Genomic DNA, 976931 nt, shown 5'->3' with positions numbered 1-976931 from the left:
GCTGCTGGCAGGGAATTTATTTTCGATGTCAATTTGTGCAATTTGTGGCGAAAATTTAATTGCTATTCTGGGCAATTGCATGGCCTGCTGCCTGGGGCATCAAATTTCAAGCAAGTTTTGCCGAGACATTCTAGGATATAAACTTGCAGCTCTCTCACTAGGCGGCCACACCTTAATTAATACACAATATTTTAAAATACTATTTCTTTTTGGAACAAGGAAAAAACATTTTTCTGGTCAACCGCAAACATTTGGGAATGTGTGAAATAGTTAAAACACTTTCATTTGCGGTTTAAATGTTTCTCAAAAAAGACTTTATTACTAAATTGGTTTGTCATAAACAGCCACATAAAGGGATATTTTGAATGCAATAACTACTTATGCCGAATCATTAGGAATTTGAAAGGGTTTAAATGGCACATTAAATACTTCAGGTGTTTGTCTAGCAATTTCCACACTTTTCCCCCGCTTCGGCACAATGTGCAAAAACCAAAGAGTTTTCAATGGACCATGGAAAATATTTGTTTTCCATTAGCAGTGGACATCTTTTGATTTAATTACCTGCCCGACTTAAGTCTCCGCACTTGGCATCGAATTTATCATCATCGTCGGAATGAATTATGCGCAGGGAGACGACATTATAAGTTTGCTTGCAGCCGTTTTCATTTCGCAATCTTGCTTACCTTTGGCCAGGTGCAAAATTAATATTCGTTATCAGTTTGTAAGCCCTGTGCATGTGACAAATAATGCCAACTGATTTACGGTCTGCGTTCGCATTCGCACACAAAACACCGTCAAAATGCCCAGCAGGCTTTGCAGCCTGCCAACTGCAGGTGAGGCGGAAACCTGAAAGGATGTGAAAGGACCTTCACTGCCGAGCACCGAACACCGAACACCGAAATTACCGCAAGGACCAGAATTCAATTTATGTGAGCGGGGCGAAATCCTCGAGCCGGGCACAAAAGTAAGCGGACAGGAAATATTTTCAGCAGAATGATTAGTTAATTAAAACGTCAGCTCTCGGTTGCAATGAACTCGGCTTGCCTTTCGGGCCTGCCCAGTACATTTATTAATTTGCAGCCAACATTTGGTCAGGACACCGAATTTAATTGCTTAATTGAAGATGGTTGCGGCTTGGAGGGCCGCAGGGACGCGCTGACCGAGCTGTCCCAGCTGTCGTATTCCCAATTCCGAGTTTCGATTTACATAATAAGTCGCCAATCTAAATTAAAATCAACGAATGGCCACCATTTGCATTAATTAAGTGCCAGGAGCCAGGAGCCAGGAGCCAGCAACCAGAAGTATTGATTAGGATCGTTTCTTTTCTCCGGCTTCCTTCAGTTCCTGTCATCGTCATCATCATGGTCGCCAGGACGCGGGAATGTTCCCAAATATTATACCCTCTGCCGGGAGAGAGCATTGTCAGCGCCCCCTAAATGGTTCAGGTAATAAACATAAAAACTAATTTCCCCCAAAAAAAGCCAAGAATGTTAATCAAAAGATTGTCCCGCTAGATTGCGGCGTAACAAAAACATCCAGGACGAGCACGAGGACACTGCACCCCAAACGGGCTGCCGGGATACGGTGGATGTGGGGGGCAGGAGGAGCCACCAAAAGTGTGGTTTCTGGGTGGCTGGGTGGCTCCTGGGCTGCGACTTCGGTTGCGGTTTCTATTTTGTGGTAATTTCCGTTTATGTTTTTGGAATTTTTTACTCACGGCTGCGCAAACACAACCGCCTGCTGATGATGCCCGGTGGTTTGCAGAGGGCCCACTGTACCTCTGCGATTGTCTCCTGGTGAACACTGGTATTTGTTTTTATGGAATTAAAAATTCCTGCTGGCAAGGGAGTTTAATTAAGCGGCATTGCCAAAAGAGAATATAACCTTTTCATTCCGTTTTTACAAAGGGATTTTTAGAGCACATTTGTAGTTTCGGATTTGGTCAGCCAATTATTTTGCTTCCCTTGTTGGCTTTTGCTCTTCATTTTAGATATTTTCAAATATTTTTTCTTGATTTCCTTTATCAGTGTCTTGTTGAACTTTAACCTATTACCTAACTGGCATTGCATTTAAATGCATTTGAGAAAGTATAAATATTTTATTTGTCAAGACTAACCTCAGTTTTTAACTTTTTATTGACATTGCATAGAATATTTGGATAAGATAAATATTTTATTTATTAGACTAGGAAAAGTCCGGCCAAAATCCGAAATGCAACTCCATTTTGCTTGATTTTGTCACAGAGAAAGTACCTTTAAGTTGCTTAAATTTAGTTGCCTGCAGCTTACTATATTGGAAGAGCTTAAATCGAGTCTCTCTTTATTTTGAATGGTTTTTGTTTTTCGCCATGAGTGGATTGCACAGTCAAACAATTGTGTTGCTCCCCCGGCAAGCCATCGATTGGTGTTGTTTAAAATGTGAATGGTGAAAGCATGGCTGTGATAAGCACCACATTTGGCACCTGCAAAACACAAAAAATAACTTATATTAAAAGTATTATTCTTCCACGGCTGCCGTGCATATTGTGCATTAATAAAAAAGTGAAAAATAAAAATAAAAAAGCAAGAAACAAAGCGGCATGCTTTCAACTGTAATGATAAATGAACGCAAACTCCGAACATAAATCAAGAGTGGAAAGGGGAGGGAGTGGGCACCTCTGATGCTGCTGATGGGATAAGCCCGACTTCAGCCGCGAACTAACTATATATATATTATGCCCCCATGCCCCCCTTTGGATGATTTAAAAGCGAATGCCTCGGCTCCAAAATGTGTTGTGGGAAATATGCATAAAAAGGGAACACGGCAGAGTATCACGGGAAAACGCCGAGGAAACCCGGGACCGGGACCGGGAGATATACATATACCCACTCCCGCACATTGTTGTGTATGCACGCGCACAATATTTTTAATTTTTCACATTTTTTAACAAATGAAAAAGCAGCGAGTGCTAAAGGTGCAGACCAATCCCGCTGCCGATCCACGTGGCCCACAGAGAGACACCTACGGAGCGCGAAGACCGCCCGGAGGCAAGTGGCGCGGCCACAATGGCATCCATGTGGGTCACCAGCTCCTCCCTCAGACAGACATACCCCCATTAAGCCCACTCCGTAGCCCCTCGTCCCGATCCCAGCACATCCATATGCATTCGCATTCGTTGCCGTTTCGAGTTGAAACATTTTTTATAAAACTCACCCAGGGCTTCGAGCTTTGAGGGGGTATAAAGGGCTTGGGGGTCATTAAAGATATCCTAAGTAATCATAAAAATCGGAAATAAGTTGTATGACACTTCTAATAGTCCTTATTCAGCTAGAGTGAGTCGCTAACTTACTTTACTTTAAACTTACTTTAATGTTATAAATCTTAATTCTACCTCTAGTTCGTAAGCTAAATCAACATTGTTTTATTTTTTTTAGTATATTTGTGTACTATTTTTGATGTAAGTACTCTTCTTTTTCAAAAAACCTACTAAAATGTATACTACTCATATTCATAGATGGCATATGGTATGGTATAAGCCAAATATGAGAAAGTATTTCAATAAGTTTTGTAACTAAGTTAAACTAACTAAGAGTTAATTTGTTAATTTAACTTTGATTGTAATAAGTTCCACCTTTCTTATCTACATAACCCAGGTAACATGAAGGGTTACAACCGAGGTAATTACTAGGTAACTCCCCTTCGATCAGCCATTTTCCTGCCCCATTCACTTGTTTCGAAATTGCATTGTGAATAATGTAGTGTTAATTCTCGAGAGTGCCATGTTCCCTGTTTTATGGGCTTAATGCTTTTGTTTATTGGTCTGCTGTTGCGTCAAGTAAGGCTTCAGTTTTCAGTTTTGGCTTCGGCTGGACTTCGGGGCAGGGGTGTGAGCTGTGTGTTCTCCGCTGTGTGTTGTGTGTTATGGCAGGACATGTGTGGCACTCTCTGCGAAAGGGATTCCTGTTCGTTGCTGCTGACATGCGATAAGAAAGCGCGCATTGTTTGGCCCTTGGCTTTGGGCCCGGTAAGTTGGCCACATCCCCTCCGTCCACCGCTGCCACACGGTTAACAAATTAAATTTGCATTCTGCTGACCAACGCCCTAGGAGCCACGATTGCCATAAATAATGCGGGCAGAGCAATATCATAAATATCCGAAACAGATACTCTAATGTCAACACCTCACGAATCAGCTCTTCGAGGGAGCGCCACATTATGGCCATATTTCTGTTCTATTTCTGGCGGAATTGATGTCGCCAACAAACATTTTAATCGATTCTTTACCGCCTTTCGGCACGAACACTTTCCGTCTGCCATGCATAAATTAAGCTCGTAATGGACAATCAATAATTATGATTGACAATACGGTCGCCGTCGCACATATTCATTAATTGATGGCCTGACACATTTCACTTCAGTGCTACAAGTCCGCAATTGGATTGCGTTTGTTTGATTTTGCTGGATGGCCGCCTGGCGCAAACATATCGATAATAAATTCGCAATTCATTTTGTCCGGCATGTAAAATGTCATGTGGCGGAAACGGCTCCATTTGGAGTGCCCGAAAAAGATTTGTGGCCTAAATAATGTGAAAAATGCATAAACCGCGGGGCTTATAATTCGCTAAAAATTCTGCCAGCAAAAGAGTAATAAACGTAAATAGTATAAAGCCGAGATACGGGTTTGAAAGGTTTATATGCTGGAAAATGGTACCATAAAAAAGTAAGAAGAAATTGTAGTGTGTTAATATAATAAAAAACTAAACCCCTAATTTGAAAAAAGATTGTAAGACTAATTAATAAATGACATCTAATAAATACCTATGCATTCTTTTATTACAAAATATTTGCAGCCCATATTTGTAAACCTAAAAAAGAAAGCGATTTAATAAAATTAAATTTATGTGTAACCATTTTCTGTTTCAGTTTCGAGATGCTGTTCCATTTAATTTATATGAGTTAATTTTATTATAAAATATAATTAAAACCTTAGTTAGATATATTAATTGTATATATTATATTATTATTTTATATAAGTTTAAATATCTTAGGGCAAGAATTAGACTCTTAGATTAAATAACTATATATTATTAACACACAAATATACCATATTTGAAATATAACAAGCATTTTACTCAGATATGTTATACATTTTTTTTATTGTTAAGCACTTTTTATCATCTGGTCTGAATGTTTAAGAGCCGCATAACCATTTTCTGTTTCAATTTCGAGGGGCACTCTTCCATTTAATTTAAACTTGCTTTCCCGTATAGTTAACTGCTCGATAATAATGTTTTTGTGCGGCGAAATGCGCACATCCGAGGGGAGCAGCGCCACACATGGCCACACACGACAGACCCGAATAAACAATTTTAATAATTTCGTTTTATGAAAATGGCTCTCGGGTTAAATGATTCGAGAAGAATGTGGGTAGCGGCAAGAGTCGTGGCGTTTAATGTTTTGCACGGATGCGAACCTGTTCGCATGGCTGCCATTGTTCCGGCCCACAAAGCCGTGCCCACCCTCCGCTAGCTCTCGAATTTCAATCATTCCGGGACCTTTGACCCGCCTCGAAACCGGACCCAATCCAATCGGCAAAAGTCGCTGCTGCAAATCTCTTTCAAATGAGCCACTAATTGCAAACTGAAAGATAATACACAAAGACCTGGGGCCCCCGAAAACCCCTAGTTACAAACTAATCATGAGTGGGTTGGCGGCAGTGGGGGCAGGGGAAAAAATTCTCTAGTTAAAGGAGCAATTATCGCAGAGATAGGAAGAGTGAGTTTTTGTTTTGCGGCAAGTTTTGGTATAACTTTTGACCTCTTTCTCTCTCCGTTTCTGCTTTTGAGGCACGTTTATCAGTCGGTAAGTTTTCCCCAGTACTCCTAACTCGCTCGCCCCATTGTTAACTTTTCGCCTTACTAATGTCTATCTGAGATATAAGGCCAAACTTTTATTTTGTAAGCAATGTCGGCTATCTGGCGGGGCTTTTAAAAAGTTACCAGCATATGTGTGTGAGTCCTGCCCCCTCAGATCCTGCAAACACTGGTATTTACATAGTTCTAATCAGGATGGGTGATTTGCAGGCGGCTTCCAGCTCAACTCGAGTGGATTATGGCTCATGTCTGGCCTCAAAGTTCCGGACAACTTGTTGTGGTTAATCAAAACGCGTGCTAGATTAGCCAACTTTCACGGCGCTCCAAGGGAGAGTGCGAAAGCCCCCTTGATAAATAAGAAAAATAACTCTTGATGGCATCGTAAGAAGTCATGCTTTTCATTAATTACTCTGGGGTTTTAATGGCAGGGAAGGTTATCCATATGAACTGTAATTCTATTTTCAGTATTTGTTTAATTGCGAAAGCTTATATCGAATATTATTATATTTGTTTTGTTGCGGGATTGAATTACATATTTTACTCTGCATTGAATCCCATCAAACGAAATCAATTAACGAACTATTTCCAAACTGTTTGGTCGACTGCCAAAGCCTGTGTTTCGCAATCATTAGCTGGGCCGGGATTAAAATACATGTTCATTTCGCACTTTTATATTCCATCTCTTAATCAATTTAATTATAGAGAACCTTTTTAATGAAATCCAACGAAATCAGTTGCTGCAAATTAAATTTCTCCCACACACAGCAAGGTAAAATCAAAAAAAAAAGTTAAATTTAATTTGATTTATTTGCTGTGCTCGCTTTGAAGTTGTCGTTGAAGTGAAGCGAAGGGAGGACGACCGTGATTCAGATGGGGTGCTGAGGAGCCGGGCAGGATACACATCCAGATTGTGTATGATGAGATTATTTGAATTACCTTTGCAATCAAATTGACACCACATAGACGTCCTGGACAGACGGGGACAGACAGTTGGACAGGAAAGTGACAGGATCGACGGAGAGATGCGGTGCCACACCCACCTCAACGGGGAAGTGCATCCAGTTGGGGAGCGGAAGCGGCAGACAGGCCCCAACATACGGACCAAGTGTCAGGCGGAGCACTCTGCATTATTCATACCGGCACGTCCAAATGAAATCTACACTAATGTCCAAAACATTTTCCAGCTGGAGCCCCGGCTCAAAGTAGGCTGATAATTGAATGTAACTGAAATTCCAGGCCACTCCACATTAGCTGCCATCAACGTGAGCTCGAAGCACAGCCCGGAATTAGTTAGTATCTACATAATAACAATGTCGGATTCGAAAATGGAGAACAACTGGGGCGATTTGGGTGTGCAGCAGCTGGACGGCTTTGCATCCGAAATGTCCGAGGAGGACATCTTCCACACCGCCAGCGAGGAGTTCCCCGGTCTGCAACAGCGCCGGGAGCAGGTCGAACAGATCCTGCGACGTGGCAGCCAGATTCTTAGCCAGGCTCAGAGGAATTCAAAGGTTTTGGTCGAAAATATGTTGAAGAACCTCAAAATCGGCTGCGAGAAGCCCATATTTCCCCCGCAAGTAATGGCTCCCAAGGTAGGACTTGCTATAATACATTTATGCTAGTCAGTACATTATTCATTTTATAGTTGATAAAAATTGAAAAGTTTTAAAGCTTAGTTACTATTTAGAATTTAATTTCGAAGTAAAAACTTTGTTTTGTCAGTTTAGTCAATTTAGATGTCTAAAAGTATGCAATGACTAAGAGACAATTTTTCTTAATTTAAATATACTGTTGCATACTTTTATGTATGAAAGGTTTGGTTTTGTGGCAACCCCGAATGTATTATGATTTCTATTTATATCAAAGCTATTTTATTGATTTTCTCTAACCCTCAGGCGTACTGCTTCAAGGACATCTACTCCAGTCGGAAGGATCGGCTGATTCGCGAGTGCAAGGAGCAGGAGCGCAAGCTGCGTGAGTTCCACAGTCGACCCATGCCAGATTTTCGCCATGCTCACGAACGCCAGGCCAGCAAGGTCGTAGTGCATCGCATCACCTGTCCCATAACGCCCAACGTGCTAAAGAATTCGCGCGAGATGGAGGCAAGGCGCCGTTTGAAGGTGGAGCAGCTGCAAAAGGAGCGGGAAGAGGAGTCGAAACTGTACCGAAAGCAGTTCCTGAGGGCCAAGCCCATACCGCAGAGCAGTCGACAGCCCTTGAAGCCGTCAAATCGTCCGTCCGGAGTTTCCCAGGCGAAAGTGAAAGTCGAGCCCTTCAACCTGTCCGCCGAGTCGCGTGTCCAGCAGCGTCGCCTCTTCAATGTCCAGAATAGCAAGGCGCAGGAGTCGAAGCGTCGGGAACAGGAGGAGCAGCGCCAGCGGGCGGAACGAGAAGCTTACCAAAAGCAACGCCAACTAACCATGTTCCGGGCTCGACCCAGCCCATTTAGTGCCCGTTGACCTGGGGGATTCCCGCTCCGTTTTATTCCGTTTTTGGTTTTCATTTGCTTCGGATTTTTTGTTGCAAATTTGTTTTGTTGTTCGAAGAAATTAAATTACTATAATCACCAGCAGGCAACCGCAGACACAAGCGTACAATGGCGGGTAAAGTGATAATATGGTAGCCGACATGGGAGTAAATTAAATAAATATTAAGTTTTTAAAAGCACTTAAAAAGGTGTTCAACTGTATGCCACAATATATTTTACATCCGAAAGTTTGATGAATATACTAAAATAATAGATAGTTACTAAAATAAATAGAAGTGTGTTGAAACCGCTTAACAAGGAGCCCAAAAGTATACCACAATATATGTTTACTCGGTAGATCTTAAGATCCATTGCATACTTTTGCACACCTTCTCTAGTGAAGCAGACTTTTTAATTATTTTAAGCCCCATCGCAATGACCTCTGCTGTGGCCGTGCATGTGTGCTTCCGCACATTCAATTTGTTCATTTAAAATGGCTTAGGTCGGTGGCTCCATCAATCAAGTGGTCCTGCCCCGACCCACCTATGGCTCCCTATACATATATCCCATATTCCCCGACCGATCCGATCCAATCCTGTCCGCAGGGCAACGCCCACGTGTTCCACTACAAACAATTTGTTGTAAGTGTATCAATTGATGCGCCGGCATGTGTGTGCGTTGGCTCTGCGAGTGTGCGAGTCACATAATCAAAAGCACAAATACTAAAACAAGCACTCAAACTGTCAAAGCGATGATTGATAGTGTTGACATTCGCTTTTTGGCTCCAGCCATCAGCCATAGGACCTGACTTTTTGTGCATTGAGCTCCCGTTAATGGGACGTTTTGGCGGCGGCCTCGTCCTTTCAAAAGATTCCCATATCCCATCTCGCCGCCGCCCTGTAAAGCCCCTCGGAAAGGCCCCTCGTAGCCACCCACCAGATCATCCCCGTGTGTGTTTGGCTGAATGATGAATTGCATTGCATGTGTTTATCGAGGTACACTGAAACAGGTATTTATTGCAAATTTGCCGAGCAGGTTTAAAGGTGAGCATCCATCACCTGGAGTCGGTTCTGAATGGAAATTGAATGCAATTAAATTGTAACAAGCTGATGGATATGGCTTGAGAGTATAAATTTAATCGTGGTTTGATTTGATAAGTATTCATATATCCTGAACTTTTAAAATTATTATTAACACATCATAGGACTAGCTACAGATGTTAAAAATATATTTTAATTTATTACCATTTCATAAAATAAATATTGTAATTTATTTATTCATATTTCTATATTTAGTTTATTTAAATAATTATTTTTTATTTAAAATATTAAAAAATATTTTAATATTTAAATAAATGGGGATTTTCCATCGTATTTTTTACAGCCCTTTTTGCAGTGGTAAGGTAACATTAGCCGTCTGTTACAAAATCCTGTTAACAACATATGTCAACCCCATCCTTAACAGCAAGGACATGGGGAAAACTGTGCTAACGGTTAACAGTAAGAGCGGGGTGGCTGCTTACATTCTGCTAGTAACAGGCGCATGCTTATGTTAGCACAACGTTAACATACGGCTTTGAATTAACGGTCAACCGAATGTTAAGGTTGTGCTTACAAAAAAGAAAACATTGAGAAAAATAGGTCTACAAAAAGATCTACTTTTTATATTTTCACTTAATTAAAGCACTTTAATAATTTATTTTCTTTTTTGATTTATTAAAAAATTGTAAAAAGATATAAGCGACAGTTATTGGTATATTTTTTCAATAAAAAGAGGGACACCGAAAATGTTTTTCTACTTACAAGCCAGAAAGTGTTGGGCATGAATACAGATCATGTTTAACAATGATTTACGGATATTGATATTTCATAAAAACCACATTGATAGGAAAAACTGGTGTAAATAGAACCTTCTTTCAGGGGTTTTCTTTTAAAAAACAAATTGAAGGATGTATTTGCTAGAGAATACAAATCATATCATACTTTTTGGGGTTTGCAGAGGTGAATAAACAAAATGAGATTAAAAATAGTTACTTTTCAACCAACTTAGTGAACCCAATATGCAAAAATGCTAGGGTTATATAGTTTTCATAAGGTATTTTAAAGAATACTCCTCTAAGCCTTTCTCACTCGGGATTAGTCACTAGGATTCCGTATAAGTCTGGGATATATGCTCCGCGTATCAGGTGACAAGTATCGAAGTTCATAAGCGTGCGCTGGCGAAAGTGCGTGTCTTGCATTCCGGATGCGGATGCAAAAGTCCGGAATCCGCGAAGTGCTGCGAATTTATACGAGCGAGCAAACAGAGCGATTGCGTATTCAAGGCGGAACAATGTGCCGAATTTGATGGGTGCGGCGGGTAGTATATCTTTCTTGTGTTATTTTTTGTGGCTTTTATGGCAAGGAGCTTGCGGTTAAATGAGACGCCAGTGCGAGGACCGAGGATCCCCGGCTGCTCCTCGGCTGCTGGGGGAGCGCGGAATTTAATAACGCGCTGATGCATGCAAAATAACGCATAAAAACGTAAAAATGCACACGCAGAAAAAGTAAACAAAGCCCACTCACATTTACGTGCGTATACATACTATACACCCGGAAAACCGGAGCTTGGAAAACTGAAACTGCGACGAGGTAGTTGAGCTGCAGCCGCCTCGGCAAAAACAATTTTCGCAGTCAATTTTCTTTTATGAGCAGAAATTATTTCACAGTGAAAATATTATATGAATATGGGCAGCCGTCAGCCGTCGGCGGTTTCAGGCGGCGACTCAAAAAAGCCCCTGTCTTTTGGGCTGAAAGTGGGCGTGCCACGGACAAAGGGGCCGTGGCTTGGTGCACTATCAACCAAAACTTACAACAAAAATTGGCCAACATTTTTAAGCGCTTCGCAGTACACTTTAATTGCAGTGGAAAGCCTTGGCCACCAAATACCCCTTTTCATTTCGGTTTTAAGTGCCTGGTAAAAAGTTTCATTTATGAAATATATCTTTTATGAAAAATATCAAATAAAATGTGGCAAAAAATAGGTACTATGGAGAATGTGGCGTATCAAAAAAGGTATTAAATAGTGATAGCCCCGTGTGATTCGGGGAATTCTTGCTATTTCTTTTTCATTTTTTATTTTGTTTGCGCTTTACTCAAACGTTTTTTGTTGCACTCGGATTTGCTAATATATTAAAGATATATATATTAAATATATTAATTTTTGTTTTACAACTAAAGGCTTTAAAGGCAGTACTTTTTATTAAAATGTGTTTCCCTTGATATAACTCTCGAAACACTATATTTTCTTTGGATTAAAACTTAAAAATTGTTATAGCATTTGGATTTGTTAAAAATGTAAGTATATTAAAGATATCCAGTTAAATAACAATTTTTGTGTTTTGTAACTAAAGGCTTTTAAGGTAGTGCTTTTATTAAAATATTACCCTAAGTACTTCCTGTTTCTCTTGATATAATTCTCGAAATACTATATTTTGTTTGGGTTTTACTTAAACGTTTTTTGTTTCATTCAGATTTGTTAAAAATTTAAATATATTAAAGATATCCAGTTAATTGACAATATTTGTGTATGATAACTAAAGGATTTAATAATATCCAGTTAATTGACGATATTTGTGTATGATAACTAAAGGTCTTAAAGGTAGTACTTTTATTAAAATATTACCCTAAGTACTTCCTGTTTCCCTTGATATAACTCTCGAAATACGTGTTTGCGGCGCAGAGAAAGGGAAATCAGAGCACAACAAAGGAGGAGCGAATTTAAAGCGGACCAATAAAAATAAAAAGCAAGTATAAAATCCGAGCGAACGCCCAGTCTTCAATGAGGCTCATAAAACGAAACAAAAGCGCTGCGAGAGCGGGTGTTCCAGTATTCAGAGTGCCAGACGCACACCAATTGCTGCAGAAAGTCAAAGTCATTAAAAAGTAATGTCATCGTCAACGTTTCGCAGCTCGAGACACCGTCTCCAGGCCCCGAAACGCCCCGGAATTTCCCGAAACCCCCGCATTTTCCGCAGTAGCCCGTGGCGCTTAGTTGGCATTTCAACTCCTTCAGCCCTCGCGCGCTCCATTAATGATGGATGACGACTAGACCCCAGATCCCAGGATTCCAGTTGCCAGACCCCAGAACCCAGACCCCATATCATCTCCCTCCTCCCCGAAAAATGTCGGGCGGATACTTCTGCCCCCAAAAATGATTTGATGAAAACATTTGAAATTTTTATCGGGTGCAAATTTATGCAGAACTGTTGATGTCATCGCCGTTGCGTTGGCCGCAGAAAAATGATGACGATGCCGTTGTGACGTTGAAATATGAAGGCACATTACCTTCTTGCTCATTGCTGATTTACCACCCGCCATTCGCCGCAGCGAAAGCACTTCCGCTTTCTGGCAGTGTACATGGCGGGCGGCGATAAGAAGTTCTTGCCGTTGTTCTTTTTATGGGACTTAATTTTGATTAACACTGGGCCTGCACTTAAAATTTGTAACAAATGACTTTGAAATTGATTGGAAGCTGGCACTTTTTATGGTCTCTTTCTGCACTTGAGTAAGCCAAAGTTTTTTTTACATGTGTGGCATTGTTATGGGTGAAAATCCGCTTTTAAAATGGGTATCGAAAAAAGGTATTCACCATTCAACAACCATTTATACCTGTGAAATACTTTAAAAATATTTTTCTAGGCGATAAAATGTTGCACCTTTAAAAAGACATTATTATGGGTTCCTTGGAAATGGTATGACACACAACTCAAGGAACTTTTTTGTTTTCAAATTTTATATTTATTGAAGTTTTGCCACAGAAACATGAGATGGTGGGGGAAGAGACTTTTTGCTTCGTTTGCGACTCCAGTTTTATTATGGTCCATACACCTTGACGAACTTTTTATTGTGGCGCATCTATTGCATAAACTTTAAGCAAATTGCAAATGAAAGTTTCTGGGATTTTACATGGCACTTTATGGGTTTGAAATGTAAGTGCGTATGGGGTGGGCAATGCTTTGGGGGAGAGTCGGGTGTGTTGTATGTGCCATATATGCATGGGCTATATGGTCATGTGGCGGTAATAGGAAAGTTTTACTTTTTTATGCGTCTGCAGGACCCATGGGGCGAAGTGCCATAGCTGCTGCTGTCGGTGGCGTCAAGTTTTATTGCCCCACGGCTGTTCCTGGCTCTGGGATGCGATTGCGGTGGTTCCGCCTGGCCCTGGGTGGCTCCGGGTGGATCTCTGGTTAGTTCTGTGTGCGGCTCTGGATGGCACGTGCACTCCCACAGGTGACGATGGCCCCGTTTATGAACAAACAGCAAAATGTTGTCAACATTTCAAATTTATTTGTTCAATACACAAACACACAAACAAATGCCGACATGTGTATGTGGGGGAGTCCTACATATGTCCGTGTGCTGTCTTTTTCCCAGTGCATGAGTGTGTGCGTGTGGGAGTGTGGGAGTGTGTGCGTGTTATTAAATTAAACACTGAGCCACCATCAGTGGGCCAAAAGCATTCATTAGCCACGTTTACTGCACCCGTGGCGACCTCCATTCCGGCTGATGAGTTTTTTCCTTTTTCGCTTTTTTTTCTGTCTTCCATCCGGCAAGTGAAACTTTCTGTGTTTGTTTTTCCATATACCCAGGGTTTACGGGCATGCTATATTTTTGGGCCATTATAACATTCATATTTTGTATTAATAAATAGAAATATGGGAACAGAAATCAAAATAACCAAAAAACCCAGTATAACTACATTTTTGAAATTGAACAAATAATTTTTATTACTTTTGAAACCAACATTTACACTGTTTGAATGGGATTTTAGAAGATGTTATAAACAATAAAATTAAACAATTTCTTAAGTGTAGTATTTCTATAACTTGTAATTTTGTTTGGAAATGTTTTTTTAACATTCTTACAAAGCTTATGATACTATCATACAAACATGATTAAAAAATACTTTTGTTGATCAAAAATAAAATAAGTTTAAATCTAAATCAAAATTATATAATTTTTATTTATAACACAACATATTTGTTTATGCTAATAAGAAAAATAATGGGTTCTTCCCTTTTTCATCATTATTTTGCAGTATCGGTTAGTCGAACCCTGCCGAGACCTATTCAAGTTTCAGAATTTTTTTCATTACTTTGTCTATTTGCTTAGCATTGTTGTGGCACTTCCCCGGCCCCTGTTTTTGTTGGCTGGTGTGGTGTTGTGTTATTATTGCTGTTGCGGCTGCTGCTGGTGTCGCCGGCGCTTCGTGACTTTGTGAATGTTAGATTTTAATATTTCGCCCTGACTTGGCTCTTAGTTGGCCCTCCAGAGCGTCACGAGGACGACTACGTGAGCCTGTTTGCACACACCGAAATGATTATTGCACACCATTTTGGCAAATGGCGCCGTGCTCGTCCTGCCGTCCTGCCATCCGTCCATCCGCTCTCCGCCGGAAACCCATTGGCATTTAAATGTAAACATATAATATGGAGCTCCGGCTGCCGCTGCACTTAAATGCGATTCCTCGCCAGCCCGGCGCATTAATTCTAATTAACTTTCTGCGGTCGTCTAACCCAAACTCGCTTTATGAGTACTTTTTTGGGATCCGCAGAAGCAGAAGAGCCTCGCCCCGGGTCCGAATTGCGTAGCAAATGAAGTGCAGGCAATAAAAAGCGACAAAGGCAAATGGCAAACCGTGGTCCTGGGCCTCCTTACGGCCTGCGCTGAGCCATGAAAATGGAAATGAAAATTTATACGCTCTGCGGCGGGGGAAGTGGGCGGAGGGTCCTGCCACGCAGGATGAAGGTATGGGATTCCCAGCTCGCCGTGATTAAAACACCTGTGCCGACAGCTGCCCGGAAGCTCACACGCAGACAGTGGTCCTCAAGAAATTAGAAGTACTCACAGGGAAAAATAGCAAGACAAATCAAGAACATTTTTACTTTTTTTAAGACTAATCTGTTCTTTGTTGAGCGTTCATCAAGAACGGACGCAGAAGGGTCAAATCATGAACATTTAGGTAAATAATGCTTAGGTATACTATAAAACTTTCAAAGAACTTCCAAAAATATTTTAAAAATTTAAAACTATTTTAAAAACAAAGAATAGAACAGTCTTAGAAATAACATAGATTTTTATAACAGAATATCATGAAAAGTTTATATTTTCATGTTAAACAAAACGCGTTTTCTTTATTTTTTTTTTTAAAATTTAATAATGTTTTTAATTTCTTTAGCTACAAAGCTAACCTTGTGAACCCTGCTGTACCAGTGGGACATTAGTAACTAGGAGTTGGACGAAACACTCCCTTGATTGTCCCTGGCAGCTGGCTAGGCGATCATAGCTTTTCATTTCGCCAGGCTAATGAAACGTCATGTTATTTATGGCCGGGATGCGCTCTAATGCAAAAGCATTTCTCCTCATCTAGGCCCTGGCCAGATGACCGCCGAGGGAGAAATTGAGGGCCAAATGGTGTCAGGAGTCCCTCGTTTGGGGCCACGTGTTTATTGCAACTGTGATTTAGGACAGGGAACTTAACTTTAAATCGGTATATAAACCTTTTATTTTATAAGTAAAAATGGTGTACTTCATCCTCCTACTTTTTTGCCCTGCCTTAGGACCCTTCTCCTTTGGTCAACAGATAACTGACCAATCAAGCGTCGCCAATGAACTATAAATTTCTTTGGCACATAATTCATTCAACTATCCCCGAAACTAAGCAAGCAAAAAGCTGAACTCGAGTCGGGCCATTTGACACGCTGTTCAATTTGTCTTAAAAATCAGTGCAGGACCCCAAAAATTCCCCCTATACTTATACTTATAGTATAAAAAACCAACCCAACAAGCTATCCAGACATATTGCTCACTTGTCACTTCAGTGAATGCGCCTCAGTTTGAACGGGGACTTGGGTTTGGGTTTTTCTCTGGCTTAGGGGCTTGGAAATCCAAAGGTAGGGGATTCTCTGGGTTCCGGGTCGAGTCCAGAGGACCTTTCGCTGCCCAAACGTGTTCGGCATTGATAAATCTGGAGGGCGTGATGGCGATGGCGATGGCGAGGGGAAGCCAAATGACTTCCAGCGGTCACGCCATTAAGAATGCTAATGTGTCTATTGAATGCGAATTTTATGCAAATGGCAAGGTTAAAAGCAAAATAAGAGCCGCGCGCGCTCTGGTAACGCGATAAAAAATTTGACACATCATCACTTTTCAATAAAATCAACAAATTTTATTTAAGTCACCCCCAGAGGATGCGCCTCGCTGGCCCCCCCGAAACTTTTTGGCTCCCTCGTCCTTTTCTGTGAGTTCAGTTCTGTGCTCTTCCTTATATTTTTTGCACAAAAGCCAGGGCCAGGAAGGATGTGGATTGGGGTGGACCCGTTGCAAAAATGGCTCGGGCACTGGAAGCTTATCCATTTTGGCCATATGGTTTTTGCCATGGCTCCCTACCCGCCTTTTCTTTTGGCTTTCCGCCTTTGTCCATTGTCTGGGCCACGGAAATAGCCCATGGCCAGCCCATCAGGATCAGGCTAAGGATTTCAGCTGGAATTCGAAAATACTTTGCATTCGCAAAATTCGAAATCCGGTTATGCTGCTAATTTCTCTCCAGTCTATTTCCATCTGCGGATCTCCGGCTTATTGGGGGCATTTCAGCGTTTCAGCCTCGGTTACAACATCGAACTGCGAGCTCTCAAAATGCTAACCCAAATGTCAATCACGTGATTGATGGCACTGACAATTGAGCCGTCAGCCAAACGGATTGGATTCAGCTGGTCTATACACTGGCTCTATGCAGTTGGTTGCTGGCAAGGCGGTTTTCCGCCCAGTTTTCCTTCTTTTTTACATTTCCCCAAGCCAAATGCGTTTCCCGCTGTCAACTCGAGCCGCAGTTGGACAAATGTGGCAGTTCAATTACGCGATTAAGTGCACAGTAGTAAACCCAAACTGTTAATCCCATCAATTTGGAGTCCTCTGACATGTAGTCTATCTTTTTAGAATTTTTTTTGAAGAAGGTATATGCATTTTTAGAAGTCATATAACTCGCAAACTTATAAACATTGCATAAACAAATTTAATAAAATATTTTATAGTCCTTTTGAAAAGATATTCATTTTTACCACTTCAGTTTAACTATAGAATATCCATGTATTTCATGAGCAGTTAATGGGCCTTATCCTAACTGCTGTGTAAATACTATTAACGCCTTCTTCACGAGCAGGTGCCAAAAACATTTACGTTTATGTTCATTGCTAAACTGCCTTGCCTTTAATTGCCACGTTGCCCTTGTCCTTGCAGCCCCTTCATCTAAATTTCGTTCACCTTTCGTGTAAACATCGCGTGCAATTATTTTCCCCCTTTCCGCAGCCCCAAAAAAAATCCCATTCAATTGAACAAAACGAAACGCTTATCAAAAGCATTAAGTCATCAGCCAAAGTCGCGAAAGCAAACAATTAAGATTGGAAAACCGATTCAAAAGGGGTTTGGACTTTGGTTTTAAAGAGTTTTTATGCAAATTATTTTTTTAGGATTTTAGAAGACCAAGAAATTTGCTAGAAAAACAATTTTTCTAGGATATCTCAGATAAACTTTTACCTTTTTACCTTTTTATTCCCATAAGCAAACGGATTTACTCACTCAACTTGCGTTAAAATTGTTCTTAGATATCTCCCATCTAGTTTTCCCCTATTAAATATTAAACTCCCTTTGAAACCCTTTCACACACCCTATCAGACATCAACGTCGGCTTCATTAAAAGAAAGGATCTCTGTTTGGGCCAAACAAAAAGGGGGAATAAAAAAAGAAATGTGACGGCAATTTAATTAAAAACTTATGAATGAGTGAACAAAAAGTTGGCTCATCCTTAGACCTCAAGATGTTTTTATCGTTGTTGTTTGCACAAATGGAAACTCTTTCCCCTCACACACACCCACACCCACTCGCACTCACACACCCTCGTAGTGAAAGTTTACGCTTTGTGAGTAGTGTTTGTGTGAGAGTGTGTGTGTTTGCTTGTTTTGGCCTGATGCAGATCAGCATACGAAGCCAGTTCGGCATCAAACTTTCCATAGCGTAAAAATATAATTGGAGAAATTTAAAAAATTTTTGTTTTAGTTGCCGGCTTTTCCCGTCAAAGGACCCTTTATCCGGCATCAAAGACAGAGTATTTCCTGCTAGCAGAGCCGGCCAATCGAAAACAGTGTTACCCACTCAATGCACTGAAAGAAAGTGCTCTCAAATACAGACTTTTCTTCAATTGGTATTAAAAATAAAGTGTCTAAAAGTATGCAGTAAAAAAGATGACGTTCTCCGTTGGAATTAAGCTGGAAACAAAATATATTGTTGCATACTTCAAGGCTTCTTTATTTGTGATTTCTTTAATAGCTTTCTTTTAAAAATAGCTTTCTTTTAAAATTCAAGAATCACAAGCATATATTTTATAATCTAAAAAATTCAATAAAGACAGAAAAAACTCTTAGATGGGGTGAGTTTTTCGATTATAATCGCCAGCAAATCCAATTGGTAAATCAATTTCGAAAAGTTCTCGTATTTGGCCAACGCTCAAGAATGCAATGTAAATGTATTTACACAATATTGTCTCCTGGTCGCAATTTCACTTGGCACACTCGCCGGCATTTCTCAACGCTTACCCCCAGCCAGAAATCTAGAAATCTAGCAATCCGGCAATCCAACAATCCAATCCCCCCGCCCAGTGCCAATCCGTTGGTTTAGTTTAGTTTCGTTTCGGTTTGGCTTGCCCATTTCATTGTGTGCACTCGGGAAAAAGTGAATAAGAAAATTTGTTTGCCAACTTTCGGTGTAATTTGTAAACATCAAAGAGAATGGCAAAGAAAACATGTCGCCGGTTGAGTCAAAGGGATCAAGAGTTGCTTTGCGAATTCGTGCGGAAATCTTCTACGTGTGCGGCATGCCAAGAGCCGGAATATGTGCAGAGTGGAGCGGTGTGCCACCGGGCTAGGATTTTCCCGGACCACCTCCTTGGGACCTGGTCCCCCACCCCGCCGACAATCCGCAACGAAACTGATCCCAGATGGGGGCGGGCTCAAGGTGAACTGGATGGCCTGGAAATCATCCTTAATGCAGGTTACATCATCAAGCGGAAGAGAATACATTGAGAACTAAATAAGACTTGTGTCCCGGAAATAAAATATATAGAATAGAAAAGAACTAACTTAATTAAAAATTATTTTTAATAAAATTAAATTGGTATATAATATAATTCAAGTTTGTATGATATATTTTACGATATTAATTAATGGTAAACAGTAAAGTAATGGAAGAATATTACATATCAAGAACTATGTCATCTCAAAAAGAGATTTTTCTGTAATATAGATGGTTATAATATATGAGTAACACCTAAGACGAATGGATCCATCCCAAGACGATCGATTTTTCATCATGAAGCCAAGGCTCCAAATGTCCGTGTTAATGAAGCGTCCAGCCACCCAGAAGTCCGAAGTTATGATAACAAAGAACTAATTAAGAAACATGACGTCCTTATGACAGGCCCAGCCTCCGCAGGACCTTACTTTCCGCCCTTCTTCCTTGCAGCCAGCCTTTAGCCGTATCTCGGCCGCGTTGATGGTCTGATGTACTAATTAAGTTTTGAACGTGACGAGAAATTGCAAGTAGCAATTTCGTTGTTTGATTTTTCGCAGCGAATTTCTCTGGCCTCGATTTTTTCCCCCATCGTTGCGTTGAGTTCTCCCTTCCCCTGAGTTATTTCATCTGAATAATTAGCTGCAAAGTGGGCAAGTCTCTGGCGGCGAAGGCTTGATGAGCTCCACGTCCGGCTGTGGGCGTGTGGTTATTCCGGGCGGAGTTGCAAATTAGAATTAATTTTCATGATGCTTCGACAGTTTCACGCATAAACAGACGAGTTCGGGGAGCAGGATGACTAGCTGGAGGTATGGTAAAAGCCAGTGCTATGCATGCACACTCATTTGCATCATTATGAGATGGCGATGCTTTAAATCTTCTATATAAAAAATGCAAATCAAATAGTGCACATTTTAAAATAAGCCCAAAAGCGGGCAAAAGAAAAATTCGTTTTTGTACTGCATACTTTTAGGCACGGCACCCTTGCGTAAAAAGTTGTAGTACCAACTACTTTTATAAACTCTTCATTTATTTGTTTATAGATACATAACTATCTTTGAAGTTTTTCTATGGTAAATAGGTTAAGAAGGTAATGCTTGATAAATGCTTGTCTAAATATTTTATAAAGCTGCTTTTAAGTAGGCAATAATATTTTTTTTTTTAGTTTAAGCATTCTTTAGATGTGAAATCAGAAGAAGAACAAAAACAAAACAGTTTCGATTATCCAATTTCAGACATTAGAGCAAAGATATACCCAAAACTATCTAGCTCCTCATCTTCTAAACCTTTTATTCGGTGACTCTGTTAGTCGGATCCAATTTTCAGCTTTTCTCTCCAGCTCTATATTATTTCGAGTTACCTCTTTTGTTTACCTTTGCCATACCGCACCTCTGCCTTTGTTCTCGTATCGGTACTCTTTGGTTCATGAGCTGAATATGGCTTAAGTATAATCCATTTCCGCAGCGTCCGACATTCCCGAGCTTCTTATTTTCCCCGCCGAATTATTTATGCGGATTTCCCGCCGCAGCCCTTTTCCCTTTGCTTCAGATCGGCTTTTGCGCTTCTTGTTGAGGTTTCATTTCGCTTTGCAAACGTAATTACAACGGCAGCTCGGCATTTTCCTTTCGGAACGGCATCCTTTAATATGCATTTTTCACGTTTTCCGCTTTTGTCTCCGAGTCTTTTGTGAGTGGGAAAAGCGAGGGGGAGAAGGGCTACCCCCCTGGTGATAAAAATTACCGTTGCGGGGATTAAGAAGTTTCGCTATTATCATTCAAATTATAATTACTCGCAATTGTTTTTATAATGTTCATTAACATTTAGCGCCTTCTGAAGCTGCCGCTGTCGCCGCCGCTGCCTGCCAGCCATTTTCGCAGCAGACATTTTCATAATTATTTTTTAAATTGCAATTTTCCACTGTTTTTCGCCGGCTTGGGGCGAGGATTTGTGGGGAAGTGCGATAGCATGTGTTAATTAGGTTTGGGATCCTCCGAGGGGACTCCATTCCATCCTAATTCGTAGTTGACGCCCCTTTTTTCCGGATCAGATCTCAAAGTTGGCGAGAGTTTCATGTGACTTCGGTAAGTGTTAAATTTGTGTCACTTTCTTCGTTTTTCGCAAAACAAATTGCCCGCAAACACGCAAATGTATCTTCCTTGCCGGCGAACAAATACCGAAATTAATTTTTCATAGACACGAAGCTCTCTGCTTTCGGTCAGCCAGCTTGGCATTCAGCTGGAGGTGGTCGAGTTGTCTGTTTCAATTTATCTGATGATAGTTTAATTAAATAATTTCCACTCAGTGTCAGTCGCACAAAGCGAGAGTTCAATATGACAATGCAAATGTAAATACGTGCATATAACCCACTCGTGCTCTTGTTTTTTATCGCAAATCTTTATCGGTCTGTGGCAAATTTATGATTTATTTCGGTTTTTTTGCAGTTCAACGCCCACAATTAGTTCCACTCAAATAAATCAAAAGAAAATTGCAGTAAATATTTACACAGCCAGCAAATATTGCACTTGCATTCACAGTCATGTATTTTTATGGCCGTGGACCCTTGCACTAAGCCGCAATGAATTCTTTTTATGTTTTATTTGGTTAACCATAATGCAATGGTTATTTTAGGCTAGAGTTTTCTGGGCTTTATAGCTCTGATATAGTAAGTTAGGAACTCCCCGAGCCATATTTATGCGGCCCCAGGCAAATGACTTAGCCCAAAGTAATTAAGTAGTAGCCTTGTTTAAATACAAGCACACATTGTCCTGTCGCAATGCCCATTTGTGTCCTGTGCTGTGTGTGTTTAATTACGTCTGGCAGTCGCCTGCAATTGCCATTAATTTGAGTTTACAAAAGCCTATTTGTGATTTGTCAAAATTGAATTTTCTCCTTATCAAGATTTGATTGATGGTCAAACGCTGGACGTGCTCTGGTTCCAATTTGTGTCCATCCAGGGCACCGCCATTCGGGCCCTGCAACTCCATCAAGTCTTCGCTTCGAGTGGAGCAGTCCCAGAACTCGGACTTGGTAGTGGCTACTCGGTGCTTGGTGCTTGGTACTTGGTCGTTGGGAGAGCTGAACAACTTTTCCCAACAGCACAGCACTTTGTTCCAGACATTTGATTGAGAGCTCTGCGAAATGCAAATGCAATGCGGATGTCATTCAAGGAGGTGGAAAAGGGGAACTTCCCAGGGAACAAGTCACTCAGTGCCGCCACCCACAGCACTCCACACATCAGCACATCAGATTGCATTCGATTGCAAGTTGATTGCGGCACTGCATGCGGATCCCGGTGCGGATGCGAGTGCGGATGGGGATGCGGATGTGGCTGCGGAGGTGGGAGGCTGGAGGTATCTAACAGTTTGCAGGCGCTTTAAAAGTGCAACGGCCATTACTCCACGGGATCTAAAATGTTTCAAACATAAAATAAATTTCGGTTTTTTATGCACAGCGCTGAGAGGGTGTTGGGTTTTACAGGGTGGAGTGAAAGTATTCCATTCATATGCAATATATGTACTTCTTTTTCTTTTTGGCAATATAAATTTCACAAATATTGCACTACGGTGCAATTAAAAAAGCATGCTTTGCACTTGACAATCAAAAGTTTTTCATTAGCAATAAATAAATATATTATATTTTATAAGACAAATATAAAGTACAAAAATGAAAATTTAGAAATATTTTGGAATCTAATTTATGTATTTCTTATCCTTAATTGACATTTTTCTTAAAATTATTTAAATGTAGATAAATGCCTTTGTTAACTCTAAATTCAGTTTTCATGAATTTCTTTTTAAAAAAATATTTTTTTAATATTTTGGGTATCCAAAAGTCCACTATTTCCCACTTCAATGCCTTGCATTTGTTGTTTTGGCCTGGCAAATCTCAAATGGAGTCACATTTTCAATGGCTGCTGCACAACTTTTGTCAACTTGTGGGCGGCAAGGGGCATAGGCGGACGAGTGGTTGGGGGGGCGTGGCCGGAAAAAATGGCAGCCGGAAGTTGAAGTGCTGTTGGGAATTGCAAAAATTTGTTGCCTGCCATTGTCATTTTTGTTTTGCGCCGCGCGGCTGCGATGGCGGGGCATTCGTGCGTTTTATTCCCGGCCAGAGCCGTGAATTCAAAGCCGACGGCGCACAAATCGAACAACCAAACCCAGACCCAGACCCAATGCCGGGCGCGGGGACTTTTCCAGCCATTGAAATTTCGCAGCTATTGTCAGATTTTGGTGTTGCCTGTCATGCAAATCCCCGGCACAACGTGAGCCGCCCATCAAAATTATGTTTGGCTTGACTCTTAAATGGGGAAATCTGCTGCCAAAAACCTGGGCAAAAATATATTTAAGCATCGATTGGTTTGGGAACTAGCTGTGCGGCAACTAGCTAAGTCCTCGTTCGAATTGCAAACATTGTGGAGCAAATGTGCTCCAGAGAGCGCCGCACAATGTCCACTTAATGCCATTAATGGACTTTTAAGTGCCGGCCAACAATGTTCCCTGACTTGCTGCTGAAATGTTCCTTTCGATTGAGCCGTGCATTTGGCCAGGACCTCGGGCCACGCCCCCCTTCCCGCTCTGCACCCCCCGTGGCCCGGGTGTCCTGCGGTGCGAGGTGCTGATCCTGATGATGCCGCTGCTTCTGCGACATTTAGCCCATAATCCCTTGGCTCGATGCTCCAACACGTGCGAACTTTTCGTCACTCGCTCGTGTTTCACGTCCCCTGGAAACTACTAAAGTTTTGGCCCAGAAATGTGTTTTATTCAAACTCAATGATTGTTTAAGCGACCCAAATTGCGCCAGTGAAATTAGTTTGGAAGCAGTTTAAATTGGAAGATGGCTTAACTTGTCTTTACTTGCTCATAGAATAAACAAGAAGCTGGCCAATATTTTCCCTTTGTATTTACTCAGTTTTCAAACAATGGTGCATTGTTGATTAATTGAAGAAATTATTGGTGCCTAATTGTTTTAAATAAATTTATTCATGGGATAATAAATTACAAGTAATGGTAAAACTATGGTGAAAAGAGGGTATACAGCCTAGTTCAGGTTTGCATTTGCATCGAGAAACCTAAACTTTAACTTGAAATCTAACCTTTAATGAGGCCATTTTGGCTGCCCGAAATCGATACTCCAACTTCGATATACGCAACCACAATCGGAGGCCCCACATCCTGTTCCCTAATCCCCGAACACACTGACTCGATGTCCAGATTAGACGCATCCAATGGAGCGAAACAAGTGGTTGTTCTCTTGAGGGTTTTGCATTTCAATATGCCCAACATTAATGGACCTCAAGTTCAGCAACCGCATGAAATACGGTGACTTGAGCTCTTCCAAATCCATATTTCCCAGGCCAGGAATCTGTTTTATTTATGCTACTGGTCAGGGAATCTAAGTCCGAGTCCCAGTCCCGGCGCCGGTCCCTGGCCATATGGATCCCATCCGCTTGGCCCGTTGGCCTGCCTCTGCCAGAAGATATTTAAAATCAAATTTGTTTAATTTACATGCATAAACGCGTCAAATTTGCTTTAGAATTGTGTAACAGGCCGGACAAGGGCGGAAGTGGATGGATGTGGATGAGGATGTGGAAGTGGAAGTGGGTTCCAGATGGGGGAGCTTGTGTGCTCAGAGGCAACAACTGTTTCCGTTAATATAAAATGCAAATTTTGAACAATTTTTAGCAGCGCCCCGAAATTGGTTGGTGCTCGCAAAAGCCAAGCCCCCACATCCTTTAGTCCTGCGGTCACTTTGGTTGCCAGCCGCACAAGATATGAGTTTGTAATAACCAAATCGGTCGGTTTAGCACGGGGGGTTGATGTTGTGATGGCCGGGCTCCCTGTGTTTGGTCAAATGCAATGAGTAGTAAAATGCTGTTAGAAATTATGGCCCGAATTCGCCGGATGTTGTTCATATCCCTTCTGTAAACGCACGGAAATACGTAGCCAGCAAAATGGAAATTTCCCCGAGCAAATGATGTTGGAAAAACAATTTCATGATGTTTTGATTTCAGCCACCATATGTGCGTAAACACGAAATCCCCAACCCTGGCCGGTCCTTGTTGGTGTTATCCTTTCCCCGATGCGATTGACAGTTGTAATTTAAGGCAGCCCGTGAACAATTTACAGTGCTGTCATTTCTGGGGGAAAGAACCCGAAGGACTGCCATTTAATTTCCATACGAATCGCCCAGCGGCGCTTGACTTCGATTTTTGCCATATTTTTGCAGTCATTTATTTACATTTTCTCACCCTCGTGTGATGGGGGGGATTTATTTATTTAGTGCTTATCTTTGAGGCGCATAAATGAATATCCAATCGAGTCGCATCGCTTTGAATTTATTCCCCTTCGATGACGAGCCACCAGGCAGCATTTCCGAGAGGCCGGGCCTGCTGTCCATTTTCATGCGGTTGCGGCTTGTTTATCCTAGCCTTGGCTAACAGTGATGCCAAGTATGCCACTTTCCAGATGAATACGCTTTATCTTGATGGGTTTATTTCAGAAATACAGCTCTTTGATTAGTTACTTAACTGGAAAAAGAGCCAATACTAATATTTCTTTTAGCAACATTTATCAACATTTTAAAGAACCGGGACTGCTATCTACTTCCATGTAGTTGTAGCTTTTTTATCCTAATCTTGTAAAACAGTGATGCCAAGTTGGCCATTCTCCAGATGGATGCGTTGTATCTTTATGGGCTTATCTCAGGGATACCACTTTTTGATAAGTTACATACGTAAAAATAGAGCAAATACTATTATTTCTTTTATTTTTAAGCAGTATCAGCCCTCATGGCTTAACCTAGCCTTGGATAACAGTGATGCCAAACAGGCCATTTTCCAGACGGATTCGTTGTGTCTTTATGGGTTTATCTCGGGGATACAGTTATTTGATAAGTAACTTAACTGAAAGGATATACATTGGTAGAAATTCCTTAATGCCTGAGAAATGGTTGTTCAATTACTAACATTTCTACAATATTTAATCAGCACTTAGCAATATTTACTTTAAACGTAATTCCCTTTTTTATTGGCATCACTGGCCCTTCGGTTGTTGACCGAAACCAGGTCCGTCTTTTCTTGCAGCCTGTTCAAGGGGAAAGCGATACCCTCTGCTTCTCGTTTTCAAATCCGATTAGCATCATTTAGTTGGGCCACTGTTGTCGCTGTCGAAGGGTCTATTATTTCCATTAGATTGATTTCGCCTGAAGAGGTCCCATTAGTGTGTCCCAAATGGTTAGCATCTTAGGACCGGCCCGAAGGTAAACTGATATTCAATGCAAAAGGCAACCTTTTCGTGTATACATTATTCTATTTATTTTTTGCATATTAAATACTTCACATGGGATCCACTTTGCATTTGTGGGTCGCCAGGAATACAATATCATTCAACTTTAAAGTATTCCGTTTTTCTAAGGTGTTCCTGGGTTTTTGTAGAAGAACCCCCTATGAGTTACTGGCCTCGTATTAATTGGTTTTCCATTCCCGAATAAATCGCAGCCTAAATCTTTCAGAGCCCGGAAGACAGACAGACAAATGCGACCTGGAAAAGTGCCACCTCCTCGACTGAGTGACTTCAATTACCCCACACACTTTCGGATGGCAGATGGCAAAGTGTTTCACTCGCCAAACAAGTTCCAGATTGCATCTTTATCTCGGCCCGTACATATTCTTGCAGGCAATAAAAGTTTCTGGGCAATAAATCTGCAAGTTTCTGGAGCGAGACCTCGAACTGAGTGGAGGAAAAACATCTGCAGTCGGCGATGCACACAAATTGCCAAAGAGTTGGCCCGGGGAACAGGTGGCCCAGGGCAGAGGAGGTTGGGCTAGGTTTATGTCTTGCAGGTCACTGAATCACTTGGCCTCCATTTCGCTACTTTTTTCTCTGGCAGGGGATGGCTGGTCTGCCTTATCAATAGGGTTCTTGATATTTGCCTTGATAAAAATGGAGCCCCTTTTTTGGGCTGACGAAAGTGTTGACGCATACAAATTGTGCATTAGCGCAAAAACTCGCAGCTTTCGGCGCATTAAGTTGCAAATGCATTGGTCCCGGGCTCCCGGTCTCCCGGTCTCCCGGTCCTGCCAGGACTCCCCCCGAATCCCTAGGATCCCAACTCCGGGCCTCTTTTTCCCGGCATGGCGCGACGGCCAGTGGCGAAAATCTGCGAGCATCCGCATTTGCATAAATGCAATTTAAAATCTGAATTATTCATGAGCCCCGCCATTTGGCCATTTGTCTGAATGACCACTTGTGGCTTGCTTTTCCCCAAATGCACCGCCATGGTGCTTTGGAGCTGACCCCCTGACCCGCAGAGCACCGCCAGCCAACCCGGCGTATACGTATTTCGTATTTTTTTTTTTTATGGCCACTGCCAGCGCCGCCTGCATGTGACAACTTAATGGCTTCCGTTATTTGAAAGCAAAAGCATCGAAAACTGCTGATGTCAAATTGTCGATAAGGATTAACTCTTCCGTCTGTGTACATTTCATATTAGCAGCTGCACATTTGATTTGGCCTGCCATCCTGCCATGCCCATTCCACTCCATCGCATCGAAATGTTTATTCTGGATTTAGAAATTACAGCATGTGTGTGCTCAGTTTGTTGAGCAAACACACTCGGCGCTGTCTGTCCCAATGCCCAATGTCCATAACTCCGAATCAATCCAAGTATTTGCCAACGCTTGCGTTAATGACTCACTTTGAAGTGGTAAATGCACTTAGGGCTCCGTTTGCATTTATTGTACGTCCTGGCTTCAAAACTCCGCAATTAGTTGAATACATTATGGGCCCTAAAGGGGCTACAGTAATAAGTTTTGTATAATAAGTTCCTTCACTTTTCTTACCTTTTCGCTGACCTCCAGCCGGAACATTATTTTTAAAGTTTTCCTTTGATGTCGTCTAGGCTTTGTCCAAAACTTAATCGCACTTTGCAAATTGCCCGATAATGAAAAAAATAAATATCCGGGGGAAAAGCAGGCGGAGAGCCGTATAACAAGAAACCAAAGGCGAAACTTTTCCACTCTGCCGCACAAAGTGTATGTGTTTCCTTATTTTTCCAGTGAGTGGTACTCCCCTCATTTCATGTTAACAATATTATAAAACTTTTTGGCGATTTTCTCGGACCTCACCTTTCAGGTGTAAGAACTTGTTGGCCAAACTTTGGCCCCGCGGCTCACTTCGGGAATTGTGTTTCATTTTTCAATTACGGAATGTGGCAGAGCCCAAGCTTATTTGCTCGGATAAGTCCGGAATTAGTTGCAATGCAGCTGCCATATCTGCCTGCAGATGTCACGGGGTCGTCGCCAAAAAAAAGGAGGAAGGGATTCACTACGGAGTGAAATTGTTTTGGATGCCGGCCAACCCGTCTGCTGCGAGATAATTTCCTGTCATTATTTTGTGGTCTTCCGCAGTTGAACGTAAAAATTGCGACTCAAAGGTTTATATCCAGGGAGCGGACGACGGACAAACAAGCGAGCAGGCCAGGACAGATTGGGCCTCGGTCTCCGTAGTCTGCAGTCTGCAGTCCGTGGTCCATAGTCGGCTGTCTGGCCGTTGGAAAAATTGACTGCATTGCCCACGGGTCAACAAATAAATTGGTTGGCCGGCTGGACCGACTGCCATGTTGATTTTGAGGTCATCGCTGATATTGCGGATGCGAATCGTTTTTGATTGCATTGGCCAGCTGGAGTCCCGAGATGATGACGCAGTAACCGCACCGCCATTGCCATGGCCACTCCCCAGGACACTGGACGCCGGGCAGATGGACCATGGACTACGGACTACGAAATACGAACTACGGACTACCGCCTCCGGATTGAAAGCTCTACGGTGTATTAATTGTGGTTGCCACTGGTGAGAATTTCCATTTGCCATTTTAAGTGCGGCTTGACGTTGTTTTCATTCCCGTTAAGGCCATAAAAAGTCTGTGCGTCAAATATTTATTACAAACGGCCATATTCACGAACACCCACAGACGCACATTCATTCATTCGCTGGATGAAAGACAGCCGACTTTTTTGGCCACACACCTGCAGATTGTTAAATAAATCAACAAGATGCACTCACTGCACTCTGACCAACTAGGGTATACTCTGTATTTGGTAATACTAATGGTTAAAGTTAGGGAAATATTAATATTTTATAGTAAAGTGTGTATAAATGAAGTTATGAGAGGAATACAGATACGCTTCAGACTTTGATACGACGTTTGCAAATAAACTTTTCAATATTAATTCATTAAAAGCCATCGTTTTTTTATATAAGTATATTACAATTATAATGCTTGTTTTAAAATACAAATATATAAATTATTAATCCCTATTTTCAAGTTTTCTTAGGAATATTTAATAGCCCAAAAAAGTATGCTACACTTTTGTACCAAGCCCTTAGAGAGCATAATTCGTTCGTATTTACTAATTACCTTTATAAATAGTAAAAAAACAAATATATATAAAAATTCTCAGTCACAAAATGTCCTTTAAATGACATAATCTATAAATGTAATACCCTAACATCCAAACAGTTGCCGAATGAGAGCAAGTCGCCTGTTTTTTCGACTAACTCACTCCCCCAAAAATGGACATATCTCTCTTTCGAGTGCGTGCGAGTGAGTTTGGTGAATATTTCACGAATTGAGCTGTCATGCAAATGTGGCATTTCTGTTTTTGAAGTTGACGGGCCTCGAAAATTGCAGCGTACATCTAGATTGAGGCATTGACATGGGCACGGAGAGTCCTGCGGATGCGGATTTCGATTCGGATGCGGATGCTGATTCGGGGAGTGGGTGTGGGTATGGGTGTATTCTTATGAGTGAGTGTGAGTGTCAGTCGACTTATTGTTGCAAGGAGGCTGCCGCAATTGTCAGTTCCATCAATCAGGGACGCCTGACAGCCACTTGAATGAGAGCCTAGACGACGGATCGGTCGCGGATAGAAATGACACACTGAACAAAATTAGATAATTTACAAGAAATGAACACTTTCAATTAGGGTTAAAATTAAAAAAAAAAAAAAAAAAGTTACTTTTATAATTTATGTGTTACCATCATAATTTTACTTAATTTCATTTAATTCATAATTGAAGATTGTTATATAAACTTTTATAACGTGAGTTAAGGGGAACATCTTTTTTTGTTTAAGATAAAGGTATAGTATTTTTAAGATTTTGATTTTACATCGATGTATATATAACTAAAATGCCGATTTAATATAAAACTGCAACAGGATACTTTAAAATTTGTAAGAAGACGACGAAGTACTTTATCTGAAGGCTGTAGAAAATATAAAAAAATATGTCAGACCTCAGTTCTTTCATTTTCAAAGATCAAACCTTTTATTTTCCCTGTAGGCCAAGAAAACAATTTCAGTCTATGACTGTCACCGCGGAGAGCACAAATTCTGGCACTTAATGCGCTAATAACTCAGCTGCCTGGGAATTGCCCAAAGGCCCGAGGGCAGGGGACGCGGGGCCAGGGCCCAAGAAATGGTAAAAGTTTTATTGAAAGCGCCACACAATTTGTTTGTATATTTAAATTATCATACAATTTCACAAAGTTTCGCCCGAAATGAGCGCTGACCTGACCCCAGTGCCCGGCTCCCAGTCCCCTCGACCATCTCCAGCACCCCTCCCTTCAGTCATTATGGCCCACTTTTGCTCCGGACTCGTTTTTCGGGTTCTTTTGGCCGCTTTGCCAGCTTGACTTGCGCCATTTGGTGTGGGATGAATGGCCTGAATGGGTGGCTCTCTGCAGTTCCGTGGCTGCCGAATTACATTTGTGTAATTTTGCGGAAAAACTTTTTTATTTGCTAATTTCGTTAAATTAGAAAGGAAAATGAAAGAGAATTGCAAATGGCATTATAATATGCGCTGCGAACGAATTTTTGACAGGCACGTCGTCCTAGTCGTCGTCTTCGTCGCTGGTGGCCAAAATAATTACACATGTAATTTGAAATTCTTTTTAGTGTCCCTGCCAATGGGGAAAACTTTGCACCAAACTTCTTAATTACCCCAGAAAATGGCGCTGTACTGCCTTGGGCACACATCTCGCCCCAGGAGGACTGAAATATGAAAGACTACTTGGCAAAGCGCTTAATTTAAATAAATGTTACTGAATAAATAAACTAGTACTCGGGGGCAGGAGATTGGCTTTTCGGGGCAGCTGACGTGCGGCTTTTATTCTCGTGAAAGGTGTTAATTGAGTGGCTTCATTTGTCCGCCGGAAATGCCCATCAATTAAGGTAATCACGCAACAAAGTCACAAAATGCCACGCCCCCGAGGGAAAAAGGAGACGAGACCGTATCTCTGGTGTTCGCCGGGGTTTTCGAGGGGTTTTCACCGGTTTTGGGGGCTTCAAGCCCCCAGACCGTCTAAAAACTGCGTGACTGACATGCCATGCCACGCCACCAAGTCGACATCCTCGTCCTGCTCCGGATCCTATGTCCACTGGCCCGTATCCGGGGCTTGGCCACCGCCTTTGTGTTTGGCTTTGTTTGCCGGCACAAAAGGCAGAAAGCGCTCTTAATTGGGCGGCTAACTGAAAGTGGCTGCGTCTTTGCCCATTCACATGTCAATCAGGGCGGCACACATCCACATCCACATCCACGTCCTCATCCAGCCCTTAGCCCGGGTCCACCATTAATGGTATCAATTTCAAAAAGAAGCGAGTCCAGTCCGGCCTGGGTTGCAGCTGGGGGATGGGGCTTGGGATTGGATCCCAGGGATCGCCTCCTGCTGGCACAATCAATTTATTACACACCGCTGCTGACAAGTTCTCCGAATGCCTGGCACAGAAAAGGCCGATTTTGAGGAGGGGAGAGTACTTGGACCCCTCCAATTTACATCTTCTATTCCAGCACACACTCTCGGGCACTCAAAAAAAAATAATATGCAACATTTTAAATACTTTTAGAAATTATGTACAATATTGGTAAAAGAAAACAATAAAATATGGTGAATTTATAAAACAATCTTAAAGAAGTTAATATGCCAGATGTGTATGCAGAGTAAAAAATGTACTAAAATACTTGGGTATCATTGGAAGGATTCATTTTCCCTTACTTCCATATAATTTATGATGATCCAATAAAAAAGTAAAGAATATTTGATGATGTTTAAATCCATGAGAGATCAATAGGTATTTCCTTCAACAACTTGTAAATAATGATCCTAACACAATGGTCAGGCGATGAATTATTATTTTAGTATTTTCACATAACCTTTGTCCAAATATTTGATCTTCTGCCCGTAGTTTTCTCGCCGTGTACCATGCAAATATTGTAGCGCATAAAATGGGCATTGACGAACGTGCTGCAACATCAAATGATGAGATTATCGTAAACTCGAGCAGGACATAAAGCAGGCCTAGAGGACAGGAGAAGATGGCTAGGGAGGATGTGGATGGGGAGGTCGGGCGGCCTCTTGTGGCCGTAAAAGCGCTTAATAGTCCATTAAAGGGATTAAGAGGGGCAGCCGGAGGCCAAGGAGCCGAATCGAAAGAACAAATTTCCGAACAGGCCCATGTCAATAGATGGCCGGCGTTAAAAATCAAACAGACGACGGGTCGTATGCGTATTATTGAAAACTTGTCGGAAAAGCGGGATGCGTTGCGGGAGCGGGACAATTCTTTATGGCTGGCCATTTGGACGGGCTTAATACGGGCAAATTAAACTAAGCTCGGCAAATTGCGTTTCGGTCACGTTCCGAGGAAAAGCGGAAAAATGGCTCCATTTCCATTTCTACATTCCTCCACTTCTCCAGCACATTCCATTCGAGAATAAACACATGCATAGAACGACGAATCCCCCGCGCTGAAAATAATGCAATAAAAGCGGCATAAAAATAAAAACCAAAACAATGCGCAAAGGAAGGCAAACAGTATCATGTACGTATGTACATATCTTGGCGATGGAAAATGGGCAAAGTGGGGAAATGGAAAAGCGCGCAAGAAATCATAAATGTAATTGAGAATTTTATGGAGGGTGCCAGTGCCAGTTGCCATCCCCCTCCCCCTGCATGTTGTGCAAATAAAAGTTGAAATTGTCGCGCTGAATTTTCTAAGAATAAAACGGCGAGTTTTCCACAAAGCCCAAAAACGGAAAAGGGCGATCCCCCAATTTCCACCACCCACACACACGCATGACGTTGACGCTTCCATTTAAACTTTTTCTGGGGGGCGGTGTGGGTGGCCGGGGGTAGAAAACCCATCCACAATGGGCGCCTGTTCGGTTTATTGCCAGCAATCAATTAAAACGGCAAAGTCATTTGTGACAAAAACATTCACAGAAAATTTGACTTTTTGCGCCGGGGAAAATTTCTGCCTATGGCACCCAAAAAATCGATGGGCACACACATGCATGCATGTTATTGTAATATTTCAATGTCACGCCGTAGAGGATGAGGGGGCGTTATGGGGTTGGTAGGTCCAAAAAAGGGATTAAGTCGTTCCATGCACTTGCCGAAATAAAGGGGAGTGGCCAAGGAAAACGATGAGGTGCTATTTTTCCATTCCAGGAAAAGGCCGGGAAACGAACAAAACCTTCAAAATGCATGAAGAACTCATCATAAACTTTAGTTTCATCAAGTTTATGATGAAACATTGCTTATATTATATTCTTGGTATATATTTTACCTTATTAAATGGGATCTGAAGTGTACAAAATATCATTTAGTTCATTGTTTATGGTATTTTAATCACAAAAAAATAAAAAAAAACTGCACTGCAATCAGATAAAAATTAAGTGCAATGTCAATTTACTCTAGTTTTCAGTTATTTATAAAATATTTTGTTTATTTATTTCGATAATTATTGTATCACATTATATATAAAATAAAATTATAAATAAATAAAATACATATTTAAGTAATGAAGTTTACTTTTACTTTTCCCTGTACTCTTATATGCAAAACTGATAACTGATAACTGATCGAAGTTCTAATATGAGTCCCAGTGAATTTTATTATGTTATACATTTCCTTTAATTTGTTCCCTTCAAAATCAACCTCTTTCTATATGTTCCCTAATCCGCTTAGGTGAAAACAAGCAGAAACCTCTCCAGAAATCCCCCTTTTTGGGGGGAAAGAAAATCGATGATGGCGATTTGCACACCCGAAAGTCACAGCGACTTAGTTCAATTGCAATTAACTAAATACACGGAACCCCAAAGCGGTTTTGGCACGCTCTAATGAATATGCATTCCACTCATTAAATCAACATTAATTTATGTAATGTATTGTTTCAGTATCATTGTTTTTCCCCCATTTCTTTCTCGTACATAAATTCTAATGAACAGCTAATACATGCGTGCTCGAATAATTGATATTGATGGTTGTAATCTTATTTAATCCCTAATTACAAACGAATTCAATGGCATCGAGCAGGTCGTCGGCCGGGGGCCAATATATGTGCGTAGCACTCACCACCAATGCCAAAGCACCCAAAACAAACATCATACATAAATTATTTTTACACAGACAAGACGGGCGGTCTTATGTACTCAGTGTACACTGTACATATGCCAATCTGAATTGCTAAAAACATGCAAATACTTGTGCAGGCGCACACACACTCACAGATGCGAATAATTTCCTAATTAGTTTGATTAGTCGAAATACTCGCGAAAATGCCTATATATGTGGGCATATCCCCGCCGACTTGCCACTTTGCTCGGATCCATTAATTAGCGCCGCCCACCCGGCCCCCAGAAGCATTGGTTTAATTAGACAAACATCGCCGGGGAATCCCCGATTAAAACCGCACCGCCGCAAAGGGGGGCGGCTTGGGTTAAACAATAATTTGCTTAATTAAGAATCAATCATAATTCGATAGTGTAGCAATAAATATGTATATTTTTAATAACCGCACACGAATGACTCCCAATCGCAGCAAATTAACATCTATTCTGTCATTAAATGTCACTTGTCAAATAAATGTATAATTAAATAATTGATTGCAAAGCGCAAAAGGGACTAATCAGCACTGTTTGTGATTTAGTATGGCTTGAAATAATTAAAATAGCAATCTAAAATAGATTTATTAGTTGAAAATAATAAAACTAAGCGCTCAAATAACTAATAATTACTGATTGTGATGTATTTCTATATTTAGGGATTACAATACCTGTCTAAAAAATATTTTTTAAATTTGTAACCAGTCTTTGTAAGTCCAGTACTGCTTATGAAAATAAAATCCTGTCGAAAAGCTTTATTAACATCGTTTGAAAATGCACCTAATGGATTTCTAAACCACACAACCAAACGAATTTTAATCAACAAAAATAAACCTTTTTGAATTTAGCATATATTCCTTTATAAATAAATGATTACCAACCTTTTAGGAGTTACAACACCAACCAAAAAGTATTTTTAAAATTCGAAACAAACCTTTATAGGTAATAAATTATAAAAGGGAGTAAAATCCCATAAAAAACTTGATTAAAATCGTTTGAAAATGCACCTAATGGATTCGTAAGCCACACAACCGAGCGAATCTCAACATACATAAAGAAACCTTTTCGATTTTCCTCTTTGCTATTTGCTTAAGTGCCGGGCCATAAGGATTTCCGCTTGTCAGCAGGAAATCGAGAGAAATAAAGAGCTCGCAGCTCGTCCACGCCCTGTGGCCCCCAATTCCCCAATCAGTTTTCGGATTCCAAAACCTGTGCGCCACTCTGATGCACATAAATGCAACAAATCCACGGAATAATATGGATGTGGCAGCCACGGGGATTTCACGTACCGGCCAATGGGGATTTACTGGCTGTTCGCCCCATTGTCACGCGAGTTGTTGATTAAATAAAACGGTATCCTTAAAAAATGAAATACATATAGAATATAGAAAGAGCCAAAGCTGGCGATAAAAAACTGAAACTAAACTGAAAAAGTTTACATTTCTCATCGATTCCCTGGGCAGCAGGAAAAAAAGGGGGAAAATGCAGCGGGAAAGTGCAGCGAATAAATAATTCAGGCCGAAATGTCAAACAGCGTTGTGTCAGGATGATTTCTGCGGAAGTCCTTGCGATGTCTATGTCTCTGCGAGCATTACGAACTTTGCAGCATGAATAAGTCAGCTCAGCCATTGTCTGGCCGCCGAGTTGGCCCCGCCGGGAAAGCCCGGAAAGGCCCTCCCGGAAAATCCTCCCTGCCAGCGATGTCCTTGCACCGCCTTCGTCTTCTTCAGGACTCGTCGCCTTTGTTAAAAAGTTGTTGACGTTGATGCTCTCTACGTGTAAAAAGGTGAACAACATTTCTAGACGACTCCAGACTCCAGGCTCCAACTCCAGTCCCCATTCTCCATTCTTCTGACAATTGAAGTGGCATTTCGCACTCCGGCGTCATCTGTCTGCCAAGTGCCTTTCGTAGTTTGCTCACGTCACAATTATTTGCAGCAACTTGAAATTTATACCCAGCCCTCGACCTCAGCCGTAGAGCTCTCCGAATTAATACATCAAACAGCAATCCACTCCCCCGTTGTCAGAGACCGCAACAAAGCAAAACAAGTAATTTCCATTTGGGGGTGGGGCGAACTGCACTTTCACCCCCTCTGGAGCTCCGGAAAATAAGCTGGACAAAACCTTTTTGGGGTGAATTTCCATTGTGTTTCATTACAGCCTGCAAGTTTATTAAAAAATTTGTGAACTTAATGTCCAACTAGGAGGAGGAGCGGACTGGAATTTAATAAAAATGTCAGCACTGAGAGCCCCGGGCAAGAAATCACAACCCTCTAAATTTGAAACTAGAGATGGGAGAAAAGAATGGTATATTTTTAAAATAGTTCAGTATTACCAGGTCTATTTAATCTTATTTATGTTGGCCACAAAACAACTGAAGAAAACAACATATTTAATATTTATTAACTATAAAAATGCATTATTATCAATCATAATCAGTAAAAAAGAACTGGAAAAGCATTAATTAATTTTTTTTAACCACATACCATCTCATAAATTTAATCTGCAGGTTAGAAGAATGAGGTCGATTTTATTTATTAACTAAATAAATAATAGTGTCTGATAACTCTTTTGGAATTTATTTTGTAAGTAATGCCGTAAAATCTGACTTTTTGTCATCTCTATTAATAATTGTTTGCCTACCCTTTGTGGTAGCTGGACCCAACCCCCTGAGGGAGGTTTTTCTTTCCCATTTCATTCGCAGTAACCACACCTCACCCCCAGATTGTGCCCCTTTTTTTCGGGACTGTGCAACCCCAGGGGGTGGCTTCCCTTTTCCGCTTTCCACTTTCCACTTGCCCATTAACTCCCCCCTTGCAGCGATTTTGCTTGTTTGCAACTGTTGCTTCTGCCGTCTGTGCTCTGTTTTCTGTCCTGTGCGGCAAGGACCTTTGTTTTTCCAATGTGTCGCATCATTAATTTCGTACAGATATTTGCCTGCATCCTGCCAACGAATCACGCCTTTGTATCTGCCGCCGTTGCCATAAATTTCGATAATGTGTCAATTTATGAATGGGCACCCCGGCGAAAGTTATCCATTCACCCGGGCAGCGGGATTTGCAGCTGTCAGCGTCTATTGATTGTTTTATTGATGGGCCCAGATTGACTTGGCCGGCGTTCTTTATGGCCTGCCAAGTGAATGCCCAGACGGGCTGGATAAACAGCCCTCAATATATAGGTGAATAAGTTGTTTTCGCTGACAGACGCCAGACAAGTTGAAGATGTTCTCCCAAGATATCACTCAATTATGATTCTAGATATCCTGTTCTCGAACAAACAAACACTAGGATTTTTATTTTAAGGTGTCTAAAAGTATGCAACATTATACTTCAAACTTAAAAGTCATATTACCCGTTTTTGAAAGAATGTTTTAAAGAGATTTAAATGGAGTTCTGTAATTTTTGTGAAGAAAGGGTTCCATTAATTTTTTTTAGTGTTCCTTCAGGTTACGTAAGCAGTTTGGCTTTATAATAATCCCTTTGCCAACTAGTCGAAACTTCGGCATAGAGCTTTCGCCTTTATTTACCTATCAAGAGGGTTCACGTGGGGGTTCATTAGAAGTAAAACGAACTACACAGTCATCGCCTGCTGGGCTATCCTGGCTCGACTTAAGCCAGCAGCTTGCTTAATTAGTTGGCAAAATGCTGGAGCGCTTGAAAATGTACGTAAATTGTTTAATTGTTGCGCCAAAGGAACTGAATAATTTGCACAATTTTCATTCATTACTCGCCCTGTCTTGTCTCTATTCCAATCCATTCTCCTTCTCGCTGACTTCGCCTGGTATTTCCCATCATCATCATCATCATCATCATCATCAACGTGGTCCTCAGTACTCAGTGTTCAGTGCTCAGCCGCATCTCATCTCTCGCCGTCATAAAAGGCACTTCATTTGCATAAATGAATTCTGTAAATTTTGAGTAGCACTTGACGCTGCCAAAGAGATCACAACCGGAATGGAGACGAGGTTGGGGCAGTGGCATATTGCTCGGAATTCCCAGCTGCGAGGCTTATCCACAAACCGCAATTCAATGCGTAGGCCAAACAAATTGATATGAATGGCCTCGTTTCGCCAGGACGAAGCCAAGGTCCTCGAGTCGAGTTGACTCGACTTTCGAGTGCGATGCATCGGGGCCTGCTCGTCGATGCTTTCTATTTAATTAACATACGAACTCCTCGAGCGTATGCGTATTCAATGTTGCCATTCAAGAGCCCACTTCACTAGCTTCTTCATTCGCATTTTTATGTGCCTTTCCCTGCCCTCGATTGGGGATTGGTTGAATACGAGATGAACTGTAGTTCTGGGTGTGGGTGGGCAGGAAAAGTGTTCTCTCTGCTCTTTGGTACTGTTGTTCTTGTATCAGAGAAGTCGAAAATGATTTATAAAGATGCCTCAAAGTATGCAGCACAAAATTGGGGTCCTTTTTTGGGTTACAAAGAGGCACCTCTATATATCCCTTATAGAGAAACGATTTCTGGAGATGCCTAAAAGTATGCAGCACAAAGGACCAAGTCTGTTCTTCAAAACATTTTGTTGCCTACTTCAAAACACCTTGTTAAGAGATTTCATATTCCTCAGCTATGGTGGTACATTTAGGTTAAAGGCTTTAATTAGATCTGTTCCTGGATTATATTAAATAAAGATGTTAATTAAAAAAAAAAAAAAAAAGCTATGGTGGTGCTCAACAGTTTTTAAATATTACTGTTTAAATATTTTTTATATATTTATAAAATTATTATGGGTTACTTTTCGGTTTTTTTTATATATTGTAAAAGTGTACAAATAAGGACAGTTCTGCTGCATCAATCAATTGCAGCTCGGTTGATAATTATTTATTCCATATTCCTCAACCGATGTGCACCTGTATAAGTACAGCTGCAGGACATTCAACTTTTATCATTATGATGCGCAAACGGTCGCAACTTTTTCACACGGCTGTAGCCCGCAAAGTAAATTAGTTACAGTTCGCGCTGCTAAGCGATTTAGTTTGTTGATTAAACTTTTCGCATAAACGCCAGGACCGCGCCTGAGGGTCGAAATCTCTGCTTAAATCCAGCCCAACCCATGAATGTAGCAATTTGGGGGATATTTTAAATATCACGTATACCACGTAAAGAACGCAATTTAAAAGGTGGAAATCATATTGCGTAACAAATAAAATCAATAATTAAAATTATTTTATTAAATAATGGCAGGCTTAAATAATTATCCAAATAACCTCTTAAATTATCTTCTTTTATTACATTTTTTTTGAAAAATCTTTATGAATTAAGAATGAAAAGCCATTTCTAAGCCCATGACATATGCAAATGGTGTTTATAAATAAAATACAATACACTTACCTGCAGGAAAAGTTTCCCTTTCCCCACGCACGCACACTCGCAGACAATTTGAAAAGTGCAATTTGGAAATTACATTTAAATAATTGAAACAACAAATGTTTGGCAGTAGAAATTTTGACATTTTAGAGACTAACGAGGTCGCTCAATTTGATGAGACAAAGCCGGATGAATAATTCATGCAAAAAATAAACTAACTGAGCCACATGTAAGAGTACTTGTTTTCGGCAGAGTGCTAGAGGTGGAGATGGTGTTTTGGGGGCCCTGAGACATATGTACGTTTAATATAGCACCCAGAAGCAGCCAGGATCAGGAGCACACACACAATGGCCTGGCATTTTGCTCGCCAGCTGTGGGTAATTTGTAAACGTCAAAAGGCAAACATCGAGTCCTGTCCTGCCTGCTATTTCCAGTTCTCCGCCAGGATGCCGGCCTGCCATGTCAGAGATCAGAGCCAACGCCACACGTCCTGAATGAATTCGCACGTGTCCGGAATGACCGAAGATGCCGGGCGACTGTTTCATTTTAAATACAATTTATTGTGCATGCCGGCTAGCTGAAACTAAACCGAGCCAAACCCACAGCCACATCCACAGCCCGGGCATAATCCGCATTTGGTTCCCGGCCGTTTAATATTTAATGCCGCCCCGAAATGTGGCAAAAATGTGATTAATAAAATAAGCCAGAGAACATGTGTCATACTCGTACATGTCGACTATGCGTGGAAACTATTTCCATTTCCATATCCGAACCAATTCCCCGATTCCCGCTCCTGGCGGATGTAGGCTCTTCCGGAGCCCGGACAGCACTCACGTCCCCGTACGTGTTCGAATCCAATATGCCACTGTATTTTCCATATTTACCCGGCATAAATTCTTAATAATCCGCTCGAAAAGCTGCCACAATTGATAAGTGAAAAGCCAAAGAGGCGACATAAGTGGCATAGTGGTATATAGTGCTTGGGATATCTGCAAGTGCACTTGGAAAATAAAAGCGCTTCAAGAATTTAAGCATTCTGGATTTAATTTTAAAAATTAATGAGCAGTTTGTGTGTAAATACTACCGAGGTTTATTTACAAATGACTCGAAAATTTGGATTAACGCAGGAAGAATTTAAAACAAGCTTTATAAATTGATCATAGTCAAAAGAGTATGAATACTCTTTGCTAAAATTTTGCAGATAACCGTTGATTTCTGGTTCTTGGGAAAAGAATTCCTTAACTCTAACGATTTTTCATTAAATCAAGTAGACGTCTGACATTAAAATAGATTTTTAAGCCAATCTTTGAAATATTTACCCCGTAGTGAAAATAAATTATAAAATAACGAGAAATTCGCCGGCATTCAATTAAGGAAAATATGCTTCAGAAAATACGCATTCTTAAATTCATAATGGCAGCACTCGCCGACCAGAGCTCATTTCACGTTTGAAATATTTAATTTATTTTAATTGCGAGTCAACTCTTTTGATTTCTGCACTGCCATCATGAGGCAGTTGTTATTTTCGCATTCCTCCTTTTCGGCGAGGAGGCGAAAGAAGCGTTTCTCGAGGAGCCGCGACAAGTGGCAATTATGTGCTCACCCAGCCGCCGAGTGGGGCAACTGGCACTCAAATTGCCGGCAAGGCGGGCCAAAATGCATTTAATTTCTTAAAGGGGCGCGTAATTAGTTTGCCTCGGTGACGGGCAGGTCCTCGTCCCCGACCATAAACGCACAAGTATGTGCACCATGGCAGCTCCTTTGGAACACTTTCACGAGTGCCCACTAATGTGTTTCTTTGAGGTTATGCAATTACCTACTCTGCAGTCAAGAGGAAAAATGGCATTTTTTCATTAAGAGAAGATCCAAGTGCATAATTGTTGGCATTACTTGAACAATTTGAGCTCATAAAAATCGTTTGGTTATGAAACCACTTTCAAAGGTGTCGTAAAGTATGCAACAATAAATTATGAGCCAGAAAGTTTGATAAGTTTTTTCTAAAGATAAAGGCTTAAAAAAACCCTAATTTAAAAGAGGCAAAAAAAATCACTTAAAATATATTCCTGCATACTTTTAGACACCCTTAAGTGTAAATAAGTAATTTCTTTAATTACTGAAGTTAGGAGAATTTCTGCTAATTCTCGATTAAAACCTCCAAAATAGTTTCCGGTGCTCTTAGAACTTTCGATGCCCCGAGATTAACGCATTACGCATTTGCGGCCCGACATGCAGTTAATGGCCATTCCGGGCATGGAGTTCAAATACATCGCATTTCCAAGACGCAACCGAGTGCAGAGCACACAGAATCAAGCCGAGTCCCCTCCCCAGGGGATTTGGGGTGGCAAAGTCCTGGGGCTGGTAATGCCACACTCACATATTTCCCCATTGTTTGCCCGGCGATGCAGGTGCGGGTGCCAGTTCCATTCCATCCAAAGTGGAGCCTGCTTTGAGGCCCCTGCCACTTGGCACGTTCACCTTTGTGCAGATGGATGCTGTTTGGCAACATCCAGTCAAGGATCCACTTGAAGACAACTTTGTCGCCCCGCCAGGCCCCCAGGCGCTGCCCAGGATCAAGGATCAGCCAAGGAGCTGGGGCACTTCATTCTGGCTACAATAACACGAGGCTGCATAACAAAGGCCCGGCCACTTGAACTGCGTAATCGCGCCCTTCTAGGGCCCTTCGAGTCTCTCAGAATTTGCATTTTTAATAGCATGACAATGGAAGTAACACAATCTATGCAAAGTACACTGTATTCAGTGCATTAATGACCAACATAAAATTACCAAATAAAATGGGAAGGAATAAAGTTCAATGGTCGCAGGGAAAACTAAACAAGCGGGCCTTCTAAGTGCTGGCCATGAGGGGTGTCACCTCCATTAAGCCAGCGCCCAGGTGGCAAATATCCTGTGGGGACATCCCAGCCACACCTTAGCCGACAATCAAAGTCAAAAGTCAACGCCCAGGCCTTTGACCCCGGCTTTGGACTGACAACTTAATTGTGGTTCGCTGGCAAACAAGTTCCATTTTTCGCGACGCGCTTTCAACGCGCCCAATGCCAATGACAACAGCATTAATAATTCAATTTCGTGACAAAGGCGGAAACGGAAGTGGAGGTGGTTACCGGGAACGGTGCTCACTCCCAATATTTGGCAATTACTTGGCCCAAACTTGTGGGACAGGTGCATGGCCCACGCCACTTGGCTGAAAGCGATATGCCGGCCTAATCCGTTTAACCTCCATGTCAACTGGGTCTGGGTCTGTTATGACCCCGTCGGCAGACGCAATCTAAATTACCCTTGGCTTGGGCGCCCCCAGGATGTGTCGTCACATCCTGTCAGGGGGCCAAAGTGTCGTTTTAATAAGCGTTTCGCAGCCTCACCTTTGTGTGTTCGTGTGCGGCTGATGGCCTTGTTTTCATTTTTGCTAATGGCCCACAAGTTGGCCATTGTAAAGCCGACCTAAGACTTAGGGCTCTCCATTCTGGCGATGATGTTCTCAGCCCCAGTTGGCTAGCACATTAACCTGTGTGCGGAAGGATACATATGAAGAGAATGAGGACTCCTCTGGGAGAGCTCCCTCGTAATGCATTCCAGCAAATGATCTTATTAAGCTTGGCCTACAAAAGGTGGGTTGTTATCCCTTCCAAAAGGCGAAATTCGCATAATAACGAATGTAAAGAGACTGCCTTTAAGGACATCCCTTGTTTTTTGCCTTAAATATGTTTGCCTAATATTTTTTTAAGAGGCCAGCAATTGCTCTGGCAGTATCCGTCAGATACTAAAAGCTACATACATACATAACCATAAGAAACTTAGGCGCGAGTGTGTACTATACAACTCAATTTTCGAATCCAATCCCTGGGGGTGGATTAATACAAATGCGTTTGGCAATTTGTAAATGTAACCAACAGATACAAATCTGCTGGGGATGCGTGGCCGGAAGGGAAGAAAGCACATAATCAAAATTAAAATAAGAATCTCATCGCTCAGCCGCAGAAACAGAAACGGACTCGCAGAGATACATTCCCGGAGATATGACACTGGGAACAAACGACCCAAACAAATTACACATTTTCCTCCGCTTTATTGTTGGCAATTTATTCGCAGCTAAATTGAAATACACACCATTTACCTGCAGACAACAACGCACAGCCGCTGACTCTCGGTGACATTGACAAACTGGGGGAGCGGACTGGAGACGGGCATGGTAATGGATAGATGGGCTGGACTGGGCTGGGGCAGTCGCGTTTAGTTGGGGCTGCTCCAGATCGTGACATCATCTGCCGCTGCCCTGGAGTCACAATTGGGGTCAAAGGTGGGACAGCTGGTGGCGGTTTGACAAACTCTGATGTCAGGGCCCCGAAAGAATTTCCATTAAAAATATCAGATTCGATCAACTTGTTAATTAAACCTCTGCGAAATACAAACTTGATTTTCAGGGATCTGTGGGGTGCCAATTGAGATTGGCTAAACGAATACCCTTACAAATTTGATATATTTTATTGTTAGATGGCATAAGATATAAGATACAGAAAAAGGATGGTGTAAGAAGTCCTAATTTATAAAGGAAAATATATGGGATATGATTGTTTGAACTTTAAAACTGTTGTTTTGAGTTTTAGATCCCTAAATTTGTTATAGAAATAAAGATATAAGATATTTAAGTGTTCTTTATATAAAAAGAAAGTAATTAAGTATGCTAGGGTACATTTTTAAAATATTTTATTTAGTTCTAGATCTTAATAATGGGTATAGAAGTTAAAAGTTGCGTCTAGTATAGATAAAATATTTGAAAATTAAATAACAAAATTGTACCATTGTCCACCTAATTCCAAGCAACTTTGGGTAAGTGGAGCATATCCACACATCCTTGAGCTCTATATATCCACATAAAGCCCCGACAAACTTCCCGTCCGAGGCTCAATTGGCGTGCTGGCTGAACAGCCCTGGCCGGGCAGAGTTTTTGATTTTAATTTAGATAAAGTGCGCTATGGAAATCAGTTTCGCTGTGGCTTTCCCAGTTTATCCGGGCTCAAATCGGGCCCAGACAACTAAACACTCCATAAATACAACGGCGGGGGGCGGCCCAAGTCGGGAGGGGCGATCCCAAGGTAAGCTGTAAATTGCACGCTTTCATGTAGATAATTAATCACCGCGAGCATTCGGTTCAGGTGCTCCTGTTTTGCGGACTGCGAGACTCTTCCACCTGCCATTGAAGACTTCGGATTGCGGCGAATGTAAATGCAGTTTCATGCAAATTTATTCCTGATCTTATCCGTATAATTTTAACTTCACAATGCCAAAAGCCGGGGGATTGTGTTGTCCGAGATTTATTGGCGGCGCCCTTTTCGGAGGCATTCGCGGAAGTCAAATCAATTATACGCCCTGTTGGGCACTCGACGCACGAGGGGAAATTCAAATTATTTGATATAGGTTAATGCAATTAAACATTGGGCTAGGCCTGACAAGGGATTAGGGATCAAGTGCATAATTGTAAAACTATTTTGGGTATTCCATGATGGAAAAATAAAAATTCGGTTGCCTCTGTGATGGATTAATGTTGTTGATTGGCAACTCCTTCTGCATTGGCAATTTTGTTGGTTATGTAAAACTACTAGAAAACCTACTTCGTGTAGCAAATCAAATGGAATTCCCATTGATTTGGAATAAAATAAATTTCACAAGCAACGTAAACACATTTATAAAGTATACACTTGCACATATTTCCGAACTTCTAGTCCCTGGTCATTGCCGAGAAACAATCAACCCCAAACGAGGAGGATAAAAGTACTCCGAGCTCCACAGTCGGAGCAGCTGGTATTGGGAAACCTTGGACCTCCACGTTCGCCACTGCAAATGGGAAAATATTTAAATGTAACTCAATTTCGAACGCAATATGCGCTGGGGAAGCAGTTCGCATCCTTCTGTCGTAACGCAGAATAGTTTGATTTGATTTATTTATAAGTTCAATTTGTTCGCATTATTTTTTGCAATATTAAGCTTTGATGCGGATGCAGGCGATGGCGACTGGAGTCCACCGGGGAATGCAAACGAAAATCAATTCGATTTGCCGGTTGGCAAGTGCAAAGCGAATGCCAAATGAAGATGACTAATATTCGTGACGATGAGTGGAGGAATCCAGGCAGTCATCCTCCGACTGGGAAAAACTGAAACAAGGCCATGACTCTGCCACACATCGCAAAAACTTGTGTCCTTTGCATTAACAACCTCAAGTTCTCCGTGTCGAGCGAGGAAAACTTGCTGCAAAAATGCAGGCAGACGAACAATTGCCGGGGAAAATAAGAAAGAACGACTTTTTTTGAGCTGGTTCTTCAGTTGCTGCACATAATTACATGAAAAGAAAATTAGTGTCGAGATTCGCCTTGAGCGCCTCTCCAGGTGAAAACTTTTAATGAGCAATTTTCCCACAAACTCCTAAGTGTTGCCGCATTTAATTTTTTAATGAAAGAATTTCTTTCAGCCGCAGTACAAAGGCGCAAAAAATGAGTGCGGGAAAATGTGGCGGCAAAGATTTCCACTTTCCTTTGAGTGAATCAGTTCAATCAGTTTCGGCTTCGTTTAGGACCGGCATATTTCCTTATCCTTTGGCTCGGCTTTTTGGAGTGCGTAATTGGGGGAGTGAGTGGAATGTGGATGGTGATTCGCATCTAGGTGTTTGTTTTTATTTATCGGCGGCACAGCCGGGAGAGAGAGTGAGCCCTGACCCATGTTAATGGCCGATTGACACGCCACTTGGCCTTGATGGGGCTTTTAGCCCGGCTCGCACTTGACTGCTGCTGCTCCCCAAAAAACAGACGAGGCGCCTCTGCTGCTCCGCACTTTGGCAGGATTAATGGTGGGGGAAAGTGCCCGGCCGGGGGATTCCCACACTCTTCGAACGAGGTGCTAAGCGAGCGTGCTGATTGCTGCCATTTTTGATAAGGAGCCGGCATTAATATTTCCCTTGCGTTGGTTCCCACCGTTTTGTCCAGTCCGCTGATATATGGCTGCGACTCCAGTGGCTCATTAGCACCTCTAACTTCGCACCTAGTGTGATATGTAGTACATAATTGGTTTTTAACAGTAACACCTTAAAAATTTCAGGGGCTTTCAATAAAAATATTGGTAAAGATAACTTGTGACCATATAGATTTTTATATAGTTTTTAACCATAATAATATATTTTCTAAATCTTTAACACGAGCTCCCATCATTCTACCTTCGATTTATTAATCAGAGTTGAACTCTACTACTTTTTCGGCCAACTACCAACCAAATCGGAATTACCCCAAACCTGAGCTCAGCTAAACCAACGAAACTATACCAGAATGGCCGACTACACCGACCTGTTCAGGTGCCACAAGGCAGTGATAATCTTATCCGAGGAGGACGCACCCTGCTAGAAGGATGACTCCTGCCGGTCATGTCTACGCCCACATAAATAGGCAAATAAAAGAGCCATTTGGTGTGTTTCCATATTCATAAATCTGCTGGCCGGTGTCGAGCGACTAGCCACACGTCCATAAATCGACATTTCCCAGAACCGAGTGTCTTGTGGGTGGCTTCCAGCCAAGTCCGGCTCCGAATCCGAAGGCAGCCCTCCGACTAAATCAAGTGTCTGTTCGGTGTCAGTTTAATTGCAAACGTAAATTGGATGCTGTCATTTGCTACGTTTTCATTTGTTCGAAAGTTGGCCAGCCCTCCTGCTTTTCTCTCTCTGAATGCATCTCTGTGCAGCACCCCTGGCAGTTTCCATTGACTTTTGCTGCCATCCGTTCTGACGGACATTTCTGCCAGCTGCTCCAGAGTCTAGCAACTCGAATATGCCCAGAATGCAAACGTTGCACAAATCCCAGTTTTGTTAATTGGACTCATTTTGGTAGCTGGCAGCTTGTGTATTTTAAATTGGCATTTGTGACAGGCCACCGGAAAAGCCGGACGTTTTTATTTAACATGTGTATATGGTTCTCAGTCCTATTCGTCTTCTAGTTGGGGCTCATCCTTCAGATCCTTCTTTTCCTTCAAATGGACGGCCTCGAGGACGTTATTCTTGAGGATGTCCCAGTCGTAGATCTTGTCGTCGGTGAACTTGTTCTCGTTCATCAGTTTCATAAAGGAGTACCGAATGTACTGATAGTATGGCACCTCCTCGAAGGCCAAGTCCCGGCTGTAGGCGACAAAGTGGTAGAACTGCTCCGGATAGCCTTGGCACAGGACCTCCGGTTTTGTGGACAGCTTCATCTCGGTGATCATCTCGTCTTTCTGCTTTTTGCTGTTGGCCGCAAGTCCCTGCCAGGGCAGACTGCCCCTGAGGAAGTACATGAGGACATAGCCCATGGACTCGATATCGTCCCGCCGTGACTGCTCGCCTCCACGCAGGGCATTTATGGAGGCGTATCGGGGGGTACCGGTCAGGTGGCTCCTCACACTGAACCGCTCATGCCTGTCCTCGTCCATGTTCCAGTACTGCTTGGCCAGGCCGAAGTCAATGAGGTAGAGACGGTGACTGGCTGCACCGCGTCCCATCACGAAGTTGTCCGGCTTGATGTCGCGGTGCACGAAGCGATGCGAGTGCAAGTACTCCAGTCGCTCCAGCATCTGCACCGCCAGCATGAGCACCGTCTTCAGGGAGAAGCGACGCTGGCACTGGTTGAACAGCTCCTCCAGCGAAGGCCCCAATAGCTCCATCGCCATCACGTTGTACAGGTTCGTGGTGTGGTAACGGTAGACCCGCGGGATTCCCTCTCCTTGGCTCAGAGTTATATACAGTTTGTACTCGAAGAACAATCGCGGATTGACGACATCTCGGCGCTCTAGCTTTAGGGCCACTCGGAGACCAGACCTCAAGTGCGTGGCCTGGAAGATGTCCCCGAAGGATCCGGCGCCCACCTTTCTGCCCAGATCGTAGTCGCCCAGACTCTTAGCCTCAAAATCCATGCTTTTCTCAAACTTTATCTTCTAAAAACTTTTCTTATGCCCAGGGCTGCACCGGCTACCGTTATCGATAGATTTACTTACGACTGTGTGCTGTTACGTAATCAAGCGTTGGGGTATTCATGCCAAAAAAAAAAATACAATAAATAATAATAATAAAAATAATTTTAATAATTGGAGTGAAAAGTCTCTTCAGAAGTTTAAAATTGCACGCAGTTACAAAGATTATGGTATATTTTCATATTTATATTTTAAGCTCCCCTGCGAAATAAAATATGAAAATGAAAGTCTTTTCATTGTGTGTTGACCCAAATCTTAGAAATTGATGTCAAACTCTTTTTTAACTTGACGTGAAATAAAACAAATCTATTACAAATTAAAGAAATAAAAAATGTCTGCAGCAAAAATCAAGGTCCTAAGCAAATCCCAGGAGTTTAATATAATGCGTTCCGAGTACGACCGCAGAGTAAACCAATTGGAAAAAGATGTTTTCGAGTGCTGTCGAGTCTTGAATAAAATCCGGAAAGCTGAAGAGTTAAATAATAACTGTTTTTCAGCAAAAAACGGATCTAAAGAAGATAAGTTTGTATCCTGGGAGTTCGATTTGCGAAACTTCCCAGTGGAGAACATTGCGATCAAGCTCAAGGATAAGCTCGTGTATCTTTGGGCCTATAAAAGGAACTTAGACTTCAAACAAGAAATATTGTTGCCCCAAAATGTGGATAAGTCCAAATTAACGGCTACTTTGACAACTCGCGGAATTTTAACCATATCTGTTTCAATAATTACCGCTATGAGATGATCAAGTCTATATGTTTTATTGATTTTATGTAGGCTTAAGTCATTTTTTGTTTCGTTCTTCTGTTGATAACCGGTTCCCTAGTATATATATTTTAATAAATCTTAAAGATCCTTAAACTCACAGTCCACTTTAATTCCAACCGAATAAAATACCATTCATCAGAAAGGGTTCTGTGGCTTAGGGCAAGGTGCCCAGCGGACAACAGATTCCGGTCCACGGAATAGATTTGGATTTAGGTTGGGATTAGACTGGCACATGGCACCGGGAACGCAGGGAAATATCATAATGTGCGGTGTGGGTCGAAGAAAAGGCACCTGCGATTCCATTTGCCGATCGGATCTGAAGCTCTGCAATAGCTCCCTTTTGAGTTCCTCCACAATGCTCCTCCGGCAGCAGGAATCCTTATCCCAGCTGTCTGTTAACTTTGGGCAACAAAGATCCCCTCGAACACTGGTTTCCGTAATATCCTGACCTGGCATAGCCGAGAAACTGTTGGCATATTCACTCTGCGGCTCACATGGGCAAGTTGGGATGGAATCAGGATAGGAATCCAACTGCATGTTTTGAGGTCCTTGATTAATATTCCTGGTACCACTGGAGCACTTACTTATACTCGATTCGGAAGTTATAGAAGGGACTTTAGGTGGAGTTTCCAGATTTTGAAGCGGTTTTGAAAATGCTTTTTGGATTGGTATTAATGGAAAAGCTTTTTTCTTTCTTTGGCTTGGCCAACTACTAGTTCTTCGCGGGCTGACTTCAATTTTTCTATATTCAAATTGCAAATTGTGACTTTGGGTTCTGTGGCATTCACTTTTTTGTTTTTCGCATGAGCAATCCGATTGAGTGCTTCTGCCGGAACCACTTATCGAACTATTAGAGCTATTTGTTTTCAGGATTACCTTTTTGGGTGCTGATTTTTCGAAGTTCTTATTAACGCCCTTTAAGCTTGACCTTTTGTTTATATCGCTTTGAATTAAAGTCGGTGGTCTGGAACACATTTCAATGGTGTTTGGTTGGCACAAACCAGGTCGGGAGGGTCTTGAAACTGAATCCTTTTGGAAGTTACAAGATCTCGACTGCCGGGTCAAGCTCCACTTGGTGCTGATCCGATGGCGGGGGCTGAGATACTGTGAAGATCTATCGCTAATCACAGACCGTGGTTTGGAATATGCTTCCATGCGCATTTTATAGCTGAGATCCTCAGATCTTTCAGTTCTCAAAGAAATTCCTTTGGTACTGTTTGTTGTAGAGGAACCACTGTTCTTTTCAGAGGGTGCGGAAACACGTCTGACATTTTCAAATTGGTTTTGTTGAGTAGAGCTGGAGTCGCTGCCACATATTGTGCTACCACTATTCTGTCTCGGTACCGAAAGATTTTGTGGTTTTGAAACAATTATATTGACATCCTCATTGCTCCTGTGCCTATAACCTTGCCCCGTCACGATTTTGGATGATACTATCCTAGGGTTGCCTGTCAGACTCACATCTGTGGCCCTAATCGTAAGGCAGACATTTATTTCACTTGTCTCGACGGGAGCTTCACATCTATCCCCACTAAAAAGGCTGCAATTTCCGCTGGATACACGATTGTACAACTTGTTTGAGTCCTTCATAGGCAGATCAGCACTGGATCTGAAATATTGACTGTTTCGCTTAGTTAATCCTCTATGGCAGTGTTCATACTCATCTTTAGTTACCTTCGAACGTTGATTGTTTGAACTCAAAATGTTGTACATGGAGTACTCATGGTACATCTTATCATTATTTTCAGCTTGCTGGTTGCCCTTTGCCCTGTAAACAGTGGGATAATGACATCCCTGTAGCATCCTTTTACAATACTTTTCGGATGCATTTTCCATGGAGGGATTGCGAATGGGAACCCTCTTGTTTTCAAACTCCAAAGAGTGGCTACTAGCCTTCGGGGACTCTGAAATATAATGGGGCCTTGGGCTTTCAATATTTCTGCAATCTATATGATCGTAATTGGGGCGACGAGGTCCTAACATACAGTGTCTTAGTACTTTTGATTTGTTTCTGAAAATCCTAGACCTCTTCAGACAAATCTTCGACCTTCTAAAAAATCCTGATATTTTTTGCTTTATTGTTTTACGTCTACGACCTTTTCGAACATCATAAAATGATGATTGCGGCTTAAATGATTTAAGGGCACAGCTTAAGTTACTAGCAAACGTTTCACAGCCCGAATCCGATCTTTTTGGTATGTGTTCTCTTTTTGGGGAACACGCACACCTCCGTTCTATTTTCTTATAGGGTATTTCGATGGTAAAGAATATTGACGATGGTGTTTGGCTGCTCTCATGAATTTTGTGCGGAATTTCCGAGCCGTCATTAAGGTCTGTAAAACGAACAAAGTCAACGGACTTCTTCTGATCTGGTAAAGACCTATGACGTCTCCGGTTTTTGTGACTTTCATATTCTCTAAATGATCTAGGAGGTTCTCTTCTTAAGTTTTCTTGCAACTTTGATATATCATTAATGATTTTCTTATGATAATTTCTTCGAGGAACTTCTTCACTTAAGTATTTTTTATAAAAGTTTGGGATAGCCTGATCTACATTATTACGTATTTTGTACTTGTATTCAGTGTTTCTGGGAGAACTCTTTTCTGCATACAATCTATCGTCCTCCGTGTTTCTATGTTTTTCATATTTTTTTGGCGGCGCAAGTCGGAAAATATCTTTTGAAATTCTTTCGTATTTTTGTGGAGCTTCTCTAGTCTCTTTAAAATGAGTACAACTCTTTCTAGGTGGCATTTTCTCTGGCTGGTATTGTCGCTTATATCTGTTATATTTTGTTTGGCTGGCTTTTGGTTCCTCGTAAGGCGGAACATTTCTATCTTTCAGTTTATAATCTCTTTCAGCTTTCTTAACTTTTGTAGGATAGTTTGATGGATCGGAAATATCCTTATAAGACGAAGATCTAACTTTGTAGTACTTGGGGTGGGGTTTCGGAAAGGGAATGGGCGGTGGTGTCTTACGTCTTTTTTCATCATAATCTGGTTGAAAGTATTCATAGAATTCTTTTAAATGATTTTGACTGTTTTCTGCAAAATGGTCTTCGTAATCGCCTTCGTACTTGTTGTCTGATTCATAGGGTCTGGCATAATCAATTGCATTTTTATACTCCTCGTAATTAAGATTATAGTAGTTAGAAGCATAATCCGGTGGCATAGACCCCGAAGACTGTCTATATTCGTATTCCCTGGGCGTCTCATTAGGTCTCAATCGCAAATCCCGTGGCAGATATTCTCTATAGCCTCGATTATATACATCTTGTGATGGTTCTTCGGGAACACGATAATATTTTTCATGTCGTTTGCGAGGCTCCCGACCGCGTCTTTGGATTGACTTAGCAGCAGTAGAGTGATAATCATATGGACGTTCATATCTGGGTTTGAGATATGGCTCTCTTTTTAAGGTGTTTTCTGGATATTCCCCTTCTTCAGAATTATCAGAGGCTAGGGCCATTCGGTCCCAGGGCTCATATTCCTCGGCCTCATACGATTCATCTGGATAATAATGTTCGTATGCCTTTTCAGTTTTAAAGAGTGGAGGGTGTTTATAGCTCCTGTCATTCTCAAAATGGCCCGCAGAATCGACCGATGGGGATGGGGATGGGGAAACTGAGCCACGACTCCTATAATGAAAGTGACGAGGACTGTCGCAATAGGCAGAGTAATCTCTTGGATGGCCTGGAGCACGTCGCTTATAATTTCCATGATCGAAACCAGCATGTCCGGGAGCGTGGAATTTATTTGGTGCCCCAAATGACATCGCACTCTCCGTAATTGGATTGCTCAATCCTCCGCCGGGAGTTCGTCCTGTGTATTTGCAACCGAGTATATATTCGAGTTAGCGGACGTTTGTCGAATGTCGTTAATCAACTCACGCTTTCCATTGCAGTCCGAGGTCCTCGGCGTCGTAATCTCGTTTCGGCGGCCACAGGACACTCCGCCCGAAATATCGACATTGAAAAACATTAATGTCCGCTCCAACTCATCGTCCTGCTTGGCACTCTCAAATCGGATTAAACTCTGGTTCGTCACCGTAAATGACATTTTCACCAGCCGCGAAAAGCATGCTCCCCACAGACATCACAAATGTAACTGCAAATTTAATTCATATCGATTGTTTGTTTATGTCAGTTGGCTCGGTTCTTTTGATACTCTTTTCAAATATGTACATTTGCCTAAATTAACAAATAGTTGAATTGGCCTAAGGAAACATTTGCTTTCGTTACATACATTATTACATTTTTAAAAATTGTTAAGTCATAATAATTTAACGTAAAAATGAATAAATAGAAAATATATTCGTTTCTCTTTGTTCTTTTGTCATAAAATATTTATTTAAATATTGACTATATGGAACAGGACCTAGTTTTTATGCGAAAGTCCCAAAATGTGTTCGTTAAAGTAGAACCTTCACCCTGAGTTCCTCAAAGATCCTGATAAGACGGCAAACACTGGGTAATGGCGACCCATTTTATTATCACAAGAAAGACCATTAACTTTCGCTTCCTTCGCTGTTTGCAGCTCCCGCATTTAATTTCAGGATAAATGCCTGAAATGGCAAACACAAAGGATGTGCAAACGAGAATGGGAATCTGGATGAGGATGGAATGGTCGTCATTACTTGAAGGGTGCTAGAAAATATGTTTTTAATTGCGGAAATATTTCCATTTCACAAATAGATGCGATAATTATTCAGAATGGCGCGAATTTCCATCACATTAAAAGTGCAGACAATGGGGGATAGTAAAATGCAGCTAGCGGGATAATGAAAATCGTGTTCAAGTGCGGAAATGCTGAAAATTATTTCAATGAAACACAACTAAGTGCTTTTTAAGTGCCCCCGACGGTGGCACAAACCGAACGGAAATGGACGCAGACGAGATTGGTGGGGCGTTTGGTTGGGGGACAGATGGGAGGACTTGGTGAGAGGACGCACGCAGGACACTTACGACCCCGGAACATTACAAAATGCAATAAAGCGACAGATGTATGCCATATGAGAATTATCGATAATTTTAATATTTTACGGCCACAAATGTTCATTACTTTCACTATATATCTTTATATGATCTTATAAAGAAATAGAAAGAATTATGGATGTAACAAGAGGTGCCCGATAGTATGCAACAACATATATTTTTTAAAAGAAACCTCGAGGTGCATACTTTTATACACCTAGGTAATTTTAAAAGTCTTTGTAATTTCTGTTGAAATAACAAAGACGGCATACGAAATAGGAATCATTTGTGCCTATAAATAGAAAATTGTCCCCATATACACATAAAAAAACTATATTAAAAATGGAGACCATTTTGGGCATTAAAGGAGTTGACTTCGTCATCCTGGCTTCAGATACCATGAAGGCGAAATCTGTGATGTGGTTGGATGAAGGTAAGCAAACCCTAGTTGCCAAAAGTATATTATAAGATTGAAAATTGCTTAGACAAATCGAAGATACACCGCCTGACAAACTATTCCATGATGTCGGCCGTGGGCGATGGAGGAGATTGCCTGCAGTTTTCCGAATACATTCTCCGGAACCTGGACCTTTACAAGGTTACCAATGGTTATGACTTGACGGTTCGCGGAGCGGTGCACTTCATCCGGACCAATTTGTCCGCCTATCTCCGGAGCAATGTAAAGTACATGGTGGCCCTGCTGGTCGGCGGATTTGATCCTACCAGCGGTCCAGAGTTGACCTACATCGACAGCTTTGGTAGCTCGGTTCCCGTGCGCTATGGTGGCCACGGATCGGGCATCAATTTCTGCACTCCCATCTTCGAAGAGTTCTACAACCCGCAATTGGATAAACGAACCGCTTACAATATAATCGAAAAATGTGTGCTCGAGATCCAAAAGCGATTCGTTATCAATTTGCGCAACTTCGATGTGTTCATGATAAACCGAGAGGGCATTACCAAGCTGGATTCCATAAACCAGCAGACCTTGAAGGCACATGTGATGGCAAATCTTCCGCCAAGGGTATAATGGATATCGTAGTATTCAGAAACCTGATTTATATATATATTTTTTAATTGTAATTAAAATGTTAAATATTTATAAACATGCGCTGACTTATTTGTGAAAGCTATGGGGTAATATTAAATAAAAAATGTCCTTTTTCCCAAGTTTGGGCGACATTAACAGAATATCCTCCGAACTTCTGGCTATTCCAAGTTAATGATCGAAGCTCAGCAGGATCCCCGGGAATGACTATTTTTCTTTCTGGCGAATTTTTGATTCTCTTGATCTCGGGAAGTAAGATATATTTTGCTTTGAAGATCCTATGTCCTTGTCGACATTAAAATTTCAAACACAAAAAACAGTAGACATTTGACTTTACTCACAATAAGTTAAGTAATAATTTTGAGCACAAATAGTCACAATTCACATACACTGATTTCACGGCTTAAATATAAGTTAAATTTATTGTCACCATGGCGATGGAAACTATTTTGGGTATCAAGGGAGCCGACTTTGTAATGCTCGCCTCGGATACAATGCAGGCCAAATCGCTGATCTTCATGAAGGATGGTAAATGAGTATACCCATTTAATATTCATGAATATTTTACATCTTGTGCGGAATATATATAGTAAATACACAATGCTCTTAGATCAGTCAAAAATACACCGCCTCTCGGACTTCAACATGATGGCCATGGTGGGCGATGGCGGCGACTCCATCCAGTTCACGGACTTCATCTCGAAGAACATGCACCTGTACAAGATTGCCCACGGCTATCACCTGAGTGCCAAGGCGGCGGCCCATTTCACCCGGAAGACACTGGCGGACTACATCAGGACCAATACCAGGTACCAGGTGGCCATGCTGCTGGCGGGATACGACGCCACCGAAGGTCCTGACCTCCACTACATCGACACCTACGGCGCGGCGCAGTCCATCAATCACGCTGGACACGGGTGGGGCAGCATGTTCTGCGGCAGCATCCTGCAGAGGTACTGGCACTCGAATATCAGCCAGGCGGATGCCTACTCCCTGATGAGGAAGTGCGTCCTGGAGATCCAGCGGCGCCTGATCATCAACCAGCGCAACTTCGAGGTGTACGTCGTGGACGGCAAGGGAATGCGCAAGATGGAGGCCATCAATCCGGGATCCCTGAGCAAGGAGTCGATCAGCCTGAGTTGGTAGAGTGTTAAGCATTAAAAATCTCGTCCGTACTTTACAGCATCCTCTAATGCCTAATAATTGAGCCAATGCATTTTCGGCAAACTTTCGCTGCGCTCGAACAATTTCCCAGGGATTAGTCGACGTGACCGGCTTGGATTTGAGTGGCCGGGAGGAGGATGGCTTAGTCGGGTGGCTGCTACATGCCATGGCCGACTGTCTCCGTGTATTAGCATATGTGGCCAGCGCTTGTTCTCCATGGGAGCCATCTGTCTGGCTGTGGGTGGCTCTGTGTTTGTTTGCGCAACAACGGCAAAAGGTGCACTGGGAAAAAACACACCAGAAAACAATTTAAATTTTAATCGGGACTGTTTCAATATTCTAAGAATTTGTTAATTAGGTTCATTACAGACCCTAAATGTCAGGTTCCCCATTTTACTTTAAATCTTCCCTAAAAATTTTAATATAAATAAATATATTTATTCTCAAAATTGCTAACATATACAAATAAAAACTTTTTTTTTATACAAATTATGATTATGGCCCGACCGCTGTTTTACACTGTGCATGTTGCGGCAGAGGTCAAGCAGAAGTCCTTCCTATGCCCGTATTATGTGGTTCTAGTGCTTCTTGTTTAAACCTCCATGAAAATGTAAATTTTTTTTCTTTGAAATTTCACGTTTTATTCTTAACTTAGCCATTAATTTTAAAAATACTTTAAAAAAATTTATTATTTCAGAAATAATTTTGTATTTTAATCATAGTAAATGGAAATAAATGAATGATTCTGAGTTTTCTCGAAGTGTAGCCTTCACATATATAAAATGTCGACGGTGGCGAATCGGAAGCAGAAAAGCCAACATGTCTCTATTTCCCATTTGAACAGCAGTCCGTCAGGATGTCGTTGGTTTGGATTTTGAGGAGTGGGCATGGAGATGGGGATGGGAGTGGGGAGTCGTCAGCAGAACTCATAAAAATGAGCACAGATTGCTGCAAAAATGCACTGCATTGTTCGTTGCTTAGTTGAGGTCTCTGAGTCGAGGGTTTTTCGAGCTGTCCTGCCGGCATTTTCCTGGTTTTCTATGCCAGTCAGCGGGTTTTGTTTGTCTGCCAGCCGTGGCAGTTGCCTTTGCTAATTGGCCGCACATGACAAAGTATCGCCAATTGAGTGGCACGACCACTTGCAGTGATCGGAACCGTGAAAAGTCAACGATGGCAAAGGAAAAGGCAGAGGTGGAGGGCACCTGAATTGAGATGAGAGAGACTTTAAAATCAAATCTCACCTTCTGCAAGCATACAATACAGTTTAAGGGGCTTTCAACTTCGAGGATACGCTTTAAATAAGTAAAATATTTATCCAAATATAAAGGTTCATAGCACATATTTTATACATTGTATCCTCAGCATATTTAAACAAAAACAAAAGCTCTTTATATGTATTTCCATGTCAAATACCAATTTAAATATTTGTTTTCCATGCTTTTTTTTTTGCTGCAGCACTTAACATGCTTAGCCCATAAAATGCATGCCATTAGAAATTAATTAGCAATTTATGTATTGGTCAAAAAACAAAGTTCAATAATATTTATCAATCTTGTCATGCATAACGCTGATTGAAACTAAATTGATTTATGTGAAAACTAACAAAAACTTATGAGCGGAAAAAACAAAATATAATCAGTTATTTTTAAGGCTATTCCTTTTTATTTCTTTTAAGTTTACCCGAGGCAGGCGGAACTTTTTGCAGAAAACTTTTGACATGTGAGCGCCTCAATGAAGGACACCTGTCTCTGTCTCCCCCTGTTTTTTTTTTTTCATCATCCTGAAGCTGTGAAATATATTCACATCCTTGTAGAGAAATAACTTTTGGGGGGCGACGGAAAGCAGGAGAGATAATGTGCATGTAACCCCCGAGTCACGCCCATATTTACCCACCCGACCATTCCAACCGGCAATTTGTGACGTTTAAGGGCGCAACGAGGCAGCGACTTCCTGACAGGACATTAACTTTCTCGCATCTTCGGAGTCGCTCCATCCGACTGTCTTGCTGTTTGCTATTTGCTGTGACGACTCTGATGATGATTCATGATGATGATCCTTGCAGTTTTCCTCGCTGTCATTTCTCACGGCCTCGGGGGCCGTGGCCTGGGTTAGTTGCCTTTTTCGACAGCCTATTAGTTTTTATTATTTGCTGCAATTAGTTTTTCGGCCTCGGCTGCTCGACTGCTCTGCCCTCTTCGCTTATGACACTTTCCTCCACATTTTTCAACAGAACGAGCGTCATCTGTTGCCGCCGGCCATGTTTTGTAAGGTTCACTAAAAAAAATTATAGTGGTAAAGAAAAATTCGTATCTTTTTAAAAGATTATAGTCGACGAATTTACAATATTTATAAACATAAATCAATTTTTTTTAATTTATAAATAAATTTTATAATTCTTTTACATCACAAAAGGGTAAAACTTTAATTATTCGGCTCTCAGGACCAATGAGACCAATGAGAAATAAAATAAACTATTTAAATTACGGCCACCGACTTGTTCAAAATCTTATTTATGACTTTATTTCAATTTTTAAAATAAAGAAAAAGGTTTAAAAATAATTTATATAGTTTCAAAATCTTAAAATTTTTCCAAAGGATAAATACTTTTAATATCCGGCTTGAAGGACCAATTTTGAAAAAAAGAACTGCAATAATAAAATTAAGAAGTAAAAATCTTTTAAAAGTGGTTCTTTGCAAATTTTCAAATAAATATATTTTTGCTTATATTTATTTTCTTCATAAATTCTCTCTTTCTTCAAGTGTACCTGCTGAATCTGCTGTTTTGCTCGCCGGCATTGACAAGAGCCAAACAATGGCCCGCTGGCTGACTGGCTGGTATCTATGATAAATTATGGCCAAAAGTCAAAGTCATCAATCAGTGGGCCATGTTTTATTTGCCGCCCGCGGCCATTTGCCATTTGTTTGGGGCCAAAACCAGAGGCATATGCAGCCGGGGGAGGATCAAGAGGAAGAGCCAGGAGGCCAGGACCTGGAGAAGCGGCCCGAAAGGATTAAATATAAATCGCAGATGCGTAGACGACGGTGGCACAGGTGTCGGTGGCCGGGCGACAAGCATTTCGATTTAATTTTCATTAAAATTCAGGCATTAAATATGCAAAGGGTAAACTGCGGCCACGTCCTTCCAGAGAACGTCCAAAGCCCATTAAAATTCCTTAAAGACCGGGCCGCCGGGGCCAGGTGACTCCTTTTCATTCTCGAGTGCTTATTAAAATTGCAAAGGTCCAGGATTTGCGGACATTATGATGCGGTGGCTGCGAATTTATGCCAAAGCGGAACGGTACGGTCGACATCAGCTGCGTTCTCCTACCTCGGCTGTTTAATTATGCATTTTTATCTGGAAGTTGTTGGGGCACAGGCCAAGCCGTTTTCGGTACGAAGCGGTAAGCCGCTGCCACTTTGCCACTTGAGGTATGAAAACGGAAAATCTACGGCTTAAGCCAAGAATAACCTTACTGAACCGTGAATAAGCCAACTGAGTGACAGATATCAGGCGACGTTGCGTATACGCAATTTCTGATTGGGGGCACCACTTCCAAGCTGCCACGTGTGTCTATATCACCTCATCTTGGGTATTGTTGTCGCCACCAGGAGACGGATCAAGGATCCCGTCAGTTGACTACCAAAGCTGCAATTAGGAGCTGGGACAAGCCTTTAACCTTTTCTTACAACCACCGTCGCCGCAGGATTACAGAATAAAAAAGGAAACTTTTTACGCAAACCGCCAACCTACACGCACTCGAATGGCTGGAGGTTTTAGTTATGCAAGGGAAATGCCTTGGGGAAATTAGCGAAAAAAGGTAAATTCTTTACGGAAACATTCGTTCCAATAGCTTTGTTTTGGGCACGCAGTTTATGGCACCCAGTTACACCATTTAAACGACCCTTAAAGAACTCTGTAAAAAATTAAAGTGGGGTGTTACAAGTAGTTGTTTTATTTTATTCTTTTATGACAAGATATTATTTACTGATTGTTGTTAGAAAATGTCCTATAGAATTTCTATTCCCATGTGATGAGTCCAGCTACTGTCAAAATAACAACTTGCATTACAGTAGCGTGCAGTCACCGATAAACGGCCTATAAATCACCCTCTTGGCCAGCGATCGCGTCAATATCCGCCTCTTATGCAACCAATTTTATTTCGTTGCACTCGACGGGCATAAATCACGACTCCTGATGGCCGAAAACGGCGGGAAATTGGGTGAGGATGCCGTTTCTGCAACAAAATGTCCCGGCATTAAACACCAGCGATGGCATAATTTATGGGAATGCCGGATTCCAGGCTCGCGATGCCCGGAGACAGATGTGACATCAGCAGTGACCATCGTGACATTAATGCGACCCTCCAGGCGCGACCTTTCCCAACCTAAAGGATTGACATCGCCAAATTAAAGAGGATGTGATTTTTGGTAGCTTATCGCATGTCTAATTTTTTATTATTCCATTTTTAATGTGTTTAATAATAGAAAAATAGAAAAAGAGAGCAATTAAGAATGAACGCTCTTGATTTGAGAACTTTTTCTTCTTTTGCTTACAAATCCTGAACTGCCTGCAAACATTTATATTCTCGATAATATCTCACCTCTTTTTTTCGATCCGTTGCGACAGTTGTGAGCCAACATTTTCGCTTGACCATTGTTCGGCGAAAAAGTTCGCATGTGTCCATGTGATGAAGTCCCTCTTCTGCATCCATTCCAAGTACATCCCTGTTGATAATCCCTGCGCTTGGGTACTTCCACGCACTGCAGTGGGGCAAAAAAAAAGGAAGGGGGACGTCGCATAAAAAGTTGCAGTTAAACTTTTCAGCATTTGTCAGAGTCAGAGGATTTGTTTGCCTTTGGGGCTGGCCAAAGCCAACATCCTGCCGGCATCCTGGGCCTGCTCCTTCGCCTCGAAGGATCTCCGCCCCATACCGTCTATTTGTTTGTTTATTTTGCTCGTTCGTCCCACTGTTTGTTTTCTTTCCAATTTTGTAATTTCAAACTTTTTCTATTGATTTCTTGGCACGCATGAACACCTTCAGCAGAATCGACAGCCAGCAAAGTTGCCAAGTTCCCTCGGGAGGGTTGGGGTATTCAATTTAAGTTGCGGGGACTCCCCCATGATGACCATGCGTGCACACAGTGCACACAGGAAAAAGAAAGGAGTCCATAAAAATACGAAAAAGAAGCAAGGGAAAAGAAAAGCGAAGGCGGAGTGAGAAAAGTTTCCAATGCACTTAACACTCTGTTTCATCCCTCGAATCGAGGAAAAACTGTCAGTGGCATTGGCAACACATTTATTAATGTGTCAATCGGATTGAAGACTTTCGCAAGCCAGCGGAAAACGATAAAGTTTTTCGACGTCAAAAGATCCGTGGTTAGGATCACGCGTTTTTGTGGCGACAAATTAAAAGAAATTATTTTCGCCACTTTTCCGATTGCCACAATAAAAGTAAACTATTTTTTTATATAACTATGGAGAATACAATCAATGGAACTGATCTTTGGCGGCAGTTTATGTGACCTAAAGGCTTAAGCTTTTTATCAACTACCTGGCTTGTTTTAATCAATTTTCCAGCAAAAATGGAATCATTAGGAGCCACAAAATGATTACATGGCCCGTCCCCCAGTGCCCTTTCAATTCCCAAACGAAAAGGAATTGTAATTATTCGAATTGTTACTCGTCGCTTGCCTAATGACTATTAGCTAAATGAAAACATTGCGTGCCGGCGACATTTTATTCGAGTGCACCACCAGCCGCCCAAAAGCCACCCGCACCACCGGGAGGTTTATTTGCCATATTTCATGCCTGCCTGCACTTATCTCCGATTGTCCATCGGGCGGGCCTTTCGGGGTCTGAAACCGCCGACTGACTCCGGCAAATGTAATTTGGCTTGGCCGGCGCTTCGATTCCACTTTATGTTCTAATTACTTGCACAACACAAAAACGCCACTTCAATTTGAATTAGAATGAGTGGGCACCGACGCCTGTAGGGGGTGGTTCGGGTTCCGGCTCTGGTACCGCCCCCAAATCCGCCTCCGCCGACCGATCCCGGGTGGTAGACCCTTATTCCTGGCCACAGTTGGCGCCACAACTTTTAATTACAGCAGCGCAAAATTGCAGATGCACTGCCGCGGTAGCCGGTCCCCAGGCCCCACTTTCAATTCCATTCCTATTTCTACTCGTATTCCTATGCGTATACCTCTTCCAAATCCCCAAGCCGAAACCCCAGAGTAATGGCGGTGGCAATGGCAAATCCAAAAAGCATATTAATTGCGCCCTGCGTAGGCGTCGCCTGTAATGGTCTATAATCGATTTAAGCACGGGCATTATGTGGGCTAGGGTCTAAATTGCAATTTCGTGTATGACAAATGGGCTTTCGGGTGTCTGGTAAGTACACTCCGAAATATTCAGCAACTGGAAATAATACTCTATGGAATTTAAGCATTTTTTTTTCCCTTGTAAGGAAAAATGATTACAATTTCCCAAAAGTATGCAACAATTTATTTTGATTACTAAAAATCGTCTCAGAAACGAATTTCTCCTTTTGATGTGTACTTTTAGGAGTATTTTCAAATGTTTTTAAATTCGTAGGGATATTTTTATTGTTTTCAATGCAATAAAAAAAAAGAAATTTTCTTGAGTGTATTAACTGAATTGGCAGAGTTGGGTGGTCGATGCCAATGAAATTTAAATCGAGTTAGCTTAGTAGCTATTTTTGCCTGTTTTCTGCTCAAAGGGAATAGCCAATCGATATTCTGCCATTCAACCAGTATCTTGGCCTGTATATCCTTGGTTATTTGGTTATCCATCACAGCGTTCTCTTCCAATTAGAAGCAGTTGCGCGTAGCAATTGACCATCAAAATCACTCTGACAAGACAGTGGTCCCCAATCTGCATGCCCACAAGTGTGTGGGTGGATGTGGATGAGTCGATGGGTGGATAGGTGGTTGGGTGGCTGGGTGGTTGGGTGGCTGGTGGTTACGTCTGATATATAGAGAGAAAACCACCCAGGGCTCGTTATTGTTGCCGTTGGCTTCGCCGTCAATTGCAGCTGGTGGTGGTGGCTGCACCACAAAATTCAACGCAATTTGTAAAATGAAATCGATTCAATTGATTGTTGACTTCGACAAACACACATCCACCAGCACAACCCTGTGCCCTGGCAGGACCAGAACCAGGAGCAGGACCATCATCGTGCAGTTGGAAGGTAGTGCAGGCGACGCTGGTGACAGGTGTCTGGGGGTGGACGTGTTCATATCCTTGTCGTCCTGCCACACATATATACATACGGTACACACGCGCTGTGTGCCCTGCACTTTGCTTGATTAAATTTCAATATTTACTAAAATGTCGCCGAACTCTTTCTGACAGCTCTGTAAATTCCATAACCGGAATCGACATAAAATATGGTCAACTGGGTGTAAATATGAGCTTGACAAGCGCATAAGTTGACTGAAATGTCCAGCTTTTTATTATTTTTATTCCATCCAGCCCTTTTGTTGCTGGTAATTTGTTATAGTTTGTCATGTGCTTACAGCAACAAATGGCAATCATAATGGGCTATAACCCTCTAGATTTTATGACTAACTGATATGCGGGCTTTGTAAAGGCATCAGATGGCCGAGGCAATTACTCAGCCGAGTGAAAGACGGGATTAACGTTTTGCTTTTGCCAATCAGAGCGATTCATTTGCATTCATAATTGCGAATTATGAAAATAAATGAAGGAATATTTCATCTGTTGTTATTTATGCATTCGCTGATTGATAAATAAGTGGTAATAAAACACCTTGATGGCGCGATTGAGCATAAGTTATTGGGTTTTGTAGTCTTTAAAAAATAAAAGGGTAAAACATTGATTCATTTTCAGTTTTGCTTTTGCCTTCAAGCTCTCAATAATATGAAAATTTCTGAAAAAATAGTAAATCAAATTAATGTTGATGGATTCTATGATAAATAAATGCAAGGCCCTAGATGACCTGGATGATGAAAAAGAGTAGGTCTTTCAACATTTTACCTAATTTCTTTGTTCTTTATTTACCACTTACAGAAATGATGCAAAAGCTGACTGCCTAAGGGAAAAACAAGAACATAATGCTAAACAATCCAACCTAGATAAACTATTTAATGAACTTAACCTGAATGATGTAAGGGAAGAATCGTTCAACAGGCGAATGAAAGTGAAGACCACCGATTCCAACAACTATCTTTATAAGAATTACTTCAAAAACGCTCCCACCGATATTCCTTGGGATAAGGTACGCGAGAAAGGGAATCCCATGGGTTCCGACTTTGATATTGGTTTTGAAAATGTATTCGAGGACGTGAGCAAGCTGGCCGAAGTGGAAAAGCAGCTGCAGTTGCTCTACAGACCCTTCGTCTGTCACTTGGACCTCAATTGCCGGTTCAATATGTACGAACTGTGCCTGCTGATGGCCAACTCCCGCTACGATCCGGCCAGTCATCCCAGCGTGTCCGTGAAGGTGACCCATCCCAGTGCCCAGGTGAGGATCCATGCGGCTGGGAAGATTGTGGCCACTGCCTTAAACTCGGACTCGGCCAGGATTGCCCTGTTCAAGGTGATCAGGGTCCTGCTGGATCTGGACTACAAGGCGGACATCAAGAACTTTGGCAAGAGCATCGTGAATGCCTCCTTCAGCATGCCCTTTAAACTCGATCTGGAGCTGATGAGTCGCCTTCATGCGGAGGAGGTGACCTACAACTGGAGCAAGCGACCCTTTATCACCTACACTGACGAAAAAGCGGGTGTGAGATTTGCAGTTTTTCCCACGGGATTCGTATTGGTCTTACACTCGAACTGTCACAGGGAGACCCGTGAGGCCATATCTGCATTTCTGCCCATCCTGGCCAGATTCAAGAATGGCTATCCCACGGATGCGGAAAGGGAGGGGAAGCTGGTGGGCGATCTGTCCTATAAGTTGTTGTGGGAAAAGAGGTTGGAGGAGGACCAAGAGGGTCTGCTCCTTTACTCTTGAAACATTTGTTAAAGGTTTATGTAATATTGTTTAAAGATACAATAAAAGTGAAATAGGTTCATGAGTATAAGGATCAACAATTTTTAAAAATGCTTTCCTTATTTCTCTCAGTGTTATATAAAGTGTTCTTTTAATCGGAATGGAGATTCCGAGATAGCCAGTATCCAGCTATCGCTTTGTATCGTCCTGCGGAACGCAGAGAACATTTGTCATAAACCAAAGTTCTGCACGTGCCCTGTTTACACTCGCCAGCAAAGTTGGGCAACTTGCTTAAATACGTGATTTATTCGAACGCCAGCTGCTGAGCGACCGCCGAACAACCAGTGACACTCCACTCCGGCCAACCACCGCCACCGGGCGGATAGTACATAGGGATAGGGCCTAGGCCCGGGGCCAAAGTTTCACCAAACAGTCGCAAAACAAAAACAAGAAACAAATGACCGAAGAAGTTGCAACTGCGAGTTGCAACAGGCGCATACATAAATAACGAAACATTTTCGCACACTTGCCGCAACTTTCCCGGGAAAATGTCACATTATGCGGAACAAGTGGCCGCCTTGAACACGTTTCCGACGTGCTACAGCACCTTACCAAGTGCCCGGACTCAGGAGCTCTTTTTCTCCAGAACTTTTTAGTTCGAAATATTACGGGAAGTCGTACATTTGCATTTGCGTAATTACCACAGGTGGAATGCCAGGTGGGAGAGTAGGGGAAGGTGAAAATATTAAATTGGGAAGGGTACAAAATATATTTTATTTAATATTATTAGAACATAATAAGAGACAGATATTATAAAAAAAAACATACCTTTAAAAAGATTGGTGTTATATATTAAAAATACATTTTTTAAATGTATTCTTCTATACTTTTCTAAGATGTTATCAAGGCACATCCCTTACTAGAGCCCTTTTCTCCTCTTTCCAAGTCTACAATAAAACTTTGTTCATTAAATTTGCACACATCTTGCAATATCAGTTGGCTGGAATCTCATTACCACTTCAAGGGACCTCCCAAGCCAGCTCGAAAAAGTTATCATATGCGCGCATAAGAAACCCTAATGTGCCAGAGGTTATCGAAATTGGACAAAAAGAAATGGCGATGGTAGAGCAAAATAATACGCAATTTATCTATTTTCGTTTGAGGTAGGCAAACTTCTGTGCCCCCAAGCGCTTTTTGGACAAAAATATGCTCGGAAAAACCGGGGAGCAGGGAAAATGAAGGGAAAACTACCGATACGATGCGATGATGCGGTGGCAATCGAGCCAGGGAATCCGGGGAATCCGATTAAAAAGTTGAACCATCAAAGTTTAAGAAAGGAGATGAGCGGCCTGGAGATTATGAATTATGCATTCTTGCCCAGGGACTTTTTGCTTGAGAGCCAGAGCTAAAAATTATCCACTCGCCCGGCTAACGAAAAAGGGTTGCGGCTTCTGCCTTTGAAGATTAGACAACTTTCCTGGCAGTCCACACAGAGTAACTGTTTTCGCATTTATAAGTGAACGTAAACTGCATAAGCGGTGAAACCGTATTGAATTTGCAATGAAAGGAGATCTCCTCCTCATAAGGATTTAATAACAGTGGGAAATAGTGTCCACAGGAACTCCTGCCCATTTTCCACTTCCATGTCTGCGGTGAACCGCAAAGATTTTACACTCGAAAAGGTGTCGCAAATGGACTTTTGCAATTTTAATAACTACTCAAAGTGGCAAACTGGTTCGTTAACTAGCCGCACACACTTGCAGGTCCTGTGCTGCGCCGAAGGACTTTTTGCATATTTAACCAACTTGAATTTAAATGAAAATTAATCCGAGACCAGCAGCTGCGGCTGCCCGGCCCGCAAATGTGTTTGCTTTGAAAAATGAAACTGCAAATGTAAAATTGCGAACCGAGTTGTAATTGTAAAAATGGGTTTACCCAGGTTAACATATAAATTGGTAAATATATTTTCACAATAGAAAAGCGCTTTAAAGTTGCCATGGCCCTTCGAAAATCTTTAGAATAATTTAGGAAATACTTTTGAAAATATTCTAGCCCCTTGTCAATGAAATGCGTATTTCTTGGAATCGGCAGAGGGTGGAAAAGCATAAATCTAAAATTCCAGGCGCCAATAAATTTTCATTTTGATAAACCCCCGTAAGCCTTTTCATGGCCAAAAACAAACTTCTGTGATTTATGAAGTCCTCGGCTACTGCTCGACTCCTTGGGCAATAAAACACAGAAGCCCATCACTGCCATCTAAGGATACGATACAAAACTTGGCCCCCTTCCGCCCCTCCAATAAGTATGCCGATTTTAAAGACTGGATTTGCAGAAACAAAAAAAATATATATACATATACATAAATATGAATCACTAATCTTTATAGAGCGAACCAGTGTTTTTCCGGTCGTAAAAGCGGAAAAGTTTTCTCGCTCGCCAATAAACCAAAGTGTCGATGCGCAGATAAAAACTGTTCATCTGTTAATAAAGTTTTTCACAAAAATCAACCATTTAAATTACAATAACATGGCATTCGCTGGCCGTCTGGTCACAGCTTGTCCTGATGGAAATCCATAAACAAAATGAGACATGCTCGTCCCCTAATGTTGCTTATTTGCACCCGCTGCGAGGGTCATACGAGTGAATCCGTAGATATCCGGATAACGATGGGGGACATGTCATCAAGCCCGACATTTGCGTCAGCTGGCGATCAAAGTCAAATTAAATTGGAACAACTTTTCGACGTCACATATTGCGCATAGAAAACGGTTCGTTGCGAACAAAAGAAATTGCTCGCTGCCAATTATGGATTTTTGTCTAGAACGTGACCAAAATAAATGGTGGGTATACACAAAAAATGCAACCACATTTTGCAATAATTTAGCTAATGGAAAATACGCACGACACCTAATCCCCTGATTATATCGAAATATATTCACAAACGCATCCAACTAATTTGCATTTACATTAATCTATTGACTTTATTCATTTATTAATGTGTTAATTAGCTCAATTACGGCACTGGCTAACACTGCGTATGCGCGATATCTAAGCCCATGGCTTATTGTTTTGCCTTTTCAGTTGTTTGGAGAATGTCGACCTCTCGATACCACCTGAAGAGGCATAATTATATGTGGTTTACAAAGAGTGCTGCTCTATGTATCTACGGCATTTGTCGCTTCTTCGATTTGGGATCCTTTCGATATGTTAAAGAAAGGGGGATGCTTCGAAAGCATCATACCTGCTGGCAATGGAAAGTCTTTACTATGTGCTTGAAATTTGCCATACTCTCCTTGGAAATTCCATTTATTTTGATAAGCTATAGTCTTATGTACTATTTCCCAAAAGGAGATTTCCAAAACTTGGCTGAGAACAGTATCTACTACTGGGTGCACTTGATGTCGCAGATGACCATGTCCACTATATCTACCATAAGACTAGTGTATCTAACACATAGTTCATTCTACAATAGTTTCTTCATATCCATTGTTAATAGAGTTATTCAGATGCATCGCCTAGTAAGTAGATTCTTTGGAGAGAAACTCTCATATCCTAATAAGTCATTTGTTCTGATTTTCCTGCTCAAAGTTTCGCTGACTGTGCATCATATAATAGCGCAATATATGCCCCATGAAAAAGTATTAATCAAAGTTCGATTTCCTACCGTAAATGTAATCCTTTTCGAATTAATATATAGCTCATATTTTTTGTATCAATTGCTTCTCATCAGCTGGCAACAAACTTTTAATGATTTTGTGAAATCTTATTTTATAATGGTAAATGTTCGACGATTTCCAAGTAATAATTACAGTCGTAAACTAATAAAAGTCTTTGATATCTACACTGAGATGGCTGATATACATTTCCAAGTATCCACCATTTGGGTTAGAACCTCTTCAATGCTATTTATCAATATATATTATACCGCTCATGAAAGTACTTATACTGTATACTGCCTCTTTGCCACTTCGGGAACCACTAAGATTAATAGAGTTTTCTTGATAATTCTTAAGAAAGTCGGTACTTGTTTCCATCCTCTCGTTGGGGTTTTGTTAATGGGAATAGCCAGCGACCGAATGAAATGCTTCGAGGACCTGCTATCAAAAAATATCTTTCTAATCGAACTTCTTCATACGTCAGAGAATCATTTAATCGTGCAAAAATTCGCACGTTTAATCGACTGCAAGGTAAGTTTGAGATATATCTTACCAAGGACAATGATTAATATCTAAATTATATTAACCCACAGCATCTAAGTTTTCTGCTGCAGAAACATTCGCTTCCCCTTCGGAATTTTATTTGGAACAGGGGATCCATTTGCGATAGAGCTGTGGTCTTCGAAATCTACGTTTATCTCATCATCAATGCTATTACTTTTCTACAATTCTTAATAAGTGACAATAACAGCGTTTGCAAAGAAGGATTTTAGTGATAAATATTTTTAAAAATAATACAGAATATTAACATGCAATTTAAGCACAATTTATATAGTATTCAACATGAGTTAAGAACATTTTCTGAAGTGTCATTTCTTTGGTTAATTTGCTCCATTTGCTTTCAGCTAAGTAACTGGCAAGTTCCAGGCGAATGAAAGAAAACTCCATAGTCACGGTTCAATTAAATGTACTGGCTGATTGATAGTTAAATGTAGAGCGCCAACGTCAGGTCCAATCAGTTCCAATTTACAAGTCCAACATGAAGTCTTTGGAGTGCTTCACCCGTCGTTTTCTAGATATAACATTGTGGCTACTGTGTTTAGTACCCTTACCACCGATTTCCCAGTGGAAGTGGCTCTTCATAGCTCTGGTGATTCGCTGCTGTTGGATTGCTTATTTTGTGTATTTACTGAAAGTTGGCATCAGCTTCTCATCGATAGCTGTGGAAAGTGTGGGCAATATTGTGGGCACTGCCCTGTTTATAGGGAACTCTGTGTTGGGACTTATGCTCCTCTTAGAGAGTGTCCTGAAGCAAAGGACCCACAGTCAGCTGGAGGATCTCCGATTCCAGTCGGAGTTGCAGCTGCAAAGGCTGGGAATGTTTGGAAGACGTCGCCAGGCGGAATACCTTTTGCCCCTGATAGGCGTCCAGCTTACTTGTGATGTCACAAGGGTTTTTATTAATAATAAAGAAACGGTATCGCCTGTATTTCATATATCCTTGCCACTAATGTGGCTGCTACGATTTCGCTATGTCCAACTGGTGCAGCATGTCATGGATCTCAATCAGCGGTCGCTCCAGTTGCGCAGATCCCTGTTGTCCTTGGCCTCGGGGAATGATCTGTGGCAACCTTTTGGAGTCCACGAGTGTCGTCAACTTCAGACCCTTCGATCCACCTATGAGAGGATCTTTGAGTGCTACGAAATGTTCAGCGACTGCTATGGTTGGGGAATCCTGGGTCTCCATCTGCTGTCCAGTTTCCAGTTCGTGACCAATGCCTACTGGATGATCATGGGCATGTACGATGGTGAGGACCTACGTATCATGATTTTCAACGGAGCCACCGGAATTGACTTTGGCAGTCCCATTGCCACTTTGTTTTATCACGGCGATTCTGGGTCTGTAAATGTAAGTACACGGTATCTTAAAACCTTATATATCATCTTAAGATATTCCACTTTCATCAATCTCAACTACTTATAACCCCTGTAAATAAGCAGACCATCAATCAAAGGTGCTCTGTATGTGAATTTGGCAAATCATCGCTAATTAACAGTGACAATGATGTATTGTCCTTCTATGAGTACATTAACTGAATTTCCAATTGGTTACTTCAATCTCAGTTGCAATGTTTCCCCCGACAAGAGTACAGGCCACCTCACGAGTGGTCCTCAAGATATTCCACCTAATTTTGGTGGCCTTTTCCCTGAGATTCAGTAGACTGTCTCGTTTGATCCTGTGGTTGCGGTTTCTGAGCTGGACAGCCTGGTTCACCTTCATTTGGACTGAGAGTGTGATTTATTCCCAATTATATGATTGCAACTTGGACTGCATGCTGCGACATATGCTCGCATTTTTGCAGACTGTATCGCACTCTTTCATTGTGGTCATCACTTTCGTCGAGGGATACAGAGCCCATCAAACCCAGACGGAGGAGGTGATTGTCTTTGAGGACTCAGATCCCTGGATGGCCTCCACTGCTGTGGCAATGCTAGTGCCCATTCTTGCAGTCGAGTATCTGGTGTGTTCGAATGCGTCCGAGTACTCCTCTCGCGTTATGTTCTATCACCTGAGAACGATACCCAGTTTCCTGGCCCTGCAGATGCAGATAGTCTCCTTCATCCTGGAGGTCATGAAGGCGAACATTAGGGTTCGTCAGGCCAAGCTGCAGCTTCAGATTTTGGCCAGGGAGCTATCCAGTTGTTGGCCACAGTCCAAACAAAGGGCCGACTTCCTGGACCAGCAGATCCATCGAATTAGAGACCTCAAGAGGCGTTATAATGAGCTGCACAGCCTGTTCAATCGCATCAATGGATGTTTCGGGGGCAGCCTCCTAATCATCATCATTGTATTCTTTGCCCTCTTTGTGTGCAACTCGTATTGGCTGTTTGTGGACGTCAGAACCAGTCCGGAGAGGTTCTATGCCATTCTCCTCAACCTGGGCTTTATTTTCAATGTGGCCCTGCAGATGTCGGCTGCCTGCTGGCACTGCCAGCAAAGCTATAACCTAGTGAGGAACTAATTGGTAATTCCATACCTTTAAAATACATATCCTATCATTCCAGGGTCGTCAAATAGGCTGCCTCATTTCCAAGTTGGTTAAACCACAGGGTAGCAAAAGGTACAATGATTTGGTCAGCGAATTTTCCCTGCAAACACTACATCAACGTTTTGTGGTCACAGCCAAGGATTTCTTTAGTCTCAATCTGCATTTGCTGAGTAGTGTAAGTATAAATACTATACTATACTATAATAATGATATAGTTATCTAAACAATACCTTTCAGATGTTTGCAGCGGTGGTCACTTACCTTGTCATTCTCATACAGTTCATGTTTGCTGAGAGGAGCTCAAGGTCCACTTCTGGATAAGAATATACAGAAAAAGTCCTTAAAATATATTTGTTATTGATAAGGGTTTTTGCGGAAACATTAATAAACACTAAACCCTTTGCATTGCATAATAAGATACATTTTAAATATTTATCTCACTCAATTATTAATGCTAATAAAGTATAAGTTTCGCATTTTCACTTCCCCAATGAGTCTAAGAAGTTTGCAGCCCTTAATAAAACTACTTAAATGTTCAATGATTTAATTATGAAACACACATTCTCGGGAAAGCAGACAAACTAAGAGCCTTTTCATCTTTGTCACAGCTCTTATAAGTGTATAACCCTAATTATTTATGCCGCCCACGATTTGAGGATGGGTGGAATTTTAGGTGGTCTCGGCTGTGGGGAGGGCCTGTGCAGAAAGTTAGATTGCGCAAAGTTTTATCTTCGTTTTTCTTAAGCGCATTTTGCAGGGCGAAAGGGATGGGCCAGGATGTGGAGGCGGCAGCAAAACTACTTCACGCATATTAAACTGACATTTCACAAGCAGAAAACTTTTTCTAATATGCAAATTCATGGCGAGTGCCTGAGAACGGGATGAAACAGCCGCACATCCTTGAATTAACACGTGCGAGCTCGCATTAATTTGTGTAAACTGGTGCTGGAACTGCTCGGGGTGCTCTGCCGGGGATCGGGATCGGGATCTGAATGAGTGGGTGTGCTCGAGGAGCAGTTTTTGTCGTTAGCTATGCAAATGCCGAGCCATGTAAATATTATTTACCGCACCAGCAGATGCTCAAGATGTAACTGTGCCGCCACTTCTGGCCCGAATTAGCATATAACAACTGTAACAGTCGCTTATAAATATTTATGAGCCGCCTGGATTAGCACTACCTTCGATGTACTCTTTTTGCTGGTTGAGCTAGTCGCTTAGGCCAGTTAAATACTCTTATTATTGCTTAAAAATATGTATTCAAAGATAGATGAGCTGACAACACACAAAACTGACTTGACACTTAGAGCACGACAACACTATCCCGTAACCCCATAATCGATACTAGCCTAATACCCCATCCCTAAGTTGGCCATGATGACTTGTCAATAAAACTGACGACTATCCATCGTTTGTAATTTTTATTAGTAAGCTACTATACCCAAAAGTAGTTCGAACAGGCGCGTAACCTAATGGAACCCGATCCTATCTGGAAATCGATGCATGCTCGCCGGATTCCCGCTGCGAAACCGATGGACGAGACTGAAGTCAAGTTGGCCAGGGCCTTCAGGAAGAATCACTATATCTTTGGCCCCGAACTCTCGCCGGATATGGATATTATACAGTCGAGAGTCTTTTGCAAAAAGTGTCTACTGTTCACCACCCTTTGTCAGACAGTCGGAAACCATGTGAAGGAAGTCGAGGAGGAGACTCTAAGAGCTAAATATCAGTCGGAAAATATACGAGCTAACAAATATTATCGAAACTAAGCAGGGTTTTCTACATTATAAGACTCCGATGTGTCTCAAGGTGTCATAAATCCATCAACATCTTATAAACTACCTCACATCCCCTTCCCAAGCTCCCATGCAATTGCCATTTAAGTTTTTCGGGGGCTTGCTGTGGGGAATGCTAATTGCTTTTTAGTGAATTATTAGCCAATCCAACTTTTAGGACTAATAGAAACTTGCATGCATGAATATTTTATCCACTTTACGAGCTGTTCAACTTTTTTGATGAATTCCCAATTTGAAGGAGGCTTTGTCTTCTCACACAGCCCCCGGGGCAACGAATCGTTTATCAGCCTGGTACGAGGGAAGTTTTTAAATATTCATAAAATTTGAACGGACAGAACTTTCGAAATTAAATTAGTCAAATGAACAAAAGTTCATTTACACTCCACGTACGAGGCTCGGTTGGCCATACTTACAGAAACCATTGTGTGCCGGCCAAAGCCAAAAAGCTCTGAAAGTTGGAATAAATTACTAATTAATGCAGGAGTGCTCCGTATTGGGTCATGTGTGGGCGGTTTGATCCATCCCATAACTCAGGCCTCTGTTTTATAGTTGGCAATCTATTGCGATTTGCTGGTCCGTTGGAAAATATGGCTTTTCCTCTGCATTGGACGCAGTGTGCGAAAGCGAAATTGAAGTTTTATGCTAATTTCAGCCTTCCATCTCTTCTCCCTGCCCAGTGTTCCTGGGTCGCATTCATCTGGCTGAGCCCAGGACCTTATCTAGTTGTCAAGTCCTGTCAACACAAGGCATTACAAGGCAATTACGAATTTGTTTATGGCTCGGAATCGTCTCGTCGACTTGCCACTCGGCCACAGCACTCGAAGATCTATCTTGCCCAGCTTGGAGTGATATTGCTCACACTGCGGGGGATGTGAAAAAAATTCATTCCATTCCAGGTTAAGTTGGAATGGCCTTTGGCCTTTGGCCTTATCACTAGCAAAGGCAATAGAAGTCTGGGCCTGCTCGATTTATGAGCATTTCGGATTGCATTTACGAGAAGGTAATTAGAAGGACTACCATATCACTTTAAAATATCATAAGAAATGTTGTATACTTTTCTAAGCTCCTTTTTATTCTTTTTTCTAAGCTTTATACCTATTAATTTGTAAAAATTACATTGGTATTTATGAAAGATATAGATAAGTTCATAAGTTGTATTCCTTACTTTGGAAATCCCCTTAGGATCCCCGAGCAATTTAGAAGCTAATGCCCCATTCCACACGCAATCATTCCCCAGCTTAATGTTCTTTTCCAACTTCTAGCTCTCAGAGCAAGAATTTAATCAAGAGCAACTCGCATTTGTTGGGGACACATGTCCATATAAGTGCGGTACACATGGCCCATAAGTCAAGCCTAATAAAATTCCACTCTGCCAAATTCGAACGACCAAAGTAATCTCCAAACTCCAGGGCCGCCACAAAGGAAAAGGCGGTGAGTGGGGTGAAAAAGTGCGTCACTTAAAACTTTTGCACTCACTTGACCAGAAACTTTTATTTTCCGTTAGCAAATTTCCCACGGGTCAGCCGGAAAAGTAACAAAATGTATATATGTATCTGTGGGTGTGCAGCCGGGGCATCTTGGCGGAGCAAACTTTTTTCTTCGTGTCCACAAATTGAAAATATTTCCCAGTCATATTTAATTTTCGGCCAACCCAGAGACCAACCAAAAATCTCGGAGGTAATCAATGATGATGCGAAGGTCGGAGTTCGGGTGTGTGCACATAATTACTGGGGATGCTCGAGGACCGGGTAGCGATACGGCTTAAATTTCAACCTCGTTGACTCGTCAAGGCGGTGATAAAAACGGACAAGTCAGCGGGACAAAGGAGAGTAATGAGGGCAGGCGGAGAAAGGAGGAAAAACTAAATAAATAATTCAGTATAAAATGTCAGGAGCACTAGCAGCGTTGGCCAGGACAACGAAGATGTCTCGGGAAGTCGTCGCCTCTCAGATGCAGTCAAGGAAGCAATTGTATTGTCTGACTGCTGTTTTCCACTTTAGTTTGCCACGCCCTCCCCAACACCACCCACCTCATAGCACCCACCAAAGAACACCACCCACCACCCTCTTCCGCCCACTGGTAACTTGTTGACGTTGATATCCGTACGTGCCGAAGGTGAATGGCATCTGTGGACGCGAAATTGAATTCGTGCCTGGCAGTTCCCTTTCCCATTCCCTCACTACAAGATTGAGTCGCACTGGGGATAGGGTGGAACTTGGAACCCCGAGCCCAGGACTCAGGACTCAGAACTTGGTGCGCTGGCCAGGATGTGTCAGGTGGCTTTACCTGCTGACTTCAATATTTTGTCGCATTACGTTGACAATTTAGATGTTTGTCTCGCGCATTCTCGCAGGATTCAATTTGAAGCGAATGCAGCAGCCAGCCGGGGAAATCTGCAAAGTTAACAGTAAGCCGGTAAGGGAAAAATAGTCCTGGGAAATGGAAATGGAACTCTAGACCTCCACATGGGGATGTCAAGGACCCATCCAAATGCGAGTGCTTACATAAAAATCAGTCGGCTATGTCCTGGCCCAGTCATTCATTAGAGTTGTAATGTCCCTTCTAAACGAGGAAATTGTATCCAACACAATAGCTTTTGATAGTTTAGGGCTAAGCTCAGAGAAGAGAATACCTAATGATCTGTAAGTTATCCATGAAAAGAGAATGAGTGTATGTTAAGATATTTGTGTATTTCTTTAAGATATAAACTTATTCAAATAACCTAGTTATTTATTCCTTGTTAATTGGTATTTAAATTCCGTATAATTAATATTATAATAAATAAAACGTAACATATATTATACGACGTAGATAGGAAAGTGTAAAATTTCATTCCAAACTCATTTTGATACTAATGTGTTCCGACATGGATATTAATTGACCCAGGTCAGAAGTTCTGACTCAGAACCCGCACTATCTTGATTTCAATTTGGGTTCTCAACTAGCAAATACTCTTCTCCACCACGAGCATAAAAATTGCAGAGCATTTTTTGTTTTCGCTCTAGAAATGTCACTTTCTGGGGGACGAGGGTCCTTAAATCGCCCCATCCTTAGCGCCACCCCCTAGTAATGTGACTGTCGCTGGCAGCCTCCCGCCACCCCAAACACCACCCACCCTCGCTGGCATTTCATTGTTGTGCTTTTCTTTTCCCATTTTATTTATATAATGTGTCTCGAATGTGTGTCTGCGGGTGTGTGGGAGTTTTTCTATCAAAGCGCAGGAAACACGTGCGGGTAAAACATTTTTCAAGCTTTTAGCGCTGCATACAAATCAACCCCGAAAAACAAAAAAACAAAAAATCCCATTCACAATAATTTGTTGAACTTCATAAGAGCCACCGCTTTGGGTTAGTCGGATGAGATGAGAACTCGCCTTGTGGGGTGGTTCGGGCTCAGCCAGCTGTTGCATTATGTAAAACCCCAGCGTAATAGATCTGAGAATGTGGGAAAATTGTAGACCCAAATACCAGGCGAACAGCAAAAGGGAAAAGGTCGACGACTGTCTGGAATGGCAGCTGAAATGGTAGTTTCACTTCTTCTTTTTTTGAGGCTAATTGGGTTTTATATAATTTAAAGCACTTACTTATCAAACTTCATTTCCGTCTTCTCCACGCTGTGAGTTGCATATGCGAATGTGCCCATTAAAATGCCACAAATGCAAATTAATTTAATTGAATCCAATTTGGCATTCGCATTATCTTTTTCATTGTTCCCTTAATTTTACAATTGCGGCAGAGTGGAACAATGTGGGTGGAGATTGTGCGGGCAGGATTAACCACACAGTGGAAACTATTTTGTAATCCGGATTTCTAAATTTATGCAAATGTGCGGTCTCAAAACGAATGAACCTTCGACTGAGACTTGTAAGCTTATTATAAGATAAGGTAGATCTGGGTTACTTTAAGTTACTTTAGAAATTGTACTTACTATCAATGTAATCCAGTTGCCTTTTTTTTGGTACATAATTTTTAATAAATTAAATATGATTAAGAAAAAAATAGTGCAAGTACACGTAAAATAAAAAGGAAGCTCAATAATATTTTACAAAAATGCTTACTTCACTAATTTACTTCAGGGGTTACTCTAGTAATAGTTTGCATTCCTGAAAACAACATTGGCTAAGCAGAAAGACGAGACTGTTTCTAACAGAATTATAGCAAGAGGAGATTTTGCTGTTAAAAAGGAGCGGATAAAAAATGTTAAAAACTAAGTAAATAGCTGAATAGGCTCACCCCATACTCACATACGACGAGCCCAAGCCGGCATTTCAGAGTGAAATATTTTTATACGATTGAGATGGCTTTGATTATTTAGAAAAATATTTAAGACCTTAATATAATTAAAATATAAATCCAAACTGTTGCTTTTTGCCATGGTGGTAACAGAACCCTTTCAAAACCCACCACTCTGGTACTTAGCAGGGGAGTAACAGCGAAAGAGCGTGCGTCTGCGCAGTGACTTCTCCAGTCACGAGTGGGGAGTCACGACTGCCGAATGGGTCTCTCCCGCTGGAGCGAGTACCGCTCTTATTGGCAGGCCGTTCGTACCGCTCGGGTCACTCGCTGCTGCCAAGGGGGACCGCCGCTGCCGCAGCTCTGCCGCCGCTTCTGGCGGTGAGCGTCCCTCAGTCTGCCTGCTGCACTCGAATCGCGTGGTGGACGCCACGTCGTCGTCGTCGTCGATCGGTTCTCGGTTTTCGCCGGTTCTCAGCGCAAAATTACGAGCTTAGTGGGTGGCGACTTTCCACCCTGCCCCAAAACATAAAGTCTATGCAAATATGTGCATTACATGCTGCAACATAAATTAAATCGAATTAAATCTCCACAAGATTCAAACTAAAGTCGAAATATTACAATAATTGGCCTGTTGTGGGTGTGACATCTGTTGGTTGGGTGGCACGTGTGTGTGAATCCAATTTCCGGTTTTCCCCCTAAGTTTTTTCCGGCTTTTCTTTCTAAGCATCCCACCCCGAAAATCATCTGAAGGTAAGGTCCAATACGATAAGATTTTTCTTATTTCGGAGCACGTAGTTCCGGGAGAATGTCCTGCTCGCCTGAGAACTAATAACTTAATTAAATTATAACAGATGAGTTCATAAATATCCCAATTTATTGCCTCTTTTGGGGGAAGTGAAGCATATTTCATGCAGCCCATAAGGCACATTTAAAGTTAAAGTTCGGTGACTTTAACTCGGCATATCCTGCGGAATTTAAAGTCGATGGCAATTTTAAATTTATTACACAAATACCCAGGCTTGCACGCGTATGGAATGCCATTGGATATGCGCATCATAAACAACGTCCAGCACCGGAACAGACAGCATATTAAAAATGTGACTATAACCTTGGCTTCCAAACGGGCTGTGGGCGGGATGGTCATGATGGTGGGGATGGTCAGGGACTGGAGTGGAGTACGGCACCCATTCCGCCTTCCGCTTCCGCTCCCGAGTCCTGAAAACCGCACCAAGGCCACAGCAACCACGGCCAACGCAATATCCTCAGCCAGTGGTGCCCGCTATCGATGCCAGACAGTATCAGATTTCAGAAATCGTCCTTAATATGGTTTTTTAAAACATTCGTGAATAACAAAAACCATTTCTATGAATATCAGTACGAAATGGTTTTTAAAATGGTCTTTAGTTCTTCAAAATATTTAATACAATTTATTTCAAATATCCGAAGATTCTTTAAAATGTTTTCCAAATTGTCTAATAGATGTCGCATTTTATATTCTTTTTATACAATGTGTATAATTTAGGTTCTCCAAATTTGGCTTGAAATCAGTAGAGATTCCAGCACTGGCGAAGAACGTTCTTCTTGACGGTTTGCTGGGCCCTGCTCACGTTGTTTGTTATTTGTTATTTTTACTGTACACATGACAATAACGCCGGCGGCAGGCACTGCATCCTTCGAATGCACTGCATCCTTGTGAGGATGGTGAGAACGGGCGGGAATCCTTCCCAGCTCGGCCAGCTCGGTGCTTGTGCAATAGTTTCAAGTGGCCGGGCAACTTTTTCCATTATGAATGGTGCGGTTGCGCTTTTTTCCATCCATTATTTACGAGTTTTGAGTGCAAACTTGTTTCGCCAGCAAACAAGTGGCGGCCAGAGGATTAGAGCACTCGCTCGACCGCTTTGGAGCAGTGGGTATGCGGGGGCATCCGAAGGGGCCAGGCGTAGTGGGATTGGTAATAGAGGAGTCCTGGCACTAAGTGCTAAAGTTTCTGCCATAAGCCAAAGACAAAGCCACGCCTCATTCGCAAAGGGCCAACAGGAAATTGTTGGAAATGCAGACCCCATTTGATGCCATTCAATTATTTGACTGTGCATATTCATGGTGCACTTACTGGGGATTTTTGCCATGTGTTTCTGAGCTTCTTAAAAGCAAGTATTCAGCTTAGTTCTGTTTCTGGTTCAAAATAAGGTATAGAAGGAGGTACAAGTTATTATTATGATCAGAATCTTAACTGAAGTTTACTGAAAGCCAGGCGGAAAATCTTTATGTGTGATTCTTTACATTCAAAATAGTAAGATATCTCATCTTATAGATACAAACATAGAACATTTTCCCTTTGATTGGTAAGTTCAGAGTTCACATGTCAAAGCATTTAAAAGTTCTGTGCCGTTCTCTGCACATGGCACATAGAGTGTCAAACTCTCCTAGCTCTATGTATGCCTCTGGTTTTGGGTGGTCGCCATTTTGATAAAAACTTTCGAACATGTCTGTTGGGTCGATGCATTTATGCGTGTGCATAATTTTCAAAATCACTTGAGTATTTTGCGAAACAAAGTCAGAAGTTTCGCCAACTTGTTTCACGCACTTGCTGGCACACCACCCACCGGGGAAAGGCCGAGGAACCACCCGCAGCACCACCCAAACCACCCGATATCAGAGGCTAGGCCGTCGCAATCTGCCGCCATACACAAGTTCTCTCGTGCGGAGAGAGAATGTTCTGCATTCTCTGACATTGATAAATGATTTTCCCCCCCAAAAGTTTAGCAGAAGAAAACCCAAAACAAGCGGGCTTAAAGGAGGCGGGCGGCTGGGTGGGGGTGGAAAATGCTGGTCGGAAAATGCATTCATGGCAGCAAAATTGTTGTTGCTCACTAAGCCGTGAACGGAGGACGGAGAAATTCATCCTGCTCGGCTGGAATTATCGCAGCTCGGCATACTCGAGAGCCCAGTGACAAGAGCCAAGAGGCAGAGCCTGAAGAAATCATAAATAAAATATGGCAGGAGATATGCCTAGTATACGCCGTACTATGCTATAGTACACTATATATTGAGAGAGCCTGTACTGGTGCCCAATTTAATTATCCTCGCCAGCCGAAAGAAGTGGCCAGGCCAAGAAATTTCATTCACTTAAAACTCCGGGGCGAAGTTCCTCCAAGCGAATGCAAATAAAAAACCACAACGCATGCTCAAGCCGAGTTTTCAGTTTGAGTTTTCCGCAATTCCCCCGCCATTTTCCGGCTTTTCCTCCGGTTCAACATGTAATTAGAGTGCGAGGAATGCGCGCGGTTGCCAAAAATGTTGTGGCCGTGGGTGCTTTGATGATATATATATATATAATGTACATATATATGTAGGAGTATATATTTAGGGATATCTGTGGAAAATGTAAATGTAAGTCTCAACATCTGGCTGGCCGCAAAAGTTCAAGTTTGCTGCTTGTCTGCCGCCGGAGTCCCTTCTCGAGTGCCTGCCCGCCTGTGTGTAAATTGGACGAATGTGTCGTTATGTCGATGTGTTGACATCCGAAGTGCACAAGAACGACCAAAAAAAAAGAAAATAGTGGCAAAGTAGCAAAAACTGCACAAACTTTGCTGCAAGTTGGCCAGAAGAGCAGCCGTTGGGTGGTGCGGTCAAAACAGACAAAGTTATGCAGTTGCAGTCTTCTTTTTTACTTTAAATTTCGTTACATACCCGAGTGTGCAGCAGTTTAAGCCATATCTGACACTATTCGCTTATAGAATATGTATTTTAAAATAGCTCCTCTTTTTACAGTCCGGGGAACCGAGATAGAAATTGAAAAACTCTCTTTTAATAAGATAAGAATCAGATTAGCATTGTTTTAAAACCATTTGATAATGAATCCTTTTTAGTCGAGTTTATCATATTAAAATGGAATACTAGCCTGATATATAAAATAGGTTTTAATAGGAAGATAATCAGATTATAACTGTATCATTTTTCTAGTCCTGTTAATCTTTTTAAAATGGAATTAGACCACTATACCATTTTAAAATAATTATATATATATTATACCAACGAAAGTGTTTTAAATTTGTGAAAATTTCCATAATCCTTGCAGTTTTATATGTCAAATTTAAAATATAACCCACTTTAGACAACATCTAGCCAATTATAGCAATTAAAACAAGACCATAGTCCAAAATTTAACCATTAAACATTTAAATTGTTAATGGCCCTGCTCTCGTCTATTAAACACCGCTCGGGTTTCTGATTGTGTTCACTTATTCAAAACGGATACCCGACTCATCATTAATATCCTGGCACCGCACATAAATGTTGGCTAGTTTATGCCCATATTGTATCGGCTATACTGTGCGGAATAAATTGCTTTTGAAATTCCTGCTCTTTGTCCAAAAAAAAAAGGGGCAGCGCATTTCGCTCGCTCGCATTATTAACGCACATAAAACTCGCATATAAAGTGATTTAAATTTATTAAATATAAAACGCCACCACAGAGCAGCGCAGCACACAACACCGAAGATGCGAGCGCATAACAATTGCAATAAAATTTAACGTGCATCGATAAAAAGAATATCAAACCGAATAAAAACAACAACAGCGAAGGGGGAACGATCCGCTTGGCAGAAGAGAACTTCATTACTTGTTTGAATGAATGGAGAAAGTGCAGAAATAACAAAAAAAAAATGTATGTATAAAATGAAAATTTCAAAAATAAAAAAATATGAAAAGCGGGGAAAACAAAAAGAGCGCATATGATGGAAAAAGCACTCACAATGGGCTCGACGGATACGTTGGAGCGGCTTTTATGCAGTCAACAAATGAAGCGAATGAGTCGAGCCATCAATACCAACAAAGGAGAGCGTTAAATGTTTTATATTTAAGAGCTCGCCAAACAACAGCCAACATGAGTGACTGACTATAAGCACTTTTCTACTCGAACATAGCCTTTGGTGCACGAGCATGGTGTGTGGCACTTCGCTCCGCCGGCCTCGTCATGAATAATTATGATTTTCAATTTAAAGAACATTTTCACACAGCACAGGCTGTTTAATTGATTTTCCTTCGATCGAATCGATACAGAAATTGACTTGTCGACGACGTCCCCCCAGCAAAATGTTAGGGGGCGGCGGCAAATTGAATTTCAATTGTTGGGCCATTTTAAGCTGCTTCAAGGAAACCACTTTACCAGGGAAAATACGCACAAAAAGCAAGAAATATATTTTTATATTTTCTACACTGACTTGAATGTGATTAGTTCCCATTGCTTACACATTTCAGTTTAGTTTCTTTGGCTAAATGAATTGAAACCAATTGCATTGGTCCACAAAGATTTATTAAATAGTCCGTATAATACCCAGACGAACTGAATATGATCTCGGCTCTGATCCAGGAAAAACTCGGATAAGCAAATCAAAAATGTGTATTTTCCAATTACCCTACTTTTTGCTTATTCAATGCATAATTTATGCGACAGGCGGTAATGTTATTATAGGAAATCAGGAGGAAATATTATTGCATTGCCGATACACTCGCCAACATAAATGAATATAATTTTAATTCGGCACTGCATGCAAATGAAATGAAAACGTGGCTAATTTTCTTTTCGCCTCTAAACGAAATCAATGGCAACTGCCATCACGAAATGGGGGGTGCCACCACACCCCGAAGAGGAAAAACTCCATTCGGAGCTCAATAAAAATAATAAATAATAGAAAAATGCGCATAGAAATTGCCATTGAGATGGGTGCAGAATGGGGATGGGGAGAAATGTGCGTGACACTCACTCAACTCATGGGCTTTGGTGGTTCTCCCAAGGAAAGCAAGCGAAATGGTAGAGAATCCAAGGTACCCTGGATAAGGAATATTATATAAATAAGATGGAGGTTTAAATAAGCATTACATTAAACCCCTCAGAGAAAAAGTCTTAGGAAAAGATACAAGAAAATTATTTAAATTAGCATGTCTATCATACAAAAATGGTACATTCTAGTCTATCATTCGATGTATTTCCCCCTCCTTTCCTATTTAGATTTTAAAATGAGTTGGGTTCTTTTGCGCTATTGACTGCGACATTTATATGCCACCCAGCCAGCCAAATGCGCATTTTCACATAATAGACTAGGCACTCGTGTGTAGATACATTTCGGCGGCTGACATCCTGGCAGAATATTGATTCACACAGGACAAAAACATAGGGAAAATGCTGCTGAAAGCCCCTTCCTTTCGCTAATTAGGAAGCGTATTTCCAATTACGCGATGCAACACAAAAAACAATACATGCCATTAAAAATTCTCCAGCACAAGTGGCTGCGGCAAGCTCGATACTAATGAATCGAAAATAATTGTCTGCCATCAAACCAACAGCGCCATGTCAGAGATATTTAATAGGCGTCCGCAAAATAATTACCCCAAAATAATTTACTATGAATTAGATACAAGGGCAAACAAAACAAAAACAAAGCGCACAACTTGCGCAATATAAATTAGAATTGGTTGTTTAATTGGAAATTTGATGCGAATTGTGTGGCCCCCCCTCGCAGCCCGCTTAGCCAACGAGCAAATTGAGCTTTTCTCAACGTATTAAATTCCATCAATATGTACCTATTATTTTCAGCATGAGCTTCATTATTTCTGAAAATAAAATGTAGCTTCGACAGCGACTTGGTGTTCCTGGATTATTTTACAGGGCAGTCGAGGTGGCTGCGAGGGTCAGTAGAAGGAATCCAACCGGTTTGGCCATCAATTAGATGGTGTTCTGGACGCTCCTGCAATGGAAACCAACATTTTGTGGCAAGGGGTATGGCTTTCCGGTGAATTTCTCTATGTCAAGGGGTGGAACAGAAATGCATTCACAAAATGGGAATGGAAATGTATTGTTGAGACAGGTATAATAAATTGATATTTAAAATGCTGGAGTTAAAAATTTGTAAAATATTCCAAAAATCCCCTCAGTTAACCATTAAAAATCACTAGAGAGTTGTGTGTTACCCGATATTTTGTATTAAATTAAACAAATTAAATTGAGATAAGGAATGCCGCTTCCGACTGAACAATTTTCGCCCCTTTCTTCCAACGGCTTTACCAAAGCCACACAATATAAAAACACTTCTATGCATCAAAAACATAATATTTAATAAATAAATATTTCACGTTTTCCTTGCAGTTGCACACAGAAAAACAACACAAAAAATATATGACCAACGAATCTAGCAAGGATCAACAGCAATTTAATTAAACCACAGCAAATTCAGATGATTGCAAAATATGAGTGCGCAGAAAAACATCAGTCAACGTTGTTGCCGTTGAAATTCCTTACTTGCATAAAATATGAAATTCATAAAATTTTAATATTGCCATTTGCGTTAATTAAACCATGAGCAATTCCAATCACCGGAGCCAGACAAAGTCACTCGCTTAAAAATGCACACAGCCCAGCGCCGTCGTCCAGGGTAAGTTCTGAAGATACACATCATCATAATAAGAGATATATTGCCCACGTCTTGGCCGAGGCATTCTTGAAATACAATATTTTCATACAATTATGAGGCGGGCGGGGCGGGGCCGAGGTGGCACGGTAAATTTAATAAGGGCCAAGAGCTTTTCTACACATTCAAAATATTTTGACAAGTTTTTCAATAATGCAATAAAGTTGGCAACTTGAGGGGACCGAGGCAACTGCCCCCTAAGGCGGAGTGCCAAGGACACTCCTGATGAAATGAAAATATTTCCCACAATTTGTTAGGTCCTGGCCGAGAACGTGGCCCGGAAGTGGGACCACTGGACTGGCCAGGGGCTCTGACTCCGACTCCTCTTTCTGGCCATTTGCGGCTACTTGTTTATCTTACAGCATTACTTTCTTGTTTCTCGCCCCCATCCTTCGGCCAGAAAAGGAAAGATTTTTCAATAGACCAGAACAGCGGACGGGCAACGCATAAACAAATAATAAAATACGAACAAAATAACACAGCAGCGGCAATCGCGACCCTGGCAACGACCTTTGGGCCACTCATTTGTCAGGACGCGGGCTGAGATCCAGGAGCCCAGGAAGGAAGCCAAGAGCCCGCGGCCCCGGGCATTCATCTTGGCCCCGCTCCATGGCAACCAAGACATATGGCTCCCAGTGACCAAAACAAATTAAAGCCCCACTTTAAGGCATGGCCAACAAATCAAGTCTTCTGGCCAAATGGCCATATGGCCAACTGGCCAAAGTGAAAAGCCAAACCAACCTGACACCACCACCGAAAAACATCTCGTCGCAGGAGACAATTTTTACAGGATTTACCTGACTGGCATAAGTAATCAGATTCGATGGAGGGGGTCCAGCCTGGGCCAATCGAATTCTAAACTGTCTTCCGAAAACGATTTGGACACAATACTCAAATCGGGCATCATAGGCCAAGGACTTCGGCACATCAATCTGACATGCAGGCCAAGGATGTTCTCTAAAACAGAATCATTGGGAAAACTCTAGATAGATTTAATATCTTGGGGGATACATTGAAGAACTATCTTTAATAAATGTATTACTTAAGGGGTCTTTAGAGATTATATAAAACATTATAAATAATTTCTATAAATTAAATAATATTTGTTTTTTAGATTAAATCTAAATTGTGGAGATTAAAATAACTAGTTTCACTTGAATAATATGCTTGTGTGTTGATCTTTAAGTTCTGAGGTAAAATTCCTTCCTGAAGGTATTTTTACTTTAAAAATTACTCAAAACATAGCATTTATATTTAAAAATTATATTATATTATATATAAAATGTTAAAAAACATTTACCAAAAACATCAACATTAAATAAAAATGTATCTTTCGACTGGTATAAATAAATTTATTCACTTTTGAGGATTTCATTGTAGAAAACTCTTTTATTTAATTTTCCTTTGCACCTTAAGGTACAATTTTTTTTAGTTTAATTTAAAATAAAAACATATCTCTGCCAACCAACCCGTTTGAAGGCCATAAACTGCCCCGAAAGGTGTGCTATAAATTTCAGAACCAAATTAAAGTTTAAGAGTTTCGGGGAACTTGAGCAATTTCCTGACCTGAGACCCCGGTCAGCAGACAATGAAATCGATTAAGCTGTCCAGGTCCATGTACGCATCCACAGCCACACACCCGTCCTCATCCCAGTTCCTCATCCACATCCACGTCCATGTCGATGTCCTCAAACATTTGCAGCAGCAACTCATTAAAAAGCATTAAACGCCAGGAACGGAAGTCATTGAGGCTATCAGACGGAGACACGCTTCCGTTTCTCTACTTGAGCAGTTCCCTTCTCCTTTTTTTTCCATGATTTTTCCTCTTCCTCTCCGGCACAGATTTACGGGCCCAAAAGTGCGTGAGGCAGGAGCAGCTCCGTCCGGCAGAGATTGTCACCGGTCCAATGGTGTTGGTGGGGACTTCAAATGATTTATCGCCCGATAGTTGAGTTCAAAAGCGAGGCGCAAAGAGACGGCAGCCGGCTCGAAGGACTCGTCCCGCACAAATATTTATTTATAAAATTGTTATCCTCTGTTTCAGCGGCGAGTCCTTCGATATCCTGCTCCGCTCTTGCTCATTGCCAGGCATTCGCTCATTTTCAAATCGGATTTTATCAACTGAATGCCATTCTTGTGCAAATATCTTATCTCGCCGCCGCCGCCGCCGCCGCCGCCGCCGCTCAGGATAATGGCAACTTTTTTGCGTTCATCTCTGCTCCTTTTGGCCTTAGTCGGGGCTCAGCCTCGGCTTTGGGACCCTGCCGCGTATAGCCCGCCTTTGTATGGCTTTGGAATTATTTCGCAAGCGGAAATTGATTTTCCTTTCTTATTGTGCACGGTTTTTCGTGTTGCCAGGAGGCTTCACTGGTGGGGCCCAGCTCCTGGAATTTGTTTAGCCAAGAGTGGCCCACTTTCCCTTTTTCCCCCTTGCAGCGCCTCATTTGGCGCGTATTGCGATGATAATGCGGCGATGATTAGAAGCCCCGAAAAGCTAAGCGCAGAAAGTGCTTCGGCAAAAGTGGATTTTAATCCTTTTCCTCTCGGGGATTTTAACCAGGTTTTTTCGCAGCAATTATCTTGAGATAATGAGATTGGAAAACACAAATATTAAAAAAGAAATATTAAAATTATATTTCATTGATTGAATACCAATACCTTTAATAACTTTACTTTATTTATTTGTTATAATGGTTATACAGATACCTAGAAATTAATAATATTTTTTATTGTATTGGAATAATTTTAACACTTAATTAGTTTAATTAACTATTTTGCAATGATTTAAAATTTGTTTTATAACAATGAAAAGTGCCAAGTATTCAAAATTATATAATTTATAATAAATTCAAAGCCCCTTCTTTGCAAAATAAAATATAACCGATATTTTGAATTGCACTGCAATACAATACGGTTAACACTTAACTTATTAATATTATTATTTCAAGTATTTAAAAAAGAAATCTACCAAATTTTACTTACAATAAACTCAGAGTGCCTTCCTTGCTGACTTAAAAGTTACCCATACGCAGTGTGGACCCACAATATATAGTTGCTCATACGCACCGTTGGTCCGCAAGGGGTTAACCAAATTTGGCCCGAACAGCGCAGCGTTTCTGGGCCAAGTTATCAGCGGTCCTGCCCTGACCTGGGCCATTTATTCTCGCGCTGGTGTCGAGCCTAGTCCGAGGTCCTGGAACGGGGAGCGCGGAACCTGGAGCCCAGGCCCGTATCCTTTGGCGCGTCTTTGACATTATGAATGATCAGCATAAATTTCCCAGAGCTCTGGCGCTCCAAGGCCCAGCTGCAAAAAAAAAGCCGAAAGGAGGAGCGGAAAAACGCAGCCAGATAACTAGCGAACAAAGTGAGGGACGGCTCAGAAATTCATTTCATTTCATTTCCTCCGAACGTGAGCAACATTTTTTATGCAATTCCCTGTAATAATTCTCTTGGTTGTCGCCTCTTCACGCATGAATATTCAAGCGAGCGTCCTGAAGCCCCGGCTAATGAGACATTCTATGGAATTTGAACGTTTCTTAAACCCAAATCGTGTCCGGATTAGTTCATTCGCAGGCAAATGAAAGCCTCGAAAATATTTGGCCAACAAACTTGGCACAAAGGGCACCCAAATAAGAGAGAGCAAATAATGTCAAACCAAAAAAAAAAAAGGCATAAGGGGACAGAACAAGTCGGAAAACTAAATTCAGTTTACATAATATAGCTCATAAAATATTTTTCGCACATTCATTGCCTCTTGGCCCCGAAACTAGGCCACACTCCAGTGCTCCTCGAACACAATTTGGGCATAAACAATAAAGTAAAACGACAATGGAGACGACGACGACTGCGAAGAACTTGAGGGCAAAATAACTTGAAACTTGAATATTTACATATGAAACGAAACCCACCCACGCGACAAACACACAGGGAAAAGTGTGGTAAATTCAGCAGGGGCGGGGGTTACGGCTCGGGTCTCGAGTTCGAGCTTCAAGACTAAACAGCACTAAATTAATTCTGCACAATTTGCATTAAAATATGCAAATAAAAAAGGAAAGCAGCCGAAAAGGGGGCACCGTTTAAGGTCTGCCCCAGCCCCCCGAACTATAAAAGGGATCCATCCGCCGGGTAATACATATACCATATACATTCCCCGAAAAGAAAGCGTTAAGCATATGTGTGCTCGAGTCTCTGCCTCTTCTCGCAGACAATGGCGGTCGGGGGAGGTTGCCTTTTAAATTTCGTATGCCACAGTTTGGGGCTTTAATGGGCTCGAAGGCTCCCGGGTGAATTCCGGAACCTGCATCGGTTCTTGGCTTTCTTTCGATTATGAAAGTGCCACCCCGACAGCACCACACTATTGCATGTGGTGCAGCCGGGATGCGGAAGGAGGAGCACGGCCACATGTCTGACTGGCTGGCTGGCCGGAGTATTACACCCGGAGAAGCTCGTTGCAAATTTGATTGTTCTTGGAGAGCGCGTGCCTCCATGTGGCCGCCAAGAAAACGGGCTCCAAGGAGACCGGGAAGGGGGGAAAACGGTCCCGGGCGTCGGCATCCAATGAAGCAATGAAGCAACTTTAGCACACTTGCAACAGTTTCCCATTTTTTCCTACTCCTTTTCCAACAGCTTTTCCTATACCATCCTATGCTTTTTTCCTTTTTTTGGGAAGAATATGTTAGCTGCGACTTTGGTAATCTGCAGTGGGTGGTGCATATCCGTTTATAAGTAGAAGAAAAATATATAACAGTGGGGGAAGTGCGTGCAGAGTGGAATGTTCGAGCAATAGCAGAGAATATATCTCAAGACTCAAGTCGGTCGATAATTCGGCGAAAAGTACTCGAAAATAGCCTTAAAGTAATGGTTTCCACTGAATTCATATCAAGCAATTTTACGCTTGTGCCAACAGCATTTATTTCATCACAAAATGAAGTAGGTCTAGGCTATGGGACTTTTAAAGGGTAGTCCCCTTGATTAAATTCAATAAATATATAACAAAATCTAGGCTTACAGTTGACCATCGCCTGTTACAAATGCCAATAGTCCTGCTGCATTTCTACAACTTTAATTACACTTCCCCTACCAGGTAAGTTCACAAATTCCCCCATTCATAGGGGATCCTTGATTAATTTGTGCACCAACATGTATATTGATACACACATGCGGGCTGGGCATTGGGCAGATCCTATTTGCTACTCTTACGAACTCGAATTGCAATAGTTCATCGCTGGGCAAAGGATTCCATATCACATATATACATTTGTGGACATGTATATAGGGGGAAGTGGGGAAGTTGCAAAGCCACAAGCCGAACTGGTATTATTGCTAACCCGCTGCACACCGATGGGTGCTTCAAGTGCATGTATTTTTTCTATTTCGAGGTTTCGCATCTGCCAGCGTGTGCCAATCGATTTTTAATAAAAACTGCAAACGAAATCTGTAAGCATATTGTTTGGCTATAAAATTAAAAACCAACAAGCGTTCCTGTTTGTGTAGCGAATGGCGAGTTTCGCGGAAGTTGACTAAAAAGAATCCACTGGGAAAGTTGATAATCACTAGTGAAATAAATTATATAGATCGATGTTGCATATATTGATAGCTTTAATTTAAAAATGTAATGAATGAATACCAATACTATGTTGAAGTGCACATTTTCTCACAGTGCCACTGATGATATTTATTTCACAGATTAATATTTATCTATAAAATCTTAGAAATTGTAAAATGTTCAAGTCGACTTTGAAAGATGAAACAAATACATTTAATTTTGAAATTACATATCCCCTTATGAATCCCTTCATGAAATTATTTCACTTTCATTTTCTGCAATTTTTAAAAAAATTTAAATTTGTTATATAATTTTTCTTCCAGTGCCACCGATGGCTTTTCCCAGTTGTATTAGTACCCATTTACGGTTACATTTCCCAGCAGTGGATTTTTAGATTTCCATTTGCGATTTCGTTGCCCGTTACCCGTTACCCTTTACCCGATTCGTTGGTATTCTTCCGGAGCTAAACAATTTTCGCAAATGAACGGATTTTTTCATTGTTCTCGGTTTCCGGCAAATAAGAGCACGATTTTAGTTAATTACCGCTGAGCAGAGCAGATGATGATGAAGAGACATCGTCTGGAATTTTTTCCCCTTTGAAAAAGCTCAGCGGTGACTACGAAAAAATGCCAAAACTCCCTGCTAAAAAATAGAAACTGAAAGACCCTGCCAAACAATAACAACACCAACAATGCAGTCAATTGGCTCAAAATGAGTTTTTATGGGATTTGCATACGCTGAATAGGAGAATAAATGTAAACAGGACGAAAATTGCCTGCAGTATGCCGCATTTTCCTGCTAACTCCCGAAATTCCCCATCTTCTTAGAGGGTTTACCGCGTTTTTTGCTGCTGTTTTTGCTTCGAAAATGTTGCATTTGCATAATTTTAATTTTTATGATACGCGCCTGTTTTTCTTAATTGTTTCTCGTTAAGAGAGTGAAGCAACCGCCGCCGCAGTTAATAAAAACAGAACATATTTAATGCGCGCAATTACTTTGCATACGTTGCGGCGCAGGAGCCGGGATTTCCGAGGGGCCTGGACTCAGGACCCAGGACACGAGTGCGCGCGCCTAAAACACTCCACTCGGATTCAGATTTGTGGAGTTCAAGTGTGCGTCGGTACTTTTTACGGCCACGGAGCCGCTTGTCCGGCTTTTTACATAATAAAAGCGTAAACACGTTTTCACCATCGCCGGACTTCGGGACCTCTGGACTACGGACCCATTACAATGGCGCCAGGGAAAAGAAAGGAGAAAGCCGCCACTTACGCGTGCCTGGGGCGAATAAAATTGGCTTTTTGTTTGGGCAGTTTTATGAATTGCTTCAATGCTCATTTACCGGTCGGCCTAATGGGTGCATTGCCGTACTGCCCACCCACCCACAAGGTCGTAATGCTAGTTCTCTGCGGTAAGAGATCCATAAAGTGCACAAGTTTCGGTACTTTTATTGCCGAGTGCCGGGCCTATGTGTGGATTGAAATACATTTTTACGCCCCTTAGGATTGGGCGAAGTGACTAAGCTGCACTAAAATATAGGGTCTAAGAGCTCTACCCATATATATAGTTATGTGCAGTTATATTTAAAACTAACTAATACCGGTAAGGTGTCTAAAAGTATGCATTGAAAACAAAAAAATCTACTTTTTTTTTTTTTTTTTTAATTATTATTTTTTTTTTTTTTTTTTTTTTAATTAACATCTTTATTTAATATAATCCAGGAACAGATCTAATTAAAGCCTTTAACCTAAATGTTTTCTTAAGTAAATAATCTCTTAATTATAAATTATAATTAGTTTTCAACTTGGTATATAGGAGTAGATCAAATTACGACTAGTTTCAAGTAAATAATATATTCATATTAGTCTCTTAGGAGCAGCCCAAAATGTCTTCTTTTGAGCCTGCGAATTGGGATAGCCCCCTGTAATCTCCGGGCTAGACGATTACGGTGGGCAGTTTATTTTTTTTAATTAACATAAAAATCTACGGTTTAGAAAATAGTTTGTTGCATACTTTTGAACACCTTTAGGGGAGATTTTAAAATACCAATTATTTCTGTACCCTTCCCCGTGATTCCACCATTTTATTATAAAAATAAGGTTTCAGGTATCCAAATTTGGGGAGTGGCGGCTGCGTCCCACCGAAAACGTTTCCAAACCGTCCAGAACAAAACATTAAGACAAATCACTGGCTGTGAGTGGTTCGTTAGCGGCCAAACGCTTCACAATGACCTAAACCTGAGTCTTGTTGAAGACCAAATATCGTTCTTCTCAAGCAGGTACAACGACCGTCTAACTGCCCACCGTAATCGTCTAGCCCGGAGATTACAGGGGGCTATCCCAATTCGCAGGCTCAAAAGAAGACATTTTGGGCTGCTCCTAAGAGACTAATATGAACATATTATTTACTTGAAACTAGTCGTAATTTGATCTACTCCTATATACCAAGTTGAAAACTAATTATAATTTATAATAAGAGATTATTTACTTAAGAAAACATTTAGGTTAAAGGCTTTAATTAGATCTGTTCCTGGATTATATTAAATAAAGATGTTAATTAAAAAAAAAAAAAAAAAAAAAAAAAAAGGTTTCAGGAACCAGAACTTTATTGTTGCATACTTTTAGGCACCTCTATATGTGATTTTTAAATCCTATCTAGTTCTGTAGCCTCCACATTTATTACCCTCAATGTTTGATCGAAAATCTACGTGTTTCTATAAAAAGAAATACATTTCCTTTTTCATTTAAGGCACCCAGTAACATTTAAAAACTTTGGCAAGCGTCACTCATGAACGCCCCAGTCACTCCACTTGCAAATCAATTATCCGATGTGCCAAAAAACTTGAGGAAGTATCAAAAACTCGTTGATTTACTTGCTCAAAAACATGGGGTGGGCTCTGCTGCGGGCCAAGTCGTATGGCCACAAAAAGCACTCGACTGCACAGACACATCAGGAGGAGCCCAACAATAAACTGGGTTAGGAATGCCAGACTCGACCGACACGATTTCAATTTGCTTAGTTGATAAATGCCAAAAATTAATTCAGCCAGCACACAGAATGCCTCAGTTTTTGGTTTGCGAAATGCATGTGAGTGGCTAGAAAATATTTTCACTTTTTTGCTGAGATTCCCCGTATGTACCGAGCTACCCAGTACGTTCAAAGAAAGAAAGTTGCCTTTTTCTGGCTGTGCCTGGCACAAAGTTGCACCGACTTCGCCCACCCACTTTCCACCTGCCTCGTTCGTAGATGTACTAAATAGTTTCTCACGTGACTTTCAACCATAAAAAATGGCTTTATTGCTGCACACGTATTCATTAATGGCAGCAATGAACTCACATGTGAACTCCGCGGCAGTTTGGGGTTCCTTGAGGAATGGAGCACCTTACACACCTCCCATACCCATCCTCCCGCTACTTGTAGTTGCCGTTTTCGGGCTGCATTCAGCAATGGTTGCAAGTCGTCTGCACAGGAAGTGCATATTAATTGTGAAAATTTGTGCGGATATTTCCTCGAAAAATAGCTGCCCTCCTTTCTGGCTGCCTTTCAGCCCTCCAAATCCAAGGGCCGGCCTCTGTCATGCCCTGAAAAATATGGCATTAGCTGGAATTCTTGAGAACTGGCATAATAGGTGAGCTTGAGAAGTGCACAACAAGCCTGCTTATAAAGTTTCGATAAAAGCTAAACACATAATATATGCTAATTAATGCCTAAAAGCGAAGAGAACAAGAATCTTTGGTAAAGTCCCATAAATAAACACAGATTCCTGTAAAGGAATGGTATATTACAATAAGGAAAATCATGTAATTCTTAGCTCCTTAACATAAAATTATTTCTTTCCAGTAAGGGTTTAAAAAATATGCAATCAGCCAAATTGACAAATAAGCCGCAGTATCTTCCTTAATCCAATGTAAACTTGACCATTCCTTTTTGCTTCGCATAGTTTTCTTTCAAGGGAGAGAGAAAGCGATTTTTATTCAAAGCGTGGGGTATAATAAATAAATTTCCATAATGAATGAAAAATATCGAAATGGTAATGTAAATCACTGAATTCTTCATTGATTTCAGCTGAATCTCCACCTTGCCCTTAATGCTCATATCTTCCCGTGCTTTTCCCAATTATTCGTGCATTTCGAGTAATTCAATGCAGCGAATGCCTTGGCCCCTGTCATCCGCTTGTAATTACGTAATAAGGCAGAGAATGTTTTAAAGCCGCTTACCGTTAACGGTCGAATCGGGAAACGGGGGTATCGGCAAACCAGAACCCCAGGATACCGGGAATAACTGAAGAGGAGGCGGCAAAAGTCCTGTCGTCCGGGGCGAAATAACATGTTATTGCACTTTTCTTTTAAATGAATGCAGTAAGCTCGACGTGGGTAACACACGACAATGGCAAGGCGCTGATAAAAGTCGGGGTGTTTGCGGTTGGCCTTGTTATCCTGCGGAGTGTCCTTTGCCTTGACAGGCGCCCGCAGGATGCGAGGATGCATTTTCAAACCACAAAAATAATTAAAAACTTTACGCCCTGCCCCGGGCAGCTTTCGCTCCTGGCCTCGCGCATTTAATCCTGTCAGACAGTCCTGGACAGCAGGACAGCAGGATGACACCACCGTGTCGAGGTCAACCGATAAAAATCAAAGGAGGCGAAGTCTTGTCTTGGCCTTTAAACGGCGCACAGCGGTTAATGAAATTGTCTCGCCGCCTTTGACGGACCTTCCGGATCGATGGAAGAGGAGGAGGTCCTTATGGCCGGATGCCCCCCGTCGATGCAAAGTCGCTTTTTGTCTCCGCCTCATTGTTTGGTCTTGCCCGGGTTTTTCCATCTCCTTCACCTGTTTGCCAAAGTGCAAAGGCCAAAAGGTTTACGCGCCATCGCGCCCGACTTGTCAAAGGTAGAAAAAATGCAAGAAACTTTCTGTTTGCCATGCTGGCGATCTTGAGTCCTGGCTTCCATCCGGCTCCTGTTTTTCCTCCTGCTTTCGTTAACCCATTTGTAATTTAGCAAATAGATTGCTCTGAGATCAAAGGGAGTCTGCCTTCAGAAGTAAAAAAGATAAACAAATATTGGTGTTTACATTGTTTACATTATATCAAAAAAATATTAAGTTCATTATTACTTAATAAATTGATTAATATATATATATATTTTAATATTATAGTCATACGATTCTTCAATAAATCTTTAATAATTTTTATAATATAATATTTTTTAAAATAAAGCCAAAGGCGAGGAATCCTTTCAAATATATTGCAATAAAATATTACAAGAAAACAGTAAGAAAGAAACCGTAATAATCACTTATTAAATAAAATAATATGTGTTCACAACTAAATAACAATAAACTAAATAAAATAAACTAAATAAAAAGTAAACAAGAGGGAAATATGGCTTTTAAAATTTATTAAAGTAGAGCATTTTTTTTAATATTAGATGTTTTTACACTATTTTTATGAGCGTATTAGAAAGCTTTTCATTTGCATTCTTTTCTAAAAGCTAAGTAGATAAATGGGATTTTTCGCTCTACCCACCGTAGTTAATAGAAAATTGGCGCAGAGACGAACTTTTCATGCAGGCAGAGCCGCAAAAAGGAATCTGGCACTGCGTCGAAATGGGTTAAGGCCCAAGGCCAGAGCGCAGCCATCTTTAACGAAGGAGCCGCCCGCTTTCTGGGGCTTCTGGACAGGGACTGGCGAAAGTTGCTCCTTTTAGGCCGTAAAAAACATTTGCGCAATGTCAACAAATTTGCGCGCTTATTAGATTTTCGTGGTTGCACACAATTTCGCCAACTAAGACCGCCGCAGTGAGATAAAGTGCAGCCTGCGAAAATATGAATAAAATAACGAGAACTTTTCAACCCACCCCCCGACCGACCCGCCGAAAACGGAAGTGCCCGCTGCGGTTTTCCCTCGATTCCGACGACTCTGGACTTTTCCACCGATTTCCCGGGCTGCGGTTGACCGGGGGGCGTGGCCCTTGGGGGCGGGCAGTTGCCACTCCCATTTGCGCGACGGTCATGGTCGCCGGTTCTGCTAATGAGTTTTGTTGTCAGTTCCTGCTGGCCAAGCACAAATCGGGTGGTCGGGGATCATTTGGCCGCTGCATGTCCTTGCCTTTGCGTTCCTTTGCTTGGATTTATGCGGCAGGACTAGCCCGAATATATGTATGTATGTGTGTGCAGTAAGTTAATATTTGCTGCATAAATTCCAGTGCGTCGGAATTTACTGCGCTTCGTTTCGCTCCTTTCGTCCCTTCGGCTGGCCCTCCCCGACGTTTTGTTCGCTGTTGTCCTGGAATTATGAAAATGCAGTCCACTGCTCCAGCTCCACTCACCACCACACAGAGTCCTGCGGGATCCCCATCCCCTTGCAGCTCGGAGTCCTCCGTCATGGAGTCCTGCCGTGGACACACGAACACAAGAATATTAATTACTTTTTGCATTTTTAGCTCTGCGCCTGGAATTCAAATGAGCAGATTTTAGTTAATTTGTTTTTCAGCGCAAATATTTTGTTCAATTTTTTTAATTTTAAGCTCTTAATCCGCTGCCAAGTTTACGCTTTTCGTTCGTTCATTAAGCTCTCAAATCCACCAAAAACTGCATGCTTACTTGTGGGGGATTACGTTTTCCGAATGAGCAAAGTTGACAAATTGTGACTTTTATTTGGAAGAAGTACACGAAACCTAATCCCTAAGCTGACATGTATTCTATTTAAATGTTTTATTTTAATTTAAGTGTATAAAATTCTGGCGAGGTGTTCAATTATTATTTATAGCCTTTGATTATCAGCTAACGCTTGTGTTAGACCCCCCATGTGACACATTAGCGATAACCAAAGAGTCACCATCAATCAGAAAATGCGAATGAGTTCCCCCAAGGACCACAGGCGGAGGGCAGCGTCATTGTCATTGTCCAATATTCGAATGCAAACAGAGGAGTTGCTGGACTGTGTGCACGTCCTGCGGCCGGGATGACAAGCGAGAAACGCTTCAAATTATCCGCACGTTACGGGATAAAAGGCAGGACACCACCGTCGCCAGGACCTAACCCACCGATGAGCTGCGTTTACAAAACAAACAGAAAAAGCCAGCACACAAATATGACACTGAATTGTTTTTCATGTCGGCCAGCGCAAATCGAAGCCACCTGGCTGGGGAGTTTGCATGGGGATCGGAACCAGGAATGATGGAACCATCGGTTTCGAATTCCATTTGACACATTTTCGCCACCGATTCGATTTCGCTTGGTTTTGTCATGCTCGCCGTCATTTTTATTATGCCAGTGGGTGTCCTGCCGCCATCACCACCACAATAACCATTCGCAACCATATCCCCCAGTTGGCTGGGCACTGCAAACATTCGATTTCCAGGTGGAGTGGAGTGCCATTGCAAATCTACAATGTAAATTTCCGTGTGATTTCGGCGGACCCCTCTTGTGGGGATTGGTTGCCCAGTTGAAGACAATGACTTGTGCCTGCTCTGGCAGGCTTAATTTAAGACAAAGTTTTGGACCTACTTTAAAGCAGGCATAAAAGTGCTCCCGGCCTTTTTCCGACATTTATGGGCTCTAATATGTGTTTAAAGAGAAAACTTTTGTGGTCAAGAAAACATAAAGTTTATATTTGCCTAGGTCGCAGCAGACCTTATAGATATACAGTGCGTTTTGGGTGATTTACCAGTCAATGGAGAGGTCATACTCGTTCTGGAAGAACTTCTCCCAAATCACTTTGTAGTCGATATCGCCCATGTTCAGCTCTATTTCGCTATGATCCTGCTCCTCATCCTTCACGCCGTAGAGGATTGGCAGAACGTGGGCGATGGCCAGCTTGGTGTAGCCTCGAGTGGTGGCGAACATCACGAATACGTAGCCCGTGGGGAAGATGGCCATTTTTACCATTGTGCCCACCATCTTGTAGGTGAGAAATGGCAGCTTCAGGGGATCGTATTTGGTATCCCTTTTATTCTGCGAGTGAAACTGCCAGAGATTCAGATGGAAGGGCACACTGAAGGTGGCGTTGACCACATTGAACTTGAGACGGCGCCAGCGAGGAGCATAGCCAATTTCTCGAAGCTCTCGAATGATCTTTATCAGACCAGTTCTGGTGCCCTCACGACTATAGGCATGGCAGTACACTTTGCCATTGGGATAGATCTTCAGGCTGCAAATCGGCGAGTAGCGGGTGACAAACACAGCCATTTGTTTGTCGCGTTCAAATCTGGCATTGTCCATAAGGAGCTCCAGTTCCTCGAGATTAAACTTGCTCTCAGTCATGGCGTAGCAATAAAAGGGCCTAAAAGGATATTACATCGGTCAACATGGTATTATTTATCTAGTTCTCAACTCACTTGTACACTATCTTCAGGAAACGCTCTATGTCCCCCAGTACGGACACATCTTCATATATCTTCAGCACCTCCTCCTCAGTTGGCGTCCTTGGAGAAGGCATTGCCCAGGCTGTTTCCAAATCCTCCGGTTCCATTCCTGAGCCCGCGACATAATGAATAGGGTATTTTATATCTTCAAAAAGAGTTTCGCCCAACTGTAGTGGTTCCATCGGTTTTGGCTTCTTACAATTTACCGCGGGCAGCGGCTTGAAGCGCTTTAAGTAAGGTTTGCTGATCAATTGGAATTAGTATTGCTCTGTAGATACAATTGTCACTGTCACTTACTTTACCCAAACCATTTTCAGCAGTTTTTCCTTGACAAAATTAATAATTAGGCGAAGTTTCAGTTTTAGAGAGACCAGATCTATTTAAGAGTACACACACATCGATAAAAATAAAATTGCAGCCCTGAACTCTTTTCGCGCTTGGTGCAGGCGCGAATTTGAGGCTTTAACTTTAGACATACAAATAATTGAATTTGTATTATTTTCTTTAAAGAAACTTTCATGTTATGCAAATGAATTTAAATGCAATTATGCGAAATTAAAAAGCAAAACTTGAAAATTTGCGTTCTGATTGCTGATTTAAATTAAATTCTTATTTTTCTTTCACCTTTTGATAAATATGAAAGCCAATAAGGAGTTGTCATATTTTATTAAAACGCCATGATGCTAACACATCAAAGGTTGTGCAATACGTGGCCATTTTAATTTTCTAACTGAATTATTTGGCAATTAATTGCCGCTCGACTGAGTCCGCATAGCAAGGCCATTAGCTCTCTGATTAAATTAAAACAATGCATTTCGTTGCATCAAATTTGGGAATCCTCTAACAAACGCAAGCAAACAATCAAAATATCATTCAAATTCAAATCGCAGAAACTGCATAATTGAAACCCCATTGAAGTCCATTAATAACTTTATGCAGCAGTGCAGTTCAAACACACAGACACGAGGAAATCAAACACCCGCCCACCGAACCGAACTCATATTTCTCAGCCGGAAAAAGGGCGGGAAAATGGGCGCTCGGGGCTCCCAAGGACTTGACGTTAGCTCATCAAACCCGAAAAACCACTTTGCTCAACTCTTTTCAAAGTGCATACATCATCAGCGCTAAGCCAAAACAAAAAAGCAATGCAAAGGGAGCGAAATGAACGATGACGATGGTGGGGTGGTGGGTGCTTTGGGGGTATGTGGGTGGTGTTACTGGGAGGTGCTGGAGGTTGGCGGTACGAAGAGCGTTGAAAACTTTTGTGCAATGTTGATTTTTCCGCAAGAGTCGTTTTTTGCCAGCACCAGACGGACGGAGGCGGTCTACTGGGTCCACGGAGCAGTCCGCGGTCTAAACCGAACGGAAGCAAAGCCGCAGGCACTTTATAAAACCCGCAGCTCAGCAAAAGTCCTTCAATAATAATAATATTGGGGCGCAAGAGGGACAACAATGGCAAATGGGTGAAAGTGCTTGGCTTAAGACTCCCCCACAAGCACATATCCCCAGGTCGTAGGTGAGATATAAAGATGGAGCACCCATGAAATAATAAATAGGAATTTCATATTTGCAGAGTTACGCTAAATTAAATTGATTTTTGAAAAAATTATCCAGGGTTAATGTCTAATGTATACTGGCAATTAAAACCTCTTTGAATAATTTAAAATATCTATACCATTAGATATCTTTTTAGATACATTTATGCTTTTGAGATACATTTTCTAATATTTTTCGCCTTAATTTTATTCGTAATTGTAATTTTAGTTTGATCGAGATACAAAAAGGGCTACCTCTAAATTGTATTATTACACATGCCATTAAATACTAAATTCACTTCCCTCGGATTCAGTGACAGGCTCTATGACACCGAGTCCATTAAAAATCAAATGGCAAATCGTGTAAATCACAGCCTTGACTTCGCCCCATACCCTTGTCCTCTGGTGACCCGTGGCCTCTTGGCGGGAATGGGGAATTGAAAATGGCCAGGAGTTCGGGGACTAAAACCGGGAAATGGCGCTTGGGTTGGTTTAGTTTGGGAGTGATGTTGCTGTTGGCGCTGCTGCTTTTGCTGCTCTGTTGATGATGATGATGACAAACAAAACAATGGAATCAAAGCGGTTAATGGCTTTTGTGTGTAAAATGAATGAATGCGGCAACGTTTCCCGCTTTCATTTGCAGCGTCATTTGCTATGGAAGCTACATACTTCCCCCTTGACCCCGCCGCCGCCCCCCGCTTCCCTAGCCCTCAAGTGCTGGGGTGAGAGGTCATCGGCTATAGCAGTTTTAGTAACATGTTTGTTTGTCTACACTGTAAGTGCACTCGAAGAAAGTAGTTTTTGATAATGTATTTGAAAGGAAATCACAAAAATCGGAAAGGTTTGGAAGCACTTATTAAGGCGTCTAAAAGTATGCAACAATTTATTACGCATCCGAAAATGTAATATTCTTAGGACACTTTAAGCAAGGTCTTATTTTAATATCTTAAGAGGTGCAAAATATTACTTTTATAAATTCAAAATTTTTTTTCTTAAAATCTGTGGAGATATTTAAAAAGTCGAATTTTTCTGAGTGCACACACATTCCCATAGGTAAAAGCTGTTACAAGCGCTAATCGATAAAAGGGAGTAAATTCCTTGCCGAAGGGGCGTGCGATGGGTTAAGGGGCAGGGGAAGCTGCATGGGACTGACATCGCCGGCAGTGCAACTCCACTTTCATTATTGGTTTTTTGTTACATCCCTGGCACATGCCACATGCCACAAAGATATGCCCTCGAAGCCTGGCAAGATTTCTTCCGCCCAGCTCTTTGTACAACCGATAATTAAATCGAACAAAGGCTCAGATTTGACAGTCCCTTGCAGTTCCGCTCGTTTATCAACGGTCGAATCCCGAGTGCCTCGTCCTCACTGAATGTGTTTCGAATCCTCACCACTCTGAGTCGAGAGCTTCTCTTTTAAGAATTAGCAGACATAAACAAATGGCTTGGCTGATTCTCAAGAGGTCTTATGAGCTTATTTATATATTTTTGTAAAATAAATATTAAGAGGATATTAATAACTTGACTCTTATTCTAAAGGTAATAAGATAATAATAATAAATAATATATTTTTGAATTCTATGACTTCGACTCGCTATAGTAAACCCCAAAATATATGTAATCATTTAATGTCATAGAAGGAAGGAGTGTTTCACAATACCCCCTTAAGATACATCACAGTGACCCTGCTCTAAAAATGATTTGCCACATTTAGAATACTTTCCCCAGTCATGGCGAGACAATATTTGCATTATTTGCCAGCTAGTTTTTCCAGATAAAGCGCCTCTTTGAAGTGGCAGTGGGGGAAGTCAGGGGCAATCCCTTCCGCGGACAGGCAGCTAATTAGGCGATCAAGGACTGCCGGGGGCATGTCGGAGAACACCCCATGAGCGTCATTAAAGGGGGTGGAAAATCAATAGCTCTATTATTTGGCGGAATGTCGGCGGCCAAAACGAGGCGCCTCGACTCAACTTGACTCTATTTGATGTGTTGATTGACAGCCTAATTGAGGTTTCTTGACTTCTTCAATTGGGGGTAGGCCAACGACCGTTTTCTGTTTGTGCTAATAATAATATTGTTGTTTTAATATCGGCACAGCAGCAGCGGCAGGAGGGGAAGAACAACAGCTTGTTTAGTTAGTCATTAGGCTGGGGGTTAAAACAAAGGTCTCACACTTCGACCGCACAAAACACATTAAATATTTGCCGAAACTCGCACTTGATTGCCATTGTTGTGGGACTTCCGTTTTAATTTTTTATTGATTCAACTGTTTAATGTCAATTGCTGCGCAAATACCAATCAAACGCTTGGTTTACGCAATTAAGAAGCAAATACCTCCCCAGCTGCAGACATATCCCGCTCCTAATTAGCATTTACATTGCGTGCAACATGCTGCAAGACATAAAATTAACGCCAACCCGGAGTTTACCGCCTCCCATTGGATTGGTTCCCAGCCTTAAATTTGAATTTCGGACAAGGCACTCGATGAAAGTTCTGGCTGGGATGGTCGTTAAAAAGTCTGAGTGGCCAACAGAGTCGGGCTATTCACAACTTTTTGTTGTGCCCAACTTTCAAAGGGTTTATTGAACTCTTTATTCGTGGAAAAAATAAAGCACCAGAATAATACAAAACCTGGTGAGAAAAGTTTACAACATTTATTCGTTGTTTGGTTCAATGTCCCATTGATGGAGGTATTGCAAAACGACGCGAAACTTACGTTGGTAGACTCAATTATGTGGCATATCAATTGAAAAAAGTTATTGCTCGTACTGGAAAATTTAAAAGATTTCATAATACCCTTTTTTTTTATTTAATTAACATCTTTATTTAATATAATCCAGGAACAGATCTAATTAAAGCCTTTAACCTAAATGTTTTCTTAAGTAAATAATCTCTTAATTATAAATTATAATTAGTTTTCAACTTGGTATATAGGAGTAGATCAAATTACGACTAGTTTCAAGTAAATAATATATTCATATTAGTCTCTTAGGAGCAGCCCAAAATGTCTTCTTTTGAGCCTGCGAATAATTTAATTTTATGAGACATATTTTTTCTACGAAATAGTCTTTAAAAAGGTTCCTAAAAGTATGCAATGAAAGACCATACCATAAAATATATTTTTCAAAGAATACTTTTAGACACTTTCAACATTTACTTAAAATTTTTTTACTGATTTTTGAGCAAGCGACAAGGCGAAATACCTAGGCCTCACACTGGACAAACGCCTAACCTTCCGAGAACATATTGCCAGAGTCGTCAAAATGTGCAACCTAAAGCGGAACCAATTATTCTGGATGCTAAACAAGAAAAGCAAACTATCTCTAAGATGCAAGCGGCACATTTATCAACAAATCATCGCACCAACTTGGAGATATGGAATCCAAATTTGGGGAGTGGCGGCTGCGTCCCACCGAAAACGTTTCCAAACCGTCCAGAACAAAACATTAAGACAAATCACTGGCTGTGAGTGATTCGTTAGCGGCCAAACGCTTCACAATGACCTAAACCTGAGTCTTGTTGAAGACCAAATATCGTTCTTCTCAAGCAGGTACAACGACCGTCTAACTGCCCACCGTAATCGTCTAGCCCGGAGATTACAGGGGGCTATCCCAATTCGCAGGCTCAAAAGAAGACATTTTGGGCTGCTCCTAAGAGACTAATATGAATATATTATTTACTTGAAACTAGTCGTAATTTGATCTACTCCTATATACCAAGTTGAAAACTAATTATAATTTATAATTAAGAGATTATTTACTTAAGAAAACATTTAGGTTAAAGGCTTTAATTAGATCTGTTCCTGGATTATATTAAATAAAGATGTTAATTAAAAAAAAAAAAAAAAAAAAAAAAACTGATTTTTGGCGCACACTTTAAATTCTTGCAGTGGATTTTAGGTTCATATTCCTCTATAAAGTGTAGACCCCCAGACATTTGGCTAAAGAAAACTATCAAGCCGAAATAATCTTCAACGGAAAACAGCTTTCTAGTGTTTTAAAATGATTTCGAGTGGCACTCATGTGCTACAAAAAAATTTTAAACACAGCGCGATTTCCGTTTGTGCTCATTCAAATCACATGCAAAAACTATCTAGCATACTTTTTGGCACTCACACAAGTGCAAACAGCAAGGAGTCAAGGCTTGGAACAGTTCCAGATCTGCAGAAAGCCAGGTCCTTTGGTTCCGCGGGGGAGGACGAGGGGCAGAAAGGAAATTCAAGCCGAAACGGAAGCGCATAGCGCTGAAATAAAGTGTTGCATACTGTTCGGGGCAACAATAATAAAATATTGCATATTTTGCGGCTACACCAAATCCAAGGCAAGCAATCCGTTTTATGGCACTTGGCACGAGCATATTTACTTTGGCCTTAAGCTTGCCACAATATTATTTATCACACAGATCTGGCACAGATTTTAATCGTTTTTTGCGGTTTTATTTATGTATTGAAAAATCCGTCGACTCGTTTTAAAATATGTTAAGGTGTTATTTATTTAAGAACTATTAAATTAATGTATTCAAAATACAAAAATGAAATAATATTAAATATTTGTTGAACATAAATAAACAATATGACAGAACATATTTTTTGCCACACACTTGTAGGTACCCTAAGAAACGATTTAAAACCTCTAGAGATTTTACTCAGGGTATTCCATTTGAGGGGTGTTTTTAAAGTCCAATTTCTAGCCATTCCTTAGGTCTCTATGCTCAGCTGGTTGCGACGTCGCTTTTCCACCCACTTCCCATGGCCCTCTGCTTCCAATTTCAAAGTAAAACTTTAATGGCAACAAATGCTCCCCGGCCAGGACCATCGCCATTTTATATTTGATATTTTATTACATTACATTTCCCTGGCTTATTACATTTTGGCTTTTAAGCTGTTGACACAACTTGATTTCCGTGCGACCCGGGTTTTTCGGGGCAGAAAAAGTGAGAGAGAGTGGCCTGGTCAGTTTCCGTACATCCGCCCACCCATCCAACTCGTTTTGTTTCAGCTTCTCCCCTTCAGACAGTTTCGACTTTTTCCCTGACTGGGTTTTCACTTTTTGGAAGTTGGAAGTCTGCCGGCTGACCCAGAAACAAAGTGTGTCTAATGGGTTTCTGTTATGTTTTTTGACATTTTGGGAATAATGTTTCCGCTTCCGGTTTAAGGTGTGCTGCGCTCTTCCACTCGTACACTCGTATTTTGCTGCAATTTCCGTCTGTCCCCAGTCGGGGCCAGGAATAAGGTCAACTTTTAAGCTGGGTGAAAAAAAATATGGGGGAAAAAGTGAAAAGTCATGGAAATTTCCGCCTTTGCAAATTCTTTTGCCCTGCGCGAGAGATCAACATCAAAGATGTGCCATTCCGATACTGCCAGCTAATTTCAGCGCCGTAAACATGACAACCTAATTATTTTTTCCATTCCAAATTCCACCCACTCTCGACGCCGTCGACTGTGCAGCTGTGATTAATGGAGGAAGCTCGACTGCGACATTTGCATACGAAATTGAAAATAAATATTTGCACTGAAAAATAAAAAGGAGCCAGCGACAGAAGGGAGCAGCTTGCTAATTGCACTTTGACTTTTCGAGCGTGTCCTTACCCGTATTCTCCGCCATAAACTAAAAGTCACGACCTGGGAGTATCCTGCACTTGCTAGGCTTTCTGAAGCATTAAAAATATTCCTTTAAAACTACTTTTTAAATGAAACTTATTTCTCACAAACAGAGATTTTTGCGTCCAGTCCAGAGACGCAATCTCTGCAAATGTTGCCATTACAGCTGGCGTTCCCCAAGGAAGCGTCTTAGGACCGCTACTGTACTCCATCTTTACAGCAGACATCCCCAAGCCAAGCTATGAAGAAATGACCTACGACAACAGCAAAATGCTGCTGGCCAGCTTCGCTGACGACGTCTGCTTTCTCAGCTCCTCGAACAGTGAGACCGAGTCTTCACAAACGCTGCAAACCTACCTCAACGAATTCGAGAAATGGGCCACGGCGAACAATATCAAAATCAACGAAAGTAAATGCGTAAACGTTTGCTTTACGTTACGCCGAAAAACAACTCCGGTGGTCCACATTAATAATGTGGACATAGAGCAAGCGACTAAGGCGAAATACCTAGGCCTCACACTGGACAAACGCCTAACCTTCCGAGAACATATTGCCAGAGTCGTCAAAATGTGCAACCTAAAGCGGAACCAATTATTCTGGATGCTAGACAAGAAAAGCAAACTATCTCTAAGATGCAAGCGGCACATTTATCAACAAATCATCGCACCAACTTGGAGATATGGAATCCAAATTTGGGGAGTGGCGGCTGCGTCCCACCGAAAGCGTTTCCAAACCGTCCAGAACAAAACATTAAGACAAATCACTGGCTGTGAGTGGTTCGTTAGCGGCCAAACGCTTCACAATGACCTAAACCTGAGTCTTGTTGAAGACCAAATATCGTTCTTCTCAAGCAGGTACAACGACCGTCTAACTGCCCACCGTAATCGTCTAGCCCGGAGATTACAGGGGGCTATCCCAATTCGCAGGCTCAAAAGAAGACATTTTGGGCTGCTCCTAAGAGACTAATATGAATATATTATTTACTTGAAACTAGTCGTAATTTGATCTACTCCTATATACCAAGTTGAAAACTAATTATAGTTTATAATTAAGAGATTATTTACTTAAGAAAACATTTAGGTTAAAGGCTTTAATTAGATCTGTTCCTGGATTATATTAAATAAAGATGTTAATTAAATTAAAAAAATGAAACTTATCTCGTTAAGCTGTCGAAAAGTAGGCAAACATATTGTTTTCAAAAGTCTAGAAAATAAGCAAATGCGTAAACGTTTGCTTTACGTTACGCCGAAAAACAACTCCGGTGGTCCACATTAATAATGTGGACATAGAGCAAGCGACTAAGGCGAAATACCTAGGCCTCACACTGGACAAACGCCTAACCTTCCGAGAACATATTGCCAGAGTCGTCAAAATGTGCAACCTAAAGCGGAACCAATTATTCTGGATGCTAAACAAGAAAAGCAAACTATCTCTAAGATGCAAGCGGCACATTTATCAACAAATCATCGCACCAACTTGGAGATATGGAATCCAAATTTGGGGAGTGGCGGCTGCGTCCCACCGAAAACGTTTCCAAACCGTCCAGAACAAAACATTAAGACAAATCACTGGCTGTGAGTGGTTCGTTAGCGGCCAAACGCTTCACAATGACCTAAACCTGAGTCTTGTTGAAGACCAAATATCGTTCTTCTCAAGCAGGTACAACGACCGTCTAACTGCCCACCGTAATCGTCTAGCCCGGAGATTACAGGGGGCTATCCCAATTCGCAGGCTCAAAAGAAGACATTTTGGGCTGCTCCTAAGAGACTAATATGAATATATTATTTACTTGAAACTATTCGTAATTTGATCTACTCCTATATACCAAGTTGAAAACTAATTATAATTTATAATTAAGAGATTATTTACTTAAGAAAACATTTAGGTTAAAGGCTTTAATTAGATCTGTTCCTGGATTATATTAAATAAAGATGTTAATTAAATAATTAAATAAAAAAAAATAGAAAATAAAAAAATATACTGCATAGTTTTAGGTAATCTAAAAAGTGATAAAACCCTTGAAATTTCATTGGCACTCCGAAAAAAATATTTAAAATATGCATTTAAGACAGCGTAGCTCCTAATTTTACAGGCTTTAAAACAAAAATGTCACATATTTCACAAGTACCGAGTATAAATACATCGTCACGATATGTACACCATCGTAGATACAAGGACAGATGGCTCGCGTCTGGCGCAGGAAAATTAGCAAAGTAATTCGCGACGCCAGCTGAGGAGCCTTTCGTCAGGACCTTGAGGCCTCTTCATGTCAGCAGACAGGACACGTCTGGAGGGTGCTCGATGTCCTCGTTTTGCTCGCCTCCCCCACTTTTCCTGGCTTTTCCGTGCTTTTCCCGCTGCCTTCCGGCTGTCCCCGTCTTTGGCGCCATTTGATTAATATATACTTGCCGCTCGTCGTCCTGTGATTGTCTCGCTTTATTTTCGACAATCGAAATTAATTGGACTGCTTGAGGAGGTCCTGTCTGCGCTTTGTTCTTAACTTTCAGCCCAACACCTGGCGGCGTCTGTCAGGGTTAACTTTGCCGCGGAAACTCGAAGGTCCCATACCGCCTGGAGCTCTGTCTGAGGGGACAACAAACGCAAAGCTTAAAATGCAAAAATCAATAAATTTAATTAAAGCGGTTATTTAAAATATCGGCAGGGAATTAAGGGTTTTAGGGGATGTCATTAGGCCGCCGGTGGAGAGGTAATCCGCTGCCTGTGTAGCGGAAATATGTTTAATTTGAATTGAATGATGTTTAAATTGATTCAATTAAATTGTTCTTCTGCGGCTACCGTATGAACTTTGGAATAGGACTTTTAGTTGAACACTAAATATATGATAAATCATTACCATTAATATTTATAGCATAAACATATCATTTAAGAGCCATTAATTAAACACAAGAGTGTTTTATATTTTCAATCAAAAAAATCAACAACGAATTTAAATTTTGTGGTTATCGCATCTTGAGAAATTGTATTCTGATAAAAAATAATTAAATTTAAAACGAGTGCATTAAAGTCATCTGACCTTAAGGTTTTTAATTTCAATGACACTTACTTTGCTCTGGTTGTTCCGATTTCCATCTTAGTCAGCCTAATTTGAACCTTATAAAGTTCATTCCCATTTATGATACCATATATGGGTCCCGAAAATGTTAATATCGATGAGTTTGCATCGACGTTTAGCTATTTTCATCGAAAATCACTTTGGTATTTTGTGGAAATCATTATATTTAAGAGGCATATTCCGGCAAACTATCGTTCTCATTCTCGACAATGCCAATCAGATGCATCCCCTGGGCCAGAGAGCCCATCATCATGCCAGGCAAATGACGGCCATTCATACGACCCTTCCAAAGATGTATATATATGCCATAATAGAGCCTGTGTATTCATATTTACTATTTGCGTGGGCGTCATTAACGTTATTAGAGATCATTAGCAACGTCATGGGGAAGCTAAAGAGGGCGACTCCTTATATGGGTACAGTTTGCTCCTTGAAAGGATGTGGTTGTGTTTAGTCCTGAGTGTGGGAGACGAGGGAAAAGCTAAAATCCATCAGCTTTTACGCATAGCAAAATGGAGAGATGGGCCCTGAAGATTTACTGAATGTAAGCTAATTCGGTTCTTGGAACTTAAGGTCTTAAATGAACTGGAATCATACCTAGCTATCTTATTATTATGGATATTATAATTAAAGTCAGAACAGTATTTGTTCAGTTTCAAACATATGGTATTAATTAACGTAATTCCAAAGACAGAAAACCGCAAATTGGCTGGGAGCAACAATTAATCTGGACCCGAAGAAAATATGTGCAGGTACTGCAGCTGGAGAAAATCCGAGGCTACGGACAGGAAAAGCAAACAAAATTGCCGCGATGCACTGACAGGGAATTTATCACTAAAAGAAAATTTTTTCTGTTCTTGATTCTAGCAATAAGAAAATTAAATTCAAGAGGTAATAAAATATATTTAAAAATAGATAGTTTCAAATAAAGATTGTTATAAAATATTTAATAGACATTTATTCTCCAATTACTGTATGTAGATAAGTCCTATATCGATTTGCTATATATTTTTTAAATTTATAATTAACCATTTTATTTTTCTTGCTTGTGAAATATATCTTCCATAATAAAACATCACACTTCACCTCAGTGCATTGTTGTAGAGCCCATTGTCAATTGCAAACGGTGCGAACTTAATTTCGTTAGCCCGCCGCCTCCCGCTGCCATCTGAATGCGAATCTGAATCTCAATCCGTATCCGAATCTGGATCAGAGTCGCAGTAGCAGTCGCAGTGTACATACGTGGGCCAAATGCCTGCCAGAAATCGTCTGCAATGTGCGAGATAACAATTTTCGTGCTCTGACCAAGGCAGTTGGTCCGAATATCCACCCACCGAGCCATCGACCCACCGACCACACTCATTATTCGTAATGGCGCTGATGGTGATGATGACAACAGCACCGCCATGGCCAACACCACCAAGAGCAGATGAAATGATGGTGCGGAGGCGGATTGGGGTCGGAGTCGAGGACTCCCCCCCTGGACAATGGGAATGCCATTGCCGTATTCTGCATTTCAGAGCTTGTATTCCCGCATTGCATGTTGTGTGTTTCGCTTGGCAGGACGATCCAGAATGTCGTCGTAACATTTAATTTCCGTCAACGGGCATTGGTGACTGGGAGGAAAGGGGTTTTTGGACCAGGGGGCTCTGTAGATGGCTTCCACGTAGACACAACATGTCTGCGGCTAATATAAAGCGAAGAATGCCATGACAAACGAGTTCAGCCAGAACAGACACGCTGACCAAAGTGAATGGAACTACAGCAGCGATGATGATGATGATGAGGTTGAGGATGATGGGCGATGTTTGTACGGCCGAGGCTTATCCATTCCACTGCGGCAATAATCATTAGGCATGTGCATTAGGGTTTGTTTGCATTCAACAGTTTTGATTGCTGATTGTATGGGGGCTCGATGGCCGAAAATAGGTGGGTTATTGGGGAAAGCGTTTCATATAGAGGCAATTAGGTTTTTATTAACTGGTATCATGGTGTTATCAAATCGCTTAGTCTTGTTAGTAATACGCTTAAGCGCTGAATAATTGTTTTTCATTGTTGTTTTTAATTAATCTTTTTTTTTTTTTTTTTTTTTTTTTTAATTAACATCTTTATTTAATATAATCCAGGAACAGATCTAATTAAAGCCTTTAACCTAAATGTTTTCTTAAGTAAATAATCTCTTAATTATAAATTATAATTAGTTTTCAACTTGGTATATAGGAGTAGATCAAATTACGACTAGTTTCAAGTAAATAATATATTCATATTAGTCTCTTAGGAGCAGCCCAAAATGTCTTCTTTTGAGCCTGCGAATTGGGATAGCCCCCTGTAATCTCCGGGCTAGACGATTACGGTGGGCAGTTAGAAGGGATATTTATAAATGTAAATGTAAGTGTGAATTATAAAGGTGGCCAAAAGAATGCAACACTATTTTGTCAAGACTGATATTCGATAAATTCATATTTATCACAGCATACATTAAAGGCACCTTTGCGGGGTATTTCTAAAAGTTGGCCATTTTGGTGCGAAGACGATGGTTTGGTTAATTTATAAGTTATCTTTAAAATTAAAATATTCCCAAAAATATTTTTGCATCTAAGCCTTTGAAATTTTAACAGACAGCTTTCGAGTTCCTTACCAAATAAGTAAGACTCGAAAAATTCCTTTTAAATGTATTTAAAGAATTTCCAAAATTCCTTGCCGCCCCCCACCGCTCACCTTGAATTTGCTACACAAAGAAAAAATTAAGTAATTAAATCGTGCTTAAGGCCATCAGCAACGGCAGAAATAACAACAACAACAACATTGGCAGGATAAAAAAGGAAAATATGTAAATGTTGTCATAACGAAAATGCCGCAGAGAATGGAAAATGGCCCATCTGGACGAGTCGGAGGACCTGCCTTCGTGAGGATTAAGTGCTTTGTTCTTGCCGTTGCTGCAGGTTGAGAAGGACGAGGGGGCTTCGAGAATGAATTTCAGCATATATTTTATGACACTCGACTTTTATATTTATATTCTGTCTGGCTGACTGACTCACCGGCCCACTGTCTGTCTCCCTATTGCAGCATGTCACCGACTCTTTCCCACAAGGACTACGCAGGACTCGCCGGCTGCTCGGCACTCGCTTTTGTCCTGTACCTAAACACACTTAACGCTGGATTTGTCTACGATGACAGGTGAGAAAAATTTAACCGAATTAAAAATTCCATATGTCAGCAGCTTGACGAAGGTAAATGGCTTGGTTTGGTCTGTCTTGGTTTGGGAGCCTGGTCCCTTGGCTTTTCCGCTGATGGCCGAGAGCAGCGTTTTGTCGCCGAACAATAAAAAAAAAGAGAAGGCAACCGAAAAATACAAAAGTTTATTATTAATTGTGCGCCAAGTGCCGCCATTTATTTGATAAAATCGCCATCATAAATTCTCGGCCCGCCTAATTGTAAAACTTGAAGCAGACCAGTTGCCGGCTTATCGCCTGGGTATTGTTGATATACCATGAACGCGGGGAATCCCAGACCCCAGAACCCGATCCAGTGCCATTGTCAGAGTCAGACGGCGATGGAGCAAATTAAAAAACAAAATGTTGATTTATGCCCCTGAGCTGGGACTTCGGTCTCCTTCTTTCTCGCACTCACCTGACCGCATTGAAATGCTGCAAACGCAAACGAAATTACCCATAAATATCAAAAGTCATGTACAATGGACAGGAATTTCCCCAAGGACTCGCCCAGGTCCTGCCCCACCACCGCCACCACCACTGTACAATGGTCTAGCTCTGCAGCCAGGATTCAGGAGTCAAACCCGGGTGAGCTCTCTGACCATTCCGGCAAACAAGTGACTCCTGCTCGGCTCCCGCTTTCAACTACAATGCCGGCGAACAATTGTCCTGGAGGAGTTCGGGGGGGCATAAAGGAGTAGGTGTATAGGAATGAGAATGGGCTGGCCAAGTTATGCACAAAGTGCTCAGCTCCGATGTAGCTCGTTATTTTGTGCTGTCCAGAAAACAAGCGCAAAACTTACCGCCACACACACAGCATTCGGACAAATAATAAACGCAACTTATGTAACTCAGCTTCCCCTTTTTGCCACACAGAAAGTTGTATGCCAGTTTATGTTTTCTGCTCGGGCGGAAGGTCCTGCGGTCACTTTCACGCAGTTGCCAACACCAGTCGGAACCAGGGTCAGAAAAAGGCACTCTGCAAAAAATAAGTACCTAAAACGGTTATTTTATTCGTCAAATAAAAATCCTTTCTAAATAATGAATTTATGTCCACTGTCAATGTAATATATTAAAAACATAAATTATTATAAACCTCTTAAATTTAAAACGTTAAGTTAAAACTTAATTCCAAAATCAATGTTATTTTTTGCTGCATACTTTTAGACATATTATTACAAGATTTCAAACCCCCAACAACACCCCTTTTTAAAATATTGTGTTGCATACTCTTTAACATATTTTTAAATGATTTCAAAACCTTAATAAAAAAACGTTTTTAAAAGATTTTTTCCCAGTGCCAGAGCCTACCTATCGTTCGGTTCTTTCGTATGCTCTGCGGTGATCCCACAACATGGCCACTGTGACCACACGAGCCCAAGTTATTATTGTCAAGCCGGGCCAGACAAAACATGATTTATTAAATGGCAGAATTCCCTTCAATTTGTTTCCTATCAACTGGAAAAAGACCAATGGCTTGGCCTGGCGAAGGGGAAGAAATTATTTTGGCACAAGGCAAGCTCGAGGCTCTGCTGTTGGCAATTGTTAAAGAGAGATATGTGATTTTAATAAGTAATGCTCGCAAACTTTTTGATAAAGTGTGGTGATCAAGAAGTTGGCCAATAAGCGAACTAATGGATTACAATTATGTGTGATTGGTGGCGGTACTTTATTACTTATAAACTTTCATAGGTATATATATTTTCTCAAATACTTAAAATATAATTTTGCAGCTTTAAATAGCCCTCCTTTTATTGGTCATCCGATTCACACCTTCAACTTGATATATTTTCATTTTCCCAAAAAAAAGAAAGCCTCGCCAAACATCCCCCAATCTGCAGTCTACAATAATTTATGTGCCGTATTAAAAGGACAGCGGCAACAATAACAACAGCAACACCGGCTGTAAAAAATCAACAACAGGAGTAACAACGTTACGTATACGTAATTTTGATGGCACACAACCACCGGACGCTAGGCACTCCTCACAAGCGATGGGTGGACTGGGTGATGTGGATGGGTGGTTGAGTGGGTGTTTGTTTGCAACCATAGTAACAGAATTCTGAGCTCTTTTTTCTCTTGTACCTACACCTAGCTATATAAAATCGAAAATTTTCACTTTACATAAGCACAACGGCAGCAACAAATACAAATGTTGCGGGTAGCCAGGAAAATGGTCGGGGGAAAATGGAGGGCAGGCACAGAACGGAAGGCAAGAATGGTGTCCACATTCGGTGCTGATGCTATGATATATTGTCTTCAACAAAAGCCAACCACAGTCCTGTTTGGCTGTCCGTACTTTTGTGTGCGGCCCATGTGAGCCCCACAGTGGAGCAGAGGGCTAAAAAAGGTTTACCGAATTTGAATATTGAGGTAATTATAAAATAGATTTTTACTGATAATAAAAAGTATCTTTGAGATGTAAAAAAATTAGTAGACAGGGCTGAAAGAATCGCTTACTTTTTTAAAGAACTTATTTTAAGAAAATTTGCGTTCACTTTCTATAAAATTCTAGCATCTTAAAATTTATTAAATTTTTAAATAGATAAATAATAATTTAAAATGTCTTTAATCGCAATATTTTTTATATTATCATTTACTAAGAAAGATTCTAAGATTCACTTTTATTTCATTCAAGAGTTTTTCTTTTCATATCATTTTTTAACCCTTCGACACCACTGTGCACCGTGTGTGTTGCGGATGGCTGTTCCTCCTCGATTGCCTGAGACTTGGCTCCTGCTCCTCCGTCCCTCTTCAGGATCCTGATCCTGTCTCTGGCCTCCTGCTTGAGTTGAGAGTGAAAAGCGAACGATAACGGCAGCAACATGCCGCACTTGTAAGCTGCTTGAAGCCTTCCTTTGTTGTTGTTCCTTCTGCGCGCCCCTATAACACACCCTCAACACACCCACACCCACCAACAGCCCCAACACCACCCCTTCACCGTGTTGTTGTTGCCACTTCCGCCGTCGGGGGGTGTTGATGTTTTGGTTGTTGGCCTTGCTATTGCTATTCATTCACTAGTTACGATGATAAAGCACAAAAAAGCGAACTGCGGAAATTCTGCTGATGACGATAATGTTGACGCTGACTTCGAGGAGGTTGACTTCGAGACCCTTCTGGGTCCGGAGCTAAGCCCATCCCCCCTGTGTTCGTAATACCCGCAAATAGAAAGCTTTGTGTGCATCCGCCTCGAGGTATGCAATGAAATTTCTTTTCAGTATTTGAACGGTACCTTGGCACCGCCTTGCAAATGAGGCGTAGAACAATTTTCGGTTCGTTTATGTTGATACGGGAAGGCTGGGGAAACGCTTAGAGCTCTCAAAATAGTACACGCATCACCCAGAATTTACCCAAAGGCAGATCTCCGAAACAGCAGCAGTCACAGGACTAGGATCATCTCGGCACTGTTAACGGCACGTTTATTAAGAAATCTATCAAAGGAATCAACTAGGAGATCCAATTAGCTATATTATTAGGGAAAGTGAAATTGTGAGATGTACACAATAAGAATATCTTCTCTTCGAAGGTGCACTAAAATCATACAATATTTTAAATAAATTATAAATGTGTATGCAACGATTTATTTTGTGTTCGAATGTAGACGTTTCTTGATTTGCTGCCTACTTTTATACATCTACAAAAATGTATAAACATTTTTTAAATAGTTACAATTAAAAACTAACTTTTTTAATTATGTTCTGAATATTGTAGTGGTAATTTCTAGATAAATTACCATGTTATTTCACCCACAATTGTGCATAGCATGCGTGTATTTCCCAACTTAGCATCTCCTTCATCTGCGTTCTGTGCTTTTGCTTTGTGCTCTTCCGATAAGAATTTGTTTGCTCTCGACGACATTTTTGTGGCTGCTTTGGCGCAAACTAAAGGGATCTGCCGGGGCCGGGGTGGGACTGGATACTTCGGAATGCCAATTGAAATTGAAGTGTAGATGAGTGGGCTCCCACACCCGCATAGCACTCACTGAAAAGGCACCACCAACGCAGGTCCTTGGCAATAAGTCTGCCTTATAGTTGGGCACGTCTCTGCGGCGAATTTGTAAACCCAATTTGCGGCACCACCTTCCAGCACCACCACATCCTTCCTTTTTTATTACCATATTCTGGCATTGAAAGAGCTGCACCCACACACTCACTCACGTGCAATAAACCTTGCCACAATTCATATTTCCGGTCACCCATTCCAGGGCTTTCAAATTGGAATGATAAATAAAATATTAAATTGAAAACCGAATTTTTATTCAAAATGCTCTCTAACTTATGTGTTTGCATTTGACTTTTCTTTGGACTTTTTCCCCTGCCTTTCCTCGCAACGGCCTCCAGGCCTGGGCGTATATGTATATGTTGGCACAACCTTTGAACTTTTGTATACCCCAAAAGACCCTAAAACTACAGCTGGAGGATGAAAAAAGCTTAAATAAATATCTCCGAACATAAGTTCATTATTTAGGCAGCGGAAATTTAATTTACCATTTAGAAGTGAAACGATACCTTGGGCTTTTCATAAAAATTGAAGAGAGTGTAATCGAGGGAATTTTAATAAAATATTTAAACAAATATTGCAGATATATGCCAGGCATTAAGGGGCAAATATTTAATGTAAATATAATAACACCTTTGTCTATTTTGCAACAATGAACTATCCAAATTTGCTGCTTAAATAATTTTAGTTAAACATTTAACTTTAGCACAAGTAATTGATTAGGAAATTCATAATGCCATCTATTTCCCCTTGAAATAATTTAAGCCATCAAATAAGTTGACATTGATAGATAAACTGATGCAAAATTGACCTGAAAACTGGACGCAAAGCCCTTTGTGAAGTTGGAAAGTAAATTAATGCCATTTACTGGCTACATCTAAAAACTAATTATGCATAAAATGGCCAAGGTATTATTGCGAGCCCTCTATAAATTTCCACAAACAGGAGCTACAACGCCGATAACAAACTAACCCTGATTATATGGCCACCTGACCCGGAGCCACTGTGCCGGCCAAATCGATTAGGCCAACAAGGAGCGCTACAACGGCGAGGCAATTACCAAGGACCCGTCGTCCACCATACAATGACACAGGTCCTGTTTGTACACAGATATGGGTGTACGGCGATATACACACCGGTGTATCGGTGTGTGGTGTTTTACAACAAAGGCACAAAATACGCCAGCAATTAATCAAGCCGCAAGTGCACAGCAAGGACGAGGGGCGGCGGTGGCTAGGCAGAAGGGGCGGGGCCGGCGAGTCAACTGTCGCTTGGCACTTTAACAATATTTATGCCGAGTGCAAAAACAAAAGGACAATAAAAATGGGCAAACATGGAATTGCTAGGAGAAGATAAAAAGGACTAATACCCTTCCTTAAAATGGTATCTTTTATTTGCATATCATTGACATGGGGTGTAGAACGTATATGAATTTCCAACCAAACCAATAGATGTAAATTCTATAATACAACTTGAAAGACTTTAAAATACCCTTCATTAAAGAGGTAAATTTTATAAAAAGTTGCTAAGAATGTTTTATAATGCAATTATATTTTAAATCGTAAACATAAACATATTTATCTTTAAACTCAAAACGTAATTCTTATATATTTATACACAGACCATTATATAACCAACATGCCCTAGCCCAGAGTTCCAACCAATCCAAGTAAAAGCTGAATAAATAGAGCAAGGAGCGCAGGCACAAGTGGTCCCATAGAATTCAGGACTCTCCGATTTCGTGTTGCAGGAAAGTCGAGACGAAAGGAGTCAAGTTGAGGAGATCCGGCCACTTTGGGGAACTGGTAGAACAGTTAGGAGGTGCGAGAGATGAGGAGATAGACCAGGTCCTGGCTGAACAATTAATCATTTTAATTAATTGGACAGGTGTGCCACAGGTTGCTGTTGCCCATCCTCAACCATGAAATGTGAGCCGTGCACACTTAAGACATAACGACCCTCATAAAATCAATACTAAATATAGCTTATTATTACAAAATCCTAACGAGTTTTTTAAGAACAAATAAACATAACGAAAAACAAATAAACAATATTTTATATTAACGATTAAACTAAATCTAAAAATATAGCAAAGTGTTAGTAGTACTTAGTTGGAAGGCTAATCATATGGAATTATTTTTTAAATATTTTTATAAGTGTACCGGCATAAATCGCTATGATTTCCCCTTCATCATTGCAGACGCGCTATCCTGGCGAATGGAGACGTGACGGGACTTCGCCCCCTGGAGAATCTTCTGCGCAACGACTTTTGGGGCACTCCCTTGGTGGACAGTGGATCCCACGGCTCCTGGCGACCGCTATGCGTGCTCAGCTTCCGGCTGAATTTCCTGGCCGGCGGAATGACGCCCATGGGCTATCACCTGGTCAACGTAGTGCTCCACTGCGTGGCCACGTGGCTGGTGTTCCTGGTGGGGCGCACTCTGCTCCCAACCCGGATTGGAATCATGGCCGCCGGCGCTCTTTTCGCCGTCCATCCCGTCCACACGGAGGCGGTGGCCGGATTGGTGGGCAGGGCGGATTTGGCCGCCTGTGTGTGCTACCTACTTAGTTACCTATCCTACCGCCGGCACATGCTGAGCCGGGAGTGGGGATCCCTGGTCCTCACCATTATCCTGGCGCTGGCAGCACTTCTCTGCAAGGAGACGGCCATCACGGGGCTGCTGCTGTGCGGATTGTGCGACATCCTGTCATCCGTGGGACGGGAGAAAAGTGATAACGTGAGTGACTCAACCATTTTCTAAGGTTTTCTTTCATTTTGCTTGTTTTACAGTAAAACTTTAACTATAGGGTTATTATTAGCCTATAAGTTTTTATGTTTTTAAAATATGTAAGGATATTTCCATATAAAGAATCAAATACCTTTATGAAAAAGTATTTTTATAATTTATAGGTTTTCTTTTTCTCTAATTTATAATATTTTTTTATATGTACCCCTTAAATATGTAATTTAAATTATGTTTATAAATAAGATATTTTTTTTAATTTAATTAACATCTTTATTTAATATAATCCAGGAACAGATCTAATTAAAGCCTTTAACCTAAATGTTTTCTTAAGTAAATAATCTCTTAATTATAAATTATAATTAGTTTTCAACTTGGTATATAGGAGTAGATCAAATTACGACTAGTTTCAAGTAAATAATATATTCATATTAGTCTCTTAGGAGCAGCCCAAAATGTCTTCTTTTGAGCCTGCGAATTGGGATAGCCCCCTGTAATCTCCGGGCTAGACGATTACGGTGGGCAGTTAGACGGTCGTTGTACCTGCTTGAGAAGAACGATATTTGGTCTTCAACAAGACTCAGGTTTAGGTCATTGTGAAGCGTTTGGCCGCTAACGAACCACTCACAGCCAGTGATTTGTCTTAATGTTTTGTTCTGGACGGTTTGGAAACGTTTTCGGTGGGACGCAGCCGCCATTCCCCAAATTTGGATTCCATATCTCCAAGTGGGTGCGATGATTTGTTGATAAATGTGCCGCTTGCATCTTAGAGATAGTTTGCTTTTCTTGTTTAGCATCCAGAATAATTGGTTCCGCTTTAGGTTGCACATTTTGACGACTCTGGCAATATGTTCTCGGAAGGTTAGGCGTTTGTCCAGTGTGAGGCCTAGGTATTTCGCCTTAGTCGCTTGCTCTATGTCCACATTATTAATGTGGACCACCGGAGTTGTTTTTCGGCGTAACGTAAAGCAAACGTTTACGCATTTGCTTTCGTTGATTTTGATATTGTTCGCCGTGGCCCATTTCTCGAATTCGTTGAGGTAGGTTTGCAGCGTTTGTGAAGACTCGGTCTCACTGTTCGAGGAGCTGAAAAAGCAGACGTCATCAGCGAAGCTGGCCAGCAGCATTTTGCTGTTGTCGTAGGTCATTTCTTCATAGCTTGGCTTGGGGATGTCTGCTGTAAAGATGGAGTACAGTAGCGGTCCTAAGACGCTTCCTTGGGGAACGCCAGCTGTAATGGCAACATTTGCAGAGATTGCGTCTCTGGACTGGACGCAAAAATCTCTGTTTGTGAGAAACGATCTGATGAATAAATAAGATAAAAAACAAAAATATACATAATAACAAAAACATAAATGTACATAAATTACTCAAAGTCTTCAAACTAATTTTTTTTTACAAATAATCTAACATTTTTTAAATGTTTTTAAATTTCTAGCGCCGCCTCCGATCGCTTACCATTTTGGGTTTCACCCTGTTGTGCGCAGTGTACTGCCGCCTCAGCCTGCTGCCACGCCCCTCGACCGCCTTCTCGGCCGCCGACAATCCGACTGCCCATGAATCCTGCTTTTGGACGAGGCTCCTCACCTTCTTGTACCTGCCGGTGGCCAACTTTCGACTGCTCCTCTGGCCACAGGACCTGAGCTTCGATTGGGGAATGGAGGCAGTGCCGCGAATCAGGACCCTTTGGGATGTCCGAAATATCCTGACCGTTGGATTCTACGGATCCTTGCTGGCCGTGCTGTGGAAGAGCTGCGTACTCCGCCGTTCAACCTCATCGATGGACTTTGCGGAGGTGGCGAACATTTCCCTGCCGCTGCTGAGGCGATTGGGCGGCAATAGCTGCCACAACTGGCTGGGCCTCACCTGCGAGTGCCACCATCAACTAGCCGCCTCCAGCTATCGTTCCACGACATCCACCTCCGACTCCTCCTCGAAAAGCACCTCCTGGCCGGCTTCCTTCATGGGCATTGCCTTCCTGGTGCTGCCATTCCTGCCCGCCAGCAATCTGCTCTTCTACGTGGGATTCGTAATGGCCGAGAGGGTGCTCTATCTGCCGAGTGTGGGCTATTGTCTGCTCTTCGGCCTCGGTTTCGGTAGTCTCTGGCAGCGGGCGCATGGCTCCAGGCGCTCCAGGATGATGCTCCTCTGCGGCCTGGGCCTGCTCCTTGGAGTCCATGGCCTTCGCACCAGCAGGCGCAACTTGGACTGGCGGGACGAGGAGCAGCTATTTCGCAGCGCCATTAGCGTGAATCCACCGAAGGGTGAGTGGCTTTATTACTTTTCAGGAGTTTTTATCTATTTTGACTAAATAGCTATAAAGTTTGCTGTTGAAATTGAATTCTTTTGAGATATTTTTTATTTACTTTACCATTTTTAAATTAATTTTTGACTGCAAAAAATTTTGTTTAAATTTTTGTTTAAATATGGTTAATATATTTAAAAGTATTGAATCTAAATAGTAGTTATTTTCCCTTTCAGCACTTGGCAACCTGGGCAGCGTCCTCAGCGCCCAGGGCAGATACGAGGAGGCGGAACTGGCTCTGCGGATGGCCCTAGGACATCGGCCCACCATGGCCGATGCTCACTTTAATCTGTGAGTAAACGCTGCCCACCAACCATGTGAGGGTCCCCGAAAACCCTTTGCAATTCGAAGCGAAACTCGCGCCTTAGCCGTGCAACATGAAACGTGAATCCACAAAATGATGTCAGTTTTTTGCTGGCAGCCCTTTTCGAAAATTCAAAAGCTCAAAGTGAATGGCTGTCGCGACCTTGGGCATTGGGTGGTGCGATGGTGGTTTGGTTTTCAGGGAGCTGCCCTCAATGCCGAATGGCAGATGCTTCTGTAGTCGCTCCACTGTTCTGCCTTCCGTTTGCGCCAGCAAAAACGTTCGGACAACATCTGAGAAAAAAGCGACAAAAAAGGAGGAGGAAGTGGGTGGCTGGGCGGTGAGGACTGCCCAGATGCATCGCGCATACAAATCAACTCGGTCAGAAACTTTAGCTCCAGCGCAGAGGGCACATGTTTTGCATCTTTTGGATGGCAATTTGCATGCACTCGGCAGCCATCAACAGCAAATAGCTGCTGGTTTCAGTTTTTTGCCCCCCCCACAGCCCACGGCCACGCCCCCTGGCCAGCCTCCTTCTCCTCTTTTTTGTTGCCTCTTGTACCAACTCCTTTTGTACCTTTGTAAGGGGCTCTACGGGACCAACGGAACCTTTGAAACAATACGACTGAAATGAATGCAAGGACCATTGCGCACCCTAATCCCCTGCAGATATGCTGTTAATTAGGCCAAAACTGAATAGGTTTTCGAGGGAAACTCAGATTCTTCGAGATACTCGGAATGGCTGGCCGGTTGTTAAGTACACATGGATTTGCAACTTGCATTTGGAGCCACATGCTCCATTTAAATGGAAGCCAAGGAGGTTTAGATTGAGCTTATCGCAATATTTGCGGAGAGAATGTTGGTTAAGATTATTTGGTGTTATTATTTTGGAATCATAACTGCATTTATAATTACTCACTTAAAATTAAAAAAAAGAAAAATGAAAAAACCCTTACTAAGGTGTCTAAAAGCAGGAAACAATTTATTTTGTATACGGAAATTTAAGTTTTTTAATTTCCTTGCATACTTTTAGGCGTCTTTATAAATCATTTTTTTTTTTTTTTTTTTTTATTTAATTAACATCTTTATTTAATATAATCCAGGAACAGATCTAATTAAAGCCTTTAACCTAAATGTTTTCTTAAGTAAATAATCTCTTAATTATAAATTATAATTAGTTTTCAACTTGGTATATAGGAGTAGATCAAATTACGACTAGTTTCAAGTAAATAATATATTCATATTAGTCTCTTAGGAGCAGCCCAAAATGTCTTCTTTTGAGCCTGCGAATTGGGATAGCCCCACTTAAAATTAAAAAAAGAAAAATGAAAAAACCCTTACTAAGGTGTCTAAAAGCAGGCAACAATTTATTTTGTATACGGAAATTTAAGTTTTTTAATTTCCTTGCATACTTTTAGGCGTCTTTATAAATCATTTTATAGTCAAGTTGTTTCATGTGGCTTCTAAGCATTACTTCCTTAAGTAATTTTCCATTGAGCTGCCCAAAATTATACAAAAATGGGTTTAATCTGTTTCGTCTGCGATCTTTTATCCCCAAAGACAATCACGTACATCAAGCGTACATCAATGCAATAAAGCAGCAGCTGCTAGAATTGCATTCCTTGGCATTGTGAATCCATTTCGCTTGTCTAACACAATAGATAAACAAAAGCCAGGACATATATAATGTCCTACACAAGAATAACAGCCATAACATATCTACGATTTCAATGGGATTTTGAATGGGAATGAGACTGAGACTGAGAATGGAAAAATAGTAACAGAGGAGAAATTGGCATTTCTGCTTACAAGCTGCACTTGATGGAACAATATGAGAAAATAAAACTGCTGACGCATGACGTTGGCATCCTGCTTATCCCCCGCATTTTCCAGCCGTTTTCCCCTACCCTTTTTCCGCATTTTCCGAGGCCAACGACTCTTCTACTTTGGACATACACACACTCGGAGCCAGCTTTGGATAGACATAGTGCAATTTACTCGTTGCAACGGCGCTAACGGCGACCGCCAACTGAGAACGCTGGGCCCGGACTTCCTCGTCCCCACTTTCCCCTGGGATTTTCACTGGATTTTTCCGAGGGGGGGTTCCCCTGGGGTACTGCAGGGCAGTGCTATGCATTACGAGAGAAGCGCAAACATGCCAACGCTTAACGAATAGCTCTCGACGCCCCATCGAAGGACACCCTGGGCAGAAAAGCGGAAATGCTTCTCAGAAAATATGTGCTGTAATGGAGAGAATTCAATTAGCATGGCCATCAATGATGCTGACCCATCTTAACTGACAAAAATTATCGATATTAAGAATGTTTGTCTAGCAGTGGAAATTTTATCTGGATTGCTGATTATCACTAAGATATTTACTTTCTTTATTTTAGTTCATGGATTAAGAAATCCTTAAAACTGGTAAAATGTGTTCAACAGAAATGACTAGTCACTTCTTTTTTTTTTTTTTTTTTTTTTAATTAACATCTTTATTTAATATAATCCAGGAACAGATCTAATTAAAGCCTTTAACCTAAATGTTTTCTTAAGTAAATAATCTCTTAATTATAAATTATAATTAGTTTTCAACTTGGTATATAGGAGTAGATCAAATTACGACTAGTTTCAAGTAAATAATATATTCATATTAGTCTCTTAGGAGCAGCCCAAAATGTCTTCTTTTGAGCCTGCGAATTGGGATAGCCCCCTGTAATCTCCGGGCTAGATGATTACGGTGGGCAGTTAGACGGTCGTTGTACCTGCTTGAGAAGAACGATATTTGGTCTTCAACAAGACTCAGGTTTAGGTCATTGTGAAGCGTTTGGCCGCTAACGAACCACTCACAGCCAGTGATTTGTCTTAATGTTTTGTTCTGGACGGTTTGGAAACGTTTTCGGTGGGACGCAGCCGCCACTCCCCAAATTTGGATTCCATATCTCCAAGTTGGTGCGATGATTTGTTGATAAATGTGCCGCTTGCATCTTAGAGATAGTTTGCTTTTCTTGTTTAGCATCCAGAATAATTGGTTCCGCTTTAGGTTGCACATTTTGACTGTCACTTCTGACTAATTTCAAGAAGCCACTCAAATCACCTTTTTTTTAATTAACATCTTTATTTAATATAATCCAGGAACAGATCTAATTAAAGCCTTTAACCTAAATGTTTTCTTAAGTAAATAATCTCTTAATTATAAATTATAATTAGTTTTCAACTTGGTATATAGGAGTAGATCAAATTACGACTAGTTTCAAGTAAATAATATATTCATATTAGTCTCTTAGGAGCAGCCCAAAATGTCTTCTTTTGAGCCTGCGAATTGGGATAGCCCCCTGTAATCTCCGGGCTAGACGATTACGGTGGGCAGTTAGACGGTCGTTGTACCTGCTTGAGAAGAACGATATTTGGTCTTCAACAAGACTCAGGTTTAGGTCATTGTGAAGCGTTTGGCCGCTAACGAACCACTCACAGCCAGTGATTTGTCTTAATGTTTTGTTCTGGACGGTTTGGAAACGTTTTCGGTGGGACGCAGCCGCCACTCCCCAAATTTGGATTCCATATCTCCAAGTTGGTGCGATGATTTGTTGATAAATGTGCCGCTTGCATCTTAGAGATAGTTTGCTTTTCTTGTTTAGCATCCAGAATAATTGGTTCCGCTTTAGGTTGCACATTTTGACGACTCTGGCAATATGTTCTCGGAAGGTTAGGCGTTTGTCCAGTGTGAGGCCTAGGTATTTCGCCTTAGTCGCTTGCTCTATGTCCACATTATTAATGTGGACCACCGGAGTTGTTTTTCGGCGTAACGTAAAGCAAACGTTTACGCATTTGCTTTCGTTGATTTTGATATTGTTCGCCGTGGCCCATTTCTCGAATTCGTTGAGGTAGGTTTGCAGCGTTTGTGAAGACTCGGTCTCACTGTTCGAGGAGCTGAGAAAGCAGACGTCGTCAGCGAAGCTGGCCAGCAGCATTTTGCTGTTGTCGTAGGTCATTTCTTCATAGCTTGGCTTGGGGATGTCTGCTGTAAAGATGGAGTACAGTAGCGGTCCTAAGACGCTTCCTTGGGGAACGCCAGCTGTAATGGCAACATTTGCAGAGATTGCGTCTCTGGACTGGACGCAAAAATCTCTGTTTGTGAGAAACGATCTGATGAGCTTAAACAGGTTGGCTGGCAGCGCTGTTTTGACTTTGGCTAGTAGTCCCGGGATCCAAACTCTATCAAATGCCTGTTGTATGTCAAGAAAGATGCCGTTGCAGTATTCTTTATTGTCGTAGGCCTTCAGGATGTGATTGACTACACGGTGCAATTGCTCAATCGTACTGTGGCCGGCTCTGAATCCGAATTGGTGCATTGGGATAGTATCATTGTACTCAAATCACCTGAGTTTTAAAAATCCTTTTAAAATATATATTATTCCATATTCCTAAAAGTATGCAGCGATATATTTTAAACGCAGAATTACAAAGAATTCGTGCATAATGATGACTATTATTTTTTTACTGCATACTTTAAGACACTTAAAATTACATTTTATTTTTATTATAGTTTCTTTTTATTTTAGTACTTACTTTTTTTTAAAGCAGATTTTTTAATAATATTCCTTCCAGTCCTTTTTGCATTTTCCGCCTTAACCACTGTGGAATTGGCGAGCTGACTGCTCCACTCCTTTTGAATATGCAGGACGTCATTTCCACTGCCGGCCGCTCCTCAGACTCCCTGCTTTCCTTGCACTCGCCCCAAAATCGCCGCATGTCCTTGCAGGGACTCGCAAGCAGCCGTTGCTCATACGCCCTGTTGTCACCATTGTTGCTGCTGTCGCTGTTGCTGTTGCTGCTGCTGGTGCTGCTGTCGCCTTGCCGCTTGTTGTTGATTATTGTGTTTGACATAATAGGCTTTACGCTCCAAAAAAGGAGAGCAAAAGACGCACGGAATAAATCCTTTCGCTTTGCTTCTTTGGCAAATTGTAGGTAAATCCCTTTTCGCTTGCTTGCCAAGTCATTTTTCCAGCTTTCCCCCGTTTTCCCGCATTTCCCCGCCTGGGGAAAAGAGCTGCCGAGCAGCAGCCCAAGCCCAATACAAATAATTGCTGAGAACTCCCGAGAACCACGGACAATGGCAGCATCTGGGGAACCGAGATCTTCTACCTCATTCATGAATGCCATAATCGTTCTCCGCCGAATTGCCTTCGTTCCGGAAAAGTGAATGCTAAAACTATGGAAAACTGGTGGGGGAAAAATATTTCAATGCAGTGAGGCATTTAACCTCGTGAGTGTATTAAGCGCTTTGTTTCCATGGAAGCCCAACAGCCGGTAATTCCGTTTTTCCTCATTTAAATAAATATTTAACCAGAACGTTGATGGCTCCAAAAAAAGGAATCCTTAAACTGCTTACTTGTGTGGATTTGTTTATATATGAGCGGATTATCGGCTTATGGCAGACTGTTACATTAATGCTCATATCGACGATTATTTTCAACAAGAAGTGTACTTTTTATATGGCTAACTTAATGTACTAGCTAAAATGTATGTCAATTACTGCTCAATCAAACATAAGCTTAACAGATTTATAAATGAAAGAATAAACCAGAAAGTTGTTAAATTTACAGTCAGCGAATTTGTATAAAAGAAAACCCAAGCTGAATAAAAATTCAACTACCTTTTACAAATACGGCAGTGTTAATTTAAATTTACTTAAGCACTTTAAATCCATTTGACAACCCTTATTACTAGCTCGAATCCATTTACTTATCCTTACCTAATTGGTAACAAGTCCTCGGGGCAGATTCTCCAGCCGCATCACAATACCCCCTATAATCCTCGGCAAAGTCCCCTGTAAAAAATATGAAAAAGCCAAGGAGGGAGAAGAAACAAAGTATAACTGTTGACGGCTTAGATAAAATTTCAAATAATGTCAATGACATAAAAGCAAAGCGCGAACTTCATAACTGCTAAGGCTTCGCTAGCCTGCAGGTTATTAACTTGGCTCAAAACGATACACGAGACACGAACGTTGGGGAACTCAGTGGGTGAATCCCTAGCCGCTGGCACATTGGCCTCTGACCAAGTCCAAAGTGGTGGGAAGCCCGGGCGGAGATTTCAGTTTTAGTGCCGTGGAAAGTATTAAAACGCTTTTCCCGCCCACTTTGCCAGCCCAAAAGCCTGCGTTGCCTTTGCAGCTTATCGAAAAGTTGTCTGATTGAATTTTTGCCCTGTCCACTTGCAAAATGCAGATGGAGCATCCTCTTTTCCATGGCCTCCCTCTTAGTTACGCTATGCAAAAATCGAAAACGAAGGGAAGTGCTACTAAAAGAAGGGTTCTGGAATTACCAGTATAGATATGTTTCATTATAAAAACTACAGAATTAACAATATCAAAATCAACGAAAGCAAATGCGTAAACGTTTGCTTTACGTTACGCCGAAAAACAACTCCGGTGGTCCACATTAATAATGTGGACATAGAGCAAGCGACTAAGGCGAAATACCTAGGCCTCACACTGGACAAACGCCTAACCTTCCGAGAACATATTGCCAGAGTCGTCAAAATGTGCAACCTAAAGCGGAACCAATTATTCTGGATGCTAAACAAGAAAAGCAAACTATCTCTAAGATGCAAGCGGCACATTTATCAACAAATCATCGCACCAACTTGGAGATATGGAATCCAAATTTGGGGAGTGGCGGCTGCGTCCCACCGAAAACGTTTCCAAACCGTCCAGAACAAAACATTAAGACAAATCACTGGCTGTGAGTGGTTCGTTAGCGGCCAAACGCTTCACAATGACCTAAACCTGAGTCTTGTTGAAGACCAAATATCGTTCTTCTCAAGCAGGTACAACGACCGTCTAACTGCCCACCGTAATCGTCTAGCCCGGAGATTACAGGGGGCTATCCCAATTCGCAGGCTCAAAAGAAGACATTTTGGGCTGCTCCTAAGAGACTAATATGAATATATTATTTACTTGAAACTAGTCGTAATTTGATCTACTCCTATATACCAAGTTGAAAACTAATTATAATTTATAATTAAGAGATTATTTACTTAAGAAAACATTTAGGTTAAAGGCTTTAATTAGATCTGTTCCTGGATTATATTAAATAAAGATGTTAATTAAATAAAAAAAAACAGAATTAACAAACATTCTAAAACCAACAACTTTTTCATTAAATAGTATCTTTCTCGCAAATTAAACAAATCCCAAAAAGTATGCAGTGTTTTATGGCTCGAAATGAAACGATTGGATATCCGTGCTCAAAGTATATTGTTGCATACTTTCAGACACAATTTAAAATGATTTCAAACCTCTTTCGACTTAGAGTTACGGCCTTTGGAGCAATAATCTTGCCCAGAGTGCATCTAGCTAATCTAAAAGTCAGAGCAGGAGATTGAAACATTTACATTATGAAAGCTTTAAGAGCTTGCCAAGCTGTGAAATTGTTATGGCTTATGGGTGGTGTGTCAGAACTTCCGCTTTCTAATCGAAAATCAATGCCAGGTGCCCCCCGACCCCGAGGACCACCCATTAAGTTGGAGCAAACCACCCAGGTCTTGAGCTCCGGGGTGCCAGTGCGTCGCGGATAAGCAGCTGTTTGTACATTATTTACTCGTAAGCCATCAATAGCCGGAATATCTCTAGCCGGCACCTTGTGCCCTGTGGCTACGGATTTTCAGTTCCTGCCACGTGCCACCTTCCCAGCCACCCCCCATATCCACCATTCCAACTGCCGGAACATAAAGCATCCATCCGACGATGGATCCTGTTGCTCCTTGCTGCCGCGCCAGTCAACTGTCGGGGATTTGTTGTGCTCTTGTGCCGAGCGAGGCTGCTCTGATTTTTAGCTGCAAGTGCCACAGAAAAGGATACGTTCAGGGGGGTGGATAGTGATGGCAGTGGTGCCAGTGATGCCACCAACGGAGGTGGGAAGTCAAAAGTAACAGGCAACCAAACACCAAAACCAAAAAATCACTGAGCTGTATAATTCGATTTCTCGTTTTCACTCTTTCTGCTCGTTTTATTTTCGTTCAGTTGCTGTTTGCTTACCTGCACAAAGAAAAAAATAATGCAAAAAAAAAGAAAGGAAAGGGAAAAACATCAAAATAAATAGAACAACATGGCTTGTTTTTCTTTTGGCCCCCGAAATGGAATAGTATAAAATAGAATACTCAATATTCAGTTGAGCAAATCCATGCGTTGTTCGGTTGCAATTCGCATGCATTCACTTGGCTCTCTTTTTGGGTTGTTTTATTTTCACCCCCCAATACTACCCCCTTTTTTTAGAGGGGGTGGAATGAAATTGTGGGCAACGAGGGATTTTCAACATGGAATGTCGAATGGCTGCTCATTCGAAAATAAAATTTAAACAAATTCAGCTTTGGATGCGGCGGGCATATGCGAGTGTTCATTGAAAAGTTTGCTCACACCCACTCCAGAGTTTCTGGTTAAAAAGCTAATCGGCAAATGCCAGGGGTTCGATATGCAAATTTTTTAAATAAAACTGGGGTAGCATGGGAAAAAGTCTTTTTATTAAAAGTCATCACGGTCTGACAATGCAGATTTTTTCAGCTTTTTTTAAAGGGTTTGTTTTTTGCTTTACTGGACAAAGTCAACAGTAATGTAGAGGACTAATAAGGAATCTTTTTTTTTTTAGTTTATTTTAAGGACATAAATTGTATTTCTAAAAATAATATTATTTTTATATTTGGTGAATAGGAATGCTTTTAAATTTGTTTTGACATTTGTTATATTTTTATTGCATTACAAAACATACATAACTTAAATATCATATTCCTAACTAAAAATTTAAATTGTTGTTTACTCACAGGTGAGTCATATTTTTATTGCTGTGAGGGTTTTCTAGATTTTTTATTAGAATTTTAGAATTGTAAAGCTTTTTAATTTAATATAATGTTTTATTGAGGCACACATACATTTCTTGTGTAAATTTTTGATCTTTTCAATCCACCCTCTTGTTGATTTTATAGCTTGTCGCTACTCAACACAAAATTTCAGAGCTCGCTGTTTTGTTTGAATTATTTTGTTGCCGCTGCAGATGTGGCTGGTTTGCAGGAGCAATCTGGTCTCGGGTTTATTTGGCACTGTTTTGCAACGTTACATTCTTTTGGAATGCTGCAAACAAAACGCTGCCTTTATTTAGAATCACTTATCCATGCATACGATCCGGCGAAACTTTGTGTTGTTTATATTTCGGAGCCCTCAGACATCCGGGTTTGTAGGGACAACCGCCGCCAGACGACAACTGATGTACGTATGCATATGTGCGGGATATTTGTTTGTGGACTGGGACGGCAAATATGGACCGAGATGGGGCGATTCAGTTGGAGGTTTCAAAGGGCTGGCCGTTGATTAAATGAAGTCGGCCGAAATCAACGAGAAGGTCAGCGTTTCGCAATTAGCCTGTGGAAACCGCAGCCAAGCAAACGCCAAGTTAATTTACTCCCAACACTCTTGGAGGCTGCATCCCTCAAGTTAAGTAACTTAACTTTTCCTGGGCTTCCCTTTTTCCATTTCTCGCATTTTTTAAACAAGTTTTTTGTATGATTTCTTCTGGGTGAAGAGCAAAAAACTATGAAGAGTGCTCCTAAAAGTGCAATACCCGGGGAATTCAAGTGCCAAAGAAATATGGAATGACTTTAAATTAAGTTTGTAATATGTTTTGGAATGTTTAAAATATATGCTCTAGAAATGAAGAAGAAAACACTTAAGGGGAATCTCTCAAATCAACATAGAATTTATATTAAAATAATCATAATAATTTATGAATATTTATATGTGCATATTATAAATAGAAAAACCCTCTTCTTTTGTCACTCTCAGGGGCGTGGTGCACCAGAAGCAGCACAACTTCAGTTTAGCCGTTCCATGCTTCCGCCGGGCCATCGGATTGCGTCCCCAACTGGCGGTGGCGTATTTGAATCTGGGCACATCCCTGGTCGCCCTGGGCCACCATCGGCGAGAAGCCATCTCGGTGCTGCGAACTGGAGCTCGCCTGGAGGGGATTGGGGTTCGGGATCGAGGGGCTCACGAGGAGGCCCGCCACACCTGCTACCTGCAACTGAGTGTCCTCTACCGCTCCGAGGGAAGGCTTCAGGAAGCTGCATCGATACTCAGGGAATCCCTAAAAGCTCTGGCTTTGATGGCTCACAAGCAGAGGGCAGTGCTGCATCTGCGTCTCGGTGAAATCCTCGCCGAGCTGCAGGATTGGGATGAGGCTGAGCACCAGCAGAGATTGGCCCTGCAATTGCAACCGGAGCAGGGAGCAGCATATGTGACCTTTGGCCAGACGCTGGCCAGGAATGTAAGTGTGGGAAATCCAATCTGGATAATAATGTAATAATATTTGATTGAAATTACAGGGCAGCCGCCTGGCTGAGGCGGAGTCTTGGTTCAAAAGAGCCCTGCAGCTGGCACCGCTGGAGGCCAGTTCTCATCACCATTATGGTAAGAAAGAAGTGCCAAAATAATATTTCAAATAATAAAAATAAGTGCCATTTCACTATATATCTTAGTATTTTCCTTTAAATTTGGTTTTCTTTTTATATATATTTAAAAAACTTCAGAAAATATTTGTCTTTATTATATATAGTAATTATTCTTTTGCAATAAATTTATTATTATCATATCAAAGGAACTACAGAACATCAATAAAATTTCATTTTAAAAGCAACATTTTATTAAGGCTTTTCTGAATGAGATTTAAATAAATATTAAACTAATAACCAAACCTAGCTATATTTTCCTTATGTAATAAACTATCTTAAAAAACATTTTCAGCTGACTTTTTGGAGCAACAGGAGCGTCATCACGAGGCACTTAGTCTTCGCCTGCGAGCCGCTGCCTTGGCGCCCAACGATTACACCCTGCAATCCTGCGTGGCGGATGCACTGCGTCTGCTCAACCGCCTGGCCGAGGCGGAGCTGTGGTACCGAAAGGCTGTCACCCTGCAACCACTGGCTGCCCACGCACATGCCAATCTGGGGGCCATCCTGCAGATGCGGGGACACCGCAAGGATGCAGTGGAATGCTATCAGAGGGCCTTGGAACTGCAGCCAGGGCACGCCATCAGCAGGGCGAATCTGGCCAAGATGAATCTGCACAAGGACACCAATGAATGAGAGGCGAATGCATATACTTGTTGAGAATGTAGGCTTAAATTAATTGTAGATAGCTGAAAGAGATTAACAATTGATTGACGGCATGGTCAATATATTTTTTACAAATAAATAAAGAAATGATGGAAAAGAGTTTAATGAGTCTTATGGTGTATCCTGGAAATAGAACATTTTATTATATTTTAAATATTATTAAATCAAAATGTAATCCTTTTTATTTTGACCAAAGAATTTGGTACACAGCCCAAATATTTCGTTTGGAATGCAACATTTTAAGTCGCATTCCCTGCAAACCACAATTAGTCAAGCCAGCATTATGTGAAAATGCCAATCTGTTGCCGACGCAAATTCCAGAAAGCCAAACCCACGTGGCGAATTATTTCCATATCAAGTCCTTTTCGTTTTCATCTCGGAAAATGGAGCCTGGTGACGGGCCGGAAAACGGAGACAAAAGCCCTGAGAAACCAAAGAACTTAAAGGCAACCGAAAGGAGCGGCACAGACAAAGGCAAAGGTCCTGAAAACCAAGTGGGTAGGACAGTCAGTCAGACGGCTGGCGATGTGATAATATCAAGTGGCTAGGACAGAAAGGGAAAACCGCAGCAACCAGGAAAACCGGGGTGGGAACGGGTGGTGTGGTGTTTCATGCGAGAAATAGTGCTTACTAAGCATTAAATTATAATTAAATTTTAAACAATGAAACTGAGTTAAGGCACAGGACGCGGGGACGACGAGGGCGCCCAAAAAGGCTCTTAATCACAAACATGCGCAGCCACTTCAAAGGTGAGTCCTCAAAGTCCTCGTCCTCGTCCTCGTCCTCGTCATATCAATGTGGAAAACTGAAAATGGAATTGCCCATGGAGCAGGACCAGGACCAGGACCAGGAGCAGACTAGCTGGCTGGCTGCCGGCTGGCTAAGCATATGCGCATATAAATTAACATAGACACCGGAGTATTTAATTAAAATTCCATCAGCAGCACACACACACGCACGCGGCTACCCGAATATGACAGGTGTATGGATGTGGCCCAGGTAGACACACATTTTAGCGCTAAGCCGAGCAGATGCCCCCCGAGTAAATCCACCAAAAACCACACACACACAGGTCCGACGAAATCTGCGAAACGCCTTTGGGCCCTCGTCAGTCGGGAGTGCAAACAAAGGGGAGCAGAGCCGGGTACCACCAGTAGCCCCAAAAGCACACACAAACTCCCGGTTACGCCCGCAATCCCAGAAACATAACCGACCGGTACCCATCACTGGGCACACCATCAATAAACTGCACTTAGAAAAAAAATTCATATTATAAAAAAACAAAAAAAATGTAATATAAAGTATCATCCTCAAAAGGCTACACTTAAAAATAGGCTTTCATTAAAAGTTGTATATTACTAATATATAAAACATATTATATTTTAGTATACATCATAATGTATATCTATATCTATGACAATAATAATTATATTTTCAACCTTAAATCTCAAAAAATCACAGTAGTATCTTATTTGTAGACGTTGCAATAATATCCTTGTAATAACATACCTTGCATTGAAAAAAAAAATTAAAAATCCCAACTTCCTAAACATTTTAAATATTTTTTCAATTAAAATTAAGAAACCATTTTTTTGAAGTTCGAAAACTATATATTTTTTCCTAGAACTATAGTACAGAGTATACATGTTCTTCTAAAAAAGTTCTTAGCCAGAATTCCATTTCATATTTATGTTATGTTATTAACTTAATACCAGTTCCTTTAATATTCAGCACTTATATTTTCTAAGTGTAGCGTTGGGCGGGGAGTTGGAAAACAGTTGGCGCCGACAACCGCCGGTGGCTGTGGGGCTTTGGCAGCCTCGATACTGACTGATGAAGTGGCACTTCTGACACCGTCTGCCCCATTATGATGACTACGACTATGATCGGGATGAGCACGGAATCCTAATTAAGTCTAGGCAGTCAGGTAAGGGGTTAACTGCCCTGAGAAGTGGGAAGGTCTGCAGTTCCATAATTAAATATGGATTTCGGAGATTCAAGTCTAACCATCTAACCCTCTTGACATTCAACAGATTTGTGCCTATTATCTGGGTCAATGGAGTGGGCAAGCAATAAAAAGAGAAGAATTGAATAAATAAAGCATGTGCAAATAAAGACATATTTTGTAGTAATTCATTAGCTGGGGATGTCTTCCAAGGAATTTTCATAAAACTTTTAATTAAAAATATTTTGTATTTACCCAAAAACCCCAACAAATTCCCTCGAATGGCAATTCTGTTGTAATTAAGTTGTATAGTCAAATATGGCAAAACTTACAGACGTGACTATTTCGTACATAAAACTATAACCAGTACCATATGGTATGTCAACGAAATCCTTTTTTGTCGTTAGTGGGTTTGTGGGTATAACACACCCACACAACCCTTCAAAAAACTCAACCAAAAAGCCACCCATGGTGCCAAAATCCTAGTCGGCAAGTTGCCCAATGAGTATTTAATGCGTCAAACTGTTTAAATTTCTATTGGATTTTTTGTTTGGACTTTCCTTTTGACTTTTGTTTGGCCACAGATGTTGTTGTTGTTGGTACGGATTGTGCAAAAAGTGACGCTTGGCTTTCAACTTTTTGACCATACACGGTAGAAGAAAGACGCTTATACGAACATACGAGGCTGACAGCAAAGGACAAAAAACTATATGTCATCTCATTTTAGAAAAACTTAAAAATAAAATAATAAAATCATAAATATAAAGAATTTACATAATTATCAATACCCATGTACTTTCCAAAAATTATATAAATCGGGCCATTCATTAAAAAGTTATAAGCTAATAAATTTATCATCTAGGAAACAGCAAATTTCCTGCATGCCATCCATCTCACTCGCATTACCTTGAGCTATGTAACGGGTATCTAATAGTCGAGAACACTCGTTTTAATATTCTTAAATTTGGATATGGAAATCTTAAACTTGTATTTTTAAGTCCTTTATTTACTAGGTAGTTTTTGGTTTTATAATTTGACAATATTATACATTAAATGTATGTTATTTTGACCCCAACTGTACCTAACCACATTCGTCCAGACCCCGCAAATGGTCATCCTGTGGAACCATTTATTTTCCACTTTGGCCAAGAGACCAAAAACAACAAAATCATACACACACGGAGATACCCGCACATATAGTACCATATACCATAGATGTATCTATGCGGGGGTGCGATAGGAAGAGAATCCGAATAAAAACTAAAGTAAAACGAAAAGTTTTTAGTTAGCTTTTGATGAGGGTCAACTCGAACTCAACGGTTCTGTGGCGCAATTTTCAAGTGCCGCTCCTCTCCGGAGCAGCGGCAAAAAAAAGGATGACACACAATAGTTGGGACATTGTTTTTGACATGACTTTCTATCAAAAACAAATTTGCCCTTCTTTGTTCTATTATTTTGTATTTCCATTTCCCATTTTTTCGTCACAAATCGAGTCCAATGTGTGGGGTCAAATAAGAGAGGTAGGGCAAAAAACAATGAAACTGGGACATGGACAACTTAATTTGTTGAATTTGTTTACAGGTAAAGTAATAAATTCCAAATGAAAAAAATGTTTTTGTAGCAATTTTTTTTTCAATATTTGAATTGTAAACTTTTTGAATGAAACTACAACTGAACAATAAAGAATTTGTATTAAGAGTATTATTCTATTGTGGGACTCAAGTACTTAAAGCTCTTATCTCATGCTTTTAAATTGTTAGTTTATATAATTTATAAAAACGAAGCAGAAAATAATTGGAATTTTAAAACCACGAGTAAAAGTTACTAAAAGTATGCAACAATAAGTTTCCAAACGGAAATTGTCGTTATCAAAATGATTCCCTAAAGTTTTTTTACGATTTGAACTGTATGTTTAAGACAGGTTAATGTACAAAGTTATTTCTATAATTTAAGCAATATACATATACTGGACCTGCCTGGATGATGCATTTGCTGGCTGCAGTGGCCACAGCGGAAAACCGCAACCAGACAGGCAACAAAATAATTGCATCTGACGCATTGTAAGCCGCAATCAGAAGAAGCAACCAAAAGTTGCGATGATGAAATGTGCAAGCCCATAAAATCAATGCAACGCCCACACACACGCACACTGCGGGAGGTCCTCGAGAGGGTGGTCGAAATGGGGTGATGGGTGGTTGGGTTGGGTGGTTGTTGCCTGAAAAGCCGCACGCAGCCGCTGTCAACTGCAGCTATTCTGTCTGGGCATTCGGAGCAACGCCAGCTGCAGGAAAAGCCAAGCCGGGAAAACCAACTAGCTGGCAGTTGTTTCGCGGCTTCTACATGCCACCCGCTCACGCACTTGAGCTTCGGTAAATGGGTAATGGGAAACGGAAAAGCCCCCACAAGTAAGCCGTCTTCCCAAGCAATTAGGTGCGAAATTAAATTTTCCCAATCGCATGCAACATGCAACTTAACTTTCAGCCACGACTAATTGCTGCAGAGAAAGTGAAGTCGGGTAAGCCACGTTGTCAGCATCAGTTTGCCAATAAAACCAAGCCAAATCGAGAGCTAAAACGGTGGACAGGGCTCCATCGTTTGACTCCTCCATCAATGATGTATTTTTGATTGCAGCTGCTGGTCCAAAACACAACAATCAGCTGAAATTGCGGGGGCGATGCGGAAACAAAACGCAGACAAAATGCCAAAGCACGGAGGACAGAACCCAGAGCAGCAGCAATCATCATAACCTGTAGCTTCAGGCTAAGCGTAACCATCATCCCTAGTAAAAAACACGATGTGTATTCGAACTTGAGATATCGTGGAAGTGGGGAACAGAATTCATTGCCTACATTTGGGAGTAGCTGGGATTTCGGAATTTTATTGATCGGTTACTTGGGTTATTCATATTATTTATATATTTTTCAGGTTGAACATTTTTGAGAATTTTGAAAATCTTTTTTAAAGGTGCCAAAAACTATGCAGTGAAGAAAATAACATGTGGAATTCCCTGCTAAAAAATTGTTGCATACTTTCAGACACCTTTTCAGGGGATATATCAACACAGCATACCCCAACTACTGGGCATTGAAACGGCGAAAAACAACTCCAAGTTGCTGTGAACCCAAGAGCGAAAGTTCACACCGAAATTGAAACCCGAGGACGGAATCTGTGGCATAATCTGAGGCGCAAAATGGAGATGACAATAAATTCGATTCGATTTTCGGTTTTGATTTACTTTAGTTTCGGGGAGTTGTGGGAGTATCATCATCCTTGGATTACCACGCACCCGAGGACCCAGAATGCTGATGTCGGGATGCCAATGATGATGATGATGATGATGGTGATGGCAGCGATTGTCGCCTTATGGCGAAGGGAAAGTAAACACAAATAGATAACAGACAACAAATAAAAACCAGCAAGGCGAAATGAAAATAAGACAAAGCACACACAAACAGCCAAATAGACGGACGGATGGCTCGCGATATTCTTGGTTACCCAGTTCGGGGACCGGGACCCCGAAAAGCGCCCAAGGACCTCCGCAGAGCCGAGGACCCAGAGCCATTGGCAAACACATTCGCCAAATCCCGCTCAGCTTAAGTTGGCTTTGAAATTTTGATTGAAAAAATCAGAGAGAGCAAAGAAGGGCAAACGAACTAAGGCAGACACATCCCTCAGAAATGGGCGACAAATAGCGAATTGTTGCCATGGATTCCGATAATGAGGGAATGGCGAATGGCGAATGGCAAATGGCGAATGGAGAATGCCGAATAGCCGGACAATCTTTGCTCAATAATTCATTTTCATTTCCCCACTGTTGCTGGTATTTTGATTTGGCTGAATTCCAATTATGGAACCCACTTCGGCTTAGCCGCTTTGTCCAACTTGGCTGCGACTGTTGATTCGCAGAGATAATTCCGGAGGAGCAAACATAATTGGAAATGTAATGCAATGAACTCGGCAACGAAAATAATCTCCAAGCCGCCAATATCATAACACTGTGGTAGAGGGCTTCTTTTCATGCACACCAGAAAATAATCCTCAAAATTAAGTCAACCATATTGTCGTCCATTCGTTGATAAATGGTGGAATGGTGGGATCCAAATAAAGACATCAGCATCTTTGGCATGTAAATTTGGCATTTTCATTGTTTTTTATAATTTGAACAATTATCCTACTTAAGCTTGCATTATGGTTTAAAAACTGAAAAAAATTAATTGAATATTGCTGAAGTTTATAAAAACAGTTGATATCTGATCTTAACTCGATTATTAAATAACATATTCAAATAAAATACACTTTAGAAGTTGAGTAATAAATGTTTTTTGAATCAAGGAGCCATGTGTACTTTCATGAAAATGAGTTATATTTATTATTTATTTCTTATAAAAAAAAAAAGTATAAATTCTGAAAAAATCTCGTTAAATTCACGGTAAATTTTCGTAAAATTATCACCTAATTAAAAAACAAACAGTTTATCTTGTTGTATTATTTTTACACAAATAAAACATTTTACATGAATTCGCCTCACCAGATTTCGCCTTACGAAATATATATTAAGCATTGTGACAAATAATAAAATGTTTTTGCTTTTTAAGTATTGCTTTTTTTATTGGCGAATTTCGATGTTGTTGTCACATTACAAAATAAAAAAACTCAGAATCTTAATCGAATCTGCAAATTCAAATCAAAGTAAAGAAGCCACCTTTTGGAAAGCAACGGTACTAAGAAGCACGGCGAATTGACAAAAACAGCTAAGCCAATACATAAGCCAGTCCTATTTTACAATCTACATTTCTATAAAACAATGTTGTTAAATTTGTAAATGTAACTTTCAAATAAAAAGACAGTACACTTTAAAAAAATGTTAGGCAAATCAAAATCTATTTTTATTTGGTTAGATAAGAAAGTCTAGGTTGGCTGCAAATGTAATCCTGCATTCATCATGACGGCCAATGTGCTGCAACGCAAGCAAAAATAAATTAAAATAATTGTTAATTTATGAATTCACAGCCATTCAAGACAAAAACTTAAAATCAATAACACAAATTCTGTTCAGAAAAAAAGAGAACAAATTTTAACTTTAGATGAATTGTAGTTCTTGCGTAGATGGCGAATTCAAACGTTACAAAACACTGTACAAAATTCTTGAGCGTTTAATCAATGTTTGCAGAATGGCATTGTATTTAAAAGTTAAAAATGCGACCTGTAAATCCAGAAGGTCACAGAGTTACTATGCTTTTATTATTTTATTACCATTCACCTCACAATCGATGTACTTACCTATAAATAGGTTTCTCTAATGCGTAGACTACACTAATTGGTGGTAAACTAATAAAGTTTAACAATAACATAAACCCGACTTGTATTTGTACTCGCTAATTAATTCAAATGGGTTTCTCACGTGGAGCCGCCTTCCGAATGAAAGTCTGTTGGGTTAGATCAAGTTCAGATTAGCCGGGTAATGCGATCACGTTTGCAGTGCTGCCCAGCTTCCAGGGCCTAAATAGGCGTTAAACTTTACGCCACTTCCCTTCGTCTGACATCGGATTTAAACCGGTCGAAAGGGTAAGCACCCGTTAAACTTAATAGCATTAGCAATCGTTCAATTTGTTAACATGGAAATTACACAGCCAGCAGAAGGAAAAAATATGAAGGCAAAAAAAACCAATTCCTGAGTTGAAATGGGTTCAAATTGCATACACTTAAGATGATATGGATGATTGATTGGCTCCATGAATAGAACCATTTTTTATTTTTACTACACTTTGATCTTATAATCACAGCCTGCCAGTGTGCTAAAGATAGCATGTCACATTAAGATCAACCTATATTACGTTGGAACTGCTATTTGATTCCGGAATCGATCAGTTAATTGGTTTTATTATCCCAGTGAGATAACTTTTAAGTACCACGTTGTAAGCTGGTTTCTTTAAGTATATAAATCCATAATAGGTAAACGGAGATGATATTTTATGAACCTATAAAATAAAATGCTTTATACAAACCTTTTTTAAACCAAACTTTTGTTTTAATGTCGAATTACCTGTCTTATTTAATGGAGGGCCACAAAAATCGATATTTTTGTACCCAAATTGTACTATTTTTATACTTTTTAAAATGGAAATATTAAAAAATAAATGTATTTTATTAAATAACGATTCCCACCTAAGTTCTTCATGGGAAACTTTGTTATCATAGCTTCAATGGCAAGTCACGACTAACATTTAAACCTGAAATAAATACCCATGAACAGAGAGTGCGCATCTATCAATTTGTCATCATATCCGGGTAGTTAAAGTGCGACTCTGCCTATAATTTGCATCGTTTCGATAGGGCTTCCTCGATATTCCCAATAAAAACTTTCTGGCAAAGATAAGGTAGCAACACATGAATCGAAATAAATCGGGGGCGTTGGGGGTCTCTTTAATATCTGACATTAAGTCCGTTGGTTCCACCCAGCAGCACCAGGCCTTAAAATGTGTGTGGCCATGGGCAATTAAAATATTAACTGGTTAAAGTATGAAATAACTTTTTTACACGCAAGCGAAGGTCTTTAATTATTAGCTTGAGGCAGAGAGCATTAAGTTAATATCATACCTAAATTTTATAACTTTAAATGTAATTAACTGAGGAACTTGTCTTTGCCCTTTAATATTATCTTTGAAAAGATAGCAGAAATAAAGGTGAGTGCACTCATGCCATACGATTCATTCAGAAATTGTGGCTAATAGTTTAAAAATGGCTATTTGCATATCGTCGTGACTGCCATGCAAATTAAATTGAATTTATACTTACTTATTGAAAGTCAGTCAAATGACAATGGCTGCGAGTGCCTAGAACAGTTGTCAGATCTTGGTACCTGACTTGCAGCGCGATTTAGTCAATAAAATTGCAATTAGATACACGTAATGCATTCATCAAATTCTGATCTTATTTGATTTCGATAAATGGCTATAGATTTTCCCCGCCTAATTGCTTACGTTTATAAATTACCAATTACAAATCAAACAAAGGTGCTAAGTCGGAATCCAATTAAAGAAAGAATTTACTTAGCCACGAATATATCTTTAAGATACAGAAATTAAAACGGAGTAAGCTAAAAAAGAAAGTGCTCAAAACTGGGCACGCAAAATCTTTTTAGCATATCTCTCATATGTTATAAAATTCGCAAACAGGTTTTCAACAAAGTCGCTGTCCATGTCCAGGCTCTACGTCATATCCATAAAACATGTCGAGTTATTGTCTCTTGGAAATTTTTGCTTCAATTATAAATAGTAAGCATTAGGTTTCCTGATCGACAGGCAGCGATAATTCAATTTATTATGGGCATTTGGTTGATGATATAAAAAAATACAGATTTAATTTATAAAGTTACGTTATAACAACGTTTTTAACGCCTCAAGCAAGTCGCTCAGAGGGGTTAGAACTTATAACTTAGATCGTGTTCTAACTAATTGTTGTTTAAATTGTTTATGTTATTGGCTTATTTTTTTTAAATCCAATTGTGTTAAAAAGCGTGGAGCTTACCTTATTTTTTCTAACGTTTTAATTGTGGAATCTCTGACTATAACTTTGTTCCCTTAGTCAAAACTTAGGAATATTTTCTCGCAGCTCTTGTCTCTACTTACGCTGGGAATTAAACTTTCAATAATGGCAAATATGTACTTGAAACTTGGGAATAACTTTCGATTCATTAAATGCTGCCGTAAAACCGTTTGATTTTATAGGATGCAGTTCATTGAAATCTATCTAAGGTGTGCGAGCCGAGCGCTGAGTTCAGTCAACCGTGACGCTGCACACGTCTCTCGCGCCCCTCCCCATCCACAGGCCCACTGACAATACCCCAAAGGCCGCCCAAAAGCATCGACTACTACCCATAATAAGCATTTGGAAGTGTACAAAGAGGGGTTCGAGGGGCGGGGGATCTTGGCGGGGTCAGCGGCATTCCCATCGAGCTTTTTTTGGCGGCTAGCTTTTTATGCTTAACTACTGCTGCTGGATTTCGTAGCTACTATATTTGCTAGATACCGATTTTTGTGGGCCAAGAAGGCCAGCCGGTTGTTGTCGTTTCCAAAATTTGTATATTATTTTTTTCAATGGGCAAACTGTGGGTAGTAGCTGCTCATGTTGCTGGTGGTATTTCATATGTTGCTGATGTTGCTGCTTCTCAGATTGCCGGCAGTGTTGCTGTTGTAGCCTGCCATGTTGCTGGTGTGTTTGCTTCACTGGATTATTTAAATGTTGCTGCTGTGTTCGCTGATATTGCTGTTGCTGCTGTAGATGTTGCTGCCGTAGATGTTGCTGTTGCGATTGGTTAGTTAGTTATTTTTCATACTGCTGCTTCTGGTATTGCTGTTGTGCTTTGCGGTGTTGCTGTTGTACTTTCTGATGTTGCTGCTGGTTTTTGTGTTGCTGCTGGTTTTTGTTATTCGCAGCGTGTTTGTATGCGCCATTCGCAGCGTACGATGTTCGATTTCAATGTCAATGTCAAACGCGATCACGATCGCATGTCCGATCGCAGCACGCAGGGAAATTGCTGCTGACGGAGTCGCCGACTTCACCGATTTGTGGTTGCCTCCACAAGTTGATAAGGCTCACTATAAACACAACTAAATCAATATATATTTATAATGCACTTTCATAAAAACAAAGAGACTACAGGCACACAGTCTAGACTGAAAACAGACTATTGTTTTTTTATTTGCCTTTGATCAGCAACAGGTTTGTCATTATATATTTTATCCCCAAAAAAGTATTCAACTCATTAATATATTCAGGCTAGAACTTTCACGAATCAAAACCCGCTTGCGGCTATAAGCAAACGCCATTATCTAATAGATCTTGAGCCATCAATCAAAATGGTAATCAGAACAACGCGCTCGATTCGGTGTGTAATAATAATATTTATGAACTAACAATTAATTTAAAAGGCTATCTGTGCGAAACGTGGGTGAACCCGAGATCATTAGCGTGTGCAAATTACTACGTTTTAGTACTTAATTCGATTGCAAATAAATCTATACCATTACCTATTAAAATTCGATTAGCAGGTCAGGTTATAAAGTAATTTATTATTATATTTTAAATACAGACTGTCAATAGAATAGAGCAGGATAGCCCTAAGTACAAACATTTAAGTTATTAATGTAGTATAATAAGGGTTTTGTTTACCCAGGAAAAATCCATTTCGATAACCTTATCAATATCAACATTATATAATATAATTTCAGCCGGCTCAATATAAATCTAATAGTGCATCACAGGACAACATAATAAGTCCGATTTTCAGGAGAAACAGATCAATAAGTGTAAATAATCAATTGGGAACCATGACTGGAACTTAATGACCAACTAGAACTGAGGTTTATCGGTGACCCTAAATCTGTGCAATTCAGCCATTCATAAGCATTTTCAGTGCTTTATAAAAGGGGTCTTATGGTGGTGAAACAGACTGTACGCCCATATATACCAAATGTAACACGCCGATAGCAATCAACAAGCACGAGTATCTGTTCCTATTAGGCTCCATTATTATTGAAGTGCAAATAACTGTATTCCCCGGGGCGGGCTCTACAAATAGAGGGTCGTATATCATTGCGGACCCAGATATGTAACCCTTTCCAGCCCGATAAGATCGTCTAATTAAAAGGGTAATCAAAGGGGCGGCAAATGCCATATGCCAAATGACATTTTTTGTGTGACAACGCTTAGTCCCCATGGACTTGACACCGCAAAAGTGGCATTTTCGAAATATTTCCCGTCAATTGTAATAGTCTATTATTAAGGCAGTGCATTAGCAATAGGCGGTTGAGCTCTAAAGGTGTGAAATAATTTGTCTTGCGTTGATTCCTTGAATTTTCTATATATTTTTCTAGAGATTATCGCCCACAACAAAGTTTATTTTTTATTTGTTACGACAATATCGCCTCATTATAGCATTAATAACTTAGGCCCTTCCTCAGCATGCGCTTGCAATTTTTGTAGTTATCAAACTGCAAGTGCATGGAAATCGTCAGGAATGTGGACTTTGTCCAGTTTGTCATATTTGTGTAGAGATAGAGCGCTTATAATAGAAAGGGTTCTAAAGCGATAATGCCCAGAGCTACCGCATAAATGTAATTATTCAGGTTCGAATTTGTTCCCCTACTTTTTTACTACACATGTCAAAGCAATGATTAGCTGCCTTCTAAAGGAAAGCTTAAATTTGACCTCAAGTGTCAAATTATCAGTGATCATCTAATCATAGCAGCGGCGTTAAAAGAAATAAAATAATGGAACTAGCTGCAATTCTAAGTACTGATGCTGTTTTATGACTTGCGGAAATAACTTACTTTAAATGGTTTCCCAAGCACAGATACAAGTTTCCCTTCTTTAAATATTACAAAGCATTAGATTGAAATATAGATAATAAATACTTCTGCTTTTATATTTTGTTAACAATACTTGGCTTTAAGATATTTTTCTACTTAATAAATATATTTTTTTATAGCCCGATTTTCAATAACAATATAATGCAATAAGTGCTATTTTCAACAAAATAAATAATAAAATTCTACATAAAAAAAGGCCAAAGAATATAAAAAACAAAATACATATAATACAAAATATATATATTTTAATATTTTCCCTCTTTTAAATATAAAAAATATTACCAAGATAGATTATTGATGGTTCTGCATTAAAATTTTGCTAAATTTTGTTGCCTTTTCTCGTTTTAAGATCTTTTTCTACTTAATAATAATATTTTTTTACAGCCTTAAAAATCGTAATCCCAATTTAGAATGTATTATTTAATAATGCAATAAATGGTATTTTTAATAATCCTAGTAATAGTAATCTATATATGAACATTGCCCAAACAATACGCTGATTACTCTGTATCGTCAAAATACATATTTTCAAAGCCCTGTGTGAGTGTATTTGAAGAACGCGAAAGTGCGATATGCATTTTGCACATTGTCCCAAACTCGGAGAGTACTGAGAATCGAATCGAATTCAACTCGCCGCACAAATCACGCGGGATATCATAAACAATGGGGCCTCGGCTCGAAGAAGCTCGGAGCGACCGCTTTTATTAATAACATTAGGTACAGTGGGCCCTAGGCAAGGGCCACCAGGCCGCTACCCTATCCAAAGGCCGGCGAATCGCTTCGAAAAAGCAAACTATTCGAGCGGCCCGCGTTGTACTTAGCCAGTCGCTGTCTGAAAGTCGCCTCAGTCTCGCGTCGCAATTCGAGCGATTCGGAAGCGTTTTGCCCACGTCCGAGCAGAGAAAGATACATATTCTTGCCTATATATACCTCTGTCTAGTATATCGTTCTTCTGCTGCTTCTTCTGCGCGCGTGTTACAAATCAAAAGTTTTGCATATTCCCAGAAATTATAAATAAATCTTCATTTTTTTCTCGCCGCAACAATTAAATACCAGCTGTGTTTTCTCGGTGTGCGCAAAGTATACAATAAAAATCATCAACTTGGAGTAGCAGAGAATATGATTCTGTGATCGCTGTGATTCGATCTTTTCGGTATAATCAAGTGCAGTTTGTGTGAGTTGGCAAAAAATAAAAGTAAAAGAATAACAAGATATCAAGCGAATCGAATGGCGAGCCTGGTGTCCATCTATTCAAATTTATGCCTCAAAAGTCGAAACCGTAAATGCAAACCCTATTGAACTTTGATGGTGGGGAATCGCTTTAATTTCCAGCTGTGTTCTATTTCCCATTCTATTTGATTTTTTGGCACGTTCCCCGGTTCTCAGTGCTCCGCTTTTTCGGGGCCTTCGCCTCCGCTTTCTGGGTCTTGCTCTTATTGTAATGAAATCATACAGAAAATAGAGCGCAGACATACATCAACAAATGAGGCATAACAATTTATACCCGACCGATTCTTCGTAGATCAAAGTTCACATGGAGTGTGCACGAAACGAGCTCTGCCTGTTGGATAGAAATCTCCGCCAGGGACTCCATGGCGGCTACGTAATACGCAATTTTGCCAGCCATCAGGAGTACGCATACGCCCCGGGGGCCGGCGTTTTATGTTCGGACTTGGTCGCGGGCGTCTTGATCAAATAAACTGGAGTATTTATTTGCATTTTATTAGTCAGCGATTATGCCCTGCCAAATTGTGATGATGATATCACCCGTCACCAGAGCGGACGGACATGGCCAGAACGGAATAGAACAGTTCCCAATGCCAAGATAGCCCTGGCCCCACCCTCGCGGCCACCACGATGCCATTGTCACCGCCGCAGAATGTGGGGCAGCAGGCTCCATTCGGCGGTCGGGCGGTTGGGGCGGCTCGGGTGGCTCGGTGGCTCTTGTGGGTGGTGTGGAAAAGTACAATTTGTAATGCAATACCCACCGCTTTGCATGGGGCCTCAAGTTCGCGCCCCAATCTAAACACAAGTGCAAACAAAGTCAGTCATTTCACGTGCAGAGAAAGAAACATCAACGGACATTGGTCCTTAGTAGGGGAGATTTTGGACTTTAAATAATTAATGGCTAGCTCTATTTAAATGCAAAAAAAAATATCATATGATATGGGGTTTTTAATCCTTAGTTCGTTTTAGAAGGGTATTACAAAAAACCAACTTAGTTTTTTGTTATCAAGATCATAAACGATGGTTTTGTTAATAATTACATTAAACATTACCCCACAGAAAACGTAAAGTTGGTAATGGAAAACGTAATTTCCAGTCACTGGTTTTGTTAATGACTATATGAACGCATCATAAACACCATTGAAAACTAAAAATTGGTATAGGAAATGTAATTTTAATTGATTATCCCCATGCCTCAGAATATAACCTAAAATTATATTTCTTTAATATCAAACTTTTATATTGTAATTATGAAAAGTATTTTTATTAGTTGAAAAGAACAAAGGGTACTTATCCTAAAAAGAACATACAGTAGTTTCCCACAAAATCAATTTTATCCAACTATTTTCTCCCAGTGCACATGACACATAGAGCTCTCATGCTTCGGGGGGCGTGAGGGTGCGGCTGTGCGAAAGGCTGACCCTCCTTATCATCTATTAGGGCAAACAAACGACTTATCGGGCCCATTACAAGTGCACCAAGGAAATGAAAAGCCCGCTGAATCAAAAGGCAAACGATCCCATCCAATACGATGCGATCCAAGCTCAGTTGGCAGCCCGGCTGGCCTTGAATTCGGATGCCTCTAATCAGTGGAATAGATGATCAGAGCCAGCCATGTAGCCCAAAGCATAATTTGATTTCGTCTAACCTTGCCTCCACTTTACCCGATATATCTCTTGGCTCTACAGTCGCATAGGGTATGGTGTTCTATGGGATGGTATAGTACGGTATGGGTGAGAGAATGTGCCCCAAGTGGTCGGGTATCTTCGGCTGGGCGACAGGAGAATTCTATTTGCGGATTATAAAAGCATGAATGAGCGTCACTCGGTGCCTCGCAGCCTGATTCTTCTCTTGCCTCTTGTCTAGCATTGTGGGGAATATCTCGCTGTTATCGCTGCGGGGAAATAAAAGTCTGTTTTTCCAAAAGACCTATCTAAGTGGGGCAGTTGGGTTTTTTTGCGCGTTCCCTTCGCAGTAGTCTAGACGATAGAGGAAGCTATCATCTCAAACTAAGGGTCAATTTTAATCAACGCCTCAACTGGTTGATTATAACACGTGCTGGAATCTATTTCAATAAGAATCTATTTTTACGACCTATGTACGTACTTTCACTAGCATGTTTATCTAATCTCAGAAGATCTAGCATGAGGAAGTCTTTGGATAACCTGTAAATTTGCATCCTAACGTTTCTGTATCGCTTCGCTCGTGCAAAACTACATAAGAAGCGCAATTATGGCAATTAGCAGCTACAATGTTGCTGCCAGAACATGTATTTTCCCTATCAAGCCTACAAGCTGAGAGAAAGACCGGAACAGATTTATGCCAGACACTTACCAAAGACCTTGCTAAAGTTGTAAAAGCCACTAGCTCAACAAAACATTGCCACCGTTTGCATTATTGCAACAGGGTTCATTGTCCACTGCATCGGAAAATGTTTCGCAAGCGCTGAAAAGGTCTTACTTAAGGTATTACTAAATCCGCTGACAGAACCGATGAAAACTTGACACCTTTCCTGAAGTTTTGACAGCTGATAATTGCCCAAGTGTCGAGTGCCGAGTGCCCAGTGTCGAGTGTGTCTTCGCAGTGCAAACTTCGTGATCGTCGAGATCGCCGCATGAATGAGCCGCTATATATTTGCATATATGGCGGTTACGTAAGCGGCTAATTGAATGCAAAACCCGGCTGGTAAATCACTAAGGGTTGATAGCGGCCATGGCAGTCGCTTATGGCATCGGGTTATGCGATTATTTATGTTATTTCGCATTCTACGGACCCGAATGCCGCAATAGTTCGCGGATTGCACAAGTGATCATCATCTTGGCCCACACGTGCTCCGGGTTCGGGAACTTTTCCCCGATCCGATTGATGGATACATACTATACGTATTTCTCCTTCAGCACTTGCCGGCTTGTTTATACGATTTGTTTTGTTTATGCAAGACCAAGATTAGAACGTGTTATTGTGGCGTGGCATCTGTTTTTCCTGCCACCCGGAACACACAAGCTGGCAGGGCGGATTGGATCGCAAAAATAATAGCTGCCAAACAGTTCCACTTAGTGGGAGTACTAACGCATGAGTCATTCCTGTAATAGATAAGAAATTCCACTAACTAGAGAATTGGCAGTACGGAATATTTCCTATACATAGGCTACAATACGTAGAATTTCTGGAAGGGAAAATAATAAATAGTTGTTTGTTTTATGTATCACGCAAATAATTAAGCATAGGAAAGTTTTGAAATGATAAACATTTTCCAACTCGAGGAGACACTGATATGACATTATTTTACATGTTTCTCCTCATTTACTTAAAATTTTTTTACTTGCAATCTTTTTTTTAACAAACAAATCGGGCACTAAATGGATTATTATTTATTTTTTAGACCTTTCTCAATAAGTGAATTTTCTCCGAACTATTTTAAACCTTTTCTGGGATTCTTAACTTCCCGGTAAAGCTAACTTTCCTAGCCCCAGGGTATTTTCAAGAACTCCCTACAAAAACCCCTTCTATATTCCACATCTTGTGTTAAACCGCATAAAAATCCATTATGCAGCACATGGGGAGATTCGCCCGGAATGACTCAATTCAAATGGGGAAAAGTCAAAGGCAATGTTATTACAATTTATTTTAATTGATAGCAAGTGGCATTCCAGAGTTCTGAGCACAAGTGTTTGCCTTCCCAAGACATGTCCGTATTTTCAACCTGCCGCGCTTGTTGCCACTACTATTATTGTTATTATTATTTGCTATTGCCGCGCAGCCTGATAGTCGCCTGCATTTGTAATTTTATCGAACCCGCGGGTCAGTCGAGCCCTCAATGCCAAAGGTAGCTCCGCAATTATTAATTGACATTATTTTTTCGTAGCGAATAGATAACCATGGGAGCCCCGGCCAGCTGCTGTGTGCCAGGCTATATAGTAAGTGGTGTATCATAATGATAACCTCATTTCTGCTGTATATAAAATACTTATTCACTGCTTCCGTGCGCATTGTTTTCATCACTTTTGTTTATTCAACGAAGGTTTTGTCTGCAGCCAAGTGGCGTACAAAAATCTTGAGCCATTAAATCAGCGCTCACGTAATGAAATTCTAAAGCCCCGAATTGAGACGGGCTTTTGTCCATTCAAAGAAGGAGTTCCATGGCGCAAGATTGGCAAAATGGGGAAAAATTACAAAGTCAGCCGGCAATTACAGTGGTCGTTTCATAATTAGAAGTCGTCGGTTTTATGGCGGTATTTAGTTTTCGAGGCAAAAAATATGAGAATTATGCAAATCTAATGTTGTTGGCCTCTATTGTTGATTGTTTAATCTTTGGTTTTTAATAATTTTAAGAGAAGAACTTTAAAACTTTACACACATTTAATATTGTTAACGAACCATGACGAATTTTAGGACTTTAGGACCTTTCATACATTTCTCAGAGAAGTTGATATAATGATATTATGTCTTGATTTGAACAAAAAAATAATATATATAATTTTTTATGATTTGTTTTCTATTTGTTTAAAAGATGCATTAAAGTTATTATATTGATATTTTCTATTTTTCTGGAATTTTCACATATGTTAATAAGCTTAACGATTGATTATTGGCTCAAAACAAAAAAAATAAAAACAAATACAACATTTTTTTTAATATTTTAAAAATTTTGCAACAAATTTTATCTATAACCATTTGTTGTTAAACCTATAATAATGAATATATTAATCTTTATTTTATATCTCTGAAATTTTATGACCGAAAAAATATAAAAACTGTTCACAACATTTTAGCATAAAATTTAGAAATATTTCTCTTAAATCTGTTATCGAATATTTTATTAAAGTTCCATAAAATAACTGCATTGTTTGTCATGTTTGAGTGCGCACTGTAATTGCCCTGCTCCTTCTGTCTTATAGTACACCTTTACAACTCTATTCAGTTTTACTTTTTCTGAGGCTGTCGCCAAACGAGTTCGAGCTCTAAGAACTGACCGACTCAACGTTCTCTTTTACAATTTTCAACAGTTCTCGTTCCTTTATGTAATTTGGTAGTTTTCTGTTTCGTAATTTTTTGTTGCTGTTGTTTCGCGGTGTTGAAATCGCAATTATAAAGCCCGCGATCTTGAACCACTATTTATTCTGAACTCTTGTTGCGGTAAATTCGATCACCTAGCTTACGAATTTAAGCATATCTATTCTATAGATTCAGTGAGTCAGCGCAGAAAAAGGTAAATTAGTATTTGAGGTGAGAATATTCCCTAGAAAATATACATTATTCCAACTTTGCACCTTTTGCATACTAATAATTAAGCCGTTCCTAAAACCCTACTCGTAGGGCTAGTTTTATACAGCGAATTTCCCGAGATCATTACAAGCTATTGGGTAAATTATTAAAGAAACCGAAAGTCACGTAGTGGGTGTTTTCCCAAGAATTAAACTACGTGTTTCATGACTAATTGAATAATTTGCGGAAGTTCTTTGAAAGTGGCAAATAAATAAGTGCGAGCTGTACATTTTAATGAAATCTGGAATTTTCGCTTAGATGTGGGAGCGATTTTATGACACACTCTTGCGGTTGCGAAAAAAAAATATATTAAAAATCTAGGGGAATCTAACCCTAATGGGGTTTTTATAGCTTGTTTTGAATATTTCTTGATACATAGTGTTTGGTTTTATTATAGAAAAATAAAGCAAATAAAAATGTTTTAGGATCGAAACGTCTGATTGAAGGTGATTTGGAATTCTACCAAAATTAGCCAAACTTTCTGCACGTTCTGTTTACTACTGGATTTTAGAAAATCATAAGAATGGTATTTCGCACATCAATTTTTACTCAGCTCTTTGTGTACACACATTTGTTAGATGTTCTGGTTTCTGGACAAGGCCGTTTGTTTGGCTCGGTTTACGTTGCTATATAAATTTGTTCATAATTGTTGTTATATGTATACGCAGGTGTGAATGATTTCTTGATTGCGCTTGAGTCATAAATTGGCATAACAATTTGTCTGTTGTTCTCGGCGGCCCAAAAATCAAAATCAAAATCAAAACGAGTAAGAGGTGACTTAAACTTGAAATTTAACGCCACTTTGCCGGCGAGTTTTGCATTGTCGAGTTGTGTATTTGATATGCGAGTGTGCTTAGCTCTGCCTGATTATAATTTTTAAACCTACATATATATATATATATATATATATATATATATATATATATATGGTTTTTTTGCTTTGTTTTAGTATTTTGCTTTTTTAGCTGCTGCTGCGCAGTCGGCAGCGGCGAAGGCAGAGACCCCATCGTTTTCAGTCGGCGACGAGTTCTTCCGCAGTTATCAGCTGTCCGCCAACGGGGGCGCATGCGCAGAGCGGTCGGTCAATTGAAAAAGGGTTTTCTCTCCTAGTTTTTCTCGAAGAAAATTAAAACGGAAAATTCAAACAGCGAAATAAATACAAAACAGTGACGGTCCGGTGGTCTTTGCTTTTCGGTTTCGACAGTTGACGAACTCTGAGGTCGAGCCGGTTCAAGCTCTAATTGCCGCTGTGAGGGCTTTTAACTTTATTGCAAAAGTTAACCCGCCTGATGATATAATTTTAAGACGGGCAACATCTTACAAATTGCAACTGGAATCCATTGACCGAGATGGTTTGCAATCCATTATAATACTGTTGTTTCACAGGCCACTTCGAAAACCATTAAAAAGTGCTCTCCTCCGAATTTGATATGTGTAAATAATGTGCAAGGCAAGCGAAAAGCAAAGCTAATAAATTTCGATAAACACTCAAAATAAATCTGCAAGAACGTTTCGTAAACACCACGGGAATACTACGAGTACACACACACCATGGATAGCAGCAAGTTGTTGAAGAATGTCTACGGCATCGACATTCACTTCGAAGATCTCCTCTACCAGGTCAATGTACCCAAAAAACAAGGTAAGATATCTCCAAAAATGTGTTCCAAAAGTCAGTATGATTTAAATTTAATTTGGAAAGGTGGATTGCCATTCATAAATATTTTTTTTCTGTGTGATTTGTATCTTTTTTTATTAGAAAATCAAGCCAAACTATGTTACATTTATTTTAAAAAAATTTAAAAAATTCCTAAAAATTTGAAAAACAAATACTTACTATTACTAATATATTTGATCAATATAAACTACTGTACCATTTTTTCACCGAGTGTTTCGCATTAGTTTAAAGTGCAAATAGACTATCTCTATTAGCGCTCAAAGTGTGCCGGAAGAAAAGATCCCGGAGCACAGGTGCTATTCCTGATAATCAAAAGTCAATAGAGCAGACAGTTATCGCTAATGGAACATATTAAAAGATTACGCACGAGTCTTAAGTGGAACAAGTGCTCATTTTTTGTAGATTGACCCATCCAAAATGTATACTGCTTCTGCTTTATGATATGGGCACATGTAATGAGGGTTTTCATTTAAAAGCTGGCTTAATGTTTCATGGCTCCTAACCTGTTAACCTTACTGTATGCCTTTTAATAGCTCCGCGTGTGTGAAATATATATGGGAGATGGTTGGGAAATTAGTTCGGGGTTCAGTGCATCGCAACCAGAAAATAAAACGAACTTAGGATCATAAAGGTTGTAACACAACTTAAAAAACCAACAAGCATTACAAATGCTTGAAATAACTATATTATCTATCATTATTAACTACTATATCAATATAAAGTAAGGTTTAAACAATTAGAATTTAGGATATATAGAACGTCCCATGAATACATGGGACAAAATTTAATAGAATAAAATATTTAACTACTAGCTTATTAAATAAAGCAATTTTCCCTTTTATTTATATTCACAGAAAAGAAATCGGTGCTAAAGGGCATTACAGGGACCTTCAAGTCGGGCGAACTGACCGCCATCATGGGTCCCTCGGGGGCCGGTAAATCTAGTCTAATGAACATCCTCACGGGTCTGACTAAAACTGGTGTCAGCGGGAAGATAGAAATCGGAAAGGCTCGCAAATTGTGCGGCTACATCATGCAGGACGATCACTTCTTCCCCTACTTCACCGTGGAGGAGACCATGTTGATGGCGGCAACACTTAAAATCTCCAACAAATGCGTCAGCCTGAAGGAAAAGCGAACCCTGGTAGGTAAACAGGGAATACACTGAGAGAAACCTTACTTAAAAAAAAATAATCTTGCTTTAAATATATATTTTTAAATAGGTTCCCTAATGTTCGAATAAACTAAATTTTTATACGATAATTAATAATTATAACCAAAATATATATAAATATTTAAAATACGAGTATATATATATAATACTATCTGATTACAGAATTAAAAAAAAAAATTGTTTTTCTTGTACTTTTTTGCTATTCTTAAAAATATCAAATTCTATCTTCTATACTAGAATTTTTTGAAAAAAATATTCTTATCTATAAATGGTTTTGTTTTTAATTTTGTTGAAAAGGATTTATTAAAAAATAAACAAGCATTACAAAAGCTTGAAATAACTATATTATCTGGTATTATTAACTACTTTATCAATATATATTGAGGTTTAGATAATTTTCGACTCATTTGATCATTTTTTAATTTATTAGATTTATTAGAATATTTTTTCAAGTGTCCAATCAAGGGAAAAATATTAATTGACGTGTGATTTACAGATCGACTATCTGCTGAACTCCCTGAAGCTGACGAAGACGCGGCAGACGAAGTGCTCCAACCTGAGTGGCGGCCAGAAGAAGCGCCTGTCCATCGCCCTGGAGCTGATAGACAACCCATCGGTTTTATTTTTAGACGAGCCCACAACGTGAGTGAGAGGAGGTCCCTTGTCCCCCGAAAACCTGTTCTGTGCAGATTCCCGACTGGCACATTCCGACCTTGAACCGAACCTCATGATCCCCTTGATCTCCCACAGCGGATTGGACAGCTCCTCCTCCTTCGACACCATCCAGCTGCTGCGCGGCCTGGCTAATGAGGGGCGGACCATCGTGTGCACGATCCACCAGCCGTCGACCAACATCTACAATCTGTTCAACCTGATCTACGTGCTGAGCGCGGGTCGATGCACCTACCAGGGCACGCCCCAGAACACGGTCATGTTCCTCAGCAGCGTGGGCCTGGAGTGCCCGCCCTACCACAATCCCGCCGACTTCCGTGAGTGATTCGCTTGCGCCAACTGGGTGCCTTTCCCTTTTAACCACGATTGCTCACTTAACACAGTCCTTAATTGGCATTTAATGTAGCACTTGCCCAAATCACTATATCGCCCTTTATCAGATACCATGGGAGGCATTCATTTGCTGATTTTGGTGGTTAGGTTGTTACTCGACAAGAACTCTTTATATACGCTTTATGCTCCAGTTAAATTATTAAACCTTTTAAAAATTTATTTATTACATAAATGTTAAATTTTAAAAGTTAACAAAAATTTGGTATTATTCTAAAATATTTAGTTTGTTTTTTATATTTTTAAAAGTAAATAGCAATTTGCCATTCTCCTCGGTTATTATTTTAAACTTATAGTCTCATTTTAAATACCATAAGAAATGATTGATCCTTTAGAAATATAGATTCTTAAAATATATATTTATTTTTATGATTTATTTTTAAAACCTTTCTTAAGAATAAGATAATAATAATATTTTCTTCAATATAAAATATTAAGAGCCATTTAATACCCACTTTTTAACCCTTTCATTACCTTTCTTAAAATATTTCCTTACATTTCCAATTAATTATCATATCACAAACTCTACATTAAACGTTCACCCTTCTGCAATCTTTTGATAAATGACGAAAACAAAAAGAATGAGGCGTGTCATTAAAGGTGTTAATCATTTCAGTGCTGGAATGCGCGAACGGGGACTACGGAGATCAGACGGAGAATCTGGCGGAAGCCGCCAAGGACAACCGGTGGCGATACGATCAGCAGTTGATGCAGGGAGAGACCGCCGAACTGCCCAGCGAAACACAGGTGGCCAAGTTCAACGAATCTCAGTCGGCACCTGGGCAGGCTCAGGTGCAGGTCCAGAAGATCGAAATCCAGCACATGGAGTCGTCGAAGGACCTGGCCAAGCACACTTATCCGCCCACGGAAACTGCGCGTCTTTGGCTGCTCATCGGTCGCTGTCATCTGCAGTTCTTCAGGGATTGGGTGAGTTTGTAGATATCTCTTTCTCCCATACGCGATTTAATAAATACTTAAATCCATTTTCCAGACCCTTACCTACCTGAAGCTTGGTATTCACATACTCTGCTCTATACTGATTGGCTTGTTCTTCGGCGATTCGGGCAGCAATGCCACCAAGCAAATATCCAACGTCGGCATGATCATGATCCACTGCGTTTATCTCTGGTACACCACTATTATGCCGGGCATTTTGAGATGTAAGTTAAGATGGGAAAATATTTCAAAATTGACTATAAAGAGATGCTTCTTACAGATCCCGCCGAAATAGAAATCATTAGAAAGGAGACTTTCAATAACTGGTACAAACTGCGAACTTATTACCTTGCCACCATCATAACATCCACTCCAGTTCATGTAAGTCTATGGTATACATCGAAATATATTTTCAAGGAACAGTTTTATAAAAGTAATATTTAATATAATGTTTATAAATAACATTTTAAATAACAGTTCTTATTAAGAGGATTTTTTTTTAATTACGAGATTGAAGATATATTTATATTTATAACACAATTTGCCTGAGATAAGATTAGATCAAACTAATTACTGACATTTACCTCAACTTTTTTTAGATAATCTTTTCGACGGTGTACATAACGATAGGATATCTGATGACGGATCAGCCCGTGGAAATGGATCGCTTCGTAAAGTATCTTCTGAGCGCAGTGGTCGTGACCATTTGTGCGGATGGCTTGGGCGTCTTTCTGGGCACTGTGCTGAATCCTGTGGTAAATAAACAATTCTTTAGATAAATTACAATACCCTTTCTTACCATGTACCTCCCCTGCAGAATGGAACTTTTGTAGGCGCCGTTTCGACCTCTTGTATGCTGATGTTCTCCGGCTTCCTCATCCTGCTGAACCACATTCCGGCTGCCATGAAATTTATGGCCTACATTTCGCCGCTGCGGTACGCCCTGGAGAACATGGTAATCTCTCTATATGGCAACCAGCGGGGACAGTTGATCTGTCCGCCCACGGAGTTCTATTGCCACTTCAAGTGAGTAAAAACTTTGGAACATTATTTATATATGTACTAATAATTAAATTGTAATGTTTTCAGAAACGCTGTCACCGTTCTGAATCAATTCGGCATGGAGGGTGGCGACTTTGGCCACAACATCCTCATGATCCTGATCCAAATAGCGATCTTCAAGGTCCTGGCCTACTTTACGCTGAAGCACAAGATCAAGACGAACTGAACGGGGCTATTGTGTGTGTGTTTTGCTTTTAGTATTCGGCTTAATTTGAATCGAATGTGATTTTATGTTACTTATATCGCTTAGTTGCAACTAAAAAACCAACTTTTTATATACCGGCGTGTGATACTTTAAAGAAATGCAACGGACCATTGCAAGATGCCAATGCCAACTGTTGCGGCAACCTCTAAGCATAGCGAATCGTAGTTTTTATACTGTTTATGTATGGATAACCTAACGTTTATATATTGTACGTGTAATTGATTGTCTAGTTAACCTATTTTGTAAGAGAGACCTGTATGAACAAACGAAATAAATAAGAAGCTTAAGTAGAAGATTGCTTTTTTAATACGGAACTTAAAATAAATGAAAAGCTGAAAAGGGTATTGTAAAACCGCTGATGTTCGGGGTAAAATTACTTTTTAAATAATTTTTCGGAAGAGTTTATTTGCTTTTTTAATTAGGAACTTAAAAATATTAATAGCCGACATGCAAATTAGAAAATCTGTTGCTTTAGTTTATTTATTGGGCTTCTAAATACCCTTTTCATTTTGGCGCAATTTTAAAACCGATTTATTGCAATGAATTTCAGAGCCTTGCTTTTACTAAAAAAGTTTACTCATTAAAATTATATTTACAATTAGAATTATATTTATTTCTTTTTAAGAAATTGGTTTGATACTTTTGAAAAACCGTTATTTAATTTAAATTATTAAGCTTAACGCCTTAGCCATTCGTAGTTACTCATATTTTCGTTGCCAGCACTCCTACGACCATCTGGCAACATTGCAAAGTGTTTTCATTCCATCGCAGTGGCAACCTCGGCGTTCTTGCAGAAAATTTCTTTGCACTTGCAAAACAATAATAAAAAACTTTATAAGTTTAAGTCCAATAATAATAGCAAAACAACGACAAGAAGCAGCATAAAAGCACAGCCAACATGTTTCGTTCAAGTTTCGACAAAAACTTAGGTGAGTAACCCGGAAAACAAGGGAAATAAGCCTAATGTTTGGCCAGTAAAAGTGACTCATCGAAAAACCAAAAAGAACAAAAAAACTTGCAAGAAGTAACAATAAAAAGGCAATTGAACTCTCCAATTGAAGATTATGATAAATGCACAAAGGTCGATTAACTACGCACTTAACACTTTCAGAAAATGCCACGAGTCATCTGCGGTTGGAGCCCGACTGGCCCTCCATCCTCTTGATATGCGATGAAATCAATCAGAAAGATGTCACGTAAGTTTTTGGCATTATCAATAAGGTAATGTAATTAACAATTTTCAACTTGCAGTCCTAAGAATGCCTTTGCCGCCATCAAGAAGAAGATGAACTCCCCGAATCCCCACTCCTCCTGCTATTCCCTGCTGGTCCTCGAGAGCATCGTCAAGAACTGCGGAGCACCCGTGCACGAGGAGGTCTTCACCAAGGAGAACTGCGAGATGTTCAGCAGCTTCCTGGAGTCCACGCCCCACGAGAACGTCCGCCAGAAGATGCTCGAGCTGGTCCAGACCTGGGCCAATGCCTTCCGCTCCTCGGACAAGTACCAGGCCATCAAGGTAAGATTGGGCGTTCTCTAGAGGGGAATTCCCATAGAAATCAACTGAAAGGGTGATGTATAATCGGGTAATAACCCAGTATCAGCTTCAGGAAAGATAAATTTTATCAAGCAACAATGTTTTTTATGACATTTTTCGTATTAGACTAAAGGTTTAATATTTTTAATAAATTTTCTTATCAGCATCCTATTTTTCTCATAAGATTCTTATCAAGGAACCAAAAGCGAAGAAATTCATATCATTTTGTAAGAAAAAGGTCAAAGCTTGCTTATTATATTCCCTATGCATATAATATCTCGCTAACCATTTTTAAATATTTGCTATATTGAGTACAAAATATAGTTCTACATTGTGTGTGCCTCAGGGGTATAACACTATACCCCTGATTCAAAAATCCGGCCCTGTCTCTTTAAGCCTTAATCTAATTAGTAGAAACAACTGTTTTGTGTGAACAAAGAGCCAGTAAAAAGTCATCAGTTGAATCGAAATGAGCTCCGAGGAAGAACTAAGTTTAGAGGACGAATCCCTAGTACACTCGATCAATTTGAATGCCTTACAATTAATAACATTCCCACCATTTGCAGGACACCATGACCATCCTGAAGGCCAAGGGGCACACTTTCCCCGAGCTGCGGGAGGCGGATGCCATGTTCACCGCGGACACTGCGCCCAACTGGGCCGATGGCAGGGTGTGCCATCGCTGTCGCGTGGAGTTCACCTTCACCAACCGGAAGCACCACTGTCGGAACTGCGGCCAGGTCTTCTGTGGCCAGTGCACGGCCAAGCAGTGTCCGCTGCCCAAGTACGGAATCGAGAAGGAGGTGAGGGTCTGCGACGGCTGCTTCGCTGCCCTCCAGCGTCCGACGAGCGGAGGAGGTAGCTCCAAGTCCGGAGCACGAGCGGCGGACAGCGATCTCCCTGCAGAGTATCTGAACAGCACGTTGGCTCAACAAGTGCAGGTGAGTCACCGAAAAGCGCTTCGGTAATTATCAAGTCAAAACAGATTAAAAGGCAATAACTCATGATTTTATAAGTAACCATTTATAGCTCACCAATCGGACATATTCAGTCTGATTTTAAAGCTACAAGTGGTTGGTTTTCTTTGTGAGCAATTTAATTGATTTATTTATAAAGAAGCAAACATTTTTAAACTAAAATTTCTAAAAGTAAGCAATGAGATTTTGATTGATCTAGTTCAGTCTTGAATCAGTTTGATTTGAAACATTTAAGTTGTTAGTTGTGTATATGAAAAATGTTACTAAGTTGTTTGTTACCTACATAATCTATGGTAATTTATAAATATTACATTTGTACTACAAATCTTTATACCTTTAAAATAGAATTAGTGATATTTGCTATACTATTGTCATCCAATTATTGACTAACTATTTACTTTCCAGACACCAGCCCGCAAGACCGAGCAGGAGCTCAAGGAGGAAGAGGAACTGCAGCTGGCCCTGGCCCTCAGTCAATCGGAGGCCGAGCAGCAGAAGCCCAAGGTGCAAGCCCAGCCAGCCGCTGCCTATCGCATGCAGCAGAGGTCTCCCAGTCCGGAGGCGCCGCCCGAGCCCAAGGAGTACCACCAGCCGCAGCCAGAGGAGGCGAACAATCCGGAGCTGGCCAAGTACTTGAACCGCAGCTACTGGGAGCGTAAGATCAGCGAATCCTCCTCGATGGCAAGTCCCTCGGCGCCGAGTCCCATGCCACCGACTCCGCAGCCCCAGCAGATTATGCCCTTGCAGGCCAAGAGCGCCGATGAGGTGCAGATCGATGAGTTTGCCGCCAACATGCGCACCCAGGTGGAGATCTTTGTGAACCGCATGAAGTCCAACTCGAGTCGTGGTCGCAGCATCTCCAACGATTCCTCGGTGCAGACCCTCTTCATGACTCTGACATCGCTGCACTCGCAGCAGTTGTCCTACATCAAGGAAATGGACGACAAGCGCATGTGGTACGAGCAGCTGCAGGACAAGCTCACCCAGATCAAGGATTCGAGGGCCGCGCTGGATCAGCTGCGACAGGAGCATGTGGAGAAGCTACGCAGGATCGCGGAGGAGCAGGAGCGGCAACGGCAAATGCAAATGGCCCAGAAGCTGGATATCATGCGCAAGAAGAAGCAGGAGTACCTGCAATACCAACGGCAGTTGGCACTGCAGCGCATCCAGGAGCAGGAGCGCGAGATGCAGTTGCGTCAGGAGCAGCAGAAGGCGCAGTATTTGATGGGTCAGTCGGCCCCACCGTTTCCCTACATGCCACCGTCGGCGGTGCCGCAGCATGGATCACCCTCGCACCAGCTTAACAATGTTTACAATCCATATGCCGCTGGAGTGCCTGGCTATTTGCCACAGGGTCCTGCCCCTGCCCCCAACGGTCATGGTCAGTTCCAGGCCATTCCGCCGGGGATGTACAATCCGTCAATGCAACAGCCGTTGCCTCCGAATCTTCAGCAGCCCGGTGGCTTAATGCAACAACCGCCTGGCAATCCCCAGATGATGCCGCCCATGCCCGAAAATCAGTTCGCCAACAATCCAGCTATCATACAGCAGCAGCAAGCTCCACAGGCACAACAGCATCCCAATCCGCAAATACCATTTCAACAGCAGCCTCAGCAAATCCCAGTTCAGCAGCCCCAGCAAATTCCTGGTCAACAGCCACAGCAAATTCCCGGCCAGCAGCCACAGCAAATCCCCGTACAGCAGCAGCAGCCCCAACCACAACTGGCTCACGTAATGCACCAGCAGCACCAGCCGTTGCCCAACCAGGCGCCTCCAGCTCCACAGGTCACCGAAATCACCAACAACCAAGTCCAGGCTGTGGCTGCTGCACCTGCTCCGCCGCAAAACGAACCCGGACCAGCGCCCGTTAAGGCTGAAGAGCCGGCCACAGCGGAACTTATTAGTTTCGATTAATCCAAACAATGTTATTCCATTTGTATTACCCTTCAGAGTTGGGCTCAAACAGTTCTCGTTTGGTCGTTATGCCAAAAATGTATGTTTTGTTTAGTTCATTGCGGTTATTAGTTACTATTTCAAGAGTTTTCGCTGCGAAAAACAGGCTAAATTTTAAGTTTAGAACAAATTATGGAGGTAAAAAGACAGAAAATTCCACACGAGATCTGTACAACGACGCCCGCTCTTTTATCAAGTTTTAATCAACTAATGTTATTCGAAAATAAAACTTAACTTTGTATTTTGAGAGGCTCTGTTATTATTCTTTTAAATAATGTTTTAAAATTGATTCGAAATATGTATCCCATTAAGCTGTGTAAATTAAGTAGTATAAGAATTATAGAGACTTGGTTTTCAGGCATCTGAGAGAGCAGCCACACCTGGCAGGACCTTTCCTTCAAGCAGCTCTAGCGAAGCTCCGCCTCCAGTGGACACATGAGATACCTTGTCCGCTCCACCGAACTTCATGCAAGCCGTGGCCGTATCTCCTCCGCCCACAATTGTGGTGGCTCCCCGCTTTGTGGCTCCGATGACCGCCTCCAACATGGACTGAGTGCCCTGGGAGAATAGCTCGTTTTCGAACAAGCCCGGCGGCCCGTTCCACACGATGGTCTTGGATGCACAAATGGCGCCTGCAAACACCGCACTGGATATCTCGCCATGATCCAGACCCATCATATCTTTTGGTATACCCTGTTGGGCATTAACACGATCGATTTTATCCGGTTTCTTGTCGATCTTGTTGGCAATAACGAAATCCACCGGAAATAGTATATTCACATTCTTCTCCTTTGCCTTGCACACTATGTCATTCACCATCTTGGCACCTTTCTCGTCGAAGAGGGACTTCCCAATCTCCATGTTGTTGAGAACCTTTAGAAAGGTAAAGGCCATGCCACCGGATATGATCATAACGGATACGCTGTTCAGGAGATTGGTGATCAGGGGAATTTTATCAGCTATCTTGGCCCCGCCCAAAATGGCCAGAAAGGGCGTCGCCGGATTGTGAAGGACCTTGGCAAAGTACTCCAGTTCCTTGTCCAGAAGGAAACCAGCGGCACGCACCTTGTAGCCATCGCCCATCATGGAGCTATGAGGACGATGGGCCGTGCCGAAGGCATCGTTCACATAGATCTCGCCCAGCTGAGCCAACTTGGCACGGAACTCCTTGACCTTCTGGGGATCGGCCTTGACCTTCTTCTTGTTCTCGTCCTTGCTGCTTCCCGTCTCCTCGGCGTAAAAGCGAAGGTTCTCCAGCAGCAGTATGCTGCCTTCGGGCGGATCCTTTAGAGCTTCCAGGGTATGGTCACCGACACAGTCGTCCAGGAAGCAAACCGGCTTTCCCAGCACCTTCTCCAGCTCCTTGGCCACCGGCTCCAGGCTGTACTTCTTGTCCTTTTTGCCATCAGGACGTCCCAAGTGGGAGGCCAAAACCTAAAACAAGGAAAACGATGAAATAAAGTTAAAAACTTTTTATATCTAAGAATGATTTTTAGGATAGGTTTAATATTTTGTTTATTTTATTACTATTGAATATAAATTAAGTAAACAAATAATAGAATTTAGAACTCACTAAAGATTTGCACTTCTCATCCAAAGCATATTTAATGCTCGGAAGGGCGGCCACAATACGCTGGTTGTTTGTTATTTTACCATCTTTCATGGGTACATTGAAATCCACTCTAAAAGTTAATTATTAAATATATATTACATATATTTTCTGGATCCTTACCTCATAAAAACTCTTTTTCCAGCCAAATCGACATTTTTCAAACTCAACTTTTTTACTTGATTTTTCTTACCATTGCAGTCATCTTTGCTGAAATATCTTAAAAACTTTGGAGCATTTGGGATTCGACTCGAATGAGCGGTGTTTTTGAATGGTAAAAACTTAAGAAACTTATGTCGTAGAGAAAGCATGTTGAAGATCGTTTCTGTTATTTTGAATTAAAAATAAGGGTACGATTTTTGAAATAAAACTGTCATCAAAAAACTATGAAGTTCCTATCAAAGCTAACTTATTACTTAAAAAATTCGGTCTTAAAATATTTTTATAAAAATTATACCACATATGCATATTAATTAAATAAATTAAATTAAAATAATATTTAAAAAGAGTTAAATATAATTTTTACCTTCTGGCAACTCCGTTTTATTTATTATATTTAGATGATCTGGCAGCCCTGGTAGAGATCATATGTTTTGGACGAAAACAGAAAAGGAGGGAAAAAATAGAATTGTTTGGCATTTGTTTGTTTTGCTGTTAAAACCGAAACAAAACCCAAGATGGGTGGCGGAGATCTAGTGAGTAATGGACTACCAACAAATTACCACTTAAAAACGAGAGATTCCCCCCGCAGAACCTTAAGAAATCATGGCATCCGCACACGATGAAAAACCAGGAGCGCGTTTGGAAGGCGGAGGAGCAGGCGAAGATGGAGGAGCGCAAGCTGGAGGATCTTCGCAAGGAGATCAACGAGGAGAGGGACAGGGAGGAGCTGAGGCGGCTGGGCGAAAGATCCGGGGTGCTGGGCAGTAGTGGGGGAGCAGCCGGCGAGGCCAAGCTGGAATGGATGTACAAAAGTGAGTCACCTAGATGAAATCCTGACAACTCCCTTAATCTCTTTGCTTATCTCAATCCAGACAGCACGGAGCTGATCAACCGCGAGGAGTACCTCCTGGGTCGCAAGATCGACAAGTCCTTTGAGACCCTGCAGGCCGAGGAGCACCGCCAGGAACAGAACACAGTTGGCCTCAAGCAGTCCATCAATCATGTGGAGCACGACTGCGTGCCCTTCTCCATCCGGACATACCGTAACCTGCAGTCCACCGAACAGGTGGACATGCAGCGCAAGACCCTCGAAGATCCTCTCATGCTCATCAAGCAGCGCGAGATGGAATCCCGCCGAAAACTTCTCGAGAATCCCGTCAAACTCAAGGAAATCCACCGCATCCTCAAGACTGAACAGGATCTTAAGGCCTCTAAAGAGAAGAAGGCCAAGAAGAGCAAAAAGTCCAAGAAGTCAAAAAAGAAGAAAAGCAAAAGGCGTTCCAGTGATGAGGATGGCAGTGAGAGCAGCGATAGCGACGATGACTTGGATAGAAAACTGGCCCGCCAGGTCAGCAAACTCAAGGGGGACCATGGCAATGGTGAACTCAAGTTGGACAAACTTCTGGACGCAAAGTACCGCACTATATCCAAGCAGCTAGACATGGCCACCAAGAAAAAAAAGAGTAAGAAATCCAAGAGAAAAAGCAGCGACAGCAGTGACGATAGTAGTGATGACGAGGAAAAACCTCGGCGACAAAGGTCTAGGGAGCCTGAATCCAGGAAAAGGGATAACAGAAGTCCAGAGGTTTCTAAGCAGCGTGACAGGCGCAGAAGCCCTCGGGATAGGAGAGTGCGAAAGAGCAGGAGTCCAGACGAGCGAAGGGAAAGGCGGAGGAGCCGGAGTCCCCAAGAGAGAAAAGAAAGACGGAGGAGCAGGAGTCCCGAAGTGAGAAAGGAAAGGCGGAGGAGCAGAAGTCCCGAAGAGAGAAAGCAGAGGCAGAGAACCAGAAGTCCAGAGGACAGAAAAGAGAGACGGCGACACCCAGAAGAAAGCAAGGAAACCTCCAAGCAAAAGAACAAACGCCGGAGTAGAAGCCCCGAGGAGCGATCTAGATCCAAACGCAGCCGGAGCCAAAGTTCCAAAAGAGAAGAACGACGAAGGAGTCCTGAAAAACCACCTCAACGAAGGGAAAGGGAGCGCAGTCCAGCTCCCAGTCGCCCCGCCGCCAAGCCCAAGCTTAGCGATTCCGATCGGGAAGCTCGCCTGCGCGAGATGATGGACAATGCCACTTGGAGGGAAGCGGATCGCACCCAGGTGGTCCGTAAGCACCGAGAAGCCTACGCCCGCGAAGAGGCCCAAAACCGTGAACGAGACTTCGACAAGGAGTTCATCAACAAGGAGGTCAAGAAGGCCATTGCCAACCACAACTCCATTGGCGATCGCATCCGGGCCAATCTGAACAACATCCAGCGCACCGCCTCCTCCATGGACAGCAACTTTGCCCGCAAGTAAGCTAGGATTCCTTTATTTCATACATGCATAATATGGTTCCGCAACAACTAGATTCAACTTTTAAACGTGTTGGTTTGTGCTTACAAGATAAACGATGCGATTAACATAAATATACCGTCTTTGGGTACTTAGGCGTTGCTTAGAGCAGCCACGCCCGGCAGTGTCTTGCCCTCCAGGAGCTCCAGCGAAGCGCCGCCGCCAGTGGAGACGTGAGAGACGAGTGCCTCGGTGTTCCACTTGGCGCAGCAAGAGGCAGTGTCGCCGCCGCCGATGATGGAGACGGTTCCGTTCTTGGTGGCAGCCACCACGCCGTCCATGATGGACTTGGTGCCGTTGGCGAAGTTGGGGAACTCGAACACGCCAGGTGGTCTGCAAGGGAATATTCGTAGATATTATAGGGATATGCTGAGTTCATCCGTAAGAGGGACACCTACCCGTTCCACACGATCAGCTTGGAGCGGGCAATGGGCGCCGCGAAGAGCTCGCGGGTCTTGGGACCCACATCCAGACCCATGTGTCCATCGGGAATTCCGCCCTCCACGGTGGCCTCGCTCACGGCGGCGTTCTCGGCAAACTTATCGCCACAGACAAAGTCCACAGGCAAATGCAGCTGAACGTTGTTCTTCTTGGCCTTCTCCACCAGATTCTGCACGATCTTGGAGCCCTCCTCGTCGAACAGGGAACCACCGATCTTCATGTTGTTGAGGACCTTCAGGAAGGTGAAGGCCATGCCGCCGCCGATGATCATCTCGTTGACCTTGTCCAGAAGGTTCTCGATCAGCTGGATCTTGTCGGCGACCTTGGCGCCACCGAGAATGGCCAGGAAGGGATTTGGTGGCTTGTCCAGAGCCTGCGAGAAGTATTTAAGCTCCTTGTTGAGCAGCAGACCAGCGGCACGCTGCTCGAAGCCATCGCCCATCATGGAACTGTGGGCGCGATGGGCAGTGCCGAAGGCATCGTTCACATAGACATCGCCCAGTTTGGCCAGGGAAGCACGGAATTCCTTGACCTTGGCGGGATCGGCCTTCACCTTGGCACCGCTGGCATCCAGTCCCTTGCCCTCCTCCTCCACGTAGAAGCGGACGTTCTCCAGCAGGATGACGGATCCTGGGGCGGGATCCTTGCAGGCAGCCTCCACCTCGCTGCCGACGCAGTCGTTCAGGAAGGTCACATCCTGGCCGAGCAGGGTCTTCAGCTCAGCGGCCACGGGGGCCAAAGTGTACTTGATGTTCTTGTTGCCATCGGGACGACCCAAATGGGACATGAGCACCACCGACTTGGCCTTCTTGGACAGGGCCAACTTGACACTATCCAGGGCAGCCACAATCCTCTGGTTGCTGGTGATCTTGCCCTCCTTGATGGGCACATTGAAGTCCACTCTATCGAAGGGGCGAAACGAAAACGAAAGTTTATGCAACTGATTGTCACAGTAGAATTCCACAATTACCGCATCAGCACCCGCTTGCCATTCAAGTCCAGGTTCTCGATGCTCAGCTTGTTGAAGGCCATCTTGGGATTTTTCTGTAATTTCTGGATACTCCTGGTGCGTGCTAGCAAAGCCCGGGTCGCGATTCCACTGATTCCGCAAATCTTCTTCGTCTTCGACCGCAACTGCTGTGCGGCAATGTCAGCGCAAGGTCATTGGTGGGCCGCTAGGGCTGCATCTCGACTTCCAGGGCCGCATTGCCGTAGCAAGCATATTTTCGCCGATTGGTCTCTATCCTGCGCAGGACATAGATGGGATTCCTAGAATTGTGGGGGTCGGAGACCATATTGGGGTGTATTTTTAATATAAAGTCGACTTAAAATTAGAATTGTCAAATGCAACCGTGTGTTTGGCGCCCAACTAGTGCTGCCAAGCGTTTGGCTGTCAGTGTTGTAAAGTGTCGTAAGGTTTAATAACAAGAGGGTCACAAAGCTGCTTATTAAAAACTTTTCAAACTACAAATATTAAAATAAAAAGGTAATGCTTTTTCTTAAATTGATTTTAATATTTATCAACGAAATATAAATAAATACAATATTATATATAACATTTGTGATTCGTGAAGAGATCTAGCAAGTACACCAACCCAAAATTAAAAAAAAACAAAAAAGTAGTAGCTACAGCATTTTTTTAAAATTTGAGGTACATTTTATTCTGAATGCGCAGCGAACCAACTTTGTAATAAAGCACTCACATTTTAAATTTGTAGATGCAGTTTTTCAGCATGGCCTTAAGATTGAAGTTTGAAGGGCAGCAATGGTTAGAGGTTCTTTTTAAAGTACAAGAAAAAGGTTTGCAAGGCAGCGGCTGTACAAGTGATTTACTTCAATGCATTATTGGGCTTATAAAACCCCAAATTGTTTACCCAAAATATATAATTAATTAAATAACAATAACACCGAAAACTGGGTTTTAACCCAAGGATTCGACGATTAAATCCTCCATCTTTTTGTAAAAATAATTTATAAGGTTTATGACTTCTGATCTGATCTATTCGCCAAAGCTCACAAAGAAATGTTTATCAAACCAACCAGAAAAGATATGAGGGTTCGCTAGCCAACCGAAATAGCATTGGGTCTATTATAAATTGTGGCTGCTAATCAAAAACGGCTATCAAACTTTAAAATATCCGTCTCAATATTATCGAAAAAAAAACAGTATTAACCATGAACCAATCCCCCTCTTAGTAATATAAAATTTTAACAATAAAAAATAGAAAAATATCAAATTGTTTTTTAAATTTTGTTTCTTAATTTATGTGAGCTAATGTTTTATGCTTTTTTTGCGTAACTGCGGAATTGTTAGTGGTGGGTAATTGGTCATATTATCGATGGTGCACACGACCATCGATATTAAGTAATAATCGGTTGATACCGATTTTTTCGTAATGAAACCTGAAAAATTTCATAAATAAATGCAAAAGCCTTAGGACTTTTCTGAAAATTTTGCTGTGCATCACAATCAACGAATCAAAATTCTGGTGTGTTTTTGAATTGTCAAATGCAACCGTGTGGCTTGCGCCCAATTATTGCTACCAAGCGATGACCAGTGTTTCAAAGTGTCCGAGTGGACACATTGTGTGTTGTGAAAGGGCTTATTAATTAAATAAAATAAAAAAATCAAATTATTATTTTTAATTAAAACAAAAAAGTTTAGCAAAAATCTTTATATTCGAATATAAAATATACACTTTTTAAATTAATTTTTTGTTATAATTTATACGAAATTTTGAAAGCATAAAAAATATATATTTGCTGCTCAGAAAATATTTACATAGTTATTAAATAAGGATAAGCTCCCTTGAAAGACGTTAAAATTTAACGTAAAAATATATGAAAATTAATAATATAATAATATAGCCACAAGTTAATTTACAGCTTTGGCTCTGACTATGAAAAAACCTTTGTTCATATGGAAACATTGTTGCCGCCTCCTTGACGTTTGTATGTAAATGTGTAATTATTGAATAAATGATTTTTGCTCAGACCAACAAAGACAAGTCACACAATCATGGTCACTGGCCGCTGTTTTATTTTGGCTGTGCGAACGCAAACGAATTCCGCCTATGATGCCATGATGGTTCTGCCCCTTCTCCGCAAATGATTCATTCATGCTACCCATTCTCTGTCTGCTCTCATCTCCGACGGACCCAGCACCACCGACCGGGTGACCCACCGCACCACCACACAACATATAGTACGCCACCCACCACAAGTGCTCAGTGCAGCGAAATGCATGACGCAGATGGCAAAAGGAAGGTATCTGGGAATGGGGAGGTTTCTCTGGTTGCTCAGACGTTTTGTAGCCAAAATGGTAGCCTTTCAATGAATGCGTTTTTGTTTTAAAACAGCATTTCTGTTCGATTTTTAATATAAATTCTGATAGTGTGTAAAATGTTTAATTAAACAAAGGTTAGAATGAGAAGTTAGACTTTGTTAAGGCATCTGGGGATACTAATACTTTTTTTGAAGTAGGAAAATGTATTATATTTATGTCATCAATATTACCCAAAAAAAACTTTGTTATAAAAATTATGCAACTGACAACATTATAAATTATAAATATGGTTTATAACAAATAATACATTTTTTTGATGTACTGGATTGTTTCCGTTAGATCTCCATACAAATTGAGGTTATGTATGTATATTCTCACACTTTTTCAGGACCTTTTTGCTTCAAAAAAATCTTTGTTTTCCAAAATTATACAACTGACAATATTATAAATTATAAATATGGTTTTTAACAAATAATAGTTTTTTTTTGATGTACTGGAATGCTTTAGTTAGATCTCCATACAAATTGAGGTTATGTATGTATATTCCCACACGTTTTCGGGACCTTTTTGCCTCAAAAAAAAAATCTTTGTTTTCAAAATTATACAACTGACAATATTATAAATTATAAATATGGTTTATAACAAATAATAGTTTTTTTTTATGTACTGGAATGCTTTCGTTAGATCTCCATACAAATTGAGGTTATGTATGTATATTCCCACACTTTTTCGGCACCTTTTTGCTTCAAAACAGATGGACTGTCATCACTGGCAATGCAGTGGGTGGGTGAGCAGAGCCTGAGCCTATTTGGGGCATTTCAGATGCAGCAATGCAGTGGCAGTAGCTGTCTTCCCCCGTACTTCAACAGCGTAGCCGGAAGAATGTCCACTCGCCCGTCACGGGTGTGGTGTCCTGCGCTCTACGCAAGGCTCAGAGCGCACCTCATGGCGACCCGGACCCACTGACGGAGGACATCATAGCTCTTCTCCCTGGTCAGGTGGTATTGGAAATCGAAGACAATGGGGCTGCTTAAATTCGTCTTAATAATTGCGTGTAAGCCGCCCGCTGACGCAGGTGAAGCAGGCGAGGTGGGCAGGTGAGCAGGCACGGCACTCGTGTGGAAACATTAGCACATGCCAGGAAAACGAGACCCGACCCGAGAACTGAAAAGTCTGATGCCACGGCGACGACGATGATCGTCTTGTATGGCCCGGATCGAGCTCTCGAGCCGGGCGGCCATGCGAATCGCCCAGCTATCTAGCAACAGTCTAACCACCGCTCTAATCGAGTCGTAAACCTGTTCATGTCGTTCTACCGGGCAATCTTGTGTGCCTAAGCGCCAAAAGGGACAGCCCACAGGGGCTATTTTTGTGCGCTACCGCTGAGTTCGTATCTGTAGCCTCCGTTTATTGGATGGCATTTATTATGGAACTAATCGTACCGAGATTTTCTATTATATTGGCATAAGATTTTCTGATCCCATACTCCTTACAAAGCCCTAACTACCTCATCACAGATCTATTAGCACCGCACCTGAAAACTTAATCGTCGTGTGTGTCTGAGCGTCTGGCCATCGATTGTTTGCACTGAGATTGGTTCACACCTTTATGCTGCAGCAGTTTAATGACGCAACGTGTAAGTGCACTGGGAGAAACGCTTGGGGCAGGTCATGAACAGCGCAGGGGAAGGGAAAATACAAGACTGGCTGGAAAATACCAACAATATAGAGTATAGATCATAAAAGTACTGGAAAACACACAAGGCAGATGCTAGAGTTCCTAGAAAGGACAACCATTTTTGCCTGCCCGAACCTCTTAATCGGTTTTCCATTTCGAAATACCGCCCGACCTTGAAATGTCGTCCCTCGTAACACCCAGATAGCTCGGGAAATGGGCACAGGTTGTCCTCTGGAAGCCAGATACCGATGGCATTGTTCACTGACCAGAGGCGCTGGCTTTCTCCCGGGAGAGACCCCATTCTTGGGGGAACGAACAACACACTCGAGCGGACGCCAGGAGTTTGGAGGGCGGAAAGTGAAGTGAGAAGAAATCAAGACGCAAATCGGCTTATCAGGCGGAAAGTCAGCGCCTCTGCTCAAATATGTGATAACTGAGCGGACGGACGAGGGCCCACGATTACAGGTGTCTACGCTTACGCTTACTCCACCGCCTCGGATGGGCTGGCTGCTCGGAACAGGTTCGCCGGTTCGCCGGTTCGCCGGCTGGCCGATTTAATTAGCGAGTCGTCCGCTCGCTCTGTCGTCGACCGTATTATTCAGATTACAAACCATATAGCCTAGGCATTCGTATTTGTATTTGCCTTTGCTTGCGCGCAAAAATAGCTGAAAACATGAATGGCTGTGGCGAGAAAACTCGACAGGCGGATACCCGGCTTCGGGGATTGGTCAACTCGAATCACTTCCAGCTGATAACGCATCTAGTATCTGGTATCTAGAGAACATTTTCGGAATCCCCTCGGTGCCCTGTCTAATCTCAAACCCCACACATTCTGAGTGAACTTGGGAAGGCGACCTCCGAGTGATCGGTTGACTGATAGCACAGATCTGTAGTGGAAAGTAATACGCCCTCGGGCACGTTGATTACCAGGTGATTTGGGCGATGTGTTATAGCCCAGTCGGCAGTTCTGCCATATATTAGTCGGTTCCTGAACCAACTGGGTTCGTGTAACGAACAGAGCGCCAAATGGCCGAACCACAAGTGCGGGATCAACAGAAAGATTGGCACTCAAAAAAGAATTAAGGGTGGACCCTGTTCGGTTAGATGATAAGCACATAAAAACATTGAAAGAAGTCTAATCTTCAAAGAGCAAATAGCAAAACGTTGTTAAAAAAAAAAAATTAAAAAAAAAAATTTCCATCTTTTTTCAACTAATCAAAAATTTAAGCACAGACCACTAAAAGCATTGAAAGCGAACTACTAAAATCACGTAGAGCTGTGTCTAAAAATGATTTTAAGTCAAATCTTCAAAAAGCAAATAGCAAAACGTTGTTAAAAAAATTTCCTACTTGTTTAAGTAATCAAAAATTTAAGCACAGACCTCTAAAAACATTGAAAGCAAACTACTAGAATCACGTGGAGCTGTGTTTAAAAATGCTTTTAAGTCTAATCTTCAAAGAGCAAATAGAAAAACGTTGCTTTAAAAATATATAAAAAAAAATTTCCAACTTTTTCCAAGTAATCAAAAATTTAGAATAGCTTTTTTTGCCAATTGCGCGCTATTAGATCGTTAGAATCTCGAAAATAGCTGCCCGCTTTCGTATCACCTGCTTCCCCACACGTTACCAATCAATTGACCCCAATCCGCGACGACATTGCGTCCCACGCTGCTGCTGGTCCACTCTATAAATACGAATCACACAGCGAGCACAGCACACATCTGCAGCAACAATGCTGCAACACTCCTGCCCATCGGCAACATCCACATCCACTGTGCCGCTCTGTTCCGCCGACGAACGGTCAGAGCGCCACAGAGGGACTGCACCACCTCAACCACCTCAACCACCCCCTCCCCCCTGCCCCCAGGCCGTGCTGCCGCGTGAAACCAGCACCCCCCTCCTAACCCCACAAACGCACCACCGGTGCGCGCAATTTTCAAATTTACCGCCAAACGCGCCCACAACTGTACTCACGAAACCCAAGCAGATTTTGTATGGAATTAATCAGGAAACCCACTCAACTTGTCAGCCGCAGATCTAGTTTTGATCGCAGCGCCTCGGGAAAAGGGTCAAAATGAAGGGGATACCGCTGGCTATAGCCTCGATCGGTCGCGGAACCGATCCGAACAGCGGTATTTGAGTTATAGGCGAAAAAGTGTGGAAACGCTTTCGAGCAAGAAGAAGCAAGCGGCAATTTCTAGCCACCGCGCGGACGGCAAGTTTAGTCTTGTACGAACCGTCGACGGGTGAACATATCGGTGGTTAGCCAACCAGAGGGATGCGACGCATCAGTGGGGCCTACGAGGGGATTTTGAAAGAAGCATCCTTTTGCCTGTCGTAGCGCCGCCTGATGTGTGGCCAACTCCTGCTATATAGATACCATATATATATACAATCGACAGAAAATCACCGCAAAATAATATTTCGAAAATCCATCGCTCGCTCTGCGGGATGTTGTTGTTGTCTTCTCTCTGCGCTGCCGCCATCGACTGCGGCTGTACAAATGCCGCGGCGGTTTTTTGAGTGTATTGCCATGGCTTGGGCCAATGGCGTGGGAGAGAGATAGCCCAGCTCCGAGAGAGAGAGAGAGGGAACGTGCTGAGGGAGAGCCGGCGAGAGGGAGAGCCCGAGTTACTCTCGCCGGGAGAGCGAGTGCTTAAATAGACGGCCCGCTGCCGGACCGCAGTCAGTGTGTTTGTGTGCTTCGTGCGGTGCGGTTATCTCTGTCCCTCTCTCTCTCTCGCCTTGCCGAGTATTTTGCGCTGGTTTTTTGTCAATTCCAAAATCCGAAATACAATAACCAAAACAAGCGAAAAACCGCACTGTTCTTTTGTATAGCGAATACTGAAAGTTCCGGAAAAGAAACTCAAAATCACAACAAACATGTCGGCTGCTACGGAACAACAGAACAACGGCGATGTGGCCGTGGAGAAGGTGGCGGCGGAGGAGGTCTCCTCCGTCAAGGACGATCTCAAGGCGAAGGCGGGCGCCGAGGATAAGGCGGCCGCCGCCGACGCCGCCGGCGATGCGGCCGACAACGGCACGTCAAAGGACGGCGAGGATGCCGCCGACGCCGCCGCCGCCGCTGCCCCCGCAAAGGAATCCGTGAAAGGCACCAAAAGGCCAGCAGAAGTGAGTATCCCTCGGCTCCTAACCATTTGTTTACGCGCTAAAATCGACCGATCCCCCCCCTCTGATTCACTTGATAAACGCGACGAGTTCCACTTTTTCGGGGGCTGAGAAAAATTCTAGAAATAGATATACACACGTTTTTCGGAACAGCGCACTCTCGCGGTGGCTTATATACCCACGAAAAGATAGAAGCGTGGGGAGAGCGCGCCAGAGATACACATGTGTGTGTTGTTTACGATTAACCAAGATGATTGCGGCGGGTCCGGCAATCAAAGATTGCGGTTGTTAGGTTCAAATCGAGGTTAGAGGGCCATCATGCATATAGACCGGCAGTGCGGTACAGTTGGCCAGCGCCCTGTGTCTCTGGGGTGAATAATGTGTTTTTAATAAACCGACTAACCCCCGCGCTCCACACACATAGGTCATTAGCATTGACGTGTTCGAGTGCCAAGCATTACCAAGCAATGGATATCACCGGGCGGCCATAACTCATACTCTTGGCCCTGTTTATCGGCCAGCTAGCACACGGCAATTGCCAATGCAAACGCCGCGCGCGGTGCCAATGCACTCTCTCAATGAAAACACGGCATTGCCGGCCGGTAAATTGCTCATGTCGCGTTTTGCCACTTTATTTTTGGTTAGCATCGCGAGGAGCACGCGGTGTTTGAACCACTTTTTGGGCGGTGCGACGACGGCTGCGAATGTCGCATTCCATAATCGGGGAGCACATTGCTTGATAAAAATAAAATAGTTCGGCCAGTAAGGCAGATAAATTGGCAAATCAAGCGCTTTTCTCAAACTCAAACTCGAAGTAAAAATGTACAGTTTAGCGGGAGAGCGAGATACGGATACGAATGGGAGAGAGAAGATACGGATTCGAATGGGAGAGAGAAGATACGGGTGCAAAGGGGAGAGAAGAGATACGGATACGAATGGCAGAGAGGAGATACGGGTGCAAATGGGAGAGAGGAGATACGGGTACGAATGAGAGAGAGAAGATATGCTTACAAATGGGAGAGAGAAGATACGGATACAAATGGGAGAGAGAAGATACGCATATAAATCAGAGATAGAGAGAGAGAGCCGCTCTCCGCTCGCTCGCAATTTGTATACACACCGTGGGCCGCTTTGCTGTTTGCGTTTGTGCTTACATTTATCTTTCACTTTTCTCTGCTCTGCCTCATGCGTATTTATTTTGGTACATAAAAACAAGACAGTTTTACAGGGTGTCGCTGGCCCTAGTAGTTACTTATCCTGGGTTTAGCCACAAATCAATTAAGATACTTTCGGAAGTAGTTGGTACAGTGGGGCACATTCTGGCAGTGAACCCTTGCTTTATTTAACACAAAATCTTAGCAATGGAAAAGTTTGTACCACTGCCCTCCATTTTTCCTAGAAAATTCGAGAATGCAAACGAAAAATCCTTTTGTTTTCAAGCATTTAACAAGCGGTTTCTTGTTCTCTCCGAAGTAAGCCGTCTCTATTTCTACACCAAAGATACGATTAGCAGAACATGGATTAACTCTGTTGTGGAAATCTGAGTGCCAAATATTTCCACTCCCCCTGGGACCCTGTGCCCTCCCAATCCTCCACTGCACATTTCTCGGGTTCTGGGTCTCGTGACTTATGCTGTAAGCGGAATAAAATAAGGGGGGGCCGGGCGGGCTGGCCATTAATTTTGCACACATTTTTCCACAGCCCGCTTGTTTTCCGCATTTTCCGCTTTGTAACAGTCTGGCAAGTGGGGCCCATGTACTTGCGGCTACTCTTTGACTTGGGAACGTGACCGCCTATGTGCTACAGCGCAGGCATATACCATAGTATGTATCTTGTTGTTGGTTGGCCAGCGGCAAAAGTTGAACCCACGCATGTTGTTGTTTTGCGCCTTTTTCCCGCTGCCGACGTCGCTGCAGCAGCTGTCGCTGGCGTGCGAGAGAGAGAGGGATTCATTCATGCAGTTCAGGTACAGTTTACAGTTTCTGCGAACGGGACGCTCTCTCTCTCTCTCTCTCTGGGGCGCTCTCCTGGGCTCTCTCCCACTCTCCCGCTTTTACAGGGCACGCTTGGCTTCGCTTCGTATCTCACGGATGCGGATACATATGTCGGTGCCGGCGTCGCTGCTTGTTGTTTTTTTTTCTCCCCCCCTTTATGTAGTAAATGTGTCGCCTAATACATACACAACACCGCTGTAACACGGCTGCACTTGTAATCCGCTCTCTCTCTCTCTGCCGCTCTCTTTGCCGCAGCGAATTACATTGGCGCGCGCATTTTTCAAATGTTTTTTACGGCGAAAATAACGATTTTCGTGGCTGCTTGTTTTGTGGGCTGAAAATATACATTTTATGACTGTGTACACACGCACAGGGAAGCTAAGAGGGGTACTGGATGCCCTTGATCAAGGAGATGTGTGGGTTTGAGTTGGGCGCGAAACCTTCCCTCGTTTCTGGCCATTTCCCTGCTTTTCCTGGTCTAGATGCGTAGGTATTTACATATTTTGTGTGTATTTGGGGGCAACTAAGACCTGGGTTCAACACCCACAGCTGTTTAATGAATTTGCCTCTAATAAAATATGGTTCTCAAGACATTTTCACTAATTCCCCTTCGATTTCCTGCTTTTTCCAGGCCAAATCCGCAGAATCAAAGAAGGCCAAGAAAGCCGCCGCCGCCGCCGATGGCGATTCGGATGAGGAAGAGGCTCTGGACGAGATCATCGAGGGCGACAGTGAAATCGAGAGCGACGAGTACGACATCCCCTACGATGGCGAGGAGGACGACATTGAATGTGATGGTGAGTTGGCGAAAACCTCTTCCTGCTCTTCCCGCGAATCTAATCACCTGATTTTCCCCAATCCCATATAGACGATGATGATGATAATGATGACGGTTCCGGCTCGGACGATCAGGCGTAATAATAATGTAGTCAAAAATACAAACAAAAACAAACAAAAAATTTAAATTAATAATAAATAAAAGTTACAAGCAAAAAAACAAAACAAAAAAATAATAATAAACCAACAAGCAGAAAATAAACCACAACAAGGAGAGGAGGAAGGAGAAAAAACCACAAAAAAATCGCAAAAGTATATAATTTTTATGTTTAAGAAATAATTTTTTATTTCTTACCTTATTTTAATTGTATTTTACGTGTACTTTTTTTATAAAAAACTACAAAACAAACAAAAATTGTAATTGAAGGCATTTTCGTATGAAGGTAATCTATACGGAAACCAAACAAGAAGTAAACATCCCCACTATATACAAAAAAAAAAAACAAAAACAAAAACCAAATCTTTCTTTCCTTTATGTCATAAGTCCTAATTTAAACGCCCAGTTTATGCGTGAAACAAGAATTATACAAAGATTGAAAATGTAGCGTAAACGAAGCCCGTGAATTAAACACTGACACACACATACAAAATATTGAAATTCATTATTAAATTAGACGTTACATTTATGAATGATCGAAAGAAGCAAAAAATACAAAAGTGAAAAAGAAACAGCAAATGCAATTAAATACAAAACAAATATAACATACAAATTGTATTTAAATAAATCGCAAAAATCATTGAAAGCCCATTTTCGACACTCACTCACGATGACACTCAAGTTTTAGCTATGGTTTCAAAATTTTCGCGCCCACTGTGGCCAAAAATTCCCACACCCAAGGCACTGGGCCTATCTTGGTCTTCGCTTTTGGGGCAGAAAATGCAAAAACATCGGGAAGTTTGAGTTCTACCCCTCTGTTTCGTTTCAGCATTTAGCCATAAACTATGATTAATCTTAAGTACTTACATGTGTCAGTATTAGAGCGAAGGGTCTACTATTCTGTTGAGAAATTGTGCGAGCGAATCGATTATCGGTGATAAGCCTAGTTCATTTGTAAATTGTAAAAACCGACCCGAAAATCGAAAAAAACGAGCAAGAAATACACTTTTAATGTTACACGAATCTACGAGTAAGGGTATCCCAGCTATTTATACACAACCCCCAAACGAGTTCTTAACATGTAACGACTGATATTCGACAAAGAAATGTGCCCAGTTGGTCAATCAAGGGGCTCGATACCGAAAGCCGCCGAAACCACCCAGAAAACACTGTCCTCCACCATAACCGATACAGCCCCCACACACACACAGACCACCCACTGACCCAGATCCAAAGGCAACTGGCTCTAAGCTCAAATTGCGTACCGAACACTGAATAATCGAACTCAACTTAGCTGAAACATATGCCGAAGTTAAGTAAGCCGATTTGATACCAGATATAACAATAATAACGATAGCCACGACAATGTTAAAGAATCTCATGCATTTTGTAAATACCAATTATCTATGTACCCGCTCTGTGCGAAAACGACATCCTTGAGTACGGCAAAGGCAGAAACTGAACCACGAATCGAAAAAGAGAGTATGAAACAATTTTGAACGATGAAATAAATACTTGTAATTACGTAAAAGCAAAAACCATACGCACATGCCTATTGGCATCTATTAGATGCGAGTAAAACGTTTGTTTCCATTGCTTTGCCGGTGTTTGTATCACTTTGGGTGGGGCAACAACCCCCTTTCGACGCGGTAGTGGGCCACCTTTGGGGATGGAGTGGTTATCCACGAGCACATATAGGTACATAATTCATTGATTGGCCTTTTGTCCAGATCCCACCCCTCCCAACGCTCACCTTTTCGGGGGTTGACAATACTGGTTTCCGCAAACCTCCCTACAGAAGAAGCGATTAGGTGAAGTAAGGGATGATAGGGGAATTTAATTGGAAATGATACTTCGATTAAATACTTTCTGGGAACTATATAAAATGTATATTTTAGAGCAATACAAACCGGTGAGGTTTTTTACTAGATATAAATTCAAATTTAAAGAGTTTGAAAGCGCGCCAAACCTTTTGAATTTGTAGTGGAAAAGCTTGAAATAAAGCTTTGTTTCAATAATATTAATATTTGTACATTTTATCATAATGTCCCTAAGTCTTTTATATTTTCAGTTTTATACAAAACTCAGAACTGATCAAAAATATATAAGGTTTCTACCCTGAACTTTAAACTTTAATTTTATAGAGCTGTACCTATCTTTGATACCATAAAAAACTTTGATTAGTTCAACTTTAATTAAAATTGTACCTTGTATTATTTAATTTAAGTATCAAATTTGAACTTTTACTTTATAATCGTTACCGTTTAACTAAAATACAACTTGATTTTGATATTATTGCACGAGTCATGATGATGGGGGGGACCTGGTGACCTTCAGTATGTACAGATGCTCGCCAGGAATGCGTCGCTCCATGAACTTAACAGCCCGGAACTCGAGGCCCTCTAAGTATTTGATAATCTCCTCCGGCTTGTTCTCCCGCAAAAGGAGTAGGTAGAGAACGCCCCGTGGAGAAAGTATGTCATCCAGTTGCTTGAGTAGAATGTCCGTGATGCGTCGCCCATCCTGTCCGCCGGCCCAGGAGAAGACCAGATTGCGTTCCGTCGAGGACTCGCTGTGGGAATCGAACTGCTGCGTCTGCAGCTCCTCGTCGCTGGTCACCACATAGGGGGGATTGAAGAGCAGCACGTCCACGGATTGTGGACGCAGTGCATCAGCTAGATTGCAACGAATGCTCTCCAAACGTGCTCCATTTCGGGCAGCAGTTCTTCGGGTGGCATCGCAGGCTTTGGGATTGATGTCAGTGGCCAGGCACAGGGAGCATCCAGCCAGTTTCTTGGCCAGAGCCGTGATAATCACGCCCGAACCTGAGCCCAACTCCACGCAAAGATGCGGCTGCAGCTGCTCCAGGTAGGGCAGATCCATTTCCAGAGCATCCAGCAGTAGGAACGAGTCCTCTGCTGGCTCATAGACCTGCTCGTAGTCCTCCGGGCTCAGGTGGTCGGTGTAGGGCGTCTCCATGACGGACGAGATCTAGGATATGTTGGTGCTGAGCGCCGAGTCGAGGAGCGCTTGTCGCCGTCGCTGCTCCTTCTCGATCAGCTTGTGCAGATTGGTGAGCCGCTCCTGGCTGGTGCCCAGAACGTTGCTGATCACGGTCACCTTGTGCTTCACGTTCAGCAGCTCCTTCACCTTGTCCGCGAACTCGGGTATCTGACTCTGGGCCTTCTCGATGTCCCGCAGCTGGGCGGCCAGTGCGTCCAGTTGGCCCCGCAGCTCCGCCTGCAACTGGATGGTGGAGGCCACGCGCTCGTCCAGCCGCTCGATGGTCGGCTTGAAGAGATTGGTGATGCCCTCGGCGAGGATGTCGCGCGTGGGATTCGTGCAAAAGTTCTCCGTGTTCTCCTCCAAGGATGTGACGGTGCTGTCCGAATCCATGGCAGAATCTAATCAGAATCCGGGAATCAGAGGTTCTCATGGGGAGCCTATATGTTATCGATACTTTGTTTCGATAGTCGTGTGTATTTAAAAAACCGTAGAAAAGGGAATGTAACACAAAATTAAAATTTTTTATTTAGAAAAAATGCTTTATTTTATAAACACCAGCCTTTAATTACATTTTAGAAACATTTATTAGTCAATAAAATAAACATTTTCGTAAGAAATTAAAAACAATCGATATTTACAGCACCCGGCAGCCCTGGTCCCAGCCGACTATCGATCACACGCACCCCCAAGTAATCGCCCGCCTCCTCTGTTATCGATACACTACACTACACGGGATGTACGCACTCAACCATCGCTAAAAAAATATAATAATAATTTAATCGTTAAGAAAACCTATGCGCTGACTGTAGCTGCCGATGAAATGGATACGTACTCGGTGGACGTGGTGTACCAAGCAATCAGCGCCCTCTTCCAGGGCAACAACCCCAAGGAGCAGGAGAAGGCCAACAAATGGCTACAGGACTTCCAGAAGTCGGTGAGTGATAGTCGCCCGGTGTACTAGATTTCCCTTTTTGTGGCTAATCCAAATGGTATTTCATTGAAGATCTATTCGTGGACGATTGCGGACGAGCTGCTGCACCAGAAGCGAGATCTGCACGCCAACTACTTCGCCGCCCAGACGATGCGGAACAAGATCCAGAATTCCTTCAGCGAACTGCCCCCCCACACGCACGAATCCCTGCGGGATTCCCTAATCACGCACATAGGCCAGATCGACGAGCAGACGGACAATGTGATTGTGACACAGCTTAGTCTGGCGGTGGCCGACCTGGCCCTACTCATGGCCAGCTGGCAGGAGCCGATCAACGATCTCCTGGTGACCCTAGCCCCACATCCCGCCGCCATTTGGCCCCTGCTGGAGGTGCTCAAGGTGCTGCCCGAGGAAATAGACTCGCGGTATCTGCGGCTGGGCGCCAATCGGCGGGAGGAGGTGCACAAGCAGCTGGACGCCAGCGCGGAGTGCGTCCTAAAGTTCCTGTGCATGTGCCTGCAGCGGGAGGATCTCGACCAGCAGCGCGTATGGAATGCGGCGCTGCGCACCTACAGTGCCTGGCTGGTGATCCACGCCTTCCCCGTCTCGCATGTGTACAATAACGACCTCACCCAGCTGGCTTTCCGACTGCTCTCGCTGCCGGAGACCACGGGCAAGCTGCACGACAATGCCACCGAGTGTGTGTGTGCTTTGCTCTCCTGCATGAACACGCGACAGGATGCCGCCAGCGATTCGGAGTCCTCCGTCGAGGCACAGATCTTCGGAGCGGTGTGCATGCTGGAGACACCCTATCACCTGAGCGTGGCGCACGAGGACACCGATAAGACGATCAACTACTGCAGGATTTTCACCTCACTATGTGACGCCTTCTTCTACGACTTGCTGGCCGATCCCCAGAAGCCACACTACTGCTTGAAGGGATTGGATCTCGTGCTGTTGTGTGTCGGCCACTTTGACTACGAGGTGGCCGAGATCACCTTCCACCTGTGGTACAAGCTCAGCGAGGATCTCTTCCAGCGCAACGAGGACAAGCTGACGGCGCTCTTCCGCCCGCACATCGAGCGGCTGATAAGCGCCCTGTTCCGGCACTCGCAAATGGAAAGCGACCACGACGGACTCATCGAGGAGAACAACAATTTCTTTGTGAGTTTGTGAAAGCACTATTTATTTATGAGCTATCACATTTCACCAGATTGTAAAATTGCTAATAGTTCATAACACCTAAGCCAACTAGGCATTTATCTTTAAAACCGGTTTCTATCAACAAGAAAAAAGAACCAGAGAATACTGACTTTTTAGACTGTGAAATGACCGTTGACAAATCTAATAATAAATGTTGACATTATTTCCCTCCAGGACTTTCGACGCAAGGTCTCAGATCTGATAAAAGACGTGGCCTTCATAGTGGGATCCGGAGCGTGCTTCAAGCAAATGTTCCACATCCTGCAAGCACCAGAAACTACTTGGGAATCCACAGAGGCGGCTCTATTTATCATGCAGAATGTGGCCAAAAATATACTGCCGTACGTACAAAACCTTATCAGAGTGTATTAGATTAATAATACTCCCCTTCCTTTGTAGAGATGAAAACGAGGTGATACCCAAGGTCGTGGAAGCGATTCTGAACATGTCGGAGCAAACACACATAGCAGTCAGATACACCGCGATCCTGCTGATCGGCGAGCTGTGCGACTGGATTGAGAACCATCCCGAGTCCTTGGAGGCGGTGCTCAACTTTCTGCTGTACGCCCTGCAGCAGAAGAATGGCTTGGCTCCGGCTGCAGCCATGGCACTGACCTCCATCTGCTCCGCCTGCCGCCAGAAGATGGTGTGTCACATCAGCGGTCTGGTGGAGATCGCCCGCAGCCTGGACAGCTTTCAGATCAACAACGATGTGGCCATAGGTTTGCTGAAAGGCATTTCCCTTATACTGACCCGCCTGCCGCGCGAGCAACTTCAGCCTGCTCTGCGGGAAATCATCGGCTTCCAGCTGCAACCGCTGGCCCAGCTGGTGGACAGTAGTGGTACGAGTGTACAGAAGGGAGAGCGCACAGACCCAGTTTATTGGATAGACAGAGCCTGCGCCATTATCCGGCACACAAATCCCGACGTGCCCGACACAGTGGAGCACCCCACGGTGGCCATTCTGAACGACGCCTGGCCTCTGATCTCGAGAGTGATGGACAAGTACCAGAGCGACCTGCGCATCATGGAGCGCACCTGCCGACTGATCCGCTACGGCATCCGGATGGTGAGAAAGCAGGCGATGCTGCTGGTGGAACCACTGATCAAGCAAATGGTGTTGCTATATGCTGTGCAGCACCACAGTTGTTTCCTCTACGTGGGCTCCATACTGGTGGATGAGTTCGCCAAGTCAAGCGAATGCATTGGGGGTCTGCTGGAGATGCTGCAGGCATTTATCGAACCCACCTTTGGCCTGCTGCAGATGGAGAACGGCCTTAAAAATAACCCCGACACCGTGGACGACTTCTTCCGCTTGGCCTCGCGCTACTTGGACTGCTGTCCCCAACAACTGCTCCAGAGCAGCCTCATCACGCCGATCTTCCAGTGCGCTTTAATAGCCTGCTCGTTGGACCACCGCGAAGCCAACTCCTCGGTGATGAAGTTCTTTATCAACCTGTTGGTCTGGGGCAGGACGAACAGCCACAGTAGGAATGCAGAATGTCGTCCTTTGGTGGTGGAGCTGGCCAACCAGCATGGCGGAGCTTTGGTGATGAACTTGATCCAGGCTTCGGTCTTCCAACTGCACTCCTACATGCTGGTGGACGTGGCCGAGGTGATCCACGAACTGAAGCAGGTGGTGGGCAACGAAAGGATGCAACCGTTTTTGGCCCAGGCTCTAGAGGCGCTGCCGAAAAAGAACAGCGGTGGCTATGTGACGGCCACGCAGCAGCAGCTGGATGAATTCAGCAATACAGTGCTGAGGTGAGTCAAAAAATATAAATATTTTATGTATTCTTTTTAACATCTTATAACCTTTGCAGAGCGGACACAACGAAAGCTATTTCGCAGGCTTTGAAAACCTTTACGCGGCTCTTCCGCTAATTGAAAAGAAGCTGGAACCTGGTTTGGTTGATTCTGTACATTTTGAATGATGTATGTAGTGTTGCAAGGGCGCTAACAATTTGTTAAAAACGCACGTACCCCTCTATTTATATTATAGTTGAATCGATTGTGTGACGTAATAAGTTATAAATAATTCGTACTGTACATTTTGAGTGCGGTCAAGAGATCCTCACAGCAAATAGCTATAAGTTAAATAGTGCACTCCTAGACGTAAGTTAAAACCCCAAAATGACTCAGAAACAAGCATAAGCCTAAAGTAAAACCAACCATTAAATATACACCAACTATTTAGTTTTAAATGCCCAAACCTGACGACGACAACGATTTCTGTTCTGGAAAACAATTGAGTATAATATTTATTCATTGAAAAAAGCAATCACAAGGCATTGGGCTGTACGGATAAATAACTCTGGGAGCTGTGTTCTATTTGTCTAATATTTTTCCAGGCTGATATGGAGTTCCCATCTTGGATTTGCAGACTGTGCGTCATGGACCTACGATACTACGTTTGTGATTCACATGGGCGGGGAAATAGTGCTTGGCTTAATCACAACTCACACTGGGTACAAACCACAGAGACGAACGAACAAAATCAAACAATACGTAATGAGAAACATAAACACGCTTAAACTAACCCTAAAGTTACCAAAGTAGGACATTACGGATACAGATTTTAGGATAGTCGCAATATTACAAATATAAATAGTGTAGACAAGAGCATAATTTGTGTTATTTGGCTATTATGAGTTTGCAAACAAATTAAATTAAACATTTAACAGAAAAACATAAAAGGGTTGGACTCATTTGTTTTGTGACTGAAAATTCCCAAACGATCTACTTTGACGAGCAGCATTGTGAAAACTTGCTGATACCTTAAAGGTTGATAAATACTCCTTTTACCTTAATACTAATTGCACATGTTCTCTAATTGCACTTTACGCTTCGCGGCTGAAACTACTGAACAAAATGCTGAACTACTGGATTCCAACTCTGGTGGAGATTCCGACTCATATGGTTTCGGTGCGTGGATCGATCTTGTGAATAGCCTGCATGAGATTTTCGGTGTTCGCAGTGTTGATGCCCTGCTTGGACATGTCACTCAGTCGATCGGTTATGGGCTTCTGGTCCTGGCCACGCTGCCACCTGAAAGGAAAATGGATTCAGCTTAAAGGTTTTCCAATTTCTGATGTGTCGGATGCACTTACCACAGGTGGGCACAGGTGTGGAGCAGGGGAATGTAGAGAGGCAGCAGATCAATGTCGCACAGCGTCTCAAAGCGACTGAGAGCCAATAGAGCCCACCTCTCGGCTGCGTGATGAGGCACCGGCGATGAAGTGCAGGCCGCCACCAGGCGACAGAGTATCAGGAGCACGGGGCGCGATCGATTCATGTATATCTTGTTAAGCAATCGAAAACAGTTCTCCAGAATGGGTATGGCCATCTCGTGGCGCCGCTCGTCCAGAAACTGGCAGGCCTTGGTCAGTTCATCGTGCTGCAGGAAGCGCAGAAAGTCCTCCGAGTCGCGGAGCTTCGCCTGACTCGCCACATAGGTGAGGAACGTCTCGAAGGCCGCGCTCCGTTCGCCAATCAGCTCGGATTTAAAGTTGCCCATCAGCACCTTGGCTGGGAAGTACTTGTTGGCCATCTCCGCGGGATGCAGGCGCTTCAGGCCCAGGTAAAGCTCCCGAAAGTCGGTGTAGCGACGTTCGATCTTGGCCGGCTGAGTGTCCTCCGTGGCGCCATCCTGCCTCACAGTCAGCTCGTACACCACAAAGCGTTTGATCTTCACATCCTCGCCATCGGGCGGCATAATGTGAGCCAGCAGGATGTCGAAACGGAGCACCGTGCTCCCATCGGTGGGCGGCTTGTACTCGGCACTGGTTGTGGGTCGCTCCCAGAAACCTAAACAGGAAATAAGTATATTTAAGTTATGTAATTTTTATAGTTTTATATGGTTAATAACGGCCAATGTCCTTAGACCTTATACAAACCCTTTTGGAGCGCCTTATCGGATTCGGGTGCGGGAATGTCGAGGGCCGCCGCCTCGATGGCTGGGCTGTCCAGCTCATCCGGACCAGGTGCATCCCCCTCGTAGGACGGTTGGTGGGGCAGCAGGCGCTTGGCCATCACGGCGTGAACTGGAAGAGGGAAAACAGCGTCGAAATAAATCTCTGGGGACCTGCTAATTGGAGATTTCACTCCACTCACTGGGCATATGGGGTCTCCGGAGTGTCTTTGTGTTTTTCCGCTGGGGTGCTGTTTTCGATCTGCTGCTGGGCAAGTGCAATGCGCTTCTGGTTTACGGCGGATTATGCGGTTTGCATGGTGCGGCCGAGTTGAGTCAATTTACAGTGACTAATCCCGCCCCAAACAAAAATATTGCAAGTGGGACGGAGGCCTTTGTTTAGTGCGGGTGAACCGCGCATGGGCGACTTTCCGAACACCCTACGCGGGGGAGGTACTTGGCGAACATGCAGGGAAACATAAGCCGTAACTTTCAAGTGTTATTATAAGTTACTTAGCTTATTTAACCTCGATATTCATTGCCTAAATTTGTGCTATTACATAATTTATGTTTATATAAAGACCTTCTGTAACAAGTTACTTTCAAAAAAACGGACTCTTCATAGTAGGGTATGAAAACATTGCTGTTATGCCATCTGGCATCCCTAAAAACTATTAAATGTCTTATCCGCCAGCTGATACCCTTAATATTTTTTTTACTTTCCCTAACTACATTAAAAAGATGCTGAGTTATAAATATAACAAGCCCACTTGCAATTGCTACGATTGCCTCAAATTTCTTTCTTAAAAAACCTGTTTTGCCGAAAATCAAAACTATCTACTAGTGTAGGGTATAAGAACTATTAAAACGCGCAGTCTGGCATCCCCAGCAGCCTGCAACAGTCTGGCAGCTCGCGGCTCGCTTGTCAGTTTCTGCTTCCTCTTCCCACGTAAACCAAAACACCCACAAACCAAGCGAAAAATCCAGATCCGGGGAATATTACAAAGAAAAGATGACGTTGCCCGAGTTCTTTGGCTGCACCTTCATCGCCTTCGGACCGCCCTTCGCCCTGTTCGTCTTCACCATCGCCAATGACCCGGTGCGGATCATAATCCTCATAGCGGCGGCCTTCTTCTGGCTGCTCTCGCTGCTGATCTCGTCCTTGTGGTACGCCATCATTCCGCTGAAGGGTTTCATAGCCTTCGGCGTGGTCTTCTCGGTGTTCTTCCAAGAGGGCTTTCGGTACATCATCTACCGGATCCTGCGCAGCACGGAGCAGGGACTGCACGCCGTGGCGGAGGACACCAGAGTGACGGACAACAAACACATCCTGGCCTATGTCTCCGGCCTGGGATTCGGCATTATCTCCGGAATGTTTGCACTGGTCAATGTGTTGGCTGATATGGTGAGTGGTCTACATGTAAAGTATGCTCCCAATACTGATATCTTCCGAATTTCAGAGTGGTCCTGGAACCATGGGCTTGAAGAGCGGCACGGAGCTGTTCTTCGTCACCTCGGCTGCCCAGGCTCTGTCCATCATCCTGCTGCACACCTTCTGGAGCGTCATATTCTTCAACGCCTTCGACACAAACAACTACCTGCATATCTCCTATGTGGTGGGCAGCCACCTGTTTGTCTCCCTCATCACCCTGCTCAATGCCAACGAGTTGTATACCGCCACTCTGCTGATCAACTACTTAGTTACCATATTCACGGGCGTCCTGGCATTCCGAGTGGCTGGGGGAACCGCGCGCAGCTTCAAGAAATTTATAACATGCCAATGAACAAGCGCTTAGTATTAGCCACCTAGTTTATAGACTTGGGATAACCTAATTTAAAAATAAAACTTTACCTTGTATATGCTCTATATGTTAAACTATCCATGGACTTCAATTCCTTATACTTAAATTATATTTTGAAAATACAAATGTAACAACAGCTCATAGGCTTTTATACATTCTAATGCAATTATTCGAAGGATTTTTGACACATTTCGTGTATTCCAGTGCCTAAAATCTTTATTTTCGATGTCTTCAACATTTGTTTACAAACGTAGCCGACAGCATCATATATTTACTGGTTAAACATAGGATATAGATCTACAAAATCTTAGACGCATTAACATCTTGGAGAAAGGAAAAAGTACTAGTACTAACACACGGCATAAGGAAGCCTCTTTCTACTGACTATAGTCCATTTTCCTGACATTGATGCCGTAGTCGGCCAAAGCCGGCTGCAGGTCCTCCATGGTCAGGGTGAACTTGCGATCCTTGGCCTTAGAACCGCCTGGCGTGTTGGTGGTCTGCATGTGGGTGCGTGCCTTGGAGTGCTGCAGTGCGTCGTCGATGATGTCGGACATGTACTTCTGGGCGGCGAGGCTGATCAGCCGGACGATGCGCTTGTCGTCCGACTGGAAGCCGCCCATATTAAGATAGTGCGAGGTCACCGCATCCGGAATCAAAGGAGTGTAATCCTCCAGCTGCGACATGAAGTCGCTAAGATGCGAGGCCGGTGTGTTCCTCTCCCGGTCTCCTCCCAAGCCGGCAGCTCCGGAAGATTGTCCATGGTTGCCCTGATTGCCGCTGGAAGCGGAGTTGTGGTAAATTATGCCGAAATTGGAGCCCACCATTGTAAACAGAACAGAAAACAATTCGCTCACTGCACACAAATGAAGTTATCGGCAAACCTGTTATCGACTGTTATCGATAGAAGGGACATGGGTGTATTGGGGAAATGATTACCCTTTTTGTTTAAACTTTTAAATACTTATTAGTGAATGTTAAATTAATTTTCATAACAAATTTAACAAAATATATCTTAATTGATTTTCCATACTTTGCTATTAAACTAAAACCGAATTTTGGGAACCCCTTTAGAAAATTCTTCTCCCTACAGCCATGTTCGATACATCGAAATTCTGCATCCATTTTATCGAATATTTTTCGTGCATATTCGATAAGTTCACAACCAAAACACAATTTCTAGAAATAAACCAACAAAAATCGCAAAACAATGGCTTCTGATGGTGAGGATATCAATATAACACCCGCTGAATCTCTGGCCTCGGCCACGGACACCGAGGATGAGGAGTTGGACCCGTCACATGTGAATTCCGACCTGGAATCCGACGACGAGGTCTTGGAAGTGGAGGAGGTGCCAGCGACCGCTGAGGAAGCCGATATGGATGAGCTGCTGCGGCAGCTGGAGGATTATACGCCCACCATTCCGGACGCCCTGACCATGCATGCCCTGAAAACGGTAGCTAGCCAATGGGATTTAACAGGGGAATACCTTGTACTGATATTCTAAATCTCCTCCAGGCTGGCTTTTCCACCGTGGACCCGCAAATAGTGCGCCTCATCTCCGTGTCCGCCCAGAAATTCATCTCCGACATCGCCAACGATGCACTGCAGCACTGCAAGACGCGCACTACGAACATCCAGCACTCCAGTGGCCACAGTTCTAGCAAGGATAAGAAGAACCCCAAGGATCGCAAGTACACGCTGGCCATGGAGGATCTGGTTCCCGCCCTCGCCGATCACGGCATCACCATGCGCAAGCCCCAATACTTCGTTTAAGTTTAGTTATAAGCAGAAAGCACAGTTCACTAAAGTTCCCACAGTTTGTACAATCGCTCTTCTTAAATTGAGCATATTAATAGATTCATTTTCTTTCAATATTTAAAAACACTTTAGTGAGACACTAAATTTATTTCACCTATTTTCAACTAGAAATTTGGCGCCACAATGTTGAAGAACTTGTTGGCTAGTTCAATGCCAAAGAAACAGGCAGCGTTCGCCGGGAAGGCACGGATCATGATGGGCGTGACGCCGCGATACAAGGCCAGAGGACCATCCTTAACAATCAGGTCCTTGAAGACACTGCGAATGCCGTGTTTGTAGGTGCCTTCCGGAGCCGATTGCAGGCGACTCTTGAGGACATCGGCTGGCATTCCCAGAATCCAGTAGGCCATGCCGGCAGCTCCACCAGCGAAAATCGTTGAGGTAGTACTAATCTGGCCAGTCTCGGATTTGGCCTTGGCCACATTCTGGATAGCTTCATATACCAGGAAGTACAGTCCGTTGGCGGGCAAATCCCTGAGCATGGTGGCGCAGCTGCCCTTGAAGACGCTGCGAAGTCCACCCTCCTTGTAGAGCTTTCCGGCGCAGTCGATCATGCCGTTGTACTTGCGCTGGCCTCCCTGACCCTGCTGCGTCTGCAGCAGCACCTTGATCCGCTCTCCGGGCGCCATGATCAGGGTGGAGAACAGGCCGGAGAATGAGCCGGCCACAAAGATCTGCGAGTAGGTGAGCTTGGCGTCTTCACCGCGCTGCTGGAGGCGTTTGCCCAGCGCGTAGCCAGCGAAACACATGGCAAAGATGGGAGCAACACCGGTCAGGGGTGCCGACATTCCCTTGTACAGGCCTCGGACTCCCTCGTTCTTGATGGTCTTCGCAGCACAATCGAAGGTTCCTTTGTACATGGGACTCTCGCCAGGCGCCGGCCGAGGCATCGTCTGCAGGCGCACCTTGATGGTGTCCAGCGGGTGACCAGATAACACATTGCAGATTCCTCCGAATCCTCCGGTGAGGAAGGACTTTATCGGATTGGCCTTGCGCTCGGCGGAGACTTTCTCAGTGGTGGCCATGGCTCTGGGTTACTCTACACCTTCACCTTCGAGGCGGCGGCTGCTCAGTTCTGGAACTAGTGGTGTTTACTTGAGGGTATCAAGTGGATTATTGGAATTTGCACCTAGCCGATAGTTCTGAACTAATCTTATGGCTATTATAGCGATAAGGAGAGAGGCGTCATTACGTCACAGAAAGCTAATTTCTCCTTCAGACTTCCCAGATGATATGGCGGAGGTATCACAAAAATATTGCCACGAAGGAACTGGATCTCGGCAGAAGAGTGGTCTTACTGGTTTAATGATCTTATGATTTCCATATGTTGCAGCGGGTCCAAAGTCCATGTGGGTATTTTTCCTGTTTAGCAACTGAGCTAGGTGTCCTTATTTTTAGTTTAAGTAAGAGAAAACTATACCATTTTCTTCAAGTCTTTAAGTGCCCTGTAATATTTTCTATTTTAAATAATAATAAATAACAATTAAGAGATCGCAGTTTTGAGCATCAAAATACCCTAAAAATGGAGCGTATGTGGATTTTTTGAAAACTCAGTTGGCAGCGCTTTTTCGATGTTCCTGACGACCGGCCGGAATTTCTTTCGTGTTTTCAGGTGGGTGCACGCCATTTCTGCTTAATTATCTAAAGTGCAGCGATTATAGAGCATATACTATCTAGTAGTTCTCGACATATAGCAACCTGCGGGGCTAGAATGGCGAGCGAGGTGGAAAAATCGCAGACGGCAGCTGCCAGCGAAGATACTATTTTCGGCAAGATTTTGCGCAAGGAGATTCCATGCACTTTTATCCACGAGGATGACAAGGTGAGTTCAAAGTCTGCTGGGTCAGTGGATAGATAGTAAACGGCATTATCTTTGCAATCTCTATAGTGCGTGGCCTTCCATGATGTGGCCCCCCAGGCACCAACCCATTTCCTGGTGATCCCTCGCAAGCCGATTGCCCAACTCTCGCTGGCTGAGGATGGCGACGCTGATCTGCTGGGTCACCTCATGTTGGTGGGTCGCAAGGTGGCCAAGGATCTGGGCCTGAAGGAGGGATACCGCGTGGTCATCAACAATGGCAAGCACGGTGCCCAGTCCGTGTACCACTTGCATTTGCACTTCCTCGGCGGTCGCCAGATGCAGTGGCCTCCGGGATAGGAGCATCCCATGAAACCCAGAAGATTTAAGATCATGTAATACCAAGAACTCTAAGAACTCCAAGAGGTATATTAAAAAAAATTATGTTAAAGGAAAAAACATGTTTCTTTGGTTCATTTTCATAGATATTACGATTGAACCTCCAGCAGTTTCGGGTTTTCGCATTTAAGAGATTATTATGCATCTTAGGACCCATAGTTGAACATATTATATGGAAAGATCGTCTATTTTGTCAACCATAATTCAAGAAATTAAAACTTGACCATTTTTAGTTGATAATTCCTTACCAACTTATCTGAAACAGAAATTTTCAAGATACTAATAAAAAATAGCAATTTAGGGACTTCTTATAGAAGGATAACTTTATTGATATAGTCAAGATCTTATATCAACTTATAAGACCGTCATACTCAAACAACACAACGTTCTTACCATCTGCTAGAAAATCAAAATGTTTCAAAAATTATTTTCCATAAATATTATTAGTTAACAAAAAACTAGAAAATATAAACTGAGATCTGTTCAAAGGTGGCGGGTATGTGAGAGTGGAAAGAGCTCCTTGAACTCGACCACGCGATTTAGGAAGGCGCGCAGCTTGCCCTGATTGCGGCCTTTGTCCGCAAAGCTCTTGGGATCCCGGCAGTTCAGGAGGATCTCGTCGGCCGCCAACTGGTGGGCTATGCTCCCGCGCCGACGCAACGGCCGGCGCGCCAGTTTATCCAACCTGGTGCCCACCACCAGGATGGGAACGTGCTGGCGCCTCAGGATGGGCCGGGTGCGTCGGTGGCGATGCTTGCAAATCTCACGCAACGGCTCGTACAGCCAATCGTGCAGATTGTCCTGCGAGCGTAGGTCCTGCAGATTGTAGACCAGGACAATGCCATCGATGTTCTTATAGAAACTATCGCGCTGATCGCGCCGCATGCGCAGATCGCTGTTCAGATCGTAGAACTCCACGAAATACAGGATATCACTGGGCGTGATCGGGGTAAACGGAAACTTCTCCGAGCGCTCCGAGGAGGAGGGCGAGGTCCAGGTGGGCGAGGGAGGCAGCTCCATGGAGTCGGGATACTCGTGTAGCCGCACCTGGACATTCCAGGATCCCTCGCCCACGGTGCGGGAGGCGGGTGTGGGCGTTATTTCACTGCTGGCCAGCAAATTGGTCAGACTTGTCTTCCCCACTCCTGGAAAGATGAATGGCAATATACCAGTTAATGTTATCCAATTATTATTTTAAAGTTATCGCACCTCTGTCGCCCAGCATTAAGATGCGAACCGTGGACACATCCTTAAGATGTAGCTGTTTTTTTTTCATATCCTTTTTTTTGGGTTTTTTTTTTTTGGTTAACGCTCTATGTTTGTGGCCGTATAGTATGTAGTACTAAATACAATGCATATTTTAATGAATAATTATAGGATCCTCGCCTACTCTTTTATTATTAGTTCATTAAAGTATACCCAGATGGATTTATTGTTTAGTGGCATTTTAAAACGCATTTTTAATCCACTATCAGAACTGTGACAAGTAGGCTTTCCCTTGGTTAAGTTCAATCCTGATTGATTGAAGTTAGAAAACACAATGCACAGTCTCCTCTAAAATAATCGGTGCTATCTGTAATTCGAAGGCGTATCACATACTAAGATTCGTTTCGCCTATTAAAAAAAAACATACGCTTTCCTCCGATTCAGCTTTAAAACTGACCAGACTTTATGAATACATACATATATAGCTCTATGGCTTTGGAAATATAAATACTAAATATCAGCTAAGTTTTATGCTAATCCAACATAATTATACCCCTTACTAGGGTATACTAGGTTCTTTGGAAAATAAGTAACAGGTATATGTTTATAGTCCATATCACTAGTCGGAGTCAAATTTATACTAATTTTTAAAGGCTAAAGTCTCAAAATTTTAAAAAACAGACCATTTAATAAAAAATTATACGCAAATAAAGTGTGCAGTCTTGAAAACAGCCTATATGCATGCAATATCTCCATCTCCTTCGCACTCCTTTAAGCTGAGTAATGAGTATCTTATAGTCGAGGATGTCCTCTCTTCCTTGTCTTACATAAGCATTTATAAATGCGGGCATGAGGACAGTAGATTAAGACAAATTAATAACTAACAAATTAATTTAATACATTTTTTAATTTGGTTAAATACTATAAAATTTATATTTAAAATAAATGCCTGCTTGGAAAAAATTTAATTTATTAAATTTAATCATCGTTCTGAATTCACAGCCATATTACCTCTACAACAAAAAAGAAAAATTTTCCCACAGCGATGATAAGAACCATTATTATCACCAACAGTGCTTTCGGAAATAAAATGTAACACAGTTTATATTTCGAGCATTTAATCCGGCTTAGTTGTCGCCTCAGTAGACGCGATTAGGGCAGGCAACAAGCGCTCGAAAGCACCCGGGATAAGGAAACAAGATTATTAGTTTTCAAACATTTGTTTATTGTTTATAAACATTCCTCGTTTCATTTCACATATGTTAGTTCTTGTGTATCTGTGTATATCTGTGTGGTTCACATCGCTAGTGATTTACATAGATCACCTATCTGTTGCTGTTGTTTTGGGGCTCTTTATTGTTGGCGGCACGGTTGTGGCAACACCTTTGGTGGCCCTCGGGCTCACCTGCGACTGGCGCCAACCGTGCACTGGTGTCAGAGTTCGAGTGTATCTTGTTAAATTCTTTTTGCCTCGGAAATAAAATGCTATGCTTGTCTTGCAATACAGTTGCTTTGTAGTATGTATATATATGCAGTTTATTCAATAATATTCCTTCGCTTGCAACACAGCTTGCAGAGCCTCAATTCAAGATTCGTTTGGTAATAGCATTTAAAACATATATTACTATCATATATGGTTTCGCTTTAGTGTTACTCTTTGTTTTGCCATATAGTAAATATAATTTATTTAAAATTCAAAAACAGCTATAAACAGTTTATCGTAAACAACAGAACTCCGGAAAGAGTCGTAAAATTATATCCGCGAGTGTGGGTGCTGGATGAGAGTGTCGTGTATGTGGGTACATAGAGTCTGGATCTGAACCGAAGGATGGAGACCTCCCGTGAGGAGTACCGGGACCTTATGTCCCTGTGTGTGCTTATCGCTTGGTTATGTGGCTATTCATATGTATACCGTATGCCGTGATCATACTATGCGGTGCTGTCAATGGTTATGTATAATGTATCTGGCCCCCGTCCGGTCGCTGGATATAAAATGATCCCTTCTGAGGGCCCTTCCTCTGCATTACGTGTGTGTGTGTGTACGTAGCTATGCATATAATGCGCACTCTAGGTGGCCAGATTAACTCATATCAACATCGAACATTGTCCTATATCTTGGGTCTGTTGAACCTATAACGCATATTCTATATCTTGTATTTGTCGCTATTCATTTTCATTACTCGCTACTCGATCGTTCCCTCAGGTGCGCTCTATATGTAGCCCGATTCCAAGGATAAATTAAGAAATAAGCTAAGAAATTCCCCAAACTCTCTATGGAATCGGGCTGTAACTATGGTGAATGGTAGGATGATCGATCCTGATCTTTTGATCTGCTTCGATAGTGAACCCCAGTTCCGTGTTCATGCCTTTGTCTGGTGTTAAATGCATAATGCCTGATTTATCGAATATAATTACATACATACATATCTAGAAAATAAAAGTACATGGACTGCTACAGTATTTTGTTACTTGAGTGTTTTATTCTTCTGAGGCCTATTTCTTAGTTGCTTAGTTTAACTGCTCCTCCGACTTCCGTCCGCTCTGCTTTCCTCTACTGATTTGTGCTTTTGTGATGGGCTATGCGCTGCATTCTGCATTCGGCTTGCTTTGAGAACGTTTTCGAAAATAATTTAATTACATAACTAGCTGGTTATCTGGGAGGCACAACACCAAGGCGTGTGCACTTTATAATACATTCATATTTCGACTTGAGTTTGGTCAGTTCGTGGGTGTCTCTGTGTGGGTGTCCTCATGTGGCTGTGTGGGTGTTGGCTGTGTGTGTCTGTGCGTGTGTGTGTGTATGTACATGTCGTTTTGGGCTAACACTTACACGGCGTTGCGCTCAGTGTATGGGATTTTGGTACCAACTAAAAGGAAAACACAAATAAAATTTTTGCTTTTGTTTTGTTTAATATTTTTATATATATAGGTGTATATATAATTTGTTTTATTCACTTTCTCAGTTTTAATTTAAATCAATAATCAACATCATTTTATATAATTTCATATAATTTGTTTAATATGCAAGTATATATAGTTTGTTGTCTTGTTTGTTTCATTTTGTTGCTGTTGTGGTTAGGCTTCGATTTTTGTTCGTAATTTATCATTTGTTTAATACATATGTGTTTTTTGTGTGTCCTTGTCTTTTGTTGCTGTTTTTGGGTTTGAGATAATTTACAGTAATTACTTGGAAAAGCAAAGTTATTTATCTTTTATTGAACAATACTCGTAATAAGTTGTATAACTCGTTTTTCCTGGCGTCCACGTCGATTTGTTAAATTTAGATGAATTATATTACATAAATATTTTTGGTATTTTCTCGATTTGTAAGTTTGCATTCGCATCCCTTCCTTCTTCTCTGTGTATTCTTATGCATTTCTCTTGCTTCGGTGAACATAACTACAACTGTGTAAGTGTGTGTACAGGGGATACACGATCCCTAACTACGCTTTATCATTATCATTATAATATACCATTTACAGGACAAAAACATCTAATGTATTAGTTGAATTTCATTTACTTTCAATATGGAAAAAATCAGAAAATCATGGCTCATTGTTATCCCTCTGTCTCGATTTCGATTTCGATTTCGGTTTCATTACTTTTGGAGTCCCCTGCTCTTGGGGGTTTTTATTTAGCTTAATTAGCTAATTTGTGTTTTTAGGTAGGTAGAAGTTTTTGTTGCCGCCGCTTTTCCATATTAAAAATGCCAAATTCTTAGTAGGCTTGTGCAACAAGAGCACAAGGTTTTTTTTAAGTTTATATAAATGTATATTGTTTAGATGTCATATACTTGAATATAATATAAATAGTAATAACTATTATTGTTCTTAATATTTCTTTTTCTGTTTTAACATTTTGCCATAATCATTTAGTTAGTATGTATATTTTCATTAGGTCCTAATATGATTTATAAATTAAGGAATGTGGTTAAATCGGAAAGAAAATCAAATCGATTCATAGATAGTTGTAGAAACCTTAAGATTTGAGATAGAAGAAGCTTCGAACTCGAACGAAAACTGTAAGTTCTCAAAAGAAAAACTCAATTGAAATGGAAACCTTTCCCGAACTGAGCCATATTTCGCCTACTTTACTGTAACATAAGGCCGAACTGAAAAAATTCTCCCATCTGATCCGTTGTGCAAAATGTTCGATATTTTTTAAAGTTTAAACTGATGATATATTCCGTTGAAATCACGCTTCAAAGTTTAACTTTTGTTATTTGCTTTTGGTTTTCTGTTGGTTTCGGTTGCCCTTCTACTTATTCGTCTGATTTTCTTAGTCTATGCAAGGGTTATACATAATATTTATATATAATATATATTTTTTATGACTTCGCCTCCTGCCTTCCTCCTGGTAATATGTCTGCCATGTCCACGTTATTTAAACACACATAGATTTATACTTACACAGTTAAGTACGTAATGCTCAATAATTTAAACATAATAAATAATTTACATAACAGTTTAAGTTGCCTTTGCGTGCTTCGCCTCGTTTATATATGCATTAGTCAGTAATATTATTCACTAGTAATCCTTCAACGATTGAAAAACCAATTTAAAACCGGAAAGATCCCTTTAATCATTGGACTAATTTAAAACCGAAGTAAACTTAACATTTAAAAATGATACTCTCTCGGTCATCCGTTAAATAGTTTGAGTATATAGAGTTGTTTCTTAGTTTCTTTCTTTTCAATGGAACGTACTCGTAATTTTCATAGTTTCTGGAAATTCTCAAATGGGGACAACAACAAATTCATAGATCGCGAAATGAATTTCTGGTGATTATGCGTAAAATCGATCGAACTATTCGCGGTTTCCGGCCGGTGTGTGTGTGTGGGACACATTGCTTTCTATATATAGGACTTTATAGCTTTCACTTCGATTTGCTGTTCAACCAATGAGATATAACTTAGACACCTAGGGTATTACCTAATCGGCTCTTGTGTGTTCCAGTATGTTTATGTCGGGATAACTGCATAGATGAACAATTTTTGCATTAACTACGATATTTCGCTGATTGTTGCTTGTCGTTTCGGGTGAGGAGGATCGTTTGTAGCTGATGATGATGCATTCGATTTCAGTGTCTGACGGTTCGCCTAAGTGTTCTGTGGTTACTTTTATACGTTCGATAGATGTGCTGTAAGACTGCTGTGTAGTTACGGGATGTTAGGATAATAGTTCTTATAAAATGAAAGTAATCTCTTGTTTTTAAAGGCTCCCTCACCTGCTTGGGTTATCCATGGTGGCGCCTTACTTCATGTTCTTCAGGATCTCGTCGGTCTCCTCGGGGTCCTTGAGGGTGTGCCACTGGGCGATGGGCCGGCGGGGCGAGGCTAACATATCCGACCAGTGGCGCAGCTCGGTTCCGGTTCCCATGCACCCAAGTATGCAGCGGCCGATGGGCTCCGAGGTTCCAATACGATCGTAATCCACGACGGTCACAACGAGACAGATTTTCTGCGCGCGAGTGGGTGGGTGAGAGGGTTCAAGGAAAGTACCGGCATTAGTAGGGCATACTCTCTGGGTGCAGCTCTTTTATCGGTCTATATCTTTATATTTTTGAACGGGAGGTGGGGGCTTCGCTTTTGAGTTGAAGAACTTTTCGGTATTTCGATATACGTGTTCTGTTTGGGTTTTCAGTTTCTTGGGGGTAGAAGTGGGAGCTGTTGTTCGCTAACAGGCAGACACTACGAATGCTGTATGGGGAAGCGGGTTATAGACAGAGGTTTTCGGCACTACATGGGGTGTTTCCAGCCTTTTTGGCTGAGTGCTGTATATCAGAAGATTCAGTGCAGGCTAGGTTAATCGTACAGATTGTTGGTTGGAAAGTCTCCACTTTGCACAGGCACTGCGGCAGGGGTTTTTTTTTATTTATTTATTTTTAACATCTAAAGGCGTTCGGGCATTACAAAAAGCTCCTTCGAAAAGGAAAATGCTTGCTGTGGGGTATTTTATTCTTAGTATACCTTTTTGTTTTTTTTTTTTTGGTTGGTTGTGAGTTAACAAGCAGATCATGCAAATGTCTAAGGCTAAGAATGAGTAGCTTGAAATCATAAATGTTGGTAAACAAACTCAAGAGCTGCCTAAAAGCGTTCGGTTAGCGTACGGTGAGAAGCAAATGAATATGTCGGCAGATATATATGTTGAGGCGGGCATAAGTCTCGCCTCTCTTTTAACCTTTGGGGGGCTAATGAACAAATTACTTTTCTCGATACTTGCTAGCAGACACTTAAGCTGTGGCAAAAAGAAAAATGTTCATTAAATACGTGTAAACGAAAATGTATAATATTCAATCCCATTCGTCGTTCTTTGTTAATTTGTCTTGGCATGGGGGGGGGGGGTCCTACTTATAGACAGGGGCCATGGCTCTTGGACTAGCACACGTAACGTAACCGTAACAGAGTTCTCCCAGTTTCCAGATCGTTTTGGCTAAATGTGGGTTCTTGATGATCGGTATTCAATGGTGATACGCTATACTTCTCTGTGGTGGCTTAGTTTGGGTATTTATTCTGTGTATTACTGTATTTGTACTGTAGCTGTTGTGGTGCGATTGGTATTCGATATTCAAATCAGAAGACAGTGTCAAAATAATGTACCCACTGCGATTTGGCTGCTGCGTGGTGCATTATTGACGCCGCTGGTATAGGAGTTTGCGATAGTTTGTATTATGGAAAGAGTAGTTTAGGTTGGTATTCGAATTTTTGTATAAGTTTGTATATTCTGTTCTTCTTTGGAGTGAGCGTAGTGTGTGTTAGGCTCGTGCTTGGCTGCTTTTGCTTGGATGCTTTTCTGCTTTATTGCTTTTTTGTATTTTGCTTTTTGCTCGATGGCGAGCGAAGCGGGCACACTACGGCTTGCTCTCCATTCAAAATTGCGTCTAAGACGGTGTGTGGGGTTTCTAGAATCCTAAGCCACTAGGCATGCCTGCTTGTCTTTGCTTTTCCTCTTGCCAGATTGCCTTCAAATCGATCAAATACACATTTAACAAACTAAAACATAAACCAAATCAGCTGGGCTAAGCACACATCGAGGCTGGTTAAGAACTCAAGTTGAAAACAGAAATCAGAAATCAGATTCCACAAATATTTCTCAAAAACTACACAAACAGAGGCAACAAATCATAACATTGGCTAGATCTTTTGGGCTTTCATTTTTGGTTTTTGAATATTTACAATAGTAACTTAGGGATTGTCGAAAATAAAAAAAGCTTGGAGCAAATTTTGGTTAAAATTGTAAATTACAACATTTAACATTGAGTACTTTTGGTTTTTTTTTGTCTTATAGAACACAAAGATTGGTTAAGTTAGTTTTTGGGGGGAATTTAAGATATCTTTATGGGTAATACGAAGATTGGTCTCTAAGAGTGTTCGTTTGTTTTGGTTCAGAGTTGGGTGTTGTTGTCGCTTGGTTTGGAATACAAGTATTCAATATATGGATATATATACGGTATATATGTAGTATAATTAACAACAACGATTGCACGTAAGTAGGCTAGTGTGTGTTTAGAGGGAGGTTGGGTACTCAAAACTCGGTTTGGTTTGGCTTGTTTGGTAGATAGTTCAGAAGAGGACAGTAACAGTAGTAACAGTAGTAGTAGTTATAGTAGTAGGTAAGTTTGTATAGGCAGTAGGCAGTAGTAGTAGAGTAGTAGTAGTTGTGGTATTTTTATAGGATAGTATAATACATTCTCGCATACTTGTATTTGTTCAAATGGTACTTCAAATGAGAACGACTCATTATAGTAAGGGTTGAGGGTGCATTTTTTGATACTTGTCTTCTTCTTTTTCAAACGTTTGCCATTTTGCATGATTGCAATTTTCACATATGGATCTATAATATAGGAAAGAATTGAAAGAAAGAAAAAGAAAACATTTTTCGTTTTTATAACAAAGTAAAATTTTCACAATAATCTGATAAACACATCATTTTGATTTTTCTTTTGTTTTTTTTTTTTGCTTTACACACATATAAGTAATGTACACCAAAAACATTGATTAATTATGTACTTGTTATATATAGAGTAGATCAATTTATACTTTGCAAACACAAAATCAAATTAAGAGAACAACGAGAAAACAAGAAACAGGCCAAAGTGTAAATGTTTAATAAACAGAATAGATATAAATATTTAATACTAAAATATAAGGGGTGCCAAAAAAATATCCAATGATTTGAAATCACTTTAAAATATGCCCAAAAGTAGGCTGTGAAAAGCGAGTTTATCACTTCATACTTTCAGAAAATATCTAAAGTGTTTTTAAATCTCCGCAGATTTTTTGGTCACAACTAATAAGTAGAATTTTGTTTCTTTGGCTTGTTAACTTTTGGAAAATCATTTAAGGTTCACATCAATTACTGATTATACCATAGTTGAACATTTTGGAACTCAGCAACTTGTTAAACTCAAGGCATACAATTGTGTTAAATTAAGATTTATATGAAAAACATATCTGTTACGTTGTTCGAAACCGATTTTCAGAGCATTTAAAAAAATATTGGAAAATGTTCTGTTGTTTGTAAAAGCCTAGAAGAACTTTAAATTGGTTTGGATATATTCAGCGGCAACGTTTTGAATTCTTCGTCTGGCTTCAGCGACCCGAAATGATGTCGAGTGTTAAAGTTACAAAAAGTTGTACAGATTACATGCAAAAGTGAAGCTAAAGCAAGCGATTTTCGGTCATTTGATTGTTCGGCATAGAGCTTAGAGTTGATTTTGGTTTTCTATTGGTTTTTTGCCAGGCATAAGTAGTAAAAACTGTGCGAATATTTCGGGATGGAAACGTTGCCGGACGATAAATATATCCATTGATTAATGATTTAATTGGAATTAGTAGCGTACGCGAATCGGGTTAAATACGGTAAAGTATGCAAGTTGATAAATTGGCGCTAATTGATAGTTGAAAAGTAGTTGACAAAAAGTAGTTGGAATAAAAGTTGTATTTGCTCTCTTATAATTTTCCTTATTCTTATATTTTTTACACAGCAACGGTTGCCTTGCCGTTTGCTCCGCTTGAAGAAGTTAGTACGAGTATAGATACTTAAAAATCAACTAAAAAAGGGTATGCCATTTAAAACGGAAAATAAAAAGGAACACCTACGTCACACACTTAGCTAAAACTACAAACACAGAAAGCAACAAGGTCGCAGGAAGGACCGCCGAGGGCCCAACAAAATCAATATCTCAGGGCCCCGATCGGTCCCGCCCGCGCTTCGGTATAACGCCACATTACCAGACAATCCGCCCACGTCCATCTTCTTCAGGTTCTTGGCCTCCAGAATGACAACGGTTAGCTTTCCGGCAGTCGGCACATATCGCAGCGAGAAGCAGATGTCTCCCAGCTTTTCCTGTTTGACGAGATCCGGAGAAAGTTTACGGATAGGATTAGTAGGGCTTGTTCTGCTTCCTTTATAGGTATTGCATCAAACAACATGTCACACAGACTCTATTGGTACATTTACATACATATCCATTTAAAATATATAGGGGTTAATATTTTTTATATATATAGTACTTTCTATATCAAGTTGGGTCGCCTGAGTTTAAAATTATAGTTATATATTAAGTGCTGCAAGGTAGTAAATCATCTTGTCTCAGTTATTAATGGAATTGTTAGGAAAAATCACTTTTCAAATTAACCATCATATTAATTTAACCATTAGATATAAGTTTTTTGATAATTTCGATTCAAAGATAATGCCTAAGATGGGACTATGAGCAGCAAGTGAAGACTTTGAAAGAGTAAATTCTAAGGACGACCACATTATATTTCGGTTTAATAAACGACGAGCTAACGTTTAATCGAGATATACGATTTCACAATAACTAGTAAACATATATAATAACCAAGGATATCAGTGGTAATATGGGGAAATCAAATACACTCGGTATAAGTTCAAGTTTTAAGGGTTGGGGTGAACAGTACAGTATTTTTAAGCAATTGTTACATGAACTTTAGTTCTTTGGTTTATTGACATGAAACGAAAACGCCACAAATAATTACATTAAAACATTTACTGCACGTCTTAGAGCTTCGATTTTGTTAAGTGTAAATATATACCTAAACGTTTGTATATCAGGGAGAAGAGTACACAGAAAGAAAAACTCAAAAAACCAAAGAAAAGTATTAACTAAAAGTAAATTCGTTGGTATTGTTCAAGTGTTTTCTGGTTTATTAGGGGCTTGTGTTTTATTAAATTATTTATCCATACCAAAACTTACAACTTCATTTTTCTGTTATATCGTATCTACTTTTTTAGGTTCGTATTTTGTTCGTTTTTTGTTTTTCATTTTTAATAACACCCAGCTCAAAACCGACTGCGCAAAATGCAAAAATATGTTGGTTTTCAAAAATTTTCTTAGGAACTATTAAGAATAGAAGAAGACAGAGATAGAGAGATAAGAGATTGAAATCAAGCATACTTGAACCGGTTCGTATGTACATTATAGAGACTAGCTCTAGTTCAAAAACGTTCTCGAAGGTATTTCAAAATGAATAAAAATGTCAAAAATGTTCTTATACAAAGAAGTAGAAAATTTGATTTCTTATGTACATGATAAGGTACTAAAGATCGTATATTGTACAAATAAAAAAACTATCTAGATACTCGGCATTGCTAGTATTTATAAGATATACAAGACCCTAGGCTGGTTCGAACCGCTTGCAGTGGTGGTGTTTTGAGTTTCACTTTTCACTTCTTTCGAAATTCGAATTACGAGTACAACCCGAACCAATGCGATGCCAATTCCTCTCGATCACTTCTCCAAGGGCCAAACTAACCCGGGCAAACAAAATGGTATCTGACGAACTATAATTGGTTAGCTATAGAAAATGTGGTTGTGTGTTATTTGGATTAGTTAAAAAAGTTTCAAGACAGAGACAGAGAGCGAGCGAGCGAGACAGACAGAGAGCGAGCGAGCGTTATAGAGAATTTATACAGTTTGATATCGATATCGGAGTCACTTACCGCCACTTTATAGGGATTTAAATATTTCGATTCTCTGAATTCGATTTAAGTTCAGTTATCGATTTTTTGATTTTGGGTGCCTTTCAAAATATTCTTTGTTAAATGTCTGGTGAATGTCTCATGGAAACAAAAATGTCTATAATCATAATCGAAAGAAAAGGAAGGTAAACGAACGGATAATCGTAAAATTGGAAAACAAGAGATTATTGAGCATTGTTTTTTGTATTTGACTGTCATCGAAGCTCTGCTTACACATTACAGTACACAATCAAGTTATGCAAATCAAAATATAATAAGTACAGTATACACACATCGGGCGAGACAGCGACAGAGAGCTAAACACAAAAGGGTAAGACTTAAGAAAGCGTTTTACATATTTAATTCGTTCTTTGACTGATCCAATGGTTTGGCTCTTGATTTGGATACATTTTTATTTTTTACTTTTTGCAGGTCGAACAGAATTGGAACACAAACACAACGAACAGAACTTTTTAACACATTTATGACGACAACAACCAAAGCAAATAACGATAATTATGAATCTCCTTTTCGCCGTTGGTATACTTACATGGATTTTTAGGATTGTATCAGGTTTCGGATTGATTTTCCCATGGCATGAGTCAAAAATTTCGAGTACAGTTTGGAAATTTCGAGTTTTCGAATTTTGTGAGTACAGATTTTGATTTGTTTTTTGGTTTTTTTTTTAGCGATACGTTTAAAAATAATTAAAGAGAAAAATGAAAAGCGTATTAAAAATTATTGAATTCCATTTCCAGTAGAATTTTGATAAGTATCAATGCTGTTTTTGGCAAATTTCAAAAATGTAATGGTTTCCGTATAGTTTTGTAACCAATCACTGGTCTTGTGTCCGTGTTCTAGGTAGTTGTGTGGAATGCTAATACTTAGTGTGGTTTTTATATTAGTATAAAGTCGTAAGCAAAGGGAAAGGCATGCAGTAGAGTAAAAAATTGTTCAGAATGGTATATTGCAGTGTTGCTAAACTAACTGTAGTTAAGTTTTAATATTCATATTTAGAAAAGTTACAATATTCGTAATTTTGCACTAAAGCTTATGCTTATTTTCTTGGCATTCTAGTATTGGACCAGGTTTAAACATTCGCTGGATTTCGTTTCGGTTAAGTGTTAACTTCTCGTAAGTCCACCTAAATATTATAAAATAAAAATAATAATATAATCAGAAAATCGGTAAAATTAAAATGTAAAAGAAAGGTTCAAAGATGCATTCCGTTTGGCATGGATTTATCGATTCTTTTTAAATTCTTTAAACAATATTTTACCAAAATCCAGCGAGTGCCTCAAACTTTCGGCCTTCTGAAATGTATTAAGTCAGACAGTACCATTTTTCTGGCATTCACAGGCGAAAAATTAAAGCTTTTCCATTTCTGAAATTGTGTTTTTGTGTCTGTGTGTGTTTTTCTTGTATTGTGAGACGTATTTGTACACGGCTTTTGTGCTTTGTATTGGTGTGTGTTTCTTTGTGTTTGTGTGTGAGAAATTTTCAGAGCATTCATTCCATCATTTGACCAATTCAATGTAATCAATGCAAATATTTTACAACATTTCAATTTATTTATATAACTTATTATTGGTTATTCCAAAGAATTTCCTTTGTGCGTTTCGGTGTGTGTGGGGGTGTTTGTGTTACAGAGGAAAATAGAGCTGTGTTTGGGTATGTTTGGATAGTAAAAGTTCGACAGATTTTATGCAAATAACTTGGGGTGCAAAAGTTGAGTACTACTGTAAGAAAGTTATGCAAAAGTTTTCAGTATTTTCGACGCTTAATTGTTCCAATCAGAGTGCAAACAAAAACATTGTGTGAATAGTGTCGTTTTCGGGGATAGTTTCAGCAACTAATAACTAGATCAGCATGGTCAATAATGGGCGCAGGACAGTTGACCCGAAAGCGGACGGAAAAGTTTTTGGGGGAAGTGGAGAAGGCTAGAAGTTAATTGGCGGCGGGAAAGTCACTCAACCATGCTGATTTACGTTAGCTTCGTCCTATGCCACAGGGTTTCTCAACAAATTAATATTGCAGTGTGATCATTTGCATATGGAAATGTGAGAACATTTGTCATTTTTATTACATGGTTGCAAACAAGACAGCCCAAACATAGATAAATCGTTTATATTAATACAAAAATTCAACTACAATATTAATGATGCGAGAAAGTTGCAGACATAACAATATATTTCGGATATATATGAAAGATATATATATATATATAGAAAGAGACAGAGAAAAAGTCAAAGAACAATCGCTCAAGACCAAATTGATTGAAATTGATTATCGTGGCAAAGAGGTTTTGAAGATTGAGTGGGTTAGTTTTGTGGCACAATGCAATGGTTATCATAATCGTTATAGACAGCTTTTTGTGTACAAGAGCGACAGTTCACAGAGACAGAGCAGGTTATATAGAGGGAAAATCATAAACTCAAATCGTGTATGCAAAGGTGTTAAAGAGTTCTCGTTTTGTTTGGTTTACGTAAGAATTGAAAGCATGTTTTTGTATTTACCTTCTACAAAAGTTCAAGAAAACAAGAGTTTATATGTTTCGAAATCAATTTTTTGGTTTGTTTTTAGAAGGGGGAATTGGAGAAAGAGAAATTTAGAGTTTTATTTTTTGTAGTAGTTTTTGTGTCAGTTGAAAGAGTTTAAGGAAAATGATAAAATTGTCAGAGAGAAATTCAAAGGCACTTTTCCATTTGATTTTCCCCCCGTTTTGCTGTTGGTTTTCTTGTTGAGTATTGCTTATTTAGATGGCAAGATAATTTCATTTATTATTTATTTATATTTGCATTTTGAACTGGGTGTGTAAAAAGTTTCGTTAGAGACTCGAAAAACTTTTGCTTGTCTGTTCCACGAAGTTTTCGTTTGTTTTGTTGATATTGTTTCTGTTTTTGGAAAGTTTTCACTGTAATTGTCTTTGTTGCCCTGCCCTTAAAAGTACTTCGATGAGGGGTGGTGGCTCGGGGGATGGGATCGTTGACTTAAAAACAAATATCTAGTGGGTGTCAAAAATATGCTTTGATTGCTTTCTGCTGTATTTTCTCAACTTTTTTTTTTGGTCGTGGCTGAAGTTCGAATGCAAAATACACACAAAACACAATCATCGTACGTAAGGTGTTCAAGATTACAGAAGTCAACAAATATCACACGATTTCAGTGTTGGCTTGCTTTCGGCTCGATAACTCAGAGGAGAAGAAACGAACGCATAAGAAATGAAGAGAATCATAAGGAGTACGAAAGACAGAGCTCAACTGAGTTTCTTGAGTTGGATAAAAAACACTTAGAGGCACATCGAGGTTTATACATAGACAGAGAGAGAGTTACGGATAGCTTGTATAGCTTGGATAGTACTGGTGACCCCGCCTTGGACCCCGGCCCAGCGCTACATACCTGTCCGCCCTCCCCTTCAACGCTGACCAGGTCGCGCCACTCCTCGATCGTCTGCGCCAGGTCGATGGTGCACAGCGGCACCTTCACCTCTCCGATCTGGTCGTGCTTCGAGAAGCGGTCAAAGTCGAAAATGGCAAACACGAGCGTCTTGTTCATGGCATCGGCATAGGGCAAACTCTGCAAGGTAAAGGAGGTTTAGAATATTACTCTATAAATCACATGATAAATTGCGAGCAATCAAACACCTTCTTTTAAAGGAAAACCCAGAGAAAATAAATTTTTGTTTTTTATAGCATGCTTTTAGGCACTTCAAAGAGAGATTTCAATTATTTATTAATATTTTTGGCTATGTTACAGTTATTTATTTCAAAAATTAGTTAGTTAGGTATTTAATGTATTTTAATACATAAATATTCAATATTTCGATTTGAGAAGATTTACTCTGGCTAGGATCTCACCTTAAAGGTAAACGTTTCGTTGAAGACCGGACTCAGGGTCTTGCGGTGCACTTTGGTCTCGAACTTCTTTTTCTTGTCGGGCAGCAAGTACACCTTGACGTAGGGATCCGAAGTACCGCCCATATCCAGGGCGGGAAGTTCCTCAGCTTGGATTACCGTCACGGCCAAACTATTGGAGTTGAAATCGTATTCCAGCTGCAAGAGAGAGATTCAAAAGGCGGAACCAGCAGGGGATTTGGTTTTTGGCCAAAAAAGAGACAATCGAAAATGATATATTAGTCGAGGGGTAGTAAAAACCGCATATATAAGTTGTTAATGTGGTGATTAGATCTAATTTATGTACGTTTCACACAAGGATACATTCCCCACTTAGCAGAAAAAATGATTTAGAATTTTAGATTAGATTTTCCACTTAAAAAAACGAATAAGGTTTTTAATTTTTTAAGCTAAGAATAACACCCAGTGGAAACCCAATTTTAAGTTTAATGTCATTGTGTTCAGTGTGATTGAAACCTTGAAGAGGACGTTGCAAGTTTATTACAGTAATTATTGAGTATATATTGTCCTCTCTGTGAGTGTGTTCTCCTTGTCAAAAACATCAACTCTGCCCACACATATATAGAACACCTATCTGAGTTTACGTTTGGTTAGTTACGTATTCTGGGGGTTAGTTTTGGGGAAATTGTGTGCGCCAGGGAGCTGGAGAATTGGGGAACCTACCTTGAAGTTGAGACGCCCAAGCTTTTGTTCGCTCTGCTTGTCCTCCTCGTCACCCTCCTCGGCATTCTCGGTGAGTTCCTCCATATCAGGCTGAACCTATGACATACCAGAACCCAATAACTACTAAGATTTGATGGCGCGTCAGACACTTACTTTCTCCTTGTACGCCGATCCCAACAACTGTACCGACTTCATGTCGACACCCTTCTTACCCTTACCATCTTTGGTTCTTCGCTTCTTCAGGAATCTCCGCACACAGAAGAAGATTATACCAAAGACGACGAGGAACACGAGTATGATGATGGCCACCACGCCCCAGGTGGGCAGGCCCGTGCGCTCCGCGATCACCTCGGTGACCACTTCGCCGACATGCTCGATCTTTTTGATCACCGGCAATGAGGTGGTAGATGATTCTAAAAATTTAAATTTATTACATATTTTTCAAAGTTGAGAGTAACACAAATCACTGGTATCTTGAAATCACTTAAAAATGAGTCTAAAAGTATGCAATGATTTTTTTGAAATGAAATCTTTTGCCCTCTGCATACTTTTATAAACCTTTATAAGTGATTTTTGTGGAGGCTTATACATTTTTATACCTGTCTGGGTATATTATATGTTGTCTTTATAAGTGTTTAAGCGTTAAGCACCATGAACAAGAGTTTTTAAGTTATATTTTAGGAAGGATATGTGTGTATGTTTGAAAATGCGTTATATGCGTTTAATATAGTTTTGATTGATTTTAAATTTGGAATTTATCATACAATTTATTTTAAGGGTGTTCATTTAAATTTACTTTAATTTTGGATACTCCAATAAACTGTTTTCCAATTTTAATTAAAACATTTCTGGTTTGATACTCGAACTCACCCTGAGCCTCTGTTGTTGCACTTCGTGTTGTTGATTCTGTTGTTGCGATTCTTTGACTGGCCGCTTCCGCCGCCTTCTCGGCTAGGACCTCCTGCTCCTGCCTGTCCACCTCACGGAATTTGGAGTGATGTGTTTCTTCCAGCTTCTGGTCCACGGACTCCAGATCCGCTGCCGGCTCGGACGCTGGCGCTGGTTCCGCTTCCGGTTTGGCGTCCGCTTCCGATTTTGCATTTGGCGGCATTTTGTTTTGTTGTGTTGTTGCTGCAAGAATCGAAATACATTTTAGTAAACATATGGTGGCAGCTAAGCTTTAATTTTATTTCAGATCTATGTTAATTTTAATGAGGTATTTTACTAATTTCCAGGCTGTCGCCTTATTAAAAATAGCGCAAAACAAGAGTGTGACCACAAAGAAATCCCACAAAAGTCGTTAGCAACTTTTCCTACACTCGCATCCTTGAAACACTAGAAATGCGCTGACGGCGTCAGCTAAAACGGGCATTTGGGTGGTTGGGTGGTTGTAAAACGCACCAAGTGAAAGTGCTTATCCTCAGCCAACCAAGGGCACGCACTCTCTCCGAGAACCACCCAACCACCCAAGCACCCACCATATGTACATATATATATTTCCACAATGGCACCCACACAAAACGCTTTGAATGGCCGGGATCCCCCGTCCCGACTTTCTTCCGCTTTTCTACCATTTCTCCCTCTTTTCTTTCTAATTGAATTCATTAATATTAACACCGAGCTGCTGGCTCTTTTCTCCAGCTGCTTTGTAGTCCTTCTGCTGGAAATTTTCCATATTTTACTTCATTTCATTGGCTTTAACAACTTGAGCCCTATTAATTATGGACGAGGGGCGGCAGCTTGAGTTGGGTCCTCAGCTTTTTACGTTATTATCATCAGACATCCTTTGACCCTGAACAGCCAGTGTTGCGGAAACGGACTCCCAGGACTCTCATATCTCGCTGATTGGCATTAAACCGTCTTTTGAAACGGGGGTACGCATCTCTGCCTGAAATTGCCATTCGGTTAATCCATCAACAGTTGAGTGGCAGGTGTCAGGGAAATTAATATTAAAGGCCCGATTTATTGGTTTAAGGAGCCTTCTTTAAAAATGCTATATTTACATTTTTATACAACTTTATTGGGAGAAGAAAATTTTATTTTGGAACAGGTATCCTAAATAAAAAGATACTTTTCTTGTAAGATTTTTTAGGTAATAAATAAAATAATAATTCAAAGAAAATTATTAATTTGTGCTTTAAAAATTGTTCTAATAAATTAATAAAATTAAGGATATAATTTTGATTATTAGCTAATTAATAGAACCAGGAATCTTATCAAAGAAAACACACCTCAACCTTTTCAAATACTTGAAAAAAGCTGTGTCACTTAATTTTCACCTCTTGTTCCGGGAATTTCATTATCTCTATAAAGCAGCCAGAGCCAAAGATAAATTTATCTTGCCACCAAAACCACTTAGCCTCCCAACCAGAAAATGGAATCGAAAAAAATTTGGCCTAAGAGCAATTTAGAGGCAAAGTGACTCCAAATTGCTGCCTCTACTGTGGGTCCTCGCTTGTTTACTTAGCAAATGACGTCAAAGGACATCCATACCCTGATTCACGTTCACCCACACTCGCGAAGAGAAAACTCTGAAAACCCGGAGAGCCTCTTAAATGAAAAGCCTGAAGGCAGCTTTGTTTATTCGGCACCATAAATATGTTTGAAATTCTAATGTTGTGGACGGCGAGCGCGTAGAAAATTTAAATGCAAACTCTGTGTGTGTGCTTAGCAGGAAGTTTTTTTGGTGGGCGGGGCACGTAATAGAATTTGCATGGAAAATGTGCGAAATTAAGTTGTGCGGGCTGTTTGCCTCCCAGTCAAACGTAATTTTGTATTTAATTTTAAAAACTCGAACCCTTATTTGGGCTAAAGTAATTTACAAGAATTTTATATATAAAATTTAGCCCTATTAAAAGCTCTTGGGAGCAAGTTTGTGCAATTAATTAATAAACAATAAAAATAAGTTAATTTCATAATCCATTTGAATTTAAATGATATATCTTTAAGTCAACTTAAACGTCAAATGTATTAAAATAAATAAATGTAGGTCAACCAAGCCAAGTTTATTGAAATGGAAGACATAAGACAAATTTAATATTACTCACTAACTAATTTGGAATACCAAACATATTAATAAATATTAAGTAATGTGTAACGTTTGTAATGCAAAATAAAAGATTACTTTAGGGTTTCGAATATTTAATTTTTTAGAATAAAACGCAATACGATTTATACACAAAATATTAAAAGGCACCTCAGTATTTGACGTGTATCTTTATTCACTGAATGAAAACGACTGGCACAATGTACTCAATGTATTGCCAACATTAATAAATTTTTTACCCAAATTTTATATTTATATATAGTACAGATTTGTTTCTCTCTCTTCGACTTCTTATCGCTTTCTTCTCTGAGTAGCAGTTTTTAAGCTTGCCTTCGATCCAAGTTCTCCCATTATAATCTTGTTGGTATTCAATTTAAGAGCGCCAAAATTTCAGATTTTAAAACGTAATAAGAAATATATGTACTAAAATAATATATTTGAGGTAAAGTTTCTGTTTTATAAAACTTGGAAAAACAGACTCTACACACGGACATATTTCATTATCACATTTTTAACAAATAATTTATATAATTTATATCCAAAGATTTCCTTTATATTTCACTTATCAGATACCCTTTGTTGATTAAAATTCTCAAAGCCAAATATGTTTTCCCAGCCTTCTTTGACATCAAAGCCGTCAAGTTTAATATATTTTTTGAACTATAGGACCGCAGCTCTTTGGTACTTGTCCCCGGAAAATAAGTTCCCAGCCAATCAATAAATTTAAATGCATCTAGGACAAGTTGTGCCGCAGAGAGGCTGCCTGGAAACGACTTCATGGACAGGGGGAGGCAATATATCGACGTGCCAGTAAAAAGTGGAGAGCTAGAAAGTGCCACGAGTCCCCCAGATCCCCTGACAAATTGCGTTGCAGTCAGCCCCGTGGCAGTTAAATAAAATGGACAAACACTTGGCAGAAACAGGAGCAGGCGTTTCCCACCTGCCCTGGGAACCTCATCCATAATAAATGTACACGCAACAATCAGAAACACCTCCCGAAGAGTAACCCGGAAAATGGCAGTCAAGTCAGGCGAAAAGCCAAAGCACTTTGTTGTTCATATTTTATTAATGCACCAAAAAATCTTGGGCTGAATTATGTTCTCGGGCATAAGTGCAAAAGTACCTGCAAGAAGGAAAGCCTTCGCATTAATAGGGGCAGGATGTGCAGCTACCAGTACGATTTTCAGGAAGGCATAAGAAGGTCACAAATATTATATGCGGCAGTTTTGCCACAATTTTGTCATTCTGCCAGCTTTTCGTGCCACTCTATTTTTGCACACGGGTCAACGGGGCGTATGGGTGTGCTGGTAGCTGCTGTTCTGCGGTGCCCACTTGTCTGGGCCCCAAAAAAGTGGCAGCGAAATAACAAACTACGCAGTTCCAGCGATTTTGTGACGTGCCAAAGGCAAAAATTATACACACTTTGAGCCCGAAGAACAGCTGCTTTCTGTATTTGTTATTGCTCGTAGTCACACACTCGTTTTGCGGGCTTGTAAAAGGCTCGAATGGTCAGTGGGTTCATTGTTGAGCGCCCGATTGATGGGAAAACATTTCCAGTAACTGTCAAAAGTGCCATAAAGATTGGCGAAATGCCTGTTATTAAGGCCAGTTTGCTAAGAAGTTTTATACTTAAGAGGAAATGAGGTAAATGGTACTGACAAGTTTATATGTTCTGTATCCTTAAAAAAATGAAAACAAAAAAACTCTAATTAAGATAAGGATATTTTATAGTTTTTTAAATGTTTAATTACACATGCATTCTAAAAAGGAATACTTTATGCTTTTATCAAAGTTAAAAGAGTTTTTAGCTTCAAGTTCTACAGATTGCACAAAACAAATAGAAAATTTAAACTGCGAAGCACCTAAAATCTCTTTTGTATTATTTATTTGCAAAAGTATCTCGTAGAATGGCAGAAATAAAATTGAAAATTCAATTACCACACCTTTATTTGCTTTCAGTGTTAATGAATTTACTCAATACGAAGTCGCTTTTCGTGTCCTAGACCCTACTATAATATTCAAAGCCCACTTTGGGGCTCTAATCACGGGCAATATGTGGCCTTTCCAAGTAATAATTTCCACGCTCCGACCTTTGGCTTAGTGTCTATTAATAGACTGCTGTCTGCTGCTCTTCCATAAAATGTGGGCGGTGGTGCAGAAATCTGATAGCACTGTGGAGTAGGTGGGTGGGTGGTGCATTGCAGTGACACCGAGTGAACCACAAATATCAACAATTGGCTGGGGCTTCGAGATTAGGGTTAAATTCACATAATGATAAGATAATTTCGCCTCATCAAACATTCAGTGGGCAAAGCGCAGTAAAAAAGCAGTGATGTACCGAGCTGACAATCAAGCTGTCAAAACAAATTAACATTGGCCAAGGGACTGGCTAGATATAGATAGAGATGGACAAGCAGCCATTATCCATTACCGGGTCCAAACAAAAACACCATCGAGCTGGTCCGCAAAAAGGGATACGGTTCGGATCTATGGCAACATCTGTGGAACCCACGCACGTAATACGGGGCGAGTCGAAACGGAAATCGGTGGGAGGCGCTCGAAGCTCCCTTTGCGAGGAAACGGTTAAACTTTTTGGCGAGCCGGAGAGCGGAAATACGGCTAGGAAGAGCCAATCTCTCTTTGCCAAAGCCTCTCTCCCTCTCTGCTTCCTGCTCTCCGTACTGCGCACATAACCCAGAGAAGGCAACAAAATAAAAGTCTCGGTTAGCATGGCAAAAAGAAATGTGAAAAGTAATGAACATAAAAGGAAAACCATGCTAGACTCTTTGCCTAAGGAGAAAAACCAATTTTCCACATCATTATGCTTTTCGCTTTCATTGAACCATTGTCTCGGTGTTTCCAAAATCAGAAAAAGATTCATTCATATTTTTGAGTTTCACAAAAGTCCATATTCTGCTCCGTTTATCGGGCGTAAAGGGTCAAAAGAACGCGGGGGTTCGGTCCAAACTTGATTATTGGCAATTATGTGCGGTTTCCCGAGCTTGTTTGCAGCGTTTTTATGGCGAGGTTTCGGCAATGCCCTTAATAGCCCGCCCCCCGGGAATTCCAAGCCAATTTCTGGCTGTCCAGAGCTAATTAGTAAGAGAGGAGACTAAATCAAGTTTAGCTCTTGTAAGAAATGGATAAGAAAAGGCCCATGAATAAGTGATATGTGGGACTGGCGATGGGACTTGACAGTCTGGCAGTTAATAAACCTAATTAACTTAATGCAAGTATTGACCTTTAGGACTTAATGGAAAAAGAAATTGCTTAATGAGTTTTGCAGACAGTCTCTCTTGGAATTTTTTATTAACAAAATATGTTGACTATTTAATATGAAAATAAATGCTTAAAAAATAGGTCAAATGAGCAAAGTTATTTTACACTAACTAATATTCAGTCATGTTAAAATGTGTTTGTGTCTTTGACCTACTTATTTATATAAAATAATGTTTATCTTTTAAAAAAGAAGTCATTGCCAACCATTTTAAAAATAAAAAAACATTATAATATTTAAATTGATTCCTTGAAAAGTAGTTTATCTATCTTGGCCTTAGCTTTGTATAAATAATGATATACTTTTAATATATTGGTATTGTTAGGAATAAATATATTTCACTTAATAGTGCAGAACCTGATGATTAAATACCAGTTCCGAGATAGTTTTGCATCTCATTTTGTGTTTAACTCTCTAGAGCCCCCATATCACTTGTATAAGATGCCCCAAAAAGTGTACTACACTTTCGTAAACACCAGACTCACCTCCTAATCAAGAATGTTGCCAATGCTCTGCGTTCCAGACTAGCGTTAATAGCTCCTCCTGGCCCTCTCTGCGGTGCTCGATGTGCTTGTTTATCGTCCGCTTTATTGGTTAGATGATGGGTTTTGAGCAGCGTTCGGCGAAGCGGGACTCCTGCGAGGGGAGCGTGGGGCGGCAGCAGTGGCGACGGCCTGGCAGGAAGGATATGATGATGCGGGTCCTGGCGGTTGTATGTGTGTGTGAGCTGCTGCTGCCTGTTTTTTTTTTGGTTTTTGGTGGCTAGCTTTGGCTAGTGAGGCCGCGGCTCGCTAGTCTCACATGAATTTCGTATACTTTGTTTGGTAATTGTCAATATTGTGCATTTAATTGAATTTTAAATGTAATTTGTATGCAGCGAGTGAGAGAGAGGGGGAGAGAAATACAGAAAGAGAGAGGGAGAGTGAGTGAGTGGCAGAGATACGCAGCGTATACGTAATATCAAAATACAATGGTATGCGTAAATATTGATAGAGCGAATTTGGCTTTGTGTGTGTCTGTGTGTTGTGTCTCCTTTCTCAGAGCTGTATGTGTGTGTGTGGGCAGAGAGCGAAAGAGAGAGAGAGAGAGAGAGTGGGATGTTGGCGAAATCGCTTTTCCCTCGAAGAAAGCAAATTCAGGATAGATATTTTCTTAGGGCCATTTCTTCGTCCTTTTTTGTGTCTTTTGTCCTGCCTCTTTTCGCCTCAATTGAGCTTTTCTCCTTCTCTCGCACTCAGACACTTAAAGTTGACATGGAAAACTCTTTTTTTAAGTAAATTTCAATTTTTAGTTAATTATCGAGATTTGCAGGACTTTTTGTTTTTCCGAAAATCACTTTTATATTGCTTTAAATCCTAGTTTTCCCTTCGCCTACACCACAATAATTGTGTGTGGGAAAAATCAATATCCACGCAAGTGGCTCACATGCGTTTTCACTTTCAATGATAGCCCATTTTTCTGCGCGTTTCCTTCATTTTCGCCTGGCACACTGGAATTTTCAATTACAAATTTTCTTCTTTCTGCCACTTTTTTTTCACGACATTTGCTGCGAAAAATTCTGATACACAAAAAATGTTCTCCTTTTTCTTTTGTCAGCGCGTGCTAAACACTCGCACACACGCACCCACACAGACACATACACACGCGCACAACACTTTTCGGGGCTTTCCCTGGCGTTTTCATTTATATAACAAATGGCAAAACACTTTCACTACATTGCTTCCATTTCGACCAATTATTTGCTTAATTTTCATTTTGTGAATATTTTTCAGAGATTTTCCTTGGTTTTTGCAACTTTGTGTGGAGACTCTAGAATTTTTACATTTCCATTCACCTTCAGCCTAGCGCTTTGTACTTCAGCAGTCAACTTCCACGGTCGATGTTCATTCGCGTTTTGGCCCACACGCTCCAGGAGCAGCGAGGAAAAGCTTGGGCCACTCGCGAAGAGGCGCGAGCGAACCGGTTGGGGCATCGATTTTGGCTCGTTGGCTAGCGGGCGACCGGGGCTCGGGTCGCGTGGTGGAGCTTTTGGCCGGTGGAGACCTCGGAGGAGAAGGGTCTCGGCCAGCTCTGCTCAGTACAGCCGCTACGCTTTCGGGATCTTAAGAAGGATAATACTTAATTTTATTTTTTTATTATATCCCTAAAATATGTTAAATTACCTATTATCTGTGGATAGATTTTGAAACATTTTATTATTTATTTTTATGATTACTTACTTTTTTTTTTTGTTTAGTTATTAAATGTTTGATTAATAAAGACATGAAATAATTTTAAATAACCTCTTATCTATGTACAGGTTTTTGAAATATTTTATTATCCTGATCACTTATATATTTTTAATTTCTTAATAAAGGTAAGACATTTTTATTTTATTTCATTATTATTTAATTTTTTATTTTTATTCCACTTATTTTTTAATATTTTAGTTATTACATTTTAAAATTATGTATTACTTATCAAAAATTTTTAAATGTTCATAAAAGTCCTATTTCATACCAAGAAAATCCTGACGTTTTTCAAAGTACTCTTATTCTTTTCCATTTCTTCTGGAGAAGGTAAACATCTGACTTGAGACCACATGTAAAGTTAAAAGCTCGCGCAAAACCTGTTCGCAGGATGTTTTTCGGTGCATGCGTACTGGCACGGAAATGTCTGAATGACACAAAGTGGCCAGCAAGGACATTCCTAGAAAGTGTGGGGGTGGATTAAGTTTCAATTTCAAACATATTTTTCCGGGCTTTTTAAGAGACGTTTAAAAACCAAAAAGCTTTCCCTTAGAACAAAGATTTGACGTACAGATGGCGGCAGTATATTATATTTTGTTTATATTACGATAATACAAAGCTAAGGAACTTATAGAAATTTTAGTGGAAGAATACAATTATTTTTAAAACACATTTATCAAAAGATTTTATCTCAAGTGTAAGGATGCATCTCAATAAATTTTTATGTGGCCTACTTTTGGGCTGGCCTGGCTTATTAAAATATTAGCTCACTGTCAATATTTTTTTAAATAAATAAATTTAAAATACATTTCTTTGAATTTTTAAATGTGAACCTTTTAGATTTTACAATACGTTCTTACCTACGGAATTAGGTAACTTTTGCATGTAAAATCTTTATAGACCTTAGTTTTCTATAATTTAAGTATTACAACATACTTTAATTTTAATAAGACATTGCATTTTTATGGATTATAAATCAATCAAAGGGCTTTTAAATGGTTACATAAGAAAAAGTTAATTAGTTAATCATCGAAAACTTTATGTTAATAAACTTAAATTGTTATACGTTATTATACCACCTTCAATAATTTTAGTTCCTATATTTTCTTTAAACTGAACTGGCTGAAATTAAACTTCTATTGTTTTCCCACCCACCAATGCGCTATAGACTTAATCTTCCGTGATTGGCAATCATTGGCAATCCTTTACGACAGGGTACATAAATCACGATATTGGATAGTGCTCACCTTCACGGCCGAATCGCGCGTTGGGCCATGCCCCCGGTTCGTGATTCCCCATATCGTTTATCTTGGGAACCCTTGGGAACGGCAATCAGTAATCGCCGCGAAGAAGTTAATTAAACGGCCGCTCCCCGGGCTCAAATCGAAGCCAGCGATCGCGATCGATCGCCCTGATTGATGATTGGGCCGCAGAGCGGAATGTAAACACGCACTCGCTCACGCACTTGTCACCTATCACTCATCGCTGGCCACCAGCTATCACCAGTGGCCGGTGGTCGGTGGCCAGTGATTACCGACTACTCCACATAGCCAGTGGTGGTGGTGGTCAATGGGCACTTGAACTTGCTCCCGGCGGCGATAAGGAGGGCGGCACGCGCTCGATCCGGCTTGGCCGTGGGGCAATTGCATTATTGGGGCTATTGGGGATTTCAATTGGAGCAATTCGGATGACTTATGCTCTTCGCTTTGGGGCAAGCGATTTGGTGAGGTAATGGTTCTCTCCGTCTATAAGCCCTACTTCTACGTTCTTCCTGCCTGCATCGCCCGATTAGATTCCCCCAATCAACTGATTTGTGGTTTTTTCCTATGTTTTTATTCTCCGGTTTCGTGTGGTATCAATGTTTTTGGTGGTCGAGGTTATGGCAAGGCTACACGTGCCCCTAATTTGGGCTATTAGTTTTCATACTTTGCATTCTAATCAAGAGTTGCACTAATCAGAAGAAAGCTTTTAACCTATTTAATCTGCTTTCCAAAATTGATTATTCCACCATGTTCAGACTTTGTCTTCAGCGCCTGTATACTAAAGTGAATCATTTCGATTGCGTTTATATTTCACACTTAGAAAATATATTAGGATTCCAACGTGGAAGACAAAGGTCTATTGGTCTACGTTTAATAAGCTTATCTTTGAATTGCTCGGCATGAAGAACAATCAAGTTATTAAATAGCTATCATCAATACTATATATGTTAAAGTGGTTATTTTAACAGTATTAATACCACAAGTTTGAATGCCTCCTATTAAAATATTATATATTTAAATTACAAGAAAGTGAGACTTTTCAGTAATGAGCTTTATATCTCTTACAGTATAAAAGGATATTGTTGCTTGAGAGATGGTCTCCTCATAAATAACCCAGTAAATATTCTGAGTGTATCTTTTTACACAGAGTTGACAGCCAGATGACAAAGTCAAATGATTAACTCGTTTTGACTTTTCATTAACACCTTTCCGCCCAATCCAAGCCATGTGGTGCGGCATGGCTAGAGTATCTTTTCGGGACCATTAAAACTGAGCACATCAATTCGAAAAATAAAACGCTACTCATGGATGCTAATTTTAGACCCCTCCCCCGCACACTACTCGGCGATAGTGAAGCCATCTTTTATTTTTAAAATGGGCAAAAAAGTGTTGGGCACAAAGGCAAGTCATCCGCTATTTGTAGCCTGCTATTGTGTGTGAAAAACGTCATGGGCTGGCATTCGTGGGGTCTATAGTAGGTCTACGCATCATCCCGGTCGCTCGGCGCCTCGAAATTCCGGCTGACACGAGGTGGATGCGTGGACGCCTTGGCAACTCGAGTTAATTGCTCTTTACTGCAGCCCAGATGATTGAGTGAATTGAGTGAGACGATTCGATAAAATGTCGAATTTGGTTCACACACACGCCTGGCGCATGACTCGTAAGTGGACTTTGGTCCCGAAAAAGATATAAATATAAATACAACCACTTGCGTGGTGCCATGTCGAGTCCGCCCGATCTCGTCTAGCCTGTCTGTCTGCTGCTGCCACTCTGGATGCAGATGCGTCCAAAGTCCAAGTGGTCAATTCTTCCCATCATCGCGGCGCAATGCCGTTCATGGCTTGGCAATTACTACGCTCAATATCAATTTGTTCGCACTTACAGAGCGAACGGAAAGTTTCCCCAGCGAACTGAAACTGAAACTGAAACTGATTAAGTGGCCCCCTCATTCAGCTGGATTTTTAATTAATTTCACTTCTTTTAGCCGGAGCTGTTGAATTATTTTTGGCTCGGCTCCGATTATCTCCTTGAGGATTCACGCTGAGCCCACATGAACAGACCACAATGGAAGCACCACCTGTCGAGACCCTCGAACCTGAGCACATGTTAATTTGTTTGCTAAGTGGTTAGTGGCCAGTGTTTCAAGGCGGCTTATCGGTCTCAATTTAGGCCTTTCCAAGTGTGATTAAAAAAAAAATAATAAAAACAAATTGAAAACATATGAACACAAGAATAAGTACTTGTTTATGTTACCCATTTAATAGGTCAAGTGACCAAAACAAAAAAACCAACAAAATTAAGTTCACCTGATCCCAATGAAAAATAAAACTTAATAATGTCAATTAATTTTTTCTACCAACTTTAATTATTTTTTTGTTTACCAACCACAAATTTTTTGTAGCAACTGCGTATTTTTTTTTTAATTTGGCCGATTAAATATACAAATCTAGATTGCCTTGACTAAATGTTTGCCCTGCCGTATATATTTTACTAATCTGCGCTCTAATGATTTTTTTGAATTACTTTTTATAATTAAATCGAAAGTCGTGGGTGTTATCAATGGTTATCAAAATATATATATTAATACAGTGTATATTTGTGTTTATGTCTGGCTACTTTCCGGTTGTCAACAAGAAATCCTCTGTAATCAGAAGACTTTGTTCTGCTGGCCGGCTTGTTAACCTATAAACCCAGGAATAGTTAAACTACAGTCTTATCGTTTTTCGAACTAACTATTTTTCAAACCACCTAGTAAAATCCATATTTCTGGATAAAATTGTAGCATTTATTTTCCAAAAATGTTTTATGATTTTAATACTGAACTTTAAAGTGAGTGAACTTTAAATCCCGTGCATTTATTTTCCTGATCAAATGCAAGGGCGAAGTCTAGACACTGAGGCCATCTATAATCATAGCTTGCGAATTTAATTATTCAGCATATAAAAAACGAACTATTAAGTGTAATATTTAACTTTTAACAACTAGTTTTCCAGATTTTTTTCAAATTAGTTTCCTATTCTTTATAACTAAAGGGGAATACCCTACCCCTATCAAGGGTATACAAGATGGGAAGTAAAATAATCGGTTCAGTGTTTATTTTATTATGTCATTAAAACACTGTTTCATCTAAAAAATGTATTCCAGAGGCCTGACCACGATAAGCCGTACTTTGTGACGTGTATTTTAGCACGCGCGCCACAGCTAAATGTTAGACGTAGGTTGGGAACAGATCGTGCCTCGATCCTGACTTTATAAATTACGAAAGGTATAACGTACACTTCCAGCGCATTCTATTGAGGTGAACGCTTTATTGGATGCCTCAAGGTAACAACAAAACTCGAGACGGATTTAATCAGTCGATTGGCATGAGGTCTGAAAGTGAAACACGGCGATACGGAATCAAAGTCAAGTTATAAATTATATAAACAATTTACATATTATAAGCCTCCATGGTTATCTTAAAAGGCCCATGCTCGTCGCACGTGAAAACCTACAAAATTATGATATCACACGTGCTAATCAATTGTATTAACAACCAAGTCAAAACAAGATACTTGAAAAAAATCGAAAGAACTCACCGTGAGTTGGTCAATAAGGAAAGGATTAGAGGCCTAATAGAAAAAACAAAAGCCAGAACTTTGAACTCGATTATGTGATCATGGAAGGGAGTTCTTTGATACTTGTAGAAAGCATATATTTTATATGTATACTTAATTTTTTATGTAATAATAATAATAACCATCGTGGTCAAGGTCTTAGATAAAATTGTAACCATTTTTATTTTTAGCAAAATGACCTTTATATTGCTTGGTATATCAATAAACTGATATTTTATTGAACATATCGATTTTATCGATATCGATTGGATTGTAGAAGGTATAAGATTTTAAAAAGTAAAACTATTTTATTTACTTGTTTTACTGGAACACATCATTGAATAATTAAGATCATTTATATCCCTAGTTAATATAGATTCCAATATCATCACAATGTCATACCATGACATGGGTAGAAGTGTTCAAAAAAGTATCATTTTGTGCAGGTATCAAACTTTTTAAGAATCTGTAGTACTCCTGCCCCGGACGAGTATAAATAGACTTTGGGCTATCAAAAGAAAGCGATGGTATCGGCACCAGTGGCCATTAGGCAATGTCTGCTATCAAAAAAGCTGGCTGACTGCTGAACTTTGGACCGGTTGGAACGAGCGAAAAAACCCCGCCGTCATCGGCGTTAGCTCACGTTTTTGGGTGACGAATGGATCCGATCCGCTGCGATGCGATCCGCAACCTCCTCGAACTTGGGGCATCGAACACGCTCGACGCGCCGGCCGAGAGCCCCAAGCTGCGGCGTGGGTGCTCGATGCAGGAGGCGTTCGGATCGGAACCAACCGGATTTAAGACGCCGCGCCTTATCAACAGGGCTCTATCCCTATCTGTGGTGGCGCACTCTCTGCGCCTCTGGCTCTCTCGAAAATAAAGTAAAATTGCGCATCACCTATTCATTTAGAAGTAAAGTGAGCCTGAGGAGTGTGCCAATCATCGCGGTTCTATTATCAAACAAACGGAACCGTCTGCCGCCCGAAGAGTGGGCCATACCCCAATACTCATACCGCTCCCCACAGACACCGTTAGTCGTACCGCTCCGGGGCAGCTTTTGCCGTCGCTGCGCCGCCCATCGTCGAATTATTCACACGCAGACGTTCCCAACGATCGGATCAAAAAAAATCAAACCGGGCGAATAACCAATTTTGGTGACAAATAACTTGTGGACTTCTCCCAAAAAATCAATCGGTGCTTTTTTTGCCAGAAAAAGAAAACAAATTTTCATTTTCATCATAATAAAAGAATAGCTTGTCACTCCGAGGGAGATCAAGTTCAAGTGGTGAAATACAAAACAATGATTAGTCTGCGAAAATGATTTGCGCAAATAATTGAAAAGACAATCGGTTCTAAAATCTCATCAAGGACATTCGAGAAGCATCCTTTCACTGAGGCTGTGCAAAACATGTGTTAGCTTTAATGAGTTATTTTGCCATTGGATTATTAAGTTAGGTGAGTTATATAACAAGTATAGTTTACATTTTTATATGGCCATTTTTTGTAAAGGCATTTTAATTTTCTTAAATGTATAAAGAAACACATGCCTAACAAAAGTAAATAAATGAAGTGGAGTTGAAACATAAAACTTTTGTTCTACATAACCCTTTAAAACCCCTTTACTTTGTTAAACCTTTAGATAAGGATAACTCTTCTCTTACTACCCAAGCCATGGAAGCTTCTAGCTTTCATTTTTGGAAGTCATTCAATGACTAGAACTTTAAAAATTAAAAAGGTTTATCAATCAGAGGTCTTCTACTGATTGATTGATAGTTTTCGAGCCTACGGCGCATAACCTCCAAAAGCTCTTGGGCAGCGCGTTGCGAATTTCGCGAGCTATTGCCACGTCGAAAGAGATTAACCAAATTTAGTGGGTGTCCCCGTGATCCCCAGCTAATCCTGCACTTGATTTATGCCAGCATCGCCGATGAGTGTGTGCGGTGTCGTTGAGAAATGATGAAGAAAAAAGTATTAAGGCAGATTAATTTGCGCTGCTTCTGGCAATCGGGGCAATCTCCGTGAGCGGTGCCAAAGTCCAGATCGCGGCATGCTCCCAACCGCTGATCGCCGAGAACGGCGTGATCAGCGTGATTTATGGCCAAAAACCGAAAAAAGAAGCGTCCTTTTTTGTTGCAGTGCATTCAACTGCAGGGCGAAAGAAGAAATGCAAGTGATAATGCCAGGCAATTACGATAGCCCCTCATCGCCATCCCAGCTGCAGTTGCCCCGTAATTAATGCGAAAATGATATGGGCAGCCCATGGAAAACCCCCAGGCAGAGTCGTCAAGTGAGTTAGTCGGGATGGGATCCCATACTGCATGCCATGGCTGTACTTTGCACCTCGCCTCGGCGCATCTCGAGACCCCCAACTCCCATCTCTGGCTGCTCCGATTTGCATCCATCCACTTGGCAACGGCGGAGTCTTTGGTCTCTGCGTCTCTGCGGCGCGGATCACGCGCCACTGGCGTGCTCGATGACGTAGCCCCAAGCGATTGACCTTCTTCAACTTCTGGGGGCCCCCTCGGGCTGCCGAACCCCCATCAACACATCGAGTCGCACGCCTCGCATTGATTTGTGCCTTTGATAAGTCGGTCAGTCGTTAAGTAGCGCCCAGTGCAGAGCTCAAATTACGTCAAAAAAAAGATAGAGCAACAAAAAACGTGTCACATGTCGCGTGTGTGCCAGGCCCTACTTCCTGATCCGATCTCAGGCGATCCGATCCGATCGGCCATCAGAGGCCCCCTGCCGGAGACGACGTCAGTTTGTGTGTGTGGAAAATACAGATTTTGGAACGTGGCAATCTACGTAGGTTGTGGAAAAATAAGCGATCAGTTGATAAGTGGTGCGACCTATGCTGAAGGCAAGGACGCAGTTAAATTTCGAAAAGTAATGCGTCTTTCAGCCTTGAAGTGAAGTTATGTAACCGATCAATAGGCCTTGTTTAGAATGTCAAAAAGTAGAAAATAATCAATTTAAGAATGTATTTGTATAAGACCCTATTTCCCCTTTTTTCCTGAAATATCAAAGATCTTGTAGTATTCTAAAATGAAATTTATTTTAAAATTGCATAGAATACTCCCCATATTCAAGTTATAAATGTGTTTTTTTATACAGCTCTCCAAACCTTGTTTCTTGAAATATCAAAGATCTTGAATATCTTAAAGTATCCCTTAATGCAAAATATATTTTAAAATTGCAAAATATATATTGAAATTGCGTAACACAGTTTTGAATATACTAGCTATACATTTTTTTTTTGTAGTGTTATAACCAACCTTGTTTTTTGGAATATGAAATATCTTGAATATCTGAAGTAACTTTTATTTTTTATTTACTAACAAAATTGCATCATTTTATTTCATTTATAAAAGCCCCTACATTTTGGTTATAAATGTTTTCTTATATAACCCTCCCAACTTCGTTTCTTGAAATGTCACAGATCTTACATATCTTAAAGTATCCTTTAATAATGTTTACAGTTACATCAAAAAACTCAATATATTTGTACATTTCCCTACCAACAGTCCCAGGTTTCACCCAACTTCCTCCTAAAACGTCCCAACAATGTTGCAAAAGTTCGCTTAGGCCTACAAATTAGATTATAGTATAAGTCATTTCTATTCATTTCGATGATCTAATTGGCATCAGAAAATCGCAGTTCGTGACAGGCAAATCCGGCACGTGTTCGGCTCCTAAACAGAAACGAAATGGCCGGTAATACAACTCGTGATCTGCGCGCCCGGCCTTCAGACTATGGTTTTTCTTGACCTTACCCGACTGTGCCACATTTGGCCCAGAACCAGAACAAAAGAAATTCTGTCTGATGAAATGCCCGCACGAAAATAACAACACACAAACCGTGAATCGCCCACTTTGGGAGCCCATAAATTCCCCAATCGCAACACTTTCATTCGCATTCAAATGGGGGAAAATGAATACGGCAATTACGGGGGGCGCCAGACATTTGAAACGCGAGTGATTTTTAATCAAGCGAGCTCGGTTCCATCGAGTGCCCCCTGAGAATCGTGCAATATGCGTACTTAATTAGTTGAAATCCTATGCTCTCCGTGGACTTGTGTAGTTTGTAGTTGGTAAAGGCTGCAGGGTGGAAAACCACTCTTATCAGCAACGTGTTCAGTATTAATTGATTGACACACAATCGAGTCGGATCATCAAAGTCAAGCTTGATAGCGCTGCGGGGTAATTAGCATCAATGGGCCACTCGACTTGGGGCGATCGTAAATTCACTTGATATCAAAATGCCCCATTGCGGCCAAACGCGGGCCCAAACCGCCACAAGATAGTGGCCATGGGGCGGGGGGCGGAAGCCGAAAATACAAATTTGCAATTAAGAATTTTTCTTATGCATATTTCGGTGTCTTGGCGTTTTCTCAAAAGCTGATGCAATGCTGCAGCCCACTTGCATATCCAATTGTCTGCAACGCGCCCGAGAGAGCTCCCCTGTAACCTTATAGCCATGGTCTACGGTTTGGTCTGGCCGATGCGATCGTCTGGGAAATCAAGACCCGAATTCAATACGATTAGATCGCCACCGAGGCGAACCGATGCGATACGATCCGAAAACGAAACCGAGAGCCTCGTAGCTCGTCGGGCGGTGGTGCTCCCGCTCGCGGAACGATCAATCAAATCGACGGGGCGCTCGTCACATAAATGGTTCTACTAATCAGCCAACCGCTTCATTCATTCACAACTCGTTTGCGCTGCCGCATGTCGGAAGAGAAAAGGAAGCCCCTATACCATATAGCATCCATAAACGCGATCCTAAACAGCCCAAGAGCAGCCGAAGAGCATCTCGCGTTTCGTGTCCGGGTTCAAAGTGCACCGAGTGCCAAGTCATCGAAAATTCCAATAGAATCGAGAACGGAGTGTGCTGACGGTACGTGTGGGGTCCACCTAATTGCCACCTAATTGCACCTGCTTATCGGGCAATCTTCGCATCGGAGTCCTAGCCGGAGATAAGCCATTAGCCCTTGGCCCCCAGTGATAATGTGAATCTATTGCTCGACAAAACTAAATCATCCCGGAATTAATGTCAAAAAAATGAAATGAAATGAATTAAATGATGCAATTCGGTGCAGAATTAAGCGAGACTCCGGGCCTTGTGAGTGATAAGTGCACCTGACGCGCTGGCATATTAAATTGCATTTTAATTGGGGCAACTCGATTAAAGAGCTGAAGCGTTGAATAACTTTATAAAAATATTTATGAGTCCATATACATGGCTTTGAGCTTTGGCTTCCAATTTTTGGAAATATTTATTCGACTGAAATCATAGTACTTAATTAAAGTCAATACATTATTGATTTAATTTCTATAATCGGTTATGCTTTCATTTTTTACTTGCAGACCAGACTAACAAAAAACTTAAAAAGTGGATCATGCCTCATCCAAGCGTATAAGTCGTTGGCCTTAAATAACTTAAACCAAAAAACGTTTTTGAAAAGTGCTTAAACAAGGCTCTAAAACGGCAACAACAAGTGAAAACCGCTGCAATTCTATGAGTTTTGTAAATTCGAAAGCCAAAACCATTGATGTGTTAATGCTGCCCAATAGATAGCAATCAGCACCAGCCAATAAAACCAGAGAAAAAACCAAGGCGATCAAGCTTATATTAAACTTATACAACAATTTAAAGAGAAAGTAAAGCGAAGAAATGGCTAAATACTTTATAACCTTGGTGCTGTTGGTGTGCCTGGCCCTGGAGAACAGGAATGTGTACAATCGCCTGCACGCCCGCTCCCATCCGAGCTCCCGAGGCGACATCCTGCGACCGCATCCCAAGCACCAGTCGCATCCCCTGGTGCAGCACACCTCGCAGCAGCTGCAGCAGCAGCACCACATCCGCCAGCAGCGATCCCGCCAGCTCAAGCACATGGAGCCGGATCCGACCAGCGAGGAGGACGATGCGCCGATCACGAAAAGGGAGTACTACGCCCGTCTCCGGCGCCACGTCATCCAGAAGAGGGAGCACCTGCTGCAGCAGGAGCAGAGCTACAATCATCCCGGTGCCCATGCGGAGCAGCTGAAGGTGCCCCGCCTGTGGCAGCACCTTATGGAGCAGGAGGAGAAGGAGCACCCCCTCATGTTCGGCGATGCTCCCGAGGACTCCTCCCTGCCCCCCGAGGATTCATCCCTGCTCTCCGAGGACCCGTTCGATGGGCTTTCTCCCCTGGACTTTGTGCGCAATGAACTGATGGCGGAGGAGCAGAAGAACCAGGCGGAGGACCTCGATATGGATCTGGAACCGCAGACACCAGTAGAGCTACCGGAGGCTCAGCCGGTTGAGAGGAACATCACCATTTCGGTGAAGACGCGCGGAGGAGGATGCCCCAAGTGCGAGAGCAGCCGCCAGGTGGAGCACATCACCGAGGAGCAGCTGACGCATTTGCGCATCGAGTTCGTCAAGCAGCAGATCCTGGAGAAGCTGCGTCTCAAGGAGAGTCCCAAGGTTTCGGCCATGGATCTGCCCAAGCCCATCTTCGATGGGATGACATTCTCCCACCCGGATGACAGCACCAAGAACAAGGACCTAGACGATTATTATGCTCGGACTAGCAAGAAGTTCATACTCCTCAATAGAGGTAAGCAACTCTCCGGAATTCCGTATGAATAGTGTCTTCTAAAGTTTAAACTAAAAGGAGTTTCCCAATGTCCGGTTAAACATTTTTTTTTAATCTGTCAGAGCAAGTTAACCTGATGCTAAATTGTTCGGGAAGACAAATTCATTTGGTCACCCGACAAATTTAGCTATAAGATTGACATTGAGAAATCCGGCTTAAATTGATGTTCGATTCTTTTTAATGTATTATTTAGTATGATTTCAAGATTTAAGCTAACAAAGATTTTATCTTTAAATCTCAACAGAGGAGGAGGAGTGCAATCGCCTGGGAGGTGGCAAATCCAATCCGTCCATGTGCTTCAGCTTCAAGATCGACGACGCCGATGCCGAGGGCTTCGATGTCAACACCGCCGTGCTGTGGCTCTTCAAAAACAAACAGAACCGCACCGAGGACAAGGATTCTCAGAACAGCACCAGTTCCCAGCAGACAATTGTCGTTTCCGAGGTGGAGGTGGATCCACAGAAGGACTCCAAGTACCTGACGGCCACCAAGACCATAGCCATCCAGTCGGTGAATGTGCAAGGTTAGTATATACCCATCCCCAAGAACGTAATCATCACCAGAAAAAGAAAGAATCGCACACGTTTGGACCTTTGGTCGGCAGCGGAACGGCCAAAAGTGACCCCCAATACCCTCGGGCGAGAAATCAAAATCAGTGACATGTCTATACTAGATGGGTATTATAACAATTATAAAGAGCGCCGATAAGTTGGAACGTTGACAACCGCTTGTTTGTGTTTTCAATTAGACAGATCATTGCGCAGATTCGTGATCTCAAATTCGTGTGGGTGAATAACTTGGCAAAATATTTTTCTGGGTGGGTGCAAAATCTGAACTTTGGCCGAGAAGCGAGCGCCTTCTCGAGCAACCCACCTAAATTGGGAGTTCCCGGGGTCACTAGACTGATAAGGCAAAGTTGGGGAAAAATATTATGATTCTGTAAATAAAGAAAACAAAGGTGCCGTTTTTTTCTCTCTTTGGTAACACAATTTTTTTGAAAGCCTTATCTAACCATATGTTTTTTTTTTGTAGACGAGTGGATGAAGATCGACATTGAGTGGCCCATCAAGCACTGGATGAGCGGTCACGAGCTGAGCCACCTGATCCAAATCACCTGCGGCGGCTGCGAGGTCAGCGACATGGAGGAGATCATCTCGGCGGACAAGGACTACCGGCCGTTCATCATGATCGACATGCAGAACCGGCGGAGGAAGAGCCGCCAGAAGCGCAGCATCAACTGCTCCAGCGGGATGACGGAGTGCTGTCGCGAGCACCTGTACATATCCTTCCGGGACATCGGCTGGAGTAACTGGATCCTGAAGCCAGAGGGCTACAATGCCTACTTCTGCCGGGGGTCCTGCAGCTCGGTGGCGAGTGTTACGCAAGCGGCCTCTCACCACAGCTCCATTATGGTAGGTATCATATGGAAAATATATATTATCATTTTTGAACTTGTTTAACAACGATCATTATCATATTCAACTTGCTTTTCAAATTATACCATCTTAAATGATTACAAAGAACATAGTTCTTCTAAAAAACTGAGGTTCTTATCTTAGGATCCTTAAAAAGTAGATGGTTTTGTATTTTACATCGTCTTACCTGATAATATTTTATTTAAGATCCTTGGTTCATAAACTCTTAGCTAAAAATTGATATTATAATCAAGATAATAGCAATAATGACTTTATTTTAGGTTATCAATGATTTAATTTAAACGCAAATCTAATAGATATTTTATCTCTTTTCTTACAGAAAATTCTCTCCACAAGCGGTGCTAACAAGTCGCTGGAGTTGGTGCCCTGCTGCACCGCCAAACAGTATTCCTCGCTGCAGCTGGTCGTGATGGACTCCAGCAACACGGCCACCGTGAAGACGCTGCCCAACATGGTGGTGGAGTCTTGTGGCTGCAGATAGTCGGCTGTATACGTAGACCCTACTTAGCCATCAATTCATCTATCAGCCAAGTTGCAATCACATATCGGACAAATTAGACGTAGACTCGCTCCATTTCAGTTAGCATTCAACTACATTTCTCTTCAATTAATTTAAACTCATTTGCCAAGCATTTACATTAGCGTTATAACTTAATCGTAATTATCTGTAGTGCAAGTGCTGCCACTAGTTGTAGTTTAAAGCTAAAGTCAATGTACTTAAGCACTCGAAGTATGTAGGTAGTTTGCAAATAGCTTCAATTAATTTAATAGCGTTACTAAGTGCTATCTTTTAATACGTAATGTAATTATGTTCATTGTTTAAGTAGCGTACATTGAGTTAATAGCTGAGAAAAGCATAAAAAAAAGTGAATAATAAAACATTAAAATACAATTAAATCATGGATTTTGAAAGAGAAACTATTTTCCAATTATTGGGAGTTATGACTTAAAGGGGTTTGAAAAGTAACAGAAAAAATGTCGAATAATATAAATTTTAGGTAGTGGTATGGTAAATCATCTATAAAAATATTACAAAACAAAATTTGGCAATAAATCCGTAAGATACTTTTCGTTTTATTTGGTACTTGGTGTATTTTAATGCAATTTAAACCGAAGAAGTCCATTATCACGCCATCGAAAGATAAAAAGATTACGCAAATAAATTATTGTATCATTTTTTTTAATAAATGTAACTGAATGAGGATAATTCTCTTTTTAATTTATAAATTTGTTTTGGTGTCGCATAAATTCCTTGTAGTATACTTTTGGGGTGTCGACAACTTACAGTTTTAGAGGAACTGCAAATTACCCTTGAGTTATCTCTTCTTTTGAATACCAATTTCTAGTGATATCCATGGGCCTTCTTAAAGAACTTAACTCTGAAGAACTTGATAGCGATGCTTTTTGCAAAACCTTTTCGTAAAACGTCAGATTATTAAATCACTACAGAGCATATTTAATTTTAAAGGTAGCCGTACTAAATTTTAAGTTTCTTTATTTTGTAATAGAATCATGTCCTACTCCGCGAAATCAGTGCTCAAGGAGGGCTCCACCCAGCTGGACCACATCTGCGAGCTGGAACTCTCGCGGCAGGCCTCCCACCATCGCCTGGTGTCCCTAATCGCGACCATATCCCTCAGTTCCCGCAATGTGGACACCATCTACAGCATGATCATGCGCGGGGTGAATATATTTCGCCTCAATTTCTCCCACGAATCGCACGAGATGCACTCGAAAACGATCGAGCTGATCAACGAGGCGCTGGAGAGGATTCAGAAGGAGACGGGTCAGATCCGAACAGTGGCCATTGCGGCGGACACACGGGGACCCCAAATCCGAACGGGTCTGCTGGACGGGGATGTCTTTCTGCGGGCCGGCGACAATCTGCGGCTCTCCATCAACCGGGATCTGTACGACAAGGGCAACAAGGAGGCGGTCTACGTGGACTATCCCAATATCATCAACCTGACCAAGACCGGGGATCGCCTCTTCATCGACGATGGCAAGCTGCTGCTCCACATCATGGAGGTGGGAGTGGATGGACTGCTGTGCGAAGTCGTCCAGGGCGGCCAGTTGAACAACAATTGCAATGTGATCCTGCCGGAGATCGAGATCGATTTGCCGGCCGTGTCCGAGAAGGACATGTTCGACATCCAGTTCAGCATGAAGTCCAATGTGGACTTCCTGTTCGCCTCGGCGGTGCGCAGTGCCAAGAATGTCAGGGAGCTGCGAACCGTGCTGGGCGAGAAGGGCAAGCACATCAAGATCATCGCCAAGATGGACAGCAAGATCGCGCTGAGTCGTTTCACGGAAATCATGAAGGCGGCGGATGGGCTGCTGCTATCGCGGGCGGATCTGGGCACCCAAATACCCATCGAGAAGCTCTTCATCACCCAGAAGAGCATCCTGGGGCAGTGCAACAAGGCGGGCAAGCCGGTTATAGTGGCCTCTCACATCCTGGAGTCGATGCGCACCCTCCAGCATCCCACGCGTGCCGAGTGCTTTGACCTGGCCAATGCCATTATTGATGGAGCCGACTGCATCATGCTGTCCTCCGAGGTGGCCGTCGGTCCGTATCCCAAGGAGACGGTGGCCACCTGTGATTTACTGTGCCGCGAGGCAGAGAAGGTCCTGTGGTTCAGGGATCTATTCTCTGACTTGGTTAGCGAAGTGCGTGGCGAGCTGGATGCAGCCCACTCCCTGGCCATTGCCGCCGTGGAGACGGCCAAGCGGACGAATGCCACCCTCATCATAGTTCTGACTACCTCGGGTCGCTCGGCCACCTTGGTGAGCAAGTTCCGCCCACGTTGTCCCATCCTGGCGGTGACCCGGTGCGAACGCACCGCCCGCTGGGTCTACATGCATAGAGGAGTGCTGCCCATCCTATACACCTCGGAACCCAGCACGGACTACGCCACCGATGTGGATGCCCGGGTGCAGTTTGCCCTGACCTCCGCCAAGAAGTGGGACATCATCGAGGACGGGGATCCCATTGTGATCGTGAGTGCATGGAAGGATGGCGGCGGCTTCACCAACAATGTGCGCGTGGTCTACGCCTTTTTCGAGGCGGACCGGGTGGACTGCCTCTTCAGGTCGGACAGGCGACGATCCCAAAAGAACACCAACCTTGTAATGGCGAATCGAGAACAGGAGGGTAAGCACTGAACTATCTTTCAACAATTGTTTGAAAATATTAAAGCAATTTTATTTTCTAGTTACAGATACGAAAAAGTCTCGGTCGTGAAGTCCCTTCTACAAAAGCTAGTGGAGTTTCTAAATGTATTATCAAAATACTTAATGTTTAGGCCTTTTAAGAATAAATGAAAGTACATATTTTACATAATTTTATGTTTTACTTTTTTAAGCAAATCGAAAATAATATTAACAAAACTGGTAATCACATCAGTATTTTAATATTTTTGAAAAATTGTAATTCTAATTTATAGTCTGATTTATTAAACTGCCTTATGTGTTTATCTGTACAAAATTTCAAAATGGGTTTTACTCTAGTAAAAATTTGGGACGAACTTCACCAGTGCCAGAGAGTGAAAGGCATTTCTTGAGAACTCATAGCTCAAGAAAGCAAATCGGCCATACTGCTTTACCGTGGCTACGCGCAATCCGTAGTTGACGAACTCCAAAGTTCCCAGGACTCGGCAACGTCGCCAAAATGTGGCTTCCTTGACTTCGCTGTGAAAGGGGTTAACAAGGGTAAGATCTTCAAAAGATATTACTATACTTACAGATTAAATAGGGGCGATGCCAGGGCCAGACCCATAAGATTACCCAGATCTCTGACCAGGGCAAAAACGGGGCTAGCTTCGTGGCGCATATACGTGGGCTCCGGGCACCATTTGAAGGCCTAAAAAAATTAAAAATAATAAAAAACATTATTTATTATTATTGATATAAATAATATTCTCATAAATTACCTGACGCACAGACCAATGCGGATCAATATCCAGGTGCAGCTTTATAAAATACATCGATCCTGCCAGAGCTCCCAAAAAGCAAACCGAAGCAGCCGCATAGCCACGTTGTCGGGAGAATAGGTACTTAAGGTTTGCCTCGAAGGCGTTGAGAGCCCTGATCCCGAAGTAGCTACCCAAGATGCACTGGTGCAGAAACTCGGTGGCCAGGTAGAGACGACTGAGCCACATGCAGACCACCAAGCCTATAACCAGTGGATACATGACGCAGCGGTACCAGGGCGAACGCCAGAATATGAAGCGATCCCAGAGGCGGACGAAGATGTGGGTGGCCAGGATGAGGACGAACACGGTGAAGGTCATCGAATGGGCACAGGGCAGTCCTCCACTCGTTTCGCAGCTAAGTTGATGGCTCTCCAGAGCCACGGCCGGCTTAACGGGCAATTTGTTATTGGCAAACTGTTCGCGCAGAAACCAAAGGGGACGTATCTCAGGATAGATCCTTTTTGGAATGAAAAATATAGAAAATTCAAGATACAAAAAGGATTTCTTAGTGGTTTTTCCTAAAGTACTGTCCGGGTACTTACCACTTTTCAAAGGAGTTCAGTGTGCTGACCAGGGTAAGAGCCGACAGTAGATGTAAGAGAAGTTCCTGACTGAAGATGCCGCTCAGCGGGATAAAGATGTTAAAGATATTGTTAGGCTCCAGACGTTGGCTGAGAAAATACCACAGGGGTTCCCCAAAACTCAAGCTGAAAAGGAATTGTTAATTCTTAAACTAAAAAAACCAAAAAAGAGCTGTTCTCACCGTTCTTGAGCCCATTCGTTGATGAACAGCTCACGATTGAGCGTTACGTTGTAGGTTTCCAGTGCCAACTGCTTAATAGGCTTCATTGCTTCCATTTTTTATATTGTAACAATTGTTGTGATATTGTTGACGGCTTACTTTCAATGTGAAATATTTACTACGGGTTGCTTTCTTGATAATAAACATCCTTAAACAGCTGTTTTTCTGCTCCTGCGCAGTTCGCACCCCAATAGGCCTTAAAAATAGTGTTGAAAGCGGCACTGCTTGTTAAATTCTTTGAAGGCGCCAAGAGCACTCAAGCTTTAAATCTTTTTAAAAATTAAAAAAAGAAAAAATGACTATATGAAATAACTATACTTACTTTCCTCCCCAGATTTCCAGTCCAAAGACCATAAATCTTTTATGTTACATCCCTCCCTTGATTTCCATACAAAAATTCAATGTATCTTTTATGTTTAAAGGTAATTGTAAATTTTTAATAAATAATGTGAACGGTTTACAAAAACTGATAACAAATCATATCTTCAATAAATACACATATACATACATACACATATATAGGTAGAGGCCTTTTTGTTGTTCTTGCTATGGTTGCAGTGATTTTGTTACAATGGGATACATTTTCATAATGCACTAAACAAAACTTGACTAAATTATGATTGTACGATTAGCCTACGATTAAGGGACAGCGTTTTAAGTACGTTTGAGCAGCCGAATTTGCTTAAATTAATGAATGAACCTTAAGAGTACAATTAGATATCGTTGAGAGACAGACAGGTAGGTGGAAAACAGGTTGGGCTGGCAGGTGTACGAATGGGTAGAGCTGGCGCAGATCTATCCAAAGTTCTCGAAGTGGTGAATGAAATAGGGCAACTTGCGCGTTTTGTTAACTTCATCACAGGCAGACATCACGCTTTTGGTCAGCGGACGAGGTCCGCAGGAGAAGACGCCTATTTTGGAGACCTACGAAGTATAAGTGTAATTATATAAGGTGTTACTTTTGTTGAGATCATAGAGAACTCACATAGGAGTGCTTCTTTTGGACGAACTTCAGGAAGCTTGACATGTCTGGGCGACCGAAATGATTGACCGCCTTAAGACCCGTGAATATGGAGGTCTTCGACAGCCGCTGGAAGTGGTTCTCACAGATGTACTGTAACATAAAAAGTATAATTTCAATAAATATTCGAAAAATCCAATCAATAACTCATAATTTGGTACAAAGTCAAGAAATCAATTCCAAAGGTGTCTAAAAGTATGCAATCCAAAAGGAAGACCTTCTTTTCTTGCTGCATACTTCCAGACACCTTAAGCACTTAGTACATACCAGCATTGTCGTTCGCAGGTCGAACTTGTGGAAGAACTGCGTGATGAATATGTGTATCTCGAGCACATTGGTGACATCCTTCTTCTCCACGTCGCGCAGGACGTCGATGAACCACTCGAAGTGCTTGTGCGATGGGCAGATCCACAGGAAGTACACCTTCTTGCAGGCCACGCCCGAGTATCGGTTGGTACTGGTGCCGAAGACCAGATCGTTGAGAATGGAGGCGTACGGGGTGACCCCGATGCCGCCGCCGACCATCACGGCCACCTCGAACTTGTACCAGTCCTGGTTGCCGCCCCCAAAGGGTCCCTCGATGCGAATCTTGGGCTGATCCTCCGGATTGTAGTTGCAGGGATCGAAGTAGTTGCGCAGCTTCCACGTCCACGGTCCCTGGGCCTTGATGTGGCAACTCAAGCAGTTCTCGTGCGGCGCCGAGGTCAAAGTGAAGCTGTGCATCTCATGAGGCCGGAAGGCGGTGCAGGACAACTTCACCCACTGACCCGAAAGGTACTTGAGATTCGGTGGCCTATAGAACTTGATCTTGATCACATCGGAGGGCAGCAGATCCGTATCGATCACATCCAGCGCCATGTACTTGGTGCGCAGCGAGACGATCTTGTCCAGGGTGTACACAATGCCGGGTCCCAGGAAGAACATCCAGAAGCGCGGTGGTCCTGTCAGTCGAGCCAGTCCGTGGATCAAACTCAGCAGATACAAGCCAATGTAGAGGGTGTGCATGTTCCAGAAGAAATTGTAGGCCTTCTTGCGGATCGTAGGATGGGCAAACACAAAGATGATGCACATGATGATGAACAGGAGGACGCCCGTGGTGCCGGTGACCGTCTGGAAGAGCCAGAAGGTGATGTCCGGCTTGTAGTCCGAGGCGAAGTGCACCTCGCGGGTCAGGCAGCGGAGATTCTCGTGCGACTGGGTGGACACATGGTAGAAGTTCACAATGTGACCCACCGTATGCAGAACCGAGAAGAAGAGCGCCGTGCAGGCGGCTATCTTGTGGAACTGGATGTGCGAGTCCAGGGGAATGTACTGCTGGATGGGGAACTCCTTCAGCTTGGTGATCAGATTCCTGGACATGGTCAGCAGCAGCAGGGAGTAACAGAAGGAGAGCGAGGCGGCGGATCCCCTCGTAATGGCTATGCCCACACCCATGATGTGCCGCAGATCCGTGTGCTCCGCCATGAAGGAGTAGTGGATGAAGCGCTCCACGAACAGGACAATGGTGACCACGTAGAAGAGGAATAGGTAGAAGATGTTCTGACGGTTCTCCTCGAGGAACGTGATGTAGGCATCCCACTTGGCCAGCAGCCAATGACGCGGCTTGTCCTGCATGGGTTCGATGTTGAAGGACGTCATCCGGGCCACGTTCGTCGAGGTGTCCAGGAAGTTCTGCTTGGCCCCCTTGCAGTCCAGCCCGATGGCCACAAAGTCACCTTTGTACTCCTTCATCATCAGCTTGAAGTCCTGGTAGGTCAGATGGTTCTTGTGCTCCAATCCGACATCCTGAAACATGCCATCGATCAGCTCGGTTACCTGGTCATCGCCCAGGCTCGTCGTCCTCGCGATCTCCACCAGCGAACGCATCATCTCGCTCAGTTCACCCTTGTCGATGACTCCATTCCGATCATTATCACACATATCAAAGATAATCCTTAGCTTGTCATCTGTCTTGCCCCGGGAGAAGAGGACCACGGTCTCGAGGAACTCCTGGAAGCTGATCCTGCCATCCTGATCCTTGTCCACAATGTTGAACATCTTGCGCACAAACATATCGTTGGGCTTCATGCCCAGGGCGGCGGCAAACTCCGCCTTGGACAGACTGGTTCGCATCACGGTCATCACCTCGCCATCGCTGGAGGCATCCGACCTGCGGCGCCTCTCTCCTGGTCTCAGGCCAAAGGTCAGGGCATAGGCTTCACGGAAGAAGTACTCCAGTCGCTTCTGCCTTCGCTCCCGCGTCTCCGCCCGCGCCAGCATGATGTCCCTGTTGACCTCCATCAGGGTCATCTCCTTCTTGTGCAGCAGCAGGAAATCCTCCAGTTTCTTAACGAACTTTCTGCGTGCTCCATACGATTCCAATTCCAGGACAAGATCATGATCGCTGGGCACTCTGAGCAGGATGTAGGGCTTCTTTTTGATGTGATTCGTGGCCGACTCCTCCACGCTGACCACATCGATGTGCTTCAGGCTGAAGGTGCGCAGCTTTTCACCCTTCCTGTCCACCGTATAGATGGCTGCCTCTGGACCAAACTTAACCGTAACCAGTCGCTTATGGTTGGCATGGAGCCACTCCCTGGCCAGCATCTTGTCCACCGAACCCTTGTGCTGCGGCGCCCTCAGAGCCTCCTGGCGGATCTTAAGCCTGCGGCGCTTGCTGTTCTGCAGCTTAACCACGCAGTAACCGGCTCCTGCACACAGGATGGGCACAAAGCCAAGGAAGACGCACACGTAGATGAACATCAGCTCGGAGCCGGAGAAGTAATCATAGCCCTCCAAATAGGTGCAGGGCTCCAGCTCCGTGGCATTCAGCTGCATGGGCTGCGGGCAGGGGTCTCCGGTGCGCCACATAAACACATCCTTCTGGATCTCATCCTCGTTCACATCCGTACTATTCACTATGATGTCCCACAGAGTGATCTTGCGCAGCTCCTTGATCTCCTCGGGGGTGAAGATCCCATTGCGTTCGTTCTCGAACCAGAAACGATCTGCGTCCCGAAGTCTCATGAACTGCTCCTTGATCACAGCCGTGAAGAATTCTCCCGGCTGGCCATAAGATTCCAACATGCCACCCACATAGACATCCACATCGTCCAGCTGGTTGTCGTAAGCCTCCTTTAACATGCTGAAAGAGAAAGGAGGAGGAGGGTTAATAATGTACTCTTAAAAGCATATCATTATTAAATCATATGTAAAGTTTATGAAATATATTATTTCGATAAATTTCTATATAGATATTTCCTTTTCTGATAATTTTACGACCCTATAAATGCTTTTTGATACTTAATAAATATATTATTCTTTCTGGGTACATACTCCAAGAGCTCTGGTTGCGTTTCAAACAAAGGTGGATTGATGTCCGTCCAGGTCTTGTGCCTCTTCAGACCATATGACTCCCTTGCCGTATTGTAATCCGGCAGACCATTGTCTCTACCCCTCATTATATTAAGAGCTCCCAGATCGCGACGCGTAAACTCCATGGGTCCGAAGAGCTTGTCCCGCACATCTGAGCAAAGAACAGGATCCTCCCGTTCGGATATTTGCGAGGCCAGACCCATCAGTACCTCTTCCACACTGGTGTCAGCGAAAAATCCCTAAAATAAATATACTTTTATAAATAATTTCTTAATTAGAAAACCCAAAACTCACGCTTGAGTCCCACCAAGTGGAGCAAAGTCTGACAGCCGGATAGCCCATGGGCGTTTCCTTAAAGTTGCACTGACCATCTCGCCTGTAAATTCCCGGCGGAATCATTGTGTGGCCAAACCGGAAGGCCGCCGCCTGGAAAATGTGACCGATGCCCGGATGTATGTCCTGCTTGTAGCCCTCGTAAGGTGGCAATGAGGTGCCCAGGAAGGCGGGCAAATACTCGTAGACTATCACGTTCTGCAGACTGGCAATCACCGTGTGACGGGCCCGCTGGTAAATGTCCTCATCACTCCAATCCGGATGCAGGCGCTTGATCCGCTGCGCCAGGGTGTTGTGCCAGCGCAGGAAGAGAATGGCGAAGGACAGGATCGCAGGGTTCTGGTTGGTGCGAGGGTCGCCAAGAACTGGCAATAAATTAAGTTACAAAAACAAAATTATTACATTAATTTAAGCTAATTAAATGATTAGTCACTGTTACAATAATAATTATTACATGTTATCATTTAAATTACATTTGCATAATAATTATATCTTAATAAAAACGTATTACATTTTGGAGTTCGCATTAAATTACTTTAAAAATGCAAAATTTTAAAAAATCTTTGGACCATAAAATAGTGATGATTTCTACGAATTTATACAAGAGAAGTGCTCCTTTACAGAGTTTTCAAATTATAAAAAATTAAATACATGATTAAATATTTATAATATTTTGGAAAAAGTTCTGGAGTTTTGTAGAAATAGCAAAATATCCTAAAATAGTTATAATTTTCTGTTATAATTTTCTAAGACATGTTGTGTCTATCTTTACAAGTACAAAATTCAATTTTAGATGGAAAGCTATTATAATAATAAATGCTATTTAATATTATTTAAACATATAAATAAATTAATATTTAAAATTCTATATTAGATTTTTATTTCCAAATTTAATATTCCTAGGGGAACTCACGGAACAGTCGCTCCGGGCTGAGCATCTTCATGACACTCGGCACCGGGTTGTTGAAGAGTGGCACCCGCATGGTGTTGCGCACCGGGAGCTTCCCGTCCTTCTGGGTGAGCAGGGTGCCGTTGTGGAAGGAGCGCATGGCGTTGAGCCAGGCCTCGGAGGTGCTGTAAATGAAACTGCCATCAATCCAAGCAGTCATTTGATTTATCTGCGGAGTATGGATTCAGTAGTGGAGGTTTTGGCCCGACCGATGAGTGAGCTACCCACCTGTTCCCTGGGCGCATTGGGGCTCTGGCCGGTGTCGCGATCGTAGGCCGCCCGGTGGAAGGGTATGTACTTGTCGCCCCGGCACTCCCTGTCGTACATCTCGTCGCACTTCTCGATCTCGATGCGGTGCATCTCGATGGGGCAGCCGGACTCGGAGGCCATCACAATCTCATTGGCCACCAGTTGGCCAAAGAAGGCCAGCAGTGCGGTGCGGTTGAACTTCGAGCCCAGCCCGTCCTTTCCCCGCATAAACAGCCGACTAAGCCTGCGGGTCGAGGGTCGATTGGCACCTGCCATCGCGTAGACCCCATCGGAATAGGAGGGCGGCGCCTTTCGCACCAGGTGGCTATCTGAGAAATTGGAAAACAAAGGTTAGCTTTCACACAGCTGGCGAATATGGTAATTTCAGGCATTGCGAAAGAATCAATCGATATGCTAATCCAAGTCATCCAACTGATTCTAATTAGAGGCGTAATCGTCTCAACTTGGCCTTTTTCGAAAGTTGTCAGCTGAACGGCAATTCCAGTTTATTATGATAGCTGCACTTACCCACGGATCCCCAGTCGGGATGGGCCAGGTTATTGTACCAGCCATCGTAGCGCTGTTTCTCCGTCTGGCTGTACATTTTCTCTGGAAAACAGATAGTGTGTGACACTAATTACAATTTAATTCATTAAAGCAATTGAACTTAATCTATTTTTGTAAAAGAGAACTGCAGAATATTAGCTACTTAAGTAGTACTAAAAGTTTCTTAACTGAAATTATAGTATCTAATTAAGTTTTGGTGTTATTTCTTACTCTCTTATCACTATTTTTTATATCCGAAATCTATAAAACCTTCACCTAAAAAATCTATTTGCTTTTTGAAAGAATTTAAAGAATAATAAATATATTCAAAAGTAGTACAACCAAGGTGTTGTCTATGACTGCTCTGTTTCCAATTAATTTGCATTTATTTGTGTAAATTCCTTCGGCTTTATGCGTGTAAATAAATTTGAGCTAGTTAAGATCAGAGAATGCCTTAAATGTTCACTTTGAGTTTGATAAATAATTTACGCGTAAGCTTGGCGGTGGACAGTAGCCGGTTTTCAGCAAAGTCAAAGTGATCCGATAAATTGTAGATTGTGATATAAGAAAATGTTTTTGGTTGACTTAGTTTGGTTTTAATTGACTGGAAAATTGATTGACTTGAGGCGGTGGCCGCGGAGATTTGACTCACACCCAAAGGCAAATATGGCTGGCCACTCAGAATGCTTCCAATTTGCATATTCTTCTACAATTTTGTGATTCTAACGAGTTGACCAGCAATTTTGGAATATTATCTACATTCAACTTGTCATCATAAAGACTAATTACAAAACAATCACGGATAAGTTCTAATTGAATTTGACTAATCGCCACACCCGCATTCATTTGTAAAGAATTTTAATCTGTGATCAACAAATGGAAAAATGTCTGTAGGTATTTAGCCTTGCTTAAATTGTATTTCAAATTGTTTAAGTTTTTAATTTAGAACTTCAAATTCAAAATAAACCAAAAAGAACAACATTAAACAACCTTTTTTCTTTTAGCTCAATTAGTAATTACACCCTTTTCGAGCCGACTTTATGATTCACACAAAAAACACGAGTTGTAAAAATAAATATTTGTTAAACAGAAGACACCTTTAAGTGATAAAAATCTGCAAGGCGTAATTGTGCCGACGCTAAACGATATAATTATGGTTTATTTGCGTATAATTGCGATGGGGCGAGGGAAGGTTTACGAGAAACCAGTTCTCAAATTAACAAGCCAATGCCCGCAGCCCAAAAAGAAAACATGCCCAACATTCTAAAAGTGCTTAGATGGAATTCACATAACAGACACTTAAACCAGTTTATTTGCTCATTTTGTTCCTTATAATGTTGCTTTTGTTACGGCATCACACTAGAATTCGACCATAATTCCATTCTGAAAGGAATAAGATGGTTTGTTTGGATTTAAGGGGTTCTTACTCTTCTCAGTGAGCAAACCACGCCAGATATGTGACGTTGACAGCTGAAGGGGTTCCAAGCCGCAGCCACAAGTCATGACTATATTTCGTACCATTTTCGAGAGTGAGTGATGGATGGTTGGATGGCTAGCAACAGCAAGGCAAAAGCAAGAGCAACAATCAACATTAATTTCCAGGTCTGAGATGGCAAACAGAATCAGATCCGGTTAGCCAAAATCAGAGACTCGGAGAGGGGAAGCCTCAGCTGACTCTGACTCTGGCTCTGATCAAGTATATCTATACATCTTATATGTGCACAAGCACTCTGCGTTGGCGTTGTACGGAATGTTGGTAAAAAACAAAAATTACTAACCCACACCTGCGCGCTGAAGAAGCTTCCACATACAAGCTGGTTTTTTTTCCTTTGGAAAACATGCACGACTTCACGGATTCCCCTAAAAAACCAAATACATTTGCACATATATGAACTACTGGTTTTTTGTGCCCAACTTTTGTCGGCGCCATCAATTGTCGCATTGTACTTTCCGTGAGTCTCTCCGCCTGTATTTCCCCAGCTGTTTCGCGTTCGTTTTCTAAGTCTTTTGATTTATACGAGTCCGATACGTCGCAAAATTCACTTTCATCTCGGCTCGTGCGTGACTCGAGCGGCTTAAACAAAAGACGCTGATTTTTTCACGTGGCATTGCATAATTAATTTTCAGAGAAAACATGCAGAGCATCATAAGTAAATGTAATTTAGTACACTCTGAAAACATGCAGGGGTGTAGTAGGGTGATATTTAAGAAAAACTGAGAACGAATTAATCATCAAGTTAAATTAAAAAAAATTCTAGAAACACAGAAGTTCGATTGAAAAAATATTAAAATTATATAAATTATTTGTATATCTATTTTAAATATTATCCTTAAATATTTTATTTATTTATTTAGGTTTCAGTTAATTATAAGCAGTAGCAATACATTTCAATGCGGTAGTTTTGAACGCAATACGCCTGATGTCCGTATCTGTCTGTCCTGGTCACAGGTCCCCCCAGTTTCAGAGACTTCCTCTCACCATTTAGCAGTGTTACAACAATGGTGGCGTCAAAGTTTCCGTCTCCAGGCTTTGTTCTGAGGCGGACCAAAATCTGGGACAGCTTGTAGTCCCCCTTAGTTTCATCTTTCGCTTGATAAGCAGCCCGAACTCTCACCAGTTGCAGTTTTTGACACTGCGGATAGGGCTTGATCAACTCATTTATCCTGTCCACCGCAAAGCGGGCAGCCTCTTGAACGATACTCTTATGAGTGGACATCGTACTTAACTCATTGCACAGGCAGTAGTGTCGCGGTATTTCCACGGAATGGCAAGTCCTGCCCTCAGGAATGGGTAGGAACAGGCTGATCCCACGACTGCTCTCCAAATAGAGCGTTCGGTTCTTCACACTGGCATCGGTTAGCTGATCCAGATTTATCACATCCTTCAGGGTTTCGTGCAGGTCAAAGGTGGTAATGAGTCTCCTGGCGTTGCGCTGAAAATTTGACATGGCTAGGGGGTACTTTCTCTTCATCCATTCCGGATAGAAGGCGATTAACAACGGCTGCGACATTTCATGTTGTCCTGGGGCAGTGCGAGCGAACTTATCGAACCGCAAGCCATGATCCCCCATCAGGAGTATCAGAGTGTGCTCCATTACGCCCTGTTCATAGAGCCTGGTCAATATATTCAAGTACTCTGTGTCCACCAACTTGGCATAGGGAAAATAGTCGTGGATGCCGTCCATGTTCCACAAAAATGAGAAGAATGGAACACGAAGGTGTGGAATTAGCTTCAAGACGAATTCATAATAAAATTCCCCATAGAGGCGATGGCCAGTGCACTTCTGGTCCAACGTGGTGCGGTACCAAGAATGAGATTCGATTTCGAGCATCAGAGGACGCATGTAGATATCGGTGGGCTGCCTTTTGAAGCCCTTCTTTAGGTAGATAAACAATCCAGCTGTATCGGTATCCTCACCAAAGATGGTGAAATAACCAGCCTTCTTGAACTCGTCCCACAAGAAAGTGCAGTTGTCAAAGCTTGGTCTGCCATTGTAACAAGATTCCTCCAACTCATGAACATTGAGACCACTCACCAGGGGCATGAGGTTGGGGTAGGTGTTCAAGGCAATCCTATTGTAGCCCCAGAACTCGGTGTGTGGTGAGGGTAGGTGCTCGACAAAGTCGGCCACTTGGTGAAAGTAGCGAAGGTAGTGCATATGAGAAATGGAATCCACACCCAAGATCATCACGGAGAGCTTTTCCTCGAGGGCAGACGCATCTAAAGCCTTGGGCGGGGTTGGCAGAAAGTACAGGACGTCGTGGAAAATGAGCCTGCCAAAGTCCACCCAGCACCAAGTACGAATGTTTTGCTGACCAGCTCCCACCTCAAGATACCATGATCCTTCGTTTAGCTTGAAAAACCTAAAAGACTTGTATCTGTTGTGTGCGTCGTCAACCCTCAAAAACTCCCGATATAGGCAGGAGACATCTTTCCATCGCCTCACCCGACAACATGAGAATAGATCAGTCTTCGATATGTTTCGCCTGAGATAATTCCTACCTTCCTTAGACTCGGCTATCATCAGCTGGGTCATTCGGCAAGCAATTGGCTCAATTGGATCCATAAAGTTCTTTGCGAATTCCGAAATCGCTGCCGTCGAACCTATACGACATCCAGTGGTATTGACGAATAATTCATCCTCTTCGACGATTGATATTTGGGTCACTTCACTTATAATTATGTCTTGGTTGCTATCGAAAAGGGAGGTGAGCATTAAATAGCACAGAACCGCGAATAGAAAGATGCTAATAAATCGACTGGCAATTAGCTTTCTCCGCATTAGTTTTTCTCTTTAGCTTATTTACTTAAAAGTTATGTCAGTCCTTTATCCAGCCTACTGTGAGGTAATAAAACATTATGTTCTAGACATATTTCAAAATTTTTATAGTGGCTTGGCTATTAATTATATTATTATATTATAATTATATAAATTTTGTCTTATGAACTTCTCTTTATTTTTCTCTTGAAAACTGAAGAACAACTTTCCCTTTAGGTGTCCAGCAAGTTTGTTAAAATGAACACTAATTATGGAGGACGAACAAAATAATGAATGTACAGATACTGGCATCTATTTGTTAGCTGTTAATTGGTTGCCAAATCTGACGGCTTATAAGAATGCGCACATGACTTAATTTAATTTTACAATCCCCTGCGAGTTTGCGCCCCGCCAGTATACTTGAAGTCTAATGAATCCCAAAGAATTTATTTTATCTCTAGCGGCTTAATTAAGAGTTGCGTTTCGTTCAGAATGCAGTCATTCCTAAATTGAAGTTCTAGTGAAACACACCAATGTATCCGTAGAATTGTAGTTTACACGATGTTAATGATTCAGTTGCTTGGTTTGATTTTTTCCACCGCTTCGCTTTGGGCACTTCTATTTCGTTAATCAAAATACCATTTGCCTAATTAAAAATTCCAGTATTGGACATAGGCATTCCTAAAAGACGAATGATGATTATTATGCTCATGAAGAATACAGAACTAGTGATATAAATAAACGGGGAACTTTTTCGGGTTTTAATTGATGGCTTACTTTCTTTGGAAAAAACACTTGAAATGTGCTAAATAATTATGGTGATTTTTAGTACGATGGGAACTACCCGAAAAAGAATTTTCTTGGCACGTAATAAATAAAAAGAACATTGAAATTAATAAAAATTTTTATTACATTTTAAGAATATATACAGAATATATCTTTTGCATTTGAAAACATGTAAAATGGGGAACTATCTTTTCTATTTATCGTATATCTCGTGGTTTATCAAGATGGGACTACTTAACTTTCCCCTTACGAATTGAATAAACTTATTGTCATTTGCAATCGGTAGTGCATCCCAATCAACAGATGTTTCATGCAAGTAGATTTTGATCTTTCGGCTACTAAACAATCGAGTTGCTTCTGATACAAATTCTGAGGTTATTGACAGGGAATGAGACGCACTAAGTACACTTAAAAGCGGGCAGCCCATCAGAAGCGCCAAAAGCTGATCGTTGGTAACAGTTGGCATGCATGTGTCCAGTGCTTCCAGGTTTTTTAACTTTAGTAGGCTTTCCAAGGGGACTGTTTCGCAGCTCACAGAAAGTTCCCGGAGCGAAGAAATCTCGCAAAGATGCTGTACTTGCTCAGTTTTCAAAATGAATCCCGTCAAAATAAGGCATTCCAACGGAGCACCAGTTTTATTAATCATTCCCTCGATGAAACTCGGTCTTATTGAGTCCGTATGCCACAACTGCAAATGCTTCAGCTTGGGCAGCTGGCAGACGATCTCGTAGGCAACAGAAGATACCTGCAGTCCTTCTCCAAAGACCAGACTTTCCAGCTGGCGACAGTTCGTCACAATTATCCTAAAGTTTTCCGTGGTGAGGTTATCGATGAATTGGCCCACGTTAAGGTGACGCAACTGCTTCATATTCGTGCAACAATCGACCAAACAATTTGCATCCAGTGCCGGAAGGCACTTGATCTCTAGAAATTCCAAATTTTTCAGAACATGCAAGCCGTTTAGCTTATAATCTCTTGCCTCCAACTTTAATTTCTTTAGGCATGGCAGTTTCAGTAGGCCAAAGACGAAGTCCCTGTAGATCTCAGGACTGGCAAAGTCCAGATAGACGTGCAACGACGTCAGATTCTTCAATTGCTGCAGATCGAACCACCTGGTCCGTCGAATTGCCATTTTAAGGTATTGCAAGTTGGGGCAGTACCTCCGCAGTAGCCACAAGTGCTGATCGCCATTGGCCTGAGGATCGAGTGATGACTCATAGCTGAGCACGTTCTCTCCAACGATTTCGAGTAAATTATGCAGATCCGTTTCGTCGATATTGGTAGTGCCACTTTCCGTAAGGTGTTTGTACCTCTTATACAGTAAGTCATGGAAAACAGTTTTAAGATACCGATTGGAGGTGGCCACTTGCAATTGATCTCTCAAGCTGAGGTAAGAAAATACAACTACCCAGCAATCAGTGTTCAGTGCGAAGATAGTTGTATCTGAAAAATGGATGTGTTGATTTTCCCGGGAATTTTCTGTTACCGAAGCCGGAGAGTCATCCTTCTTTAATCGTATGGCTACAAAAGCATTTTCCGAAGCATCTTCTTCGGTTTTTCTCTTTGTGCCCGCGTTTAGATTCTCTTCTGATGCGCAAGACGAAGCTTTTTCTGCATTACTTTCTCGTTCTCCAGAAGCTTTGCCAATTCTTCCGCTCATTTTCGAATGATCCGAACGCCTTGAAATTCGCGGTAGGACTGAGGCGGATTGTTTTGTTGGCCAATACTTTGATGGCGAGAGTGCAGATATAGTATGTGGGGTATTCCCCAGTTTAGCTTTTAACAACCAGAATGTTTATCAGCAAAAGCAAAAAAAAAACACTCAAAGTTTTCTACTTATCTTTCACATAAATATAAAAAAATACCCCTTGAAAAAATATAAACAAATAATGATAAGAAAAAGCTCCTTCTGAGGCAACGATCATAATCAAAATAATTGCTTGAATGAAAACGTGTATGGACAATTTAATCGGGCTGGGAAATATATATACATTCTGAGTCTGATAACGAAAATGCGTCATACCTTATGGTGAAGAGCTTTTATTATATTTATGGGAGCCCGACGCATCAGTCTGCGTTAGTTTGCCTTCAGTCTTCGTTCTATATTTTCGGTATAAAATTGAAAATTGCTGGAAATATTTTGTAATGTTCTTGTGCACTTCTTACTCCCAAGTCACCTGGAACTCCCTATGGCACATTCGATATATTCAATCCGAACTGAAACAATAGACCTTGGAGAATGCTAATAAAATTGATGAAAGGAAAACAAAATGAAACAAATTATGTGCTGCGAACAGCCGGGTCGAATTAAATGTTCGACTTCCCCAACCCACCTGCTGGGATCTGAGACCGGGGATCGCTAAACCCGTCGATATTTTAATCAGCAGAGGGCACGAAGACAATCTCACCACGGGGGTGGCGTTTCGCGTTTGTTGGCCGTAATTTCATTACGCTAAATATTGCAAAATAAAAGTACAAAATTGGATTTCTGTTCATAATTCAGATGATAGGCAAAGTAGCAAAGCAAAAAAGTTTGAATCGCGGCAAAAATTAAATTAAAATGCAAAAATGAGAGGAAGCTAACAAATCATTCGGTAGAGGAGGAGGCAAAGCCAGTTGATCGTGCGTTGACATTTGACTCGGATCGAGCATCGAGCCACGCCCCTCGCCACTGCACATGCGGTACGTGCCAGTGCCGTCAGACATCGTGGAATCTATAGCTTTCTGCCCCCTGCCGCTTCGCCCAAAGTCTATTCTTTTGACTTGGAAAATTTATACTAAGAAAAAATACTAGGGAATAAGATTCTTTTAAATTTTTCCCTTTAGCCATTTAAAAAAAAAAAAACATTCGTGAACAAAGGCAAAATAATTGAAGCACTAAAACTTTATAATCACCACAATATTATTAATATTTAAGCTCAATAATGTACCCTTTCCAAACCATATAGACTATATATTACTATTTTTAACTGTGCATATATAGAGGTTTTTTTTATGAATAATAAACTGTGAGTGGCGGGATCTAATCGGTCATTTTGAAGCCACGAGATCTTGGCACGTCTGGCGATCCCAATGCAAGTCGTCTGGGAAATGACGTCAATTTTAACCAGGTAGTATTTACTGAGTTCAGATATGATGGGTTTATTTGCCTTAAAAGTCGTTACTTGTAAACACTACTCATTGCTTGTGCATCTAACATAGAATGGAAACTCCTTATGATAGATTTAAATATATTTCTGGATGACAAATGCTTATTTGGGATACTTAAGATACGACTAAGTAGAGAAAGTAAGTTGGAGCCTTAAGAAAGTAAGTAGTTATAACCTTTTTTTATTACTTACATTTTTAATTGAATTCTTATTTTTTATTTAATTTTTCCCATGCCCTACCTAAAGAAATGTTTCCTTATGGACACGAATCATGTCTATATGCAAATAAACCTAATTGAATTGAATAGCCATACAATACTTAATATGGGGAAGTGTTAGGTCTTAGGTACTCACCATAACAATGCACTGGGCCCAGATCCAGAGCGAGACTAATCAGCAGCAGCAGCAGGGCTCCTCCGCAGGTTGCCCCGGGCACAAAATGACGGAGCCGAGGTTTTTTTGGTCCGGGACATGGATCTCGATTTTTGCTTGCTGCCCTCTGAGGGGGCGCACTTGGAACACTCATATTGATTGCAAACAATTTCTTTTTTCACGTATATTGCTCGATTGTTCGCTATTGTATTGTTAAATTAATTAAGTAAACTAACACTTGCGGGTCGGGTTTGACTTTGAGGGTATGGGCTTAGCTTTGCATTATTTCAAGTTTCATCACAGCGGTTCGGTTGAACATTTGGTTCGCACTTTAATTTTTACTCAGCTGAGATCCCATGGTTTCCTCTTATTGCACTGGAAAACGAGACAAGCGAATTCTATGAGACATGAATAACCAAAAAATGCAGTGATTCATGCGGAGATTCACACTCTTTGTTTTAACTCATCTAAAGATTCACTTTGATTCTCGTTTAAAAAGCTTGCGGTCGCTTCTTTATCGATGAGATTAGCATAAAAACTAATGAATTTGTTTAAAATACATTTTTCGCTGATAGTCACTTGCTCTTTGATTTTAAATAGCAAATAAACATGGTTTTATTAAAGGTTTTTGGATGTTAAATGTCAGAAAAAAAATTACAAAACCCGAGATAATTTTGTCAACATTTAAATCTTTAAATTCGTTAAAAACAATTAAGCCCAAAAATAATCATTATTCTTGAAGAAAACGTATTTTTTGTATATAATTTGTAATGGATATAGAAAAGAAACATATTCATTTATGATTAGACCACAATAAAAATATCCTTACCTAACATTTAACTATTTTTTGCCGTATAACCGCATTTTTTAATGTATCTATTTCTGCCAATTCGCCCATTAATTTTATTTAGGATTTTTAAACACTGCAAACTGACTCGACCGCAAGAGCTTTGGGTAAATAGCGAAATGGTTCGTTAATGTTAACCAATTAATTAGATTGCACAAAGTGAGGCGAACAAATAAAATCGCATTTACACAATGCAACGCTGAAGTATGGCCAAGTAAATGGCCAAATGGCAAGAGGCGGATAACAGTGGAATTACCCACAAAGCAATTGACCTTCTGGGGGCCTGCGAGCCCACAAACGACAAACAGATTCCATTAGTCATAATCGACAATAGTCGAGAAAGAAGCCAAAAAAGATACAAAACGGAAAACATCGAGAAGCATACAAATAATGTATGTGCTAGGCAGTAAAGCGAAGATAAAGCGAGGTAAAAAACATATAAAATGCCATTGCACAACTGCAAACAATTAACATTACAGCCGCTGCAGAGTGCTACAGCTAACAAAGTCATAAAGACAGGCACCCCCCTCTCCCACCCACCACTTGACATTTTTCCGCCCCCCCCTTGCAAGTGGGAGTTATTAGGTGACGGAGCAGGGAAAACTCTTTCCATGCGGTAAAAGCTGCATCCAAATGGTCGAAATGCTCGAAAATTGGGGGCGAGACGCTGGCCAAAAGCAAAAGACAAAGAGGTCCGAGGAGCGAGAGGGAGAGAGAAAGTCCAGAAAGCGTGGAGGACTGAACGGCAATAATCACTTTGAAATTACGGTACAACACAAAAGATGGTTTTTGTGGTAAGAAGAGGCCAAAAGCCTTCGCTTTCGGTAGATTAGCCACAGCCCCCGGCAGTTGCGCATTAATTAATAAACATTTCTGCGGCTAATTTCAGAAATTGTTGGCCAAAGTTCAAATAAACTGCGTAATGGTCAGAATTCCCATTGAACAACAGGCTTCTCTGACGCAGTCCTAAAACCAGAATCTGTCACTATTTAAACAACATAAAAAGTCAGCAATTCGCAAAAAAAAGTAAAGGGGTCAGTTCACTTTTATAATGATCACCCGAAAATAAGCGGAAAGTATAGATTGAAGACTTCACAATTTAAAGTCTTAACTTTACAGTTTGCTTTTACAATATTATTAATTTTAAGCCAAACAAAATAATTATAAAGAAAATTGCAATATTATTATTTTAAATGTAAGGAATTACATTTAATGTATATAAAATTAAAATACAGATTCAATACTAAGTAATTTAAACTTTTTTTGCTTCCAGTTTCTTAAAACAAAAAGTAATGTTAATTTTAATTTATTACATGTCAACTATTATTTATTTAACCATAATAAAAATAAAAATTCAAAAATAGAGAATTTAAAGTGTTTACTCTACAATTGGCATCAAAGGTACAGCTTTCGCATAAGTCAAATTTATTTTTAAAAATATTTATTTTAAATTAGTTACAATTTGCTTGAATGTATGAATTACAATAAAAGTAATATAACAATAGTTGCTTTTCAATGACTGTTTTCTGTTGAAGCACAATTTTTTCTTTCCATAGTTTGTTTTGCAATTTTTTTTAAGTCGCAGTCTAGACTTACTAATGCCCTGTTTTGCTCATTTTCGAAGATTTCCCTTTAATGAGCAATTTTTGTTTTTGGACCCTGGAACATATTTATCTTTAATATTTTCTTAGTCACCCGAAATTGCGAAAAAGCCCATCTTTTGTTGCACGGGAGGCTGTGGACGACTAGAAGAAGCTGCTGAAAAAGCAGCAAAAAATTAAACACGAAAATAAATTAAATTCATGAACGAAAACCTAAGCAAAGCCAAGACGGCGACGAAGCAACGGACAAAGAAGACTCGGAACTCCAAAAGGGGATCCAAAAAAAAAAAAAAATTACCAACACACAGAGAAACTGAGCCAGTGACAGAGAGGGTGAATCGTTTATTTTCTGGGTGCGCAAAAGAGACAGGCAGCTCGAAAAAAAAGATCCACAAAAAGTATCCAATGATCTCCGGAGGTGGGTGTTCAATGTTTATCGGGTTTTTGCACTATTTTCCAAACAATTTGAGCAATTTCGCCTGGCGACGGCCCCAAAGACCCGCACACAGAGCCACGATAACGGTGAAGAAGACGGCGCATGCGCGACACGTTTCAGCGTTTCACATTCACTCTCGTCGGCGTTCGCTCACCAGCACACCGTACACCACACACCACACACACGAATCGAATCCGCCTCCGAAATGAGGGCTCCAACACACGTCCGCAGCGGCCAAGAGTTCGTTCGAAACTGAGTCCAGCTGTGCGGGGGACCCTCCACATTAGAGCTCGAATCGGTCCGCGATGGAACCGGTTATGCACTGAAAAGATATCTTTGGAGCCCGAAAAAATCAGAATTTCATTCCGTAGATGGGGACCTACTTTATTAAATTCCTCAAAGTGTTTTATAAACTTAAGCTTCAGAGAATAATCTTATAACTCTGAAAATATCTGAGTTCGATGCCGTGGGAAATATAAAAAAATTCTATGGAATGCTATTGCAAGTTTGAGTTCGATTCCCTAGGAGGTTGGTATGTTTCATCATTTTTATGTTAAGTTCATAAGTATTTCTTATTATTCCTATTGTAAACTGAAAACGTACAAGTTCGGTGACGTAGGGCATCTTTACATTTTTACTTTAAATATATTAAATGCCTAAATATTTTTTATTTTTAATATCACACAATGCTGCTAAGGGCTGTAAATTAAGTAAAAGATACTATAAAAGTTACAGACCATGCTTCTTAATAAATATAATTAAACTCACTTAACAGTATTTTGGATTTTTCTTTCTCACCCTCTTTTTATTAAGACAATTTTTTGTCTCAGTGTGGTCTCTCCCGCTCTTTGGGCCTCCCGAACCGCTGCTCCATTTCGCTTCGGCTCTCGGGATCTGGGGACTGGGACTTGGATCCCATGCCATGTCCGCCTCCAAATGAGTTCCGTCATATCTGACATGACGACGTGTCGAATTAATCATCCCCGTGTCGCTCGCCCTTTCTCTCGCCGCATAGCGGGAATTTCCCAGCCTGGCGGATGCACTGCAACCGGGTGGCAGAGAGATCGGGCGAGAGAGTTCCATCTTCAATCGGTTACCTCGGGCGCTCTTGCGGTTAATTGAGTGGTAAAAACCGGCACCCATGCCGAGAAGAGTTCCTGTCTTGGGCCCGTGAGAGATGCCAGCGGTGGGATCTTGGAGTCGTGTGAATGGACGGCCAGGTATTACCCAACTCTATTTGATTACACGAATTTGCATACTAATTGGAGTGGCATAAAACTAATCTGATGGGTATTAGGTTTTTATGAAGTGGAACTTGTGGTTCTGGGCACAGGGGTCCATATAAGGCATTTATAGAAAATATTGTCTTTACAAAGTAGTAGTAGTAGTAAAAGAGTTTTAGATATGTGGTTAGCTTTTAAATATTTTTATACATTATTTTGCCATTTTAACCCGTGTATTATCTTTTTCTGTATTATCTGGTGTTCTGAAATACTTATGAAGTGTTAGGATATTATTTATTCTACTTATTGTTTTAGGATTTGAACTTATGTATTATCAATTTTCAGTTTTAGGATCGTTACATTTAGATGCATAGATAGCACAAGTCTCTAAGATATTCAATCATGCAACGATTGAGGTCTGAAACATTTAACCATTGTCCAGAGACATTATTTAAGTCAAGTTCTCTATGAGTATGTCGACAGCTCACTTACCTTTGTGGCCCCATACTAGCCTCTTCGATCTTTGTTCGGATGTCAGTCAATAGTCAGAAGTCGTCAAATGCTGCTCCATGCAGTGCAGCTGTGCACATTAAAATCAATTAAGATTCTTATTTATCTTGGATTCGAGCCGGGCTTAACAAGTGCAGTCAGGCATTTAGCAGAACGGGCGCATCGATAAATATTTATTATTGCAAGAGAACGAACTAAGCTCACTTTAACACGCATGGAAAAACAAAAAAATACATATTTCTAACATTTAAGTGCACTTCAAATGAATTACATAGAAGAACAAAAAGTGATTCAAGCGTTTCATGCTCGATCGTCATTAAAAAAAATCGAAAAATGTATTGAAAACACACGAGCATAAGTTGAGAACTCGAAACACCAAAGCAATGCGGTTGGCTAAGTAATTAAATTAATTAATTTTTATGTGCTGCCGATTGTCGTTGAGTGTTGATTTATCTGTGCGTGCAATGAGGCAACTTGTAAATGATTTTTTCGCGATGAGGCCTTCCGAGCCAACAATTTGAAGTTGACTGAGTTAACTTGATATCTGCAGCTGTGGGCTGTTTATGGATTCAAAATTGACAATTAACCATTTAACGTCCGATAATTTGAAATAAAAACAGACAGTTAAAAAAAGTTGATAATAAAAAGTTTTATATTAAGAAGATTTTCCTGTTATAAAAATATTTAAAAAAGTTATAGTTTATTGAAATAAGATAAACAAAATAATAGAAATAAAATTTAAGAATGGCATTTTCTTTTGTTTTATTTTCTCATAAAAGAGGGATACAATTTTATTTACTTTAAACCACTCTACTATTTTAAAAATTAAATAAGGAAACATAAATGAAATTTCATTTTCAATCATTTTGACCTAAGCTTTTTCTAGAAAAAGTATTTTCAATCTGTCATAACTATTTTCTCAATTATTTTTTAAAATTACATATATTTAATATTTAACTACATTGTGTAATAAAGTCAATCTTTTTATAGCCCATTCCCGGCAAACCCAAAATTTGACGTAGAACCAAGTTCATTTTTGTGTTTAGAACCGAAGTTTCGAGCACCCACTCGTAGACTTAATGGTACTACCAAGCCCAAAACACTTTCGGCCTCAACAGCAATTACGTGTTCTAAACAAGCTCTCCAGCAGCCCCACAACAATTTACGCACTCAGAACAATCAAAAAGTGGAAGACAGCAACAATGATATCGCATTCCTGGGCTCTGTATCTTGGCCACAAAAGTGAAGGGTATAAAAAATGGGCAATAGGTTCAGTGTTTATGTGAAATGGCCGGCAAATATTCGAGCCACATTAATAATTAATTTATCTTGCTCAGCAAAATAAAATCCAGAGCAACAACAACAAAAATTTTAAATGGTTTAACAACTTTCACGGTAAAAAAACGCCAAAAAAAAGAGCAATTTATGAGTAAGGCACGGCTACGCATAGCCAAGTAATTGATTTCTTACAGCTTGGATTTCGATTTCGATACAATTTCAATTTCAATTTCAGCTACGAAAAACATAATTTTAATGGCTTGCAAATCGAGAGCGAGCGAGACCGAAGGTCAGGCCAAGCCAGTTGACAGCGACAACGCACAATGCGGCCAAATAAAAATAGTAATAATAATAATCGGACAGGTGACAATAATGAGAGCAACAAAAACCCCTTGTGAGGCCTGTGTGTGTCGGCCCAGTAAAATGGAACACGCGCCATTCAAAACCGACAACTCTGCGATTCGCCAGCAAGAGTAAGTCAAAGTTAAGGCAAAACGCATTAAGCATACGCACCGTGTGACGGCCGTTTTCGAACGGAGAGACATTGAGCTTGGGCAAATAAGTAAACTGAATTAACTAGTCACTAGTAGGTAGGTAGCTGCAACTGGTAGCCGTGTTAGTCTGGCTTGTTAGCAAATAGTTTCAGCTCGGAGTTGGTAGGTCTCACAAATCAAGTGCATTTTCCACTAATTGGATTCTTTGATCAAAGTTGATTGAGTTACACTAAAGAGGCTTAAAACCATTGGTTATTTAGGGCTTAGGTGGCATTAACTATAAGGAAATTTTAAAGTTTGCTTTTAAGCCCAAAATCTTGATAAATATAACATGTTTTCTTTATTAGCTTATGTACTATGCATAAAAGTCTGGGAAACAGTGAGAAACTGCATGCATAACTCCATCTCTCGCACTACCTTTGGCTAAGTGACGGGTACGTAATATTGGACCTTATCGACTAGATAGTTCTTTTTGCTTTTATTTGGTTTTGCAATTTATTCAATGAAGAATATCTTAATATAAAGGTGTTCCTCCAAAACAGCTATTAAAGAACCCCTTACATTTTCCCACAGTCATTTCGAAATGTAAAACTAACGATTAAGCTCGAAATGGGCCCAAAGACTTCACTCCAAGTTCGAACCCATCCCATATCCATGGCACTGCACTGAAGTGCGATTCCAAGGTGCACTTGTGGCCCACTCCCAGCACAAGTTAAGCGCCCTGTTTGAACAAGTGCTGGAGAATTCGTTTCCTCAATAGAGCTTTTCGCTTTTATGTTCAATTACTTGTATTAACCCATTAACACACTGAGCTCATGCCTAACTATAAACCCAAGCCGGGCAATCATACAATGTAGGTAGAAATGACAGCAAAAAATAATAAGTTAAACAAGTTCCCTTTCACTTGCATCTCATATCTAATGAGCGATGTTTCGTGAAGCCCATTTGTGATACATGTATTTCTAATGCAATTTAACCATAAAAAGTTGCGCAGACGGCTTCTAAAAACATCTCAATCTCCAAAGGCATTCCGATCGCCGGATCTCGAGGAGGAAGGAGGGGAAATGCCAACTGACACACAACGCGCATGCGTACGTGATTTTGGATTTAATTAACTTTGGCTTGGCAACACACAGCCCCCAGTACGTTTGTATCCATGGAGTTTGTGTAGTACACATGTTGGGTAAGCTGAAGCAGGTGAGGCGGCATTAAGGTGAGACTAAGACATTGACTTTGGTAATGAAAATACCAGCCTAGCCCGGTGCAGTTCAGTCGGTCAGCCCTTCATGCAAGAATGCCCCAAGTGAAGGATAACCAGGTAGTACCCACAGAGTCTTAAACATCCCTCCCTCATATTCGAAGCGGCGAATAGGTGTAGCTACCAGGTGTTAATAATACCTATAGAATTTGCAAGGTCAGTGCGATAAATTTCAAAAATATATTAAAGACCATGTGTCCGTTTAAGCAGAATTTGCAGAATTTTACTGCCATTACGCTGTAAATGCAGCCCACTTTGATTTACGTTTTGTTGAACTTTAAATACCCTTAAACTAGTGGATTACATTTAAGCCAAGCGTTAAAGTAATAATTTAAATACATAAACAAATGTTTAAATACAACAGAACACTTTTTTTTTGGTTGCTTATAATGTATAATGATACATTTATAATGAACCTCCTAAAGTAATATGTTGCCGAAGATAGGGTATACAAACATTATTTGAACTGTTTAACATTGCCTTTGATGGGCATTTGATCTTAACGGACATATGAGTTAATGTGCTCAGTTGGTGATGTCCGACACTATAAAATCAAAAAAATTAATAATTACTATTTTATACTGATACATTGAAATGTAAGATTTATAATATATTGAAATATATTATATAAAAACATTTAAAGTATTAAAGTTTTTTAAACAAAATATTTTAGGTACCATATTTTCAGTTCTTTGTGCTTTGTATTTTAATAGAAGTAAACAAATTTGATTTTACACTGGAGATGAAATTATATTTGAAAACGCCATTTTTTGTGTGCGGCCATTTCTATCATCGCAATTGCAATTTTTCGAAAATGCCTATAAGTGTGCTACAAAATTTACTTAAAGTTTATTTAAAATTAACTTTGTTGAAAAACAGATTAAAAACTAAAAGAACTGAGAGAAGGGTAAGTTAGATTTGTAAAACATTTGTACTTGATCATGTTAGCATTTCAGATAACTTTTATCTCTGGACACTTTATTTATTTTCTTATTATTTTCCGCGGTTTGTTTTGACCTTTATCTTATCATAAGAGATACATATAAGAGGTAGTCATAGTTGTTGATAATAAAAGCTTAAAAACATTTTTAATAAATATTTATTTAACTTATATAGTAATAAGGAAAAAAAACAAAATAAGTCGCATAATAAAAATTGTATTCTTTTAAACTACTTTTTATATTTATTCAGTTGTTTACAACTATTCATTTTAGTTTTATAAATTAAATTAATTTAATTAGTTTTTGGACGGATCATCATTGTGGCACGTCTCAGAGAGCTTTCATGTCCCGTAAATGATTTCCAGTTCAGTCCTTTTCCAAACGTAATATCGCCATATTTTCCAGCTAGATTGCTAAAATAATAAGATTTATATTAACATTTTGACTCTTAAGAATTAAATTAAGTTGTTTAATTCTAAAGTTATTGTTGATGTTTATGTAATTATCATTTTGGCATAATTTAAGATGAGTTTAATTGGATTGTCCTATAGATGAGATGATTTTTCTTCTCATACCTGGTATGGCATGATTTGTACCACCAAGCGCCTGTAAAAGATTGTGCACAATTCCTGGAATCTACGTCGTTTTTGCGATCTTTAATGGAAAACTTCATGCCCAAGTGATAGGTAAGTGAATCGCCGGCGTCTCCAGAAGGCGTTCCCACGGTTTCCAAGGTATAAGCACTGCTCTCTGGTCCGATTCTAAAGTTGCTATACAACTCATAGGCCTGCTCTCCCTCCGGGGATTCCATAACAACCAGGAGTTCCTGCTGCTGATAATTGGTCATGTGGTGCAGTTTGTCCAGGCCCAGGAAGTACTCGTTGCTCAGATCGCCAAAGCCGTGCTTGTAGTCACTCCAATCGCGGTAAAAGTCCTCACTTCCATCCCTTCGGCGCAGGATAATGGTCCAGCCTCCGCCCATTCTAAACTGATCGCAGGCCACTTCAAAGGAGCTTCCACTGTACTCCGGCACAAGTATCGTACGAATGGAACTGTTTTGTGAACCCCGTAAGGCTTCAAAACAGCTGGAGGGCACAGGATCGACCTTGTTTAGAAAGGGGTCAAGATTGGTGTTCAAGTCTTCCAAAAGATTTGCTTGGCGATCTTGCTCCGTACTAGCAATATTCAAAATTTATGAATTTGATAAAAAATTTGGAATTTGATAAAAATACATACCGTATAGCTGCCACTTGTGAATCAATTGATTCTAGATTTTCACATATTGTGTATAGGGAACACACTTGTCTTGCAACTTGGCCGCCCGACGCCCTTAAAATTAATAGCGAAAATGTTATTCCTTATTATTTTTTTCGAAAGGGGAGTGTAGAGTAAAGTATAGTAATGTGACGAACACGTAAAATCTCACATATGAAGTCACGACAGAAATTCGAAATAAATTTTGTCGTCCCCTCTTATCGTGTTGACAATGTAATATTAATAAAAAGTAATTTGTTTGTGAGCAAATAAGCAAGCCTATTCAATTTATTTGTATTTCTCTTGAAAAGCTGTAAGATTGAGCTCCGTTAGAATTTCCAATCAAAGTCCTTTTCCACTTTTGAAAAATATAGATTTTCGGTGAAGATTTTTGGTGTAGGTCATAGCAAATAAGAGATAATTAGGGAGGGTTGTCATAACGCCTGCATGGGTTTTCCACAGACTTTTGGTGAGCCTTTTGACTCATATAAAAGTATCAAAGCGACCGCAGATTTAAAATATAATATTTGTTCGATGTTTTAATAATTATGTTAGTTAAGAAAACTTTACCTATTTGCTCAAAGGTCATAAAAATAAGTTTTAATTAAGGAAAGGTAACGTGCCTTATAGTTAAAATACATATTTAACTCTTAAGTTCATATCACATGCATAAACAACTTAAAAATACCTTTACGTAACTAAAAATTATCAGGTTTCTCAGACATTTGCAGCAAGTCTTTTATATTGGAATTATCTTCCAGGGGAAATCGTCTCATCAAATCAGATAAGCTTAATCGGCTGCTATGACTTCTTTCTGAAATCTGGTTAACTTTAAACACTTTGAGATGGTAGATCAGAAACTCGTAGAGAAACATGCGTTCGCGACTGGCATAATGAAAGGCCACCGAGTAGTTGGAGCAACATCTCAAGCCCTAAAGAGATATTTTTTGTAAGTATTATGTTTGTTTAAGTAATATGTGATCCAGTTTTGGAGCTTACAGTTTCCACTTGAGAGAAGCTCATCAGGCGCAACCATTCCGGAATGGTTGAATTGACATCCATTAAGTAGTTCTCCAGGTCCAGAGGCATGAACTTTGGTTTCGTATCCCCATCCAAGGCCTGTGAGGAGTCCACAAAATGGACACCCACATTCTGCAGGCATATGCCCATGTAAAAGTCCTCGATGCCCATCTTTTTAGGCTGTGGGCAAATCACCTCCGACCCATAGGCCTTTGTCATAAATCGGTGGAGTGCCTGACGACTAAGAACGTAGGAAGCACCGCCAGACATATAGCTCTGAAAGGAGCAAACAATATTATTCGGGATTATCACAAATTATATTCCATAAAGTCTACGATTAATATAGCACACGCCCTGAGCTAACTTCCAAAACCAGTTACCGCATCATAAGAAAATGGTAATGCTGCGGTATGAATATTCACTTCAAAGACCCGAAAAGTCCAAGTTATACAGCACTTTAGTAACGGTTGGGAGGTTTTCAACATAGTCACCACCGACATGAAGATGTATTTAATCCCCTTTTGGAGGTCACTCAGCCGGGAATGATGTGTCAAAATACGCATCAAACGCACTCGTGAACAAGCAAAGCTCACAAATTAATGGAAGTGATAAATTGAATTCAGTAAATTGTCACATTTGACTTGGGATTATGTCAGATTATATTGCTGAAGTGTGTCACATTTTTTTTTCCCCCCAAATTTGACAAACATTAAAGGAATGTGGGAAATTTTGACAGATAAAATTAAACCATCGTTTTGAAACAATTTGAAGTTCAAAGGAATTAAAATCCTATATTTCCTAGCAAGCTTTTTCCTGAGTGCATATAACACCACATAAAATTAATGCATAATTCATGGGTGCATAAAAATATGTTAATTGGCTGAGGAGCGAACATCCGAAATTCCAGCTAAAAACGAAATAGCAGACAGATCATATTAAACATAGTCAGGCCTCATAATCACAGCAATCAATCACAGACCATTATAACATTTATGATGCATTAGGAATAATCACGGCGGGTTAAGCTCCATTCAAAGTGTGAGAGAAGCTGAGGCTGAAACAAAGAAGATATTTTAATATCTTAGTTAGTTTTTGGCCGAGTGACCAGTTGTGGGTTCGGGCCGGGCCCTCCATAACTCATTTGTTTATTTATGTGTAGACAAACGTTTGCCGACGAAGTGCACTTGGTGCCACCAAGAGCTTGCTCAACTCTTGGAAATGTCAAACGGCGAAATAAATCTCCGGCTACCGCCGAAAAGGCGCGGCTGCGAATGATGCGTGCCAGGTAATCGTGATGACCTCAGGTGAGGCACTGCCATTAGTCTCTGCAGACTGCAGCTACGATTGTTAATGCGAATTTAATTTCTTATTGTTATTTGCCAGGGGTCTACGGATTGATCTATGCACACGGAAAGAGCCAAGACAAGAAGCCTTTGGCCCGTCAAGATCTGCATGATATCATCCTACCAAGAATAGATTTAGTGTTTATTTACCCGCCGACACTGCACAATAAATGGATATTAGTTGCGATTAGGATTACACTCACAAAAGGGGACCGGTTATTCTAACAAAGAACACTTCGTGATTAGCACATTTCTTAGCCAAAATATCGTAAAAATCGAATCGAGAGAGTTCCAAGAGCTTTAATTACCTCTCATTGTTCAGTTTAATTTATGGATTGACCAATAAAAAGCTATTATGGCTTAGCAAAGTATCATAAGTATTTGAGAAAATACATATAAGTAACTTTTTAAATAGTTGGAGTTACCAAAAACTAAAATTCTTGCTCAATTGATTTATTAGCGTATAATAACTATTCGGAAGAAATAACTTAAATAGCCCCCAAAAGCGAAACTAAACTGTCAATTCCGAAACAAAAATTAGAAATTCAAATTAGCTTAGCAAGCGGGTGACAACAACATGCAAGATGAGCAGTTAATTAGAAGCTAATGCCAGCGATCAACTGGATCACTTACTAAATAAATCAAAGGCACAGAGGGAAATCTTGGAAATCAAAAAAATATATAAAACAAACAGATTTCTAACTAAAAGTAATTCTTATAAATTTCTAAAAATGACATTTACAATTTTTACCAGTGCAAAATAGATAAAATCGATGAGTTTTAAAATTTACCACAACATAAGCTCATAGCCGGAAGTTGCTGGATGACATGTTCAACGTTTATCACTCACCACATTATATCGCGACATCTTGTAGCCCAAATAGACGGGGGTATCCGGATCGAAGCCGCTGAGCAGGTGCTGTAGATTCTCCATGACCATATACCTGTAGATACAAGATACAAGTTGGAAGATACTGGAAAGCTCACTTCAAGATACACCTACGTATCGTCGTCCGCCTTGAGGAACCAGTCGTAATCCCCACCGTAGAGCTCCCAAACATGGCGGAATCCCTCGCGGGTCTTGTTCCACAAATCCTCGTAGGCTCCGCCGCCTGGTTCCACCACCCTGACCACGCCCAGTGGCTCGTAGTCCTCGCTGCTGGCGAAGATCAGGTGGTGGCAGCGCTTTCCCCAGGTCTCGTAGACCGTTCGGGCCAAGCTCTCCACATTTTCCGGACAGGTGAGCACCATGCAAAGTATCCTTGGCGTGTTCGGGACATCTTCCATCCTGGCCGTGGCCATCGTGGACATGGTCGAGGAACTGCTCCAACAGGGCGTCACCCTGCTGACATCGTAGACGTACAAGAGCAGCACGAAGGCCAGGACGAATCCGGCCATGAAACCCGTCAGCAGATGCAGCTGAGACCTCAACTTAATCTTGGCCGTCATTCTGCGCCTGCGTTGTGTTCTCCGCGACGCTCGATTCCCGATTGCCGACAGCCAGCTGTTTGTGTTGGCCAGACGGCAATCGGCCAAAATCACTTGGCCAGCAACCGGTTTGCTTTGTTTTCTTATCAAAACTCATCGAAACGTGTGCGATTCTCTGGGCGATTAGGGATGCCCAGTCAAATGGTGTTCTTAGCTGTTTAGGAAACTAGAATATTAGGGGCCCAAGAAATATTAAATTTAAATTTATGCTAAACGGTTACGGCTTTATGACACCTGCTAAACTACGTCTAACTTGATAGAATTTTATTAAAAATTTTTGAATAAAAAAATACACGTTATGTGGGTTCAGTCAGCCGAAAGTTTTATCTAGAAATTTAGGCAAATGTCAAATGAACTTTAAAAATGGCATTTTATTAAAAATGTATTCCACTTTTAGTTTTAGGTTTTAAATAAATGAGCGATCCCTTTAAAAAAAACTTCCTTTTTTGTTTTCTCAAAAATGTTCTTGTAATTTGATGATCACAAACGCATAGCTGTATCATCTTTCAAAGCCCTCGCACTTACGCAGCATAAAAATAGTCACAAATTGAAAATGAAAGTGTTACCAATACATAGTACTCCCAATTGGACAATGGTAAATCGATCAATTGTGGCGCATGACATTGTATAACGTCTCTCATTGGGTAATAAACAAAAAGTGGGATGTGGTATAAAAAGTGCGAGTTGCTTCAATTAAGATATCAGTTAGCTGACACTTTTTAGAGGCACACGCACGGAAGGCAGATCCAAACGTTTTGCGATGGCAGCTAAGGTAAGTTGGGATGGATCCTATATAATATGAAAAAATAAACGCTCGGAAAATAAAATTAAACTAAAAAAAGATTGTTTCTTACCATATCTTAAAATATACGTTAAAGTAATTTAAAATTTTTGTTTACATTTTTAGTTCTTCACCCTGCTGTTCTTGGCCCTGTTTGCCGCCGGCCAAGCGGAGTACAACTACAACGAAAAGGCGGCCAAGGCGGTCAACTCCCTGCAACGCAGTGCATCCGGTAGTTCTGGAGAGGATTTCCTGAGCGACTACCACACGCCCAGCAACAATGCCCTCAACTCGCAGGCCACTCCCGAGGGCTATGACTACTTGGCGCCCACCAGAAATCAATTCTCCGCCGGCAGCCGGGCGGCCAGTGCTCAGGCCTCGAATCTCCTCCAGAATGCGGCCAGTGCGGCCAATGCCGAATCCGTTCTGCTGCCCTCACCGCTGCCCATTCTACGCCAGGAGCAGAACTCCGAGGTGGTTTCCGCCGTCCAGCAACAGGATCAGAAGGTCGTCTCAGTTCCAGCCACTCAGCAGCAAAGCCAGGATGCCGTGGTGGTCTCATCCGTCGTGAGCCAACATAAGGAGCCCGAGGTCTTCCCGCCCGCCAGCTACAGCTTCAACTATGCCGTGAATGACGAGACCACTGGAGACATCAAGGAGCACAGCGAAACCCGGGATGGCCATGTCGTCCGTGGTTTCTACAGCCTCATCGATCCCGATGGCTACAAGCGCACGGTCACCTACACGGCCGATGATGTCCATGGCTTCAATGCGGTCGTCAACCGAGTTCCCTATGCTCTCAAGGCGGTGGTGGTTCCAGTGGTCTCCCAAGGTGCGAAGCCCACTCCATTTGTGGCTCGGGATGAGCGCTCCAAGTCCGTGGATCTCAACGGATCCTCGGGCGCTGCTTCTCTGGAAAGTGAGGTAAGATCGGGAACCGTTTCCGCTTCCGGTTCGGGTTCGAGCTCGAGTTCGAACGCTATTTCGGGATCTGGTAACACCGTTTCCGGTTCCGGGGTGACCAACACCTTCGCAGAGGACAGCTACGCCAATGCCCCCCGGGGACTCGACGCCTCTGGCGGTCCCTACGCCTGAGTTCTGCTCCTCGGCTACGCACTCCTTGTATATTCCATCATCGTGCTTCATCTGTTAATAGTTTTTTCAAATCAATAAATTCAAAACTTTGTTTAAATAACTTGCACAATGTGTTGCCTATCTTTAGGCTTTTAAAAAGCTTTTTGCTGGCATTTAATGATTTCAACATGGGTATAGTAAAGCCTGTATGTCATTGCGGAATAAGTTAAGTAATTAAGGTGTGATGGCCATATGTTAAGGCCTTTTAAGGAGGCAAGGCAAATGCCTTTATGGCATGTAGTAAATTGCTAAAGATAAATATGAAAGGTCAAAGCATGCTTAAGCTTCTCTTTCAAGCAAATAGTCTTTAATACCACAAAAAAATAATTATATTTATTTAAAATATACATTAATTTTAAGCACTCAAATATAAAATTTAATATTATATTATTAAAATATTTATTATGCTTGAATCTTACCCAATTTCTACTTCGAATCTTTTGAGGGTATTTTATAGATCGTAATGTAAAACCATCTTTAAAAAGTTGGGGATTACCTTCGAATATCTGGCAACATTGCGTCCGAAAAAGCGTTAAGGTATTTCTTCATCTTTTTCAACCGTTTCGACGCGCCCGTTTTGGCCAAGTCTGTCAACTGCCGGCAAAGCGCGAAGACGTCGTTTGTTGTTTATTTTCGAGCTGCTCTTTTTTGCCTTGCCTTGGCTCTTTGTTTATTTTTTGTTTGGGACTTCAAGTCGCGTTCGGGCAGCGTTTATTTTTACTGCCTTTTCGTTGAGCGCTTGTGATTGAAATTCTGCCGCAGTACTAGTACCCATCGTGGGGTCGAAAGAAGTGAAAAACCATCGAGGAAGCGACTCGAAACAGTCACATAATTGCAGTCGGCGATTCGAAACGCTTCGAATGAGCTTGGAACGCCTTGAAAAAAACGTCAAACGGGCCGGGCAATTGCCATTTGCAACCCAGCAATTGCGGATCGAATTCAACTTGAGTCAATTGTGCCACCACCGAGCCACCTGTGTGTTTTCCCGAAGGTCGACCGCATCTTTACAGGCTTTCTACTCTGCGTCACTGCCTCAAGAATGTGTTAATTCGGTGATTCGACGTCAACAACAACCGCGACTTCGGCCTATCCGGCGATAACAACAACAGTTTGCCACCTGATCTGATTTGCATAAAAAAGTAAACAAACGCGGATCGTAAAAGCGAGATAAAAGAGCTAAAGAAAAAATATACAAAAAAAAAGCAGTTCCATATATTTGATCGTAGATAACGCATACGTTAAACATCATTTATTGACTGATGGATTGAATGAACAATCAAAATTAAAAAAAAAAGTATAACAAATGGGTTATTGAGTCATAAAATATAACAAATTATTTTTTGTCGAGTACAGCTGAATTTTCTGATGTTTCTGAATGTTATCAAATCTCCCTAAAATTTATTGTTTATTTTAGAGACATTATTAAATTGTAAATTATTGTTACTTTAGCTTATTTAACTGAAAATCTTTTACGGAGAAGATTAAAATACAGTGCTAATAAGCAAAAAGAAACCACACATAATGTTTAAAAATCAAATATAGTTTTAAGAGTCATTAAAAGGCGTCGTAAAAAATAGTATATCAAAATGATTTAATGACAGCTAGTGATATGTGAATCTTTGAAAACAAAAGCGTCTAATTCATGCCAAATTTGGTTGTATTTCTTCCTATAAAGCGAAAAGGAAAAGAATTAAATCATGGGAGTGCGACCGCATTGTAAGCGCATGGAGCTGATCTTGATGGTGCTGATTGGGATGGCGTGGGGTGTTCTTCTTTCGGCGTTGATGAAGCGGGACCATTGGCAGTATCGGGGGGATCCACTGAGGGGGGAAAGCAGTCCCTTTCCAAGCAGTCACAGGAGCATGCCCAGTCCCAACACCACTACAATCCATCCGCTTCCTGATATCCCATCCGCCCGGCTCTTCAACGAAACTCGAGTTCTGTGCCTGGTGATGACCAGTCCCAAAAACCACCAGAGTCGCGCCATCCACATCCAAGGTACCTGGGGAACGCGCTGCAACAAGCTGATCTTCATGAGCACCAAGGCAGATGAGCAACTGGGAACAGTTGTCCTCAATGTGAGGGAGGGCTACTCTAACTCATGGCCTAAGACAAGGGCATCGTTGGAGTATGTCTATAAACGTTATTTTCATCAGTACGACTGGTTCCTGAAGGCGGATGATGATACGTGAGTTAAATGATATTAAAATGATTATAGAGAATTCGAAATAATTTTTCTGGTTTCCTAAAAATCTTTTAAAAATGTAACGTTGTTTAAAAAATAAGACAAAACAATTATCCATTTCCTTTCTTTCATTTTAGCTATGTTATAATGGAAAACCTACGTGCCCTTTTATATGCCCAGAGTCCCAAGAGGCCAATACTTTTTGGTGACAAGTTTCAAACGCATGTTAAGGAGGTAATATTAAAAATTTTAATCCATAACTAAAAAAAAGTACTTTGTACTTTCTACATAAAATATCTACATTTTTGTAACCAGAAAGTATACTATAGATACAACATTCACAAAAAATGAAAATACTAAAATTTGAAATCTTAAGAAAATCTTGAATTAATCATAATTTTTAATTTAGGGTTACACTTCTGGAGGGTCGAGTTATGTCCTGAGCAGAATGGCCCTACATCGACTGATAAAGCTGGGCTTCAGCAACAGCAGTATTTGCACCAACCGGAACTACGGCTACGAGGATGTGGAACTAGGACGATGTCTATCAGCTGTGGGCGTAGCTACTGGAGATTCCAGGGATGAAAATGGTTTAAGCAGATTTATCCCCATCTCACCGCTTCATTGGTATTCGCAAGCGCTACTCAATAATGCAACCCCAGATGTAAACAAAACGTCAGAGTTTTCCCCACCATAAACTAAAATATTTCCTTAATTTTCATAGAACACCAACGATTGCTGCTCCAACACGGCCATCTCGTTTCACTTTAACAACGCACTGGAGTTTTACATGTTGGACTATGTTCTGTACAAGCTAAGAATATTTGGCATAAACAACGTTCAAGATATTTTGCGTTCTAAAAATTCAATTTGGAGCACTTTTCAGACCACAAAAACGGAACTAGGCAAAAATTCTATCAACAAAATAGGACCCGAAAACAACGACACAAAGCGAAAATCCGAAACTAAGCCAAAGACCGAATCGTAATCTTTTGAGCACCAAAATATACTAATATTAAATGCCATAGAATATACCAAAGAGTAAGGCCAATATATAGTAAATTACTAATATAAATCTGCCCCTTAAAATAAGATTGTAAGCCAAATCTTTCCATACTTATTGTTACATGGATGGATATGGATAAGGATATTATATACTATCATCCCAGAGCCATTTTTGAGTACATGTATAAGACTCGATATTTTAAAGAAACTTTAAAATTAAATTGAAATAGCTTCATAAACTGTATTGCTGTTTCCAAAGCGGTTTTTTTCTTAAGAGTCTCGAAGGAGGATGTCCAGCAAGAAGTCCATAGGGTCGGCTCTTATACAAAATCGTTTCCAGAAAATGCATTTGGTAGGGTAACACATTGTGTATTGAAATTGAGTAGGTGGAACAGCATTCCATACCCTGTGAATAAAGACAAGATACAATTTATAAGTTGGATTATCAAAAAAACTACAAATCTTATTAATATCTTTTTAAAAGCTTTATTAAAGATACGTTTTCCCACCGTTCCAGTTACTTGATAGAGATATTCCTTCAGCCAAAAGTTCTCATCATCATGATTCGGTATAAGAAAATGTTCCAGGGAGAGTGAAAAGAACCGCTGGCGACCCAAAACGTCTCTGGAATCGCCGGCATGCACCTTTAATATGCGCAGACATTTGCCCATTGTATAATCCTCAGTGCCTTGATCTCCTGGCAGGCACTTCTTGGCAGCCCCAAGAACGAATGTCTTCACAGCCTTTTTGCTCAGCACATAGCCAGCTCCTCCAGACATATAGAGTGTGGAGGCCAGCTTGAATGGGGAGCCAAAATATATAGGAATATCGGATGAGTAGGGCTTGAGCAGTTGACGCATATTCTCCAGCACGGCATAGGTGTCATCATCAGCCTTGAAGAACCAATCCGCCTCCTGGCCATAATTCTCATAGGCATGCTGAAAAGCCGCCTTGGTCTTGCCCCACAGATTACTGCGGGTATCGCTGACATTCAGACCCACAATCTCCACTCCATCCAAAGTGGTTCGCGAAGAACCGCCATAATATACCACTCGGTTGCAGTGACGTCCCCAGGTCTCGCTAACTGCCTTCACGGCACTCATGTACTTCTTGGGCCAGGAAATCACCAAGCATATTATCCTAACTGAACGATACATATACCTCGCCAGCCGATCGTTCAAAGGTCTATGTATTATGACCATGGGTAAACTGGAAGACCTCAGTTCCGCCAGGGGATTCACAAGGCCATAGGGTCGCAAGTGATAGAACAAGAATTCTAGAACATGCATTTGGGTGGCACGGCAATAGGGGAAAAGGATGGCTCCTCCAAAACAGCTCTCCCAAGTCTTTAAAAAAAGAATTAATATTAAAAGAACTTATTACAAAAGTAAATTATTATGTTAGAACTTTTATACTTTACTATAGTACTATACAACTATTTTAATGTTTAAAAATAGTAGTATTACTATTTAAAAGTTCTTAAGAGTTTTAAGCTTCCTGCAAGAAAACCTACCTGATTTTCGTAGACCACTCGAAAAGTGCAGGGCCACAGCCAAAAGTTACTACGTAGGGTATAAGGGATCACCTCATCTGGTTCGTTGAAGGACTGAAGACCCTCTCTGGGAGCCTTTCTCATTCTCTTCAAGCACTCCCTGAAGAAAACCTCGTTTTGCAGGCAGTTCCTTGTGGCCAGTCGCTCCAAAGCCTCCCTGCTGAAGATGTAGTCAGTGGTGGAGACCTGACCAACATGGGCATAGATATAGACGGCATGTTGGGCTCTGAAGTAGAGCTCTTGGGAAGGCGAATGGTGGGCCAGCAAGTAGCGCAGATTCTCCATGATGACATAGGAGTCCAAGTAGACAACCAGCAGCCAGTCGAGCTCTTTGTGAAAGTCCACATATATCTGGCGATATGCCTCCAGCAGAGTGGTCTCCCTTAGGTTGACGAAGGTCAGCCGATTGCACCGACGACCCCAAGTATTTTTCACATGCACAGCTTTCTGAGCGCCAAACTTGTAGTCCGAGCGATCCATGTAAACTAGGCAATGGACGTGAACCTGCTCCCGCAGAATCGAAGCTATTTGATCATCATCCCAGTGCTGACTTCGCAGGCCCACATCATAGTTCTCTACGGTCTCCTTGTAAGGCTTCTGAATAAACTCAATCAGGTCCGTGAAAGTAGTGCTGTTGGAGAATATCAACAGCTCGAGTAAAAACAGCCAAAACAGGAAAGATAGGATCAGCAATCTAAACAATCCAATTAAGTTCATTTTTTTCCGTCAGTTTATACAGTTTTCATGACATTTATAGAAAAAACTGCTCAGGCTAATTAGTATCAGGTCTTTTAAATCGATTGAATTAATTATTTTTAAATCGAATTCTTTATTTTCATTGGAGTAAGGGACTTAAAATCATATAATAATAATTTACTATAACTTTTAAGATGTGCCCCTAATTTTAATCGTAGACTATATCGTATATGGGAAAGGTCTTATACGGCTTGTTGAGTTCCTCATTAAGGTGTCTGTCGATCCAGGGTTTCATTTGCCTAACATTCGTATAGAGACCGGGAACATTTTCCTGTCCGCAGGATATGCCGCTGTTGACTATGCCGACGAACTCAAAGGTCGTGGGGTGTCCGGGTACGGGACACATTAGCGGGGATCCACCGTCGCCGCGGCAGGCATCGCGACCCCGCTCTCCGCCCGCACATAGCATGGTGGGGTTCAGTAGGTAACTCCTTCCCAGCATCCTCCGCAATCGGTCCTCGCATATATCCTTGTTCAACAAGGGCAAATCTATTTTCTTCTGTCGGAACGGATAACTTAAAACGGATAACTTAACACCCCAACCGGCCACCACGCAGCGTTCCTGCTGCAAAGAGACCTCCGAATTGGGCCAGCAAATGGTGCCAATGTGGGGTTTCATCTCAAACGAAACGTCGAGTATGATCAAAGCTATGTTGTTTGCACCGGTAATAGTACTAAATTCTGGATGCGATATAATCCTGGCCGGAGCTCGAGTGACAACCGTGGATCTAAACAGTTCGTGTAGGTCCCAGGCACCCCCGGCAATCACAAAATCATTCACCGACTTGTCGTGTACCAAGTGGGCAGCCGTGACCACAACATTTTCGGTTACCAGAGTTCCGGCCCCAAAGAAATGCACTTTTTGTTTCATCAGCGCCACAATCCAAGGGAATTCATTCGGTTTGGCCTGGTCAACAAAGGTCCGAGTGGTATTGTCCAGGCCATTAGGGTTACTGTGTCCACAGTTTACTGGGGCGCCCACATGTAGCTAAAAGAGATCATAAAATATCCTAATGTATGGAACATTCTCCGTTTAATATACATATTTACCACTTGAGAACTTTGACAGCAGGTTTCCCATCTCTGGCAATAGGTTTGCGTAATTTCAGCATTTGGGTTCCAGGAATCTGGCTTACAAAGCCCTTGGGGCACACACTCCAACTGGAGGCCACAAGGCGCTCCTGCCTCAGTCAGCACCCATAAAAGGCAACTGAAAATAATAACACTCTGCCACATTGTTGTCTAACAACTGAAATAAATAACGGAGAGCTTTCAAGCCCGTGTTCTGAGAACAAAGAATTCCCTCTTTCATTATCAGTAATCACACTGGCAATGTATATACCTATATATGCAGTAGAAAACATATCAGTTCTAGAGAACAACAATAAAAACTCAAATAAAATATAAAATTTATATTTTTTTGTTTAATAAAAAATACCCAAGCCAAAAACTAATTATATACAATTTTTTTATTCAGAGGTTTACTGCTAAAGGTTTTGGAAAAACATCTTGAGTTTTGAAATTTCGGGCCTTTTGCTCAAAGACTACCGCGCATGGAGGCAACTAAATCCCCCGGCACGCTGAGCACTTGCTGCCAGTGCGGATCAATCCACTCCTTGAACTTGGAAACATGTGTGTAGGTGCCTGGAACATTTTCCTGACCACACTTGATGCCCCAGTTGACGATGCCAGACTGTTCATATCGATTGGGGTCGTTCTCGAGGGCGCAGAAAAGGGCGGAACCTCCGCTTTGGGAGCACACATCGCGGCCCCACTCTCCGCCGGCGCAAATTAGGCTGTCGGGCAATGTATAGTTCCAGCCCATCCTAGTCCGCCTCAGTTGATCCTGACACCTTGAGCCATCCACTATGGGCAGTTCGACTTGCTGTTGTATGGGCAAAAGTTTGTCATCGCCAAATGATCTTTGTCCCCAACCGGCAACCAAGCAGCGCCTTCCTGCGAAGGTCTCACCCGAAGTTGGTAAACATATGGTCTGAATATGGGGCTTGATCTGGAATGGTGAATCCAAAAAGAGGAGAGCCAAGTTGTTGGCGCCGGTCATGAATTGAAACCCCTCATGTATAATGATTTTGGTCACTTGACGCTCCTCGGGAGGATAAGGTAGCTCACTGGACGACGACAAGTCCCATTCGCCTGCTCTGACCTTAATGTGAGCACTGGACTTATGCACCAGAATGTGGGCTGCTGTTAGTACTAGTCCTGGGGTAATCAGAGACCCTCCTCCGAAATACTGGCCCTTGGAGAACAAGGCCATCGCCCAAGGAAATTGACCTGGTCTGGCCTGGTTTCCATCCACCTGTCGGTTTTCATCTAGGCCATTGGGATTAGTCATGCCACAAAGGGATCCCGGTGGAAGTGACGGAGTACTGCGCTTTTTGTCAATCTACAAAAAAGGCATATGGGAAAATCTTATCTTCGGTATTCAGTTTCAATGCACTTACCACATTAGACTTTTTACAGCAGACTTCCAAGTCGCTGCAATTGATGGTGGAACTTAGATCAAAAATGGGCTCCTCCCGTCGACAATTTTCCCTGGGAACACACTGATGGGAACTTGCACATATGTGAGCATCGCTAAAAAAGATGCAACTCCAAAGCACAGCTAGAACTGAAAGCATTCGTGGCATCGTTCTCTCCACAACAGATTTTCAAATGACCGTGTTAGTACATAAGTATTCATCCCGCTCTAGAGATAAGAACGAAATAAAAATAATCTGAGGACCCCTATGGCACTGTCTCGATCTTTGTTTAACTGGTTGGATTTTTTTAAGTCTTAGTAACATACAGAAAAAAGTTTCTGCCGCCTTAGAACATTTAATTATGTGTTTATATTAAATCGTGTACCAAAATCAAGCATGTATCATACTGATTATGCTCTAGAATTCGGAGAATCTGGAATAGATTAAAGTTTTTGGCTGAGATCAGAATTAGCATAACTACATTTTGAGGAGAATAGTTTAATATTAAATAAAAAAATTTAAATAAATCTTTTGAAACAGTAGAATGTAAATATTTTTTATGAGAGTTTGAACAAAGCCGAAGGATTTAGTAGATTTTCAGACCCAGTACTTTTTCATAAATTCGAAATAAATTCTGTAACTAGGCACTATGAAGTTGAGATTACTTTTTATTTTAAAACTTCTGTGTTAAAATTGTTATCTTTACAAATCGAGTTTGCCGCCCGCCAACTTGAGATCGAGGTAGTCCCTGAACAAGGCCACATTCGTGAAGGTTCCAGGCACATTCGCCTGGCCACAACGGATGCCAAAGCTGACGATGCCAGCCTGTTCGTACCGATTGGGGTCGTTTTCCAGGGGACAGAAGAGGGGAGATCCACCATCGCCGGTGCAGGCATCCTGGCCTCGTTCTCCGCCGGCGCAAATCAGGCTTTCGGGGAGCTTGAAGTTTCGACCCATCACAGTGCGCCTCAACTGATTCTGGCAGTCTTCTCTCTTCACGATGGGTAGCTCCACTACCTTTTGTCTTTTTGAATTTTGGGGATCCTGGTAGGAGGGCTTTCCCCAACCGGCCATCACGCAGCGCTTGTGGTCGAAAGAGCTTGCCTCGCTTGGTAAACAGACGGTACGGATGTGGGCCTTCAGTTCGAAGGGAGAGTGGAGATACAGGAGCGCCATGTCGTTCGACGCATTCCCGAATACAAAGTCTTCGTGTTGCTCGATTTTTTGCACAAAGCGCTCCTCATGGGGGTTTGCCTCCTGATTGGAGGCCATATCCCATTCGCCCGCTCTGACCACAATCCCATTGGCGTTCTTGTTGGCCAGAAGGTGAGCTGCTGTTAACACTACTCCGGGAGCAATTAGGGAACCGCCTCCAAAGTACTCACCACGGCTAAATAGAGCCACCATCCAGGGATATTGACCAGGCCCACTGGGATTAGCCACGCCGCAGAGTCCGGTCAAGAGGGAAGCCTCGATTGGTGGGTAAGATGGGCCTTCAACTCGGACCGGAGCAGGGTTCGGTGAGGTTTGGTAATGGTATTCAGTTTGGGGCCGCTGGGTGGTGGTCGTGGGTGGGGAAGGTGTGGTTGGAGGGGAGTAAGGGAGTTGGCTGGCCCATTGGTTAGTGGACGAGCTCTGAAAATAGTTTCCAACTGGGGACCGAGGTGTTGAGGCTTGCTCATAGTTTACATATCGGCTCAAAGGTGTGGTGGATACTCCATTTTGCTGCCAGTATATAGTGGGAGCAGCTTGGTAATTGTTTGTAGCTTGCCTCCAATTTCCTTGATCATAATTGGTTAAAGAATTGGGGTTATACTGATTTGGGTAAAAATAAAAATGAATATGTTATTCAACAACAGATTATGTTATTTTAATTGAACTTACCAAGTAGCAGCAAACTTGGTTTGAAGGGCACGTACCTAAGTTCAGATTTAGATTGTTCAGATTTATATATGTTCGACAATATCCTTTGTAAACGCACTGATAGGGATATTGGCAGAGATCAGCAGCAGAAATGCAGCCAAAAATTAGGGCTCCTATCAACCAGAACTCGCTCATCGTTTACGTGCGAACTGAACTATTCGAAGAGACGGGCACAGGGAGAGTGTGATTCCCGGCAATTAGGTATAGAAAAATATATAATTTAAGCTTATCACTTTTTAAATAAAGTTGTTTATATATTATATTTTGGTTTACTGAAACGCTCTCCGGAGAGCAGGAAATAGCACCACTAAATTTGATTTGGCTGTGTCAACATCTGTTGATAAGAAAATGAAGCGAAAAACAACAAAAAAAAAATTTAAAAATAAAATAAATATTTAATATTTTGCACTTAGATGATGTACACACATGAAAAAAATACATCCTAAGAAAATGTAAAACAAGCTATGAAGTACTTGAAAACGGTTGATACATTTATGTTTAATACACACAAATGGTTAATGATACAAAAAAGACGCTTAAATACTATATACAGCGAAAATATATATCAGCTTTAATTTATAAACCTTGAGGAAACATTCGGAAATATCAAATGATTGTTAATTTTAATACTTAGAATTTTGTTTTTTAAAATCGCGATTGCGATTTTTGCGATTCTGCGCATTTAGATAGGTATTACCAATTTCAAATTACACTGAAGGCGCATTTTCAGAAAAGTGGATCCATGACAGTCTTTAGCAATGTAACCCAAACGTGTGAATAATATAACAACCATTTCGACGAATGTAATATACTCTTTTAATTTATTTTGTAATTGCCAATATGCAGAAAATCGGATTTAACATTTTCGAAAGTTGATTACAATACCATGGAAAACACATGCCTTCTAGATGTGCTGATGAAGCCAATCCCCAAACATGCCCAAATTTGTAAACGTTGAAGGCATATTTTCCAGTTCACACAGGCCAAAGCTGAAGATGCCTGCTAGATCGTATCGATAAGGAAAATGGTCCTGCTTACAAAGCAGGGCAGATCCACCATCGAAAAAGCAGGCATCCTTGCCCTTCTCACCACCAGCGCAAAGGAGACTCTCTGGCAGGTTATAGTCCGCACGAAGCCTGGTTTGCCTCAGCTGATTCTGGCAGAGAGCCCTGCTGACTATGGGTACATCCATTTTGATTTGTACATCCGTAAATGTTGTATACGGGTGGACGACTCGCTTTCCCCAACCGGCAATAATGCAGCGCTTTTGCTCGAATGACTTTCCCTGGCCAGGGGAACAGACGGGTGCGATGTGGCTCCTCAGTTTGTACGGCGACTTAAGGTACAGAAGGGCCAAGTTGTTCTCCTGAGTCTGGTATTGAAAGTTCTCATGGATCCGAATCCTGGCCACACGACGCTCCTCCGGCGGGAACTGCTCGGCGCGCAACAAGAAGTCAAAGTCACCAGCTCTGACCACAATGTCATCCGCATTCCTGTTCATCACCAGGTAAGCTGCAGTCAGCACAGTGCCCGGGGCAACCAGGGATGCCCCTTCCAGGTAGGTGCCATTGGAGAATAGCGCAATCAGCCATGGATATTGGCCAGGCCAAGGGTGCTTCTCGGCCTCTGGCATGCTAAAGTTCAAAAGATTTTCATTCTCCTGGCCGCAATGCTCCTGCAAACGCTGCTTCGGCGAAGGACTCGGGATTGCTGCGGTGATGTACTTAGGTGGTGGCTGCAAAGCATTCACATCCGGCGATCGAATTGGAACTGCTGGCTTGAAGGCGTTATAAGGTGGCCTTCCTTCCGCATTCTAAAAATATATCACCATCAGAATTTATTGCACAAAGAAATACATTTTATGCATCTACCGGATAAGCATCGCCACAGCAGTCGTAGGGGCTGCTTGGATCGAAACCTAGAAGTATATTTGCACAGTGTCCCTTAAGAACCAAACGATTGGGAGGCTCACAGAGGTCGGCGGCAGAAATGATGCAGCCCACCAGGAGAGCTGCAAGTGCCCAGTATCGAGGCATTGTTCGCTCGAAAAGAAAAATGTCAACTAAATGATTGTTGATGAATGCTGCTACTTTTATTAATGAAATGCTGAGATTACGCAACTGATAACTAATAAAGGAATTTCCAAAAAAAAAATGACGCATATATAGATAGGGCAAATATATGGAATGAGTGAGCTTCTGTTGTCAGCTTCATTTATTAAAATAACAAGACGGCTATAGGTATATGTTTTAATTTGATCAGCCGCTCAAACATAGCTACATTTTTTTGGTTTTGTTTAAATGTTTTTTTATGAAACGTGCTGTCTACACAAGTAACTTTTCATAATAAATAAGTCGATTGAAAGATATACTTGATATACAATTACAGGATTTAGTTTTGGCCAACAGCTGATGTATTGTATTCAAGTGTTATATACATACAATATTTATATTTGTTTTTAGTTACTAGAACCCTATTATAAAATTATCTTCTAGTTTTCTATTTACGTTCTAAATATTTTTATAAGTGTAAAATTAAGAGATATAGAGAGAATAGTTTGCCTCTTCGAGACTTAGCTGGCACTTAAAACTTGGGCGTTACTAATGAGGTTAACAATGAAAATATATATACACTAGAGAGAATTCAAAAACATCACAGTTCTTGCAAAAATGGAGCGCAAAGAGTGTGTTTTTCTGGACCGAAACAGCCACTATCAACAGCACTCAGTTTCGGCATCATCCTCGCGACCTGTGCTCTTTCTTCTTCTGGGCATTGGTATTGGTTACCTGATCACCCAGGCGCTCCTGTGGCCAATTGTACCCCTTAAATCGCACGCGATCCGCACAGGGAGGACGACCCCACTGGACATCGATTTGACCGACGAGGTGCGAGTCCTGTGCTACGTGAACACGAAACCCAGTAGTCATAGGACGCAGGCCAAGGCGGTACTTGAGACTTGGGGCAGGAGGTGCAACAAGCTGATCTTCTTCAGCAGCCGAACCGATGTCAATCTCTCCGGATCCGTGGCCCTGCCGGTCAGTGCGAACTTCCGTGAGTCGTGGCGGAAGACGAAGAGGGCCCTGCAGTACCTCTATGACCACCACTTGGCGGATGCCGACTGGTTCCTGGAGGCCGATGACGAGACCTATGTGCTGATGGAGAATCTGCGGTACATGGTCTATCCGTACAGCCCAGACATGGCCATCTATTTCGGCTCCCCGGGCACTGTGATGAGTCGTGCTGCACTGCGTCGCTTCGTGGAGGTATCCCTGCCCAATCCATCGAAATGCGAGCCAAAGGACTCGGGTCCCACCGCCGGTAAGCTGAAGGAGTGCCTGGATAATGCCAACGTTATAGCGGGAAAAACTCACGATTCCAAGGGACGCAGACGGATGTACCTCATCGAACCGCAGGCCAGGTCCAATGTGTATCTTCGCTATGACGCAAAGTTTTGGTTCTGGAAATTCCTCGCCTTCAGAACCCAAAAGGTTTGTACTTCCATCCTCTTAAAGAGGTTAAATGGCTTATCTGCTTTCCCTCTAGGGCATTTTCTCTTGGTCCAACTATGCCGTTTCGTTTCATTTTGTGGATCATCGCTATATGCACTGTTTCGAGTATATGATCTATAGACTGCGGGCTTTTGGACGAAAGCTTCCTATGGAGACTCTTCCCGAGAAGTACGGCCCCAGCAAGAAGGAGAAGATTCAAGAAGAACAGTTAACTAATGCTGAGAAAGAAGTGCCAGCTGATTATGCCTATTGAAAGATTCAGCAGAATTCTAGGGAACTCTAGAATAGGTATTCCAAAAATTTATTATTTTTTTTTTATTAATATTTGAAGGCTTTTTGTACAGCCCTGAGAAATGTCGTCAAGAGTTACATGAAAAACAGTTTATATTTAGAAGACCATTGTTAAGTAACAAACGTTAGTTGTTTTGAGACTTGATGTTTAAATATATTGTGTTGGACTTACTGAAAGAAACTCGTGTTTACTTATTTAAGGACAGCCTTGGCCTTGTAGTTTAAACATAATATAAAATGCCATACCATAAACCTAAAAATTTTTAATGATTTTCTTCTGAAGTTTCCTTGGTCTTGGAGTGATTATCAGTTTCCTCATTAGTATGCTTCGAATCTTCCTCTTCCTTTTCCAACTCCTGCGAGTCCATTTCCCGGGCGTCGGGTTCCTTTGGCTTTTCAGTTGTGGTCGTGTAAATCCTGTCGTAGTCATCCACAGAGTCCTCATTACTGGCCAGATGACGCTCAACGGGAGCGGGAAGGAACTGACCCACTTTGAGTTTGGCAGGCAGGGGCTCCAGGGATCGCATCAGGCCATAGGGTTTCAAATGGTAGATAAGATAGTCCATCACGTACATCATATTTGCGGCCACATAGTGAAAGGAGATGGCCAGGTCCGAGCAGCAATCAAGACCCTGCGAAATAATATTTTATAATATAATAATAACATTATAAAATATAATAAGATCAGCAACAAGAACCCTGATAATAAAACTGTATAATAGTTATGATATTTATATTTCTTGAGGTGATGATCCCACGAAAGATTTTAGTAAAGACCAAACTTACGTCATCCGTCTTGTAGAACTGGTAGTTCCAGTACCAAAAGCCCTTGTCCCATTTGGCCGGAATCAAATGGTGCTCCGGGATAAAGGGAAACATCCGACCGCGTCCAATCTGATCCCTGGAATCGCCGGCCGTAACATTCAGATGCTCCATGCAGCGCCCGATCTCGATGTCCTCGTTGACCACGGTGCCCGGCAGACACATGTTGGGATTCGGAATGCCCTCGACCACGAATCGTCGCAGGGCCTCCCGACTGAGTATATACCCCGCTCCGCCGGACATATATCCCTGCTTCACAAAGGGCTTGAACTTGAAGCCGAAGTGCACTGGTGTCTCGGGATTGTAGGGATACAGCATATAGCGCATGTTCTCGATCACCGCATAGGTGTCGTCATCAGCCTTGTAGAAGAAGTCGGCATCGTTATAGTGATGGTGATAGACGTAGGTAAACGCCGCCTTGACCTTGGCCCATAGGTTCTCGCGACCCTCGCCCACATCCAACTTCACCGTGGGCAGCTCCTCGTCCGCGCCGGAGCTCATGAAGAGCAGGATGTTGCAGCGCTTGCCCCACGTTCGCTTCACGTGGCGAGCCTTGACCTTGTGGTTCGTGGGATTGGTCATCACCCAGCAGAGGATGCGCACCTCCCTCTTAAGCTGCTCCGCCACGGTGACGTTGTCATCGGGATGGTCGTGCTGGAAGGGACCATGCTCCGCGGCCTGGAGGGCCACTTGGGAATCGACGGGCAAGTTGAGTCGCCGGCTGATATACGGATAGAGACTCTCGTGGGGAGAAATTCTCGAGAAGAGTTGTGCCATGCAGTAGCCCACCACCAGACCAATGATCAGGGTGAACACCGAGCGATTCTTGGAGCGGGGAGCTGAAATAAAGGTTACACTTTCACCAGTAAACAACGAAGTTATAAACATCTCTAGGGAATCTAACATAGATCGTTGGTATCAAAACTAATAAAGAAGGTACATTTGCTAGAACAGGATTTAGATTTAAAATTTAGAAATTTTTTAGGTCAAATTTCTAAATAATTAAATTTTTCAAGTTCTTAAATACATTTTTAACTGATACTTTAACCGTCACACTAGTAATATCACCTTCTGTTATCAGGGAGCGCGATAAAAGACTTGCACTTGTCATTTTTGCACTTCTGTCGGCCAAATATTTTAGGGCACCTCAAGTTTCCCTTTCAACTGGCTAACAGTCGAAAATACACTTGTACAAACAAGAAGTTGGCTATGTGTCCAATTTCTTTTTATCTTACGAATACGTCAATCTCGTAGACCCTATTTTCAGCAAGAACTGAGCCCGAATGCGTTTGCCAGCCGACTGAGCAGCATAAGCTTTGTCTGGAGCTGATCAGATGGTTTCAGCTAACATTTATCAGAAACAGTTGATCAAACAAAACTTGGAAAGTGGCCAATGTACCGAGTAAGATATATAGATCTATATAGGTCTAGAGCTAACATTCTTGAGAGCCAAAAAGAATTAAAAAATTAAAAAATTGGGGATATGAGTATGCTTTTTTCATTAGAAAGATAGGCTTGTTTTAAATTTATTACGAAAGTTAAAATAAAATTGTACTTGTTCACGAAATGGTTGACATACTCGTAGGTACCTACACGAAAGAGATTAAGAAACATATTTGATTTTCTTCATTCGATGTATCTACATATTTAAAATTCTTAATTAGTATGCCATTTGGTCTGATGAAAAATCATACAAAATTAAAGTTTTTATATTTCCCAAATTTTATCTAACGAATGTTTGCTTTTGTTTTTTTACTCAGACATTGCTCATACGACCTGTTGCGTATGTTACATTTGTGAATAGTTAGTGAATTGAAAAGCTTTATATCCAAGTTATAAACTCCCAGGTAAGCAAAAGCTCAAAGTACACTTGCCTACAAAAAATAATTTCACATTTCCAATTTTTCCGAAATAAAACTCTTCACAATTCGTGTGTCAATTTATTAAACTTGCAAAATTGTGGACTATACTTAAATTTTTATAAAGTAAGATATTAATTAATTGTCGTATCTAATTTACAGGAAAATAAGCAAAAGACCCTCGAGTGTAACTAATGGCTAATTTAAGGACAAAAAGGCGTTTAAACTTAAAGCACTTGTCAACAATTGCTTAGGGTAGAGTAGGTCTATAAATAGCATTAATTATAATATTAAATATACGTTATATATATGGGTATGTACAGGGGACAGTGTAACATTCTCTTTTCGGGGTCCATGTTAACATTTTTATAGTAATTGTTATAGTTAACGTTATTGTTATTGTTATGTTTAATGTTAAATTCAAAATACAAGCTCCAAGTGGTTTTTAATATGAATGATACGGCTTATCTAATAAATAGTTCGGTTTCCTTGGGGGAGGCCATTAAGTTTAGTTTGGACGTGTTTTTACTAGTGATTTCATTTAATTTGCTTATTTTTTTGTGCGGGATTGAGTGTTTCACTGAGCAATACAAGTTGGGGTTTATTGGCGGTTTAAGCTTTTCAAGGGTGTGATCAACATAACCAGGGTTTCTTAATCACAAAGCTGCATAAAAGTATGCAACAAAATATTTTCACTGCATACTTTTAGACACTCCTTAGAGCGATTTCAAAACTCTAGTGATTTCTGTGGCACACGCAAGTATCTCACTTTTTCACCTAGCTTTCAGTTTCATTATATTCGTTTAATATCTTCTGAACTCCCCTTCGATTGCCCAGTGTGGGGGCTGACACTCTCCTGGCTTGCCTCTTCTCCTAGGCATATGCAAAAAGGCCAAGGAATTGTGCATAAAGGTACTTTGGAGGCGTGGTCTCTCAAAACCTGGTATCCCCTTACGCCGACATCGTCTTGACCGTGGACGGCACCCCGGACGTGACCATTGCCTTGGCGCTGCGCGCCACCATTGTCCGGATCCGTTCCTGGAGATAATCACAGATGGAGGTGTACTTCTGCTGGTGCGCCAACTGGAGGGCCGTCAGACCATCCTGGTTCTTCAGCAGGACATCACTGCCGGCTGCCACCAGCTGTTTGCAGACGGTCATGTGGCCGAACATGGCGGCGGCGTGCAGAGCACTCTCTCCATTGGGCAGCTGGCCAAGATTGGGCCGATACTTGAGCAGCACGGTGATGACGGCGGCGTGACCCTTGTGGGCCGCCTTGAAGAGGGGCGTGGCGCCATCGCAGCGCACCGTGTCCACATTGGCGCCGTTCTGCAGCAGCACCTTGCAGATGTGGTCCTGGCCCATCTGGGCGGCTATCCAAAGGGGCGTGGCGCCGTCTATGCGCTTGATATCGATTTCCGCACCAGCCTGAATCAGCAGAGACAGAACTGTGCGATGGCCATTCTGGGCGGAGATAAACACCGGCGTGGCACGATCCTGAAAGATAAATTCAATATTATTCTATTTATTTTAGAATAATAATGGTATTTTCCAAGTACTCACCCTCATGTGAGCATTAACATTGGCTCCACAGTCCAACAACTCGCGAACGATCTTCACGTGACCTCCTTGGGCGGCCACAAAAAGAGGCGTGCCGCCATCGGCGGAGGGCGTGTCCACGCTGGCACCCGCCTTCATCAGGATCTTGACCACGTCCAGGTGACCGCCTTGGGCGGCGAAAAAAAGGGGCGTGGTGCCCGTGAGACGACGCGAGTTAGGATCGGCGCCCTGATCGAGCAGCTCCATCACGCAGTATGTGTGGCCTCCAGCAGCAGCCAAGATGAGCGGGGTGGTTCCATCCTGGAAATAAGATGAGGAACATAAAAGTTATAATAAGGGTTCCTAACTAATATACTTTAATACTAAAGATAGTTCGTATTTTAATTTCAATACTTGCTTAACGTTAATTTAAATGGAAAGTATAAGAAAAGTATTTCACAGGTATTATGCAGAAAGTGGAAAGTATAGGAATAGGAGATTTATTATGTAAAGGTTTGAAATTAATTATAGGGATATTAAAAAAAAACATTGTTTACTAAAATAAAGATTCTATTACCTTCTTTTAGACTCCTGTATAATTTATTTATGTTGCCTACTTTCAGACTCCTGTATAATTGATTTCTGTTGCCTACTTTCAGACTCCTTTATAATTGATTTTAAAAAGCGTTTCGGTTTTGATATTCTCTTGTAACTGTCAACACACGAAATCGAAAAATTTATAAATATGCAGGCAAAAGAAAATATATTTAAAACAAATTACTAAAAAATATCAAATGATATAAATTCATAAGAACTAAAATATTTATTTTTTTAATATTAAAAATGCCCTTAAATTCAGAAACTGAAAATACTTTTATTTCGCTGTAAATTAAAATCAATTATCAAGCTGTTCACCACAAATCAACAGTTTACCCACGTTTGTTTTAAATGCAAAGCGATAAATGAAAAACCAATTGTTTTAATTGTTTAATTGGCCATCAAATGATTTGAATAGCAAATTGCGATTAGTTTCACCAAGTCAACGCGAAAACGTTTCGTGCGGATTTGCATGCAAGTCTATGGCTCGCACTCGACAAAAACTAAACAGAGGAAAAGCAGAAAGAAAATTAAGGCATATCCCAGAGGGAAAATCGCGCCACAAATTGCAAATCGCTCTCAATGCACTGGGACTGTTTCCAAATGGGGGAGTCACGTAGTGGCCGCCCTATACGCGGACTCTTGCAGACCAGCTGGCACAATAATATAATATAATACCAGGCGCTGGGATGGCACACTGCCCCCGCAGCCCACTTTCCTTTCGTTTGGTCTTGAGTCCATGCTTGGCTGAGCGGCCAGGGAAATTTAATTTCGTTTTTTATACACTAGCAGAGGGTACTAAAAAACTGCTCAAATGTTTGAAATTAACAGCTGGCAGTCTCACTTGTTGAGTGGAATTTATTCACTTGGTTATCCGCCATCAGCCAGTCATTTATTGTAATGAATTGCCATACTCAGAATATTTACAAGCGATAAAGCTGAATCAACTATAGAATAATATGGGTCTACCAATGGTTCTGTCTTAGTTTTGAATATTGAATATTTTATATAGATTTGCTTAACACCAGAGTATTTAAAATTCGTATACATTTTTTAAATCACACCAATTTTGCCTTTGTTTTGGTCGGCTGTACGTTGGCTGCACTTTTCGTCTTCCTTACCAATTGGTGCGTACTTAAATCAGCAAAGACGTGTTAACTGATTTTTACGTGGTTAAACTTTAAACAATCTTTTTATTTTTTTGGCTAAAATTTTGTAATGTTTTACTGACGGCAGTTTCAAGTCGCATGTGTCATGCCTTGACGATTGCATGTTCAAAACTAAGTGCATGGAGTTAAAACGAATTTATATAACCAGTCATATAATCTTAATTAAATGTTTGTCGTTATACTAGGCATTTTTTGTTTCATAACTCACCTCATCTTTGCAATCGACATGGACTTTTCCGCTGTCCAGAACTCGAAGAAGGGCCACCTCGTCCCCTCGCATGGCTGCCATGTGCAGTTGCACATCCGAGGGCGTCTCTTTCTGTGGGCATTGAAAGCAGAATCAAATCAATTATCAAGTTGGCCCTGCAGCAGCTGTCAAAATAAAGAGATATTTGGGGAAGTGCAACCCAATCCCCGGGGCCCCCCCTACTATAGCTTCTCCGCTCGGGGCGCCACGCGGGGAAATTACTTTTCCTGTTTACAGCAATTAGGGTCAGAGCAGTACGGACAAAAAATAGTTGTTTCAAAGCGGATGTAAGACAACATTGAATGCATTTTTTCGAAGTACATCTTAACCCTCAGATGGGCTGGATGAAAAATAATCAAATGAATAAAAAAAGTAGATTTCGGACCCAATAAAAGTTTACTTAGTAAAATTTTAATTGTTTAATAGTTCAATGGCTTAAGTTTCAAACTTTTAAGCCACATGTATACAAACATAAAATTATTTTAAAAAAATAATTGTTCAATCGCTATCATTTCATTATTAAATCATAATAACTAATCCAAGAGTCCAAAAAAAAATTATTATTTCTAAGAAAAATAAAAATGTCATTTTGAATTTCTAAAAAAATGACTGTAAAATGTTTTAAAACAATTTATAAAAACATAAAACTCTCAAAATAAAAACGTTTTGTTGCATACTTTTGGACCCCTTAAAAAATTATTTTAAAACTCAAATAAAATATTAAAATATTTTATTGCATACATTTTTACACCTATATAAATTATTTCAAAACTCTACTAGTTTCTTAAGAAGTTTCAATTAAAATATATATTAAATACATAAATATATAAAATGTATTTAATGAATGCAAACCCCAGTAAACTGTGAACCTTTCAAGGGTTAAGCAACGTATTTCTGTCTCCCAGAAACCTGCACTAACGACGGTCACCCAAGTTGCAGCCCATGACCATTTTTGCAAAAAGGGGAAATGAAATAAATATTTTTTCCAGCTAAATGCGGTTGAAATGTCAACATTGCGTTAATGAAGCGAATTAAGTGGCCCAGATGTGCCCGAGTGTGTGTTTGTGTGTTTCTTGAGCCAGGTAGAAGGAGGCATTGATGAAGTGGTCTGAAGCACCTGTTGAAAGGCAAAGGCAAGTGAAAACCCTCACATGAAAATGACGTGACTCAAGATGCCAGGGAGAAACAATGCAAATGCTGCTGCACTCTGAAGTGACATAATGACAATGAAGACGGTGATGCCATCGTGATAATCACGTTTCTGATGATGACGACCAAGATATTTATATTTATAGGCAGCAAGTAGCGAGTACCAGCCATCAGCAGGTGAGAAACACTTTTAAAGCTTCAGGCATAATCTGGGCATAAAATATGTGATAAGTTGGTATATTGATATATGATATGGGGGTATTAAGAATGATACAAGACGTAGTAAATCTAAGTATTTTTTATTTAAATTCATAATATATAACTAGATTAAATATAGTTGATTTAACGATTTAAAAATTTTAATTTAATATGAATTTATTGTTTTCAATGATTTAAGTAAATTTGAAGAATATATAAAAACAAATATTTACTACCTTGATTTTAATCTATATATTCTTGTATGTTTATTTATATTTAAGTTTTCTATTCCTTTTTATCAGTGAGGGATTCCATTTTCATAAAATACTATTCTTTGTTATTAAGATTTCTTTATTTTCCTGCTGTTACTGAAGTAAGTACTTGTAAAGCTCTTTCTTTTAATGGCTTAGTGCCCTGAGCTATTATATTTAAACGGTGGCTACCTATTACAAAACTCATAAAAAGAAAAATACAGTAAGTTATTTCTAGATTTTATAGGTATTTTCTCCAAGCTGCTTTCCACCACTTGGCATTTGCCATTGAAGAGCCATCAAACTCGATTCGAATGAGTCAATTAAGTGCTATATGGGTCAATACCTGAGCATTTACTCACCTTAAGCGACATGCCTGCGGCTCCAGTCCCTCCTGGCCCCTGGCTTTTCTATTTCGTGGCTCTGCAAGCGATTGCACCTGCTTACAAGCCCGTTTCCATTGACCGATTTTCCCGAACTGTAACGCCGCTGCCCCTTCCACTCCTGCAACTGCGAGTGCAGCAACTTCTGGCCAAGAGCAACAGCAATATGGCAACAAGATCGGCTAGCCAAGTGGCACCAAATCAAATTACAGCGAGACCGGCAGCCGCACCAGCAACATGGGCCAACTTTGGATGCGGCATCATTGTCCAAGTGCAAGTCTAAGTTTAAGTTTAATTCCAGGCGGCCAGTTTCCAAAACTTAAGCACTGCAAATTGAGGGGAAAAAGAGCACAGCCAAAAGGCACGGGCCACATTAAAATTAAGTTGCTGCGGACATAACAGGTTTTCTTTTTGGTTCGCCAAAGCATAGAATTATAATGCTAAAATGGGAGGGAAGAGAAAGAGGTGTTCCTGGGAAAAGGCTGGAAAACCCCAGCTTTGGTGAAAGGCGCGGCTTGGTTTTCGGGGTATCTTAAGAAATGATTAAAATGTTGGAGTATTTTTTACTTATTTAAGACTTTAAACGTTCTTAAAGGAGTTATGTCGAAAGCAAGTCGTGTTTTTTTGGGTAAATTACAAAACTGTTAAAATTTGTTTGGTTTTTTTTATCAAACATTTAAAAGTTTTTTTTTAAGGAAATATATTAAATACAAGCCGTGTTTTAATTCAAAACTTTTCTTTTTAATGGAATCAGTTGTTTTTTTTTGTACTCTACATATTTCCAGTTACTTTTATTCGCCTCTTATTTATTATCCTGCCAAAATCCATTTAATTATTAATCAAGAAATAAATGCATTTTCATTGGGAACGATAGCGGTGGCAGCGTGACTTTAAAAACGAAAATAATATTCAAGTAAAGTAAAATAATATATCAAGTTTTTTTGTACGCAAAGAAAATCTTTGGAGTTCTCTTTTAATAAAAGGTAATTTTTTCTTATAAGTATAGGCTTTCTGTAACTTTATGCACATCATGCGATTTCCCCTGTTGCAATAGCAAAACAATTATACTTTTTTTGCATGCTGTAATTTTTCTGTTGTTAATAGGAACTCCCCCTGCAAATTGACAGGCGGCCTCTTAGATGAGGCCTGACTTGGCTCAATCAACACGCAACAAGCCAGCAGTCAAAGTGAAGCATTTTCTTTTTCTCTTTTTATAGGCTTTTACTTTGTTGTACATTGCTTTATTAATTGCATTTCATGCAGTCGCATTTTTTTCTTCTTGCCTTTTTTTATGAGCATCATGGTGATGTTTCCCTTTTGCCTTTCAACTTTTGACCTAGAAAGTGCTTTAGTTTTTCGGGCTTTCCCCACGGGGCTCTTCTCCACCATCTTCTTGGCAGGCACGCAATGTGTGCTTCTGACATCATGAGTTCAAAGTTTTCTTAATTGCCCTTTTCATATATTTTTTTTGGATTGGGTTTCCATCTGTATTATATCTCAAAGATGCTCTGAATAAAATTGCCCTTAAAAGCATCTTATGTGGCTATAACCGGTCTTCTTAAATCAGTCTAATTATAATTCCCCAAATATATTTGGTCAGCTAGCTTCATTAAAAATACCACGGGAAATGGATATTACTTAAGAGGTATTTTACTTATAAGGTATGTAAGTTTAAATACTGATAAGCCAGCCCACTGATATGATGTCTACTATAAACGCGAATAGCTAAGATAATTTCTATGCTTCAGGGTTATATCAGCTGATAAGATTATTTTGACAACCACTTGTTATGTACTTAAATTCACAAATGATCAATAGATTTTAAAAACTAGTCATTATGAGCACTGGTGGACCATAAATCGAGTGACTTTCGGTTAATTCACTATATTTTTTTCAACAACTATTGAACTTCATTATAAGCAATTATAAAAGATATATGGGTAGGTATATAATTTTACCAGCTCAATAATAGTTTCACTTTCAATTCGTTTCATTTACTTTTTAGCCGCTTTATTATGGTCTCGGGATTTTTGCTGTATTGTGTAGCTTATAAATAGCCACTCACGTTATCATGTTCTCATTTCATTTTATCTTTCTGCTCTCGCCTGAACTTTGCTACGAGCAAATATATTATGCAAAAATTTCATAACTTGCAACAACAAAAGGTCAACTAGCAACCCGACTACTTGTGAATATCTCACCTCAAGAAGTTTCAGTCCCAAGCACACAGAAACACAACTAACTAACCAAAAGTCACGCCGCTTGGGATTTTTAAAATCAACCGACGCGAAGTGGACCGATTGCGTTCAAAGTTGGCGAGCAACTGAGAAAGCCAAATTCAAAAGCGAATGGGAGAGCCGCGGCTTTTTCTTCTTTTTACCCTGTAATCGCGGTCTATATGGACTGACTGAAATTATGGCTAAGTTATAGCACTTTGATTAACATGTTCAGCCAAATTTATTTTATTTTTTACGTTTTCGGCTGTATTTTGCAAAGCCATTACTTGATTTTTAACGCTGTAACCACTACAGGATTAAAATAGTTTATAAATATGTTATAAGTTATATCGCGTTTTAAATAAGACTAAAGAAGTTGAGAGAAATAACTTTTTTAATGGTCGCCAAATGTTTTTATTTAAACTTTTAATAACTATAGACAAAAACTATTCAAAAGGTGCTTAAATGTGCACCGTAAGTATTTTTTCGCAGCATTTTTTTAGGCACCCGAATATAAAATTTTCTTAATGTTTTCCAATTTTTTCTAGTAAAAAACAGATTTCAATATTTACTATAAACGTAGGATGAAGAGTCTCATCCAAAAATTGGAATGGAGTCGCACTGAACATCAAAATACCAAATATTTAAGGAAAAGGGAATTGTTAAAAAGTGTTTGAAGGTTTTGAAATACTTATAAATATAATATAAAAAAAAAATTATTTATTATTGAAAAAAATGTTATATATTTTTAGTCCAAAAATTAATGGTTAGTGTTAGTAGTCCAAACCAATATTAATTATGCTCAAAAAAGGGGTATTCAAAAGGCGATCTTTATTTCCACAATACTCAAAAAGAGAGAGAAAAAGATCGCCCTGTGGCAAGTGCAATATACAAGCTACTAGCAGACGTGCCTGACCCCAGGCGCCGCGTTGAAAGTTCATTGAATATCCGACGCCTATAAATAGGCAACGTGGACTGTAAATTCCGAGACATGGCGCGCATTAAGCCGCGATGAAAACAATACCGCCCAGCCTAACTCCCACCCACACTCACTCACACGCGAAAGGGCCATAAAAGTGGCGGAGCCAACGGAATCCGCTTCCCATTGACGAAAATCGCTGCTGACATCGAGCGAGGTCAAAGGAAGCCCCCGCTAAAAGGCCCAACCAGCACAAGCGGTAACGAAACGACTTTCGCAAAATCAATACTCACCTGCTGAATAAGTAAATCCGCGATTAAGGAGCTTACAAATAATATATAAGCGCGCACTGATGGGAGACATTTGCTGGATGCACCTATAAATATGCAGTAGAATTTTCCCGACGCGAAATTTGTAGCCTTCTTTCAGGCCTTCGACAGTGTGACCAGTCACTGAGTGTCAAAAATTGTATCCCTGTTTGCCAAATACCAGAGGTAGGTATTTTCCATTCCTGTTTGGAGATAAACATAAAAAAAATAAAATATTAAGTATAATTTTATTCATTCTTATCTTGCGATTAAAAATGCTTAGGTGTACATTCGCCATTTCTCTTTAACTTTGACGGCTCTTACAGATATTAATTTTACCAATCGCAGTCATCTTATTACAGAATTAATTTTTATTAATTTATTCCTAGTCTCCAAATAGTAGTTTATGAACTGGATAATAGTGAAAAGTATCAACAAAATAAGTTTTATTACGCTTTGAAGTACAACTAAAACTTTTGTAATTTACATATATCAACATTTTGTAAGCCCCTAAAAGGCTATAGATGAACATTTTAAATGCTTAAAGTAAAAAATACCAAACACTTAAAATAAACAATAAGAAGTGGTCACCCCAGAAAGTAGTTCGTAAAACTTCCGCCAGAGGGCGGCACGCGCAGCGCAGCCAACTTCACGTCCAGCTGTCATTTCTTTCTCTTTTTCGCCTCCACCGACGAGTTGCGGTCGCTAGATTTGTAAATTTCTACAAAAAGTGAGTTAATCACCGCTACCCCTCCTTTAAGATTGATAACTAACAAGCTAATTGTTTTCCCCCCACTCCGCAGCCCAATAAAATGGAGAACGACGCCGGTGAGAATGTTGATCTGTACGTGCCCCGCAAGTGGTAAGTGAAACACGTGTTCCCCGCGCATTTTGGAGGCCGGATTACTGACCCACCGATTCCCTTCCCCCGCAGCTCGGCCTCCAACAGGATCATCCACGCCAAGGACCACGCCTCCGTGCAGCTGAGCATCGTGGATGTGGACCCCGAGACCGGTCGCCAGACCGACGGCTCCAAGACCTACGCCATCTGCGGCGAGATCCGTCGCATGGGCGAGTCCGACGACTGCATCGTGCGTCTGGCCAAGAAGGACGGCCTCATTACCAAGTGAGTTTGTTTGAATCTCAATCGATTCACTGGACACTAAATTATCCTCCTCCTTACCATTGCAGGAACTTCTAAATATGTGTCGAGCCCATAACTAGATCTTGATTTGGTAATAAAGCGAATTCCCTTTGTAATTTAACGTAAAACGTTTGCAACTGTGTTCATTTACTTCTTGGCATAAGCAATGGATGATCAAAGTGTGTATTTCAGTGGACAGGTTTATAAACATGATTAATTACATGTTCTGCAATGGCAAATAATTAACGCCAGTCCACTTAAAGGAAAGGATTAATATTCAAACGTGGTAAATTTAGGTCGCCAATTTAAATCACCTAAACAATGCACCAACATCCGGCAGAGTACTTTAATGATAAGTTTTATATTCCAACTATCCAGTTTTCCCTTAAGGAAAACAGCGTTTGGAAAGTTAGGATATGTTGAAATATAAACCTTATCCACAAGCCCCCGCTTGAATGCGTTGGGGTTACATTTTGTGAGATTCCCTAGTAACATATGGATAAGGTTTATATTTCAACATGGGGTTACAGTTTGTGATACTAGGGAGTATCACAACATGGAACCCCAAGACATTCAAGCGAGGGAATACGAATAAACATTGTTTTTAAAAGAAAACTAGGATATATTTTAGAATTTAATATCTTCAGGGATTAAAGTTTACAATGCTTAGGTAGCTTAACAAGAGCTTGGATTGGATTCAATCAAGCTGTTAGTCCCAGGTATTCCTAAAAGAGGAAAGCTTATTTTGCATTTTTGAATAAAACTATATCGAAGACCCACCAAAATTTAAATTATGCTTAATGTAGTGCACGGACATTTGGCAAAATTTAGAATAATTTTTTCTTTTTTTAAATCAGAAAATTATGTTTTCATAATTAAAACGTTTTATAAAGAAAGGCCAATGAATATGGGCAAAATTATAATATATATATTTTATCTAAACTAACATTTTAAATTTTTCGCTACTCAGTATGACCGTACAACGAAAGCCAAGGATTTCCAGCGAATCTTCGAGACAGCGATTGCTATCGATAGTCACTCTACTTCTACACCACCCCTAGTTTCCTAGCACGGTCACACTGCAAGTCAGAACTCGAGTGATTTTCATCGCGTCGCGAGTCGAAAAAAGATATATTTAATAAATCTCGCGAGGCATAATAAACATTTCGCCATCCTTGGGGGCAAAAGTGACAGTGCTGCTGTAGTTGTAGTAGTTTAGGGCACAATCAGTGGGGGGTGGTACCAAAACAAACGGAAAAAAGTGAAGGAAGCCAATTGGAAACGAGAACTGCGCGTCCTCAAAAGGACGGATGTGACAAGAGAAGAACAACAAAGCGCAAACAAACCGTGAGGCAACTTCCCGAATTACATATATTTATGTAATGCAATAGGAGAACCCTTGCCACACCGGAGCCCCAGCCACTCGGACAGTATTCAGCAGACTCTTTACCTTTTATATTTCCGCAAACAGTATATGGTGAGTGGTGGCCGTCCTTATCAGGTGTTATATATGTATCCAGCCAAACAAAGCATAATAATCCCCTTATGTGGACGAGTTTTCAATTCTTGCACTGTCGCGTGCTGGTTTTCTGACTCACTAACGAGCGATTCCAGGTGCACAGACCCCAAACTGAATCACTGATATAAACAAGGCGTACAAACTGGTGGGGGGGCAAACTATTATGTTTATGCTGCATAAAAAAGTACTTAAAGTTTAAACACCCTTTCGTGCTCTACAGTAATAGTTATAATTCCAAGTATTTTTTAGGTATAGTAGTGTAATTGTTTTTGGGTTTGGTTTTTTAATAAATATATTTTTTTAATATTACATTATTATATCATTGTACTGTGGTATTTTGAAAAAATAATCTCCTAAAAATATTCATTTAAATTGCCCTTCCCTAGACCCATTTCGTCATCGAGAACCTCATTGTAATATCATTGCCAAAATGAATGTTCCCCCTGCCAAATTCAAACTTTACAGCCGCCCATAATATATAATAAACCTTGACATTTAAGGTGCGCTTTCCCTTCTAACACTCGCCCCTTTTCCTTTCTCCCATTCGTTCCACTGTGCGCCACCCACTTTTCCGCCCAGTGCACTTGCACCTAAATTGCACCCAATTTGCACTCAGCGCGCGCCTCTCCCGCTCCTTCCTCTCTCCGCTGTGCCGCGCCATTCGCCATTAGTAACGGCTTTCAGCGAACATCCAAACGCACAAACATATCCACACAAATACACACCCAAGCCCACGTCCATTCACTTAAATTTGTGCTTGTATTTGTTTTTGTCTTTGCGCTTTCGTTTGTTGTTGTTGTTCTGCCATATGATTTTTTATCATTTTTAGCCGCAAAGAAACAGAAAAACAGAAAAAAGACAACCTGAAATTATCTAGGTGTCCGCAAACAAATGAATATCTTCTGTCTATTTGCTTGCACCCAAGTGTTCCCAAAGGTTGATTGGCGGGTACAGGGAACCCTTGATTTCAATGACAAACGGTCATCAAATGACGACGTCTTTATGGGTGCGAATTAAAGCCCTATGTTCTAGATACGAAACGAGCTGATAAACGCTGAACCGTAAACCTCAAGGAATTTGCACCGAAGTTATAGGGAGTCAGAGCCAAAGTTACGATAAGCTTGACAGAATAACGATAAACTGAAATATATTGTTTTAATATTTTAAATATCTTATTTATAAGTCTTACTCACTTTTTTTATAAAATATTTATGTTCTTGGTCATTGATTCCATAATCTTCTAACTTTCCATTGGTGTATAAAGTATTGCAAAAAAATTAGTTTGTGTGAAAAACCCAAATTTCTCTTTATCTTAATTTTAGGACCTTACTCATTTATGTAATCACTTTTGTTTATTGTTTTAATTTGTGTTTAAAACAATAAATTAATGATAATAATAATTAAAAAGTATATTTACCAAATGGTTGGGAGTTGAGTAAAATGTTTTTTAAAGCCTCCTCCCTACTTTTTCAAGCTCATTCCTCAAAAATCGTTCCACCCACATTATATTCAAATTTAATATTCCGTTTCTTTGCCTTGGAACATTAACAAATATGATAGGGATACTATATAAAAAGTACGTATTCCTAGTACTTTTAAAAAAATATTGTTCAATGATAAAATTAGACAGATACCACTGTGTCTCCCTGCGAGATCGTCGTGTCTTTGCACTTTCCCAATCGACACACGCAACGCTAAAGCATTTCGTTTAAAAGTGATTCAATCAGTGTAATTGATCGCCCTGTGCAGATGTACTCATGTGTGCCATTCAAGTAGTACGTACCTATACGTATATCAATTTTTTTTGTTTACTCTTAAGATTTGTCTGCAACGCTCGCAATTTTCCCAGGTCAGTGCTTAAGTTCAATTTCTGCATACTTCTTGCCACATCCATTTAATTCGTTTACATTGACTACTCGGTCTGCCGTCCCAAGTTCCGATGGCACGCGCTAAAATACCACCCCTGAGTTGGAAAGGAGAAATAATGTAGGCAAGTCCCAGGAGAATATGAAATGCAAATGTAGTCAGACAATTGTGTATTCCGTATAATATTACGCATTGGGCTTGGGGTGGGAAGTGCCTAGGAGACACGACGGAATGGGAATTAGTTAGAATTTGGTTTTGTATATTGACTCTTCCCAAGGATTTTGACTTCGTGACCCAAAGAAACTACGTTTTATGATTTAAAAGTTCTGATTGAAGAACCTCCTCTTTGAGGGTGTTAGAAAATATACGATTACACCTTTAAAATTGAGAAGTCCCAAAGAATTACTCCAAACTCAATTTTCACTGCATACTTTTAGACACCTTCATAAATTTTAGTATTATTTTGGTATTTTCAGTATTAAAATTAACTAGTTTGTAAGCAATAAATAATTTGTGTTTTTTCTTTAAACCTTTTGGCCCAAACCAACTATATTTTCATCGGTATCTTGCCTGCCCCGTTTCTCCGTCTCTTGCTTTAAGAGACCTTGTGGGTGACTTACGCATAACTTGACTTAAAAGTTCTGATTGAAGAACCTCCTCTTTGAAGGTGTTAGAAAGTATATAATTACACGTTTAAAATTGAGAAGTCACAAAGAATTACTCCAAAACTCAATTTTCACTGCATACTTTTGGACACCTTCATAAATTTTAGTATTATTTTGGTAATTTCAGTATTAAAATTAACTAGTTTTTAAGCAATAAATAATTTGTGTTTTTTCTTTAAACCTTTTGGCCCCAGACCAACTATATTTTCATCGGTATCTTGTCTGCCCCGTTTCTCCGTCTCTCGCTTTATGAGACCTTGTGAGTGACTTACTCTTGTTTTATTTTCCGATGGCTCAGCTTCTGGTCTCATGGTTTAAATATTCATTAGTGACACACATTTAGCAATCGAGTATATGGCTAACATCAGCGCTTCTCTTTCAGCATACGCTTAGCACAACTTAGTGGGTCAAAGTTTGCACTCAAATTCAGCCCCTTAATAGGCTTCCAGTCGTAGCCCCCAAATGGATACTCTGTGAGTACTTTAGCAAAAGGTGTTTGAATAGTTCCAAAAGCATGACCAGTTCTTTGTTTATTACGTAACCTGCATGGAAATCTTGTTTTATAGTAGTTTCCCCGCTGATTTATTATGGCTGTGAATAAACAATTATAAATCTTGATGCGAAATCGATTTAGCTAAAATATTTATCTGTAGACCGGTAATGACGACGTCAATCCTTTGGACTTGCGTATTGTCTGATATAATGGTGCAATTACGAAAAATGTGAATGCATTAAAAATTCATTGGTAACAGTGAGTTATTCATATTTTTATAAAGGAATTGGTTTTCTATTATTCTTGACCTACGTAGGTGAAATTTCGTCATAATGCGCCAAACAGATAAAGTAAATTTTTATTTTTGAAAAAGACAATCCATTTTTTTTTCTATTGCTAATTACTAGGCGAACAACTTCTGCGATAAGGAATCGACTTCAGGGGGTTTTACGTATCAATGAGGTCTAAATAGTGGACTATCTGTGGTCTTCATTACCAAGCATTATCAATACCTACCACAAAAAAAAAATTAACCAAAAAAATGTACTTTAAACAGTAAAGAAAATATACATAATATTTAGAAAGTTACGCAAAAATTAATGCGTATTGTATAGAATTTGTTATTTGTCATTTCTGGATAAGATATAAAGCTCAATTGTTTACTTACAATTGATTGTAAGTGGCGCGTGGCGCTGCAAATGAATCACCTTACAAATAGATCAAACTTAATTGTGATTTACACGTGAGTCACACCCTTTATAACAAAAAACAAATAGTTACTCATACTTTTTAAGGTGCTAAGAACAAAAAACTCCCTTAGGAAAATTCTCAGGAAAAAGGGATTTCTAAACACAAATTCCAAACTGATTAGTTTGGTAAACTACAAAATTAAACTGGCCTTAAACCTGTTGTTTGCGGGTTATTTTTTATTTAATATTCAACAAGAAAGAATAACATATAAAATATATAAGCTGATATACGCACAAGTCAATTATCATGGGTTATCTCAAGTCTCAAATTGGTCTTAATCAAAAGTAATTATTCTGTCTCACTAATCGTGCGGGAAAGCTTTCCAAACAATTACAGATGAAAAATATTGCAAAATATTCATTCATTTTTTAACAGCTTCAATTAGCAAGCCAAGAGTTTAAGACTTTGTGAGATATAATGCCTTCGAGACCACAAATTTTCTCTAGGATTATATCTGTTTTTCCTTTAATGAACCCTAATGACAGCTAAATAGAAATTAATTGACTTATATACGCCAAAGTAGAAAACTTTTGGACGCATTTGCCGGCGTCACATGGCAGTTAATTTAATTTTAATTTGAAGGTCGTGAGTTTCCCATTCAAGTGGGCTTGTCCGAGCATTCTTCGGTTATTTGATCAATTTATTATCAATCAATTCACTCACCTAGACCCCAACACGTAGGCTGCACAAAAAGAATTCGATTCTTGTATTCCATAGCTTGGTTTTTCATATCTTTAGGAACTAACCGCTCCTTGTTACTCACCAAATTACACCCCAAAAACTTTCCCTTTGTGTAAACTCGCCCTTACAGGAAAATAAGTATAATTTTTCTTTCAACGTTTTCAGGCATTTACCATAATTTCGTTGATGGGCGTATCAAAGCACGCCACATCTAGAATATACATTTTGTACTTTATACTCACGGCGACTTTCTAGACTCAGCAATTAGTTGTTTATTTAATATTCTGTGTCGGGAGAATCACTTATAAGTATATACCTCTGGGCACCTTTGAGCGCGTAATCAAATTAAAATTACCATGCATTATTTGAGACACAATTATGGAGACAGGCGAGGAGGTTGCATAGCGTGCAGTCCAAAGATATGGACTACAAAGTGGGCTAGCCAACATCACAGAGGACAAAGAAACCAGGGGGAAGTACTTTCTTATGTGTGCGGTGTATCGTGACGTGATCAACATTATGTGTTTGCGTTGTCAGTACGTGTAAATAAAAAACACAGGCAAACCCACAACTCTGTTAAGCGTTCGTTCAACCAAGAGCCCTGAGCTTGGGCACTTCATCTACATCCCAATGGGGCTCTCTGGCCAGAGAGCTACCTAGATCTGGAAAACCAGTTGATTATAACTCAGCTGCGGGCGTCGAAAACTAGTTTTAATGATTGAGTTTTTTTCTACAAAAATAAAACTTGCTTAGGTGTGCAGCGGAGTAACACTTTTGATTAGGCGGCATGGGGAGGTTGATAAGTCAGTGAGTAGAAGAAATATAAAATAGATGAAAGAAATCGAATATCACACTTTCAAGTTATGGCAAAACAAATAAAATCGTTAGGAAACAAGAAAACAAAATGTTATTGCATACTTTTAGACACCTTTATAGGTTTCCTCAATATCTTTAGAATTTTACAATTTTTATAGCAACAGTAGACCTATTTTTTTGTTATTGAGTACATTTAAAATTATATTGCTTATAAACAAGGTATATTTTTATATAATCTATTATCATAATAGCAAATTGGTTTGTACTTGAAGTAAAAATATATTTGTTTACAACAAATTATTTCCATTCTATACGAAATCTCGAAAAGCTGCTTTATTCTCATCTCTTAAAATATAATATATGTTTTCCTGCATTCATATATATTTTGTACTGATAAAGGCATTATGCAATGAATGTATTATTTTGCAAGGCATTCTTAATTACTCAAAAGTGCTCGACCGTTAGGCCCCGCGTCAAATTGAATTTATTTAAATTTCCAGAAACTTTTTGGGATAAAAAATGGCGAGAATTTGCCTGTTTGTTTATGGATACATTTATTAAGCCAAAGCGGACGGGTTGCCGACTCGTGATGGAAATTAATTGCCGAGTTGCTGTTGGGTTAATAAAAAGTACGAGTACGCGCAGCACTCGAAGAAGTGCCTCAATAGCCACTCAACACTTTGAGTGGAAGAGACTGAGATACAGATATACTCGTTGAGTCAGAAATATATAAACTCACAACCAGGGAGGATCGGCTGTAAATACATTTACTCGCTTCAGTCTGAAAACTTTGCCACTCGGGCGCTGATCGTTGGCAGAGCGTTCCGGAAACTAACTAATAATCACACATGGTGCACCACTGGCAGTCAAGCAACTCATAAATATATCGCCACATACCGCGCTTTGTGTACTTTCGTGCTATTTTTGTTACAAATCCGAACGAGGGAAGATAGTGCTGCTATAAAAAAAACCATCTAATGGATACGTCCGTCACGCACTTGCAGTTTCTGGTTTCCTATAATCATCTGTGCAACAAATGAAACCGAAAGCGAAGCGCAGAAAATTAAATTTATTACAATGGTGGGTGCCCACAGTCTGGCCCACTCAGCGTTTCCGCTCTAATAAGATGCCCTTTGACCTAAGCATTATACATTTTATTTCCCATCGTAATCCTAAATATTAGATTCGAATCTTGGCATTAGGGGAAAAAGTGAAACAACGCAGTTAAAGCTATGACTCAGTAATGGAGGATTTCTATGGAAAACAATCAAAATGTATATGATATCGATAAAGATTCTTATCGAGGAATCCCTATAAACCTAAAGCAATCACTTCTCCCCATGTCTTCTTGAACTAGAGTGGTTTCTAGTAATTCAATCAAGAAAACAACGTTACATAATCAATTTAACTTGGTTATCAAGTAAAACACATGCACTTTATATTACAAGGTTTTTTAAATATGTAAAAACCCCTAATAGATTAAGTTTTTTAGATCCTGAAATGGCTTTTTATAGAGATCTTGGATAAATTGTTATTTTTTGGGTGCGAAAGCTTTGGGTTTCATATACATTTTTCTCGCTCAGTTAGCTTTGTCTTTGACTTTTGGCTGGCTTTATCTTATCGCCACTTTGTCGCCGTCGAATCTGTTGTCAGCAAAAGCTAAACTAACACAGTCGACTAAAATGGAAAACATCCAAACGGCGTGCAAATGCATAACCTTAACACCTTATTTATGGCTTGTGAGCCGGCTTAATTTATTATTTGTTTTTGGACTAAAATGGATTTTCAAATATGGCAAACTTTAAGTTATGAAGACGTATGTGTCTACTAGGGTTGGGTTTCCGGCATTATAGGAATATAAAGTGGACCTTAAATTGATTTGTATTTTCACTTTAACATGTATTTCGAAAGATGCCATTAATCATGGCCGGTCAAGAAAGTTTAGATTCTGAGATTTGAAATATCTCTAAAAATAAATCTAATTTATGGACTCAGTAAACAGTGTAAAACCTTTTGTTTACGGACCATTTTTTAAATGGCTATAAACAATGTTTGACCTAATGTGGAGCAATTAAAAGAAGGAAGCTTTTTCTAAGAAAAGTTCTTATCAACGATAGTTATGATCGGGCGAGCAATTAATAGCTGTGACGGAAACAACGACCCCATAACCATTAAACGCAAATGTAGCAATTAGCAAAAAATGGTTGTTAAGCAATCCAATGTATTTAATATACCATTTAATGTGCAAGTATTCTCGCTTGAGTGCCTGCCCCACTGTATGGCTATACATCATTGGATATACATCAGCAGGAACATTTCAATTGGTTAATGTAGAACGACAGCTCAATGGAAGTGCAGCTTGTAGCCTGTCCCAGTGCTGTATTGGTTTTGTTTTTATTTTCGAAATTGTGGGTGTCAAGTTGCTGGCAGGCATTATTATCGATGCCCCAGTCTCTTGCCATTCGTGAAGTCCATGTGTGCCTTTTGATTGATGGGCGGCTGGGCTGGCTTAGAAGCGTTGCTGGCATAATAACGCCAAATGCCCATGGGCTCAGTTTTGCCATTTACCTCCTGCCATACTCCTTCGTATTCCATCAGCACCCCAGGGCGATGTCACTTGTTTGTTTGTACTTAGTAGGGTTGGGGTCTATCGTGTAAAAATATTTATTTATATAAGAAAGCATTTACCAAATAAGTATTCTTATAAATATTTGGGTATAGCCGAGAATGCCTTTGCAAACCACCAGATGACACTCAAGCAGACGCGTTTAAAGAAAACTCTACTTTCCTTTTTTTTATATACAAGAATTATCGATTCTAAGGACTATATTATTCTTTTTTTTTTCATTTCCAACATGATAAAGTCGGGAATGTCTTTACAAATCAGCCTATTTTGAGCTCTCAAGATAAAACTCAAGAATATGCGCTTTTAAAAAAACAGATTATTGCTTTCTTTAAGTTCTCAACGTGATATATTCCAAAATGTTATTGAAAATCATCCTTTTAAGATACTCACAATATAAAACTCAGGAATTCGCGTTTTTAAAATAACATACTTTTGATTTTTTGGAATCCCTACATTATTAAATTATTCTTATAATTGTTATACCCATTACTCGCGGAGTAAAAGAGTATGCTTGATTAAAAGTAAGTAGAAGGAAGCCTTTTCGACCCCATAAAGTGTAAAACAGATTTCCTGTAAGCATATCTGCATCCCTCTCGCACTCCTTTTAGCTGAGTATCTAATGGTCGATGAAATCGTCTATAGCGTTTTTTTTCTTATTATTTTTATGTAGAACTGAAGCCAGTAGTTACTCTACATTTAACATACATTTTCTTGTGCATGCTTTTAAGCATTCCTTTTGATATTATGGCTGTATTGAGTACCCCTGGTGCCACCATTGGCCTGGGTCGGCTGTGCAAACATTTGCATTTGCTTTTAGAGCGAGCAGGCCAGACACCAAATTCAATGTTTATTTAAATGACACCCTTTGGCTCCGTGCCACGGCTGGGTACCTCGTTTTGTTTGCTATTTATTGGTTTATCCAGCCTGCCCATCGATTTGCACAGCCTTGATGTATTAATTAAGATCTTTATTCCCTCCACTTGCAGTTGATTTAATATAGGATGCTGCCCAGCCTGGACACCTTAATGCGTTGCTCGAAGCGGGTACTGCAATCGCCGCTGGAGGCGGCTGCCAGCCAAATGCGCAACGGGCGCAGCAAGTCGGCTGCCGGGGGCATCTATGGCCCTTTCACGCCCGACAACGATCTCAGCTGCTCGGGACGGGGTGATTGCGTCAACAACACCTGCGTCTGCGACATTCGCTATGCGGGCAACGAGTGCGACATCTTCAATCTGCCCTACTACGCCGGCATCTCCACCGTCTTCTATGTGGTGGCCCTCGTCTCGGTCATCCAGCTGCTCATCTGCATCGTGGCGGAGTACCAGCGGCTTAAGCAGCCCTCCATCCTCCGCGCCTGTCGCATCACCACCCAGAAACTGCTCTACTTCATGGTCTTTGTGGCGGCCTCCTTGCGTGGGGCCTACTTCACCACTCCCGTGAGTAATCCTCTGAAATCCCTGGCACTTTCAATTTAATCCCGTACAATTGCTCGCCTTTCAGTTGGAAATGCAGCCACAATGGGCCGTGACCCTGATGTCCGCCTACTATCCCTTGCTCATGACCTGCGCCTCGCTGATTGTCTGCATGTGGGCCGAGGTGAGTCGACAATGGGAGTGATTCGATAATGGAAACAGGATTGTTGGTTAGAGGTCTGGAAGGGGAAGATCCCAAGAAACTGGGAACGCTCAATATAAGTTTTATAGAGTTGAATGTGGAGCCTGTGCGATTTAAAGATGGAAAGGAGATGCATGGAAGGAGATATCATTGAGATAGTTCTTTACAAATGAATATGGAACCTGCCATCATTTTATAAAAAAAACCGTATAGGGAATGAGAATCAAAACTTAGTATGACAGTTGTAGTCCGATTAGATAGTAAACTTGTAAGCTTTACTAGGCTTACAAATATTTATATTATAAAACTTTTTTCTGGGTATCTGTATATTGACACACTTTAACAATGAGAATAATTTAGTCAAGGAAAGATAAAGGTTAATTATAAGTCTGAAACAGGAAAATCCCTTGAATCTCAGAACGTCAATGATAGTTCTTAATAGTTTTTCTTTAAAAACAATTGATGAGAAAGTGAAATAGGTATTCATATGATTGATAGTTGTTTACAAATGAACATGGAAGCTGCTTTATTTTTGAAAACTTTATAAATAATGGAATTGTAGAGAATTATTTATTAATGTTACATATGCAAGGTTTAGTAATTAGAGGTTTTTTTCCTCCCTTTATATAGCAAACTTGCAAGCATTACTGGGCATCAAAATATTCCTTTCAAAATCTAATTATCGAAAGAGGTTAGTTATAGGTCAGAACTAGGAAAACACATTGAAACTTAAAACTGGCATAATTGTATGATCTTTAAAAACAATCAAATTGATAAAAACCAGTTAATGACAGCTACAGACTATGACAGCTGTAACATAGTAATCTTCTCTGTCCGATTAGATAGTAAACTTGTAAGCTTTACTACGTATCTATAAATAGTTCCTTTACAGAACTTTTTGTAATCCTTTTACCAAGTAAACCGTCCAAGCTACATTGAATATGTGCTGTTATGATTAAAATAAAAGGAAGTAGGATAACGGATTTATTTTATGTACTCCCAGTTTCACTGGTAAAAACGTATTATAATATATGTAGATAACGTATCTCTGTTGGCAAATTTAATAAATTTCTCTGATAAGTTTGAGCCAGGGTAATATTTCTAGTCACGAGTCCACCCCTAAGTTGACTAACTAATCAGCTTCAAAATGGCGTTCGGACAGCCTGACGTAGCTATATTTGATTGCACCCGAACTTTGAGAACCCCGAGAACCCCGAGAACTCGGAGAACCGGGAGGTGCTCATATGAATGGCTCTGTTATCGAGCAAATAATGGCACTAAAGTGCGTCCACTTGTACTTGCCATATAAACAATCGTATCTAACGAATGCGCGATAACAGAGTCGAGTGTAATTGTACCCGAAACCCGAGCCAATTTCATTGTTTTTCGCGGAAGGTATCTTGGGGCCTACCCTGCCAATAGGCCAGCACAATTAATTAAGTTTCGCGTCGAGTGCTCCGTACACCAGCACTTGATATGGAACAAAAACTGTGGGTGAGACTCTCGGGTGAGACTCTCTCAACTACTGTTGTTCATTCGCATTTGTTCTGTTCACCTTTGCAGATCTTTCACCTGCGAGACATCCGCTGGGAAAAGTCGCAGTTCCTGTCGAAGAGCTTCCTGGGCTTCGTGGCCTTCAACTTCTTCCTGTACAGCCTCTTTGGCATAGAGGTCTTCAATTCGTTGATCAACTCCGAGCGTCGCGATTACGCCCACATCTTCAACGGATGCTATGCAGTATTACTCCTGATCGTGGTGGTCTTTTTCCTCATCTACGGCGTGGAGGTGTTCTTCAAGCTGCGCGGCGGCTTCGTCTACGACCAGACGGGCAAGATCCTGGGTCCCAGCGAGGCCATTGTGAACGCCTCGCAGTTGCATCAGTCGCGATTCGGACTGCTAAGCCAGGCCGTAATGCTCATTGTGATTGTGGGCTTTCTCACCTCCGAAACTTTGGGCGACTTCTGGAAGGCCAAGTGAGTATAGACTTGTAATTTAAATGGCAGCTGTTGTTATGACTGAAAGCTTTTCATTTTCCCACTCTACCAAAGGGTACCTGTTAACTCGCGCAACTGGCATGACATCATTTTCCGCATTGCCGAGATCGGAGTGGCCCTGTGGTTTCCCTGCTGCCTCTGGAACTCGATGGCTCCCGAACAGCTCTGGATCTTGAATCCTCGCAAGCTTCTGTCGCGCCAAATCGATCCGTCGATACCGACGCTAAATGCCGACACCAACAAGTTGTCGCCCGAGGAGGGCCAGTCGTTTTTGACCAAGAAGGACTGCTGGATATGCTACGACTCCGACAAGCCGGAGCCCCTCATCCAGCCGTGTCGCTGCACCGGCGATGTGAGCTCGGTGCACCACGAGTGCCTCAAGCGCTGGCTGGTCGAGAGCTGCAGCAACTCGGAGGCCCAGTTGTCCTGCAAGGTCTGCGGACATCCCTACGAGATCGAGAAGTCCAAGAAGTAAGTGCAAAGTAAAATAGGTCAAGGTTCTTTTTTTTAGCATTCCAGAAGCATTCTTTGAGTTATTACTGATAAAAAGGCTGTTAAGACTTGGTTAACAGCCAAATTAATTTACCACAAAGATAAGGTTTAGTGGTACTCGAATAAAATGCTTGTAAAAACTCAAAGTAATGGTCCGGTTATTAATAAAAAGTAGTTGACATCTATGTCATTGAAAATAATTAAATCAATAGATTATTAAAAGTATATAGTTTTACTCTACTTCAATACAACCATTTAACAGATTACTTATCTACTGCTCTCTCTTCCAGACTCGAATGGGACAAGGGCTTCACCATCCAGCATTGGTCCAAAACGGTCATTTTGATCACCCTGATGTGCGTGACTGGCGCAACAGCCTGGGTGGTCATCCAGATGTACCTCGATCCACTGGTGCGAGTGATGACCGTGGGCATCGCCGTCCTCATTGGCTACGTGTGCGTCAAGTGCCTGGGCGAGAACACCGTGGTGGCCTATCAGCGGGCCAAGGTCAGCTCGATCAACATCGTGACCAGTTCTGAGATGGAGAAGCTGCACACCATTTGCGAAGAGGTCAGCGCCAGCACCTCGGCAGCAGCTGCCCGGACCGGAGCGGCCTCCTAAGATGCTAGGAGCAGGGACATTTTCTCCAGGAAAAACACACATCACCCAACAAACACACATCAGCTGAACTTTCAGACATTACAACTTACTTACCTAGTTTAGCATGCGTTTTGCACAGGTTTTGCTCAATGCTCAATTATTAGTTTAACACACATCACACACGGGGCGGGTTCTAGAACCCGCCTTCCTATCCTCAACTGTGTACATAGGTTTAACACTGTAGTGAGTAGCGAAGAACGTTTCGATTAGCGAGTCAATTTTGTCTCTCAAATTATCATGCAGATTTCCAAAAGCGAATTGTATTAAAAGAAGCCAAATATTATGTAGTGTAAGTGTAGGTCACTCAGTATCAATTGCAAAGCCGAAACAGAAACGAGAACACCCTGAGATTATGATAATGAACGCGTTGCCAAGTAGCCTGAAGAGCGAGGAAGCTAAGCAGAGATAAAGCTTCGATGCGCCAGTGAATCAGCCCATATGCTGATCTATAGTTTGTAGTTCTTCTTTTTTATTTAAAACTAATTTATGAAAGCATTTTTTGATTTCCTCCATTTCATTTTCGGTTTCATCGATGGATGCAAACATAAAATCAAGCGAAACACGAGTACTTGGCGAATATTAAATTAAGCAAATGTTTTTACTTTGTATTCGATTGGAATAAGTTTATTAATTCTTAAGTTAACCCTTAAAAAGCCTATTTATGAAATAAGTTACTCCCACATATACATACACGCGTACATATATAATATATATATATTTAAATTTTATTGTAGTTGCTACACAAAAATTTGTCAAAGCAAAGAAAAACAAAACGAACCACAAAAAAAGGAAAATCCAACGTATAATTTAAGTTACCATAACATTTTTGTGATAAAACAAACAAATAAAATACAATTTGTAAAACATAAATAAAATTGTTTTTTACTTTGGTATAAAATTAATTGGGAAAAGAAATAAATCTTGAAAAAAATATTTATTTTATTAAAATAGTGAATTAGAAATGAAAATACATCGATTGTTTGAGGAGAAATCATCGCTATGACGCATCGCGGAGACTGCTGTTTGGGAACCAATCCGAGCCCATTCATATGTATATATTTAACTTTTTAATATTTAAAATATGCTTACCGCAATATTCATTCAAAATCCAAGCGATGAGAAAGGTAAAGACCAGTAATCGATCTCATCGATAGTACGATGGATATTTAAATCTCAGCCAAACAACAACACATATCAGTTAGTTTTTGTTTAAGCCTAAAGTTTATTTTACACGTATTTACTACAAAATATATGTATTGTATAGCTTACTTAATATGCATACATAAAAGTCATGTCAAGCTATGACTAACTTTTAAAATTTTGCATCAAACTATTTTAGCAACATTTAAGCGGAAATAGGTTTTTTTTGTATACTTGTAATGTAAAAAAGATCAACAACATAGGAGGTTAATCCGAATCGAAAAGCGTACAAGCTAGTCGTAACAATCGCAGTGTAATTCTAAATTCACAAAGTATAAGATGCACAATGGAGAGCCTGCATTGCAGTTAGTAAAACTTAACCACTGCACTGTGCAAGCAATAAATATTTAATAATATTTAAACAATGGCTCCAACGCATGATTTATAAACTAGACAAATTTTGTTTGATTATCCTGAATTATCCTAAATTTAGACTTAGTTCTTCAGCTTTGGCGACGCTTTGCCTGGTTTAAGCTAAAATTAGAAACAATTCAACTAGTAAGTCCAGATTTGGCTATGGGGTTTTGAGATGGTTTTCGTTTGTTGGGTCAGTGGATGGGCACGGGAACGTCGGTTGGAGTATAGATTTAAGTAACGACGGCCGAACGCTTGTCACGGTTCTTTCCACGTGTGATGGAGCGTGCCTTGAACGCAGCAGCGTTCACAAGGTGCTAAGGGAGGAAAATAAAAAATAGTATTACAATTTAAAAATCATATTAATTAGTTGATTAACTTACCCGCTCCAATTTGGACTGCTTGACCTTGGCGTTGCCATTGATGCCGGTGTTTGTGGGTCGCGGTCCCAGCTGGAAAATGTCGCGGATGAACTCGTTCTCCTGCAGCTGCGAGGTCATCCCAGGGCCCATGACCGTGCACATGGCCGAGTACTGATGGTGTATGGACCAGGAATCCAGTGTCAACGACTCGTGACCAAAGCGAATGCTGATCTCCGGGGAAATGTCCTCCTGCAATAAAATAAATAGAAAACATTAAATCATGGTAGGCAAAGTCTAAATATTCCTTTCTTGATATCTAACTATTGGAAATGTCTCACTTTTACTTTTAGTTTCATTCAGAGCAGACTAAATTCTATGTACCCCAGAAATTTCCAGTTGAAAACATAATATTCTTTATAAAAATTAAAAAAAAAGGTTTTGGCACAACTTTTTTTTGCTATATTTTATATAACTCGCTTTCAAGATGATGCTATCAACCTATCAGCATGACTATGTGCCGCCCAATGCCAAACGGTACGAGTTCCTAACTCGGCCCAAGGGTCTTGAAGGCCACACAGGACCACAGATCATAGAGTGTCAGTGCGTGGACGAGTCCAAGATCCAGATGCCACCCAATGCGTCCAAGGACTGCGGCGGTGTTGAGTGGACGGGCATAGCGCCAATGGGAAAGCTGGTGGATCCGCGCATCATACCCACCCAGTTGACGCAGGATCAGGTGGACAAGATGGCCTTCTCGGCGGAAACGGATTGCTTTAAGCTGCAGCCCAACCGCTTCCTCAAGATCCTGCGCACAGTCTACCCCGATCTGTACGAGCGACTGAAGGTGATGCCCAAGGAGGAGTTGAGCCGCAGGCTGGAGACCAACCGCATGTTCACCACCTATCAGATCGACTACTGTGCCATGAACGAGTATCCAGAGGGTATATATGAGAGCCTAAAGACCGAGGAGGAGTCGAAGAATGCCAACCAGCTGATGAGCGAACGGGGACCCTGCAATGAGTTCCGCTCGAATGTGATGAACGAACTGGAACGCGAAGCTTCTACGGGCTACGAGGTGTCCCTCGATGAGTGCCAGAAGACGTACAAGCCATTCAAGACCAGCTTCTCCGACTCCTCGCAGACCATCGAATCCGGCAGCAGTTCGCATTGGAGCTCGGCTCCGAACACGTACCGCAAAGTGCCCACCTTCAGCGAGTACATGGACTCGATAAGCCGAAATGGTTGCGTAATTATGCGGAACAAGCTGCACGACCATTCAAAATGCCTGGCGAAATACTGCAAGCATGAGCTTAAGTTCACTTGCAATGACATGAAGTGATCCCGTAATTACATGTACATCTCGATTCCAATAAATATGTGTTACACTAACAAATAAGCCGTGTTCTTAATGGCTTGTTCTAGGAAACTCACCTCTAGGTAGCGCAGCACATCCCGGAAGGTGGCCCGCTGGGCCTTGCGATCGCGCTTGGCACGATATTTATGCGAGTCTGTGGCCAACTGCTTGACGGCCTCGGATAGCTCAGCAATGTCTTCTTCCAGGAAATCCTCGTCGTGGGCACGGCCCGACTCCAGAATCAAGGCAATGGTCTCGCCAGCGGCCATGCGGACATCCAAATGTGGGGATTGCAAAAGGCCCAAGAACTTCTTAATAGATCTGCAATTTTAATAGTGTTCTTTTAATAAGGTTCTAGATTCTTCAAATATAATCTGATAGCAACTTACGGGAACATGTTTTGGCCAGTGGTCATCAAGGAAACAAAATCTCCCGAGGGTATGAGTGTGAGTAGCAGTCCCCAGGCGTTCAAAGCCTCCGCATGAAGAGTGCCAGCCTCTGGGGTGACCGAGACCGGTGTCTTGTCATCGCCCCGCAGATAGCTTCCGGCGAAGATGGACTCGAAGCACTGCATCAGCTGCACCAGCTCTCCCACATCCTCACAGCCCAGGAAGCTCAGTAGTCCCAGAGCTGTGCAGCACTTGGCCCGGGCATCAAAGCCCACGGACTTGTCCTGAACGGTGTTCAACAGGAACTGATTCATCGCCTTGGACACGCCCTCGTCGCCACCCATTTGAAGCACCAGGAGCGGGGCAAGTCGAGCACCCCACACCTGCTCCTGACCCTTGCCGCGACGAATGCTCTTCTCCACAAAGTCCATCAGGGTCATCTTGCGGTCCTCCACGAAGTCAGGCATGTAGCGGTGTGCGAGGAGCTCACAAATCGCCTGGAGAGCCTGCACACGGGTCTGGGCCGACTTCTCGGTGGCCTGTTCCAGGGCCTTTTCGAACTTCTCCTCGAAGCGCTCGTTGGCCAGCTCATCGTTGGCATCCGAGGAGGCTACCTCGGAAACGTGTGAGTAAACGCTGACATTGTCGAAGGACTCGTCCTCGGAGTTGGAGTCATTGGTGCGGCCTGTAGAGGAATATTAAAGGTGATTAGTAAGGTGTAAAAGATGATAAATGATGAAATGATGAATATCTATTATCAACTATTAGAGAATACAAAAACTGCAGCTACATGGTCATATCCAGAGAAAGTTATTCAACCCACAATTTTGAATGTTTGTGAAGTAAACATTTTTGTAAGCACGCAATTTCTGCTTACTGGCAGCTTTTTGAAATTGAAATACCTCACTTGTTTATGGAATGGTTCGATTTAACTCGGGTCATTTATTTGCAAACGACGCATTTATACAAAACGCTTAGCACACAAAAAAAGTGAATACTAATTGCAAATGGGGATTATTTTAAACTTATGCCTATTCTATTTTCGGAACCCTAATAATTTCCTCTTTGTTAAATGGCTTACAAAATTCTGTGACCAAATTTCCCCCAGCGCTTGTCAAACCTCCCAAATTGAGCCAACCGAGTGGAATGTCTTTGGGCAGCTTTTAATTTGGCTGTGTACCCATTCCGATGGGAAAAGATACATATACGTACGGGCAAATTAGAAATTCAATTACATGCTCTGCCACACAGCAATGACCTTCACAACAAACAGTTGGCAGCCCATGTTGTGCAACAAGTTTTCTTTCCTTCCTTCCCGCTTTGTTTGCGGGAAAACTGCGCCGAAGAAAACCCGTCGACGACCACAACTTTCATTGTGGCGATTTCCCAGCGCCCGTTTTCTATTTGGGGCAAGGTAGTTTCCGCCTCGTGTTTTCTTGCCTTTCACAAAAAGCTCAAGCGAACTAGAAAAGCGTGCGGTAACGCGAAACAAAGTGGCAAAACAGCTGGTTTGTTCGAAAGTTGTTTGGTTTAGATTCGGGTGAGTAAACCATCTGGGTTTTGAGAAGGTGGAATGCATAACACTCAGTTGCATAATTGTACAAGTCACCGATAAGATACTGAGAGCAGAGGAAAGTTGCTTACAGAACGACTACTTCCGCCTCTTTATTATTTAATCTAATATTTTTCAGAACTACGAGTGTCGCAATGATGTATCTAAAGGCCCTTTCTTACATTCATATATCATATATGAGGTACCCTTACGTCAAAGACAAATGAAATAACCACATGATTAAACAAAAGAACGTTAAAGATAAATTTGTTCAGAGAAATGTACGCCATTTTCAGCAGAAAGAAAGAAAAATAGAAAAGAAACCCTAATTTCTTGATAAGAAACCCCAGGCCCTACCTACTGATATACCCTACAAAGAGGCATTCCCGTTTGCTGGTTGTTATTGGCGTGATTCTGATAAGCTGGCATTGAACGTTCACATATGTGTTTGAACACACATCTTTGTGTGTATGTACGAAGCAAGAAATATATATACTCTTACAGCCGGGGTCAAGATGGTAGCAGCAGAAAAGTATAAATTATTTAAAGGCAAAAACTCTTAAAAATAACAATTAAAAATATATAGAATATATTCTATAATAATTAGACAAATTAATAACCTAATTTTTTAATTTTTTTTATCAATTTATTTTTCTAAAGCCAATAAAAAGGAGAATTTTAGAAATGTTGAATTCTAAGAAAATGTACAACTTTATAAATTGTATATATTCTTTTTTCATCAAATAGTGATAATAGCTTATAAAGAATTTAACTGTTCAAAAATATATGTTTTATAAACGCTTCTTGCTATTTATTTAGAATATATATTCTTGTGACCACGGCTGTACATATATGTTCGTATGTTAAGTGTTCCGCTGATTACTGTTGTTGCGTAGCCAGCTGAGCGCGTGAAGCTTTTCGTGCCAGCACAGCAACAAAACGAAAATAATCATTTCGAGGGTATTGCCAAACAGGTTGTAGGTAGCCGAAAAAAGCTTCCAACGCTTGGAAGCCAACGAAATACTCAAAACAGAGAGCAGTGTATTTATTAGTCAGTGCATGACTAATGCAAAGGTCAAGACGAAAGCAGCTGCAAAAATTTCCCCTGCACTGGCCTACACGAAAAGCAAAATATGATAAGATATGATGGTCAATTAAGAAAGAAAACAGCACACCTCACACCCCTTTCTGCGATCAATCATATTATATTTTGAACCTATGGAGCTTTTAATGTAGTCACAATTTGTATAAACAAAAATATATAAAAATTCCTTAAATCAGGGTGGTATTTGAACCTGAAACTCTATTGCTAGGTATCATACAGCATTCAATAAAACTCATATTTCTTCAATGAAACCTATATATAAAAATTCCTCAAGTCAGATTGAGACTTGAACCCATACCTCTGTACCAGTATATCTACTAGACCTCCTGTTTTTCTTCCTGTGCACACCCACACACACAGCCACCCACAGTCCCCTTTGTGACTCACCTTTGCCTGCTGCTGATTTCTTGTTGCGTCGCGGCATGTTGGTGTTGTTTTTGCGTTGTTCACGTATTTTGTTTGAACTCGACGACGACGTTTTGGTTTCTATTGTTTGGCCTGCTGCTTCGAAAACACAAAGAACGAAACAGAAAAAAAAGCCGAACAGATGCCTTGTAGCCGAGTGTCCTTCTTGTTCTTTGTTGCTTTGGTCCTCCAAAGACGGCTAGGTCTCCACGAAAATGTCTACACTCCCGTCGCTTTGGCGGCAACTGAAACGCACGTGTTTCTTACGCTCCGATTTATTGATTTTGAATTGCTCTTTAGGTTAGAAAACTGGCTGCTGGCGTTTTAGCGGATACTATTTCTTATACTTCGGGCTATTTAATGCGAAACGTTGCCGATCAGGACGCACCTATGCACCGTTGGTGTTTCCAACTTTTGGCAATTCTACACGACTGTCTTTGCCGTTTGCAATTGTTCAACTCCGATCGCGATTGCTGCGGGCGTATCTTATATATAGTCTGCTGATTCTGATTCTGCTGCTGCAGCGGCTGCTTTTGCTTGGCGGCGATAATACAAAAATGTCGTACTCCGGTCGTCGTTGCAGCAAATTTCATGTTTATTGGCAATGAAGTCACTTTTCTCCGCTCTGGCAGACACTCCACTCCGCCCACAGTTAGCAGCGCAGCTCTTGTGAAATCGAATCCGCTTTTCTTTTCGATTTCTGGTGCCACAGCGTTGTAAATCCCCTGCGGTATTGCTAGTGCGACGCGGCGCAGCTTTCGGAAAGCTCTGCGTTTGGTTAAAAATAATGCAAATAATTAAGCACTAATTTGATTGCTGATTTTTATGAAATGAAAAAGTGAGTGACCTTATGCGGGAACGGCGGAGAATACCAGAGGTGACGGTGAATTCTTAGGGATGGCACACTTTGCTGAAGCGATGGCCAGCTATCGATATATCGAACTTTTATTACTTATTAATTAAAATGTTTAAGCATTTTATTATTTATTTAGCAGTATTTGAGTTTATGCATTCAGCCAGGAAAATATTGTAGTCATGTAAGTGTTCTTCATAATTTTTATTTAAGATTTAACATTTAAGCTATTTTCTGGCATTATTGAATTAATACTTAACATTTTCTACGTCTTAAGAAATGTACATAAAATAGATTTGATTTGATGCATTTTGGGTTCAACGCTTTGACAGTTTAGAAGCTTAACATTTTTATACCATGTAATTTCAAATTGTCTCCCATAACATTTTGTGAATAAGTGGATTTACCTATAAAACATTTTAAACTAAGATCGAGGTTCCCGCTCTCCAGTCCACCTCTAGAGGCCCATCCCTAACTTGACCCACAATCGATACTTATGTTGCAGCCCTGCGCCACCCGCACACACCTGCACACTCACACGTACGCGCTCACCAATTTCCAGAGAGAGTTTTCGAGTTTTTGTTTAGTTTTTAACGATTCTGCGATTGCAACTCGAATTGAACGCCTGGGGCGAGCGCAGCGCAGCTCCCGACAATACAATATAATTGCGAGGTCGATAAGAACGGGGGACGGCGCAGAGCTTCAGGCGATACGAAGCTCGCAAGACTGGACTTCAGAACGCGAACTTTGAGCAGCAGCGCATCCACATCCACGAACGTCGCCCCAAAATTCATGAATGCCCAGCAGCGGATTTGGATTCGGCTCCGGAATCAATAGCGAAAGACAGCAGCAAAGCGGACAGCCCGACAACACAAAAACTGGGTTTGCAACACCGCGGATTGCACACACACAATAATAATTAGGTAATTTGTAAGCTACGTTCACCCGGGCAAGGTGAACTTGGCACCCGCCTGTATATGGTAGTCCAATCGTATATCTTATCGATCGAGCACTCTGGCTAATCTCCCGATTATCTTGCAGGAATGGCGGCCATTGAGGAGCGCTTCCAGGCGGCGGTCAACGTTATCAAGGGCCTGCCCAAGAATGGACCCTACCAGCCCAGCACCAGCATGATGCTCAAGTTCTACGGCCTGTTCAAGCAGGCCACCGAGGGAGGCTGCGACCAGAAGAAGCCCGGCTTCTGGGACATCGTGGGCAAGGCCAAGTGGGATGCCTGGAACGATAACCGGCACCTGACCAAGGAGCAGGCCATGCAGCGGTACGTGGAGAGCCTGCAGGAGATCATCGAAACGATGTCCTTCACGGAGAACGTGCAGAACTTTGTGGGCAGCCTCGATGGCCTGGGGAACATCAGCTTGGACGAACTGGAGCTGGTCTCGCCCGGCATGCGGGAGCTGGCCGAATCGCATCCCAACTCGCCGTTCCACTCGCGCACCAACAGCCCCCAGCACGGTTCCAGTTGCAATAGCGAGGCGGATGCGGAGGTGGCTGCCACACCGCTCGTCGCCTCCACCGAAACGATAAAGGAGAACGGACACAGTACGCCGCCACTGACCAATGGCTTTGCGCCCAAATCCTCCAACTACGCACAACACGACTCGCACAACTTTACGAGCAACAGCAGCGTGGCCATTGTGGATCCCTCGGACGACGAGTACGACGATCCCTACGATCTCAGCCACGAGCTGACTCAGGCCATTGCCCAGAACACGGATTTGTTGCGCCAAATTCAGGCGGCCATCTCGCGCATGAACAACGATGTGGGTGCAGTGCAGCAGCGGGTACGCAGCCTGGAGCAGTCGCTCAACGAACTTCGCAGCGGCCAAAAGGGAACAGCGAAAGGAACACAGCCACGATCACTGCCCGCCTGGTGGCCCTTCAGGAACATCTCCCCGCTGTGGTTCGCCGTCCTCATCCTGTGGCCCTTTCTGGTGCGACGCTTTGCGAGGATGCTGCAGAGCACTCCGCAGCGCAGGCACTGACGCAAAGGGGCTATATTCGAGGAGGGAGGAACATGTAATAGTTAAATTGTAAGTGTATTTGAGAACTGGCCTTTTAGTGTCATAAATCACTTAAGTATTTCGCCTACTTCTGTCGAAAGAATTTGATTGCCGAAAGCCGAGAATCATTGAAACTTATCTATAATATTGTTTATCATCCCCATTTAATATCGGTAACTTGTTTTTTGTTTATACTCGAGAGGAATCCCCGCCAAGATTCAAGACCACTGGGAACCTGTTCGGCAGCGAAAGCTTTTACATCATATACCGTCCATATTTGCATTTCATTATCATTTTCAAGGAAACGATAACTAAGCAAACTCAGACCATCGAATATCGTTGATTATTTGAACAAGGGAAAGTGCTTTTGGATCTTCTGTTTAGACTTCTTGTCAATTATTAGGATTTATAATTATCACTTAAGAGCCTAAGACTTAAGAATCATTAACAATATAATCCGTTTTTTACTTTTCCTTTCAGTTACCTTTGGTTACGGGCACGAGCTTGGTCTTTGGCTTTCCTCTATCCTGGAAAGCGCTCCAGTTATTGTACAGAGTTGGCCTTATTTATACTTTTCTAACCCCCGGGTTATCCAGTTGCAATATCTTTACTCCCTTTTTTGTACGTCTCTTTATGTATATTTATTTTGTACACACAAATCGCGACCTTTTTTGTCACATTCCCCATCTGATTTAGTTTGTAAGTCGAATGTTTCTGGCACTTTGGTCCAGCAGGAGGCGAGTTTTGGCATTCTGAAAGCGCCGACCTGCTGAAATACGGTTGTAAGCGTATACTTTATTGTGCATTATTTGTTGTTAATTATAATTTTTGTAATAAAGTCGTATGTGAAAAAAGACTCGTGCCTCCTTAGGGCTGTGGGGTAATCCGTAGATAACTCTTGCCGGAGGGAACTTCAACAGTTTCGATGCCCTTGGGAAAGAGCTGAGGGACATCCTCGGCTTTCACGGTGGGCAGAACCATGCACTTGCCGCCCTTTTGCCAGTCCGCAGGCGTGGCCACGCTCTTCGTTTGGGTCAAGTGGAGAGAGTCGATCACTCGAAGGATTTCACTGAAATGGAAAAGAAAAGGGAATGCTTATTAATCACTAAACAAATTGCCAATCATATGATCCCTATATTCAGTTTCAATAATTACATTGGTTTGCGTTCTCCTTAGTTTTCAATTACATTAGTTTTTAAGCGTTTCTATTTTGCTTTCATCATTATAAGCACGTTTTATAGTTTAAAGTACTTAAAGATCATTAAATCATTTTCTCCTTTAACGTTTAAATGCACGATTTGTTAAGAGGGAAGATTATGGTACCAAAAATATGAATGTAAATTTGAATATAATAGTAAACTATAATATTTTCTTGTATCTCCTAATACCCACTCGAAATTGCGTCCTGTGGTGGCGGGATATAGGATGGAGAGCCGCAGCTTTTTCTTGTCATCCACCACGAAAACAGCGCGACAGGTAAGGGGAATGCCCTCGGCATTAATCTCGTCCTTGTCCAGCATGTTGAACTTCAGGGCCAGTTCCCGCTTGTCATCCGCAATGATGGGATAATCGAAGCTGGCAAGCTCTGAAAATGGAAACGCCATTAGCTTTAGAAGAGTTCCTAAGCCACAATCAGTTTAGAACTCACTGCCAAAACTCTTGATGTCCTCGATCCAACCTTTGTGCGATTCCACGGTGTCGCAGGACAAAGCTATTGGCTTCACGCCGCGTTTCAGGAATTCCGGAATTAAAGCCGCCACACGGGCCAATTCCGTAGTGCACACCGGCGTATAGTCCGCCGGATGGGAGAACAGAATAGCCCAGCTATCGCCCATCCAGTCGTAGAAGTCGATCTTGCCCACGCTCGTCTCAGCCGAGAAGTTGGGGAACTGATCGCCAATGTTTAGGGCCTTTCCGGACATTTTTGGTGATTTAAAATATTCGGGGATAGGATATGATCCGATGAGCTTTAGATAAATGCGAAACAAAATTGCCGCAAAAAATCAGCTGATTAAGTTAGAGTGACCGTTTCTGTTTGCTTAACTGGTTCGCCAGGGCTGCAAATATTTAATGAGCTTTATTGTTCTTATTGGATTCTTAAGTTAAGTGCAAACTAAAAAGAATATTAAATTTGTAAACAAAAAGTTACTGAAAATTATAATATATATTTTAGTTAACAAACAAACTATTTCATTTTGCAAGTGAAAGGGTTTTTACCCTTGAAAACTCTTTTATATAAGGGAGGGAACCGGAACCAGTGAACCATTGTACATTTTCTTTTTCATCCCTGGTTATTACATACACAACAGAAACTCAAAATCGCGCATAGTAAACACAATAAAGCCAAATAACTATTAATATTGAGGAATAAAAAACACCAGACCATGACCGACCTGAGCATCAGTGGACAGCAGGTGCTACCGCCACCACCGCCGCCTGCTGCGATGCCGGAACCCTTCAGGATCACCACGAATGCCCCGCACCAGATGAACGACGCCAGCTTGACGCCCGGCAGGAGGAAGCTCCAGAAGTGGTTGGGTCGCGTCCTCCGGATCGTCATCACCGATGGCCGTGTCCTGGTGGGCTTCTTCAATTGCACGGATCGGGATGCCAACATCGTGCTGTCCATGTGCGCCGAGTACTTGGTGGAGGGCCAGGAGCCCAGGATGCTGGGGAACGTCATGGTTCCCGGAAAACACATCGTCTCCCTCAACATCGACGAACCGGATCCGCAGTCCAGTCTCCTCGTGCAATAGTTCTCAGTCTGTTCCTAGATCATTTTATGTTAATAAAGTTGTAGAATTTCATATTTTCAAGAACCCAAAAAGAAGGAGCATTTGTAAATGGATAATGATATATGTATGATCTAATCCTATAAAGTATATATTGTCTAATTCAGCGTTAGGAATATACTTCTTGTATTGAAAACTGTAATTTTCTAAATTCCAAAATTCAAATTAGGTGGTTTCAAGGCCTTCAAATCGTTTCGATTTTTCATAGGTGTAACTATTTATAAACCAACTATTACTTACAGTATCCATCTTAACAACAAAGATTCAGGTTGGAAATGTTAGAAACGTATCAATAAGCAATTCTTAAGCCAAAAATAAATGGTTTCTCAGAACATTAATTTAATATATAATTTAATTCAAAAATCAGAAAACATACTAAACATATTATTCAGTGCCTTACTGAAGAAGGTTCCAGTAGAGTACCCCTTCTACGCCCCTCCAGCGATCAGCTGTTTGATAAGCCCCGCCGCGTTGCCAACCATCGTGTAGATGAATCAGCTGCGGTCGACTGTGTTCCCTTGGCTCTTTATTTGCCGTAGAACTATTCCTGTTAATTAATTCGCCTGACCAAGCGATACACAGAGCAGCAGAGGATCCCTCCCATCCAAACCAATTGAGAGCAATCAGCGATGGACTTCACGACCTTCGTAAAGCCTTCAAATGGCGAGGGCGGCGGTGATGCGGACGCCCAGAAGGGCCAGAAACTTCAGTTCTGGAAGCATGTGGAGTACATCGAGAACCATGGCAAGCAGGAGGACGACTACGAGTACTGCATGACCGAGTTCCTGCGCATGTCGGGCATCTACTGGGGCACCACGGCCCTGGACATAATGGGCCAGCTGGAGAGGCTGGATCGCAAGTACATCGTGGAGTTTGTGAAGCGCTGCCAGTGCCCCACTACCGGGGGATTCGCCCCCTGCGAGGGCCACGATCCCCACCTGCTGTACACATTGTCGGCCATCCAGATCCTGTGCACCTACCAGGCGCTCGAGGAGATCGACTGCGAGGCGGTGGTGCGCTTCGTGGTGGGACTGCAGCAGCCCGACGGCAGCTTCTTCGGCGACAAGTGGGGCGAGGTGGACACCAGGTTCAGCTTCTGTGCTGTGGCCACCCTCACGCTGCTGGGCCGCATGGAGCAGACCATCGACGTGGAGAAGGCGGTCAAGTTCGTGCTGTCCTGCTGCAACCATACGGACGGGGGATTCGGTTCCAAGCCGGGCGCCGAGTCGCATGCGGGTGAGTCACCTAGCCATGGTGGACCACTTTTTTTCCAGGCCAATAATCTTTGTTCGATGAAAAGACACTGACAAAAAAATATGTACTCCAAGGGCTTTCAAAATGATAATCCTACATGTATATTCCCCCCCAGGCCTCATTTACTGCTGCGTGGGCTTCTTCTCGCTGACCCACCGCCTCCACCTGCTCGACGTGGACAAGCTGGGCTGGTGGCTCTGCGAGCGCCAGTTGCCATCCGGCGGGCTGAACGGACGCCCCGAGAAGCTGCCGGATGTGTGCTACTCGTGGTGGGTGCTCGCCTCGCTCACGATCATGGGTCGCCTGCACTGGATCAGCTCCGAGAAGCTGCAGCAGTTCATTCTGTCCTGCCAGGATGCGGAGACGGGCGGCTTCTCCGATCGCACGGGCAACATGCCCGACATATTCCACACGCTCTTCGGCATCGGCGGACTCTCGCTGCTGGGACATTCCGGCCTGAAGGCCATCAACCCAACGCTCTGCATGCCCCAGTACATCATCGACCGGCTGGGCATCAAACCGCAGCGATTACCGAGGCCATGAGGTATCAGAACAGCAGTCGTAGCCAATGTTTAGCGCCTAATCGGCACAGACCTCTACCGGATTCCCCAGCTAATAGCCTCTCTTAGTTTTATTTGTACAAAAAAAGACCAAAATTCCACCGCAGGAATATGTTAAACGTACTCAACGCCCTTTTCTCTTCAACTTCGTTGTGCATTTACTCACATATATCCGCCTCGATAAGCTATTATTAATAATATTTTGTATGACGAATTGAATTCAGCAATAAATAAATATTTTATTTTATTACAGCAAGAAATCAATGCTCATTAATAACAAAAATAAGCCCAAATAGTAGTTAAGATCAGTTAACATTTGATTTATTTGCAAAAATAATTAAACTAACATTTGCGTGTGTGAAAAACAAATTGAAGTGTTTGCGCTAATAGTCTAGTCTATACATATTAGGTAAATACATATCAATGTGTAAGTTTATGTACATGAGGATACCAGTGTAAGGACTAAATAGTTACGAACTTGGCAAAACGAGTTGCATTACGAAAGTGGCGAATCACACAGAACTGGAATTACAAACTAAGCGCTAAGTGTAGACACCGTGTTGTTGTGGGGTGGCTTCAATTGGAGACAATTGAAATGAATTTTACAGAGCACAAAAAACGAAATGATTCGACCACAATAGGCAATGTTTGAGTGTTTCGGGGCTGGTGTCTGGTGATTGTAGTATACTCGATGCACGTCTAAGGCACTCTATAAACAAGTTCAGCTAACAATCCTTTTAAAATGTTTTTCTTCTGTTTTTGTTATGTTTATCAACTACGGACTAATGGAGGAGCATTAGGAATTACTGAATTTTTCGTCGCTAGTCAGAACGTTGTATGCACAGCCCAGGGCCCAGGAGATTTCGTGGCCATCTATCTTCTTGTAAAGCTGCAAGTATATGGAAGGTTAGTTGAGATTGAAAGGACATCTGGAGGGAATCACTCACCTTAATTTTCTTGCCATCGTTCAGGCCAAATCCTTCGCGCAGCAGCGTGGAGATGAAGGTGAGGTCGAAGCACATGAAGGGCTGCTCATCGTTGGGGATGGCGCAGATCTCCTGGGCCTTCTTGCGGTAGGCCTCCACGGTGGTCTCGCCGCCGGCCAGCGGATCCACCAGACCCGATTCGATGGCACGCTCGAAGTAGTAGCTAAACGCAGCCACCGCATGCTGCTTCAGGGTAAACGGCTTGGGCTTGACCAGCGGCATCACCTTGCTCTTGACCAGCTCCAGGCAGGCATCAAAGTCCACGATGGGCTGCTCGGCACTGGACTTGCCGTTCTCCTTGCCGCTGACCTTGTATTGCACATTTCCATAGGTCCAAGTACGATTGGCGATGATGGGGTTCACGCAGACGCTCTCTAGCACCGAATCCTCCTTCTTGTAGCCATGCGTGAAGACGGCATGCCGGGCGGCCATCAAGCCCAGACCCAGATAGCTGTGCGTGAACACATTGATCTTCTTGCTGGAGGTGACCACCTCGTGCATGTACTTATCGTACACGGGCACCTGCTCGGGGTCGGTTGGCGAGAAGGTGACCTGCGTGCTGCCGCCACCCAAATCCAGAGCCGCTGCCTGATTCGTCTTGGACAGGCGGCCCAGCAGGAAGTTGACGGTGAACCAACTGAAGATGCCCTCGTCCGTGCCGTCCATGATTTCCACGGCATCCATATCCACACTGAACTCGGACTTGGCAAACAGATCTCGGACGGCATTCAGGATATTCTCCGCCTTGCTGGCCGGCAGTAGCCTCAGGCCAGCTGTGGCCTTCAGCACCAGCGGCGTGGACGACCAGTGCTCCTTGGGTATGAAGGCACGCGCCTCATCCAGCAGCAGTTTGATGGAGTGGGCACCCTCGGCGGGGTTGTCCGCAAAGGAGCTCAGGCCGGGCTTGCGCTCCTTGAACAGCTCCTCGTACAGCACCAGTTTGTTGTCGATGAAGCTGCGGTTGAACTTGTAGGCCAGCACACGGCTGCCCGTGGATCCTGCATCGATGATGGCCGCATACTGCACCTTGCTGTAGCCAAACTGGGAGGCCAGGCGGGCCAAATAGGGGCTGGCATTCTCTGAGACGAAGCCTGCAGCAACATCATCGTCGGCGTTGGGTTTTTTGGTGTGTGGTTTTTTAGTGACAACAACGGGAGGCGCGAAATGGGGTTCCACATGAGAGTAGCGAGCAGTGACAGTGGGGAAATCAGAGGGTTTGGTTAGCACAACTTTGGGAATTGGTTCTCTGACATAGTACAAATGATACACACCGAAGACGAAGAGCAGCAGGATGACGGAGATGACCAGGCACAGGAAGGAGATCTTGAGGCCGCTGGTACCGCGACTCGCACCGCTGCTGGCACTGGGTGAACCGCTGCTTTTCCGCCGCGGCGGCTTCTCGTCCGTGGCCAGCTGGAAGGTGTAACGAAAATTGATTAGTTCTGGTCTAAAAATGGATTACTTAATGGATTGGTCTAGTTTTTCTCTTGGTCTACCAGCTTATATTCGTATTTCATGGCTCGTTCCGTTGCCTTCGGTGCCGCAACATTTATGCATAGCCGGTTTCTTTGTTGAAACACATTTCTGCTGTTGGCTCTGCAAATATGAACACGCTGGCTGTTTGCTATCTCTTGAAATGTCAATGACTATGTTTTCATTTTATCTTTTTCAGTCAACGGGCTTTTTTCGTTCACATGAGCCAGGGCTGCAGAGCTGGGCTCATCGATAACGTTGGCCAGGGCTGCTGTGCATCACTTTTTTGGTAACGGGTTTGTTAGGTTTTCGAGCGAGAAAACGGTTACTTTTTTAAAAAATATAACTTGTAGGCTCTTTTTTAAAGATTCTAACATTTATAACTTAAATTTTCTTTGCGAACTTCTGTTCTTATTTTGTAATTATAAGCCATCTTGAAGCCAAGGTTTTATTAAGTACAATTATATTACAATTATTTAAAAAAATTTCCCTAATATTCCAATATTTCCAATCCAAATAAAATTTTATTTATGCTAGTTATGCTTTTCTACATTTTTCATTGCTTGATAATGGTTTTTTTATCTATCTTTGAAAATTTACCACAATACTACATAAGGAACCGGCTAATACTCCCACAAAAAGACAAAAACTAACCAGAATTTATGGCGATGATGAGATAAGAAATAAAAAACGAATCTTTATCAGTACTATATGTGGCATAATAGTTTGTAACCGCATAATGCACGAGCCCTTGCAAATTAATTATCACATCTACGTAACGATTGAAGACCGGGCCTTCAAAAAGTTCAAAGTCATGCCAAATTACACATTTTCGCTGTGAAGCCGCGCACACCAGTGTCCATTTCGTATATAATCTGGATGGCGTACTATCACGTAACCTTCTAGCGATATGACAATGATAAGACGCAATCGTGTCTGGGCACCACTGGCAACCACCATAAGTGGGACACAAAAGCGATATTTTGGCTAGATTAAATACTGGAGTTGGCGTAGGAGCCGCCACAAACAAAACCTGATGAAATTCCCATTGTTTAAACAAATGTTTCGCTATTGGTAAGGGGCTGACGTAATAATAGCTGCGGGGCAGTGAAAAAAAGCCAAGCAAAGTGAGCAAAGTATATTTGGCCAGGCAGTAATGGAGTTGACAGGGCGAACTTTTGCCTAAGTACATCCATTAGTATATTAAAAAAACAATTTCGGAGCAATTACAACGATGGAATAATTAAAATGAGTGAAAAGGCCGCCTCTATGAAGCATTCAGGGAGCGAACTTATCGCATATGCTGCGAAGCGCACGCTACTGTAATCAATAAATCAATTGATAAGTGGGGAAGTAGGCGACTTTTGTGCGGATCAACAATGGGTAAGAAGCCAGCAGCGAAATGCCTTTCAGGGCTTATCAAATATGCATTTTCAGATGGGGGGAATGCCTCAGTCGAGCCTGTAAGAAGCAGCTGAATTGATAATTTTATTTCACTGCCTGGGAATATCTAACGTCAGCCAGCTAAATATTTGATATAGGAACTCAACTCTGAGAAAGATAAAAGAAACACAGAGAAAACAGGAAGATTCATAAATTACTATGTATAAAAAGCCGATTTCTACCTATTAAAATGTGTGTGTATAAATAGAAAGCTATCGTTAGCTAATCTTTATATTTGTCCTGTAAAATGGTGATCATTTTAATGATAATTAAATTTCACCATCTAGAAAAATCTGGAATCAACCCAAAAATGTTTATTTTCTAGCTAAAAACATTTTATATAAAGTACAAGAACTCAAAGTTAGAAAAAACCTCTCTTTTTGAAGACACGCCCCTCAAAACATTTTCTATAAAGTAAAGATGAATATTTGTGAATTTCTAGGTAAAGCCTGTTTCTTTCTTTGCTCAAAATCTATTAAAATATAACAAGGTGGGAAGAAATATATGGTCAAATAATATTCTTTTTATGTGGGTACTACTGTATCCTAAAAATTCTGACCAGTTGAGTGAAAGTATCTTAAATAACACAAAACTGGGACGGGTTTTTCTCTAGCTATCTATTATCAGAGGGCCGAATGTCAAAGTATCTAGTATCTAGCTCAGAGAACGCGGCATACACAAGGGTTAAGGCCACGTTAGCAAGCTCGCACCCTAGCACTCACTTGCAAGCGGTTCCGGTTTTGAGCCATCCTGTTCTCCGCCCACGTACGATGCACCTATAGATCAAACGATCCAATCGCCCCCGAAATCGGCGTGTGTATCTGTTGTCTGGGATCTGTGGGGTTCCGCTTCGAGAAAGCAATTGAAAAAGTGGTCTAGCGAGGTTCGGAAACGATTGCCAACTTTCCTACTTTTTAGCGGCCCCTTTGATGACCTTGCTGGCGAGTCACCAGCAAGGCCTGGCCACCCTAAAACCAATGTGTAGTGTATATGAATACATGTATTTCAAAGGAAACCGGCCGGTTCGAATCGAATCCCAAAGTAACGTTTTGTACCTGGCACCATTGACACCTGGGGATCATTATGTTATTTCCTAATCCCATGAAATTTGCATAATATTAGGTAGAAAACCTGTTCTTCAGACCCCCATCTAAATTTAAGTGTCTTGTAAAACACAATTTCGAATAATTGGCACAATCGAATAGAACTCGAAACAGTTATTCTGCGAGTCATTTGATTTTTTACTTCCGCGTCAAAAGAGCAACAATTTCAGCGATTCCCATGTGTGTGTGAGCGATCTCGGGGTGTGCGCGTGTGTGTGTGTGAGAGAGCGCCATGAAATTGGCATAAAATGTGTGCTGTGATTACCCTTTTAACCTTTGCCTTACTTTTCTCTTTCGCACTTCGGTGTTCGTCATGTTGTTGCTGCTGTCGCTACTTTGTTCTTAATTATGTAAATACGTGGTTTATCTGCGGCAATTTCTGCGATCGCCGAGCGGAACGCACTAATGCCGATCTAATCAAAAGGGCGCACCTTGGGCGCCGAAAAAACGAACTTTTATTTAGCGGAACAACAGTGCCAACGCGCGGAATGCGAATGGCGTCTCAGAATAAACTAAACACGATTATTTACCACCCACCTGCTCATATATTGCTGCAGCCCTATCAGCTGTTCGCCGCCGCACGCGTTATCAGCGCAGTGCGGTCACACTGGGAAGGGGTTTCAGGGCTGCAGCTAAATTGTTGATTAAATATGATACGTACATATATGATAGCATTTTTGAAATGATTAAAATGATACTTCGGAAATATGTTTTATGTTTTTTATACGCTGATAAAACATAATATATCTCTCAGTAAGTTATAAAATTTTAATGGTAACGTTTAAGGCGTTCGTAACCACACCTTAAAAACCATAAGTAAAAGTAATAATACAAGTTTTTATAATTCCTATCTATTATTTTTGTATTATTTTACGATTACACAGTTTTTGTGCCTCAAAAAATATGCATAGAAAAATTTTTAGCCAGTCCACTCAGATCCTTAAAAACAAGAAGAAAAACAAAAATAATAGTTTGGACCATTATTACCACTGTTTTATTAATTATTTCATCATAGCACTGCTTGCTTACTGTACATTGAAAGTATTGATAACTTAATGCTAGTAATGCATCGTAAACAAAGATAAAATATAAGCATGCTTAGTATGTATTAAGATTTGGATAAGATAGCGTATAAATACATTGGTGATGTTAGACACAAATATCCTAATATTCTTCCTTTTGCCTTTTAAATTTTTTTTGTATATGATACATTATTAACGATGGAATAACAAAAGTATTGATGTTGAAGGTATACAAGCTTGGAATACTAATATAAAAACTAGAACATTTTTATTAATGACTTCATACAGGCGATAAAAATTAAAGAACCATTAAGTAATACCAAAAACTTTTGATTTCCTTAGGCTTAGTTGGCACTATATTCACTATTATTTGCATGTAGGGAGCAGTACTGGACTATAATGGACTGTAATTTATAATAATTCCTACTTTTTCGGATACTATTAATACTTTTTGTGTTGAATCATTGGAAGATCTTTGGTATAATTTATAATATTTCGGATATATGTATATACTTTTAAACTAGAGTTGGACAGCGAACCCAACCCCTAAATTGAAATATACAAAGTCTGTTGATGGCTCAATCATCACTAAACAAGTGTAAATTTCATCAATATACAAACTATTTATAAAAACAACCCATTAACAAGATAATAATCCCGGATTGTCACCCAAAAGACAGAGCCGATGCTGCCCAACACTGGACCTATCGCCGAACAGCTGATTTCCCGCCAATCAGCTGGCCGATAGCTGCCCCATCGATAGCCCTGCCATCGATAACGATATGTGTATTTTCCTGCTCTCTCTGCACCAACACAAAACACGCAACTAAATTTCGTTTAAAAACCCCCAACTAAAAACAATGCTAACGAAACGGAACCAATTAAGTGATTAAGTGGCTGAACGCGGCGGCGCCGAATGCGAGCGCAGTGCATTTTTCCGGATGAAATCGCGTTTTCGGGGAAACTTACACAAACATTTTTTTTCGTAAGCGCTCTCATGTTGTCTCTTTCGCACAGCAGAATTACTAGTTGCTGTGTGTGTGCGTGCGTGCGTTTGTGTGTGCCGTACGCCGTGTGTGTGCGTGCGTGTGTGCCCGTGTGAGTGACTTTGACTGCAGTTCGCGTACGTTTTTTATTAATACCACACAAAATAACAACAACAACCGACGGTAATGGAAACTAAACATATTTAATGCGCGACGAGAGCAGAAATCGGCGAGCAACAACGGCAACGGCAAGGCTTTATCACCACCACCACCTCTACCACCACTACGGCAGCAGCAGCAGCAGCAGCAACAACAACAACAACAAATTACTACAGCGTGCATGTGTGAACGTATTTGTGTTAAATAATGTTTAAACATTTCTGATTTCGCACACAAAACAATTTTGAGTTGTAGTCACCGACCAGCAGAGAGGAACAATTGAAGCAAGCGAAGAAGAGGTAAGTAAGTGCAAAGGAGAGACGGCCGCGCCGTACAATTGTTATAAACAAAATGTGTCAAAAGTTCGTCATGTCGCGCGCTCTCTCCCCTCTCTCTGGCCCGCTCGTTTTGCGTGCTCTCTCCCTCTCTCTCTCCCGCCACGCCGAAAAGAAATTAATTTTGATATTTTTCCCTGCTTTTCTTTTTGTTGTTCTCTCTCGCTCTCGCAAACTTTTAATTTTAATTTGCTATGCGCAGCGAATTCGCGCGCAAAGGCAGCAAAAAAAGAGGCAAAGCAAAGGCAGCCGCAACAGCAACAACATTAAAGGCAAAGTAATAAACGTCAAAATGCCAGACGGACAATGCCGCCACTCTCTCTCTCGCGCTCTTTCCGCCGCCGTGTGTGCATGTGTGTGTGTGTGTGTTTGGGTTTGCTAGCTTTTTGTTTTTATCTATTATTTAGGTGTTTGCCGAAAAAAGAATCACTAAGACGGACTAAAATTCGCAATACCTATTCATTTATCAATTGGAGTTCTGGAAAAAGAAGGGTGAAAGGCGAGAAAAACCCCGAAAAGAGAATGCGAATGCTGTGGGAAGGGGAGTGGGAAAAGAGAGAGAGAGCGGGAGTCGAGCACACACACACACCTCCAGCGATTCTGATAAGAACAATTGTTAATTGTTTGAAAGCCGACATTCCAATAGTCCATTCGCGCAGCCATTGGAAAAGGTATAATCGGAAATTGGAAAGACTTGTGAGATTCTTTGAGATTCTTTGGCAACTGCTGAAATAAAGCCGTCTTATGTCGTCAGAACAATCCCACGAATTTGGTTTTCCCCTTCGTTTTGGTGGGCCATAATGAAGTAAATTGGTGATAAGGAATCTTCGTAGGTCAAAGCTAAAGTAAATCACTTTGATTCTGGAAAAAGAAAAACTACATTTGGGCTCCGATCGTAGACAGCTTGTAAGAAAACTGACTTTGATCACGTCCGCATTGTTGGTACTATTTCCCATTTCCTGCAGTGGTTGAATCTTCGCTTCAAAGAAATGAGAAAACGCGAAGAAAGTCAATAGTGTTCTTTAAATAACTTCCTAAATTTGGCTTTAGATGATTTTGTAATTGCTTAGTAATAGTTAATTTTAATATTAAAATGCTATAGTTTGAAAACGTTGGAAACGTGGTGAGAAAAAGGCTATGATACTTCTCCTTGAAATTATTTCCTTTAATTACTTTGTAAACACATAAATAACTGAGTAGATAAAAACATCATTTAATTTCGATTTAATTAAAGTAATTAGCTGTCATTAAATGGGGGGTCAGCCACTTTCGTGGTCTTTTTTGTAGGGTGTATAGTATATCCTTGCGAAAGGTACTTTTAATAATTTGAATTTTAATTATTAAAAAATTGTCCAGATTTAAAGATTTAATTTCCTTATTATTTTTTTTACTTCCCTTTCTCACCTTCTGGGTGGCTGCTCTTTTGTTTTTGCTGTAGATATGAAATGTCGACGTCATTAAAATTGATTCATAAAGTCAAATTACAAAAAAAAAGAAAACCAAACAAAAGAAAAGCAACCAATAAGAAGAAAATGCCGAGAGCGTAGATATTTTCTTTTGTTGCTCGCACGGTGCCGAAATCGAATTCCAATGAATCTCGCTCTTTTCGTTCCAACTGTGTTGAAATGTATTTAAATTTCTATTAATTCATTAATACAATTTTATTACAAAAAATTACAAAAATATAATCAAAGACGATCTTCAGCACTGTAAAAATCAACTAGCATAAATGTTAACTGCTGCTAGCAGATACTGGTTCGATTGGATTATACGATAATATATTTTATCAATTGCCAAATTATTAAATAATAATTAAAAGCGGTGAAATAATTGCAATAAAAAATAGTAATCTAAATGTAGTCGTCATACTTGAAACATGTTTGGGCCACAATGTTGCCGGGAAAAATGTTTCGCAACAGTGTTGCGTGCAACATGCCTCAAACATGTTCTCAGGTTCGAGTTCGCGCTCGCATTCGGCCGCTTCGAATAATAACGGTAAAGCTATAGTACTTTTTGGATTTCACAGCCGGTCGAACGCAAAAATCGGCGGTCCGTCGTCGCGACGTGTAAAAAATGTAAAGCGAAAATAGCCAAAGAAATTTGTAAAAAAAAAAACCAAATAGAAAAATTCTAACCGCGCCGCCCAACCGTAAATCTCCAATCAAATTCCAATAAAAGTGCTTGCCATCTAATATTGTTCTTTTATAAGAAGTGTCTGCGAGTGTGTGTGTGTGTGTGCAATCAATGTTTTTTCTGTGTGCAAAGTTCAAAGGCAAAGGCAAAGAGAAAAGGCAAGAGCAAAGCCAAAAGTAAAATCAAAATCAAATCCTAATTCAAAGCAAATGTAATCCCAATTTCGGAAACGTAAGTTTACCAAAAGTGAGTGTAGAAGTGTGAATTAAAATACGAAAATCTGGCACATGTACATGTGCCACCCTCCCCTTTCCGCCCCCGCCCCTCGCTCTGTCTCGCTCGCTCGCTAGCAAATTTCCAATGCAAATCAAATGGAAATCAACAGATCAAATACAAATACAACAACAAATTCGCTTTCGCAAACTACAAAAAACAGGCAACAAAAACAAGAAACAGCTCGAAAACGGAACCGAAGAGACTCGCAAAGGAGGAGAGCGCGAAAAAAGTGAAATGCGCATTTTTTATTGTCAATTTTTTCAAACGGCACTTTTTTGACCTGGACCGTGTGATTTTCTTGCTCTCGCGGTCGTTCGCTCTCTTTTGCTCGCACGATCGCACGCTTACTCTCGCGCCCGCTCTCTTCGCTAACGGAACTGAACGGCCGTCTTCTGCTGCTGCTTCTTCTTCTTCACTTCGTTGTTGTTGTTGTTAGGCAAAAGCAACGCCAAAAAGGAAAGGAAAAATTTTTTTTCGGTGCGTTGCCCTTTGGGTTCGCGCTCTTCCAATAACAACAACCACAACAACTAAATGAATGAATGGGGAAGCAGAACAACAAAGCAGATACAGATACATTGCGATAATTTTCTCGCTCATCTGGCGTCTTTATGACATTATGTACGCTACATTTTTGATTTTATATTTAACACCTGCTGTTCTTCCATCAACATTTATGTGTGCATATGTAATCAGTGCATCAGTATGTGTGTGGTTAGTGTGTGCGCTCACTGCAATTGCGATCAACAGCTGTTGCTGGGAGAGCAAAGCAGAGAGAGAGAGAGAGGGAGAGAGAGAGACCGCGAGCGAACATCTAGGCATGTGTGTTTGTGTGTCCTTGCGTGTGGCTTTCTTTTGTGGACATTTAGTTGTTGCAGCTGGAAGATTGTTTTCCCAAAAAGGGGGGTAGTGGAAGATTCCAATGCGCGACGAACTTTTTGACACATTTAAAAAAAAACATCCTCAGAATAACTTTAAGAACTTAACTTTCGTATTTGCAGCCAACATTATGTTATTAAAATCGCCTCAAATACAAGCAATAATAAATAATATATAAAGAAAAACAACCCGCAAGTAAAAAGTTCAACATTTAGTAAAGAAAAACCAATTATTAAAAATCGTAGCCATTAGCTTTAACAAAACGCGTAAAATTTTGAACAGAACTTAGCAAGCCTATAACAAGTACGCCTTCCAATAGTTCTTATATATACACGCATTATATACATATGCATATACATAGCCATAGCACTTACAGCATGCATACATATATATACAACAACGGTCAAAGGGAGTTAAACGAGAAATAACATAAGAAACAAACGGGAAGCGAACAAACGATCGAGAATCGTGGAAAAAGTGCGTTATATTCCAACGGTGCAATCAAATCTTAAGGTAGCCAAGCGATATTACGGCTACACACTAACATAAATACGATACAAATATATATATTCTTACATCCATCAGATAGATCGACAATTTTTACAATCCGCAAAGTTTAGCAGCTTCAAAGTCAACCAACGCAATTACTTTAAGAGCATTACTTTATCGGTACATAGACAGCATATACATATATATATATATATTGGAGGATAAACGAATACTGAAGGCAAAATTTCAAATAAATCAAGTGCAAATTACAACAAATTATTCTAAATATTAATTAAAATGAGAATCATAAGAAATTTCCAATATTAAAATCAAATTATCCTATTATTCATAGGCCTAAGTAATGAATAACAAATTTTATATATGCGCCCCAAGTGCTTAATAAACAAGAAACAGCAACAACAACAAAATCAACAACACCCGACAACCAAACAAGATTAAGAGAACTATGTAAAACAACAGCAACCTCAACAAACAGCGAATCGAGCAATATTATCAATAATATAAATCAGTAAATTGTTAAATGTTAAAATTCAAGTCTAAACAACGCTAGCAACCTGCCAATAGCAACAAAATATTACAAAAAAACCAAACTAATGCGGAACCCAGGCATCCCGCAACAAGGAAAGTCAACAGAAAACCCCCAAGGTGTCGGATACCATCATCAAGTGGGGCTGGGAACAGGATACGCCGCCTTCCCTGCAACGAAGTCCAGAGGCCTTGGATTAACTCAACGCCCCTTTAGGGCGGAGGGATCCCCTTCTATGAGTCAACCACTTGCAACCATTGCAGCATCAGCAACGATACGGATCCCCATATGGATATTCATATGAAAAAACTAACTAAGCCACGGTAAGTCGATGCTTTTTGTGTTAATACTATGATATTGTGGGGGACTAAACTCGGAAATATCAGTTTTCTAAGGACCTTTTTGATGTGATTCATATGATATTGATGAGAATCAGATTATGGGATCTGTTATACCTTGAACCGCTAATAATTCTTATCAATTCTTGAACAATTTAAGGTTATAAATACATAAGAAAAAGGGTTAGGTGGGCTATAAAGTAGGCTTAGGGCTTTCCTGCTTATCACTGAGGACCCCGAGCTTTAGCTTGGAGCCCAATAAATTGTACTAGGACCAAGTTTAATCTCTGGACATTTCGTTATTGTCCGTCATTGACAATAAACCAAATGCTACGCGCACACGCCATCAAATCGGATCCCCTAAAACTTTTCTCATTTCTGCAACCGAGCGACCCCTTTTCTTTCCGGATTCTGGTTCTGGCTCTGCTTCCTTGCCTCATTTTCTCATTTTTTATTGTCAATGAGCTGCGGCGGCCACTAAAATGTATAATTGAAAATTGTACGCCCACATTTACTGCGCACACACAGGCTGACGGACAAACAAACAAACTAACAAACAAACAAGCACATCCACCGCCACGTCCATATAATAGATACGTATACGTACAAACAGCAGTCCCACCAAAAAAAAAAATACAAAAAATAAAAAGAAAAGTAGAAGAAAAAACGGTCCCCAGTTGCTTTTAGCGCCATGCAATAAACAGAGCGAGAGAGCGTTGCCAAGTTTTGCGGGTTTTCTTGGCCTGCTCTTTTCAGCCAACAGACGGTTGGCTGAGAATCCACCTTCTCCGCCGCCAGCCCCCGCTTTCCCCATTCCCCATTCCGCTTTCCGCTGTCGTCTGTGGTCCCACCTTGAGGAAAAGTAGAAAAATCTAAGTTCTTTCATGCCGCCTGCCTCTTAGAAAGTGTAAAGGTATGTTGAAATCTTGGTGCTCAATCTGAAAAATTACTGTCCCTTCAGATTCGTATGATAAATATAGGAAAGTGCCATATTTACATTAGAGTTTACATTGCATTGCCATTTATCACTCTACAAAAGTGATTAAACTATCAGATACAAATGTATCTTATGAATAGTAAGGTATTCTAATAAGTATTTCAACATTTAAGCAACATATCTTAGATATTCCGTTACTATTTATAACTCTACAGAACCGATTGTATTATCAGATACAATTGTATCTTATGGGTCGTAATTTGTTCTAATTGATTCAAACGATCCCTAACTGTAAATATGCAGAATTCCCTACTTTGTCAGATATAAATTGATCTTTAATCCTAAAATCGTATTAATTATTTAGTAATTTCTGTATGAACAATTTCTAAAGCCATATCCTACAGATAGATCTTATAGGTCTGGCGACAGCATATCCCAAAGTCGGAAAATTCCTCTATAACCTTCTTTCTAGCCATATCCCCTCCCTTCTCACCGTGTTTCGGTTTTTCTTGTACATTTTGCCGGCGTCGCCACGCACTGTTTCCCCATGGCTAAGCCATTGTGCACTTTTCGCTGCAATTTGTCGAAAACTTGGTGTATTTTTTTTGTTCATTCGAAAGTTTAACCATAACAGATTTCTTTAGACCACTTCCTCCTGGGCGGAAAGGGGTTTTAAGTTGGGCTTTGGTGGACCCTAAAACTCTTGAGCCCCCATTTGATGCCCGAAAATTTGCCAGGCGGAAAACTTCAATGTAAAATGTAGTAGCTTGCGTTTACGGAACATTTTATTTACTTATATTTTGATATAATCAACAAGGAATCTACACGTACCTGCAATGATTTTTAGTTTTGCCCTTGTGTAAATGTATCTAACGAACTATCTTTTGTGATCTAAAATTTCCAATTTAACCTTTGAGTTGTTGGTCATTTTATGACTTTTGTCTGCCCGTATATTAGTTGGAATTTGAGGGGGGTCCTGGGAATGGAAACTGAAAAACAACAAGCGCCCGAAACGTGTGCGACACTCTCAACAAACTGATAAAATTTTAATTTCTCCAAAATTGAAATTTTAATGTGTGTCTAGAGCGCGGTTTACCCCCCGGTTCATCCCCAGCCCCTCTTCCGACTGCACTTTGTGTCCTTCCTACAGGGTTTTTCCCACCTTGCTGGGAAAGTGTGCTATACGCTCTGTGTGTGTGTGTGGCACTCAGCCATACACGCGCACAAGTTTTGGGTTTTTGTGGGTTTCCCCACCCAGCACAGCCCAACGGAGCCAGCCAACCCACCACCCGCCACCCACTCGGCTGTCCGCATTCTATTGCATTTCGGTCGCCCCTCTTTTTGGCCGACTTTCTATCATTCGCTGCCTTTGGCATTGGCCAAAAAGCGAATTTCCTGCGCTGCGTCCATATTATAGAGTTGAATTATTAAAATTTGTCTGGCTGTGTGTGCCGGTTATGAATAGCTAAGTGGTTGCCAAGGATGGGAATAAGTCTGTATATGTACTAAATGGTCTGTCTAAGAAGTCCACTTATACGGCTGCTTGATGGGACTTTGTCCCGGTGATATAAATCGAATTGTTCAGTTGCCTTTCCATTAACTGATTTATAACCAAGTCAGTGGTGTCAGTACTCTTATTTAGGTCATATATTATAATAGAAAAATGTGCTTTAGGTGTTCTAATGAGGTATGTCATAGTTAAATTATATGATAGTATATGATATAGATATTCGCTAGATATCCACATTCGGTTATAGAAATCGAACTACCTACAACTCATTTGTTTACCTTTGTAAATGAGTCTCTATTCCTTTTTAAGTAATCCATTATAATATAAACATATATTTGAATGGTTCTCGTGGGTTATACATCAAACTGGCGATTCAAATGACCCCTCGGAAAGCCCGAAACATTATCCCTTTTGGCCACGATGCCAACTGCGAGACCCATCATCCATGGGTTGCCCTGCCCTTTCACCTCCATCATTGGCCCACTTAAACTATTGACCCACACACCTAATTGATATGCTGCACGTATACTCGGCAATCAAAGTGCGGTATGTAGGTGTGTGTGCGAGGGCAGAGATGAGATGGTGAAAGTGTGAGAGTTGGCAGAAGGCAGAAGAAATCTCTCTGGGGATTTTATTTTTTATGTCGAAATTATACATTTTATTATGTCATTTTAATGCTACAAAGGCACCGAACGTAAAAGTTGAAGGGAGACGGGGCAAAAGGGAGCGGCAAAGGAGCAACAACATGCAAACTAAACAGTCATCCAACATGGCCCCCTCCCCCCACTTTTTCCACTTTTCCCCATCTTATGTCAGACCATAAATCAGCAACAGTTAGGACCTAGGTTCTGGGCAGGAACAGGAACAGGAAGGAAGTGCAGGGCAGTCCTGTTTTCATTTTGTATGCAAAAGTGAACAAGGTGGAAAATAGAAGGAGATGCCCCCAGAAGGGAAGGCAAACCTACACTGTAGCCAGAAAAAATATATAATTTGTTTACAAGAATTAAGTTTTTAAAGGTTATTCAACTATAAATAAATAATGTGTTGAAATATGTGTCATTCAGGGAGCTATCTAACGATAAATCAATACATAAAGACAATATTATGATCAAAATATTCCAGATTCTAAAATAAAAAAATCAATGTCTAGTTTGTTTATAAAGATTCTTTAGTTTCTCTATAAGTGGTCTCAATTTTCACATAATAAAAATATTATTTAAAAGAAAGTATATTTTAAAATAAAATAAGTGTTAACATAATGCTGAGATGTTTTTCCACTTTGATAGTTATTTAAAAGGCTTTTTTTTTTTAATTCGATGGTGACAAATTAAACAGTCGAAATTTCCTTCTAAAAGGTCCTTCTCAAAAGTACAAGTATTTTTTATACCTTATAAAAATCAACCAGAAAACCAAACAAAGGGAATCGAAGATATGTGCGCACACACAAATGACAGATGTTGGGGTGGAAGTACAGGAAGGAAGGATGAGGACGCGTCTGAAGACCAAGGATGGAGGAACGAGGACCGAGGACGAAGACCACCGAGAACTGTCATTGAGAGGCAGCCAAATTGTTTTATGTCTATCGATAAAGTAAATCACTTCCCCTTCTCGCACTTTTGTTTGCAAATAATTCGCTTCGTACATTTTACAAGGGGTTTTTCATCCGAGTCCTTCGTCCTTTGACTGTCTGTCTGTATGTATGCACATGTTTGTACACATACGTCGCTTTATTTAATGACCCGAAGCTTGTGTTTGAAGCCCAAGCGCAGAGCAAAAGCAAAAAAGCAGGGGAAAACAGCAAAATGAATCTGAGCCACAATTGACACGTGTTGGGATTGGCATGTGTACATATATAGGGTTGTTGGGGTGGCTGGCTTATAAACAGAGGGCAACGGGCAACGGGCAACCTGGAATCGAAGCTTACTCACATATGGCATATACAGCAACCAAGCTCTGGGAGAAACTAATTAAACAATATGGTCGATGATAAACTCTGCGGTTGCTTGGTGATAAGTGCGAAAGTATTCGCTAATTATGGCTTTAGCTGATATTAAATTAAATAAAAAATAAAGGCAACCCGAAGACTTAAGTTGTAATAGAAATCCATAATGAAATGGAAGCCTTTAGGTCATTATTTTAATTTCGCCTTAGCACACCTTTATGAAAGCCAATCCCATAAACGGGTGCCCCAACCCCCACTTCTATCGAGGATTTCTCATCTGAGATGGGACCCCTTACTTCACTGCTTACTGCCCGCCCCCTCAATGATTAACTGTTGCACACCGCGCCACGCCCATCAGTCAGTTGCATTGCAGAGCTGAAGGACACACGTTGTGGTGCGGAAGAGGTCAACAGTGGGGTGTGTGCAGTATAGAGTAAATGTGTATGTTGTTTCCTTGGCGATGTCCATGCCTCTCTGTCCATATGGACTCCAACACTCCTGGCCGAGGCACCTCCACCTCAGCACCTAGCCCCTTACCAACCTCTCCGCCTCCTCCGATTTCGCACATTTCACGCACAAGTGCCGCCACTTTAAGCCAGAACCCGCGAGAAATGGCAAGTGAAGACAAGAGGAACAACTACTGGAACTTTGGCTTCTCTTCGCCCCTTTTGGCTTCCTCCGGTTTTCCTGATTTATACCTTTCAAGCCAGGGATTGGTTATTTTAAGATAGTTACGATGCTAAAAGGTGCCATGACTTGACGTTCGGTGGCTTTAAAGGCATTCCAAGAGATTATACTGAGGTTCTGTAATAAAAACCGGGTGTTTCGAGCTAAATAAATGCGTTCTCGACAGTGATTTAGTATTCTTAAAAAGTACTAGCCAGTCTTGAAACTATTTTACTGCAACTCAACTTGAAACCAGTTCACGGCTTTAGTTTGAACTATAGTTACATCACTTTATTGTTTATTTCAAGGACTGTTACGAATCGAAGAATTTATTCAATTTATTTTTAAAACCAATAGAAAATGGCGTGCCATTGTACAATATGGAATATTAGACCCTTAGTACTTAGCAAATATTATGTTTATTTTGCGTTGTGTAAACAACGCCTTGGCATAATAAAATTTATATTTAGACTCGTTGCAAGAGTATCCTTACTTTCAGTCCTTGAAAGGGTGCATATGTCCTCTGGCTGGCGTTCCTTGATGCTCCGCTCATACCACACTCTTCCGGCGCCTGCTCCTAGCCTTAGCCCCATTCCACATCCGCACATAGATGGTGGCCATCCCAGGAAACAGTAAATAAGTTGCAGTTTTCCGCTTACTGAGGGGGGGGGGGGCGACTTTTCATCGACAACCTTCTTTTTTCCGTGGAAATGGGGCGTTGGGTGTCCTTGCTGGGTTTTTCGCAGCCCCAGCGAGTAAAAACAAAAACTTATTTGCCATTTATTTGCCGTTGACTTTGTTTCTTCGTTATTAATATTGACAAGAATCGAGGGGCTGGCTGTTGCTGATCAGGGGAGTGGGCCAAAAGGACCTCGACAAGCCTTTGGGGTCTCTCTGTCGGCATTGCGTGTGTTTGTTTTTGTCCTTAATGCGCTAAACTGGACGCTTCCAGCTCCGTTTTTCCCCGTTTTCTCCTCTTTTTCCCCTCGCCACTGCGTGTCACTCCTGCCACTTCCGGTGGTGAGACACGATGGGTTTAAGTTGTGGTTTAAAATTGTAACCTGAAGCTTTATTGAAGGACTTTTTAATGAGTGTTTGTATTTGACTGGCGAGAACTGCAGGCCAGAGGAAGTCTCGTTTCTGGGATTTCTGGGTTTCAGATACATCTCGCTGACCTGAGAAACGTGCTTTCCCCTGCAGATTCATCGAATGGCTAAATATAACAAGAATAATGCAAAATACACAGACGAACGTGGGCATCAGTTGGTAGTTGCGTACATCCGGTTCTTGGGATTTTCATTTCCATGAATTTCTGAGAGGTTGGGAAAATGTTTAACGCAAGAAACTATGTTCACGGCCTGCTCTCGTTTCAGTTTCTCACGAAGTTGTTTTAATAGTTATTTATAAGTATTGTTCAGTTGGAAAAATGATTTATAATAATATTCATAAATCTTTATATTGCATTAAAGATAAGGTCGTAAAATTTATGTTAGAAAACCTTGAAGTGGTCACACTTTTTGGTAGGTTTTTTGTTGTGGGAAAGAGTTTAATCATAATTCTCTTGATGTTGTTATGCCAAGGTAATGCAAGGGAATTCCTGGAATATTAAATGACACAAAAAATGTCACTTCCACCCAGTTTTCCCCCTGCTTTCATCCTATATTTATTTCCGCTCGCCGGCTGCCACTTGCTGTGACTCTTGATTCCGCCGTTGGTTGGTTGCTTCTGCCCTTTTTGTGGGGCTTTTCCAACGTCATGCAAACCAGCAACGATAACTATAACACTTGGGCGGGTGCTGGCGGCATCCCCCACTTTCTACGCCCCACACCCCCACCGCCACCCACCAGTTTTCGGATGGTTCTGCCTGCCTCACACGTTCACCATAATTAGGTGTTAATATGACATTTTGCTCGACATTCAGCGAGTGAGCAAAAAGCAAGCTGAAATATTTATGCACTGTTTTGCCAACCTGAAATATTTGTGCACTCTTAATGTGGGTACGCTTACACTTGGCGAAAAATGGGGGATTCGCTTTCAAATTTAAAAGAAAACAAGCTAATTTTTTAAAAGGTAGTGCCATTTTTATTTTAGCACTCCCTTAAAAGTATCTCTGAACTCGAAATCCTTATACTGCATTTCTCTCCGTGTAATATATATTTATTATTTATATGCATTTGTGTGAGTAAGTGCTTTTTACTTGTAGCGCCCTCTCGCTCTCGACAATTTTGTTGTTGTTTGCTTAACGATCGATAAACTGTCTCAATGTGCGTTTCCTCCCGCTGCGAGCGAGTGTGCGTGAGTATCTGTGTGTCTGCATATGGCAGCGAGTTAGTATTAGTATTGGTACTTTCGGATTACATTGTAATGCTGCTCTTCCGCTGCTTTCCCCCCTTTCCCCCGCTTCACTGTTGTTTGGCATTTTGTGAATACTGCAAAAGGGCGAGCTAAGTTGGAAACTTTGATTATAGAAATGTTTTGATACTTTACCACCTTATTATCCATACATTAAGTCCAGATTAGCATCTTCTAATCGGATTTTTAAAGGAGTTTTTGGGTTTTTTTAGTTTCTAGTTCTTTATCTTTGCTTTCTTTAATTAGACCAGAAACCAGCTTACTTTGGCAGCACTACCAACCAGTACTTTACCCCACTGGCTTCTCTTCATTTCCCTCCATCTTTGTTTATTTTATGGCTTGTTGTAGCTTTTAGTTGAACATTATTCGAGACGTTTGCTCGTCGTAAATGTTTATCGATTGCCTATCGAGTAGGGGAATTCCCCGCCATAGGGGGTTGACTTTGTATAACCAATGGATGTGTGTATAAAAAGTAATTGTTGAAATGTGCGCTTAAACAACACGACAAGTGTTGTTAATAATTATTTTGTAAGTCTCAAGTGCTATGGGGCTGTGAAAGGTTATGGGGAAACAGAAGAAAATTAATAGAGTGCCTGGATGCATAAATATATATATTTATCTTCATTGATTTGGCGGTAATTTCCATTTCATTGGGGGTAGCACTTAAAGATCAAATGTCATATATTACTTACCTCCACTCAAATAAAATCCAACAAAAAAGAGGGCGACATGCAGCTCAATAGCCATGGATTATGACAAAGCATCGACCCAAACGTTTGGGACAAGCCCACACATTTCGCTTATGAAAATGTATTCATTGAGTGGATGTGGAGATGTGTGTCGCTTTGCAAGGGTTAGACATTCGCATTCTCGTATACAAAACAAGAAAAATGAGTGGAACAGACCACCGAACCCCCTAAAAACCCCTGAGAACTCGCCACGAGTTGCCCCAGTTGTGTGGCGGAAAGAGACGGCCAGAGGATGTGCGAAAGGGAGGGGCGACAGTGAATGAGGAGGGTTATTCAGCCAAGCTCACCGTTGTTGTGGGAAATTGTGGAAATCATCATAGCTTACTCTAATAGTATTCCCGGAATATTTCGTAACACGAAGGAGAATCTATGGGATAGGTAGTTACTTCTTTAGTTACGAGTGGTACATCAATATAAACGTTATCAAATGGAACTATGAATTAAAATGTGCATTAAACTAGCTTAAGATGATAATCAACTCTTACGAAAAACAAAAGCTTTTTTCTATTAAGGTAGCTTGAACCATTGCAAAGAATTTTAATTTCTTTTCGACTGTGAAGTCCCACTTAGTTGTAAGGTCGAAAAAACACAGATGCAGAGGGAGCCAGACGAAAGTGCTCTGCCTTTTTTATCCGCTTGGATGCAGGCCCAACATGGCTGATTAACACTTCATTTGCATGCAAAAACTTCAATCACTGACAAAAGACCCAAGGACCAAGAAGACGACAACTATGATGACGTCGTCGTTCCAGCAACAACAATGCGAAAAACGTGTCAATGCATGTGCCATGAATGTCAACACATGCGCCAGAAAAAGGCGTTAAGAGGGAGGGGGCGGTGGCCAGAAGGGGCCGGGCCTGGGGGCGTGGCATGTCGGGGGACCCAACGCAGACATCTCAAACACTCGCCCACACATTCCTAATCTCCCATCACGGCAAATGGCCAAGCCAAATGCATTTGGCACCAAGGGAAAACTTTTGGATTGCCCGGAATCTGCAATGTTTTGCATTAGCTTTGAGTGCAGGCCTTTTCTCGCTTTTCCTCTTGGTTTTATTTTCCCCATTTCGCATATTAGGTACAGTTTTTCAGTGGGCTGTGAAGTCTCTCTTAAAGAAGTCTAGAAGTATGAAACAATATAATTTTGATCGGTATAGTTTTATTATTAATGCATTTTAGTTTCTAAAAGTGTGCAACAATACTAATTTTAACCCAGGGTTTTAAAATATCCAATTAGGGTGTCTAAAAGTATGCAACAATATACTTTCCATCTAAAAGACCATATTCCTCTTATACTGCATACTTTTAGACAGCTGTTTGAATGATCTCGAACCTCCCTATAATGGTTAAGAAGCTTAGGAATTCGTTTTTACACAAATTAAATTAATACTAGTACTATCCTTAGGCCTAAACATTTCTTTATCACATGAAATACCAACGAGTAAATACGTTTCAACGTCCAGCTTGAATTATTAACCCGTCGACGAGCCAAGCAATAAATTCAAAATCGCATAGGGGAATCTCCCAAGGGGTGGCGGCACATGTCCTTGCTCATCCGCTAGTTGCGATTTTTCCAGAAAACGTATTTCCATTCAATGCCAAAGCGGGAAAATTCCGCAAAATCCAGACAACCGTTGTTGTTGGGCTTTATATATTCCGTTGTTGTTGTTGTTTCTTCTGACCACCCACTTAACGCAAATGAAAAGCAGGCGGCAACAAAAATAACAATCAGAAAAAAAAGTAATTTTAGCTACAAGTTTGTTGTGTGAATGCGCGCGGCGGCTATTTTAAAAATAAACATCGACAAGGCAGCTCACGCGGCATCAGAAAATAGATAGCAAACCTGAGGTGAGAATGGCCCAGAGAATTGCGGAGCGAGAGAAAAGTGAATAAAAAATTAGTTAAAACCCAAAAGAGAGCAGAGTTCATTTTAATTCTTTCAAACGCGATTCCCACGAAACTCTTATCTTAGTGCATTATTTAGATATTTAGATACAGCTTGTACAGGGACCCTTCCTTCGGTTTCAATTAACCCGTTGAATGATTCATTTGCGCTTGGAATAGTTTATAAACAAATTTCATTTTCATTGCTATTATGCCGTCTGCTGCCAAACACCTCTTCTCTCAATAAAAATGAATTCTCAGAGCGCCATTTTTATGGGTTTTTAATGGCCAAACGCTTGTGCAGTTCTATTTTAATCTCCATTTTCTGGTGCTATCTTTATAAACTTGATTTTAACCTGCTGCCTGAAGTCTTTCTCCACCGGCTTGAAATAATTTATCGCATTCAATAATATTCCAACATACATGGAAAACTTTTATTTAGCAAGATAAGATTAGTCGGTTGCCTAAGTAGGCTCATTTAGATTACTGACTACAAGTGGGAGTAGCCAAGGAAGTTTAATTTAAGTTTTCATTAAAGTCGCTTGATGATTTAACGTTGTTAGGAATAATACTGGAATAAAACATTGATACCTAATTGACTTTCATCACAAACTTACTACTTTGGCCAACAAACTTCCAAACTTCGCCTGAAGTTCTCAGTACTTTTTCCACCCATTCCGAATCAAAATCGAGCCGAATATAGTTTTTCTAAGCAGCTAAGCACCTAGAATTAAGTAGCCAAAGCCACTCACATGCCATTCAAGGTTAACCAAGTTAATAATCTTTTTTTTTTTGCCGATTTGAGGGCTTGCTTCCATCACGTTTCATCGGGCTGATAGCGATTTCAGAGGGAGCGAGCAGGCAGGCAGGTACAGATAGAGGGAGATAGAGCGAGAGAGGTCAGAGAGATACACATTCGAGCGTATATAGATGTCTGATAAGTCGACACTTGATAAGACAGCCGAGTGAGCTTTCCGATCGCATTGTTATGGGAATAATAATAATTCTCTGCATTATTCTTGGACATTTTTGCACGTTTTTCGCGGCGACTTTTTGTTTGTCGCTTTCGTTATCTGAAATATACGGATTTTATTTGCTTTCGCAATGCTCAACTCGGTCGATGTATTGGTGGTTATTATTATGGGAAATGGGAATATAAGTGCAGTCCGGTAGTAAAGTTTAATAATGCCAACGATATGTCACGGCACGATAAGGTCGCTGGGAGTACGTACATTGAGGAGAAATTATATATTCCACCCTTATAGATCGTATGCTTTGTAAATATTTTAGGTATACATTAAACAATTCAATATTATTTAATACATTGTCCTGGAAGTACAATGCATACAGGTAACATTAGACACCATGATACTTCTGGATGTTTTATCAAATCTCAGCACTTTCAAAAGTTCTGCGCCCCGGATTCACAGCGTAAATCAACTCAACTCAATTTGCTACCGATAACGGCCAGCAATCACATATTAGTTTGGCAATTTTTTATTTATACTTCCAATCGAATTATGACGGGCGTGTGAAGCGAGCAGCATCGGCTACTCGACCGAAACTTCCACTTGCACCTTGTACATTGTATCTACAATGGTTGTGAATTGGGTTTTTCGTAGCCAGAATACATATGTAGGTATTTTATCGACGAAAGTAACTATCAACATAAATCACCTTTTTTTTATTTCTCTAACTATTTGAAAACTATCAATTTAATGACATTCCTTTTTATTTATTTGTTTTCTTATTTTTTTATTCGTTTATTTTTTTATTCGTTTATTTTTTTATTTATTTATTTATTTTGTATTTATTTGTTTTTTATTTACTTATTTTTTTATTTATTTTTTTTTATTTATTTTTTTTTATTTATTTTTTTTTTATTTATTTTTTTTATTTATTTTTTTTATTTATTTTTTTTTATTTATTTTTTTTTATTTATTTTTTTTTTATTTTTGTTTTCTATTTTGTTTGTTTTTATTTATTTTGTTTTTTTTTATTTATTTTGTTTTTTTTTTTATTTATTTTGTTTTTTTTTTATTTATTTGATTATTTATTTTTAATTTATTTTATCATTTATTTTTTTTATTTATTTTATATTTTTTTATTTTATATTTTTTTATTTTATATTTTTTTATTTATTTTTTTATGGATTTTTTATGCCTTTTTTTATGTGTTTTTTAAATTTTTTTTTCATTTTGTGTTTAATTTTTTAATTTTGTTGTTTTTTTTTGTTTTATTTATAATTATCTTTATTTTTTTTTTTTATTATTTTAAGGATATTCCGAAAAAATTGACTCGACCATTGTGCCTTGGCGTGAAATTTGCCTGTCTAGCATCGCCTCCTCGTCGCTTTCATCTGCGCCCCGTGCATAAGCCCCAACTAACCAAAACCTTAACACATTTTCATTTCTTTTCAACGCGCGCGCGGTTCCAAACTTCGAGTAACAAAGTTAGCCCCCTTCCCCAGTTATTCCCGCAACACACAAAACACAGCACATGACTACACTAAAACAACAATTTGTTAAAGAAATCAATTGAAAGTTTACTTCTTAAAATTGACAAATTGAAATGTTTCAGTTTTTTAGAAATAATATACGTTTAGGCAATGAAATACAATGTTTAAAACTATGTTTGGATCTAATATTAAATGCATTTGTCTAGAATAAAACTTTCGAGTGTAGGAGGTAATAGCAAGCAGCTAGATTGTGAGTCACGTAATTTAATAAAATGCCAAAGTCCTTGCTGCACACACCAGACAGAAATGCTGTGAGAGAGATGCGAGGAACGTGAGTCCTGGGTCCCCGACCGCTTGGCTCCGCCACCTGTTCCACCAGCTCCCCAGCCCACCAGCCCACCTGCCCACTTGCTCACCTGTTTCGACGACTCCCACGCGTGACACGCCCCCTGTGCGCCCAAGCTGCTGGCACACGTGTCAATAAAGAATCGGCAAATTGGTTAGGTCGGAAAACAGTTGGGTCTTCTGCGGAGGGCGTGTTGTGCGGGGTCTTCGTGGATCGCTAGTGTCGAATGAAATTTCCATACAAAAATGCAGAAGAAGTGTCGGAGAAGTAATGCCAGCACCACCTTGTGTTTTCTTCACAATTTCTCGGTACCCAAGGCTCACATTACACTTAAATAGTACATGCAATTGTGTACTGAACTCTTTTAGGTGTTAAATATTACCTTTGTGAGGGAGTAGACATGCCATTTGGAGGATGTACTTATAGAACAGGTGAATAGTTTTATAATAAAGGTTACTACAAGGAATACTAGGCTAATTCATAAAGTCATTAACCATATATATTGCCCCGTTAAAATAAGGTACATGTGTCGGCAGAGAGCAGGCAGAGAAAATATAAGTATTTAGCTATTAAATACTATATCTTTTGATCCAGCAGTCCTATAGGTATGATTTTTTGTTTTAGTACTCTCAAAGGTAAATTCTAAGGGAAAATGCAGACACTAGCACAAGTAATCATCTAAATAAAGTTATACCCTTTGATTCACAATGGTATCTGTCCGAAATGGGATATAGGTCTCAATTGAGCTAAGTTGACGATGTTTAACTATAGTTCAAACTTTAACATTTCGTTACAAGCAACTGATTTGCCTATTTCCTGTCCCCTAAACATTGCCCGACGATTTCCATTACTCCCAACCGGCCTACATAGACAGCCGTTTCCACAGACTCACCTCAATGACGTAAAAGGCTATGCAAATTGCAATTGCAACATCAACATAAACAACAAACAAAGTGCAGAACTCTCTTTCTCTCAGGCGGGGCGACTGCGACTGAAGCTGCATCCCAAGTGAAATAGCAACAGTTGCTGCAGTCGAAAAGGGAAAGGAGGCGGAGGAGGAGGCGTTGCAGGTTGGGGACAGGCCAGAAGAAACCACACCCAAAAGAGGCAACAACATTTGCATGCCACCGTTCTCTGTCTGCTCATAAACCCGAGACTCCCCCACACGGCTCTTAACTCAACTTGACTCGCTCGTTTGGCGCTACTTTTGCGGCATATCCTTGCATATCCTGCAGCAGCCTGAACCACTCCTCAGCCCCATCCGTGCCATCCCTCCCATCCGCCCCTCCTGCACTCTGTCACTTTCTTTTGTGCCTTTCTAATATGGTCTCGTTGCCCGCCTTCTTCCACTCGCTTTCAAGTTGAGCGCCTAAAATGCGGCGGCAGCAACGGCAAGAGCAAAAGCAAAAACAACTAAGGACACGTACATGAACGGAACACATCCTTTTTACTTTGAAAATGCAACATTGAACTGTCAACTGCCTCTTTCGCCACGCCCTCCTCGTCCTCGTCGACGGCGTCTCACAATCCATTGCAGTTTGGCATGCAATTTCCAAATGCAACTTACTCGCACAGCCTACAGAATCGACCCTATGCCGCTTTCAAGGGATTTGGCTGGATAATATAGTCTCGTATTGGTGAAAAACGCACTAAAGATGGTGTCTTGAGTTTAAAGAAGTTTAGTAAATGTTCAAATCGTAATGGTTAGATGCATTATTCTTAAATAGAGATTACATATTTAGTTATAAACGTGGTCTTCAATTGGAAATATAAAACCGAAATTCAGAAATAATATACATTCTAAAGCATTCGACTTTCGTTATTTCAAGAAATATATAGTATATTATGGTATTTTACTTTAAATGGTATTTTATTTATAATGGTATTTTACTATCATTTTAGTATTTTACTTTATATGGTATTTACTTCAAATGGTATTTTACTTTAAAAGCAATAATATAAAGATAAAAGTAACATGATTTAGAAACAATTTATATGATGTCCTTTATTGAGCCCACGTTTTAAATATTTCAAACATTCTATTGGACATTCCCATCGCCAATCTGTGCATCCCCCTGCTACGTCGGTCAGTAAGTCCAGTAGTCCGAAAGGATTCTCGGGGGTGTCTCTGTTTCGGCTTCGCCCGCTCTGAGTTCTGGGTTGGCCTCCGTTTAGTTTAGGGCAAGTTTAATGGTGGCTATAACCCAGAAATTGCATGAATACTCAAGTGCTTCCTTCTGTTGCCGCACCCGTACCCGTTCCTCCTGTTGCCCCCTTGTTGTAGGGCTCCTCCTGTAACGCTCACAGTCCAAGGCTTGGTCCTCGTACATAAATCATCATTGCTTTTGAGTTTGCCCCGACTCGATGTCGTCGGAAAGTTGTCCTCGTCCTCGTCCTCGTCCTCGGGAATATATCCTTCGTCCTCCTCGTCCTCGGGAATATACCCTTCGTCGACCTCCTCCTTGGAATTCTTCCCATGTCTTTTGTTTTCCTTCCAGCCGCTTCTTCCTTTCGTTCGTTTTCTGCTTCAAGTGGCAGTTTCATTCTTTTCGGCTTGTAAACCTCCTCCTCCTTATCAAGCTCCTCGCTGGGCGGGAGTCCTTTGAAGTCCTGGTGCCTTGGTTTTTTGTTGTTTATGTTGCCATACCGCTGATATGTATTTTATAGCTCATTGGCGGCAGTTACGCTTCAGTTTTCCACCGAATCTTTAATTGAGCGTGTGCAAATGGAGTTTTCGCAGCCCGAGGAGCGAGGCCCCCAGATTGAATTACGGATACGGACAGGAAGTAGCATCCATCCTGTAGGAAGAGTGGGCAGGGGTCATGGCAATAAAACCCAACATGATTGATACGATGGCATTTTGAATGTACGACAGTCTTCGGAAATGTATCGAGTGGAAAACGGTCATTGTCTTTTGATTAATGTTATTTTTTTAGTTTATTTGTTCCAATATTTCGTGTTAGAACGTTACGTTCCGACATTTTTAAGGAGGATTCGATTTTTAAAGCACTTGTTTATATCAAATATATATTTAATATATGTTAACATTTACATGCTCTCTTTGATTTTAATACTAAAATTAGAAATATAAGAAATGTTTGCAGTATATAATTGTCTTAGTCTTTTAATTTGGTATTATTTTAGATTACATAATGTAATGTATTATTATACTGAACATTATTTTTGAAATATAATATATAATATTAACGAAACATTCAAATTAAATTTTTGTATTTTAATACTTAAATTTGAACATGCCAATCATAGATTAGCTTTCAAATTACAATTTCCCTCTCGAATGGGCAGGAGTCATTTATTGTTTTGCGTGATTATTTGTTATCAACACACAGTTCACAATTAATACAGCGATAAATCGCCAAATGACAGGGTATTTCATGTCAATAGCATCCATTATTTACCAATTTACCAATATTTAATAATATTTACACGATGTTATGTGTGTCAATGCGTGTTATTCGATACGGGGTGTGGGTTTATGGGCAGCAACTTAATCCGCTTGTGTGTCAGTGGGCTTCAAAGTGGAATGCAAATACCACTCGGCGGTTTTTGCACGCGCTTTTTATTCTTTTTTTTTTGGTTTTGGTTTTCAACTTGTTCTACTACTTTTTACCGCCATTTAACGGCGCTTCATTAAACAAGCTTCTTGTGTGACCGACATACTTTGCTTAATTTATCAATACCAATTACGCAGCGTATGCACTCTCCTTTTATTTTTATTTTATTTTTCCTACGGTCTCGTTGTGTCCGTTTAAAAACGCTTACATTGATTGATTACCTCGGAGGCGCGACTTTTGTTGCGTTTTTTCACGCGTGCCACTCTCTTCTTCCCTCTCTTTCTATCTCTGTCCGTCTCCCTCTTTCTTTATACACACACTCCCATGTGTGTGTGTGTGTTAATTGTTGTCAAGGTTGCTTTATTTAGTTTATGTTTTTTGCTCATTCTGTTCTTTTCTTCCTCTTTCAAGCTTTTGCATATGTTTTTCGTTTTTTGACGTCTGGTTTTAGTATTTTCTCGGCTTCTGTTGTTTCTCTCTTCGCTCTTGTTGTACCCATTACTTATAGAGTTGGAGGGTATGATAATAGTTATGGAAAGTAATTTGGACTTAAGAATGTTACAAATTTATTTTAATTTAGTAGATAAAAAATGTATAAGAAAATATGTGGTATATGGTTCAGTATGTTTTTCGGTATATATTTCATTTGGTAACTATTTTATTTGGTATCTTATATATTTAGTTTTTATTAGTATTTTGTATGGTTTCAAGCTAGTAATTGCAAATATGGAAAGTAATTTGGACTTAAAAATGTTACAAATTTATTTAAATTTAGTAGATAAAAAATGTATAAGAAAATATGTGGTATATAGTTCAGTATGTTTTTCGGTATATATTTCATTTGGTAACTATTTTATTTGGTATCTTATATATTTAGTTTTTATTAGTATTTTGTATGGTTTCAAGCTAGTAATTGCAAATATGGAAAGTAATTTGGACTTAAAAATGTTACAAATTTATTTAAATTTAGTAGATAAAAAATGTATAAGAAAATATGTGGTATATAGTTCAGTATGTTTTTCGGTATATATTTCATTTGGTAACTATTTTATTTGGTATCTCATATATTTAGTATTTTTATGGTATTTTGTATGGTTTCAAGCTAGTAATTGCAAATATTTAATTATCCAGAATTTATAATAATTATTAACTTGTAGCGAGTATCTCAAAGTTGTTGCACTACACTGGGGTGTTCATTCTTTTTTCCCATTTGTTTATTTTACTTTTTTTTTTTTTAGTTGCTTGCTTTCTTTTTCTCGGTTGTTTTTATTCCGTTTCAAGCTTGAAAAGTTTTGTGTTGCTGTGATTTGGCTAATGCAATTTGGTAGCCGCTTTGTTTGTCTTTGGCCTACATTTTTCGTTCGTTTTTTCCTCACTTTTGTCAGTTTGAGTCTTTATTTTTTTGTGCTCTAAGCTCTGTTGCTGCTGATGATTTGATTTGATTTCACGCAATATATACACACATTTATTTGCCACCGAGTGAATTTCGCTTTTGAGTTTTTGATTTTTCGGCTTCAAGAAATCACTTTTAATTTTATTCATCAGACATTCGGGTTAAGCGAAATGAAAATAAGATAAAAATAATTGAAACCAGGCCACCGAGAAGTGTTGAGGCATTTTTCTTTCCGCAAATATATTTTAATCAGAATTGTAAAGAAAAAACACAAACCGGCAAATAAGAAAAAAGAAATACAGAAATTGTTTTTGCCACTTTCTAGCCAGCGAATCGTGGAGTTGTTGCTTCTTGCCCGCTTCCATTTGTCACTCTCAATGGAATTTCACGCAGTTTGATCGATAAAACTTTAAAATAGGCCAAGTATAAAAACGGGTGGAACTGGCATTAAAAAGCCGCCAAGGTCGTTTAGATGGGGGAGTTAGCTACGTACTGTGTAAGTTTTATAAGTCAGTGAAGTTTCGAGAAACTCTTTAAATCGCTTAAATGGATTAAAGTATTTAGGACATGCTTTGATTTCTCAAAGCCGCAAAACCGCAAAAGACGCGTTGACATTTATGTGGAGCATTAAATAAATCTAAGCAAAGTGGAAAAGTAAACACAAACAAACTAGTATGAATTTTTCTCAGTATTAAATCTACTTTAATTTAAGAACTTTAGCTTTCTCTTGCGGTTTCGTTTGTACATAAAGTTTGTGTGTATGTAAACCGCAAACATGACAAACTGATAACAGGCAGAGTTTATACAATCGAATCAAGAGTGTCGAGTCGTTTAAAAGTAAAAACAGAGCGAATCCATAATTTCTTATCAGGCAAGTAAGCAAACAGAAGTCGTGGAAACGGGGGTATTACACAAACAGATCGAAAGTCAGATTGAAGAATTCTACACCGCACAATCCAAAATCGTTATCATCTTACATATGGGCAATCCTTTAGTAAGGTTTTGGAACATATTTAAAAGATAAATTTTACTTCTAAACTATTACATCTTAAATCTTGTCTACACTACAAGAATACATTTTGTAAGTACTAGAGGTAGCTGTTAAGCTCCTTCGAAAAGTCTAAAAACTTGAACTTCCTAGTCTGTTACTTATTAAGAAGCACTTTCTCTTATCTTTTTCTGTTCTTTTCTATAGTGAAAATTGGCAACGTTGCCTCTTTTAGCTTATCAAGGTTCTTATATAGTTAGCAGAAAGAGTTTTATTTAATACTTATTTGTCATAGATGCATCAACAAACAACTTTTTTTCCTCCAATAAAGATCTAGTTTTAAATACCGCTAAGGTGAAGTTTACCTACCTACCTTTATATAACCGAATGAAATCCGCCATCAACTTCAACAACCACAACTTCCTTTCACTATAAAAAGCGAAAAAAAGACTGGCGAAAATTATTCAACATTTTTGCATACAACAACTGTGTTGGCTCGACCACATTCCATCCGAATCAATTCGGTGTAGAAGACCTAAGAAACCTATAAAACTGAAAAATTACCTTCCCTTTCTAATAAAATTGTTATTTTCTTCTCTTTTCAGGTGAGTCATCATCCACACATGGATTAGTAATAATAATGGTATATATAGAGAGCCATTGAATGTAAGGTAATTCTTTTCTATCTGACCGAGTGAAAGTAATGGCCAAGTTCAATCTTGCAAGTCTGCGTGTTGCAGTTGATAAACCACTTGAGTGGAAATTTATGACAAGTCGCAAAATCGGATGGGAGAGGAAAATTAAAATTTTAACTGCCCTGAAACGTGTGAAAAGTCGCGCCCACACTCCAACACTTTTAGATCAAGAAAACCGGAGACAGAGACGCTAAAACATTGTTGTGGTGGGAGTACGGGGTTTGGGGGGTTGGCTACAAGGAATCGCAGGGAAAAGTGCTGTGAGAAATTTTTTTTTTTATTATAGATTTCACTTTTCACTACGCAAACCTTGCAAAGAAAAGTTTACGAGGCGTATGCTTGATGACTTTTACGACATTTTGACCCGCTCTAAAACTTTCAGTCAACCCCCGACAATGGGGCTTATTAAAAAAGGTCGAGGAGCCGGGCAGGGAAGATTAAACTTGCCCAAGGCAAAGCAAGTGTATATACGCATTTTGTCAACTTTGTGGCTCGAAATTCGTCTTCAAATTGTTTTAGTGAATTGAGCTACATAAGATTTTGATTTAATCAAGGTGATTGCGTCAAATCTTCTTTGAGTTTCTGTACTATAAGAGAATGATAATCGTAACCATAAAGCTAAGGATGGTAACTTTATTAAGTATAATTTGTACCATTAAATATTTTAAATTTGACATTAAAAAAGGTGCGGCTTGTGTTTATCCTCTTTGTGAAATCTAATGAATAGCGTCCAAAATTACTCTGGGTAAAACCGAAATAGTAATATTCCAAAATTCTCCGACCTAAAAAAGCATGTCATAAAAATAATAAAAATATATATAATATTTTATGCTGGCTATTATTTAAATTTCCTTTAAATCTATAATTTACGAAGTCGACTTATATTTTGTCTCATAACTATAATCAACAACTTGATGAGCAATAAATTCAGGTTTTATTGTACCAGTTTTGAATGTTACCCAAGGATGGTGTTCTTAAGAGGAATCACACTCACTTAGGCGTCTCGTTTGGGCATCAACTTTGACCTTTTCACCAGGCTGTACCCGTGGGCAAACACTTGGTGTGCTCAAACTGCGACCTTCTCCTCCTTCCTTTCGTGTACTTATTGTGTTTGTCATCATACAGTTTGACAGCCTTTGGGTTTCACTTTTCTTGTCTTTTCACTGGCACGCGATGCGTGTGCCACTTGTTTGGACCAAGTTACCACCACAACCTACACCAGTGTCTGCTCAACGACGAACTGTCGTTGCTTGCTGCCGTTTCTGCCTGGGCTTGTTATTGTTTAACTGGCAATGATTAATGACAGCCAGAAGCAAGAAGGTGTGCAAAGAGTCTCGAACAACAGCGCTGGCATTTCTTTTTACCACTGACCCAGAAACATTTTTCGCCGTCCTCTCATCGCCAGCTGCCATTCACCACTTGAGGGTGATTAGAATTTTCGCCAGCACAGAAAAGAGGAGCATTTTATTGATTTGTCTGACTCATTCGCAGGTCGGTCAACAAATATGTACATAAATGTTTTAGTACATGAAGTCGGATCATAATGATATTGGCAATTTTGGAATTGGGAAATCGGTTTTGTAAATAAAAATATTAATTGGATATATATTTGTATCTCGCTCGTTTATCCAACCAATAGACTTACATGTAAGATACTACATTTAATCCAAATTCGGATCTTGAATATTTTGAAACCTGATTTTTTAGAAACTATGAATCATTTTTCTGCTGATTATTTTTCTGACTCACCCTATACAGCTTGAGTCAAGCTTTTCTTGGATATTTGGTTTATTTATTCAGTAGAATTTGTTTCCTATGGCCCGTTTTAGCTGCTTCTTAAAAATACTAGACATATACTGAAAAAATACCAAACACGCTCCAAACAAATACCAAACCAATATGTTTTTCCGATAAGGTTTTAACCATTTCGATACAACCAACTGCTCAAGACATCGCACAAAGTATTTATTTTTCCCCTGCTTTAATTTTCTTTGGCATTTCACATGCCGCCTGCATATACACATATTTTACATAGCTTTTACCTGTTTCTTTATTTTCTTTTTTGCCCGCCTTTTTATGAAGCTTATTTTATTACACGGTGAGCGAAGCTCTTGTGATATTTCCCTCTCGCTCTCGCCAGCTGTGTGCGTCCCTTTCATTACGAGCTGACATCGTCGTTATGTGAAAAACCTGCCTCAAGGTTATTGCCTTCTACCCGAAACCAAGTCGAGAAAGAGAGCGCAAAAACAAACAAATTTCCCCATTACACGATGAGGCGGCTCTTTGTTGTTACTCTTACTGTTGTTGTTGGTCTTATTGTTGGCATCAGCTCATTTAGCTGATGCTACTTGTTGTTGTCTCTCTCTCTCACTCTCTGAGGTTTTTCGGAATATAGACACCAAATAAACCGAAAAGAGGGAAAATACTGAAAACATATCGAGTTCATTATCTTATGTTCTTGGAACTTTCGACACGAATAAAAAGGTCAAGGATTTTCATATAACTGAGTGCTCAAGAACATTGTTTATGATCTGACGATTTTAAGGTTCAACTGTACGGAAGATACCGAATCCGGCTCGAAGGACCAATGCAAACAAAATATACTGAAGCATTCAATATAGATAGATAGATAGATCAACAGCAGTTTCTAGTACTATTGTAAGCAGTTTAACCTGCAATACTGAATTTTTAAACACAAAGAAAGGGATTAATTAACACCGTCCTTAGCCACTTACAATGCAAGTAGCTAAACACTGTAATTTCAATACAATGCCTTTGCCCTAGCCAACATTTCAATGTCATTGGCTAATGTGCAAGTTCAAAGAACTTAAGCCAAACGCCAGCAATAATTTTTCATTAGGCCAAAAACAACAATATCGAACAATATTTGCCATACTTAGTTAATTGTCTTGCGGAGGTGAGGAGAGACTACGGGTGTATTATATCGGGGTCGTTCGACTCTCTTGCCTTTGTTGTTTACGGCCAACTGTCAACGGTGTCAACAGCACGCTACAGACATTGGGTCGACGTCATTTGGTCATTTGTCAAAAAAAAGGAAAAATACGAGGAAAAATATACTGAGAAGAGGGCCGGAGGCAGGCAGACAGACAAAACAGACAGGGGCCGCTGGGAGGTGGTGGGCGTTGGAGCAGGAGGACAGCCGCTTTTGGGGACAGCCGTCGAAACGTGAGAGAACAAAAAGCGCCCCTGTTTAAGTGAATCACAAAAGTGGCAATCGGTGTTGCCAAAAAGAAGCTTAATTGAGTTATAATAAAAGAAAAGTTAAGAACAGCTTTGAGTCGATTGTAGTTTCTCCTCTAAAAATAGTGTAACTTTGGTTTTTATCTAAAAATAATTAGGACCAGAAAGGTATTAAGGTGAAAATGGAAAAGAAAAGTAATATGCAGTAAAAATACCAAAGATTTTACTCCGGTATTTGTTCTTCTCTGAATATAAATCGTTCTGTTCTCTATTGTTCGTCAAGGCTCTACTTCTCTATAATAGTTCACCGTAGGTTTTTCTCTGAAAATAATCATGACCAGAAAGCTATTCAAAAAATGGAAAACACAAGTAATATACAGTAAAAGTACCAAAACTTGTATCCAAGTCTTTTTTCCACTTTAAATATAGATAGATATAGCAGCCATATATTTGGGGTGTAAATCATTGTGGCTTCTACATTTCATCCAGGTCCTACTGATACGGTTAGTTGTTGGTAGTTTGCGCAAATTAAAGTGGCATGCAGAAGTTTTCCATAGCAAAAAAAAAAAAGCAAACGAAGAAAATGCCAGCAATCACACCCACACAACTTGCTGTAGATGAAGAAAACTAGGAAGAAAAAAAGTAGCAGGAAAACAAGTTGATGAGTCTAAGTGGTTAAAGAAGTTGAAAAGTCAAAACTGGACGATGCGTTCAGTTCAGTTCAGTCTTCTCCTGCGACGAGAGGCTGTGGGTACGGGGATGAAAAGTCTGAGCGTTACTTCAAGCAGCTGTTCGAAAAGTTGTGTCAAGTGTTGTTGCTGTTGTGAGTTTTTCATTTTCTGGGAAAGAAAGCAGGAATGAAGTGGTAGTGCCTCTATTGCGCTGTGCTTTTTGATTAAAGGATGGTCGAATTTTTAAGGAGCCGACAAGTTGAGAGATACTTGTGTTAAGCTCAAGGAGAGACACACATAAAGTGCAGGATGAGGTCAAGCAGTGGGTTGCTGGATAAATGTGATAGAGCTTGTATTTTGAATTCTATGGATTAGGAGAAAACATTTGTTATTAAGTCTTATGGAACCAAACTTTACATCGGTTCTTTATCAAGATTAAAAGTAATTAAACAAAAAAGTATAAATATCTTTTAGTTAGTTATAAATTCAAAGTCAAAACTTAAGGGTAACATAACCCAGTTATTTTAATTATAAACCTTATAATGCTTATAAATTCAGTGGAAAGAAGAAAACACTAGAACCAAATAGAGCGAGCAAGAGGAGCAATTGGTAGAACCAGAGGTATTGGGTAAGGTGCTTGTATAGAGAGGGGGTGTTTTGGGATCGGCAAAATGTACGAAACAAGCTTTTGGCCGACAACAGGCAAACAGACGAAATGTTACTGCCGCCGGCAAAAAGCAACAACCAACAACCGAGGCAACAACAACCAGCAGCAGCAGCAGAAGCAACACCACCGAAGACAGCAACAACAGCTTTAACTTCATTTCCAGATGAGGAGGCAACGTGGGCAGAGAGGGGTTTTTGGAGGGGGATTCCCAAAGGGCAGAGGGAATTTGTGGGCATAAGGTCGTCGCTTTGGTTGCCAAATCTTTACCCCTCCGCAACGCCGCCCACTTGGCCATTTCCATTTGCAACTCCACCTCCCTCTGCTCTGCGGCTTTATCCTCTTGCAACCAGTTGCCACCACCAACGAAAGGCAACAACATTGGGCGAAGAGAGTTCCCTTTGAAGAATCGCCCCCTCGGTCTCCTCGCGAAACATTTGATGAGTTTTTAATTGGTAGTTTTTTTTCTTTCCCTTCCCCCACTTTCAGCAGTATTTTTCCTGCTTTTTTTAGGTAATGGTATAGGGGGGCTTAAAAGGCGGCTAGTACTTGATGGCTGGGAGCTGCGTTTGGAGTCGGTTTCACGTAGCTTTAGCTGCTTATGTAAATAGATGGCGATGCAATTAAGTAAACAATTCGTTGGTCAAAAGCTGCAAAGTGGGTACACACAGCTAATTGATTAATGCCAAGCCATAACTTAATGGTTGAAAGCTGAAGTTGAGAGGGATTAAGTCAGATTTATTTCATCTTCCTTGGGTTCTTTTCCCAACCGCGTATTAAAGTTAAAGTGGATTTTTTACTTAAAAAAAACAAATGAAAAGTTTATGTTAGAATAAATATAGAAATCATCTGAAAAATTGTAAAACACTATTTATATAAAATACTACATATACAAAAAAGACTGTATTTATATACTATAAAGATATTCTAGAGTAGTATTTATATACCAAAAATACTATCTTAAAATACTAAAACTTAGAATATCCTGCACTTAAACTCGATTTTTAAACCATTTTGCATCTAACTTCTTATCCGTAATTAAATAAAATGTGGTATTTTACGGCATATCTTTGTTGATATAAATTACCCTAATGTGTCACAAACATTTGTGCCATTTTCATGCCAACCCAAGCTGGTTTGTAGCTAAAATCCCATTATCTCCCGATTCCTGGCCACAGTATCAACACACTCACACAGCCCCCATCATCTTAATGATGCTTTGGGTAAGAAAAATTATTGACCACTCTCTCGGTTTTTGCACTTAATTGACATGGGTTGCCAAGTGTATATTTGCATAATACCATATCTGCATGTATGTGTATATTCATACGCTTCTTTAGTGTTGTGGTTTTTATTTTTATTAAGCATTTGGGTATTTTTCTTCACTTGATTGGCACCCAATAAACTTTATTAAAAATGACTTCCAGTTTTTACCTATTTAATTATATGTATCCGAATTCCACTGGATATTTTTTGTGGAAAACTGTGTAGCTCGGTAAAATGGAAATAACACAAACATTAAAGTATATCCGTTTTCCCTGTTTTTTATGGGCATTTTATATCGAGCGGAGGTTGAATGCGTTAACCACTTGTGTTTATTTAATTTAATTTGTAATCATTATTTTGCAATTGCATTCAATTGCTGTGACATTTTAAATTGCCTGCGATGTAAGCGTTGTAAGCATAAATTACGTAATTAATTTATGCGGTTCGACATTTAATTTTTATTTCATTGTGAATAGCTTGGCGTCAGTCATTTCACTTCAACTATCCGTTTTATGCGCCGCAGTGAGCTCATTGTGGTGAAACAAATCGTTTTAAGCAGAAGAAAGTGTGATATAGAATTATTTGAAAAAATGTGTTTGTAGAGTCATAAAACTTTTCCCATAATGGCATGAACTTGGCCCCAACAAACAACGAATAATATCTAGCTTTCTAGATCTGCAAAACTTTTGGGGAACCCCCGAATCGAACGACCTACAAGGAACTTGGCTTGTTTTACCCGTACTTCCAGGGGCTGCATTTAATGTGTGTCATTTAATGTCAACTTAAATCAATTGAAATGTCAATTACAATAAAACATGAAACGAAACGAAGACCTAAAAAAAAAAAAGCAAAAGGAGGAGGTACAGAAGGAAAAGCTATGGAGGGGCGGACCTCACTTCTGGTGTTCCTTCTCCTTTTGTGCAAGCCCTACATTTGCCCAAGTAATCGAGTCGAATTGAAGGTGAAATCGGATAGACGGAGAACGTTGACTGGCTGCCATCCAGTCATCCTCTGCAGGGGCTTCCTCGGCAGCCCGAGTATTCGCCTATTTTTAGGCTCACGAGCTGGGCTTGCAGCTCGCCTTGGGTGTCAGTTTGAGAACAGGTTGACATCAAAGTTTCTCAGTGTTTCGGTTCGCAGTTCAAATGTCATCGTGCCGCCCAAATTGTTGGGCCTGCCCACCGAATCCGTTCAAGGATGTAACTCAGCTGGCTACAAAATTTCCGAGTCCACATGGCTTGGTTACTTAGACCAGGAATTAGCACAAAAACCAAAAAAACAAAAGGGGGTAAAAAAGAAAAACGTTTGGGAAAGATGGATAGACAGTGAGCAAACATGAAACGAACTTGCAATTACACAATCTCTCTTTCCCGGCGACAAGTGAAAAAAAGTTTCTCAAACTCTCAGCTGTCGATTTGTTTAAGCGGTTTTATTTTTCTATTTTTTGCACTTGTCTATATGTAATATATTTTTCGCAATTTCTGTTACTTCTTTGTGGGTGTGTATTTTCCCTTCTGTTGGTTCTCGTTATGCAAACGGTATTTCCGTTTGAGGTACGTTTTAAGACGATTTTTAGGTCTTGTCCTCAGCTTTCATTTCTATTCTGAGAGTTGGGCAGCCAAACTATTAATTAGAAAGGTGAGGAGGTACCACAAAGAGAATGTTGTATACATATTCTGTTCTACCTTATGGTGAAAAATAGGTAATTAAGGCCAGAACTTTCATATTTGATTTTATTTCAAGAACGAGTTCAAGAGATGTGTATTAAAAATAAGTTAATTCCGAAATAGGAAACCTTCTTAAACCTTCTTGTTTATTATAATAGCTTTTTTATAACATTTTTTTTTTAACTTAGCGAGCTTATTTTTATTTCCTTAGACTCTTAAAATGTAATTAAAAAAGAAATGTAGATCATAAAAAATGTTTGCGTATAATTTACCTAATAATGACACTAAATCTACCATTACAAAGAAAGTTTTGTGTATTTGGCTGTTATTAGATTAACTATTTTATTGTTTATATTAACAATACGATGGCTAGGAGCCCTTAAGCTAATATAATAGTAAATTTAACCCATTGTGCATTTTTTCCCCTAAACGAATAGACTTTGTTTGCCCCTCTAAGGCGATAAGTAAGCAACCAGTAAAGAACTTAAGTGTGGAAAGAGAAACAGGTGTGCAGTGGTCGGAAAATGCATATTTTCCTTTTTAATTCCGGTCCACGCTTGTCCCCTGCTTGCACATAAAAAATATCTGTGCATAATTTCATAATGAGGCACTGAACTAACACGTGTGGGCTTGTGGAGGTGGGGGCGTGGCGCGGCACGACGATGGGGATGGGGATGGTGATGTGGGAGATTTCAGCATATGCTCCGCTTGGCATTGCGAAATGCGCTCGCATTTTCACTTTGAGCGAAGGAGAGTGGGCCAAATTGCTCATACGCCGCGTTGGGCGCGAAATGCGGGTAAAAGGACCGCCGACGATGACGACAGAGCAGAAGAAAGCACGTCAGCACGTCATAATTATGGTTATATGAGCCGTGATTATTCGCTTTTGCCCCTGCGGTGGTTCAGTTCCTGTGATTTTGGCCTGCGGCAATGACTAACTGACTCCGCTGAATGCGCCTCTTCAGGGGATGGATTGCAATGATTGACTGGCTGACTGACTGAGTGATGAGTGAGCAGCCGAGTCCTCCCTAATAGACGCTTAATTATCCCATTTGCTGCTTGGAGGTTTTTAAATGCTGCTGTAGAATCAAGTTCAACCCTTTGGTTTAAATTAAATGATCAGTTTTCTCCCGAACTTTGTTTGTTGACCTTGTATAAAGTTTGCGAAACAATAAATTGATGTATAAATAGAAGCTACGTGACCGCGAGTAGTTAAATGAATGAGTGTAAAAAACTGCCAGACCGCCAAAACAGACTGAAAACAGCGGAAAATGCAATAGATTCAATCGGGTTGATGGCAACAGCGAGGCGTAAAGGCAGCAAACCCATATTTCAACTATAATCTTATCAGATTTTCCATGCTGAATTATGGTTTGAAAAACGCTGTCAGACAAGGGAGAGCAAATGCAATAATATTTGTATGTATGTTGTGTATAACAAGTAAATTTAAGAGTCGTTGGGATTGCAAAAATTACAAACAAATTATCAGTTTAAATATAATGTTTCTAAATATTTATTTTTTATAAATTATCTGTAGCTTGTATGCGTATTTTGTCTTGTTTTTTAAGATGATTAAGACAATTAGTGAACTTTTTAATTAAATACATTTCTTATACTAACGCGAATTCTTCAGATTCTTCCATTCTAATGAAAATTTAATGATTCCGTACAGAAAGAAGAAATCAATAAAAGATTTATTTATTATAGTTTATATTATAAAAGGAATATATATTCTTAATATATATAAATAAAGAAGAAACTACCGCGAATTCTTTAGGTCCCTTTAAACATATTCAGTTTGGAGTGACTCACAGCCATGATTATGACTGACTTCATAGTTGAGTAACGCAATGTTTAAATAGTTACAAACATTTTTCGAGGAATTAGTTTTATTGCCAAGCGATATTGCTAAAGGGGCAGTGCAGAAGTGAGCCGGATGTTTCCACACATGGCTCTTTGCTGGCCGCATTTGAAAATAAATTTGCATGACGATGGCGACGGCAAGCCAACAATTGTTGCGGCAGTGTCCTGCCACGCCCCCCGCAGCCTCGTTGCGCCCCGAAAAACAACAACAACAAAGGGACGCCTGCAGGGATACACTTGCTCATCTCCAGAACCCCTTTTTCAGCCCCTCTACCTCTTAAAGCCTTCTCCCAGCTGCTTCCAAATTTACGAGCAAAAGCATTTTCAAGAGTTTTATGCGCGTTGAGTGGCAGCAGGAGTTGGGTTTTTAGGGTGGAGGACCAAAAATTTAACTTTGCAAAAAACAGAAAAAATATAGGAGCACATCCCATACACACAGTTACGAATGGATATAGTATGTATATATAGATATGCGCACAGCGGAAAAAAAGGAGGGGAATAAAATCGCGTTTCATTTGAGTTTCCATCTCCTCTTTCATTTTGGTTTTTCTGTGTTAGCTCGGTAGTAGTTGTTGTTGATTTTTAGTGCATTTTCCTAGCCAGTTCGTCAGCCAGGAAGTAGGAAATTTTCCGGTTTTACTGTTGAGCCTCCTGCTACTGCCAGGAAATCGCTCCTAGTGCCGAGGAGAGAACAGAAAACAGAAAAAAAAAACAGGCGCACACACAAAATGAAAAGCGCGGAAAGTCCCCTTGGTCCTCCGGCACCCCATCTATCCATCCACCCATTCGACCATCCATCCATCCATCCATCCACTAACCCCACCAAAGGCAATTGGGTTGACGGGCGTAGTAATTTCAGTCGGGAGACAGAGCAAAAGAGAGGAGCAGAGCCTACTCTCTGGCGAAATGGAAATGGAGCATTTATTGAACTTTTCGCAAAAGATATTTTTGTATTTTTCGAAATGGGTTAACTGGGGGGAAAGGCCCGAAATGTAGGCCGTTTATTTTTGGTCCCGCAGCTGGGCGAATGAGATTGGGCGCTCGGTGAGTGAAGAGTTTGTTCTGCTACTTTAAAGTTTTCCGCCTTCAGCCCATGCAATTGTAATGAGTTCAGGTTGGCCTGGGTAATGGCAGCGAGGATAATGAGCAGAAAGAATGTTCGCTATTAACAGCAGTTGCCCTTTTATTAAAGCCAAAAATGGGAAGAGGCAGGTACAAGGTTGTTATAAGCAACGGAACTATTTTACTTCGGTTCTTAAATAACTTATAAAGGTGTCTAAAAGTAGGCAACTAAATGTTACGAGTTCGGAAGTATAAAACAACTTTTTTTGATTGCATACTTTTAGACATATTTATAATTGATTGATACATTCTTTATTGTATTTAGATTTTTTTTCCTGGATTATATTAAATAAAGATGTTAATTAAAAAAAAAAAAAAAATAGATTTTCAAAAATCATATTTTTTTAGTGCATACTTCTAGACACTTTTATAAGTGATTCAAAAATGTGTAAAATTTCGTTCATTGAAAAAATACGTGGTTTAATATTTAAAGTTTGCAATTTGAGTTTAAAGTAAGGTTAAATATCAGCTTTAAAAAATGTTGCACAGTAAAAATGCCCAAAGTTTTCTTTATTAATTAACAATTTAAGGTTACCAGTGTTTTTCAGCTGTTGGGATTTTGCAAGAGTGGCGAAAACCACACAAGTTGCACAATGAAAACTTTTGACCTCGACAACATAAAAACGACAAGAAGACAACCATAAATAAGAATATTCCAACATAGTCAGCAACGATGTCGATATGTCAAGCGTAAACATTTTTCCTCGCTGTTTTATTTTACTTAAAAGAAAGACAGTTAAGAACAGCATACGCGGTTCGTTGTGTCTTCCAATTTTTATGTATTTTTTTATACAGAGGGAAAATAAATTAATAACTTATTTGTTCTGCCGAGTAAAATCCCCACACCAGAAAGGCAGCGAGAAAGGAAGAGCGGCAATTTTTCCTTTTAATTTGTCACCTGTGAAAGAAATTTGCGGAAATAATTATCGTTCATTCGTTGCGTTGACACATTTCTTTCTCCCCTCGTTGACTTTTTCGCTTTTATTTGCCTGTAAATTGCTTTTAATTTACGGTGAAACATGAAAAACCATATTGTCTCGATGTATAAGCAACAACAAGTAACAATAACAATAACCATAAGAAACGACAATCGTTTTTGGTATTTATAAAGCGTTTGCCAAATGTTTCATGAATCATTTCATTTGTATTTGGGCATTTCGGAAAGAGGTTAGTGATATTAACAAGGGGGTTGGATGAGGGTCTGGGGATTGGAGATTAATAGGGTCGATGGTCAGAGAGGCATGTTTGTGGCATGGAAATGGAAATGGCAAGGCAGCCAGCCAGCTGCGGCCAGATGAAAATGTCAAGTCACCGGAAAACGCAAGGGGGAAATGAAAAGAAAACACTGTGGTTTGTTGACTCGTTTGATTTGTGGGTGATATTACACATGCGAGTTGTGGGGTAAAAATAGATTTGAGGCGGCATTTTTGGCAATGCAAAAATATAGAATATCTATAAATATTTATATCCAATTTTAAAATCGTTATTACCTAAAAGCCACTTTGACTTTTTCCTTTTATTTCATTTACAAACAAATAATTACCTAATCCAATTGTGCATTACTGACCTATCAAATAGTTATTTTTGTCTTAATCATTGCTCCCCTTTTCTCGCATTTTCTTTTTCCTTGTTTAAGAGCTGCAAAATAAAGATTTTTCCTTCCGCTACTTTGCTTTTCTCGTTATTCGCTTTTGCAATCTGTGCGCTTTTCTGCTTTCCATTTTGCACCTAGACTGTTTTTTACAATACATATTTTTTGTTATTATTAAAGCATTTTTTTTTGGTTGTGTTATTGTTTCGCTTGCATTTCCGCTGGTCAAAGCAGAGGGTTACATTTATTCTCGAGAAACGCGAGGGGTACCAAACTGAACACCAGAGAAAAAGAGGGAAAATATGCGACATACAAAAACGCCAAATGTCGCGTTTAGCCAAGTTTGTTGAGCTTGGTCGTGTAGAAAAATGAAATACTCTGCATTATTGTGTAAAAAATCATCATAAGTACAGAGAAAATTGTTTTTTAGCCGATCAATCTAACTGCCCACCGTAATCGTCTAGCCCGGAGATTACAGGGGGCTATCCCAATTCGCAGGCTCAAAAGAAGACATTTTGGGCTGCTCCTAAGAGACTAATATGAATATATTATTTACTTGAAACTAGTCGTAATTTGATCTACTCCTATATACCAAGTTGAAAACTAATTATAATTTATAATTAAGAGATTATTTACTTAAGAAAACATTTAGGTTAAAGGCTTTAATTAGATCTGTTCCTGGATTATATTAAATAAAGATGTTAATTAAAAAAAAAAAAAAAAAAAAAAAAAAGCCGATCAATTAGTAAGGTGTCTAAAAGTATGCTTAACAATCACACTTTCAAAATAAAAAAGTGTTGCATACTCTTAGGTACTTTTATATATAATTTGAAACCTTAGTGAGATTAATTATGATTTACTTTGGCAATTATTACTTAAAAAATTAATAATAAAAGTTCGATTTACTTCCTGTTAAGTATATTGGAAAAGGGTATACAAGAGGGGAGAAAAGTTTGCCTTCGGTGGAAAATATTTTCCTCACAAGTGACTGGATTTGTTTTTGTTACTGCTGCTGATGATGATTATGTTGTAGTAAATATACGTATATATTGTGTCCCCTCCGATTTTTTTTTTCGGTTAACAAACGCAACAGTAAAAACCATCGCGAGGAAAGTGGTGGGGGATGGGCTCCTCTCGCTTCTGGTGACGTCTTGCGGTCGTTCATCTAACAACCTAAATAAGTTTCGCTGCCTTCGCCTCCATGGCGAGAGTACTATACATTTGTTTGTGTGCTTATTTTACTCTTTATGGTAATGGAGCGCAGACCCGACCATCATCATCGTCGCCGTCGTCGGCATCGTCATTGCCGCTGTCGTCGCAGCCGCCGCCAACTCACTTGCTGTCCCACTGTTCCATCGACCGACTGATTCACTCTATGAATAGGCCTAGCCTAGCCCAAAACAACATAAAATAATGCCAAGAGAAAAAAAAAATGGAAAAAAGACTGCAGAAAAAATGGCAAACGGCGTTGACAGGCGGAGCTTGATTTTTTTTTGTTATTCGAAGTGCGTGAGTGTTGGCAACAACTCCTTGGGACCGCCTATATTTAGGCTGAACTCCGACCAGGTTGACTTTTCAGGTGTGCTCGGTCGTGTTTGCTATGAAATAAAGTAAAATTCAATATATATTAATAAAATACAGTGAAAGAAATAGTTCATAATGTAATTGAGGAGCATGTGGAACCTAAGTATTTATTAAAAAAAAAAATACTTAAAGTGTTTCTCTTAATGGAGAGCTAACTGGACTGGGAACTTTGTCAATATTGGATTATACATTTTATCTGGGCCATAAAACCTTTTTTAAAGTGTCGAAAAGTATGCAGTAAATATAATCATTTTATTTAGGAATGTAAAGTACAAGCTTATCTTGACAGGGCAATGAATCAGAACTGAATCATATATTTTTTCATATTTTCTAAAACCTCTGAATCCTCTTAAATTGTTGGTTGAATTCAATGAAAGTAAAAATTCAGTTTGATTTGGTGAAAATATTCCAAGGTAAATAAAACAGAACATTTCAGTTTGATGACTCGGCAAATAGTCCAACTATTCTAATTCAACTAAACCTTCCATTGAGCGGCTCCAGAGGAATACAAAAATACTTTCATATTCAGTAAATAATAAAATAACAAAAATAATATGAGAAATAAATGGCCGGCAATTTGAATACACTTTCTAGTCAGATCACTTTATATGGAAATCGTTTTCAATTAACGATTGTAAGCTCTTATCGAGATGAGCTAGTTATTGTACACATTCCACACACACGAAAAACTAAATTGCCAAATTATTTCCGGCTCAACTTCCAGTAGGGAAAATCTATATAGCTATACAAAAGCAAACCGCACGAAAATCAACAAATCGACAGTTAGACAGGCAGGCGATTGGGGAATGGATATCAATAAAAACTAAATTACAAATACATAAAAGATGTAAAAATAGCTCAAAACATTTTTATATGCGAGCCAAAAAATGCAAACACTTCAATTTGCGTTTCGAAGTGGGGTAAATTGGGTGGTGTTGGCAAAACACTCGTATGCAATTTGTCCCAGAGGCAAAACTCTTATTCACATTCTCTGAAGTATGAAAAAACAGCTCTAAAAATAAATAAAGTCAGGCAGGGAGGAAAAACAACTTTGTTATTTAAATCGTGGCAGTGCGGGGCAAAAGTATATATAAAAAAAAGTTTAGAACCTGATATAATTTATAATGATAAATGTTGAGATTAAAGGAAGGACATGAGATTTTTAATTTTTTAACTTTCCTTAACAAGCATTTTTTATTGAGTTTTAATTGCAACTATTTGGCAATTACGATAGTCAGTGTGCAAAACTGTATGAATATTCATTTTTTATCCCCCTGCCCAAGTTCTTTTGTTTACTTAATGTTTTTTTTTTGCGAGTTTTGTCATCAGACCCACGGGGGTTTAATGGTTGGGGAGCAAGTACATATATTCGCCATTCCGTCAGTTGTTCTCCATCTGTCGCAGACACCTGCTCACCACCACCCCGCAAAGCGAAAAAAAAGAAATATGAAAACAAATAATGCGAAAAAAGTGGAAATAAAAAATAAAGGAAAAGTAGAATTTGTTTTGACTGAATGTCATTGCAGTCAACAGTAGTCGTCAGTAGCCGGCAGCACTGAGCTCTGAGTTCAGCCTGCCATTCTGCTTGTTTGCCCGCCTGTCATGGACTCTATGACGATGATTACGAATTTTTATTTATTTTTCCTGATTTCAGCATTTGTTTATTGTGCCATGTTTCAATTGGCTGTTAATTATAACTGACTGACTTTAATATCACGGCCGACTTTCTGTTGCTGAAAAAGGAGATATTAAAAGTAAAATGTTTGATTGTTTTTGGTAAAAATGTATTGTTTCTTCTGCTATTGTGATTCGCTACGCTTTGAATTCATACTGAATCTGAAAACATATAAGTAAAGGTATTTGCAAATATTTATATTTTTATTTGCAGGCAATGTAAGAAATGTGTTGGAGTTATGGGAATGACATTTTTTGTTATATACTTTTGGGAACTTTTATATATAAGCAACTTGCTTAATCTATTTCTACTGCAATCCAAAAGTAAAATTCTAGTGTAATCCTATTTCTCAAAAACCTTTATAAATCTGCCTAAAAGTATGCCATACATTAATTCTATTGGAATTTCAGACCTTAAATATTATTGCATACTTATAGACACTTCTTTATATAAAAGCTACTTTAGCTGATTATAAAAAATGCAAGTATAATCTGGAGTTCTGCAAACAAACCCGACATGCCATACACACAAAAACGTTAAAAACTTCTAAACTTTGTTTACTTGGCTACACGCTGCTCCTCCTATCTTATTCCCCGCTCAAATAAAATAGTAATTTTGACAGTGCAGCGCGAGGGGGAGGCCCAAAAAAGGAGAAGAAAATTAATTTGCAATGCAAATTACTTTTAATAAATTTTATAACATTTTTTCTACTTCGCTTCCTACTCGCAAGTGGCAATGGGGATGGGGCAGCTGTTGCTCACTTCTTTTTTTCGCCTCGGCTGGTGGGGGTCGGGATATATGGGCCGAAATGGGGGATATGGGGTGGAAAGTGGGCGTCGATGGGGCGGTGTCTATCTCATTGCTTTTGCCAGACAGACGGCGGGCAAAATTAAGCGTCGCAACGGCATTTTATGAAGTGGAGAAGAGACTTCAGCCGGCGCGGGGCCAACCGAGAAAATGGAGGAATGGACAACGGGAACAACCGATGACAGGGTGGATAATTTATTCCAGGGGTGAAGCCTCGCGGAGGGGTCGATGGGTTCGTTGGAAGCATTTAATAAAACGTGCAGCAGCAGCAGCAGCGGCAGGGGGCGGAGAAAAATAAGACCCCAAAAACTCCAGGCATTTTTTCGGCCAACTTTGGAATAACAGAAAACTTTGCTTCATCAGGAGGCACAGAAATGCAAAATGCTTGTTGTCTTGGCTTAATTGAGGCTTGCTATAAAGTCCTCTAGCAATTTCAATCGATTAACTTGCAAATAACACTCTGTTTCGGATATTTGCTAGTCCCAAGCAGATGTTTCAACTTTGAAAAGTAACTAACATTTACCAAAAGCTGGCAAATATTTGTATTTTAAAGCATCATGACGAAAACCTCAACGGCGATCCAATAATTAAGACGGAGAAACAGAAACCGGTTGTATAAATACATAATAACAGATTTGCTTCATTCATTATTTTATTATTTATTATTATTTCTAATGACATCGCGTGCCGCCAGGGTAATAATAAGCCAGGCGAGTCCCCAGTTCCACCCCTCAAAGGCCGTCACCCCGACAAATTACTTTAATAACTTTACGGGCTTTCTTTTTTTTACAATTCGTATTGTTTGTTTTTCGTTTTTTTCAAGACTTTCTAATTATTTTTTACGACCGATAAAATTATTATATTTCACTACATTAAAAGAAAATTCTGTCGGGCTTTCCTATGTTAGTTCTCTCTCCTAATAGTTTGTGTTATTTACATTTTTTTGCGTTATTATTTTCTCATGTTGTTATTGCTTACCTGTTAATGGCCTTTGCTTTTCAGGTGTTTTTATTTATTATTTTTCCCCCGTTTTATGTTTGACTTTTGAACAACACAGATAATATTGTTTTTATTTGTTGGTTTGACTTTTGTAGTCATAACTCATTTGTCTTTCCGTTAGTTGTAAAAAATAGATTCGAATTAATGGCTGCTATTAATCAATAGTTTATCTCTGACTCTTTTCAATAATAACGAGTTGAACATTGCAAGAGAATAACGATTATTTGTTCACATTTAAATTGTTAAATTATGTTGAAAATTTATATACAGCAGTATTTAGTATCATTTGAGTGAATCACATGCAGGCGGCCTGCTTTTTGCCAACAAACCTTTCATGGCCAAGCACGATTTAAATTACTCATTGGGCGGCTAATTACAAATTCCGAGCTAATAAATTTAAGTTATATTAAGTGCAGTGGCAACAACAACAAATCAAGGGGGAGGGAATATTTTTGCTTGCTAATTAAAATGCAGTCGGGCGAGGCAAAAGTAAACAAATCGAATGAAATGCATTTTGCAATTTAATAAGCTACATAAGCCATATATAAAATAAAGCACAACTTATAAGAATTATTGAATACACAATTTGATGTCGAAAACAAAGTGAAGGTCCAAGCGAAAACATTTATAAACAAACTCGCTCTCGCACTCACACTTTTTGCAACATTCTCAATTTGAATTATGCAAATCAACCGAGTGATTCTGTCCTTGAAAACTAAAGCGATGAGCGCGTGAATCGAACCTTCTATACAAATAAGAAGTATAGGAGCAGCAAAAGGTGCTCTTTGAGGTATTTGTTTAGTTAAAAAACATTACATTTTAGTAAAAATTTAACTGCGGAAGAATTTAACATTTAAATAAAACATAATATATATTATATAAATATAAAAAAAATACAAAAACAAGTTTCCAAATACCATAAAAATATATTCTTATCGACACAATTAAAGTTATATTTTAATAAATGCATTTCAATTATTACACAATCTTAAGTACAAAATACCCCATTCAAGTACATTTAACACAATTGTTTTAAAGGCAAACCCATTGTCTTGTCTTGTGATTATGGCTTATAACTTTTAATCCACTTAAGCCGATCAAGTAAGTTGTGAATTGCCACCAATGGGGCGAAAACAATTCAAAATCGAAGGATTTTGCTGGACAATTAAGGCCATAAGTGATGACGACCAAGGGCGGGGCCAAAAGGGGTTGTGCAGGGGGTTTTGGCGGGTGTCAGGCGTTGGCATTCCGTGCAACACGTTGTGGCAAGGACATAACAAGTACAAGCCCTCTCACACATGTTGGTCTTCCATACGGTGGTCGGTGTTGGCCATGAAAAACGCGGCTCGCAAAATTGTTGCGTGGTCACAGGAGGAGGAGTTGGCTTGGCAGGGGGTCCTTCGAATGGAGCTTCCTGAAGGCCTGCTTGCCACCATAACGTGGCAGTCATTAACCCGCCCCCACAACGGCCACGCCCCCCTCTGCTGACCACATCCCCAACAGGCATGTGTGAGTGTGGTTTTCTGTCCAGTTTCGTGTGACAATTTTCCTACGGTTTTCCCGAACTTTTTTTCTCCTTTTTTTCGGATTCCGTCCGAGTTCCGTACGCACTTTACCCATTAGCATGGCCAATAAGCATTGCCTCCTGCCCATTGTTTTAGTAATTGCCGCTCAGTTTGAATGGGGGAAACGATGTTGGTCAATGTACGCATACATAGCAGGTTAATCCCCTCATTAGGGTGCCAAAAGAGGGGGAGGGATAGTCTAATTTATGCTTGGGTAAGGTTTATTTCAAAAGATCAGTCGTATTGCAAAACAATGTTTTTGACAGGGATTTTCTTTGGTATCAGTGTTGGTAAATGAAATATTATCACTTGTAGATTATATGACACTTAAAAAATTTTAAAGCTACCATTTCTTTTGGAACTTATGGTAAACGAACGTATTGAAACGATTTTTTTTCGACAATATGTAAACAAATTACAATGTTTTGAGTGAGATTTTCCATGTCGTAGTGTTGGGTAATGGAATAACATCACATGCAGATAATTAGTTAGTGTTGGTAAATGAAATATTATCACAATAAGAGAGCATGAACATTTAAAAAGTTGTAAAAACTAATGTTTCCACTCGAAATTAACTATAAATAACTGTTTTGTCGTCAAGCGAAATGTGAATCAACTTTAAAAACTTAACTCAACAGAGTTATTGAATCATAGTAAACAGCAGGAATTGCCTCTGAATTCCGTTAAAACTGTGTTTTTTCTGAATTATTAATATTAGAATGGGGAAAACCTGTATAAAAGTGTGTCCGTCCGCCTGGGGTTAAACTATTAAGTGTCATTTTCCTAGCTCTCCCCTTGATTATAATAAATCGCTTTCCCTTCCTTCAATTGTTTTGTTTTTTGTGTTAATTGTTGCATGTCTCTTCCCAGAGGGCAATGAACCCAAATTGTGGGCACGTGTCCTTCCAGTAGACACGCAATTCAAATTCCATGGAGTACAAGTACAAACGAAGTGGACGAATATTAAAACGAAGATATATTCTACGTAAAGTATCTCAACAACTTAATTGCCTAAAGGGGTTAAAATCTCATCTAGAAAACCGGGGAAACACAATGCAAAAGTAAACAGCGTTTATAGTGTTTGTCTTTGCCTTACTAACTTTTAGAGCCCCTTGCTAATATTTGCCGTTTGCTTATCAACAAATGCGACTCGGTGTTTCTTCACACCAACGGCGACGTATGCGGCGTATACGTAATAAGCAATCAAATGCAAAAACAAAAGATACAGCAGGAAAAAAAGTTGACAAACCGCGTCAAACCCATTCGATAGTCAACGAAAAAAGAATTGTGTGAGAATGCCTCGACTTCATTTTTCTTACATGTTTTTTTGCATTTATTTTCGTTCTCGCTGAGTTTGTTTCCCTTTTTTTTGTATTTTTATTTGCTTATTTTTATTTTTTTTTTTTGTATTGGCTTTGCGTCACCATCTGTCGCTCTTTTTCTCTCTCGCGGTTTCTGCTTTTTCCTCTTCCCACATTGTCGTTTGCTTTTGTTTCACTTCTTTTCTCTGTATCTTTGCCTCTTGGCTTACATTTGGATTGCAAATTGTTGCTCGCTATTTATTCTTTCTAGCTGATTTAATTAATTTTATTTCCACATCTAGATATACATATGTATAGATACTTCAACTAATATTAATTCGAATCTTTTTCCTTTTATTTTCAGGTGAGTTTCGAACGGCCAAAAAACCAATTAACAGTGAGTTTATAAATTAAGATTCGTTTTCGAAATAGCTGCTGACCCAAAATGTATATCAGATACCAAACCATGTTGTTATCGTTACAATTGCAAAATATTTTGTTGTTATTTGGAGCATTTCTTCTCAAATCCCCTTAAAAATGCTGCTTGATACAACTACAAAATTCTTAATTGTTTCTTTACCGACACACAAACAGTATACATTGTTTTCTAAGTAGATACTGACATAAAATGTTTATCAGTTCGAATACTATGTTGTTTGTAACTAGGATTTTTGTTGCTTATAATTTTTGTTTTCTGCCTGTGCTCTTTCGCCACGCGCACAGTGTACATTGGTGTATGAAAAACACGATTATTATACAATGTTAGCTTGAAGTCGTTTAAGTCTAACTTCCCTATGTAACTGACATCCTAGTTATCAACTTGACTTTCGCAGTTGAAAAGTTCAGAGTGCCCATCAACAAGTCCATGTGGTAGTCGGTCGAAACTCATAAGTGGACAACAAAACCCTTTACTTTCTGCAAAAACATACATGGTTAAAGGCCAAGTCTAGTCCAGGAATTGAGCTTTTTGATAGTGGAAAGCCCATTGAGCTTTTTTTTAACAATAGCCGGCGAAAGAGAGGTTAGATTCTAGCCAGAGAGAGGAGGGAATATATGCCTAGGCTTGATGAGTTGACTATTTGCAATGTTAGCAACAAATGAGAGCAGATCCTTTAAAACAACAATACCGAAACGATGATGATAAAGGACCAAAGGGAACACTGGGTACGAGCAAGAGGACATAGCAAAATAGAAAAAAAAAAAAACTGGCATATGGTAACAAAAGCCTGTTGGGCGAAAAAGGGGCGAAGTTTGTTTCGGGTGGCAAAAATGGGAAGCATACCGACTGTGTAGAGTGCATTAAACTGCGCCCACGTCAATGCAAACACACACGAGTGACGGAAAGAGACAGAGCAGGAATAATACGACGAGAAAGAGATGGAGCACTGTGATGAGGCTTACCACAACAAAAATGGCTATTATATAGATTACATTTTAAAAAGTTTTTAAAGGTAGACTAAGAAATAAAGTATCTGATAAAACAACTAGTAAGAGCTTTAAAAACCTTATAAAATATTGGCTTTGCTTTTCTATTGCATACTTTTAGACACCTTCGTAAGTGTTTTCAAACCTTCAGTTCTTTCTTTGAAAGATGATGTATAAAAATAAAATTTTAAACACTTGTTTAGTAACATACTCAACCTCTTTTTTTAAATGCATACTCATCATTCTGATGACTAACTATTTTTTTGTTTTTAATTAATATAAAAATCAGCTCAAATATAGCCAACTGGTCATCCCAGCCTATTGGGAAAATGGTTCGACGATGGCGACAATGACGACCAAGTCGTCGAATAGCTCACGGAGTCGGCGATTGGCGGCAAAAAATCCAATCCACTGGTGGATTTACAAAAAGCTTCAGCTACATGCCAAAACCCGCGCACAAAATGTACACACCAACAATCGTACATACGTCGTCGAAAACAATAATAAATCTCAGCGGCAGCAGAGAAAAAAAATCATAAAAAAAGTAATGTAACAAAGGCTGTCGGAGGCCCATAAAAAATCGCAAATAACTCAAATAAAAAGAAAGACAGAAAAGTACAAGTAAAATGAAATGAAATGAAATAGTCGGCAGCACTTCCCCACTAGCCCCTTTCATTTGATCAGCGGTCGGTCTTACCCCTCCCTATCGACTAGAAATCGAAACGAATCGCAGAGCAGATGCAACAAGAAGTGTAAGACTGTGAGGAACCAGTCAAAGTAAATGGTCGCCAAAGCGAACGGAAAAATTGGAAAAAGTAAACTTCCGAATGTTGGGTTTTCGAGGGTGGCTGCCATATGAAATAATAACACTGAGGGATAAAGGGAAAGCAGCTATAGAGACGGATATGAGTGAGGATATACATATATTGAGGTGCTATGCGCTATATGTGTGCGAAATAATAATAAAAATGGTGTAATAAAAACTCAGCAGCGGTTTATGTACCCTGGGATACATGATCAAAACAAAAGAAAATGAAACAGAGAAACAACAGATAAAGTTGGTATTGAATGAATCAAGTTGTTATATGCCAAAAGTAAGATTTAAAAGGATGCTTTTTAAAGCTGCTAATAAGTATGCAGTGAAAAATAGCTCGCATTCGCGGTATACAAATGTGTTGCATACTTTTAAACACCTTTATAATCGATGCCAACTTTTGTTGAGCGCCGATGGACTATGAATATTTCTTTCTCTGGCACTTTTCACGTATTTCCTAATACCTTTGCTAATCTCTTGGGCTCAGTTATATTGATTCCAATATATTCACCTCTGGGCAGACGGTGGGCAACTATGACAACAATATAGAGGTTATAGAGGTAGGGGGATGGAAAAGGAAATGCGAAAGCCCGCACAAACACACATTTACCTGTAGGTATACAAATACATTTCGCCATTTCTGTTGTACATACATATGGGAGCGATTGTTGGCCAACAGATATGACCCGACTCATTTAGACCGGCAGAGCGGCGGTAGCAACAAAGTTAGCCATTTATTCTGTCGAAACGGTGGTAGGGAGATTGGGGAGCGGTGTGGCTTATAATTATAGCCGCTGTGTTGTATTTGCTAATGGGATGGCCCTTGAATGGGCGTCGTTTGGGGCGTGGCAATTAAAGCACCTTGTCCTATTGCTGCGATTTCGGGTAGAGTGCAATCAGTTGAATTGCAATTGGTGTGTATTTGGGAATTGGGCTTTGCAGCCATTAATACTGTATTTATAGAGGTCTTGTACACGATGGTGATGACCCAAGCTGATGAAATCCGTTGTAAATCAGGGGAGTAAACATGGCAACGATAATTCTGTTATCAATTGTGGTTAAGGGTAGCGGTTTGGTAGGGGTCTACCTGAATCCAATAAATCAGTATAAAAAGTGTAACCATAGGAGTTTGATCAAAAATATTTTGTTTAAATTTGTCGCTGCATACCTTTAGGCTCTAATAAAAGAGATTTAAAAACATCCGAGTTTACAAATGATATTTATTTATTATTTTTTTAGAGTACAAAACATTAGTTCTGATAAAACTAATCTTACAGTAATGCGTTTTATTAACTGCAAAAAAGCGCTCTTGCTCCGTAAGTTATTTAATCCAGTCTATTAGCCTCCAACGCAGAACTATCAATAAATCGAACATGCCAAATTCAGCAGACCAAAGAGTAAGTTTGCCTTTGAGTATGTTTGCTTACCATGTGCCAGTGCCAGTGCGAGTAGTACTAAAGCAATCCAATACGAACTCAATATTGGCTAACCAAAGAAAAAAAGGTTTCATTTTTGTAGTTTTCTAGTGACTTTTGGCCAAAAACCGAGTTGCAAGTTGAGTCCAGCACATCAACGGGATTTCCTTTCGCTCTCCCGCTTTCAGGGGGCGCAACGTGGCGTATGTGTGATATTACGTATACGCAGTGAGATTCAACACAGCACTTTAGACATTTTGATAATTGCTTCACAGTAATGTTTTTCTTGTTGCTGGCTTTAGCTCGGCAGGGTCAACATGTCATACTAATTTTATGGCCTGCCCGTGCCCCCGTCCCAAAAATAAAGCCAGCCAAGAGCAGTCCCAAAAAGGAGTCTGTCTCGTCTCGTCGCCCGGTCTGTGAACTGTGAATGGCCTTTTGTGTATATAGGAGTGGACGAAGGGAGGGGGTAGGTTCAGTGTCCACTGGAGTCTGGATTTTCGGTTTGGGGACTGAGACTGGGGCGGTGGAGAACTAGGATGCCCTGAGCTAACCTAAGCTACGCATTTTTGTGGTGTTACTGCGAGAGTCGAGCATTTGTTGTCCTTTCCATGTGAGTCCTGCCGCAGCAACTTCCAAGTGAATGGGCACACAATGATCGGCCACAAAGTATGCTATAGTTTTCTCGGTTGCCCACTATTTTTTGGTAGAAATAGCACTCAAAAATCGATGCCAACTTAAAAGTTCACTCGCATATGCTTCCGGTACACATATTTTCGTTTGGCAACTGTGGCATTGGAACTTTCTGGCACCAGTTTCAATAAGCCATCGAATTTATTGATAGGAAATCGAGTTCCTTATTTCCTTGGCAAGGGTTGCGCATGATTATTAGTCGATGATTATATGTGTGAGTTGCTGCTAGAATGCTTTTACTGAATGTTGTAATGCTATTTAATAAGTAGAACTTATAAAGATGATGAGGAATAGATAATAGTTCGTTTTAAATCCCTAGGTTTTCGAAATAAATTAAAAATGTGTCTAAAAGTAGGCAGCAAAAGTAAGTGAATGGAAAGCTTAAGCGTGTTTACCATTATGTGTTGCATACTTTCGGGCACCTTTCAAAACCTTATGGAGGTGGTGGGTAACAACCAGACTTAGATTTCAAACATCAATTATATCCACATTTTCTTGAAATCCTTCGAAAACCTTTCAATCAATATTTCAATTAGGCTGTCTTCCAGCATGTTGGGTTATCAATCGGAACTTTCCCCATCAGAATTTTTGAAGAGCTCCTCTATTAAATCACTCTACGGCATAATGGTTCAAACCAGAAATCGAAGAGAAGAAAGGAATTTCAATTGCCCGGCCAGCGAGCAAGAAAAACTCTGCACCTGACACTCACCTCGAAACGAATTCAGCTATTGGACGTGCATACGTAGGCCCAACTGTTGACCTTATAGCTTTTCTCGATTTTCCGGCTTTCGCCGTTCAGCTCCTCTGCATTTCCCAGGACTTCCCTTGTTTTTCCAATTCTTTTTTTATCTTCAACAAGATTTATGCGGCTTTGTGTCATAATTCTAACGCTCTTTTCGTTTTGTTTTCTTTTTTTTCTCTCTTTGGTGTTAGCTTATGTCGGAGTCCGGCGACATCGAGAGGTATAAAACAGAAGAACAGAGGTCAGCCAAAATTGTCCTATGTTTTAGTGCGACTATTGCAACTGATTTATTCTTAACCTCTCAATGTTCATATTTCTTACTTTATTTTTGTTTTCTTAAAAGTCTAAGCTAGTCTTTATGGAAGACCTAATGGTGACAGTATGGGAAATTGGCTTGCCGCTTTCTTAAAGTAAGGCCTATATGACACGCACACGTTCGTTTATTGAGTTCTTTGAGAAATCCAGTCTCGCCTTATTTTCCTTATTGCCCTCGGGCTGCAAGGGATCTGGTTGGGTTGTAAAAATGTTGTAAAAATGCACAGCATTAAATTAGCAGCTTAAATAAAACAAATTCCTTTGTAAATTTGGTGTGCAACATATAAAATGAGCTTATCGCCCCAGTATACATTTTACAAATGTTTAGTATACTAACAAATTTAATGAACTAAGGATTAGGCAATGTTCCTTTTTTTCTCATTAAATAATTATGATTTCAACCCGAAGTTAATTAATAATGCAAGGAGTTTTTGGTTCGGCCCTAATCAGTTTTAGTGAGTGCCATTACTTTTGATTAGAAGTTAATTAAGTTTGGATGCCACCCTTAAGTGCTGTCACTAATATATTCCAGTATTTCCTGCTAATTTCGCCATCATTTTGTCTCCCCATTTTGCGTCAGTCGCAAAGTCATCGACGAAAATATGCCAGCAGCTCAATTTGCCTTGGGAAAAATGTCGTTTTCTTATGGCCGCTCATCCCTCTAGCATTTGCCATTTACCATTCGCCACCCGGGCAATTACAAGCAGTCCAAGCCCGCATTTGACACCCAGAACAGAAGAGCTGCAAACGAAAATTTCATCAAAATCTGTCACGTACGTGTGGCCACCAGAATCCAAAATCCAGAATCCACCAGCAGCACACCCATCCACTTAACCCCATGATGATGACGATGTCGTGTTTGTTGTTCTTCGCCTTTCCAGCTTTGTTGTGCACATTAATTTTGACGAAAACAATTTCATTTAACGGCATTTCCGGCAGAGCTCCGGCAGCAACAGCAGCACCAGTAGCAGTAGCATATATCGCATCGCTAGACAGCGACACAACTCCGACATTTTAACCGAAAACCAACCCGAAACCCCTAAACTCGCACCCCAAAGCCCGAAACACACAACAGACAACACAAGATGAGTTAACCAGGCGCATAACTGTATAAGTATGTGGAGGGGAATACTGAGGGTTTCTGGAACAGCCACAAAAGGATCCGGTTGGGGGGAGCATCTGGGCCTGGTCAATGCATTTCCCGGCACCACTTGATTGTATTGTCATTGTCAGGGCTTTTGAGTAGTCGAACATATTCTTGAGGAGTTTAATGGTTGGTGGGAGTGCTGGTCAGCTAATGAGGTAAATGGTACAGTAATGGCCTGAAATATGTAGATTTTGAAGGAGGATTTGGAAAATACCTAAACACAACACAACATTTGTAAGGAAAGTTCTTCAAGTAGTGAGAAAGATTGAACACTTCTCTCTTAAAATATATTACAAAAGATCAAAACTGTTTAAACAATGATATGTATTATGATAATATAATGATACATATGATAGTTATATGATTATGTGAGGATAATAATGATATATATATGCATTATAATAGTTTCATTTCTGAAAAATTCAAGATATAATTTAAGTTAGTTATGCCTAAACCTCAGAGTTATTGTTGATATTTAAGCAATCCTATAAAATTATGAATAAGAATAAGTAGGGTATTTCCCGCTTCGTTATGGCTGCTCAAGCCCGATGATCTCAGCATTCCTTGAGCTTATATATCTGCCATATTTGAAATTCCCATTATGCTCCGTCGCTGCGTCCGACTGCTCCACTCGGCACTGGTGTTTGTTGGTGTTGCAGGGGGAAGTTGTGTCTAACACGCACGTACGGCCAATGGCATGACCTCCGACCCCCAGCCCTTACTATCCATCAACCAGCCAACCCAGCCATCGCCCACTCAACGCCGCCTGCTCATCCCGCCTTGATCCCCTTTCAACCGACTTGACTTGATGTTTTGCTCAATATGCCAGTCAGTCACTTGGCCGGGAAAACATGGCCAACAGGAGGAGGAGGGGCGGTGTGGGAAACCGAAGTAGACATTTGGCGAAATGATTTTCATATTTTGCGTGAGCAGGAGGAGAGCTGCTTGCGCTTGGCTCAGCCCTCACATACTAATGCGATGTAAGCTCTCACACTCGCGAAAGGCGATTTCATTTGAAACCAGTACCACAAGTTGGATCCCCCCTCCCCACACGAAATACAAATTAATGAGGCGTGCCTCACTTATGTTTTGTTGCCTGTGTCAATATACTTGCAATAGCAATAGCAATAATATTATCATTACTCTTATTTATTGTTGCTGCATATTTACCCAATGGCCAAAACGGCCACGCCCCGCTGTTTATGGCCATGGCTTTTGCCGTGGGTGGCCAGCGTAAGCCGCTTAAATAATTAGTTAATTGATTTCACTGGCCACTCTCGAAATATATGTGTGCAATTATTTCCCGTTTTTCAGCGGTTTCCACGCAAATTATCATATGTGTAAAATTCCTTAGTCATTATTTTGATTAATTTCAGTTTTGGTTTTACCATTTGATTGGGTTTGTGGTGGAATAATTGGGGGCAAAAAATGTTAAAAGGATTGTGGATGCAAATATTTCAATTCTAGTTATTTTGTGTACACTGAAATGTGCTTAACAAATGTTGTTATAATCGAATTCAGCAAGCAACAGAAAATATTTCATATTTATAGACAGAAAGCTCTGATGGATAACCATTCCTAGAGCTTAAGTCCGAGTGATTTATCATTTGCACTTTAAATGCACTAACCAACAGCACCTTCGTATGCCAATAAAATCGTTAAGTCTGCGTCGAGGATTTCTTGACCATCCGCGCTTAATTTCTTTATTTATTTAGCTGCGTTTTGACACTTAATTCCTCAGTACTCCATCTCCAGCGGCTCCAAGTGGTGCCGCCTGCCCCGACCTTCACTTCCTCTCCATTATCATCATCATCTTCGACTTTTGTCTCGCTTTTCTCCATGGCAACCGCAAACAGTTTAACGCGACCACAGCGTCCACGGTTGTAATCAACTGCCACTCGTCCTGCGGCACTCGACAGTGGGCCAAAGCTGGAAATTATGCATTAAACGTTATGAAATGAACCACCGAGTTAAATGAATACCATGTGAAATGAACACGAATGAAATAAATTCATAAATAAAATGAACACCGAATGAAATGAATACCAAGTAAAATGAACTCAATATAAAATGAACACCACATAAAATGAATAGCAAGTAAAATAAACCCAATATAAAATGAACACAACATAAAATGAACACCTATCAAAATGAACCATAAATAAAAGGTACAAAATGAATGCAAAATATATAACAACGTTTAAAATGAATACCAAATAAAATGATCACAAAAAAAAAATTAAACAAAGTGAACCCCAAATCAAACAAATACCACTCAAAATGAACACCAAGCTAAGTCAGTACCAAATAAAAAAAATACCTAACAAAATGAACCACAATTATAATACCGGAATAGCAAACACAATTTACTCTAAATAATATGAATACTAAACAAAATGGTTTATACGTATAATGTTCATAATCCAATTACTTTCAAACAACAAAAATGACTCACTTACCTCGTGAAAAATAAGTAATTATAACCAATTTGCCTTGGGAAATATCCACTGTTCTGCCTACTTTTTGTTTACGTTAGCGCTGCGTTCGCATTAAAGGCTACGCGGTTCTTTATTTATGGCCATCAATATTTTATGACGCGCAACGCGCATGAAAAACGGAGGAACACTGGAGGGAATGGGAATGGAGCGGCGAAGTAAGTGCTTGGACAGACGTAAGCATGCTGTCCTAGGAAACCAAGTTAGGTCCCCAACCCTCAGGGTCTCGATTTCTTGCCTCCCCACACCGCACCACAGCACTTAAAGCATAAACGCAATTAAGAAAAAATAGAAGTGAGAAAGCCAAGTCGAAGGACGCAGGACGAAAATGGGAAAAGATGATGGAGAAAAACTCTTTGCAAATTAGTTTAATTATAAGGAAATGCAAACAAAGCGACGGCAAAAGCGATGGCAGCCGTAGACATTTCATTTACTATTCAAACAACCCTCGCTGGAGTTAGCCATGTGTGATGGTGATTAAAGCATCATCTGCTAATCCAAGCTGCCTTAATTAATATTTATAGGATACATTTTCGGATAATCCAAGTGTTAAAGAAGTTGGGGCTTTCAAATAAAGTGGTAAAAACCTCAGCTATTAAACTTGGAATTTCACTTTTTTGATTTATGTTTGCCATAAGCAATAATATTTTTTTAATAAATGCAAAATATTTAGTTATAATAAATTACAATATTATTGTTGCATTTTATTTGCCTATTCCGAGTAGTGGAAATACTGCCCAAAAAGGAAGTCCATTTTATACAATGGCAAGTGTTTAGCATAATTTATGCGGAAATATTAAAAATAACGACACAAAATAATACGAATTTTCATACAAATTGCAAAGTAAAAGGGAGGAAAAGAGCTGAAAATGCGAAGGATTGCAATAATCCAGAGTAAATAGATGAAGGCAACCGGAAATAACTGCTGGCTGGCCCAACTGGCAAGTCCAAGTGGGTGGCTCCCTGCTTTAAGTACTACGCAAAGGATGAAATACAATTTAAGATAAATAAACGATCCTTGATTTCGAGCTCCTTCTGTGATTTTTAGTATCCTTTTGAGCGGAAAATCATTCAAATTGCATATACTCCTGCACAGGCATACGCATTATTTCATTTACCTTTTAGGCAAACGAATTTTAACCTCGGCCTACCTGACCTGTCCTAACCTCCTGCATAAAATGTTAGATTGGCATTTTTGGAGTTTTGCATCGCTTTGCGTATTTCGCGTAATTGTGCTTTGCCCACGCGAATGAAAGCTATAGCCCCTAATGTCAGGGGCCAAAGTACACACAGTGAAGCGTGTGTGGTGGCGATGGCTGGACCACAAGAATCCCCATTACCCACACTCGTTATTGTTGTTATTGTTTTGGGTATATTGCTGGCCACACATGCCACATTCCGCATCCGCATCCACATCCTGTGTCGGTGGCGCCAAAGCGTCCGCATAAGTTTGTTTTTAATGTAACCTTGTTAACAGCAGACTGCGTTGCACACACCAGAAAACATCGACGTACACGTATCCTCCACCCTTTTGTCAGTGCAGCTGGCTAGCCCGGCTATGAAGCTCCATTGGCCAACAGGTCGATGTGGATGGGCTCACAATTGCATTAGCTAGCTGCTAATAAAAGGATCCTGTTACCCCTGCGGTCCTGGGTTCAATAACATGACGGCAAGCAATTAAAATAATTTGCATTACGTATACGCAGCGTTGCAGCCCGAACAAATGTCATTTATGCCGAATTTAACTCAGTTTCTGCGGCAATATTAGCAAAAGTGTGTGCAGTGGATAGAATTTGGAATTATCACCACGTGTTGAAACATAGGTTTTTGATCACTCTGAAATTAATTTGTTATTTAAATACTATTTATTTTCAAAAAAATATAAATAGATAAATCTCGGGTATACATAGTAATACCACATAACCGATTTAAAGAAGAACCACTGCTGAAGACCGACAGATAGTGTATCTCTATCTTGTCGGAACTAACATTACAAATAGATTTGATTTTGCTTTATTACCAAGTATTTAAAAAAGAAAGGTAGTTTTGATCACTCTAATATTATTTACAAGACAAAGATACAGAATTTCCCATTATACGGCAAAAAATAAAAAGCAAAACCTCGGGTATACGTAATTGTACAACCGAACCGATAAAAAGAAGCACCACTCGAATGTATCTATATCTCTATCTGTGCGTTGTCGGGACTATAGTCTTATCACTCCCCGCGCAAAGACCCCAAAGCAAAACAGAGGGGAAAAAAGAATGTGGGGTAGCGCGCACATGTTGCAGAAAGCAGCGAAGAAACTACAATAAATTACGATAGATAAACAAGAGAACAGGGAGCACAGACAAAATAGAAACGCAAAAATGTGGGGGCAAAGAAAAAAGATGAAAAGCATGCTTTTTCGCTCTGCTCTCCCGCTGTATTTGCTTTTCTATTTTCCTTATTGTGTCTACGAGAAATATTATTTTCCGTTTTGTTTTATTATGATCCCTGTTGATTTTTTTGTTATTGCCTAATAAATAATAGGCACATAATTCTTGAGTCATACAAATTATCACAAGTTTAGATTGAATTCAATGTGTAATTTTAACCTTTGTCATTGGGTCTAGCTTATTTCCATATATATTATGAGGTATATTTGATTTAATAACTGGGGATAAAAACAAAAACCTCTTAATTCTATTTAACCCTTCCTGCAGTTTCATAAAATGTCACGTTCATGTTCCTACAACTAAAAAAATATGATTTTTATGCTTTTCGCTGTAATTGTACCTTTAATTTTATTTTCATTGGTGTTTTCTTTCCACACAATCTTTACACAACAGAAATACCAAAACCTGTTTGTGCCGCTTGTCTTTCCTCACGTTTTTGTGATTTTTCACAATTTAATTGAAATTAATTGATTAATGTTGAAAACGTTTTTATTGCCTTCTTCTGCGGCAGGTTCATGTTGTTGTTATTATTGCTGTTCTGTTGTTCGGGGCTGCCATTTTCCAACTTGTTGAAAGTTTCCCCTCGGTGTTTCGTTTTCCTCCTTTTACCCCCCATTTTCCCGACCAATAGTTTTCCCTTAACAAATTGCGCGATAATTTATTATGAAACCGAAGACAACGGCGAGACCTCATCAGTTTTGTAATTATCTCGGTCTCAGTGGCGCCGTCTCTTTTGCTCCCTCTATAGCCGTCTCTTTCGCACACACAGAAGATGAATTAGTTACGCTTACATTTTGGCATCGGTACGCGATTTGCGGTCAAGTTGAGTTTGAAATTGCTTCTGTCGTTGGGGATGCAAAATAAATGTACCCCCAAGTTGTGTATAATGAAAACAGCATTAAATATGAATGCTATCACTTGTGGGGATTATACGGGTTCATGATTTATAAAGTAGGTACAGCAGGTAAACTGGTCGCAAAAATCTGCTTTCCATACCTATTATTTTGATTTCCATCTTGGTGGCCGCCTGCTGCAAATGGAGACACAAATGCAGCACTTGTGCATAACTAAACAGTTTTCATTAAGTTAATTGATTTGCCCGTAAGGTGGCTAGAAAGCAAAGCAAATACTATCAAGCTCGGCTACTGGGGTAACACATTTGCTGTGCTTTGAAGTTGTCTTGTGAGCGGAAATTTAAACACTTTGATTGAATTTAATTGGGAAGGTAGAAGGTATAAATAAATAATTAGAATTTTAAAACTGTGTAACAGTATGCAACCATTTATGTTGAACATGGAATCCTCTTCATTTTACTGCATACTTTTACGCGCCTTAAAAAACGGTTTCAAAGTAGAAAACAAACATTTTATTTTTCCTTTTTAATAAATCTTTTTTATTCCACCCCTTACATGCCAATCCTTAAACACACAAAGACGTCTGAATTAAGTCCCATAAAAGAACATGTACCACAAATCGCTTATATCACCCAATAGAGCCTAAAAGTGGGCAACGAAAAACAATTTAAAGTAACATCGACAACTTTAATGGCCCAAAGGGCAAAAAGATGGCATTTGAACGGGAAAGAATGAGAGATATACGTATAAAGTGGGGGAAATAAAAAGAGGCAGACATATAAAAGGAGATGGACCGACAGAGGGACTCGCGCACATGTGTTGCCAAACGCAGCTACCAAGCAAAGATATCTCCTCGGCCACAGAGCAGATACACACTCACAGATACCTACATACTTGCCTCAAAAAGGGGGGTCGCTTAGGCGGTATGGGTGTAGAGGGGGCGTGGCACGGGCGGTGAACGGCGGCGCGACGCACGAGTAAGTTGTCAAAAACAGCGGCGGCGACGGCAGCGGCAGACCCAAAGCGCCAAAAAATGTTACCCCAACTATCAAAGTGAAACTTTTGTGAAATAGCGAGAGGGGATATATATAATGTAGATTATACACGGACCAACTTGAAGAGGAAACGCCAGCAAGGAACTACCATGTGTGTGTGTGTGTTGGCCATGTTGGAGAGCAGTAGATAAAAGAATAAAACTCCCAACTAAACTTTAGATACATTTATTTCAAATGTAGTCACGGCAACCACCGCCAGTAGTCGGCAGGGTTAGCAACAGGAACTAATCTGGGCCTCATTGAGATAAAAAAAGGGCTGGTAAAATTAGTCTTGTTTACGCGACTACTGCTAACAAGATGTCAGGGGTTAGGATCATAAAACAGGCTGTTTATTTTATAAGTTAAATCGTAATAGAATTAAAGTCTTCTCAAATATATAAAATTTTAAAGTAATTATTTATATTGTTGCATACATTTATCATCAATCTTATTTTGAAATCACCTTTTAATGTAGTTTTCCCACCGTAATCGTCTAGCCCGGAGATTACAGGGGGCTATCCCAATTCGCAGGCTCAAAAGAAGACATTTTGGGCTGCTCCTAAGAGACTAATATGAATATATTATTTACTTGAAACTAGTCGTAATTTGATCTACTCCTATATACCAAGTTGAAAACTAATTATAATTTATAATTAAGAGATTATTTACTTAAGAAAACATTTAGGTTAAAGGCTTTAATTAGATCTGTTCCTGGATTATATTAAATAAAGATGTTAATTAAAAAAAAAAAAAAAAAAAAAAAAAAAAAAAAAGTTTTAAGTTGTCTGAAAGTATGCAACAATATGTTTTAAATCAGGCATTTAAATTGGTTGTATCTATTTATTCACTGCATACTTTTAGACACTTAAAATTATAGGGATTTCTGTGGCATATCTATATAAAACCTTATTGATTTTAAAATAATTTCGCATTCTGACGAAATTGAAAAACATCGGGAATTGGCCATTTCAGCTTAATCCCCGCATTGATTAAGCAGTGCTTGTCCAACTGTAGGCCGGCAATCAACAGTGGCTACATGGCGCCAGCGGCAACAACAAGATGTGGAACGAACAATTGTTGACAACCGCAAAACTTTTGTCGCTCGTCACTGGCTTTTGTTGGAAAAAATAATAATAATACAAGGAAAAAAGAGTCAAGGGTTTTTGTGTTGCACTCGGACCGGTCTACTGTTGTTTTTCCCCTCCGCTTTTGTAGTTCTTGCAACAATGCAATTTCAATTTAAACTGTTATTATTTTGTACATTTCACTTGAACAATTTCTCTGATTTGTTTTTGTTTTAGCCTGCACTGGCACAGCTGCTCTCCCCGTTGGTTAAATGGGCGTTATTGTGATCCAATGGACGTGCTAGCTTATTGGAAATCGTTCTGTTCATGTCCAGATATTTTCCCAAAGCACTGAAATTTATAGAACTTAAAGATATAGCAGGGGGCTTGAAAGGGTCGATTTTTTGCTTCAGTTTACATTGGCAAACTAAAGTGAGGGATGGAAAGTTTTAAATTTAAGTAATAAAATATGGAACTAAACTTTTGAGAACGAATTTTCTCAAAAGTGGGAAGTATTCGTTCTTAAATTTAAAATGCAATCAGAAAAAAGTTAATTTCAAGGGTGGTTTCGCCGTTACTACTTTACCTGAGTTTTAGGGATTTTATTATAATTTATTGTTAATGTTTGTATTGGAAAATTAGTGCGTTCTAAACAATTTTTACAAACTCACCCTCTACCCAATTCAAAACTTTATTAATACAGCCAAGCTGCGTAAAAGTTGATTGATTAAAAAGCCACAATTTGCTTGCAATTTGGCTTCCTCGTCATGATTACACCACGTATATAAACCCACTATATCAACTAGGCTTCAGGGTCCTGGGGTGAATGTAGAAATACCAGCGGTTAACCACAGGATGCGCAGCCCACCTTATTCCCTAGGCCATTTGGTAGCACTTGTGGCCTGGGTGGGCTATAGCGCCAACATGCCCCCTCCGTTTAAAGTTACCTTCATATCCAAAAGCCTGGCAATTTGAGGCACTTGCTTCAGTGGTGGCCACACGACCAGTGCAATTTTGCTAAGAGATCCACAGAGAGGCGGGTGAGCGACTTGCAGGGGAGAAGAAAGGATTAGGGAGAAGAAGGAAATTGCAGCAAATGTTATGCCATTTTATTAATGGAATTTTTATGTTGCACATCCTTCTTAGCTTAATCTCAACCCGCTCTTTAAACTCCGAAATTTGTTTTAACCCAAAAAGCAGATGCTAGAAAACGGCGGTAATGGAAAAGTTTTTCATCTATTTGTGCCCTTTTCATCATTATATTTGGCAAGTTCCATAGCAACAGGACTGTATAACCCACATCAATTTAAGTTAAATCCCAAAAACTATTATCATTTTAATCAAATCAAGACGTCGGACAGCGAACACAAAAACAAGCCCGGGCAACAGCCGTGCTCTAAGGATAGCGACAAACGGTGGAGAGGATAGATTGAAAAGTAGGACCTCTGGGGTAAAAGAGGTGAAGGGAAAAGGTAACCGAAACTTTCTAAAGAAATGGACAACTTGAAATACTCTTTTATCGAAGGCAAATATATTTCCTGAGTCCACAATAGTATATCTGTACATAGTAAATCTGCAGAATATTATATGGCACTTTTTTCATTTTTGATTATTATTTTTTTAAGTGTGCGAATGCCTGAGATACTTTTTCCGAATAAGATACTTCCCAATGAGATAATTTCAAGTTTCACTTTAATATACTTTGCCTATAATTTTTTGATAATCCTAAAGTAATGTTTGTTAGTACAGGGATTCAACTTTATATAAATATACCTAAAAGCTATGCTCGAGGTTTATTATTTTGTTTATTTTAATGTTAATAAAAACAGGCTTTACTCGTGAGTGCTGTGCTTAGTTTTAACTGAAGAAGTTATTAATAACCAGGGGCGAAAAATGAGGGAAAATGGGGGAAAATGGCATGCTGTTGAAATGGAGCAACCAACCCGAATGACCAAGGCAGCCAGACGGCAGGAGGCCCACTGCGGAGGGGGATAGGGATAGGGATCCCCTTGTAGAGCGGCAAGATGGGGAAAGCTGTGACAGGACTTAACTAGGTGGAAGGCAGGAGGGAACCCGGCTCGAACTGGGACGACGACGTCTCGTTAAAAGCCAACGCCAGGTGGGAACAAAAAACGATAAAATTAGGAGCAAAAAAGAGGAGCTGAGCTGGGCTGGGCTGGAACGCATTGCAGTTTTCCTTTTTCCACACTTTTTCTCCTATTTTTTTTTTTAGATCCCCATCGCCGTACGGTAGCATACTTTATGGCGGCGTCGCTGTTAATGAAGCAGGAAATATGCGTCAGCATCAATATGAAAGCCCGGCTGGCTGGCTGTTTGCGTTTGAAAGCTAGCTTGGACCGCCGGACAAGTCAAGGTGTCCGGATAAACGCTGCATGTGCAGATAACACTCTCTCTATATATTTTATATACCGATGGAAACTGAAGCAACTTGACAGGAAAAAAGGCAGCCGCCTAACCAACCCACTCGCCTGTCAAATGCGTGTGCATATGCAATTGATTGGAAACTGCTGGCAGCCCAAAAAAGTAGGCAATTCGAATCAGCTCAATCAAGGCTAATTGAAAGACAAATTGTCGGTTTATTTGCAAAATAATATGTCCAATGTAGCATATTGTCAACAGAAGGTTAAAGCGTTCAATTAAAATGACAGCCACCTGACTTTTCCGAATTATTAAGCACAGCCATTGAGGGCTGCACAAAAAGAAATTGGATACATTTTGTAGCACATATGTGGATTCTTTCCTCTTCCACACACTCGCCATGTGCAGTAAATTAAATTTGCCATATTTAAGGCATTAAAATGCTCAGCCAACAGATTGATTTTACACTCGAGCGAAAGCTAAACTGCTCAAATTAATTAAATAAATTTTCCACCCCAGGCCAGGGGAGACAAACTATCTGCTTGGCACTCTTCCCCTATCTTGTTCAGCAGGTGGAGGACCTTAAAGATATAAATTAACCCACCTAAACCGAGTGGAGTCGAAGTTGGGATTCGAGTTTGAGGCGCTTTGCTGAAAGAAAGTTTAATGACTACCATAAAATTTGTTGACTCTGCTTGTACAGACATACGAAAGTACTGTGCCATCCCAAAGGCCAGGATGTGGATGGCGGGAAATGGTGGGAAAATGTTGGGAAATGGGGCGGCAGGCAGCGGGAGGAGGAGGGCACTCGGTGAGGTAAAGCGACTGTGGCTATGGTCGTTAGTCTATGGCGCCCATTTGATAATAAATCCTGTCCAACACACACACACACACCCGGAGGAGTCACACACCGAGGAAAGCAGACCTGGCTTTGTTTATGCACTGCCCAACAAAATGGGGATAATTCATCCCCCCGCCTCACTCACAACTTACTATACTGCCCACTCTGGCAATCTGCCTCCTCTTCGCTGTAGGAATACCCTTGTCAAAGGTGTTATAATGCACATGGACATTTTAAAACGAAGTGTGATGGTATTGAAAGAAAACTTAGCTCTTAACATAAACCAGCTCTGAGAAGAGTACGAAGATTAAGAAAAAAGAGAACATTAAAACGCGAATTCTTCAGGATATTCTTTCTTGTGCTATGCTAGCACAACAGAACAGGGTTTTTAAATCTTTGAAAATACAAATCTTGTATTTCTAAATCTATTTTATCTGACAACTTTAATCTCTTATTAAAATCAACACTGTTGTAAATTAATATATCAAAAAGAGAAAATAATTAATAAAAAAAAAGGAACATTAAAACGCGAATTCTTGAGAACTCTGATCCTTATCTCAACATCGATAAAAGATTTCAAAAAATAGATTATTTTTTTAGTCTTTTTTTTTTGCTGAAGAAAGTGTCTTATCTTCTGTGGATTTTCTAACCAATATCCTTTAGATACGACGTTATAGGATCATGGGAATTCCCATCTTCGGTCAACAAATACTGGGCCATCTGCATTTCTTTTTATTTCTATTTTCACCTCTCCAGTTGGCGGCTTAGTGGCGGCGTCTCTGCCTGTAGTTTCCATAGGGGAGTTAAGTAGACTTTTGTGTTATAAATTAGGCGTGCCAATGTGTGCAGTGACTGCCTTTTGCTTTCCTCGGTGATATCCCAGCCCACTCTGCCGTCCCAGCGTCATCATCTTGTGCTCTCGCTCCTCGGCCCCTGTACTGCAGTCACCTTCTCCCCCGGCTGGTAGTTAGTCTAAATATGCATATGAATATGAAATTAGTCGCATGTGTTCGTCGGTTCGTCTCTGACTTGGTCTTCCAGCCAGCCTTCGTCCTTCGTCCTGTTCTCATCCTGCGCCTCTGCCCCCTGAATTGAATTGAATTTTCTATGCCAAGAGCCTGTGTCTTGTGTGTTGGTTGTTGTCCCATTGCCGGTGTCGGGGGGCCAAGGGGTTGCCTTCTGGGGGACTCTGCTCTCCGCTCGGCAAAAAGGAATTCCATGCGTAATTTAATGTTTGTGCATGTTGTTAAATGATTCACGATGAGCAGGCTGCAGGAGCCATGGATGAAGTGAACCTGATTCCTGTTAAGGATCATCAAAACGAAACCCAAAAGAGAGCTATTCTTGTGAGGAGATACTTTTAACTTGGATAAAACAAATATTCATCAAATCAAATTATTTTCCTATTTCCTTTTTTTTTGTTTTGGGTTCAACGTGTTTTATCTTTTTGACCAACACTTGTTACACAAACTTTTCATAGAAACATACCCCTTACTTCTTAAGAACTTATGAGAACGAAAGCCTAGCGATGTTTGTCTTTTTTTCAACACCCCTAAAAACGATTTAAATGTTAATAGAGCAGCGAACCCAAAGGAAAGCGGCAAACAAATAAGAATTTATAACGTCGCGAATTGTGCTAAACTCTTGCAAGGAAAATGGCAGTGCCATTGGGGAGTTGGGGGAGTACTCTCCCGAAAACATATTTGCATAAAATTCATAACATATGCCCTCCAACACAGGCGTCAGAGGTGCCTCTGAGTGTGAACTTGCCTCGCTTGGAGCCTGCACTGAAAAACAATCTAACTACTTAAGAATGCAACTGTTTAAAAGTAATTGTTTGCAAAATTAACTAGGCTATCAAAAATTTTTATGTTTTTATATGACACTAGCAGCTAAAATGGCAAATGATTCTTAAAAACAACATTCAGGAAGAGAAGTACCATTTTTTCTCAGTGTTGGTTTGACTTTGGGCTCGAGACTGTTTCGTTGTCACAGTATTTGCTGTAAAAAAGAAAGTAAACAAATAGACATGTGTGAAAAGTTCGACGAAACAGGAGTGGCTCTTCGACAGAGGACAAAAGAAAGGCATTTAAGTATTTCATTTAATTTTTTTAACCTTATTTTGATAGGGAAAATGAGAGGTGAAATTTTTTCCTAATTAAAATTATACTACTAAAACAAATCATTCTACATGTAATAATTATATTTTTCATCCCCTTTTATTTTAAAACAATGTGTTTTTTCCTAATTAAAATTATACTACTAAAACAAATCATTCTACATGTAATAATTATATTTTTCATCCCCTTTTATTTTAAAACAATATGTTTTTTCCCCTTAATATTTTTAAATTTATTGTTTTGATTAGATTATTTAACCATAACCAAATACGTCTGCCAAAGCCCCAGATTAGTACCGCCTGCGTACTGTTTGAATGCTCTGTGAAAATTATTTATAAAAGCCACCAATGGAATTGCAATTCCCAGTCCAGAGCAGAAGTCAAAATGCATATATACAAAAAGCCGAGGCGCACAAACAAAACACACGCACAGAAAGGGACAAATTATAGTAGCTTTAGATTAAATGGACGCACATTAAAGCGGCCACAGAGGATGCGGATGAGATGGGTTTACGGATGGTTTGTCGGTTGGATCGGTGGATGAGCTCGGTGGCTGTGCCCTGGCCTGCCTGTGGACTCCCAGCCGCCCTACCATATACATATAAATTAAGCAATAGCCGGAAACCAAAAAGGCGGCCCGGCAGAAAAGCCAGCACCAGAAAGTTTGTCAAGCTTTTTCTCCACTTCCATTTATTTTCGGTGACGTGCATAAACTATTTGCAAGCACTGTTGTTGGAGTGGGGGCTGGAAAAGTTCTTGGGAAATAAAATAATTAAATGTTTGTCTCTCTGACTGCTCGCTGGCCCTCCTTCAGTTGAGATGTTAACAAAATTTATAAGACAAATAAATTGTAGCTGCAGAAACACAAAAAACTGAGTGCCGCCCAAAAGCCAACAGATTTGTGACTCCACTCACTCACTCATTCTGTCCCTTCTGCAGACTGGGTAAAAAGGGAAAAGGGTCATCTGAGTGCGTCTGTCGCTTGTGACCAGAAAATTAATTTAACTGACACGTTTTCCATTCATAAATAAAAAGTACTTTTCGTCAGACAAAAAAAACTTGGAGCGTATGTATCAAAGAAAGCGGTTTTAAGGGTGTAAATAAAAATGTCAAGAAAATATGTTTATTTTACAAAAGGCTGTGGCATAAGCTTTGTGTAGGACATAAACATAGATTAGGCTTACTTCTTGTTTTAATATAATTAAATTTTTAAAAGTGACTTACACCCACTATTTGTTTATAAAAAAACCTTGTTTTTATTTAATTTGTTTTTTATTTATTTATTAATTTTTTGTTTCTTATTTTTATTTTATTTATTTGTGTTTCTTTCATATATTTTTTTATTTAATTTTTTTTAGTTTTTTATTTGATACTTTTCTTTAAAGCGTCAGACAAAGTCTGATTTAAATTTTAGCCTCTCTTTACCCTAAAACCACCTAGCCAGTTTTGTTCAAGTTGCAATTTTTCCATGAGAATACGCCCAAAAGGACATCGTCTCGGGTTAAGTGAATCTAAGCGCTGCACTCCAAACCAAGCCAAGCAGATGCCACAGTTCCTCGGTTCCTCGGTTGTCGGCTTCCAGTTCTTGTGGCAAGTTCTCCAAATGACGGCGACAACTGAGGTCTAAGGACTGAGGACACAGGATGTGACGCGCGTCGCCCATAATCCTGGCAGTCATGTGTGGGTGGTGCGAGTGGGTGGGTTTCCGTTTGCATAATGAGAAGGCGAGTGACATTCACTGCTGCCTGATACACGTACTTATGTGTAGGACTTAGGGTGGACCCATAACCAGGGGCTAAAGTTGCTTAACACCGAGAAACCCAACAGTTGATGGGAACAATATAGGTTTTCTGATTTGGTCATACTTTAATGTTTGACTATTTGACTAAAACTTACAATATTTGTTATTGTGATTTGTTGAAACTTTAAAGGTTGTTAAGTTCCACCCCAGAGCACTTGTGTTGGTGAAGATTCCATTTGGCTTTAGTTCTAGGAACTTGTCATAGCCAAATGTGTAAAAAAGTAAGGGTTTATTATTTTAAGCAAATTTTTGGACCCCCAAAAATATCAAATCCCAAACCATTCTGAAATGAAATTGCATTTTTTTATTTAGATTTCATTAAAACAAATAGTTTTTTTGTAGGGCATCACCAAGTCGACTTCTATTTAGATACTTCCTATTGCAATCTTAAGTGCCCTGAGAAGTAGGCAACTAATTTTGTTCTCTTTTCTCTGCTCTCCTTTCAGGTACTGCAACTTTATTTTTTCTACTCATACAAACACAAAACACACCCACACTTTAGCAACGTACTCAAGCAATAAAAGACTATAGAAGATACGATCAAAGTCCCCCAACAAACAAATCAAATTCAGCATTTACGAGTAAAGTCTGCATGTAGAAGAGAAGAAAAGAAAAACAGAAAGCAACAAACAAACAAACAGAAAAGCAACAACGATAGTGCTTGTCAAACTGCAGGATTCCAAAATGTTGCAGGCGCAAAAACAAAAGCAAAGCCAGAGAAGCAACAGCAACAACAAGAGCGGCAACAGCAACAACTACTGCAACTGCGATTGCAATAACAACAGCAACAACAACAAGGCGACGTTTCAACGTCGCAAAATTACAACGATAACATAAGCGAGCAATCGAGCGAGATAGTTATAGAGCGAGCGGGAAAGAGAGAAGATTAGTTGCACAGTCACACCCACAAAGCCCCCCCGCCCCCCAATCCACCCACACCTCCCATCCTTTGGCTGTGTGCGTGTGTCTGTCTGTCTGCCTGCCTGTCTGTCTGTGTGTGCGTGTGCCCTCTCAGCCGAGGATAATTTAATTATTTTATTTGTACTAAGCGCGCGTTATGGCACAGCAGCAGCAACAACAACTACAACAACAGCAGCACCACAGCAACAACAACAACAGCATTCTGCTCCTTCAGCAACAGCAGCCCCCACAACAACAACAACAACAACAGCTAGATCCACTACAGCAATACAATAACAATTTGTATAGCCAAAATTATAAGTAAGTTTTAGAGCCACTGCATTGTATTTCTGTCTGTGTCTGTCTTTGTCCACGTCTCCGTCTCTCCCTCTCTCTTCGCCGCTGTCCATACATACCGCTATCATATATTTGTTGTGTTCTCAAGCATGTCTGCACCACCACCACTGCAACTTGACTGAAAAACCATACAAAATCAAATGCAAACATTTGCACAATTTAAACATCCCCCGCTTCCCCTTAAAAACGGTAAAAAAAAAAAGAAAGCCAAGCTTTTCATAGCCATCAAACTGTGCTTGCGTGTGTGCATGTCCAACCGTTGACACCTATCCGTATGCTTGTCAAACTGTTGACACCTAACAACACCCATGTCCACAGAGATGGGTCAAATATTGACAACGGAAGCATGTTGAGTGAGAAAGGTTTTTAAATGCTAAAAAAAATGAATTTAAAAAAATATTTTATAAGAACAAAGTTTTTTAATTATCTGTGTATTGAATAACGTCATTTAAACAGACCTTTTAAGTGATATATTGACGAAATATTCAAAATATTCATATATGATGACCTCTTGACTCATCTAAAAACACCAAAAGAGAGAATACTAACAAAATTTTTTTAAGTATCAGCAGAATAATGCTTTTTGCCACCCCAGCACGCAATGCATGGCAATTTGTTTGTCCTGGGCGAAACCTTCGAAAATGCCAGCTGTTTGTACGCCTCGTGTTTGTTGTTGTTGTTGTCTTACCTGTGATGTTTGTTTGCTGTACCAATTTATGTTGTTCCTGTTCCTGCAACCCCCAAAAATGCTGGATAAAACCAAACTAAACCAAAATAAACCAATATAAGAGGCCGTAATACGCTTTTTAAGATATTAAAATAATCAATCCTTATATTTTTTCCAGCATGGAGGAGTACGAGCGGCGAAAAAGACGCGAGCGTGAGAAAATCGAACGACAGCAGGGCATACAGATCGACGACCGGGAGACTAGTCTATTCGCGGAGCCGCGGCGGCTGACCGAGGGAGATGCGGAGATTACCGCCGCCCTGGGCGAGTTCGTGGAGGCGCGGGTGTACATCAACAACCAGACGGTGGGGATCAGTCGAAGTGCGCCCGGCGCCGGCAATCCGCGCCTGCAGGCGCCCCTGCCGCCGCCAGGCACCTTCAACCTGGGCCACTCACCCTCCTCCGCATCCGCCTCCGCCTCCGCCTCCTCCTCCGCCGCAGGGTCCAATTCCGCGTCCGCAGGCTCCGCGCTGCCCGGCCAGCAGCAGCAGCAGCAACAGCAACATCAGCACTACCAGCAACAACAGCGACCGTCGACATATCTAAAGCAGGCGGACAACAAGCCACCGTACAATGGACGCGGCGGCTACCCGGGGCAGCCCATGAAGAACGACATTCCGTCGAGTAGTGGCATGGCCCCGCCCCGCGGACCGCCCAGATCCAGTTCGAGCAACAGTGCCAGCAACTCGTCCAGCGCCACAAACAACAATGCCAGCGGCGGCGGAGTCCCGGCCAGCAGTGCGCCGCTGGGGCCACCCCTGTCCACCCAGATGCCCAACGGGCGGGAGAAGTCCTTTCTGGGGCCACTACCTCCAGCGCTGCACAATGGGACCGGCGGCCGCTTTGTGCCGCCAGCGGCCAGTAAGCGTCCTGCGACGGGTCAGGCGCCACCACCGGAGGTAGGTGGCTTAAAAGAGTAGTAAGCGATGCAGTGGATGGAAGGAGACATCTCTAGAGACATCACTTGTCTTGCTGCATCGTTTACAATCTTTAGAAAAGCTGTGATTTTATATTAACCATTTTGTTTCTCTCTCTGCCCAGTTTCTCAACAAGATATTCAGCGATATAGCCAATAGCTTCGGGGTGAAGGGCCTCAATCCCATAGCAGCCACGCCGCATGCGCCAACGCGCGAAAACTACAACCTGACGGCGCCCAATAAACAAAAGTACGCCATCGACTTGATCGGGTCACCGCCCTCCTCGGAATCCTCGTCACTTTTCCCGCCCATTGCGCCCATTGCCTCGCCCATCGCCCCGCTGTTGACGACACCGCCGCAGGCCAGCCAACTGCCACTGGGCGGAGCAACAAGTGGGACGACGTCGGTGGTGGAGCCTCTGGCGCCGCTGCACCAACTGCCACCCACTCCGCCCAAGGCAGCGTCCGTGGTCACGTCGCCGGCGCTGGCCAAGCCGCTCAAAACGGAGAAGAATCACTCGCTGGAGAAGCAAGACTCCTGGTAGGACACCCTCTCTAGGGTTTTACCAACCTTTCCATACTAATTCCCCATTTTCATTCTACTATTTAGCCTCGAGAACGATCTGGAGCTGTCCGAATCGGAGGATGAGCAGAGGAAGAAGGAAGGGTAAGAGCATTTACTCAGAATATCCAAGTCCAAGTTCAAACTAAATCGCTGCTTTCCCTTTCAGTCGTTCGGCGGGCAACAGCAGCAACAGCTCCGAGTCCGATTCCAGTGAGTCGGGCAGCGAGTCGAGCAGCAAGAACGATCTGCAGCACCACCCCAACCTCCAGCAGCAGCAGCAGCATCACCAGCTGCAGCAGCAGCAACTTTCCATCCAGCAGCCGCAGGTCCTCCAGCAGCAGCAGCAGCATCGGCCCCAGCCACTGACGTCCAATGGGGCGCAGAACAAGAAGTATCGCCATGAGATCATTGCCCGTGGCAGCAATACGATAACCGGGCTGCTCAGCTCTAGTGGATTCGGAAGTGGAGGCGGCAATGGAGGATCAACCGTGGTCAACTCCAACTCAGTCGTCGGCCCAGGAAGCGGTTCGGCTGGCACACTGAGCAGCGGAGGCAGCTCCTCGAACAAGACACCCTCGCCAACGGAGAGCAACAAATGGAACCTGAGCCGGTTCTTCCACAAGCCTCAGGCGAATTCCGAAAGCGTTTCGCCCGGCAATGTGAGCATGAAGGTGCCGGGAATCCTGCCCGGTGGAGCCCAGATCATACCCGAGTCCATTGATGTGACGACGGCGATTGTGAAGAACGAGAAGATCCACGACGATCACATGGCCATGGAGGAGGGCGAGGAGGAGGATGAGGACGAGGAGCAGCAATTGCGCTATGGCGGTGGCCTGAGTGTCACACCGGTGGCGGTGAAAAAGGAGGCTATCGATGCTGTTTCGGAGATGGCACTAGGAGCGATACCAAAAATCAAACGAGAGTCAGCGGAGGCAGTGATCTCTGCCCGCCTCTCGGATTCCGGGACCAGCGCCAGTGGCAGCTCCTCGAGCAGCAGCAGTAGCTCCGACAGTACGGCCGGCGGCGAGGTGGTGCCCATGCCAGGTCCTGGAGAAACCCTCCAGATACCCGGTGTTCCGGCCGCCATCACAACTGTGATGCGAGTGCCACCGACGCAGTCGCAGAAGGCACCACCGAGCAATAGCGTCACCCTCACGCCCATCCAGCCGCTGCCCACTTCGCCCAAGCAGCGGCAAAAGAAGCCGCGCAAGAAAAAGCCGGTCACAAGTGCCCCCATTCTGGACTCCAGCGATGACGATGAGCCACCGCCCAAGCATCCGGGTCTGGATCATTCAGCGGTTTCGGTTCAAACCCAGCCCGCGGCGGATACGGTGAAAAAGGGACGTGGACGACCGCGGAAGCAGCAGCAGAGCGGCGGCAGTGGGAACCTGAGTAGTGCGTCTGCCGGTAGCAGCTCCCAGACGAAGGGTCCCACGCTGACGGCGGCCAAGAAGCCGCTGGCCAAGACACCGCTGGCCATGAGCAGGGCGAGGAAACGCGAACATTCCAGCCAGAGCAGCTCCAACGGCAACACGCCCACCAAGAAGGTGGCCACGCCCGTGCTGGTGGCCGCCACCGCCCTGAAGCCCTCAAGTGTTCATGCTGGCAGCAGTAGCTCCGACGAGGACAGCTCTTCGAGCGGAGGATCCAGTTCCAAATCGAGCAGCTCCACGAGCAGCAGCGACGACACTGAAACCCAGAATACCAACTGTCGGATAGTCAAGCTGAACAAGACTGGGGCCGGGGTGCAGAAGAAGGCGCTGCTGGGCAGCGGAAGCAGTTCGCCGAGCAGCAGTGGCAGCGAGCAGGAGGATCAGGCCAGAAATCAGGCCGGAAGTGGTCAGTCGGTGGCACAGCAGCTGCCACCCTACAAGCCGCTCGCCATGAGTCAGCATAGCCAGCAGCTGAGCAGTTCCGAGAGCTCCTCTTCGAGTGGCGGCTGCGGAGGCGGCGGCGGGGGCAGCAGTAGCAGCGGCGAGGAGGATGAGGCACGGCGGGAGAAGGAACGCGAACGGAAGTCGAAGAGCGACAAGAATAAGATTAACACGCTGACGAGGATCTTCAATCCGAAGGAGGGCGGCGCCAAGAAGCAGGGTCAGGTTGTGATCGTGGACCTGCAGGAGGAGCAGCAGCAGGGCAAGTTGGATGCGGCGGCACAGCCATCACAGGTTCCAGTTGCCACCGTTGCCCCTATTACGGTCAAGCCCCGGATGACGCCCACCCAGCAGCAGCAGCTGGGCGCCGGTCTGGCCTCCCCGGCGCGCACAACCACGCCGCATCTCACCTCCCTCATATGCAAGATCGATCTTAGCAAGCTCTCGCGAGAGCGCATCATGCGCCTCAAGAAACTCACGCCCGCCCAGCAGAATGGCCATCTGACGCCCAAGGATCAGGCCACGAACGCGGTTCATGTGCCCAATGGCTTTGCCGGTGGTGACACGAATTCCGCGGCCAAGGTCAAGCACGAGCATCCGGTAAAACCGGAGCCCGAGCTGGACGCCGGCTATGAGTCGAAATTCAAGCCCGGCAACGTCAAGCAGGAGTTCCAGCTGAAACAGGAGCGCGACCGGGACAGGGAGCGAGAGCGGGAACGAGAACGTGAGCGAGATCGGGAGCGTGAGCAACCTCCTCCTGGTCGGCGGCGCAAGCGCAGCTCCAGCTCCAGTTCCAGCCCGTACAAGGAGAAGAAGCGGAAAAAGCCAAAAGCCGACCACCTACAGATGGGCAAGGAACTGCTGCCGGTGCCCGTGCTTCTGCCCTCCAACAACCACGAGCGAATGCCCAACCACGATCGTCTGTCCTACGACAAGCTGCAGTTGCTGCACGAAGATGCCGCTGCCGCAGCAGCTGCTGGTGCCGGCGATGTAACCTCTGCGAATGGCAGCCCGACCAAAAAGCTGCTGGCCATGTCACCACTACCACCTCCGCCAACGGTGACCGTGGCACCAGCCACCTGCAACGAGGCTGTGCAGACGACACCTCCATCGGCCACCGCAGCCTCTGCCACAGCGGCCTCGGCTGCAAGGGCTCCGCAGCCGGAGCCTGCCCCGCGTCTCATCTACCGCTCCTACTTCGATCGTGACGTGGAGCACACCAGCGACGACCCCAGGTGAGGATTTCCTTAAGCATTTCCTAGTTGCAGATCCTAAAACCATGTGTTATTTTATCCCTTAGAAAAAACAATCAGTTCCTGCAGGAGGCCATCAACCGAAAGCATGCCGCCGACTTGGAGCGCGACTCCTTCAACCAGGTCACCTTGTATCTGGAGGCCGTTGTCTACTTTCTGCTCACTGCCGATGCCATGGAGCGTTGCAGCTCCGAGCAGGCCACCAATACCATGTACAAGGACACCCTGTCGCTAATTAAGTGAGTAAAGTGTGCCAACCTTTGTGCGCCCACGACTAGGGAGTCGCTAGCAGAGCAGGCTTAAACATTAATGTTTCCTCAACTTGCAGATTTATCTCCACTAAGTTTCGTCCCTATCAACAGTCAACAAACGGGCAGCACGAGACGCACAACAAAGTGGCCATTCTCAGGTGCGAAATCGCCTTTTCTGATTTGAATCATGGTTATATTGAATGCCAATAATCTAATTTTTTCCTATATTTCTCTTAACAGTTTGCGCTGCCAGTCGTTGATATCGCTAAAGCTTTATAAGCTGCGGAAGGCCGCTATTCGCGCCATCCTGGCCAATCTCTCGGAATTCTTTCGCGTTGGCAGGGTGGACATTGTCAACGGCAACACGCCTTCCTCCATATCACCATCGAACTCGGTGGGCTCGCAGGTAAGTCTCGCCAGCAACTGAAGTTCCAAGGAACCGCATTACAATTGCACTACTTACAGGGCTCCGGTTCGAATACGCCGCCAGGCAAAATAGTGCCTCAAGATATACACAATCAGCTGTCCAAGCAGAATGAGTATTTCAGTTATGTGAACAATGCTCACGATTTGTGGGATCAAGCCGATCGTTTGGTGCGCACAGGCAATCATATAGGTCAGTCTTAGCTAGGAAACCCAGTGCCGTGGTTCTGTTTTTAATTTATATATGAATTGCTCTCTTTTAGAATTCTTCCGCAAGCTGGATCACGAGAACGGCCCGCTGACGTTGCACAGCACCATGCACGAGGTGTTCCGGTACGTTCAGGCGGGCCTCAAGACGCTCAGGGATGCCGTGTCGCATCCGACGCATCAGTCGCAGTAGCGACAGCGGCAACAGCGACCGCAAGCGCAACGGAAACGGAAATGGAAACGAAGACGGCGACGGAAACACCACCAAACGTGTCTAAACAAAAGTCAGGCCAAATTAGCAACTATTATCTACTACAAGCTACTAATTTAGTTAGTCAACAAGGGAAAGGAGTAACGCGGGAGGGGAAATCGAAACCAACAACCTTCCAACAGAACGAAGATAACCACAACAACAGAAACCAGAAACAAGAAACAACACATGAAACGATTTGTTATTAATGTATAATTTTTATATGTATGTATTTTGTATATGCACACCATTTACTTATTTCCTTATGCTCAATTTTCAATTGTTTTAAGCATGTTAAGCTTTATATTTATGCCTAGTTTTAATTGATATTACCACAAACCAACAAAAAACAAACACACATTACAAGTTAAATTAGCTGTACGTCTAGTCTGTAAGCTCAAAACAAAAAGCAAAAATAACCAGCCCCTTTCCCTGTCTCCCTCGCCCCCCAAAAAACACAAACATTTTAGTTGAATTTTGTTTTCGTATGCGTAAAGTAAAAAGTAGGAGGAACGGCTTTTTAAATTGTTTAAGTTTTAGTTAATTTTGCTTTGCAGCAGCCTTGGTAAAGAAAAATGTTAGCAAATATACACACATATATTATCGCCTATATAAAGAAAAGTTATAGTTATAAATTCTTTGTAATATTTCAATATGAATTATGTTTAATGCAACTATTTTATTAATTTTAAATTAATTTCTTAAAAAGCAATCACAACACGTTTTAGAACAAAATACATGAATGAAAACAATATATATTTTAAATATATATTTATATGTATGTGGAAATGTATCCCCTCGTTTGGTTTTATTTGCATCTCACCACCATCTCCAACCCATCCCCGAACACATTCGATTTAATTCATAATGGGTGCCTCAAAACTCTCACACAGACGCAACAACTAATAGTGCATTAGTAGACTTAAACGAGTTAAAAATCAATCGAAATAGACTTGCCCATGAAATAGATATATAAGCTGTACATATAGCCGCCGATATACAAGAAATACATATATTTTTAAATGCCAAAAAAGCGAAGTGAATGCTGTAGACTACTCTAAGCCGATTTCAGTCGTCAGGACTTGGGATACGACGATGGGGTCGGGATGGTAGGGATATCGAATACATTGGGACAGCATTTTCTTGTTGACTCTCCTTTTTGGCAAATACGAAATCGAAAACTACGAAAATCAAAGCGAAGATGTAACGAAAAACAAAAGGGAAAGCAAACCAAAATAAGAAAGCAAATTATTTAATTATTATTAACAATGGTTCTGGGGAAACAAGGCGTTCGCATTCAACAAATGAAACCGTAAACAAACCCTTAAATTATAGACAAATTTTAAGTTACCACTAAAGAATGCCGATGGGAGAGGAGAATGTGCGCAAATTTATTGTGCAATGCAACTAAGTGTAATTATTATAAATTGATACACATACATATGTATTGTTAATTATTAAAGCGCTGTAAATAATACGATTACTTAGAACGGAACACACGGACACACACATGCATATAATTAAAATACAACTAATTAAATGCCTAATTATATATACTTACTTATATATATATTTTTATATATATACACGATGAATTAACTAAACGACGTAGAAATTATAGTTAAATTTTTTCAAAGTGACAAGATTAACTTGCAGCAATAAGCAAACGACAACAACAACAAACAAACAAAAAAACACAGAAACAACAACAACAAACGAAACGCGCCTAGTAATAGTTAATAATTATATTTTGTTAAGCGTTATTGTAGTGAAACAAAGCAAACCGACAGATCGAACAGCAAAACCAACAGAATTAAGTTTTAAGCTGGACTTTGGGCGGGCAAGCGAGGCGAAAACCAAAATGAATGCTAGACAACAAGTTGTTCATTGACAAAAACTAGAACTAAATATATATTTTGTACAAATATAATTAAATTCAGCTGCAGCTAAAACCAAGTACACTTATTAAAGTTTAAGCAACAACAAACAGAAACAACCAATTTAATATGCAATTACCGTAACAGTAGTTGATAAATCAAACGAATAAAACATCAAAAATTGTAACATTTACATATCTTCCTATCGTTTTATTTTCGTGTGCTGCAGAACTCAAAATAATATTAATTTAGTCAATGTTTCATCAATTTGTATTATGGAAGGCAGTCTTTAGTTCCGAAAAAATATTGAACAGGAAATGTAAAATCACTTAAATCATCTTAAAAAATCGTTAAAAACACTGCTAATCGAACAGTGTTGGTAAGCCACCAAAAAAATATTTTGCAGCACTGCCAACTCGGCTGAAAGTGCTTAATTTGCCTGGCAGCACCGAAAAGTTGTCAGCACTGCGTTTTCGTTTGTTTCTTGGAACTAGTTGCCACGTTTTCTTCACTCGCCGTTTACTAAAAGTTAATTTGAAAGAATGTCCAATCAGGAGCACTCTTTCGATTATGTTGGCCAATCTCCAAAGTACGATCGCACCAAGCGCAGGCGTTTCCAGCGCCAAAGATCGAAGGCGCTGGCCCAAATCCCAGCTCTGAACATAGCAAAACCAGCGGCGAACGATGTTGAGAATGACCGTCAAAGAAAACGCTGCCACGTGTCCGAATGCACAAGTGAAGAGGGCGTCGAAAACCCAGATCAGGAGGTTAAGGTTCCAGTCAAATGTGAAGATTTATCCCTGAAAATCACGGTGCCGGTCAGTCAATGTTCGTTGCCTCCAAAGATGCTACAGGACCACGTTCTTAGGCCCACCAAGAGGACCTTGATCGCGGACCGACCGCTCTTCACGCAGTCTTGGACGTCAAAGAAAATAGAGGGTTTCGAATATGGACAGGCGGGAAACTGGAAATATGGCAGCCCATCTCGAAATCCTCAGCAGTGGAAAGCTCCTTTTAGACCAGCTGCAGATAACTTCCTTGTAAATTCAAGCAACCAAAGCTTTCCTTGGAACGCCCATTGGAATTTTCAAAATAGGATATTGAATTCTAATCATGGGAATTCGCTTCCAAGTTACGATCGTAATTCTAGGAATCCAAACATAAGACCATTCCTGGAACCCAGATATGTAAATGGTATTACTCCCACATTCAGACCACGCATCAACCACAAGTAAGGTAAGGGGAAAACAATTAAAATATAGATAAATAATCTTTCCCAAAATTATAGTTTTTCGATTGATTCAGTCAATATAACGCTGGTATGAAATAATATAATCAAACAAGTTTAGAAAAAGTGGAACTCACATTATAAAAACCACATTTAAAACAGTTCTTCAAAAAACAATCTTTTTTTTTTTGTATCTTCTTGCTGAAAGTAGTGTTGTGAAGCTCTGAAATTATCGATCCTTATGTTTACGATGGTAAAGTTTCCAAGCTAAAAGCAGGCTAACAAATAATTTTAAAGGAAACATAAATTAGACTAGAATGTACAAAAAATTAAGTTTGATTTTATATCATTTTATGAAAGAGCGTCAAACATTCGATTAGGGGTTAAGTGCCCCAACAGTTTGGAAGGCATTGTGCGGCAACACCTAAGCATAAACGAATGCGTGCGTGTGGGCTGTTGTTATTGTGTGCAAACAGCAACAAAACAAACCGCATATAAATAAGGAGAGCGAGGGATTGTTGCATACTTGCGGGCGGCTGGCTGGGGGTGGAGATGGGTGTTCCATTCCGCTCTCAGAGTTCAATGGTCTTTTGACACAAATGATGATGATGTCAAGTTGAGCTCCATGTCCTAGGTGTTCTCTTCGTTCGCTCTCTCTCTTTTGCTGCCAAGCCCCTCTTGCCACCTCCCTGGCAATACGGTTCAGTCAGCTGCCGTGGTTGCTGTTGTTTAAGTGTTTGTTTGGGTGCCTCTTCAGCTCTCAGCTCCAACAACAGCAATGCGGCCGGCTTACAAAACTTGGATCTCTCTCTCTCTCTGTCCCGCTATCTGGCTCTCCTTTGGGGCTCGCTCCGCTCTCTCCCGAGCGGAGAACCTACCGCAATTCGTTTCGTGTTCACGGCTGCATTTCCTTGTTTATGTTTTGCGAAGCCAAATGTAGGGTACATCGGTTAAGTGCCGAGCCGAGGAGAGACTGAGAGCGTATGCCGTTATGTTGCCGGAGCTGTTGCAGCCTGCGCAACTTGCGGCTGCAGCTTTTTATTATTTGCAGTTCCCTTTGACTTTATCTTCTTCTTTCCTTCCATTAATTTTCGTGGGTACAATGGGTTCAACTGGGGTAGTGGTAGGACCTTATTCGGGGACATGAATTTGAAAATAATATAAATATGGATACCTCTATGGTACTTTGGAATCGCCCTATCATAGTATCCTGTCAGGTGTATGAAAAAAAACTATTTAATATTTATTTTCTTACATTTCAATTAGAATAGGAAAATAAGTAAAATATAAAAAGTTAAACAGAAATCATACTATATTATCTGAGTACAGGAATATAACAAACTAATATAGTTATGCATACCACTATACTATTTTGGAATAGATCAAATATAATATCCTGTCAGTTGTCCTTTGCGTTTGTTTAAATAATAATTGAAAAAGGTCAAGACCTCAAGCAGAATCAAAACATTAAGTTTAAAAGATGAGGTACATAAACAAATTTAATATTTCTCTCGTATTTTAATAAGTCCCTATATTGCAATTCGAACATTTTAGCGTAAGTTACAATAAACATGCTTTTAGGATAAAATATTCACCCCAAATATCCTGAAAACTTGAATTTGCATCACTGTGCATTATAAAATGTTGCATTGTAAAAAATGTTAAACTTTGTTTTATAAAGTTATTTGTATTAATTTATTAATTTGAAAAATAGGATTTGCGGAAAATAACATTTCCAGCTGAAGTAAGTTCGAACGAAAGTCAAATTTGATATTTTAGGATCCAATAAACTTGGACGATCCCCTGCGATTCTTATCCCCAAGACTTCCCTAAGCCCGACTTTGGCCCACTGTGCATGCCAGTGCAAAACTACGCAGTTATGCTGTGCATTCGACCCCCCTCCCCGCCCCGCGCCCGCTGCTCCACTCTCTTTGGGACCACCGTGCTCAACTGTACGCCAATTGGAGGAGACGAGGAGCTGCCGCTGCTGGCGTCGCGGACTGCGCCGCGGCAGCGCTGCCGCCAAGTCCTGGCTGCAGTTATCCTGGCGGCAATCGAACACTTTAATCATTTAGTTCTTGCACTCTCCGGCAGCAAGTTGTGTTTTTTGATTCTCGTCGTATTGTCGCCGTTTCTGAATTGTTGTATATCGGTATCAAAATACACACATCTTGCATACACTCACGCAACTACGCCCACATACATATACGTATATATATATATGTGCATACGTGTGTCCACTTGCACGTAGTGTTTAAAAATACATCGGAATCAGTTCAAAAACCCTTAGTGTGTGCGTGCCCAATTAAGTTTTGAAACTACATAAGTTGCAACGAAGGAAGTTTTCCAGTTCCAGTTTGTTTTTCGAAATTCGAACAGAGTTGTGAAAATTGGTGTGGTATACTTTGCGGCGCTGGCGAATAAAAGTAAGCGAACAGGAGAAGAATGCAGCGGATATATAAGTTACAGCACTTCGTTGGGCAAAAAGTGCCCACACCCAAAGTCGATTTTTCGCCCTGCATTCGTGTGTGTGTGTGCGAGTGCGGATAGTAAAACGGGGCTCAATGGGGCGGCTCGCAGTCGGCGAAATCTCAATTTCTCTACACTCTGATATATATATATGCCGCCTACACCCACACAGGCAAAGGCAGCTGCGTTTCGTGCAGCGCCGGCATCGCAGTTTTCATTTCGCTGCCTGCAGCCGCCATTTAACCTAAAAAACGCCGCACAGGAGCGGACTCTCCAAGGGGGGTCGATGGGGCCATCAATAACGAGTTCCTTGACTTATAACTCATTTTGTAAGGACATTATTATGACATTTTTGAATTTGATTACTACTACTACTGCTAAAGAATTTTAGGTTTTTAAGGTAGAAATCACAAATATATTTTTTTAAATTATATTCTTAGCTATAACATTGTTTTAAAAAAATAAAGGTAAAAGAGTTTGTTTCCTCTTTGATACTTTTAAACAAAGGACATTTAAAGTTATTTTTGTACAAAAACGTAGACAATACTTTTTTTCGATCAGTATTATCTAAAAAAAAATGCACTTTTAAATTTTATATTTTATTTTAGTGCCCTCGTGATCTCGCAGGCTCCCCTCCGACGCGCCCCTGCCCGGGCAGCGCAGTCCACGTCGACGCCAGCTTGCAGTTAAGCTCGCTCTCTGGCCGGGCTCCCACTCTCCCTGCTTAGCGCTCTATAGCCATTGCATATCTTGTGGCGCGCTCAGCTGACTGCTGCGCTTCCGCTGCAGGCAGCGCTCTCACACTCTCTCTCTCTCCTGCTCTCTGTCTATATATCCTGTTTATTTTTGCCGCACCCAAATGCAAGCGGCCTCAGCCGTCGTCCTTAGATGTTCCGCTACTTTTCTGGCCCCTTCCTTTGGCCAGCACTTCATCGTACTCTCTCCCTCTGCACTTTTCCTTTGCCAAGGTGTGTCACTTTTTTGTTTTGTTCCTGCCCTTTGAATACGTCTTCGCCACCTCCCCGGTGTATGTGTATGTGTGTGAGTGCCTGCATAGGTATGTGCAATCCTATCCGTCAATTAGCCGGAAACAATTTGCAACTATTTATGAATGAAAATTAATGGTTGCGCCCCATTATTTGAGGGCGTGCATTTAAGGAGCAGCGCAAGACTCTTCTCGGGGGTTGGGAGCCGAAAAGTTTGACCCTTTGGTTAGGAAAGAAAAGTACTTTCAGAAGTCTTAAAATGTTTTCAGTTCTCAGAAGTGGAATCCTTTCAAGTGTGGTTTATGATCTGGCCATAGTTATAGTATTATCGTATGCAACCATTAAAATTAAATACGATTTAATAAAAAAGTATATTTAAATATATTATTTGGATGTCTAAAAGTATGCTACAATTTATTTTAATCTCAGAAGTACAATGAATTATAAAGATGACTATTTACTGCCTACTTTTGGACACCTTAAGTGAAAAAACAGGCTTTCATAACCCTATAAAGTTATGTGGCACCCCTAAATTATTATTTTCTATTACTTCGTTTTAACCTTTTGGTAAGATAAACTCTAGTTAATGAATATAAATCAGTGGAACTTTAAAAACTCTAACTTAGAAAGCTCGAAGGCTCGCTATAGAGAGTGTAAATGATCTTAAAGTGCAATCTATAACTAAATGTTTCCTCAGTCCTTGAATGTAGATGCTGGTTTAAGTTAAACAACCCTACTTTACATCGGAAGATAGATATATTATCTCAAAACGAAGTTAAAGGCTTCGATTCAAAAAACTTAAACTGTATATAAAGTGTACTGTAGGATAAACTTATTATTACGAACAAAAATTCAAGTGTAATGTTCTATTCCAGGACATAGTTTGCTTCGATTGTGAGTATGATATCCCACAAACTACTAAACCATATGTTCCGAAGCAAGTTTCTCTGTTTTAGAAGTTTGAACAACTGTTTTGCAGTAAGAACATGGGTTTTGCTCGGGAACAGCTGTCTTCGAAGCAAGAACTGCATTCACAACTCTCGGAGTGGCCCAGAGGGCAGACCTCCATCGAATCCGAGTCTTAACCAGTTCCCATAACGCAATTATAAAAATACAGCGCCGTGCAGGTGTGTGTGCCTGCGCAAAATCCAATTATAAATTACCTCCGCCTATCCACCTTACGGATATGTGTGCTCGCTATGGGGAAACCGCAGTCGTGTAAGTTTTGATCCATTCCCAGCGGCGGGATTCTCTTGCCCCGAGCGGGCGAAGAGCGTTGGATTCGACGACTTCTGGCCAAGAAGCCTCGCCTCGCTCTCGGGGCTCTCCCGGTTCTTGGACACATAGCTCTGGGTTGCCCTCGTCGGCGGGGCATAAAAATAATTTCCACGCCGCTCGGCAAATCAGTTTATTTCTGTTCTGTTGAGTTGCAGGAACGCGTTCTTTTCTACTTTCCGTTCGGTTTTATTTCCTTATTGTTATTGTTATTACGAATTAGTTTCACGTTTCGGTTTGGCTTGGTTTTTCATTTCTAAACGGCACACACAACCAACACAATTTGATATCGTAGAAGTATTCCAGAATCTTTATTGCTTTTCCGTTTGTCTCGCCCTTTGTGTTTTTGTGGAGCGCTTTCTCGTTCGGTTTCCGTTTGGTTCGGTTATTATTTAAAAATACAAAACCAAACATAGCCCGAAAATTCGTTTCGTAATCGCGTAGAAACAACAGATCAGCAACCGAATTTCCATTGATTTTCCCGTACAGAAATCAAAGGTAACCGGGAAACTCCCCCTGCTTTATGTAATTCGAAAATATATTTCAATATTTTGGCCCTTCTCTGAGTCACTGGCTCTTCTCTCTCTGCCAGCAAGCTACTTAACCTCAAACACAAGACGTCAGCACCGCGCATCAGCTGCTTTAAAAATATTTTCGAAAATACATAATCTTGCCGGCTACGCAGCGGCGCAATTCTTCGCTCTTGTGTCTTCTCACACACTCATTTGATTGTTTATTTTTAAAATAAAACTTTTCGCACGATTTGCGGCGTTGAATGCAACAAACTGCCCAGACGAATTGTGAAAATATGACCGAAGGTGGAGGAATTTGTTCTTGAAAAAGGAACAAATATTCTTGAAATAATAAACAGTTTGCTAGACTTCTGTGTAATCATTTGAAGGGTGTTGATTTGATTGGAAAACTATTAGTGTAGAAACATATTGCGACCGCAAAAACATTTTAAAAAGGTAGAAAAGGAGTAAAAATGTTAAAAAGTAAACATTTTTATAGCTTTTTGGTATTGGAAAGCACACAAATATTTCAAAATGGGAACAAGAGGTTACAAAGTATTTTATAGTTTAAAACTTTTATTTAATCTTTAATTGTGAAAATATGACCGAAGGTGGAAGAATTTGTTCTTGAAAAAGGAACAAATATTCTTGAAATAATAAACAGTTTGCTAGACTTCTGTGTAATCATTTGAAGGGTGTTGATTTGATTGGAAAACTATTAGTGTAGAAACATATTGCGACCGCAAAAACATTTTAAAAAGGTAGAAAAGAAGTAAAAATATTTTAAAAAAAAATCTTAAAAACTTGTTGGTTATTAATGTATTGGTAAACTTGAAAACTTTTAAGGTTCGTTCAAGAAACTTCTTGGAAAGCACACAAATATTTCAAAATGGGAACAAGAGGTTACAAAGTATTTTATAGTTTAAAACTTTTATTTAATCTTTATTGTGTGCCATGGCTATAAGGGAAAGGCCAATTGGAAAGTGGTCTAAAAATCCGTTTTTGTTTTTGTCCAATTTATTGTCTGAGTAACAAGAAGCAGATACACTGAAAGAGTGCGGCAAACAGCCACAAATTAAGGAAATAAGCCATACGTCAGATGTTATTTTGGGCTGTAAACAATAACACCTTTTCGCTACACAAATCGAATTGATTTCATTCATATTTTTAGTGTCGATCTTGCAGAAAAGTACGATTTCTCTGGTGAAGGAATAGTAATAGGCCTCCAATTCAATTACCCGTTTCGGGGGCAGGGGGTCCATTTTAATTGAATCGATTTTTCAGTCAATACTTGGGTATTTTGGCCCTATTTGCATTCACCAGCCAGTCAGTCTGTCGGTCTGCCAGGCCAGCCAGCAAATTTGCCCACCGCAGAGGCAAAGAGCCCTCGACATTTGTATGGGTTTATTCAAAATGTTTACTCTTGTGTGGGTCCCCCCATTTGCAAGAACCGCTGGCGATGGCTGTTTGCATACCCGCATTTCATTTAAATTAAATTAAAATAATTGATTTTTATTTTAACTTTGTGTTTATTGTTTTTTGCTCTACTTATTCCCTTGCAGTAAACTTTCTGGCATACCAAATAGATTGTACGTAGTGGATGACGCTTTTAACTAGGCTATAGTAAGAGCTCAGATCAGATTTGGCCATCCGCTGCGGTTGCTCGGAGTGTGCATCTTAGAAAGGGTAAGCGGAACTGCATTCCCCTGAATAAAATAAACTAATTTGCATTTATATATTTGCAGACTTCACAGCAGTATTATATCTACAGCCACTATTTGATTTAATCACCATCTCTGTTTCTGTCTATTGAACAAGTTTTCGAAGAAGAGAGCTGTAAAGTCAATCGCTTTGCAATCCCCACTTGCGGTCACATTAATAGAACAGTTTATACCCTATTATCCTATAAAACCTCAGTTGAGCTAGTTGTCTTATTCGTTTTAAAACCCTTTATTATATTAGTTTGGCCGCATCAGTTGAGTTATTTCAAACTTTTGAGTCGATAGAAGCGACGCAATCGCCTGTCCTAGTTATGAACGCCTGATTTCTAACAAGTAAATCCCATTCAGCAGCAGCTTCCGCACCATGGTCGAGGGTCAGACAGCCGTGCAGCAACAGCAGCAGCAACAGCCATCCGGCACGGGCGGCGCCAGCGGCGTGGGAAGCACCACCGGATCCGGCGGAGGACCGACTCCGGCCAACAATGTGACCAACAGCCAGGCCCAAACCAACGGAGGCACCACTGCGTCCACGACTGCAGCAGCGGGCACCGGATCGGCAACAAACACATCGGGTGGCCAGGCCACTGCAAACAATGCGGCGAACAACAACAATAATAACAACAACAACAATAACAATGCCACTGCAAACAACAACAACAATAACGAGCCAGATCCCAAGACCAATTTGATTGTGAACTACTTGCCGCAGACCATGTCGCAGGACGAGATCCGCTCGCTGTTCGTCAGTTTTGGCGAGGTGGAAAGCTGCAAGTTGATACGCGACAAGGTTACAGGTGAGAAAGTAGTATCCTATCAAAATCTAAACTCAAATACCAAAAGACTATACCATATATAATGTAAAATATTAGAAATTTGAAATCCTTAGAAACGGTTCTTAAATAAACAAGCTGTAAAAAGAAGAACATTCATTGTCAAGCATACATCGAACCTAAGACATATTTGAAATATATTGTTGCATACTTTTGAGCACCTTTATATATATATCACAAAAGTAATTTCAGAACCCTGTGGCAAACTCGTTAATACTATATTATAAAATACTGATTAATTTGTTGTCTTATACATCTCACTTACTTACAGGTCAAAGTCTGGGCTACGGATTCGTCAACTACGTGAAGCAGGAGGATGCGGAAAAGGCCATCAATGCCTTGAATGGCCTACGGCTGCAGAACAAAACCATCAAGGTCTCCATTGCACGCCCCAGCTCCGAGAGCATCAAGGGTGCCAATCTCTATGTATCGGGTCTTCCAAAAAATATGACACAGTCGGATTTGGAATCATTGTTCAGTCCATACGGCAAGATCATAACCTCGCGTATTCTTTGTGATAATATCACTGGTGAGTTGGGATGCATAGTCAGATGGCGAGAATATATGGTAGATATCGATGGTTAAAAATAAGATAAAAGACGTCCAGAGAGTCGGATAAATCCGACAAATCGGATCCTGGACTTTCGAGTATTGCGTAGTCTTCTTTGAAAAGCATGTCCAAACTAAAATTTATTAAACAAATGTTTCTGAATTAATTCTAGCCTACAGCACACACTTTTGTTTCTATTTTTGCTGCCGCTCCACAATATATTCTCCATTTTAATTAGTGATTTACAATTAATGCAAATATTATTTACAATTTTATTTTTACATGTAATACCAAATAAGATGAACATGCTCCGGGTATGTTTTTATTTGTCTTATGTTTAACTATTTCTCATAGCTGTTCATCGCTCATGAAGAAACACTTATTATCTCATTTCGAAAGGAATTAATATGCTCGAGTGCTAGAATAATTAAAGCCAGATGTGGTAAATTCTTCTACAGTAGAAAGTCTTTACTTCTGGGAAATAATTAAACTAGCCTCGCAGCTCACATTCCTTGTTTTATATTCATTAACAATCAGAAATGCATGGCTCAGAAATAAAACGTATCTCTTGCGCATTTGCCCTGCTTCTAAATTCTTTTTCCATCCGCTGGACATATTGCCTGAATAAAAGTGTATTAGCCATGTGTACTGACCTTCTGGATGGTTTTAGGTCTCTCCAAGGGCGTTGGCTTTATACGCTTCGATCAGCGATTTGAGGCCGACCGGGCCATTAAAGAGCTAAACGGCACCACTCCGAAGAATTCCACCGAACCGATAACCGTCAAGTTCGCCAACAATCCTAGCAGCAACAAGAACAGCATGCAGCCGCTGGCGGCCTACATAGCGCCCCAGAACCCGCGGGGCGGACGAGCATTTCCGGCCAACGCTGCTGCCGGAGCGGCCGCAGCCGCCGCAGCAGCTGCCATTCATCCCAATGCGGGTCGTTACAGGTAAGGAGTGCCCTCTGAGATATAGAAATGTTGATAATTAATTAATAAATTCTTGTTTTACTACCCTGCAGCTCTGTAATCTCGCGCTACTCACCGCTGACCAGTGACCTGATCACCAACGGCATGATCCAAGGCAATACCATCGCCAGCTCCGGCTGGTGCATTTTCGTTTACAACCTGGCGCCCGAGACCGAGGAGAACGTGCTGTGGCAGCTTTTTGGACCTTTTGGAGCCGTGCAGTCAGTCAAGGTGAGCCTCCATGGGCATAATGTTCTACAAAGAAAGAAACTTTTGAAGTGTAATAACTTCCAACCAAGAAGTATCATAATATCCGGTGGTGTTCTGACACTTTCAAGAAGTGTTATAAAGCCCATCACTACCAAAAACTTAAAGAGCGAGTTTTAAAATTTAAGATAATACCGATATGTATAAAATTTAAAGAATGCATTTAATGTAGATAATAAGAGTTGGCTTTAAGTATAAAGTTATAATATGTTTTCTAAATATATTCCCAGGTTATTCGCGATCTGCAGAGCAACAAGTGCAAGGGCTTCGGCTTCGTCACCATGACGAACTACGAGGAGGCGGTTCTGGCCATCCAGTCGCTGAACGGCTACACACTTGGCAACCGAGTGCTTCAGGTCAGCTTCAAGACCAACAAGAACAAGCAAACGTAATTATTAACCAAGTTGGCTGCTGTTGTCAATGCCAACGCGGCGGCGGCAGCTCTGGCGGCCAATGGTCTAGTCCTCCACAATCACCACCAACACCACAGCAACAACATCGGTAGCATCAGCAACAACAATAACATTAGCAACAGCAACAACAGCAACGGCAATGGCTGCAGCACAGCAGCAGCCCATCATCAACTTGGCAAATACGTTAACCACCACAACAGCAGTAGCAGGCAGCACAACAACATGGGCAGTAGCATAAGCAATACGAGCAAACAGAAGCCGGGATCCTCGAGCAACAAGCAACAATCAATGGCGCCACCTAAGAGGACAGCAGGCGGCACTGCAGCAGCCGCTGGAGATGTGGCCGCCACTGTCGCCAGCACCAACAGCAGCAGCAGCAGTCACTCAATTTCCAGCGGCGATGCCGGAGCCACTGCGTCCTCCTCGTCTTCGTCGTCGACGAGCAACAACAACAGCAGCAACAACCAGAACATCCTGAAGACATCCACGAAGTTCATATACAATAAGCCCCAGAATCAGTACGAGCTGCTGCAGCAGCAGCTTCAGTTGCAGCAGGAGTTCGCCCAGTTCTTGACCAATGTGGCCAACAGCGCCGCAGCTCCTCCGGCCAGCAACAGCTCGGCCAATGCGGCGGGCCAGCGGAATGGCATCGGCATGTCGGCCAGTGCCTCCGGCGGCGGTTCGGGCAACAAAAACAGTAGCAACAGCAATGGCTATATGCCCACCTGGTCCAATTGGTTCTTTTAAAGTTTACTTTGGTTCGTCATCAGCCCATTTCATGGATTCTTTTTGTAATTTTAGGCAACGATTTCTATGTTTTGGTTAATTGCCCTAAGTTTGAAGAAGGCGCATTAGCCTACTTGTTCATTTTTCGAGTTTAGTTTTTCAATGAAATATTAGTAGCCATATCCCGTTTTTTTCGCTCTATACTTTGTATTTATCTTAGATTATATCCAATTTGAAGAACTTGCTTTACATTTTTCGTTGATGCACTTTTAAAACGTCTAGTCGACTCTCCCAAAGAGAATAGCTTCCAAAACGAAAATGAAAATAGGAAACGGAAATGATAAAGCTGTAGTTAAGTTTTTGTTTGTGATGGTAGGAGAAAGCATACTCTCGGATATTTTTAAACAGAGAATAAAAATAAAATTTGCAGGCATAGAAGCCCCAATCCACCAAAGATTGAAAACAAACTTGACAAATATTTAAGCTATAAATAAATGTATAAATTGAGGTACGAAAACAGAACTGAATGCGTAAACAGATAGAGTCGTTTGGCTTATAGTCAAACCATAGACAATGCAGAACGAGAAGGAAAGCTAGATGCAGAAAAAACCAAACAGAAAGCAAAACAAATAAGACATAAATGTGTTTATGTTTTATAATTAAATGTATAACTTTTGCTAAAAATAAATGATGTATGCATAATATTACAATAAACCTTTTCTTCTCTATTAACATTTGTTCGATTAACCATTGAAACTTCGCTTAGCCACTTTCATATGTTAGTCCATTACCTATTAATCTTTCGGTATTAAACATAGGCTCTCTCAAAAAACTTAGTAGTGACACGAACGTGAAATTGGGTTAGCAAGTGAGCGATGAAATAAAACAGAGAGAAAGGCACCCTTGAGAATTTCTTCAAATACAACGAATAAATATTTAAGAAAATTTGAAAAACGCAAGAGGAAATATAATACCTGTCAGAACAGAGAGAGAAGGAAAAATAAAAAGCAATCGACGATTGTAAAGCTTGAACGAAAGCCAGCTAAGTAATCTAAGCACGCCACTCCAATCGAAGTTAATGTAACTAAAGACAAAGATCAGAACAAAGTCCCTCCCTAGACAAACAAGCGACAAAAAACGAATAAAAAACAAAGCGAGATGTACGTAACCTAGTTGACAAAACGCGTTTCAGCCTAACGAATTTGTTTAAGCCCAACTCAACAGCAATAACATTAAAAAAACGAAACAAACAAATTGCCAAACTAAATATAGCAAATTTTAAAACACAAAAAGGACATGAAATGAGAAAGCGTGTGTTAAGCTGATGGAATGGTGCAAGTTTTTCGAGAGCCTGGCAATGACAAATGATGAAAAATTATAGATATGATGGTGCTTTACAGAATTCCTTAAATGTTAAGATCTATGATGGAAAATTATCCTTTTTTCAACTCGGAAAAAACGGGAGTTATCCTATTTAGTTCTCTATGTTCCAGTTTTTATTTTCCTTTCAACGTGCCGCGACCCCAAAATGGAAAAATCGAAATGTTACTCAACATTAACTATGCTATATCTCTCTATAAAATCTATAACTATTTATGAAAACTATTACATATGATTACCAATATATTGATGTTGTGTATTGCAAATTTTAAATGTTTATACATACATACCAGGAAATTATTAGAAGTACTAATTCATGGCATGCATCAACAAAGCGGAAATCGATTTTCATGTATACGTCAAGTAAATTTATTGCATACTAATTATAACTTATTACCATGAACAAATTATATATGCGAATATATATAAATTACATATATCGTTATGGCGACGGTTGCGATTATTAGGTATGCATGTGTGTAGCGCATAGGGAAACCGGAACGCCAAGCCTCCAATGTTTGTAGAGCTCAACGGCTTTTTCTCCCCTACTCCTCTTGAATCTACTAGAAAATCCAAGAATTACAAGCAAAAACAAACGAATCCCTTACATTACTCACACTCATGCGCAAAAGCTTGACTGAAGATAAAATAGAAATTCTGGCTTTTAAGCGGTAAATTAGAAGTAATACCTTCCAGCGAAGTCTCAAAGCAAGTTCGAGAAAACTCAATATGAAAAATATAAGGAGAACACCAAATGAAATGTTTTTTATACAAGATGTAAAAAAATTCAGGCACATTTTTTGGTGCACGTGCGTGTGGCCCGGGCGATAGCAGACGCGAATAGACATGCTCAGACATGATATCCAGGCAGACGCAGACAAGTGAATGAAAAGCATGAAACAACAAAAGCAATCGATTATATACATTTTTTAAGATGAAATGTTTTATAAATGATAAATACAAATGGATGAAAACCAAGAAAGTATTTTAAAAATTTAAATATATACATGAGTACTATATACAATATATTATATTATATATACATATTAAATATATACTAATGGGTATGGTAACGAACAAAAACACCGCACAATAATATACAAAACAAAACGAAATCGAAGAAGGGAAGGGCACGTGAAGGGTGGAGAAACATACGTAAGCAAAAGAGAGAAATACCAGAAAGGAAAGTTGAACTAATGCAGAAAAGACTAACGAATCGAAGAAAACTATGAAACCAGCAAATTTATAATTTTTACATGGAAAACGCAATAATGTTAACATTTAAAGAAGACGAAAACAAAGCGCATATCTCGAAACAAAGGATGAGTACTCGGTATTGAGGAGGGATCTCAAGCAACGGAACGGAATCGAAGACCCAAAAGGAAAATTCGACAAGTTACCACAAATTTTAACTACCAAGTGAAAGGCTTAATTACGGCACACTTTTATACTTTTACACCAACAAACAAACAAACGAAACGAAACGCAATGAAACAAAAGCAAAAACCAAAGACGTATGTATAAAATGGCGATCGAATTCACCGTGCAAAGTCGTTTCTCGAGGCACCTGCTCGTTTTGAAGCCAATAAGGTTGTGCAAATGCCTGCAGACGCCACCGGAAAGGGAAGTCTGCAGAGCGCCCTCTTTGGGCGGCTGGCAGGCGGCGCAGCGCCACTTCCGCTGCCTCGCTTGCCCGTCCGCCCGAAATGTCTGTTTCTCTCACACAGATCACACAGATCACACAGATCACACACACCCCACACACACACACCGTCTCCTAGCCCCTAGACTCACTTAAATGAATGTTGAATAGCAAAGAAACCAAGAGATATACTACGAAACAGCTCTAGCAGTTGCGATCTATCCGAGAAGTGTAATTGATGGCTTTTAGGTGCAGCTACTAAACGCAAAGAACTGGCGCCCCCAGAAAGATCTGTTGAATTTTCCCCGTGGTAATTGGCAGGAAATCGCTGCTTCCCCTCATTTAACCCCCTTGAGAACACCGGGAGTCCTGGCCCAGATCTTTGTTTCGGCTGCAGCATCCTAGAGCAGGCACCCCGGCTAGCGAACGAGTAACATTTTGTAGTGGCAGTCATCAGTAAGTTGCGGAGGGAAATACGCTCTTTATATATGTTTAAATGTTCACGTAAGAAATGGTAACACTTAAAATATATTATAAATTAATTAAAACCAAATCTTAGTCGAAACGAACTTAGTCAAAGGTACTAATTTTAAGCACTATTGTTAAACGCAAGTCAAAGGCAACGGATGAAGAAGGAATCACTCTAGCCAAAATGGTAACAAGAAAAATATTGAATCTTAACTGAACTCAGAAACTCTAGTGGCATTCGCTCTTTCAAAGCTCAACATAAGTTAATGAACATATTGAATTCCACATAACAGATTATAATAATTCAGAACTAATTTATATTTGTCTATCAGTTAGCTTGCATAACACATTATGCCACACATATTATATATGACAAAACTATGCAAGTTTTTTTCTCGTCGTTATTAAAGAAACATAGTCAAAATATTGGTGGACAGTATCGTATTGTAGTAGCAAATATGTATTTATCTTTAATCATCACAGAACGAAACTGAGAAACAATTATTCCAATTTAATTAAAGTGCATAAATTGTATATTGAATTACTGTCGTCGAGTTCTCTCATGCGGACACAAAACCTTAACGTTTTTCTTCAAATTTGCATTGAATTACTTAAATGACGAAAAACCAAGAAACCGAAACAAAACGAAATCACAATATTAAGTGCGAAAATGTCAAGCAAATTTATATAGCATATTTATGGTATACTCTGTGCAAGATTTATTAAGAATCAATTATACTTCATTATGGATTACTCTGAGAATTTACAAACAACAAACACACACTACACACGATGAATGAAAGCAACAATTTATTCAAATAAAGCTATGAAATGATGTGTTTAAAAATGTGTTTATAAGGAAATTCTTTATTTATTCTTTGTAAGGGGCTGGCCCATCAAGGAAACATTCTATGTTGATTAGTTTTGACTTTCAGTTTTTCAGTTCGCCTACCAAACGTTTTTGAATTTAACAGACTTCATTCTGATGATACCAGATCGAAGGCAAGTGGCGTTGCTAGAGTAGCTAAAGATAGCGAAAGTATAAAAATATTTGGGACATCACTTTCTCCTCGAGTTCTGCCATTTGAGATTGGGAAGGGGATAATATAAGGAGCTTAAACCAATTCTGTATGCCATTTACCGGGAGCCGCTTAGACGGCCATATCCATCTTGATCTTCGGGTACGGATTGTAACCGACTATCTCAAAGTCCTCGTAGCGGAAGTCCTCGATGTCCTGCACCTGGCGCTTGATCACCAGCTTGGGGAAGGGCCGCGGCGTGCGCTCCAGCTGCTCCCTTAGCGGCTCCACGTGGTTCAGATAGACGTGCGTGTCGCCCATGGTGTGCACAAAGTCGCCGGGCTTCAGGCCCGTCACATGGGCGATCATGTGGGTGAGCAGGGCGTAGGAGGCGATGTTGAAGGGCACGCCCAGGCCCATGTCGGCGCTCCTTTGGTACAGCTGGCAGGAGAGCTCACCGCGCGCCTGCGAGACATAGAACTGGGCCAGGCAGTGGCACGGCGGAAGGGCCATCTTTGGTATGTCGAGGGGATTCCAGGCCGACATGATGATGCGCCTGTCCGAGGGATTCTTCTTGATCGTGTCGATCACCTGGCGCAACTGGTCGATGCCCTTGCCGCTGTAATCGTCGTCGCAGGTGCCGTACTCGGCCCCAAAGTGACGCCACTGGAAGCCGTAAACCGGGCCCAGGTCGCCGACGGCGCGCTCCGTGTGCCCCAGTTTGTCCAGGAACTCCCTGGTGCTGTTCTCGTCCCAGATGTGCACGTTCTTGGCCTGCAGCAGCTTGGCGTCCGTCTTGCCGGCCACGAACCAGATCAGCTCCTCGGCCACGCCGCGGAAGAAGACGCGCTTGGTGGTCAGCAGGGGAAAGGAGTCGCGCATGTTGAAGCGCATCTGGGCGCCGAACAGGGACAGCGTGCCCACCGCGGTGCGATCCATCCGCTGCTCTCCATTCGCGATGATGTCCCTCACCAGGTTCAGGTACTGCTCCTCATCCCGATTGACCGGCGCCTGCTGCTCCGGTTGCTTCTCCTGGTTCACCGGCGAAACCGCCTTCTCCGGCGGGGCCACCTCCCCTTTTTCCGGCGTTGCAACCATTTCGCAAATTTATATTTGTTGGCAAAACCGCAAAATGCTCGAAATTTGGCGGGAATCGCAGATGCTCTTGTTCCACAGTTTCGATAGGCATAGGGGTGAGTTCCATCCGGTTGGCAGGGCGGCTGAACTTATCGATTTTGAATTGAAACTCTTTCACTACCACAAAGTCCGAATCAGAGTAGCTTACTTTATTTAAAAAATTCCAATTCTTATGGTCGATCTACAACTGAAAAGTGTAATGACGAATTTAACAAATTAATTCGGGCCGTACACACTGTACAGCAGGGATAAGTAAATATAATAATAACCCAATAATAAATGAAAACAGAATAATTATGACGAATGAAAGAGCACATACAAACGAGGAGTACATCTAGATATTGAAGAATATGGTGATGGGGCAATGGTCGCTTCCCAGGCATTTTGAGCGAATTTCGTGCTCCACCACCTTTGGGACAAATCGCTCCGAGACCAGGCAATAGTCGAGACGCCAGCCCACATTGCGGGCTCGCGCATTGCCCATGTAGGTCCAGAAGGTGTAGGCGCCCTTCCGGTCGGGGTACAGATGCCTGAAGGAGTCCACAAAACCGAGGGCCAGCAGCTCGGTCATTTTGTCACGCTCTTCCTGGGTGAAGCCGGCGTTCTTGGTGTTCGTCTTGGGATTCTCCAAATCAATGGGCATGTGCGAAACGTTCATGTCGCCGCAGATGACCACCGGCTTCAGTGCGTCCAGTTTCTTCACGTACTCCTGGAAGAGCTTCTCCCAGCGCATGCGTGGCTCTAGGTTGACCAACTTTCGCCCCGAATTCGGCACATAAACATTGATCAAGTAGAACTTTTCATACTCCGCCGTTATCATGCGTCCCACGTCATCGAACTCCTCGTTGCCAATGCCGTACTCCACGTTTATGGGCATGATCTTGCTGTAAATGGCAACGCCAGCATAGCCACCCGGCATGCACAGCCAGTAGGGATGGTAGCCCGGCAGACGGGTCACTTCCTCCGGCAGCTGCTCGTTGGCGCACTTGGTTTCCTTTAAATGAAGTAGTGATGAGCGTTTGCTTAAGTAAGAATAAGATAGTAGCTTACCTGCAGGCAGAATATGTCCGGTTCCTCGAGGTCAATCAACTGGAGACCATCCTTCTTCAACCAGGCCCTCAGACCGGCCACATTCCAGCTGGAGATTTTCAAGTTGTATACCTTATCGGCTGGCAAGGCGAAGGCGTCTTTATCCAATGGCGCACTGGAAGTGCCCTCGGCCTTCTTGGTTTTCTTGGTTGCTGGAAAACAGAAGTTGAGCATGTTTTGCAAGCTTTTTAAAACGGCAGCTCCACCGCAACCGGATTGCTCCACCAACATACTTTTCGAGCTGACCTCCGCATCATCTTCGGGATCATCAGTTTTGGCAGCCGCCTTTTTTCGGCCTCGAACTGGGGATAGATGATAGTTGAGTCTCACGTTGGAATTATCTTATCTCTCGGATTTTACCCACCTGGTTTGCTTTCCGCTGCTTTTTCTTCAATGTCGTCTGTAGCCTCTGCCTTAGCTGCTGCCTTTTTTCGACCACGAGCTGGGGATAAAGATAGGTTAGAAGTAGTTTTAGGATATATGTGATCTAAAGTAGTAGCCCACCTGGTTTGCTATCAGCAGGAGGCTCGGTTTCGGCTGCCACACCGTTTTCCTTCTCGCCGGACGCCTTCTGTCCGCGCTTTTTCACGGGCGCCGGCTGCTCCTCCTTGGCCTCCTTCTTGCCGCGCTGCTTGGTGGTCTTTGCCTCGGCCTGCGGCTCTATTTCCTCCACTCCGTCATCCTTTATCTTTTTGGTTCGTTTTTTGGCTGCAGCTGTAGCTTTTGGAGCGGACTCTACTACATCCTTTACTATTTCTGAATCCCCTACAGCCTCTGGTTCCGGCTTAGCAGTCTTTCCCTTCTTGGTTCGTTTGGTGGGCGCCTTTGGTGGCTCATCATCCGCTTCTGCCTCGTCGAGGGCAGCTGCAATCTCCGAGTCCGCCAGGCGCTTGGTTCCGCGTGCCCGCTTGGCAGCAGCTTCAGCTTTGGGGGCTTTCTCCTTGGACGGGGCCATTGATTCTGGTTCTGTTTCTGGAGCCGGTGTGGGTTCCTTCTTGGCCTGCCGTTTTGGTGGCTCCGCCACTTCCTCGGCCTCTCCGTTGGCCTCAGCCGGCGTCTCCTTCCTCTTTCGCCCCTTTGCCTTGGGCTCCTGGGCAGCCGCTGGTTTCTCAGTCTTGGATCGTCCCTTGGTGGTGGGAGCCTCTTCCTCGGGGACAGGCGTAGGGTCCTTTTTGGTCCTGGACTTGGGGGCCCGGCCAGCAACTGGTGGATCGGCCTTGGGTTCTGCCACTGCAGCCGCCTTCTTGGCGCGTCCCTTTGGCTTGGCCACCGCCTCACCCTCGCCGTTTTCTTCTGTATCCTTCGGCTGCTGCTTCTTCTTGCCACGTGCCGCTGCTGCGGCAGGCTTTTCCGCTTGGATTTCCTCGTCGTTTTCCACAGCTACATTCGCTTTGGCGGCTTTTTTCGCTCGAGGCTTCCCCCTAGCCGGAACCTTGGCTTCCCCGGCGGCAGGGGCAGCATCTTCGTCGACGTTTCCATTGCCATTTGGAGTGGGGTCAGTGGGTTCAGATGGCAGCGCCTCTGCTAGTTTTTTCACGGCCTTGGCACGGGGCATAATGCAGTTCTTCTTTGGGTTCGAAAAATTAAACTGTTTACTATTAATTTTATTTTTCACAGATCTTCCGGTCCTTGCTGTTTTAGCGTATTTGCTATGCCGCTTGGTCTGCACCCGATATCAACAAAAAGAAAACTGCGCGGGCAACGCGATTTCTGCAAGCCGGTCGCCTGCCCGTTTTCCAACACTATTTTGGTTCCATCCCTAGAAGAACACAGTTTTGGGAAACTGTGACGTCAGAAGTAATATTGGCTCCAGAAGCACCTATTAAAAATATATTTGCGTCTTTCAGGTGACTTGAATTTAAATCTATATAAGTGTTTATAAGTGTTTTGATTATCACAAACAATAGAAATAATAATAATAATTTGCATTGTCGCACAAGAAGATCTTAATAAAAAGCTTACATTTAAAAAAAGAAAATTAATTATTAAAAATAGAAAAAAAAATAATTAAATTAAATTTGATTTTCGAAAAACAAAGGTAAACTGTTTATTTTAGTTCAGGGCTTTTAAGTTTTAATAAAGAAGTACGTATCACAAAATGTAGGAATATTTGATTATTACAGAATGACTAGAAAAATATTTGAGTATCAAAAAAGAAAAACTTATATTCTTAATTATTTAATTTTTAGTTTTGACACAAGTCAAATTTTTAACAGCTGACGTTATGCGGCACCTTCCATTGTGGCTAGCCATGGATCATTGCGGCGTTTTCCAACACTGACCAGCAGCAATTGCAAAAAATACATCCCCGCTGTGGCAATTTTTAAATTTTTCGGCCACAATCCGATGGTTTTTTGGTTTGTTTTTGTTTTATTCCAAGCAAATAGACATTAAACCCTAATCGTTATCTGACGTTACCGGCGAACAACAACGAGCGACAATGCCAAGTGAAATAATTACCCTGCAGCTCGGGCAGTGCGGCAATCAGAGTAGGTTTTCAACACAAGGACGAGCCTCGTTCGCTTTGCTAAGTTTCCTTTAATGCAGTTGGCTTTGAGTTCTGGAAGAGATTGTGCCTGGAGCATGGCATCTCGCCCAGCGGCGTGCTGGAGGACTTCGCCAACGATGGCATGGACCGCAAGGATGTGTTCTTCTACCAGGCGGACGACGACCATTACATACCGCGCGCAGTGCTCCTGGACCTGGAGCCGAGAGTGATCAATACCATAATGGGCTCGGCCTACTCCAAGGTAGGTCATGGCCTTAGGTCTCTTAATTCCCACTGCTGACATCACTTGAACTTCCGGTAGCTCTACAATCCGGAGAATGTTTACCTATCCAAGCATGGCGGCGGCGCAGGCAACAACTGGGCCTCCGGTTACAGCCAGGGTGACAAGCTGCAGGAGGAGGTATTTGACATCATTGACCGCGAGGCCGATGGCAGCGATTCCCTAGAGGGTTTCATACTCTGCCACTCGATTGCCGGCGGCACCGGCTCGGGAATGGGCTCCTTCATCATGGAGCGCCTGGCGGACCGCTATCCCAAGAAGCTCATCCAGACATACAGTGTCTTCCCCAACCAGGACGAGATCAGCGATGTTGTGGTCCAGCCATACAACTCCATGCTTACCCTGAGGCGTCTGACCACCGCTGCCGACAGTGTTGTTGTCCTGGACAACACGGCTCTCAATCGCATAGCCTGCGATCGCCTGCACATTCAGAATCCGAGTTTCTCGCAGATCAACAACCTGGTCTCAACTATAATGAGCGTGAGCACCACCACGCTGAGGTATCCCTCGTACATGAACAACAATCTCATCGGGCTAATGGCTCCACTGATCCCAACGCCCCAGCTGCACTTCCTCATGACTGGCTACACGCCCCTGACCAGCGATTCGGATGTGAATAGCCAGCAAACGATTAATGTGCGCAAGACCACCGTGCTGGATGTCATGCGCCGCCTTCTGCAGCCCAAGAACATGATGGTGTCCACTGGGCCGGACAAGTCCAACCACCACTGTTACATATCCATACTGAACATCATCCAGGGCGAGGTGGATCCCTCGCAGGTGCACAAGTCGTTGCAGCGCATCCGCGACCGCAAGATGGCCCAGTTCATTCCGTGGGGCCCAACCTCCATTCAGGTGGCCCTCTCCCGCTCCTCGCCCTACGTGCAGAGCAACCATCGCGTGTCCGGCCTGATGCTGGCCAACCACACCAGCATCTGCTCGCTGTTCGAGCGGACACTCAACCAGTATGACAAGCTGCGCAAGCGCGGCGCCTTCCTTGATCAGTTCCGACGCGAGGACATCTTCAAGGACGACCTCTCGGAGCTGGACGAGTCTCGTGAAATCGTTGACTGCCTAGTCCAGGAGTATGCGGCCGCTACACGCGAGGATTACATGCAGTTTTCCGTAAAGCGGGGCACTGGAGTTGGCGACACCAAGTCGGAGGACGGACGGTCTGCGACCAGCGGCAGTGTCTAGTTTACCATCGTGCCATCAGCAATGCGTGCCACGCATTTTCTCGAATGTATTTTTCAATTTCTCAAGACGTCGGGATTGGAAATCCCAAAGTATTAATAAGCACATTGTTTGTAAGACTCGCATCTATGTTAATGCTGTTGCGTATTTAACGTAAATAAACGTTTGTATTTCGTTTGTTGCCAATTGAACAAGAGAACAATTGTAAGCAATAAAAGTTGTATTTGTGACCCCAATCCAGAGTTTTCTACGCATTGACTTGAGAGCAAAGCAAAAATGCGAAGTGTACAGATGTTTTTGACCCATGTTGCGGTCCAAAACCAAATGTTTTTAATCATAAATCATAATACAAATTCATTTTGTATGTAAATTAAGGATGTCAAAATGTAGGAGGTAGGAGGAGTATGTCCAGATACTGCCGTAAAAGGTCGTAAATTTGTGTCAAACTTGTGTTCGCTTGCTGGAACCATATTTGTCGATGTCTTGTGAGCTTCTTTGTGGTAAATACTAATGTCTAGGGCGTGTTGCAAATGAATTAATGGTTCATTTTAAAATGTTGCTTTGCATAATGTGTTTCTAGGGATAGAAGAGAGTAAGTTAATCAAGTTTGTATAGATATAATGCTCCGCTCACCTTGAGATCACCTTGTCTATCCATTCATGGTGCATACTTACAAGGGGCTGCTTATTCTATGGTGGTTCCCTCAGCCTCAGCCTCTTCCCCGTCACCATGCTGATTCTCTTCCTCACCAGCATTCTCAACTTCTTCCTCCTGCTCGTGATCGTCTCCGACGCTCCCCTCAACTTCGTACGATTCCTCAGGCTCCCCTTCAGCAGCCTCCTCCTCCACGTTTTCCCCCTCAGCGGCTTCATGCTCGACATATTCCCCCTCGGCAGTGTCCTCCTCGTCGTGCTCGCCCTCAGCAGTCTCCTCTTCGTCGTGCCCTTCAGCAATCTCCTGGTCATCGTGTTCCCCATCAGCTTCTCCTTCTGGAGCCTCTTCGTTTTCATCGTCCTCATCTCCCTTAACCTCGTCAACCACAACAAGGTTAAGCTGAGAAATAAATTCTTCACTATCATCCTCAGTCAGGTCGATTTCGCTGGACTGGGAAGCATCATTCTTTGGCGGTGGTGGCGGACGGGGCTCCGCGTAGTTGACGCGAACTGTCCTGAGAGCTTCCTTGCCGCTTATTGGGCGACACGAAAGCTGGCTAAAACGATAGCTGACTGTCAGGCCCTTCAGCTGCAGCAGCTCAAAGGACTTGTCACTTAGGGTGATGGTCACCACCTTGTTGCCCTCCTTGGTCGTGGTAGAGCGGACGACCTGCCAAGTTTTCGACAGGAGGTCCGTATTCTGATCGATCAGGAGCTCTGTTGTGATATTATCGGGCTCGTCGGCGGAGCGCGGTACCAAGACAGTTATCCCCTTGGTGGCGGGAATTTCGGTCTCCGGACGGGTGGTCAGGGTGATCCCCTGTACGACTGCGATGTTCGGCACCACGTGCTCCAACCACTTTTTGGTGTTCCTGTCAATGCAGGTAACTAGGATCAGACCCGGGAGGAATTGAATGCCTCCAAAGTTGATGCTGGTCTTCCAACCCTTTCTCATCTCCTCCACGAGGGCGGCCTCGATCCGAGACAGCTGTTTCTTGCTCAGTACGCATGCCGGATACTTATCCGGCATGACGGCCATGACAATGTTTTTCCTCGGAGGCGACTCCGCAGACCTCCGCGGTTTCTTGGGCTCCTCCTTGGCCCTGCCGCCAATGGAGTCCTTGTTATCGATCGGACGCTTGCGCCCGCGATCATCCGGAACAACTGCCTGCTGCGAGCCCTGGAGCTTGCGGCTGGCCGCATTGTTCCTCTGGTACTCGAGCACCTTCTCTCGAGCCTCCTTCTCGGTGCAGCCGCTGGCAATGTACTTTTCGTACCACTTGAGGGCGCCACCCTTGAAGCCAGCCGTGTTGGCCATTCTTTCCAAGGTCTTGGACAGGGCCTCCTTGGGGCCGAGTCCCAAATCGACGTAGCGATAGAACCACTTGCATCTGGCGCCGCTAAGAGTGGCGAGCTGCTCACAAACAAATTTCGAAACACCCCGTTCTAGCGCTTGATTAATTATGGATTGCATTCTTTGACTTGGACCTGGGTTTGGTTTAGGACCATGCCCCTGTCCTTGTCCCTGTCCCAGAACCTGCCACTGGTCCACCCCGATGGAAGGGGGTGGAGGTGGAGCAGGTCCACGGCTGGCCGACCAGGTGCGGCTGTTCATGTTTGTGCTTGGTCTCGCCTGGTCTTGGTCTTGATCTTGATGCCGGTTGTACTCGGGTCTTTCGCGGCTCCACAGAGAGTTGGCCTGCGGGGCAGCAGGATTGTGGTAAACAGAGGATGAGTTGTAAGGCACGGAGTTTGCGAATGTGCTTGGCCCCGACCAGGGGGCCCAGCCACCCAGGTTGCGAGCCTTTTGGGGCGGCTGGCCCAACTGGCCGGAGTAGCCGGTGGTGGTGACCCGATGGGCTCCGTAGTTGCTAGTGTCATTGCCGGCACTGCCGCGGTTGTTTAGCCACTCCCGTTTTTCCCTGTAGCTGGGCTCCATTGCCGGATTCACTTATACTCACACGGAAAAGTGGTTAGCCTGTGCACTGGCCGAAACGAAATCCACTGGAAAAGTGAGGGTTACAAATAGTTACATTCGCCGCTAGAGATTGACAAGTAAAGTCCTGGCCTGCTTCGCGTGACACGACTGCCCTTTAGGTGAAATCAAAGTTCGGTGCTTAAAAATAGCCAACGCTGTTTGTTTTTAGAACTTTTCGAAAAAAAGCATCTTATTAAATACAGATTGTTTTGATTTTCTTTTTATACTAGGTTGCTGTATATTTTTAAAATTTGTTTCTAATTAACAATTTAATGCCATGATATATACATTAAAAGTGTATTTAAATTTGTATGTGTAAGTGTTTTTTAATATTTACCCATAGTTTTAACAAAATTTTTGCACATCATTTATCAGTATGAAAAAAAAATTAAGAAAATGTTTTTTCTTTTTTTCTTAAGCCTAATTTTACCACAAACTGTGAGAATCATTTCAAGTAAAATAATTTTAAAATATACAATTAATACAATTTTATTGTCAGTGGAACAAGTGGACTTACGATAGTGTGGCCCTGCCATCTCTAGTTCTGGTGGCCCAGCGGACAGTGTTGGTAAATACCCCAAAGTTCTTATTGCAATCACTATGCATTTTGAATAAAACGGAATATATGTGAGCCTAAACACTGACGTTTGATCAGTAGCATTTTCCTATGGCTCCCACCGAAGTGGTTGTGGATCGGTCGGAGGAGGATCACCCGAAGATCTCCACCTTTGCCGTGCTGGACCTGGAGACGACCAATCTGCCTGCCTACAATCACAATAGAGTTGGCATCACGGAGCTGTGCATTTACGCCTTTGACGCCGCTCTCCTCAAGACAAAAGAAGTGGCCCAGGATGGGGAAAAGGACCAGGAGCAGCAGCCGCAGGTGCCAGCGCCTCCACGCGTACTGCACAAGCTTAACCTGCTCTTCCAGCCCTCTATGATGGTGCACCCGGAGGCAGAGCGGGTCACTGGTTGGCTATAAAGTAAACCCGAAACAAAGAAGTGACTTATCCATCAATTTCATCATGTTACAGGTCTGAGCAACTACCTGCTGGAGCGGGAGTCCAAGCTGGACGAGGATGCGGCGCAACTAATCATCGGCTTTCTGAAGCACTTGCCAGCTCCGGTTTGCCTGGTGGCTCACAATGGCTGGGGTTTCGATTTCCCCATTTTGAGGCAGGCCTTCGAAAAACTTAATATGGAGCTACCCCAGTCCATAACTTGTGTTGACTCACTGCGTGCCTTCATGGAGATCGACGACGAGCACAAAAAAGAAGCAAGTCTCTTGGAAGTTCCGCAGGATTCGTCAAAAACGGAAGCTCTGCCAGAACTTGAGTCGGAAGCCGTTTCAAAAGTTGAAACGAAAGATGTACCTGAACTTGAAAAGGAAGATGTTCCGGAACTTCAAACAGAAGCTATTTTGGAAGTAGAATCCAATAAGGATGACGAAACTGCCTTCAAGGAGCCAGAACCGGCCAAGGAGATCGACTGGCGAGCCAGAAATGAAACGACTCCAAAGCGCCCTACCGTGACGCCCAAGGAATCTTCTGTCAAGCGCAAACAGCTTCGCGATGTTGATGACGATGATTTGGAGGAGCAGAACCCTGCTAGGCGGAGGCCGCAAGATTTCCGATCACGACGCCAGCTGTTCAGCGGCCTAATGTGTGCCGAGAACAAGCGCTTTCCGCCCCGCGGAGTTTACGGATTGGGCACGCTGTACACCAGTAAGTTCCAACGCCCAGCCAGCAATGCCCACCAGGCCGAGGCCGATGTCGCCATGCTCACAAAGCTGATGCAGCACTATGGCATGGATTTCCTTGCCTTTGCTGAGGAGCAGGCCATACCATTCCATGAAGTAGCCCCTCTTGGCTCTCCTGTCTGTAGGAGAAAGCGTGCAATGTAATTGATAGCTTAAGTAATTCTGCATGACCTTCATTTTACTATGTAAAGCATGCTATATTTTTTATGTTCAATATTTTTTATAAATATGACAATTTAATAAAATTATATTTTTATACATGCCCCGAGATTAATTTTCCTTGCCAATCAGAAAGATTGCTTCCATATCATACAATATTCAAGATATTCTTTATTAAATCTTTTTAAAAACAACTGAGGTAACCACATGGCCCACCTTGCCGCCAAACTTGAAAGTCGGCGTCGGAATGGTGTGGTGCTTAACAAACTTCTCGGCGAAGCTCGCCACCAGCTCCTCCTCGGTCCAGTTGCAGGAAGTGATGACGAACAGGCTGTCGGCTGTGCGCAACAGCTTCTCCACTGTGGCCAGGTAAAGAGCGCGCTTCTCCTTGGGATTCTCCGGGCACAGGCTGACCGCATCGTAGGTTCCCTTGTCGTGCACCACATCGAACTGGCCCAGAGCATCCTGCGGCTGGGTGAGGTCCGCCACCTTGTAGCTGATGCTCAGCTGGTTGTCCTGGGCAATATTTTGTGCCAACTCGACGGCTTTGGGGGAGTAATCCACGCCGGTCAGCTGGTCGAATCCTTCATTGGCCAGAGCCACCAGGAACATGCCATTGCCGCAGCCCAGGTCGAGGACTCTGGCCTGTTTTCCAGTCTCCTCCTGTTTCAGCAGCCAGTCGATCACGCGGGTTTGTGAGTCCTCGTCGAACCAAATCTCGCCCACATCCCCGTGGCTCTTGTAGTTGCGAATCTCGCGGTTGTAACTGGTCTCCCAATATTCCTGGGTACCCAACTCGGATCCGTGTTCGTTGTCCATTATTTTGATGCTAAAACGAGGCTGGAAATGTTTTGAAACAGCTGATGAGCATGTGCGTGGAGCCAAGATAGCGCCACAAGCTTAAAGTCTATACTGGAACAGGGGAAACATGGAACCCATGGGAACTCTTTCTATCAATCCATGCCTATCACAATTTTGCTTTTTATCTAACCAAGAATAAACCTTTTTTTAAATTTAAATACTTTATAATTTATTGATATATATTTAATAGATTTCTCAGACACTACAACGTACTTTATATATTAATATATCATTAATATTATTATCTTTAATATTAACTAAATTACATATCTCTGGATCATTCGCTGATTCTTTATTTTTAACCGGTATATAAAAGTTAGAATGCAATGTAGACATAAAACAAATGATTAGTCTGCTGCTATATTTCATAACCTCGATACGATGCTTCAACGGCCCCATTGCTTTCGTGTTTACAAACATATCTTAGTGTTTAAATATAGTGAGAATTGGTTGTTGGTTTAAAAGCTTTTAAACGACTTGTTCGCATCATGGGCCACATACCACACAGCACACAGCAAATAGCACACAGCACACATTCATATGACCCGCTGCACCTTCTGTACAATTTGGATAGTATAAAAATAATGTTTCGTAATGATGAACGAGTTAAAGCCTATGATTTATACACAGAAAGTCTAAGATTAGGTTGCACGTATTGCCCCTGGATGACGATGATGATGCAGTGCTCTGTGCCCTCTGTGCGATCGGATGTGAAACTAATTGTAGAAGTATATGTAGAGTTAGCTGCTAGGTATTACTTGTACAGGTGTGTATGGAGCTACGCTTAACGTATTGTATGCAGGTGTTGGGTTTCTTGTGTCGAGTGGCTGGACAGGAGTTCGTCCCCCCAGCCGGGCTTAAGTCTAGGCGTTTTATGTACAATAGACGACAGTCGGGTTTGAGAGCACACTCCTCAGGTCTGCGTGCGCCGCTCGTAGTCGCTGCGTCTGTAGTCGGCAGGATAATCTCGCGGCATCACCGGATAGCCGCGGGGATCGCGGTAGCCGGACGGCGGTGGCGGCAGGCCGGGAACGACCCCGTTCGGCATTCCATAGTAGTTGGGCGGCAGGTAGTGGCTTGGATAACCATGTGGTGGCAGACCAGAGGGATATCTAAAACAAGGAACCATCAAAGTATGTTAGAAACCGTAATAACTAATCCTATAAGAACTCGAAGGGAAGGCTAGCTCCTTAATTACCTGCGCTTGTCTGGACGACGTTCGCGCTCGCGATGATAGCTGCCTTGAGCTCCTCCACTGCGCGGATAGCCATCATAGCGATCTCGTTTGTATTCCTGGCTGTATCTGCAATTGAAAAGCATATTAGTAATCCCACCAGGTTGAATGTACAAGCATAACTCGTTAATTACCTTTCGCGGGACTGCCACCGCTCCATTTCCGGGGTGTAGCCGGATGGAGCAGGCGGTGGTTCGTAGCCACCCCGTCCTCCACGACTGTTCGGCGTGGAGGGGGAGGTGGGGCCCTGCCGCCGGGCACTACTGCTGCCACTGCCCTCATAGCCCATGGGTGGGCCACCATAGTAGTCGCCGCCTCGATGGTGCTTCTTGCGCTCCTCGTGCCGGTCCATGTTGAGCCGCTTGAAGGACATTGACTTGAGATGGTCGCCGATACCTCCGCCGGGTGTGCCTGCGATTCCACTGCTGGCATCGGCATCATTCTCATCCCGCTTGCGCTTGAGAGGCGAGTCGTTGTTGAAACGACCGGAGGAGGGTGTACCCGCTTCCGAATACCGCGAATGTCCAGTGCGTTCCTTGTCCTTGTCCTTCTTCTTTTTCTTTCCCCCACTTTTATCCCGCTCTTTATCCTTGTCCTCAGCCGATAGGCCATTGCGCTTGGACTTCGCTGGACTTCCGGACGCATCCTTGGTTTTTCCCTTCGCCTCCCCAGTTTCGCCACTGCCGCCCGTCTTCTGCTTGAGTGCGTGCTTGTAAATTTTGAACAGGCGTTTGGCGTCCAGCTCGGTGAACTTGGACACAAAGTACCAGAGGTTACTGCGCCATTCCTTCTTCTCCGGCTCGCCGTAAGGACCCAGGCACACATCGATCTGCTTGCCGATTTGAAGCAGGCAATCCCTGGTGTGTTGCAGCTGATCCTGGTCGGATAGACTCAGATCCGGCTGGTCCAGAGCCTTGAGGGCCTTCTTCACTGGGCGCATCTTTTCCTTGCACTCATTGAATATGCTGGGATCCAGGTCGCCCAGCACCTCGAGAGCTCTCGGTTCGTTGTTGGCCGTAAAGTGCATTGGCTTGTTGCCGTTGTTGTCCGAGGCGCTGGTCTTTTTCGACCTAGCCTTGGACTTTTTGGTTTTCTTTGCATTGCCACTGGACTGCTCAGCGGCCGAGGCATTGTGCGGCGATGCGGTGGATGGGTCCACCTGACTGGTACTGCTTTCGCCTACGGCACGTCCATCGCCGCCAGCTTCTTCGGCGTCATGGGACTTACTATCGACGTTCGAACTAGCCGACTGTGCAGCCGCCTTGGCGTCGTTAGCCCGCGATGCTCTTGGGCGTCGTTGCCGTCGTTGGCCACCCTTGGTTAGCTCCACGTTCTTCTTTATTATCTTGAGCAGGTACTCGGCACGCGTCTGCAGCTGTTTGGCCTGCGGCTTGCGCGTGTCGTTTAGCAGGATTTTGTCCGTGAGTTTGAGCGTGGGATCCAGCTTCATCTGCTCCCAGGATCCAATGCCGTACTGGTAAATGCCGCACAAGAGCTTGGTGTCCTCCTCGTTTCCCCACTCCACGTCAAAGACCGGAGCGCGAGTCTTGATATTGAAGCTCCATTGCTGGCGCTCTTCGGCCACGCTAGGCATGATCTCGTTGAGCGGCTGCAGCTCTTGCTCGCAGGCCAGCAACTTTTTGGCATTAAAAGAGACGCCACCCAGCTTCACGGAAAAGGTGGCGCGTGCACGGCGCTGCTTGGCGCCCGACGTCTCATCCGCCGTCGCAGTCTTATGCTCTTCCTCCTTGTGCTCGTGCAGGAACTGAACGCAGCGGTCATGCAGCATCTCTCCAAGACGCTTCAATTCCGCCAGCGGCTTTTCTTGCAGCTCAGCATCGCATGCGATGGCCTCCAAGCGGTGTAGGGGAGCAGGGAACTTCTTGTAACTGCGGATAAAGCGACGCAACTCGGCATCCGTGAACCCGGTTATCTTCTCCTTCATGGTGGGACGACCTCGCTTGCGGGGTCGGCCATCGTCACCACTGTCCCCGGAGCCCAGCTCGTAATCCGAGTCGCCGCCAGAGTCGTCTGCCTGCTGTTTCGCCTTGGCTCCCTTACCGGCTCCTCGCTTTCCGTCATTTTGGTTAGCGGGCGCCGTCTTCCTCCGAGGTGGCAGGTAGAGGTCTTCCATCTCCTTGGCTCGCACCTGATCGTCGATTGCCTTGCGGAAGCCCTCAGGAATGATGTCGTCCCAGTCCTTGCTGTCGTCCTCATCGCCTGCGGCATCATGGTCATGCTTATTAGCCGTCTCGCTAGGCTCCTCCTCGAAGGCCGCTATGCTGGCCACCTTGAAGGCGGACAACAAGTCGTCTGCCGGCATTTCCGGGTCCTCGTTCCGGGTCTCTGCCCTGCGTAGAATTTCATCGATGTCACAAACGAGATCGTCGTCGTGCTCCTGCTCGTCCTTGAACAACTCCTCTGCTCCAAACTTCAGAATGGCAGATAGATCGTCCTTGTTAAACGGATTCGAGTTGGACGAGTGTCCATTGCCGCTCTTGTCCAGAACAGTGCGGCCCGTGGTGTCCATCCGCTGAATGACCAGGTGGTCGAGCACCATCTTCTGCTTGGCTCGCTCTACGATCTGCTCCTCCACGGATCGAGCGGTGACCAGTCGATAGATGTTCACCTGGTTCTTCTGCCCGATACGATGGGCTCTCGCCTGTGCCTGTAGATCATTTTGAGGATTCCAATCGGAGTCAAAGATGATCACAGTATCGGCTGTGGCCAGGTTTATGCCCAAACCACCGGCTCTTGTCGAGAGCAGAAAGCAAAAGTCCTGACTGCCCTCGGCATTGAAATGATCCAAGGCCTGCCGCCTCATTTCACCCTTAATGCTGCCGTCGAGCCGTTGGAAGGGGAAGTGGCGCTTCTGCAGGTAGTCAGCCAGGACATCCAGCATGCGCACCATCTGGGAGAAAATCAGCACACGGTGCCCCGTCTCCTTAAGCCGGCAGAGAAGCTTATCGAGCAGAACGAGCTTTCCAGATCCCTTGAGCAGTGTTTGTAGTGCCTCATCCTGCTGCAAGCCCATAAGCTCGAACTCAGAGGGCCGGATGAGGGCAGCGTGGTTGCAGCACTTCTTCAGCTCGATGACTATGTTGAGGAAAGTGGAGGTGCTGCCGCGCTTACCCTTTCGCAGCGCATCAAAATTCTTTGTGAGGATCCACTTGTAGTACTGCTTCTGCAGAGAAGTCATCTCGACTCGTAGGATCTGCTCTACTTTGGCTGGCAGCGACTTCTCGACGTCCTTCTTCACTCTCCGCAGAATATACGGCTCCAGCTGCTGATGCAACCGAGTGTAGCCCTTGTCCTCGGCATTGCCATGCTGCACCTCGAAATTCTCCCACGTGTCAAACTTATCCGGCATGATGAAGTGCAGCAAAGCCCACAGCTCCTTCAACGAGTTCTGCAGCGGGGTGCCAGTGATGAGCAGGCGGTGGTTGGTGTCGAACTCCTTCAGCGACTTGTAAAGCAGCGAATCGTCGTTCTTGAGACGATGCGCCTCGTCAACTAGCAACGCAGCCCACTGAAGCGTGCCCAGGAATTGCTTGTCCTTCAGCACAATCTCGTACGTTGTGAGAATGCAATTGAATTTGAGCCGCTTAGAGCCCTCGAACTGCCACTCGTACTGCTGGATAAGCTCGCGCGACTTGATGTCGCCGAGGTACGTGACCACATTCATGTCCGGCGCCCACAAGTCAAACTCGCGCTGCCATGCCGTCATCGTGCTGAGTGGCACCACGCACAGGAACGGACCGTACAAATGATGCAGCTTGAACAGCGAGTACAGGAAGCAAATGGTCTGGATGGTTTTGCCCAGGCCCATCTCGTCGGCCAGGATAACCGAGTTCTCCTTGCACCACGAGTGGAGCAGCCAATTTAAGCCGTCCATTTGGTAATCTCTAAGAGTCAGGCCAGCCGAAAGGAACTCCGGCTGATTCTTTATTCTGGAGAACTTTGGGCGATATTTGATCACTCTGCAGTGGCGGGAGGGTGTGCACTTGGAGGACTCGCGCTCGTTGAACTGCTCCGCACAGCGCTGCCATTTGCGAAGCACCAGGTTTGCGTCCTCCCATGTGGAATCCGCGTACGGGAGCGACATCCACTTGCACAGATACTCCTCGGTGCCGTCGTCTGGCTTAGAGCCCTTAGCTATAATGCGGTCCACGTTGTTGTAGGACTTCAGCAGCTCGTGCTGCAGTTCCTGCTGGCACTCGAAGTAGTCGATGTCCTCGGGACCGGCGTAGCGTCGCCAATAGGCCTGCTCCTGTTCTTTCTTAATGAAGTTATCCAGCTTCTTCATGCCCTTGGCTTTCATTTCGCGCAGGGTAGCCTCCGATTCCCAGGTATTGTGGATGTACGACCAGCCCTTCCACTTGATCAGGAACTGCGACTCGGCCTCTGCTTCTGGACACTGCTTCTCATCGAATCCAGCATTTGGATCGAAACCATTTTCCTCGATAGCATAGATCGTTGTCTGGTTGCCAGTGCATCCCTTTTTGCCAGTACGCTGCGCCAGGATGCGCTCAATGGTCTCGCACTTCTCCTCCTCCTCGGCTGCGGCGGCAGAGGTGGCTGCCTGGCTCTCATCGTACTCAAACTCCAGCAGATCCTCCGAGTCGGTGGCCTCATCCTCGGAGGCCTCCTTGTAGCTAACTGCGGCGGCCTTGCGGCGGGTGGCACAGCTGATCAGAGAGGGATTGACATGGATCAGGTAAAGGAATGAAGGATCAGTCTTCGGATCATTACCGTTTGCTGGCATCGTCATCATCGCTGTCCTCTGAACTAAAAGACTTCACCCTGCGTCGCTGCTGTTGCTGTGCGGGTTTGCTTCTAGAGGTAGTGGCTGCTTTGCGTTTCTGGGCGGTGGACACATCCTCATCACTGTCGTCGCTCTCATCGCTTTCGTCCGAGTCCCAGCTGGCAAATTATATGAATGGTGTTGCAAAAAAAAATATTGGGAAATAGAAAGCCGAGGATCTCACGTTTTCTTTTTGTTCTTGGGAACTGCAGCTTTCTTGGATTTCTCTGCAGCAGTCGGTGGTTTGCGCGCCTGGCGCGTACGTTTGGGTCTGTAGTCCTCCTCTTCCTCCTCCTATGTGGAGAAAGGTTAGGAACTTTTAGTGAAATCACCGCGGATCCCCACTTACACTGCTGCTGCTGGAGGATGTGGGCGAGACATTGGCAGAACTATCACTTGCTTCATCGGCAGAGGCGTCGCTGGCTGGCTGCTGCTGACCAGCCTCAGTCTCATTATCCTCCTCCTCCTGCTCCGGCTTTGAAGAGCTGCTGCTTGTGTTGGCATTGTTGTTGCTCTGGCTCTGGTCCCTTTGTTCTGCTGGGCCCTCGGCGTCCGAATCGGAATCGCTGCCGCTCGACCCGTCACTGGAGCTGTCCTCCTGGTCGTCTGTGAACCCGTTCGTCTTGCTGTCAGCCTGGGCAGCAGCGGCTGTCGGTGGAAATCCTGCCACCGATAATGATTTGTCCTCTGGTTCCGGGGAACTGCGTCCATCGCTGGAGTTGGCCGAGGAGCTGTCCGAGTCTGAATCGGAGCCGGACGAGCCACTACCGCTGCCACTGCCACTATGGTCGGTGCCATTGGTCTCCCGGGTGTCATCTTGTTCGTCTGAGCCAATACTATTCGCCGATTCATTGAGTGCCTGGGCGGTTGGAAAGAAAACAAATGCGAAATCAGTCTAGGCTGAGGGTAAACTACTTGGTATCAGATAAACCGTGGGAAACAAAACACTTCCTGTATCAACACGGGCTCTGGGTCGCCTAATCCTGGCCAGAACTCCACTGTACTATGTTAAAGTTTACCGAAAATGGTAAAAAATAGCTTGATATTTGACTTATTCTGCTCCTCAAGAGCAGACCACTGCCATACCTAACCAGAGATACATTACGCAAGACGCATGCTGGCTTTTTTGAAGAAGACAGAAGCCTAATCCTGTCCAGACCTAGAGACAACTTAAAAAACCAATAATTCTTCATAAAATCGCGTTTAACTTTGACAATTTGAGTCTTGGGCATTAGTCAATTGGTTGCAAAATGAAACCGAGTGGGTTAACTTTTAGTTAAGTCACCGTAAGTGGCTCCTACAGCCCCAATCCTCTCCAGAAATTCGTTTAAGGCACTTCTAGGGACCAAAAATGTTGAAAAAATCTATAAAGTGTCACGGTTCAGGGTAATACACGGAGGAATCACATGACCACTTCACACGGATCGCGGTAATCACAAGACACTACTTCCTGGTGGGCAAAAACCAGGAAATCTTTTAGAAACAAGCGGGTTTAAGGTCTCCTGGACTCGATCTTTCCCTCAAAAGGGTCAAAAACTGTGGAAATGTAGTTGGCAAATGGGTAAAAATTATTTTTAATAATTGTTTTCAACAAAAAGAGCTGGAATTGATGCCAATTGATTGCCGGTTGCCTTTTGGCGGGTTAGAAATCCCCAGGAATTTGGTCGGAAATCTGCGAGAGAAAACTTTGCACCTAGCAATTTCTGATTACGTAATCGATGAAAATTTTCAATTTGGTCGAAAATACGATGAAATCCATGCAATTTAAAGGATTTTTATAGCCGCATTCGATAAAAACAAACCGAAATTCTTGAATTTAAGTAGAATTTGCGAAAATGGGTACCCAATGGATTTTCACAAAATCCACCTTGGCTGCCACGTTGGAGTCTTGGGAGCGTTGTGGCACCGTTGGATGGATGAAACACAGTTGGTTTATGGGCAAAATCCATCCTTTTGTCCAAATGCTCCCCCAGCAGCCGCAGTGCCAGCCATCAAAGTGCGGGTGTCTCGCGACGAGGGGACTTGCACGGACTTTGGGGCTGAGTCAGCCACGCCCACAAAACGGAGCGTTTTCCCCAGTATGTAGCACTTGTTCTCCGTTCATACTCACACGACAACTGGGATCAAAACGATTCGAACCGTCCCGTTTGGAATGATAGAAGAAATTCATAGTTTTTCCGACTTTTCCACACACACCGACGTTCGATATTCACAGCTTTTTCAAGGCCTACTCACCTGGCTCATTATATTGTCGTGGTAGCACACACAGTTGCCTTGTAGCGCTCATTAAATACAGGCAATTCACTTGCATGCGGTCGCTGGCGAATGTTTATGTTTTTCCTGCAGGCCACTTGTTTTTAAATGCACTTTTTCGAAACAAAAAGATCGTTTTTCACGTTTTACTCATGCGACGCAGCAGAAATCTTTCCACCATCTTGGATTAGTGTGACCGTGCTTGCGGCGCTGGAGATGGCCCTCCGCGACAGTGATGATATGGGATGTATCGTGCTGAGGAATAAATATTAAATAACTTTTGTTTCCTAAATTTAAACATTTTAAATTAAGAATTAAATAAATAAAACAGTTTAATAAAGCAAAAACAAATGTAGCCAAATTTGACACACATATAATCAAGAGATATGAAACATACTATGGCTTAGTTATTTTAACTATGAAATGTAACTTAAATAATAACAACGTATTAATAAAACTAATTATATTTTCCACTTATGTTAACTGATAACCGCATCGATAAATTTCTAAAAGTTTGTACAAAATATTTTAGATTTATGTAAAATATAACTGCAAAAAAAAAAAACAGTCTTAGCGTTTGTAACATTAAGAATATAATGATCAGTAAGATAAGCACAATTAATGGATACCAGTTGTTTTTCTTTTTTATTATAATGACTTACCAACAAAAATCGTTTTTTTGATATAAAATGAGTTTATTTGGTTTCCCCACTTCCCTGTAACCGATAGCCAGTGCTTACTGTACCGCGCTATCGATAATTTATCGCACCGCACAGGTGTCTTCGAAGTCAGCTGTCGGCGGTGTTCAATTACAATAGTTTGCCTTGTGGTGCCTGGAATTAATGCAATTTAATTAAATTAGAGCACTGGACATGTAGCGCAGCTGGACAACAAGGCGAACATGAAAGAAGTGGGCATCGCTCTGCCCAAGTCGCGAGGCGTGGGCGTTGGAGTACTGGCTGCCCTCCTGTTGTGCTTCATCTTCTACTACTTCTACGGGGGTTATATGACGTTGGCGCTTTTCGCTGGCATCATCCTGCGTACGTACGCTTCTCGACCAGCCATTTGGCGTTACTAACCCGCATCTGCCATTGCAGTGATATTCTACTATGCCCAGGACCTACTGCTCTACCATCCTGATCTGCCAGCCAACTCCCGCATTTACATACCCATTCCGACGATGCACAACCTGCCCCACATCACGGTCAGCATCAAGACCCCCGACAATGTCACCCTGCACGCCTTCTGGATAAGCCAGCCGGAGGAGCGCTCCAAGTCGGTGCCCACGCTGCTCTACTTCCACGGCAACGCTGGAAACATGGGCCACCGCATGCAGAACGTAGGTGGAGCTTTATCTACCTCAATATTCATTGTCACAGCAGTCTACTCGGTTTTCCAGGTTTGGGGTATCTACCACCACCTGCACTGCAATATTCTAATGGTGGAGTATCGAGGTTATGGCCTCTCCAATGGTGTGCCCTCCGAGCGAGGATTGGTAACCGACGCTCGGGCCGCCATTGATTATCTGCACACGCGCCACGACCTGGACCACTCGCAACTGATCCTCTTCGGGCGCTCCCTGGGCGGAGCCGTCGTCGTGGACGTGGCAGCCGATACCGTCTATGGCCAGAAGCTGATGTGCGCCATTGTGGAGAACACATTCAGCAGCATACCGGAAATGGCCGTGGAGCTGGTTCATCCCTCTGTGAAGTATATACCAAATCTATTGTTTAAGAATAAGGTAAGGCCTCGCCATTTAAATCGCTTGTTTGTTTTGTTTATCTGTACTGCTATCCCACGCCCTTGCAGTACCACTCCATTAGCAAGATAGGCAAGTGTTCGGTCCCCTTTCTGTTTATATCGGGCCTTGCGGACAACTTGGTGCCACCGCGCATGATGAGGGCCTTATATACCAAATGCGGCAGCGAGCTGAAGCGCCTGCTCGAGTTCCCCGGAGGATCGCACAATGACACCTGGATAGTGGACGGGTATGATCTCCTAGAAGGCTTCCTCTTCTTATTTATCCATTAGCGTTCTTGCTCCTTAGGTACTACCAGGCCATCGCAGGATTTCTAGGCGAGCTGCAGCAGCAGCCTTCGCCTCTCTTAAAAGCGCCAGAAAAGAGCAATGTCTGGGTGGAGCTGGAGCATAAAATCATTGATGTATAACCTCGAGGCATCAAGTGTTCAATTGACTGTGTTAACACTGCGAATGGTTTAATACTTATATATACACAAACACATAATATTAGTCTGTATCTGACAGGGTTTTAATCCGCACGTTGCTAAATGCCGTGTTGCTTATTATGAGCAGAGAGTAACGTGCTAGCGGAAGTGGCTGTTGATTTTAAATATCTATGAATCCATATTAGAATCCGAATTTTTCCAAACTCCTAACGGCGCGAAGTTTATTTGTACTGAGCTTTGTTAACCTACAATTCGACACAATTGGCGACCATTTTAGGCTATAGAAATTAATCAGTATTTCACAAGAAATAAACTCATTGAACTGATTCCTAGTTTGCCAGATTTGTTCATAAGAGCTTTCGTCCCTAGCACGTCTACATTTTGTGCTGGTTCCATTTTTGAAATGTTAAACTATTTAATTGTTAAGATTGCTAGGAGGCCAGAAAAAGTATCTTAAGTTTAGACCTAAGTAACCGAACGACGGCGAGTTGATAAACAATAAACTGCTAACAACTGCTAGAACCCAATGAAGTCCTCATCGGCGCTGTCATCACTGAGGGGTGTTGATGGACGCTTGCGGCTGGCGGGCTTTTCCTGTGGCTGTTCCTCCTCCTCCTTGGCCACAATTTCCTGAGCCTGCGACCGGTGGTGGAAGACAAAGGACACACACTTGCTATCCGTCCAGGCCTGGGCGAGAATGTGGTCTGGCAGGCCGCGATTGTTGGCGCAATGATACCACTGGGACAAGTGCGAAGTGCAGTCCGTGTCATCAGGCGGTGGCTTCGTTTGGATGTTTTGGACGCACCGCTTGCATTTGAGTCTAAAAAAAAGTATGTTATAATAAAATGTTATGAGGTGGAAATCTTAGTTCTTACTTGTCGTGGGTATCGGATAAGATATTTGCATCAAATGTGAACAGGTCCTTCAGGTCGTCACGGGTGAAATGCTTCTCGGCCGACTCGTTGTTGTCAATAATGGTGCTGGACAGGGACTTTTTGTGCGTCTGCCGCTGCAGAATCTTTTCCTCAATAGAACCACTCTGTAAAAGACATTTATCCGCTTTAACTTCATAAGTTTTTGGCGAAATAACTTAGATACTTACGGCAACGAGGCGATAAATGTAACAAGGCTTCTTCTGCCCATCACGCCATACTCTGGCCATTGCTTGCTCATCGTTGGCCGGATTCCAGTCGGGATCGAACATGAACAGGCGATTGGCTCCTATTAAATTCAAGCCGCAACCGCCCGCTTTGCTGCTCAGCATGAAAAGGAAACTGTCCGACTCCGGGTCATTGAACCGGTCAACAACCTTGGAGCGCTTCTTGATGGACATGGTGCCATCAAGGCGTACAAATCCATACTTTCGCTTCCTTGCTAACTGCTCGAACAAGTCCAGGGTCTGGGTGTAATTCGAGATGAGGACCACTTTGTCATTGCCGTCGGCGCGAATGGCGGCCAGCATGAAATCCAGGAGCATGAACTTGCCACTAAGCTCTGGATTTAGATCCCTGAAGGAACAAGGGTCACATGAAGTTTAGTTTCCATCCGGTTAAAAGAGAATGTGAACTAAACTTACTTGGGCTTGTAATTGCTAGGCAGGACATTCTGCGAGTTCTCAAAGCCCTTTTCCCGTGCAGTAAGCTTCTCATAAATGAGATCCGGATGACTGCAAATCTTCTTTAGCGTTGTAATGTCAGCCAGGGCCGTGAGCGAGGCCTTCTCATTGCAATCTTTAACGAATTATGATTGAATTACAAGTTCGAGGCGTGTTACACAATGTCTTACCAGCTAAACTTCGGCGAACTTGATCCGACTTTAAGAAATTCGTATAAAGCTCAAGCTGAATCGGCGTTAGCTTGGCGCAAATGACCATCTCAAACTTAACAGGCAGGTATTTTGTGAGAATCTGATTGGTGCGCCGGATGATGCACTGATCGACTAGACCTATCAGTTCCTGCGTCTTCTCGATGGCCCGTTGTCGTTCGCCTTCCGTGGAGTCGGCATTCTGGCCCCGGAGAATACTGCTCTCAAAGTTGCGCTTAAAAACGGTCGCCGAACCCAGCATCTCTGGATTCACAAAGTTCACCAGACTGTAGTACTCCGTAAGATCGTTCTGAATGGGCGTACCGGAGAGCAGGACCCGCCGTTTTGTCTTCAGGCCCATCAGTGCCTGGTATGTGAGATTGTCGCTATTCTTCAGCCGATGCCCTTCGTCGCAAATCACCATTCCCACCTCGTACTTGCACAGAATATCCGCGTAGATGCGGAATGTCTCGTAGCTGATGAGCAGGACGGGCGTGCCCAGCCGCGAGGAGGTCATGGAGAACTGCTCGAGTGCTTTGATGGTGTTCTCCTTGTTGCCACCCTCCATGGGCAGGCAGAGAAGTCGTCCTTGCAGCCACTTGGTGAACTCCTTCTCCCAGTTCTTCACCAGCGACGACGGCGACACGACAATGGCCTTGTTGATCGTGGGCTTGCACTCCGGGCCCTGCCTTAGGAGTGTCCACACCAGCGTGACGCACTGCAGCGTCTTTCCCAGGCCCATTTCGTCGGCCATAATGCAGCCGTTGAAGTTGCCGCGCTTTCCCTCCACACACTCGTACATGAAGCGCACGCCCTCGCGTTGGTGAGGCCGCAGGATATTGCTGAGTAGCGGATCCACCACTACGTGCACCAGAATCTGGGTGGGATCCATGGACATGCGTTCGTGCTCCGTGTAGGCGGGCGGATGGAACAGCACCAGGGCGTTGCAGGCCAGCGGATCGTGCAGGGGTCGCCGGGAAATGCAGCGTCGAACGCCCAGGACTCGTTTCCCCCCGTAATCCGGAATGTAGTTGTCCATGGGCACCTTAAACTTGCGGGCCAGCACCTTGGCAATAGCCCGCTCGTACTCGCTGTTCGCCGTGAAGCGAATGGGCAGCGGGAGCTCCACTGTGTTGCCATCATCGCGAAGGGCGCTCTGGCGCTTCCTGTCCAGCTCCTGCTCCCGCTCCAGTTCCTGCTGGCAGGCTCTTTTGTTCTTCTTCAGCAGTGGCGGAGTGAAGGAGTGCCGCGACTCGGGACGCAAAGGCCCCCGTTGGCTGGGCGCCAAACTGCGTCGCTTAAAGGAAATGCTGGTTAATTTAAAATAAATAATTAAAATTATTTAATTTACCATTACGATGGGCCTTCACAAACTCATTCACCTGTTATCGATAACCATTTCTTGAATTTAAAAAGGCGGTCGCGCAAACAGCTGATTAGGTACATACGTCTGGTCACACAAATGGTACAAAATAAAATATCGTCTCATCGATAATATTAAATATATATTTATTTGTTGCAAATTAATTTAATATTTTTAGAATCATTATAATGACAGTATTTTAATTAAAGCATGCATATAAAATGTCCATTAATTTTCTGAAAATCTCGATTTAAAAATTTCTCGATAAGATAAAATCGTCTCTGATATACAAGATAGATCGATATTTTGTGCAGGTTTTTGCACATCTCTAACTTTCTATTTCCGTGCAGATAATTGTAAATATTTACGCAGAACTGCACTCGAAAACGCACGAAAATAGTGAAAAATGAGGTAATAGAGTGTGGGTCGGACTGCCTCCCCCCTGTTCACAGCAAAAGTAGCGCCACATGCGCGAAACTCGAGCTGCAAGGACGCGAATCGAATCCGCAAAACTGCGGAAGTGTTGGTACCAAGTACGAGTGCGAGCACTTAAATGTATTTGTAATTGTAATTGCCCAAGTGAAGTGCCAAAAAAAGCGCTGCAAGTGCTGCAGGCGTCAGAGCCCACATAATTAGGGCGCCACACAGTGATAATGGGCGTGGCGAGACGACGATGCATGGAGAGCGGAAAGCAGCCACGACGATGACGACGATCCAAGCCAAATTCATCAGGTGAGCAACCACCAGCAGCAGCAACAACAATGCGTGCCTAAAAAGGTGGTATGTATGTGTGGGCTGTAGGTGTGTGCGCTTAAGTATGTCACGGCGTGCACTTGTTGTTCTTGTTGCTAAATCAAACAATAAATCGCAAATACCCAGCTAACCTGCGTTTTCTTTTGCAGCCTCTAAATATTTACAAAACAAGCCACTTTGAAATACTCAACTCACCACACACAGAAGAGCACAAAAACGAGATAGCAAAGTACCAGCAATCTATGCCAAACAGAACGCACACGGAGCAGCAGTTATCAGCGGACCAGAGGCACTAAAAGCCACCGAATCGCACATACACACATCGCCCACCATTCCGAAAGCGATGTGGCTGCGCCAGAGCAGCGGCGGGGGCGTTGCCTCCGCCGGACACGGCGGCCCACTGCGGCAGCGTCCCATCGACGCCGCCACGGACTGCGACCCGCGTGCCTGCTACGACAGCTTCTGCAAGCACTGGCAGCAGGCCTTCGAGATCATCCAGCACAGCGCTCCGCCCTCGCACGACGACGTCCTGGGCGTCGTGTCCCATTTGGACTACATGGTCACCCTGCTGCTCGTGGAACTCCATCACTGCAACAAGGTCTCGCTGCCGGCGGCCGAGGCCAGTGGTCCGCCCGCTGCTCCCTGCTTGGAATTCCTGCTTAGTGAGAATCTGCTGGACAAGCTGTACGAGTGGGCCTGCACCACGGGACGCTATGCCAACGCTGTGCGGCTGGAGCAGCTAAAGCTGTACGAACTGCTCGTCAGCCACTCGCGACACCAGCTGCTCTGCCATGAGCCTTTCCTCCGACCCCTGCTCAAGATACTGGCCTCCAGCCAGGGCGAGATCTTTCCCCCGGATCTCGAAAAGCGCCTTGTTATCCTGCTGAACCAGCTGTGCGTGGTTCTCATGCAGAATGTCCACCTGCTGGACCTCTTCTTCTTCTCCGCCCAGACGCAAGTCCAGGAGCAGATATTAAATGGCAATGTGGCGCAGCCCAAGAGTGGAACAACAACCAAGTGAGCAAAAAAAGAAATTTCTTAAAATGCCTAATGAAGCTTCTAAAACTCTAAATTAAATTACAAAGTATGATAGCGTTGAATTAATATTTGTACTATGATTCATCAACCAAAATAGCGACAACAGCTTGATAAGGCAGGGCTAAAAAAAAGTTGACCTTGTAATAGTACACTCATAAATGGTGACGGCATTAAACTGGCGGCAATTGTCTTGTGTGGCTGACATTATTTATTGATTTCTTGTACTTGCAGTTTCATCATCTTTTCGCTGCTCATCCCCTACGTGCATCGCGAAGGTAGTCTAGGCCACCAGGCCCGCGATGCCCTGCTCCTGTGCATGGCGCTCTCGCAAAAGAACTCCAACATTGGCACCTACATAGCCCAGTACTCCTCGATCTGCCCGCTGCTGGTGACCGGCCTGGGCGGTCTCTACTCACGTCTGCCCAACAGCATCGAGATCAGCTCCATTGACTGGCACCGGATCACGCCGGACGATGTGACAGAGATCCCAGAGTTGACGCTCTTCATGAACGCCCTCGAGTTCTGCAATGCCGTGGTGCAGGTGGCCCACGAGATGATCAAGCAACAGCTGCTGGACTTCATGTACCAGGGCTTTATTGTGCCCGTGCTGGGACCGGCGATCCTTCAGGTGAGTGCCGTCCAAGCTTTTGTCTCGTCTCGGTCTCCCTTCGTAAAAATTTGTCTTCGATGCATTTCTGTGGTGTTGGTTGCAAGCGAATCATTATGTCCTGTACTACGTCTATTATTTATTCACATATACGATCTTTATTTGAAGCTCTGTCAGCTCTTAGAGATCTGCACCGCCTTCAGCTTTCCGTTTCTTGTGTGTTTTTTGTACCTTTTCCTCCCCCGTAGCTAACCACACACACACCTCGAAATCTCGAAACAACTTTTTGCGCTCCATTTTCGCAGACACTGAAGGGCAAACATTTTCAGACGAACATCGACTCGCAAATCTCGGCCATGTCGTACCTTGACCTCATCCTGCGCTCCATCACCGAACCCGGACTGCTGAGGGCCTTCGTTCGCTTTCTGCTCGACACGGAGAAGTTTGACGGAGAACGGATACTGGACGCTCTGGTCGAGCGCTTGAACTCACCCGATGCCAATCTCTGCATGGTCACGATGGCTTTGTTTGACACCTTGCTGGGACTGCACTGCGAGGATCTGATGCTGGAGCTGCTGCTCAAGTTCATGCTGCCCGGCAAGCATGTGCCCATCTCACATCGCCACAAGATCAACAAGATCGATCCGTATTTGAACAGCAGTGAGTTCTTCCTGGACCTCTCGCCCGATGTGATGAAGCGGGCCAGGGATCTGGCCAGGCCCAAGAGTATCCACGAGCCGGTGATAAGCGATCTAACGCCGCTGCCCAGTCTTCCCTCGCCGGTGATGAGCAAGACGATTGGAGCCAACTGGAACTACTACGGAGTGCACTCGGGTGACAGTCTGTATGCGAATATACAGGCGTACCTCTTCGAGGCCCACTGGCGAATCGCCCAGTGCCAAAGGGACTGCCTGAAGTGGGCGAACAGCTACCGCTACCAAAAGTGGCCACGCCAAGGCCAGGGCCGAGTTCACGCCCACGCCCTGGAACTGGCCAGGCAGTTCTTCAGCGAGTTCGGAGGAGGAGCTGTTGTCGCCAGCGAGTCGGGCGAGAAACAGCTGGATAGCTTGCAATCAATTGGCGAGTCTAGCGGCTATGAGTCCTTCAAGTGGCGACCGGCGGACGAGGAGAGCGAGGCTACGGATACAACTCTGGCCACTACAGCCAGCGAGGCAGATTTGGAGCACAACAACAGTAGCATTAGCAGCGTGCTAGGTGGAACCGGCAAGCGAGAGGCCTGGCGCGTATCGCACAACAACCGCAATGAGCTACTACTGACGGATCTGGATTTCTCGGAAGATTTGTTTGCGCAGGGCACTGTAAGCTTGGGTAAGTATTGAAAGAGTAAAAGACTGTATTGGAATAATATAACGGATACTGTAACACACTCCTTCTAGGTCCCTTTTTGAATGCCATCTGGGGCAAACTGCAAACCTTCACGAGCAACTCGCTGTACGTCAATCTTCACCTGACCGGGCTGATCACTCGCTTGGCCTGGTATCCCCTGCCGTTGATTCACTCGCTGCTGCTGCGCTCGGACATCGCCATCACCTCGGATACGCCCTCGTTCCACCAGGTGCTGCGGATTCTGAAGCAACAGATTGATGCCGAGCTGCCAGTGACGGAGGATTCACTGGAGATCATCGATGTGGCGCGCTCGTCACTCATTGATCGGGAGTTTCGTTTGGCAAACGCCCGGAAGGGCAACGAGGGTTCGCCAATGCATCACAGCCAACAGCAACAGTTGGCAACCAATTCCGGCCAGCAGCAGGGACAACTGCGGTCTGCCTACGCGACCCTTTCGGCTGCCACGCCCGTGCAGGCCACACCCACCAGCGCCTATGATCCTTTCAAGCGCAGCGATAACAAGAGGCGCAGCATAAGCAAATCCATCACCAGCATGTTCAGCAGGAAATCCGCCTCCTCTTCGTCGTCAGCGCCGCCAAACGGCTCATCCGGTGAGTAGTTGCAGCAGAAACTAGTTTCCGCCACACTTTTGCACAACTTCTATATTTCTAAAAAAGAAAAACCAAGCAAACAAAATAGAAATCACCAACAGTTTACAAATCTGCAGCGTTGGATGTTGGAAGAAAGTTGGTTTTGGGTCGAAATATACACACATCACTCACAAGAACACTTTTACACAAACTTTGAGCCCTGCATTAGTGCCTGAATTTGTCATTCATAAGAAAGAAACATCAAAAATCATTAAAACATTTGAATTTTATTGATGTAGAATAGTTTTGTGACTCTACATATCACGAAAAGGTCTCATTCAGGGCTGAATTGGTTCACACACATCTCTCTGTAAAATGCCCACAGGCATCGTTTATAATACATTAATTTCTTTTATTTCTTTATTTTTTTTATTGAAACGAAAAAAATGCAAACAAATCTTAGCTTCATCTGGCTTATCACAAATTTACGCATTCTTCACCGGTAAATATTTCACGCTTGATAAAAGTATATAAAGATTTAAATTAAAACTAACCCAGGCATAGTTTGTTAAAATTAGTACGTAGTCTCGTTGTCTCTGTAGAGCTTTGTACATTGTGCTTTCCCACTAAACCAAAAATGTAGTTTAAAGTAGAGTATATTGAACATTTGTGGAATTCCATTTATGAGTTATTGTTGCTGTTACAATTAACCCAAAAACATGAGTAACACCATGAGCTTGAACTAACACCGCTTGAAAATTTTAGGAGCTGCGTCGAATCTTGTGGGCAGCAATGCCAGTGCCGAGGGAAGAGGCTTTCCACAGGGACAAACAGTCGGCGGGACATGCGAGACCAGCTTGAGTACGCAACCAACATTGGGAACATCACGCCCAGGAGCCACGACGACGTCGTCGGCAGCCTCTGGGAGCAACAGCAGCATCGGCGGATCCACTCAGACCCTCTCCGCCCAGTCGAACACCACAACCCATTCGTCGAGCACACTGCACGGCCTAGATGGAGGTCCCTCCACAGGTGGTTTCAACTCCGAACCAGTGTCCCTCGACTCGGTGGCCTCGATGGGAATCATCGCCAGCACGAGTGGCACCGAGCGATCCCGGGACTTGGCCCTATGCGCCGTGCTGATGGATGAGTGGCTCAAGGAGCTGGCGGCCATTGCCCAGGAGCAGAGCGTTGTGCTGGTGCAGACGTCCTTATGATCGCTTGGAACGGATGTCATCTTGTGTATACATATTTTACGGATTTGTTGCCCCTTGTTTGTTTTTAACCAACTACTCTTACGAAATTATTTCTTTTTACCTGTTAAATTATCGATATTTATATTTTAAACAACCCCTTTTTAACGAACAATGCCGCAATGTTGAACAGATTTACAGATTAATGCACACAGACTCAACGACAAGAGAACACTCAAAAAAGCGTTAAACAAGCTAGAATTTAGGTTTAAAGTTGTAAGAGGACTGGGAGGGTGGATATTAAGTGTTCAGATGTAAACAATATTCTAATTAACAGCCGTATGCAAGATTTACAACCTTTTTAGAGAGAATTATATTACACACATACCATGTATACATATGTATTTTTGCAATATATTTTATGCTTTTATGTACATACATATGCAAGATCAAATTACACGAGTTCTGTAAAGCCAACTTGAAAGTATTAAATTGGTCCAAGTAAATGCACAGCCAACGAAATTGTTGTTTTTGAATTTTAAAAATCTTCGATTCCATGTGCGGTATATACCCAAATGGTGAGTGTCTCCGCTAGCTCAGCCAAGACAACCTGCTGGAAATTTATATTTTGGTATATTTGTAGAAATGGTATATTTCTTACAGACTGACGGTATAATGGAGCGTTAATTCCGCGGTCCTACAGTTTCAGTCACAAAACTACGATCGTTGTGATCGCTCGACGTTTAAAAAACATATAACCGCAGATCGCCGGTACAAGTATAGTCTTTTACTTGTTTTTTGTACAGAAATCGTATAAATTATGTTAATGTTTTCACCAGCGTAATTTTAAAATATTCGCGTCGGTTATCGAAAATCCCTCCTATTTTTAAAACCAATTTATTAATGTTTTTTAACTTGATTCCAATGGTTCCACCAAATGTAAAGAACACCGGCTCAAACCGCCTTTTTCGGGCTTCAACGATGCGAAAATAGTTCGCGAAAACGCAGCAGGCGACGCGTCTTTTGGGCTCTTGAAAAGGGCATGAAAACTCGAAAACTGGAGCCAATAAAAGATACATACAAGAAAAATAAGCGAGTGCGCGAATTCGACTGCGTGTGCGCTGCGAGTGTGTCTGTGCAAAGCCAGAAAAACGCAGAAAATCAAACCAACAAACAAATAAAACTAGTGTGAAGCATAATTTGCGCTGTTTAAACAATTAGCCGCAAAACAAACGCCGGAATCCAGTGCCCCGTGAGGCTGTCTGCCTGAGTGTGTGTGTGTGTATCTGTATCCCTGGAATGCGCAGTCGCGCATGCGCAAATATTTGTGATTTGTTTTGAAAGGAGAGAAGGAGCAGAGGCGAGGGAGAGAGACAGAGGCATCGGATTGGATTGGAATACAAAACACATCTCCTGGCATTCGCGAAAAGGTGAGTTTTGCTGTCAGATTGGCAACAGCAATTGCAGTTGCCCTGGCCAAAGTTGCCATTTTCCCTGCCCACGTTTCTCCACACGCGAAAAAATAAGATACAAATGTATCTTTCCATGAGATAACTGATACTAAAGCATTATTTTCAAGGCTTAAAACTATGAACAACTAAGATTGTAAACTGAATTTTTTTTATTTCAAGTTTACCACGCGTAAAAAAAAGATACAAATGTATCTTTTCATAAGATAACTGATATTAAATCTTTTCTGAAGGGGTACAACCTTGAAAATTTAAATTACATTTATTTTTAACCCAAAAATAAATGCAGGACATCGGTTTCACCAAATTGACAGGGTTTCGAATGGTAGAAATGCTGGAAGATAGAGGTTACATTTTAAGTAACTCAAAGAAAGGTGTGTTTTATAAAGAATACCTGAAATCAATCACTTTTCTGCGTGTATCAAGCCCACGTCACTTCACTCTCCTAAAGATCCCTGGGCTCGGCCCACTCGAAATTAACTCATTGCCCCCTCTTTTTTCCCTTCGATCCCGAAAATTGCTCTATTCTCTTCGGTACGCCCACTTTGTCAGCGCTACGCCCACCTTGCCCATTTGTTCTTCCTACTTCTCTGTTGTCTCTGTTTCGGTTTGATGCTTTTCCTCTGGTTTTCCTGGCCCAACCGGAGGCGGGTTTTCCCTCCACTTATCGCTCGGACACTGCGACACTGCGGCCATAAAAGTCCGAGTAAAAATCAATTTTCAAAACAACTAGAAGCAGGACAAAGGAGAGGGATATCGGATCCGACGACAATAACATCAATTTTGAGGCATTTATATGCGCCAATAAATTCAACGTTCGGGGCGAGAGAAAGAGAGAGCCCGATGGTATCGCAGCGCAGGAAAAGCAACAAATAACAGCCAGAAAGATACACGACAACGCGCAACAATAAGACACAAGATCAAACAAAACCAGCAGCGAAAACCGACGGTGCAGCATCCATGTTGTTGTTGCTGGTGCTTTTGCTGTTGCTGTTGCTGTTGTAGCAGTTGCAGTTGCAGCAACAACGGCGGCAACAACAACTGCAGCAGCGCAACAGGTAAAAGCAGCGACGCCAGCATTTCGAAATGCCCCCGGCGGGTGCGAGGGAGATGGCCAGCGAACAACCTGTTACATCGCCCGCTGCCTGAAATATGTAAAGTCAATTTCGTGTATCGCATCGGAAAACTGTAACTAATGCCAAACATTAACCCATTAACGCGAAAACCAGAGAAATCGGCCAAAGAGCCAGACGAAAATGGGGTACCAGCCAAGCATAAATTTCACTAATTAGCAGTATATTACAATTTAAGTATGCAAGATCTTTTTAGGAACTTATTTCAGATCTTTAAACTTCTAAGTACTTTAAAAAAAGAAGTCATATTTAAGTGATAAATAAAATGTTTAGGCTTGTACTTAACCAAAGAAGTGTTGGGATCATAGGCCTTGCTTAATTTTTTAATAACTTGTAAGATAAGAAATGTCCTAACTTTCTATAACTTAGAATTAGTAATAATCTGAAAAGATTAGATTAAAAAGGGATTAAATACATTGGGTTATTTTTTAAAAATTATATTTTGATGGAAGCAGGGACTTGGGGATTTTTTAAACATTATTATTATTTTATAGATTGTTTATTTTATCTCGAGTTATATTGTTGTTCCCCAAGCAAACCAACTTTTTTATAACATTTTATAACTAAGCATCACATGACCTCTAATAAAAAATCCAAAAAATAATTTAAAATGTGGTTCAACATTTAATATTCAATAAAAAGGGTTCCATTTTTAGCTTTCTATCAGAGCTCGTGAATATTCCAACTCAGAACTCTACGGCTGAGCACAAGGAATGGTAGGCTCGTTGAAAATATTCACGAGAATTCCCTGGCCCGGACTGGCATCTTAATGGGTTAAGACCGAGCCCGCGGCCAACTGGGGCCAAGTTCGTTGTACGCGGCGGAAAATAAAAAGACAGCCCTGGCGAGTAAGAAATTTTTGTCAATGAAAGAAAACTTTCTTTTGGGCTTATCCACGCCAACATCTTTCTCTTTCCCACTCTTTCGTTTTCTTTCCTCCTCGCCGGCGATTTTGTTTTCTGTGTCGTCTTATTTTATATACCTACAGATTTTTCTTATTTAATTGGGCGGTTTTTTAGATTTACGCGCGCCTGCCGCCATCTGCAGTATCATCGGGCATTCTTTCGGATCTCTCGGATCTCCCCGGGGCTGTTCATGGTCCATTAAGACAATTTAGGCTGGCTTCTCTTTTCTTCCGGGAGTGGCTGGGGCGGCATGGGAGTGACTGCTGCGTGGGAAGCTGCGGGTTGAGTGTTTGTCATCTTGGGGCTGCCAAGTGCCAGTTTGATTGCCTCCCAGCCGAGCCGAGTCATCCAGCCATCGAGTGTCCAAGTTGCCGCAACAAGTGTCCCAGTTTGTGGCTCGGCTGGAAGCTGGCAGCTAAAAGCCAGCTACTCGTACTAGAACTAGTTTAAGTTTCCTGTCTCTGGAATCTCCTCCATAGAATCACATACTGGTGGGGCACAGACGCGGTGCGATTGCTAGGTAGGAGTGCGTTACTTAAAGTATGTCTATAAAAAACTGCAACGGTTATAAAAACTTGAATGGTTTCAAAATTAATGCTAGTCTCTAAATAACATACTTTTCATTCAATTATTTTTTTTTTGTTGAAAAATAAAAAAAATCAGGAATGGAACCTACAAAGGTTATTGGCAACTTTAAAATGCTTGTCTTCGGATAACCCACTATTTATTATGGTCCTAATCCCTAATTCGGAAGCATTGTTATAAAATTCTTTTTAATTTCAATATCACAGAATTTTTTTTTTTTATCTTCATGGGTAATAATTAGTTTCGATGGATTTTGTAGTTTTATTTTTAACACAATTCTAAAATTTCTAAAAAATCCCACATCAAAATCATTTAAGCTTTCTAAGTCTGAATAGTTTCTATTGAACTATTCTGCTGACCGCCACTGTGACTAGCTCGCGCTTTTCCTTTAAGCTCAGTTATGTTGACTGTGGCTGCCGTTTCAGCGGTCGCCGCACCCGCCAGCCCCCGAAACCCCCCTTTCGCGAGGCCTACTCCCCTGTTATTAACCGTTTGGCCACATTTTCTCACACAGAGAGCGCAAAAATGCTTCGCAGGCCACTCCGGCAATTGGCGCGCCTCTGGAAATGACAAACGGCCATGTGGCCACGAGCATGGGGCTCCTCCAAGGGGGCGTCTCGAGTGGAGCTGCACTAAATTACTGAAATCTACAAATATTCTAAGCGTTCGCCGGGAAAATTGATTCAGAATAACTGTATCAGAATGCTTAAAAAGAGGAAACGGCCCAGTCCAAGCTTGGGATGGTATAAATTCCTGAAATTATCAAAACGGGACCGGTTGAAAGTTATGATCAGTGATCTATAGATGGCCATATCGTGCTTGGAGCATGTAAATCAGATAAAGAAGCTCTCCAGCGATAATGATATATCTTGTTCGTATGGTCTATACATGATATTATCACTGATAAAGACCAAATGACATGCCATCTCCATATGGTATATCTATTATACCATCACTGATAAAAACTAATAATCAATAGTTAAAGTAAAAAAAACCTGAAAATAACTATTGAATATAAAGCCTATGCACTTTTGATCTACATTCTCATTTAATTGCTGGCCAAACGGGTTCCCCACATATCTTTGTAATAGGCAAACGATCCAATTCGACATAAATGTCGAAGGAATGTAAATGAGATCAGTCGATTGGAACTGCCATTAGATCATCAAGAGCCCGGAGTTTCTTTGCTCCAATTGACGTTCATTAGCCAGAGGCCTCCTTACTTTCCATTCGCTCTGCTTCTGGCCAAAACTGGCCAGCGTTCTCTCCTGTCTTTTGGCCAAAACAGCCTCACGTAACTGTAACTGATTTGACCTCCCATCACTTAGCTACCAAGAAAACCTCCTCCAAAAGCGTCGTTCTCCACTGCCGTCGCTGCCGTTTTGGCATTGTGAATGGTTATGGTTATGCTGGGGGATCGGTGATGGGGGATGGCGGATCCGCAGATCTCGGGTATCCGGGGCGGCATTGGGTCTGGTTTGATGCTCACTTGGCGTGGAGCGGCGGTGTGACCTCGACAACAAATTTCTATTGCATGCAATTCGGTGAATATCGCATGCACAAATGAACATTAACACTTGGCGGTCGCTCGCGAGATGGACAATAAAGAAACCACCAAAAACTTGTTTGCACAACAGAAAGCAATGACAACAGAGATATTGGTGGGTTAAGATAGCTAACAGATGGCGAAAAATAAATACCCTAGAAATGAAAATAGCATACAATACATCTTTTTAGATAGTAATACGATTTTAGGTATTACCTTCTTATTTAAGAATACAAATCGAATTGGCAGATACAGATATATTGTAATTCTCTTTAAAAATGATTTTACATTTTTGATAACAATTTGTACTACATCATTCTACTCAATAGCATACAATAGAAAGTATCTTTTAGATACAAATAAGATTTTCGTGACATTAGTTTGCTATAAAATTATCCAATCGAATTGCAATTGTTCCTAAAAATGATATTACATTTTGTATATATATTTATATTATATCTTTTAACTCAATAGCATAAAATAGTATTTATCTTTTAGATACAAACAAGATTTCAATTGCATTAGCTTCTTATCTAAAGTAAAAATAAAATAGAAGATCAAGATATATTGTAATTGTTCCTAAAACTGATATAAATATTTTATATACTTTTTTATTCCACCTTTTAACTCAATCAAGAATAAAATCATAAAGAGAAGTCGTATAAATTTGAAGTACATTGTAAGTGTGCAGTTTTGAAGTGCCGAAAGCTATTTGTTTTCAGAGCTGCGAAAACCTTTTACCAAAGCCTGGCCTACCCCTGCATTGGCCAGGGTATAAAACATCAAAAACGGCAGCCAGGGAGCCGAGCAACGAGGGAAAAAGTGCGCCTAGAAATTAGAAAGTACGCGGCGGTCCGGAGGAGAGGCTGTATCTGAAGCTGGGGCCAAGCCAAAGCTAAAGCCGGAGCCAAGCTGAAGCCAAAGCCATAGCCATGGCTATGTGAGTGTAACTCGATTTGTGACTGTCATAAATGGCGGAAATTGTGGGGCCCGAGACAAAGCGGGCATGGGGACCGAAAGACCGAGACCGAGGCCGAGGCTTTCTGGCTAGCTTTCTGCTTTCTACTGCCGGTCTTCAGCTGCGGCGTTTTCCGACTCCGACTCCGAGCTTCAAACTCCAAACTCCAAACCCCCAACTGCAGTCTGCAGTCTGCCGTCTCCGTTTTTCTTCTTGCTTGACTATAATTTGTGCCATCAGCATTTTGTTGTCGTTATCGTTAGCAAAGCGAGAGACCAGAAGACGCAGACTCGGGCAGAAGACTGCCAGAAGCCCGAAGACCGAGGCCAGAAGACTGAGCCCACAAGACAGGCGACGGCAATGAAGCGTACGTTTTGACATTTCTCCGGCTCCGCCGGCCTCTCTCTTTTGGCATGCTCTCCATAATTATCCGAGCGGAGAACGCGTTGCCACAATTTGGTCAGATTTTTTTATTAATTCCCACCTTGCGCTGCGGCCCCCCAACCCCTCGCTTTATGACTTATTCAATTCTCCGCCGCAGAACGACATTAAAACTGCCCCAGCCCCAAGCCCAATGCGAATACCCAGCCCAATCGACGGAAAAGCGGAGAACCGGCTCAAGTTCGCCTCGATCTGCGTTTATTATTACACTTAATGTGACTTGATTTATAAACAAGAGCAGCGGCAGAACACAGACTCCAGCGATGGACCGACTGGCCACCTCCTCCTCCAGGCCCTCTCTTCCAGCTGTTGCGAGGACGGGGACAGGCGATCGACATGCCTCAGTGGCCAAAAGGCACACTGGGCGAAATACGATCGGAGGCGATCTCGAATCATGATTGCTCAATATTGTGGGTACTGTCCTACTTGGTACTCCTAAGAAATAGGAAACTTATTATGAAGATTAGGTATTGACTTGTATTTAAAATGGAATACAAAATATTTATATTAATGGCATTTATTTTAAGGAATATCACCAAATATTCTTAGGATGTATTAAAAAAATATAAACTGATATTCATAAGGATAAGATAGCCTTTTTATTAAAATTCTATATGCTATATTATATTCGAAAATATAAAATATTGGTATTATCATTTTCGAAATATGGCTGATCGAACTTTTATATTGCTTTTATTGCATGTTCATATTTTAAAAGAGAGAGCATATTTTATTCTCCATATCAAGTTTACATTTACGAATTCTATGTTCATTTAATTAATAATTTATATTGATCTTGACTTGACTTGTTTTTTAAGGAATTTCTCATGTTTTATCATTTCATATTTTCTCCCTGTGTAGATGCAATATTGGTATTGGGTTACCCTGCCCAGTCGCCCATTCCCTGCTTCAGACTGCCTCCTTTCGACACCGCCGTATAGAGACTGTCTTTTAATTAGTTCATATATATGATGCGGAAAAGCTGCAACGCCATTTCTTCGGGTCTCCGCGGCGCGTAACACTTCCCTTTCCACTTTCCCTGTGGGCCAACCCACCGGCACCGATTCGGTTCCTTCCTGGCACTCGGCTCTTTCAATAAGTCGCTCGATCCGGAAGTTTGTGCGCGGCCAGACAAAAGAAGTGCTGCTCTAAGCGGCTTTTGTGCCCAGGAAAGGAAATAGAATGCCCACCGCGCCCCTTCCTTGCGGCCTGAGCAGAGATTCTCAGAGTCACTTTAATGGTTTCCGCTTTTTATGGCATTGGCCGGGCTTTGTGATTGGTAAAAAATTTATAGAAATTTAATTGGAGGGGTGGGGGGTTATTTGCTGTGGGCATTTATTGCGCACGTCGCTAATTGTTATTACCCCGGGTCGTCCGAGTTCCTCGTAGTTATGGCCCCTTCACGCTCCGATCTTATTTTCGTGGACGTTTCTGGTGGTAGGGGAGGTTAAAGCGTGCTAATGCTTACATAACGCTTTGTTTCGGGTTTCCTCTATTGTCTCCGCGCCGCCTTTGCACGTCTTTTGTACGTGAGGCAGGCCTAGTTTACCCATAGGTATGGCTTGAGGCGGGGCGAGAGAGTCGAGGACATTTTAGGGCCGTCATAAATTATTATTTCGGGTTCCGAAATCCCAGAGAATTCGAAAATGATGTATATTCCCTAGGCTCAATCCCAGTTTGATCCAGTTCCCTTCTTCTAGCTTAGGTTTATTACCTTTTTACGGCAGGGGAAAGTAAAATATGAGTTCGAATGATCTTCCATAAGTATAAATCACCTTAGGAAATTATCTGATTTTGGTATTTTGATAATATCTCCCGGTTAAACAGGGATAATTTGATCTAATTTGTGACCCTTTGGTTGTTTTGAAATCTATCTATAATACAATTTATTACAATAACCTCCTGAGATTTTATACATGACTTTATGAAGCACCTTTGACGTTGTAACCTAGCAATTCTAGGCTAGAATTTCATTTATCTATGTTATGCTATTGACCCCAAATTAATTTCCAGCTTTACAAAACATTCCTATAAGGCACCCACTCACTTTTGGTAACCTGTAATCTCCAAATATCACACCATATAGAGCACGCGCGCTGCGTTCTTTAAATCGAATTCAAACGCCCACGTTTACTCGAAATATTCGGGGAGTCTGAGTTATGGAAAGAGGTAGGGTGTTCTTTTAATAAAGCTATACAAAGGCGAAAAATCGAAAGTAGCCGCTCGGGTTTCGAAAGAATTTCAGCAGCCCCAGACTAATGAAATGCCCAAGACAACAAAAGAATTCGGGCATTAGCATACATGAATTAATTCTTCTCCGTTAATTTTGTAAGGTAAAAATGTGGGGTGGAGAGAGGCATGATGGAACAGAAATTGGAATTGAAGAAATGTTTAGTTTTGCCGATGAAGAATGTTTTCGGACCGCCTCCAGCCAGATGATAATTAAATATTTGTACATATGAACTTTACTGGGTTATGGGGTCAGCCCGAAAAGGGGGAAAAGCTAATGGAAAGAGGGGCAAGGCGGTGGCTCTTCTAAGCCCGGTTTGATCTTGGCTTTTTGTGTTTTTAGCTCTTGGCAGAACTCCGCTCAACTCACTCGATGGTGGCTTTAAGATTAATGTTTCTCCGTAAGCCGACTCTTGGAAATTTGCATATCTCAACAATTTGCGGCTTGTTGCTCGCTAATGTGGATGTTGTAACTTGCTTGTAGATAGCATCCCCTCCCGGGCTCTTCAGAGGGCGTGGTAATGAGTTCTCGCCGAAAGATTCTTGTTATGCGATAAATTCGAAAGTTACCGAAACCATTTTGGTCTTCATTTGTTAGCTCAGTTTTTGCCCGTTTCTGTTTCTGTTTCTGTTAATTTACATGCATAAATAATTTGCACAAAAGTGTTTGCCGTTGGCTGGGAGTTTCGCGCATGAAATGGCCAAGTTTATGGCTATCGACGGGCGGTCGAAGGCCCAAAGACTCAAAGACTCGAAGAGCCGGAGACTCAGAGGCTCGGAGACTCGTCTACCCGACTGTCGTAAAAATCAAATATGCGACGCAGACTTGACACAAATGATACCCATAAACCATAACGACGTGGAGCCGAGATATGGAAGTTGTATTCGCCCGATTGAGGGATTGGCGAGAGCTATGGTTTCTCGATTTGTGTTTTGTATTTGCCCAGGGAGTGGCTTTGATTTGGTGCCCATTCAGGCTCAGTTCGAGTCGCTTCGATTAGGCCCCACTTGAATAATTCATAGATAAGAGACCTCCGGAAGAGACCTCAAGAGGTTCATAAAATAATCTACATATTAATTTTGGTTGGCTTTTTGTTGTTTTCCATATTGTGTGCAGCACATAATTAACCAGATTAGTGGCTATTAGGCCCCCGGGGATCGGGTTCTACAAGAAGATGGAAGTTTAAGGGAGAAAGCAAGCCAAGTTCTGGAATTTATAGAGCGCTGAACCTATTAGCCATTTAATTAAATTATTTTGGAATCGGTTTTTAGATGGCTTCATTGCCTACAGTTTATTCAAGTCGAGAAAAGATTTTGCAGGGTAATTAAAACCTTTTTTTATTTTTATACCAATATTTATGATCTAGAAATGATAATGATATGATAATATGGCAATTTTTTAAAGATAAAAACATTTGTTGATTTTTATACAAAAATTCATGTTGTTTTGTAATATCTGGGTAATTTTCTTAAAGTTATAAATATTATTATGAATAATTTTCATGGATTGCTACAACAATCCCCCTTAGCCACAGACCTTTCCCTTCGAAGTGATGGCTTAATTATTCAAGTCAAGAAACGATTTTGCAGGGTAATTAAACCCTTTTTTTTTTTTATACCAATATTTATGATCCAGAAATGATATATGGCTACTTTTTAAAAATAAAAACATGTATTGATACAAAAATTCATGTTGTTTTGTAATATCTGGCTAATTTTCTTAAAGTTATAAATATTATTATGAATAATTTTCATGGATTGCTACAACAGTCCCCCTTAGCCACAGACCTTTCCCTTCGAAATCCCTTTCCAGAAGCCCTTTCTTTCCATTAACCAGCTGAAAATTATAATTCCCACAGCTGCTTATCGAGCTACTGCTCCAGTTTGGGGCTTTTCATTGGGAAAAGCCGCTGCATCTGTAATCAACTTAACCCCCTTCTGCCCCCATTTGTATTCCCAGCACCGACTTGACTTATCGCTTAACCTTCACTCAGTTACTGTACAGCCCAAACCTCTTTTGTTTTCCTGGCTTTGTTTTTACTCGTTAGCTTTTTGCATTGTTAAGTTCGGCTGTCTGGCCTACTGTGCTACACATGGTGTTTTTTCTCAGTTCCAAAATGAGAAAATGGAAAATACTCCTTTATGTGGGTGGCCTCTCCGCGGGCGATTGAAAATTAGACCCAAATCGCTTTTGATCTACAATCTCGTGGCGTATGCATTTAAGCGTATCCATTTCTAAGGCCCTGGCTCGAGTTGTTTTCCAAGAATTTCGGAGCCAGAGTGTCACGTGCAACATAATCGCCTTTCGATGGTTACAAATCTTCGCGAGACCAGAGTCCGTTGATAAATGGAACTTCAGGGCGCGAGGCGAGTTTGTGTCTTGAGTCTTTTGAATGGTGTTGCATGGGATCCTTTTGTGCTTGCGCTTCATTCATTCATTCATTTCATTCACGAACATTTTCGCTCCTCCGCCAAAGTTTCTTTTTGTCTGTATTTCTCCTCCGAGCTAAAGTCAGAGTCATCTGTTTGACTTAGCGTCGACGCTTGTCGTTTGTCATCCGATCCGAGCAGCGAAGGCGTTTGATATGTATTCCCCGGGTTTTCAGACGATCCGCGTTTGAAAAACGATAGTTGCACATATGGAGACGCGCTGGTTAGCTGGTACCACGCGTTTTCTGGTGCGTGCAATGCAAATCCGCATCCAAATCGAAAGCCAATGGAGCGTGCGGCCCCCAGAGGGAAACTCTCTGCGTTTCCCATATTCTTGGGTTTCCATGTGGGTGTGCAGGTTTGCCTGTCGCATTCGCCATGGACAGTGGATTGTGGGTGGCAATGCGGCATGTAGGTGAAGTGGCAAGCAAATGTATAGCCAAAGCTGGAAAGAGGGGCATTTCCTGCCATAAAACATGGCTAAACTGGAATAAGGTCGTTAATAAATTGAGTTTTGTACTTTATTCACCTAATATAGGGTTATTATGTGTACAAGTAATTGGTTTAGGTTCCCGGAGATACAGGAATGATAAATAATATATTAGATTCATAGAGGTAGGCTCTGATGGCTGTACCACTAGGGAACATTTGGCATGTTTAGGGGATTGAAAAAAGTTGGCATATGTGTACTTTATCGGGAGGGGATTACTTTTAAGGATGTAAAATGGATTCGGATTCATTTTTTTAGCTTAGTTTTTATATACAGTAGGATTTTTCTTGACATATTGTTGATGTTTATAAGCTTAACTCGGAAAATACATTTATGTGAGTATGATTTGGGTACAGTTGAAATAATAAGAAATTCGGCAATACGTACTTTTCTTAAACGCATTTTGAAATTTATTTAAATATTAAATATTACTTAAAGATTATAAAAATTAAAGAAATTATATTATATTGGCACGTTTTATTGGGGCTATGATTTAATGATTGCTCGAGTTCTGAGCAATAATTAACCGCTCTTTCCAGCAACTACCTGGCCTCATGGGCTATTTATTCGGTGTGGTCGCCATCCCTGCTCCGTCCTATTCCATTTCGAATCCATAAACATATTCCGCACAACCCAAGCCCGCAGAGCCTGTGCCTTTTCATTACCGACTTCATTGTCTGGGCGCGCGGTCAGCTTGTGGATTGTTGTTAAGTAAGTGTACTTAACCCACATGACTTGCGGTTTTCGCCTTTCTCAGTTTTCTCGGCCTGGGCAAAAGATTCGGTTTCTGGCCGTGGCTGTCATCACTCGAAAAGGCCAAAAAGCTGTCATTGCCTGCGATCGGGGCTTGTGGCCACAGTGCGTATGCGTGTGCACAGAGCTTTCTTAACCTTGAGTGACTTTGAGCGTTTCTCAACCAGCCATCCAATCCATCCACCCATCCATCCATCCATCTGTGTTTGCTTATTTCCCCCCTTTGGCTTTGCGTTTATTAACCAATTTTTTTCGCTGATTGCACTTTGGGTTTATTAAATTACGGCCTGCACGTGTGCGTGTTTTTTGCGTACTTGGCTCTACGCGCATTTCCTTAATTAAACACTTGTTTCACGGTTCGTTGGCCAATCGGCAGAAAAATATTTGTAAAATAATAAAGCAAAGATTGCAAAAAATTATGTTGATGAAGCTCATTTGCAGAAATAATGATCAAGCGGCAAAAAATGCGATTATTACTTAAAGATTATGTAAAAACGATCAACAGCAATTTTGTATGGCCAGCAACAGCTTATCAAGTTCGCTGAAAGTTGCTGCATCATTACATTTAAAGATATTTTTTACCAAAAATAATAATGAAAGGAAATTGATTTACTGAAAAGTATGTTTTTCATTGATTTTAATTTTTGGCAAATCATTTTTATTACTATTTATTTATATAATAATTTAGGTTTTCAGCGAATTGGATAAATTAATTTTTATTTGTGATTTTTACCTTAGACTTATAAACAGGGTCTTAACTTCCTTTGCATATCGAGCTACCAGTCTTATTCTCGACTTCTTGCGTGCAGCCTTCAGTTTAACCCTTGAAGATGTTTTCCATTAGCTTCCCCGTATCTGGCAGTTGCCATCTATAACAAATAAATTCATGGCTAGACCCATTAAAAACTTATTATGCTTTTTGTGTGTGTGCCACTCTTGTTTTATTGTCCATTGTGGAGTTGGGATCTGGCTGGAGGTTCCCAGTCCCTCAGCCGAAGAAGCCACCCACCAAGTTGTGGGAAAAGTAATTTTCATAATTTTGCACTCCGACACCTTCACCCCTGCCTCCTCCTCCTCCTTAAGAATCGGAAGCCCTTAACCATAATAACAAGTCGCCTCGGGCCTCGTCTCGTTGTGAATTCAGATTTACATAGAGATCTGGGCGAGATCTGTGAGTTGGAACCCCTTATTAAAATGGCACTAATTATGGCAATTTGTTATTGGCCAAGCCGAACTGAGGCCAACGCCCATGCCATTTCTAAGCCATCAACAAAGGCGGCCATTAACCATTGGCTTTTAGCTATTAGCCGGCTCAAAAGTTTATTAGCGAAAGGCACAGATCACGCATAAAATTATAAAAGGCAAAATAAAAGAGTAAATACTCGGGCGGTAAGTGCGTGGAATACACTCATCGCCGAAGGCCAAAACACGCTCTTACACACGCATATTGAAATTTGTACATTTTTATTTATTTTGTTTTATATTATTGTGCCCCTTGCCACTTTTGCCTCGCTTTCAGGTACCAGGTGATGATTTGCTATTTGCCGGAAAGCAAGGGGACTTAACCGGGGGTTAGGGAGGGAGCTCGGAAAAGGTTAAGTCGCAGTATGTGTACATGTGCTACAAATTGAAGGCTTTTTATGGGTGTACCCTTGCCGTAGGGGCTTACTTGTGTGCCCAAGAACTTGGGCTATAAATCAGGCGATTATAGATCTTCCCCTTCTAGCTAATAAGTATCTGATGGTTATAATTGCACAACATTTGCGGGTTAAATTAGGTGGTATTCAAATGTATTTTTAGTTGAAATTTAATACTAACTTTGGTATTTTTGAAAGAAATTGTGATTACTTATGGTATTATTATTATCAGACCTTTGGAACCTTTTAAAAATATCTGTTTTTTTGACGGAAAGTTAAACTAAAATTAGGCTTTTTATTGAAATTTTTTTAAAGTGGGTTTTAAATTGTAATTTTCCAAACGTTTCCTTGGTTTTAAACCCACCTTTAATTTAACTTTCAGTCTAGAAAACGGTCTTTAGAGTATTTCATGTTCTTCCACATCCACTTGCAATTTTTTTCACTCCTTCATCATTATGTGCTGCCCGCGAAGCTTTTCATTTGCTGTTTCCCCTTGTTTCTCATGGCCCCGGCCAAAAAAAGGGAGATTCGCTGGCCGCGAATGGATCTGGGGGGCAGTTGAGGGTTAAGTATTGGCATTTCCGACTGGGAGACCCAGACTCGTCTTCATTGAAATCGAGCTGAGAGACTCACAATCGGACTGGGTGCTGGAGACTGGGGACTCGGACGGGGCCTGGATCCCAGTTTCAACTTGCACACGGCATGGCAATCAAAGCCAGTAAATCTACACCAACAGCAACAATAGCCGGGCAACAGCAACAACAGCAACGAGAGCAATATTTGTGCTCATTAAGCGTAACTGACACACGAATTTTTTTGTTTCTTCTGTTTTTTGGAGGGTTTCTTCATTTCGCAAGTCGCCAAAAACTACGCCAACGGGACTGGGTTTTTTTTCGGGTAGAGTCTGTGACTCAAGATCTGGCCCCCCAGTCTCCATTCTTCCCTCTGGTCTTCCAAAAGAGAAGAGATGTTGCATTGGTTTTATACCCTTTATACAGGTTAGTCTCACTTTTCATCAATATTTCTGGTCCTAAAGCTAAGTGTTAGTCTTAATTCAAAAATAACTCTTAAAATTACTCCCATAAATTAGACACATCTAATGGATGGTAAAATATTCTTGTTTTGTATAAAAACCCATAATTAATTAAAAAAATCTCATGGGAAGGTGTGTAAAAGTATGCAGAAGAAGAGGAAATATAATGTTGCCTGCTTTCAGGCACCCTAATAAGTGTTTTTAAACCCCACTTAAATTTGTTTTTTATTTTTTCTCTAAAAAAGGGTATGCAGATCTTCACCTCCCCGACATTATTCCGTCCCTTTTTCGCATTGCATTTTCGTTTTGCTTTTGGCCAATTTCAGCCCCCCAAACGGGCAGAGAGCGATTGCTATTATTTTGAGGTAATTCGATGATTTACAACTGTTGCCGTGTTTTGTAAGTTTTCTTTTCAGAATGCCACAGATCCCACTGGCTGTCCAAGCGATCGGGTCTCTGGGTGCAACAATGAAGGGCCCAACCTCGACCAGGCCCTCGCCACATTCTTTTGATATTTTCGCAACGTTTCCCCCAGACTCTTATTGTTTTTTTCTGTTCTTTTTTTCCTTTTGCTGGTTGGTTTCTTCTGTAATTCCTCCATACCCCAAAGATCTCAATGAGTTTGGTGCCTTGGAAGGTGGAAGTGGATGTGGTCGCCCTTTGTAAATTCTTTCGCGGGCATCTTACATTTCACACCTGTTGTCATTTCTCTCCCCCTGATGGGATGTTTATGTTCAGAAAGGGGAAGTCCTCGGCCATTTGGCGGGCCGGTTGACAGCTTAAATAGCTGGAAAAGGGGAAAACTCCCTCAGATCTATGGCATATGTCAGCTGTAACTTATATGCAGATGTTCGCTTTGCTGAATTTAAATAAAATTGATTACTAACCATTTAGTCTGGGGCAATAAACTCGGCCCTAAGAGTTTATTACGACTTCAAGGGCAAAGTGGAGGTATAACTAAGGTCTGATTTCTTATCTTCATGTTAGGCTTAGCTCAAAAATCTAATAACATTTCTTAGTTTATCAAATAGTTTTATGATGAAGGTGATTCTGACTGAAATCTTAATATATCTTCAATGATAACTAGGAAGTAGATGATCTCTATAGATTCTGGTGTTTTCATGATCAACAGAAAGCTTAAAGGCTTTAAAGATTATAAAAAACAGTTTTAATAAAATTGTATAATATTTTTTTTGGTGTTGCATTATAAAAATAAGTACCCAAAAACATATTTTTGGCAAATCGCTGTGATGCAACAGTAATCTAGTCATTATTAGCAATTGCCCTTCCAAATTACCATAATCATGTCAAGCCCCGAACTCTGCAACATTTCAATTTCCCTGCCCCAGAGAGCTGTCATCCATCAAAGCATGAACAATTTCACTTTCCAGATATAAGTGCGGTGATATGCGATTCAGTGCACCGGGCCTGGCTTTCGGTTTCCAAACCAGAAGCGGAAGCCTCCGTTTAGTCGACGCACATCTGGTGATTAGACGCTTCAGCGCCAACCCATCCGATCCCGGCCAGAAAGGCAAGACCAACGACAAATTCCCTTCGCAACACAGAGGGAAAAAATGAGCTTGAACTTTTTAAAATAAAAGTAAAATGAGGAAGGAATTTAAATCCCGTTTTTGAAATTACTTTAAATGGGTGCCTAAAAGTAGGCAGACAATAAATGACAGTCCTTTTTCTGAACGATTTCTTTGACCCTTGAGCTTAGGATATGTCTTTGCATACGCTAAAACTCCTTCAATTAGATTTTTAAGTGATTTAGAAACCCTAAACTTACCAGGATTTTAATTTATTTCAAATCATAATAATTTATAACCTTTAATCTTAAAGTATTTAAGAAAATATTATAACTAAATCACCAGAAGTTCTTTAAATACTATTTTAAAACGAATAAACATAAATCTATCCAAGATTGCCCTTGCTTACCTCACTATTTAGAATATGCTAATCTCTTAACATTTGTAAAAAAATAAGAGATTAGCATTTCCTGAATAGTGAGCTAAGTGGGGGCATTTTCTCTCTGTGTGCTGGTGACATTTTGGCGACGCTTCGTTGCATTTTGTTGAGCACTCCATGGAGAGGACGTGGACGTCGATGTGTGCCCGCCTCATGTGGCATGTCGTGGCTCCGACTCCGTCTCCATCTCGGTCTCCACCTCCAACCCAGTTCCAGCTCCATCTCCAGTGGTGCGATAAATGCTCATTTCACTTTCCATCAGCGTCTCGCGGCAGTCTAATGGAGGTTTAATTATGCTGCGCTGGCGGCATGCCCTCGACTGTCGCATAAATTACACCGAGCAATGCCTTGATTTATTGTTTGCCCATAGATTTTTTTCCACTTAAGATTTTTGCTAATGCCCTGCCCATTTTTTGTGTGTGTGTTTCGTTATCTTGCAGTGACTTGACAATATGACTCCGAGGTCGTAGACTCCGGGAAATCAAGGAGAGGGACGACCAAGAGGCAGGGAAACACCGAAACGACACAAGGCAAACAAGGAACCAACACGAAAATGTCCGGCAATCAACAGCAGCAGCAACAACAACAGCAGAAGTCATTAACTAACAACACGACAGCAGCAGCAACCACAAACGGAGCAACCACTTTGGGCCATAATTTGATAAAAATAAATAGCGTTGACAAAGTAATAGGCAAAACCCAGGCGGCGACGCAGGCAATTAACAAACTACAGCAGCAGCAGCAGCAGCAACAACAGCAACAGCAACATATCCACCAGCAACGCTCTTTGCTACCAGCAACAGGAGGAGCAGCGGCAGCGACTTCTAATCCCCACCAGCCACACTCAACGCAGCAACAAAGCGGAACGCCAGCGGCGCAGTCGCCGGCCCAAAAGCAGCAGCAGCAGCAACCACATCAATTGCAGACGGTGGCCACGATACATCAGCCGCACTCCACGCAGCAACAGCAACAGCAGCAAGCACTGACTTCCCGCCTGCCCATCCAGCAGCAATCCGCTAAAGAATTGCCCCATCTAGCTGCCCAGCAGCCAACGCAGCAGCGGCGCAGCTTCCACTACCAGTTGCAACACCAGCAGCAGCAGCAGCAGCAGCAGCAGCAGCAGCAACATCAGCAGCAATCTCTGCGCAGCCCGCAGCTAAAGGCGCCGGCACCCGCCCACTCCATTCCGCCTAGGTACCAGCCACCTCCTCAGCCGGCCAGCGGAATCCTCAAGCCGCACTTGCCCCTCAAGTATCCGCCGGATATACCCCAGCTATCTAGCATCTACATACCCGACTCCATCAAGCAGCAGCAACAGCAACAGCAGCAGCAGCAGCAGTCGCGTTACCTGTCCCACCAGCCGGGAGCGAAGGATATGCTGAAGTTTGTGCGCAAGCCGGACCAGGAACACCCATCGCCCAATGCCTCGGTCACGTCCAGCGGCACAGGAATCCCCACTGCCAATGGCGGTGGCCGCTTGACCGCCGAGCAGAACCGCCAGCTGCAGTCGCTGGTCAACGAGCTGCGCGCCCTGAAGGAGCAGAACCAGCGCCTGCTGGACGACAACCAGGAACTGAGGGATCTGTGCTGCTTCCTGGACGACGACAGGCAGAAGGGTCGCAAGCTGGCCAGGGAGTGGCAGAGATTCGGGCGCTACACGGCCAGCGTGATGCGCCAGGAGGTGGCCGCCTACCAGGTGGGTTTCGCCCTTTAACCCATCTCCAAGCTCCTAAGAACTAATACCTATTAATCCTAATCCTCTAGAACAAGCTACGTCAGCTGGATGATAAGCAGCAGGAGCTCATCACCGACAACCTGGAGCTGAAGGAGCTGTGCCTGTACTTGGACGAGGAGCGCGCCCATGTGGCGGCCAATGCGCTGTGCGCCGGCTGCGGAGCCGCCACCAGGAATGCGCTGCGGGATGATGGCGATGGCTCCAGCTCCAGCACGAATGCGGATGAGACCATCACCGCGTTGAGGAACTATGCCGAGCAGCGGCAAATACCGCAGGTGAGATTAATGGCTTAACCATTTGTAAGAAGCTTTTGCTAAAAGGGACTTTTATTCTCGACAGGATCTACGTCATGCCCACACCCTGAACGACCAGACGCTTCAGTATGTGCGCTCGCTGGAGCGAAGGATCCAGCAGCTGGAGGAGGAGCGCACCACGCCCACCGCCCACCTGCAGCAGCCGACTACGCCCACGCCGCAGGCAACGCCCACGCCAACGCCCACATCCTCTGCAGCCACACCAGCCAAATCAGCAGCAGCACCATCGCCCCACCAGCAGCTGCAGCAGCAGCAAACGCAGCAGCAACAGCAGGAGATCGTGGCCGCTGCAGCAGCAGCAGCGGCGGCTATCCAACTTCCAGAGCCGATTGCCGGTCGCCCGGAGGCGGTGGTCCGTGCCCTCCAGGTGCTGGAGGTGCGGGAGCAGCTGGAGCGCGATCGACTGGGCAATCTGGCCGGCAGCGCCCTGGACCAGATGGACGATGGCGAGAAGGCGCTGGTGCGCGAGATGTGCAACGTGGTGTGGCGCAAGCTGGAGGGCAGTCCACATGGACCCGCGGCCCTGGAGCCGCTCTAAGCTGGCCGAGGTTATCCAACCCAAACACCGGGCTAACACCTAGACCATACTGTTTAAAGCTAACTTATGCCGTAATATTTAACCCTAAACATTGTACAAAGCTCAAACCACAACCTTAGCATTAAGCCACCGCTAAAGGCGAGAGAATACTCAAAAAATATTTGGGATGCTCCGGCAGTCGGTACGCAGACAAGGAGCAATAAATTGTCCATCTATGGGAATTGTTTTATCATCCAGAGGAGACTCGGCTTCAAGTCCAGCTTTAACCGGTCTTAAAGCTGGAAGATTTGGCTGCGAGTCCACAATACGACCTGTTAAGCTTCGATGACTCCGCAAAATCAAATAATCAACGCGATTGTTGTTTATTTTCGATTTGGACCAACTTTCTTGGGATCACTCTTTTTAATTAGTTTGTAACTCTGGCGATCGGCTGCCGGAGCTGGCTCACAACTATTTTTGTACTTATTATAAACTTTGACTGTTATTTTTGAATGCCAAGAGGAAAACTACTATCATGAAAAATTTGCTAACTCGAAATACAATGCAACAGATGTTTCCACAGTTAATGGTGGGTTTTTGAATGTTTGGCTGGGGGATGCTACATGTAGAACGCTGATTCACTGTTACACATCCGAAGTGTAGTAAATCTAAGAGCATTACACGCTTTCTACGCTCGGCTGGACCTTACATGATCATGACCGCCTTCTCGCTTACATATGCTAGTGGTTTTTGGATGCGAGACAAACGTAAATTACCACAGAGCTGTTTAACCTGATTCTCCGCGGCCAATTTGCCCATATCGCACTCATTCAGCAAGATCGCAAGAAACTGCACGAAGTGCCGGCCAACCCACTTTTGGCCGTTCTGGTTTTCCCGCTTCCCCTGCTCAGCGGCTAGTTCATGCTTTATCCATCAGGGGTTTCGGTTCGGTCGCTGGTCTCTGGGGATTCCAGGCGCGAACATGTGAGTCTTAACATCTCTGTCATTAAATATGCAACCTTTCATGGTTTTGCTTTCATTGTTTTCCCTTTTCCGTTGGCCTAAACGGATAAGAATCGGTTGAAAGGCGTGTGAAAATATTTGGGGCGTTAAAAGAGGCGCGAGATACGATGAAGGTGTGGATTGCATACATTTAAATAATGCATATTATTTTACTTGGATTTTACAAGAGAAGAAACAAAAATTACAAAACACTATTTATTGAAAAGTTCCTGATTTTTCTACAGAAGCAGATATCAATTGAAAAAGAGCCTAAAACTATGCAGTAAAAAGCGAAGGGGGTCATACTTTTAAAATTAAAATATACTGCTGCATACTTTTAGACACATTTTTAAGTGATTTTTTAAATCATCGTATATTCTTCGGAAAATTAGCTATAATTATTAGTTATGTCAAATATGTGTTGGCATTTTCTGCCTCTGTAGACATCTAAGAAGTACGCTCTTCATACTTGACCCACTTTTAAAGGCGCCCAATCGAAATGGAACATTAGACCGCCGAAAATACCAAGTAAGCGGCGATTATAGGAGAGAAATCGCGGAGAAAAGCAGTTGCAGACAACCGCAGAGTCACCAGGCAGCCAGCCAGTCCCAGTCCCCCAGATCCAGCAGCATCCGCACATCTTGGAACACTTATCATTCAACTTCGCAGCGAATCGCACGCGCGAAAAAAATAATCGGAGTGTGTGCTAAGAGTAGAAGGAGTTGCAGCTGGCATGGCCGTGGACATGGACATGGAAGCCATAAAAACGCTGTCGTCGAGCCAAGAAGATGCCAACCAGTCCCACTCCGAGTACGACTGGAAGACCAATTGCAAATTACGAGGCGGCAAAAACAGCGGATTCGGTCAGAAGAGCAGAGCCAGTGCCAGTGTCAGAAAAAAGAAAGTTATTGGAGCCGGTTGTGGCCACCTGTTGCCGTCCCTCGCCGCTGCACTTTGCATGCTGATCTTCCAGCTGGTGCAGACTCCTCCAGTCAGCTCCATGTCGCCGGCCAACGAGACGGCCTGGCCACCTATGCGGCATTACGATATCTGGGACGACGACTTGGGCGAGCCGGGTGATCTCGAGGAGGAGTCTTTGGCGGAAGAGGCGGACTTTAAGCTGCAAAATGGAATACAGGAGGAGCTGGACCTGGATATGCAGCAGGAGGACTTCAATGATCGGAGTTTCAACCAGACCAATTCCAGGCAAGGAAAAGGTGAGCTAAATATATGGTTTTAGGAACTACTTTAAGCAGTTGAATTTCAGTGAAATAGGTGAATATGTGTTTAAAACTCAAAAAATTTTTAGCCTTCGATCAGAATACCCCTTATAAGCTACTAGAAGCTTCTGCTATAATAAATTATAATAAATAATATAATAATAATATAATAAAATATAATTTGCTTGATTATATGGTTAAAAGATTGATACTGGCTAAAAACTATTATACTTATTTAAGTGTTAAAGTTAACTCTTTAATTATATTATCATGGGCTTATAATTGGTTTATATTTGATATTTCTATTTTAAACAGCTGATTTGATCTTTACAATATAACTATTATTGCATTTTAATGTTTGTATGTAGCTAGACTTTTTTTAAATATACATTAAAGAAACAGTTTTAGTTTGTTCAATGCTCAGCTGTTAATTTCTCAATCCCTAAAAGTTTTCATTTCCGACCTTAATAAAAATTGCATTCTATTAGTGATTCACCTGTTTCCCGTTCCCGTCGATGGTGACTGCATGTCCAACGATGGTCGCCGGATTGGCAACTGCTTGAATGCCTACGAGTGCCGCCAGAAGGACGGTCAAGCGAAGGGCGAATGCGCCATGGGATTCGGGGTGTGCTGTGTATTCCTGGCCAGCTGCAACACCACAATCACGAACAACATCACGTACATAGTGTCGCCGGGCTTCCCCAGTTTTATGCCCAGCAACTTTAGTGGTTGCAATCTGCGGGTGAAGATGATGAGCGATGAGATCAGCCAGGTACGAATCGACTTCCATCACTTCACATTGGGTCAGCCGAATCGAAGGACTGGCGTGTGCGAAGGCGACGTCTTCAGTGTAGGCGGAGGACCAGGCGGGAATTTCTCCATTTGCGGGCAGAACAGTGGTCAGCATAGTGAGTACATATTTACATTTCTCGGACTTTCTGTCTGCACTTCTTAGTTTTCAGTGTACTACGATGTGGGAGCTAGAGCTTCACCTAGACAGTCCACTTTGTACGGAAGTCTGCGCCCCGTGGATGCGGGTAATACCACCAGCAACATCACAACCACAGGAGATCGCTTCATCGACATCAGTCTCAATCTGTCCAGTCGCCTGCTGCCCCTTCGCATTTGGGAGATGAGTGTGGTCCAAATCCCTTTTAGCCAACGAGCTCCGGCGGGATGTTTGCAATATCACACCGGAACGGAGGGCATTATGCAGACGTTCAACTTCGCGGAAAATGGACGACACTTGGCCAACCAGAACTATCGGATATGTGTGCGTCAGGAGCTGGACATGTGCTCGATTATGTATCAGCCTTGCGATGAGCAGTCCTTCCGGATTGGTGGAGGCGGACGATTGGCAACTAGAGCTGGTGAGAGTGTCGAAGGATCAACGACAACATCGAATTCTCCTGTAGCCCAGTCGGATGTGGCAGGTGCAACAGAAACAGCAGCAGCAACATCCGGCAACGCAGCAATGACCACGACAGCTCCAACTTCTAGCACCCTAATGCAGATGCTGGCTAACATAGCCAATTCCACCAGTGCAACACTGATGACCATGATGACCGGGAATTCAACTCCAGCGGCCAGTGCAGCTTCATCCGCCAGTAGCAGTAGCAGCAGCAGCAGCAGCACGTCTGCCATGAGCACGACGACAACATCGACCACTCCAACACCGCTGCGCTCAAGTACAGAGGCTTCAACCACCTCGCAGGCACCTGCATCCTCGCCAGCCAGCGACGATGTGGAAGGGTCCGGCGGCGAAGTTGAAGATGATGACGACGATGGCGGGTTTCTGTTCTTTCGCAGTCGGCCCACCACAGAGGAACCGGGCGTCTCCAGGAGGCCACGTCCAAGTGGAGGCTTTGACATAATGGGCATTATTCGAAATGCCCTTGATCTGCCGCTCAAGTGGCGGCGGCGTCAGGCTCGCCAGTTTTTCAGCACCTGCTCTGATCGGATCACCATGCCGTGCATCATAGAGGACTTCATAGGCACCGGGCTGGGTCCTCTTCCCGGTTGCGAGCCAGTCCACTGTGGCGCCCAGTTCTGCTCTTCGGGAGTGTGGCCATGTCGCATCGAAAGCACGGTGACTCCGTTTTATATAGGCGTGCATTTCGGCAATGGAATGGGTGCTGGCAAGGCGAATGCAGAGGATAATGTGGGAGCCTGTCTCCGATTTTCGCAGGTCCAGTGCATGTAGGGTAGAACTTTCATTTCGTTTTAGAAAATTGAGAGATTCCTCGAAGAATACTGAAATTCTCGATTAGATCCAATTAATTTATATCAGTGTTTAGCTATTTTGGAAAAGCTTTCCCATTTTAATTTTATTTTATCAAATTATTAGTATACACACTGACTACGTTGTTAGTCCCCTTATTCACCTGACTTTTTTAGGGGCGGTGATAATATCTCTTGTAAAATACTATGTACATGATGGACAAGAATCATATCTTACTCGAGCTTAGTTAAGAGTACATTTGAGATTAAAGCACTGTGGGACAAACATAGTAAACTAAGCTTTCTTTTACAGCACAGAGGATTCTTAATTTTGTTCGTTTGTTTTCTTTTCTTTGTGATTCAATCGCAATTCGCAATCTAATCCGTTTTTTAGTACATATATGGTGCAATCGGACAAAATGCGATGATCGGGACAAGTTTTTTTGTTCATTTTGAGCTTCTTTATGATGTGTGCGTTTAAGTAAGCTGTTATCGCTTGAAATGCGGAATGCTAAAAAGCAAAAGGAATGCAATGCCACCTAATAATGGTATCCTTTCATGGGAATCTAATCTTTGGTTTGCAGCGGTGGACATTCTTGTACAAAATAAACATACAGTTGATAACCCTTGAGTGATTAATACTAGAAATATTCGCCCGCAGCTTTATAAGATCGCGGGCAGTTTTGCTCGGCATATTGGGCGTAGGCGCTTTTTGAACCTTGCTTGATGGGCAGCGCGCTCGAGTGCTTGTTCCACACATGCACCACATAAGAATCCTTGCATCGAGCCATTGTCTCCTCAAACTTTTCCGGCTCAAAGAAATCGCGCCAGTGCTTCCATGGCACAGCGTAAAAGGCTCCCCTCCCAAATACCTTAAATCCCATACAGCGTTTCGGATCCTCCTGCATTAGGCCAATATCCTTTGTGCTACATATTTTCTGGGCCACACGAGTTATCACTCCTGGTCCATTGTTACCCCAGTCTCGGCCGTCGAAGTTGTGTTGAAAGTCGCGCAGGCACGACGCGGCAATCTCATGTCCGAAGCCAGTTGCTGCCAGGCTCATAACGCCAGCGGCCAAATGAGTATTGGACTCGGCCCCTGTGTAGTTGGGCGGCACCTTTTCCATGTTGCGTAGCACCACCACATCCATATCCAGATAAAGACCGCCGTAGCGATATAGCGTGAGATAGCGCAGGAAATCCGAAATGTGTGAGAACAAATATCTGGAAAGTCAAGTTTATTGATAAGTAATATTTTAGGTAAAATGTCCTAACTCACCTTGATCGTGACAAGCGTCCGTCTTTGAGCCACTCCTCCATTGGCGTGCCAGCAGTGTAGCTCTCGAGATTCAGACGCCGCAGATGCACATTGCTGTAGCTGAGAATGGCCTCCACCAGGGTCTGGGGATGGCTGTTGTTCCGCCCGCCGGTGGAGATTCGGTAGGTGGGGCCGGCGAACAGGACGAACACTTGAAAATTCGGATTATGCAATGCTGCGGACTCGATTGCGCAGGCCTGGCGGGCGGTGACCTTCAGCTTCTCAAGCCGCCTATTGTCGGACAGGTGGCAGCTGGTCTCATGAAAGAATATGCTCCTTCCGGGCGTGGGCTTCGGCTCCGCCTGCAGAACGTCCTCCAGGATACTCGAATCTGCATCCTCGACTGCCGCCTGCTGAGTCGCCATTCCTTGGCCTTCCATGAAGCAAGGGTAATATTCATTTTCCCAGGTGAGGACGTACGTAAGGCCGCCAATCAGGGCCAGGACGAGAATGCCGAACAGAAGACGCAGTCTTCCGTTGTGCAAAAAGCGCGCCGCCAAAATGGGCAGCCGCAGGAGCATTCTGCAGGTTGGCTGTTAGCAAAAAGGAAGTGTGATGGTCTGCTAAAACTTCTGAAGCTACTGTTTCTTACTCTGTGTGTAGCCGGCTAACCACTCATCGTCCTCACTATAGGAAACTCCCCAGCTGAAGGGTGAATGAGAAATAATGGTGAAAGAACAGGAGGATCGGACCACAACAAACCAAGCTGCGGATACTCGATAACTTATCGGGGCGGGTATATCATCGGAATCCTATTTAGAGTATTCGATATGCTAGATTTCTTAGTACATTTTATTAATTATTCGAAAGTATCTCCGGCAAGGCATAGTTTTAGAACCCCGCACTCGACGGGTATGTAACACGTAAAAGAAAGGCGTTTTCCGTAATGCCACATATATTTGAAGATATTGTTATGGTGTAACTAAAAATAGTTTTATTGTAAATTACATTTTATTAAGGTAAATTATAATATATCGACTAGTAAGTACTCGATAGTAATACTCGACTTATCGATGTTATCGCAAATGGTTGTCCCACCTCTAGGCGGCATTTGCTTTGAGAGTTTTGCGATTTTTTTCATTTAACGAACGCATTGTGAATTAGCCGGCGCAGCGCACGCAACGACCGGTAGACGTCCGTTACTCCCATTACCCATATAGCAAAATAGTGAAATGAATGTTCCCCCTAGCGTGGGCAATGGAGGAGCGCCACCAGGAAGGGGCATGGGCTACACGCCGCCGAATGCCATAGTGCCGCAGTTTCCGCCTCCCGGGTTCGCGGCCCCGCCTCCTCCGGAGCTCGCAGCCGCCTTCGGCGTGTTGGCCACCAACACCGAGTGGACGGAGCATAAGGCGCCGGACGGACGACCCTACTACTACAATCAGAACACCAAGCAGAGCTCGTGGGAGAAGCCCGAGGCCCTGATGACGCCCGCCGAGCTGCTGCACAACCAGTGCCCCTGGAAGGAGTACCGCTCGGACACGGGCAAGGTGTACTACCACAATGTGGCCACCAAGGAAACCTGCTGGGAGCCGCCGCCGGAGTACGTGGACATGAAGGCCAAGGCGAAAGCGGAAGAGTGAGTAACTTATGGGGCTCAGATGGAATACCACTTGCTAATATCATGTTTCATTTACCCAGAGCTGCTGCTGCCGCCAAGGCCGTGGCGGCCATGACCTCATCCAGCCTGGCAGGCATGGTGCCCCATGCTGCGCTGGCCAACATCCTTCCCGCCGCCCTGCCCGCTGCCCCCAGAATTCCCACTCCCGAGATTCACTCACCTCTGACGCCTGGAAGCAATGATAACTCGTCCTCCGCCATGGACCAAGCCATGGCAGCCACTCTGGCATCCATAGAGGTGCCGCAACCGAATGGTAAATGCGTTTAGCTCATTATTTCTTCCATCCAAGTTACTCTCCTTCTCTTCCAGCGAAAAAGGACGACAAGTCGGATAGCGGTGTGGTGTTTAAGGACAAACGAGAGGCCATAGAGTCCTTCAAAGAGCTGCTGCGGGACCGCAATGTGCCCTCAAATGCCAACTGGGATCAGTGCGTGAAAATCATCTCAAAGGATCCTCGCTATGCCGCCTTCAAGAATCTGAACGAGCGCAAGCAAACTTTCAACGCCTACAAGACGCAAAAGATCAAGGACGAGCGGGAGGAGTCACGCCTAAAGGCAAAGAAGGCAAAAGAAGACCTGGAGCAGTTCCTTATGTCCAGCGACAAGATGAACTCGCAGATGAAGTATTTCCGTTGCGAAGAGGTATTCGCCGGGGTAAGGACATGGACTGTAGTGCCGGAACCGGATCGGCGCGATATATACGAAGACTGTATATTCAATCTAGCCAAGCGGGAGAAGGAAGAGGCGCGTTTGCTGAAAAAGCGCAATATGAAGGTTCTGGGCGAACTGCTGGAGTCGATGACGTCGATTAACCATGCCACCACCTGGTCAGAGGCTCAGGTCATGCTGCTGGACAATGCTGCGTTTAAAAACGACGTGACCCTGCTGGGTATGGATAAGGAGGATGCCCTCATTGTCTTCGAGGAGCACATTCGTACCCTAGAAAAGGAGGAGGACGAGGAACGCGAGCGGGAAAAGAAGCGGATGAAGCGACAGCAGCGCAAAAACAGAGACTCATTTCTCGCTCTGCTCGATTCTCTGCACGAAGAGGGCAAGCTCACGTCCATGTCGCTGTGGGTGGAATTGTATCCGATCATATCCGCCGATCTGCGGTTCTCCGCCATGCTTGGCCAGAGTGGATCCACACCGCTGGATCTGTTCAAGTTCTATGTGGAAAACCTTAAAGCCCGGTTCCATGACGAAAAGAAAATCATTCGGGAGATCCTGAAGGAGAAAGCCTTTGTGGTTCAGGCCAAGACATCCTTCGAGGACTTTGCCACAGTTGTGTGTGAAGACAAGCGATCGGCCAGCCTGGATGCGGGAAATGTCAAGCTGACCTACAACTCTCTGCTGGAGAAGGTAATTATTAAGTGGAACAAAGAGTTTTAATCATTAAGGGTCTTACATAATAATATTTCCAGGCGGAGGCCATTGAAAAGGAGCGCATGAAGGAGGAGGTGCGACGATTACGGAAGCTAGAGAACGAGATTAAAAACGAATGGCTAGAAGCCAACGTCTCTGTGGCCGAGCCCTACGAGAGTGCCAAGAAGCTGGTGGAGCACCTGGAAGCATTTGCCCTGTACGAGAAGGAAATCGGTGTGGAGAAGATCTGGGAAGACTTCATAAGGGAAAGCGAGGACGCGTGCAGCCATCACCACTCGCGGTCGCGTAAATCGAAGAAAAACAAAAAGCACAAGAAACGAGTTCGATCCACGTCGAGATCAGACATTGAGAACGAACAGATTGAGCTGGAGAAGTCCAAGCGAAGGCGCTCCAAGTCACGATCGGTTAGTATGCCAATACGTAAGAGGTTTAAAATAAGAATATATAAGTTATATTACTCCCTTTCAGCATTCCCTGAGCTCGATCGGCAGCATCGAAAGCGAAAAACTGCTGAAGAAGAAAAAGAAGCGCAAGAACAAACTGCGAGGTGTACGTAGCAAGTCCTCCCCAATCCACAGAACTCAAAAAATCTAACATGGCTTCCATTTCAGTCCTCCTGTGAATCGGAAATTCCGGGCATCCAGTCGCCCACCCAAGCACTCCTGCAGAACGACTCCAACTCGCATTCGCCGGCCAAGAAAAAGAAGAAGGAGAAGCGAACCAAGAAGGATAAGGAGGGCAAGCGACACAACAGACACAATCGCTCCGGCACGCCCCTCAGTCCCGCCCAGTCCATAGAGTCGGCGGGATCGCGGAACGAGGAGCTGACGTTAAGTGACGGCGAGCTGGAATCAAAACGAGCGGCTCTGCTGGCACAACTAAGCGAGCAGTTGGACGAGTGACCAGCGGACAGGCGCTAAGCTTAAGCCGACATAGACAGCGTGTGGCACACTCCAGCTCCAGCTTATTGCCGGGGCAGGAGAAGCAGCTTGCCTTGGACCCAGTTACTGGACAAGTACTCGCACGTCTTTGCACTGCACGCCCCTCCGTTTGGTTAAGATACAGTCCTGGTCCCAGCACAAGCCACACAGCAAACAACCACTAAAGTAATTTCTTAGTCGCAATAAGTTTCAATGTATAAATGAGAATTAAAGCTATCAAGTCAAGTTTTAAGTTATACGCAAACGATTTTGAGTCTCCGTCAAAATAAACGAAAATTATCGTAATTACAGTCATGCTGTTTGATTGTTCCATATCATATTATGATTTTAATTAAATAGAAATGTCAAATTTTTCTGAATACAATCTGAAGTCCTGTCTTCTAAATTAAGATGATTGTTTTAGTTTTTACTATGTTTATTGACATTCCTGACAAACGCACAAATGGAAAAGTTTTTTTTTGCTCGTTAAACTAAAACTTGAACTCCTTGTACTTCTTTGTGGTCTTTGCCGGATCCGTTTGCTGTCGCTTGCGCTTCGATTTTTGTCGCGCCACATGCTCGGCCAACATGTCTGACAGATCCTCCTTCTGCAGGTGATTCTGCTGTTCGCGCATTTGCTGCTCATAACGCTGGGCCATAGCGTCGTTGTCCATGTCCAGTTCGCTGGGATCGAGCGCCAGTTCCACGATGCCCTCGCGATCGGTTGTGGATCGAACTGGAGGCTGCTTGTTGGCCCCACCTCCGCTGACATCGTACACATGGGTTGAGCCCATCATGGAAGAGCCTATGCGGTCTGTGCGCTTCTCGGGCAGCACTTGGTACAGGACGGGGGTTTCATTACTAGAAGAAATTAAAACAATGTGGTTAACTCTACTCTTATGTTGCAGATCTTGTTTCACTTACTCCTCCATCTCGGCTTCGATTTTCTTTTTGCGAAGCTCAATGTTCTCGGGTGTTTCCATGCCAGCTGGGACACTGGTGAGTCCAGAGGGCGTTACCAAGCCCTCCACAGGCGTGACCAGGCCAGTCTCATCCTGCTGATCGCCCAAGTCCTCGCCATCCTCCTCCTCCTCTTCGGAGGACTCTTCAGACTCGGACTCCAGCTCACCCCATTGATTACGCTCGATGTCAGCCTCGTCAATGCCATTCTAAATGAATCCCAGGAATATTTAAGAATGGTACTAGGTAAAGCAATGGTGCTACTCACATCCAGGTCCAAAATATTGGTTCCAAATACATCACCGTACAGCGGCTTTCCGTTCTCATCCACTGGCGGCTTGCCCCAACCGCCGGCATGATAACCGAACGAGGTGCCGTCCGGGATGGGCGCATTTAGGCCGGGAATTTTCAGATTCGGATAAGAGGGCGGCGGCCCATAACGCTGCTGGGCAATCAGCCAAGGCGGCGGAATCTTGTGCGAGTTGGGGCCCACGGGCATGCCCAAAGCAATGCGCAGCTCCTCGGAAAGATCTCCTGGCTTCTTTTCCTTGAGTCGCGTCTCGAACTCTTTGCCCTCGTAGTAGAGATCGCCGTGAATGGTCATGCGAGGCTTGGTCTGCCACTTGAAGAAGGCGTCGTGCAGTTTCTGGTAGTCAATGTCTATCTTGCCCATCTTGGGACGCACACGTTCACGCATCTTGGCCTTGAGGGTCTTGGCGTCCTCCCGCTCCTGCAGCGACTCGCGCATCTCCATGATGCCCGTCTTCTTGATGAAGGCGGGGAGATCGAACGGCGGCTTTTCGATACCCCTCTTGCCCTGCAGATATTTCCGTTTGAAGCACCAGTGGCGCGGCACTTGCACTGTGTTCCTGTAGGCCTTCAGTTGGACCAGCAATTTCGGATCTCTGGCTGTAACGTCGTGCATCTCAACCACATCGGGGCGGGAGACCAGCTGCTTCAGTTCTGCCACACTTAGCCGTGTTAGCTTCTTTAGCTTTCGCTTGGACAGCTTCTCCTTGTCCTCCTTGTGCTCGTCGTCATCATCGCCATCGTCGTCCTCGTCTTCAAGCAATTTGTCGGCCGCCTTTTTGTCCTTGGCGACGGACTCGGAATCTACAGAGGACTTGTCCTTTTCTGCAGGCTTCGGTTTATTTTCCAATTTGAAGATTTCGAAGACACGGTAGAACTGACGGTACATCGGCGCCAGATCGGCAATGGTTATCTTTTCGGGCACGTATCTGAAGGAGGAAAGGGTTTTATTAGAGTTTTACTGGGAATAGCATGTCATGACTTACTCTATGGTCACATCCTCTTCATTGGCCTCCGATGCCTTTTTGTCCTTCTCCTTTTCATCGCCGCGATCCTTCCTCCGCTTGGTGCGACTGTCCTTGTGTTTGTCCTTCTTTTCCTTCTCGACGACCTGTTCGTCCTCGCTGCCTGCGGCTTTGGTCTCCGGCTCTTTGGCCTCCTGATCCGCAGCCTCGTGCTCATCCGCCTGGGCTAGCTGCTGCTGCCGCTCGAACTCCAGCTGGTGGCGAATCTTCTTGTTCTGCTTCTTGCGCTTCTTCTTCTTTTTGTTTCGCTCCGCCTTGCTCTGCTTTCCGGGCTTTCCGCCGCCGCCCCCGTTCACCTGGTTATCGCCATCATCATCGCTGTCCTCGCCCACATCCGCCTCGTCGCCGTCCTGTGTGGGACCACCGCTGCCACCTAGCGAGTCGGCGTCCACGGTGAACTCGGCCGCCCGCTGATCCTTCAGAGCCAGCACATCCTCCAGGGCCTTGGGCAGGACCAGTTCACCGGAGGTCTTCTCGTCATCCGCGGCTTCTTCGGGAGCTTCGCCGGCGTTGCCGTTTCCATTGCCGTTCTCGTTCCCATTGGCCGCCGCACTTTCGTGCTGCTGCTGATCGAAGCGTATGGACATCAGCGGCGTGGGCTGGCCGGGCTGGAAAGTTAGGCACTTGATAGAGGGCTAGCCGGTTTTGCTAGGTAGCGAACTCACCTCGTTGTTAGACTGGTCCGCCATAAATTAAATAAATTTATAAAATCCAAACCACCAGCGAAAAAACAATTCAATTCTAGCGATGGCCGACAAGGGATAAGTGTACCCAATCGATTATTCGATAACTGGAAAATCGAAAAGCATCTTCATATAACAGGGTGTCCTAGGTACAAAAAGCGTGGTTTGCGCCGACAGCTGATCGAAACCAATTTACAGAGGAAAATAAGTGCATATAAATAAATAAAACGTGGGATTCATTTAAAAGTAATTAATATATTTTTAATTCCAGTTAATACTCACCGCTAACAATCAGTCTTAGCTGAAGGTTTAAGCTAGAAAGATGTTTAAATTTAATTTCGAAGTCGAAGAGGATGCCTCTGAAGATCCCCAGTCCGTTAAGAGTCCCATTTTTGAAAAGGATGCCGAAGAAGCTGATTCGGAAAAGACAAAGGACATAGATTGGTACCAGGCGGTGAAAGTACAGCCCACAGATAACTTGATTTCCATATTGGATTTCTACGAGCTGAATGCCAAGGAAATTGAAGTGGGAAAGACTACAATAAGACACCTCGTGGCCGGCTTTTTGCTGGACGATATTAAGGCTCAATCCGACTTGCAGGACCTTGATATCAGGAAGTCCGAGGAAAATCATTCAGACCTCATAGCCGGGGTCTACGAAGGCGGCGCCAAAATATGGGAATGCACAGACGATTTACTGCAGTATTTATCCGAAAAGCATGAGGACTCATTCTGGAAGGACAAACGAGTTCTGGATTTGGGTTGTGGCTCCGGTTTACTGGGTATATATGCCATTAAGCAAGGAGCACGTGTCGATTTTCAGGACTATGTAAGGGCGTAGTACTTATTTTTATATTATTTTTTTTCTAAAAATGTATTCTTTTAGAACAAAGATGTTTTGGAATACATCACTTATCCGAATATTCTGCTAAATGTGGAGGAAACGCTAACTGACGACGAAAAGCTGAAGTTTTTGGACACAAATACAAACCTTTATGCTGGAGATTGGTCTCATTTCGCTGAACTGACGAAGGACCTGGAAAAATATGACCTAATACTTACCTCAGAAACCATTTACAATACTGAAAATCAGGGAAAACTGTTGGAAACATTTGCTGGTCGACTGAAATCCGATGGAGTCGTGTTGGTCGCTGCAAAATCTCATTATTTTGGAGTAGGAGGTGGCCTTGAACAATTTTCGGGAAAGATTAAGCAGGGAAATGTTTTCCGAAGCGAAAGTGTCTGGCAAGCCGACGAAAATTTGAAAAGAGGCATTTTGCAATTAAATTTTAAGTAAATTAAAAAGTATTTTTATTTATTGGACATAAATAATTATTTTAAACTAAGAGAAAGAGCGAAATTCCTTTCTATAGATAACAGCCTGACACCGAGTTGGCAGCCCTCTTTTCGCAGGGCACCCTGTAACAGTCAGCTGAGTTGTTGTTGCCCTTATTCCGGAAAAATTGTGAGTAAATTCATTGCGCTCTGAAAAAACAATTAAAATGGACCCACCTACGGAACTTATGACTTCTTTTGAAACGTTCCCCCACTCTGCCAATAGGGCGTGCATTAACCTTATCTAAACTGTTTCCTCACACGCTGCCGGATCGCCGAAAAAAATCGATGTTCTTGATGTCAGCCGGCTCCTCCGATTTTGTGTCTGCCGCTTGGAGATCGGAGGCCGAGGAGGCTAAATCGGAGGCGAACAGGAACCTCTGCTGCTGTGAGTACGTGGCGGAGGACACCCGACAGCGATCGCACATCCTAGGATGCTGTTGTAACTGCGTAGACTTCGACTTAGTGTGCACAAGGTGGGAAAGCAAAAGAAAGGCCTGCTAGAATAACTCCTAAATCCCTTTTATATCCTCTTCAGACTCGTCACCTGCCGGGCCATTGATCGGAGGAACATAGACGGTATGCTGATCGCCTTCCAAGATCGACTGCGTCTGCCATGGCGCGGCGGAGCCAAGCGAATCTCGCCCGCAGCTGTGGCTCCCGCGTTCATTGTGCCCCTCATGCTGGGATTGGCCACTCTGAACTCCAAGACCGCTATAGTGCTGATGCTCACTTTGGTGGGCTTCACCATCTGGGGCGTGCACCTGGCCAAGCGGACGGCCACGCGCACCAACTTCTTTCTCAGCTGGCTGGTCTTCTCGGTGTTCTACATGATCATCATCTTTGAGTTTCAGGTGCCTCTGCTGGAGCTGGCCCCGGAGGAGAATTACGCCCTTATGTTCTTCTCCTGTGCCGCTCTGTATTGTCTCTACTCTACCAAGGCACTGTCCCCATTGAATCTAGTCTCCGCTCAGTATGGAACCACGCCGAAAGATGAGCTGCCTGGCATCGCGGAGGCTTCTAGTGGCGAGGAGCAGGCAGAGGCACAGACTACGCTCCAGATGGATAGTGTGCTGAACTTGGATGACGACGAAGTGGTGGACATGGACACGGTTGAGCGTTCGGGCTTGATGCACGGGCAGCCCAACATCTGCGAGATCTGCCGGAAGGTGACTCCTAGGCGTGCCTACCACTGTCCCATCTGCGGAACCTGCGTGAAGAGGCGGGATCACCACAGCTACTGGCTCAACTGCTGCATCGGAGAGCGAAACCATGTGTGGTACATTTGCGGACTGGCTCTCTCGGAGATTGCACTCCTGCTGGGTGCTAACTTGACCCTAACATCGATTTGCCATCCTTTCATGGTGGTGCGACCGCTTGGTTACCCGGTGCTCCTACCCGACGATTGTAGTGAGGTGTTCGAGGGCTTTGAGTGAGTATATAGGTTTAAGCTTTCCTTTCTGATATTAACCCGTTCATTTCCGTCTCAGGCTGGGTATCTCCTTTGTAGTGGCTTGCTACGCTCTGCTCATTTCCGCCTACATCGCTTTTATACTCACACGACAGGCCTACTTGTGGTGGACGGGCTCCACCCTGCACGAATACAAACGCGCCTCCAACGCCGCAGGTCGCAATCGGATCTGGAGCAACTGGCGAGCCATATTGAAGTGATTGCTCAACAAACCAAAAAAGCACAAGAAAGCACAGGCTTGTAGCCCAAATACTAAAGTATTTCCACTCTAAACTCTGTTCTTGGTAGTCGTACTTAGTCATAGCGCTTTAAGGTCTTAAATGCAATTTCAAATTTATTCAAAATAAATATTAGGAATCTATAAACGCGAAACGAACTAAACGAAAAGTAAAACTTTAAATAAGTTACCATAGGCTATCCTCTCTCGGTTTGTAATCTGGTAGTAGTTCCCAGATCTTCATGCGCCATCGTTGGCGGCGCTCCTCCGTCTCCTTCTCGACCTTGAGGATCTGCGGCAGGCGTCGCCAGCAGTCCAGGACTTTCCATTTCAGGTGCCTTGTAAAGTTTAACAAATTAAAATGTAATAATTCCATTAAATATTTATTTTCAGATGGACCTACCAATCATGATGAGAGATGGCCTGCCGGGTCTTGGTGTCCTCAATCATCTTGCAGCGTGCGGTATACTTGTGCCACCGGCCAAACCAGTGTTCCATGGCATGAAGTGCATGCCAATCGATGGCCACCATCATCTTGCTCTTCTCATTCTGCACATACACAATCCAGGCGTGCATGGCTCGGCGCTTGAGGATGTTATGCCAACACCTCTCCGCTCGGATAATCTTCTCGCGCTGCCTATAGGCCGCATAGCTGTGCCACGAACGGAAGGCGTTCTTTTTGATCAGCTGGCAACGGAACTCCTCGCTCTTGACCAGATTCTCGCGTTTCCGCTGCAGAAGTCGTTTGAAGCCCTCCATGCCAATCCGCCTCAGCAGAAGCCTGCGACTGAACTCCACGGCCTTGCGCTGGTTCTCAATGAAGCGCTGGCGTTCGCGTTCCTTTAGGACCTTGGCCATTTTCTCCTGGCGCCGCTTCTCCTTAAGAACCTCCATCCTCAGACGTTTGGCTTCCTCGTCCTCCTGGCGCTGTACGATTAGGTATTTATGGTGTATTTATGAAAAGGAATTCTTTTAATTTTAATAACCCACCTTGGCCTCCTCCAGGGCAGCCTTTGCTGCTTCCCTTTCCGCATCCGCCTGTGCCCGCCGCTGACGAGCCTGCTCATGACGCATACTCCGCTCGGTGGCCCGTTCCTGCATGTGCTGGAGGAAGCGTGGCTGCAGCAGCGCCTTGCCCCGAAGCTGGTCCAACTCCTCATCTTCCGCATCGCGCAGACTGCCTATCAGCTGCAAGCATTTCGCCTTGGCTTTGGCCTTGGGATCGCCGCAGCGAATGACCGTCTTCAGCTCCTGCTTGAGATCCTCGCGCGCCTCTTTAGCCTCGTCGCTGAGCTTCGTCAACTTGAGTTGCATAATGAGCCGCTCCTGGCGCTCCAGTTTGATCCGCTGTAAGTCAATGATGTCCTGCTGCACTTTAAGCCTAACGGAGAACAAAAATCCAACACTATTGATACATTTTATCCTTGTGAAAGGGACCTACTTGTTCTTAAACTGCTTGGCTAACTTCACGGCCTCCTCGCGCTGCTCCACGGTCTTACTGCTGGTTTTACCCGTTTCAGCCACCGTTTCTGTGCGCTGTCGCTTCTTCTCCTGCCGCACCTTGTCCAGAAAGGCGTTGATTTTCTGCACCCGATTGTCCCGCGCCTGACTCGTCTTGCCCTGCTCCCGCTCGATCTTCTCCATCGTTGTGAAGTGAATCCACTTGAGAAAGTACTTGCGCATCATCACCAACTGGGTGTTAGCTCTGGCCTTAAAAAGCTGGTCGATGATCTTTTGTTTCTCGTGGGTAGGCGCCACATCCGACTCATCGTCACTATCGCAGGACAGCTCAGGAGGCTCGGGTTCCTTGGGCTTCACCACCACCTTGGGCAACTCTATCCGGCGGATGAGCAGGGGCTCCGGTTCAGGTTCGGCTTCGGATTCCCCAATGGGGTGCGTGCTCGGCGTTGGAGTCTTCCTTTGGGGCAACTGGAACTGCACGTGCTTGGACGGGATGGGCAGCTCCTTGTCGATCTCGTCCTTCTGCTTCTCAGCTGCCTCCAACTGGAGTTCATACAGCGCTTCCTCGGCCAAGTCAGATATCACGGAGTCTATGCCATCGCTGGTGTTTGAGCAGGTGGAGGATTCCCTTTTCAGCGAGGAAGGATTACCTTCTGGCTGCTGCACCTGTTCCTGCTTATTCTCCTGCTGCAACTCCTCCTCGTGGCGAACGGTTCGGACGTGCAGCATCTGGCGCTCTGCTGCTGCCCGCATGGGTCTAAAGAACTCCTCCGTGGAGGTCAGAGGGCTAGGCGTACGGCACCGGAGGAGCTTCGCCTTGCTCTCATCCGCCTGAACTTGCTTGGTGAAGTTGCGGTACTCCAGGGCATCAAAGGATATCACTTGCTCCTCCAGGAACGCGGGTATCTCCATCACCTGGGCTTCCTGCTCCTCCCATTCGCAATCCATGTCCGCCTCCTTCTCCGGTTCCGCTCTAAGTTGCTGGATCAGGCTCTTGGTGGCCACCGACTTGGTTTCGGAGCACATCTGCGCCATCTCTCCCAAGGCCTGGACAGGAGTGTTGTAAAAGTTGTCAATGTGATGGGCAGCTTGAGCCAGACTCTTCACCAGGGGAGCATGGTTCAGCTTAAAGTCCGGCTTGGTGGGCGGCACTCGATGGGATTTGGTACGCTGGAACTGCCTGGACAACTGCTGGCGGAAATTCTTCAGCTGATTGTCAATGAAACGCTGCTCCACCTCCAAATTGTGCGCTTTGGTGGCTTCTAGGGAGTTGCCATGGTCATGGGCTATGGTGGCGAGGGGTAGTTTGTGTGGTATTTTCTGAAACTGTTTGAATTCCTCAATTGTAAATTATTGATTTTAAATTAACGCGGTTTTAAATAAATATTATATAATTGTTAAATTGTTACACTTCATTAAAAATAAAATTTATGTTAGTTGAAAATAAAAAATAAGATCACCTAATGACCACTTTACCATCTTATGTCGCATGTCCATTATGACACTGGGATTCAGCTGCTTAGTATCTTCTCCTTCGATCAGAATCCGCTCCTGACGCCTTCCAACGTAATCCGCCTCGATAAGGCGACGCACTGCATCCGTCTTCAGGCCCAAGGGATTTACCTGATGGTGGCGCTTGCGGATGCGATCCCAGCGTGTCTCCTTATTGGGTTTCTCCCGATGCTTAAGATGCGACATCTTTATTCAAAAACTTGTTCGAATTGTGATAGTAAAACTAGTTTTCGTTTTGAAAATTAAATGGGAACTGATACCAAATGAAAATGTTAGTAAACAAGTTGAACATATTGTCCTGGCAACCGAAACTGCCGGCCGGGGTGACTTTTTCTTGTTAATAGAAACATAACTAAAAGTATTTCATTTGCATTCGAAGCATAGCTTGATCCAGTTTAATCGTTATAAATTGTATATAAATGCCATAAATATTAGATAAGTCGATAAGTAACAAAAATTTTGTGGACTTTGCAAGCTTAGTTTAGCAGTATATTTCGTAGTAATTGAGGGGACATTAATCTCAACCAGCAGCAGGGTCCTTCTTGGTCTTCTCCTTCTTGCCCTTTTGTTTCTCAGCGGCAGCCAGCTCCAGATCAATAGGAGCGGGCTTGACGAACGGAATCTCATCCTGGAACTTGGCCGGCAAGTACTTCTTCAGTGGCTCCGGCACCTTGATGCCCGTCTCTGTCTGATGGGTCTCCAGGATAGCGCAGATGACTCGAGTGGCGGCGCACATTGTGGCGTTCAGCATGTGCACATAGTCGACGGAGGCGTTCATCTTCTTGGTCTGGCCATAGCGGACCAGCAAACGACGAGCCTGGTAGTCCAGGCAGTTGGAGCACGAGACCAGCTCTCTGTAGGCACCGCTGCCGCCGAACCAAGCCTCTAGATCCAGCTTCTTGGAGGCGGCATGGTTGAGGGCACCGGAGACGATGTTCACCACACGATATGGAATGCCCAGCGACTGGCAGAACTGCTCCGCATTGCCGATCATCTCGTCCATCATCTCCCACGACTTGTTGTCGTGCGGGGAGGTGAGCACGAACTGCTCCACCTTCTCGAACTGGTGGACGCGGAAAATGCCGCGAGTATCGCGACCATGGGAACCCACCTCCTGGCGGAAGCAGGTCGACAGACCGGCGTACTTAATGGGCAGCGAAGCCTCTGGCAGCCACTCGTCGCGATGGTAGGCAGCGATGGGCTGCTCAGATGTGGCGATCAGGTACTTCTCGTCCACGCCCACCTCCTCGGCCTTCTCGCTGCCCTTGCCCACCACCTTGTAGAGCTCCTCGTCGAACTGCGACAACTGGGCCACCTCCTGCATCACCTCCTTGCGCATGAAGAAGGGCGTGTACAGGGGCACATAGTCACGGGCGTACAGCAGATGCAGGGCGTGCTGAATGAGAGCCTGCTCCAAGAAGACGGCGGCTCCAGTAAGGAAGTAGCCTCGTCCGCCGGACACCACGGCTCCCTTCTCGGCGTTCATGCCGTCGATCATCACGATCAGGTCCACATGCGAGTACTTGCCGCGCTTCTCGCAGTCGCCGAAGGTGCGCTCCACGCGGTTCTCCTCTTCGTCGTTGGACACGGGGACGGACTCGTGCAGGTGGTTTCCCACCTCCCGCAGCGAGGTGTTTCTCGTCTGCTCCGCGAGCTCTAGGGTCTTCTGGTTCTCAGTCATGGCGTTGTCGATGAGGATGCGCAGCTGCTTGATCTGGTTGACGGTCAGCGGCTGCAGGGTTTCGGCAACGATCTCGGTGAGGTCCTGGGTGATGCCGGCCGGCAGGTCCTCGCTCATGGCGCCCACTGGCTCCTTTTTCTTCATTTTCTCGCCGATCACCTTGCTGCAGACGTTCTTCACCTTGTTCAGGTTGTCGGCGCGGTGGCGGCACTGACGCCACTCCGTGTCCTTGGCGATCACCGTCTCCACCAGCGCGACATCCTTGAAGCGCTTCTTTTGGTTCTCGCGCACGGCGTCCGGGTTGCCGCCCTTGTCGCTGCGAAACAGATCCAGATCCAGCACCATGTTAGCTAGGCTTTAGTTAAGTCAGTCGCGGGAATTAGCTTCGATTCGCTTGGAGTTCGTCGGCGTTTTCACAACGTGGCTAGCCTTTTGCGTCAGCTGGGCTTACACTTTCCAACACTGGAAAGTGGGGTGCTGGGGAGGTGACGAAGTGCATTCTGTTGACTCATCAAGAAGATCTTGAGTGCTCTTGACATTTTAACCCATTGCTTCTGCACGTTTAAGAAACTATAAAGTACTTTTAACTTTTTACATAATTTCTTAAAAAGTCTAATTTTTCAAATATATTATGAATTTAAAACATCTATATCCATGTCTTAAAAACAAAACTAATTTATATTTATTATTATTTATATGATCTTATCACTAGAACTTGTGATATTTAGAATTAAATTAATAGTAAAATTTAGTATAATAAATATTACATAATAATAACGTGAAATGGAAAAAAACATGGACCGTATCAATTGTAATTTTTAAAGAAGCAATTTTTAATTTATTCGTAAATAAAAATCGTTTTTTTTTTTATTTATATGAAAAACATTTTACATAGGTTTTATTTTCATTTTTTTGTAAGAGAACGCATCTAGCCATCAAGCTATTCGTCACTATTTCAAACTAACCTGTCACCGTTTCACAACACTACCTGCTTTCCCAGCTGTTCAAAAACAGTCCAATTGGAGAACAGCAGCTAAACTCTTAACAGATTGCTCCCTCAACGATGAGCTTTATTGACCAGGAAGTTACGGAGTTCCGGGCAAAATGTGAGAAGCAGGTGCCGCACACAAAGATCATAATCTGCTCCAGCTCCCTGATCCGGGTAGACATCTTTCCGGAGAGGCCCAACCGCCTGATGACCGTGTGCCTGCGCTTTCCGGAGAACTATCCGCAGAGCACTCAAATCCTCGTGGAGCTCAAGAGTCGTGTGTACTCCGACATGCTGCTGACGGAGCTCACCCGGCTGATCGACGACTATGCCAGGGACTTCCTCGGAAAGCCACAGGCGCTCCTGGTCCTGGCCTTTGCCCAGCAGTATTTAACGGATAACCCCCTGTGCGTGTGCCTGGACGAGATCAAGCAGCTGAGGGCCGACATCAAGACGGGAGGAACGGAGAGCCAGCTGAAGCTAAAGCAGAAACACCGCAGCGTGGAGCTGGTGGCCAAGGGAGGCCGCTACACCTACAGAGTCACCGCTGTTGTCCCGGATAGTTATCCTATGCAGAGTGTAGAGCTGCGGAGTCAGGAGTCCAATCTTCCGGCCGTGCTTGTGCGCTACCTCAATGGCCAGTCGCGTGAGATAGCCCGCCAGTGCGTGGAGCCGCCAATCCGGCTTAGCAAGGATCAATTGGCTAATTTCCGGCCATCCAGGAGTCTTCAGCGCTCGCTAAAGTTCTGTCTGGAGGCCACCCGGGACTTCCATGTCGAGCTTTGCCCCATTTGTGATAGAACCGTGCTGCCGGAGTATCCGGAGGATATAGACGCCGATGACAATTCGGACTTCTTTATCGAGCGCGTCTATTGTGGCCACCTGTTTCACCAGGGTTGCCTTAAGAAGTACCTGTCGGAGCCTCCCTTTCCCAAGGGCGGCAAACTATGCCCGGCCCAGCGCCGCCATCCGCGCTCCGATGCCCAGACCTACATGGGAAGGCCCCAGGGAGGCGGAGCCACCGTGTCCCGGGCTCCGGATGATGCTGTGTGTGGCATCAAGCTGGCCCACGATCGCTGGGTGGTCAGCGTGAAGACGGCGGAGGCTCGCTGGGCCCAGAAACAGGCTCGCCAGCGGGAACTGGAGGAGGTGGTTGACTTCCTGCAATAACAGAGGGTTCAACCCGAGAACAGCTTATTGTGTATGGTTATGTATTTTGTGATTTGTATTCGAATACGCTTATATTGCTAAAGATGAAATAAATAAAGTGAAGATGAAGTGCGACTAGGTTGGTCTTCTGTGTATCCTGTCAACGCGGTGTAAACACTCTTGTGTTACAGTCTTTTGTTTTTAAAATTTTCAACGAACTGCACTCTTGGAATACCCATATTTGTATACCACTTAATGGTATGATGAAGTTGAAGTTTAGATTAATTTCTATCAAATTCTGCAGAAGTCTATAAGGAAACATGTCTGTCAAGTGAAGGTCTCTCTCCTGCTTTCAGGCGGCTTAGAAACTTTAACCAGTCGTTGTTGTTTGGCCTGGGATTAGGGAATACTTTGGAAGCCTTTTATTTGCAGGCTTATTTGGCTAAACTTCAGAAATCCGTGACTATTTCGTCGTCCTCGTATCGCTTGATGGGATCCCCCTTGATCAGCGATGAAATGAGGCTGTGAAAAGAAAGATAATAGTAAGTAATCATGGAGCAATAGAGTACGACACCCAACTCACCAGTACAAGCCCACGAAGAACATGACGAAGTAGTAGCCCAGGTAGATCATACAATTCCTCAGGTGGACTTTCAGCAATCCGCGACTGTGTATGTCCACCGGATCGTAGACTCCCAGGCTGTCGCGTCGCTGGCGATGGAGTTCGTAGAACAACCAAACAACCATCGGGAGGTTGACCAGAAACATTATCCAGTGGCCTCCGAGGAGCAGGAGCACGCACAGCAGAGCATGGGATCCGAACTTGGGTATCACCCAGAAGTTCAGTCGCCGGCAGCACTCCTGGGCATTCAGGTAGTCGCACTCCAGATCCGCCAGCGTCAGGACCTACAAGGATGCAGTGGTCAAATGCTATTCCTGTGTAGGAAATTCTTACTCACATAGTAAATCAGCAGCAGGAGGATAGCCCCATAGACCAGCAGGGTGATGCAGTATGTGGCGGTTTCGGGAAGAAACATAATTGCACTACAGTTTCACTTTCTCACTTAAAAATAGGGTTTTCTATTTTATTTACAGATTTTGCACCATTTCGCGTTTGATTTGCTTCCAATTAAGAAAACGTACTATAAAATGCCAAAGCGCGTTTTCGGAAACAGTTCTGTATAGCGGTAGCGCGGCTTTGCAGCCCTGAGTAACGGTTTTTACATTTTTCAAACTTGTGTTATTTTCTGTAATGTTAGGTTTAAATGTACAAATATTATAATAATTAGATAACAAAATAGATAACAATATTGATACAAATGAATTTGAAACTTCTAATATAATAAAATAAAATTATTTTAAGAAAGAAAAGCAAATAAAACTAAATTGTAAAGCTTACAATAAAATTGGTAAAAAATATTTACTTTTCAAAAGTATTTTTATTCTGTAATCTTTTTCATAAGAAATTGCTTCTATAAGAAATAAAGGAAAGATTCGAATAAGCAGAGAAAAGAAAGATCACCGATAGCCCCAGCTCTTTTCTTGAGTGGGTATAAAAGAAGCTGCACTCACTCCTAGCATTTCAGTCTTGAACGATTGTTTGCTCTGTGTAAAAGTGTCTTATGCGAGTAGTAAAATAGTGAATTTGCTCCAGCACGACGTCCCTGCTGGGGACCAAAATATATCTCAACATGGTGGTGGCAGTGTGGATCTGGGTCCTGGGCGCTTCCTTTCTCGGGAGCACCATAGGGTCGCCAGATGTGGAACCGACTCGTACTTGGGTTCCAGAGTAAGTTAAAATAAAAACAACATACAGATTCTTAATTAGTTTCATATAGATATGAGCTAAATCTTATTTTTTGGTGCGGCTCCAGAAAAAGAATTTCAAAGTATTTTTCTTAAGATTCAATCCATGGCCACCTTTATTTTGCCTGCTGTTGAATTAACAAATGCCTTTTAAAGACAAAAAGTTAACAAAATAAATAACCAATAAATGAATTATTTTTTGATTCCTTCCAGCAATCCCAACGTCGGTCCCAAACTGGCCAACGATCTGTGGTTCAGCCAGGTGAAGAAGCCATTCCCCCACTGTGCCCAATACAAGTTCCCCATCAACACCATTGTGAAGTGCTTGGACACGAAGGAGGGTGGTGAGTGCGAGGTCAGCTGCATCGGCACGAATCACTTCTTCGGCGAGCGCCAGAACGTCCGCAAGCTGATCCTCTCCTGCCGCCGCGGTGCGTGGGGCATCAAGAACGGACCCCCCACGGCGAGGACCATCCAGCATTGCGATGGCGCCTGCACCTGCCGGAATGGGGGAATCTGCAATGGGGAGAAGTTCTGTCACTGCCGTAAGGGATACGGCGGAGACAGTTGCGAGAAGAACCAGGAGTTCGCCTGTCCGGAGCGACCGCCACAGCTTCCGAAAAACTCGAGGACCGTCTGTCGCGGGGACACCTGTGAGGTGCAGTGCTCCCCGGGATTTGCCTTCTCCGACCAACGCACTCGAGTTCTTCTCAAGTGCAAGGGCACCAAGTACGTGGACATGAGCGCGGAGTACTCCAAAATGCCGGAGTGCGAGGGTGAGGAATTGCCCTACTTTTATTTCTCCCAATATTATCCTATTATAATATTTATACTTCAGCCACTTGTTCGCCCATCTGCCTGAACGGTGGCAAATGCATAGCGGCCAATGTCTGCGAGTGTCCACCAAATTACCGAGGAAAACAGTGCCAATTCGAGGCGTCCAGATGCAATTTGACGGGTTTCAATGGCAACTTCCAGTGTGATCATGGACCGGAGCAGTCGGAGTGTCGTCTGAGCTGCCCGGCATCTCCAGGAGTCAGTGTTCAGGGCACTTTGGTCTCACACTACGTCTGCGACTACGGAACGGGAAGATTCGAGCCCACACCCTCTGCCAAGTGCCTATATCGTAAGTAACGCGACTCTCAGCTGGGGATATCTTATAACCAACACTCCATGAAAAAGGGATGGGCACATGAAATTTGATCCAACGTATTTCCCACACAATAGTCTCAAGTATGATAATGTTCCCTATTTGTTTAAGTGTTCATTGCCTATGCACTTGACAATGCCCACATGATCTTCACGAATCTAGCTTGAAATAGTTTTTATTGCATCAAATCCGTATCTTTAAGTGCTTTAAAATTATCTTCAATTTTTTTTTTTTGATATATATGTACTTAAACATATTTTTATAGGCCAGATATTTAACTCTAAAATAGTTTTAAATATATCAAATAAATCGTATTAGGTATCATATCATATCATTTGAGATATTTTTTCTAATAATAAATAATCAAACCTCCATCCGAACAGCTTCCCACCAAAATATTTCCCTACGAATTACGACCTCTGGAACCCAGACCAACGGAACTGTGATCATTACGGGGAGCAAGGTACTTCCCTGGCCGGATAACCTGATCAGCATCTGTGATCGCTACAGGCAGTACGAGAACAGCAGCAACTGGAGGCCGGAGGATCCAGATTTGGATGATATAGATGGAGCCAGTCGACTGCGGGCGAAGCCCAATAAGGATGTGATTGTGGCTCCAGTACCAACGGCCTGCAGCTCTTGGAACGGTCGCAACATTCGCACCTTCGATGGTTTACTGTACCGGCTGACGCTGAACTGCGCCCACACCTTGGTCAATGACAGGATATACGGAGCGTTCCATGTGTCTGTCAAGAGCCAGACGATCGAATCCCCGTTGACTCTTCAGATCCAATGGCAATCCATTCAGTATACACTGGAGAACCTCAGTGAGTATCATAGAAATGTAAAGCTGAAGAATTCTCTAGCATATAATTAAAAGTTAAGATATATATTTGTATATAGTCCTCAACTAATCTTTAAAAATATATCATATCATAGTCCGATAAAAATTCCAAAAAATTCAGAAAATTCAACCTCCCCTTGCAGATGGAAGTGTGGTTCTGTCCACCCCCGAAAAGCGCCTTCCACTCCCCGCCCAGGTGCTCGGAATGAGGGTGGTACCTTTCTCCCAGCGCGTTGCAGTAGATCTGGAGTCGGTGGGTCTGCGGCTGGTCTGGGATCATCACCAGCTTCTATCCGTGCGCGCCAGCGTGGATCTCTGGCAGAAGGTGGGTGGCCTTTGTGGTCACCTCGACGGGAATAGTGACAACGACCTGATGAGTCGATCTGGAGCTGTATCGCCAGCCTGTCGCACTTTCACCGACAGTTGGCGCACTGCGGATCAGAACTGTCTGCCTGACCCGGATGATCATTTGGATCAGTGCCGCGGAGAACGTCACCTTGAGGCCGTGGAGAAGTGCCGCCAACTGCTGCATAATGTCCACCTGAAAAGCTGCCTGGAGAACTTAAACCAAGAGACTCTCCTGCGAACTTGTATCAAGGATCACTGTGGCTGTCCGAAGGGTCAATCTTGCACGTGCAACTTCTTGCAATCGCTGGTTGACGAGTGTCGGTTCAAGGGACTAGAGCCTGCTGTCAAGGATTGGCGGAATCTGCAGCTTTGTCCAATTAGTTGCCCTGGGGGGCGCATCTACCAGTCGTGCGGTCCTCAATCCCAGCCGACCTGTGAAAACGAGGGAGTCACTAGCCCAGCTGAGTGTTTCGAGGGCTGCTTCTGCCCGAGTGGAATGCTCCAGTACAAGGATACCTGCATTGACCGCAAAATGTGCCCGTGTGAGCTGCGTGGCCGTGAGTTCCAGCCAGGTGAGACCTATCAAAAGGAGTGCAACACGTGCACCTGTCAGGCCGGAAAGTGGGAGTGCAGCCAGGAGAAGTGCAACAAGCGCTGCACTGCTTTCGGGGATCCCCACTATCGCACCTTCGATGGGAGGCGCTACGACTTTCAGGGACGCTGCCTGTACTACCTCTTGAAGACCGCCACCCGTTCCGTCGAAGGAGAGAACATCGCCTGCTCTGGGGCCATCGATGAGGTGGTGGAGCCCTCTCCCACCGGACCATCCTGCACCAGATCGGTTACCATCCGCTTCGGCCTGAAAGAAGGTGGACCCACTGTCATCAAACTCTCCCAGAAACTACAGAGCTTTGTCAATGGCGAGGTGGTCAGCCAACTGCCCTTGCAATTGGGTGATGGCGAGGTGGTACTCCGACTGGCCAGTCACCACATGATCACTGTGACTCTCGAAGATGGGTTAGTGGTGTGGTGGAATGGAGAGTCCACGGTGCACATCGATGCTCCTTATAGCTACTACGACAGCACGGCTGGATTGTGTGGCACCTTCAATGACAACACCAAGGATGACTTCCTAACGCCGGACGGAGACTACGAGCACACGGCCTTGGCCTTTGGCAGCAAGTGGCGCACCAGGGAGCTCTGCACGGATCCAGAACCTCCGTTGACACCCTCGCCCTGCTCCGGTAATCCCACCCGGCTGGCAGCGGCGGAGGAACTCTGTTCCGTCCTCCGAGGGGACACCTTTAAGCCATGCCACTGGGCCGTAGATCCCAGTGGACATTATGAGGACTGCATTGCCGACATTTGCGCCGCCAAGGATGTGAATCCCATTAACGCAAACAAAGCCCTTTGTGAACTGCTCTCTGATTATGCCGATCTTTGCGTGAGGAATGGGATTAGGACCAGTTGGAGGCAGGCCATCAGGCAGTGCTCCATCAAGTGCCCAGATGGACAGGAGTACGATGAGTGCGGCGACTCCTGCGCCTTGAGCTGCTTTGACCTGCAGCACCGGGATCAGTGCAGGAGGCAGTGCGTAGAAGGCTGTCGCTGTCCCAAGGGTCACTTCCTTAGCGAGCAGCAGGAGTGTGTTCCGCAGAGATCCTGTTCCTGCTACTACGATGGACTCAGCTTCCCGCCAGGCTACAAAGAGGTGCGTCCTGGCGCCAGGTTCCAGCAGTTGTGGTGAGTCCAGGAATCTCCAAGGGTAGACTAGATGCCTAAAACAAAATACTCTTTCTTTCCAGCACCTGTGCGGATGGCCTTTGGCACTGCCAGGATGCGGACAAGAATGATGTTCTGGTGCACCCACCACTGGGTGATCTTCGCAAGAAGTGTGCCCGTAGTCCGTACGCCAAGTTCGTGAGTTGTGCACCCAAGGAGCGGAGGACCTGCAAGAACATGCATAGCTTTGGCTTGCCGGAAACCAGCCCCTGCCATCCGGGATGTGTTTGCGAGGATGGCTTCGTGTACGACGTGACCCGGCAGCAGTGCGTCGCGCCGGAGAAGTGCTCATGCTTTCATGCTGGGAGGAGCTTCGATGACGGGGACACCTTCCAGGAGCAGTGCAACCAGTGCGTCTGCCAGGGCGGCTCCTGGAAGTGCACGCGGAACGAGTGCGAGGCCACCTGCAGCGTGTGGGGCGACTCGCACTTCAGTACCTTCGATGGCTTGGACTTCGACTTCCTGGGCGAATGTGACTACGTTTTGTCCAAGGGTGTGGATGCCCAGGGCAGTGGTTACTCGATCGTCATTCAGAATGTTCTATGTGGATCTTCGGGGGTCACCTGTTCCAAGTCCCTCGAGGTCTCCCTGAACCGTAAGGGCGGATCGGAGCAGCTAAAACTGAGTTCTGGCGGAGTCTATGGCACGGATAATGGCACTTCTACCATAGCACGTGAGTAAACCTGTTCTTAAGAGGACCAAAATATGTAGTACTTAATATCTTAATTTACAATTTGTAAAAGTAATTGAAAATAAGGAAGCTAAATAAGTTTAAATTTATAAATTAAAAATAAATTTGGTTTTTGTTAGAAGAATCAAATTTATTTATGCTAGACAAACTTCTAGATTTTTCTTTTAATATTAACAGTGACAGGAAATTACTAAATATTTTCGTTGATTGTCTTTTTGAACCAGTTGCGGAAGTAAGCAACATCTGCATAGCCTCCAGGATGGCCATTACCACAACCTCCATAGGAAACTATGCCAATAAGCTTACGATCCGGTAAACTAACCAAAGGTCCGCCAGAATCTCCTTTACATATGTCTCTTCCATCAGCGTCGGCACAAATAATGTCCTCACTATATTTTTTTTTACAAGAAGTGGCATCGAGAACCGCCACATGAACGCCTTGTAGAATCGGCCAAGCGAATCCAGCGCCGTATCGGGTATCTCCCCATCCGGAGACCAAGCTCATAGTTCCGCCTTCAGGAGTTTCTTCAGCTAGAGCTATCTTCTGTACATAAGCGCTGAACTTGAGGGGTGACTCCAAAATCAGCACAGCAACATCATTAGTCTTCATAACATAATCAAATTTAGGATGGGATATGGCTTTCAGAACCTTCACCATTTGACCACCTTTACTCCAATGCGAGGATCCAGCGCGAACAGATAGGTCCTCAATTTGTACGTCAATTAGACAGTGAGCAGCAGTCAGAATAACCCGCTCACTATGTATGACTCCACCACAATCGTGAGCCATTTTAATTAACAGTGACACTTGCCAAGGAACATATTCAATGGGAATATGGTGGCCTCCGACAATCCTTTCCTCTGGTCCAGGAATCCGAGCAGCGGAGACCAGGAGAGCAATGGCTGACAAAACCAAATACTTGAAGAACATTTTAACGTTGTTTGACTCAAGTTCCCGATGTCTGAAATGAAAGTTGTGCCACTCTTTTATACAACTATCTGGCGTCAAGCCCGTAACTCATTCCTAAATATAGCCAGGGTCTATAACTTAGTGACTTAATGGATAACTTATCTTTCTTCGTTTTGTAACTGGCTATTTTTGGTTCAATGGTTTAGTTTCTGAAGACCACAGTAAAGTATTTTCTTTATTATTATTTTTGAAATATTTAACCAACTATTAATATATCTGTTTATCACAATAGTAGTTTCTTTGGTTACAGAGCCACATTTTCGGGGTTTTCAAAGTTATTCTTGACTTTAAAGATTAACTTTATTTTATTGCCACACAACCGTGTTACCTTAATTTGATTACATTAATCCCTTAACCTTTACGATCTTTAAAAACAATTCCCTAACTCTAACAGGTCTTCGCAAGCAGATCAGTTCGCAAGAGTCAAGTTCCTTCCACGTCTACAAAGCGGGGCTGTTCCTGGTAGTCGAGGTGGTCTCCCTGCGCCTCCAAATCAAATGGGACGAGGGCACCCGGGTCTACGTGAAGCTGGGAAACGAGTGGCGTGGGCGGGTGGGTGGATTGTGTGGCAACAACAATGGCAACAGCCTGGATGACTTCAAATCCCCCTCCGGAGGCCAGGAGGCAGAGCCCACGCTCTTTGGCCACTCGTGGCGAACGCACCAGCAGTGCGAGCTGCCGCTGCAGCTCTTCGACTCCTGCCACCGGAATGGCCAACGACGATCGTGGTCCGAGGGCAAGTGCAGCATCCTGAAGTCCCCCCTGTTCGCCGCCTGCCATGTCCAGGTGCCACTGGATCGCTACCTGAAGCGCTGCGTCTTCGACACCTGTGCCTGCGACCAGGGAGGCGACTGTGAGTGCCTCTGCACCGCGGTGGCTGCCTACGCGGATGCCTGTTCCCAAAGGGGTATCAACATCCGGTGGAGAACTCCCCATTTCTGCCGTAAGTATCATAATCGAAATTATTATCATATCTTAAAAACTTTGTTCTCTGTTCATTTTAAAACCTCAGCCATGCAATGCGACACCAAGTGCTCGGATTACAGCGCCTGTACGCCGGCTTGTCCTCCGGAGACGTGCGACAACCTCCTCGACCAGGGTGCCTCTGCCCGGCTGTGTCACCACGAGAACTGCGTGGAGGGCTGCCTGGTGAAGCCGTGTCCACTGAACCACATCTATCTCAACGACAGCTACACCACCTGTGTGCCCCGGACGGACTGCAAGCCCGTGTGTCTGGTCAGGAATGACATCACCTACTTCGAGGGCGACGTGACCTACAGCGATGATTGTGCCACCTGTCGTTGCTCCAAGAAGAAGGAGGTGTGCAGTGGGAAAACCTGTCCACCCACCACCACTGAAAAGCCACCAATTACGGGGACAGAAGATCCGAAAGATCCCTTTGGCAGGAACTGCGTTAACGGCTGGACACGCTGGTTGGATCGGGGTTCCAGCCTGGGCGGAATAAACTTGAACGATCTGGAACCTCTGCCAAATTTCGATGCCCTTGAGAACATCTATGGCACCTGCGATCGGAGGTTCCAGAAGGACATCCAGTGCCGCGTAAAGGACACCAAGCAGTCCTACGAACTGGTGAATGACAATGTGTCCTGTGATCTCAGCCGTGGCTTGGTTTGTGTGGGCAAGTGCCACGACTACGAGATCCGTGTCTACTGCGACTGCGACGAGTATGGAATCACCACAGCGAGACCTCCTCCTCCGCCACCGGTGCTGGATGAGAAGTGTGATCCTTCACAGCAGATCTTTAAGGAGTATCCCGGGGATTGCTTCAGGTATCTGCGTTGCGAGCACATCCCAGGAAACTCCAACTGGCACTGGGTGCCCGGATCCTGTGGCGTCCAGATGATGTATAATCCCGTGATTGGGGCCTGTGATCACATCTCCACGGTCAGCCGACTGAAGCCCCAATGTGGCAAGGGTAGGGATCGCTGCCGGGATGATGAGGAGTGGAACGACTGTGCCAATCAGTGTGAGCACACCTGCCACTTCTACGGACAGCAATTGCTCCGGCGGGGTCTTTGTAGTCCTGGAGAGCACTGCCGACCGGGATGTGTGCCCAAGAAGCGTCCGGATTGTCGGGCTCTGGCCAAACTCTGGCGCGACGAGAATACCTGTGTGGATCAGGACGACTGCCCTTGCCTGGATGATATGATATGATGATCGCAATGATAAATACGTTCAGCCTCACGGGATCATATCCACGGATCTGGATGACTGCCAGTGTGTGTTTAACCAGTTTGTATGCGTCCCGAAGAAAACCACCACGGAACTCCGTAAGTAGTTGGTTTTGGTTTCTTATTCATTGTGGTTAACTTACTGCTTTTTCAGCCCCCATTGGAGGTCGTTCCACCACCACGCCCTTGCCCACCATACCGACCACCCTAACACCTCCTATTCTGTGTCCAAGCAACAGGTAAGATCGCTAAAAAAAACTCATCTGTTCCTAATCGACATAATATAATAATAAAATTTGAATCAACCTACCTAGAATTTTAATTATTATGTGTTATAATCGTTTCTATCCCTTCTAACACCACCAGCATGGTGCGCCTGTTTACGAGCGAGCAAGCTGTTCCCGATTCCGCATTCTCTGGCTCAAGCATCCTGGATTCCAACTATGCAGCCCATCATTCCCGTCTGCACCGCAAGCCCAAGCTTAATTCCGGAGCCTGGACTCCCAGGATCAGTGATCAGACACAATATCTACAGTTGAACTTCGAGAGGCCACTCGCTCTCTATGGCTTACTCATCGCTGGCGATCCCCACCTGGACCACTATGTGACCCTCTTCAAGCTGGTCTACAGCCTGGATGGCGAGGGCTACCATGAACTCATTGGCCAAGATGGGCAGCCCCAGACGATGGTGGGGCCCAAGGACTCTCGGCTGCCCAGAGCTCATGTTTTCCAGCGACCGATTGAGGCCAAGTCCATAAGACTGTATCCTCTGAGGTGGCACAACTCCATTGCCATTCGATTCGATCTCTTGCTGTGTAACCATGTGCCCACCACCACGCCGCCAACGTTAGACAGGACCACTCCAATTCCACCCACGCGACCGCCCATCGATGACCTGATTTGCAAGGATCCTCTAGGCGTGGACAGTGGAGCACTGCAGGTCCACCAGGTTTCCTCCAGCAGCATCTGGCTTTCGTCTCAGCTGGACAGTGATAAGGGTCTTCTGGACTTGCTCCGATTCCGATCCAAGTTGGGATGGCGACCACTGGCCAACAAGCAGGACGAATTCGTTGACTTTGACTTCCTGGAGCCCCGCAACGTGACTGGAATTCAGACCCGAGGAGGAGCCTACGGATGGGTCACCTCGTATCGCGTGCTCTTCTCCTCGAACAAGTTGGTGTGGAACGAGCTGCAGGGTTCACAGGGAGAGAGTCACATCTTCGAGGGCAACCAGGATGGCAATAGCATCCGCACAAACGCTTTCCCTCGACCACTGGTGACGCGTCATCTGCGTTTGGTGCCCACGTCATGGGATCAAAACATCAACTGGAGGATTGAGCCCATTGGATGCTTTGAGCCTTACCGTAAGAATCGGTTAGGATATGTTGATGAAGGCTAGTCTACTTAAATGATATGTATATCCTTGCAGCTAATAACACCCAGGTGAGGCCTCCTCCAACTCAGGTGTGCAATCTCTGCGAGGGAATCGAGCTAAACAGCACCGTGACCAGGTGTCCCTGTATCGATGGCCTTTTCTGGACGGGTTCCAAGTGCGTGGAGCGGAATCTTTGCCCCTGCTTAGATATTTATACCCCGTAAGTCAGATATTATCGTTTTTCAGGGAATCCCTAACAAACAAACCCATTTTAAAGCTATCCAATTGGATCCAAGTGGGAGAACTCGGACTGCGAGGAGTGCGTCTGTCTGTTGGGCGGAGTTATCAACTGCAAGACCACCAATTGCCCGAGGTGTCCTGACCACATGAGGAGTGTCCGAAAGGGTTGTCGCTGCGAGTGCCAACTGTGCCCGCCGACCACTCGCCTCTGCCCCACCAGCGGGGATTGCATACCCTCCGAGTGGTGGTGCAATGGAGTGCAGAACTGCGCCGATGACGAGGACGAGTCCTGCGATCCGACACGTACTCGTACCACTGTGAGGCCACGTAAGTCTTATAATTTAATATAAATCTATTCCTGAAAACTTCACTGAAGCTGAATGTGAAGAAAGATTTATGTTTGCTCAATTATTTTTGTTTAATATGTTGAAATATATACCGTAGTTCTTAACAAAAAATACAAGCACATTTGAAACATCTTTCTTACCATTATATTGTATCATATAATATAATACCAAATTAACTTATAATCTACCTTTCTCTTGCAGCCACCACAAAAAAACCTTTGGTGTGTCCACCCGTCGCCTGTCCTCCTGGTTACACTGTGAAGATCAGGGGCAAACTACCCATTGCCCTTTCTGAAATGCTTTTAATTTCCGAGGATCCCACGGAGGATGGATCCTTGGACCCGCTTAATGATTGGTTGGAGCCTTTGCAATCCTCCGTACAGCCAGAAATTGCTGGAGCAGCACTGCGGTTTGCTGGGAGTTTTGCAGCTAAGTATGGACCTAAGCTGTGGAAAGTGGTTAAGAAATTAGGAGCCAAGTTGGGCAGTAAAATCAGAGATGTTATAATCGAAAAGTTCGGCGAAAAAGTGGCCGAAAAAATCGATGAACTAACGTCGAAGAAGAAGTCGCACACCTTGACCCTCCAACGTCTGGAGTTAAATGAGCTCCCCCTAGTTCCTGCTAAACCACAACTGGAGCATTCTACCGTGGATCAGGAAGCCATCGATGAACTTTTGGTCATTCTGGGCGTTGAACCTCATGAGATTCCCGACTTTAACGGCGACTGGGATGCGTTCCTTGCTGATGACGACGAAGACAGCGACACGAATCAAGACGAAATCGATGATTTATTGAGTCTTATGGGTATTGCTTATCAAGAAAGTCTTGATTTTTCGGATCATGGAGCGGAGGAAACGCTGGACACCGAAACGAAGTTTGTGCTAAATGGAGCTGGCGTGTCAAATAAAAGTCCGTATGGATTGGATTACCAACTAACCTCTGGGTTATGGAATGGTTACCAGCAAAGGGAAATGCTTAAGCTGAAGGATCCGCAGGACTTTGAGCTGTGCGACGCCTTCTGTTGTGTTCCCCAAAGGAATGTGTCCTGTGAGGATCCCCAGTGTCCAACGGGCTTGGAACCAGTTTTGGATACGACCAGTCTAGGAACTGGCAAGTGCCCTACTTTCACCTGCCGTCGCCCTAGAATTCCAGACGACACCTGTGACATCACTGGCCGAATCTTTAGGACCTTCGATGGCACTGTCTATAAGTACGACTTATGCAGTCACACCTTGGCGCGGGATTCACAGGACAAACGGTGGACGATCAGTAGCCAACTCCAGTGCGCTCCCGATCAGCCCAGTTGCGGCGTCAAGTCCCTGATCATTAGCGATGAAGAGCAGGGAGTGACCATAACCATCCTGCCCAATCAGCGGGTGATCTACAATAACTTCGAGTTCAGTGCCCACGATCTGGCGCTGGTCAGGATTGTTCGACGCTCCTTCGTGATCAGTCAGATAGGCGCTACCATTGTGGTGGTGAGCCGACGTCACAAATTCTGGGTGCAGTACGCCGCCAGTGGGAACATTAGGATCGGAGCTTCCCAAGTGCTCATGGGACGCGTGGAGGGTTTGTGTGGTTTCTACAATGGTCAGGTGGATGATGATAGGCGCACGCGAACGGGTCTGCATGTGATCAGCACCACAGACTTTGGGGATTCCTGGTACGATAGGAAACTCCCGCTGGATAAGTGTCATCCGCAGGTGTGTCCACTGGATCTACAGCAAAGGGCGCTGCAAATGTGCCAGGTTGTGAGGTGAGTTATCCTTCTCGTATAACCTGGAATCAGTATTGACATCCTTCTTTCTTTCCCTAAAGACATCCTTCCTTTGGAGGCTGTGGGACATCCGTAAATATCGAAGACTTTCTGGCCAAGTGCGTGGAGACAACCTGCGAGTGTCTGAAATCTAATGGAGGAGCCGAGGGCACCTGTCGCTGCGATCTTCTCCAGCAATTTGTGGGCCAGTGCCTGGCGTTTAATCGGAATGTATTACTGACCAGCTGGAGGAGCATCCACCAATGCGAACCCACCTGTAAACCGCCTCTGGTGCACCATGACTGTCACCGCCAGCGGTGTGAGCCACAATGCTCCCTGCCCAACCACTCCTCCTCCCTAGTGTGCCCCACCATACCGAACACCTGCTTCTCCGGCTGCTTTTGCCCAGAGGGAACCGTCCGCCGGGGGGATAACTGTGTGCCCCTGGATGACTGCAAGGATTGCAAGTGCAGAGTGTTTGGCCTCAATAAGTTCGTCACCTACGATGGCAGTAGCTTCAGTTTCAAGGGCAAGTGCACTTATCTGGTGACTAGGGACCTCCTCCTGCCGGGAAGCTATAACTTCCAGGTGTACGCGACCATAGAACCGTGTGGCCTGACCAAGGACCAGAGCTGCGTGAATGCTCTCCACGTTACGGCCGGAGAACACACCCTGCACATCGAGCGCCATGGCAACGAAGTGAAGCTACTGGCCGATGGGTACCTGGTGTCCCTGTGGCCCCACCAGTCGCCCTGGCTGAGGATTAACCAGCCCGGGGAGCAGGATCTGATTGTGCAGCTACCACAGGCTAAGCTGGAACTGGTGGTTAACCTGAACACTCTACAATTCCAGGTAAGCCATAGGCAGAACCTTATTGTAGAATATTATTATGTGGTACGTGATATACTAAAATGTGGTGGCCTCCGACAATCCTGCCTCAGGAATCTGAGCAGCAAAAACCAGGACGGCCATCGATAACAAAAGTATACACTTGAAGAACATTTTAACTTTGTTTTACTCGAGTTCTTGATGTCTAAACTGAAGACTGTGCCACTCTTTTATAGAACTACGTGGTAGAGCCAGGGTCTATAAGTCACTGAGTTTATGGAAAACTTATCTCTCTTCTTATTCAATACCATGTAGTCCGACTTAGCGGTTTACTTTAAATAATTACTTGTGACAGCTTTTATAACTTCCTCACATTTTAAAAGTAATAATCTTTAACAGTGCACTGAAAAAACTAAAGATTCGGTTTTAAGCGTTAGAGTGGGTTGAAATAAGTAGACCATCAACGAGTAACCGGGTAAAATTACATTCATTTGAAAATATTATAATCATAAGTTTAACACAACGAAACCATTTAAGTTTTGATGGTTCTCATAAAAAGAGTTTTCTACAAACTAGAAGGTTACGAATTTAAGGCCATTCGCCATCGCTTGCAGATAAATATCTCTATAATGAAAGGAATAATAATACCTTTAATCCCGTTATGAATTTGAAAAAAAATATATATTTAATTTTTTTTTAATAATCACATTTATTTGAACATACTTCAATATTAACCGGTGACCGTGACTTATTAAATATTTTCGTTGATTGTCTTATTGAACCAGTTGCGGAAGTAAGCAACATCTGCATAGCCTCCAGGATGGCCATTACCACAACCTCCATAGGAAACTATGCCAATAAGCTTACGATCCGGTAAACTAACCAAAGGTCCGCCAGAATCTCCTTTACATATGTCTCTTCCATCAGCGTGGGCACAAATAATGTCCTCACTATATTTTTTTTTACAATAAGTGGCATCGAGAACCGCCACATGAACGCCTTGTAGAATCGGCCAAGCGAATCCAGCGCCGTATCGGGTATCTCCCCATCCGGAGACCAAGCTCATAGTTCCGCCTTCAGGAGTTTCTTCAGCTAGAGCTATCTTCTGTACATAAGCGCTGAACTTGAGGGGTGACTCCAAAATCAGCACAGCAACATCATTAGTCTTCATAACATAATCAAATTTAGGATGGGATATGGCTTTCAGAACCTTCACCATTTGACCACCTTTACTCCAATGCGAGGATCCAGCGCGAACAGATATGTCATCAATTTGTTTGTCAGTTAGACAGTGAGCAGCAGTCAGAATAACCCGCTCACTATGTATGACTCCACCACAATGGTGAGCCATTTTAATTAACAGTGACACTTGCCAAGGAACATATTCAATGGGAATATGGTGGCCTCCGACAATCCTTTCCTCTGGTCCAGGAATCCGAGCAGCGGAGACCAGGAGAGCAATGGCTGACAAAACCAAATACTTGAAGAACATTTTAACGTTGTTTGACTCAAGTTCCCGATGTCTGAAATGAAAGTTGTGCCACTCTTTTATACAACTATCTGGCGTCAAGCCCGTAACTCATTCCTAAATATAGCCAGGGTCTATAAGTTAGTGACTTAATGGAGAACCTTTTGTTTTGTAACTGGCTATTTTTGGTTCAAAGGTTTTGTTTCTGCAGACCATTTTAAAATATTTTTGTATAAAATTGAACATTATTTTTAGAATAATTACTAAGCTAATAAAATATCTTTGTCATACTATTAGTTGACTTACAGTGATACAAATATGGGACTCTTGCTTTCAATTTCAATTTAAATTAATTCCAAATACTTCCTTGATTCCAGCTTACGGTGCCCTCGGTTCGCTATGGCAGTCGCCTGGAGGGATTGTGCGGCAACTGCAATGGCCTGAGCCTGGACGACCTGCAGGTTAATCCTGCCAAGCCCAAGCCCACGGAGCCACGCCCCTTTGAACTGGTTGACTTTGTGGCCAGCTGGCAGGTGAATGAGCCCCGTCTGGGAATCGACACCCGTTCTTGCCGGGATCAGCAGGTGTGCAAACCGTTGCCGCGGGAGAGGAATGTCTGTTACCAGCTGATCGTTCAGTCCGGAATCTTTGGCCGCTGTCCTCTGCTGGTGGATCCTTTGCCTTTCATAGTGGCCTGTCAGAAGGACTCGTGCACGGCCAGCGATGATAAGGAGGTGGTCTGTGCCGCCCTGACTGCCTACGCGGCGGCCTGCAACCAGGTGGGCGTCTGCGCCGACTGGCGACCCTTCACCCAGTGCCCGGCAAGTTGCCCACCCGGATTGACCTACAAGCCCTGCGATTGCGATGTGTCCTGCGAGACTGGTGTGGATCGGGTGGATCACAGTAACCTGGATGTCATCTTCAAGGGTCGCTGCTTGCACGCCGCCCGCCATGAGGGCTGCTTCTGCCCACCGGATAAGGTGCTCCACCACGGAAGGTGCGTGCCGCCCAAGGAGTGCGTCACCTGTGGCGCCGGACATTACGCCGGCGACGTCTGGCAGCCGGACAAGTGCTCCAGGTGCAAGTGCCTGGCCAGTGGCCAAGTGAGCTGTGTAAAGGAGCAGTGCGGCAGGGACACCGACCACATCTGCCAGAAAGGACACAAGCTGGTCATCCTGTAGCGCGACTTTGAGTGCTGCCCCACGCGAATCTGCGTGGCGGACATCGAGAAGCCCGGACCCATCTGCGAGACGCCCAAGCTGCCCGATTGCGGACCCCATCAGCTTCGCATCGTGGACGAGGATGTCAACGGATGCTCTATTTACAGATGCGGTTAGTTTTTCCTAAGATTCTAAAAACAAATATATTTATCCTGTTGAAATTTCAACTCCTTCTAATTAAATGTCATATATTTTATCTTTATTTCTAGAATGCAAGCCAAGGGATCAGTGTGAACCCCCACCACCGCTGACTGTAAAGCCTGGCGAGAAATTGGAGGAGTTAGTGGATGGATGCTGTCCAAGTTACAAGGTGAGGTGCCTTGACGCGACCTGTCCCAAGCCACCTGCCACCTGCGAGGAGCAGCACCACGAACTAATATCCGAGAAGCAGCCCGGCGATTGCTGTGCGGTGCACAAGTGTGTGCCTCCAAAGGACAGGTGCCTGCACAGGCACAACGACCAGGTGCAGGTGCATCGACCTGGAGACAAGTGGCAATTCCCGGATGATCCCTGCATCGCCTACGAGTGTGTGCTGACGGACCACGTGGTGGTCACCGTGACCACGGTGCTTACCTGCGAGAAGAGGTGTCCCCTGGGATTCACCTACGAGCACACGAACAGCGCCAAGTGCTGCGGATCCTGTGTTCCCTCCAGCTGTGTTCACGATGGAAAGGTCTATAAACCAGATGAAACTTGGGAAAGTCCTGATAAATGCACAATCTACTCGTGTGTTCCCTTCGAGGGGCAACTCATCATTCACGAGCTGCGCGAAACCTGTCCGGATGTGAGCCTCTGCCCGGCGGAACATCTCCAGGATGAAGGAGGCTGCTGCAAGCGCTGCAAGATCCCTCCTCCACCACAAAACAAAGTTGACTGCCAGGCGGTCACGGTGGCACCCAATCTCACCCCGAACATGATCACCTTCCAAGATCCGGATCATGGAGTGTGCCACAATGATGAGCCCATTCAGGGACTGACCCAGTGCGAGGGCGCCTGTAGCTCGGCTTTCCAGTATAATCCGCTCTTGAACAAGTATGAGGATAGATGCAGCTGCTGTGCCGCCACCGGCTTGACCAAGCTCGTGGTGAAGGTTTCATGTGGGGATGGCAGCCAACAGGATCATTTGCTGGAGGTGCCCACGGGCTGTAGCTGTGAATCCTGCAGCAAACATCATCCGGTGCCAACCAAGTCTGGTGGGGATCAGGTTAAAACGAAGGAAAAACCAATCGATACTAATATAAGTATAACTGAGGATGATGAGGAACTTGACCTGCAGGACCTATTAAGCCAAAGTGGAGGAGTTATTTCACGTTAACGAAGTTTCAAACTATATTATAAGTTTTAATACGACCAGAACTTTCAACTATACTGTGAGACTATGTACCATTATAGTAAATCATCAAGACTGGAATGAAACTTAAGTGCATGTTTCTATATCCACACATTAAAATTAGAAATAAACATTAAACAATATTAAAAATAAATGTTTGGTTTCTTGAACATTTCAAATAATAAGAATGTAACGGCCGATAGCTTTGGCTATCAATATGTTATCGATTTTATTTGCCATTATTTTTGACATAACTAGAATCAGCTGTTTTCCAGCAATTACAAAAACCAAAACAAAACAATTTTGTTAGAAAAAATTGTTTAATTTTAAACTCAAGTGTTTTTTAATAAATCCCGGCTATGCAGGCTGCGGGTTTTACCTCTATCCTGTGCCTGAGGCAATGCGCCCTGTCGGCTAGACGCCAGCTTTCCGCCACGGCACAATCCGCGCTTTCCGGCTCCCAAACAAATGATCAGCAATTGCCTCCGCCAAGCATCAAATCCTCGGACAAAATGCGCGGATGGCAGCTGCACAACTACGGCGACATTGACGAGCTGCAGCTCTCCGAGAAGCTGAAGATCCCCCAGATCCGCAGCTCCAACGAGTGCCTCGTGCGGATCAGGGCCACCGCAGTGAATCCCATTGACCTGGCCATGCTTCGTGGCTACGGAGCCACTGTGCTGAACAAGATGCGCTGTCAGCCGGGCGATGGCATCGAGTTCCCCCTCATCCTGGGTCGCGAGTTCTGCGGCGAGTTGGTGCAGACGGGCATGGGTGTTTCTGCGGACTCACTGCCCCTGGGAACCCGCGTCTGGGGAGTGGTGCCCTTGCAGTCCAGCGCAGGAGCTCATGCTGAGTACGTAGCCGTTCCCTCATATTGTGTAAGTACTCACACTACTCAGAAGGTCGTGAAAGTAAACCGTAACCCACAGCTCGCTCCTGCCCCCAAAGAACTGGATGACAGCGAGGCCGCCAGCGTTTTGTATGCCGGATTGACGGCCTGGTCGGGTCTGTACATAACCGGAGGACTGGGTGGTCCTTGTGGAGCCGCCACTGCTTCTGGCGGAGGTGCCCACAAACGGGTCTTAGTCCTGGGCGGCTCTGGTGGCGTTGGCACCTTGGCCATTCAAATCCTCAAGTCGCAAAAAGTTCAAGTTCTGGCAACCTGCAGTGAAAACGCCGTTGAAATGGTGCGGAATCTGGGAGCCGACTTTGTAGTAGACTACAACAACAGCGAGGCCATGGAGGAGCTGTGCAAGTACGCACCTTTCGACATTGTGCTGGACTGTGCCGGTCAAGGAGGCCAGAAGGCGGCGGAATCAAAGGTTGACTTCCGGCAGTATATCACCTTCTCATCCCCGTTGCTGGCCAACATCGATAAGCAGGGATTGGGGCTGGGAGCGCTCAAGAATGTGTTTGATCTGGTCCAGACCAACGTTAAGTCCGTCACGCAGCGCGGAGGTCTTGTGAAGTGGGGCTTCTTCAGTCCCGCACCCCAAGGCATTCAATTCCTACAGAAATTAGTGGAGCAGCGAAAGGTTTGTGTTGCTCTCTCAATTCATTTCCTAGACTAATCCTCTCCTGCCCTTTCAGCTGATGCCGTTGATCGATAGCAGCTACGGGTTCGCTGATCTGCCAAAGGCCTTTGAGAAGATGAAGGACGGACACTTGCGGGGCAAGATTGTGGTGAAGCTCTGAGAGGCAACGGGCGAATGACTGACTGCTATTGTTAATATTGTTTCTGTTCCATTAAACGCTTGTGTTGGTTAATTTAAACACTACAGCGAACTAATTTTCGAAACAAGAACTTTGACGCCATTGAATTGCATCAGAGCTGCTGGCTCACGGTTCAAATAGTGTAATTCCAAGCCAATCTACTGACGCATATGGATCTCTATTACACAAACTAGCCGCGGATCTGCGCGATTAGAGGCCTGACGTCCGTTAAGAATCACCTTTAAATCACCGTGAAAAGCCGCTCTCTCAGCCTCTTATCGTCCATGGATCTGAGGCGTCCAGCCTGAAGGGCAATTGGTCGGCCGGTGTAGCTGCAGCGCAAGTGATTCAACAATTGGCGAGCATACCTTGGCCAGCATTTAACGGGATGGGCGTGCGCCCATCGTTAAACTATTCTCGGACCGATGTTGACGAGGCACGGCGACACACGCCATCGGTCTGCGAAAATTTCCGTGCGTCTAATTTTATTCCATCGCCTGCCTGGCTAGCTGCCGCTGCCCCATTATCGGAGCGACCAATACCCAGATTCGTTATCAGACGTTGAGTGGCCGGCGGGGCGATTCCGCAGCACGCAGCCTGCTCGCTCTAATCACATCGTTCACATGCGTTCGCAACGCTCCCGAGCATCGGAACATGACCAGCGCGCTATCGTCAAGGTCGAGGCTTTCCAAAAGCTAACGAAAAAGCCTCTTCCTCTCCGCTATCATCCGACATAGCCGGCGAAAAAAGCGAAGAATGCACGCGTCTCTGTTTTGTTTTGGTTTTTATTAATAGCACTCAATTTGTTACCGGGCCCGTCACTCTTGATATGATCGGATTTGCCCAGCTGTTGCTAGCCCCTCTGGGAATACCCTTAAAAATGTTTGCTATCCAAATATGTATCATGCGTATCTACTGCTTGGAATACCTATTTTAAGAACAGAGCTTACAATGTAAATTTTGGTTCCATTATGTATGCAAAATGCTCCATCATAATCGCTGTACCTCGACTAAGGCACTAGAGATTGCTGAGGGAAAATGTTGTTTTGTTTGTCTGAGCTTTCTGAAGGCCTTGAAATCCCGGGTCTTATCTGATGTCTGAATGAAATTAGCTATTATTGGGAAAAATTGTCAAGGCAGTAACAAACCTAAACACTCGAGTACAGAGCACTTGTATTTAAGCATAATAATGTGTCGTCCAATGAGTGACTGCTGGTACTGGATGATATAACTTTGTCATCGTCTTTACAATTGCTTTCCCAGGCTCTTTTACGCAATAATATCACAGAAAAATGTTGGGATGGCTTCAGGAAATATTCGGAATATATTTATAGTAAGATAGTTTTCTAGTTAAGAGTCCAATATCAGCAGTGGACTAAGCGAAACTAATGCCCTGACCGGAATTGGAGCAAGCCAATGACATTTTTGGGAAATTATTTGCATTCGATTAAAAGGAATTGGGTCTCGTTAATACTTATTTAATTTGTCTGGTGTATTAATTAGATTTAATTTGGTATTTTAAGCAGTAGAAAGAGGGAAATTGGATTCGCTGTCTGACACTTAATTGCCTTCGATCAAGGATGCCTGTGCTCTGGAAATATTTCGAATCCAATAGGCCAGGTCTGGGCTAATGTCATACTCATTCAACATTTGTTCTTTATACGAATCGGAATACGGGTTCAATACGTCCAGAAAAAGCGTACATAAATATTGAAATTTTCGCGGCCGGCAAAACAAAATTTATAATGGATAGGTATAAGTCCTCTTTGATACCTTATATACTGGATATGCTCAGTCGACAGCCGCAACTATGTGAGTAGCTTTTTATTTAATAAATGGGTCATGAAACTATAATATTTTATGTCGTATCATGTTTCCCATCAGGCACCACCAAGGAAGAATTGATAGACAATATCAAGGATATAATACTCGAGGAGCACATTCGTCCCTTTGGCAGCCTGAAGAAGGCGGTGGAGTTTGCCTTGGAGGTGGGCGTCAGCCTGGGCGTGATCTCCCTGACCGACGAGCGGGTCCGTATGCCCTTCAACTTCCGCAAGAGCCGACCCAAGTTCAAAGTCCCCTCTGGAATTCGGATTACTCCCCGTCTGGGGCGCCGGGTGGTCAAGCAGCGGATGCCAAAGACTGCCGCAAAGGGGCTAAAGAAAAAGAGGGCAGGACGAAAGGAGCAGAAGAAGCCCCGCCAAAAAAGGAAACCCAGTATTCCCCATGAGATCACTCCCAATCCTCCCGCCGTATCCGGGCGTGTTAATGAACCAGACGGACGGGCTTACAACTGGGTTAACTAGGCGCTGGGCGAAGGCACACACTTGGACTAATTACCAGGGCAGGGCCACAAAAAAGCATGCATATAGGAAGGGAAAGGGGTACGGGTACACCTGTCCTGCTCGACGGCGCATTTTCTATTTGATTTGCTCGCAGTTAGAGGCGAGTTTAGCATAAAAATGAATAATTCAGCGCCTGGTTGGGGCAGTCATAATGAGATCGGTGCGCTTTCCATATGCTATCGTTACGGGGATAATTAAAAATGCGTCTTTCGGTGGCCCCTGTCCCCGCAGGTCCAATATATATAAGGAATCCGTCGAGTGCAGCCCTTGTTCAGTCTGTCTGCGGAACAAGTCGGATCTATACGTGCCCACCAACAAAAGGATATAAAAGGATATACACGCCAACAGGAAGGACCTGCAATCCCAGCCGATATCCTAGATATCCCCGAACGGAATACAAAAAGGATACGCGATCAGTGTATACCGATCAGTGGCCGTTGAAAAGTGACCTCTTGCCCTCCCCCAAAACCCAAGAAATAGAATTCCGATTTAGTGTCATACGAAATGTGAGTCAAAGTCAATAAAAAAGAGTGGCGTGTTTTAAAACTGCGATCTATTTTTTTCAAAAAAGAAAGGAATTGTAAATGCTAAGACGCATTGAAGAACCTTCTTGCGATCTAGAAACGTATTATAAATACTACGGCGTACTGAACCAAGCCAAGATCTAACACTGTTCAAAGAAATTCTAATAAATGCACGTGTCGAGTGGTCAAACTACTTATCTTTAATTCAGAGAATTTCTTTAAGTGCTGAATACCAATGGTGTGATGTTTCAAATTCCTGAAAGTGATACGCTAATCGCATAATGAATTGCAAAAGTGGTCATAACTATACTAATTTTAAAGTTCTTTAAAAGCCTATTTCGTATAAAAAATATATATAAAAAATGGTGAATATCCTTTAAAAGGACTCGTGACTATATTTTTTTGTGAAAATAAAAAAACGTTGCCTGTTATTAAAGCTTAACATTTAAAAACTAGACTTTGGACTAATCCAAAATTACCAAAATAAGCTACATTTGTGGTTTTAAGGACTCTATAAACCTAATAGAAAAAGAAACCCCCGAAATTACTATAATCTTGGACTAAAAATGGATTTAAAAATCGTATTATGCTCTTGAGAAACGAAAAAAATGGTGCCTCTACAATCATCATTTATTCTGTAGACACCTCGAATCTGTCTTTGGGGAACCTTTGATCCCAGCAGACCATTCAGTTCATTATGCCCATTGTGTGCGTACTGGCACGCGCCGCTTTCGTTGATTCGAGTGTTAGCATAGCATTTGGGGGGAATATTCTGTGAAGAGCTTATCGGGTCTATCCCCCCAACGCACCCCAATCCCGTCCAGGTGCAGTGCACGCAGCCGAGAGCTGGACGACTATCTCGAGAGCCGGCTCCCGTAACCTGGCAACAGGAAACCCAGTGAATCGCTCTCGGCTCCCTCCTCCGTTTTGGATTTTTTTTTGCCAAATAGGCAAATCGTACGATCCCTGCATACAGTTTTGATAGGAAAGGAAAGGTGACTACTGCAGTGGTTCCTTATCAGCGGGGCGACAAAATTCATTAAATCAAGTGGGGAGAATCGATTGCCATCAAGTGCTTATTACTCATAAAATGTCGATTGAGCACTTTTTATAGGAAAGCCTTATCTAGGCATCTACGATTAGTAGATCGACTTTTAAAAAGATCCTCAAAAGCTTGTCACCTAAATGGCAAGCTGTAGAAATTGTGGAAACATACACCAAACATATGTTATAGTTCTGCATTTCATTGTTAAACTAAAGCTTTATATCGATTTGATATTTGATCACCCTTTAATTTCTAAAAACTGATATATCAAATTCTTCAAGTTAATATGGCATGCTTAACTTTTTGCGTTGTACTTACCTATTTCTAGCAAATCGGCTGGCCTATCATTATTTATTTTGATTGTTTTCATTTTTTCCCTGAGGTGACAAATTTTGTTTTCTCGTGAATGTAATGGCAATCTTGTTTACAAAAAGTGTATGCTGATAACGATATTCGGTCTTCAACGGCTCAATTGCTTGGAAAAATTTAAGGTCAAATTATGATTTGAAAAAATAAACATGAATTATGTTTTATTAAAACTAAGTGTTTTTTAGAGAAGCTCTTACTTATCAGTTGTTTATGTCTGGCACACCTTTCTTTTATAAACGGGGAGTAAATACTATAAATTATTATGATAATTTAAAACTGATTAATGCAAAGCGTGTGCCTTGTATAATACGAAAAATATTTAATTTTTAAAAGTGTATTTGATAGAGAATATATAACCCAGGCCCATATGGGCCTAATTTACTTGGTTATATATTCTTAGAGATTTTTATGAAACCATAATTCTTTATTATAGATTCTTTGGGGATCGGATACGATATTTTGCCAAATTTCCAGATCTTCGTATAGTTGGGTCCTCATACAGACTGAGCCAGGACAAAGCCCCCAGCATGCCGAACAAGAAGAAAGCCCAGGCGGCGAAGGCGGCGAGCGAAGATGGAGACATCGTGATCTCAGGACTCTCCGGCAAATTGCCGGAGAGCAGCAACATCGAGGAGTTCAAGTACAACCTGCTCAACGGCATCGACATGGTCACAGATGAGCCCCGCCGCTGGGAAGCAGGTTGGTACCAACTACAAATACTTCCATCTCTTCCAGGCTAAGGTACCCCCTTACACGAATAACACACCTCTGACTCATAGCAAACTCTCAACGACCCACCCTTGAGTTTTATTTCGCTTTCTTTTTCGTTTTATCTTTTTCTCAAGACCCTCGATCTCCTCCGTCGAAATAATTCTCAATTGGTTATGGCTGACTCTGCGTAGGGATTCCCTCGATCGTCGGGGAAGATAAAGTCTCGATCCCCGCTTCAGTTGCGGAGTGCAAGCTTGCGCAATGTGGCGGAGGTGAAGAGCACATTTTTCGAGGCAATTTTTGTAGTGCCTCGCCGCGTTCTGCTGCCTGGCCGTGAGAAATCAATATGAAACCGGTCTGGATATTACGATGCCTCATAAGCTGCTGTCTTTATTTTCTACCATTAACAATTGGATTTAAAGGCAAAAAAGATTAACAATGCAGTTAGGTACTATATCTTTCTAGAGGTATTTGATATGAGAACTTTTTAGGAAGTCTACATTCATGTATAAAAAATATATAGCAGTACAGGTTAAGATTCTGCTGCCCTTAGATCCTAAATATTATATTATACCTCTCTTAAATGAGTTGGTATAATAACTCTAGTTCAGTTACAAAATGTATATAAGAAATAGTATTCATGTTCTTCTAAAATGTGTAATATTAATGGTCCCATAAGTACCATAATAATAAGAATATAATAAGAACAATATCTTTTTTAGATATATTAAATATTCCCCACTTCGCTCCCAACAGGCATCTACGGCCTCCCCGAGCGCATGGCCAAAATGAAGGACTCCGATCTGGAGAAGTTCGACGACAAGTTCTTCAGCGTGCACCAGAAGCAGGCGGAGCTGATGGACCCCTGCATGCGGATGCTGCTGGAGCTGACCCACGAGGCGATCATCGATGCGGGCATCAATCCCGCCCAGCTGCGGGGCAGTCGGACGGGCGTCTACATAGGCCTCTCCTTCGTGGAGACGGAGCACGAGATCCCGAACATGGAGCCGAGCAGCATCAATGGCTACTGCCTGACGGGATGTGCGCGGGCCATGTTCGCCAACCGCATCTCCTACACGTTCGACTTCAAGGGCCCCAGCTTCATCGTGGACACCGCCTGCTCCAGCTCGCTGGTGGCCTTGAACCACGCCTTCGCCGACATGCGGGCGGGTCGCTGCGACTACGCCCTGGTGGCCGGTGTGAATCTCATCCTGAAACCCATCTTTGCCCTCCAGTTCCTGCGGCTGGGCATCGTCAGCCACGACGGCTCCTGCAAGACCTTCGATGCGGCGGCCAATGGCTATGCCCGGGCGGACACGTGTGCCGTGGTGCTGCTCCAGAGGCGAAAGGAGGCCAAGCGGGTGTACGCCAGCATCCTGAATGTGCGCACAAACACGGATGGCTTCAAGGAACAGGGCGTGACCTTTCCAGATGGCCGGATGCAGCAGGCTTTGCTGGAGGAAACATATAGCGAAATAGGCCTTAATCCGGATGATGTGGTCTACGTGGAGGCACATGGCAGTGGCACACCAGTGGGCGATGACCAGGAGGCCAACATGCTGAGCAACTTCTTCTGTCGGCCCTCGCGATCAAGTCCGCTGCTCATTGGCTCGGTGAAGTCCAACATGGGTCACGCGGAGCCTGCCTCCGGGGTGAGTGCCCTGGCCAAGATGATCATCGCCATGGAGGAGGGCATCATTCCAAAAAATCTGCACTACCGCACTCCGAATCCTTCGGTTCCGGCCTTGGTCGATGGACGTCTCAAGGTGGTGGAACGGAACCTCCCCTGGCAGGGTGGCATCGTGGGTCTCAACTCCTTCGGCTTTGGAGGAGCCAATGCCCATGTGGTGCTCAAGTCCCATGCGAAGGCCAAAGTTCCTAGGGCTTCTCCAAATGCGAAGGAGGCCGAGCAATCCCTGAGGCTAGTCACCTGCTCTGGCCGCACGGAGGAGGCAGTGCATCAGTTGCTGAAAGTGGCCACCGAGCAAAAGGCCGATCCGGAGCTGCTGACCCTTATCAATGACATCCATTCCCATCCGATTCCCTTGCATCCGTTCAGGGGATACGCTGTCCTGGGGTCCAGTGGCTCCGTCAAGGAGGAGGTGCTGCCCTACGAGGAGGAAGAGCGACCCATCTGGTTCGTCTACGCCGGCATGGGCAGCCAGTGGGCCAGCATGGCCAAGGATCTCATGCAGCTGGAGGTGTTCCGAAAGTCCATTGAAAAGTGCGCCGAGGTGAGTTTAGTGTTTAGTATTTAGTGTTTAAATAGCCTTAGCCTCTTACGTTTAACACATTTCCTAACCATTACGATACGGATTTTCTTTTGAGGGAAGAAAACCCTTAAGGTTTTACCTGAAGATCCCACCCTTATCTAAAATTATAGCCCACCTTTGGGCAATACCTTTCTCTCGTTAAAATTCCCAAGTGGTTCTAGCACAACTCGGGTACAGACACCCTTGGCTGGCGTTGAAAAGTTACTCTGGTTTCTCTTCAATTGTCGAATAAATCTTTCGCCTTTTACTAAAGATTTCCGTGGAGAGGAACACTATAATGAGTCTAAACTAATTTTTTGTTCAGAGCCCCGAAGGCGTATGCGTTTGGGGCCATCATTTATAAATTATACCATATTTTGCCTTATTCAGAGTTGAAAGTATTTAGCTTTTAAGTTAAAGTGTTAAGGATCTACGGTTGTATTTTAAACGTACGATCAGTTTAATCTTGGGTAGTAATAGCAAGAAGTGTTTTAGACAACTATTCCTACTTTATAGATCATTTCAGTATATAATTTGTTTTTAAATTCAATCTGAATATACACTGTTAAATTACTTTAAGTTATTTCCTTTGTTTGATACGATCAAACTACATTTAAAATGGTTATCTTGAATGAAATTCAAAAACAAAATATTTGAAACATGCATTCTTTACCTAATCTTCTTCCTGAAAAATGTTGATCACTACCCTACACTATTTTACTATAATTCCCAATTGGTTCTCGTCTATATCAAATGTAGATGCATTTCTTTGGGGTGAAAATTTACTCTGGTTTCTCTTCAATTGTCGAATAAATCTTTCGCCTTTTACTAAAGATTTCCGTGGAGAGGAACACTCTAATGAGTCTAAAATGAATTTTTCCTAGAGCCCTGAAGGAGTAATCCTTGTGGGGCCATGAACAATAAATTAAATTAAATTAGTAGTCTGTTTTGTTAAACAAACGAAATTTTATTTTATTTAAAACTTTAACAATCAACTTAATAGTATCTCATCTCGAATTTACATTAGATTATTACTTTACTAATTTATTCTAGGTGCTAGCCAAGGTGGACTTTGATCTCATAGAAGTACTGACCCGCTCCACAGAACGTACCTTTGACAACATGTTGTACTCCTTCGTGTCCGTGTCCGCCGTTCAGGTGGCACTGACAGATCTTCTCCGGGTGCTGGAGATCCGGCCTGATGGCATCATTGGCCACTCGGCTGGTGAGCTGGGAGCAGCCTACATGGACGGATGTCTCACGGCAGAGCAAACTGTGCTGGCCGCCTACTGGCGCGGTAGGAGTGTCCTGGACACTCCGGATCTGCCACGAGGAAAGATGGCAGCGGTGGGTCTCAGCTGGGAGGAGATCAGAGCCCATATCCCAGAGGATTGCTATCGAGTGTGTCACAATAGCGAAGATAACTGCACAGTTTCCGGGCCACCGGATTCCATGGATGCAATGATCAAGAAGCTGACGGCGGAGGGAACCTTTGTGAGGGAAGTGGGTTCCGGAGGCTATGCCTTCCATAGTCCGTACATTGCAGGAGCAGCTCCCATGCTACGTAGAAATCTGGAGAAACTGATCCCGGAACCCATTGAGAAGAGTCCCCGGTGGCTGAGTACCAGCGTCAAAGAAGAGGATTGGGAAACGGAGAAGAACCACCTGGCATCCGCTGGTTACTTCATAAGCAACCTGATCTCGCCCGTGCTCTTCCACCAGGCCGTCAAGAAGATCCCACAGAATGCCCTCATTGTGGAGATAGCACCCCATGGACTCTTCCGGGCGATACTCCGATCCCTGAGCCCCCAGATCAGCTATGTGAGCCTGATGCAACGCGGTCATGCCAACAACTTTGAGTTCCTGCTGAGTCAGTTGGGCAGACTCTTCGCCGCCGGAGGTCAGCCACAGATCCTGAAGATCTCCCCTGCCATTAGCTACCCCGTCTCCCGAGGCACTGCCATGCTGGGCTCCCTGATTGGTTGGGATCACAGCCAGAAATGGAACTATCCGAAGTTCAAGGGCGGTCGGCAAGCGGGCCAGCTGAGCGTGGAACTGGATTTGGGCAAGGAGGAGAATGCCTATCTGGCTGGGCACACTATCGACGGGAGGATTCTGTTCCCGGCCACCGGCTACATGACTTTGGCCTGGATGAGTCTCGCTCAGCAGCAGGGATTGGACTACCTGCGCACTCCCGTGCTCTTCGAGGATGTCGTCTTCCATCGGGCCACGATTCTTAGCGTGGGCACCGTGGTGAAACTGACACTCAACTTCTTCCCGGGCAGCAGCTCCTTCGAAATCTGCGAGGGCAGCAGCCTGGTGGCATCGGGAAAGATCCGCCTGGTGACCAATGTTCAGCAGGAGCAACTGCAGCTGCCATCTCTGCCAGGCATCGCTGGCTCCAACAAGCTGAGCACCAAAGACATCTACAAGGAACTGAGGCTGAGGGGCTACGACTACAGTGGGGTTTTCCAGGTGAGTTTTAAGTAAAATAAATATTAAATTAAGTACTTTTTCCGCTTATTAAATTTTAATGTTAAATTTAAATAAATGTTTAAAAGAATTGAATTACTAATAACTATTCAAATATATTATCAGAACTATTTATATAATGAATATTTAATTATTTGAAATTATTAATTAATTGTTCAATGAATGAGAGCTAAACCTTTTTTATTATGTTTACAATAACCAACTTAAAATCAGGGCATTTTGGAGACGGATATAGCGGCGGTGACAGGTCGCCTGCAGTGGGCGGATAACTGGATCAGCTTCATGGACACCATGCTGCAGTTCCGCATCCTGAGCAACGACATCCGCGAGCTGTACGTGCCCACGGGGATCGAGAGGGCCCTAATAGATCCTCTGAAGCATCTGGAGCTGGCCAAGAAGCACCAGCAGAAGCTGACGGTCAACTGGCACCGCAACATCTCGGTGGTCAAGTGCGGCGGAGTGGAGATCCACAAGATGAAAACCGCCCAGACCCAGAGGCGGTCCGGTGGCCAATCCGCGCCCAGCTTGGAGCGCTACAGATACTGGCCACATTTCCAGCACCTGGGCCAGCGGGAGGATCAGCAGAAGTCGAGGAGCACAGCTCTGGCGGTGGCCATTCAATTGGTGATCGAAAACAGCGGCGGAGCTATGAAGCTCAAGGGCGTGGAACTGGCTGGAACTAAGTCCTCCTTGGATAACCTAACTGCCCCGCAGCTGGTTGAGCTAATAGAGCGAGAGCCCATCCTGGTGGCTGACCTTGCGGTGGTCAGCAGCTCCTCCAACGAATCCGAACTTGGTGATCAGCTCAAAGAGCATGGCATTAGGTTGATATTCAAAGATATCTCTGCTGGCGCAGTGGAGCAGCAGTGTCATTTCGTATACTCCTCGGACATTCTGGCCAAAAACTCTCTCAAGGATCTGCAACACTGCCTGGATAGCCTAAAAGCTGAGACGGGTTTCCTGCTCCTGGAGGAAGCCGCCAGCAGGTACAACATAATAGGAAAGGAGAAGTTGAACAAACTGAAGTTGGTGCCCGTTTTGGAGCAGTTCTTTGGGGCAGATCGAGTCCTAGTCCTGGTCAGAAAAGCTGCGACTATCCAATCTACCCAGAATCTCATTCTTCAGCTGACCAACCGGCAGTTCAAGTGGGTCAATGATCTGAAAAGTCAGTTTGCCAAAGCCCAAGCGGAGCAGAAGAATCTCTACTTGGTGGCTCAGGGGGAACCCAATTCCGGAGCTTTGGGCTTGATGAACTGCCTGAAGAGGGAGTCGGGTGGAAACTGTCTGCGGCTCTATCTGATCCTTGATGAAGGTGTGCCCCAGTTTTCCCTGGACGATCCCTTCTACGCCGAACAGTTGGCCAAGGATCTGGCCATTAATGTGTACAGGAATGGAAATTGGGGCAGCTTCCGTCACCTGAAGATGGAATCTCAATCACCCCTGCTGCCCGTGGAGCAGGCCTATGTGAACACCCTGGTAAAGGGCGATCTCTCCTCGCTGCGCTGGATCGAGAGTCCCCGTTCGAATCCCAGCCAGTCGCACCTGGAGCCCTGTACCGTCTATTATGCTCCTCTAAATTTCCGAGACGTGATGCTGGCCTCGGGCAAACTGGGTGTAGATGCTCTGCCAGGGGATCTGGCCTACCAGGACTGCGTCCTAGGACTGGAGTTTGCTGGTAGGGACTCTCGTGGCCGTCGCATCATGGCCATGGTCACTGCTAAGTCCCTGGCCACCAACTGCCTGGCAAACAAGAATCTTCTTTGGGAAATCCCCTCGAAATGGACGATGGAGGAGGCCTCTACGGTTCCCTGTGTTTACGCCACTGTCTATTATGCCTTGGTGGTCCGAGGACAGATGAAGGAGGGTGAGAAGATCCTTATCCATGCTGGTTCCGGAGGAGTGGGTCAGGCTGCCATTTCGGTAGCCCTAGCTCACGGATTGACCGTGTTCACCACCGTGGGCAGCAAGGAGAAACGGGAGTTCCTGCTCAAGAGATTTCCCAAGTTGCAGGCCAGGAACATCGGCAATTCCCGAGACACATCCTTCGAGCAGCTGGTCATGAGTGAGACCCACGGAAATGGAGTGGAACTGGTGCTTAACTCCCTCTCGGAGGAGAAGCTGCAGGCCTCCATCCGGTGCCTGGCACTGAATGGTCGCTTCCTGGAGATTGGTAAGTTCGATTTGAGTAACAACACCCCCTTGGGCATGTCGGTGTTCCTCAAGAACACCTCCTTCCACGGGATTCTCCTGGACAGCGTGATGGAGGGGGAGGAGGAGATGCAGCTGATGGTGGCCAAGCTGGTCACGGAGGGCATCAAGAGTGGAGCAGTCCAGCCGCTGCCCACCACCGTCTTTGCGGAGCAGGAAATCGAGAAGGCCTTCCGCTTCATGGCCTCCGGTAAGCATATTGGCAAGGTGGTGGTCAAGGTGCGTCTGGAGGAGGAGCAGCAGGCGGCTCTTCCGCGTCTCCGGCAGATCCAGGCCATTCCCCGCTCCTACATGCACCCGGAGAAGAGCTACATCCTGGTCGGAGGCCTGGGAGGATTTGGCCTTGAGCTGGCCCACTGGCTGGTGTCCCGAGGAGCCCGCTTCCTGGTCCTCAGCTCTCGTTCGGGAGTGAAGAGTGGCTACCAGGCTCTAATGATTCGTCGCTGGCACGACCGGGGAGTTCAGGTGCAGATCGACACCAATGACGTTACCACCGCCGTGGGCTGCCAGAAACTGCTGGAGGTGAGCAACAAGTTGGCCCTGGTTGGGGGCATCTTCAACCTGGCGGCGGTGCTGCGCGATGGTCTGATCGAGGATCAGAGCGCGAAGGACTTTGAGAAGGTAGCGGCACCCAAGCTGCTCGCCACCCAGCACCTGGACAAGATCTCCCGGGAGATTTGCCCCGCCCTGGAGTACTTTGTCTGCTTCTCTAGCTTGTCCTGTGGAAGAGGTAATGTGGGACAGGCCAACTACGGACTGGCCAACTCCACAATGGAGAGGATATGCGAGCAGCGACAGGAATATGGTTATCCGGGTACAGCCATCCAGTGGGGAGCCATCGGCGACACCGGGCTGATCATGGAGCACATGGGCAACAACGAGACGGTGGTGGGTGGCACCCTGCCGCAGCGGATGAACAGCTGCCTGGAGACCATGGACCTGTTCCTGCAGCAGCCCCATCCCGTTATGGCCTCCATGGTGGTGGCCGAGAAGCGCAAGACGGAGCAGGCCAACCGGCTAAGTCTGATAGCGACCATTGCGAATATCATGGGCCTGAGGGATGTGAAGAGTGTCGCCGACAAGACGACCCTCTTCGACATGGGCATGGACTCGCTGATGAGCACGGAGATCAAGCAGACGCTGGAGCGGCACTTCGACCTGGTCCTGAGTGCCCAGGAGATCCGCCAGCTGACCTTCAGTGCCCTAAGGCAGATCGATGCCCAGGAGCAACCCTCAGTGGCGTCAACCTCCTCCTCCTCCTCCTCCGCCACATTATCGGGAGCCAAGAAGGAGGCCCACTTGGAGGTGCAACCCCAGAGCGATGAGACGCGCAAGGTATTCGCCAAGGAAGTATTACCCCAGCAGGTGACAGTGCGCCTCCGATCGAAGGCGCCGGTGGCCAGCGAGGATCCGGCCGTGTTCTTCCTGGCCCCCATCGAGGGCTTCACAATAGCCGTGGAGGCGCTGGCCGCCTCGCTCACCTGCCCCGCCTACGGGCTGCAGTGCACGGAGCAGGTGCCCCTGGAGTCCATCGAGGCCTGCGCCGCCTACTATCTCAGCCAGATCCAGAAGCTCCAGCCCCTCGGTCCCTATCACATCGTGGGCTACTCCTACGGCTGTCTGCTCGCCCACGCCATCGGGGTGGCGCTGGAGCAGCGTCGCTTCGGGGTCAAGGTCATAATGCTGGACGGAGCGCCCACCATGGCCAGTGGCTACGTCCAGGAGGCCAAGAAGCAGACGGACGACCTCAACCGCCAGCAGTCCATGACGCTGGCCTACTTCGGAGCCCTGCTCGCCGACGTGGACTACAACCAGGTGGGGTTTTCTAATGTCTTCTTGGACTCTTTTATTTATTCCTGTGATCCCCCCTCTTGAAGCTGCTGCAAGTCCTCGACGGGTTCCAGACATGGCCCTCCAAGCTGGACAAGCTGGCTGACACTCTGGCCGGCCACACGCAGCAAACCAGAGAAGTGGTAAGTCTTTGGATCTCACTTTTTCAGCCAGTCAAATTTGTAGCTCACTTGATTGTATAATATATATAATATTATTGCACATGTCGATCTATAGATTGGTAATCAAAGTAAATCTATATTAATGTATCATTTTCAATATAAAGTTCCTCAATATTGGCACATGCCAATCCGTAGATTGATAATCTAGCTAAATCCATATATTACTTGTACTTATAATCTAAGCTGATGCACAAATACCTGTTCTTAAGGGTGTGTTTATATTTCTTCAAGTAGTATGCATTACTGGGGGCAACTGAACAAGTGTTTATTTTTATGGCCGGAAAAAAAGTGTCTTAATAAAGTGCAAAAAAGGTACTATAATATTATGGTACTTAGCAGTTTGATCAAGACTTGATAAATCTGGGAGGTTTATTGACTTTTAATTTATTAAGATACAGAATTTAAATCCCTTATATCTTTATAACTGCAGATCAAGAAGGCCGCCTGCATGTTCAAACAGAAGCTACTGCTTTCCGAGAGTTACAAGGGCGCCCAGCAGCTCCACAGCGATGTGGTGCTGATCAAGTCGGCGGAGCACAATGCGATCATGGCCCAGGACTATGGCCTGAAGGAGGTAAGTTAATTCCAATCTAGGACTATTAGAATTTCTAGTAATATCCTTTTAATCCCCTGCAGATTTGCAGTGCCCAGATCGATATGCATGTGGTGCAGGGCACTCACAGGACTTTCCTCAAGGAGCCGCACACTCTTCAGATCATCGAACGCGTCCTGAGGAAGCGTCCCTAGTGGAGGAGCTGTAGTTCGTAGTCCCCTTCCTTTAATAATGTTGAAGAATTCCTTTGTAGATTTTAATGTACCCCCTAACCAAACCAATACACGTAGCAATCCTGCAGAGGTTGTTTAATTATAATCGACTAATTGCCATGCAGACGACCTCTTTTAACTGGAACCTTTTGAAGTTAACAAATTATTAAGATATACTACTTATTTTTTATTTCATAAGTCATTTAATTGATGATTTAATAGTGTTTTCGGTTAGAGAAGTTCGTGCTGTGCCTCAGCTTTTAATCGCAAATTAGAGTCGCGTGGTACTCGCATGATTTGCCCGATGAATCACATCGATCCGATCGTTCTGACCCGTGCTGGCTGGCTTTATTGACCCGCTCAGGCTGGAGCAGACTTCGGTTCGGCGTACCTTTCCACAATTGATAATGCCGCCCACTCTATCGCGCCCGTGATCTCGCCAGACGATTAATAATCGACGAAAAAGTGGTCCGACTTTGGCGGGCAAATCAAATTTTGTACATCTCCGTCACGCACACAACAGCTGACCACTTATCGCTGTTAATGCGAATTTAAGCGTTGCACAGAGTCCAGCAACAATAATGGAGGTTTACAGGGTATAAGATCAGCTACGAGGGACCTAGGTGACTTGGGTAAGTCGCACCTGGCATACCCTTTATTGCCTAAGCATTCTATCAAATAATTAGCTATAAGCAGACCTATACTGCTGTGGATTTAACAATTGTACCTATTAATATACTCTTTTATAATTGTAAGCATATCTTTTTAGGTTGTTATGAATTTGATATTATTATTAAAAAATAATCACATTCTAATATATAAATCAAAAACCATACATTGCACAAAAGATAACTTAACAATATGAAACCAAGTTTATTCTAATCCTAATCAAAATACTTATACCAGATCGAAACCAGATTTAATAAATCCCTTGGCCTATCGAGAAGGTCCGACAAGGTCGGGAATCCGAAAAGCTGCCCGAATCCATGGAACTCTCTGCAAGGGCATCTATAACATAACAGTGACCCCACTAACCCGGCGCGCACAAGGGTTAACGCTAACAGAGAGCCGTTGAGAGCAGAGAGCGAGAGCGGCGCCGCGCAAAGCTCTCTGCCGGCGTCGGCGTCGCGTCGGCGGTCGTCATATAAAAGCCGGCGCTCACCTGATTCTCGCATTTCCGTTTGTCGCAGCAGCCCGCCGTTGTCGTGTTTTCCCAAACCGCACGCCTCGCTACGTCCATAGACCCCAATAATAACCGTGTGTGTGGCAGAGTAATTTGCGAAGAACACAAAACCTAACGGTGCACCCGCAGAACGGAGAGCTTTGAGTCGTAGCCAGTCGCTGGATTATAACGGTTTCCCCACGCAGTCAGGACCAACTGTAAAGGAACACCCCGCACGCAAATCCACCACGACCCCCGCCGCCCGCCCGCCCCAGGAACTCGCGAACAGCTGTCGAGGAATCGCCTGATTTCTAGGTATGTACAAAAAATGGCAGCCGCAGGAGCACAACAGCCGCCCTGCCAGTGTGTGTGTGTCTGTGCGCCGGAGGAAATGAAAAACGCATTTTCTGCAAGTGAATTGCCGAAGAAACGACTATAGTAGAGGCGGAAAAGTGTGAAAAAAATTACGGAAAAAATATTACAAAAAATGGTTAGTTCGGAGAGGCTCTAAGTGATCGGTCGGCTAAAAATACGCATTACTAAATTTCGCCTCTGCTCGGCCAGCACTTGCGGTTTGACCTTTGGGACGCCCCCTCGAACAGCCAACAGCAGTTCCTGCCCCTTCAGACGGCAAATTACAAGCTAATTGCGAAATCAGTCGCCCATTCCCTATAAAGGGCTTCTCGATAGGGTTTCGCCCTCTAATTGCCAGCCAGAAGCAGCAAAAGTAAAACTATTCGTTCGGGGGTTGGGCCAAGCACAACTGGAATTGGGTGTTTAAATACCAAGCCTAAAATCGAAAAGGAGGTATATCGAAGTTTAAGAAATTCCTTCTAAAAGGTTCCCAAGTACTGATGAAACTTAGCTACCCCCACTAAACTTGGTGAATTAGCGTAGGTCATTTCCTGGTTGCGTGCTCTTGCCTTCATGCCAACTAAACCGCTCGAAAATGAAATATTAAATTGCTCTTAATATGGAAATATGCCTAAATAGCAGTCTTTGTAAGCTATTTGTAAACAAATATTACCCAATTGTTGGGCAAAATGACATTCTAAATTGCAAATAACTTTGATAAATGTATTAAAAACTAACTCAAATTAAAAGAAAATTAAACAAATAAGGGGTAATTTCTAAAAGATATAATTCCAGGAAACTTTAGAGTGCCAAAATAGCTGAAAGTCGGTTATCAGAGCCAGCGATCGCTTTGCATATAAAGCAAATCGCAACTCGCCCCGCAGCCCATAAAAGCAACGCACACTCCCAGCCCGAGGAACCAGAATCGTGCGATTGGAAAATTTCGAGTGTCTGGGACTAATCTTTATCGGCGAACAGTGTCGCGCTTCCTGGAGAACACGCGTCCGCCGGCGATCAAACATTTCCGATCCAGGTGCCCGGCCACCCTTATCAGGGCGTTTCGGGATCACCCCATGGCCCAGTGCCCAGGCCTTATCGCGGTGTTCGTGAACTTGAAGCGTCACCGAAGGCGAAGATTTCGCTGGGCTGGGCGCGGGGACGCCTCGGGGAGTACTCTCTTCGGAACCCCCAATCGATGGCTGTGGCAATAGAGCCGAGTGCATGGGCAAACAGCGTAGAGTGCCCCACCTATAGGGGCACTGTGCTGTTTGTCCCCGTGTTTACCCATCCAATGACGCAACTTTCGCGATATGGCCTGATGATGGACGGATCGATGGGGGGGCGGGGGCCGTCGATAAATCAATACCGCCCGGCCCGGGTAGTGGCTGAAAAGGATAGTTCGCCGGCTGCGATTACATGTGCTAAGCGCGGGGGCAGAGCCAGCGATCTCGGGGAGCCGAAGCTATGGAAACAATACCTCAATGAACTTGAGAAATCACGCCACCTTATCTCGCCAAACAAATGGTACACGCGTCGGGCTCGTGTGAGTGTGTGCCTCGGCGGGGACTAATGGGTCCGGGCCCACAGTGGGTACCTATGCCAGCCCGCCGGTCGGCGTGCGAATCTCGCCGCTCTCCGGGGCTCCCGCCTCCAAGTCACCGATTCCGATTACAGTGGCAAAACATAAACATAGAATCCAGACGCCACTGTCTTGGGGAAGATAAGCTCGCTGAGTCGGCCGATTTCGCCGGCAGTTCACGGGTACACGGGGAGAAATCAGGCCAGCTTAAAAATAGTTTCTATGGCTAAATCAGTTATGGTATATATAGTATGTCCCAGAATAGTTCATAGTTATATATATCAAAGCAAAGAGGTTTCAAGTTTATTGATTGTCATAAACATATTGGTAGAACGTTGAAGTAAGAAAAGTGTAACAGTTATGAGTTCGGAACCAAGGCAATTTTTTTTTTACTAAAAAAAACACATGAATCACAATTTTAATTTTATGAAATTGTTATATATATATATATATTAATAGTTGATATTTTTCAATACCAGAGAGCCCCATATGGGTATTTACTAAATCTCAACTCGTAGTTTTTTGCCAGTGTATTGCTCAATTCGGCCTTGTTGCCGACCGCTCTGGTTCTGGCTCTTCCTCTTCTAACGACGCTTTCGGATTCGGGTTCCCTCAGTTTGGGCTTCAGCCTGAAGCGACTCCGTCACTGCTCGCTTCATTCCACTTCCCTTCTTTTGTTGAATCATTCCCACATCGCACTCGCACATCGTACGAGTTTCTCGGCGAATAAGAAAGCAGCTTGCCTGCTGCTCAGTGGGCGGGGTGGCCCATGTTAACGCAAGCGGTGTGGCACTGTTAACGAGCATAGCTGCCACAAGTTGCTGTTAACGGGCGGCGGGTTTTCTTCAAAGCGGAAAGCCGCCCATAACAAAGAGTGCCGTGCGCCGGTCAAAGCTCCGCCGGCACGGCATCACCTGATTTGCAATTTGTACACCAACTTTCCACCAGCTGAACGTTTGGAAAAAAACAAATACACCGCCCGGCATCCCGCTCCAGAGAGAGCGAAAGCTCGGCGGCGGCGGGTGGCTGAGAGCTTTGGCCCTATGTTAGCCCAACAGCGAGGGCTGGCACCAGAGTTTCAGAAATATTTAAACAGTAGATTTTCCTCTTAAAAATATGTACCTCTTGCATATCATATTTTAACCAGCTTTTTCCCCATTCACTTGCAGCCCCTACAACTAAACCTGTTGCAAGCCGTGGACCAGCCGCATCCTGTTGCTTTCAAGCCTAACAATTGCAGCAGCCATCAGCCCCATCATTCCCCCAGCACCCAGAGCAACGGAAAAAGCGCTCGCGCCAACCGCCGCCGACGTCGCAGACGCAACAAGCAGCAGCAGAATTCGCAGCAACCTGACGCCTTCCGGGATTCAGACGCGCAGCTAACACCGAGCACCTCCTCGTCCACACCGCACTCTGCACCCAACGATAGACAGGACCACCTAGACAACCACTTCAACTCCAACTCCAACTCCCAATCCCAAATCAACAAGATGCCCGCCCGATTCGCCGAGGAAGTCATCACCGCTGAGCCCGCACAGCGTGCCGCCCCCCAATTGGACCTGGGTGGTGGTAACTATGTGCCCCGCCAGCAGCACCTCAACGATGAGATCGCCATCACCGGTTTCTCCGGCCGTCTCCCGGAGAGCTCCACCATCGAGGAGTTCAAGCAGAACCTCTTCGACGGCGTGGACATGGTCAACGACGATCCCCGCCGCTGGGAGCGAGGTGAGATAATAATTATTAATATATTCATTCTTGAAGAGTAACTAATCTCCCACTTAATTATAGGTCTTTATGGACTGCCCGACAGGATCGGCAAGCTCAAGGAGAGCGATCTGGAGAACTTCGACCAGCAGTTCTTCGGTGTGCACCAGAAGCAGGCCGAGTGCATGGACCCGCTGCTGCGCATGCTGCTCGAGCTGACCCACGAGGCCATCATTGACGCTGGCTTGAACCCCACCGATCTGCGTGGATCCCGCACTGGTGTGTACATTGGTGTGTCCAACTCGGAGACGGAGCAGCACTGGTGCAGCGATGCCGACCGCGTGAACGGCTATGGCTTGACGGGATGTGCCCGTGCCATGTTTGCCAACCGCATCTCCTTCACCTTTGACTTCAAGGGACCCAGTTACAGCATTGACACCGCTTGCTCCAGTTCTCTGTACGCCTTGGAACAGGCCTTCTCCGATATGCGCGAGGGAAAGGTCGACAATGCCCTGGTCGCCGGAGCTGGACTGATCCTGAAGCCCACCATGTCGCTGCAGTTCAAGCGACTGAACATGTTGAGCCCCGATGGTAGTTGCAAGGCCTTCGATGAATCCGGCAACGGATACGTGCGTTCCGACGGTTGTGTGGTGCTCCTCCTGCAGCGTACCTCGGCCGCCAGGCGTGTGTATGCCTCAATCCTCAATGTGCGCACCAACACTGATGGTTTCAAAGAGCAGGGTATCACCTACCCCATTGGCAAGATGCAGAACCGCCTAATCCGCGAGACTTACGAGGAGATCGGCCTGAACCCCGCCGATGTGGTGTACGTTGAGGCCCACGGTACCGGCACCAAGGTGGGCGATCCCCAGGAGGTCAACTCCATCACCGACTTTTTCTGCAAGAACCGTACCAGCCCCCTGCTGATCGGCTCGGTGAAGTCCAACATGGGTCACTCGGAGCCCGCCTCCGGTGTCTGCTCAGTGGCCAAGATCCTGATTGCCATGGAGGAGGGTGTCATTCCCGGTAACTTGCACTACAACAAGCCCAACCCCGATCTTTACGGACTCGTTGATGGCCGCCTCAAGGTCGTGGACAAGAACCTGCCCTGGAACGGTGGCATCATTGGTCTGAACTCCTTTGGTTTCGGTGGCGCCAATGCCCACGTGATCTTAAAGTCAAACCCTAAGCCCAAGGCCCTGACCCCCAAGGATGGAGCCCAGAAAGTGGTCCTCGCCTCTGGACGTACCTTTGAGGCTGTGGAGCAGCTCCTGGAGTCCGCCACCGCCCATGCCGATGATGATGAGTACCTGCAACTGATCAACGAGATCCACTCGAAGGCCATCCCGAACCACTTCTTCCGTGGCTACGGAGTGGTGAGCAGCAAGGGCTCCCACCAGCGCGAAGTGATCGAGTCCACCGACGAGAAGCGTCCCATTTGGTACGTGTACTCCGGCATGGGCAGCCAGTGGGCCAGCATGGCCAAGGATCTGATGCAGATCGAGGCCTTCGCCAAGAGCATTCAGCGCTGTGCCGATGTCTTGAAGCCCGAGGGAGTGGACCTAATCGATGTGCTTACCCGTTCTACGGACAAGAGCTTCGAGAACATCCTGAACTCGTTCATCTCGATCGCCGCCATGCAGGTGGCTCTGACGGATCTGCTCGGCTCTCTGGGCATCCATCCCGACGGTATTGTTGGACACTCGGTGGGAGAGCTGGGATGCGCCTACGCCGATGGCTGCTTCACCCCGGAGCAGACCGTGCTGGCTGCCTACTGGCGTGGTAAGAGCATTCTGGACACCCAACTGGCCAAGGGCAAGATGGCCGCTGTGGGATTGAGCTGGGAGGACGCGCACAGCCGTGTGCCCAGCGATTGCTTCCCGGTGTGCCACAACAGCGAGGACAACTGCACCATCTCCGGCCCGGAGGCCTCCATCGAGGCTCTGGTCGCCAAACTGAACGAGGAGGGAGTCTTCGCCAGGGCAGTGAACTCCTCTGGATACGCTTTCCACAGCAAGTACATCGCTGAGGCCGGACCCAAGCTACGCAAGAGTCTGGAGAAGATCATTCCGAACGCCAAGAACCGCACCGCCCGCTGGATCAGTACCAGCATCCCAGAGTCCGCTTGGAACTCTCCCGTGGCCAAGCAGTCTTCGGCCGCCTACCATGTGAACAACCTGCTCTCGCCGGTGCTCTTCCACGAGGCTCTCCAGCACGTGCCCAAGAACGCCATTTCCATTGAGATTGCTCCCCACGGCCTGCTGCAGGCGATCCTCAAGCGCGCCCTGGGTCCCGATGCCACCAATCTGAGTTTGGTGAAGCGCGGCCACGAGAACAACGTGGAGTTCTTCCTCACCAACGTGGGCAAACTCTTTGCCGCCGGTGCCCAACCTCAGGTGCTGAATCTGGTGCGTCCTATCAGCTACCCAGTGGGCCGTGGAACCCCCATGTTGAACTCCAAGGTCGGATGGGACCACAGCCAAAAGTGGCTGGTGGCCAAGTTCGGCAAGGAGACCTCTTCCGGTGAGACCATCGTGGAGGTGGACCTCTCCAAGGAGGATGATGCCTTCCTGGCTGGACACACCATCGATGGCAGGATCCTGTTCCCAGCCACCGGTTACATGACCCTCGCCTGGCAAACCTTCGCCAAGATGCAAGGCAGTGAGTTCCACAAGACCCCCGTTGTCATGGAGAACCTCGTGTTCCACCGTGCCACCATTCTCAACAAGAACGCAGTGGTCAAGTTTGGCATCAACTTCTTTGATGGAACTGGCGCTTTTGAGATTTGCGAGAGCGGCAGCTTGGCGGTTTCCGGCAAGATCACCATTCCCGAATCCATTGACAACGAGGAGCTGCCTCTGGAGGAGCAAACTCCCAGCGCTGTGGCCAAGGAGCTGGTGACCAACGATGTCTACAAGGAGCTGCGTCTGCGTGGCTATGACTACGCCGGCATTTTCCGCGGAATCGTTCGCTCCGACACTGTGGCTTCCACCGGTAAGCTTCAGTGGGTGGACAACTGGATCAGCTTCATGGACACCATGCTGCAGTTCAGCATCCTGAGCAAGAACCTCCGTGAGCTTTACCTGCCCACTCGCATTGAGCGTGCGGTGATCAATCCCGCCAAGCACTTCGAGCTCTTGGCTGCCCTCACCAAGGAGCAGCAGCTTGAGACCGGACTGCCTGTGCAGTGGTACAGCGACATCAACGTGATCAAGAGCGGTGGCGTGGAGCTGCGTGGCCTGAAGGCCAATCTGGCCCAGCGTCGTCCTGGCACTCAGGCTCCTCCCACTGTGGAGCGCTACCAGTTTGTGCCCAACAACAACACCACCGATCTGCACGAGAACTCCGAGAAGGCTCGCCTGCACGCTTTGGATGTGGCCATTCAGGTGATCATTGAGAACTCCAGCGGAGCCGTGAAGCTAAAGGGTGTGGAGCTGGCCAATGGACGCAACCCTGATGTGCTGGTCGCCAACCGTTTGCTGCAGATTATCGAGGGTGAGCCCGTGCTCACTGGCGATGTGGCTGTAGCCACCTCGAACAACAATGAGGAGACCATCACCGCCGCCCTCGGCGATTCCGGTGTGCGAGTGGTGTCCAAGGATGTGCTGAAGGAACCGGTTGAGCAGAACTGTCACTTTGTCTTTGGCATCGATGTTCTTTCCCGTCCGGACACAAAGACCCTGGAGAACTCCATCGCTAGCATTCGCGAGAACGGCTTCCTGATCCTCGAGGAGACCCTGCCCACTTACACCAAGACCGGCCGTGCTCTGCTGGCCAAATTTGGCTTTGTTGCTGTCCAGGAACAGAGTCTGGGAGCCACCCGTGTGCTGGTCCTGGCCCGCAAGGCTTTGGATCTGAAGACCCGTAAGTCCGTCGTGGTTGTGGCCACCGAGCAGAACTTCGACTGGGTTGATGACCTGAAGGCAGCTCTGGCTACTGCTAACACTGAGGAGCAGTACGTGTACGTGGTTTGCCAGGGAGAGGAGCTGTTCGGAGCGGTGGGTCTGATGACCTGCATCAAGAACGAGAACGGAGGCAAACTGGCCCGCCTGGTCTTCGTGCAGGATGCCAAGGCTGAGAAGTTCTCCCTGACATCGCCACTCTACCGCCAGCAGCTTGAGAAGGACCTCATCTCGAACGTGCTGAAGAACGGAGCTTGGGGAACCTTCCGTCACCTCAAACTGGAGACCCAACAGGCAACCCTCCAGGTGGAGCACGCCTATGTCAACGCCTTGGTCAAGGGAGATCTGGCCTCGCTCAAGTGGATTGAGGCCGCCAAAGCTGATACCGCCGTCTCCGTTGACAAGAACCTGGAAACCTGCACTGTCTACTATGCCCCCATCAACTTCCGTGACGTTATGTTGACCTCGGGCAAACTGGCCGCCGATGCCCTGCCCGGAGATCTGGCTGAGCAAGATTGTGTGCTGGGTCTGGAGTTCGCTGGACGCGACACCCAGGGCCGTCGTGTGATGGCTATGGTGCCTGCCAAGTCCCTTGCCACCACCTGTGTGGCTAGCAAGCGCATGATGTGGCAGATTCCCGAGAAGTGGACCATGGAGGAAGCCTCCACCGTTCCCTGTGTGTACTCCACCGTCTACTACGCTTTGGTGGTCCGCGGACAGATGAAGAAGGGTGAGAAGATCCTCATCCACGCCGGATCCGGAGGAGTTGGTCAGGCAGCCATCTCTGTGGCTCTGGCCCATGGATTGACCGTGTTCACCACTGTGGGTAGCAAGGAGAAGCGCGACTTCCTGCTGAAGCGATTCCCCAAGCTTCAGGAGCGCAATATCGGCAACTCCCGAGACACCTCCTTCGAGCAGCTGGTGCTGCGCGAGACCAAGGGACGCGGTGTGGATCTGGTCCTCAACTCGCTCTCCGAGGAGAAACTCCAGGCTTCGATCCGCTGCCTGGGTCTGAATGGACGCTTCCTGGAGATTGGCAAATTCGATTTGAGCAACAACAGCCCACTCGGCATGTCCGTGTTCCTCAAGAACACCTCGTTCCACGGCATCCTGCTGGACAGTGTGATGGAGGGAGAGGAGGAGATGCAGAACCAGGTTGTTTCCCTGGTTGCCGAGGGTATCAAGACCGGAGCCGTTGTGCCCCTGCCCACATCCGTGTTCAACGACCAGCAAGTGGAGCAGGCCTTCCGTTTCATGGCCTCTGGCAAGCACATCGGTAAGGTTGTGATCAAGGTGCGCGATGAGGAGGCTGGCAAGAAGGCGCTGCAGCCCAAGGCACGCCTGATCAACGCCATTCCCCGCACCTACATGCACCCGGAGAAGAGCTACATCCTGGTCGGAGGTCTCGGAGGATTCGGTCTGGAGCTGACCAACTGGCTGGTGACTCGTGGTGCCCGCTACATTGTGCTCACCTCCCGTTCGGGAGTGAAGACCGGCTACCAGGGTCTGATGATCCGTCGCTGGCAGGAACGTGGCGTCAAGGTTGTGATCGATACCAGTGATGTGACAACCGCCGCTGGAGCCAAGAAGCTGCTGGAGAACAGCAACAAACTGGCTTTGGTCGGAGGCATCTTCAACCTGGCCGCCGTCCTTCGCGATGCTCTGATTGAGGATCAGACCGCCAAGGACTTCAAGACGGTGGCGGACCCCAAGGTGACAGCCACCAAGTACCTGGATCAGTACTCGCGCACCATCTGCACGGAGCTGGACTACTTCATCTGCTTCTCCAGTGTGTCCTGCGGTCGCGGTAACATTGGACAGACCAACTACGGTTTGGCCAACTCCGCCATGGAGCGAATTTGCGAGCAGCGCCAGGTGAGCGGATTCCCAGGAACAGCCATCCAATGGGGAGCCATCGGAGACACTGGTTTGGTGTTGGAGAACTTGGGTGACAACGACACCGTTATTGGAGGAACCCTGCCCCAGAGGATGCCGTCATGCCTGCAGACCATCGACCTGTTCCTGCAGCAGCCCCATCCCGTCGTCGCCTCCATGGTGGTGGCCGAGAAGCGCAAGTCAGACCAGTCGGCTGGAGTCAGCCTAATCTCCACCATTGCCAACATCCTTGGTCTGCGGGACACGAAGAACATCCAGGACGGAGCATCGCTTGCTGATCTGGGCATGGACTCGCTTATGAGCGCGGAAATCAAGCAGACTCTGGAGCGAAACTTCGACATTGTTCTGTCCGCCCAGGAGATCCGCCAGCTCACCTTCGGAGCCCTCAAGGCCATGGATGGTGGAGCCGAGGCCAAGCCGGCCCCTGCTGCTCCCGCCGCAGCTGCAGGTGCAACTGGAGCCGCTGATAAGACCATCAGCTCTGGAGGATCCTCGCGCACGGCCAGCCCGATGGGCGATGGAACCCAGGTGGTGTTCACCACCTCCCTCATCCCCACCAAGGCCATTGTGCAGCTGGAGACCAAGGCACCTGCGAATAGCAAGCAGAGTCCCATCTTCTTCATTTCCCCCATCGAGGGCTTCGCCTCCGCTCTGGAGCCGCTGGCCAAGCGATTGGAGGTGCCCGCCTATGGACTCCAGTTCACGGAGGACGTGCCCTACGATTCCCTGGAATCGGCGGCCAAGTTCTTCATCAAGCAACTGCGTTCCGTCCAGCCAAAGGGTCCGTACAAGCTAGCCGGTTACTCATTCGGTTGCCTGCTCACCTACGTGATGGCTGGCCTTCTGGAGGAGACCAACGAGGTTGCCAACGTGATCATGTTGGACGGTGCTCCATCCTACGTTAACTGGTACACGAGCAGCTTCAAGCAGCGCTACACGGACGGCACCAACCAGGACAACGACAACCAGAGCTACGGCTTGGCTTACTTCGGAATTGTGCTCGCCAACATCGACTACAAAGCGGTAAGTGTGAAGGATTATTTTGGTTAAATAATTAATACTAATAATCCTTATTTTATGGCCAACAGCTGGTGCGCCTGCTACTGGTGATCCCCACATGGGAGGAGAAACTCGAGAGGTTCGCTGAGCTTATGAGCAACGAGATCACCCAGCCCGCGGAAACGGTAAGGCCCGCAAGACTCCAACAAAGAAAGGTTCTTCTTTACTAAATTATTTCTCTCCTTAAAATTGCAGATCAAGAAAGCCGCCACGCTGTTCTACAAGAAACTGGAGCTGTCCGATGGATACCAGCCCACTCTGAAGCTTAAGTCGAGCGTTACCCTGGTAAAGCCCACAGACAACTCTGCTAAGCTGGACGAGGACTACCGTCTCAAGGAGGTGGGTTTTACACTGAGCCAAAAATAAGGAATAGTATGCTAAATGTGTTTCTTATTCGTAGGTCTGCACAAAGCCCGTTGAGGTTCACACCGTTGAGGGCAACCACCGCACCTTCCTCATCGAGGACCAATCGTTGAAGACCATCCAGAGCATACTGAAGCGTCTGTTCAACTAGGCTACACAGAGGATTAGCATAAGAGTTGTGGATGTGGCAAAGCACTAGACCCACGACCCACTACCAACACTATCATCACCCATCACACGCATCCAATACTCGGGTTCTAAGCACCATGTGGAGCCACGGAACACATCGACAACTAGTTAGCATACTTAGTGATTGAATTTACGTTGTTGAGCTGCAAGGAATCGCTCGCCCCCAACCCAGTTACGCACAGCTAGAGGAGATAAGTAAACAGATCGGATTGGACTGGAGTGGATCGGATTGCATCGGCCTAACTGCTGTCTTGCAGGGCCGTAGACTTTGGTCCAAAATTTAGTCTACGGTCGCTGCGATTCCGGGCAGTTGAAAGGATGCAAGACGAGAGACTCAGTCCACTAGACTTAACGCTTTGTGCACCGTACAGTTCCAGTACACGACATTCCTTGAGAGCTAGACGGCTCTAGACGTCCCAACTTACCAAATATATCTTTTATGCTCTATCTATAATGTATGTCGCATATTCTAGTTTTATTGCCTAGTTGTAAGCCTACAGTTTGTAGTCGCGCATGTAATGAATTTCATTCCTCGAACTAACGCAAGAAAAGAAGCTACAAAATTTGTTATCTCTCTTGATGTATAAAATAATCGCAGAAAAATGATCACTCATGAATATTGTGGATATTAAAATTACACCATAAAATAACCAGAAGGCTTTTTTATTTGGAATTAAAAAGCAATGGTAATGGTAAAAATCTAGCAGTAAAAAATGGTTAACTATTAAATCAAAAGATTGATATTAAAATAGTAAAATTACCAACAACTATTGATTGCCATTTCCCTTTACCAAAGTTGAGGCCATTCCCCTCGATTCCCCCATCCCCAAATATAAAAAACTGTACTCATTTTTGAAACAATTACTTATTTATTTAAGGTTTTTTGAAATTATTTAGCAAAAAATATTTATAGGGATTTTTAACTGTACCACTTCACTTATCTTTTCTTTTGCAACTTATTTTCCGATGGTTCCGCACCGTATCTTACAGAATATGCGTGTTGATGGGTGCCGGGTCTTCTTATTATCTCACACATAATAAAAATAACATACTTAAAAGTTAATGACAATGCTGCGTGTTACAAAGTTAGCGTATCCTGAACCTATACATATAAAACTCGCATATTTCGGACACATTCCAAGGATAACAAAATAAAAACGTAACGTAAACTAATGTAGTTAGGCTAGAACTAATGCATAACTGATTCAGTACGAACTAATCGATTTCAATTCTTGCTTTTACTTAACGCTTTCGTAGGGCATTAGAGACTAAATAATAAATACATGTATAAAACACAAATTAAAGCTTAGCTAGGTCGGCGATGCGGCTCAGGACCCTGACAATCTAGTTGGTACACTATTATATAGACGTGGCGGGGGTCGGATACCTCCCCCGGGACCACGGATAGCGGGCATTAAGGACATCTAGTGAGTGGTTGGGTTTGAGCTCAAGGGAGGCTATTATCCGGGGACCGAGTACGATATTAGCGATTGCGAGTTGCGGTTAGAGTACAATATCAATATCGCTAATCGTACAAATACTTGTAGAGTGTGTGGTATAGTAGTAAGTTTTATGCAAATATCCATACTGCTTCATCTAAATGCTACCCATTACTGAAACTGTTTTCAAATACGCAGCTTTATACGCTCTAAACTTGGTTTAGCTTTGTGTGTGGCATCTTCGATCCTCCTCGTTAGCGCCCTTTTTAAAAAATGTTTTTCTCTATTTTCCGTTTCAATTTCAATTCCCCCAAGTTACTGTGACGGCTCCGCTTGCTGTGCTCGACTAATGTTAGATCATATATATCATATTGTTATTATTATACTTTATGAGCGCCTTCTATGAGCTACCATACTGCTAAATGCAATTATTTACACAAACATTATCTTCAGTTAAGAACGTACGAATTATCATTATATATTTATGGGTATCTCCATCATTTCTGCACGGGGTCTATAGAAGTGAAAACGACAAGCTATGCTTCCTACTATGACTTCCATCTGCTCCTACCAGTCGCAAGTGCCGATTCCTAATCCCTTATCAGTTTGTTTTACAAATTGGTTTCTAGCGCTTTAGAAGCTATCATCGCTGTCGCTGTGCTCCGGGTGCTCCTCGCCCACGATCAGCTCGTCCTGATCCTCCCGATCCTGATCGTCCTCCTCCTCAATGTCCTCGCTCTCGTAAGCCTCTTCGGCCGCCTCGGCGATCTGGTCGATCTGCTCCTCGTAGGCAGCATGTCATGCCAGTCCATTGGCATCGGCGGCGTCCTCCGACCAGCTGACCTCCATGGGCGTGCAGGGCAGGGCCTCCTCGATGGACATGCGGGATGGTGGTTGCTTGGGCCGCTTGGACAGGGATCCGCCCGAGGCGGTGCTGGAGGCGGAGGAGCTGCGCATCATGTCCTCCGACGAGGCCGAGCAGCTCTCGTCCTCGGAGTTGGCCCCGGAAACCATGGCCTCGCCGGCCGACTCCTGGATCTCCTGGAACTTCTTGGCCTCGCTGGACATTAGCTTCATGGTGGAGCTACGTGGACGAATCTCGGCTCCTGGGGCTTGTGGTGAGCTGGAGCACAGTGGAGTATCCTCATGCCAGTCCGCTAGGTTGAGTTCATCCTGCTGCTGCCTCTGCCGTTGGCCAGAAGATTCGCAAACCGCCGAGCTGGAGGCCGAGGCCTTGATGCACACCGAGTGGGAGCGGGCGCGGGACAAAGGACGACCCTCCGTCTCGCCGGAGTGGCTGGTGCTCCTCAGTAGGGCCGTGGCCGACATGCTCTGGCTGAGGGGATTGGGATGAGCGGGGGAGGAGCCTCCATTTGTGGCCCCACCATTGGAGTGACCATTGCTGCTCAAAGTCTGCCGCCGCTGGATGGGACACCGCTCGTTGTTGCTTCTCAGGGAACCAGCTCTGCGCACAATCTTCGGGGTATTACCCTTAAACGAAGACTCATCGTCGATCTCCAGAGTCCAACTGACCGAGTCATTCCGCTCGATCATGCCCTTCATCACCGGCGATGTGGGCGAGGAGGTGGTCACGGCGATGTCGAGACCACTGCGCCCCAAGCTGCAGCGGCTATTCTCATGGGAGCTGGCGGAGCGATCCAGCAACTTGGCCTCCGCCGCCTGCAGCTGCACGGAGCGCTGCTTGAGGTGGTACTGCAGCTCCTCCTTGTCGAAGGTGAGCCGCGTGCGCTTGATGCTCTCGTATTTGTAGGCCTTCTGGAGCTCCTCCATCTTCTGCTGCATGTCCCTGGAGGAGATTAGGTAAGCGTTAGTTGGGGCTACTCAAAAGTGGTTTGTTGAGTACTTACTTCTCCTTTTCGGTCTTGGCCTCCAGTTCGGTGCGCAGCATCTCGTTCTGGGCTTCTAGCAGAGCCACACGGTTGCTCAGCTTTAGGCGCTCCTCGCTCTCGCGGATGAGGTCCGACTTGGCCTTGCTGAGCGAGGAGATCTCCGCCTGCTTCAGCTCCAGGACGCAGCGCAGGCTGTCGGCCTCGCTGGTCAGCCGGCTGAGTTCCGCGGATGCGGTGTCCGGCAGACTAGAGCAGGGACTACGGCGTTGCGAGGATGTGCGCAGCACGGAGATCTCGTCCTGGGAGAGTGCCAGACGATCCCTCAAATCCCGCTCATTGTGCTCCTTGTTGGCTTTCAGGGTGGTCAGCTCCTTGGTGAGGCTCCTCACGCGATCGTTGAGCTCCTGCTCCCGCTGGTTGGCCTCCGAGAGGCGGGCGGCATGGGTGTTCTCCTTGCGAATGAGCTTCTCGCGGTTCTCCTGTTCCTGGGCCTCCAGCTTCTGCAGGCGCGTCTGCAGCTCCTGGATCTTGTGCTCGGCGGTGGTCAGGTGCTCTTGCTTGAGGCTGAGTTTGTGGGACACCTCCATGTGGTAGGCCTGCTGGGCCTGCTTGCTCTCCTCGTCCTTGGCACGCAGTTGGGATTCCAGATCGCAGAACCTTTGTTTGGCAAGCATTTGCACCTCCAGTACTTTCTCCTCAGCTGGAAAGGGGAAAAACAGATCTTTGGTTACGGATTTTTGGTGTGAGGGGATGAGGAGCACCCACCTTGCTTCAGTTCAGTGCGATGCAGATGAGCCCTTTCCTGCTCCCTGGCGGCCCACTCCACGTCCTTGGCATGCAGATCCTCGCGCAGCTGCTCGCAGTCCCTTTGCGTCTGTTGAAGGAGGAGAATGGTCTCCTCCAGCGCTCCCTTGGTCCGGGCACACTGCTCTTTGGTCTCCTTGCAGGCAAACGCATCCAGCTGTAATCCGCAAAAGAAACAAACAACCATGGTTAGAGTCGAGTCGCTATAAATCCGGCTATAAAGTTTGGGTCGCTGCAGGTAGCTCGGGTAATTAAAATGAAATTTTCATCTCGATCTCAAGAGTTTTGCACGGAAGTCGCACAAAAGGCGAAATGGTTGGAGTTTGAGACAATGTCTCTGAGCCGGGGAATTTCCGCGGGCAGACAATGGTTTTCGAGGGTCTCGCTCGAGAGGTTCATACGTATCGCGGTCAAAGGTCGGCTGGGAAATTCCACACAATAAATTTGTGCGATTTTATTGGCTTTCGGTTTTATAGTTCGAGGCTCGTAAATAATTCAGAATAAAATATTATAATCAACACATTTTTCTATACTTCAATTTCCTTGTGTAATAAAATGTATATAATGTTCTGTTTTAATAATTCCTTCCATTTCTTAAAAACTTCTTATGATTATACCATTTTTAAACTATAGAAAACCTTTTTTCATTGATCTAATTCTTCAAAGCAAAGCATACCTGTTGCTGCTCGAAGGCCTGGGTAAAATTGAAGTTATCCATATAAGTGGTGCTGGTCGGAGTGCTGGGCACCGTCCAACTGATCAGATCAATGTCCAGATCCATGGTCTGTGCCGATAGATTCTCGTTGGTGAACTCAAAATTCTCAAACATTTTGTAAAATTTCTAAGAGCAGAGTCGCTGTGTGTTGAACACGAATACTTGAAGTAGACTGATGACAATATTCGGCCAGCCATCGGCTTTTATAGCGGAACGGCAGGTAGGAAGCGAAGAGGAGGACTTCCGCAGGTAGCCCGAGGGATCAAACGAATATCTCCGGATACGGGCAGCCAAATGTTTACGAGGGATTTCGAGGCAGAGTAAAAATACGCTTCTAAAAACATGCTGGGAAAAGGGTGAAAGATCTGGGGTTTTTGCTCCAGCACGAGGAGAAAAAACGAAGCGATGCAATTGTGGGTGTATCTCTTTGGTGGACAACGCCTCTTGGCTGGCCAAAGGTTTCCAGGGCGGATCCACCCATCCCGGCTTAGCCATCGCTGGCCAACTTCATGTGGTTTGGGATCAGCCATCGACCCTTCGGAGCATTTGTCACGCGTCTGCCAGCTGAGGATAGAAAGCAATCTTCCCTTTTTGGGGCGGCCCCTGAGGGCACTTCAATTTCGCCGTAATGGCGCGCACCTTCTCTGCAACACTTTGGGTGGATGCGTAGCGAAGTGCCAGAGCGCCTCGAAGGATCTCGAGACGATTGGGTTTTAAAGGAACTGGAGAGAATCACTTTTCAAGTGTCTGTCTCAAATACAATCTATGAAATTGTAATTTGCATAGGAGTTGGGTTTCCGCTTAATTTAGCAAATTACGTTAAATCCTCATGTTTGTGTATCTTTCAAATATACAAAATAGTGCATAGATACAAAACAGCGCAATTTGCGATAATTTTCTATTTCTAAACCACTAAATTTTTGATGAATTACCAAATGGCAGGGTCTCAAATTCGATCTTACTTTTGTAAAATGAAATATTCAGAGCACTTTGTCTTTATCAGATTTTAAGAAATTTCAATTAACGAGTTATCATAAAAAAAACTCGTACTTTTAAGAATAATTGGAATTCCTATACCTATCTTTTTATAATCTTAATATAACTAGATAAATTAAAGGTTATTAAAAATATGTAAGGGAAAGTATTCAAAAAGCCTAGTTCATTTATAATACCTATTTATAAATTCCATAATTTCGATGGATCATTTCCCATAATTTAATTTTAATTGAAGTCGAAGCCTTGCTTTAATGTAAAGCTAAATCTTTTTCAACCCAATATTTAACTCGTTTTAAATTACCCCGATCGATTGCAGCAGTCGCCGGTCGGCTGGCCAAATCTGATCCCCAAATTAAGAGCTGCCGACCGAGTTGCAAATTGCCTATCCACACGACTCCGGTCGCCGCCGATCCTGTCCAGCAAATTAATAGCCATCATGTCGCTGTCTCCGTCTCCGTCTCCGTCTCAGTCGCAATGGAATTGGAAATGGAAATCGCCGTCTCCCAGTGACAATTTCGGCGTCTCTATGGGTGACAGTCAAAGTGGGCACTGGCTAAGACGAACGGCCGGCCGAAGACAGCGGCATTTACCTGACAAGTGTTGAAATTAGTGACTCGCCGCCGTGAAACTGCCTCGACTGGATTTAATCCTTTGCTGCCCCGGCAATCTAGGCTGCACACTTTGCAGTTTATGGATTTAACTGCAATTGTCCTTGGCATTTAATAACGCGCTGTAAAACGCGAGGACCTAATAAAAACGGACACGAGCCGTTTGTCCTCTTTCCAAACGAGGCAATGTCCTTGTACGCCGACTACCTTGCCGGTTGCTCTTCCTCGGTTTTCACACCAAATTGTGAAATCTCGCTGGATCATTACTAAATAAATATTTATGTTGCAACATCAGTTTAGGCTTTTAGTGGGAAAATGTTGCGCGATTGCCTCGTTCGCCGGAATTAACAGAAAACCCAGGCCTGCAAATCCCCTGCCTGTTTGCATTTGCGGCCTAAAACCGGTAGTCGCGTTTTCAACAAGTTAGCCAAATATTGTGGTATGCTCTCCCGTAATTCCCCCTAATAACACTGGGCTTGTTTTTTCGAAACGTGCCTAAGACAAATACCAAAAACCCTAGACAAATATGCAAATTGCAGGCCTGCATGTGCAAGCGCCAATGGTTCTTGGGAAATCATTTAAGTAATTGGGGTTTGTTTGTAATATTTATTAAAGGAAAAATAATCAAAAAACATTGAGACATGTGTGAGTTCCTAAAAAAACCTAAGGAGATTAGGGGAATAAGTTGGGAAAACCCATGGACTTTCTAACAATTATTTTAAGCATTAATGGTAAATCTATGAGATGGATAATTTATATAATAATAAATGTGTAATATATGTTTAAATCTTTGGGAAATACTAAAAATCTTATCTAAGCCCGAAAAAAATATATATTCAATGTTTTATTGTTAATTTTAATATGTATTTTCGTTATAAAAAATTTAAGGGATTTTAAGAACACTTTAAAATATATCTTAAGTAAGATAATGAATGATTCAATGGTTTTTTAAATTAAATCTTAACATGAGAGATCTAAAATATATAAATATATTATATAAATGTTAGAATGCTAAAAACTCTATTGAATGTCTTATTTGTAATAATTAACTTATTCCCCTTAATAATGAAATAAGTTGTGTGGTTTCAAAAAAATGTTGAGGGAATATTGAAATCTATGTTAAAATATTTTCTAACTAATATAAAGCATTTGATGCATTTTCGCTTACTATAATCCACCTTTTGAAAATCCCCAGCTGTAGAATTAAACGATTTGAATTCTTTTCTTCGTGCCCTGCACAACATCCTGCAAATTCCCCCCGGCTGAGGGTGCAAAATTCCGGCTACAGCTTAAGGGATTCCGGAATTTCTCTCCACATTAATGACTTTCCTTTCAAAAAAAGAGAAGAATCGCTGCAAATGGCCAACGCAAATGACATCAATACAAAGCCGGCAGCTGATGGCCCGGGGAATTATCTTTTCGTTTGCGGATTGTGTCACTTTCAGCTTGCACAAGACTTAAGAGCGGCTGAAATCAGTTGATTTTCCAGCAGCAGCAGTTGTTTCCATTAGCCCGACAGCATTGTGCATGTGTTGGCCCGAAGACAATGGGCTTACGCAATTGTCAACATTTTTGGTAACACACTGAAGACCAAAGACGACAAGTTGGGGGAAAATGTGTGTGCTGCCGACAAGTTTAGACAAATCAGAAATTCGAAAATTCGCAAATTCTACCTAAGCAATTGTGGTTGGAAAGTCAGCAGACAAACATCATCATAAATCGATTTATGATGTACGCAGATGAGGTCTGCGAGGGACCTCCCCCCTATGCAAATGTTAAAATAATGCTTTTCGCATTTGTCGCCGATTTTTATGGCCTTGTTATTGGGATTTAAGTGAGGTAAGGAAGGGGACTGCCTGAGGGATAACAGGTACATATTTTTTAAAGCCCGTCCCTTCCGCATCCTTTGGCAGGCTTTTCAAGCGGAAATCTTGCCAAAACTCACACGTATACCCGCGAATTTTCGTTTTGTTCCACCAGCATCCTTTACACCGAAAAATGGCAAACAATTAATTGAATAGCCGGCTGGTCCGCAGACTTGAATGTGCCATCGCCTCACACCCCTTCGTTTTGCAGCCCGGAGAAGAAAGGCTTTCACGGCGGGCAAAGGGTAGGGGCTCAGGAAAATTCCCTTCCCAACTTTTGTTCGGAATTTTCGGTATAGTTTTTAATTAGTGCAAACACAAAAAGTGCTTCCATGTCCGGGGCTCAGGTTTCAGGGGTCGAGGCTTAGCCCACACTGACACAATTAAACAAAATTAGCTCAACTTTAAGCATAGATTAAGGCAAATTTCTCAAACAATGCGGGCTGCCCATGTGAAACAATTCGGGAATTATTAGAGCAGGTGATCCCGATCCAAGGATGCTCTGCACATGTTCTGCACCATAACAAAGGGCAGCGAAAGGTATAGATACGCCAGTGGTATCTGTTCGATTTGCCTTCGAAGGGCTTATAAATCCCTGGCGCCTGCTTGCCTAGCAAATCCCTTACCCTTGCTGATCCCTGGTCCCTACGCCCTGTACCATACTACACTGAACTCACCTCCTGGGACATGAACTGCACCATGACGGCGAGTCCCATGACCTGGCGACGCTCCTCCCGCCGCTCGAACTGGGTGTCCTGCAGGAACTTGTCCAGGCGGGCGCAGTCCAGCACTCCGTTCTCCACGAAGGGTTTCAGGGCGGGATACTGGGCGGCTAGGTCCGCGCGGGGCGTGGCCATCATCGTCATCGAGCTGATCGACGTTCCCACCTCATTGGGCAAGGACAGGGCACTCGGCTAGTGGTTAAATAAGCAAAAAAGAAAATATTTCATTTACTAATAATAATTAATTAAAATATTTTTCTTACAGCTCAAAGAAAGTAAGAATATTTTCTGTTCTCTAGTTAAAACTATCAAAAAATCAAAAGAACATTTTCCTACCTCATTTGCAGTTGTAAAGGAGACTGCTTTGACCTCCGGCTCCTGTGGTTTCATTGGCGGAAGGGGGGATGCTGTCTTGGAGGCCTGTGGCTCCTGCTGGGGGATAATACCGCTCTGGTCCTCGCACCTCTTCAGCTTGGCCTCCGTCTCACAGGGCAGCTCATTCCCAATGGACGACCGTTTGGAGTCCCGCGCCATCGGCGGAGTTGGACATCCGCTCGAGGATTGGCCATTGTTCAGCTCCTGCAGCTCGGTTTGGTCCACACCAGAACGCAGGGATTCTGCAAGAATAAATATAACAGTAAGACATTAGAAAGTGCTATAGATCAAACAAGTAGCGAGCAATGGAAAGTACTATTTATCAAATTGTAACCCAAAGAAATGGCAAGTCTCTGGGATTACGCAAGCCTCGACCAGCGAAAGTCTCTGCCCGTCAAAGACGAAAATCTAGCTGTCTTTGGAGATGAGCTAACGATGATGAGCTAAGCGTGATTCACCCAGCTTTATATCCACTCCTCTGCAGGGCGAAAAAAAATTACATGAGTAATTGCTTCGTGGCCGAGAAAAAAGAAACCGCAATGGCGGTAAATTTTCTTTTTGCATAATTCCATTGACAAAAGGGAAAGCAGCCTACATACAGAGGTGTAAGTGCTGCCACGCCCACCGTCACCAGCTTCGGAGGCGGGGGCCATCACCATCAATTACCAGATTGGATGCGATGGGATCGCTACTCTCATCGGGGGGCTGTCAATTAGAGAGGATGCGTGGCCAATTTTTGTGGCCAGCGAATTGGCCTTGACAGCCAGGGAATACATGATATATCTATGGGGAGGGAGTTCAGTAACCGCGCCGATCGATCCACCGATCGTGTGTGCCTGCCCATACATAACCCAGACCGATTTCCTTACAAGCCACGCGCCGATTCGCCGCGATTCCAAATCGAAGCGGTGGCCCAACCCATAGATACCCCAACATATCCGAAGTGGTGGCCATAATCAACGGCCGACGGTTTTATGTTACCGCATAGATTTATAGCCCCAGCCAGAGACAAGGTTGTCACTGTGTTTGCACAAGTTTGCCGTGTCGAATGAGCGAAATTTGCGGGCCCCAGAGCTGCCTTCCGGAGTTGTCATTAAGAGCATTACCCCGGGATGTTTGTTTAACTATCGAAAGTGAATTAGCAAGTCATTGAGGCGGCCATTTGGATATTGTAGTTACGGAAAATGTAACCAGGGTAAAGGGGAACCAAGATATGCCTATAAAATTAATAGTAAAATGGTATTGCACCAAGCTAAAATTATAGGAAATTTGAAAAAGATAATAGTATTTTTATTATTTAAAAAATATTTATAAATTTAACATCAATAAGAAAATAGTACATTATAAAAAGAAAATCACTATCTCCTTTTTCTTTCCCAATAAAATAAAACCCGATGTTTCAGGAAACTGATTAATGCTGTAAAATAATTTACAAATTAGCCAAAGACAGCCGTTGCAAAGTGGCTAAAACGCTTTCGTTCGATTTTAGCCGCTTTAAATGATTGCGCAATAATCTGCGAATGAGCAAGCCACTGAAACTGTAAAGTAAGCGAAACCCGATTCGCATAAATGAATTTGTTGTTTAACAAATCAAAGCATAAATTATGTCGAAACTGGTGGCTTTTAGCATTTCGAGTGACGTTTTTGATTTGAGATAAACATTATGTTGACATTTTTGAAGCAGTTGGTTTTCCCCACTTTGCGTTCCCAGAACATATTTAATAATGATTAATGGCAGACCTTCAGCACCACCTGATCGCTGGCCTCTTTTCTTTTCCCCGACTTTGAAATGTCTCAATGACACACGACTCGGGCAAGTCTGGCACACGACCTGCGAGGGGACATTTGTCATGGCAATTAGGCGATTAAGTGACATTAGCTACGACCAATTAATTGCAAGGCCAAGAAAGTTGGCCAGCTCGCAGTCCCGATGCGGATTTTCCCCCGATTGCAGCCAGAATATTCTCACGGCCCTGTCCTGTCCCTGGAGAATCGCAACAGGTTTGTCGACAGATCGCAGGAGGGAGTGCAGACCCCTCATGGCGGTGGGTCGGTTTATGGCAGAGAAACCGACCACCTCAGTAGTTATATGACCGGAGACTATACTTTTCCGTTTCCGATCCCGTTTCCCAGCCCATGGTGCACTTCGATTTTTATGGGCCTCGGAAAAACTCAGCAGCGGGTGATTCCATTCAGAAATCCTCGTCCTGCCAGGTTTTTTCTCACCCTGTCGGCGTGGGCACGTGGATTTTCCCAAATGTTGCTGGGAGTTTCGGTGAATGTTGTAATAGTTATTTAAATAGGTTGAGGCAAGGAAAAGAGTCTCTAAGAACAATACAGAATTTTTTAAATATTTTTTATATTTGCTCATTTAATTATATTTATAGGATAAAGATTTTGCAGTATGTAGAAAGATTCACACATCTTTCTGTATCTATCTCTAAGTATAATATATAATAATTCAATGATGTAAAGTATCTGCATATATATCTAAAAAGTATCTGAATATAAACCTAAATTTGGCAACATATTTATTATTTTAATGGTGATAGAGAATTGTTAGCTTAAAGAATTTTTATTTTAAACTTTCTCTTAAAAGCACAAAAACATATATATAATTCCGCAGTTGGCAGGTGGAAATCCCAAACAACAAACGTCTCTTTAAAATACGTTAATTTAAATAGGCAAATTACACACATCGCCTGCGTAGACCAATAGAAAGTGATTGTGAGTTTTCACTACTTGCACCTTGTGCGGCATTTACCTCAGCTGCCGCAGCCGCATCCACCAGGTGGCAGAGCAGACTCTCCCCCATACAAGATCAATCAACATCAGGCTCAGAGATTCGGTGTCAGTGTCCAGGGTTCGCGTTCGGTCAGCCGAGCTCATAATGACGGTTTGGGCTGGTTGGGATTTGAGTCTGGGTTCGCTAAAACCCGACATGTGTCGAGGTTTTCGCGGCAGTTGCAAATGGAAACACAAATGCGATGCTGTGCACAGTGGGCACGCAGTGTGACACTGAGCAGTGGACAGTGGGCAGTGGGACAGCGGTACCTGCACTGGGCGATGGAAAATAGTTGAAATTCCGAAATATCTTATTTGGCATTAGGCAGCTGTGGTTGCTCTGGCCTTTTTTGCGGATTTTGGAAAACTCAACGGCAACCTGTCTTAACCCATGGCGACCCACAAAAACATGTCCAATGAAAATGCGCGTAATTAAAACGAACAACAGACAGTCGAAACTGGCAAAATGGCAAACTGGCAAACTGGCATTTCAATTAGCTGCGTTTAGGAGACTCGAAAAAAGCAGAAACTGAAATCACTTCACTTCACTCGACTCGACTGGAAAACTAAGCATGTGTAGCTTTGTATCTGCTTTATTTCACTTTGGACACACAGTTTTCATAGGAAAAGGGGTGAGAGGAAAGGGTTTTCGGGGGATAGACAACGCTTTAATTGCAATTTAACAACAAATTGTTTTTAGCAACGAGACAGAGGCACTTTCGGTGGACGAGAGTCAAGTGCCTGGCAGCGATTTTGTGCAAATTACTCGACATAATTGAGCCAAATATGTTACACAAAAAATATCTCAAGTATGCCGGCGAATCAATTATGAAAAAGCATGGAGAGCATTCCTAGAATTTCAATTATTAAAAGCTTTTAAATGGAAATATTTTATAATTAATAAAAGGGAATGTTTAGTAGAACCCTTTGGAATTTTACAAATATTAAGATTGTAGAATCTTTAGAGAAAAATTGTATCTATAAAATATGCACTTTTGTGTTTATTATGAAATAAACATTTTTAAATGTATTTTTAAGATCTTTTTTGTTACTTGTTTTTCATTTAATTCTACTTTTAACAAGCCGGAAGAGCCATCATCATTCTTTAGACCCAAAATTACACTTCCCTTAAATAAAATTGAAAACAACAGATGAGCGCACGCTTTTCAATTCATTATCATTCCTCACAGAGCCCTGATGACACACACTGTAAACAATATTTGCACTAAATTATGCTTTGTGCCTTTTAATTTGTTTGGTTAAAAAATAAGAACGGCAGCTGGGGTCGCTATAAACAACTCCCAATAAACAGTGGATGGGAACTCAGGGAGTAATAAGGCCAGCGGAAGAACTTTTCAGGCACTGCGGATACCAATATGTACGTGTATCCACAAGATACATAGGCATATCCACAAGATCGATTTCTGCAGAATGTCAATCACAGGGGAAAAAGACTCCGTGATGAGCAGATCGCTTCAAACTGCCCACGGAGTCGGCGGTGATGAAAGACACATATCAAGGGATTTATGGCACATCAGGGCGAAGATTTTTATTTCAACCATTGGATATTGTTTAATTCCCATTTGTAGTTCATTCCCATTGGCAAACGCACATTTCAAGGTCGTAGTATCGTCGCTTGGCGCTTTTCCATTTATTTTTCCTATCTCTCTTTATTTTCTAGCCGCTAAATAAGCCTTTAAAACACTTTTCGTTTTTGGCTCAAGTTCTAATGAATATTTTTAGATAAGTTGTGCACGAAAACATTGTCTGCTAGATATTGGCGGAGCGAAAAACACAACAAAGCCAGCGAAATAGACGAAAATAATGCATTATATACCAAAAATGTCTAATTAATCATTACATGAGCGAGTGGGCAAATGTGTGTGTGTTTAATTCCCAATGTTTACTACGCATATATCATCGTTTTATATATGCTCTTCGTACTATTTTGCGGTTGGCATACGAATGGAAATAATAACAAAGTCCCACGATAGAAAAAGACCGCAGGAAAAGGCCTCATGACTGGAAAGCTAATGAGTAAGCAAGGGAAATGGGTTTAAATAGGGTTAAAAATTATAAATACCCTAGGAAAATTACTTTCAATCTCTTCAAAGTACAATTTCTAAGAATATTATCGTAGAAAATTAAATAAATTATTATCCAAAAATATTTATTTTCTGGCTAATAACTATTTTTATACAGGGTAAATCACAAAGTTTATGATAAATTCATGTTTGTTCTGTGGCCAGACAGCAAAATATGCTTTTTGCTTTAAATTCTGTTGGCACATTTCGTGCTTTTCGTATTTTGTTTGGCTTTTTTATTTTTGCACAATATTTGGTTGATATACAGTCCCAAGTGCATTAAAAATTTAATGAGGGAGACGGAAAACGGAAATTGCGACGCAACTTGGAAAATATCTAAAGGCCAAATAAAGATTTTTTATCAAGTGCAAATTTGTATTCTGCCCCCAGTGCTAAATTGCACTTAAATTGTCCTTCAAATGCTATTGAACACTTGTTCCACTTTCTATATTTTTTCATTGACAAGTATTTAAAATAACATTCGTATTGAAGATTGCGTATACTTAATTTAAGCTAAATCCTCAATAAAATATATACTTAAGTTGGCAATTAAGTAACAACTAGATTTATTTAAACGGAATTGCAAACGGAATATTTTGGGGTAGTTAATTTAGTTTTAATAAAACGCAGAATGGTGCTTGAAATGTCATTGGCAAAATAAATGGTATTAAAATGTCTCTTAGTTCACATGAAATATATTAAATGTTATTTTCTCAAATTATTTTTAGCATATTTTAAATGGCAGTAGAAATTGCATTTGGTAAAAACCTAATTTATTTGTAGGTAATTGCAATGGGAATTGGGAATGTTTTTGGACATGTCATTTAAATTAAATTTTATTTAAATGGAAATTTGTTTTTTTAGTCTTTCTCCCCATGTACGTATGTATTTTATATGCAAATTATTGTGTATATTTTGCACAGATATAAATGCCAGTTGGAATAGCTTGTGGTATTTTTCAGCTTTATTATTGACAAACAGTCCACTATAATTTTCCTTTTGTATTTTCCCTACTGTATTGAAACACTCGCGCGTTAATTTGAAATCCCTGCGATGGCTTACCGCCAATTCCCTCGTCCTCGAAATCGCAGCTCGCAAATGAATCCGCGTTGACAGCTCCATTGCCATTGGATAGGCCTCCACCTCCTCCGCCACCCACATCGTACACTTCCATCACAATGCTTCCGCTCTATTTGCCCTAAGTCAGCACTGGGATCTCGGGATTTCAACTAATGGACGCATAGCTGCCATCGCTGGATGGATCGATTTTAATCAGCGACACTTGGGGACATCGTTAATGATGTTGAGCCCTTATAGTTGCGTCCTCACATTTTACGCTTCCGATTTTACGCACGTTTTAAGAAACCCCGCCGGCAGAAATTAATTTATCGAACAACGACGAGCGATCCGGTGTCCCGAGCTTCTAAGCATAAACTGTTAATGAATTTAATTCAAATTAAAGAGGCGCGCATTGCTCGCGGTTGTCGTCGTCGTTGTTCGTTGTTCGCCGTTGTTGATCACTCGGTGCGCAGTTGTTGCTAATTGTGGAGCCGATTTCACCATGTGGTGGATTATGGGATCGCCACCAATGGGGCAAGGGTACACAGAGAAAACCCGGATTGGATATCAAAGTAATAAAAAATATTCCTTATAAATTATCCTGATTTTCCTATATTATAATTTATTTATAAAACATTAAAAAAAATCACAAATAAGACAAACTTTTCAGGAATATTTAAGGAGTATAAAAGATTTTAAATTTAAAATAGTTCAAAATCTTTTTCAATATATTTACATATTTTACAAAGCATTTTTCTTTGTCTTAAATGCGTACCTTACTAATATACTAACTTAAAATAAAAATAAATATAAAAATAAATAAAACTTTTCCAAAAGCCGCAACTTAGTAAAATATATTTTTGTTGTTCTATTTTCCATGTTTAAAATAAAATTTATATTAAAAAAATTTTTTTTGGTTTGGTCATAATTTGCAAACATTTTCTTCAAAATTTTCCTGTGTACTTCATGCTCATATGTGCACAGCATTAATGAACAAAAAAAAATCAGCAATAATTACAGAAGCCACAAAACCGAACTGTGACGTCAGCCAAAGAGGAGACTATGGGATAGTAATTATTATTCTCAATGGAGAACTGGTGACAAACGCAGCAGAGGATGCGCCACTGCATCACTGGGGGTCACTTAATTGCCATAGCGGGCCACGCGGCGTATGAGCAATGTTTAATTAATTTTTCGTCTCACTTACAGAAACTGAAAGAGGGCGCAAGAAGCTGCGACTGGCGGCTAATTAATGGCCCAATATAAATCAAAATTTAATGCCACCAAATCATGGCAGCTGTTGTTGTTTTTCGCCCAAGAGCGTGGGCGGTGCGCGCAATAAGTTAAGTAAGTTAAGTAAGTGGGGGACAGCGTGGCATGGCCCAGTGAACTTGTCAACAAGTGTTAATTGCACTGCCAGAAGCAGAGGCACAAGAAAGGCAGAAAGCGGAAAGTACAGAGAAAGAAAAGCCAGACACCTCGCACGTAGCAGCGCAAAATTCAATAAAAAGTCGCTGCTGGCATAGTTTTTTATCTAGGCTCTGGGGGGTTTTATTTGGCCTGTCAAGCCATTCGCAAAGCGTCGCGACAAATTGGCCAAAGAATTAAATAGAAATTGGGGGAATGGCGGAGCGTAGTAATGCGCAAAGACGCCGAGTGGCAGACGGAGAGTTATTAAATTATCCACGCACAAATTTCAAATTATAACGCGCGAATGGAAGTTGGGCAGCGTGACGAAAGGCTGGAAACTTTGGCAAAAATGTAAAAGCCATTATTTTGAAAAAATAATTTATGTCCAAAATGTATTATGAAGTCTTTAAAATTTAATTAATAAAAAGTTATTAATATTTATTTTTCATATGAGGAGGTATTAGGTATATAGCATCCTATAAAATAAGATCATATGGTAAGAAAGTTACTTCGAAAGCCATATCAGTTTATTATTCCAATTAATAAAAATATTTAACTTACCAATTTCTTGTCACTTAAAAAATTGCATACATTTTTAAAAAATTTAAAATATATTATTATTTACTAGTATTTTTCAATTTTGTAGACAATTCTGCAATTTTAAATACCATCTTAGGCAAGCCACATTAATCCCTTAGAGTCATGACAACTAGTTCTAAAGTCTTGGCTGTTTATTAATCCATTCATTGTATTTTAATGAAATACGGTTAAATTTACTCTTAATTACACAAAAGTTTAGAAAATTCTGTTGCACTTTTAAATACTATAAAACCCAAAGTAACTCCCCTCAATCTCATTGCAATCCCTGTCACAATCCCCTTTTTATTGTCCCCCAAGCCCATTTGAAATCGATTAGTCTCTGGCCCATTTGCGTAAGCCATGTATGCTTCCAACATGGTGTAGCAACAGGCGTTTGGCCTTAATGATGGGCGGCTATCGGGGCAATCTTGGCCAGAAGAAAGGCAAGTTCAACGCTTATCCGTGGCAATTAAATGGGATTGCGCATACGCCCCGTGGGGCCGCTTGACAACTTGGCCGTTGGCCAAACGACGAGACCGAAAGCCAGGGATCAATCAATTTCCTCGGTGGATTCTCCAGCCGGCGGCAACAATTGGTTGCGCTCCGCTGGCCCTAGACTTCTGCGAATCTTTTTATTCCCCTCCTCCAGCCTGCACTTGACTCCATTAACAGGAAAAAGCCATGTGGTCACAGTTTGCTAGCGCCCAAAAGCGCAACCGCACCGTTAATGTACTCATCAGCTATGATTTAATTGCCTTGGGGCATAGACTTCAGTCTTTCCACCAACTCTTTTCGATTTATTAATTCATTTTGGGCCATTAAAAGCGAACCATTAAAGGCCTGCCAGTTTGAGAGGCACTGTAAACAAGCGGCGTATAACAGTGGAGCCTCTCTGGGAAGGACTGCGCAGGTCCTTCGCAAGCGGCTGTCCACATATCTCATACACAATGAGTGTCAGTGTGTCACACAACAAGAACACACACCAGTGAAAAAGCACATTATGCAATTTTTATGCTGAACCAAAGCGACACTGAGAGAGAAAGTTTTTGAATGGTTTCTTGTTGGGGTAGCTCAGCAGATGAGTCATCATCACCGGGGTAGTTAGACGGGTAATCTTAGGAGACCAGTAAAAAAGCCAAGATGAAAAGGCTGACAACTGAGTAGGCGCCTCCGAAAAAAATCGATATTGGTCCAGGGCCAAAAATAAAGGAGGCAACCGGTCGCCAGCTTGCGGTTTCCACTTTCTTGTTGCGCCTTTCGATGGCTAGACATGCGCAGAATAACCCATAATGTTTTCGGGAAAAGTGTTTAGAAGCCATAAATATTGAAAGGGCTAGGCCTGCCCATCAGTTAGGATATCACAAATGGCAGAGAATTAAGAACAGCCTATAAAGCCAACCAAAAATGGCAGAGAAAGTAATAGAACTGGAATATCTTGATAAGGAAACTAGGCGAAACATCCTAAATTTAAAAGATATAATATATATTTAACCCTTGGGTTATAGTATGTATCATAAGTACTAATACATAATCTCATTAGATAGAAAATCGGAAAATTTGGTATTTCAAAAAAGTTCCCGCCAAATAAACGAATCACTTACAAAAACCTCTTAAATATAACAATCTTTCAACTGAAAAGCTCCAAAACTTTGGTCATATCATGTGTTTGCCTTGGTGATCTCACTGTGGCTCAACAGCCAAGCCAAACAAATGACCGGGCACATGAAAAATGGAAAACTCCAGCAATTAAGATGTTATTTTGTATGTCTATACAGTTTATTTTTAGCAGCTCAAGCCAAAGACGAAGTTTCATAATTAAGCCCAAATAATGAAATGGCAAAAAATGCGAAAAATCGTATTTGGCATGCTGAGCAAAATAACCAAAAAAATAAATAAGAAAGCCCAACAGAAAAAGAAATTAGGAGGACAAGCTCCAGCTGCTTTTGCCTGGAATAATTGTAACGCCTCGTTTGGCATTAGCCAAGAACTCCAAACTGTCCATACCCTATAACTAAGATGGACGCCGTTAGACTTCTACAACCTCTTCCTCTGGCTCTGGGTTGTGGGTCATGCCCAAACAATTTTCGAATTATACAACTCGATTCCGTGGGTTTTGTTTAGCCCAATTCAGTGATCTTCCACCGCATCTTTCACTCTCTTGTTAGCCAAATAGCCGGCGGCCAACGAATAAAACCATTCCCCATTGTTCTCCGAGTGGAGGAGATGGGGCATAAAATGGGTCACTCAGATGGTTGGGGTAGATCCAACCGAATCTGAATCGGAATCTGTAGCTGCCCAGGGCAATTAGCAAGTAAGCACAGAAAGAAGTGGCTAATCAAGGTGTATTTTCAACCATTATTTTAATATACCATTTAAATCAATAAAAATTTAGTTTAAACCTAATCTTAGAAATTCATAAATATATGTATTGTCCGAAAAATCCGATCCGATCCCTATGATTCTACTTTATATCTGATCTTGCTTGTTCTATGTTTATGTATAGGCAAAGAAATAAATGGCTTTTCAAGGTGGTTTTGGTAAAATAATATTAAAGTAGTATTTAAAAACAATATTTAAACAATATATTCTAAAACCTAAGATAAATTTATTGTAAAGCTATCCACCAAAAACAATACTGTAACCACTTTTCTTCTCAACTTTCTCTAAAATTATATCTCCCAAAAAGGTTCTTAAGAATCCGAAGAAGTATAGAACTTTAAAGCATGATCCCTTTGGTGCTCTGCTATCTCATCATTCTTTCTCTATGTGTACCGCAGATTCTGCCAATTTGGCAATTGATTTTTCCCTCTACTCACCGCCGCTCCGTTTCTTCTCGGCCAGCGAGGATTTCTGTTTGCGTGGCATGCGGAACGAGTTCCACAGGAAGGAGCTCGACGGCGTCGAGGATGTGAGCGAGGACTTGATGGACTTCTTGGTGTACGAGCGGAAGATGTCCAGCTCACTGCTGCCCGACGAGAAGGCTGGGGAAGTCATGGATTTCGAGGTGGTTGTGGGTATCCGTGATGTTTTGGCCATGGTATTGTTGTTGTTCTGGGTGCTGCTGTTGTTGTTCAGTAGCTTCTTGATGCCGCCCTCGGCAGAAATCCCCTTGCCAACTGCTCCGCCGCCGCCACTGCCAAGTCCTCCTCCTCCGGCGGCGCCAATGCCCGTGTAGATTTTACCATATTTAACCTCCTGCGGCGGATGCGGATAGTCCTTGTAGCCATACTTCTTGGCCTGCACATTTTTGTGATTTTTCAACATCTGCTGGAACTCTTTCCAATCCGCAACCGATGGCAATGAGTACGTATTGGACGTGGTCGCGTCCTTGTGGGCATTCAGACTTTGCGAGGAGCCGTACAAAAGTGACACAAACTCGTTGAGGCCCATTTTTTGGAGCATGCGCCTTTCAGTGGCTGGCTCTCAGTGGCTCCCAAACTGTATTTACACTGTTATATCTTTGTTGATTGTCATAAACCCACTGAGCACGTACACTGCGCGGTTAAAGCGTGCAGTTGGATAGACTCACGTCCGGCGGTTTCGGAGTTCGGCGCGCAACTAACCGCGGATCCGCAGAGTGAGCAGCCAAACAGCCAAGTCGGTGGATCGCTCTTCTCTCCGTCGACGCCAACGTCGCTGCCCCGGTCGCCGGCTCAAACTCTAGTCTTACAATCTCCAAACTCCAATTGCCAACTTCAAACCCAACTTCAACTCAAACTTTAGCTTCGCTTTTGAGGTAGTTTGCAGCAGCGACCATACAGCAAAAGATGGCCACCAAATCGGTGGATTACATCAAGTCAGTTCCTTAAAATCACAGGCAAGCACTGGTAAAATCAAACTGTACACATTCGAAAGATGAAATTTGAATTTTGGCAATGCTATGAAACAGAATATCCGATATATTGATCAAGGCAAGGGAATTTTGTGAAACTTCCATGACAGAAAAATATCAGGCAGTATTCAAAATAAAAGATACAAAAGAGACATCAAAGTATGGAAAGTTCTTCACAACAAGGTGTTTTTTGCATAAAAAATGCTTAACTTGTTCAAAAGTTATAGCTTCTTAAAGATTTGCGTCTAAAAAACAATGCCATAGTATAGGGTGACAACCCTAAATGCGACAGCCCTACAACATTCATGTTTTTGTTTGGTTTGACATTCACTGTCATCAAGAAAATTATGAAAAATATTAAAGTAAAAATTCAGAAGAAAATCATATTATTTATTAAAAAATCGTTTTTATATACCCTTATTAAGCTGTGCATTCCACAATAAAACCCTATGAAATGACAATAATATCTTGAGCTCAGAAATTCCATTGATTTATCCAATCGAAAGTCACCTCGCCCCTTTCACAATTAATTATTTTTTCACTTTGATCATCATCTCAGCTTCTGTTATTGTTGTGCGGAATGTAATTATATATTTTTGTTATTTTTTAAAATTGTCGCCACGACTTTCGCGTCACACTTGGCCAACAGCAAAAGTAGTTTTTCAACTCCACGCCATACGAGTGCTCTATGCAAAATACAAATGTATTTGGAGTAGATATAAAAAAGAAGAGAAAACTTTAAAATAATTACCGATGCTAAGAACTCCGCGCCGAGCGAGCACAGCTCATTAAGAGCCACGCTCCAGTTAGAAGCTCGAGGGCTATAAACTTTATCAGGTTTGAGCAGATTTGGCTGTGATAATTATGGCAGACAAGAAAGCCTTTCTTTTGAGCAGAATTGGCCAGCTGATGAAACGGTCTTGACCCAAATTCGCTACAAACTCAAACCCAAAAACCGCATTAACAAAATTGATTAAAGAGGAGAATAATCGTGGCATGTGCCGGATATTGAATGTAAGCCAAAAACCGAAAGTTTCAGATTAATTGGAGTTCGGGGACTTACGTAAGCCCCGAAAACAATTGTTGAAGAAAGCCAACTCTCATTGCATAGCTGGCGAATTATTTAAAATGTATAAGCCCATAATATCCCGATCGAAATTTATGCATAACTACCATAAAACGCAGTTCTCACGCCAAAGTATAGATATTATTCAAAGGCGAAATTACTCAAGCCCTAAGAGCCTCTGTTTTTTCTTTGGGCTCTCCACAATTTATGCAATATTTGGCTTCGGTTTTAGTCAACTTTTGTGTGCAAATTATAAAACCCACGAGGCAGGCACAAGGAATATCCATCTTCCCTTCTTGCATAAATTTGTCATGCGAATTAAACTTGGGAAATTTCAGCTGACAGTTCAATACAGTTTTTGTGGGTTAAATTATGTTAATGTAATCTAATTAAAGAGGGTTGTTATGGGGAAAAAATACAGGAAAACAAGCGAATATTTTTAGACCGGCCTAAACTAATTGACAATATTTCAAATATTGTTTTTCCTATCGACTTCAATGACCACCAATGAAGCCCAGCTATTTTCTTACAAATCTCTCGGCTTGCCAAAGCGGCTCATGTGTGGGCTTGAAGTGAATTGCAAATTGTTATGGAAACGTTAACGTACTCAATCCACCAAAGTAGTAATGATTTTTCATATCTAGGTATGTATTTTTTACATTGGTTACGCATGGCAGAAACCCGCTGATGAAAAGTAAAAGTATTTCCAAACAAAAGGCAAGAAAAAACAGCAACGCAAAATGCTGAAAAGGTGCGTGATGGTGTTTGATTTCTTGGGAAGAGGGGCGGCCATTAACTTTTTTTACCTAAGCAATTTGCCAATGCAAAATGCAAAACAGTTAATAGATTACGATGATATTTTCTTTTCTCGAAGCGTGCCATCGAGGATGGGGGAAAACGCTTGACAATTAATCGGGTAAGAGTGTGAAAAATGGCCATAAAGAAAAGCCCACGATAGCGACGACAAGGCTGAAATCAATGAACTTGATGTGTGTAGGCCATAAATTAGAGTGAAAACAAGCAGTCAGATAATGGGCTGAATTTGGCCACACAAAGGCAGGCATACACACACCCAAGAGCAACCGAACCAAAAAGAGTTGGCGTGTGTTTAAGGAGATTTTATTGGTTTGATACCCTATTGTAGATTAAACTACTTCATTGGGATTTTTTTTAGGTTTAGAAAAAAAATGGTTTTCCTGTTTAAAGTCCCCAAAATTTACAGAAACCATTACCATTTTAATAACTACAATTTTACTACAGTTTTAAATTCACTTCTATGTCAGCCTAAGAGTATGCAAAGAAATATAATAAGTACGTTACAATGGCATATCAACAGATATATTTTTTTTGCATACTTTCAGAAAATCTAGAGGTTTTTTTATAAACTCAATAGAACATACATTTGTTCTTGCATACTTTTAGACACCTTAAATGTATTTTAAGACCCTAGAGAACCCTGCCAAGTAAAGTTTGTCTTATTCCAGTTTTTTACAATTTTACAACCACAAAACGCAGAAGGGCATTCGTATATCATCGTTGCCTCGTCCACAACTTTCCCAACGTTTATTTCACATGCGGGCCGCAATCACGCACAATCAAAATTAAATGACAACTTAATTGATCGCTCGACCAGAGTGGATGGTGTGAAAGCAATAAATAAAATTCGACAAAATAGTCAAGCTCGGCGCCATAAAAAGCGTGTGTGGGTGGAAACCGATTGTTTGGAACTCTTCGGCTAATATTCCCACAGAAAAGGGGGATTTCCAGGGAGATGCAGGCGCATTAAAACATTTAACAAACAATTTAACTTCAAATAAGCCAGCACGATGCAGTGGCTCACGAGTGGGGGCTTGGGGCAACGGGTGTTTGGGGGGTCAGTGGAGCGCACACCAACGCCCAGTGTGAAAAACAGAACAAAAGCAAAAGCACAGCACAGCTACAACTCGCTGAACATCAAAGCAAATTTCGTTAGAGCAAAGCGGCATAAACAAGTTGTGACATTTGTGCGCAGAAGTGGGGGGAAATTCTCGCAGTGTGTGTGCGTTGGCCGTAATGTAGAACCACCTGCCAAGTGGGGGTCATGCTCACGATTATGTAAGCACCGTACATACTCACATATAGGAGTGTGTGCGGAAAGTTAACCCGTAAATTCGCTGGCTTACTCAACTTCTGAACTGGCTGCAGATAAAGACCACAATGGATGGGCTAAGAAAGTCTGGGAGTCGCCACCGAAATTGATTCGAATGGCCAAACTTGCAAAGTAAATACGACTGTTATTAAAGGCATTATAGAAAACACACAAATATTCCCTATAAAATATGTCATATAAATATATATATCATAATTTTATATAAAATATATCATATAAATATATATATTGAGACCAAAGCAAAGAGCTTGGAAATCGAAAGGCTAAACTTAAAAAATAATATAAAATATTCTGAAATATAAAATATAACACTTTTTTTCTAGGATTCTAAACTGGTGATAATCTTATCATAAAAAACTAAATTAAATAAATAGAAATAATTGTTATTAGACTGTAATTGTATAACATATATTACATATAAAATATTCTAAATGATTTTATTATACAAAAAATATTCTGAATGATTTGTATTATATTTAAAAAACATTATTTCATCATGTCTTTCTGATCACAATTTTAATTGTGGAATATTCCACCTTAACTTTAAAATATATAATATCGATATGGCTGATAATCAACTCAAATATCAATAGATATTAAATACATGTTCTTATCTACCGCTTTTTTCTTGTCTTTTTATTAAGAACTATATAGACACCACAGTATACCCCTCCAAACTACCACCCTTTCGACCTATTACTATAACCCCAGGCAATGAAAACCAACTTAGTTAAACAAGTCGTATAGACGGATCCCATCAAGATAATCACCGCCTATTAGTGGCGCTCTGCCCAACCCTAATGCAACCTCTACTAACGTGATAAATATTTTATATATATTTATAAACGACAGCCGAGCCCACAGCCAAGTGTTTGCCTCGACATTGGAATCATTCTGAGGCGTGCGACGCATTTGACGCCAGAACAGGTGGCAAGATGTATGGCAACACCCCGTACAACCTAATCCCCAAATGGCTAATTAGCCGCCTTAATATTAATTACAAAAGTTACGAAACTCTTAAGCCCAAAACTGTCCCCTCGGGAGCATTTTGCAATGGCCACTGTGCCATTGTAGCTAATTTTTTTGGCCAGACAAAAAACTTTTGGCGGCACGTTCAGATGAAAACTAATTTGATTTAAACTTGAATTTCGTATGCTTTCACTTCGAGTCTGTCGATTGGGCAAAAAAAGGGAAATAGGAAATAGATAATGGGGTTACAATCAATTTGAAGTGCCCCAATTTCGATTTCCCTTCGCGCAAGTAATTAGCCTGTTGGAAATATACTTTTTTTTTTGATATTTTTTTTACACTTACCCTCGGACACGCCGACAATTGGGGAGCTTTTAATAACCGCAGTGGATTTAAGTTTCGACGATTGTGGCTGCTTGTTTGAGGTTGAGGTGGCCGACTTCGTGGCCACTCCTTTGAGGGGTGTTGTAATGCCAGCAGGGCTGCCCAAAGTGCCATTTAAACGTTTATCTGCAATGATAAGGTGGGAAGTGATTTCAGATATATTTTAATACATAAGATAGCTCTTAAGATCACGGCATACTTTCAGGCAGCTGGCAAAAACCCACTCACTTTTTATCGCCTCGTTCTCATTACAATTTTCCTTATAAGTTTCATCTATACTTCTTGTTGAATTTTTACTGCCGAAATGCTTGCGAAAGAATCCACGTAAGCCCATAGTTCCCCTGGTCTTTATCTCCTTCACTGCGGACTAGGACTCCGCGTCCGAAGTCTTACAAAAAGGATACAAACGTGGACTCCAAATAGACACTTTATTAATGTGGAAATAGGCTAAGAATTCTGATTTTTTCCTTGTTCAGGGTGTGTGTATAAAAGTGGGATCAGAACTTTACTGCAGCGCCTACTGGGTCCAGTAATTATGATAAAAATTTACCATAAAAGTGGCTATCAATGCACTTGAGTGGACACATGGCAGGGAGCGCAGAAAAGGTAAAAATCTGCATCTGCATCCGAATGCGCGTCTGAATTCAAGCCGGGAAATAACGATCCCGAGCCGCTGGCCGCCCAGCATGTCATAATTTGACCAAATTAATGAAATCAAAGGAAAACCAGTTTGCATTTCCAGGCCCGCACGTTGGTTCGCTTACTGGCCGCGGCACAAGGTGCAAAACAGGGAAAGAATGCCAAAACAGAAACACCTGTTTTGGACGGGCTTCGAAAAAGGCAGGTGCGTGAGCAAGCAGTGCAGATGTTGCTGGACGGGAGAGAGAGAGCTCAACATGTTGCGGGACTTCGATCTGCTATCTTTGAGAATACAAACTAAGTATTCAAAAGCAATTTAACTTTTAAATGCAATTTTATTACACTTTTCTTAGGCATACATATAGTATTACTATAAATCAATCTGAGCTAAATTATTATAGTTAAATATGCTTTCTACAATTCTTTTGTCATGTTGCAGATCAAGCAGTTCAACTACTAAATATGTTGCCGAAGAGCAGGCAAGCAGTTGGTGTTGCTAAAGATCTCTCGTAGGCCTGAAGGAAAAACTTTTGAATTCATAACTCTTACATCAGTCTCTTAAGTATCTGCAGCTTTTCTCTTTGCTCTGGCGGAAGATACAGGTTTCCCTGAATAATTAGCATAATTCGCTGCTTTTGCTTTTTCCCCCCTACCCAGATAGTACTGTCCACCACTGACCTCACGGCCACTGGGGAACAAAACCCGTCGTATCTCCCAGATAGTCTCTGCAATTCTCCCGCTCGTGCTGAAATCTTTTAGCTCGCTTTGTCAACCGCTTCGGTTTCAATGCTAACCGCAAAAGCAAAAAGGAAACAAAACAAAAAAACACTAAACAAACCAGCGCCAGAAGCCATAAATGGCTAGTACAAGTCTAGGCGGTGGAAAAAAGTACAAAAAAAACCCGGCAAGTACAAACAATGGAATTGTGCAGGCCAAAAAAAGCATATAAAAGAGTTTACAATGCCACGAATGTCAATGTCAGCAGCGAGTTCTGAACTTTATGGGAGCTGCCACCCATGGAGAGTCCAAGAAGTCCCGGCTTTCAGTCGACCCCACCAAGCAACCGGATTTCTTTCAACACGCTTCAATCAATAAGCGTGGGCATTTGTATCTCAAAGATACAAAGAGGCGCGAAAGTGCCGACGACTCAATCGATCTTGCGCAATTATGCCAATAATCATTTAGGTGTTTTCTTCAAAACCACCGGCAGACGTGGGTTAAACGGTGTGAGGTGTGGGCTTAAGACCATCACGTTTGCCCCACCGTGTTGTCCGGTGAATACTGAATGGCTTATGGCGATTATGGGCCAATTGGCGGGCATTGCGCTTCACGATGGTGGTGCTAATAGAGCCCCTGCTTATCTCTGAGATAGTAGCTACTGGACAGAGTTTAAGGCACGTCGGAAAGATAGCCTTTGGAAAATTGGAGCTATAAACTAATTGCCAGAATGAAAACCTCTCTTTTGACTAATCTCTGCAGGCATTAATTGCAAGAAATTGCATGTTGGCTAAATAAATCTTAATTAGTACAAGAAATTCCAGCCGAGAGCGTGATCGAAAAGCACAAACAAAGCTTGTTTTTCCCTCGTGCGATATGCAAAACACGTTTCACCATCGTTTTTCATGCTTTTCTTTTACTCGGTGGGGGAAAATGGCGCGATAAGCATGTTCACAGAGATCACTGCGATCGGGGATCGGGGTAAAAGTAATTTTAAATTATATTCCTTCCCCAGTTACTTTATAAATAGAATGGAATGGAGGAGGAGCTGGGGCATTCTCTTAGCGAATCAGGCAATTTAGCAAGATCTCCGCAGGCGAACACAATGAATTTCCCTATTAAGGCTAATTTATGCAGGCCTGCAAATATTTGCATGACCCAGGCACGACAGCAAAGAAAATAATTCAACCCGCACAAAGTCGGGGAAAACGTTAAAAAAATATACCCAAAAAAGGGGGGAGTCAAATCTTTCAATGATTCAAAAATCTCCTAAATAATTTAAGACATTCTAACAGCAAACATTCATATTTTTCACAGCGGATGCACGATTTATTGAGTTTCAGCTTTCGATTGGCCCACTTTCCCATAAACATAACAAACGGAAATTATGGGGTCATCGAAATTCTACGCGTATGGAATGAACTTTTTAAAAGAACGATAATGAAGACTCGTCTTTCGAAACTCTTTAATTGAACATGTGCCAAAAACGTTCTAATGAATATGCTGCATATATGTGAGTTGTTCTAAGATTTATGGTTGATTTCAAGATACTTTAATTAAATTAAAAAAGATATTTGGTTAATAATTTTAGGCTGAAAAAGGCTATAGTTTTTTACTAGTAATGTTGGTATTTTTGAAATCCTATGAATTCTTTCCTATTTTTTATTCTTTGCAATAAGCTCAATATTAATAAAGGTTTCCAAAACGGTCTCATATATGGATTTATCTTCAGATTTTAAGGACTCTTATTCTCTTAACTAATGAGCTCCGCTGAACATCTGAAAAAATCAATGAAGCAATCAGCAACTCCGGGCATTTTTCCATCGAATCAATTACCACATTCATGTCAGCTTGATGGGGGACCGACGATGACTCACGGGGAGTGAGTCAACGACGCCGAATTTGCGCAGATCTCAAAGGCACACATATGCCTCAGATTTGGCCAGGAGTTTGGGGCCAGCTGCGAGGAGTCTGCAGACAAAATGTCACCTCGGCAACAGCTGTTGCTAAACTGCAGCTGGCGCAGATTTTCCCAGTTTGCCTAGCAGCCACCACCAACTGTGGGAATGGAGCGCTAAATTGTTTTCCCTCCAACTGGGAGCCAACACACGCCCTCAATCGAAATATAGCGACTTCATGGCTGGGCAGAGAAAAGATACAAAACTTTTACGGTTGCGGAAAAGAGGAACGGATCGGCCAGGTGGACAGATTCAGCAATTCATTGAGGGCAACAAGTTGAGCATTTAACCTGAGCGATGATTTCGCATTTAAACGTGTAAAACTCATGTGAAGAAGGGGAAGGGATGGGGCGTTGCAAGGGCGGTTCTTGACAAAAGTTGACACCTTTCAAAAGGGGGATTTCCCAGAAGCTGCAGAAAGGCTTTTACGCCTGCAGCGGAGTAAGAAAGATGTCAGTGTCAACTTTCATGGGAGTTCTAATGGAGGAGCTCAAGACATGGTAGTTGGATACTTTTCAGTTGCTCTTGCCTTGAAGTATCTTAGGTACTAAAGAGAAATACTACTAAAAATAAATTTTTCTTCCTAAGGTCTTTCGCTTAAACCTACAATTTAAAAAATTCAATTAAAAGAGCCTAAAATTAAAGTTAATTCCTTTCAAGGACCGTAATTTTTCTCTGCTTTCTTTTTGACTCTAGCCGCGGACGTTGTAATCTTTAAAAACTAATAAAACTCAATTAGGTATCCGAAATTGTCATAAAATCATAAAAATACTTTTTCCCTAATGACTTTTGAAATCACTAGCTTATTGAATTCACTTAAAAAGAGCGCCTAAAAGTATGCAACAATACTTTCATTTGACTGTATTTTTCCTGCATACTTTCTGGCACCTTTAAAACATTTTGAATAAATCATTTTGGGACCAAATCGATTTGATCGCAACCCAAAATTAAATGGCTATGCCTATTAAGTTTTCAACATATTTCAAAGTAAACCGAATTTTGTCACTTACGTATGGATGTGGGCGTGGGAGTGGCGGATGATTTGGTGCGCGTTGATTGTCCCTTGGCCGTCTGCTGGGTCTTTGGTGGCGGACCCAGATCGGTTGGCGATATGCTCAGATTGCGCACATCACGCTTTTTGGCAGCTCCTGCAAGAGACAAAAGAGGAGAAAATGTACAAAATGGCATGGTAAAACGCTCTGTCGTTCCCAACAATCGATATATGGATGATGTGGATGCGGATGCGTAATTTATGCGCAGACACGTTGCCATGGAGCGCGGGGCTTTAAAGTGTCTGGGTTGGGTTGAGCTGAGTTATGCACTCGGATTCCATTTAATAACTCAGAGGCAAAATCACACTTGCTGTGCGCCACCCCCCAAAAAGCAGTTGGGGGTCTACGCTATTTGCATTTTAACATTTTGTGGACTAAAACAAAGCGTTTCCATAATTGAAGCCTGCCCCACGATGTTTGTACAAAACATACAAATAAAGGGTGAAATTGTATTATGCCAGTGCAGGCATCCATTAGTTCTCCGCGGGAGTGGAGTGCGAGTTCCACATGAAAGCCATCGGATATGATTTGAAGAGCCCCTCTTTTAGAGGCTAGTTTCTCAAGTGCACTTTAGTTCTTCAGGAAATTTATTAAGGCAGTACTTCAAAGCTATTTTTTAAGTTTATCGCGTAAGTTTTCTTATTTATATGAATTAAACACAAGCCCTAAACTGCTAGAGATACAGCGTCTTGAACAGTTCTTTCTTGGAACCGATTTCACCACTAGTCAATTATAACTTTATTATATCCAATTTTCCAATGTTTGTATTTTCTAGACAACTTTCTTTGTGTTTCTCCATGGGTTAATCTAATTTTCTACGAAACATCTAGATATCTATCTGCCCTGGCAATCAATCATATTTCATGCTCTATGCCGCACTAATCAACTTCGATTCACCTCAACTCGGGGCCTCCTTAACGACCCCATATTGTCGGCCTGGCCATCCGCAGTTCCAGTTTCCAAGACTCCACACTTGTTAGCCACTATTTGTGGTCCAGATTAGCCACTTTAGGGCCAGGCTATCCACGGAACCAGCGGGGAAAATGCAATGGACAACCACAGAAGCAGCTGCGCCATGGTTGTAGTAATAAATTTTATTTTAGCTGACGGCTAATTGCGCTGGACATGGACATGGAAATAAAAGTTGCACGCGGGGCTTAGGCCAAACGAAAATGAAAAACTTTTATCTGCGAGAAGCGTTGCACCGAGTCACGTAATCCTTTTGTGGTATTTCCCCGAATGATAAGCGTGTTGCAGTTGCAGTTGCACATACAGCAGTTGGAATTTCGAAATAGTCTAAAAGTGCTAAAGGATTATGTTCGCTGACGCTAAATGGAATATGTGAGTTGGTGGGAACTGCCGTTGAGTGTTATTGGATTTTTGGTACGGGAAAATTAAAAAAATAGAGTTTGCAGTATAGAAAAATAGAAAATGCGAATTTCGCAAAATGTATCAACCTTTATTATCATCTATCAGCATCATACTACACCTAAGGTTTCGCTATAAAACTCAAACATTTATAAGAATAAGTGATTTAAGAACAACAAGTTTCACTTACTTATTATTTCTGAATTAAGGTTTTGTTTTAAGATTTTAAAATTAAACCATATTCTCTGTAGACTGATCCCCTAAAAAACTTTCCTCAATAATATTTAATCTTAATATACATATATTACTAATTTTATCAGTGTATGCTAAGCCTTATATGTTAACTCTAAAAACTCTAAAAAAAAACTTATTATTTTTATATTTTATTTACTATATTTTCTTCTGAGATTTGGCTGCTGCTTATACAAAAATCCATTATTTTTAAAAGTTGTTTGTAAATGTTTTCTTTAATATCACCCATTACCAACTTAATCATTGTGTGCTAAGTTTTAGATAAAAAATTAATATCAAACTTAATTAAATGTATTTCTATTATTTTTAAAAGTACACTTCCATTTATTTTACTAAAATTTGTATTTATTATTACAGCTTTTTACTGAAATTGGAAGTTTTAAGAGGTTTGTGTACCAGATCTCCTGAGATTAGTTGGCTGCTGCTTACACAACTCTGGTTTTGTTTACATTGCGAGTTAAGGCCCCGATGTGGGCTTATCCCAGGCCGATCCAAGTCATTAGCATTACCTGCACCACCCGAAGCCCCCGAAACTCACCTTTTGTGAGGCCTTTGGAGGCCCGCTTGCCAAAACTGCCGAAGCGCTCGCGCTCGATCATCTGGCTGTGGATGTAGCGCTCGGAGTATGAACGCGACAGTTTCTCCTTGGAACTGTGGGCCCCCATTTCGACTGGGTTTCTTCTTTTCCGACTCTTGTACAGATTTTCTGTGATCCGCGATTGGGTTTCCCTGAGAGTGTGTGCCTGCTGTGATCGATATCACGACTTCAGACTTCGAATTTCACTTTCGCAGGCTCGCGATGGCTACACCCGCGCACAATCTCCAGACGACGGCGATGGCGGCAAATTTAATTTGATGTCGCTGACAATTCCCACTTGAATGCATTTCGCCTTGTTCACTTTTTATGCCATTATCTTTTTGCAAACTACTTTTGCTCTATGATTACCACAAGGTTGACATTTTGAGTGCTGTTTTTTCCTTTGCATTTATTCCATTTGTTTCCCTCTGCAGTTGACATTGAATGGTTTCATAATGGTTAGATTTAATTGGCTACCATTAGCCGATTCAATTAACCGCCTCATTAAACTGACTCCCCCGCAAAATCTCTTTTTTCAGCCACTGCCATCTGCCTTAATTAAATTATTGTCAATGGCGCCCAACCATGGGAAGCTCCAATTTAATGGCATTTTCCACATACTACAAGCGAAAGTATTCCAAGAATCACATTCAAATAGAAAAGTGGCTGTAAAATCTTTTGACGATGCCAACAACCTAGACACACAAATCCGAAATAGATAGATACTTTATAGCCCAGACATGAAAAGCATTTTGTATTTAATTGAGCGTGCGCTCTAGTGCAACTATTATATGTATAGTACATACTCTGCCGGAGGAAGAGTTGCTAACTAAAAACCTTCTTAAAAAATAAATTCATAAAATTCCAAGAGGTAAACCCTTGAATTGAATATTAAATTTTCCTTTTTTATTGCTATTTCTTTTTGGAAATTTTTTCGAGAGTACTTGAAGATTGGGTCAGCCAATCTATCTTCTAGTTCCCATTTTGTTTATTTCGTGAGTGCAAAAATAAACGCTCCTGTTTGGACCAACTGCAGTCTGAAATTTCGCAACTAGAATGATAAATGATCTAGAAAATAGAAGAAGCTCTCTGCGACAAAGCGACCCCGATTTTTCGGCTGCGGAAAAGCACAGCAGGTGCAGGGACGACCAAGAAACTATTGCGCCACAATCCAAATAAATCTTCGAGTGGAGGAAAAGGCCCATTTCCCACTTTCCACTCCGCACTCCCGATTTTCTTGCAACTTTGCATGGCAGTTGCTGACAGGTTTGAATGTCATCATAACTTAACAAAGGCGGCCAAAATGAAACCCAAACCCAAATGAGCTGACAAATTGCACGCTATGATTTGTGGCAGAGCATTTGAATGTGGAACAGCGACACAAAAAACAACTTAGTGAAAAAGGGGGAAATGACACGCGTTTGAGTAAAAAAAGGGAAATTTATGCCAGCACAGTGGTATATTTATGTGCATTTTTCGGAAAATATCCCACGGTTGTGGAACAAATCAAAAATATACTTATGACAAATGCAGAAAAGTCATTTTTATTCAGTGCAACTGAAATTACATAACTACAACTTATTGCAAACTGCATTGAATTTGGGTTTTCTCCCAATTATATTTACGTAAGTAATAATATTTCTTTTAGCAGTCATTATTTTTAAATCTTTAGTAATATTCTACGGATATGAAATATCTGTAGAATTATATATATATAATAATACATAAAGGTAATATATTTTGTGCCAATTAATCCTTATAAATATGTATCTTTTGGGATTGAATTTTAAGAGTTACAAAAAGTAGTTATGTGCGTAGTAATAATTTTTTTCTATTCCAAAATGTAGAACAAATTATAGCCTATACTGAAAACCTTTTGATATCAGTTATTAAATTTAGAAAATTAGTTGAGATATCAAAGCCTATTTAAAGTCGTAAAAATGTCAACATTATTGCTTTCTTTTACAAAAGATTATACACTTTACCCGAATACCCATCATACCCCATTGAGATTTTGGATCGCTGGGCACAAATATCCCGCAGACCAGGCACAACCTCATTCCTATGAATAGCCGCGGCGCCCTCTTTAGTTTAGTCAGCTCGGTGAGCTTAGTCAGGCCTGCAAATGTCAATCCGACCAGGCCAACTATAATTAGCCCGAAATGCAACAGAAAAGGTGTCAAATGCTTGGGCGGGGGCTTGCGAGTGCCATTCGATTCTCTTGTCGGCTCCAAATTTAGTCGATTGGAAAACTTCGGGGAGCATAATTCACATGACTGGCACATCATTCAAAACCGAATGTCACATGCCGCGGATGCCGGAAGTTTTCCAACCACAAAAACAAATGGGAAGCGGAAGTTGTGGGATAGTCCTCAAGGGCAGCTGCCACTCATTTTATTTTTATTCCCATTTTCGTTTGCTTTAGTCTGCGAATGGCAGCTGATGAACCCTGCGGGCCACGAATAATTTGATATGCTAAAATTGAATATGACTTTCAATTAAAAGTTGGCCGTTGCCGCCATGTGGGCGTGTAAACATTTTTCATTGGCCAGCTTTTCCCCGGGCGGCTGGCTGGAAAAGCGGGTGAAAAGCGACGGAAGCTGCAAAAGCAATTAATCGAGCTCCGAGTTGGAGGCGTTCGGAAGGAACTTTCCAGCCAGGACCACGAAAAGGCGGAGGTGGGCATAAATCTACATAATTCAACCGGGACAAGTGCGGCGAAAATTATGAAACGAAAGGAGGAAACTCAAGGTGGAGCTTTTAAATTAGGTTTCAGAATAATCACCTGCACTAAAGTCGGTTTAAGTGCACTCATATTAATTTCAGTAGCTGACAGGGATTTTTCTTTTAGGTGCAGTCTGTTTTCTTCATACTTCATAAATGTATCATACCAAAAAACCCATTTAAGCGGGTTTATATCGGATTTGTCAAGGCATAAAAAAATGCTAGAGCGACATAAAAAATACTGCTCCCAATATGCGACAAATCATATCAATCCATGCAATCGCACGCGATTTTTATGTGTCCAGCCACTATCATAAACTAGGGGTTCATTGTCCCCCCAAAGAGATATTTTATGGGCGACTCCTCGGCAATAAAAATTAACCATTACCAATGCAAAAAGGAATACATACAAATTTTCCGCTGTTTTTTATTAATGTGGCGTGGTAAATATAAAAAGTGTGCGGCCATTAAAAAATCACCAACATGCAAAACAGTAAAAGGAAACTCCACCCATGGTCTGCAAACGGGACCAAAATAAAACTGACCGCTAGACCCCCGCGGATCCGATATAAACAATCGTTAAACTGACAGCAGTCTGCGGAAAACTGTGGAAACTGTGGAAAACTGCATCAGCTGCATACACATTTCAGCCGGCAAACAACTGAGACTCGGTCGTAAACCCAAATTCTGAATTTGCCTGCAAATGGCAAATTATGTCATTAAAATGTTTACTTTGCTCGCTATTCGCTCCAGTAAATGCAACAAAAAGGGCACTGGGCCAAAAGATAAATAAGGAAAATGTATATTTCAAGCTAATGTATCTAAAAGATACTATGTAATACCCTGTATTCACTGATTGAACAAGAAAAGTATATGAGAACCACAGTGGAAAGATACCCGAAAGATGACTCACCCAGCAAATGGTTAGAAAAAACAAACGAAACCACTTAAATGGGGTTAATATTCTCCAAATGATTTTAGAAAGTCGAAAGAGCAGATAGACTAATTGGAAAGTAGGAAAATTTCAAAGAGCATACTGCTAATACATTTAAATAATGATATTTATTCAATAATCATTATACGTTTTATTGCCCATTTATTCCAATAAAATATTTAAACAAAAATCCTAATTAGCCTGCAAATACTAATAAAGTTTCCATTTGCATTTTCCAATGCCCTAAGTACACAAACAGTTGGGAAATCCAACAGATAGTTTTATTGCCTGCAAAAGCGAAATGGGGAAATGGCAAATACAAATGCAAATGCGAGTGCGAGTGCGCTCATAATGCAATTTTATTTTTAAAACGCTGTCTTTTGCCCCCTGGGCTTTCAGTTTTGGGATGTGCAGGGGGCTTTTTTTGCCAGCCAATTTTTTCCTTATATCTTTTTCATGTGGCACACTTTTTCCTTTGACGGCCGGCTAGCAAGTGGCGGCAATTTGTTTTAAAAGTGTTTTTAATGGCACCAAAAAAGTGGAAATTAAGATAACTATAGAATGTTTGTATGTATTTTTTAAGGCATATTAAAAAATTAAATTACTCTTTGGGTATATTTCAAGTATGTATATTAGTCTTTAATCATCCGAAAATCAAAAGATTTTCTTTCGGTGCCCTGTACAAATTAGAAAAACACAAGATGATGTCTGCACTGCAGTTGGCGTATGCCTTAGACTAATGTGTGAATTTCATAAGGCAACATTGCCTCATTTTGACTGTGAAAATGCTAATTTACATCGCTCCCCTTCTTTTGCTCCTCATTTGTTGCCTAATTGAGCTGTCGACAGCGCATCACCTTTAATTTGGCCAATTGCGCAAATTGAGTTGACAATTCTATTCTTAATATAAGAGCAAGTGACAAACAAAGGCCTGTCTTCCCAGTACTCAAACATAAACAAAGGGTACTAACTTCTCAGATAACTAGGGTAACAAAAGAGGTAGCAAACACTTGAAGCTTATGAAACTACCTATTTAATTTTAATAACCAGCTAAATCAAATCCATACGCTGCGCTTTCTCGAAGTACAAAAAAGTTGCCGCGTCACTTTGGAAGCCAAAACGAATCGCGGTCATCAATTTGTTTGGCACCTGTTAAAACAGTCCCCCAGATTTCCATTAGACAAACAATATAGTTTGTTGAGTGCTCATGTGTGTTATGGACCTCTAACGAGTGTGACTATTGACGACGAGGGCCTACGAGAATTGCTTCCGGCTGTCTGGCAATATTTTGTAAGCGACCGCACGTGCGACCCCCAAAACAAAATCTTGGCGCCCAACGTGGGGCCTGTGGGTTCACTTTGGCTTTGGGGTCATTAAATAACCATCTGAACGACAATTGTCGGTCTCTTCTGGCACTCTAACTATAAATTATAAGTTTTCCAGCAACTCGAGTTACGTGGCCCACAGGAAGTGCGTGGTAAAAGTTAAGCGACTCTAACGACACAATTAATTTATTGAATTACGCTGAAAACCGGGCACTAAATGCACTTTACGACTCCGCGAAGAGCGGATCCATTTGACCAGTCGAGACTTAGTTCGATATGCAAATTAGATACGAATGCGTGATCAAGTGGATGTTGTTTGAACAGAGCTTAAAAGCAATGGGGTCTTCGGAGGTCCCAGCTCATTTGCCTGTCTTTCACTCGTTAACAACTCGGCCAGAAGACAACGTTCGGCTTTAAATGCAGCTATCAATCAAACACGAAATGCAGGTGAGTTTGGGTCCTAGAAAATCGATGGAAAAAGAGCAGGAAAATACCAGGTAAATGCTCTATAAAGTGGAGTAGTAAAATAGGCCATAAATCACAAATAAAATGTAATAACTTGGGCATAGTTCTATTTTATTTTAGACATTTATCTTTCTGATATATTATGTATACTAAAATCTTTTGGTTTTACTTCTCTATTTTATTTGCTGTTTAAATAAAGCTTGTTAAAACTGACAGCAAAAAAGAGACTAAGCCATTTTGGACACGCTTGAATTGAAATGCGATGTATGGTGCATGCAACTAATGCAACCCCTACCAAATCAATCTTCGTTAGCATTATCAGCACATCGCCAGCTCAGTTTTTGGTTCGATTGGGCTCTGAATGGAATTGGTTCAGTGACCAGATTGAAACTTTGTTTTGGCCGGCTAACAAACAGCTGATTTCTTGGCCCGCTCGGCGGACCATTTTTGGTCTCTGTGATTGGCAGGCACATGTTCGCGGCATATAAGCGCTTCATTATGCCAAAATGAAAAGTGTTTCGCCTTCGTTTCTTATCCAACAACAAAAGCCAGAGCCGTAGGAAATTATGCAAAAACTATAACGAAGTAAAAAAAGGGGAAAATCAGACAACAATACACCTTGCGATTGCATCGATTGAAAAATATCAAGTGAAAGTTGACAGCCATCTAAAGATATATATTTTTTGTTGTTCCTGAGGTGAGATTGCTTTGGTTTGGTAAAGGGTATCAATTTTTGGGTGTTCCAAGCAATTATGGTAATCGAGCTATGGCCAAAGGGTGGGGACTTGGGACTTTAAGGAATAGGAAAGTTTCGGGATCAATGGTCGATGAAAATTCGATGCAGTGCAATTTTATCTATTACTTGGGTTTTAAATTACTTTCCTAAAAGAAGTGTAGAATTTACACACTTAAGATTTTAGTTTAATAAAAAAAAACTAAATGACTGCTTTATCTATAGAGTTGCTTTTGAAAAGACATTCTTCCCTTTGACCTTCTCTGCACTTTTCCACTTTTCTTTTTCTTTAGAAAAACTTATCTCGCGCCATTTCAAGCTGAAAAATTCCTTGATTGAAATTCAGTTTTTTTCTTTGCGCAACCTTCACTTCGAGCCAAGTTGGCAAATTGAAAAGCTGCCGCAGTGCCATTTGAATGCATTTCATTTTGTTGCTCTAGTTGGTGTTACAGTTTTGTTGCTGGTGTTTTGCAGCATAATTTTTACAACATAACGCCCACAACACTTTCTCGTGTAGCTAAGCGAATTATACGAAAACAGCGAATGGAAAATGCAAAAAAATGCAGAAAAATGTAGAAAAGCGAAACACCCCAAGCACAGAAAATAAAAGAAATATTTCTGTCTAGCATTATTTTGCAATTTCCCACATAATTATTTAGCGCCATTGCGAGAGGGAGATAGAAAAAGTGGGGAGAGTGAAAGGGAGATAGGGAGAAGCAGAGCTGCGGCGAAATGAAAGCAAACAAAAGTTGAAGCCGACTCTTCAAACTCAGGTACACTGAGAAAAATGATATACAATTTAATGGGAAACTGAAAGATATTCAAGAACCATTTAGAGAAAGTTTAAATGATTTTTGAAATTTAAAATCAACCAATATTCGCACTTATAAATTAGATAATCTTAGTCCTTATATATAGGAATATTTAACGTACTATAAAAAACATGGAATAATATATTATGGATCACTTGTATAAGAAGTAAGATTATCCAAATATTTTTGGTAACACATTTATTTATTTTTTATTTAAAATCTCCTCAAAAAAATTATTTCCCGTGCAGAGACAACAGCTGAAACCGAGACCGGGCCCCAGGAGTGTCTTCCTCCCCAGCGAGACAGCACTGTACAGTAAATAACAATTTAATGCACGGCCAAAAGAGGGGAGACAGCAGACAAGCGGAGCAAAAAGATGCAGAAAAAATGCAAATATGATAATAATAATGTAAAAAAGCACAAAAGCATGCCAGCACGTCAAGTGAAAATTAAGAAAGAGTCGTTCGCTCATGCCGCACAAAAATACGCAGATAAAAGACTGGAGAGAAATGCACACAGATACGAACTCACACCAAGAGCCAAGATGTTTTCTAACAACAGACCACAGAGAACTGTCGGCTGTTTGATGGAAATTATAGACCCAGCAGCCGGAGTAGTGTTGTGGAAAAATCAGAGCCAACGGCGGAATGGTCTCAAAGAGACCTGATCTAAACCAGTAGACAAGGCCGGAAACAGGTGTCGTCTCTGGAGGTGAGGGAACCCAGAGGGCCCTATGCCAAGCCATGAAGTTCGGAACCCATAAATAAAGTCTTAAACATGCCTAACCATATAGGGCTAATATCCGTTGAGCGGGCATTACGGATATAGAACATTAAGACACATTCCTTTGCAGCGAAGGTGATTGTTACGCCCACTGGCCTTTTCCCACCGATGATTTCCCTAATAAGCATAAGCGGATAGGTGATTTAATAGTTTGGTTGGGTTTTATGGAGCACGACTTATTAAAGGTCCAGAACACTTTTCAAGCATCAGTTTTATTTCACCCTACCTTTATAGAACTAAATAACTACTAATTGATGTTTGCTTTCTATTAAAACAAAAAGTTTTTAAGTTATTAGACTTTTTGTATACTTAAAGAACAATAGTTCGAAAAATAATATACTAGTTTAGAAATTTACTTATAGAACAATAATTTAGATATATTAAAAGTATATGATTATAAAATTGTGTAAAAGGTGTTAGGTAACTGGTAAACTACCAAGAAAAAGGCAATTTTTAGTACATAAAAGAGCAGCTTTTGGTTGTTTTTAGGGAGTGCTACCACATATCACCTTTGCTGACTTCACTGGAATTCGGTGGCAAATATTACCTGTAGTTAGAGGCGAATCTCTAATCTCCCATCCCACTGATGTCACCACCTGGTGATCTCATTTAAATACCCTGCACACCCGAATGAGCCCCGAAAGAAGCTTAAGGCCCGGCATCATTACATTCATCCCATCACCCCAGACTTAACCATTCATTAGGGGATTTCAGTGCGAGGAGCTTTGGCGGCTGGACAAAGGTAAGTCGGTAGGTAGGAGCCCCTTCGAGCTCGCCATCGAATGCCGATGAAGTTTGATCCCGGAGTTTCGACGAGAGGCACGTTTCCAACTGCCATAGGTAAATGAACTCTTCCCCACCCCCTTTTTTCACCTGGCGGATTCCTCGCCTAGACAAAAGCTAACGGTAACCGGGCCTGGAGAGAGGGAGCTACGATTTTGCGGCTTCGCAAAAGTTCGTGAGAACAAACCAGGTAACAAACTGTAACAAAACTGATTACGACCAACATAATTTATGGCCAGCGAAAAGCCCAGAAGAATTCTTCGAGGGGCTGGGTGGAATACGAAAATAAGGAGGGGAGCAGGGAGAAGCGGGGCTTGGAGCACCCACTGATTGATTGATTGGCCTCCAAGTTAATGCGATTCTTGCTCTGGAAATTGTACACACACTTCTCTTTGGGTATTCAGTGTCAACGCCAAAAAGGCGAGGTACCAGCGAAATAAATACCAGATTGAAATACACAGAGAGATGACGTCAAGGGGCAAAGGGAAAAAACCAGGTGAATGCAGTCAAAGGTGGTTGGATGGGTTTCGGGTTTCAGTGGTCAAAAGTGGTCTGGAAATGCCAGACGATGCTTTTGTTTCAGTTGAAAACATTTTAAGCACACACATTTCGAAAATAAATAATAAAAACCCCAGCGAACCGGCATTCTATGAAAAGGCAGCCAAACCTGTTTTGCCAACAGCAAGTAAAGCGAAATAGGGGTGCAAAAATGGCTTTTAGGGGAGTCATTTGAGGCAACACTAAAATTTATTAACAATGTATGCTAGACTCTTGACCCGCCTGCAGTTTGTGCCTGATATATGGTCTATAAGTAAGCACTAATGATTGATTTTCGATCGCACTATCACACTGACAACACTGTAGGCCTTGTTTCATGACCAATTTCGGTGATTATTTTGCCCCTCGATCACGAAACGCGATCTAATCAAGATCACGAAAAGCACGATCGAAGAACGCGAAGAACGGAGAGCCAGCGGCATACATACGATCGCATTGAAAACCCGCCGCCAACTGAAGAGACGGAAAATAAACGCCGATTTATCGACCAGATACCAGATACATTTGTATCCACAAACTTGCGCTCACCAAACTTCGCTCTTTGCTGTGCTATTAAGCTCTTAGGGAGCAGCAAGTTTGGTTCGGTGGTCGATGAAAAGCCGGTTCGCGGCTTAAAACTTTGAGCATTCTACTTAGCAGTTCAGTGTTGAAGTTTGCGCCGAGAAATCCAAGTTGATTTTGTGGTGAGAGTTGGTTCTCGTTTATCTCTTAGGTTGCTTTTGTGCATGTTGCAGCAACATGCAACGGATTGTAGTTAAATGTTATATGTTTTATAATTATATTTTTAAATACAAATTACATTTAAACCATATTTACTATATTATATTAAATACAGTTTAATTTTTAATTTTCACAATTTGTTATGATTAATTAAAAATTAGTTATATATTTTATTGAAGTAAGAAAAAAAATACTAAATAGAAAATTTAATTTTATTTAAATTTGAATAAATAATAATGGTTTTCATTACTTATAAATAATTTTTATTTTTGATTGTTTTTGAATTTTTATTTAAATAACGACAGCTTTAAAGCAGTTTTTAAAGCAGTGCAGGAGGAATATTTCCATAAAACGAAGCATACTTTTAGGATTTTACTTAAAACTTTAAATATGTAAGTGCTTTTAGGTTCCATAAGAAAACTTATGGAACTCCCAACTTTCATCCAAAAAATCTGGTTAAAGGTACTTATAGTATCATTTTCATATCTTAAATAAGTATATATAATTATTATTATTATATCATTGTATCTAAATAGAGAAGAGCTGCAAAGTTCTTTAGAACTTCGTTTGAAACAAGTTGTAATAATTTCCAGTTTTATCCCTTGATTCCTCTATATTATATAGTACATATACTATACTTACGCAATTGAGTGGTTGCCAATAGCTTCGGAGATCCGCTCCCAGACACCGAGGTCGATGCCCGGGAAGAAGGGCCGTTGCACACCAAACTCAAGTCGCTGTGCGAGCTCTTGTGGCTGTCCTTGCTGTACGAGCGACCACTGTAAGTACAGACATAAATAAACCATTAGTTACGATTCCCCATTAATTACTCAACGATTCAATACCCAGTGAGACGGCCAAATTGCGGCTCAAAGGAACATAAAATTAATTCAGTGAAATTATGCCCATTACAAATGCTAACTCTTCTGGCCGTCATCGTTTTCTCTCATTTTCCACCTGCATTTCTCGTTGCTTTTGCAGCAATCTCAAAACTTTGCTACTTCAAAATTCACAAAGCTGTGAAATTATTGCGAAAATTCTTCAAGCGTCGCTGAACAATCACAAAACAGAAGCAAAGAGAGGGAGGTGAAAATTGGAAAATCAATTGGAAAGACGCGTCAAATTTATTCACCGCCTCTTTCCGTTAAGTGGGTGAAATTTCCTTTTCGTCGCCGCTGTAAACTATTTTTTTCGCTTGCATTTTTTACCCACGACTTCCGCCGACAGCTCGCTAATTGAAAACTTTGCAGAAAAAAATAAAAAGAAAATGGAAAATTTCAGCAGGAAACCGCACAAGGCAAAAAAGAGGAGTGGCCAAAAGGAATTAGCTGTGCCAACTGCGTTTCCGCTGGCCAGCAACATAACTATAATTTTTTCGCTCATCCAGCAATTGCAAAAAACTTGTTTCGCTTTTGTCGCAGCAGCCAAAAGACATTTTTCACATTAATTTATTTACTCTTTTTCCGGCGAGTGCAGCCCAGCTTGGAAAATCGTGGAATACAATTTATTGTCGCAATTAAATGCAATTATAAAATAGATTTTAATGTGTTCAGACACACTCGAGCGCATTGTTCAATTTGTATCTAAACTACTCACATTATATAAAATTATAGTTTAATAAAGTTCTTAAATGTTAATTTAATTCTCGTAATAAAAAATACCGAGTAAATATAAAGTTATATTTAATAATATTAGTTACTATAGCTAAAAGCTATAAAAAAGTCTTTTACACTATGCAATTCAATCCACTTCATAAATTTTGTACAATAAGATACTTTTCTTCCTCTATACAGTTAGCTTTTTCTTTTGTGTCAGTTTATTGTAATAAAAGTAAAAATATTTAAAAATTATTAAATGGCAACCACTCAAATGATGGCCACATGGGGAACGCATGATGGAAAAATGTTGCACGAAGAGCAGTCTGGAGACGAAGGCTTCACGGACACCGAGAGTATTGTCCTCAATTTGGGTGACCTGATCCAGCGGCTGAAGAACTTCCGCCGCAGCAAGCAGCAAAGACTCCAGCTAATAGAGGCGGAGGTGAGCAAACTGTGCAGCCTGGCCAGAGATCACTTCCTCAACGAACCCATGCTGCTGGATGTGTCGGCTCCCGTGAGGGTCGTGGGCGACATACATGGCCAGTATGTTGACCTGCTCAAGATCCTCGACCACTGTGGCTATCCGCCGAACACCAGCTACCTATTTCTGGGGGACTACGTGGACAGGGGCAAGAACTCCGTGGAAACGATCACCATGCTCTTGGCCCTGCGGGTCAAGTATCCCAAGCACGTGCATCTCCTACGCGGCAACCACGAATGCCAGTCGGTCAATCGGGTCTATGGGTTTTTCGACGAGTGCAAGAGGCGCTACACGGTGAAGCTGTGGAAGACCTTTGTCGACTGCTACAACTGCATGCCCGTCGCAGCCACGATCTCGCATCGCATCTTCTGCTGCCACGGCGGCTTGAGTCCCCAGCTGAAGGATCTCAGCGACATCGACTCGCTCGGCCGTCCAACCGAAATCCCAGAGACCGGTCTCCTCTGCGACCTGCTGTGGAGTGATCCGGATCGCTATGGTTTCGGTTGGACGCCGAGCGACCGGGGTGTCAGCTACCTCTACGGACGCGACGTGCTGGAGAAGTTTCTGCAGAAGCACGACTTCGATCTGGTGTGCCGGGCCCATCAGGTCGTGGAGGATGGCTATGAGTTCTTCGCCAAGCGGCAGTTGGTCACCGTCTTTTCGGCCCCCAACTACTGTGGAATGTACGACAATGCCGGGGCTTCCATGGGCGTGGACAAGGACCTCATGATCACTTTCGATGTACAGAGGCCAGAAAATCGCAAGGCCGTTCTCAGAAAGGTGAGCATTTCACCGGCATAGGAGGCAAGGCTATAAGATTTTACCGAAGAGGACATACGGCGAATCCTTTGGATCCCTGCACCTGTTGTTTGAATCTATCGGACCTTTTGAACCTTATGTAAAAACGTTCCCATTCCTAGCTTATTAAATAAAGTAATCATAATGTACATATAATATTTGCCATTTGTATAGCTCTAGGAAAGGGAAAAAACCTCTTTAAAAGTATAAAAATTATAAAAACAAATGCCCCTAACTTCACAACAAATATTTACTCTGAGCTGAGTGCAAGTAAACTTTCCCACCTCCTAAATCAACATTACTTCAGAATATTTAATTTTTCGCCGACAAAAGCCGACACAAATCAATTTCTCTGCGAAAACTATGCCAAGTCATTTGGAGTTTTTGCCACGAACTCTGTTGTTTACCGGCAAGCCCAGCTACCGTTTGGCAATGCGTTGTTTTCACTGCCAAGGTTTGCTTTCTGTGTCACCCGTGTTGGCCATTTAAGGCGCCGCCTTGGCCATTGCAAAAAAATAATAAAGAGCCAAGCCCCAAGGAAAAGCGAACATTTCCGCCAGAAAAAGAGTGTAAAACAAAAAACAAGCTCATCGATACAGGTAACAAGTGCGAGTTATAAATGTGGAGTTTTAAGGCTTTACCTTGGGGGAGGAAAGTCAGCGACTGACCGGTAAATAGATTTAATTATGCAAAACGTGAAACGAAGCCATCGACACGCTGGAAAAATCGCTGAAGCGTTAAGCACTGGCGGAAATCGAGCGAGAGAACCGATTGAACAGAAGGAGATGGGTGGAGGGGCTACTATTCAGATTAATCGCCTTATAAACAAATTGTAAATTTTAAATGGCCCAACGGACCGCACCGAACCCAGCCGATGGGGCTGTGTCTTCGCCTTAATCCCGTGACGTTGTTATAAATATTTATTATATCATCCCCATTCCAACCTCAGACAAAGTGCAAAAACGGTCGACGACGGGCTGATGTGGGGAGCGTTGCAACTGCGATGGTTCGTAATTAAAATGCATTATTAATGGTATGCAAATGTAAAGACATTAATGACAGCGAGAGGGTATTTGGGCACCTGCGGAAGCACGTTTACCCTGGAAAGGGCCAATTCCTAGAGCAAATGTCTTACTCAACAAATATATAATGCATGGAAATGCATATATCTATCTAACTATCTGAGTATCTATCTAACGTTCCAAAACCTAAGTTCTTAGGATCAAAAAGTTCTCTCTTTCAGTTGCTAACAAACTTTTAATTGAGTATATAATTTTTATAAAAAATTCGTTATTAAGAATTAAAAGTTTATATTTAAAATGATATTTCTTATCTAATATATCTATGAAGTCTAACAAATACAAACCTTAAATACCCTAAATTCACAAAAATCATTTAATATTACTGATTACAAAGTAGGTTTTTAAAATAAACTCGACCTGGGTACACCCCTCGCCGCGTAGGTAACTCAAAGTGCAACGACAGTCCTGGTAAATCCCGTGTGCTATGGAGACCACCCCCGTGAATCCCACCCTGAATTTCCACCTGTCGTGCGATTTGCCGAGCCGAGCCCGCACCTACGATGAATCCCATTTGTCACCGCTTCGGGTGACGGGAAATGCACGCTTACCCTTTCACCGATGTCGCCAGCACTTTGACGGAATATTTCTGGACGGGACGATGATATTTCACTGGGTCCCCAACTCCGCCAGCCATCAGGGTCATTAAGGCCAGTATTTCCCTTCACTTCCCGGGATTTTCAGATGGATGGTTGCGTGTAGGTTTCAAATTGATGTATTGTTTGATAATATTTTACGCGTTTTGTGAAAAAAAGAGTACTATAGAAATATACGAGGTTGTTTCATCAGTTCTCTGACTACAGAAGCAAAGATAGCCTGGGGTTTTTTAATAGTAAATTTCACATTATAGTTCCACAATTCCTTGCTCCTGATTCAGGTGTTTATTGCACGATTCCCCCGGCAATTCAAGTCCCCAGCCCCTTGTCACCCTTGTAAATGTTCACTTTTACAAGCTGACAATTAATACCATTTTTTTTTGTGAATAGATGCCACCGGCTGCATTTTAATTGCCACAGCAACGAGGACAAAGGCAGCATTAAAAGCCATGACAAAATCCATAAAAATTCTGACAACTGAGCTGCCATTTCCCCGCTGCCATGTTCTTGGTTTATTTTTTGCATTCGATGGCACTTGGCCAGGTTCACCAATTGATCTTTGCCCTTTGGCTTGGCCAAAGAGTTCCTCAAATGCAAAAAGAGAGGGAAGAGAAATTTGCTGGGACAATTAGGCGACTTCCTCGCTTTGGCAGCCAAAGGCGACTTGCAACTGCAGTTTCCTCAATAATTCATCGTTATTGCTGTGGCAGCCATCCATCTGTCCAGTGGCATGTATTTATTATGCAACCGTCTGCCGTCTCCCCGGATTGCAGTCGCAGCAGAAACAATTCGTACTCTTAATGAGCTTCCATTAAACTTAATTGCAGCCGGAGTTCTGTTTGCCGTCTGCTTTGTTTGCGAAATCCACATGGAGGTGGGCAGTGGGAGATCCGAGTGGCCACTGTGATTGGACGTTGGTGAGCTGAGAGCCAAGCGTTTGAGCGAGATATATACTCCCCCGGAACATCCAGTGCCTCCCCAGTTTCCGGTGCGTTTCCCACTTAATTGATATTTGCATATCTGGCAGAGGAGCTTCACAGGATGTGCTGAAAGTCTTCTTAATTTCCAGTATTGTTAAAATTTTTAAAAATAAATATATAAGTTTTAGGATAAATTGAGTTATATTAGGTAAGGGACTGTTACCGTAGAAAAATGTTAGAGTGAAAGTGAAAAATGGAATTTGAATAAAAGGTAGTACCATTCTTTATTATTTTGAAAATACCAGAAAATGCATTACTATTGATAACCAACAATATAAGTTGCGTTGTATTGTAATTTCTTGTACTTTTAAAAATATATAAATAAATAAATATGCATATATTTTAAGATAAGTAGAATTTACTCAGGTTTAAGTGATAATTAAAAACGTAACTTCTATAAAAGAATTTTTCAAAGGGTAGTACCATTCCTTCCTATTTTTGAAATCCCAGAAAATGCATCACATTGATTACAATCAACACTTAAATTGGCTTTTCTGAGTGCCTTTGTGGAGTCCCTCATTTAACTACTTTGCATACATATTTATCTTTTGCATGCCTCACTTTCACTTCAACATGGCCAATTTGATTTAATGGCCAAAGAGAGCGGACTGCCACTGATTGCACTCTGCGGCTTCGCCCTCTTAACCTCAAAAGAATGTTCTGCGAATCTAGAATAATTAAATTGTTCACTTCCGTTGCGGCGAACGGCACAATGAGTTCATTATGCGATTTCTTGCAAATACATATACACGGGTTTTATCTTGCGAAAATTCCCATTAATCAATTCTTTTGTTCTGGCAAATAACTAGGTGACCCTTTGTTTCAAATTATGCTGAAATCTAATTGTTCTACCCGCGACAAACAATGGAATTTGGGGGAAAGTACTGGGAAAATAGATTAAACTTGGACATATTTGCACCTTAATGTGTATCTTAATTAATTTTAAATATATAAAATCAATTTTCTGGGTTTAGGCTCTCGGTAAAATCTCTTTGTGACAACATAACCAGACTAACAACTTCAAGGGGCGAGCAGAATGAGGGTTCCCCTCTAACCAACCAAACCAGACTACAAACGGAATGGGGATCGGGGAAACGAGAGGCTTTTGTTTAACGCATGAGTTATTAATGAACATTAGCAGCATTCGATGTCGTCGAATGGCAGACCACAGACAGAACATCATGGAATGGTAACAATAACGACACTCAACTGGAGTGCACAGCTCCAAAGTGGTCGTCATGGAGCCGGAGACACTCTCGCCGAGAGCTGAGGAGCTCTAATGGAAGTCAACCCGAAACTGGAGTGGGTATAAATCTTTTCAAGTATCTCAAAGTAGAAGAGCTCACTTCAATTAAATTGTACCGAAGTCATACACCTCAAGCGGGCTTTAAATGGGATACGGTTATGGTACAATTATGATTGTAATTATAGGAAGGAGAGTATATTTAGGGTTATAAGTTTAAAATTTAATAATCTAAAATATTTAAGTCCATCTTACATTATTTCTTATGCCTCATAATATTTGTAGTTTTGCTATAAGATATACTGTTAAGCATTAGAACTGAAAAGTGGAATTACAAATAGGGCTGTATTCCTATTTTGGGTTCCAAAATGTTTTTGCTTGCTACACTTTATTTGCTCAGTTTGCCAGACTTTGTTTAGCAGTCTCAAAAGCATTACCAAATGGCAAATACCCCGTCTCCAGAGAGCTATTTCAAACAACGACGACAACCACTCCCGCCATCTTCCCAGGTCTAATGACTCCGACTCATAGATGGGCATATAGACTGCCTGACAACCTGCTCACTTGCCGTGCCACACTTTTTTCTCTGCTGCTACACTTTCCGTCATATATGGGCAGTGGGATATGGCTTGCAATAGCATTGGGGTTAGGAAACCATTGCAAATAGTCGGCTGGGAAGACAGCACGCCATGTTCAGTGATTCCAAGATTGAGATAGATACTTCACAGAACGCCGACCGAGCGCAGAAATGTGCAAATTGAAGTGGCTGAGCGATAAGAAATGTAAATGTTTTTCCTAGTTCCTTCAGTTTGTCTGGCGTCGTCATTAGTTGGGGTGATCGGTGAAGATCTGTCGTTGCCTTCGTGTCGGTTTTCATTAGAGGCTTTGTTCTAATTTTTCCCTACAGCTATTTGGCACTTGAATGTGGATCAATGGAACGCAAACATTATATAGAATATACATTTTTGTAAAATCCATAACTTTCCATGCATTTTAATATTAAAATATAACAATTTTCCCAAGGTCTCAAAAATTTCCAAAGCCAGAAATCCATATTCATCGAAATTGCGGTCATCTCAAGAATTGCTTTATAAATAGCAGTCCAGCAAAATATTAGCTTTTGCCCGCGGACCATTCGTTGGAAGAATTATTGTTATTCCACGCGAATTGTTTGTTTTCCAAAGAGAACGCACACACTTTTCGTTGAGTGCAAACAAAAACAAGAGCCAAGTTCGAGCAATGTGAAATGGTTTTTGAGCAGAATGTGGCACTTAGGCGCAGTCGACTGGAAACCCCGAAGCGGAAATCCAAGAAACGCCAAAAGTGTCCATTAGAAACATGCATAAATGTATTAATTGGCGTACAAAAAGTTTGCTAAATTGTGGCTCTTTCCGCGGCAAAGTGGCCCAACTTTGGATGCAGAGCAAAACCTAATTGATTCTGGGCCTCGGCAACCGGCGCCGATTTGCTCGAGTGCTCCTTAATATTTTTCCAACCATCATCCATACAATGGACGAAGCTGAGCGTAAACATTTCAGCGGCTTTTTGTGGGAGTATTTCTGCGGCGAGACAAAGATTGCTGGAACAAAAGACAGTCGAGCTCTGATTAAAGTTTGGTTTAGGCCCCGTGGAGATACAATTCGGATACGTGTATAGTCCGTAGAAATATTCCAAAGAATGTAAAAACAACAGGTAGAAATAATAAAAATAAATAATAAACTGGATAACAAGTCACAAAAAACGTTTTAACCTTTTAAATGAGTTGAAAAGGTATCTTAGAATTTAATAAAAGACAATCAAAACCTCTCAAAATGTTTTACAGAATTTAAAAAAAAAATACAGTAAATATAATAAACCAATTATTACTTATTAACTTTAAATATATTTTAAGGAAAATAAACTCGTTTAAACTTGAAAAACATTTGTATATTTTGAATTTGAAATCTTATTTTAGCTAAAAATGTTTTCTAAATTATTTAAAACTAAATAAATAAGTTAGATTTCTGTTTTAATCATTAAACTTGTGTTAAAACAAATCCTAAAACTAAAATCAAAGATCTATAAAAAGCCCCTCTCTTGTTGTCTAGTGCTCTGTTCACCTTGCGGATATTGCCTCATACACTCACAAACACCGGGCAACATAGTTTGTGTTGCTTTCGCGTTTCGGAAAAGCCAAAAAACCGAAACAAGTGTTTTCCACGGCGTTGCGCTTCGTTTGGAAAAGCGGCGGAAAAGCGGTGGAGCTGAAGATGCAGCAACATTTCGCCGACAGTCCTACTTTTAAATATAGAATTTGAACTAATTTCGCTTGCTTTGTTTTTTGTTTCTTGTTGCATTAGTTGGGATGGATGATTCTATGCTACCGATGATGTTTGCTGCTCTTTCGGCCACCGAAACTTTGTTTTTTTCCCATGGTCGGTGTGTGTTTTTTTTTTTTGTTTTGCCGGGTCCGTCGAGCGGGAAAATCGGGCAAAAATAGAGTTTAGGCCGGGCGATGGGTTGAGTTCTGTTGAGTTAGTGCCCGCGGATAGATGGGCCGCTGGTGTCGTTTAAAAATAAGTCATGTGATTCATGAGTTGGAATTATTTGTCTGTATAGTGTAATATCCGGCATTGTGCCCTGCTTGTGGGCCAAGCAATTCCCTTTTCTATTCCCCGTCTTACTTTAACAAGACGGAACATTTTGATGGGCGTCTAAGTGGCTGGCTAAAAGGCGCTTTGAAGTCCAGAGGCCACGGATATGGGCATAAAGATATCGTGGAGAGCCGGGTGGGCGTCCAAGCCAAATCGAATTGGGGTAGGTGCAGTTTGGGTTAATGGAGACTAAGTAATAACAGACATATTCATTACGGATTTGTTATATATTTTAATGGATTTTAATAATACCATAACATAGGATCATATGGAAAACAGTTTTTATAACTTAGATACAGTTAAATTTTTATTAAAATCATAATTAAAAGATTACAATCCAACTATAAGTGAATGAGAAATGTCTGTGCTTTTCATAACTTAAGCTCAATTTCACTCCCCAAGTTTAAATGTCAAAAGCACCAAGAGAAAATGGTTGATTGACTTATATAACCCATTGATTTCCAACCTTATGCAACCACGGATGACTTTCGTATTTCCCACGCACACACCAGTAGCAACTTGGTTTTCCCTTTCCATAGAACACACACAGCGCAACGAAATTTTCCTCAGGCTTTGATACTTTCACAATGCTCAAAGAAAAGCGACAAAAAACGAAGCTGAAAATGCAACCAAATCACTTAAGCTCATTAGTTAATATCCAATTTATAAAGAGGCGAAAAAAGCCGAAGACAAAAACTTAAATCGCTTTCGGGCTGCAAGAAACAATTAATCAAAAATCATCTAGGAGAACTTCAAGAAGGCAGCGCAAAGAAAATGCCGGGAAATTTCACCAACTTGTAAAACATTTTCCCCTAAGACAAAAAAGAAGGCGACAAATTAAAATTGTCTAGCGATTGCCACACCAGATGGAAAACCGGGGGGAAAGCGGGGAAAATTCCCATTGACATTTCGAAATGTGTGAGAAAAATCGCATGCCAGATATTCGGTGAACTTTAATAGCAGTCCAAACGTTGCCAAAGCCCAAGGGAAAATCTTTCAGCAGCCAGAAATCAATAACAAAATAAGCTGGCTAAAAGCGAGGTGACATGGTGTTAAGGGGGTCAGAATGAGCGACACATGTCAGGGGTTAAGTCCAGTGGGTTTGAAGAACACGGAGAAAATGGATGTTCCCATGGAAATAAATATATATTTTGACAACCAAATTTAAATAGGGAAAAGGACAACAAGGAAAATATTTATATTAAAACTGTGTTGTTTGTATTTCTGTAATCTCTAAAAAATAATAGTGTCTGTCTACAACTAAATTCTGATGACTAAACATGGATTGCGCAAAGCTCACGTGTCATGGGAGTATTTTCAAGTATTCCCAGCTTGTTGATGTGCCTTGACAAATTCATGATTTGTCGTCGATTCCTGTGCGTTGTTTCCCTCCATTTCTCCCCTCCGGCCCCTTTTTCCTGAGTTTTCCACTCGCCTGTCTATTTTCCCACTTTATTTGGCTGCACACACGCAATAATTTCCCATACGGAAGGCAATTTGTTTGCCACGCTCACATAAATTTATGGTTTTGGAGGTATTTCTTCCACTATCTTCCCTTGTTGTTTTTTTATGGAACCTCAATTCAGGCTATATAGTATCAAATGATGATGCCGATGATGAGCAACGAACACCGCAGAGGAGCATTACTCAGCTGTTCGTTCGCCTGGCACTTAAAACGCCATCAAATGCCATTGGACACGTGGGACTTTCATCATTCCAGTCCGGGCCGAGTATTTTCCTGCCTTCTAAAAGGCAAGCCCTCCGCAGAAATTGAGGTCATTCGCTGCTAATTACTTATTAATGTTCCCCGTCTGGCCAACAAATTGTTCCCAAGCAAACTGTCACATATTTCAAATTAATTTGCAAAAGGCAAATAGAGAGACTGGGAAACGTGGCACTTATCGGAGAAATGAGTTAAATGTTGAAAGCTGGATTTGATTTATGTGTTGTTAATGTCAGCAAATGCAATTTACACACAAATCAGATTATTGCCAATGGAAATTTAATTTAAATGCGGCTTTCAGTTATCACATCAAAACTGCTTTATATTTACAAGCATGGGCATCATTGATGTTACATATTGGACTAATTGGCATCACTTTTTTGCTTTTTTGACTATTTGGCAGCACTATTAATTTATATATATATTCGAATTTGCTGATAAAAAAGCCCCCCAAAATTCTTTAAAACTGTGTAGACGCTCATATCTTTTTGAAAACAATTTTATCAGACTGTAAATTTCTTAGGCCACAACTTTATCAAAAAGTCTAGCAAAACCTTGATAAAGTTTATCCAACATAATCCAGCTAATTCACCTTTACCTTCGACTGCGTAATTTTTTTTAAATTCTGTGTAATTTATGCAAACTGGCAACTCCCTCTTCCCCGCCCCAACAGCTAATAAACAATTTTCTTTGGCTACTGGAAAACTTTTGCCGCCGCAAAAACCAACTTCATTACAATTTCAAATTTGCTATTTCTTGCACACTTAACGGAGAAGCCGAAACTTGTAAAATTGTAAATTCCCCACCAGTCGTAATTACTCTGGCAAGGCGAAAACCAACAGGGGAAATAGAAGCTGGAAATTGGCATGAATTGTTAATGCAAATGCGAAAAATGCAAAATGTTCGGCTGGCAATATCAAAACGAGCGTAAATAAAAATTCTAAAGGCGTTGGCCAAGGGGAAATCGGAAATCCAATGGACTGGAGGTCTGAATGAAAAGCGCTTAATTGACGTCAAAATGCAACAAAAGCTGCGATTTGCATGCAGCAATTTCATTAATTCTGATTGACCATTTGATTGGGTTTCGCTCGATTGAGTTTGCTTCGTTCGAGGGAAACCTTTTCGGTGGGAATTTCGGTTATTGGGAGTGTTCTTGTTTCCATCTTGCAGTGTTTTATTGGCCCACGGCTTTAGATCTGACCCGAAACCCATTGGCCAAAACTGCCACAAGGCAAAAAACTTGTTTAATTCATTTAAAACAGACCCCTCCGGCGACCTCGGTTAGATTCATCGAAATGGAAACCTTTTCGAAAAACAAAACAAAAACCTTACCCGTTTGCTTTACACACTTTTTCAATGAAACTCGTTACAGCGCTTTATTGTAAATGTGTCTGAATGATTTATAGTGTGCCATTAGAATCCGGAGCCCAAGACATTTCTACCATTTTTGGGGTCAACCCAATCAGCTTTGCCATTTGTTAAGCTGGCGAAATAAAAATGAGACTCAACGATTTCTTTGACATATTTTATAAGTCCATTTGGGGCTCGAAATTGGCAGAGAATAATGTGCAAAGTTCAGTGTGATAAATTAAGTATAAGATTGAAATATACATTTTCATTATATGTTTTAAATACTTTTAACGTTTATTTAAATCATTAATGGACTTTAAGCGATAGTCTTTAAAATACTTATTTTAAATCTTTTTTATTATTCAGATATATATCAAATTCCACCAAGCAAAATATTAAGCCTGTCAGTATAAAAATGATTTATGGCCTTCCAGCTTGTTCCTTCACATTTTGGCTACACTTCACACCCGAAAAGTGTCACTCACGCAAAAGTTCAAAGGGGCAGTTTCTGGGGTCGAGGGGGTTCACAGCTCAACCGAATAATAAATTTCCCAGCAAGCCCAAAGTCAGGCGGTCTCCCTCCAGTTTTTGGAAATTTATTATTTAGTCCGAAACGCTCGTAAACATGATCCGGTCATTGATTAGCGCATAAATATTCACAAGTCGCCTAATTGGCTGTTCCCCGATGCGATTGTCGAGCTCAACTTTCTGGCCAAGTTCAGGGTCAGCAGAAATATGGTATTATGTGGTATCTTAAACCCGATTGGGGCCAACTCGTTTGCATTCATCTAAAGGGGGGCTGGGGCCTCTTAACTTTTCCGTTTGGGGGGGAACAAACAACACTTTTGTGCGGTGCAAATTGTGCAAATTGCATTGGCAAACAAGAGCTCAACCACATTTTCGGTAATTTTTGCAAAGGGATAAGTTTACACGTAAATTGTAAATTTACCCAACTAGTTTCTCGTTAAGTTTCGACACTTTGAAACTTTTTGGGTTTTATTTAATTTGGCCAAGCCGCAGTACAATTGGGAGCCAAACTAGCTTTGCGAGTCTCAACTTCTAGCAGCATTTGTTGTCCATCAAATATTTAGCCTTTAACACAGTCTGTGGGTACTCTTGAAAGGGTATATTAAGAACGACATAAGTTCATAATATGTTAATGATCCACAAACATGTGTTCCATCTCATGCTGTGCAAAATAATTTGCATTTTTCATTTTTCGGCTCAGAACCTCTAAAAACCATAATAAAATTCATGCTCTGTTTGATTGGGTTTTTTAATGCTTCCCAGTGGCTATTTTCGGTTGATATTTCTGCTCTTTGTAGATTGAAATGGTTTTTGTAAAATTTTCTCTCGATTGGATGGCGAAACTTCCTTTCCCGCACAAAAGAATGAACAATTACCTGCAGTAAAAATTGTTCTCGGAATGGTTTGGACGATCTGAGCAATTAAAATACTGGTTTTATTGAAGCGCACAAATATTGTGGAATCGATTCACTTCAAACTGGCTTTTCAAGAGTATCGAAATTATTTAAATTTATACATCTGTCAGCCGCCAAAAGTGGTATCTTTATTTGCCCGCCCAGAGGCAGCTAATTTAATATTTATAAACCTTCATTTTTTAATCCCATTACGAATTTATGAATGACCCAGCTATGCAAGCGGGAAAATTGTTTATTAAAAAGGTAAACAAAAATGAAAGGCCTTTTTGTATCTTTTTGTATATTTTTCTTCCCAGCCATTTTTTGTTTGCCAAACAAGTTTACCTTTTTTGTGTACACATATTTCTTGGTACGCTTGCCGGCAAAATAGTGTTACATAATGTGAAATAAACTTAAAACCAGCCGAAAAGGGAAACTGGTTGCATTTTTAATTAAAACACACAGTGCTTTTATTTCTGTGGGCGTTGAATGGGCGCGAAACCCGCGTGTTGACAGCCCCCATGACACTTGTCACAATATTTGCCACCCGGCTTAAGACTGGCAAAATGATTGTCTGAATGTCTGAATTTATGTTGCTGCGCATGCGAATTAAAGTTGAGACCGCGGAGGCAGCGACTTTTACCCGATGAAAACGACTTTATTAGCATTTTCCACGCCACTCGCAGTCGCAATCAATTGAGTGTGATGGGCAACTTTTATTAATAACACCATGACATTTATGGCCATTTTATCGAAGAGGCATACGGACAATCGACGACGTCATTAGCGTTAAACTACCATATCATTGCGAAAGGTCAAAGTCGTAAACACAGCATAGACACTGGTATCTGATGGATGTTAATGAATGCACGGCGCGAAAACTAGTTTATTGCTGTAAGGCAATTTATTGGATCTGATTAGTGGCGAAAACGAATTTTATAGATATTTATTTATGCCATTTTAGTGTTTCTTATGGTGGAATTATCCATGAAAAAAATGTAATAAAATCACATTTTTCTCATCGTGTATTTTATCACACTTTTGTTTTATGAATCTCCAACATAAAAACTTTAACTGCTTGGAAAAAAGCATAAGTAAGAGACAACGTTTCACATGCACGTGTTAATGAATCTGCTTACCAGGCAGAAATGGTTTTATGCCAAAGTCTCACCCCTGACTAATGTTCGATTTCCAATCTCAACCACCTCCCCAGCTTTCGTCACTCCCCACCATAATATTTCTGATCCCCTCGAGAGGAAATGCCCATCTATTTCTAGATGTTAAACCAATATTTGCATTTTACGTGGTCGAATTTAAAGTTCTCTTACATCCGGAGAGCTTAATTTTTTCGTGTGCCCCCTTAATTGCTGGTGTTTTGTTGACCTTGTCGAAATTTATGATGTTTTTTTGGGCCGCCTTTTGGCTTTTTGTTTATCTACGAGTTACACGTTGTTCTTCGTAGCTGATAACACGTGTTCCCTCTCAGGGTCTTGAGTTATTTTTCCTTTTATTCAATCAAAGATTGTTTGCTTGCACCTAAACTTCGATTGTAAATTAAAGTTTAAACGAGTGTTTTGTTGCTTTCAACTGATAAAAAGTTCTCTGGACCCTTCATAAACGAGAAATATTATTTGTTTATGAAATGAAAAACTAAATTTTTTAATATTTTGGAACTTAATCATTTGTATAACACATTTAGAAACAAAAACAAGCTCTGGCAGGCTATGAATAATAAGATGATCTAATATTCATTTACTTGCTGATATCACTTTCTATTAAACGCCTAGAAACAATGCTAAAATGACCTAATGAAAACGAATACTAAGCAATGTAATGCCTTTAATTTATTATTTATGCCAATTTAAATAACTAAAGCGAAAACCTTCGTTTAAAATTCCACTCCATTAATGCTCCTATCATCACAAAACTCTCCCATTACTGGTAAACAATGTATACATTTACGTAATTCGCCCGGTGATTTTTGAATGCCTACAAATGCAATTTTAAACAAAACCAAAGCTACTTCCACACCTTGGATGTGTGGATACACAATCGCTTATACATATTAGCATACCAGTTGACTCAAATTAACTCGACTTGAGCTTGAGCTTGGGCGTTTTTCACACACTCACGCTCATTGGCATCGGAATCGAAACCAAAAGTCAAACAAAAACAAAACGCACTCAAAGATAGATTCACATTGCCGGCTCAGATGATAGATATATAGTATCTTTTTACCCCCATACTATGGGTACCTCCATTGCCTTGCGGCTTTGGCTTGTTCAAGTGATAGACATCAGTTTAAAACTAAAGAAAACTCACGGTTAAGGGAAACAAGTAACTAACAAGTACATGTAATTCCCCGAATCGTGCCCGAACCAAGATGAAAATCTCTTATCTAACGAATTTTTATGGGCGTTCGTCATGTAAATAAAAATACAACAATACCGCCAGACGCAAAAGATGATAATTTTACAGACAAGCTTTGGCCGGGCTTTGTTAATTTCTGTTTGCTGTTTGTTTTTCTCCCGCCTTTGAGTTGCGGAAAAATTTGTAATTGAAAATGTTTTGCATGTTAACTGAACTGCGAACAAAATAGAAAAAACCTCTGTATATTTGTTCTGCCCCCTTGGTTTTGGTGAGCAACCTACTCAACCTCCCGCTGAAAAGTCAAAGTTCAGTGGTATTATACGCCACCGTTTGTTTGTGTGACTTTGGGCTTAATTTGTATAATGCATGCACCTCGGCAGCCGAAATTATCATTTCAACAGCCGCAAGCGATTTGTGTCCACATGAGGAAACAGCCCGCCAAAGCCTGTGCAATTGGCATGGGAAGTTCACTCCATAGATACACATATTTCGCATGCCACTTATACACAACACGGTTCCGATAAATTAATTACTTCGACGTACTTAACTTTCTTCCCCAGCTCTATAAATCGCTCATTCTCACTGGCAATTAGTGTATGTTTATTAGGTTTTAGTTTGCTTACCGCCTACGCAGCCCGGTTAATTTCCCATCTAATTAAGCCCATTCGGGGCTAGGTCAACTTGGTTTTCCTTCGCTCGTACCGACGAATGACGTCAAACTGAGATAGAGCACATAAATTTGCACCTTTTGGGAAAGTTCGGATAGAAATGGGCAATAGTAAGCACGCCTCATTTTTTCACAATTATTTATTTATTCGCCGCTCATATCTGATTGAATTTCCAAGTGAATCGAAATGCTTGATGAATTATTTAAAGGCCTGGGTGCAATGGTTATCTGCTCAGCACGCCGTACGAGTCAAACGCCCCTGAACTCATTAAAATTGTGGCCGAGACAGGTGTGTGTAAATGGCCACTCGATTGGCCTATCGAAAGAGCATGCGAGATGTGGAACACCCAAAACAAACGCAAAAACGCAATCAAAGTAAGCCGCTAGTGATAAGAAGATTGATAAGTGCGGTATGTTCTCTGGGTGGCGATAAGAAAGTGTGCAAAAGATATGCTTGGGACTAGCAAAGAATTTTTGGGCTGTGAGTGGCTTCAAATGCCCTTTCTGAAAATTATTATATTAAAAATAATGAAAAGACTATTAGGTTCACTTAAAAAGGCATTTATTAATGAATTTATAATATAAACACCCCAAACCGCATTTTCTTATATCTAGTTAAGGTTTGTGAAAATGCATTTATTAATGAAATTTGAGATATATCTGTAGATATTTGATTTAGTATCTATAGATATTTTAAGAGCGCTTGGTTTAAAAATTATTTGGTAATATGGAAAACACCTTGGAGATCACAATAAAATACTGTCTAGGTACTAACCCGTTCATAGCTCTATAAAATTTAAATATTTTTACAGTTCTATAAATTGTTGTTTTAAATATTACAAAATTAAATTTTTAACTTAAATTTTGAGGCTCAAGAGTTTCTTATCGCCCCTACCTATATCATTCTCGAAGTGTAAAACTTTCCCAAATAAATCAAATGCAATCTTAAGTCAGTGATCACTTACCGACTGACGAGGGTCGACTGGAGTCTTTTGGCGGGCGGCGACGTGGGCGTGGTGGGTGAGGTGGGCGACTTGGGCGCCTTCGTGGCCCGATGGGGCATACAACCAGTACCACCACCAGCACCACCACCACCACCCACTGACCCGGCGCCAACTGAGCCTTTATCCAGTGGCTGCCGTGTTGGCGGGGTCGCGTGTGGGGGCGGCGAGGGCGTGGCCGTGACCTTGGAGCTGCTGCTGCTGCTCGTGCTGCTCATGGATCGCTTGGCCAGCACAATTTTGGGCGGCACTTTGGGCGTGGCCGAGGGCGAACGCCGGGCACTGGCACTACTCACACTCGGACTGCCGCGCGGACTCGAAACGGAAGCGGAAGCGGAGCCCGAACCGGAAGCGGAAGCAGGACTCGAACCGGAGGCCGGCGTCATGCTCCTTGTGCTGGACACCTTCGACTTTACATCATTGTAGTTTGTCTTGATCAGAGACTTGTTGCTGGCGATCTTATTCATCACGGCATCCCATTTGTTGGGCGTGTGCGCCTTGCGATTTATCGGCGATTTGGGCGACTTCGGTGTTTTTGGCGATTTCAAAACGCGCGATTTCGCGACTCCAGCGATTTTGGTGGCGGACTTGCACGACTTGGGGGAGGCGATCGAGGAGTTCGATGAGACGGAGCCGCGGAAGTTCTCCACCGTGCAGAGAGACGAGAGCGAAGCGTGCGGCCGCGGCGAGGTGCTCTTCTGAACTGAGAGGCCCGCGGATCGTACCGCCGCGAAAGCTTCGTCGCCGCAGAAACTGCGCGCGCTGCCGCCGTCGACGCTGCAGTAGGAGGTGCGGTTGGAGAGCGAGAGCGAGAGCGTCGTGTTGGCCGAGGAGGAGGAGAGGCAGCTGCTGGGCGGGCGCTGCTGGGGGGCCAGCTGGTGCTGCTGCTGCTGACTCTGGGCGGCAGTGGGGTTGGGCTGACCTTGACCTAGGGTGGGAGACGGAGGGAGAGGGCATTAGCATCGATCATTAGTGGCATATAACATCATAATGAGTACAATATGATATTTCATTACTAGGTGTCTTATTATATCTATCTATCTATCTGTATGTTTATCTATCTATATATCTGTCTGTCTATCTGTTTAACTATCTAAACGACTTACTATCTATGTACTTAACTATTTATTTATCTTACTATCTAACTCTCTAATTATCTAGCTATCTGACTATCTAACTATCTATCAATCGATCTATCTATCTATCTATCTATATCCAATGAAATGTTTAATTTATAAACATCACTGCATCTTACAAATCGAATCAGTTCAAATACACTTCTCACCCTTTCGCATGGTCTGCGTGGAGTCATCCGGCGACATGTCCACATCGACATCCACCTCCAGTTCCGGCTGCCGCATCTCCTCGTCGCAGCGGTTCTCCACGTCCGTGAAAATGCCCGACGACTCCATGCAGGAGTCCTCCATTTGAGGCACCGAGGCGCTCGGCTGCATCATATCGGGGCCATACAACTGGCCATCGATCACCTGGGCCCGCCGGTCGCCGCGATGCAGCACATCATCGGCATCCGACTCGGTGAAGAAGTCCGAGTCCGTCATGGGATCCTGCCGCCTCAGGGGCGCCGGGTTCGGCGGCGGGAAGCTGGGCTGCCGACTCACCCGGCCCAAGTGGGGTCCATTGCTCGGCGAGTGGTCACAGGCGCCCCGGGAGGCGGGACGTGACATCTCGCCATCGCCCTGGTAGCCCGTGTCCAAGCTGGTCACACTGGTCACGCTGGTAATGAAGCTATTGCTCAGCTTCGAGTGCTGCGAGGTGGTCACCTGGTTGGATGCCTGCGACGCCTCCACCTGCTTCACAATCTCCGACTTAATTTCGATGGGATCCAGAGGCAGTTCCTCCGGCGACGGCGTCTGCTCCATTCTCAATTGCATGAGATTCGGATGATGCATCCTAACTAATTCCAGATTGTGCATCAGATTGTTGTGCGGTGAGTCCAGGAAGTCCTTCATCTGATCGGGCGTCAGAATGCCCAGACTCTCGTCCAGATCGAAGGAGCTCTGCTTCTTGAGGAGCTGCTGCTGCAGCTGCTGCAGTTGGGTGGAGGAGGAGAACGAGTTGTCCACCAGTTCGATGGAGCAGTCCAGCGTGGTGTCCGGCAGATCCAGGCCGAAGCTATAGCGCGTTCGTGCTCGACCCGAAGTGGCGGTCAGGGTGGTATCCATAGCTCCATTGCCGTCCATGTTGATGTCTCCATCCGGCGTTCGAGTGGGCAGGACCAGGGCACTCTGGGCCTGCTTCAAAAGGGGAGACAGTAGATGAACTGGCTGCGGGGTGGCATGTCCCATCATCCGCATCCCGTGGGGCGTGGTGGTGGCCGACTGGGGCGAGAGGCACAGTAGCGAGTGCTGGGGAATGGACCTCCGTCCGGCCTGCAGGTGCCCCCTACTGGGAGTGCCTCTCTCCAGCTCCTGGGTTAGATTCAAAAGCTGTATGTGCCTCGGCGACTGGAGACCACTGAGATCCAGCAGTCTCTCGGTGTTCAGCGTGGAGTTCAATGGCAGCTTCATGTTGGTCTTATCCGGCGCCAAGCTGACCAACGTCACGTCCAGCGTGTCGTCCGTTTCCTGGTCCAGCTTCTCCACATTACCAGAGCACTTCGAGCTCAGGATATCCAAGCCGGAGGGCATGGAAATATGTTCCAGCAGGGGCAACTGATCCATGCTCAGGGTTAAGTTGGCTCCTTGCTGAATCACCTTGGTATAGTCACCTGGTTCGTTCAAAATGGATTTGGTTACACTGGCCAAAGTTCCTCTATCAATAGATTTCGTGAGATCAAATCCAGCATCCATAGTTTTGGTAACATTCTGTCCACCCTCCAGGATTTTTGTGGTATTTCTTCCCTTTTCAGTTATCCTAGAGGCATCTCCTGCTTTATCGTCCATAGTTTTGGTGAGATTTACGCCTCTCTTATAGGTCTGAGTGCAATTCGCTGCTACCTCAAAGGTTTTACTTATACTAACTTCTTTATCAACCGAACTAGTGAGATTTCCAGCTCCCTCTAAAGTTTTTGTGATATTCCCCACTCCTTCGAAAGTTTTGGTGGTATTACCGACTCCCTCCAAGGTTTTGGTGATATTACCAACTCCCTCTATAGTTTTGGTGATATCTCCAACATGGGTGAGGTTTCCGGATAGAGTTCTGGTACTCTCCTTGGCCGGGACGGCTGGCATTGTTCTACCCATTGTCAACGACGAGTTCACAGTGCGTGTTGCATTATTTTTCGCACTGACTGTCATCTCGTGAGTGGTATCCAATGAGCAGAATGTTCTTAAGGTCGTTTTCGGTGTGCTCTGTGTGGGTCTCATTATCTGAGTGATATCTGCCGAGGGTGATCCCTTGACCAGTAGCTTGGTGTCATTTGGTGAGTCGAGATCCATGGTTCGTCCGAAAGTGGACAAGCGAGTGCTCTCCAGAGTCGAACGCTCCGATGGCACCTCATCCTGGCAGACAAAGGTCTCGGACCTCAAGAGGGGCATTGGAGTACTGCTGGTCAACTGATCGTTGGCCATCATTCCACGTTTGCCCACGGGACGCGGGGTTACTGGCAGTGAGCTCGTCATCTCGGACGTGACGGATGCCTTTGGGCTGAAGTACTTCTTCAGGACGGTGGTGGTCCTCTTGCTGAGCAGACTGACTGCATTGTTTATCCGCTCCCCGCTGGCGCTCTTCTTCAGACTGCTGCCCAGATCCCGCAGAGCGGCCGAGGATGGGGCATAAGAGCTGGCAGGACGCGGCTTTGCAGGAACACTGGGTGCTCGGAAAATCTGCGTGGCCTTGGGAGCACTCGTCGGTGGTCGAATGTGCTGCGTGGTGGTGTTGCTGGTGGTGGTGGTTATAATGCTGCTGGTGGTGGCTTTGTTGGTGGTGCTGCCGCAACCGCTGCTGGCCAGGCCAAAACTACTCGGCTTCGGAAGACGCGAGACGCCATCCAGGCGGGGAATCCGCGTCGTGGAGGGATCCTGCAATCGAAAACAAAAGCGGGGAGCATGTAATTAAGTTCAAAAGCCAGAGAAGACGCTCTCTGCACACAAATTACTCCAGATGGTGTGCACCCAATACGCTTGATTCCCCATTACCACTATTTCCCCATGAGCTCGGCGTAGTACACCATAAGAAACAGGTTGGTGTTTATATCTCGTTAGAAAATATACAGAATTCGAATGCTTTAAAGTTACTCTAAAGGTTGAGTTTTAAATACTATTTAATTTCAAATTCTGCATCCATAGTTTTCGAATTTTATTTTAAATATATTTTAGGCGGCTAAAAGTATGCAACGAATTAATTACAGTTTTCTTACTGAATGCATTTAATGTAGCATACTTTAAGACACCTTTATTGACATTTAAAAGTATTTTTACGTTACAAGTTATAATGAAAAGGTTCTTTACCCTTTTAAATTCACATATTTTTAAGATTTTAAATATTTTGAAATGTCTTGAAACGGGGTTTTAAAGCAGCCTTCAGGTAATTTTTCAGTGTGCAAACTTTTCTGTCGCCTTGGCGCCACATAGATCCATTTAGCAATCCGCAGCCTGCACGTGCTCACACATTTTGGCAGTGCCCAATATGGTGCAAAGTAGTTCAGTGGGGCGTTTCCCCCTGGCACCAGTTCAACGCTCTTTAAAGCAGAGTCAAAAACAGGGTTGATACTCCCCCAAATGCCCTTTATGCTTTTGCTGATGTCACCGAAATTCCGGAGCTGCCTTTTCAGGGGAGTATATACTTATACCATTTTCCACCCCCTCGCAGCTAATTGCAGTTTAATCAAATCAGGAAAAAGCGAGTAAAGTGTTTCGTGAAAAACTCTTTGGTATCGCTGAACTTATGGCTTATGGCAGGGTGAAAAGCGCAGGGGCGTCTCAGCCATAATGAATTTAGAGCTTAACGGGGGACATTAACACACAGCGAGCTAATTATGCACGTTCACGGAGAAAAAGGGGGAAAACTGCGTGTTACGTAATAGATAAGCAGGGTGCTGAAGGAATACGATCTTGTACGAGACTCTACATTTTAATAAAAGGATAAGGCTTAATTTTTATGTAACTTAGCTTCGAGGAGAAAATTTAAAAAAATTGTTTTTTCGTTACCCCCGTTAAAGAAGTTAATAAATCCAAACAAATATAGAAAATATGTTTGCATGAATTCTTTTTCTTATATGTCATTTAAGATTTGTTTATTTTTTTCGAAGCACATATAAATCATAAGGAATTTAACAAGATACAATACCCACTTTAAGATTTTCCCTAACCTACGAGAATGATCCTAAAATCGGGAAAGGCCTGTGTGCTTCTAAGAACCCGTTTGCCTTTTGGTCTGTATAACCTGAGAAAGATGTCAGCTGTGCAAACCTTTAAAGCGGGATTCTGGATGAGGAATTCCTTAGCTGAGGCTATCCCTATCAAGAAATCGCAAGGTTTTGGGTTCACCTCTCAAAACACGGATGGGTTGACCCAAGCAGGATCATGTATTCGAAGCTATAGTACCGAATCAGCCTCCACACAGACCACGGCGACTATAAAACTGAGTAAAAGGGAGCAACTGAAGCGGGCCTTCAAGGAATATGGAGCCACCATTGTGGCCTTTCACATCGGCATATCCGTGATTTCCCTGGGAGGCTTCTATCTACTCGTGTCCAGTGGCATCAACCTGATGCCCATACTGGACTTCCTGGGCATAGGATCATCGGCGATTGCCGAAAAAGTGGCCACCGGAAGCACCTTTGTAGTGGCCTTTGCCGTGCACAAGATCTTTGCTCCAGCCAGAATTAGCATCACATTGGGTACAACACCATTTATTGTGCGCTACTTGCGATCCAAAGGACTGCTGAAGCCTAAAACTGGAAGCACTTAGAGGCCTGAACTTGCAGTTTGCACTTTTAAAGTTATCTTACTTGACTGTTAAAAGGCAACAATCCGAAAAGTATCTAAAAATAAAGCACTTCTGCAAAGATACATATATAGGGTGTGAGCTCTGGCATTTTTAGTGTTAAATATATATTTAATTCTTAAAACATATGTATCTCATGGAGCTACAGAGTGCAGAACTTTAAGCATTCCCATTTATCTCGCTCCATATCATCGACACCATCAGCACGAAAAGTTGGTTTAATGTGCTAAACGCTTGCCAAACAATATCCGACCGCCAACTTTCAGGACGCTTAGACTGACAGGGCAAAGTTTCTTCATCTTCATCTTCCGATCTGTTCTACATTTTTTTTGGACCCACTGAGGCCAAATTCGCTGCATGCCACACAATATGAAATGCACTCGATGGCAGTTTACACAGGCCGACTTAATCGAAAAAGCAATTTCAACAGACAAGTTAAACAAGCGCCGCCTGCGTCCCGAACTTTTGTGATTTTGTGGAGAGGGATGTGGCTATAAAATCTACAATGTGGCTGCCCCATTCGCTGTCCTTGAACTTTTTCGCGTGAAAGTTTGCGCCCCAGCGACCCAACCGAAAAGCGATTGTTATCAAGTGCAAAATGCACAAAAGTTTCCGCCCCAAAAAAAAGGTGGAGGACCCCCTAAAAACTGCTCCCTTCTCAAGCGGCTTCTCGCCATATGTGGCCATAATTATTCGAATATGGCACGATGGCGGGAGCAGCTGCTTCTGGGAAATTAAATGTTATCGATAAGCGCGCCCGGGGAATTTGCATAATGGCCTTTTGGCAGTGCAATATGAGCTGTGTCCTTGGGGCCTTCGTGTGCAGGATAACGAAGCAAACAGTTCGGATTAACCCTTGAATTATGGGGCTTACTTGACCGGCAATTCAAGCGAAAGCATTTCATTCCTGGACTACAAATACAATAACTCATTCATATTACCCATACTTAGAAACTGGTTCCAGGAAGTCACTATTGCAGTATTTTAATAAAACAAAAGTATCCTAGCTTAAAGTATCTTAGTTTAAGTCAGGTTTTCGCTACAAGCTTACTTAAGAATTCTATTATTTTAAGTCTTCTTAAGATCTTATCTTCGTTTTTTTTAATGTAATCTCATGATTTTATATTAATATTATATTATACAAAGCACATTCTTAAATGCAATTACCTTTTGTGACTTTGGCCCCTGTAAGAGGGTTCTTTCAAATGGTATCCATAGATCTATACACTATAGAAAAATTAAGTATCAATCGACTCGATGCGCCAAATATTTGTCACAACAATGTGTGTGTTTTTACGCGCGAGTATAAAAGGATATGGCACAAAAAAAAGGATCCGCTTCTGTTGAAACACAAATAAATACTGTCACAGGCGACAGAAGTCCACTGAATGCCGGTACTAAAAATCGAGGAATCCGGGCAATCGGGGGTGGAATGTAGTCGACCTGCCACCACCATATCGAGTAGCAAGACCACCACCACCACCACCACCACCACCACCGAAACCATCGAAGCCACCGCTCCGCCAGATGCATGTGGGTTAAGCGCAAACGCATGTCCTGGTAGCCATGACAAGTCGGCGGAAGAGCGGAACGGAACCGAATAAAAATTTATCGATTTCCCTGGGAGAATTATAATGTATAGCCAGCCGAGCAGCCCCACTTGCCCGCCATAAAACTTCATTTTTTTATCGATATTAATAGCGTCTAGCGAAAGGGGGCAGATTTCCAGCGAATGGTGCATAAAACCCCCAGAATCGTGGGCTGGTACTGAGCTTATACATGAATAATTTGCATTGCCATCTTGGGATCGCCCACCCAAGCCACCCTTCAATCAATAGCGATTGCCGAGGCTATGAAAAGGCAAGTGAAGAGCGTCCAACAAAAGGGAAAATAATGCTGAAACGGTTTAACATTGATTGAATGATTTACCCGCTTCTCAATCGATTGGAAGGAAAGTATTTGCCGAACAGCCTTGGCTGTGTTTCCATTTGATATGCATATCAGAAATCAAGAGAACCCAATGAACATTGAAAAGCAAGTAAACAGTTTTTGAATAATGTGGAGCATCTTCCTTATAAAATCTGCAAAGCAAAATAAACTAAAATGAATATTTGTAACTTTTTATATTTAATAAGAATTTTATTGGTTGCGAATCTTAACACTCTATTGGCATGTTTGATTGCCTTGTAAACAATCCAAATATATTTTGTAGGTACCATGTACATAAGTAATATCATTATCCTCAGGAAACTAAAGCTGCAGCCCACATGTGTGGCTTCCCTTAGGGCCCAACCCTTTCCCTCTTCGAATCAGACAGACTTCCCTAATGACTTTCAACCACCCACCCACACACCGCCCGAATTCGAGCAGCTCAATCAACTTAGTGGAAATCAAGTGGCCGTCTGCCTGGTTATTTTACAGCGTCGGGCAGAAAAAACATTTTCACAAGCCATTAGCTCGCATCCCATCAGGAGAGCTAAGCGCTTTATCTCGTGCAGGAATAGAAAACAAACTACGAGGACTGCGGCAACAAGGATACAAGGAAAATAGAAGGCCAGGAGTGGCAAATATTTGCAATTAGATGGGAAAACTCGGTGCCATGTACTTTGCATACTTTGCCGAGCAATAAAAAAGAGGCAATCCGAGCGAAAAGATACATTGCGCATCCGCAGGCCATTTTCGCAGCATACTTTAATGCGCTGCGGCAGCTGGCTGTGTCAATAAATCGCCGAAAAGTCTCGTCGAAATAACATTTTTAATATCTCCGGCCATGTGTGACACACGCTGCGAATTGTTTATGATTTTCTCCACGGCCATACAGGGGTTTTTCTCCCGAAAAAATGCTAAATTAAATCATTTTTATAGACCTATTCTCGTTTCTCCGCACTGTCAGCCAGACAATTAATGTTCCCGTCCAGCCATATATATTTCACACTAGACGTTGTCCTTCTGTATCCGGAACTTGGATCAGATTTATGTGCATCTTGACTAGTTTTAAGTGGCAGCAGTTAAGTCAGAGAGAGCCCAGAGAGAAGAAATTACCTAGATTTAAAGTTACAAATCGGCAGAGTTAAACAAAATATATATAGTATACTGCCAGGCCTTAATTAAAAAGACCCCGGGGAACAGAAACTCTTAGCCAGCACAAAGGTCAGAGCAACGAAAGTAAGGTAAGCAGAAGAGCCCGCAGTTTTCCATTTTAATTTGTATTGTGTAGAGGAAAACCTCTCAAGTGTTGAGTAAACTTGCTCCTTACGATTGCCGTAAAGGAATGTTCATTATGCGCTTGCCCAAGAGCTTGCGATTTATTTAATGTGGTAATTAAGTTTTGACTACATAAAGCTGTAATAAATGTGCCTCTGGGGAGAGTCACGTGTGACTAAGCTGCTTAAAATTTAGAAGACTTTGGAGACGAAATCCCGGAAAGAGGATTAAGGAGGGATTAGACTATAGATGGCACTGTCAGGACATGCAAGTGGATCAAGGACAATTAGTGCATTGAAAGATAGTTGTAGGAAGATAGTTTATAAATATTATTTTAATATAATTGATTTTTAAATATTTTCTAAAGATCTGTACTAGTGAATTCTCATTTTTTAAAGATATATTTTAGTAGTTTTATATTCCATTACCTAATTTAGAAATTTTGCTTCTGTTAAATGGCAATTTATTAAAATCTATCTCTTTTTTCTGCCCGTCTTCCAAGTAAACAAGTTAACTTAACTTAAGTACACACCATTCCAATGCGTTTATGTGCAAAATTTTTAACCCGAGAGGTGCCACCGAAACGGTCTAAGAAATATGCTTCTATTTGGTATGTTACAAGCATTTGGGCATAATTTATTATGCTCCAGGGAACCGGAGCCAGGACCAGAACAGAGAACAGACCGAGAGGAAGGACAATCCGAAGACGACGACATTTATCAAGTGTGTGCAACTCGGTATCTACTCGAGTGTACTATGTATTTCTTCGTTTCTCCTGGCAATGCAACTTTTTGGGGCAAGGCAAATTTAAAATGTAAATCGCCTGCTGCAACACGAGTTGTTATGCCCCACGGCCTTTCGATGGATGGTGCATCCATGGCTCCCGTCTTCATCAACATTTCCCGCTGCATTCGTGCCTCCGTTTTCGTCCCCAATCAATTTTGTAAATTGCATTTGCGATTGATTTGAAAGCATGTTGTTTCCGCTGCCTGGCTCCCGCTTCAGCTGCCACTTTTATGCATTCTGAATAAGATGAGAAATATTATCGGACTGTTGCCTCTGCCGCTGTGGAGCAGGTGCAACACGGCGTATGCGCAATTTGTTGTGGTCAATGGACGATGGGGGCAAGGAAAACCTCTTCGGTTAATGGAATTGCAGCCATATGAGATGGCAACCAAACCCACAGCAGATCAATCAAGGTCGGAGGTAATTTTACATGCCGGCAGTTTTACTTTACTAATTTTAATTACTTAATGGCTACAGAAATGATTTAAGACTTTTTACATTTTAGGGATTGTGTTGGTTATTTTATAATAATAATAATTTCAGCAATGCCTAAATCCTTTAAAATTCTGTGCTATAGCTGCTTAACATTTAAAACTCTTTAATTATGCTTTAATAAAACCACCCCATACAACCACATTTACCAATAATATTAGATGAATAGCAGTTTAGTCTCCAATTTCATCAGCATCAAATATTCCTTTGTAATTTTCCTGCCTTTCAGTTTTCAATTAAATCCCAACCCATTAAGCCGCTTTATTATTTAATCCCCGTTTTCGCTGCAATATATTTCAATAGGGCCTGCAGGTATTGGCATTTCCCCTTTCACATAATTACACATGGAATGCGGCGAAAAATGTGTCAATTTTCTGTGCAATTGCAAATGGCATTTTCCGAAAGAATCGTTGACAATAATGAAGCTGATGAACATTTTGCGGTTCTGTTTACTGTCATTGTTGCGTTAGTTATTCCACCATTGGCTTTGGGTGCATTTGGGCCAGTCCGAAGCTGTTTGCGTCATTGTTCAGTTTTAGTTCTCTGCGGTTGCCAGAAAGTGTCGTAATGCATTTACGGACATCGCACACACATGTGGCCCGAGTGCGGTTTGGTAGCTGGAAATGTTGACTATGTTGTGCAAACAAGATTCTAACTACCCACTCGGGTTTCTTTTGGTGGTCTAATGGGCGCCAGCTCTCATAATTTTTTCCTCTTAGGGGTGAAAGCTAAGCAACACAAACAGAGTTTGTTTAAAATCCCAAAAAATATATAGAAATTCTTCAAAAATGAAGACGTTTCAAGAGAAAGGCTTAAAAAATATGACAAGTATTTCTAATATTTAAAAAATTACTATTTAAATGTTATTCTATAACTATAAAATCAATAAATTTATAGAAAACTTGGAAAAGCAAATTTTGAAAGAGTATTGCAAGTATTTGTTCAACACTTTAAAATATTGGTATCTAACTTTTAAGATATATTTTTAAAAATTAATCTTAAATTCTAATCTAACATTTGGTTATATTTTTTGCCTTTAAAGCGTATTAAAAACTTTATTTTTTTTGTTTTCATTTACGTTACATATTTTTGAACCCATATATTATCCCCTTTTGACAATATTAGCCCTCTCATAACTCGTTACTCATACGCCGCGTGGTCACGTTTCCGCCTAAGCTCTACGAGCTGCTTTCGCTGCATTTCGGGTTTACGTTTTGTTATTTTCCCCAGCACTCGTTAGCCTTGTCTAGTGCCAAAATAAAATGGCAATGTTTTCCCAGCGCGCAAAACTCAAATCGTAAATCATTTTCGTTCTTTTTCTGGGTGTTGGCAAAGGTAAACAATGTCACATAAGGGCCCGCAGTTGTCTGTCATCAGGGAAAAAGAGAAAGATATGAGGGAAATGGAGAAATGGGCGGACAGAAAGGGGCGGAATGTTGGATGTAGCTAGTCAAGTCTGTGCATCCCCGAACTTTGACAGTTACACGCGCTGCACCATTGCAGAATGACAAACGAAAGGCAAAAAATTGCAGTGAGATGCACAAAAATTATATCTACGACGTTCCAGTTTTCACTTTCGCTTGAAAATGGGATATTTTAAATTTCCTAATAGAATTATATTATTTTTATTATTTTTTGTGGTATTCAGAATAAAGAATCTGAATTAAAATATAAAGAGACGGTAAATAAAATGTTTGATAATATAAATTCTGTGTATTTGAAGTCTTGAAAAAGCTCTAAATCTCCTATTTTTCATTTTATCTTCGGGGTTTTTTCACTTTTTCCCCAAACTTTCTGCATATGTGTGCGTCAGTCTGACTTTTCTTTTCGTCTCCATTCGTGACAGCACGGTTTTTTTGTGGGCGTGGTTTGGGGGCCCAAAGGGTTGGGGATTTGGGTCAACTATCGACTGCAATTTGAGCCTTTCAAACTGTCACCGGCACAGAACAACGGGCTCAGCGAAAAAAACACACAGCCAGAGTAAAAGTTGTGGAAAGTGTGACAGCAACTCATTGCAGATGGACATTTGCCGGGTCTGCTGGGAATCCCCTCAAGTGCTCTGGAAATTTGATTTCAATTTCCATATGATTTTGGTTGGGGCAGAGGAGTGAGGCGAGATTGCTGAAAATTATGCAAATGAGAAATAGTTTTTCCCTGGCAAGCGAAATGCCTTCGCCTTGGCGTCTGGATTTCTTATGATTTATTGCCCCGTGATTGCAAAGCAAATGATTTGAAAAACTCCGTGTCTTACAAGTCATAAATCTGAGATATTTAAAGTGTTTAAGTCAATAAATCATACAAAATAATATAAAGTAAAACTTTTTTATTTTATTTGTATAAAAGATGAATGTTTATTCATTTAAATCCCATTTGAAGAAGAACATCTCCTCTACTTGCTTTAAAAAAACGATAATCCCTTAAATAGTTTACCAACAACTAATGTTCCAAAGTTTCTTTAGAAAACTGGAGAAAACGAGCTAAAATAGTTAATAATTATTTTTGCTGTTTCATCAATGCGTTGTTTTTCCAACTTTGTAATTTGCACTTGACTGCAGTGCGAACGGTAAATTCAGCTAGACAAAAAATATCGATGTTTTTCCCTATTTTCTTTCTCAGTTTGCCGCATTGCAAATTCAGCTCACATAGTTTTCACTTTGAACTTTTGCCGGAGAAAACTTTCCCAGCGATGCAACTGCATCTGGCTTGTGGGGAAAATAAATATGCAGTCTGACTTTTGACCTAAGCTGAAGTTCGCAGATCAACCCAACAACTTAGCCCCCTGGCTAAGGATAACCCTCAGTTATCCGAACAACATTAATTGCATTAAAATTCCAAAAGTTAAGCTTGCGAATTTAATAAAGGTAATAAGCCATGCCAGAGATTTTAATTTTATTTTACAAATACCTTACATATGTTGCAACGCAAAGATACAATTTTATTTCAATTTTATACGTTTTTTTTGTGCTGTAGCATTTTATTTAGCCCTTGGCATCTGCTTTGCATAGTTCTCTGAAGGTCGCTAGGATATCTGTCTGTGTTTGAGTACAGGATGCAGGATGTGCGCTGGTCTTGGTGCACACACAGATACGCACACTCACACATTCGGCAGCTCAGCAGTCAAACGCTTTGTAAACCTTTCATCTTTCTACCTTGCTTTGGTTTGCTCTTTGTCCTTCCCCCTCTGTCCTGTGGGTCCTTCCCCCTCCCCCAACCTGCCTTGCTCCTTTTCAATTATGCTGCTCGAATGAAGCGAAGGAAGGAAAAAGAACACAAGGACGAAGGTCGAGCGAGACGCTCGCAAAAGTATGCTACATATTTAATGACTGACTTAAAATCTTTTAGGACGTCTGGAAATGTCAGATTTTAGCTTCTGCAAGTAAGGCATGATAATAAAACTAAACAAAGCACTAAGCACCAACAAAAATTATTAAACTTAAAAAGAAAAATAAATCCATTTTGCCCTTCAAATGAAGGATCAAACTTTTACAATGTTAGTAAAGGCATAAGAAAATTAATGTATTTTCAAAAATATTTGTTATATAGCTAAATGTACATGAATATTAAATGGATTTTTTTTTAATCTAAGCAATCATCAATTAAAATGTATCAACATCGAACTATAAAATTATTGCTAAATCATCGCTTATTCTATAAAAGTCCTTCATCGATTAAGGTATATAAAATGTAAACTCATAAAACAAATTATAAAAATTGATTCGAAAGGTCTTCTAGATACTTTAACCATAAAGCTTATTTTCTTTATATTTAAATATTATTTTATTTTATAACTATTTGTACAAAGATAACTTAAGATTCAATCTATAAGCTAACTAAAGGGGTATCAGCACCAACTTAAGACTGAAATCTATTATAATAATATAATATAATAATAATTAGTGGGGAATTTCCCCGAGTTCCTTTCCGCATTTACCCTTCCAAGGCCAGTCACATTAAGCATTCATTTGCGGTGATGTCACCAGCTAAATCGCTGTGAACTCCACGCAGAGTTGACTAACCTGGAAGTGTGCTACTTTTTTTTTGCTTCCATCATACACACTTTTTGTCGTATAATTTGCAGGCCCAGTCTATTAAATGCACTGCAGCCGTGTTGTCAGCACCTCGGGTGTGTGGAGCTTTTACACACAACACACCTCGGCACACACAGGCGCGGATGTACAATTTATAAACATTTGTTGTGGCGGCCAACGTGGCGTATGAAATGCGATGTGCCACACAAGCGCCACCTGCCGTGCAAGTCATTAAGCGAGCTTGTTTTTGTGCTGATTTTTCTCGTGTTTTTTCAGGGGTGGAGGCCATAAAAGCGTCGTGTGCCACGCACACAGCAACCCATAATTATAATGAGCATTAAAACGGACGCCTGTGGCCTAACCCTTAGTTTGTCTTGGCTCCCCAACATGCCCCCTTTAACCCCAAGCCCCCCCCACAAACAATGTCCATCTTACTTTGCCACCTCTGAGTGTTTTATGGCGCAACTGGTGAGAAGTATTCAGAGAGCATAATATTTATACCGGAATTCCTAGCGAAACGCACGGAAAGTCTGCCAAAGACAGTCTCGACTCCCAGTGGCGAAATTCATTTACTTGTCGCTTACAAGGCATTTAAGACAATGGATGTTCTACTAAGACCCAGAAGTATACTTAAGAAACAGGTAGAGAAAAGGGAGGCATATATATCGCACAGCGTATTATAGTTCTTACAAAAATCACGGGTGTTTTTAAAGCATTATTAAATATGCCTAAGAGTATGCAATAAAATAGTTGAGTACGGGAGCCCAACAAGGTATACTTCTATACACCTATTAGCTTTTGAACAGATTTAGTATTACTAAAGTAACTATCAAACAAACCTTTTAGGTTATTTTATTTACCTTGTAAAATGTTTAAACTTACTTTAAAAATCCCTCATGGCTTCTTTTCTACTTATTTTTAATTATAAACATTCATTCTGGACGAAAGTCGGGGAACTTTTTGTACATTTTGTGCGGACTTTTCGCTATCCTATATTTGGGGGAAAAACCCCATTCGTAACCTCGACAAAGGAAAATGAACGCCACTCAGCGACCGCATTTATGTGCTTGCATTTGTTAGCGACTGCGGTGACTCCGAGGCGCTTTTCCCCTACTTTTCCCCTGCAACTTTTCCCGGCCGGGTATTTCCGTAATTTTAGACGCTTTCGTCTTTTATTTGCGCCTTTTGCCCGTTCATATTTTATGCTGGCATCGCGTGCTCAGTTGTTGTAGTGGTTTCTAGAATTTTTGTTGCCTCTACTGTGGTTTCTCCCCCACTCGTTGTTTACAGCGCTTGTTGCTATTGTCGTATTTATATACATGGGAGTTAAATTGGGTTAGTAAGTTCTGTTTCCATTGTTTTCCCCTCGGTGCTCCTTTGGTTTTTCACTTTTTCCAAGTCTTTCTTTCGAGGAAAACCCGAACAAAAAATAGGAAAACAATTGGCTTTCAGCAAGTGCAAATTTTCAGCTAGGGATTTGCACTCTGGGCATTTTGATTTATGAATGCTTCACTAAGGGAAGCTTTCAATTTGCAAAAATCGGCAAGAAATAAGAGTTTCCATAGAATATGGGAAAAATTAAATACGATATTTTAAGAGGAGCATAATACTTGGTTTAACCAAAATAATAGTTACTATAAATCCTAAAAATTAGATTTAACCTACACTGCTATTTATGTAATTCTAACATTTTTATTGCACCATCCTAGTACAGCAATATTTACCTAATTTGAATACTTAATTTAAAATCCTCTGGATTGCATAATCAATTACTCATTCTGGCTGACAGATCGTGCCACAAGTCAATTGCTTTAAATCCTCGTGGAGCCGTGAAATCCTTTACCCACATGGCGAGGACGCAGGACCCACGTCATCCGTCTTCGCCAAGCTGATTTGAAACAAATTAACCGCACATGGCAGGAACCACAGGAAAACAGGAGGAGTACGGACACATCGGGGGATTTGAGGGCACGGCTTGGTTAGCTGGCAATTGCCCAGTGAGGGCAGCAAATCGAAATGCGATTCACCTATCCGGGTGGATCCGTGTCTGAAAATGTGTGTCCGTAAGGCATGCTCTGTATATCTGGCACCATCTCTCTCACTATAATACCACCTCATTCCTGCAGCTTAGTTGCTCATTCCAACACGGCTACACAGAGAAATAAGTTTTGTTTTCTACAAGCTAAATTTGGTGGATCTCTTTTTTTAAGTTTGTTATTAATGCATTCATTGGTTTAATGATTCAACTCATTCTTATAATTATAATCCATTATCCTAAAAGTCCACATACTAATAATATTTAATTTAATTCTGGTATCTAGATAAGATATTTTTGTTTTCAGTGATTCAGATACTGTACACTTTCCGCCTTGGCCCGATGACAGGCGCTTAATTTTCAATTACAGACACATAAAGTGTGAGAAGCGGACTAAATCGTCCGACCACCCAATCCAGAGCCAGCGAACCATCCAACCACCCACCTATAATGCCATCATGTGGCCAGGTGCACCAACCAGACGTACACATTTGTACAACAGTGGAAAGTTACACGGTTTTTACACCTTTCAGCACATTCGTTCTTTATTTAATTTGCCGCCCATCAGACCAAATATGTACTCGAATGTGTAAGTTGGGGATCGGGAAACACTGGTAACTGTGTTTCGTGAGAAAAGGTCAAAAAAATGTGATATTTTTGTCTGTATATTTAGTAATTTACAAATTCAATTTAAATGTATTTATGAAATAATTTAATTTTCTACATAGTCTACATTAAAAGACCTTCCTATCCCTTTTAACTTAACAATTTTATGAACACAGTATCTATTCTCTTTTCCCAAATTTCCAGCGGCACTCCCCCATTCTTCTATAAAAATTCAATTATTATCTGCACCTTTCATGTTCAGCGGGCACCGTTAAAAAATAAAACCCAAAAAGACTGAAATAACAACTTTTTTATCATTCTGCATACATGGGAACCCACGAAGACGATTCTACATCCAACTGGTAGGGTTTTCACCTCGCGTCTGTTTTCATTTCATTTTATTGAATATTTTTTGATTGCATTCTCACACGGTTTATTCTGATTGTGCTTTTAGTGCCGTCGGAACTATAATTAATTCAAATTGATACCATAAAAAATGTGTGCGTGTTAATATTTAATTAAAGCAACCTTATGTGCCCATTTAAATCGATTTCGCAGACACATTTGTGCAATTAAATCGTTAAATAAATTTGCATAGCACACAAAACATGGGCCACAAATTTATTATGGACATGAGTATCTCCCATCTACTTTTATCCATTTGCCATTTCTCAAGCTGTCCGAAGAAATTTGCCAGGACACAAGTCAAGCAAACAAAACCCAGAAGTTGGCAGGAAATCGCAAAACTGCACAAAAAACAAACAAGGGAAAGAAATTGTAAAATTCTTTAAGGGGAAGCAAAAACTGCATAAATTTATGGAGTCCAGGGTGTTGGGTAAATAAGAATGCGAAAGACCCTCTACGAGGGCTTAAATTGTTTTAAGAAATGTTAAGAATAAAACAATCCACAGATTTACATGTTTTGGATTGAAATTAATAAAAGTAAATGGTATTGGTGTTTTAATAATACTGCCAAAGGACCCTAAAACTATGCAGTTACAAATTAAAAGTCGTGTTTCACTAAGATAGAATATATCGGTGCATACTTTTAGACATTTTCAAACCCCTTAAACTTCTCAAAAAATATTATTAGACTTTTTACCTTTGAGAGTTAAGTTTTATGCAAAATCCCTGCAGCTTTGGCAAACCCATTCAGGGTATCCCCGAGGCTTAGTGAACCTATTCATTCTGGCGAAATTTGCCCAATGCTAATATACCATTTGTCAGGCCATTTAATGGTCTCCGGGTTGCAAAGGACACGACTCGCTGTCTGGGGTCAGCCCCAATGTTGTTCCAAGGGTTTTTATCTGCGCCCCCTTTTTATTTATGCACCCGCTTGCAGTCCAACCACTTCAACCCCCAGGAGTTTCTGCTTTTTGTGCAACTTAATTAAATTAGTTGTAGTGGTGGAAATAAAAAAGTTCAGGGTGTGGAATACCGCATTAGAAAATTGGCTGGCAACCTAAAAGAGGCTGGAACATTTATCAAATGTCTGTAGACTTTTTCCAGCTCTTATTTATTTATTTTGCGACTCATCTATCAAAATGCAATCAAATCACCTTGAACCCCGGGGCTAAGTGATTAAATGAAAATTTGTCAGGGGCAGCTGCTGCCACTGAGCGCCAAACGCAAACACTATTAATTTCGGGACAACAATGGGTGGATGAAGGATATATGTGCATACATCTCTGCATCCTCTTTCTAAAAAGCTGTCACTCTCGTTCTATCGACTAAGCCACACATGTGCGGCATTTTCGGCGAGAAAACTTAGCCAGGCACGTTAAAATTTAAGCCCGTTTGACATTTTGGCAGTGGTTGCACTTGGAAAAATCGTGGTTCAAAAGTGAAACATTTTTCCGGACTAAAAAATTATTTTAAAATATTTTAGGAGTGCCCCATAAATCAATAGGGCCTTAAAATCCCTTTAAATGTTTTGTAAGGTGTCTAAAAGTATGCTACGAATAATATTATACTGATAAAAGCCTTACTTCTTAGTTTTAATAAAGTTGTAGCATACTTTTAGACTCTTTAGATTATATTCTTATTCAGATTATAAGGAACTTAATGTTTAAATACTTTGGAATTTTTCGAGTGTATCTGTAGCTCCGGAGGAAGAAAAAATGCAACGACGTCGGTGGCTGTATACACTTTTGTGTCTCCTGTCTATATGTACATGTATTTTTGTGTGCACTTTGTGTGCATTGTCGTGTCGTGGCCATGAATATTTAATGAAATTAGCTTAGGAATCTTACAGCATTTTGCCGCGCTTCCTCTGCCACATTGGCGACCCACGTTTTTGCCCTGGAATTCCAAATGGTGGACAAAAAACCGACCGGGGGAAGTGGGGAAAAAACCACGATGCCTGCGACGCCCACAAATATGCAAGGATAATGACGCTGCCGAGCTTCCAGGCGAAGGATAAGACATATTTCAGTGCAGTTAATTTACTCATTTTCTATTCATAAATTATAACATGCCGCAGGCAGGAGAAAAAACTTAATTAAGCTGCAGTTGGTTAGGTCTAGGCATGGCTAACTTTTACATTTATTAATGCACATTAAACTTTTCAAATTATCTTCTTGTCTCCCACATTTTCTGAAAAATTATATATATATCAACATATGTACCGAATATTAATAATTAAATCAATATTTAATTATGTTTGTCGCGAATACTAATTACAGATACAAAGTATATCTAGCTGTTTGCAATAAATAACGAGCGCATCCCCAAACTGCAAACTTTATTAATTAACAATTTTCCAATCATCCAGCAGAGCAAACAAAACCGAAAACGATGAGGTCGCGAATTAGCATAGATTATATCGACCTGGGAATGATTGTTTATTACGCATAATACCAAAGCGAATTCATACAGATGCATTTCAATATGTGGCCGGAAAGGAAAAGCGCTATCAATGCATTTTCATGCGAAGCGCAATGGAGGCTAGAAGCCCTTTTCGGTGGCATGCAACGCATTTCGTGTTAAGTCAATACACAAATGCCGCCGGTGCCAGCATAAATCATAAAAGGCAAACGTATATTGGATATGGTAGTGGAAAATCCTAGGGAGTCAGGAAAAATGTAGAGGGGCGTTCGAGCTCTCCGTATTGCAACAGATGCTGCGAACTGAAAGTGTTCGATGGCAAAATGATGACTCCCATTACTAGAAAAAAAAGGTATGTATAAGAAAAATTCTAGTAATTCCGTGTCTATTAATATATATTTTTAAATTATTTCTTAAAATGTTTACTTTTTTATATAATTATAAAAATAAAAAAAGTTTGCACATTTTTTTGACTTCAGAATCTCTCTTTAAAATCAATAACATTTTCTAAAGCAATAAGTAAAAGTCATTAAGTTTAAGTAATGTTTTTTGAATATTTTATGTAGCCTAATATAAATAGTTGTGTGTATTTTATCCTACAACTTTATGCCGCTCTTCAAATAATCACTCTTGAATCCCCAAGCTTTCCATGAATTTTCAGCATTTTCATGCTGTGTTTCTAGATCTTTTCCGCATTAGTGGGGGCACTTCGTATATGTATGGGTACAAGAAAAATGGCTTCAACTTATTGTTAGTTTCCTGTTATCCTTGCACTTGCAGGCAGCTCCTGCGGTTGCGCCTGCTGCTGTTGACACGAAAAAAAGTATATATAGGAGGCGCCCCCCTGTCGACAATTGTATGAAAGGAATATAATAATACTACAGGCTGCACATAATGATATAGGGGCCATGGCAAGACGACAAAATGGATGAAAACTGGAAGAAAAGTGGGCGGGAAAACTCTGATGATTATGAGGCTGTCGCGAAAAAAGGCGAAGGCAACAAAAAAGAGGGCAGAGTCATGGAGGGATACAAGAGTACTACATACATTTTGGACATACCCTGTAGATTTTAGAGTAGGGCGTTGTCATTGAGAAAATGGGTTGTATAATTTATATAGATAAAATGAGATGGTTTCTGATATTATTGTTTTTCTGCAAACAACAACTTTTGAAATAACTCTCTTAAAACACATATTTATTAATTAAGGGGTAAGCAATTGTCCGTCAAAAGATTCAATATCGTGAACTTACTTAACCGTTTTCAAAGGCCACTCAAGGACAAACTACTGAATGCTGGTCTCCCATTCCTGAGCACATAATAATGGTTGTATCTTTAGGAACCCCACTGCCTCAAGAACCCCGAATCCCAAGTCTGAACTTGACTTGAGGGCATTTGGCCGCATTTGGCGTGCAAATCAAAATTTCATAGCCACAGCCAGAGGGGGGAAAACGGTTGGTGAAATGAGGAAAACTTTAAGATAGAGGAAAGTAATTTCATGTTGAGCGACAAGTGGCAAGGTGATTTATCAAGAGCAAGACAAACCTGTCACGGGCGAAAGTTCTTCGGGCAGACACGCGACTGCGGCTGGGTGTCTCCAACCACCCAGTGAAGCACCCACCCACTCTGGAATCGCACACGTGGGTGGGTCATAAAAAATGTATTACCAAATTTGCTCGAGCTGCACATATCGACGTGGTGCCGCGAGCCAAGAACCTCAAGAAAAATGTGGCTCTTTCCTGCCCCGGACTGCTTTCCTGGCCACTGAGAAATGGCTTCACTTCGCCGCTTTAATCCCTTGATTGGGTCTGAGGGCTCCTTGGCTGTTTACGGCCCTGCGTCGTAATAGCGTGCAGATTGGCCCATAAGCCCAACTTCCCGGGGCCGAGAGGAGAGTACTCGAGAAATTCACTCATTAGCCTGATGGACGCGATGTTGAGGCGTTTAAAGAAATAATCTCTCTTGAGTATGATACATCAAATAAGATGTAAGGTTTTGTTAAAACTGAACTGATGTAGCCTATAGTATCATATTATTAATTTTAAACTTGCATCGAAAGTTATAATATATATTATAACGAGTAGTAAACGAGAAAACCCTTAAGTTTAAATATATTAGATTAAAAAACCTAAAGTTAAATATCAACTTAAGAGGAAGAACTGTTAGAACTGAAAACTTTAGGTTAAATAAAGTTCTGTTCTAAAGTCTGTATGACATGTTTCCCATGGTACCCCGCCCTTTTCCTTGTTTTTCTAGCCCCAACGATTCTGTGTTCCCTTTACGACAGGCCCCCAAAATCTTCTCCACTCCCCCATTCTTTCCTCGGACTTGGGAGTACCTTTTGCCATAACTGTTTTTACGGCTCTATGCGAATTCCGTTCAATTTTACACATCATAAAATATCGTGGCGAATCGATGCCCTCCGCAATCCAAGGAAATCAATGCGAATCCACAGGACATGCATAATTTATACAAACGAGGGCAGTATCCAGCCCAAAGACTGGCCCAGAGCCACCCACCCACAGGCAATAAAATAAAAACCGAATTGACAAACATTTGGCGGGTCGAAAGGGAGCCCGGGGCACCAGCATCTGTTCATAAATAAATAATTTCGCAATAAAATTAAGAGCTCAGCCCTCCTACCTTCGCCATAATCGTTGTTCGCTGATAAGGAAACTGCCAGGTGAAGTAAGCCGACGGCTTTTCTATTACTTTCTGTCCCCTAACCTTTTGCTCGGTCACAAAAAGTAAGGCCGAAAATCGTTTTTGTTTATTTTTAATAATTAGCTTTGATGGCTTTCGCTGGGCTTGACTATTATTGTTGGCTTTTATTTTGCCACTAATTACACTTTATTTCGGTCTCCTAAGTTGTAACGGTTAAACGAAGACGCACACAGGCACGATTACACAAACTTAAATTAAAATATTTTTTTTTCGGTTTTTGTAATATTTGAAATATATTTTTAAGCTTCACTGGTTCGGTTTTTTTTTATTGATTTTAGCGCGTTTTTTTAGCTTTCTGACTGCTGTTTTTTATGATAAATTACTCGCGGATAAACTTTTTGCGCAGACACAACCTACAAAAAGTTCGATCCGTTTTTCACCGCGACCAAAGAGTATTTACTCGATTTTCAAGAAGCTCTTACTAGAGGTGCTACTAAAATCGACGGCTATCGATATGAAACCCAGGAATTGCAAAATCAACCTCGTGGTTTGAAGATGCGCTACTGCTTTAGCCAGGACTGCAACCCCATTCGTACCCCTTTTTGAGTAGGTACACCATTTGGACTTGGGTACACTACTGGTATCTGGGGTTTTGCAAAACAGTTTTATTGGATATTAAAAAAGTTATATCTATCAAATATGTCCGGCTAAAACATCCTTTACCTTTCTAAGTATCTATAATGCAATTTGGTAGCTTTATAAGAAAAGTTTAAGGTAGTATAGACTTTTTACCAAACCTACCTACTTTGGACCGCCAATTGCTCCACTAAGAAAAATTACACACGCCGAAACACTCCATAAACAAGATTTAAGAAGGTAATCAATTTGCTCCATTTTCACAATCGCCTGTTTTACAATTAAAGCTTCTTTATTTACTACTTCCATCGCTCGCTTTACAACAAAGATTTCGATCCATTTAACGCACTGGCACCCAACTCTCCAGAACCTGGCCGTAGGTCTTGCGCTCTAGAAACAGAGAAATGGTTAAGTTAGGAGATAGAACCCCTATATCCAGGACTCACCCTTCACGGGGAAATCGTCGGGATGCAGTTCAATGTAGTGCCGGAGGACGGCATCTCGTTTGGCCAGATACTCGCTCCTCTTCTGGTCGAAGTAGGATCCAGCAGCGACGCCCAGGGCCCCGAAGGCAATGTGTTTCTGGATGCCTGCAAAACGACGGCATTCAATTAGATATATTGTTGTACCCGACAAAAACAATGTTACGTCACATGGAAACGGGCCGAGAACTCACCGGAAAACACGGGTCTGCGGAAGCCCCAGTTGACGAATATGGCCACGCCCACTCCGGCCAGTCCGCAGGCCAGCGGATTCCATATGGGGCTCAGGAAGGAGGACTGGCGGTTGCCCTTATTCGACAAAAGTTCCAGGGGATCGTTCACAGCGCTCATGTTGCTAGAAAAAAACAATAGGGATGTGAGAAATATTTCAAAATATACATCGATATTTTTTTAATACAAGTTATCGTCACACTCGACGTAAACTACTAATACCGATATTTATTGGTATTTTTTAGTGGTATTTTTGAGGGAACTTGAAATGTTTCAAAAACAATTATTCGAAATTAGTCAAAATAACGTTCTGAAGCTCCGGGACTTTGCAAAAGCTGAGATATTTTTAAGTTTCAAATTATATCCATAAATATTGTACAATACTTTTAACCAAATTGGCTTTTTTTAAGAGATTTCTTTCAAATGTTAAAAGTAAGGTAATTATCATAGTAAAAGCACATTTATATTTTTACCTAGGACGCATCATTTTTTAGAAAGAATTAAAACTAAACTCATCCCAGTGAATAAGCTTATGTTAACATTGCTTTGGAGGCTGCTCTTGGACCGAAAATTGAAAACCAGTTCGAAGCCCAGTTTAAAAAAAATAAATGATTAAATAAACAGTGTTTGGTCTAACAAAATAAAAGTAGTTTATTTTGCAAAACGAAACAGCCTCTTTTTAGGCTTAAGCACGAATGCTTCATAAACACTTTATAGAAGTGTAAGTGTATTGAAAATTACCATAAATTTTATATTGGTTTATGCAAATGAACTACAAAAAAAGCTCTGCTTCGGCTCATATATATAGAGAAGGTGGCTCAGTGGCTCGCCCTATTTGCAACTGCTCTGGAAAAATCAACCTAAAATGTTAGGACACGCAGTAATACTCTTCTACGTAATAGTCGCTGGATGTACATCTATAGGTACTCTGGCAGCACAGCCGAAGTGTGCGGGTCGTGGAAATCGATCGGAAGAGCTGCAGAAGCACTGCGACGGATACTGCTTCCCGGCGATAAGACCGGTTCTTGTCCAGCTCCAAACTCTGAAGGACGAACTGTCCACGCTCAAGATCCAGCAGGGCTTCAAGATGATTGGGTCCGACCTATACCACATTGAGGAGGCGGATGAGGTGGGTTGGAACGATGCAGTTAATATGTGCCGCAAGTACAACGCACATCTGGTGGTTGTTAAGGACGAAAAGGAGGAGAAGGCTCTCAAGGCGCAACTCGATTTCTGGAACTCCTACTGGGTGGGCATCGGTGAAAGCAAGCCTGCTAAAGGAGACTGCCCCACATTAACTACTTACGGAATGAGGGACATAAAATGTTTTAAGAAGAGTAACTTTATTTGCAAGGCTGATTAAAAATGTATGATAAAAAAATACACGTAACTAAAACTTTCAAACTAAAACAAAAATAAATAATAAATGTAATCTTAGTATGTTCTTACGAAACATAGTTTAACCTTTTATTGTGGGCTTGGTAAAAAAAGACACCTTTATTGTAGTTTCCTACATTTTTCTGTTTATAGAAACGGAAAGACGTGTCTATAAATATTCGAAATTAACAAAGTTTTGACTTGATTTTTTTAAAATTTAGGTTTATTAGATTTTGTATTATTATGAGCGATCTCTTCCGAATCTTGTTTACTAAATTATATACAAATTATCCATAATTTGCATATTTAAAATAGCTAAAAAGATTATAAATAAAGCTCTGTTTTGCCATGTATAAAAGCAGGTATTTTGCTGGAAATATTTCAGTTTTCCACCAGTCTAATCTGTTTCGCGGCTACAGTTTAGAAAGAAACCCCATTGAAAATGTTTGAGCTGGCGGCATTGGTGTTGTTTGTGCTAATAGCTGGGTATCCTTGTGGAGCTCTGGCAAGTTCCTCTAAAAAAGAAAGTCCTGGAAGTCAAAATAAAGAGCTAGAGACCCGCTGTAATCCGTACTGCTTCTGGACGATAGAGCCAATTATGGACCACTACCAAGCCTTGAAGGACGAAATTACCGCGCAAAAGGAACTGCAGGGATTCGAGAGGATAGGATCTGACTTATATTACATCGAGCACGTCAAAACGCTAAATTGGACCGATGCATCCGAAGCCTGTCGCAAGATGAGCGCTCGGATAACGGATATCAAGGACGAAAAGGATTATCGCGCCGTTTTAACGAGGCTGGGCGAAAGGAAGTACTGGACAGACATTACAAAACGGGGCGAGGAAAAGGAGTACACTTCCGCCTCCACCGGGAGGAAAGCTCCTTTCATCAAGTGGTTCACAGGTGAAACGGACAACAAGAGCAACACGCACTGCCTGGCTATAAATGGTAGACAAGATGGTAGAATGTGGGACGATGACTGCAGCTTTGACCATTATTATATATGTAAGAGAGTTAAAAATGTTGAAAAATAAAAAATGGGTTTTTTAATAATTTTGTTAGTTGTTTGAGTCAATTTATTTTTTATACCATAACATTATAGGTCAATCAGACCCAAAACTTCAATTTTTAAAACATTGAAAATTTAGTTAGCGGATATAAACGGCGTCCATGAGAGAGCTACTCACATGATCAGGCACGAACACTTTATAAGAGCTGTGCCATAATTTAATATTTGAATATTTAAATAAACTAAAGGCGTGACCACTATTTTATAGAATAGCTCAACTTTTGTACTTTTGAAAGCAGGCGTCTTTCAAGTATTATTGAATATTTCTAAATATAATTTTATTTAAATTTAGAATAGGTCAAAAGCAGCACTGAAGTGTGATCCTTGTGCTATCCACTTATGGATTTCACGCGGAAGTAGGTCGGATAAACTATTTAAAAATAAGAATTCCAAGAAACACTTTGACTGAAGAAGAAAGATGTAAATCGGCTGAAAAAGTTTCGTATCTATTTATTTTTAATTCATATTTTTTATTACAATGTTACGTTAAACATTAAGAGGCATGCAAGGCGTGTTTAAGGCAATTTATAGCATTCTGTGGTAGCTGCTCAAAAACTTGTATACTTCAAGGCAAATGTTTATATTTCTTCGTTCGGTAATTGGTATCTTCACTTGGTTTGTTAACTTTTTATCGAACATCGAACAGGCACAAATACTACATTAAACTTTAGATAAGGCCGTAACTTGCCCAAGCCTCTAATATACAGCTAAATTTACATTTTCATATTTCTGGAGGATATATTATATTTTTAATTAAACTTGTTTAGATCTTGCACATATCCGATATCAACTCATAGGTCAGAATTAAGCATTTCTGTTGTGTTTTTCTTTTATTTTCATCTATTGATGTTTCGGCACACAAAGTTTTTATTTGAAACAAAATCGAAGACAATCATAAAACTACGAAAACTCTAGTGTACGTTTATAGAAACTATACAAGTATGTTCATATAAAAAATTATTTTCTCCGTGTAACAAAATTATTTTCACTTATAATAAAAAAGATCATTCGTTGAAAAATTGATTCATAAAACAATCCACTCCTAAATTTCGCTGGTATTTATTTTTTGTTTGTAGTTTTCGCTTTTTATATAACTTAAAATTAGTTAAACCATAGATTTAAATCAACTTAATTGAACATTGAATTCGTTGATCAAAGGCAAACCGCAAATGAGAGAAATAAAACATAAACTAAGGGTTCTAAAAATCATTTTAAGAAATGTATTGCAATAAGTTCTTTCATATCCCTAATTCAATTTGTTTGCTTATGTATTTAAAGTTGGAGGGTTACTTACTTTTGTTTTATATTTAAAGCAGTTTTGCAATGACACATAATTAGCACTTGAAATAGACTTGAACAACAACTGTTTGCCAATGGGCATAGATCATTAATATTATAGCATGTAGATCATTGTAAATAGTTATACCATTTTGTAATTGGTTTCTTAGCTCGCTGTTGTTTTTCATTACTTGGATTTAGCGTTAGGAATGACATTCGCATAGAAAATCATACGATAAACTATAAAATATGGGCAAAGGGCGGGTGTGGGAGTAGCTTGCGTACATCTATTTTAATTTGCAGATGAGCTGTATAGACACTGATCTGTTGGCACCCCTAATGGGGCACAAACCTCTATACTCTCTCCGTTGTCCTGTGTTCTCTACGTCTTTTTCACACTTAGCTTTCACTCGCACGTACTCATTTAGCTACTGGATTTGTATTGTTTTTCTCTTCGTTTCCCTGGCGGGTGCGCCCCCCATCTTAGCTTAGGATACCGAACTAATTGCATTATGCGGCGAGCCCATTTGCGTGAGCACCTTGTCAAGCCACTGGAGCGGCCCGTGCAGATGGATCTCGATCCAACAGGGCGTCGATGTCACATCCTGGCGATGGTACTCCGCCCCCCAGCCCTTTACGAACGACATCCGGATCGTGCACATCTTGGTGAGCTCGTAGACGGCCTCGAATCCATTGTTCACCGACTGCGACAGCAGCTGAGCAAATTCTTGATTGTTGAAGATCTTCAGCGAGCAGCCCGGCGGTATCTTGCACACGGTGCTCGGATGGAATCCGTGGTGGTAGTTGCAGTTGCGCGACTGCACAAAAATGGCGGAGTCGGACAGACACTCGGCGTACACCTCGCCGGTCACGTAGTACAGATGAACGCCCTTGCCTGAGGGAAAGAAAATACGATAATTAGGGATTGCGCTTTGCATGGACTGGCTGAAAACGCACCTATATGACGGCGTGTGTTCTCGATGGTGCTGTTCCTGTTCACATTGCTCAGCTGCCCGAGGCAGCAGCGGTCCGAGTTGTTGGACGGATTCGTGAAACCATCGACGATCACCGAGTTATTGTTGCAGTGGAACACCTCGCCCACCCGGCAGTTCAGCTCATAGTATGCAATCGAGGCCCAGAAGGCGGGCTCCGCATAGCTGACCTGGGCCACATCGCCCATCGGGGCGTCCAGCAGCTGGCCACCATCATTGGGGTTGTTGGAGTTCCCGTCCTCCGAGGGACTGTAGGCGGGCGGCGGTGTTCCCGCCAAACTGTCGTACGGCGAATTGGGATTGGAGTTGACGGAACTCGGACTGCCCACCGATGTGTTGCTGGTGCTCAGGCTGTGCGAGTTGAATCCACTGTTCGAGTAGCTCACGTTGTGCGGCATACTGGGCTCGGCCACGTGGTTGAACTGCAGCATCGAGTGTCCGGGTGCGTACTCCGAGTGGCGAGGGACGAGAACTGGCGGCAGCACTGGGCTCTCCACGCGCTTGTAGTGATACGGATTGATGCACACCTCCTTCTGCTTGGCGCTAAAGGGGTACTGGCACAGCTCGAGGGGCTTCAGTTCGTGGTGCGACTGCAGATCGGGCCAGCGCCACACGCGGCAGTAGATCACATGCGGCAGACCCTTGCGATGGGAGACCTGAAGTCAAGGATCCAGTTAGTGGGTAATCGTCGATGTAATCCAAGCTACTCACCTGTAATCGTCCGTCCAGCGAGCGTGGAATGGTGACACACTTCGAGGGCTGGCCGGGACAGGAGAGCGCCCGCTCCAGCTCCTCGATGGCGCCCTTGCGCTTCTTCAGCTTCTTCACCAGACTGTCGACGGCCTTCTCCGCCCACTTCTCCTCCTCGTCGCCCTGCTTCCAGCCCAGCAGCTTCTTAACCGCCGGCGATGTGAAGGAGAATAGTGAGCCCAGTGTGGACATGGCACTGCTGGTGTTTGATTCCACATCGTCGGTGTCCATTCTGCTGCTGCTGCCGATGGCTGTGGTCAAGCTGTTGGTGTTGTTGTTGCTCAGGCTGAGGCTGCTGCTACTGCTGCAGATGTTGTTGTTGTTGGCGATGTGGTGGCTGTTGTTGTTGCTGCTGCTGCTGCTGCCGTTGATTTGGGGTGGAGTCACCCGATAACCGGTATAACTATCAGCGGGCGGATAGTCTGTTGGAAAGAGTAAGTAAAAAGCATATATAAATAATAAGTACAAATAGAATCGCATACATTCATCATCGAGCTTAGATTGCCTGCGCAACGCCCACAACAACGCATGCTAAATTTGAATGCACAGGGAGAAAAACCCAGTCAACCAATAGTACATAATACTCCCTTTTGGATGAACTAGCTTTATATAATATGATCCTTATTATTTATAAAGTAGCTCTATATTTCTTTAAATGTTATTATACAATTCATTTTATTTGACTCCTTTTCTCGCAGTGTCGTTACCCGCTTGGCCAAGTGCCCAGCAGAAATCGGAGAAGGAGGGTGTACATCTATGGGGCCTTTCAATGCATCATGGCTTTGGCCTGTGAATGAAGTCGTTGGGAGGTTCCTGTCATGAACGGACTCCTCCCACTTTCGATGTTGGCGGCCAATTGCATGCAAATCGCCTGCAACATTTTCGCATTGAGAATTATGGCCATTATTGTGCTTCACTTAGCTGATTGGCTGATTAATCGAATCTCGATTTCGTTGGAATTATTATTTTTATCTATTAAATATGGTTATTGTTGATCGCCAATCGATGTTGACGTCATTTGGGGGAACGATTCTATTGTAAGGGGGAACTTTTTGGGTCGGGCATTTCTTTGAAAGCTATAAAACATCTCCAGGTTGGCAAAGAGTACACATTTTCAGTTCAAAGGAATTAGTACTGACCAACTCTTTTGGTAAAAGCTATTCTTGTCAAAAAAAAGTTGATTTAAAAGGAAAATACGGAACAAAGATAATACTTTCATGTGATGGTTTTTGCGTTTCCTTATCAATTCTTAGGAAAAATATTATTAACAAAATTTGGTAATCGGACACAAACATTTTGTTCAGTGACCTTATAATAACCATTTTTTTTTGGCTTTCCTAATAGTAAATTTTAAAATTCTTTTTCGGAATATCTGTTATAGATATTACAATCTACTTTCCCTATAATGTTCCTCACAAGTGTAGCTCTACTGTAGCCAACAGAGAACCGAGTTGAGTGCCGAGAACTGCATCTCATAATTAGCGCAAATGATAACCAAATGGTTTACAACTTGTCAGCGCCACAATTGTGGGCCTAGCCCCCTTTTCGCCAACCCCTGGACTTTTCCTCCCTTTGGGAAAGTCACTGTGTCCAACGGTAAAGACAACAATTCAATTTGAGTTATGACATTTCAATGTTAACAGCATTTCTGAAAAACTTCTATTGCTCTTTAGTTGTCTGTCTTAGTTTCTATGCTAAACTCAATCTCGTATTTTTCCGCGAGGTGTCAAAAATGTTTAATTAAATTTAAAAGTGACAAAACCTAATTGAATGAAAATTTGTAGTAGCAATTAATTTGTGCAAGCTGGAGCACTAAGATCGCGAAAATCGGCAAAAAGCGAGCCACACAAGGCGAACTGGCCCCCCCTTTAGTGGCCAAGTAAATCCAATTTCAAAAGCAATTAAATGCCGGCGATAAATCAACAAGTGCAGCACTTGGACAACAAGAAAACACCTCTCGGTTGGACCGACAGACCAACTGGCGCATATTTCTGCCCAAATTAGCCGTTGCGTGAATTAATTTCGATTTTCTCGCTCAGGCCTAATGCCGTGGGGCGTTGCCCGAGTTGTTATACCATTTTTTTCCATCTTATTTTTTCGCAGCATTGACAATTTTATGTGGTCGCCGATGGGAAGGAGGCGTAACCCAAGCCCAAGGGGGCCAGTGGATCGGGGAGCCCACTTTTTTAATTGCCCAAAGTCACCCAGAGCCCCGGGCGCCTAACATGGCCTTTGGAGATATACAATAAATTCTCTAAGTGCAAAAAACATACTAGTTTCTAATGTAGATCGCTAGATTTACCTAGATTTCACCTTTATAAGTACTATACTATAATAATAAAACGGAAATAGTCAAAAGGTTCCAGAATCCAAATAATTTCAATACTATGATTTGATTGTAAGTTTACAAAAACCTTATTAGCTCATTAAAAATAGTAGCTAACTATTTATAAGAAGTCTCTTTTAAGTATACGAATCCTGATTACTTTTTCATACTAATGCCTAATTCCAAAATAAACATATTTCTTTTTAGAGTAAATATGCCTTTCGTATCCCGAGTTACAGTAGTTTTCTAGAACCCAAAATACAACAAGAGTGACACTTGGCAGGGTGTCCGAGCAGGCTTATCAAGAGGGTTACGGGAGATAGAGAAACCCATGTATTTGCCCAGCTGACCGGTGGTTTTGTGTGTTTTAGGTGACAATCGTGGTCTTGTGGATTGGCCTGTCTTGTGGAATTCGATTGATTGTGGGTAAGCACACGAATTTTAAGAATAGCACCGTCTTGTTTGTGCAAAGCTTTGACAAATGGTCTTTAAAAAGGTGGGTTCTATATACATGATCGAAAATAGAGGAACATCAACTATTGATTCTTAGAATTTATAAAAAACACAATGTGGTATTTGCAAAGACTTAAAAAATATTTATGATAAAATTAAGCTGTTGCTAAACATTCTTCCTATGTTAATTCGAAATTAAATATGTATTTCGTATTTCTGTTGCATTTCTTTCAATGAATAATTAGTGATTCAGAGCTCTTAAACAATTTAATTTTTAAATAAAATTTAAGCAACTTAATAAACCTTTATGATCCATTGTCAGATGGTTTCTGCATGCGTCCCATTCGTCTTGCATTCCCATAATCAATTAAAGATCGATAATCGTAATTCGCAATTACATATTACCCGAGCTCAGATCACGTATCCACCTCCCCTGGGCCTTCTTTGGCCCCACCCAAAACTGGCGCAGTCTTCTCTCTTATTCCAAGAAATGAACACTCGAAAGAAAACTATCCATCAGTTTGAGAAGTTCTGAAACTATGCCTAACTTGTTTTTCTTCTAATTTTAAATCTTGCTCTGTTCAGCTATAAAAAAAGTTCCATTAAAAAGAAAAACCTCTAGAATTGCAGATTACTTGGGACTTTAAATTCCATTTACAAAGCCCCGATTTATTTTCAGTGCGGCGATAATCAGGGACTCGCCGATCATAACTCAAATGGGGGAACGTTGGACCAAGGACTTCGAGGGACTTTTATGGCAGGCACGCATTCGCGCATGCGTATCATATAATTCCAATCGATAATCAATCATAAATGCGGCAGTGACAATAAGGCGTACATCATGGCAGCCAGGTAGGAGAGGTAAAGGTGGATGGGAAAATGTGGCAAGTAGCGAGGTACAGCAGTACTGAAGCACTTCCGCTGCCATTGAAAGCGGGCAAAAAGTGTGGTAAAGGGTACGAGTACCAGAAGAAAACCCGAGAGAGCGAGCAGAACAGGGACTTGGACCCATGTTTAAAAATAAACAAACAATGCACACACGAAAACAGAGATAAAGAGCCGCACCGAACGGGCGGCCAGGCCGTCAAAAGTTTCGATTTGGGGAAAACTCAAAAATCGGGGAGGCAGGGCTGGGGGAAATGGGTAGAAGACGTACACATGATGATGTTGAGATTGCAGATATTATTTTATTTATTTTTATTGCACGCACACACTGGCACACGCACTGGCGCGATCAAAATCGGCATCAAAATGTTATTCGCGTATGCAAATGCGACCCTCCACGACGATCCGATCGACTCTCCCCTGCAGTTACATGTCCGTTTCGATTATGAACACAATTGGTATCTCCTCATTTGCCGAAATCAAAATCATCCGCCGTTCGGAATGCACTTCAGCAATAATAACTTAATTTATCGAAGCCGTTTGCCATAATATTCGTCTTATTTTCGCCGCAAATTACGCAAAATCCCCAGCGAACCAGTGGGGCGAGCGCGAATTCAGAAACCAACTGCACGACCCGACCGATCGACATCGAATGCCGAGCGGGTTGCTCCGCCTGCACAGAAAACTGAGTCCACCGAGTGCTGACTGACTGAGGGACTGGCGGACGGACGAACTGCCTGATTGAGTGAGTGACGAACTGACTGACTGACTGACTGACTGACGAGCTGAAGCCAGCCCAGCAGTGCATTCGTATGGCGTATCTGTGTGTGCATGCCAGGGATGCGAAACAGCAGGACCGCCTTGTAGGAGCTGCAGGTTCAAACACCCCATTAAAAAAATTCGAAATAAAAAAAATCCAAAAAACCTTCTTCAACTTATTATCAAAAAATAACCACAATAAAATGTAACTACTTCGATTTTTTTTAATACAACTTATAAATATTTAATAACGTTGATCAACCAACTCAGTAGTTCTGAAACTTAGAAAAAATTAAAAAAAAAATTTAATTAATTTTTTTTCTAGTTTTTTTAAGTTAATTTTTATTTATCTCCCTTCATTCTGCAGCCCTAATTCTTAAGACCATGCCAGGGATGCGAAACAGCAGAACCGCCTTGTAGGAGCTGCAGGTTCAATCACCCCATTAAAAAAATTCAAAATAAAAAAAAATGCAAAACACCTTCTATTTTTTAAATTTTGAAATATAAATTGTATACACATAGCAACTTATTATCAAAAAATAACCACAATAAAATATAACTACTTAGATTTTTTTTTAATACAACTTATAAATATTTAATAACGTTGATCAACCAACTCAGTAGTTCTGAAACTTAGAAAAAATTAAAAAAAATGTAATTAATTTTTTTTTTAGTTTTTTTTTTAAGTTAATTTTTATTTATCTCCCTTCATTCTGCAGCCCTGATTCTTAAGACCGCTGAGTGACGTATTCGTATTGGTAATTGAGTTTCTGTGTGTGCACAGGCGGCCAAGTGCACACCACTACTCAAGCAGCAAAAGTTTTGTTTTAAACAAATCAAAATGCCCTATCTGCAGTTGGGGCGCCTGCACGTGAACGCAAACGTGTTTGTGTGAAAATAAGTGCCCACAGTGAGAGAAATATGAGTTACTTTGGTAAGCCTAATTTGGAAAAAAGTTTTTAAAGTTGTAGTTTAATATTTTCCAAATATAATTTAGTAAGAAAAAATCTGGTAAGCTCATTATTTTAAAAGAAATATTTTTGATTTTGACAATAACCCTACTCTCTAAGGAACCCACATTTTTATCCACAGTGCATTGGCCTTTGGTGGTGGGGGTGGCGTCAACCCACAATCACAATCAAACTGTAAACACCCCACCGCAACCACAACATCAAGTGAGGGCAGGAAAAGAGGAGGAAAACGGGGAAATTGGGGCCTATGAAGGGAGGTGATCAAGAGAAGGCAGCGTCAACGAATTTTTTCGTGCGTGGGACTTGCGTGAAATCGAACTCGAAATTCGATGGAGCCCTCCTCTAGTAGGGCGTTTTGAGATACGAAAATAACCGAGAACAAAACGAATTCCTCTTCGTGAAGGCACTGCCAACTATTTAAGGGGGAGCACAGCAGGCAAACAGCTGATGGGGCGTGCTGAAAATTGCAAGTGGAGTTGCCAAATCAACCAGGAATCAAACACAATAACAGACCAGGTCAGAAAAAAGTTAAAAAAAAATTTAATAACAAAAAAAATTAAAACAAAAAAGAGTCAAACTTTTATATTTCAGAAAACAATCTGATAATAAAAAATTAGAGTATTAAAGTATTATGCTTTTTTATTTATTTTTCAATATAGTTTTAATGATAAAAGCAACTTATTGCACTTGTGGAGACTTTGACTCGGAAGTTCAAATTCGACTACAAAATACGTTTTTTTTAAATAATTTTTCATCTTTACTTATTGATTTATATATTTTTTTTAATTCTAGTTTGTGAGTAAATAAATATTAAGAAACTCTTTATTTCGTTATTTGAAATAAAATTTTATTAGTTAGGCAAACCTATTTTCTTAACCCCTACTGTAAATATGCTTAGAATGCGAGCATGCACATAGCCGATCGCCCCTCCCACTTTTTTATTGCGTGTTTAACACTACTAAACGCGAATTTATTGCCAACATGGGTAACATTACCCAGTCGCAATAGAATCGAAAATACTAATGAAGCGCACTCCCCTCGAAAGCAGAAGTGAAAACTACGAAAATAACAAAACCCTCCGTACGCCATAATTATGTGGTCCGTCTGAAACAATACAAATTTATGCACGCAAATTGCGCCAGCACACATGAAACCCCTCTGCACACGTGCCAAAGTGCAAACGTCAAGGGACAAAAATGCGCAGGCACTGGAGAAAATCCTTTTTTAAAGTAAATTAACTCAATTCTAATTGCAAATAATTGCCGCGATAATTGCAGGGGGCCACGCAGGGCCTTGTCATGTGGGTAATTGAGCTGTCAACGCGGAGACACCACCGCTTTTCCGGAAACCCGGTCGGTGGTGGGTGGTCGAGTCCACTTTTAGAGGGAGTGTATCCAGTAACATTTGCGTCGAAAGGATATTTAATATTTTTAACAGAATTGCATTATACTTTAATTTTATTAAAATGCATTTATTTCTATCATGTAGTGTCTCATTCTATGTAAGTAAAGTATAGTTTTCTGAGGTATACCATTTAATATAAAAATATATCTCGTGTCACTACTCTGATAAATAAAACAAGCACAATGCCACTGCCTTCTAATAGAACTTGACAAATTTTGATGGCAACTCGCTGGCCAATTAAGCCGAGCACAAGGTAATCGCTAAATATCACAATGCGACAGAAGTGAACTGCCAGAAGTTGAAGTCCTCAACTTTGTTGTGATGTTTGCTTCTGTGCCCCAGTGCTGTGGCTTGGCTGTGTTCCTGTCGTCTCACCGTCACTGCCGACGCCTAAACATGCAACAATTGTTGCGTGTTCAACCGCCAATCAATGCCAATGACTGCCGGACCACAGCAGCAGTGGCAGGAACAAGGAGCAACACTCACACCCGAGGTCAAGAAATCAGCATCCAAAACAATTTTAAGAAAATCGTACAGATTTTAAACTTTACAACATAGTTAAATCATCATAACATTAATAAAGGTAAATAACCATTAAGTACATATATTCTTTATCAGGATCAGTAACATAGTCAATATATCTATGTCCGTTTGTCCGTATAAACGTAATCTTGGAAAATGTAAAGACTATAATGTTAAAACTAAGCAACCAGATTCTAGAGAGGCACTCGACTACAGCGTTGTATATTTTTTTCAATTGTTAGTTGTAGTTCAAGTTGTGGTTAAGATCACTTCTAGTACTATTTTTGCGACCCCGCCTGTGAGGCAGCAAAGATCCAAAAGTGCAACATGCAACCGGGCAGCAGCAACTGCGGCAAGTTCGTCATCGTCATCGGCATCCACGATTCGTTCGGTTCGCTTAAATAGCCATAAATATGTGGAGTATGCGCCACAGTTCCCGAGATTGCTCCCCCGCTAACCCCCCAGCGCCCAGTGTCCGCTTAACCCTTCCGCCTGTCCTGCGGGTTAAACGTGCTGCCGCTGTGTGGCGCCTAATGCGTGCGCCAAAACAAAACGTAAAAGAATTCTTAGAAAAGCGTCGCCGCGCGACTAAGCGGGTTCTGAGCGAAAAAAAAGGAGTCGGGAGGAGAAGTCCACAATCGAGTGGATTAAATGGCACAAACATGGCTAATTACATGTATTTAACACGCACGGGGCAGCCTGTACTTAAAAGTTGGCAATGCGACACAAACCATGACAAGTACCACAATTATGGTCTAAAGCTACGAAAGCGATCCGCCAGAGACGAGCGCCAGAAGGGGCAGCAGAAGTCAAAAGACCCCGCAGTAGAAACGAAGTTGGAGAATCAGTTCCCTTCTATCAGGAGATAAGCAATAAACTGATGATCCCTAAAATGAATAATATGAAAGTGATCAATATTTTCAATCAACCTTAAACCAAAAAAGAAAAACCAGACTTATGTAGATTACAAAAAAGCATTTAAAAGTTTTGTTTAGAAAGAACAGTAATGATATAATAAAAAAATCAAAACATCATGTCTTAATAGGTATCATCCTCGTTGAAAGACCACTCTCCCATCACTTGACCAAGCTTTGATGGATATCTACACCATTAAAATAGGAGCGGCTGGGAATGGTTTCCATGCCCCCACCACCGGCTCACGACTCCAGCGAACTCCGCGTTGTCAATGCAAAAATTTATTAGATTTTAAATGCAATAATTATTAGCATTATATGGGCAATGAAGCGCCGATCGCGGAGGACAGCGCCGGAATGCCCGATCAGTCTCGGCCGGCTCACTGTGTGTGGCTAAGACGCCGCGCACTTGGTATGCAAGTAAGCCGGCTGCGCTCGTCAGTAGCTGCCAAACTGTAAACTCTAGTTACGGGCTAATTTCATTCAAGACGAGCTCGCTGGCGTGGGTGTTGGCTCCACTGCCTGTTGCATGACTTCTCCCCGCCTCCCGAGGCCACCTCCTCCTCCTCGGAGACCCCTCCATCGGCCCATAACTATTCCCATATTCCCAGTCGCCGGCACTGACAGTTCGGCGACAGAGATTTATGCGCTGTAATTTCCCACTTTATTACAGTTTAAGTTGCGTTTTCATAAGTTTTGGCGCAGTTTGTCTCTTTTAGCTGCCATTTGCTTCAATTTCGCGCCCTCAATGTGGCACTTTTACGGGCTTTGAGCGCTTCGAGCGGGTGAATTTACAATTTTAGGAAGTGTTTTAGGGTTGCTAGGCGGCCTGTTGTATATTATTAAGATATCATTGTCAAAAATATAGGTTTTCTTACATGTCCTAATCTATTCTTATTTAAAAACCCTGGTTTAATTTAATTTGCTAATATCAAAGAGTATATTTTGATTCCATAACTCACAGAAGGCCATAACTCTTGATCTCTGCTTTAAAAGCCAATGGTTCGGGGTTTTGGTACCCAAGCCGTTGATAAGGATCTGCTCCCAAGCACTTCTTAATAAAGTTGTTGCCGGCCTTATGACAATGAAAGAGAAAATCCTATTGCGACCGGCTCTAAAAATAGGTTCAAATCTCTGTCGTGTTGACAATTTTTTAGGTTTTTTTTTTCGTTCGGCTTTGTTGTGTTTTGTTTGCCGTTTTATTACCATTGCGCGGAGGGATTATCGCGACAAGAAGATCAAGAGCAGGATGGGGAACCAAAATATTTATATGGATACCAAAAAATAACAAGAAGGGGCCGCCCACTGACGCTGGTTGAGTAAAAACTGAAAAGCGTAAATCACGCTTTCGATAGATCCAAAATTAGTTTCCTGCGATAAGCCGTTGCCAGATTGTTACAGTGCGTTTCGGGGCATTATGGCCAGACTTTGAAAATATTAGATCAAGTCTAAGTTTTAATAAAACCTTAATAATAATATACCTCTTAACCGAAAACTATTTTTAGAGATAATCAATAATTATTTTCTGAATTTATGTATTAATAACATGCTAAATGTTGTATCAATTATTGATCATATTAATATTTCTATTGATAGATTACAATAAGCTAAAACTTAATTAAGAAAATAATAATGGATTGTTAAAATTTATGTATTATAACATGATAAATTTTGTTGCAAATTTAAACAAAAAACGTTGTATTATGTTTCTATTGAAATATTACAATATAATTTTGTTCCGCAAATTATTCCTTGGTCTTGAGCTAAAAGTGGCATGGGAAATTGTAATGGCTTGATCACTTTTGATTTTGGTTTTTATTATTTTTGCTGACTTACTGACACGAAAATTTGCATGTTGCTTGTTGCACAAACTGCGCATAAATCCAATTAATAACATAATTATTTGGCAAGCAAAACGCAGCGGCTTGTGAGACAAACCATTCGGAGCTCATTTCAAGAGGCCGCCGCTGCATTTGCCTTGCATTTGCCACTTTTTGTGGTGCGTAGGCTGAGCCACCAAACCGCCAAACCACCAGTCACTTGGACCAACCACCGCCGTATGCAAATTGCCCATATGCATTTCAGTTGCCTTTTTTCCAGCCTTTTTTCTGTTGGTTTATGCCCAAATTGAAATATTGACTTTGCGCACTTAATTTTCGGCTGGCAAATTTGAATTTGAATTGCCAATCAAAAAGAGGGTCGACGAGGGGTGCAAAGTTGAAGCTAAATTTCTGGCTAAACAATGTGCAACATAAATTAGAATAGCAGTTAAAACCTATTGCAAAAACGAACTGTCTTTTGTGGGTGGCTCCTCTAGTGCGTGGGTGCTATACGGCTAGAAACTTTGGATCGGGGGCGTTACTTCAGACTAGCCATAAGTCTCATTGGGAACTTCTTGCGGCGTTTCTTGAAATGATTTGTGGTCTTGCCCCGGGAATTAACACGGCCACTAAAATCGGATGGAAAACCCCACTGCCGATAGCGAATGCAAGTCACAAATCAGATTAGCCGGAAAGTTCAAATGATTCAGCTTATAGGACAGCATTTCAGGTGATAGTTAAGTTTGTCAAATATAAATGAAGTCAACACGCGATTGTGCCGAGTTTTAAATCTTAGATGACTCATCAAAGTATATATAAACTATTAAGGTCGGTATTTACATTTGTGATTATTATTATAAATAGTTAACCTAGCCAGTGCCCACTGTATTAAATCACCGGAGCAAACCACAGAAATGAAATAAAACAAACCCCAAGAGAACCCAGATCGGAACCACTAGAGAAATCAAACCCACCCACCCACATGTCGAGGCGGTTCGCCAAGTGGAATTGAGTGCACACATTGCAAATCTTCTCGCCTTGTGTCGCGCTTCGCTTCAGTTGCCTTCGACAAAGGAAAAACTTTGCCTGCAAGTGCAGTGTTGCTCACTTGGCCGTACTCCCACAAAATGCCAACAGCTAAATAAAAATATTAATACTTATTCCATAGTTGAAGAAACTATTTGACTAAGTATTTAAATATTTTAGATAAACTCATTTAATATATTTGTAGTAGGTAATTTGGGCAAGGAACTCTATTTTTCTGGATGGTAACTTGGCAGCACTGGTGCTGCCAACTGCCGTAGTGCCTTCTGCAACTGCAACTGCCATTTCAATTGCACACGGCTCACACTGATTTTTCCCCGCCACTGATAACAAGTAAAGAAGCGCATCAAAAACAGCGTAGCGTAGATAAGCACACAAAATATGTGCACACAAATAAATTGATACTGAATAAATTTAATGAAACATTTTTCTTTTGTTAAAATATAGAGAATAGTGTTTGTTTAAAGAGTGATTTTATAAAAAAAAAAACAGAAAGTATTTCTTTTATATACTTTTTTTAAGGAAACAAAAACTATGTTGTGGTAATTTAAATTAAAAAAAAACATCCTCCTAATCTGAAGGTCATCTAAACAATAAGAATTTACATTTCCTATTCAAGATATACTTCTTTATTTTAATAAATGTATGTTTACCTCTTCAATAATCAAAAAACTTTTAAGAGCTAATGCAGATCTACACTGTGGGGTTTTCTAAGGAAATGTTTATAAATAATTTAAAATAATAGTTTTTGAGAAAAAATCAAATAATAGTTTTTCGATCCACCCCTTTGGCGTCAATTGAAAATTGGCATCACTGGCTGCGCGGCTGTGATAAGACTCGCCTGCCGGGGCGCTGTTTATTATTTACCGTTTGAAAGCGGGTGGGAAGAGAGCGGAATTATGAATAAAGGCCCCAAAGCTGAGTCATAAAGGTGAGAAGAAAGAGAGCAGCGAATTGCGGTTGTTTTTTGTTTTGGTGCACTTGAAATTCGAAATTTGAATATTCCGCACCTGTGCTGCCGGCGGCGACGCCGACCGAGGCAGCGGCAGAGCGGCTCAAGTGGAAGAGGCAGGGGAGAATTTCAGACAGGGATTTCAAGCATTTTCAAAACATCATAAAAATGTTATTTTATTGTGTGTATTTATAAGTGATGCTACTTTGCCCCGTTTTCCCCTTTTTTTAGTTCAATTAATGGCGCGCTCGCACTTATACATACACGCTGCACACGCACACACACTTATGTTGCAGAATAAAACCCTGCAGAGAAAAAACGGAAAAACAACAAAAGCAATACTGTTTTTGCCCCCAACACAACAACAACAACAACGAAAGTGTGGCGGTCGCAGCAAGGAAGAAGCAGCAGAAGCACAGCACAAATACAGGCAAACATTTTTTTCTCTTTCTCCCGAACGTAATTGCATTTAAAAACCGTTTTTCTTGTGGGAAAAATGGGTGAAAACTCGCTGCTAACTACTCACGCGTGGATTTGAGCACTTGCTGCTGGTTTATTTCGACATTTTGCTTGCTTTTGAGCCCCGCAAATGTGCGTAAATTGTTTTTCAAAATTGTTTATCACGAAACACACACACAACACACAGCGACATCGAAAACAGTGTTGGGTAAATGAAGAAAATACCAGAGCTAGAGGTGAGTGCAGGCCAATGTGGGCAATTGAAAAATTGACGAGCGTCGTGATGCTACAAAAATATCGATAGTCGCCACTCCCATCCCTAAGTCCCCGCCAGCTGATGTTTATACCGACTATTTATTTTCCTGTTCAAAACAAAAAGATTCTGGAGGATTAAATGGTTAGCATTGCTTAGAAATGGGTAAAAGTTATAAGTTATAAAAAACTAAACGTATTCTAAGAACTTTCACTTGTATGTTCCCTTCAGAGTGCACAGCTGGGCCAATCACATCTCTCGGGTTCCCTGGAGGCAAAACCACAGTTGGGCACCGAAGACCTTCGATTGGAGGAGGAGGAGCTGGACCTTAGGTTCCCTGTAGATAAACAGTACACAGAACTACACCGCAAAATTGAAATGGAGGTCCTGGTTAAGGATGAACCACGGTCGGAAGATGAGGAGCTTCGATTGGAGGAGGAGGAGCTGGAAATTAGGTTCCCTGGAGATAAACTGCACCGCAAAATGGATATAGAAGTCCTGGTAAAATATGAACCACATTCAGACGACGAAGATCTTCGATTGGAGAAGGATCAGCTGGACATTAAAATGGAGCCTCCGGTAGTAGAAGAGCACGAATCAGAAGAGGACTCTTTCATGCAGGAGGAGATCTCTGTAAAGGTGGAGTCCCCGCTGCTGGAAAAAGTTAAGGAAGAACCTGACTTTAGGAGTAGCCACCACGTCAGGCTGGCGACCTGTTGTATGCCCAACTGCGGGCAGAAGGAGACCGGTGAAATCCGGTTGTTCGGTTTTCCCAGCGATAAGAACCTCCTGATCCAGTGGCTGGTGAACACCCAAGTGAAGCCTCGCCTGGTTAATCCCGCAGAACTCTACGTTTGCCAACTGCACTTTGAACACGAAGATATCCAAGGAAGCTCTCTGCCTGGGCGCTGCCCACTTTGTTCCTTGGACACGATGACTATATAATACCGAATTTCGCCCAGGGCACTGATAATGTGATGTTATACATCCGGCAGAACTACTGCTCCGTGCTCTGCTGCTTCCGGGCCAAGGAAGACGGATTCCGGCTAATAGAATACCCAGAAGACCAGGCAACTCGCAAGAAATGGAGACTCCGGTGCCGTCACAAGCCCGAGGAGGTTGACAAATACGGCTTTCGATTGTGCCCGGCGCACTTTAGGCCGAACTGTTTCGATCCGGACACGGGCGACTTGTTTGCAGGGTCGTTGCCCACCAGAGAGCTGTTCCCCTGCCTGGTTCCCGGGTGTGTTCGGGATGCAGGCACTCCCGTCACCTACCACTGTGTGCCACAAAACACCGCCGAACTGGAAGCCTGGAGCCACAACCTATTGATTCCTCCGTCTGTTCTCAGGGGGACAACTCAACGCATTTGCAGGCGGCACTTCGAGGACTACTGCTTCAGGGCTAACAACACTCTCCTCTCGGGCTCACTGCCCACTCTATTCCTGGGCCATCACAGCGCTGTCCTGCCCAATCCGAATACGAAAAAAGCACAAATTCAGCGCATTACTTGCATTGTTCCCGGCTGTGGTCGCATCCGGAGGAGAGACGGCCTTCATTTTAATACGTTTCCCAGGGACCAGTATATGATAAGAAAGTGGATCCATAACATACGACTAGACCCCAACATCAAGAGTGTGCAAGGCCTATTGGTGTGCCATGAGCACTTTCAGGAGCACTGTTTTGAAGTTGCAGCTGGAAAGAAGCGACTGCGTTTTGGTTTCATACCAACCCTGAAGCTTGGTCATTCCCATCACGACCTGCACCAGTCTGGCAGCAAATCGATGTTAAAGAAAAGATTCGATTGCTGCTATCCTTGGTGTAGGTGGCCGAATAGTCTGCGTACCTACGATCTACCGCACATGGAGGAGCTGCGCGAGGCTTGGCTGAAGCAGATGAACATTCAGGAACCCTCTGCCGTTGCGAAGAAACCCCTGAAGCTATGCCAGCTGCACTTTATTATTCTGTACGAGCACAGTGCCAAGGAGAGTCCCGAACTCCTGGTCGACGAAACTTTTGAACTTTATTACAAGCAGGCCAGGAGTAGGGCCCAAATCATGGGGCTCAGTTGTGCTGTCAAGGGCTGCGACACCTTGCAGCCCAGAGATGGCATATCCCTGCATTATATAAAAAATATAAAGGCTCTTCGGCAGATGTGGAATGAGAACTGCCAGATTACTCCAAGATCGCTAAGCTCAAGCAATCGGGTGTGTAGCAAGCACTTTGAACCGAAATGCTACTCGAAAGGACGACTCCTGGGATGGAGTGTGCCCACCCTGCATCTACCGGGCCAGGTTATCCATCAGTGTATTACCGAAGAGCAGCTGAGAAAGTACAGAAAGGCACAGACACTTGAGGAGCTGGGGCCAGGGGAGATGGAGGAAGAGAAACTTAATTTTTCGAATTCAAATCCCCTGGCGGAAGACCACACAATGGTCGAAGAGCAGCCCAAAGACCAGTGCCTGGAAGTGGTTCTCGAAGTGCCTCTGCAGAGTAGTTATCCAAAGAGCAACGCCGAGCAGATCCGGAGGAATAGTTGCAGTGTCAATCGCTGCGCCGTTCCTGGTTGCCAGATTACCTTTAAGCATGTAACCAGAACTTTTCGGCTCCACAAACTACCCGTTTCCGAGGCTGACGCCGAGATGTGGCTGCATAACACCCAGGTGAAGATCGACAAAGAGCACTGGCCGGACTTTCGGATCTGTGCCAAGCATTTTGAGCAGGATTGCTTTGTGGGCTCCAGGTTGAGGCCGGGAGCCATGCCCACGCTTGCCATAAGAAGTGAATTTCTAGAGTTTATGCACGGAAGTAAGTGGAATATAAAAGAAAAAAAACTACCTCGCGATTTCCAAGAGCAGTAAAAAGTTGTTGAAGCCTTCAAAGTATTTAATTCTATAATATTCTAAAAAGGTTAAAAATTTAGTTTAATATTTACAATGTCTAATATATCCACTTAAACATGCAAATAACTTTAAATTCATAAGAAGTCCCATAACAAAAAGAAACCATTTTTACTTTAAATACTTTAAGTATTTATAGATATTTGTGATATACTTGTGAATAATTTTTAATTCATGTCAAGTCTGATAACTATAGTAATTGTTAAATATTTTGTCAGCTTGTGAAAAATGTTGTTAGTTAATAATATTAATTAAGTTAAATATTTTACTTTTAGGTCAAAAATTCATGATTTATTATTTGCATTTAACTTTAACTTTAAATGTTAAATTCAAGAGAGGTCTCATAAAAATAGTTATACTTTAACTTGTTGTTAAGCTTAGAAAAACAATGTTGACACACATTTAAACTTAAATATTTAAAATATAAATATGAAATAATAAAATATTAAATTTCGATACAAAAAAAGTGCATTTTTATTGAAAACTTGGACAAAATATAATTAATATCATTCATGTTTTCTTTACTTTTTTCTTTTTTTGTATATAATTTAATCTTAACAAACAAATTAAATTAATTCAAACTTTAAACATTTTTTGATTAGTATTTTAAAAATACTTTTTTAATATTACTTTTGCAATCGATAAATTGTTATCGCCAGCTGAGCGCGCTTTGTTTTTTTTGCAAAGCATTAGCGAAATTCTTTTTGTGTTGGGTTAATTGATTTTGTTGTCATTTCATTCGGGACATATTAGAAAATCACATATTTAACGAAATGAAGGAGTGTCCATATGGCGAAAAGTGCTACAGGAAGAATCCCATTCACTTTGGCGAGTTTTCCCATGCACATTGTGAGTGAAGTCAAGCAATCTAAGGGTAAAACATATTTTAAAAGGGTTTGTTCTTAGTGGATGCCATCTATGAGAAGGGCAACGGATCGGGGGACTACGACATACCAGATAAATACTCCAGTGAAATGATTCAAGCCCAGTTGAAGTTGCTGGAGAAGCTGTTCCCCAAGGCAGGAGCCAAGAAGGAGAAGGAAGCGAATGTGTCGGGCTCAAAACCACCTGTAACGGCTCCAATTACAAGTGGTTCCTCAACTTCCGGCTCCTCAAGTAGCAATCCCAGTGGTTCCTCTACTTCCCGGTCAGCTGCCCCGCAGGACACCTCCAGTTTGGCCAAAAAACAGAAGCTGATGGCCAAGAACATCAGGGACTACATTCCCGTGGTGGTGGAGAAGGGCGGAATGGCCAAGAAACTGGAGCGCGCTGCTCCCTACAATATGTTCCTCACGGCCATCACGGACTCCAAGCCCACACACTCGGAACCCTTGAGCATTACGCTCCAGGAAATCCTCGACGAAAGCCTGGGCGAGATCGAGAGCACCGTGCAGATCAACTTTATGGTGGACATTGGCTGGCTCCTGGGGCATTACTACTTTGCTGGCATACTGTGAGTAGTTCCTTGACTAGTATATATATCCTGGCAATGGAGACTGTTTAATTCACAGGGACAAACCCCTTTTGGTGCTCTATGGCGACGAGTCCCCGGAGCTGCTGAGCATCAGCAAGCTAAAGCCGCAGGTCACGGCCATTCGCGTGCGGATGCCCACGCCCTTTGCCACCTCGCACACCAAAATGATGTTCCTGGGCTACAGCGATGGCTCCATGCGGGTGGTCATCTCCACGGCCAATCTGTACGAGGACGACTGGCACAATCGCACGCAGGGCCTGTGGATAAGTCCAAAACTGCCGGCTCTGCCGGAGGATGCGGATACGGGAGCAGGCGAAAGCCAGACGGGCTTCAAACAGGATCTTATGCTGTACCTGGTGGAGTACAAGATCAGCCAGTTGCAGCCGTGGATTGCGAGGATCCGAAAGAGCGACTTCAGTGCCATAAAGTGGGTTGTCGCCTAGCTAAGCCCCCTTAACCATACTAATGGATCCCCTCCACAGCGTCTTCTTTTTGGGCTCTGTGCCTGGCGGTCATCGCGAGAGCACCGTGCGGGGTCATCCATGGGGTCATGCTCGCTTGGCTGGTTTGCTGGCCAAACACGCGGCTCCCATCGACGACCGCATTCCTGTGATCTGCCAGAGCTCGAGTATCGGCAGCCTGGGGCCCAATGTACAGTCCTGGATACAGCAGGACTTCGTCAACAGCCTGAAGAGGGACTCCACGCCTGTGGGAAAACTCCGCCAGATGCCGGCCTTCAAGATGATCTATCCCAGTTTCAGCAACGTCTCGGGCAGCCATGATGGCATGCTGGGCGGCGGCTGCCTGCCCTACGGCAAAAACACCAATGATAAGCAGCCGTGGCTCAAGGAGCACCTGCAGCAGTGGAAGTCCAGCGATCGGTATCGCTCGCGGGCCATGCCGCACATTAAGAGCTATACGCGCTTTAACCTGGAGGATCAGGCGGTTTACTGGTTCGTTCTCACCTCGGCCAATCTATCGAAGGCAGCCTGGGGCTGCTTCAATAAGAGCTCCAGTATTCAACCCTGCCTGAGGATCGCCAACTACGAAGTCGGTGTCCTGTTCCTGCCGCGATTTGTGGTTGGTTTGGCGAAGGTTTCCTTGTGCTATATGGTAATGGCTTTTTCTTTACAGACCGGCGAGGACACCTTTCCCTTGGGCAACAACCGAGATGGTGTGCCCGCTTTTCCATTGCCCTACGACGTTCCATTGACGCCCTATGCGCCAGATGATAAGCCCTTCCTGATGGACTATTTGCAGGGTTGAGACTATCTCAAACGTACTCCCATAAGGATTTCCAATTTGGGTTATATTTGAAACGGAAAATATTGTTTCTCTGGCATTTGTTCACTTCTCATCGTATTCATGTTAATTTATCTGTTAGCTCTTAAAGATCTTAAAATTTTTATAAAAATACAGGCAAACATTGGGTTCTATTCTTCCCTAGTTTAGTTCCTAATTTATTCTAAATTTTGCAGGGTTCTTGTTTTTAAATGCCTTAAAAAGAAATCCAAAAATAATCGTTAGCCACATAGAGGAAGTGTTCCAAGACTCCGTCCTGTTCCTCGGTAAAAACCTAAAGAATTCGTGAGGAATAAGAAGGATAATAGGAGTTTTTGGATCTATCTCCGCATCGTTGATATCCACCTGCGATTGCCCCAACTCCTCCAGCAAAAGTGTCTCGTTATTTCTGCGTACTTTTGGGAATCCCTAATATATTGGATGCCGCTCGTAGGGAAATTCCGATTTCCTGGCAGCAGCTGCTTTGCGAAGAATAGTGGAATCTCTTTTCACTGTTTTCCTCCTATTATTTCGAATTTTTAAAAAATTAACAAAATAACAAAACAATTAGAGGTGCAAATTTATCCTAGATAACCAAACAATATAAAGAAGAATATGTTTCACCTATAATATTAATTAATTTAATTGTATATTTTAACTTTAATTTTATTTTTTTAAAATATATGTTTAACTACATAACAAACATTTTTGAAAAAACCGCGTAATTTTTGGTGCTGGAAGTAAAAAATACCGAACACCGATACTCAACTATCGATAGACCCGAAAGTGGCCCGCCCACGCGGCCGGTAATTTTCCATAGGCCCGCCTGCGGTCTCACCAAATCTATCACTTCAAAAAAATCACAGAAGGCGAAGGAATTTTCGAGCACAATTTAAATCCGGTTCCCCTTGGAAAGTGTTAACAAAAATTTGCCAGCCAAAAAATAGCAAAGCGAACGGAAGAGACAGACACACAAGCACACCGAACACTGCACACCCAAAGGCAAGCGGAAGGCCCAAAGGAAAGGCGGAAAATCGAAGGATAAGTGGCGAGTGATTGGATGATAAGGCAGGCCCCTTCCTCGGATCCTGGGTAGAAAATCGGAGGACACAGCGCCACCATGTCCACCGCCTTCCTCACGCTCATCGCCGTCATCGTGTGCATCCTGTTCCGCATCCTGAATGTCCACAGTCAGCCGCTGAAGCCGAGCGTGTGGTGCCTGGACGCCCAGTTCCTGGACTGCCTCTACAAGATCGCCCCCGTGCTGAGGGAGCCGTAAGTTTGGCGGGGATTGGGGGCTGCTGGTTATAAGGGTAGAAACCATAACATATGTATGCAAACATGCAAGACCACAGGTGGGGTCAAGAATATAGGGACCCTGTTTGGGTGTAAAATAGGTTATTATGAGGCTTACAGCAGCGGGAAGTATAATAGCATTCAAAAACCTTTTAATTTATCAAAACAATCCTAAACTTTTAAAAATCAAAAGTTAGAGCTGTTTAGATCTAGGGATTTCCCTTTATTAACCATATAAAATCCCCCTTAGGGTCCTGAAAAATTATATCATTGACATTCCTTGATCATCAGTGTTTTACCCTCACAGTCGTGCCAAAAAACTAGTTACTCCTCTGCCATAATTATGCCAGTCGGTTTGCCATCACATTTGCTGATAGCCAAATCTGCAATTACCTCAAATTACTTCAAACGGCAAATTTGCCGGGTTGTGGAAACACAATCAGCGTGGTTTCGCGCAGTATGTTGAATTCCCAGCTGCTGAATGAATCATTAGTGGCAATTAGTCAATAAAACCGATGTCGCCGTCTAAGTAATTCGAAAATTCATCAAACTCTTCACTCGCTATCTATAGAATGCATCTACAACCCATTGATTAAGTGCAATTTTACCACTTTTATTTTCACTATCAGCGCTCATTGCAACACATAATATCGCCGATTGAGTGACACATGTGTTCATATAGACTTTATATACCCCCTATTCATTATCGATGAAATAATAAACCCTTACTCACGCGCTGGTGGTTTTTGCTAAAAATGTTTTACGAGTTTAAATAGGTTATCGGCGTACAAAATTGTTTTAAATTAATTGGTTTATTTTGCCAGTTTGTGGGGGGTTATCAGGAGCAGGCATCAGCCATTCCCCGGAGTACATTTAATATTTATTTTAGAAATGAGAAAGAAATAATTATTTTATTTTTGTGAGCTCTTACTCCCTTGACAAACATTTTTCGTTGGCTGTGACTGGAAAGTTTTCCATATTTTTCGGCGCTCCTCCTTGGCGACCAACCGCACAATTAAATGGAATTCTGTATAATATTTTTCTGTTCTTTTTTCAATTTACCTTTTCCGTGTGTCTGGCAGCAGGCGCGATAAGAAGTAATAATTTAGCTCAAAGTTCGCCCGCAATTACGCAGTTGGGTGGGAAAATAAAGACGGCGACTAACGCCTAGCAACCCGATTTGGCCACAATCTTGACTGTCCACCCGATAATCGCGTGGGAGTTTCCCGAAGATATATGTACTTATATATTGGGTATGGAAATGTGGGGTGTCAGTGGGTGATAATGAAGGAAATGCCGGCGAAATGCTTGCCCAATCTCTTCTGCTTCTGCTGGCCATTTGCCTCGTTCAAATGCCGGCACTACCTGTGAATGTTTTGGTTTTCTTGCCTTGGCGTACTGCCCAGTCGTCTGCCGCTTTGTTTGACAACAAAGATTGCGTTAGCAGAATTCTCTCGGCAGCCGCACAGCTTTCCTTCCCTCCTCACCTGGTTTTAATCGGCAAACAAAACCGGTTGAAAGGTGAGATTTGCTCGGTTAAAAAGCTCGAGTGGCTATAAATTTGTGTCATCTTCTCGTTTTATTTTTCTGCCTACTTAAAAAATGGATTCTACAGCTATGAGTTCACCTGGAATTGCCATTTTCATTAATTTATAATTTGAGTATTTAAAAAAATATTATTTCCTGTCGTTTACAATTATTTTTAAGTTGTTCTATTACTTGCCTTTTCAAAAATAAGTAGTTTCCTCCTTGTTTAAGCCATAAAACTTCTGAGCAGTTCAGATTTTGTATAGCTATTTGACAAGCGTGCTTCCCTAACTGGCTAAAAAGCCGGGGGATTATATTACCCTAATGATATAACGTTCTAGTACTTGTTAGGTTCAAGTGCCAAGAAGCCACAGAGGTTTCTAATTTCCTAGAGAACACTCATTTAAGACGTTTACTTTGGGGGTGCGACATGGAGAATGGCCGGGATGACTCATTTGCACATTTTGCAGCTCACTTTTTGCACGCTTTTAATTTTATTTTCTCGTAACTGTGCCAGTTTGCCTTCAAGGTGGGAAAGAGTTGCAGCTGTTTTCCATTTTTGGGGGAGCGAACCTTTGACAACACATTTGCCCTCTATGGATCGCATTATTAATTAAATACCAGGTGGCATATATGGATTGGTGTTCGGAAATTCATGTTTGAAGGTGATTAAAAATGGAGCAGGTAGAGCCGCCGGCATCTGCACCAGTTCCCAAAGTGACCACGCCCCTCCTCAAAACTTTTTCCACAATTTCACCTTGATTGCTACTAATTTAAAGGCTGCTGTTGCCGAGCTACCCAGTGGATACACAAAATTGTATCACGTTTTTGCACGGCTGACATGATTTTCGATAAACGCGGAAAAATAGAAACCATATTATGGAACATATACTATTAATAACATAGATTTATTAGGCCATCTAAAAAATTATCAGGGCATATTTTTGTATTTTGGCATGCCAGGATTATCCTTGACAGCAAGCATCTATTTAAATTCTTACTTTTCTGGTTAATTTTATTGATTTTTAGAGTTTCTCTCCAATTTACGCCTGATTTTGAACATATAATTTGAATAAGTTCATATATTTCCCTTAGTTAGGTGTTCCAATATTTGATAGCCGTGCACATCCGACTTTCTCCACCTAATTCTGGTGTTGCTGCGTGTGCTCAATTAGGCTCAATTGGTTCTAATGCTGCTTTCAGAACTGCGGCTTTGTGCATTTACTGCCATTCTCTTTCGCTTTTGTAAGTCATCCCATTGAAAAACTTGGAAGCGAATCAAAATTCAATTCGCATGCCCTGTATTTCCCCAAATTTGGCAAATTGCCTGCTTGCCAACTGGAAGCAGTTGTGTGCAGATTTATTAGTGCTATAACTTAAAATGCAATGTCAAGGGCAAAATATTGGAAAAACAAAAAAATGTATTTTTATATGTGGCCAAAAGACAACAAATCGCGCAATCAGCAAGTCCGGCAAAATAAAAATGACGGCTTTTTGACTGATAAGAAGTTTGCTGATAAAAGAATTTAACTTGAGCTGTGAACTTTTGGTTTTTATACATTTCTGAATGATTTCAAGGGTGATAAGCAAGTTTTTTAATTAAAATCATCATTTATTCACCTTATGGCCAAACTTCCACAGCTTTTCTAATGAACCCACTACTTTCACCCCTTCCAGTTACATTCCTCCGCGTCTTTGGGGCTTCAGTGGTCATGTCCAGACGGTTTTGCATAGCATAGTGGGCCGAGTGCGTTGTCCTTGGCCCCTCGGACAGCGTGTGTACTTGTCCCTCGAGGACGGCTCCACTCTGACCTACGACCTGTACCAGCCGCTCAACGAGCAGGAGGGTAAGTTCCTCGACTAAAAGCCAATCCATTGCACTTATTAAACATTCTTAACTTTCCCTTAGATGACATCACGGTGGCCATTTGTCCCGGCATCGCCAACAGCTCGGAATCGGTGTACATTCGCACCTTTGTGCACCTGGCCCAGTGCAATGGATACCGCTGCGCGGTCCTGAATCACATCGGAGCACTGCGCAGTGTCCAGGTGACCTCCACGCGCATATTTACCTACGGCCACACGGAGGATTTCGCGGCCATGGTGGAGCATCTGCACCAGAAGTACCAACAGAGTCGCATAGTGGCGGTTGGTTTCAGTCTGGGCGGCAATTTGGTCACCAAGTACATGGGCGAGGACCAGAAGACAAAGCCCAACTGCGTCATCGGTGGCATCTCCATTTGCCAGGGATACAATGCCGTCGAGTGAGTGGCTATCTCAAGTGGTTTCCATGGGAAATCCTAACTCATACTTCTATTCCAGGGGCACCAAGTGGCTGCTTAACTGGCAGAACTTCCGACGCTTCTACCTGTACATCATGACTGAGAACGTGAAGAGCATTATCCTGCGGCACCGACATATCCTGCTGTCCGACGAGGTGAAGGCTCGGCATAATCTCAACGAGCGCGAGATCATCGCCGCTGCCACACTGCCCGAACTGGATGAGGCCTATACGAGGCGCGTGTACAACTTCCCCTCAACCCAAGAGCTGTACAAGTGGAGCTCGTCGCTGTTCTACTTCGATTCGATCAAGAAGCCCATGATCTTCATCAATGCCAAGGATGATCCCTTGATTCCAGAGGACTTGCTGCATCCCATCAAGGAGTATGCCAGTGAGTAGAGAAGCAATTGATTGTGTAGTGGGTTGCTTATTAAGACTTTCTGTTTCCATTTCAGCCACCAGGCCAAACACTGCCTATGTGGAGGTGGCCCACGGCGGTCATCTGGGCTTTTACGAGGGCGGCTTCCTGTACCCCAACCCAGTGACTTGGCTGGACCGCACGCTGGTGGCCATGGTGGGTTCGTTGGTCATGATGCAAGACGTCGGCAAGGTGGCCTCTTAGGCCTCTAGGCCTAAGGCACACACACATGACAAAATTGGTTGTCGCTGACGGATATACGAATCTTTGAAGGAACATCGGAACAGAGCCCGAAAGACCCCATACATATAGTTCTAACATATAATATCGATGTGCAGCAAGTAAAAATTATCAGCCGCGCAAGCAGGACAGCATAAATTGATGTATACTTTTGCAAAGTGCATTTAAAACAGAAATTGCAGTTTTTCGACCACGGTTTTTATGCTTTTATTATGACTTTCGAGGAGCCAAACATACAATGTATCAGTTGAACTTGTACCTAAGTTAGTTAACGCGAACAACAGCATGTTTCCATGTACTTATGTCTAAGCAAATTCCTATTTATTAGCATTTTACTTTGTGATCTAACAGGATTTAATTATGTGAAATGTACACCCAGACACCGCACACAATATATACGATATTGACAGTAATTATAAATTATAAGTACCCGGCCGCCGCACATATTGAGTAGCAAGATAAATGCCTTAATGTAGACCTCGTTTTGTAAGTGTGTATATGATTTTAATAGCCACTCAGTTTGTACGACGATGCATTTCACGGAAATCAAAGAGAAACCAAATGAAATTTGCCCAACGACGGCTTCAATTTTGTATGCATTTTCTGATATTTACCGAGTTGATAGTCAGATGGATGCGCGATTTGTTTACCGATCTAGTAGAGTATGGCGAAATATTTATAAATGTATTTCTAAAAGTATTTATAAATGTATAGTAAACGAAAAACGAATAAACAACAGTTGATTAAAGCGTTTTGTGTGAATTGTTAGTTGCAGAATTCAAGCTTTTCTTGTTGCCCGCTTTTATTTGAATATGTATCGATTAGTAATCGGTTATCGGTTCACGTTACACACTTTCTACATCTAACACAATATGGGTTTTGACACCGCCCTGTGCGTAAGCAGTCGTGGCCGAGCGGTTAAGGCGTCTGACTAGAAATCAGATTCCCTCTGGGAGCGTAGGTTCGAATCCTACCGACTGCGAAAACGCAGGGTTTCTTTTTTATTTATTTATTATATACATTTAAAATTTATTTTTTTCATATAATGAAAATGTATACCCAGATATAACATTTATTTTCAAACACTGAAATAACCTGGTAATTTTAAAAGGAAATTTTATTTATTTGATTTTTACTTCATTAAACTGAAAAGTCTTTTAAAGACTAAATAATACGATGTAACGATTTCTTTTTTCAGAATAATTTTAATGTTCATACGCCATATGAATATTTTAAATATTGTTCCATAAAGGTAGTTAAACTATGATTTTCAGCTTTTTCACTTATAAATAATTTCAGTTAAAGCTGCCTAACATTTTTCAGTGCTTTTTTTCAAATACAAATTCCACCAGGAAGTTTGGTGTGAGACTTGAAGTGATTATTCATACAGAGCTTGGACTTGAAAGTCTTGTCGCAAAAGAGACATTTATACGGTCGTTCCTCCGTGTAGGCCCTTAAGTGTCTCGTGAACCTGCCACTATCCACATAGGTTGCCTGGCAATCCGGGCATTCGTTGGGTCGCTCGCCCGCGTGACGTCGCTTGTGGATGTTGAGGGCAGTCTTATCCGCAAAGGCATCGTCGCATTGGTCACATTGATAGGGTCGCTCGCCCGTGTGGGTTCTGTGGTGTCGTTTGAGGGTGTCCTTGAGCCTGAATGATTTCGGACAGAAGGAGCATTTGAAGGGCCGTTCTCCCGTGTGCACGCTGAGGTGTTTTCTCAGCGTGGTTCCGTGAAAGAAGCCCAGGAAGCAATGGGGGCACTTGAACGGCCGCTCTTCTGTGTGTCTGGGCATGTGATTCTTCAGAGTGGATTCCAGCTCGAATGCCCTGGAGCAGTGGGGGCACTTGAACGGCCGTTCGTTCTCGTGTCTGGTAAGGTGATTCTTCAAAGGACCTTCTTCCCTGAAGCGCTTGGTGCAATGGGGGCAATGGAACGGCTTCTCCTCGTGTACTTTTATGTGCTTCGCTAAGATGTCCCTCGCCCTGTAGGAATTCGGGCATTGGGGGCATTTAAATGGCCGATCCTCCCGGTGCATGCCAATGTGTCTCCTCAGGGAGGCCTTTTGCTCGAAGCCCTTGGAGCACTGGGGGCACTGGAACGGCATCACTCCGTGCGTTATCATGTGTTTCCTTAGGGAGACTCTCGATTTATACGAATTAGAGCACTGGCTACACTCAAAAGGTAGTTCTCCCGTGTGCTTGAGGAAGTGCTTCATCATATGGGCTCGATTCCGAAACATTATCTGGCATTGGGAACACTTGTAAGAGTTTTTCCAATTGAGGCGGGCCCTTTCAACCTCATCGACTTTTAATTGATTATCGGGTTTAACGTTTGCTTTTCCCAGTAAGCGATTGAACTCTTCTTGAAAACTACTTTCAATGGGTTCGCTTTTGACTTCTATTTCAATGTCGTCATCTGTTACTTCTTCGTCGGCTTGATCACTTGCCATTTCCAATACGGAATCGTCTTCCTCCTCAAAATCATCTTCAATGGGTTCGTTCTTCACTTGGGCCTCAAAGTAATGAGTCTCTTCTTCCGACCTGGATTCCCCTTCCCTTAGTTCGTCTATCTGCTCCTCGAAATCAATCACTTCTTCAGCTTTGCCGGATGATATTTGGCTCCTTTTGTCATATATGAACTCCACCTCGTCCTCCTCTTCTTTTGAATCATCTTCCTCCTCTATTGAATCATCCTCCTCAGGGGTCTCCTCATCAAGGATCTTCTCATCGGGAAATTCCTCTTCAAGGACCTTCTCCAGCACCTGTTCCTCTGTGTTAATTCTTCCGTGGGGGTCCAGATTCGATGAATTCGAAAAAGATGCCTCGTCCTTGTGGGTCCTTAAGTGTATATCTAGACTGCGTTTAGTCGAAAAGGTTCTATTGTTGCAGGTGGAGCACCTAAATGGTCGGTCTGCCGCATGATCCAAAATGTGGCGAATGAGATGGGATTGGAGCCGATAGGAGTTCGGGCAGAGGCAGCATTTAAATGGTTTGGAGTTTTCGTTGCCCATACTAGGTTCTAGTTCTAGAACTTGCTCATCGGGGTGACCACTTTCATAGAAGTCATCTTCAATGGGCTCGTCCTGGGAGTAAAACTGCTCGTTGGGATCCTCATCAAAGAACTCCTCCTCATCAAGGAACTCCTCATCCTCCTCAAGGAACTCCTCCTTCACTTGGCACGGAAATGTCTGGTTTTCCGCTTCCCTTAAATGATTCTCGTCAGGAAGTCCCATTTCCTCATTTACTTTAGTTGGCATTGGTTCGTGGGTTTGCTCTGAAATTTGGCGAGTCCTATACGAATCCCGTGCGTCCTGCAGGCACTTCTGGCAAATTGTGTCAGGGATTGAATCTTCTTGCTGGACACCCAACCTTTTATAGCGAGAGATCTCATCCTCTATAGGAATTTCCGATTCCGAGGTATCAGATGGTATAGTAATCGTGCCTTGCGAGTTCAGCAAGCAAATGCGACACGGCCTCGGCATTCTTCTGGAATCGATCTATTAGTAAGCTGCAGTGTTTTAAAAGATTCTTTCTTACGCTTTCTGTTTCTTAAATATTAAATTAAATTCATATTTCTTAGTTCTAAATTGTTTGTTTACACCTCCAAATTTCATTCATACTTAAACTACTCTGAACACCCTGTGTCCAGAACATATGTTGTGTTATCGCTTTTCAAAAGGAACGTTATCGTTTACATGAGTTATGCCACGACATAAATTTTAATTTGAAAATAGATTTGAATTTAGGACTGTAGATATATGTATTTATATAACTTGAATTATTACTTCTTTTTGTCTTTCATGGGATTACACAAATATTTGTAACTTCTTTAAGATAGTTTGCTTACATCTTGAAATTTCACTCATACTTCCCTAAGCACCCTGTGACCAAAACATTGGAGTGTTAATCGAAAGAACATGTGTGTGTTATCGATTCTTTAAACGTTACTCATTAAAAAACGTTATTTTTAAAAATTCCTTCTTCTTCTATTTAAAGGTCCACGAAGAATACTAAGATTTACTAGTACCGTTTAATGCCTCCTTATGAAATATTTCATTGTGTTTGCGCAGAGTTGAATTTTGCGTAAAAGCCCTCTGGCACAGGGCACACTTGAAGGGCCGCTCTCCCGAGTGGATCCTGAGATGATTCTTTAGATCGGAGCGCGACCTGAAAGCCTTCTCGCAGTGGTCACACTTAAACGGTCGTTCGCCCGTGTGAATCAGGCCGTGCAGCTTGAGGGTTGATGGATCCGAGAAGGTCGACTGGCAGAGGGAGCACTTGTAGGGTCGTTCCCCCGTGTGAATCCGTACGTGTCTGTTCAGGGAGGTCACATCTATGAAGGACTTCTGGCAGTGACCGCACGGAAACGGCCGCTCTCCCGTATGGCTCATGGTGTGGCGCACCAGTGCCGAGTTGTGCAGAAAGGCGCTCGGGCAGTGGGAGCACTTGAACGTGCGTTCCCGAGTGTGCCTGCTGATGTGCCTCCGCAGAATGGCCTCGTCCGTATAGCACCTTTGGCAGTGAGGGCATTCAAACGGTCGCTCCGTCGAGTGCAACACAAAGTGCTGATTGAGACCACTCTGATCGTAGAAGGCCTTTGGGCACTGGGAGCACTTGTAGGCACGGTTTCCAGTGTGCTGGCTGAAGTGCTTCCTCAGGCTAAAATCCTTCGTGAATGCCAGCGGGCAGCGCGAGCACTTGAACGGCTTATTGCCCGTGTGGGTCATGATGTGATGCCTCAGGGTGTAGCTCTCCACAAATGCCTTTGGGCAGTGACTGCACTGGTAGGGCCGATAATTCGCATGGGCCCGCTTGATGTGCCGCTTTAGAATCGGGGCGGTCTGGAAAGCCTTCTGGCACTGGGAGCACTGGTGCGTCTTCTCCTTTTCCGTCCATCTGTGTCTTCTCCTTTGCCTCTTGGCCTCCTTCAGGGCACTCGACCTGCCATTTGGTATCACTTGCTCCTTGCTCTCAAGGGCTTCTTTGGCACATAAAGTCCCCTCACTCTCCCTGTCTGATATCAGGCTGACTTCTTCCTCCGGCGAGTCGTCCTCCAGGATCGCATCCTTCGCTTCGCAGAAGATTCCGTAGCTGCGCTCGTAGGTTTGTATAATGTCGTATGCGCTTTGGGCATCTGCCAGGCAGGGCGGGCAAATGGAATCCGAGAATGAGTCTTCCTTCGCTGGCCTTGAGCCGGTGACTTCCGATATCATGTGCTCTATGGAAATGCCGCGACTTCCTGAGCCTTCGAAAATGTTGACCGTGTCTTCGGAGTTTCCCAGGCAAACTCGACATTCCTCCTTCATCGTTCTGAAATATTACAAGCTGGTTTCAGCAGCTGCGGTGGCCAGCAAATTGACTCACCTCTGTGGCTATTTTAAGTAATTATTAATGCTAAAATATTATTTTTGGTAAATCAGCTGTTTACATTCTCTTTGTTTTATTCAGAATGTAGTTGCCACAGGCACCCTGTTTCGGTTACAGTGTGCTGTTGGGCGCACATACGATAAGCCACATACGTTGTTATCGATTTTTAAATACATTTTTAACTACGATTAAATACATTTTTTTTTAAAATCAGCATGTATTTTGACTTATGATCCTTCTTAGGTCTAAATAGTTTTAGCTTAAAACTACCATGCATATATGGTAAGATTACAACAATTTAGTTCAAGTCTTTAAATGCCTTTGGAGATGAGTTCATTTATCAATCGCAATCGTCTTATTTAAGAGATTCCTTCAAATGTATCTTTTTGTGGTGGCTGAGGTTTGATGGACCCGAAAAAACCTTCCCGCAGATGTTGCACTTGAAGGGTTTTTCGCCCGAGTGAATCCTCAAATGATTGTGAAGACTACTGTTCAGCTTAAAGCCCTTTTTGCAATGGCTACACTTGAAAGGTCGTTCTCCGGTGTGGCTCCGCATGTGGGCCACAAGGAGTGATTGATACGGAAAGGCTTTCGGGCAAAGGTGACACTTGACCTTCTTCTCCAGGGCATAGTACTTGAGTTTTTTTCTCAGGCAGCCCCGCTCAGACTGTGTGTAATTCCGCGCATGTCTCTCGAGACGATCCTCATCCGGAAAAGCCTTATTGCAGTGGTCGCACTTGAAGGGCTTGTTACTGTGAGTCCGCGCGTGTTTCGCCAGGCGGTAATTGTCCAGAAAAACCTTTTCGCATTTATCACACCTAAACAGCTTTTCATCTGTGTGAATTCGCATGTGTTGGATCAGATTCGTTCGCTCCGTAAAGGATGACAGGCAGATGGTGCACTTAAAGGGTCGTTCGCCAGTGTGGATCTTTAGGTGTTTGGTGAGATTTCCGCGTATCACAAAGGTTTTTTCACAATGCTCACACTTGAACGGGCGCTCTCCAGTGTGAATCATCATGTGACGCTTGAGATAACAATTCAGGGGAAAGGACTTTGGGCAGGATGGACACTGGAATTCCCTCTTCCCCGAGGGAACCCTGCCACGTCTAACAGTGCCATCGGTTGGCGTTGTGTGGGTCCGTATATGCCTGTCCAGACTAGCCTTGTACATGAAGGTTTCCTCGCAATAACTACACTTAAAGTGTCGTTCCCCGGTGTGGATCCGCTTGTGCTGTCTCAGGTTCGTTTGCTCCGAAAACGCCGACAGGCAGATATTGCACTTATAGGGCCTTTCGCCCGTGTGGGTTCTTAAATGCTTCTGAAGATTACCCTTGAAGCCGAAGCGCTTCGAGCAGAGCGAACACTGGAACGGTTTCTTGCCCGAGTGAATCTTGGTGTGATGGATCAGACCGCTCTGATCCCGGAAGGCTTTTGGGCACTGACTGCACTTGAAAGGTCGTTCGCCCGTGTGCGACAGGATGTGAGTTGAGAGTTGCTGCTTGATCCGGAAGGACTGTTGGCATGTGGCACATTTAAACGGCCGTTCTCCCGTATGGACGCGGATGTGCTCCTTGAGTATACATTGGTGCGAGAAGGTCTTTGGGCAATAGGAACACTTGTGCTTCCCCTTCTTCCGCTGCTTCTTTGAGCGCACCCTCTTCTCCACGTAATCACTATCATCGGTTTCTTCCTTCGCGAGGTCAGCTTGATAGCTTTCGTCACCTGATGTATTAAGCTCCTTCTTTGAGCCAAGCCTCTCGTCCACGTAATAACTATCATCGGGATCTTCCTTCTTAATGTCATCTTGGTAGCTTTCATCCCTTGTTGTGTCAATAGCCACCTTGACATCTTCGGTGGACTCATTCTTTGTTTCAGCACTAGCGACCACGTTGTTATTGGAATCATCCTCTTGGATGGCATCGGCATCGGTCTGTGCCTGATGATCCGATGGATCACTTTCACTCTCCGATATCGCAACGACTTCGGTTCCATTCGACGCCCCGTTCTTGGCATAGAACGATCTCTCGCTCTCGCTGTCTGATATCAGGCAGACCTCCGCCTCTGATAAGTCGTCCTCCAGTATCGCGTCTTTGGCCTCACAAAAGATCCCGTAGCTGCGCTCGTAGGTTTTTATGATATCGAATGCATTCCGGGCGTCCTCCAGGCAGGGCGGGCAAATGAACTCCGGAAGGGCGTCCCCTATTTCGAGCTCAAAGCCGGTGACTTCGGCTATCATATGGGCTATGGAGATTCCCCGATCTGGCTTCCACTCGAAGATGTTGGCCAGGTTTGCCGACTTTCGCCTGCAAGCTCGGCATATTTCTTTCATTGCGCTGCAACCGAGGAGAAGTTCAGAAAGTACGCAGATTTAATAGACACACATACTCACGGCTATATGCTTAGTAAATTATAAAAAATAAGATTTCCCAAAAGAGACTATTAATAACTTTGTTTACCTCCCCGACATTTTTCATAGACTGGCGCAGTGGGCACCCTGTGGCCTAGACAGTGTGCTGTTACGGGCAAAACATATGTTTCGACATCGGTTATCGATAGCTAACAAGTTTTTGAAAATTTACAAAACTCTTTGTTTTAAACAAATTAGGTTCATGAAAAACTATAAAACAGGACCAAAAAAATTAAAGGAGGAACTAAACAGCATCATAATTCTCTTTATTGCTATTTCCGTGTTTCTTGCTCTTCAAAAGCACCTTCTTCGATGGGTTCAGTCTTTACTCTATCATCATACGAATCTTTCGTGCCAATAGCTTCTGATTTAATGGGTTCCTTCTGCACCTTTTCCAGGAAGGTTTCTCTCGAAGAATCCGATTTCCGGTCTCGACAGAAGATATTGTAGCTGCACTCTTATGTCTTGATGATCTTGCATGCACTTTGAGCATCTTCTAGACAAGATGGACAAATGCATTCCGGAGTGAGTCCTTTTTCGATTTTAAAGCCAGTGACCTCGGATATCATATACGCCGTGGAGATAGAAAGTCCCAGTTCTTGCGCTCCAGCTCCTTCGAAAATGTTTAACTTGTTTTCGGAACTGCTTAGGCAAACCCGGCACAGCTGCATTACCCTAAAACATATGAACCAGCTATTAAGAAACTTCGAAAGAAAATTAAAAACACTTACTTACTTTGGAATATTTAGTTAAATCGCTGCTAAAACATTTTAAGACAGAAGAAATTTACATTTTGAGATCTAGGACTATCGATTACCGATAACACAACATATGTTTTTGCTCTTAGCAGATTAACAGGGTGCCCCCAGTATCAGTCTTAAGCAATTTCGAAAGGTAAACAAACCAATTTAGGAGCGGTTTTAGGAACTATTTCTATTATTCTATTAAACCCACAACCGTAAGTAAGTTCATTTGTAAATCGGTAGCTTCTAAAGTTCTCCTTGATTGCAGCGCCATGAGAGAAACATGCCGAGCCTGCAGGCGGAGGTCCGGAAACCTGTCCAACATTTTCGAAAGCCGGAAAGATCGGGGGATCTCCATAGCCCATATCATATCTGAAGTTACCGGACTTGAACTCGAGAAAGGGGACGCCCTCCCGGGATTCATTTGCCCGCCTTGCCTGGCGGACGCCCAGAATGCCTTCGACATCATAAAAACCTACGAGCGCAGCTACGGCATCTTCTGTGAGGCAAGGGATGCGGTCCTGGAGGACGATCCCGCGGAAGAGGATGTCTGCCTGATAGCCGACAGCGACAGTGAGATATTGCTTTGTGATGAGGAAGCGCTCGAGGTGAATGGCCAAGTCAAGAGGGCGAAGGCGGCCGTTGAAGATTCCCCACTCCAGATTGGAGTCAATGTGGCACCAGAAGGAAACATAAAAGCAAATGGTACCAAAGAACCATATTGCACGGTTGAACTAGTAAAGGAAGACGGCAAAGAAGTAACTAATCAAGCTGGCAGCAAAATAAAAAATGGTTATTTTACTAGAAACGGCATCGCTCACGAGCGAAAAAACAAGTGTCCTTACTGCGGAAAGTTCGTGTCGTCCGTTTCGAATCTGGAGGCGCACATCCGCGTCCACACAGGAGAACGGCCGTTCAAGTGCAGTCGTTGCCCCAAGGCATTCAAGGATACCCACAGCTTGAGAAAGCATGCCATGACCCACACAGCCGACAGACCGTTCAAGTGTTCCCTGTGCCCAAAGTCCTTTCGGGATAGGACTCACCTCAATCGGCACCACACGATGCACACGGGCGAACGACCGCATGCATGTAATCTCTGCAGTAAAAGCTTCCTGGAACGGTTCAGTCTGAAGAGACATGCGAGGACGCACACGGGGGAACGACCCCACAAGTGTCCCATCTGCCAGACCACCTTTGCGGAGCTCTCAAATCTTAAGCAACACAGCCGGATCCACACGGGGGAACGGCCTTTCACATGCGATCACTGCGATAGGGCTTTTACGAATAAATCGGACTGCAGGAAACATGCGTGGACTCACTCGAAAAAGAAGCCCTTTCAGTGTTCCGACTGCCCGAGGTCGTTCAGTCAACTGAACCGTCTCCGCACCCACACAGCAGGTGTTCATACGAAGAAATCGGATGATGCGATTGAGTCATAGTATTTAGCATTGAAATATCTTCCTGTTCCGTTTTAAATTTTAATTTCTTTACCCATATTCTCTATAGGACTTGTTTGTAGGTTTATAAAATTAAACTATTTTATGTTGGTTAGGCACTCTTTAAATATATTCTGTCGAAGTACCTTATCTATTAAAAATAAGACGCAACAAAGAAGTTGAATATTTTTTATTCAGCTTATAAGAAAATGAGAAATGTTTTAATATTTAAAAAACGATAACTAGCTACCGATAACACATGTTCGCGCGCTTACCAACACTACATAACAGGTACAAGGTGCTTGGGGTACCTAAAGCATGAATGAAAAAGGCAGGTGTAAACAAACCATCGCAACAGAGGAATACAAAATACAATATTAACCAAAATAAGCCCGTAAGAGTATTTAAAAATTAATAAAGTCACACAAGTGGTTAATATTAAGCTTTCAGAGAATGACGGAGCTGTGTCGTGCCTGCATGCTGAGTTCCCAAGGCATGATCAACATATTCGCTGGAGCCCCGGAATCAGGAATTCCTATTGTGGACATCATAGCCCACTATACGGGACTGGACGTCAAGCGGGGAGATTCATTTCCCGAGACCATTTGCCCAGTGTGCCTGCAGGATGCTCGAGATTCATATAGCTTTATAGCATCCTTTGAGGATGGCCACCAGTTCCTCGCTCAAGTGAAGCAGGAGAAGGGCGGTTTTGAGCAGGCATCACTGGAGGAAGAGGCCAAACAGATCCTGCACTGCCAGGTGAAGCGGGAGTTTCTCGAGGAGCCTTTGCCGGAGGAGGTGGTGTGCGACATATCCGACAGTCACAGTGAGCAGTCGCATTCCACTCAAGGGATCGGCTACCCAGTAGAGAAGGAGAAACCTACTGGAGGCAGGGCAATCCTTGATAGTGACGAGGACTTCAGTGCGGAGGGGGCGCTCCCCTTCAAGTGCCCTCTCTGCCAGAAGAGCTTTCGGCGCGAATGGAGCCTTCAGGTGCACGAACGCTCTCACGTTGGCCTTTGGCCATTCAAATGCACCCAGTGCTCCAAGCCCTGCCGAACAGCCAGAGATCTTAGTCTCCACAATCGGATTCACACCGGCGAACGTCCATATAAATGCGATTACTGCGAGAAGGCGTTCAGGGAACGCCAGGGGCTGAAGTTCCACGTGCGGGTGCACACCGGAGAGCGGCCCCATAAATGCAGCTACTGCGAGAAGACCTACAAGGAGCGGAAGTCCCTGAGGGTCCACACCCGGAGCCACACGGGCGAACGGCCCTACAAGTGCGCCCACTGCCAGTCCACGTTTGCGGATCCCTCAAGCTTTCGGGGACACGTCCGCATCCACGCGAGGAATCCCATGTAATACTTCAAAACGATCTCGAATATGATTTTGCTTTAGGCTAAAAGTACAAAATAAGAGGATGAGCTGGTATCTCTGTGACTGACATTACAACTAAATCTTAAGCTTAAGAAATCATTATAAAATTAATGATATAAATGAACAATATTAATGATTATACAAACATTTACTAAATAATTATTTGTTTTATTTATGGGTTCTTAATTTAGTCAGTACTTTTACGCATTTAAAAAAAATTTAATATTAAAAAAAATACTTTCGATTAAGAAATAAAAAAGTACGAAACTCGCTCGCAGTCGGTAGGATTCGAACCTACGCTCCCAGAGGGAATCTGATTTCTAGTCAGACGCCTTAACCGCTCGGCCACGACTGCTGTTGGTTGCGATAGGCAATGTGGCAAGTAGTGCCGATTGGACACTAAGAGGTGGGTTGTAAGTGACTTCGGCCTTTTGCAACACTGTTTGCGCCAAGAGTTCGTGGCATTTTTAAATTTTGGCGCCAAAGTGTAGAGTTTTAGCAATACTCTCCTAATTGATACCAAAGTTGAATATTTTTTATAAACATTTATTGAGTGCATTAAAATTTACAAAACTGTTTAGGGCAATTCTCACGGCAGCAGCAGTTTATGCCGCACTTTGTGTTCATGCCCAGGCACTTTTTCTGATCCCAAGGGAAGGAAAGGAGACCTATGGAAATGGAAAGTATTGGGTTATACACAGGATTATTTATTTTAATAAATACTCACGGGCAAAGCCGGCCTTAAGCCTATCGGCATTTCTCTTGCTGAGATCGCAATCGGAGAGACGTACGAAGGTGAAGGCCATTCCGCTGCCACAGTGTGTGTCCAGGAGACAACGCGTCCTGGCAGCACCATCGCAGGGACCACAGCGTTGAGTGTTTGGCGGCGTGTAGACGCAGTGGGGTCCACAGCAGGTGTTGTCCCGGGGCGGCAGTCTGGGCTCCTTGCCGCCAGAGTTGTAACAATTGTTCAAGCCTATGAAGGGTTGACAGGACCTGCTCGTTTGGCAGCCCGATATGGTGGCCATCAAACAGAGCAGCAGTTGGAAAACCAGCAGAACTCGTGGGGCCTTCATCTTGGCTTGCGGGGCACTCAAATGTTAGCCCCAAAAGCAGCCTGCTTTTATACCCCTGATCTCTGCTCGTATTTACACAATTGCTAGACATGTCAGATTAAAAATAACCCAGTTTTACCCTCAGGAGACTATAAAAGGCTGGGTACTCGGGCCACTCTATCTGAGAAGTCTTCGAAATGACTGCCAAGATTCTGCTGAGCCTGCTGCTGCTGTTCATAGCCTCCGAACTGGTGATGGCCCAGTGCTCCCACAACCAGAACCTCTGTCCGGTGGTCCAAAACCCCAATAAGCGGTGTCGGGGAAAGCTGCAGCACCAGTGCGTCTGCGATTTCACCTGCTCCGAGTGGGACAAGCCCTGCAATTGGGTCCTCAGCTGCGAGGCAGAGGTCAACGACATCAATGCGGCGCGCAACAGGAAGAACAAGCTAAGTAAGTATACTGCCCCTGATCCAAGTTAAACTATTCCATATACCATTTATTCCTTTGCAGACCTTCTGAGATTGCCCAACCTCAACCACACGGAGTGCCTGGACATCAACGTTAACACCCACAAGCATCCAAACTGTTGCAACCTGTTCTGCAACGCCAATGTCAAGGATGTGTGTTTCTAAATAAAAATATGATGATTCTAAATATATTGTCTTTGTAGTTACTTTAATCTTGCTTTAATATGAATTTATTTGTTTTTAAAATAGAGCTTTTTTTCCATTTATTTAAGGGTTTTCGGATAAAAATATAACTATTTATTCTGCTTTTATTGCATTTAGTTTTCTAAAAATCTCAACTCATAAAATTACTAATCATGCAAGGTAATAAGTTTTTTGCCTATAAAACATATAGGAAATTTAATTAAATAAATTCACTTTTGCTATTAAAAAGAAAAAAAATTATTTGTATGTATATCGGTCAATGATATTTATATTTTTTATTGGCTTATTAAATTCATAAATTCAAAAATTATCGAAAAAACTTATTTGTATATAGGTCATTGATATTTATATATTATTTATTGGTTTATTAATTTTAGCCGAAAATTATCGAATATTTCAGCACAGGTGTTATTGAAAAAGACTGTCCCGCAATTGCTTAACTGTTGGTTAGCCCTTAAAACTGTGTTGAACTTTAAGCAGTTGTTTATAATTTTATCGATTTTTATAAAAATAATTTCGTAGCCATAAAGAAAACTCAACCCATTATATGCCAAATAGTATAATATTTATTCAATTACTTTACACATATTTCATGTACACACATTATCCATCATAAGTTGTTTTTACAGCTAATTTGTTTATTTTTAGCTACTTATTGTTTAATATCTTACACCTAGGTGTTTAAGCTAACATGTATTTACAGTTTCTGATTTAAGTTGACAGTTAATGCATTCTTAGGCGCTACTATTAGCTTAACCTACAGATATCCTATACTACACGACTAGTTTAAATCGTACATTAGCTTCTCAGCATTATTGGGTTCCTCGCAGTCGAATGAGGCCATCATTAGCTCTGCAAAAAAATAGGAAACAAACAACTTGGGTTAGACATCAAAATAGTAGGAAAAACAATGGTTGTTTGTCGCACAGAAGGAGGCCGACTAAAAATTGGCAAAATAACAAAACTGTTATTTAAGTTGTTCCGTCCACTTGATTGAAAACGACACTCAAGCGGAGACAGGACTCAAGGACGAGCCCCAAGATACATTCACACAAACACAATTCCAATTGTCCGAAAAAATCCCAGTGATGCGTGGTAAAATGTCTGATTCTGCCCTTTCCAAGGATAGTATGTCTAAAATGTTAATAGTTATATATTTCATAAAAAAAGTATATGTTAAAATAGATGAAATAGAAAATATCTAGGAATTGTTTCAGTATTTTTAAAGTAACTTTTAACTTTTTTTTTAACGTTTAACCTCTGACTTGCAGGGCATTTCAAGTATGGATCTTTCTTTTCTTTTTTTAGTTGACCAGTGTATCCAACTGGCACGTGTTCAATGTCAGGCCTTGAGGGCTCCTCGTTTCTTTATTCGTTTATTTATTTTTAGCAGACCAAACTTTCGGCATTTAGTTAAAATTTATAAGGACAGAATCAAGCAATTTTTAACTTGTTGTTCAATTATAACATCAAATTATGCAGCTATATTATATATATATATATTATATATTATATATTTGCTATATTAAGTGGCAAATTTATTTCCGGATAAAAGGCATATTACAATTATAGAATGTAAATAGATTTATTTTACCAATTTATTAGTTTTGTTGAAACCTAAAGTAACTGGATATTCCATCCAGCACTTGTTTTTAATAATTTCACATGTACTTAATGGCTTAAACCTATCTATTCATTAAAATATTTTAATAAAATCCTAAGCTTCTAATTAAGCATCTTATTTTCCCACTTTCATACGAATAATTTGGAATACCACAAGAGGTCTGGGTTGAAAAGAGTCTAACCAGAACCGCTTGAACCGGAACCCATCTCGGGATGGGTTAACTTCTGGTCAAGTACTGACGAGTGTGGAATCTCTTTTTTTGGGTCGGTCCACTTGCATTTTAATGGAAGGAAATTTAATAAAGTTGTAAGAAAAAAGGGCGAATGCTCCTAAAAGTGGAGTGGATGGGCCAGTGGGCGGACCTAGTGGACCTAGTGGGTAGTCCAATTCACACCATGAGCCCCATTAAAATTTTACAATGTTTGGTAGCAGCCTCGTTTGGTCAGCGCTTTCGGCCAGCAGATGTGCGCTTGACTTGCCGCAAAATGTGGCATGAGGCCCTGTCCTCCGGCCTCCAGCCTGTGTCTTGGTCCTGCGAAATCCAAGTTCCCACTGCCTCGGTTTGTGTGTTTATCGGATTTGTGTTCACATACTCCGTATGCTTGAGCACAAAAAATTACAAAACATCCGCACGGCGCGGAGAAAGGGAATTTTCAAAGTTGAGCCAGCATCATGAAGAAATGTTGCCGTTGGTTATGGAACATGGCGAAAACCAGGGACCCTCTTCTACCATTTTTTCCTTTCTTTTTTTTTTGCCAGGATGTAGGACCCCGCACCGAGTCCTTTCATTCCACGCTCTTGTTTAGTTTTAATGGAGTCGTGTGTGGCGTGTAAATATTTCCCCTTTTTCTAGACCAACTGAAGATTTGTGAGGCGGCTCGGCTCGGTTCGGTTCGGTTGAGTTCCGCTTGGGTGGGGAGCTGGTCACTTTATAGGGCGTGAACAGGGGGTGCTCCTGCCACCCACACAATGCCTAACGAGCGGTTGGCAGGCACAAGGCAGTTGGGGACTCGAAAAAATATGGATGAGCAGCTTATCTTGGGCAGCAACCTCAAGCTGATTGCAATAGTCTATTCTGATTCAGAGCCCAGTTTCAAAACAAAAAGTTACCACTTTTTGTTGTAAGCTATAGGTAAGTGAAAGGTGCAAGGTACTCGGGCTAAGCTGAGTTCCATTAAAGGCTAAAACACAAAGAGAACTTCAAGAGATTATTTTTTAAAAAGTTAGAAGCAGGGGAATTACAAAAAGTTGTCGAAGTGAATTGAGTATGCTTTGTATTATAGTCTTACAAAAAAGTAATTAAAAATAAATAGGAAACTAAAAAAATAATAATAAAGACAGAATCATTAGGTTCCATACGGTTTTATATTTAAAATAGTTTAATACAAAAAACATAGGGTAGAATAAGAAGCCTTAACTGAAATTCAAAATAAAAATGGTATGGAATATATTTTTATATCTCAGAATATTTATCAAAAATATAATAAGTAAGGTAATTAAGCTTCTTTGGAAATTGAGTGTCCCTTTTTTGTCGCCCAAAAAAGACACAAAATGCATCACGTCACGCATATGACCAAAAATAATAGATCCTCCTTGAAGACAATAAGAAATGGCCGTCTCCCTGCTTCCGGTGAAATATTTTCAGACTCAGTGAGGCATCAATTACTTTCCCCCGTCTCGGAGACCAAACAATGGCCATGGAAAGCCTCAACTACTGTAAAATTGTTTTGACTCCAGCCGAGATGAGGGCCTCAAGAATGACAGGCCGGACAGGTGATAGATAACGAGGACAGTCTACGGTCATTTTTCCACACCCAAGCTGGATCCCTGAAAGACCTGGAAAACTCTGCCAGTCGAGTGATGCAAGAAAGTAAATGAAATCTGCCCACAACTGAATGCCAATAACGTGCTGCTGTCAGTGGGCCAGGATCCCATGGGATGTGACTTTCCCTTCCGGTGGGCCACAGGCGGAGGTGGACCATTACCAACTGCAGTTCGCCCTATCTGTATGTATTTATCTGGAATGTCTGAACTGTCCGTCGGCCTGTCAGGTTCCTGCTGACGTTGACTAAAACAATATAAGTCGGCGCATTTTTCACTGCTCAGTGGCACGCAAACAGATGGTTTTACTATGTTTATTCTATAAATGGAAAAGTGGTTTACAAAATGGAAAAAACTAAAATAGATTTTTATTTATTTTTGAAGGTCAAAATTTTTGTTATTTTTCAGTATTTAAATGTTTTGTTTTTACAATGAAAATAATGCTTAGAAAATGCCAAATACTTTCACAAAATATTTATATATATATATATATAAACAGAAAGGAACTAAAAGTAATTAAATAAATTATATTGAACAATGATTTAGAAAATGAAAAGTAATTCCACAAAAAACTTAATATTAATATTTATATATTAACCTATCTATCTATCTATATAAACGTTTATTTAACTATAAAACAATTTATTCACATAAGTACAGGGGAACTTGAGATATCTTACGCACCCTTATAAGTCTCTAGCTCAATTATTATAGTAAATTAATACCTCAAGGGGTTTGGAATTTAATTCCCACCTCGCAATACCTGAAAATCCCATTTGGCCTAAGTACGAGTTAGAGCAATTTGAATCTGGCCTACAATTTGTAATGCAATTCGTAGCTTAATTCCAAGCCGAACAATGTGCAGAACGGAGTCAACAGTGACGATGATGAGCATTAGCCAAGGACTTTGCCATTGAGCTGGGGATAATTTGGCCAGCGATTCAGCTTAATGAATAGTTCAGGCCTTCGGTTTGGAGCTCGGTTGGATTGGCTCGGCCCTGATTACCATATCCCGAGCCTAATGAGCACAATTGAAATAACACATGGCCGAGAAACAGCCGGGCCAATGGCAATATATTAGAGAAATTTAAATTCTGTGGTGTTTGCCCGGTATTTGGGAATGCTTGTGGGAAATTCCTTGGACTTGTTGGCCTTATTATGCGGTATTTGGCCAGCTTTCGCATGAAGTGGGCCTTGCTGATGGCAATTAACAATTAATTTGGCACGAATGGAAATTCCGGGGTCTTGGCTTTTGACACCCACAGAGTGTATATATGTGGGGGCTTATTATTTTGGACTAAGGAAACTCCTAGCTGTTTTCTTCGCCCATCTAAATGCAATTTCTGTACATTGTGTTTTCGCATTTGTGAGATACTTTCTCACCCAGTCCCATTTTCCATTTTCTTTCGCAGACGTGCTGCTTCAAATAGGCATATCTGGCATCACATTTCGCCCGGCAGGATCTGGATAGAAGGAGGAGGATGCTCAAAGGACCTGCCCGACATTCGAGGACTGACGTTTTTTTTCTTTCTGTGCAACGTTTGTCCTTTTGACTCCTTCCTCCTTTTACCAGTCATATCGCATGCACTGGAGTGCCTGCCTGACATAACAATGCTCGTGTCTTCAAAAACCCGGAGAGAGTGTGTGCAGCTAGATTTGCAAAGCAAAATAAATGAAATAAAATAAAATATAATAAAATAGGGCCAGGGAAATGCCGAGCGAATGACGGAAAACAATTAAATGCTTTTGTGATGCTTTGATACGATTTAAAAAGCATTCCCTTTCCGTCTATGCTGAATTGTTTGCTTTAGGACTTTCTATGAAAATGCAATCTGGTTTTAATTTAAAAAGGGCTCCTAATTAAATGGAATTTATGAAGGTATATTAAATTATGTATTATATTTTCTTAGGAGCCTTAGATATACTGTAACTACTTACTAGCTGTTCGTACCATCCACAAATATTAAAGTTCATAAATCCGCGCTGTTCCTTTTGAAATTTCCGCGTTCCCCGTCCAACCAAACGATGCATTCCACCGGCATTTCAGTCGACTTAAATCCGACATACTTCTCCCCCGAGGTCTTAACCGAGTAAACCAGCCAACAGACAATTACCTCCGCATTAAGGGGTTGTTATTAAAAAATTCCTGGCATGGCCAACATGTTTCCCGGTCCCCGGGTAAAGTGAGTGGATAGCCCGAAAGGAAGAGCAAAGTGTATATAATTCGCAGGGCTGCACTTCTGCTCTTCTTTGCCTTTTTCCCATTTTAAGGCCAGGTAAGAATGCACCTCTAAAGATTAAGGGCATAAAAACCGAGAATAAGCACTTGTTTAGTCGCAGAAGGGAAATGAAAACACGAATGGCTTAAATCAACTCAAAATGCTGCACAAGTGGTCCAACGGGGCCGGGGGATAATAAAAGGAAAGGATGAAAGCGGGGCGAACAAGGAGCGATTATAAAGATAGGGATGGGATGAGAGTTGATTAAAGTCATGTAACTTGGCGGATAGTTTATTAAAGTTTTTTCCGTCGCCACTGCTGCTGCGGTTGGCCTTCGAAAGAGGGATTCCTGAATGGTAATGGAGTGGGTCGAAGGGTCCTTGACAGCCGGGCAGCCAGCAGGTGGCGCTTTGCTGGCTACACTTCCGCTGCCTTCCGTTTCCGCTTCCGCTGGCCGCCTGCTCCTTGCTGCTTATAAACACGATTATGTCACTCTGCGGATCTCTGTGTGTGAGGACCTGATAAACAACTCTGCTGGGGGCCATCCTCCTCCGTTTCATTAACAGAAACTTTAAAGCGGCACAGAGGGACCATCGCCTTTCGGTCAGTGGAAATGCCTTCGGCCTGTCGCCAAGTGATATAAGGGAGACCAAACATTTATTTATGCAGTTTTCGAAAGTGCATCAAACTTGGAAATAACTTTTCGACTCCCACAGTTTTTTCCCTCATGCGACTTGGTTTGCATTCACGTTGCTGACGTCGGCTTAAAGTTTAGCCGAACTTTTCGACTTGGTGGACAGTTTTTTCCCCGTTTGAGTCCTCAGAAAGGAAACTGATTTAGAAGATGTTCGCTTGACTTGGCTAAACAAGCAACTGCAAAAGAATGGCACCAAGCCGGGCAAGAAAAAGAGGTGGAAAGCCATTTGGACAGCCTGGAAAACAAGTCCGACATCGATGCAGCCTCGAAAACAAATGTAACCACAATAACAAGTCCAACTTTCAGCCGCAACTTGGCTAGGTTCTAATGCCGTAAAAGCAAATGGCTTCAAATCCTTTTCTAAGAAAGTCCAAAGGCCACGCAAACTCTGAAGAAACCAGATTAGAATGAAGATAAAATAATATACTTATTTTTTACTTTATTTATTTCATTATGTGTTGATTTCTCAATGTCATGTTAACTTTGATCATTAAGTTAAATTGCTATTAAAAAAATATTTCCTAAATCCTAATGAAAACTATTAGTTAAAGATAAACTTTTACTATTGATAAATTACCAAAAATTGTAAGCCCTATTTAAACCTTTAGTTAAATTTAAATGACTAAGATTTTAGCCTTATACCTTCCCCTGAAATTAGTTTATTACTTTTTCAAGTTTTCACAAAAAAACTGCGGGTATAATTAGAAAAAAACGTGAAAAGAAATAAACATTGTAGCTACCTTATAATACACAAAGAGCATTCCACCGCCCTGAACATTTTCCACCTCAGAAAGTTTACTGCATACGTGTAACTAGAGTTTTCCTGGCTAGCTGAGCCTTCGCTTTGTGTTTTCCCAGCAAATCTCATTTACCTCCCCGTTATGCATGACATGAAGCGTTCTCCGATAAAGTTTTCCAGCTCGAGGCTCAGGCTGTTGATTTTCCACAAACACACGAAAAATGCTCTCCACCATAAGTTTTCATTCTCCGGCATTTCGTTTTTTCTTCCGCCTTTAACTTCCGCTTCTGTCAAGATGCGTTTTGCCGCAACACCCAAAGACAACTTCTTTCCACGCTCTCGTTGGTATTTGTGCTGTTTTCGCCTGCGGCACAAGCCTTCAAAAGTTGCCTTCCTCTGCCTTGGTTTATAATGAGTTCGTGGATCCAATGTGTGAGCTCAGAGTTTGCGTTAGCGGCTGTGGTGGCTATGAGGTTTAAAATATAGCTAAGTATCCAACAGATGTGGCACAAAAAAATAGCAAGAAAAAACACTTTGATGATGAGGCATTAATACTAATTGCTTTTTTACTACCAATATTTATATAATTAAAATTTAAAAAACATTTTGTTTTGACTTTAAGATAAATAAAGTAAAATAAAATATTTAATTTTAAAACATATATATTCCATTGAATAAATTAAGATATTGTTCAAATTTAAAATAAATTAATAGTCCATACTCCTCAAAACTATAAAAATAATTTCCCAAAAATTGTCACAATATATTGTCACATTTTGAACCCACTTAAAATCTTTTTTTTTTATCATATTTAATATATTTTCTTTAAAAGATTTCATATCCCTTGGATTAGGTGTTCGAAAAAAGCCGATTTGTCATCTCTGTTGCCGCTTTCCACATCTGCACTTTCTTGCTGCTGTTTGATGTCTTTGCCCGCTTTCATGCAACATGCCCCCGTCCCACCAGCCCTTATAGTTTTTCAGGTTTTTTGTCATGTGCACATTCCGTGAAAAATATATCAACTCGCCGGGCATTGCTGACAGCTCCAAGAAGGATTTGCACAAAAAAAAAAAAACAAAAAAAGGAGAGCGCTGGGGAAAAGTTTTCACGCTCTGCGAAAACACGTGGTGCACCTTGTTGCAAGGTTGTTTTGTTGCCTCTTGGTGGGGGCTGTTTTGTGTCTTTGTTGTGCCGTCTGGGACTTGAGGATATGGCAAGTTTCCAGTTTATATTTACTATCTCGAAGGTTCAGGATGTGTGGATTAATTGAAGTTTTTATTAGGGTTTTCCCAGGTGTTCTTCGTTGCAAAGTTGTTTCTTTAAAGAAAATAGTGTTTAATTTCTATACATTTTTAACCAAACAGGTTTTTCAATTTCCTGTTTTTTTTCAAATTTTATAAAGCATCTAATCATATAAGCAAATTCAAGCCAATGCTAAAAATTCAGAAAGTTTCCTGTCACATAAAAACGCATTTTGTTTTCCCAGATTAAAGCCAACTGTTTGTTAGAGGAAATGCCATTTAATTTAGCATTAATAACGAACAACATTTTCCACTAAATTCCTTTCTTTGGCTGCCCTCCTCTAGTTTGTCATCATCAGTAATAAAAACCAAGGCTGGGAAGCAACAGCCCGGAAATGAATTGTTATTAAAACAAGGGTTCGCCGGGGTTACCATAGAAACGGCTGAAAGAGTGGAGCCCGGAGAAAGTGGGGATAGAACTACTACTCCGCCAAGTTTTAGCCAAGTTCATGAACATTTTGTGGTCGTAAAGTGTCTGTCTGTGGTTTTATTGTGGTTATTAATTTGAATTAATTAGCGGCAAGGCTGCTTAACCATGGGGCTGAAGTGAAAGGAAAACAGATAATTATGGAGCGCGATAAACGCCAAGGGACGATAATCCAATGTTGCAGTAACTTTAAAACAATTTTAAGCATGTGGCACAACCAAAACAAGGTTTACCACAAAAATGGCCTTTCAAGTATATTATGTGTTCATAATCTTGTTTCCATATTTCCCTTGTTTGCGTTTTAATTATCGTTCAGCGAAATGACTCTCAAATTGTCCTGTGCCAGCAGCCGCGAATGCAGTTAATTTTTCCCACAGGCTTTTCAAACAATTTAACTAACTTGTTTGCCTATATATGTATATATGTAGTTCAGGGGAAGTCCCTTTCCTAGCCCACTAAAAGTCGCAGTCTGTTGGCCACGCTGATGTTAAAGTTTGCACAAAGTGAAGAAAAACAAGGAAGAGAAAGACGGTGCAAGGCAGACTTCAGAAAGTGGAACTTTTAAATACCCTTTCTAAAACAGGGCTTTGAAATTACTTATAAAGTTTTGTAAAAAGTGGGTCCAATAAATTTTGGTTGGAGAAATAAAATTAATTAACATCGGTGCAAATTAAAGTTGGTTCTTAAAACCACAATTAGTTTTTTAGAGTTTGAAAACCACCTTATATTGCAAAATTTTCCTAGGCATTTTATTTAGCCTTTAAAAACAATTGATTTTTATTCACAAAAAAATATACCATTCTTTTTTGCATATTATTATTTAGTAAGAAACGACTTCACTTTTAGAAAACCCTATCTCTTAAAGTGTTTTTTATACTCTTCGAAAGCTACCTCTTCTTAAAGGGCATAAAAACAATGTTACTCGGCGATTGCGAGTGAAAAATGTGCAAAAACGCGATAAAATACGTGGAGAACTCTCCGGCGAAAAAACAGAAAGTGCCCGTCGAGGGCGTGGCGAAAAGTTTTGGACCTCTGTGAATATATAGAGTGGTATAGTATTACTCACCCGCCTCGCCGAGTTTCGTTGTTTGCTGCATGTGCCGGCAGAAGTGCTCGTACTCCCCGCTAGATGGCGCCGGCGCCGCCTTCATCGCCTGCATGTGTTTGGTAAATGCCCCGACAATGGCCGCCATTCGATCGAAGGCCGCCATATTGATGTGGCCATTTGCTAAGCTGCAGACGGGGAAAGCCGGAGGAAAAGCGGAAAACATAAGTGCGAGTGCGAGAAGTGAGAAAAGTATGTTTGGCTGGCTGATAAAAACCCAGAGGTTGTGTTTGCTATGCAAAATGGAAAAGGCTGTGCGGAAAAGCACAGCCAAAGAAGCTCAAAATGGGGTTGTACACTGAAAAATATTAGCTAAAAATTATATATAAAGTGCTTAAAAATTTATTGAAGGAACAAATATTTATAGTTTTTAATTTTTAGGTCGACAACTCCTAATAATCCAATCAAAAATGTTAGGTCTAAACTTTACTACGTAAGTCCTTTAAAGTTCAAGTGCAAATTTTGGACTCTAGATTTATTTAAAAACCTTTTATTAAACTTAGAATTTATTTTCTTCAAATAATTTTTTATCTGATATATTTTTGGGATAGATTTTTATGTATTTTTAGTAAGTAGTTTAACAAAAGAAAAACATTTTAAAAGTTTTTCTAAATTTTATCAAAAAGAATAGGACATACTGATTTTTTGTTAGGCTAAGCTTCGTTTTCCCAATTTCACTTTTCCAGTGTATTTGTCGCAATTAATTCGGAAAAGGTTCGTTTAATTAGCGCATTGAAAAGTCGATTCTCGCTTACGCGCTTCATTTGCTGGCAAAACTCGATGCGACATTGAAATTCGCTGAATGGATGCGGATTTATTTTGCCTTTTTCTACAGCAACTACTGCGTTCTGATTATATTTCAGGGAATAAATTGCTTTGCCGGCATGGTTTCGCATTTGCGAGTCTAATGAGGTCAATTGTGGCCACCAGTGGTCGGTGGTGCATACTTTATTGTTTGTTTCAGCTCGGTATCGCTGGGTCCACGGGGAGCCATGCATATGAAGCGGATTAGGGCCAATGAATGGGGAGATAGGCTTTGGATTTTGACTATATATGGTTTAGGGCTCTGAATGATACATTGGAACGTGATATTTGAAGCAACGACAAATAATCAGATTGAATAAATTAAAGAATGTGCTTTTTGAAATGCATTTTGCAAATAAAACATTGCTATGCTCACTACAATAAATTTAACAAAGGATTTAACGAATGTACAGCCCTTGATTTTTAATTAAATCATGATAACAGCATTTAATGATATTAGTCTGTGAAATCATTGGAAAAAAGTGTAAAACCATTTACTATTAAGAAGATTTTAAAATAAAATCTTGTTTAATTATTTTTGTTATTACTCCAACACTTGTTGAGGTCAATGTATAAAAAAAATGCTTTAGAAGCGGAAAAAATAAATATTCATTTTCCACTCTTCAATGCTTGTCATAAAAAAACAAATGAATGCCGGAGAGGAAAAGCTATTAATGTTCTTTTTTGTGAATACCCATTAAAATGAATTTCCCTCTTCTCGTTTGGCACATAATCATTTATTTTCCCACTCTGCGGTTAATTCAATTTAAAGCGTAAATAAATATAAATGAGTGCACTGGGAGGTGAGTGAAAGGAAAGTCGAGTGGAAATGCGATTGTCGGCGATTGCGAATGAGTAAAATATTAATCATACGACCCCTTGACCATGCAAATGTATATTTAGCCCGGTTTTTGTGCCGCATCAATCAGGGCGGGCAAACTGAACTCACCGCTGCAAACAGTTCTCACGCTCGGCCAATGCCAGTTTAACAATATCCGCAAACACTGGAATAACAACCCAATCATTTGGCTTGCCCGACGCTGCTAATGGTGTGGTTGTTGCCGCCGTCGGGGTCGACGTTGCTGCCGTACATGTTGCAGTTGCTGCTACAGCTGCAGCATCCACATTGCTGCTGCCAGCCACAGGCACCGAAGCCGATTCCATTGTTGCAGCTGGTGATGCACGGTAAGAAAAAGTTAACGCATTACAAATGGTTTATTATAAGTACAATCCGTATCACAAATCTCTGCCCTTAAGTCCTTTTTAATAACTTAAAAGGCATTTTAGGTGTCAAAAAGTATGCACTGGAAGGGTTAATTGGTCATCTGACTTTAAAATATTCTGCTGCATACTTTTAGACTCTTAAATTAAAAGTAATTTCAAAATCCCAGTAATTTCAGTGATAAAACCAACAGATTTATGAAATCATTTTAAAGTAAGTAGTTGTGCAACTTTGTTAGTATAATAATATTAAATGAAGATTTGGAGATTATTAGTATATTAAATGTATTTTTTTTTTAATAAAAATTGAAAAACTAAGTTAATTGAAATTAATAAAGTCTTTATGGCATTGAAAACATCCACAAAGATGCCTAAAAGTATGCACTCAATTAATTACTCGATCTTATAGACTTAAAATATCGTTGCATACTTTTAGACAGCTTTTGGAAGTGATCAAACCCTTTTCTCTCTGTGGGGTTGCACTCGTACCGGAAGTGCCTGTTATGCCAACCACTCGACTGCTTGTCGAGGGCTTCTCATCCAAGTCGGCGACTGGGATGGCCATGGCCATTGATGGCGTGGCATCTCCGGCTGCTCTTTCCACCCTGGGCTCCTTCGGCTGCTTATCAGTCTTGAGACCCTCCTGCTGCTCATTTAGGACGATGGCCTGCTTCTGCCATAAATGTCCATGGCCCTCGGCATGGCGCTGCATGCAGTCCAATTGTTGACACGTCACTTGCAATTTACTCCACTGTAATCAAATCGAAATCCATAAATGAGCATCATTTGTAGTGCCAATCTTGATACGCTCCCCAGCTCCCCGATTCCCATTCCCCGCCTGCCAGCTTGGGTTCTCTGGTTTCGATTTTTTTGTTCCGCCGCCTTTTTCGGGCTGTAAAAGTTTATGGTTTTGTTTGTTCTGTCGGTCTGTGTGAGAGTTTTATGCTTGTAATTTGCCCCGCAAAGCTTTAGATCGAATTTTATGGGCGACATTTGGCCTTCGCCTGATAACATATTAATTAGGATTTCCAGCAGCATTTCGGGGGATTTTAGAGGCATTAAACTGAAAAAGGGACACCATCTTAAGCGGGATCTTGGCCATTTATTTGGGTTTACATTGAAAAACATTCGCTTCTCGCGTTGAGGCGAGGGCAAAAGTCTGTGGCTCGTTAGTAAGCCCATTTATAATAACATTTTTTGCACCTCCTGCTGGTGGATAATTTAAAGTTTGGAGTTTTTTGTGCATGCTCTCGGCCACATTTATTGCCATCATCCAATGCGAACTCATAAACATTTCAGCAGCAGCTATAGAAATTTATTTGTATACATATATCTCTCGAAAGCACAATGCTCGCGACACGCCCACTTTTTTCGCTCGAATTTTGCATAGTTCTGTAAATTTATGCAATTCCCTTTCGTTTTTTATTTGGCAAGAGGATTTATATTTTTTCATTTCTCGCTGCATACTTTTCAGCGCCCATTGTGTGCGAAATTTATAGAGGAAAAGTGGAGGACCACCATGAATTAAAACGGCGCGGAGAAAAGGTGGACAAGATGTTTGAGGTGTATATTAATTTATTCCTCCCCAGCAATAATATTTCCTTAATATTTTCATAACATTTTTTAAACAAAAATGTTACCTTCAACTACGATGTTGAGCTTGCCAACTAAAATGTCTGGGCATTAAAAATACGTATTCCTAAAAGGGATGAATAAGGTAAAAGCCAAAGGCATTTAAAGCTCCAGAAAGTAACATTAGCCAACTTTTAACTTGATTTTTTCATTATGAGTGGGCAAAAAGAAAAGCCAGCCTAGTGTTAAAGTGCGGCAAGTTTAGTGCAAGGGGGCCGAAATGCGGAATCCATTAACTAATTAAAAAGTTTTTTAATGAAAACTAGCTTCATTTGCTGCTGAATGCACGGCAACACGCTGCGGTCTGTTGAAGGAGTGGGCCGAAGGACTCAGGACGCAGGACGGAGGGCGGAGGACGAAGGTGCGGGCGATGTGCCAAATAAGTGAGTAAATATATATAAACTTGATGAAATTGGGCCAACTGCAGCGAAAATGTGGTTTCTTGGGCGTGGTCATCTCTTTTTCAGTGCTTCGCCATAAATTGAATTTTTTTGGCAGCCAGAGGAAAACCTTTTTTGGTCGGTGGGGCAAACTTTTGTTGTTATGACAACGTGGCACCCAAATATTATTATTTAACATTTTCCTTTCATTAAATGTGATGTAAAAAAGTTCGATAACCAAGTTACACCCAGTAACAAATTTGCTTCCATTAAATATTTGATTAAAGCGGTTTTAAAATGCAAATCCCATAATTTACAGGCTGCGCAAATACCACTGGGCAGGGAATCTCCATTACTTCTTTCAATATTTAACTTGAATGCAACGGGCCAAACTTGAACATGGCTCTAAGTCTTTTAAGCTCCTTTTCGCCAAAATGCATTAGGCTGCATAAATATCTGCTGACACGAACAAATATCCTAGGCATCGGGTCCAGCCTGGAGGCGAAAGGATTTTCTTCACAGTTCACAGTTCACACACACAAAGTGCAGGGCAAGGAGGATGTCAGGGAAGATAGTCATAGTTTCTTTAAAAAAGAGCTCTTTTAAAGTCTTTTTAGTGCCCTTTTTTGGGGGTACATTAACTATAATATTTGGCTTTAGCTTACATATAAGTAAAAATATTCTTTGAATATTTTAATTAAATTTAACTGCGTAGTCCCTCTACTCCTTTTGACGAGTTTCCCCGCAGAACACCTAGTTCACGTGAACTTTTTCAATTAACTTTAATCAACAACAGCTTGTAAAATTGGTTCCACCATTGTTAAATTTTTCTATTGATAAGAGAGGGTATTTTTTTCTATTTTCCCTAAATAATTTCCCGCTTTTCCCCTCGATGCCGGAATAAAAATGGCCCCAAGGCGCTGCTTTCTAACTTTTAACGGCGTGCAATTACAGTGCACACATGTAGTTGGCATCCAGTCGCATATGAATACATGGCAAAAGGAACAATTTTATTATCCTTGCTGGCTTCCCAGTATTCTTTGAGCAAATGATTATACTACTGCGGCGATAACTTTGGCCCGGCTTAAGTTTCAGATCTGCAAGTTTATGGATGTATCCCAGCCTTGTGGAAATGTTTGCCATACGGGGTATGCGGAAATGTCATTGAATTGATGTCTGGGGCCAAATGGTATTCCATTTGGTTTAGTGACTCCGCCAGGCATTATGTTATGCAAAGAGTGCCGTTGTGTTGTTCAAGTCCAATTAAAGTTTCACTGCGCCATTAGCCGGGGGAATTATGAACCAGGAACCCATTTCGCTGCCTTGCCACGTAATTTGCCTATAAAATCGCTGTCTATTTAATTTCAAGCATTTATTTCTCAAATTTATGGAGCAGCACGTTCCTGGAAAATTAAGTTCTGCCTTCTATTTCGGGAAGTTGACGAAAGCCAGTTGAATAGTTTAGCATAACTTTATTCGGCTAACGATTTAATTCGTTGTGGCTGAGATAGTTTGGTGACTTTAAATGCATTAATAAAATTGTATCTTTTATTTCAGGAAATGGCATAATTAAATTGATTCGATTGATAATTGCACATTGAATTACTTTATTAAATAGGGTATCAGTGCAATCATAATTAGTTTCAATCTAAATGCATCTATACTTTTTAAATATTGGCCCCAGCGGCTAGTTGATTACAAACAACAAATTATACCCCGCAGTAATAAATTCTTCATTAAATTAGTTTTTGTTTGCGATAAATAAAAGCGATATAAATTAGATTTTTTGTGTCTGATACATGGGCATATATCAAGCGTGAGCTGGTTTTTTTGCCGGCCGTCATTAATTACAGCTTTGCACAAATTAAATCGGAATTATTCGGCGTAGTTTTTGATAGTTGACTCACCGTAATTTTCAGCCTGGCTATGGCCGGCGATTCCAGGGACTCCAAAATGGCCGTGGCACTGTTGTAGTTGCCCACAAGGAGGCAATACTGGGCCACTCCACTCCAGAGCTCCACGGTTCGGCTGCGGCCCTCGATTCCGACGCTCTGAAATGCGGGGAAAACAATGATGTTACAGCGGTTGGGTATGGGTTGGGTATGGGCATGGTCATGGGTATGGGGAAAATGAAAGATTTATTTGATTACGGAAGTTAGTTAGACGACGAAGGGCAGGAGGGCCAATGGACATGCCTGGACCCACGTGACTTGGGCGAAGTTTTAACGAGTCGCTTACACGGCCAACTGGCAAACTGTCAATGAGACAGTTACGAACGGCATAAATAATAAGCCGTCTTACCAGCCAGCCTGCCTGCATGCACCCTTCATACAGCAGCGGCCGCAAATCTAGCAATTGAAATGGAATTTTTGAAAAAGTCTTTAAGTATCTACTAGATGGTCTCATCGTATGTGGTATAATAGTCCCAAAACCCCTTGTCAATTTTTGATTAAGTATATTGTAACATCGGAATCTAAAATTCTAGCTAAATAAGAAAAAGGTGTGTAAAAGTATGCATCAAAATATTTTGAAGCAGGAATTTGATGTTTTATTTCTTACTGCATACTTTTAGGCACTTTTAAAATTGATTTGAAAAACCTGTTCGACACATAAGCATGTAATAAACCACTACTTATGATGTAGATATAACACCGAATTTATTATAAATTACTAATTATAGTAACAGTAGGCTATAAAAGTAAAACTAACATAACCTTTAACATTTTCCTTCACAATATATCTTAAATCTTACAAAAAAAACCATGGTATCTTCTTTGTGGCATCTTCCCATATAAAAATGAAATTTTGTAAACATCCCCTGGAAGTCCCTTAAGTTTCTATTTTCTCGACCGCGTCTGTAGGGAGCAGGACTTGGCTGGACGTGCCTTCCCTGCATATTCAACATGCATGGGAATTTTAATTCAATCCACAGGGTCTAAGGACTCGTGCGCTACGTTTAACTTCGGTGCGAGTTGGTGGGCAGCGGAGTGCTCGGCGTGTGCTGACCCCCAAAATGGTTATGAGCTCGTCCACTCACCTGCAGGATCTCGTTGCAGACAAACAGACGGAGACGTGCCGACCAATCCAGATAGGTTTCCAGGTTGCACGTCTTCTTCGGATCCTGGGCGCCTGGCGGTGCGCCCGACATGGATGGTTGGTCCCATTTCTTCTGCATTAAAAAAGAGGGGAGAACGGCCGGGGATTCAGAACTCAGATTTCACAATTGTTGTTGAAGCGAGGTGGCCCACGGAACGGGCGGGGGCATTGTTAATGAAGCTGCTTGTCGTCATTTTAATTGCATGTCCTTGTAGGTCCTGTGTGTCTGTGTGAACGCCAGTGTGCGATTGTTTTTGTGCCAGAGAGTGCTCTGCGCAATTTATGCAAAACTGCAGATTGTTCTTATGGCGAATGTTGACTTATGCGAAGGGAAACATTCGCCATCAAGCGGGAGTTTAAGTTGAAGAATATAATTTAATTTGGCTTTGAATGAGGGGTGTTCAGTTGGGCATGAAAATGGGGTGGAATTTATATTCCATAAAAAATGCAATCGCAGTCCTCAACATAAATCTTAATTGGATGGCAAAAGCAGGCAGACTTAATTCTTAAAAATTTATAAATTTCATGAATAGAAATTTCTTCCTAAGTACTTTTATGCGTTTTTCCTAGTGTCTAGTCTTAAAGAACTTCCAAAGTGATTTCCCATTAGCTCTCACCTGTTTATCGAGCAGGATCATGCTGCTGCACTGGAGGAACTCCTCGCCGCCAATGTGCTTGGCCAGTTTCTTTTCCACTCGACAAACGATTTGTGCGTACTGCGTGGCCGTCGGACAGTTGAGCGGAGTATCTGCTGCGGACTACAGGAAAAATCCCAGAGATAGGCATAATGGGGAAAACAAGGAAAACAAGACAATTGCCGGAGATTAGGCTGATTGCTTTCGGCCCAGTCAGTGCTGCCAACTTGAATGGTATCTACTTTTAAAAGGGGTGCTTTAAAGCAAAAAAATATAAATATTTTATAAATGGATATGATGGAATAAATTTTGAAAAAATGCAATAAATAGATATTCAAGCGGTATTTTATAAGATAAAGTTATAACTATGTATTTAATATTTCTTAAGGCTTTTAACTTTTATGAATTTTTCATTTTTTATTTTAATTTACCATTATTATATTAAAAAAAAAACGTAAATTCTTGCCTACAATTCTCTATATTTTTTTGAATATACTTCCAAGTTGGCAGCCCTGCTATCCACGTCCTTGCACCATCCTACTCACCTTGTCGTTGGTCTGGCAGGCTCGTAGGTCCGCCTCATGTCTCTCTAAATCAGTCAGTCGTTTTAGTAAGGCACTCAGTGTTTGGGAGACAGCGGCCTCCAAATGCGAATTGGAACATCTGTGCCGGCAACGAGACGGAGAACCGGAGTGGAGTGGATGCGAGTGGAATGGAGTTGATTGGTTGCAATTTGGGATGGGCTAATCTGGAAGAGCACTCTCTCCTCACCTGGCAACGATATGTTTGACATGGCTCATCATCCGCTCATCCCGGTAGTCGTAGGGGAACTTCATCGTCCACTCGGCCAGCACGGAAACCAGGGACTCCAGGCATTCGCTATCAGGTACCGAGTCCAGCAGTCTGCCCAGCAATTCATGGGGTCGCAGGAACAAGCGGCAGGATAATAAAAACGAGAATACAAATTCCTGCAATCGGAAATGATGAAGCACCAGCTCGAGATTAGTGGGTAAATCAACAGAGATAAATAAAATGATTATAATCAATTTAGCTCTAATGGACGGTGTATCTTCAAGTACCATAAAAATAAAGAAACGCCTTATAAACATATTATATATTATATATAAACATATTATATATAAATATAATTTTATCTTTGTGATACTATATATAGTGTTATAAAAAAATGGGAAATTAATTTTTTTCCATTCTCTAATTTTAAAAATTATCCCAATTACTTGTTTAATTCTATTAAATATCACATATCGAATTAAACGAATTTCAAACATGTAGTTTTGTGTAATTTCCATTCGAAATTGTCTTTTACTTAGTAAATTATCGAAAGATGACACCAATTAGTTGTGTTTGCTTGCTTGTTGTCTTCCTGGGCCTGGCCAAATTTTCCTTGGCCAGAGGGCATTCCACATTCAGCCCCATCAAATTAGCGCTAATCTCTGGATTTGTTTGCAACGAATTAATTATTTTTGCACTTGCTGCCTGTGGCCTCCGAATGGTCGGTCGTACACACAGAGTGTCCTTGCTGCCTGGCTTTCGGTCCCTTGTTTTCGGTCGGCCCCTTGGGCCCGGGGTCCTTGATCCGGCCAAAGGACTCGTCGGGTTGTCGGTTGCCCTCTGGTTTGTGGGTTCTGGCTCGTGCCAGCAAACGCAACTTGGCCAGTGTTCAAGTCTTTAAGTGTCTGCGACTAAGTAAGAACTGATTTGTATTCCATTTGGCGAATACAACACGATTAGGGGACAAGGCACCAGGATAATTTATATTAGTTTTGCCATCCAGTTCAAGAAATAGTATCTTCAAAAAATAACTAAATAACCTTTTCTCCATTGATTGCTTTATGGTGTTTGCATTTAAAATATATTCCACAAGTATCCCATATTTCATCTTGCATATCTCTTGTCATCTATTTTATATCTTTGAAAATGAAATAAAAAATAACTTTTTAAACGAAAGGCTTTAAATTTATTACCTTCGACTAGCATTTTATGCGAATTGAATATGCATTGGACAATATTGTCAATATGTTTAGTTTGTGTTTAAAATATCTCCTTAAAATATATAGAATATATGTATTAAACCAACCTTATCTAAGTCAACGACATCCTTGGGCAAGAGTGTTTCGATGAGGGAGTCCAGTGGTCCAGAAACTATTCTACCATTTATGTACATAATGCCACCGGAGCCCAAAACCGAGCTCTGTGAAAATGGAAGGAGAAGCCATATGAGTGCAGTCAAATAATGGTTTAATTTTAACATGGTTGGCACACAAAAATGTAAACTAAATTCAAACCAATTTACTTAGCTAATTAAATGCTGGCCTGCGGACAGCTAACTGAAAATTATTATTGAATTGCCAAGTGGGGGACAAACAGTTGCCCTTAATTACCGCACAGCTTACCTCGAAATTAATATCACATTGGCTGCGTTTGTGCGGGTTTTTGGGCACATCATATTGAACCAAATCGTCGTTTTTGGGCCCAACCGATTTCGTGGTGCCAAGCTGCGGAGCCAAACAAACAAACCCAAAATTAATAATATATTAATTAAATAGAGTTGTTGATTTTCTATTCATATTTTGGCAGAGATTTTAAAACATATTAAAAACTAAATTGTTTTGTATTGTGCTCTCACACATTTGTTTTCTGGTGTTTTTTAATCAACATCACTTATAAAGGCATCTAAAAGTATGCAACAAAATACATTGTGTGCCGAAAGAAGATGTTATTTTACTGCATACTTTTTGACAGTTTTATAAATGACTTCAAATTTATCATAAATTTCTGTGTAGAATATATTTAAATTTTTAGGCCATACCTCTAATTGCTGAAACCCCATTTCCAGATCGTAGGCGCTTAGCTGCTCGGCGCTGTGTCGCCGCCTGTAGCGAATGTTGCCGCCGAGAAGAGCCATCTCCGCCGTCAGATGTCCCGAGTCCAGGGAGAATATGCCACCAGGAGGTGGCACCTCCGCATCCACTCCCGCCCCCGCCTCCAGGCAGCAGTCATCCGCAGACTCGCTGTCGGAGCTGCTGCTATTACTGCTAATGTGGCACCGCCGCCGATGGTGGCGCCGGTGGTGCTGATGAGGATGCGAGTGTTGGTGCCTCTGACATTTGTCCCGATCGCGTTGACCCCGCGACTTCTGCAGCACGGTCTGCTTGCAACGCGTTCCGCAGGCGATGGCTGATATCTTGCTGGCATAAAAGTACATCGCCATGTGTCACGTTCGTTTCGCCGCTCGTGACGCGGTCATGTGTGTGGGGCTGTTTTGGGTTCCTTCGGGGCTTGGTGGGTGGTTCTAGCTGCTTGGTGCGGGTGCCTTCTACCCGCCCTGTTTAATGCATGGGCACGCCGCGGACAGGTGGCAAGTTGGTCCTCTTCATGGCCGGGCACGTCCAATCAAACGTCAATTACCAGAAGGATTAGAAGCCACCTGCAGGGAGAGAAACGGGAGTGAAAATTAGTATATTTCGCAAAGGGAAAGATGGGTGTCATATATGTCAGATGTACTTAAGAATTCCTCCCGAAACCATTTCAGCTTTAATTTGCTTATTAATTTATATTAGTTTATTTATTTCAAAAGCTTATTTTTAAATATGTCTGTTAAAGGAATGATTTATAAAACGTCTTAAAAAAATCTCTGAAAATAAGGAACAAATTCTTAGAATTTGCGTACCTAAACATATTTTGTAGCATACTTTTAGGCATATAAAAAAGAGGTTTGAAATATGTAATTGATTTTTCTTTTATAAATATTTTGTTAAAACAAATTGTGTAATTTTCCTCTCAGTGCTCAAATGCCACTGACCGAAGACCTGTTATGCATCGGCCAATTCTCTGGAGCCGGATCAGCTTCAATTTCATTACGTTTCCCCCCGGTTTTTCCAATTTCTACACTTGCCATATAGGCGGCTTTTGGTTTGGCCCCCGCACAGGGCAAATCAAAAATCAAATCTGTGAAAAACTGCGACGTTTTATGGCTCACTGGGTCGCGCGGCGTCAACAAGTCAACGTTGCGGTCAATGGCAGCACATTACTCATACGCCGCGTGGCCGGGGTCCTGGAAAAGAGCTTAAATCACTGCGCGTCGGCCATTCCGCGCGTGTGTGTGCGAAAGTGAGTTAGGTTATGGTTAGGGTTATTATCCCTTTGGGGCCACTTGCGACTCATCAGCCCATAGACATGTGCGCATCATCAATAAGGGCGTAACCGAGCAGGGCAGGAGATTGGCCATCAACCGGGTCGATGGCAGTCATTAAATCACTGCATTTGCGTTGAGGTTCGACGCTGGGAAAATCACAGACGATGTATGGATTGGTTCAAGGTTATCAATGAATAAATATTTTCCGGGCGGCCTAAGGGGGTGGAAAAATGGGCGGAAACGGGTGGTTTGTTCAAGTGGAAAAGGGGTTTCGATTTTATAACTTATTATGATGGTCTAAGGATTTTATATTGGTTCCCTGTTTGATTTAAATCTTTTTCTAACTTATAATATTTTTAACATTTTGTGTATGTGCCTTAAAAGTAAATAAAACCATCACGAAAAAATAAAAAGGAGGCGCATTTAAGCCGGGTATTAAAGGCGAATAATATCAACAGGCTTTTTCGGCCATGATACTCATTCTCGTATTACGCAACACGTTCGCGATGTTTTCGGGGCATTCGAAGGTGGAAAAGCGGAGACGGCGGCAGTTGGCTTTAATGGAGATTAACCACGCACAAAAGATAACGATGCCATGGCAGAAAACCTGTATGGATGAAATCTACATATCATATTAAATATGCAGACACATGAATCGGAAGACGCCGTGCGTGTGGGTTAAAAGGAATTCCACTCAGGAAGTGCTTCTCGGCACCTGACCAGATGAATATGGAAATGAGCGAGGAAATCCAATTTCTATTAAGTTAATGCTTGCTTGGTTATTGGGGTCCTTCTTTGTCAGCGGGAAATTCAATAGCTGCCCAAGGAGTTCCCAGGAAAAGTCAATGTAATTGACGCCATCCTCAGTCCAATCGACTGCTCCTTTGATCCACTACAGATTCATATACTCCGACAGCCACGCCACAAATTGCCAATTAAGCCAACTGGCTCCTGCCTGTTTACGATTTTTATTTTTATTCTGTGTGATTTGTTCATTACACAAGCCATGCATAATAAATCATTTTTGCGTACAATCTGCATTTCAATTTTGACAACCAAATGGGATTACGGACTCAGCTGTTCAAATAAAATGTATCTCTGGCGAGTGTATAAATAAATCGCCTGCAATACAATATTGATTGAGTCGATTTTGCAGCTTAGCAAATCCAATAATTTTTTTTTGTATTTCGGTAAAATGGATCAAAGGATAATGCCTCAAAAGAATATTTTGTAGTTTTCTAAGCAAACAGATGTTGCACTTGCTTGTTGAACAATTGCAAACAGACTGTTCTTATTTCTATGTTTTCTTATGTGTAAAGAAAAATTGACAAGGCTGCATAATCCAGTCAACAGTTATAAAATGACAATTGTGGGGGAAGTGGGTAAAGATGAATGTGCCAAAGGAAAATGTTCACAAATATGGGCGAGTACTATATAAATGTACTGATATGTGTAGAGTTGTGGTCCTTAAAATAGTACCATCTATATATTAAAACTGTTTAAAGTAGATAAAATATATTTTTGGACAAATATTGATAAAATTGTATAATAAAATATAGATACACTTTTTTGATGATATTAATTAATAATAAATCTTTTTCATACATATAATAATTGTTAGAGCTGTGAACTTTAAACTTTTAAGTCAATTAGGTTTTAAATATCTTTAATTTTGAATTTTCTAATAAAATGTTTTGTTTTCTAATTAGACTTGTATTTAAAATTCATTGCTTTTCAAGAATATAAATGAATAAACGTTTTGTGTGTTCTAAAAAATATACTATATAGTTTTTAGTTAGGACAAGACAGTTTATATTTGCAAGAATAATAATATAGCGCTGTATATTGATTTAAGAATGTTTATGTTTTTAACAGAACTATTGTTGTTTTTGGGTTTGGGTCGAGTTTAAAATTTAGCCAAGCGTAGACATTTCTCGCAACCACTATTTCCCGGAACACATTTGTAAATATTTTCACTTGAAGCCGCCTACATATCGGGGCAGCAGAATATTACCATGCTCAAGTGAGCGTAACAAAGGCGGAACACACACAAAACTTATGATATATATTCGGGCCCAAAACTTGTACACACACTCGACTACAAGTTTTGCCGGACGTCGCCGCCCATCGCCAAGGATAGAGACAAAGAATGGAATGGAATAAATCTTTCTGCCATTTTTTGTGTTAGTCCGGACAGAAGCTTATTATAATTCCAATCATGTCGTCAGACTGCAGGCTCGGATCTATATCTGTGCAGAAGGTTGGCAAATGAAATATTTTCAATTTTAATATTGACAACGTTGGTTTTTTTTTGGCAAGTAACCCGGCAACAACAGAATCGATTGGGAGTCGGGGGGATTTGGGGCAAACAGATTGAGAGAATAAAGGAAAAATATCAATATGGCTGACACATTTTATTTCGTTTCAATGCCCATTACCGAACGCCCTTGTCTACACTTTTCTGCTCAAGAGCACAAAAATAAAACGAAATATGTGGGCCGAAAAAGAAATCAATCAATTATATTAAGTACAATAAACTTGTTCCAAGAAGTGAATAACTTGGCTTCTGCGAAATGAATATTAAGTGGAGTTTGAGGGGACTTTTGTTCGCCCCCGACATGTGCATATTTTATATTTAAAATAAAACTGTATTATACATCTAATTATTTGATAAAAACTTAAACAATAAATGTAAATTTCTTAGGTATTTTAATAGGTATTCTAAAGAGCTTAAATGTAATTGAACCAAGTTGGTCTGGCAAACTTGGCTAGGAATTTGCCCTCTCCACATTATATCCTTTAACCAAAAGGAATTATCACATATTTAGCCATAATATTGTTTGCTCTACGGTCTAACCGCAAAAACTCTTGTTGGTTTCACTTGGCCTCTGGACAGGCTTAATTATCAATAATATAATTAGAGCAGAATGCAGCTGATGATGGCAGTCTTGTGTTTTTGCTGAGAAATAAATTGGTTTGTGGTTCGAGTGGGCTGTGCAAATGAAGGAATTTGCCAGTGCATTTCATTGTGAACCGGAGCTTGTCTGCTTAAATATCATTGAATATCAGAGTCTTGAATATTTTGCATATTTTTGCGCCAATCTCAACTTTGGCCGCACTCCAAATAAGTCTCGGTTTTTGGCCCTCGTCCTGCGAGGTTCGAAGTTCGAATCCCAAGGAGCAGCTGCTGCAAGTGTCCTCGAATCTATTAGCATAAAACTGATAAAAATAAACTGATGTCGTTGTCGTTGTCGCCGTTGTCAACAAGCAGCAGTGGCAGTGCAAACAAACAACAACAATCAGCTAACAAGCACGAGAAACTGGCAACAAATTTGCCTTGCTTCTGGCTAAGCACTTTCAGCCAAGAAGGACAACCGCAGAATGGTGTAGCATCGAGGAGCGACAATTTCCTGCGATTTTGCATTTTTAGAGCTTCATTTTGGCCAAGTTATTTCCCCTAATATTAAAGTTTCCATTGTTTACAATATGAAGTCTAGGATGCTGCTGTATATTTTACTTTTTAAATAATTTATTATGCCAACTGCGTACTTGAAGTGTGCAGTTTTGAAATATTTTTCTTATTATTTTAGCTCTTATATATAGTTGTGAATATTTTTTTATTTGATATATTTTAATATTGGTATAGGTATAGCAAACATTTCCTCCGATTTTAGGTATTTATTTCTCTTTAATAGAAGTTTAATTTATTCAAAATGTTAGGTCTGAGATGTTGTTAATTTACTTTTGATCTACCTTAATATTCAAGTGTTAGCCAAGGACAATGCTATTTTGCATTTTTGGAGCTTCATTTCAGTCAACTTGGTTTCTCCTTTCATAAAGTTGGCTTTGCGTAAAATATTGAGTTTATAAATTCACATACTTTCTGGTTTAATATTCGGTCTTTTCTTAGTTTTTTGTATAAAAATCATATATTATTTGATTTGTTTAAATACTTTAATAGTTTCTTTCTGCATTTTAAATTGATTATATACTTTTCGCATTTTCCATTAGCATTCCATTTGATTGCTGCGCTGTTTTATTTACTTTCACTTTGCTCGCTTTGGGTATTTTGTAGTTTGCTCTCATTTTTTTATATTCCATGGGATTTAAAATCAATTATGCTTTGGTTTTTTCCAACTTCTTGTTGTTATTTATTGGCTAATGCTTTTTCGCTGACCAATGGCCGAGAAAGGGGAAAAAACCATTGAGTTTTCATATTTATCACTTTATTGCATTTGCCACGCAAATGCGAATTTCCCATTTAATGCTTTAGTAGCCATTTATCTGTTTACTTAAAACATTTGATTTGTATCGATTGTTTTTTATTAGACAATTTGTGAACCAGGAGTGCATAAAAAAAAAATTTTAATAGGCTTACAGAATGCCGGGATTAAATAGATTTAACCACACTTATTTATTTAACACTTGACGAGCGACATGAGATTATTTGTAAAGAATTAAAATTTTTTGCGGAAGCACTAACCATTGAAGTATTTGCACATCAGTTGTTCAAGTTAAATAAATAAATATAATTAATGCATACTTTTGCAATCAACGGCTAAAAGAAAGTATGTGTCAATTTGCAATTGATTAGTTTGGGAATGCGAAACAATTGAGTTATTATGTATTTATTAACAGTAGTAGTGGTGTTTTCTTTAATAGGATTTGAGGATTTAATCACTTTTAGTTATTTAAAACCTCGCGATGCTCAAATATTTGTGTATACTATGCTGCAAAATAAATTTGAATGGGTCAAGTAATTTATTATTTATCTTTGCGGACCCTTTCTCACCAAGTTTAACAACCTCTCTAAGTGTTTAAGCAAGAACAACTTCTCCACCATTTTCCTCACTTTGAGTAGACTTTCAGTATCAGTATTTACATTAGATTTAATTAGCATTTTTCACGCTTTTGTCTGCGGACTGAAACGTGCGCTAATAAAAGTTCCTTTCAAATTACATTGACATTGTCTCTGGGCTTGTTAACTTAGCGCCATTTGTAAGGTTTTAACGAAGGCAAAGTTAAAAAGCACTTTTCACTCGATTTTTCCTTCCCCACATTTCTCAACTCGGCTGACAACTTTTCTGCCTGGCTGGCGATTTAAAAAAAAAAAACGAAACCTCTAAACGAAAAAATGAAATAAAAAGGCGGCAAGAAAACTGTCAACGCCATGGTTCGGTGTGTCATAAAAGTGGCGCAGGAGGAAAACCGAAATTAAATTACTTTGACTTTCGATGGGGGAACATAAAAAAATGCATTTAGGTCAGCGCCCTGAATTCTGAGAGAGGCTAGATCCCCGGGACCATGCCCAAAATTAATGCAAGGCCGGCGACAAGGAACCGTATTTAATGACTTTTGAATTGTTTTATCAGACAATTTATTACAATCACCGCATCGACCAGGCAACCGCAATAAACCTAAGCCATGCAAATTATTCTCTCGGTTTTTCCCTATTTTGATTTTTTATCTGTTCTTCACTTTTTTATGGCAGCTTCAGAGCCAACGAAAAAGAAAGCCAAGAAAAGCGGCTCAAAGTCTGAAAGTATTTGGGCATCATCATCAATCTTTTTCGGCAAAATGTTGGCAACTGCACTGCTAAGACAATTGACAAATTGAGGATAGGGTTTTCCGGTGGAATATTCTTTGTCATGTGTTTATGCAAATGCAGCTGCGAGGGGGTAGATTTTTTATGGGGTGAAAAGAACGCGGAAAAAGTTAATCCTTATGGTTTGGGTAGGGATATGTGGGGAGGGGGGGGGGGGGGGGGGGACTAAGATTGATTCGATTTAAATACAAATATAAGTGGCAGGTTTACGTGATGGAATTTCTTTTAAAGTCAGTGTCATTATATACCAAATTTTAATCAAACAACACCCGTTCTAAAGGAAATTATTTTGTTATTGTGTTTTCTCCTTTTTTAAGAATTTAAATTTTGTGATATTTATTCGATATTAATTTGGAAATGCAACATAAAACAATAGGGCTTTGAAATTAATTTTAAATGTCATTCATGGTGTCTAAAAGTATGCAACAATATATTTTAAACTAAGAAGTATAATAAATTATTCACTGCATACTTTGAGACAGCAAACATACCATTTACATTTTTTTTGAAAAACTTTATAGATTTATCCATGAATATTTATGAGTCGCCAAGGATTTTAAAACTCTTAAACCTTTTTTAAACGTTATATCGGCATACATTTCTGAGCTCACTCCCCAGGAAAACTCAATTACAGGATGTGAGTCCGATATTTCATCAATTAATGATTCTCCATTACACGACTGCAGTTGAACTCGACTCAAGGATTTACCCGACAGTTCCGCTCGATCCATTAATCGAAAATGCATTATTGTTAAACAGGCATAAGTAAATGGCCGCCGATGTCCGAGTGGCGGAAATGAACAGTTTAAGCCAACTGCAATGGCGAACGCAAATGGGCTAATAAACGCGGCCCAACAAGGCCGAAAACGTTAAACAAACCGTTGGGAAAGCGGCAAAAGCACATATATGCTCGCATATCGGGGGCAATGAGGAACCCGACATTATCGACATTACCGGTTAACGGTTACGGCTACAGGAACGCATAAATTATGCATGATTTTTGCGAAGGGCGGTAGTGCTGCGTTTGCGAATTCCTTTTCATTTTTTTATCACATGAATTTCAAGCGAGTGAAATGCTTTCCCATTTGTGCGAGTGTGTGAGTGGCGAGTGTTCGAGGCTGAAATTACAAGTTAATCGAACGTTGCATACTTACTGGGGCAGTCAGTCGCCTGGAACCATATGCGATATTACTTATTTATGCCCGCCGTCGAACACTTTCAGCAATTTAAATTCATATTTATTGATTTTTTGTTAAGAAATCTCTGCTACAGCCGCGCCGATAAATACAAATAGCGTTATATAGGAATCCAAGGTTTGGGTGTGGTATTCTCAGGCAGTCTTTTGATGTGATTGACAATTTGTATCCATTAGGAAAATGGAGGGAACGGAAGACGTTTGAGACCTTGTTGTTTTTGATATTTATTATATTTGTAAAGTATTATCTTTTCCGATCTCATTTAAAGTAAAAAACTGGCACTGTATTCTGTGGTAACTAATTATTTTTCTTAAACTGTGAAATATTTGTTTATTTTTTGCCACTTAATTTCTTTTATTTTATTTTTATATTTTCTAAAAAATCTTTTTGTATTTTGCAGTGGTTTGGCGCACTTTTATATCCGTTCCCCGAACCGTACACTTACAGAATCCACGACGAACTGAAGAGCTGGACCAACTTCGGCATCCATGCTAGGCGAGGTTCGAGTTAACAGAGCTCTGTTTGAAAGAGGGAAATTTCGGGTTTTCAAACATGTTGGAAGTCCTCAGAAGAATTTAGGAACTCGGTTTCTGTGGAACTAACACACCTTCCACGCTTTTGTGGTTGAAGGTAAAACGTGATGAGTGCTATGAATGCTAAACTTAATAAACAAAACGTAGTTAATAAAATTTGTTGTATTTATGAAGAAAACGAAGTAAAATTGTTTAAGAGAAAAAGCTATGTTTGATGTTAGATCAATTAAAGAGGTGCCCAAAATTATACTACAATATATTTGTAGCTATATACCCCTAGGGATTAATTCTGAATGACCACTTTCTCTTTTTTACTGCATACTTTTAGACACCTTTGAAGTAATTACTGAACGCTACTCTAATCGGTGGCTCTAAACCCTCTTCATACCCTTTATGAAGCTACTTAATGCCTGTTATAGTTCGTGGAAATGCTCCAACATTTCCCGAGTACCACCTGTCAGTGGTTAGAGCTCTTCACAACTCCATTTCCACATGGCCACGGTGGGCGGCGCAACAAATTGCTTGTCATGTTAACAGCACTCCGCCATCGCATTGCTTTAATTACCCGGGCTCATATGCTGGGCGACACCTAGAAAAAAAAGAAATCTAGAAGAAAGCCTTACAAATGAGAACCCATCTGCTTGATGACGCCCCCCGTGTGGGCGTGGCAAATTAGCCCCGAGTTTATCAGAGACCCTGAAACATCCCCTGGTAACTGATATCTTTGTTTACTCAGTTGCGTTGTCAAATGTATGGCCATGGCTTTTTGCCTTTGTTTTTCCTCTTATTTTTGTCTGTGAAACATACTTGGGATTGTGGGCGTGTGTCGAGCTAGATGTCTGGACGCCTGGGGCGTTGAAAAATCTATATTTAAATGCGAAAATATTATCGTCTAAGCCGAACCCAAAGTTCCCACAACAAATTAGCGAAATCAATTTGAAAATTTCATTGAGTTCTCTAACTTTGCCTTGAGGTCAGCAGCATTTAAGGCTCACAGCACACACACCTCGTCCCTTGGCCAGAACATTTTTGAGGTCATTGCGAGCTCTGAGTTTTGATGCCGGGCTAACTTTCGATGCAAAGGCGAAACTTTTAAGTAGTGGCTTAAATTTTATATTTCTACCAAATTTCGCTACGGCCTTCCCTTTGGCAAGTTTAAATGTTTGCTGGGAAAATTTTATTTCATTTATAAAATATGCTCGGCCCACTCCACTGCCGTGTGGATTAAGTGCCGTCGCCTGGACGACTTTTAAATTAATGAAATTCTGTGTGTTTGCAGTGTAAGTTAGCCGCAAGCTTTTTGTCTGTGCACCAATTAGCAGACTGCATGGAAACAGCTGGAAACTATATTTATGTGTGCTAAACGCTGGGCGAGTTTTTTGATGAAGAACACGTGTGTGAAAAATTCTCCTTGTGGCTGGCTTTATTATTCAGCAGATGGTGTGGAGCTCGAGGAGCAACAAGTTCAAAAAGTGTTCGGGATGCTCTTCCAGCTTATGAATCAGTTAGTAGTAGGTATCTTTTGAAGATATCTTTGGGATTTTTGCCCCCTTTCAAGCTTTACCCATTTTTAAAGTATCAAAAAAGTTACCTACCCAGTTTGCAGTGCCACTTCCTATTTCAGTTCAACAAAAAGCACAGCCCCTGGTCTGCAATCAGACCGATCGGTTACTGCAATTGGCAATCTATTGTCTATCCTAATGTTTGCTCTCTTGCGGCCAACGATACGTGGTCTGAGCCCCTGAAGAATCTAGTTTCGGTAAAGTTATCCTGCCATTCTTAGCCCTGCCAAATGTTAAATGTTTTCGTTCGGAAACTTTTTAAATGCTTTCACGATACTTGGCTGTGTTTTGCGGCTACCTGTGCTACCTCTGGTAGTACTTTTATTTCTGCGGTCGCTTGGCAACATCTTGAGTGAAATTTATGCTCCTTACACTTGTTATCCATACGAAGACAAATCGATGAATGTGTGGTACACTGGGAACGTGATCTTCTGGTGAATTCTAAAGCAAAGTATACAAAATATTTTAAATACAGAATTCCGATGAATTTCTTACATAACTGCTCGCCCTTGAGTGCAATGATTTGAAATCCCATAAAGGTGTCTAAAAGTATGCAACAATCTATTTGAAATCCGTGAGTTTGATTAATGCATAGCATACTTTTAGGCATTTCTACAGAATATTTGTATGTAAGAATTTTTAGACGGTTATTTTTTAGAGTGCTGTATTTTTGTGCTGGTCCATAATTTATTGAATTCGAACTTAGGAGGAAACATTAATTTATTTGCCAGCTGCAAGAGCGCTTTCTGTTTACCTCGGTAACGCTGAAGTGCAGTTGCCGGAGGACTTGGACCTGGGAGGCGGGTTTACTTACTTGCGTATAAAGCCTTCGCAATGACATGTCAGTTGGTTGGCTCAGATACCAGGATTACCGACACATGCAAATTGAAGTTGCCGGACGGACTGGGAGACGGACTGGGAGACTGCGTCTAATCCAATTTCGATTGCTTAATCCACCATGACTGACACTAAGAGCCAAGTGGAAAGATGGTCGAGTGGGTCGAGTTGGTGGGTTCATGGGTCGGTTAGTTGGGCGGGGCTTTTGGACTGCACATCTTTACGCACCACAGCACTTCAAATACTCGAGCTCGCTATTGAATTACGCACCCACACATGTCAACATATCATGTTACACTTCACTTTGTGTGTGCGCTAAGTAAGTTGTAGTTTGGCAGCCGGAAACGGAAACGCCGCTCCTGCTCCTGCTCCCACACACATAAAATCACAATGTTGACCCTTTTATTTCGACTGGAAGTTTTATAACCAAAAGAATCGAGGGGCCAAAGTAACACACACTACCCCACTCGCCCACTCGCACGAAAATAAAGCAGCTCAAGCTGTGTTTGCTTAAGTTTTATGTGTGCACAGATTTTACGACCGAGCTGAAACAGCATCACGTAGCCCAAGGCCCGGCTTAGTGACCCCTGAACTTTGCAATGGGATGCATTTTAAATGGGCTTATCCTCCGGGGAACGTCCGGCGAAATAAAAAAAATACCCACAAAACCAAAATCCACCTGACAAGCTGCATTGCAAAAAACCAGACAGAAGCAGTCGAATTAAATTCATTAAAAGTCATTTGGCGGGTAATTGTTTTTTATATACTCTTTCTTAGGGGGATGTAGAAATTATAAAATCATTAACATTAAATAAAAATACATTATGTACAGATTTATGCATTGAATTGATATTCAAATTTGTAAAATTGTAAGAAAGGCTTGAAGAAAATGTTTATTGTAAGTAACTATAAATTTAAAATTAATATATATATTTATTTAAATTCTTAGAAATATTATTTAAATGCCCTATTATTGAAAGATTTTTAGTACATTTTTTTTTTAAAGTAACTTTTGAAGAGTATTTGGTTTACGTACGTTTTATAACCAAACGGTTAAGGATTTTGTGATGTTGTGCGACCGCGGTGTAATTAGTGCCATTCACGTGGGGCGTGGCAAGTGGGCAGTGGGCACCCAGAAATGCTCTTGGCCAGCGGTCAGCGATGTGACAACCGAATAAAAGGCGGATGAATTTACAACTTGAGGGGAATTGGACTTGAAACACGTTTTCAATTAGCAACACTTGCTGCAAAGGCCAATAATGAGTTGACAAATGGCTTGTGTCAAACAAAAGCCGCGCGGAATAAACAAACAAACAAGCCAGCCTGCCAGACAGACGGAACACGTCTTGTTGTGCGTGACTTTGTGTGGATGTAGGCAATTCGCCACCCTAAAACCGCCCTGGAGCCACCCTAGAGCCACCCCACAACCACCCACCTCGATGTCAACGTGGGCGAGGCCCACCCACATACTTCAACACAAACAGAATTGTCAACTTACAAGGCTTGGTGGCTAAAGTGTCGCGTAATTTATTTTCCAACCTCTCGGCGCCGACTGACAAATGAGCTGATAATTTTCGCCGTATCCTGGATCCTGGTAGCATGCCATTGTCAAGGACTTGGGAGGAGCAGCTAATTCATGGCCTCAACATCGCCTAGTCATCGGAAGGCTTTGTCTAGCCGTTGACAGGAGAAATTAATTTGTATTTACTTGCCGGCTTGACAATCGTGAGTTATTGATGGGTAAATGCGGAGAACGGAGTATGTGAATGGTTCTAGATAAACACAAGTTTGATCTTGAGTACTAATTAATTGCTTTAAATAGTTCCATATGGTCTAGGAGTGTTTAAAAAAAAAATGTAGAGCAAATTAAACGCTTCAATCACTTATGGAATTTAAAAGATACATGATATATCCTTTTAAATCTTCAAAATAAGCCACTAAGGTATTTATCTTCATTACGGGCTTTCAGCGAATGCTAAACTTTTAAATGAATATTAATGACTAAATTACACACTCGTATTAAGTCCACAGCCCTCAAGCCCCAGATGATGCTTTGGTTAATGGCTGGCACTCCAATCTCAAGATGTATGTGAGACGTGGTCTATGTACCCAGACATGTCCTTATGTGTAATCCACATATCCTCAGAGTTGTAAAAACTTTTTGGGCCTGTAACTTAATGACAACTCGCAGGCAAATATGTGAACAGTGCATAACAAAATTAAAAATCAGTGGGATATTTAAAAGAAAATGTGTTATATTGAAAACGAAATATATATTTAATATAAAATATATTATAGTTAAGACATGCCTGAGTAAAGGTTTTTTTTTAGCTTTTAGCTCAGCACTGAACCTATTTAAAATACTTTTAAAGGCATAAAAAGTCTTCTTTATATATGTAAGAATCTTTAAAAATGTCCCAGTTCCACCTGCTCCATTTCCAGCCGCCTTAAAGCCATGACACGCACTGTTTGTCAGGCATATGCGAATGTGCAGCACTGCAATTTGACTTTAATGCATTTTTAATTTGTGCACGCGTGCTGCTCGTCCTGCAGCTGTCGGTATGTCTGCACTCTTATAACTACGTATCCCGCGGATGGGTGTGCGTTTGTATGTAAATAGAAAATGAAATTACCGATGCGCTACTTTGTAGCCTCCTCCATTTTCCGGCGGCGGGCATTTTCCAAGCAGGCTGAGCGAATTCCGTTTATGACTATTTTATGCGAACTGCAAATTCTTTTGCACTTTATTTTCGGAGCAGCTTAACATGCAAATTATTATTTGCCCAGTGTGTGCCGTTCCGTTCCGTCGGTGCAACATTGTGAGGGAATTTTATATGTGCCGGCGCCCTACAAAATACAAAATGCCGTGTGTTTTTGGCTTGGGGGCGCCTCCTTTTACGGTCTTTCTCGGTTTTCCGGGTCCCTCAGCTGCATACTTCAATTTTTAATTCGCAGCCATTTTTTGACGTGTCCCTTCGTTTCCGGTGTTAATTATGTTACTCATTTGTTGGCAGTCTGCAATTTTTTTTGCCGCCACTGTGGCTAATGAAAAGCAGAGAATAGTTGGGAAAAAGTGCTGTCTGTTGACGTAAAGAGAAATGTTGATGTCTGCCTTGTATGCAGGTATTTAAAGTGGGGCATTCGCAATTAAAGAAATTGGAAATGTCACTTGAATTTAAGTATAAAGGTATATTTCATTTTGCAAATAATTCTTTCGCTTTTAATTTCCGCCCGACAAAGATTAAGTAGCTGCCTGAAGGTATTCACTGAAAAGGGTGAACTGATAGAACTAATTTTTCTATTAAAAATCTATTTCAAAAAAATGTAATTGCAAACTGTTTTCCCTTCTCTGTGCTTGGCAGAGAGAAAAAGGGTTAAGTTTCGAGGCGGAAATGAGAAAATCTCCCGTTTGGCCTTTGCGGTGGCCTGCAGCAAAGTAATTAATTTTTAATTGATTGGTGGAAGCAGCCACGATGCACTCCAATTTCTCACAGCCCGGGCTATTATGCAAATTTGCAAATACATGAGGGCCTTTCAGCATTCTGCAGGTCTAGACAGCATGGCAGGGCAAAGTTAATGTCACGCATTGCAGCCGTGGCACTTTAATGTCCTCATCTCATCGCCCTTACAAGTCAGCTGGCTGCGTTTTACATGCGCTTACTGCAGTCAAGTGTAAAATGGAAAATGAGTTCGCACTTTAGATTAAAATCTGTAAACATGAGGGGACCCCGGCTGCCAGTGCACTTAGCCAAGATTGTTGGAAGTGCAACCCGCTCGGGGCTTATCGCTTGGCATTCAATGAATCCGTCAAGAAGAAGTCTTGAGGTGAGCGGCAACGTTGCGGATACTTAATTGAATACTCGTATCAAGTATACGGCGTGTGTGCTTTGGGGCTAGCTTATTATGCTTACTTAGGGCTTATCACTTGGCTTTTAAATAATCTGTCAGTTAGGCGCCTCTTTAATTCTTTCTAAATACCGATACTGGGATTATTTACTATTCAACTTCATAAACATTATAGATTTCGTAAGGCTAATTAGGAGAGAGTGTTCCATGAACAGAGCCCATTCAGCGTGACGAAGTGAGTCTTGTTGGCCTAATGGAGATGGAATGTCTATTAAGTGACGCGGCACAAAGCGGAAGCGGAAATTAACCCCAATGAACCTTTTCCCCTCGGCTAAAATGACAAATGCTTGTCGTAAAGCGCTTAGCTTAAAGCTGGAAAGTGTACATGTAGCTGGGAAATGCAACCAAAAGTGCGAACATATTTCAATTGTACTGAGAGCAGGGCTGGCAACAGTTTTATAAATTAATAACAATAATTTATGCAGCAGCAACTACAGCACTCATAATAAATTCAGTGAAACTTTTGTACGTACTCAGAGGCAACAGGGAGAGCAACAACATCAATGCGAGCCCTATGTGTGGGAGTAAGTTGCATTTGAAGCCTCACAGGCAGCCCGGCAATTCTCATCAGCTGTGCCACTGCTGGCTGCCACTCGCCTTGGGCCCGGCGAAAGAACTATAACTATGCATGTAAATTTATAGCCCCGCCCCAGTAACCCCCTAAAATCCCCACCTCAGCCCGCCACCGGGGAAGCTGCAAGGGGCGGCACAGCAAAACAAAAAAAGAACCAACCAAACCGAACAGAACTTGTTTATGAAACAGGTCCAGGCGAGAAGTTGAGGGTGTGCGGCGGTGAAGGGTGTTGACACTGCCACACTCAGAGAAATAAGGTTGAAGTTCAAAAATATTATTATCCGGAGATCTAGTAATGTAGCTTTTATTCCCCATTTATAAATCTAAGTAGGGATCAATAATGAGCTCCCTTACTTAATTATTAATTCTAAACTTTTTATTAAGATTAAAATAAAAATAAAACAAAATAAAAAAATCAAACACTTCAAAATGGCAACTCAGTAGTACCGAAATATATTTTCCTATATCAGTTTTTTAAATAAAATATGTCGATTTAGTTTTTTCTAAGTTGAGAAAAATATTTAATATAACATTTTCTTTTCACCACAATTTTCTTGTATGAATATCTTACATTTCCCCACTAAATTCAAAGTAGATTTTTTCTTCTCTGGCTGCTGCTGGCACAATAACAACACGTAAATCTGGCAGCAGCTGACAAGTACAGAAATTTAGCTTGTTACGCCACCCGAAAACGCCATCGTATAGCTCAAAAATTGTTGTGCTCAGCTCAGGAGGCCAGAGGCGTTGGACCCCCCTTTTCCAGAGGGGGTGCATTGGGGGGCCGGGACTTCCCCGAAGGCATTGAAATATTAATGCTAATGGCTAGAAAGAAACACATTTCCTTGGCGTCGGGCAATCGCCTGATTGTATTGCTGCCGAACTTTGGGTGCTGGACGAGAACTCGGAGGGACGAACTGGCAGCAGGCGATGAGTTTTCCCAATAAATTAATGAAAATGCAAAAAGCCCTTGCAACAAGCAATTTTCCTCGGCAACAGGAAGGGGCGGAGAAAATCCGGACAAAAAAATGCCATGCCAGGGCCCTCAAGCAGCTGAGTTGCCCTGCAATTTTTTTACTTATGCTGTAGAAATTACAAGGAAATTCGAAAGTATGAAAAGCTATTGAGTTGTTTGGGGGATAAGCCGAGAAATGGAGAAATACTGTTTCCCAACTAACCATGGAAAACAAAAGTTTTAGCCACAAAGTCGCGCAGAATATTGACAGCTTTAAGGCTTAGATGCACTCAACGCGCCCGGCCCTACACTCATCGTCCGCACTGTCACGTTCCGCAGCTTACACGGTAAAAGGTACGGATACTCGGTCGTAAGAAGACTTAATCGTTAAAAACAAAAGTAAAATACCTTTTTCTTGTTGCATAATTTTTTTTTGGCTGCGAGGCACACGTAATTGAATCGTAATGCAGCCATGAAATTTTTATTATTTTGTTGTTATAAAATTCAAACTCTTCTGGCTGCTGCTGTTGCCACTGCTGCGGAAATTAGCATAATTTTACAACTGCCTTGAGAATTTGTCAGCCCAAGAAACTGCCACAAAAATGTTAGCTTTAGGAGTGAGGGAATTTTAACCTCCAGATGGCAGGACAACAGTGTTGTCTTGCTTAAAAGTCATTGAAAAGGAGCTAGGATTCACTGAAGGCTTTAAACATAATTGGCCTAATGTGCATCAAAAATATTTTAAAAAGGCCGAAAGATAGTTGGTTTTTGTGTTAGAAATGCCACACAAAAGTATGCTCCAATATATTTAAGCTCATAAGTAACTCAATTTATTAAGAGGGAAGATTGTCTTTATTACTGCATACTTTTAGAAACCTTTAATAATGTTTTATACGATTTTTAAACTATAGTGATACACATTTTAAAACTAATTGAGCTATATCTATCTAATAGTAATATTAATCAATTTATTAGAATTTTACTTTTTAGCCTTAAATATTACATAGTAAATGCTCCATTTTAAACCCTAGTTTCTGCTTACAGCTCATATATGTTGCTAAGTTGTAGCCCAACTTAAAATGGATACTTATCAGCCAGTTGGAAAATTACATTGCCGTTGTTTTCCAACTTTGGAGGCTAGATTTGGCCGGAAGATATCGAAGTTGGCATCGCAGCTGGCGAAGACATCAAACTGCGTTCGAAACTTTTTGCCCTTCGCAGGGGAAACTTGCACAGCTGCTGCGTGCATCCTTTAGTCATGTGAAAATGTCCTTTTTTGCCGTTGTCCTCCAGGTTTTTGTTCCCTTATCCTTGAGCTGTCGCAGCATCCTGGCCACGTCACAAGGTGTGTGAAAGTTGGGCAGAAAAACTTTTTGGGGGCAAAGACAAAACCAAAAAAAGAAGGAAAAGTTAATGCAGGTCCGCTTAATGCAAGACCTGGATGATTTTAATGAGCTTTTCCTTGGCGGAGGAGCGGCCAAAGTTTTTGGCAATAATTAGTGCGAAGGGCCAAAATACAAATTGCATGTTTCCAATGGCAAGCCAGAAAGCTAAGAGCCTGTATTTCCCTTCTTTTTTTTTGGGTAAATATTAGAGGTTGTAAATATTTTCTATCCCCGCTGGCACTTCAATTTCTAGCCATGCGTGTGTAGGTCATGGCCTGAGAGCTTTATTAAACATTTTATTAACATCATTTAGATAATCTTGCTCGTCGACCGGCAAACTTTGGCCCAAAGTTGCCAACAGAAATTAACAAGTGCCGTCGCGACGTCAACGGTGATTATGATTATGAATGGAGCCTTTTCCGGCGGAGGCAATCTTTGTCTAACTGGATGAGAAGCGAGAGCCGAGAATCCCTGGCCAAGTTTGCACTGGAACGTGGCTAAAAGTTTTTGGTTTTTGCTGCCGAAAAGTTCTACTTTTTTGCTAATTAGCTTCGTTTATCTGCACTGCACTTGCAGTTTTTGACAGGACCTCCGAGCGCCGAGGAGCAGCTGCAAAATGAAGCCCCATCTATATATACATTTAATTAATTCCTGTTCAGCCAGTTTATTGTGCCATTTGATTGGTAAACTCAATTTAAGTTCATCTCTATTTTAAAATTCAATTTGTTTCCCATTTATAGCAGCTCGCATCTCGGACACGTGACAGAATATTAAATACGCTCTGTTTTCCAGCACACCAAAGTCATTTTCAGTGCGATTAAAGACTATATTCATGTATTTTTTTATCTCTCTGCCGCTTTTTAAGAGCTGTGTATGAATATTAAAATCATTATTGACACGTTTTCCATTCGGAGTGCAAGCAATCAACATCACGAGCAACTTTAGATTGAGTTCCCCTGGCACAAATCTTGGCAGAGACTCGGATTAAAGCTGTCTTTATGCCTCGTAAATAAGTCAAACGCCAGGAGATTGATGTATACAGGGGAGGAGTGCGAGATAGACCACATAATTTCCGTTCTGACTGGAATTTACATTTTGGCAAGAGGATATTGCAATTTACCTGGGTCAATTTTGAGTTATTTTGCAACCTAATTGTCATGACTTTAAGCAAATTGCTGTGGCACAGTTGCATTAATTTCACAGCCAACAAAACAATGAATAATATTGTTAAAATCTGGTTTAAATTCCGGTGGGTTTGGTGAGTACAACTTGAGGGCCACTTGGTTAGGGGAAACTGGGTAAAATGGCAATTTCTTGTCCTTATCCATTTCCACATCCTTTTATTTTGTATTTTTATTCAATTTGTGCGGCACATGCAGCGGGGCAAAAAACCAATAAATTTGCATGTAAGAGACAGGCAAAAGTGTGCAAACCGAGGGAAGCATTTAAAAATTAATTAATTCAATTGCAATGCGACTCTCGTTGCAATGTTCCACGGGTTTTCCCAGTTTTTCCTGCGCCTCGGACCTCGGCCTGGGCTGCCGTTTAATTTGGTCCTGTTCTTTGAGTCCTTTTTATCCCTTCTGCGCCACCTTTGTGTTCCAAATGTGCGTGTGCGGGCTCTGTCATTGTCCTTGCGAGGAATTAAATTGCATTTTAAATAGGCAGCGTTAATTTTATAAATAATTTATACGAACTGGCAATTCGCAATTGCCAACTGCCTCGCAAGCAGGTGCGAATGGTGTCCGGCGAACGTAATAAAGGATCATTGATTGTAATTTCATTTCAGTTTATTTATTATTCAGTGGGCCAGGGCCTCGCTGACTTAGGTGGTAAAGGGCAATCAGGTAATGGAGCTGCATAATGGAGACCATAAGTAGAAGGATTTTATTGATAAACAGCTATTAAAGACCCCCAAAAAGATGTTTTATTTAATTGGAATTTATTTTCTTGGTCAAAATTCCGTTAAACCTACCTTTAACACCGCATTATTTATGCCCACTGATTAATGGAATTATTTATGCAGCATCCAGAGCAAAGCTGTAAATTTCATTGACACTATTGAATGGTTTTATAATTGAGTGACTTTGGCCTAATTGCAGTCATTATTCCGAAGTGAAAGTGGACCAGCTTAAACGTGCCCATTAAATTTCAGTTCTTTTTTCCTTTTCATGACTAGAAATGGAGTGTCCAAAAAGGTCAACCAATCAAGCGGAGATAATTTGCCGTCACAAGACGTCACATCAATCATAAGGACAGATTTTTTATGAAACCCCCGAGCAGTTAAATTGAGCAGTAAATGTGGTTTGGGAGAAAGATACAAAGTTCAATTTCGAGTGCCATTCGAGGGGGATATTATTGATTTACAGACTCGAATGCTGGCATTTGCACTGCGGTGAGCCAAGTGCGTTTACCTGGCTTAATTAGACGGCTAATTAGGGCGGCCCACGGGGCCAAAGTGCCGTGATAACCCATCGTTATTGGCCTGGCCGGCTGTCATAGGGTTTCAAAGCGATTTTCCTCCAGCTCAAGTTGTTTACCCACGGATGGCATAATAATAACGCCAGACTGGCGGGTAATTTGCATAATGCATCCGATAAGCCGCCTTCCTTATTATTGACAGGCGGACAATGCTCCGCTGGGCAAACAGGTAAATCTTACACGAATGTGTAATATATTTACGCGACTCAACGGCGAGTTAATTAACAAATTCAGCCATTTACACGGCCAATATTGATTTAAAGCTCGCCCCACAGGGCGAAACATCAACAGGATTTATCTTATCTTCTGGGAAAATTTTTAAATTAAACTTCAAATGCATACAGACCCGAAAATGGGTGGCGAAAAAGCCGAGATTCAAGCGAAAAATTGCACAAAACGGCACTTTGTTCGTGTTTGTTTTCGGTGGCATACATGTTTTTTTTATTATATATCCTTTTTTATGCATATAGTACATATCTGTCTGGGCTGGGAAGATCGCTGGATGACATTCATAAACCGCACATGTCGCTGGCGTCTGGCCATCATAAAGAGGCAACGACGAAATTGCACTGCTGGCCATTTTAAAAATTTGCAAAAAATGTAAATAAAATTGCAGAACCTCCCTGTAAAATATATATAAATAAATTACATGTGTTTGCTGTCGCTGTTTGATATTTACGGCAATTTATTTCCATTTTTTCGCCAGCCAGCCAGCGTGGTCCTTATAATTTCATGTCGATAAAGGGTTAAACCCTCATCATCATCATCATTGGCATTGACAGGAAACCAGGGACTTGACCAGAGGCCAGCCCTTTGGGCTATTTAAATGCACTTTAATTTGACAGATGCTCCTTCAGTGGGGAAAATCAAAATCAAAGGGCCCGGCGAGGGCAAAGGTCACTGGGGGCAACCTTTGTGGAGCTGAAGCGCCCCTCTGTTTTCTGTTTGCCAGCCAAGTCAAGCGTTAAAAGTGTTTCCAATTAAGCACTGATTTCGTTGCCCAAACGGTGGGCAAACAAAGTTTTCATTTCTAATTAAAATCGCATTAAAGCCCAGACGATAAGAAAATGAAACGAATAACGTTGCTAAGCCGCAAAGTTTAGCTCTGAATGGTTTCTCCTGAGTTCGCAGTGGGCAATACAATTGATTTTGATTATATACTTTTTCTCTTTTCTAGGCGCACACAAGTAAATTGGTTTCTAATGCCCTCGGGCTGTGAACCACATTTTCCCTTGGCCCTTTTCTCGTTTTTTCCGGCCATTTCTACTCAATAATGTTATTAGTCAGGCCAATTTCGGTGAGTGTTTTGGGTGTGTGTGTGCCTTTGGTCTTTTTGTTGCGATACTTTTTTCCTTTTGGTGGTGCGGAAAACACTTTCCCCTACTTAGGCTGATTTTATTGTGATGGATTCCGTGAGCTGAGGGCCTAACCTTGGACTACGAGGGATTTTCCAGATTTAGAAGTCATTTTTAGCCTCGATTATCTGGTACTAATGTGGGTATTTACTGTGGAATGCAATGAAATGAAAATACTATTTTTTTATTTATATTTTATTAGGGATATTATAAGAAAATAATGTTCTTAATATAATAGTTTAAACTTTAAATATGTCTTTTGGTTCTTGCTTACTGTAATTTTAGGCGCCGTCTTTTATTCTTCTTATTTTTAGTTTTTAGTATATTTTAAATATGGAGAAAATACCATTTTTGCTTTTATTCCATTATTCATTCAATGCAAATAATTTATGTTAATTAAATATCAAATAAATCTAGGAATACTAAATATTTTTATACATTTTATATCCTTAATAGTTTTTACTTACTTTAATTTTGGCCGCCATCTTGTTTTTATACTCTTCAGTTTTAGTATATTTTAAAAAGAGAGAAAATACCATTTCCGGTTTTTTTTACCTAATTCAATGTGAATATATTTCATTACTTAAATATCAAGTAAATCTGGGAGCATCAAATCTCTTATAGATTTTTGAATCACTAAAATAGAAATACCTTATTGAGAGCTGCAAAATAGTTTCCCCTCAACTGGAGGAGTCATTAAAAGCCGCAATTATGCTCCCATAAATACTAGAGCTCACTGCCTTTCGGCCATAAAGTTTTGCTGCAAAAGTGTGCCATAGAAAAAGTGGGAGAAAAACTATTATTTCACGCTAAATTGCATTCAGCAGCAAAACAGTTTCATTCAACGACTTCACAGAGACTGATAAATGGGCTTTCCCGCCAAACGGCAGATAGACACCAGAGGCAAAAGTTGTTCGCTTTTTGTCCACTTTTTTCGCTTTTTCACGGGGTGTATTTTTGTGTGGACTTCATCGGGCGGGACGAGGCCTACGCCTCATTTGATCCAAAGTATTGGCACACAATGCGACCTCGTCGAAGCAATAACAATGACAGTTATGAGTTTTTGTCCGAGCCACGTTGGAAAAAAGGAAAAATGCACGTTGCATGGAAATGAGAGTTTGCAATGCGATCCACAGAAAGGCAACAATCGAAATCAATTAAGCTGCAAGCTGAAATCCTGGAGCGAAGAGAGCCTGTTGTTAGTTTGGCCAAAGGGAAATCTATCGATGCGCTGTTCTGAAACAAAAAATACCATTTCAAATACATTGAAAAAAGAGATTAAAGAAGCATTATATGGTATATTTATTTTGTTAAACATTTTTTACATTTCAGTAATAACTTATTTTACCTAAATTGGCATACTTTTGCCTAAGAAAAACAACGCTTGAATAATATTTTCTCTTTGCTAAATGGCCTGCATCGAGGAAAAACATCTCAGATATAGGTAAATGATGGGGTATAATGGAAAGACCGAATGAATGCGGGCAGCAGGACAGTTTGTGAATGTTTTAAATGGATGTAAAAAACCAAAATGGCGACGGCTCGTTGAAGCTAAAACAATACGATGACAGTTATGAGAATCTTTTTTCAGGCTCCCACGGATACAATACCATTGAATTCTGTTAATTGTGTTGATAGAAAGATTCGTGTCATGTCCTTAATGCGAACTCACTGGAAAAAATCTATAGAAGTAACGAAAGTTTTTCAATTTTGGATAAATGGGAAAACAAAAAAATATTTTACGTATATTATGTGTAATGGTTTATTTAAAATCCTAAAATAAAGTAAATCTTCTAAATTCCCCTATATTTCAAACAAGTAATATAGTAATTAAAATTCAGCATGATTTTTCAAAGATAAGAAATAATAGCACGTTATATTTATACAGCTTTAAATAATGAAAAAAAACAGTGTTGGAAAATGCTAGTTTTTCAGATACATTTAAGGAATACCCCTTATAAATTGATGCTAAACTGTACTAGATTCACGTTAAATCAATAATTTTGAGTATTTCCGTTAGCAAATAGAGACAACTATTTTGAGGTTTATCATTTAACCGAAAGCAACTGCAAGCTAGTTGGCATCGCAACCACGATTGCTGCTCTTTGGGCCGCCAGACGGTCCTCATTGAATTACTATACATTTCGGCGCTGTCAGCCGTGGGCTACAAATGACATAATACTGGCACACTGACAGGCACTCCCGTCATCCTGCCAGCCTGCCATCAAGTTGGCCACTAATGAAAGGCGTTGGCCATAAACAAACATCAACGGCAGTGGGATCAGCCATGGCAATGGACCGATGCACGTTGTGTTGGCCACAAAATTGCATTTGCGTTCTCCTCCAAAATATACGTTCACCCAGTCTAACGGCCTGTTTTTCGGGGGGAGGCACATTCCCAGCCCATTCAAATATCCAAATTCCAGAGCCAAGGGATGACTGGCATTTTAGGGGCCACGAAGTACTTCGCTTTTAATTAAAACTGTGTCGAATTATTGTCGCCACCCTCGTCATCGACTGGAATTAGAATTAGATTTGTTTTGCATTCGCACTCCCCAAGTAGAGTGAAGTCAAGTAAATCAATGTGAATTTTGTGGTCACAATTTCGCTGTTTAATTAAGACACACATATATTTTCCACCACTTTCCTTTGATATTAATGTACAATTAAGTCTTGAGTTTATGCTATTTCGGTGAGTGAAAAGTTTCCCACAGCGAAATTGTCTCGTAAATTACTTTTGCATACATTTTATGCGGTTGGCAAAAAGTACTTGGACAATTTGCACAATCGCTGTATAAAGTTGACGCCGAGTTCTGACAATTTGCTTAGCTAGGGTAATATTTATTTGGTAGTTTCGGTCAGGAACTTGGCGGCATTGCCATGCAAATTGAAGAGGGTAATTATTTATTTTCTATTTTTTATTTATTTTCTTGCAATCAAGCTGAATGTATAAGGCGGACCTGCGGGCTTAAAGATTTTCTGGTATAAAAAGTGAAATAAAACACCATCAACTAAGGCCAAAAGTTGAGAGCCAAGCAAAGGAAGCAGAAATGAAATTGCAAAACAATTGCAGACCCCGAAATGCAACCTAGGGGATTTTAGCTAGAGCAAAAAACAAAAATTGTTTTCATAAAATATCTCCTTTCTCTGAGACTCTTGTGAGTTGTTCTTGAGCAGCTTATTTCGTTGTCGGAAAATTGTCAAACAAGTGAAATTTATATCTTTGAAGTTTTTTGAAGGAAAACAACATTTTATCAATTTCAATGCTATCAAAATGGCTTATGCAGCCAAGGCTAAATATTTATGATTAATTAAATTGTTTCTCAAAAATGGTCGTTTGTTGCAATTGTATGCCGAAAATGGTGGGGTACTTAATAAATAATTTTAATTGTGCCATTAAAAATTAAATACGGTTATCTATGTATTTAAAAAAAGTAGATTTTTTTTAATAGCTTTACTATATTTTTTTAATCTACAGGATAAAGTACAACGAGTTTCAAGCTTAAATTTTATTTAATACATTTTTCATATGCCTAAAAGCGAATTTCGTTTAAATTCCTATATAATTTAATCCCAGAAAAAGGAAACTTGAAGTAAAAGAAAAGTTTGATAAAATACTTTGGCATTTAGTGGAATTATTTTCTTTTCACGCCTAGAGGCAAAAACACAAGCCTCTTGCCCGGAAGCAATTATAGCAAATGAAAATTTAATTTCAGCTAGGCAGGACCGTGTTTTACTCAACGTTAAAAACTTAAATTCGCACTTTGGCCCCGAGAAAACACTCGAGTTTCGAGACTTTTCCGCTGACAGCTCTGACATGCATTTCGCGCCCGAAGAATAAAGCAGGCAGACAGTAGCTGGCCTTTGTACATTCTTAAAATGTATATATGAATAAGTGAGTGAGTGGAGGGCGAAAACTTTCTTGCAATTTCTCTGGTGGGCTGTGCTGGCTGTCAGCCGAATGCCAAAGGACCAGAAGGACCAACAGGACCAAGGAGCGCCACAAAATGGCGCCAATGATGAGCTCGAGAAGTTGGGAATTCTCGGTGTGAGCAATTCAGTGGCTAAACTGATTTTGGCCATTTCCCTTGCTCTGGGCCAGAATACACGAGGCGAGAGTTCACTGCACCCGCACACTCGAAGGATTATAAAGGAGCGGCCAGGACCAATTTCATAATTACCATTATTCATGACGAGTTCAAGTCAAACTGGCGACTTCTTTTCGCTTTGCGCCAGAGCCCCGACCCCGCCACCGGAAAAACAATGGCACACAATGAGGGAAAACTTTTGCACCAACTTTGAAGACTTTTTAATGTCTTCGAGCGAAGCATTTAAAAGAGCCATAAAAAAGCGTTTTATTGTCTCGACTTCCCCGCTGTATTTTCCACAACCATTCCCCCCCCCCCCCCCCCCCTGAGTATTGGGTTTTCCTTTTGGCCGCCTTTGTTTGGGTTGCCTTTGTGTTTTTGGCTGTTCACTTCTTTTGCGGAAAGGAGTCGCTGGAAAAAACAAAGGGCGTGTTAATTAAATTAGGGAAAACTCACCTTGGGGCAACATGGCACATTATCGGCAAAACGCAATCATCGAAAGGGAAGCTGTTTCCTGGGGATCACCCCTTGGTGAGGGCCAATAAGTGTTTTGCTCACGCAAGGGAAACTTATTAGCGGTTTCCTTATCGATTGGTCATGACCTTGGCGATGGCTTGGGACCTTTATAAAAATGTATTTTTTAGGGAATCTTAAAGCTCATTCAGTTTTGGATCATTAAAGTGGATATATGAGAAATAAATTTATGGTTTATTTATTGTAAGTCTGCAAAAAATTTCTTTGAGTTTCATTCTTAGTTAACTTGTAAAAAAGGTTTTTTTTTCTAGGGTGCTTTATGAATTTTCCTGAGAAATGTATTTGTTGTTTAATTTTCTGTTAATCTGCAAGAATAAAAACGATTAGTTTGGAGTCTTTTGCGATGTGTAAGTTATTCAAAGAGGAATTATAATTCTGAGTAATTTGCCTTTAAAAATTTGTAGGCCTCTTCTTGGTTAATCCTTAAGTAAATGCGTGTAATTTTGGGTCACTTTATCCTCTTTAATGATGAGTTTACTCTTGCGTTAACTTTCCCATGTTACTGCTTATGGGTTTTTACTTCTTATGAGGGGACAAGCATTCTCAAATTTCCTATACCCACACTTCTCCCCCAAACTTTTGGTCCTCTGGCAAGATTAAGATTTAAATAATTTATTTTAAGTAGATTTAATTTGCTGGCAACACACAAAGCTCAGCCAGGCCATTTCCCTGGGCCCATTTATGGGCACAATAAGTTGGGCAAAAGGTTGACCCATTCGGGGGTCAAATGCGCACTCGAACCGGTGACCCCAGATTGCTAGGATGTCATTTGTCCTGCCTAATTCGGCATGCGACCGAAGTCATTAGGCATTGACTTGGCCACGGGTAATGCCGATGGCATTGGGATCAATTCGTCTAAGGGTCTGAGTTTCTGAGGGCTCTCCTTGGGGCTTAAGGAAATGCCGGTTCCGGTGCCGAGGCAATCTCACACATGTTTACATTTAATCCACTTTTATTGCAGCCCTTGGAGGGCGGGCTACTGGGTGTCGGACCCTCAGTTATTATGCTGATTGTGTTGACACACTCGCCATCCCTTGTTTGCCCTTATATAGATATATATGCCACACCATATATACCATGTTTAGGCCCATGGCAACTCCTGTGTTTGTGCTGAGCTTGTCACTAAATATTTTATAAGCGCTTACCTTGACGGGGCCGTCCCTCTCCCGGGGTTCCAAAATAAATAAAAATTCAATTTTATTTTGATGCCCAGCTATTGAAAGCATTCGTAGGGCAAGTTTGGCCAGTGCACGTGCTGAAGGCCAAGTCTTGACGTCTTATGACAAATTGATTGCCACCTTGTGGCAAAAACTTTGGTTGACTCACTCTCGACCCTGCGCAAATGATCCTACAAGCCGTTTATGGTGGCCTCTGACCCCTGCCCTCTGACCTTTTTGTTCTTTTAATTTAATCAATGCCGATCGCCTCGTCACACTCGAAATCTCTTTGAACCGTGACGGGGCTGGAAAAAAGTTTTCGAGTGCCAAATGAAACCTTTGACAAAATTGTGTGGGTAAAAAAGTGAAAGTCAAGCACTTTGCATGGGGCTTTGTGCTCTGGCGCTTCAGTATATCCTCTCGGATTAATGTCAATGGCAACGGCTTGGGATAACTTTGCAACTTTTCAACTCTAGAAATAAGAGTCGGCCAAAGGGGGATATTTTAAAGAACCTCCCTCATTATTCGGGCTGCGTTGTGCCCAGAAATTTCCAACATGCTGAAGGACTATATTTTCCTATTTATGATCCGTAATAATCTGCATTTCCGCCTGCTCTCAGTTGAGTGGAAACATTGTCTGTTGTCTGGCAACAAATATGAACAATCAATCTGTCTGTCGCAGTAGAAGCATAGTTGATATTCGGTAAGAGTAACCATTTCCTTAGAACCCTACGAGTATTTTCAGCTTTTGCACTTTTCTTTTATATCCTTTTTCCCTTGTTAACATCCGTTTCTATTGCATACTTTTCGGCTACGTCAAATGTTTGTGCACGTTGCATGTGGCATCTGGAAATATTTGTTCGCCTGTATGTAAATGGTTATTTGACAAGCTGCTAAAGTTGCATTGTCTTCCTTGAGTTAACAAGTCACGGAAATTACAGAGACAAAATAGTAAGATTTTATTTGGCAACGCCTTGCTTTTGCATCGCATGTACTTGTATCTAAGTTGCTTCCCTCGTTTTTCAGGATATTTAAATGATGTCAAAATTCTTGGAAAATGTCTGTTATTTTTAATAGAACTTAATTTTAATTATTAAATTAAATGTGGGCAAATAAATCAATTAACCTATTAATAAATACATTTATTATAAGGGAACTTCATTAATATTTTAAAATTGTTTTGTATTGTTAAAGCATTTAAATATTTCTTATTAAGTAAAGAATACACAAAGTATACATTTAATTTTCGACAGCACTTTAATTTGTATTCCATGAGACGACCAGCAGGTTCAGTTAGCAATAATTACCAATGATTTAATCAAATTACCAAAAACAAAGCATCCTGCGAGACATCTTTAGTATATTAATCACTTGGAGTGAGTGAATCGAAAGCAACCTGCCGACGCAGCATGTGCAAAATACTAATTAACATTATTCCCAAAGATGGATCATGGCTTTTAATTAAAATGAGAGAAGCAAATGTACCGCAAATTCATTTAAATCGTGACATTTAATGCCATTGTTTTTGCTGTTTAAATGTGATGCAAACATAACTTTCTATAAATTAGTAAACAGTAAACGAATGCATATAATTTTAAAATACTTTCTAGAGAGCAAACATTTGACCGATTTCGCTGTAAGCCGATCGATTTATGCAACTCCACCACAAGCCTGAACTTTATAAAACAAAAACCAAATACTTTATTTATTAATATCAGTGAAAATATGTACAGCATCGCATGCGGAAGTGATGTGTGTATTTTGTGGTCAGTGTTACAAAATATAAAAAGTTGTAAGTGCTTTAATAAAAAGTGATGGCCAGCTGTTGGATTTTTTATGAAAGCAACACATGGTGTAATATTTTAGGAACTAATTTAATCATACAGCTCCAGAGATTGTGTAATTAAAATTCAATTATCGCTTTTATAATTTACTCCTGCGGCTTGTATGTAAATCATTAAAAATCAGAAACTTTTATCAAGTATTTACTACATGCAGTGAGAGCAAATAATAGTTTTCTCGGCCAAACCTGAGCTTTAATGACTCTCGCCTGATTTACAACGCGCCCAGCATACAGAACAATATATCAAAAGTTTTTGTCAGCTGTGAGAGGGCAAAAAAAGAACACCATTTACTAATTGCAACTTTTAATTAAATATCGACCTTTAATGCGGCCAGGACACAAAAACGACAGGGACAACGCAGAGAAGAAGACGAGTCACCGCATTTCGGGGAAAACCACATTGAATTTTGGCATTGGCTTCGCAGCAGATACATTTGCGGATTCCGATGCGGACTCAGATACAGATACAGGGACGGTCTGGCCAGATCCGGCAGATGCAGGGCTATAGCTTTGGCTACAGAGTGGGTGCCATTGGGCTGGGTGGCTTGACCCTTCCGGTTCGTTTTCTGGTTGAGGCAAGTAAACAAGCGTTTCCGCTTTTGAAAAATTGCTCCCATTTTTTGGCTGAACGGCTGACCCAATGGAAGTCGCAGACATCACCGAAAAAACCGCTTCCTGCTCTTGTTGTTTGTTATTACACCCCCACAACCGACGGACTGCGCTGGCCGGCAGATAAGCAAACTGGCCAAAAAAGCCAGCCACACCCTCAGACATTTTGCTGAACTATAAATAATAGTTACACATTTTTTGCAGCCCCTTTCCCAGCGCGTTTCACCACAAGATCAACACAGTTAAAGTGCAAATGTTTCCATATGCAAGCGGCAACAACGACAAATTTTGTAAAAAGGGGAAAAATGGAAGAGAAGCGTATTTGAACTATGATATGAGGCGAAAAATGGAGGTTACCAAAATATATTACACTGTTTGGAATGTTTTAGACTCAGTAAATAAAATATCTAGCATTTATTTTCCATTTGATTAGCAAAATTTTTTTTTAAAACTATGCATACTAATTGAAAACAAAATGTTTTAGCTTTCCTTGATTTTTTACAATATGTTTTTAGAGTGTGTTTAACGCTTTGAATAACCTTCCTTTTTGCAAACTTTAGTTTGACCAACAAGTTATAAAGTGCTTTAAAATACATCTCATTATCTTGCCGTACAAATTTATATTGAATGTAATGCAATAAAATGGCTCACCCTGACATTGATGTAATTAAAAAACATTTGCGGCCATTAAAATGCCATTTAGTGTGCTTCATATCATTACGCCGCAGGGCCATTAAACTCATTAAAATTGTGACTTGGTCGGGACAATGGCGATGTAAGGGTGATGTAAGTAAGCGTAAGTGAAATTTCAGGCGCACCGAAGGACTTGCCGCTCCGTTCCGTTTGGCTTTCAATTTATCTGAGTCGGTTTCGGGTTGCCGATGTGATTAACGTTGCTCTTTGCGCTTTTGTCTCTATCTGTGGACATGCCGGGGATCCGGGGGCTGGATACCGAGGGCCAGCTATGCGTTAATCAAATGTCAATTACGCTGCGGATTTCGGCATGGATGTCGGCAAGAACGGGGAAAGTGTTGTCGAATTGGCGCCTTTTTCGCCTTGGGGAGAAATAATAAATCATAAACTTTTACCAGTATCAAAAAAAAAGTTAAAATAAATAAATTCTTTGCTATAAACAACAAAAATATCTGAGAGATACAATTTTAATATAAAGAAAAAGATTGCATTTTGTATCCCAAAAGTAAAACAAATTTATATGCTTAAAATTTAAAGGAAAAAACAAAGCTACACATTTTATTTTCCTTTATTGCAAAAATCAAAATTAAAGTATTTATGAGGACTTCAAACAAAAATAGTTAGGAATATTTAAAATCAAGGGGAACTTTTGAGGTATGGATATAAATATATATATAATTTTGAATATTTTATTAAAATATTTTTAAAATAAATCAAGTTATCTATATTTCAATCCACTACAAATTTTGAAGTAAGTATCCTAAGAAATCTAAAAAATATATATACATTTTTGAAGTTCTATGTATTAAAGGTGGCCTGTACTTTAAACAGTAAGTTATCCTGGCTCTCCCTTTAATATTTTCTTTCAATTTAACTTAGCTATTTTACATTATTTTTGATTAATCATGCAGTGCAAGCCTTGGCGGCGTCTCTGGAGGGTGGCCGTTTGAGCCTGGCTTACTGACGACGCCCCAGTTGTACAATGGGTGGCCGCTAAATCTTGGCGCTCGTTGGTTTTACGTTTTCAGCGATTTTCCTCCTTGGCCCGTCCATTCACACAGATACTCGTCGCTCGTGCCCGCGCACCCACACACTGCCACAGTCACTTACACACGCACACCCAGTGCCAATCATACAGAGACAGGCGTCCTTTAGCTGCAGTTTTGTTCCTTGGGCCCATCCAACCCGACCCCATCTCCATTTCCACTGCCATTCCCATCGCTGCCCTTATCCTTTATGCAATTTGTCTTTATGCGCCACCCCTTTCGCCCACTTTGCTCACTTGGCTCCGTGCTCGCGCAACTTTGAGTGGTTGGCGGTCATGAGATATAGATACGAGTACGCCCTGCCCGACTTTTCTTACGTTGCCGGCATTTTAAGTTCCCACGTCCCGCGATTCGGCGCCGCCACTCTCATCTTCATTTTGATGGTCTTTAAATATCCCCGAAACAGACAGCTTCATGCATATTAAACAATCGCCGATGCACTGAAAACTGAAAGCTTAAACCCAAAGAACTTGTTAAAGATCCAACGTGCATGGACAAAAAATGGATAGAAAATCGGTTAAATCAGTTGAAAATATTGCTTTAAAGCATGCAATTATATCTTTAATCAGAAGGTACCATATGGCGTGTCATACTGTCATTTACCTAGAAGTGATATATAACAACTGAACTATTTAACAATTACTGACAATTAGTTATTTATACTATACACCTCGCTGATAAGCTGATACTGATACATTTTTATTGAATTGGATTGGTATTGTATAATATTTAATCTACGCAACTTAATTTTTGGTAGCACTCTGGTCTCTTTTTTTTGCAAGTGTAAGGAACTCGCCTGTGTGCCTGGTCGTGCTGTTGAATATTGAACAAACAGCTCTGGTAATTTGAGGATTATAAATCGCAACATAACACGTCGCTCAAGTGCGCTTGATGATTGGGCCTCAGGATGCATATGTGCATTTGGGAACTAATCATGCCCAAAGGATATTCTAAGGACTCGTGTGCATTCAGACAGCATGGAGAGAACATGGAGTGGCTGCCCCCAAATATGGAACGCAATGCTTGTAATATCCTTAGGGTGCCCAATTAGTTTTGGGCAGATAAGCAATTTAATAACCATCATGTAATAAAATTACTATTGAGCAAATTAATAATTTGTTTACAACTGAGAAACTTAACACGAATCGTAGTGCCGTACATTTGTACCATAGAACTTATTACCTCCTAAGCCAGTTCATGCTCAGAAAGCAAATGTTATATAAGGCTTCATGTTCAACTTTCTTAGCCATCTAACGAAATAAGCTTAGCCCCGAAAATTTGGCCCAGTCACTCAGTTCGCCTTCGTCATTGCTTACCCAATGGATAACATTTTTTCGTTAGCTCTACGCTTTTTTCTCGAATGGGAAACTTTTGTTTGCTATTTGTATATGAAGACAAATCGAAAATGGCAAAAAAGATGATTTATTACCCACGAATAACATAGGGAAAAACTGTGATTTATACAAAGGCACGTACGCATTGGGGGAAAAAAGATCTGTTGTTCATTAAATAGCCTTTATAACTATGAAGCTTTAATTTGAGATATTAAACAGCTAGGCCACATATTTATTTACGACCTAGCTAAGTGCCATTCAGTTATAAGTCAATTTATTTCGCAAAAAGTATAATTTTACGGCAGTACTTATTGAATTCCCCTAATAAAACCCATTTATATTTCTAAGCGACAAATAAATAACCTAAATGTAGAACAAAAAGCGCATTAAATGTATTCCATTAGGCCACTCGCTTTTAAGTACATCTAATTTGCAACAATTTGAGCGCCATCTAATGGTGTACGTACATCGGGGAGGGAAATCAGGGAAAAAAGGGGAAAAGTCATAAAAATGTTTATGCTCTTTTTATGAGCACACAAGCTGCGGCATATCACACAGTTAAACAATTGTTCCCGACTAGCCAGGACATTGTTTAGCCGTGTTTTGTTTTTGCGCTGCTCCTTGCCGTTCTCTGGGACATTTACTTTTATTGTGCTACTGGTTCAAGGTTCAGGCACTTTGATTATGACGTTACTACCACTACTAGTAGAACCACTGGCTGCAGGGCAGGACCAAAGGAATGGAGGCGGGTCGAGGGTCCTTGCCGCCGGTCCTGGCATCAGTGTTGGGCACTAAGGGGTTAGGAAAAAGGGCCAAGTCGTTAGATATAAATGGCCTTTAGCTTGGTTATTTGGTGTTTAAAAATTTACTAATAATCTGGTTTTACTTATTTTAAAATTTTAGGTTTTTAAAGTATGCAGTAAATAAAAGTTATTCATTTTTCTGAAAGAATTGAGCTTAAAATATATTGTTGCATACTCTTAGGCTCCAAAAAAATGCATTAAGGAATATTGAAAAAAGCAAAAGTTTTATAAATGAGGTTTAAGGCGTTATATTTTGAAACTTTATTTGCTTTGCTGCGATACTAAGTAAAGTTTTTATTGCCTACTTTTAGACACCTTTTTTATTTATAGCGCAGATATTATCTGAAGGCCTGCTTTCTTTCTTTCTTGTTTTTATCGTGTCTTCTAGTTGGGTGCTTTTTCTCTCTAGTTCAGAATACTGGATATTTTCCTACTTTCTAGCCAAGTTCGCCTCTCCGCCTGCTTCATTTATGGCCAACTGGATCTGGCAATGGCGTTCGCCTGTGTGCTGGCAATTGCAGCCAAAAAGGAAATGTTGAGAGCGGCCCAAGGATGCACAAAAGATACTCGCACACTTAGTCGTTGTTATGTTATCTTTATGCGGAAGCTGCCTGCTCGGAAGTGCCGCAAAGAAGTTCTGCGAACTTGAGTTGCCGACTAGTTGGAGTATTAATTCGCCGGGTTTATTTGGGGGGCTTTAAACGTTTTATGCGCCGTGCTGGGGAACCAGTGTCAAGTGGCCGAGTCGAGGGAAATATGTCCAAAGTTTATCAGCTTGTTATGGGGAAAACCGTTTGTGCGTTTGTCCGTCAGCTGTCAACGGTCGCATTCGTTTTTCCACCCTCCCACGGCCGGAAAAGCGGAATTCTTCACTTGTCTCCGGCATTAGCGGACCGGAAGTCTGTCGTTGTCCTTGTCCTGCGAACCGGGGCCATAAACTAAACAAAGGCACGAATGCCCCGCCCATTCGTCCTGGAATTAAGCCGAAATTCTGAGAGGACCTCCAAACAAATTGTTTATGTTAAGGAAGTCACGTAAAGTGTCGTGTCCTTGCGGAAAATCCCACAGGAGAGGAGCGCAGGAGCTAGAAAAAAATCAAGCAAGCCAAAGGACTGCTGGTCTGCCCAAAACTTTATCATCATTATCATCATCTGGTTGCCCCTTTAAGATACCATTTTCTGCTGGTCGTGCCTGGATTTTCCAATCTTAATTTAAAATTTAAGCTTGGATTTGATCGTAAAATCCCGTGCGGACCCTTCGTGGGAATGTTGTAATTGTGTTTCCCTAATTAAAGTGCCGGTCCTTACCCTCAGCCCGCCCAACTCGTTGGCAACCGCAGCTAAATGTGCCAGCACCGCAAGACCAAGACTATTATGAGCACTTTTGGCCAAGAGTCTTTAGGAGTCCAGCCCCGCCCACGCATTGTTCACCCGGTTATTAATCAAATGGGAAAAGTAATTTTTCAGAGGCTGGCATTCGTTTTGATTGGCATGCCCCGGGCCGCAGGGCAATGAACTGTTAAATAAAATATAACCCGGGCTTTGGACAAAGCCGAAAATAAATTTAAGATGATGCGAGATGGATTTGGTGGCCCCAATCAAAGTGACAAGTGCTTTTGATTAAGAACTTTGGTGTGGGTGTTATTCTTTTTGATTATTAAATTTAAATTTATGGCTTACAAAAAGACAAGTAAACATCCTGAAGTATAGATAGAATTTAAAAATAGAATCTTTAAAGATTCATGTAGATTTTTCTTAAATAACATAAGAAACACTTGCTTTTTAACAGATCCAACGAATATTTCAAACATGTTCGCACTCGGCCACAACCTCGAACATGTTGTCATCCTTTCCTACTACTAAGGCAAATAGTTGGGGTTCCCAGGATAGGGATCAGCCATTAGTTGGGGGCCTGGAAGTAAACCTGAAATATTAAATATGCATAATGACAAATCTGGCAGTCATTAGGGGCAAATGGGGCTCGTAAGGTCCTGACATTAATTGCAGAGAGCCAACTTGTTAGTTACTGGCCAGAAAGGGGTGAACCCTTTTTGTTTTTGGGCACGTGTCGTCCTTGAAGGGGTGAGTGGGTGGTTGGGTGGATTAGGGTGGCCTATTAACGCATCGCCAAGCTGCTCGCTTTTGCATAATTAGAAATGCCTTACGACCCACGCACAGCCACACGCATAAACAGGTAAATGGGCCCTCCAGGTAATACAAATTACACATACCATTGTGTGGAAAGAATGCCACTGTCCGGGGACCACATCTCCCGAAGAACACCCAAAGAGGGCCCTAAGCCCCAATGCCCAAGGCCCAAGGCCCATTGCCCCCGTCCCGTGGTGTAACTGATAGCTCTGTTTACTCAGTCGCCACAGACACCTTTCTGCCGTCCGGATTCTGTCCGAGGACTCCACAAACAAGTGGCTAAGTGGCAGTATCCTTGAATCAGGTGTTAAGAGCAATGACTGCGTCGCCTGTGGAAGGGAATCCTGTCCAGACGGCTCGGGGTTTGGTTACAGCTGGAGAGCCTGTAATTAAAGTGAATACAAGCCATCAAAGGGGGACATTTAAATACCTATTGTTTGTCAGATGATTAGAGATTTTTGTCTGGCTAAGAGAGGCAAATAAGTAAATAAATAAAATAGTAAGACTCTCTAAATTGTATTTCCAGCTCTTCTTAGGATTATTGGTTGAGAACGAAACACTTTGTATGGAGACAATACCCACAAATCGATTTAGATCTTTTACACTCGCCGCCTTTCTATCTAAATTTAATGGTCGCTGGTATCCCGATTTACGAAATTAGCGCAATCAATTTGTAAATTCGTTTCGCTTTTATTTCCCTGCCCATGGCTTGGCCCAGGGCAAGTTGATTTTCCTCCCATTATTACGAAAATTATTGTGGCCATAATTTGTTTGCAATTTGTTTGGCCAAATTTATTTGTTCTAATTTGCATTTGCCGGAGTGTTTACATTGGGATCTTTTTATTACATAAATCGAATTAAATCGAGGACTGTCTGGACCGGAGGCTTTACACGTATATGTGGATATTGTCTCTGCCTGCCGGCCGACTTTGAGTGTAGACCAATATTTATGGAGTGTCTGTTCTTGGGAAAATGGTTGGCGTCTGAAGGAGAGACAATCATAATATTGGTCTGTCTGGTTTTGGGTGTTTCTCTCCTTATTTTTTGTTAAATATTTGCCTACGGATTGGAAGGGATTTGCGAATTAATTCTTGCCTATTTATATTCGTAATCGCTGGGAAAATATAATCGTGTCATCTTGTCTTCATAATTGTAATCAAAATGTACATTTTATGTAAATGAATTCCCCGCTTTTCATTTTTAGTTTGCAAAAACGGTTTTGCCTCCCCGATTTTGACAGGAGATTTTAGGGGCGCCAAGACTGTGGCTCGGATTTTAATTAAAATTTATGTTTTAATCCTGATTACGTGTCCTCACCCAACGTTCGTATCAGGAGCACCCATATGCACCCATGGCCCACACCCAGTGCCATCTGTTTGTGTGGTTTTAGCCCTCGGTTATGTGTGCGGAAAAGTTGACAACTCTGCTGTTCCGCTGCTCCCATTCCGTGTGCCATGTTTTTTCTATTTTGGGTCACTATTTTTTATAACCAGCTCTTTTGCCACTGTCATTTTCATAACAATTTTCGTTTGATAATAAGGCAGAGGCGGTGGGTTACCTAAAAATGTCCGAACTGCTGAGATTTTCCCTGTTTTTGTTCCCGTTCTCAATTCGAATAGTTCTTTTTGCTGTAACTCACACTTTAATTTTGTTGGACTTTTTCTGTGTAGCTTATCTTGCTCTTTGAATTTCTAGGCTGCTAGTTTTCCTGCCAATTAGGTTCTATGTTGCTTTCCTTCAACCCTTTGACTCTTGCTGAGATTAGCACGAAGTTTTCTAAAGAATTTTTTGTCGTAAGGAAAAGTGCTTTAAAGAGGAAACGTAATGGAATTTTCCTCCCACTTTGTGCTGTTTTCTACGATGATTTAAGAATTCTACAGCATTTTTAATTAAATACCATGCCAATCTTGTTTTGCAGGAAACAAAGCTTTGCGTGTGTAATTGAATATTTATACGCCATGTTGGCCAAACAACATTCCACAAAAGTGGCATTGTACTGTAAAAAATTTAAAATACGAGTAAATAACATGCCCTGAAGTATTTGTTTTGCGAAGGGACGACACAAAGCCCTGCGAACCCTATGACACAAGTGGCTATTACAACGTGACAATAACGAAACACTTTGCTTATTTTTTATGTGGCGGCTTCAAAGAAAATCTCTTTGAATTGCCAGCTGAGTGTCAAATAATTGTGACAGCTGTTGTGCAAACAGGGTAGTATTTCAGCAAGTAATTGGGTTAGGGCAAAATAGGGGCTTTCAGAGAAACGAAATTTAAACCTTAAAGAAAGCCACTTAAGATATTCCAAACACGTCAACCGGTTGCTCAGGAGATTATGCAAAAAGGCTTTTTCCTTGGGTTCCTGGTTTCTCCACCCAAGGGATCTCAGTTCCAAGGGCGGGCATTTTCTTGATTGATTTCTTTGTGCCTTTAAAGTTGCTTAATGTTGTAGTGCCGGTTACCTTGCACCCTTTTTAAAGGCCCCACTGTGAAGTGCATCAATAATTTGCCACTTTTATTACTGCACTTATCCGGATCCGTTCTGGTTGACCTGTCATTCGGTTCATCGTCATCGTCACCGTCACTCTCCCGGTTGACTTTATTGATGGACGGCCGAGGCGCCTCAATTATGATTTGATGGCTTTCTGCTCGACTGTGTCACACGTTGCGTATGCGTAATACTTGACACATGGCCAGCAGCCAGGTCCCACCTAACGTTTCGGTCCCAATCCTTGTCACTGCATTCCACTAAAAGCTTTCCCACTTTCTCCACACAACATCAGGTATCTTTCACCTGCAGTGCTGTCAACTAAAGATTACAAAAAGTGATTGAAACTTTGATTAAATGTGTTTCAGTGGAGATAAAATCTTAGGAATTTAAAAAGGATCCCAAGTATGCATTTTCAAAGAAAGATTAACGTTTTACTCGGTAAGTTTTAAGGATTTAAAAATATTGTTGCATATTCTTAGGCCTCTTGATGTGTAGATGACCCACAAATAAGAAGCTAGCCATGGTTCCTAAAAGTAGGCATTGAAAAGCTGGTGACCATGTTTTGGAATAAATCTATTGGACTAGAGAACTACAAAACATTGTTGCATACTTTTAGACACTTTAAGAGCATACTCGAATGAAAATTTGTTTATTTACTTTAGAGTAACATTTAAAGTGTTTCATTTTATTTCCATTACAACGGTGTAATAAAGCTAAATTTGTCTGGAAAACCCGACAGCACAGATCACCTGAGTGCGGGTTCTTAATGCCCAACGGTTGGCGGAAAAGTTAAAGAAAACTCGGCTGCAATCAAGCGTATTGAGGGGCGGCCATCACGTAAATTGAGATCATTGTGGTGCAGCTGCACCGGCAGCCAAAGGATAAACGTGCCTGTTGCGGTCCAGATCCTTGTGTGCCATACTGGCATTCTGGCATCCAAGTCGAGTTGAACCACCGCCACACATGACCAACAATTTCAAAGTCATTAAGACGAGCCGGAGCAAAGTTTCCGCAAGAAAGAATGAACGAATGGAACCGAAACGGCTGCGAATTGGCCAGCGAGTTGCAAACTTTTTTACGGCACTGCAGTAGCATCAAAATGGCCACAAAATCATCATTCACTTGGAGCTGACTTTAATGCGATTTTGTCCCATTTCCCCAGGTGGCATCCGAGTAATTGAAAATCGAAATTCGAATGCAACTGGCGCTCGTCATGCGTCAGGGCAACAGTTCAATTGCATTTTAATGAACATTTCGACTGCCGCTGACCGAGAAAAGTTCGAGAGTTGAGAGCTCGAATTGGGATAGAGATTCGAGTTGGGAGTCCCCCAAGTTGGCAGAAGAAATAAATAAAAGCGAGTGCATGTCACCAACTTTGTCTGTCTGGCAAAGCTCTGGCCGCTTTTCTCGTTTTCACCCCCCAGTTTTTCCGATGGTATCGGCATGGCAAACAAATGCACTTCGGGCTAAACAAGTGTTTATGCAGCCTCCCAGTTAGGCTCTGTGTTTGGAATTCCCATTTTCCACCCACTCCCGACACTATATCCCTATGACATTTGCTGGGGCGAAATGGCAAAAAATCCATAGCAAAAAGAATGGACATTTTGTGTGTGTCTTCTCTGCTTAAGCCTCTTGGCCTTGCGGCCCAGTCAAGATTTTCCATTATTCCAAAATGCCAGTCAGGCAATCAATTTGCTTCAAAACCAATAAACACAATTTAAGCAAGACAACGTCGAAAGGTTGAAAGTTTCCGCCTTGGGCGAAATCAGTCCTTCCATTCTATTTTGTTGGCCAGGAATTATTCATAAATTTTTCACACTCCTGCAACTTGACAAAAACTATAGGTCGCATGAATATTTATGCCAGGGTATCAGAGTGTGGAAGAGTTTTTACGACTTCAGTATGCTAAGAAAATTAGATTTAAAAAATAAATAATATATTAGGTGTCTGAAAGTTTTCAATAAAAATACGGTAAAATTAGACAATTATTGTTGCATACTTTTAGACACCCTTATCGTATCTTTCACTTTATTTACCATTCTTTCCCTTAAAAAATATTAGAGAACTCCTCAGTCCTGTCAAAGTATCTCCAGTTCACCAACATGTTTTGTTTATCTTTGGCTTTGCAAACTTCATAAATTCTTAAGTTAAAGTGAGAACGTTAGAATGGTAATAGAATTTTAATTGCTGCTATGCAAAGCTCCCACAGAAACCACTGGCAATTAAAAGAGTGAGATTTCCATAACAATCAGAGAGTGTTTTAAACGAATCTTAAAGTTTGTTTACCGGCTGAAGTCTGCAGAAGAACATTAGGTGTGCAGAGTGACTTGGGAAAAATTCCCAAGCTATTTGCCATTGCGGTTAATTAAGTTGATTATATCCCCGCTCACTCATATCAAGTTCAATGAACTGAAACGAATGGCAAACACTGGCAGCTCGGTGCATCATAATTTCGAATGACATTTGCAAGTGCGCAGAGAAAGCGCTTCGCTTGAGGCAAGTGAAATTACCTAAATTTACTGCCATTGATGTTTGATTTGATGCATTCGTTTTGCATTTTTTTGCACTTGATTCGTGCGAAAACTGTTTGTTTTTGCATGCGTAAACACACATTTGAGAGGTGTCTGGCCAACAGATAGGGGTTTTATATCTACACTCGCCGGGAATCGATGCTGGCGTTGATTGGTCCACATTTAGACGCCCATTCCCCATATAAAGTATACATAATTTTTCGCTCCAATTGAGCGATCCAGTGATTTCGAAATGCAGCACACAGTCTTAATTAGATGCACAACTCAAAAATTGCATTTGCATTTAAAGTTTAGTTTCTGCCTGCGAAAGTGTTGATGGAATTGTTTCCCTCCCAGAACTCATCACTCAGTTAAAAAAATGCTGGATATGTGGGGGCTTTTCGCCGACAGCTTGACATATTGTGATAAATGATATAGCCCACATAAATGAATATGCTCTGCAGGTTGCTCAGACAGTTTAAAGTTTTAAATTTGCCAAATTAAATTGAGGACTTCTTTTTAATCCATAATTTATTTTTAATTTCTTGCTCTTCCTCCCGCGGTATTTATCATAACAAACATTTTTACGATGCCGTTTTGGTCCTCTTTCTCGCCCTGTTTGCTTTTAAGGACGTGTACTTTTTGTGTCTGCTCCAATTATGAGTGTTATTCTTGAATGTTAATCGAGCGTGTGAATCGTTCGCATTGTCAGACGTGGGCGTTGAAAATAAAACCAGAACATGCCCGAAACTCAAACAAAGCGCCGACGTACCAACAGCAAATGCCACCGAATCGATATATGTGAGTTCAGCGGAGTGCGAGGACTCTGAATATAAATGTGCTTCCGTGGCGGTCTGCATCTGTGCTTTCATAACCAGCTTATTTGTCTAGTTGCTCACGTTTCCACAGCGAATATCCAGCAGCAGTCAGATGGTATATATTCTTGGCCCACATACAGCTCCTTCCATATTTATGAGTTCCTGTTCGATGGGAGGATGATGGCTTGAGGAAATGTGTCGGCACAAATGGAAGCTTGTCGCTGGTAATTTTCTCCAGACTTCAGACCCCATACCTTGGAGGATAATTTTCTGACATGCCAATTGGCAAACGAATGCCATCCCACCTACGGGCAAATTGTTTACTATTTGTTTTTGTGCTCATTACCATGAAAACGTAAGCCCAATTTAGTTTGACAAGTAGTTAAGTTAGAAAGATTGCAGGTTGTCATATTTATAGATCCGCATGTTTATTTATAAGTGTTTAAAGGAATAGGTTTAAAATACCTTAAAGGAATTTTAAATTTTATTTAATTGTATGAAAGAACTTTTTTAAATATGAATAAAAATTAAATTGCAGTTTAAGTGTTAGAGCCTAATAATAATTTAATGATATATCATTTTTATTACATTTAATTTGGAAGAAAACGAGAAAAAAATTTGTTTTTTTTTTAATATATTGTGTTTTCTGTACGTCATTCACTCGCCCCTAATATTTATTTTCCATGAATCCACTCCAGTAAAGCTTCTTATCTTTACCTGCAGACAGCATTAACCGGGACCTCGGAAAGTCATCCTGTTGCTGTCAGTCTGTCAAAGTTGACTGGCCTGTCAGTTCCCGGAAAGCTGTACATTTTTAAGGCACCTTTTCCGAGGACACAGGTGTTTCTCGGGCAGACAGTTCAAGAGAGATGAGTTGATCTCCCCATGCATTGTCAGCAGAGCAAACATTTATATGCTTAAATTACGCATACGCCGCGTGCGACAGTTGAACAATACGCTTCCCAGCTTTTGTATTGTGTCAACTTAATTTAATTTGCCAACGCAGCCAGCTGACAATGCCAATATCCTTATAGAAATATGTGTACTCAACCCCTTTTGAAGAGGGAAAGTGACTTGGACGATATGATATGCACCCCGGGCAATGAGAGGTGTACACTAAAAAATATGTGTAATAAAAAAAAATACATGTTATATAGAAAATAATTAAAACTAATACAATACAATATTCCTCTTAACAGAAGGTTAAGTTAACAAGACATTGCATTTTTTTTTTGTGGGGATAAAATCAACTTTTGGCAGTTTATTCTGAACAGAAGGTTAAGTTCCGGTTAGCATTTTTCATTATATTTTACAAATTCTGGTACTAGATATTTTATTTTCTGGTACAAGACGTTGTATTTTTAAATTTTTGCGGATAAAATCAATCTTTGGCGATTATTCCTTAACAGAAGGTTAAGTTCCGGTTAGTTTATTTCACTTTTTTTTACCATTTCTGGTACAAGGTATCGTATTTTTTCTTTATTTGGACCCAAAATCAACCCTTGGCAGTTTTTTCTCTGCATGAATCGCGGGGCACGTGGCGCTTGCAACCTGTCAAGTGGCACTTATTAAAGCGTCAATTACTCATTCACATTCGCATTTTGTTTGCCGTCTCGAGAGTGTGTGTTTGTGTGCGTCAAAGGTTGACAGTGTGTGTGCGGGTGCGTGAGTGTGTGCGTGTAAACACACGTTAACAGGCTTGTTAATTGCGTGGGCATAAACAGCGCTAATTGGCATCGCAGGTGCAGCGATACTCCCTAATTGCCACCCAGCATTCGGCACTTATCTATGCAAGTTGTTTGACCAGCAAATGGGTCAAAAGCAAGAAATAAAGTGGGGCGAGAGCGTCAGCAAGAAGGCAATCTGGGAAAACTTCGGAAACTGTGAAAAGTGAAAAGCGCGCCGCAAAAGGCCATTCATGGACGCATCCAAATTTCATGCGTCCTCCTAGTCACATTGCTGCCTAGTGACAGCTGCCCACTTCTGCTGGCCATGCAAATATTCACCAGCATATTCAGTGTCGCACAGATGTGGCCAAAACCATAGTAGTGACTTCGATTTATACCAAGTAATGTAATATTTATTGATTATTTGACTGTTTTACCGTTTTCTCAATGTCCGGTTAAGGTCCTAGGTGGTTATCTATCAGGAAAAGTTAACCAGGAGGTAAATTGATTAGTAATTCTATTTTCTCAATGTGGTGTTACTTCGGTGGTTAATTCTTACAAACGTGGAAAAAAACACAAAAAATTTTAACTCGAACTTAGTCTCTAGTTGAATTTTATTCCTCCGATAAAATATTCTCCCGAAACATTTGAGTGGAATGGTGGATAGTTATCTGTGAGATGGGATATTACTCAACTTTATAAGTTGCGAAATTGATCACTTTTTATATAATTAGTTTCCATGTTTTTATTTCCACTTCATAAGCACTACTACGATTTTTACCATATCTGTTCCTTGATTTGCAAATCGAATAAACGCAATACTAGTGGCGAAAATGCATTGAGTTGGCAGTCTTGTTTTTTCCGCTGAGCCCAACAATGTTCAAATCGGATTCAGCGCATTTTTCGCACTTGCTAAGGTTTTTGGTTTCGCCACTTGACTGAGGCAACAAACTGAAAGGAGAATTCCAAAAAAATGTTGGGAGCATCAACACTGAAAAGGGGTGTTGAACAGGAAGAAATATTCAAGATGAATACACCTACTATTTAAATAGATTGAATGTAAATTCAAGTAAAATCTTTATTTCTTTTGCACATCTTGTTAAGGGATAAATATCATGTGAAGCCATAAATAACTACAACTTAAATATATAAAATTTAAGTCAATTTTTCTATCTTTTATTTGTATCTTCCCAAAGACAGCTCCCAAGAACTAAGAAGAGAGCAATATTGACAATGCAGAGGGCAAGGTACTGGTAAAAATCAGAGCATCCTCCGTTGGAGGACCGAATCGTTGACAATAAAGGTGCAGATGGCCACACAACCACTCGGTGGACCACTAACGAAACCACACCGCACCGCAGGAGCAGCAAAATGATACACAACTAGAATAAAACGGGGCGACCAACTAATTGGGAATGCTGACCAACATGCGAATGAGGTCAGATGGCGGTTCTGTCGGGTCGTTCGGTGCAGTGTCGAAGGAAATTCCGGGAAATGCTGTTCAACAGCATTGCTCATGTGAGCCGGCTCTTGACCTGCGGGTGGTGGGACGGTTGGGTTTCCCTCTCGGCTGACAGTTTGTTTGCTGCGCTTAAAACCGTTTAGTTTTAATTAAAATTGCTAAAATTTACCATGTGATTTGTGGCCTCTTGTCCAATGACAATTTGTTTTGTTTAAGTTTGAACACATTTTCGGTGTTGCATCTAATTTGCATGATAGTTTGTGATAGTTCGCTATAGTTTACCAATTATCCAGCCTTTTATGGGGACGTACTTCATCATACTCAATTATGATGTTGTTGTGGGACAGCAATTACATTTGATTTACTGTTAAACTTGCGTACACCCCGCGTGGAATCCCCATTTTGTAGAAAGTAGGTCGCCATGAAATACATGCTCCAGAAATGTGTTCCACATGCCAGGCCAAATAAACCCAAGATATGAGTGCATCTCGTTGGCTCCTTTGAGTGTAATGGCGTATCCACGGTTAAGTCATCTGGAAACTTAAAATGACACGTGTCTGGCAGGAAAAAAGATATTTTGTGTGAGGTTTGGAGGAAAAGTGTATTGTGTCTCCCCTAAATGTCAGAATTCAATTTAGTACTTGCAGACAAGGAACTTAATTGGCTCAACTATTTCAGCTTACTTTCTTTTTTAATTACATTTCTGAGATGCATTCTGCAAAGTACTACAAGCTCACTATAAGTTTGAATAAAAGCTTATTACCCACAAGATAGCAGTTCTGAATGGAGGCAGCGGGTATCTCATATGAGTATCTTTTGGCAAATGTTCTCGGGAAACACCGAAGTGCACTTAAAGAGCGGCGGCTTGAGGCACTTTTAATTTACTTACAACCCGCTGAATAACTCAGGCCGAAGCGCGGATGAGTCTGCCAGCAGTTTTAGTCTTGAAATATGCCAAAAAACGATTATCATGGCAACGAGGCCAGAAATTTCTGATTGGACTTCATCGGCACGGACACATGGCTACGTATTTATTTTACTGGATCCGATTGATTCTTTATATTTTTGTGTGTGAATTGTAAACCGCCAATACCGGTCGCTTAAAGTGAAGCGAAGCTGTAAAAATATTTCGAAAATTAAAAACCATAACAACGGGCTTCGCTGGAACAAAGGCCTTAACAGGTTAACGAATCGAGGATTCTGCCGCCCTCCCCTCCGCTTTACATCGTCATTATTATGGATTTCCCATGGCGCTGAATTCATTTATTTGCACTCGAAATGTTAAAAACAAGAGTTCATTGTTTGGCCAGCTCTGGTCCCTTTCAATTTTCTAGGGGCTCCCACCTGTTCTACTCTTTTTTTGCTTTATATATTTACATTTTATTCAAGATAAATACACTTTCGCGTACTGAATAATATAAGCTTTCAGTTTTTTCACTCTTTTCTCCAAAAAGCTGTATACTACAGAACAACCAAGACGTGTTCAATTAGCAGTAACCAATCGCTGATACTCATCAGTCTCCTCTGGCCCAATATTTTTATGAGAGGTTTCGATTTCCCTTGAATAAAAGTGCACTGCACTTTGCCTGATTGCAGGCATCGTTTTCGTTTGCCATTGCCTCATCGAGAACTTCCACATAATTGGTGATTTAAAAACCAAATGAAGGGCTCTTTGCTCCCGACTGAAGGCAGAAGCAATGTCAAGCGGATGTTTTCCGAAAATTGTCGTTGAGTTCAATATTTTCCGCAATCAATTTGGAGGAAAGCAGCGAAGTTAAGGACAGAAATGAAGTGCAAAAAATCATTGAAGCAATTTAAGTTTCTCTGCGATTTTTATTACTATTTTGCTTGCTTTTTATAAGGCTTTTGCTGTTCTATTTGCTACCTTCCTTACTTTTTTAACCTTTTTTTAGCTATGTATTTTCTTAGGCTAGGCTCTATGCTTAGATTTCTGCTAGGTTTTATGCATTGCCCTAAGCTAGGCTTATTGCTTGTCATTTTGCTAGGCTTTTTATTTGCTGTTTCTATGTTTTCCTATGATTTATTCTAGGCTTTTTCTGTTGCTTTTTTCCAAGCATTGCTGTTTTTTTTTTTGCTAGAATTTATGCTTAGCTCTTTAAAATTTGCACTTTAATATTTGACAATATTTTTTAAGAAGTACCAGCTCCCCTGCCCTGCCATTCAACAACTTGGCATCTCAGCCAGCCCACAATTTCTCAGCATATATCCAGAACCACAGTCCCAGCAGGTGAGTAATATTTCTCCCACAAGTGCGCATAAAGCAGGAATAAACTGACCATACTTACAGCCCCATAAATTGCTGGCCATCAACACTCTGCGGGGCACTGAGTTGCAGGTGGGATAAGCAAACTGGGTCGAGACCAGGGGAAATTATATAGAAAAACGGATAGTAGATGCACAAATATCGTAGTAGTCCATTTTGCAGCCCGAGATGCTCTCGGCCTGAGGCGTAGTTTTGTGAGATTGCTGTGGGGCATTACCGCGGCACAGAGTGGGCGACTGCTCATGGATATTTATGGCAACACCATCGCCGAGTGCAATGCATTTTAAAGCAGATTCCACTCAGGCAAATCGCCTGCGGCAGCATAAAATCTTTTTGCCAACTATAAAAGTATTTGCCAAATCCTAGCCGTAAAAGGAAACGCGTTCCAATGCCGGAATGGTAAACATTCATAGCCGTGAGATCCTTTAAGACGTTTCCGGAAAAAAGGGAGACGGCCCAGGCGATTAGGGGTAGGACTGTTGTCTTACGGAGTTCCGAGTTTGCCGGAGAAGGATGTGCCGGCAAAATATTACACACAGCTCACATGGCCACCCGCCGAGTGGCTCCGTCTCTCCAAGGAGCCAAACACCCAAACCCGACTATTAGCATATTCCCGCCATGCGGCTGCCACTTAATGATGCAGAAATGTAACCCGAGTCGAAATCTGGCCAAAATCCACGCTGTCTGCTTTCAGGTCATTGATTATGCCAGCTCGAGATACAGATTTTGTGCTATTTTCGCTCACAAAATTTAAGATGGCTTTCAGGAAGGTATTTAAATGTTTAACTACATTTAACGTTAAGGAATTTTTTAAAGTTATATAATATTATAATTTAAAATTATACCGAAGTGGATGTACCGAATTTTATATAATTTCATATTTAATAAAAAATGTTGTTAAATATAAAACTTAATTTTATAAAGAAAACAGGGCTGGGCATCTGCTTGTAAAAATGGCCTTTACATCGTATCTTTTGAATGACTGAATTTATTATTTCACGTTTTAATATTTTCTTACCACCTCTACATAAACAAGAAAAGTATCTGAACAAATTTAATAAGTGCTTGAAGATATTATTCCCCACTGCCAATACAAGAATAGTATCTTATTAATTTTAAAGATATTTTTCCCCCACTGCGTATGCACTTAGATACACATTACTTTCGGCTCTCGCAGATGCAATTCCGTGGCTGCGATTTTCGCTTGACGAACGAGCACGGGGGCGTATTGATCCCGGTTATATTTACCAATTTATTCATGTCAGAAACGTGAGCGGAAACTACAAACTACACTAGACTTTGCTCGGCCCTGGCAGACATTGCTCATGCTGAGATTTTCATCTGTTCCTGGGTTTTCTGTGTTACGTTTCTGTTTTTGTTATGCTTTCATTACAATAAAGCAGTGCCCACATCCCCGGCATATCCGAGCTCCAGAAATCGAGGTACGAGTGTGTGCACATCAATTTCCCCATTCAGTTTACTCGCCCAGCCGGAAGGGGAAAAGCCGGCAGGCGGCAGGAGGGGGAAAATAAACCCGGGAAAATCCCATTCAAATTCGGAAACTTGCGCTGCCATCTCTGTCTGTTTCTTTCCAATTAAAATATAGCTCAGTGCCAGGCACATCGAATGTGATTAATCAATCAGGGGACTCGACTCATCGCTAATCAAAGCCAGCCTTGCTCTCGTTACGCTTTCTTTTCATTAGTTTTTCTCGCATTTCCACCGATTTCGCGCCGGCACAAAGGATTAAATTAAATATTCTGCTAATCAGGCGAAAGAATTGTTGCGCAATGGGCGACTAAACGCCGGAATCCGATTCGGATTCCACTTCTGAATGCCCTCGAGATGTCGACAGTCAAATGATTACCAATTAAGTAAGCAAATTGTCGCTGTGCCACGCAGATCCGCCAAGATGTTCAATCTGGCTTAATCCTTGGGCTTTATAGCACTTTTTTTCCCCGCCTCACCCCCGCCCAATTTCTAATTGAGGACAGGACTTTTCACATTGAAATTTAATTACAATTGTGCTCCAGCCTTGAGGCGGTGCAAAACAATGGGAAAAAATCACAGACAGCTGCTGAGATTCACACAAAAGTTCTTCGCTATCAAAATAATAATCCGTTTCTTGGCGGAAAAAATAGGGGAGAATTATAAAGTGTGAGTAATTAAATCCGCCTTTAAAGCTGAGACTTGAGACCACGTTTCGGTTGTTGAGAAATCCGAGTTGCTGCCGCAAAACTTCGAGCCGCAAAACTTTGGCCGCAGAAACTGTCGCAGAAACAGAAAACCCGGAGGAGGTCTGCAGTTTCTTTGTTCGAAGGGGTTAAAACCCATATTTCGGGGGGGCAGAATATTCGGGTTTTTGGTTTCAACCGATGACCGCAAGCTCTAGATGTGGCAGGTGCTTGATTTTATTGATCCATTCCCCGCGCACTCCATCTCCCCCAGCTCGACTCATTATAATTTAACAAATGAGCAGGGCTAAAGGGCTTAAACCGTTCAGGAAACAAGCTGTAAATCGCGAGCAGGCGAGCCGTGTAATAAATGCGGCGGCATACGGCCCAGGTGAAAATCCGGAGGAGCCCACCTGGAAAACGGGGTGCCGCGCAACGAGCTATGCTGATTTTTGCGGCTTTAAGTAGGAGCCGTAAAGTTGATGCGTCCAAAGCCAGCGCAGATACTGCACATACAGATACGTATGTAGCTAGATGCGGCCCTCATACAGAACGGCTGGCGTTGATTTATGCAAACAGGCGGCGTGATGTGAGTGAATTAACGCGTCTGCGAGTAAAACTCTGGTAATGGCAGTGGCAACAGCCGGAGAACCAGGGGCCCTTGAGGGGCTTCCGAGCGGGGTCTGGGGCTGCCGACTTTGAAAACTTAAATTTTTCACATTAATGACGGTGGCTGGAGCGGCCACCGCATACAAGGATGACTGTGCATTAGGACGAGTGCACAACGGGGCGGATGCGCAATGTGGGGAGTGGTTTCTGCAAACATTCCAAGGGATTCCAAGGGCTGCCAAAGGGAGAGATTTAAAATGGCTTGTGTTGGAGAGAGAAAGTACTACTAATTATCTGCTATTATATGAGCGTCAAAAGAATTCGATTATGGAACAGTCTGCCACACGACCTTTTAGACAACCGGCAGCCACAACAAATTTAATAATGATTATATTTTTTAATAAGGTTTGTTATCTATCCTTAAATTGAGATCAGAAAATTGAAACAAATAAAACAGGTCAGTTTATAACTGTAATTGTTTTTTGAACCTTAGTATTATTAAAAGAAAAACCCTTAGCGGTTGGATAAAAATTTAATTAAATAAAACTGAAAACTAAAACTTAACAGACCTTAAATACTGTATTTAACATCTCATTTATTCCACTTTTAAATGCCCTTAAATAAATTCATCAGTAAAGTAAAGCCCCATAAATACGTATATCCTTTACGTCTGCCCCGTTTTCCACCATAAACTTCCCCAATGACATACAGCCATTTTGGAGCTTTTCCACTCCCTATATTGTCGCATTCATATTTTATGATTGTTTGCCGGAGCTATGTGTTTATGGGCCACGGTTAAGATAAATGTGACACAGAGTGTAATCAAATCTCCATGCATCCATATCTATATAAACTTTATATGTGTGTTAAGCCTGTGGACAGACGACCTGGACGAGCCGAGGGCTTTATGGGTATTGTAGGTAATTTATGGTCTTTTTCCCCACTGTGTCGATTGAATATTGATCATTTACCGCATCACGTATGCGACTGGGGGACGTGGGCCAAATCGATGTACCTACTCGCAAGATGCATGCTGCATATTACAGATTTATAGATTTTAAATTGCTGTAGACGAGATACAAGAAGGATTTTCGAGAAATTGAAGGGTCACGGCAAGGATTCTCGTACTTATTCTCACTAATGGTGGCCTGCATTTTTGAGGGCATTAATTTTTAAATTGGTTCGGGGGAAAGGGACTTTGCTTTGGCTTACTTCATCTTTTAAGTTCCCCATCAACATTTGCACTTGCACAATTTTGTTTGAGTTAGCGAAGGAACCATCCATTTACATCAAAGCAAAGCAAATTGCCTTCCGCTCGCCCACTCGCGCTCCCCGAATCCAATAAAGCAATTTTGTATTGTCAATTTAATAAAGCCTTTTATCGAGTGTATATAAATGGATTATGCTTTCCGAGCAAAGCGCATATTTATTAGAAAAGTTTTACGCTCCGTCGGCTGGAAGGAGGCTAAGTGGATGATGGGGCTTTACTTAGCCACCCGGTGAATTGATATTTATGGGGATTATCTATCAATTAGGGTGCCCAGCTTCTTATTAAGCGACTCTGTCGCCGGGATACCTCGAAGACCGCCAGAAACTTAAATGAATGTCAGTTTGCCTTGGTCTCCGTTGGTGGCAACCCCAGGCCAGTCCTTCATAACAGCTGGCCGTCAGTTGGGGCAACCATTTTCGTCACGTCACGCCGAACAAAGGAATGTCTTGCCACATTCATCAAAAGAGCAGAACAGAAGGCAAGCAGCCGTAATATTTGCAGTCAACTTGTCTGCAGTTTCGCTGCAACTGCATCTAAAAATGAAATTGTTGACAGTACAAAAGAAGTGACAAAAGGTTCCGAAAGCGGTGCCTGTTCTAGTTTGCCACCTCCCCGCCTTAACTGGCTAACCGGCCACCGAGTGGGCCAATAGGAAGGGGCAATTATTTAGGCCACATGGCGGCCGCTGGCCCAGCAAGGTTAACCGCCAACAACCAATGGGTTAAGGGCCGTGCACTCAAAAAAAATATTGTAATAAAACATTTATATACAGATAAATTTTTAGGTCCATGCGTTTTGTAATCACTTGAAATTAATTTGAGACATCTAAAAGTATGCAGCGTTTTTTAAAACTCCTAATTCCTTCAAAAAGACACAGCATACTTTTAGACACATGTAATCACATTTAAAAGCGATTTGAAAGACAAAACGCAGGCTCAAAAGAAGACATTTTGGGCTGCTCCTAAGAGACTAATATGAATATATTATTTACTTGAAACTAGTCGTAATTTGATCTACTCCTATATACCAAGTTGAAAACTAATTATAATTTATAATTAAGAGATTATTTACTTAAGAAAACATTTAGGTTAAAGGCTTTAATTAGATCTGTTCCTGGATTATATTAAATAAAGATGTTAATTAAAAAAAAAAAAAAAAAAAAAAAAAAAAATTTGTTTTTTTGTTTATTGTAAGCAATGAAAATATGTATCTCTTATCTTAGCTACTATATTTTATTCTTAAATTATGTACAATGAACTTAGAGACTTTGGAGAATTAATTTTTAATCCCTGTCTGTTAAGAAGTGTATATAAAGAATTCCTTGCATTTTTAAGCATAAAATATTTTGTTGCCTACTTGTAGGCACCTTGAATTATACAGCTAAAATAAATTTTCCTAGTGTGGTAAGGGCGTAGGTGGCTCAAAACTGTATTCTGGGCTCTACTGGGTTGCCTTGGCTTTGGTTAAAAGTTGGCCGCTGGCAGAGAGGGTCATGAAACGCCTGAATGCGCAATGAGTGAAATTCAAATACAAACCGTGTTTGAATGAATGCGTCGAGAAGTGGAACCTGGGGTGCGGACCCCTGCCACGAAACAGCCGCCCCCCATTCCCCCTGAAAAACCCATGCCCCTGTGCTCTGGGCAAAAGTGAATGCCTAACCAGTTGACTGGGTAAATAAGTGCGGAGGGCTGGGCAAAAGGTCTGTGGGCTGTGGGCGTGGCACGCCCTGCTTTTAGAAATGTCCTTGGCCTATGTGCAATGGCAATTGATGGATGGATCGACGTAAGGCTGGCTCCTTTCCATTCTTCCTTCCGTTCTTTAATGTGAATTAAAGTTTCTTACGTTTGATGTACTTTGAATGGCAGAACGATGAAAACTTATGATGCATATGCATATCCACCGACTGCCACACACTCGGGGCATAAAATTTTACACTTACGACGCAGAGCCATTACCTCAGTCAAATGCAATTGAATTACATACAGCAACGTGAGGATATGCGGTCGCATTAAATTTAAGATGCTCTGAAGTTCCCCGAATGGTGCAATCCAATTTTATTATAATAATCTACAGGAAAATAGACGGCAGTAGTTTTTATTAGCTCTTTTTATTTGTACAACTTTAAGTAAATACGATTTTGCCTCAAAATTGAACTTTTTAATAATAAATAAAGCATGTTCGTTGCTGTTTTGCTTGCGATATTATATGCGAAAGAGTTTTGCCTAGTCATAAATTGTATTAGCTCGCACAGACAGCTGGAAAATCAAGCCAAATAGCTTAAATAAACAATAAATAACTCATACGCAGCGTGCGCCAGCGGCTCTTGAGCATAATACGCGGGGCTAATGCAGCCAAGTGGAGCATAAAACATTTGTCTAAGCCATGACTTTTAGGATAATCCAGCGCACACAGAGTCACAGAGACCCTCCATGTACGAGTACCCGAGTATCTATACACATAGCCCAGTTCTCCGGTTCAGTTCCTCAGTTCTCCGCTGACACTTTCATTCAGATGCCGCCGTCTGCCATGGGAACTCATGTGTTAAGGCATTCTTTTGTCTTGCGACGGGCCAAATTATACGCTGACACAGCGGGGAATCGCAGCGCAGATTTTCCCCAGCTGGGAAAACGACCTCGAAAGGGGTTGCATTTTAATAAAGTGAATTCAAATGGCTGTCAACTCTCAACCTTTTCGCAGTGCTCTTCCAGCTAACGCATCAGAACAATCGCAATTAATTCTAGCTAGCAGTCTGCACTTTGTTTTGAGGAGTGAAAAATCCACTGGAAGACAATAAATTGCACAACTAGCACTGACAGACGCAATTGCTGGCCATACTTCAATTTCAAAGAGCGGTTTTTCAGTTTCCGAATCGGGCAACCGAAAACCGCAACAAAGTTGAATTGAAATGCAGCAGAATCAAAAGAAAAAGCATCAAAACGCCATTGGTGTTGGCATAGAAAAATGTTACAGAACGGAGCATGAGAAGAAATTGTGGCAATGGATAATCCTTTTACTCCTAGAATATCGTATCCCTTGTGGAATTTGGTTTACAAGCTATTTCTTCATTTCATGTACATAATTCTGCGAAATCAAATCAGTGTTTCCTAATGTGCACTTGTAAAGGGTTCTCTAACAACATAGTTTTTAAAAGTGTAATTTGCTTTGATGGTTAAATGTTAAGTAACAATTAGGGGGTTTTTTTTTTTTTTTTTTTTTTTTTTTTTTTTTTTTTTTTAATTAACATCTTTATTTAATATAATCCAGGAACAGATCTAATTAAAGCCTTTAACCTAAATGTTTTCTTAAGTAAATAATCTCTTAATTATAAATTATAATTAGTTTTCAACTTGGTATATAGGAGTAGATCAAATTACGACTAGTTTCAAGTAAATAATATATTCATATTAGTCTCTTAGGAGCAGCCCAAAATGTCTTCTTTTGAGCCTGCGAATTGGGATGGCCCCCTGTAATCTCCGGGCTAGACGATTACGGTGGGCAGTTAGACGGTCGTTGTACCTGCTTGAGAAGAACGATATTTGGTCTTCAACAAGACTCAGGTTTAGGTCATTGTGAAGCGTTTGGCCGCTAACGAACCACTCACAGCCAGTGATTTGTCTTAATGTTTTGTTCTGGACGGTTTGGAAACGTTTTCGGTGGGACGCAGCCGCCACTCCCCAAATTTGGATTCCATATCTCCAAGTTGGTGCGATGATTTGTTGATAAATGTGCCGCTTGCATCTTAGAGATAGTTTGCTTTTCTTGTTTAGCATCCAGAATAATTGGTTCCGCTTTAGGTTGCACATTTTGACGACTCTGGCAATATGTTCTCGGAAGGTTAGGCGTTTGTCCAGTGTGAGGCCTAGGTATTTCGCCTTAGTCGCTTGCTCTATGTCCACATTATTAATGTGGACCACCGGAGTTGTTTTTCGGCGTAACGTAAAGCAAACGTTTACGCATTTGCTTTCGTTGATTTTGATATTGTTCGCCGTGGCCCATTTCTCGAATTCGTTGAGGTAGGTTTGCAGCGTTTGTGAAGACTCGGTCTCACTGTTCGAGGAGCTGAGAAAGCAGACGTCGTCAGCGAAGCTGGCCAGCAGCATTTTGCTGTTGTCGTAGGTCATTTCTTCATAGCTTGGCTTGGGGATGTCTGCTGTAAAGATGGAGTACAGTAGCGGTCCTAAGACGCTTCCTTGGGGAACGCCAGCTGTAATGGCAACATTTGCAGAGATTGCGTCTCTGGACTGGACGCAAAAATCTCTGTTTGTGAGAAACGATCTGATGAGCTCAAACAGGTTGGCTGGCAGCGCTGTTTTGACTTTGGCTAGTAGTCCCGGGATCCAAACTCTATCAAATGCCTGTTGTATGTCAAGAAAGATGCCGTTGCAGTATTCTTTATTGTCGTAGGCCTTCAGGATGTGATTGACTACACGGTGCAATTGCTCAATCGTACTGTGGCCGGCTCTGAATCCGAATTGGTGCATTGGGATAGTATCATTGTCTTCTAGGTGTATTATAAGTCGGGAAGCTATCAGCCTTTCCATTACCTTCGATAAAGAGGGCAGAAGGCTGATAGGCCGGTAGGAGCATGGATCCTGTTCCGGTTTCCCTGGCTTTAGAATCATACTGATTCTAGCACTCTTCCATTTTTTGGGAAAGTATTGCACTCTAAGTATCGCATTGAATATCAATGTGATAAGTAATAGTGCTCTCTTGGGAAGGATTTTAAGTACTGCGTTGCTTATTAGGTCATGACCTGGCGCCTTTCGACTTTTGAGGGTACGTATCATGTTTGAGACTTCTTCCAGACGGATATGTCTTATTGGAGGTGACATCTGGAAAGGGCGCTGTAGTATTTCGTTTATTCTGTTGATATCCTCCTCGGATGCGAAATTAAACGCAGTGAATCTGTCGCCAAGGTGTTCCGCAAATGTTTGTACTTGCTCTTCTAAGGAGCGACACCAGTTACCATTGCTGTTCTTCAGAGGCGTAACTTTCTGTGGCATTCTTTTTACTTTTTTGGTAAAGGACCACATATTAAAAATGGAATCATTAGAATAGTCCATATTGGTCAGCATATGTTCGAATTGCGCATTTTTCAATTCAGCCATGGCAACGTGAAGCTCTCTGGCGCATCTATGCCATTGAGCTTTATCCTCAGGACTGTGCGTTCGAATATAACGTCTTCTCAGTGCTCTCTTACGGACTAGAATCTCTGCAATGTTTGGGTCAATTCTATTCGAGTGGCGTATGAGGGCTCTGCCATGATTGTTTGCAGTGTACACGTTTGCACTCCTCGCCGCATTTGTCACGTTGGTAGTGAAGAGGTCTACAGCGTCGTCAATCTCAGCAGAGTTGAGCTCAATGTTAAGGCGTATCGATCTACATAGTTCTTCCTTGAAAACAGCTACATTTGTGTGTTTGCTAAGAAGTTGTCTACGTTGAGTGCATTGTATGGCTTCTGTTTTTAATGTAGTGATGAGAGATAGGTGGTCCGATTCAAGGTCCCAGCTGTCTCTGATGCTTAGCTTGTCGTGTGGAATGTTGCGATAAATTGCAAAGTCTAAACAGGATGGTCTTCGATTTACTGCGCTTGGATAGTATGTTGGTGCTCCAGTCGCCAGGATGTTGGCGTTAATTGAGATGGCGCTTGCGGCAAGTAAGTTACCTCGGTGACAGGTGATCGCAGAACCCCACTATGGATGTTTGGCGTTCCAGTCTCCGCTGATAAATGATCTTGGGAAGTTGAAGTTAGCGAATATGTCATCAAATTCTGATTGAGTCCAGCTGAAGTTCGGAGGGCAATAGATTGATCCGATGAATATTTGTCCTATACATGTTTGGATTCTGGCACCCACGATTTGGACTTTAGCATGGACGATTGGCTCGATGGGAAAGTGATTGATCTTTTTGTTGACCAGGATTGCAGCTCCACCCCTGTGGCTGCCGTCAGGTAGATTTGAAGTGTAGACTTCATATCCAAATAGTTGAAGGTTGGATGTCTTCGTTTCAGTGAGAAGGAGAATGTCAATATTCTCTCTCTCCGCAAGGTGGCCGATTTCCGTCATTTTGCCGGCAGCACCTCGCGTGTTCCAGGTGAGAATTTTTATTTGGGACATTGTGTAAGTTGCGCGTTAATTGCAACCAGCATCTTCAGCATCTGGGCTTGCATGGCGTATAGACCTTCGATAGCTTTTGAGAGCGATGCAACTGCCATTTCTAGTTTAGATTCTTGTGCATTTTGCTGTTGTGACACATCTGGGAAAAAGTGCGCATGATTTTTTGCACCGTAGTGATGTTGCTGTTGAATGGCGTCCTGTAGCCTATTTGTTAGGTTTCCTGGTCGTTTGTTTTGTTTTTCCGTGATTGGATTTGCATTTCTGGCTATTTGAGCATAAGAAACTCCATTTTCATAATGTTTGGGTGTAGAGTTATTGTTTATGCTCACTTTTGGGGTTTTCTGTACATTTTCGTTCATTTTGAGCAATTTTTGATAGGATTTGCAGCCACGGAAGTTAGCTGGGTGATTTTCACCACAGTGAGTGCAAGTTGCTGGTGCTTCTTTGCTTCTGGGACAATCTGATGATTTATGGTAGTCACCGCAAGAGACACAGATAAAAGGTCTGTAGCAATATCTTGCAGTATGACCAAACGATTGGCATCTCCGACATTGCACTATGTCTTGTGCTTTTCTGGCTACTTCAAAACGGACGCGTTGGCGACATAGAGATCGTAGTTGGAGTATATCTTTGTTATTTAGATTCTTTTCTACATTAATGAAGAAGAGGTTCATCTGTTCACCGCTCTTGTTGCTTTTTGGGTTATATATTGATAGAACTTTATGCCCCTGTCTGAGTAATTCCTCTTTGATTTTATGATGGAGCTGTGAATGGTGTAATCCTCGCACAACAACTCTGAATGGTTTCTCGTCTTTCAATTGATAGCAATGGAATTCAATTTTCAGGGAATTTAGTTGTCGTACTACAGCCCTGTAGGTGTTTGCGTCTTTGGTGTAGATTCTGTGAGTGGAGCCCACAGAGGATTTGATTTCAACATTTTCAAGATTTGTAACTTCCTCGATAGCGATAAGAAGTTCGTTCACGTTTGTCACGTCCATAAGAACGATTGGTGGTGGTTTTGGACTACCAGTAGAAGCAGATTTTACCGTAGATGAATCAGTTTTACTTTGTACGTTTGCGTTCTTGTTATGTGCATTGCTGTCTTTAGCCTTAGAAGCGGTGTGAGAACGGTAAGCCGCTGCTGCAGCGCTAGTCGATGGTTCGTCCACACTATTGCAGTCCATCTCATCGTCATCAACTGATAGTGTTTCGAACCTGTTTGCTGACACAGGGTCACTGGGTTCTAAATTTCTAATATCGGCACGTTTTCGTTGACTTATTGGTGAGTTCGATGACCCCTTCCTCTTCTGGCTCTGGATTTTTTGCCATCTGGGTGAATCAGATTCATTGAGGCCCGGTAGAGGGGGGAAGTCTATAGAAGTGCTTAATGCTTTAGGAGGCATAGGCGTTGAGCACATGCCACTGCATATGCTGGGTGATGATGTAGTGTAGGTATATATTGGACTGTGAGTTGTTGTCAGAGTACTGGTGATACAGGCTGCATTACTGCTTGATACTGCTATACCATATGAGTTAAGCTTGCCGCTAGTGGCCAGATTTTTTGCCAGGGTTAACTCTCCTGGAATCACCTCGTCCATGACGGCTTTTCTCAGGGCTTCGCCCAGAAGCATTGTTTCTCTGGTATTTGCCATTTCTCTCGATTTTATGCAAAGTCGAATGTAAGTCAATCACTGCTTTTGTTGCCCCTCTTGTACGGCTGCGCGCAGTGTGAGGGGAACAGCGATGCCCTAGCGGGCACAAATGCAGTCTTGTCGCACTACACTTATGTTGTTGTTGTTGTCCCACTGCCGACACTGCGCTAGACAGCGTCCGAATTTTTATGATCTGTGCTATTATTAGCACACGAAGAATAGATAACAAAATAATAACGCGTAAGCACGCAAAATTGCCACAAAAATTGTTACGGTTTTAAAATCACTGTCCAAAAGTTTTACCTTTGCATACTTTTGGACACCCAACATTATATTTAACGTTCCCAAAAGTAGGCAGTAATTCATTGTATTTCCGAGTTAAAAATATAATGTTGCAGACTTTTGAACACCCCGAATTACATTTAAAAGTGTTTTTTAAGTAGGCAGTGATTAAAAATTAGTCATCTATATTTCACAGTAATTCTTTTCTCATTGTAGTCGAGGTAAATATGGTAAAAGTGTGCTATGAAAAACCCTTCAGTCAAAGATTAAAATACTTAAAATTAAATTTAAAAATCTAATAGTAGGCCATCAACTCTTTGACAAGTTGTGTCGTGGGAAAAAAAAAAAAAAAACAAAGTGCGTGCTTACGCGTTATTATTTTGTTATCTATTCTTCGTGTGCTAATAATAGCACAGATCATAAAAATTCGGACGCTGTCTAGCGCAGTGTCGGCAGTGGGACAACAACAACAACATAAGTGTAGTGCGACAAGACTGCATTTGTGCCCGCTAGGGCATCGCTGTTCCCCTCACACTGCGCGCAGCCGTACAAGAGGGGCAACAAAAGCAGTGATTGACTTACATTCGACTTTGCATAAAATCGAGAGAAATGGCAAATACCAGAGAAACAATGCTTCTGGGCGAAGCTCTGAGAAAAGCCGTCATGGACGAGGTGATTCCAGGAGAGTTAACCCTGGCAAAAAATCTGGCCACTAGCGGCAAGCTTAACTCATATGGTATAGCAGTATCAAGCAGTAATGCAGCCTGTATCACCAGTACTCTGACAACAACTCACAGTCCAATATATACCTACACTACATCATCACCCAGCATATGCAGTGGCATGTGCTCAACGCCTATGCCTCCTAAAGCATTAGGGGGTTTTTATGTTATTTAATCTATGAAGCAGAGTTTCTTGTTTTGCAGTATTATTCCAACTATTTGAGTATTCCGACAAAGCTGCTCAGCGGTAGAGCTGCCGACCTATGCTTGTCTATTGTAAAGTGTTGAACAAAATCCATTTCAGTTGGGTCGCCACTGGTTTTTGTCGCCACCTCTTTTATAGTTTATATACCATATGCATGGCCCACCCACTGCTCTGGCATAAACCTGAACACACTCTAAAATATTCCGGGATGGAGTCTCAAACGCATAAGTTGAAAAGTTTTTGGTGGAGCTACGCAGATTCACGGTATTCATTAGCATGCAAATTTGAAAATTTATCAGTTTGGCGGTCGAAATCCTTTTTTATTCCATCGACCAACCGCCGCTATTTAAGCCGTGAACCCACATACGCTTTTGAGGGAAAAGTTTTATGACAGGACGAAATTGACGGAGTACTTAGTGGACGTGATGTGGTTCAGTGCCTGATAGGATGGGTATTAAACAGGCACTAAGTCCCAATTTGCAGTGGGAATATTTGGGAACAAAAAAAGTATTTTTATAATATCTCACTGTAAAAGGATAATGCCAATTTGTAAACGGAACCAAAAATGGCTTTATTTTTATTTTATTTAAAAGGGGATCTAAAAATTAAAAATGTTTTGTTTTATTTCATTTATAAAAGTGTCTTAAAGTATGCAGCGAAAAAAGTTCATTTTCGACCAGCATTCTTTTAATATTATGATAAATACTATAAGAGTTTCCACGAGACTGCGAGCCCTATTCATAAATATTAAGTGTATTTATATTTTTAAGTTTCAAATAACTTTTTAAAATGCCTAAAAGTATGCAGTAAAAAATGTTGTGCTTCCGTATATTATGTTGCATACTTTTATGACCCTTCTAAAAAGATGTCAAAGCCCCTACGCATATTGCAATACGATGAGACTTATTTTGCTTTTAAGTTTTCTTTCCCAATGCAATTTTTTCCTGCCCCGCTCAATTTAAATTGGAATAAGTAAGCCCAGTGACCGTTCAATATTTCCTATCCCATCCCTTTTGCTGCAATCTTCACGGCAGAATTACTTCCCTAACTAATGGAACCGGTCAACAATTTGTCGGAATGGCTTCGGATGAGAGCGCCCTCATATCGGGCACTTGATGCTCTATTTACCTGCCCGGGGCGCAACATCAAAGGCGAATCAGCCGGGCCCCGAAGTACTATAGTTGCTGCAATCAACTGCTGTAAAATTGCCTCACCTGCCGGGGGACTTGGTGGGCTCCCGACAGGTGGGTCGGTTGAGGGCCGTGGACTGGGGCCGGAGATGGACTCACATATTTACACAGTGTGGCCAAATCCCGTCGGCTAGAAGAAGGTAAATAAATGTGGCCACAACTGGGAGTCATCGTCGTCCTCGGTCCATGGAAAGGGGGGGCCTGGGTGACCGCAGGATGTGCCGGCGCCTGTCGAACTGTCAGCTGCACTGTCATCCCTGGGCCCTTCGGGGATATCCTGTTGACATTCCATTGTCCCTGGATTGTCTCGGCTCAGCCTTAAAAGTATTTCAGGCAAAAATCATTTAGCCCCAGCTCAAACGCATCCCGTCTAGTTTGTATCTATATTTTTTACACCACTATCTGTGCCTTTTTTCACTCCTTTGTTTTGCGGAGGCGGTCCAATGAATTGGTGTAAACACTCGGGGCGCCATTCTGTTGCCATCGCAAATGCAAATGCTTTCTGCTGCCGTTTCCTGACATTTTTGCCCGCAGTGCTTAGACAATGGTTAAGCGTCGGCCCCCCTGGAATATTCCTATTTTAATAGTCAGGAGCCTTTTTAATTTATCTGCCAGACTGGCACGCATTTTGCAGCTGCCTTGGGCCCGGGGAATGCAGGATGCAGGCGGAGTTGCACAGGATATTGCGACATTTAAGCAAATGTCCCAGCCCGTAGCCCAGTCAACGACTTCGAGTTGTTGCACAATTATGGGGCCGTACAATTCGCCAGGCCCTGAGCCGAGAATCCAGCCCAAAGGTTAACCCAATGGGAGCCAAAGGCACAATTGAAATGTCATCTGCACACCTGCAAATTAGTTAAACACAATTCCCCTGCGCCTCATGCGCCTACATAAACATTTGTAGGCCAACAATTGATAAGGTCTTTAGTGAAAATCCAACTGGCATGGGAAATTCCAGGCGCCTGTCTTTCACTTTAAATGAAATGCATAAAATTGCCATAAAGTGCGGCATTATGCAAGCGCCTGTCAGAGTTTATGACACTCTGCTGGATTAGTTTGCAAGTTTGTATCTGCAGGACAATGAAGTAATTCTCCTTAAATTGTATTCGTTGGCCGCCCTTTAATTACTTGCTGGAAATTGAGGTATTTTATTGGCATTAGATAAATTAGTGTGTTGCCAAACTAAATGTGTGTAACCTAATGGGTTTTGCGAAATTCGACTTAATTACTAGTTTCAATTAGCGCAAAATAATTTCTTCCTTCGGGGGGAAATATTGCTGGTAAAATATAAATGTAAGATAAGTGTATTTTATTGTTAGGAGATGAGAAAATACATAAACCGATTAATGTTGCATACTTATGAGGATACCTTTGCATACTTATTGCAATACCTTTGCATTTCAAAAGGACCTGGCAAGTACTCTAAAGAACCTTTGCCTAATGAAAATGTATTCTTTGAGCATTTTAATGTTCTATGCTTAGGAGGACAGTGCTAATTAATGGGGCACCCTGCCCTGCCAAGAGCAACTTGTTTGACTAATTTCATTAGAGGATTCAGGGCCAAAACCTGATGGAACTGGGAACTTGGACCCACATTGCCAACAAGTGGCCCCATGTGCTCCTCCCGAAGTGGCGGCGCTACACTAAATTGCTTTTAATTATGCTAAAAAAGAAGACAATAATAAAACAAAAAACAAAGCAAAAAATTAAAAAAAAATATGGTTCTGAGAGTGAAAAGCTCCCGCTGTGCGCTTTATGGCTCGGGGCATACTTCACAACAGGCCGCAGAAGGACGTCGGGCGTCCACGGACTCGGTTTCCAGGGCCCAGAAACCAGCCAGCAGTAACCGGGATGCAGGACCCCCAGGGAAAGCAGTTAAGTTTGGCTCTGGGTTTGGGTTTCGTTTTCAGTTCGCCCGGCAATGGCAAGCAGCGGAGCGGAAATGAATTGTTGAATGCGAAGACTGGGCAACTTTTCTATGGTGGTTTATGAACAATTCCAGTCAAAGTTGGTTGTTTTATTGCCTTCATTATTTCATTTGTTTCAATTAGCGACAGCTGTTTAGAGGCGGGCGAGAAGGAGCCAAGTCTGCGATTGAAATAATGCCCGACTGGTGTAAAGGTGAGTCAAAGTGTTAAGTGTTTTTATGGCACTATTTTAAGCATTCATTTACCTGATTTAGGGCAAGGCACTTAATTCAGATGGCTTAGAGTTATAGTACATTTTTCTATTAATTTTAAACCTAAATTAAGCTTTAATAAAAAGGGTAAACTTTTCCTATAGGCTTTAAATTAGGCACATAAATTGTGTTCTATAAATTTCCTAAATATTCCACTATGGCTTTCTCCAACTTTTCCACATTTTTAAACTCCGCCTGGCTGTTTAAGCTTTTCCAAACGGCTACAAAAAATGGTGTCCAGGCAGGTGAAAAATGGATCCTGAAATTCAATAAAGTACGTGGCCAGTGTACGGTGACTGCAAAACTCCACAAAAAGTTGTAAACATTTGGTTTCATTTTGGTTCCGAATACTGCGGCATCGCTTAAGAGCTTTAGGCATTTTGCACTGGATTTCAATTCGCGCCGACAAGCCAAATGAAATATATGCCCTGTTGTTTAAGCAAATAATTTGAGAACTTCCCTGTGGAAAGAAATCAAACAAAAGAACATGCAGCTGTAGGGCCACAAGCGACTTCATTAACAACGCAAACAGCAGGCGCATTTCTCATTTCAACAACAATTTATTCAGCCCTGGACCGGCGAACCCTTCCATTTCCACATGGCTTTGCCGGCAGGTGGGCTGGCGATTGCAGCCCAATGGACTGGGCTTATTCATGCGCGATTCTCGAGTTAAACATGGCACATAGCATGAGGGCCTACATAGAGAGTGGGTATATTATGTAGACCTAGGAGCCGGGCCGTACGTGTCCACCGCCGGAGTTGTGTGACTTTTGCATATTAGCCCAGTGCTAGCTGGTTAGTTTGAAGTCGAGTTAGTTCCCAAGTCGAGTCACGCGCAAGCAACGACTTACTTCTTCAACCGTCTTTGCTCGCACTGTCAACAATGTGTAATTCTATAAACTTCTATGTTGGCTAACTAACTTCCGGCCTCATGATTGCATCAGCAGCTAAACAAAAGTGGCATTACAACATGGCTGAGGAAATCAATGAAGTACTGAAGGTACTATGTAATATTAAAAGCTATTATTTGTCATTTAAAAATGTACACAAACCTCTAGGGCTTAGAAATCTCTTTTAAATTTAATTTTGGTGCCTAAAAGTATGCAGTAGATGTGGTCTGAATGAAACCTGTGTACTTCTGATTTGCAAACATATTGTTGCATACTTTTAGATGCACTTAAGAAAGATTTCAAAACCTTTGTTATTTGTGTGGTGATTTTATATTTGAAATGATTCAAATATTACATATATTTTGCCAGTGCATCAGTGACTGTGAAAATATCCATTTCCCCTCCTTACAATTCCCAACATGAGTTGCTCATGTTTGCTTTAATTTCGCCACTAAAAAACATGACTGAAAATTCCCGAGCAAAACCAAATGCGGTCAGGGGTTCGCCCTTGACTCGATGCCACCCAAAACAAGGGCTTCTTACCCTCGTCCGACCGTCCAGATGACAACCGAGCAGCCCAAAGTGCGGAATAGACAGACTGGCACGTGCCCCCACATAAATATGTATGTAAAACAAATGCTGGAAATTAAATTGACTGAAATTTTATGGCCAAACTACGTGAAAGGCAGCGAAATGTTCGCATAACTTGTGAGCAATTGTCAAAGACAAAACACACTGCCGGAATTTAAGTTTCGACGGCAAGCAAAATTTAAGATCAAATCCATGGATAGTTTGCCATAATCAAGGTTCCACAATTGCAGTGCGCCAAACGAGGCCATAAAATTCACTAACGATCCGCAGTCAGACAAAGGATACGCTGTAAACTAACTGAAATATCGTAAACGAATTTGTTATCTCTGGGTAACATGACAACCAGCTAAAACAATAAAATTTCATCTTCCGCTTTCGTGGATAAGGAGTGAGGATTCAAGGCTGCATTTCCCTTTATGTGCGAAATTCTCTGTCAGAGATGAAAAGCGAGGGGCTGGCGGGACAATCGAGGAAAGCGAGGAGAGCCGGGAAAGCTGGGAGAGCTGGGAAAGCGAGCTCGGTCGGAAGGCAAAAGCCAAAAGTGTTTGACAGCAATATATGCGCCAGGCTGTGCGAGTACTTAGTGCACGCCCATGACTGAAATTATGTCCGCATCAGCAGATATTTATGCAGCCTAATGCATTCGGTTCAATGGGACTCGTAGATTTACGGCCTTGGGTTGGGTTTGCATTTGGGTTCGGCTCTGGGCGGGCATTCCCGGGGAGTGTTAGTTGGCCAACAGAATTTCCTATGATTCAACGCGCTTGCATACAGTTTCACTGATTCTGACTGGTTTAAATAAAATATTTAAAAATACCTTTCAAGCAAGAAAAGTAAAGTAAGTTACTTCTGTAAGACGAAATCCCACAATTACTTTAATAATAATAATTATCAGGATCCTTATAAAAATAAATTCAATAATATGTTATATTAGAATTTGAGCTCTTTAAATTATAAAAACATTTATAGATTGGCTGTATGCAATCGCCTATTGAGTTATTTAAGATATTCATTCTCTGCTCCTGTAATTACAGGACTGCCTATGCAACGACGTGCTAACAGCTCCGTGAAAAATACCGTCTTAGATAATGCTAACAGGCAATCGTCTTAAACAGGCAACAATGTGGGGAGGCGATGAAGATACAGATACCAACGGCAGCTTGAGCGTGATGCAAACGTCGGATAGGAAATCGGTGGCACTATTACAGGCAACTGAGACATCGTCTTGTTGTCGGGAGCAACATCATGTTAAAGGGGGGTCAAGAGGGGGCTCGGTGAGGGGTCAGTGGGGCGTGAAAGCCTCTGGGGGGGTCAAAGGTATTGGATACGGGCCCCCCGCTGCAACGTTGGCGGCGTTCTTGCTCTTGTTCTTGGCACTGCCTGTGTCCAGTGTCCCGTGTCCAGGAGCCACTTCCGGCCTGAATGCAAGGGAAACACAAACAGTGCCAGTTGCCCAAGGACTTCCCCTTCCTTCGGTGACCATGGCCACTACAACTGGGCTGCTCCCAACTCGCCCAGAGATTCGTTTGTTATTCGTGTGTTTGCCGGCATTGTTGGCCAGCCACTTGGTGGACGTGGGATTTGTTTTGGGCCAGCCCCGAGAATTCCGGTTAATCAATAGAGTGCGGCCGGTGGGGGGGAAACTCAGAGTTTACCTCAGCATTCAATGGAATTGAGCAGCTCGAGTGCGGTGCACAATTCCTCCTGAATCTTCAGGCTAAGTGCCTTTGAATTTCCTGCAGCATAAATGGGCGAAGCACTGGCAAAATTATTTACAAATATCTGAGTCAAAATTCAGAGATTTTATAGGTTTTTATAATTTTTGAAAGTAATAACCTACACAGATATATATATATTTTATTCTTGAATTTGAGAGTATAAGGTTGTTGAACTTTTAATCTTTAAGAACGTTTTTGGCAGTGCATCATCCGTCAGTTTCCTTGGCTTTTATCTGTGGAGCCGTGTGATCCCGCTGACCGCGGTACTTTTTCATCTGCGTATTTGGCTCGTCAGGAGTTATATGAGCACATGTCACGTCCGGGGCTCCTGAAAGCGTGGGACATGGGATGAACTCATGCTGGATGTGGCCCATGTGGGATGTGGCGAATTTCGGCGGCAGCCGGGCTTCTGAGGGCGGTGTCACCTGGTGACAAGGTGTTGGCTTTCACGTGGATTTTAGTTGCCGCACCCGGCCGCCACGGGCTCATCACCTGTCCCAGGTCCTCGACACCTCCCCCCGTGGCTGTGTGATTAGCCAGGTGGCACGTAGCGGACATGGCAACCAGCCAGATGCTTCTTCAATCAGATGTCAATTACGCCGAAGATTACCAGGGATTTGCGGCTCTTTTGTTGCCCGTTCTTCTTTTAGCCAAGATTATGAGTGCTCTGGGACTATCTGCAATCTTTGCTGGGAATGCATATATGTACATGGCACACACCCCGGGTCGTGTCAACAAGTCAATTGCTTACCATAAATTACTCATACGCCCCCTTGAAGCGGCCGCTGCTATCATTATTATTATCCCCCGGGGCCCACTTGGCCCCGCTCAATAGCAGTGTATAAATTTGTAAGCAAGAGATAAATAAGGGGCCCAGCAGCGACGACCTTCAGAGTGACGCAAGTTGGATCGATAAAATCTTGGATAATTCATAAGCAGAGGGTAGCACTATCCTCGGCAATCAACACCCCTTTTATGCCGAAAATATGATGTTAACTGTGGGTGGGAGGCATAAAAACATGTATTATTAATACTAAAAAATGGAAAACCACTATCGGCAACAGCTTGCTGCTTAAAAATCATAGTGAAAAATCGAAATGCGAGGGAAACCAAATCGATATGCAAACGCGTATAAATTTCACATAATATGGCCAGCAACAGTTGGCTTTAATGGGGCCGATCCGCGGCGGAAAGTTGCCTACTTTTTATCGCTCACTTTTAAGTCTGGTGCGGATAAATATATGTGCATATATCAAGCGGGGGGGATATAGCCCACATATCCGCATTGTAACCTCTTCTTTTTTCGAGATATCCCACCTGCTGGCAGCCGGCAAATGTAAATAAGCATAAAATCCAATTTTCTGTTAGCTCCCTGCGTGTTTGCACGGCGTCTTCAGCTTTTTTTGGGAGCAGCAGCTCCTTCTCGGCTCCTCCTGGCTGTCCTGTCAGGATACAAGGGTGTGGGGGCTGTCAAACCCACTTGAAGATTTGCAATCAACGCCCCTGGCAAAAAGCAGGCAGGTGAGCATCAATTGAAACCATTCCCCTTTTGATCTGACAGCCGAAAGCTCAGTGAAATTCGCCCAATTTGGGTCACTCAATGCTCGTTGAAGCAGCCTTTAAGAGAAATGGCATGTTGCGCAATAATTTATGATTGCCCCATGTGGCAGGGAATGGATGCAAAAAACCAGAGGGAGAAGAGTGAAAAGGTTTACTGCCAACTGACAGCCGACTTTTGCGGCTAATCTAAATAACATAATCAGATTTGTCGGGCGAAACAAAAAAGCGGAACTGGGCGAGCTGACCGGCACTCGCATATGTTCCCACTTGAGCTAAACACATTTGGCAGCCTCATTTGCATATTTGACTTGATAAAAAGGGTTTCAAACTACACAGCTTGTTTTGTGTGGAAAATAAGAATATATTCCAGGAGGTTCAGAGTTTACTGCAAAAAATGTTACTCTTATTTGCGTTGGGTATTTTGTACATAATTTATACAAGTATTTTGTTGTCTTCTTGTTGAGTTGATCGGTATTTTATTATTTTTCCTATGTCGAATTTTTCCTATGAATTCATTCCTGCCAGGGCTTTAAGTTGCCATAGAAAAATCTTAAATGCTGATCTCTTACAAACCTTTTTGGGCGATTATTTGTATTAATTTTGTGGAATTTTAAGATCTAATGAAATACTCCCAATAAATTTCCCCTTCTTCCCTAAATAAGCTCCTTGATTGGCCCTAATTGAATCGTTTTCGGGTTGTAAGCCCCTGTATCTATTAAACATTGTGGCTGAGTGCCTTACATTACCCCAAATTATTCGATTGCTTTCTTTGCTCTGCAAACCCAACCCGCTTTAGTTACCGACTCATCTGTAAATGCATTACCAAAGGCACACAGGAGTTGGATTGTTTGTGGATTTGTGTGAGTAGGTGGCACGCAAAATGTTCCCCCTGCCATTGCCTGTTTCCCTGATTTGAGTTTTGGCTGGAAAATTGTGTGTGCCCCAAGAAAATAATAGAAATGAGGGCATTGTTGATTGCAAAATTTTTGAGATATGAGCCGGCTTGTTACCGCTTCGACTGAATGGATTTTTGGGCCTTTGAGTAGGCATATTAAATTCTTGCAGTTTCATTGAGAGTGTGCCTGAAATTTGGCCCTTTGTTCCAAATGTACCATTTAGCCCCTCAAATATTCATTCAAATTTTAAACTTCAACCGATGGTGACAGCTGTGCGGCAAGTGTCTTCAAATCGATTAGCATAAAACTGATAATAAACTAAACTTATGTTGTGCTCGAGCAGCGAACAGCTTGAACATCAGCCGAAGCGAAATGACATGAATTTTGTCTCGGGAAAATGCTGGCAAACATTTTGCCAGCCAAAAGACAAAAGACGGCTGAGATACTCGACGAACGCAACAAAAACAGCTTTGTTTAAGCACTTTTGGCCCCACTTGGCGCAACCACCTTTCTGGATGCTCCCCGCCATCCAAGGACACTTTCGCCTGCCAAAGATTATCAGTTCCACTTTAAATTATTATGATGGCGCTGCCATCGCCCCCCAGGTCCTTCCAGCAAATTACGCCGCGTCCTGGCAAAAAAAAGGATCCTGGAGCCAAAAACAAAAGGGAGCTTATATCAATTTGGTGTTTTCCTTTTCACGTTTCCCGCTTATCTTCATTTCTGGGCCAGCGTCGGTTTTATGGTCAATTTTAGATTTTATATTTGCAGCTTTCGGCTTCTTATTGTTTTTCCGCGTGCTTTTGCACTTTTCCCCGGCGAAAAACCCAGCTACCTCATCGTGTATTTGTATTTGGCATTTTTTCCCCATTTTCGTTTGATTTTATCGGCGTGCAAGCTACTTGTTTGCCTTCACTTTGCTTAGCCTTTGTTGCAATTTTATTGGCTGGATTTTAAATCAATTGAGGCTCTACTCCGCCCTAGTCTTCGCGTTTGCCAATTTCAATCAGCCTCTCGGTATTCAGTGGCTTTTCATTTGGCAAAGAAAAATAAGCTCGATACATATGACATTTTTCTTTAAACATTATTCTTTATTTCTATATATACTATTTGGTAAATATTTTCCCTTAAAGCACATTCCTGCTACTTCAGCACTTTCTTTTCGCCAGATATTTGCCAAGCTTTTTGCTGCTATTTTGGCAACCTCTCCTAAATCGAAATGTAAATTTTCCATTTGTCTAGCGCTGCAGATTGATGATGGCTGATACTTTAAGCCGCTTTCGTCTCCAGGTTTCGCTTTTTATGCTGCATCATAAAATATCAAATTTCTTAGCCAACATTATTCTGCATTGCTTTTGGCATTTTGTTTTCCTTATGAATCTGTTTGTGTTGGCTATAAATTGGCAGATAATTGCAATAAAGCCGGGGTGAGTAAACAACAAAAACAAATTAATTTGATATTCTGCGTAGACAAAAGTTAATCAACGTTTTAGGAAATTGGACAAGTCAACCTACATTATTTCAGTATTTCAGAAAAATGTCTGAAACAAGAGCAACCTTCAAATTACCTTCAGTTTTTATACTTTCAAACGATTTACTCAATTTCAAGTAATATTTAGTTTAATGAATTGCTTATATTATATCAATCTTTTTCATTCATAATTGACTATTTCAATTTACATACCTAATAATAAAACTTATCGAAAGTATTCATCGGGAAAGGTCTGTTATTTTTTATCCCTAGCATGACAAAATATTATTTGTTTTTTTAAACACACATTTTTTCCTCGTGTCAAAGATAATAGATAATCAGTTACAAAGTAATTAACATGCATCCATAATAAAACGCGATGCATTTTCGGCTTATTTCGCTATATAAAGAGTACGAAGCGCACAGTTAACTATTTTCAATCAGTTCTCAACGCTTAAATTCGTGAAAATGGGCGTCTGGCTGCCTATCTCTTGCATCATTTTGTATACGATCCTTAAGGTATGTTTAAAACACAATAATTATGTACAGTTTTGATAACTTTTGGTCTCGCAGTGCTCTGTACTTGCACATCTGGAAGTTGAAGTGAGCACAGTATGGCCTTTAGCTGGCGAGGATGAAACGCTGTTCACGATAGACACAAATATAGCCCGAAATACCATAAATGCAACATTTGCCTTTTTAGTTGACATTGACGAATCTTTTGAAGTTAGACAAGATTTTTATTACAGCCAGCACTCCCCAATACAGCCAGTTAAACTCAATGAGACCATCAAGCCCTGCGCGTTTTTCAAAACCAAATTTAAAAAATATTTTCCGCAAATTTTTGAATTGATTGTACCCCCAATCGACGATCCGTGTCCTTTTCCAAAAGGTGAATACCATTTCGAAAATGCCAAAAGTTATGAAAATAACGTTCCAATCGATTCGATGGAAGATGACCACTTGTTACAGCTAGACATTTTTTTTATAAAAAATGGAAAAAGTGTTGGTGGTTTTAAAGTAGAAGGTCATGTATATGAGATGAATTGAAAGGGCCAGTAAAAGCAAATATGCCCAAAATAAATGTCATGTCTTACCCACGGAAAATATCACGCATGTTACCAGAAGATATAAAAACATATAAAATAAAATATATATACATAACTATTCTTCATTAAGTACTATCATGGCAATTAATATTTGATATACATCAGTAGCCAAGGTCAGGTGTTTGTAACACGCCATCAAGTTCAATAACCGGAAAGTGCTGGGCTATGGTTACGGGTTGAGGCATTTATGAGACTCGATTTAACCCCTTAACAAATATGCTACAATTATATTGCACAATAAATTGTTTTATTCAGCACCATTCGAATGGTTTACAGAATTGTTATAAATATTTGCTGTTCTTGTTAGATAAATAAATGTATACCTTGTCATAAAGTAAAATAAATAAATGCTTTTCGTATTTTGTAACAACCCAAAAAATATTTATAAAAAATCGACTGCCTCGGTGAACCGCCTGGCTTGAACATTCGCTTGGCACTATTTCCTGAATCCACCGATCTGTGACTTAGCAGTAAGCTTTTCCGAAAGGGAAATTTAGCCGGGGAAAAGTTGCGTTCCAAATGCCAGTCCTAACTGTGCAGCATGTTCGCTGCAACATGTTGCAAGAGGAGAGCTCCTTTTATTTGTTTACGCATTGTGTGGAACTTGTCACAGATCCACTGGGTCCTTTTTGCGATGAAACCTGTTGCTGATTATTTGAAAAAAGTACACATTTTTTTAAAGGAGCACCTCCAACCAAGCTTTAAAGAAATTTAAGTTCCAGGTTCGAAAACTTCCAATCCAGAAATTAAGTCATTGTGGCGTCAAGTTTTTAATTGAAATTGATGAGCAAATTACTATCAGCGACTAAGTGCATAAGTGTGTTGTCGGCTGAAATGTGTCACATCGCTCATATAAAAGTGTATACATATATGGTTTGGTATGGTTGGTAATGACTCTGGCAGACACACAACCTTCAGGCGAAACACTGACGAGCCTCCGCACTTTCTAAGCGAAACTTTTTCATTGCCCTCCGAGAGAAACTAAGTGAGGACCCACTTATGTGGCAGGCACTGAAATTTAATATGTCAGTGCGTGTGCGGACTGAAAATGAAATTACGGCGGTCTCAACTTGGCAGCAGCATGGTTTTGACAGCATTTTCAGCGCTGACAAAATATTTCCGCCTTTAAGAACGCCATCTATGCTACTATAGGATTTTTAAACTAATTAACAGAAGTGCTTAAAAGTATGCAACAATAAATATTGAATCGGAAATAAAGGGTTACTTTTTATTGCATACTTTTAGGCGCGATGAATGTGGTAAATAGTACTTTTGTTAATAATTTCTGTGACAACTAATTCAATAATTTGATAATTTTCTTTTCTATACTAATCCCATAATTTATAGAAATGCCTACAATACATACCTACAAGTTAATCACAGGTCTTCGTCTTGAGCCGGCCACAATTTCTAAGCGCCTGATTGTTTAGAGTACATCCTGCTTTTGAGTGGAAACCTGTGGTTTTTGTGTGACCTCAGGAAATTGAGACAAGACATCGACAAATCCCGGGCCTCTAATTAAAATTAAGCTACATTTGTTGCTTGGCCTTAAAATAATAATTAAATTTAACACTCGTCTTGAGTTTTAGTAAACTTTTGCGGTGCTACTGTCGTTCGATGACAGATATTTTACAAGCTCTTTTTGACTGTTCAACATAAAAAAAATTCACCCTTGGTAATGTGAAAAAATAAGCAGAAAAAGTTTTGCAATCGTTCATGGGCCTGTCAGACTTCGGGGTAAAAGGAAAATGAAAGTTTTTCTTTTTTAATTTATGAGCCACACGCAATAACCTTGTTGGGAAGATCATTAGCTGGTCAGCAGATGGGTAGTTTGATTGCCATTATCTAAAGTAATCAATTAGGCCCGTTTTAGAGTGGGCCATAACTTGATGTTCTCCGTAAACATCTCCAATGTCCCTGCGTTTTATGGGAAATGGATTATTCAAAAATCCTTGATTTAACTTTTATGCCCGCCCGTTTATTCCCTTTTATAGCTTGAGCAACACTAATTTGCATTTTTATGATTTAATTTTCCAAATGCATCGCAATCAATGGGAAATGGTCTATATTTATGGGTTTCCAGTCGGAACTTCCTACCGCACTTCCGGTATATCATTAAAACTTAATAAACCGATTTTATGTCCCTATTTTTATATCCCTTAATTTGTACCTATTTGTAACAAAGGAATTTGATTACATTATTTTTATATTGATTTTGCCATGTTAACTGTTTAATAATACACATTCATTCATAATTCGATTATAACAAATTCAATCAAACACTTGCCAAAAGCCACATTCACAAAGAGAAAAATAAATACAATTTACGTTCAATTGAATTTATACTTAAATCATAATTAGATAAGAGTCCACTTGATTTAGTTAGGTTATAAATCAGTTCTGTGTTATTTCAATAATTTTATTATCTTTATGTTTGAAAGTTTATATGACAATTTTTGCGGAGAAACATTTCGTTTTTTTATAACACATTTAGTTTTATGGCTGCATTTAAGTAGTAAAATATTTTTAAGAAGTGGATTAGCTTCTTATGAAGACATAAAAACGGTTTATAAGTGTTTTTGTTGCTGGGGTTTATATAACGAGATGAGTAGTGCAATTTAATGCTCGTCAAAGAACTTTTTGCAAAACAGAAAAGAAGGGGTTGCATAAACTTATATTATGAGATATTACAATCAAAAAATGGTAAGTGATAAAATTTAAGAAGCTGTTTAAAATTCATAATTGATTCATAGAAATGACTTTTTTGTTTGCATTTTATTCCTTTATATTTATTTTTGTTAAAAATAAAAATAAAAAACATAAAAAAAATACATAATTTTTACAGTATATTTTTTGGATTGGACGATTACATTGGGGAAAATCAAGGCACTTCAACCCCTATAAGCCTTAAGATAATAATATTTTTAGCAGTCAACAAGCAGAGTGGCGCAGTGGAAGCGTGCTGGGCCCATAACCCAGAGGTCCGAGGATCGAAACCTTGCTCTGCTATATCAAATTTTTTTAAATTTCTTTTTGTTCAATATGTTTTTTTTTAATGTTCGTAACATCACACCGCATGGTAAGCGTATATGTAAATAACCATTAAAGGTAAGCTTGCTTAATGCAATTCTTGTAGGAGATCAAAGCGTATTATTGAATAAATCTCAGAGATTGTGCTGCCGGAATCCTAGAAATCCTCTAGTCCCCCAATCCCTTTCTCCTGCAGATTGGCCGGCAAATGCAAATGGTGCTGAAAGCACAAATCCTTAATCAGGACTTTATCCCTTACTCACCTGCATGTGCATACATACGTACAATATAATCGCATGTGTGCCTGGCACTTTTTTATCTTTGCCTGCAATTCGATTCGGATTCCCTGCTCGTTTTGTGACGCAAGTAATTTTATTGCTGCCTTTTGACTGCTCACAAAAGCAGTTCCTTGGCTTTCAAAGCGCTTGTCGATTGCATTTTCCATTCGCCGACAGAACATTCAACCGAAATTCACCTTTGCGGGGCCAAATGCAAATCGAACTTGTGGCAGCTGAATTTCCCAGTGGGAGATCTTAAATTCATGTGATGTTTACTTGAATTACTTCAGAACATAGACTACAAACATTTCATTTATTTAAGAAAATGGTAATCATTAATAATTATTTTCCATGCCTGAGATGGAATCATGTTATAAAAGAATGATTTATATTCATTTTGCAAATAAGGAAAAGGATTTTTTAAATGCTTTAAAGGTTTATTGCAGATTGAAAAAGGATTTTCTATCATTACTAAGCTGTTTTTTAAGTCCAAACTATTTTCAACATTTTTTGTCCGTCATCTAAAATTTTAACTTTGAATAACCTCCCCAATTCGAGTGGAAACCATCTCCTTTCCCCCTGAAATCCCAACCCTCCTGGCTTTGAGCAAGCCATGTTTACACAATATTTTTCCTGGTTTTTGTGCTGCTGCCTTTGAGCCTTAATATTCGTTTTGTGCACCTGCCAATCGTAAGCTTTTTTAGGTCAGCCGGCCGTCGTTCTGCGGTCAAAATGCAATTGTATTCATCTGCCGCTGTCCGAGGCCTTAAAGTGTGATGGAGCCATCTCGTTTTTTGCCCGGCACGAGCACACGTTGTGTGTGCACAATTAATCAAACAACGGGCAAAAAGCGTGCTGCAAAAACAAGAAATATTCAATTATTCATACGCAATGTTAACCCGAATGTGTGGCACATAACCACAAACAGGCGTCGCCCGACATAATGTTGATAAGTGTAAATGCCATATGTAAATGTTGTTCTGCCACGCCCATTTCGGTGCCAAGGGGGCGGGGGCGATGAAAAAATTATGCCAGAGTGATTGTGACATCAGAATTAAGTGGGTTGATATTTATGGCATGTGGAATATGCAACCAGCGGTGGATATGGGACAACAACTTAATTCAATCGGAAGGAAGCTAATTGAGAGTGTCAGGTGTGCAATATCCTGAAAGGGTAACCGATATATCCTTTTTTGCCAGCTTAAAAAGCAAGTATACAACTAATGTCAAAAGTGGGGCCAAATTTATTTAATTTTAAATTCCATCAAACTTTTTGGCTCGCGCCAAGTGCCGCAATGGCGAAATTCAACTATCTAAATTGCAAAAACCAGGCGCATGATGGAAAAAACGTTAATGGCACCACTGGGATGCAGCTACCAAAACAGGGAAATAAAAAAAGGGAGTGGAAAAAGATAGCACACAAAGTGGGTGGCTTGGAGAACAGCATTAGGTGAAGGGTGCTCCAAAATTTGTTGGCCATGTGGGTAAACAAGAAAGTTAATTGCTTGCACAAGCACCAAATGCGATAAGGCAGTGCATAGGAAAGTTATGGAATAATTAAAAGCAGGCTGATTGCCAGGGAACGCAGAGGTCAATCCTTAAATCCTTCCCTTTTAAGATCCCTTTTGGTAACAAAATATTCATGTAACTCCAGTTTATGACGGATGAGTCAAGGCCTCTCCAGTTGGCAAGTTGCACTAACCAAGCGCATTCAAAATTTACCGCCAGGCAGTGAACTGGTAATACAAAATTGCACCATGTGCAGTCGTAAATAAATAATTCATGGCCCACAGAAACGGAGTCTGATGGCAATGGAGTTGCAATTCCGGCAGAGCACATCGAAGTTGAATGAATTTTTAGTGCTTTGCGAGACCGAAAAACAATAAAGAATATTTTGTGGCATGGTTTTGTTTTGCAATTGGCTGAGCTCGGCATGCATTTGACAATTGGGAATACACTTTGAGCGAAAAAAGTGGAGCTGGGTAACAAAGCAGGCGGGGCAAAGCAATCAAAGTTAAAATATTATTGCACAGCGTAAAATATTCAGTTCGAATAGTTGTCATTCGGAAGTCAGAGATGCCGGCAGTCCACAAAAGACTAATCAAGGTGAGTAACTGAGGCATTCCCTAACCAATAATGGTATATCCTTACAAGTAAACCAGCCCTCGGAGGAACCCAAACCTGCGGAATCCGAGGAGGTCGTCTATTGCATCTGCCGCAAGAGCCACGGCGATGTGTTTATGATGTAGGTGGTTTAGGTTCTTTGTCCTAGAACTCCATTGTATGCCAAAGCCTTTTCAGTGCCTGTGATAATTGCAATGTGTGGTTCCATGGAGAGTGCATTGGCGTGGACCCAAAGGAAGGGGACCGATACGACAAATACTTCTGCGCCAGCTGTCGCCGCACGAATCCCCTGCTGAAGCCCACCTTCTACAGCAATCCACCCAGGCCCACCACGCCGGAGGCGAGAGGGGATTCCTTTCCAAAAACACCAAGGGTGACTGATTCGGCCAGTGCCAGACAGAGAACGCCCGCAGTCAAAGCTCAAAAGAAGCGGGATCTAAAAAGATACGAAGTTAAAGATGAGATAGATGAGAAACCAGTTGACATACCAACAGCCGAACCCGAGAAAGCTCCTCAAAATCCAGTAAAGGAAGCCAAGAAAGCAGATCAAAAGTCGGTCGCCAAGAAGATAGATTCCCAGAAATCCTATGTATCGAAGGCCTCGCAGTGCGATCTGCTGCGGGAGTTGACCGAGGAGTCTTCGAACCTTTTGGGGAAGTCCGGCAAAAAGGGTGGCCTGTGCTCCAATTACTGTTGCAGTCAGATCGCTCGACCCCAGTCTAGATACTGTAGCGATGATTGTGGCACCTTTACCGCGCTGACCAATGCCTTCACGGTGTTGCCCCCCATCAAGTCTCTCTTGGGACCTTGGAGTGATCGATTCAAACCCAAGGATATATTGGTAAGAACGCTATTTCTTTGATAAACTTTATAATATTCCAAATCGAAAGGTTCAGTTAAACTGGCCTTTAAAAAGTCAACTCGATAAGAATAACTTTTCAATTAAAAATTCACAGCCAGCTGAGTCAGAAAAAAAGAGTGAAAATGAGAGAAGCAAGCCTTCCAGAAGAAAGTCGCAATATCATAGCCCTAGCAGATCCAAAGGTCATAATAGTTCAGCCAAGAAACCAAAGCTAGAGGAAATCTCCCAGAAGTCTAATAAAGATGCTGATCCTGAGCCAGCAAAATCTTCGGGGACTCGGCGAACCGATAAACCTTCTTCTAAAGAATCAGATGCTGCTCCTGCAACATTTGCTGAAAGACGTTCTAGGAGATTGAGTACTAGAACTCCCTGTGCATCGCCCACTAGAACTCTTCGAAACTCATCCAAAACAGTACCCAATAGTCCAACAAATTCAAGAAAAATGGATATACCAAAAACTCCATCAGCCAAACCAACTAACTCCAAAGGTAATGCTAATGGTACTCAGGCGAAACCCCCACTACCAAAAACCCCACATATCAGACGAAGTGGTAAGGACACTGGAGAAACTTCCAGCAAAAAAACTAAACCGAAACCTGGGACCACCAGCCAGGGGATTCCCAGCAAACCAGCTAATGAGGCGTTAGGTTCTGAGCCAAAAGCAGCAAATAGTGAAGCCAAAAAATCAATAAGCCACGTTGTATGCCAGGTGGTGCCCAATAAAAGTGCTTTGTTGGCCAGGAAAGAGATGATGAAGAAGCTAGCCAAGTGATTACCAAGTATTCATTGATATAAGTTTTACGAATCCATGTATCTTTTAATCCAAATAAATCACTTAGGTGGAGTGTATTTGGTTATTTGAAGACCAAAGACCGTATCCTTCCTGCATCTGCTATGAAATCAAACAAAGCATTTAGAGAATAAATCTCCCAAAGCGACACATTTGTTGACCGGCGAAAGTTTCAATTTTGGCACGTCCCCGGGGCGTATACGTGATGTGAACCTTCCATCAAATTTCCATCAGTCAATGGTTTGGAACAATGGCAGGGCAAAAAGAGCAACACCTAAGCGTCTCTATTCTGCATTTGAGATTTCAGGGATTTTGTATAAATATTTTATTACCAACCTCGCCACATTTATCTTACAGGAGCCCCACAAAAAATAGATAAAATGAATTATTTTCGGTCGGCTTTTTGATTTGCTTTCGCTTTTGGGGATTTTTCACACGTTGAGAAACTTATTTGGCCGCCCATAAAATTGATATACGAGTGAGCTTTTATGGGACACCCACCTAAGGATATGTTTTCATTATTCAGCTGGCGGATTTTGTGCCCCGGCTTATTGGCCCTAGAATTGTCATTTGCAGCATTTGCTTTTATTTTATTATTTATACCTATAGTTTACCTACTCCGACAATCATTCATACGCCATGTGCTGCGGAAGTGAAATAGAGAACAAAGAACAGTGACAATGATTGACAGCTTTGCGCATTCCTTGCATCGCAATTGAATATTTCTCCCAGTTCCCCTGAGACCAGCGCAACTGTCGTAAAATATGGACATAAAAAAGAACTGCAATAACTAGATATGGCCACTAAATTTTATATGGCGCAAATGTCAATTTGCACTGCAAAATAAAACTGCAGACTTGCTGGTTTTTATGCCCAATTAGGCGACTGTTTTTGCGCGGTTTATCAAAGTTTGATAGCTGCAGTTTTCGTTTCGGTTAATCTAGAAATCCGAACTTCGTCTTTCGACTTTTAAGCCGATTGCAGTAACTTGAGGCGCTCGGATTTCAATCTTAAAAGTAATCTTATTACCGTCAAGCTGCAATATGATATTTTAGTCTTTTCGTCGCCAGGATAAGCCTGTGTTTAATTTTCCACTCAACGAAAAATATTACATTACCCCCTCAAGAGTGTTTTGTGGACTTTCTGAGTGGGAAAAGTGTCTCATGTGCTTGCTTTGTGGGCAGATTGAAGAGAAGGGGAGCTCCTCGGAGTTCGTCGTTGAAAACAAATTGAAAGTGCCTCCAGCTGTCCTCGGAGTCTTATTAAAATTTTACCATATTTGCGTAACTGAGTTTGCAAAAAAAAAACAGGAAAACGCTTGTATTAAATTCCCGGCACAGTGCATAATTTCATTTACAGTCAAGGTGGTGTTTTTTTTTAAAACAGTTTAAGTGTGTTAATAAAATTTGTCTTATCAGGCTAATAATAAGATGTATATTTATTAAAATCTTTGTGTTTTGAATGTAATGAACAAGTCAAGTGTAGGTATAAACTTTTTATTAATACATTTTTTGCTAATATCATTTTTCTCTTCAATGTCTGCATGTCTGGGATGTCTTTCGGGATCAAATATTGCTATCCCACATTAAGTTTTCCTTACAATGTTTTGGAGGACCATCACTTGTTTTGCCGTCCTTTAAGCCTCTTACCAATCCCAGTGCCCTAACCCAACCACATGACACCACAACCCGTCACCAACTGTTGACATCCTCCTTTAAAAAGGTTAATTGTGTCGCTCTAATGTCTTTAGCCATCCATGTGCGTGGCTTACGTGTTCGGGGTAGCAAAAAGGGAGGAAAACAGGGGGACCTCAAAAGATTTGCCACCAGGAACACGTTTTGTTTCAAGACAGGAAAAATGCTTTCGATCTACGTGATGCTCGTCCCTCTCTGCTTTCATTTAATGGGGAGTAAATGGTTTTATTTCCATTTACTGTGCTTCTGTTGCAGCTTGAAAAGCTCTTAGAGAGCTCCCATTTCCCCTGCACCATTTCAGCTGCAGCTGTATCTAAATTTATTTCCAATTGATTCTGAGCAGTTTTGATAGATTTCAATTCCGTACATCCGAAAGTTTCGCTCAGCTTGCGAGCAACTTTCGACAACAATATCTGACTTGGAACTTCTTGGCTTGGAATAACTTGGCAGAACTTGAAATTCATTTTCAAATCGTACAAATAAAAAACGCTTCAGCCACTCGAAACTTAATTTGCTGCGCCCCAACAAGTGTGCATAAAGTTTTGGCCCCCATATGAAGTTGAAAGATGTTGAGAGGCCGGGAATAGACATTGTATCGATTGCCCTAGAAAATGTTTAACAAGTCACAGACAGGCAAGGAAAACTTATCAGATTTGATTTAAGATTTTATAAATGTATTAAGACATGTGAGATTTAATTTATTTAATTTAAAAGTAAAAAAACTGTTGCTTTAGATACACATAGAACAAACTGGGGTTTATTTTTAACAACTTCAGTGCCAAGATGCATGACGTTTCACTTTTCACGTTCGCCATCTTGTTTTTTGCTCTCTTTTTCTATTTCGCAGAGTATTTAATATTGCTGTTATACTCTTACCCGCAGTAATTTTAGGCGATATCTTTTATTTTCTTTCCCTTTTTGAGAGGATTTTTATTCAGACAGATATGTTACTTAATAAATTTACCTTGCGAATAGAACAGAAGCATTTAATAATCTTGATAGCACTCCACAGTACCTAAATTAAAGCCAGTTGCTATACAAAAATTATAGTTGAAGCCACTTGCTTCCTGGAAATACCTTACCTTAAAAAGGCCAGAGTCCTTCGCCTACTTCCTATCTTGATTAGCATTCGTCACTTGTTTGCCCGTTTGGCTCGGCCATTTGGCCTGTTTTTAAATTTCCGCTTCCGCCGGCGGTGTCAACTCCATGGAAATGTCATTTCCGTCAGGGAAAGACGCCCGGGAGGCCATCAGCTTCAAAGCTGAAAGCTGAAAACTGAAAACTCGTCATCCTCGACGTCGACGTCCGTCATTGTCCTTAGCGTTTCCGCGTCATTTCCATTTAAAAGTCCTCCGTGCTCTTTTCCCGATTCTATTTTCCGGCTGGGGGGCAGCGGGCTTGACATCTGGAATAGTCGTCGGCACGTTGATGATGGCATCATAAAAAGTGCCATCGACTGCAATTTTTCCCAGCTGATTTATTAATGTTGACAATCGTGGCAGTCTGTCGACATTGTCCCTGCCCCCCTGAAAACCCCATTGTAATGGAGTTCCTTCGTCTTGAACTTGAACTCGAGCAGGCAGTCCGTAGAATTATTTACCTGACAGATTAATATGCCATGAAGAATGTTTTGCCATTCCGATTCGCTTAGCAGCCCTCTAATTAGTTTCCTCATTTCACTTTTTTGTACTTCTCTTACTCTTTAACCGGCAATTAGCAAGTTTCCGCTGAAAATTGCGACTGACTTCTAATTATGATGGCCGTTTTAGCTTGAAGGGAATTTAATGGATGAAATTCGTCTCTGGGTTTAATTTTGGCTTAATGATTAAACGTTGCATTTACTGTAGTACTAAATATAGGCGTTCAAAGACTAGTATTGAAGCTCTCTTAATAATTTAAAAATAATTTCTCTAATAATGATATATGATATATACATTTACTTTTCTTCGCTGGCACCTCACTGTTGTGTTATTTACTCGATAATTGCATTTTAAATTCCTACAGTCACGTTTGAGACACGTGAGTTTCGTCCTGCCTTTTTCTGCACGTGACTGGAATTTTATACTAAAAACAAATATTTGCTTATTGACTTTCTGTTTTTCCAGTTTTTTATCATTTTAATGTTAATTATGGAGTATAAATACTGGGCAGAGTATCAATAGCATTTGGTTTGACTATATAAGGTATTCCAACCACGTGCTCAGCGGAAGGACGTGATAAAGCCATACATCACTCGATTTGTTAACCCCAAATTGCCCGTTTATTATCGCTGCGTAAGCCACCTGAATGCCAATTTCTCCGATTTCCCCATAAATACATAATTTAAATGCGCCAATTCATCAACTTCATGGCTCAATACCTTTTTATTTACCTTGATGTTTCTGCTCAAAGGTCCTTTAACCGAAAATAACCCGCACACATCAATGTCGGGGCGTTTCAAATTTATGCCCACGAGACAGTCGCATTTCAACCGCCCTCCCTTCACTTCCTTTCAATCGTTGACATTTTTCTAAGGCGAACATACGCAACAGGAAACGGAAACGCCGATTTGTCAATTGTCTGCCACAAGATTTATGTGAGCCACGATAAATTTGATACACGAAAACGTGATTTTGCTTTTGGGGCACGCGATTTCTTATGGGGTGTTCATGAATCAGGGCAATTTGTAAGGGAATCGCATGTATACCCAAACCATCGATTTATTTAAAAGCTTGGCTGTTAAATACTTTAACTATCGCACTAGTTACTTAAACTAGGAAAGCTTTAAGTTGACAATAAGTGTATCATTGGTTTCAGTGATACCAATGTCTTTATATTTGAAAGTTTCAATTGAAGTTAGGTAACCATAATGATCGTGTAATCTATTGGCACCTCAAGTGATAACTAAAAGATAAATAAATATTATATAACATCAGAGTGATTCAATATTCATTACACTCAAAGTAAATAAATATATTCATCAGTTCATTCGCTGAATAAATAAGATCTTTATTTGTGCTAGCAATGTCAACAAATTTCGCACTTAAACATAAATTAACTAATGCTCGAAAGAAGACGATTGAGTTTTAAATTAACTTAGTCAAAAGAAAGCTAGAAAAAACTAATCAACCGGTGCTTGTAGACCAACTAATGAGCCTTGGCCTTGTAGGTGACCTTCCAGACTTCGAAGAGGCAAATGGTGGAGTGGAAGCGATAGAAGATGGCCAGTGGCATGGAGATGTGGGTGATGATCGTCCAGCCCCAGACGCCGAAGAACTCCAGATGCGTCTCCCGGAAGACGGCGCGTCCCTTGATCAGGGTGTTCACGAACCAGATGGCAATGTTGGCCACCAGCAGGAAGGTGATGATCTCCCTGCCAGGCTTCCTCCGCACCTGCTTGTTGCCCTTGCACCGCCGATGGCTGGCGTGCAGGATGAACATGGTCTGCAGCGAGGTCTGCACCACCCCAAACACCTCCGCTATGATGCCCTCCACGCGATCGGGCACCGTGTCCCATTTGGCAAAGTAGCTGCCCAGGATGCTGAACATTCCGTACAAGTAGACCCCCGTTTGGGCAACGATCAGGAGGAGATTGTCCAGGTCCATCGAGTGGTGGTCGTCGCTGTTGTCCTTGATGTAGCGCAGATCACGCATGAGGATCATGCCTGTAAAATAAGACAAGTAAAACAAATATTAAAAAATTACAACTTAATAAATTCCTCAAAATGTTAAAATTTTTTTAATTAACATCTTTATTTAATATAATCCAGGAACAGATCTAATTAAAGCCTTTAACCTAAATGTTTTCTTAAGTAAATAATCTCTTAATTATAAATTATAATTAGTTTTCAACTTGGTATATAGGAGTAGATCAAATTACGACTAGTTTCAAGTAAATAATATATTCATATTAGTCTCTTAGGAGCAGCCCAAAATGTCTTCTTTTGAGCCTGCGAATTGGGATAGCCCCCTGTAATCTCCGGGCTAGACGATTACGGTGGGCAGTTAGACGGTCGTTGTACCTGCTTGAGAAGAACGATATTTGGTCTTCAACAAGACTCAGGTTTAGGTCATTGTGAAGCGTTTGGCCGCTAACGAACCACTCACAGCCAGTGATTTGTCTTAATGTTTTGTTAAAATTAAATTTTAAAAGCACTTGGGTTTCAAAATACTTAGTTAAGGTGTCCAAAACTATGCAAGGTATTTTGAAGTCTCAAATTATTCTGGACTCAAAAGTGTTGCCTACTTTTAGACACCTTTATGGGTGAATCATGCCTTTAAGAAAAATGGTAAAAACAAATATTTTCAAAAAAATAATGGCTTAAAGGAGTATTAACTCAAAAAGTATTAAATATAATTATTTTACAAAAGTATTAATTTTAAAATTATTTCCAAGAACTATTTAAAATAACAAGAGATCAAATCACTTGTAAAGGTGACTAAAAGTATGCACTAAAAGAGTAACGTTTGCATGTTCATTATTTGCTGCATTCTTTTAGATACTGTAATAAATCCTTCACCGCTTTTAGAAATTTAATATCTGAACTACCTTAGACCATAATCGTTACTCACCCGTTATCACAGCCGCAGCGCACATGAAGTACATGAAGGTCTCCCAGAGAGTGACCTCCTGCGTGGCCACCAGTTCGTAGCCCGGCTGGGAGTACAGCACAAAGTACATGATCATGGAGATGATGGTCATCACAATGATCATGATGCCGAAGAAGAGACCCTTGTGCGACTGCGAGCAATCCACTGAGAAGTGATGGGCAGGCTTGGCGGCCACTGGCTTCACGGAGTTCTTGCGGGTCTTGTCGATGTCCGGAATGGACTTGACCGTCTTCCACATCTCGAAGAGGATTACGGCGCAGATCAGGCTGTACTCGATGGTGCAGGGGAACAGGAAGGGCGACAGCTGCTGGACCAGAGCTCCCATGATGGTGGTACGGGAGCAGCCACTGAATGAAGCCGCCGTGGGCGCAGGAGCCATAGTCGTGTTTGCAATAATAGAGCTCACATTGGTCAGCAGGGTGGTGTTTAGCGGATGCAGGGGATGGTGATGGTGGAGGGACTCATTGACTGCCAACCAATCAGTTCTACTGGTGGTGCTATTGTGGATGACCAGGTCGTGGGCGGGATCCACTTCGTGCTGGCCGATGTGGAAGATCTCGTGCTTGGTCTCCTCCACAAGGACGTACAGCCACTCGCACAGGTTGGTGGCCACCATGTGCATCAGGCCGAACCTCGAGGTCACCTTGTGCCGGGCCATGTCCATGTAGGTGGTGTTCAGGAAGATGAACTGCACCTGGGCGATGCACAGCACCATGCGGCAGATGGGCGTGATGGCCACAAAGACATCCCGACATCCGGGATGGCCATTCAGCTCGAAGAACTGGCCAAACTCCAGACCTGAGTACACCATTGTGCCAATGGCAAAGGCAATGGCTCCCACTCTCAGGTAGAAGCTGCCGAAATGGGTTACCTTGTGCTTTAGGTGCACATTGCTGTTCTTCTCATCTGAAGGTATATGTTTTTAACATTATAGATACATCTTAAGTAAGGCATATAAATCTTACGATATTCCTTGAGGGCATTGAAAAGTGAACGATTTCGGAAGGCACTGATGTACAGAAAAATCACAAAGATAATGCTGCCCGCATAGAGATATACGTAGAATCCCTGGTACACATAGGTGGGTATCTGATCTGATATCACCTCCGTGATGGGCAGACAAACGCCGAGAAGAACCAGGAGTTTGCAATAGGTTGCCGACAGCGCTGAACTTATGGCATCGCTGGGAATTTATTTTATGTAAATTAATAAACTAAAATTATTGTATTTAGTTTTTAACAACTTACTTTCCTGTACGTCGGTTCTTTTCCTTCTGCTGCTTAGCCTGAAAACTTTTGGCACTGTTATCAAAAAACGCCGTGGAGCCATTCCTCGCACTTGTGGTTCCACTCTGGATATTTATGGTCCCTGTACTGCCGCTCGCTGTTCCCTGCAGGTTACTGAAAAATATTAAAGATATCATAAAGAATTAATTACTTTAATTGAAAAACTAAAAAGGATGTAGAGTTGTAAAAAAAATATAAGAGTTGGCCAACATCAAATATGAAAAGTTATGCAAGAAAGTACGTAGTAATTTTGAGGGTAAAATTGTTGAAATGAATTTTTGAAAATTATGTTTTTATTATAAATGTATTAAAATTTAAAAGCACATATAATCCGAGATCTAGTAATAAAATGTTTTGGTTTTTTTTAGTTTTCAATGTCTAGTAAATACTTTTGAGGTTATAAATAATTTTTAAAAAAGTTTCAAAATCTCTGAGTGCGGAGTTTGAACTTTTATAAAATAGATTTTAAAATATTTTATGAGCATTGTCGCCTATAAAATAGGGATGATATCGTGATAAAAAAAATCAAGAGTACCAAGAACCCTCCAGTGCATAAACCGAAAAAGTACCCATTTTTAGCCGTCCTGGGCGACAGAAAGTCCTTCCTGAGGATCTCCTGGAGGAGCAGCGATGGCCTCCGGGACACCTGCAGGGTGCAGGCGGAGTCCTCGTGGTGGAGCGGTATGGTGGGCAGTGGGAGCAGGGCCTGCCGCTGACTGGCGTGCTCCACGAGATCCAGGTTCGTCTGCGACTTGGCCAGCGGAGAGATGGGGTGCGGCGACATGACCGGGATGCTGTGGTGTCCGCAGTGATCACAGGAGGTTCTGGCGTATCGGACCACCTGGTTCGAGGTGGCGGCCACCGAGTGACGCGGGGTTCCGGGCACCGAGGGGGGCAGGGAGTTCGGCGGCGATCTGGAGAACGAGGCCGACTTCTTTGGCGCAGTTATGGTTATGTATTCACAGGCATCGGAGGATCTGTGACTGCTGTTTAAGGACCGGAATTGATAAGTGACTGCTCAAGGACTCTTTTCCCCCGCGAGTGGCACACATACACACGGAAACCCCCGACAGGTTCAATGCTTTCCGAAGAACTGAATTTTCTTTTCCAACTTTGCACTCTTATGGTTGGTGCTATCAAGTCTAAGTCTTCAACCCGACCCTGAAAAAATTGCGCACTCACACCCTATGTATTTTGCAGCTTTGATTGATTTTTGATCGATTTCTGGCCACCCATCGGGATATTATCACCCAGCCGGCTCAGCAAACCACGCGTTCCTTTGGAAATACCTCTAATTTGTACATAAGTGGATAGATAAAATTCAGTCTGGTGTCCCATCAATCAGAGACAGATAAGTGGTCAGTGTTTACACAAACATTAAGTGATCACGTTTTCCCTTTGTTGTCTGCAATCAGTGTCTGAAATTTGAGCCAGGGCTTTCACACACAAAAAAAAATTGCGACAATGAGCTGATGTCAAAGCATGACATCTATATGGGTTTGATAAGATATAAAACCAGACAAAATTAAGAATGGAAAAATTAACTATGGAAAATAAACCTTTAACGAGATTATATTTTGCGACTTGAAAGGTTTTCAGATTAAGATACTTTTTATGGTGTACAATAAAATAAACACTCGCATATATGTGGTACTTTTTTTATCACTGTGTATATGTGCCACTGCAGTTGGGTATCTAAATCCGAAACTAACTCGTTTCCTTTCGATATCACATCGTGATGATAATGGACTCGTTGCTTGGTCCTCCATAGGTTGATCGGTTCATTGTACATGTCTTTCGATTTCAGATTAATTAGCGACATTTCCGGGCCGATGCGCAGTACTTTATGATATCCGACAGATAGAAACCGATTGATCAGCGATCTTCTAGACCGCGATTCTCCGCGCCCTTACAGACTCGTGTCACTGCCAAGACTGAGGCGTTTTCGAGGCAGTTACTCCAATTGTCGGCCAGACGATATTTGACTAACTGATTAGCGTTATTATTAGCCTGCTATTTATACCGTACGAGTACGAGTGTGATCCGTGTGTGTAAACAAATCTATTGCAGCCCTATTATTGCCTTAATTTATTAGCCTATTTGCACTTCTTCAGAGAGGCCGGAATCGGGTATACGCATCTTGTACATAACAACTTTGGTATCGCATGTATTTGGTTTTGTTTTGAAATCTGTAATATCACGTCATCACAACAAACTTGACAATGTTGTTAATTATCGTGTTCAGAGTGGATTGTAAAAAGTTCTGCTTTTCCACGGCAGAATTTGCCGGTTATCTCTGCCAGTCTAGACCTTATTGCTCCGGACTTGTTTACTGGGTCAACACTGTTTGCCGATCTCGGGAAGGGAAAATATTTACCCACATGAGTCAATTTCATTGTGGACTTCTCCAATTATTTCAAAGAGTTCGTTAGTTGCAGAGCTGTGACGTTTAAAATGTATTTACATACGTTTTTTGGCTTCAAAAAGGGAAAAAACCTTGAGGCTTACTCATCAGTATCAGAGAAAGTTACGTGATGTGTCAAAAAATATTAACCAAAATATTATGAAAGACCTAACACATCTATAAAGCGTCTGAAAACGCCTTCGAGTGTGAATATGGTACGCCATATTTAATTAGTAAAATATATAACAAAAATTCACAAGTTCAAATAACTAAATCACAGTGCAATTTATTATTACTACATGATATAATTTGATTTTCAGTTGGTGGTCTACACTTTATCAAACACAATCTATACTAAAATCTTAAATTTAGTTAGGGTCAAACCATTATATTTTATGGATTTTATGATAACATTTTTAAATAGATATAATATCAGAGGTTCTTTAATTTTACCTGAAAGTAACAGTCGGCATTCTCTCGTATTGAACTCCACTGTTGCGTTCCACCATTAATTATGCCACAATATATAATTCTGCACGATACTATATCTTTTTCTCTTCCTAAAATAAACTTCACAACAAATATCCTATTCCTTCGCTAATATTTTGTTTCGTTCTTGTACATGGTTCTGTAATAAAACACCCGCTGAAGAAGTTGTGCAGATGGCAGCACAGTTCTCGAAAAACTGAAACCCAAACCAGACATCGATTCTTATCTGGGGGTCTTCCGCATGCTTATAATGCCAACATACACATAGGCAACGCCCTGGAACGCGTAAATTTGTGGTTAGTTAATACCAAGACACTAGGAATGGTTCCGAAAACCAAGACAGTAGCGGACTGAAGGTAAGTACATGCCTATCGTTATCTTTAAGGGTCACCATTCCGACCCTGTACACAAGCTGAGTAAGCACTCCTTTCGAACGGCTGGAAAACAGTATTTATTGCCACTATCAGTTGGTTTAAAATCAGTGCAATCGTATCAGACGGCGCTTCTGTTTACGTTTGTAATCAATAACTTCTGTCAATATTAGCCAAAACACATACATTCTGGTTTTATCGTTTTTACCTTAATATTTGCCAGCCAAAACTTTGGACTGCCCGATAAGAAAGTTAGTTAACAACCGAAGTCGGGCAAGTTCACCATTACTAAAATAAAATGGCCTGTAAGTTGAAGATAATTTCTAGCGCGTCAGGTGGTTATATTTAGGCCAGTAACTTTTGAATAGGAAATGAGTAACTATATGCATCAGTCTCTACTCGTGAATCATAACTTTAGAGAATCTGTTTAAAACGAAGACCAATTCTTTACAATTAACCAAAATAACAAGCCATACACAAGTTAAAGAAGAACGCCATACCCACTGAAAAACATAAATTTAATCTTACCCGGGCTTAGACATTACCAGCCCGAGGGCATTTCCAATTAAGAAAATCTCCACAAATGTTGACTTTTCGACTTTTCTTTTAATTGAAAGATAAACACGAATTGCCCACAGGCGTTTGCATTTCTTACAAAAGTCAAGGAAAACATTTTCTATCAAATAAAACCTTAATAGCTTTTTATTAAACATATTCAAAAGTATCTTCTATCTAACTCCCCTTATATATTTCCGATTGTCATTCCGAAGAGGAGACAACTCATTTGAACTTCTCAAACTCATTGAACTACCACAACAATGTGCGAGGCCATCGCAGCAAAGTACTTGAGCATATTTGCGAGGTCAGGGCCATAAATATGAGGTTCCCATACCATCTGCTCCTCCGACCACCAACATACGTCTGGAGAATCCTCCGGCTAGCCTCGATTTCGATCTGTGTATAATTTGTGCGACAAACTTTGTCATGTGAGCTGATGCAGTTAGTGAAGCTTCCACTTCCACCCAACCAGATGCGGTCCCCGCTTCGAAAAGTGCCAGAGTGTGGGAAAGTTGCGCTCGCAGGACGAGCACCCAGAGCAGGACCAAAACCAGGACCTACACCATGATATGAAGTTTAACTACACTCCAGAAAAAATAGATTTACATTATAAATATATATATTTACTTCTAATAAAATAAAGTGAATATAATTTAACTTAAAGATTATAATTATTTATTATTTTTTTTTATTAAAATCATATAATCAATATAAAAGGTTATCTTAAAAGTAATCAAAAGGTATAAGAATTTAATTTTCATAATTTACTTAGCTCAAAAATAGGATTATTCGTAATTCCTTAAAATAATATCATTAAGTTTAAAAGTGATTTTTTTTTAGTATTAGACTTAAATATAGTTTTTTTAAATAATTGTCATTAAAAATATATGGATTAAATGTATCAATGAAAAATATTTAAAAGTAGTTATTAACGAAAATAGTAATACCTAAAATTATTTTTTTTGGTTAGTAGTTCTAAGTAGGTTTTTTTCCCGAGTGCAAAGGAGAAAACCACCAGCTGATAAATTTTCAAATTTGCATGCTAATGAATGGCCTGGCATGGCACTGTTGCTGCAAAGTTTTTAACTTATGCTTGCGCTCTGTGGAGAAAATGTGTGGAGGGAGATTTATCTGGCCGCCCGGTGGTGGTGCCCACCAGGTAAACTGAGGTAACCAAAACAGTGTGGACCAGCGCCATTAATTGCCTGTCGAACTTTGAGTGGCTTTCGTCATTAAAGACGGGGTTACAGCAGTTGGAACTGCACGGGATGGTAAAAATGCATTTTACGGCAGCCCTTAGAGATGATGTTTACCTTTCATTTCTGGGTAAATTTCTGGAGAATGGTGTTTCCAACTGCCGACTAACCTGACCCAGCTAATATTTTGCAGCCCCAGCTAATAAAAGCCTCAGCTGTGTGCCAAAATGATGGCCCAGTTATTGGCTTACGCTGCGTATGAGTGTTTTAAATGGAGTGCGATAATGTGGCCAAAAAGTGTTGGCACGTTCGGTGGAAAGCTGAAAAGGAGCCAAGTTGTTGCACTTTAATGGTCGGTATAGATAAACCCTTCAACTTGGCACTTCCAAACCGTTGAAAATATTCAACTCGCTGGGACAAATCGAAAGGATTTCGAGGGCTCTGCTGCATTTGTTAAGTGTTTTAGGCACTCGTTTAATCAGCCAACTATTCACGCATTTACCTTTCACTTCAGGCCGGTTCATTCATCTGCGTTCTATTTGAGTTTCCCTCGAAATGCATTCATGCCTGCCGAAGGAGGACTTTCAACTCGAATGGAAAAAGAGGGGAAAAACGAGGTGACGAATAAATGGCCTCGGCGGATGGGCAGTCTCAAGGTTTCTAATTTATGATAAGACGTTAATTTGCTAAATGAAAGTTGCTCTGGCTTAAATTTTAAGCCAAAAAAAGGTAATAAAAATCGCAAAATGAGTAGGTTAACATCTGCTAGATACCTTTATAACCGTAACAAATGGTTTATCACACTTCACCACAAAATGTAGGTATTGTATCTTTCCTTTCACATTTTCTTGGGCTTTTTGGCCAAGAACGTAAGCCATTGGCAGCAAATTGAGTTGCCCTTCTTTATTTGCAGACATAAGCCTATTTCGTGCAATTCAATTTGGCCGAGCAGGTGTATAAATTGGCATTTACTTTGGCATTCATCAAGAGGCAGACATAAAAGTCAATCATAAGGTGAACTGTTAAAATGTATTTACGATTGCATTATGGAAAATGACGCAGAGAGGATTTGGAGGGCAATATATGGAGTAAGAGGCTACCTTTTCCACCGATGAAACTGAGGTATTTGACCCAAAGCTCACCCTCCCTTTTTCCCAATGTTTATTGGCTTGCTAAAATATTTTCGCAGCGCCATGCCAAACAATTTAACGTCAGAAGTTTTCCATCTCAGCAACGCAGTGCGCCACTTTGCTGTCCAAGGAGAAGTTGGTGAGCAACTTCAGACACTCAGCTGCAACTCGAGTTAAGCGCATCTCCTTTCGACAGAAGCCTTTTGCATGACTCCTCGAATTTCGGCTACTGGAAACTTGTGCATTCCTCCAATGGTTGCAAAAATCTGAACAATAAATCGGAAAGCTGAAATACCTGCCTTTAATAGAGCAATTAATAGAATTTTCAACAGAAGATGAGTTAATTAAGAGGGATTTATTCCATGAATATGTAAGTCTAAAGGGTTTTTTTAAGTAGCCAATGAGTTCCCCAAACAAATATCCAGCAAAGTGGACTTAGCTTAATGGCTATGACTCTCGCTTTTCCAGTGATAGTTCTTCACCCCGGTTATTTTGCAGTTTTCGATTTCGCAGCACGTTTGCGAAATAAAAAAAGCGCGTACGTCACGCGGAGTCAGCTCGCAGAATAACAAAATCAGTATGCCACATCACAAATGCCAATGAAAATCCCTCTGCGCCCTGGGAAACGGAGCCATGATGCCATGGAGCAGCGGAGAAATGGGTTGGAAAGAGCCCAGGGTCCCAGTTGTTTTACATTTCTGCATCATTAGGTGATGGGGAGTGGCTTGGCAATATGCTAATAAATGTATGGACGTGTGTGACAGTCGGCGGAGGGCTATAAAGCAAGCAGCAGGACGTCACATTCGAAGGACTCCGAGTGGATCAGGGACTCTCGGGCGGGATGAGCAGGATTGTGCTCTGGCTTTGATGTTGCCACCGTGATAATGTCTTACTTTCGAACCACTAAATTCTAAAGGCCACATAAATTCCGGCAGCGAACAAATCCCACAAAGCAAGCTTTAAAATTTATTAAACTTCACACTCTCCGCACACGTGGTAAACAAAAATGCAATAAATATTTTATAAATGTAGGTACACTTTGTGAGGGGGATGGGAATTCCCTAATGCAATTGCACAAACAGCTCGGGCCACCGCAATGCGGACGGCAAACAGCTTTGCCGGAGTAATGGTCTGTTATGCAAGTTATCCTTCCAAGGACGAGCGCACCAAGGACCTGTGCTGGCACTCGAAATATGTGCCAAACTGCCTTCCTGGTTGTTTTTCCTATCAATCGAAAAAACTTTAAATTAATAGCGTTCTCGGACTCTATTAAATGCATCGGTAATTGGCAATTTCCCGCGGCAAATGAAGTTGCAGCATAAGCTCAGTTGACAAGGCACAACATAAAAGTGTCATCAAATATTAATGTTCAATCGGGCGATATATGCAATAAATGTGAAATACGAGGCAACGCATTAACGAGTGACAATCGAGGCCCGCGATGAGTCAGAAATGAAAGATATTATTTGCTCCGGCGGCTGCCTCCCATTAATTAAAGCGACATCATCGCGATTCGCTGTGGACTTAAATCGTCTCCATGAAAAATGATTAACAGCTCTTTGGTGAGGCTCTCTGGAGGTGGAAATAAGAAGGCTATAATTTACTAGTATACAAAACATCATTAAATATTTAATAATATTTAAAATCTAAATATTTTCAAACGCTAATAGTTCTATTTATTTAAGATATTAAGATAGACGTACAGATTATAAGATAGATTAAATATTAAATTACGTTTAAAATATTTGCTTAAAAATGTTTTTCCTTCAATAAATATACTGTTTTTTAATAAGATAGCCCGTTGTATACATGACATAATTAATTTAAATACTTTTACCATTTGTATCTACAAGTTTCAATTAGATTGGGTTAAAATAAGCACCATGCTCACCATTTTCTCTCTAAGAAACTACATCGTTCAAGGCTCACAATTCTATACAATATTTTAAATATCCTAAAGAAATAAATACTCAAATAATAAATTTGTTTCCAAATCGTTATAAAATACTAAAAAATATCAAACTATATTAGTTTTATAAAATATTTAAGTAATCTTTAAAGAGATACAATAAAAAATGACTAAACCATCATATAACTCTTTCGTAAGTGGAAGTTTAGCTATAAGATAATAATATGCAGACTCTCACCCACCATGGACACCTAAGCAAGCTTCGAAGGAGTAAAGACCATTTTCCAGTATCTGGCAGGACCTCAAGAATGCCAGGAAGAGGATAAAAACTCGAAATGCTTTGACTGGCTTTGGTTTTGTGAGCGCCTTTCATAGCGGAAATGGGATTAGAAATAAGGTGGGCTAGTAACTATAGGTAAAGGAAGCAGATGCACTTTCGGATACTTTAATCCATCTTAACATTTTAAGTTTAGTGACTTTAATTGAAAGCGGACCCTAACTGCATGACGTATCCTCAATTATTTCGTATCCATTGAGTCATCTTCGTCACACGGGGCGTATGAGCGATGCAATCAGGAATTTTGCAGGGAATTAATTCGCATTTCCCACCCGACAGTGTCAATTAGATAGTGGCCCTCGCTGGCGGAGCAGGGAGCTCCTTCAATGCGGTTTCATTAGTGGCCAAGTTAATGGATCCCCACTGCCTTTTTTATCGCAGTCTTCGTTCTTCTTTCTCGCTGCCCTCATTTTCAGCGGTCTACTTTTCGACGCTGGGCGGAAAAAACTTTCCAGCTTCAATTTTCTCCCATAAAACTTTTGGTTTTTTGTGCAAGTTTCCCTCCTTTGGCCTTCTGCCTTTGCGCTTTGTTTCTGTCTCCTTGTTGCGTATAAATTGCCGTCAATTAGTTTAATTGTTTTCCTAATGTTTTTTCGTTACTCCCGCCCGCATTTTCCGCTGCACTCCATTGATGACCATCATTGATTAGTTGTGCAATTGTTTCGCAGCTGTCATTGCCTTTGTTTCATTTTGCACCACGTCGTTGTATTTAATGGCCGTCAAATACAAAAGCTGTTGAGTTATTATTGGCGACCATTGTTGGTCGAAATTGGAAAAATGCAGACGAAAGCTGCTGGCAAATCCTGCTGAGAAGAATGCATTTCTATGCAAGTGGTTTAGATATTTCAGATTTACTAGAAGCTGGGGAAATAGATATTTAATCGCTCATTGTGCTGGCTAAATGGTGCTGTATTTATTTATGTGAAAAATGTAGACAAAGGCTGTGAAAAATCCTGCATATATTTTTACATAATTTATCCAGATATTTCTGCTTTGTTAAATGCAAAGGAAATAAGTCTTTAAATGCTTATTCTGCTGACTGAGTGATTCAGTTTTTTTAATCCCTTAATATCCATTTTTATGTACCCAGTTTAAATAAATTTGTAGAACTTTGTTGCAACTTAACCACTATCTTGGCCTGACAAATGTTTCCGCATCACAATTTTTTAGGAAAAGAAGAATCCTTCCCGCTTTGGGACGAACTGAAATGCACACATGCATGTGTGAAAACAAAGAGGGTTTTATTAAAATTGATGATGCCCTTCTGTGTTTGCTAGACGACGCCTTCAAGCATGCCATAAATCTTTGTCAACTTTTCTGAACCAACAAAAAATAAAATTAAGCCATTTAAAGAGTGACACATACGTGGCGAAAGTCCTTTGGATGGGCCAACAAAAAAGTGTATTAAATTATTTCCGGAGTTTGTTATTGAAGCATCTGCTTTCATAAGAGCTTGCCTCTAATCCCTAAAAAATACATCACAATTATGTTTGACCATTATTTCGGCAGACAGCTTGGCCCACATACTGATTTTCAAATTTGCGACAACTGCACTTGTTTGCTTTTCAAAATGTAATGAAAATTTCCCACTGCGGGATTTACATTTTCAGTTTCCTCCCAGCCAATGTGTTGTGACAAAAATGGAAATAATGCCAAAAACTTATTTTTGGCATGGAACAAAAATTAATATCCGCCTTTGAATACAAATGGCATTTTCAATTACAGTTTTAAATGGAAAACAATTAATTCTTGGGGCTTTCTTAGGGGAACTCAATGCAGAAATATAGATTCACCCCCGGGACCGTGACTAACAGCTATCAATTTCCTGACTGGTTACAAAATCGCAATGCAAAAATGCTAAATTAATTGCGAGGAGAGTTGGCTCTGTGTCTGTTCTCTGGAGCTGCTTCCGGTTTCCGGTCGTTTGAAAGGATATGTGGATGTACGACGAATCGAATCGAACTGAATTACTAATCACATGTGCCAGGACACATTTTGAGGCCATTTCAATATGCATGAGGCAATTGCGGGGGCCGGTCTAATGACTACATGCATTTAGGAAGCCACTTCAAAGGGCTGATTATTGATTAGTCTGGGGAAAGCTAATTGTTAGTCTCTACTGGGTATTTCCTCCGGAAAAGTTCTTGGCGCGTCTGGAAAGTTCATTGAAAGTGATACAAAGCTCGATTTAATGCACCATTTACTGGCCTGATTAGAGGATGCTCTTCTTGGTCTGTAATTGGATTACCTTGCACTCGGTATTTCCTTTGCACCAGCTAATTATAAAAGTTTCCTTGGCCAAAACTAATACCCTCTAGTACTGGCCACTGTTGATTGATGCCAGAGCTCTTGAAATTTTGTAATTTAAATGATGGGCTCTGCGGTCGAGCAAGTGAACTGCGCGCAGCTGAACTCTCTGGCATGGAAAATTGCCTGGGAAAGTCTGCTCAAAGTTGCGATAGAAACAACGAGATGAAAAATATAAATACCCGGCCATTTATAAGTGGCACTTCGAGTGCCTCGGGGAGAACTTGGGCATTTAGACGCCATTTGCCCGGATTACCACTCTCTTATGCATCTTTAGTTTTGGCCCGAAAGCTCCACAAAACATTTCCCTTTGACTGCAACCATTTAGACAAAACTGCTCTGCACCACCACCGCCCAGCGCCACCCACTGTATAAGCCCAGAAGGACCTTGAACCACTCGCACAATAAAAGTGAATGCCAAAAATACGAAAAATACCAGAGAGCACAGTCCCATGGTTCCAGCTGTGTGATATTTCGCAGCTTGGGCCGGCATAAAAGGAGCATAAACAGATTTTATTACGCTTTTGCCCTTTTTAGAGAATGTAATCCGAAATAAGTACTGAGTACTGAGACGAAGTTATGGCAAAGTAGAGTTATTTCTGGGGCTCAGCTCAGGAGCAGAAATATCTTTACCATAAACTATGGCCCGGGGGAGGAGTGCTCATCAGTAGTTTATGGGTTACATTACTTTTATAGAATTCTTGTTAGAGAAATAAATGATCACGATTTAACAGAATATTACTATTATAAACATATTTAGTATAATTGACATTATTCCAAGCTTGTAAAAATATTTTAATATTCTGGCATCAATGAAATTCCATTAAAATATAACCATTTTTAGAATATAATATATAATAAATATGTAGTATATTATAGTATAGTATGTAACATGCTATTCCAAAATAATGCTTTAAGCTGAATAAGTATAATTTTGAAATTGTTTTTTACTCTGAGTTAGAAATGGGTTTTCCTTCTCGGAATTCGTATTGTGAACATAATTGATTTCAGAACATCGAACAACACCCTATTATTGTGCTGCCCATTGAGCATAAATCTTTTATAATATTTTGGTTCGACAAATGCTCCGTGTCAACTCATTGAAGCAGACCCAAATCAATTAAATATCCATTATGCAAATACATTTGCCGCAGACCTCCTTCATGCATATTTATGTGCCAAGTGGGCAAACCGCAAGACTAACCGAAATAGAATTTTTGGCAGCCACAATGCCCCAGAGTGAACCAGAGGAGACGGGCGAAATATGGCTGTGCTGTTGTGATTGAGGATTTCCATATTTACTCAGGACACAATTTCGGTGGGAAGCCAGTGAAGAGCCAAAAATAAACCCACAATAGCGAGGGGAAAAATAGAATTAGAAGCCGGTGAAATGTATTTGCTGCCCAGCTGAAAATTCAGCCGTACTTGTGAAAATAAAAATCTGTTGCGTATTCAGAGCCAAAATTATGTCAGCTTTTGGCAGACCGGGCAAACAGGATGCAATTTCAATCGAACATTTCACGAAAGCCGCAGACAATCGAACTGAAAAGCAGAACTGCCATTCATAACCGGAAGCGCGTTGTTTGTGTGTGGTGGTCCAACGGCACCGGAAGTGAATCAAGGGATAGTTAGCTTCCGGAAGCACTCATTGTTGGTGGAGAAAGCCAATAATGCCCTCCAGACCTATCAATTAGGGGATGTGGAGTCAATATTGGAACTTAGTTAGTAACATAAAAACCTTAAGCTTATTAACCTTTAATCGGTACAGATTATTTTAAGCTTAGAAAATCCCAGATAAATGTAACCTTTGCATCATTTCTCGGAAAATAGTTTACATTGCACTGGGGATAAATGCCATTGAAGACATAGAGGAGCAAAACAAATGAAAAGGAGCAAGCCAGGCAACTAGAATGCAATTGTAAAACAATTTCAACTTTATTGTCTTACTTTCCTCGGTTTTCCTTTGTTTCCGGCTTTGTTTGTTCTGCTTAAATTTTTCACATTTTCCAATGGTGCAATTAAACCCGGTGTCAATGGATTTTAAGCTGCCAGCAAAGCCATGGCAAAGTCCATAAACTTAATAAATGTTTTGGTAATTACGCGCGAAAACTTCATTATAATTTCATTTTTCGCATATAGTGTCAATAAAATTTACGACATTTTGTTTGCGTTGGCTGCAACAATTAAAATTTCATTAATGGCGGGAAATAAATTATGAAGTGCACAAAATGCGCATAGTCCATTAATAATCCGATGGCGGGAAATAATGTTTGCATGCCAAATAGCAGGGATATTGATAAAGCAAACTGGTTGGCAATTCAGGGAAAATCTGGGGCGTAAAAAGGAAATTAAGCTGTTTAATTCTTGCCGAGCTATGAGCTCAGCTATTCCAGTTAATTTTATTGCAGTCAAAGCAAAAAATGATTTTACTGTTCCTCTGTAAAAAACCGAAAGGCAACTCTTTGACCCATTTGAATTTCTACGAGCAAAGAAATCAAAGAGAGCTTTGAGTATCCAAATCAAATATTTTTTGACAGAGAATTTGACACAAATTTTTTCGTCTAATTGCTCAAAGGAAACGAATTAGAGGAGCAAATTGTTCTTGATTTGAAGAATCCCAAATGATTGAAAACATGCTTTGGCTGAATCTTTCTCGAGGCTATGTCCGAGAATTGCTCTTAATTTTATGTTAAATTTTAATGGTTTAAAAAAATATATTAGAGGAGCGATTCGCTCTTGATATTGGGAACACAAACTGATTAAAAACATTGTTTTTCTGACCCTTTTTCGAGGCTAAGTCCGAGAATCGCTCGCCGGTGGCAAGTGCAACAAAGTGCTCAATAAATTTGCCCTTGCCTTTGTTTGTGCCACAAAGGAAGTGGCTGTTGCCACTGCAACGGCAATCGATTTGTCTTGGCCGCTACCCACGTCCCACTTGTCGTATGTGTAACAAGTGTTGCACATAAATTTCCAAGGTTGCAGCCGCCGATGGGGGCGTGGCATGCAATGTCTTGGGGCAGCCACAAAATAAATAAAATGGTTGCAAGAGCAAGGCAAAAGCAAAAGTGTTTGGCCCGCAGAGTTTGGTGCACTTTTCGCAGATATGCTGGATTTGATTTATACGAAAACATGGCAAGTTTGCGATACCATTTATAAAGTTGCATAAAGCAATTTGTTTGTCTGTGGTAAAGCATTTGTTTACAGATGAGCAGGTGTTATGTCTTTTTGGAAGGGCTTGGAACAGAAAAAGTGGATTTAAAATTGGTTGAAATAAAAATATTTTTTGTGTGGTACACTATAATATTTTCCTTACATTCTCCACGTGAATTTATCTCAGGCTTCATAAATTATTCATATTTCTGTTACGTATCAATCAATTTATATATTTTGTTTCGTTATTGAAACTTTTGCCTCTGGTCGAAGGTACTTAGCACACTTTCACCTACGTTGTGAATCCGAATTGGTGTCTGCATTTTCCCCATTCGCACCCAAAAAGTTGTAGTTCCCCAGCATTTCTATTTGGGTCATTGGGGATTTACTGGGCCCAAAAACTTTTCATATGCTTTTTCCCAACTTTCCAATTGGCAGCTTAAATTTTGCACGTATTTTCGAACCACCTTAAAATTGTCTGCGCAGATTGTTTCTATTTTATATTGATGGAAATTAATTTACATATTCGTGCATATAGTTCATCTGCATGGGGACTGAAGATCTGTCTTGCAGGTGGCTACTCATTATATATAATTAAATCGAGGGCCTTTGCCCAGCCAAAGGACGCTAATTGACTTTGCTCACATCCAAAACACACATATATTTCGCCAGGCTCTGAGGGAAATGCTCCTAAACGAATTTGCTATCTATTTGCAACATGACTGCGGGTAAAATAATGGAATTTCCCCCTCCTCGCCGCGCCGGAAATTTCGTAGACGGCACAAAAAGCCTGGCAAAATGCATTTCGGAGCAAAGCCCAAAAGTGTCGAAGATGCAGAAAGGCCACGGGACTTCAGACTACAGCGGCAGTAAGTCAGCCAAAATTCCAAGATGTCCTTGCCGTCTATGTGGCACATGTTCGCGCGGGGAGTGTGTCTGCTTTTTGGCTGCAAGTAACGACGCTTTCAGGGCTTGAGTTATGTCTGTGCCAGAATGTATGTCTGTCGGCAGCCGGGAACAAGTTCAAAGGAATTAAAGATGGCGGTTCTAGGGGGAAGATTATAATAGAATTTAAATAAATATCTTTAATACGCTGTTGTGGAATAGCATGAATTTACTTGATATATACTTGTTATTTTTTAAACCATATTTCCAACAATTTCTTAGATAGGTAGCTATTTTAGATAATTAAATAAAGTTAAAAAACAAATATGGCAGTATAACTATACCCAAAATGCCAATAAGATTAGGGAAAAGGAACACAATTTTTAAGGACACATAAGGTTTTATGGTGAAAAATCCTCTTTTAAACGAACGTGTTTCATCGAAAACATAGTCATTTGAAAATTTTTTAGTAGAAATAAATTTATGCTTATAAAAAAAACGTTATATTTAAGCTAAAGACAATGTATTATAATTACTTTAAACATTCTGTAAATTTCATGTCTTTTGGTTTGTGTCCTGACTACCTGTAGATAATCGATGTAAATTCTATGTAAAATCTGTATAAAAAATATAATGTAATAGTAAATGAAGGAAAATGTTATTAATTCTTTAACAAACTAAGAGAATAAATAATTTTAACAAAATCAACACTTTATTTTCATTTCTTATTACCCCGTCTGCATCATTATTTTAATTTATATACATTTAAGACCAGGAACACTACCCAATCATATCACCGAATGGCCCGGCGGATGACCGTGCTGAGGGTCACGAAGAAGGCTAACAGCAGGAGGGCAACGAACATCCCCAGGACAGCCATATCCCAGCCGAACTCGTCGCCCGTCATATTGAAGTCCTTCAGGAACTGATCGGCCGTCCTGTAGTAGCAGAAGTGCATTGCGGCATGGCACTCCAGCTCCCCGCGATCGTATCCATAGATGGCCCTCATCAGACCCTCGAAGATGTACCTGAAGAAGGACACATCGCAGATGGGGCGCAGGAACCAGGACAGCTCGGACAGCCGGATGAAGAACCCGGAGAAGAGCAGGAACGGAATGGTGGCACTTGGCACCAGGAATATGGCCAACTGCATGGGGAACAGGGATCCCGCTATGACCCCTATAAAGTGGCCAATAAAAGCGGTCATCACACAAATGGCCCAGCACATGGCGAATCGCGGCAACTCCGGCGGCTGACCCGTCATGAAGTACCCAATGCTGATGAACATGGTGGGACAGATCAGCTGCAGGGGCAAATCGGCCAGGACCTTGGACAGATAGTAGGCTCCCAGGGAGTACCAACCATTGTAGTATTCCCTGATGAACACCGCCGAATCCTGCATGCACAGGAGGATCGAGGGCATGGCATTGCCGGCGAAGACGAACAGGATGATAAAGAACAGGCAGGAGACGTTGGACACTATTTTGCCGGCATCGCCACCTATCTGCCAGTAGACCACGCCCAGAAGCAGGGCCACCACCACGTGCATCACCAGGCGCATTTGGACAGCGACCTAGAGCACATAGAAATTATTATTTATATAAGTAAACAAACAATATCTCAAGTCAAAACCCACCATATCCCTGGACATGGATCGCAAATGCCGGCGCAGCAGGACGCTCAGCTGGAACCAGAAGCCCACCTGCTCCTTGCCCCGCAAATGGGACAAGTCCAAGGTATCCTTGTGGACATCTATCAGTGCTGCTGGAATAAAATTAGAGCAGGCAGACAGAAAAGCGACAGATAGAGCAGAGGAAAGTGCAGTGAAGAGTAAAGTGCAGGAGCATAGGAAGTAGGTATGAGATAAACCATCCTGAGAATCAACCCGAGCATCATCACTTACTCTCCTCATCCACTTGGAGCTTCACCACATTGCTGGAGCTGCAATGCATCTTCTTGTTTTGGGTGATGAGGGACTCGCAGCGCTCTGTGGTAGAGGATTGGCTGCATACCTCCAGGGCTAAGAAAAAGGTAGTATTATTATTTTACTATATCTTAATTGGGAACTTCGTATAAACCAACCAAAATCCGCAGGATTGTAGTACTGTGGACAGACGTGACCAGATTCAGCAAAGGCTCCCAGCATTTCCCGCTGTTCTCCGGCGTAGAGAACCTCCCCGTGGGCCAAAACCAGGACATCGTCGAAGAGTTGAAAGAGTCGCGATCCCGGCTGATGGACCACGCAAACCACTATCCTGCCATCGTGGGCCAGTCGCTGCAGATGGCAGATCACCTGGTAACTGGCCACACAATCCAACCCGCTGGTGGGTTCATCGAAGAACATGATGGGCGGATTCGTGACCAGCTCAATGCCAATGGACAGGCGCTTGTGCTCGCCTCCGGACAGGTTCTTCACTAAGGTCCTGCGGCAGGACTGCAGCTGCAGTATATCGATTATGTCATCTATCTGAAAATGTATTTATTTCCTATTACGTTCTTATATTTTCTTTAGAACACCTACAATTTTCTGTTTCTCCTGTGGTACTGTGGAACTTGGCATCTTGAGGTCAGCAGAGACGCGCAATGTCTCCTCGACAGTTAGGAGATTTAACATCACAAAATCCTGAGCAATATAGGCGGACATTTTCCGAAAGGACATCATATTCCTAGGTCGGCCATTTAATAGGAACTGCCCCGTAACTCCTTGGAGTCTGGAATAAAAGATAAAATCAATTCTTTGAAATGATAAAATTTAAAAGAAGTTTTTCCAAAGACTTTGGACCCCAAAAGTGCAATTCTAGAATTCATAACATGAGTAATTGGATCCCGATTTCAAAGTGGGATACCTCTATGAGTTTGTGGTTGAATTTCCTAATGTTCTAAGTTTAAACATTTATTTTCTGAGGGGGTCAAAATTTTCGACCATTTTCATGTTCGATTTTTCAGTATTTTCAATTGCCTCAAGTATGGGACCCCAAAACTGAGGTTCTAGAATTCATAACTTGAGCTATTGGATCCCGATTTTAAAGTGGGATACCTCTATGAGTTTGTGGTTGAATTTCCTAATGTTCTACGTTTAAACATTTATTTTCTGAGGGGGTCAAAATTTTGGACCATTTTTATATTCGATTTTTCAGTATTTTCAATTGCCTTAAGTAAGGGACCCCAAAACTGAGGTTCTAGAATTCATAACTTAAGCTATTGGATCCCGATTTTAAAGTGGAATACCTCTATGAGTTTGTGATTGAATTTCCTAATGTCCTACGTTTAAACATTTCTTTTCTGAGGGGGTCAAAATTTTGGACCATTTTCATATTCGATTTTTCAGTATTTTCGATTGATTCAGTATGGGATCCCAAAACTTCACTTCTAGAATTCATAACTTGAGTTATTGGATACCGATTTTAAAGTAGGATACCTCTATGAGTTTGTGGTTGAATTTCCTATCGTTCTACGCTTAAACATTTATTTTCTAAGGGGGTCCAAATTTTGGACCATTTTTATGTTTGATTTTTCTGTAATTCATATGGAGAGAAGTATGGGAACCCAAATCTGAACTTCTAAATTCCATAAGATGAGTTATTTGATGCTGATTCAGATAGGGGATACCACTTTTAGTTTGTGATTGAACTCCCTGATATTCCACACTTAAACTTTTATTTTACCCAAGACATATACTCACTTGAAACCAGCCAGAGCATTGAGCAATGTGGACTTTCCGGCTCCCGAGGGCCCCAGTATGGCCGTCAGTCGTCCAGACTTGAAGACACCGCATGCCTCGTTTAGAATGGGGCTAGAATCCTTTGGGGCTCCTCTCAGGCTGTAGCTAACTTGGCTAAAATGCAGTTCCAGCGCCTTTTGCTTGTGGGCCAGGCCGTTTGCCCGAATTTGTACCGCGTTATCGGCCATCGAACGGCGGCTGATTGTTGTTTATGAACCAGATACCCGTGCGGGGAGTTGTTTTTATTTGATTTTCGTTTATGCAGGCAACCGAACATCAAGCCGGTCAACAAACCAGCGAACTGAACTGCCGAACGCTCGATTCTTAATAAATGCACAATTGACTTGGGAGCTCTGACTTATCTTTATCGAGTGACCGTTCGGGAGGATTGCGGATTATCTTATCGCCTGGCGCTGTATGGATTGGATCAAGGTCGTGCAACCCAACCGAACGTGTTGGGAGGCGACTGGCACGGGCTGTCGAACTCCCCGCAGATCCACCCACTTCGTGTAGATGGGATCTTGCCCGAGGTCAGGCCAATAGATTAATAGTATGTTGAAAACGATAGGAACTGTAATAACAATTATTTTTAAAGAGATTATAGTAAAAATAAATAAATAATTGTCAATAAATTGGTTTATCCTATTGATAATAATGATTTTAACGTCCAAGAAACCTTTACAGTTTTAATAATTACAAGATACAAAATTGATAAAATGTTAGTTAAATTTTTTTGAAGTTCCGCCTAAAAGTCAGCACCTCTTTCTGAACCTGCGTGTGACCTTCTTTAGAGAGTGAAATTAACAATTGGCCGACGGCACAGTAATTGATACCGAGTATTCAGCTCGAAACAATGACCGCTGATGATAATGCACACCCATTTACATGGCTTTCTATATAGAGCCCAAACTGCGTAATACAATGGAAGTTAGAATCCAAAGTTGCCTTTGTTAGTTTCAGCTGTTGAACAGATGCCGCTTATCACTAATTTCTGTTTACCCGGAATTATTGCCTATGCAACAGTCGCAGAAAGCCCATAAATATAATTTTCTAATTTACATGAGTAATTTCCACGGAAAACTGGTTCCGAAAGGCCCCAAGTGATGGTTGCAAATCGGGTTTGCAGGCCATTCAATAACTCCAAGTTTGCTCCTTATAATGATTACTTTATATTCATGAATTGATTTTTTATCACATTTGACCGACACTTTGTGTTTATTTTTATTCCGTGTGGCTGTCGTCAATTAAGATTTCGAGTCGTGATCACATTAACCGACTGACAGAGAGAGGGAACATGGCGATCCCCAGCTGGCGACCACTTTCTGTTGATATTCAAAACGCGACTGATTCCAATTGCTCGAAAGGCGAAAGCCGGCAACTGCTATTAATCGTAATTCATCTGGCAACAGGTTTGAAGTGCATTTGGGTTGCACTCAAGTTGGATCCATATGCGTAGCCTACTTCCGAGCTAGCAATAGAAAAGATACATTTACATATGTATTAATCCCAAAACAATGAGATACAATATTTCATTAACACTGTCAATGTCAGTGCGCAGACCTTCAACTCCATCAGCTGGAGCAATTCAAAGTCTGACAGCTTTATGGGAAATTATCCGCATCGCATTGAATGCAAAGTGAGACAGTTTTTACAGACAACATAGAGAAAAAACCAAATAAAGTGTTGAATCTCAGTTTCAAATATTTTTAATAATATTTTCAAAGTCATACTCGCAGCCGCAGCCTAGAAATCAGGCCAGTGTTACAACTAGTCAATAAATGGTTCGTTAATACCATACAAAAATACATTTGCTTATCCGCTATGCTATAAAAATTTTCTATGTACAATTATTGATCTCGGTAACCGCCGGTGTGTATGTTTGTCAGGGTGCTGTGTGTGTGTTTGAGGGCTCTATGATCCTTTGTTTCAGATATATATCACGATTTCCTTACGCTCTACAGGCTTCTCCAATCTTTGGCACATAAGTTTCTCTCGATTAAATGCTTAAAACGAAACCACAAGTATAAAATTAAAACATTTAACTGTCGGCGGAATGTGGCAGGTTTCCTCAGGCTCCTCGGGGCTCGAGGTTCGAGTGCCTCATCTGAACAATCTGAGGCGGAAGGACATGATGTAGAAGGCCAGGATGCGCAGGAAGACCAAAATGCTGAGCAGGAAGATCAAAGCCTTCGTATAGTTCGCATCGGGAAAGTCGAAGTCCTTAAGTATGAAGCGGGGCACTCTGTAATGGCAGTACAGCTCGTTGCAGGCCAACTTCTCTCGATCGTAGCCGAAAATGGCCACCATGGACCCCTCCAGGCTGTACTTGAGGAACGATATGTCGAACATGAAGCGCAGCAGCACGGGAGCGTCCTTCTCCATCAGGAAGTAGCCGCTGAACTGAAGGAACGGGCAGATGAAGAAGGGCCCCAGAATGGAGCCCAGCTTGAGGCTCAGGGCCGCTCCCACCGCCAGGCCAATGCTCTGTGAGACCAGCGCCGTCACGAAGACGATCAGGAAGAACATGCCGAAGCGCCACCACTCCAGCGGCTGTTGGGTCAGCAGATAGGTGGGCACTATGAACAGGGCACTGCAGATGATCTGGATGGGCAGGTCGGCCAGGGTGATGGCCACGTAGTACGCTCGCAGGGAGTACCAGCGGTTGAAGTGCTCCCGCGACACAATGGGGAACTCCAGGGGAACTAAAAAGGCGTAAGATATTAATAACAAATATGCTAAGTGGATGACGGTACCTACACTTAACCAGTATTCCCGAGAACGCGCAGTACATGATGAACATGATGGTGTAGAACTGGTATCCGACGATATTCCGCGCCTGGGCGGCATCGTCTCCTATCCCATAGAACAGGCATCCTATGAGGAGGCCTGTGATCAGGTGAATGGCGAACCGCATCGTGGTCAGGGAGCTGTCGCGCCAAATCAGCAGGAAGGTTCTCACCAGCAGGATGCCCAGCTGGCGGTAGAAAGGAGTGGCATAGATGTTCTGCCTCTTGCACAGGTGCGAAGGATCCAACTCCAAGGCTCGCCTGGGTTTCTTTTTGCTCTTGGGCTTACAGCAGTTTTCGGCGGACTTGCCTCCTACATCACTGCCCCCGATTCCGCCTATTTGACTGTCCCACACCCTGGAGGATAGCTCATTGATGGGTGTCAATGGCTTAAAAGTGCTGGCCTGCAGGAAATGCGCCGGCACGGATGTGGACATCACGGGAGCTGTCACGGGTGTGATCAATCCCGCGGCCATCAGTTGGTCTGAAAGGTTTAATAAGCCTGGTTATTTCTGTACCTTTTACTTCGGATTTAGTTCCCTTACCAACTTTCTTCATGGCCGCCAGCTGCGCCACTCGGGCAGTCTTGCTCTGTCTGTAGTCCTCGTTGCGGCCATTGTCCATCAGGGCCACCAGCTTCTCCAGCTGGTTGTCGTCCTCCGTGTCGTAGTCGTGGGTGGCTATTTCCATTACTGGGGATAAGGTTTTTAGTCAATACTTTTATGCTCTAGAGAGCTCTTCCTGCTGAACCTACAGTAATCCGCTGGATTGTAGGACTCCGGGCAGTGCAGATTGAGGGCACCCAGGAAAGGCAATAGGTTCTGGGCTCCTCCAGCATAGATACACCGACCCTCTCCGATGGCATACAGGTGATCGAACATGGCATAGGTCAGGGCACTGGGCTGGTGGATGGTGCAGATGACTGTGCGTCCCTCGAGGGCGAGCTTCTTGAGCAGGTTTATCAACTGGCCGCAGGTGGAGCTATCCAAGCCACTACAAAATTAAAGTTCCCATTAAATGTGATGATATCTTTTCTTATAGCAGAACATACGTGGTTGGTTCGTCCAGGATCAGTACGGGTGGGTTGTTCACCAGCTCCAGCGCGATGGCCAGACGCTTCTTCTGACCCCCACTCAGCTGGCCCGTCCTCGTGTGCCGGTTTGCGTACATCCCAATGGCCTCCAGGATGCTCTTGACGCGCTCCTTCTTCTCGCTCAGCGTCATGTGGGTGCCGATCTTCAAGTTGGCCGCAAAGTGCATCGCCTCTTTGACGGAGAGGAAGGCCTGCAGACTCGTGTCCTGGCGGATGAAGGCCACATTCGGCTTGAAGGCCTTCAAATCCCGCCGATTGCCGTTTACGTGGAAGTCACCCGTATAGCCATGGGTACTGGGAAAAGGAATACTATAATACTATATATCTAGAATAATATAGGGGTTATATTACGTGTATCCTGACAGGATATTGAGCAGAGTGCTCTTTCCAGCTCCTGAGGGCCCCACTACGGCGCTAAGCTCTCCAGACTTGAAGTAACCCGTCAGGCCCGACAGCACATCTTTGGTATCTGTATGGAACAATAAAATATTTAAAAATTAGAAACATTTTAAATTAATTAGGAAATAAAGTACTTAAATCCACAAAACAGTTCCAACTAACTATACAATCTCGAGGAGGCACACTACTTTTATTGGTGGGTTTTATAACTGATTAGTGAGCCAGTTCCATAAAGTTACTTAATCAGTAACAGACTTCGGTTCGCAAGAAATTCAACTTAATTTGATTAATCACCAAGAGCGTCAAATCAAACTAAAGATGAAGGTATTTGAGTTTCAAGATTAGTTTAGGATTTGCTTATCATGGTTATCAAGTGATTTAAACTAGATTTCGAAAACAGGGCATAAACAATTTGTATATTTATAAATTTCTGAAAACCTTTTCCTATATTTATCACATTTCAATGAATATGAATGAGTGCATACATGAATTGAGTACCGATTGGCAATGTTTATATGTACTTGCTCCCCCACAAGAATTATATGCAGGGTGTCCCACATTTTTGTGTTAAATATAGTAAACTCGTACATTCCCAGTGATAAGCAAATCCCATTTCCCGCGATTGCTGTCGCTCAATGCTGTCTAATCTCATTTTGCACTGGTCTCCCCAGTCGCTGGATGATACTGCCTTAAGGAACCTTAAGTTCAATATACCACTCGATCGGTGTTTTTGGATCACTACATTGTTGTCGCCCCTTCCGAATGTCGAATGTGCCCGGTTAATCTGTCGATTAGCCCTGGCTACTGGCCAATTTAGATTTCTGGGGTCTGCTCGCCCCCTTATCAATCGCCTCGGCGTCGCATCTTATCGCCCGCGAGTTCTATGACCAAAATCGTTGTTAAAGTGCCTTTACGTCGTTTTTTATGCCCGTGCGCCAGATGTTGAACTAGAGTCGTCGCCGGGCCAACAGGTGTACAACGAGCGATTTTTATTGCATTCCCATGGCTGCGCTGGAGTTGGCCACCTTATCGATGTTTGCCATGGCCTTGCACTTGGAAATGCATTTTCGAGAGGGGGCATTATGAGTAGGGCCTGTTGAACACCTGCATCTGACCACTCATCAAAAATTCACCTTCAAGTTATATTAATTTAGCTGTATTATTGCTTCAAACTGAAGAAGGTACATTTATTGAAACAATTTCCATATCAAATTGAGTGGTAATAGCCCTGGTAATTAAATACCGCTTTGATATGATATTTACCTTGGTGGAATTTATGGTAAATAAAATAATTGAGTGTTGAAATGTTGCCAAGGGAAACCGATATTACTCATCAATTAACCCTCCTCAAGTATTTTTTCAAACACGCACAAGCCAGACAGGAATCTCCGGTCATTATACAAAGTCCGTATTAGGTCGAGCCGGAAACTGTCCCCAACAATTACATCTAGAGCTAATCTCTCAGCACTCTTAAGTCACCTGACTCATCTCAAAAGTTGGTTTTAAAGTCGGTCTCTTTGTGAGCATATTTAATAGTCTAGAACGTTTTAGAAAGGGAAACTGAGAAAATTCATTTAAAAGCTACGACAATGAAGACACGCGAAGAGCAGTGGAAAATCCAAGAACACAGAGAAGAGGAGATGTTTCATTTAATGGAATTTAAGTGACATCAATTAAAACGCTTGCGCCTTTCTCCTAAAAAACAGGAACTGCTTTAGCATGTTTTCATATCCCCTATATTTTCTATTCTAATATGATATCTAATATGATTATCACATGTCCCACATGTGATGTAATCAAGTCAGTACCTTACGTATATATGTACCGGTGATAGAAATATCTATTTGCTTTCACTGGCTTCCGATTTTCAATAGTCTGAAACCCATTATTGGTGAGCATTCTTGTATGTGAAATACATTTTTCTTTCATTATCAAAGGCTAGGTAGGCGATAAAGGCGGTTTGTAGATATGGAGCACGAGGAATATTGTAGTAAATTTGGGTTTTGTTATGCTTCGCTTTCAAAGAAGTACAGGTGGCCTTGCATAACAGCTCAAGGATCTATGGCTTCAGAGGGGTAGAACAACGCTTTATATAGTGCACTTAGGCACCGCCTCAATTAGTCTTGTAGCCAGCAGTTAACAATGGTTAGCCACACACGAATTGCCGCTAATCACCGGCCATAATGTTGCCAACGATTTATCGTGCATATAATCAGCGGGGGGCACGTGCCATAATTTCCATCAGGATCATAATCAGATACTTAAATGAGTCACGGGCCGTGCGTCACCTGGGATACCTCTACAAAGCACCTGCTCACCGAAGTACTTTTTGGGAAATGACTATCTATCAGCGGTGCACTTGCGTGAGTCACGTACTGTAAGTCCCTTCAATATGTCCACGATAAGCGATATGGTTCATGAGAAGTATCAAGTATCCGCGATTGTCTATTTTCCAACATGTTCTTATCGGCATTGTAACTGTGGGATCGTCAGATTGTAAACAAATAATGTAGTAACCCCGCCACACTCGACGGTATGCAAATAGGTCCCTGCTTTGTATATACTTTTAAAACCCAATGACCTTATTTAGCCCTGGCCATCTTTTTTTTCTGCGTGTGCCCAAGATCTGTTTAATTTAATTTAAAAGGCTCTTTGAACCCAGTGATTCGCTCAATCAGCTTGTCAATATAGCGAATTGAAAGTGTCTCCGCTCGTTACATGTGTCTGCTGTACATATATCCAATAATGGAAAATGATTTCTTTCTCGTTGCCATTTTCCTTCCCTCACTGGACTGTGTGCCATATTTAAATCTTAGAAATGAAGAGTCTCACGAAGCTGATAATGGCCAAGTGCCCTAATCTACATGTCGCACGCAGGCAAGTCTAACGAAATTTGTTATTTCTAATGGCTCTATCTGGAGATTGATGAACCGAGACCATATCAGATATCACCACATTTAGTGCTGATGGCTCAAATAATTGCTGCACTATTTGTGTTCTGATGGTCTGCCATTAGGAACTCATTTTTGACAATGAATATAAAAAGGCCATTCAAGAGCCAGTGAACTGGCTTATTTTAATTAGGTTTGCTGGACAATACCGCGCCAGTTCGTATGAGTGTGGTATATTATAAAGCCAACCCCTAATTATAATTGCCAGCAATGCGTGACTGGGAGCAAGCAGGCAATTTTATGACCTTGGGGGGAATGCTCTTCAGAAGTCTTTTGTTCCAGTAGGATTCCGAGCTCAGTACTCAGAATGTTCTGTGTATACGAAAAAATGCAGACTTCGCAGAGTGACAAAACAAAGACAGACTATTTGAGTATCCTGACTTTCTTTTTTGTTTGCATGGGAATTCTGAAAGCCATAACTTTTTGTTTATTTTCTTTAAGTTCGATTTGGATTTATCTTAAATTTTTTTTTCTGAGAAACATCAAAACTTTAAAAACAAAACTTTGTAAAATATCACTCTGTTATATATGTGCCCCCTTTTTGTAGACTTTGTTTCTACTTTTCCGTCTCTTTCAACTTTAAATACGACGTGTTTCTAAATTTAAATTAAAATCAAAACAGAATGTACTTTGCTGTAGGAATAAACACTGGAAGCTCAGTTTTTAAGCCAAGCTCTGGGGGATTCATTTTCCAATGTCAAAATTGTTTGGAAGACGATCTTAAAATCTCAAATATTGTCATTGACACTAGACTACCTCAAGGAAACCATCATTAGGTATTGTAAGTTTGTTAAAAAGAATTAAGGTTAATTAACATAGAACAGGGAGGTCTTAAGATCAAACTAGATCTTCTTCTATTTTTTAGTGTTTCCTATAAAGAAACCCATAGGTATAGTTAAAAGGGACCCCCGAAATATCATAATGAAGAACTCACCCCTCTGGAAGACCCCGAACTTGGTGGTGTAGCGTATGTTCTCGAACCCGATGTTGATCTTCTTGATGGTCTTGTACTGTTCGTGGGGGAAAATGGAGCCTCCGCTGGTGGCAGTGCTGCTGCTGTGGCGGCTCTCGTCACTAGCCTGGCTCTTCTGGCTCCGTTGACTGTGGTTGGCCGGTGACGAAAGGGGTGTGGCGCCCATGGGAGTTCCATAGATGGACTCACTGGCCGAGAGCACCGTGTTTTCCGTCTCGGCCAGCGGCGCATCGTGGGACTTGGACTTGGTATTCAAGGTCAGGTGGGGCGGTCGCTTGGAGGCCAGTTTCTTGGCGGGCACGGGCGTGGTGGGTCGGGGTAGTGCTCCAGATCCCCTCGATGGCAGGTGGGTTTCCGAGCTGGACTTCAGATTAGTCAAGCGGATGACATCGCCACCGGTGACATTGGGCGACACCGCACTGGCCAAACTCCAACTGGACATGTCGTGGGTGCCTTGTACTCCCCAGAACCTTTGATCTTTGGGCTTTCGCACAACCTAGCACTCTTTCGGTTTCACTTTTATCTCTCTGTCTGTGTCTTAGCTCGCGTTCTCCATTTAATTTTATCTTTCCGCTCGCTCGTCGTAGGCCTGTTTTTTGCGTTAATTTCGAGGCGCGTCAAACAATTAGAATAATTTATATTTTGTGTGTTCGCGAGAGTTCGAGTGTGCGAGTGTGACTTTTGCTCATTTGAATTTTCATTTCGCTCTTCGCCTCGTCGGTGCGAGTTCATTCGCTTTCTAGCTGTTCCCAGGGGCGTGGGGCGTGGGGCAGGGGGTGCCTATTGAGACCGGCAGACAGCCCATTTAATAAAAAGTCGAACGGGTGGGAACAGCAGCGGTAGCCTGTTGCTAATCAGACCATGCCCCCAAAAACAAGAATAGCGCACGAACACATGGCACATGTAAAGCGAGAGAGTATGAGCCAGGGGCGTGACATTACAAATTCTCAGGGGGTATATATTCCTTTTTTCAAAAGGAGATATTCTATTGCAACATTTGTTAAATATTTGTATATATTATGATCTTTAAGGTTCCGAAAACCCCTTTAACCATCTTGAAACCAGAGAGTCATAACCAGGGGCATGGTATTACAAATGTTCAAGGTGGATTTGTGTAATATTTAAAAAAGGCGTCAAAATTTTTTAATGTATTATTATATTTAAGGTTCTGGAAACCAGGGTATTGGTATTACAAATATTTAAGAAGGGTTTGTACTATCTTTTAATAAGACGCTATAAGATAACCGAATCATTTAACACTCTTAGGATCACTCTTAGGACATATAAGCCAGGGGCGTGGTATTAAATCTATTCAACGGGGGCTTAAAATGTACTCTGCTTTAGCAGGCCTTTTGGTATAGCATATCATATGTAAATTTTTTTAATGTATTATTATCCTTAAGGTTCCGAAAACCCCCTTGGCCGCCTCTGGCATAAACAATGTTTGTTGTTATTGCCCCACACAGAGCGAGAATGTGGCAAATGTGCTCTCTGTTCAGAAAGACAGGCGCTGCGGGGGCGGAAAGAGGAGACCAGATTATTGCGCTACAGTAAAGATGGACCAGCCTTAAAGTATCCCCGAAGGCTGTACTAATATAAGATTACATGACTTTGCCATTACAATAGGAAACTTAAGGTCACCTAGTTACACTGGCTTTGGATTGTAGATACATATACATATCTGTATTCATTCCCACAAGAAAGAAATCTATATTTCAATGTAAAATAAATTTAAGGCACATAAACTGTAAAGATATTGATTAACTCTTTTCGTTATAGATAACTAACACAGCTTTTTATTGCACCATAGAAATACGAATTTTAATTTTTTTTAAATATTTTTATCACTTTTTTCCGAAAACTAATATGCCCCATGCTTTGATTTTGTTGCGTAGCGCCCGCAATATGCACTCAAGCTTCTTCTTTATGATGCAAATCGGGCATATTTACGTATATTTAGCACGTCGCTCTCCACAGCCTTTGTTTTGAACAGTTGAGACGCACTTTTAATCGTTCCAAGTGTTTGGCTCAATAAGAGAACCATATATCTTCGGTCAAATATCTCGCTGCCAAGCAGCTGATGTATCTTTAGGTGTGTGTGTTGGCCTAGCCATAGACTTATTGGCCCTCCGTCATTCCCACGTCTTTCGCGATTGGCAGTACGCGTTGCTTTTGCTCCGGGCCTGCTAACTAAGTGTCTAGTACGTGTAGTTGTTCTCACTAAAGAGTAGAGAAGTATCAGAACCTGAGGCCTTTTTTGCGGCTTATCAGCGGGCGGCCGAAGGCGGAGGGGCCAAAGGCTGAAGCCGCCAAACCACAAAAATATTCTGTTCGGCTGGAGAACTCAGACCGATTATCACTGTGTCAAGTCAATGCAACTGATAAGCCGAGTGCAGCTCACACACCCGCACACCCGCACACCCGAACACCCGCACACACAACTACTGGATCGAGTATTACCGCGCGTAATTATATAGCTGGCTATATCTTTTGGGGAACCGAAGAGCTGCGCGATCTTTAGCGGCCGTTGGCATGGCACGAAATGAATTCAGGAAAGTTGAGTTGAAAATATGAACCGCGCTGATTAGTTCTCTCGCAGAGAGGGGCGCCGAGAACCGAGGAGAGAGCGTGCAATCAGCTGTCTTTCAGACGACCCCCACCCAAGCTACGCCCCTGCCCTATGGCTTTTGTTTACGACTTCTCTCTCCGGCGGTGGTGTTTTAAAACCCATTTCCATTCGCATTACTGCTGCTCTTTTCGGGCAACTCCCAAACGGGGAGGTTTTCCCTCCCAACTCCTTTGTTTTCCTGCTTCCCAGTGCAATTTCAGTTGGCAGCCAAACAAAGAACAGCAGAGAAACAAGTCAAACCAGTTTTTTGATGACTATTGCACTGCGCAGCTTGTAACTGCCTGCCCAAATGTACGAAATAAATCACGGACGTCTTTGAATACTAGCCAGCCAGCCATTATTTAGTTGATTAAATTTAATGTTGTTCCATTGAACTCTTTAAATTTAAATTAAAACGTTTGTTTAGTTTGTAGTCTGGCAACCAAGCTAGAAAATTTGAAAAAGCATTAAGCATTTCACCAAAACAGCTGATGAACTCACCACCACTTACAGCATTGCCATACTCAATTTTTTTGGGGAGTTCGTTGGCGGGTAAATTCAAATTGTGATTTAAATAAGTAAAGTAAGTAAGTGAGTTTCTTCTAGAATGAGAAAAATTTTTAATGTTCATAAACTAATTCCCAACATAGCAATTTACTTAATTTTAATTACTTACAGAAAAGTACTGATAAGTAATAACAGATATGTAAAGATACACTAAATATATAAAATATAAGACTATTAACGTTAACGTTAAAGAGTGAAATCTCGAAAATGAAATTTAAAATTTAGTTAATTTATACTATTTCTTATTTATTTCATAGAAAGCCAAAAAATATTTTAAAAAAAACCTCTTTGGCTTACAATTAAAATGTTAAAACCGGACTAATGGCTTAAGGAAAGTACAATTTCATATAGTTTTTGAAATAATCTAAAAAAATAAATGATAATCCGGTAAGCACATATTCTCCTCTTTGAGTTGATGGTTTCTGCTTTTATGCTAATAAAAAATAAAAATATTTTACAACACTTACTCCAATATTATAATTATTTATTCCACTCACCTGCCACTGACTGTAAATAAAGTGAAATGCGTGGAGCGAAGCTTTTGCGTAAAAGCTCTCAGTGAATGCGGAGCAACACTTGGCAGTCGGGAACTGTTATCATTCTGCCGTCAACGCTTGTTGCTTCAATGTGCGCCGGACTCCGCGTCGGATACTTGATATTTACGAGCCACCGGCTTTTCGTTGCAACGCTCATCTTTCGATCAACTTTGGCGCGCAATTCTAAGCAGCAGTGAAGCGAATGATAAATTAAGTGAATTTGTGATTAAAATATGCACCTATAATAAAATTGGAAAATGTATACAGCATACAACAGTGCAAGGTGATGTGCATGCGAGGTGAATGAAAACGGAAACGGAAATGGAGCACCTGCACAAAGCAAGCATGGATGCCCCGTGAAATATGCGAAAAGCAAGGAAGTCATATTTAATGAAAATTCAAAAAGTCTACAAATAAGCGACCCCAAGTAAAGAAAAAGTGGAAATTTTATGTGAAGTTTATATGAATGAAAGTGCAAACGGACGAACGGAAATTTAATTATTTTGCAAATATCCCGAATAAGTGCTCTGTGTGCTGGCACATCCATTTACCTCCCCTGCCCCCAAATAATAGCCCGGTATTTGTTTTTCTATGCCCCCCACAAAATAATACAAATTCGACGAGTGAATGTTTACTGCCGGGGCTGGGGCAAACAAATAGCCAAAATAAGTGTGGAGCGTAAACAAAAACTTGAAATGATTGCGTCCGAAGTCATCAGCTGGAAAGTCAACATCCCCAAATCGATACTCGACTCGGGCGAGGAGTGAACCGCAAATGGTGAGTTCCAAAAACGAAAAGTATCCAAATCGATAGAGTTTCTGGGCTTGAGCCTTCAAAGTTCCTGATAAGATAGCGCGCGAAAAACCGCATTTTTTCGGGGGGCAAAGGCCTGAGGAATTTCTTGGAACTCCCCTAGTAATTTCTCTTGTTCGGTGCATTATTTTTATCGCTCGTTATTGATGATCGCTTCAATTGCGGCACGCACTGCGCAATTCATATTCCAGTTGACTCCGATCAATCTGTCTGCAGAGCGGTCCGCGATGATTTCTCACCCAGGTAATTGCCAGCGCTCACGCCCCCCTTTTGGGGACCCGAAAATATGTACCCCCCGATCCCTGTGGGCGCAGCGGTATTTCAATTTTTATTAGATTGGTCTACGGTTATTGTTCGATTTTCGGCTTCCAATTTTTCTTTTTTCGGCGCGGTAGCCAGGCCACTTTAAGTGATAAGCAAAGCGTCGCCATTTTTACCCAGCATTTGTGATTGTGAGTCGCGTATACGGGCACCATTTATATATAGGTACACTCTGTCAATTTGGCTACTCCACTAATTATTGAACTAAAAATTATCACACTGCTCTGGCATGCTCACACCTGGCCTGGGGTTCTCTCACCCTTGCCATTTTATTACAGCTTAAAAGCATGTTATTTATTATTGAGAGCATGGTCAACAAAGGGTAGGCAACAACAGCAACGCGGTATCAATATATATACACCCCGCACATGATTAAGTAGCCTCATTTAATCTACTTAAACACGCGCCGAAATTGATAAATAATGGCAGCCGAAGAGTCGAACCACAGCCCCAGACTCAACAATTTAATTACCTTGATTTAATTATTTAAATTCCATAACTTCCATGCTTTTTGGCTATTTTTAAGACTCTTACAGAAGGCTACAACCTTACAAAGAAATTTAAAACGGTGCACCTGTAAATATTTCGAACCAAACGCAATATAACTTCAAAAGCCCGGGGCGATTTCGTGGAAAACTGTATCAAAGTATGCTTTTATATACAACAGTTAATTAAAATTGAGCGAAAATACAAGAAAACATATTCTATGGAAATCGAAATATTATTTAAAAAAAGCTTTTAGCATAAACAATATTTTGTTATGGCTCTGCATAGGTGGATTATACCTTTGTTTGGTTACTTATTGTTTTACTTTTACGTAAAATCTATGCTATTTTTCAACCTATTTATATTTTTCTCTCCGAGAAAAAAGCAACTGTCAATTCATTATTTACCTTTCGCATAGTTCAAGCAACTAAATAATTTAGAAACTGTTTTATACTCAAGATTTCCGGTTGCTGGATCAAAAACACATATGTGAAAAAAGCCTCAAGCCTTTTTGCAAAACAGCTCGGTCCTGATAAATCACAAATTCACACAGATGTTTCCTAGACGTCATACCTTATTTGGCTCTCTGTTTTTTTTGCTATTGTCAAATCGTTTTCTCTTTGGGGTATTTTCCGTACTATCTCACGAACACACTTAAATGGCCCTGTATATAATGGCAGTCGTCGTAGTATCTCATCAATTATTTTACGAGTAGTTGCCATTGGACCCAGACATTCAAAGCTTTAAAAGGCTGCCGCATATGGTAAACAATCCCAGGGACGATGAAACACACACAAGATTCAAGAGTCGCACTTTTATGTTCCTTCTACTAATAATTGAAATCTAAAGTGCAGCTTTAGGAAGGACTGTGATTGTGTGTCGATTATGCTGGTCGAATGCAAAACACACTTACAAGTAAAATGAATACCCCATGTAACTGAAATAAAAGTAATACCAACTGATCTGTGACTAATCACTGTACCTTTTAAAAGGTTATTAGTACTTGCCGTAGGTTCGACCTCATCACTGACCATCACTGCAGAAGAGTGAGCCAAATGTAGGCGGTTCAGATAGATGGCTAATATACCTCGGCAATTAGGGGGACTTTCCAAATTATACTTTATGGACACCTGTATATCTGGACATTGCCAGTTTAATGGCTGGCGCACATTCATCCCTGGTTTAAAGTCCAGTTGGGGCACTTAAAGTTGTTTGGCTGGCGGCTTATCATTCGAAAGTCCCCGCCAAAATAGGCAAAGAACCACCATAATTACGCGTACATTACTTTCGGAACTCGTTAGCATTGACAATATATTTATTTTAAATTGCCGTAAATATTAATTTTATCATTTTCACTTGAGCAACTCGCATTTTTGGGCCTCGGCAACAGGCCAATGTAGGTGCCTAGTTTTTTGGCCTGCGGCTGTTAAGAGCTGTGTGTACTTTTTCCCATCGAAATCGGCAAACCAAAACAAATTGTTCAAGTTGCCGTGAAATGGAAAACAAATTGAACTTATCAATAAATCGAGTGGGCGATAACGATTAGAACAAAAAGTCCGTACGATGACGCGGCCGAAATTCGAACCGCACCGAACCCAAAAACCTAAGAGCAGCGAATTCTACACATACTCCTATCGAATGTGGGCCCCCAGTTCCAGGTTCTGGCAAAGAACAGCAGTGGCGATAAGGGCCTAAAGTCGTTGCTCTTGACAGGTATATAATTCTCACTTTATAACTGCAGAGCATATGGGAGGAGAGTTCGGAGAGCCCCGATCCTATCAGGACACTTCCATACTAAGTTGTTGAATCCGAACTCAGGCCCCCACTTTTATTTCAGTATTTTTTCGGCATATGAGAGATTTTCGCTTTGTTTGCCGGCCTTAACTTGGCACCGCCTGACACCTAGGGAAACTTATCAATTGATTAGGACACAGGGCATTTAATTTATGAGTATTCCTCGTCTTTGTCTGGCCTTTACTTGGAGCTTAGGATGTCAGGTGGTTGGGCAGAATCGAAATGGGGGCACCTACCTCAAAAAAGCTTTATGCAAAGCACTTAGTATCTGGAAACTATATGTTCGCTGCCCAGCTACGATTCCTTTATTGATTGCAGTGTTCTTGGCACTTATCACACGATTTCAAACCGAAACTTTTGACAGGCTTCCATTTCTCTTGGAACCTCTTATCTGCGCTGTGTTTGCCACCCTGAAATGGTTAAAGTGCGTCATGCCAGACATGTGCGAGAAAATGGATGCCCTAATACTGGATGTGAATACAATGTGCGGGTCATTCTGCCAAAGTGAATGTGATATTGAATAATCCTTTGAGCCCGAACATACTGCAAATCATTTTCATTACACTTTACCACACATTTACTATACATGTTTAATGGAATATTTTAAGTAAGAAGTGTCGGTATGTGTCTAGAGCACTATTGTCGAAATCGACCGTAATCAGGTGTTGTTGACAAATCAAAGTCTATACTAAATCATCATCATTATATCAGGGCAGTAAAAATGAAGCCAGTCAATCGATTCTTATCTTCCCAAATGCAGTGCATGTGTGTATGATTACGGACTTTAACTTGAAAAATATAAACATGTTTATCTCAGTATCCCTCTATAAAATTTGCTACACAAATACGGTTCAAAGCTGAAGGGCAACATGCGCATGGAAACCCCCAATAAAACTCATTTGGTGTATGAGAAGTGCATTGTGCATCTTTCCCAGTTTAAATTGGTTGCAAGAGCCAATAAATTCGCCTAGGTTAGGACAACAATTTGTGCTTTTTATTATTCCAAGTACGTATATTTACTCCTAGATAGATAGATATTCCCCTTGATTTGGAAGGAGAAATTCCTTTCAAAGAAAATTTTAAGCAAAAATATCTTGTGAGCTCGTATCTTATGATTATTAGCTACGAATTTGTAAGTTTAAAGGCATCTCTGCGAAATGTCTTTGAAATACTGCAAACTGTTTGCTTGCGCTCCATAAAAGTGTCACCACATGTGTGTTTGCATCTAATAACAGTGTCACCCCAAAGTGTTTGCTCATCGTAATAGTGTATCCCTAATATACATTCAGTGACGCGTTAAAAGCGCGCGTGCTTTGTTATTTAAACTACGCAAATGGTGTTACAAATAGATTCGCGTAGGTCGGGGAATCCAGTGCAGAATCTACGGAACATAACTTCGGACGACGTCACAGTTGAAGCGAAACTTTTTCCTACTTATTTCCGTTTGCCAACAAGCTGTGAACTTGGCATCTAAACAGATATAAACAGAGGAGCCAAGGCATGACGAGAGGCCTATCCGGAAGATTTACTGATGTGTGCCGAGTATTACGGAGCAACAGCTTCGGGCACCGGGCAACGGACACGGGTGGCACCGCCCACCCAGGTAATCTTCAGCTGCCTCCCAACTCAGAAACTGCGTAATCGTTGGCTGTTTCTTAGATGAAATAGTAGATGTTTACCCACAGATTTAGATACGAATACGGGTATAAATGGGGCCCCGTCTCCCATTTCACAAGGCATTTTTGGACCGGAGTTACCCCGTTCAAGTAAGCGCGGCATTCTCAAGGGCACGGCACAGAGCATGGAAAAAGGATACCAGAACCTAAAGTTTTCACGCAAGTGCTTTAAGGCAACCTAGGACCTTCCCACCACCGAGGCCCTCCAACTGTGATAAACGAGATTCCAGGATCGATTCGAATCCTACAGGATATACCATAAGCTATACCCTAACCAAGTTGGTCGAGAAGCAAGCAAGGACTCCCGCCAGGATGCTGCTGCTCAACATATTCCAATCGGGCATCTTCCAGCCGGAATACCGCCGCCAACTGCTGGTCTCTTTGAGTGGTATGTTATGAAGATAAGGCGGATTTACAGCTCAACTGGGACAGCGGAAAGTTTTGGGTCTCTGGCGCATCCATGTCATGTTGGGGACAAAGAACTTGGCAGGCTTAGATGGGATTCGGCCAGGCTTCCCTGTGGAAGTGACCCACGAAATTTGACACAAAGTCGACGACGGGTGAAAATTCAATTTTCAATTTCCCGCGTGTGTGCCTATGCAAATGAGCCACTTGAGCCGTTGATTCGCTGGTGATTCGCCGTCGACTTGACCCCGAAAGATGATGTCATGTGTGGTGCCGGAGTGCTGATCTAAATGTTCTTGCAGCCACGCTGATAACCTTCTGCCACGGCATCGCCCTCGGCTGGCTGTCGCCCATGCTGCCCAAGCTGCTGTCCCCCGAGCAGACGCCCCTGACCTTCCACATCGACGTGGCGGAGGCCTCCTGGCTGGGCGCCGTCATCAGCATCGGTGGCATTACGGGGAACTTCTCCTTCTCCTATCTGATGAACCGATTCGGTCGGAAGGTCTCGATTTACGCCCTCGCCGTCCCGCACACGGTGAGTTGTCAGCCCGCTTTTCCACGGATGACGCTTAATTGATCGGTTTAATTGCTGTCCTGTTTTATTTTTGCTGTCCCTTGATCCGCAGTGCATATGGTTCCTGTTCTACTTCGCCCAGAACATCGAGATGTTGTATGTGGCGCGGGTGTGCGCCGGTCTGACTGGCGGTGGCATGTTCGTGGTGCTGCCCATTTTCATTGGCGAAATCGCCGACAACAGGTGAGTGCAAAAATCAGGCAATAAATCCTGTTATGGCAGGATTAAAGTAGCAATCGGCTTCCAATCAAAGGGGAAAGGCAGCAGGAATTTTTAATAATTCTTAATAACTTACATTTAATAAAAATATGTTTTTCATTTTGCCTTTAAACAAAAATTAAAATGGGCATTTTGAATGAATGTTTTACCTGATTACACTCAGAAAAAATAATTCTCTAGTTTTTAGTCCATTAAATCTACATTTAAGAAACTTCGACTTTATATCTGGTGATATACGATTCCACATGCACTTAAATGACTATAAGAGGCTCTTTTCTAAGACCATGCTTTGAATGTTCCCTTAACTGAACGGCATTAAAATAAAGGAATTTTTTTTCTAGATGCAATATTTAAAAACTATAGGATAACCACTTTGTTTTATCATTAAATACTTTAGAATACTATTAAAATACTTTTCTGACCGGCTTTTCCTGCTGGGAAATTGCAATCTGAACGCAAATGTTATTCCAAAACTGACGAACAATAACCTTTGTCAAAATGTTATTTTCGGGCGAACGCCCATGGTTTTCACTCACTGGCCAATTGATTGGAATGAAAGATAGATAGATTTTGCAATTAAATTTGGCTTGATTGAATTTTCCCCCCGCTGTTCCGCAGCATTCGCGGTCGCCTGTGCTCCTTCTTCACGCTCACAATGAACACGGGCATATTGGTGGGCTTCGTGGTGTCCTCGCACGTCGCCTACCATGTGATCCCCTGCGCCGTGGTGGGTCTGCCGCTGCTGTACGTGTTTCTTGCCACCCGGTACCCGGAGCCGCCGCAGCAGCTGATCCGCTGGCAGCGCGAGGAGGAGGCGGAGCGCTCCCTGCGCTTCTATCGCCGGTGCGATGGGCCCAATGTGTCTAAGGAGGCGGAGCGGGACTATCAGAAGCAGCTGGACGAGATGCGCCTGGCCATCCAGCAGCAGAACAAGGAGTCCGACGACAATGGTCTCTCCCTCGCCGACTTCCGTAAGAGGTGCATCTCTTGGGTTACTATCCATACTGATTCCCCTATCCCCATTGCAGTTACCAAGCGCTCCTTGAAGGCCCTGGCCACTGGCCTGGTTCTGATGATAGCCAACATCTTCACGGGCACCTTCGCCTTCAACAACTACATGTCCAACATCTTTGACGCGGTGCACACCCAGTTGGATCCCAATACGAACACCATTATCATCGGAGCCGTGCAGATCCTGGGCACGCTGGCCAGCATTTATCTGGTGGATCGCTATGGGCGCAAGATCCTGCTGATAATTTCCTGTGCCGGCAGTGGCATTGGCACCTCTGCCTTTGGACTCTACGCCTTCTATGCGGAGGAGCAGGAGGTGGACCTTTCGGCCTACTCCGCCTGGCTGCCCGTCACCCTGATGGCCTTCATCATCTTCATCGCCAACGTGGGCGTCATTTCGGTGACCATGGTGGTGCTGGTGGAGATCCTGCCGCAAAAGATCCGGGCGGTGGCCACCAGCTTCTGCCTGGGCTGCCTCAGCTTCTTCGCCTTCACCTCGCTGAAGACCTTCCCGCTGATGATGTTCCACCTGGGCCTGGCGGCCACCATGTGGTTCTGTGGCGCCGTCAGCGCCATCTGCCTCTTCTACGTGGTGGTCTGTCTGGAGGAGACCAAGGGTCGCTCCATGTATGACTAATCTCGGGGAGAATAAAGCTTATTTATACCACTTGGCATGTGGCCCGCGTTGCTCTTTATTTTGTGGGCGGTGAGAGGGCATTAAACCAAAACAAAGTCACCTCTGGAAACAGAAGCCCCAATAAAAAAGGCGCTGAGCGCAGACAAGGTTGATTTATGACCCACTAGTCATCAGCTAATGTCGTGCAATTAGCTGTGTTGGCCCTATTCATAAGCACAGGCTCTAAGCCCCACCAACGTGACATGTTCTGAGCAAAGGAAATCCTCGTTTTGCGGTAAGCCGGAATTGAAAATGTAATAGTAATCCTGTCTTTGTAGCAGGCGTTATCCTTGGCACAAGTGCACTTATGCTTCCCTGTTCAAGAACTTAACTGAGAGTTCAAATTAATTTTATGGGCAAGCAATTGAAAGCCATGGAAAACTAATAACAATTAAGTCTCGTTAAGGTACGCAAGCTGAAATGAGTCTTACTTGGAGAGCCCAAGGTATTAGTATAATAATATGTAATATGATATGAAATATGAAATATACATAATATATAATATAATATGAAAGTTCAGAGAAATCTTCACAAGTGGTACTTGACTAAAAATGTTATTTGCCTCCTATAAACCCTTAATACAGATGTCATTTATATTAAAAAAATAGAAGTAATTTTTATAATTAAAATCAATAACAACTCAATGTTAAATTACGTCACTCTGAACTTCAAACTACATTTAAAACTAGAGTGTTCTTGGAATAGGTCATTTGTAATACTATCAAATCGAATAAATAAAAGTCAACTTGCTGACTCACCGCGATTACGATTGCGATAGCGATACCGATGGGATCAGTGATAGGCGTTGGTATACGTTTTTTACGATCTTTAAAAACGGATAGGCGCTTCTACAATTTGCCAGGATGGTATCGATCCTTTCTGGCTTTTTAGTATGAATACTTTTTCGTTATCCCTTGCTAAATCTTTTGAGTACAATCGATAAAGAATCTATTTTAATACATCGATTGAAATTTATCTGTGACCTTGGCTTTTTTATCGATAAATCATTTTCCTGATGAATTTAAATAAAAACTGATGGTATTTCAATTTCTTGTTGTACACTGTTTGTGAGTCGGCAGGGAACTAGCAGAGCTGTTTCCTATCGCTGATTTCAAAGCTTTTCGAGTTACACTTGACCGGTTGCTTCCCTGAAAACACGTTTAAATGTCCATGTTTCTGGTTAATGATAAGAATGTGAAGGCACGTGCCCAGTTATCACCTGAGAGGTGTCTCTCTGTTTTCTCTGGTCCGTAAACAGCAGACTTTAAGTGCAGTTAACTATTTTAATTACTATTCTTACTCTTGGGGCTTCTGTTATTTTCCCAAAGTTGCAACTTTGAAGCTCAACAAAAGGCAGTTGCTAAGGCAAATATTTGATCAGTTATTTTTCCCCACCTGGAGGAAAACCTCGAATAATTAGTTTGGCTTCGCATTGTGTTGGGTCGAATGGAAACGGAATTCGAAATATGAGCATGTAGTTTTCCTGTCCTGAATTCCCTAATTTGAATTTGAACCATTTCCCCACCCCCGCACCTGCCATCGGTGTTTACACTGGTATTAAGTGACATAATTTGTGTGCGCATTTCGAATTGATGTAACGCTTCGAGGTTGGCTAAAAGGTCGGAGGGCTTAAAGCCACTTTGAAAAGTACCTTTAACTATGGATCTGTATTTTATTGTCCCTTTTTACTGCATACTTTTAGGCGCATTTTATATGATATGAAACCAATTTGGTGATTTCTGATTTTCTCTCTTTAATTTATCTTATATTTTAGTTGAATATTTTAATATAATATTTTGTATTATTGTCTTTTATCTTAAGGTTAACAATATTTCTTTGTTTCTCTTTCCAAGTAAACGCAGTGAATAATGTGGAGGCCATCACATCAGAATGCATCACTCGAACCTCATTCGAAATAGGATAGTGTTGATTTTGTGGCTGATGCTTGCATATGAGGCCTTGGGCCAGAGTCTTGGGCCGCACAATATCACAACCACACCCAGCAATCCCGCAGCGATATCCCTGATCCAGAGTGGGGATGTGCAGCCTAAGAGTGCCCTTTCAAAATCCCATCAATATGATACCAGCTTGCCCGCCTCAAAGAATGTGAGTGCACTGAACAAAAAATTTTGCTGTGTTGCTTGAGCTAAGGAAAATATTTAAAGAATATAAATTTTAATTTACTTAAATTTTTGATATTTGAAAAATATTTATGAGAACAGTAAAATATTTCTTGTTACTTTCTGAGGTATACTAAGTAAGGTATATAACAATTTGAAGTTGAAACAAGTAAATTTTTTGTTTATGTGTATCACACCTGTGGGGCTTATTCCATTTTGAATCTGAATTTTCCAGGCGACACCTGAAATCACCGAGCTGAGCACGAACGTGACGCTCTACATGGAGAAAATTCCACGCTTACGGGTGCGATGGCAGGACAACTTGCCGAATGGTACGAATTTTGTCTTGCTCCGATAAATTAAAACAGTCTGCTTTTACAATCCTAATTAAATTGGAACTGGGGACCCCGTAGTCAATATCGCTAATTGTAGGGCATTGTTTCTGCTCTCTCCTTATTGCAGGCACTTCCTACAATGTCCTTGTTAGTGCCGTTAACAACAGCCGTTGTCCTGATGCACCTTGCAGCGAGTACGGAATCAAGCAGAATATCAGCTCCAAGTCCCAGTTCGTAGACCTGCCAGTGAATCCCAGCCTGAACGTGGAGTCCGTGGACTGCAACTACATGTTCGGCTGCCAGTACCAGGTCATTGTGGAGACCTCCAACGCGAAGGTCAGGCGATCTGCCCGCTTCTATATTCCTCGTAAGTTCCTTCGAGGATTTTAGATCTAAATAAATTATACTAACGAATTTTTAAAATTTTAAATATTAGTTAATAATAAGCTAGATACATTTTAAAATAATTTATTACTTTTCTTCTGATAATTATTATCTTCTCCCAACAGAGTGCCTGGAGGGCAAGTGCTCCTGCCAATTGGCGCCCACGCCGCCCAAGGTCCTGGCCCTGGGCAAAATGCTCAGCAACGAGACCATCAGCATCAATGTCTCGATCCTGGCCAGCGAGCTGTTGCGCAAGGAGCAGGACTCCCATCTGCACGAGACATTGAAGACCTACAAAATGCAATTGAAGTGAGTATTCTCAGCGGAAAGCATCCACATTACAATGGTCCAAACGAAAAGGGCAATCAAATTAATGCATTTGAGGTCATAATGGAGTTGTTCACTACCTTTTGGGTATTTAAACCCAAATTGCTTGAATTTTCCTGCACTTGGTAATTCGTTAATGTCAACTTAATACAAGCTGTGTGTTGTACATAAAAAAAAACATCCAGAAATTAGAATATTCATTGAATTAAAAACTGAAAATAAAAAAATTGCGAACATTTAAAGAGATAAAATAACACATTTACGTACTTTAATTGGCAGAATCAACGAGGAGACCAACCCCTCGCTTCCCTGGGGCGGGGTGCTGAAGCACCTGATGACCCGCGTCTTCGAACTCGGCGAACTGAACTTCAGGCCAACGCCCAAGGGCCTCGAGGGCATCATGAAGCTGGGCCTGGGCACGCAGCTCAAGGAGAAGGCCTCGCTCAGTGTGCAGGCCGTCATCCTGGATCCGTCGGGATGCGAGGGACCCCGCAGTGTTAGCAAGGTGCCAGGTGAGTCAGTCCGCATCCGTGATTAAAGCCCATTTTCATTTACACTTCGCCTTTGAAAAGTGCCCGTCAATTCCGTGCTGCTAACTGAGGGAGACAGTGTGGTAAGTCCTAGTAAATGGAAATGAAAGTTTATTAAGTTTAAATAAAACCCACTTTTTCGCTGCAGAGCAACTCCATCGTTGTGATGAGCGGCATGCTGATTGCCATTATCCTGGCTGGGCTGATTATGCTGCTCCTGCGACGACGACGGGCCAGGACAACTGCCAAGCTGCGAAAGCAGGAGCAGATCTACATCCAGACCTTTGCCACCTCCGCCATTGAGTGAGTTCTTGGAGCGGTATTTCCCCGTGGAAACCTGCTAATCCTGGTTAATCTTCTGCCTTTCAGGATGGAGGATAATCTCAACTATGTGGACAAGTACGTCGAGGTAGGTCACCATTTTTATCTTAATTAAATGTGAACATTAACTCAGGCTTGTGCAGACAATCAATTTACAGAGCTGTGAATGACAGTAACTCGATTATTTTTGATTAATTGTTGACCATTTTTCAATGCAACAAGTTAAGTGGACATTTAAATTTTAATTTGATACACAGCGGATTCATTGCCCTTTGTCATTTGTTTGTTTTTGATATTGCCATTGTATTACATAGGCATTGATTACACATTTAAATTTAAATGTAATAAAGGACAGTAATTAAGGCCAATTGTTTTTGTTTTGCATTAAACAAGACCTGTAGGACCCTGTTTTTCGAACAGGATTGATTGCACATTGGCACTGTGAGATGACCAAGTCTGATTCCCAACAATTTTCTTGCAGAAGTCACAGGTCCTGGGACTGGCAGACATCTTCGAGGTGCCCCACTCGGCCATCCAAATCGGGCGAATGTTGGGCGAGGGGGCCTTTGGCGAAGTGCACGAGGCCACGGCGATTAACTTGCGCCGGATGAGGGGCACCACCATTGTGGCAGTGAAGCAGCTGAAACGTGAGTCCATACTCCTCAGTTGGAAGAAGCCAGAAGCCAGCTGGATTTTGTCTTTTCAGCCAATCCCAAGGCGGACGAGGTGGCCGAGTTCCTGGCCGAGATCGAGATGCTCAAGGGCGTGGGCACGCACCACAACGTGGTCTGCTTCCTGGGCTGCTGCACCATCAAGCCGCCCTACCTGATGATCATGGAGTACGTGGGAAGGGGCAATTTGGTAATTAATAACATTTTAACCTAAGCTAAGTTAAATCACTAATTGCCACAGCTGAGCTACCTGCGAACGGTGCGCCAGGAGGCGAGCAAGCTGAAGAATCGGAACGCCAACTACACCACCTGCAGGCCCATCAGCAGGACCAATGGCACCTCCTCGCCCAAGTCGCAGAGCGTGAACTACATCGAATTGAAGGCATCCAGCCAGACCATTGAGTTGGTGCAGGGCCAGGACGACTCCAGTGCCAGCATGAACGGTCCCCGACAGCCACAGCCCTCCTTTGCCGAAAGTAAGCGATGCCAAATGCCCAATTAGGGGCGAAATGACCACCGCTTACTAATTTGCAGCCACTTACACCATTGTGGAGGACGAGGACGCCTTCGAGTACATACTGGACAACAAGGAGCTGCACAATTTCGCCCTGCAAATTGCCAACGGAATGCGCTTTCTGGAAGAGCAGGAAATCACGCATCGGTAGCTATTCACAGACACTTAGAGAAAGAGGTTTTAGTTTGATCTTTCCATTAAAGTGACCTGGCGGCGCGAAATGTACTGATTGACAGCAATAAAACCCTGAAAATATCCGACTTCGGGCTCTCCAGGCATGGAATTTATACGAACACCAGGACGCGAAAGGTGATTAAAACATTAGGGATGTTATATTAACTATTATTATTATTGGAGCCACTAAAAAACTAATATTATTCCCTGACTTTTAGGTAATTTAAGTGAATAGTATTTACTTTTCTATACCCTTCCCTTGCAGCTCCCTCTTCGCTGGCTGTCCATCGAAGCCATTCGCGACAATGTCTACTCCAGCAAGAGCGACATCTGGGCCTACGGCGTAGTGCTCTGGGAGATCGGAACCCTGGGGGCCTCGCCCTATCCCACGATCAGCAACAGCGAGCTTATCCCGTTCCTGATGGCGGGCAACCGCCTGGAGCGGCCGGAGATCTGCACCCCGCAGGTGTACACCATCATGCTGCAGTGCTGGCTGGAGGACCCCGAGGAGCGGCCGACCTTCGACGCCCTGTACCGGGTCCTCAGTCCAAAGACCACCTACGTGGACATCAACAGTCTGAGTGATGACTACGTCTTTCCTCCGATCAGTGAGAATAGGGAATAGGCTATTGTATAAATAGTTATAGACGTAATGTAATCCTAGACTCTCTCTATTGTTAATTGTTAAAAGTGTAATGCTGTCTTTAGGGTTTAAATTCGATTATTGTTAGACGTGCATGTGGGCATTCGACTATTCTTGCTGTACAAATATCTCCGTCTGTGTGTGCACAACGCAGATTTCAAAATGTGCCGGAACAAAGTTTTAAGTTAAGTACAACTTTAGCTAGTAGTCAGTAAGCTTAAAGTTTAGGATATCCACATCCAGTGGTTTTGGAAGGACTTTGCAGTCTGCTGTATACGAACGTAGTTTTGATGTGCTGTGAGTTCAACATATATGTATATATTTACTATACTACAATTATTTTATTTCACATCTAAGTGTTAGACTTTATTCAGCGTTCATGCGATACTTCGAAGTATTAATAAAAACCAAGTTACAACATCCATGTCTGTATTTAATGTCGCACGCCGTATACCTCATTCCAGGCCTCGAATTGCTGGCAATCCTCGGCCGAAACGCTTTTCGAAATATCCCTTAAAGCCTGCTTGAAATCCATGATGTTAACGGCGGGCAACTGAAAGAAAACAGGAGGATAATTTATGAGTTTCGCCTAGAATAAATTATTTTTCAGGGTAATTAAAGGCATTTTTCCTAGCAGTCCTAAACCTGTGTAATTTGTAGTCATTCGAGCATAAATAAGCGTACCTGATGCGTTTCAATGACCTCCATTTGATCAGGTGTCAGCAGGCGAAGAGGAGCCATAGAAGCGTAGCGGCACAGCGAGTCCACATCCGCACCGGAATAGCCGTCGGTAAGCTCGGCCAGCTCGTTTATTTCCGTAGCATCCAGGCTGTGCTTAACCTGCCGCAGAATCTTCTCAATGATTTTCTGGCGCGCCTCCTTGGTAGGCAACGGTACGTACAAGCGGCGAACGAATCGCCGCCGCACTGCCTCGTCCAACTCCTGCGGCCGGTTGGTGGCTCCTATTACCAGCAGCCGCACCTCCTCATTACTGGCAGCGCCGTCCAGGTGGATGAGGAACTCGTTCTTCAGCCGCAGAGTGCTCTCGTTCTCGTTCCCCGAACGCTTGGATAGCAGGGAATCGACCTCGTCTATAAAGATTATCTGAAATAAATGGCCAAAGGAGGTAATAATGTTTCAGTGATTTAAGTAGCTACAGGCTAAAAATGGCTTTCCCTGGTTAAACGTACAGCTGGTTGATGAGCAGCGGCCACGGCAAACAATGTTTTAACCAGCTTCTCGGCCTCGCCGACCCACTTGGAGGTCAGAGAGGAAGGATTGATGCTGAAGAACTTGGCTTTGGCTTGGGATGCAATGCTCCTGGCAATGAGCGTTTTCCCAGTGCCAGGTGGGCCGAACAAGAGCACCCCTCTCGGTGGAGACCGCACACCCGTGAACAAATCTGGCCGCCGAAGCGGCATTATAATAGCTTCCAGGAATGTGGACTTCGCGGATTCCAGTCCTGCAATATCTTCCCATGCTGAAAGGGTAACAAACGCAAACGTCTATTATGTCTTTGACGGCTTCGCATTCATGCATAAAATAACTTGCCCACATGTTTGAAATCGTGCATGCTTTCTCCGAGAATTTGCTCCACCATCTTGGGATCCAAATGGGCCAGGTTGGGCGGTAGGTTGGTGCTGCCATTGCTGCATTCGTGGGGATTCGATTTAAATTTAAAATGAATGGCAGTTATAGGAAATAAATGACTTATACTCACGAGCTTGAGGAGTTATCATTACTTCCCAAGGGCGAAACAAACTTCGAGCTAACAGTGCGCTTTCCACCCAGCGTTTTCTTCCTAAAGTTCATCATGTCGCATGGAGATGCAGTCGATTCATTGGCAGAATGCTGCTTGTTTTTCTGAGAATTATATTAATCAGAGTAATATGCAGTGGTTCAGACAGATTTAATTGGCTCTCAATAGCTCCGATTTTCACTTGGAATCATTCGACAGCCAAATATTCAACCATTTCTCAGAGAATCGGTTTAAAATGCAAGTCAAATCGGTTTAAAATGCAAGTCAAACTTGATTCCCAGAAAATTAACTCCAAGTGCAAGTCAAACTCCGGCTTTCAAAAATCCCTGGAGCTTAGTTTAGGGTGCCCTAGCTCAACAGAGATCTCTGTCTGTCTGGTAAGTTACACAGATTGGCATTTCTCTTGAAGATAACCCACCTTCAGTTCGTCCAGAACCAGCTGCTCCCGGGCAGTGCGAAAGCCAAAGCCACTTTGGGATGCATCCTCCGGTGGAATGTGGTGTTCTTTCTTGAAGCTCCTATCCGAATCACTGCCTGGGGCAGAATTTAATGGCACTGGTTGATGGGGCTTAACAAGGGTTTGGGTTTTCGAGGAAGGGGTTTGAAGTGCTCGCAAGGTCATCTCCGCTTTCCCACAACTCTCGTACGCGGTCCTGCATTCAGGATCAAAATACACATTCTGGGGCAGTTCGAACACATAATCCGCTTGTTTTAACTCCGATTTCGTCCTGCGGCTCCTTTTAATTGTTTCCTGGCATCGTTTTAAGCGCTCCACAATTGACTGCTCGGTGCTCTCGTGTCTTTCCAGTTTTTCCTGGTGTTCTTTTGTTGCGGCAAAGAGGGTGGAGTCTCTGCAGGATTTTAATCGTGAGACAAGTATATACTTCGTTAATAATTTTAAATATGTAATAAACTACCTGGTTTGTTGGCATAGCAAAAGCAGTTGTCTTCGCCAGGCATTCTGTTTCTGGGCAATCGAGGCTTCTGCGGACTGGAATGTGGCCTCACAGGCGGCAAATTGTTTGATCCACAGGGGCTCGGTCATTTTGGCTCTAATATAAATTGTTAAAATGCTTGTATTAATTTAAATGTTTTCCTAAAATAAAGTTGAATTCGTGAAGGGCGGCAAAAATCAGCTGCTGCTCGGCCAATTTCCGAGCCATCAGCTTTTGTATGTATCTGCGATCGATTTCTATCGATTATTATATTTAGTTTCTTAGGCCCCGTTTACACGTGTTGTCTAAATATGAAAAAAAGAAGTTACATATTGAAAAATATTTATTTTTAACACTGTGCAACCCGAAATGTTTTCTCCGGAAATGGAAAAACTTTTTGCGTTTTGGGAAAATTACTTTTATTTGTTTTGGGGCATAGTATTTATGTCAGTTGTGGGCCGACCCCATGCCAGTACCCATTGTCCATAAAAAGTTTCCGATGGTAGAACCTTATGAAGCATCCGCTTGACGGATGGGGATGGATTTCTATGGAAAAGGATAATAGGATCAAAATGTAATTAAATCAAGAATTACCTCAACAAGAATAAACTCAATTAGGAAACCTTTGGCAGTGTATAAACCCACAAGTGTAATTAGTTTGGTGTTTGCGTGCTTGATTATTTGATTCATACCATTCATGCATTTGCAATGTTTGGTAATGACAGCGTTCAGTTGGTTATTTTGTAATAACCACAGTGTTCATTGACTGATTTTTATTTATTCCGTTTAATTGGTCGATAAAGCGTGTTAGACTACTAGTAGAAAAATAAGTCGTTGTTGAAGATTTTTAAACTTTGTTTAAGGCAAGGAATAAAACCATTAAACGTTTCGAATATTAATCTTAAATAATAGAGCTTTTTCAGGTTTTCAGGAATATACGATAGGAGATCTTCATCAGAGATTGCCATCTCTAGAGTGTTATAGCGGACAGCTTTGGTGCTGAAGATCTTTTCTTTTGCTATCGATAAGCGAATTATGTTATCGAATTCAAATATATTAAACAAAATGTAATACTTGCTTTACATAGAAATAAATCATTAAAAGTGCCAATAAACTGTTCTGTAATTTGTTTTGTAATTTGCCTTAATGACTCCATAGTTCTTGAGCTTTTGAGTACACTATTTTTCACTCAATTAATCTTCAATTGCTCTTAATTGGTTCGTTTCGATTTGATTAAAAAGCATTTCATTCGCTCGCACTGTGAGGCACCCTTGGGTTTCACCATAAACACAACTAGTAGCCAAGGCAGACGTGCCCGGATCTTATCGCCAAATCGGTCTGTATGCTCACGTTGGGCAAATATATACCTGCATATTGCTCATCGCGGCCATCTCAACTGCCAACTATACGAAAACACGTCCGGACACAGTCTCCAGTCGCTGGTGGCCCCGTGGATTGGAGTTCAAGTGGTGGCGCATACTGGGCCTCTTATCTCGGGACAGGGTAAGATATCGCCGCCGTTCCCATGGCCATAAATACGCCGCAGCATCCACCTAATGACTCTCAGTTTAGCAGTCGGTTCAGCGAATTGCAGCTGCTTACCCCTTGGCTCTTCGTTCTGGGCCACCCCATGCCCAAGGATTTTGGATTTAGGTGCTATTTCCGTAAAAGCCCTTCAGGATGTGCCTGCCGCAACGAGTGGGTGGACCGACCATCCAGAGTATTGCCACGGCATTAGGTAAGCATATTGCTGCATTTTGACTGGAATTAGGACAATGTGTAAGGCCATTAAACGGGAGAATGTGTTATGGCTGATAAACCTATTATGAAATCAACAACTATTTTGTATAGCTTATTTAATGAGTCACCCAAACTATTTTAGGGCAATTATCACCTAAGCGATGTGACATGATTTTAAAATATATCAAAAATGACTTTAAAATACATTTTAGACTAACAAATTACCCAAAATATATTTTTGTAAAATACTGTCTGTCAATTAAAAAATGTGAAATATATTTAAATCAGTTAAATGTATTTGAAATAATTTTTAGACTAGTAAAACTATTAATCACTTTAATAATCAATGCCTTCAGTAAAAAAAGTTTAATAATATTCGATTGCAAAAAATATTTTTGTAAATCTTCATTAAATATATGTATATTTCCAATTATAAAATGAACAATAAGTATTAATTCACTGATAATAAATCATACTTTCTATCAATTAAAATGTAAAATAATATTTTAATCAATAATATATGTTTTATTTATGCACTTCATGATAACATAAATTAAAAATAGCAATAAAAAAAAGTTATAAACAGTTTAAAAAATTCTCTTTTATCATTTAAAATATTAATTTTAATTATAATATTTTCTAATTTATTCCTTCGCAGGCAATATTCTCTGTTTTAACTTTGGTCTGATGTTTGGCATCACCCCGGCGCACATGGACCTTTATGAGTCGGAGGAGAGGACGCCTTTAAACAAGGCCACAGATCCGGCGGGAACTGCCTGGCTGACCGGATACCTCTTCCTCAGTGCCGCCTTCGGAGCTCTGATCTCCGGAGTCCTGGCACTGAAAATTGGCCCCAAGTCCGTGCTGCTCAGCTCTGGACTGCTGCAAATTGTAAGTACTTCTCCTGCAGTTTAATATTCACAAGAATTTATGCTCGTAGTTGATAAAAAATGCAAAAGATAGTCAAGCGTATGCCAAAATCAATACAGATTTTGCAGAAAAGTTGCAGACTTTTGAGGAAAATTTCGGTTCCTAGAAATAAATTGGAAATTCAGTTATTGGAGGTAGAAAATGAGAACACAAAATAGTAAATAATATTTTTATTGAATTCCAGAGTTCCTGGGCCTGCATCCATTTTGGCTACGATATAGTGCACATCTACGCCTCCCGTCTGTTTGCGGGCGTGGCATCTGGGGCCGCCTTCGTGGTCCTGCCGATTTTCATCAATGAGATTGCCGAGTCCAGGGAAAAGGCCGCCCGGCTAACGTTCACCATCGAGCTGTGGCGAACGCTGGGCATTCTGATCGGATTTGTCCTGGGCTTCTACTTGCCCTACGACCTGGTCAACATAGTCGGCTGTGCGGTGTCCTTTGTGTTCACCATGACGTTCCCCTTCGTCCAGGAGAGTCCGCACTATTTTCTGCGAAAGAACAATGGTGCCTGCTTGGAGAAGTCCCTGAGGTGGTACCGGGGCATCCGGGACATCGACGACCGCGAGAAGCCGGAGTATCTGAGTGAGTTGGCCGAGTTCCAGGCCGAGCTGAGGAGCAAGGACAAGAACGTGGGCTCCACGCCCATGTCCCACGGATACATCATCCGGCTGACTTTCGTCAGCTTTCTGCTCACCGTCTGTGCGAAGCTGAGCGGTGTCTTCGTGGAGCTGAACTACGCCGCCGATTTCCTTGGACGCACTGGCTACTCCACGGAAACCAACTACGTGATCCTGGCCAGCGCACAGTGCTTCGGAGCGATCCTCGCGCGCCTCGTTGGTCCGCGCCTGCCGCGAAAGGTCAGTGATTTAACCATCAAGTCCAAAGAGAATATTTCTTAAATTGAAAATTTAAAATCATAATATCTAACATCAACTCTAAAGTTCTAAAATAATAGTAATATATTTCCCTTAAATATTAAAGAGGAAACTATATCTAATAATTGTTAGTGGAAGGCTGAGGGCAACCATTAAATCTTTTTATACTTGAGTTTAATATTTTTCCCATCAATTTAACAACTTCTTTAAAAGCAATTTGAAATGACATTTTTAAATAAAATTAAACAATTTTTTTATTTTTATATATGAAAGAATGAAGGGTTGTACTTTTTATAATACCCATACAATTTATTTCAAAGGGTTTATTTGATATATATTTTCAAGACTATGTATTCTTACATGTTTTTGCACAAAAGCATGAGCATGATAGCTGCCGTTTTCTGCGCAGACCTACAAGATTTAATCTTCTTATCCATTTTCCACAAGAAATTAAAAGTAGTTAACGCCATGTATTTTTGAACTATTAATTATCATCCTGCAGCTCCTACTCTGCTTTTCATCGCTTTTTGCTGCGGCGGCAGTCATCGCATTGGCATTGTTCAAGGGATACGGAGACTTGTGGCTTCTGGGCAACTGGGCGAATCGGTACTTACCCATCATCCTGCTGGCCATCCAACTGGCCTTTGTCAGCTTCGGTCTTTATCCCCTGGCTGCTGTCGTGAGCAGCGAGGTCTTGCCCACCAAGGTGAGTGGATTTTTGCATTACGATATTAACTTTTTGTAGCCTGATTGGCTTTGTTTGATTCGCACAGCTTAAAGCTAAAAGTTTAAAGTGCCTAAATAAAAAATATAATGTTTATGTTATCGATTTAAAGTCAAAGAAATCTCAGATGCACAAAGCAGTTATTTATTGCCATGAATGTTTTATATAAACTTCATGACAGTTGAGAAGGCAAAACGAAAAGCAAAGGAACCGGAATGGGTTAAAACCCTGGAGGAAATATTTGAACTGAATATTAAATTAAGGCAATTACCTCAGCATGCATCAGCATATAAGTAGATATCCTTTGCATTCATTGGCCTGTAATCCTTTCCAGCTCCATGATTTGCTGTACTCGCTGGCATCTGCTGTTTCCTGGCTGCTGCTCTTCGGCATGATTGAGGTGGGTGTAATTAAAAAAAAAACTCTTGCACAGTGGGTTAAGCAAAGGAATTCTCTTGCAGGCCTTCAATGCAGTCAAGGCCACAGTTGCCCCTGGCTTGGTCCTGTACCTGTGGGTCTTTGCCGGCGCCTCCATATTCGTGGGCCTGATTTCGCTGCCAATTCTGCCGGAGACCCGCAACCGTCGTGCCTCGGCGGTGCAACGCGAGCTGGGCTACGTGGACGACGGCGGAGTGGCCAAGGGATCGGCGGCGACCAATGGCCACATTTCCACCCACATCTGAGATGCTCGAGTGCCAACTCCAGTTAGCTTTACTTACGAAATTATAACGAATTTAGTCTTAATTTGCCCTAGAGCGCTTAGAAGAGTACGAAATAAAATACAGATGGATTTAACAGTTTATAAACTTATTTAAATATTATAATAATACATGGAAACATTGTATTGTAATGTGCAGTTAGGGATATTTTAGGGATGCTTAAGCACCAACTCGTCTTAACTTTATCCAGGAATTTCGTCTTCATTTGTCCCAGAGAGGTAAGAAAAGAATGAAATACCAAAAATTTTTCTTTAATTTAAAAAATATATAATTCATTTTAAAATAGTAATATAATAAGAAATGTACTATATTTAAAGAATATAACGCCATATTGTTAGACTGTCCACATATAGTTCACCCCAAATAAATCTCAAAAGTATGCAATGCAATATCCACAGGTAAACTAGTTGACCACTGATTACTCATCCGGCTGGCAACCGCAAGATCCGGAGTGGAACCCAATAGAGCAACATGTCGCGCACGTCACTCAAAGTGAATGCTCAGCCTTATCTGCCCGAATCTTGTTATTTGGCTACGGTTCTTATCTGGTTTACGGTCTGCAAAGAACCTTTCCTCATAAACTTTACCCCAAGTGGGAATAACTTGTGATAAAACTTACGGTTAGTGGTTTTTCAGTTGCGATAATGTACAGAAGTCTGGAATGATATTTTACCAGCCATGAGGTACACGTGCTAACTTCTCCAAAGGCATCTCAGATCTGCAGACAGGAAATGGCTATCATTTGGGATGAACGCCTACCTCACGTTACCACTTAAGGTTGTTTACTTTTTATACAATCTAATCGGTTAAATTTTAATTCGGTTAATGGGAAGACTTGGAAACTAGGTACTATACCATAGTAATCGAAAATGAAAAGGCAGTAATCAATCAAAATCACTGCTACTTTTGAGGGCCAAATACATTTGATAGTAGTCAACTATAAAATGTATTATAATTTAACCTTAAGATTAATTTGTTGTAGTGCAGATACTTCATTGTTTCCACTCGGAAATCACTGGAACTGAAGCCACGAAATGCAACTCATTTCATGCGGCTTTAGGCACTGGAACACGCATCATTTTCGCCTGGCATAAAATCACATTTAACTAAGTGGCGTTACCGTCTAATCCTAATTTACGCCTTTACTGCTGAGATGGCCCGGAGGGATTGCCAAAAATGTTAGATGGGCGCCTAAAGTTTGCGCTCAGTATCTCGACTGGGCAAATATTTGCGCGATTAAGGCGCTCGTTTAATTTACAGCATTCCTCTCTTTTCGGTAGGAAAGTGGCAGTAGTAAATACGGCCGTTGTACAGAGCGGGGTCTCACCTCATCGAAGGCATATCAAATCAGGAAAAAGCAAACAAAAAGCCGTAAAAAGAATTGTGTACTATTGTAATCGGCCGAGGGTTAGCAACAACAAATTTGCTTTAACACCACGGGCCATAATTAACTATTTTTCTGTGACAGTGGATTCGCCTCTGCTCTCATTTCGCCAGAGCATAATGGAGCAGTGATAACGGCCTATAATCTACGCCACTCGCGTTCTGCTCCCAGCTCAACTAAGCTCGTTTACGATCTAATGCAATATATAAATATTATCATCCAGCCACTGGTTTCGCTTAGTTGGGCGCGAACACTTACGGGTTTTTGACGGCCGGGTCCGGAGGAAAACCTATCTGGAACGCAGGACTCGTCGGGCTATGAGTTCCGGAGACACATTATTTTAGTAAAAAAGTTTCGACAAAATGAGTTCCGCTGGTGGTGATAAACACCAGTACTTAGCTGCCATAAGTGGTTGGTAAAATGTTTAGAAAAACTATACAAAATGTCTTAAAATGTTTTCCACGTTTTTGGTGCACTAACGAAAAATTATGTCCATTAATCTATTTACTAAAAGATATCTTAGTCGGATATCTAAAATTCGGAACTGTGCTTATCAAAAGCGTTTACTGTAGTGTAGTTACCTCTAATGGAAATGCAATTAAGCCTTTATCTAATTAAAATTATTTGCCCACTTTCCCCCTCAGTTAACATCATTTCCATATCGTATGGCGCGTTTTGCGGTTGGCCATCATCCAGTTTTCTGGAGTTGTCATCAGAGAACAGTCCCCTGGATACGGGTCCCCTGAGCCCCAAGGATCAGGGATGGGTGGCCTCCAACATTTGTTTGGGTGGCCTCTTCGGAACCTTTTTCTTCACCTGGCTGTCGGACAAAATTGGTCGTAAGTGGAGCCTCATGTGGATGGCTTTGCCGAATTTGGTACTTATACATTTAACTATTCAAAGAGCACATGGAACTGAAAAATTTTTTAATTACAGCTCGGCTGGGTTATAATACCCTTTGCCCGAAACCCAATGCACCTGATAGTCGCCAGATTTATTGGCGGCGCCGCTGGCGGAGGATGTTTTACGGTGATCCCTATATATATCTCTGAACTCGCATCCGACCAGTAAGTTCTGCCGAAAAGATAAATTAATGGAAATATGAATGGAGTCATATCTTTCAGCATTCGTGGTATTTTGGGCGTCTTTCTGGTGCTGACGTGCAATTTTGGAATCGTCCTGGCCTTCGTGCTTGGCTACTACTTCAACTATGCCCAAGTGTCCTGGATTGTGTCCACATTATCCTTCCTGTTTGTGGGCTGCTTCTGGTTCATGCCCGAGACACCGCAGCACCTGGCCAAGATAAACAAGATTGATGAGGCAGAGCACTCTCTGCGGTATTATCGCAATATAAAGTCGAATCCGGCCAAGGAGCTGAGTGAGGAGCTGCAGCTGGAGCTGCAGAAGCTGAAGACCACTGAGAAACCCGGGGGAGATGCCGAGGATGAGGATAATCAAGCCAGCGGTGTCACCTGGGCTGACTTTGGTGAGATATTTAGACAAGAAAAGGGTGTAAGGGGTGTCTTAAGGGGTGCCTTAAGGGCTGTCTTGAGTATTGGTAGAGGGGGTTTAAATTACAAAGCAATAAAAGATAGGAGAAGGGGTCTTACATTATAATATCCTAAATATCTGAAGGTTTTAACAAGCAAAACTGAACTTCTTTATTTTCAAAGTAGCTAAAGGAAACACGCTGCGTATACTTAATTTTTAAATGATAGGGATATTTGTGAATAATACTTAAAAATAGGTAATGGTATTCACATATATTATAAGAGAATGAATACAAATATTTTGGCAATGGCAATTTAGCATTTAAGATTATATAAACGTTGCGTATGGGTAATATCTTTGTAGAAACTTTTCTTACATCTTTTTATAACCACATTTATGATGTATTTTCTCATCTAGCTGAGGGCAAGACTCGCAAGGCCTTCCTGATTGGATTGGGACTAATATGCTTCAATCAACTGTGCGGCTGCTTTGCCATGCTGAACTACACGGCTGTGATATTCGAGCAGTCGGGATCCAGCTTACCACCCACGGTGGCTGCCATCGTGGTGGGTCTCATCCAACTGGTGGGCACATATGCCTCCACCGTTTTGGTGGAGCGATTGGGAAGGAAGATATTGCTCCTGGTCTCGGCAGTTGGAATTGGATTTGGCCAAGTTGCCATGGGCACCTATAGCTACCTGCAGGTCTCCGGAACCGATGTGTCCTCCTTTAGTTGGGTACCCATTACCGGGTTCTCATTCATGATGCTCCTGGCAGCCGTTGGCTTGTTATCCCTGCCCTTCCTGGTCGTTTCGGAGATTATGCCGCAGAAGATAAGGAGCACTGCGATAATGATTCTCATGTCGGTGCTCTGGTTGATTTCCACCTGCACCATCAAGGTAAGATATTTAAAAACACATTATATATTTTTAAAAAATTAACACACTTTAATATTCTTAAACAGATGATGCCCGTGCTCACTGAAAAACTGGGAATGCACGGGACCGTCTTCATGTTTGCCAACTTATCCTTCTTAGCGGCTGTTTTCATTGCCATTTTCTTGCCCGAAACCAAGGGCAGGACAGTCGAAGCCATCCTGGCCAGCCTTTAGTATTAATAGTATAATTGTAAATGAACTGTTATTGTTTTGAATAAAATCTCAAAAAGAAGTACTCTTTCTGTTTGTACAAGGTAATTAAACCTTGATCGTGGGGGAAGCACAGTTGTCATGATTGATGAATGGATAATACTACAATCGTCTGTCTATCCGAACACTTTGAACTTACACAGTTGTCGCTATACAAAAAATGGTTTCAACAAGCAAAAATCTGTGATAAGATAAGACCAGTTGCGATAAGGACCAACTATCTAGGAAAGGTTTGTTATATGTGGCTTAAAACCTGGCTAAATTTACCTAAATCTATTATATTCTTAATGTATTCTTCTTAATTTATATTTTAAATATATATTTATATAAAATATGGTTGAACTTTTGGACCAGAACTTTTTTAGTCAAATTATCTATTATTAATCTATTTGCTCTTAATGCACTGCAATAAATCAGATTTCTTCTGAGTGTATGAAATGCTTAACTGTGGGAACTATTTAGTGTTCTTAATTAAGCTAAAATAATTATTCATGTTTAAAAATAACCACAACTATCTAAAGCTTAAAGTTTGGTGTACAAACTAAGTATCTCAAAATGGCAAAATGTTGCATACTTCTAGGATAAGCCCAACAATTTCCTGAATTATTTTCAAGATCATATTTATCTCTTTTTCTCCCTAAAATCTCACTAGAATGTGGAGCATGTCTTTTCCACATTACCTTTAACAAACAGCTGTTGTGAAATTAGCTACACAATCCTCCTTGTCTTAGTTTACAGAGTTTGCCATGTCGAGATTAATCTTTATGGGCAAACAGACAGCAAACAAAATCCGATAGTCCGTATAATAAAGTTTACAGTTTCCTTATACGACCTTGCTACATTTATTTTCCTGATTCCCACAGTAAGAGAGCTCTGCATTTACCTGGCGACACTCTGAGGTGGCTGATACCCGCGGAAAAATGGTCAGCATATTCAAGAACTCCCTGCTGCAGGCTCACACGAGATACCAACTTTTGGCCACTCTAATTGGTGAGTCGAATGTGGTGCCAATTAAATTGCACTTTAAGTGCGGTTTCGTTATGCAGTAAATATCATAACCTTCGGCCATGGACTGGGAGTGGGTTGGCTGTCACCCACACTGACCAAAATCCAGACGCCCGATTCGCCGCTGGGCTTTGAGGTTAACATAGATGAAATATCCTGGATGGGTTCCATGTTGGGGCTGGGCAGTTTGGCCGGAAATCTGGTTGTGGCCTTCCTGCTGGAGAGGGCTGGCAGGAAATTCTGCATTTATCTGCTGGCAGTACCCTATGCAGTGAGTCGGTTGTATAATAAAAGGTATTGCCTATAAGATCCAACGCCTTTTCATTCAGTGCCTCTGGATTTTCATATACAGTGCCTCCAATATATACTTCCTATATGCTGCTCGATTTTTGTGTGGTTTCACTGGTGGTGCAGCCTATGTGGTGGTGCCCATTTTCATCAGTGAAGTGGCAGACACCAGGTGCGTTTTTTGTATGCCAGCAATTAAAAATGTAATTAAGATTCGTTTTCACCAGCATTCGAGGTGCCCTGACTTCCATGGTAATGTTGTCGGTGGATTTTGGCGTACTGGCTGGCTTTGTTCTCAGCACCTATCTGTCCTATCACGTGGTGCCCTTTTTGGGCCTCATAGTGCCGGTGGCCTACTTTACTGCCAGTTTAATGCTACCCGAAACAGCTCCATATCTTCTTAAGAGAAGCCAACTGGGAGCGGCTGAGAAGTCCTTCAAATATTACAAAAACGAGAGGGCAGGCAGTAGCAAAGCTGACTTTGATGATCTGCGCACTAGTATTCTGGCTCAGCAGACCAACAGCCCCTCTGGTTGGAGCTACAAGGATTTGGGTAAGAGTATTTCCTATACATAATATACCGAAACTCCTTTGAAAGTATCTTTTTTTAGTTACCAAGCCCGCCCTAAAAGCCTTTGCTGCAGCTACCGTCCTCTGCACTGGCTTCCAGTTCAGTGGCATCTTCAGTTTCATCAACTATTCATCGGACATATTCGCCAGGTCAGGATCCGTCCTGGATCCCAACACATGCACAATCATTATAGGCTTAGTGCAAATCATTGGGGTCTACACTTCCACCATTTTTGTGGACATTGTGGGCCGACGACTGCTGATGTTGATCTCAAGCTTGGGTGTGGGAATCGGATGTATTGCCTTCGGCTGCTTTACTCACTTTGCACAGTCCCATGATCTCGGTGACTTCAATTGGCTGCCCTTGGTGCTGATGGTTTTCATCCTGTACCTGGCCAACGTGGGCCTCGTAGGACTCTTCTTTCTGGTTATCGTTGAGGTCTATCCAGCCAAGGTGAGGTACAAGTTTTATTAATACTTAAGTGGAAAACTAACCCTGGTATTTTGCAGATACGTTCCTTCGGCACTTCGGTGTCCATTATTTGGATGAGCCTCATGGTGTTCTGCACTCTGAAGTTGTTCCCCCTGATGCTGCACTTTTGGGGCGTCTCCTGGACGATGTGGTTCTCAGCTACATCCAGTCTGCTTACCTTCGTCTACTTTCTCTTTTTCTTGCCCGAAACTAAGGGGAAATCGATGGTGGATGATTAAACTCTTAGTTATAAGCTTGCCAGAACATCGTTGCATTTTATTTCAACTAATTAAATAAAAATAAGCCAGTTTCTAATTCGTAGAATATAAAATCAAAAGTGTTTGATTAAAGGAGTAGGAATTTAATATAAGATGATCCTAATCTTTGGGTGGGAAACCTTGTACACATTTTGTGTTGAAAAGTATGCTACATAAAGGAGACTTGTAGGAAAAGATACAAAGATACTCGAGTACTACTAGCTTTTTTAAACATTTAAAAAAATGCATAAGTTCTTAACACGGAAATATTTAATAAACTTTATTCAGTGTACTGTTTGCTTCTCTTAATTATAAGCTTGCTAGAACATCGTTCAAAATATAAAATTAAAAGCTTTTGATTAAAGGAATAGGAATTACATATAAGATGTTCCTATTTTTGGGTGGGAAACCTTATGCAAGATTTGTGTTGAAAAATATGCTACAGAAAGGATACTTGTAGGAAAATATACAAAGATACTCGAGTACTACTAGCTTTTTTAAACATTTAAAAACATGCAAAAACATTAGAAGAGGTCTAACTCATGACCTCATGACACTAACATGTTGAACGAAACTCCACTCCTTTTCTAATAGGTTTTTTTATTTGATCCAAAAATAAAATTATTCCTGAATTCTATAACCTTTACCAGCAATTATAAGGAATTTAAAGTTATATTAAAATGACAAGTATTATAATTTTGAGGTCTTTGGAGTCCCTCACATCAATTTGCCAGATTCACTCTTGCGATTTAATAAGTTTTGTACCTCCCAAGGAATATACCCCTTCAACCGAACTACACCTTGTAAACCAGCCATCCTTTATGCAAAACTTCAGCAAAGAAAAGTTTGCGGAAGCCGTGTCCGGATATCCTTCGCACGTTTTATTTTTCAAACCACTGCAAACTTCATTCTGCCACCTGTTATCCACACTTTTCTTGCCAGAAGATTCGTGCCCCGCACCTTATCTACTAGATTGCCGGTTGAGTCTGGACCAACATCGTAAACGTAACAGCTTAAGACCAGGCGAGACGGACAGGCCCCTTTTTCTGTGGTCTCATCGTCTTGTGGTAGCAATAAACTGTTTGCCTTGTGAAATTTGGGCTGCCCAAAAACAATCTCGGGGTCGCCTAATCTGTTTGTAAAGCTCCGGCACTTATCTTTACAAAGTAATTTGTGACGTTGTGATGGGCACGCTGATTTGGAACAGAACGCACAGATACACCGAATGATCTCTAGTATTGCGGATATAAAGTTTATTAGGCGATTTGGCGAGCTTTTTGCTTTGCTGGGTGTTAAAAACTACGAGCTGGCGCATTTGCGGCCAAACTGTGGACTGCGACTGACATTCAGAAGGCAAAAATGGTTGCCATTTTCGAGAACTCCTTGCTGCAGCACAAAACACGTTACCAGCTCTTGGCCACGGTTATTGGTGAGTTGCCAGCGTTCTAGCCAATGCTTTTTTGGACTGATAATGTTACCTTTATGCAGTGAACATCATTACCTTTGGCCATGGCGTGGGAGTGGGCTGGCTCTCGCCCACTCTGACCAAAATCCAATCGGTCGATACACCTCTAGGGTTTGAAGTCAATCTGACAGAGGTATCCTGGCTGGGCTCCATGCTGGGACTGGGCAGTGTGTGCGGTAACTTAACCATAGCCCTGCTAATTGAGAGGGCTGGCAGGAAGTTCTGCCTCTACTTGATAGCAGTACCCTATGCGGTGGGTTCCCACTTGATTTGTCGCAAATTAGACACCCTATAGACACCCTCTTTCAGTGCATTTGGATCTTGATATACTGCGCCTCCAATGTGTACTTCCTGTATGCAGCGCGCTTTTTTTGCGGCTTTACTGGGGGCGCTGGCTACGTGGTGGTGCCCATTTTCATCAGCGAGGTGGCCGACAGCAGGTGAGTTCCTCTGCCTGTTTAGAAAATAACAATCACAAAAATACTCACAAACTTACAGCATTCGGGGGGCCCTCACTTCGATGGTGATGCTATCTGTCGATTTGGGTATACTGGCTGGCTATATACTCAGCACTTATCTGGACTATCATGTCGTACCCCTTCTGGCCATTATCTTGCCCGCTGCCTACTTTATGGCCAATTTAATGCTGCCCGAAACGGCACCGTATCTCTTGAAGAGGAGCCAACTCTCTGCAGCCGAGAAGTCATTTAGATACTATAAAAATCAGCGGGATGCAATCAGCGAACGCACCTCAAAGGTCGACTTTGAGGAGCTTCGAACAGCCGTGCTGGCACAGCAGAACAGGAATGCCACGCCCCTGAGCTACAAGGACCTCAGTAAGGAGGGATTATAAGCTTAAGCACATATAACCCTAATATACTTTATATATTGCAGTGACCAAGCCCGCTCTCAAGGGATTCGGGGCCTCCATTGTCCTCTGTTTGGGCTACCAGTTCAGCGGCGTCTTCAGCTTCATCAACTACATGTCCGACATATTCAAGGCCTCGGGCTCTATTGTGGATGTCAACACGGGCACCATTATCATAGGAGTTGTTCAGATCGTTGGGGTCTACACCTCCACCATCCTGGTGGACATTGTGGGCCGTCGGGTTCTGATGTTGATCTCCACAATGGGAGTGGGAGTTGGGTGTATTGCCTTCGGTTGCTTTACGTACTTTGCCCAAATCTACGATCTCAGCAACTTCAACTGGCTGCCCCTGGTGCTGATGATCATCATCTGTTACGTGGCCAACATTGGACTAATCGGAATCTTCTTCCTGGTGCTAGTGGAACTGTTCCCAGTCAAGGTATATATTTTAATTCACCAAATGTTTCCAAATGATATTGAATTTTTGTTCTGCAGATTCGCTCCCTGGCCACATCGCTTTCTGTGATTTTCCTGAGTTTGGTGCTCTTTGGCACCTTGAAACTCTTTCCCCTGATGCTGCACTACTGGGGCATATCCATAACCATGTGGTTCTCCGCCGCCTCGGGGCTACTCACCTTCCTTTACTTCTGGCTGTTCTTGCAGGAAACCAAGGGAAAGTCCATGATTGAAGACTAATAGGCTTGCTTTTCTGAGGTATCAACTAGCTTTCCTTTTCATTGCTTCGAAGAACTAACTAGAAATCCTACTAAATAAAAAAAAAAATATAAAAAAAATAACTGAAGACAATTAAAGAAATATACAAGTAGAAATATACAACCTCAGACTTTATATTGGTTTGCAGAGTGGGTGGAACTAACAAAGGTACCTTTAAGGCAGCATTATTTATTGTAAAAAACAAAATTAAACAAAAATCATTTAAAACAATAAAATAAATAAATAAGTAGGAAAATCTTCCATAGGTATTACTTAACTCCGCATTTCGCGCGAACTAAACTAATGAAAAATACATCTTTAAAGTTAACCTATCATTTTAAAAGGATTAATTAGATGCTTTTTTCATATGACTACTGAAAACATAGATAAAATAAAAGTTAAATAAGGCACTTCAAAAATTACTTGGTACACTTAATAGTATTGTTTTTGACTAAATCTTTAAATTATTATTATTTTATTTAACAATTATATTAATAATTTAATACTTAATTTGCGTTTGTTCTTTACAAAAAAAATTAATGACAAATTTATTCCATTAAATCGCAGTGTACACAATGTAAATGCTGCTAGGCGTAATTGCAGTTTATTTGTTTTGAGATCCAGATGTATAGTTGTACTGACGAATTAATGAGGATTGTGGGGAAAATAACCGCTCAAGTTTTATACTTCTTTTTATAGATTAAATATATTTATTAAATTTCTTGAAATTAAAATTCTTAAATAAGTTACATATCTATTTTCCTAAACTGAATTATTTTTTCAAAAGCAGGAATACTCAAAAAAAAATGTAAACACTCCAGGGGGTTTTTGGGTTATCTGACTTAGATACCTGCTGCAACCAGTTTAGTGCCAGTTTCAGTGAGTCCTCCTATTTATCGACCATCTTTGCGGCCTCTTACACAACCCTGAGCCTGACCATGTGCACCATGGTCATAGGATCCGTACAAATAGTGCGCCCCTATGTGACCACCTTGTTGTGCGACAAGTATGGTCGCAGACTCCTCATGTTGGTGTCCTCTTTGGGATCCTCCGTTTGCCTGGCTGCCTTCAGTTGCTTCACCTACTTCGCCCAGGACTACGATCTATCTGCTGTGGGTCGGCTGCCCCTGGTGATCCTGTCCTGCTTAATATGCCTCGTCAAGATTGGCCTGGTGGGCTGCGTCTTCGTGCTTCTCCTGGAACTATTTTCAGCTAAGGTGGGTTACTGAAAATTAATCCTATATTTCGAATTTTTAAATTATCAGTTATATTACAGATCCTCCCCGTTTGTGTGTCCATATTTACAATAATCCTAAGAAGCATGGTCTATCTATCTATTTAGCCAAAATGTAAAGGTCAATATGAACCCGGTGGCCTGGCAAGTCACCGTGAAAAGAAAACAATCACTTTGGTTTTCTCCGTCGAGACGTCACTTAAAAATTTGAGAATTTTGAAATCCAATGCGTTGTGTTATGAAAAAACACATATGAAAATAAAAAACGAAAATATAAACAATATCTCTTGCGGCTTTGATTAGAAAGTCTTTTCAAGTGTACTCCCAGATGATAGGCGCCATAAAAGACTTTGGCTTATCGGTCTTAGATAAACCGGTTGCGAAATATTTAAGGGGAAGTTCATAGCGTAGATGAAACTGATTCAGTCTGGAGAAAGCATCACGACGATGAAGTTGCGCCTAGCCTCGGTCTTCGACAATCCCAACTGCCTGCTGGGCAGGAGGAACCGCAATCAGTTCCTGGTAACCCTACTGGGTAAGGATTACCATGTGGTAAAAGATTGCTCCCTATAGAGTTTTCTATTTCCCAGTGAACATAGCCACATTCTCGCATGGACTGGGCGTGGGCTGGATGTCGCCTGTGATGAGGGATCTGCAGACCGAAGATTCGCCCCTGAATTTCCCCGTTCTCGTGGACCAGGTTTCCTGGATAGGGTCCGTCGTGGGCATTGGCAGTGTCATCGGCAATCTTTTAGCGGGATTTCTGCAAGATCGTATTGGTCGCAAGCTACTCTTACTCTTTATTGCATTTCCCTACACGGTAAGACGAGTCGGCATCTTTGTGCGAAACTATTTCATCACTCTGCTATTATCATATAGGTGTTTTGGTTCCTGGTCTACTTCGTTCAGAGTGTGGAGTTCCTTTACATTGGTCGTCTGATGGCCGGCATTACTGGTGGCGCCTGTTACGTCGTTCTTCCGACCTTCATCAGCGAGATAGCTGATTCCAAGTGAGTCTGATTAGTGGAGCGTGTAGGCTGAGACACTGATTAACTACCTAATCGTATATCTTGGCAGTGTTCGCGGTCGCCTCGGGTCCATTATCTTACTATCGGTGAACACGGGTGTTCTGGCGGGGTATATTGTGTCCACAAGTGTGGATTATTTCACATCACCCCCGTTCATAATCGCCCTGCCCGTTTGCTACTTCATCTGTACTTTCCTGTTTCCGGAGACCCCGCACCATCTGATTCGCAAGGGCAAGTGCGAGGCGGCCAAAAGATCGTTTATGTTCTACAAGAACATCACAAAGGATGACATCAAGGCCGAGAGTGAGTTCGAGGAACTAAAGTATCTGGTCACCAAAGAGCAGCATGAGAAGGGAAAGTCATTTGACTACAAGGATTTCAGTGAGTAGATAGGGACAGTGGTTAGAAAGTGTATTTAAAAGACAACCCTATCTATTTTCAGTTACAAAACCTGCTTTCAAGTCCTATGCTTCTGCGGGTGTGCTGCTGATGTGCAATCAATTCAGTGCCAGTTTCTGCATAACCACTTATCTATCCGATGTCTTTGCGGCCTCACACACCACTCTGAACCTGAGCATGTGCACCATTATCATCGGAGCTCTCCAGATCGTGGGGAACTATGTGGCCACCCTGCTGTGCGATAAGTACGGAAGGAGGATCCTCATGCTGACCTCCACTTCGGGGGCTTCTTTTTGCCTTCTGTCCTTTGGAAGCTTCACCTACTTTGCCGCTAGGACTGATCTCTCCGTGGTGGGGTGGTTGCCCCTCGTGATCCTATCCTTCTTTGTATTGTTCTGCAACATCGGCATGGTGGGATGCCTCTTTGTGGTGCTCGTAGAGCTCTTTCCAGCTAAGGTGGATTCTAAATCTTTTCCCAGAAATTCGTATCTATATCTATTATATATATCTTACAGATACGATCTGTGGCCGTCTCCACCTTTGTGGTCCTCCTGAGCAGCACCGTCTTCCTCACCCTGAAAATCTTCCCCCTTTGCATGGCCGTTTGGGGCATTTCGATTACCTTGTGGTGCTGTAGTGTCATTACGTTTGGCGGTTTCCTCTACTTTTTCTTCTTTCTGGAGGAGACCAACGGCAAATCGCTACTGGAGGCTTAGTTTGTTTACGGAATGAGATAATGGTTTATCAGATTTTGTCGGATCAGGGCAATTAGCCTAAGCCGGGTAGTTATCTTTACGGCCAGAGGATTCAAGTCGGTTACTAAAGCAGACTCCTCAGTGGAAAGCCCTTTCAGTGATCTGAGATATCTGGCCAATGGAAGACTGAATAAAGATCGAGGTGTTGTTCTTGTCTACTTGAGTATAGGTTTACTTTATAGGGCACAAAATGCTGATGCAATTGTTTCAAAGGCCCAATTGCCTGCTTAATCGCAGGAATCGATACCAGCTGCTGACAACACTGCTAAGTAAGTTATAATGTTATCCTCTTTTTGTTTATTAAACCCCTTTCTAATGATATTGTGCAGTTAATGTCATATCCATATCCCATGGCATTGGCATTGGCTGGCTATCTCCCACGCTGAGGAAACTGCAGTCCGACTCGCCCGTAGGCTTTGAGGTCAGTTCCGAGTTCGAGATATCATGGGTGGGCTCCATGTTGGGAATGGGTTCGGTGACGGGCAATATTCTAATAGGTTCCCTCCTCGGACGCCTGGGCAGCAAGAGGTGCCTGCTTTTCATTGCCATTCCCCACTCGGTAATTTGTCATCAATATTGAACAATGGGGTTTGTATTCATATGCCATTTCCCCTTTTAGTGCCTGTGGATCCTGGTCTACTTCGCCCGGAGTGTGGAGTACCTGTATGTGGGAAGACTCCTAGCTGGCATCTGTGGCGGTGGCATGTACATTGTCCATCCCATTTTCCTCAGTGAAATAGCAGATGCCAAGTAAGTGGATAATTTATGGCTTGTCGCAAGAGGATTATCACAAGATAAGACCGAGCTCTAACGTCACGAAAAGAAATAACTCTTAGTCATATGTTTGTAAACTGGTGTGTTTCGCCAACAGTATCCGAGGAACCTTCTCCGCCATGGTGATGTTATCGGTCAATGTGGGCATACTAGTGGGCTATATAATGGGCACCCACATGTCGTACTACTCGATCCCCTGGATAGTGCTGATACTGCCCCTGTGCTACCTCATTTCCGTGCTGCTGTTCATAAAGGAGTCACCCATGCATCTGATAAGAATTGGAAAGTACTCGGCGGCCGAAAGATCATTTAGATACTACAAGAACATCAAAGACTCTGATAATATACACGATCAGAATAGAGCTATGGAGGAGTTCGAGATCATGAAAATTGCCTTGACGAAAGGAGATCCTTTGCAGGACGCCATTACCTTTAAGGACTTTTGTGAGTTTACTGACCTCTGTGGAAGATATAAGAGTTATGTTTCTTTGTAATGGTTATTATTGATGGTAGGCTCACGACCCGCTCTCAGGGCCTATGGTCCCGCCCTGGTTCTGTTACTAGCCAATCAGTTCAGCGGGCTCTTCACCATGGTCAACTACATGTCGGAGATTTTCGCCAGATCGGGCAGCACTATGGATCCCAATACCTGCACCATCATCATAGGAGCCGTCCAAATCCTGGGCACTTATGTGACCACCTTGCTGTGTGACATTTGTGGGCGCAAGCTCCTCATGTTGGTCTCCACGGCGGGCGTGGCCATTAGCCTGACAGCCTTTGGTTTCTTCACCAAATACGCCGAAAGCAATGATGTGAGTGAATATAGTTGGCTGCCCCTGCTGCTCATGTCGATGGACATTTTCCTGGGCAACATTGGACTGGTGGGCTGCTTCTTTGTCAGCCTTGTGGAAATGTTTCCCGTGAAGGTATGGCTCCTATTGCAAGTAACCAATTTCAGTTATAATACACTCGATATTTCACAGATACGTGCCAAGGCAGCCTCAATGGCAATTGTAGTCTGCAGCAGCTTTGTCTTCGTCATGCTGAATATTTTCCCAATTTGCATGAAACAGTGGGGTATCTCGGCCACTATGTGGTCGTGTGCGGGTGTCACGGCATTTTGCTTTGCTTACTTTTCATATTTCCTCAAGGAAACGAAGGGCAAATCCATGCTGGATGACTAAACACAAGTGTGAGGAGGAGATTTCAATAAAGCGAACCAGATGAAATGAACAAATGTCTTGTTAATTATAATTGGAAAGTCATCTATCTATCATCCATGAAACCATCTTAATTGGTTACATTGACAGGATTGTTTAGGGAATAATGGACAGATTTTCAGTTTACATTTTCATGTATATTTAAATAAGATTAATTACATATAATTAGATAATATAAACAAAATACAAATAGTGCCATAAGCTCATACATTTTGATGGTGATCCTCTTTCATTTTTTAATTACCTAATTGGCTTTACAATTTTTCGGACGAGCACAATTCACTGCAGCTGTCCATTTAAAACTAATTAAAAAACTAGCATACTAAATCACAGTGTTTTTTCCCAAGCGAAAAAAATTTGCAATATTCTACAAAATTACTAGCGTTTTTTTTTCAATTTAAACATATGCGTGTGTGCGGGGTGGTATCGGAATAGGGCAGCAGTAATTATTTTTTGGGAATTTTAAAACGTACATTAAAACACATAGTTGCTGGCATTCCTCTAACTCTTTCTCTCCCTCGTGTTTCAGCGGCAAAATAGCGAATAATAACATAAACGGCTAACAATTAAAATGCATAAAACAAAACAAGGATAAACGTTTACTAAACAGCTCCTGCGCACTGCCCCACCGCAAGCCACATCTAAATTGTAATAGTGTAAGGTGTAAGGATAATTGTAGTTATACTCGTAGTAATAGCTAAACATAATGGGTGCGGCTTGAAAGTAAATTGAATCACAAAGTTGGCGCAATTTAGCAAGTTTGTTCAGTTTTTAGCGGTTTAGGTATAGCAATGGTTAGCACTAACTAATTACGTATCACTGGTTCGATGTCTGCTCAGATAGATATACATAGGTGGTTGGATAGATAGATAGATATCACGTCTTTTTCGGGCAGCGCAGGTAGCGCAGCACCGCGTAGCCCAGGCACCTGAACACCAGGAAGAACATCATCAGGATCAGCGTATTCAGCCAGAGCGGTGATGTCGAGTTTTGGGCCTTGAGTATTTCCTCGTATGGAATGAATTCGGTTGACTGCTGCTTGCAGATCTCGTAGCTGCTGGGCGATCCACAGCTGGAAAGTAAGCAAGTGAAAAAATGAATAAAATTCTAATAAAGATAACAATAAAACATTGTAAGTACTAAAGGATTTTAATACAAATACAATTCTAAAATTAATATTAAAGGATGAAGGATCTATCCTTAATATTAAGTAAAATACGTAAGGAAGGATTTTAATAAAGATAATAAAATATTATGAGTACTGAAGGATTACAAAAAAGAATAAAATATATTATAATTAACATTAAATGATAGAAGGATATATCCCTAATATTTTCATAATTAATTGTAAACTTTTTTTTTAAACAAAAATCGTTCATCCTAAATAGCCTTCTATTTTATCCACTTTATTGAATTTAGTGAAGATGTAAATACATTTTTATATTTTGTTTTAAAATTTTGGTATATATTAAAAGGAAAAAAATATTGAAAAATTAAAAAAGAAAAAATAATTTTGTATTTTTATTATTTTTTTAGCAAAGAAAGGCTTTCATATAGCTCACCCTATGGCCGCACCCTCTCGGAACTCGAGGATCTGCATGTTCTGGTAGGCGTAGTGGATCATGGAGGTGTACCGGATCCAGCTGAGGCCCTCCGGAATGCGGGAGGATAGGTATCCCCCGAAGAGCTGGGTGGCCAGCGTGTAGAGGGCACTCAGGGTGATGCTCACGTTCATGTCCATGCAGCAGGCTCCGATGAAGAAGCCCACGCTCTGGGCCACAATCGTGTTGATCAGCAGGAAGATGAGCATCAGGAAGAAGAGCTTCAAGCTGGGAAACATATTATATATTAGCCATAAGGTCCCTTCCCAAGGATTTGATCATACTCACCTAGTGCAGCCCAGCATGGGATAGCTGATCATGAGGTAGACCGTGGGCAGGGTGATGACCAAGGGCAGCTCGGCACACATTTTGGCCAGGTAATAGGCGGATAGTCTATAGGCCCCGGAGCGGCGTTCCTTGCTCACCACCTCCCGCTCCGCGGGGACTGAAAAAAGGAGTTATAAATAACAGATCCCCTCTTGATATCAACTCGAGAAACCCACATGAATTGAGGGCCCCGAAGAGGGCGAAGAGCATCCAGTAGGTCTGCGAGAAGAACATCCATCCCTGGAGGTCGTGCAGGAACTCCTCGGTGCGCGGCAGTTGGAACCAAATGGCGCCAGCCATCAGGGCCAGTCCGATGGTCTGGAACCAGTTGAGTTTGGACAGCATGCGCGGCTTGGCCTCCCTGAAGTTGCGGCTCGAGAGGACGCAGAACTGGGTGTGGAAGCTGGTGGGATACGATAGCCAGTCGTCATCTACCGCATGTCCTGGCCCACTTCCGGCACTGTAGGAATGACAATCGCTGGAGGCGCAGGAACTGAAGTTGGACTGCGAGTCTGCGGCACACCACACTAGGTGCTGGGCCGCCTCCTCGTCCTCCTCCACCTGGCAGCCGTTGCTCGAGTGGTGCAGGTTCTCGTAGTGGTGGTGTTGCCGCTTGGACCGGTGGTTATAGTAGTTATTTATAATATCGTCTATAAGGATGCTGTCCGGCTGCTTCTTGCCCTTCGCCTCCGAGTCGCTGGCTTGGTGATTGTGGCTACTCGTGATGCAGTTGCGGTTCAGGTAGTTCCCGTGCGACTCCTTCGCGGCTATGAAGAGCTTCTCGCGGATATCCGGGTGCGACTTCAGTTGTTCCACTGGGGAAATAAATAAAGGGAAGTGAGTTAATGATAATCAATTACTTAAAGACCTTCACCAAAAGCATTATATTGAAGTCCATACTCACAAACAAAGTCGGCGGGATTGTAGTGCGGCTTGATGGTGACCCCGATGTCCTCGAAGTGGCGGTAGATATTCTGCACGTCCCCGAAGTAGGCGGTGCGTCCCTGGTGGAGCAGGAGCAGCTTGTCGAACATGTGGAACATCTGCGAGGAGGGTTGGTGCACACTGATCACGATGGTCTTCTGCTCCAGCTGGGCATACCGCTTCAGGACCTTCATCAGCGAGATGGCCGAGTGGCTGTCCAGCCCGGAGGTGGGTTCCTAAATAAAATAAAAATATTATTAATTATAGTACACATTCAATTAGCAATCACTCACATCCAAGAGCATGAGCAGCGGATTGGTGAGAAGTTCACAGGCGATATTCGCCCTCTTCTTCTCGCCACCCGAGAGTCCCCTGTTGAGGTAGTCCCCGAACTTGGTCTGCTGGCAGCAACCCAGTTCTAGGGCCTCCAGAATGTGGTCCACCTGACGCATTTTCTCCGCCCGCGGCATGGATTCCGGCAGTCGCAGGAGCGCCGTGTAGACCACCGTTTCGCGGAGTGTCAGCTGGGGGAAGAAGATCTCCTCCTGCAGGACATAGCCGATCCTGCGGCGCCACTTCTTGGTCAGGGGCTCACGGTTGAGGAAGACACTGCCGCCGTCTATGTGCCTCTGGCCACTGAGGCAGTCCAGCAGCGTGGTCTTCCCACTGCCCGAGGGACCCATGATGGCCAGGACCTCGCAGGGACTGAAAAATTACGGGGAATCATGTTGGTTTACTGTTCACTGGACTGCGGTGACTGCCAATGCTGTAAGCTCTTAAACTTGCTTTAAAAATGGCTCAGAAAAGTGCAATAAATAGGAAACAAATATTTTTAGCTTGCACGTTCCCTAATTTATTTGCACTTTAACCTTTTGATTGAAATACCCTTGGTCTTTAAGCTCTGCGGAAAAGCTTTACCAGCATTTCAAAGATTCAGCTTCAGTGCGATCTAATTGCAATATCAGTTTTCAAGTGAGCAAGTTAAGTTGGCAGCACAGCTTCCTTTAAGTCTTGTGGGTTCTTAGTGCGTTTGTTACCTGACGAATCCACTCACATCGGAAAGTATTTGGCGCTCGTTGTGCAAGACATTGACGTTCTGAAAGGTCAACTGCAGACTGTGTTGGGTGTGATTCTGGGGGTGGTGATGTGGGTGGTGGCTGTTGCAGATGTTAATGTTGTGATGCTGCTTCTGCGGGATAACCGGCGACTTATCGTAGTGGTAAGCAAGGGATGCCGGGGAGTTGCTGCAAAATACATAATGAGATATAGATTTATAATAACTAATTGCATGTTTTGTAAATTTAAAAAGTCAGAAATATAATTAAATTATATTTAACAATGCATAAATACAACATAGTATAAACCAAAAAATTATTTTTCCTTTTTAAAATAGTTCTAAAAGTTCAAAATAGTATGTGTACTTCTTTATGAGGTTATACTATACTGAGACTAGACTATCTCAGTACTTTTTCGATGGATGTTTATCTATAATAAATAGCAAGCTTTTTTGCTCATAATTAAACAAAACCAACTGCCTAAAAAAGCCTTTGTTCATCATTTTCCTTGCAGACATAACTATTTCCCCAAGTTATTACAGCAGTTTTGATATTTTCTGTTTGTGTTTTCATACAACGGAACGCCACACATCTTTTGTTGATGTTCGTGAAAATCAAAACAAAACAAAAGTCAATGTCCCCCAGGGGCAGGCAAAGTAAAATCAGTTCGACAAAAGTCGGGGGATACGGCCATCCAGTACAATGCAGCAATACAGTTACTCAGGCCCGGTCCCGATCCCACTGTCTCGCTGTTATCGCCGATATCACATGTGTGGCGGTCGCATTATCACTCACCCAAACACTCAAAAGCCAGAACACACGCACGCGGGCCTTAAGAGAGCGATATGTTCGGCGGGGAAGTATGGAACTGAGAGTTCTGGGGCTGTGCGTGCTCGTAATTCTCTGCAGATACCCAGTACTCGGAGAGTTCCGTAGGCATATAGGGTGGTCTCGGGTTCTTCTACATAAAGGGTTCTTTAAGATCTGCATAGTTCAGCATAATATCTATGATTATTTAAGATCTTGATTAACAGAATTTTGATATAATCGTTTTCAAGTCTCACAGCAACGGTTATAAAGTTTTAATGATCGATATGAACTCAACTGTAATTATATTTGGTAATAAAGTTCAATTTAATTTTATATTAGGTACATGAAATAGTATATTATATTCTTGAAGTAAAGTACTCAAGATCCACTCCTTATTATATTTTTCTCAGTGCACCTCCCAGTTTGTAATATTAATGGCCCAAACAAATGGTCTGTAAGTGGTTTTCCAGTAGTGCCCGGTATCTGGGAGTCGGAAAAGCCGCTGGCGGCCTTCTCACTTGCTTTCTTCTGTCTCCCGACTCTCGGTCAATGCTTCGACTTTACTCCCACTACGCACACAGATACGCACACACACAGCGACAGCGGAACAGAACGCACACAGATACTGGGAGGGGAGCGACGGAGTCAATAGCCTCTTGCATGTGGAACTGTGTGGAGTCTACTCTGCTCTTGTGTACCTATCAAATTTATTTAAATATTTCACCCGCCAGATGGGCCCCCAGCCTTATGAATAGAGCGTAGATAACGCCGTTATAGTTATAACATCTATTTCGGGCTCCATATCGGGCGAGACCATCGCCTCGAGTTACTCGACCGAGAGCAGAAGAAATCATTTACAAATTATACAGAAATGTAAATTTCCGCCGATCGACTCCGGTAGGCGCCGAAAGTAAATAGAGAGTCCGGTCGGGTGCATTGAACCGCAGTCGATGCGTGCGCTGGGCGCGAGCGGGACGGGTGACAGGGGGGCGGCAGGGGGGCCCGAGTGGGGGTCAATGCAGTCAGCCGACAACAACGACAAACAAAGCCCAGCGCACACAGATACGCACACACACACGGGCGCAGGCACACGCACTCGCACAGGCTGCATGCAAAGTATCTGATGAATACATTTTATTTTTATGTGCCTCCTCTGCCCGCCATCAGTGGTCCCCAGTTCCCCGGCTCTTTATTCTCAACAATAGCCAATGTCCGGGTCGGATAGTCAGGCCCAGCCACAGTAATCCTCAATCGTGCTTCTATTGAGAGAGTAAAAATCGATTCGTTGTTGGCAGGGAAAATTTCAGAACTTCAATCTCAATTTCATAGTAAAAACTTAGGCATCGATTCCTGGCTTTTGCCGTTGGCTGGTTGCTCTTCTGGACACCCAATTACTTTCGCTCGGTGAACGAAATGGCCAAACCAGCTTTCCCAGCTGAAATGTTAGTCGGGGACTAGCTCGTTGATAGCTTCCTCGAACTACTGACCCCTTTTCGGATGCAGTTTTCGCATGGCACAATTTCCAGCCAAAATGCAAATTTTGCACAGAACAACGATTTTGTGGCTCAGCTGGCCTCACACGTGACCTTAACATCAGTGTCATTTCACTCGGGCCAAATGGGCTCTGCGGGGGAGAAACTTTTGATGCGTTTGGGAAAAGTATATTAAGTTTGCTGCCTTCTCCAACTGAACTTTCTTTATAAGCGACATTTGAGCTTCGTTCGGAAGTTGAGCTGTGTGACAAAGATCACGTAGACCACTGCTAAAAGTAGTCCTCAAAGCTACAAAGCGCTTGGAAATTTGTTTAGTTCTAGGAAAACTTTTCAACTTGAAGAAGCAAAGATATTGGTTTCCAATTCCTGTCTAAATTTGCACGACAAGAAGCAAGATATATTTTAAGTTTTTACCAATTTGAAAATGCAATATAAACTGGGATACAAATTATTTCACATATACTTTTTTTGACCCATAGTTCCTCAACTTGTATATTGATTTTCTTCTTAAAGCATTCAGAGCTAACTTTATTGGGAGTTCGATAAGGTATCTTGAGATGATAGAAAATTATCTGTTTCCGAAACTTGCAAATGCAATATAAGCTAGTATACAAATTATTTCACATATGCCTTTTTTGACCTATAGTTCCCCAACTTGTATATTTATTTTATTCTTAAGGCACTCAGAGCTAACTTTATTGGGAGTTGGATAAAGTATCTTGAGCTGATAGAAAACTATCTGTTTCCAAAACTTGCCAAAACTCTCTTCCCAAAAGCCCCCAAAATCTGGCCAAGCCATCAACTTCCTCAAAAGTTTCCCCAGACTTCATAACTCACGTAATTAGCCCGCTGTGACCTCCCCTTTGCGGTCAAGAAAGCCAACTTACTGACCGAGTAACCGTCTAACAATTTACCTATCCCTCGGCTATGATGCCATTTCTTATTATTTTTTTTTTGGCTCTTGATTAAGGCCACCAACACAACGGACCAAAAAAAAAACAAAAAAAAACTGAATCTTGGTTTTTTGGCGTCGCTTTCTTGGGGAACTCTCCTCGAGGAACTGGAACTGGCTTCTTGAATACGCGAAAAGGTTATTGACTTTTACAACAAGCAAAACAGACGCCAAAATAAAGCAACAACAACAGCAACAAAACAAAATAATATAATTCACACACACGCAAAGAAAGAGGGAGAAAGGTGGAGAGAGAGAGCGGGATGGCGATAAGGCAGAAATTACGTGAAAGTTTGGCATTGCATACAGATCTCACTTTGTAGGTGTGTGTATCTGTGTGTAGCACGCAATCAAAAGAAATGTTTTTGAAATTCTTATCTCGTTGTTTTGCCGTATTTAATATGGGTTTTGTTGCCCATTGTGTTTTTGAATTCATTGACCGATATTAAACAAGTTGGCAAATAAAACAGATGATCGTTGGTATCGTTCGTTGGTATATTTATGGTGTATCGTACAGATAGGTTCGGAATTATAGCCGAAAAATAAAAAAAATACCAAAAAATATCTTAACGATAAACATTTGGTATATACTTCCCACCTACTCTAATAATGTTCGTATCCTAAAGATTTCGATTTTCGATTTTTAAAACTTCACTTTTAAAATCCTTAAAATGTTTTCAAATATGTTTAAATAAAAACGGATTTTTCTCAAACTGTTGATATTTTTCTAATATCAATAAATATTCCCTTTTGTATCCTAATATTTCATACGCAACTGTGCAAGGGCTTGAAGAGTTCATTGACTTGTCTTTTGTTTTGTAGTTTTTGTGCCCTGGTAATTTAAACATAAATAGATGAATAGAAAACAAAGTGATTTAAAAAAATTGGGTCAGCGAATTTGTGCAATTTATTTGATGTTCTGCTATTAATGAATTTCTGTCGTGCTTTTCGGCAACGCTCTGCTTTCATTGAACTTCCTAAAACATTTGACAGAAATTCCTGATTGTCGCGTCATTGTCAATGTTTTTATTTAATTTTATTTTCATTTTTTACGCGGTTTGCATGAGTTTTGCGCTGTGGCTATGACCACGCTCAATTGAATTTTTATTTGCGTGCTGTGCTTTTTGGGATCTGCTTCATTCTTCGCGTGCCGGCTCCTTCCTCTTCTCTGGCTGGTTTTAATTTTCTTTTTTCGTTTTTGCGTGTTACTGACCCAATTCTTTTGGTAGTATTTTTTTTACTTCTGGCCGTGGGTCTTCTTTGACTGAATTTCATTTGATTTTTGCCTTGGTCATTTCTTTTTGATTTGTAATTTATTGCCGGCTTAATTTGTGGCCTTCTACTTTGAACGAGGAACTATTCAAATTGGTTGGCCATTGGTTTGTTTTGCACTTTTGACAAATGTGCCAAGGCTTTTTGGTTTTTGCTTTTTAAGTCGCGACTGGAGTCGCGATCGTCGGGGAAATGCAGGTCAGGCCAGAAAGAGAGTGGCAAGATTGGCGACTGCCGGCAGAACAACATGTCGGCTACGTAATTTATGCATGCATATCATGCATATTGATATCAAGTATCCGCGCGAATACCAGTTTTTTGCAAAGTTCTCTGTATTTTTTGTAGTCGTCAGCCTTACCGTGTGGGTGTTTTGACTTCTTGGTTATTTATTTATTTTTCTTCTCGTTTAATTGAATTGGAAAGGTGGTCGCCGGGGCGGAAGGAGATACGTACGATGATTGGGATAGAAAGCAGAACCCCAACTAAACCAAACTACTTTCAGAGCTGACCAACTTTTCGCAGGGGCCAACCTGAATTCGGACCTTTGGGATAATGGAATGTCCTATAATTCAAAGGATCTGGATAGAGAACACTGCCAGAAGTATGCTACAATTTATTGTTGATCCATTTTTAAATTATTTTTAGTTCCTATATTGAAATTATAGTAAATATTTCTCAAAGTAATCCCCATTCCGTTGCTAATAAAGGAAAATACAATATTACACTATTTTTACTCACAGCTGCCTTAGGGGCATTCAAATCTGAAACACCTAAAAGAAAATAAAATATAATTCTATTTAGGTATATTAAAAAATTTGAAAGTACAGTAAATGTATTTCAAAGTAGTCCCTAAATAGTGCCTTACATAAACCCACAATTGCCTAAGGGGTTTCACACATGTTTTAACCAAGTTCCGTGTAAAAATGGCGTCGAAAGGTGCCGCACACAAAACGACAACCCACCCACCGACTTAACCTTTCGTGACCCCACCCGAGTTACATAACTTTGCGGGCGCCGTAATTGAAATGTTGGGGGGTCAAAACGGTGCCAAAGAAAGGGGGCCTGTGTCAAAGGGGTTTTTTATGGCAGTCGAAGCCAAGGCGAGTCAAGAGGCACTTGTTGCACGCCACTCGGCACTTTGGGACGGGGCTGCGGGTGGTTTATCTGATGCCACTTGGGGGGCAGGAAGCGAATATCGCGCATACGACATGTGTTCGCTTTTTGTTTGCCACAAGAGCCGCAGAGGCTTGAGCTCCGCAGCCAGTCAAGTTGCAATAAAGATTCAAAACGCAGATGAAATGCTGGCTGTGTGTCGTGACTCTTCAAGCGCGAGATATATGGCAAATGAAACAAGAAAGCGCTTTCTTCGTACGTCTTCGGCCTGGGATTGGGATTGGGCTTGGGCCGCCACTGCCACTGCCTCGCCATGGCCTCATCCACATCCACATCCACATCCACATCCACTGCGGTTTCACGAACTTTCACGTCATTGTGTGGTAATTAGCTGAGCTGGGAATTATGCTTCCTAGTTGGCAATTGATTGGCATCCATCTGGGGCGTCTCTCCACCGCAGCTCAACAACACCCCCTCTCGCCCAATCACCCTGCCAGAGATCTGGGGATGTGTATAATTTAGCATATTAATTGACACAGTTTCTAGTGTTTCTTTCTTTGCCTAGTTTTTATTTTTCTGCAGCTCTCTGTCTCACGCACTTTCTCCCGATGCTTCAGGAAACTTTATGAACTATGTAAAAATTATAAAAATGCTGTTGAAATTGCACGGCGAAAAATGCAAAAAAATGTCACAAGAAAGCAGCCGCAAAGTGAAAGAAAATACTAAATGCAATTTATTAGCTGAAAGTGTCACTGCAATTGGGTCATCGCAATCACCTGAGAATTCCACTCCACACCTGTCTCTTCCAGCGACTCGAGGCGGCAGTTGCATCACCCCATTTAACAGTTAAAACGCCACTATATAGACGTAGATAAAACAAGGCACAAAAAACATAAGGTGTTGTGAATTAGTCGGCCAAATATTGAAACTGCAGTTGAGTGCGATTTTTGTTGCCTTAGCTGAAAAGGAAATAGACGGCGGAAAGGCCTACGCGATTCGAGGTCTTACTTCTGAAATTTATTTATGAAAAAGCAACTATTTAATCAGCGTTGAACTCTGTCATAAAGATTAAAGTGTTGAAGACTTCCAATAAATAATTAAATATCTATTGCTTTTCAATAAGCTTTTGGCATACAATTTAAATACGGAAACTCGGAGAGAAAGGTCTAACGATGCCGCAGAACCGTCGACTATGGGAGGCCATAATCACCTGGCGACACAACCCACACCGGAGATAATTTGAGAAAAGAAAACCGAGTGAAACTGGGGGAAAAGTCGACACAAAAATGTCTTCGACTGCGGAAAATGAGGCAGCGAAATGTCGTAAACAATGCACCCGGCGAAAGGCGGAGAAAAGTCTAAAGTATCTGCAACTTTGTACACACCATGTGTAAATTCAGCTGGTACCCCCGATAAATAATGTACGTTTTCGGTGGCCTTGCAGCTGTCACAAACGTATCCCGCAGATACACACTACATATAGGTAGTATCTGCATCTGACAGCTGAGCATCGCAATCCCATTTGAGCCAATTTTCGGCTGGCAGACAAGACAATTAAATGGGCATTGAACCTTGTTGGTCCGAAATTGGCGTGTCTAACTTTCATTCAATCACTTATGACAAATGCATAGCACCCCATTTCGTCTTGTTTAGATTCGTTAACCCATATTCGACAGCTGGCTTTCTATAAGGAAATATTTCAACAATTAGTTTTAAAGCCACGCACTTCAGTTCCAAAATGTATTTTAAAAGCTCTTTACAAATCTCATTTTCTATTTTGAGCAGCGTAAAGCCCCTAAATATGGGCTTATATTCGCACTGTGGGAGTGATGTGTTTTATTACGTTCCAAATATGACTTTAATGCCTGTTATTACACTCGTTGAGCTTGTTTCGCTCGCCCATTTACGTTAAATAGCCTAATTACAGAGCGATATAGCAGGGGCCCCGCCCCCGCCCTCCAGTTTTCGTAATTTTTGGGCGTAGTTGTTAAAATTACACAGTACTGCCGTTCAAGCCGACTTAATGACTTCACCCAATTGTGGGAAAGTTCGGTGCAACAGCGTATGGGTCTAACCCTTGGCGGAAGTGTGTGATTAAATGGGCCTCGCCGCTGCGCGGGGAAATTGGTCAACGCAATTTTAATAATTTGCGAAATTTGTAGGACGATAGGAAAGCGGATTTTCAAATGAAGAAAGGTGAATGCAAGTTGATTTTGTAAAGATTTTAGGTGGAATTATATGAAAATTGTGCCTCATTAGGGTCTTTTGGGATTTTGTTTTTGATTTTAAATAAGTATTTTTAGATATTATGGTGATACCATAGATAATTTTATACATTCCATAGGTATTTTTAAAAAATATGATATAACCATAATGGGGTAGTTTTTTGTTTAGGTTATTTGGGTATCGAGATTTCTTTTTAATCAAGAGATAATTTTATACATTAAAGAAGAATTTTTAGGTAACATAATATTACCATTTTATAGTTCTCGTTTTACTTATTTAGGTCTTCAGATTTTTTTTCTGATTTGAAAGATAGTTTTAAATCATTAAAGAAGTATTGTTTTATTATTATAAGATTGGGATAGTTCTTTGTTTTATTATTATTTTGGTCTTGAGGTTTCTTACCACTTTAAAGATAATTTCTTATACTATATATAATTTCAATACCCTATTATAATAGATATTTAATTCTTATAAAAACAGTGACCAATCTATAATGAAATAATATAATCACAGATCCTGGTTCTTCATACAAAATATCTTCGATCGTTGTCTGAAGTCAATAAAAATCCCTGAAGCATTGCAAATAGCCAGGCTAAAAGAAGAACAATAACAAAGTGGCAAGAGCGATGAGTAAGCGAAAAAAGGTGGGGGAGGGGGAGGAGGACACGAAGGAGTGGGGCAGAGGATAAGGGAAGTAGAATGAAACGATGCGAAATGAAATGCAACAACGTAAACACAAAACCACAAACTGCAGGGCGAAGCGAAGGCGAAAAACAAACAAACAAACAGGCAAACACACGAATGATGGGGCAAGGGGGGAAGAAAGAGGGGAAAATAGAGGGAAGAGGCGAGAGAGAGGCGTAAGGCAGCAACAACATCGCAAAGGAAGAAGCAGCACGAATAAAACGTGCGAATGGCGCCCAACGTCGACGCAGGCAGAGGCCGGGGCAGAGGCAGAGGCAGAGGCCATTGAACCTGCAAATGGAGCTCAGAATTGGCGAAAGTGAAGACCCACTGCCGCGAGCGGAAGCGAGACAGCTGCAGGGAAAGAAGGAGAGAGAGAAGGCACGATCTTCACTGCTGCTGCGATGACGCAGTCGTTGGATAGCAACAAAAATAACAACAAAAGAAAAGAGGTTTAAGATACAATAATGATGGCTTAGGTACCCTATAGATTCGAACTTAAAAAATATCTTTTTAAATTTTAGCCATTTTTAATCGTTGTGGATACAAATTTGGCAATTGTAACATAAAGATTATACTTATAGATACATTTAAATCTCTTTTAATAATATATAGTAACCCGGAAGATACTTTTTTAGTAAAAAAAAATATTCTAAAAATAAAAAAATCAGCTCTTAAATTATAATCAAACTATAAAATAAAACTAAGTAAAATCTCCATAAAATAAAGAACTCCTAACCCATAAGTTACAACACCCCCAGCAAGAGTATCCAAACAATATCTGATGATGCTGCAGAAACAAGAATACGCGATTAGAAGAAGCGGCTGGCAGTGGAAGCCTGCTGATGCCGCAAGAAGAGTCTTCAGAAGAATTCGAGGCCGTGAAGAAGGGGTGGAGGGGCGAAAGAGACACACTGACTGACTGACTGACTGAGTCCGGGGACCTGGGCATCTTCTGCTTCATCATCATTAAGTTGATTATCATTGGGCCGACTTTAATGCAGGCGCTTCTTGGAAGTCAACACGACCACCGAAAATAAAAGAAAGACTCGACTCGAAGCGGCTGAAAAGCGAAAGAACCCGAGAAACTCTCAAATTCTTGATCGCATCGCGCACACGCAACGTGCGAGCGACAGAGACGGCCGGTCGGTGGGGGCAATTTGTTTAAAATGTAGGTCTATGGGTTTCACGAAATCCTCTATGGGGCACCGGGGCCCCTTGGCAACAGATCGCAGATGGCCGTCCAGAACGAGGAGGAGAACAAGTAGAGAGAGGGTTAGAGTGGTTCATGGCTTTTCTTCCATTATTTGGCCAAAAGTTCTGGGCTGGCACCATGGCACGCAATGGTACTCAGAAAAATTGGTAAGACCCAGGCAATTCCATAGAATTTATACTCAAAATCTTAAAAAAAAATAAAATGTAACCAAAGATCTTTGAACTTTATTAAAAAGCTAACTAAAAGATAGTTGATTCCTTTATTTATTTTTATAACTTTTTTATTTTTCTATTAACTCTAAAATTATTCCCTAATTCGCTTTTCCCTTAATAATATAAGTGTAAATATATTTATTTAGCCTCAAAAGTATCTGAAGACAATGGAATACTTAAACTACAAATTTTTAAACACGTTCTTCGAGCTCTGTGGATAAGCAAACAAATAAAAACAACTAAGAAATTGTGTTATTTTTTACCAAAGTTGCCTGCCTTTGTATTGGTGCCAAAACAAACGACGTCGAATTGGACAGCCAAGCAAGGCAAAAATGCAACTCATAAACTTGGAGATTTGATGTTGAAGCGCCTTAAAAGTTTCTTTTTATTTGCCTCAGTTTCCTTTGGTTTTTTTCAGGTATTTATTCTGGCCTAATGTCATTACACAAAACGAATTCAAAGCGAGCCAGCGAAAAAGTGAACCATAGCAATTTGCTTTATGGCTCGGCGTCTGGCTAAATGCATTTGGCATTTTATTGCTATGTCTGATTTTTATTTGAGATTTTTATGATTTAATGCTGGTCAGCCGGGCCAAAAGGATAGTTAGACGAAATGTTTTATGTGCGTGTTATGCAACAGTTTGCAGTTTCCACGCCTCGACTTGGTGCGGCACTTATCAAATGTCTGAAACGCCACTTTTTAGGAGCAGGAAGACCTTAAAATCCATTTGAAATGCATTCGAGGAATACAGCAAATAATTTAATTCACAATTTGTTCCGGTCTCAATGCAAAGGCATAGCTAATAAAGTTTTTCACACGAGGCATGGAAAACTACTCATACGCCAGGTGGGGCAGCCCAGAGGCAGACAAACAAATAAATAACTAACGAAATGTGCAGTGTTCGTGGGGCCGAGGGTTCAAGAACGTTCGTACGACATGAACTTGTAAAGGTCATCAAATCTTTGCCATAGAAGTGAATGCACTCGACAACAACTATAATTTGAGCTCTTGAAAGCCGGCAATAATAAAATAACGCCAGATAAAAAGAGCGCTGCAACCGCAATTTAAACTAATTTACAACAACGTCAGCAGCAACAACAACGGCGGCCACAATGGCAATGACAATAATTTATTTCTGAATTAATTTTTATTCGTTTGCTGAGGAACAGCAGCGGCGACAACAACAATAAGTGCCACAACATATGCAACTCCCAGCCACAGATATTGCCAGCTGAACAGTGTCTGGAAGAGCTATTAAATCAAAGAAGGTAAATAGTAATAAATATATAAAAAAAATTTCTAAAAAAAATTTCAGAAATGAAAATATTATAGTTTTTAATGATAGATAGACATATATGATTAATATAATAATATAAATAAAATACCAAATAAAAGTTTCTTATTAAATAAAAAATTGGTTAATTTTTTTGTAGGCATTCTGGTCTGGGTTCGTATGCCACTGATATTTTATGTATATATATATTTTCATTTCAAAATCATACTTTATTAATCATTATTAAAGAAGAACTATTAAGATAGTTTCCCTTAAAGTTCTAAGATTTTAGCAACTTCCTGGCGCTGCTCAGCCCACTGTGCAGAACTGTCGCCGCCGTTGGTCTTCGGTTTCAGTGACTGTGACTGTGACAGTGACAGTTGTCAAAGAGCGACGTTGGCCTCCATTGCAGCGGCGGCACCCCCCTCTCTTTCCGCCCACCCATCTGCGCTCTCTCTCTGGTCACCCCCCGGGCCCGATCCTCTCGCTCTTTCGCCCACCCACTGCCACGCCGATTCCGATTCCCATTGCCATTCTGGATCCCATGCAGCCCCTCTCCCTTCTCCCTGTCCGCCATCAACGCCCCCGCCTAGCCCCGTCTCTTTCTGGCGCGGCAGCCCCGTCTCTTTCTGGCGCGGCAGCCCCGTCTCTTTCACGCACCGTGTTATTGACACTGCACGCCTAACGGTAGATAAAACCCAAACAGGGCAAACAGCCCACAATGTATGCAGCCGCACCGAGCAGAACTGAACTTAGACGGGGAAGCGCGGAGGCACCCAGCTGCGACTCTATTTAATTTTCTATTCTAGATTAAATTATAATAAATTGCACTTTTTCAGCCTTATTTACTCTTTTATTTCGTTTTTTTCCGTCTGATTTTTTTGCCCTGCATTGCGCAATGCGTTTTCCTGTTTCGGTCGTCTGGCAATTTGTTTTGTGATGTCTGGATGGCGGATTTTCTAGATCACAGCGCCGAACCAGATGCATCTGGGCGCCCACGCTAGGAAAATAAGCCAGAGTTGACACTAAGAAAGTTCGGAGGAACTAATGAGGTGATTGGAAGTATTTTTGCTTTACACTGTATATTTTAAATATCTTCTTAAATGACGCACATCTCTGTTGTCAAAAAAAAAATTAAACCTCTGCTGTTATTTCTTCCACCTTTCAACCCTTCGAAATTTTGAAGTTTCTAATCCAAAATTTATACCCACTTCCCGAGCTTTGATCCGCATAACAAAAGCCTTTCACATGCAAATGGCTAGAATAGAAAAGATTCGCACAATAGATTGGAAATAGCTGAAGGAGCAGGAAGCCCAGGGGAGGCTAAAAATTTCGAGGAAATGTTTTCGTTAGGCCAGCTGCACCCTTTTTACCTGGCCCCCCCCAAAAAAAACTATTATGATCTAGCCTCAATCCTTTCTGGCTACCTACCAGGCCCGGGCCGAGATTCGGGTTCGCATCTAACGTTCTGCCAAAAGAAATCGAGCCCAGCCCAAATTTAGCAACTGCGCCATTTGGCGTTTGCCTGCATCCGACGCGCCTTCAGATTTCTCTCGCTATTTATGTGTGTGTTATCATATTAAAACTTGACCTACATACGAGTTCAATAACCGGTTTATCCAACTAATAAAAATGTTCGTGGGACTGCCAAAAGTTAGCCAGCTAGGCCATAAATTTGATCCTGAAAAGTATCTACCAGTTTAAAAGGGAAGTTTGGATGCCTAGCTAAGAACGGTATACTTTCTTGTTTAGATTTTATTAAATGAAAATATAGTTTCAGCTTTTCTTTTTAAAATAACAAAACCACACTTCCTTCACTTTATATTTTAAGTACTCTTTTATGCGGTTTTCAAATGTTCAAAAACTCTTAAAATTCCATTTGTTTGTGTTATACTGATCGACCTCCTTATGCATTTTCCTACTCCACATCCACATACATTTTCCAATAAAACTCGCCGCCAGACCCATAAGCAAAATAAATACATGGTTTGAAAACAGATTTGGGATCAAGTTCGGTTGTTTGTGCGCAACAGAGTTCAACAAACTCCAAAGGAACATAAAGCTCTTAAAATCCGAACCACATCAATTGGTTTGAATTTGTGGAATTCAAGAAGCCCCAACAAATTTTTAATGTTTTTTCAGTGTTGTAAATAAAGTTGAAGTAATTTCTTGATTACCCACATATGTTTTAATGAGGAATTATTTGAAGCAAAATCAACAAGGTGTCAAATAAGGTAATGAAATTGAAAACTCACTAGTTGGCAAGCAAGAAAATCTAATTATTTCAGCCAGCAAAATCCATTTGTTTAATGTGAAACGAAAACAGAATTTAGATAGTAAAACGCAAAATAGTAATTATTATGCCAGCAGGAAATTGAAATGTTGTGGTGCAGCAAATGATAAACAAGGGGAGTGAAATGACAAATATATCAGTATTTTCCAGCGAGAAATTCCAAGTATTTGATATGCAGCAAAATCCATTACCAAGCAAACAATGAAAATTCAAATATATTAGGTAACAAAAACGGCTAAAATTTGAAATTTATTCCCCGGCAAAGTTTGTTGGTGGCTTAAAGAGAAGCAATTTGAATGGCTGCCCCAATGTAAGGCTCAAATAATTGAATATGCCACATGTTGCTGCTGCCGTGGATGTTTTTTTTCGCTGCCAATTCGAGCATCGATTCCATCCTCTTGCAGCCGCAAGAAAAACTGGGTCAACTGTGAACCAATTTCAGGCTAAATTGCGACAACAGCCAGCACACAGTAATAATAACAAGAGCCGTGGCGAAAATAAAACGTGCCACCAGAAAAAGGCGAGCGGCGAAAAAAGATGCAGAAAATAAAATGCATTTAAATGGCTCTTTGGCCAAAAGAAGCGAGCGGCGAAGGCAGAACCTGCATCTGCGTTCCCAAACAAAAAGCCAGGGAACCACTTGGAGTGCACTCTGAATCGCAGAATAATTGAAAAATTTATGTTAAATGCACATAATGAAGCCTGCACTCGACCCAACAATGTTCTCATTGTAATTTAATTTACTTCATTTGCCAACACATAATTGAGACCTGTGCGAACTGCAATCCGCACCGATCTCGGCATTAACCCAAGTCGGCCGTTCGGAGTGACAAACGAATTAAAATAAATAATTGAGTCCGCTGGCTAATTTGGCTTCAGTCAGAGCCCAGAAATAAAAGACCGCCCTCGGGGTCTCTTTCGAGAATTGCAACAGTTGGAGAAACTCCGGCAAATTATTTCGGGGTATTTGCTTTTGGCCACATTCAAAGGGCAGGCGAAAAACCATTGGCCAGCGGTCTTTTATTTAATTGCACTCTAACTCCAACAAGGGAAACCAATTACTTTAGTAAGGCAAACAGCATTTTGGCTGTTTCTAAAATTGTAATTAAAACCAAAAATGCTTTTGTGTACGAAAGTACCAACTTTTAGAAAATGTGCTGAAACTCTCTATACTTGTGAACATCTCTATGGCTTACCTAAAAAGCTTTGCTAAATACCTTTTTTAATTAGGTTCTAAGCATGTTGGCTAACCAACTTTTACTTTAACACGCTTTTTACTTCAACACCCCTAACAATGCAAAAGTTGTCCTGGACTTGCCAATGTGCAAATATTAAGTAAACTAAGTGCAACAGCTGCTGGCGTTGCTGGGAAACTTGTAAGTCACAATAAAAAGTGCAGGATGCAGCCAGACACCGAGCGCTGTAAGTAATACATACATATAATCCCCCTTAAACGCAACAAAGTCGAGGGAAGTGGCTGCAAAACTGCAATAACGAGGGCCTCTTAACAAAACCTGATCCTGGCGGAGTTCTCGCTGGGTTCTCTGTGTGAGACATATATTTTTTCAGCGCCGAACTGCAGGCATTTTCTGCTACTCGAACACTTTTTTGGCCATCCGTGTAACCCAATTTTTCAGGCGAAACTGCAGTTTTGACCTGTTTTTTCCCCCAAGGCAGAGGGGGCTGGCCATCCTTTCGACCGGAGGGAGATTTAATCAACCAGATACTGCAGTCTGTCGGATGCAATGAAGGGGATATCCCCTAACAAGTCGAGTGGCTCGCTAGTTAATCCCCAGAAGTTGGGGTTTAGAACAAGTTTCAGGAGATTAAAATGAAATAGAGACGATTACACTGCACTTTGAGCAAAATAACTAATTTAAATAGGGATGAGATGGTATAGCATATGGCATAGTAGCATTGACTTTTTATTATCAATCAGCTTTCCTATGGTACATAATCAATCGGCTTTCAATGATTGCCATAGAAAATGAATTCTCAATTGAGCTTCAAGGAGTAGGAGTTCAAATCGGGCCGCAACTCACTGCCAACCGAGTGCAACCGGTTGAGCAGAAACTCGAATAAACACTCCACAAAGTTGCCAGTGGCGAGAACAGTGAGTTCGGCAGAGCCCGATCTACCCTTGGCAGCCAGCACTTTCCCCGCCTTATAGAGAGGAACTAACTCTGCATGCAATCACCGGCACAAAAAGAACCAGGGATTTATGTAGGTACGAGCCTGGCGCTGAAATTGGGTCAGCGCTGATTGAACACTCACCTTTTGGCATCAACTAAAATGCTTTTGCCCATATTGGCCAGCCCATTGGATGACGTTAGATTATCCGTACTTGGTATCGTCGTCTGTGATGTGTGCGTAAATTCTGAGGATGTGGAGCTGGAAGATGACGACGACGACGCCGACGACGACGAAGACGATGATGATGCAGAGGAGTCGCTGCTGGCCACTGATGTTGCTGCCGTAGCATCGGATGTTGCTGGCGGGGCAGCAACAACTGTTGCTGCTGCTGCTGCCGCCGGCGGCTCCACTTCGATTTGGAGGCGACAATCGGCCACTATTTTGGCCAGGTTGCGATGGCTGGCACTCACCAACGGTACCTGCTCCGTCGCCTCGTTGTCATTGTCCGATGATCCCATATCGACTGCCTCAACACTTTCCACGATCATCAAATTCATTGGCATTTTTTCGTAATGAGTTGCTGCTGCTGCTGCCGCTTCACACTTTGCCTTTTTCTTGGCTTTCAGTTCCTCGGGTTCCTTTGGAATTTTTTGAATTTTTGCCAGCTTGCGAGGAGCAACTTCAACTGTTTCCTGTTTAGCTGGTAGTGTTGCTGCTGTCGCTGGTGTTGCTGCTGCTGCTGCCGCCGCTGCTGCTGCTGTTGCTACTTTTAATGACTCCTCTACAACTTGTTCAGCTGCTCCTGCTGTCGAGTTTATTACCAACGGAGTTGCCGTCGTCGTTGTTGCTGTTGAATTTATAATTGCCGGCTGTTGTTGCTGCTGCTGATGTTGCTGTTGCTGCTGCTGCTGCTGCTGCTGCTGATGTTGCTGCTGTGTTGCTAGCGCTGCGGCTCCACCTTCTGGTATGATTGTTGCAAAAATTTGTTCGCCAAATATGAAAAGATCCTTGGAAATAATCATTATCACCTTTTTGTGAACGCTTTAGCTCGCCGTTGTTGCTGTTGTTGCCGCCACAGTTTAAATATACGTACGTTTGTGTTGCTTGATTTTAAATGTAAATCTTGTTTAAATATACATATAGGTGTGTATATATAGGTACGACTTTTTGCTCGCCTTAAACACGTTTCCTTTACTTTAATGCATTAAACATCTTTCGTTGCCGTTGGGTCTTGGGTTTTTGGGGATTTCTTTAAAATTTCATAATTCCCTGGCTTTGTCTGGCTCCTTTTTCTTTTATTTCTCGAACTTGTTGCAGACTGTAATGCAGTAAAAGTGGAGGGACAATTAATATGACGGCCAGTTTTTCATAACTTACGAGTTAAATGAGTTGTGATATAATTTAACGACACCATGAGAAATTGCACATAGCTCGAAAACCTTCAATAAAATCAAGTACTTTTTCTTAAAAACTTTAAATAGATATAGGTCTTTACTAGGATGTTATTATTTTTTATAAATAAAATTGCAACTAAATCACCACTTCATGGAAAACTCAGATTAAAGATAGGGTAGAAAGCACAGATTTAACTAGAAAATACTATTTCAATGTTTATAAAGGGAATAAGTTTGAAATTTTTACAGTTTTGTTTACACTTTAAATAGTTTAAAAAGAATGCTGGGTTGCATATGCAAATGCCTTCTACTTGCAATGTTTACCAAGCAAAAACGCACAAAATAACTGGAATCAGATGTTCCTCTTCAAACTATTCACTTCAATTTAATTTTTATTTCGCAAAATACTCTCCAATTCCAAGAACTCAAACGTAATAAAGCTTCTAAAATGCTCGCGGCGTCTCCTCAAGAAGGTATTTTCCCTTTAGCCTTCTGGCTGGACACTTTTCCGACAATTTCCTATATGCGGTGCCGGCGAAACAGCAAAAGATAATGGAACAGAATCGGGGAGAAGTGGAGACGCCTTGCGAATTTTGTGATATTTGCCAATTAGCCCGCGCGAAACAAGGCGCCAGAGCAAAACGTCAGTTTTCATTTCGTGCATTTTCGATGTGTTTGAATAAGATACAAGGTAAGGTGGCAAAAACAACGCACCCAAGAAGCGAGGGAACGTCATAAAAGTGCTTCTTTTCTCTTTCCGAATGTGATATTGCAAATCGTCAGCACTTTTTTGGCGATTCTGCTGTTTTGTTTTATTCATTAAACATATGTAGGTTTCTTGTAAACATTTTTGATAACACGCGTGTTAATTTCTGCCCTAGGGAGGGGGTTTTGGGGGTACTTTGTAGGGCCGAACCGATCGAGCGAGTGATGGGGGAACGTGGAAACGCAAGACGTTGGAGCACACGACGGGGACCAGAGAGCTATACCGCTTTTCCACACAACGCGAGTTCGGCGCGCTTGAGCATTGAAGGAAACATCCAACGCTGCCCGATTTCGATCTCGTACTGAACTGATCGCGGGGACCGTTAAAGCTAAACGCTCGCGCTCCCGCTCCAGAGACCGCTGCCGCGGCCGGCGTCGCTGCCCATCTCATGAATGACATTCATTCTGGTTCTCTCCGGCGCTCGTCGAACTCTCTACTCTCCCGCACTCGCCACCTACGATCCGCACGTGCGTATGGGGCTGGTGAAAAAAATTTCTGAAAAACTTAAAAATTATATCTAGAAATACGAGTGTTTAATATTAAAAATGGATTTGCCCTTAAACATCTGAGACGTATACTATATATCAGAAAAAACCAAAAAGCAGCTTTTAAGATAACTTCCTAATAAAGGTATATACTTTTGTTAACTCCAAAAAAGAGTTCTCAAAAATTAAAACCTTTATAAATTGAATTTTTTTATATTCTTTTATACTTAGAGGTACTTTCTTCGAGTGTACTCCCTTTGCAGCTTCTCTCTCTCGCTCACCATTCATTACATGAATGTTAAGTGGCCCTGGCTAACATTATTACAAATGTTATGGGATACACCAATTTCACCTGCTCTTCCCTAACATGCCCTGTTACTTCCATGTTATCGTCTTACATTTCCTCTAGAACACTGATAATTCTCGACCATAAATACTACAAGTTGGTAAAAAGTTGGTGTGCTGGTTCGGCTGATCTCGAGTTTCGACTTGACGATAGAAATTTAAGGTCTTGATTGGCAACCCAGAAGTCATTCAACAAGTTTCGAGACGTTTTTAGAGTAGCGACTGCTTTAATGTCTCGCCTTTGACTCATTTACGAGTGGGTAAAGCTGACTTTTGGTTCCGTTTTCTTAGTTATGTGGTTTCATTTGATCTATGATGTTATATATTTGAAAATCTTGGAAAACTGCTCCATAAAGTACATTATTTAGATACTAAAATCTAAGAAAAACTATTGAGAAGGCCTTAGTCATAAAGAAACTACATTTTCCCCCTTTTGGGTAGCTTAGATAGCTACAAATTCTGATTAATTCTAAAAATATATTTATTTTACATGTTTAAAAATGAAATTTGTATAGTTTCCAAGGAAGTGGCTTTTGCACTCACAGTTTATGGTGCTCTAGAAAATTCTCTCCAGTCCGCACACTTTATAATTTCTTTTTGATTCTGTTAGGCAAAGGCCAGCTTTCCAATCTTATCAGTCATTAAACTCGGCGAGGGTAAACGCTGCGTATACGCAATTTTAATGCGTATACGAGCCGTGTGTGCGTGCAGTTCTCACATGTGTGATGGTGTGCGACTGTGTGGGTGGGCAAAAAGGGAAGAGAGCTAGAGAGAGGCGTGCAGAGGGAGGGGAGGAGCAGATTACACTGGGAACTTGAAACGATAATAAAGTCATAAAATTTCGAAATGGCCTAAATAATGATGATTGTTCAGTTTGTAGTGAAATTATTAAGTTTATTGTGTTGCCATAAACTTGGGGCGAAAAAAGTCGCCAAGTTGCCGCGATTTGTTGTTGCAGTCTGCGCTCTTCATTTTTTTTCCTTCTTTATTTTCGGTGCGTAGCTCTCGGCTCTCTATAAAAAATTATTTTTTCCTGTTGCTGTGTTGGTGGTTTTTTATTGTTGCCGTTTTTTATATATACGCACAATGTGCAAAATGTGCGAGACACGCATACACTGGCCGCAAATTCACGCACACGCACTTGCTCTTAACCTTGAAAAATAACACAGCCAATTTGTTGTTGTCCCCGTTGATTTCTGACAGCTTTCTTTTTGTTCTTGTTTCGGTTTTTTACCAAACTTTGTTTTTGTGCCGCCGCTGATAAGATTCTTATTTTTCTCCTTATGCTGCCCTTTTTTTGGGGGGAGTACGTAGATGCGTGTTGTTGGCCTTTTCGTGCAGTGCATGCGTGTGCGTACAACAAATATTGAGTTTCTAGACAAATTTTATTAAGCAAATTGCCGGGAATGTGAATAATTTGTTGGTATTCCAATTTATTTTCTCTTGTTTTTAGCTAAAATTCTTTTAATTTAGTTTGTCAGTCAAATATTGGTACATACCTACGAGTTTAGTGAACAGCTGTGGTCAAAATTATAGCAAATAAACACGATTACCAGCCGACTTAATATTTTTTCTTACATTTTATAGAAAGTAAAAGGCTTTCTGATTGATACAGAAAATAAGTAAAATATTTATAAAATTGTACCTATCTTTAACAAAAAGTTTCCTCTGTACTTACCACCTTACATACACAAGTAAACTCTTGTTTTCCTACACCGAAGAGCCGTTGAATGGCTTTCTGTATTTCGCAAATTGTTCCTGATTTTTATGCGGTTTAACGAACTTGAACTCTTATCAGTCAGGCAGGTTGGGATTTCTTGATACAGCCCATGGGGAGAGCTGTAATGCAACAAAAGAAGCGACACAAAACAAGTCGGTGATCTTACTCATTCGGCGTCATGTGAATTTCGTATGGGCTTTTGAACTTGGCTGGGAAATAAAGCAGGGCAATCGAAAGTGGGTCGAAGGCATTTATAACTCACTCCCTGACAAACTGCGTAGCTGTTAGAAATAAAATCAAATTGATAAATCTGCACAGAATAGAGATACCATTATTATTCTTAACTCTTATAAGATACAAATTAAAAATTTGTACCTAACCCAAAGTTTACATGATTGCCTTCAATTCACCGGTGAGATAATGTCGAGCTGCCAGCTATGGTGTATACTAGGAGCCTAAAAGTATGCTCACCTTTTTGTTTTATTTGTAATAAAATAATTTATTAATTTGTATTATTTAAAAATGGTTATTTAAAAAAAATTGTTATAATTTTCATAATCTATTTTATTTTTATAAAAATATATCTACTCTTAATTAATTAGTGGTCATGAAAAAACATTTCCTTATGATTTCAAGAAAATAAAAGAAAAATATTTAAATAAAAAGTTAATTTTCTTAATGTTTTTTTACTGCATATTTTATTTCTATAATCTTATACTATATTATATTTTTATTTTAGTTTTTTGATCAAATAACCATCGAAAATCATTTCCAGCTACCCAGCTAGCTCGTAGCATTTCAAACGCTCCCCGTTTCAGCACACACATTTCCCTTACACATTTATCAGAAAATAATCTTTCTTTTACTAATAATAATCTTTAATCAATCTTTTACTTTGCTCGAACAAGATGACCTCCATGCTGGATACGCCGATAGTGTCAATCTACGACATGATGGTGGAACGTCACCTGAAGATGCGCCGTGAATTGAAGGAAGCAGTCAAAGGGGCATTAAAAGAAAAGTCTCCCATTCCCGAGGTAAAGAAACGAATCATTAAATCTAAACCCCTACCGATGAAGTTTCCCTACACTCCGGAACTCGAGTCACCATCTCCGCCTCCGGCAAATGCAATAACTGCCGCACATTTGACCAAAAAGCAGACTTTCTGGAAAGTCCAGCCGCCCGCGGAGAAGGAGCTGATCAAGAAGCTGGTCGAGAAGATCACCAAGGGGCGTGGCAAGTCCAAGCCCGCGACCCCAAAGGAGTGCAAGTCGGGCAGGAAGACCAGTCCCAAGCTGCTGCTCACCCCTCATCGCAAGAGGAACATGGCGGGAGCCCCAGGATTGTATCGTGGCAAGCCGAAGCTCAGCAAGTCCAACTCCGCTCAGATGAAGCGCTTGCCCCTTTCTCCAAGAAAGGTGGAGCCCGTACAGAAGAAAGGAGCACCAGTACCGCAGAACAAACCCATGAAAGTGAAGACCCCCAAGATTCCGGCTGAGAAGTTGCAAGCGCCATTGCGTAACCCCAAGTTATTGGATACCACTGGCACCGCAGAGGTTCTTATCCGAAAACGCTGGCGTATTTAAAAAAGATAGATGATCGATGGCACACAGTCAATGCTCCATTGCTATTACACAAATTGTTGCTTAGAAGTCAAAATATTTAATCACAGATAAGATTAGATGTATTCCGCCTTATCCCAATGGCGATCTAAATTCAAAATGTACTTCAGTATGCGGTTTTATCTAGTTTATATACCTGAATAAAAATTACTACAAATAAATGGTAATTCAGCGGTTGGTAGCTGACACAGGAAATATCTCTGCCCAGACTCTGCCGCCACGCAAACAGTGTGTAAGTGAAAGAGAAAATGCCATTGCATATGATCACTATTCTCTGGTTACGTAAGAATACATTCAGAAAATAAAACATTTTTATTTTTTATTTGTATTTATTTGTTTTTATAATAAATTAGAATTCTCATTACTGCAGCTTAACATTCGGTTTCTTATTCTCGTATGTTCTGTTTACTAAGCCTAACTTGTGACACAAATTTTAAGCCAATTTCGCTACGACCAAATTAATTTGACAAGAATTAGTTTTTAGTGTGGGATTAACCAACATTTAAATTTGCTTTAGCTTAGACCTAAATGTAATTTGCTTAAATATTCCGGTTTACTTTCTGTTTTGCCGCTCCTCACATTCCTTTAGCTCTTGTTTTGTTTATTTTCGCTCTGTTAATTTAAAATGCAACTACTACGGACTAACAATACTTGGCCCATATGCATGGTACATATTTATAGTGTATATAGAGTATGCCATAATGGGATTTAATCTTGCCTTGCGCTTTAGATTGAATAGTTTGAAGTATCTGGTATCTGATTCTTGTATTGGTATCGGTATCGTCTGTAAACGGGCGCCAAAAAACGGGTGAGGGTAAAGAGTTAGGAGGAGTTATACAAAAGAACGAGAACATTGCTCACAATTGTTTCGACTGGTATTACAAAAATATTGTACACAATAAATATTTTGTATAATCGCTTTTATCAAATTCTCTCTAGCCATATACTGGCGTTATGTTATTATTATTAGTTATAATTAATATGCCCCTCCAGTTAGCCAGTTTTGCGCTCGCTCGACATTTAAATGAATTTTCTAAAACAAAAATTCAGGGCGCTCTCTCTCGTGATTTGTATCGGTTTTTGGTATGTTGTGAGATATGAAATACTTGAGGAATTTGTAGATACATTTGTCTAAAGCAAAGCCAAGCAAACAGGTGCTACGCGTAAATGCCGTGGTAAAAACAAAACAATTGCCTCTAATCTAACTAAAATGCAGCTACTTATGACGTAAATTACACTGCGCTTCTCTTACGGTTAAAACATAATCATAAATATGCTTAAATGACATATTGGCTTGTGTCCTTCGATTCTCTTCTCTTATGTGTGTGTGTGTGTATGTTGGGTTTGTGACTAATTTTTAGTTGAATTTTAAATTCAATTTCAGATTTTTTGGTGGCTTTGCTCTTGGCCCAAAACATTGCTTTGGGTGTTTTCCTAGCTTGTCGAAGACAATTGGATTGGATTAATTCAACTTGCACAACATTTTGTTTAAATTATTTTACTGCTAGCGTACAATGATTTCAGCCAAAGTTCTTTCAGTCTGAAAAACGAAAAGATAATTGAGTAAACGGGTTAAAGGCAAACTTAATGCTGACCATATAAAAAGCATTTTACAAGGAAGCAACTAAGCTACAAATTAGTCGAACGTAAAAAGGGTTAGTTGAGAGTGAATGAGCGCTTTCTACAAAGGTAAATAAAAAATACAAATTACTTACAAAAAATATAAAGATTTTAACAGTGAGTTTTGTGTGGTGCCATCTGAATTTCATTCACTATTCTTCTCTCTCTTTGCCTCTAAACATTTAAATTTTGTTTGCTTCTTGATAGACCGAAATGATTTTCAATACAAAATGTGCTGGCCTGGAGTTTGCTCTACGGAATACAAAACTTATCGCTATAGAATTGTCAACTCTGGTATCTCAACCAGAGATGTTGGATGTTGGAAAACATAGGTTAAAGCTTGCATTTGGCTACACGGAATCTTCCACATTTATCTCTTCAGTCAGTGCCAGAGAAAACGTATCTCAAACCGAGGCAAAGGGACATGCAACAATTCGGGTTTTTGTGTATTGCTAACTAAGAGATCAGTAACAAATGCCCGCTAGCACAGTGCGTTTCAAAACTTTCAGAACGCTTAAGATTCTAGCAAAGAACGTATTGGTAACAAATTCGTTTTCAAATCAACTAAAGAACAACCAAATGGTAAATACAAACTCTTTCTATACAAAATATTAAACTTAAGAGTCTTCTTTCTTCGTTTGCAGTATATTTAACTCAGCCATCAAGTAACTAGTTCGTTTATTAGAAAGAATATAACCTTTTGACTTTATCTATATTTCCCTAGTGCCTTCCTGCAGTTATGAAACGCACTGCCAGTATACACGTGTATGGTTGTGAGTGTTAGGATTACAATTAGTGGTCGCCCTTGCTGTCCGCCGAAGTCACTGTTCGCTGCTGTTAATCACCGTGGTAATGAGATGCTTAGAATTCAGTGTGCACCGCCATCGACATCGCCTCAATGCTCTGACGCAGCTGGCCATCGTTGTAGATCTTTTCGCAGACAATGCTCACCTTTTTCAGCAGCTCGATGGCGGTCTGGAGCACCTGCTGCCACTTGTGCAGCTCGTTCTCGTGCGCCATCTCCTGGTCGCGCAGCAGCTCCAGCCACTCCTGGTTGGTGCTCGGTAGGTCACTAAAGTGGCGAGTTCAATTTGCATGCTGTTAAATCATATTTGGATAATGAAATGCCATTTAGACCCACCTCAGGGCCGCCAAGCTGGGCAGGCGGGCCCGCCGACTGAGATCCACATCGATGCGTTCCTCCAGCTTCCAGAGCTTAAGTAATAATATCACATTTAATGCCAGCATCAAGCACAGCAACAGTATAACCAACAACCACAAGCCCTTGTGTCTGAGTCTGTGACCCTGTGACCCGAGGTGACCCGTCGCCGCCACAGGCTGGCCGTCGCCGCCGCCCAGGTGCAACTGCTGCTGCTGTTGGTGCTGGTGGTGGTGCTGCTGCTTGTGCGGCTGCAGGTGGTGGTGGTGCATCTGCTGCTGGTGGTGGAGCTGCTGCTGCTTGCCCCCCTCGAGCAGCAGCGGATGACCCGAGGCGGCGCCGACTGCCGCCGTTGGAACGCCTCCCGTGGCCAGCATTTGCGCCTCCAGGGGATCACCGGTCGGGGCCGGACCGACTGCCTCCTCCAGTGGACGAATCTGGGTGGCGGTACCTGCGGAGAGACGGGGACGAGCGTCGAGAGGAATGGCATATGGCACGGTTAGAAATCAAACCATTCGAACGAAAAACCGAAATAAACATAAGCAAGAGTCGGTGCTGGTGGCAACAAAAACACAACATTAAGAATACAACAAAATATAGATAGCTAGTAATCAAAATAAACTGCAATAATAAAGCAAATGGGTTATGTTCATGAGGGGCTAGCAATTGTCACAAGGCTTAAAAACGTAGCATTACCAGTAGATAAACTTTTATAATTAAAAGTTTTATTAAAGGAAAACAACTTTCCAGGAAAGAAAATTCTAACAAAAAACTTAGTTAACATTTTTCGAAATGAATAGGCTTTTTATCCGAATCAGCTGAAGTTGCCACAAAGAATTTCGAAACACTTATGAAAGAGCGGCGCCATATTCATGGTAAGCTGGTAGAGAAAAATTTATTTAAAGAAAACATGACGAAACCTTATCGTAGCTTGATAAAATAATCAAAAGTAATCATTACCAGTGGAAAAGTTAATTCGATTAATAAGAGGAAGCATTCCGAAGGAAGGTTGAAATTCGTGAAATTGTTTTATGATCGGCGACTTGGCTATAACAACTAACAGCTCATAAATCTTCGAAAATATTGCTACTACTATACTTAAACTAGCTGCGCAACTATTAAATATAAGTTCCTAACAGAAATGCATAAACACTAGTTTACCTAGAGAACTACAGAAAAATAGACTTTCGAAAAAGATAGCTCCAAACTCTCTAGCTTTCCTTGCAGGTGTCATTTTCCTTGTCTGCATTCGCTTGTTAGATAAGAAACGAAATAATCTGCTACCCTTTGTCGTTAACTGATAAGCTGACAGCCTTTATAACTCCTGTTCATATGGAAGGTTTAGATAAATCACACCAAAAATAAATTTAGATTATTATAAACAACATTCGGAGTTTACAGGTGGGAACACTGATAAGATTAACAGATCCTAAAGCTGTGTTTTAAATTATAACAGACTAATAGTTAATTTTTCTATTTTCTTAAAGTTTTCAATATCAGTTTAGGTTCCCTGTGGCAATTGCTGGTCTAGGGGATCCAATTACTCAAGCTGTACCTCTGCTGGACTGAAGTATAGCCTTACGGTGATGCCAATGGGGAGGCTGGTGATGATGGGGGAGCGGAGGCGGAGGCTGGTGATGATGATGGTGGTGGGAGTGCCTGGGATCGTGGTGATGATGCTGGCTACCATGGCTACCGTGGTGATGGTGGTGGTGATGGTGCATGTGCAGGTGCTGATGCTGGTGATGCTCGTTCTGCTGCTGCTGCTGCGGATGGGGATGACGATGGCGCGACTCTTGGATGCTGTCATTGTCCGTACTGGTCGCTGAGAGGATGACACCTGTGGTGGCAGTGGTGTTGGTCGATGTGGTTGAGGTGGTCGAGGTGGCGGATTGCTGATTCATGCCTGAGATGTATGTTGGTTGTAGCTGGTTGTTGGTTCTTAACATGTTGTTTGGATGTTTAGTTGTGGACATGCGTGCGTTTTTGATGTGGTTAGAAGAAGCAATGGCAATTGGCATTGGCGGTTATCGAATTATTGTTCTGATTGGGTAGTAGTTTCATTACAAAATTAGAGAGAAATTGCTTTGCTTTGTTGCTGTATTTTCTGTTGTTCTTGTTGTTGTGGTTGTTGCATTGTAGTTAATTGGTCAGAGTGACTCACGTCGCGATGCTTACCTCTCCGGGGCCTGCGACCCTTTCCCTTCGCAGGTGGAATGCAGGTCTCGCTCTGGAGCGCATGCAACTGGGCTCCGAAGAAGTCCTCCAGTCCCGCCCACGTGTTCTTCTCGATGAAGCCCTTTACAACGCCCCAGATCGACTTTTTGTACTTGATCTGGGTGTGAATCGACAGCATAGTGTGATCATCGACAGTTCTGGGGAGCGGAGTCAAGTGGCCAATTAGAAAAGTTTAAGAGCGATGACTAAGTGACACCTATGCACTCTTGATCAAGGAGCGCGTGGCGTGCTGGCTGACTCACCTGGCCAGGCAGAAGTGTATGAGCACACTGAAACTGTCCGCGTATGGAATGCCTGCATTTACACTATTTACGTCTATGGAATACAGTTCGCCCGGCTTGCTGCACTCCCGCTGCGTCTGGTACTCGGTTACCTAAGGGAATCAGTATGTATGCATTTGACAGTCACTTTAGGGGGGCGCTGCACACTCACCTTTGAGGTCTTGGGACCCACAGAGGCGGCCAATTGAACGGTGACGTTCACGGTGCGCACTTGCAGACCCTCCTCGTTCTTGGTCCACTCGCCCAACATAAGGTCCGTTGACTTGCGCATGGCATGGAAGTCGGTTATGAACTTCGACTTGCTGAACAGCAGATTGAACAGGGTGTCCACATTGATGGGCAGAATGGTGTGGACGATCTGGCGGCCCTCGTGCGTCGAGGTGCACTCCGTGGTGGGCACAAATCTGGGAAGGTAATATAAATATAATTAGAGATCTAGAGATAGCTAATTTGGTAAAACCTACGGCAAATTGTTCTCCTCGGAGTCAGACGAATCGGAAACATCTGTGGGCACACTCTCGGCAGCATTTTTGCCCTCTTCCCGCTGGCTTCGATGGTTCTTTCCCATCTTCCGTTTTATTTCCACCTTGGACTCCGTGACTGGTGGCCCGGCAGTGGCCAGGGATGCAGCAGCTGCTACGGCGGAGGAGTTAGAGGCCGTGCTGACCTTCTTCTCTGCAGCTTTCTTGTCGCTGCCACTGCCGCTGGGCGCAGCTGTGTTTGAGCCCGAAATAGATCCCGATCCTGAGCCAGAGCCCGTGTGGTTGGCAATGGTGGAGGAGGAGGCTGTGGTGGAGCCGGCAGTGCTGCTGCTGCTGGCGCTGGGAGCGTTCATGGTGACGCTCACCGAGAGCTCCGTTGGCTTGACGGAGCTGAGGGTCAGCTCTTTGGCATTCTGCTTCATCTTCTTGTTCAGTTTGCGAGAGCTCTCCCTGGTCTTATTGTTATCCGAGCCGCTGGCCGAGGCGTTGGCCGAGGATTTGGAGGAGTTGAAGAAGTATTTCGTCTTGGACTTGCGGGGGGCTGAGGCCCGGACACCGCCGCCGCTGCTGGCGCTGCTGTTGCCGCTCTGGGGCAGCTGGGGATTCGACTGGTTGGATTGATTCGACTGCTGTGACTGGCGCTGCGACTGGCTATCGTCATCGATGGCCGTGTGGAAGTCGAAGTCCGTCTCGTTGTCGTTGTCCAGCGTGGGATCGATGTAGTCCTCGTCGTCGGTGGTCAGGCCCAGCTCCTCGCCGTAGCAGGTGTGCACATGCTTCCAGATCTCCTGCGCCGAAAAGGGCTTATTCATCAGCGTGTTCTGCCAGACGCGGAAGAGCATCAAGAAGCTCTTGTCGCGCGAGGTGAACGTGGCAAAGAAGTACTTGTCCTTGCCGCTGGATATCGATATGGCATTGGGTATCACCAGGGCCGTCTTCTCCTTGGTGATGGCCGTCACATCCTTCCACTTGATGCTCAGATAGGTCTCCCAGCTGAAGATGTTCGCGTGGAAGCAGACGTAGTTCTGCGACACATACAGTCGCCCCTGGACGAGAATGTCGCGCTGCAGGGCACACGAGTAGTCTGCGGAGGAAGAAAGTCGCTTGAGTTAATTGCTTCAATTAGGGTTTATTACATTAACCGGAACTCAGTGTTGATTACACATCTTAGCTCGTTTAGCTTAGGCTGGCTATTTAATATATGTTCATTTATTACAATTAACCAAAAATAAACATAAAACTTATTTTTCGGGATGGAATTTTAAATACATTTTAAATATATATATAGCATTTGTTTTTTAATAATCATATTATGAAGACTGCATCTTTATAAATATCAAATATATACCACAGTCCCACATATTCATATTTAATTGCTCATTATTTCCTGAATTGCTTCGTGAATTGTTATTCGTGAATCACAACCCTTCAGAATTTTAATGGGTTGTTCATTATGAATTTATTTTTTTGAATTCACTTAATAATTAAAGGGAAACTGATAAATATCAGCCGCTTTATCGGGCTGAATTTGCATGTGACTGATTTGGTTAAATGAAAAACAAAGGCGATGGTCTGTTTCCCGCCCAATCCCCTCCAGACTCACCCACAATCAGGCGCTCATCGTTGGGCACGTCCTTGAAGAGCTTCTTGAAGTCCTCGGCCCGCGACTTGTAGTTGGGATAGATGACGTTGTACCAGGACTTCTTCTTGGCCCGCTCCGAGAGCCTCGACGGCTTCGCAGGCTTCTCGTTGGAGGTGGAGCTGCTGGAGGTCAACTGCTGCTCCCGGTCGACGCGCAGCAGGCTCAGCTCGTGCTGGGTGAGATCGCTCAGGCGGTGGTGCGAGATGTCCTGCTGGGAGACAAGCGAGAGGGAGAGCTGATCAAATACCATGAGTATGTCCATTTATTGCCGTCTTCGGTGACGTGAGCAAACATTTTGGCTCTAAATTCGATTCGATATGCGGTGCCTTTGGCTTTTTGGCCACCTGTTCGCACCAGCACTCTGTTTGCTAACTCTTTTCCGCGGGTGATTCACACCGCTTCGTAGGAAAGTCTCTTTGGGGCCAGGTGTTTGGGTCTACCTCTTATCACACCACACGCTTGTCGTTCGTTTACGACCCCTAATTATTTACACAAAGTTCGCTGCAACGTTAGTTTGTTTTTTATATAGTTTTTTTTTTTTGTTATTCGCCTTTGGTCGCTGAGACGCTTCGTCGCTTATTGAATTCTAATTTGCCATTGCCAACGGAGGAGCTCCGGACACGAAGCGTTATCACTGCTGGATGGCCGGAAAAAGCTTGGGCCCAAAACAAAATTTATGCCGCGAGCTTTCGCGCCGAAGGGTGAACCTTATCAGCCGGGTGAGAGGGTCTCCACATACATATACACCTATCAGCTATCAGTTAGATTAGATTGACCCGCCAGATGTTAGATAGCCAATATGCGGCTATTAATCCCAATAGACCACCTCTATCTGTCGCCCCAACGGGCTATCTATCCAGTCAATTTCTATCTGTCAATCGCCTGATCGATTGATCTATTGATCGCCCCTACGTTCGAGTGTGTTTAATTTGATTTGAACACTTAGCTGCGGCAATTTCACACCTTTTCGGGGTGTGTGTTGTGCTGTATGGCTAATAGTTAAAATCAACAGTCTGATAGTTTTGAAAGCTTGCCAAGCTTTTTCTCAGAACTCAAATACAAATCGGAAATACTTGGTTTCTTGTCTAGCCCTTCAGAGTCATAAAGATATAAAAACGGGTTTGAACTTGAAAATATTTTGATCTTAAAATGGGGAACATCTACAAGCTTGTTTTTTATAGTGATCAACAATTAGTTCAACAACATGCAATCTGGGGGTTCTTCTACGGTTATCAATTCAAAAGCATGGAATCTTTGGCATTTTGATACACTTAAAAGGTCCATGTTACTCGCACTTGAAAAACTATAATTAAATTTAAGAGCCCCTTACAATTGTATTGATAAGACAACTTTTATATTGTCTTATCAACTTTTAAAATTAAAAATATACATTCAGAAGTCCCTCCCTATTTGGTTCAAACCTCTTTACAATGCCTAACCCAGGCAATTAATTCTCGAGCTCATAAAAAAAGGGTTAATGCAAAATTCAATTATATTACCTACAAGTGACGTGATTATTTAAATTTATACAATTGATAAAAAAAGACGTTGACAGCGCAATTGTGTGGATATGGCGAAATTGGTCTAACTAGTTGATTCATTTAATTTGGAATGTGCTTGGTTAACATATTTTGAATTATCATGCTCACAGGTAGCAATCAAAAATGCCGTCACCAATCTGCTCTCCTTTGAACTATAATTTGTTCTAGAAGTAGTTATACCTATTTAGAAGTAATGTAGTATTTGAGAAACAAAAAATTAATGTATAAAAATAATGAGTGAAGTTTGCAAAGGTGTAAATAGCTTAGTTACTCGGAAACTTGTTGCTTCGGCACGATTCATAATAAAAATTAAGTAAATTTATGTGTAGGTACATTTACCATTTAGGGAAACAAAATTACAAAATAAAAACCTATAATCTCTTAAATAATTACAAAACTGAAGGTCTCAACGTACAGGTAAATACAGGTATTTGTTTGTAAAGCTACTACTAAACCCATTCCCCGTCGCTGCTCCACTCACCTCATCGCGACCGCTGCTGGATGTGGATAGCTTCGCCTGGCTGGCCTTGCCCTTGGAGCTGGTGGAGCTCTTCCGGCTGGAGGGACTGTCCCCCGGAGCAGTGAATCCGTTCGATTCGAGGCTCTGCGACTGCTGAGCTGGCTGATCCCGAGCCGAATCGCTGGACACGATGGTGATGCTGGGCGTGGCTCCCGGCGCAGCGGCACCTGAACTGGAGCCAGGACTCGTGGAAGTGGTGGCCTGGTTCAAGCTGAGGTTGCTGCTGCCGTTGGACTCATTGGCACCTGGGGCTGCACTCGCTGTCGGCGGCGATCCGCCGGCTGTTGTGGAAGCGTTCTGGTTGGAGGACGTCGATATGGAGACGCTGCTCTGCTCGAGGCTGCCGGCAGCTTCCTGAATGGTCAGGAGTTTGGTGCTCAAGCTACTGTTTGTGGTGCTCGTTATGGTGATCTCCTCGGTGATCGAATCGCGCCTGCAATTGGTAAGGGGAATACATGTTATTGGCGGCTCAACTGGACACTCCAACTACAGCTACGTCGATTAAATTGAAAAACTCTTGAACTAGGCATGCAAATTTGGAAGGTATGATGAATTCTCTTACGGAATCGGACCCGAGCCTGGCTGGAGAGTTTCCGGAGCAGTGATCCCACCTACCTGTCGCCACCATTGCTACCAGCCGCGTCCGCCTGCTTCGCCTCCTCCTCCGGCTGCGATTGCTGCTGGGGATTGGCCTCGGGATGCTCCTGCGCCTGCGACTGGGACTGGAGCTGGGTTTGGGTCTGTGTCTGTGACTGTGACTGGAGCTGATCGGGCTGGGTGGTCTCGGGTATCATGTTGGCATTACTACTGCTCGAGCTTTCGGCAGTCGTAGCGGTTATGGTTACACTTGATGTTGTTGGGTTGGTTAAATCACTATCTTTAATCCTACAATAAAATGCATATATAAACAAATCAAAAGAACGAATGCCAAATCAAAAATCATGCCCAAGACAATGGAACAACAGGAGCAACTAAGTCGGATACATGGAACGAAAATACGAGATACTTAGGGGCACTAAGACCAGAGGAAAGGGTAGTTGGGGAGGACAGATCTGAAATTATTAAAATCTACAATGCTACAAAGTTTACAATTTAAGTTGATTGCCCTAGACAGGCCGACATTTCCCACAACAATTGAGGACGATGAAATTCGAAACTATTCAAGAGTATTTTTGTCAATGGATTAACTTAAATAAAGAGAAAAAATCTAATACATCCCTTTAAGACCAATGCTAAAAATCGTTGATACTACCTCCAATATATGGAAGAAATTATTTCCAAGTAAATCTGATTAGGAAACGACAACAGGTGGATCCACTTCAGTTTTATAGGCAACCATATAATTAATTATTTTAAGACGATAGAGTTTAAGGAAAGAGTGCATAAATATAGGAAGAAATAGCAGAATACCTTGGAATAAGGATAACAACAATGGCTTTAAGATTGTTTTTGCCATACTAAGGATAGCACTGAACTTCTTGTAACACAAAAGACCTCATTATTACCCAGGAAATTATAAATTCTTCTGAGTACAATTACAATTTTACGAGAAGTTCTTGGGAACTCGATGGCTTTGAGTAATTGCCGCAATTATAAGGCGTTCTCAAAAGTTCAACGGCTAATCCGACCAGTGTTCTGGCAATTACAAAGAACCATTAATGTTTCCGCAGCACAATCTATTCCATTAGTCACCGCCCTCGATAAGGCGGCCCCAGATGGTAAGTGCGAGTTCCTATCGACAACTGTCAATTGGCCTGTTAGGCAGACATTGTCGCCTCTTAACTGATCGCCGGCTTAAGTAACTCCGCTCCAAATTAAGTTCCCATAATTGTCTGCCCACCAATGGCACTAATGGATCTGATAGTTCCGCGGCGATCTTTCCATACCAGAGAACCCGGTGCTTCCGACTTTTTCGCAACGTTCGCCGCAGCATTTTCGACGCGTTTATATACTCTAAATATATTATTTTCAATTAGACGTGCTCTCGCCTCCGTGGGCTGCGACGGAATGGTGTACCAATTGCCATTAAACGATTGTAATCAATTCCATTGTGCACTACTCTTCTACTCGGCGTGGGCGTGTGTGTGTGCTGCCCCACAATTGTTATTATTTTCTTAATACACATTTCTATATATGTATACCCCTGTGCTCGTATAGCCGCTCTGTTTGGCACTGATAACAGCGATAAGATACTCCCCTCACTGAGCTTTGGCGAAGCGTTTAATGGCCGGGGTAAGTCGCTTTTCGTGTGTATTTGTTCAAACCATAAAGGCTAAAGCGATTTAACCCACTTCCCCGAGCTTTGTTGAGCCTGGAAACAGTTTGTTCCATGAACTTTGCAACATTTTTGGCGAAACACCTGCTGATTAAAGAGCGACTGCACTCAGCGCTCGGAGAATGGCATATATGCAAATTGGGCCATGACACAGTCAGCTTTAATGATTTTTTAAGCTTTCTAAGTTCTCAAGTACTAGGAAAGGAGCTGTACTGCACAACTGTGCCTTAATAACTGCCCTAAAGATAGTCGCCTTATCAATGAACTTTACATCTGGCAAATGTAAGTACTTAGACCGTCCTTATAGGTATAAACACGCGTTTCCGTTTCTCTCACCCAACGTCTACATAGGGATCGACCCCCAAGGGACTCGACTCAGCTATTCTTATCACTAGAACGGTTCAAGATCAAGAGGAACACTCATGTTTACTGGAACTGAGAGGAGTGAAAACCATTTAATGACGAATATCGTTAAACGAGTACGTACTTAAAATTGCGAAAAGTCAGCTCGGATGTGTGAAAGATCAGCGATAATGTATTGGATTATAATGTGTATATAGAATTTATATCATGTAAGGTTGAGGGGCTGTGACGGCTTGGCGAGATAAGAACTCGGTTTCCAATGATACTTTACAGAAGTTCTGATGAAAATACAGCCCCTAGAAAACGATTTTGCCACAACAAACCATCTTAATTGACGTAGAACTTGTTTGCGGAGAAAATTCTGGGAACGTAGAAATTATTCGAGATAAAATTCTCGTGATTCAGGGGTATTTTTAGCCTAAACAAACGTCATTTCAGATAATTAAGAAGATTATTTACTGGGGGCGTATAAGTCGCATGGTTTTAGTCATTCTAAGCACAAAACAATAATGTTTTGAACTAAATAAAATAAATTCAAGGAATTTTCTGTGACTAAACGAGGTTTTTTTAAATAAACAAACAAATCTTGGGGAGCAAAAGTGTGTGACTAAACTTGGGAAACTTTTCTGCGTGCTAATTTAAACAGAAACTTATCAATGGGAAGTATCATTCAGAATGCATGGCCATTACAGATACACAGTATATCAATTACGAGTATTGCCACAGACTGCGAGTTATGATTACGAATAAATTGCAGCGGCTGTGGAGCTGAATAATAGATACTTCTGCCCCCTTGAACTTTGTCCTTCGTCGGGGGAGCCGGATTGCGAATGCATTTCCGACATGAAAGGCCACTGGCCACAAAACCCAGTAGCCGGGCCGGGAAAACTACCTCAACTACGGGGGCACGGGCAGTAATTGCTATATCAACGAGTGCGAATTGAGACCTCTGAGGCACTTAAGCGCGGAGAAAAATCAATAGTGAAGAGCGAAAAAGTATTACATTTTCTTTCGCTTGGCTTTCTTCGGTTCCACATTCAGTGTTTTCCTCGGCGGCTTCTTTATTTCCTCCTCCGGCATTGGTAGTGGCTGCTCTTCGTGGTCTATTGTCCAACCGAGAAACTATGTCATCGCTGGGGAGCAGCCGAAAAAGTGGCCAAAAGTGGCCGAGTCCGGTCTTTGCCAGTGCAAAAACAAAGTGATGACGAAACGAAAAGCGTAAATACAGCAAAAATTGTTCGTATTTTTAGCACGGCTCGGCGAAATGTCATTAATTTATGAACTATCCCACGGACAGGCCGACGTTTTGCTGTTAATTATTTAATTAATTTTCCGTGCCCCGAGTCGCTTTGTCGCTTTTTGTTATTCCTCTTGGCTGATTGTCATTTGTTTGCTTGTTTGTTTGTTTGTTGGTTGTCTAAGGCACGCGATGGCGAGAGATATAGGAATTTCAGAAGGTACAATGGAGCACAGAGCACTGGGTATCGAAAAGTGGGAGCTCGTGCCGGGCACGTCCTCCCAGCTCGGCGTTCCGATTTGCACTCGAGAGCAGCCGCCGAGAGAATAATGGCAATCCCCCGGTTTTGTTTTGCTTGGGGTTGGAAAATCGGACAGAGATATAGGAGACCGTGGAATACGCTAGCCGTATTACAGATAGTAATAAAATAAGATATTATGGGATATAATCTCTTTTTTCTTACATCAAAATAGGTTTGGAACGAGAAGATATAGGATATTATACTGTATTACTTAAGATTAAAGTAATTTTATAAAAACAAGAAACCCCTTTTTTATAATTTTTTCCTTATAACCCATTTAAAAATGGTTTAAGGTATACCTTATGTATCAGTTTTTGGGTTTCTGTACGTGTTATACCTGTATCTATATAACTCCCTTTGGGCGGTTGCCTATGCAAATGCACATTTACGGTGGACAGATAACCTCCTACGAATATTCCAACCTCATAAGCCAGCCAAGGCTAATCGAAAATGCTTTTTATTTTGGCCTACGTGGAAAACGCTTCAGTGCACAAAACACAATTCGTACATTTCGGTGGGTATATGTAGATACAGTGGGTGTGCAAGACTTTAAAATGTTGGAATTGTAAAAGTCCTTGAGAATGGGCCAATTACTGGCTTAATGAGAGTCTTAAATGCAGATAAAAATGTAGCACTAAATTGAAACTAGCTCAAATGACAGTGAACTTTTTACTGCAACTAGTTAAACTAGCAATTTCATTGAACCTGCGAACTTTTGGTAAACATTTCGAATGAATTGGAATGGATTTTGCTAGTTTCAAACTCATTTAATTGAATTCCCTTTTATCTTTTCTTCTTTCTAAACTCAGTAGATAAACCTTCTATTTGCTATTTAAATTCGGCTATTGTTTATTTTGTTATCTGTTAAATTAAGTACAGAAATGCTGCCTTTTTTGAGTTCATTCACTAAATTAACTGATAGCCAGCGCAGGGCGATGATAACCCAGGCACATTCGCCGACTTACTAAAGTCAAGGGAGTTATTGTTTGTCTGCTGGCTCTGTTCGCTTTGTTCTGGCCCCCGGTGGCCACAAAATCGATAAATTAAAACGCCTTACAGCGACGAGACGCAATGTACCTCTCCTTTCCGTGGGGCAACTGTTGCGCAATAACGCAAATGCTATCGAAGTGCAAGGAGTGTAGCAGGTGTGTGGGGCAATTGGAATGGGGCAACGCGTATTATCACAGATTTGGGAAGGGGCTGACGGGGGGCAGATAAACCAAGCTGAAAGGAACAAAGAGGGGCTTATAAACGACATGCAATATGACTAGCGACGGGCTAAACATGCAAACCAGCGGGCAATCCTACACCACAAATTAACACGCTTAACTCTTAGGTTTCTTTTACACGGAAAGAAATTAGATAAGGAATGTGTGTGATATTTTCTGAGGCATTTTTAAAACAACTCTAAGCTCCAATATGAGCTCTAGTTCCAAAAATATCATGTTAAGCCCATTTGGTATGGTAAAATATTCTAAGATCTATTATCTATTATCAAAAATATGATAACAAAAAATGTTAGAAGTAAACTTAAGCTAAAAGTAATTATTCACAAATATGATTACAAAATTTAAATACAATATTATTCTTTTTCAATTTTACAAAAATGTATGTATAAATTCAAAAAGTCATGGTTGTCCTATAAAAGTCCATGGATAAAATAGTGTAATTGTAAAATAATTTTTAAAATATTTAATTTTTAAAATCCTTAGTCCCACTTATCTTTACTTAAATTAGAAAATATGGGAAATATACTCTTTAATTAACTTAATTTGCTTGAAAAGTTAAGATCATTAATCATTTGATTTATCAATATAATCTTATTGGGCACAAATAAAAAATTTCCCTTCACCCAATTTCTTTCCGTGTAAAAGCGTTAACGTTAGCTTTTTGATTAGTGTATGGGACAGTGGGCCTACGGGGCGTGGCAACTCACATGGGCGGCGCATTTAGGCTGGCGGTGCGTTTGTGCTTGCCCTGCGAGGACGAGGGACGATGGAAGAAGCTGTGCGCGGTGGACAAGGACTTGGGCAGGGCCCCCTGGCTGGAGGACTTGCGCAGGGTCACGAAGCGGGAGCCAGATCCCGATCCCGATCCTGATCCCGAGCCGGAACCGGAGCACGAGGAACTGGAGGCCAGCGAGGAGCTCGACGAGGAGGCGGAGGACTTGTGGTGCTGCTGTTGTGCCCGCTGCTGTGTGACAAAATGCATGACAGCACGGCACACCCGGCCGCTCCTAGTTTCCTGCCCTGTGCTGTGCTTGGTCTTGTTTATCGAATCACGCCTGTTTATTTGTTTATTCCATCTAATTCTCCTCTTTTATGTGGCACTTGCTGACGTCTGCGGAAGTTGGTTTTTACTTGGGTTTTCGGGCTCGCACAGTAGGGAAAAATCACTGTCACACTGGAATATTAGCAGTTCTCGGGTTTCCACGCGGTTAAATGCGGTTTTAGTTTATTTTAGATGAGATTCAGGGGTTAAATTCGGAAGTTCAGGTTCGTCTGCCCACCGAGAAATTTTGCTTATAAAAGGTATACGTCGCGACTGAGGGTTGCTAGGTGTGCCGAAGACCAGACGCCGCTCTGCGATTCCAGGTGATGTTACTCCGATCTGCCATCTAATTATAGGAAAATAACTTGTTCAGCAGGTTCCCAGCCTTATTCACTTCCACTTGGTCTTTTTCAGTGAATAAAATGTGTACATAAATTATGCGTAATGCTCGGCTCCATGGTAACCCGAAAAACATCGATAACCGATGACTGGAGGATATCGAAAAACAGCTGTGGGTAAGCAGCCAGAGGTGGTGAAAAACCGATGACTATGCGTAAGGAAGTGCTGGAAATTTTCAGAAAATATACTACTAGGTGATGAAGTGGAAATAAAAAATGCCTTTTTTAGTTTTTCAACGTATACTTCCTTTCAAACCCGTACTCTACTAGGCTTAAAACAATTATCCATATATATCGATACTTCAGCCGATGTGCTCCCACCTCTAGAAGCTGCCCTCGTTTCCGTTGAATTTTAAATTTAAACATTTTTATTTTTATAATATCACAAGAAAACTAGAATACACAACACTTGATTTGTTCACAACAAAGTTTGCTCCTCCTGGCGGGAAAGGGGCGTCAGCAATAGGGCTACTGAAGGCGCTAGAAAGATAAAATAATGTACGAGTATTGCAATTAAGTACAACAAATAAATACATTATCTTAGATAGACTAAAACAATGTTAGTGGTTAAGAGGGCAAGTATAAATAATACTCAAGCTAAAAAACCGTTTGGTGTCAGTACAATGCTCGAATTGCCGCTTTTTAAGAGTCCTCTAATCAGCGCCAAGTCATCGGGAGTTAGGGACCAGCCGGTTAACTGACCCACGGACTGCAGTTCTGGACAACTGTCCATTAGTAGCTGGAAAAAGTTGAATTTGTAATAAAGAAAATACATATATTAACTAGATGCTTGCCTCCACAGACTGCACTGTAAGATCTGGCGCCAAAGTAAACCACACATCCTCCAGAAATTTAAAGTCATGCTGCATAAACATGCTGTAAAAATAAAATGTATTAACTATTCAGTTGGTTTATACTAAAATAATAATACCTCATTATATCCTCATCCGTAAAATCCACCGTGTCCACGGCCAATCTCTTGAGATCCGTGGAATTACAAAGGAAGGCTTTCAAGGAGCTGTTCATAATGGCGCTACTTAGGATCTCCAGGCCCTCCAGCTGCTGGAACTTGGCGTGTCCTTGCCCGTAGGACAGACTGTCAATCATATAGCAGTCTAGATCGATCAGCGAGGGACAGAGGCGAGCCAACTTTCCCAGTTCTAGGTTACCCAGGCCCTTGATCATCGTGAGATGACGCAGGTTCCTGCCAATTGGTCGCTCCAGCAGCGAAAGTAACTCGGCCACCACGAACTTGTAGATCTTAAGTTTCCTCAAGTTGCGCGTGTGCAGAGCTCTCAGGCTTCCGGTCTTTGGTGAGTCGAGATACAGGGTTTCCAGCCTCGGACACGTTTGCATGATCACCTGCAAGGTGGCCTCATCCGTGCCCGTGTCATGGATGTACTTCAGGCGACACTTGAACCGATCGTCGATATTGTCGTGGATAAACTTCAAGGAGGCCCCCACAAAGGAGTAGGTAGAGAGTGTCTCCACCTGCGGGCAGTGCTCCAGGATCAGGGCAATGTCCGAGTAGCATATGTTCTCCTCTCCCGGCATTCCCACATCCACCACAGTCAGGGACTGTGAGCAGACGCCCTTGGACAGGAAGTCAATGCCGATTTCCGTGATATCAGTCTCGCCGGAAATGTCCAGAATCTGGAGGCGAGTGCAGCACTTTCCGATCTCCTCCAGCAAACGGTCGTTGGCTATGTAGGGCACATATAGTTTGACCAACTGACTGCACTTTCTGACTATGTCATACATGTAGTGCATGTGCTCCTCCTTCACCCAGATTCCTTTGATGTTTAACACCCGTAAGCCGGCTCCTTGGGCTGCAATGACCTGAAAAATAAAAATCGATCAATAAAAGGTTATACAAATGATAATTTACTTGAATTACCTGCAAGATTTTCTCGTAATAGCTGAAGGGGAACACCTCGGTCATCAGAAAAGTGACCCCGCAGTTGAGCAGCATCTGCAGGCAGGTGAACCTCATGTTGGCATCCAGGTAATCCGAGCTGAGGATCACCCTGAGCAGATCCTGATATATATTCGGTGTGGCTCCCAACTGGGACAGGTATTCGTTGAGCTCTACCATCACTATGTTTATGTCCAGGTGCACATCCGGAGCATATTGCACATAGCTGATGGTGGACACCAACAAGTTGGCCAGCTCCGCCAGAGCACTATCGCTCAGCGAGCGCACTGTGCACTTTTTCGACATGTCTCTGTTTTGGTTTTTGCCCAAGAAGTAAACAAAATGCGACGCAGAAACCGCTGGGAGAGAAGAGCAGGAGAGGATTCGTATTCCTCGAGGTTACATCACTTGGAGAAGGGAAAAAGTTGGTATGGTTTTTGGTTCCTCCTGTTAACAATCGAGTTTTCTTCACTTTTCTTGGTAACTTTTTAGCTAAATTCCACTTGAGATGCACACTAGTATTGGTAAGTACTGAATATTTATAAACAAAAATAGATTCTAAAATTATATAGGCTATGGATAGCGTTTTGAACGCCGCGAACGAACTAGCGAGCCAAACAAGCCAACAGCGCGAACTAAACTGAGAGCCATGGGACGCCAAAAAGTTTGTTTTCCCCGATTTTATGTGCTCATATAGGCGACATGTTTGAGGGTCTATAAACTTATCAAAGTGCTTAAATCAGAACATTTAAAAAACTATTAAACGAAGTGAAAATAATTGATAACATGGTTAAAGAGTTAAAAGTATAAACATTTTTGACAAAAAGCTTTAAATATTAAAGTACTATCAACTGCTTTTAATATTTATATAATTATATTATTTATTCGACAGCAATGAAAAATAGAGAAATAAAAGGGTATTCTGAATCTGATTACCGCCAATAACCAGTTTTAAAAATGCCCCCTATTGCATTTTCAGAAGCTTAAAGCGTTATAAACTGGAATTTCTTATACGGTGATAGCCCTTACATCTCCTCATTAAAATGCAATATTAAATTACGTGGAACTTCGATTGGCATCAAGTTGAAAGAGATTTTGGGGGCATCTCCCATTGGAGATTTTCGACATTGAGAGAATACTAAGAGAGCGTTGTTTCGTCCGTTTCTAGAAGAGATTCTAGGGCTGCAGGTAGCTGGGCAGCTTCATGCGCATGAAAAGCCAGGTGGTGAAGAAGGAGACCAGGATGAAAATGAATCCCATAGCGGTGAGCAGCAGGCGGTTGAGGTTAGTTTTGCCCGGGGAGTGGGTTTGGTCCATGATGATGAATCCCAGGCCGCCGACGGTGAACAGGAAGCTGCTGGCCAGGCCCTCCATGATGTACTGCCCATTCACCCGGTAAGGCATAAAGGCCACGGGTCGGGAGTGGCCATGCTCGTCCACAGTGGCTCCCACACTGGGCGGCTCCACGATCACGTCGTAAATAATGCCTGCGGGATAGTATCATACATAGTTAATTGATCTTATTAGTAATAGTGTGTTAACTCACCGCCTGTCACCAGAAAATAGGAAAACAATATCACACTGAAGACAGCCATGGGCGAGGGCATTGGAATGCTGAATTTCCGGACCTTGATGTTGGGCGGCACTAGGATGTGGAAGGGCAGGTTATACAGTGTCTCGATCATGGTTTATACGTGATTTAATAGCTATAAAGTCCAATTTATTTCGTTTTTTCCAGTTTTCGTGGCGGTTTGCCGGCGTAGGCGGAGTTTGTTGTTAACTATCGGTTAGGGGTGGTCAATTTTTCGATAATTCGTATAGGGCATTCCCCTTGTTTAAAACCATCGCAAGGCAACGATGGTGCGGTTCACACAAGGTTGCAACTTCAAAACTCAGATACATATCTCTCATTATTTGTAATTATTTGTATTTTAATTTCTTGCAGATCCGACTGAGTTCAAAAAACTAGTATACATATAAGATTAATTTTGTACAAGTATCACACAAGTAAAATGAAGAATCAGTTTTATTTGATTTTGCTTATACTGTGTAAACGCCCTCAATATGCAATTCACAGGCTGCATTGGCAAACGGTCATACTTAGGGATGACACTATTGCACTCGACTCCTTGCAACTGAAGAAGAAGAAGAAGAAGAACATGCCCTCAAAATAACAAACAAAACGTAACTCCCGAACAAAATAACTTCAAATCGAGGTTAATCAACTATTCTACGAGAATGGCGGATGCCGATGTCCAAGGAGAAGGTGCGCCGATTGCACACCCCAGTAAATCAAACCGGATTAACCAATTCAGTTCCAGGTAAACTGCCGGTAATTACGAAGAGGGTGCAAAATCTAGGAGACCTAGCAATTTGGCAGAGATCCCGCGCCTACCACGACTTGATAGGCTATATCAATGGCACCAGTTCGGCCATTCAGGGGATCAAGACCACGGACGAGGTGTTCGAGTCGGAAATGCTGCGGAAGCTAGTGCGCCTCTTCGATTCCCTGGAGAAGTTGGTGCAGCAGCATCCTCCCTTGGAGCAACCCCAGCGGTTCGGCAACAAGGCCTACAGAGATTGGGCCCAGGAAATGCGGGAACAGCTGCCGGAACTGCTGGAGCAGCTGCTGCCCGCCGCCAAGAAGAGATACAAGAGCGAACTGGAGCAGTACCTTGTGGAGTCCTTTGGCAATGCCACCAGGATTGACTACGGAACCGGGCACGAGCTGTCCTTCCTGTTCTTCCTGTGCTCCCTCTTCAAGGCCGAGATCCTGCAGGAACAGGACATCGTCAGCGCCGCCCTGAGGCTTTTCAATCGATATCTTGAGTTTGTCAGGCAGTTGCAGCGCACCTACAACATGGAACCAGCTGGCAGTCAGGGAGTCTGGTCGCTGGACGACTTCCAGTTTGTGCCCTTCATCTGGGGCAGTGCGCAGCTAGCAGGTGGGTCTCGTGGGACGACCCCTGAGTTTCCTTTTCTAACTCTGTTCCCTTAAGTCAAAAGCCCCTTCGATCCCTCGAAGTTCGTGGACGAGCAGATCATCAGTGACTTTAAGGATCAGTTCATGTTCATCAGCTGCATCGACTACATCTGCAAGGTCAAGACTGGTCACTTTGGCGAGCACTCCAACCAGTTGTGGAGCATCACGGATGTGCCCTCGTGGGTTAAGATCAACGCGGGATTGGTGAAAATGTACCAAAAGGAGGTGAGGTCTTCGAGAAAGGGTTTCAGATTAGATAAAATACTTTGAATCTTGTGGAGCAACCCCAACTCACTTTCTTAACCCACAGATACTCTCCAAGTTTCCCGTGATTCAGCACGTCTACTTCGGGGAGCTAATGGCCTTTGAGCCAGTATCACCTGGCACAACCATCACCAATGCCCGCCTGGGTCATGTGGCACCGCCGCCGTCCAAACGCATCTGCATTGGGACCCCGAATTTGGTGCCACCAGTTCCGGTGTCCGTGGTGGCTCCTCCTCCCGCTGAATCTCTAAGCAACGATCTTAATGTGGGCGATTCAAGTAGCGAGAGCAGCGACAGCAGCGTGGTACTGCGTCCATCGACATCGTCAGCGTCTCTGGTGGCAGCCGCCGAGGGATCAGGGGATAAGCCCAACATCCAAGCTGCCCAGGGAGAAGCCGCCAAGGAATAGGCGGCGGAGTAGGGGAGCGTGACGATGATCTAACCTGTGTTACAAATTTCTTATTAATAGTGTTGACCCTCGGTCCAGTAAAACTGTTTACACAAGTAAATTTACGTTTTTCTTGGTTCTAGATGGTGTAGTTTACGACCTTCTTGGTGAAAACTTTAGAAAAGCCTCTAGAAACATTTTCCTCCCGAATTTAATTCACCCCATTTAATCCTAATTTTTCATCCCCAAATTGCCAAAACAAAAATGTAAATCCTAAGCCGAATTTGATGGAAACAAATGTACCACCACCTTACTCCCTTTAAGGAAGCAAGGCGAAGGAAAAAGTAAACAAAATCAATATGGCAAATGAGGCATGCAAATAGATGAACTTATAGTACATGAACTTTTGCGCAGCGAAGAGCTTAAAATAAGAGGAAATTATAACGAAAAGTGAAGGAAGCAGAAAAGTGGCGAAATGTAAAAAAACCAAAAACTTTTGTGGAGCGTCCCTCTGAAAGCATAATCATTTATTTTCGACACATCATTTATCAAACCGTGCGGCAGGAGCCAGCTTGCCACGCCTCCGCCCTTCGTCACTTAAAAACTTCCTCCGGTATAGTTTTTTCCCACTTATTTTTAGAGTGTAACTGGAGGAGGGTAGGCAGCGCATGCATTAAAACTTTGCCGACGCATTTTGATTGAAGACTTTCGAAAAACATGAAAATGTTTGCTTTTCCTCCTTTGTTTCTGTGCAAAGCGTAGCAAAGAGCGCCCAACTTCGGTCAGGTTCATCAATTTGACCCCGCCCACACGCCCCTATTTCGAAATTGAGACCGTTCTTGGGCTCAGTTTCATTTTCAGTTGCTGTTTCGGTGTCGGTTTTGTGTTTTTCCAAATTGAATGAAATTTGCGGGCGAACTGTCAGCAGGCGTTCGAACAAGGGCCGGAACATGATTGAAGGGCGGTTGTGTGATGCCCGTGGGGCAGTGGGTGGGGTGACGGACCTCTGGCCCACTGTAAAATGTGGCCAGCAGGGGGACTGACAAGGTTCAAGCCGAGATTTCGGTGTCTCTGACCTCTGGCACAAGACGGTTGCCATGGGAGTTGCGGGAAATCAGGGAGGAATTTTGAACTAAATGATGCTTTATTACATTTATTGTCACATGGGTACGTGGGCAAGCTTTATGTTAACTAGTGAGCGAAGTCAAGGGGATTCTTACTTAGAAAAAATGTATAGTATAAATTGTTATAAAATAAATTTTTTTTTAAATAATATTTCACAAAACTACATTTTAAAGGCATACCCTTAAAGGAACTTCTGAATTTTGATAGGTTCTCGATACCTTATTGAGGGTATAAGTAACATCCTTATATCCTTAATAATATTAATTATATTCTTTTAGAAAATTTAAAAAATAGTACATTTTTATTAAGTTTATAAAAATAAGTGTTGAAGATGTATGTTATTTAAAGAAAAATTTTACAGTCATACCCTTTAAGATGTTCTTAATATTCATAGTTTTTCGATATATCCTGTTACATCCTGATATTAAAGACCTGTGGTTGGCCCCTGTTCAATTTACCCAACTTCCCCAACTAATTACGAGTAAAGCCCGTCCGCCCCTTGGCTTCTTACAAAGAATTTGCGAAAGTTTAAGATTTGCCATGGAAGTCGAGAAGTGGCAATGGAAGCCACGCGGGGCCAAAAGAAGTCTGCGGAGTGGCTCTCGCACTGCAGCCAATACACATAACTGGTACAAAGTGGTCGCAAAAACTCTGGGTTACTCGAACGGAAACTAAAACCGGAGATGGAGCAACTTTGACGTGTGATGGGTGGAAATTAGTTATTGTCTTTGGCAAAATAGTGAGCAAAGCACTAAGAAAATATCCATCTTATTATATAATATATCTCTAAAATATAATAAATTATAATATTATAATATTAACAAATAATAATATATTCTTTTTATATTATCTTAGAAATTTTCATATATTTTCTGTTCTTAAATATTTCGTATTATTCCTTTTTTTCTCAGTGCCCATGAGGGGGCGGCCAAAATTCTTTGTTGCACCACCTCGATGAGGTAAACTTAGTTCTTGATCAACTTTCGTGTTTTCTTGGCCAAAAAGCGGGCGGAGTTCAAGTTGGCAACTTTGTGTGCGACATTGACCAGAGTCCACCCCGGACTTTCCCGGCCTTCCATCACGTCCTGCTGCCCAAGATTTACCCACTCCCAAATTAACTTGAGCCAAAATATGCGACTGGCTTTTGGGCTCTCTGTTTCTGGTTTCGGGCTGCACAATGTTTTCCTTCTGTTTTGCGACTCCATTCACCATTTGTGTGTTTAACCAGCTGACGCCAGAAAACACCCACCCACGCCCCCTCAGCTTCCTTCGGCAAGAACAAGGACCAACTCCCAAAAAGGAATACAAGCCCGAAATAATGAATACCAACAAGCTTGAGATGGGGCTTCAGATATTCGAAGAGGCTGGTACCCTCTAAAGGGTTGATGAGCTTGCTAAAGATCAAAGATATTATTAAGATCTAAAATAGTTAAGTTTATGATCTAGAAAGTTTATCATGTATAAATAAGGATCTCAAGATGAGTAATACCTTATAATATAACAAAATATAATACATTATAATATAAATATTATATATTACATTTAATTTAATCATATATATATATATGAAAAGCTTTTAAATTTGTATTATCTCATCTTAAGATCTCTAATATAATAAAATATATAATTATAAAGGTACACCTATCTTTCTTAACCTTACAGGGCTCATCATACCCTGGCGGACTAGAAATACCCCTTCTGCTAAAACGGATAACAAGAGAGTTAAACGTCCCCGAGCCCAATGCATTGTTGGTGCAGAAGTGACCAGAGGAGTTGGGATAGGAATCCCAAGTTAGGAGCCCATTGTGTGGTCCCATGTGCCAGGCGAAAATTTGCAGGAAAATGGGAAATTGTAGGTGGCTGTGTGACATATGCCAGTTTTTCATCCAAGAACAGCAACAGAAGGCGATTGGAAAACGGATCTGTGAATTATGATTGCGTGCTGATGCCTAAATAAGACTATGGTGAGGGGTTGCTTAAGTAGAAAATAAGAGTTTAAAGGAGGAGCTTAAAGCTAATTACCAATATTTTTAGGTACTCTAGTGAAGCTAAGTAGTCTCGCTGAAGGTCAAGCAGGGATTGAGTGAGCTTTAAGCGCCTGAAATTGGCAGCTCAGCCACTTTAACAATTATTCCGCTGGTTCTCCCCCTATTGCCAACCATTTCAGAGCCATCCTTAATACTGCTGGAATTACAAAGATTAGCGCTAATTTCCGACTACCAACTGCGGCTCTCGGGCTCCCTTAACCCCTGTTTCCCCACCGCCGCTCGCTGAACCCGCCAAGTCATCAAAGGTTACAAATCACTGCCAGCTTCGCCCAACTTAAAATATTAGCCCAAATGGTTTGAGGAAAACTTCGTCATGCAAACATGACTTGGCAGGCTTTGGGCCTTGGAGGGGGTGGCTGGGCGTCGGGGGGTTAGGGGGGCGGCTTGGGTGGTTTCCGTGGGAAATTCAAGAGCGGCGGATGCGAACGCATCTGAAATGTGCGCTGAAACTGCAGCTTCTTCTTCCACCTTGGGGCTTTTTATTTCAGATGCTTTTCTTGCTGTTGCCGGCTTCCTGTTTTGGGAATAGACAGCTGCTATGCAGCCCGTCCACAGTCGGGTAAAATTCCCCTTTAAATCTGTCCCGATATGGGGTTTCACATTTTCCCACTTGCCCAAATGTTGAAGTGCATTTTTGGGAAATCATTTGGCAAGTACGTCAGCTTAATTAATTTAAATGAAGTACTTGTTGTGTCTGTTGATTTAGCAGCAAACGCCTATTTTGTTAATTTAATTTACTAAATTATTTGATTTTCCTGTAGTTTATCCTCACATGTCTCTTTAATCTTTGGTTTTAAGACAGTAATTAATTTTTGGTTTGAATAGGTTTTTATTAATTCCTTTAAAAAACCATTTTTAAATTTATTCATCATTTTAGAAAGATTAGAGCTAAACAAGAATTTTTAAATTAATTTACAATTAACGCAATATTTTGAACCGTGTTTAAAATGAAGTTCTTGGAATTTTCAAAAATATAGGATCCGCTTTTTATGTTCATTCATTCAATAATGCTATAAGGTAAATATTTTAAAAACCCAAAACGCCCTTCCTAACCTAAATCTCCCTACGCCCCTTGATACCACCAAAGTCCCTCTTAGCCCATGTCAATCCGCTGGATCCTACCGTGGCTCTAAGAGATTACAACCCATTGATGTGTGTGCTTGGCCGCTGGCCAAAATGTGGGCAGAATGCTCCCCAGTCCTGCGTCCTTCGTCCTTCGTGCTCCGTTTTATTCTCCTCCAAATGGTTGGCCATAAAAAGTGCGCGTGTGCGTAGTTTTTCCTTTGTTCTGCCTCCCGAGTGTTTGTTTTTAATAACTTTAGCAATTTCTTTATGTGCTTTACGTGCGTGTCCTTAGGGCCTCGTCCTTTGGACCTGGCCAGGTGCCTGCCTTATTAATTAGGCCACAAAGTGTCCCGGAACGAGCCCAACAATGTTGGCTAGGGCTGAGCCGAAATGGCCGCACTTGAAAGCAAAAGCAATTAGAGTGAGCTTCAAAAAAAGGAAGTGATGGAAATTGGACTTATCCTGGTTTTATTTATGTAAATGTATTTTTAAAGATGGAGAATTTTTCACTAGGTAAAGCTTAAATTTTAAAGGTTTGTTTCGCCTTTATAGCTGTCAAATCTTTCGTGAGACAGCACTTCTACTTTTCGTCCCCAGTTCTTGTAAAATATTTCCCATTTAAGACCACATTTTCCGCCAGTTTTGGCAGCAGCGAACTCTAAAAATTCAAAAAACCCCAGCTTTCCCTTCGTTGCATCTGAATGTGTTGACATTTTTATGTGTGCCTCCGTTTTCTTGGATTGTTTTTTGTTTTGGCATAGTTTTGTTTTTTCGCCCCCCAGCGAAATATTCTATCTTGCACGAGGGCCTCCAAACGGCATTCAAATGCACAATTGTTGTCGCCTCGACGGCGTTTGGACTTCCTTTTGGTCCTGGCTCCCACTCCCGTTTTCCAAACTCCATTTTCCTGATCCTGCCGCCTCAACAGCTTGTGTGTGCACTTTGTTGTGCTTGTTTTTGGGCGATGTTGACTGTGGGTGTGCGTTGGCTGTACTCGGAAAAATACGGTTTTTGGCTCTAAAATCTAATGGGATGCGAGATACAAAGTTTGAACTTAAGAAAAGGCTATGGGGAATGAAAAGGATGCCTAGGGCCAGGAAACTACTCATAAAATATAATTTATTTAATAATTATTATATTGAAAAATGAAAATTATTTACCAATATACTTCTGGTAAAATTACTAAAAATAATTTTTATTGTCGCTTGTTAAAAAGCCACAGAAAGCAATAAAATATTTTGAACTTTTTCAGCAGCACAAATAATTAATTAAGCCTATAATAAAAATTAAGATTGAATATACCTTTATTTGGCAAGCAGATATTTTATTTACTGTTGTTAAACAGAAAGATAGCAGAGAAATCTAGAAGATACCCCCAAAGCACACACTGCGTATACGTGATTCTTTTGTATTGATCTCTGTTTTTTTATCCGAGTGCATGCTAAACATCCGGCTGCTTTCTCCCTTCTGCTTTCTGCACTCCACTTTCTCCTGCTTGCCGAGCTGTTTGGTGCTCCTGCTGTCGCCGCTTTTTGGGCGTGCTGCTGTCGCTCCACTTCCGCTCGAATAGAGTGAAAAATAGCATTTTAGTGGGCACAATTCGCCAGGGGCCAACCTGCTCGTGCTTCCTTCCGCTTCCCCTGTCCCTTTCGCAGATTGACAGTACACATACACACCGGAAGTGGCAGTGGCAGTGGAGGCGGAGAAAGGGTGCCGTAGATAGCACAGGAAAAAAGGAGAACTTTCTCCCAAAGCGGCAGCCATCTTGATCTCAGCTGTCAGTTGCTAAAGGCTCGCCGGCCTTCTTGCTCTAACCAAATTAAATAGTACAATTTACCATGTGTCTGAGTGCATGCATGTGTGTGAGTTTGGTAATTGCAAAAGTTGCCAGCGAAGTTTGTCAGTTATAAAGGGAATTCGTAGGAACACACATAAACGCATTATACACTGGGGGAAAAATATCGTTTATAGGGAAAAAACTATGCTAGTTGATATAACCTCTATAGATTTAGATGGTTTTTATTGTGTAAGTTATTAAATAATATTTTAGATCATATTTTTCTATGTTTAATGTATACATTTTTAGTATTTTTTGCGACACCTAGAGTTTGATTATGTTATAGCAATTATTTAAGGTTTTTTTTTGCTTGTTAAAAAATATACTCTAAAAATATTTTTTTTTCAGTGCCTGAAGTTGCATTTGTGTGTTATTTTTTATGCGTTGGCTGTGCAAAGAAAAGTGCAGAAATTGCAAACGACTTAAATAAGCAAACAGGGGCGAAAAGCTCACACACACGCACACGCAGAAGTGACACACTCCCACATATGCAAATACACCGCGCATGATGGGGGGATCCTTTATGACCCCCCTCTTAAAAAAAACTCATTTTTCGCGTTTGCTTCTTAAATAAACTACTTTTTACTACTGACTGACTTTTACAGCCATTTTTGTTGTTTCGGCCTCGCGTTTTTACTGATATTTTTATGTTGGACATAAATTGTTGTTCTTCTTATTTTTTACTAGATTGTTACCATAATGTTGAGCATTACTTTCAGTTGGCAACACTGTTGTTAGGGTAAAACTGTCAGGTGTAGTCTCTTCAGTTATGGTATACAAAGGATTTTCAAACCATTTGTTAAGGCGTGTAAAAGTATGCAGTAAAATGAGATAGGTCTGCCTTCGGACTTAAAAAATGGGTTGCATACTTTTTGACATTTTACATGTGATTTGAAAACACTGGTGGTTTCTAGTTTAATTAAGTTATAAATTCTGAGGGTAAAACTTTTTCCACAGCTAAAAAACTGAATTGAAATTCCTATATCCAAAAACGTCGCTGTTCATCTAAATTTTTCCATTTCGATGGTTTCGCAGGTAAAAAGAGATCCGGACTAGTAACCACATTTTTCCGCTCAACTTTATCGGCGACTCTTACAAAATGGTTAGCTTCGAACAGCAACAAATCAAAGAGCAGTTGAATGAATTTTTCATTGTTTTTGCTATCGGGACAGCTTTAAAGTTTAAACTGCTCCCTCGCCGGACATCTAATCAGTCAAAGAGTTGGACCAACTTTGGTCCACTGCACCCGCACAGTCGCCGCCTGCAATTGTAACTTTGTGCCCGGAGTTTTCTCCGATTGCGTAACTTTACAAGGCTGTTAAAAAAAAACAAAGCCATACAACTGGCGGCTCTCCAACTCGACTTCCAAGTGCGTTTGACAGTAGTTCGAGGCTGAAAGACCGAGGCCGGCAAACAATTTTCACATTTGTCCTGGACAAAAAGGCAGAAAGGAGCTTTCGCACTAGCTGGGGAGGAAATCGTGATAGGAGCTATATGACTTTGAAGGGTCAACTTTCCAGCGGGTGGAACGGAGCCTTAAAAATCATGAATAGTTTTAATCTTTTAAAAACTTTTTTTAGGCCCAGAAAGTTAAACAAAATTGTAACTAAAAATGTTACAATTTGTATTACCTTTTTAATAATAACCCTCATTTTGATATTTCAAACAAAAGGTTTCATACACATACATAAATACGATACTAAAACGAAATAAGGGTGATTTAGAAATCACTGGTATTTCGGAATTATTTATAAAGAGGTCTAAAAGTATGCAACAATATATTTTAAATATTTAATATATTTTATATAAATATTTAGGCAGTCCGGAAAATTGGGAATTTCTATCTTATTTCCTCGCGAAAGTAGTTTCTATTTAGGATCTTCATTCAAGGACGTTACCAAACTGACTTGAACTTGTTCCAATCTATTTGTTCTATCTATTCCTAAAATGGATGTCCCATTAAAACGGTTGTCGCCTCCAGTAAACCGATTAAGGCACTCGAAATAAAGCTGACCGCACTTCCATCGGCACGCCTATGCGCGAAAAGGGAAAACCCCAAAAGCCCTGCGACACTTGCGGGTGGCCCATTAAGCGCAGGCAGCCGGGAAAAGCGGGAGAAAAGCGCGAGAAAAGCGGGAAAATTAGTGGGGCTAGAAAGCTTTTACTGTTGCCCAGCGCACTTAATTGGAATGCACTTGAAGAGCTCCTGCAGCTGAAACAGAGACCGATGCACAGGAATGTGAAGCACTCGCCAGCGAATTGGCTGCCGATTTTATTTCCTCTTTTCCCCCACAGGGCCAATTACTAAAGATCGGAATTACCACAATTCCAGCAGTTGGCCAAGTTGCCAACGTAAAAGATGAAGTTCTGGGGGAAAAACCACTTGGCATAATCCTTTTCAATCAACTACGGCGAATCAGAGAGAGAGTCCTGGAACTCGCTCGAATCAAATTCCATTTGATTTCGTATTTATATTCAATTTATTCTAGATATTTGCTGCTCTATGCAGCATTTTCCACTCCGATTTGCTTTGCTTTGCCTTGGCTTGGCTTGCCTTGCGCTTTTTTAGCCTTTGCCAAAAAGAGGGGAGATGAAATCAAGCAAAACTTGTGCATTTTGATTTTCCGTTTTTGTGCCAAAACGAATCGAACTCGATTGGGGAACTGCAAAAGCCAGTTTTAGATAGACTTTCAGCGAGTTCAACTAGGTTGCTGTATCGCCAATGTAATATAGGGGGAGACTTTGCCGCATTCTGATCCCATAATTTATGGGATTGCGGATTAACCGGCCCACAGTCATTTTAAAAATCGCTTAGCGTTTTGGCACAAATGAAACATCAAAGATTTACGAGCCATGATTAAGGCATTTTGCGGCGCCCCAGCAACAAAAGCGGCAAAAACAAAGGCCGGAAAGCACGGAGTCGGCTAAAAGGATGCCTCAACATGCCTTTGGTCCTTGCCAAAGGAGTGCAAGTGTTTCTGGGTAAAGTGTTGAGCTGAAAGTGAAATTCCCCCTTCTTATTTATTGAATGTGTTAAGCGATGGGGGAAGAAGTTGGCGACTTTATACGGCGAGGGAGCATGCTTTTCAGGCTGTCAGTTGCGGGAAGTGCCCTGCCATCCAGCACGCTGTGAGTAATTGTTCGGTTTAATTGAGGGTTGGTAAATGTAAGGGATATAAATGTTTTCAACATTTTTATTTTGTTTTTCTCTTCAACATTTATATTATGTTTGATCGATTGAGTTTTTAAGTCAGTTAAAAAAACGGATGTACTAAACTAAAAAAAATCCAATGTGTGTCAGTTAAAATGAGAAAGAATTCAAGGGGAATTTAAAAAAGTTATATATATAAGCCTAAAAGTATGCTATGAACAAGTAATGGTTGTCATTCGAAAAAGATACCCACCTAAACATATATTGTGGCATACTTTTGGGCATTTTAAAAAGTGTAAATAAGTGTTTACTTTTAAATACTCCTTAAAATAATGAGAATCAACAAACCAAATCAAATTAAAGTAATTCCATTGTTAAGGATTAGCCACACACCATAGCTGGGCTTTGAGATTCCAGCAAATCCACCCATTGTGCCCCTACGAAAAGGGACTTATTTTGTAATTAACATGAGCTTTGTGAGCTCACATCTTCGCCAGGGGCCATTACTCATGGCTCGCTTTAATTATGCCGGCCAGAGATTTGCTCGCACAGCTTCGAAAATACTCCATGTAAGATGGCCCTATACTTTCCAGGGTGTGAGAACCCAATTAAGCCTCGCTTATTGCAGGGCAGCAGCAGATTCGATCCCACCGCTGATAGCGTACAATTTGTGTGGGCATCTCTGGGGGATTCCCCCTGCCACAAGCCCGTCCTGATTTGGCTCCTGGGCGATTTGCATTTTTTGTTTATTTGCGGCGCGTACCCTTTGGAGGCTTATAGTTTTGTAATTGTTTCGGGATGGACCCCGCTGGTGTTATTGCCATTTTCGGACTGATTTCGATTGCGTTATCCCTGGCCGGCAGTGCTTTAAATTGCTTTGGGGCGAGTGCCGATTTTTATCCTGTATTTTTCCATCTTGTTTTGGCTGTGCGCAATTTGCATTTTGTGAAATGGCGGGAAATTGCGCGCTCCGAAGCGTGTGAATAATGTGTGAGCTTACCGGGCTTACTCGCTGCGAGATCCAAAGACTGCCACTCGGGTGCCGTTCCAAAATGATTTGTAGGCATTTTAATCTAATTAATGTTGTCGCGATGGAGGCTTTAACATAGCTGCACTGGGAAGAAAATCACTGACGAAGAAGTGTATTGTGAAATAACCAAAATTCCACCAGAAATTATTAATGGTCTTAAAATAAAATTATTTTTTATCTTAACTTACTTGTTTCAGAAACTTTTAATTGTTCATATCCAAATGAAACATAGATAGGTAGAAATATTTGTTCAAAGACCATTCAATTTAAAGGGCAAAGTGTATTTAATATAATATTATATTAAATGTTATATTTTATGTATATAACAGTATATTTGGTTTCTACTTATAAATGTAGTTTAAACTTAAATTCTGTTAAAATGTTCTTTCTCTGTTCCCAAAAACCGCGACTAAAATCCCAAAAATGTACATTTGCGCCCCATTGCTAATTGTCTACCAAGTTTTATTCCCCGTTTTTGGTTCTTCGTCCTGCTTCCATTTCTTGCACTCCTTAACTTTGTTGTTATTCAGCCATTACGCGCACTTGTCGTCGGGGTTGTCATTATGCTTTCATGGCTTTAGTTTTGCCCGGGGCATAAGTTTTCTAAAAAAACGAAATATGAATACAAAAATGGCTAAAGGGTGTTTTGCAGCGGTGGGCAGAAGCCAACAGGAGCGAAGCTGTTGATGTCTTAACGACCTCCTGGCAAATAGGAAAAGTTTTGCCCAACTCTTTAAATAGCTTTTCGCTTATTGCTAAGCTAGAAATAACCTACAAAGAAAAATCTGAAAGTAGTCATTCCCATTAAACTTAAGTAAAAAAATATATTTTAAGTCCTTGGAGCTAATAGAATATAGCAAAATAAAATCTAACTTAAGCTAAAAAATATTCATCGATTAATAAATAAAATATAGGTCACATAAATTAAATCCAAAACATTTTAATTGTATATTTTATGAAATTTAAGACTTGTTGAGAATTTTCTTATAAAGTCTTTGTAGTTTATGGTACTATCGCACGCACTTGGCTTCACATGCTCTAATACTCCTGAAGAAAGTTCCATAGGACGAACATCCGGGTATGCGCACCCATTGGCACTTGTTTTCATTTGGAACAAAAACCACTTTTGAAATCAACATTTTGCACAGGCCGAAGCCACCGTACCTAGCACCACAGTTTCCTAAATTATTGCAATATTAAAAAAACAATACTAATATTAAATGTAAAAGGTTTTTTAGTATGTACTCACCGTTAGCTAGCGTCAAAATACAAGCAAATAGGGTAAAAGTCAGGAAAATTAGAGAAAACAGTTTCATTTTAAATAATTCAACCTGTTGCGCTTGACTGCCTTGAAATGACTGAATGTGAAGATATCTAAACAATTTATAAAAGATATAAGAAGCAAGCATTCTCTGCTAACAAAAGTCTGCAATTGTAGGCGCTTTTCACTGAGTTCAACGGCATATTGTATTTAAGTAATTCATCGTGCATCAAAAACCAAACACTTGTGTAAACGGTTGCTTTGAAGATTCTAACTGTTATTTATATTTAATGTATAATATTAGCTGCTTGCATTTAGATTCGCATTCCCAATTTTATACTCATTAAAATTAAGTAAACCAAATAAAATAATACAAAAAGTGAGAGGTAAGTAGTCAAAACAATAAAGTTATAACTGCCAACAAGTCATGATGTTCAATTCCTAACAATTTTCCTACATTTTGTTTATTGTTTTTCATTTCCTTTTTGTTTACCTTGTTGAATGGGAATCCCATGCAATTCCACGTGGATTTATTCAGCCTTTTCGATTGAAAGCGAACATTTGATACGCAATTTCAATAAACAGATGATAACAAACACTTAACCCCCGGCAGCCCACCGGCAACCCCATTCAACCCTGAACAACCAGGTGATTGTCTTTTTCGAGTCCCCCGGGCATTATTGCGAAAAGCTTTGTGCAAATTTTCTCATATTTCCCTGGTAAGCTTTCCTCAAGGACAACTCAAGACGAGGCCAAATAGCATAAAGCAAATATAAATATGCTAAAGGGGAAAACATTTGAGAAGCAAATATATTCTTATTTGTTTTTTTGTATTCCTTTTTTTTGGTCTTTTGCCCCTGTAATTGTTATTTGATACACACAAAAAGTGAAAAGTTTTATTATTTCGCCTTTGGAACATTTGCAAGGGATAGAAATTCAAAAAAGAAAATTTAACAAGAAAAACTATACATTTTTATGGCACATTTCTATGAATGTGTTCCATTTAATCCAAGACTGGGCAATAAGCGAAATTCAATTAAAAACTTGAAAAGCCGCCTAACAATTTTCCAACTGCAATTAGATGAGAGAAAACACACACAGCACAGAACGTTCTGATTGCAGCGCCGAGAACCAGATACAAATGCAATTTATACAGATACATGAACGCAGCTGAGATACAAAAACTTCGCTTTGGCAAAGTTTTAGCTATTATGGAACAAAACGCAGCTGAAGGCAACTAAACTGAAATCCATACGCCCCCCTTTTCCCATTTTCCATGGCATCCCACCCACTTTTGGGATTTTGGAAAAGGCAAATTTAAGTGGTAGCTAGAAATACTTTCATTTAATTAATATAAGCATTTTTGTAATATATGATGTAAAATAACTATTTCATAATGATTTAAGTACAACTCATTTTCACTTTGGCTGATGAAAGCAAACTTAGTCGCAATGTGTGCTCAAACTTGTAGTCATATAAAAGACCATATCCCCTTTGCTGATGTGCCAACCATGGTATTTCACTCAACTTAATTAGAAACTTTACATAGGCAAATGGCACACACAGTATAACTTTAAATGAAAAGATGGAGTACTTGATTATGATAAACAAAAAGGAGAAAACTTGGCAAAGTTGCAGGGCTAAAAGAAAACTTATGAGTTAGTTGGATGCATACATGAATGTATATATTCGATAAGAAAAGAAAATGTTTCTAAAAACCCTTGGCCTTTCCCTTTCCCTCTTTAAATAAAAATGTCTATTCAAAATATGTGCTTTAAGCTTGTTTATGTTTAAGGTTTACCATTATTAAATTTTAAATCTCATGTGCAATATTTAATTCGAATATTGGTTAGTAATCATTATCCCATAAACTTTGATACGCCGTTAGGAATATTTTAATTATTCATTTTCGATTGGTCTGAAAATCTGTTGCCACTCGTTCTGACACTGAATCATAGATTAATTTTGTATTTTTTTTGTTCTTTTATGACACTTTGATGGCTTTGCAAAGATAAATAACAATATCGTGGGTAAAAATTGCCTTCCTGGAATTTCCACTCGTGAACGTTTTTAAGTCGCATGAGCGTGGGTTATTTATCCCCTTTGTTCGATTTGTTTTCCTTTCAACTTTTCATTTTGTCATTTGTTATATATGCCAGAACGGATTTATGTTGCCGCTGTCGAGGGGGTTTCATTATTATTTGTTTCGCCGGGCTCATTCGCAACTTTGCGGCATTTGGCATTTGCATTTTTATGGCAACACTTTCAGGGGCCTGGGCCGCAATTATTTCCCCATCTCGAGTCCTGCGAACCGAAAATTTTATTGCTCCTGCATCCGCAGCCGCGTGTGCGGACCTTTATCTCCCATTTCGTTCCGGGGCTGCTGTGGGTGCTGTTGCTGCTGTCGGCGAACGAGGACGAGGCGGCATCAACAGTCATTTGGCAAATATATTGCAGTCACAACATCGCATATAACACATCAATATCCGGCCCGACCACGCCCACCCACACATTCCGCCCCCGACCGACGGTTTACACATAAACAGAAGCAATAAGCGAACGAAGGACGGGAGCAAATTGAAAACGACAAAACAAAACTGAAATGTTGCGAAAACAAGAGAAAGTCGGGCGAAAGTTGCGGGAAAATATGGACTTTTGATGCTCTGTATAAAAGGGAAAATTGTTATAAATAAAACTAACTTTCCACCTGCCAGGATATTTTAACAATTTTTAAGAATTTTGATTTAGGTTTTTAGTTTTGAACATATGTATATTGTGCCGCCAAAGTATGCTAAGTTTTGTACAGTTATTTTTACATTAGCGTTTTGATGCACTTAAAAAAATAAACTCGTATATTACATTTTTTAATAAATATTTTACATTTCAACGTTTAAAGAAATACTTTGTATATGTAGTATTAAAATAAGTTTAAATAATAAATAATTTTATGGAACGTTCGACTTCATAAATGCCCTAGATACCCTAAAACCGTGTGTGTGCCCCTTTCGCAGAAGTTCGAAGCGAGTACAACAAAAATTTGTTGTACCGGATATCCGCTTTTTCAGCATGTGACGGAAGTTGTTGTCCCGCTCTCACACTCGGTCATACATTGAAGAAATCGAGGTGGCGCTCCGATAACTTCCCTTTCATTTTTCAGCTTGTTTTTTGCTTGGTTTATTTTTTACAGCCTCTGCAAGATCTTAATTTCGATATTGACGTCAAATTGTCGCTTGGTTTAATTAAAAAAATCCACAGGGTGCAGCAAAAGTGAAACCGGGAGGCGCCCAGAAACAAGGCAGCTGAACTGGGCCCATTTGTTTCGGCGCTGTTGTGGCTTTTTCTCTCGGCTCACTTCTTATTTTTGCGCATTTCTGCATTGTGTGTTTGTTCCATAACTCCCGAGTGGCTCGATTTGAGGACCAACACGTCGTCGACTGGTCCGAACGGTTCGGATTCCAGAGCTCCATTGTGGCCCCTGGCTGCCAAAAGTTGGCAAATTCAAAATTGAGTTCAGAACCTTCTTGGCTTTTGAGGAATTCAATTGTAAATTCATTTTCTAGGTGTCTAAAAGAAGACATTTTGGGCTGCTCCTAAGAGACTAATATGAATATATTATTTACTTGAAACTAGTCGTAATTTGAGCTACTCCTATATACCAAGTTGAAAACTAATTATAATTTATAATTAAGAGATTATTTACTTAAGAAAACATTTAGGTTAAAGGCTTTAATTAGATCTGTTCCTGGATTATATTAAATAAAGATGTTAATTAAATAAAAAAAAAATAGGTGTCTAAAACTATGCAACAATATATTTAAGCTCAGAAATACGATTTTTTTTTTTTTATTTATTTAATTAACATCTTTATTTAATATAATCCAGGAACAGATCTAATTAAAGCCTTTAACCTAAATGTTTTCTTAAGTAAATAATCTCTTAATTATAAATTATAATTAGTTTTCAACTTGGTATATAGGAGTAGATCAAATTACGACTAGTTTCAAGTAAATAATATATTCATATTAGTCTCTTAGGAGCAGCCCAAAATGTCTTCTTTTGAGCCTGCGAATTGGGATAGCCCCCTGTAATCTCCGGGCTAGACGATTACGGTGGGCAGTTAGACGGTCGTTGTACCTGCTTGAGAAGAACGATATTTGGTCTTCAACAAGACTCAGGTTTAGGTCATTGTGAAGCGTTTGGCCGCTAACGAACCACTCACAGCCAGTGATTTGTCTTAATGTTTTGTTCTGGACGGTTTGGAAACGTTTTCGGTGGGACGCAGCCGCCACTCCCCAAATTTGGATTCCATATCTCCAAGTTGGTGCGATGATTTGTTGATAAATGTGCCGCTTGCATCTTAGAGATAGTTTGCTTTTCTTGTTTAGCATCCAGAATAATTGGTTCCGCTTTAGGTTGCACATTTTGACGACTCTGGCAATATGTTCTCGGAAGGTTAGGCGTTTGTCCAGTGTGAGGCCTAGGTATTTCGCCTTAGTCGCTTGCTCTATGTCCACATTATTAATGTGGACCACCGGAGTTGTTTTTCGGCGTAACGTAAAGCAAACGTTTACGCATTTGCTTTCGTTGATTTTGATATTGTTCGCCGTGGCCCATTTCTCGAATTCGTTGAGGTAGGTTTGCAGCGTTTGTGAAGACTCGGTCTCACTGTTCGAGGAGCTGAGAAAGCAGACGTCGTCAGCGAAGCTGGCCAGCAGCATTTTGCTGTTGTCGTAGGTCATTTCTTCATAGCTTGGCTTGGGGATGTCTGCTGTAAAGATGGAGTACAGTAGCGGTCCTAAGACGCTTCCTTGGGGAACGCCAGCTGTAATGGCAACATTTGCAGAGATTGCGTCTCTGGACTGGACGCAAAAATCTCTGTTTGTGAGAAACGATCTGATGAGCTCAAACAGGTTGGCTGGCAGCGCTGTTTTGACTTTGGCTAGTAGTCCCGGGATCCAAACTCTATCAAATGCCTGTTGTATGTCAAGAAAGATGCCGTTGCAGTATTCTTTATTGTCGTAGGCCTTCAGGATGTGATTGACTACACGGTGCAATTGCTCAATCGTACTGTGGCCGGCTCTGAATCCGAATTGGTGCATTGGGATAGTATCATTGTCTTCTAGGTGTATTATAAGTCGGGAAGCTATCAGCCTTTCCATTACCTTCGATAAAGAGGGCAGGAGGCTGATAGGCCGGTAGGAGCATGGATCCTGTTCCGGTTTCCCTGGCTTTAGAATCATACTGATTCTAGCACTCTTCCATTTTTTGGGAAAGTATTGCACTCTAAGTATCGCATTGAATATCAATGTGATAAGTAATAGTGCTCTCTTGGGAAGGATTTTAAGTACTGCGTTGCTTATTAGGTCATGACCTGGCGCCTTTCGACTTTTGAGGGTACGTATCATGTTTGAGACTTCTTCCAGACGGATATGTCTTATTGGAGGTGACATCTGGAACAGAAATACGATGAATTCATTCAGACGGACAATCTTTTGATACCCAAAATCACATTAAAAAGTGATTTTACAACTTTGTTGATTATTGTATCTTACAATTGCATTAATTATACTTTTTAAAAAGAAAACACCTTTTTATAGTTAAGAGAACATGCGTTTTCAATAATTTGATTTGTATACTGTGGTTAACCACAACTTATTACTACATAAAATTTTGTCTGCATATGTCTGACCCACATATGTACATTATTATAAGATAATCCTCACGAAAATGGTCCATTTCATCAATGCCAATTGAGTTCATCCGCAGGCAATGCGGATGCCCGACAAGATTTTTTCACTTCTGATTTCAGCTCCCAAAAGTTCAATACAAATAATTGATTATAATTTAAAATTTATTTTGCCTGCATGCCGTGACGACTACGATGATGATGTCGTTATATGTTTTTGCCTGCCAATCTTTTGGGAACTCTGCTTTCCACCCTGACAGTCTGACAATTTCATCGCCAATTTGCATTGATGGGTAATGAATGATGCAGAGCTTCGATTGTCGATGTTATTAAATATTTATGAATTAAATGGAAAATCATCAAACGGATAACCCCATCGGTGTGGTAAAGGGCTGTACTGGAGCATCCTTTGATTATAGACAGAACAAGAGTAAACAATTTTAATTGGAAAGGGGGTTCCTAGAATATAAATAATAAGGTTGATTGTTGGACGCCGAAAATACGATTTCGACATTATTATTGTGATATTGCACATTTCTTGGGTTATAGTTAATCTGTTGTGAAAATTCGATATTTGCACTTGCATCCAAGTAACTCCTTTTCTTTTCCGCTCGATAAAGCTATTTGAAAAGAGCTATAAACTTATCTGGTAGCTTGGGAAATATAGTTAAGCGAGTGCAAATTGAAAAACGCAACGTGCAGTCAACGAGGTATTATTCAAAATAGACCCACAAAAATATTCACGCAAACTACAAACTTGGTGCAAACTTTGTAAGTAGCCCGGGACGAAAAGGACTTGGGCTGTGCGATTCTTGGGGCTTTTTGGAAGCGGCAGGATGCTGAAGTAACTTCCTTTTCGGCTTGTTCGGTGTGCCTTAGTTGGTTTAACTGGTAATTGCAGTTCGGAGGGGGGCGCCAAGGCGAAAATTGCCCCAAAAATGGCTGAGGGAATGGGTTCGCGGAGGGGTATTTGGCGGAATTATAGCCCCTGACCTCGGCAGTACAACTCAATTTTATTTTGCTGCTTTCGCGGGCCAATTAAATTGCTTGGGCTAAGGGCAGTGAAGTGGTAAAGAAATTTATATCGGTATAGCAATTTACCGAAATTTCACCAACCAGAAATCACTTTAAAGGTGTCTTAAAGTATGCAACATTATACCCCTCTAAATTGTTGCATACTTTTAAGCAACTTTTAAGTTTCTTCATTTTTTTACGGTCTATCTCATAGCCGCCAAACAAGGAATTGTCCATATTTCATAATAAAATCCCGACCAAACAATTGATTCTATTCCATATTCCCGGCTCGTAAAACATTTTGTAAGAATAACACGAAGCAAGGAGAACGCTTTGGTTGTCTCTCACAAAAGTTTTGTGCTGTAAATAAAATATAACCATTTGGCACACTAACAGTATGTGGAATGGAAATCGTGCCAAGCGGGGTCAAAATCTGACTTTCAGCTTTTTTCCGCATTTTGCCCTACAGTCGTTTTATCTGAAAGGCAGCGTACGTGGACCAGAAAACGGAAAAAACAATTTCCCCGCTCGGAACTGGCTTTAGTTGTGACCCAATAATGGCAGCACAGAGTGGGATCCCTTTACCAATTCATGTTACAAAAGTTGTTCCTATTTTTTGTTTTCATATTTTGTTTGTATATCTTGGCTTCTAGCCTTTGAGGATGTTTCAATTGAGAGTTGCCGTTGAGCGCATGTGGCCGGTGTCATTAAATTCATATGCTGCGCTGGTCAAAAACTGGAGTAAAGCGGGGAATCACATATTGTTGAGTGGAAGCCAACAATGAAAGAAATGGAAATACTTGACACACTTTTGGTCTGACAATAATGTATGAGTAGACCCCTTAGATTTAACCAAATTATATTTTTAGGAGGTGCCTAAAAGTATGCAACAAAATATTTTTATTCGATAGTGGGTCGTATTTTACTTTAGACACTTTTTAAGAAAATTTAAAAAACCATTTTGATTTCTGTGACTAATACCTAATTAAACTATTCACATTCCCAATTGACCCCTGATAATCGTGGAGCCAACTGTGGAAGCGTTAATTGTAATATATGGTCGTAGTTAGAAACTTTCCAATATCTGTACGTGGGAGGAGTTCGCTACGTACATAGCCCAGGGCAAGTTGAGGCCGACATTAAGTTTGCGCTCCATTTTCTGGCCACACCCCCAACCCCTTTTTCGCCATAAGTGAGCGGTGGGTGGTGAACTAAGGTTAACATCCTGTGGTGTGCATTGAGTTTCATGACGTCATTAGCGTTAATGGCTGTCCATGTGCATTATGCACAAGTTTAAATATTCATTTTGCATTCATTTTTTGTTTAATGAAAAGTTGCACGAGCCCCAAATGAGCAGAGACTTGCATTGGAAATAATGAGCCATAAAGTGTTTGCCATTAAAGTTGCGGGCTCATGATGGTAATGAGGTGGTGTGGCTGGGTGTTTCCTATTCCTTTCGCTTTCGTCGAATAGTTGAAAGGATTTGGCGCCGTTGTCATGGCGGCCTTTGAATCCACTTTGTTAGGCAAGTCAAGATAAGAGATTAGGTTCCACGTGGCTTTCTGCAAAGTTCTCGGTTTTCCACGCTCTCTCTTATCAGCCCTGAACTCCTGGATTTTGGTTAGTCATTAATAAGGTGATGACAGGAGTGTGTGAGTTCATGAATGGAGGAAAATACCCATGGCGTTGCCGAGGCAGCATGGGATTTCATATTGAATTTTGGGAAAGCGATGGAAATCTGCTGAGCCTGTGGAATTTGTGTCAATTAGGAGGCAGGGTTCTGGGGGATTTGGCGTTTGTTTTCATTTTGATGGTTTTCTTTGAGAAGTTTAGATAAAGGAGACTTTGAAGGGGTGTTGTGGAGACATAAATTTATTTTAATATTGGAAGTACAACTGGCTTCTCTAGGTTTTTCACGTTGTTTATGCTTCGTATGTTTAACAGTTCATAAAAATATTATTTTATATACTAAGAGGTATAAAAAGGAATCCTTAAAGTAAAAACGAAGTACTTTATATCTCCCCGATTGACATAAAACAGCTCATTGTGTGGACATCAAGTTGCATATCTCTGTCTGTGCTTTTCTCGTTTCTTTATAACCCTTTTAGGTTTAACAATTTTTCCACACCAGACGGTGCCGCTGAACATGGGTGCAATACCCCCACTTTTAAGTCCTCACATGGCCCACTTGCACTCCGCGCAGAAAACCAACTTGCATGAGCTTAGTCAGCGCTTACACGCAAAAATCGCACACATCAGGCAGTCATGGAATACCATATATGGCTATATGTGTATATTCTTCTCTGTGCATATATGTTATTTTTTCCAAATTCAACGAGGCATGCAAAATGCCACCGAAATGAAATGCGCAAACAACAATGGCGGAACAGGAGCAACAACTAGTTTGCCTTGACTACGGCTTTAGTTTTAAATTATTCTGCGCAATTTTATTTCGGTCCGGCCATACCTTTCCAAGAGGTGTTAATCAAACGGGCGGTATGTCCCACATGATAAATGTCCGGAGAGGAAAATACCTTGTGGGTGGTGGTGGTGGTGGTCACATCCCTAGGGCTTCTCTTCTCACGTTTTCGCCCCTAAAACTATGGCATTTTCAAATTTTGTGTTATATTACTCAGGTCAAAAGGGGCAACATTTTGCCTGTTTGCTTTTCTTTTCAAGTATTTTAAAATTGAAAATTGAGTTTAGAAATGAAAACAAATAGCTATGAAAAGCTTGGCTAAACTACTTAGTTATATTTGTATTTTAATTTATATTTTAACGTTAATGTATAGCATGTATGTATATGTATATGTTTTACACTATTTGCCAATTCTGAAATGAAGTTAACGATATTTCCTGTGACTTAAATTTAATTTTTATAATTTATTATTTTTATAAAGATTTTTAAAAATTTCCCAATTTAATAATTCTTAATGATAAAATTTAAATGCATAGCTTATTGAATTTCTCACCTCAATTCCCCATACTATTCAGTTTTGAGTGTTCAAGGAAACTCTGAATTAATGAATCACTTACGAAATACTTCTGGAGAATTAATTACACTGTCAATGCTTTAATTTCCATTGAATTTCCTTCATCGGCCGTTGAGCTAGTTCCCCGAATCGCACTCGAATGCCCGCCGTATTATGAGTTCCGGCTTGGCCTTGTTTTGCGGTTAAGTCCCTATGCCACATGCCCCGAAAAGTATGCCACGTTGTTGCCGTTGCAAATGGCGCTTTTTACGCTTTTTTGCTGCCTGCATTTTATGGCCCTGCTGCAGTGTGTGTGTGAGTATCTGTGAGTGCGTCTGTGTGTGTGTGCGAGCGAGTAATTGTTACATGCATTCAAGTTGACTTGCTGCGGTTTATCTGCATTGTAGCCCCCTCTTCCGTTCCCCTGCCCATACACATTGGGAATTTAGTGCCACGACAATGCCATATTATTAGTTATCCTTTCCCAGGCCCCTGCCGCAGAACCCCCCTGCCACGCCCCTTGTGAAACCGAGTTGTGCATAATAAATTAACCGCATGGCCGGTTCGAGTCTTGCTCATTAAAGCGCATTTGTATTTAGTTGTGCATAAAACATTAAGCGAAAATGAGCCAACGTGACCAGAACGAAGCTCGTGTCCTTCCGAAATGCACATATGTGTGCGTGTACTTGCCTGGGTGTGCGTGCGTGTGCGTAATTACACGTGTATCCTGGCTGCCCACTCGAAACAAATTCATTTCCATTCATATTTATACGGCAAAGTGAGAAAGATTACCATCGAACGTGGCATTCGACCCGCTCTCGGGGAATCCCCTGTAATTATGTGATTAAAACGCTCTCGGCCCGTGGTCCTCGTATTGATTTTAAATTGAATAAACTTGTAGTTAAGCAGAACGACCTTTCACTGCACTCACATCAATGAGCGGCTTGTGTTTTGGGGCTGGGAATTTGACAGAATGGAATCGAAATGGTCGGGAATTTGCTTGGAAATTTAAGCAGGCTAATTATGAGATACTTTATGTAGCAGCTACAAATAAGGTGGCCTACTTAGGGTCCTAAATATGTATATATTTTGTTAATAGTGAATGTAAAATTAGTATGTAAAATTAGTTTTAAGGCATAAAATATATAAAATTTGTAATCCAAACTACTAATTAACATTGTAATGTAAAGATTGCATTACTAGAATATTATAGGAAATAAATTAATCATTTTATTATATAAAAATAAAAATAAAACCTTTTCCTATTATTTAAAAAATATCCTTTCCCCATTCTACCGTAATAATCCCCTCACATATCACTGTCCCGAATTCCACAATAACCATAAACATAACTTATCTCCTATTTGTGTATTCCATTCACAGCAGAACAACCCTCCTTATAGGAAAGGAAATCCTAAAATGTCATGATAAACTTTATTACTCGAGTCCGTAGTAATATATGAATGAAAATGCTATTTATTTGCTAAATACCAGAGGGTGGGCGCATGACCTTAGAGAGCCACACATTTTTTTCCGCTCCGTCACATTTGCTTAGGCATTCAGTGGGAAAAACAATTTAAACTTTCATTACAGTCAACACATTCAGTCCTCCTTCTTGGCCCTCACCCACATTTGGCCACTTGAGCGACACCCATTCATAAATACGAGAGTCTTTCGAGAAGTGCGAGTGGGGTAATTTTCCAGCTGCTTCACATCCTTGAGCTCGACTTCTTGGAGGGGGGTTCCGGTCGCCTTCTTTCATCCTTTTGTGAATTTTTCATACCCTTTTGAATGGGTTTTACAGAAATAGCACAGAGTTAGCAAGGGAAAATAAGTAAATGTATCTCCAAGTTGGCTCAGATACATCTAAGGCTGTCAAAACAGCTCTTGAAAAATGAAAAGGTTTAAGGGTGGCTACAAATTGCAAAAGAATTTTATTTGATATAAAATAAAAGCATTTAGTGTATTTAGAAATCCAGTAAACTTGTATAGCCCTCCTTCCAACGCCTTGTGTGAAATTTGCAGGATTTTTGTGGCATCTTCGGTAGTTGTAGTGGTGCTGAGTAATTTCCAGCCACATCTGTGGGTGGCCCTTGCGTTTCCGCTTCCCTTACACCCTTCATCGACTTCCGCTTCCGCTCCTTGGCACTCCCTCTTATCATTATTGCTCATCAAGCGTTTCTAATGAAGTCGTAAAAATTGAAAACTTTCAAAGCATGTGAGTGTGTCCTTTATCTCCTTTCTCCTCCCCACGACAGCCATGTCCTTTTTGTGGCGTTGCGGCTTATGTGTTTTGCTTTATTGCCTTCGCCTTATTTTTGTACTGTTTTCCCGCCCGTCATTTTAGCCGGGCCTTTTTTTATGTCTATGCCGCCATTAAATGTTTATTTTTCTGCGGTTTTTTCAACGCTTTCCTTTGGATCTTGTTGTATGTTTTCCGTATTTGTTGTGCAAACTCACATAATCAGCTTTAAGCTCTCTATGCCTGCAGCTTTATGGGCTGGCACACGCCGGCAAATATTTGCCAGCAAACTCGGTTTGTTTGTTCGGTCTCGACCGCTCTCGATTTAATGCTAATTTGGTGTTTTAGCCTCGTAAATAATTACAACTGCCCATGGACATGAACATTAGCCCCAGGAATTGTTATTTTTAGGCTTTGAAATACTAAAATATTTCTGTTGGCTTCAGGTGTCAATTTGCATTTCAATAATGTGTTATTTTGCAGTGGGAAAATAAGGGTCTATTTAATTTTAATCAGCTTTTTGTTAGCATTTATTAAAACTCCTCATTTGGGGTTTTAAATAATCGTTAAATATATATTTATTTTTAAAGATGTTTATTTTTAAAATAAAAAATTATCTTACCTTATGGCTAAAACTATAAAATTCAAATTCCTTTTAAATTATTTTTGAGATGCATGTTATAATTTAATTTTTATAGGATTTAATTTACATTTCTAAAGCATTTATTGTCAAGTTAAGGTTGAAAATTCTCTAAATTTATACATTTAGACAGTCCAAATTTTATGTTTCTTTCTTCTTTTAAAATGGTGTGCCGCTTCAATCCATTTTATATTGGGCCCACGCCCCCTAGCTGCTGCACGGACCTAAAACCCGAATGCGACTGCCCACCGTGCTCACCAGATACAGGGTATCAGGAGCCTCGACCCGTGCACGAGGAGTGCAACAAGGGTGTCTCCAAAAAAGAAACCAAGGAGAGCAAGTGCAATCCACCCTGCATAGAAGCCCCCAAGAAGGAAAAGAAGGAAAAGTCTAAGAAGTCCGAAAAAACAGATAGCAAAAACAATAAATAAAATTACTTTTTAATAGAAATGTACCATAACATTTTCAGCTCTTTCCTGAAAACATAAAAAATTGAATTATGGTGGATACGAATGAACGAACTCCATAAACTTGGCTTGTCAAAATTCAATTACATACAGCTCATCCATACAAACATGAACACATTTATGCACAATATCAAATCAAAGTCAACCACAAATATTTTTCAAATTTAATTTTCAAGAAAAAGGCAAGAACACGAAGAAACGGCCATAAAAACTCAATAAAAGGCAATAAAATCCGTGTATAGAAGAATATGGCAGGGCAGACAGACTACAAACAATTTGTTCAAGCTAACGTTTTCTCTGCGAAGGAATTTTCCTTCTTCATCTTTATTTTCCCGGTCTGTCCGCCTCACCACGTCCTTTGGATCCTTGAGGCCCACTAATTTCCTTTGCCACCCACTTTCCAAGGAGCTGGAAACCGGGAGGAGGGCTTGTAATTGATTTCATTAAATCATTTGCCAAGCGAAGGAGAACGCAAATTGTTAGACAATAGGAAATTACTGAATTACAGCCCGTTTTTCACAACTCCTTTTTCCATTTTCAACATGGAAAATCAGCTATGACAACGTGCCTTACAAGTTATGCCATGTGTAGCAGACTCTGCTTATTTTTCGATTTCCCATTTGCATTTGCTCAGTTATTGGCTGCAGGCTACTCAGTCATAAACATATTTCTTTGCCAATTTCCGTTGCAAAATGCAAAATGGAGATATTGATATTCAGGGCTTACTGCCTTAGTTAAGTGATGTTTATCCAGTCCTGGGGTAATGAATTGGTAAACTATTATTTATTTTGTATTGACATAGAATACTTCTTAGCTACTTTAAATATGGTTGTTTTTTTCTTGTTGTGTGTTGGCTCATTAAATTTTTTCAAAAACAAAAAAGGTGTCTAAAAGTATGCACTAAATTTAAAAATATTGTATATCGGAAATGTTGATATCGTAGCATACTTTTAGGCACATTTGAAGGGAATGGTGGTTGACTTTTCAATGTTTAAAGAGTTTTTCAAGCTTTATAAATCTTATAACGTTTGTTTTTCCCTCCTTTTAGGAATTTTGTTCTTATTTAACCCGCTTATATTCAGATTCCTTAAATTTGTGTTCTCGTTTCGTAGCTCATGTGTCACCGACATTGTTATCCTTTCGCTCGGTGGCTTATTCCCGTCGCTTCGCAAATGGAATACGTATATTTCTTTCGCCGTCTTTGGAATCTCAGCAGCATCTCCAAAAAGCCGAAGCAAGCTACTTCTACTTCTTACCCTCAAACCACTTGGCCATATCCCTTTGTCCCCTTTGGCGTCGTCTTGGCCATTATATATGCAAGCCGATGCAAGTGCTGGCTGGGTATTCATTTATCATTGACGCTGACTTTTATGCAAGCCATAACTTTGGGGTGCGTCTGGGGCGGACATTGATTTGACTGCCGGATCGGAGGTCTTGAATTCCGGTTTTGATTGGCCCGGATTGATGGATCCGGCGAGTTTGCTCTGCCCCCTCCTCTTCCCCTTTCATTTACATTAATTAGCCTGGTAATTGGCATCAGGTGTCGTTTTTGTTGCCGCCTTTTCCCATTGTTGATCCCTGAACTCGACTTGTATTTACTGGCAATTGCGGCTAACGATTTATTTGCATACAATCATGCGATTCGATTCTGCTTGCGGTGCTGAACTCAAGGGGCTTGCCCTAGTGTTTGCTCTCCAAGTAGCTAATTAGTTGAGCAAATTTTCCATTGCATTGCTTGATTGTGAAAGCGGGAGCGAAAGAGGGGACTTTACGGTCCAAGGGTTATGGTTTATGGCTTGCTGAGGGCTTTCAATCAATAAATGTGTTTGTAATTGAATCAGCTTCGTTAGTTCTAGGAGGATGTTCAGAATTTCATGTTGTCTCTAAATTTAATTACAAATTCTGTCTTCAATATGTAATTAATTTAATTACTAATGGTACGAGAATGCACAATCTAGTTGTAAATGTTTCAGTGAGGGATACTCGTACCTCTTGATTCACACAATTCCTAAAAATTAATGAGGTTACAGATGCACTTAGGATTTTACAAAATTTATAAAAATGGCTAAAACTATGCAACAATGTATATGAAACACAAAAATCTATTCCCAAAAAATGTTTATTTTATCTTTGCATACTTTTAGACGCCACTTTAATAATATATACAAAATTTGGGTATTTTCCTAAGTAATTGGGCTTTTCAGCTGCCATAATTTTTATTTGTTTACCAGAGACAACTGTTGATTTAGACGCACCCCCAATCGGGAAATCGTTTTATTGTCCCCATAACTTATGCATATGGCAGCCAGCATGGAAGATGGGCAAATAAAATAAAATATTAAATGCCACTATAAATTTGCCCAGCTCCAACTATAAATAGCTGTCGGGCCACTTGAAGCAACACTCGCAAATTATGTATGGCCTTCGGCGGGCGTTCAGTGGGTGGAGGTGGTGGGTGAAGGGAGTTGATGGGTGGTGGGTCGCGCTGCTGTGGCAGCTGTGGTCCGCAACCAAGGACAAACATTTTTGGTAGTGGCTGTTATTCGTGCTCGTGCGTGTGTTAATGCCAACACGTCGCGCTGTGTTTGCGTCTTCATGCTTTCCAATTAAGTTGGGGAGATAAAACAAAAGCCGGAACAAAGGTGGAAAGCCACGGGGAAAGTAAAGTTTCCCATGCTCCGCAATTCCGGCTTTGTCTGTTGTCCTTTGCCATTTGTTGCCTGTCAAAACAACTTTAGTTTGGGCCCCATCATCTTGGCCCGAATGACTAGGGGAAAACTGCTGCCTGCTTTTGGGCGCATTCCGAGTAGTTAACTCTCGGAGATTGCGAATGCGAAATGGAAATCGATTGAATGGCAGCCTGTGTCGTCCGGCATTGATACCATACCACATGCACACATAATTAAGCAGCTTATGTCAGAGATTGTTAATCATGGCTAAGAATGACTGAAAGCCAGCCAAAGTTTAGCTGTAACATTGACTATAAATTGCGGGAGCTCGAGCTCTCGGCAGCCATCATAAATAAGAGAAACACAAAATTGCGTTTCTGGTAAACTAACAAGGATTCACATTTACATGAAACGATGGGTGCATTTTACGAAATAAGTACTTACTATGTCTATTATATCAAATTAAAACAGAGCATTAATACCTTTCAACTACTTTTTTTTTTGGACTAGAATTGAAAAAGCTCGAATATGTTTTGGATTTCACTCAACTTACTTTCCATGTATTTTATTTTATAGTATTTTTAGGTTTTTCAAATAATTTCCTTTTAGTCTCAATCCCCTCTTAATAATAGTAAGCATACATAACTATTTTCCGCCCAATTCATTCACAATAAATCCAGTCCTCTAGATAATTTTCTCATTCTCAGAAAGGTCCACTCTCAATTATCTCACATATATAACATAGTCAACCACTCACTTAACTTAATTATGGGAAAAATATTGTTTTTCCGCAACCTACGCACTCGTTTAATGCCCATTTAATACTAATGAATTATGCTTATCGGGGGAAAATATGGTTTTTATGAGATTTTTTTGGTTCATGAGTTTTTGACCTTGGGGATTCGATGGTGTTAAACAGGCCAAAGTGAAAAGTAATTGATGTACTTAAAAATTAAGTACTCGAACAAATGTATCAAATGTTTTTTCGCCATAACATTTAATCATCAGACAAGCAAAAGTTCAATCAATCATGAAGAGCACAATAATGCCATTTTATTGTAATTTGACTTCTGATGGGCCATACTCAATGAGCAAATAAAAGAACCAAATTAAGCTAAGCGGATTTAGATATCGATTACCAACTCGTACCCATACAAAGGGGGAGTGAACATGAAATGGAATTCAGAAGGAAGACGGATTGTTTTCTGTCGCGACAGTTTGCAAACTGTTTGTGCAAATTTAAATAATAAGCTGATTTATGTGTTGATTTTCTTTGCCCTATGCATTAGGGAAAATAAATGGAATTTCTAACAAATATTTATTGATGTACTAAATGCTTCGATTGAGATTTGGTATCCTTAAGATATTTTTTTAATACTTTGAAGTATTAAAGTTCACTGGCGTCTACCACCTAGTTGAGTACTGTTTAAAGAAATTCTTTAGTTGTTAAGGCTTAACCTTTAAAAATTCTAGAGCATTTTGTGGTCGCCTATTGAATTTTTTCTTATTCTTATTGTTAAACTCTTACAATTCCCTGATGTCAAGAGCGCTGACTTAGTAATCCGCTTATGTGTGCAAATTTGGTGCGAGCATTGAATAATCATTCACGCCGACAACAGCCAACAATAACAAATAAGTCATTTGCATTATTTCCACGGATGAAAAGGAGGATTAGGAAAAGTCCTGTTTATTTTGAAAAATAAATTGAATTTTGGAGGCAGTAAAGTTGAAGGAAATAATTGATTGGCTAAGCGGAAAATTTAAAACAAGTTGTTTCTTGATGGAAAAAATGAGATATAATTTCAAACTTTATTTAAACATTATATAAACATTAATTAATATTTAATAACAATAACACTTATCGTCGTTATGCACTCCACTTCCGAACGTGTTGGTAATTATGTTTCCGGCGACAATCTGGAAGCGACAGCCTCGTTACTAAGTCCGGACCATGTGCATGAGGTGAACAACATAAGACCCTAAAATGATTAATGCACGAACTCGGTAGGAAGTAAAGAAATACATCAAACAACTGAAAAAATCAGGAGGTACCCTTCCAGGCTTTAGTTTAGTTAGTTTAAAATAGAATTCGACCACTGCTTCTACTCAGAATCCGGTACCAACTCCTTTTTAAGAATTTATAAAGCTTAAGAGAACCTTTTTTTCTGTTTTGAATCGTATAAGAAACCCATTCAGGGTTGTTATAAAAAGTATATCAGTATCTCCTTGTATTTTACCATGTCATATGTAGGAGCATAAAAGGCAGGGCAGTTTGACAACCCCTTTCCCATTTGTCCAGCCCTTTTGTGAGGGCTTGTAAGCCTGCGAACCCGTGTTGCAAAATGTCAGCTGATTATCAGAGGAGGGCCGATAGGGAAGGTACTATACAGATATGTGCTCGTCGGTTATTAACACGCCACGTAGACCGACAATGACGTAAGGCCGACGACGTAACGAAGCAAACACAAATACAAGTACCTTATCCCAGGACCATCAGGACCTCAGGTTATGCGAGTGTGTGGAAGTGGCAGATCCTGTTGGGCAAACCCGCGACTGAGCGAACTTCCGACACCCAGCAGGCGGGGAAAAGCGGAACGAACTTTCCACGGAAAAGCCACCGGAGAGGAGTATTAGCAGAAAGTGGTAATTAAACCAGTTAGGCAACTAATAGAAGGGACAGTGGGTAAAGCGGTTGGGCGCAAAGTTGGGTAACTACTTCAGGGTAATTGAAAAAATAATTGCCACTGTATTGGGGCATCGCTACGTGGGGTAGTAAATAAAGAGTCGATAGAATTACGTAACTACTTTGCTATAACGTTTAAAAGAACGATATTACAAATAATAAATATAAAATGTTGCAATTTGAATATATTTATAAAAACAAAAATCATCTGAAACTAATTATTTAATTTCTAATATATAATAATATAATATTGTAATATATCTGAAAAATGCAATTTAAAAGATAACACGAGAACGTCTTAACAAATCCTTTAATTAATTGTACTAGCAATGTTAATTTCAAAACATCTTCATTTATAATATACCTGAAATTTGTAGTATTTTTGGCAATTTAATTCGTAGTGCACAATTAAAAATAAAATGAAGATATATGTAAGATAAAAATATATATAAAGCACAATGTGCCTTAATTTTAATGCTATATATATTAACTAACTTGCCTAATAACCCCCTTAGTACCCTCTGTTTCTTGAGACCGGGCAAAAGTTGATGCCCCGTGATAAAACTGCGGAAGTGGAAAAAATGCCGATAGCATCTGCTTGGGGGCAGAGCAGCGGGCAAAGAAACCGAAACGGTCTGCAGAGGAAGCTGCCGAGTGCTGGCCCGGCTCAGCCCAGTCAGTTGGGGCCCACTCTCGTCCAGGAGCTGGCTTTTTGCGTATGCCTGACACACGCGGTCTTAAATAAGGAAGCCGGCTGAATGGGAAAAACTGTTATTCACCTGTCTACCCACGAACAAGGACCACAAGACCCGCCTCAACAATTTCCCGGCATATGTGGCAGGGTCTGGGGGTTTTACATGACGGTAAGATGGAAGACATAAACGATTTGGCTGACTTTTCGGGGGCTGGGGCTTAACCTTGTCGACTGCATTGCGAGGAGCATCTGAGCCCGGCTGTCGAGCTCAGCTTCCGCTGCGAGGCTGCTCGCAAGGAAATCGGTTTGTCTTCCGGCAGCGACATCCTTTCACTCCTGCAGTTCTATGATTTCCAGCAAGTCAACAAAAAGGTTGGCAAAGGTGCGCCTTGCTCGGGCTAACGAGCTGAATGGAATATCACCAGGTCGGGGAATGTTCCTTGGCATGCAGAGGTATGACAAACGACATAAAGGGCGGGACATGTCATGTATACATGACTACGAGGAGGAAGTAGGGGGATACTTACCTTTTGAAGCCATAAAATGGTTTTAGGGACTAAGAAAAATAAAACTTGTTTAATAATATTTTTTTGGTATTTTGATCTTACTTATTAAACATTGCCCTGTCCCTTCTGCATTTCTTACAATAAATCTCTCAAATAGCAAATCCATTAAAAATTTCATCAAGCCTTTCCCCCAAATATTTTCCAGAGCATGCTGCGACCCCAAACAATTTGGCTTATCTTCTCGGAAATCGCTAGAGAAGATGACACTTTATTTTATGTTATTCTTTATGCAGGGCATGTTTACCTCATGGCAGAACCTTCGCCACACCCCCAAAACTTTCTCTGCTTTGAAATAGAAAAAAAAGCTTTTGCCCTGGTTTAAAATGTCTTGCGATTTCAGCATTGCTGTGTCATATTTTAAGCTCGACAAAATTAGCGCAACGAACTCGCCCATAAGTATGCTCATATATATTTTCTTCGTGCTTACGTGTCGTATGCGTAATGTGCCAAGTTCTCGTCTTGCGAGCTGCGTTTTTCTAGACGTGCCCTGGCAGGCATTTCGGAGTTGAAAGTTAAGTCGTTTAACCTACATGTGAGCCCCCAGTACTAAGCCAGATTTGGTGTCAGCTGTGCCCCATTTGCCAACTTCCCACAGCTTGCAAGCAATTACATTAAGCATACGCAGTGTTGGCCCCCGCGAAGGAAAACGCTCTTTGGCTTTGTGTTTTAAAATGTTTCCATTTATTGTTTCCTTTGTAGTTGCCTCTCTAGTTGGTTTAAATTAAAATTCACTTTGAATCCTTCATTTTTTTGTTGGGTGTACAAACAATACAAACATATACAATATTTGGTTTGTTTTCCCCTATTTAGTTCAAATCATTCGCGCTTTGCCAGCCTTTCAAATAAAAATACATTTATGTGAAAAAATATGCTCACAATTCAAATCGGTTGTCTGTCTGCGATAAAAAGCAAATAAATTTCCCTTTGAAAACTTTAAATGATTTATGCATCTGGAATAACAACCAATTGATGGTGAAACACAAGAGGCAATTTAGTTTTTCCGCTTTGCCTATAATATTTAAATATTCCATACATTTAATCGGAATGTTTACTCGTTTTTTTTGGCCTTCGATAAACATTCAAATAATATTTCTTTCTCAATATATACACATACGTATTTCATAGAGTTGTCAATGATTTTTAAATGATTTCACTTAGGTGTATAATTAGAACTAATGATAACATTTCATGTTTTATTTTAAGTACAAGGTTGAGAAGACTCTGAGCTTGGGTAACTAGGATTATTCGAAACGGACCATATGTGGGTACTAATTTGTGGCATTTCGTATAGATCTTAATTGACTTTAATGAATGTGTGTGCTGTGTGAGAATGCAAATCAGTTAGAGTTTACGTGTTTTTTTTATCAGCTGCCAAAGGTTATATACTTTTAGGTATTATTCCATTTTCATATAGTTTTTATACATATACAAAAAATTAATCAGTCTAAGTACATTTTTTGCATGCCCTTTAAGTTGGTTTTTTGCTGTTTAGATAACCCCCCGGGAGCAGTTGATTTCATTGGTAAACTAAGGTTGAACTTATACCATATATATGCAGTTAATATATACTCGTATATATAGAATGTGGGTTTTGAGTGTTTTCCGTTCAGCAACAAATCAACATGGATAAATCATTACAAGTACACAGTACAGTACACATACAATCCGCATCGCGTTAGGTAGGCTTCCTCCCATCAACTTGCACAATATCACGACCGATCTGCATTATCCTCCGCTAGTTTACTCGAAACCAAGACCTCTTCCTCACGCGAACTTTCCGAAGGACCAGCGTTGCGTTCCCAGGGCCGAGTTGCAGTGCTGGGCACTCACTCCCTGCAGGGATTGGTCCCTGGAGTCCAGGCACACGTTGATCTTGTAGTGCCGCACCAGACCGCCCTCCCGCATGATCCAGCGCTGGTTCTCCGAGTCGTCGCAGGCCTTCAGGACCACCTGGGAGCCCCGCGCGAAGGTCACCAGGGTCAGGCAGAGGTCGTCGTGCTTGATTTCGCCGCGCTTCGAGAAGGCCCACTCCTGATTGCCGCCCGTGTTGTGGCAAGGGAAGATACCTAAGCAGATTATGGCAGAGAAATAAAAAGATATAACATTTAAATTTTTTTTTTTTTTTTTTTTTTTTTTTTTTAATTAATATCTTTATTTAATATAATCCAGGAACAGATCTAATTAAAGCCTTTAACCTAAATGTTTTCTTAAGTAAATAATCTCTTAATTATAAATTATAATTAGTTTTCAACTTGGTATATAGGAGTAGATCAAATTACGACTAGTTTCAAGTAAATAATATATTCATATTAGTCTCTTAGGAGCAGCCCAAAATGTCTTCTTTTGAGCCTGCGAATTGGGATAGCCCCCTGTAATCTCCGGGCTAGACGATTACGGTGGGCAGTTAGACGGTCGTTGTACCTGCTTGAGAAGAACGATATTTGGTCTTCAACAAGACTCAGGTTTAGGTCATTAACATTTAAATAAAAATAAGTAGATAAATGAGGTATTTCAAAATGTGTGAAAAAGTTTGCAACAAAATATTCTTAATCCCAAAGTTATATAATTTTTTCCCTGCGTACTCGTAATAACTTTTATAAGTGTTTTTATAGAACCCAGTGATAACGAGCCGTACCATAGGTACGCCATAACTAGGTATACAAAGCGCAATTTAAAACCAAAACCAGAAAAAGTGTCTAAAAGTATGCAACAATATAATTTGAGTCAGAAAGACCTTATCTCTTTTTTTTCGGTAGACATGTTTTGAAGACATTTTGGGCTGCTCCTAAGAGACTAATATGAATATATTATTTACTTGAAACTAGTCGTAATTTGATCTACTCCTATATACCAAGTTGAAAACTAATTATAATTTATAATTAAGAGATTATTTACTTAAGAAAACATTTAGGTTAAAGGCTTTAATTAGATCTGTTCCTGGATTATATTAAATAAAGATGTTAATTAAATAAAAAAAGACATGTTTTGAGTAGACCTCATTAATTTTGAAAGACCTTATCTCTTAATACAAAAGGAAAGCGTTGTTTTTTTCACTGCATACTTTTAAACATCTTTGTAAGTCTTTTCATAAGACCGAGATGTATTTATTTATCTAATTTCCTTCTATACCCGCATTATTAAAACCGTAGTAGCAATATGGTGCGTCATGTACTCACCCACAGTGCCGTCGATTAAGTGGCCCATCGTGTCCAAGCACTCCGTGCCATCCTGTCGGAATTGGCCAACCTCCTGTGGATCGGGGGCCTGCAGGTCGGGATAGACATTCTCCAGATACCATTTGAAAGGCTTGCAATGCAATTTCTCCTTCAAAGCCAGACGGTCATCAATGCTAAGCGAGGGAAAGGTACAGGAGGAAAAAAGTACGAAAACAATGTGAAATAAATAACTTGGCTAAAGTATGTTGTGCACGAGAAGCTTGCATATAAATGCCAGAAATTTAGAAAAAGAGAAATTCTTGTAAATGGCAGAAATTTAGAAAAAGAGAAATTCTTTAAAAGAAAATGTATTTAAAAAATCGCACATAATGGCAATTTTTAATGTTATGATGCTTTCTATGATGCCTTTAAGTGACCAGTTATGTTATACCTAATTTATTTCCTTATTATTTATAATCTAAAATTTAAAATTGATTTTAAGACCCAATCCCCAGCCTTATAAAAAGGAAACTTGTGTACTTCTTAAAAAATAAAATAACCCTTAATTTTTCTTGCATTTCTTTGAAAATGTTTGATTTTTCTCAGTGTACTCACTTGCCGAAGGGAATGTTCTTAGCCAAGGGCACGGCGTTGTAGTAATGCTGCTTGTAGTCATCCATCCAAACCTCCGCCGCACGTCGCGTGTTCCTGGCGAAGACGTTGCCACTGCCTCCGGGGAAGGTGTACGGATGCCGTTTGCGGAAGACGTGACCCACGCGGCTGCAGGGGATGATTTCCAGGCTGCCACCGCACTGCCACACGCGGAACGAGATCTCCAGATTCTCGCCGCCCCACACGTCCATCTTCATGTCGTACTTGCCCAGCTTGTTGAAGTAGGCCTTGTCGATGACGAACAGCCCGCCGGCAATCATTGGTGTGCGGATAGCAGTGGTGGGGTCATTGTGGCGCATCGCCCGCTCCGAGGGACTGAGGTACTCCCACTTGAAGATCAGATTCCAATCGAAGCCACCTCGCAAATCGGCCGAGGCTCCAATGTACTGGAAGTTGTCCATGCTGATCACATCGATGACGGGACACACTACTCGCGTGGGATCCTCGCGAACGCGTTCCAGGAGTGGTTCCAGCCACATCTCGTTGCACTCCACATGGCTGTCGAGGAAGGTCAGGACACTACTGACCGCCGCATCCGCACCTTTAACCCTTGACCTCACCAGACCCTCGCGCTTGTCATTGCGAATGACCCGCACCTTGTCGATCTTCGCCAGCTCCAAGCCATCCTCAGCTAAAAGATGCGTAAAAATATATTTTAAATAATTTAAGTCAACGTCTGACTTCAAAATGTTCCAAATGTTACTTAAGGTGTCTAAAAGTATGCAACGATATATTTTAATCTCAAAAGAACAATATAAGTCGACTGTCCTTCATTTACTGCATACTTTTGGGCACCCAAAATAAGGTAAGAAGGCATTTCAAAATGATTTCTGCGGAAACCTAGATAAAAGCACTTACGATGATCACTGTAGTCATCTACCAGGACGATTTCGCGTATCAAGTGCTCGGGACTGCGATTCAGGACACTCACAATGGTTCGCAGCAAGGTGGATCTCGCCTCGTTGTGGAAGGTTATGATGACACTCGTCTCGGGCAGATCTTCGCGGTATTTCTTGGTCCGGCACCTAGATTGGTAACACATTCTCGAAATTCAAAAATATTCCAGTCTAAAATGTATTCCTTGAAAACCTACATGGGATTTCTGGTGTCGGGTATGTCCCTATTGCTGGGCAGGGCATCGCTGGCCTCCTGATTGAATCGATTTCTGATGTAGGGATCTTCGCCATTTCGCAGGGCTCCCGCTCGAATGTATCCCGCCTCATTAAAGTACTCCACCTCGGTGCCCCGACCACTGGGAGCCACTGGTAAACGCCCACCAGGTCCTCCGGTCCCTCCACTGAGACCCTGAAAATTGTTGATTAAGAACTTTAACTCTGGTCCTCGGACTTAAATATTTTTAATATTTTAAAGTAACTAAAAAATGTGTATTTTTTAAGAAATAGTTTTAGACTAAAATAGATAAATATAAATCCTCTGTATCCCACATTTTATAAAAAGCCATACATCAAACTAATTGTGAGTATATTTCAAGGACCTTCAAAAGTCATTACTTGCAATATGACTATAAGATTTCCTTATGCATTTCTGTTTTCTTTTTAAATACATATATATTTTGTAATTTTCAAACCCAAGCATTTCAGGTTATTTTGCTGGTATCTTGAAAATTCGAATTAAATTCCATCTCTCTAACCCCTACCTGTGATGTCTCCTCCAGAGCCACTATTCCATTCAGCTTGAGGCCGTGGACCGCATTGCGCTCGAAGTCCTTTACCGACCCGATTAGGATGACATTGCCGCCGGGATCGTCGGCCCCGCTGCCAGCTGCTCCTGCCGCTGCTCCCGCTCCTCCGCCAGCTGGCGCCCACTGGCGGGCGGTGGAGGCTGCGGCCGCCGAGGAGGAGTCGTCCTGGTACTGCTGCATGGCGGTGGCCACCTCACGTAGCCGCAGCGCTCGGTTTTCCACCTAAAAGGACACAAGGTCCACGAGGGGAGACAAGTGTTTTAATTTATTTCTTTAATCTGCGCCACATTGGCGACGTTGACGGCCGTTCGGGGCAATAACTCAACTCAACTGGGAGCAATTCCCCTACACTAGGAGAAATGCAGAATAAGATATTCATATTTGTTGGTTCCTTTAGGTCCAACATATTTTATAAATTTATTTTTATCCATTAAAAAATATGGATTTAATATATTTTATATATATTTTATTACTACTGGTAAACTATTTTAATACAAGTTCTCTTAAATATATTTTTTTTTATATTTTATTATTGAAATATTTTTAAGTGCACGGAGGGAACGGAAAGGCTTGGGGTTTCGTGCAGGTTTATGGCAAAGTTTAACCAAAGTTTGAGCTCGCAACACAACAGAACAAAACAGAGCCAAAAGCAAAGCATCGGGAACAGTTTTCGTGTTTGCCCCAAGATTAATAATCTATAAATTGCAAATGTTGCCAGGAAGCGGGAAACAAAAGCCCAGGCCACCACCACGACCCAGTTTTAACAATGTCCAAGATTTCCCGGCGACAATTTTGCTGAAATAACACGGAAAACCTTTTAGGAGCAGCAGGCCTGAAACATTTGCTACCACTGCCAAAACTAAGAAAGTCTTTAAAAATATCTCAGTGGCTCAAACGGAAAATGCATTAATAATTAGGGAAGAAGTGAGCACTTTAAGTTCCTCAGTCTTTTAAATATCAAAGCTTAGTATATATATTTTTTTTTTGCATTGACTTTTATACAAAACCTCGCACTTAAGTAAATCACAAAGCCCAGACCTGACAACTAACGATAAGCAAACAAGAACAATAAACAATGTGTCTGGTTCTTTTAAAAATACAGACAAGGCAGGGACAACAATGTCACACAGCAGACACCGAAATAACCTTGAGACCCAGCCCTTTGGCACTCATCCCAAGAAAACTTAATAAAATTGATGGCAGGCCTTAGTCGAGGACATTTTAAGTAAATAATTTACAAGTGCAAACACGCTGAGGCACGAAATATCTCAAATCGAAGAGCTGTCGGGTGAAATCTTGCATATCAAATTGCGCTACGCATAAGAGGGCATAAAAATACATTATGGGGTGGCTTAGTGTTAAAAACGCCTTTGAAATTTCTGCTAAATAGCAACATGTTTCAGGCCAAACCATTGAAACGGGCCAGACCCACAAAGGAAAACGGCGTTCCACTTAAAATTAAAATCACGCATACGCAGCGTGCAACACAAAGTGCCAAAGTCAGCTGAAAAGGCTGAAAAAGAAATCGCTTTCAATACGTTTGCCACACATAAATCAGCGTTAGGAGAGCCCCCGATAAAAGGCTCCCGACAAAACTCTTGACAAATAGATTCAACGCAAAAGGGCAATTAATAATCGACTTGGCCCATGGAACCCGAATCCTCTTTCAGGACCTGCGAAATTGGGTCACTGTTTAGCGGAGTGAAATGATTCATTTGTCAATTTAGTTGGGTCAGTTAGCCAGCCAAGTGGGGGTGAAAGAGCCCTCAAGTAGCTCTCCATTCTGAGATGTAGCAGATGTTGAATACGTTTTTGGTCCATTGATTAAGTTGGCCTTGGGAGGGAAATCAGTTGAAAGCCCTTTCAATATGGGTATCCCAATAGATTTTGTAAGATAAGTATTATTTATATATTCTTGGGTATATATAAATTTATAAATTTAGTACATTTTCCATATTATAATAAACATTTGAAATATATATACCAAAACCTTTACAATTCACATTTTATTGGACATTGTTAAATATTTCAAGTGTTCTCAGAACTTGGGTTCAAGGTATATTAGTTTCATCCACCATTTCAAAACCCCCCACAGCGATTTCAGATTCAAAGCAGTCTCAGTTTCATATCGCAAACACCTCAGGGTTAGTTGGAAAATCAAACTGCGACCCGAACCCCTTCATAAGCAAACCGGATTACGCATACGTAGTGTAAACAGCTCGAACTAAGCCCGTAACCCGGGGGCCAAGGGAAGTGCATTGTGGCAGGACCCCATTCATTGCGGTTGATTTCGAATTTCAATGGCATCCTAATTAGTTCCATTGTTTAAAGTGGAAACTGCGGACGTTGATTGGCCAAACTCCCATCCTTTAGCACTTAACAACATTGGTTGGCCAGTGCAAATTAATCACCATTCCGACTCAATTTTCCGAGCTATTTTTAAGCCAAGATGGTGGCCGATAAAAGTGCAAACTTTCCTCTCCACTTGCAAATTTATTTGTCCTTTGGTTGCGGCCAATTCCCCTTGCAAAGCGTATCTATTTATGGAAATCCTCGGGAGAGTAATGACGGAAAAATTATGCGACTGACGTCAGGGGAAAGATGAAACTTTTGCCGCCCACCCGAAAGTTCAAAGTCAAGACTCCGAATCATCCACTTGGCGCTCATCAAATTCTAGTTTTGCTCGGACTTGTCATTTACTTTTGGCCAAAAACTATCATCAACTCTGGCGTCAAGGAAAACGAGAGCAACAAGTTTGTCTTTATTTTTGGTCATCTCTGGGTTTAACGCTCGAGTTCAATGTTTGCAGCCAAATAAAGTTGGAATAGCCAGCAGAAAAACGAATTGTTTTGAATTGAGTTCAGAGCCATTTGCTCTGGCATTGATTGTTTTTTTGTTGGAGTCGCAGAGAAAATATGGAAATTTCGATAAGATTTTTATGGCGCTATGGCAGAGGTCGTCTTTATTCTGCCGTTTTTATGATTTGTGAGCAGAGCGAAAATAATAAACAACAGAAAGCCAACTCAATTAAACAGTCATAACAAGCAAAAGCTCAAGAGGATGAAATTAATGGGTTTTTACTAGGATTATAAGGACTTTGTTTGTCTCCTTTCGTGCTGTTAATTTATTTGAGTACTAAAAACACTTCTTCAAACCCAAGCTGAGCCTGGCAGGCCCTGAAAAATAAATCTATCTGGTTTAAGCTGAATCTCTCACAACCTAACAGATCGTAAGACTTTACAAAAATACTTTCAAAATTGAAAAGCCGATACCATTTTGCAATGGCCCACAATTTGATCACTGAGCAAGACCAGGAGGACCTTTCCCCCAAATCGGGATTCTCCACCGGTTCGGTCATCAATGAGATCATCTCCAAGTCCCTGACAACCGAGGATCTGCCTTCGGCCAAGCAGCCCTCATCTCACATCTCCTTTCGAACTCTGGCCAGAATGGTTATGATTCTAAACGCAAACCTCAAGAAGGCAAATAGGGCAGGGGATGTGGACTACTGGCGCAATCTCGCCGAGACCCTTGGGGAGTCCAATGAGCGCTATAAGCGGGTCATCGACATGCAGCGCAAGAGGATCGACACCCTGGAGCAGGACCTGCGCAACCTGGTCAACCTGGCCCGCGAGACCCAGCTGTTGCTGGCCGAGATCGGAGCCGAGAAGAGGGCCAGCCAGGAACTTGGTCACGGCGAGCACGCCGACTAGATTTTACATCATTTCTACTTTCGAACTTCCTTTCAAATCTTTCATAAACCATTGTTAATTCCAGTTGTGAGATGGTTGTTTTTTTGTAATATTTTAAGGAAAGGAGAGGTGTCTCTGGGGTATAATGTTAAAAACCTATTTTAAAAAATCCTGTAGGCCCATTTTACAAGAAAAATAATATAATGAAAAAAAGATATTTTATTTTATAACATATAATATAATATTACAATGCTTTTGGTTTATAAAGAGAATCACCAAAAACTAAGGGTATATTTTAAGGTATTTTTTTTATTTATTTGAAGTTATATATATATATTTTTTCTTATAAATAAACATTCTAGAAAATTCGACATGTTTTTTACCATTATTTTATGGGTATCATCAAAAAAAGTTATTTCTGAGAACCTTCTCTCAGTTTAAATTTTCTAATTAGTCACAACTTCCCGAGTTTCCCTATTTTCCTCACTGCCATTTTCCTGCCACAATTTTAATTTGCTCCCTCAATCCGAACGTGCATGGGCTTCTCCCCCTGATTCACTCAACCTTAACCATTATTTGGTTTTATTTCGCTGTCTGTTTGTGGAGCGGAGATTTCTTTAATCTCGATTGGGGGCTTCGTGCTTTTACCACTTCTCCATGCTCTGGCTCTGAGTCTGACTCCGAACGTGTGCAGTCTTCCAGCTGAATGATTTTCACATCGAAAGAGCTCCTAACTGCATAATTTAGTAATTGGAACGTATCAAATTTAGTTTTCACCCATACAAGAAATGCGAAGAAACGAAGAAGCCAGCCGAAACTTTATCACTTATTGCAATCTGTTTCGGTTTTTCCGTTTCTGCATTAAAAATGAGAGAGGTTATATCTTTGCTTTTCTTGTTTTTTGGTGGAACGCCACACCCGAAATGGGCCACCTCGAAAAGCTCGAGAGAACAACAGAATTCAATTAAAAGTCTATGCACGCCATTCGAAGCCAAAAATATTGACAAATGCTCCTCCTGCCGACGGGACGGCTGAAAAACAGCCTAAACAATGCGCCCATTGAACTCGAACCCTGATAAAAATTGTTTATGCCACATGTCATGGGCCCAGAAATCTTGTTATTCAGCTTGTTGGCCAGACATTTTGGCCCTCTCGCAACGCACAGCCAGTGCGGCAAAAGTTTGGTTGACCAGAAGGGGTTTCACATTTCGTTGGAATAATCAAACATGTTTTCCCAGAAAGTTTCATTGAATATCTAATACTTCGGCAGCATTTCAATGCTCAATAATATTAGCTCAAAATTGATTGGTATGTTAAGTACATTCAGTGTCTATGAAAATGTTTAAGATACATTTTAATTACATACAAATAAGGGGTATAAAGTGTTTTAGAATACTTTTATAAAAATTTGGCTTTTAAATGTCATTAAATATTACAAAATATATCAATATTTTCTTTTTCATTAATTACTTAAAGTACATGAGTTGGCAATATATAGTAAAAGAAATTCAGCTTTCGACAGTTTCACTCTTAGGCTCTTCCTATTTTTCATTATTTAACCACTTTGCGGCAACTTCACTCACGCTTTTAATGATTGATTATAAAACCCAGGTCTATGGTTAATTTCCTGAAGCACCGCAAAGAAAGAAGATTTCTATCTACTTTTAATGACATTTCGTGGGCCAAAACCAAACAAGAGTTTAATGTCAACACGAAAATGGCAGACAAAGCCGAAACTGGCGATGAGTCGATGGCTAGACAAAGTGGAAAACCGAGAAGAGTGCTCAGGCAACGAGCTGTGAAAGCGGCTCGAATCCTCTTGGCAAACAGAAGCATAATTATCTGTTATGTTTGGCCAACACCGGCGATGGATTGACCCAACAAGTTAATGGGAAAACTCACATGTGCCCCCACCCACACACCCCTCGATTTTCCGCACACACACCCCCGATTTTCCCCGACTTCCCCTGACTTCCCTCGATTTCCCTGTTGATGGACGATTGTGTGATGTGGTGGCAACTGCAGTTGCGTTATGCAACTCTTCTGTGGCATGGAAATTGTGTGCCACGCTGCCATGCCAACCGAATTGCGGCCGCATCAGCAGCAGCAACAATTGCAAATTGTTTTGGTAGCAAAATTTGTGTGGCATCTTCGTTGTCTCCACGGCTTTTTTGTTTTTAGTTCCTCATGACAGCAGCTGCAGTTCGTCTCTCGTCTTGCAAAACTCAATTAAATATATATAGTTATTTGGTTTTTGCCCCGGCTTTGATCTTCCTTTCTATTTCTGCTAAGGTCAGGCCGTAAATCACTCAGCAAAACGATTTTTATTGAGACTATTCGAAGGGGATGGAATATTATGTGGTTCCCAATCAAGGGGAGATGGCTTTGATTCATTTTAACCATCTTCTTTTGCAATATACCCTATATTTTTATGGGTAGTGTTATTGCAAACTTATGACATTGGAATAGAAAAATCTATCACTACCACCATTTTTTCCTACCATTTTAAATTATATTATGGTACCAAAATGAAGCTCCTCTTCAGTTTTGGGATAAAGCAAGTATTATTTAATACATCTTCATTATTTTTAGCACCACTTTTGGTGTGTTCCAATTATAACTAACCCTTAGACAAGTGAGTTTTAGCTGCGAGGTCCGAGATCCACATTTGTGGAGCCCCCACAAACATCTGCGGAGCCGCCCGCCTCTGGAGCATCATTTGCAGTTAGTGGTCCGTGCAGATGAAGCTGCAATAAATTGCAAGTTGCAGCCGGCGGCAGCTGTTGCATGTTTGAGGTTTTGGGCCTGTTTGTGTGTGCTTGCGGATGTTTTGCGTCCAAATTGCCACTGTGAGTGACTTTGCCTAACTGCCTAGCATAAAGCCTCAAGACAAGGCGCTTCTGTTCCCCGATTTGCGACAGAAGATCTCTCCATGAAATATATTGAAGTGCCGTGCATAAATTTGTGGTCTGCTGAGGCGATAAGTGTGGTTGTGGATCTCTAGCCACGCCTCAGAGCTTAACCTTTGACTTTCCGAAAGAAAGAAGAAAATCAATTAAGGCCAACTTGGAAATTAGCCCGAGAAATTCACGCCTTACATCCATTAACGCACTTTATAATCAACTGGTGGCCCCGAATGTGGGTCATCCATTAAAGCGGACTTGAACCGAAGTCGTATAGACGACCATTACAAATTGTGGATATTGCTCTTTTCCTTTGCTTTTCCTATTATGTCAGTTTCTATCTGTCTCTGTTTGATTGTTTTCCATTTGGTCTGGCTGTGAATGGGTGACTCATGCAGGGGCATGTTGCCTTTTCAATGACTAAGCACAAATAGGAGTCCAGCAGCTGGTAACGCCCTCGAAAAAAATGGAAAAAAGAAGATCTACAGATGGGCACAGTGAGATTTCTATAATTTAAATGTATATTAAATATGTAAAAGCTTTGACACCATTTTGGGAATCAATACAAGATTCTGGTCAGCTAAGGTACAGCTTAATAGGGCCAAGATATGTGGTAGGAATGGATTTGGCTTACATAAAAATAATAATTAAAATATTTAATTAATTAAAATATTTGATTTATTTAATTAAAATATTTATTTACAGCAATTACTAGATTTTAATGTAGCATACATATAAAGGTTTCTAAAAGTGTGCAACAAAATATAGCTTGTTTTGTTTTCAGCGAAGAACACTTTTTATTGCATACTCTTAGGCTCCCAATCTCAGCGGTTTTAATTATTAGTAAAAGAAAGAAAATTATAAATTTTATTTATAATATATTTTCAAAATGATATACTTTCTTGTATTTTATTTTAGGCCCTTATAGCACAGTGTGCGATTGGCGAGGCCGGCACATGTCATCAGTCAGGCTAGAGTGAGCTCATGGTCTGGGATATACAATCGCATGCAAAGAGATACATTCGAGACAGTTCAACAATCAGTTGATGGATGCACTGTTTGCAGAGGGTCGCCGGGGAGGACAAATTGCCAGAAGCTGGCGACAATCGGAGCAAAAACCCACATGGATATAGATAGAAAATAGAGATGACCACTGTGGAGTCATATTAACGAGGAGAATTTTATCTCGCTTCTGGTTATATTGCCATTTATTTTTTTTCATTCAAATAGAAACTATTCGCTTCGGGTGAAACTAATTCGAAATGCAGATGACCTCAAAACCATCGGTCTCGGTCACTGCGGTCTTTATTTATTTGCACTCGAAATTGCTGTTCATTCATTTCAGTTGGCAACGTTTTAATTAGTTTATTAGCAACATCAATGCGGCTAAATATTTAACCGCATTTCAATAAATGCGCCAATAACGATAATCAAGCGGATTAAACATTTAAACTGCCGCATTGCAGGTCTATTGTGAAAGAGATTTATTGGCCAATCGGTGTGCGATAATTTATCATTTCTCAAACACAGGGGTCAATCGAATCATTTATGCTTTTTATTTTTAAAAGCTTGTTGTGGGGAAAGCACATTAACATATAATTAAATGATTAAGTAAATTGCAGCAGATGCAGATTTAATTTAATTTATTGGGCAGTCGAAGACAAATGTTTACACGGCGACAAGATCAACCCAAAAGCAAAAGCAATCAGTGCCAAATGTTCGACGTTTGCCCTTTCCTCCCCGAACTCAAACAAAACCACACAAAAGTCAAACAATAAAAACCAACATCTACGACTTTTGGCCATATAAAAAAGGAGAAGCAAGCCCGAAGAAACGCGGAGGTGAATGCCACTGCTTAAGTGGCTGAAAATGTCCGAAAATCGCGAGGAAAAAAATTTAGAGGGGCCTGGAAAGAAAACCCCATTGGGCGGTTTTGGTATTCAGCTGGCTGCGAGGAGATAAAATAAAAAACGAACGGAATACGAACCGTTTTGCCCGACAATTGGAGACAGTATTACATGCATTTGAATTGTCTTCGGTCGGACTTTCTCGACTGGTTCAATTGTCTGCATTTGCCGTTGGAACCCGATACTTTCACTTGCCCGGCTCGGAAACCGCATTTAAATGATCATCTTTAAATTGACATTTAAATTTATTTTGATCATGAGTCACGAAAGAAGGGGTCTCGCTGGGATTAAAATGTCAAAGTGGTTTTTGAGCTCGTTTTGGGCAGCGAGAAAGCCGATAATTGATTGTGTAGTAAATTGACAACTCAGGGTACAAAGATTTGAAAACGGTTTCTTAAGTAATATAAATTAATATTTAAATATCAAGGAAATTATAGTTGAATTAAGAAAATATTGAAGATCATTTCTTAAACCTAAGTAAAATGGTTTTAATATATAAAGCATATTAAATATTGTAAATTTATTATTATAAGGTATATTTAAGGTATGCATTTTAAGGTATTTAATTAGATTATCTGAAGGTCATATCACACTTTATACCACTAAAATGGGTCATTAGCTGACCCACATCAAGGCAGCATCCATCGCACCCACCATTCCCACGCCCCTCTCTCGTTTTTTCGGTGTTTCCCAACTTTGGCATCTGCCCATTATTAAATAATAATTATTTAATACCCGTATAAAAAGCCTTACAATTATGCTTGTGTTGATGCTCTTGGCCATGTTTGTTTGTGTAATCGCCGGCGAGTAGCACTTAGCCAAAGTGTTGGCTTTGTTTTCCTTTTCGGCGGCTGGTGGGCGCCACTGGACTCCCTCATCATGTGAGCTGTTAACTGGTTGTTACTTGGGCTGCAGGTCTTCTCCTCATAATGAACTTGAACTTTATGACGCAAAACACGTTAAGTTGACGTACCAAAGTGACGAGTGTTGGGCAAACACAGTCTCCCCTCGCATTTATGCTTATTTTTGTAACATTACTTTTGAGACGAGCCTGGTTTAAGTGTTGTTAGGTCATTGGAAATACTGTATATGAGGTTTGCGTGTCAGTTGGCCAAGCCAAGTGGGTAAAGGTTAAACATTTGGGCTTTAAACATTTGGCTTATGGTCTGCGATCAAGACCTCGTGGCTCGGGACCCAATTCCTTTTCGTCTTGAACATATGAACTTTTCTATTGATAGTTCGGTGCCATTATCCGAACTTCCACAAAAGAAATCACTTCCCTGGCCGCATTTATCATTGTTGTGCCGTTTCGGGGTTTCTGCTGCTGGCCGCAATAGGAAGCAGTCCAAACAAGTTGTAAAATAACAATAAAAATCAGCCAATCGAAATTGAAAGTGGCCCAGAGGCAACTACCAAAAGTATTGGCGATAGCGATGACTGCGTGACTGGTTTTGCAGGCGAAGAAAGAAGTCTTTTGACACACAAGCATGCTTTAGAAATGGTCCAATTTAAAAGGGTATATTTCTAGGTACTTATATAACTAATCACTGTTTATGAATAGTGGACTGTATTATGGTTTTTATTATAGTTTTATGCATTTATTTTCACTATTTAGCGGGTTTACAATACTTTAAGCGGGGTTGCTATCAGCGAGCGGTTGCGGTTAATATCAACAAGCGAATGCCGCCGGCTTGCAAATCGTGCAGAAAAAGAACAGAAAAATCGCGTGATGTTCTAATACTAACGCATTGCACTGCAATTTCGGCTATGCGTGTGAGCTTAAAGCTCCCAAATGGTTACAATACAATGATGTGCGCAAAAATAGGTACTATAGGTAATAGGTAAAAATAGGTTATAGGTAAATAGGCAAAAGTAAAGAAGCAAATGTAATACTATTTAAATTCAACATAAAGACGAACTATTTCCCAACATACCGGCCCCCCTGAACGACGGTTCAGTTCAAAGGAAGCACAGCAATTTTCGTAATAGGGCGCTTGTAGATTCCCTTGGCGGTTTTAACGGTGACCACCCGAACCCTCTGATCCTGGCCAGGATGAACTTCGGTGACTCGTCCTAGCATCCACTTGCTTGGCGGTTGATTGGGCTCCTTCAGCACAACCAGTGTGTCCACGGCAACATTTGGAGCATCTTGATGCCATTTCGTGCGAGGTTGAAGCGTGCTGAGATACTCGAGATTCCAACGTTTCCAGAAACCTTGAACCTTGGCCTGTAGTTGTCTCCAGCGCTGCAGTCTGTTGATATTTACATCCAGGAAAGATGGTTCTGGTACCGAAGTGAGAGGCTGACCTGTTAGAAAATGAGAAGGAGTTAGCGGGTTAAGACTGTGATCGCTAGGTGCGCATAAAGGGCGAGAGTTCAGAAGCCCTTCAATCTGAATTAACAGGGTCGAATACTCCTCGAATGTCAAGGCACTGCTGCCAATGACTCGTTTTAAGTGCAGCTTTATGGATCTCACACCAGTCTCCCAAATGCCTCCGAAATGGGGAGCAGATGGCGGAATGAAATGCCAATTAATCTCGTGGCTGGCCATGAAGCTTGAAATTTCTTCATCTTGACTTTGAGCTATTGCCATTCGTTGCATTTCAGCTAAATCTCTTTTGGCTCCATGGAAAGTCGTTCCATTGTCCGAGTATAAATCTGATATAGGTCCACGTCGAGACCAAAAGCGTTTGAAAGCGGCTATAAAGGCGGATGTCGTCAAATCGCTGACCAATTCTATGTGAATCGCTTTTGTAGATAGGCAGACAAAGATCGCAAACCAAGCTTTGCCAAATCTTGGTGTCCGGCCTGTCGATGTTTTGATTGACACAGGTCCAGCATAATCCAATCCAGTGTGCAGAAAACAACGGGCGGGTTGAACTCGAAACTCCGGTAAATCAGCCATAAGCTGAGAACTCGTGTGTCTTCGCTGCAGAAAGCAAGTTCTGCAATTGAATACAGTTTTGCGGACGAGGTTCCGAGCTCCTAGAATCCAATACCTTTGGCGTAGACTATGAAACGTGTATTCGACTCCAGCGTGTAACAATGCAGCATGTTGATAGCGAACTAGCAGACCAGCTATTGGAGATTCCTTAGGAAGGAGAATGGGATGCTTTGCGTCATAAGTAGCTATAGAATTATCGATGCGACCACCAACACGCATTACTCTCTGCTCGTCTAAAAAGGGTGTGTAGCGGATCAACTTCGATTTCTTCGACAATGGCTGTCCGGTAGTTAACTGCTGGTACTCCACGTTGAAGAACTCCTTTTGAGCGTGCGTAAAGATCTTAGCTCGTGCATATTGTAGCTCCCACGCCGATAGGAATGGTGAAAGTCGATTCCTCTCACGAAGACGATGAACGAAGCGAAGGCAGTAGCTGACTATCCTTAATAAACGGGACCATGAGGAGGATTTGTTGATCATACAAGATAGCGAATTTCCGTCGTCGGAAATGTGTAGATTAACTTTCGTTTCAGCCTTCATCTCTAGGCAGGCCTCTCCTTCTGTCGACAGAACAAACTTAGCTTTAACAGGTGGCCAAGCTGAACGTGACTGAGATAGCCAAGGTGGTCCATTCCACCATATTTGATGATCCACGAGGTCCTTTGGCAGTACTCCTCGCGATGCGCAGTCTGCGGGATTATCACCACTTCGAATATGTTGCCAGCAGCTGCGTGGGCAAACCTCTAGAATTTCAGCAGTGCGGTTGCAAACATAGGTGTACCAAGTCCTAGGCGGAGAAGATAGCCAATGCAGGACTATTCCAGAGTCTGACCAACAATTAATTCTGGAAATAGGAACAGTTAATGATTGCTTGACCAGATAAATCAGTTTAGAGAGTAAATGAGCTGCGTTTAACTCTAGTCGCGGAATGGAGATAGGCTTAATAGGGGCTACGCGAGTTTTAGCCATAATCAGTTTGACAGCATATCCATTGTTGACTTCGACGCGGCTATAGATGACGGCAGCATACGCTTGAGATGATGCATCAGCAAATCCGTGCAGTTCCATTTCTTGATGTGGTGCAGATATGTAGCGAGGAACTCGACAAGTTTCCAATAAATGCATTTCCGATGCAAACTGTTGCCATCGTGTACATATTTGCTGCGGTAGTACTTCATTCCAATCGACAGAACTTAGCCAACTATCTTGAAATAGGATCTTCAGAAAAACAACAGTTGGCGAAAGCAAACCCAGCGGGTCGTAGATCTTGGCTAGTTCTGAAAGCAATATGCGTTTAGTAAGAGCAGTCGTAAATGCGGGGGTTTCTAATTTGAAGAAAATATAGTCCGGTTTTGGTTCCCAACACAATCCCAGGACTTTAACAAATCGAATTGAGCGGTCTTCCTCTAAATCCTCTGGTGGATACTCACAAATCTCCTTTGGCAACGACTTTAAAAGGGCGTAACAGTTTGAGCTCCACTTTCGCAATTTGAATTGAGCTTCGCTAAGAAGCAGAATCAATTCATCTTTGAGTGCAATGAGATCCTTGATGTTGTCGCATCCAGTAGGAATATCATCAACGTACGCGTCTCTGTTGAGCACGACAGCAGCGGTGGGATACAATTCGGCATAGTCATTCGAGAGCTGTTTAAGAACTCGAACTGCAATAAACGGCGATGAAGCTAATCCATATGCTACTGTCAACAGTCGATAATGATCCATCGTAGCGTTTTCATCCTTCCTCCAAACTATGCGTTGGTACTGTGTATGTTCGTCCGACACCAAAATGCCTCTAAACATCTTCTCGATGTCTGCACAAAATACATAACGATGCTGACGAAATCGAAGGCATACTCCAATTAAGTCCCGTTGAATAGGCGGTCCTATATGCAGTCGCGAATTAAGAGAATGACCCGTGGAATCCTTTCCAGAGCCGTCAAATACCACTCGGCAACGTGTGGTAGTACTATCTGGCTTAAAAACTGCATGGTGTGCCAAATAGTTGTAAAGTGCGGGATCCTCACCGCCTGCAGCAGCCGGAATCAATTCCATATGTCCTCGATTTAAATAATCATCCATGAAATCCACATATTGTTGTTTGAGTGCGGGGAATCTTCTAAATTTCCTTTCCAAAGCGGCGAAGCGGTTTAAAGCCTGTGGCAAAGTGGAGCCAATTGGTGTGCGGGGCTCCTTGAATGGGTAGTGAACAATATAAACACCATCTTCTCTACGAGCATGTGTTTTCAGAAAATGTTGTTCGGCGGGATCACTGGCGTCTATCGTTGTTTTACTCGGATGCACTTGTTCCATGTCCATAAATGAGCGAACTAAGGAATCCAAATCTTCATAAGCGTGATGAACTTGTGCGTGCGTAGATGCTTTGTTACCATCAGTGTAGCTGCCTGTAATAACCCAACCAAAATTAGTATGCAGTGCGATGGGGTATTCGATACCAAACTCTCGGCGATGTCCAGTATATAAGTTCCACAGCTGATCAGCGCCTAAGATAACGTCGATTTTGCCCGGAGATCCAAACGTCGGGTCAGCTAGCGGTAGGCTGCGAATCTTGGTCCAAATAGTTGCATTTGATTTGACCTGCTGAGCTGGAATCGTAGAAGTTAGAGAACTCATAATTAGACAAGAGACTTCCAATGATGCAGTCGTGGTTCTTGAGAGTAAGGTGAAGCTAGCGCGACCTCGGCTAACACCAGCCGGGTTAGCACCTAAACCAACTACCGAAATGCGGGCATGCGTGCGAGGAATTCCGATCCTTTGGATAAACGACTCAGATACCATGGTTATTGTTGATCCAGTATCGAGCAATAACCTACACGAGGTCTCGTTTCCCCATGTGTCAATAACATTGGCGACAACAGTTGGCAGTAGGGCTGGATTGTTGGCCCTCTCCAAAATATGATGGCTAACAGCGGCAGTATTCGTATCAGCGGCAGTCGAGTGCGCAGGTGCCACAGGAACCGATCTTGCTTTAATCGGGTGTACTAACGTGTGATGCTTAGCGTTGCACTGACGGCAAGTGTTCGATGAATTACAATCCCTGACTTGATGCGATCGACTCAAGCAGTTGAAGCATAATTTTGTATCCTTGGCGAAGGTGCGGCGGTTGACTACATCCAGTGCCTTGAATTCATTGCATGAATATATAGAATGCTGTCCTTGGCAATATATACATTCGCGAGACGACTGAGTTGATCCACTGGCATGAAAAGCGGCTTGGCGGCGTCTACTCTGGGCTGGTCTTGAGGGTTGCATTGCGGGTAAATCCTGACAAGACTCCAAAGTATCACAATGAGCGAAAAGAAAGGCGAACAGCTCTTCTATGGTGACGTCTTCAGTGGCCGATAAACTGCAGTTGGCCCAAGCTTGTTTAATTTCTGAACCTAACTTTGACAGCAAAATATGAATGAGCCATACATCGCGGCTGTCACAGTTCAGCGCATGTAAGCCTCGAATGCATTCGTCGGCCGAGTCAATTACCTTGCGTAATTCTGCAATATTCGAATTGTTAGCGGTTGGCAACGATAAAAAATTCTGAACAAACGATCGAGCGATGAGCGACCTTTTATTATAACGATTTTCTAATTTTTCCCATGCGTCTTGGTAATTATCATTACAGACGGAAATATGTTTAATTAGGGACAGTGCTTCTCCCTCCAGATATGATTTGAGATAATGAAACTTTTGGCACTTGGAGAGCTTTTCGTTACTATTTACTGAGCTTAAGAACAGATCACTAAACTGGCTCCAATCCTCATATTTACCAGAAAATGTGGGAATCCGAATTTTCTCAAACCTTAAATCAGCAGTTCCCGATGAAGTATGAATTTTCTCCAAAAGGTTGTTTTGTCCCTCAAATAGGCGTTCCACTGTACTTGAAAGTAGAATGTTCGACTGGTCCTGTCCATGATCCTGACCTCCCATGTCCTTGATGGCGTTACTAAAAATAGCATGCGCGGCGTAGAACTTGTCTTCGTATTCGGGTATGTCCAATCCAGGGTCTTCATATCCCTCCTCCAAGTGAAATTCCACTAACTCATCTGAGAGCTCCATAAAGTGGTTGAAAGTGGCGACCAAACGCTCCAGCTTGAATTGCAATGTTTCCACATTCTCACATCTTTGTGAAAACTCCACAGCACTGTTGAGGGTGCGCGTTATTTGCCCCTTGCAGGCACCACGTTGTTGAATCGTTCTATGCATTATCGCGTTCATGACGAAAAAACGGTAAATTTGTCTCTAATGTTCACAAAATTAAATGCACAAATAAACGCGGGTATCCGGCTCCAAAAGGACCAAAATTTGTTATGTTTATGAATAGTGGACTGTATTATGGTTTTTATTATAGTTTTATGCATTTATTTTCACTATTTAGCGGGTTTACAATACTTTAAGCGGGGTTGCTATCAGCGAGCGGTTGCGGTTAATATCAACAAGCGAATGCCGCCGGCTTGCAAATCGTGCAGAAAAAGAACAGAAAAATCGCGTGATGTTCTAATACTAACGCATTGCACTGCAATTTCGGCTATGCGTGTGAGCTTAAAGCTCCCAAATGGTTACAATACAATGATGTGCGCAAAAATAGGTACTATAGGTAATAGGTAAAAATAGGTTATAGGTAAATAGGCAAAAGTAAAGAAGCAAATGTAATACTATTTAAATTCAACATAAAGACGAACTATTTCCCAACAATCACAAAAAAAAAACAAAATAAATTTAATATTTTCAAAAACATTTGTAATACCAAACAAAAATTATATCGGCCTTATAAATATTAATTTTGGTATTAATTTCTGTTTCTTCCTCTGAAGAATAAATATCCTATGAATAGTTAAAATATCGAAATTTTATGACAAGACTATTATGACAATTAAAAAATAAATCCTTAAAAAACAATATCTTTATTATATTACTTTGGGGGCACTTTACACATAAAGTCCTCTGAAATATCTTTACTTAAAGTAATAAATAAATTCCAAATCACATTATTTCTTTAAATCTTGTCAAAATAAATGAGGTCTACTCAAAACATGTCTACAGAAGTTACATGAAATTTAATACACTTTTTTTGCCGTGTAAATCGACACCATCCAATCAGCGAATGAGGTGGATGGGGCCGAAAGCGAAACCAGACGACCTTGTCTCGATGCGTTGGCCTGCGGTTGAGTTGCGTAATGGATGAGAGCAAGAAAAAAGCTGGTGAAGCGGCCGCCGCTGCCAAGGAATCTGCGGTCCTGGCTGCCCAGGCGGCCGAGGAAAAGGCGGCAACAGCCGCCAAGGCGGCCAAGGAGAAGGCTCAAACGGCAGCAGCAACGGTTAAAGACAAGTCAACAGCAGCAGCAACTGCTGTAAAGGAAAAAACAGCCGCAGCAGCCAATGCTGTAAAGGAAAAGACAGAAACAGCAGCAACTATTGCCAAGGAAAAATCCCAAACAGCTGCAACGGTTGCCAAGGAAAAGGCAGGCGCAGCAGCAACTACTGCCAAGGAAAAAACTGAAACAGCAGCATCTACGGCCAAGGAAAAAGCAGAAGCAGCGGCAACTGCTGCCAAGGAAAAGGCAGGTGCAGCAGCAACAGCAGCCAAGGAAAAGACAACAGCAGCAGCAAATGCTGTCAAAGATTCCCTATCGAATGCAGCAATTGCAGTCAGGGAAAAGACCTCCAATGCTGCCATAGCCGCGAAGCAAAAGGCCAGCGAAGCTGCTGAATTTACCAAGGAAAAGGCAGCAGCAACAGCAGCCACGCAAGGAGCTGCAACATCAGCAGCACCGACAACCAGGGAAAAATCCACAGCAGCAGCAAATGCTGTAAAGGCCAAGGCTTCGGCAACAGCAATGACAGCGACAGCAGCAACAGTTGCAGGTAGGGATGCAGCAGCAACAGCAGCAGCGGCAGCCAAACCGAAAGTCACAAAACCAAGCAGGGAGTAACCCTAGCTGCAACATAACCAACAGCAATATGTGTTGCACATAGAACACGAGCATCCATCAGCGATATATGTTGCAAAAAGCAGTAAGCACAAGCTGCAACATAATAAAATACATTCCGCATGAATATCTGGACAGCAGCGGTGACAGCAACAGCAGCAGCAACAGCATCGCCAGCAGCAACATCAGCATCCCCCGCAGCAACACAAAAGCCGGCAGCAACATAAAAAGCCGCGGCAGATGGCCCGATGAAAAAACAAGGGGCCAGAGGCAAATTGAGGCAAAGATAACCGGTTGGGCCCATTAAAAAATGTATATCCACAGCCGGTTGAGTGAGAAGATTGTCATTTACGCCGACTCTGACCTCTGGGCTGGGCTCAACCCCTTTCCCCCGGCCACTCTCCTCAATCCCAGGGCCACAAATTAGTCAAACAAAATCAAAAGTCAAGCCTGTCTGCAGATAAACATCGTTAATTATTCATAGTGAATCAAAGCGTTCTCCAAATGCCAAAGAGGCAACCAAACTTTGTAAATAAAACCGGGCGATTCAAGATGTTCTTCTTGTTTCTTGGGCAGGCCAGTTGTCATTGACAGCTGAAACTTAAAAAGTGTGTATAAGACAAGATTCCTGATAAAATGCTATTCGTTTCGTTGGCCCAGAGAACAGACAGTAAATGTAGATGGGAGAATTAATTGGTAAAAGCCTATACCATTTGATGTTTCAAAAAATATTGTTTCATACGATTGCATTTTCTGAAGAACCATAAAATTGAACTTGAGCGTAAATTGGTAACACAAACCACCAACGGTTTTTTTCTTTTTTAGATTATTGACTGAGTTTTTCAGTGAGTTCCCAGAAAACTTCAATTAAACCATTCTAAAGAAGTCAACAGTTCCCCACAAATTATTATCCGCCATAAAAACCAGTCTGACTTCTAAGCTCGATCATCGCCGTCTATTGAGCTTAATTGAAATTAATTTCGAACGTTTTCAAGAGCAAATTACTTTTTTGCTGCATCTTTGGCATTCTTTTCGAGTGAGTTTTTGTCGCCAACTGACGGGTAATACGACGTGGATTGTCAACCAGAGCGTAACTTGCGCTGTCACGCAGATTTTAAGTTTGCCTTTTTATCCACTGATTTAAGTTGTGTATATGTAGAGTGCCATTTTTTATGGTCCGCTCTGCGATGTGCAGAGCTATAAATCGAATTCATGAGGCGTTAAGGTCTTCGAAAGTATTTTAGTTTGAACTTGAAATATTTATAACACATTTCGGTTCTTTTTCCCCCTTCTTACTCGGCAAGGCCATAAAAGTTAAATGGCAGTCGCTATAATAGATTTTTGGAGTGCTGCATGTGAGGAAATCGAAAGAGGAAACTTCTGAAAAAAGTTTCTGGCTGTATTTGCATTTATGATGGCTTCATTTGCATACGGAACATCTTCGAGTGTCAAGCAGATGGAAAATATTGCATACAGCTTGGGAAATAAATTCGAACTAAGAGGGATACATTTATAAAAATGCGAGGAAAAGTATTGCATTTCGATTACAGTTTCCCACAACGCTGCAAGGGAATTTACTTTCCTTGGAGTTCTTTATTTAAATCAACTAAAAACACGAGTAAGCCCAGCCGAGACCTCAGACGAAAGCGAAAAACTTTGGCAACAAAAGAGAAAGTTTAATTTTTAAGTCTATTTTGAGAAGCTGCGGGAATTCCAAATGGTTAACCAAAGTAATTAACGCACAAAAAGAAAGAAGACCAACAGAAAAGGCGAAAACTAATCAATCGGTTATGTAACCAACGCCCCGCTGTTAACAATTAAAGTAAATTAAATGTGTGATTGACTTGTGTGCAGGTTTTTTGTGATTTATTTTCCTTTCAAAATCATTTGGTGCTCTCGTTTCGAACCGGGCGTGAGATGGCACAAAACTTGGATATGTTTTTATGAATGAAATGTCATTGAATGGCAAACTGGAGAAGAAAGATGTAAGCCATCGATCGCTTGGCTCTCAAAATGGCTGGTAATGGCGAACTGTATAAGAGGACAGAGAGCTTGAAATAGGTAGAAGTGGTTTCAAAAATAAAAAAATAACTTCAATGCCACCGTCATAAATATCTAATGGAAAATTTAGCTTAAGACTCAATAAATATCCAACATTTTACATATTTCACACCGACTCATAATCAATATTTTTAACTTCAATCCGCAATCTATTCAAAAAACCCAAGTACTTGAAGATGTCTTGTCATTATCATCTATCTATTGATAATGATACACTTTAAACATCCATCAACAAACCAGCATAATCTTATCTCAAAAATGTTGAGTAAAAAGTTTGTCGCTTTAATTTGGCTTGTTCAAAAATAACTTTATAATTAAATGGGCTTCGGGCAGCTTATCAAAAGAGGGAAATACTGCTAAATAAAATAAATGATCGAAAATCCAATGACCAAGCATGAAGTGAGTGGACTGTGGCTGCATTTCCTGCATTTCATACGCAGCGCAAAAAGGAAAATAAATCAAGTTTACATGAAAAATTATTTCGTTGTGGTGGCAAAAAGAAGATGATTGCTATGGGGGCTCCAGGGGGGGCAAACGCGAGGACCACAAGTGGCTGGAACTCCGCTTTTGGCCATGATGGTGATGACGACGACCACGATGATGACGTCGAAGCGAGAGCCTGTGAAATTGTATGTGCGAATTTGCACCATAATCGGCTTCATTTGTGCAGATTTACGTTTCAATTTTTGAACACTCTGCTTTTCCGCTGCCATTTCCATAATTATATTTCTCATTCATTTAAAAACCATTTCAAGATATCAAAAGTTTAATTAAGAGAGATTTATACAATTAATTATTCTCGATTGATTATTATCGAATTGTTATCTATCTATAGTATTTAATAAATAGCTAAAATTTATGCTCTATGGTTTATGTAACAATCATATTTATTTTATTTTACCTGCTTAGTTTCAAAGAGATTTGCTTATTTTTAATTCCAAGACAAGTGTATGTTCTAAAGTTGATCCCCAGCCCAAACAACCTAGTGTGCACTTTTTCATCAGTCTCAAAAAGCTTTTAAAATAATTTTAAACTTGTTTGTGTCATTTTTAATATTCGCTTGATTTAAAAAAAATGCCTCTGCCCAGAAGCCCCGCTTTTTTGATGCCGTAAAAAAGTTTGGCAGATAACAGAAAGGCTATGAATGGCAGAACATCTCTCAAAGTGCTCAATAAATTAAAAGGATTTTTTGTTTAACACGTTTAAAAACATTAAAAAAAAGGGCTGCATGGAATGCTTTTTGCCGCCTACTCACACTTTGTTTTATTTATTTTACTGAGTGTGTAACTGCCCGCCCCCCGATGCGCTAACAAAATAAAGCAAAAAATTTATTTGAAATTGCTGAAATAAATTGACATTTCGCCTCATGTGAGGGTGAATTTCTTTCGTGTCGTGCTGAATAATATTTATTTTTGCTGCAGAAAACACAAACGAAATTTGTCGTTGCTCTTACGGGTTGGATAAATAAGTAAACACAAAAAACCAAATTCAATTGAGGAACACGTGTGGCGAAGACAAGTTCAATTCACAACCACAAAAGGAAGTAGGTATAAATGCAAGGTATAAATTAAATAAATTGAGAAGAAAATTTGATAGTAAATGGAAATGTTTTTTTAATAGAACAGCCTGACATGCATTATAGTTCCTTAATCCATGACCCAAATGATATGTCCCCCATTATGCAAAGCGGTTTGCTATAAAGATAATTTTTATTGCTACACTTTATGACACACAAAAATGGTCCTCGTTTTCTGCACTAAAAAACCCATCTTCTGATAAGAAGACCCCCGCTAATGTATCTTTTTGCAACCCGAAACTGTCACAATCTCCCTAATAAATAGCCCCAAAATGCTAGCAATAGGTAGCTGCGTGTGTTATGTGACTGGCAGCTGACGGGCCAAAAAAACTTAATTAAAACTTGTAAAGTAAGCGACAAAAATACTGGTGGGCTAATTACGAGGTGGGTGAGAGGGTGTGAAAGGGGAAAGAGAAAACAATGGGTTATCAACTCGGTGGCAGGCCATGTGCGGTAGCAATCCAATAATTACTATGCAGGGCGGCATACGCAACGGACCTCTGCGATGCCATCATCATCGGGTTGAACGTGGAAAAAGATAAAAGATAATGATGAGTCAGACGGAAGAGGAAGGGCCACTACCGAAGGGTGGATCCGCTTTAAAGTTGGACTGCTCTTTTTGGACGCTACTTTAGGAATCGAAAAGTAAGCTCAAAAAGTGCTAACCACTCACTTCTATGCTTCCAAAGCAAAGCATAAAAGAACACCTGACGCACAATGAAAGTGAAACAATAGAGAAGAATCTGATAGATACGAATAAAGGAGGCGAGGGAGGTACCTTATTATAAAACATAAACCAAGTACTTTATCTTAAGCTTTTTATCTTTTCTGTGATAAAAAAACAAAAAAAAAAGAAGAACACCTGACGCATAATGAAGTGAAACAATAGAGATGAATATGAAAGATACGAATAAAGCAGATGAAGACGAACTATCAACTATTGTAATTTAAGATACCTATTTGAAAAATATAGAACTTTTATTCAATCTAAATTTTTTTAGCCTTTTATATAATTCAAAAACCGAAAGCAATAGAAAATGCATGTGGTAGATAAGAATAAAAAAGATGGATTAGGTTGAAAATACAAAAATAACATAAGAGATACTTTATTATACTTATACTTTTATCTTAAGCTTTTTAATACCCCTATAAAGTCCTATAGATAAGAGCAAGTGAAAACTACGGATGAAGTTTCATTAAAAAATGTATATTAACTACGGTATAAAAGATAAGAAAAGAATATTGAATCTTCGATTTTTTAGGTAAACAATATATACTTTAGAACTTTGAGTTTCGGTTCCTTCCAGTTGAGTTGATTTCCCCAATTTGTTTAAATAGTTGACGTTAGAATCTTACCTTTTCCGTGCTGGACTGGAAGTAGTAGACCATCACGAACATCCAAATGATGCTCACGAAAACGATCAATTTGATGTTGCGACGCATTTTGGACAGCTTCTGTTTGTGTTCTTAGTATATGTTTAACTCCTAATTGAGGACGTATCACGTTCACTTCGATATTTATTTATTTACTTTTTGGTGTGGTTGTTTTGGCAATTGAATTATGCGGCTTCTTCACTGCAGGCAGAACAAAAGCATTGAGATGTGTGTAAACAATATATATAAATTTAATTTTCGTATCTGTTTCAATTGTGTTTTCATTCTACTTTTTTCCTTTGCACTATTTTTAATCAATTCCATCTTCACTCGATTCATTTGGTTTAATTGTGTTTGCGTTTTAATTGTTCAACTCTGTTCAGTTTATTTCAATTCGATTTAATTAGGCCTGTTCATGAGTGCAAACCGATTATCTGCAGTTTTAAATGGTTTTGACATTTAATTCCCTCCTTTTCACAATGAATGCCCGCGGGGATTTTCTCGCAAATGTGGAGTGTTTTATTTAAAGGTATTGAGAGTGTTTTTGTGCACACGGGATGTGATTATTATTAAAGTGGCCATTGTTTTTCCACTGATAAAGAATACTGCCAACCCATAATCTATTATAATATTTTACATTTTTATTTTTAATGTCTTTTTATAAAATTAGCTAGGCTCCCTCTTTTAATAGACCTTGAAATATTCAGTTTATAAACAACAGTCTGTTTGTATAATTTATCTAATCCAAGAGTCGTTATCAAAAGGGAAAACCTCAGAACCTGATAAGACTTCATCCACGCCGACAGCCCACTAAAATCCATTCCCCAACCTTTAACGATTCTCAGTCTGCTCAAAATTACATCACACACTTTAAATGGATGCTAATTAAACACTCCTAAGTCCAAAAACTGTAACGTTTTATTGCGGTTTATTTCTGGTCAGATGGTGGGAAAAGGGAAAGTGAGCCGCAGCTGTTGGCCAACTTGATTTAAGCGTTTTTCAATTGGGCCTCGGTCTGGGTATTACGCATACGCAGCGTGTTACCATCGCAGCGATAAGATAAGAATTCGGTTCGTTTTCTATTTTATTCAAATATTCGTTGTAATATTTGGCTTTGATTAACCACTTATATAGACCACCATTGACCAGTGTCTTTTCACATTATCGCTATTGTTTTATCGTTCTGCCAGTCGCCATTCACTTGTTCTCATTAGATTGCATTTACATTTACCGCTTTGTCGATTATAACGACTGTTGCTAACACGACTTTTGCTGGCTTTGGATTTCAAACGCTGCCCGTGGCAGCGGCGTTTTGCCACCAAAAAAAGCGGGGACGTTGGGGCTCGCTTTTTGGGCCAGGCCAAGACGACGGAAAACGACGGAAAATGGAAAATCCCGGAGGCGAGACACGCGGCAAACGGCGTCGCATCGACAAATGGCCAAAAGCGCAGCGGTCGCCTATACTTTATGCTTCCCCGCTTGGGAAAGACAGTATAAGAGTTGCGTTCGAGCCCCAACGCAACTTGTTGGATACCCATCTTCAGTTCGAGCGCCAACGCGATTCTTGGCCGACTTGATTAAATTACGACTTTTGTTTTTGTTTGGACAGAAGAGCGCTTTTGCAGCCAAGTTTGAGACAACTTTTGCATTGGGGTACACGGAAAAAGTGGTAATCAATCTAAAACTATTTAATGGTACCGGAAATATATATGTACCTGACCAGGAATTAAATTTTGAATGACTTAATTTTTTCTTATTTTATATTTTATTTTAGTGTTTTGTTTTGTAATCAGAATAAAAAAGCATTTTGAAAATAAAAAAAAAACATAGTTACTTTTTACCAAAAGATAGATATCATTTTAAATTCTCTTAATTATTTTTTAGTGTACTTCTTTTAGAGCGACGGTGGTAAATTGGATCGAGAGCAAGGAGAATACTTGGTCTGCGGTTACCTATAGCTTTATGAATTTAAATTAGCACTCTTTGGATACCAAGTGTTTGCTTTTTGTGCATTATATTCAAAAACTTATAATTCCTTCACTCAAAACATTTTAGCATATCAAAAAGCTTTATAAGAATACTTATACTATCTGCAAAAGGCATTTCAGCACAAGATATTTACTTAATTGCAAACATAAAACAAATTTTACATTTGGAGAAGGCAAAAATTACAAAAATTACGGGCAAATGTAATTTTAATTTTGCCTTTTAAAAAATTGTACGCTGTAAGCCAGACATATTAAAACATTCATATATATAAACGTAGTAAACAATGGTTTATAAATTGAATATTTAAAATGAGTTAATTAGTATAACTTTTAGCACTTTGCAATTACTATTTTAATAGGTTGGCGTTGTGGCTTAAATCAATGGCTTTGGGCTTTCAAAGCTACCTCTAAACATAATTAATATTTCAAAAGTTTTTATCGGCCACTCCGATTTTGTTTGTTTTAGCATAAATAAACATTTGGCCAACTCCAATTTGTGGCTGCGGGCTCGCTTACTTTTTTGCATTATTAACATTAAACAAAGTTTAATTTTATATGGGTTTTTCGCTTTTAATCCAATTCTCTCGGCTTGCTTTTTTAAATGCATCCAATGAAATATTCATTTAGATTGCAGTAACAAATTGAATTATGCATATTTGCAACTTTTGCCGGGCAACAATGGTCAGTTGGCTGGACTGTCTTTTTACATTTCCATCTCTCTCCCAGCCAGTTGCTGTAAAAAATATGTGCTTTATTTATAAATAGCGTATGTGGGGCAGTCCGAAAAGGGATGTAGGATAGTGGTGGAGGGAGGGACAAGTGGGTTCTTCTGCCAGTTCCTCCGCCCCATTTAAATTGGCTTAAAAACCCAACGAACAGGCAACAAAGTCATGAATATGCACACATCCGTCGGGCGGGGGGTAGGGATCTAAAGAATTCTCGAATAATTACACAAACACAAGTGCACAGTATCTGCGTTTGGCTGTGTGCGTGCGGGTTTTCCATTAGGCGTAATTAGAGCATTTAGCATCGGGGAAAAAGTTAAGAAAACCCAGCTAACAGCAGAAACTGACAGATTGGGTTGCAATGTATGTGGCACTCGAACACCGTTAGCTGGAGTTGCATGCCGCACATAGGAACTCGCATCCATATATTTGCACAAACGCAACACTGCTCTTCTACCACTCAGACAATTAACTTAAAGTTGGCAAGAGCTGCAGACGGCGGCTGAGTTGGCTTGATTTTCATAAGCCTAAATTTCTTCAAGAACTGAAAGATATAACATTTGATTGTTGAATATAGATTAACATTACTTTAAGCTTTGCAATACTATCAATATTACTCAAATATCAGTTAACTATGTATTATATAAACATTTAATAAAGCCCACGATCTTTATGGGAACCAATTCTATCTGCTAAAATATTTAAAGATTGCTAAAAGATATAGAAATTCAAAATTTGTATATTTATGAATTCGGATCTTTAAAAACCAAAAAAAGAATCTATTTCCTGAGATGTATCTTTGAGTGCTTTAGGAACCAGTTCCGAGTGGCTGCACCCAACACTTTGTGCATTTCGTAGCCACATCCTCGTCTCGAATCGACTTTCAGTTCAAGTACGATAATTAAAAGTTGGCTAAATGTTGCATGAGTTGCAGCTTCCTTGAGATGGTGCTCCTGCGCCTCCCTTGGCCGCACTTTCAGCTACTGACTGGGCTCCTGCTGCTCCTGATGCCGCCCTCTTCCTCCTCCTCGAGGTTTTTATGGCTGCCTGGCCACATCCACATCCATTTGATTGCACACCATTTGCCACCGGAGTGTGTGTGTGGGTGTGTGCATAGGATTGTGGGAGCCTCACCTCAGTGTTGAAGGCACCTGAATCTCAACTGCATTGCACATTTAACTGTCATCTCGTTTCCTAGTGTACACTTGGATAGACATTGGTTTAAAGTGTATAATATTTAAAAATATTTCTTCAAGGTTCAACAAATCTTGGAAATGCTAGCACGCATTTCTTTATTTTCTTAGCAGAATGACTGAAAACTATCATTTAAAAATGCCAATTATCATGAAAATGTTTATTTTTATAAGAAAAAATATGTTTTTAGAGGATAAAAAATTATTTATTCTTTAAGAACATTACTTTTTTGCCTTTAAAAATAAACTACAGTATCAATTTCCAGAACACTTAAGGTTTGTTTGTAAGGTTTTTTTGTGGCTGTTTAGAATCTGCACACCAAAACTTTTGAAATGAATCCAAAATCAAAAAGCTTTTTCCGACCATTTAAGATTTTCTTTAATTTCTCTTCTAATATCATTTTTTTCAGTGCACCTCTTTAATATTCCCCTTCCATTCACACCCTCAAATCAAAGTGTAAATGTATTTTGTCAAATGCTGTCGCAAAAGTTTCCTGTTCTCGCTTTTTCGCACACCCTTTGCCATACTGCGGAAATGTGGAAAATATTGCAAGGAGGCGTAATGCTGCCGCAAATTAATGCATAATTGCATTAGTCACTTCATTTGTGGCAAGTGCTGCAGGAAGTCTTGCTTGCAACCGCCGAAATTCGTTGCAATTTGTATCAAGTGGACGGGCTTGTGTTGCTGGGGAAAGGTGAGGTGGTAAAAACAGGTGGAAATCTGGAGATTCCGAGTGCGTGTGCTTTATGTCCTGATGACAGGCGTTGCGAAAGGATCTGATAAACGGAATTAAGCAATATGTTTTTGTGCGAGCGTGCAAGGACGAGATTTATTGCCATTTGAAGAGGACTTAAGTATGTGTTGGCTGAGATAAGAGAGTTCCCTAACGAATATAGGCTCAGAAATGCAAGTAGTCCGCACTTGAGCGTAGAATATAAGTAATTTTGAATTTCAGGGCATTAGTGTAAGCCGATTAGTTTGTACATTAAGGAAGACTGATGTTAATTAAGGTATTTCATGACAGAAAATGAAAATAATTGTGTTTAAGCAATCTATCAGAATCAAAGGACACTGTATTATGTTTAGATGTAGCTTAATATCTTTTGTCAAACACATCTATATATTGCACTTTTAATATATTTTGTGCAAATTAAAGGCGTAATTTATTTTACCATATTAATCTAGATGCTTTCCTCTTACTCCTAGAGCTGTTAAAAAATTAAAGATACAACAATTTAGATACAAAGATACATCATTATAAGCTCTGTGTGCCTAGTATGTGTATAGGTTTCTTTGTACCCATCCAGCTTATAATAACGTATCTTTGTATCTAAATATTTGTATCTTTTAACTACTGTATCTCCTTTGATACACAGATATTGCCAATTGTGATTAATTTTTAGATAGTACAAGTATTCCAATATTTTTCCTAGCGGCTAAGCTCTCTTTCTCTTCGGGTTTGTTGCACTTTCGAAGCCGGCCTTGGTCCTCTCTCCCTCGGACTCTCTCGGCGTAACACCCTTTCTCCCACGTTCTCTCTGAAATTCTATGATTCTTCGGTAAGGGTGGCACTCTCCCGCGATTAAAGGTGGCCAAAACTTCGCATGGGTAACCCCGGCTCTCTCACTCTCTCGCTCTTTTCCCATGGGGCTTCATAACAAACTGTCCATCAGCTGCTCCATCCGAAAGATACGTAAATACATGTATCAACGGGCTACATATCTGTAAGGCACCCCTGTTGTTTTTGCTTTCGGCACGCGCCTCCTTCGACTTTGTTTGTCTGCCTTCGATTTTTAACAAACAAACTTCCCAAGTGCGAAACGCTTAGAGCAGAATGCTAAATGCAAGCGCCAACACAAACAAATGCAAATGCCTGAACATTGATTAGTTGCAAATTTTTGGCTTACACTAAAAATACGCTGTGAACACGTTATTTTATCACTTCTTTCATGAGTAATGGACTATGATTTTCCGACTATTGCTTGCGTTTTCACATATTTGTTGTTGTTGTTAAATGCACTTTGGTGTTTTGGTGTTTTGCTAGATTATTTTGTACAAGGCGTGTGTACAAAAATATATATGATTAACTATGTGTAATTTGTTAACAGCGAGTTGTTTAATTAATTAATTTATCATCTATTTGGTGGCCACAACGCGGCGACTTTCGTTTCCCGTTTCGTTCGACAGACTGAACTTTTTAGCCAGTTGTCTGTTTTGTGTCTGTTTCGGGTTGTTTTCCTCCCCTCATTCTCTGTTTTTTGTTGTTGTCTTCCTTTTTCGGATGAAGTAACTTTTCCTCTTCTTTTTGTCGCGCATTTCCGTATTTTGTTACCCTTTGGCTTCCTTCTCTTTGGCTCTCTCCCTCGCTTTTAGGGGTGGCTTTGCTCTGGGAGAGAACTCTCTCTTTTCGGTTCTCACCCCTTTTGCGCATGCGCAAACCTCCATTTGTGAGTTTCAAATGCAAATACCGTTACAAGTGGGTTTCGGACCTCCGACAAGTGGAACAAGCTGTCCCGCCTTCAAATGCATTTCTAAACTCCCTATTTATTAAGTTTATTTTAAGAGAATACGATACAGATAATTTTAAAGCCCATAAAGAATTATAAAAATTTATATGTTGAAAATATTGTGTTCTTGAAGTAACTATTTAATCTTTTTTTTTCAAAAATGGTTTTAAAAGTTCATACTTTTTAAGTTCACTAAGTTAAGTTAACTTTAGATAAATTAGCAAAGAAAATATTTGACGAAAATATAATAAAAATTGTTCTTTTAAGTTCTTAAAAGTAATAATAAGAATTTGTAGTAATAAAAGCGGCTTACTAATTTATGGATAACAGTACCTCATATATTCTTATTTTAAATCCCTTGACGGATCCCAAGTTTTCCACCCAAAATATTCTTATTTTGAGTTCCCAGAGGAACCCGAAAATTCCGAAAATCCGTGTTACACTTTTCACTCTCAGGGGAACTTTCGCTTTGCCAGATTATAAAAATTCAAACCCACACGTCGGGTGACTGCCAATAAGTCGTGCGACATAAATTCATATTAGCATGCAGATATTTACACTAAACCACGCGGTGTAGAGCACACTGAAACAAGCGAACGCAAATATATATCTCAAACACACATTGTCTATTGAAATTAATCGCTTAACCCTTTCGCATATGTCACATTCCATTCCCCCGGCCGAAAAGTCCAAAAATCCCCAAGCTGTTGGGCGGAAAAGTCTGTGTACCCAGCGAGGAAACTGAACCGAACTGACATTAAGCCCAAGGACGAGATCTTCCGCCCACCGCCGAGCCATTTGTATGGATTATACATGGGTAAATCATTAATATTTTTGTTGTTCTTAGCATTTTGACTTTCTGGTGCCTCGCAGAAATTTGCATAAAACGGAGTTTTTTGTCGCCTGAGCTGGAAGTGAGTGTGCCATGAAAATTAATAAGGCAGGGTCCTCCCAACCCAGCTGCTTTTTATTTCCACCTTATCCCTTGTTGTTTACACAGCCGTCTGCTGGCATTTGATAAGATTTTGGCATCCCATTTTCCCCGCTGATTATGCTGTATTGCGACGATGAGTTTGCATTTGTTTTGACTTCGTGGGGTCGTGTTTTACTCCCTTCTAAAAGGGTTAATCGCTCTATTTCTAATTGATGTTGAACATTTTCAAAGTTCTTAAAATGTTAGAAAAGTCCTTTTCATTATTTTAAGAAGGATTAATGATGGCTGAAAAAGAAAGGGTTTTTTTTTTGTTTAATTTTAATCAATTTGAATGTACAAATGAGTTTCAATAAAAAATTCTTTCGAAATTAGTCAAAAAGTATGCTACGAAATTGTGATAACTTCTTACGAAAGCTTTTATAATTCTTAGGATAAATAAATATTAATTAAAAAGTATACCTTCTTATTATTTCGTATTTAATTTGTTGTTTTTTCTTAGTTATTTATTTTCTAACGCCCCTTTGCAAAGTATAACTACAATTTCGTAATGGAAATTCTATTGCCAAGCGGAGGGCAGACGCCTGAAATATAAATCTTCGCCTGGCCATTCACTTTCCACATTCCGGGTGCCCCCAACTTTCGAACCCATCCCCGTGAGTGAGCTCGAATAGCCGAATGCATCTGAGGCGCTTCCTCGACCAGGTAAATTGCAATATTATGCTAGACTGCGAGCGGCGACGTAATCGCCCTGAGAAACTAGGAAAACGGGTTAATAATGCCATAAACAAAAACGCGCAAAAAGAGCAAAAGTAAAGACGACACTTTCGTGACTGGCCAGCCAGTCGGCGGTGTTTGTTTGTTTGTTTGTTTGCCGGCTGGTTTGCCGCTGTTTGCGAGCCGAGCGGAAAGTGAAAGGCAGCCAGCTCGGATGGTTTGGGCCAGGAAAAAAGACAGGCAGACAGGCAGCTGGCTTAGCCATGTGGCAAACACACAATGCCCCCATCTCAAGTGCCTTTGTTGCTATTTTATTGTCGCGGGGCATGCCAAGGAATTAGTGTCTGCCTTATCACAAGGCGGCACACCTGCACTGCGAGAAATATCCCAAGCTATCGAGGGAAATTAAAATAAATATTCAACGTGATTTAAAAAACAAAATATATTTTAAAAACTAAATTTAAGTGATTAATGGTTTTTGACTTGGCAAAGCAAATAAATAATCTACATATTTTTTCACACATTTAAAAGTAAATAAAATTAATAATTTAAATTCTTTAAAATAAAATGTTTTGCCAAAAAAATATAAATAATAATATTAATATATATTCTTCATATCACACCTAAGAACAAAAAATATGTAAGTACTTAGTAATATTTTGAAAACATTTTTTTTTGTGTAAAGTGTGGAGTAACAGTTAGCAAGAGGCGGGTTCAATGACATAAGCAACTTCAACGGCAGCATTTTCCTCATTATCATCGTTGTCGTGGGGAATGCGCTCGCAGAAACATATGCTAATAAATTTCTCATAAAAAGCTCTTCACAATGCGAACGCATCACGCTCGACAAAAAGTAAATAAGTCGACTGCAGTTGAGTACCATTGTGATACTTCGGATGAGGAAAAGAGTGATTATGATATATATGACAAATAATTACTTTTTTAAAGATTCCATCTATACTCTATGGATTTTTACTTTAAATATAAATATATTTTAGATTTTTTATCTAAAACCATAATTCTTTTCAGAAAAAATTGCAATAAATTTTAAAACATACCCCAGAACATTTATTTTGTAAGGTATTAAGTCATAAGTACATCCACATTTCCATCTTCGTATGTGACGGATAAGCCTGGGATCATCATCTCGTGTGTTTCATCATCTCACTCCTTCGTTCTACACAAACCGCATTGAGTTATATTTCATGTCAAAATCGCCTCTCAAGCTATCCATCCAGCTCACCTTCAAAAGCATTTGACTCGTATTTTCCGCGGTGGATTTTCCACGAAGTCGAGAGGGGAAAAATAATAAACATAAATATTTTACAGCTGATTTTCCATCGTTTCGTTCGGATGTTGACACAATGGGCAGCCGGAAATAATTGCACTGTAATGGCTTAATTGGTATTTATGATTGCAGCTCCCAGTGCGAGATGATGTATTTCTGCACGTGGGATATTGGGATAATTGTGATTTCATTTATGGTCCGTGCACTTGAGGCGGCCAACGAGATTTAATTTAAAATGCTTTATGTGTGCACGCTGTATTAATATTGATCAGGTTCCCTTTGTGGGCGAAAGATAAAAGGGGAACTTATAAGGTTTTAATCGAACATTGGTAAAGTGGAGACAAAATAAATTAATTTAAATAATTGAAAATATTTAACAGATCCTTGATACTTTTTCCTTACTCTTCCGAGAACTACCATGCAAATCCAACTGCAACTATAATTTATTGACTACCTGCTATTTCGGCTTTTGTTATAAATTTCCTAGGAAAACTAGCAGCATTTGCGCGTGCAATTTGTCGTCATTATAGCCGCGCAGCTCGAAGTTCACTTTATTGGCAACAAATGGGCGGCCTTCGTTAGTTGGGCTCGTTAGCAGCGAAGGTGCAGTTTATAAATAATTTATATGCAGATGCAGCAGCCGTAAAAAAGTGCAGAATATGGCATTCCATAATGGCCAGGAGGCAGCGAGGCGTATTGATTTACGCCCCGTCACGTAGTTCTCGGCTGAAAGTCCTGGATGCCAGGACACCGAAAGTCGGCGATGATGGCGCTCAAGTCCGCGGAGGACACTTAATATCCCCTTCATCCACGGCACTCCTTTAATTTGAGCTACGAAAAATAGTAATCTGTCTTTAAGCACGCTTCCTTCCCCCGAGCCCATTAGCATAATCGATGCCACTTTGTTTTCCCACTGTGCTCTGCTGATGTTTCAGTAGTCCCATTTTTATCCCGGCATATGCCCGAAAGTAAATGAATTAATTAACCATGTCACGAGCGTGAAATTTCAACAAAAGGCAGCAAAAGCTGCAACCAAAGCGGGGAACAATTGCAATGCGAAAATTTAATTAAGTTGCAGCCATCGGAGAAAAGGAACTTTCCTGCCCCAGGGTCTTTCACGAGGTCTTCAGCCAGCGCTGCGAACTACATATAGATAGAGTTAATATTGCAATTAAGTTTTTCGTGCAAAAAGTTTCCCCGCTTAATTGTAAAACAGTTCTTAATTAGATTTATCGGGGCTGTCTGGACGGAATGAAGTTCGCGCGACTAGTTAAACTAAGTATTCCTCATTTTTAAAGGAAAAACATATTGGAGAGGAAAATGAAAGTAGCGAAAAGGAAAACAAGAAGGCAGAACTTAAATGTCTTTAACTGTCTTTCTCTGTATGTTACCACCCACAGAAAATATTTTAAGCAAAAGCAATTAATTCCTTACCCAACCATTCAACAAGTTTCAAGCTCTGAAAAACAGTATTAAATACAAAATATGTTTTCAGCTTGATTTGGGTAATTTTCAGATCCTCTTTCTGTAAATAGTTTATGAGGCCATGCAAAAAAGTTGGGGGAACATTTTCGCTAACACAGAATTCCGCTGGCACATCATAACTTGGTCAGCATTTTGTGCGCTTCAAACTTTGCGCCGCTGCCTGTTGCTGTGAAAATGTTTATTTCATTTTCCCGATGCCACGCCCACGCACACACACCGCCCATCTTCCAGGGCGTATCACCACTGACATGACAACGTTGCTCGCAAAATGAATTGTACATAATTTAACGAGCAGAAACTTTAATTGCTCGTGCGATAGAATCAACTTTCACTTAAAATTTCCGCCCGAAACGAAGGACACGTGTTGGAGTCTGCCTCGTCCTGGCAGGAACATATTTTTCCGCTTGTCGTACTAGAAAATGCTATGCAAATCACAATTCTACAGCTGCGGAGATGGAAATGTATTTATTGAAATTAATTTGGGTTTCAAGCCGAATCGTTTCCTGTCGAGGAAATTTGTCTGCTTCTGCATATCTGCGGATTTCCTGTACAGTGTGTAGTATAAGTAAACCTTGTTACTTGAAAGAAAATTATATAAAAATAACAAATTAATTTATTTTAAATTGTTTTACACAAATAAATGTATTTTAAAGTATATAAGTTTATTTTAAAAAAACCAAAAATCAATTCCATCGCTCTTATTTTTCAAAACTAACAAAGAACGAAATAAATATTTTGACATTCCCACCACGTGCAGTTCCAAAACGAACTGTGCTATTTACAAAACACACACATGTATTTGCATATGAAAAACATTTCTGGTTCGATTTCATATGCAAAATTCAAATTTTCGGTGGCCGGAAGCATAAATGAAATTTGGCCATCGCACTGATGGTTGGCCAAAAAGTCCGGCCCCAAACCAATTTGTCACGAACGCAATTAACTAACATTCTGCATGAACTTTGACCGCATATTTCGAGGCTTCGATTTCAATTGTGGCACCGACAGGGAAATTAATTGCATTCAAGGACTATACATACAGGCAACCGAATTGAACAGAGCAATTCCATTTCGATAGTGAATTTTAAAGCTCCGACAGTTTGCAAAGCAAACAAAAGCAAAGGACGAGCACTGAGTGCGTGACCTTTTTCCTTTGCTTATTTTATAGTTATTATTTTTACTCAACAGTTCCGTTTTATTTTTGGGGTATATTCACTTTGTGGAAAATATAAAATATGTTTAATATAAAAGGGAATACCAAAAAAAGGCCAAGGACATTAAATCCCCTAAAAATATGTCTAAAAGTATGCAGTGAATAATATAAAGCTGTCTATTAGCTGATTAAAATAATATTGTTGCATACTTTTATGCACCTTTTTTTTTAGGTGTTTTCATATTTTTGATTGTTTATGTTATATTTTAAATATTTTTAATTTTCAAATGCTCTATAGGATTGACACTTAGGAGGCTGCCTGCTCAAACACGAAGATCTCAGCCGTTTATTATGGCCCGGCAAGGACATCAATTTCATCCGCGTGTCTGTGGCTGCGTGCGTTGGGCAAACAAATAAAATATAGGAGCAGGGGGTTCCAGGGTTCAAGGACAACTGTGCAATTGTTTGGGCCTCTCTGGGCTTCCCACGTGCATAATTTGCGGTCAACACATACTAAGTATATAAACACAGGGAGTGGGTGAGAGGGCAGTAAGGATAACACAACGCACAGAATTCCTGCAAGTGAAGTGAGCTTGGAGGGAGCCTGCGGCTCTGAGGAAGACCACATACCAACTGCCAGGGTCATTATTCAAGACTCCTTCTTTCTTGGGGAGAAGTGGGGAATATGGAGACCTACACAATGCCAAAGTCACGTAGAGAGCACAGAAACAGAACGTGTGAGGTGCTTGTCCGTTGGGCCTGAGGACCTCCCCATCTTGGACCAAGATTGCCCTACTTCCACTGATATTTTTGCATTTCCATAAATAAGTTGACCCAATTTAAAGGCAGGTTGGTAAGGGTAAATCGACAAAAGCTTGGCCAAATTCAAACAGTATTTTACCAGTTCATAAGGGCAATACCTCCAGGTGAATTTGGGTTACAAAGTTATGCAAAGAATTTATTGTATTTATTTAACTACTGGATGATCACTTTCTATGCAAATTAAATCATTATTACTGTGAATGTCTGTAATTGATGAATTTATTTAAGAATTCTGCCGAAATCCAAATGTGTAAGGCAACAAAAATAACCTAGAAATGCAATTAGAGCGAATTTATTGAGTTACATCTGCCCTCTACCTATGACGTCGCCGTCTACAATGTAATCAAACGCTTAGCCATTTTATTAATATTGTTGAAATTCGTTATTGCCAGGGCCATTTCATGTCCGTCTGTGACACAAATCGCCTACTGTCTGGGCATAAGTAAGGCAATAAATCAGAGAAATACAATACATCACCTGTGACCCCAGCCCGCCAACCCAACTCAACCTTTGCACATTCTTGCAAGCGCTTCGGATGCTGAAATTCTGAAAAGGAGCAAAAATTTTCTCATAAATTATGCCAGCTTTGGCCGCCGTAGGAATATGACATATTTTCGACTCGGACTTTGACACTGACCAGGGGTTTTATTTCGGCTCGAATTTATTAGGAGAGAATTTTTCTTTTGCTAACCAAATAAATTAATTAAAGCTCAATTTCGCTTGTCAAAGAGGGCTTATTAAATGTTATTTAAGCATTCCCTTTTCTGTGACGAGCTTTGTGGCACAATTTTATTAGTTGACAGGACTTCAAAGGGAAGCCAATCAAGTTAGTGGGGTAGTTACTGAAAGGAATAGCGCTTGAATGGTCAAAAAGCATTTTTTATAGTTCAGGTCAGAGTGATTATAGAGGAAAGGAAATGTAAAAAAAATAGATTAGTGAATAGTTAAGTAAAATAGAAATTAAGTAAGAAATTTTTAGGAAATCCTAATATAAATTTATAGGAAATCGGAATATTAATGCTTCCCCTCTTCTTCACAGATTTAAACCCAGCTTGAACCCAACCAGTTTTATGTAAGGGCAATAAATTCCTAGCATTTTCCCAGCACCTCCTGCGAAAGTCTTAAATCTTCGCAGGCTTTATTAAGCCATAAAACTATTTTTAAGTTCGAAGGACTCGCACCCCTCTCTGCATATAGCTTATGTGTGAGAGCCCCTAAAAATCATTTATAACTAGCCTTGTACAGTCCTTCCACGTTGCACTTTTTCAAAGCTTTCAGCTACTTGAGCCGAAAAGGAGGAATTTTTATGCACATTTTTAGAGCGCCTTTCCAGCGAAATAAGGATAAATAGCCACTTGAGCGGGCGCGAGTATCCCTCGGTCCGCTCTCGAGGATTCCTATTTTCGTGCGCGGCTATCCGAAATGATTTGCTTGGCTTAAATTTCTGCTTAGGATGCACGTGGAAAACAATAAATCCTGGAGTCCCATGCATGGAAAAACTACCCCATACGTGATATCTGTGAAAGTAATGCACTAGAAATGCGGCTAAACGAGGGCGAAGATGAAAAGTCGGGTTGTAAGGAGGGGATTCCCCGGCCAGCACAACTATCTCGAGCGCAAACAAAACTTAGCGGAACAAATGCAAACATTTTCGCTCGCTTTTCGCTTTTCTTTTGCCATTTCGTTTGCGCCCAAAAGGAAAATCGTGGGTAAGGGTGGGGGTTTCGGGTTCGGAAAATAGGTTGTATTTGCACTGCCCGCTGGCATTCGCTTGCGGTCTGCTTCACACATTTACCTATCGCGTGCTTTTCCGTTTTTACGCCAGAGTTGTTGTGTTTTTATTCAAATTCGTTGCATTTTTATGACGGCAAATAAGTGAGGCGGAAAGAAATTGCCAGCAAAAAATACCCCAAGTGATAAGAAAGTGTTGCATTAATTATGGTCATAAATATTTAAGATCTCTGGCAATTTATTGCCTTCAGTTATTTATTAAGTTGTTTTTATTATCGCTATTTATTGGTGTAAGGTTTCAGTAGGCACTCTAAAAATAATTGCTTGTTAAGTGCTTTAGATTTGTATTAAATTCGCCAGCTTCAAATGGTTTTAAATTGCAATAATAAATCTAAATCAAATCTGCCTGGCAAATACTGATAATTCAATTCCCTGAATTGCATTTTAAATCGAGTAAAGCCCGTAGATTAAATCCCCAGCACATTTCTTCCCTTCGCATGGCTTTTTAATTGACCCAGCTGGAAATTAAGTTTTACTTCTGAAATTTCATCCACTTGAACCCAAAACAAACCTAAGGTAAATTTACTTATCACACTTAAAACGCATTGCCTTTGAATGGCAGGAGGAGAGCTGGGAGTTGGGCAATGGTGAATGGTAAGTGGTATAGGGGAAATTCTGGCAATTCACTTATCCAAAGGCAGAGGCCACGCATTGCAGCTGCCCTGCCCCCAATCCTCGCCAGCTCTTCTCATCCAGCATGCATTGGGCTGTCCTGCAGTATCCAATTGCAAGCAATTTCTATTGCCCCCTTAAATGCCCTCCTTTCTCCAAGCCCCCACCCCAAGCTTTCTCCGCCCCTTCTCCAGTGACCCAATTTCTCACGTTTGGCTTTCATGTTTTCTGCACCCTTCCAGCACATTACCATTGAGGGAGGTGTGCGTTGAACACTGAAAAAAAAATACAATTACGCATTAAGCTTGAAGAGATAATAACAAAATAAATACCAAAAACCTAAAATTAGTTAAATCCCTTGATAATATTTTTTTTAATAAAAATATTTAATCTATTTTTAAACTTTTTTTTATGGTTTTATAATTGAATGTTAACTTCTTTTAATTTCTCTTTAATTAAAAAAGAACATTTTTAAGACAGTTTTACTTGGCATACTGTCCTTTTGATTGATGGAACAATATTAGATTTTAAAATGATTTTTTAACCAACTTTCATAAAAGTCTTAAAACATTTGTAGTCTTACTTGTATATTATTCAAAGTACTTATAAATGGTGCAAATTGTTTAAAATCTATTATATTAATTTTTTACTTATATATTTATTCTAGTTTCATCATATTCATATAATATTCATTATAAACTAGTCATAACAAATGTGTTTCCAAGTTTTATCTTACACAGCTTGTATTCCTCTCCAAAAATTATTAATATATTATGGTAAGCTATTTCTTCCAGTGTACCACCAGAAACCAGCTGCCTGAATAGAACCCCTCCCGCCGCCCCACCACTTCCATGGTTGTGGCCTGTGTTACATTTAACGACTTTCGAGTTCAAATTGTACAAAATTTACGACGCCCGGCTATCTTCACACTCACTCCCAAAAATTGCTTTTCCCTTTTCCCTGACCATTTCCCAACGATGATGTTGTTGTTGCTGTTGTTGCTCCTCTGGCTTTTCCATGGGTGTTTCGTTATTGCTTTTCCTGCCGTTAATTGAGGCGCAAACGAACGCCAAGGGGTGGGGGCTGTGTTTTTGGGGAGCAATCGCCATGAACAATCATTGCGCGGCAGGCATTTAATTCAATTGGCAGCAGCAGCGGCATAATTAATTTCGGCTTTTGATAAATCATATCAGCCACCGTAGCAATAATCAGTGTTATAATCCGCATTGTGATAATGGCAGCTCTAATTATTTAAAGGGCATTCCTGTGCTCTTAGCATGCTAGCCTTCAGTTGCAATGTTTGATAATTGGAAATGGCAATGCACATAGCTATGTTAAAATATGTTGAAACAAATAACAATTGAAGATTAATAATGGAAAGATGTATAATAGGGCTCTCTAAGTTGGTATTTGTTAAGTTTGTATGGATTAGCATGGGAATTCAAGAAAGAAAATATTTATTATGACTTTATGAATTTATAGAAAATGCAGTAATCAGTTTTATATTTATTTTCATATCATTACTAAAAAAGAAAATATTATTTTTTTAAATGTAAATAAGGGCTTAATCAAAACTCATTATGATGATTAATATTTAATCACAGAGCACTCCCCACTTTAATTACAATCTCCTCCCCCACCTTTCCAGCCCAACAACTTCGATAATAACAATCCCAGTAACCTCAAAAACATTCAATGTCATGCAGACTGAATGCTCCAATGCATCTGGTTGCCTGATAACCATTTGCCTCGGTTACCTTACTTTACTTGTATTTGCAGTGGTAATTGCAGCACGTTGTTGCAACCGATTTGCCGGACAAAAGGCTTATAAAAAGCCGCAGCCTAAGCCTCCGACTTCAACTTCAACTTGGGATCCAACAAAAGAGGTCCATAAAGTTGCCGGCTTCATTCATTTGGCGGCCTTTCGGCCCTCAAGTTCATTGTGGCCATCTGTCCATCCAGCCAATGCACATTGGTCAAAATGGCTTAGTAATTAGGAAAATTTATTAAGTGTTATTATTAAATTTTATGACGAAAAAATATTAAATTGTTCTATATCACACAGTGATCGTATTATCTTAGCGAACACTTTTCGCTTTTTCCAAAGATTTTTATAAATTAAGTAGTCTTATAAAAACTAAACATTACTTTCCCATAATAAATTACCCTTAATACCTCATAAAAGCTACTATAAAAAGCTTAGAAAATCCAGAGCCAGTCTTCTTCTAATTTAAAAAACTTCTAACCAATGTGCATTGGTTAAATGGGGTCCCAGCTGAGCTTGGACTTTGCTATTTTTCCTCTTTTGGGCCGCCTTCTTCAGCAGTTTTTTCTCAACTTTATCTCTGGCTTTTACTTAGCTTTTTTTGCGAGCTGGCATCGTTAGAAGGCGTTTGGATTTGGGTTCGTTTGCACAATCTGGTGTCGGTCGTCAAGGTCGTCAAAGATGCAGTCGCTAAAATGGCAGAAGCGAAAAAAACCACATCTCTTTACGTAAATCAAAAGCGTCGCCAGCACATAGCGACCGACCGAGTTGGCCAAGTTGCCCAAGTTGGCCAAGACTCACTTGAAGCGAAAACAACGAGCGGGGGCAATTGCATAAGGCGCGCGTGCAAACACGATTCGGCTTTGGAGCCACCTTTTTGTCTCACTACCCGGCAAACATCTTCTTCATCTGCTTCCAGGCAACCCAAATGCACTCCGTTTATGCGGCGGGAATATCGTGAACATCCGTACATCGAAGAACATTTTGGAAACTAATAAAATACGGAATGATAGAATCCGAACCTTTTTTTTGGAACCAACACTACATTATCTTAACCATGATCATGACTGATTTAAAAAATTATATAATAAACGATCTCCCAATTTACCCGAAGTCAAAATATTACCAAAAACAAAACCTAAGTTCACTTTCGATTTGCCTACTCTATATTATAAGAAATTCCTTATAACCGTCACCCCATAAACAACCTATGTTTCATAAGACCTTTACCTGAAAAAAAGGACAACGTATTTTTTAAATAAATACTTATTTTACAAATATATTCCTAAAATGTGCTTCGCATAAACATTACTCATGCCCCATTAATATTCATATCGCAGGTCACAAACATTCGTGCGAGCATAAATCATCAACGACTATGCTTGTCGCTTGCAGATATATTTCAACTTTTTTTTGTGTTTAAGATTAAATACAATAGCTCAAACAAAAGCTGGAAAAAGACAATGGTTCAACCGAAAAACAATAACATGAGTCAGCTATTCCAGCACAAGAAAAAATAAGGAGATTTAAGTTTGTAAAACAATTGTGTGCTTCCTATTTATATTACCTCTAATATTTTTTTATAGGGATAGGAAAAGTGTAAATGTTTTTGAGAAGATAAACAATTTCTTGTTCAAAAACTTATTTGAAACTCAATTCTTTCATTATTCTAGAAAGCCAGTTTGCAGTTTTTGTTTTCAATTCTCAGTTGAAATGCAAGCAAACAAAGAGAAAAGGCAATTTTTTCCATTTTTAGCAAATCCAACAAGCACTTTAATCAAAGCCAAACAAAAAGCTCTCTTGGCTTTATTTCACCTTTTTCAGCGAAACACAGAAACCTCCACAGGGCTTAGAAAACAAAAACAGGACAATAATAAAGCGAAAAAATGGCAATAAAAAAATTGTCAACTTCTGGCCAGCTGGACTCGGTCTATTCCCCAGAGGGCTTACAACGCCACGGAATTTAATTTGAGTGCACTCGGTAGAGGTCTTACTTTTATTTTTTGTACCTGCGGCTAAGCGAATATAAGAATAAACACAAATGGATTATGACTGGAGACCGGGCCGAAGGCATTGAACCCGGGGAAGAGTGCACTGACAATGGATTGTAATGGAGATTTTCACGAGATAAATAAGTTAAGCCACAGGAAAGAGTCAATTTAATAAAGAAAAGAAATATATTTAACTGAGTAAAGGTGCTGAAAAGTATGGAGAAACAAGTACAACTCAAAAGAAAGAGCAAAGTATATTGTAGCATACTTTTAGGCGTCTTTATAAGTGATTTCAGTAGAACTTTAAAACAAAAATCACTCAGTAAAATAAAAAAAATACTGCTATTGCTTTATTATAGTATGCGTAAGTATGCATATAACATATATTGTGGCATACTTTTAGCCGTTGTTATAAGTGATTTCTAAGGCATATTAATACCTCAGCACCTCCATAATTGGTATTTTCCAATATACAGCAATGTATACATAGTAGATAAAATTATTACCCAACGATTCGCATACATTTAATGTAAGACCAATAGCAGTCAAATAAAATTCCATTGTCATCATCAAAGTGGGCGTTATTCGCGGAGCATTTAAATTGCAGTTTACGCCGTCGATTATAATCGACAATTAAAATTCACTCAGGCCGAGAGAAATGGGGTGATGCCTTTGAAGTTGAAAAGCCAGAAATTGCATGATTTATGACCATGGCAAACCTTGCCGAGACTGTGATGATTATAATGACAATAAGGCTGTCATTATGAATTTAATGACTTACAAACGAAAGTGTTTCTTCAGGGTCTCCACAGAGCTCCTATGTTGGCTCTCTATTATTTCCCTCCTTTGGCATCTTTATCTGCTGACAACTGGGCTTGCGATTTCCTGAATTATTATGCCTAATTTATAATGCCAGAGGTTGGAGCGTTTTCCTTTGTTATTATTTTTAGCAGAGGAAAGAAACCAAAACAAAAACTGTATTAATAATGGAGTGTGAGGGAGACCCGCTAGCCAATGTTACAAGCAATATTTATTTGCATGCAGCCATTGCATAATTTACACATCTAATTGAATATTTAGGCTATTCGTATTGCCAAATTTATCGCACAAACTATTTATTATTTATGCAAGCTCATTAACACACACCAAAAACGGCTGTTGGCTCATTAGTTTGCGGCAGGACAAAAGCCATTTATTTATTGTTAAATATTAAAATTAATCAAAACAGAGGATGCTTACAAACTAATGAAATAATATATTGCAAATAGTTTTATACCATGAATGCAGTACAGCTTAGTAAAGACATCTTTAAAATTTAAAAGCAGAAAAGTGTATTAACCCCTGCAATTTTCGGCCTCGATTTACTCCTAGAGTTCATCTAACTTTAACCCACATTATCATAGCCCTAAAATAAATTTCCATATCTGTCACAGAGATCCGGCTAATTATGACGCTGCATTAACCTGCCGGATATCTTAATTTCGATCATTATTAGACTGTATTTTCTTGGACCCAACTTTTCCCTCATCTTCTTTCTTATATACCCATTTCCTAGCCTCAGCCTGCTCTTTTTATATGATTTTCTTCTGTTCTCCGCGCCTCGCTGATTTCATATTAAAATCAATAAACTCTAGTAAAAATGCTACACAAAAGGCCGAGGGAAAAAATTGTTTTTAAAATCATCTAAAATGCAGCAAACTGGTTGGACCCCGCCACCTCAGGGCTCCAGAGCCAAGTTCAGGCTGTGAGCCATTTTAATATTCGACTCTTCTACAAATGCTCGTTCTGTGTGCACTCTCGTTCTCATTCAGTATTCATTAAATATTTCCACTTCTGTTCCCTTGAAGAAGGCAGTTGGACTTTTGAAGAACCGCTTTCGACAAACCCGAGATACGAAACCAACATAGGAATTACATATTACTACAGCTCCTAACGATTTTCCTAACCAGTTTTTGAAAAGAAATTAAAGAAAAACCTAAGATTTGTGTAGGGTTGACATTTAGAATTTTTAAATTAAACAAATTTTTTATAACTATTTTGTAACAAGTAAGATTCAAAGACTATAGCACTGGAGTTCACAATACATCACAATCTATCAAAATCAATTTGAGGGTATTTAAAGACTTCACAAGACCCCCCTCTTTCTGATTTCTGATTATTTTGTTGTGCATTTCTTTCCTTTCTCTACCTTTCTCCACGTGCTCTGGTGTGTGTGGTGTTGGGCATTTGGTTTGCCCATTTTATTGTCTTTCCAGAGGTGGGTACAATCAACTTTCGAGTCTCTTCTACCATAGAACTCCCCACCGCACTCCACAGCCTTTCTTCCATACCTCCTGGGGTTCTGTACAAGGTGTGTGAGCCGAAACAAAATGCATATTGAATTTGAATTTGATTAGGAATGTCGGTTGACACACATTTTGGCATTGTTAATTTATGCACCTGGCATCGGCGGTCGCCGGCTGATTGGCTCCCAAAGGGGGATTAGGGGGTTTAGGGGCTCTGTGTGGCCAGCGAAAGGGGTGCACCTTTAAATGGAGTAATTACCACTGAAAGGTGGCTGGAGGTTCTAGTTCCCCCTCGCAAATCCTCGCCTACTGTCCGCACAAGAAACGGGTGATGGCTCAAAGTGGGCAGTGGCCGAGAGTGAGTGGCGTTCGAAATGCGGGTGTTGGTTTTGTCCATTTGCTTACACTGGCAAAAAGGGTATAGCTCAAAGGCGTATCTGTATCTTTAAAATAAAGAAAAATCTTACAAATTTGATGACATTAGTCTTCTTCGTATAATAAACACAAATTCAACATACAAAAAATAACCTTTGGATAATCTTTTATTAAAAATAATGGATGATAATACAATATATGTTCATATAATGTAAGATTTTAATGGGTTAATTTTTTTTGATATCCATTAGGTTGGGGTCTACAGTTTTTTAAAATTATTTACCCAAGCTAATTAATTTACTAATAATAAATTAACTGTTACTTAGAGAATCTTAAAAAATTTGAAATTAATAAGATGGACTAGAGTTAAACTAAAGTTTGTTCAAAAAAAGTTTTAATTCTATAAATCCAGGTCTCTTAAGACCTTATCATTAAATTAAAACTAGAATCTTTATCGCTTAGATTTTTCTGCCAGTGTAGCGCTGGGTAACGTGTTTGGCATGAGCCAAAACCGTGGGTCCGAAGCATCACAAGTGCCAAAGTGAGCACTGCCCAGGTGGAAGTTGCTCCTCCCCGGCCCCACTCGACAGTCATACCCAGCCAGAGAGTCCCCCACTCGTAACGCTCGAGTTAATAATAAATTATAATGCGAAACTCTTTTGCCCAGCCGGGCATATCAACAGTTGGCTCCCCCAACTCATCAGATCCGAGCCGATTCGCGGCGACTTCTGGCGTTTTATAACACCCTCCTGGTCCCAGTTGAAATGAGTCCATTGTCTATATAACCATCCTATTATGTTACCATTGACAACTCCATCCCGCGGGATAATCACTGTGCCGTAAATTACTCAATTCAAATCAATTTTAAGGCCAGTCAGCTGTTTATTTATAATTTCATATTGTTTACCTAATAGATTTTCACTGTCGCCCAATTATTTGGGTTATTTGATCTAGCCATTGTGCTCAAATAAGCGGGTGTTCCATTACTGAGCTGCCCGGTCTACTGCCGCATTTAATTAAACCGTCAGGCGCAACAGATGAGGAGTTATTTAACGGCGATATCCTTGTCACTCTGCGCCGATTATCCTTTTAGTGCTGTAATTTCTGCATGCATTTGTCCTTAATGGATTGTGCATGTCTCGACTTGTGTCTTGGCACTCTTATACGCGTGCATCTCTCATACGCTGCATGACCGTTAGCGCGTATAAGAGTTCGCTGCTCAACTTGTTCGACGTCGACACGTTGCACTCCTACTTATGGGGACAATTATTTATCTGAAGGTATTTTAATTAAATGCATTTTAATACGAATTAAGGCATGTGACAAATTATATCACATCATATATTATCATTCATAACCTAGAACTAACAGAAATTGTGGTTCTATATTTATATTAATTATAAATACTTTTATTGTAACCGAATATAATCCTGACCTTTTTCTTAGTTCATATTACTTGTTGGTGCAAAAGTTTTCGTAAGGATAAGTACAAATTATTATTTTTAAGAGTAAAAGTCGTTTTAATAACATAACTTTTAATAATTATTGTAATAGTCACGTGTTAAGGATTTACTTAACTATTTCCACTTATTTAACAAAACGGCATTCTGAAACTCTGGTCATATAATTCCACTTAATGTTTACCTGAACTTTATTTTCCTGCATTGGCCTGTTTTATAGAGCACCTCTTCTCAGAAATAATGGCACTTATTCCGCGGAACGCTTCCGTCATTACGGCCATAACACTCTGAAGCGTTTGGCCAACAATTAGTGAGCGTTTGCAAATTGCTCAACACTGGCCCACCGTCTTGAGGTGCCAAGAAGTTTGAGTTTTTCGAAAAGTCAGCCAAGCTGAAGCAACCATCATCTACACAGAAGAAAAAATTTAATACGAGTTATTTTTAAATTTAAATTTTTAATACAATATTGAATGCCTAAGTATAAGCTCAGTTTTTTTGCAGAATGTACAGAATGTATCAGTGTTGTAAAATTACATATTTAATATTTCTCTTTTTTGACACTATGCGTTCAAAAGCATTGTAAATTATGTTAGATTCCCTTTTTAATTTGCTTATTATAGACAGTTTAAAATTTAAAAGATTTCTTTATTAAGATTTCTCTTTTTCGCCAGTATGCCTTCAAAAGTATTGTAAATTATTATAGCTTCCTTTTTTAATTTGCTTATAATATACAGTTTAAAATTAAATAAAGTCAAATTTCTTAGTTAATTTTTATCATTTTTGTAGTGTACCTACCAACAACTGCCACTCAAAATGCAATGCATGAGCAGCTCTTCCCGTTAATGAGCAGGTGAGATGAGAGTTGGCCAAGAAGCGGCTTCGAGATTGCGGATTATTAAAAATCACCAGCAAAAACCGAAGAAAAACCAACACGAAAAGTGATACATTCCCAGCTGCACATATCGCTCAAACCGTTTACGGAGCACACGGCCAAAAAAGCCAGCATACGGTTGCAATAATTAAAACTTGGTTAAAATATAATGGCCAGGGGGGCGGGGGAGAAAGGTGGCTGGTGGCTACAATGCATCATCGTGTTGATGTTGCGATGCGAAACGACCGCACCTAATTGGTTTTGCATGAGTTAGTTGCTGCTGTTTATATGGCGGTGGGCGGTGGGCGGAAAGGGCGGAAGGGGGCGGGGCGCGAGTTGCCAACACATTTGTGGCATAAGTGGCAAAAACCAAAAAAACCTGGTATCGAATCGTGCAAAGTAACGCCAATTTGACACGTGTCAATTTGTTCACAACCAGAGGTAGATTACCCAATATAATTAGAATTAAAACAAGAAAAGTTTAGAAAAAAAGTTTAAAAAAAAAAAAACAATTTATAATTTTGGTTAAAAAAAACCAAAGTTAATTAGTGAGATTAATTACTCAAATTATTACGACTGTAATTAGCTTAAAATTCGACAGAAAGATACTAACAGCTTGGAAAAAAAATGTATTATTTTTTTACCATACTTTTATTGTTATAAAATTACTATAACCTTTATTTTTGAAAATTCACTTAAACTTTTATGTATTTAAAATTGATTTAAAAATGGCCACAGACCATAAATAACCCATTTCAAACCTAAGTTTTGACACTTTATCACTCCATTCCAATAAAATCGAATGCAATCGCAACGAGCTGCAAGGCAAACACGGCATTTAGGAGCGTTCTTCGACTGTTTGACAAATGCAAATCGAGCATTTTCGCATGTTTTTCAAAACATGCCATATCATGTTTGGGCACCTCGTTGGCCCTCCCCCGCTGATGTTATGACATAATTAAAGCCCGACACATGTTTGGCCTGCCTTTCAGCGCTGTGGTCACCTGTCCACCTGCCCACCTGTCCGCCTGTCCACTTTGCCACCTGCCCAGCTGTCCACCCGCTGACATGTCACGACACCTCGTGGGTTGCTCATCAGGTGGTGGGGAAATCGCTGATTATGTTCAATATGCGCATTTTAAATGCAATTTAACGCGTGCAACACCTTGCGATGCATTAAAAAATACCTAAAAAAATGTATACCTAAAAACAAAGTAAATAAAATCGAAACAAATGAAACAATTTTCACTAGCCATTTATCTTTCAAACGGGTGCCAAAGTGGCAGAGGTTTCCTTCCTGCCCCTGGCTCGCTTGGTTTTTAAAATTTATGTGAACACATCACTTTACTCTAGCATAAAATCTAAATATACAAAAGTGCAATATAAGGTTTGGTGATATTTCAAAGTATTAAATAAATACAAAAATCTATATGTAACTATTACTAACTTAAGAATTAGTTACGCTATCTTATTTTAGCTAGGTTCAAATAGATAATTTCTAACGTTCTTAGCTTATAAAACAGTTTATTAAATTTCCAAAAACCGTGTTTTGATTATATTTTTACTCTATATATTTCATTGGTTTTGGGATCTACTTTTATCCGCTAGAGAATTTAAAGTTCCTAAACGAAACTTGACTTTCTTTCCAGTTTATAGCATGTATTTATTTTCCATTCACACGCTCGCTCGCACATCCTGGACTCCCACATAGCTACACTTTAATATTTCCCCCACATGAGCACCCAGGACGAATATGTTGAGGAGCTGGCAAGGCAACGGCCATATTTCAAAATTTATTGTGCTTGTCAATTGCAAGCTGGAAAAAAGTTTCTACCATGCCATATGCATATCCACACTCTTTCTTGAATAGCAAGAGTTTAGGAGGAAGTTCGTAGATTTATTCTACTGGAAATATTGCATTTTGATATCTCGCATACAACTTGATGTCTGCAAATCATCATCGTAGCTGCAAGCACTCGCTTTTGGCCTTGCCTTCGCTTAGAAATGGTAAGAGGGTGCTTAACATATGAAAATAAATCAAGTTTGGGTAGTTTTATATAATTAAATATAACAAACCCCAAAGGGTTTTGAAATCACTTTTAAGGGGTTCCAAAAGTATGCAACAATATTTTTTAAATCCCATATCAAATATTTTGATGGATTCTAAAAGTATGCAACAATATTCTTGTTATCCTATGTGGAGACATTTCTATTGCTAAGTGGTTTCTAAGTAGCCCCAGTTCGATGCTCTCGAGCTCGTCGAATGCCAATGCGATACGTGTCTGCCCATCAATATCCATTACATTATCTCCCACTTGGTTTATTATTTTAACAAAAAGGTGCCCCTTCAAAGCAACATATCTTTGGTATCTGCAAACATGTATGGCATAATCGCAGACAAAAGCTTGTAAACCTGTATGCACATTGTACACACTTGACATTCAACTCTGCCCTGACCCCACAAAAATGAAGAAAAAATAGAAGACGAAAAATAAAAACAATTTTAAGGGCAGGTTGACTTGACTCGACTTGGCAGATGGCTTGTAAGTGGCCTTTTGACTTGGCCATTAACGCAAACTTGACACATTGATGACAACGTTGTTATTGGCGCTATTGCCACCGTTATTGTTTTTGCCATCCACCATGTCTGTCACCTAACACTTGGCCATATCTCTGGATATATATGTGTATATATCCGTGGATGGTAAGACGTGGGCGCAGCGTAACTTTAGATTTATGATAAGTCACGATTTTCCAGCTGGCGGATGGAAAACTGTTTCAAGCCGGAGACCAAAAAGGCGAAAAACGAACATTTTTATGCAATCGAAATGCATTTTGGCAGACAGTCGGTGCTCATCAGGCAGCCAATTAAGTTGTTTAATTGAATTGCAAGTAGAAAGTGCCGAGAAAGCCGAACGAGATGAAGAAGACACCGCAAAACAATTTGCCAAACGAGCAGAAGAAGGCAACGAATAATTGTGCTTTACTTGGGCAATCTAGCAATTATCTAAAAAAGAAATACATATATTTTTTAGGATATATGTACCAACTAGAGTTTTGCCAGAAATAAACTCTTTAGAATTTATTTGCGTTCTGAAATACAAATGAACAATATTCTTAGATTTTCCATTGCTGTTGCTTGCATTTCCCCCAAAAACCTATTTCCATCGTGCTGCCTTGAGCGCCTT

At 41.8% G+C, this 976931-nt stretch overlaps 124 protein-coding genes, 3 long non-coding RNA genes and 5 other non-coding genes across 201 annotated transcripts; 71 read left to right on the top strand and 61 right to left on the bottom strand.

Annotated features, from left to right (window-relative positions):
• The first annotated feature begins 7084 nt into the window (after positions 1-7084).
• Positions 7085-8518, top strand: LOC108027729 (capping protein inhibiting regulator of actin dynamics). The gene is made up of 2 exons (XM_017099281.3): positions 7085-7443; positions 7747-8518. The coding sequence occupies exons 1-2, from the start codon at positions 7162-7164 to the stop codon at positions 8308-8310; spliced, it is 846 nt and encodes a 281-aa protein (XP_016954770.1). The 5' UTR covers positions 7085-7161; the 3' UTR covers positions 8311-8518.
• A 39539-nt stretch (positions 8519-48057) lies between these two features.
• On the bottom strand, positions 48058-49974 carry LOC108027722 (casein kinase I). Its single transcript, XM_017099275.3, has 2 exons — positions 49897-49974; positions 48058-49200 (listed from the first exon to the last, which is right to left on the bottom strand). The coding sequence occupies exon 2, from the start codon at positions 49108-49110 to the stop codon at positions 48148-48150; it is 963 nt and encodes a 320-aa protein (XP_016954764.1). The 5' UTR covers positions 49111-49200; positions 49897-49974; the 3' UTR covers positions 48058-48147.
• Positions 49407-49909, top strand: LOC108027649 (uncharacterized). The gene has a single exon (XM_017099166.3). The coding sequence runs from the start codon at positions 49499-49501 to the stop codon at positions 49907-49909; it is 411 nt and encodes a 136-aa protein (XP_016954655.1). The 5' UTR covers positions 49407-49498.
• Positions 49910-54103, bottom strand: LOC108027929 (uncharacterized). 3 transcript variants are annotated; one of them, XM_017099556.2, is made up of 3 exons: positions 53819-54103; positions 51607-53750; positions 51402-51553 (listed from the first exon to the last, which is right to left on the bottom strand). In XM_017099556.2, exons 1-3 carry the CDS (start codon positions 53985-53987, stop codon positions 51530-51532), a joined length of 2337 nt encoding a protein of 778 aa, XP_016955045.1. In that variant the 5' UTR covers positions 53988-54103; the 3' UTR covers positions 51402-51529. The 3 variants fall into 3 exon arrangements, with proteins under 3 accessions (XP_016955044.1, XP_016955045.1, XP_016955046.1); XM_017099557.3 differs by having other exon boundaries at positions 51402-51541; XM_017099555.3 differs by having other exon boundaries at positions 49910-53750.
• Positions 54104-55161: 1058 nt separating this feature from the next.
• On the top strand, positions 55162-56007 carry LOC108027738 (probable proteasome subunit beta type-2). Its single transcript, XM_017099289.3, has 2 exons — positions 55162-55334; positions 55387-56007. The coding sequence occupies exons 1-2, from the start codon at positions 55244-55246 to the stop codon at positions 55929-55931; spliced, it is 636 nt and encodes a 211-aa protein (XP_016954778.1). The 5' UTR covers positions 55162-55243; the 3' UTR covers positions 55932-56007.
• Positions 56008-56270: 263 nt separating this feature from the next.
• Positions 56271-57134, top strand: LOC108027731 (probable proteasome subunit beta type-2). The gene is made up of 2 exons (XM_017099283.2): positions 56271-56477; positions 56560-57134. Exons 1-2 carry the CDS (start codon positions 56381-56383, stop codon positions 57093-57095), a joined length of 633 nt encoding a protein of 210 aa, XP_016954772.1. The 5' UTR covers positions 56271-56380; the 3' UTR covers positions 57096-57134.
• Positions 57135-64980: 7846 nt separating this feature from the next.
• Positions 64981-66192, top strand: LOC108027732 (TBP-related factor). The gene is made up of 2 exons (XM_017099284.3): positions 64981-65112; positions 65167-66192. Exons 1-2 carry the CDS (start codon positions 65051-65053, stop codon positions 66110-66112), a joined length of 1008 nt encoding a protein of 335 aa, XP_016954773.1. The 5' UTR covers positions 64981-65050; the 3' UTR covers positions 66113-66192.
• A 4574-nt stretch (positions 66193-70766) lies between these two features.
• On the top strand, positions 70767-73118 carry LOC108027651 (gustatory receptor 23a). Of its 2 annotated transcripts, none has more exons than XM_044094353.2 (3): positions 70767-71656; positions 72814-72972; positions 73035-73118. In XM_044094353.2, the coding sequence occupies exons 1-3, from the start codon at positions 70787-70789 to the stop codon at positions 73116-73118; spliced, it is 1113 nt and encodes a 370-aa protein (XP_043950288.1). In that variant the 5' UTR covers positions 70767-70786. The 2 variants fall into 2 exon arrangements, with proteins under 2 accessions (XP_043950288.1, XP_016954657.1); XM_017099168.1 differs by lacking the exon at positions 70767-71656 and adding an exon at positions 71877-72758.
• A 6119-nt stretch (positions 73119-79237) lies between these two features.
• Positions 79238-134217, top strand: LOC108027917 (protein O-mannosyl-transferase TMTC1). Of its 2 annotated transcripts, XM_050885173.1 has the most exons (9): positions 79238-79575; positions 85970-86255; positions 113472-113582; positions 119817-120354; positions 121799-122624; positions 122842-122956; positions 132799-133279; positions 133338-133422; positions 133756-134217. In XM_050885173.1, exons 2-9 carry the CDS (start codon positions 86227-86229, stop codon positions 134094-134096), a joined length of 2526 nt encoding a protein of 841 aa, XP_050741130.1. In that variant the 5' UTR covers positions 79238-79575; positions 85970-86226; the 3' UTR covers positions 134097-134217. The 2 variants fall into 2 exon arrangements, with proteins under 2 accessions (XP_050741130.1, XP_050741131.1); XM_050885174.1 differs by lacking the exon at positions 113472-113582.
• LOC108027916 (TBP-related factor) lies at positions 99423-100550 on the bottom strand. Its single transcript, XM_017099539.2, has 3 exons — positions 100496-100550; positions 100172-100441; positions 99423-100116 (listed from the first exon to the last, which is right to left on the bottom strand). The coding sequence occupies exons 1-3, from the start codon at positions 100507-100509 to the stop codon at positions 99498-99500; spliced, it is 903 nt and encodes a 300-aa protein (XP_016955028.1). The 5' UTR covers positions 100510-100550; the 3' UTR covers positions 99423-99497.
• Positions 134218-147289: 13072 nt separating the features above from the next.
• LOC108027855 (ATP-binding cassette sub-family G member 1) lies at positions 147290-159343 on the top strand. Of its 3 annotated transcripts, none has more exons than XM_044094138.2 (11): positions 147290-147510; positions 154320-154575; positions 155466-155755; positions 156282-156427; positions 156536-156774; positions 157464-157774; positions 157839-158007; positions 158064-158164; positions 158383-158538; positions 158601-158809; positions 158873-159343. In XM_044094138.2, exons 2-11 carry the CDS (start codon positions 154485-154487, stop codon positions 159009-159011), a joined length of 1851 nt encoding a protein of 616 aa, XP_043950073.1. In that variant the 5' UTR covers positions 147290-147510; positions 154320-154484; the 3' UTR covers positions 159012-159343. The 3 variants fall into 3 exon arrangements, with proteins under 3 accessions (XP_043950073.1, XP_016954943.1, XP_016954942.1); XM_017099454.3 differs by having other exon boundaries at positions 147290-147594; XM_017099453.3 differs by having other exon boundaries at positions 147290-147615.
• Positions 159344-159811: 468 nt separating this feature from the next.
• Positions 159812-163761, top strand: LOC108027875 (hepatocyte growth factor-regulated tyrosine kinase substrate). 2 transcript variants are annotated; one of them, XM_017099491.3, is made up of 5 exons: positions 159812-159979; positions 160162-160246; positions 160302-160566; positions 161151-161525; positions 161967-163761. In XM_017099491.3, exons 1-5 carry the CDS (start codon positions 159949-159951, stop codon positions 163473-163475), a joined length of 2265 nt encoding a protein of 754 aa, XP_016954980.1. In that variant the 5' UTR covers positions 159812-159948; the 3' UTR covers positions 163476-163761. The 2 variants fall into 2 exon arrangements, with proteins under 2 accessions (XP_016954980.1, XP_050741027.1); XM_050885070.1 differs by lacking the exons at positions 159812-159979; positions 160162-160246; positions 160302-160566; positions 161151-161525 and adding an exon at positions 161719-161854.
• Positions 163762-163798: 37 nt separating this feature from the next.
• LOC108027876 (phosphoglycerate kinase) lies at positions 163799-165501 on the bottom strand. Its single transcript, XM_017099492.3, has 3 exons — positions 165247-165501; positions 165088-165196; positions 163799-164948 (listed from the first exon to the last, which is right to left on the bottom strand). The coding sequence occupies exons 1-3, from the start codon at positions 165432-165434 to the stop codon at positions 163869-163871; spliced, it is 1377 nt and encodes a 458-aa protein (XP_016954981.1). The 5' UTR covers positions 165435-165501; the 3' UTR covers positions 163799-163868.
• Positions 165502-165693: 192 nt separating this feature from the next.
• Positions 165694-167688, top strand: LOC108027833 (pre-mRNA-splicing factor CWC25 homolog). Its single transcript, XM_017099419.3, has 3 exons — positions 165694-165818; positions 165875-166097; positions 166158-167688. Exons 1-3 carry the CDS (start codon positions 165801-165803, stop codon positions 167576-167578), a joined length of 1662 nt encoding a protein of 553 aa, XP_016954908.1. The 5' UTR covers positions 165694-165800; the 3' UTR covers positions 167579-167688.
• Positions 167576-169220, bottom strand: LOC108027834 (phosphoglycerate kinase). Its single transcript, XM_017099420.2, has 3 exons — positions 169026-169220; positions 168013-168957; positions 167576-167947 (listed from the first exon to the last, which is right to left on the bottom strand). Exons 1-3 carry the CDS (start codon positions 169085-169087, stop codon positions 167707-167709), a joined length of 1248 nt encoding a protein of 415 aa, XP_016954909.1. The 5' UTR covers positions 169088-169220; the 3' UTR covers positions 167576-167706.
• Positions 169221-172950: 3730 nt separating this feature from the next.
• Positions 172951-179720, top strand: LOC108027812 (bacchus). Of its 2 annotated transcripts, none has more exons than XM_044094526.2 (4): positions 172951-172977; positions 175856-176149; positions 178772-178937; positions 179009-179720. In XM_044094526.2, the coding sequence occupies exons 1-4, from the start codon at positions 172966-172968 to the stop codon at positions 179056-179058; spliced, it is 522 nt and encodes a 173-aa protein (XP_043950461.1). In that variant the 5' UTR covers positions 172951-172965; the 3' UTR covers positions 179059-179720. The 2 variants fall into 2 exon arrangements, with proteins under 2 accessions (XP_043950461.1, XP_016954879.1); XM_017099390.3 differs by lacking the exon at positions 172951-172977 and adding an exon at positions 175156-175278.
• Positions 179721-181258: 1538 nt separating this feature from the next.
• On the bottom strand, positions 181259-182053 carry LOC108027811 (methyltransferase N6AMT1). Its single transcript, XM_044094525.1, has one exon. It carries the CDS (start codon positions 182051-182053, stop codon positions 181379-181381), a length of 675 nt encoding a protein of 224 aa, XP_043950460.1. The 3' UTR covers positions 181259-181378.
• A 12-nt stretch (positions 182054-182065) lies between these two features.
• Positions 182066-182511, bottom strand: LOC108027813 (SNAPIN protein homolog). Its single transcript, XM_017099391.3, has one exon. It carries the CDS (start codon positions 182468-182470, stop codon positions 182066-182068), a length of 405 nt encoding a protein of 134 aa, XP_016954880.1. The 5' UTR covers positions 182471-182511.
• Positions 182512-182774: 263 nt separating this feature from the next.
• On the top strand, positions 182775-186431 carry LOC108027856 (transportin-3). The gene is made up of 5 exons (XM_017099456.3): positions 182775-183014; positions 183084-184175; positions 184389-184555; positions 184614-185978; positions 186038-186431. Exons 1-5 carry the CDS (start codon positions 182901-182903, stop codon positions 186096-186098), a joined length of 2799 nt encoding a protein of 932 aa, XP_016954945.1. The 5' UTR covers positions 182775-182900; the 3' UTR covers positions 186099-186431.
• A 12-nt stretch (positions 186432-186443) lies between these two features.
• Positions 186444-188541, bottom strand: LOC108027857 (sorting nexin-20). Its single transcript, XM_017099457.3, has 4 exons — positions 188328-188541; positions 188111-188257; positions 187325-188021; positions 186444-187262 (listed from the first exon to the last, which is right to left on the bottom strand). Exons 1-4 carry the CDS (start codon positions 188332-188334, stop codon positions 187127-187129), a joined length of 987 nt encoding a protein of 328 aa, XP_016954946.1. The 5' UTR covers positions 188335-188541; the 3' UTR covers positions 186444-187126.
• A 498-nt stretch (positions 188542-189039) lies between these two features.
• Positions 189040-190062, top strand: LOC108027931 (gamma-secretase subunit Aph-1). Its single transcript, XM_017099559.3, has 2 exons — positions 189040-189529; positions 189585-190062. The coding sequence occupies exons 1-2, from the start codon at positions 189137-189139 to the stop codon at positions 189906-189908; spliced, it is 717 nt and encodes a 238-aa protein (XP_016955048.1). The 5' UTR covers positions 189040-189136; the 3' UTR covers positions 189909-190062.
• Positions 190063-190124: 62 nt separating this feature from the next.
• Positions 190125-190813, bottom strand: LOC108027932 (transcription initiation factor TFIID subunit 10b). Its single transcript, XM_017099560.3, has one exon. The coding sequence runs from the start codon at positions 190751-190753 to the stop codon at positions 190304-190306; it is 450 nt and encodes a 149-aa protein (XP_016955049.1). The 5' UTR covers positions 190754-190813; the 3' UTR covers positions 190125-190303.
• A 254-nt stretch (positions 190814-191067) lies between these two features.
• On the top strand, positions 191068-191818 carry LOC108027882 (transcription initiation factor TFIID subunit 10). The gene is made up of 2 exons (XM_017099498.3): positions 191068-191382; positions 191445-191818. The coding sequence occupies exons 1-2, from the start codon at positions 191137-191139 to the stop codon at positions 191700-191702; spliced, it is 504 nt and encodes a 167-aa protein (XP_016954987.1). The 5' UTR covers positions 191068-191136; the 3' UTR covers positions 191703-191818.
• LOC108027879 (congested-like trachea protein) lies at positions 191791-193197 on the bottom strand. Of its 2 annotated transcripts, none has more exons than XM_044094260.2 (2): positions 192877-193197; positions 191791-192828 (listed from the first exon to the last, which is right to left on the bottom strand). In XM_044094260.2, exon 2 carries the CDS (start codon positions 192770-192772, stop codon positions 191852-191854), a length of 921 nt encoding a protein of 306 aa, XP_043950195.1. In that variant the 5' UTR covers positions 192773-192828; positions 192877-193197; the 3' UTR covers positions 191791-191851. The 2 variants fall into 2 exon arrangements, with proteins under 2 accessions (XP_043950195.1, XP_016954986.1); XM_017099497.3 differs by having other exon boundaries at positions 191791-192822; positions 192877-193196.
• An 18-nt stretch (positions 193198-193215) lies between these two features.
• Positions 193216-194004, top strand: LOC108027883 (adenosine 5'-monophosphoramidase HINT1). Of its 3 annotated transcripts, none has more exons than XM_017099500.3 (3): positions 193216-193359; positions 193428-193569; positions 193636-194004. In XM_017099500.3, exons 1-3 carry the CDS (start codon positions 193319-193321, stop codon positions 193903-193905), a joined length of 453 nt encoding a protein of 150 aa, XP_016954989.1. In that variant the 5' UTR covers positions 193216-193318; the 3' UTR covers positions 193906-194004. The 3 variants fall into 3 exon arrangements, with proteins under 3 accessions (XP_016954989.1, XP_016954988.1, XP_016954990.1); XM_017099499.3 differs by having other exon boundaries at positions 193272-193359; positions 193425-193569; XM_017099501.3 differs by lacking the exon at positions 193216-193359 and having other exon boundaries at positions 193366-193569.
• Positions 194005-194368: 364 nt separating this feature from the next.
• On the bottom strand, positions 194369-195528 carry LOC108027884 (rab-like protein 3). Its single transcript, XM_017099503.3, has 2 exons — positions 195154-195528; positions 194369-195089 (listed from the first exon to the last, which is right to left on the bottom strand). Exons 1-2 carry the CDS (start codon positions 195218-195220, stop codon positions 194428-194430), a joined length of 729 nt encoding a protein of 242 aa, XP_016954992.1. The 5' UTR covers positions 195221-195528; the 3' UTR covers positions 194369-194427.
• Positions 195529-198040: 2512 nt separating this feature from the next.
• LOC108027760 (synaptotagmin 1) lies at positions 198041-218934 on the bottom strand. Of its 6 annotated transcripts, none has more exons than XM_017099312.3 (11): positions 218870-218934; positions 217521-217850; positions 211583-211843; positions 210866-211125; positions 210713-210808; positions 209993-210187; positions 209535-209711; positions 204383-204497; positions 202849-202982; positions 200377-200609; positions 198041-200300 (listed from the first exon to the last, which is right to left on the bottom strand). In XM_017099312.3, exons 3-10 carry the CDS (start codon positions 211821-211823, stop codon positions 200403-200405), a joined length of 1425 nt encoding a protein of 474 aa, XP_016954801.1. In that variant the 5' UTR covers positions 211824-211843; positions 217521-217850; positions 218870-218934; the 3' UTR covers positions 198041-200300; positions 200377-200402. The 6 variants fall into 6 exon arrangements, with proteins under 6 accessions (XP_016954801.1, XP_016954802.1, XP_016954804.1 ...); XM_017099313.3 differs by having other exon boundaries at positions 198041-200297; XM_017099315.3 differs by having other exon boundaries at positions 204383-204491.
• A 6056-nt stretch (positions 218935-224990) lies between these two features.
• LOC108027872 (inhibin beta A chain) lies at positions 224991-233095 on the top strand. 2 transcript variants are annotated; one of them, XM_017099486.3, is made up of 5 exons: positions 224991-225576; positions 229489-230723; positions 231007-231285; positions 231795-232174; positions 232518-233095. In XM_017099486.3, the coding sequence occupies exons 2-5, from the start codon at positions 229796-229798 to the stop codon at positions 232677-232679; spliced, it is 1749 nt and encodes a 582-aa protein (XP_016954975.1). In that variant the 5' UTR covers positions 224991-225576; positions 229489-229795; the 3' UTR covers positions 232680-233095. The 2 variants fall into 2 exon arrangements, with proteins under 2 accessions (XP_016954975.1, XP_016954976.1); XM_017099487.3 differs by lacking the exon at positions 224991-225576 and adding an exon at positions 228809-229018.
• Positions 233096-233624: 529 nt separating this feature from the next.
• On the top strand, positions 233625-235541 carry LOC108027950 (pyruvate kinase). The gene is made up of 2 exons (XM_017099579.3): positions 233625-235352; positions 235414-235541. Exons 1-2 carry the CDS (start codon positions 233711-233713, stop codon positions 235440-235442), a joined length of 1671 nt encoding a protein of 556 aa, XP_016955068.1. The 5' UTR covers positions 233625-233710; the 3' UTR covers positions 235443-235541.
• Positions 235542-235631: 90 nt separating this feature from the next.
• Positions 235632-237092, bottom strand: LOC108027952 (glucose-6-phosphatase 2). The gene is made up of 5 exons (XM_017099580.3): positions 236936-237092; positions 236715-236879; positions 236131-236629; positions 235942-236060; positions 235632-235888 (listed from the first exon to the last, which is right to left on the bottom strand). The coding sequence occupies exons 1-5, from the start codon at positions 237028-237030 to the stop codon at positions 235705-235707; spliced, it is 1062 nt and encodes a 353-aa protein (XP_016955069.1). The 5' UTR covers positions 237031-237092; the 3' UTR covers positions 235632-235704.
• A 290-nt stretch (positions 237093-237382) lies between these two features.
• On the bottom strand, positions 237383-255122 carry LOC108027824 (dual oxidase). Of its 5 annotated transcripts, XM_050884890.1 has the most exons (11): positions 255031-255109; positions 252822-252940; positions 251975-252367; positions 243409-243489; positions 242860-243209; positions 242596-242800; positions 241644-242047; positions 241311-241588; positions 238263-241119; positions 237960-238088; positions 237383-237898 (listed from the first exon to the last, which is right to left on the bottom strand). In XM_050884890.1, exons 3-11 carry the CDS (start codon positions 252144-252146, stop codon positions 237770-237772), a joined length of 4605 nt encoding a protein of 1534 aa, XP_050740847.1. In that variant the 5' UTR covers positions 252147-252367; positions 252822-252940; positions 255031-255109; the 3' UTR covers positions 237383-237769. The 5 variants fall into 5 exon arrangements, with proteins under 5 accessions (XP_050740847.1, XP_016954894.1, XP_043950039.1 ...); XM_017099405.2 differs by lacking the exon at positions 252822-252940 and having other exon boundaries at positions 255031-255122; XM_044094104.1 differs by lacking the exon at positions 252822-252940 and having other exon boundaries at positions 255060-255115.
• Positions 245775-247734, bottom strand: LOC108027822 (uncharacterized). The gene has a single exon (XM_017099403.2). It carries the CDS (start codon positions 247707-247709, stop codon positions 245793-245795), a length of 1917 nt encoding a protein of 638 aa, XP_016954892.1. The 5' UTR covers positions 247710-247734; the 3' UTR covers positions 245775-245792.
• On the bottom strand, positions 248572-250157 carry LOC108027823 (uncharacterized). The gene has a single exon (XM_017099404.2). It carries the CDS (start codon positions 250129-250131, stop codon positions 248665-248667), a length of 1467 nt encoding a protein of 488 aa, XP_016954893.1. The 5' UTR covers positions 250132-250157; the 3' UTR covers positions 248572-248664.
• Positions 255123-260794: 5672 nt separating the features above from the next.
• Positions 260795-262034, bottom strand: LOC108027704 (ficolin-2-like). Its single transcript, XM_017099254.2, has 3 exons — positions 261817-262034; positions 261156-261755; positions 260795-260993 (listed from the first exon to the last, which is right to left on the bottom strand). Exons 2-3 carry the CDS (start codon positions 261560-261562, stop codon positions 260873-260875), a joined length of 528 nt encoding a protein of 175 aa, XP_016954743.1. The 5' UTR covers positions 261563-261755; positions 261817-262034; the 3' UTR covers positions 260795-260872.
• Positions 262035-262405: 371 nt separating this feature from the next.
• On the bottom strand, positions 262406-265911 carry LOC108027679 (glycoprotein-N-acetylgalactosamine 3-beta-galactosyltransferase 1). The gene is made up of 4 exons (XM_017099225.3): positions 265201-265911; positions 265048-265141; positions 262834-263130; positions 262406-262766 (listed from the first exon to the last, which is right to left on the bottom strand). The coding sequence occupies exons 1-4, from the start codon at positions 265644-265646 to the stop codon at positions 262533-262535; spliced, it is 1071 nt and encodes a 356-aa protein (XP_016954714.1). The 5' UTR covers positions 265647-265911; the 3' UTR covers positions 262406-262532.
• Positions 265912-266358: 447 nt separating this feature from the next.
• On the top strand, positions 266359-267631 carry LOC108027700 (uncharacterized). The gene is made up of 2 exons (XM_017099250.2): positions 266359-266457; positions 266593-267631. The coding sequence occupies exons 1-2, from the start codon at positions 266446-266448 to the stop codon at positions 267559-267561; spliced, it is 981 nt and encodes a 326-aa protein (XP_016954739.1). The 5' UTR covers positions 266359-266445; the 3' UTR covers positions 267562-267631.
• A 569-nt stretch (positions 267632-268200) lies between these two features.
• Positions 268201-271029, top strand: LOC108027688 (glycoprotein-N-acetylgalactosamine 3-beta-galactosyltransferase 1). 2 transcript variants are annotated; one of them, XM_017099236.3, is made up of 5 exons: positions 268201-268739; positions 269276-269788; positions 269923-270019; positions 270195-270449; positions 270510-271029. In XM_017099236.3, exons 2-5 carry the CDS (start codon positions 269298-269300, stop codon positions 270771-270773), a joined length of 1107 nt encoding a protein of 368 aa, XP_016954725.1. In that variant the 5' UTR covers positions 268201-268739; positions 269276-269297; the 3' UTR covers positions 270774-271029. The 2 variants fall into 2 exon arrangements, with proteins under 2 accessions (XP_016954725.1, XP_050741293.1); XM_050885336.1 differs by having other exon boundaries at positions 268201-268894.
• On the bottom strand, positions 271023-273065 carry LOC108027652 (uncharacterized). Its single transcript, XM_017099169.3, has 3 exons — positions 272304-273065; positions 271300-272136; positions 271023-271196 (listed from the first exon to the last, which is right to left on the bottom strand). Exons 1-3 carry the CDS (start codon positions 273057-273059, stop codon positions 271023-271025), a joined length of 1767 nt encoding a protein of 588 aa, XP_016954658.1. The 5' UTR covers positions 273060-273065.
• Positions 273066-273151: 86 nt separating this feature from the next.
• Positions 273152-274365, bottom strand: LOC108027706 (phenoloxidase-activating factor 2). Its single transcript, XM_017099256.2, has 2 exons — positions 274149-274365; positions 273152-274086 (listed from the first exon to the last, which is right to left on the bottom strand). The coding sequence occupies exons 1-2, from the start codon at positions 274332-274334 to the stop codon at positions 273247-273249; spliced, it is 1026 nt and encodes a 341-aa protein (XP_016954745.1). The 5' UTR covers positions 274335-274365; the 3' UTR covers positions 273152-273246.
• Positions 274366-274490: 125 nt separating this feature from the next.
• On the bottom strand, positions 274491-275819 carry LOC108027702 (phenoloxidase-activating factor 2). Its single transcript, XM_017099252.3, has 2 exons — positions 275561-275819; positions 274491-275502 (listed from the first exon to the last, which is right to left on the bottom strand). Exons 1-2 carry the CDS (start codon positions 275744-275746, stop codon positions 274636-274638), a joined length of 1053 nt encoding a protein of 350 aa, XP_016954741.2. The 5' UTR covers positions 275747-275819; the 3' UTR covers positions 274491-274635.
• Positions 275820-276228: 409 nt separating this feature from the next.
• LOC108027690 (phenoloxidase-activating factor 2) lies at positions 276229-277698 on the bottom strand. The gene is made up of 2 exons (XM_017099237.3): positions 277463-277698; positions 276229-277393 (listed from the first exon to the last, which is right to left on the bottom strand). The coding sequence occupies exons 1-2, from the start codon at positions 277634-277636 to the stop codon at positions 276281-276283; spliced, it is 1287 nt and encodes a 428-aa protein (XP_016954726.1). The 5' UTR covers positions 277637-277698; the 3' UTR covers positions 276229-276280.
• A 595-nt stretch (positions 277699-278293) lies between these two features.
• LOC108027696 (phenoloxidase-activating factor 2) lies at positions 278294-279552 on the bottom strand. Its single transcript, XM_017099245.3, has 2 exons — positions 279373-279552; positions 278294-279314 (listed from the first exon to the last, which is right to left on the bottom strand). Exons 1-2 carry the CDS (start codon positions 279535-279537, stop codon positions 278406-278408), a joined length of 1074 nt encoding a protein of 357 aa, XP_016954734.1. The 5' UTR covers positions 279538-279552; the 3' UTR covers positions 278294-278405.
• A 618-nt stretch (positions 279553-280170) lies between these two features.
• LOC108027949 (glycoprotein-N-acetylgalactosamine 3-beta-galactosyltransferase 1) lies at positions 280171-281335 on the top strand. Its single transcript, XM_017099578.3, has 2 exons — positions 280171-280989; positions 281045-281335. Exons 1-2 carry the CDS (start codon positions 280171-280173, stop codon positions 281261-281263), a joined length of 1038 nt encoding a protein of 345 aa, XP_016955067.1. The 3' UTR covers positions 281264-281335.
• A 55-nt stretch (positions 281336-281390) lies between these two features.
• On the bottom strand, positions 281391-283413 carry LOC108027948 (glycoprotein-N-acetylgalactosamine 3-beta-galactosyltransferase 1). The gene is made up of 3 exons (XM_017099577.2): positions 283192-283413; positions 282088-282962; positions 281391-281933 (listed from the first exon to the last, which is right to left on the bottom strand). The coding sequence occupies exons 1-3, from the start codon at positions 283232-283234 to the stop codon at positions 281565-281567; spliced, it is 1287 nt and encodes a 428-aa protein (XP_016955066.1). The 5' UTR covers positions 283235-283413; the 3' UTR covers positions 281391-281564.
• A 637-nt stretch (positions 283414-284050) lies between these two features.
• Positions 284051-293112, bottom strand: LOC108027795 (ankyrin repeat domain-containing protein 29). 2 transcript variants are annotated; one of them, XM_050884812.1, is made up of 5 exons: positions 292944-293112; positions 289495-289841; positions 287496-287606; positions 285546-285842; positions 284051-285479 (listed from the first exon to the last, which is right to left on the bottom strand). In XM_050884812.1, the coding sequence occupies exons 2-5, from the start codon at positions 289504-289506 to the stop codon at positions 284934-284936; spliced, it is 966 nt and encodes a 321-aa protein (XP_050740769.1). In that variant the 5' UTR covers positions 289507-289841; positions 292944-293112; the 3' UTR covers positions 284051-284933. The 2 variants fall into 2 exon arrangements, with proteins under 2 accessions (XP_050740769.1, XP_016954855.1); XM_017099366.3 differs by lacking the exon at positions 292944-293112 and adding an exon at positions 291717-291823.
• A 414-nt stretch (positions 293113-293526) lies between these two features.
• Positions 293527-294230, top strand: LOC108027796 (40S ribosomal protein S21). Its single transcript, XM_050884813.1, has 4 exons — positions 293527-293688; positions 293762-293820; positions 293893-294084; positions 294150-294230. The coding sequence occupies exons 2-4, from the start codon at positions 293771-293773 to the stop codon at positions 294157-294159; spliced, it is 252 nt and encodes an 83-aa protein (XP_050740770.1). The 5' UTR covers positions 293527-293688; positions 293762-293770; the 3' UTR covers positions 294160-294230.
• Positions 294231-295176: 946 nt separating this feature from the next.
• LOC108027794 (uncharacterized) lies at positions 295177-309153 on the top strand. 3 transcript variants are annotated; one of them, XM_017099363.3, is made up of 7 exons: positions 295177-295579; positions 298535-298625; positions 304505-304954; positions 305019-305114; positions 306696-307105; positions 307181-307597; positions 307909-309153. In XM_017099363.3, exons 3-7 carry the CDS (start codon positions 304520-304522, stop codon positions 308237-308239), a joined length of 1689 nt encoding a protein of 562 aa, XP_016954852.1. In that variant the 5' UTR covers positions 295177-295579; positions 298535-298625; positions 304505-304519; the 3' UTR covers positions 308240-309153. The 3 variants fall into 3 exon arrangements, with proteins under 3 accessions (XP_016954852.1, XP_016954851.1, XP_016954850.1); XM_017099362.3 differs by lacking the exon at positions 298535-298625 and having other exon boundaries at positions 295178-295579; XM_017099361.3 differs by lacking the exons at positions 295177-295579; positions 298535-298625 and adding an exon at positions 301662-301972.
• A 323-nt stretch (positions 309154-309476) lies between these two features.
• LOC108027873 (interferon-related developmental regulator 1) lies at positions 309477-315849 on the bottom strand. Its single transcript, XM_017099488.3, has 5 exons — positions 314982-315849; positions 311938-312622; positions 311626-311869; positions 310216-310443; positions 309477-310149 (listed from the first exon to the last, which is right to left on the bottom strand). Exons 1-5 carry the CDS (start codon positions 315016-315018, stop codon positions 310066-310068), a joined length of 1278 nt encoding a protein of 425 aa, XP_016954977.1. The 5' UTR covers positions 315019-315849; the 3' UTR covers positions 309477-310065.
• Positions 310532-311587, top strand: LOC108027874 (uncharacterized). Its single transcript, XM_017099489.3, has one exon. The coding sequence runs from the start codon at positions 310679-310681 to the stop codon at positions 311531-311533; it is 855 nt and encodes a 284-aa protein (XP_016954978.1). The 5' UTR covers positions 310532-310678; the 3' UTR covers positions 311534-311587.
• A 524-nt stretch (positions 315850-316373) lies between the features above and the next one.
• LOC108027894 (acyl-CoA-binding domain-containing protein 5) lies at positions 316374-318729 on the top strand. The gene is made up of 3 exons (XM_017099512.3): positions 316374-316775; positions 316894-317903; positions 318354-318729. The coding sequence occupies exon 2, from the start codon at positions 316896-316898 to the stop codon at positions 317853-317855; it is 960 nt and encodes a 319-aa protein (XP_016955001.1). The 5' UTR covers positions 316374-316775; positions 316894-316895; the 3' UTR covers positions 317856-317903; positions 318354-318729.
• On the bottom strand, positions 318649-319886 carry LOC108027895 (peroxiredoxin-6). Its single transcript, XM_017099514.3, has 3 exons — positions 319522-319886; positions 319266-319458; positions 318649-318942 (listed from the first exon to the last, which is right to left on the bottom strand). The coding sequence occupies exons 1-3, from the start codon at positions 319793-319795 to the stop codon at positions 318741-318743; spliced, it is 669 nt and encodes a 222-aa protein (XP_016955003.1). The 5' UTR covers positions 319796-319886; the 3' UTR covers positions 318649-318740.
• Positions 319887-320169: 283 nt separating this feature from the next.
• On the top strand, positions 320170-320771 carry LOC108027717 (N-alpha-acetyltransferase 38, NatC auxiliary subunit). Its single transcript, XM_017099267.2, has one exon. It carries the CDS (start codon positions 320258-320260, stop codon positions 320627-320629), a length of 372 nt encoding a protein of 123 aa, XP_016954756.1. The 5' UTR covers positions 320170-320257; the 3' UTR covers positions 320630-320771.
• A 362-nt stretch (positions 320772-321133) lies between these two features.
• Positions 321134-322739, top strand: LOC108027860 (geranylgeranyl transferase type-2 subunit beta). The gene is made up of 2 exons (XM_017099461.3): positions 321134-321901; positions 322035-322739. The coding sequence occupies exons 1-2, from the start codon at positions 321295-321297 to the stop codon at positions 322460-322462; spliced, it is 1035 nt and encodes a 344-aa protein (XP_016954950.1). The 5' UTR covers positions 321134-321294; the 3' UTR covers positions 322463-322739.
• Positions 322740-322778: 39 nt separating this feature from the next.
• LOC108027858 (ectonucleoside triphosphate diphosphohydrolase 5) lies at positions 322779-328003 on the bottom strand. 3 transcript variants are annotated; one of them, XM_017099459.3, is made up of 4 exons: positions 327770-328002; positions 324737-324878; positions 323427-324556; positions 322779-323368 (listed from the first exon to the last, which is right to left on the bottom strand). In XM_017099459.3, the coding sequence occupies exons 1-4, from the start codon at positions 327797-327799 to the stop codon at positions 323276-323278; spliced, it is 1395 nt and encodes a 464-aa protein (XP_016954948.1). In that variant the 5' UTR covers positions 327800-328002; the 3' UTR covers positions 322779-323275. The 3 variants fall into 3 exon arrangements, with proteins under 3 accessions (XP_016954948.1, XP_016954949.1, XP_016954947.1); XM_017099460.3 differs by lacking the exon at positions 327770-328002 and adding an exon at positions 324962-325166; XM_017099458.2 differs by having other exon boundaries at positions 323427-324878; positions 327770-328003.
• A 3877-nt stretch (positions 328004-331880) lies between these two features.
• On the top strand, positions 331881-405483 carry LOC108027758 (AF4/FMR2 family member lilli). Of its 4 annotated transcripts, none has more exons than XM_050885605.1 (11): positions 331881-332163; positions 396740-396911; positions 397793-398573; positions 398716-399131; positions 399201-399257; positions 399322-402264; positions 402330-402521; positions 402611-402691; positions 402774-402939; positions 402999-403149; positions 403220-405483. In XM_050885605.1, the coding sequence occupies exons 2-11, from the start codon at positions 396748-396750 to the stop codon at positions 403354-403356; spliced, it is 5088 nt and encodes a 1695-aa protein (XP_050741562.1). In that variant the 5' UTR covers positions 331881-332163; positions 396740-396747; the 3' UTR covers positions 403357-405483. The 4 variants fall into 4 exon arrangements, with proteins under 4 accessions (XP_050741562.1, XP_016954800.1, XP_050741561.1 ...); XM_017099311.3 differs by having other exon boundaries at positions 331881-332350; XM_050885604.1 differs by having other exon boundaries at positions 331881-332365.
• A 5896-nt stretch (positions 405484-411379) lies between these two features.
• LOC108027777 (ELAV-like protein 2) lies at positions 411380-417949 on the top strand. The gene is given in 8 exon segments (XM_044093989.2): positions 411380-411746; positions 413323-413446; positions 413506-413596; positions 413833-414275; positions 414583-414840; positions 415532-415811; positions 415883-416060; positions 416327-417949. Coding segments are annotated over 5 exon segments (2076 nt in total). The 5' UTR covers positions 411380-411746; positions 413323-413446; positions 413506-413596; positions 413833-413845; the 3' UTR covers positions 417257-417949.
• A 3564-nt stretch (positions 417950-421513) lies between these two features.
• Positions 421514-422948, bottom strand: LOC108027778 (thymidylate synthase). The gene is made up of 2 exons (XM_050885630.1): positions 421867-422948; positions 421514-421802 (listed from the first exon to the last, which is right to left on the bottom strand). The coding sequence occupies exon 1, from the start codon at positions 422840-422842 to the stop codon at positions 421877-421879; it is 966 nt and encodes a 321-aa protein (XP_050741587.1). The 5' UTR covers positions 422843-422948; the 3' UTR covers positions 421514-421802; positions 421867-421876.
• Positions 422949-423009: 61 nt separating this feature from the next.
• On the bottom strand, positions 423010-425691 carry LOC108027779 (recombination repair protein 1). Of its 2 annotated transcripts, XM_017099342.2 has the most exons (5): positions 424475-425686; positions 424335-424412; positions 424204-424272; positions 423932-424122; positions 423010-423875 (listed from the first exon to the last, which is right to left on the bottom strand). In XM_017099342.2, the coding sequence occupies exons 1-5, from the start codon at positions 425523-425525 to the stop codon at positions 423216-423218; spliced, it is 2049 nt and encodes a 682-aa protein (XP_016954831.1). In that variant the 5' UTR covers positions 425526-425686; the 3' UTR covers positions 423010-423215. The 2 variants fall into 2 exon arrangements, with proteins under 2 accessions (XP_016954831.1, XP_043949923.1); XM_044093988.2 differs by having other exon boundaries at positions 423932-424272; positions 424475-425691.
• Positions 425692-426237: 546 nt separating this feature from the next.
• LOC108027925 (tubulin gamma-1 chain) lies at positions 426238-428189 on the top strand. Its single transcript, XM_017099549.3, has 3 exons — positions 426238-426459; positions 426518-426720; positions 426781-428189. The coding sequence occupies exons 1-3, from the start codon at positions 426411-426413 to the stop codon at positions 427954-427956; spliced, it is 1428 nt and encodes a 475-aa protein (XP_016955038.1). The 5' UTR covers positions 426238-426410; the 3' UTR covers positions 427957-428189.
• A 50-nt stretch (positions 428190-428239) lies between these two features.
• Positions 428240-430669, bottom strand: LOC108027762 (uncharacterized). Of its 2 annotated transcripts, XM_050885676.1 has the most exons (3): positions 430568-430669; positions 428587-430305; positions 428240-428529 (listed from the first exon to the last, which is right to left on the bottom strand). In XM_050885676.1, exon 2 carries the CDS (start codon positions 430219-430221, stop codon positions 428638-428640), a length of 1584 nt encoding a protein of 527 aa, XP_050741633.1. In that variant the 5' UTR covers positions 430222-430305; positions 430568-430669; the 3' UTR covers positions 428240-428529; positions 428587-428637. The 2 variants fall into 2 exon arrangements, with proteins under 2 accessions (XP_050741633.1, XP_016954809.3); XM_017099320.3 differs by having other exon boundaries at positions 428587-430661.
• Positions 430670-431112: 443 nt separating this feature from the next.
• Positions 431113-432611, top strand: LOC108027763 (uncharacterized). Of its 2 annotated transcripts, XM_050885677.1 has the most exons (3): positions 431113-431152; positions 431243-431555; positions 431619-432611. In XM_050885677.1, the coding sequence occupies exons 2-3, from the start codon at positions 431252-431254 to the stop codon at positions 432485-432487; spliced, it is 1173 nt and encodes a 390-aa protein (XP_050741634.1). In that variant the 5' UTR covers positions 431113-431152; positions 431243-431251; the 3' UTR covers positions 432488-432611. The 2 variants fall into 2 exon arrangements, with proteins under 2 accessions (XP_050741634.1, XP_016954810.1); XM_017099321.3 differs by lacking the exon at positions 431113-431152 and having other exon boundaries at positions 431163-431555.
• A 32-nt stretch (positions 432612-432643) lies between these two features.
• LOC108027764 (EEF1A lysine methyltransferase 2) lies at positions 432644-433371 on the bottom strand. The gene has a single exon (XM_017099322.3). It carries the CDS (start codon positions 433319-433321, stop codon positions 432677-432679), a length of 645 nt encoding a protein of 214 aa, XP_016954811.1. The 5' UTR covers positions 433322-433371; the 3' UTR covers positions 432644-432676.
• A 134-nt stretch (positions 433372-433505) lies between these two features.
• LOC108027761 (chromodomain-helicase-DNA-binding protein 1) lies at positions 433506-441841 on the bottom strand. 2 transcript variants are annotated; one of them, XM_017099318.3, is made up of 7 exons: positions 441637-441841; positions 439751-440260; positions 439586-439695; positions 439350-439520; positions 434732-439285; positions 434562-434666; positions 433506-434475 (listed from the first exon to the last, which is right to left on the bottom strand). In XM_017099318.3, exons 1-7 carry the CDS (start codon positions 441643-441645, stop codon positions 434277-434279), a joined length of 5658 nt encoding a protein of 1885 aa, XP_016954807.1. In that variant the 5' UTR covers positions 441646-441841; the 3' UTR covers positions 433506-434276. The 2 variants fall into 2 exon arrangements, with proteins under 2 accessions (XP_016954807.1, XP_016954808.1); XM_017099319.3 differs by lacking the exon at positions 441637-441841 and adding an exon at positions 441512-441601.
• Positions 441842-442424: 583 nt separating this feature from the next.
• On the top strand, positions 442425-444362 carry LOC108027896 (protein ABHD13). The gene is made up of 5 exons (XM_017099515.3): positions 442425-442694; positions 442752-442993; positions 443054-443395; positions 443464-443642; positions 443702-444362. Exons 1-5 carry the CDS (start codon positions 442556-442558, stop codon positions 443820-443822), a joined length of 1023 nt encoding a protein of 340 aa, XP_016955004.1. The 5' UTR covers positions 442425-442555; the 3' UTR covers positions 443823-444362.
• LOC108027653 (DNA repair and recombination protein RAD54-like) lies at positions 444034-447039 on the bottom strand. Its single transcript, XM_044094319.2, has 6 exons — positions 446995-447039; positions 445626-446940; positions 445417-445570; positions 444943-445348; positions 444716-444879; positions 444034-444660 (listed from the first exon to the last, which is right to left on the bottom strand). The coding sequence occupies exons 1-6, from the start codon at positions 446995-446997 to the stop codon at positions 444357-444359; spliced, it is 2346 nt and encodes a 781-aa protein (XP_043950254.1). The 5' UTR covers positions 446998-447039; the 3' UTR covers positions 444034-444356.
• Positions 447040-447322: 283 nt separating this feature from the next.
• On the top strand, positions 447323-453056 carry LOC108027850 (FHIP family protein GE18198). 4 transcript variants are annotated; one of them, XM_017099445.3, is made up of 7 exons: positions 447323-447738; positions 447909-448776; positions 449029-449425; positions 449734-450733; positions 450802-451362; positions 451805-451843; positions 452107-453056. In XM_017099445.3, exons 2-7 carry the CDS (start codon positions 448103-448105, stop codon positions 452556-452558), a joined length of 3123 nt encoding a protein of 1040 aa, XP_016954934.1. In that variant the 5' UTR covers positions 447323-447738; positions 447909-448102; the 3' UTR covers positions 452559-453056. The 4 variants fall into 4 exon arrangements, with proteins under 4 accessions (XP_016954934.1, XP_016954933.1, XP_016954936.1 ...); XM_017099444.3 differs by having other exon boundaries at positions 449710-450733; XM_017099447.3 differs by lacking the exon at positions 451805-451843.
• Positions 453057-453254: 198 nt separating this feature from the next.
• On the top strand, positions 453255-473264 carry LOC108027901 (uncharacterized). Its single transcript, XM_017099520.3, has 4 exons — positions 453255-453964; positions 470552-471807; positions 471876-472121; positions 472186-473264. Exons 2-4 carry the CDS (start codon positions 470665-470667, stop codon positions 472696-472698), a joined length of 1902 nt encoding a protein of 633 aa, XP_016955009.3. The 5' UTR covers positions 453255-453964; positions 470552-470664; the 3' UTR covers positions 472699-473264.
• A 1148-nt stretch (positions 473265-474412) lies between these two features.
• LOC108027655 (uncharacterized) lies at positions 474413-477102 on the top strand. The gene is made up of 3 exons (XM_050885153.1): positions 474413-474896; positions 475388-475807; positions 475862-477102. The coding sequence occupies exons 1-3, from the start codon at positions 474413-474415 to the stop codon at positions 477100-477102; spliced, it is 2145 nt and encodes a 714-aa protein (XP_050741110.1).
• Positions 477103-477191: 89 nt separating this feature from the next.
• On the bottom strand, positions 477192-479192 carry LOC108027908 (lactosylceramide 4-alpha-galactosyltransferase). The gene is made up of 3 exons (XM_017099529.3): positions 479030-479192; positions 478399-478970; positions 477192-478343 (listed from the first exon to the last, which is right to left on the bottom strand). Exons 2-3 carry the CDS (start codon positions 478956-478958, stop codon positions 477761-477763), a joined length of 1143 nt encoding a protein of 380 aa, XP_016955018.1. The 5' UTR covers positions 478959-478970; positions 479030-479192; the 3' UTR covers positions 477192-477760.
• Positions 479193-479461: 269 nt separating this feature from the next.
• LOC108027816 (pre-mRNA-processing factor 40 homolog A) lies at positions 479462-482671 on the top strand. Of its 2 annotated transcripts, XM_050884889.1 has the most exons (7): positions 479467-479571; positions 479627-480016; positions 480079-480311; positions 480368-481416; positions 481479-481844; positions 481909-481989; positions 482052-482671. In XM_050884889.1, exons 2-7 carry the CDS (start codon positions 479661-479663, stop codon positions 482340-482342), a joined length of 2376 nt encoding a protein of 791 aa, XP_050740846.1. In that variant the 5' UTR covers positions 479467-479571; positions 479627-479660; the 3' UTR covers positions 482343-482671. The 2 variants fall into 2 exon arrangements, with proteins under 2 accessions (XP_016954884.1, XP_050740846.1); XM_017099395.3 differs by having other exon boundaries at positions 479462-480016.
• Positions 482672-482778: 107 nt separating this feature from the next.
• Positions 482779-485445, bottom strand: LOC108027818 (splicing factor 3B subunit 2). Its single transcript, XM_017099397.3, has 5 exons — positions 485320-485445; positions 484616-485262; positions 483589-484558; positions 483285-483529; positions 482779-483221 (listed from the first exon to the last, which is right to left on the bottom strand). The coding sequence occupies exons 1-5, from the start codon at positions 485341-485343 to the stop codon at positions 482852-482854; spliced, it is 2256 nt and encodes a 751-aa protein (XP_016954886.1). The 5' UTR covers positions 485344-485445; the 3' UTR covers positions 482779-482851.
• Positions 485446-485494: 49 nt separating this feature from the next.
• Positions 485495-486642, top strand: LOC108027819 (histidine protein methyltransferase 1 homolog). The gene is made up of 3 exons (XM_044094087.2): positions 485495-485545; positions 485609-486166; positions 486224-486642. Exons 2-3 carry the CDS (start codon positions 485660-485662, stop codon positions 486632-486634), a joined length of 918 nt encoding a protein of 305 aa, XP_043950022.1. The 5' UTR covers positions 485495-485545; positions 485609-485659; the 3' UTR covers positions 486635-486642.
• Positions 486643-486746: 104 nt separating this feature from the next.
• On the top strand, positions 486747-488515 carry LOC108027839 (palmitoyltransferase ZDHHC23). 2 transcript variants are annotated; one of them, XM_017099427.3, is made up of 4 exons: positions 486747-486802; positions 486977-487148; positions 487211-488104; positions 488163-488515. In XM_017099427.3, exons 3-4 carry the CDS (start codon positions 487254-487256, stop codon positions 488341-488343), a joined length of 1032 nt encoding a protein of 343 aa, XP_016954916.1. In that variant the 5' UTR covers positions 486747-486802; positions 486977-487148; positions 487211-487253; the 3' UTR covers positions 488344-488515. The 2 variants fall into 2 exon arrangements, with proteins under 2 accessions (XP_016954916.1, XP_016954915.1); XM_017099426.3 differs by having other exon boundaries at positions 486754-486802; positions 486899-487148.
• LOC108027840 (uncharacterized abhydrolase domain-containing protein DDB_G0269086) lies at positions 488451-491637 on the bottom strand. Its single transcript, XM_017099428.3, has 5 exons — positions 491298-491637; positions 489802-491147; positions 489351-489741; positions 488764-489287; positions 488451-488698 (listed from the first exon to the last, which is right to left on the bottom strand). Exons 1-5 carry the CDS (start codon positions 491517-491519, stop codon positions 488548-488550), a joined length of 2634 nt encoding a protein of 877 aa, XP_016954917.1. The 5' UTR covers positions 491520-491637; the 3' UTR covers positions 488451-488547.
• A 57-nt stretch (positions 491638-491694) lies between these two features.
• LOC108027838 (serine--tRNA ligase, cytoplasmic) lies at positions 491695-493473 on the bottom strand. The gene has a single exon (XM_017099425.3). The coding sequence runs from the start codon at positions 493357-493359 to the stop codon at positions 491854-491856; it is 1506 nt and encodes a 501-aa protein (XP_016954914.1). The 5' UTR covers positions 493360-493473; the 3' UTR covers positions 491695-491853.
• Positions 493474-493965: 492 nt separating this feature from the next.
• Positions 493966-495286, top strand: LOC108027923 (uncharacterized). Its single transcript, XM_017099547.3, has one exon. It carries the CDS (start codon positions 494078-494080, stop codon positions 495170-495172), a length of 1095 nt encoding a protein of 364 aa, XP_016955036.1. The 5' UTR covers positions 493966-494077; the 3' UTR covers positions 495173-495286.
• Positions 495197-496284, bottom strand: LOC108027924 (protein cornichon homolog 4). Its single transcript, XM_017099548.3, has 3 exons — positions 496111-496284; positions 495735-496057; positions 495197-495673 (listed from the first exon to the last, which is right to left on the bottom strand). The coding sequence occupies exons 1-3, from the start codon at positions 496186-496188 to the stop codon at positions 495601-495603; spliced, it is 474 nt and encodes a 157-aa protein (XP_016955037.1). The 5' UTR covers positions 496189-496284; the 3' UTR covers positions 495197-495600.
• A 558-nt stretch (positions 496285-496842) lies between these two features.
• Positions 496843-509752, top strand: LOC108027656 (hemocytin-like). The gene is made up of 16 exons (XM_050884957.1): positions 496843-496940; positions 497171-497733; positions 497796-498083; positions 498491-498934; positions 499095-501042; positions 501105-501754; positions 503137-503685; positions 503755-504875; positions 504943-505033; positions 505089-505173; positions 505301-506298; positions 506364-506529; positions 506587-506876; positions 507098-508652; positions 508715-509504; positions 509717-509752. The coding sequence occupies exons 1-16, from the start codon at positions 496843-496845 to the stop codon at positions 509750-509752; spliced, it is 9672 nt and encodes a 3223-aa protein (XP_050740914.1).
• On the bottom strand, positions 501877-502726 carry LOC108027667 (trypsin epsilon-like). The gene has a single exon (XM_017099212.3). The coding sequence runs from the start codon at positions 502701-502703 to the stop codon at positions 501963-501965; it is 741 nt and encodes a 246-aa protein (XP_016954701.1). The 5' UTR covers positions 502704-502726; the 3' UTR covers positions 501877-501962.
• A 441-nt stretch (positions 509753-510193) lies between the features above and the next one.
• LOC108027668 (trypsin epsilon-like) lies at positions 510194-511002 on the bottom strand. Its single transcript, XM_017099213.3, has one exon. The coding sequence runs from the start codon at positions 510970-510972 to the stop codon at positions 510232-510234; it is 741 nt and encodes a 246-aa protein (XP_016954702.2). The 5' UTR covers positions 510973-511002; the 3' UTR covers positions 510194-510231.
• LOC127010639 (hemocytin-like) lies at positions 511000-513645 on the top strand. The gene is made up of 4 exons (XM_050884955.1): positions 511000-511014; positions 511326-512051; positions 512130-512280; positions 512378-513645. Exons 1-4 carry the CDS (start codon positions 511000-511002, stop codon positions 513481-513483), a joined length of 1998 nt encoding a protein of 665 aa, XP_050740912.1. The 3' UTR covers positions 513484-513645.
• Positions 513646-513742: 97 nt separating this feature from the next.
• On the top strand, positions 513743-515274 carry LOC108027665 (reticulon-4-interacting protein 1 homolog, mitochondrial). Its single transcript, XM_017099210.3, has 3 exons — positions 513743-514379; positions 514431-515036; positions 515092-515274. The coding sequence occupies exons 1-3, from the start codon at positions 513858-513860 to the stop codon at positions 515194-515196; spliced, it is 1233 nt and encodes a 410-aa protein (XP_016954699.1). The 5' UTR covers positions 513743-513857; the 3' UTR covers positions 515197-515274.
• A 1583-nt stretch (positions 515275-516857) lies between these two features.
• LOC108027670 (uncharacterized) lies at positions 516858-518276 on the top strand. Its single transcript, XM_017099215.3, has 2 exons — positions 516858-517026; positions 517099-518276. The coding sequence occupies exons 1-2, from the start codon at positions 516960-516962 to the stop codon at positions 517518-517520; spliced, it is 489 nt and encodes a 162-aa protein (XP_016954704.1). The 5' UTR covers positions 516858-516959; the 3' UTR covers positions 517521-518276.
• LOC108027663 (fatty acid synthase) lies at positions 517944-530062 on the top strand. Of its 2 annotated transcripts, none has more exons than XM_044094415.2 (8): positions 517944-518065; positions 519931-520196; positions 520965-522442; positions 523514-524935; positions 525167-528976; positions 529039-529134; positions 529604-529747; positions 529810-530062. In XM_044094415.2, exons 2-8 carry the CDS (start codon positions 520025-520027, stop codon positions 529918-529920), a joined length of 7233 nt encoding a protein of 2410 aa, XP_043950350.1. In that variant the 5' UTR covers positions 517944-518065; positions 519931-520024; the 3' UTR covers positions 529921-530062. The 2 variants fall into 2 exon arrangements, with proteins under 2 accessions (XP_043950350.1, XP_016954691.1); XM_017099202.2 differs by having other exon boundaries at positions 517945-518065; positions 519972-520196.
• LOC122818885 (U5 spliceosomal RNA) lies at positions 522683-522802 on the top strand. Its single transcript, XR_006368369.1, has one exon. It is a non-coding gene; the product is annotated as a U5 spliceosomal RNA (small nuclear RNA).
• On the top strand, positions 523243-523360 carry LOC122818882 (U5 spliceosomal RNA). Its single transcript, XR_006368366.1, has one exon. It is a non-coding gene; the product is annotated as a U5 spliceosomal RNA (small nuclear RNA).
• A 4140-nt stretch (positions 530063-534202) lies between the features above and the next one.
• LOC108027662 (fatty acid synthase) lies at positions 534203-542796 on the top strand. The gene is made up of 5 exons (XM_017099201.3): positions 534203-534758; positions 534822-541558; positions 541624-541719; positions 541790-541933; positions 541995-542796. Exons 1-5 carry the CDS (start codon positions 534524-534526, stop codon positions 542106-542108), a joined length of 7326 nt encoding a protein of 2441 aa, XP_016954690.1. The 5' UTR covers positions 534203-534523; the 3' UTR covers positions 542109-542796.
• Positions 542797-542992: 196 nt separating this feature from the next.
• On the bottom strand, positions 542993-625167 carry LOC108027664 (uncharacterized). 6 transcript variants are annotated; one of them, XM_017099203.3, is made up of 11 exons: positions 624703-625167; positions 603462-606156; positions 602141-603104; positions 584879-585015; positions 572161-572298; positions 567798-567962; positions 551482-551762; positions 551101-551337; positions 546201-546396; positions 545454-546135; positions 542993-545392 (listed from the first exon to the last, which is right to left on the bottom strand). In XM_017099203.3, exons 1-11 carry the CDS (start codon positions 624709-624711, stop codon positions 544384-544386), a joined length of 6513 nt encoding a protein of 2170 aa, XP_016954692.1. In that variant the 5' UTR covers positions 624712-625167; the 3' UTR covers positions 542993-544383. The 6 variants fall into 6 exon arrangements, with proteins under 6 accessions (XP_016954692.1, XP_016954695.1, XP_016954696.1 ...); XM_017099206.3 differs by lacking the exons at positions 584879-585015; positions 602141-603104; positions 603462-606156; positions 624703-625167 and adding an exon at positions 574361-574813; XM_017099207.3 differs by lacking the exons at positions 572161-572298; positions 584879-585015; positions 602141-603104; positions 603462-606156; positions 624703-625167 and adding an exon at positions 568065-568336.
• LOC108027666 (serine/threonine-protein phosphatase alpha-3 isoform) lies at positions 586030-587271 on the top strand. The gene has a single exon (XM_017099211.3). The coding sequence runs from the start codon at positions 586091-586093 to the stop codon at positions 587114-587116; it is 1026 nt and encodes a 341-aa protein (XP_016954700.1). The 5' UTR covers positions 586030-586090; the 3' UTR covers positions 587117-587271.
• Positions 607359-608148, top strand: LOC108027669 (protein FAM210B, mitochondrial). Its single transcript, XM_017099214.3, has one exon. It carries the CDS (start codon positions 607454-607456, stop codon positions 608045-608047), a length of 594 nt encoding a protein of 197 aa, XP_016954703.1. The 5' UTR covers positions 607359-607453; the 3' UTR covers positions 608048-608148.
• On the top strand, positions 608388-820248 carry LOC108034666 (macrophage colony-stimulating factor 1 receptor 1). The gene is made up of 16 exons (XM_017109608.3): positions 608388-608398; positions 806449-806942; positions 815994-816246; positions 816496-816592; positions 816723-816962; positions 817105-817288; positions 817586-817818; positions 817879-817919; positions 817985-818139; positions 818206-818245; positions 818639-818804; positions 818864-819018; positions 819070-819304; positions 819363-819489; positions 819546-819651; positions 819782-820248. Exons 3-16 carry the CDS (start codon positions 816031-816033, stop codon positions 820139-820141), a joined length of 2355 nt encoding a protein of 784 aa, XP_016965097.1. The 5' UTR covers positions 608388-608398; positions 806449-806942; positions 815994-816030; the 3' UTR covers positions 820142-820248.
• On the bottom strand, positions 625633-626226 carry LOC108027703 (NADH dehydrogenase [ubiquinone] 1 subunit C2). The gene is made up of 3 exons (XM_017099253.3): positions 626036-626226; positions 625806-625949; positions 625633-625749 (listed from the first exon to the last, which is right to left on the bottom strand). Exons 1-3 carry the CDS (start codon positions 626190-626192, stop codon positions 625700-625702), a joined length of 351 nt encoding a protein of 116 aa, XP_016954742.1. The 5' UTR covers positions 626193-626226; the 3' UTR covers positions 625633-625699.
• LOC108027657 (uncharacterized) lies at positions 626938-627435 on the top strand. The gene has a single exon (XM_017099173.1). The coding sequence runs from the start codon at positions 626938-626940 to the stop codon at positions 627433-627435; it is 498 nt and encodes a 165-aa protein (XP_016954662.1).
• On the top strand, positions 627829-628505 carry LOC108027658 (accessory gland protein Acp29AB-like). The gene has a single exon (XM_017099174.3). The coding sequence runs from the start codon at positions 627892-627894 to the stop codon at positions 628483-628485; it is 594 nt and encodes a 197-aa protein (XP_016954663.2). The 5' UTR covers positions 627829-627891; the 3' UTR covers positions 628486-628505.
• LOC108027830 (protein mothers against dpp) lies at positions 628946-644258 on the bottom strand. 2 transcript variants are annotated; one of them, XM_017099416.3, is made up of 4 exons: positions 644117-644258; positions 631502-631962; positions 630756-631446; positions 628946-630693 (listed from the first exon to the last, which is right to left on the bottom strand). In XM_017099416.3, exons 2-4 carry the CDS (start codon positions 631769-631771, stop codon positions 630287-630289), a joined length of 1368 nt encoding a protein of 455 aa, XP_016954905.1. In that variant the 5' UTR covers positions 631772-631962; positions 644117-644258; the 3' UTR covers positions 628946-630286. The 2 variants fall into 2 exon arrangements, with proteins under 2 accessions (XP_016954905.1, XP_016954904.1); XM_017099415.3 differs by lacking the exon at positions 644117-644258 and adding an exon at positions 635476-635828.
• LOC122818842 (uncharacterized) lies at positions 644319-645247 on the top strand. 2 transcript variants are annotated; one of them, XM_044094351.2, is made up of 2 exons: positions 644319-644467; positions 644534-645247. In XM_044094351.2, the coding sequence occupies exon 2, from the start codon at positions 644681-644683 to the stop codon at positions 645245-645247; it is 567 nt and encodes a 188-aa protein (XP_043950286.1). In that variant the 5' UTR covers positions 644319-644467; positions 644534-644680. The 2 variants fall into 2 exon arrangements, with proteins under 2 accessions (XP_043950286.1, XP_043950285.1); XM_044094350.2 differs by having other exon boundaries at positions 644354-644446.
• Positions 647857-650127, top strand: LOC108027930 (probable tyrosyl-DNA phosphodiesterase). Its single transcript, XM_017099558.3, has 5 exons — positions 647857-648051; positions 648109-648655; positions 648714-649103; positions 649159-649756; positions 649811-650127. The coding sequence occupies exons 1-5, from the start codon at positions 647976-647978 to the stop codon at positions 649940-649942; spliced, it is 1743 nt and encodes a 580-aa protein (XP_016955047.1). The 5' UTR covers positions 647857-647975; the 3' UTR covers positions 649943-650127.
• Positions 650787-656467, top strand: LOC108027893 (abhydrolase domain-containing protein 2). Its single transcript, XM_017099511.3, has 5 exons — positions 650787-651232; positions 654458-654627; positions 654690-655044; positions 655103-655452; positions 655517-656467. The coding sequence occupies exons 1-5, from the start codon at positions 651078-651080 to the stop codon at positions 655681-655683; spliced, it is 1197 nt and encodes a 398-aa protein (XP_016955000.1). The 5' UTR covers positions 650787-651077; the 3' UTR covers positions 655684-656467.
• On the top strand, positions 656620-656701 carry Trnas-aga (transfer RNA serine (anticodon AGA)). Its single transcript has one exon. It is a non-coding gene; the product is annotated as a tRNA-Ser (tRNA).
• LOC108027849 (zinc finger protein Xfin) lies at positions 656905-663579 on the bottom strand. Its single transcript, XM_017099443.3, has 4 exons — positions 663477-663579; positions 661445-663420; positions 659831-660986; positions 656905-659206 (listed from the first exon to the last, which is right to left on the bottom strand). Exons 2-4 carry the CDS (start codon positions 663414-663416, stop codon positions 657052-657054), a joined length of 5283 nt encoding a protein of 1760 aa, XP_016954932.2. The 5' UTR covers positions 663417-663420; positions 663477-663579; the 3' UTR covers positions 656905-657051.
• On the bottom strand, positions 659260-661201 carry LOC108027659 (zinc finger protein 501). The gene is made up of 2 exons (XM_050885482.1): positions 661085-661201; positions 659260-661030 (listed from the first exon to the last, which is right to left on the bottom strand). The coding sequence occupies exon 2, from the start codon at positions 661024-661026 to the stop codon at positions 659731-659733; it is 1296 nt and encodes a 431-aa protein (XP_050741439.1). The 5' UTR covers positions 661027-661030; positions 661085-661201; the 3' UTR covers positions 659260-659730.
• LOC127010758 (uncharacterized) lies at positions 663740-664330 on the bottom strand. Its single transcript, XR_007763533.1, has 2 exons — positions 664230-664330; positions 663740-664169 (listed from the first exon to the last, which is right to left on the bottom strand). It is a non-coding gene; the product is annotated as an uncharacterized LOC127010758 (long non-coding RNA).
• LOC108027686 (zinc finger protein 502) lies at positions 664361-665858 on the top strand. The gene is made up of 2 exons (XM_050885483.1): positions 664361-664452; positions 664506-665858. Exon 2 carries the CDS (start codon positions 664510-664512, stop codon positions 665674-665676), a length of 1167 nt encoding a protein of 388 aa, XP_050741440.1. The 5' UTR covers positions 664361-664452; positions 664506-664509; the 3' UTR covers positions 665677-665858.
• On the top strand, positions 665936-667136 carry LOC108027705 (zinc finger and SCAN domain-containing protein 5B). Its single transcript, XM_017099255.3, has 2 exons — positions 665936-666067; positions 666124-667136. Exons 1-2 carry the CDS (start codon positions 665996-665998, stop codon positions 667036-667038), a joined length of 987 nt encoding a protein of 328 aa, XP_016954744.1. The 5' UTR covers positions 665936-665995; the 3' UTR covers positions 667039-667136.
• On the bottom strand, positions 667327-667408 carry Trnas-aga (transfer RNA serine (anticodon AGA)). The gene has a single exon. It is a non-coding gene; the product is annotated as a tRNA-Ser (tRNA).
• Positions 667584-668136, bottom strand: LOC108027746 (uncharacterized). The gene is made up of 2 exons (XM_017099299.2): positions 667781-668136; positions 667584-667721 (listed from the first exon to the last, which is right to left on the bottom strand). Exons 1-2 carry the CDS (start codon positions 668127-668129, stop codon positions 667612-667614), a joined length of 459 nt encoding a protein of 152 aa, XP_016954788.1. The 5' UTR covers positions 668130-668136; the 3' UTR covers positions 667584-667611.
• LOC108027743 (uncharacterized) lies at positions 668227-668845 on the top strand. Its single transcript, XM_017099296.3, has 2 exons — positions 668227-668558; positions 668619-668845. The coding sequence occupies exons 1-2, from the start codon at positions 668306-668308 to the stop codon at positions 668738-668740; spliced, it is 375 nt and encodes a 124-aa protein (XP_016954785.1). The 5' UTR covers positions 668227-668305; the 3' UTR covers positions 668741-668845.
• On the bottom strand, positions 669393-697865 carry LOC108027934 (ras-GEF domain-containing family member 1B). 2 transcript variants are annotated; one of them, XM_017099563.3, is made up of 13 exons: positions 697396-697865; positions 689311-689928; positions 688895-688996; positions 688579-688692; positions 687252-687448; positions 687026-687143; positions 686463-686603; positions 685787-685918; positions 684657-684800; positions 681227-681488; positions 680466-680688; positions 678674-678840; positions 669393-669631 (listed from the first exon to the last, which is right to left on the bottom strand). In XM_017099563.3, the coding sequence occupies exons 2-13, from the start codon at positions 689710-689712 to the stop codon at positions 669561-669563; spliced, it is 2073 nt and encodes a 690-aa protein (XP_016955052.3). In that variant the 5' UTR covers positions 689713-689928; positions 697396-697865; the 3' UTR covers positions 669393-669560. The 2 variants fall into 2 exon arrangements, with proteins under 2 accessions (XP_016955052.3, XP_050741436.1); XM_050885479.1 differs by lacking the exons at positions 688579-688692; positions 688895-688996; positions 689311-689928; positions 697396-697865 and adding an exon at positions 687808-688400.
• Positions 764079-764150, top strand: Trnam-cau (transfer RNA methionine (anticodon CAU)). The gene has a single exon. It is a non-coding gene; the product is annotated as a tRNA-Met (tRNA).
• LOC127010759 (uncharacterized) lies at positions 764924-767203 on the bottom strand. The gene is made up of 3 exons (XR_007763534.1): positions 767062-767203; positions 766631-767009; positions 764924-765304 (listed from the first exon to the last, which is right to left on the bottom strand). It is a non-coding gene; the product is annotated as an uncharacterized LOC127010759 (long non-coding RNA).
• Positions 766429-768343, top strand: LOC108033580 (CXXC-type zinc finger protein 1). The gene is made up of 4 exons (XM_050885480.1): positions 766429-766555; positions 766612-766694; positions 766751-767414; positions 767530-768343. The coding sequence occupies exons 1-4, from the start codon at positions 766526-766528 to the stop codon at positions 768205-768207; spliced, it is 1455 nt and encodes a 484-aa protein (XP_050741437.1). The 5' UTR covers positions 766429-766525; the 3' UTR covers positions 768208-768343.
• Positions 772871-778857, bottom strand: LOC108035042 (proton channel OtopLc). Of its 3 annotated transcripts, XM_017110414.3 has the most exons (6): positions 777508-777748; positions 776365-776781; positions 775757-775909; positions 775475-775692; positions 774471-775415; positions 772871-773563 (listed from the first exon to the last, which is right to left on the bottom strand). In XM_017110414.3, exons 1-6 carry the CDS (start codon positions 777615-777617, stop codon positions 773046-773048), a joined length of 2361 nt encoding a protein of 786 aa, XP_016965903.1. In that variant the 5' UTR covers positions 777618-777748; the 3' UTR covers positions 772871-773045. The 3 variants fall into 3 exon arrangements, with proteins under 3 accessions (XP_016965903.1, XP_016965930.1, XP_050741435.1); XM_017110441.3 differs by lacking the exons at positions 776365-776781; positions 777508-777748 and adding an exon at positions 778653-778857; XM_050885478.1 differs by lacking the exon at positions 777508-777748 and having other exon boundaries at positions 776331-776430.
• LOC108034910 (ABC transporter G family member 2) lies at positions 791222-805051 on the bottom strand. Its single transcript, XM_017110153.3, has 14 exons — positions 804915-805051; positions 802416-803043; positions 798483-798600; positions 798090-798425; positions 797793-798031; positions 797584-797730; positions 797010-797522; positions 796355-796954; positions 794214-794460; positions 793053-793242; positions 792614-792998; positions 792435-792551; positions 792168-792295; positions 791222-792104 (listed from the first exon to the last, which is right to left on the bottom strand). Exons 2-14 carry the CDS (start codon positions 802894-802896, stop codon positions 791325-791327), a joined length of 4281 nt encoding a protein of 1426 aa, XP_016965642.2. The 5' UTR covers positions 802897-803043; positions 804915-805051; the 3' UTR covers positions 791222-791324.
• On the top strand, positions 811323-814138 carry LOC108034694 (facilitated trehalose transporter Tret1). Its single transcript, XM_017109638.3, has 5 exons — positions 811323-811643; positions 811963-812195; positions 812287-812417; positions 813072-813424; positions 813482-814138. Exons 1-5 carry the CDS (start codon positions 811568-811570, stop codon positions 814099-814101), a joined length of 1413 nt encoding a protein of 470 aa, XP_016965127.1. The 5' UTR covers positions 811323-811567; the 3' UTR covers positions 814102-814138.
• A 323-nt stretch (positions 820249-820571) lies between the features above and the next one.
• On the bottom strand, positions 820572-823057 carry LOC108034683 (fidgetin-like protein 1). The gene is made up of 7 exons (XM_017109627.3): positions 822836-823057; positions 822337-822769; positions 821880-822022; positions 821711-821808; positions 821350-821639; positions 820844-821263; positions 820572-820712 (listed from the first exon to the last, which is right to left on the bottom strand). Exons 1-7 carry the CDS (start codon positions 822961-822963, stop codon positions 820593-820595), a joined length of 1632 nt encoding a protein of 543 aa, XP_016965116.1. The 5' UTR covers positions 822964-823057; the 3' UTR covers positions 820572-820592.
• A 995-nt stretch (positions 823058-824052) lies between these two features.
• Positions 824053-827934, top strand: LOC108034352 (facilitated trehalose transporter Tret1). Of its 2 annotated transcripts, none has more exons than XM_017109242.3 (7): positions 824053-824356; positions 824429-824591; positions 825252-825484; positions 825708-826382; positions 826903-827106; positions 827459-827524; positions 827586-827934. In XM_017109242.3, exons 2-7 carry the CDS (start codon positions 824534-824536, stop codon positions 827805-827807), a joined length of 1458 nt encoding a protein of 485 aa, XP_016964731.1. In that variant the 5' UTR covers positions 824053-824356; positions 824429-824533; the 3' UTR covers positions 827808-827934. The 2 variants fall into 2 exon arrangements, with proteins under 2 accessions (XP_016964731.1, XP_043950086.1); XM_044094151.2 differs by having other exon boundaries at positions 824426-824591.
• Positions 827935-829478: 1544 nt separating this feature from the next.
• On the top strand, positions 829479-831890 carry LOC108034361 (facilitated trehalose transporter Tret1). The gene is made up of 6 exons (XM_017109253.2): positions 829479-829638; positions 829872-830104; positions 830164-830294; positions 830352-830713; positions 831136-831617; positions 831683-831890. Exons 1-6 carry the CDS (start codon positions 829590-829592, stop codon positions 831827-831829), a joined length of 1404 nt encoding a protein of 467 aa, XP_016964742.1. The 5' UTR covers positions 829479-829589; the 3' UTR covers positions 831830-831890.
• Positions 831891-832736: 846 nt separating this feature from the next.
• On the top strand, positions 832737-834525 carry LOC108034372 (facilitated trehalose transporter Tret1). Its single transcript, XM_017109260.3, has 6 exons — positions 832737-832855; positions 832912-833141; positions 833200-833330; positions 833386-833711; positions 833770-834182; positions 834239-834525. The coding sequence occupies exons 1-6, from the start codon at positions 832786-832788 to the stop codon at positions 834437-834439; spliced, it is 1371 nt and encodes a 456-aa protein (XP_016964749.1). The 5' UTR covers positions 832737-832785; the 3' UTR covers positions 834440-834525.
• A 1265-nt stretch (positions 834526-835790) lies between these two features.
• Positions 835791-837627, top strand: LOC127010757 (facilitated trehalose transporter Tret1). Its single transcript, XM_050885481.1, has 6 exons — positions 835791-835886; positions 835946-836175; positions 836232-836362; positions 836421-836758; positions 836817-837229; positions 837286-837627. Exons 1-6 carry the CDS (start codon positions 835817-835819, stop codon positions 837484-837486), a joined length of 1383 nt encoding a protein of 460 aa, XP_050741438.1. The 5' UTR covers positions 835791-835816; the 3' UTR covers positions 837487-837627.
• Positions 837628-839173: 1546 nt separating this feature from the next.
• On the top strand, positions 839174-841078 carry LOC108034384 (facilitated trehalose transporter Tret1). Its single transcript, XM_017109269.3, has 6 exons — positions 839174-839273; positions 839329-839558; positions 839618-839748; positions 839816-840147; positions 840209-840621; positions 840681-841078. The coding sequence occupies exons 1-6, from the start codon at positions 839186-839188 to the stop codon at positions 840879-840881; spliced, it is 1395 nt and encodes a 464-aa protein (XP_016964758.3). The 5' UTR covers positions 839174-839185; the 3' UTR covers positions 840882-841078.
• Positions 841041-842923, top strand: LOC108033570 (facilitated trehalose transporter Tret1). Its single transcript, XM_044094153.2, has 6 exons — positions 841041-841189; positions 841250-841479; positions 841540-841670; positions 841792-842138; positions 842208-842620; positions 842678-842923. Exons 1-6 carry the CDS (start codon positions 841111-841113, stop codon positions 842876-842878), a joined length of 1401 nt encoding a protein of 466 aa, XP_043950088.1. The 5' UTR covers positions 841041-841110; the 3' UTR covers positions 842879-842923.
• A 106-nt stretch (positions 842924-843029) lies between these two features.
• Positions 843030-864958, bottom strand: LOC108034842 (uncharacterized). 6 transcript variants are annotated; one of them, XM_050885476.1, is made up of 9 exons: positions 864882-864958; positions 862640-863816; positions 846804-847010; positions 846060-846471; positions 845747-846002; positions 845019-845657; positions 844804-844960; positions 844477-844743; positions 843030-843986 (listed from the first exon to the last, which is right to left on the bottom strand). In XM_050885476.1, exons 2-9 carry the CDS (start codon positions 863518-863520, stop codon positions 843791-843793), a joined length of 3015 nt encoding a protein of 1004 aa, XP_050741433.1. In that variant the 5' UTR covers positions 863521-863816; positions 864882-864958; the 3' UTR covers positions 843030-843790. The 6 variants fall into 6 exon arrangements, with proteins under 6 accessions (XP_050741433.1, XP_016965466.1, XP_043950078.1 ...); XM_017109977.2 differs by having other exon boundaries at positions 864607-864947; XM_044094143.2 differs by lacking the exon at positions 864882-864958 and adding an exon at positions 864217-864468.
• Positions 864959-867991: 3033 nt separating this feature from the next.
• On the top strand, positions 867992-869025 carry LOC108034231 (neurofilament medium polypeptide). The gene has a single exon (XM_017109082.3). The coding sequence runs from the start codon at positions 868117-868119 to the stop codon at positions 868792-868794; it is 678 nt and encodes a 225-aa protein (XP_016964571.1). The 5' UTR covers positions 867992-868116; the 3' UTR covers positions 868795-869025.
• A 107-nt stretch (positions 869026-869132) lies between these two features.
• Positions 869133-885223, bottom strand: LOC108034172 (protein Aster-B). 11 transcript variants are annotated; one of them, XR_007763337.1, is made up of 13 exons: positions 884426-885221; positions 878929-879198; positions 878275-878746; positions 876214-876463; positions 874593-875694; positions 874280-874532; positions 874090-874220; positions 873788-873984; positions 873165-873515; positions 871592-872060; positions 871402-871522; positions 870546-870702; positions 869133-870370 (listed from the first exon to the last, which is right to left on the bottom strand). XR_007763337.1 is itself a non-coding variant. In XM_017109003.3 (12 exons), exons 1-12 carry the CDS (start codon positions 884698-884700, stop codon positions 870625-870627), a joined length of 3969 nt encoding a protein of 1322 aa, XP_016964492.1. In that variant the 5' UTR covers positions 884701-885221; the 3' UTR covers positions 869133-870624. The 11 variants fall into 11 exon arrangements, 10 of the variants coding, with proteins under 10 accessions (XP_016964492.1, XP_016964500.1, XP_016964484.1 ...); XM_017109003.3 differs by having other exon boundaries at positions 869133-870702; XM_017109011.3 differs by lacking the exon at positions 870546-870702.
• Positions 885224-885508: 285 nt separating this feature from the next.
• On the bottom strand, positions 885509-887865 carry LOC108035351 (uncharacterized). Of its 2 annotated transcripts, XM_017110955.3 has the most exons (5): positions 887056-887858; positions 886090-886997; positions 885953-886034; positions 885781-885897; positions 885509-885638 (listed from the first exon to the last, which is right to left on the bottom strand). In XM_017110955.3, exons 1-5 carry the CDS (start codon positions 887377-887379, stop codon positions 885627-885629), a joined length of 1443 nt encoding a protein of 480 aa, XP_016966444.1. In that variant the 5' UTR covers positions 887380-887858; the 3' UTR covers positions 885509-885626. The 2 variants fall into 2 exon arrangements, with proteins under 2 accessions (XP_016966444.1, XP_016966435.1); XM_017110946.3 differs by lacking the exon at positions 885509-885638 and having other exon boundaries at positions 885751-885897; positions 887056-887865.
• Positions 887866-887928: 63 nt separating this feature from the next.
• On the bottom strand, positions 887929-888871 carry LOC108035227 (putative oligosaccharyltransferase complex subunit CG9662). Its single transcript, XM_017110760.3, has 2 exons — positions 888620-888871; positions 887929-888560 (listed from the first exon to the last, which is right to left on the bottom strand). Exons 1-2 carry the CDS (start codon positions 888756-888758, stop codon positions 888250-888252), a joined length of 450 nt encoding a protein of 149 aa, XP_016966249.1. The 5' UTR covers positions 888759-888871; the 3' UTR covers positions 887929-888249.
• A 305-nt stretch (positions 888872-889176) lies between these two features.
• Positions 889177-890829, top strand: LOC108033559 (serine/threonine-protein phosphatase 2A activator). Its single transcript, XM_044094067.2, has 4 exons — positions 889177-889339; positions 889395-890018; positions 890073-890281; positions 890367-890829. Exons 1-4 carry the CDS (start codon positions 889312-889314, stop codon positions 890727-890729), a joined length of 1224 nt encoding a protein of 407 aa, XP_043950002.1. The 5' UTR covers positions 889177-889311; the 3' UTR covers positions 890730-890829.
• Positions 890830-901944: 11115 nt separating this feature from the next.
• Positions 901945-902307, bottom strand: LOC108033548 (uncharacterized). The gene is made up of 2 exons (XM_017107897.2): positions 902214-902307; positions 901945-902144 (listed from the first exon to the last, which is right to left on the bottom strand). Exons 1-2 carry the CDS (start codon positions 902278-902280, stop codon positions 901975-901977), a joined length of 237 nt encoding a protein of 78 aa, XP_016963386.1. The 5' UTR covers positions 902281-902307; the 3' UTR covers positions 901945-901974.
• An 8472-nt stretch (positions 902308-910779) lies between these two features.
• LOC127010694 (uncharacterized) lies at positions 910780-911618 on the bottom strand. The gene is made up of 2 exons (XR_007763412.1): positions 911393-911618; positions 910780-911338 (listed from the first exon to the last, which is right to left on the bottom strand). It is a non-coding gene; the product is annotated as an uncharacterized LOC127010694 (long non-coding RNA).
• A 3245-nt stretch (positions 911619-914863) lies between these two features.
• On the top strand, positions 914864-915233 carry LOC108033854 (uncharacterized). The gene has a single exon (XM_017108494.3). It carries the CDS (start codon positions 914923-914925, stop codon positions 915208-915210), a length of 288 nt encoding a protein of 95 aa, XP_016963983.1. The 5' UTR covers positions 914864-914922; the 3' UTR covers positions 915211-915233.
• A 7283-nt stretch (positions 915234-922516) lies between these two features.
• On the bottom strand, positions 922517-955880 carry LOC108034716 (polypeptide N-acetylgalactosaminyltransferase 2). 3 transcript variants are annotated; one of them, XM_044094185.1, is made up of 8 exons: positions 955598-955880; positions 949766-949984; positions 927343-927609; positions 926779-926990; positions 926544-926710; positions 925629-926316; positions 925035-925207; positions 922517-923924 (listed from the first exon to the last, which is right to left on the bottom strand). In XM_044094185.1, the coding sequence occupies exons 2-8, from the start codon at positions 949850-949852 to the stop codon at positions 923623-923625; spliced, it is 1896 nt and encodes a 631-aa protein (XP_043950120.1). In that variant the 5' UTR covers positions 949853-949984; positions 955598-955880; the 3' UTR covers positions 922517-923622. The 3 variants fall into 3 exon arrangements, with proteins under 3 accessions (XP_043950120.1, XP_016965149.1, XP_043950119.1); XM_017109660.2 differs by lacking the exon at positions 955598-955880 and adding an exon at positions 951009-951231; XM_044094184.1 differs by lacking the exon at positions 955598-955880 and adding an exon at positions 951015-951231.
• On the top strand, positions 930568-931170 carry LOC108034705 (uncharacterized). Its single transcript, XM_017109648.3, has one exon. It carries the CDS (start codon positions 930669-930671, stop codon positions 931098-931100), a length of 432 nt encoding a protein of 143 aa, XP_016965137.1. The 5' UTR covers positions 930568-930668; the 3' UTR covers positions 931101-931170.
• Positions 955881-976931: the final 21051 nt, after the last annotated feature.

This window comes from Drosophila biarmipes, chromosome 2L (genome assembly GCF_025231255.1).
Source record: "Drosophila biarmipes strain raj3 chromosome 2L, RU_DBia_V1.1, whole genome shotgun sequence".
In the NCBI taxonomy this organism is placed as follows: domain Eukaryota; kingdom Metazoa; phylum Arthropoda; class Insecta; order Diptera; family Drosophilidae; genus Drosophila; species Drosophila biarmipes.
The sequence above is the reverse complement of the archived record's forward strand: the minus strand, read 5'-3'. Positions and strand labels throughout refer to the sequence as shown.

Bases quoted from the DNA above. Each gene is read 5' to 3' on its own strand.
- LOC108027729 (XM_017099281.3), top strand. From the start codon at position 7,162: ATGTCGGATTCGAAAATGGAGAACAACTGGGGCGATTTGGGTGTGCAG. The intron at 7,444-7,746 runs GTAGGACTTGCT...TCTAACCCTCAG, and splicing joins CGCAAGTAATGGCTCCCAAG to GCGTACTGCTTCAAGGACAT.
- LOC108027722 (XM_017099275.3), bottom strand. From the start codon at position 49,110: ATGGATTTTGAGGCTAAGAGTCTGGGCGACTACGATCTGGGCAGAAAG.
- LOC108027649 (XM_017099166.3), top strand. From the start codon at position 49,499: ATGTCTGCAGCAAAAATCAAGGTCCTAAGCAAATCCCAGGAGTTTAAT.
- LOC108027929 (XM_017099555.3), bottom strand. From the start codon at position 53,987: ATGTCATTTACGGTGACGAACCAGAGTTTAATCCGATTTGAGAGTGCC. The intron at 53,751-53,818 runs GTGAGTTGATTA...GCAAATACACAG, and splicing joins CTCGGACTGCAATGGAAAGC to GACGAACTCCCGGCGGAGGA.
- LOC108027738 (XM_017099289.3), top strand. From the start codon at position 55,244: ATGGAGACCATTTTGGGCATTAAAGGAGTTGACTTCGTCATCCTGGCT. The intron at 55,335-55,386 runs GTAAGCAAACCC...AAAATTGCTTAG, and splicing joins TGTGATGTGGTTGGATGAAG to ACAAATCGAAGATACACCGC.
- LOC108027731 (XM_017099283.2), top strand. From the start codon at position 56,381: ATGGCGATGGAAACTATTTTGGGTATCAAGGGAGCCGACTTTGTAATG. The intron at 56,478-56,559 runs GTAAATGAGTAT...CAATGCTCTTAG, and splicing joins GCTGATCTTCATGAAGGATG to ATCAGTCAAAAATACACCGC.
- LOC108027732 (XM_017099284.3), top strand. From the start codon at position 65,051: ATGTTGATGGATTCTATGATAAATAAATGCAAGGCCCTAGATGACCTG. The intron at 65,113-65,166 runs GTAGGTCTTTCA...TACCACTTACAG, and splicing joins GACCTGGATGATGAAAAAGA to AAATGATGCAAAAGCTGACT.
- LOC108027651 (XM_017099168.1), top strand. From the start codon at position 71,877: ATGTTTCCCCCGACAAGAGTACAGGCCACCTCACGAGTGGTCCTCAAG. The intron at 72,759-72,813 runs GTGAGGAACTAA...CTATCATTCCAG, and splicing joins GCCAGCAAAGCTATAACCTA to GGTCGTCAAATAGGCTGCCT. The intron at 72,973-73,034 runs GTAAGTATAAAT...AATACCTTTCAG, and splicing joins ATCTGCATTTGCTGAGTAGT to ATGTTTGCAGCGGTGGTCAC.
- LOC108027917 (XM_050885173.1), top strand. From the start codon at position 86,227: ATGCACACAGCCCAGCGCCGTCGTCCAGG. The intron at 86,256-113,471 runs GTAAGTTCTGAA...TCCCTATTGCAG, and splicing joins GCCCAGCGCCGTCGTCCAGG to CATGTCACCGACTCTTTCCC. The intron at 113,583-119,816 runs GTGAGAAAAATT...TCATCATTGCAG, and splicing joins GGATTTGTCTACGATGACAG to ACGCGCTATCCTGGCGAATG.
- LOC108027916 (XM_017099539.2), bottom strand. The intron at 100,117-100,171 runs GTGAGTTGAGAA...ATATCCTTTTAG, and splicing joins TTCCTGAAGATAGTGTACAA to GCCCTTTTATTGCTACGCCA.
- LOC108027855 (XM_044094138.2), top strand. From the start codon at position 154,485: ATGGATAGCAGCAAGTTGTTGAAGAATGTCTACGGCATCGACATTCAC. The intron at 157,775-157,838 runs GTGAGTTTGTAG...TCCATTTTCCAG, and splicing joins TGCAGTTCTTCAGGGATTGG to ACCCTTACCTACCTGAAGCT. The intron at 158,539-158,600 runs GTAAATAAACAA...CCTCCCCTGCAG, and splicing joins GCACTGTGCTGAATCCTGTG to AATGGAACTTTTGTAGGCGC.
- LOC108027875 (XM_017099491.3), top strand. From the start codon at position 159,949: ATGTTTCGTTCAAGTTTCGACAAAAACTTAG. The intron at 159,980-160,161 runs GTGAGTAACCCG...TAACACTTTCAG, and splicing joins AAGTTTCGACAAAAACTTAG to AAAATGCCACGAGTCATCTG. The intron at 160,567-161,150 runs GTAAGATTGGGC...CACCATTTGCAG, and splicing joins ACAAGTACCAGGCCATCAAG to GACACCATGACCATCCTGAA.
- LOC108027876 (XM_017099492.3), bottom strand. From the start codon at position 165,434: ATGCTTTCTCTACGACATAAGTTTCTTAAGTTTTTACCATTCAAAAAC. The intron at 165,197-165,246 runs GTAAGGATCCAG...ATTAACTTTTAG, and splicing joins GGAAAAAGAGTTTTTATGAG to AGTGGATTTCAATGTACCCA. The intron at 164,949-165,087 runs GTGAGTTCTAAA...TCCTTGTTTTAG, and splicing joins ATGAGAAGTGCAAATCTTTA to GTTTTGGCCTCCCACTTGGG.
- LOC108027833 (XM_017099419.3), top strand. The intron at 166,098-166,157 runs GTGAGTCACCTA...ATCTCAATCCAG, and splicing joins GCTGGAATGGATGTACAAAA to ACAGCACGGAGCTGATCAAC.
- LOC108027834 (XM_017099420.2), bottom strand. From the start codon at position 169,087: ATGGCCTTCAACAAGCTGAGCATCGAGAACCTGGACTTGAATGGCAAG. The intron at 168,958-169,025 runs GTAATTGTGGAA...CCCCTTCGATAG, and splicing joins GGCAAGCGGGTGCTGATGCG to AGTGGACTTCAATGTGCCCA. The intron at 167,948-168,012 runs GTAGGTGTCCCT...ATTCCCTTGCAG, and splicing joins AAGCTGATCGTGTGGAACGG to ACCACCTGGCGTGTTCGAGT.
- LOC108027812 (XM_044094526.2), top strand. The intron at 176,150-178,771 runs GTGAGTATCCCT...TGCTTTTTCCAG, and splicing joins GCACCAAAAGGCCAGCAGAA to GCCAAATCCGCAGAATCAAA. The intron at 178,938-179,008 runs GTGAGTTGGCGA...AATCCCATATAG, and splicing joins GGACGACATTGAATGTGATG to ACGATGATGATGATAATGAT.
- LOC108027811 (XM_044094525.1), bottom strand. From the start codon at position 182,053: ATGGAGACGCCCTACACCGACCACCTGAGCCCGGAGGACTACGAGCAG.
- LOC108027813 (XM_017099391.3), bottom strand. From the start codon at position 182,470: ATGGATTCGGACAGCACCGTCACATCCTTGGAGGAGAACACGGAGAAC.
- LOC108027856 (XM_017099456.3), top strand. From the start codon at position 182,901: ATGGATACGTACTCGGTGGACGTGGTGTACCAAGCAATCAGCGCCCTC. The intron at 184,556-184,613 runs GTACGTACAAAA...CTTCCTTTGTAG, and splicing joins GTGGCCAAAAATATACTGCC to AGATGAAAACGAGGTGATAC. The intron at 185,979-186,037 runs GTGAGTCAAAAA...TAACCTTTGCAG, and splicing joins TTCAGCAATACAGTGCTGAG to AGCGGACACAACGAAAGCTA.
- LOC108027857 (XM_017099457.3), bottom strand. The intron at 188,022-188,110 runs GTTTGTATAAGG...TTTCCTGTTTAG, and splicing joins CGATAAGGCGCTCCAAAAGG to GTTTCTGGGAGCGACCCACA. The intron at 187,263-187,324 runs GTAAGTGCATCC...TTTTCCTTTCAG, and splicing joins CACACCTGTGCCCACCTGTG to GTGGCAGCGTGGCCAGGACC.
- LOC108027931 (XM_017099559.3), top strand. From the start codon at position 189,137: ATGACGTTGCCCGAGTTCTTTGGCTGCACCTTCATCGCCTTCGGACCG. The intron at 189,530-189,584 runs GTGAGTGGTCTA...TCCGAATTTCAG, and splicing joins TCAATGTGTTGGCTGATATG to AGTGGTCCTGGAACCATGGG.
- LOC108027932 (XM_017099560.3), bottom strand. From the start codon at position 190,753: ATGGTGGGCTCCAATTTCGGCATAATTTACCACAACTCCGCTTCCAGC.
- LOC108027882 (XM_017099498.3), top strand. From the start codon at position 191,137: ATGGCTTCTGATGGTGAGGATATCAATATAACACCCGCTGAATCTCTG. The intron at 191,383-191,444 runs GTAGCTAGCCAA...AATCTCCTCCAG, and splicing joins CCATGCATGCCCTGAAAACG to GCTGGCTTTTCCACCGTGGA.
- LOC108027879 (XM_044094260.2), bottom strand. From the start codon at position 192,772: ATGGCCACCACTGAGAAAGTCTCCGCCGAGCGCAAGGCCAATCCGATA.
- LOC108027883 (XM_017099499.3), top strand. From the start codon at position 193,319: ATGTTCCTGACGACCGGCCGGAATTTCTTTCGTGTTTTCAG. The intron at 193,360-193,424 runs GTGGGTGCACGC...TATACTATCTAG, and splicing joins AATTTCTTTCGTGTTTTCAG to TAGTTCTCGACATATAGCAA. The intron at 193,570-193,635 runs GTGAGTTCAAAG...CAATCTCTATAG, and splicing joins TTATCCACGAGGATGACAAG to TGCGTGGCCTTCCATGATGT.
- LOC108027884 (XM_017099503.3), bottom strand. From the start codon at position 195,220: ATGAAAAAAAAACAGCTACATCTTAAGGATGTGTCCACGGTTCGCATC. The intron at 195,090-195,153 runs GTGCGATAACTT...TCATCTTTCCAG, and splicing joins CTTAATGCTGGGCGACAGAG to GAGTGGGGAAGACAAGTCTG.
- LOC108027760 (XM_017099312.3), bottom strand. From the start codon at position 211,823: ATGCCGCCAAATGCAAAATCGGAAGCGGACGCCAAACCGGAAGCGGAA. The intron at 210,809-210,865 runs GTAAGTGTCTGA...GGTATGTCATAG, and splicing joins GATCGGCGTACAAGGAGAAA to GTTCAGCCTGATATGGAGGA. The intron at 209,712-209,992 runs GTGAGATCCTAG...TTTACCTTGCAG, and splicing joins ACGAAACGTTTACCTTTAAG to AGTTTGCCCTATGCCGATGC.
- LOC108027872 (XM_017099486.3), top strand. From the start codon at position 229,796: ATGGCTAAATACTTTATAACCTTGGTGCTGTTGGTGTGCCTGGCCCTG. The intron at 230,724-231,006 runs GTAAGCAACTCT...AAATCTCAACAG, and splicing joins GTTCATACTCCTCAATAGAG to AGGAGGAGGAGTGCAATCGC. The intron at 232,175-232,517 runs GTAGGTATCATA...CTTTTCTTACAG, and splicing joins CTCACCACAGCTCCATTATG to AAAATTCTCTCCACAAGCGG.
- LOC108027950 (XM_017099579.3), top strand. From the start codon at position 233,711: ATGTCCTACTCCGCGAAATCAGTGCTCAAGGAGGGCTCCACCCAGCTG. The intron at 235,353-235,413 runs GTAAGCACTGAA...TTTATTTTCTAG, and splicing joins GGCGAATCGAGAACAGGAGG to TTACAGATACGAAAAAGTCT.
- LOC108027952 (XM_017099580.3), bottom strand. From the start codon at position 237,030: ATGGAAGCAATGAAGCCTATTAAGCAGTTGGCACTGGAAACCTACAAC. The intron at 236,061-236,130 runs GTAATTTATGAG...TAATTTTTTTAG, and splicing joins CGCATTGGTCTGTGCGTCAG to GCCTTCAAATGGTGCCCGGA. The intron at 235,889-235,941 runs GTAAGTATAGTA...CCCCTTTCACAG, and splicing joins GCATCGCCCCTATTTAATCT to CGAAGTCAAGGAAGCCACAT.
- LOC108027822 (XM_017099403.2), bottom strand. From the start codon at position 247,709: ATGCGGAGAAAGCTAATTGCCAGTCGATTTATTAGCATCTTTCTATTC.
- LOC108027823 (XM_017099404.2), bottom strand. From the start codon at position 250,131: ATGAGCGGAAGAATTGGCAAAGCTTCTGGAGAACGAGAAAGTAATGCA.
- LOC108027824 (XM_017099405.2), bottom strand. From the start codon at position 252,146: ATGAGTGTTCCAAGTGCGCCCCCTCAGAGGGCAGCAAGCAAAAATCGA. The intron at 242,801-242,859 runs GTGGGTAGCTCA...CATACTCCGCAG, and splicing joins CCAATGCGCCCAGGGAACAG to ATAAATCAAATGACTGCTTG. The intron at 242,048-242,595 runs GTGAGTTCCCCT...ATTTATTGCCAG, and splicing joins CAGCCCGGAGCGACTGTTCC to TTCTTGGCGACCCTCGCACC.
- LOC108027704 (XM_017099254.2), bottom strand. From the start codon at position 261,562: ATGGGCGGAGGCTGGACCATTATCCTGCGCCGAAGGGATGGAAGTGAG. The intron at 260,994-261,155 runs GTATGAGAAGAA...TTATTATTTTAG, and splicing joins TACAAATCATGCCATACCAG to CAATCTAGCTGGAAAATATG.
- LOC108027679 (XM_017099225.3), bottom strand. From the start codon at position 265,646: ATGACGGCCAAGATTAAGTTGAGGTCTCAGCTGCATCTGCTGACGGGT. The intron at 263,131-265,047 runs GTGAGTGATAAA...TGCTCCTTTCAG, and splicing joins AGATGTCGCGATATAATGTG to AGCTATATGTCTGGCGGTGC. The intron at 262,767-262,833 runs GTAAGCTCCAAA...ATATCTCTTTAG, and splicing joins GCTTCTCTCAAGTGGAAACT to GGCTTGAGATGTTGCTCCAA.
- LOC108027688 (XM_017099236.3), top strand. From the start codon at position 269,298: ATGGGAGTGCGACCGCATTGTAAGCGCATGGAGCTGATCTTGATGGTG. The intron at 269,789-269,922 runs GTGAGTTAAATG...CTTTCATTTTAG, and splicing joins CTGAAGGCGGATGATGATAC to CTATGTTATAATGGAAAACC. The intron at 270,450-270,509 runs GTAAACAAAACG...TAATTTTCATAG, and splicing joins TCAATAATGCAACCCCAGAT to AACACCAACGATTGCTGCTC.
- LOC108027652 (XM_017099169.3), bottom strand. From the start codon at position 273,059: ATGAACTTAATTGGATTGTTTAGATTGCTGATCCTATCTTTCCTGTTT. The intron at 272,137-272,303 runs GTAGGTTTTCTT...CTTTTTTTAAAG, and splicing joins GAGTGGTCTACGAAAATCAG to ACTTGGGAGAGCTGTTTTGG. The intron at 271,197-271,299 runs GTGGGAAAACGT...CTTTATTCACAG, and splicing joins TCTATCAAGTAACTGGAACG to GGTATGGAATGCTGTTCCAC.
- LOC108027706 (XM_017099256.2), bottom strand. From the start codon at position 274,334: ATGTGGCAGAGTGTTATTATTTTCAGTTGCCTTTTATGGGTGCTGACT. The intron at 274,087-274,148 runs GTAAATATGTAT...GATCTCTTTTAG, and splicing joins GCTGTCAAAGTTCTCAAGTG to CTACATGTGGGCGCCCCAGT.
- LOC108027702 (XM_017099252.3), bottom strand. From the start codon at position 275,746: ATGCCACGAATGCTTTCAGTTCTAGCTGTGCTTTGGAGTTGCATCTTT. The intron at 275,503-275,560 runs GTAAGTGCATTG...CCTTTTTTGTAG, and splicing joins GCTGTAAAAAGTCTAATGTG to ATTGACAAAAAGCGCAGTAC.
- LOC108027690 (XM_017099237.3), bottom strand. From the start codon at position 277,636: ATGAGCGAGTTCTGGTTGATAGGAGCCCTAATTTTTGGCTGCATTTCT. The intron at 277,394-277,462 runs GTAAGTTCAATT...TACCCAAATCAG, and splicing joins ACCAAGTTTGCTGCTACTTG to TATAACCCCAATTCTTTAAC.
- LOC108027696 (XM_017099245.3), bottom strand. From the start codon at position 279,537: ATGCCTCGATACTGGGCACTTGCAGCTCTCCTGGTGGGCTGCATCATT. The intron at 279,315-279,372 runs GTAGATGCATAA...ATATATTTTTAG, and splicing joins GCTGTGGCGATGCTTATCCG to AATGCGGAAGGAAGGCCACC.
- LOC108027949 (XM_017099578.3), top strand. From the start codon at position 280,171: ATGGAGCGCAAAGAGTGTGTTTTTCTGGACCGAAACAGCCACTATCAA. The intron at 280,990-281,044 runs GTTTGTACTTCC...CTTTCCCTCTAG, and splicing joins TCGCCTTCAGAACCCAAAAG to GGCATTTTCTCTTGGTCCAA.
- LOC108027948 (XM_017099577.2), bottom strand. From the start codon at position 283,234: ATGACAAGTGCAAGTCTTTTATCGCGCTCCCTGATAACAGAAG. The intron at 282,963-283,191 runs GTGATATTACTA...CCTTTATTTCAG, and splicing joins GCGCTCCCTGATAACAGAAG to CTCCCCGCTCCAAGAATCGC. The intron at 281,934-282,087 runs GTAAGTTTGGTC...ATTATTTCGCAG, and splicing joins AGTTCTACAAGACGGATGAC to GGTCTTGATTGCTGCTCGGA.
- LOC108027795 (XM_050884812.1), bottom strand. The intron at 285,843-287,495 runs GTGAGTTATGAA...TCTTATTTCCAG, and splicing joins ATGTCGATTGCAAAGATGAG to GATGGAACCACCCCGCTCAT. The intron at 285,480-285,545 runs GTGAGTACTTGG...TTTATCTTTCAG, and splicing joins ATGTTAATGCTCACATGAGG to GATCGTGCCACGCCGGTGTT.
- LOC108027796 (XM_050884813.1), top strand. From the start codon at position 293,771: ATGGAGAACGACGCCGGTGAGAATGTTGATCTGTACGTGCCCCGCAAG. The intron at 293,821-293,892 runs GTAAGTGAAACA...CTTCCCCCGCAG, and splicing joins CTGTACGTGCCCCGCAAGTG to CTCGGCCTCCAACAGGATCA.
- LOC108027794 (XM_017099363.3), top strand. From the start codon at position 304,520: ATGCTGCCCAGCCTGGACACCTTAATGCGTTGCTCGAAGCGGGTACTG. The intron at 305,115-306,695 runs GTGAGTCGACAA...TCACCTTTGCAG, and splicing joins TTGTCTGCATGTGGGCCGAG to ATCTTTCACCTGCGAGACAT. The intron at 307,598-307,908 runs GTAAGTGCAAAG...TCTCTCTTCCAG, and splicing joins GAGATCGAGAAGTCCAAGAA to ACTCGAATGGGACAAGGGCT.
- LOC108027874 (XM_017099489.3), top strand. From the start codon at position 310,679: ATGATGCTATCAACCTATCAGCATGACTATGTGCCGCCCAATGCCAAA.
- LOC108027873 (XM_017099488.3), bottom strand. From the start codon at position 315,018: ATGCCGCGACGCAACAAGAAATCAGCAGCAGGCAAAG. The intron at 312,623-314,981 runs GTGAGTCACAAA...ATTCCTCTACAG, and splicing joins GAAATCAGCAGCAGGCAAAG to GCCGCACCAATGACTCCAAC. The intron at 311,870-311,937 runs GTAAGTTGCTAT...TTAAAATTGCAG, and splicing joins ACTGGCCAAAACATGTTCCC to ATCTATTAAGAAGTTCTTGG.
- LOC108027894 (XM_017099512.3), top strand. From the start codon at position 316,896: ATGGCGGCCATTGAGGAGCGCTTCCAGGCGGCGGTCAACGTTATCAAG.
- LOC108027895 (XM_017099514.3), bottom strand. From the start codon at position 319,795: ATGTCCGGAAAGGCCCTAAACATTGGCGATCAGTTCCCCAACTTCTCG. The intron at 319,459-319,521 runs GTGAGTTCTAAA...TTCCATTTTCAG, and splicing joins GGACATCAAGAGTTTTGGCA to AGCTTGCCAGCTTCGATTAT. The intron at 318,943-319,265 runs GTGGGTATTAGG...TTTCCATTTCAG, and splicing joins ACCACAGGACGCAATTTCGA to TGAAATCCTTCGAGTGATCG.
- LOC108027717 (XM_017099267.2), top strand. From the start codon at position 320,258: ATGACCGACCTGAGCATCAGTGGACAGCAGGTGCTACCGCCACCACCG.
- LOC108027860 (XM_017099461.3), top strand. From the start codon at position 321,295: ATGGACTTCACGACCTTCGTAAAGCCTTCAAATGGCGAGGGCGGCGGT. The intron at 321,902-322,034 runs GTGAGTCACCTA...ATTCCCCCCCAG, and splicing joins GGGCGCCGAGTCGCATGCGG to GCCTCATTTACTGCTGCGTG.
- LOC108027858 (XM_017099458.2), bottom strand. From the start codon at position 327,799: ATGACGAACACCGAAGTGCGAAAGAGAAAA. The intron at 324,879-327,769 runs GTAAGGCAAAGG...TACACCTTCCAG, and splicing joins CCGAAGTGCGAAAGAGAAAA to CTGGCCACGGACGAGAAGCC. The intron at 323,369-323,426 runs GTGAGTGATTCC...ATATACTTGCAG, and splicing joins ACGATGGCAAGAAAATTAAG to CTTTACAAGAAGATAGATGG.
- LOC108027758 (XM_050885605.1), top strand. From the start codon at position 396,748: ATGGCACAGCAGCAGCAACAACAACTACAACAACAGCAGCACCACAGC. The intron at 398,574-398,715 runs GTAGGTGGCTTA...CTCTCTGCCCAG, and splicing joins GTCAGGCGCCACCACCGGAG to TTTCTCAACAAGATATTCAG. The intron at 402,692-402,773 runs GTGCGAAATCGC...TTCTCTTAACAG, and splicing joins AACAAAGTGGCCATTCTCAG to TTTGCGCTGCCAGTCGTTGA.
- LOC108027778 (XM_050885630.1), bottom strand. From the start codon at position 422,842: ATGGTTGCAACGCCGGAAAAAGGGGAGGTGGCCCCGCCGGAGAAGGCG.
- LOC108027779 (XM_044093988.2), bottom strand. From the start codon at position 425,525: ATGCCCCGTGCCAAGGCCGTGAAAAAACTAGCAGAGGCGCTGCCATCT. The intron at 424,413-424,474 runs GTGGGCTACTAC...CTTTATCCCCAG, and splicing joins TCCTGCTGATAGCAAACCAG to CTCGTGGTCGAAAAAAGGCA. The intron at 424,273-424,334 runs GTGGGTAAAATC...ATCTATCCCCAG, and splicing joins AGCAGCGGAAAGCAAACCAG to TTCGAGGCCGAAAAAAGGCG.
- LOC108027925 (XM_017099549.3), top strand. From the start codon at position 426,411: ATGCCAAGTGAAATAATTACCCTGCAGCTCGGGCAGTGCGGCAATCAG. The intron at 426,460-426,517 runs GTAGGTTTTCAA...CCTTTAATGCAG, and splicing joins CGGGCAGTGCGGCAATCAGA to TTGGCTTTGAGTTCTGGAAG. The intron at 426,721-426,780 runs GTAGGTCATGGC...AACTTCCGGTAG, and splicing joins TGGGCTCGGCCTACTCCAAG to CTCTACAATCCGGAGAATGT.
- LOC108027762 (XM_017099320.3), bottom strand. From the start codon at position 430,545: ATGGAGCCCAGCTACAGGGAAAAACGGGAGTGGCTAAACAACCGCGGC.
- LOC108027763 (XM_050885677.1), top strand. From the start codon at position 431,252: ATGGCTCCCACCGAAGTGGTTGTGGATCGGTCGGAGGAGGATCACCCG. The intron at 431,556-431,618 runs GTTGGCTATAAA...ATCATGTTACAG, and splicing joins GGAGGCAGAGCGGGTCACTG to GTCTGAGCAACTACCTGCTG.
- LOC108027764 (XM_017099322.3), bottom strand. From the start codon at position 433,321: ATGGACAACGAACACGGATCCGAGTTGGGTACCCAGGAATATTGGGAG.
- LOC108027761 (XM_017099319.3), bottom strand. From the start codon at position 441,571: ATGAATTTCTTCTATCATTCCAAACGGGACGGTTCGAATCGTTTTGAT. The intron at 439,696-439,750 runs GTAAGTGGGGAT...TTCTCCACATAG, and splicing joins CATCCTCCAGCAGCAGCAGT to GAGGAGGAAGAGGAGGACTA. The intron at 439,521-439,585 runs GTGAGATCCTCG...ATAATTTGCCAG, and splicing joins CCCAAGAACAAAAAGAAAAC to CTGGGACTCGGACGAAAGCG.
- LOC108027896 (XM_017099515.3), top strand. From the start codon at position 442,556: ATGAAAGAAGTGGGCATCGCTCTGCCCAAGTCGCGAGGCGTGGGCGTT. The intron at 442,994-443,053 runs GTAGGTGGAGCT...TCGGTTTTCCAG, and splicing joins TGGGCCACCGCATGCAGAAC to GTTTGGGGTATCTACCACCA. The intron at 443,643-443,701 runs GTATGATCTCCT...CTTGCTCCTTAG, and splicing joins GACACCTGGATAGTGGACGG to GTACTACCAGGCCATCGCAG.
- LOC108027653 (XM_044094319.2), bottom strand. The intron at 444,880-444,942 runs GTAAGTATCTAA...TGTCTTTTACAG, and splicing joins ACATTTATCGCCTCGTTGCC to AGTGGTTCTATTGAGGAAAA. The intron at 444,661-444,715 runs GTAAGAACTAAG...ACTTTTTTTTAG, and splicing joins TTATCCGATACCCACGACAA to ACTCAAATGCAAGCGGTGCG.
- LOC108027850 (XM_017099444.3), top strand. From the start codon at position 448,103: ATGTGGCTGCGCCAGAGCAGCGGCGGGGGCGTTGCCTCCGCCGGACAC. The intron at 449,426-449,709 runs GTGAGTGCCGTC...CCATTTTCGCAG, and splicing joins TGGGACCGGCGATCCTTCAG to ACACTGAAGGGCAAACATTT. The intron at 451,844-452,106 runs GTAAATATTTCA...TGAAAATTTTAG, and splicing joins AATTTACGCATTCTTCACCG to GAGCTGCGTCGAATCTTGTG.
- LOC108027901 (XM_017099520.3), top strand. From the start codon at position 470,665: ATGTCCGGCAATCAACAGCAGCAGCAACAACAACAGCAGAAGTCATTA. The intron at 471,808-471,875 runs GTGGGTTTCGCC...CTAATCCTCTAG, and splicing joins AGGAGGTGGCCGCCTACCAG to AACAAGCTACGTCAGCTGGA. The intron at 472,122-472,185 runs GTGAGATTAATG...TATTCTCGACAG, and splicing joins AGCAGCGGCAAATACCGCAG to GATCTACGTCATGCCCACAC.
- LOC108027655 (XM_050885153.1), top strand. From the start codon at position 474,413: ATGGCCGTGGACATGGACATGGAAGCCATAAAAACGCTGTCGTCGAGC. The intron at 474,897-475,387 runs GTGAGCTAAATA...GCATTCTATTAG, and splicing joins CAATTCCAGGCAAGGAAAAG to TGATTCACCTGTTTCCCGTT. The intron at 475,808-475,861 runs GTGAGTACATAT...CTTAGTTTTCAG, and splicing joins GCAGAACAGTGGTCAGCATA to TGTACTACGATGTGGGAGCT.
- LOC108027908 (XM_017099529.3), bottom strand. From the start codon at position 478,958: ATGCTCCTGCGGCTGCCCATTTTGGCGGCGCGCTTTTTGCACAACGGA. The intron at 478,344-478,398 runs GTGAGTTAGGAC...TTGACTTTCCAG, and splicing joins GGACGCTTGTCACGATCAAG to ATATTTGTTCTCACACATTT.
- LOC108027816 (XM_017099395.3), top strand. From the start codon at position 479,610: ATGAATGTTCCCCCTAGCGTGGGCAATGGAGGAGCGCCACCAGGAAGG. The intron at 480,017-480,078 runs GTGAGTAACTTA...TCATTTACCCAG, and splicing joins GCCAAGGCGAAAGCGGAAGA to AGCTGCTGCTGCCGCCAAGG. The intron at 481,845-481,908 runs GTTAGTATGCCA...ACTCCCTTTCAG, and splicing joins GGCGCTCCAAGTCACGATCG to CATTCCCTGAGCTCGATCGG.
- LOC108027818 (XM_017099397.3), bottom strand. From the start codon at position 485,343: ATGGCGGACCAGTCTAACAACGAG. The intron at 485,263-485,319 runs GTGAGTTCGCTA...CTAACTTTCCAG, and splicing joins CGGACCAGTCTAACAACGAG to CCCGGCCAGCCCACGCCGCT. The intron at 483,530-483,588 runs GTGAGTAGCACC...GGATTCATTTAG, and splicing joins CCAATATTTTGGACCTGGAT to AATGGCATTGACGAGGCTGA.
- LOC108027819 (XM_044094087.2), top strand. From the start codon at position 485,660: ATGTTTAAATTTAATTTCGAAGTCGAAGAGGATGCCTCTGAAGATCCC. The intron at 486,167-486,223 runs GTAAGGGCGTAG...GTATTCTTTTAG, and splicing joins GTGTCGATTTTCAGGACTAT to AACAAAGATGTTTTGGAATA.
- LOC108027839 (XM_017099426.3), top strand. From the start codon at position 486,961: ATGTTCTTGATGTCAGCCGGCTCCTCCGATTTTGTGTCTGCCGCTTGG. The intron at 487,149-487,210 runs GTGGGAAAGCAA...TATCCTCTTCAG, and splicing joins TTCGACTTAGTGTGCACAAG to ACTCGTCACCTGCCGGGCCA. The intron at 488,105-488,162 runs GTGAGTATATAG...TTTCCGTCTCAG, and splicing joins GAGGTGTTCGAGGGCTTTGA to GCTGGGTATCTCCTTTGTAG.
- LOC108027840 (XM_017099428.3), bottom strand. From the start codon at position 491,519: ATGTCGCATCTTAAGCATCGGGAGAAACCCAATAAGGAGACACGCTGG. The intron at 491,148-491,297 runs GTAAAGTGGTCA...GAATTCAAACAG, and splicing joins TGGACATGCGACATAAGATG to TTTCAGAAAATACCACACAA. The intron at 489,288-489,350 runs GTGGGTTATTAA...CTAATCGTACAG, and splicing joins CTGCCCTGGAGGAGGCCAAG to CGCCAGGAGGACGAGGAAGC.
- LOC108027838 (XM_017099425.3), bottom strand. From the start codon at position 493,359: ATGGTGCTGGATCTGGATCTGTTTCGCAGCGACAAGGGCGGCAACCCG.
- LOC108027923 (XM_017099547.3), top strand. From the start codon at position 494,078: ATGAGCTTTATTGACCAGGAAGTTACGGAGTTCCGGGCAAAATGTGAG.
- LOC108027924 (XM_017099548.3), bottom strand. From the start codon at position 496,188: ATGTTTCTTCCCGAAACCGCCACATACTGCATCACCCTGCTGGTCTAT. The intron at 496,058-496,110 runs GTGAGTAAGAAT...GCATCCTTGTAG, and splicing joins TCCTGCTGCTGATTTACTAT to GTCCTGACGCTGGCGGATCT. The intron at 495,674-495,734 runs GTGAGTTGGGTG...TTCTTTTCACAG, and splicing joins TTCTTCGTGGGCTTGTACTG to CCTCATTTCATCGCTGATCA.
- LOC108027656 (XM_050884957.1), top strand. From the start codon at position 496,843: ATGGTGGTGGCAGTGTGGATCTGGGTCCTGGGCGCTTCCTTTCTCGGG. The intron at 496,941-497,170 runs GTAAGTTAAAAT...GATTCCTTCCAG, and splicing joins ACTCGTACTTGGGTTCCAGA to CAATCCCAACGTCGGTCCCA. The intron at 505,034-505,088 runs GTAAGTAGTTGG...CTGCTTTTTCAG, and splicing joins GAAAACCACCACGGAACTCC to CCCCCATTGGAGGTCGTTCC.
- LOC108027667 (XM_017099212.3), bottom strand. From the start codon at position 502,703: ATGTTCTTCAAGTATTTGGTTTTGTCAGCCATTGCTCTCCTGGTCTCC.
- LOC108027668 (XM_017099213.3), bottom strand. From the start codon at position 510,972: ATGTTCTTCAAGTATTTGGTTTTGTCAGCCATTGCTCTCCTGGTCTCC.
- LOC127010639 (XM_050884955.1), top strand. The intron at 512,052-512,129 runs GTGAGCTGTGTA...GTCATCCTGTAG, and splicing joins AGTGCCTGGCCAGTGGCCAA to CGCGACTTTGAGTGCTGCCC. The intron at 512,281-512,377 runs GTTAGTTTTTCC...CTTTATTTCTAG, and splicing joins ATGCTCTATTTACAGATGCG to AATGCAAGCCAAGGGATCAG.
- LOC108027665 (XM_017099210.3), top strand. From the start codon at position 513,858: ATGCAGGCTGCGGGTTTTACCTCTATCCTGTGCCTGAGGCAATGCGCC. The intron at 514,380-514,430 runs GTAAGTACTCAC...CGTAACCCACAG, and splicing joins TAGCCGTTCCCTCATATTGT to CTCGCTCCTGCCCCCAAAGA. The intron at 515,037-515,091 runs GTTTGTGTTGCT...CTGCCCTTTCAG, and splicing joins AATTAGTGGAGCAGCGAAAG to CTGATGCCGTTGATCGATAG.
- LOC108027670 (XM_017099215.3), top strand. From the start codon at position 516,960: ATGGATAGGTATAAGTCCTCTTTGATACCTTATATACTGGATATGCTC. The intron at 517,027-517,098 runs GTGAGTAGCTTT...GTTTCCCATCAG, and splicing joins CAGTCGACAGCCGCAACTAT to GCACCACCAAGGAAGAATTG.
- LOC108027663 (XM_044094415.2), top strand. From the start codon at position 520,025: ATGCCGAACAAGAAGAAAGCCCAGGCGGCGAAGGCGGCGAGCGAAGAT. The intron at 520,197-520,964 runs GTTGGTACCAAC...CGCTCCCAACAG, and splicing joins GCCCCGCCGCTGGGAAGCAG to GCATCTACGGCCTCCCCGAG. The intron at 529,135-529,603 runs GTAAGTCTTTGG...TTATAACTGCAG, and splicing joins CGCAGCAAACCAGAGAAGTG to ATCAAGAAGGCCGCCTGCAT.
- LOC108027662 (XM_017099201.3), top strand. From the start codon at position 534,524: ATGCCCGCCCGATTCGCCGAGGAAGTCATCACCGCTGAGCCCGCACAG. The intron at 541,720-541,789 runs GTAAGGCCCGCA...TTAAAATTGCAG, and splicing joins TCACCCAGCCCGCGGAAACG to ATCAAGAAAGCCGCCACGCT. The intron at 541,934-541,994 runs GTGGGTTTTACA...TCTTATTCGTAG, and splicing joins AGGACTACCGTCTCAAGGAG to GTCTGCACAAAGCCCGTTGA.
- LOC108027666 (XM_017099211.3), top strand. From the start codon at position 586,091: ATGGCAACCACTCAAATGATGGCCACATGGGGAACGCATGATGGAAAA.
- LOC108027669 (XM_017099214.3), top strand. From the start codon at position 607,454: ATGATCCTAAAATCGGGAAAGGCCTGTGTGCTTCTAAGAACCCGTTTG.
- LOC108027664 (XM_017099203.3), bottom strand. The intron at 551,763-567,797 runs GTAAGTGTAAAA...TTATTCTTGCAG, and splicing joins AATTGTCGGCGTGTCCGAGG to AATCCCTGCGTTCTGGTGTG. The intron at 546,397-551,100 runs GTGAGTTCAGTG...TGCGGATTACAG, and splicing joins TGCAGTTCATGTCCCAGGAG to CTGGATGCGTTTGCCTGCAA.
- LOC108027703 (XM_017099253.3), bottom strand. From the start codon at position 626,192: ATGAGCGCTGTGAACGATCCCCTGGAACTTTTGTCGAATAAGGGCAAC. The intron at 625,950-626,035 runs GTGAGTTCTCGG...GTCGTTTTGCAG, and splicing joins CCGCAGACCCGTGTTTTCCG to GCATCCAGAAACACATTGCC. The intron at 625,750-625,805 runs GTGAGTCCTGGA...CTCTGTTTCTAG, and splicing joins CGACGATTTCCCCGTGAAGG to AGCGCAAGACCTACGGCCAG.
- LOC108027657 (XM_017099173.1), top strand. From the start codon at position 626,938: ATGTTAGGACACGCAGTAATACTCTTCTACGTAATAGTCGCTGGATGT.
- LOC108027658 (XM_017099174.3), top strand. From the start codon at position 627,892: ATGTTTGAGCTGGCGGCATTGGTGTTGTTTGTGCTAATAGCTGGGTAT.
- LOC108027830 (XM_017099415.3), bottom strand. The intron at 631,447-631,501 runs GTGAGTAGCTTG...CCTTGACTTCAG, and splicing joins CGCTGGACGGACGATTACAG to GTCTCCCATCGCAAGGGTCT. The intron at 630,694-630,755 runs GTGCGTTTTCAG...TCTTTCCCTCAG, and splicing joins GAACACACGCCGTCATATAG to GCAAGGGCGTTCATCTGTAC.
- LOC108027930 (XM_017099558.3), top strand. From the start codon at position 647,976: ATGAAGGAGTGTCCATATGGCGAAAAGTGCTACAGGAAGAATCCCATT. The intron at 648,052-648,108 runs GTGAGTGAAGTC...GTTTGTTCTTAG, and splicing joins CGAGTTTTCCCATGCACATT to TGGATGCCATCTATGAGAAG. The intron at 648,656-648,713 runs GTGAGTAGTTCC...TTTAATTCACAG, and splicing joins TACTACTTTGCTGGCATACT to GGACAAACCCCTTTTGGTGC.
- LOC108027893 (XM_017099511.3), top strand. From the start codon at position 651,078: ATGTCCACCGCCTTCCTCACGCTCATCGCCGTCATCGTGTGCATCCTG. The intron at 654,628-654,689 runs GTAAGTTCCTCG...ACTTTCCCTTAG, and splicing joins GCCGCTCAACGAGCAGGAGG to ATGACATCACGGTGGCCATT. The intron at 655,045-655,102 runs GTGAGTGGCTAT...CTTCTATTCCAG, and splicing joins CAGGGATACAATGCCGTCGA to GGGCACCAAGTGGCTGCTTA.
- LOC108027659 (XM_050885482.1), bottom strand. From the start codon at position 661,026: ATGAAGGAGGAATGTCGAGTTTGCCTGGGAAACTCCGAAGACACGGTC.
- LOC108027849 (XM_017099443.3), bottom strand. From the start codon at position 663,416: ATGAAAGAAATATGCCGAGCTTGCAGGCGAAAGTCGGCAAACCTGGCC. The intron at 660,987-661,444 runs AAGACGATTGCG...GAAACTCCGAAG, and splicing joins TTTGAAGGAATCTCTTAAAT to ACACGGTCAACATTTTCGAA. The intron at 659,207-659,830 runs GTGTGCCCTGTG...GATCGATTCCAG, and splicing joins TCGGGAGAGCGGCCCTTCAA to AAGAATGCCGAGGCCGTGTC.
- LOC108027686 (XM_050885483.1), top strand. From the start codon at position 664,510: ATGAGAGAAACATGCCGAGCCTGCAGGCGGAGGTCCGGAAACCTGTCC.
- LOC108027705 (XM_017099255.3), top strand. From the start codon at position 665,996: ATGAAAAAGGCAGGTGTAAACAAACCATCGCAACAGAGGAATACAAAA. The intron at 666,068-666,123 runs GTAAGAGTATTT...TTAAGCTTTCAG, and splicing joins ATATTAACCAAAATAAGCCC to AGAATGACGGAGCTGTGTCG.
- LOC108027746 (XM_017099299.2), bottom strand. From the start codon at position 668,129: ATGAAGGCCCCACGAGTTCTGCTGGTTTTCCAACTGCTGCTCTGTTTG. The intron at 667,722-667,780 runs GTGAGTATTTAT...CCATTTCCATAG, and splicing joins GCTTAAGGCCGGCTTTGCCC to GTCTCCTTTCCTTCCCTTGG.
- LOC108027743 (XM_017099296.3), top strand. From the start codon at position 668,306: ATGACTGCCAAGATTCTGCTGAGCCTGCTGCTGCTGTTCATAGCCTCC. The intron at 668,559-668,618 runs GTAAGTATACTG...ATTCCTTTGCAG, and splicing joins CAACAGGAAGAACAAGCTAA to ACCTTCTGAGATTGCCCAAC.
- LOC108027934 (XM_017099563.3), bottom strand. From the start codon at position 689,712: ATGGCGATGTACTTTTATGCCAGCAAGATATCAGCCATCGCCTGCGGA. The intron at 684,801-685,786 runs GTGAGTGGACGA...CCCGCATTTCAG, and splicing joins TCTGCAACGAGATCCTGCAG to AGCGTCGGAATCGAGGGCCG. The intron at 669,632-678,673 runs GTGAGTAATACT...ATTTTTTTGCAG, and splicing joins AACGAAACTCGGCGAGGCGG to AGCTAATGATGGCCTCATTC.
- LOC108033580 (XM_050885480.1), top strand. From the start codon at position 766,526: ATGCCGGCAGTCCACAAAAGACTAATCAAG. The intron at 766,556-766,611 runs GTGAGTAACTGA...CAAGTAAACCAG, and splicing joins TCCACAAAAGACTAATCAAG to CCCTCGGAGGAACCCAAACC. The intron at 767,415-767,529 runs GTAAGAACGCTA...AAAAATTCACAG, and splicing joins TCAAACCCAAGGATATATTG to CCAGCTGAGTCAGAAAAAAA.
- LOC108035042 (XM_017110414.3), bottom strand. From the start codon at position 777,617: ATGTCGCTAATTAATCTGAAATCGAAAGACATGTACAATGAACCGATC. The intron at 775,416-775,474 runs GTAAGATTTATA...ATATACCTTCAG, and splicing joins CAATGCCCTCAAGGAATATC to ATGAGAAGAACAGCAATGTG. The intron at 773,564-774,470 runs GTGAGTAACGAT...CTTATTTTACAG, and splicing joins CGCTGCGGCTGTGATAACGG to GCATGATCCTCATGCGTGAT.
- LOC108034910 (XM_017110153.3), bottom strand. From the start codon at position 802,896: ATGTCCAGTTGGAGTTTGGCCAGTGCGGTGTCGCCCAATGTCACCGGT. The intron at 798,032-798,089 runs GTATGTTCTGCT...TTAATTTTGTAG, and splicing joins ATCCTGGACGAACCAACCAC to TGGCTTGGATAGCTCCACCT. The intron at 797,731-797,792 runs GTAGGTTCAGCA...CCTTATCCCCAG, and splicing joins CTACAATCCAGCGGATTACT to TAATGGAAATAGCCACCCAC.
- LOC108034694 (XM_017109638.3), top strand. From the start codon at position 811,568: ATGCTGCTGCTCAACATATTCCAATCGGGCATCTTCCAGCCGGAATAC. The intron at 812,196-812,286 runs GTGAGTTGTCAG...CTTGATCCGCAG, and splicing joins CCCTCGCCGTCCCGCACACG to TGCATATGGTTCCTGTTCTA. The intron at 812,418-813,071 runs GTGAGTGCAAAA...GCTGTTCCGCAG, and splicing joins GGCGAAATCGCCGACAACAG to CATTCGCGGTCGCCTGTGCT.
- LOC108034666 (XM_017109608.3), top strand. From the start codon at position 816,031: ATGCATCACTCGAACCTCATTCGAAATAGGATAGTGTTGATTTTGTGG. The intron at 816,247-816,495 runs GTGAGTGCACTG...TGAATTTTCCAG, and splicing joins GCTTGCCCGCCTCAAAGAAT to GCGACACCTGAAATCACCGA. The intron at 819,019-819,069 runs GTAATTAATAAC...TAATTGCCACAG, and splicing joins ACGTGGGAAGGGGCAATTTG to CTGAGCTACCTGCGAACGGT.
- LOC108034683 (XM_017109627.3), bottom strand. From the start codon at position 822,963: ATGACCGAGCCCCTGTGGATCAAACAATTTGCCGCCTGTGAGGCCACA. The intron at 822,023-822,336 runs GTGGGTTATCTT...TATAATTCTCAG, and splicing joins TGGTTCTGGACGAACTGAAG to AAAAACAAGCAGCATTCTGC. The intron at 821,264-821,349 runs GTACGTTTAACC...CATTTATTTCAG, and splicing joins CCGCTGCTCATCAACCAGCT to ATAATCTTTATAGACGAGGT.
- LOC108034352 (XM_017109242.3), top strand. From the start codon at position 824,534: ATGTGCCTGCCGCAACGAGTGGGTGGACCGACCATCCAGAGTATTGCC. The intron at 826,383-826,902 runs GTCAGTGATTTA...ATCATCCTGCAG, and splicing joins GTCCGCGCCTGCCGCGAAAG to CTCCTACTCTGCTTTTCATC. The intron at 827,107-827,458 runs GTGAGTGGATTT...AATCCTTTCCAG, and splicing joins GCGAGGTCTTGCCCACCAAG to CTCCATGATTTGCTGTACTC.
- LOC108034361 (XM_017109253.2), top strand. From the start codon at position 829,590: ATGAGTTCCGCTGGTGGTGATAAACACCAGTACTTAGCTGCCATAAGT. The intron at 829,639-829,871 runs GTTGGTAAAATG...TTTCCCCCTCAG, and splicing joins GTACTTAGCTGCCATAAGTG to TTAACATCATTTCCATATCG. The intron at 830,295-830,351 runs GTAAGTTCTGCC...CATATCTTTCAG, and splicing joins TCTGAACTCGCATCCGACCA to CATTCGTGGTATTTTGGGCG.
- LOC108034372 (XM_017109260.3), top strand. From the start codon at position 832,786: ATGGTCAGCATATTCAAGAACTCCCTGCTGCAGGCTCACACGAGATAC. The intron at 833,712-833,769 runs GTAAGAGTATTT...ATCTTTTTTTAG, and splicing joins TTGGAGCTACAAGGATTTGG to TTACCAAGCCCGCCCTAAAA. The intron at 834,183-834,238 runs GTGAGGTACAAG...GGTATTTTGCAG, and splicing joins TTGAGGTCTATCCAGCCAAG to ATACGTTCCTTCGGCACTTC.
- LOC127010757 (XM_050885481.1), top strand. From the start codon at position 835,817: ATGGTTGCCATTTTCGAGAACTCCTTGCTGCAGCACAAAACACGTTAC. The intron at 836,363-836,420 runs GTGAGTTCCTCT...ACAAACTTACAG, and splicing joins AGCGAGGTGGCCGACAGCAG to CATTCGGGGGGCCCTCACTT. The intron at 837,230-837,285 runs GTATATATTTTA...TTTGTTCTGCAG, and splicing joins TGGAACTGTTCCCAGTCAAG to ATTCGCTCCCTGGCCACATC.
- LOC108034384 (XM_017109269.3), top strand. From the start codon at position 839,186: ATGAAGTTGCGCCTAGCCTCGGTCTTCGACAATCCCAACTGCCTGCTG. The intron at 839,274-839,328 runs GTAAGGATTACC...TCTATTTCCCAG, and splicing joins GTTCCTGGTAACCCTACTGG to TGAACATAGCCACATTCTCG. The intron at 840,148-840,208 runs GTGAGTAGATAG...ATCTATTTTCAG, and splicing joins ATTTGACTACAAGGATTTCA to TTACAAAACCTGCTTTCAAG.
- LOC108033570 (XM_044094153.2), top strand. From the start codon at position 841,111: ATGCTGATGCAATTGTTTCAAAGGCCCAATTGCCTGCTTAATCGCAGG. The intron at 841,190-841,249 runs GTAAGTTATAAT...GATATTGTGCAG, and splicing joins GCTGCTGACAACACTGCTAA to TTAATGTCATATCCATATCC. The intron at 841,480-841,539 runs GTAATTTGTCAT...TTCCCCTTTTAG, and splicing joins TCATTGCCATTCCCCACTCG to TGCCTGTGGATCCTGGTCTA.
- LOC108034842 (XM_050885476.1), bottom strand. From the start codon at position 863,520: ATGATTATTTCCAAGGATCTTTTCATATTTGGCGAACAAATTTTTGCA. The intron at 844,744-844,803 runs GTGAGTATGATC...TATGTTTCCCAG, and splicing joins CCCATGCTGGGCTGCACTAG to CTTGAAGCTCTTCTTCCTGA. The intron at 843,987-844,476 runs GTGAGCTATATG...CTTACTTTCCAG, and splicing joins CGAGAGGGTGCGGCCATAGG to CTGTGGATCGCCCAGCAGCT.
- LOC108034231 (XM_017109082.3), top strand. From the start codon at position 868,117: ATGACCTCCATGCTGGATACGCCGATAGTGTCAATCTACGACATGATG.
- LOC108034172 (XM_017108986.3), bottom strand. From the start codon at position 884,700: ATGCATTTTGTCACACAGCAGCGGGCACAACAGCAGCACCACAAGTCC. The intron at 879,199-884,425 runs GTGAGTTGCCAC...ATTTTATTGTAG, and splicing joins AGCCTAAATGCGCCGCCCAT to GATTAAAGATAGTGATTTAA. The intron at 872,061-873,164 runs GTACAGCTTGAG...GTCTCTCCGCAG, and splicing joins TATACTTCAGTCCAGCAGAG to GTACCGCCACCCAGATTCGT.
- LOC108035351 (XM_017110946.3), bottom strand. From the start codon at position 887,379: ATGTCGAAAAAGTGCACAGTGCGCTCGCTGAGCGATAGTGCTCTGGCG. The intron at 886,998-887,055 runs GTAATTCAAGTA...TTTATTTTTCAG, and splicing joins ATTACGAGAAAATCTTGCAG to GTCATTGCAGCCCAAGGAGC. The intron at 885,898-885,952 runs GCAAGCATCTAG...AACTTTTTCCAG, and splicing joins TTACAGTGCAGTCTGTGGAG to CTACTAATGGACAGTTGTCC.
- LOC108035227 (XM_017110760.3), bottom strand. From the start codon at position 888,758: ATGATCGAGACACTGTATAACCTGCCCTTCCACATCCTAGTGCCGCCC. The intron at 888,561-888,619 runs GTGAGTTAACAC...ACTATCCCGCAG, and splicing joins CTATTTTCTGGTGACAGGCG to GCATTATTTACGACGTGATC.
- LOC108033559 (XM_044094067.2), top strand. From the start codon at position 889,312: ATGGCGGATGCCGATGTCCAAGGAGAAG. The intron at 889,340-889,394 runs GTGCGCCGATTG...ATTCAGTTCCAG, and splicing joins TGCCGATGTCCAAGGAGAAG to GTAAACTGCCGGTAATTACG. The intron at 890,282-890,366 runs GTGAGGTCTTCG...CTTAACCCACAG, and splicing joins TGAAAATGTACCAAAAGGAG to ATACTCTCCAAGTTTCCCGT.
- LOC108033548 (XM_017107897.2), bottom strand. From the start codon at position 902,280: ATGAAACTGTTTTCTCTAATTTTCCTGACTTTTACCCTATTTGCTTGT. The intron at 902,145-902,213 runs GTGAGTACATAC...GCAATAATTTAG, and splicing joins TATTTTGACGCTAGCTAACG to GAAACTGTGGTGCTAGGTAC.
- LOC108033854 (XM_017108494.3), top strand. From the start codon at position 914,923: ATGTTTCTTTCTTCTTTTAAAATGGTGTGCCGCTTCAATCCATTTTAT.
- LOC108034705 (XM_017109648.3), top strand. From the start codon at position 930,669: ATGGCCCACAATTTGATCACTGAGCAAGACCAGGAGGACCTTTCCCCC.
- LOC108034716 (XM_044094185.1), bottom strand. From the start codon at position 949,852: ATGCGTCGCAACATCAAATTGATCGTTTTCGTGAGCATCATTTGGATG. The intron at 926,711-926,778 runs GTAGGTTTTCAA...TTACCAATCTAG, and splicing joins CCCGACACCAGAAATCCCAT to GTGCCGGACCAAGAAATACC. The intron at 925,208-925,628 runs GTGAGTACACTG...TCCCTCGCTTAG, and splicing joins AAGAACATTCCCTTCGGCAA to CATTGATGACCGTCTGGCTT.